The sequence below is a fragment of the Bombyx mori genome, chromosome 15 (genome assembly GCF_030269925.1).
Source record: "Bombyx mori chromosome 15, ASM3026992v2".
Lineage (NCBI taxonomy): Eukaryota > Metazoa > Arthropoda > Insecta > Lepidoptera > Bombycidae > Bombyx > Bombyx mori.
The window spans coordinates 207836-1352931 of NC_085121.1; the positions used below are offsets into that span (position 1 = coordinate 207836).

A 1145096-nucleotide genomic window follows, 5' to 3' on the forward strand; every position below is an offset into this window, starting at 1 on the left:
GCGCGCAATGCTCGACTGCTGCTAACGCACCATCCGAAGCACTAGGTATAGATTTGAGGTTAAGATAGGTAGGTGACCTAGGTTGAGATAGGTATCTGCCTGGAATCCTGCGCCCTAAGTGTCCCGAATCGCCTCCTTATGCTAGATAGGAGATTGGCCGAGGAAACCCGAGAAAACATCGTGTAAGTTAGACTACACGCGCCTTGCGAGAGAGTAACCGGGTGACGGATGGCTACACTCCCCGACCCACGCTGGTCTCTTTCAGCCTAGGTGGGCCTCGGATAGCCCGGCGACTGAGAGGACTGGCGGTGCTGTGCCAATGACCGCTGGTTTGCCGTCCAGTGGGAGCACCAAGAGCACGCTCCGCACGAAATGCGTCCTCATGCACCCGGTGTGCCCGCGCTCGTGAATGCTTCGATACTCTGCTTGAAATGCCGCAGATAATTCGTGACCACCACGGGGCAGTGAAGTTCGTTTGAACGCTAGACACAACGAGTAGCTCTAGTTTGTACACGCATATTCATTATACATTTGTTTCTTGTGAAGCTATCAAAATCTAGGCGGTTCTTCATTTAAACTGAAACACTATTGAAGTACCTCAATGGTACTTATTAAACTGTACTGTATTATAACTAGATTGTCAATACTATGTGCGTAATAATGGGTATTGTAATAAGCTATGAATACGCACCGTTAGTCCTTGAAGCACATGCATCTGCAAGTATTGTGTTGCCTCAAGATATTATGTTGAATGCGTGTCCGACGATGATCAATAGGGTACGATATTTGCATGATTCCAAAAACGCTTACCTTCCACAAAACAGTACCAGCGTCTCCGAGTAGAAAAGTGACGATATGCAGGACGAGCGATTTTTAAGAATTTTGCTTATTGCTATTCTACGGGACCCTAAAAAGCGCGTAATTCATAAAACAAGCCGCAAGGGATGGGAAATTGTTCTCTTGAAAAAGTTTTCTTCTCATAAGTTACGTAAACAAGATTCGTAATAGGCTTAACGAGTTTGTACTCGCAGCTCCCTACATAATGCGATCAAGATTATGTGTTTGAGCTCGTAAGAAGGTCCGAGCGTTGACAGATCCACTTTACATTTATTTCTATTAAATTTGCTGGTAACGTATTCTTTGTTAACTTTGATAAATAAACGAATTCACAGTCCACTTGACTGTGAGCGGTCGACAGAGTCCATAAATAAATGGATGTCACCGCCCGCATATTCATAAACCGTAAAACATTTGAATCGGAGCCAATAATAAGCTAACTTTCGCTTTCAATAATGTCTGTACTTAAACCAAAACGAGTAACAACTCGCGTCGTTTAATACAAGTTATTACTATGCTCCACTTATCGCTAAATGTGTGAAAAGCACGTTTTATACTTGCGTGAAACCTGTAGTTTCTCAACAGTATTATAAAAAGACCAAATTTGCCTCAAAAGAGCTAACAACAACCTCTGTACAGAGTTACTACTCAATCACATAGGTGACACGGATAAAAGACAGCTTACAGACAACAATACACACCCGTGTCACACCGACCCGCATGACAGATTACATTTTACAGCACAAGTCAAATGTCAAACAGTTAAAACAAATGCACTCACTGCGCGCTCTGAAACTTAATCCGTTTTCGGTGGGAATTACTTTCAAAATCATAATTTGAATATACATTGCACCTAGTGTTTTTTAACTTTTTAACTTTAATTTAAACTATAAATTATTTTCACCACATCATATAACTCAATCGTAACGTATAGTTAAAAGTTAAACACATCATTACTTTAAAAATATACATTTACAAAATATACGATAAACCTCAAGCTAGGTTAGCTTTAATTAGTTGGCTCCCTTACAGGCATCCTTCAGCACATCCGGTGCAAGTACGGCGGAGTATATATGTAAGTTACACGCCGCCCTCGGCTACTCAGGACCCGCTGCACTTCGCGTGGAATGGAAGCATGTCCGTCGCTTATTGCTCCCAGAGATTACTACAATTAAAAAGCTGCATGTCCCGCTGTCGTCACAATGCACAATGAGAGCGAGGTTGTCGGACAGTGGGGATTATATTTTGCTCAGTGATGTTATCCTAGATGATACAATAGCTAATACCAAAAGTATTAAGTCTAAAATCAGTAAATTAAAGCAAATATGGACATTTATTTCATTAATAATGATGAGTACATACTTTCAATACAATACAATTCAAGAGAAACAAGGATAGGTAAATATGTATACAATAAAGTTATTTAAGTTATGAGTCAAGCTAAAACCACTCACCCGCCCCGACCTCGCCCGGGTGAATCAGTCAGTATATTGCACTGTTAGGACATTACAAAAGTAGAAATGTAATAATATCTATAATGTAATAATAATATCTTATTTTGATATGAGAAGCTTTATAACGAAATTCGCCTTTATATAATTACAACTCACAATATACCCCCTCCTAGGGCAAAAATTTTGAAAAATCGTCAATGCACATACATGTTTTTTTTTTATTGCTTAGATGGGTGGACGAGCTCATAGCCCATCTGGTGTTAAGTGATTACTGCAGCCTATAGACATCTATAACATAAATGCGCCACCCGCCTTGAGATATAAGTTCTAAAGTCTCAAGTATAGTTACAACAGCTGCCCCACCCTTCAAACCGAAACGCATTACTGCTTCATGGCAGAAATAGGTAGGGTGGTGGTACCTACCCACGCGGACTCACAAGAGGTCCTACCACCAGTAAATTTATATTTCTAGTCAGGAGCATGAATGTGTAATTTCGTACTTCTTGCTTTGAGAACGTCGGACGAGAAATTATCACAAACCGTTCCTTTGTGGAGGCTTGTAACCTCCTCGTAGAAGCCGTTCGGTGTCGACAAGCTCACGTCAAAAGCTACGCGTTCCCGCCGTTCTCCCGTTTTCAAGTTGACATTAACTATATGAAGGTGCTTAAAACTGTGGAAACCGAAATAAACAAATATTAGGTCTTTACAAACAAAATTGCCGTTTTCATTCAAAAAAGACATTTTTATAAATATTTGTTATTACTATCAATCAATACCTATAGACACCCATAGTACCGATGCATCTCTGCAAGTGGTATTTGGTCAATGTCCTTCTTGAAGAAGTCAGGTATGTGGGAGCCAACAAACTTTTGTACTGCCTCTTTGGTATTTAATTTTCTCCCTGCCAAGTAGGTGTTCAATCTTTGGAGAAAATAGAAACCTGTCGGTGCAACGCTTAATGAGTATGGTGAATGCCAATGGTGACGCCAAACATGCAACGCTAGCTAGCTCTTGTCCCGTAGAGATCGTCTCCCGTGCCATATGAGGTCGAGCGAAGTCGTGTAGGAGCAGCCTCAGTTCATCATTACGTCCAAAATACTGTTACGCCGGTTCTATTGTCGAATAGCAGAAACGAATATCAAAATTACTATTAAATTCGAGAACGCTCAAGAAAAACAACGCCATCTATTATCAAATAGCGAAAACACATATCGAAACTACTCGACACGATGGCACGAAATAACTTAGTAAGCAATACTACTCGAGGCGAAACAGCGAACGGATCACCTGAAGCGAAGCGGAAGAAATGAATTAAGAATTTTAAAGTGTTCGTTAAGTGCTCTAAGTGCCAATACAGTATTAATTTGTACTTCGGTAGAATTTTTATTTATCCAGTAATAATACAATTCCGCATTTTTATAATAAAATTATTTATTATTTAAAATGTATTCCCAACCACATATACATTACGTTTAAAATTGCCAATATTGTAAAACACTAATTTCATAACGATTATATCGAAATTTCTCAGTTTATAGCGAAATAAAACATTTAATAAAGATATCTAATCTAAAATAATAAAAAACTCATTAATGAAACCACATGAAACTGACACACCGTCCATAAACTGAAAACTCGGTTATTTGGAGTCCGGAGCGTCCCTAAAGCCTTGTTCGGACTAGGCGAGTATTTTAGTCGAGTGCCGAGTAATTTAGTGGCTAAACTACTCGCTACTCGCCCGATAAAAATAGAACGAAATGGATTGACTTGACTAAATTATTTACTAACCTACTCGACTAAATTTTTGGTGCTTAGACACATTTAGCAACTAAATTACTCGGTACTTGACTAAAATACTCGCCTAGTCCGAACAAGGTTTAACTAACAACAGTAACAGTTCGAGGTATGTTTGAGCCACGGAGAGCTGAGTTGTGGTGCCGAGCTGTAAGAGATTCGTTCGCAGGCAAATCGTGATTCCGCTATTCATTCTCCTGCCTAATGAAACGGTGTAAATTATAAAAAGCAATTAAATACCTTTCTTCTTCTACCATTCTTACTTTTATTCAGAAAATTGTTACGGAAAAACGAAAATCAGTAAAAGAGGCATCTAAAACTAGAACTATAATATAATCTAGATTTAAACTCGCTACAGTGAAATTACGAGCCTTTTAAAAGTTAGGCGGGACAGCCGCCCGCGCGCCCGTCCCCCAGACCCAGCTTGCTTGATTTAATTTTTTGAAGTGTATTTTTGTGTTGGCTCATAATTGCATTTGTTCTTTTTCCCCAGAGAGGGCCCCGGGACTACATAACGCTATATTCTAACCTAAATACGTCGTTACGTTAACTTTTTATTAAGTCATTTCAAGGCATTTATATAAATCCTGGTTTCGTGTTGTGTCATGCGAATTTAATTTTTTGTTTCATAATAATGTTATTATAGGTACACATATTCCTATATGATGTTTATATTATATTTATATCTTTATTGGGGTCAGATTATTCCACCAATGAACCTAACTTAAAAAGAGATCGATAGACGTATGTACATATAGGTATTGAATGCATCGAGGCACATTAGAAACTAAAAGAGATCGTGAAAATAGGGAAACGAGCATGACCAATAAACGGAAGCTGTTCGATACCACCAGTATACTGCCTGCGCTCACACACACGGGTGCCGAGCCGGGTAATCAACCGCTAAAGCACACATTAAGGATTTAAAAAAATACCAAAATGCTATGGAAGGGAGTATGACGGGACAGAGTAAGAAAAACAACTATTAAGAAAAAATAAAAAATATCACAATAACTATCAAAAAGCCCAAGTGGAAATGGACAGACCATACAGACAGCGTGATCAGTGCGAGTTCGTAACACGAATCGAATGATTTAATCACTACGTAAATCGAAAGTACATTGTTCGCGGTGAAAAGTGAATAACTCAGAGTGCGAGTGAGCACTAGTTACAGTTCACATGACGTTTACTCACCGTGAGCAGCGTTCATTTTTCCTAGTAGTGTTTTTGCTTTAAGCCGTCCAAAGGAAATGAAGAGATTTCTAACGGTATTTGAATGGGGATGCATTACTATCAAGTTTAGTCGGGTAATGCAGTTTGAATGGAGCAACCTCTGTTCAATATAGTTGAGACTTCAACTTCGTGTTTCGCGTGATCATACAGGTATGAACTACGATAACCACTTAACAACAGGTGCGTCGTGAGCCCACTTACTCGTGGAGTTCAGCCAAAAGGAGTATCTACCCAAAAATGTGGCAATCTGATACTCAAAAGTACTAGACCGATTTAGATAATTTTTTTATTGCATAGTTGGACGAGCTCGCAGCCCACTTGGTGTTAAGTGGTTACTGGAGCCCATAGACAACGTAAATGCGCCACCCAACTTGAGATATGAGTTCTAAGGTCTCAGTATAGTTACAACGGCTGCCCCACCCTTCAAACCGAAATCCATTACTGTTTCACGGCTGAAATAGGCAGAGTGGTGGTACCTAGCCGTCCGGACTCACAAGAGGTCTTACCACCAGTAATTACACAAATTATAATTGTTTATTACACGACGTTATTCCTTCACCGTGGAAGTCAATCCAGGACATTTGTTAAGTACCTACTGTAGATGAAATATTATTTTAAATTCAAAGCAATTAAACAAAACCTTCAGCTGAACCACCGAAAACGCTTTCCACTTCCAATATTCGTATTGATCATAGTTAAATATGATTGCTCACAAAATGGCGGAAGCCATCAATTTTGCGCCACGTGGTCGCATTTCTGAATCATTATTCTATATCAGTTCAACTGCGAATGGCGGCTCATATGACATATTTAATGACCTTTTCCGCCATACGCCGGGATATTTGACGAGAGGTAATTTTTCAAGGCAGTAACTAAATCGTAGGAGCAACTTTATCATATATTTTTGTGAATTTGGACCATTTTAGCAGGCCAATCTAACATTTGTTTGAATAACGATACCTATCGCAAACGTACACATACGAGTATACGAGTGTGTATGTATAATGTATATACACACATGTGTACTTGATATGAAATTAAATAATTGAAAACAAAACAATGTGTGCCACATGGCAACAGTGTTCAGGCGAGACTAAACTCATTAAGTAAAATAAAATTAAGGCATCCGTTAGGCCTACTAGTGGGGAAGGCTCACAAGGAAGACATCGTACGGTGATGATGTACCTTCATGTTCATTAAAAAAAACGCTTCTCTTCAGCCACGTTAAAATTAAGATAAATAATAAACTTTCCTTCTATCTAAATGTTCAATAGTCTCTTCAAATACAATAGAATTGCGACGTAAATGTTACTTATTTTTTTAGAACAAATAACGCTCTAAGCACTTCTTATCACACTTGTATACACTGTATAATAAATGTTTCCAGTAAATTTCAAAGAACCTCCTTCTCGGTCGGCACCGACATAATCTCTGCTGGAAGATGTGGAATATTTGAAGCGACGAAAATGAAATTAAACACGAAAACTTCGGTGAGTCCTTCTATTATTTTATGTTAATTAAGCGAAATATTTAACATGAATTTTATAATTCCTCTTTTGTTAAAAATGAAAGTATAACGACGGCCGTCTGAACACAAGCAGCTCGGAATGAAACTGCTCCTTTATTTAATCCTGTCTTATGTGAACTCAGGAGGAATCTAACTACGCCGCTCTTACTGTGGAAGCAAATGAGCATACGGCCTAATCGATGACGATATAATGAGATTCGCTTATGATCGTCAGTCAATGCTGGACGATCATGACAATAATGAATGATGATCTGTTAACGCGCTGTGAGTGAGCGCGGTAGTGCCATGTGACAGAGATACACTTTACTCGGCTCCAGTGATGGTCGGTGTGTTGGTACAAAGCAGATGGTGAAATCATTTCAAACTATTACTCGGAGCACTCCTCAATGGACGGTACTCTATAGAACTCAGAGAAATCCAAAAAATAAGAGGAAAAAATATGTTCATGATGTATGTTCTCTGTTGCTTCAGCATCGCTTGAGCTGTGTTACATAACCATCATCCAACGAGGCCTTGGAAGATAACTCCTGGGTGGACAGTCCGTGGGTTGTTAAAGCTCTAACACCGGTTCCAAAAAAATGTTGATTTTCTTAAGATTTTTATTATTACTTAGATGAGTGAACGAGTTCACGGTGCACCTGGTGCTTAATTGCCGTCACACACCTTGACTCATAAAGTCAAAGTCTCAATTACATTACGCTATAGGTATAACGGCTGTCTCACCCTTCAAGCCGAAACGTGTGACTACTTCGGGGCAGAGACATAGTACAAGCTCATGCGGGCATAAATTACGTCTTACCACCAGTAAATACCATTGGCGATGACAGTATGCTAGTTTGGAGGTCAGAGGACGTTGCTGCCCATACCTCCGGTAAATTCGTTAGTCGCGTTTTAGGCAGATAGAAAAGTGGTGATGATTGGCCTAGCGAAACAGTGCCTAAATAGGGTGTCGATTTTCTACATTTTCATTTTCACCTACTATCTTACATAGCCGAGTGAAATGGATTTTTGTTTTTATTTTTCCGTGAGCTAATACTCCCTAGGCCCGCACCCGCTTGACATTGAAGTTCAGGACACCCTGTATGTGATTAAGATAAATTTTGTAATAACAAAGAGTTAAAAAAAGGAATATTGAAGTAAGAACGTAAAAATAAGACACACTCGCCGTATTCCATAGAGGTTATTACCTAAATAAGGCAAATTAAGTTTCTTATCCCGATAACGGGCTACTCGACAAGCCACTCCTATCAACTCGTCCGTCAGATCATCTCGATCACTCATGAGATACGCCGACAGCCTGTCTACATTCAACAGTAAAAAAATAACATTAAGCAAAAGTAAACCACAAAAAACCTTTATCAAGAGATCATAAGTCATATTACAATGAAAACATTATTTATGAAAGTTTACGTTAAAGCAAAGAAAACATTACGTTCCAATAAGTAGGCAAGAGCAAGTCAGACAATAGCCAAGGCCGCCGCCCACCGTCCGAGGACCATCAATCATAATTATTGGAGGCACCGGGACGCCCTCCGAGATCCAAGCCTTCATTTATAGAACTATCGGTTTGACATCAAGCTAAATTCTAATTCAGAGTAAAGTTAATGCAATACTACGATGGCCTGCTTTAAGCTTAAAACAAGTTGGATTCGTCCCATCTTACACCCGATGCTCTGCAACCTTTACAACTATGAATGAAATTATAACATAACCACAGTCCACAACGTATTGTGCAATTGTAGTCGTAATAACAACCACCCAATTCTTCAAACCGAAACATCTGATTGACTTGTCTCAAGAGTGAGTATGAGAGTGCCGCAGTCAAAATTGAACTATGTATATCCGATCACATTAGTCACATTAGTTATTTGAATTTGAATTTGAATTTGAATTTTGATCGTAGACAGATAACGTCACGCGCTTCCAAAGACAAACAGAAAGGGTAATGTATGGGCAAAGTTTCAGGAAGTGCAATAATTTATGGAGTCATGCTCCCGGGCGTGTCGGCGGGCACGAGCGCAATGCTGGAAGCCTTCCATTACACATTCAAACAGGAAAAATAAAAGAAATTTCAATCGGGATTTAAATATTACTTGTCATAATAAAGAACTTTTCGAGTGAAATTATCGGCTTGTTTGACACGCGACGTGACATGCCGAACGCTAACTGAAAAGCACAAACATTTATTCAACTCTAGAGTACATATAACTAGTCAGGTCATAAGTATTGTCACACAGTAAAAACTTTTCTTTTAGAATGCTGGCCACAAAAAAGTTTATTGAATTCGAATTTCGAATTGTTCATGAAAATAAAAATGTATACTTTTAGAATTTTACTCATTTTTAAATATGGAGTGGACGCTTAAAGAAGACCGTGTTGTAGTTATTGCGTTGCATCGTTGCGGTTACGCGCCAATTCAAATTTTTAACATACTGAAAATTTTGAATATAACCAAAAGATTCGTTTATCGTACCATCAAACGATACAATGAAGACTCTAGTGTAGATGACAGGTTAAGAAGTGGTCGCCCTCGGTCTGTTAGGACTCCAGCAGTGATAAAAGCTGTGAAGGCGCGAATTCAAAGAAATCCCAAACGTAAGCAGAAACTGTTGGCCCTTCAGATGGGGTTAAGCAGAACCACGGTGAAAAGGGTGTTAAATGAAGACTTAGGGCTTCGGGCATATCGAAGAAAAACAGGACATCGTTTGAATGCTCGTCTAATGGACCTGAGACTGAAGAGATGCCGCGCTTTGTTGAAGCGGTACGCGGGAAAAAAATATCGGGATATTCTTTTTTCGGATGAAAAATTTTTTACCGTAGAAGAGAGCTACAACAAACAAAATGATAAGGTGTACGCACACAGTAGTGAAGAAGCGAGCAACCGTATTCTGCGTGTCCAACGAGGTCATTTTTCATCCTCGCTCATGGTATGGTTGGGAGTTTCTTATTGGGCTTAGCAGAGGTACATTTTTGTGAAAAAGGTGTTAAAACGAATGCAGTTGTGTATCAAAATACAGTCCTGACGAACCTTGTGGTACCTGTTTCTCATACCATGTTCAATAACAGGCACTGGGTATTCCAACAAGATTCGGCGCCAGCTCATAGAGCGAAGAGCACACAAGACTGGCTGGCGGCGCGTGAAATCGACTTCATCCGGCATGAAGACTGGCCCTCCTCCAGTCCAGATTTGAATCCGTTAGATTACAAGATATGGTAACACTTGGAGGAAAAGGCGTGCTCAAAGCCTCATCCCAATTTGGAGTCACTCAAGACATCCTTGATTAAGGCAGCCGCCGATATTGACATGGACCTCGTTCGTGCTGCGATAGACGACTGTCCGCGCAGATTGAAGGCCTGTATTCAAAATCACGGAGGTCATTTTGAATAAACTTTAGTGTCATAAGAATCTATGTTTTGTTAAGTTCATTTTGGTATATGAATGGTTACATAATGAATAAACTTGTTTCAATTATTTTACATTAAACATGTGACAGAATTTATGACCTGACTAGGTATAGTATATAAATAACATAGTATGGTTAATATATTTTCGAGCTTTTTGTAGTTTTGAAAATATTCACTGTTGATTTGTACATCCCGATACTGACCTTACGTCGCACCGAAATTGTAATCACATCTAAAGATATTTAGAGCTACAAACACAAAAGGCTGCTCTTTGTGTCGAAATTGGAATAAACTACGACCCTAACGAAAACAATATGCAATTCAATATGAGAGCACGTATGCATACATTGTATTTCGCATGTAGTGGCAAACCAGAGTTTATGTAAAAAAACTACATTTTTACATAAATTCACAAATAAATTACGAAAACCTAATTACTGTAGGTGCCGACTACGAGACGATATTACAAAAATATAGAGATTTCTGGAGCAGGGTGTGCGAAGTTTCCGCGATAAATACCAAGTTTCCAAGAACGTGTTGCCCCCGCAATAGCAGGTGGCTACTTAACGAAAATAGACCTGAAATACAGTTGGAGAGAGTCTGGCTAGCGTCGAGTAGGCTTAGTATAAGATGGAGGGTATTTAGGTCTGCTTTTTTCAGATATTTATGTAGCTTGAACTTCACATGTCGAAATTAGCAAGTATGGGAGTATGGAAAATACTTTAAATATTTATTTTTAATGTTTCTATTAAATGAAATTATGTTTATTGTGAACAAAACCTTTTGAGTGACGGCCCAGGCAGCCGGTCCGCACTGGGACCGACGTCCATCGATCGACACTTCCAACCGGAGCCCATAAATAATACATAGAGATTTATCGGGCCCATTCATGCCTTCGGCAAATTGAACCAATCACTTTAAACTCTGAAATTATTGTGGCGTTTATCTGGATAGAAGGTGCGGACATTATGTATTGACAAAACGCTCTGTTGCTTGCGCTATTGGACATTTAGAAGTAATGACACCGACGGAGCTATCAACATTGACGAAAAGATGAATGATTCGGGCTCAGCTTGTTTGGATCATTGACTCACCACGCTAAGGTAGCTTCATCGTGTATTCAACAAAAATAAACATAATTACAAGATAATTTAAAAAGCAGCTTCTACATCACCACCATCATCATCATTATCATCATTAGCCCATAGTCGTCCCCTGCCGGATACAGGCTTCTCCTAATTTACAGTACTGAGCCCGGTCCTTGGCTCTCCTCGTCCATCCATACTCCTTTATCTGTTCTTGCGGGCCACCCTTCGAAATAAAACCCTTATTCTCAAGCACCGACAACTTCAAGGCCAACTTCAACTATAATTAAGGAAAGCCTTATGTCATTGTGGATGTTGAATTCATTGAAATCGTACGCTCTCCTGTCTTCAACAGCAAGAAATGAATTGTTTAATCGGAGAGTGTGCGCAGTCTCGCAATACTCAGAGCCAATCTGTTTATGTTTCACATTAATATGCAGAACATTTTCGATTGTTACCCAAAGAGTTAATATTCGATGAATTTACATTCCACGTACCCAGGGACGGCGAATGTGTGACCAACTACCCATACTGTTTGAATTTATTTTACAAAAAATATAACTGGTACAACGGATAAGCAACTAACAACACCTCGGGTTGGGGGCGGAATCTCATATATGAGGTTTCATGGGGCTTATAACACGGTTCGCAGATGTTGGGAACAGGCCACAGGCCCAACTATGTTTTTAGGGCCTTACCCACTAAATAATTCCTCGTGCACTCTCTCACCTGATACCCGATCTCCGCCCAAGGTGAGAACCCGATCGACTACGAAGCCGGTCTCCGCGGCACAACAACCCGTCAGGCCGCCCTAGCAATGCCACTGGCGTTGCGAGATACCCCGCTAGGTCAGAACCGGCTTTTTTTTTTCGGGCCCCAGGCCGAAACTCCTACGAGGTCCCCGCGCATAAGGGGCGCGCGGGGTATGTGAGACTCAACGATCTGCATGGTGTTGTGAGCAGACCGCAGGCCCAAGGATTTTAGGGCCCACCCACTAAGCGACTCCCCTGCACTCTTACACCCGACGTCCGATCCCCTCCGAGGCCAAAACCCGTATGGGGTAGGGGGGCTACCGCGGTCAACACTACAACCAGACAGCGCGGCTCACCCCAAGGACGCCCAGCCGACGGAGCCTTCGAGGCGAAACGTCGGCCGTCTCGGTACGGCAGCCCGTCAGGCCGCCCAGACGGTGCCGCTGGTATCCCGGAATACCCCGCTGGACCAGAACCGGCCTGCCGGTTCGAAACGCTATACAATACCAACCGGGCTGCTCATTCACAGTACGTTCAACGACGCGCGCTAGAGTGACGTTAGCGTGCTCTGCAGCTTCGACCTCGGCTTGTCGGTAGCGGCACAGCAAAGAGTTCTCCCGTTCTCATTCCGCCAACTCCGTCTAGCACCGCCTACCAGGATTCGTCACTGTCAGGTCCAGTTCTATCATCGCGACGAAGATGCAGTGCTGCTCCGCGAAAGCAGGCGATATTCGACCGTCTGCTTCGCCATATCCACCTTACAGCCGCTGAAGTGATGAAACTCCGGCGTCGGCTCCCTGCGGGCGACGAGGTAAAGCCACCATACACCTAGGCCAGCCATGATGCATCAATTCCAATAAAAATAATAATCAAAGAGCTTACAATCCAATGTATTGAAAATGTCCTGATTCACATATTTTATGATTGTGTGTTCCTATTACAGTCTGCGGTCATCGTAAGGGCCCTTTATTTTAAATGTCAAAATATATATTTATTATATACTACTATATTACTATAGTCATACTAAATATTTTCTGTTTTTTATTTCGAAACTTCCTTAAAAATAAAAATAGGAGCTTATAAGACTTGTTACATGGATCGTTACGGGGACTTTTTTTTTTCGGGCCGGGGGCCGAACCTCCTACGAGGTCCCCGCGCCTAGGGGGCGTAGGTATGTGGTGCATAAGGGGCGCGCGGGGTATGTGAGACTCAACGATCTGCAGGTGTTGAGAGCAGATCGCGGGCCCTAGGATTTTAGGGCCCATCCACTAAACGACTCCCCTGCACTCTTACACCCGACGACCGATCTCCGTCCGGGGTCAGAACCCGGTCAGAGTAGGGAGGTTCACGCGGTCAACACTACAACCAGACACGCGGCGCCACCCCGAGGACGCCCGACCGACGGGTGGTCGAGGCGATAGTCGACGACCAACGACGTCGGTCTCCGCGGTACGGCGGCCCATCAGGCCGCCCGGGCGGTGCCGCTGGTGTTCCGGGATACCCCGCTGGGCCAGAACCAACCTGCCGGGTTGGAACGCGATACACCGCCGACCGGAATCGTTACGGGGACAGATTAACCCTATACGATGGAGATTCCTAAATTGAGATTGAGGTCGAAGTGGCATCGGGCACACTTTTGAATAGACGATCGCTCGGGCCAAATATTCTCAAATAGCGGTCGCACACAGGTCAACGGAGCGTAGTTAGCTTTTGCAAGGTTATCCGACGACCTTAAGAAGCTTGGAAGAACTCTCAGTCCAGTCCAAGGGTCAGCCCACTATCCCAAAAAATACCATATACACCGTGCGAATTCTTAAAGCAGAAATCTCGTAAGGGATTCAGCTATAAGCCCAAAAAAGGCCTTCATTTAAACCTCACATCATATTTAATCTAATCTGATTGGAATTCATTCTGCAAACATACTGGAACGATTCCAATTACCGACGAATCAATTAAACAACAGACTCGCACGAATCATCCATTTGCTGGAAACGAATTTGTAAACCTAAAGCTATCCTGTTCAATTTTCAACGCTTCAGCTTGCTGCTGATAGGTACGTAGACTAATTAACGACTTAACCTGTAATTAAATTGCCGGATCATGGATCCACTTGTTGGGGATATGGGGTGGAAATGTGGGAATCGAACCCGCTAAGCATTCCGGAATCGCTTAAACAACAAAGGATAGCACTGACGTAGCTTCTCTTGCACGATCAGTCAGCATTGTATGCACCGCGGCCGGCGGCCACTGGTGAGATACTACGTGTGTGACGAGGTCATGACGCTGAACAGCTGTGTTTCTGATTAGCACCCAAGTCGCGCTGGATACGTACATGACATCGTCCCTTTAAATCAATAGTGAGCATCTACATCTACAGAGTCATGTGTAGCGCTACGATCTATAAGCCGTTTTGGGATTAAGCGGTTGTCGGAGCCCATAAGTACTCTGAAGCACACTGAACAAACAAAGTTGATAAACAATTTGAATATATTTAGTGGTCATGACTAGGATTGCCACCTTGTTTTTTGCAGATTAATTACATTGGTTATTATAAGTAGGAAAAAAAGTATATAGTATTAAAATAAAGTTCAATTTACTTTTTATTATTATTATGTTTAGAAATATTTTTTTATTATTATTGAATAAAGTAAGCAAGAAATTGTGACAATTAATGACAGTAACATTGTTGACATTTGAAGTTAAGTTGCGTTCAGAAATATTTGTTAAAAAAGGAGTGCTTAGGTGATGTGGCTTTCCCGAGGGACCTGGGCGGGCCCCCCGGCGCGCACTCTGCGTGGCCGGGGGCTCCGTCTGTGGGGGAGTTTTGCTGGACTTCCACCGGGCGCGTCCGTAGGTGGCGGATAACGGGATCCTCTGGGAACAGTCCCACTCCCAGGGGTATCGTCCGATCTTTTTCGTTGCAAGGATTCTTAGGTGTTAGGGAGGTAGGTTAGGTGTAGGTGTAGGGTAGCCTAGTTAGGCTTTGCAACGAAAGAGATCGGATGACGCGGACCAAAACCAGCAGGGGGAGTTGCGGGCTCTCCACGCCCTTCACTCGCTGAAGGGTGTTCCTCCTGGAGACGCTCGGGCTCCCTCTCTTGTCCCCTTTCTTCCCCCTTTTTGTTTTTCGGGTCACGTCCGACCCGTTTCGGACGTAGCCCATGGGTGACGGTGGGCCACTTTTGGTCTGCCTTTTGATGGAGTAGTGAGCCGGCGTTGCTTATGCATCTTCCGGCCGCTGGTCGCCATGTCCCCGGCTTCGGCTACAGGGGCACGCCCTCCAGAGGGGGGCACCGGTATACCGGCGTGGCTTCGTCGTTGTTGCTCTTTTGAGCGTCGGGCGGTGGTCTGTCGTGTTGCTCGTTGCACTCGGCGGGCCGCCGGCCAACCCGTAATCCTCACCGCGTGGGGGACGGGGGCCGCTGCCGCGAGGCACGGGGCCGCGAGGACGTAAACCTCTTTAAAAAATGCCCCAATCCTAAGCTCTGGTGCCCGGCGATGGGATGAATGGCTGGAGGGAGTCCAGTCCCGAGGGTACCAACCAGACCCCAGGGGACCGACCCCTGGTTAATAAAAAAGGAAAACAATGAAATATGGCACTTGTTAAAAAATTATTACCCCAGGAGGGTACCTCCCGCTCCGCGGGAGGAGAATCCCTCCGTGCGGTCGAGGAATCGGCCGCACGCTGCCCCACCGTTTCTGGGGGGGGCAAACAATGCCACGATGAAGGGGGCGACAGCACGGGTCGCGTAAGGGATCGAGTTCCCACCGTGCTCCTCGAACGATGCGACAGCCTGTTCTCGCTTCACTCGGCGCGAAGCTCCGCGAGGGGCGACGCGTCCAGTGGGAGGGAGACGCCAGTGCTGTTCGCAGACAGCGCGCAAAAGCGGACTCGGCGGAAGCGGAAGTCGGCTCGACGGCCGGCGTCCTCCGCTCCGTCTGACTCGTCCGAGGGTGAGCCTGCCAGCGCCAAATATATGGCGTTGGCGGAAGGGCCGGCGACTGCTGCGGCGTCGCCCGCCACTGATTTAGAGACTCGTTCGTCTCGCGGACTGGCTGCTGCCTCCTCGGCGCAAACCAGGGCCGCCCGCCGTGAGGCCAACGAACCTATAAAAAACGGAGAGGTTGAGCATCTGGAGCGCTCCCTTACCGAGGTGGGTCCCTCCGACCCCCTCAGAACATGTGATATCGCCCAGAAATTAGTGGCTGCGGTAGTGAAGAAGTCGGCCAAGGGCCTAAAGGGCGACTGCGTGCGGGCCCTAAAATCGGCTACCTCCTCCCTGGAGGAGCAAATGGCAATTGCAGTAAGCCGCACCACGAATGATGAAACGGTGGGTCTACGAAAAACAGTGGACCTGCTGCACGCCCGACTGGCCCAAATCAGTGCCGAAAACGATCGCCTTCGGCAGGAGAACGGGCAGATGAAGGTCGACATGGCTGAGATGCGCACGCTCGTGAACGACTTAGTCGAGAAGCAGTGCAACTCGGCCCCTGCATCTACTCCGCTCGAGACAGAAGAGGCCAACGAGGCCGAGGAGTTGAGGCGGCGGCTCCTAATACAGGAGGCACGCAGCTCGAACGTGGAGCGTGCGAGACCGCCCCTCGCTCACGAGAGAAAGGGAGAAGCACCAACACCGGCACCCCGCAGGATCATGAAGACGACCGCCAGCTCTAACGCGGTATCAAGGGCCACCAAAACATATGGCGGCCCCAAAACCAAAATGGGCGTAACTCCTGCGGCACGTCCCGCCGCGATTGCTGCTGCGAGGGCAACAACGTCCGCCCCTCCGAAGACACCGGCGTCTGCTCCTGCCCCTACCCAGCCTGTGAAGGCGGGGCCTGGCAGGAGCCGGACTAAGAAAAATAGGAGCGTCAACGCCGCAAAACCGGCCCCGACCCCCCAGCCCCGCCCACTGCCCCCTGCCCCGGCCAATATGGAAGAGGCCTGGACGACGGTAGTGCGGCGTGGGCCTAGGAAAGTGGCGGCGCCTGCTGCGCCGCGTCCCAAGCCCGCCCCTACGGCCACCGCTCCCCGCCAAGAGGGTCGAGCGGAGCCGAGGGGCCAAAAAGGAAGAAGAGGAGCACGCAGAAAGCCGCGCGCCCCGCGGTCGGCTGCAGTGGTATTGGAGCTGCTGCCGGCCGCCAAAGAAAAGGGCATCACGTACCACGACGTGATGACCCAGGCGCGCGGCGGCGTAAATGTGGACGCCCTCGGCGTGGAGGGTGGCGTCAAGGTCCGGCAGACGGCCAACGGGGCTCGTCTTTTGGAGTGCCCCGGCGAAAACACGAACGCCGCGGCCGAAAAACTGGCGGCCCGGCTTCGAGAAATTCTGCCGGACCCCGAGATGGTGCGCATCGCGCGGCCCGTGAAGATGGGAGAAGTTAAAATCACGGGCCTCGACGAGTGCGCCACAAAGGAGGAGGTCGCCGCAGCCATTGCGTCGCAGGGCAACTGCGCCCTCGCCGACGTCAAAGTCGGAGAGCTCCGGGTGACATATTCCGGAACCCGGACGGCGTGGGCGCGTTGCCCGATTGCAACGGCGACCCTCCTGGCCACCCCTCCACAGGGGCGGCCTTCCGACAGCCCAGGAAGGCTGCGCGTGGGCTGGGTAGTGGCCCACGTGCAGCTGCAGGATGCCAGGCCGTGGCGTTGTCTTCGGTGCTTCGGCACCGGCCACGGCCTCGCCAAGTGCCCCTCGACCGTGGACCGCAGCGGCTTGTGTTTCCGCTGCGGCCAACCGGGGCACAAGGCAGCCTCCTGTACCACAGCCGCGCCGCACTGCGTCTTGTGCGACGCGGCCAAAAGGAAGGCCGACCACCGGGCCGGGGGCCCGGCGTGTAAATCCGCCCCCTCCTCTACAAAAACGAGGAGGGGCGGAAAGAAAAAGAAGCCGGCTGCAAAAAGGGCAGCCGGTGAGTCAGCTCCCGCCGCGGCACCAGAGCAGCCGCAGGGCGGGACAGACGAGGGAGCGATGGACGTAGCCCCGTAATGGGTTGCGTCCATCGCTTCCTCCAATGTAATTTGAACCACTCCGCCAGGGCACAGGATCTCCTCGTCCACACCATGGCGGAGTGGTCAATCGATGTTGCTGTCGCTGCGGAGCCGTATTTCGTCCCCACCGACCAGGACTGCTGGATGGGGGACGTCGACGGCTCCGTGGCCATTGTGTTGAGACAGTCCGCGGCGTTACCCCCCTTGGATATGGTGGCCAGGGGACCCGGGTACGTCGCGGCTAGGATCGACGGGACCGTCGTGATCGGGGCGTACTTTTCTCCGAACAGGAGCCTCGCCGAATTCGAACGGTTTCTGGGCGGGCTCGAGGCGCTTTTACACCGCCTCGGGTCCCGCCCTGTCATCGTCGCGGGGGACTTCAATGCCAAGTGCACGGCTTGGGGTTCCCCCCGCACGGATGCGCGAGGCGAGGCCCTTTCGGAGTGGGCGATCGCGATCGGCCTCTGTCTCCTAAACAGAGGCACGGTCGCGACTTGCGTGCGGTGGAACGGGCAATCTCACGTGGACGTTACGTTCGCGTCCCCGTCCGCCGTGCGCCGCACCCGCGGCTGGCGCGTACTCGAGGGGGCGGAGACGCTCTCGGACCACAGGTACGTCCGATTCGAGCTCTCCGCCTCCTCCTTGTCGTCGTCGTCAGCCGCGGGCGCCCGCGGTGAGGAAGAGCTCCCGCAAGGTGCGCCCCGTTCGTTCCCCAGGTGGGCCTTGAAACGAATGAACAAGGAGTTGCTGATGGAGGCGGCCGCTGTTGCTGCGTGGGCGCCAAAACCCGCGCGGCTCGCGGACGTGGATGCGGAGGTCGACTGGTTCCGGGGCACCATGGCAAACATTTGTGATGCCGCCATGCCCCGGGTCGGCCCCCGAGCACCACGTGGGGGTGCATTCTGGTGGTCGCCCGAGATCGCAAGACTCCGAGAGGAGTGCGTGAGGGCGCGCCGCCGGAGCGCACGCCACCGCCGCCGCCGTAGTCGCGACGCAACGTTCGCGGAGACGGCGGCCCGGCTGCACGCTGACTGTCGTCAAAAGCAGACGGCGTTGCAGCTGGCCATCGGCGAGGCCAAGAAGCAGAGCATGAAGACTCTCCTGGAGTCGCTCGACGAAGATCCCTGGGGGCGCCCATACAAGATGGTTCGCAGGAAACTGCAGCCGTGGGCGCTCCCGGTGACCGAGCGGCTCCAGCCTCGGCAGCTGCGGGAAATAGTTTCCGCGCTTTTCCCGCCAGCAGCGGGGGGAGACTTTGAGCCCCCCCAGATGGACGCCACGTGGGGCACGCCTCCGCGTCGCCCCAGCGTTCCCGCTGCCGAGGAGCCCCCTCCCCCTATCACGGGGGCGGAGATCCATGCGGCCGTGTCCAAAATGAGAGCGAAGGACACGGCCCCCGGCCCTGACGGCGTTCACGGCCGGGTCTGGAGCTTGGCCTTCGAGGCCCTAGGGGACCGGCTCGGGGGGCTTTTCGAAGCGTGCCTCGAGTCGGGACGGTTCCCGTCGAAATGGAAGACGGGCAGACTGGTCCTTCTGCGGAAGGACGGGCGCCCCGCGGACTCACCCGCGGGCTATCGCCCCATCGTGTTGCTGGACGAAGCGGGCAAGATGCTCGAGAGGATCGTCGCGGCCCGCATCGTCCGGCACCTGACCGAGACGGGTCCCGATCTTTCGGCGGAGCAATACGGCTTCAGAGAGGGCCGCTCGACTATCGACGCAATTCTGCGCGTGCGGGCCCTCTCCGACGAAGCCGTATCCCGGGGCGGGGTGGCGATGGCGCTATCCTTAGATGTAAGGAACGCCTTCAACACCCTGCCCTGGTCGGTGATTGCGGGGGCGCTGGAGTATCACGGCGTCCCCGCATACCTCCGCCGACTGATTGGCTCCTACCTCGAGGGCAGGTCGATCCAGTGCATCGGACACGGTGGGACGATGTACCGCTTCCCCGTCGAGCGCGGTGTTCCGCAGGGGTCTGTCCTGGGCCCCCTGCTGTGGAACATCGGCTACGACTGGGTCCTGCGGGGCGTCATTCGGGGTCCCCTCCCCGGGCTGAGCGTAATATGTTACGCCGACGACACGTTGGTCGTGGCTCCGGGGAGGGACTACCGGGAGTCTGCCCGTCTGGCGTGCGCAGGCGTGGCACACGTCGTCACTAGGATCCGACGGTTGGGGCTCGAGGTGGCGCTCGATAAAACCCAGGCCCTGCTTTTTCACGGGCCGGGACGAGCGCCGCCTGTGGGTGCCCACCTCGTGATCGGAGGCGTCCGCGTCGGGGTTGGGGTGACCGGTCTTCGGTACCTCGGCCTCGAACTGGATAGTCGGTGGAACTTCCGCGCTCACTTTGAGAAGTTGGGCCCTCGACTGATGGCGACGGCCGGCTCTCTGAGCCGGCTGCTTCCAAACGTCGGGGGTCCCGATCAGGTGGCGCGCCGCCTCTACATGGGGGTGGTGCGGTCGATGGCACTATACGGGGCTCCCGTATGGTGCCGCGCCCTGACCCGCAAGAACGTCGCGGCTCTGCGACGTCCGCAGCGTGCGATCGCGGTCAGGGCGATCCGAGGATACCGCACCGTCTCCTTCGAGGCGGCGTGCTTGCTCGCCGGGGCGCCACCCTGGGACCTGGAGGCGGAGGCGCTCGCTGCCGATTACAGGTGGCGTAGCGACCTCCGCTCTAGGGGGGAAGGGCGCCCCGGCGAAGGTGTAGTTCGAGCGCGGAGGCTCCACTCTCGGCGGTCCGTGCTGGAGGCGTGGTCTCGCCGCTTGGCGGACCCGTCGGCCGGCCTCCGAACCGTCGAGGCGGTCCGCCCGGTTCTCGCGGACTGGGTGGGCCGCGACCGCGGATGCCTCACCTTCCGGCTAACGCAGATGCTTACCGGCCATGGTTGTTTCGGCCGGTACTTGCACAAGATAGCCGGAAGGGAACCGACGGCGCAGTGCCACCACTGCGCGGACCGCGACGAGGAAGACACAGCGGAACACACGCTGGCGCGTTGCTCTGGATTCGACGAGCAACGCGCCGCCCTCGTCGCGGTCATTGGAGAGGACCTCTCGCTGCCGCGCGTCGTGGCTACGATGCTCGGCAGCGACGCGTCCTGGAAGGCGATGCTCGACTTCTGCGAGTCCACCATATCGCAGAAGGAGGCGGCGGAGCGAGAGAGGGAGAGCTCTTCCCTTTCCGCACCGATCCGTCGCCGTCGAGCCGGGGGCCGGAGGCGGGAATACGCCCGTACGTCCCGGCCCCTGTAGGTGGCGGCCTCCCCCCGGTGAAGGTCAAGGGGCGACCTGAGGGGGTGAGGCCGCGCGGCGCGCTACCAGCACTCTAGCGCGCTGCCGTGGAGTGAATAGAGCGACCGGTCGACGGTGTATCGCGTCCCGACCCGGCAGGCTGGTTCTGGTCCAGCGGGGTATTCCGGGACACCAGCGGCACCGTCTGGGCGGCCCGACGGGCTGCCGTACCGAGACGGCCGACGTTTCAGAGCCTTCGATTCGCCTCGAAGGCTCCGTCGGCTGGGCGTCCTTGGGGTGAGCCGCGCCGTCTGGTTGTAGTGTTGACCGCGGTAGCCCCCCTACCTCATCCGGGTTCTGACCTCGGAGGGGATCGGACGTCGGGTGTAAGAGTGCAGAGGAGTCGTTTAGTGGGTGGGCTCTAAAATCCTTGGGCCCGCGGTCTGCTCACAACACCATGCAGATCGTTGAGTCTCACATACCCCGCGCGCCCCTTTTGCGCGGGGACCTCGTAGGAGGTTCGGCCCTCTACCCGAAAAAAAAAAAAAAAAAAAAAAAGGTGATGTGGCTTTGACGAGTAGCGACGTCAATTGAGCAATCAATGTATTTCGCCTAACGAAAAAATACATATGACTAAACTTTTATAAATCCCAAAGAAACCAAATCATGCCAAATAAAGTATTTTCTTATACTTTATTGTCCACGTAAACTATAGAGTACAATTACCTGAAATAACGTACAATACTTTATTATAAAGTACAGGTGGCAACTCAACTCACAGACGCGGCTGAATAACGCCATCCAGAACAACGTGGCATAGAAGAATCGGTACCGATCTCTGAACCTAATAACACAGTCGGATTCCAGGTGTATTCTTGAGCTCTCTTACAATTTCACAAACACGTTAAATCTGGAACAAGTCCCGTAAAAATGCACTAATGCGTTGAAGCCTAGGTGCCGGCTCCGAGTGTCAAGAGATTATGTTGAAGAATATCCATTTCACTAATTAACTTTAATCTTAAACAAAATATTTGAAATATTCTAACTTAAATTAGGGAAGTGATCATTTAAATATGATAATATCGTGACGTGACTTTTTTTGTAAGAACATGCGCTGCAGATGATAGAATTTCCTGCTTCGGCTTTGATATTTGAAGTTTATGGAGAAACAAAACTCTCTGATCGTTAAAAAACAAAAAGGCATCTATAAAACATTACTGTCGACGGCCCAGGCGTCCGAGACCACGAGAGCCGTGAAGTAAAACTTCGGAAATTCTAAAAAGGAAATAACAAGCATGAGATGAAGTGGCGGAGGGACACTTGTTTGTCATAAATTGAAACCTCATACCTTTGACACTACATTTAAAAGCTAGAGCGTTGAATTCACGACGTTCTTTGTTACCAATAGCATAGAACTTATAATATACACAAATATACGTACTTTGCTTTACTGGTGGTACCCTAGTGTTCGCATAGTTTCAGCGGTGAGCCCGAGCTGAAAAGTAGCTCTACAATCAATTCATATTTTGGTTATTGAGTGATATCATCACAATACCTTGAGGCGTAGTTCTCGCAAGTCGCAACTGGAACTGTAACACTTCATTAGAGTACTATTATTGACAACCAAATTGACTAGACGGAGGTACTAAACTGAGAGTGAATTGAACAGAATTAGCGGCCGTAATTCCAGTCTGAATTTCGTCAAAGAGCATCAGAGCCCACGCATAAAACAAAACTAGAAATGTTTCCTTTATAAAATAACTCGTACGATGTACTCGTAGTAATCGAGTCACGTTCAGATTTAACAGACTAATCAAGACTTTGTACGGTGCGATCCTGTTTCGTTTTTTTTTTGTAACCTTCGTGGAATTAATTAGGAAAAATAACCCTAAGGTCCCCGACCGGGAAACTTTGATACCCTTTAGCTGAACGGCCCTATTTCAAATCCGGCAACGCGATTTTCTTTAAAAATTTACGGTTTTTGTTTCCCTGATAAAGGAATATTATCGTGTAATATTATACTATAAAAGTATTTTGTAGCTTCCCTCCAGCCTAGATCGTACGTTGGTATGTTCGTACGATGGATTGAGCGTGTGTGCATGTATGCCGAAACATGATATATTTAAAATATTCCAGTGTAACCCTCTGTATTGTGGCAGGCAGCCATCATAGAACACAGGATATTTGACAGATGCTTGAATCTCGCTTACGATATTTTCAACATAAGCTTGCATTTAAACAAGTTTCGAACCACAAAAATATTCGGACCATCCATCGGTCTACCGAGCAATATCACCGGCTCGGTGGAAGATCTTCCCTTTGTCGTTATCCCCCAAAATATTAATATTTTGTAGTGAGATTTTATACTTATAAGCTCCTTATATGAAAGCCTTTTTTGCCCACGCCTGATTCTTTGAGGCGTCGACATAAAAGTGTATAAGCTACAGAATGCTTTTGATGTGGAACAGCTAAAAATAAGTAATTTCTTACCGTCAAAAACACTTTTTATCTATTGAATGAAACACCTTATATTTAAAATGATTATTTGTGGCTTTGTCTGTTTGATTATTCATATTGTCTGCTTCCGAGCGTACTGTACGCGACCGAGGTGAGTTTGTGATGTTTTGGTGAGTATTACTGACGCATCATGATGGCGAATTCTTCAAACTATAAACGAAAAATATAATTTCTTCGATGACTTTTCGGCGTTTCGATTAATCGATAAAGCCTCCTCCAGAATTTACGATGGACGACGGCCTTCACGCGCCTTTGGCCACCCTCAGGTCGGTTATCCTCACACTACTTCATTTGTTTACCTTTTCATCTCTTGCCATCCGAATTAATGATTGTAATATTACCCGACAGTCAAAGCGGACCATGCCGGGTCTCACTGGTGTAAATTAAAACCACGTACATTAAAATATTATTATCTTGTTTACGAGAAATTTAATCTTCCATTTTCGTGTAGACTCAACGTGCCTGCCGACCCTAGTCTCGTTAGAGATGATATGGATACGCGGCGTTTTACATTCTTCATTTTAGACTTCCGAATAACTTTTTAACTTCTGATTTAAAGAGGGAGGCAGCCGCAACACAATACAATTGATGCTTTAGCCTTGTATCTGTGGGTCAAAGTATGTCGGTTGGCAGGGCAATTTCTAAATTAAATAAAAAATTGCTCTTGTCTTATAACTAGGTTTCCAGAAAATACAAAAAATGGCCTACTCTCCAACAACAAATCTCAAGGAAATTAGTGCTACGTTCGCAATTCTCGAGGGTCGATTATATCGTCACATAGGTAGGTGTCTTGGCACGAAAGCTGTGTGCGAACTCTTTTGATCTCAACCCTTATCAGATTACAAGTCGGATTCAAACGGCTGCTGCGATATCATGTTTGGCGAGCGCCCCGGGGACAAACCACACAATATCCTTTTATTGCGCTAAAGATTAGATCTGTTTGATATATCATCGCGATAATAACCACAATAACTGTTTTTGACTTGTTTCTGCTATTATTCCTGCTGGTCATATTGTGAACAGGTTGCTTCTACTGCTCTGTCTATTTCTATTTTCGAAACAATCACAGGTTTTTGTTCCTTTTAAAATGACTTGTGTTTTCACTGGTGGTAGGACCTCTTGTGAGTCCGCACGGGTAAGTACCACAGGTACCACCACCCTGCCTATTTCTGCCGTGAAGCAGTAATGCGTTTCGGTTTGAAGGGTGGGGCAGCCGTTGTAACTATAATTGAGACCTTAGAACTTATATCTCAAGATGGGTGGCGCATTTACGTTGTAGATGTCTATGGGCTCCAGTAACCACTTAACACCAGGTAGGCTGTGAGCTCGTCCACTCATCTAAGCAATAAAAAAAAAAAAAAAACTTTAAAGTGTCTGTGATCTCGTCCGCTAAACGTGACTATAGCGTGTATACTTCACATGCTTTTAGGGCGGGTGCTTCTTCTGAAATATTGCTGACAAATGTCGACCGGATGTTATGAAGTTAAAAAATATATTTAACATTCGATTAAACAGGCCTTCGTTGTAATGTCTATGGTCTCCGTAACCACTTCACGCCTTGCGGGCCGTAAGCTCGTTCACTCGTAATAGCATAAAATATATACGAGAAAACACAGGAATGATCAACCACCCCGATACAAATTAATTTTAATGCTAAAAGAACCCTGCTACATTTGTTTAGTATTCATAAAACTGGAAAAAAAATTACTTTCCAAAGCTTTGTGAAGACAACGCGTGAGATCTTGCGTCAAATTGTCAATTTCGGTGCCTACGCGCCATTCTCGCCGGTATTACATGGTAATGAGATAATCCAGGCCACGAGCCAAGCCAATTTAACGGTTAAGTCCAAAAAAAGTACATTCCATTAACACTTCTTGCGCTATCTGTATGACTATTATGAAGTGAGTTTATTTATTCAAAACTAGTTTGCGCCCCATGATAGAAATTCAACAATAATCACTAATAAATACCTTAAGATTTTGTTTTCACATAACTGCTTTATTTGCACACCTAAACCAAATTAAAATACCTGTTGTATGTATAATGTAATTTATTTGTAAATTAGATAGGAAATAGGTAGATTGTACTACAAAGTCTTAGGCAACAATCTGTTGCCACAACGACCTCGAGCAAAAGGAGTTTTCAATTGGCGGAGCCCTGACTGATCTCAGTCTAAATAAAATGAAAAAAAATTCTTATTAAAATTAATAGTTATTGGAAAATAAATGAATAATGAATGAATGACTTTATTGAAACATTATTAACAATTTTTTTTAACTTCTGTGCGTGTTCTACCCTTATGTTGTAGGTCACAATGCACTTTTTCTGCGATTTACGACTGGTCAGTAACGCCAATGTACGTACATATATAGGTATGTTCATTATTACTCACGTGAACGACATTATAGCTGTGACATTGGTCTGCGGGTCTTCTTCCTCCAGAAGAGGGTTGTTCGTGCTATTAATAGCACCCAAGAAGACAGGCTTGAGGACATTAAATTTTCACTTTAGCGTGCCTATATATTTTGGAGTAAAACACTACAGAAATTGTAACGATACCAACAGATAGCTTTCGATGTTGGCATAGTTTCTGAGTTTCTCAGGACTGTAAAACTAAAAGATCCTGGACTGATTAGATATGCAGTAGCTACATAGGTTAATACGGAAATATATTGTTATTTTCATATAGCGCGCCTACGGTCTAATGTCGCTGGGAGGGACACGACTCCTCGTAAACAAAATATTGATCAAAGGGACGCAGCTGCTTCCAGTCTGATTATAAATAATGTAAATCCTTCGGTAAGCTTCTAACAACAACTTACATTACCTGCGGACTTTCACTTCCGGATACATAAACTGATTATACAATACTTATTGTCTGATCGGATCTCAGGGTTTTTTTTACAGCTTAGCCCTTTTGAAACATTATTGAAGTGAAACTTCTTTATCGGCGTTGGAAAAAAATTTACCGTCACATTTTTCGGTTACGCGTCACATTTTTCCGTTACGCGCCATCTTTTTTGTATTCATGTCTATGATAATAAAATCCTTTTGTTTAAACTTTATCTAATTTAACTTTTTTGTATTCATGTCTATGATAATAAAATCCTTTTGTTTAAACTTTATCTAATTTAACTTTATTTAACCAATTTCTAGAAAGTTGCATGTAGATTATTTTTCGAAAAATAAGGCCATAAAGAAGTTTCACTTCTTACGTGTGTACACTAGTACACGCACACATTTTTTTTCATTAGTACACTTTACCCTACCCGCGTTTACACCTTAAAATACACTTTCTTATATCTGTTATTTTTTTAATTTTATCTTACCTAATAAATATGTAAAATAAAATTTATAAAAAAACAGATTACACGTGCCGCACCAACGGCCGTCGCAGCCCTATCTGCAGGAACGCTTGACGGCTCCGCAATCTATCTTAAAGCGTTTTATAATAAGACCGCGAAGATCGTTTTGTGTATATCAGTATGCTTAGTGCGAGTTTTTTAACGATCTCGATAGCGTAAAAGTTAAGCCAATTTTGTATGCAGTTGGAACAGCGCCCCTAGCGGCAAACGTACGCAAACGATCCCATTCCATACAAATATGAGCTAACTTTTACGCTATCGAGAACGATAAAAAACTCGCACTAAGCACACAGATCATTACTACACTCGCACTTATCTGTGCGAAGTGAGTACCGGAGCTGTTAGCTTCACTCGAGACAATAAAGTGAATGTCACGTTACGTATTTAAAAAATCCATCGCTCGTATCGGTTACGTTTTGTGACCGACTACTATTTTTGAGTTTTTTTTATTGCTTAGTTTTGTGGACAAGCTCACGACCCACCTGGTGTTAAGTGGTTACCGGTGCCTATAGACATCAACAACGTGAATGCCGCCACCCACCTTGAGATATGAGTTCCAAGGTCTCAGTATAATTACAACGACTGCCCCACCCTTCAAACGGTAACGCATTACAGCTTCACGGCAGAAATGAGCACGGTGGTGGTACCTACCCGGACAGACTCACAAGAGGTGCTACCACCAGTAATTACGCAAATTATGATTTTGCGGGTTTGATTTTTATTACACCGTGGAAGTCAGTCGAGAACAATTGTTAAGTACGTATTTCATTAGAAAAATTGGTACCCGCCTGCGGGATTCGAACACCTTTGCATCGCTAGATACGAATGCACCGGACGTCTTATCCTTTAGGCCACGACGACTGCAAAGATAGATTTATTATAGATTACAGGATTAGATTTATGTCTTCGTAGTGCGCTGCTCTGAGAGGGGGGGAGGGCGAGTGCCGGTCGCCGGTCGCCGGTCGCCGAGAGCTCTTATTGTATGTAGGCGCTCGACTCGTAAATTATGTAGCGCACTTCACTGCTTCCGACCGCAACTAGTTACACATAGGTACGTATACCACGAGTGTCTATGCGTTCGTGCAACTTACCAAAACCCAAATTTATATTTAATATTACAACTCACCCACCCATCGAACCGGAACGAAACACTGCTTCACTTACAAAAAGTCCACGACCAGTAAATACAGACTAACATTGCGTGTACTGACACCCTCGGAAAGAGATGAGGTGTGCTGCTCTGTGCCGACACCGCAGGGCCATTAAATGATGTGTCTATTGAAGTCTTAAAAAATACACAAATTCACTCTTAAAAATATCTCTTTTTTTTGTTTTTCTTTATATTTCAAAATGTTTAATGTAAACGCCATGTAAATGTTTTATATTCTAATAGCTGTACCCGTCCGCTTCGCTGGGCATTTAAAATTAACATTATTATTTCTCTCCCCCACAAAGATTCTCATCATTAACGCCCCCGCAACTGGTGTAGCGAGTCCAACACTCATATAAATATTAGCCTATCCAATAAGTACATGTATTTTCTACATGGATACCAAGTTTCAAGTCAATCGGATGCATGGTTCAGTAGTTATAACAGAACATCCGTAAAAAGCACTGTAGATTTATATATTAGTATAGATACGTACCTAATTATTAGAAAGCCTTCGGAAAGAGATGTCAATTGAGGTCTTCCTCTTCTTCCCTTATCACCCATCGCTGCAAGGGGTCGACACAGCAAGTCCTCTTATCATGCTGTATAGGGATTCGGCAAGAGTTTCAGAACTTGCCGCCGGCTGCCTGACGTCAGGGTTATATTCATTGCATCGTATCATACAGAGGAACTTTTCTTTTTTCTTCTTTTGGTTCTATGATTTGCCTTTTTATATTTTCAAATATCAATAAAAGAGGTCATATTTTACTCGATTTGTGTGTATTTTTAAAATAATTTAAAAAAAGTTGTTGTTAATCGAGGCAATAACTACATATTCTTTAAAACGCGTGACTGCTATTTTTAACATATTGCTCCATAAATTTTGTGTAGGTACCCTTTTGGCCTCAAGAAATTCGTCTCAAATATGAGAAAGTTTCAACAGATATTAACCAAAAAGCGCGTCCACGTTAGAAACGGGACATTAGAAATGAATCAAACCAACTAAAGCAATAATGAACTTAATCGGCTCGTTTACTAGTGAGGAAAAAAGATAAACCCACAAATAGAACAACATGTGGTCCGAATTGAGAGCCTCCCCCTTATTTATCGACTAGTAAGGTTAGCAATGTTGCCATTACACACAATTCGCTTTCGAATACATATATCTTACTTTTTACGCATTAATCGGTGTTTTCGGCCTTTTGATATTATATATTGTTTTGTTTTGGTAAATGAATGATTTACATACATTTAATTAATTAATTAAAATACATACATATTTACAAGGACTTACAGAAACTTTATTTTCATATAAGCTGAAACTGGCATCCCCATTCTGTGTTGAGACAGTGTGTGCACAGAGGACGTCTTGACGCAGGACGGCGACTGAACGGAAAGACTCGAACGTAATGTACCTACGTCGCGGCGTCGGTACAAATATCATGTGAAATGTGCGTCTAAGCTATATATACGAGTACACATACACAGACTCCGTGGACCATTTTATTATCCCTGTTCCACAGTTTAATTAAACGGTAAAATAAGATCAGTTTTAAGTCGAGACCAGATGCTCGCGACGAACCGACCGGAAATTTATTTTGTAAACGTGAAACAAATTGATTGTAGCGGACACAGCGGAGCTCGGAGCTTTTTTTAATTAATTGCTTAATTAATTTGTTTCTTGCGATGGATGTGTAGTGTGGAGCGCGCTGAGCTTAAGCCAGTCTAATTAGCGGGCTTAACGCAACCGTTACACGTACTACTTGACGCGCTGACAGGCAGCCAACCGTGAGCACCTGTGAACACAACCGCCAACCGTCAAGCCAATGTAGTATCGCATTTTTTTTAAAGAACACTTAAGGCGTGTGTACGATTTCAGGAAAGAAATACTTCCGTCCGTACTTTATTGAAGCGCAATTCCTGTCAGTGATTGCGCTTCCTCAAATGGTATTATAGTGAGGCAGTTATTCAACAACCCTGTCCGTATATTTAAGTTCTAATGTATCATGTATAATTTACAAACTAGATTGCAACAAGAACAACGCCACCTTACTCCGACTTAAACTTAAAGACCTTAATTACAGTTTAAGAACCGCTGTAACTTCGGGTCGACTCAGGAACGAAGTTTGTCTTCAAGCTTTACTGCATAGAACTCAATAGGTTTTGAGGTTTAAATTTAAAATGTTTAAAACGCTTACTTATGAAACAAGATTTTGCTAACAGTTTTGAACGACGTGAACCCGACTGGGGAGTGTCATTCTGTGCATTCCTGGGTTACAATTCCATTTGGGAGAGTATGGTAGCCTCAACTTCGTCCACAGATTCAAGAGGGGTTGTGGTCCAAAGGCACTTCTATACTACAACTCACATACATACGGCTATTTCTCATAGACACCGAGCAATAATCATAGAGAAGTGAGGCTGGGACTCACAAGTACCAACCGCAGGAGCGACCCTCATGATGACACAACACTGCGTCATTCGCATGGACCTTCTTCTTCTTCTTTTCTCCACCTTATCCCACTAGATGGGGTCGGCACAGCTAATTGCTCTCTTCCATTCTCTTCTATCAGCCGTCATTTCAACATTCACTGCTCTCTCTCATAACGTCATTCACACACTCCATCCATGTCTTCTTCGGTCGACCTCTTCCCCCTCTACCTTGCACTACCATTTCCATACATCTCCTAGTCACATGCACCTTTTATCTATGCATCAGATGTCGGTTAACGTGGAATGGACATGCGATGGCGCTAATAAATACGTCACTCGCGTAGACCACATTTCTATATTGACATGCAATGAACAGGAAATTATAGACCTTCGAATTTGTTTTTTTTTGTGTTATTTCACCTCCGGCACGCGGCGGCGGCGCGGCGTCACCTCGCTACGGGTCCATGAATATTTCATGGCGGTGGAAAGTTTGAGATCACATTGAACACACGATTGAACCACATTCTTTCATTAATTTTATAGGCATATATAGAGGAAACGAAAAAACAGCCTTTAATGTTTCACCCTCCTCTTCCAGGAGAAGGGACGCCTATAAATTCGAAGTCTTACCCTTCAGGCCACGACGACCAAGTTATGAAAAATGACCGACTTCAGCCATGCTTAGTATTTTTCTTCTACTTCCACGGACTTGTGCAAGTTTTAAATTATAATAATGGCTTGTTTAATAACTTGGTGTAGTTTCTGTGGCGTGAGTTTGAACTCGTCTATACAATATACAATAGTCTTACTTAGAGCACATGCCTTTTTTTTCCCTACCTAAGCTGAGAACCTTGAGAATCTATTTCAGTGTAACCTTAACTAGTAGGTGAAGCTCACGGGGCTCAAACCTGACGACGTTACTAACACGAACCCTAGCAAGAGCCGTGCTTCGCAGAATCTACCAGCGGATTAGAAACGCGACCGACTGAGAAGATCCGGCGAGAAAATCAGTGGGCTGTGTCTGAGGGCTACACATGCCTACTGTTCCTATACCTACAGCTACACAATCATAAAAGTCTCCCTAAGAATAAGCACATTTAAGAAGAATATTCAAAGATATCTACTGTAATGTTTGAAGTGACCGGCAACTGTCTCCGTAATGCATAGCACGAGTGAAATGATTAGAATAAGTTAAATGATTAGAATAAGATAAGTGTGAAATGTCTGAACGCTCTAAGCTTGGGAAGTATAACACTACTCCAATTTCTAAATGAAATTTGGCATTCGATGACGTGTTCGTTGAAGATGACTCAAACTTAAATTAAATAACTTCAACCAACGGCCCAGCTTCGAAATTGAAGGCTGGTGAAACCACAGGGCACATCTAGTTAATCTATGAAGTAACTTTGGAAGAACGACTTATTCCATTAATGACTCATCACTATTTCAGTTTTGTTATTTATTTCTTTCCTGACTTCCTAATTTATGTAATTACGTGTGCAAGACTGAAAGTTTTGGTAAAGCAGAGAACAGAACACCGTACTTCAGTCCAAGACATCAGTTATCTAGAACACCATAAAACAAATGTTGATACTTTTCCTGCTGGTGGCTCAAGTAGTAACGTGTCATGCGTGCAAGAAGATTGAGACAGAGCTAGCACCGCTTCTTAATATTTATTTTTTCCATTCTTCTTAAGACGTAATCTCGCAAGTGAACGTACCGATGCCGCGATGGTACGTGTACCGACTGTGAGCGACTCATTCGTTTGTGTGTGCGTCCGTGCTGTAATAATACATGCGAATTCGTAGATCATATTCTATCAGTCTAGGTTAGTCCGCGAGCTGAGTGCCCACCGCGGGATAATTCGCGAATCGTTTAATTTATTTATTCGTTACAATATAAGTGAGACTTCGTGTCCTCGTCTCGCAATGGGTGGCCCTAGCGACAACGAAATTGGGATGACTAAGTGCTAACCACGCCCATTTCTATCTACAAATTGTGTGCTACTAATAATCTTCCTGTAAAATTTCTGTGACACACGGACTGACAGACAAATAAATGAATTGAATGAAAACAAACTGTAAGGGCTTCGTATTTTGCCATTTGGCAACAAAACCATATCATAAGCTTAATATTTTACCAAAATTATCTTCTTTCCAATAAAGCCCCAATTTATATAAACTAGTATGTTTTTGTATTATCTCACTATTAGGTATAATAATATATGAAACTGACTAAGAGTTGGTTAATTCTGATATTTTTTGGCACAAACAATTGATTAGAGCGTCGATTTACGATCAACGGCGAGACTTTTTTGTGTTGTTCTGTTTTGTTTGGTTTTAGATAAAACATGTGTATCCTACATTATTTATGGTAATAGAAACAGGAGCGGGCACATACAGATTTCTGAATATATGTAAACTATAAAATATAATAGATAAAATACATACATTCCTAAAAACTAAGAATTGTTTTATTTTTTAGCGATCTATCACTCCTAATGCTATAATTTGGACTAATACATTAGCTTTCGTACTAGGTATATAAAACTGATTCTCTTTTGTCAATCTAACACTCGTCTAGTAATTTTATTAAAAGCATGGATATAAGAAATTAACTAGAAAACCTGTTAAAGTGAAGTGGTCCTTTGGTCATCACTCAAGATTCAAATTCAATATTCGGGATCGCGAATCATTTAAAACTGATTACAAAACGTAAAATCGGGTGTATTAAATATTGATAACTCCGTTTATTTTCAAACAGAAAGAACCCACGGGTCCTTGAGACCTGGCAAGTTGTTTGACTTAGCTTGTGACGATCATTTCAGTAGGGACACGTAAGCGCTTGCGCATGCAATTATTGCATTACGCTACACCAGTTGCCCGGCGCCTGTCTTTATTGTAAGCACATGTACCATCTTACGGAATAAACGGTGTTTTTCATTATATGTATTAGTTCTTTATTATTGACGTCACAATCGATAAAATATCTACAGAAGTGACCCAAAAGTTTAATTTCTTTGTCAGGAGTTAGATAACCGCCTACCCACACACTTTCATTTACTGAGCGTTAGAATTTATATTTCAATGTTCTAATGTAGGTACCACAGTCGTGTTAGATTTCGCCCATAGATAAGTCATAGCAACATAAGTCCTCAGGTTAGAGCCCCGTGAACTCACTTACTCGCTCGGAGAATCTCGTATAATCCCTCGAGGCTACTAGAATAGGTAGAAAAAAAAAGAGCAACATAGGAACTGATCGGCACTGCCACCATGAGCATGTTAACATACTGTTTATTTATTACCAGCTAACATAGGTAGGCGCTTTAGTCTTGAGCGTCTAGCGTCTCTGGTCCAGCGATATGTCTTCTGAGTCTAATCTGATAGGTCTTATCACTTTATTCTTTTTATTATTTCAATTCAGTAAATTCGCGCTTCATATCATCCCACACAACAGACCAGGGCGAGTACTTGTTTCTACCTCCGAAGCTTTTCTCCTGTTGCACTGAAATACAATGAATAACCATAAGTTACAAAATTGTCTGTTGGAATCCATTTATCGACGTCGATCAAATTATTTATCTAGAACATAGAACATAGATTATCTCGAACATTCTATAATTTCCCACCCCTATTACTCAGCTATTCAAAACACTTCGGGTATTCATTAAGGGAGCGCCGTATGCAGGCGCGCGGAAGAGCCGCCCCTTAGCGTAACGACCACCTAAAATATTTACAAGTCAAGTTTGTAAAAATTCTTAACGCTAAAAAATTCAGAAATTACATTTTATTTTAGCTTTAGAATGCTCACAAGAAGCAATTCTGATAAATAGTTGTATCTACCAAAGGAAGCTACCGCTACCACGAGCTGCGGATGCACGTAGGACTTATCAGCAAGCGGAAACATCTCTATATTTGACATTTGAACTTTAGCCTGCACTGGTTAGCTAATAATTGTGAAAATCGCAAGCAGACCGTTTCATTGTAGGACACTTGTCAGCAAGGAACAACAAGGGAAAAACGAACTTTGCGTCATGAGGAGATTGAGTTTAAGGAGATACGTATATTAATTGAGGGCCTGTTACCTTCATTTTGCGCAGTCCGACTCGCATCGAGCTGTCAACTGTGAGTCCTCCTAAACTGTTCATGCCACGCGCACTTAAAGCTTATCATACATAGCCTTTACGAAACATATAAATGTGATACGTAGTAGGTACGGTAATTGAATATCTTTTATCGACATCGTTAGTTGTTAAAACTTCTGTTTAATCCCAAAGGCAGCGGCAAGGCAATGTGACCCATGATTTATGGATTGTGCTATCCTGAGGGAATTCTTATGGAACTGGCGTGATTAATGTTCATTTGGAACCGAAATCTAGCCTCCCTATCTCATATATAACACAACAATATAATATTAATTATATAATATTTATAATATAATATTTATATTGAGCGACTAGAAAGAGTCCAAAAAAAGTTATTTAAGCATCTTTTATACCATTGTCGTCGCTTTAACTCTCCAGAACCGACAGAATTTGTCTCTCTAGTCGATCGTAGGCTACTGAGGGATCAAATGTTTTATATAAAATAATAAATAATGAGATTGATTCTAGCTATCTTCTTTCCAAAATTTCATTTAAATGTAGTCGTATTTCCATCGTCCACGGCTCGAACGAAATATGCTTCTAACTCTTTTGTCCGTAGATCTTGTAGTTTGTAGGTTGTATGATGCTAAGTTCTCTAATGCTGACATCTTTTGCTTGTCACTTGTAGCATATAGAAAAGCTATTTTAAATAATTTATAAGGTGATTTAGTCCGATGACTACTCATTACTACTTAGTGTTATAGTGTAAGTTAAGAGGCTTGTTGAGTTATTTTCGACTAAGAAAGTAATTTAGTCCAAGCCGCCAATATTAGGGGCGAGCCCTAAGTAATATTACCCGATCCTGTAGACCGAATGGTAAACAGTCGACGTCGCCCAAAGCACGTCATTACGGATCCTCCCGATCCATTAACGGTGCTTTTAGGCACCACAAGCACCGGTCACCGTCCTCGTCGAACACGTCGCTTGCGACCAAGGGCTTGATGAGCGAATTAACCCATAGACACAGCCATAGACACAGCCCACTGAGTTTCTCGCCGGATCTTCTCAGTGGGTCGCGTTTCCGATCCGGTGGTAGATTCTGCGAAGCACTGCTCTTGCTAGGGTCAGTGTTAGCAACACTCCGGTTTGAGCCCCGTGAGCTCACCTACACACGTTAGGGTAAAGCTTAAATAGCCTCTCAAGGCTATCAGCATAGGTAGGAAAAAAGAAAAAAAAAGTAACATTAGTGTTCAACCAAGAATTCTGTTGAAAAGCGTATATTTTTTTTAAGTAGATATAAAGTTAATTCACCCCTGTTCAGCACAGTAACGGGTATTCAACTATTGGAATAACAGAGAGCTTGGAGTGTTTTCCGTCAGGTAAGACGCGTCATGTCACACCGTGGAATGTAAAAATGTACGTACCTACTTTATGTCTAATTTTATTTTTGAAGTTAAAGAACATTCCGCACGAAATTTATTCATTCAATTTGTATCTTTTTAATTGGACAGTGTAACTTGAGATCATTAATTTCTTGCGACTTAAGCATTGTAGTCCTGGAATTTTCATTAAAATGGTACAAAAAACAAAACGCTATTATAAAATTCTGGTCAACCGCCAAATTATACAAAACAATTTGATCATGAATTTTTTGCTGGATGTATTCGCGAATTTGCGAATCAAATGCAATACATATTAACTTGAACCTAAGGCTTGTTTGGGCCACTCAAAGAAGAACTAGGAAGTCATACTTTGACGAGGACGAAGGTGTATAACGGTGCTTCCCAACGTAGGACACACGCCCCCACAAGGGGGCAATTTGGTAATTAAGAAGGGCAATTGCACTAAATGAATATGGATAATCTGTATTAAACTTATTTTCAATTGGAATTTCAGTTTTTTATTGTATGTTTTGAAATATTACTTACTGTATAACTTGATAACAATCTCATATTGATGTCTTCCTAAAGCCTATCATTTATGTTTCATAAGTGAACAAATCAACTTTTTAATGTAAAAAATTATGTATGGGGACATAAACAATTTTAGAAATGTTACACGGCACAAAAAAGGTTTGGAAACACTGGTGTAAAATGTGTAAGTTTGATTACAGACATAATCAGAACAACTTAACATACTTACTTCAAAAAACAACGTTAGAAACTTAATTCGATAATTAATCTGATTGAATACAAATAAGACCGAAATATAGTATAATATCTCTCATGATTAAACGACCGAGTGGCAGCGGCTTGGCTCTACCCCTGGCATTGCTAAAGTCCCATTCCCTATCCTGCGGACAGAATGGAAAGCAGTCGACGTCGCCCAAAACACGTCATCTCGGATCCTCCCGATCCAATAACGGTGCTTTTAGGTACTTCAAGCACCGGTCACCGTTCTCGTCGAACCCGTCGCTTGCGACGAAGGGCTCGACGAGTAAATTAACTCTCAGACACAGCCCACTAAGTTTCTCGCCGGATCTTCTCAGTGGGTCGCGTTTCCGATCCGGTGGTAGATTCTGCGAAGCACGGCTCTTGCTAAAACTATTTGCTTTTCAACAACTCACGGAACAACTCACCAAACCTCGAGTAATATAAAAACAACAAAATTGACTAACAAATATATTGTATAATATTTTGTTAGGTTTCTTAAGTCATATAAAATGTTAGTTATATGAAATTTATAAATGTATACAAGTATGTAATGTGAGTGACACTGTGTTTATTGCAAAAAAACAACATTTTCGATCCAATTTTAGAAAGTTTGATGATAAATAATCATAACCAATGATAAATAATTGAATTTTATTTAATTAAAATTATTCATAAGGACGCTTTAATTTTGAATACTATTTAATTGAACATGCTGTATAGTGACATCTAGCGGAGAACGAGAGGCAATTTTATTCCGACTGCGTTCTTCAAGTTGGTTCTTCAAGTTAGGCTAAAATACTTAAACTATTTTTTGATCAACAGATGGCATAAAATTAATTATTTTCTTTCCAATATTGAAGTAGGGGATAAAATTCGAAAATTATTGTAACAGTATTTATATTTAGTTTATTTTATCATTGTTTAAAATAAAATGGGTACTTTGAATCAGTCAACGACACAGGTAATTTGCACAGATTACAGATTAAATGTTAAAGGTTCATTCTCAATTCCATTCAAATTTCATTCGCCGTAGTTCACTCGTTTCAAATCGGTTAATCAATCAGTCAAGCGAATCAATTGTTGTCATTGGTCGTGTACGTGGTTCACCAAACAAATATTTTTATTTATTGTTTACTAAAATCTTACCGTTATTTAAAAAATAAAACGGATAGTTTTAACATCTCTGAAACTTTGCAAATTCCAATTATGTACAGTATGCTTTTTAATTGACCAACGCGAGTGTCCGAGTGCCCGCCGTGGGTGATCCAGGGTGTAATATTGTGAATGCATGTATAGGATTCCGTAACCAGTTCTTTTGGTTTTAATTTAAATGGACACAGTTTTTAGTAAAACATTGACAGTAACTTAGTGTCATATCAGCAGACGTCGATGGATTTTTAGAAGGTAAAATATTTAAAATCTAAAGCATGATTACGACTATTCATGGCTTTTAATTAAGTAGTTTTTGAAGCTCTGCATTCCGGCGCGTGCAAAGTCTGAACGGCGACGATGAAATTCATATGATTTGTTAAGTTTTTACGTGGGGCGTGATTACGGTTACTGTCGCTGTACAGAGTTCGTCGACATAGCTCAGCCCAATCGTTTGCCAATGCGTTTCTTATCAGTAGATTAACGCGAGGTTTTTCGTGAAAATCGCCACTGCTTACGTCCGTATCATATTTAAATCTATTGTTGAAATTACATTGCTTGTTCGGTATCAACTATCACCGTAGTTTTGTTATTTTTCTACTGCACTGCTCTAGTATTTCTAGTTTGTGACTTATATAAATTTTCACTTTTTAAACAACTCAAACCATGAAACAAAGACATGTCAAAATTCTTTCATAATTCACTAACTATGATAAACTACAAAACTAGTAATGAACTAAATACAAATCTAGTACTTTTACATCTGTTCTATCAATAAAAATAAATTCAATTTGAAACATATTTGTATATTACTATAGGGTGAGGTAAGTCTGCAAGTGTAGTGATCCAACCCATTTCCGCCATGAAGCAATATTTTTTTCTGCTATAAACATGATTTACATTCATTTCAGTTAGATATCAATAATACAATTCAGTTAAGTTTTCAATCTGAAATTTATTGTGCAATGTATAATTATTGTGATGTAAGCTCTAGTTCTCACTTATAACTAGCGGGGCTGAGTTCCATCAGAATCAATGCAGTAATTGATTTTATCATAATTTCGAATGCCATTTTAAAAACACAAATGCAGCCATGACAAAATGCTTAGTGCTTCTGGTTACTTAGTACTTGGTAAATTTAAATAATAAATAGAAAACAAACTATTTTACATACTTATTTTATGATTTATGTAGGTGTGTTGCTTACAGTATTTTCATTTTTCGCTTTATTGATGGCAGTTGCTTGAGCTTGGAGCGGCTGACAAGATGATGGTGGAAACCATCCTCGAGTCCTCGCAGGACTTTGGTAAGTCGTCAGCTTTTGTTAATGTTGTTTGCTGTTTTTGTAATTTACAATGTTATTTTTTTATGCAAATACTACCAAATGTGCATAAGCAATTTACATCAATACTTCACATTTACTTGTCTTAATGTCTAAGCACTCAATCTCTGATTAAAACTAGAGATTAATAAAATGGTAAATGAAAAAGCTGCATAAAACCTTTGTAATAAATGGATCCAATAATTTAAAATTATAATTTGCGTAATTACTGGTAGTAGTAGGACCTCTTGTGAGTCCGCACGGGTAGGTACCACCACCCTGCCTATTTCTGCAGTAATGCGTTTTGGTTTGAAGGATGGGGCAGCCGTTGTAACTATACTGTGACCTTAGAACTTATATCTCAAGATGGGTGGCGCATTTACGTTGTAGATGTCTATGGGCTCCAGTAACCACTTAACACCAGGTGGGCTGTGAGCTCGTCCAATCAACTAAGCAATAAAAAAAAATAAAAAAATTGTCTTTCTCTCTTAATACTGCTACAAAAGCCTAAATAATTCTCACAATCTATAAAAAATAATGGCACATTGATTTCATCAATAATGTCAATTGATTGGTAATGAATCATTTTTAATGCTGTTTTTAAGGAGTCTGTGCAATGAAAACACCTCAGATCACTTACAAGTGAACATTAGTATACTAAATACTATATATGTATAAAAGAGGACTTACCTTAAGTGCGCAACATCATTTCATCCTTAAAATACACTAATTTTTTATCCAAATGTGCCAAAAATGTCTTAAAAAGGTTCACAATAAAATATATAGTATACAGTAAAAAGTGCTTCTAGACCAAATTGTCAAAATATCAATAATACTGATTAATTCAGGTAATGCTTACCTCTAACAATAAATTCAAAATGAAAGCCTAGCTGTGGCCTGGTGTTACCAATGTCAAGGGGTAGCAGACTAATTACCATTAATTAGGCAACGTGCTTACCTGCCCACAGTTACCAAAAAACACTGTTCTGAATCTCATGTCAATGTCAAACAATACAAAATACAAAGGTAGCGGCATAATGTTTATCTACCAATAAGGAAAGTTGTCAATTTGACAGAACTATGCTAATTACTTTCTATTTACAGTAATTATTAGTGAAAAGATATATTGACAAAAGCCATAGATTCATAACTAAACAGATAAACACAATACAATTGTATTGCTTACATTAGACAAAGCGCTTAAAGAAACTGAGAGATATAGTACAAACATGACAGTATTTTATTCTATCATGATACTACATCTACATTGAACTATGGTGCACCATAAAATTCAGGTTTTTATTCTTTCGCATTGTGGTTATTAAACTAGTTAGAAGATTTTATTGAAATTTAAATAGAACAGTTGTGGTTCGATTTTCAAGTTTAATATCAATATGTTCTATTGTATAACTACTTACCATCAATGGGAGCCAATTACGAGTATACCACAATGTTATGTCATATTCTTATTAGTAAATTTATATATGAGCTTACGTAGCTCATCAAAAACAGATAATTAAATTGTAACTAATTTAAGTGCTTCAGTTTAACTCTTTTTTTTTTAAATATGACCACGGACTTCACATTTTCCATATTAAAATGCCTTCAGTTAATACTATCTTCTCTCTAATACGTCTCCATATTCTACCAGGCATGTCCAACGGATCGCTACCACAATGGAAGCGCGAGCTGCTGCAGCGTCGAGCCGCACGCTCTCGCGTAGTCGCTCCGCCTGCCGCGCCGCCTCCCCCGCCCCCTCCGCCTCCACCTCCCGCTGACGACGAAGACGAGGAACTGCGGTACGGGCCGGGCATCGTTAAGCGCCTCAAGTCCCGGTATCTCAGTCTCGCCCTACGAGATGCTCCCCGTCGTCGACCCTCGGTGTTGCGGCGCGCCACTTCCCTCGAGCATTTGCTGGACGAGCGGCCCCCGCCCACGCCCGCGCCTCGCCCCGTACCTTTGCACTGTAGACCTCCACGCCCCGTCTCCGTGGCGGCTCCTCCTGTGCATCGCCTACCGACCTCTCGCCGAGACTCTGTGAAACGCGCCCGCTCTGTAGATGCACTCAGCAGACTCGATCGTGACGAGCCTCCGCCGCCATCTCCGTCACCGCCGCCGCCGCCACTTTGCCCTCGTCCGACTACAAACCGCACCGCTCGCCCCCCGCGCCGCCCCACACCCTTGCTCCGAGAAACCGAACGCCCTCCGCCTGATCTCGTTCGCTCGACCCTGCGAAAGTTCGAAAGCACCCCGACGCGGCGTATACAACCTGCAGTTAGGGTCTCGGCAGTGCTGAGGGGTCTCGAGACGCCGCCGCGAACTTCTACACCAGAACCGGCTCCTACAAAAGATCAACAGCACCCTAAGGAGATTCCGCCGCGCTCGCCGAGTCCGCCGCTACCAGTTCAAGAAGAACTTCTCGTTCCGGAAGAAACCGAATCCCACAATGAAGAAAAACCTCCAGGTGCACGACTGGTATCCCGCACTGCTCTCGAGGAGATCGCTCGGGCAGGCTCGAGCACCCGCTACTCGTTTGAAGCTCCGCGTGTTGGCTCGCACCTACCACCTCTAGCTGCCACCAACCCTGTTCTGGTCGGAAAAGCCCGACGCATCGGAGTCATCCGACCGATGCCCGCACTTTCTTTGAACGACGATAGAGTGACATCTCCGGCGCCGTCATCGGTCTCAGATGAGCCAGCTTCAAAAATAGAAGAGAGCCAAGTCGCGGCGACCCCACCGCCTCCAGAGAGCGAGCAGACTGTGCAACTTCGTCCCGACAAAAAAGAACCGCCCCCTTCAGCCATTGTAGAACCCATTCCTCGCGCGCTCCTCGAGCCGGCTCGCGTTCCTTCCCCGCGACCTCAATCCCCTATAACCTTGGAGCGATCCGAGATGGTGACATCGTCGCCGCTGATGAACGGACACTCTACCGGTGGACAGAAGCCACATAGTCCAGCATCGAAGATCGGTTCTGCGGGCATCGAGCGAGCGTGGAGCGGGTCCGCGGAGAGCGCCAGTCCGGCCGCCGGCGCGGGCCCGTGGGGAGCGCAGCGCAAGACGCGCGCGCCGCCGCCGTCCACTACGTCCGTCGTCTTCAACTTCTCCGACCGGAAAGAAGTACCTGATTACATTGAAAATGACGGTATCATCCTCCGCGGGAGCCGCAGAAACAGGATCAAGGTGAGTCCCTACAACACCGCTATAGCTAATTTGTTGAATTCGGTGAAATCTCAAATTTATTTTCCATGTCCATTTTGATGTAATTTATACAAATTAATTTAGCATCAGAAACGAGTTATGTCGGCCATTTTGATGTTATTTGTGAACACGCGCTTCCGTGCTTCAATGTTTCCGTCTGTTGATCTGCAAGATACGCTAGAAGCTTCTATGAGGACTGGTGTTGTTCTACCACCAAGTCAATCATTAGAATAAAACCTATCCGTTTTGTTATCAAAGACCATTCGTGCCAACGTAACAATGGAGTCGGCGGTGCATCCTAAACAAGCGTTGCGCAACTGTCGCAGGATCGACAGATTCTCGCGGAATCAGTAATTTCACATCTGACCGGTTTCCACCGACAGTGTCTCCGATATCTCACGGTTGATTTGTCGTGCTTGTTATGGACCATTGCTCCTCGCGCGCGCATCCATCAGATTGCTTTACAATTCACTAATTTCTTAAATAGATGAATATTTGTTTGAAGACAGCACTCTCGCAGTTTCTATTCCTGATCGGCTTGTCAATATATCATACCAATGTATGTAGCTTGGTCATTACTACGCATACCTCAGATATGCGATCCGCTGACACCTACAAATTTTATTATGAATCTATGACAGCAGACACCTAAACTATATCAACTAGAACAAGTACGTAATGGCTTGTTGACTTTGAGCATTCGAGAATGTATTTTACACTTTGACTATTGTTGTAAACGATTTCTGCCTGCCTGGAACATTTGGTCTATTATCCTAAAGACAACATGACGTAATTGGTGGGGAGTCTCTAGAGTATTGTATAACAGCTGCCATGCTTCATGGCGGAAGCGGCTACTCAACCCCTACCACCAGTACAAACTGAATACGTCTACAACGTATAGAGATCCTCTCAAACTGACAATCTATTGATGGAGAAGCACGCACAATGACCTGCTTGAGACCTGCGTGTTGAATCTAAATTGATTGTTTTCAAATTATTAGTTATAAAACGTGGTCGGCGCGTCCAACGGCGAGCAGCCGCGGGCCGCTAAACCACTTTCACCTTTTGTACAAAATAAAATTATATTTACATATTAAAGTTACACAACGCTTGAGTCGGGTTTTCTATTACGTCACCTAAAAATCTGCAATATTACACCATGCAATCAAATTTAGAAAGAAGAAAAATCCCTACACTCTGACGCAGCAAAAGGTCAAAAGCATTTCTACTACTAGGAATCATGGGCGACCTTACAACATTCAATAAGTAAACGTATTGACTTGAAATATATGCGTATTCATTCGTCTATTAGAACAAATTAACAAAATTTACAAAGATTAAGATTAATTTTAGATTAAAAAAGGTCTATACCAGTGCACTGAAAGAACGTCCAGTCGTCTATAGGGGGATTTTTCAAATAATTCGGTACAGCGTTATAATCTTCTTGTTACAAATTGAATGCTGGTGAAACTGCCGGACATACCTATTATCTAATTTAATAGATAACCCACGAAAGCAATTCAGCCTTGTACTTCCTTTTCCCATTTTACCTGAAGAAACAATCTCTACGAGTACATAGAAATAGTGCGGAATAAAAAATATAAGTGGAAGTAGCTTTTACTGCCTGAACTCGTGAATATTTTTTTACAATACGACGAATTTAAGCTCTATTCAATGTTTAGGGGTCAGCAATACCTGATATAACGTGTAGCCGCTCGTCCTGCGTCGATACGTCGTAACCAACGTACGTCCTCGTCGAACCCGTCGCTTGCGACGAAGGGCTCGACGAGCGAATTAACCCATAGACGCAGTCCACGCGTTTTGATTCGAGGTAACGCAACCGTTTAATTTTTTTTCTTTATTTTTTCCTACCTATGCTGACAGCCTTGAGAGGCTATTTCAGCTTCACCCTAACGTGTAGGTGAGCTCACGGCGCTCAAACCTGACAATGTTGCTAACACGAATCCTAGCATGAGCCGTGCTTCGCAGAGTCTACCACCGGATCGGAAACGCGACCCACTGACAAGATCCGGCAAGAAACTCAGTGGGCTGTGTCTGTGGGCAATGTCACCTGAACCAAGGAACCGAACAAAAAGCACACTTTGTATTTTTTTTTTTTTTTTTTTTTTTTATTACCCTTGTAGGCAGACGAGCATACGGCCCACCTGATGGTGAGTGGTTACCGTCGCCCATGGACTTCAGCAATGCCAGGGGCAGAGCCAAGCCGCTGCCTACCGTTTAATACTCTCCACAAGCCTCGTTTGAAGAAGGACATGTCATAGCGCTCGGGAAACACCGTGGAGGGGAGCTCATTCCATAGCCGGATGGTACGTGGCAAAAAAGACCTCTGGAAACGCACTGTGGATGACCGCAGTGGCTCCAGGTAGTATGGATGAACTCTACTCCGGTGGCGGGCGGTGCGATGGTAAAAACGAGATGTCGGTATCATCTCGAACAATTCCTCAGAGCACTCCCCATGGAACATACGGTACAAAATACAGAGGGAACCGAAGTCCCTCCGCAGACCCAGAGACTTGTATTGTACGATTCATATCACTCCTGATTTGGGATCGCAGAGCGAGCCAACGCTACTCTGTATGATCATTAGTCAACCCTTCTGGAGTTTTTAAACACAGATCCAGTTTCATAGTAAAGATTGGATACGCTTTAATTTATCCCATTATATATAAAATGGAATGCGAACATGAATTCAATCCGTTATTACGTAATCGTTGAATAATTTGATGAGCTCTCTCCGTTCCTATCGACTTCCGACGCCGCGCCTGCTGACATTGACTGATGGAACAAGACATTAGCGCCATTAGTGAAATGCTCCGAGCGTTATGTAAATATTTGGTAATTAATGTAAACCTTTGCAGTTTGTCGTCCAACTTAATTCGATCTGTCAAATCTTCATAACAAATATACTCATGAAGGCTGAATTAGATAGAAGGGCTGGACTAATAGCTGAAATAATCGAATCATTATAAAATTTGCTTACTTTAACCTTAATTGGCTTCTTATCGACAAGACCCACATAAAAAATAACGACTGACAAAAAACTTGCAGCCATTCTGACGACAACTTCTTTTTTTCAACGACTTTAGTGTATCGTTCTAGGATATTTCCTACTAACTATAACAGTTAAGGAACGAACGTTGTGGAAAAGTACGCGATATTATTATTTCCCATTTTGGAAGTTAATTTGACGTTTGGTGCATTAATTGAAATAGGGAAAAACAGTACACAAAATGAATACAGCTTTAGACCAGAACATTCAACGAAAAGGAATTTAAATACTTTCATTGTACGACAAGTCATCCCATTCCTTGTCAGTTGTTGTGGCCACTCATGTGTGGAACAATGTAACGAACACTGGATCCCAGCGCACATCCCTTGCTTGATAACAGATGGTCCCATACGGCACAGAACACCAACTGAACATAACCGAAGCTGTTGCTGACAAAAATAACGTTAATGAACGTGTTATTGAGGTAGCTGATACATTTGAAGAGAATAATGGAAAGCCGACCACGACGGTATGACCAATTGTCCAAGAAAATAATCGTTGAGTGACGCCCAGACTGGGAAAAAGGCGTCAAATGTACAATAGAGATACAGCAGAACGAACTATCAAGCAGACAACCCGAAGCGGACCTAGCCGCAAGCACGTATAGACGTGATATAACATAATTTCGGCAATAAATGGTATTGTAAAATTATCTGGCCAGGTGCGGTTCAATGTTAAAGCTAAACATCGGTGGGGCCGTCCAGTGGACGACAGGTGTTCGCCTGCCCGGTCGACGCCTCCTCGGTATACCGGTTACACGAAATTTGTTTCCCTTTAAGTTTGTTACTGTACCGATTAATTCGAAAATATCACTGAAATAGAACAACTTAAAGGCTTATGTGCAATATTTTAAATATGAACCACAGTGTTGTATAGCCTTAGTTCTACTATTCAGGGGTAAGTCAGAACTGCATTGGGTTGACAGTGTCGAGTCTCTTCATACCAAACAATAAAATATGTAATCATAATTTGGACGCGCCTAGAGCGGCGTCGCGAGAAACCCGTCGCGCTGGCGGGTCTCTTGACCAGTCGCCTTCTACGCCAACCTTGATAATTGAAATGTTATCTAAAATTAATATTACATGCAGTCGCACGCTCAGTTTCCTAATAGCCTACATGCACCGCGTTTGTGACTTGGTTTTTTGTCTTCGTCTATTGTATCCCGCTGTACAGAAAAAGGATATCGAGGTATTGTTTTCATTCTTAATATTGTCAATTGAAATGTGCCCGGGTGGAACCGCCGGTCAATGATTGCATAAATATTTAAAGAATACTAGCGAATGTAATTGATAACTGCAGCCTTTCTATAAACGGATTGAAGAATTGCTTAAAATGACCCGGACAATTCCTTTTTACCATCGCATCATCCGTCGTCGTAACAGAGTTCGTTATTATTACCTAGAACCGCTGTAGGATGTTCGCCTGCATTCCCAGGCAGTAACAAGAAGTATTGTAAATAAGTAATTCGCGTTTCAACGCAATCATTCCCGCCAGGTCCCTATAGCCGGGCCTTCAGTTCAGCACAGGCTGAGCTTAAATGTTGAGTATTTGTATTGTTACGTTTGTAACTCCCGTCCAGACCTGTACCGTATTGGTCGTGTTTCCTTGTTGGCCCGCAAGTGACATATGTTGTGACTCACGTCAGCTGCCCGCGGTCAACGATCCGTCTAACGGCTCGCCCTTGATATCTGTTCGCTAATTGCCACACCACGGTTGCACTGACCACTGTAATGGCTTAAACGCGCGGATCTAGTTTTTTTTTTTGCATTGATTTTACTGTATAATAAATTGATCAAACGAAATTCTATACGTTCTAGTACTATTCCTGTCACGGATGCTGGATTTACATTCTGTTGAGCAAATATCTTAATGTAAACACTACCGTACCACAATAAATTAAAAACCCTAGGGTATAAAGTTTACTGACTAGCCTTTATCTCTTCTTCAATAATTCTACCGATTGAATTGAGACTTCAATCTGTAGTCCAAAGGTGGGGGCCAGCATTCCTATAGTGGTCTCTGGGCTGCAATGACCAAAAGCCACCAGTCCCGGGCACCGCTCTGTACTACCTACGGTAGACTCGTCACCACAGTCCAAAAAATATATTACTGACTAGCTGATCCGGCAGACTTCGTAGTGCCTCAATCGATAAATAAAAAACCTAAACTTTTGTATAAAATAAACTTAAAACAAACAAAAGGAATCCGTCCGACGGGGGACGCATCAAAGGAAAAACAAAATTGTTATTTTTATTTAATTCCGAGCATTTTCATATTTATCTACCTTTTAAACCTTCTCTGGACTTCCACAAATAATTCAAGAGCAAAATTAGCCAAATCGGTCCAGCCGTTCTCGAGTTTTAGCGAGACTAACGAACAGCAATTCATTTTTATATATATTATTACTTATTACTGATTACTGATAATGATAATTTGATGCAGATCTGAATTAAAATGTATACACTCAATACAATCAGATACATATATCACTCCCGGAGTTAATTAGGCTGCGACGTCTCCTTAATTAGCACAAATTGACTTGATTAATTTATCGCGGCCTCTGTACAACAGCGTCTCGGGCAATCGTGGCAGAGCGCACTTATCTCTGTCTCCTCACCGACGTTAGAGTCCGGCTCTACATCTGTGTCAGTCTACTCTATTAACTTGTACTGTTATTGAAGTCATGTGAGACAATAATCATTTATGTTGATCAATTTGTATATCTACACACTATCGTGTTCAACGAATTCTGATAATAATTGTATGTTCGATACGTTTTGCGTAATTCACCGTTCCAAATTGTATAGAAGCATTATTATACCCCTTCTAATGTTTAAATGGAGCAATAATTTCTCTAAATTATTATTTCTCTAACTTCATTTGTTACCTATACCTTCATTAGGACTATGTATGAAATGGGTCATCCATCCGAAAAAAAAAAAAAATATTAGAGTAGATGTACATACGTATGCATAATAGCATATTATAATTTCGATAACAGCGGGCAATTTTTTGAAACTTGCCCGCTCGGCGTAATGTATTATTTTGTTAGTACGAGTAATCAAAGTTAAGTGTGAGAGTTTAGAGTACACTTATCGATGATATTTAATAATTTCTTTCTAATAATACATTTTTTTATTCGATTTGTTTGATTTGACAACTAGTTTGGTTTGTTGCAAAACCAAAACAGTATAAAAATGTACAAATGATTCAAAACTTGTCACAGTGTCGAATAATTCCGCTCCGTGTAGCGTTACTAGTTTTTCAATAAAATGGTTGATACTCGAATACTGCGTAGAATGTTGATGTCTCTACGGGCTGATCAGGCTCATCATCACACTTATCAATTCGTCACTGTCATTTTTTTAGAAAACCACACTTCGTTAAGGTCTCACCGTTTGTATGTTCCGAGCCTGCAAGCTAAACCAAAGCTACAAACAAATTGCTTGTACCGACTTCAGAAAAAACAAGATCTGTCGATTTGTTTTTTGTTTTCTTTTTGTTATTACAACATTCCAATGTTGTTACGAACGAAATCTGCTGAATGAATGATTGAGTAGATTTATATCGATAGTGTCCCACATTGGTATCGAGGGTGAAAGTTGCCGATGCCACGGTGTGATGTGGTTCGATCACTTGAAATTTTAAATATTTTCTGTAATCAAATTGTTACTGCAGCTATATTGTTGAAGCCACTTGAACTACTCGTTGAACTACGAAAAGGTTCATACTTCATAGTTCTTTGTTTATAGTAACAATTTTTGCTGCCCATTTTAAACAACTATAGCGCGATCCCAAAACTAGTTTTTAAACGAAGCTTTAAATGTGTTTTAACAGAAAGAAGTGCGACTTACAAGTTCGGACAGACGATAATATCAAAACAATTTGGTTCATGCCTTTCGTATTTTAGGACTATCTATCAAAAATCACTCAAATAATCTCTTCATGCTCGTCCGTCGGTATTTCACAGCCATTCTGTTCTGCAATTATTGGCATTCTAATAGACTATAAGCGGTTAAATAAGAGGTTCAGCAAGTAGACTGCAACTTGACGACGGAACCTTCACTGATCTTAGCCGACACCTCAGCAGACGATTATATTCAAAGATCGTAACAATGTTATGAACCGCGCTGCCTCACAGATATACAGATCACACGATAAAACTAACTACATATATAAAATAATTGTTTTTTTTTAAGAAATGTAATCCCGGGATGATTATATCTCACCAACAAAAATAATGTCGTGTACTAATTATAAAAAAATTTGAAACATAAAAAAATCCTTATCAAATCTTGATATTAAATTAACACGAGCATTATCACATTATCATTTAGCGAATGTTTAACTCAAAAAAAACTCATTACACCATTCATTATTATTGCCAACAAAGTCTTCATTATATTGCTTTCATATGTGAAGCAGAGACACCGCGTGTGTCTGGTGCCACAGCTGGTGAATTCTAAGCTGGGCACCAGGTGGATTAATAGCTATATTGTTCGAGGTTCACATTCTGGTAAAGTTCCGCCATAACTTCATGAAGCCATATACAGCAGCACAATATGACAATATATATAAATATATAGTCAAGAAGGTCTTTGTTTGTTTGTTTGAGATGATTTCGTGATCTTCACTACCATTGCACTCGCAACCGGAGCAGATCTCATCGCAATTATCAGAAACCGCAGCGCGCATTTATATAGTACATTTCTTGAGATTATTTTTGCGGCGTACCATCAAGTTCTCGGGACAGAACCGGGTACTCCAGGGTGCTTCCTGAGTACGATGGCTGAGAAGGGTGCTTATCAGTAGTCAGCGGTTGGCACGGCAGCCCATGGGCGATGAGAACCCCTCGCCATCAATAGAACTACATTGCCTCTGATTTAATTAATTAGCTACAGTATTTAGTTTAACCTTTTCGGGAATAGTAAAGCTTAGTTGACACGAGTAGGAAGATGATGTCGATGGCACAAATTGATGAGGTGTCAGTATTCGATGTAGCCATGATTAATACTCTAAAAGAATGTTGGTTGTTTGTATATCAGAAAAACAGCTCGTATATAAAAAAACATAACCTTTCACCCATCGGAGCCAGTTTCACATACCACCAAAGATTACAAATCTAATATCTAAATCGTAAATCTAACTAATAACCCTAAAACAATGAAACAAATTACCGAAAAAAACGTACATTCCCATTCCCGCGCGATGAAAGCGTCACGCCACGTAATGTGCATTCATTACGCTAATGTCATTAACTAATGCACGGACGTCCTTGTTCCTCATGTGTTTATATCGTTATATCGACTCCACGCGGTCCGGAGTCATTGGTTTGTACTCCTCTCATACTTTCTTGTTTGGCTCCGGAGGTTCATGAACCCACGCATTGGAGCTGTCAGGTACATGAAAGGAAGTAGAATAAAATGCCACAGAAAAGTATAAATACCATTTATAACACGAACATTACATACATTAAATATTTAGCTTGATAATGTTGATGACGCTGACAGAATAAATGGATTGTGTAAAACCGGTTTCGATAATGAGGTCGTCTTTTAAATTTTATTGTCAATTATTTAACTTGATTTTTTTTACATAAATCACCGATCCTTGAACTTATAATACAATCTAAATCTTTCTGTATACGGCCTCTTAACACACAGAAAATGTTTGTACATAAATTGAATTATTGTCATCTCATAAAATCAAAAGTGAATATTATTATGTTCAATAAAGAATCGGTGACATTTCATTGAACATTAATATTAATCACATTTGCAATCTTAACAAATTTTCGATGTCCCAAGGTGTCGGGTCGCATTTCGTAACAACTGATCTCATTTACGAAACAGTAATGTGGCTTCAGTATTAAACATTTGAAAAGTGAGTTGCTAATTATTAATACACGATTTCGATGACGAATAGTGCTCAAACTGTGTTTTTATAATGTAAAAACGGAGATACATATCGCCAGGTTATTAATATATTCACAGTTGCGTCACAATGTAATTCTACTAAATCATGTATGTCAAATCATCAAAATTCAAAGTCACGCAGCAAGCGAAATAAAGCAGATCTGGAACTACTATAAATAAAAGTAAGCTTTAATAATTCTGTATACATATACATGTCGGCTATAGAAAGTCAATAAGTCTTTCCATGGCTAGGGAATCCTCCCATTTATTTAACCTCAGTTATGTTTGAATCTAAACCACCAAATAGAAATGAAAGGACCTTTATAGCGAAGGCTCAATCGGACCGCGGCTGTGTGGATGACAAGGCCGCGTGGGTTCGTGGGGTGATGGTCGCAGCAACAGCACTGAACAGATCTTTGATCGATACTCAGTAACGTAACGTAGGCCTGTTCTAATTTTAATTCCCGAGAGTAGTTAGCAGTAGGCAGCGGCTTGTGTGTTCCCCTGGCAATACTAACTGTGGGCCGGGCCGCATGCTGCTCTACTCACTAAAGCAATAAATAAATGTAAAAATTTCTATATATTTCTCCTCCGTACGAAAGTGCGTCAAGTTTATTCGTTGCTGACGATTTCGAAGATCTTAACAGCATTGGTCGCTCGCTGCCTATCAGTTATATCTCTCAGATAAAGTTATCGCCTAATGTATCGACTAGTAAGCTGGCATTTTTTTGTGAAGGACGTTACAGAATATTTCGTATTGTTGCATTATTAGACTGCACCGAACTTCTAACGACAAAGTAATTTTTATTCGAATTTGTATGATACAAATGAAGAGGAGAGGAGGGGGAAGGTAATAATCTTGGCTGAAAAATCTCTTTGTTTAGAGCTAATGTGTCTAATCTCCAAGTAGCTTTCACGATCACGTACCTTCGTCAGAAGACACCATGTGAATAGAAAAATTATTAAGCGAATTATCGTATTAATTAAAAAACTAATCAAGTGTTGAGGATCAGTTCCCTTATACCCGATGGGCTAAAAGATGCTAAGATATTGACAGTAAGTTCAGTAAATGCTACTTAGTGTTTGAAAACAAACGATAAAAAGTCCTAAACTTGGGCTAAAAAAGAAGGCTATGTTACACGTGATATGGTATCACTTTCTCTCTCCGCTATCTTGACCTAAATCTGTAGCGTAATTGTGTTATCAGCTGTCTCAAGTTCAAAACCGCGTTTTGCGCGATGTGCGCATAGTTGTTTAGACATAGTACTGTATGTATGCACTATTATCATGATACAAATATCAGTAATCCACATTCAATAAGATACATCATCTTCTTCCAAAATACGTTCACTGTTAGATATAACTGTCCTTCCCAAAAGTTCATTTATAAGATCAGCCACGTTGTGTTGGACCCCGGACTCTTCTACGCTACTGCAGTAATTTCTAAATTACTATTTAGTTCCAAATTGACTAGCGAAACTATTTAAGTAAGCTATCGTATTATTCTTCGTCTGTATTGATTCTGTATCTTTACAGCGATCATTTCTAAGTATTGGAGCTGGTCCCAGTTGTGCTTGTTTCTCCGCTACTACAGTTAGATTTATCCTGAAATTTAATCTAGACACTAAAACGATTGGCTAACATTAAATAACAAGTTTTCAATTACACAATGGCTTGCTTTGTTCTGAGTTGAACGCACCGTGCGTTTGTTGTTTATGAAATTGTTTGTACATTGATTGCCAATTTTCGTTTAGATCAGCCTCTTTTAATGATACGATTAAGATAAGAAACGAGAGATGTTTAAAAACTAGAAAATGAACACGAAATACTTTGATAAAATTCAATACATTTAGAGTACTTGTTAAAAAGAAAGGGGCATTGACTACGAGACTATCAACACCTCGTTACATAAAGTTAGTTTTGAGACTACGAGGGATCACAGCTTCTAATTTAGAAATGATTTGAAGGTGCCCTGAGCTCAAAGCACTAACTTGGCTGATTTGATTGACCATTGTCAGAAATCCACACATTGTCTGAACCCGGACATCCCCCAATATTTTCCAAAGTATTCTTAAAAACAAATCAGTTTGTAACGGAGGTCGATCGCGGCAGTGCGCTCGGCTCGGCGCGAGCACGACGCGGGCTCGGTTATCAGTCGTTCCGGTCTGATTGTGCATGTCAGAGATGACGAGTGGCAACTACCGGAGCCAAACTCACATAACTATCTCTTTGGTATACGTTACATTAACCTTTAAAAAGTTTCTTTAGTACCAACAGAGATCTGGTAACATCTTTGATCTTCAAGTTTAAATCACATCATCTATACTAATGTTTGTTGTAATGTAATGTTATTGTGATGGAAATGAAATTAATGTGATGTGAAGACAGCTCGTCGACTCCAAATGCATTCTCTCAAGGATTAACTCCGCGCTTCAGCAGATTTAGATTTGTTCCATATTGCGTGCAATACAAAAAGGTTGGTTTGGGGGTATATTTTTCTTAAAATTCCCCTGTTCTATGTTAGGCGTTTATCTGTCTGTAAACATCCAATCATACAAAATATGAAAATTTGTCACTTTAAAAGTTTATTTATACAAAAATAACTGACCGAATGAAGGTAACATTCCACATATATACAAGTTATAACCCGGATTTGTCGAACATATATGGTATAAACAACGAAAGTGTCTTCGAGATTTCACGTTCTATTGGATATACAAATCAACTGATATTAAGTTTTCAATGCTAAACATTACGCGACAAAACAAACTTCCTGAAATCGAAAGTAATATTTTAGACAATCATTCGGCTATCAGATAACCAAAGCGATTATGTCATTTTACACATTATATTATTGTACATCGCTTATGGCTTCATTACATTACTCAGTGTCCATGTGTGGACAAACCAGTTCTTGGGATTTTAAATCGGTCTTTATAGCTGTTGTTATTTTACATGTTGAACTTTAAAGATTTCAATTTTAAAAACTGGTTCTGGTGCCACTGTGTGAATACGTTTACGGAGTTGTTAGTCTGTCTCATTTTAATTATAATCTAAAGATACGAAACAATAAATGGCATCGGTAATCTTGAAACACAAGTGCACAAATCCTTAGTAATGTGCAATAATAAAAAATTAAGTAGCTATTGAATATTGTTATTGAAAATTATAAATCTTTCAAAGTGACGACATCGACAGTGTCTTTGTCAGTGGAAAGTAGACGGTAATGTGATGATTGGACTATCTATAAAGACTTGGAGGGACTTTGTGAAAGAGGATAAGCATGAAAAGGATGTGAGTACAGAAATGAGGCATGATAGATCTAAATGGGGAAATAGAACATGTTGGGCTGAATAGGAGCAAGAAGAAGATTATGAGTGGCATAAAAACAGTGCCGTTGTTTAAAAAAATTGTTAAAACAGCCATTTGTTGCAAAACCGTTTGTCACATTTTAAAAGTACTACGAAAGTATTTACTAAAGTACTAATACGAAGTCGTGGCCCAAAAACCGAGACGCCCCGTGAACTCGTATCAAGCGCATTTTATTCGATCAGCCCACAGACGTCCACTGCTGGACATAAGCCTCCCCCAAGCCTCGCCACAAAGATTGGATCAAGCGCGTAGTCGCACACTATGCCGATGCTCAAAATATCTCCCATGTAGACACAAGTTTTTCTACGTAACTCATACTTCATACATGTTCTCGGATGTCTTCCGCGATGAAGGAATAACTTTGAGTAATTAAATCAGAGAAGCTTATAAAAAAATGCGTAACTACTGATGGTACTTCATGGTTAAGTGGCTTACTGATGGTAGGACCTCTTGTGAGTCCGCGCGGGTAGGTACCACCACCCTGCCTATTTCTGCCATAAAGCAGACCTTAGAACTTGTATCTCAGGGTGGGTGGCGCATTTACGTCGTAGATGTCTATGGGCTTCAGTAACCACTTAACACCAAGTGGGATGTGAGCACCACGACCAATCTAAGCAATAAAAAAAATTGCGGTCTCTCAAAGCCCCAATAAATTGAATATATCAATCCATGTGCTGAGTGGTTCGTCAGCTATCAAGGCAGTAAAAAAACTTTAACAGATTGGCAATTTTATAATGATGACATTTACATATAAAGAGCAATCCTAATATTGCATATTCGCAGACAATTCGCAATATGCCGCCACGACGCAACCCACGCCAATATCCGTGGACACACAATTATCGTTAAAGAGTTAAAGCGACTGTTGCATTGCATTTTGTAACATGTTACTCAAATAATATCGACTCAAGGCTGAGGCGTAGTGACGGAAGAAGAATATGCGTAAGACATTCCGTGTCGACATGCAGCGGCCAGGCTCCGGATAACCCAAAGATCAAGTGATCAAAACTCTACGCGAAAACCAGACAGGGATATATTCAATATTGACTCTATTTTCCTTTAACCGGTTAGGTCCGTTTTTGTATATTTCCCGATGCAATATTAAATCGTAATGAATATAATAAAATAAATTAGAAGTACAACAATCGTTTACTTTTATAAGGGTATTTTTGTTATAACTTTCAGTTCTGTAACTAAACCGACCCCTTGTTTCAATTAATCAAAAAGTGACGCGTCATGATAACCCTCTTATTGTGGCCGCTTCTAACTACATATCCGACTCAGGCAACGGGACTACAAAAAGTCGCCGTCCTTTAAGCCCCGGTCATTCTCGTCAAATTGGTCGATTAAGACCAAGTCTTCGCCGAGCGAAATAACCCACTGAGTTTCTCGTCGGATCCTCTCAGTGGTCGCGATTTCGATCCGGTTGTAGATTCAGCGAAACACTGTTCTTGCTAGTGCTAGTGTCAGCAATTATCTTAACTTGAGCCCGTTAGCTCACCGACACGTTCGAGGGTAGCTGGAATAGCTCCTTAGGCTAGTTATAGTAGTTAGGGAAAAAAACTTGTTTCATACCCATCAATAATTTGTTTATCATTGGCATATAAAGCTGAATTTAGTAAGAACTCTATAATAATCCATCCGGCTACTATTCAGAAACCAGACCACATCAAGTCCTCACTTCACTTTTTTTGTATCTTCCCCTTAATTTCCTGTACCATTTTTCCTAATTCATGCCTGAGCCTGATACTGCCGTTTTTTCCTAATTCATGCCTGAGCCTGATACTGCCGACCTGCTTACTCCTGACACGATCCTATCACAACACGAGGGATAACTGTAATGGTGAGCTTATCTGCCATTCTAAGCTAACAAAAACTATTTTGATACTGAACCACGAGCGTGGTGCATACTTCACTGTAAACACTGAACTAAACGCTGTGCGGGTTGATCTACATATGGAGTGCATATTAGTTTCGTGACATCGTTTCCTCAGATGGAGCGCGAACGTACAATAATTACTACACCTCATGCTTCAACAACTTCTTATCTCATTTCTTTCATAATATTATTGTTACGTCAAAACACTTGACCTTGATGAGCAGATAAGATGAGTTCAAGCATATGCTTGATTGTTTAATACAATGTTTTTTTGATGCTTTTGCTTCATTTTTCAGTCTATCCGTAAAACGTTAACGTTTCAATTTCTATAAGATTTTGTATGAAACTGACAACTTTATATTTTAATGGATGCCATCACTTAGTAGGATGGAAGTTGGAATCGAGAGAAATAAAGAGGTCGGTGGTACCCATATGACACCCGATATGACTCAGTTTTGTGCCCATAAAAAACTAACAACTGAACACTAAGATGCAATGAAATTAACAACAGGAACAAACGAATATAAAATGGAAAGAAATTAATATTTTCGTTCACTTCAAAAGTAGTTTTCCATTTGATGACCCCCGGACTCAGTTTCATGAACATGAACTATTTTTATGCTTTAATACTTTTTGGGATCTTATTGGATCTCACGTTCCACGTCAGGTTAATCCGGTATTTATATTGTGACAGGCAGACAGTGCCCATCTGCTCATCTCATGGTAGTTAAATACTTGGTTTCGAATCGTGTGAGTGTGTAGCTTGGTGTAGCCGACTAGACTGCAATAGGGTAATATTTTTCCAACGTGGATCAGTTATACATACCTACTTCAATACAATTTTAAATATACCTTGACCAGCTCGTAAGAACAACACTAAAAAACCTATAATATAAGCATATAATAATTGATTGCAGTTAAAAATATTGGTCCACGTCCGCTGTTTGACCAATGACTCATAAAATTTGATAATTCGAGTGCATAATAACACACTATCTCACCGAACTGTGTCGCCCGTACATATAATAGTGCAGTTTGTTTGCTTTATTAACGACGTAGCCGGGTAGGCGAAATCGAGGTCCATTTGGCGATAAACTCCCTTTCGAGAATCAGAAATTATTTAAATCATTATTACGTTTGTTCAGTTTTTACAGTACAGCGGCTGCCCCTCCCTTCATACCGAAACATGTTACTGTTTCCAGGCAGAAATAGGCAGGGTGGTAGTACCTACCCGCGCGGACTTACAAGACGCTTTACCACCAGTAAAAATTCAAAATATTTGTATGTATTTATCTATGCTAATGTAATATAATTTGTATTAAGTAAGTATTTATATAATGACGACCTTGGATTACATCAAAATACCTCACCAATTTCCGAAATCATCTCCATCGCAAGGTTGACTGGAAGAGATCGCTTTCAGCAATAAGTCCGTGCAATGTACTTTAGTTTTAAGTTTATTTTCTCATTCTCTTTTTTCTGTATATTGTCGTTAGTTTAGTACACCAAGAGCATAAAGTGCTTTGTAATATATTGTGTCTCCCAAAATTTCGAATAAAAGTAATTACGAGTTAGAGACAGGTAAACTCAGAGATAGAGAATTCTAAGAGTACTGAATCTCAACGGGAATCGAACCCGGGCAGAGGTCCAAGCAGGCACAATACTCCGGGTCACCGACCACTCGACCAACGACCTCATCAAAATATGTCTGAAGTTAGGCGGCGGCACTGACTGCGTAGCTACTTCGATGTCAAGGGGACGATTAGAAATACCTGAGAAAACTGTGGGTACCTGCTAGCGTTGAGCCAGTCGCGCTAGAAACGCAGCCAGTTCGTTACCCAGTTTACATTTAGTTGGGCTTCTATCGATTTGTGCTCTAGAAAACTGTGCGCTTATACTCGAAGTTATCGTCTTCATTGTTTAGTTTTACTTTCTCTGTGTTTTATCAAAAACATTGTAACCATCAATAGCAATGTTATAAATTGTGAAAAAAGTTCAGGCTTGGTCGGCAGGGTAAATTTAACTCTATTATTTTAAAGTTGAAGTTTCTTAAAAAAAAAAAAAGTGTGTGTGTCCGCTCCGACGCACGACTGGAGTTTACTGGATATAAAAAATTAAACGAAACAATACGAGAAATAGTTCTATATTACGACAACACGATACACTACAGATTATTAACAAATTAACGAGACACAAAACAAACGACTAACAAATATATGAAAATACAATAATGAGAGAAACGCGCGATCAGTACGAGGCTTTGTGGCGGACTGCCGGCGCAGCAGCCCGGCGTCACCTGCGATAACGCGGCCGCGCGTTGGCTCCTGATTGGCGCGCGCACGCATCACGCAATCAGGAGCCAATCAGGCGCATAACGCATTTCGTGTGACATGCTAGTACGATTTTGATTGGCGCGCGCACGCATCACGCAATCAGGAGCCAATCAGGCGCATAACGCATTTCGTGTGACATGCTAGTACGATTTTGGTCCCCATAATTTTCATACCCCGGGCCTATATATGTAAATCGATTCTAAAGGAGTAAACTCCAAAAATGTAATCTAATATCTGGTTTATTAATCACAAGCCGGCTGATTACGACAATAATGAAGACAAGGAAAATTATAAAATCAATAATAATATTAAAAGAAATCGAAAAAATGTCGTGGAGGTCTGCTTTATGCTAATGTGTCATGATAAATTTATTTGATCACGTTGTGGTCTGTATTCCAATCAAAATAATCAAACCAAACCTTAAAATTTCCTTGAAATATTTTGAATTTGCCAGTCAGCGTATGAGTCAGTAATGGACACTAATCGTTAATGGTATTATCGATGCTTCATACGGCGCTCTATCAAATTATCGTGTTTTTAATTATTATAAACTGATGCTGATAAACAAAGGCGTACCCGAGATTGCGTAAACTAGCTATGAAGGAACGTGACGCTCGAACGATCAAACACATATAAACCTAACTACTGTTGTTGACTGTAAACTGTCCCGGGACAGGCTCAGTAACGGACCCCTTTATTTATATAAGTCTCCAACGTACCCTTCAGATTTATTTCCATTGCATGTAAAAGTCAGTTTCTAAACAAAAGCCCTACACCGGTATGCGAAACGTACCGTTCATGACAATGCAAAAAGAGCAGTCGTTCCTCGCACGTACCGGATCGATAAAGGGGAGGCGGCCAGACGATCTCCTGGAAAGGGGAGCATTCCCTACACGTGAATCACCGTACCAAATATTAAACCTAGCATCACGGTTCTACTCCACGCATTCGCAATGTTCTCATGCGGCACTGCCTCTCCGAAGCTGGGTGCAGTAATTACGCAAAATTATAATTTGCGTAATTACTGGTGGTAGGACCTCTTATGAGTCCGCATGGGTAAGTACCACCACACCGTCTATTTCTGCCGTGAAGCAGTAATGCGTTTCGGTTTAAAGGGTGGGGCGGCCGTTGTAACTATACTTGAGGCCTTAGAACATATATCTCAAAAAAAAATTGACTACTTCAAGATAAATGATACTTATGTTGTCCTGCTGGAGGCATATGGTAGCTTAAAGTATACACGACGTGATTGTGGTCAGTGCGTATGTACGCGACATTTAATAACAGATAAGTTGAGTCGAGCCTGGCCGTACGCACGTTTTCTCAAGGCCATTTGTGCGCTGCGTGATGTTCGTTCGTGAGTTCTCGAATTCAACAACCAGCATCAGATGTAGCGGCGGTAATACTCGCTTCATAAAGTCTAATCTAAACAACTCCAAACTTTACGCTAATACGATAAATTCATCTCTGTATGTAATGTACCAGTAATTTTAGTTAGATACTCGATTAAACAAACACGCAGCGAAACAATCATATCAACGCTTGAAAGGCAAACGTGACTAAGCGACAATGCGTGAACTTTACAGTAGACTAATTAATTTAAAGTTTAAATACCTGAAAAAAAATCTATTTTAACGAATCTAGATGTAGGATTGAAATGATTTTAATAGACCTAGAAATATATATATTTTTTTTTGCGCATCGAATATGGTTATTGCCAATCATTTGTGTACAAAACAGTTATTGTCGCTTAGTCACGTTTGCCTTTCAAGCGTTGATATGCATACTTCGTAGAAATACTTCGACCATTCCTACAAAAGAATATAGATATAAACTGGATGTACCTGAAGGGCACTTTATTATCGAAACGTAGCTGCGTAGGTACTACTAGCTGTTTTTCGGCGCGCACTGCGGTACCGTAGGTCTGGTGTAGCCGGTGTGGTGGAGCTCGATGAGGTTTAGTCGGTAGTTGGTTTTGCGGGGCGAGCGCCTTTTCAAGACGTAGTCTCCTGCGAGGAATTCGGGGAGGTGGAGGACCTTGGCCCTCCTCGTCCCCCTCTTCCTCTCAGAAGGCACCGGAGCCCAACATAACCCGGTTCTTTGCCCCTCCGGATCGGGTATCCGTAAATGGATTCCCCGGTGTTAAAAAAAAGGTACTACTAGCTGTTGGGCTAATTGAACAGACAAAGTACATAGCATTATACAGCTGAAATAGAACTGTCTCATGACTATGTCGTGTTTGGGCTTTCTCAAAGTGGGCGATAACGCCCCCTTGTGTGCGCTGCAAGCTTAATGGGGGGCGGTAGGAGACCCAGAAAAAAATGGGGGCGTTTTGTAGAGGTTTGGGAGGCGATTTATAATTTCATCTAGGTCTCTTAGACACCGTCTTAACTCTCGCTATAGTGGTTTTTAAGTAGGTAGCGGTAGGCAGCGGCTTGGCTCTGCCCCTGGCATTGCTGAAGTCCATGGGCGACGGTAACCACTCACCATCAGGTGGGCCGTATGCTCGCCTGCCTACAAGGGCATTAAAAAAAAAAAGGTGAAAAAATGGGGGCGCTAAAAATTATTTATTCTCAAAGCGGGCAGTAGACAAAATAAGTTTGGGAACCACTGGTGTAAACTTTAGTATTAAATTGTTCACGTTTACTTCAGTGAGCAAAGTTATACAACACATCCCCGCGGCAAGAGACGCACGAAGCATTCGATATCGCGCTAAATCAAGCGTTTTATTTCCGATCACGCGCGGCGTCGACACGTGCCCTAACATACGACATGCATAATGTACTGCATACTGCATACGTACAAGAAATGTTGATTCCATCTAACTTGTTTGTAATCTGCAGCTGCGGGCTGATTCGTAATTGAAAACGTTTTAATGCAATTTTGTGTTAATGCTGATCTACATCAGGTGATGCTTAATTCTGATCTCGATGATGCTCATGAACATTCGTTTACACTAATGTACTAAGAGCATCACTGAGCTATCACGGCGTGGTACCTCTTATCCTGTGATAGATTTAGGTTAAGGCCCTTGAGAACTTTATTAAAATCAACGCGGCAGAATCTAAAGGACGTCGCAAATTCTAAATGTATTGAAACAAACTCAAAATTAATTGCATTAAAATGATGGACATCACATTAATGCCGTTAAACCACAAAGCTTTAAGAAACTCATCACTTTACATTTTTTCACAGTTTTTTTTTAAATAGAATTAATTAACTTGTAGAATGTCCCTTTAAAGACAAATACTAAGTATAAACATAGTTCGATTACCGTCGACACAACAAAGTTTAGCTATTATCTAAAATGGGTCATCCAAGCCGTACGTACACTCAAGTAATATTTCCTCGTATTTGTGGACGGCAGGAAACGTACACGGCTTATCTCTCGGCAGTAGCGTGACGAATGGGATGTTGATTCAACTGGCGCACTAAATAACTATAAACGACGTGTTTGGTCATTTGCTAACGCCACTATTAGAACGTTAGTACCTACCTACTTGCTGCTAATATTTGTACTCACTACATTACATTGTTTGAATATAATCGAAACGCTCATTTTCCTCAGTATAGAACAAAACCGTACTTCATCTGCGAGATTGTTTAACGAATCAAGAATCCTTTGCATCTATTGATATTGCTGTGTCGAGTATGCAATTGGGCGAATTGGATGAATTCATATTGTGCTCGAAATACTTTGAACCCCAGTCCACGGTTTCATTACTTTATGTTGTCATGCTTTAGAAATGGGTCGACAAGTAAGGCAAAATTTTAACAAAATAATATGTCATTAATGTCAATTGTTATCATCATTATCGAAGTCGATTAAATATACATTAATAAAGACAACTCAAGAACTACTCGTCAGATCTTAATGAAGACGAGAAGTACCAGCTTTCATATAAGAAAGAAGCTTCGAAATCCGTTCAACTAGATTACAGTCCTGAGGTACCACAAAAATACACAGACTAATTGCAAAACTTCTCTTTTTCAACATTTCACGTTGACGACGTCTGCAAGGATAGTCATCCACTTGGACACATCGTGGCAGTATCAGCGTAGTCACGGACACCTGTATTATCAAAAGTCCAAACTCTTATCGATCGCTTAAGAAGGAAGTGACGAAACAACCAGAAGTCTCATTTCACACAACAAGAACAACGCACAAGCATTAAGCAACAATATACCCGATAATATTAATTATGCCCTCGTATCTTTACAACGCGTCCGAAATATTATAAATATAAGCCCCGATTAAGATAATATCGGCGCCCGCTGGTTGGCAGCAATGCACCCGTAGTACGCCGCGACGCTTGCACGTTCAACCATCGACCATGATCCGGTTCGAGGGTGGACCAGTCTTTCTGATCGAGGCAAGTTCTATATCGCGTCTCCTCAACTATTAGTGCTGAGGTATACATACGTAGGAAGTTCAGGGAATGGAAGTTGTGAGTGATAGATAGTATCGATATCGTCGATAATGTACTTTAATAGCCAGCATGGCGCATGGCGGTCACATTAAAGACGTCTCATTTGTAGTTCACAAACTCGTATAATAATAACAGATAGAAGTAAATACCTAACGATAGTTTCCTGATAATAACGTGGTGTTCAGCCTTCTCAGAACCACTCGACTCCGCGGCGAGTTCTTAGCTACTTACTTCTCGTTCCGCCGACACAACAATGGTTCGCTGTTCTCATCTACAATCTTCCCCTAGTTCGTCGTCTAGCCTGATGACCTCGAGCTGTGTCCTGGCAAGCAGTTCAACGCTCTGCAGCAACCGTGCGATTGGACCTTATTGACTGCATACAAAAAACCATTGAGGTCACGATCGATACCTAATCAATTTCCTAATATTGATATGACTTCGCAATCACCACCAAAATAATAATAATATAATTTTTTGATTGTATTTCGTAATATAGCATTTGTATTATGAAAACTATGTTTTTCTTGTTTGTTTTAATTGCAACAATGTCTCAATATGCGTTGATGCCGAGGTATGTAACTGTTAGTTGCTTCCTGGGAACTCTAACATATGCCACTTCAAACGAGATTTAAAAATAACCACAACGGTACGCATCGCATTGACTGTCAAAACAATACACTACGAGTACCTACAACAGTAATGACAAATGTTCAATTAATTAATTGTTTCCTTGTTCCTTCGGGTGGTTGGGTGGCTGGCTATCTGTTGTAGAGTACTCGACTAATGAGGTCGCTTGTGATTTCCACCGCTTCACGTTTGTGTTATGTTTATCGACTTGTAATACTCGTACATATATATTATGGAAGCAAGATTTTCAATTAGTGGCCTATATTTTTTGGGCCAGTGAGGAAGTGGTTTCCGGTACATGTATTTGTTGAATGTTTGTACAACATTATGTATTTAACTCTCGAACGTTTAATGGTGAATATTTTGAAACATGTGAACACGTAATGGAAGATTTAACGTTAATTATATTTTGAAAAAGTAAACATAATTTTAAAACAAAAAAGATCTCTTTAATAGCAGGCCGAACTCAAAATAATTCATTTCTCTATAATTTTTTTATCCTATTACTATTACTGTTTACCCGCTAATGCTAATGAAACCGAATTTCTTATCACATAAAATGCACATCAAAGGCCGACATGAACTACCATGCCTCGCGTCGCCGTGTGTAAATAACTTTGGGTGCTTCTCTGCAAACAATACTCTTTATTTATGGCGGAGTGCGAACACCGCGTGTGAGGATGGCCCTGTCGCGAACAGAGTGACCATACTGTGCATTTTGAACATAGAAACTGAATTTTATTGAATTTAGTGATGCACTTGTACTCACTCCACTGTCATTAGATTATGGCTCGATAATTGAGGCTCTAATTCTTCTAAATTTTTATGTATCGATTGACCAATGACTTCAGCACTAAAAGAATAAATTGTTTTAAATCTAATCCATGAAAATAAAACATAATTACTGATGGTAAGTAATTACGAATTGAAGGGTAGAAAAGCCATTATTACCTCAATTGAGCGAGCGGCAGCAGTCAGATTGTAAGCTCCATTCAACTAGCTAACCAGAAGAACTTTAAGCTGTCTCCCATTTGCGGCAAAATTAATACGAACATTTTCAATCTCTTAATTGTGACTTTTTTTTGAAAAATTCCGATGTTTCGAATACCTTATGTCTTACTCAATGAAGACTCGTCATATAAACAAAATAAACCATAAAACCATAAAATAGCCTGTCGGGGGGAGGGGAGGGGATTTAAGCAGTCGCATAATGGTATGTGGCCTTTCACCTCGTGTTATAATGTGGGTTCATGTTAAGTCGTTAGTTTGATCCGTCCGTATAAAAACAGTGAAAGTCATGGTTGACTTGCTATTCGGCCCTGGCCATAGTACTGCGATTAGCGTAAACCTTTTTTTCATTGCTTAGATGGGTCGTCGAAAACGGCCCACCTGGTGTTAAGTGGTTACCGGAGCCCAAAGACGTCAACAACGGAAGTGCCGCCACCTTGTGATATGAGTTCTAAGGTCTCAGTACAGTACAACGGCTGCCCCACCCTTCAAACTAAAACGCATTGCTACTTCACGACAGAAATAGACAGGGTGGTGGTACCCGTACGGGCTCTCAAAATGGTAGGAACCATCAGTAATAACGCAAATTTTAATTTTGCGGGTTCTATTTCCATTACACGTATTAATTCCTTCACCGTGGAAGTCAATCCTGAACATTTGTTGAGTACATATTTCGTTAGAAAAATTAGTGCCCGCCTGAGATTCGAACACCGGTGCATCGCTCAACACGAATGCACCGGACGTCTTATCCTTTAGGCCACAACGACTTTAAAACCTCCTATTCTATTCTATTCTTCAACATCGTGTACTAACTAACCACTGATAACCTATTATATAAACTCTGCGCTACACATGTGATGATAATAATGCGGTTGATCTTGTTTCTGTTGCGGTTTGAAGACATCAGTCGTAGATAGAGGCGATGACTGAGAACATAGCGCTATGTTTTTAAACTTGTTAAGTATTTATGTAATGCGATTGTGTTCACGAATACTTACAGTCTATGACATATATTAGTTATAATACTAATCGCATGAGCGACACATTCATTTTGGCTCCTCTGTTAGCGTAAACTACGAAAAATAGAAGAGTAGCTTAAACAGGTTATAGAATACAAATTAAGATCTGTTCATAAGTTCCAGGTCCTTAATCATCTTTTTCTTCCCCTTATCCAACTAGTTTGGATCGGCACAACTAGTAGTTATTTTCTATAGTTTAAGTTCACTCGCGGCCTTGTGTGTGCCAAGTATTGGCTAAGACAATAAAGAAATGTTTTCCGTAGACGGAAAGGGAAAATATGTAACAGTAAATCGAAGCGGCCATAGCTGCACATCCGCATCTTCTGATCGCTTATTAACAAACACGACTGTTATCAAGTAAAAAGTACCTTTGACGTAAATTTAATAACAAAATATGCCGAGATATCCCGTGCACGCTAGTCGCTCTGCTTGTGGCTTCGTCCGCGGCTTTTCTTGGAGTCGACGGCCACGGTCACCGGACGCCGGACTGGATTCCACTGGCGCGGCGCGCTAGGGCTGCTTGCCTAAATACAATCTCGGGGCGGACAGAGTTGTCTCGTTTGGTTTCAATTTGTAATTTTCTAGAATGACGGCTCTGGGTTCAAAAGGCGTTGTTAACCCAGGTGCGTGAGTTTCGTGTATTGAATTCACGTCATTTCGGATCCTCCCGATCCACTAACGGTGCTTTTAGGTACCTCAAGCACCGGGCATCGTTCTCGTCGAACCCGTCGCTTGCGACGAAGGGCTCGACGAGTAAATTAATCCTCAGACACAGCCCACTGAGTTTCTCGCCGGATCTTCTCAGTGGGTCGCGTTTCCGATCCGGTGGTAGATTCTGCGAAGCACGGCACAGCTAGGGTTCGTGTTAGCAACGTCATCAGGTTTGAGCCCCGTGAGCTCACCTACTAGTTAAGGCGACGCTGATATAGCCTCTCAAGGCTATCAGCATAGGTAGGGAAAAAAAAAGTGCGCATGGATGATGAATTTATAACTGAACTCTGGTTTACTAGCGTTAGCGTCTACGACAAGTCAAATAACCACATAATACATTAATATAATTAATAAAATATTCCAGCCCTAATATGAACTCTGTTAAGGGCCCGCATTCAACGCGACGTAAACCAAAGAAACAACATTTCCACGCGACATTCCTCACCGGGAAACCATCCGCCGACCGGTCGTATTCTAAACTAAAACATTGAATATATTCATATTGCGTGAAAGTGTATCTTTCTTTTTACGAGTTGTGGATATAATTAAAAACAGATTTAAATAATGATAAATTAATTGATTGATAAAGGGGAAAATTGTTTCCAGGCGGGCGAGCCCGGCATAGTGGTGCTTAGACCTGAAGCCCTCACCCGCACCGAGTCGGAGGAGGAGGACGAGGCAGACTGCGGCCCGCCCTCGCCCTGCGGAGTACGCTTCGTCAACGACAACGTGCTCATCAACGGGAAGTCTTCGATGCCGAACAAACCTAACAGAGACAGGATCGCTAAGGTACACCACACATCCTTTATGTAAGCTCCATTAACAAGAGACCTACCCTATGTAATTCCTTTTTTTAGATGGTTGGACGAGCTCACAGCCCACCTGGTGCTACTGGTTACTGGAGCCCATAGACATCTACAACGTAAATGCGCCACCCACCTTGAGATATAAGTTGTAAGGTCTCAGTATAGTTACAACGGCTGCCCCACCCTTCAAACCGAAACGCATTACACGGCAGAAATAGGCGGGGTGGTGGTACCTACCCGTTTGGACTCACAGAGGTCCTACCACCAATAAAAGTAATGACCACTCGCTATGAAGTATCCTCAAAAGTCCTACGTCTAACCTCAAAAGTAATCAAAAATATGCTTCAACCTAATTCTGACCTCTGGATGCGTGCACCGACACTCTGCCAGTCTCTGCGACTCTCTGGTGTCCCCAGCCGCTAAACATATTCACCCATTGTTTTTCGTTTAATGTTTTTTTCCTACTAGCTATGAATTATTCTATATACACTGTCAATTGTGAATCATTTTCCTGTTATTCTAAATAACAGTAATAAATATAAATAAAATTCACTCCATAAATAGTTTAAATAATAATATGTTATTAAACTTCAGTTTCCATAGTTCGAGGACCATAGGACGTGTTCACAATCGAGCGCCGTGCCAGATAGTAGGGGAGCCCACGATGCCAAATGGGGATTTACTCGAGCGCCATAGAGCCCTATTGGGATGCAAAGCTTAGATGATAATAAGAAAAAAAAATCATATAATGTATACCTTTTCATCTTTGGGGGAAGCGGCTATAGATTTTCAAATTTGTTAAGAAAAACTGTTGCACGGATATACTCGAGCGCGTCAGATATTGATAGCATAAATGTCCTACGTATTTTTAATAATGTATGTATGTTAATCTGACCGTTTGCATGATGGTGGTGGTCGTAGGTAAGGGTTGAAAATTAAAAAAAAAAATATATCGTACGCGTCATATTTTCTTAAGTGAACCTTAAATAAAGCTCTCATGCAATAACTGACGATTTCGATGTGACGCAAACTCGCGGCCATTATTATATAATAATATGAAAAAAACATCGCCATTTTGAAATACTCTAGCGCGTCAGATTAAGATATATGTATATATGGCCCATCTTTATGTCCTAGACGTGCTGTCTCATGATATGACGATTATCTAGAGGGATCCACATAATAAGACAAACAAAATCATTGAACTTAATTAATTGAAAAATAAAAAATAAAAAGAATTTCGATTTGTGGAAATCGTCAGATTATATATTTATCATTGTCCTTGAATTAATTCCGTCCAAATAAATAAAAATTGAGTCACGCTCGAGAATGTCCAGATAACGTTTTTTTTACAACTTTGTAGCCCTCTCCTTTATTTACGTCATTCTAAAATTGTCAGATTAGTGGAATATACACTTTTTAGCATGTAATTAACTCACCTACCTTAATCTGACGCGCTCGAGACGCGCAGCCTTATTTATGAGGTTCATATTCGGTGGAGGTACTTAACCGGATACAAGGTATCCCCCTGTATATTAATCTGCCGCGCTTTAGTAAATCCCGAAATCCCCGCTTGGGCTCCCCTACTAGGAACAAACTCCGTCAAGCCAGATCGGCAACTTGTCGCTTTATGTGAACAGTTGGCACGAGGCTAATAAATAATAATATTGATTTCAGCTGAAGCTACAATTTGACGACTCGCTAACCCGCACGTTCGAGTATCCTTCAGAGACGTCGATGTGCGAGGAGTCCCCGGCCCCCGCCCCCCTCGCGGCCTCCGCCCCCCTCGCGTCCCTCGCCGACAACACGCACATAGGTGAGTGCGGTCCAGTAGCCCACTCGTGTCAACGAGTCCTGATGCCTCTACAATACAAAAGACTAGTTGAAGTGAAACCCCTGCCGCTGGCTGGGAGGCGTGTCGCATGTCCTTAATGTGTCGTGCTTTGTGCGAACAGAGGCCAGGAGCATTGTCACTTAAACATGTTGTAATTTGGGAATGCTTATATCTCATTTTTATAATTAATGTAGAGTGCCCTCAAAAATGTCTATTAAATATGACATGTCCTTCTTCAAACGAGGCTTATGGAGAGTATTAAGCGGTAGGCAGCGCCTTGGCTCTGCCCATGGCATTGCTGAAGTCCATGAGCGACGGTAACCACTCACCATCAGGTGGGCCGTATGCTCGTCTGCCTACAAGGGCAATAAAAATATATATATATATATATCCAATAACAATATTATCAGTTCCGGGTAGTCGTGCGCAGAACTACGCACATATGTAGCGGTTACTGCTAATTGTTACGCTGTTCAATCTAACCTGGTCGCCCTTGAGGCTCCGACCTCAAACCTCGTGATTTTTTACAGAAATAATAATTGTTGGCTAAAGCTAAATATAAATGGTCGTCATAGTGAGTCAATAATTAGTGTTCATCAATCAGCAGCGCCCAGTATGGTCTCTCGGTGTGTCTCATATCAATTTAATTTTGATCAGTTTCTAAAACTTTCGATTTCAACTCTTCGGCCTAAGGTTTTCTAGTTAAATATTATACGAGTATATTTAGTACCAGCCGTACTCGCACGCTCCGCTGGGCATTTAAAATTAACATTATTATTTATAGTCATTATTATTAGGGAGTCCAACACTCATATAAATATTAGGCCTATCCATTAAGTACATGTATTTTCTACATGGATACCAAGTTTCAAGTCAATAGGATGCATGGTTCAGCAGTTATATATTAGTATAGATATACAAGTAGTGAGGTGAAGTAGTTCTGTATGACGAAGCTCGAAGCAGTGTAAGCTGCATGTAGTTCAGTGGTACAGCGTCCGCGTGTGTACAGCATCCGGCGCGCTGTGCAGCTACACGCCCAGCAAGACGCCGCCCGCCACCTTCCAGCTCGGGCTCACGAGGCCTCACGACGAGGACGCGCGTGAGTACACACACTCCTACTGCCCCACACTATGAAATACATGAACGGCTCTAACCACTCGCACGATGTGCGCAGTGAGCGCCGTACTTCTCTGAGTAAGTGGTCACCGGTACTTGGACGTCACCCAGCGATTTCCAATTCTCTTTTTATTTTTATTGCTTATTTAGTTGGCCGAGCTCCCGGCCCTCCTGGTGTTAAGCGGTTGCCGGAGCCCATATACATCTACAACGTAGACGCGCCACCCACCTTGAGATACAAGTTCTAAAGTCTCAGTATAGATACAACGGCTACGTCCTACCCTTCAAACCGAAACGCATTACTGCTTCACGGCAGAAATAGGCGGGGCGGTGATACCGACTCGCGCGGACTCACAAGAGGTCCTACCACCAGTAATCACTTGTTCGACTGTGTCGGTGGTGGGTCAGGAGTGGAGCTATTAAGTATAATGCTATAAGCTAAATACGTCGCACATTTATGTAATGTAATTCCTTTATTAAATTATTTTGACTTTGGAACAATATCTTCTTAACGTGGTACCGTCGTCCCCACGTTGTACTTGATATTTTAGTCAAAATGTACGCATTAATGAATACGCCCTCGTGTCCGCAGCGTCGCCCCCCTCCCCGCCCCCCTCCCCGGCCCCCTCCCCCGCCCCCTCCCCGCCGCATTGCTGGACGCGCGCGCGCAGCCTGTCCGCCGACCTGCTGTTCTAGTCCCGCGCCCGCTGCTGTCCCCGGGCGCAGTGCCACGACTGATCAATTGTGAACTATAAAGACGTTACGTTAAATAATATTATATGAACACTCTCGATGGGTCACTTGTTCGACTACAAAATATGAAATGATAATCTATTTGATCTATGTTAAGTATTTACTACAACATGTATCGCATTATGAGTCATGACAGGAACATGCTAACATTAGTTTTTAAATTTATTTCAAAAGTATCGTTATATGTACGCGAATATCAATTATTTATATTTTGTTGATGACCACGGGCTACTGTATCTTTTAGCCTAAGTTTGTTTATTTATTTTCAATAATTCACTCCGCGAAGTATAGCGGTGGGAAAGTACGGAGGACAGGTCCATTGAAGTCCCCTCCGCGCGCCCCTCGGTGCATTCCTGATGGGCGGGCCCGGCCACTCCAACCTCTCTTTATATTAATGTTTAATGTTCAATCGAACCGCTGACTCTCCCACTGTCCCCCGCCCAGCGCTGCAGCTGCTCAATTAATTAATTTCCAACATAACCATGTAGTCGCTTGGGCTCAGTGGACTAGTGCGGGGGCCTCGTCCACTCGCACGGGCTCATCTTGTGATAGAGGAGCTGTCCTTGATGATGCAATACTAACTATACAATATGGTTCTTAATACAATACAGTCATACTCATACATGTACAGTCAGGAAAAACAATAAAAAATTTAAAAAAAAATGAGATTTTGATGTTTAAATTTACTATTTCTATTATTGAGATGAATCGCGACTGATAAAGTATTTTTGTAATTAACATTTTTGATAATTGTAATCTGTAGGTATTTTTAATCCTATGCTATAGGTTCTTATGTGTCGTATATTAAGATGATATCTGGTCTAAAATTACGGCGAAATGTAGATTTGTAGAGGAGACAGTTATTGCAGGAGCTGCGTCAGTGCAGCCGATGTCACACTGGTACTGTCTCCTCGCTCCGTGGATCATTCCTGATAAATTTATACTGAAACTTACACGCATTTTCTGAGCTTACGAATTTTAAGATAACTTTTTGAATATTTTGTAAAATTTGTATGTGTCTACTTATATATATATATGTCTACTTTCTATGAAGTAAATGAAATTATATAAACATGTTGCGAAAACTGGTGCCGCTGCCATTATCATTGTCAGCGTCACGCGGCACCGTTGTGAGGACCTCGCCTCCGACGTGGGTCCCGGCTGCCGTCTGGTCACTCGCAACATATTACACACATTCCCGATTGTAACTTCAAATATATATTAATTATTATAAATATAATGATACTCGAGAAAGTTAATGTGAAGTAATTAAACGTATCATTATCAAAAGGACAAGAGGACTGCTCCTTGTAGTCCCGCGAGTGCTGGCCGGGACGCCGCGCCGCGTGTTGTTACAGGAATCTTATGATTTATCTAATTATTTGTAAGTTCCGTGAGCTCGAACTCACAGCCGATCGTTGTGTCGCGCCGCCCTCACCTTACTGTGCAGTGTGTGTACTTATGAGATGTTTTGTAATATCTATGATCTATTGTACTATTGAATATATTGATGATTGTGTAATAGATGAATATATCTGTATGGTGGGTAGAGTCGCGGCGCACCGCTAGCCGATGTGCGGCTCACAGGAGCGAGGGGGGGCGGGGGGCACGCGGGGGCGGGGGGCGGACGGACTTCAAGACTGTTGACTTAACAATAAAGTCCCGAGGAGTTCCAGAGACAAGTTCATTGTATATTTTTTTCACTCAAATACGCCAATCTATAAGTAATGACGTATGTTTTACATTAAAATCGATTCAGTAGAAGTACACGAGTCAACAGCGGACGTTGCTCAGCGCACGTGGCACAGTGCGCACAGCGATGACAAGTCCGTCCCTACACCCTCCGCCTGTTTCATTAATGTATTTAGTTTAGTTAACTTTAGTAATAGCATACTTTAGATTTAACATGGTTTACCGAGTAAACGGACTCATGGATTATACTATTTCTATTTATACATTTGGATAATAATTAATATGAACTAGCCCAAAAAAAATAATACTCGTGCCTCGGTTGAGACACAACGCCATTGAAAGGAGCGGCTACTTGCGCCATCTTTACATCTTAAGGTATTTATGGAATTATAACGTGCTCAAGTGAATGTTAGCTTCGGTACAAACAAGGAGCGGTCGGGCGCGCCCTGGTGGCCGCCGGCGGCGCCCGGCCCTCGAGCGGCGCCTGCTGTCATTGTCTACATTCAATGTATTCGTGCTTTAACGGCAATAAAATAATATGATTTGATACTTTGCCTCTCATTTTACGAAATTCCCAGACACCATTTATTAAAATAATACCATTTTTTATTGCTTAGATGGGTGGGCGAGCTCACAGCCCACCTGGTGCTAAGTGGTTACTGGAGCCCATAGACATCTACAACGTAAATGCGCCAACCACCTCGAGATATAATTTCTAAGGTCTCAAGTATAATTACAACGGCTGCCCCACCCTCCATACCGAAACGCATAACTGCTTCACGGCAGAAATAAGCAGGCTGGTGATACCTACCCGTGCGAACTCACAAGATGTCCAATCACCAGTAATTAAGCAAATTATAATTTTGCGGGTTCCTTTTTTATTACACAATGTTATTCCTTTACCGTGGAAGTCAATCGTAAACAATTTTCAAGTACGTTATTCATTAGACAAATTGGTACCCGCCAGCGGGATTCGAACGCCGTTGCATGTTGCATCGTTTGATACGATTGCACCGGACGTCTTATCCTTTACCCCGCCGCGGGGCCTCGCGCCGACACACCCGCATCGCTCGATACGAACGCAGCGGACGGATTAACTTGCTCGTTCGCTTTCCTGCCGTTCCACGCTCCAAGATCGTGTAGTATATGTGGTCCATATTTTCCTTCACATAAAACCGCTGATCAACACAAACAATCACATAAAAAACCAGAGATGTTGTACCTATCGCAACAATTCGTTCCTAAAGATTTGCATCTAGACGTGCCAGAGCTATTATTTGTTTAATGATTCATGACGATACTTTATGGGTAGAAGAAAACGATGTTCACACAAAGGATGTTCCGGACGTTCAAATTCATAAGGAAAATAAAGTGCCTGATATGAAGGATCGATTCCAAAGTCCATGGACACTAGGTGATTAAGTTTTGTATCTATATCTAACATCATTAGTCTTTTATTATATCTGACTTTATGTTGATTTTATTAAAGATTAACTAATAAATAAATAAAAAAAGTGTGTGTGTCCGCTCCGACGCACGACTGGAGTTTACTGGATATAAAAAATTAAACGAAACAATACGAGAAATAGTTCTATATTACGACAACACGATACACTACAGATTATTAACAAATTAACGAGACACAAAACAAACGACTAACAAATATATGAAAATACAATAATGAGAGAAACGCGCGATCAGTACGAGGCTTTGTGGCGGACTGCCGGCGCAGCAGCCCGGCGTCACCTGCGATAACGCATTTCGTGTGACATGCGCAATCAGGCGCATAACGCATTTCGTGTGACATGCTAGTACGATTTTGGTCCCCATAATTTTCATACCCCGGGCCTATATATGTAAATCGATTCTAAAGGAGTAAACTCCAAAAAAGTGTGTGTGTCCGCTCCGACGCACGACTGGAGTTTACTGGATATAAAAAATTAAACGAAACAATACGAGAAATAGTTCTATATTACGACAACACGATACACTACAGATTATTAACAAATTAACGAGACACAAAACAAACGACTAACAAATATATGAAAATACAATAATGAGAGAAACGCGCGATCAGTACGAGGCTTTGTGGCGGACTGCCGGCGCAGGCGCATAACGCATTTCGTGTGACATGCTAGTACGATTTTGGTCCCCATAATTTTCATACCCCGGGCCTATATATGTAAATCGATTCTAAAGGAGTAAACTCCAAAAAGAAAATAACTTCTTTTCATTATTTTTAAATACATGCTTAATATTTAAAAATGTGACAAGGATAGGAGGAGAGTTTAAAAAGTCCTAAAAATCGTGTCACGCAATTTATAGATGGCCCCCAAAGACCACTCCCACCGCAGAGGGGTACTGCTCAAGCAGGGCCGGGACAGTAGCCTACAAACATATTTTATAAAACACAGTCGCGCCATCTAATACACCGCTCTTAAAACTAAGCCACATAATAGTTCATCAAAAAGTGTAAGATGGCATTGCCACTCCATCGCATAGTTACCGACAGTCAGTGACAACGCTACGACAGTTTTCAAGTTGTCAGATTTGAGTGACACAAAATGGCGACTGCAATTTGCGTATGCGCGTGTTTGTAGTTTTCGTTGCGTTTTGTGATAAATTCTGTTTTCTTCGTGTTTGTGATACTCCAGATAGTGTGTGTAGTCGAGCTCCGTGTTCCTCCGCGCTTCTGTGAAGTTTATATCATAAATTCATAGATTTTGTGTGCCGGCCTGCCGGCTACTGACCGGGAGACGTTCGTGATAAGACGCTATCGCTATTTGTGTTGGTTTTGCGGAATAGACGCTCAAGTGTATACTTTCTCTGTGCTCTTGATATTACTTCGACACGATGCCGAGACGCTGTATATTAAAATGTGCACCAGAACCTGGTAAGCTTCTATACATTATACAACTTCTAGAATAATTCAGTTTCAAATGTCCAAATCAATAATACCAAATGGATTCAGCCCAACTGCTACCAAATTTATAAATTAAATAAAATTGCCCAAAGAATTTATGTTAACATCGAATGTTTGTACAGGTTACGAATCTTGGATAAAGTTGTTTTGATGTGTTTTTTGTACTTTGCTGTTAATAATAATTTAGAGCTGAATTATAGCAATAGAAGTAGCGTAATGAAATCCCTTATACACTAGATAATCAATTGTCTCTGACAGTGCTTACCGGTTGTTATCAACAGTATATAGATATCGTACTTAATTTTTTCAGGTGTAAGGTTTCACGTATTTCCCAGCCTAGAGAGTAAACCTGAACGTTTTAAGGCATGGGTTCAAGCAATTGGAGGTAAACTGGATACCCCAGAGGACTATGAATACTACAGAAACCAACGCATATGTGATCGGCATTTTGCAAAAGAAAATAAAAACCGATACAATCGTGTGGACGCTTTGGGAGTTCCATCGCTTCATTTAATCGGTAAGAAAAGTTACTTACTGTGTTACTGTAGTAACTAGTTTTAACAGATATATAGATTCTTTTTACTTTTACAGAAACTGATCTGGGAGAAAGAGAAAAAAATTCTTTAGGAGAAAGCTTTGCCTCCTCAGTACAAGAGACATTGAATTTGGATGTTATTGAACCTACAACTTCCAATGTCCTAGTTGAAGGTTTGTAAATCTTTGAACAAGAAAAATTGGAATTAATCATAATCATGATTGAACTATAATAATAAAAACAATGCAGAGAATCTAATTTGAAATTTAGATATTAATATAATTTTATACCTATGTATCTTGCACTTGAGTTTTGAAGCTTAGTGTATGAAAGGGTGCATAAGGGTTTATTTATTTAAATATACTTAATTGTACATCAAGATACTTAAATGTCACAATGGGCGAGCCTTATAGCTTAATTTATATTTATACAGGGTTACAGGCTAAGTCAACCTATTCCCGTTAAGGGCCTGTATTTTACATAGTTTCTGACTGATTTGACTATGAAGCCCCCTATCATAAAACTAACCAATTTAGAGATATTTGAATTTAAATACAAAAAAAAACCCAATTTTTTGCTATCAGCTTAGATATTTTGAAATGCATAAGTTTAATTATTATTAGTACTTGATTTTTACTTGTAAAATAAGATGCCGTATGACCCCTATAACCAATATTGTATGTAAAATGAATAAATAAGTCACAGGCGATTAAAACTTATAAACGCGAATAAAAAATAGATTTTTTTTTCTTTCAAGGATATCTAGAAACAATATTATCGCGCCTGTTTGGCAGATGTGCTTAACAATATCTACGTTTCATCAGCTATCCAACGAGGTATAACAATCTAGGGTTTAAATAAAACATCATAGAAAAAAAATTAGTTGCGAGCCCCCAGGTAGCAGTTCTAACAGTCCCTCGCCAATAATAATTCTCCTTCAAGGTTAATGCGGTGCGCTTTGTAAAACAATGCGAAGATGTGTGCAAAACGGGCAGACATGTTGAATATGAAATTTAGACTTAAGATGTTTTTTTGGAACTTGAAAGTTTAATAAACTTAGTATCTTGTACATATTCACTTATTGTTTTGTTTAGCCTCTCCTGTAGCCTATAAAACTAAGTGTTTTCTACAAATTTTTGATAAAACCCTAGATCGTTATACCTTGTTAGATAGCTGATGAAACATAGATATTGTTAAGTACATCTGCCAAACAGGCGCCATAATATTTTTTTTAGATATCCTTGAAAGAAAAATTAACTTTTATTATTGGTTTCTATTGTCAAATTGGTCTGGTCTTGGTATATGGTCAAATTGGTTTCTATAAGTTTTAATTATCTACATAGACTTATTTATTCATTTTACATACAATATTGGTTACAGGGGTCATACAGCATCTTATTTTACAAGTAAAAATCAAGTAATAATAATAATTAGGCTAATGCATTTCAAAATATCTAAGCTGATAGCCAAAATTTGGGTAATTTTATAAAAAACAATTATATTCAAATATCTCTAAATTGGTTAGATTGATGATAGGGTGTTTCATAGTCAAATCAGTCAGAAACTATGTAAACTACATGCCCTTAACAGGAATAGGTCGACGTAACCCTGTATATATATTATAGCCCATACTACTTGCTGATAATGTAGCTTTCATGAAGAAACAAATTCTAATCACAAATTTCAGAGCTATTACATTCTTAGGTTTTCAGTTCTAATATCTATTTAATTTTTTTACTTCCAGATATGATGACACGGAACAATAGTTTATCCTTGCGAAAATATAATATGTACCAAAGTCAAATCAAACAATTAAGGAAAAGAGTGAACACTTTTCAAAAAAGAGAAGATAACTTCAGGACAAGATTAGCAAATGCTGAAAAGATTACTGATGAATCTGCATTTAAAAGGATTGCCAAAAATATGACTCTGCCTGCAAAGATTTTTACGAATATGCAGTTTCGCACTACGTCAAAAAAACCGTCGGGCAGGAGATTTCTATTAGAAGAAAAAGTGCTATCATTAACACTCTACAAAAGAAGTCCCAAATGTTATTCAATGTTGTCCAGGTATTTTTCTTTACCAGCGCCTAAAACTTTGAAAAGACTTCTCAGTGAAATTAAATTGGGCCCTGGTATCAATACGATTGTTATGGAAAAATTAAAGAAAACTGTTAGTGAGCTCACCATGGAAGACCGCTTGTGCACTTTAATTTTTGATGAGATGTCTATAACCCCTCAGCTGCATTATGATGCAGCAAAAGACCAATTAAAAGGGTTCACAAGCCATGGACACAAATTAGCAGATCATGCCTTAGTTTTTATGGTGAAAGGCATAAAAAAAAACTACAAGCAACCTACTATTTTACCAACAGCCTCCAATCAGTTGAGTTAAAAACATTTATTACAGAAGTTATTGAAAATGTACACAAGACTGGACTCATGATACTCTGTACCATCTGTGACCAAAGCACAGTGAATGTGAGTGCTGTTAATAGTTTAGTTGGAGATACTAAGGCAGACTATTTAAGACAGAATAAAGAATGGAGACAAGATTTCTTTGAAATTAATAAGAAAATAATTATACCTCTTTACGATGTTCCACATCTCATCAAGGGATTACGCAATAATCTCCTCACCAAAGATATGTATTATAAAGACGATGAAGATAAAGGCAAAATCAAAAAAGTGAAGTGGGAATATTTCCAATTGCTGTATGAGGCTGACAAATCATATGGAGAGTTAAGATGCCTTCAGAAATTAACAGAGGAGCATGTTAATCCTGATAAAATTAAGAAGATGCGAGTGAAGGCAGCAACGCAACTGTTCAGTCACAGTGTGGCTGTAGCCACTGAGCATTTAACAGCCAGAGGGAATTTGCCACAGGAGTGCAGGGATATAATTCCAATTGTATTAATAATTGACAAATTATTTGACAGTTTAAATGGTAACACTTTTCATGTACCCAACGGAAAACTACATAAAGGGCCTGTTAAAAGGTTTTCACCCCATCATCAGCTTTGGCAAAAAGCCATAAAAGCCTTGAACTCTATCAAGTTTGTTACTAAGAAAAATGTTATAATTGAAACTGTACCATCTGTAAAAAATTTTGTAAAAACAATTGAGGGTATGCAAGTTCTCTGGAAAATTTTATCCCAAAAATATTCTTTTGACTGTATGTTAACAAGGCACTTTAATCAGGACCCAGTCGAAAACTTTTTTGGTAATATTAGGAGTTTCGGAGCAAGAAATGTGGCACCAAATTGTGTAGCTTTTGAAGGTGCTTTTAAGGCGTTGTTATTAAATAATTATAATTCTCCACACTCAATCTATGCCAATTGCGAAGCAGATAAAAATGATTGCTTACAAACCTTAGACTTTTTTGTTAAAGAAAAACATAATCTGCCCGCATCCAAAGAGCCAGAGATAATACACTTAAGAGAAAATTTATCTCAAAATATTAATGAAAGTCAGGATGCTGGGCAAAGGACATACGTGTGTGGCTGGGTTCTTACCAAATGTTTGAAATATGTCGTAAAAAATTGTAAAATTTGTAGAAGTGCCTTGATTGGAAATAAAGATAGTCAACAAAACACATACATAAGGGCAAAAGAATATGAAAAATCAAAAAAGTGGTTGTGTTATCCCACTTATCAACTAGATAAAAGTTTCCAGGAAGTACAAAACATTACTATATCACATTTAAAGAAAGATGTGCCTAAAGAAAATTTAAGTAAAACAATAAAAATGTTTTGTGATATATTTGTAACATACCCTTTCGATTGTATAGACCATAAAGAAAAATTGACACACTATTTTGAAGACAGTGTAATTAATGTAATTATTTATAGCTGGTGCAGGTCAATTAATAGAATATTAAGTGGTAAGCTGACATATGAAGGTGATGATGAGATGAAAGTCTTAGCTTTTTTTTTTTTTTTTTTTTTTTTTTATTGCTTAGATGGGTGGACGAGCTCACAGCCCACCTGATGTTAAGTGGTTACTGGAGCCCATAGACATCCACAACGTAAATGCGCCACCCACCTTGAGATATAAGTTCTAAGGTCTCAAGTTTAGTTACAACGGCTGCCCCACCCTTCAAACCGAAACGCATTATTGCTTCACGGCAGAAATAGGTAGGGTGGTGGTACCTACCCGTGCGGACTCCCAAGAGGTCCTACCACCAGTGATTACGCAAATTATAATTTTGCGGGTTTTCATTTTTATTACACGATGTTATTCCTTCACCGTGGAAGTCAATCGTGAACATTTGTTTAGTACATATTTCATTAGAAAAATTGGTACCTGCCTGAGATTCGAACACCGGTGCATCGCGCTCAACACGAATGCACCGGACGTCTTATCCGTTAGGCCACGACGACTTTACAGTAGCTCAAAAGTATTTTAATAAAAATCGACACAAAAAAATAAATAAATAAACTGTTTCGTTTGAGAATTCTTTGTTTTAATCATAAGACCTTGTACCTGTCGTCGGCTAACCATGTTAAACTGCTAAGTCCACTATCTTCGTAAAGATTTTGATGAGAAAAAATATCATCAAAATCTTTACTAGTAGGTGGACTTAACAGGTTAACATGTTTAGTCTGCAATAATAGCATTATACATACTTTATTGTATATATAGAGCTATACGTATATATATATAGCGGATTAGTACAAGAGCGGTGTAATAGATGGCACTGTCGACTGGGTCCCCGAAAACATCCTAAGAGGGCTCTCTATTAGGTTATATATAATCTTACTCTATGTGCTCAAGCACGCTGTCGTTCCCCTCTAACCCATGCTCAAACAGAGTTGAACCTAAACCAGTGCTGAAAGACCTTGGGCGTGCACTGGGTTTGCAATATATCGACCAGCAGCTCTGCCTTTTTTTTTTATTGCTTGGATATGTGGACAAGCTCACGGCCCACCTGATCTTAAGTGGTTACCGGAGTCCATAGACATCTACAATGTAAATGCGCCACCCACCTTGAGACATGAGTTGTAAGGTCTCACTTTTTTAATAGTACAACGGCTGCCTCACCCTTCAAATCGAAACGCATTACTGCTTCACGGCAGAAATAGTCAGGGCGGTGGTACCTAGCCGTGCGGACTCCCAAGAGGTCCTACCACCAGTCGTTGTCATGGAAAGCGAGTCGGCCTGAGGCGCCAATGAGGAGGGCCATAGCTACTACCGTATCCGATTTGAGAGTACGAGCTAAGCGGTAGTAAGACCGTTGGGTGGGCTCGAGTCCATCTAAGAAATCAGACCATCTGGCATCTCGGACTTCGGCGATGCGAGACTTTACGTCGCGTTGTAGGGCACGCATTCGAATACGAATTTCCTCGGTTGGATACCTATCGTAGGCGCGGATCGAAGCGTTCTTGGCTCTAAGGAGTTCCCTTACGTCGTCGGGCCATTTGAAGCGGTGAAGGGAGTCCTCCGCTACAACTTGCTTCGATGACCTATTTAAATTAACGGCCGTCTGGTGTAGTGGTAAGTGACATGGTCACTACACAAGGGGGTCGCGGGTTCGAATCCCGCCAAGGGAAGAAATTAAGATGCCCAGCGTGTGCCAATCTACCACAGTTCTCGGGACGGGAACGGAATCGGAAGTGCGACCGTGCTTCATAATGACGGGACGTTGGTCTGAGTCTATTTCTGAAACTACTTCAATCGAACGTATGCGTAACTCTTCCTTTATTTTTCTACTAGCGACCCGCCCTTGCTTCGCTTCGGAAACTGTAATTTATTATTGATTTCTCCACTATTTAATGGATGTTATTATACACATAAACCTTGTTCTACAATCACTCTATCTATTTAAAAAAAACGCATCAAAATCCGTTGCGTAGGTTTAAAGATTTAAGCCTACATAGGGATATAGGGACAGAGAAAGCCACAATGGGTGTACGAGCTCACAGCCCACCTGGTGTTAAGTGGTTACTGGAGCCCATAGACATCCACAACGTAAATGCGCCACCCACCTTGAGATACAAGTTCTAAGGTCTCAAGTATAGTTACAACGGCTGCCATACCCTTCAAACCGAAACGCATTACTGCTTCACGGCAGAAATAGGCAGAGTGGTGGTACCCACCCGCGCGGACTCACAAGAGGTCCTACCACCAGTAATTACGCAAATTATAATTTTGCGGGTTTCATTTTTATTACACGATGTTATTCCTTCACCGTGGAAGTCAATCGTGAACATTTGTTGAGTACGTATTTCATTAGAAAAATTGGTACCCGCCTGCGGGATTCGAACACCGGTGCATCGCTTCAACACGAATGCACCGAACGTCTTATCCGTTAGGCCACGATGACTTTTAAAACTTTAAAACACTATGTAGTGATGATTATGGCAATCGCCTTGTTTCGATGCCTTTGATGCCACCGTTGAATTAATTAGTCTTCAATCATTTAATTTGTTAAATGAAAAGTAAAATGTAGTGGAATGAAATAAATTTGATTTATCTGTGAATGTTACCAATTGGGATGAGATTGAATGAAATCAATTATGTAATGGATTGACAATTCACTGTAGTAACTAACTGCCACCTCATCACAATTACAATGCCTTTTCCTTTAAACAATATGACAAATATTCTAAAATTCCCCGGGAACTACAATTATTTTAATACTGTCATTTTTCACAATGAAAACTAATGAAACACGTTCCGTTATCATGACTAACACGGATTGTATGAAAAACATAATTTTTATGAAAATGCTTCCGCGCCATATAAAGTACAATGAATAATGATACTGACAAAAAACCATTCCAAAATGTACTACTGTAAAATGGAAGGTAAAAGTACTATTACCCTTCATAAAATAGTAACTGTAAATGTACTACCATTCGGATGATTTACTTAAATAAATAATAATTATGAACGTGCAAATATTTATTTTTACTTATATTTAATATATATGAGAGATAGGAAATAAAATCTACATTTTCAATGTCATAAAATCCCAGTAGTTCACACAACACCAGGATTCTCATGAATGAGGAGCCGGAGCGTCTGCGTCTGGGGCACATATCATCATCTCACTATGTGCGCCCGTATGGATATGCGAGTAATGTCAATTACGTTAGCGCAGGTGCGCAGGTGCACTCTGCGCAGGTTAGGCTTTATAATATGTTTTCATCTTTGTCTAACTAACAGTCATTCTTTGTGGACAGAAAAGTTTATACCGTATTACTACGTAGCATCTCTACGTAGTCTGTAAGTCAAATTTTCCGATAGGTGCGCGAAAACATGAAATATGAACAGGTATATCTTTAAAACAGCTGACGTGAAAATTTCTTTTGTGCAGTAAAAGTGAGGAGGACTCGGGAAATTTGCGAACATTTTGCAATAATATCGTGTTTTATAAACCTACTTGAAGCTATTCTCGATCGATACGCTAAAATTAAAAATACACCTCATTTTTAAAATTAGCAACATAGCATTTTGTGGAAAATTTTAATGCAGCGACGCCGTTCTCGCGTAATAAAAAGGAATATGAAATCGTGAAGGTCACAGCTTTGTTCGAGTCAAACAAGTTCTTTGACTGCCGTGGCCGCACGCGCGTTGTCACTCGCCCTGTTTGCGACTCGTTTACGTAATCGGAACCGCTCATCAAATCACATTCTTATCTCTATCCCGGGGGCTCGGCCCGACGTACTGTCAGTTGATTCGCTATTCAGTGTTGACCAGGGTCAGCGTTATGCTTACAATCTGGGCGAGAATCGGTCGCGTACGTTCGCTAGAGCGAACGTTGTCTAGCGTCGTAGACTTGCCGCAATTTCAGGATGGGAGCATCCATAACGAGCCTGTGTTGGGTTATCGTGCCGGAAGCCGGGAACGCCAAGACCTAATTGAGGAGCTGAAACGAACCGCTTCAGTAATTGAAGACGTACCAATTGTAATTGCCGGAAAAAATATTACAGAAGGCGAGCCACGATATCAGGTGATGCCCCATGATCACTCAAAAAAGATAGCTAAATATTACTATGCCAGTGAAAAAACAATTGAAAAGGCGATTCAAGCGTCTGTCGATGCTCAAACTCGTTGGGACCGCACTCCGCTGACTGAACGCGTAAAAATCTGGCAGACAGCAGCTGAGCTAATGGCCGGTGCGTATCGACAGAGCCTCAATGCTGCGACCATACTTGGACAGTCGAAATCAGTAATTCAAGCTGAAATTGATGCTGCAGCTGAACTTATTGATTTTTTCCGTTTTAATGTACACTTCCTGAAGGAAAATTCAAAATATCAACCTATTTCTGAGAGTCCCACAATAACCAAAAACTCTTTGAGATTTCGTGGCATAGATGGATTTATTGCAGCAATAAGTCCCTTCAATTTCACTGCCATTGGAGGCAACCTCGCATACACACCTGCACTTATGGGCAATGCAGTGTTATGGAAACCATCGGATACAGCTTTGTTGTCCAACTGGCGAATCTTCAATATTATGAGGGAAGCTGGTCTTCCAGATGGTGTTGTAAACTTTGTTCCATCCGATGGTCCTACATTTGGTCGAGTCATCACATCATCACCATACCTGGCTGGAATCAACTTCACAGGCTCTGTGCCCACTTTTAACTGGCTGTGGAATGAAGTAGGCAAGAATCTTAATACATATCGTAACTATCCCAGACTCATTGGAGAATGTGGAGGAAAGAATTACCACTTTGTACACCCCTCTGCTGATATACAAACTGTGGTTAGTGGCACCATCCGATCAGCATTTGAATTTTGTGGACAGAAGTGTTCAGCTTGCTCCAGAATATATATCCCTCAGTCTCTGTATGAACCAATTAAGACAGGATTACTTGCAGAAAGAGCTAAACTGAAGATTGGTGACCCTGCAGACTTTTCAGTGTTCACAGCGGCTGTCATTGATGACAAAGCTTTTGCTAGGATCACAGGATACATCCAAAGAGCCAAGAAGAATCCTAAGAACAAGATCTTGGGAGGTGGTGAGTTTGACAATAGCAAGGGCTACTTTGTGCAGCCTACCATCATTGAGACAACAGATCCGCATGACAAGCTCATGACAGAAGAGATCTTCGGTCCAGTGCTCACCATTTATGTATATAATGATAAAGATATTGATAAAACCATGGATTTAATTGGTACTTCCACAAAATTTGCTCTTACAGGAGCTATATTTGCTAAAGATCAAGTATTTTTGAAAAAAGCATATGAAAATCTCAAAATGACTGCTGGCAACTTCTATATCAATGACAAATCAACTGGATCTGTAGTCGGTCAGCAGCCATTTGGAGGTGGCCGTATGTCAGGTACTAATGACAAGGCAGGTGGTCCCAACTATGTCATGAGGTGGACAACTCCACAATCTATTAAGGAAACATTTGTTCCACTTACTGATATTGATTATCCATATATGAGAGAATGAAAATCATCATCTCAGAACTTAATTATCCAAAAGTAGAAAAAAAAATTAAGATAATTAGATTGATTAGATCAACTATCTAGTTAAATTAGTGAAATTATCATCTCAGCAAACAATCTCACTTGTAACATAGAAGTATTAATTTGTGTATTTTGAATATTATTTAATTATTCATGTTGTAAAATGTAGATATTTAAGTAAGTTAATGTAATTTTTTGAAAATGAATTAATGTTAATTACTAGTTTCATGTTATGGCATGATTGTTCAATTTTATTATTATGGAAATATATTAGATTAGGTCAAAAAGGTAATTATTTGAAATATTGAAACTTGTTCGTCTCGCTAGTTCTGTGCTTATACTTTCTGTATCCGAGTGATTTTCTAACATTATATGTTTCCTGTCTGACCTCACTTGCATTTACTGCTTACTCTCTGTCTAAATGTAAAATGTTTATTAGTGTAATGTTATTGTTAATGTTGATTGCTGGATCTCTTGGTTTCATCTATGACTGAAGTTGATGTTTGGAATTCCAATAAATAATAAAAATTAATAGTTCAACATGTAGTTTTATTTAGTGCATACTTAGTTGATATGAATATGAATAGTCAACACTTTTTAACAATATACTTAAGACAATATGCTTAAAAAACCCCGATAATTAGGATACAACTATACAGACATTGAAATGATAATACATATATATATACCACATTACGGTATAGGTATAAATCGAATTTGGAAATATTTGGTTCATGGTGAAGTAGGTACCGTACAGAGCCTCCTCATGGCATTACATTAGAACCCGAAAAAGTTACATGTCTACAGAACGTCATTAAAGTCAGGTAGATTCAAGGAAATCGCAGTCACAATAAAGACAGCGTGTTTAGTGGAACGTAACTCCGGTAGCAGGAAACAGGATCTCATCATATGATTCTTAGTCTTATTGCAACTGTGCCGTAGAGCGATCCATCCAACGACGCAGACCGTCTGGTTGATGCAAGTTTTATTTATTTATTGCGTTAATGTGTGGACGAGGTCACAGCCCACCTGGTGTTAAGTGGTTACTTCAGCCCATAGACATCTTCAACGTGTCGTAAATGCGCCACCCACCTTGAGATATAAGTTCTAAGATCTCAGTATAGTTACAACGGCTGCCCTACCCTTCAAACCGAAACGCATTACTTCTTCATGGCAGAAATAGGCTAGGCGGTGGTACCTAGCCGCGCGGACTCACAAGAGGTCCTACCACCAGTAATTAGGCAAATTATAATTTTGCGGGTTTGATTTTTATTACACGATGTTATTCCTTGACCGTGGAAGTCAATCGTGAATATTTTTTGAGTACCTATTTCATTAGAAAAATTGGTACCCCCGCCTGAGATTCGAACACCGGTGCATCGCTCAACACGAATGCACCGGACGTCTTATCCTTTAGGCTACGACGACTTCGCAAGTGTAAACCGGGTCCGGGTTAGATCGGTTCGGAAAAAACCTGCAATGGATCAGAGGACAGCCGTAAACGAAATACTACCATTATGGTTGTGAAATGACACGGAGCACTATCAGTCACGGTGGCAGTCAGTATGGTAGACGATAGTAGACTGGTATTCCTCCATCTTACACAAGAAGTTGGTGAACCTGACTAAAAGTCAGGAGAAAGGCTACCTTATTCTCGCCTCTGTATTGTTTTGAACCCCCTCGATCTTATTTTAGAAATCGACAAGTGGGGCCTCTAAAGACAATGGAGTGCTCTGTGTGTTTGTAATGTCAAATATTTCATATTTTTTTAATTTTATTCAAATCATTAACAACTTAGTATGTTTGCGTGGCGGATTAACACATTTTCAGATTATACCGCCCCTACCGAACTCAACAATTCAATACCCAGTTCACAAAATTTATCTAAGTGGTGTAATAAATTGTTAAGTTGTTAGTAGCATAATATCTATGGCTAGAAATTCCTTAATCCCTAAGGCCACAAGTCATCCTTCCATCAAAGTTAAAGAGTAATAGTGTTCTGTGAGCACTAGTCTAATTAGGCCGTACAGACTCACGCCGAGAAGCCCCAAGAACGCCCGAGACATCATATTATGAATGTGATATGCTTCTCGTTCTCGCGTTCTCCATGTTTCCGTTCTCCTCAGGGAACGCGACGAGTGAAGTTGTGTGATGTGTTTTATTTTGTCAGTGATTCTTCAGGTTTAAATGTGTAATAACGGCGGTTTGTTAACTGTTTAATATCTGTGAGAACTGTGAGTGCACAAATGTGGGAAAATGAAACAAAGCCGCTGGACGCAACTTCTCGGGATCCTCCAAAAATCCCACTGAAAAAATCTTAGTAAATGACCACCATTTTACTGAGATTATATTTCATCCCATATCATCTAATCTCATTTCATTTCATTTCATCCCAGTTGATTAACGTCTCAAATTAATTATCTTCATTTCATTTCACTCCATATTATCATTTTTCATAAAATTAAGAATATAAATTAAAATAAGACATGACTTAAAGGTCTTAGTTACCAGTCATAAAATCCCATAAAAAAATTATACATTTGTGGGACTTTTTGGCGGGAACGCGACGAGTGAAGTTGTGTGATGTGTTTTATTTTGAAAGTGTTTCTTAAGATTTAAATGTGTAATAACGGTGGTTTAGTAACTGTTTAATATCTATGAAAGTGCACAAATGTGGGAAAACGAAACAAAGCCGCTGGACGCAACTTCTCGGGATCCTCCAAAATGTCCACTGAAAAAATCTCAGTAAATGACCGCCATTATACTGAGATTATATTTCATCCCGTATCATCTCATCTCATTTTATTTCATTTCATCCCACTTGATTAACGTCTCAAATTAATCATCTTCATTTCATGACTTTTTTTTTTTTATTGCCCTTGTTGGCAGACGAACATACGGCCCACCTGACGGTGAGTGGTTACCGTCGCCGATGGACTTCAGCAATGCCAGGGGCGGAGCCAAGTCGCTGCCTACCGCTTAATACTCTCCACAAGCCTCGTTTGAAGAAGGACATGTCATAGCGCTCGGGAAACACCGTTGAAGGGAGCTCATTCCAAAATTGGATGGTACGTGGCAAAAAAGATCTCTGGAAACGCACTGTGGATGACCGCAGTGGCTCCAGGTAGTATGGATGAACTCTACTCCGGTGGCGGGCGGTGCGATGGTAAAAACGAGATGCCGGTATCATCTCGAACAATTCCTCAGAGCACTCCCCATGGAACATACGGTACAAAATACTGAGGGAACCGAAGTCCCTCCGCAGACCCAGAGGTTTCAAACGATCCGTGAGAATGGGATTATCGACAATCCGAACACGGCCCTCCTCTGTATGGAGTAAAATGGAAGAATCTGGTATTTGGGAGCCCCAGCCCAGAGATGGGAGCAGTATTCCACGCGAGGCCGGACTTGTGCTTTATAAAGCAAAAGCCTTTGTCCAGGCGTGAAGTACCGCTTCGCTCTGTTGAGGACTCCCAGCATTTTGGACGCCAACTTGGCTTTGCCTTCCAGATGACTCCGAAACTGGACATCGCTCGAAATGTCGACCTCAAGTATCCCAATACTCTCGGAAGGTTGCAGGGATACTCCTTGGAATTGCGGCGCCATAACAAAGGGGTCCTTCTTCGCAGTGAACGCGCAAACTTGTGTCTTTGTCGGGTTGAATTGAACCAAGTTCAATTCACCCCATTCGGAGACTCGCCCCAGAGAGTTCTCCACTTCAGACACAAGTTTTGATCGTCTCTCTTGCACCACGCTCCGAGAGAGACTCTGATGGCCGATATATCGCGCATCCCCCGTGCTGTCATCCGCATAGCAAGGCATGCTATCAATAGACAGCATGTCATTGATATACAAGATGAAAAGCGTGGGGGAGAGCACCGAACCTTGTGGAACGCCAGTGTTAATGGTCATGGTATCGGAACAGTCACCGTACACTCCATATTATCATTTTTCATAAAAATAAGACTTGAACATAAATTAAAGTAAGACATGACCTAAAGGTCTTAGTAACCAGGTCATAAAACTCCTTAAAAAAATGATACATTTGTTGTGAGTAGGTACATATATGTACGGTTTGTATGGATTTAGATGCAAATTGTTCCAGAAACATTAAATAGAAGGTAGTCATTTAAGTAACACTAGATAAAATGACTAACGTTTTTGGATTAATCGTGTCTGGGCGACTGGTGAGTTCGGTGTTTTTTTTGTAGAAGGCTATGCCCAGTTAATTAAGTAAACCAAAGCTTAACTTTAGATTCCAATTTGTTTGAAATATAATACAAAATACCTGAAGAGATGAGATGGTTACCCGTACAAATTATGGGAGTTTATAAATTTTTACCTGATTATGAAAAAATATTAGTAATAATACCTTACTGTTAGAAATGTGCACAAGTACCACTAAGTTTACGCTTGTCGTGCACCACCTATGTAGCTACCACGACCGCACAACTGGTGTAAGTGGTCACAGTGGTGCCTGTAAAATAATTTAAGAACACTGACAATTCTGAGATGAGTAAATAGTTATTTTCTAAAATCTCAGTGGTGCGCTAGGTTTATATAGGTGTTTATAATGAAACCTGGATATATCCTACTGTAGATATTGCTAATTATAAATATATTATTGCTATTGCTGCTATTGCTTGCTATTGATATTATAATAATATCATTCATTGATAGTACAATATGCTATTTCATTATAGTTTAATTAAAATCTGCCCAGTAATTTTTGTGTGGAAGAGTAACAAACAGTCAACATTCCTCACAATCTTTGCATTTATAATGTTACCTAATAAAAAGCCCAATAATACTGCTAATGCTAGAACTAAAAGATATTGCTCAACCTTGACTTGAGAAATTATGGAATACATGAACATTTTGATACAATACTCTATCTAGAGATACACCTAATCAATTGAAAGGTGTTGTATTCCCCAGGTCCACACAGATTTCTCACCTATTGCTGAGACTAGATTCCTGACCACAATCACAGAAGCAGACAGCATCAACCATGTAGCAGTATTTCTGACAGGAGCTGTACCTCTACCACCTGGAACAGCAGCAATGGTCTACTGGAGCTGGCCTGACCCAGCCGCACCTCCTAACTGGCAGCTACTTGGTCACATTTCGAACATCAAGCCATCGGCCATATTTAAGATATCAAATTTAAAAAAACTACATGAGCTAACAAGTAAGTTTTTGAGGCCAAAAAAGTTAAGATGGCTAATGCTGGTATTCAATTCCTCATCAGCTACCAATTTTATTGTTAAAAATGCATTTAGCAGAATGTGTTTGCTCACAATCGACTTTCACAAAAAACAAATAACATTGTGTAATAAAAATTAAACCCTCAAAAATTATAATTTGAGGAAATACTATACATCTAAAACAATAGACCTCAAGTCTCAAGGTCGGTAGTGGTGTTCATGTTGTGATATCTATGGGTTCCAATAACTATTCCACACCAAGTGGATAGTAGGCTCTATTACATGTCTAAGCAATAAATAAAAATAGATATGCCTAAATTACAATTGTTTTGGAATCCGCACTTCACATCTTACACATGATATGATGCTGATGAAATACAATATAAATAGTTTTTTTGTCTACCTATGTGCCAGCAGCCTCTAGGATCTATTCTGGCCACCATCCTTGGTAGCCGAGCTCATGGGACTCTGACTAAAAAAAAATCCTAACATTTACCTTATAAACAAGATAATCTATTTTGTAATGATTTTGTATTGTATTGATTTTGAATGATTGCAGATGAAAACAAATTCATGGGCACATTTGGACAGCAGCAGATATGTCACAATGCACAAATAGGAATATCTATTGAGCCTGAAGCCAATGTGCAACTATTGGCTTCATCTGTTGTAAGTAGTTACACTGTCAGTGTTCATTAGACAATAAATAAAAGTAACTCATTTCCATTTAACTTGTGAATGTATTCGTGAGTGCTCATGACAATTATCAATGTGTAGTCGTTTTAATAGTGTAGTTGGTAATGGATTTTACAGAATAAAATATTTCTACTTAATAGCTTAATGGAATACTTTTTTAGATTTAATCAAAAGTTATAAGCATTGGTATCTTTCTATATTGCATCAAAAGCCAAGTTAAAATTTTCTCAAGGTACAATTAATTATTCCTGCTAAGTAACAAGATAAAAAACACGTACACCAAATAATTGTTTATTCCAGGCACTCCAAGAAACAAACAACTATGTGACATTTGCTCAGAAAATGTTAGAAAACTTAGTCAATTTTGTAGCATCATTCTCTGTTACGCAAGATCAGATGACACCCACACCTGGTGTTTCATACATCCCGCTGAACACCCTTCACACGTGGTACCAGAACTTTGAGAGAAGGCTCCAGCAGAATCCTAATTTCTGGAAGAATTAATCAAATCAGTGATTGTTATGTAGTGTGAGTGTCAAGCTGCAGTATGTATTAAGGTTCTGATTAATAAAAACTAAATATGCTTGCTCGCTCGGCAGTGAGTTACCGAATGAAATGTAATTGGTAGGGCTCCACTAATGTAAAAATTTTACTCAGTATTTTCGCTTTTCGCGGTAAAAACTAATTTAAAATTCAAATACTGTCCACCAAAACTGAAAAAAACGCCACATTAAACTGTAAAAATACTTGTAATTATAAATTATACTAATTGACCAGCTAAAATTCCCTACATAGATATCTCAATGTTTATTTCATGAGCAATGTAAGAGACAAATTGGAAACTGGTTTTGTGAAGACATTTTATGTTTACGGTTAGTAGTCGTACGCTGTCGCCAACGGCACTACCCGGGAGTCGGCCCCCGGGCTCCACAGCTGGACATCTTACAATATTATGATGACATTAGTTCAGATGTGTTTTCACAATGTTACGGGACAGCGATGCCAAATTATGGCTGGTCTTTATTTTTTATATGACAATGAAATGTGAACTTAAGTCCTTCAGGCAATTATCCTTACAGATTGTGTTGGCATCAATTACTTTAAAATTTTAAGTGTGAAATTTAAATGCTCTTTTGACAAACTTTCGCCTCAAAAAAGTTAACAGCAGCTAACACTACTTTTACGGTTCAATCGCATTGGTTATTTGGATTTGTGAATGAACTCACGGCCCACCTGATGTTAACTGGTCACCGGAGCCCATGAATTCACTTCTATTGTACAATGGCTGCCCCACCCTTCCAACTGGAACATATTACTGCTTTACAGCGGAAATGTGCAGCACCGGGGCACCCACCCGGGGGGACCCGCAACACGCCCTGCCACTAGGCACCAGCCTCCAACCAGTACGCTAATTGTATATTTTGGCGATTTTGAATTTTTGAACGAAGACGTTTGTGAATTCCTAATGTATATAATACAATAAGCAGAGGGGGTTGATAAACGTATCTCTTAGAGTACTGAAATATACTTTTATTCAAATTTATATTAGTTGATGAAATATGTAATAATATATATAATAATATATATAATAATAATATAAATAATAAAAATATAAAATACGTTACTGTTAACTAATGTCAGATTACTTCAATTGGAAATATTCAAATTAACCTAACTTTACATACTTAAAATATTATACATAATTAGATTAATATTTCGAGCACTCGTGTATGGTAGAATAAGCTCCAAAAATAAAACGCTTTATTGTTCATTGTCGATCAACCTTAGCAATGTTGGAGAAATGATGGCGTAATGTCGGAAGTCTACGGAATAAATTAAAAAATTTAATTGACAAGAAAATTATATTTAATATTATATTAAAAATTATATTATCTTCTTTCCCCATACAATATTGTCTTTCGTGTTGCTCACATGCACTTGGCTCGTTTGGCCGAACTGGCACCAGTTTCTCTTTAAGAGAATCAGGAACTATCCAAATCCAAAGTTGAGCATGTCCCACATTCTACGCAGGTACAGTCGCGGTTGCCGCAGCACCAACGTCCTCGGAGTCGAGGTATTTTTGTCAATTTCATAGGTCACCGAGGGTTAAACTATTATTTTTGATTTATTGAATAGCGTCGGAACTATTATTAAAAGCTATATTCGAAAGATCTCGCTGCCCGTTGCAATGTAATTGTTCAATAATAATAACGAATATTTGAAGTAAGTTTTCGTCAGTCTTGTCATGGAGCATTATATTTGCCGAGATAACTTGCGAGCTACTAAATAACGGGCCTTTTTCTCGCCAAACTGCAAACAGCTTCAGTAGATACTATAGTTAAGTTTAACCCGGTGTTGTTGTCCTTGAATATTCCAACAATGAGCCTTTAACGTGCCTGTATAAGTAAGTTCACTGCGCATGTCATCGTCAGTCATCGAGCGACTGTACAGTAGTGCATTGCAATAATTCCCGAACACGCGGACAGGTGGCGCTGCACTCACTACTATATTGTCGTTACGTACATTGCACGCAATGGAACGCGATTTTGAATGACCTCTAAAGAACGTGGGGGACTGCCTTCATGTTGTAGTAGGTTAATGAAGTATTTAAGTAATTACGAAACAAGCAATATTACGTTTAGTTTTGTAAATAAATGTTCGGTTCTTGTAGATTGTTCTGGTCCTGTTACCAGGAGCTGTCACGGGTGTCCGTAGACAATCGTGTTCAATGTACGTGCCTCAGTGATGACAGCTGCCTTCAATTGTAATTAGCCGTGTATTTACAAGTAACTAACTGCGCCCGCGGCTTCGCCCGCAACGAAATGCAACTTTATATTAACACATAACGGCTATAAGACGATTCAGAAAGCCAACTATATAAGACATTTCAGAACAATTTATAGGCCAAATTTTCAAAAGATAATATCCCTGGCCGCAGCGCCACCATCCGGCACTCACGCACCCGTGCCCGTCGGAGTGGTCATGTCGCAGCCCTTTGTATATGGTTGCAAAGTTTCTTATCTATTGGGCTATTTTAGGTGTACATATATTTTATTATTTTTATATATATAGATATCGTGTGCGGGAGGCGCCAAGACTGCTTAAGAATGTTTTTTTAATAAAGAATGATTTTTATAACACTTGTGTTTCTGTTCGTCGACCGCCCCGGCCGCCCCGGGACGGTCGCCATCTTGACGCGGGGAAGAAGTTTGAGATTCGCACAACTTCAAGTGGGTTTGTGTTATTAAATAAAAAGTTTAACATTGTTAGCAGCGCGAGGGGGCCCTGTCGCCACCCCCACCGCTTGGTGCGCTCACGAGTGCTAAATTAGTGGAAACGGCAAACTCTGTTAGTTAAGTCCAAGTCAATAAAAATACGTATTCAAGAGCATGTTTTATTGAGTACAAAAACAAGTCCCCAGCTGTCCCCGGCTGTACCCAGCACAGACACCAACAAGTGACAGTGAGTAACAGACTAACACGAAGCACGCGGCTCTACAAAAAGTTGCAGATGGACAATTTAATGACATAGTGTCACTTGTGTTTTAATAAACATTCATGCAAAATAAGCGAATTTTAATTCCATAATATTTAAAAACACTTTATAGGACAAGAGTCCCCTGCGACCGGCAGCCGCCGCGGTCACTCCGCACCAGGTGGGTGGTGAGCTCGTTCACATATCAATGCGATAAATAAACAAGAGGCAAAACATTTTAGTACCACTAATTAGTCTGTTTGCCGACCCATGTACATTTTGATTTGTTTTCGAGATACTGACGAGCCGCCGCCTCCGGCTGTGGCAGTTTATTGGAACCGGTTTTACTTCATTAAAAATGTCGGGAACGACAACATTTTCAATAAAGAAAATGGTTCGAAAATGAAATCTCGCGGTGTCGGCGATGCCGCGCCGCGCTCGGCTCGCTCGGTACTTCTGTGTTATAAATAAATTAACAGTAAAATATTAAATAACAATCTAGCTAATGCGGCGCTTGTGTGCGCAATATATGTAACTCCAGCAGCAGCGGTGGAGTGGTCAGGAGTTGAAGAACTCGTGTTGGAGGGCCTGCTCCGCGGAGAGCCTGTGCGCCGGCAGCGGCTGCAGCAGCCGCCAGCACAGCGAGAACGCGCTGTCCGGGAACCCCGCCACGCTGCGGCCCGGGGACACCGCGGCGGCCTGCCCGGGCGAGGCGTACTTGTTATTGTTGTTTTATACGTTATAAAACCGATCATTGAAAATTTTGAATAGAATAAATTTCATACTTACGTCTTTATCCTCGTCTCGACAAATACACTCGTGCGTGAGGCACCGACAGTGCAAGCACGACGCCGCCGGGAGGAGGGGGCGGGGGGCGCGGGCCCGGGGGCCGGGGGTCGGCGCCGCGGGGGCCGGGGGGGGACAGCCGCGGAGGCGGGCGCACAGCTTGCGGAGACACAGCCCGCGTCGGGGGGACGATGTGATCAAACGGCGACCTAATTAATATTATAACAATATAATTGCTTTTGAGCATCGCTAATACATGGCTGGCAGCGTGTAGTTACCGAGGGCGGCGGCGGCGCGCTGCAGGGGGCGGGTGCCGAGCAGCGCGGCGAGCTCGGCGAGGGCGGCGAGGTCGTCGGCGGCGCGCAGCAGCGGGTAGCGCGCGGTGAGCACGGAGCACAGCACGACGCCGCACGCCCACGTGTCCACGGCGGTGGTCTGCGCGCCGTACCGCAGCAGCACCTCGGGGGGGCGGAAGCCCTGCGTGCCGGCGCGCGGGGCGCGGGCGGGGGGGCGCACGCTGCACGCGCCGCACACCGCGCCGCGACCCGCGCACGCGCACGGCGCCGCTCTCTGCACGCACGCACAATTTTATTCAGTACAGCTTCCAACAAAAATTAATGTTTATTTCAGGCCAAAACATTTTTTTTTTATTGCTTAGATGGGCGAACGAGCTCACAGCCCACTTGGTGTTAAGTGGTTACTGGAGCCCATAGACGTCTACAACGTAAATGCGTCACCCACCTTGAGATATAAGTTCTAAGATCTCAGTATAGTTACACATATATCCTGAACACAATATTTCTGTGGCTTGGGACATTACATTTTTATTGATTTTATTCCATCACAATGAATAAACACACAAAACTCATACCATACACTTGACGTTTCATCCAGTGGCTGCATGCACACAAAATAACATTCACATTTACAAAATGTACAATACAAGAGTAAAATCATGTTCAATGACATTAAATATGAAACAAAGAACCAAACGGAACAATAGTCACTACATATAAAGACCCCGATAGCGTTTTCACCAACGCAGATCGACGGAATATATCGTTTGTTAAGTTTTCATATACTTAGTTTGGCCATAAATACTGAGACAAAGGAAAACAAAAAAAAAATATGGCAAATAACATTTATTACTTTTACAGTGTGTTAGTTTAACACATAAATATAAAACAATTTAAAGTATAAAAAGTTTATTCGAAGTGGTCTCCATTGGCTGCAATACAGTCCTTTAAACGTTGAGGCCAGTTATCAATAGAAGCACGCACTCTTTCCATGGGAAAATTTTGTTTGTTAAAATGTTGCTCAATTGTAAAAAAATTCTCATCCGTAAGCAAAATTTTTCTATGACCTCCCTTTGCGTACCGCTTCAGTACTTGTTTCGATTTTATCACCCTATTCTCTTTTAAATTATCAGTTAAGAAATGACCAGTACGTCTCTTATAGGCTGCAAGGCCTAAGTCATCTTTTAAAATACGCGACATGGTTCTAGGTGCTATCTTCATCTCCCGAGATAAAATCTTTTGCTTTCGGACAGGATTTCTTCGAATTCTTTCCCTTACTGCTTTGACCACCTTTTTCGTACGAACACTACGTGGACGGCCAGATCTTTTTCTGTCACAAACAGAGGTCTCATCGCACCTATTAATAGCCTGGTACACAAACATTTTACTAATACCAAGCGTATGGAGTTTTAAAAATTGCATTTGGCTCCATATCTACTTTGTGTAATGCAATCACAGCGATTCGGTTCTCTTTATCACCCCACTCCATTTTAATATCGCAAAATATTGTACAATGTATTGGCGCCAAAATGAGAAAACTCAATGAGCAATCATATTATAAAATTGACAGATTCCAAATTCAAATGTAATATTTTGTTTATTTTTAATTGTAACAGTATTTATGGCCAGACTAAGTATATTGACTAAAACATTAAGCCGCCTGGAAGCTTTCAATGAAAAGTTGCCTAAACCTTATAAGATATAACAAAACAATGTATTGGTGGTATATTCTTCTTGTATAGATCTACAAATAGGTCAGCGGTGGCATATGTCTACTTTTGAAGGATAACTTACTGTACCCGTGATAGCTTTTAAAAAAGTGGTCATGTATAATGCGACAATTTTAAAGATAATTAGACAGATACAGTATTAATCCTTACCTTTTTAATACGTTAGCATTTCGTGCACATTATTAACAACATCATTTCGATTACCGTAAAATGGGGCGATTAGGGACAAATTCCAACTTTATGAGCAATTTTAAGGTAGTTGTTGATGTATATAATGCTATATCAGGATCAAAATGATTGAGTCTTGGGGGCATCTTTGTTGTCTAATTTAAAATTATGCAACTAGCATTCCAGTTTAAGCAAAAAATGCAAAAATAGGTGTAATCCCTATTTACCCGAAAATTGCGGTTAATTGGGACGAAATGAGAAATTTGCTAGGGTTGGCACTACTTTTATTTTTATATATAGTTTTAATTTATTTATTTATTTAGTTGCACCAACAAAGTGATCATAAATAAAAAAATAATTGAAAAACTGACAAAAGTACATGGCAGACATCACCTCAATTATAGGTGCAATCGACAGTGCTGATATTTCTATCTGGGTTAAGAGATTAGGTGTGTCGGTTATTCCATGGATTAATCAGATGAATACCCCCACTCTGAACAAATATTAAATATTTTATTATGTATTACTTAGACATTTTTGTCCACCTTGAGATTTCATTGATCTTGTTACATGTCTCTGCAAAATCGACTTACTTATATTAAATTGCTTATCTATTTCAACTAAAGACTTATTCCCAATTTCGCTTCGAATAAACCAGATTTTTACCAACAAATTTAAAAAATATTGTTATAACTACATAGACAACCCTACAAACCTGTACCTATTTATACTTAGGTCGTTTCCATTTCACGTATTCTCATCCCAATTGACCCCTTTTTCGTTGTTATTTGTACCTAAGACGTCCCCAATATCCCCAAAAACAACAGATTTTTACATGTATTTTTATTTAATCAAATACATTAAAACCAATAACAACTGAGACTTACTTTTAATATATATGCTGGTTTAAACACTAAATAACGTTTATAAATCATAGTCGTCTTCTGTTATTATCAAATAAATAAAAGAGAGCAAAGTTTCTAGCACTAAAATAATTACCACCACAGGAAGTTAATTTGAAACGCGATTTTTTATAAGTTAGCAGCTATTATCATGCATATTCAGAGTTGTTTTGTGAACTTTCAACATTCTACTATTGAACTACAAAAAATGGAAGATTTTGTAACGAATATAAAACTTATATTGAGCGTCGAAAGATTTTCCCGGTTTTTTCCCGATTCGCCTCTCAATCCCTAATCGCCCCATTTTACCGGTATATAATTTAATGGCACGATTACGGGCGCGAGAATAAAATTCAAACGCGTTCTCGCAGTGACCCGGTCCCCTCTTCTAGTAAACCCAACCACAACCTTAATTCAATCAAATCATTAATAAATTATAGTCCCCGTAGTGAAGACAAGCTGCTAGTTATTCAAATGTAGTTAATTAAACATTAAATAGATGAGAAAGGAAAACCCGACATACCTTGACATTGCTTCTAGGAGACAGCGGCATGGGATTAGTTTCAACAATAGATATTTTGCTAGCGTTAGTCTTCAGTGAGAGGTCAAGTGCGAGTCGCTTCGCTTCCGGTGTGGCGCCCTCGGCCTCCCGGGGACGCTTGCGGGGGGCCGAGGACCGGGGGGGCGCCGGGGGCTCCTCGTCGGTGCCGGGGACCAGTCGCTGAGCCAGGCCGAAGTCTACTAATTGATATCTAGTTAAAAAGGTAATAAACTTAGTAGAACACAAACAGTTATTCAATAAATTATCTTTACAGGTAGTTAGGTAAATAATTTTGATTTAAATATATGGACTCTATCTCCAGGCAAGGCTACGATTCCAGAAATACTTTAAGTACATTTTTTCACACAAAACTTTTCTAGAAATTCAAGTATTTTAATTTTATTTGTTTGTGTACAGTATAGCCCGGTATGCTCACCTCCTATTTTCTCGATCGTACAAAAAGTTACTGGGTTTGACGTCTCGATGTATGACACCGAACGAGTGCACGTGCCGGAGCGCCTCGAGCAGCGCGCGCATGTACTCGCGCAGCTCGGCCGCGTCCATGTCGCCCACGTACTCCTGGGAACGGATCCCAGCTCTTCCATATAATATTTTATTTAGTCCTACTGTACCCAGAGAAGGTAGATCGCTAACACTAGATCTAGATCTACCAGCCTGGTCAGTTACGTCGCTTAGTTTTTTTTCCTTCATAAACTGATGGTCTTGAGAGACCATAGCACGAGTAGTGCTTCGCAGAATCAGGACCCACTGAGAAGATCCGGCGAGAAACTCAGTGGGCTGAGTCTGTGGGTTAATTTACTCACCGAGCCCTTCGTCGCAAGCGACGGGTTCGACGAGAACGGTGACCGGTGCTTGAGGTACCTAAAAGCACCGTTAGTGGATCGGGAGGATCCTAAATGACGTGTTTTGGGTGACGACGACTGTTTACCATTCGGTCCGCAGGATCGAGAATGTGTCGCTTGTGTCGAATGTGTTGTGTTATATTAGATACTAGCGACCCGCCCTCGCTTCGCTACGGAAACATTAAAACACACATGAAACTAAAAAAAAAAAAAAAATTAAAAAAAGTAGCCTATGTTCATCAGGGACAATGTCGGCTTCTAATGGAAAAAGAATTTTTCAAATCGGTCCAGTAGTTTCGGAGCCTATTCGAAACAAACAAACAAACAAATCTTTCCTCTTTATAATATTAGTATAGATTTTCAGTACATGGTCGCACAACAGTTTTGGACTGTAAGGTGTGAAAGAGTTTTAATGTTTTGTAAAACTGTTTTCAACACAAAATCAAAGTTAATGAATTTATTTAATTTATTGTATTGTATATTGATCTGCCATTATCCTGGTCATTAAAAATCAAATCACCAACATCATCATTAATCAATTATCAAAAAAAAATATTCTACTCTTAAGCTTGTTTGCTTTTAGTACTTTGCATTGTGTAAAATATTAACTTTATATGATATTTTCTGAAATGAAAATAATTTCATTAAAAAACTAACTATTGTCATGGCAGTTTTGACACAATTAATGATTTTCTGTCTAATACTTTATGAAACTGAATGTTCATTAACACATATTATCTTTCCATAAGACTAATTTAGATTCAACTGAAACTTTGAGTATTATTTTTCCAACAGATAAGTAAATGTTCCATGATGCTATTAATGTTTGAAATATTGTTTATATAGATTGACTGACATACTCACAGAAAACTTTTTATGAGGTAGATAGGGCATTACAAATACAATAGTGTCGAGATTACGAAGACAGAGCTCCACTCCAATCACATGATGTTTGCCTCTGTAATATAACACACGTAAAATGTTCAATTAAATTAATGGATAAATACCTCTACACAAGCTAGACATTCAAACACACATTAACTCATGTGCCAATGTGGTACTATTCAGTTAATGATGGTCTTGTTACTCATAGCATATAGATATAAATTCAACAAGATTTAGGATTACGACTTAATAACCTCATCTGTAACAACAAATGATGATGTTCACACATAATGACGTGCCCTTGTGTAGATTTGACCTTGATCCATGAATGGCAGATTCCTGTGTCATTTTTAGATGAGCAGATGGCAACAACATCCCATGGGGTGATAAGTAATTACGTAGATTGTACTTTAAAATAAATTCTAGTCAAATAAATATATGGGACATAATGCCTGTGTATATTAGTAATGATGCAGATTCATTTTTAAAACATACCCTATGTCCTGTAGACACCTTAACTCGTGTTCAATCCGAGCTGGATGTGCAGTAGGTACCAAGTGTTTTATGGCAAACCAACGCTTGTCTTTGTCTAGCAAAGATGAATGCTGTCTCAGTGAGCCTAAATACACTGAACTAAATGTTCCTTCTCCTATCTTTCGGTGCACTTCAAAAATCTTGTCCAGTTTTGGTAGCTTATATAAAAGTTCACATATTTGTTCACCTAGAGATAAATACAATAATTATTTTAAATTATTAATGTACTTATTTATTGGATGTCTATGTGTTTAATGACACAGTTTTGTCTTCACTGTGTAATCGGGTGAACAATCTCATGTAGTATCTGATGTTAGGTGGTTACCAGAGCATATAAAAATCACAATGTGAATGCTGCCAATCACCATAAGACTTGAAAACAACTGTCTCAGTTGTACTAACTATTGTATAAGTTACATTTTTGTGTGTTTGATTCTTATTCACTAAGTTATGGCGGAAGTCATTCAGGAACATGTATTAAGTTGTGTGTATTTTATAAGAAAAAATTATACCTGTCTACTTCATTTCACCACAGGTATTATGGTGGTTATATAACAGATATAATAAAATAATTAGGTTCAATCTATTGAGAGATGGTTCTTCTCATAATAAGTGTAATATTAAGGCTAATACATAAGGTAATACTTTGATTGACATTCACGATGCTTATGAAAGTAATATGATCTATCTTCTATTTACAAATCGTTATATTTCTGTCTTTTTAAAAACGACTTCAAAAGGGGAGGAGATATACATTTTTTTTACTTTTCTTAGAACTTTTTTTAGGATATTTTAATGATTCTTTTTTATTTGAAGAGCGATGGTTCTCATGTGCTCCTATTTAAAGTTTATTGAGATCTGACCAGTAGTTTTTGAACTATGTATCCATAAGTGATGCAAATTTAATTGACTTCAACTAATTGAATTGTTTTGTACATATGTAATTAATAATAAATAACAGTAAACAAGTCATGCACGATCATCCGGCCCCAAATCAGGATTCCGTGATATGGGTACACGTTTGCCCGGGAGTCAAACCCACGAGCCCTGGTACAATAGTCTAGGGCGCTAACTACTGCACCACCAGGTCAGTCAAAGTACGTTAATACGATTTTTAATTTACTTTTTTTAAAATAATTATTCTTATTATTTTTTATCTAAACTTACGTTCAGAAGAATCAGAAGTCTCATTTTCATTTTTATTTTCTTTGAGCTTTTTATGAGAACGTAACCCTTCTCTTATTTCAAATCCCCTAGATCTGGACATATTGGTTTAATTTATGAGTAGTTATATTTCCTCATATGGGTTGTTTTGCTGAATATTGTAAATTATAAAATAAATAACACGGGAACGGAGAAACAAGAAACACAAAACAATTGAAATTTCTTAGTTTTCGAATACAAGAAAGCGAAGAAATCACATTGTACAGCCGTGACTCTTAATTTTATTTTCATGACATAAATTATCGAATATAAAAAAAGGCCTTATCTGTTACACGAATATTAAAACACAAGTGAATGAAGAGAACGAATATCCTAAAATGGATTATGGAATATCATGATGACGGAGTGGTTGTGGCCTATTTTTTTTTTTTTTTCTCCTACCTAAGCTGAGAGCCTTGAGAGGCTATGTCAGCGTAACCCTAACTTTAGTAGGTGAGCTCACGGGGCTCAAACCTGACGATGTTGCTAACACGAACCCTAGCAAGAGTCGTGCTTCGCAGAATCTACCACCGGATCGGAAACGCGACCCACTGAGAAGATCCGGCGAGAAACTCAGTGGGCTGTGTCTGAGAGTTAATTTGCTCGTCGAGCCCTTCGACGCAAGCGTCGGGTTCGACGAGAACGGTGACCGGTGCTTGAAGTACCTAAAAGCACCGTTAGTGGATCGGGAGGATCCGAGATGACGTGTTTTGGGCGACGTCGACTGCTTTCCATTCTGTCCGCAGGATCGGGAATGGGTTGTGGCCTAAATGATGCCCGATGCATTTATGTCGAACGATACGATAATACCAATATTCGAGTCCAGCAGACAGCAATTATTTTTTCTAGTGAAATACGTATCTACTTAAAACATATTCATGAATAACTTTCACGATGTTGCGAATAAACCAGATTCGGATGCGTCGTCTACGCCGCTACACCTAGATGAAACCCGAAATACAAAGTGGGAAAGTTATTTAGAAGGACTCGCACCTTTTCATCAAGCATATTGGCGACTAGCTAGGCGACCCTCCAATTGGAAACTATCGCCACTACGCATCTTTTCGTATGGGCCTCAGGCCAACTAGCAGATATACTGCAAGAGCAATGCTCCACCAGTGCTCAAACTGCTAATCCCGAACAGACGGAGTTGGTCGACAGGAAGCGACAAACGTCAGCCGGAGTCCTACAAGGCTCCGTTCTCTCACTACTACTTTTTAGCTTACAGTTGACTCTTTTCGCTAATGATACGCCTATCAAGTACTTGAAGTGTTGTAAAATTAAACCACCCGCACAGTTTAAAACACTATCAGTTTATTGTCAAAGAACAGTGTGCTTAGTGAGAGTTTTTTAACGTTTTCGATAGCGTAAAAGTTAACCCAATTTTGTCTACTTGGAACAGTGCCCCTAGCGGCAAACGTACTCAAACGATCCTATTCCATACAAATATAAGCTAACTTTTACACCATCCAGAACGTTAAAAAACTCTCACTAAGCACACAGAAAGAACACACACAAAGAAGGAGAAGAGAGTGAAGTTATGAGAAACATTTGTCCATTCAACACACAATTAATTATTAAAATTTAAATCTAGTTTTACATCTTACAATGTATGTAATAATTACAATATAATGTTACAAGTAATTTTTAACATGCTACATACTCGAGCAGGAAAATGTCGTTCATGCATTATAAACTAAAGATCGCGGCCACCACTTTAGGACAGTGGTTCCGGAAGTGGCATGCGCGTCGACATTAACCCCACGAAAATCACAGCCGTACTGTTACGGTGTGGATCCTTTAAAAAAAAGGAAGCTGTGGCTGGCACTGAGTTTATTTTCTAAAAAAAATAGTAAATAGTACAAACGATGTGTGTTTCCGCTACTCATGCCAAATCTGTTCTGCCGCGCTTTAGCCACAAATCGTCTTTATATGAAACGATGCACCTTAGTCTGCATTATTATTTATATTGCGTTATTATTGAGGAACATATGTAACAGTACTCTTCAAAAGAGTTCGCCCTCACGATACCACAGCTAGCATTTCGCCCAGAATTAAGTGGGGTAACGCCATGCCCGCCATCAAAATTTTGATGGCCGTTTGAGGGTAAGCCCTGGGCAACGTAGACCAAGTGCAGAAAGGAGAACAGAAGGATGAAATTCGGTCCCCACATTAAGTCAGTAAGCGAACGATCCGCGTTCCTACTCGATCGACTCTATGCCATGATAGCAAGCGAAGTAAATTGTCCCTTAGTAACAAGGTGACACTAGAAAACTTAGGTCATCCAATCCTGTTTCTGCAGAATAACCGCCGCGGCGCCGTAGCACTGTGGTACGTGGGGAATATCGATCTTCACGACAATTTAAATTCAGAACCGATGTATATCTAGAGGCTAGAAATGTTGTAAAATTAAGTAAAATTGAATATCAAAATTAAATTCTATGTTGTAAAGTTAAAATTAAGTAAGTAGCGTTCTCGCTACTTCGACAAAGAAGCGCGACTCGATAACCCTCCCATAGTGATTACTTATCTGATCTCCCGAGATTCACTTTTAGTTTTTTCAACCTCTTCAAGCACCGGTCACTGTCTTTGTCGAACTCGTCGATTAGGTACGACATTGACGAAGAGTTAGACGAGCGAACTAATCCATAGACATAGCCCACTGAGTTTCTCGACGGATTCTCAGTGGGTCGCGAATCCGATCCAGTGGTGATTCTGCGACGCACTGCTCTTCCTAGGGCTAGCAATTTTTTTCAGGTTGAGCCTGTGAACTCAACGATCCGTCCGCGAGAAGGTGAAATACTAGTCAGAAGAAAAAAAACATCGGCTTAAAGGTCTCGTTACCAGTTCATAAAATCTTAATTATAGATTATCTTAGGACTCAGAACTCTCAAATATATTAAGTGTATAATCTATGCTCAGAACTCAGAAATTTTCACCACATAAAGTTATAGTTTTTTAAAGATGTTTCTGCGAAATATTTCACGTGCTATATACAATTGTAGTGGAAGGGTATGTGCGTTTCTAAGATAAACATGCAACATGTACGTGCGATACCAAGCATTCTTAATAACAGGACGATTATTATTGAATATCAAAATGTTTTGAAACCTTTCATTTCTGCTGGAAAATAGTAAAAAGGTTTTCGCCAGTCCAGTAGTGGCTATACTGTTATTATATTACTTGTTTTTAATGTGCAATATATTTCACTCGTATTTTCAGGCATCCTATGTAACAAAAGTACCAAAACCGGAGGTTCCAAAGAATCCTTTAGAGAAAGTCTATTCGGCATCTCAACAGAAAGATAATGGTATCATTTATGACAAAAAACCATTTAAAATAACTTTGGAAGCTGGTAAAACATATCACTGGTGTCTTTGCGGACGTTCCAAGAGACAGCCCTTATGCGACGGAACACACAAAGACATATTCCTTAAGGTCACGCAGAGGTATGTTACAACAATAATATATATTGGACTTTATTTACCACAGTTTGAGTGGTTACAAAATTGCTTATCCCTTGGTCTGTATGTAGATAATTGGTGCCCTACATAGTGCACTGTAATTATGTTGACTTCTGTTACTAAGGCGCCGAAATATCTAATAAAGTTTGAGGCAGATGAATCCAAAGACACTGCAAATGAACCTATTTCTAAGAGACCCAAGAGACAAAATATACCTTAAAAACAAAATAATTCAAAGTTAAGCAATGCTTCGTATCAGGAATCGACATAATTACATCTGTACGCCACATACACACCGTTGACCTACTTGGCAGTCAAAGGGCTAACATAATAAAATACTAATAGTAAAAGCACTTGTCCAATGACTTAAATTTTGGTTGAAAGCCTGACTTTTTTAGCTAAGTACTCACAAAAAAAGATAACAGCATCTGAAATCTTAACACTTTAATGCATCTCATATTAAGTGTAAACAAACGCTTCCAACTTCCTTGTTTTGTTTAGATCAACTGTATTTAAAAGACTACAATGTTTATGAGATAATTGTAATAAAAGCATAAGCCAGCACCAGATTTAAACTAATTACATGAAACAAGATAGTATTGTTTCCCCTCTTTATGATATCCTTCGAAAAGACATCCCTCGGCCTATTAATATTAATTCGGTATTAACTTTAGTATATTCTAAAAATGTAAATATTCAATAAAACTTTTTATCTACTAATAATATTTATCTATAAAGTAGTTAGTCTAATATATTTGTTTGAGCTGTTCTTAAAATCACAGATTCGCATATGAAAAAAGTGATCATATTTATTTGTATTAAATTTTTTTTTCTCTAAGCATCTGTCATTTTTGTCGATACTGTGATGTTGGCAAAATGAATGCCTTAGGAGTTGGAGTCAATTTGTTTTTATAAAAAAAACTAGGTAGTATCTCATATTATAAGGTATCATTAAAAATAATACTTCACAAATTTGTTTTTATAAAAAAAAACTAGATAGTAGTATCTTATCTTATAAGGTATGATTAAAAATATTACTTCATCGCTTAATAATTGAAAATGAAAAAAACAATAATTCATAGATAGGTTTTTGCATTTCAGTTCAAAATGTTCTCTTCATAATCACAAACAAGAATTCATTTACTCCCTATGCATATTTGATGCTTCCTTATTAATATTAGGTTTAAAAATTGAAATTCGATTGAAATATTCGTAGCTCAGACACTATAGCATTAAATAGGATAAAGTTGAAAATCAAATGTAGTGTTACTTAATCTTGGAAACTTTCTTTTTTTCAGGCCCATTAGATTCACAGTAGAAAAAACAAAGGATTATTGGCTGTGTAATTGTAAACAGACCAAGCTTAGACCTTTCTGTGATGGCACACACAAAAACAAAGATATACAAGAAGCTAATGTTAAAATTTAATTTTAAGCAGAAACAAAATATCGATTATACTCCCTTAGATAGTTTATAGGACCCACTATGTGATTAAAATTGTACAAAGATAAAAATTTGTTTCTGTAGATTTTACCCTGAAAATAAAACATGTTTTTAGTTAACATGTTTATTGCCACATCACCCATATCTGGGTGACAAGTATGCTTCATGGAGCCCAGTCACCCACGTACAGGTGATACTCTTGTTTGAAGTAATAGGATTTGAGTTGGATTTTAAAAGGAATTTTATGGTATGACCACTATTATGTAATTATAAGATGGGGAACATAAAAATACTAAAAAGATACATACAATACCTTTTATTAATTAAGCCCAAAAACTTGTCTATTTCTCATTTTAAAACAAAGTTCTTTGCAATAAATAGAATATATATTATATAATCATATTATATGAGATCTAAGAATATAACATTCAAGTTATATTGTTTATATTACTACATGTCAATTGGTAACATTACAGCACATTGAGAGTCAGTACCAATGAGAAACAAATGAATTGAGCCAGGTGAAATGTGTTATAAGATCTAAAAAAAGCATAAAGTCAGACTAATTATTGATAGGTACTACATAAATACTTTATTAATGCATACATGTATGTATGTATATACTATATTACGGTCCCCAACTTATGCCAGGATATACCAGTTCGAGGAGGCAGTCTTCTCCCGGTGATGGTCAAGGGGCGAGCTAAGGGGGTTGAGGCTGCGCCGCACGCTATCGTCACTCTAGCGCGCTGGCACCAGGAGGACGGAGCGGCCCGTCGGCGACTGCGGACTGCGATGCGGTTCGCATTTTCGTCGTCCGGTCGGCGGTGTATCGCGTTCCGACCCGGCAGGCTGATTCTGGCCCAGCGGGGTATCCCGGAACACCAGTGGCATCGCCCAGGCGGCCTGGTAGGGCCGCCGTACCGCGAAGACCGACGTCGTTGGTCGTCGACTATCGCCTCGACGACCCGTCGGTCGGGCGTCCTCAGGGTGGCGCCGCGTGTCTGGTTGTAGTGCTGACCGCGGGAACCCCCCTACTCTGACCGGGTTCTGACCCCGGACGGAGATCAGACGTCGGGTGTAAGAGTGCAGGGGAGTCGTTTAGTGGGTGGGCCCTAAAATCCTTGGGCCCGCGATCTGCTCTCAACACCTGCAGATCGTTGAGTCTCACATACCCCGCGCGCCCCTTATGCGCGGTAACCTCGTAGGTGGTTCGGCCCCGGCCCGGAAAAAAAAACAAAAGTATATACCAGTTCAAAATTCGCCACACATTCAGTTGCAGGATAATTCTTAAGATTGTAGTCTCAACAAATGTTTATTTCTACACAGTGAATACTTGCAAACCATAATTAATTGTAATGGATTTGTTACTGTTAGGCATTGCCGAACCAGTTAACTTTTCTAATCCTTTCTTTTGTGCTGTTTTACATTTTTGTACTTTTTGCTTAGAACATATTTTAAGGTCGTCGTGGCCTAAAGCATAAAACGTCCGGGGCATTCGAATCTAGCGATGCAACGGTATTCGAATCCCGCAGGCGGGTACCAATTTTTCTAATCAAATACGTATTTAACAACTGTTCACGATTGACTTCCACTGTGAAGGAATAACATCATGTAATAAACATCAAACCCGCAAAAAATATGATTTACGTACTTACTAGTGGTAGGACCTCTTGTGAGTCCGCACGGGTAGCTACCACTACCCTAGATACTTCTGCCGCAAAACAGTAATGCGTTTCGGGTTAAAGGGTGGGGCAGCTCTCGTAACTATACTGAGACCTTAGAACTTATATTTCAAGGTGCGTGGCGCATTTACGTTGTAGATGTCTATGGGCTCCAGTAACCACTTAACACCAGGTGGACCGTGAGCTCGTCCAACCATCCATATAAAAAACAAATATTATTATTATTTCATACAGAAACTTGCTCTGCAGTCATTCACAACAAACTAAATTTTTAATCATTTCACCTGAACCATACTACGAGACATTCTGGTGAGCATATTTCACATCTCCCATACCATTGTCAACAGGGCAAAGCGTGTCCTCAACAGATGACCCGAAAATATGGATAAAAAATGTGAGGAGTGCACTTTATGAAAAACCAGCACTAATGATCATGGTATCGAAGCAGCATCCGTCATTGACGACTGAGTCCTTACATTTTAAATAAAAAACAAGCGAACCAAAGTCCGTTGGAATTTCCAGGAGTATCTGAGACAAAGTGTTCTACGCCGAATCCTATCGAAGACCTTCGTAGCATTATCAAGGTTCAAAATTAGATCTATTTCTTTCAATAGGATTAGGCTACTAAATTCACAACATGAATTTGTTGATGATGTTGTCAACAACACCGATTAACATATTCGTATTTTTTTCGTCTCGAGAGCCGAACCTCTTACGAAATCTTCGCGTCTGGGCGCGCGTATGTGGGACCAGTCTGCAGATGTTAGAAGCGGACCGCGGGAATTTAGGACCCTACCCGCTAAACGACTCTCCTCGACTCGACACTCTTTCCCCCGACATCCGATTTAAGTCCGGGTTCAGAACCCGCCTGCCGGGTCGGAACGCGATATGCCGCCGACCGGGCTACTCTTCCACAGTATGATGTTTAAGTATGTATTTAAGGACCGGGAAAAATAGTAGAGATAATGGATTTCATAACAGCTGCCCGAGCTCCTCCAAAAGAGACCTAACAACTCAAGAGCAGCTGCTTCGCAAATGAATCTACTACCGGATCAGAATAGCGAATTGCTGAGAAAATCCGTCGAGAAACACAGTGGGCTGATGCATGGGTTAAGTTGCACATCGAACTCTTTGCCGAGCTTGAAGAGTACGGTTAGCAGTCCCTATGCCTATAGTCGGATTTTTAATTAGACGAAGCCAGCTGACAGTAGCTTATGTCACTTTGTGAAATAATGTTGCTATATTTAAAGTAATAGTGATGCGTTCAGTTCTCGTTCAATCACATGAATGAACAATGAGTGTGAAGAGTTAATCATTAATTTCAAACTATAAAAGAATATTATTTATATTTTACAATAAAATTGTATTAAAGTGCTCCAATATATGTTACTAGTAGTACGTAACTACAATCAGTTTTTTTATTTTCATTACCTACCTATAATTGTTATATTTTATACGTCTACAATTTCAACTATATGATGTATTAGAAATAGGACAGTCTTACAAGCTTCATCGCAATGTTTTTCTTAATGTTTAAAACACTCGATATTCAGTACAGGTAGATACTATAGGAACATAATATTTCGTCGAAAACTCGTTGGTATGTACAAAGCACGCCTAAAATTCTAACCCCGTACCCGATATCGGCAATTCGGCACACCAACTATTCACTAGACAATCGAGGCAATTTCATTAATGAGGAGTTTTTTCAATCGTTCACTTTGTCACAACACTATTTTTATTTCATAAAAAACTGACAACACAGTAAACGTCAGTTGACTTCATCTAATAAAAAATCCGACTATAGTGTTAGAGTTTAAGGCGTCTAATGCAACTGTTATTGGATCTGATGTATCTGTAAGGTCGTGTCATCTCATCTCATTTCATTTAATTTCATGCCAATTGATTAATGTTTCAAATATAACTAATCAACTTAATTTCACTCCATATTATTTTCATAAAAAATAATACAAAAGGTTAGGCTGTATGATATGATACCTCTGGCTTTCCAGTTGGAAAATAGAACTATTGTCAATTCATGTCACGTTGTCACTCTTGTCATATGTAAATTGCCCGTCGTACTTCATTGGTCGGACTCGGTAGAGTAGAAGTTTTGTACATAAAGTGCCGACGTGCGACTCTTTAGAAAAATCTCATTTCCAATTTGATCGCTTTTTTACATATTTGACTATTCAGAAATATATCTGAAGCTATAAACAAATTGGTGGTAGCGTAGTGATTTAATTTAAATTAATAAACATAATAATGGAAGGTGAAATGAAATTGTTCACGCGCGAAGAACTGAAGTCCCGGTCTACGCGTGCTGACGCCGTACTAATTATCCACAACGAAGTCTACGACGTCACAAAATTCCTCCTCGAGGTAAATTTGATTACTACCTTGCACCAAGTTATTCTGGTCTATTTATTAAATATAGTTCCAAATTTGAAATAGTATAATGGTCGAAGTATATTTTCTCGTACAGTAAATTAGGGAATGCAGGCTAGTGCTTCCGAATCTATGTAATAATATGTATAAATGTATATAAAATTCATTATAAGATGAGGAAACTGTCCACAAGTAATGCTCTTTGCAGTCTGATCGTGTAAAGTATTTCAGAATGCACTTAAATCTTTGCTTGACTCAAAAACACCATATTAATACTAGATAGGCCGTGAGCTGGTCCACCCACCTAGCAAGAAAAAAAATAACATACTTAAATTCTACAACTTTTTCCTTATGAATGTTGCAATTGCAGAATATCAGCGACTCAATATTTATCTTATCTTTAGGAATGTAATTGAATAGTTTTATAATAATTGTATTTAATAATTTGTAATACTAGTAAAGTAAAAGTATAGTATGATATCAACTGGCTAGAGTAGTTAGAGCCCCTTAAAGGCTAGAATAGTTAGTTAGTGACACAGTAACTAGAGCCTCTTAGCTTCTGGGTCATGATTTGTGGGTTCAATTCCCACATCAGGCAAACATTAATGTGACAAATAGGTTGCTTCCTTTCATGTGAATATTAAATATCTGTGTATATACAGGGTATCCCAAAAGGTAAAATATCTTGACATGAGGGGAAAGAGTTTTGTGACCAGCCAGTGGGAAAAAATTATCATTCTAAATAGAGTAGTACTAACCACTTTATAGAAAGTGGTACTTAAAAATTAATTAGTCCGAGCCGAACCTTTTGTCACTGTGACTAGAATATTGAATTTTTTTGTAAGTTTGAATACTGTTTTGGTCTTGCAAGAAGCTAAACTAGTTGTTGCAAAATGAAGTAAATATTTTTAATTTTTTTATTGCCCTTTTATGAATGGTTACTGTCACCCATGGACTTCAGCAATGCCAGGGGCAGAGCCAAGCTGCTGCCTACCACTTAATACTCTCCACAAGCCTCGTTTGAAGAATGACATAGCCCTCGGAAAACACTGTGGAGGGGAGCTCATTCCATAGCCAGATGGTATGTGGCAAAAAAGACCTCTGGAAACGCGCTGTGGATGACCGCAGTGGCTCCAAGTAGTATGGATGAACTCTACTCCGGTGACGGGCGGTGAGATGGTAAAAACGAGACGTTGGTATCATCTCGAACAATTCCTCAGAGCACTCCCCATGGAACATGCGGTACAAAATACAGAGGGAACCGAAGTCCCTTCGCAGACCCATAGGCTCCAAGCGATCCGTGAGAATGGGATTATCGACAATCCGAACGGCTCTCTTCTGTATGGAGTCGAATGGAAGAAGCTGGTATTTGGGAGCCCCGGCCCAGAGATGGGAGCAGTACTCCACGCGAGGCCGGACTTGTGCTTTATAGAGCAAAAGTCTTTGTCCAGACGTGAGGTACCGCTTCGCTCTGTTGAGGACTCCCAGCATTTTGGACGCCAACTTGGCTTTGCCTTCCAAATGACTCCGAAATTGGATATCGCTCGAAATGTCGACCCCAAGTATCCCGATACTCCCGTAAGTTTGCAGGGACACTCCTTGGAATTGCGGCGCCATGACAAAGGGGTCCTTCTTCGCAGTGAACGCGCAAACTGTGTCTTTATCGGGTTAAATTGAACCAAGTTCAATTCACCCCATTCGGAGACTCGCCCCAGAGAGTTCTCCACTTCAGACATAAGTTTTGATCGTCTCTCTTGCACCACGCTCCGAAAGAGACTCTGATGGCCGATATATCGCGCATCCTCCGTTCTGTCATCTGCATAGCAATGCATGCCATCAATAGACAGCATGTCATTGATATACAGGATGAAAAGCGTGGAGGAGAGCACTAAACCTTGTGGAACGCCAGCGTTAATGGTCATGGTATCAGAGCAGTCACCGTCTACAACGACCGTGACGCTCCGCCCATCAAAAAAACTAGCGATCCACTTGCAGAGACCCTCAGGGATTCCGTAAGATGGTAGCTTCGATAGAAGTGCCCTATGCCAGACCCTGTCGAAGGCCTTCGCGATATCAAGGCTCACAGCAAGAGCCTCGCCCTTGCTCTCCAAGGCTTCAGCCCACCTGTGAGTAAGGTATACAAAAAGATCGCCAGATGAGAGACCGTGACGGAAACCGTACTGTCGGTCACTGGCGATCCTCCAGATACTTCAGGAGTTGTATATTTATTATTCGCTCCATCAACTTGGAAAGCAAGGAAGCTATCGCGATAGGCCTATAACTCGATGGGTCCGACCGGTCACCCTTCTTGGGGATAGGGTGGACGTAGGCGGTCTTCCATGAAGACGGAACCCTGTTAGTGCAATAAGAGGGGCGATACAAACGCGTTAGCGCAGGCGTCAGCTCAGAGGCGCACGTTTTCAGAACTACTGCAGGGAGACTGATCGGTGCGGAAAGGGAAGAGCTCTCCCTCTCTCGCTCCGCCGCCTCCTTCTGCGAGATAATAATAATAATAATAATATTTATTGAAGCCTCTTAAAATACAAACACGTACAAGAATTCTTAACACTAGTATAATAATATACATGGCTTTTTTTATGAGGTATACAATAACAATATTCCCTGATGGTGGACTCGCAGAAGTCGAGCATCGCCTTCCAGGACGCGTCGCTGCCGAGCATCGTAGCCACGACGCGCGGCAGCGAGAGGTCCTCTCCTATGACCGCGACGAGGGCGGCGCGTTGTTCGTCGAATCCAGAGCAACGCGCCACTGTATGTTCCGCTGTGTCTTCCTCGTCGCGGTCCGCGCAGTGGTGGCACTGTGCCGTCGGTTCCCTTCCGGCTATCTTGAAGAGGTACCGGCCAAAACACCCATAGCCGGTCAACATCTGCGTCAGCCGGAGGGTGAGGCATCCGCGGTCGCGGCCAACCCAGTCCGCGAGAACCGGGCGGACCGCCTCGACGGTACGGAGGCCGGCCGACAGGTCCGCAAAGTGGCGAGACCACGCCTCCAGCACGGACCGCCGAGATTGGAGCCTCCGCGCTCGAACTACTCCTTCGCCAAGGCGCCCTTCCCCCCTAGAGTGGAGATCGCTACGCCACCTGTAATCGGCAGCGAGCGCCTCCGCCTCCAGGTCCCATGGTGGCGCCCCGGCGAGCAAGCACGCCGCCTCGAAGGAGACGCCGTCTGGCCCACTCGACTTATGGACGTCCAGGAGTTGGAGCTCCCGTCTGACTGCACACTGCGTAAAGCAGATCTCAGGCAGGGAGCTATCACACCGGGGGATGTTCGGTGGTGTGGCACCCCCGTCGTCCATGGTCGAGTTCGAGGCGAAGAGTTTGACCAGAAGGTCAGCCTTCTCTTTCGCGCTATGGGCCAAACTATCATCGGACTTGCGCAGTGGTGGGAGACTAGACCTGCAAGTTTCCTTCTGCAGCTTTGGCGAGCGACCAAAAAGCACGGCTCCTAGAGGGATAGCTATTTAGTCGCTCGCCAACTCTAGCAACGTGCTCCGACTTGGCCTTGGCAATAACCTTGTAGGACCTGGATGCGGCGTTATATTTCCGCCTTTCCTCTGAGATGTTAGGATCCTGACGTCTCCTGGCATTATCCCATGCCACGTATGCGGACCGCTTGAGGTGTGCAGCATCCCTGCTGGCATTGTTATACCACTACTCTACTGCGACCCCCAACGGGCACCTCAGAGGAGGGATTAAACAATTCCATCCCCTGGAGCACCACGTCTTTAAGACGGTCCGCACAGACGTCAGGATCAGCAGAGGAAAAGCAGAACCGCCCTCATGGGTAGGATGCGTAAAATTCACGCAATCCACCCCAATCTGCTGACATATACTTCCAAACTCTTCGATACCCGGTCGTCGTTCGACGACCAGGACGAGAGAGCGGTACAACAGCACGGATAAGGCAGTGATCAGACGATCCAAATGGAGCGTCGACCACCACACTGTATCCGGCCCGATCCGTGGTCAGCAGAAGGTCCAACAGAGAAGGTTCGTTTTTTTTTTTTATTGCTTAGATGGGTGGACGAGCTCACAGCCCACCTGGTGTTAAGTGGTTACTGGAGCCCATAGACATCCACAACGTAAATGCGCCACCCACCTTGAGATACAAGTTCTAAGGTCTCAAGTATAGTTACAACGGCTGCCCCACCCTTCAAACCGAAACGCATTACTGCTTCACGGCAGAAATAGGCAGGGTGGTGGTACCCACCCGCGCGGACTCACAAGAGGTCCTACCACCAGTAATTACGCAAATTATAATTTTGCGGGTTTCATTTTTATTACACGATGTTATTCCTTCACCGTGGAAGTCAATCGTCAACATTTGTTGAGTACGTATTTCATTAGAAAAATTGGTACCCGCCGGCGGGATTCGAACACCGGTGCATCGCTTCAACAGGAATGCACCGGACGTCTTATCCGTTAGGCCACGACGACTACAAACGTGCCCCTGGGACATATCTGGGACAAGGGTGGGCTGTGTCACCAGCTGGGAGAAGCCGTAGGCCAAGGCGAAATCGTAGGCAGTCCGACCCGGGAGGTCAGTGGTTCTGGACCCCAACCACTCTTGGTGGTGAGCGTTAAAGTCTCCAAGGACCACCACCTCCACAGATGGGTATTGCTCAAGCACGCGGTTAGTCCCCTCTTGCACATGCTCAATCAGAGCTGAACCTGCATCACTGCTGTGAGACCTTACAGGCAGGCGTAGATTTGGGTACAACCCCCGTGATCCACGCGCAGGCCCCAAAAGGGACAGGTCCCGTTGTTCGAGGCCTCGTAGACGGCGACAACAGACATCAGCCCGGACGATAAGCTAATATAAAGCGTATTAAAAGAATTGTTTGTGGCGAGTCCGTCGTATAATTTTACATTTGGCGTCCCCCTATTTCTCATGAGATGTCTGCTTTTATTTATATCACGTTTCGTGGTGATAATATGTATATGTTACATATATGTAATTAAATGAGTTAAAAAAATGAAGAACAATGGTTATGAATATGTAGTACGTAGATACTATCATATCATACGTCATACGATCGTACAATAAGCACCTGAAACAGCAATGTAGTAATGAAATTACGCTTATTGTATGTCGTAATAACCTACCTAACAGAAGATCTGTCATCTACAAGCGTTTTCGAGGTCACGTCAAGGTTCATGTGTAAACTTCGACCCGCAATGATTACGTTCGGCTTTGGCACACATTTTTAACTATTACTTACAATGAGGCGTGTTCTTGTGTAAGTTTTTTTTTATCTAACAGGCCAAATTAACAATAGACAGATCTATATAATGCACCAAATTTGTTGTAATTTTTTCGCATTACAAAGCTAAAATAATGCACAAGAGATAAACCGTTATATAGTTTTAATTGTTATCTTTCCCTATCTTACCTACAGCTCTCAGTATGACGAACTGTTTATTTGAGTAAATTAGCACTTGTCTACACAAAACTGTTAAAACCCATAAGTACTATAAAATGTGTAAGAGCGCCTTTTAAAGTATGTTTTGAAGATATCAAAAAATGAATTAGTTATATGTGTCGTATATCTCATATGCTTCTATTTAGCACGGATTGATATCAGCGTCTGGTTCTACAAAGAAATGGCAAAATATAGCTTGTAATATTGCTTTCCCTTGCGTAGGCATCTTCATTATTTTCTCATGGGTATCCCGGGAAATAAAATTTGTATTTATTAGAATTATATAAGCAATATAGTGAAATGCGTTCGATAATAAGTAGAAAATTTTATAAAAAAACTTCATTTAAATTTACCGTTCATAGATTATCACATCAATATTCTCTCAACAGGGATTATTCCATGTGCCATTAACTCAAGCATTAATGGAATTCCAACATAACACAGATGATCTCATTTCATCCGGCAGGGTGGCGGCCCGACGCCGAGGAATTTTTCATTTCGCTTCGTGTTTGAATGCGATAGCTTCATAGCGATGGCTGTGACCTATATTGAATAACATACATACATATACAATCAACGGGACTCACCCTCCGACTAATGACCGAAGGAATTTCATAATGGATTGGAATGGAACAATGGAAAACAATGGATGGCAGAAACAGGACAAGCAGTACCAACTCGTGCCGACAAATCACACACCTACCCTGCCACCTGCACTAAGAAGAGGAGGAACCAGAGGTTCGGTGACGAAATGGTACTGTTGCAATTTTACTGCCAGGAATGGATCACGAGGAAGTTCAAGAAGGCCGAAGTCAAATACCTAACCGACTCCAATGATTAATGAAAGCGATGTTCATTTAAGCGCTAATGCGCTTCTGTTTACATGCTCGTTGAACATCTGAATTCTTGATTGGACCATCCAGTTACAAACAAAGCCACAGCTTGAGAAACGAATGTACAGAATTCTATTTCTGTTATGAAGTATCGTTTTGACGCCTTCTTTACTTGAGGATGGATTAGAAATTTAGATTCCTACATTCTCCATCATTCATCTGCATTCCTCGTGTACAAAGTTGCTTGAATGGCTAACCTAAGGAATCAAAGTCAATAGGTTTTAAATTAAAAGTAAAAGGAAGGCAACATGTGTTCCACACAGTCTAATGATTGCTGTGACATGTTCTTCTTCAGACGAGATTTTAAAACAGTTCGCAATGTAGGTAGCATCTGGGATGACTATGCATCTGGCAGCATTGACGCCCATGAGAGACGGATAAGGCTGTATGCTTCTCCGTAATCATAATAAAACAAACTACGCAAAGAACCGTTGAAGCAGTGCTTACTGTTATCGAGATATGATTCTGGGTGTTTTAGTACCATGTGTTTACGTTTTCAAGAACGATTCCAATACACTCGATAGGTGTTAGCGAGTCCTCTCAGGTTGAGCTCCATGAGCTCACCTGCCCGTCCGCGCATAGGTAGTTAGAATAGCCCTTTAGGCGATCAACGGTTAGGTAGGGCAAAATATATATATTGAAGTTACGATCATAAATAATACACATAAATTAGTTGTTACGATTACGGATAATTAAATAATCTTTAAAAAATAAGCAATTAGCGGTTCGGGACTACTGTTTCTGATTTATCTAACTAAACCGATTATGAAATGTGTAATCATTACGCAGTAAAAAAACAAGGTTGTTAGTATGAACGGTCTGTGTGGCAACTTCATTTCGATGTGATGAATGTGCATTATTGTTGTTGTTTTGTATTTTGTCAACGATCGCCACGTTATACATCTAAATTACAAAAAATCACGTTGAAATTGAGTCACCCGTTATGGATTAAACGAAAAGTAGAATCTCAAGTAAGCCATTTCAAGTTGCAATGACGCGCATTATATTTTACGCTTGCTGTGTCAATAAAAAAGAAGCACGTTCGTTGTACAAAAGAGATTACTTCAATTTAATATAGAGTTTGATTTACATAAGAGATCATTTTTCAGCACCCTGGCGGTGAAGAGGTACTTCTGGAGAAAGCAGGTCAAGATGCTTCCGAGCCGTTTGAGGACGTGAGCCACAGTTCTGATGCCAGGTACCTTTTGAATTTTGACACTGATACACTGATTTAGAGTATTACAAGTTTTAATTGTGTTTTTATTTATTTATTGCTAAATGGGTGTACGAGCTTACGGCCCACCTGGTTGTTAAGTGGTTACTGGTGCCCATAGACATCTACAACGTAAATGCGCCACCCACCTTGAGATATAAGTTCTAAGGTCTTAGTATAGATAAACGGCTGCCCCACCCTTCAAACCGAAACGCATTACTATTTCACGGCAGAAGTAGGCAGGGTGGTGGTACCTACCCGTACGGACTTACAAGGGGTCCTACCACCAGTAAAAACTGAAACTGGAATGAGCTTCAGAGAAATGAAAATCCTACCTGACAATCATGTGGCATATCAGAAACACAAAGTGTTTTGTGGTGTTTTTAGCATGCGATTGCGATCTCATGGTCTCTCATTGTGAATAGACGAGGGTAGAGGAGTACGTAGCAAAGAGTCGACAGCGGTAGACCGAAGAAGTTGCGGTTTCATATTCATATTTCCTGATTAATAACCAAACTTAGAGATTTTCATGACTTTCGTACCTCTAAAGCATTAAACAAAAAACAGTGAGTTGATTTTTCTACTGAAATTTTCCCGGCTCGTATTCCTGTATCCTAAAGAACACTGCTCAACGTCGGTTACTGTAAGAGTTTTTTAACGAATATTCACTACGAAATAGTTTACTCAACGCCTTCACTGTGTGCAAGGTCGACAACCTTAGTGTCCGCGCTTAATGCCGCGACACATTTAAGTAAAATAGTTTCTTCAGTCAGCCATTGTTCGACTAGAACCGATGCCGATTTTTAAATATAAAAAGCGGTAATTGTGTCATGATCTCTGCTCTTATCAATTGATTATAATTACAGCTTTCGAGTGTAAAAAATAAAACATACTATAAAAAATAAACGTGAACAAATCGACGTCGTGTTTATTAAAATCGTGAGGCTCCGTGCAGAATATGATCAAAGATGGAGGATATAGCGCTTACCTAATTCTAACAATGCAACTTCAGTTTGTATGTCTCAAGGTGGACAGTGTCTATTGTCTCCTTCAGTAACCAGCTGGTGTCGGGTTATGGGCTCCTCTGCACATCAGCGGCGATACGAAAATAAGTCATTAATATAGTTTGTAAAAACATGAGTACAGTGGACCGATCATTATGACGAACCTATGCCCAGTAGTGGATATCTTTCGATGGAGATTACCTCTAAAGAAGAGGGTTTTACGGCAGGTAATAAACGATAAGTCAAAACCGAGCAAGAGAAATATGCACTGTGATATCAGCTTAATATTATAATGATCGATCGCCATTGATAAGTTAACGAACCTTATCGTTCGTTATCCGAATGAGGATGTTTGAGTAAATTAAATTAATAAACGTGCTTGGTGCGAGTTTTTTAACGTTATCGGTCGCGTAAAAGTTCACTCAAATTTGTATGTCTTTGGTACACCGCCTCTAGCGGCAAACGTAGGCAAACGTTCCAACTCCATACAAATTTCAGTTAACTTTTACGCGATCGAGAACGATAAAATACTCGCACTAAACACACTTGATCACGAAAACAAAATACATATCTACTGACTCTCACAGGTAATCGAAACCGGATCCCATGGCTCAGTAGTCGCCGTCTTTTACCACTCAACTAAAATTGTCAACCATCATTAGCATCCCAGTCGTCCACTGCTGGACATAAGCCGACAACATTTGATTTGAATAAATTGACAATAAACGATATTATATGTTACTAGGTGACCCGGCGAACTTTGTTCCGCCTTAGAGCCAATAAATGAGCAGACTTTTGATTTTATCAAGGTCAATTTTTTATTTGTCCCGGCATGGCTTTCTTAATGATTACCTATCTCGGCACAATGAGCTGATAGAAACTCGAAACAAATACATCAACCGGTCAACTTCAAAATTCTCTTATAATTAATCATAGACTACATTACGTTTAGCTGTCAGTTTCGTTCTGTTATTCCATATTAGTTTAATTTTGTTATACCACGTTTCATGTCACGTCCCACGGGATCGTGATAAAAAGTGTCCTATGTCCTTCTCCTGGTTCTAAGCTACCTCCCCACCAATTTCCAGCCAAATCAGTTTAGCCGTTCTTGAGTTATTAATAGTGTAACTAACACGACTTTCTTTTATATATATAGATTAGGAAACATCATTAAACATTTTCGTGAAGGCAACATCCACGAAATGATTTATAAAATGACGTAGCGATGAATTCCGCTGCGTTTTGCTGTTGAATGCGAGAGTGTATCGCCGGGTCTCGCGCGCCCGCATGCTGATATGATAGGGCAATGTGGAGCATTATGTATTTCATTTTATTCTCATTGTCAACTATCGCCACCGCCCAGTTAAATTGTCTTACAATGTTTTTGTGGCTATAACATTTATAACTTGAATAAACGCACAACACGATGACCATGAATTGCTTAAAACAATACCAACATTTTTTTGTAAAAAAAATAATGGCTCATTATTAACGTGTGATCTTGCTAATCCAAACCATCTGTAATATTCGGTAAAATATGAAGACGAGGCTAGATTGTTTACTATTAGAGACTATTTTAAATCTATTCAGAATCCAATTTTACATGACAACTTTAAGACAGATTTTGCCCTTTGTCCTGAACTTGGACTAATGACTGAATTTTTTATATTTTACAGAATGCCTCTCAGTTCTGTCTGCTTATTGGCATATTCCTCTTCTAACTTCCATTGTTGTTTTTCTATCTTTAGCAACTCTCCCCTAGTTAAGAAAAACAGACTAATAATATAATGATTACATAAAGTTTGTGTGTTTGTGCTGCAATTTTAAGTTTTTTTATCGATCGAGTTACTCTTGGACATTGGCCCGCATTAACACAAAACAAATCGGTGAAGTTGCTTTTAATTTCAGATCGTTGATGAAGAAGTACAAGATCGGGGAGTTGGTGGAGAGCGACCGCGTGCAGACCCGAGCCGGCTTCAGCCCGCAGTGGACCAACGAGCAGGCGCAGGAGCAGGGCAAGTGCGTAATCAACTAGCGGACCCACACGCGCGCCTTGTACATAACCGTTCTATAGCTAAATAACGGGAACCCATAACGTACGAACTAAAGGCTTCGCCAAACAACGCGTACTTAGCGCTGCGTTTTAACGTCGCGCTCTATACATGTCACACACATGACTAGATGAGCGCAACGCTCCTTGACGCAACGTAACGCCAAATCATAGTGCCTTTCGATAGAAGTGTGAAAAATTAAAAGTATTAATTAGGATGTCGAGTGATTCAGATGTGGCATTGTATACACATGGGTATTTCCTGACTAATTGTATCAATTTTTTGGGCATTATCCAGTATTTTAATACACATTCACTCGGACGCTAAAATAAAATTTGTAAAAAATTACAACGCCTGACGTCAAAGCGTCGTAACGGCGCGACAGAGCGTTGCGTACTGCTAGCGCTGGCGCTCTGTTTGACGGTATGTTACCATAGTAGTACAACACATCTCGGCGTCATAGCGCGCGTTCTGTTTGACGAAGCCTCTAAGGTTCACTTTGCTTAGTGTTGACCGACGCGTGCCGAGCTGCGTCTAGAGCTCCTAGTGGGGCGTCGTGTATACAACAAAATCGCCTAGAAGTATGTTAACTGTTTTGCATTGAATAAAATATAGCCCGCCAGTACTTTTGACATCGAAAAAGGCTCCTTTAAACATATGCAAAATCTATAAATTTGTATAGTTTTGGTGGTAACTTGGGGGCGGACAACCGTCACCCGACACAATAGAGACTTCGCCCTGTGTCCCACGGCGGGGGCGGCGCGCTCGACCTCTACTCCTTCACCCGACGCAGCGATAAGAGATGCTATAGCATTACATAAAATATGGGCTGTTTATCTTAATGGCGCCAAATGAACAAAATGATGGATACTATAGGGTGACAATCAGTTTTGTATGTTCGTTCCTGTTATTTGGTTAGATTCGTGTCAACTCACTGCACAACTACATCGCAACATAAACATTCAATAAAGAAGGGAATTTGAATGTTGACTTTAAGCGTTGTGAAGTTGTGATTATCACAACTAACTATTAAGAAAATCATTTTTATCCTTCAGCATTGCTTCAGAACAATCCGTTCCTCTTACATTCAAGTACCCTACTCCAGTTGTCATTTCGAGAATGTCCCAGTATATTAGTGAAGTTGTCAGTTTATTTAGAGGCAATGCTGCTAGAATAGTATATTCCTATTACATTATTTTTTTATATTTCCAAATAATAATCTCATTATAAGTATTATACCTGCTCATATTAAACATTTATTAATTAATTATTAAAATAGTTATGTTTATGTTATAATCAACTATGGCTGTGTCCATTTACGTAATAATACGTTTCAAGTCGAATAACTAAAAACAAAAGACTAAATTCTTCTCTCTTAGAACATTCCATTCTTCATTAATAATTTGATTATCCAATTTTTATTAAAATATTTTTGTTGCTTGAAATCATTGTACGGGATAATATATCTATTGGTTTTTGAAAGATTTCCGCTGATGGCGTCTGAAGTACTATAAACTTCCCGTTTCATAAGGAATAAATCTAGAAGAAACTTTAAATCCTACAGAGATAATCTCGTTTAAATGGAAAATTGGATAACCAAAACACTTTATCAGTACACCGTCATTAGAAGCACATGGCTCTGAACATTCGAACACTTACAATTATTACATAATGTAGTAAAAAAAACCATTTACAGTAAAACTCGAGGCCACAATTAAATGTTAACATTAAAATTTTCATGGATAAAATGTAGTTATAAAATCCATGGTTGGATCCATGGTATGAAGTGTATTTAGAATATCGCTTATGAGATAAGTTGCTTATATGCCACGCCTAGTCTTTTCGGTGCTCATTACGTGTATATTTGATCTTTATGTATTCGTAAGTAAATGAATGTACCTAATAAAGTGTATCGCACAAATCTCATTTAGTTTCATTTCGTATGTTCCTTCTCCTTGTTTTGAACGAAGATACATGTGCTTTTTCTGACTTTTCATTTTACACTCCTCATCCTTCTACAACTTATTCATTATTTTATTTTCGATTCATTACTTAGCGTCAACAAACTAGCGGGCTGCACTGAGCACTGATTCAGAAGATAAATTTGTAATTCCCATTGTTTTGCTTATAAATTGGTTAAAAATTGTATGAAATAAAAAATTTAAAGTCAATGGAGCAATAAAAATTATATTCGCTTCGTTAAATGTTTTTGCCGTTAATTGTTGTTTCGCATCATTGATATATAAAAACTCAAGATGCACAGTCTCAAACAAAAGTAGCAATCGAATCTTCAAAGTCACCAAACACTCTGTTTTTAATACGTTAATGTTCCGCATACACAGGTCATATGTTTTTATTACAAGATGCGTCGCTACAAATTTATCTTCAACATAACCTTCAATTGAACTTTTCCGCTCAAAATAGTAACATATTCTCAGATAAATGTACATGTGAGCTGTGTGACTGTGAGCTTAGGACCAGTTTTTTAACGTTCTCGATAGCGTAAAAGTTAACTCAATTTGTATGCAGTTGGAAGAACGTCCCTAGTGGCAAAAGTTCCAACTCTATACAAGTTTTAGTTAACTTTTACACTATCGAGAACATTAAAAAACTCGCGCTAAGCACACAGAGCCTCACTCGACGCTACCGACTCGAGGATCCCAACACTTTTGACAGTTTTCGTGGTCATGGACGACTGATGTTGTTTCTCAAAACTTGTTTCACAGTTTCAAAGTCTCATGTCAAATATTGTACCAGTATAGTATTTTCTAATCCTCACTGCGCGTGACGATATGGTCAGTCAAAAAGGGAAGACTTTGACAAAATGAACAAAAACTTTCCAACTCAATACAAGACAAAATCCCAAGACATTTAAAGTGCAGTTTTGATGTTTATTTTATTAAATGTCTGTCAAATATGTACGCTTTGTCGGCCAGTAGTTTTATCTCAAATTTATACTAACTGGGCAAATTCCCGACACTTCGACCCTTGGAATCTTCGATCAACAATAGTAACTAGATTTCGGGTCGGTGCATAAAATCCGTCTCGTCAAATAACAGCGCACTTGAAATGTGAGCTCTTATTTTGTTTAGTTCACTTCAAACACTGCCAATGTCAACCCGTCTCACAATACCGCAGTGTGTATTCAAAAGTTGCAAAAATAAGGCCCGAAAAAGCAATTTAACGGCCGGAATATCTTACATTCGGTAAGTACATGAAGTATAAACTATATTTTAAGCTTTAAACTTATAAATAATATTAAATTTTGAACAAAATTACCGATTTTTAACCACCGCCACAAATGTTGGCCAAGGCTCAGCCAACACATGGACAAACTTTTGCTTAACAGAACAGTAAATGCATGGAGTAGATTTGTGATGTAATAATTTTTTAAAATTTGTTAGCAGCACTTCAAAATTAGTTGGTTAAAATTGGTTAATGCTGCTTTTGTGTCTGTTTGTTGGACTCTCATTAGATACTTAGCTTTCCATTTTTATTTTAGCTTTCCTAGCAATCACGTGTGCAGAATGGATCTCGATTGTCGCCATAGAAACAAGAGATGACTTTTATAAGCCAGCTAAGATCTCCGCTTATTGACACTGGACATCTTTGCCTTCCGTGCTCACGGCTACTGAAACGTGGCCGAAACATTGTAATAAAAATACCACGCTTGAAACCGTTTAAACGTTGTTTTATTATGTGCACTGGTCGCGAAAACTTAAAAATATATATTACACAAAAACGTAACGCTAATAAAATAATAAGTAATGTATAGATACTAACACACATACATTTCCAAAACATAAAAAGTAAACAACTAAACTTTTACTTTAATTCATTAATAAATTATTTTCGTGTTAAGCGCGACTCCCTTACCTCCTGTAGTAAATAGAAATCGGCATTTCAAGAAGCAAAAATAAATAAAGCAAAACGATGTTAGTTCTCAGAGCAATTAAGGGAAAAGTTACTTTATTTGTTGCTTTTAAGATTGATTTAACATTAAAAGTTGTTTAAAATATGTCTTTTTATTGGTAAGTGACAGGAGTAATTTATTGCTTTGCTCGTTTTATGTGACGAATGATCGTAAGTATTAGATCATGTTTTGGAGATTTGTGACTTTATTACTAGGTGCCATAGTTGTTATTAGTTTGAACGTAAAAGTGTTTCAAAACTTTTTTCTCCGTTTGTTAGTAAACGAATGTAGCTATATAAGTATATATTCACGCGGACAGTTTTTGCTTTAATTTTGTACGTATTCCTTTATCTAGTTACTATTGTTGATCGAAGCTTGGAATCATTACATCATCCCCCAGTCATCTCTACTAATTATATTCAAACAAAGATAGTTTATTTTTTATTTCTGTATTCTAGTAATTTTACTGACGATACCTACTATGTAACAACCACGTTTGTTGTAAAATGTGTTAATTATTACCTAGTCTTGCCATAAATACTGAGACAAAGGAAAAAAAAATTCCATTGCAAATAACATTTATTATTTTTACAGTGTGTTAGTTTAATACATAAATATAAAACAATTTAAAGTATAAAAAGCTTATTTGAAGTGGCCTCCATTGGCTGCAATACGGTCCTTTAAACGTTGAGGCCAGTTATCAATAGAAGCACGCACTCTTTCCATGGGAAAAAATTTCACTGCCAATCGTACGGATTGTTTTAGGGACTCCAAATTATCATGGCGTTTAGAGCAAGCTGTACTCTCTAAAACTAATCATAATCCAGCGGATTAAGATCGGGACTAGACGACGGCCAGTCTTCAGCTCTGATGAAGTCCGAAACTTTCGTTTCCAACCAAGACTGCGTAGACCGAGTTTTATGACCTGGCGCCGAGTTTTGCTGGAAGGACCATTCTTGATTATTGAACATGGTGTTGTTAAGGGGCTTCACTACCTTCCCAAGAATTGTATCTTGCTACACTTGTGCCGATGTTTTGATACCTTTTTCACAAAAGTATGTCTCAGTCACTCCTTCATAGCTAATACCCCACCAAACCATCACTGAAGTCGGATAGTGCCCACGTTGCACTCTGTCGACTAATTGGGAAGCTTCCTTAGAGCTTTGAGCATAAATACGGTCATTGTTTGTTAAAAAGTTACTCAATTGTAAAAAAATTCTCATCCGTAAACAAAATTTTTCTATGACCTCCCTTTGCGTACCGCTTCAGTAGTTGTTTCGATTTTACCACACTATTCTCTTTTAAATTATCAGTTAAGAAATGACCAGTACGTCTCTTGTAGGCTGCAAGTACTAAGTCACCTTTTAAAAAACGCGACATGGTTATAGGTGCTATGTTCATCTCCCGAGATAAAATCTTTTGCTTTCGGACAGGATTTCTTCGAATTCTTTCCCTTACTGCTTTGACCACCTTTTTCGTACGAATACTACGTGGACGGCCAGATCTTTCTCTGTCACAAACAGAGGAGGTCTCATTGCACCTATTAATAGCCCGGTACGCAAACATTACTAATACCAAGCGTATGGAGAGTTTTAAAAATTGCATTTGGCTCCACACCTACTTTGTGTAATGCAATCACAGCGATTCTGTTCTCTTTATCACCCCACTCCATTTTAATATCGCAAAATATTGTACAATGTATTGACGCCAAACTGAGAAAATTCAATGAGCAATCATACAAAAATGACAGATTCAAAATTCAAATGTAATATTTTGTTTATTTTTAATTGTAACAGTATTTATGGCCAGACTAAGTATATATGGTTTGGTCTTAACTCAACTCGCAATTCTAAATAGGAAACTTATTAAATTCATTATATCAATTTAATCATTTCAATATATTTACTGGTGGACCTATTGTGAGTCCGCGCGGGTAGGTACCACCGCCCTGCCTATTTCTGAAGTCTGCCGTGAAGCAGTAATGCGTTTCGGTCTGAAGGGTGGGGCAGCCGTTGTAACTATACTGAAATCTTAGAACTTATATCTCAAGATGGATGGCACATTTACGTTGTAGATGTCTATGGACTCCAGTAACCACTTAACACCAGGTGAGCTGTGAGCTCGTCCAACCATCTAAGCAATAAAAAAACAAAATAAATAAAAAACGTGTAAACCTTAGATGAGCACAGAAGCACTACATCTTTAATTTGAGTATTTTTGTTTTTCTGGATAATTGTTCGATTGATATAATCTAATCTAATGTGCAATGTTGGCGGCAGTTGGAGCTCCTGGCTGACGCCGCTGCTGCTGGGCGTGGCGGCCACGCTGCTCTACAGGTACCTGTTTGTCTAGGCAACACGCTCGCCCGACACTCGCTACTTCACTACTTTGTATTTTTGATATGTACGATGACACGAATTTTATAAAAAAAATAGAACAGCTGTTTCTCGTTACAAAAGCGAAACTCCTATGACTACACGGAGATAACTAATTTCCATTCCGCTTAAAACTCGTATAGAATAAAATTCGATACTACTCTTTTACTTTGACTAGGCTCAAAGGAGTTTCACTTTTCTAAATGATAAATTAAAAAAGCGCGGGTTTGTTGACATTGCGCTGATAAGTCAAACTTTTGTTGTCTTATTGTCAAATATTAAAGTATTTATTTAATCTCTTGATAATAATATTGTAATTTAAGGTAGTTTGAACAAAGCTATCGCGATCATCAAAACCAGTTCTTAAACGATAATTTATTGTAAAATTTCATAATAGTTTAAACCTCCGTGTTGGTCGTACACGTCGAATGGCATTTCGAAGCAGTGCGAGTACAACACAAACCTTCGTTAGCATAGTTATTGTAACGCAAACGATCCCTGTGACGAGCATTTTCAATTCCATTTAAAAGTCTGGATAAAATATGTAAAGAGACCGAACGGATGTAAACCGTAGATTAAATAACAGATGTAACAAAAAGATTTTGGATAAGATCGTATTTACATTTTGTAAACAGAATGCTTGGGCTCAAAAAAGAAGGTCAATTTAATTCCGTCCTAACACCGATGTCCCAGTTAGACCTCCGCCCCATCCTGCTCGTAGGTACTGGATGTATGCACGCCGCGAGCGCAGTGCCGACACCGGTCTGGTCCCGCGGGGCTACTCCACTCTAACAGAGCGTGTATCTTGTCTCCTCACGGTCCATTTGTTTATTGACAAACTAATAACCGCTACAATTTGACCAAAAGAGTTCGACGAGAATTGTGAGATTTTGGAAACAAATCTTTTTGTTACATTTCACATGAATATTGAACTATGTTGCAGCAAACCTAATATTCATTTTATGCATCAGTAGCTAAGCAGAGATTTGCTAACAAATTATGAACTGACTATTGGGTGCATGAATGTACTGCGGTCACGCTCTCAACTATTTTTTGTATTTTTATAACGCCCTACTGATGTCACTTGAAAGCCATTTATTTATCAAATAAATAGATAGATATCTGTAAACATAACCCTATACCTCGCTCTCAGTTGTTTTAATCATCGACACCATCAGTGTGCTTAGTGCGAGTTCCTTAACGTTCTCGATAGCGTAAAAGTTAAGCCAATTTTGTATGCAGTTGGAACAGCGCTCCTAGCGGCAAACGTAAGCAAACGATCCCATTCCATACAAATATGAGCTAACTTTTACACCATCCAGAACGTTAAAAAACTCGCACTAAGCACACAGAACCGATGGAAACAGGCCTGCCACCAATTTGGTTCATGAATACAATTTTTATATTTTAATTTAGTAATTGTGTAAAATTATATATATATGTATGTATATCTTTACGTATGTTAAGTATGCATGTAAAAAAAATAGGAAAAATCCATGCAATGTGTATGGTTAATAAACATTCAAAGGGCATCTACAAGTGTACAGTGTGCTTAGTGCGAATTTTTGATCTTCTCAATCTTCTAGACCTAGCGGCAAACGAAGAGAAACGGTTCCAACTCCATACAAATTCGAGTTAACTTTTACGCTATCGAGAACGTTAAAAAACTCGCACTAAGCACACTGCACGCGGTTGTGGCTATAGCCACCAATAGCAGATCAACAAACATTTACGATTTGATTATATTTTTAATATTTTTACAAGTTTTCAAGCCGATATTGCCTTATTGCTATGTAGCTTAAGCTAAGATCCGGTTTAACTTTTAACCCATACCTTTAGACAATAGTAGGGGAGCCCACGATGCTAAATGGAGACTTACTTGAGCGTCAAGATACCTATTGGGTTGTAAAGCTTAGATAATAAAAAGAAAAAAACTGTTATTTAATGTATACCTTTTGATCGGTCAGATTTTCTAAGAGGATGTTAAGTGAACCTAAAAGCTCTCAAAAACCTGACGATTTGGATGTTACGCAAACTCGAGGCTATTATTAAAATGTGCAAAAAATTCGCCATTTTGAAATACTCAAGCGCATCAGATTAATATACATATTATTATATGGTTCATCTTTATGTCCTAGACGTGCTGTCTCTTAATCTCACGATAATTTGGACTAATTTGCTTAATATGACGATGAAATAAAACATCTTTATACCTAAATGAAAAGCTCCGGAATTGCATAAAAATAAAAAGGGTGTGTTTTTAAGAATACTTGTATTTATAACATAAAAAAGGAATACGGACGCCGGAACGCAGTACGCGACTGCACGCATTAAACTTTAACGACGAATTTTTGTTACTTTGGCTGCTGGAAATCGTCAGATTAAATAATATTTTTCGATAACCTTGAATTATTATATGACGTAACCCTCCCCTTTCTTTACGTCACTCAAATTGTCGGATTAATGAAATAGGTATACACTTATTAGCATATAATGTTCTCGGCCTATCTTAATCTGACGATCTGACTGATCGAGAATTTCTTATGATCAATTTTCTTTTACTAAGCTGATCCTTTATCCTTGACGGGCGGCTATATATATGGGGCTCATATTTGGTGGAGGTCCTTAACTGGGTACAAGGTACCGCCCTGTATCTGCCGCGCTTTAGTAAGTCCCGAAATTACGCACGGAATCCCCTATTACAAGCGATTCGCGTGACTTACAGACGGCTCGCCTTGTTACCAGCTTCTAACATTCAATAGGTGAATTTGGGGAGGGGGGTTGTAATATTTATGATTAAGCAAAACATTACATACATTTTATAACCGAAGAACCGTGACGCTTAAAATAGTAAGAAATTTTATTGTTTATGTGGATAAGGGTATTAGAAATAGAATATAGGTGCTGATTTTGATGTTTAGTTACTAAGCAAAGTTTTGTGTTCATGTTTATGGGTGAACCTCAGATTTCAGGTTAGATTTGACGTGAGCACTACCAAAATGTTATTATTAAAAATGTGAAAATGTTTCCTTAAGTTTCAATTGGTTGTTGGTAACACATTTAATAAAAAACAGCAGTTTTTTATATAATCTATTTATTTTTACTACTTTTATTTTAACCTTGCACAAAAAATAAGTAAATTTTAATATTCCCTCTATTCAAAACCACATAAAAATAAGAACCGATGTCCATTGAAAAAACTAAGAATTATTTCCGAAATGTGTTATAAACAGACATTAAATGTTTATTTCATTCATTATCATCGAAGCGACGATTCACAAAATAAAAACAATGTTAAAGAAGTAAAAAATAATATTTTTTATTATATACATATTATTATATGCATTTCAATTAACAGATGTGCGTCGGCTAAATATTATACACATGAGTAATATTACTCCGACTACGTCGGTAAATTTAATAAACATTATTTTTGTTACTGAAACATAAACAAGTTGAATACGTATGATGCCATACGACTGTGCACAAAACAATCTTTATTCTTCGAAATAATAAACGTTTCATATTTTTTTTAAACATCTAAATGCGATATTAGTTGTTTAATATGTGTGTATACTAGCTGCTGTACACAACAAGATAAAAATAAATAAAATTAATTAAGTTCGAGATCAAAAACAAGACGAGCGCAGCTTTCAGCGTTGGACATCTAAAATTTAGCTTACAAAATAGGCTGCCAGCGTTCGGCCCGTCAGTCTGCTCGTACACATTCAGCACAACCAGACATAACAGTCAACCCTCCAACACGAGCAACTGATATTACTTTGCGGATTAAACCAATTATTTATCTAAAAATACTATTCATTTCAGTCCAACCCTAATCCGTACTAAGGTCCAGGGTCATTAATAAATAATGTTTCTGGTTTGTTTTTTTCTTGCAATTTTATTTTGACACATAAACATGGTTCTATTAAGTAACTTTAATTTTTTTATTATTAAATTATTTAATTACAATAACAACATGTCTGTTCATTAATATATTATAAAGGTAAGTCTCTCCTATAGTTCTATAAAGATATTTTAACTATAACAGGATACACAGATTTCAGAACCTTCTGACCTGAAATAAAATAAAACAATGATAATATTACTGAAACATGAGGTGAGATGTATACTTGTAATATGCAAGTCGGTCCTGTGCCTGTTTTGCTGACTGGGCCCGCCCTGGAAGCCAACAGCTGCATGCCTGGACAACAGATACTTGGGTACCGCCATTAATGTTATTCCGGCTTAAACATAATACCATATTGACATCTGAAGTCGGCGTGGCCTAAAGGATAAGAAGTCGGGTGCATTCGTGTTGAGAGATGCACCGGTGTTGAATCTCAGGCGGGTACCAATTTTTCTAATGAAATACGTACTCAACAACTGTTCACGATTACTTCCACAGTGAAGGAATAACATCGAATAATAAAAATTAAACCCGCAAAATTATAATTTGCGTAATTACTGGTAGGACTTCTAGTAAGTCCACACAGGTAGGTACCACCGCCCCGCCTATTTCTGCCGTGAAGCAGTAATGCGTTTCGTTTTAAAGGGTGGTGCAGCAGTCACTATACTGAGACCTTAGAACTTAATATCTCAAGGTGGGTGGCGCATTTACGTTGTAGATGTCTATGAGCTGAATTATTTTCTTGTACGATATTTTTCCAAACTATAAAATTAAAATGGCTCTCCTGTAAACTAGCAAAAATGTCACTTAAACCTTATAGCCTTTCACCCTCAATATATTTGGACAATTTAATATTGCAACATGTTTACTGTACTTAGACATGTTTACTTCAATATTAGTTTCATCAAGCTGACTAATTAATTACTGACAGTCAAATAAAGCACACAACCATTTCATTAACATGCAGTACAATTAAATCATTTCAAGATGGCAGTAATCCACAGACTCGAGAAACTGCTTAATAACAGATGGAAGAACCCCCCCCCTATAATATATATTCTAATAATATATCTTACCCTACAAACAAGCATTTGTTACAGTAAACCTGCTCACAACCAGCGCAGGTGTGGAGACATGAATCACATAGTACAAATTCACAATATGCACACTTGGTCTCTGATGTAACACCGCAATGACAGTTTTTTCTTATTGATTGGGTCTCTATCTGCAATGAGATATATATATTCTTAAATTATTTAATGAGTTGAAACTATTTTGGGACTTTATTTTTATTGATGTTGCGGTCAAGTATTTTATTTGTGATTATCTTTGATGTCACAATTCCCAAGTATAACCAGGATTTTATTGATTGGGACTAGGAGGCTATATCAGTAAAGGTTAAATATGTTGCTTTAAAGTGGGGGTTGAACTTTACGATTTCACTGCATTTTATCATTTGCTTAAAGCATTAGTTTCAAGAGAGGGATGTAGGCGATTCATGTTGAGGTTGCCAGTAGCTTACACAATGTACATAATGGATTACAAGATCAGTCTGGAAATATGGGTAATTAATATGATACTTATCTGTAATAAAAGAATATGGGCAAGTATGCACTGAGTCAACACTCAAATCTTTACTTTTTAGACCCTGTTCTTTCATATAGGTAGGTTCATACAAAGGCATGAATTGTTTACAAAAAAACAAAAAGCAATTTGAAATAACATTAATAAATGATGTTGAGTGAGATTCCCAGTCCATAATAATGTTAATTACTGGTTAAACCCTTTCGCTACAGCAGTGTGAACTGTCGGAGTGACACTGCTGAACAGGCTACCATACCCCCGGTAGCAGTACTGTATGGAGCACTCCTCCAGAAAGTGTGCATCTTGTGCTTAGCTAAATTCTGTGTGTAATTAGGTAATTACACACAGAATTTACATTACCTAATTATACTAAGATTTTTTGTTACATTGTAATTTTGTACAATATAAACACTTTCATTTTCAAATAGAATACAGAAGAAACTTGTTTTATATACAAACAACAACAAAAAAATATATATATTTTCAAATATTTGTGTTTGTATAACTTTGTGTTAAAAATATACAGTTAAATAACAGTTAAATATTAGCCACTATCAGCTTGAAGGAGACTATTTTTTTTTTTTTCCACAGGAGAAAATCGCCGGATCCCCACCCGCGCGGCAGGTGGGGTATGTGGGAGTTGAACCTCACTAAAAACTCCTGCCGCTCACAACCGGCGCCCTACCTCGGACCGGGCCGGAGCCCAGTCGGGGCTATTGAAACGGCGGGACAGGGTTGACGCAGAGCACATTACATCCATCCCACCGTAAAGCTTGAAGGAGACTAGAGTGATTCTTGCCCAGATTGCTTAAAAAATAATTGCAAACAAACTAGAACATGAGATAAGTGTGATTGATGTGCAATGTGAGTGAAAATAGAAACATCGTAAGGCTCATGGTCAAATGGTATCACGCTGACAACGATATAGCCTACTCCCATACACACAGGTCATCACGCAAATGTCCATAGGTGCAAATGGGTTAATATTGTATAAAACACATAAGATAATATAAAGTTTTACAGAAAGACTTTAAGTTATGTAGCATAGTTACCAGACAACCAGAATGTAGTAGATTGCCATCTTTGCCGATAAATAATTGTTTTTTTTTGTCTTTTCTCACTTTACTATCCTGCAAGTTGTTGTTGGTTTCAGTAGTTGTACCCTTTTTGGCGCCATTAAATAACATTTGTAGGGTTTTTTCTGAAAATGAGAATATTAACTTAGATCGCGTGTACCAGTTAGAAATTAAATAGTTAAGGGTTTTTTTACCATAAACTTTCTTCAGTCGTTTTTCATTGTCTGTGCTGTGTTTATCGTACTTTTTTAAACTAACATGAATTTTACTTTGCGGAAGAAAATCATCGATAAAAGGGTTCGTTCGTTTTGTCATGTTGACGAAATTATTTATAGTTGATAGCTTGACATGTTAAGATCACTAGATACACTCATAACTTTTTATTCAAATAACTCTGCATAATAGACTTGATGTGTATGATACCGTATTGTAGCGATGAATGTACGTTTTTATTAATCTTATTGCAATAACTGTGCAATAACTGCATAACAGGTAACAATCAATCATCAAATAAAAACAGGACCAAATATATTAAGTGTATAATCTATGAACAGGACATAGATTTTGATGTTTGCTTGAATTAATTGAATATTTTAACATTTTGTAATAACAGAGTTTTTGGCCCGGTTATAAGACCTTTAAGCCAAGTCTGCGTTTGCTTTAATTCTGTTTTGTAAAAATGATATGAGGCGAAATGAGGAGAAGTTGATTAATTTGAGACTTTAAGTACCTAATTAAGATGAAATTAAATGAAACAATGGTGGTGGTTATTTATTGAGAATTTTACAGTGGACTTTTTTTTATTGCTTAGATGGGTGGACGAGCTCACAGCCCACCTGGTGTTAAGTGGTTACTGTAGCCCATAGACATGTAAAACGTAAATGCGCCACCCACCTTCAGATATAAGTTCTAAGGTCTCAAGTATAGTTACTTTTTGGCCGCATTTAGGTATGAGCTTTCACAGATGTTCAACAGTTAATAAAGGTGTTGCTAACACTGGCCCTAGCAAGAGCAGCTCTTCAGCTCTTCGTAGAATCTCCCACCGGATCAGAAACTCGACCTACTGAGAAGATCCGGCGAGAAACTCAGTGGACAAAGTATTTTGAATTTTTTCTTTTTTGTACCATTATTATATAATACATTCAAGCTTCAAGAACACTAAATTAATGAATTAAGCAATTCACACTACTTCACTTGCCGCGTTTCCGCCAAAGAGTCCTTCGACTTTTTAATCCACAATGTCTAAGGTCTGATTAATTAAAAGTTGTTAAAAAAAACTACTCACGTCAACCAAACATTTAGGAGGCTATTTAATCCCTGGCTCGATGACGCAGTTCCAATGGGTACTGTTTGAAGCGTGCTTGGTCAGCGCTTGTACCAACTGGAAAGTGGACCACTTTACCAAAAAGAAAAATATCTGTCCTAACGCATTCGTCTCACCAAACAACCGAAGGATCACTTACATAAAATGAAGGCGATAAGTCCAAAAACTATAGCTTAGAATGAGGCCGAGGTACTAAAATTTTTCCTATATTTGTCGTATCCCTTTAGTCATGGTCGCCATTATTGCTGTGGGCAGAGGCTATGCGCCTCACAAGCAATCGCCACTTTTCCTCTATTTTACCTATTTATTTATTTTATTTTTTATTTTCCCTCTATTTTAATTGGTTCAATTGCAGGATGTATCGAACTACGACGCGCGCAGCAATCATCTCTTGGTCATCATCCTATGACACACACTCGATTCCTAGTCTTCTAATCCTGCCAAAGGCCTCTCCAGGTAGAATAACCATTTACTTCAGGATTTGAACCTTACCACGCTCATTACATTAGATACAGATCAAATGTCTTCGTTGGAAAACATATGCATCTTTCTTCAATCTACTTTATGTTTAACTATCTTCTCAAATCACTCTGAGCGAGCTGCATCCCAGATCCAGATAACGGAGCAACGAATACCTAGCCACTATTGCTCCAAACATATCATTCTGGATCTTCGACCAATAATAGTACTATTATTGATCGAAGTTCTGGATTCCTTCTTGGTGCTTTTAGGAATTTCAAGCAACGGTTACCATTTTCAGAAATCAACGTGCAACTTGACCCAGAAATACAACAAACAATGTTTTCTGCCAGGTCTTCTGAGTAGGTCGTGATTCTATCCAGTGGTAAATTTGCGAAGCGCTGCTTTTGTATGGGCAGATTTTAGCCAATTCATGCAGGCTGAGCCCCGTGAGCTCGCTCACCAAACAAGGCGAAGCCAGAATAGTCTCTCGAAACTACTGCTATCTGCAGCTGGGCAAAATATATCCGTCTGACTTGCCCTAAGCCCTGTTGACATTTATTGATGTGGCATAGGTATCCTTTCAAGAATGCATGACAGTAATAATGACAATCCATGACATTCATGATTATAATTTCGTAAGAATGGCTACACTGCCAACAGGGCACCTTCGATCGATGGGCTGCTGTCAACAAATTATGTGAAAAATATTCCCAAAATAAATCGTTTAGAGAAACGACGGTAACTTTCCTTGTATTTCCTTAACAACATCCTGATTAATGCGATTGAAAGTGCCAGTTAAATCCGATCATATATCGAAAACTGATAGTGAAAGTTCTGTTGTGTTGGTTTCGGTTTGTTGATAGTGACGGGGCTGGTTTCTAAAACATATGTCCGTGGCTTCCTAGCGAATGTTACGTAAGGCGTGATAGTGCGCGGTATGTCGTGGATGAAGCAGCGACAGGGCGCGCCTGTCCCGCCGCCCGCCTCTGACCAGCACCAGTATGTGCCTCACGGGCAAGCGAGCAGCGCACAGGTTAGTTCCGTTGTAAACAATGACGTGGAAACGCATAACATCTCACTCACTCGCTCGTAGAACTGTGAAAGATCTTAATACCATATCTAGGTTTATGAAACGAAATTAGAATTATTGATAAATATGTTGATTTTTGGCTTTACTTAAAAAATTAATTTTCTATGTTTAACGACCACCACTTTCTATTAAATACTATATGAATACAGCGTATACTTGAACATATGGCTTCACTGCCTATGAACTTGTAACATATTATTATTATGTATCATGATATAATTATAGTACTGTTAGTTGGTAAAAAATCTAGCAGATTGTAATCTGGTCTTAAATTGTGAACACCCAGAATAATTTGCAATTTTATAACAATTATACTTCCCTATGTTTTAAACTTATAATGTTTATCTGTGATTGGTTAAATAAGCTGTATAATTTTCCATCATTCCTTGCTGTGATCTTGTGAGTAAAAGAAAAAATTAAATACTTAATGGTGCTGAATAAGGGTTGGATTGGTGATTAGTTAAAATTGACCTCAGAGCTACAAAAGCTATAAAAAATGTAAGTTAGAATGTGTAATTGGGTAGAAGTAAGGAGTACCGTCTGTATTTTAAAAAGCGTTCAGTAAAAGGAAGGCCATCACACTATGGCTATGTTCCAATATGCACTGATAGCACTGTAAGGTGTCAATTTAGTAATGTATACTTATTAGTAATATTGTTTTTCAAGCAATTTAATGTATACGAACATTACTGAAATGAGGTTATGCAGGCAAAAGCGATCACTTGATCACTGAGAGCACCTTACTTCTAAAACACCTGCAGTGCTTACAGTAGAAAAATGGCAATGATTTATGATGTCAATTATTTCCCTAAGATACTGCGACTGTATATTGTCAGTTCTTAAGGACTTATTCAATTAATTGAATGAATTTCTACCCAGTAAGAACACTGAATAGTGCTCGCAGTGTATATCGGAACATAGTATTTACTGAAATCCAGCACACTTCACTCTGTTCAAAACTGATATATTCATACCATTTCCACTTCCTACATTCTATTGCTGTTTTGGTGAGTCTTCGAACAATAACTTGCTGTTTACAGATAGATACTTTATCATTTTGTCCTCTATACAAGATGGTACTCCTTAGTTCTATCCTAGTTACTACTACTCCTTAGTTCTATCTATTATTTTTAGTAAAAAAACTTATTATCATTAGCAAAAAATAAACAAAAAGGTAATGCTACCTAATACCTGTAATTCAAAAGGTCACCCTTTCCTACAACTTTAGATGTAATAGATGTAGTAAGCATAGAAATGTAACAATAAGTAACACATACCTACTAAAAATATTGTGTGAATTATTTATGGTAAGAACATTGAAATTCATTATTTTCAACTTAGATGTCATGTAACATGCTTATAGAATATCAAAGTAATCTCTACCACTAGTTAAAAAATAAGCTTAAAACTCACATATTTATTGCGTTGTAGTTTATACTGGATATTTTATAATATAATTAATGTGAGTTTTAAATGTATAAAAATGATATAAAAACCAAATATAAAACAATTTACTGCACCATTGCCAGAGCAAAACTTGAATGTCCCATCACACAAAATATGTCCTTAATTTTGAAGTTAAGCAAGATGACAAGGTGACATTAATGCTTAATGTATTTGCTGGTTAAGCGATTTTAGCTTGACAGCAGTAGCCTTAGCTCATGTAAGCTTTGCTTTATATTCAAGAGTTTAATTTGTTTACAGACCCATGGAAATCAGCAGAATATGTATCAAGGATATCAAAATCCACCTGGAAATCCACAGCAACAGTACTGGCCTGGGCAGCAACAGCCACTGCCACAACAGCAGCAGCAATACAACCAGTATGCTCAGGTGTACCAGCAGGACTATCAGACCAACGCCAACCAGTTTTACCCTCCGCAAAACCAATACAATCAGAACTACAATCAATTCAACTCACAGCAGGGCTACCAGCAAAATTACTATCCTGACCACCAAGTACAACCACAGAGCTACCCTCAGAAAAATACTGATGGATGGGAGGATAATTGGGATTGGGGGTGGGATGAGGCTTCAAAGCAAGCTCAAAAGCAAAATGTGACAGCTCAACAGAATCTAGCACAACAACAACAACAACAACAACAACAGCCACCACCACCTACCTTCCATAATGCTAATGTGATTGAGGAAAGTTTTGCAACAAACGATACTTGGAACTGGACAGTTGAAGAAAAAAAAGAAGCACAAGAAAAAAAAGATGCCCAACAGCGTGCGGCTAGAGTAGATAACCAAAATTTTCATCCATCCACAGCACATGTACCAGAGCACAATGTAGCTCTCAAACTTTTAGGGGACAGTAGTGCGCCTGATGTAGAATTTGGTGATGAAGTAATAAGACTTAGTGATAAAGATACAGTAAAAGAAAGATTACCAAATCTAGAATTAGGCAAAAGATTCAAATTAGATAATTTAACTCCTCAATGGTCAATAGAGTCACAAATGTCCCAAGATTCTAGTGACGGACCTCATACTCATTCTGAGGGAACATTTAGGAGTGAAAATCAATCTAGAAGTTCAAATAAAAGTAGCCCGGGCCTAACCACAGAAAACTCTAACTTTAATTACTCATTCTCCGGGATTGAGGGACATCCTCCGTGGTCTATATCTGGTGAACCGACTCCACCAGATAGTACCCAAAGTAATAGTAGAAAAGGAAGTGAAGATCGAATTGTAAAGTCTATGCAAGAAATGAGTCTAGGTAATCATGAAAATCCTGGTGTTGACCAAAAGACCCATGCTACATATGATAATTTTCCAGTTCTGCAACCTCCTGCTACAGTTTTGCCTGCAGAGTCGAATTCGGCACATCAGCATACACAGTCTGAAGCGATGCCACCCCCTCCTCCTGTTTCAACTAATTTACCTCCTCAGCCTACACTTATGAATTTCCCCCCTCCTTTAGCATCTACCAATTTGCCCCCCCCTTCATCAACAATTACTCTTCCTCGACCACCTTCATCCTCCAGCATGCAGCCTCGGCCGCTTTCAGCAAGCTCATTACCACGCCCTTCATCCTCGGCCTCATCAACTGCTTCAGTTCCTTCAGCAAATATTTCTGGAATTCTATTACCTCCTCCGCCTCAGTTAAGTTTAGTTTCAAATTCTAATAATTCTATGACACCTCCTATATCTTCACAACCTCCACCTAATTTGCCTCTACCGACTTCTTCGGCTAACCCGTTTAAAAACGCTGGTCCGTTTTCCCATAAATCAATGACCAAACCACCAAATGGACCACCTGTACAATTTACATCTCAACCATCAAACACTATTCTGACATCACCATCGGTAGTAAACAAATTATCGCAGCAAAGAACTCCGATAGGCTTTGAGGCCAACTTAGAGACTACTCCAGACAATTCCGAGAGACCTGATCAACCACAAATGTCTGCATTTAGGGCTACGCCAGCGTCACAACACGTTCCTGAAAATATGGAGGTTGCCCCTCGCAGTGATAGAAATAAATATTTACAAACAGCGCATCTTTCTAGTAGTGATTATGGAGAGAACACAGATTTTAGTGGAAATGCACCACCACCCGGACTGAGGAGGATGGTCGTGGGGCAACAGGAATCTGAATACAGCCAAAACTTGAACATTTCTGGTGAAGAGCCTCCACCATCTTTTGCCCGAATGGTCCCAGGGCAACAGAATGAAGCCGAAAACGCTTACAATCCACCAGGAGAAAATTACATGGATCGTCACGGCGATGGCCAGCCGACTGACAATAGCAGTCGCCCTTACAGACAGGCAGACGGTCAGCAAACTCCTGATAATTACACACAGCCTCCTACTAGCAGAGCAAACGAAAGAAGACCAATTGGCTTGGATAGAATGGTTCCAGGCGAGCCAAGCAACGACCAGTATCAAGCTGGCAATTATCCTCAATATCAGGGAACAAACTACGCAGTTAGCGAACAAAGGATCGTCACTGGCTTCGATCACGATTTTCAGTTACGGTTAGACGCTGGGCCTTCAGATATTAGAGAACAAAATGTTGACGGATCCGATTATTCTGAACAGGCGCTCAGAACACAGCCGAGGAACGTAATAGGCGCCCGAGAAAGCAACGACATGCCACCGGACTACGGAGCTCCACCTGAAGAACAACAGAGGGAAGTCACTATGGAAGGAGAAAATTTACAGGATCTGAGCGTGATATCCTCAACGGAAATGACATTCTCGCGGGAACAGATTCTCGACGGAGCCGACACTACACTGACCGAGGCTGCGTTGGACAGAAACACTGACGCTTCAGATTCTATCAACCATCCGACGACCAGTTCTAGACGGCAATCCTTAACCAGAGTCACGTCAGGAGAAGATTCTGAAAGAGATAGGACGTACAAAACCTCTCCAAGGAAAGACAAACACAAGCCTTCCAGGGAAAGGGACAAGGAAAAGGACAGGTATAGTCGCGATAGGAAGTACGAAAAAGAAGACCGGAGAGATAAGAGCCGCAGAGACAAGGACCGCAGAGAGCGCGACGACAGCCCCGAGACCAGGAGGCACCGGCGCAGCGCCCGCAGCCGCCGCTACGAGACCGAGGACACCGACCACTACAGCGACCGGGAGCGCGAGCGGAGGTAACTCCCTCTCTCACGCACTCTAACCAAATACAACAACGAGAATCATCAGCATCTCACTCTCTTGATTAGGTTCCAATTATTTAACAAAAATAAAATATATCGAAATTTACAGTATGTAGAGCAGAAAGCTAGGGACGCACCTATAACAGAGATTTCAACTCGGAGATATTTGAAGCGGCTTTGGGAAAGTCGTTATTTCAGTGCAATTTGAAACTTTTACCTCATGTTTTAAGGTGAGCAGTATAGCTCGCCCTGTGTGACACTGCATACACTGCAGTCGCGAGTTGGCACTGAAAAGTTACTAACCTAATAGACACAGCCCACTGAGTTTCTCGCAGGATCTTCTCAGTGAGTTGCGATTCCGATCCGATGGTAGATTCTGCGAAGCACTGCTCTTGCTAGGGCTAGTGTTAGTAAATTCTCTTAGACTGAACCCGTGTGCTCACCTACCCGTCCGGGCGTAACTGGAACCGCCCCCTAGGCTAACAGTGCAGACGTAAGGGAAAAGAAATGAAAAGTCCAACTAACAAAATAATTTGGGACGTTTCGTCACGTGCCTTCAACAGACGCAGGGAGGGCTCGTACACGTCGCGCCCTCCCCGCTCCGAGGACAAGGAGCGCGAGAGGTCGCGCCGCCACAACGCGTCGGAGCGAGACAGGAGACACGAGGACGAGTGGGATAGCAGACACCGCTCCGACCGCCACCGCCGCTACCGCGACATCGACCCCACCAAGAAGTACGGCAGCCTCAGGAGGCGCGACGACGACAGGAGGAGAGGTTCGTTCGACGTGACACACACTCACACGGCTAGCCTCCAATGAGCGTATTGTATTTATTGTGTAGTGTATCTATAAATCCCCTCAGACAGACCACCAAATCGCTCCACGAATCTTTCCTTTTTACTGGTCTCAAAGTCTGAGTATTTTCAGCACTCTACTTACATGCATACATAAATACACCCAAATTTACCTTTCTACTAAAGTCCCGGCTAGTATGTAACTTTATTTATATCTAACGTACGTATCTATATAGATCTACATATTATGTATACATTTGTTTTCCAGTTGTGACGTTCTCGAGCGATGCAAACGATAACGATAGTGGTAGGAGAGAAGGTACAGAGCACACGCTTACTGTCATCACAATAACTGAATAGAGTTGTAACGAAGCTTTGTTTTGTAAGATCGATAACATTTATTTTAAACTCGTTATTTTAGTATGATTTCGAAAATAAAATCATGTATATAATTTTGAAATATACATAATATATTTGTAATGCCAACGTAAACCGCAGGACTAGACCACGGCCTGCCTGTCAGTAAACAGTCACAGTGTCTTATCTATCGTGTCATCTGATTAACGCGAACAAACTATTATCAAGTAACATTAATTTTGACGAGATCATCGGAGTAGTCATTTTCTATAATAATTTTATTTCCCTTACTGTTTCGTGGGTCGTCTGACCCTATCTATCTTTGATTGGTAAATAAGGTAAGAAGTACAATTAGAGATATATTTGCAAAATAAGATGAAAATCCTATTATCGGTAGCGGTCATCATATAGCCCGACCATACTGACACTAGAATGGAGCACGACTTTAATCGAGCGAACACTATTACGGAAAAATCGATTATTCACTAACTTAAGCTTCGATACATCTCTATACACAACTATCGACACATCCACTGTAATATATGTATGGCATGTCACATGAGCATGGAAATGTGTGAGGCGTTTTTCTTTACTTCGATAACAGTATCATATGATAATGTTAATAAGAAGCCTAAAATAAACCAGAGGGAAACATAAATGGGATGAAATTGAAATTGAATTAATATCGGTTTTTTCTCATCAGCGAAATGAAAATACATGAACCTATACTGTTTAAACAATTACTAGTTTAACATTTGATATGTTTTATAGTCTCTTTTTGGCTCGCTTCTAATAGTTGAAAACATACGAGGACGACTTCCTATGCTATTTTAATGGTATATCTCATCTGGCACGGCCTTCAATCAAATACTTACCGAGAAACTTTTTAAGAATATTTACTACGGATGCTCACACCACATCGTGCTAAAAGCACTCGTTTTTTTTTTCATTACTCAGTTTATTCTATGGAGGAGCTGTAATTATCATTTTTTCAGTCAAATGCACATACTTTCCAAATTTCCTGTTTTTAGTTACAGACAGTAGAACCCGAGTAAAATGGTTGTGACACACAGGCCGACGGAATTACACGACGAAATTAAAAAGCTTCCATTGGGATTTCCGTTGACTAGGGAATTCTGAAAACATTTAACCCCATCACCCCCATATTATTTATGCATGTAATTACGGAATTCACGGATCTTTGTTTTGAGAGTGGTTTCAAATCTTTAGAAACATTGTAATTGCCATTACTGCGGTACTATCAATCATAGTAGAGCCCAAATGACCAAGCTATAGCTATTGAGATGACCTCATGCCTCAATATTGTGAAGTGAGCTTTTCTATGTGCAAATAAAGATACTATGATGCTGCGAATCTTTCTGCTAAGTACAAATAGAAATCAGTAAAGATTTTTCTTTCTTAATAATGCATTTATTACTTTTGCGAGTTATAAATATCCGTTATTGCAACGTTTATGACCTTAAAAGATAATATTATAAGTCGACGCTTTCTGTGTCATATTAAAATACGCAAAACATTGAATGGGGTATGGTGAAATAAACCTCCACATGACAACGTAAGCTCACGCAGCACAAATTCCGCTAAGCGATTACGAGCAGTTAACTAAGTCTTGTGCTAAGCGGATCGGGAATTACAGAGACACTAAACCTGAATGTGACTGGCTTGAGACAAGGTCGCGGTGTCATTGAAGTGAATGGTTGCTATTAGTACTGGCACTTATTGGTTTATCGAAAGTAAGCAAACAACTTAACCTTACCGAGCTCACAGCGGGCACTCTGTTTCAATATCTTATTATATAGAAAAACCGTTTTTTAACCTTAACCCCCCCCCCCATCCCCTTCCCGACCTCAGATCGCCCGTAAATTATTTTTCGTTTCATTTTTATAATATTCACCTCCTTTTCTAATGGGTTTCATCCTACTATTTTTTTTTTGTTTTAAAAATTATCGACCCTGGTCTATTAGTGAAGCCGTAAAATAAAAAATTCAAAAATATTCGTACGTGTTTATCAATATTACATTTCCGATTCTATACTTCGATAAAGCGTTACCAAACCATATCACTTTATCTACATTTTGTATTGTACAATCTACATGCAACGTCTCCGTATCTGTACTAGATTTTTATGAAACTTGTTAATTTAATATGTAATGGTAAATTGTTTTTTACCGTTCATATTAGTGATTTATATAATAGGTGTGATAATTGTTTGTCTCGAAGTTAATTTTTTCCTCGTTCACAATTTTTTGTGGGTTAATTTACTATCCGAGCCTTTCATCGCAAGCGACGGGTTCGACGAGAACGATGACCGATGCTTGGGGTACCTAAAAGCACCGTTAGTGGATCGGAAGGTTCCGAGATGACGTGTTTTGGGCGATGTCGATTGTTTTTACCATTTAGTCCGCAGGATCGGCTATGTAGTTACCGGCGGCCACGATGAGAGTCGATCTCGTGTCGTTCCGCTTTGTCGAAATGGCGTTATAGCCTGATACATGTGGTGGAAAAAACGGTTAATATCAACAGAGTGCAGTCAGTACACACTAATATCTGACTGTTTTCGTTCTCACTAATTTAGTACTCTTCAAATTGTAATCATAACAAAATAATGTGAACTTCCCGCATTCAAGTTAGTACGTTGTGCAGGGAGCGTTAAAGTACCTATATTGTTTGCTAAGCCTATGACTTTTAATGAATACATCATAAATCACTCAGTTCTCTCAAAGTGTTCTTGTGTAGAATCTTGAACAGTTCTATCAAAATATAGTTTTCATTCAGACAGCGCAAATATCCGAGAAAAATATCTATTTAAATACATGGTTTGATCATCGCTAACCAAAAGCCATCCATTGCTGGACATTGGATTCCTCAATAAAAAGCTCTATTCGGGGTTATCATAATCGCTACGCTTGGCATGCGAGTTTTCGATCGCAGTCTGCTAATATAATACTCTAAGAACGCTGCCGCCCAATCTACTTATATAGTCGTCGTGTAAAATGGTTACAGGAAGATGCGGATTGGTGCCATTCGACGCTACAGTTAAGTGGCAAGACAAAATGTGCCTTGATAATTGATTATGGCGATTACATTCAGTTTACCCTCATAAACAAGATTATATTTTCTATAAATCTACTTATTGTTTTCAAAGTGTGTTTTATTTAATAATGTCAATACACTCTCATTTATTTATGCACATCTGTACATACATGCATACGTATGTTTTGCTCCTAGGTGAAACGTTCTCGTCACCGTCCCGACCGGACTCCCGCGAAGCGACAGTCACCGACGACGACGCCAACGTGACCCGTCGTCGAAGAAGACAACCGAGAGATCCTTACTATGATGGTGGGTAGTCTCAAAAAATAACTATCGATCTCGGTTAGAATTGAGTCAGAAATTATAGTACAGAAGACCTTAATAGCGGGGGAGTTTATGAGCCCGCACGGCTAGGCACCACTTATCTTCCATCTGTCACGAAGCAATCACGTTTGATGATTTAGATTACGGTTTTACCATATATCTAATTTGAAAGTTCTGTAGCGGAAAGGCATCACAGAAGTTGTTTTTTACTGGTGGTAGGACCTCTTGTGAGTCCGCGCGGATAGGTACCACCACTCTGCCTATTTCTACCGTGAAGCAGTAATGCATTTCGGTTTGAAGGGTAGGGCAGCCATTGTAACTATACTTGAGACCTTAGAACTTATATTTCAAGGTGGGTGGCGCATTAACGTTGTAGATGTCTATGGGCTCCAGTAACCACTTAACACCAGGTGGGCTGTGAGCTCGTCCAACCATCTAATCAAATGTCTGAATGTTGACCCGCCAGCGTACGGTGCGGACGGGTACACGGACGCGTACTCGCTGCAGCGGCGCCAGTACTCGTACTACGAGCAGCTGCGGCGCACCGACCCCGCCGCCTACCTGCGCGTCTACAAGCAGCTCGTGGCCGGACACGCGCCGCACTACCACGAGGGTGAGCACCGCCCTCCACTCTCATACAGCCGCTCCCAGACTCCCAGTGCACGCCTGTACATGCTCTCTCTCTCTCTCTGTGTGTGTGTGCAGCGTACTCCGGGCTGCCGTACGAGGGCCGCGGAGAGGGCGTGCACTCCGGCCGCTCCAGCGCCGCCGGACTCAAAGGACACGACACGTGAGTGCATTAGCACTTTGCTGACAATCTACTTCACTTTCACTAACAATAACGAGCAATTAACAAACACCTAATTAATTTTGCCATTTACAATCTAGAATAAAATTAATTTGCTTAAAATTCAAATTGTGAATCACTCAAAAACTCGACAATTTTCTTAGGAATATTGTATCTGACATAAGTGTTGTTTCAAATGTTAATAAATGTTCGCGTAACTAATCTCGTATGAAACAAACGGGAGTTTCACGTTGTGTTTACTTGTGTCAACATGTTTGGGATGTTCATGAAAGCTATATGTATACAAGTTATAGAGAGTTTAACTTCACAAGGAATTAAATCGAATTGTACATATGTATACGTTGTATCTGGCGTGCACAGGTACACACTACCATGTATATCGAGGAGTGAAAGGCTATTTGGTTTAAGCGACATTTTGCTTATACGCCACATCTGTCTTTGTAATCACAGATCCGTTTTATTTGGTAATAGCATCAACAATTAGATGTTTTTAATTGAACTTCAATTAAGTTTAACCCATTCAAATAGGTGAAAAAGTTTTTATGTTATGATGTTTTTCAAAAATTTTAAACAATAATAAATGGCTCTCCTGCGATGTTGCAAGAATGTCCTTTCTGTAGCCTTTCACCCCTCGATATCATTTCTAAAGTAAGCATTGGTGCTTATTTGGTTACTAAGGTTTGAACCTTAACAAATATTCACCGATAGGGGTACATTAAGGTACGGAGCGTCTTCTGCCTTCATCATGACGTTTCAAGATTTGTGCTTTCATTAAGTTCGGAGCTTTCACTTGCTTCCAAATAACTGACATTGCACTGATAACATCTCATACAAATGAACCATTGCATTTAACAATATATTTCGCTGTTCTAAAATTTCAATCGAATCACAATATCAATAAATGTTGCCGGTTTTTGGATAACAGTGTTTAAGTGTGGCCCATTGTTAAGAAAATCTTGATTTACACAAATGCTAAAAGTATAGGTAAAGTTTTGAAAGTTTTTTAATTTTGTTCATGGAAAGAGATGGAGGAGTGACTTGTTTTTCAAGTAAGCAAACAGTTGACAGGATGGCTTGGCCGATAATCATTCATCATTCTCCTGCCCTTGTCCCAGTCACCTGGGGTCGGCGCAACATGTTTTCTCCATCCATAGTCCTCTATCATATACCATTTTTTCGCTCATTTCTTTTTAGGTCTACCTCTTCCTCTATAGCCTTCCACATTCATAGTTAACACTCTTTTACTAACCTCATTGTCATTTCGTCTAATCTCATGTCCGTACTATCCCAAATGCGCACTTCTCATCTTCTCCGATGGCTTGGCCGATATCATGGTCTAAAATTTCTAAATGAGTTTGGCGACATAACGACCCTAGTTTTTGCATCTGCCACCGAGCTTCTGGACTCTTCCGCTGTCGTCCACTTCCGTAATTTCAAGTACATGTTTTTAAGGGTGTTACCTATTTAAGTCAGTTGGTCATTGGTCTATCGTGAACACAGTTTAGCTGTCACCGCTGAGACGAAAGCGGGTGCGCTCTAGTCAGCTATTCATGCAGTTTGCAGCAATGAATTGCTCGCAGCGGCGTAGGTATTAAAAACGTCTTCTCAGTCAATCACTCACTGTACTTCTCGTATAAAACCTGTACATTGCTCCCCGCTAAATTTATTGTAAATATAATCTTATAGTACGAGATTGAAATGAACCTGCACGGAAATAGTGTGTTGTTGTATGACGATGTTGTGAGTGCACAGTCGGTTAGCTGGCATTGGTTACGTAGGTACTTCGGCGGGTACCGGCTCGACGGGCCGCACTCGCTGCGAGACGCGCCCTCGCTTCGCACAGACGCTTCAGACAGGTGGGACCCGCGCTCGCGTCGCGGCGCCTGCGACGAGATGTGACCTTTCAACTAATTAGTACCGAACATTTTTTTTACAAATTAAATTAGCGTTAATTTTTTCGCTTTGAACTGCCAGTTATATGATGCATTAAAAATGACTGCAATAAATTTTAGTAAATGTTACATCTCGTTGTTTTATATTTGAACTTGTTCAATTAATGGAACGTTCATAAAAATTTTGATACTTTTGTTAAATTTATGCTTTGCCGTCGCACGTTGTCTCACGCTACTTACATGCACCTAGAAATTCACCCATTTTCATGTTCAGATTTATCAACTAATATAAGACTAAAACCGCATAACACATAAAGAAGCATTTCGGATACACGCAGTTGTGTTAAGGTCTCGTGGGGGTACTAAGCTAGAGATTAGATGCAGCATTAAAAAATATGTATCAGGTCTGACTGGTAGATATCTATCGTTGCGATAAAACTGCTATGGTGCGATCACTCGAACAAAAACATGTGGTAACTGGTAATGCTAAAAGGAGTACATTAAGAAAAAAACGGTGCGCGTGCAACTTGTTGCACGTGAATGAAGTGAGACTTAATATGTATGTATGCAATAAAAATATAGTAAATTTAAAGTAAATTTATTTAATTTTTTCTTTTGTTGATCTCCTGTCAGAGTTAGTATGTGCGCGCTATCGTTGGCTCGTGTTGGCGTGTTGTCCGTTTATCTTAAGCGTGTTTTGATGTAGGGACATAACGACGGATGTGTCGTTGAACCTGCATCTGGAAGAGTCGACCGTGCGCTCCGAGAGGATGACCCCGGTGCTGTACTCCACGGCGCATGTCAGGGTTCGTCGGTCTTTCCTATTATCACTCTTGTTGACCTCGCATAACGTACTTCTTTTTCTTTTTTTAAGTATGGCAATTTACTTCTTGCGACTAAAAATCTTAACTTAGGAAATACACACATACCTATTAATCTTAATATATATAAATCACGTGTTACGTTGTTTGTCCGCGATGGACTCCTAATCTACTTAACCGATTTTAAATTGTATTTGTACACCGTGTGCAGTCTGATCCAACTTGAAAGATAGGATGCTTTTTATTTCGATTAATGTTCGCAATATTTATTAATTAACAATAAAATGATTTCTTATGTTGATTTTAGTTATTGATTGTAAATTTCATAAGTCTAAAACAGATGGCGTCTTAAATCAGTTTTACAGACAATTGTAATACTGTCTGACATTAAAATCTCATAGATGGCGCTGTGTTAAAAATACCAACGTTTCACATAAGCTACAATTTAATGGCATAAACACCACAACTTTCAGAGGCTAAAGTGTAAGTGAAATTTATTTCGTAGTAAACGCAATACAGTGAAATCCAATTGGTCTTACTTTGTCAATTTTTTGTATTAGCATAGGCGGCCGCGTGTTATTTAGAAACAAATACCTTAGTCACAGCAACGTGTGGCCGGGTCTGCTAGTGAATATATATGAAGCGAAATGGGATGTAATTGATTCATTTGTGACTTTACTAAATTAGAACGAAAGTAAATGAAATGAGATGAGATGGATGGCTCGAGGGGACGCGCGGGGTACAGATACTGAGAGCAGACCGGGGGCTCAAAGATGTGTTAGGGCCTCACCCACCAAACAAGTCCCGTATGTGCAGGCGAGCCTGGCGTCGCGGCACCTGGTGGTGGTGCGGCCGTGCTACCCGGTGGACGGGGCGGCGGCGCGCGTGCACGTGCTGGCGCTGGACGGGGCGCTGCACGGGGACCCCGACGCGGCCGAGCTGCTGCACTACCCCGGACCGCTTGTTAAAGGTGACGCTCGCTCAGACATTCCTTCCTTCGTTCACTCCTCATTCAGTGCTTCATTCTTTTTTTAAAGATGCAATAAGCGGCACAGACTCGTTCTCGATTTGTGCAGAATTCAATTGTGTCTCTGTGTATCAAGAGATCACCGCGATTGACGGTGAACAATGTGTCCGCAGGTGTGAGCCACAAGAAAAGCGTGATCGAGTACTGCGAGAGCCAGGCGCGAGCGGGCGCCCCCCGCGACCCTCGTGGCCACGCGCTGCTGTGGGACTACCTGGCGCTGCTGCTCACGCAGAACGGGGTCAGCATTACCAGCTTGGGCTCAGCATGAGATCGTGGACTAGGCGTGCCGGGGCTGGGGGGGCGACGTATCCAAACTGTAGTTTCCAAATCTAAACAAAACGTTTAGTAATAGTAATAGTAAAATAAAAAAAATGTCTTAAGAAACAAAAAAATAAAAATCCTCGGTTGACAAACAAAAGGACGGATCAGTTTTGTTTTTGCAATACGTAAAGGCGATTTGTAAATAAACATCTCTTGTCGACGGATTCCACGTTCTCGAAAGGAACGACAGAAAGTCAGTATATATTTATTTGCATGAGATCTAAAATAATTGAATATTCCAGGTGGTGGTGGGGTCGGACTTGGCAGAGTTGCTGATGAAGAACACCCGGGAGCACGAGGCGCCGGCCGCCAGCCCCGCGCCCCCCGGTCGGTACCCCGCCCCGGGCCCGCGTCCCGTTATTTGTATCGACCATTAGATATCGGGCAAGCAAGACCGCGGTGTTTGTTCCGCACGGCATTTCTGACGTCCATGGACGACGCAACACCTCGGCGGCTTATAGGAGCAGTAGTGGATCGTCCCTACTCGTTCTCTGTGCGGCCGATAGAGAAGCACTGTGATATGCGTCACGTATTTCTTGCTGTCTCCTGAAGCCGACCTGAACAACGACAGTACAATCTGTCCAAACGAATATTCTAACCTAATTCAGCACCGCACTACTGTCGCACAGCACGTGGCGCTCCCCCCGCGGCGCCCCCCCGCGGCCCTGCCACGTGACGTCACTGGGTGCACGCACGGCACGACCAGGACAACGAAATTAGGAAACAATTTTATCTTTGTCTCAACTACCAACTAATGATGTCGTGTGTTGGCAGGAAGTCGTCGCGAGTCCTCAGTGTCGGACCAGCACCCCGCCCCGGCGCCGCGGCCCGCGGGTGAGGGTGCACTCAACCCACTAAACGGAATAAATATCCGTTAAATATACCGAGAGAAGCAGCAACTAAAGTAGATATTATATTTACAGCAGAGGACCCGCCGGCCCCGCCCGCCATCGACGAGGCAGCCGCCCTCGACAAGTACAGGGAATATCTGTTGTGCGGCAACAGGAGGGACGCGCTAGGTGAGTCCTCGCACGAGCAGCCGCCACTGTGCCACCGTGCGCATCTCGAACAAACTGCGCGATATACTGGGACTAATATGAACTCAGAAACACAAATACCAGATCTAGATATACTGTAGGCGTGACAAGTGCCCGCCCGACCCCTGCCTCGTCCCGAGCGGGGATCGGGCGCCACCGAGACCGTGAGGAAGTTATTTAACATATTCAGCTATAAACCTCGCACACCATGCCCCGTTAGGCGCGATACCACGAAGGAGATCGAGCCTCAGCTCAAAAAACAAAAGCAGGGGTAGTATTGTGAGCCCGCACCGTTCTGTGCATTTCTGACACAATCACATGTTGTGGTTTGAGGGAAAGGACAAGCTTTTACGGTGTCATCGAGATATCGACCTCATGTTGACCATCAGGCTGAAGACATACCAGCTCTGATGGTATTCACATTCTAAATTCCTAAGGTTCTTTGATCTTATTTATAGTCTTCACACGTGATGCACAACAAGTTGTTGTTTTGTCAATTATCAGAATGGGCGGTGTCGAACAACCTGTGGGGGCACGCGCTGCACCTGGCGTCGCTGAGCGACCGGCGCACGCGCGCCGCCCTGTCCGCGCGCTTCCTGGGCGCCGTCCCCCGCGCCGACCCCCTGCACACGCTGTACGCCGCGCTCGCCGCCGCCCTGCCCCCCGCCGTGGCGCCCCCCCCGGGGGACCCGCCCGCCGACTGGCGCCCGCACTGCGCCGTGCTGCTCGCCAACGCGGGCGCGCGCCCCGACCACGAGCGCAGGCTCGTCACGCAGCTAGGTACGCGCCCACCGGAGCAGCTGTAGCACGCATGCGACCTCTGTACAGAACCAGAACAACACAACAGAAACATTAGGAGATGACACAGCACGTTCTAGGCACCAGACCGCGAGCTCCGAGAGACGCACCGGAGTGGGAGCGTCGCACGCAGCGATGAGTCGTGAGTCTTTGGACTGCGGGCACTGTGAATGTCAGAGTTATCTTTCTCCACGACCCTTAACAATCACAATTGGGATTGTCCCGGGAACGCGACCGGACGGCGACCCAGGCGGGTGCGGCCGGTCAGAAGCGACTTTGATAAAGGACAATGCCCAAAAGTGGGCCTTATTTTTTTACGTTGTTTAGTTTATGTATCAACATTTCTTCAAACCTGGCATTGTTTTACAAAAAAATAAATTACTTATTTCATAACATCCCAAAACTGAGTGCCATAGTTTTTAAATTCGTCAATAGGCAAAGGGCTTAGCCCATAAAGCCTTATAGTAAACCTTTAAGCTGCCAAACGAAAGAGTTGTCTGTCAACTTGAACAACAAATTTAAAAAAAATAGCTATTGGTTATAATTCACCGACTTTTTAGTTTATTTTTGTTCAATTTAATATTTATATATGGTAATAATAATTATTACTTAAAATCATGAGTTATTTAATATTTTTAGATATTATTGATTCCATTAGTAAACATCTCAATGGCCTACCATTACTCTATTCTTATTATATATGATAAGAGAGTTTTGGCAGCAACCCGAGTGAAGCGTCACTTGAAGTTTTATTTTATTGTTTTTTTAATAGTTTATTGTGATGTATAATATATAAATTGGGTGTTGTTTTGTGTATTAAACGTCAATAATCGTTGTTCACGATTATTGAGGCATTGGAATAAAACTGTGGCTAGCATAGTAGTGACTGTTTTTTTTTTTCAAGATAAAAGGTCTGCGGAAATTCACGCTCACTCAATGTGCTATTCATCGAGTTGACGTCAAAGCTCCCAAAAAGCAATAAAAAGAGATATACCAGCTTTTTATTGAAAAAAAAAAATAACTACGACAGACTAGGCTGTATAGGCTACGCTCTTTGTCTGCTTATTGGCGAATTTAAAAACAACAACAACAATATCGCTGCCGGCTTCCGGATTTTCATTTCATTTTATTATTATTATTATTATGAGGATATAATAATAATAAAATGTACGTAAGTATTTCTAGCAACATTAACCACAATTAACTTATTGAATACTGTAAATGAGAGTGATTATTGATTTCGAAGAAAACAATGAACAACTTAATTTTAGCTGCAGAAAAAAACAGATTTCTCTTAAACCTGGGTGAGAATATAAAAATCGTTTTCTGAATATGAAACGATATTTGTTTGTCTATAAAATTAAGTTAAAACCATCATGACCCGACAACTTTTTTTAGGAGCCCAAACTCCCTAAGAAAATGGTCATTGTCCTTTAAGCTTAGTTCCTAGCTGTATCATTTCTAAAGTTCATAGCGAAAATACAACACTTAATGAGCCGGGAACGTTACAAATAAACCGTGAATTAATCACAGAGAAAAGTTGTTTTATATTTCACCTGCACGAACCAAATTCTAAAATATCACACGTTCCCTTGCAGGAGACAGCCTCGCGGCCCGCGGACTGCTGTACTCAGCGCAGTTCTGTTACTTGGCGGCGGAGGTCCCGTTCTCGCAGCACCCGCTGGCGCCGCTGTCCGCCGGCCCGCGCCCCCCGCCCCCCCGCCTGTCCCTGCTGCTGGCCGACCCCCGCGCGCCCTCCCTGCAACAGTTCGCCACCAACAAGGCGATCTTCGCTACAGAGATCTACGAATACGCTAAATCATTGAACCAGGACTACGTCATACCGGAGCTGCAGGTGAGACGCGCACCCTGCCCGGGGGGGGACCCAACGTTTCAGTCCAAAGAGCTTACAACAAGTATAATAAATGAATCATTATTTTCGTTATCAGGTTTACAAATTGTTGATAGCGGTTCGACTGACGGACTGCGGGCTGTACGAACGGGCACTGGGGTACACCGAGCGAGCCGCCCGCGCCGCTGCCCCCGCACCCCGCCTGGCTCGGGCGCTCGCCCTCCTCGCAGACAGGTACGTGTCGCCCTGCCCCCCCGCGCCGCTGCCCCCGCACCCCGCCTGGCTCGGGCGCTCGCCCTCCTCGCAGACAGGTACGTGTCGCCCTGCCCCCCCGCGCCGCCGCCCCCGCCCCCCGCCTGACTCGGGCGCTCGCCCTCCTCGCAGACAGGTACGTGTCGCCCTGCCCCCCCGCGCCGCCGCCCCCGCCCCCCGCCTGACTCGGGCGCTCGCCCTCCTCGCAGACAGGTACGTGTCGCACTGTCGCAATACCCCTTGACCCCCTAGAATTCAAAGTCAACAAAATGAATAAATCTCAATAAATGATCTAGGTTGAAGTACCACGACCCCGCTCTGCAAGACGACGCCCCCCTGGACGAGGGGGACAGCGGGGAGCCGTCCCCCCGCCACCAGCAGTGGATCGAGGACGTCAAGAACATCGCCAATATGACTGAGGTAATCATGTTATGTACAGGCTATGCCAACAGTATACGCGAGGACTCGTTCAGTTTAACGCAACAAAATGTTTAGTCAATGAAATGTCACTGCTGTTTGTGACAAGTTCGGTATCGCTTAATGTTCTGTAAATTAAAACTACAAAGTCGAGAACAGAAACAATTCAATGATAAATGATAATAAGAAAATATAAAAAACTCAACAATTCGCATCTAAATTCCTCACACGAAAATGTAACATTGCTACACACTGCAGGCGAGACCGTCGGGCGCGGCTAGTAATTAAAAAAATGGTGCGCGTGCAAACTTGGTGCACGTGAAAGAAGCGAAACTTCTTTTGCGATGTGTAGTATTGTGATTTTCTTTAATTTTCATCCTTAAATCGAGACGCTCTGTCTATTTTCTCACTAGCTAGCTAACGAACCTGTCGCAAGTTAAATTTTACTCTCAAAGCTCCTAAAGAAGTTTCACTTCAAAAAAAATATCGAAAAATATACCTTTTATCGTGATGATGTCTATGGTCAGTCAGAACCGATGATTAAAACATGATAAATAATCTTTTTGCGTTCCTGTAAGTTTGTCCTCAAGTGTATGCAATGAGACCTCCGCTGTTTGTGACAGAAAAAGATCTGGCCGTTCACATAGTGTTCGTACGAAAAAGGTGGTCAAAGCAGTAAGGGAAACAATTCGAAGAAATCCTGTCCAAGAGCAAAAGATTTTATCTCGGGAGATGAAGATACCACCTAGAACCATGTCGCGTATTTTAAAAAATGACTTAGGACTTACAACCTATAAGAGACGTACTGGTCATTTCTTAACTGATAATTTAAAAGAGAATAGGGTGGTAAAATCGAAACAACTAGGTCATAGAAAATTTTTGTTTCGGATGAGAAATTTTTTACAATTGAGCAACATTTTAACAAACAAAATGACCGTATTTATGCTCAAAGCTCTAAGGAAGCTTCCCAATTAGTCGACAGAGTGCAACGTGGGCACTATCCGACTTCAGTGATGGTTTGGTGGGGTATTAGCTATGAAGGAGTGACTGAGACATACTTTTGTGAAAAAGGTATCAAAGCATCGGCACAAGTGTATCAAGATACCATTCTTGAGAAGGTAGTGAAGCCCCTTAACAACACCATGTTCAATAATCAAGAATGGTCCTTCCAGCAAGACTCGGCGCCAGGTCATAAAGCTCGATCTACGCAGTCTTGGTTGGAAACGAACGTTTCGGACTTTATCAGAGCTGAAGACTGGCCGTCGTCTAGTTCCGATCTTAATCCGCTGGATTATGATTTATGGTCAGTTTTAGAGAGTACGGCTTGCTCTAAACGCCATGATAATTTGGAGTCCCTAAAACAATCCGTATGATTGGCAGTGAAATTTTTTCCCATGGAAAGAGTGCGTGCTTCTATTGATAGCTGGCCTCAACGTTTAAAGGACTGTATTGCAGCCAATGGAGACCACTTCGAATAAGCTTTTTATACTTCAAATTGTTTTATATTTATGTATTAAACTAACACACTGTAAAAGTAATAAATGTTATTTGCAATAGAATATTTTTTTTCCTTTGTCTCAGTTTTTGTGGCAAGACTAGGTATACATTAGAAACATTACTGTTTCTCAAAATTTTCAATAAGAGTACTGAAAAGAGAAAACTGATCTATTAAACCCTTCTCTAATTCATCTGGCTTGAAGTTTGGGTTTTTAATAGTTGTGTATTATATTGATTGATCGTGTTCATAAGTGTGCGCGTCCGTGTGTGCAGCCCGAGCCGCTGACGCAGCCCGGCACGCCGCAGCACGCCGCGCCGCCCGGCCCGCCGCCGCCCTGGCCGGACCAGGTACGGTGGGGTTCAGGGGGCTTAGTTGTCGCTCGCTGGCAACATTAACATTATTGTGAAATATTCAGATTTCCAAGTGAGTACCGTTACAGGCTCATCAGTACCAGCAGCCGCACATGCCCGGCTACCCCGAGCCCGTCGAGGAGACTCCCGACTACTCCGCGCAGTACTACACGCAGCCCCCGCCCCCGCCCCTACAGCCCCCTCACCTGCTGCCCCACGCCGAGCCCCACGACTCGGACCCTCCCGCCTACGCGGCGTACGGCGAGGACTGGCACCGCACCGAGGAGCACCACGCCCAGACATACGCCGACCCCTACTGGCAGGGAGACGCCGCCGGATATGGATACGGCGATGTAAGTACGCGTGTCATTTCAACTACGTCATAGCAGTTCATCACTTGTTAGATCTTGTATGACTTCATAGTCAAAACGATATAGTCGTTGGCCACCCGCGTACCCGACGTAGAGGATAGGGTGAGGTCCGGGTGACGGGCGGGAGCGGGGCGGGGGACGGGAGAAGGCTCCGCTGCCGCCCGTCCCCCAGTCGCTCCAGTACTAACGCGCATTGTGTGGGTGCACCAGTCGGGGCTGCGGCGCCGCCACCACCCCGCGCCCCGCTCCGCTCCCCGCCCGGCGCCGCGCCCCCCGCCCGGCCCCCTCGCGGCCGCGCGGGCCCCCCGCCGGTCGAGTGGCCGACTGAAGCCGCTCGTGTTCGGCGGCACATATCCCATCGACGAGCCGACCGGGCCGGCGGACCGCCGCGCCCTGCGAGCCACCATCGAGCGCAGCCTGGACCGCTTCGAGGAGATCCTGTCGCGGCGCGGGCCGCCCGGCGCCGACCTGGTGGCGCGCTACGTCGTGGCGGAACCGAGGACCTTCGACATCGACGAGCCCGTGTCGTTCGACTGACCGCCCCCGCCCCCGCCCCCGCCCCCGCCTCCGCCTATAAACGCACCCTCGCTTTACTTATCGATGCTCTGTGATAAATGTTGGATCTGATTTATTTTATATCATTACGAAATTTATTTTCAAATATATTATCAATGTCTTTAATTTGCAGCTTACTCTGTTTAGTGTTTATTTACACCGCGCGTTATCGCCCACATGTTTTATTATCATTAAATATTTAGATACAGATTCGTGTTCTCAATCACAAAATATGGAATCCCACTGTATGATCCTAATGATGAAATTACAGTAAAAAATCCCAAATGTAAATTTCGTCAGTCGCTTTTGTGATTTAGGTCCCGCGCCCGCCCCCCGCGCCCGTCCCCCCCGTCCCCCCCGTGCCCCCCGTGCAACCGTATCAATGTGTCACTAGCACCGCGCGGGGTGTCCGCTGCGCTAGGTACAGTGTCCGCGGGCGCTTGTGCTCGTGTGCTCGTGTTGTGCCTGATGTTTATTCACTGAATAACTGTTATAAGCCCGTCACATAAATAAATATAACTGAAATAGCTTAAGCTCTGTGTGGACATCTCGAAATGTAAAACCGACTACAGTATATTCGATGGCGAGTGGTTACCGTCGGTCGTACTAACACCGAAGGTATTGTCCAAAGGTCACCAAAGATCCGCTGCTTGTTTCGGCGACCGGCCTTACAATAGTTAACTTGAACATAAATCGTGATCATTAAACGACCATTATCTCACCTTTTTATTTTCAGTAAAAAATATTTAATTTTATATTTGAATATGATCGAGGTTTAAAGTAGACAATATCTCCGTCGCCTGTGACACCACCACCTGTGACAGTTGTCAAAAAGATGAAGTTTTCGTATTTACGTGTATGATCTATGGGTTTTGTTATGTACCCGCCGACGCACCGGCGCCGCGACACGCACACACACACACATTATTACTTCTATAATTTACCCTCGCACCTCCGACTTTCTCTTATTTTCGGTTTTGACCCCGTAGGAGTATCCAATTTATATTCAGAGTCCATAAAGCTTAAAATTTAATATAACTACATGTTACTAAGTACTTTCTGTATTCACTAATAATTAACTTTTAAATATTTTTTTAGTATGCGATTAACAGTTATCAAATTGTATCTATTGTACGATTTAACATTATAACAAATTAACATCAGATTGAGTAACGCTTGCTAGGCCCTGTCGGACTACAGTAGAAATCTTACCGGATAGATACATACGGGGACCCCTGTATTCGTGTCGTAAAGCATATTTGAAACTATAAATTTAAATAGAGTCAGTTTGTTAGGCTAATAGAGTAGGGTAGGAGGGTAGGGAGACACACCGCACACTCACGTGTGTGTGCGTGCCTACGTGACGCGGCGTCGGTGTGTGAGCGGTGTGCGTGTGTGCGGCAGGCGGGAGACGAGCGGCCCCGCATCAGGATGCCGGGAGCCGCCTACTCCTACGAGGAGGACAACCAGCCCGCCGCCGAGGTCAGTGCGCTCAACTGTACTACTCAATCGCACCGAAACATTAGTAGCACAAACTATTTTGTGTGTTTTTATTTTTAATTTTATATTAATGAATTATATCTGTAAAGTTCAATGAGCCCCGAACAACTAAATATTATACATACTCACCTAATTCTTATTCAAAGCTTATTAAATAATGTGAAGTTTGACGGACGAATGCTCTGAAGCAGTAATACGTTTCGGTTCGAAAGGCGGGGCAGCCGTTGTAACTATACTGAGACCTTAGAATTTATATCTCAAGGTGGGTGGCGCATTTACGTCGTAGATGTCTATGGGCTCCAGTAACCACTTAATACCAGGTGGGCTGTGAGCTCGTCCACCCATCTATGCAATAAAAAATAAATCAGTGGCTTTAACATTAACAGGCGACCGAGCGGGACACGGACACGCCAGTGACGAAAACGAAAAAACAAGAAGAAAAACAAAAAGACGACCCAACCAAGAGCGACGGGAAGAAGGGCGGCGGCTGGCTCGGCGGGATACTCACCAAGCTCTCGCTGCGGCCCCCCAACCAGATGATCCTGCCCGACGACAAGAACCCCACCGTGAGTCCGCGCCACCACGCGCCCACACTCATATAAACCTCTCTCTCTTCCGTAACGCTCTTACCTAGTTTATAAAGAAAATCAATATTCTTGTGTTTATCATTCAGTCATCTTTCAGTTTCAAAAGTAGCTATGGTCAATGAAAACATGGTTAATCTATTATAATAATGATATAAATAGGTAGTACACACAGTTAATGAGGAAAAATATATTAAAGTGTGAACATCCTCAGTTGACGAAAAAATAATTTTTGGCAAAGATATACGCACAAGACCTCAACAATGTGTCTTTCTTTCAAATTTAATGATATTCTACATATACTGTAAAACTTAAAATAGTAAGGTTTTATTTAGATATAGTGTTATTTGTCTAAAATAGAATATATATTCACATAATTAAATTTTGAAAATGACAACACTGCAAAGTAAACATATGTCTATCCATTCACGCTATGTATCATCATAGTTCACAGTCAGTAGTAGATTTGATTTTTAAAAAGATAACGAAAAAAAAATACATGGTGCAATTCACTAGTGGTAGAAGTGAAATCTTCCAAAATTAAAATACAATTATCCTAAACGTCTTAAAATTTTGTCATTAGTAAATAATTGTAAGGTAGCGCTCTCTGTGAATTGATATTTTAATTTCAAGTATAATCCTAAATTAAAATTCACTACAAGAGCTTTCATACACACGTTAGTATTAAAAAAATCTCACAGATGGCGCTGTATTAAATAGTATGTATATTTCTGTCTCATTCTTTTGTATTTGTGTCTCTTACCTGTCGTTTTTTCCGTTGATCCGGTTTGAAATCACGATTCTAAAGAAGTTTTCACTTCAAAAATATCACCCCAAATTAAATTAAAAAAATGTTGATAATAAATAAAGAAGTCAAAACGACCCCATCCCTAGCCCCGCATAAAATAAATAATATATTTATCTTTTATTTTTTAATCCACATTATATCTAAAGTCTACCACTCATTAGCTTAATGGCTTTAATAAAATAATTGCAACACTGGACATGTAAATACTTTATTCTCAACTTAACTTGTGAATGAATCAAATGGATCTTTAAATCAAGTACAAAATCCACTAAATAAAGATTTCAAATTATATTATTAGGTTCAAATATAACTTTGTATTTTTTTTTGTAAGTTTATTATTTTCTTTTATATCTATAATATGTATGTACATTTATATGTTTCCAAATATGTATGTTTATCACATTTATATAATTATTATAAATAAATTATATTTTTATTGCATTTGCCTTTTAATGTTTACTGGTATATTGTTGCGATAATGTTCACTATTGGTATACTTGGTGTACTAAAAGAACAGAATGAAATAGGTCTCTAAATTAATATCCTAGTAATGTACTTTGCATTACGCATCGAGAGTCGCAACGTGTGAGCCTACTTCGCTGACAAATATTTAAGCTCATTTTAAGTAAACACATAATCTTTTCCGTTTCGATGCTGGCGACACAATGCACCGTATAGTATTGTGTTTGTGTGATAGATCGTGTGGGACGAAGACAAGAAGCGGTGGCGCAATCTCGACGGCGACGTGGACGAGAACGACCAGCCCCCTCCCCCGCCCCCCAAGATGGCCGACATCGTCTCGCAAATTAGGTGAGTGTCCCGAGTGGCGCGCACGGCCAACTGGATACACTTCTGTAATTGTACTTATAAAAACTACGAATATGAATATATTTTTACAGGAGTATCTCCCCCCCGCTGCAACCCAACGGCGCCCCTCCCTCCGTCCCCCTCGCCGGCCCCCTCACGGCGCCGCCTTCCAATATATTCAAGATGCAGAAGGGACGACGTGAGTACTATGTACTGTAACTCTCTAATCTGAACGCACACCAATAACGTGTTCACGTCCTCGTGTCCTCGGGGAGAGGGCACGGGAGGTCGGCTGGTCGCGACAAAAGCGCACAACAGAACGGAATAATCTGAATCTATTAAAGAAAATTATCTTTTAAAAAAGACATCCCTAACAAGATATCCGTCTGTTTTGTGGAGTGGCCGTCACAGAAAACAAGATATTTGACAGATGCCTGAATATCGCTAACGACATTTTCAAGATAAGCTTACTTAAACACAAGTTCCGAACAACAACATTCGGGCCGTCGGTCTACCTAGCAAAGACATTCGCTCGGTTGAAGATCTTCCCTCTTTAACCTCCAGAGAGTTGAGCGCTGAATGTATTGTTTCCAGATATAAAGAACTCATACGTGGACGTGTTTAACCCGGGGGGGACGGCGGCGCGCCCCCCGGCCCCCGCGCCCGCACCCCCGCCCCCGCCCGCGCCCGCCCCCTACAACAACTACTTCGTGCCGGCCCCCGCGCTGCAGGTAACACGACTTCAGGGAACAAACGTAGTGTCACCTAATCCCAAATTACAGTTAACATTTTAAGATTTGTCTTTAGTTTAATTGACAGCGTTGTTAAACAGTACAGTAATACATCGGCCACACAGCTATGCGGGATCTTACAGTCTTCAAATAAAGTTCAGTAGTGTAGTGTTGTGAGCCAGCCCGGGCAGGTACCGCCGACTTGGATATCTCTGTCGCTACGCAGTGATGCGTTCCAGTTGTAATGAAATTGCATTAAGCTATTCTTTCTAACTTCGACTTCATGTGTCATGGAGAGTGGCGGCGTGCACGTCGCGATGTCTATGCTCCGATAATCACTTAACGCCAGGAGAGTCATGAATATATTTGAGCTATTCCACTCAAAAATTAAATATTACTAGCTCAGCATTACACCACAAGAAATTAATAGAAAATAATGTAGAATTAACCAAAACTCATTAAATATATTTTCCTCCAGAACGCCCATTTGTCAATATCCCTACCCCCGTCCCCGACCCCCCGCCGGCGCTCCCCCCAGGTACGACCCCAAGCGAATAGTTTTGAGTTCGCCCAATGCAAACCTTTTACAACGTGAAATAATTATTTTCCAATTTTGCTACCGTCATGCGGCACAGCAGGAGGAGGAGCTCCCGAACGGCCTCTAGCGGGCGCCGCCGCGCGCCGGTAACTATGCACCGCATACACTTGCTTACTAGGGATGCTCCGATACCGTCAAAGTATGGATACCTACTCATTTCGATAGTACTCAAATCTTTTTTCGATACTACTGACATTGAGACATTGTTGCACCGAGTATGTATGATACCGAGTATGTATCGCAAGATTGATTCGATGCTATAAATACTTGTTATCAAATCAAAAGTATCGAGTACCTACTCATATTTACTAGTATCGGAATATCCCTATTGCTTACTAACCGACTTGACTGGGCCGCTCCCTGCAGCGTGCAATGTCTGCCCGCCGCGCTCACCGCGCTCTGCGAACAGACACCTTATTTACAGTGCGATCGATGATGGATGCGAGACCCGACGCCGCGACGCCGGAGTGCGTGGAGCACGGGCTTACTATAATTATCAATTTCAGAGCGGAGTCTACGATCCCGCGCAAGCCGGCAGCGACGAGCAGTACCGCAGCGGCATCTAGGCCTGCGCCCCCCGAGACAGTCGGCGCACGAGCGTTGGAGCCTCCATAAACTTATCTTAGTTGAACTTTGTAACGTCGGCGAGCCGGCCGCGCTCCGTGCCGGGTCGGGGTCGTGTCGTGTCGGGATCGTGTCGTGTCGCTTCCAATTCGCCTTCTTGGCTGAACGTCGGAGATTTAACAAATATGTTTCGACGATCGATTTACAAATGACCGCCACATTCGATTGTTTTAACTAAAATGAGTTTGTGAGATGCGAATCGAACAGAACTGTGAAACTTAACGAGTTGTCGAACGATCGAGTCAGATCGAGAGAGCTAGCCGACTAACTCGACATTAGTTGCGGCTTAGTGCCGATTGTTGACACATTTACACGGGCCATAGACTTGAGATGCACACTTTAAAACTCCGACAAGTATATGTCGTGGCGAGAGAAAAGAGGGCGTTGTTGTCCGCGGGCGCTAGTTTAAAGTCCATCGCAGGATACACATTAACTTTCATCGCACGATCTTAAATCTGTGGTCGCTGAGAATGTTCTACCCTAAAATTGTTCTAAATCTGTATGTTTATGAATAATTGAAATGGCAAAGGACCCTAGATTTTGTAAAATACAAATGAAGTATGGAGTTGTAGTTATGTTGGACTAAACTATGACGTGACAGCAGCTCATAGCGTCACAATATTCCGCGATGTATGTTTATGGTCGTTTGTACCGGACGCTTGTAGCGTATTGTAAGGTAACTCAATAGAATTTTCCATTCAATGTATAATTCAATTAATTTAATTAGGTCGATGAGAAATCGTATTATTATTACTATTATTATTATTAAATTCCTATTCAATATTTTCTTTATTTCTTTTCATTGCATAATTAAGACGGTTGTAGATTTTGGTTTAATTTTAATAAATAATATTTTTGAATATGTAGTATAGTTATGTTATCAATGGATGCAATGATCGGTTGGTGTTACTGCAGTCTTTTCTTTTCTTCTATCAGCCCTTCGAGCGTATCAACTTTTATTGTTTCTTCCACATCGGCGGCAGTAGCAGCTAGCAGTACGCTGTACCATAGACATAGACAATAAACTCTAGAATTCAACTGTCTTTATCTGTCAGGTTTTGTAAAAAGTTTGCATGTACAGAATGACAAATGAAATATGTAAATTGTCGAAATGCCTTAGTAAATGTTAGTTAAAACCGTTTAAAGGTGTATTTTTGTTTTATTTTGTCTGTATATTTGCAAAGAACTAACGAAGAGAAGAATTTGACATCATGGAAATATATCGGAACTGTATTATATATAAAAACTTACGGGAAAATATTTAATATACTTATGTTATGTATGCTTATATTTGTAGTTTTATTAGACCATTTTCTAATAATTTTAATATTTTACCTATCTTAATGATTGTTGTGACATGTACGGTTTCCTAATTTACAAATTGTTACAACACCACGTAGAACATCGCCGGAATTTGGTCATATTTAGAAATGCCTGGTACTAAAGAACGGCTGTGTTCAGATAACATTATTTCCCTGAGATTTTTTTATGTACTTATTATAGAACGAATTTAATAAGAGAGAAATTTAACTAAAATAATAGTTTAAAATATAATACATCTCTGAATTGGGAAGTCCTCCACCATATCACATACCCATTATCCACCATAATCACAAATAACATATTCCCACGATAACTGGAGAAAATGCAAAATCGATTTTTTTTCTAATTTACTTAGCTTTTAAACACTAATTACATATCGGTAATGGTAGCACTATTGACGCGTGTATAACAAATGAAATCAATATTTAATTGTAGTTTCGTTATCTTCAATTTCAATTTCGAGAGCAGCAATAATCTGCAGCGCCGCGGCCGTCAGGACACCCACCACGTACGCCGCCATCACCAGGGAGCACGCCAATAATGCTTTGTTCATTAATAATAATATGTTATGATTGAGTCCACAAGTAGACATTGATAAGATTTGACAACCAATCAAATTGTAATAGAGAGCAATAACTAGTCTCCGATTCTCTTTGCAAGTTATTGGTTTGTGTTTATACTTCGTGAAAAAGGTTACAATGATACAAATTAATGTTGCGTTTATAAATTTCAAGGGTATTTAATTTATATACATAATTATTGTTTATAATAGGTTATAAAGCCGTACTAATATCGGGCGATGCGACTACGGCAGCAACAGCTATTAGGTAGGCACGAATTTTCTAATGAAATGTGTACCTACTGTACTTTATGTTCACGAAAATACATAGGTACTTGATAAATGTTCACGAGACTTCCATATCAAAGAATTATTATATCGTGAAATAAAATAAATATTCGCAAAAATTGGCGGCAGGACGTCTTATAAATCCGGACGGGTAAGTATCACTACTTTAGATATAGAAATGTAAATTAATAAAATATTTTTTATTCTTATAAAATATAATTGAGATAAAACAATTAAGTAGCAAAAACAGCACAAATCTCTTTAAAACACGTTACCACTGTAATTTAATCGCCGCATAATCATCGAATCACGAATGACAATACTCGCACGCGACTAGCTCCTCGTGTCACGCGCCTGCTCCTACTCCGCGCCGCGCACTTTTAACGGTACCTACATTGTCGATTTTTCAACGAAAACGCGATCCCATTATGTAGTTATTTTGCTCACCATGTTTTAAATATGTATACCAATCAAACCCACTGCATATAGACATGTTTTCTCTGCTGATGAATTATGAAATCTTGCTGATCAAATAGTTATTTTGTGGACTGAATATTTATTATTCAAGCTCAAGTTATTGTAAGCTGCCTATTTATGATTTAATCTTTGACCTTTATCAAAAATATTTCGGAACAAGGATTGCTGCCTGATTTTTTTAATTGCAAACAAAATTTTTGTATGCTGGCCAAATTATTTCTATGCTGTTTTTTTGTGGCTCACCAAATTTTATAATTGCTAAACATTTAATTCTTCTCATATAATTTTACAACTTTGGCTTAGTACACGAGGCAACGCAAATCCAATAAGAAATGATTACTTTAATTTTATAAAAATAGGGTAAAACCCCCAGAAGTTAGCCCCGCACCAGTACTCAGCCTTTATAGGTTTTATTTTGGTATAAATAGTGTTGAAATGGACTTACACCATTGAAATAACGTTTAATCAAATCTATGTTCTCTTGTTGGTTACTGTGCACATCTAAGAACCGATAGCGTGACAGGTTGATCCTCTTTACTCGTTCATTTCCACTGCCGCCAACGAAAGGACAGGATGTGTCACTTTTGCTATTTTTTTCGTAAGGAAACGTGTTCGAGGTTTTGGTAAGTTTTTCTATGAATTTGTTGTAATTGCTGGTAGATTTTTATGTTATGTTGTTGTATAATGTTTTTTCTACGATAACATTGAGCATTAGATGCATTTTATATGTTTATTTCGTTTCAATTTAGGGGGCCGACTTCTGGGTTACGATTTGTTAAGGTTGATCCAGAAGTCAGCAGCAAGGGGCTGACTACTGGTTTTTTACGATTTTCTTAGAATTCGTCGAAATTAACACAGAGAATAGTCCTTGTTATTTGCTTTGGATTGAATATAACTCTTAGATGACCAAAATATTATTTTACCAGTAGTCAGCCGTGTATAAAAGTAAAATATATGCTGAGGGCTGACTAATGGACTATTAACTCCTATAGTCGGCCGTTAGTTCTATTGTGTAATATTGAACTTTAATGCATTTTAATAAGGATCAAGTTAAAATCTTATATTCTAGAGTTTCATAATGTCGAAACGACCAATCCACCAGTACAAAGAAGAGCAGTTGTCATAGGCTATGGCCGCGATCAGAAACGGGATGAAGATTAGAGAAGCTAGTCGAGTTTTTAGCGTACCACGAGGGACTCTATAAGATCGCCTGCATTTAAGAGTCCCAGAAGCACCTCGTAAAATGGGATCAGACTTAGTACTTACCAAAGACGAAGAAACTGCCTTGAAAGACTGGTGCATTGCTTTGGCAGAATGTGGCTTCCCTTTAAATGTGATGATCCTTTATACCGTCCATAATATTACTTCCCAAGAAAACAGACCTAACCCATTTGTAAATAATAGGCCAGGGAAGAAATGGAACTCATTTCTTAAACGAAATCCGGAGTTAAGAGAATCAAAATCGCTATCGATGTTTTAAACAGAGCAAAGAATATGGTCGGTACTGAAAGCCTAAATTCTACAGTAAATTCAATTAGCCAGGCCGTCCAAATCTATACCTCAAGTTCTATTGATTCTAAAAATAGCGTCAGAATCAGTTGAAATTCTTCATGTTAGTTTTCCAATTATAGGGGATTGCACATTGGACAATAATTTCATTAATTTAACCGAAAGTGAAGTACCCTTAAATGACTTCAAATTCATAACAGACTTTGAAGTCTTGCAAGAAAGTCATGAAGTCCAGGAAACAGGAGCATCTGAATTTAATACGCAAGAAGATATAAACTGCGCCGAAGCATGTTCATGAACCGAAAAAGAACGAAATATTGATTAAAAAGCAGAAAAGAATGAAAGCTAAAAAAAGACTGAAGAAGAAAGACAAAAGAAGGAAGAAGAATTACAAAAAAGGAAAGCTCAAAAGTTTTTGATGTCCAAAAAAGTATAAGTAAGAAGAAAAGTACGACATGCACAGTAAACAGAATAAGATGCGATTCGTGTGAAGAGGAATTGACTAATGACACAGATATAAACGTCTTAAAAAATATTGGTTGTGACAATTGTCTTGCGTGGTATCATTTAAAATGTACTATATTTTCAAGTGAAGACTATGAAAATGTCTATAATAAAGAATTTGTATGTCCAACGTGCAATAATAAGTAAAAGGCTGACTATTGGGTAAGACATGGCTGACTTGTGGAGAAATGAGGCTGACTACCGGTAAAAAGTGCCATATTTTGTTTAATATTGATTTTTTATATAATTCTAACAAATTAAAAAAAAATTGTATCTCTTTAGTAAAAATAATAAACAAACTTTCTGTAAAAAATTTTTTTTTCGTTTAAAGTCTTTTATTTTTAAAAATACAGGTGAATCAAGTTAAGAATCCCACTAAAAGGCTGACTACTGGGTATTTTACCCTAGTTTATCTTGCTATGTGACTGTATATTTTTGTTTTTTTTTTATCTATATCCAACTTATGTTAACCAACATTAATAACACAAAAAGCTAAACAACAACACACTAGGTACCTTACTAGACAAGAAGCGGCAGATTATTGTAATGATTTTTATTTTGGTGATTGAAATTACAAACCATTAATAGGTACTGCATGAAAATAGTGATAAACTGCTCGTTATAAATATAAACATTGCTGATAACTAGTTCAGATTGGTTGGTACCGGTGTCCCGTTGGCAGTTTGGGAAGCATGCAAAACAAGAATACGACGCATGTCATTTATTTCCAATAATAAAATCGATCCAATCCCTAAGCATGGCTATATTGACGTAAATCTGAGGGTCGCAGGAGACGCCACACTGCTGATTGTCGCTCATGACGCCAAGGAGCAAGGATTCGGACAGCAGCGGTGTCCCCGCACAGTAGTTGCAGGGTGCATTTCTACTCCATAAGACCCCTGCACACAGCGCTGACCGTCCACATCCACCCTGCAACAAGGCCGAGCCGCTCTGCAGATGGCGGAGTGACCATGTGTCATCTGTACTGCGGCACTGACGGGTTGAGAGATTGTACACATATGCTTTGTGCAGTCTGTGACCTGATAGACTTTTATCAATTGTCCTATAAAATGGATAGGCACTTTAACATTATATTATTCCAACTTTATTTTAGGTAAATAAAATAAATGTATAATTATTTATTTACCTTAATGGACCAAATCCAAGCATAGTGAAACTTTCACCTACAGTAATCAGAAAATAATCAATAATATTTGGTAATTCCACTGGAAACCTTGAACCAGATGTTAAGCTATCCTCGCTCTTTAGAACACTTAGGTCATAACTCTTGTTCCCATTCTGGTAAAACGGGTGTACTTGCACATCTGACAGAGTATGTATCTGACCTTTCTTCTCCAGCCCATAGTCTTCCAACATCACAAAAGAGTCCAGGGAATCCAGTTCTTCAATTGCATCTATACAACTGGCAGCAGTTATTGTCCAAAATTCTGAGATTATAGTGAGTATGCAGCCAAAAATTATGTCTTTCGGAGGTTTAAATTTTACTAAAGCCAAGACATGATTATTAAAAGAATCTTCTGCATATTCTCCATCAAATTTTTTGTCCTTTCCTAAAATATCTGATATTGTATCAGGTGTGGATTTAGCCTGAGAAATGTTAAGTTTACCAGATTGAATTATTCCTAATTCATAAAATGAACTCTCAGTTTGATTATATTCAAAGAAACGCATTGTAGGTCTAGTCTTTTTTGAGGGTTTCCAAGTGCACTCAATACCCGGTGGAAATGTCTTATGTGTTGTTTGCTTGTAATACTTTGTTTGGTCCGGGATTATGGCTGGTACAGTTGTCTCATGTCTAAAAGTGGTGGATGTATTCACATGTTCGTTTACATTCCTACTCGCACATGCTAAGAAGTGCTGTACTAAAAAGGTCAGGCTTGTGACTAATATAATCAAGAATACAGCTTCTAACAATGAAAGACAAATTTCAGGTTTTGTGAATGATTTACACCATCTTTTGAGTTCTTTAAAACAGAAAACACACATTATTTAAACATGACAAGTTATAGAACAGGACATGGCCCTTTAGATTGTACAATATTCAGAGGTGTCCATAAAGTTTAAGTATATTCCTTCTCATTGTTCATTATTCTCAGGATTCTTATATTTGAAGCAAGCTTCATAAAAAAAATGATTAGATTTAAGTTAATTATATTTACTAAATGTATTTAGTCATTAAATTACATATTATGTTAGCTAACGCTAAGTAGTCAAATAGAATTATTTAAACAGATAGGTTTATAATTATTAATTTTACCATCAGACTCAATTTTGTTTCCTACATTGGTTTATAATTATTCATTTTACCACTCAGCTTTTGTATCAGACTCAATTTTGTTTCCTACAGTGTATGGTTTCCGGAAAGGTCTATCTCTACAGCCGAACCTTAACTGTCCTGATTCTTTGCGGCCACCAAACCCACCGCCTAAGCGTCGAGGCTTCCATCCAGGAAGTCGTCGTTCAGCTTCCCGCTCTACAATTATCTCTGAACCATCTATGTATTCTAAGTGCATCTCTCTTAGTGCCTTTTCCATACAACTGTACTTTTCATATTCTACAAAAGCATACTGCTTCGATTTTCCTGTGACAAGATCCCTTACGAGACGACAGTGAATGATTTTACCGAATTTTGAAAATTCCGATTCGATAGTTTCCTAAAAGTGTAATAATAAGTTTATATTAATTGATATTTAACAATGTGTTGAGTAATTGTGGAATTATAGATGGATACAGACCTGTGGTGTCCTAGGGTTAAGTCTCCCTATAAAGATGGTATGATTTGGGTTTCCCTTTACCCTTTTATTGGGGATGTATTCAGAGTAAATAGCACGTAATATTGCTCGATCATGAGGCTCTACGTCTGTACCTATTCACAAAATATAATTTAAGCATACAATTTAAATACTGTTTCCAGAATTTATTTATAATTGGAGAAAAATGCAGTTTTACCATCAATAGAACCAATTTTTATTGGATCGTATTCTGTGGCATATTTTTTAAAATCTGTTTCGCCGTCCTTGGTCATTTTCTACTTTTATATCAAAGTAAAATGAAAAACATTTATTTCTGAAGTGAAACTGATTTAAAAAAATTATTGACTCTTGTTTAGTTGTAGTCAGTGGAGTCATCTAGTCATAGTTATAGTAGCTATTTAATAACATATTACAATTTAATTAATTTTAAACTTAGTTATATATTTATTTATTTAGTTTCACACATGCCATAGGTACCTAGGTAGGTATTTTTAATTAGACGAAGTCAACTGACGTTTAATGTGCTGTCAGTTTTTGATTAAATAAAAATAGTGTTGTGACAAAGTGAATGATTGAAAAAACTCCTGAATTAATGAAATTGTCTAGTGAATAGATAGTGTGCCGAACTGCCGATATTGGGTACGGGGTTCGAATTTTAGCCATGCTTTGTATATACCAACCAGTTTTCGACGATTATGTTCCTATAGTATCTACCTATACTAAATAGCGAGTGTTTTAAACATTAAGGAAAACATAACGAGGAAGCTTGTAAGACTGTCCTATTTTCAATACATCATATAGTTGAAACTATAGATGTATAAAATATAACAATTATAGGTAGGTAATGAAAATAAAAAAAAAACTGATTGTAGTTACATACTACTAGTAACATATATTGGAGCACTTTAATACAATTTTATTCGGCCCACCTGTCCTGGTGAAACTGGAAAGGCCTCCGGGCTACCAGTAATACTTCAATCATAAAAAAAAACAATTTTATTGTAAAATAGAGATAATATTTTATAGTTTGAAATGATTAACTCTTCTCGGCTCATTGTTCATTCATGTGATTGAACGAGAACTGAACGCATCACTATTACTTTAAATATAGCAACATTATTTTACAAAGTGACATTAGCTACTGTCAGCTAGCTTCGTCTAATTTTTTTTAAGGGGTTTTATGACCTGGTAACTGAGACCTTTAAGTCATGTCTTATTTTAATTCATATTCTTATTTTTATGAAAAATGATGAAAGGAAATGAGATGATACGGGATGAAATATAATCTCAGTAAAATGGTGGTCATTTACTAAGATTTTTTCAGTGGACTTTTTGGAGGATCCCGAGAAGTTACGTCCAGCGGCTTTGTTTCATTTTCCCACATTTGTGCACTTTCACATATATTAAACAACTAATAAACCACCACTATTACACATTTAAACCCAAAGAAACACTAAATAGACAAAATAAAACAAATCACACAACTTCACTCCTCGCGTTCCCGCCAAAAAGTCCTCTTCTGCTTCGTCTAATTAAAAATACGACTATAGGTACCTATGGCATTTGTTTTTGAACTTCTTTTTTTTTTGTACCTACTTATTACCTCCATGGATAGAACTTAATAAGTGTAGGTATTATCTATGATCCATAGACAATACACTTAATATTTAAGTTAATAGAGTCATAAACTAGAAATAATACGAGTGCCGTATCATCATCATCATCAGCCTTTATCTGCTCACTGCTGGGCATAGGCCTTCCCCAATGCCTTCCACATAATGCGGTCCTCCGCCTTCCGCATCCAACGACCTCCCGCCATGCGCACTAAGTCGTCAGTCCACCTGGTTGGAGGACGCCCCACGCTCCTGGTACCCATCCGTGGCCTCCATTCGAGGACTTTCCTCCCCCACCTGGCGTCGCTGGCTCGACAGATGTGACCGGCCCATTGCCACTTCAGCTTGCTAACTTTGAGAGCTATGTCGTCGACTTTGGTTCTCCGTCGAATTTCTTCGTTCCGGATTTTGTCCCTTAGAGAAATACCGAGCATAGCTCTCTCCATCGCCCGATGTGCGACTCTTAACTTATGGGCCAGCCCTGCCGTCAGTGTCCAGGTTTCCGCGCCGTATGTCATCGCGGGGAGAACGCATTGGTTAAAGACTTTTGTCTTCAGGCATTGAGGAATTTGCGAGGTGAGGATTGCACGGAATTTCCCAAATGCCGACCAACCCAGTCGTATGCGTCTCTCAATCTCTGTATTGAAGTTACCCCGGCCAAGCTGGATAGCTTGACCGAGGTAGACAAAGTATTTTACCTCTTCAATGACTGCATTCGAGATGGTAACTTGGCCCGGGACGATTTTATCATTGAACATGACTTTCGTCTTGTCAAGGTTCATCCGCAGTCCCACGCATCGGGAAGCAGCATTGAGATCGTTGAGCATACGACTGAGGTCCTCCAGCGATTCCGACATTAAGACTGTCATCGGCAAATCGAAGGTACTTATGATATGTACTCTCCGTTGACGTTGATTCCACATGTTTTCCAGTCCAGCGTCTTGAAGACATCTTCAAGTGCAGCGGTGAACAGCTTCGGAAATATATACCTAGTCAGGTCATAAGTATTGTCACACAGTAAAAACTTTTCTTTTAGAATGCTGGCCACAAAAAAGTTTATTGAATTCGAATTTCGAATTGTTCATGAAAATAAAAATAGTATACATTTAGAATTTTACTCATTTTTAAATATGGAGTGGACGCTTAAAGAAGACCGTATTGCAGTTATTGCGTTGCATCGTTGCGGTTACGCGCCAATTCAAATTTTTAACATACTGAAAAATTTGAATATAACCAAAAGATTCGTTTATCGTACCATCAAACCATACAATGAAGACTCTAGTCTAGATGACAGGTCAAGAAGTGGTCGCCCTCGGTCTGTTAGGATTCCAGCAGTGATAAAAGCTGTGAAGGCGCGAATTCAAAGAAATCCCAAACGTAAGCAGAAACTGTTGGCCCTTCAGATGGGGTTAAGCAGAACCACGGTGAAAAGGGTGTTAAATGAAGACTTAGGGCTTCGGGCATATCGAAGAAAAACAGGACATCGTTTGAATGCTCGTCTAATGGACCTGAGACTGAAGAGATGCCGCGCTTTGTTGAAGCGGTACGCGGGAAAAAAATATCGGGAAATTCTTTTTTCGGATGAAAATTTTTTTAACGTAGAAGAGAGCTACAACAAAAAATATTATAAGGTGTACGCACACAGTAATGAAGAAGCGAGCAACCGTATTCCGCGTGTCCAACGAGGTCATTTTCCATCCTCGCTCATGGTATGGTTGGGAGTTTCTTATTGGGGCTTAACAGAGGTACATTTTTGTGAGAAAGGTGTAAAAACGAATGCAGTTGTGTATCAAAATACAGTCCTGACGTACCTTGTGGTACCTGTTTCTCATACCATGTTCAATAACAGACACTGGGTATTCCAACAAGATTCGGCGCCAGTTCATAGAGCGAAGAGCACACAAGACTGGCTGGCGGCGCGTGAAATCGACTTCATCCGGCACGAAGACTGGCCCTCCTCCAGTCCAGATTTGAATCCGTTAGATTACAAGATATGGCAACACTTGGAGGAAAAGGCGTGCTCAAAGCCTCATCCCAATTTGGAGTCACTCAAGACATCCTTGATTAAGGCAGCCGCCGATATTGACATGGACCTCGTTCGTGCTGCGATAGACGACTGGCCGCGCAGATTGAAGGCCTGTATTCAAAATCACGGAGGTCATTTTGAATAAACTTTAGTGTCATAAGAATCTATGTTTTGTTAAGTTCATTTTGGTATATAAATGGTTACATAATGAATAAACTTGTTTCAATTATTTTACATTAAACACGTGACAGAATTTATGACCTGACTATGTATATATATTTTTTTTATTGCTTAGATGTTAGATATAACATCTCCCTGTCGGACAGCCCGCTGCAGCTTGATAGGTCTAGACTGGCAATCCTGGATTTGTACGGTCATCGTCGCGGCTTCGTATAAATTATATTCTGTAGACTTTTGTATAATCTGTCTGAGGGTGTGAATATGGTCTACGGTATTGTAACCCTTTTGAAACCCAGCCTGCTCCGGTGGCTGCCATTCATCAAGCCTTCGGGCGAGACGATTAGTAATGACCCTAGAAAAGAACCTGTAGACGTGGCTCGAAAGAGATATCGGTCTATAGTTCTTCAACAAAGTTTTATCACCTTTCTTGAAGAACAACACGACCCGACTCCTTGTCCACGCCAATGGTGTAGTCCCGTTGTGTATGACGGAATTGTACAGGCTCCGTAATTTCTTCAGGATAGGAACCCCTCCGGATTTCAGCAGCTCCGTAGTAATTCCATCTTATATATAAGAGTGCCGTATACTGATCCGTAATTCCGTAGACTGAGCAGTTTCTGTAGTTTAATATCACAGTCACAGTTAGTATGATAGGAAAGAAAATATATTTTTGTTCCCACAAAGTCGTTTGTTTTATTATAATTTACTTTACCTACCTACTATCTAAGATACTTATATGAAAACATATTTAAGCAGGTATAAAAAAGTCGAGTAATCTGAAATTGATTAAGATATGAAATTGAATGCATAAATGTATATAATATATATTAAATATTAAACGCATAATATTAAACGTTTTAATTAAAAAAAATATTAAATTTAAAAAATATATGAATTCAAACAGCATCATCACTCAGATTCCCGCCAAAAAGTCACTACCATGAATTACCGACACCTGTATTCTTCAAGAATGACTATCTACTATAGATTTTACACTAATGTAGCTGTATCGCAATCAAAATAGGCATGATGATCTCCGAATAGGGAGAATTAAAACTTTGTTCAATGAAACCCGTTGAAGACATAAGTAGGCAAGTTTACTGAAAACAAGAATCGGTTTGTCACATATAGCCTTATCTCTAATAAACTCTCTCGTATATAACTTCTGAAGTAAAACGGTTTTAGAAACTAAAACGGTGTACGGTTCTCTACACCTAGTCAAAGTTTGGCGAATCAGGTCACGACGAAAGGAAGACCTTCCACCGAGCGGGTGTACTTGCTCGGTAGACCAACGGTCCGAATGTTGAAGTTCGGAACATATATTTTTTTTCAAGCTTTTCATGGATGGACGTACTCACAGTCCACCTGGTGTTAAGTGGTCACTGGAGCCCATAGAGATCTACAACGTAAATGCCGCCACCCGCCTTGAGATATGAGTTCTAAGGTCTCAGTTTAGTTACAACGGCTGCCCCACCCTTCAAACCGAAACGCATTACTGCTTCACGGCAGAAATAGGCTGGTGGTACCTACCCGTACGGACTCACAAGAGGTCCTACCACCAGTAATTACCTACGCAGGTTATAATTTTGCGGGTTTTGTTTTTTCTTATTACACGATGTTGTTCCTTCACCGTGGAAGTCATCGTGAACATTTGTGAAGTACCTACTTCATTAGAAAAATTGATACCGGCCTGCGGAATTCGAACACCGCTGCATCGCTAAATACAAATGCACCGGAGGTCTTATCCTTTAGGCCACGACCTTCTGTACGACGAGGTATAATATCCAAGCTTATCGTGAGAATGTCGTGGTGGTCGTAAGATTCAGGCATCTGTCAAATATGTTGTGGTCTGTGATGGCTACCGGCACACAGATCTTCTAAGGTTCTGCTTTGCATGATGTTTATGCCTTTTTAATACAAGCGTACTGCGATCGTCAACCGGAACTTACTGGTAGGGTGTATTGTAAGCTTGCATGAGTGGCTATCACCGTTCTGTCAATTCCTGCCACGTACCACTTATGCATTTCGCTTTGAAAAGTTAGATAGCCATTATACAATTAATTACCCCGTTATTACCCGTGTGGAGGTATTCACATTGTGATTGTTTGAGAAGTCGTCGTGGCCTAAAGGATAAGTCGTCGTGGCTTAAAGGATAAGACGCCCGGTGCATTCGTGTTGAGCGATGCACCGGTGTTCGAATCTCAGGCGGGTACCAATTTTTCTAATGAAATACGTACTCAACAAATATTCACGATTGACTTCCACGGTGAAGGAATAACATCGTGTAATAAGAAAAAACAATACCCGCAATATTATAACTTGCGTAGGTAATTACTGGTGGCAGGATCTCTTGTGAGTCCGCATGGGTAGGTACTGCCAGCCAATTTCTGCCGTGAAGTAGTAATGCATTTCGGTTTAAAGGGTGGGGCAGCCTTTGTAAATAAACTGAGACCTTAGAACTCATATCTCAAGGTGGGTGGCGGCATTTACGTTGTAGATGTCTATGGGCTCCAGTAACCACTTAGCACCAGGTGGGCTGTAAGCTCGTCCACCCATCTAAGCAATACAAAAAACAAAAAAAAATGATATGAGTCCAAGTAGCCACTTGACACCAGATCGGCCGTGAGCTCATTCACGAAACGAAGCTAAAGAAACGAGATGTTATAGAACCAAAGGTAAGCAATGACGACGTTTTCACGGCTATTTTATTGTCTCCGAAAGCAGATGATAAGTCAATCTAAGTCAGCGCTTACAGATAATCTGTCAAGCCCACATTAATCAGTCAGTCCTACTGCCTACAGATAATCTGAAAACATCTTTAAACAAAAATAGCAGGTGAGTCACTGTCAACAAACAACTCAAGTTAATAACAACATTTTACATTTGGATAGAAAGAAAATATAGAAGAAATGATACTCCCTAATTTTTACACCGACAAGATTAAGGTAGCGATTAAGGAAAAATAATAAAAAGTACAACTATGTAATTACTCATTTTAATATAGGTAAATACACCTGATTTTCACAGAAAGTTGTATTTTCCTTCGAATTTAACATTTTCGTACAAACTGGAATAAAATATTACAATTTGTAAACAAAATGTTTCAAAACAACATCATCAGTGTATTAATGTTGTGCATAGTTGTAGCAATGCAGTGACAATTAGCGGACAGCCAGTCCCTGTGTCCCATCTCAATGGAATAGAACAATATTATACAAAATATATATATTTTTACAAAAAATATATTTACCAATCAGTATTAAATAAAACAGCTTGAAAATTTGGACTGCAATCTCAAGTTGACTGCGGGCCTCAGCAGTCAGAATGTCCACTCTTACTAAGAAAAAAAAAACACTATGCCTCAGATGATGCCAAACAGGATAAGAAACAACATAAAATGAACCCTATCACCAGGTGACTCTCTGATCCAGACTTGTGCCTCAGTTCTGCAACTTTGATTACAATGTTACAATGAGAAGGTCATCCAATAGGAAATCAACAGGTCTATTGGATAGATATAATTTTATATATAAGTTATTAATAATAAAATAATGGAAATTTTACAGCAAATAAGCTGCATGTGTAGCTAACCAATTAGTTACCAGTAGACCGGATGATAGCACGCACATTAATTGAGCGAGGGTGAATGTCCATCGTCCCAGACAACATCAATGCTGGGCCACTTAGTCTGCAGACAGGTCAACATGGGGTCTGTGGTGGCAGCACGCATCGGGCACTCGAGCAAAGCTGCTCGACCAGTGCGGTACACAACTCTGCCACCTGGGTTACTACGCTCAAGACCATTGTAATGGTGAAGGGTGAATGTGTCAGGAGCACCACGTTCACATCCTGGGAAAAATTCATCCATGAAAGTACTTAACAAAATTATTCCCAAGTTTTCAGTGTCTAATTTCCGCCTCATTAATTCCACATATTCTGGTTCACTGACTAAGTCTGCAGCGCACAGAACATCCTGCAAAGCTACTGAAGGAATGAAATTGTTGCCTTCAGGATCAAATGATCTGAATATTCGTTCAGCAGATTCTCCTGCACTCTCTGGTGCTGCCAATCGACGCTCTAGAGAGAAAAGCACAGTCAGGTGAGTCTCGGAAGCCAGTACCCAAACAGGATGTTTAGGGCTCTTGTAAAACGACCCTACAGTGCAGTATTGCATATGCTCCATGATAGTCAGGAAACCAATGTCATTTTGTTTTTCTATGCCTCTAAGTCTTAAACCACTGACAACTTGATCATGATCCCACACATGTGCCACTGCTCGTCCAGTCAGCATCAAATTGATGAGACCTTGTGATCCATACCCATATGTGGAATGTATCAGGGGGTCTGAGAGTTCAGAGAGCTCTGCTTCTACTGTACTTATACCCTTACTGAGAATCACACTATATAACAGAAGTAGAACACCATATTTGTCCTTCAATATCCTAATGTTCCTTGTGTAAAATGCCTCCACTTCTGACAGATTTTGAAACGAATGTACCTGGATTCTTCGATGGAAATGTTCAATGGTATCACTAGAGTGTTCATCCACACTAACGCTGTTACTTCCACTTGTTTCCGCACCAGACTCATTCTTCCGGTAAACAGCTACATTGTATTTAGGTGCTAGACACTGGCTTAAAATCGTACACACAGCTCTCACAAGTAAAGAGTTGCACTTCTCCGATGTTAAGTCTTGAAAACTATGTCCTGGAGTCTCTGATAGGAGAATCTTAAGCAAAAATCCTTGTACTGGGGCGATCGCAGCGCAAGGTCCACCCTCCTGCTGAATGAGGGCGCTGGGTTCATCAGGACTGAATTGAAAACCTTGCGCCCAACGTCGGAAAACATCTTCTTTGACGTGGTCCCCCCACAGCAAGCGTCGCGTGCCTGCCAGCTCGCGCTCCAGCGCCACGCTACTCGCACTCATCGTTTCTTTGTTACACTTACTATAACTCAACTACAGCTGTGTGTCGGTTTCAATCCTTTCAACCCCGTAGACACATCGAGATTTATACTTCCTGAAACATTAAAATATATTCAATAATTACGTGTTAAAGTGAAAAAATTTAGTATGTAATAAGAAATCATTTCATGGATATCAATTCAGTGAAATTTAGTCACAAAAAGAACTATAACCACGTAATACTCACTGGCACTATGTAAGTATGTAGTGCATGACTACTAACTTTCGATGTTTACTTTTGATTGTTTGAAACGATGTCAGTAAAAAAATATTCAAATGGCATTATAAATCATACGTTGATTAGTAATAAACTTTTCATGAAGAGAAAAGAAAAGCTTACGACATGAAGGCTGCCATTTTTGTAAATTATGGCAAGTGGCAAATGCAACTGGCAACATTCGAGAAAGACATGATTAACTTACTTCCACCAATAAAAAATATTCTATTATTTAAATGGAAAGGCAGTTTTGGAGCAATCAGCGGAACGTCAAACATTTATAAACACAGGTATTAGGAAAGTGAACGAATACTTCTATTATAAAGCACAGGTACATGAGATTCAGAACAGACCAATTAGAAAGTAAAAAATTATGACATTTATGTACCGTATTCCATTTAAATTATTACTGCAATCACAGATTACTTTATATATGTTGAATGCACAATTAACTGCAATTTGTCTTTATGCTGATGATTTGGTTTTATTTAAATGTATGTCCTTATTCTTCTTCTCAGTCAGTATTTGAAACTTGAAGAGGTGAGTCTTGAAGACTGTTATCTAAATACTCGTTCACAATTCTTTTCTACGTGTTTTTATCTTCAGCAGTATTTAGTGTTTCAAGTACCATATCTGTCACTTTCGAAACGTAGATACTAGTTGAACGAGAGACAGGGAATGTTGTTTTGAGTTACAAAAATTCTGTGAAAAACTTTGTTTGAGAAAATCAAACAAGTAGCAAAGCTACAAATGAACTTATTTGAATGAAGCCCACTCAGTTTCTCGCCGGATCTTCTCAGTGGGCCGCGATCCGGTGGTAGATTCTGTGAAGCACTGCTCTTGCTAGGGCTAGTGTTAGCAAAGTCTCTCAGGCTGAGCCTTCCGGTCGTGGCTGATATAGCCTTTTAGTCCACCAGCGAATTGGTAGGGAAAAAAGATGAATTTTCGATAAAAAGATATATTGAAATTTCATTTATTAATTTTTTTGTTGTTGATAGATAGATTTGCTTAGATGAGTGGACGAGCTCACAGCCCACCTGGTGTTAAGTAGTTACTGGAGCCCATAGACATCTACAACGTAAATGCGCCACCCACCTTGAGATACCACCAGATTATTATTTTATATTCATAGATGGGTGAGCCCCATCTTGGTGTTGAGTCGTTAGCGGAGCTCATAGACATCTACAATGTAAATGCCGCCACCCATCTTGAGATATGAGTTCTAAGGTATCATCAGTATAGTTACAACGGCTGCCCCACCCTTCAAACCGAAACACATTACTGCTTCATTGCAGTAATAGGCAGGTTGGTAGTACCTACCCGTGTGGACTCACAAGAGATTCGGCCACCAGTAATAGACATCTAGTTATATGATTAGAGTCCATGGGCTGATAGAATAGAATAGAAAAAAATATATGATTAGAGTGCTTTACTAATCTTTGTTTAAATCTGCTTACAAATTCTAAATGAAACATTACATTCGTTACTATAATTTAATTTGCAACAAGAATATTTATTATGTAAGAAATAAGCTGTAAACTGGGATAAAGGGACGTGGAACAATATTCACCTGACTAAGAGCTCGGCTTTATGATAATTTGCTACCTATTCACACGCGTCGACTACCAGGCCATAAATGTTTTAAAAAAAACATATTTTGACATTTGACGTATAGATCACGTTTGACGTATAGACGTTTCGCACCTTTGACAGCATTTCACATAGATAAACTTCTTATTTTTTGACAGTTTAGTTTTATCATTTAGTAGGAGTGCATGTGTTGTGATGTTTATTTTTAAACTTTTATTTTCGTTATATTGGTAGTCGCATTTTAGGGTTTTGATATTAATTAATTTGTGTTAAGTTTTTAATCTTAAATTAAACATGCATTAATGTTTACTATTAGTTCTTTGTGGTTACTTTGTTGTTCTTTAATTTCAACATAATGACGGTGGGAGTTTGGAGTCGACACGGCGCTGCGAGCCTGGCAGGTTTGTGCAGTACACATTTCTACCAAAAAAATACAGACCTACATAATTTTATTTTAAACGCAAACACAAACGTATACTTAATTTAAATTGATTGATTTTTTGTCAAAGTGCTTCAGTGGAAGACATGTACTAAAGATTTGTAATTCAATAAAGGAGTGAAAACAATCGCAAGGTAGCAAGGTAAAATTAACATTCTCGCGAAACTATCGTTTACGTCGGGTTTTGTTGACCGTGAAGATTCATATTAAGAAATATGTTGCAGTGACTAGGTACTTACTTGTTTTCTAAATTTTTTGCTTTCAATGTAAAAAAAACTAACGAAAATATTTTTTTAATTAAAATAAAGTTTCAAACATTAACACTACTTTTAAAAAAACTAAGAAATATTGATAAACTTTGTATTAATTGAATCTACATTAAAATTGGCATATCATGTAAGTAAACTTTAATATAGAGTAGGTAACTTATGTAATAATGTTGTTTACAATTAATTTAAATTGCTTAAATTGAACAACCATAAATTTTGGAAGTGATTGTAAAATGTAATTTTATTTATCATATTATTCATAAACATGGAAGTCCTGATGGCCTAAATAGAAGTTGTTGTGGCCTAGAAGATAAGGAGACCTGGTGAATTTGTATTAACTGATGTGACTATGCCAGAGTTCTAATCCCGCAGGCAGGTACCAGATTTTCTAATGAAATACATCATGTAATGAAAATCAAACTTGCAATAATTACAATTTTCATAATTACTAGAAGTCAGATGTTATGTGAGCTTACCACCTGCCTGTTTCAGCTGTAAAACAGTAATGTATTTAGGTTTGACGGGTGGGGCAGCCGTTGTAATTGAAACTCGAAACTTATAACATATTGAACAACATAAGTATAGACTTGCAAGAATAAAAAACTTGTTCAGTGTTTTCTTAAAGGTGCCTCCGTTTGACACAAATTGTCAAATGACCTAGTTTCAAAAGAACAAAGGTAACTAAAGTCGTTGTGGCCTCACGGATAAGTGTCCGGTGCATTCGTGTTGAGCGATGCACTAGTGTTCGATTTTCAAGCGGGTACCAATTTTTTGTAATAAAATACGTATTCAACAAATGTTCACGATTGACTTCCACGATGAAGGAATAACATCGTGTAATAAAAATCAAAACCGCAAAATTATAATTTGCGTAATTACTGGTTGTAGGACCTCTTATGAGTCTGTGCGGGTGGGTACCACCACCCTGCTTATTTCTACCGTGAAGCAGTAATGCGTTTCGGTTTGAAGGGTGGGGCAGCCGTTGTAACTGTACTTGAGACCTTAGAACTTACATCTCAGGGTGGGTGGTGCATTTACGTTATGGATGTCTATGGGCTCCAGTAACCACTTAACACCAATTGGGCTGTGAACTCGTCCACCCATCTAAGCAATAAAAAAAAAGTACTGGTTATGTTTATGTGATTATCGTCGTATTGTGCTGTACTATATCTTGATTTTTATTGAACTGTTGAACTTAATGTTGACATAATGTTGAAAATTTAACTGAAATTGAAAATTATTTTCTTCTAGTGTTTGTTTTTGCATCTTATTGTGCAATGTAATCATTTTATTCTTCTTGCAGCTCTCTGCTGCAAGGTAGGTAGTTAGGTAGAACAGATATTTGTTTTAAGCCATTTTGGGCTAGGAAAAATACCTATTGAATCAGTTCACTAAAGAATCCACCCTTTTATCTAATAAATTTTAACTATTATAAGTACTGAGTTGCAAGCTGCTCCCACTAATGGGAGATTGCGGCCACTTCCTGAAGTATGTAGAAAAAACTATTTCATCATTTACAAAACATTTTTGTTTTAATAATTTCCTTGGCAAACCTCTAAAAGATCAAGTTGGTATATCGGTCGGGCTTCAAAGTCGTACGTAAGTGAAATCTGCGTACTTTCGACCTCTCACCGAAACATCAATGAATGAAAGCAGTTCACACAGAGCTCCTCACAGATGCATATAAAACTATATATTTTAATCACTCTTTCATAATTATCTAAAAAAGTAGACAGTAAAAGGCAACCGGCACCCATTCCTCCGAAACTACCGCACGGACTGTCGCTGTTAGTACTACTGAGCGCTTATAACCATACCTCCGTTACAGTTTTAATTTTATCCATTAACGGCAAGGGAACGCATAATTTCTTGGCGGTAGCGATAGGCAGGATGGTGGTATCCTGTTCCTCACATAAGCCCTACGAAAGGTAAATTGTGCAAAACTATGACTTATCAGAATAATTAATAGGTCGATTTTGAACCTAGGATCTCTTAAATGAACAAGTTGTGCTGAGTCGGCTGATTAGAGCAAGTTTAATTTGATTTGGTTACGGCAGAAGTGTTCTCATACAAATGAATGTATTCCTATAAACCTTTGACGAATCAATTGCTCTCATAACCCAGTTATAGTACTAAAACGTTTATGTAAGCTATATCCTGTTTCCCGATGTTTGTGAGGCTTCACTGAACTAGGTGTCTGATTTCGTCGCCCACACAACACGTGTCGCGATTAGTTTAATTATATCGCATTAAATATTGACATACACACAGGATACAGCCTGATCCTGGATTCATAGGTTGACGCCAAGCATTCCTTGTTTGGCTAACGAACATGGGATGTTTTTGGAAGCGCTTCACATTATCATAACTATTCTACGTTTACTAGTGTCGAGGAGCGTTAGTTTAGTTAATGAACAAACGGTGTGTTACCAAGAATCACAAAATAAAAAAAACACGGTATAAAGTATAAACCCTGGCATTGCTGACATCCATGAGCGACGGTGACCACTTACCATCAGGTGGGCCGTATGCTCATCTGCCTACATAGACAATAAAAAAAACCCTAGTTACGTCCTTACTGATTACTTGGTTCATAATATTAAGCTTTGCTATATGTATGTATGTAGAAGAAAAGCTTAGATATAAACGAAAAGCAGAACATATCAAAGACACACTGAAATTTATTTACAAGATTTTCTGAAATTAATAAGCTTACAAAAAATGTATTCGACGAGCCCTGCATAACTTTATCTATTGTGGAATAAGTAGTTACGTTTAAAATACATACAAATACGATGTAACGATTAAAATGTACTTTGAAACTGGTTTAATTGCTACTTAAAACATCCATTAACCTATCAGCAGTAATGTCAGTAGTGGCAGTAGTGTGTAGGTTAGGTAATTCTGTACCTAATGGGGCTTCGATAAATATCGCTGAATATATTAACCTTTTTTTTCTACCCTACATAATCTTTGGTAGCCTAAGGGACTATTCCAACTTCATGCGGACCGGTAGATGAGCTCACGGGCTCAACCTGAGAGAATTGCTAACACTAGCCTTAGAGCAGTGCTTCGCTGAATCTACTACTGGATCGGAATCACGACCTACTCAGAAGATCCGGCGAGAAACTCAGTGGCTTGTATTAATCATTGACATGCTTAATAAAGGGCGTAGAAGATATTGCGAGTTCTGTTCGAAAATGACTGCTAATTCAGAGTAAACATAACTGAAAATGCAAAATGACTTCCAATTATTGGACCGCGCGTCTCCAAGAATACTAGCTGTAATTAACAAAAATGTGGTCCGCGATTCGCGAATGTATCTAGCTTTGCATTATCTAATTACATAGTAATTGTGAATTTCGGTAGCGAATACCGTTATAAAAGAGAAACGGTAATTTATAGCGAAAGCATAAAAAGGCTATGATTTCAAGATTCTTTTACCAGTGCTTGTTCCATTAGGCACATTTTTCCGTTTAATTCATGATGGACTAACACGCGTCCATCCATAGTCGATGGCACAAGCGACATTAACAATGTTAGAAGAATCGGTTCACTAGTTGAGAAAGTCCTGTCTGTGGACGCCAGAGGACGTTTCTGTTGTCAACGGGCTGCGATAACAACTTACCATAAGGTCTGCTCATTTGCCTTTGACAGTAATAAAACAATATCTGAATTCAGAGGTTTTGTTATCTTAGATAAGCAAACGTCACCATCCTGCCTATTTTTATTGGGAACCAGTCATGCGTCGGTAAGGTGACGGATACCTTTTTTTATTGCTTAGATGGGTGGATGAGTTCACAGCCCACCTGGTGTTAATTTGTTACTGGAGCCCATAGACATCTACAACGTAAATGTGCCACCCACCGTGAGAAATAAGTTCTAAGGTCTCAGTATAGTTACAACGGCTGCCCCACCCTTCAAACCGAAACGCATTACTGCTTCACGGCACCTTTGACTTATACAAATTTCACCACCTTACTCCATGGGTCAACGGAACGGCTTTCGCGCTACGAAGAGTGGATGAAGAATTCTGCCGGTCTCCAATCCCACATTGAGTGGACACAGATCAAATGCTCAGACTGGCGCTTCTGCGCAACAGCTCTAGGTAATTCGTTCTTAACACTCTGAGGGATGAGACTCGAAAGAAGTGATGGAGTCCTTATGTAGGAAAAAAATACAATACTGCAAATTGAAACATATTTAGTGTTGATTGTTCGTTACAGTTGAAATGATCGAGTTATTTGAAACAACCTTGTGACCTGCACGCGCAGGTGACATCGTGGTCACAGATGCGTAACGCCACGCCCATGCCGCAAGTGCACACCCCTACTTGCTTTGAAATGAAAGGTGCGACGTCGCAACTAAGAGAAATATTTTTATTAGTCATTCCACTTTTTGAGCTTTAATTCGACTTCGGTAAAGACGGGCTTATCTTGACAGACTTTTTACAAGTTTTTTTAGACAGTTTACCTGCGCCCTCCCAGCTTTTCAAAACACGTCCTTACGGATCCATCAGATCTAATAACCTTTGCATTAGACGCCTTCAGCTCTAACACTAGGAGCACGCTTAGGGACCCCGGTAACCGTACTCGTCGAACTCGACAAAGAGGTCGACGTGCTACCTAACCCATGCATCAGCTCGCTGGGTTTCTCGCTGGATTTTCTCAGCGGGTCGCGATTCCGCTCCGGTAGTAGATTCAGTCACGAAGCAGTTACTCTTGAGTTGTTCGGTCTCCTTCGGAGGCGATCGGGCACCTTTTAGCAAATCCCACCCCTTCTGGTTGAGCCTTTGCTCGGCCATCTGTCCTGCTGAAACTGGAAAGGCCTCCGGGCTACCAGTAAATATTCAATCATAAAAAAAACCTGCGCCCTCACAGTTTTTCAAATATCATGTATCAGTTCATAACGGGCTCCTCACTGAATCATACATTTAGCGTGTCACAAAAGTGAGTAAAACACGTGAGTAAAACATTAGAAAGTCGTCGTGGCCTAACGGATAAGACGTCCGGTGCATTCGTGTTGAGCGATGCACCGATGTTCGAATCTCAGGCGGGTACCAATTTTTCTAATGAAATACGTACTCAACAAATGTTCACGATTGACTTCCACGGTGAAGGAATAACATCGTGTAATAAAAATGAAACCCGCAAAATTATAATTTGCGTAATTACTGGTGGTAGGACCTCTTGTGAGTCCGCGCGGATAGGTACCACCGCCCTGCCTATTTCTACCGTGAAGCAGTAATGCGTTTCGGTTTGAAGGGTGGGGCAGCCGTTGTAACTATACTGAGACCTTAGGACTTATATCTCAAGGTGGGTGGCGCATTTTACGTTGTGGATGTCTATGGGCTCCAGTAACCACTTAACACCAGGTGGGCTGTGAGCTCGTCTACCCATCTAAGCAATAAAAAAAAAAAAAAAACAAAAAAAGTTTAAATGTACATGGCTGGTATAACAGGCTTTTTAGATTTTCTGCATTAAAATTACTATTCCTTTTTACCCAAAAAAAACCTAGTGAATAACTGTTTTTAATAATTTACGATATTATTTATATTGAAGTCATTAAAAATAATTACGAGTTAGCTGTAACACGATTAGTCATGAACAAATCATTTTATATGGAACTAAATAAACCCGAACACAGCTACGTTTGGTTAGCTGTCTAACAACTACAATCACTTTATCAAATACGGTAGGAATAAGGTATAATATGTTGCAATAAGTGCAATGATATACAAACTTGGTCTGTAAACGACGATACAAAACACACCCGAAGTCCCTGCGTAAACCCAGAGGAATTGTCAGATAGAATAGGCTTTGTCCGTGATACACTCAAGGATATAAGTTAAATAAAACGTGAAGCAAAAACTTTGTATCCCTTTTTACGGAAATTGTGCGGACGGAGGAGTGACAAATTTTCCACACTTATAGAGAATATAGAGATGAAGTGCACAATGCTAATTTTTTTTTTAAATAGTGCATAAAAGATACATTAAATCAATAAAGAAAACATTACACACACTGCATACCATGTATTTTACGCACACACGCATGCATACTATTTATTGTCAAACTTTTGTTCTTGACGTCTGTGGTCAAATTGATTAAATATATTAAATAGATAGATTAAATATTTAGAATAAATATTGTTTGTCTTTATTAATATATTTTTATAGTGTAGCCTTGGTGAAATTTGAGATTATAGAAGTAAAAAGTAAAATCTTAATAGTGTACAAACTTACAATTCCAATTAATTATAGTCGAATTTGACTACTGCGATTACCACTAGTATAAGTTAAATAAAAACAGAAGCTGCCAAAGAAACTGCAGCAATGAACGCTCTCAGCTGAAGGCCTTAGTGAAACGTAAAAGTCGTTATCTATTAAGTTAAATTCTAATTGTCTTAGTAATAACGAATGGCCGACAATGGCGACAAGTAATATTATTATTTATTTTATATCTATATCTATACTAATATTATAAAGAGGAAAGATTTGTTTGTTTGTTTGTTTCGAATAGGCTCCGAAACTACTGGACCGATTTGAAAAATTCTTTTTCCATTAGAAGCCGACATTGTCCCTGATGAACATAGGCTACTTTTTTAATTTTTTTTTTTTGGTTTCATGTGTGTTTTAATGTTTCCGAAGCGAAGCGAGGGCGGGTCGCTAGTTTATACATAATTATGGACTTGTTCGTGGAGTGCGCCTTCATATTGCTGTTTCTAATGTTTGACTGGAGTCGTACCGATATTTTTGTAGTTTTTATTAAAATTGTATGGGCGTACACCCCGTGCAGTTCTTTATCGAGAGCTCACAGCGAGGCAGCCAATGTATTTATCAGCGTGATCGACGGCTTTCGACGTAAGCAAATAATGCTAAATCATAAAATAAAAATATAACCTAAAACATAGCAACAATAACCGAACCGAATAGATCTCATTAGCACAATACAAATTAGTTGTTATTGTTACGTGTATTCATAACATATTCCCATCAAGGTATTCGATCCTGTTATATATTATTACACGATACGGTTCTTGAATGGAACAATGAACTCTGATGAGTGACGTCACATGTTTCTTTCTAACGGTGAAATGTAAAGTACTTTAATGTACTCTTGAACTAAATGTTGTCCTTGCTATTACAAAACTTTTGGCCAAAGTATCTTCTTACACGTCACGAGTCGTAGATTTATTTGGAGCAACTGTGGCTTGTAATATTTCTGGGGCTGACGATGCCACATTTTTAGCCATTCATTAAATAACGATCACAATCTTTATAAAACACACTAAGGACAATTAAAGAACCTTTTTCCTTAACCGATAACTCGATGATTAGTAAATGATGTCTCATAGGTCGCCTTCTCTCCTATTAGTGCAATTTTATTTAAATAATTTATCTAAATTATTATATTTATAATATAAATTATTATATAATGTATCTACTTGAAATCAATCATATATACCTTGAACATAGTCTTCTACTTAATACCTGGGTTTTTCTGTTGAACTTTTTGTTAAACTAATGACACTTGTTGTATTATCGTGGCCAAACTCTCTAAGCCCATTATACTCAACACGAGGGAATTACTAATTTGCTAAGTCGCTGTGTATTAACTTCGAATGTAGACTATTTTACGGTTCACTGGATCAGAATTGCACAAAAAATCTTTGTATATAAGATAGTCCGCCTTCTGTCGCGCATTGATTTTTGACAAACATGTTCCTTGAAATAACATAACTGATAATTATTAATCGGTTAAAAAAGCGCCCGAGCGCATTGTCACTGATAAACAAACACAAACATTCATTTAAAATATTAGATCTTCAATGGAAACCATTGACCCAAACGAATACCGAAATATTTTCTTCAGTGCTTGGTGAAAATGGGCGAATATTTACGTGAATGTTTGTCAATAGAATCGCCCATTGTGTTTGGAAACAAGAGCGCTTATTGTCGTCACTTTAAAACTTTCCATCTTTGTATTTTGACGAAACATTTGACGTTTGGAAAGGAATGTCGTGAAATTGGTTTATGTTTTAGAAGATGTTGGCAAATGTAATGCGTGAACTGTTTGGTGGCAACAACTAAACATAGTGATTCGCCATTAGTTAACGTCAACCAAAGAAAGACTGATTAACTTCACTATACGTTGTAAATCTTTTTAGAAAAACTGGTTGTTCGCCCAATCGTCCCAATCCAAATGGACATTCAATATCTTACCGACAACTCTAAATGCTGTGAAGTTTAGACATTAGTGCAAATAAATGTGTATTCATAACAAATGGAACTCGATACCTGCCCGAGGATTGATCGACAATTTCATAACAGATACATGACCTCATTCGCTTTATATATATGTATATATCTATTAACTACTATGGATAAAACCTAATATAATTATAACCTATTTACTTAAATATGGGATATGATGGCTTCCAGTGAAATTGTATGACGCCTACGAAAAGTATTGTCTGGGTAGAGAACCGGCTGTCCGCCTCTCTAACCATAGAAAATAAAAAAACACATCAGCTGTGATCGTGAAAAAAACTAAATATGTGCCCAGGGCTGCTAAAGGACAATGCCCATTTTCTTAGGGCGTTTGGGCCCCTAAAAAAAGTTTTCGGGTCATGATGGTTTTAACTTAATTTGATAGACAAAGAAATATCGTTTCATATTCAGAAAACTATTTTTATATTCTCGCCCAGGTTTAAGAGAAATCTGTTTTTTTCTGCAGCTAAAATTAAGTTGTTAATCGTTTTCTTCGAAATCAATAATCGCTTTCATCATTATTTACAGTATTCAATAAGTTAATTGTGGTTAATGTTGCTAGAAATAAGCCCTTACGTACATTTTATTATTATTATACCCTCATAATAATAATAAAATTAAATGAAAATCCGGAAGCCGGCAACGATATTGTTGTTGTTGTTTTTAAATTCGCCAATAAGCAGGCAAAGAGCGTAGCCTATACAGCCTAGTCTGTCGTAGTTATATTATTATTTTTTCAATAAAAAGCCGGTGTATCTCTTTTTATTGCTTTTTGGGAGTTTTGACGTCAACTCGATGAATAGCACATTGAGTGAGCGGGAATTTCCGCGGACCTTTTATCTTGAAAAAAAAAAAACAGTCACTGCTATGTTAGTCACAGTTTTATTCCAATGCCTCAATAATCGTGAACAACGATTATTGACGTTTAATACACAAAACAACACTCAATTTATATATAAACTATTAAAAAAACATTAAAATAAAACTTCAAGTGACGCTTCACTCGGGTTGCTGCTAAAACTCTCTGATCATATATAATAAGAATAGACTTATGGCAGGCCATTGAGATTTTTACTAATGGAATCAATAATATCTAAAAATATTATTCATGATTTTAAGTAATAATTATTATTACAATATATAAATATTGAATTGAACAAAAATAAACTAAAAAGTCTGAATTATAACCATTAGTTAATTTTTTTTAATTTGTTGTTCAAGTCACAGACAACTCTTTCGTTTGGCAGCTTAAAGGTTTACTATAAGGCTTTATGGGCTAAGCCCTTTTCCTATTGGCGAATTTAAAAACTATGGCACTCAGTTTTGGGATGTTATCAAATAAGTAATTTATTTTTATGTAAAACAATGCCAGGTTGAAAGAAATGTTGATACATAAACTAAACAACGTGAAAAAATAAGGCATAGTTTTTCAAGTACAAATAGTTTAGACATAAAGTTGGCCCACTTTTGGGCATTGTCCTTTCGATATATTTCGAAAATTTGTCTCGTGAGCAATAAAATATAAATTCTGCGTTATCGAAAGTATGATCCTATTGAAAATATTAATAAATAAGAGGCACACTAAATTTTCACATTTTAAGCGCAAGGCACTGAGGTGAGCATTAGTCTCGTAAAAAGATTTTGTTTTGCAGCATAAGTAATATTTTATTTTGTTTCAACAGACGTTTAAATGTTCCATCATTCAATCAACATTATTCTACGATCATAATTACAAATAATGTTGTAAATTAATTTAGTAGTTATACTCCGAACCTTTAGTCGAACTCTGTAGCATACAGGTAAATGGAGCGGAACTTTTTGCGGTGCATTTAAGGAAAAAGTTTAAGCTAAGTCCGACCCTACATGTGAATAGGTCTAAAATCCGGAGGTTTTGGTTGAGCTCACACATGTTTCCCCTTATGTCTTGGGTATCAAGTGAATCCACTTATGCAGTTTCCAATGTGGTTAGGTTAAAAAAATTGTGAGCCGTTTTTAAAGCGGTAGTTTTGTTTTGTTGCTGGCGCGATATTACAAGTGGACTTTACGGTTCACATATGTATATATTATCTACAGAGACGAATGATCATGTTAATAAAAAATATCCTTTCGAGGTAAATAAAAAACTGGAAGGGTCCTGTTCGGTTTGTTTGTGGCGATTAAAGGTTTGAGTTATTTAAATTCGGTTTAGTTGTGAATAAGTGTTTCATTATTGTGTAGTGTAGAAATTATACCATGAAATTCACCTTTTTTCTATACGTTCGTTTATTCGTACTGGGTAGGTATTACATTAACTCGTTAATTTACCTATCACCATTTTATACGGAGTCTGACAAAATCTAAACGTAATAGCCTTTTGTAAAAATGAACTTGTCGTGGCTTAAAGGTTAAAACGTCCGATGTACTCGCATCAAGCGAAACGACGATTCTGGTACTTCATCCATCAATGTTTCAATCACCATCCAAGGTATCAGTTTTTTTTAAATACGTACTTTACACATGTTAATGAAAGACTATGAAAGATTCATGTCTTGCAATCAAACTCGATCCCAATAAATTAATAAATTTGAGTGACTAGTTAGGTTGGGCTAATTGAATGTAAACTCGCAAGGGTAGGTGCCATCACCCCACCTATTTCCGCCATGAAACAGTCGTATATTCAGATTTTAATGATAGAATAGTTGTACGGTACAGTTAAGACGTCGGCCTGATATCTTCACTAACTTGTTTATCCATCTATGTAACGATAAATAATAAAGACAGGATTTTATTTATAAACATATGTTAATCGTTCAAAGTTCTCTAACTACATCACAATACAAGATAGGCGATTTCCCAGCTGCTAAATTAAATGCGACTGTAAGAATAACACAAGTTCTATGAGAAGCGCATTGCATTTATCTGAGCGTCGAGATCGCAGCACGTCTTTAATCCCACGGTCGACGAGTGGCGCATTTCAAATCAGAGTAACAGCCGCGACCAGACTCGCAGGCACCGCTCACTGGCTCTCAGCTCTCGCTACCGTTACTGGGGTGTCGACCTCTTCATACCTTTACAATTGTGTTACTTTCCAAACATATGAGTAAACAAACTGGGACAACCCCGACAGAATTGTTTAGTTACGAAAACATTGCGGCGATTGAAATGTTGCCAGCACTTTTATCGTCCTAGATAAGTGGACGAGATTGTCAGTTCCCAGATCAAATACGTGCATGATTATACGATTTGACGATTGCCTGGACTGCGATACAACTATAACAATGAAAGCTCACAAGATGCAATCAGCACTCAAGGCGAGAGTTAGAGTGAGAATTATGTCTTTCTTCATCATTTTTCAGGCAAACTTCGTTTGATTTACGTCACTTGCCGAAGACTTAGTCCACCTAAGAACTTACAAATAGGGTGAATATGTCATTCATAAGATCATAACGACAACCTTAGCGCTGCGGGTTAGTGTGTCAATATAATTATGAAGGATTTAATCCCAGTTTACGAAGACCACAATGTCATATTGCGTTCCATCTTGACGCTCCGCCCTTCCTTTCAAACTAGAAGGCATGGTTGCGGCGCGACAGAAACAAGCTGGTCCGGGCCTGTCAGTGCGTACTCACAGACGACCTAACACTATATAGTTTGTATTTGTATAACGGCCATCCTTTCTACAGGTTCGTTTCGCGTTATAAACAGATAAAATCACAATATCAATCCGTGCCCTGTTGGACGTTTTGGGAATCTTGTAAAATTATTTGCAAACATAAACTCATTTTCGGAGCGGTTTAGTTGTTCGGAACATTCTAAGAACTCGGAAGAAAGTAGCCGTAATATTGAGTCACCCGTTACAGTCGTCCCAAAGACCGCCGGTTACCGGAAGGTAAGGACCCATGAGTCATGGGTTACCTGGTAGGCGCTGTTGATGACGTCACCGTAGAATTATGCATGTTGGTTTACGAGTGCGACGCACGCGCCGGCCGGCTCGCTTTGTGCGCGATCGTGTCCCTTTACAATTAATTTATACTATTCAATTATAGAACTTGGCTGGAGACATGAGTATGTAATCTTTTTGTTTAGCTCAAGCTGTATTAATGTAGTTTTGGTTCAGTAACTTTGGCGGTCAAGCCGGCGGGTCTTATTCAGTTGTTAATTGATGTGATCACTACAACGTGAACTTTGCGTTCCACCCTTTCTTTGTGGCTAAAGTTGACTAGCTGGAATGACACCTCGCACGCTGGGTTGTGGAGTTACATATATTTGTAAGACAGTTGAACCCGTTAAAGCTCCATCGTCCCTCAACACCTTGGCGTCGCTGAAGCTAATGTAAATGATGTCTGATTGATCGATTTAGAAGTGTAACTGGAGCCATGGAGGCCCGAAATTAATAAAGGCGGATTATTTTTTCTCATAATCTGCGACATAAAATCTGAAGAAAGACGGCCACCGCTGCTCACCAGTTACGACCCACGAATCGAGTATCTTAGTAGTATGAATTCAAATTTCGCAAATATGTAGTTTACTTTTTTCTTGTCATCATAACTTTTGATGGGTTTATTGATTTGATTGGTATTCTAGTAAACCAAAATGTTAATCAATAATTTTTTTTATTGTTTGTATGAGTGGACGAGCTCACAGCCCACCTGGTGCTAAATGTAATTGAAGTCGTCGTGGCCTAACGGATAAGACGTCCGGTGCATTCATGTTGAGCGATGCACCGGTGTTCGAATCCCGCAGGCGGGTACCAATTTTTCTAATGAAATACGTACTCAACAAATGTTCACGATTGATTTCCACGGTGAAGGAATAACATCGTGTAATAAAAATGAAACCCGCAAAATTATAATTTGCGTAATTACTGGTGGTAGGACCTCTTGTGAGTCCGCACGGGTAGGTACCACCACCCTGCCTATTTCTGCCGTGAAGCAGTAATGCGTTTCGGTTTGAAGGGTGGGGCAGCCGTTGTAACTATAATTGAGACCTTAGAACTTATATCTCAAGGTGGGTGGCGCATTTACGTTGTAGATGTCTATGGGCTTAGGATGTCAACCATTTCATCGGAACTCTTCAAATTGTAATTCCTTGAATAAAAGCTATATACCTCATCTTAAATAATATTTATTTATGTAATTCATCTGAAAATAAAAAAAAAACAAACGATTTCGCATAAAAAGTTTTTTTTTAAAAAGTTAGATCAGATCTTTTGTTTCTGATGTTGGGACCGCCATTCGAGTTGGTTTTGTGTGTTCACACAGAGCCTTCACTTGTAGGGTATACAACATAATCGTTTGCATGATGTCACCGAAATCACGTTCCCAACAGTTAATTGTTTATAGTCATAAAATGAATTTATATCATACACTCCTTAAATTTAGAGTTCATAATTCAGTAACAAAAACGATTCTCCCACATGTCATAGACATTTTATTCAATAGCAAAATTTTGACGCTTTGCTTTGAGTCTTTTTTTTAAAGTAAATATACCAATTTCCAGTTTCTCAGGTGCTGGATAGTGTGGGTTCATTTCTTGCACTCAACCTTTGTCAGCGGCTTGGCTCTGCCCTTGGCATTGCTGACGTCCATGAGCGACGGAAACCACTTACCGTTAGGTGGGCCGTATGATCGTCTGCCTGCTCGGGCAATAAAAAATAAATAAAAAGCTTTCACACTAAAACTACAGAATCGATTTAAATGAAATTTATATACAGATAGTCAAAGGAAGAGAAAGGACATAGGCTCCTTTTAATGCGAAAAAAGGGTTGTAAAGAGTTGAAAGGTTGGGATGAAAAGTTGGCTGAAAGTATCGTCATTTTTAAAGCTAAAAGCTTGAAACTTATTTTTTAGGCTGTGCATTCGATGTAAATAAATATGACACTAAGCTTACACATCATAATAACACACAATTATAAAAATATAGTGTGAATTACCCAAAATATAACGATAAGTATTCAGTAAGAAAAAAAATCTGACATCTGCGAAGTATTTTTGCGTGCGCCGCAAAAACCGTTGGAGTTACACGTATGTAAGTAATGTATATAATGTAAAATGGAAATGTTTGTCTTAAATAGTCCTACAAAAACAGCCCGTAACAGCATGTATCTATATTTTATTTATAAACCATTATCGCCAAAATAGTGGACCACTAATATAAGAGGAAAGATTAGATTTTTGATTTGTTACGTTCTTTTTTATTGTATTTGTTACTGTGAGGACCATATTTTTATAAAAGAATATTCAATAAGATAAATCATAAACTCGGGTCGCTAGTACAATAAATATATTTAGCATAATTAGCGCGAGGTCCTGCGAAATGCGTGTCCCCTTTTTGACGAAACGTAAGGTTCGTGTTTGTAATCCTTTTACCATGACAACGTAACACAAAATATCAGATAACGTAAAAATGTTAAAGTTAATTTTATGGTCTGAATCGAACGAAATTCGAATAAGTAATAAAAATCCATGAGGACATTATTCATGTGGAGATTATATCTAAACTACATATTATTATGTATGTATACTTAAATGAATATAAGCTGTTCGTTAATATAGACATTACTTGAGAACGGATCGCAGAATGAGATATTTAGGGAAATAAGTTAGTAGTAGGAGAAGTAGTCCCGAAAACTGAAATATTCAAAAAAAGATTACAAAAATATTGATAGATATTTTCATTCATGTCGAGCCAGTTAGTCACAAATAGAGCTGAAGAAAGAAACTTTCGGTTTTGTCGGTACACACATGTGACGTCACAATAAACAAAAGTTTTTTTTTTATTGCCTTTGTAGGCAGACGGGCATACGGCCCAACTGATGGTGAGTGGTTACCGTCGCCCGTGGACTTCAGCAATGCCAGGGGCAGAGCCAAGCCGCTGCCTATCGCTTAATACTCTCCACAAGCCTCGTTTGAAGAAGGACATGTCATAGCGCTCGGGAAACACCGTGGAGGGGAGCTCATTCCATAGCCGGATGGTACGTGGCAAAAAAGATCTCTGGAAACGCACTGTGGATGACCGCAGTGGCTCCAGCTAGTATGGATGAACTCTACTCCGGTGGCGGGCGGTGCGATGGTAAAAACGATATGCTGGTATCATCTCGAACAATTCCTCAGAGCACTCCCCATGGAACATACGGTACAAAATACAGAGGGAACCGAAGTCCCTCCGCAGACCCAGAGAGAGAAGATTTAAGTTGAATTGATTTTGATTCAGTTTAAGATTTTAAGTTTTATCATCATGATGGATTTCAAAATGTGCAGAGCCAGCCTTCTTGGCATATTTCAATGTTTCAAAATAACAGCGCACCGGTATATACAATTAAAAAAACTCAAAATTTATTGGTATGCAATACAGTACATACACTCCTAATGTCGCAACTACGAGTTCATTTGAGGTCATTCTCGTGGTAAATCGATCGTAACTCGATCACTAGCTAGACTGACTATCGGCGCTAGAATCTGTCGTGTTCCAACTACAGGGACGATGTGACCAATTTCAAATACAAACCTCCACACAGTGTGACCAAATTTAAGCATGGTTGTTGAAGCAGAAAAAAAGATTGTAGTGCACAAAAGCATCGCCATAAAAATTACAATTTTCCTTTTTAAAAAAAAACGAAAGACATTTAATTTTGAGGGTAGAAATTTCTACAAGAATGATTTTAACGTGAAATACCTACGCGTTGCAATAAAGTAACTGGTTTTCTTTGTTTACAAGAAAAAAATATTATTTGTATGGACTATTTATTTATTGCGGGCTGTACGTTTTTTTTTTGAATCGTATATTTCGTTCCGTACATAAATTGGGCCTTAATAATTTCAAAATCGTTATATGAACCAGTCGAATTAGAGAATAAGCGAAATTTTGAAAAGACAACGAGCTTGTAAGTACTAAATAAAATCATTCCAATCAATTTCAAAGTTTTTGCAAAAGTCGTGACAATTACGAGAAAATTCCACAGAAATTATTTGTATGTTGTCTCACTTGTACCGAATCTGGTGGTTACGCACGACCGTTTCAGCACACGACCGAATGTAGTTTTAGAAAGCTCATTCATTACAATTATTACTCAACTACGGCATTGTGGAACGGGGCTTATGATTTTAGCATTATATATTTGACAAGTTCATTAAGTAGTCGTTAGTTAAGATGCCTATTGTATTCCCAGTCATGATATTATACCTTTGTGGGTGCAATAGGTCCAGCGATGGAACGATATTGTTTAAAAAAAATCAGGTGGAGTATGATACGCACAGCCTAGGATAGGTAAAGTTGGCACATGATAACCAGGAGAAAGTCATTAAAGGATTAGCATTGAGAACTATCGACGCAAGAGAGGAAAGGAGAAGATGATACGGAACACGTAATATTCTGATTCCGCACATATCGGTACAATGCGTTATGCATTACAGCAGCTATACCATATAACGAAGACACGAACTTGATTTTTTTTTCTTATTTTTTATTGCCTTTGTAGGCAGACGAGCATATGGCCCACCTGATGGTAAGTGGTCACCGTCGCTCATGGACGTCAGCAATGCCAGGGGCAGAGCCAAGCCGCTGGCTACCATGTCTGAAGTTTGGCAGCGGTATTCACGTAATATCTAAGTTCCAATAGATGTTGCATTTGTGTTCATCTGCTCCTCATTGGTCTTAAATTGTTTATCGTGTTCTGGCGAATAAAGTGGAATTCAATCGTTTTCTAATCCTTGAGTATCCAAACATTACTGTTATGTCAATATACGCACTACATCATTTTTAAAGTTATTTCCTGAACGTGTCAGCGAATCATCAGATCTTTGTGAGGGAATGTGGAGAATATGAGGTTAATGGTTTTACCTATCTACCTACAGTCTTATCGTTCAGTTTATAGTCGTAAACTAGGTTTATTGATGGACTATGCAATCGATAAGGATAAAGAATATCCGCCCACGCAAACCTTAGACCGTTCTAGGCACTGGCGTAATGGTTTCTAACCTTAGTGTGGCTTATGGGTGCCATGGATGTGTTATATATAGCACTCAAGCTAAGTATAAAGACATTAAACTCGTAATTGAGAGCGTTTTCACTGGCACCAAAACTTATTTACGATCAAAATGTGTCGTCGCTAATTTTTTTTATTGCTTAAATGTGTGGATGAGCTCACAGCCCACCTGGTGTTAAGTGGTTACTGAAGCCCATAGACATCTACAACGTAAATGCGCCACACACCTTGAGATATAAGTTCTAAGGTCTCAGTATAGTTACAACGGCTGCCCCACCCTTCAAACCGAAACGCATTACTGCTTCACGGCAGAAATAGGTGGGGCGGTGGTACCTACCCTCGCGGACTCACAAGAGGCCCTACCATCAGTAAAAAATCTTTATTTTTTATCTTTATTGCATTTAAAATCTCATTGAAATGTTATATTCAGTATTTAATATTGTGCTGGTCATGCTCAAAGCGAATCTACTGAAACGTAGAGACAACATTTTCACTGTGCAACGCAAACCTTCAGTAATAGAGCGCAGCGTGAATAAATACCGTATTGAGTTTTCATCCTGCCCGTACACGTCAGGCCAGACACTTGTCTATTCATATTCAGATTTTCGCAAGATCTCGCATATTATGTCTAGCACCGAATTTAACAAAAAATCGTGTTTAAACGTTAAGAAACTGACTCGTTCCACTGTTACCTCGCGTCGTTCGCTGGTGACCTGGTTATGCGCTACAGGTGTGGGTTTCTGTGCAACACATTCATCATGACTGTGTGTCCAACAGCCTGCTCTGCGGTACTGATCGATTCGATGACGTTATACACTCACGGTGGAATCTCTAGAGCGTTTGGCCTGTTTTGGGTAAGTTTGGTCTATTCAAAATCATTGAATTTTCGGGTAAATGTAAAAAAATCAGCATTTCCAGAATCATTCCGGAAAACTTAATACTGCTGTGCTTAAAATTCACAAGCTTTGAGAGAATTAAATATGCCTGATAAACACAGCATTGAAGAATCAATCAGGCTAATAAACTAGGGTAGGCTGAAATATTGATGTGAAATTTTCGGTGGGAATCGATAAATAATATTGGTTTTTACGCAAATCTTTGTGTAATAATTAGATTAGCGGATAGTGACATCGTTTTATTTACCACAGTGCCCCATGTCTATGATCAAATGAAAAACCTGACGTCTTCCTTAATAATAAACAGATTTCAAATAAGTTTTTGTTGATCGGTTATATTTATGATTACATAGTTTTTTAATGAGATAATGTAAAATATTGAACACGCAGAACTAAAATGCTTAGGTTGGATAGTTGATTAAAATCCTCACTTTGCAATGTTGTTCAGAAGGAAATGTTTTTGTAGTACCATGTGTCGCGCTGATGCGGGTTCGTGCCGTCCGCGTCGTCTTGTCTCCTTTTAATTAAATTATGCGATTCGAAAGGTAGAATAGCCCTTATATCATGAATACGCAGCGGATATAACTTTATTTGATGTATGACTACTGCTTTATAAGCTAAGCCGGACTTGTCCGACCGGTCCGAAGCTCTCGCAAGGAAAAGGGGCAGAAGGCTGTCCTCGACCTAACCGTACCCACACTTGAGATGACGAGATGGGACGTCATTAACGTATTTCGCGCTTGTTAAATAAGAATCTTTAAGAAGATTTTGGTAGATGTAGAACGCATCAAAATGAAAATATATGAAGATTCCAAAAATATTAGTGAACTAAATCAAATCGTGTAATAAAGAATAAACCCGCAAAATTATAATTTGCGTAATTACTGGTGGTAGGACGTCTTGTGAGTCCGCGCGGGTGGGTACCGCCACCGTGCCTATTTCTGCCGTGAAGCAGTAATGCATTTCGGTTTGAAGGGTGGGGCAGCCGTCGTAACTATACTTGAGACCTAAGAACTCGTATCTCAAGGTGGGTGGCGCATTTACGTTGTAGATGTCTATAGGCTCCAGTAACCACTTAACACCAGGTGGGCTGTGAACTCGTCCATCCATCTAAGCAAAAAAAAACTAAAATTCAAAGCCCGTCGCAAACCCTAAACCGGTCGCTACTTCTAGTGTGCTGGAGATCTCAAGTTGCTACCTTCACTGGAGGAAGGAACTGTTGGCTCCAGTACATGAAGGATGGACATAACATTTGTTTGGATTCGATTTTTCACTTAGATGTGCTTAATTTTAAAGTTACATCTTCCGTCACTACAGTTTTTGTGGTCATGGACGACAAGTGCTATTAATCTAAACATGAACATTGTGCTAAATAACGTGAAACTTTATGTTTTTTTGCACCCTAATAGAACAGCCAGTATCTTTATCGGCATAGTTGGATAAGCACAACCCATAAGAAATATTGTAAACAAATTGTTGTTAGTAATTAGTTGTTCAATGATATTTCAGTACTATTTTCTGCATCAGTAAACAAATAAAACCATGAAACCAATCGGACGGAAAGTGACTTAGACCTTGGAGGAGTCATGTGATTAGTTCATGACTGCGTATGTCCATTCTTTCAGTCATGGCCTTATTCGTTTTTCTTGACGTAAGTAAATCTACGAAAGAGTTAATACTAGGGCTTCTACTATGTGGATGTCCCCGTTCAACAAGCCTTCGCAGTTACTGACAATAGCGGCTATCCATAAAACTGTTGTTACACTATGTTAATGCGTTTCGGCTTGAAGGGTACGACAGGCGTTGTACTGTAAAAACGGAGACTTAGAACTTGTCTTGAGGTGGGTGCCGGCATTTACGTTTTAGGTGTCTATGGGCTCCGGTAACCACTTGACACTAGGTGGGCCTTGAGCTCGCCCACCTACCTAAGCAATAAAAAAACTTCATGAGTGTGTCGTGGTATCAATAAACTCGACAGTGATACGAAACAAATGCACGCTTTTTCGTTCTCTTCGGCACCGGGAAGCTATCTATTGTATTTGGATTTGTTCAGTGCAAAACGCGAAACTTCTTCTGGAAAATCTTTATGTATAAGCAAGCTACTGTAATTTTTAAACGCTAGTTAAATTATTTGCATCAGATAGATATTGTGATTGCCGAAGAGATTTAGGCGTTTCCACAATGTTTGGTGGTATAGTTTTCATAATTCGTCCGTCTTTGTTCCAGGCTGCTTCATATTCCTGACGTATACGCTGGCGACAACTCCTGGTAGCTTCGCAGCGGCGCCCGTCGGACCTTCCGATCGACCAGAGGCCTACTTCAACGGCAGCTCTTATATCAGACTATCCAGGCCCATTTCCTTGAAGCAACTTGTTGGACTTAGTTTTAGAACTTGTGTTGGTAAGTTGGAAAAATATTTTTTTTTATTGTTTATTTGGATTCACTCGAATGCTTGTAACTTATAGTTCGGTTGTGCACTTCAATGAAATGTATTATCGCATCTATTGGACTCGCTCGAGTACTTTCGTTGTATTAATAAATTATTCAACAACAATTTGATTATTAAACTTATTGACATTTTTATGTATAGTAAAGTAAAAGGTAAACAATGACACGAAAGGTTTTTAACCATATCACTGTTATTTTTAATTTCCTTTGTAACAAACAGATGATCACATAAGGTCCATCTGTCAGTGAGTGGTTAGCGTCGCTCAGGGACTTTACTAATATCAGGAACACAGCCATACCACCGCCTACCAAATGTGTTACATGCCATGGCATCAACAAAAATATGTGTTAGAACTGTGGAATATATCGACTATCGATCTACGTATATTGGATATATCACGTCGGGGTCACCAGTGTGGAATATATACGACAAAGGGAAGATCTTCCACTGAGCGGATGATATTGCTGGGTAGACTGACATGACGGTCCGAATGTTGTTGTTTGAAACTTGTATATATGCAAGCTTATCTTAAAAATGTTGTCGTAAGCGAGATTCAGGCATATTATGTCAGATATCTTGTGTTGTATGATGTATGATGGCTGCCCGCCACAGAACCTTTCTTGCCTTAGACGCCATTTTAGGTTCATTTGTCATTAGCTACTTCCATAGACTTGGTCAGATGCTTCAGTAGTCACCCGATACCATGCTCTAGTTGAACGTGTGTTTTGAAACATGCGAATTAGTTGCATTTCTGGTGCAGTGCTACTACCATATATGTCACAGTATCATTCAATTATGGATCCGCTACCTTAAGTGCTTTTTGTATTATTGCTTACTGTTATTAATGTAATGACTGTTTGTGTTTTGAATAATACTACAAAACTAAAATAAAATTAGTCGATCGTGACCACGAGAAGCAAAGAAATTATTGGTAACGCCGCGAATTGTAGTACAATTGACGAACCAAGCGATAGTAGGCGGTGTTAGTGGCAGTTAGTGTTACAATATTCGATCATATGCGGTACTACGTGTTTACTATCGGTTAACATGTGAACGATATGCTGTGTGCTCCGTCGCCCACATTCGTTACCCTGATTACGTCACGACGAACCGGTCCATACGACTCACGTCACGATCTTAGGAGAAAGGAGTTTCTTTTAATTCCGTTCCAATATATGCGGTCCACCATACTTTGATTTTACGAATATGTATCCTTTGTCTGTTTCATTAATGAAGTAAATGTACTGCTTATGTAAGACAAGCGGCTGTGGCGTCGTGGGTAAAACGACCGATGTACTCGTAATGCATATTGCAACGATATATTTATAGTTTTCGCGGGTTTGATTTTATTAAACGGTGCCATCCACTCGATATGTCATTTACGACGAAGAAATTAAATGGTTTTTAGCCTTGAAATACAAAAAAAGAATGCATTAAATAAATGAACACATTCTGATATTATATGATATTTTGTTTCAAATCATCAAACGCAGTCGCATGGAATTCGATGTGTGATTCATTCGGTATTGATTACCATATTATGCTCATTTGAATAATTTGCTACTTTGAATATTTTTAGCGTTATGTACCACAGACATAAAGATACACTTCGAATAACTTGTGAGGTTTTATTTTTGACTGTATGGCGGAGTATGGCTTGTGTCTTCAAGCAGACGAGGCACCAGCGATTGGCTTGATTGACGCAAGCGTACGGTGTAAAGTTCAAAGAGAAACCCACGATTGCCTTGTGGTGAAGATACGCAGACTATTTTTTTTCTTTTTCTTTTTTATTGCCCTTGCAGGCAGACGAGCATACGGCCCACCTGATGGTGAGTGGTTGTCGTCGCCCATGGACTTCAGCAATGCCAGAACTCTTGAGGACATACAACGTGACCTACCATATGTAGAAGCTTCCTAACTGACACCTTCTGTTTTAGTTCTAAGTGATTTAAAACCTAAATTACTCTTATTTTTATTTTCTGATTCTACACTTATAATATTGTCGGATTGTCGCTTAAACTTTGTGGTTAACATTTTTTTCAAGCATTGGAAAATTCGACCTGGTAATTCTGTGAACGCTTAATTTTGTGTCAAAATAATTGGATATGTTACATTAAGCTAACCTGCTATTGAGGAAATCGAAACAAGAACTTGGTCTACGCTAAGTACTCTTTACCGTCAGAAAAAAACAAAATAAATAAAAAATTAATAGATATCTTCATGAAAAGGGTACTCGATATATGTAAATAGGTATCGCAATAATCTGGCGGAACAGCACATTCGCACTGCACAGCTACATAAATACAGTGAATTAAAAATCCGTGCGCTTAGCCTCGACGCGAGGTTCGACGCGTGACGGCCATTATTCCTAATTGGTATCAAATTTCTATCATTTTTCCAACTTTATGGAATAAAAACAAATGACTACACAACCCCGTTACAAAAAACGACACGATTATATTTTTAAGTATATAAATAGTTATGCTAAATGAAGAGACTCTTAAACATATCTCACAATGTCACGTAAATGTGAGCTCAGAAAAACTGAGCACTTGCTTAGCTTCGAACCAGCAAGCTTTAGGCGCAATTCAAACTGCTAGGCCGCGATCGCGTTCATTGGACCTTGAACACCTGATTGTCTACAGAGACAGCAGACGTTCCGACGAGCTAATGTAAGAATTGTCTAGGCTATTCTTCTAAGAGGCCCATTTGTGGAGTAGCTAGCAGGCGTTTTGGTTGCAAGTTGCATCATTTTGTGCAAATCTATGATTCACGTGTGCCGAACGAGATAAGCTTGTATTTGTTTAAAAGTATTTAGACTGTTCCTGAATTATAGCTAAATGTATTATAATATACTAAGTTGTAGATTAGCATACTAAATTCAACGCATTCGGCATTCAAAATAAGTGCACTTTTGGTATCTAATAATGATTGTAAATATCTATTGACGTCTCTTGTACTCGTCGAGCTGTGAATCGGATTAAATTCGTCTAATGAAGAACACTCGCGACAATGTACTGTAAAAACTGAGACCCAAAAACTCATGTCTCGAGGTGGGTGGCGGCATTTAGGTCGTAGGTGTCTATGGGCTCCGGTAACCACTTAACACCAGGTGGGCCATGGTATCGTCCACCTAACTAAGCAATAAAAAAAAGTAAATATTGATTAAAGTTAAATCTTCTGTTATTTCAGGAGGGGAGCTATTTTCACAAAGGTTCGAAGGTTACACGTTACACGTGACCGCATTGTATGAACAAGTGGTCGTGTCCTGGGCAAGACCCGCGCAGCCTCACAGGGAGGTGGGCCTGGTGAAGGAGACGCTGGACAACAGGTGGCATTGGGTCGCCCTCCGCTACAAACCGAACCCACCGTCCTTATTGCTCGAAGTAGACCGAGACACGCAGGTGAGAACGGCCGGTTTGGATACAGTATATACCTACTGGTATCAGCGAATTTGAACCTTTCTTAGTTTCTATATGTTTGTATGTCGTCTGTAGGCTCTTGTCTACAGACCAACTTGAGCTGAGATATCAAGTGCATACACTATGGATAGCTAATCGATCATGTGGTTCTTAAAATTCAAATTTAAGACTGTGATATTTATATTTTAAATTTAGTTTAATGTAAGTAGTATTTTTATGTATATTATTATATACATATTATATTTTAAAAATTTAATGACAGAAATTGATGTAACCTATTTACAAAATACATTACTGGTAACGGGAATAACAATAGAAACTAATTTCTGCGTCTCAACGGACAGACGATTTGCATGATTTTTCGCAATTATGAAGTGCTCGTCGCTAACGCTATCTACGAGTTACGAAAAAAGTGTTTTGATTTCCTGGTTTTTAATAAAAACAACCGTAAAATTTGTGTCAAGGAAATGTTCGTTTGAGAAATTTACCAAAATGTGTGTAGATTTGATTTGTAATAAACAAAATTTTCTATGCTAGTGATCAATTGAAAGTAAAACCTAAGATTAAAATGTTCAAGGTCAACTGTTGCACAGTAGAAAAAAGTTGATCGATAAATGAAGTTGTTAGCTAGGGCAGCCGCGGCATCGTTGGTGCCGGCGCCCGCGCCCCCATAGACTACGTGTGCACTGTCCACCATTTTGATATGAATACATGTCGTTAACTGTTACACCGCTGGCCATTGGAGTCGATTTCACAAACCTTATATGCAGCTGTTTAATTCGTTATATTTTCAAACTAAAACTTGTAACTTGTAATTGAAGGACTAAACGGGTTAGAGCTTAGTTGTTATTAGCAGACTCTTCTTTTCTTTTGAGTATTAGGAGGTCCGTATTGGAAAAACATTGTAAAGGTATAACGTTACCTGAATCGTATAGATGTCCTTCTCTAATCGAAGGATAATAATTCGCTTCTACTCGCTTCAAAGTGGCTGCCATGACTGATGAGATCTTCAATTCCAGGTGATTTCGAACGTGACATGGAACCCTGAGCTGCTGTCGCCTGGTGCGCTAGAGGCGGGTGGGGCCGTCGTGTTGGTTGGCAATGTGTTCAGCGGCTGCATCCACGAAGGACCTCAGCTCGAGTTCCACGCGGCCGGAGCACAACTCAGGAATGTTGTGTTCGGAAACTGCCCATTGACCACAGACGAATGTAAGTTCAATTTTCCTATATCGATAACCCAGTTTTGACTGGAAAAAAACCTTTGAAGTATTGTATTTGAACAGATTCTCTGGTGCTCATCGGATATGACAACTAGCTAAATTGTTTTTGAAATGTAGCCTGCCATGCTAACTTGAATATTCATTGATTACAGGTATCGACAGGAAGGACGTACTGAGGATACCGCCGAAGGACCACTGCTACAACGAGCCCTGCATGAGACACGGCACTTGTATATCTAGACATGACAGGTAACCAATATTTTGTTATTGTACACTAGAAATGATAATAAAAGAAATGGTCCACAGTCGTCGTAGTCTAATGGGTGAGACGCGGCGTGTACTCGGATCGAAAGATGCGACCCTCCCGGTGTTCAGATCCGGTATGTTCGTGATGTCTTGGGCTCCGGTAATGACGACAGAAGCTTTTTGTATTTAAATTGCCTTCTAATTGTTCTACAGTGATCTTGTATTTTCATTTGATAATGTAACTGTCACTCAACGCGTCCAGCAAGTTCCTAACAGATATCAAATTTTAGTCAAAGCTGAAGTTTTTCTTACTTTTATATTCAAAACTTATGTTAGTGCAACAGCAAAGCTTTATCAGTACAGAAACGGAATAAGATTGAAACGTTTAAATCTGGTGAGAGGGTTGCTTGTCAGACGACAAAGAGCGGGCGAACGTAATGTTTTATGACGTCACCGTCATTTGCAAGCGTGTGAAGGAGATTGCAAGTGTATCACGCGCGTACTCTTAAGGTACGCGTCCATTGGTCCGCACGCAACGGATTTTCTTTTGCTTTGTATTGTTTGCTCATAAATGCCGGCGTTCGGTGCGAGCGACGCGGATAGTGGACGCAGCTCTATGTGAAATCATGGACGCGTACCTTTAAGGCTCCGTCAAACAGAACGCGTACTTAGCGCGCGTCAGAGCGTAAAGGCTTCGTCAAACAGAACGCGTACTTAGCGCGCGTCAGACCGCTAAACTGACGGCGCGCTATGACGCCGAGATGAGTTGTACTACTATGGTAACATACCGTCAAACAGAGCCTCAGCGCTATAAGTACGCAACGCTCTGGCGTTAGGACGCTTTGACTTCAGGCGTTGTAATTTTTTACAAATTTTATTTTAGCGTCCGAGTTAATGTGTATTAAAATACTGGATAATGCCCGAAAAATTTATACAATTAGTCAGGAAATACCCATGTTTATACAATGCCACATCTGAATCACTCGACATCTTAATACTTTTAAATTTTCACACTGCTATCGAAAGGCACTATGATTTGGCGTTACGTTGCGTCAAGGAGCGTTGGGCTCATCTCGTCAATTTGTGTGACATGTATAGAGCGCCACGTTAAAACGCAGCACTAAGTACGCGTTCTGTTTGACGAGTATATTTCTGCGCGAGGGTAAGTAGGGTAGGGTAGACAAGCGCGTGAGACGGTGGTGGGGCCGCAGGTACGAGTGCCACTGCACAGCGCGCTACACGGGCAACAACTGCGAGGTGGACGCCGGCGACCCCTGCGCGTCGGCCGCGTGCCGCCACGGCGCGCGCTGCGTGGAGGACGGCCGCGGCGACTACAGCTGCGACTGCCCTCCTGGCTACCACGGTACCCTTTCTGCGACACCTTTACTTACTCGGTCCCCTCTGCACCCGTAGCTAACGATAAACTGAACATCTACCATAAAGCAAACGTTATAATTCGATAGACCGAATCTGTTCTTCAGAATTTGTGTATCTGTAAGGTTTTTATTGTAAATATAGCCAGCCACATACCTGAACATACTCTATTTAACTCATTTAAAAGACGATTCTATTAATTTGTTTTATTTACTCAATATTTTTATCTCAATATTGGTCTCTCAGTAATCCCCTAACTCAATTAAAACGTTAGAAAATCGATTATCGATCACGGTCACTAATCTCAGCGACCTCGTTTCCTAATGCCCCAGGTACATACTGCGAGCTGGAAGTGTCCCTGGACCCGCTGTGCGTGGCCGGCCCGTGCCGAAACAACGGCAGCTGCAGCGTGCCCCCCGGCGGCGACACCTACCTCTGCACCTGTCCGCCAGGTAACCGTCCTCAGCTAGCGTCACTGAAACCTGCCGCGTCATACTTATTATAAAATGCTGGCTAAATTACTTTAGCTGATGCCCACTTTAGCTGACTTTAATGCAAGTATTTTGCAGACTGTTGACCGTGAGCACTCGTGAGCACACTTGTGTTATGTAGATATGACTTATTGAAATGATGCGTTAGCGATATAAATGATGCGCTGAGCCTGCGTCCTCTGGTGACGTCATCATTTCGATATGTTCTTTTTAGCTAAGAGGGGCAGACGATCTCACGACTCATGTCAGGCGATCAATGGAGTACATAGACTACTACTGCCAACTAGCGCTTACCGTTAGTCTAGGTGAACTAGAGAACTCTGAACTAGAGGGCAATGCTTACAACTGGCGGATGTCGAGGAAGTGCTATCAGCAGCTCCTCGCCTGCCCGCGACCTGTGGATACTAACCGGATAATGTATTGTGGCTGCGGCGGCAGGATACACGGGTCGTAACTGCGAGACGGACGTGGACGAGTGCTCGGGCGCCGCGGCCTGCCTTAACGGGGGCCGCTGCGTCGACGCCGTCAACAACTACACCTGCGACTGCACCGCCACAGGTCAGTGCGACCCCCCCCCCAACCTCACCTCCACCCCGCCCCGCCCTCGGGCGAGCGTCGACTGAGCGTGTGTGTGCGCAGGGTACACGGGCGCCCGCTGCGAGACCAACGTGAACGAGTGCGAGGAGGACCGCGCGCTGTGCGGGCACGGCGTGTGCTACGACACGTACGGCGGGTTCGTGTGCGCGTGCCAGCCCGGCTACACCGGGGAGCACTGCCACAGGGTCAGTACCACCTACACTCACTTTTCTTTTTAATACGCTTTTATTAATTTCAGACGTGTGTATGTTAGTATGTAACGGATTGTAACGGAATCTTTGAACATGATTTTGACGCCTTCAAAACGTCGCTTAACGCGTAACTTGAAATTTGGTATACTTATTAAGGACCGATGACAATTCAATACTAAAAATAAATATTGAAAAAATTGAAAGTCAACTAAAAATGAAAAATAAATAATAATTAAAAAAAAAACTAACAAAATACGCTTTTATAGAAAATCCAACTAAAAAATAGAAAATAAATTTGAATTAAAAATAGTATAAGAAAAAATGATTTTATTGTAAAAAAAGTGTGGGGTGCATGGTATCAGTAGTTATAAATATTTTATGAACAGATATGAGTAGAAGGGTTATTTTATAATATCCTGAAAAGCACCCCACGCTTTTTTTACAATAAAATCATTTTTTCCTACACTACTTTTAATTCAAATTTATTAAAATTTATTTTCTATTTTTTAGTTGGATTTTCTATAAAAGCGTATTTTGTTAGTTGTTTTAAACTATTATTTATTCTAGAATAACGACGTCATTGTGCATTGGTTTGTGATAGATATAAGTAGGATCGTGTGCAGCGCACAACACACGCCATCACTAAATAACTATATGTACGAACGAATACATTTTAAGAGCTTATTTTTTGTGCCGCGGTTCCTTCATATTGGGAGTCTCTCATAATACCAAGCCGTTGTATAGTACCAAATTTTTTATATGTCAAATTTGAAACTTGTCATTTTCGTAATTTTATATTTTTGGAAGCTCTCAATCACAGTGGAGACAGAACTCTCCCTTCGCCGGAGACTGGGGCGTCGTCCCCAAATGTGTGCAAAGCTTTAACGTTATTGTCTGAAGAACCTGTTGACCTCGTCCGGGATCGGTCCCTCACGACCGATGCATATATAGCTAGTCTGTGGGCGCCGGCCCTGACTCCGCTGGAGGTTTTAGGTCTTCAGAACGTCTGATATTCACTAAGTTTATTTTGTGCGTTCAACTTAATACTGTGTGTTCTTTTTGGTATCGTTATTAGTTCTACATGAATAATGCACTGGCTTGTGTGTGTAGATGTCGGCGTGTGCGTCAGGACCGTGCGGAGCGGGAGGGGCATGCGTGGAGGAGGGGGGAGGGTTCCGGTGCGTGTGCGCGCGCGGCTACCTCCCGCCCCTGTGTGCTGCCCCCGCGCCCCCCTCGCCTTGCGCCGACCTCGCCTGTCCCCCGCGGTCACACTGCTCAGCTGCAGGTCATTTTATAACTCAGTGTATATACGGTATGCGGCGGTAGCCTCCCCGGCTGTCGTTATAGCTGCTTTTCGTTATAGCCGTCTATGATCTTTACTTGAATATCCACCTCCTACTCTTTGTGGTAGAATATGGTACAAGACCCTTCGATGAGTGAATCCGGGTTGAATTAAGACAGCCGGGCTGTACCGATACAAATAACACTTCATGTGGACGTCTTCCAGGGACCGTGGGTATTTTTAAAAAGTCCACTGAAATCTTGGTAAATTTCGACATTTTACTAGATTTTTTTTTACCTCGTCTCATTTCATTTCATTTGATTAAAAAAAATTCCTAAATAATTTGATTTAATATCATAACAACAGGATCATCGACCACGGGGACTGGGGGTGCGGGCTCCCCCGGCGCGGTCCCCGGTGCCGTGGTCGCCGGGGGTGCGGTCCCCGGAGGCGCGGTCCCCCGGCCAGCCGTATGCATCTGCGACGTCGGATACTACGGTAACTATGGCATTGCGTTACGGTACTCTGAGCTCTTTCACACAACACCAAATCAAAATGTAGGATTTGTAAGCCTACGTCATTTGTTCAAGTTTCACTGGTGATATGGCCTATTGTGAGTCCGCGCGGGTAGGTACCACCGCCCTGCCTATTTCTGCCGTGAAGCAGTAATGCGTTTCGGTTTGAAGGGTGGGGTAGCCGTTGTAACTATACTGAGACCTTAGAACTTATATCTCAAGGTGGGTGGCGCATTTACACTGTAGATGTCTATGGGCTCCAGTAACCACTTAACACCAGGTGGGCTGTGAGCTCGTCCACACATCGAAGCAATAATAAAAAAAAAAAGTAAAATACTTTCATACATGTCTGCAAATTAATCAGTAATATTAATGAGTTTTTTACGTATTAATAATTAATAATCATTGCGCAGACTCGCCACTGAGAACGGTCGGCGCCACGCTCGGGACTCGCTCGATACACAACAAAATAATTAATTACTAATTGTTATTAACCAAGTTATTACGATATACCAATTATACATAACACGTGTGTTTTCCTCTATTGCCTCTATCCTGGATCCCCCTGGTCCCCAGGAGCGGCGGGCCTGTCCCCGAACTGTTCCCGGGCGGAGTCAGCGTGCGAGGCGGGCGTGTGCCTCAACGGCGCGTCGTGCGAGCAGGGCCCCGACCACTTCAACTGCTCGTGCGCGCCCGGGTACCGAGGTGCGTGCAGCTACTGCTCGACATTAGAGCCATGAGGTCGGATGTCTATTGTATTATTGAACGCTAAAAGCAGTAAGCAGGCAGTCGGTAGGCAGCGGCTTGGCTCTGCCCCTGGCATTGCTGAAGTCCATGGGCGACGGTAACCACTCACCATCAGGTGGGCCGTATGCCCGTCTGCCTACAAAGGCAATAAAAAAAAAAAAAAAAGTAAGGAGTTCTAATGTAATATAAATCTATCTGACCGCTTCTGGATTAAGATTTTTGACTTAAAGCGATCGCTTGATCTATGGACTATAGATATGTAGACCCCAATAAAAAGACTTGACCACATACGAAGAGTTAAAAAGAATCTTATGCAGTGAGTTTCCGCTGGCAGGTCCGTACTGCGAGATGGGGGGCAGGGCGGCGCCCGACCCGCAGCCCGAGCGCTGCGCGGCCGGCCCCTGTCTGCACGCCCTCAGCTGCGTGGACCTGGTCGTGAGTGTGCCCCCTACTGTTCCCTTGCTGCCCTCTGCCTACCCCCTTGTTGCTTGAAGTTGTCCTTTGGTATTCAGGTGTTTTCAGTGTGCGCGAAATGCTTCATAGCATACACGCATAGATTTAAAAAAATCTATTATTATTTAGCACAACATTAATATTGAAAAACAGCAGCTAATATACCATTCATTATTTCTGCGCATAAAAATTTGATTTAATTGAAAATGTTCATGTTAATTGCTAACACTTTCGAAGTGGTTTTCAATCTTAACGTTTGCACGAGGTGGGTCGCGCGGCGAACATCATGAACAATTTAAATAATTGACGATAAACAATTCTTTTCTTTCTTTTTAAAGTTCGATGTGTGTGAAATGTATATAAAAATCATATTGCAATTAAGAGAAAATTAAACTCATGAAATATGTTTATAGTGTTAAACTCTGTTTTCAATAAAATGTAGATTTTTTCTTTGAAGATCTATAGATAATATTTATAATTTATTGGACATCCCAGCTTAGGCTATTGTTTTGTTTTTTGTATATTTATTTATTGCTAAGACGGGTGGACGAGCTCACGGCCCACCGGGTATTAAGAAGTCACCAGAACCCATACACATCAACATCATCACGTAGACGCTGCTATTCATCTTGAGACATGAGACATAAGTCTAAGTTTTTATCGTCCAAAGTCTGCCCCATATTTCAAACCGAAACGCATTACTGCTTCACAGCAGAAATAGGCAGGGCGGTGGTACCTACCCGCGCGGACTCACATGAAGCCCTACTATTACCAGTAATGGTTGGATCAGAGTCCGGTCGACACAGTAACAAATAAACTGCATAATAAATATAATGAATGTTCGGTACAGTCGGGAGGGTTCCGCTGCGAGTGCGGGGCGGGGTGGGGGGGCGCGCGGTGCGAGATGTGCGAGGGCGGGGAGGGGGGCGCGTGCGAGGACTGCCGCTCCGTGCCCTGTCCGCCGCACCAGGTACCCCACCGCACGCTACTGCTCGTTACAACTACACTGCGCTACGCCAAATGTCAAATAGCTTACATTGAGTCCACTTTATATCATTACTAATTACTTGCCACTATCTCAAAAAGCGTTATCTATATATATAAAAAGGAATTACTGTTTTTTTTTATTGCCCTTGTAGGCAGACGAGCTTACAGCCCACATGATGGTGAGTGGTTACCGTCGCCCATGGACTTCAGCAATGCCAGGGGCAGAGCCAAGCCGCTGCCTACCGCTTAATACTCTCCACAAGCCTCGTTTGAAGAAGGACATGTCATAGCGCCCCTACAAAAAGTTGTCATGTTATGATGGTTTTAACTTAATTTGATAGACAAATTCGACATCAATAATCGCTCTCATAATTGGTTACAGTGTTAAATAAGTTAATTGTTGTTAATGTTGCTAGAAATAAGCCCTTATGTAAATTTTATTATTATTATATCCTCATAATAATAATAAAATGAAGGTGGTTTCTGAGAATGGACTTTCTTGACTCTTCTTTCGGAAATGAAAATCCGGAAGCCGGCAACGATATTGTTGTTGTTAAATTCGCCAATAGGCAGGTAAAGAGCGTAGCCTATACAGCCTAGTCCGTCGTAGTTATATTATTTTCATGTTAATAAAAAGCCGGTGTATCTCTTTTTATTACTTTTTGGGAGTTTTGACGTCAACTCGACGAATACCACATTGACTGAGCGTAAATTTCCGCAGATTTTTATCTTTAAAAAAAAAAAAAAAAACAGTCGCTGCTATGTTAGCCAGTTTTATTCCAATGCCTCAATAATCGTGAACAATGATTATTGACGTTTAATGCACAAAACAACACCCAATTTATATATTATACATCACAATAAACTATTAAGAAAACATTAAAATAAAACTTCAAGTGACGCTTCACTCAGGTTGCTGCCAAAATTCTCTGACCATAGATAATAAGAATAAGTAATGGTGGGCCATTGAGATTTTTACTAATAGAATCATTAATGTCTAAAAATATTAAATAATTCATGGTTTTAAGCTGCGATCAATAATAGTAACTAGATAAAGGGATACGTACAAAATTAAAGCAAAAACTGTCCGCGTGAATATATACTTATATAGCTACATTCGTTTACTAACAAACGGAGAAAAAAGTTTTGAAACACTTTTACGTTCAAACTAATAACAACTATGGCACCTAGTAATAAAGTCACAAATCTCCAAAACATTATCTAATACTTACGATCATTCGTCACATAAAACGAGCAAAGCAATAAATTACTCCTGTCACTTACCAATAAAAAGACATATTTTAAACAACTTTTAATGTTAAATCAATCTTAACAGGCAACAAATAAAGTAACTTTTCCCTTAATTGCTCTGAGAACTAACATCGTTTTGCTTTATTTATTTTTGCTTCTTGAAATGCCGATTTCTATTTACTACAGGAGGTAAGGGAGTCGCGCTTAACACTAAAATAATTTATTAATGAATTAAAGTAAAAGTTTAGTTGTTTACTTTTTATGTTTTGGAAATGTATGTTTGTTAGTATCTATACATTACTTATTATTTTATTAGCGTTACGTTTTTGTGTAATATATATTTTTAAGTTTTCGCGACCAGTGCACATAATAAAACAACGTTTAAACGGTTTCAAGCGTGGTATTTTTATTACAATGTTTCGGCCACGTTTCAGTAGCCGTGAGCACGGAAGGCAAAGATGTCCAGTGTCAATAAACGGAGATATTAGCTGGCTTATAAAAGTCATCTCTTGTTTCTCTGGCGACAATCGAGATCCATTCTGCACACGTGATTGCTAGGAAAGCTAAAATAAAAATGCAAAGCTAAGTATCTAATGAGAGTCCAACAAACAGACACAAAAGCAGCATTAACCAATTTTAACCAACTAATTTTGAAGTGCTGCTAACAAATTTTAAAAAATTATTACAACACAAATCTACTCCATGCATTTACTGTTCTGTTAAGCAAAAGTTTGTCCATGTGTTGGCCGAGCCTTGGCCAACATTTGTAGCGGTGGTTAAAAATCGGTAATTTTGTTCAAAGTTTAATATTATTTATAAGTTTAAAGCTTACAATATAGTTTATACTTCATGTACTTACCGAAAGTAAGATATTCCGGCCGTTAAATTGCTTTTTCGGGCCTTATTTTTGCAACTTTTGAATACACACTGCGGTATTGTGAGACGGGTTGACATTGGCTGTGTTTGAAGTGAACTAAACAAAATAAGAGCTCACATTTCAAGTGCGCTGTTATTTGACGAGACGGATTTTATGCACCGACCCGAAATCTAGTTACTATTGTTGATCGAAGGTTTTAAGTAATAATAATTATTACAATATATAAATATTGAATTGAACAAAAATAAACTAAAAAAATCTGTGAATTATAACCATTAGCAATTTTTTTTTATTTGTTGTTCAAGTCACAGACAACTCTTTCGTTTGGCAGCTTTTAGGTTTACTATAAGGCTGTATGGACTAAGCCCTTTGTCTGCCTATTGGTGAATTTAAAAACTATGGTACTCAGTTTTCAGATGTTATCAAAAAGGTAATTTATTTTTTTGTAAAACAATTCCAGGGTGAAAGAAATTTTGATACATAAACTAAACAACGTGAAAAAATAAGGAATACTTTTTCAAGTACAAGTTTTGACACAAATTTGGCCCACTTTTGGGCAGTGTCCTTTGTTTTACCTTTGATGTGTCCCCCGTCGGACGGACTCCTTTTGTTTGTTTTAAGTTTATTTTATACAAAAGTTTAGGTATTTTATTTATCGATTGAGGCACTACGAAGTCTGCCGGGTCAGCTAGTATTTAATAAAAATGAACGTATATTGTTCGTTTGTAACGGGGCCGGGGGACCGCAGGAGTGCGTGGAGGTGGGCGGCGCGTACAGCTGCGCGGCGGCGGAGGGCGGGGGGCCGTGCGGGGGGGCGCCGTGCCACAACGGCACCTGCACGCCGCTCGACGCACAGCACTTCACCTGCGCCTGCAGCCCCGGATACAACGGTAACTACATTACGTCTCCATCCATCTCGAGGGACACTTAAACGTGTTCAATTAAAAAAGAAAAGCTAATATGTAATAAACCTAATTTATTTAGTCTTTTCTTTACATATGCATGTACAGGTATGACATTGGTGATTCAAACCTAAATCAGTTTACGAACATTGTATATATAATACTAAAAATAAAACTAATTTGCATATGTACTTTTTTTACAAAAAAAAAAGGCTGGAATTGCAAACTTGCACAGTAAGTACCAGGATTAACCGGATTTGTATACTTAGTTTATTTGTTTTCAGAAAACGTTTTCCCGACCATGTAAGCAGGAGTATCTCGGACTCGCTTTCCTTTTAAATTTACAGCATATGGTAACAGGGAAGGGTATCTCTTATGTATGCCTCTACCTTCGGGTGTCCAAGCCCTGACCTTGCACCTGGCTCCCTTTCGAGCAGTGAGAGACACCCACCCTATCGAAGACAGCACTATGTCCCCACAACAAACTCTAAACCCTTCACCGGTGAATTCAAAAAGTTCGACCCGTTTAGTGAGCCCCGGCCAAGTATTCAGTCTTTCTTCACCTCCTGAGGGCACAGCAAATAATTCTGTACCCAAAAACTTGTCGTATATCTCATTGGCGTATTCAGTATTAACCACGGTGATAGGCAGAGTCTCGGAGGAAAATATCGTATACCGACACGGCTCGCAGCTGGTCACGTGGTCGATCCTCGCCAAACCTCCTATAAAAATCGTATTGCCTTTATGAATGTAGTAAGTCTGCGACCTGATTAATCTCTTCGGAATAGTCAGCAGCAGTTCCTCGGTACTCAAAAGCGAGAGCACTTGATCCGGGTGAATGACCCCTGGTGTATCGTAAAACCATCGACTTCGAGCGAACAGTTCGTGTTTCTCGTCCAGCACCATCAAATTCCGTTTTTCAGCTATCGTATCGTTCGGATCTTCGTATAGTTCCGAGAATGTACGACCGATGTGCCCTATGAGCGCCGGAGCCTCTCTCGGGACTTGCCCGTGCAACTGCCCCTTACGTATATCCTTTTCGATTTTCATAATTTTTGACTCAGATTGAAGCCTTCTTGTTCTCTGATATATTTTCCAGCCCGAGGGTCTGTTGATGGGAAATTTCAAGAGATTGAGTGTGGTTCCAGGCCATCTACTCACAGTAGCTCTTTTGATGATATCTACGGCATGGACTTTGCAGTAATCGGACTGAAGAAGAGCATTAAATAGTGAACTTTTCCCTACATTGGTAGTCCCCACTAAGAATACATCGCCCTTGTAAAGCCAGTTTTTAAATAATGCAGAAATTAGATCTTCTACTCCATAGCCAGTTTTAGCAGAGATGAGTGCCACATGTTGGATATTGGCTTCACTGAGTTTGGTTTTCTTCAGCTCTGTGATGAGAGATTCTCTGATTCGCTTCAGGTAGCCTACACTGTCGCCTGGGAGGAGATCCACCTGGAGAATATACCATAACCGAAAATTTATCAATTTTCCTAGTGGTAGGGAGAGTTGTAAGCCACCTTACTATCGATCAGTTATGCATTCCGGTTTGAAGGGTGGGACTGCTGTCACACAATACAACTGAGACTATGACTTCATATCTCAAGTTCGGTGCTGGGTGTGGGTTATGATAACTATGAACTCCTGTGACAACTTAACACTAGGTGAAACTGGAGCTTTTTCTGTTATCTAAACAATTCAGAAATTAGTTTATAGTTTGTTATTATTTATTACATACAGAACAAATACAGCATAGTACAGGAAGAGGTATGTGAAATCAGTCTACTAGATCAACAGGGCCACAACATGAATTCAGATTCGTTTCAGCATTATCTCATTCAAGACAAGAATTTGCACATTGTTTCCATAGTGCTACTAGTGTTAAACAGGAAATGTATCAGTTATTACCTTGTTTCCAACGACAATGATGGGTCTTTTTGTACCTATGATGTCCACAATACCAGGCCACAATGAACATGGGAAGTCCAGTAGGTCCACCATTAATAAAACCAAAGACTTTACATGCCTGAAATAAACAAGAATTTTAGTTCAAATTTTAACTTGGATCATATACTTGTATTTTATATGTGTACTTTTCTTTGTATTATGTGTTTGTGTGTGTGTGTATGTACTTCTATTCTGTGAGTGTATATACTTGTATGCTGAGTTCATAATATATGTATTTATCAACACCCAAATTGCTTTTTGCAGGAAAATTAACATTTCAGTAAACTATAATTAAGATTTTGATTGTTTTAAATAATTATAGATTAAATTAGTAAAATCTCTCTCTCTCTCTCTCTACTTGCTTCATGGACCGTTATCTAACAATTATAGCTATACAATAACAATTGAATACCTTGGATGAGATGATCATTGGCACATGTTCAATGAAATATGATTGTTGTTGTAGTTTATGCACTTAGTACGCAATCCACTCGACATTGCAAGTAATAATGAAATCAAGCTTTAACACTAGTGTCATGAAAAATACTTCAACAATTTATCTCTATTTTATTCATACCCCAGTCAAAAGGGATGAAAAAAATGTATTTGAAGCATTGGAATGAAATAATAGAAAATCAAGATTGAAAGACACATATGTATGTAAACTACTTATATATGATTATGTATGTTGAGTATACAGTGCATAGCAAAATATTACAAACTATCTGAATCAACAGACATTGTACTGTTAAATTTAAAATCAATTGCTGGTGATTATTTTTAGAACCCTTTTTTAAATTTCCTGAGTGTTTTTTATTGCTTAGATGGGTAGACGAGTTCACAGCCCACCTGGTGTTAAGTGGTTACTGGAGCCCATAGACATCTACAACGTAAATGCGCTACCCCCCTTGAGATATAAGTTCTAAGGTCTCAGTATAGTTACAACGGCTACCCCACCCTTCAAACCGAAACACATTACTGCTTCACGGCAAAAATAGGTCCCGTGGTGGTACCTACCCATGCGGACTCACAAGAGGTCCTACCACCTGTAATCAGTATTCAGAATTTCTTTCAATAAAAACATTACTAGAACAATTATGGTATGAATATTATAAAAGACTCGAGTCTGTTTTTGAAGTTATGTGCTTACAAACAAACAACATTCAACTTTTATTTATGTTATTCATTTGAAATAGGTCTTAAAAATGTATTTATGTATTATATTATCTTGAATTTTACTTGGGCTTTCATCATGTATTATAAAGATGAAAATACAGCACAATAATTATTATTTTATAAAAGGTATAAAAATTTATATACTTAATAGACTGTAGCAGTTTCTCATACTCTTCAGGATCGACACTGACATCCAATGCAATATTGTACTCCTTTAAAAAATGACATCGCTGACACTCTATAGTTTTTAGTTCATCATTATCACGACCTTTGAAAATCTCACTTGGCAAGTATCCAGGTATGGCAGGGTCACTACAGTGTAAGAGAGCACCACAACCTCCACATGGTACTGTTGATACAGCTGCCAGAGGGTCGGGAGTACCATAATAGGAATGCCATTCATTATTCACTTCATCATTGTCTTCAAAATCTTTATATTTAGTATCATCAAAATATTCATAATTTGTCATCCATTTTTCAATACCAGATCTATTAAATTCTGCTTCCTTATTTATTTCTGCATTAGCTTCATTTATTTTTTGTCTTTTTTCCTCATTTTTTCTTAGGCCCACATTTGTTGGTTTTCCAAAAGGTAACTGGAACACATTTTCACTATTAGGCTGATTTTCAATTAAATCATCTCTGAGTAACTTGTCTTTGTCGACATAATACTGCAGTGAGACTGGTATTGGTTGCAGGGACTTCTCCCTAAATTCCTTTATGTGTTGTCTCTGTGCACTTTTTAATGTTTTTAGGTAATACTTGAAGTAACCGAGCTCCAATTTCTCATGTTCCAAGTATGAATTGAACGTAATTTTGTCTTTATATTCTTGTAGTAATGATGCGAACTGTTTATTTTTATTTTGTTTCCGCTCACTTTCTAACCTTTCAGCTGCACTTGTGTGATTTACACATCTGTTTTGTAAAAAAATACATCTTCGACATAACCTCAATATATTATTCACTGAATGAATCATTATTATGCGAAGCAGTTTATGTTATACATTTATATTGCCTATTGGTACATTGTATATGCATAATTATACACTTGATAGCTGGAATTTAATTTTACAAAACGACAATTTACAATTACTACACATCGACCTCTGCACTACAAGAAACTGACATTTGATTCGCTAATGTCATTTAAATTTTGAATTTGACAGATGAAGCAAAGTAATATTGTCTATAGTGCCTAACGAATAAGATGAATGATGGATTCATAACAAAACCGGTTTTTAGTAATCCAAGAAAGAACAATTTATAACAATGTTTTATGAGAATTATTGATTAAAATACATTCTTTTGTAATTGCAAATCTATACAATACTGTCTCGAAGATATAGTATGTCATCAATTATCTCACCTTGACGTCCCCTCTCATTAATGATGTATTATTGCAGCCGGTTCACTATTGGAACAACACTTGAGTAAACTGATTGTGAAATATGTGCAAATGAATTTAACTTTGAATCGTTTCGACGTTATAATTGTAAATTTAATAACTTAATTAACTTAGCACATACTAACATGGCACACGTAAAATTGGTTTTCATGTTTTTGTTTGTCAAAGGTAAACTATTAAATAATTTTTGAAATATTTTTATATAATTTATCATTCACAAGTAATTGTTTTTTAGGTAGATATTGCGAGACAGACGTTGACGAATGCGCCATGAAGCCTAAGATATGCAACAACGGGGTTTGTGTGAACACACCAGGCTCCTACCAGTGTTATTGTAGGCCAGGTAGGTGTTGCAACTATTTTTTTATTTACCGTCTGTGATATCAGTTGATTTATGCATATTTGTTCGTGCAGGATATACGGGCGATAGCTGCGAGCAAGACATCGACGAATGTCTCTCGTCGCCGTGCAAAAACAGCGGCACATGTCAGAACTTGGAGAATAATTACGAATGCGTTTGTATGGAGGGCTTTGAAGGTTTGTTTATTGTGTATATTATTTATTAATTTTAGAGAAAATGGTAGCTATTTAGAGTCGGATTACTTCACTAACTAATATAGTATTATTGTTTTTGTTTTTTTTTTGTTTTGTTGTTGTTACGAATGTTTATCTGAGATATAGTATTAAGTGAATTTATTAGATACCACAGATTAAGTTCAGGTTAATTATTTGCACCGCACGGCTATATTTTACGAGCTTTGTTCGACGATACCAGAGTCTTACTTCCCTCTAGTGCCGAGCTGCCGGACCCTCGGCAGAACTTGTCGTCTCCTACGCGGTTGACGGAAGTGCCTGTCCGCCAGTCTGCGCAACCATTAACCTTCGCGTTGTGGCCGTCAGGTAAAGATTGTTCGGTCAACATCGACGAGTGCGAGGCGTCCCCGTGCGCGGCGGGCTCCACGTGCGTGGACGGCGTGGCCTCCTACTCCTGCCAGTGCCAGGAGGGGCTCACCGGCCCGCGCTGTGAGGTCGACATCGACGACTGCGAGGTGCGCCCCGCCACTTGTGTTTATACTTTGCTTAATTAGGCCAGGTGCTGCTGACCTGGGGCGTAGGACGAAGCAGGGGTCGGGCACCCCTCGCCCAGGACGGAGCCTTTCTCTCCGATATTCACTTTGTGATGTGTTTTGATAACCAGTTATTATTAAGTGAACCGTCAATTAGTCTACTTAACAAGAATAATTTAATGTCGCGAACAACACGACTGGTATCCTCAGTTGATACATTGAGTTGACAATTACTGACACAGTCGCAGCCGTGCCAGCACGGGGGCCGCTGCGTGGACGCGCTCAACGGCTACAGCTGCGAGTGCGGCGGCACCGGCTTCACCGGCGACGACTGCTCCGTCAACATCGACGAGTGCGCGCCCGCGCCCTGCCGCCACGGAGCCACCTGCGTGGACGAGCTCAACGACTACCGCTGCTCCTGCCACCCCGGCTTCACGGGTGAGTGTCCGCCCGCCGGCCGCGCCCCCCCTCGGCGCCGACTGACGTGCAGCGTTGTCGCCAGGCAAGAACTGCGAGGTGGACATCAACGAGTGCGAGGGCGAGCCCTGCAAGTTCGGCGGCGTGTGTCTGGAGCGCAGCAACGCCAGCCTGTACCTGGCGCCCGACGCGCCGCCCGTGCTGGTGGGCCCGCACGACGCCATGCTGCTGCCGCCCGCCTTCTACCAGCCCTTCGCCATCGACGACGCCAGCGGGTGAGTGCGGCCACATGGCGGCTACATGGCGGCTACATGGCGGCTGCGTGGCGGCTACATGGCTACACGGTGCGCTGCCGCAGGTTCGAGTGCGTGTGCGTGCCGGGCACGGCGGGCGCGCGCTGCGAGCTCAACATCGACGAGTGCGCGTCGTCCCCGTGCGGACACGGCAAGTGCGTGGACGGCGTGGGCTCCTACTCCTGCGACTGCCTGCCGGGCTACGAGGGGGACCACTGCGAGATCGAAATCGACGAGTGCCAGAGGTACGCTTTAATTAGGGGTCGAGGTGTAAGCTTCCTTCAAAAATGTTCGTGATCTTTAAGCAAACCAGATCTAACTTTGAACTGTCTCGCAGATTGGTCGTGTCTCTGCAGTCAGTTCTCTGAGCCGAGGCTCTAATAATTAAATACATTTAGGATAAATTTAGACCTGAAAGAAGAGGAGTTGAAGACTATACAATTTGTGCTTGCCTAGACCCGCCCAAGGTGTGGTAATAGAATCATCCATCAGATTTGAATGAAATTTTGGGAGATGGGACAATGGCCTTATGTTTGGACTCGATCGACTCTCGTCCCCTTGCACAAAACGGGTTCTACCAATAATGTGAGAACTACAGAACATTCACTCATACCTCACGCCAGCAAAATCCTCTTGCGCGGTACTAACGCCAGATTAGCAGCTCGTGTATACCATAGTTGACACCGAGGGCACACTGCGGCTTGGTTCCCGGAAAGGGCACTCGTGAACGAAGTTTGAACATTCACATTGTTATTGAGAAATTTCGTAAATTTAGTAAGCTTTTGGTTTTGTACTTTTTGTTTTCTCCATTGAACATTAACAGTGTCAGTAGACACCTGCAGCTTCAGAACTAGCAGCGGGCACAGGGACCACGATAACCGTACTCGTCGATTGTGATTCTGTTCCGGTAGTAGATGTATTTGCGAAGCAGTTTCTGGCTGAGCTCTTGCTCGCTCACATGTTCCTCCTTCATATATGAAATAGTTGTGTTGTTGATGTGAGTTGGCGGCTGCGGTGTGAGCAGGTACCAGCCGTGCGCGCACGGGCGCTGCGTGGACCAGCGCGCCACGTACCACTGCTCGTGCTCGGCGGGCTGGGGCGGCCGGAACTGCTCCGTGGTGCTGCAGGGCTGCGCCGCGCAACCCTGCCGCAACCAGGGCTCCTGCCACCCCTGGCTGCGCGACGAGACCGAGCACCGCTTCAACTGCTCCTGCGCCAACGGCTTCTACGGCACCACCTGCGAGAAGGTCGACACATCTTGTTCTATTGCATTAACTAGTGTACGAGCCCACGGCATGTCCGCCGTTAAGTGGTTGCCGATTGTTTTTTGCGGGTTGCATTTTAATAACACAATATAACTCCTTCACCGCGGGAGTCGCTCGGCAATAGATATGTGTCGTTCGTTCAATTTTAGAGATTCAGATCAGTACTGACCTGTTGACAAAATGATCCGGTTCGTACGACCCGTTCAGTCGAACGTTTGGGTTACCGTTTATTACATCAATTTATGACGTAAATAATATTATCAGGTTACTGGCTGGATAAAGTTTAGTATTGAATAACAGCTTAAAGGAACTGTTATAGTTCGATTGTTTACGTGAGATCAAAACAATCCAAATGCGTTATGCGACATTATGTGACAACGAACGACTGAGCGAGACGGGCGCGGGGCGAGACGCGGCAACCCGAAATGACCCGAATGACTGTCGTACTCATATGGTTCTTTTCTTCTGATTCGTAGGTTTTGTGTTAAACGAGTCGATTTAGTGAACGACTCATATTTTTTAAAGTGACCCTATCGTTCGCGCGGAATTTGAGACCCGGGTCGTTTGATTCGTTCGTTCGCGAACGACACATATCTACTCGGCAACACGAAAAGTTCACTCAGAACAACGAGCCTGAGTCTGATCGGCTTCAATATCAGAATTATTTGTATGTAGGGCGCATACAATACTTACCGTATACATGTATTGCTAGATCACACACTACTAAAACGAAACAATAACAGGTAGTGAAGTTGTAATGTCCAACAGATCACCACCATGTCCCTGGAGAGGAGCAGCTACGCGGAGGTGAACACTTCGCGCGAGGAGGGCTACGACATCTCGTTCCGCTTCAAGACGACGCTGGGCGACGGGCTGCTGGCCATGGGCATCGGCCTCACCTACTTCTTCCTCGAGCTGTCCAACGGCCGCCTCAACCTGCACTCCAGCCTGCTCAACAAGTGGGAGGGCGTCTTCATCGGCTCCAACCTCAACGACAGCAACTGGCAGAAGGTCTCACACTCCTCCTGCACCACCACACCACCACACACCACACCTTGCACCCCGTTACGTTAAATGAAACTGATTCAATGTACTATTTACTGATGAACACTAGACTCCGCTATAAAGAATACTATCGAAACAAAAATAAATCAGGTAACCAACCCGCCGCGTACTGGGCCCATGGACAGCGAGAGCTCGAAGCCTTCGTTGCGCCAATGATCTTTACACACAAAGTGTTGTCCCGCTGGGGCCCGCGACGACCCAGTTCATCCATTCCGCAGGTGTTCGTGACGATAAACTCCTCGCACCTGGTGTTGGCCGCCAACGAAGAGCAGACCATCTACCCCATCAGCCAGATCGAAGCGTACAACTCGTCGGTGACGTCGTTCCCCACCACGCGGCTCGGGAGGGCCGGCTCCTCCTTCGCGACCCTCACCCACGGACCTGACTTCTTCGTCGGCTGCTTCCAAGATGTCGTCGTGAACGGACAGTGGGTCAGTACGCAGACTGTTATGGTATGATGTTACATTGTTCACATGTAATTGTACACCTGTGCGGCGTGTAACGTGTGCGCCGCCCCAGGTGCTGCCGGAGAGCGGAGAGAGCGAGGGCGAGGGCCCGGTGTGGCGCCTGGCGGGCGTGACGGCGGCGTGTCCCCGCGTGCCGCAGTGCCAGCCCTCCCCCTGCCGCTCGGGGGGGCGCTGCCACGACCACTGGACCTCCTTCCTGTGCACCTGCCCGCGGCCGCACCTGGGAGACACCTGCCAGTACAGTACGTACCCGCCGACACCCCCCCGCCCCCGCCCCCCGCGGCGACCCTTGGTGACGCGCTCCCTCCCGCAGACTACACGGCGGCGACGTTCGGGCACGAGGCGGCGCGGCGCGGCTCGGCGGTGCGCGTGCTGGTGGGGGAGGCGGCTCGGCGCGCCGTGCTGGCCGCGCTCGACATCTCCATGTTCATCCGGACCAGGAAACCCACCGGACAGATCTTTTACTTGGGCTCTCTGCCAAGGTACCATATGTTTTTAAACCAAAAGTTTACTAATTATAAATCATTAAAAAATCGAATATCATTAAAGAGAAAGAAAAAGGTTGACAAATCATTTAAACTATGACGGAGCCCGTGCAGACACCTTGCTCACCCTCGGGGGCGGTCCCAGCGAGGCTCCGGGACATGGCCTGTCCGCATTTAGATTACAATAATTTCAATGTTGCGGAATAGTTGATAACCACGGAATAGGCACGTGTTTGTAATGCCCATGGGGTCGGCGCGCGCGCGTTGTACAGAGCCGTGCTGTGTGGCAGGTACGGGCAGACCGAGGAGACGCAGGTGGGCGCCTCGCTGTCCAACGGCGAGCTGCTGGTGCACCTGCGCTTCAACCAGACCCCGGAGAACTACACCGTGGGCGGCACCCGCCTGGACAACGGACACCTGCACCTCATCGAGGTAACCGCGCCGGTGGTCGTCAGCCTGTTCATGGTCGCGTGGGACAGCCACTGCGGCTCCGCTCTGCTCTGGGCGTTGCTGATGTCCGCGAGCGAGTGTTGCGTTCTTGTTTTTATTTTTTAATTTGCTGATAACATTTTAATACTCTTAAAATTTACGAATACAATCTTATTAGAATCGAAAGTACAGCTCCTCTCCAGGTTAAAATAACAGTATTGTAAATCTGAGATCCTGTTGGTTGGCAGGTGGTCCGCAACTCGACGTTAGTGCAAGTGAAGCTGAACGGCACCGAGTACTTCAGGAAGTCCATATCGGGCGCCAAGCAGCTCGACGCGCAGGTGCGGAGCTGACCACGGACTCTGCAACACAGTTCCGTTACAACACCTGCGAACGAGCGATAAACAAATGTATTTCTTGCAGGTACTTTATCTAGGCGGGCCCCCTCCCGCCCCGGAGCCCCCGGAAGCGGCCGCGCTAATCGCGTCGCCCCCCTCTCCGTCTCCACCCCCCGCCCCGGCCTCCTCGTCCAGCTCGCCGCCCGTGAACCCGCCGCCCGCGCCGCCGGCCCCCTCCACACCCCCGCCCCCGCCCCCGCCGGTCCCCACGTCCGTGCTGACGGCCCTCACCTCCACGCCGCTCCCCACCGCACCCCCCGAGGAGGAACCCGATGATTCAGCTTACTTCAAAGGCGTCATTCAGGACGTTCAGGTACGTTCAACGTTCTATTAAACTTTTTACTTTAAATTCTGAATTTACACTTTTAACTCAAACTTCTGTTAACCGTGTCGGGCGCTGATGGTGACCCGGTGTAATTGGGATTGTCGTGACTCGGCTACACCGCAAACACCCGTGTTAACAACAATTCATATAAGTGTATACAATTCTGAAGTACGACAGAGGTTCCGCAACACGGCTGTGGGGAGCGAGTCAGGGGATCGTATGTAGAATGGCGAGGAACCACATTCGCCAGCGACTGAGCGGACACTATACATTAGTAAAATTTAAAAAGTGTCCCGGTATCTGGCAAGGTCATCACTTACAACAAAGTAAAATCGAAACCATCCCACGTACGTTTTACTCATCCATAAATTAAGATGTAATGATGCGATTGGAATTGGTTTAACTCAAACAGAGAAGTGTGCCCGCACGTGCGGGGCGGTGCGGCGCTCCGGCCTTGTGTTGGGCACGTGTCGGTGTCAGCACCCGGGGCTAAATGTATATATTTGCCTGCCATCGACTGCACAACATGCGCATACATGATATATTATGTAGCTGTACTATTTATCACTTTAATGTTTAAGAAACAGACGCTGTTAATAGATGTATCGAATGAAAAAATATTAAGACAATTAGGAAATCTTTAATCATAAACTGATTTGTAGACATTCTAACAGCGCGTCTGTCGATTCAATGCCGCGTGTGGATACCCGCACGGACCGAACACATCTGTGACATAATGTCGTGCAGGTATCGAACGGAGTCAACGTGACCATAGTGGAGTTCTTCCCCCTGCGAGTCCCGGGGCTGGAGCTGCCTCCTCCCTTCGGAGAAGTGTTCCTGCCCCCCGGAGGGGTGCTGCGCGGGGTGGTCTCCGACGACGTGTGCGCCTCGCAGCCCTGCAAGCACAACGCCACCTGCACCAACACCTGGAACGACTTCACGTAAATATTGCTGTAACCCCCCCCCTCCCAACTCTCGTCTAGTCTAGTGCATATCTTGAGGCTCCGGTAACCGTTAAATATCCAATGCACCAAGAATATATTTACTCCTTTACAGCACTAACCATAAGCTTATAGTGATTGTGCTAATAATGACTTAAGCTTAAGAGCTACAGAATGCCACAGATAACACTAACCGGGCCCGTCTGTTGAGTGAAGTCAATGACGATGGGCTAGACGTTGTGTCCTGTGCGACAGGTGCACGTGTCCGCGCGGGTACAAGGGGAAGCAGTGCGGCGACGTGGAGTTCTGCCAGCTGCAGGGCTGCCCCCCCAACTCGCACTGCAGGGACATCGACCAGGGGTGAGTCCAGTCTGGGGCATTATGGCGTCGCAGATTTGTCAGATTAAACTATTTATTTAAAACTTTTTATTTACTTGAAGTTTTATTTCTAATTATATATAATGTGTATGAATCGTAAAATTGTATTATGTACGTAGTTGCATATATAAAGTATCCTGGTGGTTGTATCGCAGACTGGAGTGCGTGTCCAACGCGACGTTCGACGGCGCCAACACGACGCTGACGTACCGCCTGCGCGACGCGCGCCCCGACCCCCTCGCGCGGCACCCCCTCCCGCCCCCCACCGACCTCACCATCACCTACAGGTACTGTCGGACCTCTAACTACTCATTATGCAAGCAATAATCAACTACATAAAAAAAATAATTATCAAATATAAAAAAAATCAATAGTTTTGTTAAATAAAACTTGTTTAATTTTGAAGGTATTATAGATTTAACTAAATTTAATCGCTAAGATAATTGTAAAACCATTTTGACATGAGGTAAACTTAACAAATGGAGATAAGATTTTGGGGGTTGATTGCTTCCCGCTTCCGTAGGTTTAACCCGCGATTCCCTACAAGTGACCCCTGGGTGGTGCAAAACGGGAGCCGAACACATAATCGGTGGTAGGACTTGTCCGACTGGCTGGCGACCACCCTCCAACCAGAGTCCGCCGCCAAATAGCCTAGCTGTGTTCCGGCGTGTGGGTTGGAGAGCCAGTTTTATTCCTTCCCTTTCCTCTTCCTTGTTCGGGGTGAATCTTGATGATGCCTGGAACATGCGGAGCAGACGTGCGTGCGAGCTCGCGGGACGTGATTGTTTGACGGGGGTATAGGGAGACCCAGTGAAACGGTGTTCGCCGCCGCCCGCCGGTCAGTTGGGGACCTGAACCCGGGTGTCTCTACTAAACTCCGCCCCGGGAAGCTGTCCCGCCAACCGGTGTAAAATCCTGCCGTGCGGTCGTCGTGCCGGAGTCGGAGACCGGAGTGGATCCCGGCGATCGCACGCAGGGTGGACTGGGGGCCCTTCCATGCCCTGCGTCAGTCTCTCACGCAACCCGTGGTCGAGCACGTACTGTGTTCCGCGCTTTATTCAGGTATCGTCATGATTTCGCTTCGAACTTCCTACCCCACCCATTCCCACTCTCCAAAAAAAAAAAAAACAAACATGACTGTACAAAAAAGGAAAAGGGTTTTATCGGCGATGCCCCATTCCACATTTAATGTGGATTTCAGCAATGTAAGGGGCCTACACAGCAACCTCGACGCCGTACACCACCATCTTGAGACGGCGCAGCCTGCCCTCCTTTTTCTGACGGAGACGCAGATATCTGCTCCGGATGATACTTCGTACCTTGAATACCCCGGCTACGTATTGGAGCACAACTTCCTGCGTAAAGCCGGGGTGTGTGTATTCGTCCGGGCTGATGTCTGTTGTCGCCGTCTACGAGGCCTCGAACAACGGGACCTGTCCCTCTTGTGGCTGCGCGTAGACCATGGGGGTTGTACCCGAGTCTACGCGTGCCTGTACAGGTCCCAGAGCAGTGATGCAGGTTCAGCTCTGATAGAGCATGTGCAAGAGGGGACTAGCCGCGTGCTTGAGCAGTACCCATCTGCGGAGGTGGTGGTTCTTGGAGATTTTAACGCTCACCACCAAGAGTGGTTGGGGTCCAGAACCACTGACCTCCCGGGTCGGGCTGCCTACGATTTCGCCCTGGCCTACGGCCTCTCCCAGCTGGTGACACAGCCCACCCGTGTCCCAGATATTGAGGGGCACGAGCCTTCTCTGTTGGACCTTCTGCTGACCACCGATCCAGCCGGATACAGTGTAGTGGTCGACGCTCCGCTTGGATCGTCTGATCACTGCCTTATCCGTGCTGCCACACCACTCTCTCGTCCTAGTCGTCGAACGACGACCAGGTATCGAAGAGTTTGGCAGTATTTGTCAGCAGATTGGGATGGATTGCGTGAATTTTACGCATCCTACCCATGGGGGCGGTTCTGCTTTTCCTCTGCTGATCCTGACGTCTGTGCGGACCGTCTTAAAGACGTGGTGCTCCAGGGGATGGAATTGTTTGTTCCCTCCTCTGAAGTGCCCGTTGGGGGTCGCAGCAGACCCTGGTATAATAATGCCAGCAGGGATGCTGCACACCTCAAGCGGTCCGCATACGTGGCATGGGATAATGCCAGGAGACGTCAGGACCCTAACATCTCAGAGGAAAGGCGGAAATATAACGCCGCTTCCAGGTCCTACAAGAAGGTTATTGCCAAGGCGAAGTCGGAGCACGTTGCTAGAGTTGGCGAGCGACTAAAGAGCTATCCCTCTGGGAGCCGTGCTTTTTGGTCGCTCGCCAAAGCCGCAGAAGGAAACTTTTGCAGGTCTAGTCTCCCACCACTGCGAAAGTCCGATGACAGTCTGGCCCATAGTGCGAAAGAGAAGGCTGACCTTCTGGTCAAACTCTTCGCCTCGAACTCGACCGTGGACGACGGGGGTGCCACACCACCGAACATCCCCCGGTGTGATAGTTCCCTGCCGGAGATCTGCTTTACACAGTGTGCAGTCAGGCGGCAACTCCGACTCCTGGACGTCCATAAGTCGAGTGGGCCAGACGGCATCCCCGCAGTGGTTCTGAAAACGTGCGCCCCTGAGCTGACGCCTGCGCTAACGCGTCTGTATCGCCTCTCTTATTGCGCTTACAGGGTTCCGTCTTCATGGAAGACCGCCCACGTCCACCCTATCCCCAAGAAGGGTGACCGGTCGGACCCATCGAGCTATAGGCCTATCGCGATAACTTCCTTGCTTTCCAAGGTGATGGAGCGAATAATAAATATACAACTCCTGAAGTATCTTGAAGATCGCCAGCTGATCAGTGACCGACAGTACGGTTTCCGTCACGGTCGCTCAGCTGGCGATCTTCTCGTATACCTTACTCACAGGTGGGCTGAAGCCTTGGAGAGCAAGGGCGAGGCTCTTGCTGTGAGCCTTGATATCGCGAAGGCCTTCGACAGGGTCTGGCATAGGGCACTTCTGTCGAAGCTACCATCTTACGGAATCCCCGAGGGTCTCTGCAAGTGGATCGCTAGCTTTTTGGATGGGCGGAGCATCACGGTCGTTGTAGACGGCGATTGCTCTGATACCATGACCATTAACGCTGGCGTTCCACAAGGTTCGGTGCTCTCCCCCACGCTTTTCATCCTGTATATCAATGACATGCTGTCTATTGATGGCATGCATTGCTATGCGGATGACAGCACGGGGGATGCGCGATATATCGGCCATCAGAGTCTCTCTCGGAGCGTGGTGCAGGAGAGACGATCAAAACTTGTGTCTGAAGTGGAGAACTCTCTGTGGCGAGTCTCCGAATGGGGTGAATTGAACTTGGTTCAATTCAACCCGATAAAGACACAAGTTTGCGCGTTCACTGCGAAGAAGGACCCCTTTGTCATGGCACCGCAATTCCAAGGAGTATCCCTGCAACCTTCCGGGAGTATTGGGATACTTGGGGTCGAGATTTCGAGCGATGTCCAGTTTCGGAGTCATCTGGAAGGCAAAGCCAAGTTGGCGTCCAAAATGCTGGGAGTCCTCAACAGAGCGAAGCGGTACTTCACGCCTGGACAAAGGCTTTTGCTTTATAAAGCACAAGTCCGGCCTCGCGTGGAGTACTGCTCCCATCTCTGGGCCGGGGCTCCCAAATACCAGCTTCTTCCATTTGACTCCATACAGAGGAGGGCCGTTCGGATTGTCGATAATCCCATTCTCACGGATCGTTTGGAGCCTCTGGGTCTGCGGAGGGACTTCGGTTCCCTCTGCATTTTGTACCGTATGTTCCATGGGGAGTGCTCTGAGGAATTGTTCGAGATGATACCGGCATCTCGTTTTTACCATCGCACCGCCCGCCACCGGAGTAGAGTTCATCCATACTACCTGGAGCCGCTGCGGTCATCCACAGTGCGTTTCCAGAGGTCTTTTTTGCCACGTACCATCCGGCTATGGAATGAGCTCCCCTCCACGGTGTTTCCCGAGCGCTATGACATGTCCTTCTTCAAACGAGGCTTGTGGAGAGTATTAAACGGTAGGCAGCGGCTTGGCTCTGCCCCTGGCATTGCTGAAGTCCATGGGCGACGGTAACCACTCACCATCAGGTGGGCCGTATGCTCGTCTGCCTACAAGGGCAATAAAAAAAAAAAAAAAAAAAAAAAGAAAAAATTGCGGCCCATATTTTTCAAATTATATTACGAAAATTTATTCTACATTAATTGAAATATTTTATATTTACTTATGTTATTATAATAATAATTTCTTGATTGAGTTTTTGTTTTTTGTGTCAGGACAAAGGTAGGGGGCACATTACTGCGAGCGGAGAGCGACCCTTCGGAGGGCCAGGAGGGCTCGTGGTTCGCAGTGGGTGCGTACAAGGAGCGGGTGTCGGTGCAGTGGCGCCTGGACCCCCTGGGCGGTCCCCCCGCCGACCTGCCGCGGGCGTTGCGCATGACGGCGCCGCACTCGCACCTGCACTGGACCACCGTCAAGTTCACCTTCGACAGAGATCAGATCATAGGTCAGCGAGGAACTCAACTTTCTAATTATTGTAAAGCATTTTCGCCTGTCAGGAACCACCGCGCCCACACGTCGCCGGTGTTGCCAGGGACTTAGCCGCTTAAAGCTCACCCGTACAGTAACGTGAGCTATGTTCACTGAAGTCAGACGACGCTGTAAAGAAGCAGTAAGAGTGGGCTGACGTGCCCTATTGTACATAACTCTCAGATGGAGACAGGGACCAGTACCAAACAGGCATCGTCGTACTGACGTGTAATACAAAATAAATTAACGCCTGCTCTATATAATAAGACCGCTAACAAATTGTAGTTATATTGGCGGTCCCGCTGCAGGGTCCTTCGTGGAGGCGGACGGCGAGGAGCGCGTGGGGCTGCGCGGACACATCGACGTGGCGGCGTGGCAGCGCCTGGTGTCCGCGGGCCGCATCCTGCTGGGCGGGGGGGGCCGCGCGCCCGCCGCGCCCCCGCCCCCCACCCTCAACGTGCGTACCGCTCCCCTGCCCGCCGCACTCACGCTCTATTCATGTTACATTACGTTTCGTCGTCACGTAGATGGAGACGTCGACCGATCAGGCCTACGAGTTCACGGAGGGCGAGGAGTTTGCTGCCGATAATATAGAAGGGAAATACTTCAAGGTGAGAAATGTTAAAGACGTATAATCTTTATTTAGTTTCACTGCTTTGAGCCCCCGTTAATACAAAGGTTCCTACGCTTGACAAAACAATAATTATCTCAAACGCGACCTTTGTCAATGGCCCATTAAATGTGTACTTGTATAAACGGGACATTTTGTGTTCTAACATTTCGAATTTCACCCCGATTTTTTTTTATGAATTGTATATTTAGTTAAGTATTATTTGTTATTTTATTCCGAATGCCAGTTCGTAAAAATAATGACGTGTTTGAGCTTAGCGAGAGTGTGATTATTGATCTTCTGCCCCTAGGGCTGCGTGGGCGCCGTGCACGTGGGCGGGCTGCTGCTGCCGTTCTTCACGGAGGAGAAGCTGTTCGTGGGCCCGGCCGCCGCGCTGCTGGCCGCGCAGCCGCACTACGCGCTCATGTAACCACCGCCCTGGCCGCCACAGCATAGCCACAACTTGCATTGCATTTAATAGTTCTGTTGTAGTCGGCTCAAAAAAATAGTACAATTTTCAAATCACTAGGCTCGGTGCTGTAAGAACTTGCTTCCGGACCCGAACAAATGTGTGTAGTCCAAATCCTCGTTCCATTGTAATACAAGTAGAGTGGTGCGGTCACAGTTCCGGCGTGCCGTGGGGCGCGGCGGAGGGCGTGGGCTGCGTGCTGTGCCTGGAGGCGGACTGCAACAACGGCGGGCGCTGCGCCGACGTGCGCTCCTCCTACTCCTGCTCCTGTCCGCCCGGGTACTCCGGAGACTACTGCCAGGTAGCTGCCCCGCCCCCCGCGCCCGCAGCGTGCGGCGGGGCCGGTGCTCACGCGGGTGCTGTTGCAGGTGGACATCGACGAGTGCGCCGTGCACGAGTGCCAGCACGGCGCCACGTGCCGCGACCTGGTGGCCGCCTACCGCTGCGAGTGCCCGCCCGGCTTCGAGGGGCAGCTGTGAGTGTCGCGCCAGTGCACCCCCCGCACGTCGCATGTGTGTCCAGTAGCATGACCAGTGTGTCGCGGCCCGCAGGTGCGAGAGCGACATCGACGAGTGCACGTCGTCCCCGTGCGCCAACGGCGGCACGTGCGTGGACGCGCCCGGCGGCTACACGTGCACGTGCTCGCCGCAGTGGCGCGGGGACACGTGTCGCGAGCCACGCGCCCGCACATGCGCACACTCCCCCTGCGCCCCCGGCGCCGCGCGCTGCACGGACGACCCCCCCGGTGAGGCCCTCCACGCTACACTGCACTACACGCATATTATGTATTATGTGACTAGACTAAATTAAAACTACATCAACTTGTATATGCGTACGTATATTTATTACGATGCAAAAAATCATAATTTAAACTTCACTGTGGATTGAGGACCTCTTCTTCTTAATTTGATACTGAAGAAAGAGGTCGAGAAGAAGGGGAGAAGTTGAAAAAAATTTCAATTCGATCTTGCTAAGGTAATTAACGTTATATATCAGACGCACCCCAGTTCGATAAAGCGGCACGACACGAGAACCCTCTCATCGTGGCCGCCGGTAACTACATTCCCGATCCTGCGGACAGAATGGAAAGCAGTCGACGTCGCCCAAAACACGTCATCTCGGATCCTCCCGATCCACTAACGGTGCTTCTAGGTACTTCAAGCACCGGTCACCGTTCTCGTCGAACTCGTCACTTGCGACGAAGGGCTCAACGAGTAAATTAACCCTCGGACACAGCCCACTGAGTTTCTCGCCGGATCTTCTCAGTGGGTCGCGATTCCGATCCGGTGGTAGCTTCTGCGAAGCACGGCTCTTGCTAGAGTTCATGTTAGCAACGTCGTCAGGTTTGAGCCCCGCGAGTACCTACTATAGTAGAATTATTTTGTCCGTGCAGTTTGGGTCATAAAACATAACCCGGCTAGGGCGGTGACCATGTTGCGCGGGCGCAAAGCCATTATCGATAAAAACAAATGAGTTATCGAAGGCTGGTACACAGCGGCGGGGTGGTATACGAAGGGTGGTGAGATATTGTTAGGTTATGAGTCACCTGCAAATTATAGTACATTATGTCGAAAAGAAATGTGTTTTTATGCATTCGTTATCTGAATTTCTTTAGTGACCCAATAGCTACTCCTTTGTTTTGTATCAAAACGGCAGAATTTATTCAAAATAATATTTGCACGTGTTGTTATCAACAATGTGTTAAAAAATTTCACTGAAATAAGAATAGTTCTCGAAAAGTTACAAAGTGTTAATTTTTGCCGTTCTCGTTAACTTGCTGCGGCGATATGTGGTGTAAGTGTTCGATTAGTGTTTTTTTTTTCATTTTTATCACTAACCCACCAAATGACAAAATTAAATACACTATCGATAACGCTTATCGACAACAATAATGCGCATCACTATGCCCGTCCATAAGGCTTGTGAGTGGAAGAGAGAGCGAAATACTCGCTGCACTGCTCCGATTTTTTATGACCCAAACTGCACGGACAAAATAACTCTACTATAGTTAAGGTTACGCTGAAATAGCCTCTCAAGGCTATCAGCTTAGGAAAAAAAAAGTCAGACGCATACATCTGCAGGTCGCGCGGTGCCCGATAGCGGCTCCTCTTCCTTCTTCATCTTCTATCTCTACTCAAATCCATACGTCGATTAAAGTTTTATCTTTAAAAAGGGACGTTTTTGTTGCATTATGAAAAGTCACAGAAGTGAAGTTAACTGAAATAATATTTTATGATTTGGTTGTTTCCAGATCCTCCGACCGGGAACAAGTTCACGTGCGAGTGCCGGGAGGGCTACGAGGGCGTGTACTGCGAGAAGCCGTTCTGCGAGGTGACGCCGTGCGTGCACGGGGAGTGCCGCGCCGACGCGCAGGTGGGGGGGGGGGCGCCGTGACGTATGAGCTCTGTCGAGCGCCTGTCGACATGCCATGGTTACCAGTGGGTGTGGTTGCAGGGCGTGCAGTGCGCGTGCGCGCCGGGCTGGACGGGCGCGCGCTGCTCGGAGGAGCGCGACGAGTGCGTGGGCCACTGCCAGCACGGCGGCCGCTGCTACCGGGACTCCGAGCACTTCCTCTGCGACTGCACCGCCACCGGTAACTGCACGCGCCCGCACGCACGCACATATACACACACACACGCACATATACACACACACGCACATATACACACACACACGCACATATACACACACACACGCACATGTACACACACACACGCACATATACACACACACACGCACATATACACACACACCCACATATACACACACGCACATATAAACACACACACACACATATATACACACACACCCACATATACACCCACACACACACACGCACGCACATATACACACCCACACCCACATATACATACACACACCCACATATGCACCCACACACACACGAACACACACACGCACGCACATACACATACATACACATACACACACACCCACATATACACCCACCCACACACACACGCACGCACGCACACACACTCACACGCACACACGCACGCACATATACACACACACACACCCACACGCACGCACACACACACACACACACACACACGCACGCACATATACACACCCACACCCACATATACATACACACACCCACATATGCACCCACACACACACGAACACACACACGCACGCACATACAGATACATACACATACACACACACCCACATATACACCCACCCACACACACACGCACGCACGCACACACACTCACACGCACACACGCACGCACATATACACCCACCCACACACACACGCACGCACGCACACACACTCACACGCACATACACATACATACACATACACACACACCCACATATACACCCACCCACACACACACGCACGCACGCACACACACTCACACGCACACACGCACGCACATATACACACACACACACCCACACGCACGCACACACACACACACACACACACACGCACGCACATATACACACCCACACCCACATATACATACACACACCCACATATGCACCCACACACACACGAACACACACACGCACGCACATACACATACATACACATACACACACACCCACATATACACCCACCCACACACACACGCACGCACGCACACACACTCACACGCACACACGCACGCACATATACACACACACACACCCACACGCACGCACACACACACACACACACACACGCACGCACGCACGCACGCACACACGCACGACCCGTCTCCCCCTACCGACGAACGGAACGTGTCCTAGTGTCGCGGCAGAAGTAGGCAGGGCCGTGGTCATGTAGACATTTCTTTTAAAAATGAGGAAGAGATCAGGCAACTCCGGGATCGAACCTGGACACGTCTCCGGGCGTACGGTCGCCTTATCTAATGTTGTTTACTTCCATGAATATTTAAACATACAGAATATTTTCTTTCATAAATATATTGGTTAATAAATATATTTACAGTTTGGTAATCAATATTTGAGGAATAAATACATTTTGATTTCATCAAATAAAGAAACCTGCTCATAGTTGTAGGTTTATCATTATACTGATCGATAAGGCGGCAGTTATCGCTGGCGGCCGCGCGCGGCTGATAGCAGCTGATAAACTGATAACGTTAACCACAAGCTCTCAAAGTTTTGCTCAAATAGAAATTCGCTCCAATAAAGGACCCACAAATTATTATCGGTTCCAATTTAGTTGTAATATATTTATTTCCTGGTCGGGTCGAGGAGGAAAACTAAGACGTTGCGAGGACGCGCGTAGTCACAATACATATTATATTACATATGTTGGTGATTCCGATACATGATATCGACGCTTGGAAGGCAAACGTGGCAAGCGACAATAACTACTTTGTACATAAATTATAGGCAATAACTATATTTGATGCGCAAAAAAAACATGCTTCTAGGTCTATTAAAATCATTTCAAGCCTATAGCTAGGTCCGTTAAAATATTTTTTTTTCAGGTATTTCAACTTTAAATTAGTCTACTGTAAAGTTCACGCATTGTCGCTTAGTCACGTTTGCCTTTCAAGCGTCGATATAAATAACATATATTAATGAAATAATTCCAAAGTTAAAATATGTAATATTATTCAAACCAAAGTAACACTTCCCATAGTACAAGAATATTTCAAAATGACATATTTCTTAATCATTAATAAATTTAGTATTCTATTTTATTAGGATGTTTATAGCGGGCTTTATATTCCAATAAAACACCTTAGATATATGTTAATATCTTTCCTAAACTAGTTCAAACTGTAGTTACGGCCGTCACGCGACAGAGAAGTCTAGATCTTACTCAATCCCATTGCAAAGGGAGAGGCCTTGCGCACTCGGATTAAATCAGTCTATTACCAGCTCTGATCACGAAGTAACGGAGCTCGCCATAGGAACTAGAGGGGCTCTGCTGCTGCCGTGACCACGTCACAAGTACGACAACTGGATATTAGACGATTGCGCCCCCCCGCGCTACCCACCCGTGTCCTCCGTAGCAGCCCCCCCCCCCGACGCCCCCCGCGCCCCCCGCCCGCGTGCGCACTTTGGGAGCCGCCAGCTCCGCGTCACCGTTGCCCGCGTCAGTTTGGTAAAGTGTGACACAACACTCTGACCTCTTAACACATATTTCCTGCTGCAAAAAGCGCTTGTACTCAATAAGTTTCGGAATTTTAGATTGTGACATCTAAAGAATTAATTATTGGATGAATTGGGATTAGGAGTGAAAAATGGTTTTGATAAATAAATTTGTTTCGTGATGTCAAATCAAAAATAATAATGACTACTGAAAATTTAAAAAGTACTTACAAATAAGTGTTAGATTTAGTAATGTTTTTAATAAAATCGAAATAAGGTTTGTGAGTGATGCGAATAATTGTGCAATGAACGTGCTATACGTGATGGAGAGGATAGTTGTCTTCGTGTTTGTGGCAGGTACGGACCCGCTCGGATTTGTACTGCGCTCCGCTATCTCATTACCTTAGCGTTAAAACATGAGCAAGCATCCGCGTCCACCCCGTGGACACGGTAACGAGCCGGCGCCGCCCGACTTGAGGCATGAGGTCGAACTAGAAATGCGCGTCTTGACTCATATTTTGAGTCTCACGAAAAACATAACGTTTTAGTCGATGAAAAAAATTAAAATTAAAACCTTGTCAAACATACAAGTTAATCTGGTTGCGCTTCAACAGAGTCCGACTTAACTGACTGGAGTGAACTGTAATTATACAGGGTGTGATAATTTAATGTATTAATGTTACGTTGGTCTGCGATCACATGTCTATTTGTAATTATCACGATTTTGTTGTTTTATCGGTGATAATTACAACTCATTATCGTTGCACTCGAACTTGTAAAATTAAGTAAAACAATACACAAAAGTCTCTAGAGTAACAAAAAATAATGCAGTTTGAGTGGGGTAAATAATTAGAATTAATAAAAAAGGGTCGCCGAGCCATGACGAACCGGACGCCTACCACCGCTGACATATCTACTGACAATAGTAAACGCCAAATTAAATCTTAAAAGTAGTTTACATGTTATTAGCCGATTTTTTATCTGTTCATGGAGAAATTCGTTTTGTTTATAGAGTTATGTTCAGGTGAGCATTCAAACAATGTCCTCCCAGACCCCCGGTCGTGGACCCTTCAGCTCGTTCATATATATCGACATTTTTATCATTACAAAAATCAGACTTTCCAACAGAGTTATTTTATTTACTCCGACTACTCCCCCGTGGAATATTATTTTTGGATATTTAATCCTTCGATAGTAGATTAGGGCCTCCCCCTGCTATGGGGAAACCCGCTTTACTCGTGGAGGAATTGTCTGTGAGGGTCCCATTATTGGCTGTTTTTTTGTTTACGGACGTATCACCGGCCGCCGGACCCACTGCGCCTACCCATCGTGCGTTTCCAGGGGTAATTTTTGGCACGCACCATCCGGCTTTAGAGTTAGTGATGTAATTTTATTCTGACGGAGGATATTGTGATCAGGCTGGACGGGCGCGCGCTGCGAGGTGGACGTGGACGAGTGTGCCGAGGGACTGGTCAGCTGCGGGCCCGGGGACTGCCGCAACCTCAACGGGTCCTACACGTGAGTAACCACATAATATACCCTAGTTGTTTGTTGTCTTCTGAAATCAGTTCAACCTTAGATCTGCGCGATCTCCCACCCGCTGTACTACCATCAACTGTTTATTTTCATAGATAATCTTTTTACTGAGCCGTAGATGGGAAGGTGTATAAAAAAATGGAAAATATGACATCAAAAATGACTTCGTCACAACGTAATTTTGAAGGTCCAGTGGGGGTGCGGGGGTAGAGGACGGGGCGGGGTACTTTTTTGTTTTTAATGGAATGATATTGAAATTTGATCGGTTGGTCGAGCGGCCGCCTCCTCGCGCGGCACTCGCAGTAGAGTGCATGTTGTTAACGCGGCATTGTGTGCGCGCAGCTGCGTGTGCGGGCGCGGCTACTGCGGCGCGGAGTGCGCGCTCGTGGACCCGTGCGGCGCCGAGCCGTGCCAGCACGGGGCCGTGTGCGAGCAGCGCTGCGCCCGCGAGCCCGACTACGTGTGCCGCTGCACCGACGGCTGGGCCGGCAAGAACTGCACGCAGCAGGTCCGTCGTAATACTATACATGCCCTGCGGGGAACGTCCGCACAAATTTTGGTGAAAAATTCTTATAATGACGTGCACTGTTGTGCTCTTTATTTAACATGAAATTAAAGTCTGCCTCACTCACAGGCCGTGGCGGAGGGGTCGGAGGGGACCAGCGACAACTCGTCGGCCGTGCTGCTGGGGGTGGGGGGCGCGCTGGTGGCGCTGGCGCTGGCGGGCGGCGCGCTGGGAGCCCTGGGGGCGCAGGCCCGCCGCAAGCGAGCCACTCGCGGCACCTACTCTCCCTCCGGACAGGAGTACTGCAACCCTCGCGCGGAGATGCACCACCACGCGCTCAAGCCGCCTCCCGAAGAGAGACTCATATAGCGTCGGGAGGTACTCGACTGATGTAATGAGAAGCAGTTCTTTGGTAATTTATTGAGATTTCAGTGGAGTTTTTAGAACAACACGACAAGCCGCGCCCGGCCACTGTGTCATTTCCCCACCCTCGGGCACTTCCACATGTGCTATGAAATCAATACGCTCCCGATTGCACGTTTAAATCTGAAGAAATAACCAAATGAAACAATCCGCATGAGCATACAGAGGAGGGCCGTTCGGATTGTCGATAATCCCATTCTCACGGATCGCTTGGAACCTCTGGGTCTGCGGAGGAACTTCGGTTCCCTCTGTATTCTGTACCGTATGTTCCATGGGGAGTGCTCTGAGAAATTGTTCGAGATGATACCGGCATCTCGTTTTTACCATCGCACCGCCCGCCACCGGAGTAGAGTTCATCCATACTATCTGGAGCCACTGCGGTCATCTACAGTGCGTTTCCAGAGATCTTTTTTGCCACGTACCATCCGGCTATGGAATGAGCTCCCCTCCACGGTGTTTCCCGAGCGCTATGACCTGTCCTTCTTCAAACGAGGCTTGTGGAGAGTATTAAGCTGTAGGCAGCGACTTGGCTCTAGCCCCTGGCATTGCTGAAGTCCATGAGCGACGGTAACCACTCACCGTCAGGTGGGCCGTATGCTCGTCTGCCTACAAGGGCAATAAAAAAAAAGCTCGCTCCTCGCGCCCCCCCTGTCCCCTAGGGGAGGGGGCAGCGGCGGGTCTCTCTCAGTGTCGGGGCTCGGACCCCCAATATTAAATGTACCGTATTTTTGTTCCTAACAGCCCAGCTCGCTGACGAAAGGAATCAAGGAACTAGACCGTGACGTCACCGCCGCGCCCAACACACGCGTGCGTCTCAATCTTTAGCTTTAAGAAGAAACGGTAGCTTTTAATTTAATTGTGTACTTAATGTTGTAACCGATCGAGCAGTGTTGCCAGTGTGAATTAGGTTACCATGAATGAAATAGTTAATTTATTAGATCGTTCGGCTGGCAACACTGCTGGCTGGCGTGCACGACGTGACGACGTACAGTCCGACCCGAATTAGAATATTTGGAGACTGTTAAGTTATACATTCCGACTGAACCAGCGGCTGTTGGCTGGCGGTCAGTCTCGCAAGTGATACCTCGGGGGAGTGTCGTATATTAATGAAATAATGCGGGTGTTTACATTCCAGAGATAAATAAAACTTTTCGTATATTTTAAGAATGAAATTGAATATTTACAAAAAGCAATATTTACACAATAAAAACGTTTTAATTGGTATGTGATTGTAAATGCAATAATTTTAAGTACTTAGTTTTTAAGTAAATTTTAACTCAATTGATTTGAATACGTCTGAGTGCGGGACGTCGGCGGTACGTGGCGTCCGACTTGTTTGCATTCGTTTTAGTCATAAGGGACCAACGTTGTGGGCGGACCCCCCCCCCCGCGATTTGCAACACCGACAAATATTAAACGCATGTTACTTCGAGCTTTCCGACCGCTGCCCTGCCCTGCTCCACCTCCAGCGGTCGGGGGGGACCGGGGGACCAGGTCGAGGTGTCAACAAATCCACGCCACCTAGCGGATGCAGGCTGTAACTGGTGCCTGAACGCCCCTTCATATAGAAACAATATTTATGACTTTATAAAGAACTTATTGCAAATCGTTTTTACATGTGTTGTTACTTTGAATTTCCTTCGAGGGTCGTGGCTTCCCTTAAACTCTTGACATTGAACTTTTTTCTGCTTATTATTACTATATACTGCTCAAAGAATTTCCAAACTTTAGATACAAAGCAGTAATAGAGGGATTAACTCCAGAAGAAGAATATCTAAACTGAAATAAACAATAAAATAATGAATTTGACTCAACAAAATGAACCACCGGCTTGACATATCGTGACAGAATTGGCCTTTCATAACTCTTTAAATAAAATATAGTGTCCCCCGGGGGGCGCAGCGGGTCCCCGGCCCCCCATCCATCGGCGTCCCCTTCAGTAGGTGAACTGTAATCATGTTTAACGACGGTTGCTACTGGCAGAACTTAAAAATGTAATTTTATTCAAGTATTGTATCATTAATAGATCATTAAGGCATTAGTATAATCAATTTTAGATATAGAAAAGTGATTTCAACAGACAAACAGTATTAACATATTATTACTGATAAGAATTGTTACGAATTAAATTAACGAAGTGCCTTATTTTTGGGAAATGTTTTACACGCGTTGAGGTCCGCTGTGCGTCTGTTGAAACCCCCCGGGCGACCGAGTGAGCAGCAGCAACACCCCGGGACCGCTCCTGGACACGCTCGGCCGCCCGTGACCTAGCCTTTAAGTAAACGTGTATATGTGAAGCGTGCAAGATTCTAAATTACGTGTTAGTGAAGACGCACTCGCCCGCAGAAGGCGCGGCGCTCGTCCGTGCTCACGCGCGCTCACGAGCGCTCACTGACGCCGCGGGGCAAACGTAGTGCGCAACTATATATTAGACTTATTTACTTAACATATATATACTTGAATTGAATGAAAAAAAACAACACAAACAAGAAGTCAGTAATTATAAAACTCGATCCGACCTCCATTCTGTATCGCGATTATGTATAAATCAATACAAATAAATTCTCATAAAATTATACAAAATTCAAATACGGTCTTTGTTAGATCCTTTTCAGATAAACTATTTAGAAGATTTTTCCGTCGGCTGGCAGTAGGGCACGGTCATGTAGGAAGCTTATATGTATGTAGCTGCGAGCTAAGACTTTTATAATAATTATTATGTTTGTATTCCTCTATTAGATTTTTTCTCTTTATCTTTACCTATATTATGTACTAATAGTACGGAGCGTGTAGTACGAGCCCCCGGGGGCGCAGTCTCCGCGCGGAACTTACTTGGATCTGTGCCTTTTAGAATACATTGCGGCATTTTCTTTTCAAAACGAGATTATTTACTTCTTAACTTTGAATACTTTCTATTTTCACTCGCGCACACACTGTCGGAGAGCGAGCAGCTGTCAGTGAAGATATCGTGAGGAGGTTCCTTCAGAGTTGTAGCTTGAGCCCACGGGCAGCACTGCGCCGCTACAACCGGTCACTTCGCCGGCTCCTACTATACGATCGCTTTGTTCCACAACTACCCTCTCGATCCAAATCTAATATACACTGACAGAGATGTAATCTGCGAATTGTAATGTAAATATTATGTATGTATAGGGGGGAGGGGGCGCGTGGTGTATCGGTCAGCCGAAGCGATATATGGATCATTGGTGCAGTGGGATAAGAGTTAATAATATCGAAATTAATATTTCTATTGATAGTTTTAAGTTTAGTAATAGTATAGGTTTGCGGTGCGACGCGATATTAGGTCCGCGGCAAGATTTTGTAAGTTATTAGTTCTGTTGGCGCGCTGGTTGTCCAGCCAAGTGGCTCTTCTCGTGGCTCCGTTCGAACCTGCCGTAAAGTGCGAGTGCTCACCGCTCGTGAACTATTAGCGATTCTAGGATATATTATTGGAATATCATTGAACAGGGAAGTGTAAAAGCCAATAAGATATTTATTATTAAAATCGTAATCCCTCGCCGCGTCGGACAGTGTCCTCCCCCCGCGCCTCTCTCATAGTTTGTAGTTTCACTTATATTAATAAACCAGTACGGTAGAACCATTCCAATTACTTAACTAAACCACATTCCTATAGTACCTTGTATAGACGAGAGTAGCATACTGAGGTAATTCATTTTAATTTTATTGATTTTCTGATACAACGATAACGATACACAACTTATTGTTATTAAAATTTTAGTGACTGGACCGTCTATAAAGAGACTCATGCGAAGAACTGACGTTTTGAATCATACGAAGATATTGTATTTTAGTATTTAACTGTACGTGTTGCGACTAACCGTAACATAGTATATATTGTTGTTTAATATCCAAGTAATTTATAAATCGTAACAGTATTAAGAATTTAACTTCCATTCAACATTAAACTGTTGAACAAAATAAGAGTGGCGACGCGTGCGGCGGAGTGCCGGTGCCTCTAGCAGTTGAGAGGCGATGCGAGACCTCCCGCCCTCCCGCGCCGCGACTGGTCAGAGCATTGAACTTTGACACGCGCGCGGTATTTTAAATTTATCGACTAACGTAATCTAATCTTAGTTAATATACTGTGTAAATACGTGTGTGCAGCGCGGCTGTGTGGTGAGACTTGCGAAAAACAGTTACCGTCCACCATCATCTCTTTTTACTTAAACTTTTAAATAATCGACTAAACGTTGTAGTCTTTAAGTATTGCGAAGTGTGTAAATATCACGAGTTTTACGATTTTATTATATTATTAAGACACTAAGTGTAGTGATGTGTAATGTTAAGTAAAATGTACTTAAATTGTTAACTATGAGATTGAAATTAATGTACGAAGTGTGATGATTCATTTTGTGTTCAGCACGCCGCCTGTTGGCCTCTACTCAATAAACAAATATACTTATGAATTTGTTTCATTCTTTTACTTTTACCAAAAATTTACCAAAGAAAACCGACTTGTAACAAAATAAGAACCGAACAACTCTATTCGAAGACTCTTAAATATTAAACATTATTAAGCGTAATTAAAAAATCAGTCAGATAAAAAAAGTCCTAGAAATCGATTTATCTAGACAATAGTTCGGAGCTTACGAACACACATAAAACACATTCGAATAGGGAACTTCATTTTTTAAGTCGTTTAACAAAAGTAACAAAATAAAACAACAAATCGAATTCTAAACGCGTCCTTTATTCAATACTGTACAGACTTCCGGACAACATGTCCCCCCGCCCCCCGCTACATTACCGCGGCGCTGTTCCGGGTCAACGACCCTGTAATGTTTAACAAAATACAAAAACGTAACCTACAATATAAAGTCACAATACAGCACTAATCATAACGTTTGAATCACAGCTGACACCGATGTGTCGACCCGGAACAGCGCCGGCGCCCGCGGGCCGCACCACGATGTCACAACTAAATATTTGATAGCTCAATCCGCACCAGGGACGCTCCGCCCCCCGGCCCCCTCGTGGGGAGAGGGGGGAGCGCCCAGGACCGACTGCTCCGTCACGTCGAACGTAGTACAGACGAAATTGTTTAGATGGACATTACTCGATAATGTCTTCTAACTCGATTCCTCTGAACAATATCTGAGGTAAGTATTGGTGAACAGCACGAACTTAGATAAGTGGAGGAAGCGCCGTGGCTAGTCATTACATAGGAACATTAAATCGTCGTGCGGCTCCCCTTACAATCGCAACCCCCGGTCGGCACAGTGGCACACACGGGACAGCGGTGGCTCGTCCGCGCGGGACACAACGTGCGCCCGCCCTTAGATACAAAATGAAAACAAACAACATGTATGGCACGCGCGTGACGTCACGCCGCGCCGCCGCGCAACTATACACAATAAATTAATATAAGCATAATATTTAACTGGTTTAATTTAAATTAACAATTAGCACGCATCGCGCTGTACGCGGCACTACGCGGCACAACGCGGCCGAAGTGGGCCGGGCCCGCGCGCCCGCCACAGAGCACGAACAACAATATCTAAACATTGAAACATAGTCCGCAGTAGATTAATACATTTGAAACATATTTTATGATTGTTGTTATTTTACAAATTGTATTGCAATAAAATGATGTCTCTTGTTGCTTTCGTCGCATAATTAAATATGGAAGTGTTCACTCGGTGCTGGCAGCGCACGCGAGCAGGTGGCACACGCAGAGGGGGCGCGTCACGTCGCGTCACGTCACGCCACGTCACGTCGCGTCACGCCGCGTCACGAGACCTTCCTCGGTGACGCCCTCCTCAAATACCGTTGGCTACCTGGAATCGTTTTACGGTATTGAAATATTTCATTCTCAAGACAGAAGAAAAAGAACTGACAGACCCTGTAAAACCTAAACCAGGAAACTTAAATGACTTGAAAAGTAAAAGTCTCCCTGGGGACCGGAGCGGAAGGGGAAGGTCGCGATTGTTTTAATTCTTTGAGCGCGAACCGTCGATAGATCGACTCCCTATTAAGGCGTATAAAGTTCGGAGCGTCAGAATACCGACTATTTACGCAGTTTGATTATGGGCATTTGGTATCGACCTCTACAGACGCGCATAACGTTTTAAATAAGTTAATAACATTCATAGATAACTATTTAAAATTATGTTGCTGTGAATTTTGCATTTCTTTTTATATATTTTTTAACTTATAGTTTCATTTATTTTTCTCAATAATCCTTTAAAATTTTCTGCAAAATAAAAGCATCAAATTACGATGATTAAGTGATGGAACAAATGTAGCATCTTTTAAGAGAATGCCGCTTATAAATTGGAATCGTATTAATTTCCTAATAATGTAATTATCGTTTCGGGGGCGTGTCAAGGCGCGCGCGGGGTCCGGGGGCCGCTACAGGCGCGGAAGGGGCTTGGGCGGATGCTGTTCTTGAGTTCAGAGTTTTGTAAAATACACATAATGAACAAACAATATATTTTGGGTTCGATCAGTGCTGGTGGTAGCGTATATTTGGGGTCGTGGTATGAGCGGTAGTGTGTGCAGACCTGTGGTCCGCGGGCTGCAGCACGACGCGCTGGTAGTGCGCGCGCTGCTGCTGGCGTTGGCGGGTGCCCAGCTCGGCGGTGCCGTCGCGCGCGATGAACAGCTGCAGGCCCGACGCTGCAAGCCGACACACGATTTATGACTTTCAAGAATTTTTTTAAAAAATTTACCTCTACACTTTTCAATTTTTTTATGAACAATTTTTTTCAAAACTACGTATAGTACTCGCCAATCTTTATGGCCGCTCTGAATGTAGCCGTCGAACGTACGAACTTGCACATGGTAGAGTCGTGTGGACAATTCATAACCAACATATTTTTGTAATTAAACGAAAAATAAATAACAAAGAAGTAACAATATAAAAGTATTTTAAACGCGACGATACTGTCAGAGCTCAGCGAGTATGTGATTAGTGTACGAACGTAGCACTCGCACTACTGCGCGGGTGCCCTGCCTCCGCGCTCCGCGCACGTCCCGCTGATACCTGATTTTATGTTCTGCGCAGCGTAATGAGGCTAGGTTCGGAGGGCCATAAATATTACTATCCACAGTGCATTTAGAAAAAAGTTTAATTAGCGTGTTCAATTTTCCCGCTAAACCAGTGGAGGTTGTCGACTGACGTCAGCACTGCAGAGTCAGTACGCGATGACGTCCTATTAAAACCATTGGATACAATATGTTACAGGGAAAACAATACCGTATATTGGGTAGAATAGGGACAAATCTGGGATGACACAATGCTTTTGTGAGATTTAAATTTGTTGAACTGAAGAGGACTTTTATTTAATGTTTAAGAATATTAAATAGTTTAATTTGGTCAACAGAGTTTTGTAACAAAGTTAGGGTACCTAAGTAGGTAACCTAAAGGTAAGTACCTAGGTACCTAACAACTAAACAGTACCAGTCCTATCGAAAAACTATGATCCCCATACGTGACCCGATTCACCCCCAAAAGCCAGGGTAGCTAGCTAGCTTCAAGCTAGTTTTTTAAGTTTTTGTTTATATTTTTCAATGAACTATGTAGAATAATAATACATCGTATATGAAAATTTAAACCTCCGGGACCATTTTAATCTCAATTTTATTGATATTACCCTAAGAAAAACCGCTGAAAATTTGCGTTGGAATTGGAAAGCGTCCCGATTCCCCCCAATCTAGTGTACAAGACGTTAAGTGTCCTCACTCTCTGCGGCGTCGTCGTGGTCCCCTCGGAAGTCGGTGGCGGCGAGCAGCTCGTCGATCAGGGAGTCCGGGTTCACGCGAGTGTTCTCGACGCGACACGAGGCCACGTGCTGCCGGACCACAGACAACGGACACTTTATAGTTACATCTCTCACCTGATGCTGAGGTGTCGTCCGTGTGTACATTTATTAAGCGAACTCAGGTCTCAGTTCCAGAGCTTATTCTTATATCGCTTTTTCGCATTAAAATACAATTTCCAAAAATATTCGGAATTGAGTTAATATGCGTAAACATTTGGTATCACTAGTATTTTTCTCATAAATACTCTCAAGAGCGTAGTTTTTTTGTTTACCTATGTTTTGACTACTATTAACAAAATTAATACATAATTTTATCTTACTTTAAAAGACAGATAATGTAACTGGTAATAATAAAAAATAAATGTTGCAAATATGATTAATATTAAAAATATAACACGTTAAACCTTTAAAACACTCTCCTGTAAAATTATAATAGTAAGTTTTGAGATTATACAGTTTTAATGCGAGACGACGATATGTTTTGTTTTTGTATGCATCCAAACTGAACTTTCACGCATTAGGATTCTTGTATCTAGTGTTGCAAATGACGAACACATATTCATTTAAAATTAACAATGATACCAATCTCTCAATTCCGTATAACGACATTCACGTAGCAATGTCTATTGACTCCTATAACCACTTAAGATCAAATGAGCTGGTCCGGTCCACCCCTCTATGCAATAACACCGACAATTTTCTAAACATTTAATTAATGACACCAACAAAACGGGTGTCGTACAGAATGTTTATGGCTGGACACACAAATACGATATACATAATCATCTCGGAAAATTAGATCTTTAAGTACCTATTTAAAATATTAAAAAGACAAATTACTTATAAATATTTGTATATATTTGAATTTTTAGTATTTGGAAGTGAAGTATCGATATGTATGTATAAAGTAATTGACAGACAGACAGACCTGCGAGTCGTCGGTGGCGGGCGGCGCCATGGCGAGCAGCGCGGCGGCCCGCTTGCGTCGCTCTAGGGCGGCGCCTCCGCGCTCCAGAGACCCGCCCTCGGACGCCGACGACGGGTTCCTGAACACAACGCTACTCATCACAACACACATAATCTTTGTTGCACTCAACGCAGACCAAAATTACTACTTAATTTTGGAGCAAAATTACTACTTAATTTTGGAGCATCATCGAGTTCTAGTCTAACCGTCAAACTCAGTTTCAATGGGATTGAATAACTAACTCACCATCTTTAATATCCTAATTTAAATCGAGACTAAACTAAACCAGGATCATTCGGAATAAATTTTACAAATTAATAATAATTAAGAAATCAATTTCACCAACAGACTACATCCAAATAGACAAACATGCAAAAACCCATGCTCCACGTCACCATATACATATATGGTTATTTGTAACACAGTAACTGGTACCAGAACATCGATTTAAAAAGAAAATAAGTAAACGGAGAGATCGAAACTGATATTATTATTTTTTTATTGCCCTTGTAGGCAGACGAGCATACCGCCCACTTGATGGTGAGTGGTTACCGTCGCCCATGGACTTCAGCAATGCCAGGGGCAGAGCCAAGCCGCTGCCTACCGCAAAAGCCAACTTCGTGGCGGTAAAAGCCAGGATCGTGGTACCGGGCCGCCTGACATCACTGTACCATCACCATAACCAGATGCTGCAAGAAGCGCTCGCGGTGTGGCCCCGGGACCACGATCGTTCATAACACCGATCGTTACTGTGTTTTGTAATTATAGAAATCAAAATCGAAATTCATTGCGTCGTTTTTACGGAGACAATTGTTAACGTTATTCTCAAGTGCATTTAAGTTACTTTTTCTTCAATATTTATTTTGTGCTTAGCTGAACGACTCTGATTTCTACAATTAATTAATGCAAATACAGACATGCTGTTAAATCTAAATTAATAAACGTATATACATATATTTATGTAATAAATAAGATTTGTCCCATTTTATATTTAACTATTTCTTAGTTATTGAGATTCCAATTATTATTGTACCGTTACACGTTTCCCCACAAAAAATCCACTGATAAACGAATTGACGTAATGTGCCTACAATTGTATTACAATAATATAATATGTATGTATGTTTAAATAAATGTACGCACATCCCTAGGCACAGTGTCGTTACTTCATTCATGAACGCGGCGGTAAACTCGGGTGACAATCATTCTTTAAAGAATTCTTGATTACTTGTCATAAATATTTTTTTTATTGCCCTTGATAGTCTAACAGCTCAGGACCAACCGTCATCGCGCGTGCGATCACTGTGAAGGACATTGTGACTTGAAACGGCAGTGGGTGGGAAGATGCTCAAAGATGCATGACGGGATCATTCCAAATATTCGCTCAGAACCGAAGCCTCTCTGTAGACCCAGAGGTTCTATGAGCGTGATCCGTCAGATCAACATTATTGATAATCCCAATCTCCACTGTTTGAGGTCAAATGCAAACAGTATGATATGAGTCGTCTATTATCAAAGGTGGCAATCTGTGCATTTGGACAAAAAAATGTTATTGATATGTCAATACAGATTGATTTGAATTTAATCGTCTCCTTCAAAGAATACGGTTCAAAACCTGCATTAAATAAAGGTTAATAGTTAACCTGTTATTTATCTGAGATGTCGTTCCGAAGAGTTTTGTGACTGCCAATGGAATACAAAGTCAATAATTCGTTTTTCTGATTTACCAATAATTTTCCAAAAGTCAGATTGCCGGCTTTGATAATAGTCGACTCATATTAAATATATAATTTAAAAATAATACCTACGAGTGACAGGACCACTCCGTCATTTAGTTACGGGCTTAGTGACTTAGTGATCTTCACTAAATAATAAATATAAATTATAATATATACACAAAAGTACAATAAATTTCTACACAAGCATATGTCCTTAAACATTTTGACATGCTAATCAATAATGATAAATTAGTAATTAACATTAGAAAAGAGCATATTGTGTACAGCAGCAATAATAATATACTCTTAGAAGAGAAAGATAATAATATGTTTACTTAGAGACTCAACAGTACACAGTCAAAAAATTTTTTGTAAGAAAAAACACATCAATGACATCTGAACCATCGAGAGGTATTGAGCTTTGTTTCTCTATAAATATATTTTAAAAGTGTAAGCTTCGATAAAAATAACAAGAGTAGATCGTCAAAAAGTTAAACTTAGCAGGTGCGACGATTGACTAAGTCTAGGTTATGTTCTGAGCCCGTGCAGAATAAGATGTGTAGAGGCATTTGAAATCTGCTGCTCGGGGTAGTTGTCTAAAATATATAAGTGACGTCACCATCAGTATTGAACCGACGTACGAGTAGGATAGCGAGAACATGTTTCTCGTTCGGTCTTAGATTATATAATTAAACTAAAACTATTTAATTACTTATGCATTGAAATACCTTTCAATGATTCACTAAATTATATAATTACACATTACTGATTATATTTAGGATAGCTATATTTTATACAATATCAAAATCTAATATCGATAATGAAACACACGGCACATTACAACATCCAAATATGAAACCACAAAAATCAGTTTCGTTACAAAAGGTTTTCGTATCGTTGGCGGCAGGATACCGGAGTGGTAATGGCAGATCCAATACGAGCGGTGATTCACTGAGTGTTGTGGTTCCAAAATCTACTACAGCTGACACTAAACACGAGCGGGGCAACAGCGACAGTATCTAAAACGTTTCCGTTTCAAATCTGAAAGTCTAATAAATAAAGTGTGTGTGCCAAAACCTATAAATAAACACCTACAATTTTTTATTTATATAAATACGAGTGTGTCAATAATGCATCTCAAATTATCAATATTTTTTACAATTTTTTACTCAGAATACTCAGATAAATTTTAATTCCAAAGCCAATAAGAACCTTATTACAAAAAAAAAACAAGTCAAATATGTAACAAATTGACGATTACATAATTTTATTTTAGCAAGTTTTTTATTAAAAGATCCGTGCCAAATGATGGACACACGAGTAGTCGGGTGATTTATGAATCAATAATGATGGCGATAAGGTGCGGAGCGACGAATGTACGGTCACTCAGTAATGAATCATTGCTTGTTTACCTATATGTGCGGTGCAAAAGTATAAAACACAAACGTAGTGTCAATAGATCACTAACGGATCAAATAAAATTTATTTTTATCTAAGTTTTTTAGGATACAAGTTCGCGAAGACAGGGGCGCCACTTGACTAGATTTTAAAGTAAAATTGGTAGAAATATATTTCATTTTTAATGAATCAAAGATTGAAAAAAACATTTATGGATACCCCGACTGGCACGGCACCTGAGACCATAAGGTTTTGAAGTTACTGGCTTTTGAAGGAACTAGCATAAAAATATTATTTGATAACAAGCAACGGAATGTAAAATCGATTCTTGGTTTGGATATTGTCACTGTTACCGAGCTGTGTAAACACAACGATAATTCATCCGCACGCACACAGTGGTCACACACGTGGCTCAGATACTTTCAAATATAATTCACGGATACGTATTCCTAATTTTAAAGCAGAAATGCTCAAGAACCTTTCCACCCATTACACTAAATTCGTTAATGGATGGATGCACTATCAGCCTACGAACAGCGCATACGGTCTGTCCGCGTGTGTGACCGCTTGGGTCGGGGCGGGGGCCGGGGGGTCGGGGGCGGGGTGACGTACAGCGGCGAGGCGTGCGGCCGCAGCGCAGTGGCGCCGCACCCGTCGCAGCGGCCGCCGCCGGAACTGCACCGGGCCGCCGCACTTGTATGTACGCTTACATCATTACAAAATATTTGTAAATAAAACACATATCTAGTAGTAAATTATTTGAAGTAAAATAATAGACCACAAAACCTTAATAATTATTTATATTATAAAGAAACAGGCATTATTTGCTTCATCATAAATTACTAAACCATTTTTTTTAATTAGCAGAACAGAAAAATACACCATTAGAGAAGAGACAAGTACAGAACATATCCTTGAATAGCCTTAAGCCCCGATTAGTACGCAGACGTTACAGGAGGAATGGAGGGAGACAGAGGGACAAGCAAGCACACGGGACACTCACCTCAGGGCGCCGGTGTAGCTGTGTCGCAGGGACGGCATCCTCTGGCAGTGCATCACTCCGTCCACCACGTCTGCTTTGGGCGTGGAAGTCAACACCTCTTCGTTGAGGGCGTGGTTTGAGAGACTTCTGAACTTGTTTCTGATGTCCACTTTGTCGGAGCCGGGGTCCGCCTCCGGATCGGAGGGTATGCAGTAGAACTCGTCCTCTATGCAGCCGGACAGTCGGTTCGCGTTGGACACGAGCGAGTTCTTCCTGTGCGCCAGGGGGGTAAGGAACGGGAAATTGTTGAATAGCTCCTCGTTTTTCTTATTCTTCTCGAGCAGCGCCGGGATCGTGTTCAGAGATTTCTGTTTGAAGATCTGGAAGTTGGTGAGAGGTTCGACAGCGGCACTGATGATGGTCGCGGCCACCTTCCTCTTCTTGTCGAAGTAGGTCGGCATCGCGAACGAGTTTTCATGTCCGTTCTCTATGAGAGTCGAGTCCGGAGTCTTGTACTCCTCGCTGGAGGGGGACTGCAAGGCGAGGCGGGGGATCACATCGGGAGGGCCGGTGAGGGTCGTGTTGGGGGTCAGGAACACGTCCGACGTCTCGCTGATGACGGTCTTCTCGAGCAAGAGCTTGGAGAGCGCCCTGCCCGTGTGCTTGCAAGTCTGGGAGGGGACGTACAGGGTGGTTGTGGTAGTGGTTGTGCGCTCTAACCGAATACTGAGGGGGGGCAAGGGGGTCGAGGTGGGGACAAACAAAATAATTGAATTAATAAAGCGTATACATAAAAAATATAGACGTTAGTGATGTGCTCAACATAAACATAGTTTGTAAACAAGCGGGCACTGTACACGACCAGTCTCATTACAAAATTCATGCATATATTATGTATGTATGTGTTTGCATGACATCCATTATTGTTTGTATATCTACGAGGACACTGAGTCGTATTTACAACGAAATTACACAGAACGAGAAAAGAAAAACAAAAAAGATTTAACAAAAACCAGGGAAGGAAACTGCAACGTCGGTGTTTATATGCTCAATACGGATCACCACCAAGTTAAGATAGTAGTGTGTAGTCCTGTTGGATCCGTGTGCGCGCGTCTGTGTGCGTGCGTGCGTGTGCGTGTGCGCGCGTCTGTGTGCGTGCGTGCGTGTGCGTGTGCGCGCGTCTGTGTGCGTGTGTGTGCGTGTACCTGTTGTGGTGCGGCCTGGCGTCCCCCGCGGAGTCCCCCTCGGAGCTCTGCCGCGAGTGCGCGGAGGCGGCCGACGAGCTGCCGTACCCTGACGCCTGTATATAACACACCACTCATTTTTATTATATTGCTGCAGATGTAGACGAGCCCACGGTTCACCTGCAAATCCCTGATATCAACTGGATATCAATCAGTTCTTATCGGAGCCAATAGCCATGCCAAATGTAAATACCACCTTCAGACATGAAGTTTCAAGTGTACTGCAACACGGCGGTCCTGTCGTACAAGTTGGACGCATGACCTACATAGTAGCAGAAACGGATAGGATGGTGGTATCTTACGGCGGGCTCAAAACGCGCTCCACCATCATTAATTACGGAAAATTTAAGAATACAACAAAGTATCCTAAGAACTTTTTCTCTGTCTCGCTGTTTAGATGTTAAAATCGACCCCCCTCCACAGACCACCGCGTGGCCTGAGGGTCAACAGGTCGCAGACGGTGGGGACGTACCTTGCTGCTCATGTCCCCCGAGGTGTTGGACGAGTTCCTGGAGTGCGTGTGCTGGTGCTGGAGGCAGGAGGCGCAGGAGGACGGCGCCGGTACCGTCGTGCACGCGCTTATCGTTAAGGCTGAAAAAGTCACTCACATTATTTCCCGCACTCCTTAAAGACGTGTTAGAACATCTATACCAACTGTCAAGTATAAAAGTCATTATTGCCTATTTAAAAAGGGGAACTATGAGCAATTTGTATATATGTAAAGATTTAACAATTGCATTATTTATGTCGAGGGATGAAAGGCTATTTATTTGGTTTAAGCGACATTTCGTTTAACACGCGACATTTATCTTTGTAATTAAAGGTGCGTTTTATTTGGTATTAGCATCAATTCAATGTTATTAGGTAATCGAACTTCAATTAAGTTTACTCCATTCAAATAGATGCAGAAGTGTTTTTGTTATGATATTTTTTTCTAAATTTTAACCTTAAAATGGTTCTCCTGTAAATTTACAAAAATGTCTTAAACCGAATAGCCTTTCAACTCTCGATATTATGATTAATGCAACCCGATTCCGCTGTGACTGATAGAGATTGCATGGATTTTAAGAAATTACTACGCATATTCCTGATGGATTGCGTTATCGAGATTGTCCTTACCAGGATGGTCAGGTATGGAGGTGGCAAGAGGTGACTCGTCGGAGTCCGGCGTGGGGAGTTCACACGAGGGTACCAGGGTCAGGGACTGTGAGACTCCACCGTCTGCAAATATACAAATAAACGTATAAAAAAGGCTGGTTTATACCACATTTATGAATTAGTTAACTTATGCCTTCCATTTGGGTAGGCAGCGGCTTGGCTCTGCCCTTGGCATTGCTGAAGTCCATGGGCGGCGGTAACCACTCACCATCAGGTGGGCCGTATGCACGTCTGCTTTAAGGGCAATAAAAAAAATTGTATGCTTTAGATCAGCGGTCGGGGAACCGGGGTAAATTACCCCAAATGGGGTAAAATGAAATTTTGGGGGGTAAAAATGAAACTTTTGTGAGTAAAAAGTATATATTGCAGTGAAACTTGTTTAAAATCGTTGTGATTTCATACTCGATGAAACGAAACGAACAGAAAAAAAAAAAAAAATTTTTTTTTTTAAATTAAAAATGATCAAGGGGGCTATATAATATGAAAGATGCTAAAAAGAAGCGATTTCGTTTTTTTTTGTTCTTCCCCATGGGGTAATATCAATTTTCACAAAAATATTCTGGGGTAATAATTAAAAAAGTTCCCCGACCGCTGCTTTAGATATTCGAAAGACCTTGGCCAAAAAAAACATACATTAAAATTAAAATTTAAATATTTATAATGTTGAAATCACGAGAGGTATGTCGTGATGAGCATCACAGCTCGGCAGCTGAAGGGACATACCAAAATTCTTCTTCTTGGTGAGCGAGCCGAAGCCCGAGCTGGCGGTGGAGGAGGCGCAGTCGTCGTCCGGGGCGCCGCCCGCCGCGCTCTCCGACCCGCTATCGCCGCCGCCCTTACTGTCCGCCACCTCCTGCTTCCTTTCCGGCCTGGAAATCAGCACTGACCAGTTAATCAACGTCATCCGAAACCAGACAATTCACAAATCAATAAACACGAGATTTATTCTAAATAGCTCTTAGACCTTCAAAGTCAAATAGGACGCGCAATACTTAAAAGCACTTTAGTATCAACTGTATACAATTAAATATATATTTTGCTTACACGGGTCAATAAGCTCACGACCCATCTGGTGTAAAGTGGTTACTGGAGTCTATAGACATTAACAAACGCCCACCTTAAGAGCTTGGCAAAAACGACTATCCTATCGGAACGCATCATTGCTTCCCGGCAGATGTAAGAAGGGTGGCGGTACCAACCCGTGCAGTATCCGTCCGCAGGCAACTTTGTATTCAAGAGGCAAACATAATAGATACAGTTTAAGGTGCAAATAAACCCAAACTGTAAGGTTCTCAATATTAAGTAAGCAACTTACACTTTAAACAAGGGATCGCCCGAGATCATGTTCATTTTGATCCTCAGCCTGAGCACCGAGTTGTCCTGCCTCGTCCTGTTGTCGTAGCCCTCGAGCAGGCACCGTCTCGTCGTCTCCCCGGCGCCCGCCAGCTCCGCCAAGTTCAAATCGCAGAAGCCCAGCTTCTGATACGATCTGCCTCCTGCAAAATGCCAACGTTCATACGCAATTTAAATAGAGCAACAGTTATGCACTGTACAACTTAAATGGATACCTCTGCCCTCCTATAAGATTGGACAAATAATTTTGAATTGACACCAATAATAGCTTTTCTATAGTTCAAACCGAGACTCAGGTGTAATAAGCCAAAAGCAATTAGGGACAAAAAATATTCGTACTACCGGGAATGGTCCGAATTAAGAAATCTTTCGAGTAGATTTTATTAAACATTCAATACGAGGTATATAATTATTTGTATAATTTAGTCCTTGCTCCAAGTTCTGACCACGGCAGTCGTAGGGCTGCGGGTACACCAGATGTACCACCTAACATTACAGACGACAAGTAAGACTTATGAACGATAGTCTTTTTATAGCGAAGAATCCAAATCCTAAAGTTATAACATTCACAATGAATTGGCGGTTCATTGTGGATGTTATAACAACTTCAAAACTTTGCTGGCATATTTTAAAGCGAAGCTCAACAGTACTTTACAACAGGGGAAAATTTAATGAAACTTTATAGATTTTTAGATCCCATTGTTACCAGATAAATTACTCCTTGATCAAATTAAGTTAGGAAATTCTACGTTTGAATATTAAGAAGAGGCATAATTCGCATAAAATACAGTACTTTTTTTAATTGGAACCACAACGACCATAGCGAAAATAAAAAATTACTTTATTATACCAACTACATATTACATCTGTAACTATACTGAGATCTTAGAACTCATGTCTCGAGGCGGGTGGCGGCATTTACGTTGTAGATGTTTATGAGCTCCAGCGACCACTTAGCACCAGGTGTGCTGTGAACTCGTCCACCCATCTAAGCAATAAAATGGCCTACACCTCATGGCCTACACTTGGCGAGATCAAAGCGCAAGGCGTTGAACGGTTTAGAAAATGATGAATGTAAGACAGTAAAGTTTACCTTTGCACTCTTTTCTGACGGAGACCCTGAGCAGCGCCGGCTCCAAGACTCCGGTGCTGGCGTTGGCGCACATCTTGCACATGAACGTGAACTGAGCGTTCCACCGGACGGCGTGGTTGCGCACCTCCTCTCTGGAATATACAACATACATACATTCTCATCTATACTTTAATATATAAAAATGAATTGCTGTTCGTTAGTCTCGCTAAAAATCGAGAACGGCTGGACAGATTTGGCTAATTTTGCTCTTGAATTACTTGTGGAAGTCCAGAGAAGGTTTTAAAGGTAGATAAATATGAAAATGCTCGGAATTAAATAAAAATAAGAATTTTGTTTTCCCTTTGATGTGTCCCCTGTCGGACGGATTTCTTTTGTTTGTTTTAAGTTTATTTTATACAAAAGTTTAGGTCTTTTATTTATCGATTTAGGCACTACAAAGTCTGCCGGGTCAGCTAGTACTAATATATAAATCTACAGTGGTTTTTACGGATGTCCCGTTATAACTACCGAACTATGCATCCAATTAACTTGAAACTTGGTATCCATGTAGAAAATACATGTACTTAATGTATAGGCTAATATTTATCGGTGTTGGACTCCCTACACCAGTTGCAGGGGCGTTAATGATGAGAATCTTTGTGGGGGTGAGAAATAATAATGTTGATTTTAAATGCCTAGCGAAGCGGCCGGGTACAGCTAGTTTCTCATACGAACGACGCTTACGAGGCCAATTAATGAGTCGGTAATGAAAGCGGATGTCGTCCACCTCATGCCTGGTGCGTCGGTGCTGGCGGACATCTCAATAGATCCTAGCCGAAGTTTAATAAATCAATAACATATTGATCAAGACTGACCGGCAAAAAGTAGTTGAGGACAGTCAAAGACCAGGTTCAGTGATGTGGATTGGGAGAGGCCTATGTCCAGCAGTGGACGACTGTGGGCTGATGATGATGATATCAAACAAACAGTAATCGCCTACGGTCATGTCATTTGCAACGTCAACAGGTTATTCAACAACTTCACTGGTGGTAGGACCTCTTGTGAGTCCGCGCGGGTAGGTACCACCACCCTGCCTATTTCTGCCGTGAAGCAGTAATGCGTTTCGGTTTGAAGGGCGGGGCAGCCGTTGTAACTATACTTGAGACCTTAGAGCTTATATCTCAAGTTGGGTGGCACGTTGTAGATGTCTATGGGCTCCAGTAACCACTTAACATCAGGTTGGCTGTGAGCTCGTTCACCCATCTAAGCAATAAAAAAACAAAAAACAAAAAAAGTTACGAAAGGGCATTCACGAGAACTCCAGAACACATTTCATATATTCACACATAACCACCAGTGGAGTTCGGGTTCCCTCCTACACATGCTTACTGCATGGATGGCGGCGATGATATCTGGTAACTTTATAGTTATTGCTGGCAAGTTAAGGAAGGAGAAGTTCAAAAAGAAACCACTCAGATGTAAAAGGATAACATTCGTTCTGTAAAACGTATGACACGTTTAGCGTAAAAAACGAACAGCTTCCGTCGGCGGCGCGGCGTTGTCGTGTGTATTTATTTATATCACGCGTGTGTTCAGTCAACGAAACACAAATTATATTTTTTGTAAACTATCTATATATTAATACGTGAAGCAAAAACTTTGTATTCCTTTCGACGGAGGAGTATGAAATTTTCCACACTTATAGAGAATATAGAGAAGAAGTGCACAATGCTAATTTTTTTTTTAAAAATGCATAAAAGATACATTAAATCAATAAAAAAAACATTACACACACTACATACCGTTTATTAGACGCACACACGCATGCATAGTATTTATTGTCAAACTTTTGTTCTTGACGTCTGTGGTCAAATTGCGATTAAATTTTGTTTGTCTTTGTTAATGTTTTTTAAACTGTAGTCTTGGCGAAATTTGTGATTATAGAAGTATAAAATACAATCATAATAGTGTACAAACTTACAATTCCAATTAATTATTGTCGAATTTCGACTACTGCGGGACCTCTAGTTTAATTTAATTATTTGGACATGGCGATGTGAAAGGCGCTTTCATTCACTTATTACAGTGTGTACAAGTTTTAACTAAATTTTTCTAGCGACTACACTCGTTAATTTAAAAAAAAAACTATCCCTCGGTTATGATACTCTTTTCCGGGTAAAAGACGCCCTATGTTTTATTTTGTACTTCTGATAATGTGTACGCAAAATATCATGACGATCGGTTGAGTGGTTAAGACGTGAACAAATAAACAAACACTATCGCTTTTATATTTACATATTTTTTTCATCCACCCATCTAAACAATAAAAAAAGCAACCATTATGGACTAATAATATATTATCGGAGATAAAAGCCATTAGATCTTTTTACACGCTTTTGTTAGCATGTTACGCATGTTTGCTTTTATGTAACGGAATGGACTTCAAGACCTCCGATCAACCTGGAAATTTGCATACGCCTCAACGACCGATGGCGACAAAATAATTTTATAACTTCGCTCTAATCCAGAATCAATAAGATAAAAAAATTACTTCGGTTTGCTACATAACTAAGCGTGTTCTTTTTAATTTTTAAACTACACATTTTACGAAAGTAAGTTCTAGATTTCTATAACAAGTAATTTATGTCGATGATTGAATCCATTGACATTGTTATCAGCCCATCTGCGTAACCCAATTAATATATTATGTACGAGGAAGACATGTCGTGAGATGTTCTCGAAAGTTTATCGATCTAATATGTTTGTTTGTATTTTGTATTTACAGGTGGATATGAAATCCAATCTACTGCAATACAAAGTCACTGCAGCCTACATGGATCACTTGGGTGGACTTCAAGAGTTGTGTCAACAGAACAATCAACCCCAACAAAGTGTTCGTGCTCTGACACGGGCAAAACCGTCCGGCACGAGATCTCTAATTCGATCCTGGGATACCTATGTAAAATTTTCCAAGTTGTCTTATACCAAATCCACCAGTATACAATCTGGTAACGGCAAAGGAATAATAGAATCTTTGTGTAGTTAAATCACAGGTACCTACCGACGAATTAGTTTAGGTCCTTTAATTTTTTTGCCTTCACTATATGGTGAGGTGACCACTATATATACAACCACGACCCGCCTGGTTTTAAATAGCTTCCGTATGTCCACGACAACGTAATCGTGCTACCCAACTTGAAACGAGAAATCTCCGTCGTACTTACTGTTTATCGGCTATTTCACCATTCAAACCGAAGCATGATACAGGCAGGATGGTCGTGACAGTAACTAAGGTTTGGATTGAGTACTGTGTAAATAGCGCAAGACTTGCTGCCTATACCACGGTTAAGCTTATTTCAGCTACGATACACTCAGACTTGAAGCATAGGATGGCGAGTCGCAACTGAGACTGTTCTCAGGTCTCCTATTGGATAGCGTCATTCACATTACGGTATTATATACCGGCCGCCATACAAGACGCAAAACTCGTTTTTTATAGCGAAGAAAACAATATTTTTTTGTTAAGAATGTTCAAGAGAGTCCGACGCGGGCTAGTGAATTAATACCATATACACGAGCAGCCGAGTGAATCCGGTTTGCAAGTGCGACTGTACTATACTGTAGGTTGTGCTCCTGAATATCGGACCCTTAAACGCACTGACCGGACTACGTTTTGTGTCACTAAAACTATCGAAATAATCAGATAGCGGCTTAGTCATTGATGCGTTTGCGTGTCGACCCGGCGGTAGGCTGGTTGGTTCTGACCCAACAGGGTATCCCGGAACGCCAGCGTCACCGCCCGGGCGGCCTGATGGGTCGCGGTAACGCGGAGACCAGCGTTGTTGGTCGTCACCAATCGCTTCGGCGACCAGTCGGTGGGGCGTCCTCGGGGTGGCGCCGCGAGTCTGGTTGTAGTATTGACTGCGGGAAACCCCTTACTCTGCACGGGTTGTAAGCCTGGGCGGAGATCAGACGTCGGGTGAAAGAGTGTAAGGGGAGTAGTCTAGTGGATAGTGCCTTAAGCATCCTTGGGCCTGCGGTTTGTTCCCAACATCGGCAGACTATCAAGACCCACATACCCCGCGCGCCCCCTAAGCGCGAAATCCTCGCACGAGTTTCAGGCACCTGCCCGACCGAATAAATATCGGATGTCTTGAGGTTAGTTAAAGAAAAAGAAGAACGAAGAGAAGAGAATAGAAGAAAGAAGACAAGAAGGAAGAATGAAGAGAAGAAGAAGAATCCCACCCACCATCAGCTCAGACCTACATCAGCGCAATCCCGCAACTCATCACCCCTGCCTCAATAGGCAGGGAATCACCGTCCCGCGCCCTCGCAAAGAGACGCGACGACCCGATAGTAATTAGTTAAGATTTAACGGTAGGCAGCGACTTGGCTCTGCCCCTGGGATTGCTGAGGTCCATGAGCGACGGTATACACTCACCATTAGGTGGACCGAATGCTAGTCTGCCCACAAGGGCAATAAAAAGAACGCAAATGAATAAAAGCGCGTTCGTTCGTCGTTCATTGGCCGACAGAAATATATTGATTTTGTCGTTCCCTTAATAAAACGTTGTTAATATTATAGTACCTACTATCTCAACAGGCGGACAACGGTCGCGATGGACATTAAATGACGGAAGTGCGTGCCCGCGGACGGTTCCGGCACGTGACCTTACGATAAATTACTTCTGACCGACTTTTCTGAATTCATTTTTGTTGTTTCAATTTATTTTTATAATAGTCAATGATAACAAAATATTTATATATGTATATATTTATCGATATTTCACAATACGTCTGTCGTAAAATAATTAAATGGACACCGTTATCTACCTCTAATTTTGAATACATGCATGACAAATTTAGAAAATGATTATTCATGCGTAATTTTTATGTTTTCATAGAAACTATGATAGACATAGGTTCTACGTTGCATAATAATCCCACTGAGTTTCTCGCTGGATTGTTTAAGTAGGTCGCGATTGCGATCCGGTGGTAGATTTTGCGAAGTACTGCTTTTACTGGGGCTAGTGTTAGCAACGTCGTCAGGTTTGAGCCCCGTGAGCTCACCTACTTACTCGGTTATGCTGGCATACATGGCAAGGTTACCAACTTTAGTAGGAAAAAAAAGCACAATAAATCTGAACACTTTAACATGTGATAACTCTGTCACGGTAAGGTGATTTCTGATCATTAATTCTGATTACGCACTTACAACCTGTTCCCTTCTCCGCATCGCCTGTTCATTGGATTTTTGTTAGTTATTAAGTAGCGATAAATAGAGCGGAATGTCGTTACACCACAAATAGCTTACAGTTAAAATTCGTTTCGTAATTAATTAAAAACATACCTTTGCAAGATAAAAACTGTTGTTTTAGTCGTATTTAAATGCTCCACATTATATACTCTGTATACACAGAACACATCACGAATAATATTGCACGTGTTTAAAATTCTGACGACTCACATTTTATTGAGATCCGTGAAAACTTCGGAAAATGAAAATAGCCCAAACGACTATTTATTGGTAGTAGGACGTGTTGTGAGTCCGCACGGGTAGATACCACCACCCTGCCTATTTCTACCGTGAAGCAGTAATGCGTAAATTCTCCTTCTAGTTTGTGACACTGAGTCATCCTTACTCAAGGAAGTCAATCAACTACAGGGTGTCTGTTCGCATGGAATTTTGTAATTTCCCGTTGAGAAATTCTAATGAAAATTCAAGGAAATACGGAGACAGAATCTGTGGAAGCGCAAGTTTGACACGTTTTAGAAACGTCCTTGTTTCACTGTTTGCTTGTTATGTATTATCTCAATCAGGGCTTTATCTGCACTACCTTTTGTCTTCGATTTTAGGAACGATCACAATGCAACTTAAACTTTAACCTCTCTGTTTTATACCTACTGTTCAACTGGTAATGGAAATTCTACTATATTCAATGACGCTTGAGGATTTATTTTATCCAACCATTACATTTTCTCAATGTTTTATGAAATACATTTAAGAAAACGAAAAAAAAAAATAATAATTAGGGTTCTTCAATTTAAACTCTTCTTTTTCTCCACCTTATCCCACTAGGTGGGGTCGGGCACAGCTAATTTTTCTCTTCCATTCTCTTCTATCAGCCGTCTTCTCAACCCTCACTCCTCTCTCTCATATCGTCATTCACACACTTCATCCATGTCTTCTTCGATCGACCTCTTCCCCTCTTCCCCCTTTACCTTGCACTACCATTTCCATACATCTCCTAGTCACATGAGTCTTCTCTCTAGGCATGAACTATCCATACCACGCTAACCGCTTCGTTAATTTAAATTACAATAATAATAAAATAAAATAAAAAAACAGAAAAAAAACATGACAAAATTCATGTATTTATAAACAGCGGAGAAAATGCTACTTTACAATTTTTGTTTTTGCCTATTTATATATTAGTACTAGCTGACCCGGTACGGCAGACTTCGTAGTGCCTCAATCGTTAAATAAAAGACCTAAACTATTGTATAAAATAGACTTAAAACAAACAAAAGGAATCCGACCGACGGGGGACACATAATTCCGAGCATTTTCACATTTATCTACCTTTTAAACCTTCTCTGGACTTCCACAAATAATTCAAGACCAAAATTAGCCAAATCGGTCCAGCCGTTCTCGAGTTTTAGCCAGACTAACGAACAGCAATTCATTTATATATATATAGATAGATTACCATAAGCTTCCACACTAACGACGAAACAAAATACATTCAAGTTCAAAAGACTTGTTATCAGATCCTTGTTCGTGCTGGTCATGACACGGCGCGGTGCACCGGCCCCAGACAACCATCGGTGTTCCGATCGAGTGCCTCCCAGCCCTTGCGTGTACTTTCTACCTTCAGACGACCAAGTGCGATACGGTCTGTAAGTTTATTTAACGAACTTACCAATTACTGCTCTTCGGTTCAAGACATTGTGGTTTGTTAATGGAATGGACAGTTTACGAAGTAATGCCGAAAGATGGTGGCATCACATAAGACTCCCGCGTTCAGCGACCTTAGAACTTATATCTCAAGGTGTGTGGCGCATTTACGTTGTAGATGTCTATGGGTTCCAGTAACCACTTAACACCAGGTGGGCTGCGAGCTCGTCCACACATCAAGGCAATAAAAAAAAGAAAAAGTGTGCTTAGTGCGAGTTTCTTAACGTTGTCGATAGCGTAAAAGTTAAGCCAATTTTGTATGCAGTTGGAACAGCGCCCCTAGCGGCAAACGCACGCAAACGATCCCATTTCATAACTAACTTTTACGCTATCGAGAGCGTTAAAGACCTCACACTCAGCACACAGGGCTTGACTAACCAAGAACCCGCATTTTTTTTTATTGCTTTGTTGGGTGGACGTGCTCACGGCCCACCTGATGTTAAGTGGTTACCGGAGCCAATAGACACCTACGACGTAAATACCGCCACCTACCTTGAGATATGAGTTCTAAAGTCTCAGTTTTAGCAGTACATAACTTGCCAATTTACTAGCGATAGGGTATATTATGAGCACGCACCGGTAGGTAGCACAGCCCTGCCTATTTCTGCCGCAAACCAGTAATGTGTTCCGTTTTCAAAGGTTACAATATACAATTTTAACTGACACATATCCAATGGTGGCGGCATTCTGTATTCTGTAGTGATGTCTATGGACTCCGGAAACCAATTAACACTAGATGATCCGTGAGCTGAACCGTAAAAGCAATAAAAAAATACAAAATACACAATCGTTGATATTAATAAATTAGGTACTTATAACAGACTTACATAAGACATTCTATAAAAATAATGTTTTATCGGTGATTTTTGCATGTACAATACATGGTACAATTCTCCTGAAAATAAACCACATCATGATGGTCTTGTAGTCCTGACATACATACTGGAAACCATAGTTACATTAGCCCAGTACAAAATCAGGGACGACGAATGACTTAAATAAATTAAAGATTAGTAACAAATCACATTTTAAATTATGTTAATGTTTAGTGCATGCAACATGTGTTTAATATTCATGTGTGAAATTCTTAAGGAAAAACACATTTGAATATATTATTATAATAATATATACGCATATGTTACGTTTCGTCTATTTTGTAATAATTTGATACTGACAGAGTATAATTTATCCATAATCTTTGTACATATATATTGTATTATTTTATTTGTATCAAAATACAGTTTAGCTTCGTAAAACTATAGCACAAATTGAGTTGCTCTTATAAAGAGAAACAACATTTAAAGCTATTGCTTCACCACTGTTTTTATATCTTTTTATATTTAAAAAATGCTTTTATGTTTCTAATGTTCCATCTAATGTTTTAATGTTTCAATAATCGAAATTCTATTTATGTCATCTAAAGAAGAATGTTTTAAATAACATATTAACCTCTTTTAGGATTAATCGTATAGAAGTTACACATATTTACACCAACTAGAGGTCCCGCAGTAGTCAAAATTCGGCTATAATTAATTGGAATTGTAAGTTTGTACACTATTATGATTATATTTTATACTTCTATAATCACAAATTTCGCCAAGACTACACTATAAAAATATTAACAAAGACAAACAATATTTCATCTATTCTCAATTTGACAACAGACGTCAAGAACAAAAGTTTGACAATAAATAGTATGCATGCGTGTGTGCGTCAAATACATGGTATGTAGTGTGTGTAATGTTTTCTTTATTGATTTAATGTATCTTTTATGAATTACTTTAAAAAAAAATTAGCATTGTGCACTTCTTATCTATATTCTGTATAAGTGTGGAAAATTTCATAGTCCGTCCGCGCAAATTTCGTAAAAAGGGATACAAAGTTTTTGCTTCACGTATTAATATATAGATAATGCACATTCGCAGCGCGGCGGTATTTATTTATTACACTCCAAGTAAAATTTACAATGGCGGACTTAATGCCTAAAGCATTCTCTACCAGTCAACCAAAGGTAGTGCAGAGTAAATAGTGGCAGGTGCAATGAAATATAGAGTATATAAAGAGAGAGAGAAATAAGATAAAACCGGGAAAAAAACATATTTTCAGTTATTTTCAGTTCAGTTTTTTTTTATTTATTGCTTAGATGGGTGGACGAGCTCACAGCCCACCTGGTGTTAAGTGGTTACTGGAGCCCATAGACATCTACAACGTAAATGCGCCACCCACCTTGAGATATAAGTTCTAAGGTCTCAAGTATAGTTACAACGGCTGCCCCACCCTTCAAACCGAAACGCATTACTGTTTCACGGCTGAAATGGGCAGGGTGGTGGTACCTACCCGTGCGGACTCACAAGAGGTCCTGCCACCAGTAATTACGCAAATTATAATTTTGCGGGTTTGATTTTTATTACACGATGTTATTCCTTCACCGTGGAAGTCAATCGTGAACATTTGTTGAGTACGTATTTCATTAGAAAAATTGGTACCCGCCTGAGATTCGAACATCGGTGCATCGCTCAACACGAATGCACCGGACGTCTTATCCGTTAGGCCGAGACGACTTCAGTTAGCCTATTAGCCGTGCACATATTAATATTGACGACACGGTTGCTCGTTTTCACTGTAAGTTAATTATACATAACATTCTTACGACGTAGCCGAACGTGGAAAATATATGGAGTTATTGCAATTTTTTAACTAAATATCCGGTAGTCATTAACCGTTGGAACTATGTATTTATTCATGGCTAATAAATTTCGACTGCAAGTATGTATAATGTCGCTGTTATATTACATATTTCCTTCCTATCTTCGTGTGTATTAGAATGTCAATATTGTTACTACGTAACGTTCCAACGTAACTTTATGATGAGTTCATTGTATATCATTTTAAGTTTTACGTTCTCTTGTCGTTTTTAGGGTATAATTCAACGGTCCATGAACATTTGATAATAGCATGTTGTTATGAGTATATCGATTCGCTAGATCCCTAGTACAGGAAACTAATTAAACGTATCTCTGCTTCATCAACTCACTGTGTCACATTGTATCTATATATTAATACGCGAAGGAAACACTTTGTATCCCTTTTTACGAAAATTGCGTGGACGGAGGAGTATGAAATTTCTCACACTTATAGAGAATACAGAGAAGGAGTGCACAAAGCTAATATTTTTTTTTAAATAATGCATAAAAGATACTTTAAATCAATAAAGAAAACATTAAACACACTACCATGTACTTGACACAACCCATACATAAAAATATACTCTTTCTTTACTGTCAATTGGGAAACTTTTGTTATTGTTTAAAGTCTATGGTCGAATTGAAAATAATAGACTAATATTGTTTGTTTTTAATTTTATTGATCTATAGTGCAGTTTTGGCGAATACTGTGATTATATTATCGAATTATAATGGTGTTTGACAATAGAACCATAATCATGTTTAAACTTATAATTTCAATTAATTATAGTCGAATTTCGACTACTGCGGGGCGACTAGTTCAATTAAATTCACTAGGCTCGCAAAATTTAAAACAAGTAAAATGAATCTATTTGTACCTAACAGAAGCTCGATGTGCTGAAGTTATTGCGACACAGCCCAGAGCTTCGACCCGGTTCTCTGGTTTTACGAGCTATGTACCAACACACACGGTACATGACTGGCTATTTGTTACTATCGACTTTTTGAGAACATTTTAATGTTTAGTCATATAGTGATGTCATCAAACGAAATGGTATTGTTACTCTAGCTAACGTGCTATCAGTTAGGTAATCTCGCGATAATTATGAAAATGCATTAACCGACGTTTCAGTTACTTGGGCAGTCTCCGTAATTGTCAGTGTACTAATTAGGAATAACATCTAATACTCGTCAAACACTAATTATTTATTAAGTTTAGTTAAAGTTGTTGGCGAATATCCCACACCGGGAATTCTTTTTTTTCTATTCCTTTTTTATTGCCCTTGTAGGCAGACGAGCACACGGCCCACCTGATGGTGAGTGGTTACCGTCGCCCATGGACGTCAGCAATGGCAGGGGCAGAGCCAAGCCGCTGCCTACCGCTTAATACTCTCCAATTCGCGATGTATTGCGTACTTATTTTAATTTTTTTTTTTTTTTTTTGTCGCCTTTGTAGGCAGACGGGCATACGGCCCACCTGATGGTGAGTGGTTACCGTCGCCCATGGACTTCAGCAATGCCAGGGGCAGAGCCAAGCCGCTGCCTACCGCTTAATACTCTCCATAAGCCTCGTTTGAAGAAGGACATGTCATAGCGTTCGGGAAACACCGTGGAGGGGAGCTCATTCCATAGCCGGATGGTACGTGGCAAAAAAGATCTCTGGAAACGCACTGTAGATGACCGCAGTGGCTCCAGGTAGTATGGATGAACTCTGCTCCGGTGGCGGGTGGTGCGATGGTAAAAACGAGATGCTGGTATCATCTCGAACAATTCCTCAGAGCACTCCCCATGGAACATACGGTACAAAATACAGAGGGAACCGAAGTCCCTCCGCAGACCCAGAGGCTCCAAACGATCCGAGAGAATGGGATTATCGACAATCCGAACGGCGGTGTATTTGGTGTAAATAATAAATAAAGACAGACACGCGCGACATTCACACGTCGATGTGAGAATCTGCGAAATTAAATCGAACCGAATTTTTAAGCGAAAACAAATTTTCATGTCTGCTCTTATTTATAATTTTGTATTCATTGTGCACGCGTTTCGAATGAAGTCATTGCCGAATTATTATAGTGTTGACTCATCGACACATGTATTTCAAACGTTGTTTCCAATCAAATAGTTAAAAATTAATATTTACTTAAAGTTGAAATTTCCTTGGTATCTAAATGCTGGGCAAGCGTTAAATCTGTTTCGTATACTGATCCAAGTGAAGCTATAGGAGCTGTCAAGCAATTTCCGAAGTCCGTCGAAACAAGCACTGCGAGTGTCGCCTCTCGCCTTCAAACATTAGCTCCAAGTCTTAAGTGCTACAGGGAGTTAGGTATGACTTAGGTTTTATAATAAAAAATCTAGAAAAGCATAGGGAGCAAACGACGGTAACTTTTCAATACAAACAGTAATTTTCTCGACAGCAACTGCATCGGGCACTATTTATAAGTTTTCACAAAGCTATAAATTAAGAACAGAGGTCATTATACCCGACAATATAAATAGCAAAGTATTTAGCGTCGAGGCTAGGAAACGCGAACAAAGTCAGTTTGGGAATGAGGTCGAAGCACCTTACGTCGGTCAGAAACGAACGAGCAGGAAGTCGCTCGTGAGTAAACCGCTTTATGGGCCATTTGACCACATTCGTCCATTCTACAACGTTTTAGGCGAGACCAGTTTATATGACTATAATTTGTCCAGCTATTCAATAACGGTGCGAGCCTACCCTCCAGATACCCACTGGTGGCTGTGGTAACCTTTTTTTTTCTACCTAAGCTGATAGCATTGAGAGGCTATTTCAGCGTAACCTTAACTATTAGGTGAGCTCACGGGGCTCAAGTCGGAATGACGTGTTTTGGGCGACGTCGACTGTTTACCATTCGATCTACAGGATCTGGTATGTGTGGTAATCGCTCAACATCTGATGGACCATAAACTCATTAGACAATATAACAGCTTGAAAATCACAAAGATCATTGCGATTCCTTTATACTGAAATTACTGTATATAAAAGTGTTAGCAGCGGTTTGGTTTTTTCCCTGGTAATGTTGCGCTTATGACCATTCATCAACTGGTGGTCATTATGGTCATCATATGCTCGTCTGCTTATAAGAACTTCGCTTTTAAATGAATTACATTATCGCGCTATAAAACTATGAAATACTCCCCTTGGTGTTTTCACGACACATATTAAATGTTTTCTTCAATCAAAAAATTAAAACGCCTCGTGTTTCCTACGTATCATTCCATCTTTGGGGTCTAGGACTTCTCATAACTACAGGTGCAAAGATCGCCTCTCCAACAGACCCTCCTACTCACACATCAAACAGCTCTACAATTAAAATAGTGTCAATGGGTTTCCGTATTAGATCGATTGAGTCTTGTCTACGGTATTTTAACAATTTAAAAGAATTCCAAGTACACAACGTTATTCCGCATTTTTGTCGTTTACCCAACAAGGCTAAGTTATCGCATGCTTGTAATCATTTGCTACATGCGTTTGACAGGAGCTAGTTAAAACATATTCTAGAAGATTTAGTGCCTCCAAAGCGGACCAGGTATTAGCTGTAAAACTTAAGAATAATATTGTACATAATAAAGTACTGGGCCGTACCAGCGCTGATCACTATGAAACCGTTGAACAAGGACTTAAAATAAATTAAAACTGGTGATATTTCTCAAAAGTTCTTAACGGAAATTTGACGGTTACCGCATTCCAACTCACTTATGTGAGGTCTAGTTGTGGCGGTTTAATTATTTTTTAATGGTTTACGTTGTCGACGACCATTAAATGCAACTCTCACCGATGCGGTTAAAACAGGCCATCGACATTGAACGTTACGTACCTACACAGTCGCCAGTGATTACTGTAGACGTTTTAACTGTCGCTTTTAAGTTTGTTATATATATATATTAATACGTGAAGCAAAAACTTTGTATCCCTTTTTACGAAAATTGCGCGGACGGAGGAGTTAGAAATTTTCCACACTTATAGAGAATATAGAGAAGAAGTGCACAATGCTAATATTTTTTTTAAATAATGCATAAAAGATACATTAAATCAATAAAGAAAACATTACACACACTACATACCATGTATTTGACGCACACACGCATGCATACTATTTATTGTCATACTTTTGTTCTTGACGTCTGTGGTAAAATTGAGAATAGATTAAACATTGTTTGTCTGTAGTAGTATTTTTTTTATAGTGTAGCCTTGGCGAAATTTGTGATTATAGAAGTATAAAATACAATCATAATAGTGTACAAACTTACAATTCCAATTAATTATAGTCGAATTTCGACTACTGCGAGACATCTAGTAACAGTAAAAGGTTATGCGATCAGGAAAACTGAAAAGTAATGTGCCCAATATTGGTACAGCGATTACCAAGGATCGCGTGATGCACCGCGCCCTTGCCAGTCTGGTCTTGGCACTAGTGAAACCTGGTCACGCTAAGCAGTAAATGCCGCTGAACTTATACGACTAATTTGTTGAAGCCATTTACGAAATACCTGTCATAAGTTGATGCTGTTATGAAAAAAGCTTTTGCAAACGTTAGTTCTCAATCTATACCCATAAATTTGGAAAAAAAAAACTACTAGCATAAAGTTTAGTGACAAAATAGATTAAAAAATTTGAAAAATCGTATTACAAAAAGTTAATCTAAGAGCGTAGCGTCGATAAAATCGTCGCGTTTGTGGCCACAAGAAATCCGGACCCCTTCCCTTCTGGTGAAATTCATCTTTTATATTATTAAATATGTAATTCAATGTACAAAATATGTCTACACACAACAAAAATCATCCATATACATACATAAATATATACCAAGTTTCCAGTCAATTGGTTGAACGATGTTCAAACGGACGGATCACAAACAAACAGTCCTGTGTATGTAACGTAAATCATTTCACTATTCTAGGACTGCAAGTTTTGATGGATTCATGCATGAGTGAACATCCTACTAGGATCCTTCTTTTCATACCTATATCAGTTAGATGATATTCTATAGCAAAAAGGCAGGCCTGATAGTTCCTGAAAGGGATCGGTTTGAAGCGACTTATATGCAACGCGTTGTTGTGCCCCGTCTAAAGATCGCAGATTCGAGATATTGAATTCGAGAAATACTTTTCCATTGCCTAAAAGACGCCAAATTTAACAAGTGACGTGTATCCAGATTGCACCATTAAATCTAGTTGACATCACAATAAATGTCGCCCCGACTGTTATCAAAATGGCGCGGCGCCAATACCATACGGTCATAACCCTTCCCAGCATTAACACTTTACAATTTGCATTCATTTAGTAATATAATTTTGTGGGGCATCCTGAATGCCTATAGTAATTGTAGTTCGAGTGTTTGCCAGCCAGTTCACCTATGGGTTCTAAGTTTTTTTTTTTTTCATAAGAGAAAATTGTCGGATCCCCAAGTGGTATGTGGGAATTGAACCTCACTACAAACTTCTGCCGCTCACAGCCGACACCCGACCCCGGACCGGACCGGGGCCCACTTAAGGCCATTGAGACGGCGGAACAGGGTCGACGCAGAGCATATTACATCCATCCCGCCGTCCCCCAGACGCCGGACCGGCGGCCGCCAGCGACACGACCACGTGTTCCCAGTCCAGGTCGTGTCCACAATGGTGGCACCTCGTCGTCTGCTCAGCTCCTATCCGGTGCAGGTACTTCCCGAAGCATCAGTGCCCGGTTAACACCTGCACCAGACGAAAAGTGAGGCGTCCTGCGCCACGTTTCACCCAGTCATCAAAGATCGGGTAAACCGCCTCGACGGTCCGCAGACCCCATTTCTAGGTAGTCTATATTTCTTTTCCATTTCATTTTCAGTCTAACCTATCAAAAAAAGTTGCAGGAGATACAAAATCAATGTATTTCATATATATTATACTGGAATGGCATCATCTTTGTTTGAGGCAGTAGGCAAGTAGGCTGTACTCGAGGACTTACATGAAGTAAGGTTTCGTAAAATAAACATGAATATCCCGCTTTAATTGTTAACGTTACTGCTGCATTACATAAAGCAAGAAGAGTACGAGTAAACAGGAAATTTACTTAAACAATGAGCCGTAACAACGTTTTGATGAATGTTTCAAAAGAATCCGACACAATGGTAACACAAACACGAGTAACAAAAGTGCGAAATGCAAACGAGAAATGGGCAATTACTTTACGTACGCGTAACACGAGATATTAAACAAATATTCGTTTCAATCTGCAGTTCTTATACGAGATTAATAAGAAATTAAACATAAGGTCATTGAGTTATGTTGGCATAGAAAAAAAAAACAATAAATTATTGACAATCTAGTATAAATTACTACAACTTTGTCGAATGGTGCCCGCATTGCTGATGGAATGCCTGGAGTCAGTCACAATTAGATTGTGGCATCTATGGGAGGTGGTCCTCCTTATGAGGTCGTGAACTTGATGGAATTAAGGTGGCAAACCGGCTTGTCTGCTGACGTGAAATAACGATAATTTAAACTTCCTTCTTTTTCCTACTGGTAGCCTTGAGAGGCTATGTCAGCGTAACCGAGCGAGTAGGTGAACTCTCGGGGCTCTAACCTGGCAGCGTTGCTAACACTAGCCCTAACAAGAGCAATGCTATTTAGTTATGAACACATAAATAGTACTTCTGCTCAAATAGTATCGCGATTGTTGACGTTTGGCACAACCCTGGCGACAAACGGCCGTCGGCACTTTGCCAACGTGACTTGGTGTTTCCCGACGTTTCTGGTACACGTGACACGTCGCTAATTAACTTTTTGTAGATCAAGTTCGAATTCGAGTGAAAAACGACCGCGATTCACCGTGACTGTTTAAACACATGAGAATTTTCTGAATTTATTCATTCGTCCCTATCAATTGGTACAACGCCAGAAACCTTTCCTGAAGTGCTAACAACTGTACAAAGGATTCAATCAGGGGAACCATTGGACGGGGGAGGTATATCGTTCCAGATCTTGATGGTACACAAAATATCCATAGACACAGCCCACTGAGTTTTTCGCCGAATCTTCTCAGTGGGTCGCGATTCCGATCCGGTGGTAGATTCTGCGAAGCACTTAGGGCTAGTGTTAGCAAATTCTCTCAGGTTAAGCCCGTGAGCTCACTTACTAGTCCGGGCGTAGCTGAAATAGCCTCGTAAGCTACCAACGAATAGGTACAGGAAAAAAAACACAAAATATTTTTATTTGTAATATTATTATATATGTTATGATGGTAATATAATGTAGGCACTATCTACAGAAGCATTCCTAATAGAATGAAATTATCTTTTGTAATAGAACTGGACGTTTCCAAGTCTAATATTAACATTATTAAGGTAGAAGATTTAATACATTACATACGCGCGTATATTTACATTTTCAATTAAGTATCATAGTTTATTTTTTGTAATGCAATTTTTAACGAAAAGTCAATGTTAGGTCAAGTTTACCTCTATCCTTGGCCCTTTGCCTCTCAGAATTCAATCCTTGTGGGCGGAAAAATGTATAATCTCTATTAATAAATTTTGGCTTTTAATATTACTAAAATACTCTACCTTATTTAGGGCACCCGAACGCTTATGTGTGAATATGATTATAGAATATTTTCCTTACCTGTAACAAAATGAGACGTTTAATTAGTTAACAAGTAAAGAGATCTTAAGTACACACACAATTATCATTAGTTATAAACTCCCCTGAAAACATTCCACTAAAATATTTTTAATTAGAGTACAAACTTGAAAGGTTCAAACTCAAAGAGTATTTAATTATTAGCACGTTCACAGAGAGGATCATCCAAATTAAAATTATTCGACTTAATGTTTTGATTGCCTAAGTACATGGACGAACGAGCTCACGGTCCCACTCGGTGTTTACAGGAGTCAATAGACATCATTAAACGAATGCCGCTACTCACTTGGACGCAAGAAGTCTCGAATAGATTGAATAACGAGTCATCCTTCAAATCGGAAAGGATGACGGCTTCGCGGCAAACATAGGGACAATTGAGGAGCGCTGCCCTTCCAATAGACAATACCTACCAGTTGCAGTGCAATAATGTCGTACAAATTATCATCACAAAAATATATTTCTTTACATTAGATGCGCAGACGATATCATGGATCATCGTATGGTGTGATATGGTAGTTAGTTATGTGTACTCTCTCTAGTCTCGTATGTGTTTTATAAACGTAATTACGAAATATAATACCTTAGCTTGCGCCGTTCAACAATTGAACATTTAACTATTTTTTAAATATTTAGAGATTAAATACATAAATCTCTGCTTTTCTAGCGTAAAGCTTATAGTTGAAAGAACTATTCAGTTGCTGAGGACCATGAGCACTCAAGTCTGTAGTCAACATCCACCTTCAAACACCAGATCCAAGTCTCCGCTGCATTGGATTACCGGTTTTCGTACTTCACTAACTTATTTTTTTTATTACTTATTACAATAGATAAATGGACGAGCTCACAGCCCACCTGGTGTTAAATAGTTACTGGAGCTCATAGACATCTACAATGTAAATGCCGCCATCCACCTTGAGATATGAGTTCTACGGTCTCACTTTTTTAACAGTACAACGGCTGCTCCGCCCTTCAAACCGAAACCGAAATTACTTCTTCACGGCAGAAATAGGCAGGATGGTGGTGCCTACTCATGCGGACTCAGAAGACGTCCTACCAGTAATTACGCAAATTATAACTTTGCAGGTTTGATTTTTATTACACGATGTTATTCCTTCACCGTGGAAGTCAATCGTGAACATTTGTTAAGTACGTATTTCATTGAAAAATTGGTACCCGCCTGCGGAATTCGAACACCGGTGCATCGCTACATACGAATGCACCGGACGTCTTATGCTTTAGGACGACTTCAAAAATAACCAAATTACATGCATCGCTGCTTTACAGAAGAAATATCTAGGCATGCTTTATTTGAACAAATTAATTCAACATCTTATACTCTTTACTAACTTACAAAATCAATAACGATAAACTTTAAGATAATTTTAAAATGCACATACAAGAGCAAGCACACGGGTTTAACAAATATATAATTGGGCTTCAACAAGGAACTGATCCCTGACCCCGGGGCGCAGTATTGAAGATCGCAGACCAGTGATGCGATCGTAATCGCAAATATCGGTACAACTCCGTTTATTAAATCCGATAACGATTCGACAGGCCATTGTACATTAGCGGCTTCCTGTAATTACCACAACACGCTGCGCATGTTCACAATCAAAGTTTCGTATTCACTATAATTTTATATTCGCGGGCGAAAGAATTTAGGCGGAGGTCAAAACAAAACAGCGCTTCGTGACTACTGCTGCGATCTTGCTTCATTTAATAAATAATAGATTAAAAAAATAAAAAAACACGCTTTATATAACATAAAATTCAACTAAAAAATAGAAAATAAATTTTAATAATATTTAAATTGAAAATAGTGTAAATATATATATTTTATTGTAAAAAAAGCGTGGGGTGCTTTTTAAGATATTATTGAAATAATAATTCTTCTACTCATATCTGTTTTTACTATTATTTATTTTTCAGCTTTTAGTAGAATTTCAATTTTTTCAATTTTTTTTTATTTTTTTTCCAATTATTTTTAATATTGAATTGTCATCGGTCCTCAATAAATCTACAGAGTTTGAATCAAATATGGCCGTTTAAAGTGGGTCAAAATCGCGTCTAAAGGAGTCAGTTACAAACATACATACAAGTGAAGCTAATAGAAAAGCGTGTAAAAATGAGTACTTCGACGTCCTAGGATGGCACGTTCATAGTAATATTTAAAAAAAAACACTGAACTAAATCCGGAAGAGAAGTGCATCTGAGGGCGATAGTTACTGATATTCATAAATTAGACTTGACATAAATTTAAATTTGGAAACATGTTTATATGACACGATGCATCAGTGGTGGATTTTATATTGTTTCTAAATTACTAAAAGTAAATTTAAAAAAATTACCAATTTGAAATTAATGTGTTGGTAAAATAAATAAAAATTATCGTTTATGAAGATTCTGAAATTTATGGTCTCCGGGAAAGATTTAGCACCATAAAGACCGCGAGCTTCTTTCGTCCGGGTGAAACTGACCTCCGGGCCAACAATAATCCTTCCTTCATAAAAAAATAAACTATAAAATATTTAAAAGAAGCAATGTTAAGGGACTTTTCATAGTGGACGGCATTTTTCTTATGTCCCTGTTAGTGTTGATGTCCATACAGTCCAGACAACGGTGATCATAATCTAGAGGATTTTTATGTATATCGTTCTTGCGCTGCCTTAAACGAATTACCCTTTCATATACAAAACACGCGTATGTATGCGGAGAAGGCACAGAGGCAGAAATTCAATGCGCTGGTCGGACTAAATACGCTCCACTCTCAATACTTCAGTCCACGTTGCTATTCACACAGCCGAGGACAGGCAGGAATGGCGCAGGATAATACAGGAGAAAGTTGTTAGAGGAGGCCACGACCCTCAGCACTGAGAATTATCGAGGCAACGAGGAGGATACAAACACGCATAACGCTCAGTTGATAGCGATGACACGAGCGTGTTTCTAAACAGATACAAATTTTCTTTCGTAAATCAAAATCATTAACGTCATTTAACAAGGCCTTGAAGAAAACGAACGGACAGACATAATGATAAAAATTAAGTAGAACTTGTGTAATCATTCACAATAAGATAATAAATCACAGATCCCAATCGGCTGCAATTGTTGACCTGAATAATACATGTTTTATATCACCTTGAGAATATTAGTGATAGATAAAAATATATTTCGGTATTTTTTGCAATCACACGAGTTGCTTAAAACAGATTTTTATATATTTTGTGAACACCTAATTTATGTTCTCGTTTCTTCCTTTAAAGATTATAGAAAAAATAATAATAAACTTATTATTATTTTTATTTTTAAAAATATAAATATAATTAATTATTAAATAATATTATTAAAAATAATAATGATTATTATTATTTTTTATTGCCGTGTAGGTAGACAAGCATAAGGCCCGCCTGATGGTGAGTGGTTACCATCACCCATGGACGTCAGCAATGCCAGGGGCAGAGCCAAGCCGCTGCCTACCGTTATTTAGTTTATAAAAGGCTATATTATCATTCCAGGTATTTTGATGACGCTGTGTACTTTAGCCGATTTTTGTAAATAACTGCACGGGACCATATCGTCCTGCCTTTTCTGCTTCTAATCAATCCTGAGATTTGGTTTGTAGGGTAGGATTGCTATGGATACTTTGGTCACATAATTTCCTTAGAAATCTAAACTATACTCGCCACAACTTTCTCGGAATGAACTTATATAAGTATTTTCAAATTCTAGAGTATGATCTTTATGAATTTTCCCCGAATGCGTCAGACTACCCACATCTTGGCAAATAATTGCAATTGCTGATGTCATTGATTGCTCTAACACTACGTTACTGGCATGGCGATACTCAATCCATCCTTAATATAGAGTGATGCATCTCTGTATTGAAATATATTATTATGTATATTTTTGGATGCACCATTTTTACCAACTTAATGATTTGGTGGAGGGAATTAAAAAAATAAGGGAGTGTATAATCTATTACATTAAATGATATTGACTTTTATTAAATGAGAAGTTAAACATGTTTTTTGAAAGTGTTGATGTCTCGAAGGTCTGCTGCACGGCGCCGCGGCCGTCATCACACAGTATTGCAGTAATTCGAAAAACATTAATATTCAGAATTGATAGGACAGACTTGTCTACAAAAAATTCTGGCGGATCATTTTGACTTTTTTTTATAATATGTTTGCATATTTTTGCGTTTTTGTCGGAATACCTCAAACCTAAAATCAAACCAGTAATGTAGTCCGACATTATAATTAATGCAGTTAATAAGACGTACTTTGGTGCTCGACGTCCGGAGTGCGAATGTCCAAACATTTGTCAGAGTCAGTAACATTATAACGACCATTAAGCCACAGCGGAACCGCTCGACAAAACGCTAAATCAAATTATCTGAAAATTGATTTTAATAATTCAGCCATGATGATAATTTGAGAGCTGCTTTTATTGGGATTAAAATTTTTACTGGTGGTAGGATCTCTTGTGAGTTCGCGCGAGTGTCGCATTTACGTTGTGGATGTCTATGGGCTCCAGTAACCACTTAACACTAGGTGGGCTGTGAGCTCGTCCACCCATTTAAGCAATAAAAAAATGTACGTCTGTAGCAACACATACGAGACCAGGATAAGTAGAACCAGGAATATCAAATCTAAGACCCTGACTCCAACCGACAATCAATTATCAGCGAGCCACTAGTCTAATGGAACGCGTTGATGAGGTGAGGAGTTGACGCATCTGGTATTAGGCGGTTAGCTGAGTTCATGCGTCGCATCGCCAATGCCACCGCCCACCTCACAATTGAGCTTCAAGTCTGAATTGTATAGGCACAATACCTATCCCAACTTCGCAGCAAAGTTAGTCAGGACTACAGCACTGAGTGGTACGAGTTGATTGATTTGGTTCATCGTTTCAACCGACTCTCCTGTGAGAACTTCTAAATTCAACTAAGTCCTGAACGATAAAAGATAATACGATATGAATAATTCATATTTGAACTGGTAATCGACGCCATCACAGCTCGAGGCGCGGGTTAATCGTTGGAATAATTTCAAATCTCAACCAATTCCTTACGATAATTACTTTTTATAGCTACATTAAATCTCCCTAATGAATTCCGGCATAATCTTGTAGGTAACGAGGAAAATGAAAATTAATTATATTTTAAATAAGGTATAATTCGTTTATTTTCCTTACTCTGGCTTAAAGTAGCTTTTGTGGGCTAAGGATAAGACATCCGGCGTATTTGTATCAAACAATGCGACCGTGCCAAAAGCACATTTCTAAAACAAATAATTAAAACAAATAAATATTAATTATTCGGTACAAGTCCACAAGAGCCTTGAAATGAAAAACAAAATCATTGGACACATAGTTCTTCCAAAAGGATTCGTTAAGTCTCAGTACATTAAATTCATCTCACTGAGAGGATTGTCGAAGATTAATTATATATATTAATAATTAATTAAATATAGAATTAAGACTAGATTTTTTAAAGTTTATCGCAATTATTGTGCTGAAAGAAAAACTTATGTTGACGTTTATATATAGACGACTAGTGACTGGTGCCTTGAGGTCTGTCGACTTTTTTTTTATTGCTTATGTTGGTGGACGAGCTCTCAGCCCATCTGATATTAAGTGGTTACTGGAGCCCATAGACATCTACAACGTAAATACGCCACCCACCTTGAGATATAAGTTCCAAGGTCTCCGTATAGTTACTACGGCTGCCCCACCTTTCGAACCGAAACGCATCACTGCTTCACGGCAGAAATAGGCAGGATGGTGGTATCTACCCGTGCGGACGGCGCCGCGGCCGTCATCACACAGTATTGCAGTAATTCGAAAAACATTAATATTCAGAATTGATAGGACAGACTTTTCTACAAAAAATTCTGGCGGATCATTTTGACTTTTTTTTATAATATGTTTGCATATTTTTGCGTTTTTGTCGGAATACCTCAAACCTAAAATCAAACCAGTAATGTAGTCCGACATTATAATTAATGCAGTTAATAAGACGTACTTTGGTGCTCGACGTCCGGAGTGCGAATGTCCAAACATTTGTCAGAGTCAGTAACATTATAACGACCATTAAGCCACAGCGGAACCGCTCGACAAAACGCTAAATCAAATTATCTGAAAATTGATTTTAATAATTCAGCCATGATGATAATTTGAGAGCTGCTTTTATTGGGATTAAAATTTTTACTGGTGGTAGGATCTCTTGTGAGTTCGCGCGAGTGTCGCATTTACGTTGTGGATGTCTATGGGCTCCAGTAACCACTTAACACTAGGTGGGCTGTGAGCTCGTCCACCCATTTAAGCAATAAAAAAATGTACGTCTGTAGCAACACATACGAGACCAGGATAAGTAGAACCAGGAATATCAAATCTAAGACCCTGACTCCAACCGACAATCAATTATCAGCGAGCCACTAGTCTAATGGAACGCGTTGATGAGGTGAGGAGTTGACGCATCTGGTATTAGGCGGTTAGCTGAGTTCATGCGTCGCATCGCCAATGCCACCGCCCACCTCACAATTGAGCTTCAAGTCTGAATTGTATAGGCACAATACCTATCCCAACTTCGCAGCAAAGTTAGTCAGGACTACAGCACTGAGTGGTACGAGTTGATTGATTTGGTTCATCGTTTCAACCGACTCTCCTGTGAGAACTTCTAAATTCAACTAAGTCCTGAACGATAAAAGATAATACGATATGAATAATTCATATTTGAACTGGTAATCGACGCCATCACAGCTCGAGGCGCGGGTTAATCGTTGGAATAATTTCAAATCTCAACCAATTCCTTACGATAATTACTTTTTATAGCTACATTAAATCTCCCTAATGAATTCCGGCATAATCTTGTAGGTAACGAGGAAAATGAAAATTAATTATATTTTAAATAAGGTATAATTCGTTTATTTTCCTTACTCTGGCTTAAAGTAGCTTTTGTGGGCTAAGGATAAGACATCCGGCGTATTTGTATCAAACAATGCGACCGTGCCAAAAGCACATTTCTAAAACAAATAACTACCTAACATACGTTCACAATCGAATGAAGAAAAAGCATCGTATAATATGGAGACTAGTGGTGGTACGACAAATTGCGAGCTAGCTCGGGTAGATACCACCACCATCCTGTCTATTTCTGTCGCCAATCAGTCATAAGTTCAGATTTGAATTCAGATTGAATTCGTATCAGCTCCGGCTGTGGGATCTAGTAACAATATAAATCCAGAGGACGCGAGTTGGAATACCTATTTTTCACAAAAAGAAATAAAGAAAAGACGAGAAAGCAAGGTCAATCCAGCTATCATCACGTACTACAATACCGTGAGCACTCGTAAGCATCTTCAACAGTACACATCATGTGAGTGTACAAACTGAATGATTCACAGACGAGCTCGTGGTCCATAAAGACGGCAATCTAACCCATGCATCAGCCCGCTGAGTTTCTCACTGGATCTTCTCAGCGGGTCGCGATTCCGATCCGGTAGTAGATTCATTCGCCGCTCTTAAGTTGTTAGGTCTCCTTTGGAGGCACTCGGGCAGCCGTTAGCAAATCCCACCCCTCCTGGCTGAACCTTGCTCGCCCACCTGTCCTGGTGAAACTGGAAAGGCCTCCGGGCCACCAGTAATCCTTCAATCATGAAAAAAAAACGGCAACGAGGACAGTGCCACTCCGCCAGGATGTCTAACCTCCCAATTGAAGCGAAAGAGCAGCTAAACGACCTTCGCAGAATCAACAAGTAGGAACCATTTGTCAATAAAATACAATTTTGATTCAATAAGTACATTGACCAGTTGTCTCTGTATCCAAATTCAGAATGGTTTGAGGATGATGCTAGTTCAACGGAATCCCGCTAATGAAACCGTCTTGGCGCAGAGGCTGATGTAGGAGTCATTACGTGTAATTAACAAAACCCATTGATGTACCGTGTAGGACGCGCCTATTTATAGACAATGACAAATGTAACCGCCAAACTTTGTTTTGCGAGCGTGGGATTTGATTCATACTATATGTTTATTTACATTACTTTAATGAAATCCGTAGTAATTATTATATTTAAATTGTGACAAAGATATTTAAGAATAAATAGTCTAAATTAATCGATGCGGTTAAATTCGAGGAGCCAATTCGCTGTGCCCATTGCTAGCCACCATCACGAGATTCGGACCATTTCTAATGAGATACCGCTTGCCACGAGTGATTGGCTGTGTTTTTCAAATTTCTGGAGATACTAAGAACGCCCGAGTATATAGGCAAAAAATATATAATATTTAAAACAAAAAATATATCTTGCTATGTACCTCTTCTACTTTATAAACTTATACCCAGACCTCCAATTTCTCGGAAATAATTATCTTACGGACAACAGGAAAATTGTCTCGTCGTATAGTGACGTACTGATCGAGAGTCGATACGATCAGTCGGTTTCGCAGAATCCGAAGCGAGTCTGAAAGCGGCTGTGTTGTGTTGTATTGTATTTGTTGAAATCGCAAGGTCGCACAAGGCCACTGTACTAATTATGTAAAGTGCACACGTCAGCGCTTTGGACAAAAGTACTTTTGGAATTATAATACATTTTTATATGTAAATATGCATTACTCTTGGTCTCTCGAAATAAAATGCAAAATTAAAGTGTTTTTGAAGTGAAACTTCTTTAGGCGCGTTGAGAGTAAAATTTAACTCGCGACAGATTCGTTATGGCTAAAGAGAAAAGATACAATTTAGGACGATCGAGAGTGAGAAAATAGACAGAGCGTCTCGCGAATCACTTGACCTTGGAGAGAGGGAGTAAGTAAGCTAGTTCGTATCTCTTATACACAGCATTCCCTATTACAAGAGAAAATTTATTTAAGAATGAAAAATGAAGTAAATACACACCGGACAAGAAGTTTCACTTCTTTCACGTGCACCAAGTTGTATGCGCACCATTGTTTATTCAAGTATGTCTTTATAGAGACATTCATACTGTCCATAACTCTACCACCAATTGGGAATGTAGTTTTACCACTGAGAAGAATCGGCAAGAAACTCAGTGGGCTGTGTCTGTGAGTTAATTTGCTCGTCGAGCCCTTCGTCGTTAGCGCTGTTGCTACCTGCTTATCCAACGTAATCTATACAGAACGTATGTCAATAACACTGTTTGGTGTCATCATTAACATTTTTAACGCTGCTTTTAATGTTTGTCTGCGAAGGAACACCACAATCGAAGAATACGACTATTTTTAGTAACGATTGGCTAACACTACTTCGTAAAGTAGCACCTTCCCAGTTGAGGATATCTCGACAGCGTTTCGGAAACTTCCGTTGCGGAATCTGCGATATGATCTCGAACGGTAATCCAGATATTTACGACTTCCGTGCCGTACACATTTTTATTGATGGTCGGTAAATTGTTGAAACGTTTTCGTTCGTCGGAAAATTGTAACTCATTCGCCGCTGCTAAATTGGAAAACAACCAGATTTTGTAAAACTACTGAACGCAGACAGCCCACTTATGATAATGACACAGTCTTTCGGATTTCGAATAAAAATTTGAGTTACATTATGTAAAATATGCTATAAAGAGATTGATACCAGCAAAACACCGACAATGTCCTAGACAAAGTAACGCATTTGTCTTGTTTTATAAATATACTAGCTTTTGTCCGCGACTTCGTCCGCGTGGAATAGTTCACAAATAATGCTTTATTTTAGAACAAATTTGGTTAGCATAAAAAACAATATAAGTGAGCAAACCATAACATATAGACCTATGCTGTCGCGGACTTTTTTTTAGATCTTTTAAAGGGGAACAATTCTGTCATACATTATTTTAGCGAAACTTTAACCGCTTCTGCAGCGCACGCAGCGGAAGCTCTCAAAAGGTAAAAATAACCCCCATTTTTAAACATAATTTATTGGTGCTTCGCTTGTATTGGTCTTAGCCTATAATAGTATTCCTCGATAAATGGGCTATCTAACACTGAAATATTTTTTCAAACCGGACCAGTACTTCCTGAGATTAGCGCGTTCAAACAAACAAGCTCTTCAGCTTTATAATATTAGTATAGATGAGAAGGGACACATCGTTATGAGAAAAACACTGAACGAGCAAAATTTGATTGCTAGAGGTCAACGATCCGGTTATTGCGCTGACGAGACAGTCGTTATCGGCAGGGAGTACCGTGAGGTAGGTGAATGCGATCACCCAGCTTCGGACTTAACATCAAAGTAGCTATCGCATTGTTCTGTGAGGCCGCACGTATACGCGCATAATCCTGTTTATCTCTGAATAAAATAGTCGTTATGCCAACGCAATTGGATGTCGTATCTCAAGACAGGCGGCAGCGTAGCATAGATACCGTCAATCTATCGGGTACCGGAATAATTCTGAATCGAGCTTAAACGATATAATCGGTCAACGTTCTATTCTCGATCGTATTCTAAAACCAAAAACAACAAACACACATGAAGAACACAGATTCCAGATGAAATTCTACGAACCGTCAAATGGAATATCTGCGCTTCCTAGTGAATGAACGGTAATGACGTAAACCATACATCGCACGTGTGTGTTTACATGTTCCGAAAACTAGACCCGGAATGTCTGTGAACGTTTAGAAATAAAACTGTTTAGATTCATATTGGATTGTTTACTAACGGCACGAATAATTGGGTTAACGTGTTTTACGAATACGGCGCATATGTGGCAAGTCATGTGTGATTGAACATTATTTATCATATGGGAACGTACCAACAGGCATCTCAGCTTTTTTAAGAGTTTTTATTTTTATTTTTATTGCTTAGATGGGTGGACTAGCTCACAGCCCACCTGGTGTTAAGTGGTTACTGGAGCCTATATACATCTACAATGTAAATGCGCCACCCACCTTGAGATATAAGTTCTAAGGTCTCAGTATAGTTACAACGGCTACCCCATCCTTCAAACCGAAACGCATTACTGCTTCACGGCAGAAATAGATGGGGTGGTGGTACCTACCCGTGCGGACTCACAAGAGGTCCTACCACCAGTGAATGTTACGATAAAACAAACTGACTGCGAACCTGATGTTCAATTTAAAAATCAGGCGTTCTGAATTGAGCGTGACCATAATCCATACGATAATAAGTGAACTAGGAGCTCATCTAACTAAACACGTATTATGTGGGTACAATTTTAATACACACTATTATTCCAGTGGGAGTAATTCATAAATACAAGATATGACGTCCAAGAATAATTAAATTAATTATTTTCCAAGCGCAAAGTTAACACATTCATTCATTAACAATCAAACATCATGTATTAGTCACAATAAAGGTTGTTTATTTATATACAGAAGCGCTATGTCTAGAGGCCCTTGAAAGTCAGATATGGCGACAGCACGTGTCTGCACACGCAATATTATCGCTCATTGTCTGATAAGGATGCCGATAGAAAACAGAAAAAAAAACAAATATGAAATTTAGAAAGAACTTTAGACATCTAAGAATGATTTGCAGAATTTTCGCGGAGAAACAAGAAGAGTCTGGTCTAGTGTTTCTTCAGATGTAAACGTGTAGCTATAGCGGCTTATTAATTATTCGGTACAAGTCCACAAGAGCCTTGAAATGAAAAACAAAATCATTGGACACATAGTTCTTCCAAAAGGATTCGTTAAGTCTCAGTACATTAAATTCATCTCACTGAGAGGATTGTCGAAGATTAATTATATATATTAATAATTAATTAAATATAGAATTAAGACTAGATTTTTTAAAGTTTATCGCAATTATTGTGCTGAAAGAAAAACTTATGTTGACGTTTATATATAGACGACTAGTGACTGGTGCCTTGAGGTCTGTCGACTTTTTTTTTATTGCTTATGTTGGTGGACGAGCTCTCAGCCCATCTGATATTAAGTGGTTACTGGAGCCCATAGACATCTACAACGTAAATACGCCACCCACCTTGAGATATAAGTTCCAAGGTCTCCGTATAGTTACTACGGCTGCCCCACCTTTCGAACCGAAACGCATCACTGCTTCACGGCAGAAATAGGCAGGATGGTGGTATCTACCCGTGCGGACTCACAAGAGGTCCCACCACTAGTAAATATGTTAATATTACTGTCCAACGATATACATAATAATATGTTCAATTCTGGTTACAGTAATATCATAGTATGACAACGTAGCGGATGTCTGTTCTATATTAAGACGAGTAAGTAATGCATTCGAGGGAGCCCTATCGTCGAGGCGCTCCGAGGTGCCGCCACGTCTAGGGTAGGGGCCGACCTCCTTTGTACGGAAGCACATGATAAAGCTCTTTCATTAGAATTCATTCATTGCATCATCAGTGAATATTAATGATTCTAACTTAACACTAAAGGTGAGAGTGTAAATTTTAAGGTAGCTTTATTTATTTGATTTTTTTATCGTTTCGTATTGTAAGCCAGTACGAGTAAATGCTTATGTTAGCTCTATGGGCTTCGGCAACCACTTAACAACTGGCGGGTCGTAAGCTCGTTCACTCATATGAGCAATAAAAAAATACTATCGTTACTTTACGACGTAGAAACAGATACGAAACAGCGCAGGGACCGGTTTATGCATCAATGACAACCGCTTTTAAATACTGTGCCAAACTAAGTCAGCTGCTCAATATTAGAAAAAAAACGTTAACATTGATACGAGCTACCACAGCAGGCTGATAGACGAAACCGAAGACTTTATAATGTCAGTCAACTCATTCTATCACAATAAAAAGAATCGATTAAATTTTATTAATGACTAGCTGACCCGGTAGACTTCTTAGTGCCTCAATCGATAAATAAGAGACCTAAACTTTTGTATAAAATAAACTTAAAACAAACAAAACGAATCCGTTCGACGGGGGACACATCACAGGAAAAACACGATCGTTATTTTTATTTAATTCCGAGCATTTTCATATTTATCTACCTTTTAAACCTTCTCTGCACTTCCACAAATAATTCAAGACCAAAATTAGCCAAATCGGTCTAGCCGTTCTCGAGTTTTAGCGAGACTAACAAACAACAATTCATTTTTATATATAGAGATTTATGGGAATTAACGGCAAAGAGAAGATTTTCCCACAGACACAGCCCACTGAGTTTCTCGCCGGATCTTCTTAGTGGGTCGCGTTTCGGATCCGGTGGTAGATTCCGCGAAGCACGGCTCTGGCTAGGGTTCGTGTTAGCAACGCCCCCAGGTTTGAGCCCCGTGAGCTCACCTACTAGTTAAGGTTACGCTGATGTAGTCACTCTAGTAGACCATCAGCTTAGATAGGAAAAAAAAAGAAGAAAAAAGATCTTCAACCGAGCGGATATTGTGCTCTGTAGACCGACGATCCGAATGTTGTTGTTCGGAACTTGTATATATGCAAGCTTATCTTGAAAATGTCGTCAGCGAGATTCAGATGTATGATAGCTACCCGCCACACTATTTATTCGGAACACACACAGCGCTCCGTATATTATAAACATTAACGAGTAATTAAATAGTGCTGCTTAATGAAAGTAGCTCTGCATTGGTTGTGGAACCATCAGACCGTGACTTCGTCTAGGCAGTCTTGCTTCTAGGAAAGTCAGTGGACTTCGCGACAACGTTATTACAACTTAAATAAATCAAAATTATCATTTCGTGTGTCCCATGAGTCCGCGCTTCGCCGATCAAATTGAGTTTACGAATCTTTGTCCAGTTATTTAAATACATAATCGTTGATTTAAATTTCGATGTCATTGAACATTCCTATTGAAAGTCAACATAAACTCGACGACCGGTCTCAAGAAGAACCATAGTCATGAGAAGAAAAGGCGTCAAAACTAGGTATTTTATTAATTTATGTACTAATTTGTTTTGCGTGCAGAACTGTTTGGATACAAGAAAAATATATACAGTGAAGAGTATACTGAACGGGCCTGAAGTTAGCGCCTCACTCCCACGCATCCCCCGCATACCATCTAGTAAAAAGTATATGCTCTTTATATGTATAGCATTACATCGTATTTACCCACTGAGTTTCTCGCCCGTCTCGATCTTCTCAGTGGGGCAATTTTTTTTTTTTTATTACCTTTTTAGGCAGACGAGCATACGGCCCACCTGATGGTAAGTGGTCACCGTCACTCATGGACGTCAGCAATGCAAGGGGCAGAGCCAAGCCGCTGCCTACCGTTAGGTACTCTCCGCAAGCCTCGTTTGAAGAAGGACATGTCATAGCGCTCGGAAAACACCGTGGAGGGGTGTTTATTCCAAAGCCGGATGGTACGTGGCAGAAAAGATCTTTGGAAACGCACTGTCGATGAACGTAGTGGTTCCAGATAATATGGATGAACTCTGCTCCGATGGCGGGAGGTGCGATGATAAAATGAGGGGATCATCTCGAATAATTCCTTAGAGCATTCCCCGACTTTCGACTTTGCGATGCTCTTGCTAGGATTAGTGTTAGCAAATTCTCACAGGTTGGGCCCGTGAGCTCACCTCTCCGTCTGCGAGAGGCTGGAATAGCCCCTTACGCTACCTGCTAATTGTTAGGGAAAAAAGAATACATTGTATTAACTATTACACAAACGTACATTTAACTTAAATTTATGAACAAGTAGTAATTGAAAGTTTTGTAGGCAATTTATCGACAATGTGATGACCTACGTAGTTCCCTAAAAGATCATTCTATGCTGGTTACGCAAATCGCGGACTCAGTCAATACTTTTTTACGTATATAAATTATTACAGTTTCAGGGATGCTAAACTAAGAAATTAGTACAGTTTCGAAAAACGTCTCAGAATGACTAAATGCTAAAGAATGCTAAAGTTAGACATTTGATTTCCTTAGGTTTGTCTCTGAATTAAATTGTGTTGTTGTTAATACCTCAGAGATGGTTGAAGTTTTATCTGGGATAGCATCCACGTGCGATGGACGGATAATAAGACACTACTCATATCGAAAAATAGGCGTGGTTTTTTTTTTATTGCCCTTTTAGGCAGACGAGCATACGGCGTGAGTGGTTACCGTCGCCCATGGACTTCAGCAATGCCAGGGGCAGAGCCAAGCAGCTGCCTGCCGTTAAGCCGTCCGTACCGTTTTGTAGCGTATTTAGAATTCAATCATAAACCAGATTAATAACATCGCTATAGCGGTCTTGAAATTTATTCATTTAGTAGAATTAACAAATGGGTTGTTGACACAAAAACACCGTACATACACGCTATTCAAATTTTATCAACATGGGCCGGATGTTAGGTAATCAAAAAATTTAATAACAAGCCGTCACAAATGTACTATCGCTCCAAAATACTTAAGAAAGGCCCCGACATTGTAACAATGGTGATAAGGCATCGATAACAATGACGGTACGAGCCGGCAAAGGTACTTCCCTTGTATACGAGTTAAGGTCATTGACCTCTTATACAGATTGAAATATTAATTAAATACCAATCTACACAGTTATCATCACACAAGCGCTTGCATTGTTGACCACAGACGCAAAAAGCTCCTGAAGCAGTTAATGAATAAAGTTCTATCTATGTTATCATTCAATCGTTTGTCAAGCTAAGCTTCACTACATAGTATAAAACAAAGTCGCTTTCTCTGTCCCTATATCTGTCTGTCCCTATGTATGCTGAAATCTTTAAAACTACGCAACGGATTTTTATGCGGTTTTTTTTAATAGATAGAGTGATGGAAGAGGAAGGTTTATATGTATAATAACATCCATTAAATAGTGGAGAAATCAATAATAAACTACAGTTTCCGAAGCGAAGCGAGGGCGGATCGCTAGTTACGTATATTGTTCTTTTAGGTTCATATTTCATGAACCAGTAATGTATCCCGAAAATGTCCGCAAGCAGACTTTACGGAGCAATCCAGTTAAGAGAAATTAACTAGAAGTATACTCATAGAATCCACACACTTCTAGTAGGCATGGCAGTATTGGGAGTAGTGGCTTGAAGAGAAACAAAAGACAGCAGATTTTTATCATCTACTATCTTAGAACCCCAATATGTCTGGATCTTACTGGACTAAATATTATTGTGAAATATGATTTAGTCACAAGTAATCTATTCATATTATTCACGTGCACAATATCCACTCATTACTCTGAAGGTCAGGTCGATATAATATGTACCATTACCGTTTTAAGACAGGATGTAATTTCAATGATCGCAACTTGGATATGTACTTCCGAGAATAGCTTCGTTATGTTTAGTGCTTTTAGTTCACTGCTTGTTTCCAAATAACTTCGAACGAATTTTACAACATCGTGAAGGGGAATTTAATTTTTACTGGTATATAGGACCTCTTGTGAGTCCGCGCGGATGAGTACCACCACTCTGCCTATTTCTGCCGTGAAGCAGTCATGCGTTTCGGTTTGAAGGGTGGGGCAGCCGTTGTAACTATAATTGAGACCTTAAAGCTTATATCTCAAGGTGGGTGGCGCATTTACGTTGTGGATGTCTATGGACTCCAGTGACCACTTAACACCAGGTGGGCTGTGAGCTCGTGCACCAATCTAAGCAATAAAAAAAAAATACGCTGGTTACACTATGATCGGATTAAGGATTTTTTTCGTCCCAGTAATTGGATCTGCTCGTTTGTAGGAAAAGCTTGAAAAATTGGAAAATACTTATTATTTTCCTTATAGGTTATAACGCAACAAAATGAGTTGTTGAAAATAAATGAGGAATCAATTTGGATGGCAAATTTTATCGGTTTAAGCTCATAGACAAGCAAACGGTTTAAACGCGAACAATGACTTTGACATTAACAGCATAGATAAATCATATCATAAGCATTGGTGTTCTGCCCATTTCTCCCGAGAAGCGATGCGATGCGTTCCTATTTGGCAGACGTAAAAACGTAATCCGGTGGTAGATTCTACGAAGCACTGCTCTTGCTACGTGAGACCACTTCGGGTTTGTTGATGTGAAATGATACCAAACGTTAGTATCCTGAATGCAATTCACTTTACGTGACAGCAGAGAAGTATCTTTAAAACAATTGGTAGCCTGACCTCCTAAATAGTAAGGCACGCACGATAACGCCGCGCCACGAGCGCTCATTAGTCTTTAATCGTTTTTTAATTTCGTAATCACGGAGTTTACCTTTTAAAATAAAATATACAAATAAAAAACTTCAGAGGTGTCAAGGGACACCCGGATGGAACGAAGTTCCTTTCGATTAATTAGTGAAGGAATTGTAATTTTTTTTTTAAGTTATAATAATAAATTACGGCATTATGAAGAAAAAAAAAACAATTCTATGAACTAAATTACTATTGTTGAAACGCTATCTCGAGAAACTGTACTCATTACGCGGACCAATCGGATACGAGCAATGTCACGCGATAAGCGCCTACACGTTGATTGGTCAGAATGACGGATGTAAAAAGTGTCGTGACAACTTTTCGTAAGAATTTTTTCCGTCTAGCCCCCTTTCACAACGCGCGATAAGGAACTTCGTTCCAAAAACAAATCGCTCTTGTTATTATTTATAGTATCGGACAAATAATAACGATAATAAAACAATATTTACATTTGTAGGTACTCGATTATAGGCACTTTACGATTATATAAATATATTATACCACACAGTTGCGAAGAGCGTAATGTAATCTCATTGAAGATGTTAATGCGTTGATAAATTAGAGAGATTCTTGCGATTTAGTAATAATCTTGACCGTTTAGCTCACGATTCACTTCTGAAATACTAGTTGCGAAAGTGGGCTAAATCGACACAAAACTGATGCTATTTTTAATGCCAAGGATGAGTAGGTGCGCAGACGACCGAAATAAGGACCTGGAAAACGGCAGAAATTACTTCTTCGTGGTTGGAATAGATTTTTTTATTACTTAGATGGGTTGACGAGCTCACGGCCCACCTGATGTTAAGTGGTTACCGGAGCCCATAGACATCTACAACGTAAATGCCGCCACCCATCTCGAGACATCAGTCGTAAGATCTCAGTTTTAACAGTACAACGGCTGCCCCACCCTTTCAAATTTGGCAGTGTGTTGTTTTAATGTACCTATTAAGTAAGGTTGTTTGGTAGCGCAACGGACTAAACTGATAATCAGTGCCAATAATTTAAAAATAAACCAACGTGATTCATCCACAACGCATGTTGTTTATTTAATTTAGTGTAAAAAATACAATTTTCCTCGCGTCTGTTGCCGTCAAATATTGCTTGCGTCCGTTATCAGCAACGGCGATGAGTGCCGAATTCCTTAGAACGTGTGCTACATATTTTTAACGCCCGATTGTTGTTAAGAGCTGGAATAGCAACCGGGAGTGAGGCTGGGTGTGTAAACAAGCGCGGAGGTTTTACAGGAAATTTGTTGATGAGAAGATCGCACCCACGCCACGACGAGAACGCGCTACGTTTATATTCGCTGTTGCAGATTTCGAAGCGGTGTTGACAGGTCGAAAGCAGCCCGCTAACAGATGTCAGGTGGATACCGCGCGGCAGACGGGTTTGACTAATAGCGGTATAAACAAACACCGCACGATGCTGCCAGTGAAATGGAAATATTAATGGGCAATTTATTTTATAACTTCACTATTTATGTAGGTACTTTTGCAAATAGTTTGCGATTTAAGAAGTAAAATATTAAAAACAAAACGCCAATCGACGTCTACATTTAAATTCAACCTGAATCAGGCTTACGAAATTTTGGACATCTTATTTTGACAAAAAAATGGTGTGAGTGCAACTTGGTGCACGTGAAAGAAGTGAATCTTCTTTTGTGGTGTGTAGTATTGTAATTTTCTGCATTTTTAATCCTTAAATCAAATTTCTTTTGAAATAAGGAATGCTGTGGTCGGAAGGTCGAGTGGTTCGCGAGTTGCTCTGTATATTTTCTCACTCTCGCTCTTCCTAAATTGTATCTTTTCTCTCTAGCCGTAACGAATCTGTCGCAAGTTATTAAATTTTACTCTGAACGTATCTAAAGAAGTTTCACTTCAATAAAGGACTTCTCTCATTTTCCCAAACAATTCAGTCCGCGTTCTCTCCTGTGCATGATCGCTTTTATTCACGGACATCGACGAAAGCAATCGGCTGTTTATAGTACCTACACCGCTGACTACTCTACATTAAAACGACCTCATTTTGGAGTTCAACTTTTTATTTAAAGTACTAAACGTTACGCAGGTAAATACGGAAAAGTCAACGGGTGTAGCAAACTCCAGATAACTTATAAAACAAGTGGAAACGAAGTTAAGCACTCTATTCTTGGACAGTTTTCTCGGTAATGGTCAGAGTGAAATGTGGTATTTAGCTACGTTTTCACGCGTGGTCGACCACGGTTTAGAGTTGTGCTGTAAGGTGTATAACTGGTAATTACCGGTATGTTTCGTGACATGAATATCATATTAATGAAATTTGAGAAAATATTTTCTTCAGTTCCAGTAGGAACAATAAATTTCTTATTTCAGTTAATTTCTTTGTTGGTTAAATGAAAAAGAGCAGATTGACAATGCTATAGATGGTTATATTATTACAGTCCAACTTACAAACGTGGTTCCTATTCAGAAGTCGCACGTTCTAGGCAAGACATGTACAGTATCGGGCAATAATGAATATTACCTTTAGTCACCCAATTTTCGTTTCAAGTAATGTCTTATAATTGCTCAAACAGAAACTGGAATGAAGGTGGCGACAAACGAATCGACAGATCGATTTAGTAGACACATTTACAAGATCAATGATCTATAAAAAGAAAAGTACTTTCCTTGTTGTAAAATAACGTCAGGCCATTGTCGTCCTCGCGTTCTGAACTCCATGATCTCATTAAACAAAAAGTCAGTGACGTTTGCCGAAATTACTGCGTTAGGTAAGGTAAATATTTTCCGTGTTATCCGTATTCCCAAAACCTAGGAATTAGTTTCGCATGTACAAGATTGCGAACTGATGAATACATGGCATCAAGAGGGTTACGTGTCTAGTCCTGGATACATCCGAAACCGGAAACTGTCGACAACGAGGAGTCAAACGTGGACGTCCTGGTACAGACGTTTGTTTATACAGAAAAAAGGACAAGTAAGAAATGGAAATCGTATGCCGTAACCATATCACCACGGGCCGCTGACCACGCTCCGATTACGCCAAGGAAAGTGAAGAGAAAATTAATTACCAAGTTATTATTTATTTACTCGTGGTGCTCGGAGGAGTCTATGGAGTACGAGGTAAATGAAGACTACCTGGCAATTATCCCGTAAAATTAAACCGGCAAAATTTATAAATCGCCTAATTGGTGACGAGCTTGGTATCCGTCGTCTTGTTTTGAGCAATACAACATGTACTACTCCAACGCAATTGAAAACGAAGGCTGAAGACATTCAGGTTGTAGTTGTATGCGATACAAAAATTTACATTTTTTTATTGCTTAGATGGGTTGACAAGCTCACAGCCCACCTGGTGTTAAGTGGTTACTGGAGCCCATAGACATCTACAACGTAAATGCGCCACCCACCTTGAGATATAAGTTCTAAGGTCTCAGTATAGTTACAACGGCTGCCCCACCCTTCAGACCGAAACGCATTACTGCTTTACGGCAGAAATAGGCGGACACCTAACCTACCCGTACGGACTCACAAGAGGTCCTACCAACAGTAATTATATACGCAAATTATTATTTTTGCGGGTTTGATTTTTATTACACGATGTTATTCCTTCACCGTGGAAATCAATCGTGAACATTCGTTAAGTACGTATTTCATTAGAAAAATTGGTACCCGCCTGCGGGATTCGAAAACCGTTGCATCGCTAGATACGAATGCACCGGACGTCTTATCCTTTAGGCCACGACGACTTCACATTTACTTTATACAGTTCACGCGAGCATCGCGCGAGTGCAAAACCGGGATTTAAAAGTATGATCGCGCACATAGCGCCAGTGAAAGTAAATCGTTGAGTGCGTTGCAACGGTGCACCGAGATGGATCTTGATGCAATTACCGCTGGTAATGAAACGACGTCGCGCGAAAGCACGCCCCTTTCACACGGGAAACGATTACTTACTGCGACTATCGTACAGAGTACCAAAATGGAATCTTACTATCAAAATTTAAGGTAATAACTATTTTTAGCACAAACTCAAGATCCGGGGCAGTCCATCATTGGAATCACCGAAACCACATTCAAATTGGCTTCCAAAATGTTGGTAGGTCTGGTCAGAGACTCGTATTTTAAAGCAGTGGGGTCTCCCGCGAAGCATCATCATCTTTCTTTCCTGTTACCCTCTGCTGGGGTGTAGGGCTCGAATCAAATCCTTCCATTTACATCGGTCTTAAGCAGTCTGTTCCAGCTCCTCCCACGTCATGCCCAAGAGACCTAGCTCCTGCTCCACCGAGCGACGCCAAGTTGTTCTGGGGCGCCCTCTCTTCCTTCTGCCAGACACTTTCCAGATCAGTGCTCTCTTTGATAGGTGGGTGGATATGTGACCAATCCAATGCCACTTCCGCGTAAGGATCTCCTTCTCCATTGGTGTCTGCTTGGTGACGCATGGTGAAGCATGGAGCACGTATATTACTTTTTATAATACGTTACACTACTTAACTCTGTGTAAAAAATATTAACGCGATTATAACTTTTAGTTTTCAGCTAGCCTCCATTTTAGGGCACGATCAACAATACATCAGTAAAATCAAAATATAAAATAGCGTTGAAAATTTTAATGTTACAATGTAACAATGTTATACCAATTTTAGACGTTATCAGAATAGCACGACATACAGAAACTGCAACATACGATGATACGCCTACATTTTGTAAATTAAATTTAAACGAAGCTTATCATATCTACCTACCTACGGATTCAATATGGATGTTGATTCATTTTCATTTTTATCAATACATTTTTATTTTTTTTAATTGAAAAACCTATATCGTTCCATTCATAAATGACTGAATTAGAAAAACATTTTAAATTCGATGGTGGAATAATTGAAAAATAACAAAAACAATGCATATGACATCATCGCCGTCATTATGCGGGTGTGTCCGTGGCATCCACTCTTCATTATTTCCTCCGTTATTGAAAATTTACTACGTTATTTTCTTTTTTCTTTTTGTTGATAGCAGATCTTACGAAATACTTTAACTTATTTCGCTATTGACAAAGTAAATATTACATAAAAAGATTCCAATTAATCGTGCATTTGTTTATTGTGAATGAAATATTGAAACGTCTTCATCATTATGAAATGTCATCTACTCGTACCACAACGGCAAGCATTAACGAAAACAGCATCAGTCTGGGCGGCCTCGTGTGCCCTTGGACAACTATATTTAAAGTAAAACTAAAACCATTTATTAATCGTCTGATCCATTTTACATAAAGAACAAAAGAGGTGTGTGAAATAACATAAATAGTGGCGCTAGACAGCCGCGGCTCCGCCGGCGCCGTAAACAAATATGAACATGAATAGATTGCATGAACCGTCCATACAACATCCAGACATTTAAAATCACTTCCAGAATTTTTAAATTGACGTGGGTGGACAGATGATTCTAACATTACTTTCGCTGTGACGTTGTGGCTTGAGATCGAAATCTCGATCAGGTTTTTTAAAATAACGACCATCCTATTCCTCAAGATAGAACACAAACGATTGCGGTCCCTAGTGATTTCTTATGTTCTTTTAGGTTTTCAGGCACAACAGAGAAACCAGCTTTTTTTTCTATTTAAGAGACTGGTCAAATGTTTTACTTTCCCTTCTCCTCTAATGTCCGTTCTATAAACACCGCTCACATGGGTCTAGTTATTTTGTGGCTGTACGAGAAGTGGATATTAAAATAAATCTTTAGTGAGTCGTCATGCCCTCTCTCCTCTTATTTTTAAACCAATAAGGTAAAAACTATTGATATCAAAGCACAAAAAAAATATTCAAAAAATCAATCACCGATATTCAACAGTTTTGTTCTCTAAATATGTTTTGATATAGTTTTTGAAATATTTTCATATTTATTGATCATTCCCGTGATGGTTCTTTTAAAGTTTTCAGTGATTTCGCTCAATTGTTTAACATTCAACGGAGACGATAGCGTATGCACGTGACAAATTCCACATAAGAATTACAAAAGCACACAAACTATTTGCAGAAGAAAATTTATACATCATTAGCACGACTCAAGTTTGTTTGAAAGGTGAAAATTATTTAATATTTCGCACGGTAAATGTTGCCTCTTAGTGCAATTTTTTAACGTTCTCGATAACGTAAAAGTTAACTCAAATATGTATGCAGTTGGAACAGCGCCCCTAGCGGCAAATGTTGCAAATCCATACAAATTATGTTATATACTTTACATACGTTAAAAAAATTCTCATTAAGCACACTGATGTCGCGATTGGAAACTCGCCCGTGGCGCCCGAGCGCAATGCCAAGATCACAGTCAAGGAGCTGCCATCGTTGCCAACTCTTTCCAATAAGGGGCTGCAACAGCTGCCAAATCTTTTCAGGGCACATTTGAAGAAGGACAAGTAACGGTGCTCTTGGGAAACAGAGTTCTTCCCAGATTTATTAGCATTATAGACGCCCTACCAATTTCTGCCACAAAGCATTCGTAAATTTCAATTTTAAGGATGGTCTTTATTTCAATGTTAATACGAATTCAATTCTTTCAACTTAAATCTGTTAATCTAAAGCACATTCAAATATTTCACGAAATTACTCATTTAACCAATTGATATTCAACTGGGAGTACTCGTATGCGTCACTATATCCGGATCACGTCTAATTATCACATCACATTGTATTTATTAGGTAGCATCCTGTCATTTTCCACCTCATCGCAATTTAATCAAAGTTTCGTCAAGTTTAGCCGTAATCTGCCTCATCCGTTCCGTGCCCTGGTCTCCAAGGCTGGTATATCCATTAATCCAGTCAATTGTATAGCGGAGACAGTATGGAGCCGGCTGATGGCCGGACGACTGCGCATTCCACTCGTCCCCTCGGTAACTAGTCATTTCCACTGCGTCCGCTCCATTGCAACTTGTGCCAGTTCGTTTTAACCTAGTTTGGTTATTAATTGACTTATCGCATTTTCGTGTGAACTATTAAGAAGAAATGTTTAGGCAGTTTTACACTGGATAGCCTACAAACAGACACAGCAACCGTGTTACCTAAAATTTATCAAAAAGGTGGGTATATTGTAATCATGTTTCCAATCGATAATCCTATAACAACTTTGACTATATAAACAAGGCAGAGTGGTAGTACGTACACGGGTGGGTATACCCTTTGATATTGGAAAGTATTTATTCTATAAAAATTTCATCCTTCCCCCCCTTTCACGACCTAAATTTCATCCATAGTTTATCTCTATGATATACAAAAATAGAGTCTCTAAATATCAGATCACAAGGCTCGCTGGTTTAGACTGTGGATTCTTTGTTCGTTTTTCAGTTAATGTACTGATTGCTTTATAGATTACACTTTACAAATACGTTACAATCGCCGCATTAAAGACGAGCCAGGTTAGTACTTGTATTAACATCCAGGAGCCGCTCACACATTTGTAAGTGTCAATTGTTCATTTTGAGTTACCGGAGCTACTTATTTTGCTATTATTATTACCTATTCAATGACGTTCTACTCGATATCGATTTATACCGTCAATGAGCGGTTTCTAATAAGACCCAAATCGTTTATTTGATAAATTTCAAATAACTGAAATGTATTGTTTAATAATTAATCCTAACTTCAGTACACTGTATAAGTAAGTAAATTTACGACGAAGTTTATCAGGACCGTGGCAACTTCCGTTCAATTAACCTGAATGTGATAAGCCTTTAATCCACGAAAGCGTTTAACGAGTGCTCATCATTTAAATCAAACAGTATACTACCGGTGAGGCTAAAAGAATGGCGCCTCGTGTGTAGTATCGTCGCTCGATACTAGCACACTATTATTTTAAAAATATTCCTATCATGTATTAACGCATCGTAATCATAACTCTGAGGGGTACAGTGTAGACATAACAAAACATTACCAATTTTGCTCAGTTCTAAACTTTTTTTTTTATTGCTTAGATGGATGGACGAGCTCACAGCCCACCTGGTGTTAAGTGGTTACTGGAGCCCATAGACATCTACTATGTAAATGCGCCACAGACCTCGAGATATAAGTTCTAAGATCTCAGTATAGTTACAACGGCTACCCCACCCTTCTCTAATTGTTACGGATTTATTTGATTCTATTTTATTTCGTTTATCTAGTTTCAGATTCGTCTGCGACACGACTTGCTCGTTCGCCTATGTTGAAATAAAAATTAAGTCAAAATAAATCCCTTAAATATTAATAGCTGCACTTTTAACAGATCTATCTTTATACTAAACACACAGTATATATAACAGTACACGATAAAAACGTTAGTTAAGAATATTTTACTTTACTTGAAACAGGTCACGGCGCGCGGCCACTAAAGGGTTTTTAATTAAAGCCTTCAAAATTTGCGAAAATTATATTTGTTTATAAAACCTTCATCAGTTTGGTCATTAGTCTTCTTTCACAAATTGGTATGATGGAGAACGACTTTAATTATTTTATACTAGTAGTATGTAGTAGAACCAAGTAGGTTAGTTTATAAGGCATGATCCTTTAAAATAAAATAACGACAATATATTTCCGACTTCACATTATGTATATTAATGTGCCCAGAGTGTTAACATTAGCTTATAATCTTTTTTCTTGCCCTCTAATTTTTTTTATATCTATGTACTTATTCAAAACATCTTGATTTACATAATAAAATCCTTTGGATACTTCGATTGAAAGCGATGAAAGAAAAAAAACATGTCTAATTAAAAGCGTATGGTACTGCCGATGTTCCAACCAAGTGAAGGACTTTTCTAATAGTAGGTGACGGCGTTCGCGATCTGACGTAGTGCCTTCCAGTGACAGCTTAATAACAAAAGGCCCGTGGGATCGTTGCCTCAAAAATTGAAAGCTATGACGTACTACTCCTTTCATCTTTTTTTTCCCTACGTTGGCAATCTATGGCCATTCCAGCTACGCGCGGATCGGTAGGCGAGCTCACGGGTTCAACCTGAAAGAATTGCTAACAATGACGTTAGCAAAAGCAGTGCTGCGCCGAATCTACTATCGGATCGGAATCGCGACCCACAGAGAAGAACCGGCGAGAAACCAACTGAGTAAGTTCATCAAAAAACTATTTTTTCTGCGAACTAAGTGCAATATTTCCGAAAACACAATAAACAATAGATTCTTAACAACATAATTATAACTACCTTCATGCTTTGAGTTGAAATTAAAAAAGCGTTTTGAGGTTATCAACAAACTTCCAGGAGAACAGAACGCATCGTCTTAGACATTCGGCTGGGCATCGATAGGCAGTGCGCGATGCCACTGAGCCGCGCGTGTGTTGTTTCGTGCCCTCCTCGAAAAACGTCGGTCGTATTGCGTCACCGATCTGCCACTAGAGCAATCGTAACGTAATAATTATGAAAGACAATCACTGATTACATAGCTATTTAGAGCCGTTTAGCAATTTATAACAGGTACGTTTTTTTTTCTTCTTCTAAGAAATGTTTAAAGATTGTGTCAGATCGATTGGGTACCTTGCACGCGTCGAAAGTACAATTTTTGGATGTCTAGTACGAAAAGAAAAATTGCATGACTTAAGTTAGTGTTCTAAAGTTTGGTTAACAAAGAAGGAAATTTTTTTGAGGATTTTTTATGCAAACTTTGTTTTATGTGATGTTATAAAATGCCATAAGCTCAACTTTAAAAAAAAAAATTGGTACATTTATAAACAGCTTAGTGGTAAAGGATCAAGATCCGAAGTTGCTTAACGAGTTTTGGAGAGGACTTAATCACAAGGGAAAAGCAGAACAAACCCAAATGGTTCTCTACATATATTCGGAACAGCGCCTAAGTAGATAGAGATAGTAAATAGTCAAAATATTATTTTAATTTAAAGAAATTAGCATAAGTATAACTTAATTTCCAAATAAATGAAAACATGTTTTATTTTCAGAACATCCCGACTGTAGCAGCCGTAATGTCTTAGAATATTTGTACAATCTTCTAAAATTGAAGATGAGTTCAGAATCCTTGGGTCAGGTCCTTTTCAAGCATTCAATCACTTTCGAAACAAGCGGATGAAGTCTTCTGGTTGAAGACAGATTCAAATTAGCCTTCTAGTCTGACATGCAACTCCGCAATATAACGTTAAAAATGACTTTGTACATTTATTTGGAGCTCCATAGCATTAAGAATATTAGTTTTTTTTATTGCTTTCTTGGGTGGACGAGCTCAGAGCCCACCTGGTGTTAAGTGGTTAATGGAACCTATAGACATCTACAACTTAATGCGCTACCCACCTTGAGATATAAGTTCTAAGGTCTCAAGCATAGTTACAACGGTTGCCCCACCCTTCAAACCGAAACGCATTACTGCTTCACGGCAGAAATAGGCAGGCCGGTGGTACCTAACCGTACGAACTCATAAGAGGTCCTACCACCAGTAAAAAGTAGTGTCAGGAACATCCACGTAATTGTTATTCTGATATTATGCAACTGTTAAATTGGAAGCCGTGTCGTGGCCTAAATGAAAAGTGCCGGTGCTCCCATCGCACAGGCAGATACCACGTTTCCTAAATGAAATACATTTGTGAGGCATAAACAAGTATTTCGACGGTTAAGAATCAATAGTGTCTATCTCAAAAAAGTCAACTTTACAGTAGATAAAAAAAACATTTGTTCGCTTCAACTAATGAACTACCAGAAAATTTTAAATCACTAAAAAGGGTAAGTAAATACTAGAAACTTTTAAGTAAACTTAAATTGTCTTAATATACCAAGGTAGACAGACAGTATTGGCAAAAAATTACGCGCAGCCAAAATTGAGATATACATTATTGATTCTTAGCCGTCGATTTATTTTCAAAAAAAAGACGGTAGGTCTAAAATTGACCTAGTATAAGTTTAGAGTAACAAACAACAATTACTTTAGGAGATATAACCGAAATTTCTATGTGGTGTTTCACGTGCCTCTTATCTCGCTCACAAAGACGTCTTAAGCCGGCTTCAAAGATTAACGCAAGAGGATTATGTCTGGTATTTTGTGTTATACACGAACGTGCTCTAGTTATTTCGCGTATACATGAAATGTTCAGGATTTAACATTAATTATTAAAAAATATTTACCTTGTGATAATTATTATTATTCGCGGTACATTTAAAGGAAATTAGAGTGCTAGAGAAAACATATTGAATGTGGTACATGATGTGTTAAGGGTGAAGAATCAAATGAGAACACGTACTTCAACTGGTACCCCCATATATCTTTAACAAATAGTTTGTTTTACTGGTTTCGATGTATTACAATCGTCGATCAAATATGAATAATAATATCAAATTAAAATTACTTTTACTGTTACACAATCTGCTGTCATTTTCAGATTATTTGATAACTAGCGTTCCGCCCTCGCTTTGCTTCGGAAACATTAAATTTTATTATTCATAGCTGAGTCCCGCGATGTTATCCGCGGTTATTGTCGTACCGCGGGTGAAGCTAGTCAAGAAAAAGTAGCCTAAGTTACTCCTTATATTATAAGGTGACCTATCAGTGAAAGTCTCGTCAAAATCGGTCCAGCCGTTCCAGAGATTAGCCGGAACAAACAGACAGACAAAAATTGTTAAAGATATTACTTTGGTGAATGTACCGTATGTATATTCATATTCATGTAGTAAAAAGCGGTTATTTCAATATTACAAACAGACACAATTTTATTTATATGTATAGATTACCGTGCTGCGTTATTATAATTAAGCGTGGACTGTATTTTGTGTATTAAATCTTTATTTTACCCTTATATGACAAATTTAAAGACTTAATTTAAGAGAAATATAAAATTGATGCGTTGCCCTTGGCGGCTGGATTTGAAAGAGAGTTGGTGTCATGGCGGACATCGCTCGCTGACACTTTATTGACGTTCAGAAATTGAATATAGCGTCTATTTAGATTAGATTTTAGAAGAAATGAATTTAATTTTATTGATACTTGCGTTTCTTTGCACACAGAAAGAACTAACACTGTCTTGAGGTTTGGCAGTTTGTTTGACTTGGAGTTTCATGTTCACGATAAGAGGATTCTAAGTGGATAGATAAGCGTCAGCAAACAAGCTCTACATTTCATAAAATGAAAATAATCAACACTAATTCAATCGTAAAAGTACTCAGGAATACTGAAGAAAATACTATATTATATCTTTAAACGAGCAATTCTCGTGTCTGAATCTGAATCTCGGAAACGGCTCCAAAGATTTTCATAAAATTTAGAATACAGGGGATTTCGGGGGCGATAAATCGATCTAGCTACGATTTATTTTCAGAAAAATTTGTTTTATTCGTGTTTTCAATAATCAATTTTATCGATAATCAACTTAAACATAAACTTATTTTTTTTATTGAAAGAAATATATCACAAATAATATAATATAATATCAAGATGTAATTCGTATTTAAATATAATTTTTAAAACACAATTTATCAAAAAAAAATTAAAAAATACCGAGCATTGCTCGGTCATCCTCTAGAAATTAATATATCAGCTCACCTGCTGGAATGCTCCTGGAAATTCCCGCCGTCGAGCAGCCTCACTTTGGCAAATAAAACGGCAGAAACGAAAGGCACCTCAGTCAACTCCTCCAAACAGCACTGTACCTCAAACTTATACCGTTTCTTCTTCATCATGAAAGCCATGACGACACCAACATCGGGCCCAAATATAAACCGGCCCAAACCGCTTCGAACCGTTCGAAACCGGATCTCACAAATCAACTGGTTTAATTTATTGCACTGCACGAAGCACTGTCACATCACAATGTGTGTTAATAAATAGCACTTGTAAACGAATATTACAAAATATATATTTTTTTTCCTTGTAAAAGCACTAAAAAACTGATTATCTAAGTAGATAAATAAAGTAGTGGAACTTCTGTATCGGAATCAGCGAGTCTTCTGCGGCTCGATATCGATGCACGATCGGCGATCGGTCGCATAGTTGCCGACGTCATTAGTCTGGAATTGAAAATTGATGGTTTAGTGCATTAAGATAAAGGAAAAGAAACGGCCGGGGGATAACGAGCGCTGATAACGAAAGGAAAAATAGACGGACATTTATTTTTGTTGTGCAACCACAGAACGCTCGGCATGACTGTCGGTATGTTAGGTAATTTACCTAAAAACCCAGGTAAATTACCTAAAGGTATCGATTCCGATTCCTCATTTTATTAGTGTTCATTAAGAGACGAGAGAACAGTTATTAACGCGGCCGTCAATGCGACGCCGCGCCGGTACTATCAACAATCTTAGGTTGCCTTGGCAACTAACTTAATAAACAATCGATGTAAAAGTTCATAATTTCGGATTTTTAACACTCATGGATTCCGTAATCCAGTTATTGTGACTGCAACAACTGAACATTAATTTTCGTTTTCCTCCTAATACGTTTTGTTGCTATACAAAATCACAATGGAACTTCATATATATCTTAAAAAGGAAAATATAATAACAAATGTGGTGGTGGACTTACTGGTGGTAGGACCACTTGTGAGTCCGCACGGGTAGGTACCACCGCCCCGCCTATTTCTACCGTGAAGCAGTAATGCGTTTCGGTTTGAAGGGTGGGGCAGCCGTTGTAACTATACTGAGATCTTAGAACTTATATCTCAAGGTGGGTGCCGCATTTACGTTGTAAATGTCTATGGGCTCCAGTAACCACTTAACACCAGGTGGGCTGTGAGCTCGTCCACCCATCTAAGCAATAAAATAAAAAAAGTATAAGGATTAAAGGTAACAATGAAGCCTACACAATGTAGTGATGTTTTTTTTCATGCAAGGCTAATAATCTCTTTTATGAACACGTAGCGATAAAAACGGTTATATGTAAGTAATACATGTCCGCATCGATTTATCGTGTATATTTAAGCATTTCATCATATTCCACTTTATAAGCTATAGCATTTTGCAAGTAGACCAGTTGCTTTTCCTAATGTATATTCACCATTTATGGTGCGTTCGAAGATGCATCTATTAAAAAGTTTGTTTTATGTACGTTTGTAGGATTTTAATCTCAGAGAGAACCGAGAAAGCGAAATATCATGGGTCTTCTGTTTTGTAATTTGACTACGGACTTGACTTAGGTAACTAGTTTATTATGGCAGTGACCGATTAGTTTGCATCAAAAATAGACAGGATAATGGTTTTGTGATAAAATGTACAGTTCTGTTGTTACGTTAATAGTGTTCAATGTCAGTTTTATGAGTATTGCATTAAGGTTCAATGTTTTTTGAAGGCACTATATCCACAATGCACAACTACATAAGCTAAACGTGCAATTTTCTAAAGCAAACCCGAAAGTAAGAGTCTCAAATGGCGAATTAATTAGTTGTTAGTTGAGTTTATGTTAGAATTTGTCGGTGTTCGCATTAAATACAATAGTTATTATAACAATATCTCATGTTACAAGAATACGAAAGACAATCTAAATAGGTTTTAGTCGCATCGTATGCCATTTCAGCGTTACGTAATTGATGACATCCTTATTGCGCAAGGGATAAGGTTTCCAGCGGCGTGGTGAAGGTCGCTTTAGACCACGTGGGCAGATAATCTTGACGCTGCCGTATTTATCTAAATGAATTTCAACTTAAAACGATTTACTGGTCGGCTGTTTGAAAGTGCATCGTGAACATCTCTATCTCGTCAAATGCATTCTTTAGATACATTATTTTTATATTACGAATGTAAGTTTATTATGTTTACACAACACCCAAGAATGAGAAAGGGTATGCATGCAGCACTGAAAAATATTCAACGTATAGAAATCTAAATACAATCAGTCCACATATGGATTCTCTTCTAGATGCCATACGCGATAGCAATTATCTAGAGTTTAGTGATTGATACAAGTTATCATCGTGTTGTTATTATAATTTCCTAACATATTGTCTTTCAATAGTATAGTAAGTGGTTCTAGTATAGCTTTACGATTATAAACCTTTTTTGTTATAATCCTATTTGTAATTTGGTAAGTACAAGGCCATATAATTTTTTCTTTGTTATTTAATTCAAATATTATTTTTCAATCTCTAACAAATACACAAGAATGTTTGAAAGATCAAGTCCATAATTTTACTTAATTTAAAGACCACGCTCTATGTAGACATCAGAAAATAGTAATTTTATTGACACATCTCTCAAAATAAATGGGAATTTATTGAATTATCTAAATCCTACTATCAGTGGATTATGATTAAGATGTGACGTAAACAATTCTCGTGTGGTTATAAATAGTATACAATTATTTATCACTAAGGAAATGAAGTTTATCAATATTAAAATTTACAACTAAACAAATATTAAAGCATCTTTTTCAATTTAACTGTTTCCTTTTCGTGCAAAACTTTATTAAATCGCTTCTAAAGAAGTGTTTTGATCAGTTTTATCTAACTAGTTGTTAATAATTGAGTTAATAGTAATAGCCGCGTTAATTTACAGATATTCAGTGATCGTGTGTGACCTTAGCGTGCGCACATTGAGCACGCGGGGGAGTCGAATTGACCCTACAATTGGGGGCACAGGTTGAGGTAATTTTCGCGCTTGGGCAATTAAAAGATGATACAATGGCTATTTTAGATTTATTGCCTTAACTGGAGCTGATGATTTACTTCTGAGGAGATAAAAAGTACACTATCAAATTGCAATTGCCCGTCGTTGCGGCTCGGTTCTCAAATTTTCTGTTTCTATAAAACTCTTTAGTAAGAGTAAATTTGAATAGCTTTAAACTGTCCAGTCTCCAGTTCGGGTTCTCATACAAGTTTAGAGTTGCGCCATGGGGCCCTATGGGCGTTCCGAAACCGAATCAGAACGAGGTTTCAAGGTGATATCCCATACAAGCTGGCGCACAGCCAACATTCCCAGCGAAGTACATAGCTAAAACAGATATTCGCTGTTATCAAATTACTTTTCTCTCTATTCAGTTAATCTCATACCTTCACAACGGTATGTGTAAACAATATTCTTAGAAAAATATATGCATTTCAAACATTATTTGAATAAGTTTAGTATGTTCATAAATCAAAAGAGCTACCACAGATTCAGGTGTGGGCTAATAAGATGTTTCAATTTTGTTTAGACTTAATTGTTACTTGAAGCGATTTTCTTTATATTACTCATATATCTGCTTACGTCGCTAACGTCAGCTAATTAATGGTAATTTTTTCGGTCTTTATATACAAAACTTTTCACAAAAAAATTATAAACATGTACACTTGTCACAATGAGTCAGGCGTGTTATCAATACGAGTAGAACGGGGCTGTGTCATTTGGCGCCATAGCGAGTAGACACAGATTAAAACGCAAATATAAAACGATGCCAAATAAAATGAACTACATGAAAAACAATTAAAAGCAGATCAGATAATGCTTAGAGTCATGTTCGATGTAAGCCGCTGCTTCCATACTCGACCACTCGTTTTGAACATAACCATGCATCCATAAATCACAGGTTAGTTTCCAAGATCTCTACAGGACAGAAAAGTATTAAGATTGCAAATAAACTTGCTCGTGACGCTGATACCACTCGAATAAACTCGTAGTGGTCTTGGCTACAGTTTGTAGTTTACGACGGAAGCTGTTTTTAATTGTTTTGTGTTTAGCATTCAATTAATTGAGTCACTTAATTTAATTAATTAAAGTTTGCAGTCGTTCACGCGTAAACATATCACAAAAACGACTAATCCACTATTTAAATATTGATAAAAGAATCGTTGTAAACAGATGAAGACGCACATTCGTTATCAAAGTCTCATCCACCTGACGGTTGGATGACGCAATGGCCAACGAAGCGTGCAAGAACCGAGGCCAATCGATTACAACGTACCGAGCAAAAGTAATGCAAAAAGTACGCGCTTCAGATTAGGGCATCACTTTGACGAATGCGAACTGTTACGAATCCAATTTTTATGTAGAACGCTCGTGGAATGGGAACTGTGTAAACGTAAGCGCAGGAAATTGGACAGCAGTCTACAGAATGATAGCAGGAATTCTCTGGTTATCAGAAAGTTTACTGTCGTCGTTATACAATAGGGAGGGGATTGTGTTCAACAAGAGTGCTCCATTTTTTTGAAATAAAAAGGCAGTAGAATGAATATCACTATGAGGCAGGCACGTTGATTGGACAGAAAATGAGAAAAAATACTGTGGAGAAAGTCACGTGGGTAATGGTAGACGATGAACCTTTTAATTTTATCCTCATTTAAAATACACTTTAATAAATACTATACAAAAATATATTGTGATCAGGGTTCCAGAGAGAAACCTCCTTACGATACACGACGTATCAAGAATAAGTGCTTTCTGGACAAGGGCCCCAACCCAGCTGGAAAACGAGAGTTCCTTAAGATGTTGGTCGAAACATTTGCTATCAAGCCGTGCACCGACACAACTATCGGAACATTGATGGTTGAATCATCATCAATAGGTTAAGACCGTTGATCCCCGTTAAGTCTTTCCTTCCGTTAAGATTTGATATAAGAGAACAATTATGAATTGATTTCAAACCTTTTTACTCAACTGCGCCAAAAACAAAACACAGTTTAGTTTTAAGATTGCATGAATGTAAACAATTTTAAAATCAGATCATAGTTTTTAAAATACTTATTGTAATATGGGAAATAAAACGTTTGCGTCTGACGATGCAAAACTGATGACACAGTGGCAAAAATCTCTCGAAACTATAAGTATACATTAATATCACTGGCCCGTAACACAGAATAATCCATTGGTTTATTATGTACAGATTCGGTTGCCCTTAGAGACAGCTGGTAAAAGGATTCCACACAGGGGTGGTATCTCCCCTTCGTAACCGATGTAACACTGTCTTTGACGCCATGTGTTGTAACGGGTGAATGGACACAACATTAAGCGTGTGTTCTTTTACGACACAAGTCAGTTTTTGTCGCAGATATTTTTGGATCCAATTTAATGAAAACAAATTACATTATAATTAATATGGAGCACTGCAATAACGATCCTACAGATTGGAGATTGGCAATCAAGTCGAGAATGTCGACTTATTTTTCCACGTGGGAAACATCTATCTGTTGTTCGATCTTTTCTTGGGAATACGAAGAAATCCCAATTGTATTGAAACGAGCGTTATTTTTATTTACTCTTCAAACTAGAGGCATAATTGACTCAAGGCAAAAATAAGCAAAACCCAGTAAAATTTATATTTAATTATAGTATTTAAAAATCTATATAATAATACTTGAAGCAAAAACTTTGTATCCCTTTTTACGAAAATTGCGCAGACGGAGGAGTATGAAATTTTTTACACTTATAGAGAATATAGAGTAGAAGTGCACAATGCTAATATTTTTTTTAAATAATGCATAAAAGATACATTAAATCAATAAAGAAAACATTACACACACTACCATGTATTTGACACATCACATATATATAAATGTACTCTTTGTTTATTGTCAATTGTCAAACTTTTGTTAGTGTTTAAAGTCTCTAGTCAAATTGAGAATAGATGAATATTGTTTGTCTTTATTATTATTTATGTTTAGTGTAGTTTTGGCGAAATCTGTGTTTATATTATACAAGTACATTAATATTTGACAATAGAACCATAATAATGTTTAAACATAAAATTTCAATTGATTAAAGTCGAATTTCGACTTCTGCCGGACCACTAGTACTATTTATAAATTGGATTATTTTACAGAAAAGTAGGTTTTTACTGGCGTTGATAGCATGAGTAGTCTCAAAAAACCCATTCGGTCCGTTAATGTTCGACAAGTACTCACCGCGACCCATGAAATCTAGAAAATTCTCCATAAACGTGTTGCAAATCATCAAGGCATGCCGTCTACCGGTCACGTTCGCGCTAAGACTTCACGGCTCGAACTGATCGCTTGATTGTTTGGTAAAAAATAATCTGCCCGCATTAGAAGTCAGTCAAGCGAACGGCTAATAAAGGAACAGAATGAAGTTTTCCGATTTGAAGTTAGGTCCATTAGGTGTAATGGTGCAATAACAGTAGGTTTATTTAGCAATAAAATGTTATTTAAGTCCAAGAAAAATAAATTTGTTCGCATCCTACACAGTATTAATTGTTCCTGGAACACATAGGCCCCACAGATTGAATGAAATGTCGCCGCCCACATAGCTTACTTTATTAGCACATTTCTACGGGTTCTGGTCAGTTTCCAATTTAATATCTCGAAGCCCATGTTTCCAGACTTTAGGTTGATATTTGGTGTCGTAAATGCCACAGGTGTAGCGTGAACAAACCGTTAATAAAGCCACTAGGATGTGGCACAGACGGATCATGGCAACAATTCAAATAAGCCAGTTTCAGCTATTCTAAGTATTTTCTGATTCCTACCTTGGCCAATTACATATTGGACAAGAAATGTATTTCAGTTATTGCGATTAAAGACTTTATGAATGTATCAGTATCTATCAGCGAATAGAAGAAATCTGAGAAACACTTGAATGAAGTTAACGAGGATTTTATGTAATGTTGCGTATTTACAAGTTCCAAACAATATAGCACTTGAAGTGTGTATACTTATATAATTATTATAGCATAGCATAGCATTTAGTATATAACATAATTAATAAATGTAATCTCGTATGTCCCCATAATAAGGCGGACCACACAGAAACAGGCTTCTTCATAATTGTAAACTAGGATTAAAATGATTATTAAACATGGAATACACGCAAGAAGACGTTTTCCTTTAACACCTCCCAAAGTACAACATTACACACTGACGAACAAAGATATCCATTCTTTAACGTTGCAATCCATGTAGAATTCATTACTTAAAAATACGTCCGTAAACTCTTCTATCTCTTTGTATGTGAACATAAATTTAAATAAAAATACCATGTATGTACGCGAAATCAAATAACAGTCGTGAATACGATAAGAAACACGCGAGGCCTGTGTGAGTGCCTAATATATTGATTTTTTGAGACTGATTCGCATTTCGATACATTCACATGACGCGACGTTGTAGAGGATATTGGAATGCCAAAGAAATATTTTATAATCTTATTTTAGTTTTATTGACTCGACGTGACATTTTTACTTTGATTGATTCGCGGTCATAGAATACTGCTTGATTGCTGTAAAATACTTATATTTTTCATTTAGTTTAGTGGATCAGTACGCAGTATCAAAATAGCCAATTACACAACTTTTATATGTAAATTCTATAATAACACGCGAATTTATTTGACTTTTGACGATGACAATTTGTTCAAATAGCACCGAATTTTTTACAATCTAATTATTTTGTTGATAATCTTATTCTTATTCTAAATATACTAGATCTGCTTAACTTGTTATAAACAAGTTAAATTAGCTCCATATGGTTATACATTTTATTATTATTATTTAAACTTTATTACGTATTTAAAATTTATTTCCTACCATTTAGCTGGGCGTTTTATAGGTAAAAGTGGTTTTTATAATATTTGTTTCAAAATTTGTTTATTTCTATCAGCTTCCAAAGACTATTGTAGACATTACTGCGCACCTGGAATTAGGCAGCTATAGGATCGGTACATTAATGTAAATCAATGTTTTTTCACCTATTAGTAATCATTTGGCTGAAGGCTGCATCTGATTTTATTGGTGTTTACTAGTAAGCCGATCAAGCTTTTGCTTTTGAAAAGTAGACGAAGAATTATTTTTTTTATAAAAATACAATACTTCAAGTCGTTATTATTACCGTTACTAATGCCTTATCCACGAGAATCATTATTCATTAAGGACGCAAAATTAATACAAGTTTATGATAACTTTGTTCGTCGACTATTTTTTTATTATTGCTTAGATAGGTGGACGAGCTCACAGCCCACCTGGTGTTAAGCGGTTACTGGAGCCCATAGACATCTACAACGTAAATTCGCCACCCACCTTGAGATATAAGTTCTAAGGTCTCAAGTATAGTTACAACGGCTGCCCCACTCTTCGCACCGAAACACATTACTGCTTCACGGCAGAAGTAGGCAGGGTAGTGGTACCTACCCGCGCGGACTCACAAGAGGTCCTACCAAGCATATTAGTGCGAATATGTACCTGAGGTGCCGAACCATTAGTCGACATCCTCCGATTTAACGAACAACAACAACAACTGTGCATGTTTTACAAACAAACAAGAATTCAAAGCACCGGAGATTTTGATATGGAATCTTATTAACGCATATTAAAATAGTAGTACTTTTAAATTCACGTGTCTCCTATTGAGGTTCGCGGGGATACGCTGGATGCAAGCGTTTGTGATGAGGCTTGGGGGAAGCAGCTATATCCAACAGTGGACATCTGCGGGCTGATAGAATACTATGTCTTATTGTCATCTTATACAAGGAAACGGCTCTAGGCGGTTAATAAAGTCTCCTGAGACAGTAATTATTTTTGAATCCACATTTCCCTCAGTACTTGAATTTAACAACAGAATTGTTCACAAACTCGCACATTTTAGTCTTAGCATCGGTTTTCACGTATCGGACACACATTACAACTATTTTTACAATCCGTTCTCGCAGTTAATTTTCCATTGCATAACTTCGAACGTTTCGATCACTGAAATTTCCATGGTCACGGACGACTAAAGTGTTCATCGACAGCATCTAAATTGTACTGACGGCCGTGTAACGTTTTCAATTCGAATTAGTATAGCTATTCTTTAATTACACTCACACATCGTTCGATAAAGATTGCAGCAAGCAATTTCTGCAGTTACAACATAAAAATATCAAACCGTACTTTTGTACGTGTCGATTTAAGGAGTACATAATGGGTATTGAATTAAAAAAGCTGTTGTCATACAACAGGCCAAATTGGTTTTATTCAGAAATAGGACCGAAATATGGTAATAAGCCTTGTTGATTTAAAAAATGCCTTAACCCCGAAAATTGTGATATTTCAATAGCTGATAAGAGAGTCATGCGTATCTCCTAATAATCTGAACGTTAAACTACAATTATTAACGAACCAAAAAAATTTGTTTTTTATCTGCGCTGTGCATGACTAACATGAAGCCAATTTATATCCATTTTATTGTAGTTATTCCAGTGTATTAAAAAAAAACTATAATACGCATACGTAGGTGGGTCAATGACCGATCTTGACAAGGAACCGAGCACAGCACCTACAGAGATATACCTAACACTGACATTTATTTGTTTTTATTGTCAAAGAGTACACATTTAAATTTGCAGGCATTTGTAGCTTAATAGATAAGACGCTCTGTGTAACGAATAATTCGATTCGAAATCAACTTCTGACGGTACCTATTCATTTTCACAAATACGCATCCGGTCACCGTCCTCGTCGAACTCGAGGGCTCGACGAGCGAATTAACCCAGAGACACAGCCCACAGAGTTTCTCGCCGGATCTTTTCAGTGGGTCGCGTTCCCGATCCGGTGGTACATTCTGCGGAGCACGGCTCTAGCTAGGGTCGGTGTTAGCCTCACTCCGGTTTGAGCCCCGTGAGCTCACCTACTAGCTACGGTTACGCTGAAATAGCCTCTCAAGGCTATCAGCTTAGGTAGGAATAAAAAAAAAAACGCATTCAGTCAACGCGTTGATTTCAAACGAGACAATGTTCTCGCAGTCGACAAGTACAGTATAAATCAATAGCAGTATTGACTCGGTCACGATTCAAATATCGGTTATCGGAGCCGTAACCACATGTACACACACCGCGGTTTCGGCGGCACTATCCGACGCGGCTTCGTGGTCAACAGCGACAGGAGAAAGTCTGTTGGAAACGTTTCTGTGACTGACATCCAACAACGAGAACCCTGTTATTGCTCATAAATAAGCGAGGCCTCGCCACAGCTACGTGGCCATTAGCTCGAAATTCCCTAAAACTGTTCAACGATATTAAGTATCAACTAATTACAATGTAATGGCTACTGCGAGCACGTTTTTTTTATTGCTTTGATGGTTGGACGAGTTTACAGCCCACCTGATGTTAAGTGGTTACTGGAGCCCATAGACATCTACAACGAAAATGCGCCACCCACCTTGAGATATAAGTTCTAGGTCTCAATATAGTTACAACGGCTACCCCACCCTTCAAACCGAAACGCATTACTGCTTCACGGCAGAAATATGAAGGGTGGTGGTACCTACCCGTGCGGACTCAGAAGGGGTCTTACCACCAGTGCACGCACGTGCAGCAAAGCACGTGTCTCAACATGGGTCATATACATCGTGTGTGTGTGAACTTCGGCAATACCTTAACACCAGACAGACGTAAACGCATCTAGTCTAAATTTTACTGACGGTAGGACATCTTGTGAGTCCGCACGGGTAGGTACCACCGTCCTGCCTATTTCATTTCTGCCGTGAAGCAGCAATGCCTTTCGGTTTGAAGGGTAGGGCAGCCGTTGTAACTATACTGTGACCTTTTTATTTACCACCCCTTAACCTTACCACTTAACACCAGGTGGGCTGTGAGCTCGTCCACGCATCTAAGCAATAAATAAAAAAAAGATTGTAGTAAATTCAGCGAAGCACTGCTCTTAGGGGAAAATGGCGATGTTTATCTTACTGTTTTATCTATATATATACATAAATGAATTGCTGTTCGTTAGTCTCGCTAAAAGTCGAGAATGGCTGGACCGATTTGGCTAATTTTGGTCTTACATTATGTGTGGAAGTCCAGAGAAGGTTTAAAAGGTAAATAAATATGAAAATGCTCGGAATCAAATAAAAATAGCAATTTTGTTTTTCCTTTGATGTGTCCCCCGTCGGACGGATTTCTTTTGTTTATTTTATACAAAAGTTTAGGTCTCTTATTTATCGATCGAGGCACTACGAAGTCTGCCGGGTCAGCTAGTGATTAATAACATATTCGTATTAATAATTTGAAATGATTTGCGAGGGCTTCTATTCGTATACAGCTCACATGACCGAGTCTCAATTGATTACTACAACCGATCCCACCATGTGGACGCTACCGACCCACTTCAGATATGAACACACAATGTTTCATTTGAAACGACACACAAATATAGAAACAAAACAAATATTGATCGTGTATCAACAGATAAACTGGATAACGGTGTGACGTCACAATTTTATCAACTTCAACAAACACAGAGGTAAATGCAAAAATAAGGATCGTTGAAATGTTAAGACTGCTGATATGTTATCAAATAAACTATTTTTATTTGCTTTCGTAATTCTAATACCTGACCCACCAGATGGTAGGTGGTCTCCGTCGATCGCAGCTGAGTATTCGTTTGTCGGAGGACATGTGACCGCAAGTCAAGACGATTGAGGGTAAGTGGCTAGCGAGCGCGAATGCTTCGTCGGTCACGATTGAATTCTAACTACGCATTGCAAGTTGCAATTTGAACATTTTCTATAATTTAAACATGGTTTTTGTACACGATAATTGTTATTTATGCTTATTACCTTATTAACACGAATATGTATAGATAATAATAGAAATAATGGTACTAAATTTGATTATAGATAATGTGTAAACCTCAATTTCCTTGTGCGTTATTGTATTAACATTTCATAGTATTATATAGCAGATACATATTTGTTTTGATTTTTCGTTTTAGTATCCTCAATACTGTGCAAATTAATGAGAATTTTGAAATTGTTTTTATCTAGTTAAACGTATCGCATATACTGCTTTGAAACATGATGGCGTAGTTGCAACTGCATCGTGGTGATGTCTATCGTTCTCTCTACACGAGAAAGAATGATTACTTGGGGGTGGGCTAAGCAGTGTGGCGATTGTAACTATACTGAGGCCTTAGAACTTAAATCTCAAGGTGGGTGGCGCATTTACGTTGTAGATGTCTATGGGCTCCAATAACCACTTAACACCAGGTGGGCTGGAGCTCGTTCACACATCTTAGCAATAAAAAATAAAAAACATCGACCCATCGAGAAAGCTGGGTTGTTTTTTCTCTTCCTATTCGCCGGTACCCTAGGGGGCTATACCAGCTACATCCGGACGGGTGGGTCATCTCAAGGTCTCAACCTGAGAGAATTTGCTAACACTAACCCTAGCAACAGCAGTGCTTCACATGATCTACTATCGGATCAGAATCGCAACCCACTGAGAAGATCCGGCGAGAAACTCAGTGAGCAGCGCTGGTTCTTACTTAAAGAATATGGTTCTGCTTATACTAATAAACTATTCTCAATGCAGCCCCGGATAGACTTCTCAATAATGGCAAAAAAAACATTAAACCGCAATTTCACTAATCGAGAAATATAAGAAAATTGTTAAACCTTTTAACCGCGGTATCTAAATATTAGAAATCGTTTAAAACCTTACCTTAATGTAACGCGTAATTTGTATCAAAAAAATATTATTTACAATTAGATTTATGTCACAAGATAGACAAACGGTCTGGCCGGTGCAAGTTGTCCACGCTACGTCGTCAGGTTCATTGACATTGGCCGACACGTTTCGTTTTTAAACAAATACTCTTGACATATACATCTATTATAGAAGCTCAACCTGAGCGTGTTTATTTTTGCTTACGTTTTATTATTAGCTGACGCTGACTGAGGTGCAAAAAGTAAAAAATGCTGACAGGCATACCGCAGCGAAGAAACCGAATACACGGACTAATGTAATTTTTTTACAGTTTCTATTCGTACGAGGAAAACATTGCCGCTATTTTGGATTTGGTTGTTCCAGATTCTTATCTCTCCAGACTTTTCTAGGATTGGGCAGATGTGACAATTCGTCGCGACACGAGATTGAAGTTTCAATCGCATCGGTAAAACGACTATCATTACATACACCAGTCTAATATAATCAATAAGGATAACGCTATTCAACGCTTCGCAACACTCCGCGTACTCTGCAAGTGTTAGTTGAATTAATTCTAATGCGAAGGATTTTCCAAGTCCGTCGCTTGGTTTTCCTATTCAAATTAAATTTCTGCAAATATTTTTTTATGTGATTTTAGTTTCAAGTTGCAGTGGACGTTGAAACAGTGATGATGGCATGCAATGGACCGTTATTCGCCTGCCGCCGGTACGAGCCCGGCCGAGACTGACCCTGACTGGTCGAACTCAATACCGACAATCGTTTAGATGCTATCACGTGTCCCATTATTCTAGAATACGACATGATAAATCTGCGTGCGTATGTAACGTTTCTTTGGCTTCACCACGCTCATTATTGGATTCATTTATTCCAACTCATCCAGTCATTTCAATCATTCCTTTGGGTGCTCTTATGATGTAATGAATTGCAACAACGTAATGCAATTTATATGTACTAATTTACCAACAAGTTAATAACCAAAAATAATAAATAAAATGTTAATATCAGCCGTTAAATTTATTTATGCATCACAGACAAGTGGAATGTTGAGATGAGACCATACCTATTTGCCAAATTTAGATAAGGTGTCTAGATAAAAAACAGTAATACTCATACACATCAAACCTCCTTTGTGTGTTTTAAGTAATGAGTCTTTTTAAAGAGTAACAAAGCATCTATATATATAAAAATGAATTGCTGTTCGTTAGTCTCGCTAAAACTCGAGAACGGCTGGACCGATTTGGCTAATTTTGGTCTTGAATCATTTGTGGAAGTCCAGAGAAGGTTTAAAAGGTAGATAAATATGAAAATTCTCGGAATTAAATAAAAATATCAATTTGTTTTTCATTTGATGTGTCCCGTCGGAGGGATTCCTTTTGTTTGTTCTATGTTTATTTTATACAAAAGTTTAGGTCTTATATTTATCGATTGAGGCACTACAAAGTCTGCCAGGTCAGCTAGTATATTATGTATTGTAACAAAATTCAAAACATTGGGGTTTTTTTTCTAAATATTATTGACGAAGTGAACACAAAATGGAATCGGGAACCTCGGATGGTACCCGTTCACGCTGGACCATTAGCGTTAAAGAGCAGGAAGAGGTGTGGCAATAACGAATTTTCTGTTCTATTCAATTGGCTGGACTCTCCGTGGCGCGGTCAAATTATTCGTTCATAGAATTGGCAGTGACTTTGAGCGGCCCTTGTTAGTCCGAGTGGCTACGGTTAACTACGGCAGCGCACAATAGCGAGGACACGCTACTGCTGCTGCTACATTTTACACGTTTCCAATGTATTTTTTTCACGATTTCCTTAGTTTTTTTTAATACGCTTTTATTAGCTTCAGACGTATGTATGTTTGTAACGGACTCTTTGAACATGATTTTGACACCCTTCAAAACGTCGGATGAATTCGATTCGAATTTGGTATACTTATTAAGGACTTATGACAATTCAATATTAAAGAAAAAAATAAAAAAAATAATTGGAAAAATTGAAATTAAACTAAAAAATAAATAATAGTTTAAAAAAAACTAACAGAATACTCTTTTAGTCTTTTTTTTAATTGAATTTTCTATAAAAGCGTATTTTGTTAGTTTTTTTAAACCAATATTTATTTCTCTAAGATCGAATAGCGGAACAAACAAGGAAACGCTCGAAAATGTATGAACGTTAAGTACTTAAAAGAACAGTTTAAAGAAAAAAAAACCGACTTTTACGTGATTCCCGATACGAGCCGAGTGAAATCGAAATATTTAGTACGTTCGTTGTGTACACGCAACAAGATCACTGAGATGGTGCACTGTTGTTTTCTGAATCAATACAGAAATACATTTTTTCATATAGTTATTGCTACACTTCAGTACTGATTCAAAATGTAAGAATAAAGTTTTTAAATCAAAATTCAAAATTGGTTACTATGTATTATATATATACCGACAACCGTGAGTACTTGTGAACACATATCACGCATACTTCAGAAATTCCGATGATGACTCTATTTATGTTATGATGCACTGTATAGAGTTCGTCAACTACATAACAAACAACCCTGTACCTGCTGTCACCTATAGTGACACATCTAGACCACGAGCGGAACGAATGCATTTTACAATCATTTCACTTGAAACAAAAAAGAGCAACTAATAAATGAAAAAGTGCATAATAACGAAACAATAGCGAACAGCAGTCGTTGTCTCGGCTGCGGGCTGTTTGTTTGTCGTCACAATGTGTCGTTTCGCACTGTTTACCCAAGTGTCTCGCGCAAACCCGACAGCTAGCAACAATCGGAAACTACAATGGTACAATAAAAACGATAAAATTGGGCACATCGAGCTCGCGTTTTGCTACTAAACGATCACCGGCCATTAGGATTTGAACTCCGCCCGCTTCACCAATTTCAAATACGTGAAGATCACCTCTCAATGGCTCTCCTACCCTTCAAACTGGACGGTCGTATATGCCACATCACATCAATCATCTTCAATCAGTGACCCTGACTATAATACAACGGGGCAGGATTGTTATCATTAATTAAGGGTTCGGTTATAAACAAATACATTCTTCTCATTCATTCATGTGTGTGATTACCAATTCTTTATACATTGAATATGAGACGTTTAACTATTTGACTTCATCATATTAAACTATAGCCTACTCTGTATGTCTACAGCGCCAGCTGGATCACTAGTTACAGACGTTTTGATAAGTCATATATTAACATTCTCGTGTGCTAATATGCGGGTACATGTTACTACTTGTAAAAATCTATAACACCAATACAGAATCTACATAACGTATATATTTACGTGTATATATTTATGTATATGTATTTATTTAAGCACGAGTATTTGTATCTATAAATATTATGTATGTTATATATACACATATGTTTAAGTAATATCACCTTCACACTACACCTACTAAGCTTCATCTCTGCACTCCCCTAAGGTAGACTGTTAGAGAATGCCTATGGCATTAAGTCCGCCTTTATACTTTCTAGTATAAGAAGTTATAAATAAATAAATAAATAACGGCACTAAATTTCAACTCGCCAACGATTAAATTGAGTTATAGACGCTAATAAAAGGACGATGAAACGAATATCTGTCGGTACGTTATCGATCGCCTATCAAAACGTTTCCAGTACATTTCCCCTAATCGAGACCCCGACATCTTTACGATGTAGCAGCGGCATTCGCCAATATCCAATCCGCCTACATCGACACTTTCATTATCTTGCCTTAATTGATACGTTCGTATATTGGCTGTTACTGATAAAAAGAGTTCGTGCGTTCTGGTTTCAAGGATAGGACGGTCGTTATCCGTGTCGATGTGAATTGGAAGGAAGTTTTTGAAGCTGTGCGGAAAATCGGAAAATTCGAGATACAAACTTATTGAAATTTGAACAGGACGAGGCCAGCTACTACAGCTAAAACAACTTACTACATAATCGCATCGTTAGAATCGAAGTGATTTAATCTAAAATACTAGTTTTTTGGTAATCGGCAAAAATGTAATTGAAGAATTGCAATATTTCAGGTTCGATTTTAATAATTTTTTAACCTTTAAAACGCATACCTTAAAATTTAAAGTATGCGCTTGTTTTAAAAGAGATGGAAAGTGTACTTTGTCCTTTTCTGGACTAGACGAAAATTTAATTTTAATTTAGTATTGTATAAATTTAATTTTATAGACTGATAGTAAAATACATGTTTATAAAGTATAAAGTCGTTTAAAGTATAAAATTAATTTAATTCAAATTTTTAGTTGAGCCACTTTAATTCTAAAGGTACAAAATGTTCGTTATTTAGAATAAAAGGAATCGATATAATTATTATTATAAGCATTTGTAGGTCTGTTCAAATTTTACGTTCGGGCGTCAACAGCGATTGTTAAGATTTCAGGACAATTTTCGATACAGACAAGTCCTTTGTACTAAACTTTCTCTTAGACACAGCCCGCTGAGTTTCTCGCTGGATCTTTTCAGTTGGTCGCGTTTCCGATCCGGTGGTAGATGCTGCGAAGCACGGCTCTTGCTAGAGTTCGTGTTAGCAACGTCGTCAGGTTTGAGCCCCGTGAGCTCACCTACTAGTTAAGGTTACGGTGAAATAGCCTCTCAAGACTATCAGTTTAGGTAGGAAAAAAAATTTACTTAGCGAACTGTGACTAACTATGCGTGAATCGTCTTTATAGTTTTGTCTGACCTTTCAAAATAATTTATTGAAATTATAAAATGAATAATGCGAAGACGATATGAAACCATAATTAGTTAGTTATGTTTGCAACTGTGTAATTGGAGAGGATCCCGTTATCGTTATATTTCAATTACGCTTGATTCAATCATTAACCTACATTTTATATTGTAGGTACATACATCGTACTCGTCGATAAAAAAATAAGGTCAAAACGGTAAAGATAAGTTTTGCAAGAGAAAATTGCTTTAATAAAAAATTGCTTTAATAAAGCAATGCAACATAATTATTACACACATCGAAATGCGTCTAAATTTTTTATCGAGGACAGGGGAAGGCTTTTTGTGACTGCATCGTAATAATAGCAGTCTTACTCTGGAGTGGCACGCAGGATTGGTATCCGACAGAAGTAGCCAAGGTGACGAAATAAACCAGGCTGGTGATTCCATTCTCCACCTTCTTATTCAGCCGTTCCGACATTACTATATTCCTACGGTTTTATTTTTATTTATTGCATATATGTATAGAAGGACGAGCTCACAGTGCACCTAGTGTTAAGAGGAGAGCCCATAGACATCTACAATATAAATGCCGCCACACACCTTGAAATATGAGTTCTAAGGTCTCAGTACAGTTACAACGGCTGCCCCACGCTTCAAACCGAAACGCATTACTGCTTCACGGCAGAAATAGGCAGGGTGGTGATACCTACCACAAGAGGTCCTACCACCAGTAGTTTACTGTAAGTATTCTCCGTAAATTTTTGTCACTATTCGCTTACACGATGCTCTTTCGTCTTTAACCGCGTTACTAAATGTATCATAATTTACACAAATTTTACACGAACTCGCGTTTATTTATTATCTTTACAGCTTTTTAATACTTATGTATTGAAAATGTCGGACATAAACAAATTAAAATAAAGCGTACGTATCGCATTTGCACACGTTTATCTGTTCAGATAATATTGGTCTTATCTACAAAGGCTCGAGATCTTCGTGTGGACAGACTGTAAGTCCAACTGCACTGGGATTCAAACTTATCCTTTTGCAAATTACAACGACCGACTAGTGCACAACTAGGATATTATCAATACTATCAATCATCCTTTCACTGGTGGTAGGACCTCTTGTGAGTCCGCGCGGGTAGGTACCACCACCCTGCCGTGAAGCAGTCATTTGTTTCTGTTCGAAGGGCGGGGCAGCCGTTGTAACTATACTTGAGACCTTAGAACTTATATCTCAAGGTGGGTGGCGCATTTACGTTGTAAATGTCTATGGGCTTCAGTAATCACTTAACATCAGGTGGGCTGTGAACTCGTTCATCCATCTAAGCAATACAAATGATCTCTCGTGTTCTATGATAACGAGTCAATTGTTTCGTGCCGGTCGCGTTCACGTCACGACAGCGAACTATATATCCGCGACCCTGTCCCGCTTCGTTTGAAACTGCACGAAAAAAAATGAGGTATAGAGCGAGAACGATCCGCTTTGTGTGCCGGGTCAAGTTCACGGTTATGAGTCAAACAATTTTGTAATCGTTTTTAGAATAGCCTACGTTAGCAGAAAATGAGCAACGCCGTCGACGAGGGCGTTAAGTTAATTCTCCGCTGACGGACAATCGTGAACACTAGTGCTCAATTTTAATGACGTTGCAATGCTGTCAGTGAAGAACTTGAGTTTCTCGCCGGATCTACTTACTCAGTGTGTCGCGTTTCCGATCTGGTGGTAGATTCTGCGAAGCGCAGCTCTTGATAGGGCCAGTGCTAGCAACACCTCCGGTTTGAGCCCCGAGCTCTCACCTACACACTAGGGTATAGTGCTATTTAGTAAGAAGATGTAATGAATTTTACCGCTATTAGACAACCAAACAACAAATGGACCAACATTGTTTTGATGCTAATGTTGAAAGCTGCTGCTAGTTCCTCGTTAGATTGAATATCGTCAGTTTCCACTATCGCCTATAATTCTTCGTTGTTGACTTCAGTTTTCGGGTGACCACGAGGCTCATTTTTAGATCATAATTTCAAGTTCAAACCAATAACAAGTCGTGCGTTTTAGTGTTCACTCTATACATTATGAGTATGAGTTATGAGTCCGCCATTGCTACCGCGATGGAATCGTATTCCATAATTATTCCTACATCTGTCGTGTCCGTATTGATAAAAATATGCAAATATAGTGAAAACAAAAATAAATAAACAAATGACCGAACTTTAAAATAGAATCCCATATTTTTTAAATAAAATTTATTTTGAATTTAAAATTAATTGCCAGCGATACATAAATTATATTTCAAACGGCCATTATTGTTAAACAGCAACTTCATAGGTAAATACCTCTTATTCAAATGTATTATTTATTTACAAGTCGACCAGTTACCTGCCATGAGATCATCGAACATCTCATCAGTTCAACTCCGTGGGCACGACTCGATGCACTGACGTCAGCACCGTGACATCACAAGCCTGCAACCACCCTGACGTCGACATACAGGTTATTCCAAGAATTACCAGTCATCATATTTATTGTACCTACCTATTTAGGAATCTTTGTAAACGCGTTAAGGGTAGTTACGTAGAGCGGGCCGCTTAAATTTTTATTTTTATTGTTTAGATGTATGGACGAGCTCACAGCCCACCTCGTGTTAAGTGGTTACCGGAGCCCATAGACATCTAGGACAAGAGGTCTTACCACTATTAATACATCAACATAGTTTTTTTTTTTTCAAAAAGGTCACCCTCGCTGCTTAAATATTGAACTTATAGGGCATCCAAATAAAATACAAAACATCGCTGTTTTCAACATTAATTCTGGTACTAATCATTTTAACAGGCCCATAAAGATATACGCTCCAATGCTTAATAATTTCATATAGTAGTTAGTACATATGTACACGTTTTGCAAACATCACAATCAATTCGCTCAGTACAAATACTTATAGCGCAATACTGTAAAACATATTTTTTTATTTGCGTCCTTCGAACATCGTGAGGCGCAATAAAAGATGATACAAGCCACGAACCTTGTTACTTCTCAGCAAAAAACGCACGATACGTGCTGAATTAAGGCAGTGCCATATTGGAAGCGACCGATATAAACTGAACGAAGTCCCTTCGGTATGGCAATAGGCGACCCAACGGCAATTACGAAACAATCTATTTTGCCACCAAAAAACGTAATTAAATTACAATGATCAGCGAATTACTAGTTTTTGTAAAATCTTATCTCTTCAATATAATTTTTCCATTGCGACCTTTGGTGTTGTTTTGATTTGATAAATTCTTTAGTACACAGATAAAAATAAATAAAGTTAAAAAATAATAATAATAATATCGGTCCAATGTGGTTCTACCTTAAATCGAGCAAAAAGTCATTAACGTGGCCACGTGACCAGACTAGGTTTAAACGCAAACCATGTAATGAAGCACATTGTCTGTCTGTATTGTCTGAACATATCGCTTCGAGGCTCGGACAGCTTGCGATAACAATGAAGATTAATAAAAGCAGATTTTAATTGCAAACCTTGTATTTAAGTAAAGATATCACAGTGTCGTTTAAATATAAAATCGAAATCGTAGACCAAACAGACATACCGCGGTCCAAACTAATTCATGTGTTGACAATGACCTATCGAAGTAATTTAAAAAATTGTGTACCTATCTGACACTGACAGTGCTGGCATTTTTTATGTAGTGTCAGCACGGTTCTCCCAATGTTGGTATTTTATGCTAGTGATCTACGCCCGATTTTCCAGCTCCAGTATTCAAAACACGTTCTTTCAGGCGTCCCGCCAATCACCTACGTAAACGGATTTTCCTAAAGCAGCCCACCCGTGTCATCCTCAATTCATTTGTATATTTAGCTGAAATCTAAAACTAGTCCGCTTATTATGCAATGTACGATTTTTTTATGTTTTTAATTGCCTCAGAGGTCAAATGAGAGGCCACCGGATGGCGAAAGATCATCGGTACCAAAACAATCAGATGCTATTTTTTTTAAAATCTCTTTTGAAGAAGGAAGTAGCATAGGGTTTAAGAATCACCGTTCAGGGAAGTTCCTTCCAGAGCCGTCGATATGTAAACATTGTTATTTATCCCTAGACCAAGAATATATTATTTTGTTAACTAAACCATAAATTATTGTGTCGATATCCGAAATTGTCCTTCGAAAAGCGAATTTTATTATTTGCAAAGTGCCAATGTAAATATTGGAATTAAATTAACAGTTGGAATTGGTGTACCGCGTCGGAATTAGGTGACAGGCCTGACATTGAACATTGCGAATTCTATGAAGCGCGCTTCCGCGGTCCCAAGGCCAAGTATGTACTGGCAGCGCGACGGACCATGTCATCATGATCGTATTATGAATATGAACGTAACCTCTTTTACCATGTTCCAGCTTTATATACTAACAGAACACATACAATTCATGTAAATTAAGAAAACCCCTTCCTACTTGGGAGTTTTAAAAACCCTAATACATTCCGAGGTTTTCGCTGTTCGCAGACATAATTAAAAGCACTTAACACGTTCAATTTCGCGTTTATTTTTTTCATTTTCAAACTTCCGACGATTTAACGTGGTTCGTGACCGGCCGCCGCTCTATTGTGATTGGACAACGCCGCGCCGGTTCGCGATCGAGCAATTTATACGCAATCATCTCCCAGCCTAATTACACAATGTCGATATGTTAGGCTACTATTAGGCTACTAATTGTGCCTTTAGTAAAGAACTAATAGTGCGCGGCAATTTATTGTACATTTGATCGAACGGCACGTGACATATTACAAAAGTCCGAGTGAAATTAATAATCACGTCAATGGTTCCCAACAAGTCAATAGTTCCCAAATATGTAGGTAGCTATAGAGATTGTTACTTATATAGTCATACATGTCACAGATGAAAAACATCAACAAAACAGAGTTGCCATACTATATTTAACTCATTAAGACTAAAATATGGCAGGTGAAACAAATCCATTTTGTTTTTCCAATACCCAAAGATATTGACGCTCACAACAAACTGACAATAAAATTATTACAAATGGAATGTTAAGTTGTAGATGTAAAGAATAAAGATATAATCAGATAAGACATTGATTCCGTAAGCGATTATAATAAAAACCAGATGTGTTCGACAGAACTCGGTTGGTTCGGAGGCACAAGACAAGGAGAATTCACACAGATGTTCAGATGTAAAATGGCTCAAACTGTATACTCGGACAAACGAGGAAGCTTTGTCGCATGGAGACATCATTACGGATTAAAGCCTAGCTTTTAATTATATCGTTGATTGAATTTAGTGGCACGAATAAAAAGAAAACGTTCCATGGAATATTTCATTCGTTCTATTTTTTTATTAGCACAGGCGACGAGCACACAATATGCATCTTGTGTTATGCTGTTTCCAGAACCAAACCATGTGAATGACATCGGCCACTTTGGACACACGGAATCAGTCTCATTTGAATTAAATAGAGACACAAACCAGAACGCGTGATAGCTTCACTCCTGAAATGTATAAAGCGATGCCAATAACCAGCGCGGGCCTTCGCACACTTAATAGCCTCTATTTAAGATAGGAGAAGATAAGATTAGTGAGATGATAAATAACTCATTTACTCTGCACTACCTTTGGTTGACTGGAAGAGAATGTCTTAGACATCAAGTCCGCCAATGTAAATTTTACATGAAGTGTAATAACTAAATAAAAAATAAATAAGTCAATAAATAAGAAAATAGCGGATACACGGACGCATGATGGGATATAACAATAGCCTCTAGTCTCATCCTGTATCTTATGCCTCTAGTCGCAGTAAATTCAAATTTGGCTAATATTTGTGTAGTGCTCTTATCATTTCAAGAATTAATACAAATTAAACTTTATAAGGATTACCCAGTTCCGTGAAGAGTCAGTACGTTAACCCCATGAAAACGGCAGGTAAAATAATTTATGTTAATTTTTAAAGAAAATGATATTGTATTTTATTATTTCTCGGACGTCCGACGAGGAAAATGTGATGTGATGAGGCATTAAAAATCCAAATCACATCCGTTTCATCAATATGAGAGATGCGTGAGGCGCGATCCGATGATCGGCCTTCGGTGTTGAAACGGGGTAACCTTGGCGCGTTTTGCGTACACGTCGACAGCCTTGGAGACGACCGTTGGTCTGGGAGAGGGCCTCACATACCGACAACGAACAAACGAATTGAAGAGTTTTGAACAGATCGTTTCGTATTGCGGTGTAGTACGCGAGCCGCATGTAAATAGAATTCAAAACGTGGAATTACGCTACGAATAACGCTATAAACAGCATTACGCTGGAAAGCAGTAATGCGTTTCGGTTTAAAGGGTGGGGTAGCTGTTGTAACTATACTGAAACCATAGAACTCATATCTCAGGTGTGTGGCGGAATTTACATTGTAGATGTCTATGGGCTCCGGTAACCACTTAGCATCGGACAGGCCGCGAGCTCGTTCACCCACCTAACAAATATAAAAAAAAACAACAAGAATTTATAATAGTATTTCCATTTTACTATTACTACTACCACTAACTACTATCTTACTTCCTGGCAAAGGTGCACTGACATTGCATGCAATACACAAATTTCCAAATATATAAAAATTATTAAAACATTTGAGATGAATGAATACATTATAGGAACAATCAAAGAAAGGATCCACTTGGCTATAATGTAGAAAACATACTGAAAAGTCTCAAGACTTATCAAATAAAAAAATTAAAAACGAAAGGCTTCTACTGCATATTTGCATGTTTGGGTGTTTTCTTTTCACAAGAAAAAATTGATAGCATAAGTTAATGCAAAAGCAAAATGTACCAAAGTACTTTTTTTTTTAAACATCAGAATCATCAACCCTGAATCATCTATTTGGCTGTTTGGTGGTGTATGACAGAACCATTAATACCCTAAAAATCTTATAATAACTTGCTTTAATTTTGACGAAACAAAACCATATTTTAGTTTGACGTTATTGCCAAATTCACTTCTAATCGACCGAAGAAGACATGGATGAAGTGTGTGAATGACGATATGAGGGAGAGAGAGAGAGGAATTAGTGTTGAGATGAAGGCTGATAGAATAGAATGCAAGAGAAAAATTAGTTGCACCAGCCCTAGTAGTAGTAGTGGAATAAGGTGAAGAAAAAGAAGAAGACTTCTAATTGCATCACCTATATAACTCTTTTTTCTACACTATAATACAATTTCCTTAGCTCGACCAATCTGTATAATAGAATCTTGCACCTTACGTTTCTTTTACACATATCAAGGATCCAATAATTTTATTCATTATTGTCTTATTAACAAATACCATCAGAAAGAAGAAATATTTTTGTGACTACTTCATCAGAATTTATTTCAAATTGATACATTAATATTTCAGAGATATATCTTATGTGTGATGATTATACGTGGCAATATCTTACAATCCCTTGTCAATTCTCTTCATGTTCTCTTTCATACCAAAAAAGTCATAAACTGCAAATAAATGTCCACCAATAACAAAAAGGATAAATGCTTCTTGATGCTTGGCAACTACCCATTCATCACACTAAAATTTTTGTGAACAAGTTGACAATATTATTTGATTTTAGACTATATACAAAACATGTTTATGATCATTTAAATGAAACATCACTCACTTTGTAACTTTGTTAGGGTTTTGAGAAATGTTTTCACTGCAATTAATCCAATACATTATAATATATTGTGTGCATATTTAATGCGAAAATCCAAAAATATATTTTCACATTAAATGTGCCCTTAATGAGAAAATTGTTAAGAGAAATTTTTTAGATAGTTAATAGTAATTTATGTACTGTTTTATTCCTCAATTAAAAGATATTAGGTGTTTAGGAATCAGAGATTTAATGAAGTTCAATGATTTAAGCTAATATTTGTTTTATTTACAATTATAAGAATACATAAAGTATGCCAAATTCAAAAATAATTACTATGAGATTTCTATTGATATACCAGTTTACTTCTTGTGCCGTGAAATTAATGTGTGTTTATATATTAATAACCCCAATAAGTGCTTAGTAATATATATATTGCTGATATTGCACAATTGGTGTGGAGTGATAAAGCATGAATATTTACAACATACATTATTTAACAGGTGATAATTATAATTGTTGCTAGATTTTAAAAAAAATGTAGTACATGGTCCCTTAATTATTTGTTTTGTTCAATTTCTTTTTTAAATTTAGAAAATTGAATAAATTATAAATTTACTTTTTTTTTCGTAATAGATGTAGTAAGTAAATCAAAAGTTAATGAGGCGCGTGTCTTGCTATAAGTCGTATGTATGTAAGCTGTGTTTGGAAGTAAACATTAGGGTCAGGCGAAATAAAACTGAAAAAATGGAAACCATGTTCAATACTCATAAAACGTCTAAAGAAAATTTCTGACGAAACTGAATTACAAAATCAACAAGTAATAAAAATAATCCAATCATTCAACTTACAGTTCAATGGTTTCATACGAAACTAGAGTCCGACGAATTCACGAACACCTACACATTAAACTGTTACACTATTCATAAAACCACAACGTATTAAATTTTTTAACTCTTACTGTATATAATAAAACACGGGAAGAATTAATTCCTGTTGGAACACAATAATGGAACACGTATGCCGTCGAGTGATATCAACGGTGGCGAGACTTTCAATCGGCCATTGCTCGCCGCTCCCGTCTAGGTAGTTAAAAGACAACTGACATGTTGAGTAAATCGTGACGACGTGACAATGACAATTGACATTTATGATCACAGATTATTTGAAGAAACAATACATAGAACAAGGTATGTCAGCTGTTCTTTAGTGCTAGTACTTATACCATCTGCCTTAGTATTTAATAAAATAAGAGTAAAATTAATACAAAAAAAATTGTCTCCCGAAGTTTAAGATACACATTTACAAATACTCCAAAATTATGTATTCAAAATTTTTATTGTAGTCATGTACAAAAGTTAGCAATGCCTACCTCCGAGTCATCATCATCGTCATAATGAATACCTCCGAGTATTCTTGTGAAACCACGTTTGAACAAAAAAATGAAAAAGTTTAGTTTTGAACGCCTTAGGATTTTTGAAGTGAAACTTCCTTATCGGCGTTGGAAAAAAATTTACCGTCACATTTTTCGGTTACGCGTCACTTTTTTCCGTTACGCGCCATCTGTTTTGTATTCATGTCTATGATAATAAAATCCTTTTGTTTAAACTTTATCTAATTTAACTTTTTTGTATTCATGTCTATGATAATAAAATCCTTTTGTTTAAACTTTATCTAATTTAACTTTATTTAACCAATTTCTAGAAAGTTGCATGTAGATCATTTTTCGAAAAATAAGGCCATAAACAAGTTTCACTTCTTACGTGTGTACACTAGTACACGCACACATTTTTTTGTTTAGTGCTGGCATTGTCAGTATTCCACCAAAATCACTTGGTTTCCGGCTATCAACAGCTCCCTCTGGCATGAACGTTACAATAACAGCTTAAATAGAAAAAAAATCGTCAAACATACAACTAATTAGGCAATCTCTATTTTCAGACGAATCATAAAAAAACTCCATAATAGAATAAAATTAAAACAAAAAAGTATTTGCGTGAATGGTGATCGCGCACCGAGTGACAGCTTTTTTATGACTCCCAGAAGGTGATCCGACAATATACTAACACCGGTCACTCACATGCTCACGAATACGCAAACCCGCAAGTGTGGGACGACATTTGCGAATGATTATGCAAAGTTTTCGCTGCATTCGTGGTTTTCCAAGCTGTGTCGGTTTTTTAACAGACATCAAAGCGCGCGAACCTCGAACCTTCGCGTAGTCTCCCACACATTCGCTTGCCCAGTTGCGCCGACGATTGCGAAGGTAACGGACGTATACTATACGCCATTTTCATAGTTCGGGACGTCTACTGTGTAGCGTATCTTCATCAAAAGAAATCCCATAAAAACAGCATGGCTGTTAATGATGTCTGGGAAAGAATTAAAAACTCTTTTTCTCTTCAATGTTCTATTGACGAATTAAAAAGGAGGAGAAATTCGTGAGACATTCGTAAACAAGTGTAGAAGGAAGCGCAAACGGGTTCGCAAATTGAGTATGCGAACCCATTTGCACAGCCGCGCCGCTAGGTTTGCGAATAAATGTTTGACGGCCCTTCACATGCGCGCAAATATTCGTACATTGTACGAATGTCAGTGGCCGGCATAAAGGTCGCGGGAATCCAGTGGATGTTATCTGTAATGGACCCCTGTGTCCAGAAACCGACGTTTGTTGGTCTCATGATAAAGAAGATATTGCTAATAAATAGTAATGCAGTGTAATTTAAAAAATGATGTATATTTAACAGAACGTGTATTCAACAGTCTTCTGACAATATTTAAATTATTAAGTCATAATGGAACGTTTTAACAACATGAAGTTCTCGAAATGCTCCCATAATTATTTAATTTTCAAATCGAGAAAGCTGTGTGTGCTACTCTCCCTTTACCAGTTCAATTGAAAAAATCAAACCGAAAACGAAGATGTTTTGAAAAATTTGAAGTTTGATTATTTTGTTCAACTGAGAACTTTGTTGGGAACTGGCATGATAAATGGCGAAATTATGTACTGGAGCATTGGCGTATAAAGCTTTAAATGGCTTGGTTTGTGTTTACAAACCACCATGTGTCACCATTAAACAAGTGCAGCATACAATTATAACTCATTTATGTAGAGGTTAGTTTTCTAACTAATGTTAAATCTCACGTATATAACTAAACAATATTATACACCTCACCTAGATTTACTTTAATCGTAAACGAATATAAAATTTAAAGATTTTGAATTCTCGATGTCAAAGATATTAGTTGACGAGAGACGATCTGACCATAAAAATGACCAAAGCCCATCCAAGTTGAAGCAAAACTATTTTTTTTCCAGACTTGAATGCATTACCAAATGGTCCTCAAGAGAAAAGAGTGGAGATTATAGGGGCCACAAACGAACCGATGAGTGTGTGTTTGGTGCCTAACTATGCAGACAACCCTCTAGCCTGTGGTCCTAGGTTCATAAACGAAGACTTTCGCTGCAGCTGGGCTACTCATTTAGGGTTCTTCAGCAGTGGAGTTCTGTGTAAGTTAACATTTATGTGAAGAAACCTACCTCGAATACAATGTTACTTTTTTAAACTTATAACACACTAAAAATTTGAGGTTCTTTTCAAATGGTGTCCAACCAGGAAATTTGTTCACTTGTCTGAGATCAATGACAACATAATAACTTAATTAGCTTGGTTTATTGAGATCAGGCTACCAACAAAACATATATAAATATAAATTAGATATATATATGTATTAATTTAACTTCTTTTGGTTTGTTAGTGAAAATTTTTTTAGAGAAGAAAATATTTCACTATCACTATATAATTTCACTAAGTGTGACAATTGTTATTTTTTTGCTTTTAGTGTTAGGCATTAATGAAGGTACAAAACTGACCTATCTGTTGAACACAGCAAGACTCCCAAGAGCATACAAACTTCATGGGCAACTTGGTAAAGCTACTGACACATATTTTTGGAATGGCAAGACTGTTGAACGTTCTATGCACAAACACGTTAGTCGAGAGAAGATAGACAGAGTAGTTGCCCATATGCAGGCAGCACACCAAAAAGCTATGTATGAGTAAGTATACATAAATTAGATGTGTAAAATCTTCAGGATAGATTCTTCAGCATAAATTACAAGTACAAATTTAACCGTCACTATTTACAACTTGACTAATGATCTAGTCCAGCCATTCCATTCTGTTTTTATTATAAGCATGAGTAAGCAGATTAGCAGTAGCCACTGATACACTAGATGCTTGATCATTATATATGAAAGTGAAAGCCTGAATATACCTACACCACATTATCAAAGTACATAAAAATGAAATTAAAAAATAAAACAAGCAGATAAAAAGTGTAATTTTCATTTGCATATACTGACAACACTAAGTTTGTCCATAATTTCTTTTACCTTTCAGGTTATCGGGTGTACACATGGATTCTCAGACAATGTATGATCTAGCAGTAGAAGGACCAATCAGACCGGCTAACTCCAAAATTCCAGTTCTCTATGGCATCAAATGTGTCCATTTTGATTCACCTAATTTTACTTTAGGTTGTATTACAATTAACTTTTAAATCATACCACATTGTTTATATTTTACTGCTTCACAAGGAGAAAAAAGCTCACATGATGTTAAATGGTTACCTGGGCCCATAGATAGCTCAATATAAATACCACTACCCACCTCAACATTTCTCAAATGATTTGCAAAATGACCTTCCCACTCTTTAAGATGGAATTGCATTACTCCTTCACATCTAAAATAAAGAGAGTGCAATAATACCTAGCCATATGAACTCACTATACACTGCACTACTGTCTGGAAGGATCATATTTTTGTTCTGGTTGTCTAAGAGCACAAAGGAGATCTTTAACTCTTTATGTTTCAAATATTGAAATACAATAAGCCTTATTTGTTAGACAGAAAGGGCAGATACTAATCCAAAAATATAACAATTTTTAGAGATACATGCTGTCAATGAATATGAAAAATACCTGTGGACTCTAGTTCATGACCTTGGAGTACAACTAAAGACATCTGCTCACTGTACCGGAGTACAATGCATAAGGCAAGGAAAATTCGATCTTGAATATGCATTATTGAGGAAGCATTGGAAATTAGAATATATTGTTGATAATATGAACAGATGTCGAAAGGTCCTAGAGGAGAATGAAAACCTAATGAGACCTATTTCAGCAGTGTTGAGCATTTAGATGGTCCTTAATGAAGGAAAGGTATTTGGTAATTATAGTTTGGCTGTGTCCATTGTGTCAATAATTTTTTTAAGGACAGTCCACTCTAACTTGAGCATTAACCAAAGCATGGACATTACAACTGATATGCCACAAACTATCTTAAGACATGAAGTTAAAGTGTTAATTTAAATGAACAATGTATATAATTGATTACATTTACATAAAACAAAATCAAAAAGCATTTTACCACATTGAGAGCTGTAGTTCTTGAATCATGCAAGATTATTACTTCTTTGTAGAATTAATTCACAAACTAATCAGAGACCTAAGTAGGTAAACCACTGTACATTTGTAAATAAATTTCTAAGTTAATGAAAAGGTTTTTATTAAATAAATATACCTTAAAAATAACAAATGAACACAGAATCGTAAATGCTGGTGGTTTCCAATTTTTTTAACCAAATTTAAACAACTTTTTATTATTAAACAACTACTAAATAATAAGATAGTCCTGCAACTAAGTAGTAATTTTTTGTGTATCTTAGTTACTTGAAGTAGTTGAGGGTGATGTTTTCGCTTGTTTTTCCATCTGCTCTATTCTTTTATGCCTTATCATATTCGAAAGAATACCATCAAAAGAAGTTGTCTTTTTCTTAGCAGAACCTCTCAACGTGTCTTCCCCTTCCCGTCTTACCCGCAGCCGCAATGAACTAACCTCATCCATGAAATCAAAGTCTGACTTTTCTTCCCGGATTGGCGATTGAGGTAACTCAGGCTGGTTTTCCTTGCTGACAGGCACGGGAGATGGTTGCCTGCGTCCTGGACATTTCCATTCTAGGTTTAATATACCCTTTTTGTCGATGTTTTTGTAAAGTTCCTCTAATTCGGCCGGTTCCGGCATCCAGCTTTTTCCAATAAAAACGCCGTTTTTCGCCAGTTCGTCATCTGAACAAGGGATATCCCAATCGTCTCCTTGAATCTCGGTTTCCATGTTATTTGTTTTTCATATATGTAAGCATTTAAATAAGTAGTCCTATTACCTATTTACTATTACATACATTTGTCAATTGATGTCAATTGTCATTAAAAGTAGTAGTTTTATTTTTCTACCTGGAAAGGCAGAGGTGTCGTACCATACAACCTAATCTTGTATAATATATATTATATCGACGCTTGAAAGGCAAACGTGACTAAGCGACAATAACTGCTTTATACATAAATGATAGGCAATAACCATATTCGATGCGCAAAAAAAATATATTTCTAGATCTATTAAAATCATTTCAATCCTACAGCTAGATTCGTTACTCTCGTCTACTGTAAAGTTCACGCATTGTTACTTAGTCACGTTTGCCTTTCAAGCGTCGATAGATATATTTTTTATATGAAAAATGATATTATGAAATGAAATGAAGCTAATATAATTAATGTGTTAATTAATATGAAACATGGCATAAAAAGAAATGAGATGAGATGATATGGGTTTTAATTTTTTTGCTTAGATGGGTGGACGAGCTCACAGCCCACCTGGTGTTAAGTGGTTACTGGAACCCATAGACATCCACAACGTAAATGCGCCACCCACCTTGAGATATAAGTTCTAAGGTCTCAGTGTAGTTACAACGGCTGCCCCATCCTTCAAACCGAAACGCATTACTGCTTCACGGCAGAAATAGGCAGGGCGGTGGTACCTGCCTGTGCGGACTCACAAGAGGTCCTCTACCACCAGTAATTACGCAAATTATAATTTTGCGGGTTTGATTTTTATTACACGATGTTATTTCACCGCGGAAGTCAATCGTGAACATTGTTGAGTACGTATTTCATTAGAAAAATTGGTACGCGCCTGCGGGATTCGAACACCGGTGCATCGCTCAGCACGAATGCATCGGACGTCTTATCCTTTAGGCCACGACGACTTCATAAAATGGGATGAAATATAATCTCAGTAAAATGGTGATCATTTACTGATATTTTTTATTGGACTTTTGGAGGATCCCGAGAAGTTACGTCCAGCGCCTTTGTTTCATTTTCCCACATTTGTACATTTTTACAGATATTAAATAGTTAATAAACCACCGTTATTACACATTTAAACCTGAAGAAACACTAAATAGACAAAATAAAACAAATCACACAACTTCACTCCTCGCGTTCCCGCCAAAAAGTCTATTACTTAATATTTTTTAAACTAAATTTACCATAGATTAAACATAGATTAAACACGATTTTAAACTAAATTTACCATAGATTAGATTAATATTTGAGAAAAATAATTAAGGTTAGAAAATACTGGCTATTGGATAATGCTATTATACGCTTACTAATGGCTATTGTTTTTCTTAGATCGTTAGATTATTTATGTTACACTTGTAGAATTTAAGATTGTGGACTAAATCAGAGATCTACTGAAATTTTAATAAACAATAATTAACAATATGTCTGCAGACTCAGACTGTGATGAACTGAGCCAAGATGGGCTTTCAAGGTAAATAATCATAATAATCTTGTTCTATGAATATGAAATTCAACCTCCCTAGTAATAATAACCTAAAATATTACCTCAGACTTGGTGACTGCGAAGTTTGTGCGGCTAATAAAGCACTATACACATGTCCTAAATGCGAAGTTAAGACATGTTGCTTAAACTGCGTGAGAATCCACAAAAAAGAGTTGGAATGTGATGGTATAAGAGATCGGACAAAGTTTATAAGAATGAAAGATTTTACCGATACTGATCTCCTGAGTGACTACCGGCTGTTAGAAGAATGCGCGAGGTTTGTTTGGGGAGTCAAGAGAGACGATAAGAAGAGGTTCACAAGAATCGATAAGGATTTACCAATTGTAAGTTTATGAATAGAAAAATCTCAATTCTTATACATTTTTTATTGCTTACATGGGTGCACGAGCTTACGGCCCACCTGGTGTTAAGTGATTACCAGAGCCCATAGACATTTACAACGTAAATGTATCATATGTATCATATTTTATGTATTTGTCCACAGCACCTATTCAAATTAAAAATGGCTGCACGCCAACGGGGTATTGTGCTTCAGTTTTTAGCACAAAATTTTACAAGACATAAAAATAACACTACAAGATACAATTATAAAAGTAACCTAATAAATTGGAGAGTCGAATGGATATTTCCTAATGTCGACAAAGAACCTATAAAATATGTTGATGAAAAGTGCCCTGAACAGAAAAAGCTATCTCATCTGTTGGATAAATATATTAACTGTGATGTGCCTTTTGAAGGATCAAAATCACTATCATTTTACAAGGCAGCTGGAATTAGTGGTCTTAAAATTTTACTTAAAGGTAATTAAAAAAACTCTCCATTGATAATTATCAGTAAAAGGTTGAATAATTTTTTACAAATCTTTTAATTGATTAGTAAATCATTTGTTGTTTTTGTTATTTACAGCCGAAAAAGTTAAAGGATCAGCCAAGAAATTCTTTGAACTAGATCCAAGTGAATCTTTAGCTGAGAATCTGTCTGGGAAATGTATTGTTGAATTTCCCATAATTTTCATTGTTTTAAAAGATCATGCATATAATTTTGAGATCATTACACCAGGTAATATATACTTATTTTTAAGGGATGTGGTGTTAATAATGGCTCAGTATTGTGGGATTTGACATTAATCTTAATTTGACAATTTGAATAACTTTCAAACACCTTTTCAGCCGGTTTTTTTGCTTATATTCCTTATAATTTGACTATATCTTTGACAAATATGTGCACTTATAGATGCAAATTTTCTGCTAGAGCCACAATGTATTGAATGAAAAAAAAACCTTCAAAATGTCTAAAATTATTACTGAGTGTGAATGGTATTTAAAAATTAATTTATCTAAATAAATAAACATTTGGTGTATAAAACATTTAGTTCCATTCCTGTTGGTTGGTGGTTTTTTTTAGACATTAATCAAAATAGTGAGATTTCATAATTAATAAACATTTGCAGAAGACGAATTTGAAGAGATAGAAGCTAATAAACTTGTTAAAGAAATAAAACAAGATAATCATTCAGTTAATGGAATTACTAATGAAGAAAAATATATCAAAGAAAATCACAGAAAAAGACCAAGAGAATTATTAACAGAGAAAATTGCAAAAGAAAAAAGGATGGCATTAGAGAAGGAGATAAAAGAAGAACGAAAGAAGAAACCAAAAAATCTCTTGTTTACTACTGGATACTCATCTGAAGAAAGTCTTGAGGATAGTGATAATGAAAGTGAAACAGAAAAAAGTTGAAAATTTTCCTATTATTGTTATAAAAATGTTCACTGGGACAGTTTAGTTGACATTTACCTCGTGCCTCAAGGTGGATAGGTAAATTAATGTTGTGAAAACCAGATCACCTCTGCCCGTCTGGACAAAAAAAAAAACTTAAGGAACTTAAGGAACTTTAAAGTTAGATGTCATCCACTTTCAATGCAATATCCCCTAGTAAAATGCAAGACTAACTGGCTAGGAACCATTCCCAAGACTAATGAATGCCCATTCTTTTATATCATTCACTCCTGTCAGAGTACCTGTGGATACATTGGTGGATCACTCTGGAAAATCATAGTACTATGACTATTTGTTATGGAGGATCACAGTTACTGGTGGTAGGACCTCTTGTGATTCCGCACGGGTAGGTACCACCACCCCACCTATTTCTGCCGTGAAGCAGTAATGCGTTTCGGTTTGAAGGGTGGGGTAGCCGTTATAACTATACTGAGACCTTAGAACGCCTTTACGCCCTTAGCGCGACCTTAGGTGGCGCATTTACATTGTAGATGTCTATGGGCTCCAGTAACCACTTAACACCAGGTGGGCTGTGAGCTCGTCTAGCCATCTAAGCAATAAAAAAAAAAAATTGTTCAGATAACTGTGTCATTCATTAACTTGATTTTCCTTAAAATTATGGAAACAGATGGCAATAATAATACATACTATATCAATGAAACATATTTTTATTGCACTTCAATAGCCACTAATGTTTTCTCTGTCAATATAAATAAATACTCATTTGTAGCATTAATTCCTAAAACTTCTCCATATTTGTCAATGTTGAATAAATTTTGTTGTCCCACTTTTATGGCTTTCATCATTCCTCCTGTACGTTTTCTCAGTTGTGAATCTTGGTTACCAGTACTTCGATAAATGAATATATGTCTCTCAGATTCACATACAACACTGTATGAGAAGTTAGGAGGACATGTAACAAATTTTCTATTTTGTTTTGAAGACTGAACATAACCAAATGCAGATAATGTCCCTTGATGGGTCACAGGCCAGGTTTCTGTGTTTACTAGTAAAGAGTATGGTTGCCATATGCAAGCATCTACATCTTGTCTTAAGGCTAATGCTGGGACTTCTTGAGTTTCCAATCTTACACTGAAGAGGTATTGGTGAACACTTAATGGTATCCGATGTGTGATTTCATGATTAGTAGCATCAAGCCTTACTGTAATAAAATAATAATACAATTTTTTAAATTAGTTGTTTTGTAGAAATTGTAAGTTTACTGGTGGTAGGAAGTATTGTGAGTCCGCACGGGTAGGTAGCCACCTGCCTATTTCTGGTGTGAAGCAGTAATACATTTTGGTTTGATGATTGGGGCAGCCATTATATTGTAAAAACGGAGACTTTAGAACTCATAGCTCAAGGTAGGTCATTTACGTTGTAGATGTCTATGGGCTCTAGTAACCACTTAACACCAGGTGGGCTGAGTACGGGTGAGTAAATTGACATATTGTTAAAGTAGAAAAATTGACATATTGTGGTCAACCTATTGTACGGGTTTGGGACTACCACCCTACAATCATTGAGTTTTGATTTCAAGCATTTTAATACAAGTGAGACTTTAACCTCAGTTTCCATATAGAAGCCCATATGGGCTACTGTCAAATATCAAAAACATGTAGGAGATGAGCCCGTTTGTCAATAAGAAATAATGTGATTTATTTTCATACCTAACACAGTGTCTTCTTCAGAAGCAGCATCACACTCTTCTAGTTCTTGTGTTGAGAACCCTGGCACTGACTGTTCACTGGTAGCTTCTGTTTCAGAACATAAATGTGCTAGTCTTTGGTGTGCTTCTTCTACTAAATTTGCGTCTACTATCTGTTCACCATTGGGATCCCCTCCTTCAATTAATTCATCCCATAACATACTATCAGATTTTGTAATTAGAATATCAACTTTACCATCTTCCTGAACATTCCATGTAGTCAAATTACTGTCCACGTTGTGCTTTAGTTTTCCCTCCACAAATGTCTTTCCAGCATAACTCACTTTGATGGTAATTGGTGAAACTAACACATGGAAATGTTTCTTATTGTATTTTTCTTCTAATTTTAACGTGACTGTTACATCCTCTGATGTCTGAAGCCATGTGTAAATAATTTTTCTCGATTCCATCCTTTGATTTTTCTGAGTAATCTCTGTTTCAGAATCCATGGTAAATTTAAAGATATTGTCCGATGCAACATACAAAGCACTGCAGCTGGTTTCTATGGCGGCATAGTGCACTATACCCTTTCCTTGTACTTGTCTGAAACTCATCTGCTTCCAAGACTCTCCATCATTATCAAAGGACACCCAAGTAAGAACAGACTCAAAATGTTTTTCATTTTGTTGAACTGATTGAAGTAAGCAATGCAAAGTTTCAGTATTTTTCTTCTCTTGTATTCGTGCATCAACAATAACAAAGTACTTGTTCTCTCCGAGTATTAAGCTGGATTGTAGGGTATGCCAGAGTTGATTCCTACCAGCAGACCTATTTCTTGGTCCTGTGTCGACTATGTGTAACATTCCTGTACCATCACTGACTACTGCTAAATTACTTGCAGGAAATGTCAGTGAAGGGTTGAAATGACCTGGTTTCCTTTCAATGTGGGCTGGGATATCATAAACAATATTATTTTGGAATGTGTGATTTATATTTTCAAAGGTAACATGTCTTACTTGCTGGTTTTTGTCAATGTAATAATAGTTGAACGAATAATCCCAATAATCAAGGACTAGATGGTTATGTAGTGCAAAAAGTTTTGCGTGAACGAAAGAGTACTGGACATCGTCGGGATAAACTTTATCCACGGGAGAAGCTAGCTCTAAGCTATAGTGGGGTAGGGCTTGTAAGTTTAATTTGTATCCTTCGAAGTCTAATTCCAGTAGACGTCTGTTTGGTCGTAATTCTACGAGGGAAGATGACATTTTGAAGTTTTCGATTATTTTCTATTTAAACTAACCTAACAATGCTTAAAAGTATTCTCAATTTTCACAAATAGGTATGTACCTATGTAATGTACATAATTTATAATAAAGTTCCACTTTTCAGTATCTACCTCTACTTCCTACTTTTCATAAAAATGAGCATAGAATAAACACTTTTTAATGAGTAGTCAGTAGTAGTATATTTTATTTTTCCAAACGGAAAGGCAACGGTATCGTACTATACAACTGATACAACGTAATATTTTATATATATTTTTTTTATGTTTATTTTATGAAATGAAATGAAATGAACTTGATTAATATGAAACATGGCATGAAATGAAATAAAATGAAATGAGCTTTATTCTTACAAAAAAAGGTAGCCATTAATTTTCGAAGTTAATATTACGAGTAATGCGATACTACATAAATAAAAAATAAATAAAATTCTTAATGTGTTTAATTCTATGGTAAGCTGCATGTTGTAAATATTCTATGTTTAATCATACAACAGTGTAAAATGTAAATAAATTATATTGTTATTATATTGATATTGTGTATTAATATATATATATAGGCCCTGGCAGTAACAAACTGACCTGACCATTGTAAATATTCCAATACAAAGGACGGTGACGCCGCGGCGGAGGAAGAAAGGCGGAAACGCGAGGAGTGAAGTTGTGAGATTTATTTTATTTTGTCTATTTAGTGTTTCTTCAGGTTTAAATGTGTAATAACGATGGTTTATTAACTGTTTAATATCTGTGTAAGTGCACAAATGTGGGAAAATGAAACAAAGCCGCTGATATCATCTCGGGATCCTCCAAAAAGTCCACTGAAAAAATCTCAGTAAATGACCACCATTTTACTGAGATTATATTTCATCTTCAAACGTAGTGTAGGACGCCCTCCTTCTAGATGAAGTGACGACCTGCGCAAGGCAGCTGGCAATGACTGGAAGCGTAGAACCGAAGATCGGGTTCAGTGGCGCCATGGCGTGCTTTGGGAGAGGCCTATGTCCAGTAGTGGACTGCCGCAGGCTGATGATGATATTTCATTTTATTCCTTATTATCATTTTTCATAAAATAATGAATATAAATTATAAATTAACTAGCGACCCGCCCTCGCTTCGCTTCGGAAACTGTAATTTATTATTGATTTCTCCATTATTTAATGGATATATAAACATATAAACCTTATATATAAACCTATATATAAACCTTCCTCTTCAATCAAACCTTCAATCACTCTATCTATTAAAAAAAACCGCATCAGAATCCGTTGCGTAGTTTTAAGGATTTAAGTATACAAATACATAGGGATATAGGGACAGAGAAAGCGACTTTGTTTTAAACTATGTAGTGATGATATAAGACTTGACCTAAAGGTGTTCGTTACCAGGTCATAAAATCCCTTAAAAAATTGCCATAAAATCTTCAAAATCCAAAAAACTGTCAACATAACATAACCCACATTATTTATTATTTTGGAATATTTGGATGACCACAGAATTTTACAATAAATTGCGAAATAAAAATGCCATTTGTTAAAAATACCAATTATCGCGACATGCATTTTGAAGACGTATCTTCGGTAATTCTGCATGGAACGTGAAGCCAGGTTCAACTAAGTTCAAATAATTTAAAAAATATACAATATGTTTTAGACTGATTTTTATACATACTACAATTTAGACAACCTGAGAAAAGTTTGTAAATTGAATGCTGGACAAATAACGAAATGTAGAACCATTGGAATACTACAGAGCTTAAACGGGCGCTATTATTTAACCGAAGTAAGTTTTCGTTAAATAATTTTCAATGTTTATTTTTATCAACATACCATAATTGTATGATACTATAACTTACCAAGTCATAGTTTAAAAAAAATATTGTTACGTTTTCAACTGTATTCATGGTAAACCCTCTTATACATCTTTAGCCTGTATATTTAAATATGAGAACCTAATCTGAAGTTATGAATTGTATTTCAGCTGGACAAACCTAATCTTATACCTGAATTTAGAATTCAAGTGTCTATGGTTTACCTCAAAGAACCTGTACATTCAACCCTAATACCATATCCAGTACAAGTTTTTGGTACACTGCAGTGGAAAAATCGACCTGTTATTTTCGCCAAAATACTGCAGGTATTTTTATATGTAGTTATCTTTTTTTTTTAAGTATAGCCTCTCAGCTGACGTGGCCAGATATTAAATTCTCAATGATAAATAATGACATTGTAAAGTTTATTAGTAATCATATTTTTAGAATTTTTGTGATTATTTTTTTCTGGTTTGTTTTTCTTGTTTAGGTACTTTAACAGATATCCTTCAGTGAGGTAGACTTTTCAGAAAATGATAATTTGATTAAAGTTGACTATTACATTTTTCAGATGTTAACCATACCAATGGCTCTTAAAGCTAGAGACACATTGAACTCAGTAACTACAATACACCTAGCAAAACGAAGAAAACACAGTGATTGTGACGACTTCACTTGATTATGTGCAAAAGAAAACAGTTAAAAAATTTAAAATATGCATAATTTGTTTTCACAATAGGTGGTGGTGGTAGTGTTTGAGGTCATTAAAAATAAACTCCGACGAAATTACAACTGAGACATAGACCTCAAGACTACAGTGAGTGGTGGCATTCATGGTGTATCTCTGGGCTCTGGTAATTACTTAACACCAGGTTCACCATGAGCTCATTCACCAGTCTGTCCAATACATAAAAATAGCACAGCTGAACAGAAATGGTAGAATACTGGTATCTGACAGGATTACAATCTCAATAGTCTGTAAATCTAAAGATAAATACTGCAGTAGTATAAAATAGAATAATAAATATGATATATGAAATATAATAAATATGTTGGATTGTAATTTTACACAGCATTAGTAGCAATTATGTATTTAAAAACAAAACAAAATTTAAAAGGGATGCATGTTTATTAAACCTTAAATCAAATACAACAGTAAAAATTGTGATCAAACTCAACATTCCATCACCAACATACACAATTAATATGTGAGAAACAATAATAAGATGTGCCTGATTACCTACTTTATGAATGACCTGACCAATAATACATAATAAAATTATTATAATAACTCTAATATTACTTTATTTACATACTGAAATACAACACTAATAATGCCAAATCTATCTGTTATTAGTTTTAAGATTCTTGATGTCAGTTGTTCTTCATTGAGTTTTCTTAATTTAAGGCAAGTTCGCATGTGTTTTATTCTGAATAGCTTGAAAGTATAAAGCAATGTTCATCGTGGTGGTACCTGGGCCTGAGTATTTTTGTTTGGAATAAAATTATCTTGTGTCCCTGATAATTATTTATAGACCATTTAAAATGTTAAACAATTTTGAATTAGTGAACAAAAAAATGACCTGGAATGTATAAATACAAATAAATATACAATGTTTCTCTGTACCAATTTTCTGAACACAGTTGAATAGTTAGAAAACCTCAAATGAGCTTAGAGGAATTGTATAAGGACATTTATCGTTTATGAAAGTTAATAAAATAATTATATATCCTAACTAAATAAACATTCAGTTATTTGAATGGGGTAAACTTAATTGAAATTCAATTTAAAATATTGAAGTCATGATACTAATACCAAATAAAACGGACCTTTAATTAAAAAGATAGATGTCGCGTGTCAAGCGAAATGTCGCTTAAACCAAATAGCCCTTTACCCATCAATATGATCTTTCTATGATCAACTCTTTTTAATGTAACAACTAATGAATTTTAATGAATTGGTGCCATCAAAACCCTTATCAAATGGTACTGCTCGCATTGAATTTATTTCTGTTTTGAAACACCAAAAGCGTGTTCTCTTTTGAAAAATATGTCAACTTGTTTAATATAATATGTGTATTTTATACATATATTTTTTTTAACAGATTTACTTTTTAAATAATTTTGCATTGATTTTATTTCACATGTTACATACGATTTTAGCAACTGGTCTCTTGAAATTGGCGTGAACTATAGATAGCAAAGGATTAAAAAAACAACATTATACATACATTTCTTATTTATTGCTTTTGACATATATTTTTAATTTATATATTATTCACAAATTCAAATACGTTGAGGAAGAATTGAGTTACTGGAATGAGTAATTTAAACACTGAGTCCCATATGACGCTTTCACACGAATGTGAAATAAACATGGCTCTGGGTTTTTGAATTCTATAATTATGGGCCGGAGAGACATATTTTGGTTTAAACCGTAGAATAGATTTAAGATCATAATAGTTCTCAAATAATTATAAAAATCGGTCAAAAAAATAATTGAATAGTCAAAAGGACTCAAAAAAAAATTTTTTGTTGTCTATGGATTCTAAGCGCTGACAGTTAAGTCTGTTAGCAGTGTAGGTATTATCAATGTGACAGGTAGTGCGGGCATCGATCATTTAAGGGCGTTTCCAAAGTAGAAATTCTAATTACCGGGGCAATAAAAATTCAAATTATCATTATACTGACTCATATTAAGCGAGGCGAAAAATAATAAACATGTTGGAATAATAGATTTTGGAAACACGCAATGAACGCGCGTACAAAATATGGGGGTCAACAACCTCATTCAGACCGTACATGGCGGTAGGCGGTGGACGCCTACCACTCCTGCAACATCAATCTGCTCATACGTGATTAATAATAAATAAGAACAATTAAATAGTAATGTTTTGCTATAATTATAATTCACCATCATTGTTTTCGTTTTGAATAATATGTCGTCGCTGTCAAACCAAAATCTACTATGGGCACTTTTTGAGATTTTTACGTTTTGACCTTTTTGTATAGTTCACAGCCTTATCCAAAGTATAAAAAAACTGTTATTTGTCTATAGCTTTAATATTTATCTGTAGCTTTCATTTAATATAGTTCTTAAAAATCCACTTTCATATAAAATTTTATACGAAAATGTTTTTACTCGTTAATTCAAAATAGAGTTTTTGCACATAGCTGATTTTGGTTTGACAGCGACGATATGTATTTGTTGTTGTGTTAATTATAAGTCGCGCTCATTTCCCCGAGACAAACCGTAACTATCATGGAATCATCTAGAGAACCCAGAAGTAAAGCACAATCACGAGCACGATAACGGCTCCGGCGGTCACCTTCACCAGCATCGACTTCGTGTTGAGATACGTGGCGTCCTTCCGGTACTTCTGCGACATCATCGATAGGTTTTGCGTCTTCGTGTCCAGTTCTGAAAGTTAAATCACGTAAAATTGAATAACCATATTCTGGAAATTCACGAAAAAAAATTTTTTTCTCCCACCTATGCTGATAGAGTCTATGTCGGAGCCGGATGGTACATAACTAAAGTTTGACCTCTGAAAACACACTGTGGGTGAATGCAGTGGTTCCAGACAGATATACTACTCGCAGTGGTTAAAGATATGGTAGAACATTGACAACTATTATAACTTAAACGTAAGGGAGGTTGACTAAATAACATATTAAGACCGCAAAATTGTAATTTGCTTAATTACTGGTTGTGGGACTTTTGTGAGTCTGCACGGGTAGGTACCACCATCCTGCCTATTTCTGCCGTGAAGCAGTAATGCGTTTCGGTTTGAAGGGTGGGGCAGCCGTTGTAACTATACTGAGACCTTAGAACTCATATCTCAAGGTCAACATCAGGTGGGCCGTGAGCTCATCCACCCAACTAAGCAATAAAAAAATAAAAAGACAGGTTTTCAAGTGATGTGGTGCCAATTGCAAGACCGGTACATTATAACAATATTATACCCGTGTAAAAATTAGATAAAATTAGGGATGGAGGTGATTTATCAATACAAAAATGGAGAAGATGAAGGCATTTACCGGACAGTATAGCTCCCCTCTGCAGCACGTCGTCGATGTTCTGCATCATGATGCGCTGCACGTCGCCCAGCTGCGGCGCCAGGTGCGAGGCGGCGCCGGCCCGGCGGGCGCGCGCGCCGCCCTCCGCGTACTGCTTCCGCGTGCGCTGCATGCACGTGTCGAACTCTATGAACGTGTACGGACGAGTCACGGTGTTCAACTGTGGACAAACTCATTTCTATAAATAACGCTGTAGTTTAAATATCATTGAACACACAATGCAGAAGTCGAGTCTTCCTTTCGGTTCGGTCTTTAAGAATTCGGTTGATTAACTTGAAATGTACTTAAAGTCACTTTAAGTCGTCGTGGCCCAAAGGATAAGACGCCCGTGCATTTGTATGTAGCGATGCACCGGTGATCGAATCCCGCAGGCGGGTACCAATTTTTCTAATTTCAATAATGATATACGTACTTAGCAAATGTTCACGATTAACTTATGTATTTTTTTTTATCTCAGATGTTTAGTTCTTAATACTGGGATGGTAGACCTATTCTGATTGTTTGTATAATGAAACTAAAACTGTAACTCAAATAATGATGCATTCCAATTTGAATATTGAGATATTTTTATTCCAGAGTAGGTGGAGTCAGCAGGTGCTGTTATTCTTGTTCTGGTATCTACATGCTGCCAGTGATTGATTAACACTAAGCAGCTTCTCAGTGGGTCGGTTTTCCGATCTGGTTTTAGATTCTGCGAAGCACGGCTCTTGCTAGGGTTCGTGTTAGTAACGTCATCAGGCTTGAGCCCCACGAGCTCACCTACTAGTTAAGGCGACGCTGATATAGCCTCTCAAGACTATCAGATAAGGTAGGAAAAAAAAAACTAGATAGACTACAAATAACACCCAATTAAAAAATCTGTTCCTCAGATTGAAACTGAAAGAAAATTTTGTAATTTTAATAAATTAAAAACAGACCCTGTGTCCGTACTGTTGGAAGAATTCCTGTGCTATTTCCTCGAGATAATTGAATGCTAGTCGTTTACTGTAGTTTCTTTCACACAGGACCAAATAACATATGTGATTTTCAATCAAATAACTGAAAAGAGAAATTTTATTTCTTAAAACCATTATTTCACAAAAACAGGCATTATTATCAATAGATTAGAATTATGTAAAATGTTCCTTAAGGCGCCACTGTTTATTTTCATAAGCTGCTCGGTATACTGGTGGCTCACAACAATATTAATTGTGCATGTCCTCATGTGAATCTATTACTAATATTATAAGGAAAAATCAGGCAAACACCCAGCAGTCAATGTGATGTTGACCCCACCACGAATAACATGCCTAAAAGTGTATGCGAACAAGCACATATGGCAGTTTGTGATATTGTAAGGTTACTTAGTCACTTAACACTAGGTGGCTTGTGAGCCTGATCACCCAACCAGTACATGATAAAACTAAATGCATAATAACATGTTTACATTCAGAGTTAATTCCATTGCATTTTGAATTTTAGTAGAACATGTGTTGTACATAACAATATTTAATTGAACATATGGCTCAGTACTATCGCACCAGTCTCACAATAAAGACATAGCAGCTTCCAAGTATATAACATAGTTAGTTTTGCAGCTCACATAATAAAACCTAGCAAAAACTCAAATAAAAAAACAAAACCATACTTAAAAATCATTCTACAAAGCCAATACTTAAAAAGCATTATAAATTTTAGGGGTTTTGTGCTAAAAAACGAGTAAAAGAATAGACAAATAATATAAAATTGTACTTTACAGTCCGATTTTAAAACTTGTACCATATTGATATAATTGTTGATATTAAAATGCCCATAAGCTGTAACATCTCTGGGTTGTTATACAATATAAATTGATTTTCACAATAGTCATATTGTATCATATTGTATGTTGCAAATAAGTATAGTAGTAGCATATGTAATAATATATTACAGGTGCACAATGTCCTATGTCAGAAAGTTATGTCTGGCTAAACATTTAAATGGTGAATTAGGTAAGAAGCTACTGTGTACATATTACTTTCAAAAACGTTTTGCATATAGATTTTTTGTTGGACTATTTTTGTTTAAAATGATATAGGTTTAATTGACATAAATGAACTGTGACTCACTGGAAGAGATACGGGCCGGTTTCAATGGAACATCTCATCGGGGACTGAGGGCTTAATTTCCTAAACAGCATTTTAGCCTGATTCTGGTACTCGAGTATATTGCACCCGCTCTGCAAATCATTACAGCAAATTAAATTATAATTACAACAAACAAAAATAATAAACAAAATTGCAATTTAAAAATAAAAATACTAATACATGAAACAAAAAGATACGAAAGAAATGTATATATGACGAAATATGTTATCATAGAAAATGATTATAGAGCATTCTAAATACCTGCTCATCCTCTTGCATAGTGGCAGCCAAAGGCAGCCCGTCGGCGACTCTTGCAATCATAGTCATTAACACCATATTTAAAGTTAAAATGTCTCTCACTTAAACATAAAATTTATGTAATTGAGTTCAACTTTAATTTAAGGTTTTTTCCTTCTCATAGTTTTGAAAACATGAAGAAAACTCAATAGGTTCTCAATACCACGACAGCTGTGCTTACACGTCAAGTGGACTGACATGACAACAACACGTCAACTAGCAGTGTTACCAATCAGAAAGTCACACTTTGGACTTGCTATTTTACGTGAAATTATTGTCTTTTCGATCCATCAAACTATCTACTTGTGGTAAAAAGAGTACACATATTACTTTTATTTTTTATTGCTTAGATGGGTGGACGAGCTCACAGCCCACCTGGTGTTAAGTGGTTACTGGAGCCCATAGATATCTACGACGTAAATGCGCCACTCACCTTGAGATATAAGTTCTAAGGTCTCAAGTATAGTTACAACGGCTGCCCCGCCCTTCAAACCGAAACGCATTACTGCTTCACGGCAGAAGTAGGCGGGGTGGTGGTACTTACCCGCGCGGACTCACAAGAGGTCCTACCACCAGTAAGAATTGAATTGAACTTAAATTTTTTCAGTACACTTTATTACTAGAAGAAAAGCTTTTTTACTAAAACAGGTTTTGTTTATAAGACAAAGGGAAGATCTTGCAATGAGCGGGTGAATTGCTTGGTAGACCAACAGTCCGAATATTGTTGTCCGGAATTTGTATAAAAGTATTGAAACTTATCTTGAAAATGTCGTTAGCGAGACTCAGGATTCTGTAAAATATCTTCGCATTCTCTGATAGCGGCCTTTTGGGCGGGAAGCGAGGAGTGAAGTTGTGTGATTTGTTTTATTTTGTCTATTTAGTGTTTCTTCAGGTTTAAATATGTAATAACGGTGGTTTATTGACTGTTTAATATCTGTGAATGTGCACAAATGTGGGAAAATCAAACAAAGCCGCTGAACGTAACTTCTCGGGATCCTCCAAAAAGTCCACTGAAAAAGTCTCAGTAAATGACCAACCACCATTTTACTGAGATTATATTTCATACCATATAATCTCATCTCATTTAATTTAATTTCATCCCAGTTTAATGTCTCAAATTAATCATCTTCATTTCATTTCATTTCACTCCATATTATCATTTTTCATAAAAATAAGAATATAAATTAAAATAAGACATGATTTAAAGGTCTTAGTTACCAGGTCATAAAATCCCATAAAAAAATCTCTGATAGCTACCCGTTACATAGGTGTTAATATCATGTAAATTCGGATACGAGAAGGTAACGGGTCTAATCAAATAAATAACGCAGTAAACTCCGTATTTATTATAAAAGGCTAGTCTAGCTGAGCAAGGTACCAGTGACAGCATGCTGGTTGCTTCTCTGGTGAACGACTCCCGGGCAGCAGCGGCCGCGGCATTTGAGACTGTTGGTAAAACAAATGCATGCATATGTCGTCATTGGGTGCTTTGCTGAAGTCCGAGGCCCACGCGATGAAGTGGATTAGTCTATTAGCCAGTAGCCAGTCAAGTACAGTACAAGTACTATGCCATGTACAGGACTGGAAACTGAACGGAACAAGGCTATGTGGATTGGGTATTTTGATGAAGTATTTGAATGGATTAGGACTAGATCGTACTAGTCGTGATTGATTACACACACTCATAGAGAGGCTAACACTACTTATAATCATAGGTAATCTACAATATTAACATTGGCAACTGTATTAGGAGTGTTATGACCAGCGTTAAGTTTACAGTTAAGTGGGAGATTCTTAGAAAGTTGGTGTCTTAAATAATTTTCAGATAGGAGAATATAATACATAAGGTTCAATTAATTTATACCCAAATTTTGGCAAAGAAATTTAATTATTAATCTCAATCAAGTAATACCATGATGTTTGGTTATAGATTGCACACTAAATGACAAACTATTAGCGTAGAAGATAACTCAAATTCGTATGGATTTGGAACGTTTGCCTACGTTCGCGGCTAGGGGTGTTGTTCCAACTGCAAATGTTGAGTTAACTTTTACGCTATGGAGAACGTTAAAAAACTCGCACTAAGCGCACTGTAGTAGGTTGCGGCTCGCATGTAGGTATCGCCACCCTCGGTCAACACTCCAATAGATGAGCCATAGGATAATAATAAATAAATAAATAAGTATCATCGACAACTCAATAAAGCGTATTTTTAAATTTATCTCGCGGTATTTGTTTTTAAATTTTAGACTTCATAGGATAATTTCTATAGTAAGCTCAAATTTTTCATTTCTTCATTAAATGATTATTGTGTTTTTAAATCATAAAGGGAAACGGAGAATAAATAATAAAGATATATTTTTTGTGGATATTTTATTAACATTATCATCATGCATCAAATTACGTACTAAATCATTTACACTTACAACTAACTATACATTAGAAAAATAACTTAACTAGGGGGCAGAAAATACATTATCTTGTAAAATTAACAAAATCTATGTTAAAGTTAATTAAAAATTATCGGACTGTAATTGCATTAAAAACTAAAAGCAAATATAACACAAAATTTCACATTTACACATTCTAACTCTCAGAATTAAAAAATAATAATTTTGAAGCAAAAACGAAGGAAGCGCCGTCTATTGTTCAAGGTAATGAAATTAAACTAACGACACGCAACAAACACGTTCATCCGGAATGAATTACGTATTGAAATACACACTTGGACATTAATTACATTTAGATAAACGTACATCGAAATAGCATGCAACTTCGAAACATTTAATCGCGTGCTGCCGTGCGACCGCAGCGCCCTCCCCGCCCTAATACCAAATTCACTAACCTTCTCGTTGCTTCCACGCACAAATTTCATACTTGAACTATCTAGCGACGCCATCACGTGGCTAGTGAGGGTGTGCGTTTTCGTCGAATGTACATTTGTACATTGCACAAGGGCCGCATGTGCCCGCGTTGCGACGCCACTGCGCCAATATGGCGTCCGCGTTTTTCTTTTTAACAAATTATGATACTAAGACTAGGCTCAATTTTAAAATCATTCATTTTGAGGTGCCATAAAAATTTACATTGAAAATTTTTAAGTACATTAATTATTTATTAGAAACTTTGATTTTTATCAATAACATCAATTCGACTAAAATTATTTTAATTTTTTTTTAAAAACTTTTTCCGAGCATCATTTTAAATGCTTGCTCAAACATCCATACAAATCGGTAACTAACATCTCGCGCGTTGCATCACAAACTGCCGATTACTTCTGAGAGCGTTTCTTCTCCTCCCGTGGTCCATTCATTACACTATCTTATATTTAACAATAGATATTTTACAATAAAATTTGTAACCTACAGAACGAAATTTCCTAAAAAGGAAAAACAAACGTTTTGAGATCCCTCCGGGCTCGCTGACACGCGGCTGTGCCTGGCGTGGGATGCTCAAAGCGTTTATAAAAATAAATAAGTTAAATTCTAAAAGACGTATTTACAAAAGAAGAAGAATTAAAACAGCCGAAACGATAGAATTTCAACTAGATATTATATAAAAATATGATAAAAATCCACATTAATAAAAATATAGATCACACGCACAACGGGCACTGGTTTTGTTCGTAGTTATAACACTGAGATCGTTTCACTAAATCGTCATTTTAAAACAATTAACGCACTGGCATGTCTCGTTATACTCGTGGATCGGATCGTCAGCGTGGTGTGCGAGTCTGTCCGTCGGTCCCACATCATAGCACCCATTTAACACGACATTCGTTTCTCTTAAGGCTCACTAACCCTTTTCAGTAATCAGACGAAACGTGCACCTAATATAAATATAACTTACACACTAATCATTTGATATACTTTCTTGTTTTTTTTTTATCTTATTTTAAATATGTAAATATATAAAATATGTATAAATCTGTATTATTGATTTTTTACCATTTATAATAGAAGCAATGCACGTTTCGTCTATTTTAACTAAATTTGACACAACACGTCATCATACTCCATTACACAGACTATGTCGTGAACACGCTCAAAATAGTGCATTCATTTCAGTTCCACCTTTGAATGTACTCTACAGTATTATCACCTAGGTTAGCCAACGTAAGAGAGAAATAAAATCGTGCACTATTTTGAATTCGATTCATTTCTTCAGAACGTATTAATTTAACAGTGAATTAATTTTTAAAATAAAAGCACTAAATATTTTAACTAGTTTCAACATGTGACTTCATCTGCGACCAGCTTTGCTGACAAATGACAATCAGAATTTTTAACTGGTAATCTGTATTTTCAATTCACTGTTAATTTAATAGACAATTTTTTCCCTATCATTTTAACTATAAAAATTAATTTATTGTATACATAGATGGATCTTTTTGTATGGTATTTATTGGAACTATATTAACTGTGTACCTAATAGGCTATATCTTAAACAAACATTCGTTATTCTATCTAGTTACAGTATGATTCAATAACATTGGACCACGAATAGTAATTATTATATTTATTCAGGTAACAAAAAAACTTGGAGGCCCGCGACGGTTATTTTTTCACTAATTAAAAAAAACGGCTCCGTATCGGAGATAACATGTACGTAAATATAATATAAGAGAATATGTTATAATATATTATTAAATAGTAAATAGTGTTTCTCTGTGTGTGATATGCAGCGCAGCGCCGCGCGGGCCCCGACCAACATTCTTAAATTTAGTTATTATTATTTTTTAATAAACGAAATAAACTAGAACGCTTTCACATAAAACAGCTCACTTACAGTAAACATCTAATTATAATTAACACAATTCACAAATACTCTTACTTACGATAGGTTATTTTCTTTTTTATTTCCCCATTTAAACAGAACGTTGGCAGTATTTATTCAGTACTTGAAGAAATTTCCGAGCATTCGCGGAACATATTTCATAATAATATCAATCGAAAACAAATTCGGTTTAGGAAAGACGTTCGTCAATCAAATATAGTATTTAAATAGACTATGAGACAACTAAGGAACGTGTCAATTAATAGACAAACAATATTCAGTAAACATATATGTAAATATAGCATCAACAGCGGAGAGGGAATTCTTAACAAGTTGTAAATATGAAAATGGCTACCGCGAGCACCAAACGGTCAAAATGTACCACTACAATAATTTTGTTTTCATTAATATAAATCTTCTCATTTTACGTAAATATTTCAGTGTTGTTAACTCTTATAAGACTATTCAATATAACAAACATACTTAATGTGTAATGTAAAACTGTATCGAACATATTGTATATATGTATATCTGAATATGAATCATTTGTATGTTTTTGCGTAGTTTTGAGGTAGGAAGTTCCGATCCGTGCAGTCCGAGGAAGCGCCCACGCAAACGGACAACTTCACAAGTCCACAGTACCGCAGTACCACAGTACCGCAGTCGACACAGCTCACTCGCAACTCGGCCGTGTCGCCATACAACAACATTTAGCGAGTCAAGTGCTCCGCATCCTGAATACCCCTAAACATAGGTACCTATATAAACATTTGAGCAATCGATTTCGTCTCTCCTATTTTTTTGTATAAATATTAAATTCAATGATTAGTCGTCACGATCCGAGAGTTACACTTTCACATCTTAAGTCGATAACAATATTCATAAGCGAATCTGAAAAAACGTCATGCATGATGATTTGAAAACTAGACGAATCTTTACTATTAGTGAAAAATGTAAGAGCGAAATAAATACGCGCCTCCGGGAGCGGTCACGTGTGCAGGGAGATTCTACGCCAACGAACAGTCGATCTCGACGATGTCCTTGGGCACGTCCACGAACTGGTAGACGAGGCGCTGGCCGTCCACCTTAGCGAGGATCCCGCGCTGGTAGTAATAGCGCAGGGCGCGGCCCATGGTCTCGTAGTTCATGTCTGGCTTGTTCTTGTGCAGGCCCCAGAGTCGCGACACCGCCTTCGAGTCGACCAGCTTGAACACGCCCTTCTCGCGGTTCGTCCACTTGATGAAGCGCGGGCAGTACTCGCGGTCCTGCAGCAGCTTCAGCAGGAACTCCCACAGGTACGTGGTGGAGCCCTCCCGGCTCTTGCGCTTGACGCCCGGCGTGGGAGGTGCATCGGAGCGAGGCCTTTTCTTCGGCTTCAGTTTGTTGTGATGATGGTGGCGCTGGTAGTCGCCGAAGTCGAATACGGAGTATGGCAGCTCGTCGTGCGGCAGCGGCGGGGGCGCAGGCGCTGCGAAGTGGTGAGTCCCGCCTCCCCCGCCGCCGTAACCATATCCATATGCGTCACGATCGCTCAACGCTCCCACTGGAAACAAACAGAACAATCCATCAATTAAACCATATATGTACAAACACACATATCTAATAGTCTGTGTAAGATAATATCTTAAATTAACAGGTGGTTTCGCGTCCGCTGAGTACAATTTAAAAAAGCACAAATTGCACAGGAGTGTAGAGACCTCGTTCTGGATGAACTGGCTCCGAGACGGACCGTCGTAATAAAGGGACTCTGTTACATTACGGCATCACACGACTAAATCCGCTCTTAAGTTCTAATTATATCTTCGACAATAACATTTTTATAGCAAGACATTAAAATGCGGTCACCATTTTTAATTTTCAAAAATTAATACCAACTAATTGGTTACAATGTTGTTAGCCAAACTATGGTTTGGTTGGTGATGGTTACACGGTGTTATAGATAGTGTTGGATTGCGTCAACCGTGGAGTCGGCGCGGCCGCCTTGACCCCAATGAGCGGACGCCAGCGCCATCGGCCTGTCACTTCGCATTTTTCCATTTTCAGATGTGATTGAATTAATTTCTCGTTAAAATCCAATAATTAAAACTGATCAAAGTTTTTCTTTTCGTTAATTATTTTAAATTCATTAAAATTAAGCTAATGAGATGATGAGCAAATGAGAAAGAATGCTAAGCAAGTTTAATCTTGAATTGCAAACGGGGAACATTACAGGCCCTAGCATTTACATACCGTGTTATATTTCTTAGTTACTTCAACTAAATGTATGTCAGAAAATTAAACATAAATACGTCGGTAATGCAGAATTTCAGAGTTCTTCAGGTATTTGATTTCAAAAAGGTCGCGATCAAATAATTAGATTAAAAACTCATTGTTTTATAATTTCTCATATATTCTTAGACAATAATTAGCGAACGTGGAAGCCATTGTTGCTAAACTCGAGATAGGTGAGACGTTATTACGGTATAATCCTAAATACCGGCCATATTTAGGTACGTCTCGGATCACGCGTTACGCTAAATTACACAATTTTGGTTTTTTTTTAAGTTAACAATTTTGGAGCGCTTCCTGTGTTTGATTATAACGTGTTTAAGTATACATATTATATTGCGATACAATGTCCAACTGGAGGAAAGTACATTAAAATCTGTTTTCTAAAATACCTAAAGGTTAGGTCGAATAAATAGATCAAATTTTAGGTTATTTAGAGAAAAGGACGTCTTAATACGTCTCGATCTCTAATTTAGTATAAACTCAAAAGTGCTATCTAGTATCACCGACAGACTGACAGGTAGTCGGTCACACTCTAACTTGTATAGGGTGTAACACTATTGAGGAAACTAAGCTTCTAGAAAGATTCGAACTCAGACCGCAGAGCATATCGAACACGATTAATCGTTAAAAGATTTAAAGAGCTAAACTAAAACTATCACTTCACTACCCACTCGATACTAGAAGTGGTATACGGTGTCTTATGAAGGTATTAGAGATGACTTCTGAGTGGTGAGTGGACAAAAATAGTTTTTCAAAACTTCGCCTGTCCTTATTCGAGTCACTTACCCTGTGTAAAAAAGCCTATATGATCAGGCACCGGAGCGCGCCACTGATCAACGTTACTCGAAATTTTTATTAACAATCGCGTCACATTATTAGTCAATCGTTTTAACCGGTATTATACATTAATAATACGTCGTGAATACGTCGAATACGTCGTTAAGGCGTCGTGACTCTTGGCTTTTTTATTGCTATACGTTTATGAGCATACGAACTTACGTCATTTACGGTCTACCTGGTGTTGAGTGACTATTGTAGGTCGGAGACATTTATTTTTCATTCTTAATGTTCTCGTTTGAAGGACGGGAGAGATTCGGCGAGGGCATTCATTTTGTCGTGCTTGTGAGGTTTACTAACCATTTAACACTAGGTGGGCTGTCAGTTCGTCTTACCATGATCAAAATGTGTGAGCGTTTAAAAAAAAACCAAGCATAGTCTCTCTATTATTTCTGTAATCTGTCGATACGCGTTTAGTTTTCGGTACATATCAGATATTCGGATAATAGGTTATACAAGTTTGTGTTACGAATCTGGCTTCATGCCTGTGTTTTATTGAGCCATTCAGTTTTACAACTTCCCGAGAGTGTGACCCGTTTGTTTTATACTTTTCTCTAGGAAACGAAGGTCTGTGTAGTCTCATACGAATGTTTTGACGAAATGTAGAAGTAAATTGTTGGATAAAAGACCACTAAAAATGTGAAGCATTTTCAAACTTAATATGTTCACTTATTGGAATAGTAATCGGACGAATGATCTTAAAGTTTGAATGTCACGTGGATCTTCGACCATCACACAGTGTTCTAAGAAAATTAATTCAAAACCATGTCAATAACAAACTCAAATAATAATCAAAATTTCAAACGAGTTTTACTGCAAAGAATTATCTTGTATTGTGTCTAAAGCAGTGATTATCAAACTTATTTCTTTTACCGCCCCCTTTGAAAATCAATTATTTTTCAGTGCCCACCATTTTTTATACACCTCTAAAAGTTAAAAACCACAATTTCACAAATAATACATCGCCCCCTAACCCACACCAACACCCCTCATTTTTTCTGGGCCCCTTAACGCCCCCTTCTAGGTTTCAAACGCCCCCAAGGGGGCGCTATCGCCCACTTTGAGAAAGACTGGTCTAAAGTAAGACAATAACGACAGGAGTTGTCAATTGGAGGGAAAAATATTGAAAAGATAAATGCCTAAGAAGGCAGGGATCACGAAATTAGTTATCGAGGACACGTTCGAGTCAATGCCTACCGTTTCTCTTATTATACTTCTATTAAACACTAAGTAATGAAAAATAATTGCTAGTTCAATGAATTAAATACCCGATGATAAGAATGATTACACGTGTATTATGTACTACGAGCTAAAGCGACTGTCATCCGGAATTTAATTTTTAAATCCAAATATTTTCAAACCGGCAGTATTTTCGCGTGGCTTATCGCGAGGTCAACGACACGCCTAGCACGTGCGTCCGCGGCTAACATTTTTAATCATTACGTAATTGTTTTAAATGTATTTAACAAAAATTACTTAAGTTTTTTATCGGTATGTTTGCAGCTAATATTCACATCGGCTCTGCTAGTTTGAATGTGGTTACATACGGTGATAAATTGATAAACTCGGTTCTAAGCTATTATTAATGAAGGCGGCGTAATAGAACTTAGCTTAAAAAGTTTTTTGTTTCATTGTTTTTGAAGTGGACAGTAACTGAAATAGACACAACGGGATCTTAATATTTTCAGTACGTTTTTTAATAAAATTAAATTTGTATGTATATTTTTCGTTATTATAATCTGTCCACAGTCTCAGCACTTTCTGCCACTGGTACCTTTAACGCTTGAGAATATTAAAAAAGACATCTGTCAAAAAATATAAGCAGTAGGCAGACGAATCGGTGACCCACGCGTTCTTTCACAGTAAACGCGGCATTTAAAATATCAGACCCGGGTTCTTGATTATGTTTAAAGTTATTTATGATTAAGGAAGATATTGTATTTCTTTGATCAAATTTTGGTTCAAACAAATATCGTTTGATATTTTAATGTATTAGTTGTATTATATTTGATAACAATATGGAAATTGAATTTGGAATTTCCAATTTCCGAACGTTTATTATTCAAGTTGTACATTAAGAGCTTGCGGGACTATTATTATGAAATCGATAACCGCCTTCACAAAAAAGTAAATAATGTTCTAAAATCTACTGTTATATAATGTTATATCCAATGTTATAGGTAATGTCAAATTGAAATGGTTAACTCTTATGAGTATTACTTTAATTGGTTTTTGTTGGAGCTCAAGCCCAGTCGATGATAAACTGTTATCAAAGCAAATAGACACGCAGCGAGACTGGTGCTGCTCTTTTTTTAATATAACGTCGCCTCCATTACATTCTCGTTCGGCGTGCTTAGTGCGAGTTTTTTAACGTCCTCGATAGCGTAAAAGTTAACTCAAATTTGTATTCAGTTGCAACAGCGCCCCTAGCGGTAAACGCTCCAACTCCATACCAATTTGAGTTAACTTTTACACTATCGAGAACGTTAAAAAACTCGCACTAAGCCACACAGGCCTCAAAGCGCTTCCTTTATTTAGAAGAAAAATCCAACTTCCAAATAGTAATAACAATTAATAATTACGTAACATTATTATAGCTCGTGGGACAGTGTACGTAATAAAAGAGGATTCGGTTATTTTAAATTTCTCGTATAAATAAATTTAGGAAGTGTTTTAAAAAAGAATACGATTAAAATGTTTTCTGACTTAAAAACGACCGCTTAGTTAATATAGGGTCGTTTTGTATGTCCAGTATGAATACATTCTTGATTTAATTATCTACTAAAATATGTGTATGTATGTATGCATGCATGTATATACTGGAAATAATTGTATGAGTGTTGTTTATCACAATCAATACTCGACAACGCCGGAGAGAGGGATTACATCGATATTATATCATTATATGTGTTATTTGTATGTGTGGGTGTGCATATTTTAAACTTTCAAGATATACTTGGTGGCGGGCGCGCTAACGATCCACCTGTTGTTAAGTGGTCGCCGGACATAGCACAGACCGCCTCCCACTTCGATTGAATGAACTCACATTTGATTTTTGATGTCGTTAAATAGTGTTTTTTATGATCGCAACTTCTGGTTTTATTAAATGAACTTGTTGAATTGTGTTAAATTTTGCAACGTGTTGCTTAATTTTTCCGAAACACAAATAAAACTACTTATTTCAACTTTTCTATTGAAAACATCATTGAAGTTTTTTTTTTTTTTATTACCTTTGTGGGCAGACGATCATACGGCCCACCTGATGGTGAGTGGTTACCGTCGCCTATGGACTTCAGCAATGCCAAGGGCAGAGCCAAGCCGCTGCCTACAATTAGTTACGATTTAATAGTTAGAAATTATTAAATCGAGAGTTTAAAAAAAACGTAGTCCATATCATTGTTATATTGCCTATATTATACGAGGGTTACATTACTTTGAAAGCTGGACATTAAGATTTTGCAAAACTGCCAAACACTCAATTTTATGTAAGTATTTAGTAATCTACATTAACTTGTGGTTAGCTTGAGAAACGAATAGAACAGGGTAAAAACGCGGCTCTGAATGCGTCGACGAGTCTATTTTTAGCGGGAGCGCTGGACTCATCCTGATCCTACTGGCTGCAACACAAGATCAAGGTTACGAACAGCCTCGCCCTCTGCTGTCCCGGGGAGGTAAACAGCCCGCAAGGAAAATATGCAATCAACAAAATGGAGGGCATTTAAGTGTGTAATAACTTGTAATGTGTAGTTAAAATGAGGATAAAGTTTTAAAGATAATTAATATAATCTTGTAGAGCTAAATCATTTCCATAGTTGTTTTTCATAGACTATGATTTGTGTTTCAACTGCTTGTTTTATGATCATTAATTGTTGTGCTTCATAATGTGTTATTTATATTTGTTGTGTTTCTATGTTCTGCTTTTTATTATAACGAGTCTTCGAACGATCGAAATTCGACCGTAATCACTGATACATCAAGATTTAGATTAATTTTATTTCTAACATTGATTTTGTAATTGACGTTTAAGAAAAAGGTCACTTTATAAAATTATTTGTTGAGAATAGATAATAAACAAATAAAAAAAAAGAAAAGCGGTTGACAATCAAAGCAGAATAGAGTACATAATTATTTTTTCTTTGCGTATATATGTATGTATAGTTGAGAACAAGTAAAGCTTGTCTGTTAGAAATGTTTTCAATTAAACTATTTTTGTTGAAACAGCACGCCAGTACATGCACGCTCCCATATAATACAATATATTCGGAATTAAACTTACATAAATAGTATTTGTTTATATATTGTAACTGATCTTAGAAAAAAAGGTATTACCTTTCGGTGTTCATATAAATTACACATTCACGTATTAATTAGGGTTTATAATGAGGACTCGGTGTCGCAAGTTGATCTCCTAATTTGCTTTGACGTTTACAGAAAGTAAATGTGTCAGCTTAGAGTGAACGGTCATGATAGAATCGTATTGTTTTCCATTATTTCGCGATAGGTTTATATATACGTTTTATTTGTTTTCTCTTGCGAATTCCCGTAGTTCTGTTGGTGGGACCGGACCGGTTCGAGAGCGTCCCGAGCCGGCGTTATATATGGGTTACCCACAAACCCCATGCAATACTGACGCGCATCGCGAACACGACTTTCATCTGTATTAAGAGATTATTTAAAAACACCCGAGGACTTTTTACCTCTCAATGTCGGTTGTTTAAATTTAACTATAGCTATATAAACAAAACAAAGGCGGGAAGAAAAATAGAGGGAAAACCTGACGTCAGGCACACCAATGACGAATTATCAGTTTGCGAAAAAGGAACATACAAAACGAACGGTTATCGTTTATTTTTGCGAACGATAAAACTAATTCGAGACGATAAGATAACTCGATGAGAACGTTTCCTCAAAGCAACTCGAAAACGTGCAGCCATTACGTGCAGAGCAACTGATATCGGACCGTCATTCTAGGCGGAAGCGATAATACAATCACGTTGCAACCATTTATAACTTTATCTTCTTTTTTTTTTTGGTGTGGACTATGAAAGAATTAAAAAATCTAAGGTTTTACAAAATATATCTGCATCAAGGAAACATTGATTGTAAATCAGGTCAATATCAAAATTATAATTAATCGTGTCTGCTACTAGTGTATACTGCAGACACGAAAAAAAAAAGATACGAGAGCAGAGCCTGCCTAGTGTGGGGAGTAGTTATGAGATAATATTCCATCAAGATATTCTCATCTACTCGTGTTCGAAAACTCTTCTTGTGCAGATCAGATTTACGTGTAATCGATGATCTTAATAACGATTGGAAAATTCTATGCATCCATGTTCCAAGACGCTCTGTACACTTCCGATTATGTCGTTACTCAAACCTAGGGCAGTTGCCAATTTCTCTTAATTATTACATCATGAAGGCACAACATCACCTAAAAAACTACAATCTGTCATTCTAGGAGGTATTTCTAATTTTTTATTTATTTTATTGCTTAGATGGGTGGACGAGCTCACAGCCCACCTGGAGTTAAATGGTTACTGGAGCCCATAGACATCTATAACGTAAATGCGCCACCCACCTTGAGATATAAGTTCTAAGATCTCAGTATAGTTACAACGGCTGCCCTACCCTTCAGACCGAAACGCATTACTGCTTCACGGCAGAAATAGGCAGGGCGGTGGTACCTACCCGCGCGGACTCACAAAAGATCCTACCATCAGGAAAAAAAATTTCAATCTTCAATTTAGTCCAATTGATGCGTTCAAGTTAAACCTTAATTACTATACTACTTACTTACTTATACTATTACTTTTTTACGTAATACGTAAAACTAATATTTTAGTCACACGAAAGAAGTAAATATAACAGGTAAGGTAATCTAATAGACTTTTTATTTAAATGAACATCCTTTCGTATTATTATAGTTTACAATAGTGCAACGTTTTCCTGTACGAGCGGAAGGTGGCCTGCGCGTTTCTAAGATCGCGAAGAGCCGACGGCTGCCAATGACCAGGAAATGACGCCGCCGGCTGACCTTCAGACGAGCGCACACATCCAAACGTGTTCCCTGCGCTCCCGACTCGCAGGGTTGTCAGATTAAAAAAGGAAAACAAATTGCCACACTATAAACTTGTTTTATGGTAAAGATCTAAGAAGAAACTCTTTGGTAGTTCTTTGAGTTTGCGTGGGTAATTTTGTTAAATAAAAATGAGGTAATTAGTATGTATCCAGTATCTGGTACTACTACATTGACATTAAAAAAGAGAAGAGTATTTTTATTTCTAATATTCCCTGGCGCTTCAATTCGCTTTTTTTTGTATTGTATTCCTTAATTATACACATTACTCTCCATAATTAAATAAATTGTAAGTTTAATGTTAAATAATGGAAAATTTCTGTTAGGAAACCAATTATAGAGATGAATTCACTTGTTATCCAAGACGGGGCCAGAGTTGAAGTGGTTACGTTAATAAACAGAGTTTTTATATGCACATCGTTCAATGTGACATTGATAATGCAACATTTTAGATAACGTGTTTACAAAAAAAGAAGAGATTTAATTTTGAGTAGGTATCTTCTACATAATATTATTTTGTATTAACTAGTTTATTTTGCAGATACAATTCAATGATCTGTTGTTTTACTTACAAATTTCTCAATCAAATAGATATTTCAAAACATGTCCATAGCCTAAAGATATTGTTAAATGCCATTATTGAATTTTATAAAGTTGTTTGGAACTCGGCGGATTTAGAATCATAAAAACTTGGTAGACTAATGGCGATTGGCATCATTTTGCGTTTTCCTTTTCTTTTATGTGTCGGTACGCTTTTATTCGATGGATGCTTATATTTATTAGGTATTATGCATCGTATTATTTTCATGTTCTACTTTGAATTCTGTCGGGAATGCAAAATAAAGCAACATCCAAAGTGATGATTGAACATGACCAACAGTCTTGTTTTTTTCCTTATGATGAATTTAATTTAGGGCATCGTGCCCTATCGCCCTGTATTGGTTGAACTAGTTTTGTATTAAGTGAGGTCAGCGCTGCGCCTCGCTGCACACACGGAGGCTTGCGTAACACGCGATAACCAGACCTAGAGGGCGTCACTGGTCACGATGACAGATTAAAACGTGCCAAACAAAATTATGTACCACCTACCTACTTTATTAAATTAAAGTTTACTTTATATTTATGATATATTAAATTATATCGACTCGTTTAATTTATATTTGCATATAAATAAAAATTGTGTGCTTAATTTCAGTAAAATAAATAGTTACATGTAAAATGTTTTCGATCTTGAGAATGATATTTAAAATTGTATTAGTGCTGACTTCGTTCCAATGGTTTTTCATTACTTTTTACAATTTCATCGATAAATTCATGTAATGTCTTTTGGGAATTGCATATACCTTATGGAGGTTGAATTGGAACTTCTCATATCCGGAAGAGAAAGTTCAGAGTTATTTATTAACTACAATCAGAACACTGCAGGTACATAATAATACCATTCGCCTATTACTTTAAAATTTAAATGGACTTTTCTTCAATTATCAAATCAGAGTTACTTATACTCTTGTCAAAAACAAAGCTACGAACAAACCATTTTGGATCTAATTAAAACCTACTTTCTTTAGTTACAATAATTTAATTTAATAGGTTTAAGCTATTCAAGATATTATTGTAACATTCTCTTACAAGGCGGTACAAGGTCAGTGAAAAAACTTTCGGTTTCCGTTTTATGCAATGAGATATGCTTTCAATCTGTTGTGTGGGTTGCCATATTTAAATATAAACACTACCTATTACATACACGCTAAAACACTATGTGCACTGTAAAGATATTGTTTACAAGATATCATTGCTTTAATTTCATTCGCAATTCACAATCTCGGCAGGTCAAAGTTATTGTCAAAAGTGACGTAAACAAAGTGTCATTTTGTTGCCAGTTCATTATCATTGCTTAAGGTCAGGCACACGCGCTTAGTTTCGTAATACTACTTAGCTACTTGCGTGGTTTTACTACTTTTTGCTAGTAAAGCTTTTATTGCTTAAATTGAGTTGCCAGTATTAATGGTGGATCACCGTACGGCTAGGTACCAACAGCCTGCCTATTTCCATCTTAATATAGTTGTGTCCCGGTTCGAAGAGAGGACAAACGTTGTATGATATATGTATACTTCTGGTTGAACACAAAAAAAAAAACATTGAAAATGGTGAATGTCCGAACCAAAATAATGAATATTCGAAAGATGTCGTGTACCTTATCAAGCAACGCATGTTATGTTAAATTATGACACATTATATTAAGTTACGTGTGTAAGGAATATATTCGTTGAATAATACTTAAGTATGTGTACAAGATATGAATAATACATATTTATATGAGCGTAGTTTACGTATTCATTCAATAAGTAAGGTATTAAAATTTTAGCGCACCGAGACGGCTTATTCTATTAGATGAAGCGTCACTCTCCTCAAATACCTACTCAACGTCCGAAGACTACCACAGATTACGAACTATAGAGTACAGATTACAGCCTACTAAGCTTTCGTAGCCTGCCCGAAATACGAAAAAGGCAAAAGGTTAAACAATGAAACGAATTAAAAAAATAATCAGCAAACGATTTGCAAATACGGAAACGATTACCGTTCGGCAAACGGTGTGGTAAGTTCATTGTGGGACGGCAACTGTGCAAACGTGCGAACACCGTAACCATGACGTGCGTGGTTCGACAAAGTTCAGATGTACCATCTCTCCTTATATTATATTTCCACATGTGAAATAAATGTATTTGATAACGAATGTTTGTGGAGTCAGAATGTATATATATATACTTACTGTTCGATTATAGTGTTTTTTAAAGAATTTACATATAAACGCCTCAGCTTCTTTAATTACTCATCAATTAACGATAAAGAGGCACTGGTAAAGCTATGCACGCAGCCACATATCCAGACAAAACCGAGCACATGTTTTAATATTTTATTAAAGTTTCGTGTTACGTAATAATGTTTTTTTTTAATTTTACGTACGTGACATAGACTACACAGTATGGTTACGTCGCCCGTCGGTCGTCAACTCATTATCTAAATGGGAAGTTCCTGCTTATCTAACTCACATTTTTGTCTCCTACGCGTTTCGTTCCAGTCTACCGCGTTAGTTTTCGGATAATAATGTTATATTCGTTTTCTTCTCTACGTTCAGTCTCTCCTTTGTTAGTTTAGAATTAATTACGGAAGCAGAAAACCATTATTGAAAATCTTTTGTAGCTTTCTTATCGGACTACATTGGAAGTCGAGAGAGAGAGAGAGAGCGATCAAACGCAATTGTCGATTAGAGATTTCTTCGTAAAAATTTACAAGTGATATTCTACTGTATACTATACTAATGCCTCTAGACTCTTTTCCCATTTGAAGTTGTTAGCATCTACGTACCGATACAATTAAGTACTGCATTGAACATATTCCGTAGAAATTATATTCAAGATTTGAATGGGGTAGATATCTATGTTAATGGAAGAAATATTGTGACAATGGTCATCATTCTAATTAATTTCATGAAAGTAGAATTTGTTAAATCAGAACTCATGTTATCACCACACTTTACATCGCCTGGGCGAGGATAAGTGGACAGCAGTGGAATAAAAAGTAGCTTACATTTATATGATACAAACCATTTCTATACATGATTTCGCCAAAGCCGGTTTAGTTATTAGGGTGTGTAAACGAAACAACCATATACTTTTTTATTAATATTACCTGCATTAGTATTAAAAACTTTTATATAATAAGATAGCTTTTTGGCAAGTTTGCCTCTTTCTGTGACAACTATAGGTACTTTAGAATCCGTTGCGCTGTTCCGGAGATATGTAAGAGCAAAAAAATGGACCGACTATAATCCTAAATATCACTGATTCATGTTCTTCAGTTAAATCTTTTCTACTTTTATCTTATTTTATTGCTCTTGTAGGCAGACGAGCAAACGGCCCACCTGATGGTGAGTGTTTACCGTCGCCCACGGACTTCAGCAATGCCAGGGACAGAGCCAAGCCGCTGCCTACTTTTCTTCAACGTTTGGTATGTTGAAGAAAAGTAGGCAGCGGCTTGGCTCACCGCATTCTACTGTTTTATTACTAGGTAGGTATATTGATATACGTACGTAATATGTATTTTGTTTTGACATTTGAAAACCTTGAATGAGAAGAATGAAGCGAGGAAAATCAATTTCAACTACTTATTTTAAAAAACATCAACAGTTCAAGTGATTGATAATGTATTAGATCGAAATTCAATTGGAAGTCTTATTTGCTTAAATTTTATTGTACCTACATACATTCAATAATATATTGCAGCAAAAGCAATTTTATTATTCTTACCATTATTGCTCAGTTTGAATTAATTAGAATATTAGAATCAAGCTAGGCGAGCAAGTAATCGGGGTACCTATTATAACAAAAATTTTGTATATTGCAACTTACTCCATTTTTTCCTAATTCTTGCGTAAAGTACGGAAGTAATGGTATTTAGAATTCAATGCCATTGCAATCGTTAGATAGTTTTGTGGTAACGCAATTATAGTTTTGTGGTATCGATACTATTTTCCTATAAATTTACTATTTCCAGTCGTTTTTTTTTTTGTATGTCAAAATTAAACTGAACTATTTGAGATATACATGCCAATTGTTTGGTTAGTAAACAGTAGGTACTAAACCTTTTTAGTGGCTGTTTAGAACCTAAATCAATGGACTCTATAATTCGATGTTGGTTCAATAAATTTGTACATGTTTTAAAACGTTTAAAAGAGTTGCACTCGGCCGCGTCGTCAGATAGCGTTATCGGTTATACTGCCGGATGCAGTTATCAGCTTGCTGTATGCGTTACGTTCGGAATGAGAGCGCCGTTTGTCTCGGCCGGGCTATACGCAATGGCTGCCGTTGTGTAAGGTCAGGTTCGGTTACATGTTTACGCGTTGCACAGATTAACATACACTTTTTTTTGTATGAGAGTTCATTTTTGATACGATTATTTTGTTGATTTGGATTACAGCCAAAGTTTTATTAACATTGTAAAATTATTATTGTTCTTGTTTAGATTTTTGTTCTTTCCCTTCCCTTTTCTGTTACTTATTTTATAAGAAGTTTGATTAGCATTATGAATAAAATAATTTAATCCAAAATAGTATTCTGGTTACGTTACTACGGGAATTTTCTTAAGAAAGTTTTATTACCTACAGTTTTTTTTTTTTATTCAAATAAGTTTCAAATTCAAAGCCAATCAAAGGGCGTATTATTGAATGATGATCAGATTACATTAAACATAACAACATTCAAAATAGTAAATTTTACATCAGTTAGGTAATAAATACTTGACAAGAATCAATGTTAAGATGGCCGGTTTGCGTCGCGCCTTATAAGCGTTCTTTTGACACTTCGACTTTAGCGTTGCGTCGTTCGAAAGTCACCGCTACGCGTTGTTTGTCGCGGTATCAATATCTGTTATTGGCGATACGACCTCAACCCGTGGATTGGGAACTGAAGGTGAACCCGCGCGGTTCTTGCACCCCGCTTACGTAAACTAATGCAACTGTAAAAACATTTGTATTATTAATTGTATTGTGTTTTGCGTTGTTTAATGTGTAATATAATTTATTTTGTAAGTTATTGTGAGTGAGTCTCGAGTTTATATTATCTGTTTCGGTAACAGTAGGTAATGGCGGCGGCTTGATGTCTGTTTGCAAATAATTACTCATTTTGATATTTAAATACGAGTTTGAATTAATGTAGATATAAATGTATATTATAAATCATCATTTAAGTACGTATAAACAGAAAATATTAGTTATGAGAAAATAAAAATTTTTGAAAAGAAATCAAATATTCCGATACGAAAAATCCGGGACGAAAACCGATTTTCTTGATAAAAGTATGGCGCCAAGCAAAGGGAACGCGCCTAATTTACAAAAGAAAAAAAAGACTTGAGCATGTGCAAACAAACGCTGCTTTATTTTTTAAATGCGATGCGTTTTTTTATACAACTATGTTTCAAGTTATCCATAACAGTTACATACACACAGATACTAGATTTGCCTCTTTCACTCAGTAAACTTACAGGATGAGCATTATGAAATATGAAAATGTTTAAAGTATAAATGAAAATTATACGTATGTAGAAGAATGAACAGAAATGTTATTATGTAGCTAACTTTGGATGTCGAGCTTTTCTTTGAATTATATTGGGATTGTGCGGACACAATATAATCACATTCTTTTTGGTAAGCTGCGGTGAACGACCTTAACTTCAACAAGCGACTAATGAAAAAGACCATACAAACTAATTAATATTACATGAAATGTGTTTTATGTATTTTCAGCGAAGTCAACGCACTGAAAACTGTTGTTAATCGAGGAAGTGGATTCAGAATTTTAATACTTACTTAATTACAATTGCCCTTATCGTTTTTAACCTAAATTACGTTCTAGTTTAAAAATTCCGTAACTTATTTATTATCAAACTCATTTACATCTACGAGAAAGTATTTTTATTACTCTTTACAATTTCAGTTCCAAGTAATTATCAATAATTTACATACATACTTTAAAATTAGGGTATCTTAAATAGATCTACTTGAAAAAAATAGTTTTCTAACTTCAAAATTTGTTGTGGAGAAGGCAAAAAGTTAGCGAGTTGTTCGGGAGAGGGCGGGAGGGACTAGAGGGAGAGGTGGCGAGGGGGGACGTGGCTGCAACTGTTTGCGCGCGGCGCAGCGTGGTCAATGACACGGCGACATTGCATCAACGCGCGAAGGTCACCTCGCCCCCTTCCCGCGCACTCCTCCCGCCCCAACCACTCCCCCCGCGCTCCCTCTAACGCGTCCCGCGAATTCCTACACTTCCTTGCAACCGGACGCCATTTTAGATCAATCATTTTGCATCAGTGTTCCGAAGGGGTATTTAGCATATTTAGATAATTAATTATACTTAAAGAAAATAATTATATGATGTTAGAATTTGGTCAATATAAAGTATTTCTAATTTTACATAAATTTATCAGCATATAGGTACCTACCTACAGTACCGATCATAAAATTTTAACTACAATAAATAAATTTATAATGATTAGTGATAGTTTAAGTGTATATTAAAGGTACCTAGGCGATTTAAATCTTTAGCATTCAAATCAGTGATTAACTTACTAATACGTGATGGAATAAAAATGTTTGAATTATTTTTGTGTGGTTTGCAAACGCTAAAGTCGTTTTCTGTTGGTACCACGTGTATATCGTATGTCGACAGTTTCCCGTGTCATTTACGATGACCTCTCATCAGCAGCTCTATTTGGTCAAGACTTCACAGACTGCACTGCAACTCGTAGCAAACAATTGTGGCAGTGTAGGTACTGCGTAGTACCTACACTGCCACAATTGTTTGCCACAACACAACTACTGATTTAGTGTTTTGTTATTTGCAAATCTAAATGTCTCTGGTATAATATTGCTCGTGTGATAAAGAGAAGCACGTGTTGGATAACTGAACAGTTGTTTATTTTCTATTATTGTTTTTCACTGCAGAAAAAGAAAAAATCAGGTTACTAGAACGGTTTGCTTGATACGATGTTTCAAGCTAGTTTGTGGATATTTTTTTTGTGTCGTATTAAAAAGAAAACGTAATATCCTCTCACTATTTGTGCGTTTTACCTTTGCTAACGTACTGTGAACTCACACGGGTAGGTGTTAGCATCCTGCAGATTTCTGCCGCAATGTCTTTCGGTTTGTGGAGTGCGATCTCGTTATATAATAGAATTGAGGCTTTAACTTTTGTTTTAAGATTGTTGGCGGCTTTGATGTCCGCGGGCTTCAATAACCACTTAACACTAGGACCACCTAGAAAGTTCGTTTGCACATTTAGTGCAATAAATTAATAAATCCTATTCGTGATCGCCAATTTTCAATGGTTCGTAAAATTGAAACCAATGAAAATTTTCGACTATTGCCGACTTTAAATTTCCTTCGTTATATTAAATAAAAAAATTCTTTAAAATTAATTGAAAAACTAACTAAAAGATTACATACAAAAGTCCATTAAAAATGCAATCGAAAACTTGTGCAAACTGCAAATAACACAAATACGTGATCAGTATCGTAATGGTTATAAAATGTTTACATTAAAGTGTTTAATTACTGGCTGTATGTTCTTATCCGTTGCACAAGTGACATTGCGGCCATTGACCCGAAAACGTTCAATGTTTACAAAAATATGAAATATTAAGTCGAAAAAGTCATACATTATTCTTGTGTTAAAGTTACACGCATCATCATGGAACATATGTGTGTACATAATGTCTTTAATTGTGTACCTAAATGCATCATATGTTGGCTGCATTTTAACGATAACATTCTTAGATTTTGTAGGTTATGGATTTGTTGCCATGTTACTTTTTTTTTTCATCTAATTTGACAGCTATCTGGAAATAGGTAGAAAAAAATGAGCCCGGGTATAGTTGCCATTTTTTTTCATCGTCCTGCCTGTTTCTGCCGCGAAGTAGTAATTCATTCCGATTCGATATGTCCGCCCTAGACAGCTGATGTATAATACAATTGGGATATCGATCTCAAGGTGGGCGGATGCGTTAATACTGTTATATTTGATCTTGCAATAACCAGTAACCCCAGTACAGCTCCAGTAAAAACTTAATATCAGGTGGGCCATAATCTAGTTTACCCAACTGTGCACTGACTAAACATAAGTAGGTAACGTATTTAATTATCCATTTATCATCGAAAGCTAGTTAAATTCAAAGGAAGATAATTTTAATTGACACTAATTTGGGCGGCATTTTCGTTATCACAAAAACCGAATTTTAATTGAAACAAGTGTTGCCTAGCGATCCACCATCTCCATTTAGTTATAGTTAGCAGGCGGGTACACGGCCCGCAACCTTAGTCCGTGACATTAATTGTGTTAATAGTGTTACCAGCTGACATTCAGAATAAAATACTAAACAGGTTTTATCCATAGACACTTTATTGACACATCTCAGAATCAATATACATCACTACAGAGTTGACAAACATCGTTCCGTATTCACTGGTATCTAATACGCACTAGACTTCAAATTATACTAGTAGTAATACTAAATATCGAAGTTTCAATCGTAGTGTAAAAAGGCGAACGTTATACATGATTCTCTTTAGGCAGAAGTACGCTGCGGTGCCTATCTTTTGTTACTTAACAACGATAATCGTAAATTATAGTAAAATAATAGGGGTTAAAGTATGAAATTGCCGTTTTATTTTAATAGGTTCTTCGAATTGACATAGAACCTTCATGGTTTGAGATTTTTGAGTGAAACTTTTTTCAAATGGGTACCCTATGAGGTTCCTCTTTTCAAAAATGTGCAACATTCGACTATCGACTTTCAGTTGTTTTTTTTATTCAGTTTAGACTAGAAAGATAGAACTGCAATTAGAAACCATTCGTCAGCCTCCGTATTCGCCAGACCTTGCTCCAACGGACTATAATTTTTTTTAGTGGTTTGGAAAATTTTCTACGTGATAAAAAGTTTTCTTCCCAGGAAGCAGTACAAAATGCTTTCACACAGTTTGTAGAATCTAGATCTATCGCAAAGGCATAAATGACCTTCCTATTAGATGGCAACAATGTATAGATAATAATGGTAGATATTTTATTAAATAAATATGTTAAATAAAAAACTAATTTCAATCTTTCAGTACAAATCGGCAATTTCATATTTTAGCCCCTAATATAATAATACATAAAGCACTTAATTATTTTGACGCTGCAAATAGCCGGGCGCGTATTTTATTCACGCACGAAAATGGTGAGTTTTAATCAAAGTATAAACATTGGTAAACATCAGATGTTCTATAAAAAAGTCATATTAAAAACAGGTTTCGTTTCACAATATGAAACAAACAAGCCGTTACTGAGTAAATATCACATGTTATCACGGCCTTTAGGAGTTATACACTAATACAATGAGAGGAGTGTCGTTCGAGATGGAACACTCTGTGCGGTTTGTTATGAAATGAGAAAATAGCGCGACTGTACCTAATATTTGGCGCTAAAATGTGGTTAGTAGACGCGGGTTGAGGGCTGCCCGCGGTCAAGGCCCATTGTTTTCCACCAGTATTGCCCAACGCGACCCTGACTGGCAACAATCAGGCCGGAACGACTTTTTTCACTCAATTATCGATTGGTATTATCTGTTGTCTGCCGAAATCAGGTAGGGTTAGGTGACGTTAGGTAATATGAGGTTATGTTACGGTAGAATAGGCGTAGATTGTTCTGGAATCTTTTGGTTGTTAAGTGTGGACGGGTATTGGTGGTTTTGGTTGAATTGAGATGAATCTTCACGGTTTTTGTCATTACGGTGAAGAAATATATGTTTTGTACGTGTAATTAACTTTATAATAGTAATGGCGGTTTGCGCACTTATCGAATTAACCTTTATCGTTGAAAACAATTTAGTGATATTGCATTTAAGACAAGCAGGAGCTAAGGTATTTAGTATGTATGTAAATAGTTTCTTCACAACCTCGCATCACAATATCAAGCAGGAAACAGAGTTTTGGTTTTAAATAAACAAAGGTTATTCGGTTGTTTATAAAAAGTAACGTTTCTTTGAATCTGATTTGAGATTCAAAACAACCCTCGCAATGCCCAGACGGAATAAATAACCGCTTATGTTTTTCTGGAAGATCCGTATGAAATACATTATCAATGTTGTTTTTTTAGTCCATCGATAAGTGATTGTGTCGTGGCGTTTCGTTGCGCAACCGAAGCGGCATCCGATAACCAGGAACCCAGTGTGGACGCGAGGGCCGCTCGGACGCGCACTAAATTTAACTGCCCTATTTTCCCACGGCCCGACCGACTGCGCCCGCCAACATTGACACAAGATGTTAAATTAAAACCAGAAATTTTGCAAGAACACGGATCCGTCCGTGGAAGCGTTTGGCACGAAGATATTCGGGCCGCGGCTGAATTGACTATAAACTTTGTGCGTACGTAGTGCCGCGTGTCCTTATTGTATCGGTTTTCTCAGGCGAGGATGCGAGAGTGCAGCGCAGAGGTGCCGCGGCTATTTGTGTGGCGCTGTGCGACCTAACACTGACCCGGTTAGGGCGCACGCATAAACACAAGGATAGCGAGTCGCAGTTGCGCTCTCGTGCATCGAGCGCCCGTCGTCCTACTATAGCTATTTACAGTGATAGGGGTGGTCGTAGGCCGTGAAGGGCGAGTTGTCGCTTCGTCGGGGACGGGCGGATAAATATAAACAGCCAGGAAACCATTGGACCGCACATGTAGTCCGCCTGGACGCGTCGATCCCTTCGATTTCACGCTTATCGTTAAAGCGATGTTTCCGGACAAGTGGAGCGCCGAGATTTCGTTCGGGAACGGGGTCGCGGATATTTTTCCGAGTTCGCATCGCTTATAGCATTCCACGTATTCTGGTATTTCGGAAGCGGTTGCGCCATTCGGCACTCGGCGCTCGGAGATGCGTTGCGAAACGCGCGCAGGAAGCGGCGCGGAGGTGGCGCGGACCGCACTCGCCGCTCTGAAATGAGCGTGATTCATGCGGACGTAACGTTTGACCAATAAATAATTGTGGTCATATAGGAAATTTATGATAAACTTGCGGTCGGTAGGTCACGTACGCCAGTCGCGGTGTCGCATCGGTGGCGTGACGGGCGCTGAATGCGATTCCGGGATTATCGGATGGGTCCTTTCGCTTTCGGCAGCGCGTGCGCCGCGCAACACCCAAGGTCGCGGGCCGTTCAACTCGGATGCGACCGCGCTATTGCGACACCGAAATATGTAATTGTAGAGGAGCCGAGGCGCGTTTGGCAGCGGTCGCCGCGCGCAACTAGGTCGCCCGCGGTTGCGCAATCGCTCTTCGTACGACAGATGGCGCGCACCGTATACTCTCTTCCTTATACGGGAACATGATGTGCGAAACAAAGGAAAAATATGTTTACAGCCAAGATTACGATATACATCTTTGGAACATATAGAGCCCCTGGACTCTTTCCTGGGAAATATTTACGTATACTCGACACTAATGCAGGCTCTCAACGACCAATTACTCATTGGAATCATTAGTAATTTAAATTTACATTGCTTGAATACAACACAACTAACTAGTCGATAGAAACCACAGTTGTAGTTTCTATCGACTAGCTGTGTTCGATTGAGAGACAAGACAAAAATCTAATCTCTTCACTTCATCAAGTACCCAACTGATATAAAACCTATAAAATTTTCCTGACTCCATCCACGGCTGACATTTACACAACAAAGCTAATCGGCTTGAAGTTTCAGCACAATGCAGCAAGCAAACAGTTCTTATCCCGTTTATTTTAATGGATTGGTTCTGGATCGAGCGCGTGAATTTAGTTCTGTTTGTCGATAGATCACGTTTTGTGATTCAATATGAATAATTTTCACAAGCACATAGCACGTGTCTCACTTCGAATATTAAATTCTACGTTTTGTGCGGATCGTTTGAATAGAGAAGCCGTTGGTAATGGCCGGTTCGAAGGCGTTTTGTGTCGTGCGCGCCACGTTTAGAGTCCGTAATGGAAGTTCGCGAATGTCAATAATAACGTTCCGGTCCCCCGGCGGTCGACGAGGCGAAAATAGTCGCCAACTATTAATACGAGGCGAGTCGAGCGCTAGCGCTGCAGTGCCCTTGAAACGGGCCGATCACCTCGCGCCCTCGCTCCCCTCTCCCTCCCAACCCGTCGCCCCCCCCGCATTAGACGCGCACACATGCGCATGCGGCTATCGCGATGCAGCTCCGCGGAATACGCGCTGCGATCCTTTTCATTTCCATTTCGTTTGCGAATGTCACATTGACGGCTCTATGTTTACTCCGTGAGCTGAATGTTTGAATACATAGAGCTTATGTGGTTGTGTACTTCAGACAACTTGTTTGACAGTTTTTTTAATTTCTTTTCATTTTCTTATAAGATTCTTCGTTATAAAAATGTAGACTTATCTTTTTGCGTAACAATCGAAGGTGGAAACGCGGTGACTCCTCATATCCGGGCCGGGTCGTGACCCGAGATCCTGCAAACGGATATCGGCCCATTTGTTTAGAGTCACGACACAGAACCTCGCTATGAATTCCGTATCATAGACCCACTATTGTTTATTCGTACTGTATGTAATCTTGTTATTGTTGAGAATATCGAAAAGTGGTATTTTTGAGTTCGGAGGCACGCTAACTTGACGCAACTGTTTACTGCACACAATGAAGTTCTCGCACGTTGCCTGAATCCACACAATTTGGCAATCGGCAACATCCATTCAAGGTTTTCTTTGTTGTAACGAAGCCGGCAAAAGAGTTCAGACTAGACCTAGATACGAGGCGGTTTCTCCGAAGCTATTTATCGCGTTCTCAGGTCAATACGAATCGTGCTAATCACGGCGTATTCAAAACGTCGTGTTCTAATTGCAATACGAAACGGGATCGTTCGTTTGGCAACATTTCACGGAAACACATATGTATATTCAGCCGTGTTTATCGACACAACAGATTAGTCTCGCGCGGCACATTAGCAGAGTGAGCGGCAACGTCAGAACGTGGAGCATACGCGCATACAATCAAGTGCTGTAGTGACCAATGCGAGTAGGAAGGTCGAGTAGTTTCGCCAGAGGCTGACAATGGCGCGCCGGTACCGCCGCTCTTGCCCAATCTCGACGTTTGCAACACCGAAATTTCGTGTGTGCCGCGTTACAGCAATGGCCGGTTTACACCTCGCAGCACCGCATATTCAAATGGCTTCCACGTTACATTGTGCTAACAAATCAAAAAGGTTGCTTCGCTTAAATATATTTTATTATTTTTGACGGTACGCGCAGAAAAGCTCAAACCTTGGAAAACCAGGTTTGGTGCAGCAGATCTGCATAGCTTGGTAATACCTACCCATAAGAGGACAATATGTCCTACAGCCGTTGAGAATAGACAACAAGATGCGTCACTCATTCATGAACTATTTCAATGTTCACCACATTGACCGCGTTATCTTTTTTAAATAATTTTCCTCGTCATGTTTTGTTTATCTGACGTAATGAGTAACACCGACGAGGACGCAATGATGCATTATTTACTGTTGATTAGACATAGTCTTATTTCCTATGTAGAAGCAGAAGCAGAGTTCAGTTTATTCGTCATATGTATTCGTTGAAGTTTTAAACAACACGTAAAGTTGAAGTTCTTACATATGTATGAAACGATTTCCTCCTGATAGAACGAGCATTTATTTACGTGAATCAGTTACCTGACCAGAAACCTAATTTGGAGCGTTCCCGTGGCGTGTTCGTATCCGTCAGCTTAGACAAAGGGAGCCTAGCTCCGTCCTACAAGGCATTTAAATGCATTACAATCGAAAGTGCTCGTTTGGTATGCGTCGCTGTACGTACGTACGTACGCGTCTCGCATACAGCTAGCTGGCGGTTCATCACTAGTTTTTTGCATCTTTATATTAGGAGCACTGACCTTGCACAATGTCAAATAGTTGCGGACGAGCTGGCGTCGTGCACGGTGCAACGCTGTGCCAACTCGGCTCGTTTTATACGGATCGCCGTTTATAACGTTTTCGTTTCGCGGAAGCTATCTTTTTGTGCATCAAGATATTTTGGTTTTATTGGACACCAAATTAAGGCTTACATCGATATCATGTAAACGTCGAGACTCTTTACAATATCCAACAGAACAAAATATAAAAATACGTAAATGTAGTTTTGAATTGAAAAAAAGACACCTCATCAGATATAATTCAGAGTTAAAAAAAAAAAAACCTCGTTATGGGTAATACATTCGGCCAAAGTAATACAATTATTGTATTTTTATCAGTCCTTGTTATTTGGACGTTTTGAAGTTGGTAAAAATTACGTATAAACATTTCGTTACAGGTATATAAAAGCATGTTAAAAAGAGATCAATGATTGGCTTTGATATAAAAATCATCGGTTACTGAATAGTCGCTTCAAGTCGTTATATTGAGGAGAGAAACAGCGCGATACGTAGCGTTTCGGTAAATGTTTTTTATCCATAAATCATTTTACTGCAATTGTTTGTGTACTGTCGTAATCAACATGAGTAATTGTATTTCCCGTGTTTGCTCGATATACGTTGTTTGTCATCATTTCGGATGCGTTCACGGCACGTTACTGTGGCCGATATAACTATGTATAAAAAAAAACATTTTGAAATGTATCCGCGACAAAATTTTCCGCAACAAAGGTACATAATATGTGATAACACCTGTCATCATCGTATCATCAAGAGAACCCTTGAGCTAAAGCGACTGGAAGTGAGCGGTTCGGATCCAGGGTTTTCCTGCTCCCTTTAACACACACAACCATCAAGACAAACATGTATTTATTTATCTTGTACGCATGTGTGAAATATAAATTTTGTTTGAAGCGGTTGTAATACGTGCATTTAACGATATAGTCTCGGCTCGGCAAGAAGGCCGGTTGTTTGGCCGTCGTCCAGAGTGCATCACACACGCCCCCGGAAGCTCTGATAATGTTTTATACTGCATATATTTAGATAACGTTGGGACGTTGCGTAGCGATGCGACCAGCCGCTCAAACATTGCACAGATTACATTTGTGTTTCCACTATCCAGATTATCCATGTGGTGGTAGTAACCGGAGATCACAACAACGCGGACTCCGCAGCCCGTTTGAGGCCTCATTGTAAAAACACCGAATTTTTGTACCTAATAAACGTACAATTATGAATTTACGTGCCTAACGACCGACGGACGTGAATGACAAAACCCATTTCAGTGTCAAATCACGTTTGAAGAAAGACGTAAATACGAATCATTTAAAACCAATTTAATCGATACGTCGTGACATTTTAGCAATGCACATACACTGATTTGAATATGTATTTCGTCGAATTCGACTCGTTATCCCGGTTGGCCCGCGGTCACCTTCCGGGTGGATCGTTAGCCGGCGGGTCACCTCCAAATCGGCTCCGACAATACTCGCGCTATTGTAACTATTCTTTATCTTATAATTCGTATTTATTGTTTAGTATTTTTTTTTGTTTTAAATGTTAATGTTTCGTTTTCGTTTCGCTTCTGTGTTTGATTGTGAATGTCTCTGCTGTAAAATGATTCGAAATGGACGAAGCTACTGGGATTGCACGCGACGTAGTTACCCAGTACTTATTCAAATGACCATCATCACCAAGTAAAAAGCCTTCAATACATTTGGACGAGATTAAATTCGAAATATTGGTTCACGGAGAGTATGGCTTGTCTCGTACCATTAAATTGATAGAGAACTTGAAAATTAAACAGTGCGGTCTACTAACCTGGTGGTCGAGGATGTGCAGCGGCGTGCTGCAATGTGGAAGCGATCTGATGATGCTGGTAGAAGGGCAGGAAGGGGGCGTGGAAGGGCGCCGGCGGGGGAGGTTGAAGCCTCGTCTTCAGGTCCTCAGCGGATCCTGCTCCGGACGAGGACGACTCCACGTCCGATACCCCACTGTCCGCTGGCGAAGGTGGGAGGGAGCCTGAATAGAGAAAATAATAGTTAAAATCTTTTATATTGTAAAATACCTATAAATGTTTATTTAATTAATGTTAAATTTTTTTTATTATTATTAATAATAAAAATTGTAGACATAATTAAGCACAGTTCTTCGATTTAATCTGGTTTAAAAAAAAAAAGAATAATAAAATACGAATACAAATAAATAATCTTTCGTCAAAGCTGTAGGCACGAGTGCTTTATACGATGGATGTATTAAACATGTGTTAAAAAGTAGCTCTTATTATTCAGTTTATTTTTTAAAAAAAACACGAAGTCGTCAAGCTATCACTGTAGTTTCAATGATAGTTATAAATCACACACGCACCTAATCACACACTCACACAGACGCATACACAGGCTCAAACGACCTCAACAAAATAATCCAGTCCAAGTACCTAATGTTATTTATAAATCGTAAAATTTAATTTCCTCATGTTCGAAGTTTACACGAAAATATTAATTATGGTATGATATAAACAATAAAATTTAATGTAACAGGTTTTGGCGAAATCAGAGTTTTTTTTTTTCGTCAGATCCTCCCAGGTCCGCCGCCGGACACTCAGGTAGGCGGGTCTCACCTTGAATCGTGTCAAATGCTGCGCGTCACATCTTTAACATTTGAATGTCCGTAGGCGATACCTCGTCTTACTTAAGCCGCAACAAGAGTCCTAATAAGCATTTTCTCGGAACGTAAATTAATTAAACGGACTTTACGATGGAATCTCATCGACCTTGTTCGTCCTATGAAAAATGTTCGAACCTTCGCTTGGTTACGCTGGCATAGCCCTATAGGGCTACCCAGCTTAGGTACGAAAAAGGAAAAACAAAAAAAAAGAGAATTCGTAAATTGAATGAACCATAGGTAAAAATATTGTGAAGTAAACCAGAATACCAAGAAATACTGAGTTCTGATACTACTGCATCTTTATCCGCATTTGCATCCTTCGTCAACCTTTAAAATAGCTTTCCGTTTGAAAACCAACAAAGCTAGACTAAGAGATTAAGAAACGGAAAATTGTATATCTTATATGTTCACAACGCTTAGATATGAGAAGCAAGACTTTAGACAATAAAATTTAGAGTATGTATTTTTTTTTTATGAACCTGGTGTCAAGTGGTTACCGGAGCCCATAGACATCTACAACGTAAATGCCGCTACACACCTTGAGATATGAGTGCTAAGTCTCTGTTTTTAAAGTACAACGGCTGCTCCACTCTTCGAACCGAAACGCATTACTGCTTCACGGCAGAAATAGGCACGGTGGTGGTACCTACCCGTGCGGATTCACAAGACGTCCTAACACCAGTAAATAGCATATGTTGTATTATGAAATTTTAATCTTAACTACACACAAAAGTTGCTAGGTTCGATGGCCTTGATAATAAATAAGATAGAACCGGTAAAAGTGTTTCTTTAATTTTTCAAACTTGGTTATTCAAATGCGAAAAAATAACCGTTAAACGCAACGTCTCAGCAACCAACGGTCATCCCAAATTTGCATCTTTGACCCTCATTATTAAATTAATCTTAACCCGGGATATAATACAAGTGCATTCAACCTGACGCACGTGGGAATATTTAGGAGCGGACATCCAATTCTAATGCAAAATCATTCTCGTCTACTTTTCTAAAAATGTTCGTGGGTCATATTGACCCTTGCGCTTTTTGTGCACCGCCGGACCGGTTACTGAATCTTTCTAAAATGCAATTATAGTTGTACTGCGGTTTGGGAACGGGTTGTGAAAAAAACACCTAAAAATATTATTAGGGGCAGCAACATCATGCAATGACTCGCACGAAAGTATCAGAATATTTACCGTTTTTATAACGTTTAAAATTTGTACTTAAAATGAAAAATATTCGCATTATTCTGATCACGGTCGTCAAGGTTAGTCAATATAACTATTAAGACGTTTGATCGTGTTAAAAAGTGAGGAGAAACAGTTCAGCCGAAACATTATTGCCAATTGCCATTTATGATCTGGCTATATGCTTTTTTTATGCAAGGGTGGACGAGCTCACAGGCCACCTGGTGTTAAGTGTTTACTGGCCTTTGAGACAGTCCGTAGCCTCAATAACGGCACCTTTCGTTCAGCTAAAGGAAGATTACGAAGGAAACAGTACATATTACTACAAAAAAAACCCAACTAGGTATCTAAACAGGATAAAATAGATATTCATGTGATAAATTTCCTTGTATGATTTACAACAACAAAAAAAGTTTAAGTTTGTATGACTTTACTCAAAAGTTAGATAAATAAAGTTTCATTGGCTATTAAATCCAATAAAGAGTATTTATATACAGGGAAAAGAGGTCGACCGAAGAAAACATGGATGGAGTATGTGAATGACGATATGAGAGAGAGAGGTGTGAGTGTTGAGATGACAGTTGATAGAAGAGAATGGAAGAGAAAATATAGCTGTACCGACCCCACCTAGTGGGATAAGGTGGTGAAAAAGAAGAAGAAAGAGTATTTATATACACCGCAGTATTTCTCGGTGATAGCTTATTCCTTCATGCTTTGTTGTGCTTGTCAAAATCTTGTATAAAAAATAAGAATAGTTCTGTGTTAGTGTATTCTCTCTGAAAAGTATTTGGCAGTTTACTGATATTTCCGACAAACTGATTAAAGTTTTGCCACAAATTATATACAAGAAAAAAATCTAATAGCATGTAACAATTCAGAATAATGCAAACTTTTTGTTAAAGATAGGTATTCAAATACGTGTGTTTACCCCTGAATTAAATAAGAAATGTTTTCTCCTCAATTATTCAAAACAACTTCCGAAGTGACCTTACCCATTGTGCACATAATCATTAGATTGGAACTTTCTCATGACCGAATTAAATCCCTAAAAAATTTGACACATAACGGTTTTCGGTCATTTGAATATGCTTTTTTTTTCCTAGTAGAAAGGCGATCACGTTTCCTAGTCCGTTTGACCGGTGCTGTCCACACCCTTTTGTGTCCTTTGTGAACCCTTCAATGGACTCTATGGGAACCGGGAAGAGCAATGGTCAGTCCGACTATTTAAATCGAGTATGAACGTGGCGCCTTTTGTCCGACAAATATTGGGGCATTATAATATTATGGCCAGTTCGATGGGCGACTGGGGAATTGAAGCCGCTGTCTTTAAAATATCAATTTAAATTTAATATTAAACCTTTATTGATTATTAATCTGTGATGAATTATTTTGACAGAACGCCATTTTGCTTCACCTGTTATATAAAGTATATTCTCGCCTGTGCTCTGTTCGGAAACGGTCGAGATCTAACATCCCAGTTTAAAAAAGATAAAAATTACAAAAAGACCGCGGAATATTGTAATAGCACTTAAGTTGGCGAAGAGTTCCCAAGGTGATAAACAAAAGGTTAGTTCGCACCCCATACCGGTCAGTCCAAGTCTCTGAAGCACACGTTTGACCAACCGTCGGACACAAGGAACCCCAACGTCCCAACCCTTTCATCTCGCGTATCAAAATAATAATAAATTAACTATAAATAATGACTGGTCTTTCTTGGAGGGTTCAGGATCAGGTCTACCGGTCGACGAGGAATGCGGTCCCATTAGTAAGATGACACAATGAAGGATCCCTGCCTCGATCGGCTATCTTTATGGAGTGACCACTGTACGTTGCCTTTGTCAATTTTCGGCGTTAGACCATAATCCCGCGACTTAGAATTCGCGATGTTCTTTGCATATGAATACAGAATGCGGTAAGTATATAACAGTCGGGTATATAATACGGATCTTGCACGTGTTTGGGGATTAAGAGATGACGCTCATGACCGACAATAACGTTATTATTTAGCTTTACGAATGTAACATATGAAGCAATAGCGTTTTGTTTCAAATTGATTGGTTACAAACCATTGTTCTCTTAACGTAATTAATTAATTTCTATTGAAAATTGTTTGCAAGTCAATCTTAGAGCTTTGAACTGGTCTTGTTGTGGAATATGTAGTTGTAAAAGCAGTCATAGAAATCTACAGTTTGGAAATTAAAGGTTAATTTGAAATTCAATATAATTCGACCATAATTAAATCAGCACATTCCCGATTAAATTCCCGTTGTTATATCAGGTAATGATTTAAAAATCAATTTTAAAACAAAATTTGTGAACCACCCCGTATTACAAAATACGTACAATTTCACGTTTCTGGTAACCCTTCTGTTGAACTGTTTCGTGGCTGGTGTCCTTTAAGATGTTAACTTAAATTAGAATAATGTTAACATTATTTATCATAAACTTTAGACGTAGCTAACTTTTCTGATTAGTATATTTTAATATTCATATTATAAGTCTATATTCAAGATGAATGTAAATGATCTGGTGAGTGCCTTCAGTTTATTTACATAGTTTCTATAAAGGTTGTATCGGAACAATTTTCGCAAATAATGACAGTTTACAACTAGGCTCCGCTTCCCAATACGACAGAGCGAAGCTAGTTTGAGACAAGTTAAAGCCCTGAAAGTTCTGTAGTATAATCTGTCGTAGTCATCTTCAAATCTGCCAATATTACGTATCAAGCTCACCGACTCACCAAGCAGTTTCAGAAGCAACCCTACCGGGTCATAAATACTGGCGCTTCGATCAATTTGTTCTTCGTATAAATAAGAATACAAACTCCTTTGTTATTATCGAGACAGTTACGTATATATTTATTTTACATTGCGGTTTCGTATGCAAGCAACTTTGGTGCTTTGTGGCTTTGATAAAAGCGTTTCAGTAATATTCTTAAAATAGCCTTACCATTCACTGGAAGCGAGGATTTAGCTGGAAACAACTTCAGTTTAGTCTTATTGCGTTATTTTAATTTCACATGAATGAATTAATTGAGTTTTACAGCTAGACACGTAATGTTTTCGTTCAATGGTAAAATCATAACAAATTACATTAACACCGATACTATCATCGGTATTGATGGATGTAGCTGGACTAGAATAACTAAATAACACGTAAATTTTGCGTAATATTTTTCAACTAAAACTCTTTCAACATTCGGCTACCCTAGTACATTATTCCCACAATGCACCCACGCTTGACAGCCTAATCCCAAAACTGTCAATACCATCGGTAGGGATCAGAAAAGGACACTAATATATAAATTGAATGCGTCGGAGGGAAACAAAAAAAGATTAGCGTCTATTATGATGGATGACGTGACAATTCACTGCGCAAGGTGGAATATAACCCATTTTTGCGCGATTTTCGGAATGCAATGTGTGTTAGCGCAATGTGCGCAGCCATCTGCGCTATTTTATTGTTTGGTTAGGATGTTGCGTGTTTAGATAGATGCGGGCCTCGCTGACCCAGTGTCCGTATTGTAAGGGTTAGCTTTGAAATGCCGACGGGTTGAGCATTGGCAGTGCATCTTCGCAATATACAATCCGTTTATTCAATAAACTTTCACTTTGGACAAAAAAAATGTAGTTTGGTTTTTGTTACGTGAACCAATTTTAACTGATCATGCAATGGAATATGATATGAAGGTGGATACGTTCATCTGTTCTCTTAATTCTTCCGAGCTGCTTGTCATATTTTGTTAAGTAAACTGTCATACGATACGTCTTAATGTTCAATATGTCACAGGGAATCATGATGTTGCTGCGTTGCAATAAATCTGATATCTTTTAGTCAGGATTTGGTCTAAAAAGAAATAACTTTATTTAAGGTTTTAAAACTTATTAGAGACTATTTTTTATGGCTCCAAGTAATGACCATAGCATCGGCAGCGTGGTGATGGTCCCAAGGTCTCAGCTGCAAGGCGTCATCTGTGACCAAAGCTTTCCGTGATAGGATAATGTTGGTTTATCGTGTTCCCGCATCGTATATGACTTTCGCTGTCTGTCTTGTTTGTGGGAGTCTGACCATGGTCATCAACATAATTTTGCAAGTTTACGACTCGAATATACTCCACAGTACTCCGATCCCCACACTCTTAGCGAGTTTAATGTTTAAATTTCTTGTTATTCATTGCGTTTGTCGTAAACGTCGAGTGTTCAATCCATAAATAAATGTTATATCACGACTGCATATGTAGTTGGGGTGACACAATCCATCATATTCTTAGAATAATGCGAAATAACCCTTTGTGTTGATATTGTGCAAGCGGGGCGGTTTGCACCCGCGCGTGTTTAGGGGTTGAATCGACCAGCGGGTTTGGGGACATCTGCGATAGAGTTCTCGTAATGGTGAAATTGTGACGTATTTATATCAATAATATTTATTTGGTTTTATGGACGAGTACGACTCAGCATTAATGTGGAATATTTTAAACGGGAATTAAAGGAACAGTTGTTCAATTTTATGTTCGACGTTCTGACCGTCATCAGAAAGTAAAAATCCATTAAGAAAAATTTCTGATTCCTATTTTTCTTTTGGTTAACAGGGATTCTATTTATAACATCGCAGGCTTTAGACTGGGCTCTTTTTTGTTTGTTGTTTTGTTTTTGCTTCATATAAACCCTTTTACTTCAAGGTGGGAGGCGGAATTTTGAGGTCAATTGGCGGGAGAAGCTATTTAACACCAGATGGGTCATGAGTCCGTTCAATTGATTATTTACATTCCACACAAGACAAAAATAGTCAGACACATCAAATTTTTCCACGAAAGCAAACAACTCAAGCATTGAAACACAATTTTATCTTCGACTGAAAATCGTTACTGAAGCGATAACAAGCAACAAAACGGTACATCAAAATCCTTTTCCACCGTCCTCCTTAAACGTGAAAATTTTCCATGAACGATTCTTGAAATTATCGTACTTTTCGGAATATTATTATGTATTGAAATGGCCCGTCTAAACGCGCGTGTGAGCGTCTCTTGTTAGACATTGTACAATTAAAGCTGTGTGCGGGTGTAGTATTACCCTCGGTTGGATGTGGGGGTGAGCGAGAACGCGTGTGTGAGGGCGGGTGGGCAGGATGGTAGGGCAGGGCGGGCGGCTGACGCGGTCGTGACATTGGGCGGATCAGCTGACTATCGATTACCGGCACTTCCTCGTCGTTCTTTATGAATTTTTCATAGCACGGCTTTTTGCTGATCGTCCAGTTAACTATGTTGTTGTGACGCCGAGCACACAGCGTGCAGACTTCTATGATAATGATTGAGACACACAGAGACATTCAAATGTAAAATTTGTTGCTTAGATCTCATCATAAAATACTCTTATCATTTGAGGAGTCCTTATTTTGGTTTTTATATGTAGTCTAAAATTAGCTGCTGCAGTAAAATTTTGTAATTCAGCTAACTCCAATTATCGAGTGGTCGAATAATGTGAGCCTTTATCTCTTTAATCAGTGCTCCAATTTATTTCCTAATTTTGTTGACTAAAACCCAGAAGTATTATTACAGCTTATTCACCGAATGCTTTGTATCTAACAAAGTGCTGCTTAATTTTATTAGCTGCAAATAATATCGCGAGGTGTTAGGTGAGAAATCTATTCATCCATCTCAGTGGACGCTAAAAATCTACGGTGTCATTGTTGATAGTTTTACATAAATTTTTTACATAAATGTCCAGTCTGTGGATTGCCATTTACATTTATGGCTTGCGCAACAAGTTTTAAAATAAAATTTTGGTTTTAAAATAAAGAAGTTTTAAAATAACATTTTTCCCCCAATTATTTTCTCGTTTGTACTAAACTAAAATTTTAGTTTCATTTGCATTCTGGTATCACCACCGATACCTTTACACGTGATCTTGTTTTTTGCAAAACGTAGGTACCTATACATTTGTAATGGTAGTTTTGAGTTTATTATTATTCGAAGCGATTGTAGCAACTCCAACACGGCAACAACAGCCATGAGCTCTCGTGAGTATAGTTCACGTTGCGAACTTAAGATTCTAAGGTGTTACTGTGAGCTCGTCTACATAGGAGCAAAATAATGAATTACAGTGTTCCATACCTATAATTGTGCTGGTATCTTTGCCTACCTGCCTAGATCAAAACTTATAGTTATATGTATATAAATATCATTCCAAATACTTCTGATAGGATCCGGGCTGTTCGCGGAAATTGTTCCCGAGACCTCGACATCTCAGTTCTAAGATAATATTTCGTATAGTGATTCTTTAATATTAGGTACTCCAGTATTAAGTAACGAAATATATTTAAGTTTTTATTTTTTATTGCCCTTGTAGGCAGAGGAGCATACGGCCCACCTGATGGTGAGTGGTTACCGTCGCCCATGGACTTGAGCAATGCCAGGGGCAGAGCCAAGCCGCTGCCTACCGCTTAATACTCTCCACAAGCCTCGTATGAAGAAGGATATGTCATAGCGCTCGGGAAACACCGTGGAGGGGAGCTCATTCCATAGCCGGATGGTATGTGGCAAAAAAGATCTCTGGAAACGCACTGTGGATGAACGTAGTGGCTCCAGGTAGAATGGATGAACTCTACTCCGGTGGCGGGCGGTGCGATGGTAAAAACGAGATGCCGGTATCATCTCGAACAATTCCTCAGAGCACTCCCTATGAAACATACGGTACAAAATACAGAGGGAACCGAAGTCCCTCCGCAGACCCAGAAGTTAAGTTAACTAATGCTCGCTTTGTCATCTCAATGGCAAAGTTTTGACAGTGCTACTAATACTGACGACTGTCTTAATGATTTTAACATTTTCTGAAGTTTTTATGTATCCCAGATACAATTAAGAACAAACAAAGTTACTGTTACACCGATTTATTGTAGATATTTAGTTCAATACTTTCTCTGTTCACGCGTTATTCTTTTCTTCATTTACAAATTCCTCTATCGAACCTAGCTTTAGCAGTCGAACATGAATTTAACATTAGCTTTTCTATAAAAAAAGCTCTATCTACTAAATTGAAATTTATTTTCGTCAAATCCCCAAATTCTTCAGCAAAAATATTCCGACTGATCTAAGTACATGTTGATTTATTTAACAAAAATATTGAATAACTACATTTATAATTTCCTTTCCGTTGAGTTATTCGGGAACCCGTACGAATAAATCGAAGATTGCAATTCTCGGGAACACCGCCGTTCGATTTAGAAAAGATACGTTATGTGTAATATGTGTAATATATTCAATATTTATCCTGTAGTATGATGTGAATATCGCGATTCGCATCAATGTTTCAGTTAAGTTAAGCTATTAGTTACCTTATTATAATTTTTTGTCTTTGCGTATTTATGTGAACAAGCTCACGGTCTATCTGGTGTTAAGGAGTTATATAAGCCTATAGACATTACAATGTGAATGCAGCCACCTCCATTGGGATACGAGAATTTGTTTGGGATTACGAGAATTGTACAACGGCTATACTGAGACCTTAGAACTTATATCTCAAAGTGGGTGGCGCATTTACGTCGTAGATGTCTATGGGCTCCAGTAACCACTTAACACCAGGTGGGCTGTGAGCTCGTCCACCCACCTCTAAGCAATAAATAAAGAAACGGCTGCCTTCAAACCGAAGACTACGTATTAAATTAAACAAACTGTCATCCGCGTATGGTATATGAGCACCGGTATAGTCCCATCGCTAGAGTACGCTGGGCGTCTTATCCATTAGGCCACGACGGAATCGGATATTGAAATTTTATAGTTTTGAGAAACCACATCATATCGTAAAATATTTCGTATGAACTCACACAGAGATACGCGAGTACGTTAGATTAAGTAACGGAAATTGGATAATGTAAAGAGGAAATACAAGAAAGATTACATAACATTAGTTGTCATAAGAAGTAATGGCCGAGGGCTCAAACAATAAGGTGAAGGTAGCATTCAGATTAATTTCACTGAAGCCTATCTCAAGGATGTCTTCATACCTCACTCATTGTATTAAATATTTTGTGTGGAAGTGAGCGGTCCCTTTCACGTTTTATACTTGCCTCTGAATCGTAAAGAGGTAAAGTGGAGCATACGATGTCATATTTTTGTTTAGCATAAGCTAATACAAAACATCGGACTCAGATTGGACCATGGACTGACTTTCGCACCAATGTGTCAATACTAAAGGAGCCTAATAAAAAAACAAATCTCTCCACAATATGCATTCGTAGAGTATTGGAGTTCTTTGGATACATTGCCTATTTTCTGCCGTGAAGCAGTAATGCGTTTCGGTTTGAAGGATGGGGCAGCCGTTGTAACTATATTGTTACAACCTTAGAACTCATATCTCAAGGTGCGTGGCGACACTTACGTTGTAGATGTCTATGGGCTGCGGTAACCACTTAAAACCAGGTGGGCTGAGAGCTCGTCCACTCATTTAAACAATAAGAAAGAAAATATGGTCGAATCAAATTCGGTCTTGTCTGGACATCAAGCTCGACGAGGCCAAGGATCGCAGAAGATGGAAAACAATCGTACAAGAGAGATTGATGCAGCGGGGGAGTCATGACCCACGGTAATAAGGAGAACTATCAAGGAGGAGGAGGAATACAAAACATCGGAAAGCACGCCGTTGACGTAGCATTAGTGGCTAAGAGTTGATATGCTCACCTGTGTTGGGCGCCGTGTACAGGGGATGGTGCCTGACCGAGGGTGAGGGCGCCAGGAGACCGTGCAGCAGCGCTCTGGCTCCGAGGGCCAGTCCTGTTGGTTCTCCATTCACTGGAACAACGGGAAATAAAATTAAATCTTTCGCGCACGACCGTTTGAAAGTTACAAGTGAGACCTTAGAACTCATGTCTCAAGGTGGGTGGCGGCATTTACGTTGTAGATGTCTATAGGCTCCGGTAACCACTTATAAACAGGTGGGCCGTGATCTCGTCCAACCATATAAGCAATAAAAAAGTTTGTTTAATTTATTTTGGAACATTTGAATCGATCCTTGTCTATATATAATAATCGATTAAGAAGAGCTTAGTAAATTTTATAACGAGAATACCTAATTTTTAACGAATAAAATCACAGCGAACCTAAACTTAAAGCTTAAATTTCTCCAATCAGTTAACAAATCCGCAAGAATTTCATCGTCATTCTGTGAGCTTTTTAACTCTGCGCGTCTCTCTTGAGATCTACAAAGGTATTATAAGATCAGACACTTAATTACCATTATTAATTTACACAAAGTTTCTCTAGTCTAGACTAGGACAGGCAAATCTTATATTTTCAGGATTTTAAAAGGGCTTCATTTATATAGACTTTAGAACAACAAGATGAGTTTCGTAATATCAACAGAACATCGAAATAACTGGTATTATTTAAACAAAAGCAGTCTCTATATTTCTAGGACTATATTATTAGGCTGTAATATAATAATATACTGTATATAAGAGGCGTGGACATTATGTAAATGCGTATGAATCACTATAGTCTATATCAGGGGTTCCCAAACTTATTTTGTGTACTGTCCACTTTGAGAATTAATTATTTTTTAGCGCCCCCATTTTTTCACCTACTTAAAAACTACTATAGTGAGAGCTCAGTCGGTGTCTAAGAGTCCTCCTAGATGAAATTACAAATCGCCTCCCAAGCCTCGACACAACGCCCCAATTTTTTTCTGGGTCTCTTAATGTCCCCCTTTAGGCCCGCAGCGCTCACAGAGGGACGTCATCTCCCACTTTGGGCAAGACTGGACTTTATATTCTAAGAACGCACCACGAGTCCGCGCTGGTAAGAACTACTATTCTGTTCATGTCGAGCAGTCGTGCGTTTCGGCTTCAATGTTAAGACAGTCGCTTTGAAATACCAGTGCGGCAAATACAAAAGCCGGTCGTATTGGAGTATTTTGTGGCGTTCACGAGCCCCGGTGGTTACTTGCCACCAAATGTCCACTTTATCCAAACTTCCATTGCGCCAGCTCGCATCAATAGCATCAAAAAACATTACTGGCATTGATCGCCCCTTTGTATTACGGCCGAAGTTCAAGACCACAAAAACTATAAATCAATATGAATAACTATCGAACTGTTGTTCGCGAACAAACAGAAAAGTATTGAATTCATTAAACTTAGTTTTATATGCCCCTAATTCACGAAGGACCGGCCGCGCGAGTTAGAGCTGTCATTAGTCAAAATTCCCTTTAGCTTCAGGAGGGCTTCAGAACTTTGAAGATTACCGAATAAACGGACGTAGATAAGGCAGACTAAGTGAATATAATATTTTGAATTGGAGATGTCGTTTTTTTTTTGATATTTTAGCAATCGATATTATGAATAATATAAAAGGGACATCTTTAGGAATGTTTTGCCGGTAACCGTACTCGTCGAACTCAACAAAGAGTTCGACGTGCAACCTAACCCGTGCATCAATCAGCCCGCTGAGTTTCTCGCCGGATCTTCTCAGCGGATCGCGATTTAGATCCGGTAGTATATTTGCGAAACAGCTACTCTTGAGTTGTTAGGTCTCCTTTGGAGGCGCTCGGGCAGCTGTTAGCAAATCCCACCCTACCTTTCCTGGTGAAACTGGAAAGGCCTATGGGTCACCAGATATCACTCATTAAAAAAAAGTATGTTTTATTTGTCAAATAGTAGTTGTTTGTTCTCTAATAAAAATAGACTAGTAATTTAGTTAAATAATTAATACATTCTATATGATTATAAGTACGAAATTTTCGTCTACAACACGACCAATCTCAGTCCCGATACATCGCACATCTCCGGGTGCTCCAGACAAGGCGTGGGCGACTGTACTGATGGTAATTTATTTTAGACCTTGACTTGTGCCTGACTGAATCCTTTGTTGCCGCCTGGAGCTATTATATATTGTATAATTTAATAAAAACATTCGTTATTTACTTTTTAATAGCTGGTAATCTACAGGGTATTATACAAAGTTTATTTAGAGTCGTTGATTGTCCGTCTTTTCGATACTGTAATGTATTGAATTCACTCTTCAAGTCATAATGAGGGTAGGTACCACAACATTCCTATTTCTGTCGCGTCGTAATAATGGAATTCATAGAAAGTTTGGCGGGTGGGATACCTTAATACTAAGCAATTAAGACTATGAACTCATGTCTCAAGGTGGCACAAAGTGGCTTCGGTAACCATCAAACATCAGGTCGGGTTCATTCGTAAAAACATAACAAAAACTTCATTTATTAATGGGAAGCTAAAACCTGAACTTCATATTCCGTGCCATTATCATCAACTCAATCTACGGATCGTTATTGAAACTACATTCCTTTTTACTAAAATTGCACTTAAAACTGTCGTAGTGGCATGTCCCACGCGAATTACCGTATAATCGATAAGGTAATAAATAATATGGAGGGCAGACGCTTCCGGACGGTGACCTTGAGCTCCCACCCCACTACCCCACCTGTTGTCGGCTCGTCTCCCACTACTGCGCATGTACTGAACGCGGAGGAGACTACTATCACTTTCTCTTTCGCTGGTCGAATTGTCTAGACGAAGTGTGAACTTTTTACGACCGGGACCCGTGTGCAGGTATGCAAATTAGTTTCGTGGTCCTGACGTGATGTCGGTGCACGCTTCATAGATCCAAACACTGGACGAATTCAGATAACGGCACTGTTTTCATAACAATAACATTTCGGCGCTTAATATACACTGAGTTGGGTGTTGATTTGAAAAATGCTTTTAATTTCCTACCTAAGCTGATATGAAACTATATGAAGCTGATATGAAGCTAACCTTGAGAGGCTATTTCAGCGTAACCTTAACTAGTAGGTGAGCTCACGGAGCTAAAACCTGACGACGTTGCTAACACGAACCCTAGCAAGAGCCGTGCTTCGCAGAATCTACCACCGGATCGGAAACGTGACCCACTGAGAAGATCCGGCGAGAAACTCAGTGGGCTGTGTCTGAGGGTTAATTTACTCGTCGAGCCCTTCGTCGGCGACGGGCTCGACGAGAACGGTGACCGGTGCTTGAAGTACCTAAAAGCACCGTTAGTGGATCGGGAGGATCCGAAATGACGTGTTTGGGGCGACGTCGACTGCTTTCCATTCTGTCCGCAGGATCGGGAATGTAGTTACCGGCGGCCACGATGAGAGGGTTCTCGTGTCGTGCCGCTTTATCGAAGTGGAGAAAAACGCAGAGATCGGTTATAATAAAGAAACATATTTCGTATTTTTTTGCTCATAAAATTGTGGTTGTAATCTATAATATTTACACACACACACATCGTCGTGTCGTAGTAAACGCTTTCGATATGTGCAATCGAAGTGCTGTTTTTATAACAAACAAATATTAAAACTGAAACTCCGAGCAATCTCATAAGCTAAATGTATAATTTAGTATCGCTGTTTCCAAGCTACGTACATAAGAGTATCAAGCTGAACTCAGCCTGATGAAGTATCAATGGAAGTGTTCGATCTCAGAGTGGATTAGTCGTGAGATGGGAAGCTGTCCGCAATAAGAACAAGTGTATACATTACTACAACTGTATACAACCAATCAATTAAAGTACCAAGAACATGCTGATCACACTGTTATACCGAAGTGTTCATGTTCGCCAGCGGACCTTCTTAGTGTTATGCCGCAAAGGAAAAAAAAACCTGATTCACTAGAATTCAGTGCCATGATTGAAGCAGTCTTATAAAGTTTTTTATTGCTTAGATAGGTGGACGAGCTCACAGCCCACCTGGTGTTAAGTGGTTACTGGAGTCTATAGACTTTTACAACGTAAATTCGCCACCCACCTTGAGATATAAGTTCTAAGGTCTCAAATATAGTTACAACGGCTGCCCACCCTTCAAACCGAAACGCATTACTGCTTCACGGCAGAAATAGGCAGGGCGGTGGTACCTACCCGCTCGGACTCACAAGAGGTCCTACCACCAGTAATAAGTTAATCAAATGCTCCTCTAGCGGGCTGATAGCGCTAACCCGTAGGCCTGAAGAGGATGAAAACAAATCAGAAAGTATGCTTTATGCAAACTGTGTGTAAATGTTAAAGCGATAAATATCTATAGCAAGAACGCAGCAGTGGACCGCCGAAGCAGACTGACGCGTCCGTGCATTATTCAGCGGAACTTGGAAACGGTGCATGCTGACGGTCTGCTGTTGGCATTTGTAAGTTCATCGCACTTCTAGAAGCGCTATGAAATACAGAATACATTTTAAGCTAAAATACGCTTTAAAATTTTGAATTTCGTTGTTGTTTTTTGCGTTTCCATTCATCTACATCTGTCTATATATATAAAAAAGAATTGCTGTTCGTTAGTCTCCCTAAAACTCAAGAACGGCTGAACGGATTTGGCTAATTTTGGTCTTGAATTATTTCTGGAAGTCCAGAGAAGGTTTAAAAGGTAGATAAATATGAAAATGCTCGGAATTAAATAAAAGTAACAATTTGGTTTTTCCTTTGATGTGTCCCCCGTCGGACGGATTCCTTTTGTTTGTTTTAAGTTTATTTTATACAAAAGTTTAGATCTTTTATTTATCGATTGAGGCACTACGAAGTCTGCCGGGTCAGCTAGTCGTTAATATAATTATAACGTCGATAATTTAATCCTAATGGTGTAAGCGATGAATATGAAAAAAAATGATGAGCACTCGTAAGTCCTCATGAGCGTTCGGGAACCGTCGTGGCCATACTAACTTTATTGATTACGTGTCTTAAAAAATTAAAAACATATCGAAATACGTGTGAAATGTACTAGGACTGAAATATAAATGCGTATACAAAAAATAAAAACATTTCTCATCGTGTGTTTGTATAACAGTTGTAATACATAGTGCTTGCTCTCTCTTTGTATTACATGACCTGGATAATGTATCGATTTTCGTAAGTGAAGCCACGTACAAAGGTGTTATTGTTTAGGCATTGTAGTTTAGTTCCAAGTAAAGGATTGTTTGTAGCTTTTAGTTAGATATGTTTTTTGGCTTATTGCGTATAAAGGCGCTAAGATCGGCACAAGCAAACCACTGGTCTGTCGCTAAGGACCTTCGAAAGGCTTTATGTAGGATCTGTCATAGCCTAAGCGGGCCACTCCGCATTTTTTTTAATTTTTATTATTGCCCTTGTAGGCAGACGAGAATACGGCCCACCACCGACAAAATTGAATGTCAATGGAACGTTCATAATTCATTTCGGTGGTAACACTGTGGATGTTATGGATTCGTGGTTCGATTAGAAAGGGGAGATAATGGAATTATCTGAAAATAATCCCTAGAGCACCACGAGTGGAATATATAGTACAAGCACAGATCTTCAATTTTTTCGTGCAACACAATCTGATGTATTTATGTTGGCATGGACAATTTTTTTTTATTGCTTAGATGGGTGTATGAGCTCACAGCCCATTTGGTGTTAAGTGGTTACTGGAGCCCATAGACATCTACAACGTAATTACGCCACCCACTTTGAGATCAGGTCTAAAGTCTCAGTATAGTTACAACGGCTGCCCCACCCTTCAAACCGAAACGCATTACTGCTTCACGGCAGAAATAGGCGGGGCGGTGGTACCTACCCGTGCGGACTCACGAGAGGCCCTCCCACCAGTGAGTAGCGCAAGTCATTAAAAACTCTACCTTTTCATTCGCAAATATGAACATCTAATCATAATTAATTAACAGCCAACCGAGCTAGTTAACTAACTAATTACATCTACCCCTAAACTTTGCACCCGCTCAATGTGCTTTCATTTTCCTTTGAAGCTCCGACTTGCATAAGCTTCGCCCGAGGTGAATGCACGGGGCGGGCCACCCCCGCATAACAAGTGAAATATGTTCGGTGGAGGGTGCATTGCACGTTTAACGGACTGGAGGAAGGTCGATGTATCCGAACGAGGGTGGGTTTTGCTATTTAATATTTCAGCTGTGTTTTTCAGACGTAAAGGGAAATTCAAATGTCAAAGTATACTGTTGGAATTGAGTTAATTTTTTTTTATTGCTTATATGGGTGGACGAGCTCACAGTCCACCTGGTGGTTAAGTGGTTACTGGAGCCCATAGACATCTACGACGTAAATGAGATATAAATTATCTTTAAATTTATATCTCATTTACGTTTTATATTATATATAAAAATAATATATAATTATATATTATTTTTATATATAATATCTCAAGGTGGATTTTATTTTTATATAATTATATATAAAAATAAAATCCACCTTGAGATATAAATTCTAAGGACTCAAGTATAGTTACAACGGCTGCCCCACCCTCCAAACCAAATCGCATTACTGCTTCACGGCAGAAATAGGCAGGGCGGTGGTACCTACCCATGCGGATTCACAATACGTCCTACCGTCAGTAATAGAACTTGTTTAATTCATATTGTTCTGTACTTGGATAATACTACTCTGGAGCGAGAAGCTGAAAGTCTAAGTTTAGTTTAAAAGTTATCGCGGTCACGGGAGACTTAGCGGAGACATTCAACCGGTGCTTTACAATGAGATTGATAAATTTATCAGCGTCGATAGAGATAGTCCTCGCAACGAACTAGTCTGGCCATAAATACTGTTAACATAAAAACTTTTTTCTACTTTTTAATTGTTTTGAATTTGGAACACGTATATTATTTTAAAAACTGCTTTCGGTTTTGCGTCATTTTACATATTTTTTCGTGTTCATTATCACATTACAATATGGAATAGCGTGTTTAAGAAAATAAGATTACATACATTACTTCATTAAAAAATATGCATTTTAATTTGTAACATAACTTATGGCTAGACTAGGTACATTTTAACTTGCGAACTTACTTAATAGATTCATGCAATCGTTTTGCATGTAATTATTATTTTAGCAGAATCACAATATTAAATACATAGTACAAAAAACCAGACGGTATAAATGATAACAAATATCGCACCAGGAAATTGAAATGTAATTAATTTTATGACCCGTCCGCTTATGGCAGCCGAGGAAGCGACAGATGCACGGAGGAAAATAATTTATACCTTCACTGACGTCATTCGGAATTATGGCATCGATTTTTTATAACAGATCGAGCATTATGCTGATAGTAAAATTAGTCACGTAAACAGCTTTAGCACTTTGTGGTCCGATTCTACATAACATGTACTTATTTTAAACAATTATAAATAGAATATGTCCGATAAAATAATGCGTTATTTTAAATTGTAATTGTATTGTAACTATACTTGAGACCTCAGAACTTACATCTCAAGGTGGGTGGCGCATTTGCGTAGTAGATGTCTATGGGCTCCAGTAACCACTTAACACCAGGTGGGCTGTGAGCACGTCCACCCATCTAAGCAAAAAAAAAAAAATTACTCGTCCTTTTTCAAACGAGGTTAGTTTTTCTAATCACACAAAATGGGTCGTGTTATGGACTTTTCTTCTTCTTGCTTCGGTTTCCTCAATACTGAGGGTCGTGACCACCTCCTCGCAACAAGAGTTTATTGCGGACCATTCCACCCCATTTGCCTCTATCTGCCGCCGAGTATAGAGCATCGTGAACTGTGGTATCGAGGGTAGTGCGGATCTGGTCAGTCATAGTCATAGTCATCATAGTCCTGTTATGGACTACCTCGACTCAAAAGCGTCAAAAAGTCAGGTTATTGCTTAATTGTGGGTTGATTGTTTGGTTGGTTTTCGTCAGATGCCCGTTATACCTCGTCTTTAGGTGTCCCGGTTGCGGGGTCTAGTGCTATTTATTTACTTATCGGCTTTGATATTCACTTAACCACAAATGTACCGTGAGCTTGTTTACTCATTAGAAAATTAAAAAAGTGCTAATACAGGCATTGAGTTGCTCTTATCGCGATTTCACTGCTTTTGAGTTCTACTAGAAAACTGACAAAAGTATAGGTTCTTCTATAAGGTTTTAGGAAAAAGGCGATCATTGAATAATAATAAAAAATACATATTTTTTAAAATGATTAAAGCTTACTACAATAATAGAAAATAAATTTAGAAAAACACAAAAACTCAAATAATACAATAATAATAATCTCTATGTATTACTAAAATTCAAATACCGACAGTGCCGGAGTAATTATAATATGCACTCAAGCGATTTTCATCTTACCGTCACTGGTTAAAAGCTTAAATTTCCATGAGACGTCGTTTCGGTGATTCTGCGGAGATATGAGACGTCAGAGCTACATCCGGGAAGCCATGCTATTTCCAACGCGGGCACAACTGACCAGCCCCTGACCCGTGTTCACAATAATGTTTCATAAAAATGACGGTTCAATTTACTTTGGATATTGGTTCCGTCGTGTTATTAAATGGTCCTTTTGCATGTTTCAATTCTTTTATATGTTTTGGTTTTATATCGCTCCATGGCGTTATGTCATCAATATTTATGTGTTGCCTCGTATTATTATGTTTGTGATTTTTAATCGAAATATTGAGTTGAAATCTAAGTCATCGACACACTCTTAAACTTGTTCAAGCACTTAAATGTCAAACGTGATCAATAAATAACTCATTAATAGTCAATAAAAATGGCGTTGCTTTTACCATAGACATTCAGGAAAATGTTAATGTCGCTAGATTAGCAAACAATACGTGTAATGAGTCAGCACAGTTGGCGTTGTGGACACAAGTGGAGGGAGTCACATTGCCGCGGCAACATACTCGTATATACGTCAGATTTCGACGCCATCTTTGAATGCTCAATCAGGAATCTTGAAAGCTGACATTAGGAAATGCAAAATGGCAACGAAAAATTCAAAGGCATATAAAAAAAAAATTGAAGCGTATTATGCTGCGTGGAAGGGAACGTGCTACTAAGATGGCGTCGGAAAAGCGCGAGCACTTTCCCCTCGCGCGGGAAACGTAAGAAAGTGGCTGAGACGCGTTCAGAAATGGAAACTGTGATTGTGCACGATAAAGCATCTATTATATCTTTAATAGACGTGTTGAAATGAAAGATAATGAGTAGGAAATATTAATTTATAGTTTAGATTGTGGATATCCTATAAAACTAGAAAAACATGACTAGGAGAACATTTTGCGTATTTTTTGAGACTGTTGGACAGTTTAGATGAAGTCGTTCAGTTTCGACTAATGAACTGGTATTTCTAGCCAAACTTTAACACGGAAATATAATTATAAAGTTAAAATTTACTCTTCTGTCTTACAATCTTTTATAAATAATTCTCGAATAATAATAACAAGGAACTACAGAGTCAACGTAAATACAGACATCGCTTCCGGGAGCCATTACATATTTTATACATTAGCTGTTGTGTATTTAAGATCCGAACACGGCTTAAACAAATTCAAATGACAGTTAATTTTTACGATCGTGGTTCACGGACAAATACAAAAACGTATCCCAACTAGAACAGCGTCGAATGATAACGAACTAACGATTGCGTTCGTGAACGGGAATGAGCACAGGATCCATAGACAATACTTTATGCAAATGAGTGTTACGCGATTCATACGAGAGCTCCATGAGTCAGACCTCATCGAGGAAAGAGGCCTGACTCGACTGACAGCGCGTTCGTTGAAAAGTTGCCTCACTGCCGACCAAAACCTGTATTCGAAGTTGCCGAATATAAATATCTGAATTTTCGTAATCGTTAAACAACTGAGTTCCGTATCGAAAGAAATTATAATGATTTATGTTTAATCACACAAGAGCTTGTCTTATTTTCGCATTTTGTTCCAAAGCGGTGCCGTGGTAGGTATAGAGTCAACCTATCCCAATAACAACCGCCTGAATTACGAGAGCGTTTATTATAAGCTAATATTGGTCATTATTAAAATCGTGTCACGAAATATTGTAGCGTATTCTGACTGGTACATAAAACTGTTTTATATTGCGCGGTTAGTAACTAGGTCAACGCGGTGCTAAGGGTGAGATGCATTCGTTGCCTACACCCACAACACCGACATTACTATTCTGCTAATAAATGTATGTAAATGTTTTCAAAACGAAACCGGAAATAAACAGCCATTCAATTCATTCGCTAATCAAAATTTGACCGGAAACAATCGTAGTCAGTTAAAAATTTTTTTTTTTACGAAGGTACGCTTTCGCAACTTGAGTTAACTTGAGCGTGTCAAATACAATATTAAAACAATAGAACAGGAATGTATTTGATGACGTGTTCACTCGCGAGGGAACGCGCGCGGTTATGACCTAATTTTCTTTAGACAAATAACGTTTATATACATAGCACATAGATATTAAAATACGAGGAGAAACTTTATGTGTAAGCACTGACGGGTCGAGTGCAAGATGTAAGAATTAGCGGAGTTTATAAGCATTTGTAAAGTAACATGCCAGTCGCCCAGCCATATTTACAATCGCTCATTGTGCACAATCTGAAATATCAAACCTTACCTTGACAATTAACTTTATATCATTGAATTTTCACAAAGCAATTAATAACTTTGTTTGAACTAATCACAAATTATGTAGATTTCTTTGATATTAAAAAGGATAAAGAGTAAGGATCCGTGGTCATCAGACGTCGGGTCACTGCTGGAGGTTCGCGACAACGGAAGATCTCCTGTTCTCCTATCAGTTTTCTCCGCGGACCGAGCGCTTTCGACGAACGTCGTAGCATTCCTTGTCGGGCGCGTCCAAAGCGCTAATTGAATGATAGATTACAGAACGTTCAGATACAGCTACATTGTTTCGTAAGGTGTTGTCCATTAGTCATGTCCTAAAAGCCAGTGTACAATTGCGATATATTTTTTCGGGCCAACCTTGTCGGCGGAAACAACAGGTTGATGCCTACGTGCAGCCTCGGCTAGACGTTAATTCGATTCACGGTCGCGTTTCAGATGTAAACAGGCCTTTACAATTTGTTTTGTTTTTTTGTTTTTAGGGTCTGTCTATTATAGCATGTCGTTTTATCTATACTAATATTATAAAGCTGAAGAGTTTGTTTGTTTGAACGCGCTAATCTCAGGAACTACTGGTCCGATTTGAAAAATTCTTTTAGTGTTAGATAGCCCATTTATTGCGGAAGACTATATGAGACATGAGACCGCTACAAGTGGAGCACCAATAAATAATGTTTCAATATCGGGTTTTTTTCCCTTTTCAGAGCTTCCGCTGCGTGCGCTGCAGAAGCGGTTATAGTTTCGCTATAATAATGTATGACAGAATTGTTCCCCTTTAAAAGATATAAAAAAAAGTCCGCGACAGCATATGTCTATATGTTAAGTTTGACTCACTATAGCGTTTTTTATGCTAACCAAATTAGTTCTAAAATAAAGCATTATTTCTGAACAATTCCACGCGGACGAAGTCGCGGGCAATAGCTAGTGTTAAATAATTGAACGAAGCAAGTTGGGATCAATTAATATCTACCCGATAACAATAATTACAAAGATGAGTTGGGTGTCGTTATCACAAACAATAAAAATATTCGATTGTATCAGGGGAGGCAACAAATCAAATAATGCATACAATTTTTTTAGTAGTTGCATCTACGGTCAACTATCCGTGTAGTTTCTGCGCGAATTTCGAATACACATTTTGCATTACTAGATGACAGATATACAAAATATATATTTTTTCTAAAAAAAAATTTGTGTCACGATTTTCAAGCCTTTGTATAAAACCATGCCCGTCATTAACACGTTACAAATAGAAATCGTGTCAAATTGTAAATAAATAGAATCTGTAACATTATCGTACGGTCGAGTGCGCTGTATTAATTCAAGTTGATAAGATGCCGTAGTGGAACGATAGCGGTTATCTCGATTACGTTACGATACTCGACGTAGGAAATAAGAAATAGGGACAAGGATACTTAGTATATACCGCATATCAAAAACATTTTGTTTGTTTCATAAATTTAGTACACGTGTAATAATGTTGCAATGCTCATCGGCCATTTTGGATGTTAGCTGAATGTTGGTAGCGTCACAGCCGCCATGTTTTGTTTGCTGCGCGCGAAAGTGAGATTTAACGCGAACGGTGCATCGGGGCTCCCTTGACCCGGTTTCGAGTCTGCCCCCACCCACTGCCATAGTAAACTGCTCGTCTAGTCGTACGCACGCTCATCTCCGTCGAACGCCGCCCAACAACTACTATTTGAGTCGTTAGTCGATTAGTGACGCAGGGAATGTTTTTCAAACAGCCTTTGTGTTTACAAAATATTGCTCGACTTCAGATGTTACCGACTTTAATTAATATTTGATCGATTATCTATTCTTTCTTATTAATGAATTAACATGGGCACAAAAACAAATATTGCCTTAACAATAAATCCCTTCATTTATAGGGCAATATTTTTCATATATGCGCTGCATTGGTCACTAGATGGAGGTGTTGCAAGGTGCAAATAATGGGTCACGTTCGAAGAGTTTCCTTTACATTATGAAATTAATTTAATAGATAAATTAACTTGTACATATTGTTGGTAAATTACCTCGTGCTATTGACACGAAAACTTATTTGAGCTATCGAAAGAAAATACGAATGAGGCACGCTTCCATAGAAAATCGTTATCGTATTTAAAATTTGTATTACGACAGTTAATTACAGTGAAACTTACAAAATCGGTGACGACCGGATAATTAGTTACGTAATTAATATTAATGGGAGTATTTTTTTTTTTAATTAAATTTTTAATTCAATTATGATTTTAAAGATTTTAGGGCATCGAAACATATACATATAATACGTTATTGGCTTAGAAATGTTTTTATTTTATTTTTGTCTGAGTGAGTTTGTTCATTTATTAGAAATTAATCCAGTACGATATGTTGTACGTAAATGTACACATATTGACATGTACGGTTGTTCACTCGTCGATCGAAAGCTGCTTTTCGTATTTTTCGTGGAGAATGGGATAGAATATAATTGATTATTACACAGATAGAGTAAATATAAAAATACCATTCACCCATCTAAGCAATAAAAAAAAAAAACTTAAGAATTTACCAAATTTTTTTTATTTAGTCACTATTAGTATACCTAGTGGTCACAGTTATCGAAACTTCATAGGGCAAATATGAAAGGTAAAAACAAATTTTATTTAATTTTTTTATTGCTTATATGGGTTGGACGAGCTCAGAGTCCACCTGGTGTTAAGTTGCTTAAGTGGTTACTGGAGTCCATTGACATCTACAACGTAAATGCGCCACACACCTTGAGATATAAGTTCTAAGGTCTCAGTATAGTTACAACGGTTGCTCCACCCTTCAAACCGAAACGCATTAGTGCTTCACGGCAGAAATACGTAGGGCGGTGGCAACCTACCCTTGCATATATATATATATATCGGTATATTAAAAATGCTTTTATGCCGACACTGCGCGCTGTAAAAACGCTGGATTAAAAGCGACTTAGGGGGATGCTTAAACGACAAAGGGAAGATATTTTTTTTTTTTTTTTTTTATTGCCTAGATGGATGGACGAGCTCACAGCCCACCTGTTGTTAAGTGGTTACTGGAGCCCATAGACATCTACAACGTAAATGCGCCACCCACCTTGACATATAAGTTGTAAGGTCTCAGTATAGTTACAACGGCTGCCCCACCCTTCAAACCGAAACGCATTACTGCTTCACGGCAGAAATAGGCAGGGCGGTGGTACCTACCCGTGCGGACTCACAAGAGGTCCTACCACCAGTAATTACGCAAATTATAATTTTGCGGGTTTCATTTTTATTACACGATGTTATTCCTTCACCGTGGAAGTCAATCGTGAACATTTGCCGAGTACATATTTCATTAGAAAAATTGGTACCCGCCTGAGATTCGAACACCGGCGCATCGCTCAACACGAATGCACCGGACATCTTATCCCTTAGGCCACGACGACTTCATCTTAGGCCACGAGATCTTCCACCGAGCGGGTGATATTGCTCGGTAGACCGACCGTCCAAATGTTGTTGTTCGGAACTTGTATATATGTAAGCTTATCTTGATAATGTCGTAAGCAAGATTCAGGCATCTGTCCAATATCTTGCGTTGTATGATGGCTACCGCCACAGCGACTACTTCCCAACAGGTACGTACGGATTCAATGAAATAAAAAGTAACATCTACCTACGCCGAATTAAGCACGCCTAAAATAGTTCGAATTTGTTTCAAACTGTTTCGAAATGATTATTACCGATTGCAAGATAATCGGTAACAAAGAGAACCGGTAAGGAGAACCGGAAACGGTTGCCAATCTCTAGTCTCGGTTTCGTGTAGAACATGTGATTGCGACATTACCACACACTTAGTGTATACGTTCGCAATCGCCTTTATCATTATTTAATTAACTTTTAATGAAATTAGACATATCAATCTGATATTTGGTTTGGTTTTGAAGTTTTAAAGCATGTCGCCAAATTGCCTTTATAGGTGAATTGTATTAAACTTTGATGAAATGTGAAAAGCGTCGTAAGAACCCGTTAAGTGTGTGTTATATTTATAGCTGGAATGGTTCGAATGTAATCACAAATAATGATTTCTTGTCATTTAAATTTATGCTTTTATTCATTGAAATTTAGAAAACAATATTAATTCAACAGCACATTGAGAATCTACAATAGGAGTTTCAAGGTTATAAGAGAAATTGATACAATACAGACTAAAAAACATTTCATTGATTAGATCTTCATATATTAATTATAACGTAATTATTTTGTAATCATCTGATCAATTTTAGGTGCAATTAGCAATGTGCCATATGAATTTGTTAAGCAGTGAAGCTACATTTGATCTAGTAAGCTATTAGAAATAAATGTAACTAATTTTTGAAGTGTCCGCCACTAGCTTTCTTTGAAAAGCTTACAGGACTTGTAAAACGTTAAAACTGCGTCGGATGAACAGTGTTTAAGGAGAAACAAATAATAATATATTAAAATTATACTAATGTAATGTTAAATTACGAATGTGGGAGTGTATTTTCAAAAAAAATCATATGAAAAATGTATGTAAATGTAGGTATATGTTTACTTTATGAAATCCAGATATATAACATCGCTATTGGCTATTTGTATCAAGGTCATCTAATTTTGAATATATTTAAATATTTCTACAACTCTCGCGACATTCAGAGAAGCCTTTCCGACACGAAGGGAAAACAAAATATGTACACTGTAGCTTTCGTTAATGTACGTTGTAAAAGTTTTACCGGGAAAACGAAAAGTTCCCAATCAAGAGTCCCGGGGGTATTATTCTTTGGGCGTCACGGAGCTGAGTGCTCCTTTTTATTAAGTTCCAAGTGATTACAACATTTTCGCGGCCTATTATAAGCTTAGGCTCGCGTCGTCCTGGAACCGAACTGAAACTTTCTTTTGAGGGTTTTAGCTTGTTTCATAAGTGACATAACGGCGTCGGCTTGTTACGCAAGAGCCCGCTGGCGACGCGGCAGTTGACGAGGAGTTGCGCAACGGTCCATCGTCAACAGGAAAGCACAGATCACACGTCCTTGTACGTTTCTCACGCGTCATTACAGTTTAGGAATTTCTGTGTGTTACGTGTAATAGGATTCGACAGCGCAATACAATTTTATTTTGTCGTAAATGGGCGGACTACTTACGACTCACTGTGAGGTTAAGCGCGCAATGCGATTGCTTGATTGGTTTGCGGCAGAAATGGGAAGGACGGTGGTAAGTGCCCGTGTAGAATCACCAAAATATGCGAAGGGCATCATCAGCTATATTTTTTTAATGTCATCATTGATTCTAAATTTACAATTTTAATCGAGTAGGGTTGTTGAAGTTTTTTTTTTGGCGAATACTACCATGTACAATGGCTTAAATATTATAATGTTGTTGTTGTTGTTGTTGTAGTCCTAGGGTACCCCGCTGGTACATAGGGCCCTCACAAGTTGTCTCAACTTTACCCTGTCTTGCGCTTGTTCCTTGACATCACTCCAGGTCACGTTGGTAGTTCTTATCTCATTCTCTACGGTGCGTCGCCAAGTGTGTACAGGGCGACCAGGTCTTCTCCTGCCAAGCGGTTGCCACTCAAACGCGATTGATGCTGCGTTGCATCCGCTGCTCCGTAGAGTGTGTCCTATCCAACGCCATTTCCGATGGGCAATGTCTTGCACGATGGGGTTTTGGTCACATTTAGTCCAACTAAACTAACTGTGGACTGAGACTAAATGTGAATATTATAATGGCGTACAGAAATTGCCTTTGTTGTTTTTGCTTTCTGTAAACAGAACGAGATGTCTCCGGAAGGACGCGAATACCGGACATTGCGCACGAGCGTGGCGCAAACAAACAAACAGACGGCGTTTCCTTTGTTTTATACTTACTACCCATCGCACGGTTTACGCAAAACATTTGAACAATGAAGTTAAATAATGTTTTTCCTGATTTATGCGTGGCACAGTTATGTTTCAAAAATATGTATATGTAGAATTCGAAGTTAGGTGAAAGAGCTCACAGTCTATCTGGTGTTAAGTGGCTATTTATAGAAGTGATAGGCTTCAGAGTTTTCCTAAGGAAATGCATATGTACTTTAAGAAGTAAAATTGTATAATAAAAATAAAATCCGCAAATTTATAAATGAGCGTAACCATTGGCGAGAGTGTGTATTGTAAGCCCGTAAAGAAAGGTGGGACAAGAGTGGGACAGGCGTCATACAGTACTATTGAGGCTTTGACCTCATGTCTCAAGGTGGGTGATGGTATCCCCGTCGAGCCGGGGGTCGGAGGAGGACGTTTGTCCAGCTCCGGCCCCTATGAGGAGGCAGTCTCCTCCCGGTGATGGTCACGGGGCGACCTAAGGGGGCTGAGACTGCGCCGCACGCTACCGTCACTCTAGCGCGCTGGCACCAGGAGGACGGGACGACGCGTCGGCGGCTGCGGAGTGCGATGCGGTCCGCATTTTCGTCGTCGCTGTCGTCGCCGAACATACTGTGGAAGAGCAACCCGGTCGGCGGTGTATCGCGTTCCGACCCGGCAGGCTGGTTCTGGCCCAGCGGGGTATCCTGGAACACCAGCGGCATCGCCCGGGCGGCCTGAAGGGCCGCCGTACCGCGGAGACTGACGTCGTTGGTCGTCGACTATCGCCTCGACGACCCGTCGGTCGGGCGTCCTCGGGGTGGCGCCGCGTGTCTGGTTGTAGCGTTGACCGCGGGAACCCCCCTACTCTGACCGGGTTTTGACCCCGGACGGAGATCGGACGCCGGGTGTAAGAGTGCAGGGGAGTCGTTTAGTGGGTGGGCCCTAAATTCCTTGGGCCCGCGGTCTGCTCTCAACACCTGCAGATCGTTGAGTCTCACATACCCCGCGCGCCCCCTAGGCGCGGGGACCTCGTAGGAGGTTCGGCCCTCGGCCCGGAAAAAAAAAAAAAAAAAAAGGGTGATGGTATCCGCTTTTTCATGTCGATCAGTCCCGGCACAGCAGATGAACCGTGAGCTCATTCACTCATATATTCAATTAAAAAAAAACCCATCTAATCTAAAAGAAGCTAACGCTCAATCACTGTAAAACGTTTAGTAAAAGTACCATCAGTACGTCAACTCCGAGTGTTTGCGTTCTCGGGCGGCGACATTGACACAGTTGCGGTTTCGTAAGAGCGTTCGCGGCGCGCACCGACTGACTTATGTACGTACGTACGATGGTTTTCGTGGAAACATTCAGTTTTATTTAAACGTATCTTTAATCGACGTTGTGTGCGACTGCGATTATAAGGCTATTTAGCAGCTTTCGACTTTTTCGTCAGCGAACAAAATCGCTATCTGGTCTTCGCTATTTCGTTTGGGCATTGTTCACAAATATTTAATGTTGAAAATGTTCGGTTCGGGAATAAATGAGTAAGTTAGAGCAGGTCACGCCCGTTTCGCTACGACCATCCGAGCCAGCCCGTCACAAAATATTATCCAGCCTATCGTAAAAAGCATACTCATATCGACACTAGTATTATAAAAAAAATGTGTGCGTGTACTAGTGTACACACGTAAGAAGTGAAACTTGTTTATGGCCTTATTTTTCGAAAAATGATCTACATGCAACTTTCTAGAAATTGGTTAAATAAAGTTAAATTAGATAAAGTTTAAACAAAAGGATTTTATTATCATAGACATGAATACAAATAATACAATTATTTCACTTTACCTTTTTGCTACTAAGATTATTACAGCATTTTAATAATACATCTCTTTGATATCATAATACCCTGGTACTTTTCTTCCTATAAATTAATAATAATAGCACGGTCCACGTGGTGTTAAATGGGGTTCCTGAGGTTCGTGAAGTTTGACCCACCTTGAGACATGAGGTCGATTTCTCAAATCCGAAACCATGCTTCAGAACATACCGCCGTTAATTATTAATAAATCTCTTTGCTATCATAATACCCTGGTACTTTTCTTCCTATTATTTTACGTAATAACAGTAATAAATAGCACGGTCCACGTGATATTATTAAGTGGGCTCCCTGAGATTATTGGAATTACAAAATGATTTCCGTAATCCACCTGGAGACATGAGGTCAATTTCTCAAATCGGAATCCATACTTCAGAACATACAGCCGTTAATTAATAAAGAAGGCTGTACGTCAGAGTAAAGTTATAATAATACATCTCTTTGATATCATAATACCCTGGTACTTTTCTTCCTATTATTTTACGTAATAACAATAATAGCACGGTCCACGTGATATTAAGTGGGTTACCTGGGATTATTGCAATTACAAAATGTATTCCGTGACCCACCTTGAGACATGAGGTCGGTTTCTCAAATGCGCATCCATACTTCAGAACATACAGCCGTTAATTAAAAGATGGCGCGTAACGGAAAAATGTGACGCGTAACCGAAAAATGTGACGGTAAATTTTTTTCCAACGCCGATAAGGAAGTTTCACTTCAAATGTGAAAGTTTACAACGCTGTTACTTAATATTGCAAAAATGCCCCAACCGATTTAAATAAAATTTCATACAAATATAGTTTAAAGCCTAGATTAAGACATATTTGTTTATGTCATGCTGATAAGTTGTTGATTAGGTTGTTGTAAGCAGTTGACCTGGGCAACTCCGGGTATATCTGCGATAATAAATATAACTATGAGTATGAATAATGTGATAGCCGGTTCGTGATTTTATTGATCTATAAACGGAGTTGCAGTTTATGGAGAAGAGAGTGACAGAAGCAACACTTTATCCCGGGAAAATATGAAGTGTTTAATTACTTACTGAATTATAAATGTAAGGAAGCTGAAATCGCGGGGCAAATCTGCTTTGCCAATAATCTCGACACCTTTCAAATAGTAGTTTTTAAGCATTCACTTTGGCATACATTGTCAGCGAGTACCGCTTGTATGCTCTGATCATAAAATGCGGCACTTACACCTTGAGGTTTAGGGAAATATTTATGAATACGTGCGCTACGTGTGTTTCGAGTTCACGGCTCCACGAGTCGGCCCCGGCGATGCTATTCTTATTCTTAAGTGTTTCACAACTAATGTTCTCAATATTGATGACGGACTGGTAGATTTTCAGACTATTTTTTTATTTTTATTGCATAGATGGGTGGACGAGCTCACAGCCCACCTGGTGTTAAGTGGCTACCGGAGCCCATAGACATCTACAACGTAAATACCGCCACCCATCTTGAGATATGAGTTCTAAGGTCTCAGTATAGTTACAACGGCTGCCCCATTCTTCAAACCGAAACGAATTACTGCTTCGCGGCAGAAATAGGCAGGGTGGTGGTACCTACCCGTGTGGACTCACAAGAGGTCCTTACCCCCCAGTAAAATTATTTATGTCAAAATCTTCGTTAACATAGACTTAGCACGTTGACTGCCATTACTAAGCGTCTGAATTGCTTAACTTTGCTTTCTTTGTGTTTGTTAATGTATCTTTTAGTCTTTTAGGTCTCTTAGAAACAGATTCATTCTCAGTATCCTGAGATTCGTCTTTCCGAAAGTCTGCTGGATATTCCGGTGTCTTAGTAACAGAAATCGACGTGATTACTTCAGAGCGCCATGTAGGGCACCGGTGACCTACGCAGCATTCAAAGGGTTAGACAGTTAATTTAAAGCTGCAAGTGCAGACATCGGTGATTATATACACAGTGCCGTGGGCGTGCGTCAAGGCGCGTGGTGTTGCGTCACCTTGCATCGCTGATCTGTTGTGCAACTGTGACGCGATGCCCTAATATTGTGATCGAAAAAAAGATAAAAGAAGATAACAGCAGATAATTTTATTTATTAATATTTCATTGAACAATTAGAAGTGCGATACGAAATCTATTCCTTCCCGACGATATCAAAACTATAGGCGAATTATAATATAATTGTTTTAGTTGTCACGTTTGCGAGTATATTAGTTTTTTTTTTTGGAAATGAAGCGTCATTCGAAGGTTCTCAATATTTCATTCAGTTCTGTTATAATACATGATGTCGTTCGTCTATAAATGAAACAACAATGAATTTATTGGGATTTTTCATTGGTGTGATCTTTTTGGCAACAAATAAAAATTAACTTGTACCAATATCAGGTAGTTTGACAATGTTTTTCATTGTTATGATTTAAAAAAACAATGGTACTAGATTCGTCTCTGTTTTACTCAAACACTCTTAAAGCGTCCTTAATCTTTTACTGAGCCATTGTAGACCCGCGTGTGTTCATACAGACTGTAGGTTCGTCTATATATGTCAATAAAAAACAGTCTGTCAGTAAATAAAAAAAGAATTATGATTTGTCCACCTAAAATTAATTTATGTTACAACGACCGATCCAACGATTTTGATACTTGTTTTATTGACTAATTACGATTAATCAGAACGTTCTTATTAATAAATCAGTGGTCGAATATTTGATTTCCTGTTTTTAAGTGTTCGATGATGTTGCAACATCCTCTCTTTAATCTCGTTGCGAATGCTAAATTATCAAGTTGGTTTTTAGATGGAATTGTGTGGGTTCTGTGTACATTTAATAGTTTTTTTTATGTAATCTCATAAGAGAAATTGTGTGAATTTGTTTAAGTGTTATATCTAACACAAGAGGCAGTGCTGTAACCTACATATTTCAATTAAAAAATACATTCGTCCGTTGAGGACCGGGCGCGAATTTAGTGTTTTCTGAGGCTCACAGTAATGTAACATAGAGAGTGCTCGTGAGTGTTGTATTCTGTAAACATCGTTAATAGCATAGTACAGTTTTACATATTTACCACACTTGCAAGACACTAAATATGATTTCTTTATTGCCACACTTCATTGAATTTATTGACAGTCAAAATAGATTTAAACAAAATTGAGACACAGACATTAATCAATGAAACATATGTAACGTAGGGAATCATTATTAATGTCCATTGAACCCTATAGCTAAGACGTATGAACGCGGATGCGCGCAAGGCCGTGCGTGCTGCAATCATATGTGCGTGGATTGTTCAAATTAACGATCAAGACTGTTTTCGTTGACTATGAAATAAGGAAGGTGTTCGATTTATTTATTTTCGTTCTTCCTTTTATTCCCAAATGTACATTACTATTGACAATAGGTAATAGCTTTTAATCATAAACATATTTATTGAGCGTTTAACCTACAGACAGAATCCAGAGTTTCTCGCCGGATATTCATAGTTGGTCGCGTTTACGATCCGGTGGTACTTTTTACTGGTGGTAGGACCTATTGTGAGTTCGCGCGGGTAGGTAGCACCACCCTGCCTATTTCTGCCGTGAAGCAGTAATGCGTTTCGGTTTGAAGGGCGGGGCAGCCGTTGTAACTATACTGAGAACTTAGAACTTATATCTCGAGGTGGGTGCCGTATTTACGTTTTAGATGTCTATGGGCTCCAGTAACCACTTAACACCAGGTGGGCTGTGAGCTCGTCCACTCATATAAGCAATAAAAAAAAAGGTAGGTAGATTCTGCGAAGCACTGCTCTTGCTAGGGCTAGTGTTAGCAATATCACCGGCCTTGAGCCCCTTGAGATCACCTACTGCTCGGTGAATCTAGTATGACTCCTTGAGATCACTAGAATAGGTAGGGAAAAAAATTGAACGTGAATACACTTCAGATTGCGCATGTAGAGTGCGCTTTAGAAAAACACAAGTTGTGCTCTGACTAGTGTTGGGTCATGCTGATGCATCACTTGCAGTCCGTTAGCAAGTCAGTCGTTTAATTCAAAGAGTGGAATAGCCGTAACACATTCACGAATGGAGGTTATAAACATTAGGATCAAAATTAATTTGGGTTATCTAGGTCCGACGCGAACTAAAGTCTGCAAACAATGTCATGAGATCCCTGATTCCAGCACGCTCTTGTCAGTTCTGTGTTCTTTGTAAAGTCGCTTCGGGGAATCTTTAGGGTTGTGGTGTAATACTTCGAGCGAAGATATGGTTACCTTTCTTGTGTTGTAATTAAAGTGCTTATTATGAAGAGATCACACTATTGCCTACAAATTCGTATTAAATACGCATATTAATATAGCTTGCTAGCCATAAGTTGAATATGAACTACAACCAAACCTATATTTGATATATTCTGACGTCACATCCTGCAATATAATATGACGCATACATAAAAAAAGGACAAAAACAAAAATCATTACAAAGCCATGCTCTCAATTTTGGGGAAGTCTCCTTATAGAAGTGAAAATTTCTTCGCCATCTTGTGGAGAGACTTCCGAACAAGATATAACACTTGTCGGTTCATTTCTCGTGTGTGTTAACTGCAATCTACTGGTGGTAGGACCTCTTGTGAGTCCGCGCGGGTAGGTACCACCACCCTGCCTATTTCTGCCGTGAAGCAGTAATGCGTTTCGGTTTGCATGGTGGGGCAGCCGTTGTAACTATTCTTTGAGACCTTAGAACTTATATCTCAAGGTGGGTGGCGCATTTACTTTGTAGATGTCTATGGCAGTAACCACTTAACACCAGATGGGCTGTGAGCTCGTCCACACATCCAACCATTAAAAAAAAACATATTTGTTTTAATATTTTTATTCTGTTAAAGCTCTCCTATATTATAAATATCAATACACGAAAGCATCATTGGATATATAGGTAGGATAATCGTATCCATGCAGGGCAATATATTTAGTTCGATCATCATAAAAATACAATAAATTTGGAACACAGCAACAATGTTTAAATCACAAGTCTAGATTTTCTGTAACCGACTTTAAATATACAAGTACAAAGTCAACTTCTCTTGAAGGCACAGTTCAAACACTATTAGTTCGTCTTGGTTCTTGGAAGGAACTTATTATATTAGGCCGAAGGTCCCAGATGTGCGTCTAGACTTCGATTTCGCTTACATTTCTTTAAGGTTAGTTTCCATTTGAGTTTTATTTTCCGAGGGACACCGATGCCAATTCAATGATTTTTTAGGTCGAACTCTGATTGAATTAAATAGTGTGTTTCATGAGAGTAGAAATAACTTTGACATTTTAATCGTTATTTTGTTTCTTCAAATCTAATATTTGGGTCTATAGTTTGCTTTTGGAAACACTCTTCAAAGGTACTGCATATTGTACTGACTCAGGAGATAATAATGTGTGAAAAGTTAAATAAAAACCATTTGACAATTAGGATCACTTAATGATACGTAAAATAAAATTATTGATAAATGTATTTGTTTTTAATCTAAAATTTAATTAATTTATTGTATCTTGTTGAATAAAATTTTGTTGACCACAACTTTAATGTCCCGTTAATTGAGGTAGGTATTAAAATGGTATGTAAAGAGGGATAAATACAATCTCAAAGCTTTAATATTTTAAAATACGTTCTTTTATTGCTTAGATGGGTGAACGAGCTCACAGCCCACCTGGTGTTAAGTGGTTACTGGATAACGTAAATGCGCCACCCACCTTGAGATATAAGTTCTAAGGTCTCAAGTATAGTTACAACGGCTGCCCCACCCTTTAAACCGAAACGTATTACCGCTTCACGGCAGAAATATACTGGGTGGTGGTAGTGGTAGTGGTGGTGGTACGTTACGTTTCTCCGGATCGATGCTATAAACGCCAGTCTATATCTTCGCTTGTTCGATGTGACCTAACCTCTCTGAGTTTATAGTCATAGAAAAACCTTCGGGTCCCGGGGCGTTTCAGGACACTACACAGACTATGTAGACTGCTAATTGAGATAAATGCTTGTAATACACATATATACTGGCTGTATATACCTACTTACGTACTGTTTGTCTAGATGAAATTGTACGACAAGGATTTTACGAGATGGCTATCACAGTAACATCTTTACAACGATGCGTTGGTCCGTTTATTTTACGGAATCCGATTTATTAAATTCCTTACTGTAGGTACGGTAGGAATGCTTTGTTTAATCTAAACAATATTAATACTAGATTCTTTAAATCAAGTGTTCGACATAATTATAACATCTTTTCAGTTCCATTAAAGGGCAGATCTTTAAAATAATAGGATTATATTAAATACTAAGTTTTTATTTCGGTAAATTAGTGTGAAGTTATTAATTGATGCGGGTATGGCAGGCGGTGACGTCATAGCAGTATAGGCAGCCATATTGTGTCATAAAATTCATAAATTATAACAAATTGATATGTAATTGAAATAATCTTATGTAATTGAAATAATGTTGTGATCAAGTTGTTGTGTTTGGCGGGTAAATAAAATAATGCTTTGTACATTTATGGGTAATACATAAATATGTACGTACTTTGAAGATCTTTGACGGCATATTTATTACAAACAAAAAACACGCAAATTTATAATTATACTCCTTATTTTGTGCAACATTTGTCGTTCAATGACATTTAATTTTATCATTAATTTAAAAAGTTGCTTTCAAATTCTGAGTTTAACAGACACGGCAGTTTGTTTATGGGTTATAAATAGAATAAAAATATATTACTCTTGTCACACAATCAGCGTTGAAAGATGTCGGGTTATTTTTTTTAGCAAACATTTGGCACTGGAAAGCGGCATATTTTTTTTTAAAATACAGGATAATGTTTTAAACACAGAAAACAAACAACATTCTCTAGGAATATAAAAAAAGGGCAGCTTTCTTTGATTTCGCAAATAAAAACATCTGCAACGAAATATAGACAATAGAATAGGTACCGTTGCGAAATTCCGTTCCCGAACGCAGCCATAAAATTCGCAAAAAAACCTTTTGCACTTTGAAACGGAAAAAAAGGAACTGTCAAAAATGCCGCCAACTACAACGCGGGTTTTTGAACGGTAGTTTTTTTTTTTTTTTTAAGTTTTTTGTCAGTAGCTAGGGTGTACTCCCGCTATTGACGGCAGGTATATTTGTTGAATAAAAAATTGGGTTAAGTTTTTTTTTTTAAGCAGATGAAGCACCCGAGGTGTACTGTTACGGAAATCGGCGGTTTTTTACAAAAAACTCCCTTATTAACTCGAATACTTTTTCGAAGTCTGTAATCTGTTAACATGTTTTGTAGTAAAAAGCTCGTAAGTGGTTCAGTAGGCAACATTATTTTTTTTCGAGACAAAGCTGCTTTTTCTTTTAAATATTATATTTCCTGTCAATAACGCCAATTAACATTAAAAGTTAAATTGAAAATTACGAAATTCGGAAAATGGAGAAGTTATTATATTGCTGCTAAGCCCGTACTACCGAGAGGCCACAGGTAAGAGTCTCGCACGCGGTCGAGTTTATTGTGTAACGGCTCGCGGTTGAAGGCCAGACGGTCCCACGCCCAGATGTGAACAACAGATCATTGATCGCGCATCAGCATCGCAGTTTATCTCCGATCAGTTTCATAATTTAATTAACTGTTTATTGAAGGAAACTTTAAATGAAAAAAATTGTGTACATGACCATGTTTCTAGTGCACAGAGAAACGTCAAAAGGAAAGTTTGATCTGGTCCATCCAGTTTTAGAAGCCCTAGTGAGTATTGTATAGTAAAAAAAAAAAAGAAATTAATTGTCTATTGTTTTTAAGTGACAGCTCATTTACGGCAAAAGCCTAACCCTGCTCACAGCCTATGCCAGTGTTATTGTTAAACAAAACTTCGGAAGTTGTAAAACAGTTTACTGTTTACAAATAGACGATTATTTAAGATTTTCAAACTTTATTTGTTTTTGTGTCAAAACGGATGCGTCGCCGTCATTTGAATACTAAAACTGCATTTAAAAAATCAGTCACAAGTTCGCGTTTAATTCAAAAATTTATCTCTTTCGCAACTACGTTATTGAGCGTACGTTAGACAGAGACAAGGTGACTGCAGGAAGCTGTTCAAAAAAAGAACAACCCTTCCTTACCCTTTCGGGGCATTTTGTTGTTTATATTATAGCAAAAAAGTCGTATGTGTCGTTAACGATAATCAGTAATCGACTCAATCTTTATGGCTCTAAAAGCTATTATAGCTTGTTTAGTTGACCGTTTACGTTGCATACAAATGAATAGAGTATTAATATAATTCAAAACTGTTTTTTTTAAGCTTGAACATTTTCGAACAGGTAGTAGGTCAGTGTGAAGAACACTATTCGATTATACGTAATCCAATTGGTCTTTTTTTGAATTTTTTGAAATATTCTAGAATACTTTTCTGAATACCTACCTATACAATTTTATACCCTCATTTCATACTATAATAATAATAAATAATAACTTCATACTATAATAATAATAAATAATAACTTAAACTAAATAATAATAAATTAAACTTCCCTGAACTTGAAATGTACTTTGAAGTTCGTAAACATGTACTTATTCCATATTAATATCGACCATCGGTTATAGAATTTATAGAATATTTCTTCACACTTCGAATTAGTAAAATTTTAATATATAATACATTATATATTATAATTAAATGAACAAAGAAGTCTCGGCGTTCAAGACGATAGCGTTGAATTGACATTCAAGTTCGTTGTACTTACATAATTAACATATATTATGAATACATTTAAAATTCATTTAACTAGTTTTGATATATTATTTAGATATACGATACTTCTGCCTTCATATTAATTAATTTAAAAAAACATTTTTTCTGAAGTTATTGATGTGCATGAGCAATTTTGACGGCTTACCATTAGGAAAGCTGTGTGCCCGTTTATCTTCGTAGATAATAAAAATAAATGCATTTCAGATAATGATTGCATTGTAGTCTTGTTTTATGTTTCAAGTTACAATACGGAGTGTCAAAATAAAAAAACTAAATTATTAAATAATATATATTTTTTTAAATGGCTATATGTATCTACATTAGCTTTACTTCGCGACTAAGCTAGGCTAGTACATCGGTACCGATCCAGAAAATATATATAACCGTATAAATAGATGCATTTAAAAATAAATAAGTAACATACATAGAGGTCAACGACCCGTCGCGAAACACGATATTGTTATGTGTCTTCATACATGCAGTTTTATATGTCACATTTGCAATTGCTGACTCAGATAATGACGTACACGGAACGTAAGTACTTATTGCATCGATCGTATAGCCGACAATCACGTGGAAGCGATGTGGACAAACGACTTTTTAATTTTGAGATGTAATTCTTCTTGATATTTGTAAAATATATACATCTAATTTTGATTTGTTAGGAAACAAAATGTGTGTCCTTTTTGAATTTGTTTTTATTGTCATTGTAGGCAGATGGTATACAGCCCGCCTGATGGTGAGCTGTTACCATCGCCCATGGACGCCAGTAATACCGGGGGCAGAGCTAAGCCGCTGCCTACAGTTTAAAATACCGTACTTACCATATAAAAAATGTTCATTAAATATTTCAATAGTTGACTGTGGAAGACGGTGAAGGGAGACTAATGACATTGGCACTGTATCACGTGGTCTTACTGGTGGTAGGACGTCTTGTGAGTCCGCACGGGTAGGTACCACCACCCTGCCTATTTCTGCCGTGAAGCAGTAATGCACAAACCCTCAAACGCAATCAACAAAATGTTTTTTAAATATCAAACCGATTCACGTACCTCACCTACTCTAAATACGGATAACAATAATTGCCGACATAGCTGAGTTGACAGCGGCGGCGTCATCAGTTCGCCGTAGTCAGGTTCGATGCCCGGGTCACTTCCGTCAATGGTCAGCGTGTTTCAAACACATACAATTGTAATTAAGGCGATCATCTAGAACTTTCTTTAATTATTTTAAAACTTAACTAATTTTTCGTAATCCCTTGAAGCAATCCGTCTATAACAATACGTATATTACAAGTAATATTTGCAAACGTTTTTTATTGATTTGTGTCTGCTGCAGTTTGAATCGCCGGTACGACGACCCACGCGTTGACGCTGTGGGGTGGTATGTGGGAGATGACGTCATTGAAACCCCAACTCCACTTTGTCCTACAGTCGTCTGGTCGTCGCGACAATACCTATGTATTACTTGACCAATATGTGACGGAATAATTATAGTACAGTTTTTAGTGTCTTTCAGGAATATTAGCAAATTGAATTCCGAATTCAACGAACTTGCATTAGGATTTCCTGCTCCGTTTGAATGCCATGTTTTATTAGAACATAGATTCTAAATTAGACCAAAGATACCAGAATCAAATCAAGAGTTTGGCAACACTAGGTAGGCTCGCGAACCACTGAAGGGACGAGGCGATTGATCGATCGAAACCGGTTTCCGATTATTATATAATTTAAAGTCCTTTCCAGAGTTTATTTCTTGACATCGAAGCCATAAGGTAAATTAATACTTACAAAGTTTTAGTGTATGAAAGATACGCAACAATTTTTAGCTCAAGTATTTAATAAGCACTAAATAGATATACTACATATTAAAAAAAAACGTTACGTAACTTTTTTTTATTTTTTTTATTGCTTAGATGGGTGGACGAGCTCACAGCCCACCTGATATTAAGTGGTTACTGGAGCCCATAGACATCTACAACGTAGACGCGCCACCCACCTTGAGATACAAGTTCTAAAGTCTCAGTATAGTTACAACGGCTACCCCACCCTTCAAACCGAAACGCATTACTGCTTCACGGCAGAAATAAGCAGGGCGGTGGTACCTATCCGCGCGGACTCACAAGTGGTCCTACCACCAGTAACTAAAAACATGATACGACTTTATGGTCGTGATGTCAATTTGTGCTCTTTGAAAAGTATCATATACATAGTGACGTCACGTTGTCGCCTTTACCATACAGCCATTCATAGATAGAATTATCAGCCCGCTGAGTTTCTCGCCGGATCTTCTCAGCGGGTCGCGATTCTACTCCGGTAGTAGATTCATTCGTGGAGCAGCTGCTCTTGAGTTGTTAGGTCTCCTTCGGAGGCGCTCGGGCAGCTGTTAGCAAATCCCACCCCTTCTGGCTGAGCTTTTGCTTGCCCACATGTCCTGGTGAAACTGGAAAGGCCTCCTGGCCACCAGTAATCCTTCAATCATAAGAAGATAGAATTCGAAAAAGTCCATAAACAGAGCATAAGTAAGGACTTTCCAATTGACGCCGGTGCTGTTTTATAAACGTCTCACTATGGATGTGGGGCATAGGACGCGCAGGTGCCCTTTCGCTGAGAGAAATGTACCTGCGGTCGCAGGTCGGAAGTGAAAGCCGAATAAAAACGTATAAAATTACATGCAGGATGTCTTCTCGACGCCTCCCTGGAGACACCCGCTCTTCATCTGCAGCGATTGTAGAACTACCACTCGCCAAAGTTGAATATTATTGCATTGTGGTTAAAATCTGTTACTCAGTCCAACATAAACGATTGCTCTCACAATGCGAAACACCGGGCCACATGGCGTCGCATCGCGAGAGCATCGGTATCGCAGGATCCGACTGATACATGTCCACGACCACTCTGTCAAGAGTGTACGAATAGGAAAAAAATGTTAAAATCAGTCGTAACAATACACCTTGCGAATGTTCAATCAAAAGTTGGGGCTTGAACAGGTAATACGAAATGTCTATGACACAGGAATGCCAGAGTCGCGTGACTTCTTCAAAGTTATCAAACGTCCTATTCAGCGACTCCAAGGGTACCGGAAGCGGAGACAGCATCACGTCCAGCAAGTGTCGCGGCAGCTATGAGATACGAGCTAACCGTCTCAGTTACGTTGGAACGAAGGCTGGGCTTGTGAGCGCGACGGTATCGTGAGAGGAGTACATTTATTTGTGTCAGTTTTTTTTGTTTACCGCAACACGAATGGCCCAATCAACCGTGAGGTGTGAGGTCGAGAACTTAATCAAGCAGATAAATATTCGGACAATCGACGGCCACCGAGGATATTTTGCGGCGCTGCCAGTGGATGCCGGATACGTGAACAAGCACACCTGGTCTCGGAATTCTAAATCCGACGGAGAATGGAGCTTCTACTCCAACCTAGAGGTGCTCTGGATACACAAGACGAATTAAATTGGAGTGGGTGGAGTCTGCAGCAGACTTCAGTTCATTGTGTGTCTGTCACGGGCTCACGATCACTTCCAGCGCTTGAGAAATAGCACCAATAGCATCGTGTAGACGACACATAAAATTCAAAATATTGCGCCCTCACCGGCGGTAGTGTATCTTTTGCGACAAATAAGGCTTTATAATATCCGTCAACGACATTCAAAGTCTATATCCGTGAATTTAGGTGATTACTGAACACCGGGTGGGATATAAGCTCGCTTCCTATGGATACCAATAAAGTAATACTCTATAATTAGTAAATAAAAAGTCTTATAGTAGAGTCTATGGTCGCGTTAATTTAACAAAGCCTTTTCCCGTTTAATACGTCATCGAAAGATAAATGTATTGTGTGATATGCTCAACAATATTTATCGAATGATTTATTGTAAATGACAATATACATAGGTCATAAAAATAATATGTGATTTCTGTCATATATTCATGCAATTCTTATAACAATCACATTCACTAAAACTTTTCAGTTAACTTTACAAAAAAAAATGTAAAACATTCTTTTGATGCCAAATAAAACAAAACTAAGTAAAATATAAGTAGCTACCATAATAATTACACAATTATCACGAATCCACAATAAAACATACTACATTTTATATCACTTCCTCTTATTTCGATTACCACACTAATTAGGCAGTTTTTATTTTTCCTAATAATTATGAAAAGTTCATTAATTTGAGGGCGATAATGGTGCTTAGCGAGGGCTCCGTAGCGCGCTCGTAGCCGCCCGCTACGGTCGTAGCTCGTAGCGCTCTCACACCTCAAACACAAATTGCACAAACAATCTGATTATAAGATTCGTAACTACAATCAGCTCAGCCGGTGTGTTGTTCCGAGCGATGGGCGAAACAAATATTTATCAGTACGACAACATTTAACAATTTTTTTGATAAAAATCTGCATTTATATAAAATGTAGTTGTTTCCGGAGATTACGCGGAATAATAAGCCGCCGGTGGACACATGCAGAGAGTACTTACTGTATCTCTTCATGAGGGATTTCTTATAGGCTTTTCCGGTGAGGGCTTCGTCAGCGGGACTAAGTCGGCCGGCGGAGTCGTCGGAGTCTGTGCCGGAGTCTCTGGCGGTCGCCAGGAACTCCTGGGACTGCCTCAGGATGAGCTGAGTCCTCACGTAGTCACTCGGGTCGGCGAACGAGCGTCTCGCGAAATCACAAACCGATATCTCTTTTCGAACGGTCAAGTCCAGGGGCGCCTCATCGCTCACGTCTGGTTTCGGGGATCTGGGATCTTCAGGGTAGGCCTTCCTGGCGGCGAGAGTGCGGGGCTCTTCGGCACTGAGCGGCCGGCGGTCCGGTGCCGGCGAGCGGCGCGGCTCCGGTCCAGCACTGGCCGGGCGCGTCTCCACTGCCATCATGTTTACTCAAACACCGAACACCATAATCACAAGAGCACAGTTAGTTATGTCAGACAGCGAGCGAGCGAGCGTGCGTGTAATGTGTGCGCACCGCGTCCGCCAGCTATCGCGCCGTGTTGCGGACTGATGTCCCAGTTTCGGCGATGAGTTCCACTGACTCGGTGAGCTCGCTTCGGCGGCGCTCGGCCTCCCTCGGACACTTTCGTTTTCATAGCGCGCTGCGGTTGTGTGCGTGCTCGCCGCGCGACGCACTCACACACCAGCGGGTCGCTGTGTGTGTGCAATCCGATGCTTGTGTGAGTGCGGACGTTAGGTTAGCGACGAGCTTTTTCCACTTTCGTGGGAGCTTTCCTTCATTTCCCGAGTTACCTAACAGGTTTTCAGAGTTTGATTAATTAGCGAGGCGGGTCTGTTGGCGGCGTCCGCTGCCTTTTGATTATTGTTTGCGATAAATGAATTCATAAGGAAAACGATAACGTTTAATTGTTACCGAGAGTTCCACGAGGGTACTGTTTTTAAACGTTATAAATAATTTATAAAACAATATTACTCGTTAATTGTTTGCATTTCGTTCGTTCACGATTTTTTATACGATAAAATAATTAAATAACAGTAAACAAATTGAACAGGTCAACCCTGCACACTAAACAAATATTTACCAACGATACCGATCGCTAAACAATCCACGTTAACTAAAAACAAATCTAAATTAAATAATTGGACAGCGGCGGCCGTACGTTCGACAAAACGTTTGCGTAACACGGCGCGTAAACAAATTGTGTATTTTTTTATCTAACGCCGGGGCATTGACCGACTTAACAAATAAAACTGCGCGCGCGCCGACCACGTGACACACTAAACTCTCCGGTCTAGCGTGAACGCTCGAGCGGAACCCGTCGGATACTATCGCTAGTTCAAATAACGCTGGACGATACAGATAGAGTACGGAATGAGCGTCAATGTCACAGCGCAGTACAGAAATTGTTAGAGGAACGTGGAAATGACGCGCCTTCCCACATTACAGTGAAAGTGCGCAATTATGACACGTCTCACTGATAAAGCGTTTATTACTCGATTTATATTAAATTTAATTGTTATTCTTGTTGATAGCACTATATTAATACTGATTCGCATTATTTTTGCCTATTCTATGATTAACAAATCATTTATGTTGAATATTGAATAATTTTTAAATAAAACATTTTATAGAATCGCTCCATTATTGCACTCATTGATGTTGTTCAAAATAATATAAGTACCGCGTACAGTTTTAACAGTTGAGTGGTTCGAAATATTCCTAACTCTGCTACTGTCTGTCTACTCGCGTATCACATCGTCTGACTTAAAAAAATAATAAATAAAAAATTTACTAATCTGGCAGATTGATTGTCCCTTGATGATCTTAATGACATTGACACAAGTGACATATAAGGCACTTGCTTGTTACGAACACGAATTTTAAAAAATGTTTCATCCAAATCTATATATGACTAGCGACCCGCCCTCGCTTCGCTTCGGAAACATTAAAACACACATGAAACCAAAAAAAAGAATAAAAAAAAGTAGCCTATGTTCATCAGGGACAATGTCGGCTTCTAATGGAAAAAGAATTTTTCAAATCGGTCCAGTAGTTTCGGAGCCTATTCGAAACAAACAAACAAACAAATCTTTCCTCTTTATAATATTAGTATAGAATACGTGAAGCAAAAACTTTGTATCCCTTTTTACGAAAATTGCGCGGACGGAGGAGTGTGAAATTTTCCACACTTACAGAGAATATAGAGAAGAAGTGCACAATGCTAATATTTTTTCAAAATAATGCATAAAAGATATAGTAAATCTATAAAGAAAACATTACACACACTACATACCGTGTATTTGACGCACACACGCATGCATACTATTTATTGTCAAACTTTTGTTCTTGACGTCTGTTGTCAAATTGAGAATAGATTAAATATTGTTTGTCTTTGTTAATATTTTTTATAGTGTAGTCTTGGCGAAATTTGTGATTATAGAAGTATAAAATACAATCATAATAGTGTACAAACTTACAATTTCAATTAATTATAGTTGAATTTCGACTACTGCGGGACCTCTAGTTGGAATAAAACCCGTAATTACATAACAATTTTGGTTAATAGCTTGTGTACGTCTGGATAGGTACCAACTCGTATTAATTTCAGTCGCGAAGCCAACACGCATTTTTTCGGCAGGCAGCGGTTTGGCTCTGCCCCTGGCGTTGCTGAAGTCCATGGGCAACGGTAACCACTTACCATCAGGTGGACCGTATGCTCGTCTGTCCAGAAGGGCAACAAAAAACTGTTACTGAATAAATATAATATTGAAATTTTGACTTCGTGTATGGGCTTGTGACCCTGACGTGTTTCGGGCATCCATAACACAGGAGAAAATCCGAGCTTGTGGAACGTTTACTTTTTGAATTCATGCGTATTTTCTTCCTTACCTATTCGCTGGTAGCCTGAAGGGTTCTCCCAGCCGGGTAGTTGAGCTCACGGGCTCAATCTGAGAGAAACCGCTAACACTAGCCCTAACAAGAGCAGTACTTCGCAGAATATACCACCGGATGGGATCGCGACCCACTGAGAAGATCCGCCGAGAAACTCAGTGGGCAGTAGTTCATGCTGTTTTTATTTTTTATTGCTTAGGTAGGTGGACGAGCTTACAGCCCACCTGGTGTTAAGTGTTTACTGGAGCCCATTGACATCAATAACGTAAATACGCCACCCACCTTGAGATATAAGTTCTAAGGTCTCCAGTATAGTTACAACGGCTACCCCACCCTTCAAACCGAAACGTATTACTGCTTCACGGCAGAAATAGGCAGGGTGGTGGTACCTACCCGCGCGGACTCACAAGTGGTCCTACCAACAGTAGAATGTGATATCTATCAGTGTGATATCTATAGACCACACGAAGTATTGGGAGCTGCGTCCGTTTGTATAGCAACGGGTCTTTGAGTGGCAGCGGTCTGTTGATTACGAATGCGGAAAACAAGTTACTAATGTCTTTATTACTAAGTCGCTAATTGTTCGGTGCATTCCTGACTGGTAGCGGTGGCACTGGTCCATCGCGCGGACCGTGAGCGAACGTCCAAACACCGGGTTCAACGACCGCCCGATCTCCCGATATGATACCAACCCTCGCGACCTTTGATAACACGGCCGCCGATAACGCGCATCTTAGATCGCAAGGAGGATGTCAATAATATTGTGTAATACGAAGAATTCCGTCTCTCTCGCACGTATAACGATCGAATGCGACAGAACGGGACGATGCGATTAATAGTTTCATAATCTAGTTCAATGACAAATGTGTTAGCTTCGAAATATTTGTTTGTGATAGATAAATGTACTATTTGTGTATTGTGGCGGGTAGCGTTGCGGTGTTCAGGTCTGATGCCGCAGGGTCATCCCTTTGAGGTTATTTTCGTTATTAGGGTTGAGGAAGTAGATAATCATATCTGCTGTTAAGTTATTTTATGTACTTAACGACTTAAAGTACAGGGAATAAATAGGATTTCTTTTTGTTTCTCTTGTGCGTTATCTGTGGGCGCCGATAACCACTTAACACAACGTGCGCTGTGAGATCGTTCACTCTGTGTCTATAAGTGTAAATAATACTTATTTGGGACTAGAACTTGTAGACGAATATTTTCTATTAACTAATGTATGTAATTAATATTACACTACTAAATTAAAATTACCGCTAAACCTTCATTATTATCCGCACAACAATAATGCACGAAGGATGATAATTATTGAATGAATAACTCATACAAGTATACTTATATGAGTCTTCACTGTAGGGATACATAGGACCCTATGACAAAAGTTATGAAAATAAAGTCCAAGAGTTTCAGTAGAACAAGCCCTGAGCGAGTTCGTCAACGGATGATATACAATGATACCTATACATTTATGAGTGCGCCCGAAAATTGCATAATGCGCACAGCCCTATATTATTTTAAGCGGGAACATGACAACCCTAAGCATAGAACAGCTAACTTGCTATTAGGTATAGCTGAAATCATAAGATACTTTAACAAGGATTTGTAGTTTACAAATGTTCTAGAACACCACGGACTTAATTATTATTTAAGATTGCTCTTGGTAATGATCGAGTCACATACGCGATTATTTTTGAAATGGCTCATTTATTTATTTCAATCATGCGCCACATTTAGTGAGGTAATGTCATCACAATATCTACGCAAAGTTTTAAATAAAAAAAACCTAAATAAGTTAAATCGGATGCATAGTCAAACGATCATACTAGTATTTATTATATATAATATGTGAAATGTATAAAAAGATGCATATTTCGACATCATGTTGCTGTAAATACCGCTGAACACTGAATACATGAAATAAACCCGTCCGTTGGAAGACCCTTATGATACAGTAGGGAGACATACTCCGGAGCCCGGACTCTCAGAAATGGACGTGAGTACGTAAATCTCACTCACTCATTCACAAAGAATGATAATGAACCAAATGAACTAGAATAAGGGACGCACATAGATAGATAGTTTTTAAACAACTCGCTTAAATGGTCTTATATCAAAAACCATCTGAGAATAGCATACTTAATGACATGGTTAACAGCTGTGTCCAAGACAAGGTTGCAACCAATTTTAAAATATTATTTTCTAAGATTACACAAGTACAACTTACGTTAAATATATTAGCAGTGTCCTAACAGTGATAATGGCATGGCAGATACAGCCTCGGGCAACCTAATCACATAGTATGAAGGAACACAAAATAAAAATAGAAAAAAATGGCGGCAAGAGAAGTAACCTAAAAAAAGGAAATTGAATGTTTATGTGTGTTTCCTGTGGCGCGAATTACAGGCGTTGAATAAGGACAGGCATATATATTGTCTGTTGTAAGAGCAAGACGGACGCTAAGATGCGAAACAGGTCTGCACTAGGTTAGATTAGCAAGAGAAGCTAATGTTGTCAGAAATTAAAAGCATTTGAATGGCAATAAAAATACGTCAATTTCTAAATATCACTTTAGTTCATTAGTTTCTTTATCCTGAATTTTTGTAAGTGGTTGTGATTATAGCGTTTCTTGTTTGATTTAATTTATAATAATTAATAAAAACGTAAAATGATAATTCGTCAAGTTTTTTTTTTATTTGAATTAATTTCACATTGCTCGAACAATAAACATATTATGAAAAAAAGAAAAAAAAATCACGCATACAAAAAAGTCTTTAATGTATTTAGTGCATTGAATCTACTGTAGCAAATTGAAAAGTGCTTTGTGCTAACTACACTATTATTACACAGGCAGTCAGCTCCGGCTCCGCTCGGGTCTATAACAAAAATTTCAACGATATTTGACGTTGTTTTATTTTTTTAAATAAAAGAACACTTATTGCGGCATAACTATAATAGTTAGACATATATTATGCTGTCGCGACACTTTTTGTTAATAATAATGTGTTCTATAAAGTCGTAGTACATTATTTTATTCTATCATCAATAGTTTGCGCAGGGCACGCGATGTAAAGGTTATTTTAGGTAATTTTTTACATCTTGGGTAACATTATTGGAGTTTTGGTAAGGATCCCTAATTTTTTTCAAAAAAGATTACAGCCTATGTCACTCGGGCATAGTGTAGCTTCCAAACAGTGAAATAATTTTTCAAATCGGTTCCGTAGTTTCGGAGCCTATTCAATACAAACAAACAAATATTTCCTCTTTATAATATTAGTATAGATGAAGTTTCTGAATTTTATCACAAAATTAGTTATTTTGTTCACAACAAATAACAATACGTACATTTATTGACGTAACTAATGACGTTTTTTCCTGTTGCCTCATTATTGGATAAAAAAATTTGTCCAACATATACATGTACGTCGCATTAAAACACATAGTTGACATGTTTTAATTTCACACGGTTTTGATGGTACTCGGAACATTCAATTCAATTCAGTAAAAATAAAAAATACTGGGATCCAAAAGCTATTATTACCCTCGTCAATAGCAAAAGACGTATTTACTAGTGGTAGGACCTCTTGTGAGTCCGCGCGGGTAGGTACCACCGCCCCGCCTATGGGTAGGTATTACGGCACTGCCTATTTTTATCGTGAAGCAGTAATGCGTTTCGGTTTGAAGGGTGGGGCAGCCGTTGTAACTATACTGAGACCTTAGAACTTATATCTCAAGGTGGGTGGCGCGTTTACGTTATAGACGTCTATGGGCTCCAGTAACCACTTAACACCAGGTAGCTTGTGCAATAATAAATAATGTGCAAGAAAAAATAAAATCCAAAATGTATTAATACCGTCGTCAATAGCAAAGGACCTATTCACATATGTACATACATTTTCTTCGTTTGATCTCAATATAAAACTGTATTGATATTATAAAACGCAAATTTCCCTTCAATACATGCACATGCAGTCGATGCTCGCGTCCAAGGCTACACACACACACACAGACGGACACACACACATCATTTACGTAATAACCAGTACTTGTTATCATGTACGTAGGTTAAGGACTGTTTGACTTCATTTATAGATTGCAAATTTTTATTTTACTGGTTCTGTATATTCATATATCAGATGCATTCATGCATCAGATTTGTCTTAGGAATTATTATAAAAATCAACAAATACTGATCATAGTTTGAATTGCACTATTCTTTATGATAATTTATTATTATGATTTTTTCCATATTATTATGATGATAGTTCTAAGGTCTCAGTATAGTTACAACGGCTGCCCCGCCCTTCAAGCCGAAACGCATTACTGCTTCACGACAAAAATAGGCAGTGCCGTAATACCTACCCATGCGGACTCACAAGCTTTATCGAGTTACGATAAAATTGCTTTTAGTCCTGAGTCTACATATTATTATATGTATTTACAAATTATACTTTTGAATAAATAATTCTGAACACGACATTTCAAGTATAGTAGATCGGATCTGCCTCCCTTTTGCAGAGTAATATGCAACTGGAGAGTTATACACAGTCTCAAGTTAAGTAACACGAATGAACTATAGATATCGACGAGTAGTTAATAGCGCAAGTAATTACTGTATCTACACGCTTCTTATTTCAATGCGCTTATTGAAAAGTTGTTTTGTGAGCGTAAATAAAACATTATAAATATATTAATCATTTTTTTATTGCTTAGATGGGTGGACGAGCTCACAGCCTAACTGGTTGTTAAGGGGTTACTGGTGCCCATAGACATCTACAACATAAATGCCGCCACCCACCTTGAGATATAAGTTCTAAGGTCTCAGTATAGTTACAACGGCTGTCTCACCCTTCAAACCGAAGCCCATTACTGTTTCACGGCAGAAATAGGCAGGGCGGTGGTACCCACCCGCGCGGACTCACAAGATGTCCTGCCACCAGTAATTACGCAAATTATAATTTTGCGGATTTGATTTTTATTACACGATGTTATTCCTTCACCGTGGAAGTCAATCGCGAACATTTGTTAGGTACGCATTCAATTAGAAAAATTAGTACCCGTCTGCGGGATTCGAACACAGTTGCATCGTTTGATACGAATGCACCGGACGTCTTATCCTTTAGGCCAAGACGACTTCAAATATAAAAGGAGATTCTCAATTACATTCATTTCAGTTTTATTAACACAGTTCCTAATCAAGAGAATTATGTATAGATAGATAAATATGTATAGATTAATATGAACTTAGTTCTTATCCGATGGTAAATAGACGATGGTAAGTTTTAACCGAACGATAGATAAGAGATAAACAATCAATAGTATTGCATACAATGTTGAGTGGTATCTACAAACAGAAACGAGTGCCTGATATTAGATGTCGACACCCTGTTAAGGTCTTTGTGAGGAAAATTTACTTATTACAAAATACCTCATTCGATCGTGTATCGATCCAATCATTGGCATGAGACTTACATTTTGTAGTCGTCGTGGCCTAACGGATAAGACGTCCGGTGCATTCGTGTTGAGCGATGCACCAGTGTTCGAATCTCAGGCGGCTACCAATTTTTCTAATGAAATACGTACTCAACAAACGTTCACGATTGACTTCCACGGTGAAGGAATAATATCGTGTAATAAAAATAAAACCCGTAAAATTATATTTTGCGTAATTACGGGTGGTTCCTACTTGTGAGTCCGCGCGGGTGGGTACCACCACCCCACCTATTTCTGTCGTGAAGCAGTAATGCGTTTCGGTTTGAAGGGTGGGGCAGCCGTTGTAACTATACTTGAGACCTTAGATATTTCAAGGTGGGTGGCGCATTTACGTTGTGGATGTCTATGGGCTCCAGTAATCACTTAACACCAGGTGGGCTGTGAGCTCGTCCACTCACATAAGCAATAAAAAAAAGGTAAAAAAAATAAAAAGTAAACCTTAATATTAAATTATCCGGACCCCCATACTATAGCTACCACCAGTAAAGCTTTGGAATTTCCCCTAAAAATAGATAGATCCACCTGTGAATGATCGTACAAAACAAACATTACTTGGTCATAGCTACAAAAACATGCCGTGCCGACGTCTAAGCGAACGGGAATTTTCACTCGCTAGAAAAATACACGGAGAGTGAAAACAAAATATTAATATGAGTGTAGGTACCGAACACAAAGAAATAATATTTATTTTTAGTAATAGAGATTTCGCGAGTCGTGGTGAGTAAAGAAGGTTTTTAACGGTATTAAATATAGCCATTGTGTTAATCATATAATAATATCAGTGGAGCAGCTCTAGAGCACATTGAAATAAATAAAAATTGCTTTAAAGCAACCGAGAATTGACATTGTAAAAGCTTTTTTAATCGTACTGGATAAAGATGCTTTTGGTTGCATATTTTACTTTAATTTCGTTATTAGATGATGCCTATTGCACTTGTTACTGAAGTGATAAACTTGTATATCTTCATAGAGTGTCGAAAACGATTAAAAATCCTTTTACGGCTTTTTAGGTTATCAGTTGAGCTACATGATTTTTTTAAAGATTAAACAAAAAAAAAACTCTTTGAGCATTTGTTTCGCTTTTTTCGAATTAAGTATGGTTTACTTGTGGCTTGCAATTATTATAGTTAATAAATAAATTAAGCGCTTTCGCTGCGGACGGTACCTGTGGTTTTTTCTCGGTCGCATCAACCGACGATCGACAGAAAACGAAAGTGGAAATCCGTTGCAATTATTACATTGTTCTCTCGAGAAACACGTTACCGTACAAACAACAGGGAAACTATGTGTATGTTCAGGTATTTATCGACGTTCGGAATGAGACCAGAATATTGTGTAAAATATAATTGGGCTTATGACGTTTTTTGTTGGCATTTCAGGGAAGGTTTCTATAGTATGGTGCGAACGATGGCGGACGAATAAAAACGAATGGGTGTATTTTTTTTTTTATTGCTTAGATGGGTGGACGAGCTCACAGCCCACCTGGTGTTATGTGGTTACCGGAACCCAAAGACATCTAGAACGTAAATGCCCCCACCCTTATTGAGATATCAGTTCTAAGGTCTCAGTACAACGGCTGCTTCAAACCGAAGCGCATTACTGCTTCACGGCAGAAATAGGCAGGGTGGTGATACCTACCCGCGCGAACTCACAAGAGGTCCTACCATCAGTTTTTCGTTTAATTTTACGAGTTATGTAGTTAGATAGACAGAAGTTTTTAAAATATTTTTCCTCCAAGTTAGTTAGTTAATATTTAACTAATTGGCAGCGCGTAGAGTCAGTCACCACTAAACAAATTCATCAATAAAATTAGTGACAGATTCTAGAACATTCTGTGAGGATTTTGAAAGTTGGTTATAAATCAAAATTTATATATCTTTCAAAGTCTTTTACAGCAACACAACCGTGCTATCAAAGTATATCCTGATGCTTTATAAGATAATTATTTCAACTAAAATTTCGGTATAAGCTAACGGAATTCGTCTTAATTTAATAATATTAGATTTGTTTTTTTGAAGTAACAAGGTTTGTGCCAAGGTCGGGCGTAGTCTAGACTATCCTTAATTACTATAAAATACATGCCCTTTGTGGATCTAAATGTTTTGTAGCCTAAAATCGAGACCCGGGGATAATAAATATTTTATAGACATTAATTGTTTATGAAAAGTTTTTCCCTGACATTATAATATGTGTATTAATTGGGTTCTATTTTGTTTTACTCATTTACGTCATAATTAAGTACAAATGATTAAAGAATATGGATACTATGTAATTCGTACATGAAATATTTTTTCTGGAATTGGCTGCTAACACTTATTGCGAATAACCTCTGTGAAGCATTCTTTCGTACCTCGAACTTGTTCAAGATATCCGCGTATTCTACCACTGAACAACAAGAGCAGTTCAGATGCGCGTTAAAATAAGTCTCAAAATCTAAAAATACAATTTTACAAGCTATATAGTTCGTAACGAGTTATCGCTAACGTGTGAGTGAGAGAGAAAGGGAAACTAGTTGTTAACTGTTTCAAGTTTACTGGTGCAAGTGCAGTGTGCTACGCGGCCCGACATACACGAGATAAGGTAACGAGAGACCGATCCCGGGATATCTTGTTTAGTTTTAATAAACAGAAAATATATTATAATTTTTTATCGTTTTTACGTTGGCCTTTTCACGAGTTATCGCAGGTCAAAGATGTTTAAACTAACTGAGGGAAAATTTTTAATGAAATATGTTCAACTACTAATGTTAGATTTATTGATTTTATTTTATGAGTTTATGAGTTGTTCGTGAGCTAAGAAAGAAGATAGACAGGGCAGACAGACGAAACAGACCAGCTAGTGCTTGATAGAGAAGTTACTATAGATTATGGACATTAGTTATTATAGACATTTGAGTCTTCTATATTAGGTATGTACATACTTCTTGTCTTAAGGTAACTGAGCGGAACTTACGTTGTGTTGTGTAATTGCTTATTGTATACACAATAAACTATCTCAGTGGTCATCACCATCTCATCATCCGTATAGGGCAATAAATTATTAATGATGAACTTACAACACAGAACATAATTTTATGATATATGTATTATATAAACAAATGGCGTAAAAACAATATTTTTAGTTGGTTTGTAATTTGATAGCATCGATTTTGTTTTATATACCTCATAGAATCGATTTCGTTTCTAGCGCTTAATATAAATTAGTCCGAGAAACACATAATGTTCTCTCGAATATTTGCCCGCTCTACATTCCTGTTGTTAGGTCCTAAAAAAATATTATCGTGACCTAAAAATATTTTCGTAACAAATTAAAATGTCTGTTAACGATTTATTGTGTCGAGACGGAGTGTTCTGCAAGTGACTACGTCTGCGTCATTATCTATAAATGTCAAGTTTCCCTGGCCAGTCGTCCGTGCAGGCAGAATGCACTTTCTTCCTGCACACACACACACACACACACACACATACCGTACGCGCATTTACGAAGACGAAAGTCTGTTAATACTATGGGAAAATACTTTATGAGAAGAAAACTGTTTGAGAGGAAACCACGGATGTGTTTCTTAGTAATAAATAATATTACTGATATATTTAAAAAAAATGTAATATGTTAATGGGAATTTATAGGTCACACTTGAACTTTTGTTTCGTACCTAGTTACCTCGAGGGGTTATACTAGATTGTCCGAGCGAGTAAGTGAGCTCACGGGGCTCAAACCTGACGACGTTGCTAACTAGCCCTAGCAAGAGCAGTGCTTCGCAGAATTTACCACCAGATCGGAATCGCGATCCACTGAGAAAATCCGACGAGAAACTCCGTGGGCTGTGTCTGAGAGATAATTTGCTCGCCGAGCCCTTCGTCGCGTCGCAAGCGACGGGTTTGACGAGAACGATGACCGGTGCTTGAGGTACCTAAAAGCACCGTTAGTGGATCGGGAGGATCCGAAATAGCGTGTGTTTTTATCGAATACGGTGTCCGATATGAAGCCATGACGCATGTTATCATGTCGATAGAACTATATCTCGTCCTTTGGTTCGGAACAATGGCTCGTTTCTATTTTACCAGTAAACATCTAAGCGAATTATGTATTTACTAAAATGATTTTAATTTATTTATCATTCATCTTGTGATGCTCATTGAAATAATACGTTTTGTGTGAGCATGATGTGCTTTCAGTTATCTGTTTCGGATAGAGAACGCTTTTAAATGATAAGACTTGTTATCGACTTGGAGTATTTACATATAAATAGCGTAGTCGTTATTTAAATGTTCTTTATGATGGTTTTTAATTAGCTGGCTCTAGCCGACGGGCTTAAAGTGACCGCTGTCCGTATAATAACAGTTATTAATCTATTTTTATATATATCAGATTATTTTACAGCACATATTCGCAGCAATTACGACTAGGAATAGAAATGCGAGTCGACCGCGGCGAAGAACCTTCCTAATCGCTGACTGATTATTTAAATTTAATTTTTATGTTCATAATAATTGAATATGCAAAAAACTGATTATTTTTTAAAGCAGTGTAAAATTAAAAAAAATATTAACTTTTGAGATATATTTTAGAGTTAATTAGCAATTGAAAATTACTGGAATTATTATAAAATGGGTGTAGGTAAGCCTCAAAACTACATGTATATGAAAAAAACGTATTTGACAAAATATGCGACATGTGCCCTTTTCGAAATTGCATATTCAATTAATTCCATCGTTAATTCATTAGACTAACTAGGACTCACTAAGACTAACATCGTATTTTCGCTACAAACTGGATGTATTTGGATCTATGAGTGCACACGCGACACAGGCAGATGCACTTGTTGGAAAGTGCGTGCCCTATTTAGAGTGTCCTTGCAGCGCGTTCCCACGCTGCGAGACGAGCTTTGTTTAGGGATGGGACAGTTATCTTATCGATGGTTACCATTTTCAGTTTTCTCTTTCGATTCTTAAGCACCATTCACGTAAACTAGTGTTGGCTTAGTGATCGGATTTTGATCATAAATTTTGATAATAATCACCGACAATACCGATAATAATCACCGATCACTTCGATCAATAATACTACTAGATTCGCGATTAGCGCTTCAAAAACGGCCCGAAAAATAAGACCACAAATAAATTTGTGGTCTTATTTCAAATTAGTATGGTCCAATCATAGCCAACACTAAGACGTCAAAACGCTGCAATGCGCGTTCAAAAACTGAGTAAAAAACCACCGTAACACCAAGGTTTTGGAAGGAATATCTTTTTTTGGTAAATTTATATTATTAAGTGTTTTTCATAAAATAATAAACACAATTATATTGTAAATAAAACACAATTTACGAATATTGTAATTGTTTGGCCAATGTTTGCAACAAGGCACCAACTATTGTAACAAACATCACCTATTCTTGGACAGGGAATGCATAGAGTAGTTTTGTTATTTTATAATGTTATTTTTGTTTGTAGATTTCCTAGTAGCCCCTTGTCGCTGTGCACAATGGATATATATTGTCGCGAAAGAAAGAGGAGAAGAAATATAGAACCCTTATAAAAATTCTAGAATTGTTCAATGGTGGTGGCAAATCAATGCAAAAAAGTATTAAAAAAACTTTATATGTATGTGTAAATATTTTAAGCGTATATGCTGAAAAGGATTTGTTTTCTGGGGGAAACGAACACAGCCATAAAATAAGCCTAAATTAAACTGATTATAGAAAAAATCATTGATATAAGATTACATTATATTTGTAAAAAAGAAACCGCTCATATAAAAATGACTTCTAAAAGACAGCTTTATAACAAACTGAATCTGTTTAAAGGTAATTAAACCTACATTATTGTTTTAATTACTTCTGTATAAAGAATACGTGGAAAACATGTTTCGTGTTTCCTTTCATATTTTTTTTACTTTATTCAATTTTATTTTTTATCACCTATTTGTTGTAATAGCGGCAATGTAAAATATTATCTACTACTTTTTTGAATCGGTCAAAAATAGTTGCGACCATACAAAAAAAACCTAAAACAAATATGTATATTCTGCAACTCTATGTCTTTCAATACTTACTGTGTTCTGAGCATTGAAATGTAATACCAAGAACTACATCTAGTTCCACAATACAATAAGCACGAAATTTTAAACAAATATTTTTAACCTTATAAATTAGGCTTTAAGTATCATTTTAGAATAAATATTTTTGTACTGATGACTTTTTATGTTCAAGTGACATTTTAAATTTATTCCATAATATTCTTTTTCTGACGAAAGGACCTAAATAGATATATTTTGCAATGGTAATTAAACTTTATGTTTAAGTATTAAGGTTTATAATAAACTGAAGTCGTTAACATTATTAAACTTTTTTCTAAGAAATGAAGATGTTTTCGTGTCTGCAAACGTGGCCACTGGAGCGTCTTATTTTTGTTCCTGATCCTTAATCTAGTACTATTATTGATCGAAGACCGATCAGCTTAGATTCATTTTATGTGTTAGATTTCTAAATCTAAGTGAAATTGGGTTGTCCTTTGATGCGATTCAGAACATGCATCGATCAGTAAAAACTCGTCCAAAAACATAATTATGTGAATCACATTGTCATTAGTTATTGCGTAAATGTGTGTTCGAGCTGAAAGCTCATCTGGTGTGAAGTGATTACCAGAACTCATGTAACACCAGCTTAAGCAATCACCAGTGAAAACAGTGTAATCGCTGCCAATAGATATTATAAAGAAATTGTCCAATCGTAATTTCTTATGACAGTCCCGCACCCATTCCTGAAACAGCGACCTTGTGGTCCAAACGTATATAGTACAATATCACACGTCTCACATGTTCAAAGTTACATTATTTACATCGATACCCTTTGCTCTGTTGTACCGGTTTAGACTTATCATCGGTTGGCGTAACTATTTTTTTCTTCTTATTATGACGTAAATAGATAATAACTATCTTCCGCGTGTTGCGACAAATCGACGAATATACTTGAATTACGAATTATTTAATGTCGATAACCGTTTTCGGGATTTTGATTATGTGTACGGGATATTTTGTGCAGGATATATTATTTCTAGCACATCATTCACCTAGTAACCCGCATGATAATTCGAACACACACGTATACAATTTCGATTCGAATTCAAATATTCGCCTTCCCGACTACTGTTACAGTCTAGAATTACTTGCTAACTAATGATAATTCGATAAACTGACAATATTGCTAGGTCGACTCTGTTACGACTCAAATACTATAACGTTTGGATAACGCGTTTATTTTGTATCTTTTAAAATATCCAACTGTATTCATGTCCACTGAAGTTTTAGCTCTACATTATGATCATGATTTACTAAAAGAAAATATTATTACTGCTATTGCCTCAGTCACCGCTCTTTAAACTACCAAATGGCTGTCTTTCATACTTAACAATACTATCAGAAGCCACGTCCTAAGAAGGAGACTGCGTGCCTTCTGAGTTTCTCGCCGGAACTCCTTAGTGGGTCGCGATTCTGATGGTAGATTCTGCAAAGTACTCCTCTTACTAGGGCTAGTGAGTGCAAATTCTCTCAGGTTGAGCCCGTGAACTCACCTACCAGGCCGGGCGTAGCTGGAATAGCCCTCTAGGTTATTAGCGAAGAGGTAAGGAAAAAAGACTACAGATACGTGGGAGAACAATGTGGGGCTGGTTTGTTATCGTTGTTTGATGAAGCAAAAAGGAAAATTTCTTGCATAGCTTATTTGTTCCGGACATATCCGTGAAAGTATTTTGACAACTTCTTGGAGAGATTAGGAACAATATCGATAGCAATATATCGATCACAACCCATCCCTACAGTTTCAATGTGTTAGTTGAGTGCATCTGTGTTGGATTCTATTAGTTGCATGTCGTCTCGTACTTACATCCATAGACAGGTGATAAAAACTCGATCTTACCTAGAAATGAAATAAATTACATTTAATATAAAACTATATTATGTAAATTAAGTTTAATTTAATAATTAAGCATTACATTATGCACTTGTATAAAATTCGTAATGTAAATAAGTCAGAATATTTGGTAAAACTGAATTTTAACAGTTTTTTTTTTGCAAATATTTTGAGTTTTTATGCGTAAAAATAAAATTCTTGTCAATATCTTAGTGCGACAGCCAATGAGTTGAATTTAAAAAAAAACGTTATATCCGTACTTGCTGCTAATGTTTTTAGAGCGTTTAACTCATAAAAAATATATTTCTAACAAAACTTCTCAAATAGAGTCAAATTACTATAAATAAGTGCAAACAAAAACATAGCTTTTTAAGCTTCAAAGCACATAACGGTAATTTTTAATAAAGCTATAAACGTGCTCATTTTATATAAAAAAAAATCTACCATTTCACACAATCTATCGAGTTATGTTCCGTGACCGACAGAGAAAACTGCATTTCTCGATAGACAAAGATACATATATACAAATCAATAATGTAAGAGCGAGAAATGAAAATGCAATTTGTTGTTTTAAGGCAAATATTTTCTCAGCGTTAACGGTAGATATCTCCCATCATTACTTGAGCTATGACTGAAAGCGAAGGAGTTTAAGACGGGGATCAAAGTTACATGGTTCCCAGAGTAATGTATTTTTAGTTAGTGACTCACACAGTAATCGTGCAATATAATTTATTGGTATTGTATTGCAGTTTTCAAGTTTACAATTCCAAATTATTATTATCAAGCAATAGATAATTATTTATCAATGAATCGTTATAAATGATAAATGCTAAAATAAGTTTTTTGCTTATAAATGACACCATGGTTCAGACCAATATTGAAAATTAAAAAAATGGTTCGTCAAATTACCAATCAATAATCAACCAATACTAGTGTTACTCAGACCCGTTATATTCATCGAACGAATCATATGGTCTGAATACTAAATCCCCAGAATTTTTGTTCAATTGTAAGAATGAGTTTTGTTAGTAAATGTAAAATACAAAGTTTTTAATAAATATCAAAAGACATTTATTATCTGTATCTCATTTATGTTTCATAACTACACAATACCAAAGCAATCATCAAACTCCTAGTTGAGGTCTTGCGAGGCGCTAGCATCTTTGACTATTAATAAAATATTTGGACGTTTCCCGCCGCGTTGAGTGTTTGACAGCTCGTTGACAGTTCCCCTGGGCTGTCAATCTGTCAGTGAAATGAGAATGCGTAGTGTCGACGCCGTGTTAACGGTTCTGTAGTTTGTGTAAAGTTTTTATTAACCTTTTTATGTCCTTAAAATTCTTTTGGTGGTGAAATTTTTTTTTGCCATGGCAAGCAGACAAGCATGCGGTCCACATGATTTGAACTAATTAACGTGGCCATGGATATCGGTAGTGGCAGAAAGCCCAGTCAAATGGCACCTAACTGAGGAGCCAATTTAAAAATATGAATCCCTCAAGTGAACTCTCGGATGGACACTCCTGTTCTTCTCTTAACTCATATTTAAGGCTTTAATTTAATTTACCAGGCGTCGAAGTAGCTTAAATGCAACCGTCGCTAACGATGTAAAGACATTCCTAACAGGTCATCAATCGTGACCATCGCGGAGCCCACTTCACGTGATTTGATGACGAAGCTCTCTCACGGCCTATTTAGTGTTACGTGATCATTAGACTCAGAGACCACAACGTGAACCTCGTCATACACATTGAAGTGCGAGGGCGAAGTCTCCAGAGTGAAAACCACGACGTCTTTGCAGTAGAAGTTGGTGCACACCAACAATATACGATTTAAACATAATGAAATTACGATAATTAATCAAAATCAACGGGTTTTTTGATACAAGATGTTATTCCTTCATCGAAGGAGTCGTCCGTGAATTATGTAAGCCTACACGTATAAATTATAACATAGCAAATAAGGTACGTAACTTAAAAGGAAATAACAGAAAATTTCGTGGAAGCTGAAAAAGCTTCCCTCCGAACGGAAGCAACTAGTAAACAGAAAAGCCTTTACAGTTCGAGGGCTTCGTGGCTCGTCACCAGGACGTTAATTAAAAAGCTCTTTTATTGCCTTAGACGAAACTCGACTTCCGGTGGAAGTTTCCGAACTTTTTTGTTCGTCGTTTTGTATCGTAAATAGATTTTTGCTCTTTATCGTTAGTCTGGTTATTTTATAAATAGTTGAGCAGGCGAGTTCACAGCCAGCCTATTGTTCTCCACCTGAGGAATTGCCGGTGCCTATCACGAGACAAGAGATCAAAATGTAGTTGACACTGTTCTAAGACAACGTCGAGGTAATAACGCTGGTACGTAGTCGATAACGTGGTCAGACCGAAGTTTCTTTTTTTATTGCCCTTGTAGTTAGACGAGCATACGGCCTACCTGATGGTGAATGGTTACCGTCGCCCATGGACTTCAGTAATTCTAGGGGCAGAGCCAAGCCGCTGCCACCGTTAAATACTCTCCACAAGCCTCGTTTGAAGAAGGACATGTCATAGCGCTCGTAAAACACCGTGGAGGGGAGCTCATTCCAAAGCCGGGTGGTACGTGGCAAAAAAGACCTCTGGAAACGCACTGTGGATGAACGCAGTGGCTCCAGGTAGTGTGGATGAACTCTGCTCCGGTGGCGGGCGGTGCGATGGTAAAAACGAGATGATAGAATCATCTCAAACAATTCCTCAGAGCACTAGGAAGTAAGAAAAAGTGGTCCCTCCATAATTAGGTTTCCTCAGAACATAATCAGCATATAGATTGTTAAACACACGCGGTACACGAGCGCGGTCGTGACGAATGTGAAAATCTGTATATGAACTTCCACTAAATAATTCATAGCATTGCTAGACGGTCTGCTAAGACACATACTAGGCCCCTTGAATAAGGAGCGATTTTGTTTTGCGCATTTCAATTGTATATTTACTATAAGTAGTACAAATAACTTTTTTATTGGTGGTAGGACCTCTTGTGAGTCCGCACGGGTAGGTACCACCAGCCCGCCTATTTCTGTGAAGCAGTATTGAGTTTCGGCTTGAAGGGTGGGGCAGCCGTTGTAACTATACTGAGACCTTAGAACATATATCTCAAGGTAGGTGGTGGCATTTACGTTGTAGATGTCTATGGGCTCCGGTAACTGCTAAACACCAGGTGGGCCTTGAGCGCTCTCTTTGTTTAAAGTCTGTGGTCAAATTGAGAATAGATTGATATTGGTTGTCTATAATATTATTTGTCTATAGTGCAGTCTTGATGAATTCTGTGATCATAGAAGTATAATAGTCTTTGACAATAGAATCATAATAATGTTCAAACTTATATTTTGTATTAATTATAGTCGAATTTCGACTACTAGGTGACCATTGGTATAATTTAAATACGCAAAAAACAAACGTCGGCACGTCACGTTCTGACATCACGTATTCGGCACCCGCGGGATGTTTTTTTACGTAATCCACCTTCTGTTCAAGTCTAAGTGTACTAAGAACGCGTTGCGAATAAATAGAAAAGTATTAAATGGATAGATTAAATATACATTCATTCTATTTATGTAATTGATCGAGTCGATTGGCAGTCGATATTCCAAAATTCAGATTTACACAAAAAGGCGAGACTGCCCACTTAATTTCGTCAGATTTTATATAAGAAAACTTTTATCCGTATTTAATAACAGGTAATCCCTACTAATATATAAATATGAATGTAAGTTTGTTTGTTACGCTTTCACGCGAAAACTAATCAACCGATCATCATCAAACTTTGTACACATATTTTACCTCCAGGTATTAGAAGTAACATAGGATACTTTTTATTAAGAAAAAAATTGTTTGTCAAAAAATCTCAAAATCTAGCTTAGCCATCTACCGGTTCAGTAATGAAGTTCCAATCCTGAGTACTGTAAATGAAGTCGCGGGTAAAATTTAGCGTTATGCCAAAGTAACTATTCCACGCGAAGTCGCGGGCAAAAGCTAGTTTAATATAAATAATTTAATATAATTAAATTAATTAAAAATAAATGATATAAATTTCATAGCACCTACCACTATTTAGGTACTCTGCACTACCCTTGGTTGACTGGTAGAGAATGCCTTAGGTATTAAGTCCGCCGATCCAAAACTTTACTTGAAGTGTAATAATTTACAATTTTAACTTGAAATTATTTTCGAATTTGACCTGTATTATAATTCGGTTTGAAGTCGAATGCAGCCGTTGTACACAGACGATTGAGACATTGATTTTATGTTACAAGGTGGGCAGCAGCACCCACCAGGCCAGGGGTTCCACTAATCACTGAATATCAAGTAGGTAACAAGCTAGTCTGTCCATCCTAAGAAAGAAGTAGTCTAAGACCAGTATTAAAATTCAAATAGTGGTAGGGGCAACCGTTACCACTACTAATGGAATTACAACTTAAACTATTTCTAAACGACTGTCGAACATGCATTTCGGCACACACTTCAAGGTACGTGACTTCAATGAAACCAATCCCAAATGCTCTAAACACAACCACCCGAGCCTTAAAGTGGTATATGTATGAACATACAATCTGATCAAATCCATCCACACCTTACGAATCTGGACCGAATTACGTAATATAGACGCTAACTATACTTGAGACCTTAGAACTAATATCTCAAGGTGGGTGGCGCATTTGCGTTGTGGATGTCTATGGGCTCCAGTAACCACTTAACACCAGGTGGGCTGTGAGCTCGTCCACCCATCTAAGCAATAAAAAATAAATAAATAAAAAACATCAAATCCGGACCTCGTGGTGCCGGAGTCGGATTTAAAATCACTGCGTTAACATCGCTGTTAACACCTGTGCCTGATTTAGATGTGTAATACGAATCTAATGATACCATTTGTATCTGCGGCACGATCTCAGTCGAATAGGAAAAAAAAAAACTAAGGCCTAATAAAAAATTATGTATGACTTCCATTAAAACGTCTATCAGCAAATATTGACTTAGAATATTCTAGAATTACTCAGTACACTAGTTACATATCCAAGCATATATGTAGTGAGGTTTAAGTTATACATACACATCAAAGGAACACAAAGGTTATGTGAACTTAATACATAGGGCCTCTGTGCATTACTACAGATGGTTGCAAGATATTTACGACGTTATACACCAATAGGTAAAGCTCATTTTTGTATAACATATATTAGGAGAACTGTTTTTGTAAGGTTGTAACAGTATTTTTAAGGTAGCAGAAAATTAATCTACGGACAGCGTCTGATTTTTGTTCGGAATTTCAGTTTACAAGACGTACGTTTGTCAAATGATAAAACTTTTTAAAAATAAGTTTTAAATTTTTCAGTTCTAAAATTGAGTTACGCTTAAAGATGAAATCCAGCATCTCTAAGTACGTGTTTCGCTCAAAGCTCAAAATTTACGTAAATTACACACCTACAAGAGAAAAGGTACGTATTTCCAAAAAGTATTACACAGTCTGTTGAACAACAAAGAACATCTTATTAGCCATTATAACATCTGTTTATAAAGTCTGAAAATATACGCACACAAACGCAAGAGTTATACAGGAATACGAACCGGCGTATTGATACGCGCACACTCATACAAAACTGTAACTAGCGAACACATTGACAAGCGGCGTATTGTCGTCAATGCACACGATGACAGACGGCGTACTGACACGCACACATACAGGAGCCGCGTATTGGTATAGACAACATTGTGTCGTAATTGATAGGGTTGCTTGTGTGCGTGCGCCGACAGGGCGGTGGGTTGTTACTGAGTCTCGGGGGTGGGTAGGGTAAACGCCCTCCCTGTCCGACCTTCAGACTAGCGGGGGACGTCGGGAGAGCGTCTAGGAAGCTCTCTCGAAAGGCTCCATGTAATTAATATGTAATGTGGGAGCGTTTGAGATTTGGCATGTGCAGAGAGCTCGGTGGCAATTATGTTCAGCAATCAGCATTAATTCTCATTTGGGATTTTTTTTACAACTTCAAATAACGTGGTCAGCGTCGATTGAGAGACTTGTTTTGCATATTCAGCTACGTTTTTAATTTTATATAGAAATTAAAAGTGCCTAGTAAGTTAATTATGAAGTCTAATATTATGTTAATAGGCGCGTTAATACCGTAACCCACATTCAGGTGCAAGGTTGTTGGGGGAAGAACTCGTTTTTTCTTTTTTCTTTTATCAAACCGTCAGTATGCATCGATTTTAATTGATCTGTGTTTTTGAATACGTCGGTACATGGATAATATTACAGTTATTTACTATTATTGTCTTTTTAAAGTTCAAACATAATTAAAATCAATTATTCGTTAATTATTATTTTAAATCCCATTTATAGTTGTCTTCCTCTAATCTATAGAATGTATATCGTATAGGAGTTACAGTATCTGCGATAGTTTATTTTGTTTTTATCTCAAAGGGTGTTATTTCAACATTTTGTCTTGGTAGACTAGGTAGGTAGACTTGGTAGACTTGGACTTGGAGACTTGGTTATTAAATTTAAACCTAATTCTATCTAAGTTTGCCGCAAAGCAGTAAGACTTTCGGCTTTGTAAGCTGCCCACGTGCTCCAGGACCCAGGCTGTGTGGGTTACGGAGTGTGATCATTCGCCATCCAGTTGCGCATGTAAAACAGCTTACCCGTCCTATCGGATCCTCCTGATCCACTCTCAGTGTTTCTAAGTATTCCAAGCACCGGTCACTATTCTCGTCGGACCCGTCAAATGCGTCGAAGAGTTCGACGTGCAAGTTAGCCCATAGACACAACCCACTGACGTTATATTAGATCTTCTCAGTGGCTCGCGATTCCGATATAGTGGTAGAATCAGTGAAGCACCGCTTGATTAGGGATAGTGTATGTGAGTACTCTGAGGTTGAGCCTAGTAAGCTCAGCTACCAGTCCGCGTGTATTTGAAAGAGCCCCTTTGGCTACTAACGATTGGGTACGAAACAATATTTTTTTGGTTATCCATTGACCGTCCCAGAATTGACATACGAACTTATATAACGGCCGTCTGGTGTAGTGGTAAGTGATATGGTCACTATACAAGGGGGTCGCGGGAAGATATTTGTATGATAAATATTAAAAAAGAAATGTCACACAAGTTCTTTACGAACTCAGCACGGGACCAGTTAACGTGGCGTGATTGTTAGTATTTTTTTTTTTTTATTACAATTAGGGACCAGGTTTGGGGCAAGATCTTGAGCTGGTGCGGAGATAGGTTCGCGCTTTCTGTTACGCCCCAATGCTTGCCTCTACAAGATGGTGCGTTTGCCGAAGTTCAGCATTGCCAGTGCGATTTGCAGCGACAAGTCAGTCCGTTTTGTGGAACAAGTGCAACCTGCACTGATGGCACTTTGCGATCGACATATTTCCCATACAGTGCAGTTCCTTCTCGACTTAATCAAGCTCGGTCTCCACCTGTGCACCACATGGCGGGTAAGGCTCATTAACGCTTCATTTAGTCCCAGAGGAACAAGCGAATAGCTTCGATGGACGGAACTTCAATGACACTGACGAAGACACAAAGGAATAAAATACATATGATCCAGTAAACTTGAAGGCTCACACCCCACCCTTTGGATACATTTGTACGATTGCCCAATCGCCCTTGAACTTTTAACTCTCGTCCGATTGAAACACCCACGCGTGACTTAAATAGCCACTTAATGTATCAAACATGTATGGAATATGCTACAATTTTTTTATTGCTTAGAAGGGTAAATGTGACGGGCGGCCCGTCTGGTGTTAAGTTTTTTTTTATAGCTTAGGTGGGTGTATGAGCTCACGGCCCACCTGATGTTAAGTGGTTACCAGAGCCCATAGATATCTACAACGTAAATGCCGCCACCCACCTTGAGTAGGACCTCTCAGAGTACGCGCGGGTGGGTATCACCACCCTGCCTATTTCTGCCGTGAAGCAGTAATGTGTTTCGGTTTGAAGGGTGGGGCAGCCGTTGTATCTATACTCGAGACCTTAGAACTTATATCCCAAGGTGGGTGGCGCATTTACATTGTGGATGTCTATGGGCTCCAGTAACCACTTAACATCAGGTGGGCTGTGAGCTCGTCCACCCATCTAAGCAATAAAAAAAATCATAGATGTCTTTCAAAAAATTCCTCGCAAAGGAGTAGTTAAATGTGCAACCATAGTTACTTCTATGTACTTGATACATGGACATGATATGCGACGCGTGAACGCAAACACAAACAAACAAACAAATATTTACTTTAGATATTAAAAGTTATAAAAAGGCATACATTATTCAAGCTTATCAACGGCATAGACAGTGACAGCTTTAATGCCATGGCAAAGTGAAGTCTTTAACAAACATATTCATCAAGAGAATTTAATTGAAACTAATAAAATAAATATACACCACCGTGTTTTCATATGTCGGTACAGAACTATGTACTATGTACACACGCTCTCATTACATACGCTATGTACATATTTGTACATTTACATAAATTATTATTCCCAAGTCTAATTCATCCTAACCGACCAAGGACATGTTAGGAGATCTAGAAGGACCTAAACCTTATTCAAGCTAATTGAGAACTTACGTCCGCGACATAGAGAACACTGTCGCTTAAAACGAAGACAACAGTTACGTCATTTTCATATCGAAATTCACGGTTGAAAGCGAAATTTATACCTGAGCCGCTTTTAATAGATTTTGGACTTTAGGTCTCAGGATCAAAGGTGATATTTGGTTGTAATTCACAAGAAAGGGATGCAGATATGAGTTAGAACGAGAAGCCTATATCCGTGGTGGTCCGTGACCTATCCTACTGACGAATGTCGAGCCCCGGAACGTATCCGAACAAAACGTCTAGACGAATGTCAGCGTGTGCGTCGCGACATCTGTGTGCGTAGAGTCTCTCACCGACGGAGCGGTGTCAATGTGTGCATCAACTAATTTCTTATAGGAAAAGTTTTTTTACTATTCCCGGAGATGTTTGTTTTGTATATAACTTTGTTTCTTTTTTTTTACTATTTGTATACGGCTGATCCAATATACGTAAACTTTGTTTGTTCTTATAGTGTAATCTTAATTAAGGGTCACCTAATGTGCTCGCGAGTATTACGACATTGCAACGTAAATAGTTTTGATACTTGGGCCGCGTTTCACGGGCATGGAACTGTATTAAACGTTTGTGGCTGAACGAGCTCACGGTCGGCGGTGTACAGTGGAGTCCGTGGACATCACTTCGTGAATGACGTCACCTGCCTCAAGAAATGAGATCAAAGTATTTTTATTTATTTATTTTTAAGTTATACTTCTTTAGGCGCGTTATGAAAAATTGATGAGAGTGAAATTTTACGATGCGCGCGTACCGTGACACAAAATTAACAGAATGAAGTTGCCCAATAAATCGCTCATTACAATACGACCGACGTAACTGGGCGAGTCTGAATATAGCCGCAGGTGAACTTTCCGAACCGTACCGAGAATTACCGAATTTATACGATGTCAAGAAAAGGGATGTCCAATATGCGTGTTTGAGGATGTTGTTTAATCGATTTTTTTTCAAATTGATTAATATATATTTAAATAAATAAATAAAAGAAACAAATTTAATAAAAATAAAGTATAACTTCTTACGCGCGTATATAAGTACGCGCACCCTTTTTTTTATTGCTTAGATGGGTGGACGAGCTCACAGCCCACCCGGTGTTAAGTGGTTACTGGAGCCCATAGACATCTACAAAGTGAATGCGCCACCCACCTTGAGATATAAGTTCTAAGGTCTCAGTATAGTTACAACGGCTGCCCTACCCTTCAAACCGAAACGCATTACTGCTTCACAGCAGAAAGCAGAAGGCAGTCTCAACGGTATTGCTTCGCGGCTGGAACAGACAGGTCTGTGGGACCTACCCCGCGGGTTAAGGCTTATTGTGGCCCTACCGTCGGTCGATTATCGTTCGGAATACGTTGGTATAGTACTCAAAAGCGTTGTTGCCCATTCACCGATAAATCCTTACCTCGAGGGGTTATTTCTAGATTCGCCAAACTAGTAGGTAAGCTCACGGGGCTCTAACCTGACGTCGTTGCTAACACTAAGCCTAGCAAGAGCAGTGTTTCGCAGAATCTACCAGCGGATCGAAAACGCGACCCACTGAGAAGATCCGGCGAGAAACTCAGTGAGCCGTGTCTGTAGGGTCCGCAGATTTAAGGCCACACTGCCATGGTGCCACCGTCACACATCACACATGTGGTCTATCGTTGAAAAAAATTCTTTATTTATTTATTTTGTAGATTGACGATCTATTTAGACATAAATGCTGATAGCGGGTCTCATTGTATTCGGTGGGTGTTCCCACAGTTTTAGAAGTAAACGCAAAACTCATTTATTATTATTAGATTTTAATCTAATTACGTACGTATCTTCCCTATGAGTTCATTGCGACTGCAAAACACACATCTATACTTATTGAGAAAATTCATAATAAATAAATAACTGGGAACAAATCACACACGGTTATTCGGCCTGAAAATAGGATTCCCTGTGTTATGAGTACAAGAGACTCTGGTATATATATATATATATATATAATACACACCCAAAAAAAAAAGAATAGTATGTACCTAAATATGAATTAAGGTTGTTAATAAAGGCTTCTTTATCTTTATCTTTAATACATACCTATTCATCACCCGAATGTTTGCCCAATGTGGGGATCAAATCCACAACCCTAGACACAACGGTCAGGGGCTCTAACTATTGCACAATCGAATCAGAATGTATTGTTTTCATTTAATATTGTGCAGCGTATATTCAACATCGTATGACCTCTCGAGGACACTCTTCGCCTTCGGGAAGGCCATAGCGTGAGTTGACTTTGTTTAACATCACTTTACACGAGCGTTTTGTACATTATTGCGATCCTGTATCAGGATTTGGAGGACTTAGATAAGTTCATCGGTGCGTTAAAGGAAGGTAACAACAATTCGAAAAACTTATTCTTAAAATCGAGAGATATTTTTTTTATTGGCCGCTACGAAAACCCACGCTGCTACCAAAGAAAGACGCCTGATCGAAACTTCAATTTTATTGGAATCTCGACTATGAAACTCTGGTACTGACCAGAGAGAAATACACGCAAAATGATGGCGCCAACCATGTAGTTCATATGATTTAGTTTTATCAATTATAAACATATTTATACATGTCTATAATAGAGTCTGATAAATCATATTCCAGTTCTCCTGGATTGCCGTCAGGTTTGGTCACGTCAGAGCACCCAGGTTAATCGGTGCCGCCAAGATGCCTCGTACCGAAATTGTATCAAAAACCAAACTTTGCATCCACAACGAGCCGGTTAACGTAAAAACAGCACACTCTGAACACTGGAGAACACCAAAAGTGTCGCTTGTAATCCACAAGCGGTATCTATTCGTCTTACTAACACACACAACAATAAATAGCATCATCGAATAAAGAGCCGTAATATTACGCACACACACGCAACGATGGAGTACGGTTTATGCAAGCCCTTTGCCCTTGTAGTTCGTTGGCCCGGGACGTCCGTGGACTAAGTAAGGTCACAGGGGGGCGCGGGTCATGGGTATTTTCGGGAGCTGTAGACAGCTAGAGGTGAACAAGGTCGCGCTGCTGTCGTTTGAGACAATTACATTTATCAGCTGTATTGAATTGAAAAAAATTGTGTCAGAATAACAAAACTAAGTTCTATCTAAAGATATTGTTTTGTGTTAATTTTCTAAATTACTTCATTGCTATACCGTACGTTCTGTGGGAAGTGTTCCGAGGAAGGGTTTGAGACCGCCCCGCACTGAACCAGAATTCATCCTTAACAGTAATCAGAGCGAACATCCACAGTTCCAAGATCGTTTTTATGACGCGCCGACCGTCTTGCAGTCAATTTCCATCAGCAGTACTACCCGATCACATATCTACCCTTGAGAAAGCCAATGTTACTGAGCAACAGAGATCCCTCACCATCAAAGTGCCTTCGAAAGCAATACAAAATACAAAAATATACCTAGCTGTTATATCTTTCGCGATGGTTGTTTTCGTAGCGGCCAATTCAGGACGATACGATTTTCCTCGAATTGTATTAAACGTGGTTAGTATCCGAATATGTCGATCGAATAGCACTCGACTATAGATAATGCACAGCCTAAAGCTAACGAGATGTCGAATATAGAATCTACTAGAAGTTAAAACTAGCTTTAATAACTCTTCAGTCGTGCGTCGCCATGAAAACATTGTACATCAATGTACAAAATGAACATCATTAACTAACAAGTTCTTAGCACAAACTTTAGCTTCGATATTTGTTACTAATTAAAAACTAAAAATCGTGGTGAGAACCCGTTAAATAATCATATTTATAGTTTACTGGGGGTACGACGTCTTGTGAGTCCGCGCAGGTAGGTACCACCGCCCCGCCTATTTCTGCCGTGAAGCAGTAATGCGTTTCGGTTTGAAGGGTATGGCCGTTGTACTGTATAAAACTGAAACCTTGGAACTCATATCTCAAGTTAGGTGGCGGCATTTACGTTGTAGATGTATATGGGCTCCGGTAACCATTTAACATCAAGTCATTCGTGAGGTCATCCAACTGTCCAAGCAATAAAAATATATTTAAAAAGCCGCAAAAAGTCATAACAGTACATAAATACGTGACCCCCAGCGGAAAACTGCATTGAGATCATTAACTGAGCGATTTGATCAAGTAAAACATCTAAGAAATCTCCGATATCACAAACACGAGCTGTAGAGGTATCGAAGAGGTCAAAGGTCACAGAATGTCACTCTCGATCCAGAATAATTATTCCAATTAGTTCAACAGCAAATTACCGAGCGAAAATAATATGTGGAAATCTCAGCGGGCGGTGCAGCCCGGGCGAGGTCGACGTCCGGAGCATAGGACGTCCCTGCCCTACCTGGAGGAACACTCAAAGGTCCCCTTTCGGGATAGCAGCTACGTTATTACGAAAACTGAAGTTTACCTTAAGTTTACCTTAAGTATACCTTAAGGTCAACTCGACTTAACTCAATATGTATGTATTTATTTCTGAAAATTCGAATATCACATTTGGACAAAGTTATTTTAAAAGAAGACGACTAGCTCATGGTGCATCTACTTATATACTAATATTATAAAGAAAAGATTTGTTTGTTTGTTTGTATTGAATAGGCTCCGAAACTACTGCACCGATTTGAAAAATTCTTTCACTGTTTGGAAGCTACACTATTCCCGAGTGACATAGGTTATAATCTTTTTGAAAAAAATTTGAGATCCTTACTAAAACTCCAATAATGTAACTCAAAGTGTAAAAAAATTACCTAAAATATTCTTTACATCGCGCGCCCTGCGAAAACAATTTATGATAAAATAAAATAATGTACTACGACCACATTATTATTTATGAAAAGTGTTGCGACAGCATATGTCTAACTATTATAGTTATGCCATAACAAGTGCTATTTTATTTAAAAAAATAAAACAACGTCAAATATCGTTGAAACTTTTGTTAAAGACCCGAGCGGAACCGGAGCGGGCCGCTAGTCTGATATAAAGTGGTACCGAAACTCATAGACATCAGAAAATGAATACTGTAATAATTCTATTATATTGAGGTCAGTTTATAGAAATAAAGATAGATTCCTCCACAATCACAACATGCTTTTCCCACCAGCCTGTCTTATCTAAACTATTACGATAAAATACATATACACTCTTCCACAACTATAAGTACTAAATAATAAAAATATCAAAATAAATAAACATAACGTGTCTTCATAAGTTGGTCGGGTGATGTTCGCCGGCATTACGGCATCGCGTCCGGTCGGCGGTTCGTAGCTCCGTAGCGTCCTCTACGCCGTAGCAGAAGGTGAATAGGGTTGGGAGTTCGTAGATCTTGCACACAGGCTGTTCACCTTTAATTCCACATTCGAAGGTTGTTTTTGTAGCTGAAGTATTTTTATATGACCGGATTGGAAAATCTTAATTTTTATTGTTCAATTAACTAAGTTTAGCATCAAATAATGTTTATCGTAAAAAATAATAATAATAATTTAAGGTCGCATTTCTTTAGTCGAACGTTAGTAACCGACTCGATGCTAAGCTTCACGATACTACGTAATATAATATAAAAAAAAAACAATAATTATTTCATTCATTTTTTTTACATTGTTGTTTGTTCATTTTAACTGACAGCGCGGCAACAACAAAGCATATGGTTTTGTTGCTAATATGTGTGGACTAGCTTACGGTCCACCTGATGTTAAGTGGTTACCAGAGCCCATAGACATTAACAACGTCAATGTCGCCACCCACCTTGAGACACGTTCTCATTTTACAGTATGACGGCTGATTCACCCTTCAAATCGAAACGCATTACTGCTTCACGGCAGAAATAGACCTACCCATGCGGACTCACAATACGTCCTAATAAAAGTAACAAAATGCTTTGTGACTTAGTATCATTGTCGACGATACGACATTAAACAAATTCCGTGCTATATTAAAAGTCTTGAATATGCAAATACATAATAACACAGATCTAACAAAATAACAAGCTAGATTATTTTCCTGAAGTTATAATAGTAAATAAACACGACAAAATATTTCATTCGTAATATCAAACTCAATTTCGTTTGCGAGACAACGTTTTGTGTATGTATTTCGTATGTCAATAAAAAAAAAAAAAACCTAAGCACTCAAATTGTATTTTGTGTGTACAATGAAGAATCATTTACCAAAAGTAGAGTGAAGCGTTTAACCCGTTTCGAAGTCACGTCCTTTGAAATTATACCTGGAACACGGTGAACATTTCCTCCCTTTGTCTGCCCTACACGTGTCAAATTATACAGATGTAGGTCGTCTGGGTACATTCGTCTTGTTTTATATCGAAGCACGCGTGGTAATGTCATATATATTACTTGAATTATATATATATGTACGTATTATTTCAGGACGAGGGTAGGTGATCGCGATTCGTTAAGCTATTAATAATAGCGTCGCAGGAAAATCGCAATTACAATATGCTTGTTTTGTAAGTACTAGATATAGTTGTGATTGGAACGGATTATTCAAAGAAATTCAGGGAACATAATAAATTACTTTATACAAGGCAGTGGGATGATTCTACTGTAACCTTTTGGCTGGCTGCCCCAACCTTTAAACCAAAACGCATCAATGTTTCACGGCAGAAATAGGCAGGGTGGTGGTACCTATCCGTGCGGACTCACAAGAGGGCCGACCATCAGTAATTACGCCAATTATATTTTTACGGGTTTGATTTTTATTGCACGATGTTATTCCTTCACCGTGGAAGTCAATCGTGAGCATTTGTTAAGTACGCATTTCAGTAGAAAAGCTGTTATCCGCTGGCGGGATTCGAACACTATTGCATCGCTCGATACGAATGCACCGGACGTCTTAATCTTAACGCCACGACGACACAAATCCAAATCTTCCAAATCTATACAAATTAGAGTTAACTTTTACGCGATCGAGAAGTTAAAAAAACTCTTACTAAGCACACTGAAACGAGAATATTTTGATTACACTCAACGACTCGCCAGAATCCCTGAAGGCACTATGTTATCGAACGTTAATGTGTAAGTGGGAGGGTTCAATGTCATACCGCATAACTGCAGGCCGACACGTCGTAGGGCGGGCGGCGCGTCCTTCCTAGGGCGGCCGACAACCCCTGGCTTTAACGTACTATTCTAGCAAACAAACTCACCCTAACCCTTCACGGAATCTGCACTGGAAGTACGATAAGCCTTTTTTGAGAGTCACTCACTCAGTTCTGTAAGTTTAATCATTATTAACAGACTTATTTGTTGTTTCAGGTTTAGTAAATGCGTGCGAGTGGGGACAGTCTTATGTTATAATTTAAACCATAGATAATACACATAAATGATTTAAACCAGTTTTACGATTTAATCACTCGCTTGCTTATATCTTTACAGATCAGTTGTGGTCAGGTATAAATAAGGTTTAAGCGTCTGTCCCTTTAGGTTACAGAATCGTAAAACTACTTTTAATTATGATTATGACTAGTTAGAACTGAAGGCAGTGTATTAGTGTTAATTTTGAGCACAATTACTTGAGTCTGGCCTAACACTGCCACTTGAGACATATATCTTGTGATGGACTCATTTTTCGTGTGCTTTGTTGAGTATAGTATTTATTTATTATTAGCCGACTTTAACTCCAAAGAAGGTGTATTTATTTTGATAAACTAATCCGGCGTGATTTGTGTGAAAGTGATACAGTATGTAGCGCGAGCGGCAGATAGATGAGCGTATGCTTGGGCGGATTTAGCAGTAATAAGAGTGCACTGGACTGAAGCGACTATTGTAAACTTGAAAGTTCTCCGAGACATTTCATTACTTGACGCTACAGTAAGTGCTTCTCTGACTGAATACTTAAGTTACGGTTTATGTTTTCGTATTAATAAGTAGATGAGATTAAATATTACTATTGTCCACTTTTATGTTTTTATAATCCGATATTTATTGAATTTTGCTATTTATTTACGGGGCTCTCAGGTGATTTGATTTGATTTGATTTATAAGCTTAAAACCAAAGACGTTCTCTAGGAATCGTGGAAGCAATGTTATCGGTTATCTAATAAAAATGAACAAAACATATGATAGTTTATAAAAAAGTAAGCTAAGTGTATGATTTTCTTTACTCAAAAACAATTACAGTAATTTGCCGTCTGAACTTTCAAATAACATGAAGCTTCGTGGCCTAAATACACTAATTGGTGGTATAATACGACCACCCACTATTTCTATACTTATAATAATATTATAAAGAGGAAAGATTTGTTTGTTTGTTGTATTGAATATGCTCCGAAACTACTGAACCGATTTGAATAATTCTTTCATTGTTTGGAAGCTACACTATTCCTGAGTGACATAGGCTATAATCTTTTTTGAAAAAAAAGTTAGGGATCCTTACTAAAACTCCAATAATGTAACCCAAGGTGTAGAAAATTACCTAAAATATTCTTTAAATCGCATGCCCTGCGAAAACTATTTGATGGTAGAATAAAATAATGTACTACGACTTTATAGAACTATTATAGTTATGACGCAATAAGTGTTCTTTTATTTAAAAAAATAAAACAACGTTTAGCGGTAGGCAACGGCTTGGCTCTGCCCCTGGCATTGCTGAAGTCCACGGGCGACGGTAACCACTCACCATCAGGTGGGCCGTATGCTCCTCTGCTTACAAGGGCAATAAAAAAAAATTGTTGAAATTTTTGTTAGACACGAGCGAAGCCGGAACGGGCCGCTGGTATTAAATAAAGAACAATAAAGTATTAACACTTAAACAAAAGTTCGGTCAAAATAGGTGATTATAAGTGAAAGACCTTCCTAGAGGAGTGACATTGGTTGGAGGAGGCTTCGCCCGGCGCAGGCCGCAGGGTCGATGCCCGCCCTAGGAAGGACGTACCGCCCTGGACGAGGTAATCCTGCTCCGATGGAACCGGGACTCTGGACTATTTATTTCGTCACAGTTTTTTATATTTATTGCTTTATTGCGTAGATTGGTAGAGGAGCTCACAGCCCACTTTGTGTTAAGTGGTTATCGGAGCCCATAGACATCTATCACGGAAATGCCGCCACACTTTGAGATATGTGTTCTAAGGTCTCAGTATAGTTACAACGGCTGACCCACTCTTCAAACTAAAACGCATTACTGCTTCACGACCAAAATAGGCAGGGTGTTGGTACTTACTCGTACGGACTCACAAGAGGTCCTACCACCAGTAATCACGCAAATTATAATTTTGCAGGTTTGATTTTTATTACACGACGTTATTCCTTCACCGTGGAAGTCAATCGTGAGCATTTGTCAAGTACGTATTTCATTAGAAAAATTGGTGCTTGCCTGCGATTCGAACACCGCTGCATCGCTAGATACGAATGCAACGGACGTCTTACTTATCCTTTAGGTCACAACAACACAAAATTTTATAAATCATTTTAGATACATTTATGTGAAGATTTACTTGGATAGCGCTTCGCGGGAACGAGATGATTTCTGCCGGCTTATTCATTAATAAACTCTTTGTTACAACGTAATCTTACTTATGTATTGTGTCCGCAATTTATTATTATTAACTAGCGGACCCGGCGAACTTTGTTCCGCCACACGGTTTGTTTCAAACACATCAACCGGTCAACTTCAAAATTTTACTTTATTTAACCATAGAACGTTTAGCTGTCAGTTGCGTTTTGTTATTCCATATCAGTGGCGTTTTGTTATACCACGTTTTATGTCACGTCCTACGGGAACGTGATAAAAAGTATCCTATATCCTTCTCCTGGTTCTAAACTACTTCCTCGCCAATCTTCAGCCAAATCCGTTCAGCCGTTCTTGAGTTATAAATGGTGTAACTAACATGACTTTCTTTTATATATATAGATTTGGTCTAATTGACAATACAAGATACTTACGAGTACCTGTATAAACAAAATATACATGGACTTGTTGAATTTGTTTTGGCATTCAGTAACTCTTTAACGTGACATTTTAATTTACAAATTCTAATCGTTTGTTTTTTTAAAATTGAATGATTTATCTACTCAAATCCTCTACTGTAATTTTCCCTAAATTAGAGAAAAAAAGTTTACTTTAGAAGTTTTAAATGATTCAGTTTTTCTGCGTATGTTGTTACTCTATTTGTCATCATTATCTCCTAGTGTCGATAGGCGCGCTTGGACTGTCGTTTTGGTGAATGCGATGTGTCTGATATCGGCACGGGAGAGGGCGGCCCGGTTGAGAGGTGATCGTCCGCCCGAGGAAGGACGCGTCGTCCGCCCTGCGACCAAAACACCGCCTCGTTAGGCTAAAGGCCTTTTAGTTAACGGATAACCTAATGTCTTCTGAAGCGAAGCTATAGTCTAGTGTTTATACAGAGGCGCGGTCCCATCCTTGCGCGTGTCAGACTTATGATAATTGTCTACGGAGACCGAGTTACTACCCTCCTGTAGCGGAACTACTTTAAGTGCCCAATTCTTATCTCAGATACCGGTAGTAGGGCATACAATTGTTATTATATTACACTAGCTTTTGCCCTCATTTAGGTAGAAAGTGAAAATATTTTGAAACATTCTTTATTGGTGTTCCACTTTTATCGGTCTCATGATGTTATATAGCCTATAGTCTTCCTCAATAAATGGGCTATCTAACACTGAAAGAAATTTTCAAATCCAGTGTGCAACTGTGGGAAATACGTATCGGTTTGAAGGTTTGGATACTTTCATGGGAATGGTGACTCCCTGAGAAGATTCGGCGAGAAACTCAGTGAGCAACTACGGGAAATACGTATAGGTTTGAAGATTTGGATACTTTCATGTGCATATCATGACCTCAGCGTATTATTTTAACCACGTTGATTTTACTAATGATGCCACCATAAAATAAATATAACAATAATTTCCATAAAAAATATCAGTCAACGATCATAATAAAGTAAGCTCAACGTTTCAAAAGCTTCCAAGTTGTTAAGTCTACGTATGTAACGAAAGCTTAAGTCACATTGAGTGTGAACCTAGAAAGCGTATTACGAGAGCGGGCTGTGGGGAGGGCGCCGCGACCTTCCCAGGGCGGCCCCCCCGCCCGGGTGTCATTCATACCTGGATGTTTTAAAGAGAATGATGAGCCATGCATTCGTTGGCTCGATGGCCCGGGACATACACATAATAGATTACATATTTTATTTTCGGAATCATATTTATATTAATTTAGATCGGCGGAAGAGCTCACAGCCGACCATTGATTAAGTTTTTTTTTTAATTGCCCTTGTAGGCAGACGGCTATACGACCCACCTGATGGTGAGTGGTTACCGTCGCCCATGGACTCCAGCAATGCCAGGGGCAGAGCCGAGCCGCTGCCTACCGTAAAGTGGATACTGGCCTATGGACATCACAACGTGAATGCCACCGCGCGGCTACGTTTGTGTCAAGCCGAGCGTCTATGAGGTGAGGTGTTCGTCAGTGGTTATAGTAACGAGACGATTGTTTGACATTACATACTAACACCAATAAGTTTTTTTTTTATATTGCTTAGATTGGTAGATGAGCTCACGGCCCATGTTAAGTGGTTATTAGAGCCCATAGACATTTACAACGTAAATGCTGCCACCCACCTTGAGACATGAGTTCTAAGGTCTCAGTATAGTTACAACGGCTGCCCCGCCCTTCAAACCGAAACGCATTACGGCTTCACGGCAGAAATAGACAAGGTGATGGTACCTACCCGCACGGACTTACAAGAGGTCCTACCACTAGTAAAATGTTCACGGCCTGTCTATATATACAGTCTACATTGAATCCGTGTTATCTGCGAGAGCCAATAAAACAGCTGTATGTATTAAACGTGTAAGTAAAGCTATGTACTTATAACATTAATCTAATAAATAATGGTAATACATTTCGTAAAGTACCTTATTACCCATAAAGCTGTTCGGCTTATATACCGATTCCCCGTGCCACGAAGGACGTCGGTTCGACCTCTAGACGACGCAGAGGATAGAGGATGCAGGGCGAGGTAAATTGGCACAGAGGGAAATTATATTTGCGTATATATATCCTTACATATAACTAGCCGTACTCGCTGGGATTTTAATATTAACATTATTATTTATTGTCATTATTATTAGGGAGTCCAACCCTAATATAAATTTTAGCCTATCCATTAAGTCCATGTATTTTCTACATGCCAAGTTTCAAGTCAATCGGATGCATGGTTCAGTAGTTATAACGGAACATCCGTAAATACCACTGTAGATTTATATATTAAGTATAGATTTTGTTGTTTAATTCTTGTTGTCCGTGTAATAATAGATGTAATAGAAATAATGGTACTTGTCGAAAAAAGGATTGAAAAGACGAGACCTGTAAAAGTATTCTAGCTCATTCTTTCGCATGCTAAATTAATTATTATTTTTTAAAGCTTAGGTGGGTGGATGAGCTCACAGCCCACCTGGTGTTAAGTTATTACTGGAGCCCATGGACATCTACAACGTTAATGTGCCACCCACCTTGAGATATAAGTTCTAAGATCTCAGTATAGTTACAACGGCTGCCCCACCCTTCAAACTGAAACGCATTACTGCTTCACGGCAGAAATAGGCAGGGCGGTGGTACCTACCCGCGCGGACTCACAAGAGGTCCTACCACCAGTAAAAACCTGTTGATTTATATATTTGTTTCTTTTTAGTGTCAGTTTTCCATTTTGTCGATTCGAATCTTCAAACTACAAAGGTGCCAAAGATAGTTTTCACTTGAAACAAACTAGTTATGCATACCTACGTTGTGAATAACAAAACAAATAACATTAATTTTTTTTAACCGTATCTAATATTAAACAAATATTAAAGCAGCCGCGACCTTGTGTCCCGCGTTTGCTGTGTGCCATCGAAACGGCTAGACTCGTTCCCTAGATACTTTAATAATTTATTCCAACTAGCTCTGTACATATTTTGTCTATGGTTATGTAATAAATAGATAACTGGAAACAGGTAATATAACAAACGGGCCTATATGACTGGGCTATATAATTTTGTAATAGTATTTTGTCGAAATTTGTTTACTGTTTTGTGGACTTATGTTATTGGCCATCTCCGTAACACTATCAACAGGCTGTCAATACTAACTGTGAAATGATGTTTCTATTTTACGAGAATAGTTTAAACTTTTAGAGCGTTTAATAATAAGAAGGTTTATGATTATAATAAATACGTGTTTTCTTGAAATGTTATTCGATTTTGTGCTATATTCAAAATTTCAGACTGTTTCCCATCAGTAATTTTCTTTTAAATTAATGGTGGTAGGACCTCTTGCGAGTCCACACGGGTAGGTACCACCACTCCGCCTATTTCTGCCGCGAAGCAATAATGCGTTTCGGCTTGAAGGGTGGGGCAACCGTTGTAACTATACTGAGACCTTAGAACTTATATTTTAAGGTGGGTGGCGCATTTGCGTTGTAAATGTCTATGGGCTCCAGTAACCACTTAACACCAGGTGGGCTTAGAGCTCGTCCACCCATCTAAGCAATAAATAAAAAAATACTAATGAACGCGTTAAATTAAGACATGGATGGAGTATGTTAATGAGGATATGAGAGAGAGAGAGGAGTGAGGGTTGAGATGACGGCTGATAGAAGAGAATGGAAGAGAAAAATTAGCTGTGCCGACCTCACCTAGTGGGATAAGGTGGAGAAAAAGAAGACGAATAACCGCATTAAATTAGTCCTATAATTACATCTTAGTTTAGAATCTATATATTAATACGTGGAGGAAAAACTTTGTACCCCTTTTTACGAAAATTGCGCGGACGGAGGAGTATGAAATTTCCCACACTTATAGAGAATATAGAGAAGGACCGCAGAATGTTAATATATTTTTTTAATGATGCCTAATAATACATTAAATCAATAAAAAAAAAACATTACACACACTACCATGTATTTGACGCACACACGCATGCATATACTATTTGTTTATTGTCAAACTTTTCTTTGCAGTCTGGTGGCAGTCTGTCAGTTATAGTCCGTCAAATTGAGAATAGATTAAATATTGTTTTCTCTTTATTAAAGTGTAGTTTTGACGAAATCTGTGATTAAAGAAATATTTAATAGTCTTTGACAATAGAATCATAATAGTGTACAAACTTACTACCAGGGGATCACTAGACCTCCAATAAAAACCGCAATTACCCGGACTTGCACGTGTTTTCGACGCTGCGTTGACGTATTCGCAGTTTTGACTATCTATGTGCATGTATAAGGCATGCCGAAATATAGAGGGCAGTGCTCCCCGTGTCTCGTACCCTTCAGACTAAGATCATCGGCCTACCGCCCGCCCTTCGATTCGGCTTGGGCGTAACACTGATGCAATTCACTGTTACCGTTGTGTGCACGAAGATACGCTTGCGTGTGTGAGTTAGTTTAGTAAGGAGTCTGTGTGTGTGTTTGTGTGTATATTAACTTTATGGGTTCGCTAGCTGCGTTGGAATTTACTTCGTTCTAAAGTTGATCATAATCAATATTTACGTATTTAACCTTAGATATTCCCGTGATAAAAATAGCCTATATTAGTATCGGCAGTATCTTTAAACTATCGGCGAAGGTCACCACAATCGGTCCGAGATCGGCCAGGAGATGGACAGCGAAAAAAACATTACATCTTTCATCCAAAAATAAATATTATGGTCATGAACGTATTTTTAAATGCAATGTGATATACACATAGTCATATCGAGCAGAATATGATACATTTTATATAAAAATTACGTCTCTTACCTATCAATCTCTATCGGGCAACTGCAAACTAATTTTATGATATCATCTTGTTTTTCTTATTTTTATTATTTTATTTCCAAAGTTTTGAATATAGCTATCGTGGTCACGAATGACTAAGGAATTATTCGACAAAATTTCAAATGTCTGATGTATTACACTCGAGATTAACTCGTTAAAAGTATTAATTATCTCTACTAATATAATATTATAAAGAGGAAAGATTTGTTTGTTTGTTTGTTTCTATTGAATAGGCTCTGAAATTACTGAACCGATTTGAAAAATTCTTTCACTGTTAGGAAGCTACACTATTCCCGTGTGACAAACTCCAATAATGTAACCCAAGGTGTAAAAAAATTACCTAAAATATTCTTTACATCGCGTGCCCTGCGAAAACTATTGATGATAGAATAAAATAATGTACTACGACTTTGTAGAACACATTATTATTTACAAAAATAATGTCCCGACAGCATATGTCTAATTTTTATGGTTATGCCACAATAAGTGTTCTTTTATTTAAAAAAATAAAACAACGTCAAATATCGTTGAAATTTTTGTTAAAGACCCGAGCGGAGCCGGAGCTGGCCGCTAGTACGATAATAAACCAGAGGATAAGAATATGAAGAGCGCTCCATAATTATTGTAAGCAGAATTTCTAAAAAATAGTTCTTAATAATAATTATACTTTTTAAAAAAATCACATATCTCGGAATCAAACGGACGGCACTTGAATTTAATTTGTTTATATGAAGATATTATGAATAGATTGATTTTCATTAGTCAAGTTTTTTAGCAATATTTAGAGATATTTGTAAATTAACAATCTAAGGGAAGGTACACACAACGTTTTTATATAATTGATACATAAACATAAATAGTAGTCGCGAGATAAAACGGTATTTTTTTTTTAAATCAGCTCTTACTCTGGTAACACTGTGACAATTTCAGTATTGCCACTAGCGCCATCGCGTCCCACGGACATCATCAGATAAAACTGAATCTGTTGGAGACCAGTAGCAGCACGGCTTCCAGGGAGGGACTCGTTTGTAGAGCAGTTATGACCCCCTGATACCATTAGGTTACTTCCTATAGATGGAACTGAAAACTGACTGGTGATGTCTTTTAAAAACCAGTTTAATCTGACGTCGGTTATGGTCGACCACGGTAACTGTAACGCATTGCAGACGTCAGAAACAAAACTTCAAACTAAACCGTAATGTAGATTTGATTATTTCGTATCATTCGTGAAAATATTTTATGATCGAGGCTGGTGTTTATCAATCAAGGTATGCTTCACAGACACAGCCCACTGAGTTTCTCGCCGGATCTTCTCAATGGGTGGCGTTTCCGATCCGGTAGTAGATTCTGCGAAGCACTGCTCTTGCTAGAACCAGTCTTAGCAGCACTTCCGGCTTGAGCCCCGAGGGATCACCTACATGTTAGGGTGACGCTGATATAGCCTCTCAAGGTTATCAGCATAGGCAGGAAAAAAGTGGGTACGTTCAGATTCACCCCCAAATATTTATATTTTCTAAGCAACATCAAATAGTTATTAAGCAGGCACCGTTGTAATTATTATTTTTCTTTTTAGAAGTAAAAAAATGTAACCAAGAAAAAAAACAAAGAATATTTATGGTTTGTATGTTATTCTTCGATCTTCAGTAACCCCCCATACCTAATCCTAATTACGGCCGCGACAACCGTTCTTATTATCTATGCGGACGACCTTACTCGGGTGTCGAACCCACAGCAACTAGGTCAATGCAGCACGCGACGTCCCTACGAACCGCCGGTGACTTGTGCTCACCGACTTGACAAATATTATGGATGCGCTATTTTTGTACCGTGATTTATTCTATTAATATTTTTCTAGTAATATTTTAGTTTTAATAATTTGATTTATAATTGATATGTCTCGGCCTAACCTTACATTAGGGGCCAAACGATCGGGTGTTAACCATTTCTAAATTAATACGCTTTTATTAGTTTCAGACATATGTATGTAACGGAATCTTTGAACATGATTTTGACCCCCTTCAAAACGTCGGATTAACTCGCAATTTGGTATACTTATTAACGACCGATCACAATTCAATATTAAAAATTAATATTGAAAAAAATACATTGAAAAAATTGAAATTCAACTAAAAAATGAAAAATAAATAATAGTTTAAAAAAACTAACAAAATACGCTTTTATAGAAAACCCAACTAATAAATAGAAAATAAATTTGCATGGTATCAGTAGTTATAAATATTTTATGAACAGATATGAGTAGAAGGGTTATTTTAATAATATCCTGAAAAGCACCCGACGCTTTTTTACAATAAAATCATTTTTTCTTACACTATTTTTATTCAAATTTATTAAAATTTATTTTCTATTTTTTAGTTGGATTTTCTATAAAAGCGTATTTTGTTAGTTTTTTTAAACTATTTTTTATTATTATTAATTGTAATTGATTGTTATGTGATCTGGATATATGTATGTAAAATTCATATGAATGTAATCTATAGTTTAAATACAGGTCAAGACAAAAGAGTCAAACACCTTCTGCCGGTTTACCGATTTTATGCTTCTTATTTTCTTTAGAAACTCTAACTTATAGACTGTCTTTAAAGTAATCCATAACAAAACAAAAAGGGAAAACGTAATACGTAAACGAATCTACACCTTGATGTGTCTGTAATTATGGTCGAATTTCCATTATTGAGCGAGTACTACTTGATCTAAAGGTCTAGGTATAGTCTAGGTACGAAAACAGAAAAAGAGATATTTATGTTTTAGATCCTATATTAAAAATAACAGGAGAGTAATCAAGATTATGTAATATTCGAATCCCATTATTCTTACTTAACCCAATGGATCGTAACAATGAGTGCAAAAAAAGGTATACAAAGTATGGCAAGGGAGTCGCCCATGGACGTCAGCAATCTTAGGGACACAGTGAAACTCATGCCTACCGTTAAAATAAAATATAATAACATGAGAATTATAATACTGTCTATCAATCTCTATCGGGCAACTGCAAACTAATTTTATGATATCATCTTGTTTTTCTTATTTTTATTATTTTATTTCCAAAGTTTTGAATATAGCTATCGTGGTCACGAATGACTAAGGAATTATTCGACAAAATTTCAAATGTCTGATGTATTACACTCGAGATTAACTCGTTAAAAGTATTAATTATCTCTACTAATATAATATTATAAAGAGGAAAGATTTGTTTGTTTGTTTGTTTCTATTGAATAGGCTCTGAAATTACTGAACCGATTTGAAAAATTCTTTCACTGTTAGGAAGCTACACTATTCCCGTGTGACAAACTCCAATAATGTAACCCAAGGTGTAAAAAAATTACCTAAAATATTCTTTACATCGCGTGCCCTGCGAAAACTATTGATGATAGAATAAAATAATGTACTACGACTTTGTAGAACACATTATTATTTACAAAAATAATGTCCCGACAGCATATGTCTAATTTTTATGGTTATGCCACAATAAGTGTTCTTTTATTTAAAAAAATAAAACAACGTCAAATATCGTTGAAATTTTTGTTAAAGACCCGAGCGGAGCCGGAGCTGGCCGCTAGTACGATAATAAACCAGAGGATAAGAATATGAAGAGCGCTCCATAATTATTGTAAGCAGAATTTCTAAAAAATAGTTCTTAATAATAATTATACTTTTTAAAAAAATCACATATCTCGGAATCAAACGGACGGCACTTGAATTTAATTTGTTTATATGAAGATATTATGAATAGATTGATTTTCATTAGTCAAGTTTTTTAGCAATATTTAGAGATATTTGTAAATTAACAATCTAAGGGAAGGTACACACAACGTTTTTATATAATTGATACATAAACATAAATAGTAGTCGCGAGATAAAACGGTATTTTTTTTTTAAATCAGCTCTTACTCTGGTAACACTGTGACAATTTCAGTATTGCCACTAGCGCCATCGCGTCCCACGGACATCATCAGATAAAACTGAATCTGTTGGAGACCAGTAGCAGCACGGCTTCCAGGGAGGGACTCGTTTGTAGAGCAGTTATGACCCCCTGATACCATTAGGTTACTTCCTATAGATGGAACTGAAAACTGACTGGTGATGTCTTTTAAAAACCAGTTTAATCTGACGTCGGTTATGGTCGACCACGGTAACTGTAACGCATTGCAGACGTCAGAAACAAAACTTCAAACTAAACCGTAATGTAGATTTGATTATTTCGTATCATTCGTGAAAATATTTTATGATCGAGGCTGGTGTTTATCAATCAAGGTATGCTTCACAGACACAGCCCACTGAGTTTCTCGCCGGATCTTCTCAATGGGTGGCGTTTCCGATCCGGTAGTAGATTCTGCGAAGCACTGCTCTTGCTAGAACCAGTCTTAGCAGCACTTCCGGCTTGAGCCCCGAGGGATCACCTACATGTTAGGGTGACGCTGATATAGCCTCTCAAGGTTATCAGCATAGGCAGGAAAAAAGTGGGTACGTTCAGATTCACCCCCAAATATTTATATTTTCTAAGCAACATCAAATAGTTATTAAGCAGGCACCGTTGTAATTATTATTTTTCTTTTTAGAAGTAAAAAAATGTAACCAAGAAAAAAAACAAAGAATATTTATGGTTTGTATGTTATTCTTCGATCTTCAGTAACCCCCCATACCTAATCCTAATTACGGCCGCGACAACCGTTCTTATTATCTATGCGGACGACCTTACTCGGGTGTCGAACCCACAGCAACTAGGTCAATGCAGCACGCGACGTCCCTACGAACCGCCGGTGACTTGTGCTCACCGACTTGACAAATATTATGGATGCGCTATTTTTGTACCGTGATTTATTCTATTAATATTTTTCTAGTAATATTTTAGTTTTAATAATTTGATTTATAATTGATATGTCTCGGCCTAACCTTACATTAGGGGCCAAACGATCGGGTGTTAACCATTTCTAAATTAATACGCTTTTATTAGTTTCAGACATATGTATGTAACGGAATCTTTGAACATGATTTTGACCCCCTTCAAAACGTCGGATTAACTCGCAATTTGGTATACTTATTAACGACCGATCACAATTCAATATTAAAAATTAATATTGAAAAAAATACATTGAAAAAATTGAAATTCAACTAAAAAATGAAAAATAAATAATAGTTTAAAAAAACTAACAAAATACGCTTTTATAGAAAACCCAACTAATAAATAGAAAATAAATTTGCATGGTATCAGTAGTTATAAATATTTTATGAACAGATATGAGTAGAAGGGTTATTTTAATAATATCCTGAAAAGCACCCGACGCTTTTTTACAATAAAATCATTTTTTCTTACACTATTTTTATTCAAATTTATTAAAATTTATTTTCTATTTTTTAGTTGGATTTTCTATAAAAGCGTATTTTGTTAGTTTTTTTAAACTATTTTTTATTATTATTAATTGTAATTGATTGTTATGTGATCTGGATATATGTATGTAAAATTCATATGAATGTAATCTATAGTTTAAATACAGGTCAAGACAAAAGAGTCAAACACCTTCTGCCGGTTTACCGATTTTATGCTTCTTATTTTCTTTAGAAACTCTAACTTATAGACTGTCTTTAAAGTAATCCATAACAAAACAAAAAGGGAAAACGTAATACGTAAACGAATCTACACCTTGATGTGTCTGTAATTATGGTCGAATTTCCATTATTGAGCGAGTACTACTTGATCTAAAGGTCTAGGTATAGTCTAGGTACGAAAACAGAAAAAGAGATATTTATGTTTTAGATCCTATATTAAAAATAACAGGAGAGTAATCAAGATTATGTAATATTCGAATCCCATTATTCTTACTTAACCCAATGGATCGTAACAATGAGTGCAAAAAAAGGTATACAAAGTATGGCAAGGGAGTCGCCCATGGACGTCAGCAATCTTAGGGACACAGTGAAACTCATGCCTACCGTTAAAATAAAATATAATAACATGAGAATTATAATACTGTCTATTTATTCCACCAAAATAACCAAAATCCTGAATCACATTTCCTATCTTCCCTCCTTGATTGGAATTTACTTTGATTCAGTAGCTTTTTTTATTTTTTTTGTTGCTTAGATGGTGGATGTGCTCACAGCCCACCTGGTGTTAAGTGGTTACTGGAGCCCATAGACATCTACAATGTAAATACGCGACCCACTTTGAAATATAAGTTCTAAGGTCTGAAGATACAACGGCTGACCCACCCTTTAAACCGAAACGCATTACTGCGTCACGGCAAAAAATAGGCGGGGTGGTGGTACCTACCCGTGCGGACTCACAAGAGGTACTAACACCAATAGTTACGCAAACTAATTATGCTTATTTCATAAGTGACATTCGTAAAACTCCGCCGTCTATCAACGTCCAAAATGACTAAATAAATCATTGACCTGGATGTAAACTCAAAACAATTTCGCGAAGCAGATAGTCATCGGCGCGATCTAGATAAGATTATGACCAGGAAGCGCGCTGTTTGTTCTGGTACCACGTGGCGCTGAAACTGAGGCAAGGTCGCGTAATTGTTACACTGGATTTGAGCACGTTAAGTGAAAGTGACACATACAAGTTTCTTGTCATTCAGTATTACAAATACCCCTCAAGGACTGTGGATTGATATTAAAAACATTAATTGATTGAATAAATGAAATTAATTGAAAACATGGATTGATATTTTCTGGTTGTAGGATCTCTTGTGAGTCCGCACGAGTAGGTACCACCGCCCTGCCTATTTCTGCCGTGAAGCAGTAACGCGTTTCGGTTTGAAGGGTGGGGAAGCCGTTGTAACTATACTGAGATTTTATAACTTATATCTCAAGGTGGGTGGTGGCATTTACGTTGTAGATGTCTACGGGCTCCGATGACGACTTAACATCAGGTGGGCTGTGAGCTCGTCCACCCATCTAAGCAATAAAAAAAAGCAATTTGTCTATTCTCCGAAAAATTCACAATCTATAAAATTGTTTCTAAAATATCTTCCGACTCCTGTTTTCAATTAGACACTGCGCCTATGAGCTTATGGTTCATGAGCGAAATGTAACAATAAACACTGCTTACTGACCACACACCATCACTAACTAGTAACCACATCCAAACTTTAGTTAATCTTAGTCGCTCGCTTTTATCTTGTTGAGGAAAATATCGATGGAGTTAATAATCTCAATGGCTTACATAACATCTGAAGAACTGTTGACACAACTGGCCGCTGAATTTAGTTTTGTAATGGTGACCCAATTGTAGAGCGGGCACGCGTGTAACATTACATTAGGGCACAAATACTATCTATTTCATGGCGCATTTGGTTTTCGGTGAAACAAAAATTATGTTTTGACGGCTGAAAAAGTTATTCAATTCGTAGATGCGTTTGTGAAAACTGTAGTCGCAGTGAATTGTAAACTATGTAAAATAAAAATAGCACTTATAGAAACTAAACCGACATAATCCAGGAAATATAAAAAAAAACCTTAAGAATTAATGCCAATAAAACTTCTAGTTTGAAGACATTTGCTCAAATACAAGTCTGGTATATTTTGAATTTATCAAAAGCTTAGCTTTTTAGGACCCATATAAATTATGTAAACCTTACAGGGGTTTCACTAAAATAATAAGCTAAAGACACGCGAAATAGTTGTAAAAATCCAAAAATAGCATCCGCCGCGCGCGACCTGCAGTATGCATTCGTGAATAAATATAACTTACATTGTAAAAGCATTTGGCACGAGTCTGTTTTGTTCCGTTTGGGTTACGTTATGTTTTGCTGTTTATTTATAGCGAATTATTTTAAAGACGCCCGTTTAATATTATATTCTTGTTAGAGAACATGACTGGGACGCATTGGAAACAGTCAAAATATGGTAATATTCATATTACCAGACAGTTCATATTACAATGTGGCTTTAGTATGTGTGACGTCATTTGAAGCCTCTATAAACTCAGATTAATCAATCAATAAAAAAATATAATTTGCGTAACCACTGGTGGTAGGACGTCTTGTAAGTCCGCACGGGTAGGCCACCACCCCGCCTAATTCTGCTGTGAAGCAGTAATGCGTTTTGGCTTTAAGGGTGGGGCAGCCGTTGTACTGTAAAAACGGAGACCTTAGAACTTATATCTCAAGGTACGTGGCGGCATTTACGTTGTAGATGTCTATGGGCTCCGGTAAACACTTAGTATAAGGTGGGCTGTGAGTTCGTCCACCTATCTAAGCAATAAAAAAAAGTAAAAAAAATTGGATATAAGCTTATATATTAGAAGAACAAGCGGCCTACATATGTTCGCTACTATTGTCATTAACAAAAAAATAATAAGACTGCAAATCGGCTGCCCAACTTGAACACTTATGATATTTCACGTAACGGACAACTTTCAGAAAAAGACAAATATAACTGAATTTATAATGAAACAAGCCGTACTCGTCAGCTTCGCTGGGCAATTAAAATTAACATTATCATTTATTGTCATTATTATTAGGGAGTCAAACACTCATATAAATATTAACCTATCCATTACGTAGGTACATGTATTTTCTACATGGATACCAAGTTTCAAGTCAATCGGATGCACGGTTCAGTAGTTATAACGGAACATCCGTAAGAACCACTGTACATTTATATATTAGTATAGATTCCCGTCTTTGATTTGTGACGTACATATGTATGAGGCTGCTGAATCGAGAACTGCGAGCTATCAGGGCTTCAATTACCTCTGCTGGTGCGAAGTTCAAGCCATTATCAAGAATGTAATTTGTAATTTTGGGTACACACCTTATAGCGACAGTGTGGAGGCTTAAGCTCGACTACACGCATTAATTTCCCGATGCTTCCGATAAATCCATTCTCCAACGAGTGTATACATAATTAAGATTGATTGACTTAAGTTGCTATTCTGAAGACTGAGGTTTTAAAGGAACATTTTCATCGCGAAATTTACGTTAATTCAGATTATAATTTCGCTTAATTAATCCTTCGCTTTCAAGGCCGTCTGGTGTAGTGGTAAGTGACATGGTCACTACACAAGGGGGTCGCGGGTTCGAATCCCGCCAAGGGAAGATATTTGTATGGTAAATATAAATGTCTTTTCCAGGGTTATGTATGTATATTAAATATATGTATGTGTATAATAAAAAAATCTTACATTTATTTCCGTTATCTGGTACCTGTAACACAAGTTCTTTACGAATTTAGCACGGGACCAGTTAACGTGGCGTGATTGTTAGTAAATATTAAAAAAAAAAGTAATAATTGGTATAATTTTCCCCATTATTGAGACGTGTTTAAAATTGAGTCGGAAAAAAAAGGCTATGTTTTAAAAAACAAAACTGAATCGCTACAACGCAAAATTTATGTATTTATCCACCTAAAACTAGATCAATAACACGTAGATTGAATGGTGATAAATCACATAAAAAGGTTTTTAAAACCGGAGTATTGACACATGCATACATGTACCGCACTTTTTATATAAATATTACACGTTTATACGTACATATACACGTGTTGTTGTTGGTGTTTATACACGTGTATTATTCACTTATAATGTTGTTATCTTAGTGAAGCCTCTCATAAATATTACTTGTATTCAAAAAACCACGTGTTGGACTACACGAATCGCGTTAAAATAGAACTGTGGTTGTGAGCTCCTCAATTGTATTTAGACACAGATACCTTCAGTCGTCGTATTCGAAAGTCTGCCGCGACTGCCATGGCAACGCCGGAGGCCCGTTGCCATGACAACAGACAAACCGACCCTAGGATCCCAGGAAAATGGTTCACACGCCATTAAATCATTTTTAGATGAAGTTGATTCGAATTATGATATTCATTGTTTCGGGATAAAAAGAGGTTTTATTGTATTATTATTTTTTATTGCTTAGATGGGTTGACGAGCTCACAGCCCACCTGGCGTTAAGTGGTTACTGGAGCCCATAGACATCCACAACGTAAATGCGTCACCCACCTTGAGATATAAGTTCTAAGGTCTCAAGTATAGCTACAACGGCTGTCCCAACCTTCAAACCGAAACGCATTACTGCTTCACGGCAGAAATAGGCAGGGTGGTGGTACCCACCCGCGCGGACTCTGAGAGGTCCTACCACCATTAAAAAATGTTCTAGCTGGCGTTTTCTATGGCTTACCTAAGTAAGTATGTAAAGTATTTTTATTCAAGGGCACAGGAATAAAAAATCTCACCTAAATTCTTAGGTATATGAAAAGTATATACATAGATGTAATAGATAAAAATTGTACATATTTGTATATATTTGAGTCATGATCAAGAAGTCTCAACCGTAGCCTTTAACATCAAAATACGATTACTGCCGCCCATTTTGAGACCAGAGGCCGCTTGTACTGTAACAACGGTTGTTCCACCCTTCAAACACGCAAGAATTCGCAGCGGAAACAGGTAAGATCATGGCACCCAGCCGCGCGTCACTCGATCAGCACACATTAATATCGACGGCCTTATTTATACGCGTTTATAGTTATTATTCATAGACGGAAAGTGGGAGGGATCCTTCCTAGAACGGAGATGGATAGTCGGTCGTCTGGGTGCCAGACAGCTATACGATCGATACTGGGATATCAGGACTAGTTATGAAATTCGCCAATATTTTCTCTATTATATTTGAATAGTTTAGGGGAAAGATAATATCGATTTATATTCTAAGTATGTACACATGTACCGAGTCTTCATTCCCGCAAAGAACCAAAGGGAAACGGGGGTGACTGAAAATCAGCGCTGTTCGATTTATCAACCTTGAACAGCAATAGCTGAGCCACCTCCTTTTGCCTTTTTCTCTTTTTTTTTCTTTTTTTTTTTTGTATTTCATTTTATGATGTGAAAGGCAATAAATGATTTTTATTTATTATTTATAAACAAATTTACATATATAAATTTAAAACACCAATCAACGACATATTATGTGCGGCTTCGCTACTAGTGTGAATGATAATTTCGTCACACAAAAAAGGCCCCAAATGTACTTATTACAAGAGCCTTTTTTGAAGTAAATTTTACACGAATAAGAGAGTTCTGCAGAGACAAAGCAATTGGAATTTGGACGGAGCATACTGCGAGGCTAAACGGTGAGTGGATGAAAACATCACATAGTTCTCTCGATTTTTAACGAATCACTTAATTATATATTGTATGCTCCAGTGTCGACGTGATGAAAGGCAAAAGTTTGCCTGTTGATCAATTCTGACTGTTTTCTTTTCAATCGCTTGCTATCACTGAGCGTTTGAGAACTATCCATCACAATTACACGATGATCTGCGGTGTATTTTTCCGTTTTTGAATGAAAAAATTACGAAAATAACCTTCTAGAATCTTTTACTGGTGGTAGGACCTCTTGTGAGTCCGCGCGGGTAGGTACCACCGCCCTGCCTATTTCTGCCGTGAAGCAGTAATGCGTTTCGGTTTGAAGGGTGGGGCAGCCGTTGTAACTATTCTGAGATCTTAGAACTTATATCTCAAGGTGGGTGGCGCATTTACGTTGTAAATGTCCATGGGCTCCAGTAACCACTCAACACCAGGTGGGCTGTGAGCTCGTCCACAAACCTAAGCAATAAAAAAAAAAGAAATTAATAATAATATGAGAATACCTTTCGAACTCGCTATGGTGTGGGTTTATTGAATAATTATCACTAGATTAGACTGTAAAACCAGCTATTGGGAAAAACCGAAATTGCTTTGTACCCAATGCAATATAATGTATATTTTTTCCAAAAATATTATTATTAATCCTTATCGAATAATATTATAACATTTCTAGATTTTTCCGATGATCTAACAACACTGGCCTTCGGATCCAGTTCGTAACATTTGTAATGAGAAAATACCTCGAATTACAAAGCAACTGAGCTTATGTATTTTGATTAAGGTCGGATCGCGCGGTGCTAACAGTTTGCTAGGACATTTCCAGGGCTCTTTGAGATTTGCTTCGGATATTGATGTGATTGAACCTGACACCTTCTGTGTATTTTCGGAACCAGCTTTTCTGGTTACCGACGTCAGAAAACTAACCCAAAGTAAGTACTGTTTAAATTCTGACTCTCTGTCTTTATCTTATTTGTGACAAGCTGTACTCGCCCGCTTCGCTGGGCTTTTAAAATTAACATTATTGTCATTATTATTAGGGAGTCCAACACTCATATAAATATTAGCTTATCCATTAAGTACATGTATTATCTACATGGATACCAAGTTTTAAGTCAATCGGATGCATGGTTCAGTAGTTATAACGGAACATCCGTAAAAACCACTGTAGATTTATATATTAGTATAGATATATGATTGATATTTATGATCTAAAAGCTATTAGATTAGCTAACACGTTAGAACTGGTTTTCGTCTAATATAAGCAATGCGATGTGACAATATCCGACCAGGCATACCTCTGTATTAAAATAAACGTAAAAACACAAATTTCTGGTTATTTTAATTAGAACTTTCTGTTCTTTGATTAAGATTAAATTTCGAGTAAACATTGTACAAGCAGAGGACCGTATTAAAAACTCCGGTCAACTTTAACGCGTCAATCATGAAATTGTGAGTTTTTTTTTTTTTTTCCTACTTAACCTGTTAGCATTATGACGTAGCTGTTTTTAAGCTATTTCAGCGTAACCCTAACGTTTGTAGGTGAGCTCACGGGGCTCAAACCTGATGACGTTGCTAACACGAACTTGCTAGGCAAGAGCCGTGCTTCGCAGAATCTACCACCGGATCGGAAACGCGACCCACTGAGAAGATCCGGCGAGAAACTCAGTGCGCTGTGTCTGAGAGTTAATTTACGAGTTCGTATTTTTACGTTCGTAATTTACGTTCTCGTCGAGCCCTTCGTCGCAAGCGACGGATTCGACGAGAACGGTGACCGTAAAAATTGTGAGTACTAATATACATATGTACATCAATTTATGGTGTTCTCACGAGCCTTCGTCATCTCTGTAGTGTGTCACCTCATCCTGTTCTAAAGGACTCTCCATATGCAACTCTATCAGTCAAATTAGGCTTGTAACTGACTAAGAATACATCATTGCATTGCTTCTTCTTTTTCTTCACCTTATCCCACTAGGTGGGGTCGGCACAACAACTTTTTCTCTTGCATTCTCTTCTATCAGCCGTCAGCTCAACACTCACACCTCTCTCTCTCTCATATCGTCATTCACACACTCAATCCATGTCTTCTTCGGTTGACCTCTTCCCCCTCTACCTTGCACTACCATTTCCATATATTGCATGTGTATATAGTGATATATATCATTCAGTGATAACTATCCACTAAATTCGAAAGAATACTACTCGACAAGAACATTCAGACCGGACGTTGTGTCCTCTACATTTTATCAACGTACCATTACTAAGCATTACATAATGCGATAAAAATAAAAATATGCGTGTCAAACTGTATAGTTGTGTTTGAAATATATAACAAAAAACCGATTGTGATTTTGATTTACCAGTAATATTATAAAGCTAAAGAGTTTGTTTGGTTGTTTGTTTGAACGCGCTAATCTCAGGAATTACTGGTCCGATTTGACAAATTATTTCAGTGTTAAATATCCCATTTATTGAGCTATAGGCTATATGACATCACGCGGATACCTATACGAGCAGAGCACTAATAAAGAATGTTTCAAAATTGGATTTTTTTCCTTTTGATAGCTTCCGCTGCGTGCGCTGCGGATACAATTAAAGCTTCGCTAAAATAATGAACGACTTAATTGTTCCCCTTTAAAGGCTCTAAAAAAACCTTTTTTATGCTAACCAAATTTGTTCTAAAATAAAGCATTATTTGTGATGGTGTTTTTATAAAGATGATATTAATCCTTATCCAAATCTGTACTAACATTATAAAGCTGAAGAGTTTGTTTGTTTGCTTGCTTGTTAGTTATAAAAAATAACTGTGTCCAACATTCAGCCTGTGTCGAGCCTAATCTAATTAACATTATCATGAATGATCTACGTCCCGTCGGTTAAGGTACGCGCCTTATATCGACGGGTTTTGGCTGAAAATACATAGCTTTGTATCGTCAATGGAACGGAATTACTGTCTGCAGTGAATGATGTTTGCTAGGCACGCGTCGGTGAGCAGTTACGATGATCAACCTTTTTTTCCCCCTACCTATTCTCTGATAGCCTAAGAGGCTATTCCACTTACGCCCTGACGGGCAGGTGAGCTCACGGGTTCAACCTGAGAGGATTTGCTAACACTAGCCCTATGATCAACCGTTGATGATGCGAGAGTAATTATATAGAGATGTAGCGGTCACCGTACTCGTCGAGTGAATTAACCCATAGATAGACACACAGCCCACTGAGTTTCTCGCCGGATCTTCTCAGTGGGTCGCGTTACCGATCCGGTAGTAGATTCTGCGAAGCACTGCTCTTGTTAGGTCCAGTGTTAGCAACACTCCTGATTAGAGTCCCGTATTCATACACGTCAAGGAGAAGCTGAAATAGCCTCTCAAGGTTATCAGCATAGGTAGGGGAAAAAAGATGTAGTTGGATGACCAGATATATACCGCAGTAGATCGGATGTCCAGCTCCCGACCTAACTGGTAATACTTAGATACCGGAGCTCATTCGCCTATATCTAGTTATATACGTATGAAGTTTCATAATACTTTGTCTATTTAACTGGTGGTAGGACGTCTTTTGACCTCGCACGGATAGTTCCACCACCTTGTCTATTTCTGAGTAAGGCGTGTCAGTTTGAACAGAGGGGCAGTCGTGGTACTAAAAAAATGATACTTAAAACTCATGTTTCAAGTTGGGCGGTGGCATTAACGTTGTTGATGCCATTGGGCACCGGTAACCACTTAACACCGTGTGGGCCGTGAGCTCGTTCATCCATCTAAGCGATAAATAATACAAAAATTATCTCATTATTTACGAATGTTTCGCGACAAAAATAGCCAGAGAATTGTTGCCGATAGTTCTACCAGTATTTTACGCATTCTTATTTTGCGCGGACGACTCGATGATCATGTGATGCTGTTGCTACATTGTGAAGGCCTATTGGGTACATCATTAGAACAAAAATGTAGTAAAACGCTGCGAAATCGTCCTAATAACATTATTGCAGGACTGGGACATTTTAGATCTGTACTTATCCTACGCTTCTGCCCAGCGATTATCCAATCCTATGTACTTCATTTAACCATCACTTTTTTTCTGCAAATTATTTAACTAAAACCGTTCGTGTTACCATCAACCTATCGCTACACCGATAAACGATTCGCGGTTCGGAGAAACACGCAGAAATGGACCTTAAAGAAACAACGAATAACGATTAGATGGCCCGCATTTGTGCCTTCGTAGAACTAAGCTATTAATACAGTTGGCGTGAACGAATTTGGTTTTTATCTCGTCGGCACAAGGTGGCGTCGCGTATGCAGTGTTTTGTTGTTTTTATCGTAACTAGGGCGCGTACCTTGAGAGTCGCATTAACTAGAGTCGGCCTCGCTCGGCCAATGATCCTCTGGCCTTAGAACACAGCTCAAGACCTGCAGTTTCCTTCCTTGCCATTATCTGTGTTTCCTATCCATTTATGTTTTTTTTTTTTAAATTTATATTTAGACTTTGCTAACGAGTTTTCTTGGATTCTAGAAATTCTTGGCGCGGTGCTTCTGCGGCAATGTACCACATCCTACCCTGAGATTCACCTGTAGTTTTTGATAGTTTGTTGTTTTATTGTTCTAATGGGAAGACGAGTCGTAGGGTCTAATAATTAGCGCCTATTTAAGGTCACAAGTGGTCACGGACGCGGTAGTCTTTAGTTGGTGAGTCGGATCTTCTCTATTCGACCTCATAAAGAAGTCTATGTTTTGTTATTTATCTCAAACTTTGAATGTTTTAAATGCAAAATCTAATACTGATATACATGACATTTGGCATTCTTGTTTTTTTGGAATTAAATTTAACTAACTAATTAATATGTTCTTTGTCTTCCGTGACCATGAAGACCGATATCATAGAAAATTAATGTGTGTCAGTAAAAGGCAATTAACCGTGAGCACCGGTGAGCATATTACACGATACATATTTTATTTACGAGGTGGGTGGCGCATTTACGTCGTAGATGTCTATGAGCTCCAGTAACCACTTAACACCAGGTGGGCTGTGAGCTCGTCCGTCCATCTAAGCAATAAAAAAAAAAACATACCTACGTAGTTTTCACATAAACTGAATTTGCTTTCATATTAACGAATACGTTAAGGCAAATATAAGTATATATACCGGCCGTCAGCATAATAAAAGTTCGTGACCTAGACCTCATGTCTCAAAGTGAGACACATTTAAAAAAGTCGAACGTCGAAAAGTCCTAAATCCCAAAGTCGTCGATTCGCAAATCTCCCGTACATATTCTTGGAAGTAATTAAGGTAACGCGTGTGTTTCGTATGTGGTCGTGTTTATGCAATATTCGATAGTTGTCGAGTGTTGCAAAATCACCGGCAGAGACCTTGGGCAGCGGCGTGTGCTGCCTGATCCGATTGTGGAGTCCAGACCACAGAAACTTTAGATACGACTACGCGAATTATCGTTCTTTTAAACACATTTTTTTTAAAGTTATTTTAGAAAGCGTCGATGCGTTGTTTAATATAAAAAATAGGCTCAGTGGATTTCTATCCGTGCACTGTGCATTACTCTTTCCAAGATATCCCGGTTAAATAGTCGTTAAGTCACAGTGGCTTCTTAAAACCATCAAATAGAACGGTGTTTCCCGAGCGCTATGACATGAGTTCAGTTTTATTAAATTCAAGAATATTCTGTAAAATATTTTTTGGCATATAAAGGCTATGTTGTTTTCTTAATATTGTACAGAAAACGAGTTATTATTTATTCGTAGCAGAAAACGCAATTAAGTCTTTTATTATTGTTCACCCATTTTTAGAATATTCCATATCATTATAAAACTTACATAAAAAAGGTTTTTCTTTACACATATGTTTGGAAACGAACGTAACTTGAGTTTCTTCCGATAACTTTTAGTGGTGAAAATGAATTCTAAACCGGTGGTAAGGTAATGAAAATTGAAAAGCGCCTGTAAACTGTCACTGGACACGAAGCTTGAATATTAGATGAGAAAAAATAAATTTTAAATCGTAAAAGCCTGTCTAATGATTTCTATGCTCTGCCACACATATTGTAGCGAGTTAACTAAATGGCCTTCTGAGCCCATATGCGGATTTAGACTGCACGTTGAATTCCTAAACGATACACTAAACCGTTTTATAACAGAACAGACAGAAGACTTCTCCAGCGCACTGAGCTCTGATCGCTCACCGGTACCTACATCAATAGGTGCTTGTTTTGCCATCTGTGACTAAAACCACTATAACTCTGTGTTTTATACAGACGAGCATACGGCCCACCTGATGGTGAGTGGTTACCGTCGCCCATGGACTTCAGCAATGCCAGGGGCAGAGCCAAGCCGCTGCCTACCGTTAAAGTTTTTATTTTTTATTGCTTAGATGGGTACACGAGCTCACAGCCCACCTGGTGTTAAGTGGTTACTGGAGCCCATAGACATCTACAACGTAAATGCGCCACCCATCTTGAGGTATAAGTTCTAAGGTCTCAGTATAGTTATAACGGCTACCCCACCCTTCGAACCAAAACGCATTACTGCTTCACGGCGGAAATAGGCAGGGTGGTGGCCTACCCGTGCGGACTCCCAAGAGGTCCTACCACCAGTGATTACGCAAATTATAATTTTGCGGGTTTGATTTTTATTAAATTTTTATTACACTTCATTTATTATTTAAATAGTGAACAAAATTTTACTTAATGCGTTGATGCTAAATGTATCTTTAAATTATTTTAAATAATTTTAATTAAAAGTGCCTAGGAACATTGAGTTTGTATCGTCAGTTCTTCTTCGGACCGAGGTTCTTTTATCGGCCATGGAATTTACTGTGATATAACAACAATAACAACAACAAAATCAATTTTATATTGACTTTCAGTGTTCTTGTGCGCTTTGATGTCGTCCTAACAGCGATGATTTAAGACTTAGGTTCGTCCTTTTTTTTATTGCCCTTGTAGGCAGGCGAGCACACGGCCCACCGGATGGACCACGGAGTGCTCACCGTCGCCCATGGACTTCAGCAATGCCAGGGGCAAAGACAAGCCGCTGCCTACCGCTTAAGTCCTAAGAATTCGATTTAGAAAATCTGCGATTGGCATAAAGTCTGCTATTGAAGATTAAAAAAAAAAAAACTAAACAGCATTATAAAGCTGACCGGTTCACCTCAGTGGAAGTAGGACAGGACGCAAGCCGCGTATGAGAATGCAAACGCATGTGTACCCACACACACACGTATGCGGTTCGTAACGCGCTTAATGTATATGTATGCGTGCGTTATATAACATACTGATTGTGCATTATTTAGGTCTGCGTAAAGGCTAGGGTTTATTAGGTATTTGAGGTCTTTAGGCTTTGGGATAGGGGCGGCGTTTCGGCTTACGTCAGTAACGTCACGACTGCCCTCCCTAAGTCTGCCGCAACGTAATACTTGTTCAAGTTCGAATGGCAAACCGTGGTCCTAATTTTCTACTGCCTTACAGCCTAGGGCATATCCTTCGAACTGTCAACTAAAAACTAAGGCTTCACCGAATTCAGCTCACTACAAGTCCAGCTCAGAGCCAATAGTTGACAGACGGTTGTCGAATAGACACTAACCTTTCCGCCCTTTGATAAGAATACTTTCAGGCATACAAATTACAAGATGTCTATTTACAATTTCAATAAAATTTCCACGACTATTCGCTCAGAATAGGGCTAGAATAGATTTAGTTTGATTAAGGCGTTTACTCACTTCTTGTTATTCCCGAACTGAACTTACCTGTAACAAAAAACACATATGCATTAAAATAGATGAAAGAGAAGATAATCCTAAGACTTCTAAACGATTCAGAGGAAATTTGCGTAATAAAAAATACTCCTATCGATAAACTATTCCATACATTTTTTTGCGATCTTTCAGAATGCTATTTCCTTTTATGAGTTTTACGATAAATAAATTGGCTCTATTTAAATGATCTTTCCCGGTGACCTACCGAGATAATTAAGAGTAGATTCTGAGCATTGTCCAAGTTAAGCGCTATAAACTACAGACAGCACTTCTCAAACATCATGAGACTCCATAAATTTCGATTGTGACAATGAAAGGCACGATTCAAGAACACATTGAAAACGTCTTGGCTCCAGAACTTCAGAGGGTATCCAAGAGTGAAACTACTAATTATTAAATTAAATAATTGCATTCACTAAGAGTTTTTAGCATTTAAGCTCGTCTAGAGCTTAGATGATGAGAGCTTAATGAAAAAAATAAACATAACTAAGAAGCCGTACCGTAAAATGAAACGGCAATAATAACATTCCACAAAAAACTCGAAATATTTGACAGAATTTTTAAAACAGCAAACGTCCTGTGGAACAAGATATTTAATTGTCATTTAAAATTAATAGTTTCCAATTAAGGGCTACGACACGGTTGCCAAAAACAGTTCTAGGTAACGTACTCAGCACATTAGGTTTAGGGGGTCTTCTATATTTGTCTAAACTTTATCTATTTACATAATACATTTAATCATTGCGTAAATATCTGATTTACGGCCACTATTGGGGTAATAGCCTCTGATAATTAGTGGTATAAAAAGAAATGTTGTCTTTGAAAAAACACAGCGAATTAAAAACGACAATTACAACAGATATTCGGTCGTTTTTATTTCTTTAACTAACGTATCCCATTGAATATGAGACCGCCTGTAATTGGTCACTTTTGCGTTTTTGATATTTATACTTTATTCATAAAGTACGCGTCATGGACGTTATCTCGTATTCAAATCACGTATTTTTTTATACTTTTCAAATTGTTTCGAAGTTCTATGAATAGAAAGTTTTTTTTAAGCTATTGCGTATCTTTTATCGCGGGCGCGGCGACCGAATCAAGAGATTCCGTAACGAAAATAAAACCTTACACCCCTCACTCCGCCTACCACGTAGCTCGCGTTCAACATATTCACACGTTGCGCTTGTGTAGTGTTTGTGAATAAGCGCGCGGCGTCACATCGCACTGCATGCGCATCATGAAAAGTCTACCCATCTCTCTCTCGCGCGGTCTAGCTTATGAGTGTGAAGGGGACAGTTAATGTTTTGCTTTTGTTAATGTTTATAAATATAGCGTGGTCTTATTTTATTATTGTTTTAATATTAAATTATTATTGTCTAATTATAATTGCATAAGTTGATAAAAAATGCTATGCAATAGCTTTACTGCGGCAGTCCCCGAGTGCCACACTTTTTTTTTAATTATCATTGTAGGCAAATATACGCCTTATCTGATGGTAAGTAGTCACTGAGGCTCATTGACATCAGCCAACCAGGGCAATTAAACAATAACAGTGAAGGGGGTCAATTTTTTACCATCAGTATCTCGTTCTAAGTACGGACCCATGAACTACGAACGGAATTCCGTATAATTCGTTAGCGTAAAATTTCCTAGTTGTTTTGACACCCAGCTTGGCGAGGTGTGGTAACGGAGCGTGCAGGGTTCCATCCCAGTGTGACAAACGCAAGCACTTGTGTGCGCGTCACGCCATATTTTTGATTAATTTCAATGTCGGCCATGTTGTTTTTTTGTTTTGACATTTGAAACGAAAAATTTTACACGACGCTTTTTGCGTTTAATGCATTGTCCTATAAGAATAAAGAAAAATCTATACTAGGATTTTAAACTATAAAGTTTGTTAAGAATATCCTGTATTTTTACATGGCGTAGGAATTAGTGCAAAAATTACTGACGACATTTAATTTTTGAATTAGTAGTAGTAGTAGTCGCTATAAATCAATCGATGTTTGCAGAATTAGTAAATACAATAGCAATAAATAAAATCGATCATATTTTATAAAACAAATTTAATTCCTGACACATGGTCGTAATCATTAGCTAGCAATGTGACATCTTGACATTTGTCAGAAATGTTTGACGCCATTATGCGAAACAAAAAATATGTATTCTCAATGTTTATGAGTTATCGATTTTTGCCAATACAAGTGAACAAAAAGTTCTAAAAAAAAACTACTGCAGATTATTAAAACAGGATTCTAAATGGCTCTAAAATTAAAAACACAAATATGTACGTTTAGATGTTATATTTTATATCAAAGCTCATCCAGACAGATTGATCCTGTTGTGCAACTAGCAAGCAACAATTTAAAAGGTAGAATAGTCGTCGAATATCCAATGCGAATGTCAACGTCAACCTTGACACGCGTGGTCAACAGAGAAATGGAAGTTTCTAGAAGTAAAACCCGACCACACTCAATTACGACCGCCGTTTTATAAATTTGACTAATCTGCCAGCGACCAGTGAACTAAATTTCATGCAAACCTTCACTTATTTAATTTTATATGTGTTACATAGAAAAATACCTATCATTCTAATTTGATTGGGACTTATTTCGTAAAGTAAATACGATACACAAACAATTGCGATAATCATGCGTGATAAGCACACGGCCGCGTGATAACATTTCTAGATCTGTACACAGAACAATGGAGCCTAGATATTGTGACAGTGGAATTCTTGTTTCAATGAATACGGGCTGTGAAATCATCGCGGCGTTTCGCACTGTACAGCGTTGCGTTTGAAAAGCTAGCGCAAGCTGGGATGCTGGTTCAATATTACAATTTCTTTATTAAAATGTTGTTTTTTATAGTAAACTAGCTGACCCGGCAAACATTGTTTTGCCTTAAATAAGATTTCTAGGGAATTTCTAGTGTAGAAAAAAAAACTTACTTATTGTAAGTGTGTAAGGATGTGTGTGGTAAATGAGTGAAAGAGGTATGTAGTGCTGTGAACGATGAGGGAATATATAATAAAAATAACAAAACCTCATTCAACCACATAATACCTCATTATAACAAAAAAAAATGTCCAAATAAAAAAAAAGATGTTAGGGGTGGACAACCCTAATCACTTAGGGGTATGAAAAATAGATAGTAGCCGATTCTCAGTCTTACTGAATATGCATAAAAAATTTCATGAGAATCGGTCAAGCGGTTTCGGAGGAGTATGGGAACGAACATTGTGACACGAGAATTTTATATATTAGATTACAGTACAAGACCGCGTGGCAGATCACCGTTACGATGGACCGTCCAAATAAAGGCAGTTTTATACGGTCCCGTCAACCAGTGCAGAAGAAGCGTCGCGGTACGCGAGGAATGGCGACGTCTGGTGAAACGCACCACCACCCGATGTAATGACCACGACCACTCTGTCAAGAGTACAAGCGACTGAGGATGGTAAACTAGTGGCTACCCTAATCGCCCTGCACATGATGTAATGCGCTGTTCTCGAACACAAATACAAGCAGTTTTCTCTTTGAGACCACAGACGACCACTGCTGGACATAGCCACAAGATGGACCGACGATCTGTTGAAGGTGGCGGGTATCCGCTAGATAGCAGCAGTTCAGCTGACGATTAATAACATGATAGCACTATAGCGTACATTTCAAAATTATTGTTCTACACAAATTTTTTGGCACAACGCAATGTATCACGCTTAATAATCAGCTAACGCGCCGTTTTCCACGATGTCGGGGGTATCTGACAGATACTTTGACAATACATTGCCGGTTGACGAAAAAATAGCTACCATAACAAGTATTTAAGTTCAGTAAAAGTCCGATTTTCCTTTACCTCTTCACAATTGTTTTAACTAGAACTTCTTTACAATCGTCTTCGGTATGTGGCTCGTAAAGCAAAGACCATTTCAAATTCTTTAGGTATTCTTTATTGAACAATACCAAAGTCCAGTGCAAGTTGGTCTGAATAGGTATGAGCGGGACCGACCAGGTCAGGGTGACCGCAGACTGTGCGGTTTACGGTGACTGACATATCCACGTCACGGTTCCACCTAATTCAGCGAGCTGAAAACATATCCTCATTCCCTATTGGTGTCACCAAGCATTCCACTTTAAATTCTAAAGTCAATTTGAGAGATACAATATTTAAATATGTTTTTACATTTATTTAAATGCATCTGTCACACGGTAAATGCATCTTCAGGGTAGATATGTGCATAAGTTCGTCACCCGTCTGCTGTTATGTGATCATAAGCGACTAGCTATAACTGAGGGAGATTGATTATGTGACAAAGACACTTCTGGCTATCGAAGCAGACCTCATCCATATTATCTGGAACCGCTGCGTTCATCGACAGTGCGTTTCCAAAGATCTTTTCTGCCACATACCATCCGGCTTATGAACGAGCTCCCCTCTACGGTGTTTCCCGAGCGCTATGACATGTCCTTCTTCAAACGAAGCTTGCGGAGAGTACTTAAATGGTAGGTAGCGGCTTAGCTCTGCCCCTGGCATTGCTGACGTCCATGAGCTACGGTAACCACTTACCATCAGGTGGACCATATGCTCGTCTGTCTAGAAAGGCAATAAATAAAAAAAGGCAGTGGTGGCATTTACGTTGCGATCTCATTGTCGAATTGTCAATGTAAGTGTTAAAGTAAGTAAACATTTAAACTTAATTTTTATTTAATTTTTATTTATTTTTTATTTTTAATAATTATTATTATATTATAATACTTTGTATTAATTGTATGTATATTTACGGAGATATGTATGTGTATATGTATGTGTACATATATGTATATGTATTTCACTGGAATGGTACACAGCGCGTAGTTCGTTTCCAAATGATTGTCCACCTGATGGTTGTGTGGAAGAGATCGCTTTTAGCGATAAGACCGCCAATTGTACTTTTTGTTTTTAATGTATCGCACTGTTTATTTGTTTTTTTTGGTGTACAATAAAGAATACTCTCTCTCTCTCTCTAAGTGCTGTTTCGCTCTTTTGAAACGCGGTAAAAATAAATAGCTATAGGTAGCAACTACCCGTTTAGGTGACTGTCTATTTAATCATAATTACAGTTAAGTTAATTGAACGCTTGAAAATAAACAATTTTTCCGCCAAGAACTTGTAGAAGTAAGAGTAATATCGTTTCGTATGTACATATGTTGTTAGGTCCGCGTTATGCAGTATCGGGACACGTGCGAGTGAGCGTGATCGCCGTCTTGTCATTGACATCCATAAGGTTCTCGCGAGGGATCGAGAAAGGGCTCCCCTAGACTTAACATCTGAAGTTCTGTCTGCGAGTTCGCGTCATGAAACAGAGACGCGTTCGGGTTTGAAACATCGGCTCTGTGGTATCTATAGGCACTGGTGACCGTTTTGACCATGTTTTTCATAATCAAGGAGACTTCGTCATATCTTTAGACAGCAGAGTGAGTGTGGCTCTGAGCGACAGTGACCACACATGAGGTAAACTAGATGCTAGTAGTATCCGTTTTATTAGAACAAAGCTTATCTGCTCTTTCGAACCTTTGGATCAATTATCTCGTGGCTGACATATGCAGTGTGGTACTTTCCCAAATAGACGCATAGCAAGCCACCTACGTATGGATGTGATGGTTAACATTTTCATTAGCTGAGCGGTGTACTCGTATGCTAACTGAAGAAATAAGGAGCTTATTCACGCGACACTAGTCACTGATTAAAAATTACATTAAAATATCGATAACTATTGCGAGTCTGTTACTAAATTAATATTATTAATATACCTATACTATACATATAGTTATGAATATATGCTTGGCGTCTCTTCCCGTAACTCGGTCGTGTTTATAATAACATAATAATATGAGACGAATAATTAATTATTTAAAAAATATGGCACAAAAGCCCGAATGGGGAAAATCTTTATGAGACCAATTAAATTACTCATAGTGTAATATTGCTTTATCTGGTTCTTCTTGCAATTTCCGACATTGTTTCGGCTCTTTTTGCACGCGCGCTTATGCCTCAAAGAGTTATCGCAATATAGACTTTAGACAGGATTATCATAAAGGCAGTAATGCGTTTCGGTTTGAAGGGTGGGGCAGTCGTTATAACTATACTGAGACCTTAGAACTTATATCTCAAGGCGGGTGGCGCATTTACGTTGTAGATGTCTATGGGCTCCAGTAACCATTTAACAACCAGGTGGGCTGTGAGATCGTCCAACCATTTAAGCAATAAAAAAAACGCATGCGGAATAGGCAGGCACACGTCCGCCACGGTCTCTAATAGATTAGATTAGACCGAAATAGGCGGTATTGTGTTCTTTGCTCATGTGTACTCACAACTAACGAGTCCATTTTAATAGAGCTAAACATTCAAAAAAAGCTCTCTGCCATCTGCCAAGAGCGTGTTGTGAGCTTCTTCGGACACATGCGGTCTCACGCATAGAAGGCAAGCGCACTGTGGGCAGAATACCACCCAGAGGGTCAGATCTGGTTAAGAAAGCGGTTGGTGGTGAATTATACCATGGCGTCCATGATCGAGCACTACGGAGGAAAGTCACGTGTGGTCGCGATCCTCAGCAATAAGGGAACGATGCAGAAGAGAGGTAGGTACTCACAAAAGCATGTTTTGGACAGTAACTTGAATTTATACTGTGACGTAGACAATGACATGTCGTACGCCGAAGATCTGTTTATAGTCGCATTGCGGGTCAGGGCTAACGTATTCTCAGAATATAAACGGCGTGTTTCTATTTAAATGTTATGGTTTCGTTAAATTACAAAAGGATGTTTTTGAAAATGCTCTGTTAAGTGAGAATTCTGAGGTCGGCGAAGCTGTCATTATTTCGATTACTTTTACGAAATCATCCTGCTAATTCTCACATCCAGTGATTGGAACTGTGACTTAAAATCGAGCTATCATGATGTTAGTTTTATTACTATCGCAATGTAGATTATTTGGTATGATTTTGGTGTATTATGTTTTTTTTTTTTTAGATGGGTGGACGATCTCCCAGCCCACCTGGTGTTAAATTGGTTACTGGAGCATCTACAGCGTAAATGCGCCACCCATCTTGAGATACAAGTCCTAAGGTCTCAGTATAGTTACAGTTGTAAAGTCGAAACTTTCACTTTCGATTCGTTTGATTAACAAAGAGCTTTTGTTCGTCTGGTTAGTATACTGGTTAGTGACGGTACTGTAGAACGCGCTCCAGGTTCGATTCCCAGTCGAAACCAATTTATTTATGTTTTATATTTGGTGATTTAATGCACTTAATCTTATCTTGCCTGCGTATTTCCGATACCAACAAAGTTATTTATTTATTTTTACTTTCTCATACTGTCTTTTTTTTACTTTATTGCTTAGATGGTTTAAATAATGTCAAACAATATATTAATTATGTATTAAATTTATTATTTATTATTAATTTATTATTATTCGATTCCTTAATTGTTACTAAGATGCGCTTGATGATTTACGTTATTAATTGTAACCGATGATAATGGTTCGAATCCTAGTTAATTCCAGTCTCGAGTTAGAGTAATATTTTGCGCGCACGTATCCGCGGTCGTCACGCTGCCCTGACCTGGATTCGAACGCGCTCTGACGTCCGACATGTCGCCGCGGTGCGTCGCTACCCGCCACTACACTAATGGACAGTTTCGCGGGAAACCTTCGGGGCACAATCCACCATGATGTCATTTTAAGACGCCAACTGGTCACGGAATAACAAAGAATTTTGTTTTAGATTGACTAGATTGTCGTGACGAGCTTTCTTTATTAGACCAAAATACCAAGTGCAAAACGCAGGATGTGCTTAAAAGAACGAATGGACTCCAAAGCCAACAATTGAAGAATTAGGGGCAGATCGAAATTGAAATATATTTATTTTTCGATATATTTTTCGACACTCATACATTTCAATTAGACGGCTGTAAGCATTTGTGAATTATTCACTTACTCATTTAGAACGTACGTATTTGACTAATTAGATAAGCCGAAAACACTAAACCAAATTAATTATGTTAAAAACAAGAATTCAAACATCCTGAAACTACAATGTTTTCGGAAGAAGGCAATTATCGGTCTGACCTGAAAACCTTGACATAATACCCTACTCCGTGTCCCAGGAAACTAAACGAGGAAAAACTTATATGTATTATCCATTCATTTTATAACTTTTAATGTAACGAACAATGATGAGGAGCGTGTTTAGGACCGGGTCACCTTGACTATAATATTCACCACTGTTTCCTCCCTATCTCCGTAAGCCCTAGATCTTATTTCCATTACCATACTATTACCGGTGGTGGGATCTCTTGCGAGTCCGCACGGGTAGGTACCACCGCCCTACCTATTTCTGCCGTGAAGCAGTAATGCGTTTCGGTTTGAAGGGTAGGGTAGCCGTTGTACTATTAAAAAAGTAAAACCTTAAAGCTCATGTCTCAAGGTAGGTGGCGGCATTTACGTTGTAAATATCTATGAGCTCCGGTAACCACTTAACATCAAGTGGCCCGTGAGCTCGTCTATACATGTTGGTACTGCGTGCGACTGGCTAGATCTTATCTATTTCTGCTGGGACGCAGTGTCAAGTGTGTCTTTATTAATTGCTCAAGATTAATTGACTCCCCAGAAACAAAGCTAAATATTAAGCAATACCGGAGTATTAAAGTTTGGTTTCTTTTGTCTTATTTTTGTTCTTATCCGCGTCCCGCGAGATAAAGTCGGCACACAATTTACAATCCAATCCATGTTGTAATTCGATTTGGATAAAAGTAGCAAAAAAATTACGGCGGTCCGGCTTGCTGCCGTCACCCGTCATGGGAATATTAGACCTTCGGGTTATAAGGTAAAATTTGGTGTGAGATTCAATTACCAAAAGCCCTATCCCAAAAAGCCCGCTGAGTTTGTTTCGCCGGTTCTTCTCAGGACTGTGACTTTTTTTTTTTTTTTTTTTGAGTTCACATTGTTATTTATATTTTGACATTCAACAAGTGTGTTATGCTGATATCTAAGTTGAAATAAATGATTTTGAATATGAATTTTGAATTTGAATTTGAATTCCAAAATGCGGTAAGTAATGCTATGGATGTAACATGAGACCGGAGGAGTATTTTTAATTACACATTTCACAGTTAATTGTACACAGTTTCAAATAAAATAAACCTAATTAAATTGAAACTATGTGGAATCTTAAGAGACATTACGATTATTTGAGCATCAATCAATATCTATTCTCGTATTCTGGAAGAAAACGTATTTTCGGTATCAAAATCAGGTCACGCTAAATATGTGCGCGCCATTTTCCTGTTTTCTTATTAAACTGAGTTTTTCGTGTCTGATTACCGGCGGAGCTGCACCTTCCTACTTATAGCGGATTCATGTTGTGGTGATTGTTATATTGTTTGATAGTGGCCATTTTGTAGTTACATTTTTGTGTTTTTATCTTTAAAAAATGATGAAAATTAGTTTGGTTCGTGATGTATTTATTAATAAATTGTGGAATTCGACGCCGAAGTCACATTTCTTTAATTTCCCAATGAAATTTTAAAGTAAATAAAAAAAACTGCTGAACGCAATCTTATTCATTTCTGGAACTATGTGTTCGCACTTGCACAAGGCTTCCTAATAATTCTATTCTAATTTATATTTATTTATAATAAATCTTTGTTTTTATTCTACTTATTAAAAAAAACAAATACATTTTGTTGTTGAAAAGACGAGGAAATTTCAATTTATTTCCAATTAATTACCCGTACTTTACCGGAATAAAAATATCAGAGGGAAAATGTAGGTAGTAAGTAACCTTTACGTAATACTTGTAAACGATATCGGTGGGAGGAAAAGTTCTCAAAAACAAGTCGATGTTGCTGGCTCCGATTTTAAATTGATTTTTAATTGTCTATCGTGCGCGTAACGCAATTACGCTCTACAGTATTGTCAGGCATCGACAGCTCTACGACATATCACCCATTCCGGCAATGGCTCCCATGAAAGCAGTGGACATGAACTCCAGACATATCAAACTAGTGAATTTATCGTCGCCTAAAGGATAAGCACCGGTCACCGTTCTCATTGAAATCGTTGCATACGATGAAGAGTTTGACGAGTGAACTAGCCCATGGACACAACCCACTGAGTTTCTCGTCGGATCTTCTCAGTGGATCGCTATTCCGATTTGGTAGTAGATTCTGTGAAGCACTGCTCTTGCTAGGACTAGCTCACCCGTCCGCGCGTAGCTGAAATAACCCCATAGGCTAATAGGTAGAGAAAAAAGATGCCCGGTGTTTGTCTATGAAGTGATTACACCAGTGTTCAAATCTGAATTGGAAGGACAACGTGCCATAATGTCCAGCCTATTTCAATCGAGTGGCAATTAAGGGTCCCGGCTTGAAGACAGCCGTTACACAATCCTATTGAGGCTTCGACCTCACGTCTCAAGGTACGCGGCACTAGCGTTCTAAAGTCTTCTGAAAGCCACCCAACTCATGAATCGCGAAGTCCTTCACCGATACAAGCATTCAAAAAGTTTTTAACCTTATATAGGTTTTATTCTTTAATATATTATCTATATATTAATACGTGAAGCCAAAATTGTGTACCCCATTTTACAAAAATTGTGCGGACGGAGGAGTATGAAATTTCCCACACTTATAGAGAATGTAGAGAAGAAGTGCAGAATGTTAATATATCTTTATACTATGCATAAAAAATACATTAAATCTAACTAACAATGCCTTTCCGTCTGTAACAGCATCCAGTTATTATTATTCATTTCTTTACACCCGTGTGCGGATAGGAGGTAGTGGGACGTATAGAGCGACTGTCCCGCCAACCTTCACGTGAATTGAAGACGAGTGGATGAAGGGCTTAAGTAACATTTTTAAGATTTTTGAGTTTATACAATGAAGGTGTTATGTGCCTATTTATATTAGACCTTAAAACTCCGGATCTAAAAGCTATTTTTAGAAATTGCATGTTTTTTTACCTATGCTGATAGCCCTGAGAGGCTATTTCAGCTTCTCCTTGACGTGTAGGTAAGCTCACGGGCCTCAAACCGGGTGTATTGCTAACACTAGCAAGACAGTACTTTGCAGAATCTACCACCGGATCGGAAATGCGACTCACTGAGAAGATCCGGCGAGAAACTCAGTGGGCTGTGCCTATGGGTTAATTTACTCGTCGAGCCCTTTGTCGTTAGCGACGGGTTCGGAGAGGACGGTGACCGGAATTGCATGTGATGAAAGAGTTATATACGAAGAAAAATAAAGTAACAAAAGTTTGTTGCCCTTTCTTCAAAATTAACAAATTGTATCATATCCCTCTTCATCCACTCATGTCATCAATTATCCCGCCGCCAGATTCTTATAACGCGTATTACATTCCTGTAAATCAACAGGGTTTTCTATTTATCAGTTCTAGTGTAGCGGTGAAAGCGGTTTGAACTTGCAATCGTTAGCTTTCGCTTCCGGCCGCTCGAGGGCGCTGTGTCATTACGAGATTATTGCTAATGGTAGGACAGATTTCACGCAATAGCTTTAATTGTCTTTGTTTTTATTATTTAATGCAAGTGCATAAAATAATAATTAAATTACAAATGCGAATTCCAGATTTGTTTAACAAACACACCGTAACCCTGACCGAGAGTCGAACGTGAATTCTATGGTGCATTAGTCATTAACCATCATAAAGTTATCAAGTAGTGTTCAATTGAATGCTAAAATAAGCTCTAGAAATATTAGAGAGTCTAATGCTTAGACGCTTTGATACCATCCCTATGATGACAATAATAATTACTTAATTAAGAATAAGTGGTAATAACAAAAATGAAAATATTCGAATCTCTCCGTAATGACAGATGTTTACCTACTTTAACATAAATAATATTACTTTCGCGCTTCATCCGCCTAGAACGAGGTAAAAGCCAGTGCAATGCAAAAGGAGCATTGCAATGCACTTCCTAGAGCGGAAACCGAAAGTACTCCCGGAGAGAAAACCGCGAATCTTGAATGAAACGCATTAGAAATAAATGGATGTAACGGTTGTTAGCGCCATCTATTATAAATCTAGTGAAGTTAATCAAGCAGACAGTTTTCTAGTGAACCTTTCTGTAGCGTCATCTGTTGTAACAAAATAAAATTTCCTACCATAACACCGTTACAGTAAACTGACAGTTGAAAATAGCGCCATCTATTGTGGATTTTGAACACCAAGACGTTTATTAAAATTGCTTGTGAGATTACTAAACAGTTAGACTATTTGCCGATAGATGTCTCTTAAACTAAAATTAATAAAACGAACCTTTACCTCCACCAGCGTCGTGAGCTTGCGGTTTCCCGCTCGGCACTCGCTGCAACGGCGACGCACTTCCATAGTTCATACTCGTCCCCGTGTACTCTGAACTGACTGGTTCTTGCTTGATGCCGCTGGGCGTTGAAGATAATTTCTCGGCGAGCAACGGATTTTGCGACGCAATATTATATCTTCCATTGTTAATGTTATTATTAACGGCATTGTTAATGGCGTTGGTGCCCGATCTAAGGAGTTGCTGCAATCTTTGCTGCCCGTTGTTTTGTAAATGTAATTGACTTTGAGGGTAGTACCCTTGCAGTTGACTGCTGGACGCTGGCGACGATATGTTGTTGTTCTCTTCTTGCTGAAAAAAAATTAAGCATTTAGTTCCCAAATACAGAATCATAATCGAATTATCGATTGTTGCTTTTCATTCTTCTAAGAGTTGTCTCAATATTGATAACGTTGGCCAGAAAATATCTTTACAACCCGAAGTCACGCTAAAAGCAGTTGATAAACGGTTAAGTGCAATCATTTCTTTACTTATATAAGACAATAACAAAACATTTCCTTATAATATTCTGCTTATATGTAACAGTTCACTGGCAAAGTTTGAATGCTAGTTGGAACGAAGTTCCTTATGGGACGATGCGGAGGCGTACCCTAACTGGGAAAAAACGTCCGTAACGTAAAATTTTTATTCTTTATGTATAGTCTTAGTATGATTGCTATACAGTGTCTAATGTATAGTCTACGTGATGACGGTTATTATTATTATTCATATAAATAGCTATTATTCATATATTATTATTATTATATATATTTTTATAAATCATTGTGAATAAAATAAAGTTGATAACTTTGTGAAGTAGTTTTTTTTTTATCAATATCAATATCAATCATAATAAATAATGTATACTCGAATAATTATTTTCTTTATACCTCAAATAGCTTAAAATCAATATTTTTATAATAAGATATTTCGTTCCTATCCGGTGTCCCACGACACCACACATCTTATTTATTTTTATTTTAATTTTTGAGGGAGTTTTACGAAACTCCCTCAAAAATTTTTTGAGGGTTTTTCTTCTTGTATACCTTACTCACAGGTGGGCTGAAGCCTTGGAGAGCAAGGGCGAGGCTCTTGCTGTGAGCCTTGATATCGCGAAGGCCTTCGACAGGGTCTGGCATAGGGCACTTCTATCGAAGCTACCATCTTACGGAATCCCCGAGGGACTCTGCAAGTGGATCGCTAGCTTTTTGGATGGGCGGAGCATCACGGTCGTTGTAGACGGTGACTGCTCTGATACCATGACCATTAACGCTGGCGTTCCACAAGGTTCGGTGCTCTCCCCCACGCTTTTCATCCTGTATATCAATGACATGCTGTCTATTGATGGCATGCATTGCTATGCGGATGACAGCACGGGGGATGCGCGATATATCGGCCATCAGAGTCTCTCTCGGAGCGCGGTGCAAGAGAGACGATCAAAACTTGTGTCTGAAGTGGAGAACTCTCTGGGGCGAGTCTCCGAATGGGGTGAATTGAACTTGGTTCAATTCAACCCGATAAAGACACAAGTTTGCGCGTTCACTGCGAAGAAGGACCCCTTTGTCATGGCGCCGCAATTCCAAGGAGTATCCCTGCAACCTTCCGAGAGTATTGGGATACTTGGGGTCGACATTTCGAGCGATGTCCAGTTTCGGAGTCATTTGGAAGGCAAAGCCAAGTTGGCGTCCAAAATGCTGGGAGTCCTCAACAGAGCGAAGCGGTACTTCACGCCTGGACAAAGGCTTTTGCTTTATAAAGCACAAGTCCGGCCTCGCGTGGAGTACTGCTCCCATCTCTGGGCCGGGGCTCCCAAATACCAGCTTCTTCCATTTGACTCCATACAGAGGAGGGCCGTTCGGATTGTCGATAATCCCATTCTCACGGATCGTTTGGAGCCTCTGGGTCTGCGGAGGGACTTCGGTTCCCTCTGTATTTTGTACCGTATGTTCCATGGGGAGTGCTCTGAGGAATTGTTCGAGATGATACCGGCATCTCGTTTTTACCATCGCACCGCCCGCCACCGGAGTAGAGTTCATCCATACTACCTGGAGCCACTGCGGTCATCCACAGTGCGTTTCCAGAGATCTTTTTTGCCACGTACCATCCGGCTATGGAATGAGCTCCCCTCCACGGTGTTTCCTGAGCGCTATGACATGTCCTTCTTCAAACGAGGCTTGTGGAGAGTATTAAGCGGTAGGCAGCGGCTTGGCTCTGCCCCTGGCATTGCTGAAGTCCATGGGCGACGGTAACCACTCACCATCAGGTGGGCCGTATGCTCGTCTGCCTACAAGGGCAATAAAAAAAAAAAAAAAAAAAAAAAAAAAAAACTGACCTTTATCTCGATAGGTGGTGCGCCCGAAGCGGTGGCGTTAGTGAGATCCGTGAAAAACGTATCGAAGTTGTCGAACGCGGTCTCCCCGAGCTGCTTCAGGATGTCGTCGGGGTCTGCCGCTTCAGAGCTCTCCGGCTCCAGGGTGAGGCCGCCCACGATGTTGGACAGCTCGGCCTGCGACAGCTCGCCTAGTGACGAGGCCATCTGCTGAAGCTGGGCGGCCGCCTGACCGCCGGCAGCCACTACCGCGTCCTGAAACTGTCCCTGTTCTTCAATAAACGATTTTGTTTACGATATTTTAGTGCACTCTGTCATGTTTTTTATTGCTTAGATGGGTGGACGAGCTCACAGTCCACCTGGTGTTAAGTGGTTACTGGAGCCCATAGGTATCAACGACGTAAATGCGCCACCCACCTTGAGATATAAGTTATAAGGTTTCACTATAGTTACAACGGCTGCTCTGAGCTTCAAACCGAAACGCATTACTGCTTCACGGCAGAAATAGACAGGGCGGTGGTACCTACCCGCGCGGACTCACAAGAGGTCCTACCCCCAGTAAGATTAAATTAAGTAATGAATTTGATTACGCGACGGCGTTCCTATAAGCGCAACGTTAGTCACATCGAGCTTATGTTATTATGGAGGGTTATGGCCCAGCTCGCCAGCTCATCTTCACTAGTATAAAGTAAGAGAACTATTATTACCTGAAGGCAATTTGAGAGATCGACCATTCTGCCCTCATTCTCGGCGGACCACCACTCGTCTTCAATAAATGGCATCGCCAGCGCCGATCCCGACGGCGCATGTGTCCCCGCCACGTTGTCACAACTACTTGACGCCAGATGGCGCTGTTCAATATGACACTCACTGCACTAACACCCGAGTTCTACACAAAGACTAAGGTCTTACTATTCTATTTAACGTAAATTCGTTTAAAATGTTTGGCAGCGTCTTGGACGGAACGTGCATTATTCGTTGTATTAATTACGCGAAGTGAAGGTACTTAGTTACGAGGAACACATAATGGTTTTTGTAGTTTGGCCGCTTGTTGTTGAACACGTTGATTGGTCTAGACGACACTCCTCCGGCCAGGTTACCTCACCCCTCGTACTCCGATCCTCTTCAGCAGCGACCTGCGAAAATCGAAAGCGTAGGCTCTCACGTCCAATAACACAAGGTACATACATAAAGCTCACATTTCATTTCAAGGACTCAAGCGTATGGTATACAGCTAAAACTAATCGGTTACGGCAGTAGTTTAAATTCGATAAATGTATTATGGAAGCACTCATTAAACCGATCAAGTGCATTAGTAAATAAGTATTTATAAAATATTATTTTAATAAATTTTATATCTCTGAAGCAGTTAGTGAAGCGTGTTTCAAGGATTATGGTTCCAACCACCAGCGTATTTTTGGATTGTAAAGGTTACTTTATGAGAATGGCGACAATGCGCCGAGTTCACCTGGCGACGTCCCGGTGTATGTCGAACCTTCGTCGACACAGCATAGAGGCGCTACGCACCGCACGCCGCGCACACAATGCTCTGAAAACAAAGGGAAGCTTGTTAAAACAGTGTACAGTGACATCTAACGGAAATTTGCATCATTACACGCTATTATAAAAACAATAAACTTGATATTTTACCCAAATAAACGTTCTTATGGGTATATTTAAATAAACATATCGGTAACTATGTCATTTTTCGCTAAGAGCTCACCCAAGTCAATGAGACGCTAATACACCGCCATCTATGATCGAATAGAAAACAACACGGTACTTCATTAGTGATGAGCCGATTTTTAATTTAACATAATTGACTATTACGCGTAGAAGCGGGCTCAACGACCTCGTACAAAAACTTTGCCTGCGTAATAATGTAAAACAATACAAAGCGGCGTTCACAATGCACGGAAGATCGCAACGCAAAGAAAGGTGGGCTGTATTCGTTCGCAAAAACACGAACAATGCTCGTCTTTCACTGTAATTACGAGTGTGATACGTTAAAAAATCATAACTTTTGTTTTCTAAAACGTTTCCTAGTGCACTTTCTTCTGTCTGTTGCGTGTGTCGCCGTCGCGGCGTCGGTTCGAAGCGAGCGAACGCGCTGCGTGCTTGATGGCCGAGTTATGCACGCGACCAACTTTATGTATATTATATGTCATCATTATAGCAAAAAAATATACATTTAATTAAACCCAATTTAATTTACCAATGTATTTGACACGTATCTTTAATTTTCACACAGTCATTTTCCCGAGAATAAACGAATTACGCATTTATACGATGCTCATGACAATACAATGATTAGGTAATTGAAATTCTTAGCAATAATTAAAAATTAGTCAGCAAGATCACATTAGAAATATTTTGTTGATCGTTCGTGTAGATATTGGGTATGTGAATTCTAAGGTTTATGCAAATTCTCACCACAATTATTTTAAAGGCTAATATTGAATTTATTATAGTTTAGCTTTCGTTTATTATAGTATTTAATTTATTAAGTTTAGCTCCAAAAATAAATAGTTTCCGGTAGTTGTTAGTTTCTATTGAAATTTAAATTATGTGATAGAATTTTTGCTTTAACTAAGTTATTATTAGAATTTTATCTCAGTAAAAATATAATTTAATTAGCATTAAAAATATAACAATGTCGTGGAGTTCTAATGGTATAATTAACAAATATTTTGAGATTCACTCAAAATAAACGAGTTACACTTCTCTTCTCTCTCTCTTCTTCAACCCTTCTACCCAATACTGAGTGTAGGTCTTTTCAAATGGACCCCATTCTCTTCGGTCTCTTGCCTTTCGCATCCAGCCCCACCAGCCAAACTGACCAGGTCATCGGTCCAGCTCGTTGGGTTACGACGTCCAGTACAAGGTCTCCACTCCAGTACTTTTGTGCCCCATCGATTGTCATTATCATATATAGCTTATAAATAGGTCTTGAGGTCTTGCACGAGATACGATATGGCGGCAGATTGCAAAAAAACAATTTTTAATCTTAATACGCTAAAACAGTTTCATTCTTTGCTTGTGTAACATTTTTAACCTTCCACGAAATTTAAAAAACCATCATTTAGATCAGGGGTTCCCAAACTTATTTTGTCTACTGCCCACTTTGAGAATGAATTATTTTTTAGCGGCATCATTTTTTCATCTATTTAAAAACCACTATAGCGAGAGCTGAGTCGGTGTCTAAGAGTCCTCCTAGATGAAGTTACAAATCACCACCCAAGCCTCTACACAACGCCCCCATTTTTTCTGGGTCTCTTACTCTCTTTAGGCCTGCAGCGCCCACAAGGGGGCGTTATCGCCCACTTTGGGAAAGGCTGATTTGGATGAACGATACTGCTCACTATAGGAAATCGCATCATTCTGTTTCTCAGTTTGTGACATTTGATCGCAGTCTCAATTACGTGATTCTGACTGTACATTTAACATTACCGCGGAATTTAATGTACTTAGTTATAATCTATGAGTTTCAACTAGAGCTCAATATGAGGGGGACTCTAAAATCGTTCTTTTCACCTGTACTAAGAAAACATTGAACGAGTTGAAAATTTATTACAGCGCCATCTATTAGTGCACTGTGATTCTCTTTTGTATTTTGTTTTTCTTTTTCTTCTGTCTTTCAAAATTGCATTTAATTTATATTCAATGCCATTCAGTTAAAAACGCAATCACGTCAACTTTTCATATTACTTTTGGCCATTGAGATATTAATTACACAGCCTTGGATTATTTACTTCCTATTACAAATGGCTAGAGAAACTTCAAGTTTTGTTGACGAGCGAACATACACGAACTCGTTTCAATATTTAACTGATCCCCAATCAGGCATTTTGCTCTACTAAAAAAATAAATATAATAATGCTCGCAGAAAAGGTTTTTTAATTGATTTAATTTAAAATATGTAAAATATTTTCTAGAAATCATGGTGCATAAGGAAGGACCTTCAATAATACGGTCTATTACTAAGTATTGCGTCGGAAAATTATACACGCAACTCAGTATTACATTTAATCGTTGTTTCTTTCGATGACTTCCGTAAAGTAATTGTTCCGGAAAAATCCATCACATCTTTTGTACATTTTTTAAATTATTTATGGTCACTGTTCTAAATTTTATTTAATCTAGCAAAAGAGTGCAGAACTACAACACGAGTTTTAGTGAAGGTCATTTTGACAGTTATCTAAATTTCTGACTAGTATAATCTGTAAAAGCATGTGTAATTTTTCACAAATTATATAGAACAGACAAGGCTGTATGGGCTTAGATCCCCTTGCCTTTCCTAATAAGGAAAAATTGTACCAAAAAAAAGAAATTTAACCTGTATTCTTTGTTATTGTTTTGGTTCTGAAAATAAGGTTAATTCAACACTTCATAACATTTCGTTTTATAGAAGAAACATGTCCGAAAGACATAATTCGGAGTCTTCAACATCTGAAACTGAGATGACTACTGGCAGCTCTACAAATTTAAAGTCAAAAAAAGTGTTACATTCTAACAAAAAAACAGTTTTAACTGAAAATGAGCACCGTACAAAGAAACAGTATTCTGAAGGTAAAGAAATTAAAAGTTTTGACAGTAAAATTAACGTGGAACCGCATAGAGCAAGAGATTCAGAAGGTAAATTTTTAGGTTATATTTTTAATATTTTGTTTTTCGTCAATAATATGTTTCTAAAAGTAAAGTATACGGAATTAACATATACCTGTTATTTTTATTGACATTGTTTCTATATCTAACTATGAATGTAATTTTAATGAAATGAAAATGAAAGTAAAAATGCCTCTTTTTGAGATGGGTCTTGTCTATTCTATCTATCTAATTTACCTAATCCATTATTCAGTTATGCGGTTTGATTAAATTGTTTGTTAAACCTTACTGCTATTATTTTTAAATACTAGTATATTATACTAGTAGAATACGAGTATATTAACTAAAAAAAATTGTAGTTTCTATTATAAGCTGCATTTCAGTCCACGAACCGTAACTTATGCTGCATAGTACTAATACATTACTATAGTGAGCCAACCATTTGCTTTTAGAAGAAATTTCTGAGACTGATGATAAAAACTCAGATATGTCAACGACTGAATCAGAAGTTAGTGCCTGCAGTTCCAACTTCAACCCAATAAAGGCATTGTATTCCAAAAAGAGTAAAATACCAGTGGAAGATGCACCAGTATTTGAGAATCTAGAACAGTTAATGTCTTCGTTCAAGAACGATTCAGTATTACCCGTTGGGTATGGAAGTATTGTTAAAGAGAGGGAAGAAAAAAAACTCAAGCTAAAACTGGAAGAAGAAAAACTGTTGGAAGAGAAAAATCGAGCACGTTTTGCACAGTACAGAGGTATTTCGATAATTAATTTAAATCGACTAATTTTTTTTGACTCAACAGCAGAGGCATTGACCATTTCACTAAACTTCTCTATGTACTTGTCTTGTACTCTTCTTGTCTATGGTAGTCATGGTTTTCTGAATATTGAATTATTGATCACATGTCAACCGTGACCTTCACACAAGAAGTTCAGTTTAATGAGATGAAAAACATAAAATTTTACATAAATCAAGAGAAAAACTCTTGATTTATGTAAAATTTTATGTTTTTTCTATTTTGGGTTTCTAACTTGGCCATATCTAAGACCTATTTCATGTTACATCTCTCTCTGATATTTCTGCCCTTGTTGTATGGAGCCTCAGAGGATATTTTCCTTCTCAGGAAAATCCTTACTATAGCGAAGAGTGTGAATCCTTAATGATGTTATTATGCCTGTCATGTTAATGTGTGTTGCTTCTCTGGCTGTCATTGTATTTGAGTTAGAGCATTTTATAATTGAGTTTTGTATTTTCTTCAACTGCCCCAATATAGTATCCCCTCTTTATGATATCCTTCCAAAGGCATCACCCGGCCTATTAATTCTCTCTTAACTTTAGTCTATTCTAAACATGTAAATATTCATGTAAATTTTTATCTGCTCATAGTATATGTCTTTAAAGTAGTTAGTCTAACATTGTGCTGTTCTTAAAATCACAGAATTGCATATGGAAAAACTGATAAAACACATTTGTATTTAGTATTTTTTCTCTAAGCACCTGTCATTTTTGTGCATGGCAAAATCAATGCCAAAGGTGTTGGAGCCAAATTTCTTTATAAAAAAAAATTGAATTTACAAGTTGTTGGTTTTAACATAATTAAAAGTACTAACAATAATTTGCTTATTGGTCCTTTTATTTATGTAAAAACTGTAAAGTATATAATATGTTTCAATGGAGCATTTATTTCAAATTGATCATGTGTATGATCCGAATGACCAGAAATAGCTTTTAATTGATTTAGAGATCATGTGTAAAAAAAAGTAAATGGACAAATGCTCTCACTCCCACCCGGCATCAAGCAGCTCCGGGCTCATCGCAATTTTCAATGCCACCGGGCAGCATACGCATGCTGATATACGATAGAAGTGTTCCTTATATTTTGGGAAGGCTAGCCCGCCCTTCAAACTGGCAGAAATAGACAAGATTGTGGTGTCGCACCCTATGCCCCCACCCTCAGACAAATGATTTCGGTTTTAATCCAATACAAGTTTATTTCATAATCACCCAAAACTTAAATTTAAGTGCCGTTCCGCCCTTTGCGCATTTATTAAACACATAAAACTATAGGTATATTTATTGCGAACTAGTGGTCCCGCAGTCATTGAAATTAGACTATAATTAACTTATTAAAATTATAAGTTAAAACATTATTATGGTTCTATTGTCAAACACTAATAAACTTGTAAAATCACAGATTTTGCCAAAACTACCTACACTATAGATAAATAATATTAAAGACAAATAATATTAGTCTATTCTCAATTTGACCCCAGACTATAAAACAATAACACAAGTTTACTGATTGACAATAAACCACCAATAAACAAAGAGTATATTTATGTGTGTGTTGTGTCAAATACACGGTAGTGTGTGTAATGTTTTTTTTATTGATTTAATGTATTTTTGATGAATAATTAAAAAAAAAATTAGCATTCTGCACTGCTTCTCTATATTCTCTACTAGCGACCCGCCCTCGCTTCGCTTCGGAAACATTAAAACACACATGAAACAAAAAAAAAAATAAAAAAAAAATTATAAAAAAGTAGCCTATGTTCATCAGGGACAATGTCGGCTTCTAAAGGAAAAAGAATTTTTCAAATCGGTCCAGTAGTTTCGGAGCCTATTCGAAACAAACAAACAAACAAATCTTTCCTCTTTATAATATTATTAGTAAGTATAGATATAGATTAGTATAGATATAGATTAGTATAGATAAGTGTGGGAAATTTCATATTCCCCCGTTCGCGCAATTTTCGTAAAAAGGGATACAAAGTTTTTGTTTCATGTATTAATAATATTGCGAATAGTGTCTTGTTGTTTAGAAGTTTTGTGAGGTGTCGCCGAGTGTTGAAGTCAGGTTAGGTCACGCACACCGAGGTCAGTCTAGGCCGAGCGTTGAACGCTCGGCTCTGTGTCAACTAAGATTGTTGAACTCTCCCGGCTCTCCGTCAGCCCCACGCCTCAATCCACCTCACATATTCACTGAGTCACCTTGTAAATACGCTTTAAAGCATTGATTTCTTGACAACTTACTTAGATTGTTTTTTACACGCTTTATATTAGCTTACCTTGTATGTATGTTTGTATGTTTGTAACTGACTCCTTTAGACGCGATTTTGACCCACTTGAAACGGCCAGATTTCATTCAAACTTTGTAGATTTATCGAGGACCGATGACAATACACTAATTTTTAAAGTTTCGTACACTTGTTGTGCACGATATCTCGTGAAATGGACAGGGGCAACCGCAGTCTGGTTGCTATGGATTCCACGGGGGATCAATCTTAGATAAGTTAATAAACTCATTTTATTATAATCATCGGTCGTTTTTGATCGCCAAATTTATGGAATACTTATTCGAAATAACGAAAATATTGCGTGCAAAGGTAATATCGCGTTGATTTTCATTAATTAGTCATCATCATTCTCTTATCCTTCTCCCAGACATTTGGGGTCAGCGTAACACGTTTTCTCCTTCCATATATCATATACCATTTCTTCGCTCACTCTCCTCTTACACATATCGTCTTTCACGCAATCCATCCATATCTTCTCAGGTCCTTGTCTTCTTCTATTCTCATTAATCAATACATTATTTAAACTCTTCGATAAGTCATACAAACAATAAATTACATAATGAAAATTTATACCGTGCCTGATTTAAAATTATTTCATCAACAATAGCATCAGTTGATTTGCATGCCGCCCGTGACCTGGTAGCCAGGAGGTCTCGCTTGTGTAATCAACTCGTAATGCCTTGTTATTTTATAAAACTATTATAATTGTGTGCCGATATTTCATTAAACTGAAGAATTTAGCTTACGCGAAATGGCGCGTTAGCAACGCAACACGTTCGCTGACAGGTCAACGGTGAGCACTCGTGAACACACTCCAAGCATAAGTTTAAAGTAACCTTTGCTTTGTAGTGAGATGAGTGTTGAGTCTCTATATCGGGCAAGGATTATGAAGACACGTGTTTAGTTAAGTGACTAACGTATATTGGGATTACAACCTCACGTGCTATCGACAGCCCGACAATCCCGAGGCTGACGTATCATCACTGCAATATAGCAATATATGCAATATAGGCTCAAAGCGGAAAAATTAATTAAAATATGAGTATTCTCTAAAATGATCGTGAATATAACTTTAAATTTAAATTTAGACCTTTTGAAAATGTTACAACGCGACGCTGCGAACATTAATATGCCAATAAGAAACCTAATCGCAAAATAATTAAACTTAATTTACGATAAAAATTAAATTTATAATTACGGCACAAATTATATTTGTTTAATGAAAACGTTAAATAGCTACACGCAATCGCGTGACATTTAATATAAAGACGACACTATACTATTTAACGTCTAATTCACGACATTGGCCATTCAAACTGGTATCGATTTTTAAAAAAACATGAAAGTGTTCAATTTGAAAAAAAAAGACACCAACATGCTTAATCTATTTATTGTCGATGTTTGCCTTTGAAATGCATTTTCTCTCATTCCCGATCCTGCGGAAAGAATGGAAAGCAGTCGACGTCGCCCAAAACACGTCATTTCGGATCCTCCCGATCCACTAACGGTGCTTCTAGGTACTTCAAGCACCGGTCACCGTTCTCGTCGAACCCGTCGCTTGCGACTAAGGGCTCGACGAGCAAATTAACCCTCAGATACAGCCCACTGAGTTTCTCGCCCGATCTTCTCAGTGGGTTGCGTTTACGACCCGGTGGTAGATTCTGCGAAGCACTGCTCTTGCTAGGGCTAGTGCTAGCAATGCCCCCAGGTTAGAGCCCAGAGAGCTCACCTACACGTTAGGTTACGCTGGCATAGCCTCTTTGAAGGGCGGGGCAGCCGTTGTAACTATACTGAGATCTTAAAACTTATATCTCAAGGTGGGTGGCGTATTTACGTTTTGCATGTCTATAGGCTCCAGTAACAACTTAACAACAGATGGGCTGTGAGCTCGTCCACCCAATAAGCAGGAAAAAAAATATTAAAAAATCCGTAGGCTGTGTCTATGGGTTAATCTAGTGTAGTACTTAAGATTCAGCACTACTGAAGGGTCATAGAGAAACTGGTACACCTCTACCGAACTATGATCACTAGCTACATAAGAATGCTCGTTAAGTTTGTACAAGCATTACAATGTAAAGTTCCGATTGTAAATAGTATAATTACGTCCATATTGTTTTGCAATTGAAAACAATTGCTCGCTTGCATCTAATGGGTTTATCTTAGAAAGTGACTGTAATATCGCGTCGGTTTTATTGAAAGTAGATGTTTAGAAGCATTGGGTTGCATTGGAAAGTTACAGCGAAACGTTTCATATTCAATTCGATAATATTCATATTAGTCAATTCGAAGCCAATTTATAAAGTTTTATATTCAAATGCAAATATGGTTAAGAAATCATTTTTGTTGACACGGTTTTTTATAATTATGAAATAATACAAAATTAAAAGTTACGTGTTAAAGGCGATAAAATTACTGATCTAATGAATAAAATTGAAATATACATAAGAATTTAATATATGGACAAAAATAAGTATCTTAGGTTGGAAGGTACTAAGCGGTAATGGCAAGTTGAGAACTGACTTTTGATGAATTTTGGACTCAGATAAAACTGGTAAACTTGTGTATGAAAATATTTTAATCTCATCACTAAGTCGCATGACGTGTTAGAACCAATTTATCAGTGTATTGTGCATTTTAGTCCCCGGACTGACCATGGTCACTTCAAGTGAGTGAGTGCATAAATCAGCAAGTCATCTAGATAATTCAAACCCGTCGTTTGCAAACGTTGCTTTCGCGTGTGTACGTTGCATAACAGCTTTCCACGCTAGTGGTATCTTGTGGTTGTCTCGCTTGCACCGTACTATAGGTCGTTGACATACCGTGATTCTTGATGAGCAACCGTGAGAATTTCGCTTCAAGGGCCAAAATGCCTTTATATGCTATATGTACGATTACTTTGGGCATAAATAAGCAGTACCTTAGGACTAATTCATCTGGGCTTGACGCAAAAGTTTGAATATTTTGGGTTGTTTCTATCAATCTAAAGAAGAAAAACCCTTTCAAAATCGGTTTTTAGTTCTTGTGACGTTCTTATCGATAGCTTAATTGGTAAATTTTGCACTAATTTTTAAAAGATCCATGACCGATAACGCTTTTGCTGTATCTTGGCGTACGTAGTTTGAATATATTCGGTGATACCAACATTTGAGAAAAAAATATATACATACTAAATACAAACAAACTAGAATGCATATTTTATTAACTGAGTACTTCCGACTGACAGTGGTCTTATGAGAACGATAAAGGGTGTCATTAATACATCTCGACATCATGCCTTAAGGCAGGTGGCAGTACTCTGCCTATATGTCTATGGCATTTGGTTACTTCTTAAAACCAGGTGTGGCGTGAACTTGTTTACCCATGAACATGTCAAAAAGGTGATGAATAACTCTTTCAAAAACATTCAAATAAGCTGACAGTACAAAGTCGTTTCTGACTGTTAAACATCTGAATTGTCTCTGTATTTACCAATATCTATTTACGTCGTAATGATAAATAATAGTAACGATGTAATTGTTCAGGTCATTCTACTACCTCGCACATTATAAATTAAGACACAATTACATATCAAAGTATTTTTAGACTTGTCGTCATATACAATGCGATAACACGTAACGGACATTGCCTTACGTAATCGTATGATTGTGTTAAACGCATAAAACTAAAAACGGAACGTCATAGTCGTGAGCGCGTGGAACGGAACGCAAACGGAAGTGATGCAACGCGTTTCGGCGGGTCGACGGGCATCTGTGTAAACATGGCGGCGCGCGCGTTTTGCTGAATGGCGCGATGGCGGCGAGTCGTTTCCCGCGCTCGCCGGCCGACGACCCCGCCGGCGTCGGTCAGCGCCCGGGGATAGCGAGTGAAAGTAATTCGCGAACGCAACCGCTCGTGAGCCATGCCGCTCTGGTACTTCGCGATGCATTTGAAAGCGTTATACATAGTTAAGAATTGAGGTTTTTCTTAGGTACTTTGAGGTATATTTTGGATGCATTAAAGTATATAAAGCTATCTACCATTCAGACGAGCAGTTCACTTCTTGCAAAACGCTGATGGGAATTATGCGGCCTAAATTGATATATGAAACCGAAATCTCCTCTTGTGAGTCCGCGCGGCTAGGTACCACCACCCTGCCTATTTCTGCCGTGTAGCAGTAATGCGTTTTGGTTTGAAGGGTAGATGGAGCAACCGTTGTAACTATACCTGAGGGCTATGGGCTCCAGTAACCACTTAACACCAGGTGGGCTGTGAGCTCGTCCACCCATCTAAGCAATAAAAAAAATCTTAATTCCATAACGGAATAGTTAATGGAATGTAGATGCGTTGCTATAGGAATAGATAGGTATCGCAAAAACCAGGTCAATTCAACAGTTGATACCAAGTAATGACGCAAGTTTTAAAAACGCGACAGTATTGGTGCTCTTAGTATGCCAACTGTCGTTGTAGTTAGCGTGAAGCTGCCACACGATAGTGTGCTCTAGAACCGACAATTGCTGGAGGAATTCTCGAGTAAGGATTGTGGAGCGCGCGCCCCATCCAGATGGAGCAATGTATGTTGCAAAACGGTCGGCTGGAATCGGATAATCAGAATTTATGTCCAGCAATGAATTAATATTAATGAAGATCGACCGTGGTCCAACGTGCGTTTCTCTCAATGAATAGGATGCAGTTTCATTGGTCAATGCTATTTCGATGCCTCCAATGAACAACTACTCTAACTCAACATTTTGAAAATTTCATTTTTCACGCAAATCGCTTCACTATTTTAAAAGTATTAAAAATTCTTTATTGATGGGGTTCGAAGCAAGAGTAAATCAGCTAGTTACACAAGAAAAAAACCATAAATATATCTGCAGTAATAAAATTTTTATCAACTTTTTTCGTTTAAAAGCTCCTCCTGTAAACCTACGAATTTGGAGTTAGACTAGTGTTCATTGGAGGCATCGATTATCAGTTCTTCTGAAATTCACAAGTACGCAGTGCTTATAGATTCGTAGTTTTATAATTACGATTGCTTGCTCAAAACTTTCTTGGTGTTTCGGATAACAACATGCAAAATTAAATAGGTCGATAAGTGTACCTATATACTTGAATTCGAAGGTATATAAGTATATATACTTGAATTCGAAGATATCGGAACGAGTATGTGATTAACCTCAATTGAACTAAAAATATCATAGCACTTGAGTTTTTTGCACATTTCATCTGAAATCACTGTTCCAACTTAACGTTTTAGAAACATGTGCATTAATTACTAAATAATCTTAAAGATAACTTTTTTGTTTCTCTATGCATGCTAATAATACTCACACCGCATTTGCCTGGACCAATTTGGATGCGGCTTTCAGTAACGTACAGATAAGATCTAATATAAAATTAGTGTCTGATTGAACTGAATAGATGTCTAGATAATGACCTGACCTGTCACCTAGCTAATCTGAATAAGATATAATATGTGAATGGATCAAAATTCACGACTTACGCAAAATTCTTACACATCGGGAAAATTTAGCATACAGCGGAGCGTTTCAAAACTCCAAGAAAATATCATAAAAGAAGTTGTATACTCAAATTTAGAATTACCAAAAAACGAACTAGTGTTGAGATGAATTAAATAAATAAATAATATTTACTAACAATCACGCCACGTTTACTGGTCCCGTGATAAGTTCGTAAAGAACTTGTGTTACAGGTACCAGATAACGGATATAAATGTAAGATTTTTATTATACACATACATATATTTAATATACATCCATAACCCTGGAAAAGACATTTATGTTTATCATACAAATATCTTCCCTTGGCGGGATTCGAACCCGCGACCCCCTTGTGTAGTGACCATGTCACTTACCACTACACCAGACGGCCATTAGAAATGTTCAAAAAAAGCGAATAGTACGAATCGATATGTTTGTCTATGGTTCATGGGAGTCAACGCCCGCCGCCCCGTACAACGCTCTTGCACCTGTTAAAATACGCTTACGTCAGAATTTTTGTAATTTCTAATAACACATTTATTGTAATTTTTAAAATGTGTAAAACACATTTATTGTAATTTCTAATAAACAAACAGATGATGTTTTCTTTTATTTATAATTATAGCTTTTAATTTTATTTGACTGATATCGGACGGACGTAAATTTAGTGATGAAAATACTATTAATGAACTATCGATAGCGAACACGATTACGAATAATTAAAAAAAATTATCATAGTTCTATTCATAATAGAACATAATATTTCTTACCGTAAGTAAGTTTAATAATGATTTGTGAAAAATTTAATAATTAAAATTAAGATATTTTCAATCGTTATTCAAAATTCGGGCATCAATTGGCTGATTCTTTAAACACACTCTCATTCGCTAGATAATCAACGATTACGATTTTGTGGTCAAATATCGATAATCATTATAAATATCACTAACAAAAATGAGGTTATTAAAGGTCAAAACTTTACATGTTAATACATGTAAAAATATCTCAACATACTGAAAATTTAAGAAAATCCTACGGCCCACTCTTGTTAGTCTTTAATCGCAAGTAGGTATTGGATGACCGGAAATAACAATGTTAATAAGTTTGGTTATTTTCGGCAAACGGTTAGAACCCAAGAGATTGCACCGTGAACGCCAGCCCCCATTATAGCGGTATCTATGAATAGGAGATAACCCGAATCCTCATATTATCTAATGTAGGTAGGCAGCGGTTTGGCTCTGCCCCTGGCATTGCTGAAGTCCATGGGCGACGGTAACCACTCACCATCAGGTGGGCCGTATGCTCGTCTGCCTACAAGGGCAATAAAAAAAAATCGACATGCCTTGAACGTCAGTATATAGACCGTCGGCTTATTCAGCATAGAGTGACGCTGGCTGGAAAAGGATACATCAGCCATGATCGAAAATATTAAAGAATACGAAAATTACACGGTCGGAGAAGTATGAATTTCCCACACATATAGAGAATATAGAGAAGAAGTGCATAATGCTAATTATTTTTTAATTATGCATAAGAAATGCATTAAAATTAATAAAAAAACATTACACACACTACCGTATATTTGACACACACACACACACACACACACACGTGCGCGCATATATACTCTATTGTTTATTGTTAAACTTTGTGATCAAATTGAGAACTGATAAATATTGTTTGTCTTTAATATTATTTGTCTACACTATAAATCTGTGTTGGCAAAATCTGTGATTATATTACAGAAATATAATAGTTACATATTATAATAATTACAGAAAGTCTTTGGCAATAGAACTATAATAATATTCAAAGTTATTATTTCAATTAATTATAGTCGAATTTCGACTACTGGACCCTGAATAGTATGAATAAGTAGTAGGGGCAAATCACACACATACATCTGATCTTGACCATTATTCCCTGTATGATGAGTACCAGAGACTCCAATACATACTTATATACGTTTAAATATATACGTATATATATATTAAATAGTCAGGCAAAGAGTAAATAACTTTGATTGTTACACGCATGTGTTTGCCCGAGGTGAGAATCGAACCGGGACCCTCAGTCCCGGCAGTCAGAGTCTGTCAGAGTCGCTATCTACGACAACCATAATCGAACTTATTATCTTTATATATTATATCTATACATATAAATAAAATTGGAGTGTCTATTTGTAATATTGAAATAACCGCTTTTTACTACATGCATATGAATATATATACGGCACATTCACCAAAATATCATTTTTACAATTTTTGTCTGTCTGTCTGTCTGTTTGTTCCGGCTAATCTCTGGAACGGCTGGACCGATTTTGACGGGACTTTCACTGATAGGTAGCTGATATATAAGGAGTAAATTAGGCTACTTTGTTTAGACTAGCTTCGCTCCGCGGCCTCACCCGCATTTATTGTCGTACCTCGCGCAACATGGCGGGATTCCCCTATCAATAATAAAATTTAATGTTTCCGAAGTGAAGCGAGGGCAGGTCGCTAGTATTAGATATAAGTCTTTACTTACGTGGAAATATCTTGATGTTGACAATTTTTTCTAAAAAGTTAACCTTTTCAGATTTGATGCCGACCAAAAAAATAAGACGAAAGAAAAACGTGTTGACTAAAATGGAAAATGTCAAAGGTCCGTTGGGCGCCTTGAAAGAATGCGTCGATGGAAGACTCAGGATAAAGGTTTGTGCATACTTTTAATTTGCTGATTTATCCTAACTACCTAAAAGTTGTTTAATACGAAATTATTTTAACAGAGCTTGATCGCCCCCCATTTAATTTGGGTATCTCGGCATTATTAATAATAATAATAAGTAGAGTATTTCGGATCGCATAGCCGTATGGAGGACCAATTAGCTTCCGTGGCCTGGTTACGATTCAGTAACCTCTTTGGGGAAACTGAAGGTTTTATTAACAATCTTAAGAAACTTTCAACATCTTAAGAAACTTTCGTTATCCAGCTGGCCTAATACAGAAAGCAGTTATCCTCGATACTGCACGCATTGTGAGGAGATTTCTCACTCTGGAGTCCTAAACACTGGTGGCTTGTGTCGTATACACCGCCATCAGCGGCAATCTATTTTTATATAGTGTTCTTTAAAAATTGTATTTTTAATATCTTTTTTAAAAAATATTATGTTATTAATAAGATTTTAAATAAATATAAATAATAATAATAAAGTAGAAATATATTACTTTCTGTAAAAGCTATTGTCGGGCGACGAGAATAGTTGCGTTTCAGAAGCTCCGTGTTTAGATTCGGGTTTCATAACTTTTGGTCGTATAATGCGTTTGCTTTTGTGCAGCGTTTGGCAACGGTCCAACGCGGAAACTCTAAGTTTCGTGTTGGTGGTGCAACGGGAGCAGATAAACAATTAATCAAATTAAATTTTACGATTTTTTTTAAATTCTTTACTATGTTTTTTATTGCTTAGATGGTTGGACGAGCTCACAACCCACCTGGTGTTAAGTGGTTACTGGAGCCCATAGACATCTACAACGTAAATGTGCCACCCATATAGTTACAACGGCTGCCCCGCCCTTCAAACCGAAACGCATTACTGCTTCATGGCAGAAATAGGCAGGGGACGGTGGTACCTACCCGCGCGGACTCACAAGAGGTCCTACCACCAGTACTATGTGCTGAATGTTGTAAAAATCATAAGATAAGGTAAAGCTATTAGTGGATTCGATACTAAACTCGGCATATCCTTCATAATTGAGTTCACATTAAAGCACGAAATTTAGCATTTAGATATAAAATAGAAGGATTTTATAAGTACAAAGTCAATAAGGTCGGCAGCCGAGGAGTAAATCTTGGAAAAACATACTTCCGAAATAAGTGCAAGCTAATGCATGTCGTATTATATTGCACGGTCTATTTAAATAATTGTTTTTTTCTTACATTCCATGAAAAATGCTACGAAGCGTAATGAGATGAATGATTGATTAATTTAAGACTAATCAATTGGGATAAAATTAAATGAAATGAGACTAGTTTATTTACTGAGACTTTTTCAGTGAACTTTTTGGAAGATCCCGAGAAGCGGCTTTGTTTCATTTTCCCACATTGTACACTTTCACAAATGCTTAACTGTTAATAAACCACTTTTATTAAACATGTAAAACATGATTCCAGTCTTCTCGTGCAGCTAATGATACTCTCCAGTCGTCTACCATTAGATTAGTAACCTCATCTTACTTTCCTACTAATTTTCTGTAATTGTTTTAAAACCGCCGAGGTTGTAAGCCAACCTGCTAATGGTACGTTCTTGTTGGAAGGTTGGGTAATCCCGGTTGAATCGGGCTGTCAAAAACGATCCTTTGACCTTTTGGTGTACTTATTAATGTATTGTCGTTTTATTTTTGATACCACTGTAGAAAATCCGCAGTGCCATTAAGATTAATGATATATTAATAATTTATATATATAAAAATTAATTGCCGTTCGTTAGTCTCGCTAAAACTCGAAAACGGCTGGACCGATTTGGATAACTTTGGTCTTGAATTATTTGTGGAAGTCCAGAGAAGGTTTATAAGGTAGATAAATATGAAAATGCTCGGAATTAAGTAAAAATAACAATTTTGTTTTCCTTTAATGTGTCCCCCGTTAGACGGATTCCTTTTGTTTGTTTTAAGTTTATTTTATACAGAAGCTTAGGTCTTTTATTTATCGATTTAGGCACTACAAAGTCTGCCGGGTCAGCTAGTATATTAATAATTTTCCATAGTTATTAGACGCTCTAGTTGTGCACGAAACTTAATATAGTCGACGCGTGACGCCACCTCGAGCCGAAATAGTACAGAAGGGCTCCCGTCTCTCGGACTGAGTAATGTAACTTCATAAACGTAGCTAAATCGTTCCTGTTTACTGGCTAGGAAGATTCCGTAGTTGTGAATGTTGAAGGTGACCTAATGATGAATTACAGGTCAGCCCTACCACTGTCTGTTTAAAGTCTTCAGTTGTTTCATCATAGGGTTGTGTTCAAAAAGTTTATCCAAACCACGTTTACTGCACGGAGCGTTGAAAAATGGCGTATGTGGTGGGTTCAAAAACATATGGAAAGTAAAGGAGTAAGATTTTTTTTAACTACCGTCATATCGGGAGTAAGAGCAAAGAGTTGAAGAAATTCACTACAATCGCTTAGGTTGTAACCTGGCTACCCTCAAATAAGTATCCCATTCCCCATATCAGAAGATGGATTATCAACCTATTACTTACAGTGCACTGTATCAAGCATTCGAATAGAAACTCTAATTAAGTGTTTGGTTAAATTAAAGTCAATTCATCTCTATTGTCTTCAACGTCGTACAAATTTAACTTGTAAAAAACAAGGGAAAGTTCTATTGTTAATTACATAGACAACGTTTCAATTAGAATCGTATTAAAATAAATACTTCAAGATCTATTATCACGGAAAACAGAGATAGTTCGCGCACCAAACACATCAGAAATAGTGGAGAAGTGGCAAGGAACTCTTTTCAAGTCACATTCGAAAGAGTATTTATGGTGCAGCCAAGAAACTCGAAACAAGAGGCTAAAAGAGTATTTATGGTGCAGCCAAGAAACTCGAAACAAGAGGCTAAAAGAGTATTTATGGTGCAGCCAAGAAACTCGAAACAAGAGGCTAAAAGAGTATTTATGGTGCAGCCAAGAAACTCGAAACAAGAGGCTAAAAGAGTATTTATGGTGCAGCCAAGAAACTCGAAACAAGAGGCTAAAAGAGTATTTATGGTGCAGCCAAGAAACTCGAAACAAGAGGCTAAAGTCTCTGTAGACTGGAAAGCAGGATTGTTTTGTTGATGAAAAAGGTATTCCTGTTATACCAGCGAAACACATGACAGAACGTGGCAGTATTTTTGGCATTGACAGACAAAAACCTTGTTGAGTCTTGTCTCGAATTTACTAAACTGTGGACATAATAAAAATTCCATTTACGTTTTATTGCTATCACTTATTTTTTTCCGCCGGCGACCTCGCGAGCAATGACACAGTGCAAATGAGTCAGTCGTACAGGAAGAGCCTTGCGGTCCTGTCTCGACGTAACGTAACATGCAAGTTTCTATTATTGGCATTGATCGCATGCAACTGTGTACGGACGGCAGTGCAATTTTTATTTTTGGCTATCAACAGAATGTTTTGTTCTGACGTGTGTGAAGAAACGTAAGAATAACGTCATAACATCAAACATTTTGTTTATTTATTTAACATTCCACAATCGAGGCCCTTAGCTTGAGAAATGTCTCTTGCATCGGAACTACACGAGACAAGAGCACTTACAGTCAGGCCACGAAAACCGAAAATCTCATACAAATTCGTGATTCGGGCTGGGAATCGAACCCGGAGCCCGTGGTATAGTAGTCAGGGTTACTAACCTCTCGACCAACATGGCGAATAAGTCATGTAATTTTGACATTTCCTTTTAAACATATAGATAAAGATAATGCTTAGATTATAGACAGAATTGTATTAAAAATATCTGTTAAATATTTCAATCTGAGCTGCCTGTAGATGCATACTTATTGGTGAGATGGCTGGCTACTGGCTTCAAAGGGAATCATTGAAGAGTCTTTAAGAATTATAACGGCGCACTTCGATCGCTTAGCCGAATTTTCTGGTTCTAGGGCGAATTTTCAGCCCGCTCCAGTCATGCATCTCCGTTTGAAGGTGAGACGGCCGTCATACAACAAAATTAAGACTTCGACTTCATTTATCTAGTGGCTCGCTTGTTTCACACCGGGATGTCTATGGGTTCCCATAACCACTTAGCATCAGATGTGAAGCGAGATCTAACTACTGTAATAATGTTTCGATAGTGACTGCGTCGGCTATTTTATAGCAATGAACAATATCTTCTTCTCGTTTGTACAACAAGAGGACATGCTTTTAATACACATGCATCGAGTGCGGGCACATGTTATGGGAATATTGGTGGCCCGGAGGCCTTTCCAGTTTCATCAGGACAGGTGGGCGAGCAAAGGCTCAGCCCGGAGCGGTGGGATTACTAACAGCTGCCCGAGCGCCTCCAAACGAGACCTAACAGCTCAAGAGCAGCTGCTTCGCGAATGAATCTACTACCGGATCGGAATCGCGATCCACTAAGAAGATCCGGCGATAAAGTCAGCGGGTTAAGTTGCACGTCGAACTCTCTCTTTTTGTCGAGTTCGACGAGTACAATTACCAGAGTCCCTAAGTCTGCTCCTAGTGTTAGAGCTGAAGGCGTCTAATGCGAGTGTTATTGAATGTACTGGATCCGTAAGGACGTGCGATATGTCCTTTTTTCACCCGCAAAAGTAATCATATGTTTCAATTGTAGGCCCGTGATGCATTTAAAATTTTGACTTCTTGTCTCAAGGGAGCTGCTTCCACACACACGTCTGTTCTACCACTGTAAAGAACATTCGATTCCTGTGCCAAAAATACCAATATGCTTTAACAAAAAAATAATAATTTAAAACTACCTACAATGTTTTAATAGAATGAATTTATTTTTATTAGAAAAAAATACACTTGAATACTATGAAGACTTTAATCAAATTTAAAAGTCGTAAAACCGAGAAAATATTTGTTTACGTTGTTCTCAAGGCGAGGTCTTTATAAATACTGTGTATAGTTGATAGAATAAAGTATAGAATCATTATAAATTTATTTGTTTCTTTGTTTTATTCTAACCAAATAAATTCAAGGTGGAGAGATGACCTGACCGGAGGTCGCAGTGACACACTAAATAAGTAAGCAAGGTAATCGCTATGGAATCCGAAAGAGATGTTCGCTTATTGAGCTAAGCCCTACTTGACGTTCTATCAAGTTCAAATTTCTAGCCCGTAATGGAAAACGTTAGTTGTTCCCCGCGTCGTTCGAAGCTGTTGACCTTGTGTGTAATCAAATTTTTGTTGTGTTACATTGCGCGCAAGGCATTATTGCTGTTTCGTGTTTGCATTTTGAAATGATAATGTAAAGGCCCAATATTTTCATATAAGTTGATTAAAATTTGACGCTTTTACAAAACCGCTTTCCTATTTTATTTACAGTGTACTTTTAATACTTAAATGCTATATTGAATGTAAGTTTTTTTTTGTTGGTAATCAACTAAATCTTTCTATAAAATTGTAGTTAATTTTACAAACATATCCCAAATAATCATGAAGTCAAAACAAATTCTAATACACCTAAAAACATGTTTTATTTTATTTTTTTATTGCTTAGATGGGTGGACGAGCTCACAGCCCACCTGGTGTTAAGTGGTTACTGAAGCCCATAGACATCTACAACGTAAATGCGCCACCCACCTTGAGATATAAGTTCTAAGGTCTCAAGTATAGTTACAACGGCTGCCTCGTCCTTCAAACCGAAACGCATCACTGCTTCACGGCAGGAATAGGCAGGGTGGTGGTACCTACCCGCGCGGACTCACAAGAGGTCCTACCACCAGTAATTACGCAAATTATAATTTTGCGGGTTTCATTATTATTACACGATGTTATTCCTTCATTGTGGAAGTCAATCGTGAACATTTGTTGAGTACGTAATTTATTAGAAAAATTGGTACCCGCCCGGGATTCGAACACCGGTGCATCGCTCAACACGAATGCACCGGACGTCTTATCACTTAGGCCACGACGACTTCAAATCTTGTTCCCTTTAAAAATTTACGCGATGATACCATAATATGATCAATCAGATGCTTTCATTGTTGTAAAGGTGTAGTTATTGTAGTCCCAGGGTACCCGCTGGTACATAGGACCTTCACAAGTTGCCTCCACTCCACCCTCTTTTGCGCTTGCTCCATAACACTAACTGGAAATTATTGTTTATACTAGTGGTCCCGCAGTAGTCGAAATACGACTATGATTGGAATTGTAAGTTTGTACACTATTATGATTGTATTTTATACTTCTATAATCACAAATTTCTCCAAAACTACTACTACAAAAAATATTAACAAAGACAAACAATATTTAATCTCAATTTGACAACAGACGTCAAGAACAAAAGTTTGACAATAAATAGTATGCATGCGTGTGTGCGTCAAATACATGGTATGTAGTGTGTGTAATGTTTTCTTTATTGATTTAATGTATCTTTTATGCATTATTTAAAAAAATATTAGCATTGTGCACTTCTGTCTATATTCTCTATAAGTGTGGAAAATTTCATACTCCTCCGTCCGCGCAATTTTCGTAAAAAGGGATACAAAGTTTTTGCTTCACGTATTAATATTATTGTTTATATAATTATATATCTCCACGTTTCCCTCAATGACGTAATATTGCCGAAACTAACACAGGTTGTTCCGCCCTTTCGCCTTGAATTTAAATAGGCTGATTATAATCAAACGTACCATTTTGGATTAAATACCTTTTTGTTACGTTAGCTCGTCATTCGACATGATAACGAATCCCTTTTGATTTTTTTTTTGTTAATTTGTTACGGTATTTTAGAGTAGTGTTTCGAATTTATGAGCGAATGCATTAAAGTCTAATTTTACTTTTAATGGGACGCACTCAAAATTTTTTGCTAGAGATTTATTATTTTAGTGTTATAGATAATCGGATCTGTAAGTGTTAGTTAGTTTAATGATGATATTACGTTTTTAACAGTCTAGATCTGCCTTAGAATTGTCGTTCACTCAATGCTGGGGGTCATGGCCTCCTCTAATAACTTTCTCCTGGATTATCCTGCGCCACTCCTGCCTATCTTGGGTCATGTGTATCTTTCATTCACTAAGTACTCTTAATACCGCAAAATGGGGAAAATCGGGACACTTTCCAAATCCAATACAAATTTTTAATGGTTTTTCTCAGGGTAATAATAATACGAATAAAATTGAGATTAAAATCGTTCCAGAGGCTTAAATTTTTATATACGATGCGTTATTATACATATTTCATTACAAAATATACACAAACAACTAGTTTCACCCGATTCACCTTGGCTTTGGGGTGAATCAGGTTACGTATGGGGACACTAGAGTTTTTCGATAGGGCTGGCACTATTTAGTTGTTAGGTAGGTACCTACCTAACTTTAGGTAATTAACTTTTTAACATCTTTAATGAGTCACAAAACTTTGGTGACTAAATTAAACTATTTAATATTCTTAGACACTAAATAAAACTAATTTTCAGCTCAACAAAGTTAAATCTTACAACTCAACAAAAGTATTGTGACATCCCAGATTTTATATTCTAACTCTAGTCTCTATTTCCCCCAATCTACTGTATACGTTATCGAGATGACAATGTATAGGCCTCTTTTTTTTCCGTTATATGCATATTTCATTTATCAAAAATAGAATATCCAAAAATCGTACTAACAAAGGAAATTTAAATTTGAATTACAAAGCAATAAGCATATTATATTAAAATTATTTATAATAACATATACATATAGTATGCTATCTGTATAGTATATTGTAAACACAATAAATAATATTTGCTAAAACGTAAACAAAATTAAATGTACCGACAGCAGAACAATAACTCGAAAGGATCATTAATATTATATTGTATAAAATGTATGACCTTAATTTAAATTCGAATGCCCTATAACAAGGGTCAGGCCCTTGGGCGCATTGAAACATAACATAGGCGATAATGACCGTAACGTTTTTGAGATTAAATAAATCATTCAATTATGTTTCGTGACATTAAACTAATTATCAAAGTGGTTCAATTATATGCGTGAAATGTGGTCGTTGCGCGTGGGCCATGCGTTGCTCAAATAAATCAGTAGTAAAGTTTTTTAATGTCGCACACATACATATTATGTTGAATTACAACTTTGGTTGTTTGTCCGCCCTTAATGATTTATTCACGATTCTCGTAATTCGGAGTGAAGACATTTTTTTAACGAATTTATCTGGTCCAATTGTATAGTCCTGGTTTAAGTAAGCCTGAGAGTAAATATTTGTCACTTAGCCACTAATGGATAAGAGTCATCGTGACATTTAAACTCTTACAATTAACATTATATTTGTACTATTTTCGTAGACAGTTGGGGATATTTCGCAATAAATTGGCTTCTCAGAGGTGGGAAACGGAGGCAAATGAGACAACTTGAAAGCTGGAAGATAATGGTCGGTTTTTACTAAAAAAAGAACCAGTTTAGAGACTTAGAATACAGAATATTTGACTAACGAAACTGAACTCAAATATATTAATATAGAAGTGATGGAGAATGAATGCGTATTTATGTTAAAGAAAACATTGTGACTTATACTTACTTTACGAATGAAGGCATATTCTTATTAAAATAAAAATAAAAATGACGATTTTTTTAAAGTTTTCCGAGGTCACGATTCGAATATGTTTTTCGTGGTTGCAAGTGGAATCGCACGTGTGCATTAGTGTTGTCCCCAACGAAGGTACGGACCACGAAGGCCGTCGACTGAGACAAACACTGTCATTACTGTTACGTGGCATGCGTGGTGCACGTGCTTGTACAGCTTGCAGAACAAACAAAATATTCTAATAGCGAAACGTCTCAATATACTTCTTTATCTCGTTGATCTGATTGAGTTGTCGTTCTTCCAACTATGAACAGTTGTTGCTGGCAGTTCAGGGTAGGCTTCATTAACGCAGGGCAGATGGCGCGCGAGTAGTTTTACTAAATGTGTGTATTTCGTATCACATTTTGATACAGAGATATAGGATAGCGGGAAGTGTAGACGGATTTAACTAGTTTGCAAAAAATGTTTGTGTATGAAAATATTCAACAAAAAAAGTTCATATAACCGTAATTAACATTATTTTAATATTATATACTATAGCGATTGAGTTTGTTTTTAATGGACCTTGAATTTTCCAGTTTCGTTGCCCAGGAGAACAATTAGTAGGTATTGACTGTCACACCAATATTATACTTTCGAAAGCTGATTTTTTACATTATCCCGATGTATATATTGTGTTTTTGAGGCAAAAGCTGTGGGCAGCGGTTTGGCTGTACCATTGTTGACACGGTAACCATTCAGCATCAGGTGGGTGGTAAGCTCGTCTACCTAAGAAAGGCGATAAAAAATATAACTATGTAACTATAATGTTACAATACTGAGACCTTAGAACTTATATCTCAAGGTAGGTGGCGCATTTACGTTGTAGATGTCTATGGGCTCCAGTAACTACTTAACACCAGGTGGGCTGTGAGCTCGTCCACACATCTAAGCAATTAAAATTTTTTTTTTGTATAGAAATTTATCCTGAACGATGCACGTGACCAATACACATTATTACATAATTCTTAACAACAATATGTTTAAGCTTGTCAAATAATGTACTATAACATATTTTTAAACAAAGCCGGTCGTGTTCTAGGCCGGATATACGCACAGAAAATAAAAGTCCACAACCGTTTTTAGAGTTCTACGATATAATGTTTTATGTAATTAGTATTACGGTTCTATTTGTTTTAATAATAAATAAAATTGTTGAAAATGTTCAAGGCCGTGAACACTACAGTTGTAATATGTATATATTTATAAATGAAACCAGATTTCGGTAGTGAAATCACATAATACTAACTCGTCATTAAGCGAGTATGTAAATGAGGTTCTCTGATTTAAACACTAACGGTGTAATTTCGTATTAGTTTAAAATTTTTAATGAATAAACCGCGACTAATCGCCGTTAATTCGGTCAAAAAGGCAAACAGAATCATTTAAAAGTAAAATCGCGCTGGACTCCCGTTACTATATTAAACACAATTACGCAACACTACTTAGTGACTGAGCTTATATGTTTTAAGTAGCATCACTAAGCTAATTTCTAATTGGTTATTTCTTGAATATATGTATAACAATAGATGATACACCTCACGGTCTACCGGATGTAAGGGGTTGCGAGACTGCAAGTACAAGTGCAAACTTCATTTACATTTAAATAACTATTCGATTTAGCGTTAACAATTTATAGTACTGTGGTACCAGCCCGAACGGTCTCGACATGTACTTTAATACGGCCATCATCAGTCTCCTGCCTTTCCTCAGTCAGTTGGGGTCGGCGTAACATGTTTTCTCCTTCCATACTCCTCTATCATATATGCACCATTTCTTCGCTCACTCCCCTCTTACACATATCGTTTTTCACGCAATCCATAAAAATTTTCTTAGGTCCACCTCTTCCTCTAAAGCCTTCCTATATTCATAGTTAAAACTCTATTACCAACCTCGTTGTCATTTCATCTCATCACATGTCCATACAATCCCAAACGCGCACTTCTCAACCTCTTTGTCATAGGTGCCCCTGTCAGACTACCTCTAACATGTTCATTCCGTATTCTATCCGTTCTCGTTACTCCACACATCCATCGCAACATTCACCCATTAATACGCACATCCTTGGTCGCATATCCTGAAGCTGTGGGGATTTTCATTCCAGCGGAAGGAATTCGTTAAGACCACCGGTACTTTTTGTTTGGTGCTTAAAACAAATGATTCTCCATGTGACCTGTATCAGTTACCACAGTTTTAGTGTGACCTTAAAGTACCTCATTTTTTTTGTCATCGGAATACTAGTTACGGAAAGCTCTCTCCTGAAACACGACTTCTTTGGGTTTGGTCGTGCGAACCTTCTCGGTCACTCCTCACCGCAGTTGCTGGAGAAGTCTCAGAGTAAAGTTGCCATTTCCACAAGGCCAGTGATCACGTCCCCGACCTTGTTTGTTTTATGCTAATCAAGAACGACTCAATTTGAAACCGAAAGTTCAAGGTTCACATTTTTTGGCGTCATTGTCGTTGTTAAGAAGTCGAGAGTGATATTATTATTGCATTGAACAAATAATCTTAAGATAAATGTTCACCCACGCCCCCTTCTGATTCTCAGGATAAATTGTAGTATTGTCATGGATTACGAAGCACTATTTCGCACGAACCAAAATAAGCTAAGTCTTGGTTTAGTATTTTGATACATTTAATTTTGCCTGGTGGTGGAAAATGCAGTGTACGCTAATAATTCGACTTCATACCTGGGTTATTCTTAACAAACGCGGCACAAATTCGTGTGACGCAAAGAAATTCTATTGTAACGCGATTAAAATCGCGAATTAAAAGCTAAAACGTTTTTTTTGTTGTCGGTACAACGCAGACCTTGCCATGATGTCAGTTATCTCATGGTCGTTGCGATAGTGTGCGTGCGTTTTCGCGTCGGTGTGCGTAAGGGCCTGTTATAGGACGCGTGATGCACGACTCGATACTTCCTCGTGTGTACGGTTTTTGGGCCCGCTGCTCGCCTTGGCTTGATTGATCGGTAAACGTTGCTTGTTACGAATGTCGCTGTACGTGTGTGTGTGTGTTTCATGCGAGCTCTATATTTAATTATGAAAATATTCATATTTTTTTTAACTAGTTGGATGAAAGAGCTTATTGCCTATATGGTGGGTAAATGGTTACCGGAGCCCTTGGAGGTCACGGCGTGAATGTCGCTGTCCACAATGAGATGCGAGGCTCAAGTGTTGTGATTACAGTCCCATCCTTAAAACAGGGATGTATCAGAATATGTAACTTTCTTGGGTAGTATTTTTGATTTAAAAAAATTCCATTTTCTTTCTTAGTTTTTCTTCTACTTCTCCAACTTTTCACATAGTGTAAAATAGTTGATTGTATTAGTAACATATTGGCTTACGATTTTTTTAATTATACCTAACGATCCGACCGACGATTAATCGGTTCATACATAATATATCAACAAGCGTCGCTCGTTTCATTAGCAGATAACTAATGCATCGCTAGTGACGCGACTTGTTTATTCCTCTACTATAAAATTTATGAACGTAAACATTAAGGATATCGCAGACTATTTGAAGATTGATAGAAAATCTGTGAATCGAAAACACAATACACGCTATTCTATTTCGATTTGACATTATATAATGTATCGGGTGATTACCGCGTTATTTCCTCCCGATCTACTTACGATGCTTTTAGGTACCGCAAGCACTGGTCACCGTTCTCGTCCAAGCCGTCGCTTGCGATGAAGGGTTCGGCGAGTAAATTAACCCACAGTCACAGCCCACTGGGTTCCTCGCCGGATCATCTCGGTGGGTCGCGTTTCCGATCCGGTGGTAGATTCTGCGAAGCACTGCTCTTGCTAGGGCTAGTGTTGGTAACGTCACCAGGTTAGAGCTCCGTGAGTTTACATACTTGTTCGGTAACGCTGTTATAGCCCTCGTAAGACTACCAGCATAGGTAGGAAAGAAAAAAAGCGTAATAAAAATGAACTAAAGTTACCTATTACGTAATATTTAATATTCTTAATGTAATTTCGTGTAACAAATGAATAAGAATTATATATTTACAAAGTTAACAACATGCGGGTACATTACTCACTGGATTTCTCTGTAAATCGTTTAAATTACTGATTTTCAAAGGAACAACATCGTATAGAGCAGCCTTTCCCAAAGTGGGCGATAACGCCCCCTTGTGGGCGCTGCAGGTCAAAAGGGGGGCGGTAAGAGACCCAGAAAAAAAGGGGGCGATTTGTAATTTCATCTAGAATGACTCTTCGATACCGACTAAGTTCTCGCTATAGTTGTTTTTAAGTAGGTGAAAAAATGGGGGCACTAAAAAATAATTTATTCTCAAAGTAGGCAGTAGACAAAATAAGTTTGGGCACCCCTGGTATAGGGGAAGGATTTTATAATAATATTATAAATTTCTACTTCTACGGTTCATTAGTGGAATGGATCCTCGCTCGATCTACTCTTATATATATATTTATTTCTAAGCCAAATAACCAGCTCACGGTCCACCTGGTCAGTGGTCACCGAAGACCATAGACATCAACAACATAAATGCCGCCACCCCTTGAGACATGAGTTTTGAGTCTCAGTTTCTACAGTACAACGGGTGCCACGCCCTTCAAACCGAACCGCATTACTGCTTCACGGCAGAAATAAGCAGGGTCGTGGTACCTACCCGTGCGGGATCACAAGAGGCCCTACCACCAGTATTACTTTAGTCTATGTTGCTGAACTACTCTTTGAACCAGGACGCATGGTTACTCTGCGGTGGGATATTCATGACTGTAATAAGAACTCATGGGGACTTTAATTCTCCCTCCTATTACCCTATTCCTACTACTACTCCTATTATCAGTACTCGTATAGAAAGTAGGAGTATACTCTTATGTCTTTTGGACCGATTCTACCTTACCTAGCCTGGTTCCTTCAACTAACTAGTGTTCGCCGAATGATTTGAATGGGACTACATTCGCTAGTACCTCAAGATTTAGATTTACACTGAATTAAATTCAGTTTGTTTTGTAATTATGAAATTAATATGAAATGAAATTATAACAGACTAATAAAAAAAAAAATCACAACAAAAAAGCTCGTGAATGAACTCTTTTGTTTTTGTCGATTATTTTTTTTTTCATCAGGCCCACCTGATGGTGTGTGGTTACCGTCGCCCATGGACTTCAGCAATGCCAGGGGCAGAGCCAAACCGCTGCCTACCTGATTTATTATTACATCATAAAATATCCTCTGGCAATGTATGCCCATGAAATTGCTATAAGAACCACAGTGGTCCTTTAGGGCCGCTTTTCTGTTTAGCTCACGCGGGAGACCGGTCGTTCTGCTGACGATACAAAGTCATCAAACTGAACTCCTTGTTCTTCATTAGAAAATCTCGGAACCTTGTCCACGGGGTCGTCGAAAATAATAGAGCGTCTGCCAGCCCTGCGCGCTAGTTCGTTTTTTTTTTCATCCAAAGGCACTCTCGAATGTAGGCGACCTTGCGTTTGCTCGAGTTTCGGGGTGAACCGCTGCGACGGGCATGTGTGCGTCACGTACCTACACATGCCGCGTCGCACCGAGTGACTTTGGAAAAAGGTTTTCTTCACCCGACTAAGGCTGCGTCGCACAATCGAAAGGTTATGTTTTACGCGGGAATTATTAGTCAAGCTATTAATTGATCTGTGTAAGAAATCGTTACATTCAGTTTGAGAGTGACTTGCCCTTCCATTTGTTCCGACGGCACAGATTTTGGTGACGTCAAACATATTCTTTACATTTGTCCTAAGTTTGATTCTTCTCTATTCAATCATTCACTTTAAAACTCATCTTCCTTGTAGCCTTAGTAATGTTCTCGCTTGTAATAATACGCCATACCTCTTCTCTTCAGTTAAGTATTTGTTGCATCATTGCTTTATAGATATCTTATATACTGATAGGTTTCGACGAGAACGGTAACCAGTGCTTGGGGTACCTAAAAGCACCGTTAGTGGATCGGAAGGATCCGAAATGACGTGTTTGGGGCAACGTCGACTGTTTACCATTCGGTCCGCAGGATCGGGAATGTAAAAACAGTAAACTCGACGCTGGTAATGGCGACATTGCAAGAAGCCGATTTCTATATTGAAATACATAAAAACTATTTTAGCAGAAGTACTCTCTATTGTCCTCTTTCTATTATCTACATATCAAGAGCAGTGCTTCGCGGAATCTACCGCCGGTAAATATATTCAACTTATCGAAACACGAGACATTTCTTCGCGATGATGATGCCCGAGACTATAAAGTGTAACTTAAATTCAATAAATATAAATTAGGTCATTTAATTATTCCCAAAACAGCACGTAAGCTATTTAAACAGCGCACAAAACCGTGTCTGCTAATGTTTATTTTATGTACTCACATCTCGCTAATAGCCCTCACGGTTTCATGAAGATGGTTCGCTCATTTGTAACGCGCCATACCTGAAAACAATTAAATAAACGTTACAAAAAAAACACCACGATCAGTAATCGACGAAAAAATACATACTTTAATCACGCTCGACCTCGAGTCGAAAAAAAAATATATAAAGCTCAGAATGGAATCGTCCAGCCCGATCTAGCGTGCATACAATTAACACACCGTTTATCTACAAGGTTCGTAATGAAAAAAGAATCGTACACCCTAAAGATAAATTTATGGTATCAATAATCGTTTAGTTTTCAAGTACGCAGCAGGCAACCGGTATGATGCATTCGGCCTCGCGGGCAAACAGACGCTAGATAGCGCTAGACAAAGACGGTGCGAGGTCATGAGCGTAGCCTTGCGCGGGTGCGCGCGCGGCTCGCTTCCGCCTGTCGACGACGCGCACGCCTGCCGACCGCACTCCACGTTCGACCGCCGTAACGAACGCACGCGCCCTCAACCAAAACAACTACCACAACAATAATAAAACACAGATTTCTTTCAAACAAATTATCATCGTGATTATTATATTCTTTTACAGACTCGACGACCAAGGTCGGGCCCTTGCTAATCGCGTTAAGCAACTAATAAACATAATAACAAAAGTGTATCGACGATAACACGCGTTCATAACAAACACACTTCCTTGTAAATAATGACGATTATGTCGCTGTCGTCGACTGAACAATCTTACGAATTGCTCATACATAATCATTTCTCATCCCATCTGCCCACGCGCATGCGTAAGCAATTTATTTGCCACTGTGCGTCTGTGCAAGATGGTGTACTATTTACCCAAGACAGGTTGCTATGTATCAACCTCGGAGACTATTTAGACAGAATTATCAACATATTTCACAGGTATGACCAGCTATGGTTCAGTGGAATATGAAAGATGACTAACAAGTTGAAATGTTGATACGGATTATTGTCTTAATATGTAATTTAATTCTTTTATAAATCCAAAGAAAACGGTTAATCATTCTAAAACCGTAATTCTTGTATTACACTGACATGATGAGGACGCGTGCCAAGTATTCTCGCCAGCAAAACCTCTTATACTGTCAAAATGATGGCTTCATAGCGTACCATAGTTATATGCAAATTTGTCACCACACAGAAAGAATTCTCGTGCCAAATGAATCCGAAAGATATTGTGGAATGTTTCTATGCTGAAGAAATATTTTAATGCTAGGATGAGTACATAAATTACTTGAATTAGTCGTTGCGAGTGCGCGGCATTACGAGATAATAAAGCCTAGGAAAGATGATGGTACGCGGTAAATTGTCCGTTCGAGTACAAATAAAAGACTTAATAAATGAAACAATAATTAAATAGATTTTAAACCAGCCTCCATCCAGTCATGAAAGAAACACAAGTCACCAGTTGCCAGAAAACATGAATACGTGACCAGTCGCGAACCGAAGATCGTTTATGAAACTGCGCCATAAGCATCTATTAAATTTCTAATTAAGGTGTTACAAAGTTATTGTGAGTGCTGACTATTTTGTAGAGTGGACGGTCGTATGCAACCGACCTCGGTGACAGTCGTGTCGTGACCATCTTGCCAGCGCGGCACCCGTGTGTACTTATGTACATAATAATATATCAGATATAGAGTCGGCTGTGGACAGTGTTATGCAACATCTGAATTATGGGCATTTTCTCACTTCAATTTTATACTACATGAAAATAAATAAAAACATCACACGCCTTTCACAAAAGCTTTACATAATTCAAACATACATACATACATAGATCCAAATCCAATTATTAGAATGAAAGTTATTCAGCGTATTGCATCGACTTGAAATTGCTGTATCATTTAATATGGCGATTTGCATGCATCTCTATGTGTTAACGGGCCGTAACGTGAAAGTTTACGTTGGACGATGACGTGATATTATGTGATAAGTCTGAGATGAGATTTTTCAATGATTATCTCAGTTTGTAAGTGTTAAATTGACTTGTTAACTTGACCGCTAAGGAGTAAGGATGTGAAGAGTGTTTTGGTTAGTTTGTACCGTGACAGATACATTACGTATTCACCACGCAATCTTAATCTTAATCGTAAATTTTTATCTAGGCGTTTTTGTTCTTATTTTGTTACTTAGACGCAAATCATTGATGATGCTTTCATTTGTGTTTACCACTAGCAAATTATTACGATATTATAAGTAGGTCGAAGGAATCATGCAACAGCACCGACTAATAACAATGAGATTCTTGTCGCATTACTGCGCACTACCGTCCGAGCGTTGTCCTCGTCTCTATCTGTCACGGTCGCGCTACACTTCCTGGTCCCTGCATTTTGAGATGCAAGAATGTTAATGACTTCTATCAAAAATACAATGTAGCATACATTTATAATTTTAAGTCCATAACGTCACACAGCGCTGCAAGGATTTATGACGTCATAAACATGTATACCTATGCCGAAAAACTTAGCTTTAATGGAGGCGGCGGTGGTTAGAGTAATAATTAAAATGAAACAGAATGAAAATGCACAGACCAACTGTTTTTCAATAACGATCCACTTTTGTTTTAAGCTGCGTTTTTTTTATTTTTTTTATTGCTTAGATGGGTGGGCGAGCTCACAGCCCACCTGGTTGTTAAGTGGTTACTGGAGCCCATAGACATCTACAACGTAAATGCGCCCGCCACCCACCTTGAGACTCTTACTTGTTTTATTAAGTTACTCTTATTTGTTATATTCATACATATGTACATATAATTGAAGGGTAAGAGACCCTTTAGTCCATGGTCTCTGGTTATCACATAACAGCGAGCAAAAAAAAACTTTCTTCTACAGTGAAAGCATAATTTATAAAAATTCTGAATAACATATAAAAGTGAAAGAGCAAGAAATAACTATCATGTTCTGGATATTTATCAGAGTTCTCGTAACTACTTTTTGGGAAGCTTACATTGATAGTACACGCTTCACTTTATTGAGTTAATTTCAATGCTGTGCAATTATATGAATTGCGCAATAACAATTACGTTATTTGCGCGGTGTTGCGCAGCGCCGTCCGCGCTACGTCCTTGCTTCTAGCTGCCACGGTCGCGGAGTGCTTCCTGCTCTATGCACTTTTATTGAGAAAGAGAGAGCGGAGAGCGAGAGACAGAGAGAGAGGGCGGTCGCCATGTTTTCATAAAAACAAATTTATAGCTCACCAGTAGTCAACTGTGACGTGGAGCCGAACTTCCAATATCTATTTGATATACATAGGCATTCTTTTATTATTTCTTAGATGTATGGACGACCTCGCGGCTCACTTGGTGGTAAGTGGTTACCGAAGCCCATAGACATCTACAACGTAAATGCCGCCACCCACCTTCAGACATGAGTTCATGAGGTCTCAGTTTTTTAACAGTACAGTACAACGGCTGCCCCGCCCTTCAAACGAAACGCATTACTGCTTCACGGCAGACATAGGCAGAGTGGTGGTACCTAACCATGCGGACTCACAAGACGTCCTACCACAGTAAAAAATATTATTTATAAAAAAATAATCCCATATCTCGTGAGCTTTTGAATTAGTAAGAACATCATCAAATTCCCATTAAGTAGTTTTTGTTTTTGGGTGATGGTCCAGCGAACCAATAAACAAATAGACGAAGCATACACAAAAATTTTCAACTAAATATATGTACACACCTTTATAAGGCTTTAGGTTAGTAAGTTGGGTATACTATATATTATTATATATGTATATACGAGACACGAGTATATTTTAGATAAATGGACGGAGCATGTTGTTTTGTAGTATTGGAAGCGTGTAGCGGTATCGATTCTGAATATGTAAATTGTCAACAACATCCGGAATGTCTGCTCGTGCGATATCCGTTAGACATACGAAAAAAAAAATAAAAAAATTCCCCCCTAATGTATTTAAATCGCTTGCTGATTGATGGCTTCAGTAGCGTTGTTGTATTTTGAGCACTAGTATAGATGATACACACAACAGAGCGAATGTGATTAATGTAAGTTAATTAGTCCTTTAGATCGAAATGCGTTGGAACAGCGGATTTTTCTATGTTTTAATAATAAATATTTGCTCAGCGGTAAATGTGGGCAGTGAGTACACACGTTCGAGGTTACAATTCGGCTTATTATCAACTTTTTTTTCCTACCTCAGCTGATAGCCTTGAGAGGCTATTTCAGCGTAACCTTAATTAGTAGGTGAGCTCACGGGACCCAAACCGGAGTGTTACTAACACTGACCCTAGCAAGAGCTTCGCAGAATCTACCACCGGATCGGTAACGCGACCCACTGAGAAGATCCGGTGAGAAACTCACTGGGCAAAATAATCAACACTTAAGATAGGACAGTACTAGTCGCTTGGCGGGATCAGTGTCCTACTAAAAACATTTAAAACCTGCTCGGCGAAAAATTCAAGGATACTTACAGCCTAGAGTCTTAATGTCAATACATCGTCAGTCGGGTTCAGCTAAAGATCAAAATTTCGGCCTTACTATAAAAATAACTTTAAATAAATCCTTTCTTTTTTCCTTACCTATTCACTGGTAGCCTAAGGAGGTATTTCACGGACAGGTAGGTGAACTCACGGGCTCATCCTAAGACAATTTGCTGACACTAGCCCTACCAAAAGAAGTGCTTGCAGAATCTACAACCAGATCGGAATCGCGACCCACTGAGAATCTCCGGCGAGAAACGCAGTAGCCAAATCCTTTCCTTTAAAAGTTGACTCGACGAGGCCTGAAAATCATTGAACTCACGGCCAACATAGTTTCGATTTGATAATCAATGTCACGATAACAGATAACATATAGATGTGTTATAACAAAAAACGTATTATGGTAGTCCGCGAGCATGTGTTCGGGGCGTGTAACTTATTCTTGACAGCTCGCCTGGTTATATAGTACAAGGCTCCTGATGCATTGTAGTGAGTAGGCTTGCACTGATGTAGATAGCGTATTGTGAACCGGCATAGGTCCATTATTTCTACCTATGCTGATAGCCTTGAGAGGCTATTTCAGCTTCATTCACCCTAGCGTGTAGGTGAGCTCTCGGGGCTCAAACTGGAATTGTTGAAAATACTGGCCGCTATCAAGGATCTGCCACCGGATCATATCCGGAAAGAGATCCTACCACCAGTAAAAAATTACTGTGACGAACACAATTTTAAATTCACGCACAAAGCTTTGTTGTTAAGTTTCTTTTAAAGTTTAAATCCCTTTATCATGAAATATCCGATATCTCTGATGAAGATATTACGCCTTAAGTTTAAAGGTGAAGGCTAATTCGCCATCGTGTTTCAAGTGAATTGTTTTATTGGTGTGATCTACTTATGTTCCATTAACTTCTATAGATGGAACGTATATCACAAACCGTTAGATCGACGTGACTCAAAAGAGGGAGCATTCATTAGAAAAATTCTCTTCGGCCATAAAAAAAACAAACAGATATAATTTACTAGCGACCCGCCCTCGCTTCGCTTCGGAAACTGTAATTTATTGTTGATTTCTCCACTATTTAATGGATGTTATTATACATATAAACCTTCCTCTTCAATCACTCTATCTATTAAAAAAACCGCATCAAAATCCGTTGCGTAGTTTTAAAGATTTAAGCATACATAGGGACAGATAGATACAGGGACAGAGAAAGCGACTTTGTTTTATACTATGTAGTAATTAACGAAGTTGACAGAAGCCCGTAAGTAATTTTCACGAATTGAAAAACTAGATAGAAAAAAACAATGTTGCCACATTATGGATTCGTTTTTCATAATTCTCACTGAAAAACAGTCTGTCGTGCCGTTCGTGATTCGCCATCATAAATCGTAACGACATTATAACAATTGAATTGTCTGTCAATTGTACTAATTTAAATGAAACCGCGTGATCCATCTTTATATGTGTATCCGAACTTAACTATTTTGTAGAAGAAAAAAATCGAGAAACAATTTTTCGTCAGAAAACAAAATCGTGTGTCTGGGCGAGTTAATGCGGACGTTGCTTTACAGCCACGGTACATCAAGTTTCAAGATAATTATCGATTATATACGTGGTTATTATTATAATACGGGAATTAAATATTGATGACGTCACTCGAACACAGTCGAATCTAGGAAGCGCATCATACTTCTCGACTGAGTAATAAGATTCAATTTCATTTTTTGCGCCTGATTTTTACCATTTGATTGAGAAATGAAATACTTTCCGCGGTGCTTCCTGAGCGTTATGGACATTTCATTATTCAGGTTCTTCAAACGAGGCTTGCGGAGAGTACTTAATGGTAGGCAGCGACTTGGCTCTGCCACTGGCATTGCTGACGTCCATGAGCGACGGTAACCACTTACCATCAGGTGGGCCGTATGCCTACAAAGGCATTAAAAAAAAGAAGGTGAAATTTGAAGAGTAGTCAGTGGTAAGTAGCTGCCAGTTCCTCTGGAATTGCGTCTTTGAACGACGGTAATCACTGACCATCTGAAGAGCCGCAACTTGTGCCTTCGAAAGCAATAAAAGTTTTGTTTATTAAGAATTTTGTCGGGTGGGAAACCCAGAGATTCCAATCAAATCGACAATTTCATTCGAATATTTAATGCGCAATAACAACACACAATAAGGGCTTTCCTCGATGTGAAATATTTTTTGTTGTCCACTGATGCCTATGATTCTTATAGTTTTTTAGCTGATGATTAACTAATAAAATCATCGGTTCATCCATTTATGATTTAACCTCGCATTCTATACGTAACTATACTGAGACCTTACAACTTATATCTCAAGGTGGGTGGCGCATTTACGTTGTAGATGTCTATGGGCTCCAGTAACCACTTAACACCAGGTGGGCTGTGAGCTCGTCCACACATCTAAGCAATAAAAAAATAAAAAAAGATCTATTAATTCAGTTCAAACTAAAAGAGCCCCACGGCTTCAATCGTATTAAATTTATTACAACGAAAACATTAATCACGGAATTTTACTAATTTAAAAAGACATGAATTGAACAATTATTACTGTTATGAATCTAGGTATCATTGCAGACGTCTTTTCAGAGGGGTTTCAGTCATAGCAATAAAAAGTACAACAGGTGGCGCGAACAATTAAATAATGGATGCACCTATCTCACATATTTAGCGATAGTCGAAACGTGTCGGTTGAGATCACGTAGACTGAAGTATCGAAGGCGTCGGAAATCATAAATGACATTAAAAAAGGCGATACTGATCCCCGTAAAACTAATTTTAATTACATCTACCACTAGCGGAAACTGGAGGAAATACTAAAAACATTACTTTTTTCTGCAAAAGCAATTATAACTTTCGCAATCTCATATCTTAAGTTTGTGGTATCTAAGGACGGACACCAGTCATGGTACTCGTACGGGTATCGCTTACTGGTTTATGTGACAATACGTAATTCGTAAAAAAAATATCAATTTTTTTACTTCTGGTAGGACCTCTTGTGAGTCCGCACCGGTATGTACCACCACCCTGCCTATTTCTGCCGTGAAACAGTAATGCATTTCGGTTTGAAGGGTGGAGCAGCCGTTGTAACTATACTGAGATCTTAGAACTCTCTCAAGGTGTGTGGCTGCATTTACGTTGTAGATGTCTATGGGCACCAGTACTCATTTAACACCAGGTGGGCTGTGAGCTCTTCCAGCCATCTAAGCAATAAAAACAAAAAACAAAAAAATCGCCACAATATTACCTTATATTCCGACGATAGGCGACATTTGCATCGTCGATGACCGCCAAGCCATTGTCAATGCCAGAGAAGTTGGTGAGGCTACTCGCGCGCAACGCCCTAGACCACTTTGCACACGACCTTTACTCTAGTCAGGCCTGGGACCTTGGTACGGTCACATTATCGCGTTATCGCGCTGTTTGCTAGCTTTAGTTTTTTTTATTTTTATTATCACGCGATAAAGGGTCTGCCCTTGTCGGCGAGCGATGGAAGGTCGATGCGACGATTCCGGGTTTGATTTTTCGGACTGTCGCTCTCAACGCTTGGCTAGACGTTCCGGCTGGGAGGTGGATTTTCCTTCCTCGTCTTCAACAATTGCACTGTAATCTTTTTTATTGCGGAGAAGGTTGCATAGGGTTGCTTTTGCGTGTAAATCTGTATTTCGTATTTTAATTTCAAATCGAATTTATTTATTTATTTATAAAATAGATATTTGTATAAATATCTATATTATAAATATAAATATATTATATATGATATAGATAGAGATATCAAATATTAGAGAGATATTAGATATATTATAAATATAGATATTTGTATAAATATCTAATTTATAACATCTAAAGTGGCGGATGAAAGGCGATTGCATGCAGCAGAGATGCGAATGTTGCGATGGATGTATGGAGTAACGAGAATGGATAGAATACGGAATGAATATGTTAGAGGAATTCTGAAAGTGGCACCTGTGACAGAGAAACTGAGAAGTGCGCGTTTGGGATGCTAGGAACATGTGATGAGACAAAATGAAAATGAGATTGGTAAGAGAATGATAACTATGAATGTGAAAGGATATAGAAGAAGAGGTAGACATAAGAAGAAATGGATGGATTGCGTGAAAGACGATATGTGTAAGAGGGGAGTGAGCGAAGAAATGGTATATGATAGAAGAGTATGGAAGGAGAAAAATGTTGCGCCGACCCCAGGTGACTGGGAGAAGGGCAGGATAATGATGATATTTGTATCAATATATAACTAAAAATAAAATTTTATGAGCTAGATATTTATCAAATAATAAAAATAACTGACTCATAATCCTAGCTTTTATAAACAGCATCCCAATTAGTTATTATATTGTAGAGATATTACGGGGTAAACACGAACAGACAAACAGATAAAATATTTACGATTTTAATAAACGTTTATATATGTATATATTAGAACAAGGAGATATATAAATCTGTTATTCTATTGGAAGAGATAAGTAAATGTGTGGGCGAAGGTCATAAACCTAACGCTATCACTCTCTGAAGTTAAAATCTCCAAACACTAGAATATATTTTTACCTAACTAACTATATTGTAATAATATTGTAACTAACTATACTGAGTGAGACCTTAGAACTTATATCTCAAGTTGGATGGCGCATTTACGTTATAAATGTCTATGGGCTCCAGTAACCACTTAACAACACCAGGTGGGCTGTGAGCTCGTCCACACATCTAAGAAAAAAAAATTAAGAAACTACCCTTCACAGAAGAACACACTGTTTTGCACACATGCGGCACAAAACTAACTTCTCCATACAAATATTCGCCGGACCAAATAATATGAGATATTTCAAGCTATTTTTTTTGGAACAAAGGACTAAGATGTAACACGTGTTGTTCCGTGTAGGACTAGGAACTGTAGGTTCCTGTTGTCGATTAAAAAAATGAATGTCGTGAGGATGTTTGTATTTTTATTAACCAGCAGTCTGAGTGATGATAAGCATCGGATAACAATTATTATTAATTAAATTATGTGACTGTTGTAAGCATAGCTTTAGATGGACGGAGTAGATTCGCTTACGACCATTCAATGAATCTTGCTCTATCCAAGCCAGATATTTAATGAGCAAACCGACATTCATAGTAATGGAGCGACTTTTAAAGTACCAGAAACCTTGAAAGGACGGTGTAATTTTATGACATCCTTAACGACATTCAACTGATTTCTCTGTTTTTTTTTATCTGACACCCTTAAAGACATTCAACTTATCGCTCCGAAACCTTTTTGTATCAAGAAGCTTATTACTTTTAGTAAAAAAAAGAAAATCCGCCGTGTGCGTGACATCATTCGGCATACCGACTACCCGCATGAGTGTACGTTAGCTCAGTTTTATTGAATTTTAAAGTTTTCAAGAAAAACGGGACTACCGCCAATCGCTGCTTATTTCAAGGCAAGATGTAGTCGTCGTAGCCTAAAGGATAAGACACCCGCTGCATTCGTAGGTAGTGATGCAACAATGTTCGAATCTCGCTGGCAGATACCAATTTTACTAATGAAATGCCTATTTAAATGCGTGTTCACAATTGACTTCCATTGGTGTAGGAATAACATCGCGTAACACGTCTTGTGAATCCGCACGGATAGGTACCACCACCCTGCGATTTCTGCCGTGAAGCAGTAGGGCGGGGCAGCCGTTGTACTGTAAAACTGAGTCGTTAGAACTCATATCTCAAGGTGGGTGGCGGAATTTAAGCTTTAGATGTCTATGGGCTCCGGTAACATATTTAATACCAGGTGGGCCGTGAGCTCTTTTGCCCATCTAAATAATAAAAAAATTGGGATGTCGTTCTGTGATCAAACTTTTACATGTACAAGGTATGTAAATGGTAGTGTGATTTTTTCAAAATTCTATATTACATTAGTGAAGATCCTGTGTGTGTGTTGTCTGCATTCAGCCGATTCTATGGTTTCTTATTTGTCAGAGACCTACCCTAGGTGTATTTCCTTAACAAAGCTCCGTTCAAAATACATGATTTCGTTTAAAGACCATTCGTGTAAATTAGTAAACTTGCCTTGTGAGCTTAATAAAACCAACGACCAACCAACGCGGTAAGGCCGTGACTTCCGCACTTTTTTGAACGATGACCTCGATATTTAAAAAAAAAAAACAAAGATAATATGCATTTAGAGATAACAACTCAGTTTTTAATTACAGCAGTCACGCATTACGGGCTTTAGTGGGATATGTATTTTTCTTAAAAAAATAAATTAAGCTTCACTATTTGTTAAAGTTTTATGAGAATTTTAAATGCCTAAATTAGTTTGGCCGTATGTTGACAATGACACGGTATTGACATTGATTGTGGCATTTAACATTTACGATTAAGGAACACGAAAAGAAAAAGAAAAAAATTAATGCAAAAAACTTTATATAACTGCCGAAAATCCATAAATGAAAGTTTTGTCGCTTTTAGAGAGTTCTGGAATGTTTCAACAAAAATAAAAAAACCGTTAGCGACAATGTACATAATCGTGCCAGTTAAACGTAACAAAACAACCGGTGTCCGTGACCGTGGTTGTTGGGCCGAAAACGAGAGTGTCCGATCTAGAGCGTTTGCGCAACGCAGCATCCGCCTGAACTAGAGACGACGCATGTGACGTTATTAAAAAAAACAAAACGCTTTTACGTGAATCGTAGAGTAAAATTACCTGTTTTTATTGGATTAGCGCTGGACTCGCGGTCCCTCAAGAGTCCAGAGCCGTCGTAGCGTGAATAACGTCACACACCTTGAGAAAAAGATTTTTATTGAACGGAAGATCTAATTTGATTGGACTGCCGTTTCACTAGACTGCTTCGCGGCAGAAATATTTCAGATTCAACTAACCGTCAGTTTTGCAATATCACTCATGTCTCAAGTTTGGCTAATACATTCGCATTATTATATCTATGGACTTCGGTAGGAATTTTATACAAAGGATGCCTCGGTGCGATCTGTTCTACTATAGTAATGAGGGGTAGATTTTAAAATGCCTTACTTTAACAAGATTTTTCTTCATTTAACTTCGTCATTTCGTATTATTCTGAATACATTTTACGACCAATGATGGTCATTTATGGGTACAATAATAGAGGATCGAAAAAGTGCCTTCAATCAAAAGGGGATCTTTAAAAGTAATCGTTCACATCCGCAATCGAGTTGCAGCCAAATGTAAAATACTCTCCAAATTCGAACGATTGAACACCAGCCTTAACTACAAATAGACGAATAGAATAATTAATGACACGATCGGTAAACGTTAATCACATTATAACTGCACCTCCACCGTCGCTTCCGCGTGCGACACCATTCACTTTCACTGCTAGACGTACAATATGACACCGATCGTTGCGCAATACCCAACCTTAATACGTCCACTTAAAACATAATCTCCGTTGGTATTACGTCGGTTATTTTTTCGTATGTCCAACAAGGTGATTTGGACTCTGTTTCGTATTAGTTAAAATCTGGTTCAGGTTGTTTGTGAACGACAAACGGCCTCCACAAGGCCGTGCGTTCGTCGCGAATGTTTACTTTCTCTAGCGGTCAATGGTCACACTGGAGTTTTGTGTTGAGCGTTTTTGGATTGTTTTCAAGGTCGGGGCTGGTATCGTTGAACTCATCACTAACTAATGAACTTTGTCCTTTAGCTTCTGGTGTTCTAGTTTTTGTTGTAAGTTTTCGTCTGTCAGTCGTAAAGTTCAAATTTTATCGCTACTCAATCCCAACGTTACGACGTTTTAATATTGACTAATATTGATGAGAATACCTGACAGCACAGACTGACTGATATCGGAGAAATGTCTGTAAAGTTTCCTAATGAGTAAGTCGAAGTTCAATGATGAAACAGGTATCATTTTTTCTCAATGATTAAAATAGGTAACCATAATCAAATCTTTGTTAGCTTATATGTATATTTGTTTATTGTTGTTGTTATTCGTATGTTGTGAGTCCCCACGGGTAAATACTGACTTTCTACCCAATTTTTCCGCATAGCACTAACGCGTTCCGCTATGATGGACATGACAGCTTTTATTACAATTCAAGTTTTTATTTTATTAGTTTTATACCGTATTTCAACAATTTTATTAGTAAACGGACAATATTATTAATGAATTTCTCTCGAACATTTTACGTACACCATAGTTGCAAGTGATGATCACATAACGCCAGTCGCCTGTCCTAGGATTGGCACCGATCGGCAACTTAACCTTGTGTCATAATTTATTTATCCGATTAATTGATTCCATTTGCATTCAGATATATAGAGAGATAGGTCAATATAAGCGCCGAATACACAAGTCCTCCGAACGTACTGACGGCAGCCTTTTATAGTGACCTATATTAAATGCAGTGAATTTATTAATATCTGTCATTGAACTTTGCGAAGTCAACCGAAAATAATGTGGCCTTTGAATTATGAACATCAAGGATTACGCGAGATTACCGTATATTTACGGTTCGTGCGATGAACAGGACTCATAAATGATATTATTATGTTTAACTGCTCGTTAAATGGAATACTTTGTATTAGGGAGTGATTGGTCCGGTCGTACTGAATACCGTAAACCGGAGATTAATGTAGTACTACTGATAGAACATAACTGTTTTAATATTGGTGTAACCCGCCAACCTTAGCACAGTGTCCGTATGTAGCGATTATCTTTGGTGAACATAAATCGTCTTTTGTGAAATCTTGAACATGTTCCAAACAATAAGGTTTGGATTCCCTTCGGAATTTTAGAAGTATACCCTCGCTCGGTGGAAAATCTCTTCAAAAGTACCAACTACCTCACAAACAAGAACGGCCACTTGGACGACAACATTACTCTCACTTCTGGGAACTAATTTGAATTGTGAAACATTTAAGCTATTTCGAAACACTTTAATTCTGTTAGGCCCGGCTTTTAATAAATTATTTGATGAAGATACATGTTATTTATTTACATAGCGATTATTTTAATTGACGACCGTGAAGCGGCATCCGCGTTTGTAGGGAACCTTGAGAATTATTTGGGTTTCGTGTTTACATATTCAAAGTGGAAAACAGCTAAAACGATAATTAGAAGCGCAACCATTGATTATGACGTATGCAATGATGCTATTATGAAAATCACAATGATAATTGCAGATTATACATGATCGAAAATACACGCTCAGAAAAATGAATCATGTGTCAGAGTGTGAATTATTGGCGATAAATAATGTTCATATAAAAATAGATTGCGTTTCATACACAGTATCTACAGCGGCATCAATGCGTCCCATCGACAAAGCGGCACGACACGAGAACCCTCTGATCGTGGCCGCCGGTAACTACATTCCCGATCCTGCGGACAGAATGGAAAGCAGTCGACGTCGCCCAAAACACGCATTTCGGATCCTCCTGATCCACTAACGGTGCTTTTAAGTACCTCAAGCACCGGTCATCGTTCTCGTCGAACCCGTCACTTACGACGAAGGGCTCGACGAGTAAATGAACCCACGGACACAGCCCACTGAGTTTCTCGCCGGATCTTCTCAGTTGGTGGCGTTTCCGATCCGGTAGTAGATTCTGCGAAGCACGGCTCTTGCTAGGGTTCGTGTTAGCAATGTCGTCAGGTTTGAGCCCCGTGAGCTCACCGCTTAGGTAGGATAAAAAAAATATTGACATACAAACTTCAAAAGTAACAAAGTTGATATAAATATTCTATTGAAAACTAATCAAACCTTTTTTCAACAATTTACTCCAACTAAAGAAAGTATTTTAAAGACAATTTTTGTAACCAATATTCCTATACTATAAAAATAGGACATAAATTCCTTTCCTTTGAAAAATTCCGATAAAAATTATCCAAACTATTGGCTGTAGAGAGGGATAATGTAGAAGATTTAAAAATCTCCAAGCTAAATCAATTGAATAAGTACCAGCGGAGCCCTAATCTGGCATTAAGATCACGGCAGTGTTACCTCGCAATCGGCTCGGGCTAGCCTTGGCAGAGCGCGTATCGGGCGCTTTACAAACCGATTTTTCCTTCCGTTCGTGTTGTTGCTCTGTAATTGTTATGCTGCGTCTATTGTAATACAACGTAACGTGATGGACAGGAAAACGTTTACTGAAGAGTTTCTTGAAATATTATATATATTAATAGTCATTATTTGTGTACGTGATGCTACTTGAATATGGACTATTGTTAGGTTGGTGTTTTCGTTAAAAATTCTGTTATAATATTATTACTTTTTCGAAAGACGTTTCTGTGCTTAGTGTACCTGTACTGCTGATACCATCATCTGGTTATACCTAGCTATTAAAAAAAAAACTTTCCAACGAGATAAGTTGCTAAGTCCGCAATTTCAAGTTTTCAAATAGAAAATTGTTTAAATAAATTATATATAATTTATACGACAATTTTACTAAATTGGATTCTTTAATATTTATGAATTTCGAAATTTAGTGTCAATTTCGGGACTCATAACAATTTTTTATTAATGATTATTTAAAAAACGTCCTTAAGCAGTAATCTACCATAAGTGCGATTGGTGTCCGCATGATAGAGAATCGGAGCTCTTGGGAGGCCATGACCACTTTTTCGACCTGATCTCCGAGAGTCTGAGGAGTAGGATGGGTAGGTTGATCCCGCTTTCTCTTGATCTCTACCTCGGCGCAGAAGGCGGGATGGGCGGTGCGTACATGGCATCCCTGCTCAGCTCTCGCAGGGGCCTTCAGGTGCTTGGTGATGCCCGGTATCTGCTGAATAGCTCCTGTGATGAGGCAGCCAACGCTGGCACCATGGTGCGCCGCCCAGATAAGTTGTGGCCAATTCCGTCCAAGCATCACGACGGGTGCCGGCGAAGGAAGACTCGCGCTGCCCATTCTTGTGGTAGGGGAGCTCGTTGGGGTTTTATTGCTAGTCAGTTTAGCGGGGCAGCGGCTATCTCGCGCGTCTTCCTCCAGCCGTAATTTCCTCGAAGGCGCCGGAGTTTGCCATAACCCAGTCTTTACCCCCATCGACTGGGTATCCGTAAACTGATTCCTCAATCAAAAAAGTATCTACTCTAGTGCAGCGATTTGAATAACGTTTGCATTGAATGTACATGTACCAGATACTCGCGTGCGGTTGTTAACAAAAAGAAAAACCTTTCTCACTAGCCTGCATGAGTTAATAAAAAGCAACATGATGATTTAAGTCTCAGATTAGTCAGGTGTCGTGATTAAAATACATGCGGTGTCGTCGCTCCCGATAGACACGTGCGGCATAGAGACTGCACGCTGCCGAAGTGAAAGTGAACCGCACGCGACAGCTCGCGCTGTGACGTCAGACGCGTTTCTCCAGCATCGTGGAAGGTTTTATGTGTGGTTGTGTGTGTGTTTGTGTGTTTTTTAAACGGAATAATCGGCTAAAAAAAAGATATACGGATAAAAGATGGACATTAGAAACTACAACATGGGAAGGAACAGTGGGTAAAAGAAGAAGAGGACGACCAAGTTGCAGATAGATCGACGAAATAATAGCAGCAACTGGAAAAGAATGGAGCAACAAAGCCAAGGATAGGGAAGAGTGGAGTAAGCTGGAGGAAGCCTATACTCGAATGGGGTTCCAATAACAAAAGCTTATATTTAATTTTGTAATTTTTTATATGATAAGGTATTTTTTTTTTCTTTCTTTGTTTTTGGAAATAAAATTGGCTTATTATTATTATTATTATTATTGGCTAATGAACTGAGGACAATACGATTCCCGTTCGGGAGTACAGGTTTATTGAGGCTGAGATGTTGGCTGAGTGTGGCGGAACCGTCACGCACTGAGAATATGCACGAGTGACGTAACAGACTTTTTTTTTACGAATGAGGGATTACTGTTGGCCCAGAGGCCTTTCCAGTTTCACCATGACAGGTGGGCGAGCAAAGTCACAGGTAGGAGGGGTGGGAAAAGTAACAGACTCTATAGTCTGTACGGTAATCGCATCTTCATAGCTACTTTTAAATATGTATGACTCTTCCAATTTTTCATGTTTGCGACTATCGTATTATCTCTGCTTACTGTTACAACAACTGTCATCAGAGCCAGAAACCACGGATTACCTCGGGTTCTATCTGTCCTTCTTCAAATGAGGTTTGTAGGGTGTGGTGTGGTCTGGTCACGATGGATTAGAAGACTTGAAATAATACGTCCATTCAGTTTGAAGGTTCGGTTTATTGTGTAGAAAGGTGTATTTAGTTACAAGACAGTAAGACAGTAGTGCTGAAGAAGCACTTTAAATAAAGCTGTTTACATACTTGAATGGTTACACACTACTAATCCATCGTGACCAAACCACACCACAAGGGAATCCCTAGCAGCGATTTGACTGTGCCTCTCAATAGGCTAGTTCGACCTAGAGTGAAGACTGCATTATCGCGACAGTTCTTTAATATTTTCAAAGGTTTTAACGAATTGTTGTCATTATTAAAAAGTAATTGTTATTGACCGCGAAACGGTAGTGAATTTCAGGATTCCTCCACATGTCTCAAAGTAAGCCATTCAAATTACCATGTCCGAAAAGCAGGTAAACCGTTTTAAAGCGGAATAACACTGAAAACCCTGTTATTTTTAAAAACAATATTATGATGATCACTAAACACACATTCGGCTGGGCGCGGTGAAGGCGAAGGGCACTGGGCATAGTTACGTAACGTCACGCGATGTACTATTCTTGATCCGAGCTTCTGACATTGTCGGCCGTTGGCATGCTCTCCCGTGTCACTGTTGCAGCTTCCGAATTCTGATGCCAGTTCTTACGTTTTAGCAAAGGATTTACTATTTCCATTTCTTAACACAAAATCAATACAAAAACACTCGATATTAATTAGTCAAGTAGGTTTAAAAAATTAAATCACGCCATTCCTCTCATTCTATTTTATGTTTATTGCGGAGATGTGTGACTGGGCTCACGGCCCAACTGGTGTTCAATGGCTGTAAGGACCCAAAGAAGAAGAATGAAACCACTCACCCTAATAATACGTAATAATGGTATATCGTCTTTCAAGCCGGAACTCATCTTCGTGACAGAAATAGGCCGGATGGCGGTAACACAACCGTGTGAGCCTACATCTCTCTAGATTACGAATTAACAAAACATAAACTTCTTAATTTTTTTTATGGCTTAGATGAATAGAAGAGCTCACAGCCCACCTGGTGTTAAATGGTCACTGGAGCCCAAAGACATTAACCACGTCAATGTCGCCACCCATCTTGAGACATGCGTTCTCAGTTTTACAGTATAACGGCTGCCCCACCCTTCAAACTGAAACGCATTACTGCGTCACGGCAGAAATAGGCAGGGCGGTGGTACCTACCCGTGCGTACTCACAAGTGATCCTACCACAAGTAATTACGCAAATTATAATTTTGCGAGTTTGATTTTTATTACACGATGTTATTCCTTCACCGTGGAAGTCAATCGCGAACATTTGTTAAGTACGTATTTAATTAGAAAAATTGGTACTCGCCTGCGGGATTCGAAGCACCGGAAAACGACAACAGCTTATGCTCAGATTAGTAAGTGAATGTCATTGTTTGTTTACGTTGACCTAAAGTATCTGGTACCCATTAAGTTCAAGAACCAGTTCAGGTCTGGCAAAAAGACAACAAAACATAGAGGCCCGTTCTAGAATCTTCGAGTCTTCGAATTGCCTGCCGTTCCGAGAAAAATGAAATAATGATGTTAATATATAGTAAAATGTTTATACACTATTTCCGAACGTTGAAGCTAATGAATAACTATTCATAAATAGCTTGTCAGTGTCAGGGATCTACTCTCGAGATTCGTTCGAGAAATGAACGAAAAAATATTTGCGCATTTGTAAATCAACATACATAGTGAAATGAGACATGCTTTATAGAAGGTTTACTGATTATTAATTACCTCGCAACTCTGAAACTAATTATCTCATAATTGCAAATGAGGTATCGTTATGTACATCTTAATGCACGAAATATTAAGTGTTGACGTTTGAAAAAGGTAGGTAGCGAATTTAATAAATTTTTGTACACGTATTATATGTGGTCTGGTCGCTAAAAGAGTCCATTGCTGACAGTTCTTTAATGAACGGATGCTATGTATATCTATATATATATTGGGGTGGCGTACAGTTAGCGATGAAAAATATTGTGTTGTGTGTATCGATTGAGAAAAATCAAAGCGTCGTCAACTTGGGTTAAATGTTTTAATTTTGCCCTAAAATTTGGTATAGAATCGATCGCTTACTCACGGTCGGACGATATCATTATTATTACTATTATTATTAATACTTTATTTCAGTATAGACCATAACGTTTTGTTAGTAAAGAAGTGCCGTGTTTTAAGAGGGTTTTGGAAAAGTTTTCTTTTCGACTTAGAGTGGAACCGTCCTATAAAACACCGTGTTTTAGGAGGGTCACCTGTACTCCAAAGACATTATGTCGGCTATCGTGTTTATTTAGTTAATTTTTATATTTCTGAAATGACGACAACGTTCCAACTTGACTGCAGCGAAATGTTAATAGTGACGTAAGCGCCTCACACAACAAGCGACGCCCCGAGCCGACCTTGGACCACACGGCGACTTTCAACCAGGAAGAGATCGCGATACGTTCCGTCATTCGAACTTTAAAGATTATATTTACATTGCCCTTATTTGGTGCAATAAAACCTGCGTCTTCCTCGCAGAATATATCGTTAATTCGCTTTTTTAAATCCGTACTGACCTCGAAGATGACGCGGGAGCCTTAATGGAACTCAGATGTCAAGAACAAAGATTGTGTGTTCGGCAATAAAGTTCTTGTGAGCAATGATCGGTGGAGAGTTAAGATTTTTCCCGTTTAGCTAACGAGTCGTTTGCAAGGTTTTTTAGATTGTTTTTAGTTTAATAAAATTAAAAATAGGCTGCACCTGTGGGTACCAACCAGTATCCTGCCTATATTTGCCGCGAAGGCTCTTGATTTCGATAGCAACTTATCACCGGGTAATCAATGTGCTCGTTCACTGGATTGTGTACTAAAAAGAGTTAGGGGCGCTCGGGCAATATTGAGCAATTTTGAAATTGCAAATGGTCGATAGTCATATACGAGTATGCACGTGTTGAGGCCAGACAAAGACTTTGCGCCTAGAAGGATTCTGGATATTCCGAATATGCAAATGTATAAACGACGGATGCCAGTTAACTGTTACTAATGACATTAGGCACAGCAGAACCCGGAGTCTGACTCTGTACTTATCAAAATATTGCCAATTAGGAGCGCTGAACTTCACAGACCAGCAAATGTTCAAGCGCGCTTATTAAATTTCTGCAAACGAGCAATCGGTCTTAAACATTTCTATCTGTGCCATTAATAATATTAAATACGCTGTTGACAATCTGCCAAAGGAAGACTAGCGTGCACGCCTCACATTTGAAATGACTCTTTAAAAAACTGAAAGCACATCAATGAGTTTGATATCGAACCAGCTTTATGGATCATTAAAAATCCACCTTCATTTTTTTAAAAGGCGTTTTCGCCTTGACATAATTTATTCCAAGGAAATAAGGCCAGTTTTCCGTCTAAAGCATCGCTCTCGGATCTCCAAAACTCAAACAGGTGATACGTAGAAGGGAAACTCGAAAAGTTTCCATACAACACGATAGCGAAGCGTTTAAATGTGGCCCGGGGACCTTGGCGAGACACTTACGAATTGAATCGGCCCCTGACGAGGCCGCGGCGTCTTCCGTCATGATAAATACGATGTAACGGCCCGTATACACTTCATCGAATTTTCACTTTATTTATCTGGTGACTTTTAGACAATGTATCATATAAACAAAAATCATTGTACTTTTAATTAGCGCAATAATTCGCGACAAGACTCAATGCCCGTCCTCAGGTGCTGGTACTAGAATTTGGTCTCCTACTAACAAAGTTAGCATGTCCTATTTTGTATCAACAGTGAGTTCTTCAACTTCACCAAATTTTGTACTTTATACAAAAATAGCAGCTAGCATAGCAGCTAGCATAGCAGCTAGCATAGCAGCTAGGTACTAAATTCAAATGGTGGTTAAGGCACGTTAAGCTTTTGCCCCGTTTAATGTGTGTCGTTACTCCAACAAAAGCTGCAACTGCTTGATATGATACCAAACCGGCCGCCACACCATACACCCTACCAAAATCACGCAAACACTTAAATTGGTCATCATCCATAAGGCTTCATCAGACTTGGCAGATTCAATCAAAAATTCCAGACTTTTAAGTCCTTTAAGGACGAATATACCGATCCATGTCAGTTTTACATAAAAGGAACGAAAAGGACCTAGGTTTATTCTTTAAACACATTCACCGTCGCATCGTCCTTGACCGTCACAGCCCTAGTGAACAACGATACTTTTACTTTTGTTCAAAACAAAATAACCTCTTTTTTATTGCTACCATTGACACTGAACCGGTTCTATTTTAGGATTGGATATTTTTGCGCGAATGTCACTGGTGATTCATAAAAATAGGCCACAATATCCTATGCCTATACATATCTTAATTGCTATTCATGGGTCTTTGATATGATTGTGAGCCCGCATGGCTAGGTCTGTACCTACCATCGTGTCATTTCTACCACGACACTGTAAGGCATTGCAATTTGAAGACGGCCATTATTCAATACAACTGGGTCTTTTACCTCACGTTTTGAGCTATTTGGTGAAACTCCCATTGTGATGTCTGTGGACTACAGTAACCACATAACTCCATGTGTGGTAACAACGTCCACCAATCCAGTGCCATAAAACAATTTAGGCTGACGGTTATTTTTGATGTTCACTAAAGAAATGACGTCACGTGCGTCAGACACACGTATATTTTTAACCTGCTAGATGTTTTTAATGGTAATTTCACGACCGCTAATAAAAATACACAAATCACGGTGTATGTAGGTCATGTTTAGTTGAACACTCTGATTTTAGATGTGATACATATCAGTTTGAGTTATTGAGGCAATTATTTTGGTTTATTGACTCGTGCGACCGACGCAATCGTATCTGTAAACTGTGGATCCTTTCACGAGCGCAGACGAAATGTCGAGTGACAGTCAACGTGGGAACGAGGTGTTCGCTTCGTTTATTAGCTTTCTCAGTATTTCTTTAAAATAATAAAAGCTTGTTGATTTTCGGTAAAAAATAAGAGCAATAATGACAGGACAAATCACGTAGCGTCGGCCATCTGACCGCACGTTAGAATTTCCTGTAGGGTGGGAGCTAGAGACTGTTATATACACTCCGCAATAGTAGGTACCACCACCCTGCCTATGTCTACCATGAAGCAGTAATGCGTTTCGGTTTGCAGGGTGGGGCAGCCGTTGTAACTATACTGAGACCATAGAACTTATATCTCAATGTGGGCTGTGAGCTCGTCCAACCATTTAAGTAATAAAAAAAAACTCATAAATTTATACACTTAAGAGATCAGAAATGCTCCGGTCACCGCCCTCGTTGAACTTTTTCGTCGCTTGCGATGAAGGGCTCGACGAGCGAATTAGCCCACTACACAGCCCACTGAGTTTCTCGCCGGATCTTCTGAGTGGGTCGCGTTTTCGATCCGGTGGTAGATTCTGCGAAGTACTGCTCTTACTAGGGCCAGTGTTAGCACCACTCCGGTTTGAGCCCCGTGAGCTCACCTACACGTTAGGGCGAAGCTGATATAGCCTCTCAATGCTATCAGCATAGGTAGGAAAAAAAGAAGAAAGAAATGCAGACAAAAACCGAACAAACCAGTTCGTCAGATGAATATTATCCCGATGTGAGAATCTAACCCAAGGGCCAACACTACCTTCGCTCCGGCAGTCAGACGTACTATATATTACGCCACTGAGCCAGTCGTACTAATAATAATAGTTACTTGTATTGAAACCGGTCATAGAATTAACCTTTAATACAAGACATAAAATAAAGTTTTTTAATTACTGCTAAACTAAAGTGAATAAAATTGGTTCATTTCTATTCTGTCTTTTAAAACGTGCGTTAAAATTTTCGTTAAACGTGGTAGCCATTATATTCCGTATAATAAATACTAATTGGCTAATCCGAGTCTATCTGAATACATTGAAACGTTCCAAATTATTTATAATCTAAACTTTATTTAGGCAGGATCTGTGTTTGTTTACCTTTGTCTCTAATAGCCAATTTTGTATGCGTCACTTATTCAAACTGATCAACAAATAGCTCATTTCGTAAAGCAAAAGGACATAATGACTTGGAACCGGTAAAAATCTTACCTAAAATCTTACCCTAGATTTTGAGGTTCGGATTTGTAATGCCCGTGAACACAACTCGTGCAAATAATCTTAAACAACACTTACCAAAACCATGAAAGGTTTATCCTCAGCAAGACGCTAACAAGCAATGTAGCTGAACACAATCGGTGTTCCTCCTGCGTCGCCAGCCCATCCTGAAACAACACAGACATTCGGTTAATCTCGATTACGATAACTGACTTTTGGACATTAGCAATCAGATATTGATTTGGGATTCTTATAACAAAAAAAAAACTAGTTAGCGTTAGTTGGTTCAGCAGAATTGTACTGCTTCATGATTCCTTCACAGTTCGAAATGGCTAGTTGCCAGTCTAATTTGGCATCGAAGTGCGAATTAAAATTTTCTACCTATGGATAATAACTGATAACACAAAAGTGTTAAAGAATTTTTCTATGACTTAAATATACATAGTTCAATTATGTTTCACGATAACAAAGCTAATCATTGTTATTTCTTTTAGGTAACAACTAGGAATGAGAAAGGGATCAGAGGGCTCCTCCACGCTACCCTGGTGGCTTTCGATAAGCAATGGAATCTAGCACTTAGCGACGTTGTGGAGGAATGGACACGGAAATCGCCAAATAAAAGGAAAATACCCCCGGCCGTCGGTAATTGCTATGATCACTCTTTCTGTTGTTTTTTTATTATGGCCATACATTAATTAGCTTACTTAGTTCAGTGTCAAATGGTTTTCGTAGCCACGAATTTTATGACACTGCCAACTTTGAAACAAGTAAAGGGCGAATGAAAAAACTGCCATCCCATTCTTGTAACCGAAAAACATGACTGCTTCGTGGCATAAAGTAAGCATGATGGTGAAAATAATATATGTATTTTTTTTGTCCAGGTGGGTTGACGAGCTCACGGCCTATCTGATGTTAAGTGGTTATCGGAGCCCATAGTCATCTACAACGTAAATGTTACCACGTACCTTGAGATAGTAGTTCTAAGGTGTCCGTTTTTACAGTACAATATTTGAACAATGTGTGCACAGTATTTGTTCCCTACTGGACTTTTGGCCCTATTAAATTAACACCAGAAATATGCAGACAAGTGAAACCAGCCCATGCAGACTCACAACATATCCTACCACCAATATGACCTCCTGCTGAGAACTGCCCAATAAATGACGTCATTTTTAAATAACTCCTGTGTCTACGATTTTTTTTTTTATTGCTTAGATGTGTGGACGAGCTCCAGCCCACCTGGTGTTAAGTGGTTACTGGAGCCCATGGAGATCTACAACGTAAATGCGCCACCCACCTTGAGATATAAGTTCTAAGATCTCAGTATAGTTACAACGGCTGCCCCACCCTTCAAACCGAAACGCATTACTGCTTCACGGCAGAAATAGGCAGGGCGGTGGTGCCTACCCGCGCGGACTCACAAGAGGTCCTACCACCAGTAAAATTGTGAAATTGATAAACAGGTAGACCAGTTCCTAAGGGTACAGCATCGACTATATCGACCGTTCCTAAAGTCATTGAAAATCCGCTCGGCAAAGGAATGTGGCAATGCACTCGGTATTTACCCCAGTTACTGGTCAGAGGTGAGCACGTCGTAATCATTAACATAGTGGAACGATAATATACGCAGGAGCACAACTCTATCGTTGCGTTCTGGTAATTTTATAAACTATACCATAATATTGGTGGCATCAATTGAACTATGGCAGCATCAGACTAACTCGGCTAGAAATTTTTATTTAAACGGTTTCTCTGATTAAAATATGTTTGTTTACATTTAATTAGCTTTTAAGTATTCCAGCGTAAAATGTAATATAATTAATGTAAATTGGTGTATATTATATCAGAAAAAATATATTCGAATCTCTGCAAAAAAAAAGGTGATGTACTTGTGATTTAAGTTTAGACTATTCTGTATTATTCGAATCCTGGTTCTTTTGATTATTAATTGATTAATTGCTCAGTGCGCTAATTTTAATAAGGACGCTAAGGCGATTAAACCGGCTTGTAACCATTATTGTCTATTTTGAAAAGACTAAAATATTTTTGGTCCAATAATCTTTAAGAAGGCTCATAGGCAGAAGTGCGCTGGTCGGACCAGATACGTTCCACTCTCAACACTTCAGTCCACGTTGCTATCCACACAGCCGAGGATAGGCAGGAGCGGCGCAGGATAATCCAGAAGAAAGTTATTAGACGAGGCCTGGTAGGCAGCGGCGTGGCCCTTGGCATTGCTGACGTCCATGAACGATGGTGACCACTTACCATCAGGTGGGCCGTATGCTCGTCTGCCTACAAAGGCAATAACAAATAAAAAAAGGCCACGACGAGCATTGAGGATTATTGACGCAACGAGGAGGATTCTTTATTTTAGAAGAAACAAATTTTCTGATCTTAATTTTCTCCGACATGTAACTATATTAATGATACGTGGGAGAATAGATTAGTTTGTGATTCGACAAATTCTGGTTACTTGAGTAACGTTTAAAAATGGATGATATTATTTTTGGATATTGTTTTTTTTTGTCGGCCCCCTTAAACACTGTTAGGGGATTCCCGGTGATTGGTAAAAGTGGCTCAGGACTCCAAGGCCATAAAGCCTCATCCTAAATTTACATATAGCATGGATTATTTTGATTTAAACTTAAATGAGATTTGGTTACATTTAGTTTCTATCATCACAGTTACTATTAGATAGTAAGATAGAATAGAAATAATATTTTATCACGCACTGATTGTGATAGTGTGTTTACAAAAACGATAAAATATTGAAGGCTTTGTAAAAAACACTTTGAAACGATTTATCACAGAAGGAAGGCTTATTGTAAATAATCTGACAGTTCACGTCTCGTAGATTTTTTTTTGTATATTTGACGACACTCGAGAGCACTGCGACGTGTGATGTGTGTTCACGGGTGCTCACAGTTGAAAATGCGTTAAAAACGTATTTATATTTTTAATGGTGAAGGATGCGTGTTGGTAAGTCAAGTCCGTCAGTTATCAATGACGCCGGAATGTTAGGCGCATTCATCTCAAACTCAGTGCAAAGCACGTGTCACGCAATCACCGGTTCAATCCGGGTGGTACGTGGCCTTAAGTAATAGAGATTGACATTGTGGAGGGTAATCCTAAAATGGATGTGAGAGAGACATTTGAAACACGTTGGAGATGTATACGCCAATTGTATCTGCGTCTCATTAGAATAAGATGTGATATGCTTTTGCAAGGCTACAGTAATCATGGATTAGTAAATAGATTTGTTTAATTATTTTTAAGTAAATATATATATATATATTTTTTTTAATTAATGTTTCTGGTTTTTATTTTACATTCGACGATAATCACTGACTCATTAGATTACTTTTGCGTCTTACATTTTCCCTTTTGTTTTGGTATTGACATTTTCAAAATACTATTGATTATTTTGTATTCAATGTTTGTAAACTCGTCAGCTTTTTTTAAACTAAATGAAATTCGCTTGACGAGCTGTGATGAAAATTGTGCTGAAATGTCTTTGCGTAGCAATGTATAGATATTATTTATATATTACACGAAGGTACTTTAGATAATATGACTATTACTTTCACTATAAAATTTTTTGTGTCCTGATCTATTTGCTCTATAACAGCTCTATAGTAAGTGGTAGGACCTCTTGTGAGTCCGCACGGGTAAGTATCCCCACCCTGCCTATTTCTGCCGTGAAGCAGTAATGTGTTTCGGTTTGAAGAGTGGGGCAGCCGTTGTAACTATACTGAGACTTTAGAACTTATATCTCAAGGTGGGTGGCGTATTTACGTCGTAGATGTCTATGGGTTCTAGTAACCACTTAACGCCAGGTGAGCTGTGAGCTCGTTCACCCATCTAAACAATAAAAAAAAATATTTTGGTGTAAATACAATTTAGTTTGGTCTAGTTGAATCTTGATTTGAATTTTGCACTGAGGTTTTTGACGAACCTGTGCGCTCAATGAAAAAGCTGGAGAATTTTCGAAAACAAAACAAAACTTTGGCTAACAAGTTTATTGACGAAGATTCTGGGCACTTTAAACGTCACGTAACGACTTGTGTTCGCGAAGCAATAAAAGAAATTGAAAAATAAAAATAGAAGATTCTTAATCGCTCTCATTAACAAACAGGGTTCGATTGAATCGTCAATCACGTGGAAATAATTATATGCACCCGAGATTAAGTTGTGTGAGCGTCGTCAATCCAAATTTAAATTGTTGCATAGAGTTGGTGAACAATAATAAGCCGCGAACACCCTAGATCGGTTGCTAGCCGCGGGATCTCGTGGAAAGCCACAGAGCCGAGGTCAGCGGCCGGGCCGACGCCCGCTAGTGTGGAAATGAGAAAATTCTCGGACAATACGCGCTTCCCGGTTCAACCACTGCACTGCACCAGAGAACTCGCACATACCCCGTATACTTACAAAACACTAAAGTCAACACACAGAAATAATAGGGGTTAAAGTATGAAATTGCCGTTTTATTCATACGCTTTTATTAGCTTCAGACATCTTTGAACATGATTTTGATCCCCTTCAAAACGTCGGATTAAGTCGAAATTTGGTATACTTATTAAGGACCGATGACAATTCAACATTAAAAATTGATAATAGTTTAAAAAAACAAACAAAACACGCTTTTATAGAAAATCCAACTAAAAAATAGAAAATAAATTTTAATAAATTTGAATTAAAACAGTGTAAAAAAATGATTTTATTGTAAAAAAAGCGTGCGGTGCATGGTATCAGTGGTTATAAATATTTTATGAAGATATGAGTAGAAAGGTTATTTTGATAATATCCTGAAAAGCACCCCACGCTTTTGTTTAAACTATTATTTATTGTAATAAGTACTTCGAATTGACATAGAACCTTCATAGTTTGAGATTTCTTTTCAAATGGAGACTCTTTTCAAATGGTACATATGAGATTCTTCTTTTAAAAAATGTGCAACATTTGACTATCGACTTTCAGTTGTTTTTTTATTCACCTTAGACAAGAAAGGTGGAACTGCAATTAGAAACCATTCGTCACCCTCCGTATTCGTCAGACCTTGCTCCAACGGACTACCATTTTTTTCGTGATTTGGACAATTTTCTACGTGATAAAAAGTTTTCTTCCCAGGAGGCAGTACAAAATGCTTTCACACAGTTTGTAGAATCTAGATCACCAGAGTTCTATCGCAAAGGTATAAATGACCTTCCTAGTAGATGGCAGCAATGTATAGATAATAACGGTAGATATTTTGATTAAATAAATATGTTAAATGAAAAAAAAACGAATTTCAATTTTTCAGTACAAATCGGCAATTTCATACGTTAACCCCTAATACACACTAAACCTACAAGCTCGAAATTTGGTTGAACATTTTCTTGAGACACGTTGAGGAGTTTGGAACATTTAGTTATTTCATCCCTAAAAGCGAGTCAAAGTTTATTTGGATAAACATTAATGTTATACTTTTAGTGTTGCCATTGTGCAAATATAGTATAGAAGTAATTAAATAACACTGGATTTTTTTATTTAAAGTTCAACACTGGTGAGACCTAGTACTCCACGTGTGTGTCCTTGTAATCATTCCAACAATGCGTTAGGAGGTTCAAATGTATTAATACCAATATAGGCTCTGCTGCCGTCGGAAAATACTAATTTGCTTGTCAAAAATTATTTAAAGCTCATCGGAAATCCCACGCTTTTTTGAAAGACTTATATTAGGCCGACTAGTTTTCAAATTGACTTCTATAATGTTTTTCGACACGATACTGATGCAACACTTACTTAAACAGATGGGTCTATCTCAAAATCCTACCTTCGATCGGCACCACGTGGCCCGTTACGGCTTCAAAGCTCAGGGTCATGCTTTTATTGATTATAATTGTTTTCTACCCCCGAGCGTGGGTGCGTTGGGTGGCCGCCAGGGGGCGTCGCCCGGCCATTGTCTCCGACACGATTGTAAACAGAAATAGACGCGATGCATCATATGTGAACTCTTTATGCGTGTCAGAGAGAAATCACGTGATTAGAAAAACGTTTTCTGAAGTTCACGCCTTCGGATACGATGATTTGAGCCGATATAGATTAGACAAATGTTCACAATTGACTTCCAAAAGGTAAAGGAATCACACATCGTGTAATAAAAATCAAACCCTCAAAATTATAATTTGCGTAATTACTGGTGGTAGGACCTCTTGTGAATCCGTGCGGGTGGGTACCACCACCCTGCCTATTTCGGCCGTGAAGCAGTAATGTGTTTCGGTTTGAAGGGTGGGGCAGCCGTTGTAACTATACTTGATACCTTAGAACTTATATCTCAAGATGGGTGGCGCGTTTACGTTGTAGATGTCTATGGGCGCTAGCAGTAACCACTTAACACCAGGTGGGCTGTGAGTTCGTCCATCCCATCTAAGCAATAAAAAAAAACTTGATATGATGGCTTTGCGGCTGAAAAACCGGGTCCGTAATTGTTACCGCCAAAATCAGATCTTACACACCAACGATTCTGATAGGATCTATTTGAAACCTAACTAATAGGGCCTTGTTTATGTGTCTGAATAAAAAAATTCCACTTCTACGCAGTTTACGCGTTACGACGATCCGATAAACAAAGCTGGCCGCCCGCGCTGTGCTCTGAGCACTGACCAAACCCAACGCGCGAGACCTTCGCTTGTGCTAACGCGGAAACAAACGTAAAAATGTTTTTGTTTATTAATAAACAAGGCCGCTCAACATTTATATAACGAGTGATAATGATAACAAATATAACCTTGCTTCTAACATATATATGATTGGTATATTGTGCTTCAAATTTGTTTGAAGGTTTTGATTGATGTTACATTTTTTCGAAAGAATCTCGATTCGCTCCGTGAATAATTACCTTTCTCAAAAAATGTATATAACTAGGAAAAAATCGAGAATGATGTATGTTTCAATGATGCATTCTTAACATTCTCGCCGACTGGATGGTGTGGTATACACCCGTGAATCTGCTGGAAGCGGTCAGCACACGTGCGATTGAGGGGAGTCTGTCTCCAGCAATGAGCATCTTTCGAATCCATAGATTTTATTCCCTCTTGGTCGCTATAGAGACTGTACTCATGTACATTATCCTTTAAAACGAACGACACGTGGAATACTACGACGTATGGAACATAACGCGGTGTGCCAAAATAATTTCGTAGTTATCATGGAATATATGAACAAATATATGTATGTATATGATGTGCGCTATACATAAATCAGTGTACTCAAATTGGAAAGACGCCCGCTGTACTCGTATCGAGTCGAGCGACTAAACCGGATTTTTTTTTCCTAGCTAAGCTGATGGTTTAGAGAGACCATGTCAGCGTCGCCGGGCTAGTAGGTGAGCTCACGGAGCTCAAACCTGACGATGTTGTTAACACCATCCCTAGCCAGAGCAGTGCTTCGCAGAATCTACCACCGGGTCGGAAACGAGACCCACTGAGAAGATCCGGCAAGAAACTCAGTGGGCTAAACCGGATTCAAATCGTATGGCAGCTACACACACATTCTTCTAAAAACAACGTTTATATACACTAACATCGTCCATTATGAAAAAATAACTATTTACACGATCATCATCATTCTCCTGCCCTTCTCCGAGTCACTTGGTGTCGGCGCAACATGTTTTCTTCTTCCATACTCCTCTATCATATACCATTTCTTCGCTCACTCCCCTCTTACACATATCTTTCACGCAATCCATCCATTTCTTCTTAGGTCCACCTCTTCCTCTATATCCTTCCACATTAATAGTTAACACTCTGTTATTAACCTCATTTTCATTTCGTCTCATCACATTATGTCCATACCATCCCATTTACACGATGTTGAAGAAAAAATCTGGAAAAGATCATCACAAAAATTGGTAGCAGCACTCAAGTCGTGATGTCCACGTAAGATATATAATAATATACATACACTTCTGAAACCATGAGACTTTAAGCTTTCGCCATATTGAAAATGAAGTGTCCTGTGTTGTTTCCTGGCGAGGGTCGAACCACTGGATGACCAACGACGAAGAATTCGGTTCTATATCGACACTACGTGGTCTGAGTTCGTTTTCCTCCCGCCCGTTGGAAAAACTTTAGTAAATAAACCAATATTTTTACCTACCAAAGGATTATGGCGAAGTCCTACTAGTTATCTTCTACAAAGTGTATGTCGTCCTAGTACTTGAAATTGTAGTCCCAATTGTGGTATATAACGACCGTTCCTTCAAAATAGAACGAATAATTTTTTTAATTGCTTATATGGGTGGACGAGCTCACAGCCCACCTGGTGTTAAGTAGTTACTGGAGCCCATAGACATTTACAACGTACATGCGCCACCCACCTTGAGATATAAGTTCTAAGATCTCAGTATAGTTACAACGGCTGCTCCACCTTTCAAACCGAAACGCATTACTGCTTCACGGCAGAAATAGGCAGGGCGGTGGTACCTACCCGCGCGGACTCACAAGAGGTCCTACCACCAGTAAGTTTGCTCGGCGGCAGAATTAGGTAGCATGATGGTACTGTTCCGTTAGACCATATAATACGCCCAATCACAGTACGCTAGTATGACGCTGTGTGCTTAGTGCGAGTTTTTTAACGTTCTCGATCGCGTAAAAGTTAACTCAAATGTGTATGGACATGGAAGAACTTTCCTTTTTTACCGCTGGGGGCAGTGTTCCAACTCCGTGTAAATTTGAGTTGACTTTAACGCGATCGAGAAGTTAAAAACTCGCACTAAGCACACAGAGAATGCTGCTTGCTCCCCATGATGCGGTGAATATATCAGTCGCTAACGGGATGGTACTATTCTAGGCTGACACTATTCTGGTTAAGCATCAAATCGGAAATGTCCTAGTGTTTTAGTGTCAGAAACAGAGAGCCGTAAGTGCGGATCCGTGACGAGGCCTGCGATGTTGAAGTCGTTGAAATATCAAAATCAAAATATTGAAGTATTCTATAATCGAACGCACAAGCTAATCGTAATCTCGGGAGCGATGCGTCCGGAGTGGTGTATATTAATAGTGCGAGTTACGCAAGTCGCCGGCGATGCACCAGCGGGCCGGGTTACCCTATAACCCATGACTAACAGTGGTTACGGGTTACGGGGCTAGTTTGGCGAACAAATATCTTATTCTAACTGCTTTTGTTAGGATATGAAAATTGTTATTAACTATATAAATACAAGTGTATAATAGAAGTGTATAAATCAGGCGCAAAACAAAACTAATAAACATACTGTCACGTATTGATCAACTCAAATGGAGATGGGCGGGGTAAATGCTCTGCTGTAAAAAGGAAAAATTAAGCAAACAGGTGACAGTGTGGTACCCAGGGGATGGTGCGAGGAGCCTAGGTCGCAAACCAAGAAGATGAGAGGTCGAACCTCCTTACCTTTGGACCCCTTTGGTTTAGAGTAGCAGCAGACAGAAAGCAGTGGAAAGAGTTGGAGGAGACTTTTGCCGAAGGGCACACCGAGACGAGAGACATTTTGTAGTAAAAGTGTAGATTTTCCCTTTATATTTTGTTTTCATATAATATATTGTTTTTTTATTTATTTCAGTCTGCGTGAAATTGTTAGCTTAAAATGTAAAATGTTCGGGAACTAACGACAATATTATTATTATTATTATTATATAAATACAAAAAGTAATTAATCATTTTAGGAATGTTTCGAAAAGAATTGAAAACGTAACTATGATTAACGTATTATTCGCAAAACATAATTAATACTCATTTAGGCTTGTATGACATATAAAGTGTCGGCATTACACATAAGGCTAACTGGTCGATACAAGGCGACACTTCCGCAATGAATGAAGTTTTTAAAATATGTTTATGTATGTGCAGATCAATGTCGACCACTATTCTTTTTATTGACCTTGGTCTTCTGAACCCGTGCGGCGTTCGCGACACACTTCAAAACATCATTATATTTTCGATATAGTTATTGTTAGACTACTAAAAATAATTAAACTAATAAATTGAAAATTCACTTCACTGGTAACTTATTTCCTCAGAAAACAATAGTAATCAAATCGTTGTCCGATTTATATGAAAATCAGGCCGATTGATGACCTCCTTAAGTATTAAAGGAGAACCTAGGAACCTCAAGGACTGGTTAATATTATTTGAAAGTAAATCGGCGAGGTCTATGTTCTATGTCGTTTGAGGTTTTGCAACTAATGTTCTAGTGGTGTGATGTGCAAGCTACTTTTTTCTGTTGTTACTTAAATTGTATTGCTTTGAAATAAATTATAAATGATAGCCTTAATCGGTCGTCAATCAACCGACTTAACCACGAGTTAATCCGAAGTTCCGTGTTCGGTTCAACCGTACAGATTCATTTTACTCTTTTTGTATTTGTTCTTGCATCTAAGTTGGGAACGGCTTGACCCATTTACTACAAATAGACCGAGCGAGACCCGAACCGGGGGCCCGACGTACGCGTGTACGATAATGCGGAGATATCAAACGCGAAGATTCGAATTGAAGACACGGATTTTTGTATTATAATTTTGAGTTTAACAAGAAACGTAAAACATTATCGAGTCATTTAAAGTAAACTAGATGATGACCGAGCTTCGCTCGTTTTTTTTTTTGATAACGCCATCTTGTTGTGTCTTTAAAGCGGTTAGTTGTCCTCAATTAAGAAAAATAGTATTATTATTGGCCAATAGATGTCGGGAAGAGTTGATTATTGAAAACACGAATAAAACAACATTTTCTGAAAATAATTCGTAGCTAGATCGATTTATCGCCCCCGAAATCCCCTGTATACTAAATTTTATGAAAATCGTTGGAGCCGTTTCCGAGATTCAGATTACATATATATTAATATACAAGAATTGCTCGTTTAAAGATATAAGATTATTGAGAATATAAAAATGTGAATAGAATACATCTTTCGTATTGAATGATGGTATTGAAGATGGAATGTACCTACCGGACAAATTTCAAACAAGTTTTTTTTCTTTTATTGGATCAAGTATACATGTGTCTATATGCTTTGTCAAAAAAAATATGTTAATATAGTCTGGAGGGTAGAAGTAAGGTCACCATCTTAGTATGTCAAAAAGTGTCCGCTGAAAGGAAGCCAATAAAGGTGGCGCCACAGTAGCAAGTGGATAGATTTTAAAAACAGCGCCATAAACTATTAGAGTAGATTAAATTAAGAAGTAAAGAAAAATTTCCTACGTAAATAATAATAAAAATAAATGCTGGAGATTTTAAATACTGCACATATTTTAAACTACACAAGTCACGAGAAATATTAAAGTTTTAAGCCCAGCACACTCCACTATGTTTAAAACTGGTATATTCGTATTATTTCCATTTCTTACACTAGCGCTATTACGGTTAGTCTTCTAACAATAACTTGCAATACAAGATGGTGCGCCGTACTTGTACCCTCAATACTATATAGTTTAAAAAAAAATTTTTTTATTGCCCTTGTAGGTTGCCGATCGTACAGCTCACCTGATAGTGAGTGGTTACCGTCGCCCATGGGCTTCAGCAATGCCAGGGGCAGAGTCAAGCCGCTGCCTACCGTAAAGCACTCTCCACAAGCCTCGTTTAAAGAAGGATATGTCCAATGGTGGATTTACACTAAGTCGGGGCAAGTACCCAGAGCAGCAAAATTTTAGGGCGGCAAAATTTTGAAAGTAAAATTTTTTTTAGTCTTGTCAAGATTGCTCAATATAATTCATTAATTCTAATAAATAATAAAAAAATAATAATTGATAATTCAAGAAATTCAATCCATCCATTATTGTGAATTATAATTTTGGCACTTTTGGTAAAAGTTAATAATCAAGATGATTTAATCAATTTATTGCCTTGGAGATTTAGTATAATAATCGATTTTTCTATTTTCTGTAATTAAAGAAATTTAATTAGTATTTTTTTATGTAATGTAATTATGAATCACACTTAGTCAAACGTTATAATTGTTAGAAAAAAAAAAAACAAATATTTATTTATGTTTTTGGAATATAATATGACATATTATAAAGATTTTTTCCGGTGCCCAAGAGCGGCACTACGTTTAAATCCGGCCCTGCATATGTCATAGATATAATGACAATTCCGTTTTGATTGTCATTTACCACGTCATGGCCATCAGCTGAGACTGCGCATCGGGTCCGTACGTTTTTACTGGCATCAGGAAGCGAACAAGTGAAAGCGGCGCAGTGGACATGCTCGGCACGCGCGCCACCTCGAGACACTGTTACATTCGACTTATCTCACACGTAATTCTAACTAACTGTTAACGCGACTTGTAATAGATATTGTAACTTGTGGTGTAATAGTACTGGTGGTAGGACCTTTTGTGAGTCCGCAGGTACCACTACCTTGCCTATTTCTGCCGTGAAGCAGTAATGCGTTTCGGTTTGAAAGGCGGGGTAGCCGTTGTAACTATACTGAGAACTTAGAACTTATATCTCAAGGTGGGTGCTGCATTTACGTTGTAGATGTCTACGGGCTCCAGTAACCACTCAACACTAGGTGGGCTGTGAGCTCGTCTACCCATCTAAGCAACAAAAAAAATCGGTTTCCGTTTCTATGTTAAAATTCCGACCAAACATTTTTTTTTTTTAAATGAAATAAAAATATTTACTATTGCTCATTAAAATGTTTCCGCATATAACTTATGGCATATCAAGAAATTTTATTATTATGTTACATACGGGCTGGTAATCATACAAACGATTTTTAAATAAAAAGTTAAAATACCTATCTAATAACTATCTACAAAAAACTTTATGTATTAACGATAAATATAAAATTTGAAATAGACAAACGGCTGGATCGCGTGCTGTTACAATTCATTATCATTACTACATCATAGATATGTACTTGAAGCCATAAGATCCGAATTACAATAACAAGGGGAAGCAACAATCGCCTTACGCTAACTTTAAATAAGGCTGTTTATCTGCTGTATTTCGAACGCAAATTCAAACAATTCATCACGCAACACTAAGGTCGTAAGTGTCGTTATATAACAAACGATAATGATTTGAAGCGTAAAAGGTTAAGGAGGTTTTCTTTCTGTACTTAGATCAGATGTTAGTGTTTTACAGATAAGAGTAGTTCCTCGTATCTCATTGGGCAAAAGTTCATTTTAACTCGACGTCGGCTGCAACTATGTATTTACGAGCCAAACTATGTTGCTAGATTAGTAACTACAATAATAAAATACTTAGATCGCTTTTTGTGTCACGAATATTTTATCGATATTACAAGAGGAGAAACCTTTTAAGTTTGAAAATGACAGAATGAGATTTATTTTCTATTGCAAGAATTCTTGAAACTCTTCATAGCTTTGGTTATTGCTAGATTTCTTCTATTGTTCATAAAGACCAACCACTACGCGTTCATTGTGGAAGTTATCCGTGAACATCGGTCTTTTTACTCGTTAGGCTACGGCCGCTTCAAACTTGACGGTATGTATGGGCCTGTGTTAAAATAACATTTTTTTATTGTAAACTCCGTGGTTTTCCCGAATTATGAATATAAGTAATTAGGGAATTAAGTTACGTCAATAGATCTGGCAACACAGGCTGCATTCATAGATGAATAACTAGCATAGATGAAAGACTTGGCTTCGGCCTTTTATATACCCATTATCGATCAAGAAGTAAGAATAAGATGAACGAAGATACAGAATAGACAAGGCTGTATGGGCTAAGTTCCCTTTGCCTTCCCAAGTTCATTTTGATTGGGAAAATTAAGCAAAAAAAACTAGCATATTACAAAGTGTTAGTGTTTCGACGGCCGCAGACCGAATCCACGTTTCACAAACACAGACGCCTCCGGTCTGCTCACACAAGCAAATCGCCCAACGAGACTCACACTAACACGCGCACTAGAGCGACCGGCGTTAGAGGCTCGCATGCGCCGACGCAGTGAAAGTACTTTCGCAAGCTCGTTGCCCCGGTCGTCGAACTTAAGAGCAAGACCGACCAGTAAGACGAAAAGAGACGGCTATAGGTTTCGGAGGAAAGTCGTGAAAATTTTGATACAGGGTGTGCGAAAGTATGGAAACGGCTCTTGTTCGCATTTACGAGACAATAAAATCGGTTTATTTTAGCATTAATTGTTTCGGTAAAGGTATATTTTTAGTTTAGTGTTTCGCGCTTACAACAATGATTTGCGATTTGTAATTGATAATTCGAAACTTTGTTGCGATGTAAATTTCTTTTTTAATAGTTTTCTTTTTGCAGTTCGTCACGGCAGTCAGCAGTTTTGAGATATTTGTTACAGACTAAATAATATGTTCATAATGAACACTCTTTCTGATAAAAGCCATATTTTCTAACGAATAGAAGGACAAAAATCATGTAAGAAATAATAACCTGTAGGTATATTGAAATAGTAATATATTGTGAATACCTACAATCTTATTTTATTTTAGTATTTTTTTGAGAATTCGTTCGTAAGCTTCGAGTAAAATTTAGCATCCAGTTTTGCTACAACAATGTATAAGCATAATTCTAATCCAATGGAAGGTGACAAAATCCACTAAACAAAAAAAATGTGTGCGTGTACTAGTGTACACACGTAAGAAGTGAAACTTGTTTATGGCCTTATTTTTCGAAAAATGATCTACATGCAACTTTCTAGAAATTGGTTAAATAAAGTTAAATTAGATAAAGTTTAAACAAAAGGATTTTATTATCATAGACATGAATACAAAAAAGTTAAATTAGATAAAGTTTAAACAAAAGGATTTTATTATCATAGACATGAATACAAAAAAGATGGCGCGTAACGGAAAAATGTGACGCGTAACCGAAAAATGTGACGGTAAATTTTTTTCCAACGCCGATAAAGAAGTTTCACTTCAAAAACTTAACAGTGTTTGACCTATACGCGTTCATTCATATGAAATAATGCACTGTTCGAGATTGAAATTCTGTGCTTTTTTTTCTTACATGAGATTTCGTCCTTATGTCCCAAAGTAAGGGGCATTAATGATGTCATGTACCCACGTCTAATCTGCTAATAACACGAATATAAGTAAATTAAAAGACATAATAATATAACAACTAAATAACCGTAGACCATTAAAGCGCCGATCCAAAACTGAGTTGTCACATTTTGATAATTCAATGAAGAACACGGAAAGAAATGGAGTCTCACGCCTCGGACTGTAGATCAAATCTTGGACTGTTGGTTTTATTTATAAGCTTTTGAATACGCATCGAACAAATTTAAGAAGAAAACTTCACAAAACCAACTCAGATGTCTCGTCACTGACGTCAAATATTTATTTATTTATTACACTTGATGTAAAATTTACATTGGCAGACTTAATGCCTAAGGGATTCTCTACCAGTCAACCAAAGGTAGTGCAGAGTAAATAGTGGTAGGTGCAATGAAATGTATATTAAATTACAAATACATACACCAAAAATATATATACAAAAATACATATACAGTATTCAAAGGAATATATTAATAAATTAATGACGTAACAAATTCATTCAAATGACCTATGACTGACTCTACCTCTTTTCTCTTAGTGGCCCAAATTTTAAACAAAGTTATAAAATAATCCTAAATTAATTCCATAGCTCAGGCATTAAAGCATAATTATTGTATTTATTAGACACGAGACCATATATTGTGCTTCTAATGTAAATTACTTACAAAATTTGGTACCTACCCCTCGTGTGCATCTCATACCCCTCCGTGAGTGATAAAAAAAGATCCAGAACCATACTCCATGACCTTCTCCCTCTCACGCAATAACCAACCACCATCAACGCCCTAGACACATCTCGATGGATCCACCTGGTTCAGCTTTGATGCTGTTGGAACCCTCGAGCTCTCCCTCTAACCCTAGCGAAGACGGGAACATCTACCCGCGACATCCGAAAATATATTCGTGCCCGTAATATCGCTAGTCACTCATCGCTCATACCACTTCACGCGTTAAGCGTTTAATTGTAACTCCAACAGTGAAAGCATTTTATCTTAGTCTATTAATTTTGTTTTCGGTTCGGTTCCTACACGCTGATTACTGGGTGATAAGTGCGAGGTTTTTAACGTTCTCGATAGAGTTATTTTTTTTAATGCTTAGGTGGATGGACGAACTCACAGCCCACCTGGTGTTAAGTGGTTACTGGAGCCCATAAACATCTACAACGTAAATGCGCCACCCACCTTGAGATAAAAGTTCTAAGGTCTCAGTATAGTTAAAAGGCTATCCCACCCTTCGAACCGAAGCGCATTACTGCTTCACGGCGGAAATAGGCGGGGTGGTGGTACCTACCCGTGCGGACTCCCAAAAGGGTCCTACCACCAGTTAACGTTAACTCTAATTTGTATGGAGTTCGAAGGTGTGCCTACGTTTGCCGCTAGGGGCGCTGTTCCAAGTGCATACAAATTTGAGTTAACGTTTACGCTATCGAGAACGTTAAAAAACTCGCATTAAGCACGCTGTTGTGTATTCTTTTTATTTCGGTATTCGACTCATTTATTGGCTTTATATAATACGTACGGTCTAGCAGTGAGGGCTGAGACAGTAGTCCGATTCCATATCATGTGTGGGACGCATTGATATTATTCTAATATCGATTAAGGACGAAAGCCCATAGATATAAATAGGTGTGACGTTAATCTTGAAAAACAACTAGATAAAAACAGCGAATAAAGCGGTGTAAATAATTGTTACTAATTTGGGACAACGACGAAGGGAAGATCTTCTATCGAGTGGGTGTAATTGCTCGGTGGGCTGACAGTCCGATTTATGTTATTCGGAACTTGTATATGTGCAACCTTATCTTGAATGTCGTAAACGAGATTCAGGCATCTGTCAAATATTTTGTGTTGTACTACGACAGCTACCCGCCACACTAAGAACGAAAATGTATAGTCATTTAAATGTAAACATTTAAAAACGGTACAGATATATTACTGGTTTCGTCCGGGTACAGTCCGTAGCGTATGTCTTAAATATCCTCGGCACCATCGTACTCCAAAAGCGTTCATGCCTTCGAGCCTGCCTTCATTTGAAGGAAGATTTCCGTAATTACAAGGCAATTGATACATCGCGACCTCAAGGTTGGCGACGGCATTAAAATCTATCCCACAAGAACACATTTAGATTTTTAAAACAACGTAATAAAGTGAGAGTAACTAAAAAAAACTATTATTTACCAAGAAAATCTAAGAAAACTACTGTACTAAAACTTTTGTTATTTAAAAACTATATATTGATACGTAAAACAAAAACTTTGTACCCCTTTCTACGAAAATTGCGGGGACGGAGGAGCATGAAATTTCCCACACCTATAGAGAATATAGAGATGGAGTGCAAAATGTTAATTTTTTTTTATTTTGCATAAAAAATACATTAAATCAATAATTTAAAAAAAACATCTAGATATCATCTTTGTTTATTGTCAAACTTTTGTTATTGATTTATAGTCTATGGTCAACTTGAGCTAATCGAAAATCTTGGCGAAATCTGTGATTATAGAAGTATACTAGCCGTACTCGCCCGCTTCGCTGGGCATTTAAAATTCACATTATTATTTATTATCATTATTATTAGGGAGTCCAACACTCATATGAATATTAGCTTATCCATTAAGTACATGTATTTTCTACATGGATACCAAGTTTCAAGTCAATCGGATGCACGGTTCAGTAGTTATAACGGAACATCCGTAAAAACTACTGTAGATTTATATATTAGTATAGATTAGTCTTTGACAATAGAACCATAATAATATTCAAACTTATAGTTTCAATTAATTATAGTCGAATTTCGAGTACTGCGGGACCACTAGTTTATAAAGAAATTGTCAATTAAGGTATCTCTCCCCCTCCCCGCTGAACGGGCCCCTCCCCCGCGGGGCTGGTGCGCGTACTACTGGCCTTGAGCCCCGGGGCGGTATCGATCCAACGGCCTTTGCCGATTGCTTGCCAACTACGTGAAACTACGTAGCTGCAATAGTAATTTCTAAATCCTTTGGCAATAATTCAAAATCTCTTTCAACAAAATCAGACCCGCAATTTCTCAGATTTTTTTTTATTGCCCTTGTAGGCAGACGAGCATACGGCCCACCTGATGGTGAGTGGTTACCGTCGCCCATGGACTTCAGCAATGCCAGGGGCAGCGCCAAGCCGCTGCCTACCGCTTGATACTCTCCACAAACATCTTTTGTAGAAGGACATGTCATAGCGCTCGGGAAACACCGTGGAGGGGAGCTCATTCCATAGCCGGATGGTACGTGGCAAAAAAGACCTCTGGAAACGCACTGTCGATGAACGCAGCGGTTCCGGATAATATGGATGAACTCTGCTCCGATGGTGGGAGGTGCGCTGATAAAAAGGAGATGAAGGGATAATCTCAAACAATTCCTCAGAGCACTCCACATGGAACATACGGTACAAAATACAGAGAGAACCGAAGTCCCTCCGAACACTTTCAATAAATGTAACTTAATACTTTATGTAAGTATCTTCGCAAGGAGTCGGCCCACACACTGATAGCTCATGGCCACGTGGGCTACAATATATGTATTACATTCAGGATTACGTACATCAGAAGGGAAGGGGTTGGTTGAAGAGCACAAAATAATCGACATTTCAGTTCATTGACACGCTCTTGTTACATTGTGTGTCCGGAGTCAGCTCTCTGTTATATTGTGCTTTTACAGTGTTTTTTTAGATTTTCAAAATTCACTCCATACGCGATAAGGGCAGAAACCTCGGCGTTGAGAGGATAACGGAGCCTATAGACATCAACAACGTTAAACGAACCTTGATACATGAGTTTTAAGTCTCATTTTTGCAGTACAACGGCTGCCCCGCCCTTCAAACCGAAACGCATTTTTGCTTCACGGCCGAAATAGGCAGGGCCGTGGTACCTACCCGTGTCGTCTCACAATACAACGTACCAGTAAAACTCTTAATTAGAAATGATAATATTGAATGCTCAGGAAGGCAACTGCCGTATTCATTGACAATGTATGACGTCATATAATTTGTATTTTTGTTGTAGGCCGCGCTCTCGCCAATTGTATTATAATGCAATTGCAATCACAGTAGTAGTAGGTTTACTGGTGGTAGGACCTCTTGTGAGTCCGCACGGGTAGGTACCACCGCCCTGCCTATTTCTAATGCAGTTCGGTTTGAAGGGTGGGGCAGCTGTTGTAACTATACTGTAACCTTAGAACTTATATCTCAAGGTGGGTGGCGCATTTACGTTGTAGATGTCTATAGGCTCCAGTAACCACTTAACACCAGGTGGGCTGTGAGCTCGTCCACCCATCTAAGCAATAAAATAAAAAAAGTAGCGATCAGGACGATAGTACGTAGCTAAGCGGACTTAGAACTAGTTTTATCTAAACTTTGTTTCTGAAATCGCACAAAGCTCTTAGCGAAAGTAAAATGTTTTCAAGGTGCGTAAATACTCGAGTGGGGTGTGAACGCGGTTCCGCCCCCACTGCCCCCCTCCCGCTACCCCCCTCCCGCTCGGGGGTTTCATTGATACACGTGTCGCCCTCCGCCGCGTGGATGGGCGCGGATTCTCTTTCTTTTTTCTCCGTAAATACGCAAGTTGGGTTCAGAGTCTATTTGGCATTATGTGGTTATAGATATGATAAAGAGATGTACCGTCTACAGAACTTAATACGTGATTAGTTTGGGACGAAAGTAGGCACTATGTTTGTAGGTTACGCAATTTACGCCCCTATAAATAAATGAAGCAAGAGGTACTGATTTCTAATCACACTAAAATTATTTTCATATCTACGACAAAACCCAAAAGGATCTTCATTAAAAACCCTTCAATTTCGAATTGTGACAGAGCACCAAAAGAAGAAAACGCCAAGATAATCAGGTTTTTACTTTAAGTTGTAAGCTGCTATTTCCTTAAATTCGGCGTGATATTTCGCGTTGCCATGACAACGCAGCGAGCTCTCCAGCCGGGTCGGCACGTGTAGCGTTGCGTAGTGATGGCATACTACGAGCGCCCCCCGCCCCTCGGGGGAGACGAACAACCCATTCAGAATTAGGAACACAAAAATTCAGTTGTCTGTTTCATAGCAACGCGGGTCACAACGAGGCTGCGTACAAACTATAAGCTTGCTTGTTGACTTATTGTTCGTTCGATGACTTTAAGCTGTCCTAGACACGTCCTTACGGATCCATCAGATCCAATAACCGGATTGGTTCGAAGGGTGGGCTAGCCGTTGTAACTATACTTGAGACCTTAGAACTTATATCTCGAGGTGGGTGGCGCATTTACGTTGTAGATGTCTGTGAGCTCCAGTAACCACTTAACACCAGGTGGGCTGTGAGCTCGTCCACCCATGTAAGCAATAAAAAAAAACAAAAAAAATATGGTGGATCTTCTCAGCGGGTCGCGATTCCGAACCGGTAGTAGATTCATTCGCAGCAGCTACTCTTGAGTTTTTAGGTCTCCTTTGGAGGCGCTCGGGTAGCTGTTAGCAAATCCCGCCCCTTCTGTCTGAGCCCTTGCTCGCTCACCTGTCCTTGTGAAACTGGAAAGGTCTCAGGACCGCCAGTAAGCTCTCAATCATAAAAAAAAGACTTTAAGCTTCACAGAGCCTAGGGGTGGTTAGTGTCACAACTAACGTGTGCTGCGAAGACTGTGACGTCTGTGACGATTAAAGCTTCAATTTATGCACCTAAGCTTAATTGTTAGAATAAAGAATGGCAAATATCCTTAGAATTTTTACTTTAACGCGCTGGTTTTTCCGGGAGACTTGGCTTAAAAGCTTATCATTTTGGTACAATTTTATTCTATTTCGTTAGGTTATATTTTTTTTTGCATAGATGGATAAACGAATTGTTACCGGAGCCCATAGACATCTACAAAGTAAAGGCCGCCACCCACCTTGAGATATGAATTCTAAGGTCTCAGTATAGTTACAAGTTAGATGTTTTGATAAACACACAGCTGGTAGACCGCGGTTTGGCTCTGTCCCAAGCATTACTGAAGTCCATGGGCGATGGTAACTACTCACCATTAGGTGGGCCGTATGCTAATCTGCCTATAAGGGCAATAGAAAAGGTAAAAAAAATACACCTACCGCACCCCATTGATACAATGAGATCGAAACCTTGATTATAATTATGTAATGCCACCCTACAAACAGAAAATTTCAATTTAATTTCAATTCCATTAAAAAAATATGTTGTAATAGTTATATTACAATTACTTAATAAGTAAAAAGGAAAAAACGGAATACAAAAATAATAATAGAACATGCACTAGAAAACAAAACACAACCTAATTTCGTTTGAATGCGTAGCAAGGTGCTACGGGACCTCTACGGGGTTGCTACGACGCCATGCCGCCCGTAGCCATGGCTTTTCCATTGATTTCCGAGCGCCTTGCAAATTATGTAAATAAACTTGTCTTATACTTTTGTTTTGTTACAGCGCAGAAATTATTTTAGGATATCCGGCTCTTAATCAATACATCTACATATGTGTGGATGTGTGTATAACCAGTCCAAACAACTCCTATGGCTTCCTTGTCATATTAACGTTTAAATAAAAAAGTAATCACTATCTCGATTGATCACTCCGAGGCCTATCGCACTCAATACTGACGTCAAAAAGGCGGTCGGTCGTAAAATGTTAAGCTGAATCGGATCAAGACGCGCCTTTGATGCTCCCAACTTAGAGTCTATTTTTGTTTTTAAGACGAGAAATAAGGTTTCGGGATATTGGCACAATGCCTTATTCATCATGTAGAACAAGTCAATAAGAAAGAAAAATCAGACAAAGTTCTACTAAAGCCTATTTGAAGTGGTAAAGCAAAGCTTGTTTGGTTTGGGCTCACAGCCCACCTGATGTTAAATGGTTACTGGACCCCATAGACATCTACAGCGTAAATGCGCCACCCACCTTGAGATATAAGTTCTAAGGTCTCAAATATAGTTACAACGGCTGCCCCACCCTTCAAACCGAAACGCATTACTGCTTCACGGCAGAAATAGGCAGGGCGGTGGTACCCACCCGTGCGAACTCACAAGAGGTCCTACCACCAGTCATTACGCAAATTATAATTTTGCGGGTTTGATTTTTATTACACTTTGTTATTCCTTCACCGTGGAAGTCAATCGTGAACATTTCAGTGGACTTTTTGGAGGATCTCGAGAAGTTACGTCCAGCGGTTTTGTTTCATTTTCCCACATTTGTGCACTTTTACGGATATTAAAAAGTTAATAAACCACCGTTATTACATATTTAAACCGTAAGCAACACTAAATAGACAAAATAAAACAAATCACACAACTTCACTCCTCGCGTTCCCGCCAAAAAGTCCACATTTCAGTTGAGCGCGCAAATTATAGTCTATTTAAAAATGAGGTTATTATTTTATTTTAATCGCGCTAAGCATTAGTGAGCGCATATTCACTTTTCAGAATTTTAAAATACACTTTTCTTAGAGAATAATTTTGTTCTCATCGAAATACGCTGCCATTTCGCGTACCCTATTATTAGTAGCGTAATAACATACCCAAAAAAACGGAATATCGTCGTGTTATCTTGAGACCCCGACCTCGTGTCTCAAGGTGTGTGACGTCATTCACGCTGTGAGTCACATATCAGCTACTTGTCACTCGACGACTCATGATCTAAGACGCCTGTCTAGTGCAATAAAAACAATAATGGCGTCCTACATTTTAATTTCCATCAACCCGTCAGTCCGAGGTCTGTGAATCAAAATTATCAAAACTCGAGAGAAATAACATATTACCGCCGTTAGGACGTAACCGTTACGCAAGACGGCTGACCTTCGCGGGAGAAAGTTAACGTTTGAATATCATCAACACTTTCCATTTCTTTAAAAAACTATGTGATAGAGTTGTTATGTTTTGGCCTGGTAACGAGACCTTTAAGCCGAGTCTTGTATTTTCTTTTTATATTCTGTTAAAATATAAAACATTATATGTATCGAAATGATGAAGTTTATTATTATGAGACTTTATTCAACTGGAATTAAATTGAAATTGGAGAACGAGATGGGACGCAATAATGCTTCAGTAAAATGGTGGTTTATTTACTGCAACCTTTTCAGTTGACTTTTTGGAAGAACACGAGAAGCTACGTCCAGCAGCTTTGTTAAATTTTCCACATTTGTGTACATCCACACAGATGCTAAACACTTATTAAACCAGCGTTATTGCACATTTAAACCTGTAGACAGACTAACACTAAACCTGAAGACTAAAATAACAAAATACAACAATTCACACTATTTCGCTCCTTGCGTTCCCAACAAAACACAAAGTTTGGAGACATTTCAATAAAAATAAATACCTTCTGTCTCGTTTTAATTCACTAGAAAAAAATACTGTTTTAATTCATGCTTTCACATTATGCTTCCGCAAAAAGTATTCAATTTGTAAAAACTAAGAGTTATTCATTTTTTTATAAATAGTTTATTTAACATAAATAGATAAATGTGCTACACTCGACCTGATGTTAAGAGGTTGCTAAGGCTTATAAATAGATATTACACACCACCCAAACCCAATATGAAATACGAAAATGCGACCACAAAAAATATAAATCTTCAAATAATTATTAACTTAACGGAAATAAATGCAAAACAAGAAGTTCATCCAAATGCCTTTGTTTTAACAGATTCTCCGGCCTTGTGTTGAGTCCCGGATCCCTTGGCATTGCTGAGGTCCACTAGCGAAGGTAACCATTCACCATCAGGTGGTACGTTAACCTATATAGTTACCTATATAGGCAATAAAAAAATCTTAACTCTAGCAACCGGAATACATAATAAGCGAGAGCTTCCGGATTATTTTTATAAACAAATTCCATTCCGGCTGAGTAGAACAAGAAACCGGTGCCGGCTCAACGCGAGAAAAAGTTTCAATGTAAAATTTAGACAATACGGTCGCCATGTTGCCGCGCGTTACGAAAGTCGTGTGACTTGTATCCGCCTTGACATCTGTCAAAATTGTGTCACAAGGGAATTAAAGCGTACAGGTGATTACATGAGCAATAAATAAAACCAGAGTGTTTTCGTTCAATGATTTTCATTTCGATTGAGTGCGGCGAGACATGACATTGCTGTAATATGTTTAAGGTTATAGCTACATAATGAACATTATAACCATAAATGTTATGTTAACACTTCATTAACACGAGATGAGGTAAATTAGTTATTATCTGTGGAATGTCCCCCTTAAATTTTTTGTATATTTCATGTATGGTCCGATCTATATAAAAAACTCCCCAATAAATAGTTAATTACATTTTTAATAACATTTTCGCAATCTATAACGATTTATTATTATCAGTCTCTTAAAATCTTATTAATCACATAAAAAAGGATTGAAAATTGTTTTTAAAAAAATACTATACCTAAAAGATTGTTTGTTTGGTTATATTGGTATATTATGATTGGTGGTTAGGGCTCCAGAGTGAGAAGACTTTTCGCGATACTTCCAGGGTCAAGAATGACCGCTTTCTGAACCTTATCCTTAGCCGGGCTGGATAGCGAAACCTCTTTGCTCGCCACTCGAGAACTTTTCGACCAACAAATTTATAACTCATTAATAAGTAATATAGCAGTAATATAATTCAATTATTATCAAAGCCAATCTACGATAAACATACTTCAAGAATATTGTTATTATGTTTTTAAAAATATTATGATGAATTAACTTCAACTTTCGAATTGGAGCACAGCCTTGATAATAATGTGCGAAATTACAATAATTTCAATATGGAACACCCGAATTGCCGCCAAAACCTTGACCGAATTACCTTCGATTTACGCAAAATAAAAAAAATTATAATAAACGTAATCCCGAACGTATTTTGGGGGGTTGAAACTTTAATAATTATTCGTGTATCTGTTTAATCAAAGAGTGTTTAAGAGACGTGAACATAGTTAATGACACATATAGCTTCGAATGTTTATAGTAGTCGCCAAAGAAAACGTTTCACTGTTGCGAATACATCGTTTGTAAATCATTTTATCAAAACTGCAAATTCTAATTTAAAAATATGTATAAGTTTGTTGACGCTTCTCTTTGCCTGTCAACAAAATAAATAATAGACTGAGCTAGTTTTTTTTTTAAATGATAAACTCCCAAAACTCCCGATTCGGATTGCTTCGTTCGTTATTTTTAAACCGAACACGAGTGACCTCAGGAATGTAGTGCCAATGTCGCGGTATCTGGGTCTATGTCAGCCGCGTGGCCTCAGCGCTCGCGCTAGTGCGGGGCTGAGCGCCACGTTTTGTGGCCTTATATGGCTCTTTGGGCTAGGTCACACGGCTTTTGGCGATTGCCATTTACGTATCAGCGGTATTAAAAAAAAAAACTCTCACTCATCAGTCATCCGTTAACGAAATTTTAAAAGGGCGAAAACCTCCTTTTAGAAATGTTTTAAGAAATGAATATTAATTACGTTCAAGGAACCGAAGCGTTTTTACTTATTTAGTTACAATGGCGTCAATTTAATACTTCCATTACTGTGTTTGTAAATAGAATGCGACCTCGTGCTATTAAAACAATAATAAATATCAAAAACGTGTGTTTTTTCGTTACGAGTATTGCCACATCTCTACGTAGTTCAGTTCGGTCGGAGTTGTGATTCGTATTTAGGGCGGCGCGCCACATCACGTGACTCTGACGCTGAATTTTATCAGTGCTCCTGCAAACCACTTTTGTCATAAACAGCCTATATTCAGATATCTTAATTCGAAAATTATGTAAACCACACCTGACACAGTAAAAATGATTTTTAATCTATCGACAAAGGCTTTCAACTTATATACCCACATTTATTAATAACCTACATCGAAATGTTTAATTAACAAAAAAAAAACATTGTATAAACAATAAAACCAACAAAATTTAAATAGTGTAGATAAAATCTTTGTTGCACACACGTATAGTCGTGACGAGCGACCATGAGTATAACCTTGCCTCTATCTCTTTCTGACAAACGTGAATCTGTATAGACAGCTCTTTCTAATCTGTGACGCTACACTACCGGATTCCGCCCGCGCGTGTCGCACTCTGAGGAATCGATTGTTTCTGAAACAATCGGATTAACGAACAATCAGAAAGGTTACAATCAATCTCGTTACACGGATTTTATATTTGCTCTTTATGATATTCGTCTTAGTCACACAGTTTGATAGCGATCATGGTCTAACTTGAAGTGTCTTTCATCTGCAAGAAGACATGACTTCTGGATAAGGCACGTATAAATAACGGTAGTATTTAAGTGTTTCTGAAACGTATATAGGTAGAATGAAGACGAAGTGCTTTCATGAATGCTCACTGTTGACAATATGTTATAGTAATTGTTTTTTTTTATAATTGAAGTATTACTGGTGGCCCGGAGGCCTTTCCAGTTTCACCAGGGCAGGTGGGCGAGCAAAGGCTCAGCCAGGAGGGGTGGGATTTGCTAACAGCTACCCGAACGCCTCCGAAAGAGACCTAACAACTCAAGAATAGCTACTCTTGAGTTGTTAGGTAGTAGTAGACAGTAGAGTAGAGAGTAGAGGTAGTAGTAGTAGTAGAGAGAGTAGAGGTAGTAGTAGTAGTAGAGAGAGTAGTCCGGTAGTAGATTCATTCGTGAAGCAGCTGCTTCGGAATCGGAATCGCGACCCGCTGAGAAGATCCGGCGACCAACTCAGCGAGCTGATGCATAGGTTAAATTGCACGTCGACCTCTTGGTCGAGTTCGACGAGTACGTTTACCAGGGTCCCTCAGCCTGCTCCTAGTGTTAGAGCTGAAGGTATCTAATGCAAGAGTTATTGGATCTGATGGATCCGTAAGGACGTGTCTAGGGCGACGACGGTGACTTGCTCCTGCGTGATCAGGATTCGGGGAGTAGTAATATGTTAAAGTAATGCATTAACACGATTATCGACTCGATTTGTTCATGAGTGGGAGTGAACGAACAAACAAATGCTAATAAACGATCTCGAAGTCTTTGCCAGTAGCATTTAAAAACTAACAAATAATTTTAAATATTTGTAACCAACATATTTTTTTTTATGTTTACTGAACGAACACGTTAGATAAGATAAAATATAAGTTTATTTCTCTATTGTACCTCTGAATGTGGCGGCAATACGATCAGTGCTTTTTACGGGTGGAATTTTCCATCTTTATTTTTTCTTTTTAGTAGTTTTAATGTTTTACGCAGTGCAACATGCTGGTTATACTTTATGCTTGAAATTTAAAAATGTTTCATCCTTATTATTACTTCCAATGCGATCAAACCTCTCACGGGGTTACAGAAAAAAATATTTCTTGCACGCATCCCTAATTTCGCCATCCCTAGTGACCCTGGCTTGACCCGTAAATGACAGTGAAAGCTTAAGCTAGCTTGGCTCAAACGTCACGGATGTTTGCGCAAGGTTTTGGTTTGAAGAGTCCCATATGAACCATATTTGAATACAATTTTATTTCTACCTCGTTTCTTAAAATACTAATTTTGACTTTTAACTCGGATTTTTCAAGTAACACGATTGCAACCACTCTCAACTGAAAAATAATGAAAAAAAAACCTGAATAGACATTTACACGGATTTGAAAGAGATAAATGAAGAATACATAAGAATTGGCTTTTTTGCCTTGAAATATAAAACTATATATGAAAATATAAAACTTAAAAATTGGCTGTATGGCTTAGTTCCATTGCCTTTCTCTTCGAGAAAAACCCTACTACTACTACCTCGTTTGTCAAAATGAGCTGCGGAATTCACTCTATGAGTTCAGTTAATCATTTGCGAAAATAACAAGAGAATACGAATAATAATAAGTCTTTACAAAACAGCTCAATTAATAAACTTGCAGTTTCTATATTAAAATGATTAATGAACCGAAATATAATCTGCTTCTGTTTGGCAACGTGTGATCGACGTTGGAGCGAACGAGACGGACACAGAGGCATGTAATTGCCGAAATTTTACTCTTATACATTAAACACTTGTACAAATTAAAAACAAAAAAAAACAGAGTTAATTTATAAATGTGTTTAATAAAGAAATTGGAAAGTTGAAATATATGTATTTTGTTTAAAGATCTTGCATCTTGATATGTTAGAGGAAGTCTGAAAGTCTAACTATAACTATACTGAGACCTTAGAACTATAACTACACTGAAACCTTAGAACTTATATCTCAAGGTGGGTGGTGAATTTACGTTGTAGATGTCTATAGTCTCCAGTGACCACTTAACACCAGGCGGGCTGTGAGCTCGACAACGCATCTGAGCAAAAAAAAAACCTCTTCGGTGAATATCTTCAACGCACAAACGTCATTTCGGTCAGTTACAAATATATGTATATACATGTTTAAGAAGCATACACCGCGTTGCAACACAGCAATTGTTATAATATCATATTTGCAACGCAGCGTTACAGTTTCGCAACACAGTGACCCGAATAAAAGCCAAAGTAAGTAATTATCGATAATTATTAATCAATTATTGAGTTCAAACAAGAGCTCTGCGTGCGACAACCTCCGATAAATATGTATGATATTAGTAGTAAAGGAATCATTAAATGTCTAAATCTTATATCTTTAAACGAGCAATTTTTGTATATAAATATATATATATATAATCTGAATCTCGGAAACGGCTACAACGATTTTAATAAAATTTAGTATACAGGGTATTTCGGGGGCGATAAATCGATATAGCTACGTTTTATTTTCAGAAAATGTCGTTTTATTCGTGTTTTCAATAATCAACTTTATCGATAATCAACTTAAACATAAACTAATTTTTAAACTATTTTTTTTTTATTGAAAGGAAATAACAAATAATATAATATCAATATGTAATTCGTATTTAAATATAATTTCTAAAAAACACAATTTATCAAAACAAAAAAATACCGAGCAAAGGTCGGTCATCCTTTAGTGAGTCATTATCAATCAAAGGTATTTATTATTGAACAAGTCCACAGCTGATAAATGCTTCCTTCGGTATTCGCGAGTCGCACACGTAACGGTAGTCAGCGGCTTTGATCTGCCCCTGGCATTGCTGAGGTCCATGGGCACAGGTAACCACTCACCATCAGGTGAGCCGTAAGCTCGTCTGCCTACAATAGCAAAAATAAAATTAAAATAAAGTAATTAGGACTATTTTTTCTAAGGTTTAATCTCGTATTTATTATTTTCATTTTATTGCCAACTAGCGACCCGCCCTCGCTTCGCTTCGGAAACATGAAAACACACATGAAAACAAACAAAAAAAAATTTAAAAAAAATTAAAAAAAGTAGCCTATGTTCATCAGGGACAATGTCGGCTTCTAATGGAAAAATAATTTTTCAAATCGGTCCAGTAGTTTCGGAGCCTATTCGAAACAAACAAACAAACAAATCTTTCCTCTTTATAATATTAGTATAGAAGTATAGATGTTTCAAATAGATCACAATTTTCGTGGACACTATTTCAATCTTGTGCTTACTAACGTAAAATTCTCTATAGTTACAATACGATTCTTCATTAAGTTGTGGCGGGTAATCAACATACAACACAAGATATTTGACAGATGCGTGAATCTCGCTCACAACATTTTTAAGATAAGCCTGCATACAATTTGCGAACATCAACCATTTCAACTGCTCGTTTCGACATTAGTTATATGCGTAGTTACATGTACCAAAATAAATCTATTAAAAATGTTTCTTAACTTACGGCTCAAAACTCTATTATACGACTGACTGACTTAACTGGCTGTAGTGAACGCAACTATTTGCATAAATTTAAAAAAGATTTTATTTTTTAATTTAACTCCAAAATTAAATGCAGGCAGTCGGTAATGTACACACACTTACCTTGAAACTTTTGTTTGTTTAAGCGCTCGCGATTCTTTGCATTAAAAACACTCTATGTATCATATTAAAAAAAATGAAGACGGCCTTTTTTTCCTACCTAAGCTGATGGTCTAGAGAGACCATATCAGCGTCACCGAACTAGTAGATGAGCTCACGAGGCTCAAACCTGACGATGTTGCCAACACGAATCCTAGCAAGAGCCGTGCTTCGCAGAATCTACCACCAGATCGGAAACGCGGCCCACTGAGAAGATCCGGCGAGAAACTCAGTGGGCTAGACGGACTAGCCCATAGATGTCCCAATGTGAAATTCGCCGTCCACTGCTGTCCCTTTTAATGCTGAGCTTATTTTCACATATTTTCAAAAAAAAAACGTACCCCATGAAAAACTTTAACTAAATTCACAACAAAATAATTTGGTTATTTATAAATGTTATTAATAAGTTAAAAAAGGCTATACATGCGGGCAGGGACACTCCGTAAAGGTTGATACCTAATACCTATAATCAAACTGCGCAAATAGTCGGTATTCCGACGCTCGGAACTGTATTTATGATAGAGAGTCGATCTATCGACGGTTCGTGCTAAAAAGGTTAAAATATAAGCTCCCACATATCGTGTCCCAACAATCAAGAAGTTACGATAATTCATCAGTGGCGCTCTCAATCTCGTATTTACCTTATTATTTTCGTCTCTACCCAAAGTTAGCACGTGTATGTACAATGACACCTGTCAAACAGTATAGGTTAAGACGCGACACAGTCTACCCTATACCAGTACAACAAACATGAGTAATTATCTATATATTAATACGTGAAGCAAAAACTTTGTACTCCTTTTTACGAAAATTGTGCGGACGGAGGAGTATGAAATTTCGCACACTTATAGAGTATATAGAGAAGGAGTGCAGAATACTAAATTCTTTTTTTTAATTATACATAAAAATTACATTAAATCAATAAAAAAACAAACACTACCATGCCTTTGACACACACACGCATATATACTCTTTTGTTTATTGTTAAAGTCTTTGGTCAAATTCAGAATAGATTAATATTGTTTGTCTTCAATATTATTTATCTGTAGTGTAGCCTTGGCGAAATTCTTTGACAGTAGACCCTTAATAAAACTTATAATTTAAATTAATTATAGTTGTATTTCGACTACCGGGTGACCACTAGTTCAATTAATTACACATGAACCGATCCGGTACATTTTCCTATCAGCGCGCTTAACCTTGCAATGAACATTCTTGTTTTCATGTAGGTTTAAATACGGGCGGAGTGATGTTTGTACGAGCATGTAACATGTCGTATATCGTTTGATTCTTCTTCTTCTCCATCGCTTCCTCATTGCTGAGGATCGTGACTCCGTTTCAGCTTGTCGACTGCCAGCCTCTATCGGTTCCGGTCAGTTGCCTGGTGTAGTGCAGCGCTAAGTGGCGCTGGTTTGCTCGGAGATCTGGTCGGACCAACGTTTGGGGCTCCGGCCTTTAGGACCATCAGACGTTCCAAGGAGTCTACACCTCTGCGGACAACGTGGCCAAAGACAGGTGGTAGACAGGCGTTGAGCGTTCTCCATTTTAAGCTGTTGTAGGACCGAGATGTTCGTGCGGTGGGCTGTCCATGGAATCCTTAATAGGCGGCGCCAACACCACATTTCAAAAGCATCAACTCTGTTTCGGTCAACTGCTTTGATGGTCCATGTTTCTGCTCCATAGAGAGCGATTGGAAAGACCAGTGAGTGCACAAGATGTATTTTCGTTGTAAGATCGTTCGATATTGAGATGGCAAATACTGCTTGCCCGTAGCGGGGTGCAGGTGACCTTGTGGGCATGCGACCTTATTTCGGATACGAACAGCCTCGCGTTCTTAACAATGGTTTTGGTATTAATACAATACCATATATCATTTTGGTGTAAATACAATTTAGTTTGGTCTAGTTGAATCTTGATTTGAGTCGCCGTGGTCTAAAGGATAAGAGGTCCGGTGCATTCGTATCTAGCAACGGTGTTCGACTCCCGCAGGCGGGTACCAATTTTTATAATGAAAAAAGTACTCAACAAATGTTCACGATTGACTTCCACGGTGAAGGAATAACATCGTGAAATAAAAATCAAACCCGCAAAATTTTTATTTGTGTAATTACTGTAGATCCTCTTGTGAGTCCGCACGGGTAGGTACCACCACCCTGCCTATTTCTGCCGTGAAGCAGTAAGCGTTTCGGTTTGAAGGGTAGGGCAGCCGTTGTAACTATACTTGAGACCTTAGAACTTATATCTCATGGTGGGTGGCGCATTTACGTTGTAGATGTCTATGGGCTCCAGTAACCACTTAACGCCAGGTGCGCTGTGAGCTCGTTCACCCATCTAAGCAATAAAAAAACAAAAAAAAAAGTTATGAGGTTTTTCACGACCTTGTGCGCTTAATGAAAAAGTTGGAGAATTTTCGAAATCCAAACAAAACTTTGGTTAGCTTGTTCATTGACGAAGATTCTGGGCACTTTAAACGTCACATAACGACTTGTATTCGCGAAGCAAATTAAAAAATTACAGTTCATTTGTTTATTTTTTTCACCTACTACTTATTTTAATGTGCTATAAAATTCAAATACAAATCTTTCCACGATACACACAATTAAGGTACTTACTAATATTCGTGTTCACTAAAGCGGCCCTCATATCAATTTGTTTAAACTTAACCTACTGATCATGACACACATACTGCGATTACGCGTGTTTGTGTGCGCGCCCGTGCTCTAGACACACACACGCACGCAACACGCACACGCATACTAGATATTATTTTAATTCAAATCCTTAGGTTAGGTTAAGCCGTGACGTATTTATTTTTGGAGAATTTCCATTAAGAACATTATATTAATATATATATTTTTTTATATTTAATAACAATCACGCCACGTTAACTGGTCCCGTGCTAAGTTCGTAAAGAACTTGTGTTACAGGTACCAGATAACGGAAATAAATGTAAGATTTTTATTATACACGTACATATATTTAATATACATCCATAACCCTGGAAAAGACATTTATATTTATCATACAAATATCTTCCCTTGGCGGGATTCGAACCCGCGACCCCCTTGTGTAGTGACCATGTCATTTACCACTACACCAGACAGCCGGTTAACCAGTTCCAGTACGATTGAAACACATTACTACCACGGCTCTTTTCTACAACCTCCTAGGTTGTTAGATAGCAGCCGATACAAGTCTCCGTTTCTTAAAATGCTTGGAAATCATTTATCTGCCAAAGTATGTCAGAATGCAAACGTTAATGATGTTTATAATATCAAAGTGCAAGCAAGTTTGACTGTTAGTATTTTATTGGCAATATTGGAATATAATTATTATTATTAAATTCTTTATTTCAGATAACAACAATCCATATAAATGTTAGTAACAGTTATTTTAATAAACGGCTTCATGAGCACTGATTTTGATTTCGACTAAAGGCACCGGTCGTGTTGGTATAAACGAACCTTCAACTTAATACATTATGGGTCATAAATATAGGCCATTTTAAACAGACACCCGACCTTGTATATCTGTATTCAAAGAATGAATGACAAACAAATCTAATAATGAACATGACAATAAATTTTATATTAGTTCATTGTAAGTGTCATAATATAAATTACTATAAAAAATCAATAAAGGATTGTTAAAAAATTGTTGAATTTTTCATAACGCAAAGGGAACCAAGCTGGACAGACAAAAAAATCATTAAAATTTGACAGATGTCAAAATAAAAACTAACAACTACTACTAAAATTAGTTAAATACTACAACCATTATGTAATTCAGTTTAAGACAAAGGCGATTATTATAATATTATAGGAGCAGATTTTAGAGGTGTTAGTTTATACTATGTATAACTTTCCCTATAATAATATCCCATAAACAGTTCAGTTATTTTAAAACGTATTATTGTATTATATATTCTGAGTATGTCTGAGTTCTTAATAATAATGAAAACTATATTTAATTTTTTTTATGCGGCTAAATAAAAATAATAGTTTCGAATCGATTCGGCGAAGGCGGAAAGAACGCCTGCTAGAACAAGCAAGGCCAACCTTCAAGGTCTATTCAGGCAAACAACGAAAACCGACCTTATCTTCAAACAAATAAAGCTTATGATATTTACAAAACATGCAAGAAAAGAACGAGATTTGAATTCTTACTAAAACATGCTTTAATGGATTGACATAAAGATGGTTTACGTTTGCCAATAAAATGATTGCAAGACAATAAGTTAGGCGATTTTAATGCACAGTTTTCAGTAATAGCAGAGATCAAGGCTACAGACACGTGGAGTACGTTGGGCTGGCGCATATTTGTAACAGGTAGAGTACATTAAAAGTGCTATGCGGGCAATTGTGATCTTTATGAGCACACAAGTTAAGGACCAAGTTTTATTGCATGCGATTTGAACTTCAACTTAGATTAAATGTGCTTATTTTATTCGTCCAGTGTTGCTTATCTCGAAATATCACAATAATAACCAATGAACTGGTTTAACGCATTACGTACCTACATTAATATTATGATTAATTATACAATCAAATCGTTAAAAACCTTGATATATCGATAAAGACGTATGTGTAACACGTAAGTGACTTAAACTTTAAAAACATGACATTTCTACTAAAATGGTAGTTTTTAATTTATAATGCAGGCTTACCGCGTCGTTTGCGTTTGAGCGCACTCAAAAATACTCGAAATATTATTAAGCGATGTAACCACTCCTGTAAGTGGGTCACGGATGACCCCCGTCTTGTTACGTTTGCAATTAACGAATGAGTAATATTACATAGCAAACATTTGTTTTAAACGACCTCCGCTTGAGGAATTAGGTAATGACTAAATTTTAGTACAAGCGCCTACACAAGAGAGTCTACCTGGAAAATTATCGAACGATTGCATTAATTATCCTTGATCACAACCATTACTTAATCTATGGTAATGCGCACCGAAAAAAAAATCCATTTAGGAAGTACATTATCAGAAATATCTCTAACAGCTGCGAAGCGGGTGAGTACTATCAATGTAGGCCAAGGCTATTAAAACACCATCCGATCCTGACCTCCGATACAGACAGAATGTGTTCGATTCGCGACCGGAGAGTACATGACGAGGGGGTCCCGCTAAACTGGTTAGACGCTACGACACCCGAATTTTGACGAAAGTAGTCGAACGACACCCGAAGTCTGAATTCGGCTGCACTGTTTTTGTTTGTAGACGATGTTTTGCGTTGCGCGTGACGTCACCGGCTAGTACGCTCGCAATCGCATTGCTTTTGGCGGGTTTTAACAATACTCCCAACTCTATTACATACGACAACCTTGAGTTTTTTTTTTATAAAAACAGTACTAATATAGTATTAATGGTATAATTAAGCCCCTTAAACAAATAAAATTCGCGTAATTTAATGGTAAACAGCAAATACGCAGCATTGTAATTTACGCGGGTAAAAGAAGGAAGTAAAAATCTAATAGATTCTATAAATTTTTTTCTACGAAACAAATACCTAATCTAACAATTTAAATTTACAATCTAGATAACGTTTTAGCTAAAATCATCACACGAAGTAAATAATACTTCGTAATTACACGTAATTCTGTTTATCACCAAAATAATCTATTATCTCTAAGAAATATATCCAAACTGGATTGCCTTATCGAATTTGCAAATTATAGACAAGTAAAAAAAAAACGATATGAGATAACAATGTAACGAATAAAAAAGTTTTTGTGACTCAGTTAAAATTACAATAAAGCAATTGCCGTTCTACTAAACTATTGCAATAATATAGTTTCGAAAATCGGCTTGATACATCGACCTCATGCCTCAAGAAAAGCAGCTCAGGTGAGACCTGAATATGGGCTCTCTTCAAAAATCTCCATCCTATTGAAATGTCTCATAAACCAGGCAGGTACAAACATAATGCCGAAAATTAACAAAAAGTTTTTACTTAAATAAGCGAGTAAATCAATTCGTGGGTTAAAAAAACAATGAGATCTTTGCTACAAACGAAACACAGTCGGAGGAGCAGTAGCCAGCGTTCCCGACTGCAAGGTTCAGAGTCGGGGTTCGGTTCACGTACATCAGGCAAATATTCGTGTGACAAAAACACTTTTGTTTGCTCTTTGTCTGGCTGTTCAATATCTTTATACGTATTTAATTAAACGTATGTAAGTTTATATTATATTTATATCAGTTTGTTTCCCAGAGTACAAGGAATCGTAGTTTGGGGCCAGATGTCAGACCATGTGATAAATAAAAATAAGTACAGCTTAAAATTTAAGGCGTTCTATGCATTATTTTAGAATAATAACTCCTTTTTCAACAGTACACATATCTTACATAATTTATAGTCGTCATAAAACCGTGGCAGTTAATAGTTACGCAACAACTAACCCTTTGCTTGTAAACAATTGAAAACAAAAACAAACAAACAATGGCCGCCTTCGTTTACACTTTCTTTTGTTAAAAGAACAAGTTCATATTCTTTCGTCATTAAATTACTTTCTTTTGACCAAAGTCAACATTAAATTGAAGGCTGTTGCAAAAAAAACGGCTCTGTGTACCAAATATTTCTTTTTTTTTTTTCTAATTATGTAAAAGTGTAGGAAGTAGCGAAATCCCTTGATTTCCAACATGGCGTCCCCTTGGCGGATAGACGCGGCCTCGATTGAAATTGTCCCAATTATCCGTCACATGTACCTACATATATCGAGCACGCCGACACCAATTTATGTCTATATTTTAAAACTAACAAGGTGCACAGACGTCATGCGTTATCACAAAGGTAACGACGGCTTTTAACTTAATAATCAAGAAGCGTGATTAAGGATTTTAACAATTGGATTTCGTATTTTATTAAGGGGCAGTTGTCGTCGGACTTTAAAAGGGGGGTACAGAGAGTTGAACTGTAAAGTTAATTCGTTGTGACTAATAAATACGTCTTAAAAATAATTTGTTTTTTGTTAGCATTGCGTATTGTATCGTTCTAAAAATACCGCCGCGTACAACAATCATTCTCAGTGTTCGATGTTTCAAAAAGGAAAATATATTTCACCGTTCCTTCTCCAACCATGACGCTCTTTGTATAAACTCGAACAGCGCGACTTAGAACCTCTAATTGCGATTAAACAACTTTCTTTTCGTTTTTTTTTTTTTAAATCATTATCGGGCTAAGGAGTTTAGAGATGTTCAAGGTAGATAAATATGTCGACCTTCTTTCTTAGTGAGTGCAAATACAGACAATAATGAGTTATCGAGTTCCCCTGATGGTAACATCCAAGAAAAATAACCCGTTACATAATATTGTTTATAAAACAACACGTCTACTTCTTGCAGTTTTTTTGTTGTTGTTTAGAGCATCTGCATCTTTGTACTAGGATCATAGATAATATAGTCAACGATTTTTTTTATTGTTTTTAGGTAGCCGACCTTATACCCACCTGATGGTGAGTAGTTACCGTCACTAATCAACTTCAGCAAGGCCAGGGGCAGATCCGGGCCGGTGCCGGTACTGATTAAATTATATATACTTTCCTGAACTGGGGAAACTGAACTGCATCAGTTAGGGACTTCTCGTGTGGTCATCCTTGACACACAATGGAACCGTGTGCAGATGGTCGAAAAATATATTAAATATAACATGACGTCCAAATGTGTTTTAATACAATTACATTGAACATTTATCTAAGTCTAATTTGTTCATTAGATTATTTAAAAAATAAATTAATAGAATATTACAAGCGTTACACAGTATGCACGGCTGAACAGATCGCGTGCGCCAAAAAATCATTTATTTATCATACAACTCTGGTTTTAGGGATCCTTCGTTATAATAAATCGCGACAGCAATAATAAATTCATTCGATCTTCATTTGTTTTCAATGTTACTCCAAGTCGCCCAATGCATACACAACCTGATGGCATCATAAGTTCTTCTTGAACTAAAATCACATTTCCGGACGAGACACAAAAGTCAGCGTGAACTTTTAAAATTACTTAATCCTCTTCAATTGGAACTTCCGACTGGCCGCAATTATGTAAATAAAATATATAAAATTTTAATTATTTCGATCGTTATCATTCGTGAATTCAATGAACCCGTGTCTCAATATGGGCAACAGAATTCTCTATTATCATGGACCATAGATGTTTCATGGATACTTTCGTTTTACTAGTGGTAGGACCTCTTGTTTGTCCGCACGGGTAGGTACTACCACCCTGCCTATTTCTTCCGTGAAGCAGTAATGCGTTTCGGTTTGAAGGGTGGGGCAGCCGTTGTAACTATACTGAATCCTTAGAACTTATATCTCAAAATGGGTGGCGCATTTACTTCGTAGATTACTGCAGTAACTACTTAACACCAGGTGGGCTGTGAGCTCGTCCATCTACCTAAGCAATAAATAAAAAAGGTACCACAAGAGATCCACCAGTAACAAGGAGAACCTCGTTTCCGAACTCAACATAATTTTCGCCATTGTTGTACCGATTTGCTACTTACAATTATGTACATCTACTACTAAATAAACAAGCAGTCAATTATATAAACGAATCCAATATGGCGCGTGCATTGTGGAGTTCCAATGAGCAGTTATCAATCTATCTGTGGATATAATAACAAAATATAAACATAAGAATCACGCAATTACACACGTACCTAACTATCGTAGGCAACAGATAACATATGCTCTTTCTATTCACATACAAACGTTATCAATTCACATAACAAGATACTATAATTTGCGTATCAATAAATAATTACTGTATTACTACTATGAAAGTATTCGATTAGTTTGTACGTTTTATTACGTTCAGTGTTATGATGCTCTAGAATCTTCAAGAGATTAGAGTGTAGAGATAGACGAATCAACCGAATTATACTGCCCTATTTATCACGAGCAGAATGTTGTACATTATAAATTTGATTCTTCAATATTTTCTTATAATAACGCTTTTCCGTCAACAATATTTAGTCTTTTCTCTGAGCGTTAATTGTGCCCGGAACTGTCACATACATTGTGAACATACAAAATGCAACTTTAAAACGATGTACACTGAATTATTCAGGCGTATATTAATTAGACTAACAAGATTGAAATTGTGCAAGATAAAAAGAGACAGACGTAGAAATATTGTTTCGTCTCCACGTTAAGTTATATTCTTACTCTGTAGATCTTTGTGAACACTAGCACTTAGTCAGTACTTTTCAGCCTAGAGTATATAACCCAAACGGTTATAACGAGGATTCTCATCTAATTTGTGGTCCGAATAAAACGTATTGTAAGTCGATTCCAATTGTTTCTTGAAACCTTTTCTTTTTTTCTAAATTTTAAAGTAACGTTGTCGTGTTTAAAAAATATTTCTTTTTTTTAATTAAATTTCGAAACCCCACTTAACAGTTCGAAGTCATCAATTTTTTTTAAATCTGACGTGCTAAATTTAATATCTCGATTTTAAAGAAAATTTTCGTTTATTGATTTATTCTATCTGCGCATATGTATAGTATAGTATTAAATACAGTGTCGACTAATTTGTTGGTATTCCTTCCAAAAACGCAAGGGGTCTGATGTCTTTAAGCCACTGTTCTGCATTTTCTCGTTATAACTAACAACTTACTTACAAGATATCGATAAGTAGGTATTACCATTGGCGGAAAAATTAAAAGTTCTACATTCACAAACTAGTTATTAATTATGTAAGGAACATCCAACCCAATTCCATGTTCGCGCCCGCCAATTTTATTTTTATCATCTGCCAGCGTTTTTTTTTCGCGCGAGTGCGTCCGCGCATCGCGTTATCTGTGTCAAGGAGAAACCCGCGAAAAATTCGCCAACCTCCAGTCTCGCGATTAGAATTAGGAACGTCCGAAAAAAAAAATATGTACATTTATTACGTGGTAACGCGCGCCAGCGAAAGTTTACGATTGAAGAATTTTTCGTGTTAAGGTCGGGGTTTCGTTTGAAATAGAAATGTCAACCAAATTTAAACAAACACATCTCTTCGATGACGCTAATGATGAAAAGATAACAGGGAGAGTTACATTGAACTTTTGATTACATTGTGAAGTTGTCATTCGGACAAACAGCGCGCCTTTTCTTTTCAGCAGCAAAAATTATCATTCTTTGACTGTTATAATAATACCCTTTACGAAACATTAACGAATGTATACAATAACTCTGAACAGAATTATAAAACACAGCTTTGTTTCGTTTTCACGAGTAGGTATACGTAATTGAAAAGAACTATTAGGGTTTCCGTGAAGAACCTAAAGTTTGATATTTCGGAAATGTAATTAGATTTAAAACCGTCAAAATTGTTTTGAATTACAATATTCTTCTGTTTTATAGCGCAACATAAGGTGACCAATGTTCTAACTCCATTTATATTTTTTGGCCACGAGAACCTAATTTTGACTATTACGGAGGTTTAACCCTACTGAGTTACGTCGATTTCTGTTACTAAGGCGCCTGAATTGCCTAAAATACCATATATTTTTTTAGCGTTTTATTCTTTTAGGTTTCTTAGCAATAGATTCATTCTGAGTATCTTCGGATTCGTATTTCCCTGGTCGTACTAGATATTCCGGGGCATTACGATCAGAAATCGAGATAATTACTTCAGTGCGCCGCGTAGGGCACCGGTGACTTCCATGACAGTCAAAGGGTTAACTATTCCGCAGTTCAATAGAGTCACAATCCAGATAATATTCCGCATGTGATTAGAAAGTGAAATTACATCTAGACGTGACTTTATTAGCTACTAATTAAATTAATATGAAATTGTAACAAAAATATATTCATGCTGTTAAAAATGGCACATACTTCCCTTATCTTATAATTGTTCTATTATTTTAATCATAAACATAACCTTATTTACTAATATATTTATTCATTTTATTTTTGCCATGGCAACATCCTTACGTCAATAATTTACTTATCAAAAAGATTTGCAAAAATTAAACAGAAAACACAAAATTTGTATACAACATGTCCACTGTTATTCTTATGCAAAAGTACATACCACACTTCCAGGCATAAAACTTACCTTACACTTTAATAGTTATACTTTTTATTTTATTTGAACGATATAATGATTAAGTATCAATGTGAGATCTTTTTTTTTGTTGTCTATTATATTCTAATGGTCCTTAGATTTCTAAGTGGTAGGCAGCGGATCAACTTTCCATGAGTATTGGTGGCCTTCACATCATAGGTGCCGTATGTTCATGTGCATTTTTAAAGTAATAAAAACTTTTAAGCGACGTCTAAAATTGATTGTAAGCTCTTCAAATACGAACGCTGGTTATATTGGATTACATTTCACAGAAAGTTATCAAAACTAATATATTATTAGTGCATATAACTTTTACCGAATCATATGAAATTATAATTGGTAAAGCAGAAAAGAAAATCTCGTGCGATCTCATTTTCATCTATGAAAAATGAAAGAGACGAATCTAACTTTCTTAATAGATGCCAACACATTTAAATATGTTTAGGTGCATTAAATTCATTCCGACACCGGTTATAAAACATAAAATCCATTAATTAAACACTAATGCAAATATATGCAAAACGAACGTATTCATAAATCGATTCCGAAATCGAAGGAGCAATGACATTATGTGACGTAACGAAAATATTCAAAATGGCGTAGTTTACGCTAACATAAGTCGCTGGCCATCAATATAATTTCTGGAGAATATTCACTGCTGCTTATATAACTACATGGAACGGGCATCCAGCATTTACACTTCATTCCCCGTTTACAAATTATTTAATAAGGCTGGAGTCGCAGCAAACAAAAATTTCGATGCAATATCAGCCTAAGTTTTAAGCATTCTAAACCAAATTTATCGCGGCGTAAATAACAGTATTTAATATCAGACTTGTTAGCCGGATGATAGATCTACATCACTATTATCTCAGCTTAATTCAAAATTACCGACGACTTCTAACAGCGAAGAATAGTTACGATTGTAAAGAAAAAAAAATCAAAGACGAGTCGAGACGTGTGCTTTAACTTTCACTTTCGAACGACAACCGCCGCGTCGGTCGCGTGCTGCAACGCGGAAGCAACTGCTATTCCAATAATTATAGTTGATTTATAGATATTAACAGATTAATCTCGTTACGTTGAATGCTGCTCCAATTATACAGCTAGTGAACGTGTTTATGGTGATTTCGAAGGACGCTGCAGAGATGGCGAAGCGTTTTCGAAGCGGCCTAAGCGGTGAGACGCCCGCCGTGCTCGCATTAAATGCCCGACAGCGCGCTGTGTGCATAGTGAGAGTTTTTTAACGTTCTCGATAGCGTAAACGTAAACTGCAAATTGGCATGGAGTTGGAACGTTTGCCGCTAGGTGTGCTGTCCATACAAATTTGAGTTAACTTTTACGCTATCGAGAGCTTTAAAAATTCGGCACAAGCACAGTGAAGTCTAAATTATTCACTCACGCGTTCGCGAACTATGTCCGCGATGAACATCCAGATGAAGTCAGACACGTAATATCCATTATAAACATTCTTAGTGGCCTAACAGTTTAATGGACATTTGACTTTAAGTTTATGTCTCGAAGTGGGCTTACAGCACTCACAGAATAACGCCTATGTCTTCCAGTGATCGGTGTGCTGGGAGCTTAATATTTTCTTCAATTCTATTTTTTTAATTTGTTATCAATATTATCAAACTATATACACATAATATGTTAATGATTATAGTAGAATATAAAACAAATGTATCACGTATCTTTACAATATATTACGTCGCAATGAACTAAAAAAACATCCAATCAAAAAACAAAATTAATCTTGTAAAATAGTAACGTGACAAAAAAAAAACAAAGAAAATCTCGCGTATTTAAGTCTGTACGGATAGTACAATCAGGTGTCCCTTAGTAACAGGACCAGTAGTGGAGTTTCTTTGAAGGCGAATAAGACGATTTTCCAATCCTTATGCGGGAGAAATGTTTCAGCGTCACCCCAAAGAATGGTCGTGATGTCAACCGAAGTATTGAAGCCTCAACAATGCAATGTTTTTCGAATTTGATAATACTGTTAGGCTATATGCCTGCCTCCACGTTATTTGCCTACCCAACTCCAGAGATGAGACTTGCAAAGCTAAATTCAGTTTAGCTTTGCTTTCAGTTCACTGGTGGTAGGACCTCTTGTGAGTCCGCACGGGTAGGTACCACCACCCCGCCTCTATCTGCCAGGAATCAGTAATGCGTTTCGATTGGAAGGGTGGGGTAGCCGTTGTAACTATACTGAGACCTTAGAACTTATACTTCAAGATGGGTGGCGCATTTACGTTGTAGAAGTTATGGGCTCCAGTAACAAGTGGGCTGTGAGCTCGTCCACCCATCTTAGCAATAAAAAAAAGCTCTGAATGCACACAGTACCCACATATTCATTATCGAACAAAAATTACAGGTGATTTATTAATTTTATTAATATATATTCAGTTTATCATTTTAATTTTTTAATATTAATAAAAATATATTGCTTAAAAATATATTACTTATTATAATTATATTATAGTACTTAAATCTGCTTGAGCCCAATGATTTATTCCGAACGTCCGCAAAGCATTTTCAACTACATTTCATTTCTAAGTCATATTTCTTAGGCTTACTTCCATCCGTGCCCTGAGATGACGTGCAATTTATGATATCTGATTTATATACATTAGGAAAAATAACAGAATTTAATAATACGTTATCGTTATTTGATACGAGACCATTTAAGTTTACAAACTATATAGCTACAGTGTTAAATTATAAATTGGTAATAAGAAGACATACGTTGTATGTAGTAACTAAAAAATCATCTTATCATGGAGATGGATCCTCTGATAAACAAACAGGCAAACAAACTCTTTCTATGTACACAGAACAGTAAATGCAAATATATTTTTTTATTTTTTAATGGTAGTTGGCACAAAAGTGAAGTTTGAATAAATAAACACCTCAGTTGTCCGGGTCTCAGAGGAAGTGTGAAAGTGATTGATAAATTAAAGAGCGGACGGTTAGCGTGGTGTGGACATGTGATGCGTAGAGAGAAGATGCATGTGACTAGTATGGAAATGGTAGTACAAGGTAGAGGGGGAAGAGGTCGACCGAAGAAGACACGATGATGATGATGATTCATCCGGCCGATTTCGGCCATGGCGGCTCGGATGGAGTGTGTGAATGACCATATGAGAGAGAGAAGAGTGAGTGTTGAGATGACGGCTTATAGAAGAGAATGGAATAGAAAAAATCGCTGTACCGACCCCACCTAGTGGGATAAGGTGGAGACAAAGAAGAAGAGTTGTCCGGGTTCATGAGCATGTAAAGTATTCAAAACTTTGGTATACTTAATAAAAAAAAAACTTCCTACCTATGCTTGAGAGGCTATTTCAGCTTCACCCTAACATGTAGATGAGCTCACGGGGCTTAAACCGAAAGTGTTGCTAACCCTGGCCCTAGCAAGAGCAGTGCTTCGCAGAATCTCTACCACCGGATCGGAAACGAGACCCACTGAGAAGATCCGGCGAGAAACTCAGTGGGCTGAAATCATAATAATACGAGTAAACAGGAGATTTTTAATTGAATGTTCCAGCTGTGTGTGGTTCGCGGAAGCCGACCAAAATACGACTCATACAGCGGTCATGAATACGTAAAAATGTATTAACATGTACACCAATATCGGAAATAATTAGCATAGAAAATATGTAAATGATGTTAAATTTTATTACATTTTATTAATCGACTGATACATTGAATACTTTTTAATTTTGACTAAATTTTTTTTACAATTAAATGATTTAATTGTGGCGCAGGACACAAATGAACCAGCATCTATGCTCATAAAAAAGGATTTTGTTTTAACGTGACATAAAAAAATTTTTTTTTTCATTGCTTAACTAGTGGACGACTCACTTGGCGTTAAGTGGTTACGGAGCCCATAGACATCAACAGTGTAAATTCCGCCATGAGACACGATTTCTGAATCTCAGTTTTACAGTACAACGGCTAGCTCATCCTTTAGACCGAGACGCATTACTGCTTCGCGGCAGAAATAGGCAGGGTGGTGGTACCTACTTGAGTTGGCTTCCAAGACAATTGGTTTTTATTAGACGAAGTCATTCCTTCGCCATGGAAGTCATTCGTGAATATTGGTTAAGTACACAGGTCATTGATTCAAAAAAGCTGCCTGCGGGATTCGAATATCGACACAATTATATCGCTCGATACACAATCGGTTTTCTTATCCTTCAGGCCACGACGACTTCATTACATTGGTATTTGAACAGTTGACAGCTGACCCGCAAGAACAATAAATGTTAAAACCAAGATAGCCAGTATCGGCCGGCGTCTGTAGCGCCAAAAACGGCCATGAACCAATTTTTCCGTCTATCAAGTCTTATATTAATCTATCTTTTCAATAAAATATCAGCCTCTAGTGAATAAAATAAAATGAATGTAAAATAAAACGGCCTTATGGTGGTGCACGAAATTCGTTTGTACAAGTGACCGATGTATACAAACAGAACATATTTTTTTCATTCAAATTTTAATTATTTTGTTAAACATATTGCATTACATTTTGACGTGCAGTCAAGTTTTATCTCAAAATTTTTGTTCGAATAGTACTCATCACATTAAAAACATTGAAACTATACATTTCCGAGCGAAAACGCACGTGATATCTAGAGCTAAGGCTACTTATTTGCGAAGCGAACTATTTTTGTTTCATGAAACAAATATTTTAAGTATTTTTCCAAGCTCTCTCAAGTAGACATTATTAAAAACAGTCTTACCGTAATATATTTTTATGAAATAAAACTAATTATTATTATTAAATTAATCACTAAGAATGAAATTAAATTTAAATCGGATCACCATTTTATACTTCCGTTATCACGAATGCTAGTCTTAATCAAGTTGAACGTTCAAAAACACTTTTATTTACAAATATATGTCTATGACAAGGTAAAGATCCTCTTATCATTAATTTTTTTGTTATTGTCCTCATGGGCAGACAATGATATGGTCTAGCTTCATCACCTATTGATGTCAGTGATTACCATCGCCTATGGATGTCAGAAATGCCAGCAGCAGAGCCAAGCCGCTGCCCAGTGTTAAGTACTCTGCACAAGCCTTATAAAATGACATTCTGACTTGTCCCCTTGAACGTGGGTAACGTTGAGGTCACTTATTATTAAAAAGGTGAATTACTTAATATATTTCGAGTTCGCGACTGCGAAACCTTCGGCTGCAATGTCGTTCTGCGGTTACACTGTTATCCTTAATGGTACGATTTATTTTTAGTTGTGCTCTAACTAAAAGGCGTTCGTATAGTAAACATGGAATCTGTCCACGGGTCTTAGCTAGACGCCAGCATGCTTGGTGAGATGGCGCGAGTCCTTTTAAGTAACTTTCCCACCTTTTATTTCGGGCTTCGTCTAGGCGATATTTGACATCCTGATGTAGACGACGCGTCCGGATCCGATTTGATTCGGTGAGATAGCAAGCGTAAGCTCGGATTGACGTGTTCCTAACTCTTCGAAGATCCCTGTGCTGGTTGGGAAGACTCAACGCCGTGGAAGAAGTCCTCCACATTGACTTGGTGAGGCGCATTGCCTATCGCGGTGGACAAGTGATTTGTCAGGTTACATTTAATAGCAGTAGAATTCCTGTTTATTAAGCCAAAGGGAACGAAGAATTAAGTCACAGAAAGACTCGGAAAGATCAGTTTTATACACCAAATGACTTTGTGGATGTAACGCTTATATTCCCTTTAAGCAGAGTCGCGTTGATGCTTCGTAGTGGACATAGACATAATGGCATTTCTGCTTTCTCATTACCATCTGTCATATTCGAAGATGAGACCTTCAGTCCAGGAAGTCGGCGTCCTGGGTCGTTTAGAAGTTGAAAGTCTAGCTATCGGGGTGCCTTTGTGGTCTCCGGTTTGATTATTCTAACCGCATAAATAAACGGTAGTATTTATGGCTTCATTCAGTGTCTTCACTAGTTCAACAAGTTCATTAAATATAACTAAAGCAACAGAAGTCGAAGTTTGAAGTCTTCGTGGCCTAAAGGATAAAACGTCCAGTGCATTCGTATCTAGCGATGCACCGGTGTTCGAATCCCGCAGGCGGGTACCAATTTTTCTAATGAAATATGTACTTAACAAATGTTCACGATTGACTACCACGGTGAAGGAATAACATCATGTAAATCAAACCCGCAAAATTATAATTTGTGAAATTACTATATCGTCTCCTCGACGAAGCAGATCCGGGTTCGATTCCTTAGCGAAGGCCGCCGCATTTGGGACGTTTGTTTAACAATGACGTGGAGCTGTGTGGAGTACAATTTCAAAACTACGCACTTTCGTTATGTACATAATAACTGAAAGCACAACAAGTCTTCGCGAGGTGCTTTTAATCCTTAACTGTTTAGACAGATAAATTACGAAAATCAAAACACTGTCGTCTAACATTGCCTTCCTAGGAGTTTTCATTTTATGACTACCTTGTAAAGCTCTATCGTATCCCGCTGGGCGTTTAAGTTAGTGTGAACACCATAACTTTATAACTGGCTTTTGCATTTTTCTCCAGTCGCTTTAGAATACCATTGAGACATCGGGCTCATGTCGATATCGGAATTTACATTGTGATGTCTGTGGACTATGTTAAGCATTTATAATATCAACAGAACAGCGATCGCGACTGGCAAGTTAAAGAGAAACAAAATTAGTCTCGTGAGCATTCGTGAGTGCTCGTGAACACACGTGAGTTTTACTGGTATCGTGAGCACATATGCGTTGCCGTGACAAATCATCGTGCCTTTTATTTATTTGAAGGCTTAATCTGTAGTTTCTTTTATACGCCGCGCGTTTGTCCGTGAAAGTCTCACCAGACGATGATCAGGTCCAAAACACCTCAGACTTTGACCTCGTTAAGTAAAACAAGTCGCAGAAGGCAGGTCGATGATCAATATTTAAAATTAAACATTTACTACATTCAATTAAGCCACAATTGTAGTCTGTGTAACGTGTGCCCGATTCATACACAGGCGGGAGACGAGAGTAAACTCAGACGAAATGTTTCCGCAATGGCTGCGACCGAGAATCGAATCTGAACCTCGAGATAAGATTAGTAACCATTACAACTGACAAGGCTAAAACACCCAACCAACTAACCTCTGTAACCACTAGGGCTCACGGCGTCGCGGCCACCCACACCGAGATGCGACATCGATCCCAGATTGCAAATGAAGAATTTCCCGCTCTTCAAATCTCAATCGATTACAGGGACGTAAAGTGTTTTTTACTGGTGGTAGGACCTCTTGTGAGTCCGCACGGGTAGGTACCACCGCCCCGCCTATTTCTGCCGTGAAGCAGTAATGCGTTTCGGTTTGAAGGGTGGGGCAGCCGTTGAAACTATACTGAGACCTTAGAACTTATATCTCAAGGTGGGTGGCGCATTTACGCTGTAGATGTCTATGGGCTCCAGTAACCACTTAACACCAGGTGGGCTGTGAGCTCGTCCAAACATCTAAGCAATAAAAAAAAAAAGTGAGAGATTGACGATACCAAACCGTATGGCTTCACAAAAACCGGCAGTATTAAAATTCTAGAGAAAAATTAAGGAAATACACCGACTATGCCATTAACCCTGACATTAATCTCATACGTTTGACAATCGACAGTCTGTCCTCCAAACGGCAAAGCCTCTGAACGGTAAAGATTTTAACAAAGGTCTCACGTGAGGTTCAGCAATGATTGACCATTGACACTAAAGCTGCTTTCAAATTACGCTATAATATAATAGCATTTAGTAAATAGCACAACAATATCGCGTACCATATTGTTATGGACACGTTCACACTGTACTGTACTATATATTATTGGCTTACTTACGGCACTATAGTATAGTGTAGTCTGAAAGCAGCTTTAGACGTAAATGCTACCGGCTAGCTTTGTCGAAGTCCTACTTGCGTATTACGCCTTTTCTACCTTTAAAGACCGAAATGACTAGAAGAGATTTTGAAAGATTATCCATCGTACTTTTTTTTTATTACAACAATGCTCATATGAGTGAATGAAAAACCCTTAAGAATTGTGCCCAATTGTTCGGCAATAGTTCGTGCAGTCTGCGTAATTCAGAGAGATAACTGAGCAAGGTCACTGCCTAAACACCAGCTCGATGATTGTATGCCTTAATTGCTATTTTAGTTCGACCTTAAGAATAAAGTGTGTTGCACATTAGAGGATTTTGTCGCTGCGACACTGAAGCCATTCTGTCGGTCTTTTCACGTTTCGCCGGAAAATTCGTTTTCTAGAGAATTACGTTTATAGTAGTATAATTAATAGTGATGGCAATTTCGAGGTCAAAACTTAAGAAAAAACGTTGCTATTAATTAATTAGTCTATTCAATTTAAATTTGATAGAAATGTAGATATTTTTAATGTTTTTTATATATTATTTTATACATTACATGTAGCATACAAGTGGAATACATAATTTTGTTATTAAAATTAAATTACTTATTACATGAAGAAAAAATATTAATAATAAATAAAAACGTAAGTATACCGGACTACCGGAGCTTATACAATAAACAGCGAAACAATATAATTTAGATTCTGTTTATTCTATAAATCAATATGTGCAATAATTCATAGTTTGTATCACAACTAGTTAATTTATTTGAGAAAATAACAAACTAACGCAAGATCAAACCGTACATATATTTATTCAAATGTGTATTACCAAAATATGTACGCTAATAATATGTACTCCTTACTGAAATATTTTGACATGAACGATGCAATGCTTACTTATGAATTTTTAAAACAGAGTTATTTAGTTGACGCATGTTATCACAATGTCAACATTTTTTTTTTCTCAGTAACAAAAAAGATTACTTTGTCAATAAAGTAATACATAGAACATAACGATGATTGTTTTGTTACTTACCAAGTCCAAAAAGCAATCCAAAAGGTTCACTGATCCTTCCAACACATCCACACAAAAAAATATTCATGAAACTCAAAAAAAAAAACCTGGCATATAACGAAAAATCTTTTGTCAAAAAATTCCAAAAAAGCACTCTCAAAACTGCTGTCACTGTCAAAGGTTTGTTTTTTTACTTCGTTCTCGTAAACAAATTCACGTCTCACGGAGTTCCAAAACGTTGTAGGCTGCGCTCGTACGTCGAGCTGTTTGTGAGAGCGGGGCGTCGCTCACTGACGTCCGCATCCGACGGCGGCTCACGAGTCACTGAACTGGTCACACCGCGCCCCTGTCGGCGTGCGGAGGCCGATCGCGTGTATTATTACAACGGCACTAATGTTATCATTGTGGAACCCTGAAATTGACGAAAATGAATTAGGTCAAAATGCCTCCCATCCAATAAACAGTTCAATTTTTTACATAACAGTACCTTCAGACTGATTTAATCCGTTAAAAGTTTTCTGAGTACGCTTAGCACGTGTTTTCATTGTAGAATTCTAAATACTGTATTATACTTTTAGACAAATCTGGCCTAAAGTCCCCAAATCAATGCGCGGCACGCTCCTCACATTATGAAAGGTTTTTCCACGAATATCCGATTATGTTTGTCGGCAAAAACAAAATTACTGGCGATTTAGGATTTTTAAATAAATGAAAGAGCTTTATGTCAAAATCTAAAAGGTTACTTACATATTGATTTTCTTGACTAGAGAAAATCTGATTATAACGTAAAACCGTTACAATTTTGAGGCTAAACATGTACCTAATTTTGTCTTTTCCCAATAATTGGGCTGGAAATACCAGAGTATAGATTATACTGATAAATTTCATTGCGATATCCATCCAGTTTCAGATTGATGACTAACGCTAATCTTATCAAGTGTACTTGGAACTGAAAAATTAATTAAAGAAAATATAATCGGAAATTTTAAATTAGATCAAACGGGCGAACCTGAAGACACACCTGATATTAGCCGGCCAACAGCGAATATTGACACGACAATTAAAATACAAAAATAATACGAAAATATTGAACCTCTTACATGAGACTTTAGCCAAAAGCATAAATTATTTATGATACTGTGACTAATTGCTTTAGTCCGCCTATAAATAGTTGACCACGTTTGACCCAGCGCTTGGCCCATCATCTAGAATCTTCAAATTTTTGGCAACGAAGTTACTGGACTTATAGTAACTAGTGGTAGTTCCTCGGGCGTGGCGTGAGCTTTCGAACGCGAAGCTTTTGCGCGTTCCGTTCTAAAGAATACGACTTCAGTTTTTCCAATGGAACTGAGACTCAATTTCAATTCTTGAGATGAGCAGCTGAATTCAAATGGTATCGTGGATGCAGTTTTACGAGAAGCTATATAGTATTGTATCGAAATTAATACCAAACGCAAATGCTCGACCCATTAAGCAGCAATTATATCTTCTACTAGCTGACCCGGCAGACTTCGTAGTGCCTCAATCGATAAATAAAAGACCTAAACTTTTGTATAAAATAAATTTAAAACAAACAAAATGAATCCGTCCGACGTTTAATTCCGAACATTTTCATGCTTAAGTCTACCTTTTAAACCTTCTCTGGACCTCCACAAATAATTCAAGACCAAAATTAGCCAAATCGGTCCAGCTGTTCTCTTAGCGAGACTAACGAACAGCAATTCATTTATATATATTAACTCATTATATTCAATATATTAATTCATTATATTCAATTTATTTAAATACTAACATAGTTCGTAAGTTCTTTGTAATACTAACACAATATGAGACTGATGTCTTGAAATAAAAGGTTTTTATTTTTATTTATTATATTAAGGCTTCTTCACTTGTATCTCAATCGTGCAGAAAATCAATATTAAATAATCGTCACCAATTTTCAATGATGCGTTTTATCAATGAAATGATTTTCCAAGGGCCGTAATTCTGACAAAAATTATCTTATAAAAGAAACTGAACATGATAAACATTGTCATTCTTCTCCTTTGTCGGTATTGCTCTTGACTGAGTGATCCTGGTCACCACTTCAGGTGTTGGTGGCAAGCTGGACACTGTCATTACCAGATCTGAATATTAGAAAATTGAAAATTTAGCTTGGTTTTTTTTTTCTACCGAACAACTAACTTCCTACGAGTCGCAATATGTTCAAAATTACTCAAAAATTTGGATCTATTTTTATGTCCCTTAATTTTAACTATTAATGTGCTAGTGTTCGTCAAATTATCGAAATTCGACCGTTATCATTGTTACCACAAGATTCATTCTATGTATTATTGTTAAAATATTGTATTGATATTTATTAAAAGTTTTGAAAAAAAACAAGTTTATTTTCGTTTATTTATTAAAACTTTTTCATATTTTTTTTCCTACCTATTATAGTAACCTCGAGGGGTTATTCTAGATTCACCGAAATAGTAGGTGAGCTCGCGGGGCTCAAACCTGACGACGTTACTAACATGAACCCTAGGAAGAGCCGTGCTTCGCAGAATCTACCACCGGATCGGAAACGCGACTCACTGAAAGATCCGGCGAGAAAGTCAGTGGGCTGTGTCTGTGGGTTAATTTACTCGCCGAGACCTTCGTTGCAAGTGACGGGTTCGACAAGAACGATGCTCGGCTCTTCAATAGATAATCGTTGCCCAATATAGATGAAAATGGCACGTAACTTTCTTTAAATTTTTTTACAGTAAAAGCTTTTTACTCGCGTAGGTATATGTTCCGCCAAGATGCCGCAAATGCAGAAACCGTACATAGGGAATGATGATTTACATATCTAGTCATCGTGTCCTAAAGGATAAGAAGACCCGCAAAATTATAATTTGCGTAATACTGGTGGTAGGGCCTCTTGTGAGTCCGCGTGGGTAGGTACCACCGCCCTGCCTATTTCTGCCGTGAAGCAGTAGTGCGTTTCAGTTTGAAGGGTGGGACAGCCGTTGTAACTATACTGAGACCTTAGAACTTATATATCAAGGTGGGTGGCGCATTTACGTTGTAGATGTCTAAGGGCTTCAGTAACCACTTAACACCAGGCGGGCTGTGACCTCCTCGACCCATCTAAGCAATAAAAAAAAATCTTATTATAGGAAGTATGTTCCTAGGTAAAAAAAAAAAATGTGTGCGTGTACTAGTGTACACACGTAAGAAGTGAAACTTGTTTATGGCCTTATTTTTCGAAAAATGATCTACATGCAACTTTCTAGAAATTGGTTAAATAAAGTTAAATTAGATAAAGTTTAAACAAAAGGATTTTATTATCATAGACATGAATACAAAAAAGTTAAATTAGATAAAGTTTAAACAAAAGGATTTTATTATCATAGACATGAATACAAAAAAGATGGCGCGTAACGGAAAAATGTGACGCGTAACCGAAAAATGTGACGGTAAATTTTTTTCCAACGCCGATAAGGAAGTTTCACTTCAACAAGTACATATCTACTCTAGCTTGTGCCCCGTCCGCTTCGCTTCACTAAAAACCATATTAGTGGTGGTCCAATGCTACGGCAAGTATATATACAGAATTTGATATCAATTCGAACACTGGTTCAAAGGAAAAATCACTGCCACCAGCGCCACCTATCCGGCACTACTATAATTATGTTCGTCAGAGTGGTCATGTCGCCCTTTATATACTCGTGTGTACCTACAAAGTTTCATATCTATTGAACTAACAGTTCTCGAGTTTTAGGTGAACACACATACAAACATACATTGTATTTTATATACATAGATAGATAAGATACACTCATAATTAAGTGAAGTAAATTGTCCCCTCATAACAAGATGTCACTCTACAAAACTTGCATACGTTCTGTCATGACTTATGCAAGTGTAGTTAGTGTTCGCTCACGCGGTCCATACACACATTAACTCTCTCCAGGTCATCCAATCTTGTGTCTGCAGGATAGTCGTCGGAGCACTGTGGTACGTGAAGAATATAGGCCTTCAGGATGATCTAAATTTAGAACGAATACCTATGTATCTTAAGGTAGCGTTAGAACGCTACTTCGACAAAGCGGCGCGACAAGTTAACCCTCTTATCGTGACCGCCGCTAATTACGTATCCGATCCAAGCGATGGGGCAAAAGCCGCCGTCGCCTGTAAAATGTCTTGTCGAATCCCCTGGATCCACTTTCGGTGCTTTTAGGACCCTCAAGCGCCGCTTACCATCCTCGTCGAACTCTTCGTCGTAACCGACGAATCTAACTAACCTATAGACACAGCCAATTGAGTTTCTCGCCAGATCTTCTCAGTGGGTCGCGATTTCGATACGGTGATAGATTCTGCGAAGAACTGCTCTGGCTAGACTTAGTGTTAGCAAATTCTCTAAGGTTAAGCCCGTGAGCTCATCTATCCGTTCGGGTGTACCTGGAATAGTCCCTTAGTCTACCAGAAAAGATGTAAAGAAAAAACTCAGAGATTCAAGAAGTTCAATTATAAAATTGAAATATTCATTTTAACTGAAATAGCTTCGCGGAAAATACAGTCCAGTTTCCTCTACGAAGAACTTGACGAATTACGTCTACAAGTGCCCAGCGCACAGTGTGTACACAGTTTCAATTTGAAGCGAACGCCAAAAACACGAAAATTCATTAAATATTCAGTCTTGAATTTCCAGTATAAAATATGTGATCAGCTTAGGGAAATGGAGACGTTCGAAACTTTTATAAATTTAAATGTAACGCACCCAACATCACCGATTCAAATTTGTTTATTATCACCGACTATGGGCCTGTTTTGCTGTGCCTTTTACCTTTTTGGAAACGTAAAAGGCAAAACATTATAACTTTACGTAAAAAAAACTATAATTTGAATCTATGCATTCTCTAAAAAATGTTAAATAACAAAGTACCCATCCTATTTTAATTATTACAAAATTAAACATATGAAAGTGCATTTGGTAATTTATTCGTAGTTTTGCGTAGAAACGAAACGACATGACTTTTAGAATTAATAAACTTTATGGGCCGAAATATTCAAATAATTTATTACTCCAGAAACGACAACTACAAGATTACAAAAACAACACCAAGCATGTTCGCCATAATTGAACCCTTGTTTCGCTAATACCAAGTACTTACATTATTTCCATGATAATAAACATAATCATAAATCATATAGAACAGATATGGTACGAGTTTTTATACAGTCACATGGCAACCTTCACATGCGTGGTTACTTTCAAAACACACGATAGTTAATCAGCGTATATTGTTAATTTAACTTTTAGTTTTAACTATAGTTGATGTAAACTTCGATCAAGATTCTAAGAAATACATTTATATGGTATATAGATCAAATAACAGCGGTATTTTGCCATTTGGGGGCGGAATACCGAATATTTTTCACTACTTAGTTTTTTTCATGCAAACATTTTATTAATAGAAACTTTAAACTTGTAGTTAAGCCCTAAGTATTTTCTTAGTAGCTCCTAATTTTCAAAACGTAAATACATTTTATGGAATGTTAAAAAACCATTCAACAATTAAGCTGTCCTTCTTGTACTTCACATTTAAATCAAATTTTCATATAATCTTTCAGTTAAACTTGTCTCGGACTATTTAGTTACATAGATTAGAGGCGAGGACGCCCGAAAATTACCGAACGTCGGCCGATCGCGAGTCAGTAAATTTCCGAATGCAGTCGATCTCGACCGAGCGGCGCCGAACGTTGGCGGCCGCGGGCGAGGCCACAGCGCGGGAAGCGCGTCACTCCAAGGCGAATTCTTTTCCCGCCGAACTGCGTCATGTATTGTAGCGCTAGTTTTTAATAATTATTAAAAAGACGAAATGCCAACAACAATAACAGTTGGTGACATTTTGTTACGACGTAGGATTTTTCCATAATATTATTATTATGTATATGATACATTAAGAAAACGTGCGTAAATTAACTTAAATTAGAAATTTGAATTTCTTTTGTATCTGGAACACATTCGCGGCAAATTTGTTTCTGATGTCGCAATTACAGCAGAACTGATAAACTGTGACACAGAAAATATGATCAAAAAGCGTTGATATGCACGTGAGCACATCAGGCATGATTCAAATATTTATTTGCATTTTTTTAAGTTTCTACATTCACTGACCCTAAGCTAGAAATATTGATTATAAATTTACGCTTATTTGAAACGCTGCGTATCCTTTCTATTTACTATTTGTTTGACAAGATTCAGGTCATTGCGTTGAAATAAAATTGAAAGAAAACTCGTACATAAAAATAGAAAAACGTCTAGACTGAAAAATCGTAGCCGCGTTTTATTTAAGGCGGCGTCTACAATGGCGGCCTTGACGGAACGTCAAGTGCGTATAGTTGCAAATTTAATTACGAAAGTTTATCGCACCACGAGCCTTGGATAAGGTCACGCGTGAGGCTGCTAACTGGAGGCGAGGTGAGAACGCGGGTGTGAACCAACCTTTGCACGTACCCGGAGGTCGAATGGAGTTTCCAATTAATTTTGTTATGTTAAGGAATTACTGCTCGTATCGACGTAGAGCGCACGGGTCGGCTTCGATTGGACGAGGAATATAGTATAATTGTTGTTCGATACAACTAGCATCTAAGATGGGTTCGCATAGTTAGTGAAACCTGAAAATCGAAGCGCCTGTTCATTAAGTGTGAGAATATTGTTAGTGACAACATTGTGTTCTGATGGAGCGCAGTGTACGGCTAGCGAAGATTTAATGTAAATAAGAGTTCCATTTACAAGACTACTGCGAAGACAGGTTTTAGTATCCGTGCGCCATCAAGAATTCGTCGAAAATTTCGTGAGCGACATTCAGGCATCTGTCAAGTAACTTGTGTTACATGATGGCTGCCCGCCATATCACTCCCCTCCGAGACCGGCGGTCGTGTCATTAGGTTAGCGTTGTTTTTTTTTCCTACCTAGCTAAGAGCCTTGAGAGGCTATTTCAGCGAAACCTTAACTAGTAGGTGAGCTCACGGGGCTCAAAGCTCACGACGTTGCTTTTTTTTTTATTGCCCTTGTAGGCAGACGAGCATACGGCCCACCTGATGGTGAGTGGTTACCGTCGCCCATGGACTTCAGCAATGCCAGGGGCAGAGCCAAGCCGCTGCCTACCGTGAACCCTAGCAAAAGCCGTGCTACGCAGAATCTACCACCGGATCGGAAGATGAGAAGATCCGGCGAGAAACTCAGTGGGCTGTGTCTGAGGGTTGATTTACTCGTCGAGCCCTTCGTCGCAAGCGACGGGTTCGACGAGAACGATGGCCGGTGCTTGAAGTACCTAAAAGCACCGTTAGTACATCGGGAGGATCCGAAATGACGTGTTTGGGGCATCGTCGACTGCTTTCCATTCTGTCCTCAGGATCGGGAATGTAGTTACCGGCGGCCACCATGAAAGGGGTCTCGTGCTGTGCCGCTTTATCGAAGTGGTTAGCGTTGTCCGTGCTGAGAATTGTTAGCGTTGTCCGTGCTGAGATTGGCTTGCAAGTGCGAGTGCTGCTCGAAGTCTGCGGTGAATCGAGACCGAGCTTGAACGCTGCATCAGCACCGTCAGTAGTCCATGTATGCAGAGCTGCTACGCCGGAGATGTGTGACCCCAAGCGTTGATGATCCGGTCGTGGGCTACGATGGACTGTAGCGACGTGATGGGGTAGTGAAGGTGCGTACAATAAGACCAGGAAGCGCGGTGAGTCGGCTGCGATGGTCGCGGTGTTGCTGTGAGACAACTCTTGATGATTGTATGAATGTCTGTATGATGACTGTATGATTGATGAAGTATGAAGGCTGCAATTGTTCCGTCGCAGGTCACCAGTGTCGGGATTACGACGAAGGCAAGATCTTCCACCGAGCGGGTGATATTTCTCGGTAGACCAACGGTTCGAATGTTGTCGAATGTTGTGTAGGTATATGTAACCTTATCTTGAAAATGTCAAATAAATCTTATGTTGCAAGATGACTACCCGCCACACTAGGGCAGATTGCTAAGGTAGACGAACTCCGTGAGATCGCTACCAGTTAGGTAAAATCGAAATAGCCTCTTGTAGCCCACCGAGTTTTTCGCCGTATCTTCTCAGTGGGTCGCGTTTCCGACCCGGTGGCAGATTCTGCGAAGCACGGCTCTTGCTAGGGTTCGTGTTAGCAACATCGTCAGGTTTGAGCCCCGTGAGCTCACCTACTAGTTAAGGTACGCTGAAATGGTCTCTCAAGACCATTAGCTTAGGTAGGAAAAAAAATCTCTTGAGGCTACCGACCATTATACAGAAAAAAAGTCACACTGTGAGCGGTGTCGATGCTGAGTCCTGGTCTTATCACGGACTACTCCAATATGTTGCATTGTACCCCACAATAATAGGTTAAAATATTTAAATTCTTGGTTTGGTTTGGTTTAATTGTGATTCAAACTTACGCTTGAAGATGACAGCGACGTTCTTAGGTGCATGGTTTCCGATAACCACTTTAAACTAACCCGACCATCAGCTTATAAACGCAACATAATAAAAATATCTGGTACTTTGATAAAGAATGTATTATCTACAGTACATACTAGGCAAATTCTATATTAAGATGGTACTTTCTCTCGCCCTCTAAGCAAGAGATCAGACCCGAGATTATGTAAGATTATCGCATTCTGTTATGACTACATAATTTTATTGCCATTTATCTTCAAACTTAATGTATTTTCCAAAGTGTTTTGATATTTTGACAGTTAATAGTTTACTTGATAAATTTTACTTATTAGTTCTTTCGGAATTAAATGATGGGAAAGTGCTGTGGAATGAATAATAATAAATAATAGTTTAAAAAAGTAACAAAATACTCTTTTATAGAAAATCGCTTTTTTTTACAATAAAATCATCTTTTCTTACACTATTTTTAATTCAAATGTATTAAAATTTATTTTCTATTTTTTAGTTGGATATTCTATAAAAGCGTATTTTTTTTTGTTTTTGTAGTCCAGTTCTGATAAGGGTGTCCATGAGAAAACCATATAAGTATTAAATTTCCATTAAGTACATGCGCGACAAATAGATGAATAACTCAATAACTCAATATCACGCCAACCGATTTCGATGATTATTGTTTCTAATGTATATTAATTTGTTTTGGAATATCTATTTTTTTCTATTTGAAGTCGGTTTTTGCTAAAGCATGTCTATTTACAATTATTTTCGATCAAATTATTGGAAATATTCTCAAAAAATTTGCTTTCGAATGAAAACGCTGTCAAAAAGACCATGTATGTTTGAGATGGTTATCCCACCCCCTTTTTTTGTCATGACAACAAACATTACATTTTTTTGTCATGACAACAATACATTGAATGGTTTGATAGAGTAGAGGACTTCGATTATAACACTGACAACAGTGACACTGACAGTCAATTGACTACAATGTTGGCAATCAAATTCAACTGGTGGTGGAATATAATTTGAGCCACATTTAACCATAATTAGCATTTCTGCCGCGAAGGAGTTTTGCGGCTTTAAAGGTGGAAAGCCAACTGGGAACCTCATATCTTAAAGTAGATACCACATCCATGTTGTGATATCTACGGGCCTTCGTAACTCCTTGACCGGGAACGCTGTAAGTACAAAAATTACCACCGTCTGTCTGATAACCCATACCAACGCCGAAAACCCAAATCAGACGACAAAGCATTTTTTTTAAGTTTCTAACTTTTGATTAGAGCTACCTACCTACCTTTTTTTATTGCTTAGATGGGTGGACGAACTCAGAGCCCACCTGGTGTTAAGTGGTTACTAGAGCCCATAGACATCTACAACGTGAATGCGCCACCCACCTTGAGATATAAGTTCTTAGATCTCAGTATAGTTACAACGGCTGCCCCACCCTTCAAACCGAAACGCACTACTGCTTCACGGCAGAAATAGGCAGGGTGGTGGTACCTACCCGTGCGGACTCACAAGAGGTCCTACCACCACATACCTACCTACTATGCTCACGAGTACTCAAAGTTGTCGAGCGTGAATAGTTTCGCTTAATCCTGTTTGAGAGCTAACACAAATACCATGCTAATCAAATCCGAGATATAAGATTTCAATCGATATGATTTCACAGGGTTTGTGGTTGTGTGCGTTCGCGCAACTTCTTACATAACAACGGCGAGAGTGCATTCACTCCGAGGGAGGGACGGGGGGGCGGAGGCGGGGGCGGGGAGCTTGGGAGAAATGCATCACTGCACACGCACACACACACACAAAATTAAGACTAACAATAATTGTTATAAGAGATCATCTTGGTTGGATATTAGGTACATCGGATAATATACGGCCATTGGATCTAGTAGAAATGAATTGAGACTACAATGTCACATCTCATTTAAGTTGTGGCTTGTCTTGTACGCGCGAATCACCACAGCATCACCAATTTCAAGTGATAATTTTACCTGTAGTGTCTTTCGTCACGTCCAGCCTGTCACGAGATCATTTCGCCAGTACTACCGAGTGATGTTCCCTCAACATTCAGGTATACCCTTCTTTAAACGAGGGTTAAGAATGGTATTTCTCGCAAGACCTGGCTGCACGCCTGGCATTGTCGGTTGCCATGTAACGTGATAAAAAGTTATTAGTAACTCGTTTACTTTAGGTAAATAATAAATAAATCGACTGATAGACGGATAAGAATCTTATGGTTTTCTTCCTCGTCGAACACGTCGCTTGCGACAAAGTGCTCGACGAGGGAATTAACCTGTAGACAAATCCCACTGAGTTTCTCGCCTGATCTTCTCAGTGGGTCGCGTTTCCGATCCGGTGGTAGATTCTACGAAGCACTGCTCTTGCTAGGGCCAGTGTTAACAACACTCCCGGTTTAAGCCCCGTGAGCTCACCTACACGTCAAGGAGAAGCTGAAATAGCCTCTCAAGCCTCTCAAGCATAGGCAGGAAGAAAAAAAAAGAAACAAAAAGACAAAAAATGGTCCTCCTACCCTTATTAAATAACATCAGAGTTATAAAATCACATAGTCTAGGTATTATTCGCTTACAGCTCCAATAAAAATAACTTATTATAAGAACTAGCAAGAATAGATCTAGATCTTTTTTATGATAGATTTTATGATAGCTATGTTGTTTTTCATTCGTAAGGGTTTATTAGTCAGCAGTTTCCAATGGATTATACATAAAATAATCCCAATTTAAATGCCAAATTTCATTTTTTTGTACATCAGAGCGAGAATGAATTTGGTTAATATGAACTGCTTTGCAAAAGTGTAATTTAAAATGCAATGAACTACTATAGATTCTTCACTAAAAACAAGATATAGTAAATTGTAATTATTCGTTTCATGATTTATCTTGAGATTCGACCTACGTAGACTCAGCAGGGAGAACGCTTACGTGCACAAAAGCTGCAGTTCTCCATAGGAAAGCAGCGCGGCCACCGGCGCACGAGCAAGCTTCCGCGATATACAGAGTGTTGTTTTACACGTATCTTCAAATATAAAACATTTTAACAGGAACTTTAATGGCTAACAAGATAGGTTATCAATGAAGAGGAAGCAACCATTACGGTAGTTTAATTAGTTACAGAATTGAACAAGAGAGAGTTATTGCAAAGATGTTGTTGGAATCGAGCTTAGTCCATAGTATGTTTTGTCCGTTAGAGTTTGGGTTAAAAATCCATAAAACAATTCAGTATAAGATAAATTTTATTTTAAAAGTACACATATTGTAATCCGCGTGGGTAAGGACTGCGGCCCGATGCTTCGTCAATCATTTGGTAATAGCCACGGATATTTCTGGAAAACATTTTATAATAAAGAATTACGAATAAAATTGCAAATGTAGAAACAACAGCCTGTATATGAAAATGCAGCGGTTTACATGTGTGCGCGAACACACTAACACACAACCACACTTACACTTTCACTTGGCGAACTATTCGTAGGCCGCGTGCACAAACTTCACACTAACATTGAGATTTTTCTAACTTTTTAACACCAGCAAACATGGTATCTGTTGCTTCATGGAAGAAGTAGTTACACAAATGACCTCTGTCGAAAACACGACTGCGTCAGAGCAACTGTATGAGTTGATGAGAATCTTCTGGAAAATGAAACAATCAACAACCATACAAGTGAAACATCGACCCCAAGTACCAAAAGCTCCAAACGGATCTTAGTAAATGCTAGCCATTATCAAACGGACATCAAGTTTCACTTTCAATCGAAATTTGAATACTAATCATCCATTGGACCTGTAACTGTCAGTTTCCTAGACAACTTACCAATGTAAGCGCGTCTTTACGTCGTCTATTAGTGTACGCGTGTGTGTGTGTAGTATGCACCGGTTGTATGTGTGCGTCTAATGCTAATGCATTGCACGAATGATATCATATGGAGCTGTTTTAAAGTTGTCTATATTTTTTAGTTTATAGCATCGATACATTTATTACTATCGTCACAAAACTACGTATTCATATTGTAGTTCGATTTGGCTTTGGGTTTTGGGAAATGACCGTCTCGCGCTGGTGGACCAAAGATTGGCATCAAGGCCTACAATTAGTAGAGAGATTCTTATAAAAAATCAAGAAATCTATTTCCATGCTCTTATTGCGTACGGCAAATTATAGAGTTGTAGCAGTTGAGACCTTTGGTCATTGAAAACAATTGAAAAAAAAAATCACACGTAAAAGGGAAGCCCAAAAGCAATGAGGATCTCTGAGGACTGATGTGATGATAAACGATACGGTTTTATTGGAGTGATTAAATAATATAATCACTACGCACTGGTGGTAGAAAGTACTATTGTAAGCCCTCGCGGGTACCACCATTCTGCCTATTTGTACCGTGAAGCAATCACATATTTAAAATTATAATTAACACTTTTTATTTAATTTTACTAATTAATTCTTCTTCAGATCTCGACGTGATGACTTTGAGCTTCGATGACTACTGGTGGCTCCGTGAGTTTGCTTATGTATCTAATCAATAAACAGATGAAAACTACTACAGATAACGCTAACTATTTGCGCGATCTTCGGTCTTGGAGAGAAGTGTCAGAGGATATGGCGCTAGGTATCACAAAATAGAAGAAATTTTAATCTGAAGAAACCTGAATCGCATTAAAAACTATATTATCAAGATACGTTGAACGCATTGCAACTGTCGTCCGGGCAATGTTTGGGGCAATGCCCGGGCCTTGTTTGAAGACGATCCTAACTAACTGAGTCTAGTGAGACAGTTCAGCTTTATACTCGCTCGAATGCCTTATCTTAGAACTCGGACGAGAAACAAATTGGTGCGGACTCTGCTGAGGTTCGGCTCAAACTTGACCGAGCTTTTTATTGACATTGATCGATTGTCGAGGCGAAAACGTTTATCTCTCTCTAACGCAAGTGTTAATGGAGGATGAACAGCCGGTCGTTTCTGACAGTATGCGAGGTCAAATTACCGGAGTGCGTACGTACAATGTGCAACTGGGCTTATCCAACAGTCAACGAAGCAGATTATTAAACTAACTTAACTGGGTACCGAATTCAAAATTGAAATAAACATGCAACATCGGCTAGTTCTGATTACGAATATTCGTATGACATACATTTACATTGAAGTTTTACTATTATTTTAGTGAAAGTGTCAATGACTCAATGTGATAACAAGTGTTCTCTTTTACTCTAATCACCTTCAAGTTATACATACAGTAGGGGTTAAATGTCATTTTTAATAAATACACACGAGATATTTTCTAGTAGATCAATGCTGTTTTAATTCACGTTTTTGGTGACGTCACATAAACCTGCAGAATTATAATAGGAATGCTGCTTCCCAGCTTGAGGTCGATACTTCAATTAGGTACATTTAATTAATAACTAAGTCACTTTCGATAGCGGAACGTTACTACGCGACAGAAAAAGATACGATGGTGGAATTTCACGTATATTAATTTTATTGCGCCAGTATGGTGGTACATATTTTTCGGAGGGCACTCCAGACCAACTGATCGATCCTGGAAGAACTAGGCGGCTCCACAAGTCTTTCCACCACTTGTCTACTTAGGATTTTCGAGTTTTTCGGTCACGTTGTGAGGAAGAAGGGTGATAATCTCGAAAGACAACACATTACAGGTAAAGTGGGAGGAAAGAAGCCGGGGGGGCGTAGTCTCATGCGCTGGTACGATCAAATTAAGACGACATTGGTCTTCAACATCAGTTTCGCTATCCACTGCCTAGAGGACAGGAATTAATGGAGGCACATAGTCCAAACAAAAGTGCTCCGTAAAGGCCACGACCCTCAGCACTGATAATCACGATGCAAAGACTAGGAAGGTGGAACTAATTGAACCCCGGTGTATTTCTCAATAGGCCATGCCGGTACCACCATCTTACGAATTTCTAAAAAAAATGACTTCTTTCTTGATAGCATTCGACAAAACGGTAATTCTTTTAATGTACCTGCAACTCTGACTTCGTTCAGTAAAGGTGTAATCACGCATTTAGCGGTAGGCAGCGGCTTGGCTCTGCCCCTGGCATTGCTGAAGTCCATAGGCGACGATAACTACTCACCATCAGGTGGGCCATGTGCTCGTCTGCCTACAAGGGCAATAAAAAACCCAAATGGTTCATCATTTTGTAAAAAGCTATAGTAAGAGTAACTCGCCCAAAGTCTTATTGGTTTTAAGGTCCTTGTTAAAGTTCATTTGATGAGGTCAGATTTGTACTATTTGTAATAAATTCTTCCGCAATCAAATCAATTATGTCAATATAAAAATTATCTCCGCGTAACCCCTCTTTACCAGATACGTGCGTAAGGAGGGAGAGGGGAGAGGGCCGCAAAGACGTTCGTTGGCCCCGCGGGGGTCGTTGACTCTTTCACCGGCGCCCGCGCACGCGACCCGCCACTTTCGCGCGATAATACTGCACTATGTGTTGCCAGATTACAAGTTAAGAAAAAATGACAGTTGACACGTAATCCAATCCGTTGAATAATGAACTCGGCAAAAATGAACATTTGAGAAGCGTTGGAAATTCTAGAATGCGACGCATGTAGTAAGTAGTTCTTAACTAAAGGTTGTGAACAGTGTCCATAACGGAGACATTGCAAATGTCCATGAGCGACGTTGGTCCACGTTTGGCTATCTGCAATGAATAAACAAAACTATCTGCATGAAAATATACAGGTGTTTTTAATTTTGCTCTTGAAAATAGCAGAAAACACTAGATTTTATATTTTTAAATCTGCCTGAACTTTATTACACCGCTTGGGCCAAGAGTTAATTTGCCCTTTACGTAAACAAAAACATAATATTATACGATTCAAAGGTGAAACGGAAAGGCTGCCTCTAACTTGACACAAGAAGCCGAAGGTCCGGTTACATTGGCGCAATAGATATCCGTCTAGGAATAATCTTTAAAATAATAAAGGTCATTATCGTGTCGATACACATTAATCACTTTAAAAAGGCGACTGTACAAATTGTCCTCCTCGTTACAGGGATCCTGCGATTTTAAAACCGCCTACACTTTAGGGACTTAAAAGATACTTAGTAAATATAAAAAAATATGGTATTATTATATTGGAGGGTTAGCTTTGGAGAGGTCCAGATCTAGCAATATTTAGACTAACAATTACTGTAATGATTTGAAAATAAAAACATTGATGGTTCTTACATAAATAAATAAATAAAAATTATATGCTCACCGATTTAATGGTTGAACTATGTAGTAACGTTTTTGAACGAAGCAATAAATTGTCACAAAATAAAATCTTACAATTAAACACTTATTATAAGGCAACACTCAAACTTGTCTATTACAATTAGGAAAGAGGTGGGAATATAATTTCTCCACGTGTTAAAAAGAGATGGGTATATGCCAAAATGGCTCCCATAATCGCAGAGAAAAACGCACGGAACAAACGAGAAATACGCTGTGTTATATAATTATTACGATAAGATTAAGTCTCGCGCAGTATTTCCAAAGATTATTGGCGAGTCGCATAAATGATTTAATATATTTTTACCGCTTAATCTCGCGCTTAGAAAATTTTACGGTTTTTTTTTGGTGATGATTTGTTGCCAGTGCATAAAAGTGTTTTTTATCATCTTCTTGTACACTTTTTAGCTTACTAAAAGCAAGGTAAGCCTATGAGAATTGTTAGCGAAATTGTGAATATTTGCACAACAAAAATAAGCAAAAGTTCCATCACTAAACCCAAATTCAATCACCCAATAGGTATTGATTAAAAAACTATCTTAAGCTGTGATTTTCTTAATATTCCTTAAATTTTCATTGTACATATTTTTAATTGACAATTTAATCACTTTTCAAGATGCTGACATCATCTGTGACAAAGAAAGTGGAGCCGTACACTTAAAAAAAACCGGTGACATGGCACTCCTTTCATCAATATCACCCGTTCATTTAATTAAAGAAAAATCTATGTTTTTCTACGAACTAAGTACAAGATCTCTGAAAACACGTTCGGATTGTCACACACCGCAACAATAAGCAAGATTATGTTCAAGTCATGACTACTTTCATGCTTCGAGTCCAAATTAGAAAAGTCTTTTTAGGTTAACAAAGATCATAAATCATAACAAAACTGATTTTTTTAAGGGATTTTATGACCTGGTAACTAAGACCTTTAGGTCAAGTCATATTTTAATTTTAATGAAAACTGTTTTTTATATGAAAAAAGATCTTGTGAAATTAAATAAAGTTGACTAATATGAAACATGACATGAAATAAAAACGAAATGAAACGAAATGAAATGAGATGAGATGATATGGGATGAAATATAATCTCAATAAAATGGTAGTTATTTACAGAGGCTTTTTCAGTGGACTTTTTGGGGGATCCCGAGAAGTTACGTTCGGCGGCTTTGTTTTATTTCCCCACATTTGTGCACTTTCACGGATACTAAACAGTTAATAAACCACCGTTATTACACATTTAAATCTGAAGAAACACTAAACAGACAAAATAAAACAAATTACACAACTTCACTCCTCGCGTTCCCGCCAAAAAGTTTAATAAAACTGACATATGAGTCGTACACAGACAAAATAAAATTATAGACTAAAGTTCTAAGGTCTCAAGTATAGTTACAACGGCTGCCCCACCCTTCAAACCGAAACGCATTACTGCTTCACGGTAGAAATAGGCAGGATGGTGGTACCTACCCGCGCGGACTCACAAGAAGTCCTACCAAGAAGGTGTGTGGCGCATTTACATTGTAGATGTCTATGGGCTCCAGTAACCACTTAACACCAGGTGGGCTGTGAGCTCGTCCACCCATCTAATTTTAATATAAAAATGAATTGCTGTTCGTTAGTCTCGCTCAAACTCGAGAACGGCTGGACCGATTTGGCTAATTTTGGTCTTGAATTATTTGTGGAAGTCCAGGGAAGGTTTAAAAGGTAGATAAATATGAAAATGCTCGGAATTATATAAAAACAAACAATTTTGTTTTTCCTTTGATATGTCCGTCGGACGGATTCCTTTTGTTTGTTTTAAGTTTATTTTATACAAAAGTTTAGGTCTTTTATTTATCGATTGAGGCACTACGAAGTCTGCCGAGTCAGCTAGTTAATAATAAAATAATACCTCTTTTAAAAATCTTAAAATTTACCCTCTCTACACCGGGCGACTTATCGCTTAAACGAAAAATAAAACATTAAAGATATCTAAATGTTATTAACAGGAGCACTTGTTCACGCGACCCGTGTTGTTACTTCGAAGGCAACACATTTAAAACACACAAACAATCACAGTACACACCCAGACAGTTATATCTAACGTTTTAAATCACAAAGGACACAAAACTGCATTGTTATTAAGAAAGCACTTTCGTTTTCTAATATCTCAGAAAAGTGTTTTGAGAATGTCTGAATTAAACGCTGAGACCTTTCACCGCGCGGGGACTGACTCATTGTTGTAACTCGATGTTGCAACGATCCGCTAAACTTATAAATAAATAACACAATACTTTACTTAGTTTGAGACAGTCTGGGCCTAAGGGATAAGACGCTAGGTGCATTGCTATCGTCTGATGGACTGTGCCCACATTCGAATTTACACACGTACAACCGATACAATAATTTCATTGCTTTTTGGCCTTATATCCTGTGTGCTTAGTGCGAGTTTTTTAACGTTCTCGATAGCGTAAAAGTTAACTCAAATTTGTATGCAGTTGTAACAGCGCCCCTAGCGGCAAACGTACGCAAGCATTCCAACTCCATACAAATTTGAGTTAACTTTTACGCTATTATGAACGATAAAAAACTTGCACTAAGCAGACCGATCAGAATCACAAGAATAAAAAATCATTTAGTTTTTTTAATTTCGGTCTCTTAAACAAACGTGTTGTTTTGCTAAGTTTTAAACCTACAATTCTTTTCACCTGATGCACAATAAATAAAAGGTTTCCCTAAATTTAAAACTAAATTATTAAGTTATACTTAGAATTTCAAATAAATATAGAAATAACGAATCAACAACCCAAGGCGCTGGTACAATAATCAAAACATAAGGTTTTTGTTAAATTAATTAGGTTTTTTCCGTTGTCTTCGACCATCACCTTGGATTCTTAACATCATATTTAATTTGACGGCATCTCAAGATTCTTACACATTATAAATTATATGTAACTAATACATAATATATTGGATAAATTATTTTAATAAGATATATATGTTTAATTAACGATTCAAATGTCATTCTCCTCGGCAGGAGATTAAGATTTTGTTCCTGTACATTCGATCGTGACCTATTAGTTAACTAAACGTGCTATATAAAGTTTTGTTACTAAGATTAACGACTTAAGTGTCTAGCTATACATCTGGTAGGTATTTATGCTTTGATATTTACAATTATTGTTAATACTAACGTAACGTAAACAAATTTATTTCAAATTAATTTAGCTAAAAATCTCATTACACACAATTCTAGCCGCCTTTAATCCATACAATATTATTATAGTATTTATTATAAATGTGAAAGTGTATTTTTTTGATTGTCCTTCTTTCACGACCAAACGAAGTAACGAATTGATTTGTTTAGTAGAGTAGAGTTCATTTCATATTGTAGAATTCATCCATACTACCTGGAGCCACTGCGTTCATCCACAGTGCGTTTCCAGAGATCTTATTTGCCACTTACCGTCCGGCTTTGGAATGAGCTCCCCTCCACGCTGTTTCCCGACCGCTATGCTTTGTCTTTCTTCAAACGAGACTTGTGGAGAGTACTTAACGGTAGGCAGCGGCTTAGCCCTGCCCCTGGCATTGTTGAAGTCCATGGGCGACAATAACCACTCACCATCAGGCGGTATGCTCGTCTGCCTACAAGGGCAATAGAAAAACAAAAAATAATAAAAAAAATTTTTTTTTAAAGTGATAATTTTAAGTCAAGAGAGTGACATAGGTTCCTTTTATCCCGAAAAACATCTGGTTGCCATGGGAAACTACACTGTCACCTTTCCTTAATACCGAAGGCGAAGCTGCAGTAGCAACTAGTGTATATAAAATACACTGCACCGTCCCTACTACCCTTAATTAGATTTTATTCCTTTATCTTAAAAGTCAAATGTTTACTTTTGTTAGATGCGTATTTAGGGCGCAGCCACCATAGAACGCAATTTTTTGCCAGATCCCTGAATCTCTCACTATAAAGCTGTCACTGTCAATTAGGCCTCACGTCGTGCGATCCCTTCGTCCAACTTGTCCAACTTTCATTAATTGTCTACGAAAATGTCTTAGGTTCGCATTATAACAGTTACATGACAATTTCACCTTGATCAACTTACAGATTACAGTAAAGACTGACCTGGATCGAGCTTCAAAAAAAAAAAAACGTCAAATCTAACTTCACCTTTTTTTTTGGGAGATCCTTTTTTTCACGAATCATTCTCAATGTGAAATCTTTTGTGTTTTGTGTTCGGCGTCAAGGAAAACCGTGGCTGTGAGAAAAAGATTTGCAATTGTTAATTTTTTTTTTGTCAGAGCCGAAGAGACGACACGCACTTATTCGCGGCTGGACTGGACGTAGACTAAGATGCTTGGCGTAAATCGGCTACTGTCAAAGACGTCACAGCGGTGTCACGTGTAGTACCGGACAACACTTACGCGTCCCGTTGGTGGTAAGATGCCCGGAATATGCCCGTAACGATTCCTCATAAGCCGGGGTGTAGTGGAGGCGCTTGGGCGGCTGTTAACAAACCTCATCCCTTCTGTTGTAACTGGAAATGCCTCCGAGCGACCAGTTATCCCTCCCTCCAAAAAAATAATAATACTCTTCCACCCTTCGAAGTAAACACATTGGTGCTTTATGGCAGGAAAGCTGAATATTAATCGGAATCCTCAGATCCGGTTGTAACACTAAATACCTACTAACTCTATAAAACTCAATGCCAAGACACAGTCGGTTACCCATCTCAGTGATGACCTCACCTGAACGTTGCTTAACTTCACTAATGATATCCGATGCCACGTATTAACTCAAATTAATTAGCTGTAAAGTCTGAGTGTTTGTTTGAAAATTTGAAATAATCTACTATTTTATCCTTGCATTGTGTTGTGACCTTAAATTCGTGTTGGAGTATTTTAAAATGTTACATTACATTAGCACGTTGCAAGTACACGCCGTCGACAGCGTGTAAGCAGCAATGTATTTACCCAATTTCAGATGGTGATCTTCTACCGGGTAGCAGGGAACCGCTCCCGTAAGAGATACAATAGTAGTGCTGATGATACCAAACACTAGAACACACTAGTTTAGTGTAGTGTATAACATAAAACTCGTCACGATTATACCTATATTTTAGACTTCTGCACTGCGATGTAACACAGTCCAAAATCTATTGACGAGCGGGGTCAATAACCTCACGCGGCGGCGTCCGTCACCTACCTTCACTTTTGATTTGATTGTACTTTGACAAAATGTTAACTTGTACTAAATAAAAAGTATTGGTTCAAAAATTATAGGGCCTTATATGTAACAAAACTCACTGATCAATTCTGAACATGTACTGCTAAAATCATGAATTTTTTTTTAAGTCAGAGGCGGCGGCGTAGTGTGTGAAGGAGTCCGCAATTGTGACGTAGAGCCGTTTTCGCCGACGACTCTGTTGGTCAGACGTCGTTGGGGTAGTCACGCGTCTGATTACAGTGTTGACCACGATTCTATCCCGAGCGGGGCTTGGAACGATAGTGAGTAACTTCGGCATCGAATCTACTAGAAGATTGGGCTACATCCAAAAAGACGACATTACCCTGAACGAACTTTACCGTAATGCACAAAATCTTCTACTTTTAATCGTTCATTTTCAATTTTCAAAGTTGTTAAAGATAAATAGATGTATATAAAGTTAGGTCATAGTAATAGTACCTGTTACAAAGCTACGTACTATTCGTATGACAGAATGAATATTTATTATAGCTACTATAAAGGTGTGTACATGTTGATACGAGATATCGTATTCAACAATGTTTTTTTTTCCTTACCTATTTTCTGCGGCTAAGGGGTTATTCCAGCTACGCGCGAACGGGTCGGTGTGCTTACATGTTCCAAAGACTTGCTAACACAAGCCCTAGTGCCTAGCCTTAGTGACTTCTTACATCAGGTAGATCACAGCATATCTATGTCACTAAAACATAATCATAGCTAATTCAGCAAATTTGCTGGGAAACGATTGGTAGGGAATTGTAGAAAAACCTTTTTTTTACCTATTTTAGTAACCTTGAGGGGTTATACTAGATTCATCGAGCAAGTAGCTCAGGGGGCTCAGCTTAGCCTGGCGAATTTGCTATTCTCGCAGGATCTACCAACGGATCGGAAACGCGACCCACATAGAAGAAGGTCTGGCGAGAAACCAGTGTGTCTGAGGGTTAATTTGCTCGCCAAGCCCTTCGTCGCATTCGACGGGTTCGACGAGAACGATGACCGGTGCTTCGGTTACCTAAAAGCACCGTTAGTGGATCGGGAAGATCCGATATGACGTGTTTAGGGCGCGTCGATTGTTTATCAATTGGTCCGCAAGATCGTGAACCCAATACCCATCTTTAGTGATTAATAATTTCTTATGTATTTTCAGTTTTTTGACCTGATGGGATCACAATATTGTGTTGAAAGATTTGTATTATGTTCGGAAAACGTCAATCAAATGTGTATACGTGTCGACCTCATTTGAAGGCCACTACGTAACGCGCATCCATACATTATCTATTTATTTAATATATTCACACAAGAACACGTGCGTTATATCATCTATTTCATTTTGTGAATAAAAACGGGATGAAATATAATCTCAGTAAAATGGTGGTCATTTACTAAGATTTTTTCAGTGGACTTTTTGGAGGATCCCGAGAAGTTACGTCCAGCGGCTTTATTTCATTTTCCCACATTTGTGCACTTTCACAGATATTAAACAGTTAATATTAAAACAACCATTATTACACATTTAAACCCGAAGAAACACGAAATAGACAAAATAAAACAAATCACACAACTTCACTCCTCGCGTTCCCGCCAAAAAGTCCTCTATTTAAAAGGTTCGGAAATTAACCTATAAAAATAACAAAATACGTAATAGTGACAGGAGTGGACATTTTGGGGGAATGCGAGTACGATGTCGTATGATTTGTTTTATCTTGTTGGTTTAGTGTTTTTTCACATTTGAGCATGTAATTAACAATCGTGGCTTATTAACGATTTAGTGTCCGCGAAAGTGCAATTGTTAGAAAATGCAACAACGTCGCTGGAAGGGGTTTCAAAAAATCCACTTAAGTTCACTATTTTACTGAGACATTTTCATTTTTATGTCATTAAAAATATAACAGAGTATTTGCGTATATTATAATTGAAGATTTCAAAATTTTACTGTAACAACAATAGCATCGCAAGAAGCAGATTGGAAAATTAAAAAAAAGATGGAGTGTTACGGTATCATTAAATTATCCTAAACCAAGAAATCACATATTCAAATTTCAATTAATTAAAGGAAGTACCGATGAGCAATAAAAAAACAGCTGCGTTGAATTGTTTTAATCGAAGAAGCCATTACATAAAGATTGTGTATGAATAAATGTGCTTTATACATACATAATATATTCGTGTGCATTTGATAACCGTGTTTAAACAATTGTATTTTTAAATATTTTCATAAATCCGCAAACGATAGAACACGAATAAAATTGATTAATATTACCTTGCGATTTTATATTTGTACATTTGGTATAAACAACAAAAGCTAAATTCACATTAATTTTAAGTTGGTATTTTTATAAATTTTTTCTTCGTTATTATCTACGTTTCTGGACATGAAATACATCAAAAATAAAGATTAATCACCTAGTACATATACCCTTGTGCGAGTAATTGTTTACGTAAATATATATTTAATTATACCATAAGAAGGTCACGGTTCTGTTTCATTGTTTTAATACCAAGTACACATAGAAAAATACCTAATAGATAACATTGAAGCGTCGGTTTGTTCTGGCTGTGAAAAAGAGCCTCTACAAGGTCGGGTTTATCGTCCATCATCGCGCGCTGTCACCGTCTGTGATCTTTGATGACCATTAAATCTACTTCACTAAAACTTAAAAAAAAAAAAAGTTTGTGCCTACTTTAAAACTTCAGCTGTCAAAGTTGACAATTGTTATAGATTAATATATTTCTTAAAAACAATGTTACGTCGCTTACACATCGTAAATTTAGCAAAGTAAGATAATGATGAATTAGTAATAAAATGTTCTGAATAATACGTTAATAGGCGAAGGTCAAGCCGCCACGAAATTTACTTATTCGGCATAAATGCGTTACGAAATCATGCAGCTAATATTTAGCGTTGCGAATGTGCGTCTATTAGAATTATTCTGAACGTAACCTAAAAACGTACTTATTAAAGCCATCAATCAAGTCCAATTTAAGGCATAGACATTAGCCGGTCTAAATACAATACTAAAATTGAATTCACTAATAAACGCCCCCTAATTAATATTGCGAAATTGTATGATTCGTACATATAACGCTCGACCTAAATAAAAATATCATATGTAAAATTTGACAACGCGCGAAAACTTAACTAATGCAGAATATGGCGTTCCGATGAGCAAGTGTTGCGCAAATGCGCGCGTAAAGAGTTTTGCTCGGTGTATTATTTATTGATTGTTGAAAAACAATGGCGGGCGCTCGCTGGCAGTGAGTCAGTGGGTCAAGGGTGCCCCGGCCTAGTTACGCAGCTCTGCGCGCCGAAATTCGCGGGTTAACCAGTTGCTAACCTCACTCGACGGGAATTGGGAGGGGCTAGCCGCACACAAGTGGCGATCTTTTTTATCTTCAGCATAATTATTAAGAATTGACGTGTAAAAAAAACCGTTTCCACTAACGATATCGGATACGACTAAGAGTTTTAACCTTCGTCGGCATTTGGGAGGTGTAATTTAAATGTACTTTAGTACATTATCTGAATTCATTTTTAAGTCGAAATAATATGACGTTTATAGGTCAGACTTTATCAACAAAGGCAGCAAGTCACAAGGACTTTTTTGTAGATTGCTTACAAAAAGTTTGATAGTTTTTTAAACAAACACACACACACACACACACACACACACAAACACACACACACACACACACACACACACACACACACACGCACGCACACACGCACACACACACACGCACACACACACACACGCACACACACACACGCACACACACACACGCACACACACACACGCACACAGACACACGCACACACACACACACATCGGGTGTGAGGAGACTGTTCTTGAAAATGGTGATGGTAATTCCTAATAACATTAGAAATGGTGACTTCAAAAATACATTTTAATGTAGGTTTTTTACGATTGACGATCAGTACAGGGTGACTGGCAAGAGCTGGATGAGAGAAGCCGAGGATCTGTGGCATGCAATTGGAGAGGCCTCTGTCCAGCACTAAACTGGTATAAGCTGATGATATGATATGAAGGCTTTTTGAGATTATACACCGTGTACATCAGTTTAAAATCACCTAGTACCACGCTCTCAGGTGACGGTTCGCTTCAAAGGTGCCGGTAAGTCACATTGCTGGTGTGAGCAATCGTGAGTTCAATCTCAGTTCGGTTACTTTACAGTTACCGCGCTCACGAAAGACTAAGACTGCATATATTTAGAACAAGAAGCGATTTTGGAGTCGTATTTGTTTCTAATGATTTAGGATTGTTTTCTTTTTTTAAAATCTTCGAAATTTTTGAATGAAAGATTCGTGGTTCTGAAATCTGATACTTACTTTTTGATACGGCATAGTGAAAATGAAATAATAGAAGTTGTTGAATCGAATCTATTAAGTATTAAGAATCCACTTTTATCGTTCGCTCCGCTATACTCTCACACCAAAATTGAACTTATTAGAGTCATTATGTTAATGGAACCCTAAGGCTAATTACAGTCATCATAATGACAGGTGACTTTTTTTTATTAACGACAAGCGAAAGGAGTAGAGAGTAAACTGACTATACCAGATTGTTTTCCTCAATATCCTATCATTTGACTATCGAATATAATCTGTTATCAGTTCTTATCTGACAAGAACTGAGACGAGCAATGGAACTTCGAGAGCTGGGCACTTGTCCGGGTTGACCAACTGAAATAAAGGAGCCCTTACCGTATTACTGGTGGTAGGACCTCTTGTGAGTCCGCGCGAATGGGTACCACCACCCTGCCTATTTCTGCCGTGAAGTAGTAATGCATTTCGGTTTGAAGGGTAAGGCAGCCGTTGTAACTATACCTGAGATCTTAGAACTTATATCTCAAGGTGGGTGGCGCATTTACATTGTGGATGTCCATGGGCTCCAGTAACCACTTATCAACAGGTGGGCTGTGAGCTCGTCCACTCATCTAAGCAATAAAAAAAAAGAAAATATTGTATTAAAACCAAATTAAATTTTACTAAAATTCGGCTTAAAATGAATTATGTCAAATAATTTATGAACGAATTTGACGGCGGCTTGGATCGTGAATTTGATTTTTAGAATAAATAACTCAGATTAATTTAGCATTGTTAAGTACGACAAAGAAGTAGGTATTCTTACTGTTGCTTCGCTTTTTATAACCGAACGCGTAGGTTCGGCATCATTTGTACCAATGTTTACACAAATATTTCAAATAAAAACGAAGACCTTAATGAACAAAACAGAGAAAACAAATGCACTCACTCCATAAACTCAGGTTAATATTCAATTATTAGGAGTGTGTTATGATAATCAACACAAATAAACCTTAAAGGATCTTAATCTAAGGATCTTATCTACCATACTCCTCTGAAACGGTTTGACCGATTTTTATGAAATTTTATACGCACGTTCAGTATAGGTCTGAGAATCGGCTACTATCTATTTTTCATACTCCTAAGTGATAAGGGCTGTCTTAATTATTTTTTGTCCTTTTTTTTTACATTACTTATATGGTTGAATGAGGTTTTGTTATTTTTATATTCCCTCATTGTTCACAGCGCTACATGCTTCTTTCACTCATTTAGCACATCCTTACACACTTAGAATAAGTTTGTTTGTTTTTTTTCTTCACTAGAACTTCTTCAGAAATCTTATATATGGCAAAACAACGTTTGCCGGGTCAGCTAGTGATACTATAAAAATTATAGATTGTTGTATATTATATAAATAATAATAGTATTGGAATATTTTAGCGCAGTTTCTCAGCGTTTCCCTTTCACCGTCACGATTCTAGCGAGCTGGTCGCGGGCTGCACGCGAATCCCAACTCAATTGTGCCTACACTGTTGCGGAAAAAACGAATTATTTTATTTTATTAAGTCGTGCGTACGAATTATTTTATTTTTTTTTTTCCGCTTCCGGTGACAGAATAATAAAGACGTGTACTCGTTTGCTCTTAAAATAATATTAAGTTTTACCTTAATACTCAAATATATCAAGTGTAAAAAGTCACAATTCAAGATAATAGAAGATACTTTATATAAAAATAAACAAGAAAGTTTGTGAACAGTGTTAATGTGCAACCTATTTATGAGAAATGAAAAAATAACCTCTTGAGATTATTATTTTTATATTTTATTTTGAGGGTATTTATTTTGATAAATACAGAGTGAAGTAAGTCACAGTTTAAGCCACAGACAATTCGACAATTTACATTCAAGCTAGGCAACTTTCAGAAACTATATCGATATAATCGGGGTTGCCAGATCTACTTTAAAATTATACCAGAATCATCTTAAAACGATCTACGAAAAATCGTAAAACAAAAATTTTCACTGAAAAATGGATAATCAAATGCAAATATTATTAGAAAAAATTCAAGAGCAAATGAAACAACAGACTATCGCTATAACAGAAGCTGTAACTAAAAATGTAGTGCAACAAATTGATGAACGATTTAAAATGATAGACGACGAAAACAAACAACTTAAAAATTCAGTCAAAGAACTTAAGGAGAAAATTAAAGGTCTGGAAATGGCTAAAAAGAAAACTAACATACTACTCTTTGGAATAAAGGAAGACAAACAAGAAGGGTTAAGTTTGGTAAAATACATATCTGAAAAACTTAATTGTCATCTAGGATTAAGCATACAAGAGCACGAAATTATGAATATCTATAGAATTGGAAAGATAAAAACTACGCCTCGACCTATTTTAATATCCCTTGTATCGTACTGGAGAAAAATGGAAATAATGAGGTCCAAAAATAAACTACCCCAGGGTATTTATGTGAAGGAAGATTATACTAAAGAAATATTAGAAGCACGCAAAACATTACAACCAAAACTTGAAGAGGAACGAAGGAAGGGTAACATAGCATACTTAAAATTAGATAAACTAATAATCAAGAGCCAAACGGATGCTAATCGAGAAAAAAGGAAAAGAGACCCATCTTCTTCGCCCAATGTCAGCACACCACGAAAAGAAAATGAATTGTACGTAGCTCCGAAGAAAGTCAACACAACTAATGCGTACGAATACATGGCACGCGTAAAATCAAACTCATTAAGAGAGAAAACCAATGTATAGCGATCACCATACACTCGAAACCGGAATAATAACAATCATTATAATACAAACCTGCAAAAAACAACCAAGAAAAACATTCCCCCAAGCCGGCTGGTCCCCGTGGGGGAAAATGACCATAACCCTCCAGTAAGCAAAACAGTACCTCAAAAATCAATACAAATTGGAACATTTAATGTAAAATCGTTAGCATCCATAACAAGATACATAGAACTAGTATACCCACTAGAAAAATATTAGGCTTAGTTGAAGTTAGACGGATGGGCAGTGGCATCGAAGAGCATCAAGACTTTATATTCTGCTTTAAAGGAGAAGCACCTGGCATGCGTAAAGTAGGATTTTTAAATTTAGTAAGCTTCTTAGGCTTATCTTAAAGAGTTGCAATACCTCAACTGGAGTTCAACAGAATGGTAATATCAATCAATAAATCAAGTGTATGCACCAACTGAAAAGGATTCTAAAGAAAAATCGATAAAATTTTACGAATCACTACAAGAAGCGCAAGCGCAAGCTAGTGAAAATGTCCTGTTAGTGGGAAACTTCAATGCCAAGATAGGGATAGCTAAAACAAAAGAAGAAAATAATGGATGAAAAGAGCTAAGAACAAAAAAAATTGGATTAAGCTGGAGGAGGCCTATACCCAAATAGGGGTTCCTATCGAAGAAAAAGTTTGATGTACGCAAATCAAATAAACAAAACTGAAAATAGATCAAAATGTAAAAATCATATTACGATATATATTAAGAATATTTACATGTAATACTTAGGTGATGGGAAATAAAAGGCTTTATTATTATTATTATTATTATTAAGTCGTGCGTACAGTTTTTTTTTAAATTTCGTAAATTCACAAACGATTTATAAAAACACTCTGATGGGTTAATTTGTTCGTGACCACTTTGCTTAGTGCGAGTTAACGTTCTCGTTAGCGTAAAAGTTAACTCATATATATATGTATATAATAATTGACGTAACGTGGGACGCTCCCTGGCTAGGTGGTGCGATGACCTCCGCACGGTGGCCGGCAAGAAGTGGATGAGGAGAGCCGCAGACCGGGCTCAGTGGTGAGGATTGGGAGAGGCCTATGTCCAGCAGTGGACGACTGTGGGCTGTTGATGATGATGATGATGATGATGATGTATGTCAGAGACGGTCATTAGTTTGGTAGCTAAACGAAACACAGTACGATTCCCGAGCGATAGCAGCATGATTGCGGTATCGTCGGAACTCGGCTAACTTCGTGCTACGACAGAGCCTAGCCGATGGAGGCGCGTAGACGCCATCACACTTACCAACCAGCCTTCTTGAAGAGCGGTGCCTCCGCCCTAAGAACTGTCATTTGTTTTCGTTTGCTAACGTCAAGAGAAGATTTCTAATTGTTCTAAGACTAGCGACCCGCCCTCGCTTCGCTTCGGAAACATTAAAACACACATGAAACCAAAAAAATAAAATAATTTTTTATTAAAAAAAAGTAGCCTATGTTCATCGGGGACAATGTCGGCTTCTAATGGAAAAAGAATTTTTCAAATCGGTCCAGTAGTTTCGGAGCCTATTCGAAACAAACAAACAAACAAATCTTTCCTCTTTATAATATTAAGTATAGATTAAGTATAGATATATACAACAAACGTGATTAGTGTACTCAATATTTCTCTTAGCTCGATCACCCTATTCGCCCCTATGATGTCTGACGTTGGTGTTAATAATTGTGGCTTCTCCGACATATATAATAAATATAAAACAAAATAAAATTAATATCGGATAATACAATGGGCGGCTGTGCCCACAGATGATGATGAGATCGTGTGGTTAAAAGGCAGCAACCCTGGAATCCCGTAGTGATTTCTGGTTACAAAAAGAACAAGAAAGCTGACTTTCGCTAAAACAACATGAACCTCGTTTTCATTTTAAGATTACTATAAACAAAAGTTCAAAAAATGTTTTCATACAGAATTAAAAATACTTTATGTATATTATTATAAGCATATTAATTTTCAGCACAATGTGCACAAATGTCGACAAATAACATCTTGGTCGTCTGTGATCTCGAAAACTATAATGAAAACGTCGGAAATAATATATTGACATTAATAAACGGGAGAGAATCGACGCACGAAAACTGAAGGAAACACTATGTTTTTAATCCAAACTTCAAGTCACACCGTAACTTTTTTACTGGTGGTAGGACATCTGAGTTCGTGCGGGTAGGTACCACCGCCCTGCCTGTTTCAGCCGTGGAGCAATAATGAGTTTCGGTTTGAACGGCGAGGTGGCCTTTGGACTGTAAAAGTCTTTTTTTTTATTGCTTAGATGGCTGGTTACTGAAACCCATAGACATCTATAATGTAAATGCGCCACCCACCTTGAGATATAAGTCCTAAGGTCTCAAGTATAGCTACAACGGCTACCCCACCCTTCAAACTGAAACGCATTACTACTTCACGGCAGAGATAGGCAGGGTGGTGGTACCTACCAGCGCGGACTCACAAGAGGTCCTAACACCAGTACATTAAACTCATATCTTAAAGTGAGAGGCAGCATTAACGTTATTGATGTTTATGGTCTTCAGTAACCACGGTCTATATCTAAGCAATAAATACCTAGTCAGGTCATAAATTCTGTCACATGTTTAATGTAAAATAATTGAAACAAGTTTATTCAATATGTAACCATTCATATACCAAAATGAACTTAACAAAACATAGATTCTTATGACATTAAAGTTTATTCAAAATGACCTCCGTGATTTTGAATACAGGCCTTCAATCTGCGCGGCCAGTCGTCTATCGCAGCACGAACGAGATCCATGTCAATATCGGCGGCTGCCTTAATCAAGGATGTCTTGAGTGACTCCAAATTGGGATGAGGCTTTGAGCACGCCTTTTCCTCCAAGTGTTGCCATGTCTTGTAATCTAACGGATTCAAATCTGGACTGGAGGAGGGCCAGTCTTCGTGCCGGATGAAGTCGACTTCACGCGCCGCCAGCCAGTCTTGTGTGCTCTTCGCTCTATGAGCTGGCGCCGAATCTTGTTGCAATACCCAGTGCCTGTTATTAAACATGGTATGAGAAACAGGTTCCACAAGGTTCGTCAGGACTGTATTTTGATACACAACTGCATTCGTTTTTACATCTTTCTCACAAAAATGTACCTCTGTTAAGCCCCAATAAGAAACTCCCAACCATACCATGAGCGAGGATGGAAAATGACCTCGTTGGACACGCGGAATACGGTTGCTCGCTTCTTCACTACTGTGTGCGTACACCTTATCATTTTGTTTGTTGTAGCTCTCTTCTACGGTAAAAATTTTTTCATTCGAAAAAAGAAGTTCCCGATATTTTTTTCCCGCGTACCGCTTCAACAAAGCGCGGCATCTCTTCAGTCTCAGGTCCATTAAACGAGCATTCAAACGATGTCCTGTTTTTCTTCGATATGCCCGAAGCCCTAAGTTTTCATTTAACACCCTTTTCACCGTGGTTCTGCTTAACCCCATCTGAAGGGCCAACAGTTTCTGCTTACGTTTGGGATTTCTTTGAATTCGCACCTTCACAGCTTTTATCACTGCTGGAGTCCTAACAGACCGAGGGCGACCACTTCTTGACCTGTCATCTACACTAGAGTCTTCATTGTATCGTTTGATGGTACGATAAAAGAATCTTTTGGTTATATTCAAATTTTTCAGTATGTTAAAAATTTGAATTGGCGCGTAACCGCAACGATGCAACGCAATAACTGCAACACGGTCTTCTTTAAGCATCCACTCCATATTTAAAAATGAGTAAAACTCTAAAAGTATACATTTTTATTTTCATGAACAATTCGAAATTCGAATTCAATAAACTTTTTTGTGGCCAGCATTCTAAAAGAAAAGTTTTTACTGTGTGACAATACTTATGACCTGACTAGTTATATATATATTGATATCCTTTACTTTACAAGTCATATAATTTATCATCATGAATTATTGAAAAAATCTAATTATATTATAGTTCATTGTGGCTGTACGCAGTCTTATGTCTTGGCTCAGTGGCATTGAGCTGTAAAAATTACGTAATCCAAGTTTAAGGTCGACAAGATTTCGTATGCATCGCCTTCGTACGACCTCAAATCCGAAAATATTCATTGACAAACCACCTGTGTGACAATTCAAATTGATTTCATTAAATTCACGGTCGCCATTTTGAGCTTACCAGACAAGTGCTTCACTTCCGTCATCGACACATTTAATTATCGATATAATATTATAATTCGAGATTTATTAACGATTATAATAATCATAATTGACACTTTTGTATTATGTCTTGTATTTTTTTCAATCACTTTCTGACCACAGTTGTGAAACGAAAGTTCTTGTTTTTCGGAAATTTGATGTATATGAATTAATTGTTTTCATTACTCATTTCATGGTACATTAAAGTAATTTTTTTTTATTGCTTAGGTGGGTGGACGAACTCACAGCCCACCTGGTGTTAAGTGGTTACTGGAGCCCGTAGACATCTACAACGTAAATGCGTCACCCACCTTGAGATATAAGTTCTAAGATCTCAGTATAGTTACAACGGCTGCCCTACCCTTCAGACCGAAACGCATTACTGCTTCACGGCAGAAATAGGCAGGGCGGACCTACCCGCGCGGACTCACAAGAGGTCCTACCACCAGTAAGAAATTGGTATTATCGGTATTATTTATTATGGAAATAAGAAAATTAATATTTTTATTAAACGAACTCAAAATATTAATTAATTTGACGGATTCCATGTTAATACGCTTTTATTGGCTTGGTCTGTTTGTTTTTTTGTATTTCACGGAATCATTCAAAGTAATTTTCACCAACTTCAAATCTTGGAAGTTGGCGGAGACTAAAAACCGATGACATTATTTTATTAAAATTATATTACTGTAACGCCATTGCAATAAATTTATAAAAAATGATAATTCGAAGTTAATAGTTCGACTTGATATTGAAGCGTGTATTTTTAGTCTTTAATTATTAACTATTTTTTAATTAATCGTTGTCCAGAAATCGTTTGTCTCAGGTACTTTGCCTCCTCACAAAAGTTGTTACCATTCGTAGGTTAACACAATATTGTTTTAAAGCAGCATTACCGTTATAAAACAAAGTTGGTAGGTATTAGTCATACCATTAGGGCAGGAACTTTCTAATCTTACGCTAACAATAGTTATTGTTTCTCTTTTATGTCTCAGTTTTATCACAAATACATATCTTTTAGAGTAATAACAGATAATAGCAGATTTGTAAGCTAAAAACCAAAGGTTTCAGACTAATGTAAGAGCGACATCTGTTGTCCAATAGCAAAAAACATTATAATAGTGGTTTCTAAGACACAAGGTATTGATAAAACAACACTGGCCATTACTACTAAAATGTTCTATATTTTAGTCCAAGCACTTTAGCTAATTAAGTGTGCACCTATTAACAAACCTATTTACTTTGATATTAACGTACAATGAACGAGCCAGATAAGAAAATTAGTGTACTGTGCTTAGGCCCAAAAGGCTCAGGAAAGACTACGCTAATGAAAAAACTAGAACACGCTGAAGGTATAGACTACACATACAGTCCTGTTCCGACGATAGGAACGAATATTTACGACATTCATTATCTAAATAAAAATGGAAAAAAACAAATGTTGTCAGTTCGCGAAGTGGGCGGAGAGATGGCGCCATTATGGAATAACTATTTAGATGGAGTTGAAAAAGTAAGTTGTGTTTAAAAATAAATGAGCTCAAAATGGCTCGGTGAATTTAGCCCCCCCTTTTTTTGATTTTCAAATTCTTAATTTTTAATTATTTGTTCGTCGTTTGTTCGTTAATGTTCGAATTTATAATTGTATGACTTATCTTTACACAGTATAAACGCACTTGTTAACAAAACTCTAGTAAATACGGCCATTGCCAGCTGACCGACAAAACCGGTGCATGCGTAATGTAGGCAACGTTTTCTAATACAGCACCGGTGTCAGCTGCCATTCTGCCTACTTCTGCTGCAAAACAGTCTTGCATTCCTCTTTGATGGTTGATACTTTACTTCGACTATCAAAATTCAAGGCGGTATTCACGTTGTGAAGTACATTCAAGATCTCCGATAACCACTTCCACTCATATGATTTTCATACTTTAATGTTACAGATTATTTACGTGGTGGACACGTCTAATCTGTGTCAAATTTCTGAAGCTACTGTGCTGTTGTACAAGCTTTTAGCTGAACCACGTCTCAAAAATACGAAGGTACCATTTTAACAAATAAGTTTTGGTTATTCCTTAAACCCTAATAGCAAAGAAGTGCGTCAAAAGCGTTTTTAAGCATTCCTGTATCGTATTTAAAGTGATTTTTCCAAACTTTCTTGTGATATATTCCTATTGTTCACTGCTCCAAATTATGATGATTCGGGGGTCGAAAGAACTTCTCACAATTATGACATGACAATGACATGAACTGCGATCAGAATGGAAAATAGCTATAGTTAGTCAAAAAATAGATCGATGCCATGATGGTAATACCATACTATTACTATTATTAAGAAGTGTGCTTACTGCGAGTTTTTTAACGTTTTCGATAGCGTAAAAGTTGGCTCACTGAATTTGGCCCCCCAAATTGAGGGTCAAATTCAGTGAGCCGTTAGCTCTTTGTATGCAATTAGAACAGCACCCCTAGCGGCAAACGTTCCAACTCCATACAAATGTGACTTAACTTTTACGCTATCGATAATGTTAATAAACTTGCACTAAACACACAGATAACATAACCGGAAATCTTATACTCCCTGCAGAGTGACCAAGCTCGTCTACCCATCCTGGTGAAACTGGGAAGGCTTCGGGCCACCATTAAAATTCTTCCTCTGTAAAAAATATATAAAAATTGGCATACCCATATTCTCACATTAACCTGTGAATTATTCTTGACAATAAAGCCAATAATTACTAATAATATTTCCTAAACGGCAATAGTTAAGATCATTGAAAAAACTAGATATAGACAAAATTAAATACTTACGTTTTTTTTTATAGCTTAGATGAGTGGACGAGCTCACAGCCCACCTGGTGTTAAATGGTTACTGGAGCACATAGACATTTACAACGTAAATGCGCCACGCACCTTGAGATATAAGTTCTAAGGTCTCAGTATAGTTACAACAGCTGCCCCACCCTTCAAACCGAAACGCATTACTGCTTCACAGTTGAAATAGGCAGGGAGGTGGTACCTATCCGTGCGGACTCATAAGAGGTCCTACCACCAGTAATTACGCAAATTATAATTTTATGGTTTGATTTTTATTACACGATGTTATTCCTTCACCGTGGAAGTCAATCGTGAACATTTGTTAAGTACGTATTTCATTAGAAAAATTGGTACCCGCCTGCGTGATTCGAACACCGGTACATCGCTACATACGAATGCACCGGACGTCTTATCCTTTAAGCCACGACGACTTCATAAACGTATTAAGGGTGTTTTTTGTGTATTTCCTGTGTCAGTACATAATAAAAGTTTTATTTCGTTACAGTTCATTCTAGTTCTAAGTAAAATGGATGCTGCTTATCGCCAAATGCGCAACGAGGCTCTACTGATGTTGCAATACACAAGACTCTGCAAGGAACTGCCCAATTCAATCACGCTACTGGAAGCCTCTCCACTAACCGGCGAAGGCATTGACAAACTAATAGAACTATTGGGTGCTCAGAAACCGAACTTAAAGTTTAAGGGACAAGTAAAAAATAACATATAAACTGTTTACTTTTATTTTTTTAGTGTCGTAGATGGGCAGGCAATCTCGCGGTGCATCTGTGGCCAGAATCCTTAAACATTTCAACTTTATTGTTATTAAATCAACGTATTTGAGACATGACGACATTTAGGTACCCAGGTACTCTGTCTATAAAGTCTGTATCATAGATAATACACTAAATATTTAAGTAGGAAATTTACGCTGGTACACACACTTATATACACGTCTGTATTGTTTGATAATATTTAACACACCCTTCAAATCGCAACATATTAACTTCATTAATAACTATATTAACTATGGTATGAATGACTGTTAGTAAATAAGCAAGACAAACGCATGCGGGAACACAGAAAATTTTAAAATAAAACTACACAGTTGAATTTTGTGTTTTATTTAAACAAAATAATGAATATAGGAACTAGAGCATCGGTTACATAAATTGGAGAACCTAACTTTTATTCCTTTAATAACAAAAAAAATCTTTTAAAGTGTAATGAGATACTATAGTCATTCAATTTTAGTCGGTTGTCAATCAATGAATGATTGGTGGGTATGGTATACCGGCGTCTATAACATTTACTGAATGTTTGATTACACGTTTAAACCCGAAGAAATATTTATTAATTCACGAAATAAAATATTTGACAATTAGTCTAATACATTTTAGGTGAAGTGCACAACGGTAGGTTATAGTGGCTTCTTAGTTCTTTCCTAATAATCCCCTGAAGTCACAGTGAATTTGCTTTTTGTTTTACCACAAAGTACTATCTACTAGATTTCACTCTCCACTTTCAATTACTACTGAGAAGATCTGTCATGATTTATACAAGTGTAGTGTTCGTTCACGCGGCCCATGCATGTTTAAGCTCTCTTCAGGATACCCTTTCTGCAGGATAGCCGTCAGAGTAGCGTTGTATGTGTAGAATCTATCTTCACGATCGCCTACTTCCATTTAGAACTGATACGTAAGCATCTGTAGACAGCATCAGAAAGCCGGTTAAAGCAATCCCCAAGCAACGGTCACCGTTCACGGTAAATTCGTCATATTCATCCTAGCCCATAGCCCATAGATCATTTTCTCGCGGATCTCAGTAGATCGCGATTCCGATAGTATATTCAGTGAAGCAGTGCTATTGCTAGGGTTAGTGTTCGCAAAATTCTCTCAGGTTGAGCTCGTAACCCGTCCGTGCATGGTTGAAATAGACCCGTAGGCTATCAAAAATTTAGTAGAGGATAAAATTGAGAAGAGAGTTCATTCCCACTCAAGAGACAATAGTCCTTCATTAGGTGTATGATCAATAAATATCTCTTTTGCCTCTGCTGGACAAAAATATTCGCTAATCTTAAAAATTAAGTGTATTATCTATAGTTATTTAAAAAAACATCGAGTTTCAAACAAAGCCGCTGGACGTAGCTTCTCGGGATTCTCCGGGAAGTCTCAGAAAATGACCACCATTTTACTGAGATTATATTTCATCCCATCTCATCTCATTTCATGCTAATTTATTAATATTCCAAATTAATCAACTTCATTTTATTTCACTTCATATTATTATCATGTTTCACAAAAAAATTAATAAAATATTAGGCAGTATGGTCTGATATTTTTGCCTTTCCAATTGGAAAAATAGAACTGCTACTACATCGTGTGTCAAATTAATATTTCAAAATTTTCAAAATAGAAATATCGCGCAGTTCGCACACTATTTATGTTTAATTAAGCGCACTACAAAACGGGTTCTAAACTAGCTCAATAACTTATTTGTATTTATTTAATAATTTGAGAGTTTTTTATTAAAATGGATTTATCACTGTTATGTAGGAGTTGCATGAAAGAAGTAGCGTCCTGGGAGAGAGAGAACTTCGATCCAAAAGCTGTGGAAATGTTTTGTTTTTGTACTAATATAAAAGTAAGCTTCTTAGTAACTAGAAAGTGATAAAAAATGCCCTGTTGCTTAATGGAATTTATGATACATTATCTACAAAAAAACAATTCAAATTTGCAGGTATTTGATGGAGACACCCTACCAAAGCAGTTCTGTTACGATTGCACTATTAAAATAGAATCAGCATACACATTCATCACGGAAGCCTTAAAAGTAAATGTAACTCTCAAAAACATAATATCAAATACCAACATAGTCATTACCGTGCAACCAGATCTGAAGAATACCGAAGGCTTAGAGAGTCGTCTAACTTTACCTGAATGCAAGATAAGTAGTACGATCGAAAATTACAGTGACATAATTTTGAATGCTCTTGACTACGTACATCTTAATGAAAGTGAGCCCGAAAAAGTCCCAGAACAAAATGTATTGAATAATCATCAAGAACGAGTTTGTGAAGAAAAAAAAGACATAAAAGTAGAAGAAAAGAAAAACGTATGCCCCGTTTGCCATAAAGGATTCACATCTAAAGCTTGGTTCAACAAACACATGGTTAATGAACATAATGGCCAGAAGTACATGTGTAATGAGTGCTCCAAAAGTAAGATACAAATAGTTCAAAAAACTTGTTATTATGAATTCAACTCATGTTTTTAACTTAAATGTCTTCAAACATATTGCTTAAGTACCAACACATGTTGATTAGCCTTAAAGCTCTTAACTTATTGAATTCCATGATTGGTGCCATGTGTTTGACTAGGCATACCAATATATCAAGAATCATCCAAAAATTTACGTCATGTTTTTACAAATATTATCAAGGAAATTTAGGAATGACCTCTGGGAACAGTGATGTTTGCATTATTTTCTGAGATCTCAAACAGCAGACACAATATCCGTTGCAGTCGTAAGAATTTTCAATTATCATTCTGTATGTGGCAGTCACAAAAAGTCCAGTCTACCAGGTTGAACATACTTTCTAGTCTGACGTTTAATGTGTTATATTATTGATATGTTTTAAACTTACGTTTTTTTTTTTTTTTTTTTTTTATTGCTTAGATGAGTGGACGAGCTCACAGCCCACCTGATGTTAAGTGGTTACTGGAGCCCATAGACATTTACAACGTAAATGCGCCACCCACCTTGAGATATAAGTTCTAAGGTCTCAATTATAGTTACAACGGCTGCCCCACCCTTCAAACCGAAACGCATTACTGCTTCACGGCAGAAATAGGCAGGGTGGTGGTACCTACCCGTGCGGACTCACAAGAGGTCCTACCACCAGTAATTATGCAAATTATAATTTTGCGGATTTCATTTTTATTACACGATGTTATTCCTTCACCGTGGAAATCAATCGTGAACATTTGTTGAGTACGTATTTCATTAGAAAAATTGGTACCCGCCTGCGGGATTCGAACACCGATGCATCGCTCAACACGAATGCACCGGACGTCTTATCCGTTAGGCCACGACGACTTCAAAAGTTGTAGCGTTTTCATGCTTATTATGTGGTTTAAAAAAGTACCACCTGTCTATTAACAATGTTTTGAACCATTTTCAGCTTTCAACAAGATCACACAGCTCAAGTCCCATATGACAACACATGCGGAGGATCGCAAATTCATTTGCTCAACATGTGGAAAGAGATATAAGCATCGTAAACAGCTGACCACACACCTCAGAGCACACTCAGATGTACGTCCTTACGCTTGTGAAACTTGTAACAAGAGGTAAATAAGAACTGTTAACTTACCACCAGTACCAGTACTGAGGCAGACAATCTCTTAGTATTAAATTATTCGAAGAGGCCACATAAACCACATCTACAATTCTCAATAATTTAATTTAATGGTAATTAATCTAGAATTTGAATAATGAGAAATAAGACGTTGATAAGAATGAACAATACAGTATTGGGTTGCATTCTCTGAAGTGTGTCTTGGAATATTCCGTATATTATGTAGGGAGTCCATGAGCCCACTGAAATTTCCACAAGTGTTATGCTCAAACGATGAGAAGCTTCATGCGCTCACATTGTGTTAAGACATTACCACATTAATAACACTACCAATTTTGAGATATTAGGTTAGAACTAGCTTCAGTTATATAGCATAACATCTGCCTCACCAGACTGGAACACATTACTGTTTTGCAGCAGAAATGACCAGTACGGTAGTATCTACCTGTTGGGATCCACAAGACTTATGATCAGTAATTATATTACAGGATGTTGAACCTCAAACTTACTGTAGCTCATGTAATGCTATGTAATTTTGTTTGTTTTATTATTTCCAGGTTTAAACTGAAAAGTGTGTTAAAGTGTCACATGAAAGTTCACAGTGACAAACAGTACCTATGTTCATACTGTGGCTGGAGTTTTGCTCAAGGTATAGTTATTGATTCATATTCGAAACATTGGAAGTAATGTAAAATCATAAATGCGAGTTTAAACTGTAAAAATAATTAAAATACTACTACGAATCTTGCGCTCGAAGAAAATACTATAGTTTTAGATGTTATTATTAAAATTAATGCATGTTATTTATTATATATATATATTATTATATAATTATGTTAGGTAACAGACCCATATTGTACAATATTTTCTTAATACTGGTGGTAGGACCTCTTTGTGGGTCCGTACCACCACTCTGCCTATTTCTGCCGTGAAGCAGTAATGCGTTTCGGTTTGAAGGGTGGGGCAGCTGTTGTAACTATACTGAGACCTTAAAACTCATATCTCAAGGTGGTGACGCTTTACGCTGTAGATGTCTATGGGCCCCAGTAACCACCGAACAACCAGGTGGGCCGTGAGCTCGTCCACCCATCAAAGCAATAAAAAAATAAAAATACAATTGCATTAATTATAGTCCTTCTAGAAGGGAATTTGTACACACTAACAATAGATTATAAGAATTTACTGTAACAGCTAGCAACCTCGCGGTCCACATCCGCTCGCACACGGGCGAGAAGCCTCACGCGTGCGGCGTGTGCGGGTTCCGCGCGGCCGCCAGCTCCTCGCTGCGGCGCCACGCGCGCGCGCACGCACGAGCCCGCACGCACCTCTGCGCACACTGCGGGAAGGGATTCTACGACGCCAGCGCCCTGGTGCGTACTGTTACATGAGGCCGTCAGCGCAAAAATGGCCTATGCTTACCATAGTTATTATGGAGCAATGAGGTTTAATTAAATTTGAATTTGAGTAGGCAACTGGTGGTAGGACTTCTTGTGAGTCCGTGCGGGTAGGTACCACCACCCTGCCTATTTCTGCCGTGAAGCAGTATGCGTTTCGGTCTGAAGGGTAGGGCAGCCGATGTAACTATACTGAGATCTTAGAACTTATATCTCGAGGTGGGTGGCGCATTTACGTAGTAGATGTCTATGGGCTCCAGTAACCACTTAACACCAGGTGGGGTATGAGCTCGTCACACCATCTAAGCAATAAAAAAATTAAAAAAGGCAAAAAAACAATACGCATAAAATAATGTTCACAAAGCCATCTGTTAACTATGGGTGAAACTATGGATAGTTTTGCATCAAAATTTATTGTATTTTAAATAAATTATAAGCATGAATATGAAAAATTGCGGGTTAGGCCATTTTTGCGCTGACGGCCTCATATATGTCCTTTTGTTACGCTGAACAAGCAGTTCATGTTATATACTTTCAACACTCCACTAATTTGCGTAGACTAGCATTGTAGAGTAGTATAAAAACCGAGGCGGCCTCGTGGGCGCTAGTCACAGTCAATCCAGTTAGTTAGTCACAGCAATCAGACAGTGCAGTAAAGCCAGTTCAGTATTTTCGCGTAGAGTCAAAATAAAATAAAGGGAATCGAGAAACAGAAATGGTTAAACCAAATTTTTGTGAGCGTTGTCTGAATAAAACAGTGTTGTAAGAAAGGACTTATTAAAAAAAAACGGTGTTGTAGGAAAGAACTTGTTTTTTTTAAAGACCGACTTTAGCTGTCGCCTAATAGTATTTTTTTTTAAATTTTGTCCATTAGAAACATAGAGAACGTACCACATGTAACCTGAAAACTGAAATAAACCAGAAAACAATGAACTGCAAGCAATGTCCATTGATTTCGTTCTAATTCTCAACCCTTAATAATATGTTCCTCCTATATTCCTTGCGTTCATTGACAGTGGTCTTATCGCTCGGTTGTTGTTCCAGGGTCGACACCGTCGCACGCACACCGGGGAGCTCCCCTACCAGTGCCCGGGGTGCGCACGAGCCTTCCCCGACAGCTGGAAACGGAAGACTCATCTCATGCGCGCGCACAGACTCGCTCTGCACGACATACCGCGCATGCGCAGAGATGGCAGGACCCTCAACTAATATCTGGACCTTACAATAATACTTTACGTTTTAAACTACTGTCCTAGGTTAATATCGGAGTTTATTTGTACACATTTTATAATTTCCCAAATATTTATCTAATATCCATGGTAACGAAACACTCAATGAAAATAAAATATAAAAACAGCAACTAAGTATGTTGCCACTCGCGCAATTTTTAATAACAATAAACTATGTACATTCCATTGTATAAATCTAGTCAAACAGTATTAATAAAAACACATTAATATGTTATGTATTTAAATAATAAGAAAAATAAAATTTTACCTTTTTTGTTTAAAAACACGGTCTTTTAATGTCTTCAAATACATATAAATATTAAATTTATATAGCCGGATCCACACCGGACGATCCAAAATGGATCGGCGATCCCGCGATCCAAGATCGTGATGCGTGGAGCGTGGATCGTTCTAGGTTGATCCAACAGCAATCTTTTGCGATCCTGACTGGCTGTTCCAACGCGCTCCTCCCGATCCATACTGAATCAGTTGAATTTTGTCTGGCTATGGAGTCACACGTGCAAAGACGGCGACAAATAGCCGTAGCAGCAGCAACCTACATTTTACTTGTATATTTACGGCAAAAATTACGAAAACGAAAATGACAGTATTGGGTTAAAACAATTTTTAAAAAGCGGTTGGAATATGGGACTCGACTTTATAGAGTTAGGTAACTGATGATGGAGCTGAAGCTAATTTTGCACGAATGACTGCAAATCAAACATTTATTCTCCCTATATAGGGAAATTAACATTAAGAAATATCCATAACGGCGGAGATCACGCGATTCTAAATCGTCCAGACCGCGCGCGCCAAGCTACTGAGGCCCCTTTGTGCGTGACCAAAAAACCGACAACAAATAGATCGCACGCGGCGAGGAGCGCACGCTCTCCGCCGCGCACATGGATCGCGCGCGGCGCGTCTACACTCCACGCTCCATGCCGCGCGCGATCGGAGCGCCTTGGATCGTCCGGTGTGGATCCGGCTTATTATATTTTTTTAATTAGAATATCATATTAATATGATTATTTTAGCACCTAACAAATATTTTGAAATGAAACATGTTTTAGAATAATAAATAGATTTATTAACTTTGACTACAGACAAAAATAATTCTAATAATATATTAATAAGAAATTTGAATACATTAATGTATTGCTATGTATTGGCTTTGTAAGTTTTTAAAACTTGTCACTACACTATGTAACACAATAAAATCCCAAAAATACTTTTGTTCAATCTTACTGTAAGCTTCAGATTTCTTTACTAAATCTTAACCATATTTTTAGCATATCTATTTCCATTTTGCTCATGATCTTTTTTCAACAACTACTAAAACGTTACAGTATTTCAAACTATACCTATAACTAAATAGACTAAACTTTAGTACTCATTATATTGTCTTAGATGTTCTTAAAAAATGAAACTTTCTAATCCTAATCGAAATAACAAGCAGAAAGCTATTGAGCTCTTAAATCTTATCTTTTAAACATAATATATTTTTAAAATATATTTAACTAGCAGACCCGGCCACCGTTGTTGTGGCTAAGGTTTTTGTTTCTAAATAACACGTGGCCGGCTATGTTAAAATTAACAAAGAACAATTGGATGTCACTGTTGAGTTAACTATGAAATAAATTTCACTTATACTTTAGCCTCCGCAACACGTATGTATATGCCATAAATTGTAGCTTATGTGAAACGTTGGAATTTTAACACAGCGCCATCTATGAGATATCAATGTCAGACAGTATTATAATTGTCTGTAAAAACTGATTAAAGGCGCCATCTGTTTTAGACTTATGAAACTTACAATTAATAACGATAATCAACATAAGAAATCATTTTATTAATTAATAAATATTGCGACCATTCATCGAAATAAAAGTCGGTCGTGGCCTAAAGGATAAGACGTCCGGTGCATTCGTATGTAGCGATGCACCGGTGTTCGAATCTCAGGCGGGTACCAATTTTTCTAATGAAATACGTACTCAACAAATGTTCACGATTGACTTCCACGGTGAAAGAATAACATCGTAGTAATAAAAATCAAACCCACAAAATTATAATTTGCGTAATCACTGGTGGTAGGACCTCTTGTGAGTCCGCACGGGTACCACCACCCCACCTATTTCTGCCGTGAAGCAGTAATGCGTTTCGGTTCGAAGGGTGGGGTAGCCGTCGTAACTATACTGAGACCTTAGAACTTATATCTCAAGGTGGGTGGCGCATTTACTTTGTAGATGTCTATGGACTCCAGTAACCACTTAACATCAGGTGGGCTGTGAGCTCGTCCATCCATCTAAGCAATAAATAAAAAAAACCATCCTATGGCCTAAGTTAGAACAAAACAGATATTTAAAACAAAAAAAACGTTAAAATCGCTTCAGTAGTTTAGGTGTCCATCGCGGACAAACAACGTGACACGTAATTTATAAAAGGTAATAATGACGGAGCGATTAAAGACAGAGCTTTTTTTTCTTCTTTATTATAAGCTGATACATTTTGGATATGATTTAGATACGATTGCAAATGGTCTTTTGTTCATTTTTTTTCGTTTCTGTGCTGAGAGAGTGGAAAATAATGCTTTAAGCGTCTGTGGCTCTGACTAGCAAATCAAAACTATACTATGCATTCTATACAGTGGTTTGTACGTTTTGAACTATATTAGATCTCTCCACTTTGGATGGTACTAAATAGAAAGCTGGAGCCACTTTCTGACCGCACGGACATTTGCAACCTGAAATAAATAATCATAATTTACTACGTTCAACTTTAAAGAGAAGCTACTACTTCTAGTTTTCTAATAGTTTACAAATGCTAATGCAGTTATTTTCTGTCGTGTTGAAATTGCACATAGTAATATGTAATTAATTAACCCCATAAATATCATTTAGTGAAAGCTGCCACTCAGTACATCTATAATATGGCTATACCATCCTTCTGACCGCGAAATGCACGCAGGTTAGTAGTACCTCACTCCTACAAATTGATTAAAATACGTGAATTAAAATTAAAATTCTGAAGTTAACACCGAAGTAACCTCACTAAGGGTCAAGTAGATCTCGAGTTCGTCGTCGAGGCGATAATAATGAAAGAAAACCTCACCCATAACCCAACTAAAGCTCCCGATCTTGTTCTTGCAATTGGGACAGTGCAGCTTCCCGCTGGGCTGGTGCGTGACGTCACTCATCCACGCCATCGGCTCCACGAACCACATCTGTCGGCATATCGTCTCGCATTCCCGCGGCACTACACTGCCGTCCACCAGGTTCTGCTCGTTGTAACCGTCCAGTAACTCCTAGGACATACTAATTGTTCGATTTATTTGTATAACATCATATTAATAATCTTTGCGTGTTAAGTGTTACGACCAGTCACTATCATTTTTGTATTATTTTCCCTGGCATTGCTGAAGTCCATGGGCGACGGTAACCACTCACCATCAGGTGGGCCGTATGCTCGTCTGCCTACACAGGTAATAAAAAATATAAAAAAATATTTGACAGTCTCATAGAAATTGCTACACAAACCAAACATATTTCATTTCAACTTTCAAGCCACTCAAAACACAACATTATCAGCCCACTGAGTTTCTCAGGTTTCTGGTGGTAGATTCTGCAAAACACTGCTCTTGCTAGGGCTAGTGTAACACAAATTCTCTCAGGCTGAGCCCGTGAGCTCACCTACCCGCCCGGGCATAGCTGGAATAGCCTCTTAGGCTACCAGCAAATAGGGAAGGAAAAAAAAAACAAAAACAACACTATCATCTCACCACTAATTTTAACTAAAAACGTAATTAGTAGAGAATAGGTATACAAAAAAACGTGTGCAATTCACACGTGGTAGAAGTGAAACCTTCAAAAATGAAAATACAATTATCCTAAATGTCTTAAGTATATGTAGAATTTTGTCATTAGTAAATAATTGTAAACCATCTTTTATAGTATGAGGTAGCGCCCTCTGTGAATTGATATTTTAACTTCACGTATAATCCTAAATTAAAATTCACTACAAGGTTTTATACGCACGTTAGTATTAAAAAATCTCATAGATGGTGCTGTATTAAAAAAAACTACACTGAGAACGTCCAATGTGTTCTATCTCGTTCTCTCTCTGGCTGAATCCTATACATTTATGTGTTTGTGTCTCTATGGACTTACTTTTTCGTTTCATCGACTTTGAAATCACAACGATTCTAAAGAAGTTTCACTTCAAAAATGAATGAGGAGAACCATGGATCAATAGTGTGAATGGGGAGGTGACGATTAGAACGGTTTGAGGTTATGTAGATGGACGAGCAGCATTGTTCATTATGATAATATCAGTATTTCAACAAGTTACTTCAGCATTAAACTATGTGGTCCCTGGTCCGCACAAAGACAAGTGTAATACCTGATTGCTTCCTTCCATTTCGTCGCCGCCGTGTCCCCCGTCAGCCTGCTCGTCGCTCTCGAGGATCTGACAGGCGAGGCTCTTCAACTTCTGTATCAGGATCTCGCCGTTTTCAACGCAGGTCAAACCCGTCAGTTTACTCGGAGGGGGCCTTATACCTTTTAAAGAGTACGTAACGATTTAATTTTATTTGGGATTATGGGGTTTAAAAAAAAAACAGATTTGTACAAAATACAGATAAGCATGCCGCAGTTCTAATATTTTGTGGCTATCACCACACATAAACAGAGGTTAATAACTGTCATATGTACCTGTTGGAGTTTGAATGTGTAAGTAATGGCAGGCAACACTTGTCACATGTATAAATACGAGACGGGTAAGAGTCGCTAGAGCCCCCGATACAGGGTTACTATGACATGTCCTTCTTCAAACGAGGCTTGTGGAGAGTAATAAGCGGTAGGCAGCGGCTTGGCTCTGCCCCTAGTATTGTTGAAGTCCATGGGCGACGGTAAACACTCACCATCCGTGAGCCGTGTGCTCGTCTGCCTACAGGGCAATAAAAAAAAAGTTACCTATTACCCTATTCTCAATTTGACCACAGACTTTAAGCAATAACAAAAGCTTGATAATAAACAAAGTGTATATATATGTGTGTGTATCTCAAGTATATGGTAGTGTATGTAATGTTTTCTTTATTGATTTAATGTATTTTTATGCATAATTTTAAAAAAATATTAACAGTCTGCACTTCTTCTCTATATCCTCCGTCCGCGCAATTTTCGTAAAAAGGTGTACAAAGTTTTTGCTTCACGTATTAATATATAAATAATACAGACAATACTGACGTGCTGTAGGCACAAAGTTACTTAAGCACGAGACGGGTAAGGGTCAAGCTAGTGCCTCAGATACAGGGTGTACCTTTCTTGGCGAGTTGCAGCTTGAGCGGGCGCGGCAGGTGGGGGATGAGGTTGTTGTGCGCGGCGAGCACGCGGCGGCAGCGCACGCAGCGGTACACGTGCGGCGAGGGGCGCTCGCGGACCACGCCCGGGTCCGGCTTCACCAGCTCCCAGAACACTTGCGGCAGGATCTTCACTAGAATCACACAATTTTTAAGTTGTGAATCGTTGTGATTTCAAACTCGATGAAACGAAAAAATAAGTCCATGGAGACACAAACACATAAATGTATAGGATTCAGCCGGCGAGAGAACGAGATAGAACACATTAGACGTTCTCGGTCTCCTCTTTGTGCGACTCTTCGTAGCATCCCCACTATCGTCTACTAAACATTGTCCACATGTATGCTCCTGTGTAGTGGGATAGTCAGTATATCTTTTTTTTTTATGGCTTATATGGGTGGACGAGCTCACAGCCCACCTAGTGTTAAGTGGTTACTGGAGCCCATGGACATCTACAACGTAAATGCGCCACCCACCTTGAGATATAAGTTCTAAGATCTCAATATAGTTACAATATAGTAACATTTTCATTCGGTGAATCAAATATAATATATGTCGGCGCGCGCAAAGGATGCCTAAGTGGTAGTTTCCGTCATCACTCGTATTTGGTTGAACTCAGTTTATAAAAAGTCAATAAAACCTTTTGAATAATAATTATTGAAACTCAACACACACAACTTTCACAATGACAGGATAAACCGACAGTTTCGTTCCACATACCGACAGACCGACTGACTGACTGCCAGAGACTCACTGACTGAGACGGACGGCCCGTCTGACACGGAATGCTGAATATCTATATCTTATTTAAAAGTTTCACTTCTACCGTGTGTGACTTGCACACACACACACTTTTTTTTATTTTTTTTTATTGCTTGGATGGGTGAACGTGCTCAGGCCCACCTGATGTTAAATGGTTACCGGAGTGCCCATAGACAACTACAACGTAAATGCAGCCACCCATCTTCAGATATGAGTTCTAAGGTCTCAGTATAGTTACAACGGCTACCCCGCCCTTGAAACCGAAACGCATTATTGCTTCACGGCATGTATCACATGAGACATAAAAATTTCGGAATAAATGTATGCATGCGCAATGTGTAACTTTAAGTATCTCATGTAAATAGACATCAAAACGTAAACAACCTCACCCACCTTGCGACATGAGGTCGAAGACAGTAGACACAATTGCAAATGCATGACTGCTTCGCCCGGTGACACTGATATTGTCTCTCAAGACCATCAACGTAGGTAGAATAAAAACTGCTTCATGACAGAAATAGGCTGAACGGTTGTTTGGTAATTAGTGCAAGCTCAAAGTACACCTGCCTGCGTTTGGCTTTTTATTGAACAATGTTTTTTTGTCCTCTTGCAAGATATAGGTATGTAAATAAGAATCGGATATTACAGCCTCACGCTACTTTCGCTGCATGAATTCAGAGCTCTGATGGAACAGTAATTCATAAATTTGGTTTTGAATAACTTTTACTAAGTACAATTTAAAAAATTTCAGTTATTTTAAAAGTGATCTACATTTTTCATACTGCAGACGCATTTCGACTTAATACACACATTATGGGACACCCTGTGTATATTATAGATAGAATTGAACCTAAAAATCAATTGAGTGATGAAATGAACTAATCTAGATAGTCAAAAGTTATAAACAAAATATAACAATTGAAATAGAATACATATTATTATTATGGTACCTTAAATATTAGTGTAATACCTTGTTTTAACTTTTGGCCCGCCATTTTCAACCTAAACTGTTTGTATCTAGGGTCATCTTTGTTAATCGCACATCCCATGTGCCCGTACAATTTGAGCTGTGCCACAAATCCTACATTTGGACCTATGAACCGTCTCTTGTTTTTGACCAGCGAGAAGGCTTCCTCGTAACACAGCCCGTACTTCTTCATTATGTATGCTATAACAACAGCTGCTGAACGGGATACACCAAAATAACTAAAAAAATAGAAATAGTGGTTAAAACTTGAAAGAAGATTGCAGAAATGGGATAAGACATTCCAGTCTGTATTCTTTTTTTAAGAAGCAATGTGTACGTGTACTTCTGTCTTACTGGTGGTAGGATGTCTTAAGAGTTCACACAGGTAGGTACCACCACCCTGCCTATTTATGCTGTGATGCAGTAATGCGTTTCGGTCTGAGGGGTGGGGCAATGTGTTATACTGTAAAAACAAAGTTTTTTGACTGATGTACTTGTTTTACTAGCTTTACATGCTCACAAGTCACCCTATCTTTAGTGATTATCCAATATTTTTTTTATTTTATTGATATGTATTAAATGATATTATTCCTACATGGTGGAAGTAATTTGTGATTTTGTATTGACTGTGTAATTCATTAGGCCACGACAATTTCAAAAGTTGGAATTGATTGTAGGCCTATTTACGAAATATTATGAGATTATGACTAGCTACCTACATTGGATGAGGAAGAATCTGTAGCTTCAAGCATTACACAACAAGATATACACACCAATGCACTAATATAGTTCCTCCACTGTCGATGGCTTCACTTATATAATTGTTCGTAGTGGGAAGATGACTTATTAGGTCTTCTTTGGGCACATCAGCCACTGTGAACATATCAATATATTCTTATTTAGTACCTAATAAGAGGTAGAATTTTGCCACTACATTCTATTTATTTGTCCACAGTAGTAGAAAATAATCAATCAAATTTACAAATAGTTGCTGACTATTATTTTTCTACTCATATTCAGGGTGTAAAATAATATACATAATAAAAAATATGTCCAAAGCTAAGAGAAGAATATACAATGTCAACACAATGAGATAACAATATTAATTTATTAATCGAAGCAAATTTGAAACTTTTATCATAGTGCGTGCACTTCGAAAAACATTAGTAAAATAGGTTTTTTTATATAAAAAATTATCGTTTTTTTTTGTAAGAAATGGTTTCCTTATACCCAGTGGATATTTTAAAATGTTATTAGATTTGATTAACATTTTAGAATTAGAATAGCAATTTTAGAATATTTTACAATTGCATTACAATTTTACGATGCACTTACATTTCACATATCTAAATATGAGATGAGGACGTTCCAGTATAATCCTCGGTAAAGGAACCAAGTCCACTGTCAAGATGTGAGTTATTCCAAGCGTTTGTATTGTCGCTTGACTGTGTGCACATGCCAGGTTTCCTGGAATGTAATCAGAGAATTGAATAAATAAATGTAAAATAGATTTATATTTTATTTCAGAAAGAATCACATCAATAGGATATTTTGTGTGATTTTATTCACATATTGTAGAAAAAATAAGTAGAAGCAAATATATTATTATGCCTAAGTCAGCTAAGCAGCCACAATAAAAGTACAAGGCATGATAAACATGAGAGTAGACTTTATAGACCATCAATTTCAAATATTTTTTAATCTTGTATATAAATCCTAGTTAAAGTTAATTTAATTATTTGTTATTAAATATTATTCATTTAATTGGTATATTGAAATAACGTAGAAATATATAAGAATAAGAAAAATACTAGTATTTACAAGAAACAGCATTCATTTGTTCACTAATGACTAACCAACTTCTAGACGAGACTAAGGACTCATAAGTATGATAACTATATGGAACAACTATTTAATGATTGAATCATTTTACTTTGCTTGATAAATCAATAACATTTTTATGTCTGGTCCATTAGATAAACAAAAGAATTTTTTACAAAATGTTTCCTTTTGTTATTTTGTTATTGTATGTTTTTCAAAATAAATAAGTTTGGTATATTAGCATGTTTATTAAGGGTTTGTGGATATGCCATCTGATCATAAATGATTATGGAACATGAATGTGGTCAATGTCATGCGGGAATGGCCTGAAAAAATGAAGTCGAAGTGTATGAAAGCTGTCCACTTTTTTAAGGGATTTTTACCATAGAAAAACTAGATTAAAAGATTATTTATAATTTAGATTTTCACCTAAATAAAGATTTTTGTCAATCAGATCCACGCTGACCTCCAGATTGTCGTCCACAAGGGTCTCCTGGGAGTCTGAAGCATGTATTTCTACTTCAGCAACTTGTTTCGCCATTTCAATTTTTCAAGTTGACTTGTAAAATATTAACTAGTAAGTACCAAACAAAAATTTGTGCTGAATAATGAAATACGTTTTGTCTTCATTAAAATTAATCTTTTTGGATTCCTTTGTAATGTTTACGAAATATGCTCCTAATACTCTTTATAGTTATTCAAGTTTTTATAAACTTAAAAAAATAATCAATATTTTTGACATTTTGTGAATGTATATGGTGTGTGAATATAATTAAAATTGGTACACTTTGTATTAGGTAATGTTTTCCACTAACATGTTTGTTTATATTCAAATAATATGTGATACGTATGTAAACAAATCACAAACAGTTAACGCTATAGTGCTTTTCAAATTAACAAATAACATGCCTTTTTACCGCGAAATTATTCTCAATTTTATTTTTCTGACATTGACAGTATTGACACAATCTATTTTCACGGCCATTGGCAATTAAGGTTTTTAACCAAACTTTGTGTTTAACTTTGGGATCCTCTAGAATCCATATTTTACGCTTTCGTTCCATTTCTCAACACTTTTAAACTTTCACACATCTGCAACTGCTCAGAAGATTCCAGGTTCGAATCCTGGCAGGGCCGCCATATAAGGACGGGACTAAGGTATTCAAGCGACTGATCACTTCTAAGTATGATTTATTATTGCTCTCCTAATTAAACGATACATGTTTATATAAGTGCTTACTTACTACGTCACAAGATAGCCACCATTATATATTTATACAACACAAATTTAACCAAATAAAATTGTACAAGTATTACCTTAAATTTTCATAATTGTGATAAATACGAGACAACAACAGCAGGTACGTATTGTAACACGAAGTCTAGGACTAGGACTACTAGGACTTAGTGGTACGAACTGGTTTATGAATTGCTCGGCAATTATTTATTCTATTGGAAATTCAGCATATATTTTCAACTACAATTTTGCAAACTTTTATCCCAAAGCTTTGAGTCTCTTAGAAAGTATCAAGGGGTTTTAAGCAATACCAAATGTTGCGGAGTTTTTAAGATTTGCATAATACACAAGATAAGCGTGGAATCTTAGAATATACATAAAGAAGCTTGCTTATGTATACTCTAAGCGTGGAATGTTTTCCGGCTTGGTTCGCAGTGACCCGATGGATCGTATGCTGGGTCTGCCGCCTAAAGATCTAAAAAAATACCAACTACAGCAAAAACCGAGTTTATTATCACTCAAGCCGTAGCTTTGAGATCGTAAATTTCACACGCCAGCACATTTTCAATTCCGCAAACTGTAAATAATAAAAGAACTTTTTCTAAAGTAATCTTCTAAAGTAAAATGTTTTTTTTTGTTCCTGTAGTTATTGGGACGAGCTCTCAGTAGGTACTCTTGGCATCAAGTTGTTATCGTCCAGTCCATACACAACTGCACCCTACGAAAGAGGGTGAAGTCTGAAGAATAGCACTAATTACACAATGACTATAGGTACCATCCTTCAAACGACAAAACACGATTGCTATGCGGCAGGAGTAGGTAGGAAAGGGTTCTACCGGCTGGGTGCAAGGTCAGAACATGATCGACCATCAGTAAATGCTGGATGGCTGTAGCTTTTTTTTTCCTACCTATGCTGATAGCCTTGAGAGGCTATTTCAGCTTCGCTCTAACGTGTAGATGAGCTCACGGGGTTCAAACCGGAGTGGTGCTAACACTGGCCCTAGCAAGAGCAGTGCTTCGCAGAATCTACCACCGGGTCGGAAACGCGACCCACTGAGAAGATCCGGCGAGAAACTCAGTGGGCTGTGTCTATGGGTTAATTCGCTCATTGAGCCCTTCGTCACAAGCCGGCTGTAGCAGTATACTGATAGAATACTTAAAGAATGCGCTGTACCTTCTTTGGTGATTGCTTTAGTCGCCTTTTACAACACCCACAAAAACAAAACAGAGGTGCGGTCCTAATTTACACTAAGAGTATACAACCATGATTTACTATAGCAAAATAATTATGTTGTTTTTTTTTCCGACAAAGCACTCAAGTCCCTGCTCAGTTTGCTCACTAATATTTTGTACATATATGTCTGCAAGCTGTTTCAAGATTGAGATGTTGTTGGTATTACTGTATACCTAATACCAGCTGTTTATATTATTACATATTGACACGCTCATTTATTAAAATAACTAGTTTTTGCCCGCGACTTCGTCCGCGTAGAATAGTTACTATGGCATAGCACTAAATTTTGACTTCATTTAAGTAGAAATTGAAAATATTTTTGAATAATAGAATGTAATGGAACTATTTAAGGTACCAAAATCACGCTTTTTAACCGACTTAAAAAGTGGAGGTTATAAGAGGAGGTAGGTAAAATACCTTCACAAATAATGCTTTATTTTAGAACAAATTTGGCTAGCATAAAACGTTATAGTGAGCCAACCTTAAAATATAGAGATATGCTGACGCGGACTTTTTTTTTAGAACTTTTAAAGGGAAACGATTTTGTCACACGTTATTTCAGCGAAACTTTAACCGTTTCCGCAGCACACGCAGCAGAAGCTCTCAAAAGGCAAAAAAAAAACGATTTTGAAACATTATTTATTAGTGCTCCGCTTTTATTGGTCTTAGCGTGATGTTATATAGCCTATAGCCTTCCTCAAAAAATTAGCTATCTAATACGGAAGTAATTTTTCAAATCGGACCAGTAGTTTTTCTTTATTAATTTTTCTAATGAAATACGTATTTAACAAATGTTCACGATTGACTTCCACGGTGAAGGAATAACATCGTGTAATAAAAATCAAACCCGCAAAATTATAATTTGCGTAATCACTGGTGGTAGGATCTCTTGTGAGTCCGCACGGGTAGGTACCACCACCCCGCCTATTTTTTGCCGTGAAGCAGTAATGCCTTTCGGTTTTAAGGGTGGGGTAGCCGTTGTAACTATACTGAGACCTTAGAACTTATATCTCAAGGTGGGTGGCGCATTTACATTGTAGATGTCTATGGGCTCCAGTAACCACTTAACACCAGGTGGGCTGTGAGCTAGTCCGCCCATCTAAGCAATAAAAAAAAATAGTTCCTGAGATTAGTGGACAAACAAACAAACAAACTCTTCAGCTTTATAATATCAGTATGACTACCGCATTTCTAAATAATCTGTTTATATCGAATTGGTGTCGATCGTTGACGTTGGTCACCAAGATTGGAACCAAAGGTTGAAAATAAATAAATGCCGTTGAAATGTGGTAATAATTTACCGGATTTTCGCAAGAATAGTTCGACCAAGTCAAATGTGCTGATTCACCTCGATTATACAACATGTATTCGTAATATATGCAAAAAAAAAATAGAAAGCTACACAAGTTTTACCGCACCCGGTTCTCAGGTCCAATGTCAAAATTGTATGTGTTGGAAAGTGTTTTTTTTTATTAGGCCTATTCGCGTGACGTTAGTTGTACGAGAAATATTTGAAAACGAAAGTATCTTGCAATGTTTGTTTCACTTTTTGCAAATATTTTATTCTAACAACTCAACGCAACGCAATGAGCAACACAAATTTCCGATTACATCTAGGTATATATCTATAATATATTTAAAAATGAATTGCTGTTCGTTAGTCTCGCTAAAACTCGAGAACGGCTGGACCGATTTGGCTAATTTTGGTCTTGAATTATTTGTGGAAGTCCAAAGAAGGTTTAAAAGGTAGATAAATATGAAAATGGTCGAAATTAAATAAAAATAACAATTTTCTTTTCCCTTTGATGTGTCCCCCGTCGGACGGATTCCTTTTGTTTGTTTTAAGTTAATTTTATACAGAAGCTTAGGTCTTTTATTTATCGATTGAGGCACTACGAAGTCTGCCGGGTCAGCTAGTTTAATATAATTACATATCATTGAATAAATATTATTAAAACAATCATAAATGCATGTTTGCCAAAAATCATATTTGCATGATTTTTCAAATATTCAAAGACATGTAGCCGCTTTCAAACAAAACATAATAATCATCAATAAGGCGGTATCCCTTTAGTTAGTTGATACAACTGACGGTTCTCTTAGGACGATACATGCCCTTGGCTCTGTGGTGTCTTAGCACAGCTCCTGTAGCTGTTTCTATGAGTGTCGTAAAAAGCTACTAAAGAAGTCACTTAAGAATTTGCAACAGCAAACTCTGAATATTATATCAGTATACTGCCACGTAAACCCGCATGACAAATACCACCATGCTGTCTATTCCTGCCGCGAAACATTCAAGCTTTCTAGTTTGTCTGATTGAGGCTTAGATCTTCAGGTTAGAGCCCCGTAAGTTCTCCTACTCGCTCGGTAACGCTGACAATAGGCCTCTGAGGCTACCGGCTTAGGTAAAAAAAAGGCTTCAACCTTATTTATCTCTTAAAGTCGTTCGTTATTGATGATGTCTTGGACCACATTAGATCAAGTAAACCCATAAATTATTCTTCCCATCTACGCTACCAATATGAACGATACCTATCAAATTATTCTAAACATACTTATAGTGTGGTAATCGATACAATGTCAGTAGGACACAGACCAAGTGCGATCCAACGTTGGCTCCAAAGTTGAACAAACATGAGGTCCAATATTATGTGTAAATGAAATGCAATTCGTTTTGTAACCAACCTTGGACTTCATAATACACGATGTTTCAAAAGTGGGTTTTTTTGTTTTTATATCTTGATATATCTCTATACCTATTTAGGAACGACATAGAATATACTTGTATATTATGTCAGCCGCATAGAATCAAAAGTGGCCATCTTACTTTTTATATTTTTTGAGTAAACGAAAAAAAGACGATGGTACCGATTTTAAAGCTGAAAATGCGGATGCAAGGCGATTGCATGCAGCAGAAATGCGAATGTTGCGATGGATGTGTGGAGAAACGAGAATTGATAGAATACGAAATGAATACGTTAGTTAGAGGAAGTGTGACAGAGAAGCTGAGAAGTGCGCGTTTGGGATGGTATGGACATGTGATGAGACGAAATGAAAATGAGGTTGGTAAGAGAGTGTTAACTATGAATGTGGAAGGATATACAGGAAGAGGTAGACCTAAGAAGAAATGGATGGATTGCGTGAAAGATGATATGTGTAAGAGGGGAATGAGCGAAGAAATGGTATATGATAGAAGAGTATGGAAGGAGAAAATGTTGCGCCGACCCCAGGTGACTGGGAGAAGGGCAGGATAATGATGATGATGGTACCGAATTTATACTGTTTCTCTCGGCAAAGTCGCTTACTAATTGTTCAATATTGAACTATTATAGCATTCGATTAATCAATAATTACTTGTTATTGTGAATTTAATGAGTTAATTTAGTAATACATTTAAGTAACAAATCTGAATATGGCCCAATTTGATTCTCACAAATGAAAATTGCCAGTTTTCTTTCCTTCTTTTGTGGAGTTTAATAATAATATTAGATTGCTTATAAATTAATCTATTTCCTCTTCATCCCAGTCGTCTAATTTAGTTTATATCACTTCAAATACGAAGAAAAACCTTTCAGTTTAAAATCCGCTAAATAGACCACACCTGTTTAATTCAGACACGCCAATGAACAATTATAATTCAATTTGTTTCATTTTTCTACATCATAAATTCTAACATCTAAAAAGTTAGATTGCCGCTTTTCAATCTATACCACTTATATTATTATATAACAAGTGTCAAAGCGGAATTTTTGGGCGGGAACGCGAGGAACGAAGTTAGGTATGTGAATGAACAAATTTTAATTAAGGAAATTATTTTATAAATTTTATATTCAATAATGTTAATTCGTGTAATATTTCAGCGTAATTGTGACAAAACGTATAAAAGTCGCTAGACGTGGCTTCGCGGGCTGTTCCAAAAAGTCCGCTGAGATCTCAGTAAATCCTCCTCATTTCACAAGGACATTATTTCATATAATTTAATTTCGTTATCATCAAACTTCTCCCAGTTGATTACAATTACAGATAAATGAACTTCATTTGATTCCGCTCCACCATTTTTGTTAAAGTATGTGAAGGTATGTCTAATAATAATAGAAAAATTTAGAAATTCGACGCCAGAAACAAATGGCATTGCGAAAATGTATGATAGTCAAATTATAAAAAGAATAGTGTGAATGTGTGTAATATTTTGGTAAACAGTGCCTAGCTTCACGGCAGAAATAGGCAGGGCGGTGGTACCTACCCGTGGGGACTCGCAAGCCTTCCTACTACCAGTAAAATTTCATGTTCAAATATCGATTCGCAAGCAAATCTTTATTTTAGCCACATTCACACACATCAATTTTAGCCACCGCGTTCATGCACAGCGCGTTTCCAGAGATCTTTTTTGCCACGTACCATCCGGCTTTGGAATGAGCTCCCCTCCACGGTGTTCCCCGAGCGCTATGACTTGTCCTTCTTCAAACGAGGCTTGTGGAGAGTACTCGTCGATAGGCAGCGGCTTGGCTGAGCCCCAGGCATTGCTGAAGTCCATGGGCTCGTCTGCCTACAACACTGTCGCCGTCGTCTTGCGTATCTCTATTTTCTCTGAACGACTACCGCTTTTCATATTGCTCATGCGATATGTGAACACGGCGGCACGCGATCACCGTATCTGGGCCAGAGCACTCGGCTCAGATGCCGCAATCTTCGTTAATCTAGACGAATTGAGAACGAGTGTTACGTGAGTACATACATACTTGTTATAGTACCTACAGTCGCAAAACTGCCTTTCGATTAATGAAACTCACCTGTTTATTTGTTGTCGCGACAATTTTCGAGTGTGCTTAGTGCGAGTTTTTTAACGTTCTCGATAGCGTATAAGTTAACTCAAATTTGTATGGAGTTGGATCAGCACCCCTAGCGGCAAACGTAGGCAAACATTCTAACTCCATACAAATTTGAGTTAACTTTTACGTTAGCGAGAACGTTAAAAACTCGCACTGAGCACACTGGTCAGGCGTGTTCCATCACCATACGATTGAAAGACCACAAAAGTCAGTCTCGTAATTCTAACTGTTTCAATCGCGATTTGAAGGATATGTTAGTATATTCTCGAGGCAATTGAGGCTTCAACCTCATATCTCAAGGTGAGGTGCATTCACGTGGTTTCGCCGAGGGAGGGGGCCGTGAAGCAACTTCCTCAACATTCACTCTCACTGTTTTTTTTTGGTTTTCCCTAAATAGAAGTGTTCGAATTAAGAAATCACTTATTTGTTTAATTCGCCCGTAACGTGTTCGAAGTAAGAATAAAAGCAATAAATTAATAAAGAAATGATAATTTACATTGTTTTTTGTTTTAAGTAAAATTTATTTTTTAATTAATAGTTGCATGATTAAAATACACGGAATCCGCATGAATGAAATACAGGATACCAAATTAATTCACTGATATTTAGTAACAGTTAGTAGTACTTATTTTAAAGTTTAACAGAAAGTTACTAACTATAAAAATATACGACTTGATTATTATCATTAGGCTATAAAGGAACAGTTATAAAGTGAATTAGATTTATAATAACAGTACAACAATTTTTGTATCAAATTATATACCAATAAAACATGATTGATGCTATGACGCAACGTTGCATAAACAAAACGTTTCCGCGCGTGCTCCGTCGTATTGCCCTATTAAGTGTATAATCTATGCCCGCGCCTGCCCGCGCCGGACCGCGACTGACAAATCATAGATCCTACACACTTCCTATACTATTTGTCAAATCAATCACTCTTATCGATATTACAGCGAGTAATCGAGTGGAAAACTGTTATAGCCTTACCGATTATTAATAAATACTTTCACCTACCTATGTCAGGATTTTGTGTGAAAAACGTGAAAACCGTGGATCTCTATGGCTTCCAAAACAAAAACAATATCTATATGAAACTTTGTGTTTTTAATCATTATCTAAATTAATGTTGTCTAACTAACATCACTGTCCGTAGTAAATGTCACTAGAATTTTTAGTACCTACTAAGCTTTCATTGATCATTTTTGCTGCACTACCTCAACCGTATGACTCTCCCGCCTTTTCTCCAATGACATTTGCTTGAAGGATTATAGTTTCAAATGTGTAGTTTATGGGATCACGCAATCAGTGGCCAGCCCACTGAGTTTCTTGCCCGATCTTCTCAGTGGGTCGCAAGCTGGTCGCAACTGGTCAAAGCTAAAATACCCTCTCAAGGCAATCAGCATAAGTAGGAAAAAAACAGTGGCGTGATGAAACTTCAGGTAAATTGTATAATTAACATTGATAGATAACATTGTGTCTTGTAGATAACATCCCTCTCTTCTCTTCTCCTTGTATAGGAAGTTCGAATGTTTTACCATTAATTCGAATTCTCATCAAGAAATTTCTCACCAAGCAGTCACAACTACATCCAGAATCTCAGAGATTAGCTGATGATTGGATCGGACCACCGATCGGAATACGCACTACAATCTCTATTTCAGCCAGCCCTTATTTTTCACCCTGCTATCCAGTTATGTATTCTGTTTTGTTTAATAACAAAATTCATATTGTGCTAACGGTATCAACAGTACAAGTAACACACAAATTCAAGTTGTTCATTTCCCATACAAAACACGTAGCCAAACAAATCGAACAATGGGGCAACGTTGCGATATTCACAGGCAACTCTAATTAAACTCACTCTCACATATTAATGTGTATTAATGTATTACGTAATGCAATCAGCCCGCGAGCAATTTACGCTTTTTGTTCAACGAAAATTGGGAAATGCAGACCTTTAGAGAAATCTCATTTTTATTATCTTCTTAGACATACGAGCATGGAGTGTGAATGTGTGAAAGAGCCTATGGTGAGTGGACATGAGCTATGCCACAGCTAAGCTGCTGCCTACCGCTTAGGACTCCTTTCAAACTTCATTTTCAAACGGTCAAGTTATAGCAATTGTCAAATACTGTATATGACCGTTAATTCTAGAGCCGGATTGTATATGGTAAGAATGATATCTGAGAACATACTACGTAGTAATGCAGATAATTTACTATGTAATATTGAACTCTATTCCGTCGATGGGTGGTGCAATGGTTAAAAATACATGACGGAATTAATCTAGAACAATCGTTTAAGGTTTTCGTGGATAGAAAACGTGTTAAACGACATATAATATTAAGTATGGAGTCGCCGTGGCCTAAAAGATAAGACGTCCGGTGCATTCGTGTTGAAGCGATGTTTGAATCTCGCAGGCGGGTACCAATTTTTCTAATGAAATACGTACTCAACAAATGTTCACGATTGACTTCCACGGTGAAGGAATAACATCGTGTAATAAAAATCAAACCCATAAATTATAATTTGCGTAATTACTCGTGGTAGGACCTCTTGTGAGTACGCACGGGTAGGCACCACCACCCTAACTATTTCTGCCGTGAAGCAGTAATGCGTTTCGGTTTGACGGGTGGGGCAGCCGTTGTAACTATACTGAAACCTTAGAACTTATGTCTCAAGGTGGGTGGCGCATTTACGTTGTAGATTTCTATGGGCTCCAGTAACCACTTAACACCAGGTGGGCTGTGAGTTCGTCCACACACCTAAGCACCAATAAAAAAAAAACTCTAGTACCTATTCGCTGGTATCCTAAGGGGCTATTCCAGCTACCCCCAGACGCGTAGATGAGCTCACGGCCTCAACCTGAGAGAGTTTGTATTACACTAACCCTAGCAAGAGCAGTGCTTAGCAGAATCTACTACCGGCTCGGAATCGCGACCAACTGAGAAGATCCGGCGAGAAACTTAGTGAGTATCATCCAGAGTCAGCTTATTTATTGTACCCCAAAGCAGTCATTGAATGCGTCTGGTGTGAACAGACATTATGTTATACAATTGACACCATGACCTCAAGACTCAGGGTGGATGGCGACATCCACACTGTGATGTCTATGAGCCACCACTACTAGTAACTACTCCAGTGACTACTGGAGTTTTGTACTGCGTTCGGTAGCCACATACGCAATACAATAATAATAATAATAATAATAATAACTGAGAAAAAATCAGGCACGGTCATCCGGCCCTAATTTAAGATTCCCTGTGCTCTTGGTACCAGACACTGACAAAAATATTTATATATACGTTTAAATATATTCTTAAATAGATAATAAACACCCAGACATAAAGAAAACAAACCCGTTCATCCCACAATCTTTGTCCGATGTGGGAATCGAACCCACGACCCTCGACGCAACAGTCAGGAGCGCTAACTATTGCACCACCGAGTCATATTGATAAATCAATAAAACGGTACTTTCAATTTTGAATAACCTCCTGGAATTTTTACGATAAGCTGTGGTCACAGATTGAGATATTAATTGTCTATAGACGATAAATAGGATCAACAAGTTGATTATTATCTATTATACTAATATATAAATCTACAGTGGTTTTTACGGATGTTACGCTATAACTATTGAACCGTGCATCCGATTGACTTGAAACTTGGTATCCATTTAGAAAATACATGTACTTAATGGATAGGCTAATATTTATATGAGTGTTGGACTCCCTACACCAGTTGCGGGGGCGTTAATGATGAGAATCTTTGTGGGGGTGAGAAAAAATAATGTTAATTTTAAATGCCCAGCGAAGCGGACGGGTACAGCTAGTATTTAATACATTTGATCGAAAGTGTATGGTTTCACTTATTAAAAATATATATATACATATTTGAGCTCTCAACACATCGACGCACATGTAGTGTTTGTACGAGACTCGCTCGTGTGAAATCAAGCGTTCACACCAGAAAAATACATCATATTGTTTCTGACATCACAACTAGCTAGCTTCACGAGCATCACTTTCATTCTACCATGTAAACTCATTACGTAAGGTGAAAAAGACAATGAACAAAACTAAATTTATATCACAAACAAATTTTTACTGTTACTGTCACTATACAGTCAAAGCTCCGTATTCGCGCTTCTTCGATTCACAATTCGCGGATTAAAATAAAATACAACCCAATTCCTGCATTACAGACTAAAGATTTCTTTATTCACGGATCTAATCGGATTGATAAAAAGGTTTTCAATATGTAGGTACTCAACCGAATATCCTTTATAATGGCATTTTTCCATCTTACCGGTTACTGTATTCGCGGGATATTTACGAAGCATATTATTATACTATATACCCCGCGAAAAAAAGAACTTTTAATGTATTATTTACGACATTTGGAATCCTTTACAGCTTTCGTACTCAAATACGATTTTATTTGTCGACAATTTAATGTTAATTAAAGTTTAGTTATCCATAAAACATATTTACCGCCAATTACGTTTCTTTACGCACGAAATTAAATGAATTAACAAACGAACGAGAATAAGCCGTTAAAATAATTCTATTCATTTCTACGGCCACGAGAAAGCCGAACTAAATACTAAAAATAATAAATTTATATTTCTAAGAATAAATATTAAAAACGTACACCGAATATCATCAATATTAATGTATATTTATTTAGACCTTCGCGAAAACCAAATGAAATGCTAAATTTATTTCCTATTTCTTCTCTCTATTTATTAAACAGATAGTTTCGTAAAAAAAAATCTGTGTATAGAGTTGCATAATAATTAACGTACAACCTAGAAATAGCTCAGGATACACGAATGGTCTTATTTGTGGTCACAAATATTGACAACATCAATACACACTGACATTAAATATCTATTTCTTATATGCTAGTGTCTTCGATATATGATATATTAATTACTAATCTCAAAATTAAATGTCATTTTGTACGTCGTTCATTATTAGCTAATTCATTAAAAACATCATATTGAAACTGTTTTAAACGCACGACCGACGTTGCTTTGCTAAAACATTATTAATAATCTAGTTATATTTCCAACTAGCGACCCGCCCTCGCTTCGCTTCGGAAACATTACATTTTATTATGGTCATTTACGTATTGCGGGTGACGCCGCGGGGCGAAGCTAGTCTAAAAAAAGTAGCCTAAATTACTCCTTATATCATCAGCTACCTATCAGTGAAAGTCCCGTCAAAATCGGTCCAGCCGTCCCAGAGATTAGCCGGAACAAACAGACAGATATACAGACAAAAATTGTAAAGAATGTTATTTTGGTGTATGTACCGTATATATATTCCTATGCATGTAATAAAAAGCGGTTATTTCAATATTACAAACAGACACTCCAATTTTATTTATATGTATAGAAAGTTTCGCATCAGCGTCATATACATTTAAAAAAATGTAAAACACAGTAGAAGTCTTTAAATGTCGAGACCTTTTATGTGATTACAAGCGTACGTATTGCGTGCAACGTAACGTACAAAAAAAATAATATTTAAACCAGGCCACCTGTAGTGTTACGGGAAAGTTAGCAAAACAATATTCAATTTCGTAGAGCTTGTAGTGTTTGTATAACTGCTCATACTATTGACCTAATCCTACTATAATATTATAAACGCGAAAGTTTGTAAGAACGAATGGGCAGTAGGCATGCTTGTTACTCTACCATGCAAAAACTACTATATGCATTTTAATGAAACTTTACAATAATATAGCTTACACATCAGAATAACACATAGGCTATAATTTAGAAATATATAATGTGAATTGCCCAAAATATAACGATAAGTGTCAAGTAAGTCGGTAAAAAATCTTCCATCTCATTCTCATAATCTTTTTTTACTACCTATGCTGATAGCCTTGTGAGTCTATTTCAGCTTCTCCTTGACGTGTAGGTGAGCTGACGGGGCTTAAGCCGGGAGTGTTGCTAACACTGACCCTAGCCAGAGTCGTGCTTCCCAAAATCTACCACCGGGTCGGAATCGCAACCCGCTGAGAAGATCCGGCGAGAAACTCAGCAGACTGATGTATGGGTTAGGTTGCACGTCGGACTCTTTATCGAGTTCGACGAGTACGGTTACCGTAGTCCCTAAGCCTGCTCCTAGTGTTAGAGCTGAAGGCGTCTAATGCAAAGGTTATTGGATCTGATGGATCCGTAAGGACGCGTAACGCGTAAGTACGTGGGCAGTAGTGCGTTTCGGTTTGAACTTTCGGGCAAATGTTGTCTTATAAAACTGAGACTTAGAACACATATTGTCTTGAGGTGGCGGCATTTAAGACTCCGGTAACCGCTAAACACCAGGTTTCGCCTCGGGAATAGGTAGAATGATAAAACCCGCTGAGGCAAACGGCTCCCGCGTGGAACAATACAATAGAATTTCTCCAAACCGCAGCCATCGAGCACCGGAAACGGACACTATAATGAAGAGAACGCGGTGAGGGAAAGCAACGCCGTGGCTTATTGATCTGTGTAATCAATGCGCCTAGTTTACATAACTCCTTCATAACACTTAAGAAAGTAGTACAAAGGATTGTACGGGTTGATGGACTGTGATTACGTTGCGACTAATAACGCTTGAATGAATGTACACATACCGCCACCAATAGAGAGGGATGGAGAGGCCTCTCTAAAGCCGCAACTAAGCAATAAGACATATGTACATAACCACGACCACTCTTTTTAGCTTTTATTTTTTTTAATACCAATCACGCCACATTAACTGGTCCCGTGCATATATTTAAAGAACAGACATTTTATGTTTATCATACAAATATCTTCCCTTGGCGGGATTCGAACCCGCGACCCCCTTGTGTAGTGACCATGTCACTTACCACTACACCAGACGGCCGTTTAAATGTTATGTGTTTGATATTTGTGTTGAATGATGAAATTAGCTTAAGTGTTTGTCCGTATTATCAAGTGGCTAGGGGAGAGCATAGCTATCACAGCGTACTGGCAGCTATCGTAACTGACTACTTCGCGGCATAAATAGGCCACACCTGATCATACCGCTTGCGCTGTGCGCTGTTAATATCACTGCCAGTGAAGGATAAAAACTGAAAAATTTTCACGGCAGAAATAAACAGAACGGTAGTAGCAACCCGTGTTCTCTACTCGCTCACACTCTACCAGTTGCTCAGTTTGATCTTGGAGCACGTATTTCAGGCACAGTGCTTCTTCAGCGTACTTTTCTTCATTGAACTCCTTCCTGCAGATGGGCCTCAGTGTTCTTCCACTAGGAAGACTTCAGTCCGTCGACCCATTCAGCGAATAGTAAAATAAATTTGATAATAAGTCATTGTGGCCTAAAGGATAAGACGTCCGGTGCATTCGTATGTAGCGATGCACCGATGTTCGGATCCCGCAGGCGGGTACCAATTTTTCTAATGAAATACGTACTTAACAAATGTTCACGATTGACTTCCACGGTGAAGGAATAACATCGTGTAATAAAAATCAAACCCGCTAAATTATAATTTGCGTAATTACTGGTGGTAGGACCTCGCGTGAGTCCGCGCTGGTAGGTATCACCGCCCTGCCTATTTTCTGCCGTGAAGCAGTAATCCGTTTCGGTTTGCCGGTATTATAATAATAACAATAATAAAGTTCCTTAAATTATTATTTTTGTTTTTGTCTTTAAAACCTGTGTTATATTATACATAATAGTCTAATTAACGCGCATACAAGGCTAGCACGCTGCAATCACCGACCAAACATAAAGTAGGACATTGGAGTATTGCCTAAGCCTAAGATATACAATTATTTGTGTACAAATGTTCAAATTTATGTTCAAAACAAACGAGAGTGATACTGCGGACATTTTTCTTATGTAATATCTCGACGTAAGGCAAAAAAAAAACTAGATATTATAAACAGAACATTTAAGCAACTCGATTTAGATGTATTGAAGAACAAATAGATTTGAGAATCTGTGGTGGATTTCTCCAGTTTATTATCACATAAACAGTTCTCTATTAATATAATTTATTGTTTAGTCAGTAACAAAAATAGTTTGGTAAATAAAATAAATATTTGTACCTAAACAATTTAAAAATAAAAATTAATACTTTTTTTGTTGCATCATCGGTCTTTAATACGTATGCAAATTTTCAAGATAATCAGACGTATTGCAATTGTGAAAATTACATTGAAATATTCCGTCCAGTAAAAATACAGATCAAGCTTATGATTTTATTAAAAACTAGCGACCCGCCCTCGCTTCACTTCGGAAACATTAAAACACAAATGAAACCAAAAAAAAAAAAAAATTTTTTTTTTAAAAAGTAGCCTATGTTCATCAGGGACAATGTCGGCTTCTAATGGAAAAAGAATTTTTCAAATCGGTCCAGTAGTTTCGGAGCCTATTCGAAACAAACAAACAAACAAATCTTTCCTCTTTATAATATTAGTATAGAAAAAACTAATTGTCGCACAAATTCTGCTATTTAAGACAAAATTAAATATGATCAGTTATTTTACTGGTGGTACGAGGTATTGTAATCGACTTGATGTTTTCTTGGAACTAGTAAAAAATATATTTAACTGAAAAAATATTTAGTTGTCTGTAAAGTCCGTTTAAATAAATAATAAACGATAATTTTAGGCGATAAAGTTCTTATCAGAACTTTTCGAGCTGCTAACTTAGACGTCACGCGAGAAGAGAAACAAATGTGTCACAGGCCAATGCTTGAGCTTACACTTCATTTCGGATCCTCCGAATCCACTAACGGTGCTTTTAGGTACCCCAACCACCGGTCATCGTTCTCGTCGAACCCGTCGATTGCGACGAAGTCTCGCCGAGTAAATTAACCCACAGACACAGCCCACTGAGTTTCTCGCCGGATCTTCTCAGTGGGTTGCGTTTCCGATCCGGTGGTAGATTCTGCGAAGCATGGCTCTTGCTAGAGTTCGTGTTAGCAACGTCATCAGGTTTAAGCCCCGTGAGCTCACCTACTAGCTAGGTGACGCTGATTTGGTTTCTCTAGACCATCAGCTTAGGTAGGAAAAAAAAAGCTTGGGCCGATCGTGCCTCTCTATCGGTTGTGTGCGAGATCGCACGCTTGCACGCTCAGGCTCAGGTTCAGGCGTAACATGACAATTTTTCGCGGGTGCAGCCGGAACATATACAACTTATTCTGTATAAAAATTCTTTTTGGATTTATATACTCCTATATTATTATACTCCTTCATAGGAAATACAAACCATCCGAGGCAATTAAAAATAAAGTTAACCATCCTATAACACGGTACTTCTACAACACGATAACAAGACGTTTAAAAATATTTAGATAATTATATTATGCACTATGAACACAAAATATAAGAGAATAACCTAAATTTTAGTGCTCATTTTTATATATAATAAATAGGTAACAAAATACATAGAGGCATAGTTGAGATGTTTCATTCAGAAAAAATACTCTCCTTTTTGTACTGGCTTCTAGTCACATAACGGGGTTTCGCACAACACGCGAATTTCTAGGAACTATCTACCGTGCTATAGGAGGTTTACCTTTACTCAAATGCGACATTGCCTCAAACGAACAAATGATTTTATCCTATAGGTTACGAGTATATTATTTACATTTAAAACAATTAAATTCCATTATGGGCAATTTAGTCACGAGTCATAATATGATTGCAAGACTTAATCAAACAAAAGATTGCATATCAATAGAGCTCATCATCATCGTAACGGTTACGAAAGGGATAATAAAGAATGCATATTACATCAGTTGAACTACACGTAGGCTCGGATTATGTTCTAGATATCTGTTGTTCTACATAAAAACCGGTTTAGCTTGGCGCGGGTCAACGAGATGAAAACCTTTTCGTGTTTGAAAGGTCTAACACGAAGCGATGGTGTTCCATTACAAAATGGATGAAGAAATATGAAGTGGATCATCGAGTCCGGCGCCCTAGAAGGATGGGGGCCCGGCTGCGCGCGGAGCTGTCGCGGACAGTGAAAGTGTTGCGGCTGAGTCTACGTTATGTCACCGCGAGGCAGTCGGTCCTGTCAGTCTGCTCGAGTATGCTGCAGTGTGCGCGCCTCTGACACAACCCGGCTGCGCTCTCACAATGTGCGCGCGATTTACGACATTCAAACGAATTAACTATTATCGAAAAATGACTCCTTTAGTGTTTTTATTTGTATGTGTAGTTTTAGTTAATAGTGCCGAACTATCGAACGGGAGAGATAACGTCAGAGAAGAGAAGTTGAGAAGCGGCTTAATAGATGCCTTTCAGAATATCAAGAAAGCCTCCGCGAAAGGCGGGATTGATGATGAGAGTCCCCTGACCTCAGACCTCGTGGGGTCTATGATACAAGCCCCGAACACGAGCAGAGACGAGAAATCGACAACCGAAGACTCCTTCGACTTGTTCGCTGATGATGACGGTCTCTCCTTTGCTGTAAACAGCAAAATGGAAGATGAACAGAAGCAGCCCACCACGGAGAAAGCTCACAACGTTCAACATATTGTAAAAACGACAAAACTAGAGAAGACAACTTCGAAACCGAACAAAGACGTCTTCGGTAAATTAAACGACTCGATCAGGAGTGCGGTCAACGAGTCCAGGATGGCTCTGAAGAGGGACGGTTTGAACATGACTCAGTTTACGGGTATTGAGAGTATGCTGAGGGTGTTCGACGCGGAAATCCTCATGAGGCAGTGGAGAGATCTACAAGGTGCGCTCACGGGGGAGTGTAAGAAGGAGATGCAGATGTACGTCGATGGACTTCATGAAAAAAGACTATGGGCTTTGAAGAGTAAGTGCTCTTTTTAAACTAACTATAGAATAGAGTATAAGTTCTCGATTGTTTTTTGAAAATCGTACGTTTTTCGATATTTAAATCCATAGAGAAAGGCTAATTGCTAGAAATTAAATTAAATATGACATTTCGAAAACAAAAAAAATATTGAAAGAAACCAAATCAGAAATGTCAAACATGCAAATCCGTTAATTCATCAAGTCATAAATAAATTTGAAAGTTTTAGATGAGCACTTACGTAACGTGTGACTATGAGCAACATCGGTACGTAACAAAATACATTTTATTGAACATTAAGTGTATTAATAACATTATTGATCATAGCTTGTGACACAGATTATGTAAAATGGAGAATGTTAAGTTAGTATTATAGGCCTCTCAGATAGATAGATGCATAAATTTCAACAGATTTATTTTATATTTTAACATTTTGTGTAAATAAAAGATTCGTTGTAATCTTTATTGTCACGTCTATTCTAGGAAATTTGAACCATATTTACGAAATTCAATTAATTAAGATAAAGGCTATTTAAGATAAAGTAATATATAGGTACAAGTGTCACTAAATAACAAAAATGTCAAACCTAATCATCAAATCCGGCCCGCTTAGCTGACGATCCTTGAACTTGACTTTGATCCGATTGCTGTCAAACTTCATCGGATCTGCTGCAGGACCAATGTGATGATTCCGTGAAAAGCCTATCCATTTGCAAATAGGTACCCGCCATTCAACAGAAATATTCATAACCTAACCTACAAAGCTACAAAGTGGTGTTATTTAAGCGAATGAAAAAAAAAGCTACGCGAACATTGTGCAAGTAAATAAAACGGTTTTTCTTCTTATTAACATCTCAGTTCTGACCCAGATCGGTTACGCAATCCGAGCCGGCTGCCGGACACTCGACGGTATAATTTCTGCTCTGAATATTTGGAAACAAAAAAAAAAACGAACGCATCCGGGGCTAAGCGGTAGTATATAATCGACTTTTTGTATAGTTTGAGATTTTAGGGCAAATTGCAGTATTTGACTTTTGAGTTACGCAACTAACTGTGATCAATTAAAGACACAGTCGCTTGTGCCTACATGTGATGCTAAATGTGTAGGTAATATAAGCAGGCTACATATCGTGAGCCCTTGTGAACATAATATGCGTTAGGTAAGTAATATAAGCAGGCTACATATCGTGAGCCCTTGTGAACATAATATGCGTTAGGTAAGTAATATAAGCAGGCTACATATCGTGAACATAATATTCGTTAGGCACAAATTAATTTTAGAAAACACGAACTGGGAGAGAGCCACAGTAGCAAGACTGATAGAACTTTGTTCATACGCGCTATTTTGTTTGTTTGAAAAAAATATCTCTGGCCTCAGTAGGTAACTGTATTTTATGTAGAAATTGTCTGTTTGTAATAGACATGTAAGGCTTAAGAAGATAAGAAACCTTCACGACAGAACGACATGTTAATGTTGACGATTATTATACAAAAGAGCACTGAAAAATCATGATTCAAGTACATATTTTTTTTTTTTTTTTATTTATTACACTTCATGTAAAATTTACATTGGCGGACTTAATGCCTAAGGCATTCTCTACCAGTCAACCAAAGGTAGTGCAGAGTAAATAGTGGGAGGTGCAATGAAATTTATATTAGGTTACGAATACATACAAAAAAAGTATATCTACATATATACAAAATCACATATACATATACATATATATTCATATTTTGTTTCGCACGCAATGTAACTAAGCTCGGGGACTGGGTGCTTGAATTTCGCGTCGCTTTTGGGGTAGTACGACAAATGAATTTCGAAAACTACAATGGTATTAATAGTACATACTTAGTTTCCTGAAATAATATTACTTTCTGTTTATTGTAGTTTTTATTTTATTTGATCGAGAGTAGTAAAGAACCAAAATGTATGATGCTCTATGCGAATAACAGCGAAGCGTGAACGAGTTTCACTAGTCTTCTTAATGTACATAATAATAGAATTCTTTTGTACATTAGTTGGTCATACAAGTGACGGCTGGACTAAATTTGATGACGTTAGAATTACAACTTGTCCCAATAGATGACGTTGCAATCAGGTTGTAGACATTTTTTTTTAAGAATCTTCGCGTACTCCTTCTCCTTCATACTCCTTACCCCTCGATATTTGAACCCTAACTACTACACATATGCTCAAAAAGTGTGAGATAAAAAGAAAATTAACTCTACTAATTTGGTGACGCAGATTTTAGGTCTTTTTATTTATTTTTAGGGCAAGACAATGGCTCCCTCTAGATTCTTATAAAAATTGTTTCCTACCCGCATTTAGCCTACGAAGGGCTACCAATTAGACCACAAACGCTTCATGTGAACATATCAGTATTGTTCGTGATCGTACTTAATTATCCTTATTTAACGACTAAATTCCTGCGCGTTTGTAAACTCGTTAAGAAGAATCACAAAAGAAATCGATTTTCTTAATATTTACTCTGCAATCGAGGTCAACTGCTATTTGCTTTTGATAAGTGAATACTTTTGTAATACTTTAACATTTATTTGTGTGATACGAATGGATTCCTGAACCTATTTCCCTATGTTGGTCATTCTTTGAAAGAAACCTCGCTTTTGATATGTGACTGATTCGTCTGCAGATGCCATCCTAAAAACTTCAAGACGCGATAAGTCTAGTTGTTCAAATCCTCACTCCTTAATAAATATTGTCGTTTAAGTGTTGAAGTTTAATTCAGAGAAGACCGATTCTAAGCCTTAACTGTCGGATGCCATGAAGGCTGCAAAGATTTAAACACACTAACAATTATTTTGAAGGTCCCATTTACAATTGCCATTTTCATTAAACCCCTTTCGAATAGATATGAATCTACTTGAGATGGGAGTTAAAATTTTATTGGTTGCACATTGCTGGGAAAACTAAGTAGTTTCGCTTTTGGATTCCCCTTTGCCGCTGTTGTAGTAAATGCTGTTGCTATGCTATTTAAGACTATAATTGGTTTTATAATTGGTTAGTACATTTATTTATTGAGCAAATGGTTGATTTAGTTCATGGCCCACATAGTGTGAATTGTTTACCGGAACACATTATAAAGTGAATAAGATTACCAATCTTGAGAAATGTTGTTGTATTACAACAGTTGTTCTACTATCAGAACCTGAACCCAAGATTTCTTTGTGGCAGGAATAGGGGTGATAGTGGTACACACCAGTGTGGGCATAACATCAGTTAATGTCATATTGTATAGCCCACTGAGTTTCTCGCTTGCTTTTCTCAGTGGGTCGCGATTCCAATCCGGTGGTAGATTCTGCGAAGCACTGCTCTTGCTAGGGCTAGTGTTAGCAAATTCTCTCAGGTTGAGCCCTTGAGCTTACCTCCGGGCGTAGCTGGGATAGCCCGCTGGGCTACCAACGAATAGTTAGTGAAAAGTAAGTCACATTGTATATTTTGCAACAACGGTCAATAATCGACTTTACGAACAAAACCTAAACCTGGAAATACCGATCTGCCAACCTCCCCGCATATCAAACTTTATTGAACATAAAATAAATAAATAAAATAAAAATAAAAAAGCCCTTTATTCCATGCAATTAATTTTTTTTTATATAAGGACCCCTTTGTCATGGCGCCGCAATTCCAAGGAGTATCCCTGCAACCTTCCCAGAGTATTGGGATACTTGGGGTCGAGATTTCGAGCGATGTCCAGTTTCGGAGTCATCTGGAAGGCAAAGCCAAGTTGGCGTCCAAAATGCTGGGAGTCCTCAACAGAGCGAAGCGGTACTTCACGCCTGGACAAAGGCTTTTGCTTTATAAAGCACAAGTCCGGCCTCGCGTGGAGTACTGCTCCCATCTCTGGGCCGGGGCTCCCAAATACCAGCTTCTTCCATTTGACTCCATACAGAGGAGGGCCGTTCGGATTGTCGATAATCCCATTCTCACGGATCGTTTGGAGCCTCTGGGTCTGCGGAGGGACTTCGGTTCCCTCTGCATTTTGTACCGTATGTTCCATGGGGAGTGCTCTGAGGAATTGTTCGAGATGATACCGGCATCTCGTTTTTACCATCGCACCGCCCGCCACCGGAGTAGAGTTCATCCATACTACCTGGAGCCACTGCGGTCATCCACAGTGCGTTTCCAGAGGTCTTTTTTGCCACGTACCATCCGGCTATGGAATGAGCTCCCCTCCACGGTGTTTCCCGAGCGCTATGACATGTCCTTCTTCAAACGAGGCTTGTGGAGAGTATTAAACGGTAGGCAGCGGCTTGGCTCTGCCCCTGGCATTGCTGAAGTCCATGGGCGACGGTAACCACTCACCATCAGGTGGGCCGTATGCTCGTCTGCCTACAAGGGCAATAAAAAAAAAAAAAAAAAAAAAAAAAAGCATGGACCCCTCTCAGGTAAACTCCTCCTCCAAAGATTTCCATTTTGTTTTTGTCGTCCTCCCAACGCGTGTACGGTCTACCGACGCGCCGCTTGCCCTGTGGACCGTCCCACGCAGCTACTTTAGAATACTTTAGATGTCCATCTGCCATCCCCGAGTCGTGCTACGTGGCCAGCCCACTTAAATTTCAATCTTTGAGCATATTTGAGAGCGTCCACTGTTTTGGTTATGCTTCTTATCTTTGTATGACGGATTCTGTGTGTCTAACTAGTGTAAACAAACTAAACTCATTTAAATATTGAACTCTCAATCAGAATTCTGTACGCAGATACGAATAAAATAAAAACATTCTTTTTTCTACGTCCTCGTTTCAGTTCAACTACAGACTAGTAAACACACTTATACAGAGAAAGTATATAGGTATTTGTCGTAACAATTAAATAGAATATGTAAATAACAAGAGCTCTCTCATAGTGAATGGTTTTTTTTCTTCTAAAACTTTCAAAAGCACGTGACACGCTTTGCTTCTTAAAGAAATAAACTTAACGTGTAAGGTAGACTAATTGTGGTGCATTATGAAGCAAGACGACGTATGAGGCGGTCAGCGCAAAAGTGGCCTAGCCCACAATTTTTCATATTCGCATTTATATACTGCAATTTATTCAAAACATAAGAAGTTTTGATACATTTCACCCATAGATAACAGATGCCTTTGTAAACATTATTTTTGCGGGTATTGTTTTTGCCTACGAAGCAGTGTAAAATTAAAATGAAATCCCATGATCTCCATATTAATTATGGTAAGCTTAGGCCACCTTTGCGCTGACGGCCTCATACGTACCCTATTGGCAAACTCCCAAAAGTAATTACGCAAAATAATTGTAAATTGAATTTTCATTACGCAGTGTTCATTGTGGAAGTTACAATATGCTTGTGACCTCTAGCGCTCTGCTTGTACATCGATGTAATTGAATATGCAATTTAGAAAAGGGCACATCTCTGAAAATGTAAAATGTTCAGGAAATGAAAAAAAACTGATAATTTTTTAAAACAGTGTAAAATTTAAAATATTAACTTTTGAGATATATTTTAGTATTAATTAGCAATTGAAAATTACTGGAATTATTATAAAACGGGCGTAGGTAAGCCTCAAAACTACATGTATGTATGCCTCAAAACTACATGTATGTATATGAAAAAACGCATTTGACAAAATATGCGACATGTGCCCTTTTCGAAATTGCATATTCAATTAAATCTACCTCCTCGGTTGTTAAAAATAACATATACTCTGGTTGGTGCTAAATTAAATACAAAAGACATAGGTTTTCCTTGTGCTAACAAGTTTCATACATTACCCCATCGAACGACCTTCAGGTGAATTTCTACGTAAATTTCTTAAGAGCTGGTTTCCAAACTGGGGGCTTATGTAACCGGCCAGTGACAGTCGCTAGCTAATTAAGGCCGTTTTTGGAACGAACGTTGGACAAACATACGATTACTTGAATGTTTTTAGTTGGACGTTGGCTCTCCAATGTTAGTATTTTTCCTAAGACCGCATTCAGAACAAAATGTTTGACAAATATTCTTGATAAAAGTTGAAATATTAACAAGATTCGTGGTGTTTTATGAAAAAGAATGTGCTTAGGAAAGTTAATTCAAATTTCAAATTCATCGATAGATAGTGATTTTAGCCTACACTATTTTATGCTGGAGATGTTTCTGATGTTGACCGTATGGCACACAGAACTCTCTTGGAACCGTGACCATACATACTAAATTACGAAGTAAAAATAAATCTATACTAATATTATAAAGCTGAAGAGTTTGTTTGTTTGAACGCGCTAATCTCAGGAACTACTGGTCCGATTTGAAAAATTATTTCAGTGTTAGAAAGCTCCTTTATCGAGGAAGGCTATAGGTTATATAACATCACGCTAAGACCAATACAAGCGAATCACCAATATAGAATGCTTCAAAATCGGAGTTTTTTTCCCTTTTGAGAGCTTCCGCCACGTGCGCTGCAGTAACGATTAAAGTTTCGCTAAAATAATGTATGAGAGAATTGTTCCCCTTTAAATTATCTCAAAAAAAGTCCGCGACAACATATGTCTATATGTTAAGGTTGGCTCACTATTACGTTTTTTATGCCCACCAAATTAGTTCTAAAGTGAAGCATTATTTGTGTACTATTCCACGCGGACGAAGTCGCCGACAAAAGGTAGTCTTATGTAATGTTTAACACACTTAAAAAGTGCAAGTCGTGAAACCCGTTTCCGGATGAGTTCGCAGCGCCATACCAACTGTCGTCTGCAGAAAGACAACAACTGAACAATGCATAACGCTTAGCCGACGAAACGGTTCGGAAGGCCGCCATAACTCTTCCCTGTCGAGCATTGTCTTACCAAATTCATTACCACAATAATCACTTGTCACGATGCGTAAGTTTCTCGAGTATAGCTGCACGACGGTACCTAACGGTTAACCAAAAAGATCCTGATATGGCACCAAATGATTGGTTCCCCTAGCCTGGCCACACGTTCATATCGAAGTTTGGACGCTAAACCAACCAACCATTTATTTATTTATTGATGCACAAAACAAATTACAATCATTACAGAACATATTAGTTAAATCGTTCAAGTAGTACCTAGACCTAATCTGGATTGCAATCTAAATGGTATGTGCACTCAGCAAATCCATATTAATGTACATATCTTTGGCTATTGAAAACAAAATTACAAACATTGATAACTAGCTATTGTTAAATAGGATATCCTTCACACACCTGACAAATCCCCTGAGTCTGGGTTCAAAGATATCAAGGTCACCGTGACATTTAATCAAATCATTATACTACCTGAACATTCATCATTATATTCATATTTCGAAGAGTATTTAGCTGTAGGCAGTGACTTAGATGTATCTCTGGATTTGCTTAAGTTTGTAAGCGCAGCTATTGTCGTACGGAGGGTGACGCCGCGAAGCGAAGCTAGTCTAAAAAAAATGTAGCCTAAGTTACTCCTTATATCATCAGCTACCTATCAGTGAAAGTCCCGTCAAAATCGGTCCAGCCATCCCAGAGATTAGCCGGAACAAACAGACATACAGACAAAATCAAAACAGTCAATAATCAAGAATGGTCCTTTCAGCAAGACTCGGCGCCAGGTCATAAAGCTCGGTCTACGCAGTCTTGGTTGGAAACGAACGTTTCGGACTTCATCAGAGCTGAAGACTGGCCGTCGTCTAGTCCCGATCTTAATCTGCTGGATTATGATTTATGGTCAGTTTTAGAGAGTACGGCTTGCTCTAAACGCCATCATAATTTGGAGTCCCTAAAACAATCCGTACGATTGGCAGTGAACATTTTTCCCATGGAAAGAGTGCGTGCTTCTATTGATAACTGGCCGCAACGTTTAAAGGACTGTATTGCAGCCAATGGAGACCACTTCGAATAAGCTTTTTATACTTTAAATTGTTTTATATTTATGTATTAAACTAACACACTATAAAAGTAATAAATGTTATTTGCCATAGTTTTTTTTTTTGTTTTCCTTTGTAACAGTATTTATGGCCAGACTAAGTATATTCATATGCATGTAGTAAAAAGCGGCTATTTCAATATTACAAACAGACACACCAATTTTATTTATATGTATAGATGGTAACAACTCACCTTCAGATGCGCCGTACGCTCGTCTATCTATGTTGATAAAAAAATGTATCGACCAACTGAAGCGATATTCAACTATCTAAATGAAAGTAGATTTAATTACATATAAGTGATTTATTGATTAAAAAGAAAGTGAAATCCGGCAGTGGACACGTCCTGTAAACAGCCGGTTCTGATATAAGTAGGATGCGTTTAAGATCTAGATTAAAATATTTGAAGTCGAAGGAAAATGGTCATTAATTTATACTATCCCGTTTGATTTTAACAGTATAATCACGTCGTCACACAGCCCGAGACTGATATTTATGAAATTTAACCATTTTTAATTTGATCTTTTGGCAATTCAATACCATTCATTTCAATTTGGAAATCATATAATTGTATGTATTGTATTTGTTTATCGAAGATAATCTGCCGTCAGTTCTGAGAAAGACACAGTAATGAAAAATATTGGAGGAACAGACTGTCACATATCTCCTCGTCACTGTAATTCCACAGGATTGGCTATCGTCAATGTCATGACCTTTGGGCCTTTTGATCGATGCGCTGTGGGTGAAGGTACCGGAACGATCTGAGGGGCTGCGGTCACCCCGACTTTCATTAAACGACCCCGTAACTTTCACCGAGGGGAGGATGCCTCCTCTCAGCTTTTACGACTTTTTTTTTGGAGCCTCAGCCAAACCTCCTACTAGGTCCCCGTGCCTAGTGTGCGCGCGGGGTATGTTGGACTGGTCCGCTGATGTAAGGGGCGGACCGCGGGCCCAACGAATGGAATCTAGGGCTCTACCCACTAAATAACTAGCCGGCACTCTCGCCCAAGCATCTAATGCTCCCTAAGGTCAGAACCCGGGTGGGGTAAGAGGGTCACCCCAAGGACACCTGGCCGACGGAGCCTTCGAGGCGAAGAATGAACTTGTCAGCTGCCTCGATACGGCAGCCCGTCATGCCGACCAGACGGTGCCGCTGGTGTCCCGGTGTACTCCCGCTGGACCAGAACCAGCCCACCGGGTCGGGGCGCGATACACCGTCAACCAGTTGCTGCTTTGATAACAGTAAGATCACTCCATGGTAGCGCACTAAAGTGCGCCGCAACACCCTCAGGTCACCCCATCACCGGAGGGAAGGGCTCTTAAGCCTACGCAATACTTTTTTATATTTAAACTAACACAACACTTCGGCTCAAAATAGTTTGAATTTAATTAAAATTGTACATTATTTTAATGTTTCTATCATAAAGAAACTCACATAAATTACATAAGTATACAATCTACTTAATTATGCAATCTCCACATTGCTTCATGTTTATTGACGCCTCTGTTTCAAACACGTCAACCAATTCGACTAGATCTTGATGACCGTTCATAAAAAATAGGACCTTAACCTTTATAAAATATTTTTTTTAATTATAAATTAAGTTCTATTCGAAACGGATACAATAATTATTAAGATAACATGCGTCCTAGCATAATGCCGGCCACTCACATTCGGCGCAAACATTCGTACATTGTACGAATGTTCGCGCGCATGTCAAGGGCTGTCAGACATTCATTCGCAAACTTAGCGGCTGCGCAAATGGGTTCGGTATTCAATTTGCGAACCCGTTTGCGCTTCCTTCTACACTTGTTTACGAATGTTTCACGAAAATCTCTTCTTTTTTAATTCGTCAATCTAACATTGAAGAGAAAAAGAGTTTTTAATTATTTCCCAGGCGTGATTAACGGCCATTCATTATCCATATGGTCGATTCATTTTGCAGGAGTTCAATAAACTCCATCACCTTGCTGTTGTTCCAATCCATGATGAAGGTACGCTACACAGTAGACGTCACGAACTATGAAAATGGCGAAATGTCCGTTACCTTCGCAATCGTGGGCACAACTGGTCACACGAATGTGTGGGAGACTACGCGAAGGATCGCGGTTCGCGCACTTTGATGTCCATTAAAACACCGACACAGGTTGGAAAACCACGAATGCAGCGAAAACTTTGCACAATCATTAGCAAATGTCGTCCTACTTGTGGGTTTGCGTATTCGTGCCAATGTGAGTGACCGGTATAAAACCTTAACCCCAGCTTACAGTGGGACGCAATCGCCGCTATACTCAGATCCGCCACGCGTGGGAAGACGCATTGTGCGAAAAGCTTCCAACTATAATTTCTTTGTTTTATTGTTGAAAAATAAACGCACATCTAACGTACTATTAAGTGATGTACCTGTCTTTTGTAATGTTTTTTATAATTGTGTAGGTAAATCCTTTAAAGCAATGCATCTATACTAATATTATAAAGCTGAAGAGTTTGTTTGTTTGAACGCGCTAATCTCCCTCAGACACAGCCCACTGAATTTCTCGCGGGATCTTCTCAGTGGGTCGCGTTTCCAATCCGGTGGTAGATTCTGCGAAGCACTGCTCTTGCTGGGGTTCGTGTTAGCAACGTCGTCAGGTTTGAGCCCCGTGAGCTCACCTACTAGTTAAGGTTACGCTAGAATAGCCTCTCAAGGCTACTAGTTTAGGTAGGAAAAAAAAAGGGCTAATCTCCGGAATTACTGGTCCGATTTGAATTCTTTCAGTGTAAGCTAGCCCATTTATTGAGGGAGGCTATAGGATATATAACATCACGCTAAGAGCAATACAAGCGGAGCAACAATAAATAATGTTTCTGAATGAAACTTTTTCCCCAACCTAATACGTAGTTTTCAAACTAAAAAGATATTATAAAGCGCTCATCCCTATTTGTTATTCCTTGTGGTTGTTTGGGGGGCATGCGTGCGGGCGGAGTGGCAGAGACGCCGCTGGCCCACCACCAAGCTTCTAGAAAAGTTAGTCCTTCAGTCGTTATAGACAAGTGTTTAATTGGGTTTACCTCAATTACTTATCTTTAAGTTCATTGTTCACACATCATTAAAACTATACCTTAAACTGCGATAGCTATCATTGGTTATAATATGCTTTAATGATAAACCGAACATTTTGTTTTAATCCTGGCACATTCCAGCGCATTTGGTGCAACACAGCACGTCATCCGTGACCGACTGCCGTGCGTTACATAACCATTGCCACAGACCAAACCTCTTACTCGCCAAGTGTGTAGAACGATCGGATCGAATATAATTCTAAACAGTTGACCAATAGCACGGTTACTGTAGGCTGCAGGTTGGCGCTGCCCCTGGTATTGCTGCAGTCCATGGGCGACGGTAACCATTCACCATCAGGTGGGCCGTACGCTCGTCTGCCTACAAGGGCATTAGAAGAAAAAAAACGGTATTTATTACCGAAATAATGAAAAATAGCTCCAAAATTTACATCGGTAGGCGGCATGATGTCTTTTGGAATTATCATCAGTGTTCAGTGGACACGTCACAGCGTAATCTTGGGCCTTCTTTGATTTTTATATTGTACCTTTTTCGGTTTTAATTTGAAGCAGCTTTTAATTCATCGGTTATGTAAAATATTTTTAATTATTTGTTAAGCACACCCCACTCTAACCTAACCTCCAAATAATAAGTTTTGAATTTAGTTTTGGTAAGAAAAGAAAAAAATATTAAAAGTTCTTTGCCTTAATCACGGCCACAGAGTACTTAAATCATCTATACTATTTAATATTATAAAGAGGAAAGATTTGTTTGTTTGTTTGTATTGAATAGGCTCCAAAACTACTGAACCGATTTAAAAAATTCTTTCGCTGTTTGAAAGCTACACTATTCCCGAGTGACATAGGCTGTAATCTTTGTAAAAAAATATATAGGGATTCTTACTAAAACTCCAATAATGTAACCCAAGGTGTAAAAAAATTACCTAAAAAATTCTTTACATGGCGTACCCTGCGAAAACTATTGATGATAGAATAAAATATCACTATGACTTTGTAAAGCACATTATTATTTACATAAAGTGTCGTGACAGCATATGTCTAACTATTATAGTTACGCCGCAATAAGTGTTCTCTTATTTAAAAAATTAAAACAACATCAAATATCGTTGAAATTTTTGATAAAGACCCGAGCGGAGCCAAAGCGGGCCGCGAGTTCATAATATAAAGAAAGGACAGATTTTAAATTGAGGGTAACTTGATCGTATTATTTTAAGCAATTACCGACGAGGACAATAAAATTAAGTTGAAGGTATTCAACTTTATTAAATAGCATTTAGTCAACGGAAAGGACCATGAGAGAACAATTTGTATGTACCTAAATAATATAGGGCACAAGAGAAACACTCTTTTATTTGTGCATTTGGGTATGTATATATTTGATCTTCACTATGAGTAAATCCGATGCCACAAGGCGTCCATACTGTGAGGGTAGAAGAACTCTCCCATAAGGGATACAAGTACCTAAAATGTCCGCCCGAAATCAGAAGACAAAGTACTGTAATGCTTATAAAATTAAAACAAGATAATGGGAAATCGTACTAAAAAAAATTTAACCAGGTCCAACCAATTGTTTTTTTATTTTTTTTATTGTCTGTGTAGGCGGACAGTCAGACGAACATACGGCCAACTGATGGTGATTGGTTCTCGTCGCCCATGGACGTCAACAATGCCGGGGACAGAGCCAAACCGCTGCGTACCGTTAATTAGGCCTTATTAGGTCAAAGAAAGAAAAATATAATATTTTATAGTTCGGTCCATAACACGTGTGAACAATTTAAAACTAATCGAACTTATCGATATTGGTGAAAATTAAGTTAAAAAAAATCCTTTACATATATAATAAATAGATATGAATAGACAAGTTTATAAAAATCATAATCAACAGTACAATATGGCATAAATACAGTTCTTTGGCGTTTCCTTTCAAATTCGGGTAATTTGCTACAATAACTCTACAATAAGCGCACTAAGTTTTACGGACACTAATAAACAGAGTGGGTTTCCTAATCTATTATTATACCATCCACAAACTATCTCATATATTATTTATAAAGTGCAAACATCTAGGCAAAAGTTTAATTCCACCGGATAAAAACGCATAGATAACGAAAAAAAATGGCGAACCGTCATTCAATTCATTTTAACATTTCACAAAACCATTCTGGAACATACACATACTACTCTATCATCATAATTAAAATAAGTACGTGAGTACATCGCTTTGACATATAACTTTAAATATATTTTAAATACCAATAAAACAAACACACCAAATAAATTGAATCAATGCTGTCAACTGTTTCATAACTGTTTTCAAACTAGTTCGGCATTTTGACGTAATTTGTGTCATTAGTGTGTTACCAGACGAGAAATAACAAGTATTGCGAAATGGAATATTGCACATAATAAGTTGAACTTTATCGTTGACACCGAATCTTAATAAAACGAAGCAAGAATTTTATAAAAATATTAATCATAAACAACACTATCGAATACCTGCCACGTTTTGCTACGTCTATGGATAAATGTTTAAAATGCTTTAATTGAACCCTGGAGTCGTGTTTACGTCAAACGAATGAACGTCACACAACATACAAAAGAGATAAAGCTACAAATGCGTTCATCATATTGGTTCTTTATTATCTAACCTTTTTTTTTTTTGACTTAACCTACCCTTTCTTCCTATCTTAAACGTAGAGCGGAAGGTAGGAAGCGAATACTTTTCTTTAACGACAACGACAGCGACCGGATTGAACAACAGTCAATGAATATAAAGCTAAAGTCCGTCCATAAGAATTTTGACACGATCAAACCATTGACGAGCATGTCAGCATCGTGTGTGGTGTTCAGCAACGTTAGTGATTGCTAATCTGTCAGCAATAAGTTATTCCGAACAGCAATAAGATGAAAATGACGCGCTTTATGAACCAAGAAGAAATACGGTTCTAATTGTTTCCATACCAGTGTTTTGATATGTTCTCCTTCCGCGAGGATTGAAAAGAGTCTTCGGTGGTAAACGGCGCCCTTACTAGTGTAACCGTATTATTTTTCTGAGTCGTTGACATGATTCAATTTATTTTATTACAATTCATAATACTTCGAATACTTTCACAGGACGACTGATTTATCTTTTGTCTATTTTTAACACACACCTCACAAAATCTATTGAAAAAATAAAGCCTTACGCTTATAAAATACGTTTGGTTATATTCGTTATGGAATGTTAAAAAATCAAACAATAACTTTTTGGGTGATAATAAAGAACCGAGATCCATTTTACCGTTTTGTTTTTTGTATCCATTTCAATTTTGATGCATAACGTAGGGTTCACAATTAGTGAGTTTGGTCTGTGCTTCTGGTCTGTGTGCTTGGTGTGAGTTTTTTTAACGTTCTCGATAGCGTAAAAGTTTTTTTTTTTTTTTTTTTGTCAGGAGGAAATCGCCGGACTTCCGCCCTCCACTGGGGATGGAAAGCGGGGCATGTCAGAGTCGAACTGACTAAAACCTCCTGTCGCTCAACAACCAACGTCCAAACCTCGCATGAGACAGAACTCATGAAGAGGCAGAGGGGGGAAAGTGAAGCGTTTAGTGCGGAGCACATCTCTCCCATCACCCTCCCCCTCGGGACGCCGGACCGGCGGTCGTCGGCGCCACGACCACCAGCCCTCTCGGTCGGCAGGCTATTCGAAGCCCGCCTAGATGGCGCCGGTTAGAGTGAGCTATCCTACGGAATACCCCGCTGGACCAGAACCAGCGTGAGTCGAGGATAGCCGGCCTTCCATCACCCGGATGCTCTTGCGTAAAACGCGTGCAGAGCAGCTTGCACGACGTCTTCTTAGGCCCCCCTCGCCAGTCCCCAGACCGACATGTGAGGGGGACCCGAAACACTTAGAGGGCCAGGGCTTGGGCGAGATCCGCCTCTCTGGCCCCCGCTCGACGGCGGCGGGATTGTGCGTCTCTCACGCGCCCCGCCGCCTCCTTCTGCGAGATGGTGCACTCGCAGAAGTCGAGCATCGCCTTCCACGACTCGTCGTCGCCGAGCATCGATGCCACAACACTCGGCAACGACAAGTCGTTTCCTGTTTTTGCGACGAGGACACGGCGCCACCCCTCCCATGCGGGGCAGGTAACGAGCGTGTGCTCCGCCGTGTCCAAGTCGCAACCACAATGGTGGCACTCTGCCGTCGGCTCGGCTCCGATCCGGTGCAGGAACTCACCGAAGCAACCATGCCCAGTGAGCACCTGCGTGAGCCGGAAAGTGAGGCGTCCTACGACCGGCCGAAGGATCAGCCAGCCGTCTGGACCATGACTCCAACACGGACCGCCGAGATTGGGCCCTCCGCGCTCTGACCACACAGGGGCTGGGACGCGCCACGCCCCGGGCACGAAGGTCAGCCCGCCACTGATAGTCAGCAGCGAGCGCCTCCGCTTCCAGAATCCAAGGCGGCGTCCCAACCAGTACACACGCCGCCTCAAAGGAGATGGTGCGATAACCACGGATGACCCTGACCGCGATGGTGCGTTGCGGCCGTTGCAGCAGCTTCGCCACCCCCGCGGGCGTAAAAGTTAACTCAAATTTGTACGGAGTTGGAACGTTTGCTTACGTTTGCCGCTAGGGGTGCTGTTCCAACTGCATACAAATCCGAGTTAACTTTTACGCTATCGAGAAAGTTAAAAAAAAACTCGCACTAAGCACTCACTGTTCCATAAACACGCACTGCGCTGCAAGATAATAACGAAGTAGACTGACCCCGAAAAACCTGCGAAGATTCAGACAAATTATAATGTTAAAATGGGTAGATGCACCTTATGTATGTGCTAATATTGTTATAGTTACATAATTATATAGTTATATAGTTAGTAGGCAGCGACTTGGCTCTGCTCCTGGCATTGCTGAAGTCCATGGGCAACGGTAACCACTCACCATCTGGTGGGCCGTATGCTCGTCTGCCTACAAAGGCAATAAAAAATAAAAATAACAGACGTAAAATACAATAAATATACACAATGCCTATTACAGGTCACGAGGCGTCAATGCTTTTATATGAAGTTTTTAAAAAAATAGACTATTTCCATATCGTAAATTAATGTTAGACAGCCCTACACGAATTCCTGAGGCCGACCGGTAACCATATTTGTTCTTTTTATACCATTCAGACGAGTTACCTTTTAGCCTTTTATTAAGCCATTCGTAACTATTACCGAAGTCACTGTTTAGCTTTAAAAGTATTTAGGAAACACTTAAACCTTTTTTAACGGGTAAATAAGGTCGTGGCCCGCTTAGTGCTAAGTAATTCCCGCAGCCCATAGTCATCAAAACGGGAATGCTGCCACCCACCTTGGGATATGAGACCGAGGTGTGACTTATATTTTGATTGGATATGAACACGGTCGTCTCCCTGTTGAAACTGCATTAGTGCTTCACGACGAAAATAGGCAGGATGGTGGTACCTACCCGTGCGGACTCACAAGACGTCCTACCGCCAGTAAAACTTCCTGCATCAATCTTTATCATACTGTGAGACAACAATTGAACAATGATACACCTGGCAGTTTGCCACCAACTAACAGGATGCAATGTGGGTTCAGATATTGCGAAAAGTAGGTCACTTGAAGAGTCACTGTTATATGTACTGTTAGGTCCCGTATAATTGTTAATGACAAATATATTTTTTCTAAATATTAACAAGGACTGCTTAACCCGTTATATACCTTGAAGTAAATCACCTGCCGGAAGAACAGGATAGTATTTTTACTGCCTTCTCAAATGGAACGTATTACTGTTTTGTTCCGAAATATGTAGGGCAGTGTTTCCTTGTTTGCTTATTCATGCGCGGCATACACGTGATTTGAATTTTTTATAGCAACTATATAAACTAATCGAAGCGTCCGTGGCATAAAGATGAGGAATGATGTGATTAGTTTATTCTGCAGCTCAATTTTTGGTGGACGGTATGAGTTTTTTTGATTAAGCCGGTCGTTGTGACGAGGCTTGTTGGAGATGTATGTTCAGCAGTGGAAGTCCGTGGACTGAAAGATAGAACGATAATAAGATACCGATCAGCATACCGAACAAAGCATTAAAGATTTTGGTCCTGATCAGGGATATAGACGTCTCTGTCTCGTTTCGCGTAACAGAACTTCCATCTCGCTCTTGCATTTTGACGTCAATGTACAAATTAGTGCTGACATAGGACCGATATTTTTTTTATTGCATAGATGGGTGGACGAGCTCACAGCCCATCTGGTGTTAAGTGGTTACTGGAGCCCATAGACATCTATAACGTAAATGCGCCACCCACCTTGAGATATAAGTTCTAAGGTCTTAAGTATAGTTTTTAATTTACGTTTTATAAGAGACATTAAAGACGTGTCTCGCAATAAGCGAATTTTAAAATTATGGCACATTGATAACTTCATGCCGCCGCGCTGCGACTCCGTGGTCCCTCACAGGTGTAGCGCAGAGAAAGTCCGACCCATCGGGTGTTACGTAACGAAGCGACGCTGTCTAAGTCACACACTGAGCGCGGGGCGGACTGACAAATTAACTTAACAATAAACAAATTAAAACTAACAATAAACACACTGCCCAGTGACTGAACTCACGCTCTAACGTACCCTTGTTACGGAGCTCATAGACGACACGACGTGAATGCTGCCACTCAGTTAAAGAAACAATTAAGTCTCGATTCTAACAGCAATCTTACAATTAGAAACGAAAAGCGAAAGACTGCTTCGGAGCAGCCACACGACATTGCTGGGCTCTTCTTCCTTTTCTCGCGTATCCTCTTGCACACAATCCATCCAAGTCTTTTTGGATACGTCCTCTAGAAATATTAAATGATAAGCTTATTAAAATACGAGATTACGGCGCAGTTTCATATTCTACAACTTACGAAAATCCAAGAAAGTCCTTTGATTTCATAGTACTAAACAAAAGACACAACAGTAGGCGACGTTTTGATACACAACTCTCTGAAATAAATCAAAATTAAATCGAATTGGACATTTAAAGCTAGTTTTATTATCCGATTACTACTTAGTAAATCGATTTTATTTTCTAAAAATTAATTATCAATCGCTCATATCTCACACCGCACGTAAACAATCAACAAATCCTCATGTGGCATAGTCAGTATACACACGTGAGTGCCTCTATCATAGCCACTGTTATAGAATAGTGAAATTTATTATACGCACATACACACAAAGATAAATTCATTAATAAACATTTCAATTCTCTTATTATGCAAAAATATAATCAATAATATTCTGTTTTATATGTAAACTAGCTGTACCCGTCCGCTTCGCTGGGCATTTAAAATTAACATTATTATTTTTCACCCCCACAAAAGATTCTCATCATTAACGCCCCCGCAACTAGTGCAGGGAGTCCAACACTCATATAAATATTAGCCTATCCATTAAGTACATGTATTTTCTACATGGATACCAAGTTTCAAGTCAATCGGATGCATGGTTCAGTAATTATAACGGAACATCCGTAAAAACCACTGTAGATTTATATATTAGTATAGATTATATTTCTCAATTTACTTTTCCTCATTGATACGAATATATTTTTTTAATTCCTTTACAGTCTTTACTATAAAACGAGCAAGCGATTTGATTAGGGCTTTCTTCGTGGAGTGACAAATATAGCTTGTATCTACAAAACTAGGTGTATAGGTTTATTTGTTTTGATTTCCAACAAAAGATATACACGAATCCAAATACTGTTGAAAGAGAAATCAATGGTTCTTCTTGCATAGTGCTGTGAGTGTCAATGTCATTGACGTATGTCTTTCCGTAACACGCGGGGATGTTAATTATTTTTCTTTCAATTTACACCGCACTTCCCCTATATACTTGTAGATACATTTATAAGAATATAATATGCGCTATACAATCGAAAAGAAAAAAACTTTATTTTTTGAATACTTAATTTAATTTTGTTTAGACAGGTCGCTATGAATATGGACTCTATTGTAGTCTGCTCGTAATGCTCACGGTCCACACCACACATAATTTAAAATATTAATTATGTTGCATTTGAAAATAATTGCTGATCCATTTTCACTCTACAGTATATAAAATATAATATAGTCGACACTAGCAAACAAATTCATAAAGTTTAAATTTTTTTAAGACGTTTTTATTATATTATGTTTATTATCGTACATAATTACAACCAACTACAAAATGTCTAATTAACTTGTAAATTTACACACGTATTAAAAACTGATAACAATACAATAATTCTATAACTTTGATTGACACTTTGACTGATATTCTGACCAGAATCGACAGGATTAAAACAATTACTTGTTATTTTTGTTAGCTTTTACTATTAAAGCGGTTCTTATACTACACATACTTATTAACGAGCTGCTTGTTTTATAAGTGTGCCGTGTCGAACGCAGGATACACAGTTGGATGGAATTACACTAAGCAGTCACGCAACCGTGTCGCAACACTCGCAACCCGCCAGGCAGCCGCGGGTCAAGACGGTAGCGTGCTCGCTCGCACAATAATGTTGCCACGGTATCGCGACAGCTGACGCATACGTCACGCGGGTCGCTTCAACACTTCAGGACACGTATTTGAGCAACTTCGAAAACTTAGTTCTTAAACCTGTAAAACTATTCCAACGTGCGGGAATTTCCAAATCAATCAAGATATGAGCTGCAACTCACGAAAACCTAATCTGAACCTGAGAGAACAGAGCGAGAAAGGGAGAGAGAGAACGCTCCGTGCACGTCCTTACGGATCCATCAGATCCAATAACCTTTGCATTAGACGCCTTGAGCTCTAACGCTAGGAGCAGGCTTAGGGACCCCGGTAACCGTACTCGTCGAGCTCGACAAAGAGTTCCACGTGCAGCCTAACCAATGAATCAGCCGCTGAGTTTCTCACCGGATCTTCTCAGCGGGTCGCGATTCCGATCCGGTAGTAGATTAATTTGCGAAGCAATTGCTCTTGAGTTGTTAGGTCTCCTTCGGAGGCGCTCGTGCAGTTGTTAGCAAATCCCACCCCTCCTGGCTGAGCCTTTGCTCGCCCACCTGTCCTGGTGAAGCTGGAAAGGCCTCCGGGCCACCAGTAATCTTTCAATCATAAAAAAAAAAGTCACGCGGGTCGCTTCAAAGCTTCAGGATACGTATTTGAGCAACTTCGAAAACTTCCTTCTTGAATCTCTAAAACTATTCCGAAGTACTGCAATTTCGAAATCAATCAAGATGTCAGCTGCAACTCACGAAAACGTAATCTGAACCTGAGAGAACAGAGCTAGAAAGGGAGAGAGAGAACGCTCCGTAAAAACGTTAATCAAAGCATGCGGTTCCGTATAGTATTTCTGCCTTAAAGCAATCGGTTTACGTTTCCACTTATTTGATCTGTAGTAATTATTTTGATAGAATCAGAGAAGCTAGTTCATTCTCCAATAAACTTACGTGTGATAGTCTAAATATATCTAAACATGCCTAAAGAAACTCTTCCATTACTCACTCATCCAAGAGTTCGATATGGCCTCTTCCAGGAGTTCGTTCGTTCTCCAATCGACTTGCGGAAACGGACTAACTCAAACTCGACCTTGGAATCGTGCTCTTCGCCCAAAGAACTTCAAAAAATTACTTCAACTTACGCACGCAGGCATACAAAGCCCTATTACAACACTATTCATGTCTAGATTCGCAATTACATGCCATTGCATACAGTGCCTACCATTATATTTATTCTGTGGCGGCTGTTAGGCAAACTTTACAGATTCGCATTACGTACTACTGATAATAAACGGATATTTAAGCAATGCATACTAGTTATGAAATAATGTATATCTATTTATTTTATTTATTTATAACTTCAAAGACTAGAAAGTATAAAGGCGGACTTAATGCCATAGGCATTCTCTAACAGTCTACCTTAGGGGGGTGCAGAGACGAACCTTGGTAGGTGCAGTGTGAAGGTGATATTACTTAAATATATGTGTATATATAACATACATAATATTTATAGATACAAATACAAGTACTTAAATAAAAACATATACATATCATAAATATATACATATAAAACCATATATAAATAAATATTATCAATTATTATTATCAAAATATTATCAAATTATCAATTATTCTATTTATATAGTATTTATATAGTTATATATTAGTTACAACTTTGCGTTTTGCCTACCTATTGCTAGTAACCTCGGGGGGTTATACTTCACCTAACGTGTAAGCGAGCTCACGAGGCTCAGTCTGGAGACTTTGCTAATATCTGCCTAACTAGAGCAGTCCTCTGCTGAATCTCTGAGGGAGTGCTCTGAGAAATTGTTTGAGATGATACCATCATCTCGTTTTTATCATCGCACAGCCCACCACCGGAGTTTAAAGTTCATCCATACTACCTGGAGCCACTGCGTTCATCCCCAGTGCCACAGCCTACCTGGCGTTAAGTGTATACTGAAGCCCATAGACATCTAAAACGTAAATGCGCCACTCACCTTGAGATATGAGTTCTAAGGTCTCAGCATAGTTGCAACGACTGCCTCGCCCTTCACACCGAAACGCATTACTGCTTCACGGCAGAAATAGGCAGAATGATGGTACTTACCCGTGCGGACTCACAAAAGGTCCTACCACCAGTAATTACGCTAATTATATTTTTCCGGCTTTGATTTTTATTACACGATGTTATTTCTTCACCGTGGAAGTCAATCGTGAACATTAGATATGTACATGTTTCATTAGAAAAATGGGCACCCGCCTGCGGGATTCAAACACCTTTTACTTATTTTATTATTATTATTTTATTATTTTATACTCCAACATTTAATTATTTATTTTTTAAAACTACTACTAAAGCCGCTACTACGGTGCAACATTAATGGACGTACCGATCGAATGTTCAAGTTCCGACCTTCATATCCAACACAGATTTTGTAAGATCTTGTATCATATCATTATTAAGTAAACCGTTCTAAAATACAATTTTACAGATTTTTTGTACATATATTAAATTCACGAACCTCTAATCACAACGGTTTCAAGACCAGAAATATTATAAGAATTCGAATCGAAGCGTAGTAGAATAATATTAAATAAAGTGTTATAGTGAAATAATAAATAAGAAAGTAAAATAGGTTAATACCATGCATCTCTATTAAAAGAATTGTTTACAATGCTATAATATAAACACACGAATCCTAGTTCTCCATTTTTTCATTTACAATTTAACAGGAATTTATATATTGGAAATTGTTAAACTATCACAATAAACATAGAAATATGTAATTGATTAAAAGTGTTTTGGACAAGCATAGTTTTGCATAATTACTGTAGAGCCTTACGAGTGTGAGCAAATATACATATAAATAACAAGCGGCCTGCAAATATAAGAACACTTATTGCGGCAAAACTATAATAGTTAGACATATACTGTCGGGACACTTTTTGTAAATAATAACGTGTTCTACAAAGTCGTATTTTTTTTCCTACCTATGCTGATAGCCTTGAGAGCCTATTTCAGCTTCGCCCTAATGTTTGTAGGTGAGCTCGCGGGGCTCAACCGGAGAGTTGCTAACACTGACCCTAGCAAGAGCAGTGCTTCGCCGAATCTACCACCGGATCGGAAACGCGACCTACTGAGAAGATCCGGCGAGAAACTCAGTGGGCTGTGTCTATGGGTTAGTTCGCTCGTCGAGCCCTTCGCCGCAAGCGACGGGTTCGACGAGGACGGTGACCGGTCCAAAGTCGTAGTACATTCTTTTATACTATCATCAATAGTTTTCGCAGGGCACGCGATGTAAAGAATATTTTAAATAATTTTTTTACACCTTGGGTTACATTATTTGAGTTTTAGTAAGGATCCCTAATTTTTTTCAAAAAGTGCCTATATCACTCGTGAATAGTGCCGGGAATAAAGCCTACGTCACTCGGGAATAGTGTAGCTTCCAAACAGTGAAATAATTTTTCTAATCGGTTCAGTAGTTTCGGAGCCTATTCAATACAAACAAACAAACAAACAAATCTTTCCTCTTTATATATTAGTATAAATAATAATAAAGTAATAATAATAAATAAGGTATAATAATAAAGGTCTTCTCGAATACGAGTTTCACAAGTGTGACACGTCCGGTATCCGGTGCAACAATACTTAAAATTAAATAAAATGAAGGCTGAACACAGTCGGGTTCACTGACTCCACCTTGACACACATCTCAATTCGATAGTGCATTCAAGAATATTTATGACTACCAACTCACTAAAGTGGACGATTTGATTGGCTAAACTACATATTATTATGTTTAAAACAATTCAAAGTGTAATTAAATTATTTTGTATTTCGCTCATCAATTCAAAAACTTGCTTGTACTTTCATATTTTTCAATTTCTTATATGAATAAATTTGATGGATACTATTTATAATTACGCAATCTTGTAGGACTCTTAAAATGCAGTCAGTATAAATAAGAATGTGCAAAGAGAAATGTTTTTTTTATTCTTATTGTACGAGATGAAAAGACGATGCATCACTGAAACCCATCTCTGACTCTTTATTGTGTGCCATATACTATTGTAATCTTATAAAATAATACTATAAAATTAATAATGCTACTTATATTGTTGGCGTTCCCTGTGAATGCAATCCAACCAAATCAAAAGGAATACTTTTTACAATGATGCCGAACTAAAAGGTACTATCACAATCTTAAAACTTTATACTAATTAATTCGTTTTCCAACTCTACAAAAGTATGGCAGGGTCTTTAAGGTGATCAACACACAAAAGTAAACGCAGAAATGTAAGGTTAACTGGTTTTATGTAACACAAAACGGATTGCATTCACGCGTAATTTACTGATCTACATGATAATATGATCTGTTTGACGGCCAACCTAAATTCTTTATTATAACGTGGTTTTAAAAGAACTGTGTCAAATATAGGCAGTGGCAATTAAAAATAAACTCTTAATTCCCATACATTACTAAAGTCGAAATACAAATATGTTACTTTTTTAAATGTAATGTTTTTAATGGCGTATGTTTTTGACTTTGAGACTCTTATAGAAAAAAATACTTGACCACAAAACATAATTAAAATTTCACGTTCCACGCTTAACGGCTTAACTTCGCGCCCCACAGACACAGCCTACGGAGTTTCGCGCCGGTTCTTCTCAGTGGGTCGCGATTCTGCGAAGCACTGCTCTTGCTAGGGCCAGTGTTAGCAACACCTCCGGTTTGAGCCCCGAAAGTTCACCTATACACTAGGGTAACGCTGATATAGCCTCTCAAGTCTATATCAGCATAGGTAGGTAAAAAAAAGACTACGCGGCGAAATTAGTTCATGCAAGCTGGTGGAGAAGTAGCAGTAATAAACAGTGTCAGGTTCTTATATCCGTTTTGATTGATTGATTGATTGAAAAATACCATGATTTTCCCATTGTAACTATAGTTTTACGGCTTTATTTCGGAAACTATAAATTTAATGTTGTAAGCATAAGCATTTAATTGTATATTTAATCGTGTACACGTTTTGTCAAAATAAAATATCAATAAAATAACAATGAAAAATTTATCTGATATTATCACAACATTGGATAAAACCAAAACTTAAATGAATCTTACCATGACAAGTTACCTTCAATAAAGTAACTCACCTTTGTGTGCTGCATTATCAGCCCCACCCCTTTCTCATAAATCCAAAAGAGCTTCCGCAATAAACTACAGGGTTACTTGATTTACAAACAAGCAATTATGTTTAAATGATAAATCTTAAAGACCCCACCCAAATGGGGAATGGTTTTTATTTTGAAAGTTCTTCAAAGGTGTACAATAATCTCTGGAGTGTGGTTGAGTTTCTCGCTGGATCTTATCAGTGGGTCTCGTTTCCATACGGTGGTAGATTCAGTGAAGCATGGCTCTTGTTAGGGCTAGTGTTCGGGAAAGATTGAAATACGATATTGGTCCACGTTATTACACTGTTTAAACATTTTTAAAATATACAACATTCATATATAACATTTTAGTATTTAATTTTGCACATATCTACAAGTAACGGTAGGCAGCGGCTTGGCTCTGCCCCTGGCATTGCTGAAGTCCATGGGCGACAGCAACCACTCACCGTCAGGTGGGCCGTATGCTCGTCTGCCTACAAGGACAATAGAAAAAAAACTTCTATACTAATATATAAATCTACAGTGGTTTTTACGGATGTTCCGTTATAACTACTGAACCATGCATCTGATTGACTTGAAACTTGGTATCCATGTAAAAAATACATGAATTTAATGGATAGGCTAATATGTATTTATACGAGTGTTGGACTCCCTAATAATAATGACAATAAATAATAATGTTAATTTTAAATGCCCAGCGAATGCAACCTCTACAACTTACCTATGACCAGTGGACTTAACCAAGATTTTATTGGCTACAGTGGAAGATGCCGGTGGTCGCTACACCTCGATGTTCTACTGGGGGAACAACTACTGGACGGGATCCGCTGAGCTCTGCCAGGTCCTCAACCAACAGCAGGCGACTCCAGCACCTTCTAATAGTAAGTAGTACACTATACTCTTGTCGTATAAGTCATTAGCTTGGTTCAGGAATCTTTTTTTTTTTCTTTTTTATTGCGCTTAGATGAGTGGACGATCTCGCAGCCCACCTGGTGTTAAGTGGTTACTGGAGCCTATAGACATCTACAATGCAAATGCGCCACCCACCTCGAGATATAAGTTCTAAGATCTCAGTATAGTTACAACGGCTGCCCCACTCTTCAATGCTTCACGGCATAAATAGGCAGGGTGGTGGTACCTACCCGCGCGGATTCACAAGAGGTCCTACCAGCAGTAAAAATCTCTTGAAAGACTAGTTGCAGAACCCACTGTTTTAAAATTACTTGGAACGTTTAAAGTGTGAAGTGCTTTCACGAGCGCACAGGACATGTACTTCTTATCTTCGTTTATTTATTAGATACAGTCTTCTTACAAACTAACAATTAAATCACAAAATTTTTAAGGAACTTAAGGTAGCTTAAATAACTTTTAACAATAGGTACGTATCTCTGCACACCATCGTCGAATATATCCGTATCCTGAAAACGAGTTAGTAAACACATTGAGTAACGAGATAGCGTGATGCTTCGTAGATCATACATACACTGTCACTCGGCAGGAACATAAATCCTATCTCAAATCTACATTTCATATTTCTCAATTTCTATCTTTTAAGGCCTGCTTTTTTATTTATATAGAGACGGCTTAGTCTATGTTACCTTTTGATTAAAAATAAATAATAGTTTAAAAACTAACAAAATACGCTTTTATAGAAAATCCAACTAAAAAATAGAAAATAAATTTTAATAAATTTTAATTAAAAATAGTGTAAGAAAAAATGATTTTATTGTAAAAAAGCGTGAGGTGCTTTTCAGGATATTATTAAAATAACCCTTCTACTAATATCTGTTCATAAAATATTTATAAATACTGACACCATGCAATTCAAACTTATTAAAATTTATTTTCTATTTTTTGCTTGGATTTTCTTTAAGAGCGTGTTTTTTTAGTTTTTAAACTATTACTTATCTTTAATTTTTTGGTTAAATTTCAATTTTTTCAAATTATTTTTATCATTTTTTTTTTAAATGTTGAATTGTCATCGGTCCTTAATAAGTATACCAAATTTCGAGTTAATCCGACGTTTTGAAGGGGGTCAAAATCATGTTCAAAGGTTCCGTTACAAACATACATACGTCTGAAGCTAATAAAAGTGTATTGAAAACGTGTTTACTAGGTTTACCGGTCAATGGCAGATAAAAGAGGAAACCAAACTTACATTTATTTAATAAAAAATATTTGCAGCTACGTCATTAAGCAAAAGTGGAATAAGTGTTTGTTCATGACATGCCAGTAGAAATAGCTAGTTTCAACTTTATTGCTCGTCACCCAGCGATGGTGATCTAACAGAGACATCACCGCAGCCTCATCACGGATTCGAATTCCTTCCACCGCACTACTGGCGTGACCACTAGGTCAAGGGGCGCGCGATGATTACTTAATATCTTAAACGCTGTTTAACTTATAACTTTCTATAACGACCTCGGGCCAGCCTTGCGCTGCTCGCCTCCGACATATCCATATACAAACAAGTCAGGTCAATTTGACTTTCGTATGGACTAAAATTAAGAATAAATACATTGTACATTGCAAACCAAATAGATCCAACAGTTCTGAAGTGATGCAATTTTTTTTATTTATTGCTTAGATGAGTGGACGAGCTCACAGCCCACCTGGTGTTAGGTGGTTACTGAAGCCCCTAGATAACTACAACGTAAATGCGCCATCCACCTTGAGATATAACTTCTAAGGTCTTAGTATAGTTACAACGGCTGCCCCGCCCTTCAAATCGAAACGCATTACTGCTTCACGACAGAATAGGCAAGGCGGTGGTACGTACCCGTGCGGACTAACAAGAGGTCCTATCACCAGTAAAATTACAAACGAACAGCATTTCATTGTTATTTATTTACGGTGCTCGATAATTGTATGAATCGCTATTTTATAGCGATGGACAGTTCACAATCTGATTAGTTTTAATGAATTATCCGGTCACGTATACATATAGTTAGTTCGTAGTTCATGACACCGCTCGTGTTGAAGTTGCATTTCAAAAGGGTTTTGGGCGGCCATTGAAAAATTAAGTTTTTTCTAGTTCCTCATATATTTCTCAAACTCGACTCTACACAACAGCTAAAAGTATAATTGTAGTCATTGAATCCACGCGACTTTATGATATTGATTTACGATTACCGCCTATTTATTAAAATGTCCTCAATTTAAGTTGGATAGATGAACCATAAAACAGTGCTGAATCACTGGGATCTAATCTAGGAAACCGGAAAGCATCAAACGACAGTACCGCTAAGATTAGTTTATTTATTTATTTTCATGTCTTAATTTCTTCAGAAAGTTCCAGTTCCCAGATCTTCAGCGAGTGGCGTCAGGATGTGTCCATGACCGGGTCGGGACCGCCTTTCCGGGCAGCTTTCTACACAGTCCGAGTTTCGGTCACCTCAGAACTACCGGAAATTGTCAAAACTGTACGTATTAACGAATATTTCATTCTAAATTCTATTAAATCAAAATAAATGAAAACAATAATACTTGTATTTATAATGATATTTATTCTTTGTTCACAAACATAACGAGTAGCTTAGTAGTCCAGGGATATATCAATGAGACTGCTCTCGTGTCTCAAGTTAGACCTCGACATTCACAAAGGGTCTGGTGCTACTCAAAAAACCAGGGGCACCGTGGACTCATTTATCCATGTAAACCATAAAATAGGAGTAGAGAATGACACAAATGAGAAAATCTAACACGCCATTTGGTGTTAAATAGGCACCTTCAAACCAAACAATCTAACTCTCAATAATATCATGGACCGTCAAATTGTCGAAACCGGTACGACAAAGAACCTCCCTACCACCAGCACATATACTTGTTTTTTTATGTATCTACTTTCAACATTGTCCTTTTACAAGAACTAGAGGTCCCACAGTAGTCGAAATTCGACTATAATAATTAATCGGAATTGTAAGTTTGTACACTAATATGATTGTATTTTATACTTCTCTAGTCACAAATTTCGCTAAGGCTACACTATAAAAAAAGATTAATAAAGACAAACAATATTTAATCTGTTCTCAATTTGACCACAGACGTCAAGAACAAAAGTTTAACAATAAATAAATAGTATGCATGCGTGTGACCTTATTTATCTATTCCGTGCGTGTGTGCGTCAAATACATGGTATGTAGTGTGTGTAATGTTTTCTTTATTGATTTAATGTATCTTTTATGCATTATTTTAAAAAAATATTTGCATTATGCACGTCTTCTCTATATTCTGTATAAGAGTGGAAAATCTCATACTCCTCCGTCCCCGCAATTTTCGTAAAAAGGGAGGGAAAGTTTTTGCTTCACGTATTAATATATAGATGATTAGGGTCAATCTTGTAAAAGGACAATGTTGTAGTAACGTTGACATATTTAAAATTGGGATCACATAATTGCGAACATAATCGGCGGCAGCTCAAGCCCGGTGCAGTGATGATCTGTGCAGGGTGGCTGAGAGAGGCAGGAGCTGGATGAGAGAAGCCGAGGATCGTGCTCTGTAGCTTGCAATTGGAGAGGCCTGTATCGAGCAGCAGACTGCTATAGGCTGATGATGATGATGATAACATATTACGATTTTGTATTTTAAACACTATTATATCAAACGATCCAGGATCCTATCTTTTTATGTTCAATCAGAGAGCATTACAAAATATGCGTCTGTGTGTCAACGAATTGTTTTAAACTTTCGCGAATATCTATCTACATTGCACACGCTAGTGAAAATATTAGCGAGAACCGGTTAAATAACAGCGTGTGTGAATTTTAAGTAACATATATTTTTTAAATAACAAACTTTGCATAGCGCATTCAGCATACTCTAAACTAAACGCGCCATTTTTTTTGGTGCAGAAGGTTCTCTGTCTCGCCTTCAAAAGGGGGCCAATAGTTCAGAGGTAACTATAATCATTATTATTTACTTAAAATCGTAATTTCCAGCGCCGTACTCTCCACCTTGGTCTCTGTCTCCCGTACTCCTGCTCTGGCGAGGCTGTCTCCGCGTTAGTCGGTAAAGCGAAGGCCCCTCTACTCCAACACTCCGTTCTCGCCGTCCGCACTCCATTCCACGGAGGATACTCTTACATCGAAGATCCTACTTTCCAAACACTTCTGTAAGTGATATGATAACACTAATTTTACTTGCGACCGTCTAGTGCTGTCTCTGCATCACATAGACCACCTGGTCATCAGCGGCTACTGGATCTTATATCCACCAGTCATCTTAAGGTATGAAGAACAAGAACGGTACAAGATCGGTCTCACAACACACGCTTTACCACAGACCGTTGGACACAATAGGTATCAAAAAGCTTCCTAATTCTGCGGTGAATCAGTCATGCGTTACAGTTTGAAGGGTGTGTAGGGAACTATAATAAAATTCCGATCATTTATAGGAATCTACAACGTCTATGACTTTCTTGAGAGTATTTAAGAGTAAGAGAAAAACTGATGGGCCCCTTGTGACGCTGGGGAACCCGCATCGGTAGGTACCATCACTCTGCCTATTTCAGCCACGAAGCAGTAATGTTTTTCGGTTTGAAGGCTTTAGCGTTATACTGTAAAACTGAGACTTAGAACTTATGGCTCAAGCAGGGTCGATATTTACGTTGTGGATGTCCGATAACCGCTTAACCACAGGTTGGCTGTGAACCCATCCATGTGACTAATACTAATAAAAATAACGTATGTGTACTGACGTCATACAGCCAAACGACAACGTAATACTAGACACTATGTGGGTTACTCCATTATCCGGCACGGTCGAGTAGCCGCGGCATCGTTATGTGAAAATTATACAATCCTAAAATATCTGAGAATGTGTTTAGAAATGACGGTGATCTTGTAGATACTTTTGCAATCAACCTGTTTGCGGTTTACAAATGAAATCGGTGACTTAATCACTAGTACACTGAACAGAAAGGGGTCTTTTTTTATTACAACAATGCTATTTTGCCAGGTCATTATCGTATCGCCTTAATAGCATTTTCAAGCTTCGAATGGATGCATAGCCCTAATATGGTGCCGTAGGGGTGAAACACCAAAGCGAAATAGAGGAATATGTATTTGTGATTTCTTTTCATTAAATATTCTTTCTTAATGTTCCGTATTTAATCGAGAAAAGTATATTCGAATTGTTAAAATTTATTTTGTGGTAGATGCATTTTAAATACATTGCCTATTAGTGACTATCCGACCAATAAAATAATAGACGGTTCAACGCGGCCAAATTAAAGTAATTCTTTTACTTTATTGGTGGTAGGAGGACCTCTTGTGATTCCACACAGGTAGGTACCACCACCCCGCCTATTTCTGCCATGAAGACCACCTATGCAAAAATTAAAATAATAATCATAATTCTAATTATTCTGTACAGCGGCGTCTGCTGTATTCTAGCAGTTGTACTGATAACAGCCACCGTCTACGACGTGAGGATATCTCAAGAGATTGGACGTCGGAAGCAGCGAGCAGCCAATATCGCGACCAACACACCATCCGACCTCAAGCTGGACCTCAACGCGCTTGAAGATATCGCCGTTGCCAACGGTAATTGTGTTCTTCACCAAAAGCTACCCATTAAGTAGAACTAATTAACTAGAATAATAATTGGACGAAATTTAAAAGTAATGTAATTTGAAAATAATGAGACTAGACAGAAAAAACACGCTTAAATAACAATGCGAATTATTATATATTTTTTTATCCTGTTGAAACTGATCTGCATATTAGAGTGAAGTTAGTAAATTTCTGTATTGTCATCTTCCTTGATGCGTCTGCAAAGTTTCAAGTTAATCGGACGTCTTCAAATCTGTGAAAATAACATACAAAGATTCCTTCACATACCAATAAACATTCATAACAACATAAAAAAAGTATCTTAAAATTATCCTTGTTACTATTCAAATTGCATTTTAAATTGTAGAGCTCCTATTGTAAGGTTGGTAAGAGAGTTTTAACTATGAATGTGGAAGATTTTAGAGGAAGAGTTAGACCTAAGAAAAAATAGATGGATTGCGTGAAAGACGATATGTGTAAGAGGGGTGTGAGCGAAGAAATGGTATATGATAGAGGAGTATGGAAGAAGAAAACATGTTGCGCCGACCCCAAGTGACTGGGAGAAGGGCGGGAGATTTTTTTTTATTGCTTAGGTGGATGGACGAGCTCACAGCCAACCTGGTGTTAAGTGGTTACTGGAGCCCATAGACATCTTTTTTTTTTATTGCTTAGATGGGTGGACTAGCTCACAGCCCACCTGGTGTTAAGTGGTTACTGGAGTCCATAGACATCTACAACGTAAATGCGCCACCCACCTTGAGATATAAGTTCTAAGGTCTCAGTATAGTTACAACGGCTGCCCCACCCTTCATACCGAAACGCATTACTGCTTCACGACAGATATAGGTGGGGTGGTGGTGCCTACCCGTGCGGACTCCCAAGAGGTCCTACCACCAATGATTTTGCGGGTTTGATTTTTATTACACGATGTTATTGCTTCTAGTAATGTGAAAAATTGATCTATGACTATTAATAACTTACACGGGTTTATATAGTGAAACGTTCTCTCCCGCAGGTAAATCTATTTACAACGTCAATAACAACATCCCTATCGGCAACTCGTCCAAGGAACAGCTCACGGATACAGCCTCCACCTCCACAGAGGACGAGCTCAAGCTCAGTGAGTACTTAATTCACTATGAACTTAACTTCACTTCACTATCTATCAACTTAACTTTTCTATCAACTGATTCAAATAATATCAGATTAAGTAAATTAAAATTGTTGAAGCGACACCCCTCCTTGATTGAAATATTTTGGACAACTGAATGGAAAAGAAAACTGATTACTAAGACCAAATTTCGATTCCATTAGGGAAATATAGTTACATTCAAAGCCACACCAAAGCCTGAGAGGGTTTTTATTTATTTATTTTTTATTGCTTAGATGGGTCGACGAGCTCACGGCCCACCTGGTGTTAAGCGGTTACCGGACCCCACAGACATCTACAACGTAAATGCCGCCACCACATTGAGATATAAGTTCCAAGTTCATTAATGCTTCATGGCAGACATAGGCATAGTGGTGGTACCTACACGTGCGGACTCACGGGTACATAGGATATATTTCTGGGGTAGTGAGTGGATATCCTTCAACTACCCACCAAAAACATACATTACTATTAGATCTTGGAACTGTATAGGCAATCTCGTTTATTCCCTCAACGCGTTTTTATTTGTTTTTTTTTTATATGTTTCAATAAATAAGACATGAACCATTAACCTAATTTACAATGTAAATTAAGGGATGGTTTTTAGAAAAACGTATCCTTTCGCATCCGATTCCAGCATGAAAATGTCCATTTTTTAAGGGCTTTTAAGACCTGGTAATTAAGACCAGGTCATGTCTTATTTTAATTCATATTCTTATTTTTATGAAAAATTATAATACAGAGTGAAATGAAATGAAATGAAGATGATTAATGTGAGTCATTTATCAACTGGGATGAAATTAAATGACATGAAATGAGATGATATGGGATGAAATATAATCTCAGTAAAATGGTGGTCATTTACTGAGATTATCCTTCCTTAGATATAGAGATCCTATCCTTAGATATAGAGATCCTTCTTCGGTGGACTTTTTGTAGGATCCCGAGAAGCTGCGCCCAGCGGCTTTGTTCCATTTTCCCACATTTGTGCACTTTCATAGGTATTAAACAGTTAATAAACCACCGTTATTACACATTTAAACCTGAAGAAACAATAAATAGACAAAATAAAACAAATCACACAACTGCACTTCTTGCGCTCCCGCCAAAAAGTCATAGACTATACGACTCCTCGACATTACACAGATTAAGTATTAATATATTGTATATTGTATGTTGTATTGTAATATATTATATATTGTAGGCATATGGTCGAAGCTCTTGCTGTCGTTCTCCATGAGGACGAACATAATTCAGATCTTCGACCAGAGCGTGGGCGCCGACACCGTGCCGGTTGTGCACGGACTCAGAACCCTCTCCATGGTCTGGGTGATATTTGGACACACTTGCATCGTTGTATTCAAGGTATACCTTTGAAGTTTAATGTAACGTAAATGTTATGCAAATTCATTTGCATGGTAACTTCCAATGCAGATGTGACATGACTTTTAACGACTCACTCTAAAATTATTTTGTTCAATATGGTTTCACGATTGCAATTGGCCTTATTAAAGAAACTTTTTAGAACAACTGTATTCAAATGTGTTCGTTTAAATGTATACCACTGTGTTGTTTTATGTATATTAATGTATGTTAAATATAATTGTATATTGTTAATGTTCCTCAGTACGCAGACAACACAGCTTTAAGAGCTATTCTAGAGAAAAGCTTCTGGTTCCAATTGATCATAAGCGCGGTCTATAGCGTTGACACATTCTTCTGTTTGGGGTAAGTTCATATTTTGGTTTATTGCACGGATGTTTACAGACTTATTGTACTGTATTAGCTGTTACCACCCTGAGATCTGCGGACAGAGTATCAACTTTCGGCGCTATCTTTGAAATAACCCCACTCTCTATACTGGCGCCGTCCAAATGGCTCACTTTTCGACGGACATTATTTCGAGAGAGTGTGCTCTTTAGTTTTACCAACCATAATTTAAATGAAAACAATTACATACCTACATATCTCATAGAGATTTTTATAATCTGTAGACTGTAGTGACAGAGCTGAATGGCGGGAAAATATCGGGGGAAGTACAGACAAAGGAGATAAATACAAACAGCCACAGCTTTATAACAATAAAAGTGTTTGTAAATTAGATTCAAACTAGTTCATTAACAATAATTAAGCTACAGAATATTCATCAATGCTACTACACTTCATAGAATGTTCACTTTAATATTATTTGTTATTCTTCCTTCATAGTGGAATGCTGGTTACATTTCTGTATTTCCGATCGAACGCTAAAGGCAAGTTGGATCGGCTGACGAAGGGCAGACGGAACTTCGCCTCGGGAGCGCTGCAGTTCTTAGGACTTCTTGGCTACAGATTTGCCAGGTAACAGTCCTTTATTAACACGGCCATAGCCCACTGAGTTCCTCGCCGGATCTTCTCAGTGGGTCGCGTTTCCGATCCGGTGGTAGATTCTGTGAAGCACTGCTCTTGCCAGGGCCAGTGTTAGCAACACCTCTGGTTTGAGCCCCGAGAGCTCACCTACATGCTAGAGTAACGTTGACATAGCCTCACAAGGCATTTAGCATAGGTAGGAAAATAAAATCACGGCCTTCCTACGGTTAGCGTCAGGCAACCCTAACACGATCAAACAAATCGTAATCTTAAATTTATATATACAATGAATACACGTAAAGTAACGTAAAATGTAAAGTAAGTAAGTAAACATAGTTATAAAAAAACACAAGTCTAACTAAGAATCAATATAGTCAATCAATTACTTTTTTTATCCCTGATCGTATTATTAAAACAAAGTAATAAAATTATTACTGCAGTATCGACCCTGGATATGTGCGCAATTTTTTTAGTTAATTGGACGTCTTCGTTTTGTTGAAAATTACGTTACGCTCTAATAAAAGCGTACTCAAATCAAATGACGTACGGTTTGCAGGTGTGCCTCAGACGCGAAACAAAATATTATTTAAACTTAATATTTAGAGATTCGATTTGAATCGGTATTTGTTGCTTCAGAGTTTTTTTTTCCTTTTTTCCACATCAACGTGACCCACACCCACTTTAAGACATCGTCCGAGTCGAAGTCTCAATTGTATACTTCGCGGTAGAAATTGGCTGATGGATGAAAGATGGTGGTACCTGCCAATGCCGGCATACAATTTTAACTGATCAGTACTGGCGTCGACAGCCGGACAATATTTTTATTATTTGTATTATACCTACCTTTACATAAACATAGGACTAATTAATAAATTTTTTAAAACATAAATTTCCTGTCGAGAAATGTGAGGGGAAAAGGAAAAGGTAGATATAAGGAAAAATGGATGGATTGCGTGAAAGATAATATGTGTAAGAGGGGAGTGAGCTAAGAAATGGTATATGATAGAGGAGTATGAAGGAGAAAAATGATGCGCTGACCCCAGGTGACTGGGAGTAGGGCGGAAGAATTTTTTTTTTTTTTTTTTTATTGCTTAGATGGATGGACGAGCTCACAGCCCACCTGGTGTTAAGTGGTTACTGGAGCCCATAGACATCTACAACGTAAATGCGCCACCCACCTTGAGGTATAAGTTCTAAGATCTCAGTATAGTTACAACGGCTGCCCTACCCTTCAGACCGAAACGCATTACTGCTTCACGGCAGAAATAGGCAGGGCGGTGGTACCTACCCGTGCGGACTCCCAAGAGGTCCTACCACCAGTGTTTACGCAAATTATAATTTTGCGGGTTTCATTTTTATTACACGATGTTATTCCTTCACCGTGGAAGTCAATCGTGAACATTTGTTGAGTACGTATTTCAATAGAAAAATTGGTACCCGCCTGCGGGATTCGAACACCGGTGCATCGCTGCATACGAATGCACCGGACGTCTTATCCTTTAGGCCACGACGACTTCAGAATGATGATAAATTCCCTGTCGACGAAAAAATTTCGGCTTCGTTACTAAGAAACTCGCAGGGAAATCGATGACTAATGTATCATACATACGTTGTCCAGGCTCACGGCCCCCTACCTGTTTGTCCTGGGCGTGGTGGAGGTCACCATGAAATGGTTCGCACACAACGCTGTCTTCGAACCCCCTGCGATGGATTACGAGACCTGCCCCAAGTACTGGTGGAGGAATCTGCTCTACATCAACACTTTGTTCCCGGTCGAGCAGATGGTAAGTATACTAGAATACTTTGGAAATAACGACGAAGAGAAACTCTTCCACTGAGCGGGTGATACTGATACTATACATACTCCTTATCACAAATCACGTTCACCACGAAGCAAATTGCGAAAATACCACAATAAAAAACTGTCTTTAGTTATTAGGCCAAGTGGTTGCCAAGTAGTGGCCCACTAAACACTTAATTTGGTTTCAGTGCATGTTGTGGAGTTGGTATCTATCGGACGACACCCAGTTCTACGCTGTCAGCGCCATCCTTCTCATCTTATCGACGAGGTCAGTCAAAAATTATAGTCACGTTTAATGTCTCCAAGCTGTTGGTATGCAAACCTAATTCCATCCGAAGACACTGTCGAGGATTTGAAAAATAATTAAGTGTAGAAAAACAGACCGGACAGCCGTTGTCATATCATTGTGGAAAATTTTGTTGGAAAGGCTGAGATAAATAACGTTAGGAGTAAAAATTATTAGTAGTTGTGTAAGGTTTAGTCTTGTCTTAGTCCGAAAGCAGTTGTTGCCGTTCTCCCAAATAGCCACAAAGACACCCGAGACTCTATGTAGACAGTAGGGGAATTATCAGATACCAGACGGAATAATTTTTAATAATTATCTGATTCTGACCTAAATCTTTCCTTTACCTAATTCAGGAGATCTGTAGGATATCGTATTTTTTACTGTAAAATAAATAACTCACGAAAGAATGTAAGTTAAAGTGAATTTAAATACACACCAAACTTAAAAACACAAACAGTTCTAGTAAACACAATAAAATAATCATTTTAAATTTTAATGGGGCGTAAGCAATGAGATGATTAATGATTGGCACGCATCATCGTAATCACTAACACAAGAGCTCCAATCATTTATAGTTGCATAGATAATTTTAAAGCTAGCAACGTATAATAATTAGTGCTTAAATATCAAAGTCACACAAATGTGTTGATAATTTCACCCCCTCCTTGCAGTCATTTCAAACTGTCAGCGTCGTTAACTGGCGTATTTTTCGTGTCGTCCCTGGTGACCACGGGCTACGTGTCCTGGAGCAACGACCACATCCCGAACAGCGAGGATCCCTTCACACAGTTCGACAAGATCTACGACAAGCCCTGGACTAGACTTGGCCCCTATTTGGTCGGCATGCTCACCGGTTGGATCCTCTTCAAGACTAACTTGAAGATTCGAATGAGCAGGGTGAGTAATGACTCGCAACCTAGAAGTGAGCTGTGCCCATTGCGTTGTACTAAAAAATTACTGCTGCGACAACCATTAAATTAAATCAAAGGAAGGCAAATCATAGATGAAAACAACGCCAAATGTAGTATGGTTTTCTATTAGGGAAAGAACCTTTGGTATAAGTCCGCCAGAGCCAAAGAAACTAACCCTGATCAAGCCCTGAGGTTTCAAATAGCAAATGAAGAATCCGAGATATCCTAGTTATTTCGATTCGTTAAATTATTTCGATATTTCTCGATAATCTTCTGTCTTAATCGGCTTAGAGCTATATGCGTAGTTAGTTATTAATCATGATTGCAGCATCTCCATTTTTCAAGTCTCTCAAAATCGTCCATCGCTAATTCCAACTGTATGTTTGTGACTTGGGCGTGAATAAGCTATGCCTTATAATGCTTTTTTTATCGCTTGCATGGGTAGATAAGCTCACAGCCCAAGTGGTTACTGGAGTCTATAAACATCTACAACGTAAATGCCGCCACCCACCTTGAGATATGAGTTCTGTTATAAGTATAGTTACAACGGCTACCTTACCCTTCAAACCGAAACGCATTATTCACTTTGAAGTTGTTTCCCGTTCATTTGCGGCAGTTTCCTCTGACTGGATCTTAGTGTGTATACGTTGATGCTTTCCACAGATATGGGCGTGGGTTGGGTGGTTGATATGCGCCGCTACGTTTTTGTTCCTGATCTTTGGGCTCTACAACACAGAGCTGAGCGTGGCGTCAGCTGCGGTGTACAGCGCGCTCTCCCACTCTCTGTGGGCTGCCTGCGTGGGCTGGGTCATCATTGCATGCTCCACTGGACATGGAGGTCAGTTACCACAAATTTTAACAAGAACTTTGACGATGACCAAACTCCGTCATAAAACTTACCGATAAATACATGGTGGCCATTACTTTTTTTAAACCGGTTACGGAACATCTGTTATTGGTTATCGCGACCCAAAAAAGTTCACATTCTGAATGCCACCCCCTTACAACATGAAGTTGTGGTTTCGATTATTTTGTATTCCCACCCTTCGATCCGCTTCTTGACAGATGGCGAAGATTAACCCTTAAGAGCTGACTCTCTTACCAATAAGATACCTGGCAATAAAATTCATTAATTACACAGCATGATTTTAGAATAAAAACCTGTCGTTTCCTTTTGTTTCTTGTTTCCACTGCCGATATCCAACAAATATATTTAAGTTACATTTTATTTGAAATGATAATGAAGATGCTGATGTTACTCCTGTTTTAGAGAAGAAAATAGGGTGTTTTTTATTTGTTTCTTTATAACTGAGTGCATAAGATAATATAGAAATATATTATACTCGCACCGATCGCTACCGACCAGCGCAGATTTGTCTGTACCGGAAACCTGTTTCTTTGTGTAAGCACCCTTAGACACTACGAATATCCGCGTTGACTTCCAATGCGAGCTGCTGTTGTCTCTTTCCCGCTCCGTCTAGGGTGGTTTGAGGAAAGAGACAAATAGTTGTAATCCCTGATCTCGGAGTCAGCTGTTGTTTGCGGTGTATTGATGCTTGCGGCGTCCACAGGCTGGGTGCGGCCGCTGCTGGCGTCGCCCGTGCTGTACCCGTTCTCGCGCGTGACGTACTGCGCCTACCTCGTGCACCCCGTCGTGCTGCGCTACGTCGCGATGCACCTCACGCACCCCATCCACCTGGGAGAGCTGCTCGTGGTGAGTTACTGCACCGACGCACCGAGCGACCCCGTCATGACACTTTGATAAGCTGTATGTAGCACTGTGGAAGCGGTCCCGAAGGAGAACGACGAGCTTGCGGCCCATGGACATCACAATGTAAACTCTGCCACTCGCCTTAAGATGTGACGTCGTAGTCTCAATGCGAATTTTTTAACGTTCTCGATAGCGTAAAAGTTAACTAACATTAGGATGGATTTGGAACAGCGCCCCTAGCGGCAAACGTAGGCAAACGTTCCAAATGCATACATATTTGAGTTAACTTTTACGCTATCGAAAACGTTAAAAAACTGATACAAAGCACACACTGGTTTTTGAACCGTCCAGCAACGGTTTTTTTAAATACATAAATAAAAAATGTGTTCTCGCTACATTGTAGGTTCCATTACTCAAACGATGAGTACTTACGCTTAGCTTATTAAATAAAAAAAACATTTCATGTCTGCGTTTGATTGACAGTTTACTTCTGTGAAACGCTATTCGACTTTAATGAATTGACATTGCATACATTTTCGAGAGTCGTAGATTTTATTAACATCGGTCGTCTGCGACCAAGAAAACTTAAAAGTATTTGATACGATAAAAATATTAAACTGAGAGTAATAAAAGCGAGATTAAAGCCGTAAAAGTAGTTTTGCATTAGTATTAATATTATATTCTTTGTGTTTCAGTTCGTCCTTTTCCTGGGACTAACGGTCATCTCATACTTCCTGGCGTTCCTGGTCTCTGTAGCCTTCGAAGCTCCCATCGTCATGATGCTTAAACTCTTATCGCCACAGAAGAAGTCTCACTGAGTCTATCCAGTGAAACAACTGATATAACTCTGCCAGTCTCATGAGACAAGTCTACGGAACCAATAACAACGGCTCCAAAATTATGACTCGACGTTCGAATATCTTTTTAAATTTGTATATTATTTTTGACACTAACGTTTCTGTCATCTCATAACTTTTACAATTGCGATGGCGCAAGGGCGCGTGCGTCCATGGACTTAATATTAAATTTAAAACCTGACTTGTAAAAAAGTTCTGTTCGCACTAAAATTACGATCGTACGTACACGTATGGACACCTCCGCCGAGTGTAAGGGGAGCTAGTTCAGAAAATAAAGAGGATAACGCTATTGATATCCACACATTACACTAAATGCAGTAGAAAAATGTTTTTTTTTCTTTTGCAACACGCAATGAAACAATACAAAATCAGCTGACACGTGGTATAATGTCCCGCAATGAATGCTGACGGCATCGCAAAACTGTTGAACGTTATACACTGCGCATTCACGAAATATTCAATAATTTTTTTGTTTATTTAACGATCTATATTAAAGAGTTTCTGCTGGAGCCTGCCGTCATCAAAACCTTCATATTTATATTTCTTCCTATTATACTCCTGATTTATATATCTCCAACCACCATGTAAAAGTTGACGTCAAGACTTCACGGGCGATTCCCTTAACGAAATCCTCTGGCATTATTTGTCTAATAACCAGGATGGTCGCACAAATTTGATAGTAACCATATTTAAATTATGGATGTAGATAACTGTGACTTAAAATTAGTAGTTTTATTACATATGTACAAAGGCTTAAAACGCGCGTATTAACATAGAAAAAACACTTCAGTCAAAGGAACAATCGGAATAAGATAGGTTTCTGCTAGTTCTGATTCTTTTAATCAAAAGATTTCTGGTAACAATCGTGCACGTCGGTTTAAATCATATCTACAATTCTTATTTGTTTAAACAAAACCATAAGATATTTGGTTTCGAATACTGCAAGTACCTAAAATTAAAAAAACGAGATAGTAAAAGATAAGTACTGTCCCAACTCTCTCGGAGATCTAAGAATTTGACTTACAAATGAGGCCCTTATTGCACTCAAATCGGACCTTTCCCGCTCGCGTCGTTTGCGTGAACCTTGAAGGACCTAACCTCTGTGGGTCAACTTCTCCGACAACGGATGTTATTGTCTTGGAACTTCACTAATGATGGAGTTCCTTCCACTGTGAGATTGTATAGGAGATTCTATCCCAAGGTTACTCAAGGCTGGCTCGATGGAGTCTCTAGCTTTGACCTGTCACACAGGTTAATGTAAATGGATAGAGTGACTACGCAAGGACAGCAGTCTCGGTCCAGTTGGCAATTGGTCCATAGCACGAAGACTGCGGCTGAAGCTTCTTTTCCCATCCGAGTCGAGACGGAGATGTAACGACAAAGAAGTTCCAATATCAGTAACAAAAACCAAAATAAGTGTTTACGTACCTGTTCGAAGGAGGCAAAGGCTGATTCCAGTGTGCTTAGTGCGAGTTTTTTAACGTTCTCGATAGCGTAAAAGTTAGACCAATTTTGTATGCAATTGGAACAGCGCCCCTAGCGGCAAACGTACGCAAACGATCCCATTCCATGCAAATATGAGCTAACTTTTACGCTGTCGAGAACGTTGAAAAACTCGCACTAAGCACACAGATACATTCATCACACTGGCACACTTTAAAAACATAACGGAGAAGTTTCTAATCGAATTGAGGAAACTATCCCTTTTATGATGTGCGGTGTGTTTCTCGTATATTACGTCATGACACATTAGGTTAGCTTATACACATTCCAAATATTGTATTGGTGCAACTAAAATTCGAAATTAATCACTCGATTTAAAGAAAATCCTGATAATAAATTAATCTAGAAACCTTTATGTATTTGCTCATCGAAGCTTAGTCTTAACGAAAAAAAGAATCGTAGCATTTTAATTTAGACAAAAGCAAAATTATACGGATGAAGAAAAAACTCATATTATTTTTTGTCCATTTTAATCCTTAACAATTTTCATCTGACGTGATACAATTTTGTGTAATAAAAATTTAAAAGCATTATACATATTAAAGAAACAGCATGACAATAGAAATTAGACATAACTAGAAATATTATAGGATAATTGTAAATAATTAAACATGTATATTTGTTATTGTAAATAAGTTGTAAATATAACGTACATACATTAGTTTGTAATCCTTTTTTTACGAAAATACAGTTTTTTTATAAAAGAATGTGATTTTATTTCATAATATCATTAAGCTAATGTTAAGAAAAAAACAACACAATAAATCTAGCAGTTTCATTCTTAATCAATATTTCATTTAATTAATACACAAAAAACGTTACTCTTTAAAATTCGACATAATTTTTTTGTTAATGTCATCAATTTTAATACTTGTGACTTCGAAATTATGAAATAATTCGTTTTCCAATTGAGAATCTGAAATCATGTCTGCAAGTCATTATTCGTTATGCCTCTACGCGCCAATAAGTTTTCCGTGACATGATGGCGTCCTCATAGTATTGCGTCCTGAACATTAGGTGTTAGGAAATATGCTGTCATCTGTTGTCGTTGCGGATTGAACTCAAACTGCAGTAGGTATAGGAAGCACTTATTTATTCCACACGCACCTTAAAATCGCATACATTGATAATCAACTGGTTTTTATATCTTTGAGCCTTTTAAAACGTAAAACGTATTTTTTATCGTGACGTTTATCTCTCCATCTGACAGCCTGGACTTTTTTCTTAGGTACGTCTCCCGTTGCTAGTGCTGTGTGTGAAAAACTATTCACCACAAATGTATAAGTAAGCCGCGCCAATAACGAAACGAATCGAAAATGGCGTCTATGTACCTACACTGACAGATGGTAGGGTCAACAATAAAAAAAGAAAGATAGAAAGAAAAAGTTGTTTATTGTAAAAAAATATATAAAAATAACAAATGAGAATGTATTTTACAATTGTATTAATGTATGTAATTGTATTTTATAATTGTCCAAATTTAACAAAAACAACAAAATAACGAGCAAATGCAACAAATAACAACAGAATTTGAGAGAAAACAGAGCGCGCCGAAACAGTGTGAGAACAAAGTCAAACTGATTTTTTTTTTGCATGCAGTACGCGTGCGACTAAAGATAGCAATAGTTTAGAGTGAGAGCGCATGATCGCCGCCGCCATTTTAGATTCGTTTCTTTAATGGCGCGGCTTATATTTATTATCTATGGTGCTACGCACTAGTGGTGGCGTCCATGACGGAAGGCTTCGGTTAGCGATGTGAACCGATTACAATTTCTGGCTCCGGTTTATTACCGGTTTTTTTTCTCAAAAAACCGGTTTTTTTAGGTATTTTTAGGTTTTTTCCATAAAGGCTAAATAATCACTAAATAAAACAAATTTACGTACAAACGAAGAGTTTTCTTCATACAATTAACTGGGTGAGCATATTTTATATAGGCTTCTAATGATCATATTATATATTATCCAATAATAAAAAGCTTTTTATTTTTGATTTAATACTATTGTATTTAAAATAAAAATATTCTAAAATTTTGATATAAGAGGCATAGTTGGTCCACTGCGTCAGCAGCCTGCTCCTTCTGGATGTTAGCACGTGCCAGCAATTTCGGTGTGGTTTACTGTGGCGGCTTCAGTCTTAATATACATTCGCACTATATTCACTGCGGCCGCCGTGGCGTTCGGAATATCCCGTTTTCGCGAATGCAAAAAATCCAGAATACCAGGCTTTTTAAAATTGTTTGTGGTTTTTTCTGGCTGTTCCGATGATAAAGCGAGAGTTGAAAATTCTTCAAGAAGATTCCCCAGTTCACGATGCACCATCTCTTTTGCAGACAACATGTGCAGATATGTGGATATTTGCGTCACGGTCCTCATTTCGTACGCTAAAAGTCTACCAACCATATTGTGGTTATTGCACTGTAGTTTTTAAATGTAATGCACGGTAATTTGATTCTGAAACACGGTTTTTTTTATATTTGTAGCTTGTATATTTGATCTGGTAGCACTGGTGTGAACTGTGAATGTAAAGCGTAAAAAACCGGTATTTATCGGTATGTATAAAAACCGGTTTTTCTCCGGTTTTCTTCGAACCGGTTTACATCCCTAGCTTCGGTCGGCGTCTGTCACCTCGCGGCACGGTCGCACACGCGACGCAGAAGACTGCAGAACGGCATCTCCACCAGCAACGACACCACCAGCGAAGCACACATGCTCAACACGCTCACGGCTGTGAAATACGTCCACTGGAAAAAACAACAAGCTAGTTAGCTTGTTGGCTAGTGTTAGCAAATTCCCTTAGGTTGAGCCCGTTAGCTCACCTACCCGTGTACACGTAGCTGGAATAGCCCTTTAGGCCAACAGCGAATAGTGCAATAAAAATCAAACCCGCAAAATTATAATTTGCGTAATTACTGGTGGTAAGAGCTCTTGTGAGTCCGCATGGGTAGGTACCACCACCCCGCCTATTTCAGCAGTGAAACAGTAATGCGTTTCGGTTTGAAGGGGGCATCCGTTGTAACTATACTTGAGACCTTAGAACTTATATCTCGAGGTGGGTGGCGCATTTACGTCGTAGATGTCTATGGGCTTCGGTAACCAGTTAGCAAGCACCAGGTGGGCTGTTGGCTCGTTCACCCATCTAAATAATAAAAAAAACTCACAACGCAAGTAGCGTTCGAGCAGACGCTCGAGTCAGCGGCGAGCAGCACGAGCCTGGCCGCTGCGGCGTGCACGACCAGCGCGCTCGGGCACAGCCGGCCGACTGCCGCCGCGCACGCACCGCCCAGCACGCCGCGACACGGCACTGCGGGACACAACACGATAACCACGTGGTCGCAGGGACGCCGTAAATTTATTTTTTCCTACCTAAGCTGAGAGCCTTGAGATGCTATTTCAGCGTAACCTTAACTAGTAGGTGGGCTCGCGGGGCTTAAACCTGACGCGCCGTAAGATCTTAATGATCAACTACTTATAATAAAACCCATCTCAGTGGGTCCCTCACGTCCTTACGGACCCATCAGATCCAATAACCTTTGCATTAGACACCTTTGGCTCTAACACCAGGAGTGGGGACCCCGGTAACCCTACTCGTGCAACCTAACCTAAACATCAGCCCGCTGTGTTTCGCGCCGAATCTTCTCAGTGGGTCGCGATTCCGATCCGGTAGCAGATTCCTTAGCGAAGCAGCTACTCTTGAGTTGTTAGATCTCCTTTGAAGGCGCTCGGGTAGCTGTTAGCAAATCCCATCCCTCCTGGCTGAGCCCTTGCCCACCCACCTATCCTGGTAAAACTTGAAAGGCCTCCGGACAAACATAAAAAAGGGTAGGTCGCAATTCCGTTATGATGGTAATTTAAGCACTGTTCTTGCTAGGGCTAGTATTGGCAGTGTCGCAGTTGGATGATGCTAGCCGATATCCGATAGCAAACCGAAAAGAAAGTATGAAATACAAAGAGACATGAACTCAAAGTAGGTATGTGTAAAATGCAATAAATACATTTTATATATTTATTAAATACGACAATCCTGGGAGAATAATAGAAAAGTATCGTTTACTACACGATGGAACATGGACATACATGCCACCGATGATAGAGTATGAGATCGGTCGCTCAAATATGTAACTACCTAATATAGATAAATAAGTTTGTACTCGAACGTGTATTTGCGGCAGCTAGGACACGTAGAAGACTTCTAACATGGACCTTTGAGTGTGCAGCGTTTCTTCGTGCAAATTATTATTTGCGTTATTACTGGTGGTAGGACCTCTTGTGAGTCCGCGCGGGTGGGTACCACCACCCCGCCTATTTCTGCCGTGAAGCAGTAATGCGTTTCGGTTTGAAGGGTGGGGCAGCCGTTGTAACTATACTTGAGACCTTAGAACTTATATCTCAAGGTGGGTGGCACATTTACGTTGTGGATGTCTATGGGCTCCAGTAACCACTTAACACCAGGTGGACTGTGAGCTCGTCCACCCATCTAAGCAATAAAAAAAAAGGATAACTCCATCTTCTTTCTTCAGCATTTTTTTAAAATGTAAGTACCTGCATATATAGTGGCGCATGCAAGTACAGGCCACAGTAAGGCCATGGGCCAGGCCACGTGCACTGCCGCGGTCGCCCACCACTGCGAGAGCCAGGGCAGCGCTGATGACGTCACCAGCAACGATAGAGACATGATCCATAACAACGATGAAGTTACCTACAAAAAACTCCACATTTTGAGTCACTTGTAAGTCACGTGGGTTGTAATACTGTCGATAATGCTGCCCGTCTGAAGGGTTCGAGGCATGAGGACGTACTAGCCATTGACATTATTATTAACAATGGCGTATCTAATAGGGCCTGTGGGGTACCACTCGCTCGCCATTACCCGAAAAAATACAGCAATATGGAGGGCAGGAGAACACAAAAAAAACAATTACAATTAAATAAATCTATAGTTTACTTAAAAATTTATAGGTATATGCTAGCATATTTTCGTATTTTAACCTTTTTTTTTCCTACCTAAGCGGATGGTCTTGAGAGACCATATCAGCGTCACCGGGCGAGTAGGTGAGCTCACGGGGCTCAAAACCTGAAGTTGTTGCTAACACAAACCCTAGCAAGAGTCGTGCTTCGCAGAACGACGGCCACGATGAGAGGGTTCTCGGGTCATGCCGCTTTGTCGAAATGAGTTTTTTTAACCCTTAATATCTCATCAAGTAGCAAAATAAGGGCGCACGTCGTTACAACAAACTTGTGAATTTCACGCATTTCAAGAACCGCGAGCGAAGAAGAGCATTAGTTTAAAGTAGACATTGTGCTCAAGGAGATAAGGGTCTATGAACAGTCTCACCGTAGAAACCTTGAGTCTTCCGCTCAGAACGTGCGTCAGCCAGCCAGCAAAGACCCCCATAAAGTACGGAGCAACTCGGGCCCACGGACGAACTATGATGGCTGTGTACGCCGACGCAGAGCTCGTCAATCTATTAAAATTCATTTGAACACAAAACATCTAATGCCTTCGAAGGCGGACATTGGCAATGCCAGGTCAGTGTGCTTAGTGCGAGTTTTTTAACTTCTAGATCGCGTAAAAGTTAACGCAAATTTGTATGGAGTTCGAACAGCGCTCCTAGCGACAAACGAAGGGACGCTGTCCAACTTTTACGCGATCGAGAAGTTAAAAAACTGGCACTAAGCACATAGAATTACTAATCGCGACCGATTTCGAGTAATTTTATTAGGTGTATTGTAGTGAATTCGAGAATGCTTTGGATTCACAATTCGTAATTATAAACAATATATATTGTGTGTACAGGAGAACGTCTGTCTACTCCGCTAGTATCCATATATTACTGTACAGTTGACATAAACGACCGCATCGACTCTGGACAACTGAAATAAAACTTACAGTCCTCTATCGAAGTATGCGGCAGTGAAGTCGGCAGCGCTGGCGGCCAACATCGTCATGAACACGGCGGCCGCCACGACGGCCCGCGCCGCTCCCCCCGGGCCACCCGCGTGCCCCCCCGCGAGCCCCCCCGCGGCACACGCCAGCGCGCCCACGGCATGCAGCTGCGTTTCCGTTGACAAGTACCATGAAATCTGGAGGCACTGGAAATGTTTTCAAAATTAACGGATAGACTTAGATTGAGGACTCTAGAGACAAGTATTAATAATAATTAGTGATCCCCTGGTGGTCGAAATTCGACTATAATAAATTGAAATTATAAGTTTGTACACTATTATGATACTATTGTCAAAGACGATATTATACTTCTATAATCACAGATTTCGCCAAGACTATAGACAAATATTAATAAAGACAAACAATATTTAATCTATTCTCAATTTGACCATAGCAATATGAAAAGTTTGATAAAAAGCAAATAGTATGCATGCGTGTGTGTCAAATACATGGTACCTAGTGTGTGTAATGTTTTTTTAATGATTTAATGTATTTTTTGTGCATAATATAAATAAATATTAATATTCTGCAGTCCTCTTCCCTATAAGTGTGGGAAATTTTATACTCCTCCATCCGCGCAATTTTCGTAAAGGAGGTACAAAGTTTTTGCATCACGTATTATTACGAGTATATACATAACTATAAGCAAATCACGCAGCGTCATTTGGTCCCAATATAGGATTCCCTATTATGTTACTACTAGGCTACGAGAGACTGATAAACATACTTTTATACGTTTAAATCTACACATACGTATGTATATAGATATGGGTTCAAGGATTCAAACAATGTTTGCCTGATGTGGGAATCGAAGTCACGACACCGGCGCAACAGTCAGAGTCACTAACTACTGCTCCACAAAGTCAGTCATGCCGCTAATAAAAATGTATTAATCTATCAAAACCAAGTTCAGCTCACTTGTTCGTCCTCGTCGTACATATTGGAAGCGTAAAGTATGTTTCTCCACCAGCAATGGTCGCAGTTAGTGTGATCGTTGTCTGACAGTGTGAGAACGGACGTGCTGCGGTACACGCGAGCCACCACCGCCGACAGCAGTAGCGCGTACGCATAAGACGGCAATAGCCTACGATAAATACAAAATTGATGTGCTTTAGTCAATAAAAGCAATATCTTCTTCTTCTTCTTTTTCACAGGCACAGTGAATTTTTGTATTCCATTCTATCTATGTAAAGAAAAATATTTTTTATGTAATTTTTATATAAAACCTTTGAAACTCTTTAGTTTTAAAAAAACAAAGATTTCCCTTAAATAGAACAACCGAACTTTGATGTAGTCGCGGCCTAAAGAATAAGACGTCCGGTGCATTTGTATGTAGCGATGCACCGGTGTTCGAATCCCGCAGGCGGGTACTAACTTTTCTAATGAAATCATACTTAACAAATGTTAACGATTGAGTTCCACGGTGAAGGAATAACATCGTGTAATAAAAATCAAACCCGCAAAATTATAATCTGGTGGAGCCCATAGACATCTACAACGTAAATGCGCCATTCACCTTGAGGTATAAGTTCTAAGGTCTCAGAATAATTACAACGGCTGTCCCACCTTTCAAACCGAAACGTATTACTGCTTCACGGCAAAAATAGGCGAGATAGCGGTACCTACTCGTGCGGACTCACAAGAGGTCCTACCAACAGTAATTACGCAAATTATAATTTTGCCGGTTTGATTTTTATTACAAGTCAATCGTAAACATTTGTTAAGTACATATTTCATTAGAAAAATTGGTAGCCATCTGCGGGATTCGAACACCGTTTCATCGCTGGATACGAATGCACCAGACGTCTTATCCTATAGGCCACGACGACCTTGAAAAATATCTTCTATACTAATATATAAATTAACAGTGGTTTTTACGGATGTTCCGTTATAACTACTGAACCATGCATCCGATTGTCTTGAAACTTGGTATCCATGTAGAAGATAGATGTACTTACTGTACTTAATGGATAGGCTAATATTTATATGAGTGTTGGACTCCCTACACCAGTTGCGGGGGGGGCGTCAATGATGAGAATCTTTGTGGGGGTAAGAAATAATAATGTCAATTTAAATGCCCAGCGAAGCAGACGGGTAGAGCTAGTCACTTTTTAAAAATATGCTACCGCCAGATATACTCCAATTATATTTGGTATTATGTAATTAGGAAATAGGGGCTATAGGGAAACAAATAACACAGTGACACGCTCTCATATCGGGGGTTTTGTTAAAATTCAAAAGAAAATTAAGTATCATACTCTATATGTGCGTGTAATAAGAGAGAAGTTCTTTGGTAACACAAAGGGATTGATGACCAATAAAAGTAAATGAGTAATCTTACCTAATAATCCTGTTGGTTACAAAACAAACGAATTGCAGGATCTGACCGCAGGCACCGCCAAAGTTGACGAGCTCCTCGATGCTGTACCGACTCTTCAAGTAAAAGAAATGATGGGAACTAAACAGGCCACTGGAATTTTACAATATCAGTTTAATTATTCCGACGATGATTGAATAAATCGTGACGCACGGCAAGTTCGTGCTTAACTGTAATAATGTAAAATCTAACGAAAGAAAGTGATTCGCGTTTTGAAACCGTTCATGCGATGTCAATTTAAATTAGCGCCAATATCTGACCCGCGTCTTTTTTTCCTACCAATGATGGTAGCCGGGAGGGTAATGCCAGCGTAACCGGAGGAGTAGGTGACCTCACGGGACTCTAACCTGATGACGTTGCTAACTCTAGCCCTAGAAAAAACAGTGCTTCGCAGAATCTACCACCGCATCGAAAACGCGACCCACTGAGAAGACCCGGCGAGAAACTCAGTGGGCTGTGTCTGAGGGTTAATAATTAGGTAGGAAAAAACAAAAAAAAATCCGAAGCGTCAGAAATAACGAAGACGCAATAATAAACGGCCTGTTCACTAATTTTAATTCAAATTTAATTTATATACGGTGGAACTATTTTTTTACAAATTAGTAGTAGATCAAGTTGCGTTTGCAATTACAGATCTCTCAATTAGCCTCATGCTGAAAAGAGTACAAATGAAAACCGCTCAACACGGTTCACGTACAACTTATTTCTAAATTGTCGCTCACAGCTGAACGATATTATTAATTAAACACACAAACCTTGTAAAGAATAATGTGTCGAAAGCTAAAGTTCCAGTCATTAATACATTATAAGCATTGTTGTTTGGGTATGTGTCACTTGAAGTTCCTAAAAATCAATTGTTTTTATAAATAAACACGATTTGTTATATAAATACATGGAATGCAAGACTACGCAAAAAGGAATACAGAGTTCCAACATTTCTGGAAGCCGAAGAAATTTCGAGTACAATCAATCTTTTACATAGATCCCTCGAAATTCAATATCACGAATTGTCACCAAGAAAAATATATTACTATTGTCTTAAATCTCCACCAATATCAAAATTTAAAAACAAATCAAATCAACAAACTAAATGTTCCCCTGGATTGTGGTTACTTCAAACCCTGGATTATACTGCAATGGAATTATGTGAGAAATTCTAATTTAAATAACTCAATTGTCACCTGAAATCTGGTCCACGGAAACAACTACATGCACATAAATAACCCAAAATGTTGCTCCAATTTTCAAAGCATGTGTCAAAGACAGATCCTTGTTAGATGTGTTCTTATTAAATATTCTCTTCCACGAATATATTAATGAGAAACACAATAACAGCTGGCACATGAAACCCTTCTTTTTGTTTGTAACCGACGGATTTGCTGCTCTGAAGCTAACTGGTAGGCTGTTGCGTGAGTTACACTGCTTTTTGTACTTGCCACATCTGTTGCAACTATGTATTGTCCTATCTGCGGCCAAATCCATAGTGAATCTAGGATCAGTAACATATTTCCCTGGATATGAATCATCAGTGTAAGCCATATCCATATCATCCTCTAATTTATCGTCAATCCTTTTTGTCCTTTTGATGTCTCTCTCCTTGTTTATAGTGTCTGATTCATTTATTTTTTCTAGATCAAAACTCATCGATTTTTTTCTATATGGTATTAATTTTATGCAATCTATTTCAATGACCGTGGCTATTATACATACAGCAATTAGTATTGTAGTTATTGTTACGAGTAGAATGAATCCAGCATCTGTTTTCAAATCGTAATAAGGTTCAACGTGTCTAGAACTTTTAACTTTGACCCTCCTAGGGAGCATTCTGTTAGTTTTAAGATTGTTGGTAACCATTATTGAGAAATTTATTATAGATTCGACGTCGTTCAAGTCACACGATCTGGGCAGACACACTCCGAGTATTATTTCGTATGACTGAAAAGTAAATGTACATAGAGTAGCAGTAGAGGATTGAAAACGAACGTTATTAAATAAAAAATTGTTTATCGTTAAAGGTTAAAACTCATTTTCTTAAAAATTTTAGTCAAGCCACACTTCAATTCTAGTGATTTTATTGTTGTGTTTGGCTATGTCCGATTTTGTTTCAACTAAGCGTGATCTGTGAAACTTATTTATTTTGGTAAACCCATATTTCATAATTAGTATTAAACTTTTTAACAAAATTATAAATAAACCAGTTTTATGCCTTTAATTTTATTTGTCAATATTAGTTAACAATTAGTGATTCATACTTACTCTTTGAAATCTCGTAATATTTAAATCTATATTCAGAGTACTGTAAGCGAGTTTAATGGGTACTTTCTTCACATCTGCAGACGAATGCGTCTGATCTAGACTTATTGCCCATTGTTGAGAATCTACAATCGTTAATCAGTTACTAATTAGAATTTGTGCACTTAAAATGGCGTCCATTGTAATCGTTCAAATTTATCTATAAGAAGAAATAGGCATCCAACGGCTCCGATTAACTGTAATGAAACTACAATATTCGAATTGTTGGGTACAAGAAAGTTTTGAAGGAATTTTGCTTGTCAGGGTCACTACTCTTCCAATACAAATAGAAAATATAATGATACATTTGAACACAAGAAGCCAAATCTAAAATTCTACAAGAGGCCGCTATCAAAATTATGTAAACTAGAATGTAATGACTAATGTAAGACTAGAATGTAAACTAGAAAAAAACTTCGCTTATTGACATAGAACTGAAGTAGGTCTTGACCTTCCTTTATTACTTTTTAACAATGAAAAGAACTTCTTCATGATATTTTTTCTTTATCAAAGAGCCATAGCGTGAAACATGACCACTTATGTTAATATTTACACAGCTTAAAATCCTCATTCCGTAGCAAATATCCGTACACATCCATCTACATGTTTCTACATACCATCGTCAAAATTCCGTGCTCTAAGTCGTTGGGCTGTTGCATAGTCGATATCGTGGAAACTCCTGGTAGAATTGTGAAGACAGCTCACATACTCATTCTGCGATAAAGCAAATATTTTATAAAATTTACTGTCGCAATATTCCGCAATTTTTACATCAAAATGAAGTTCCAAAACCCCACTCACAAACAGTGAGCCACACACACACACAGTGAAACAACCATCCTTAGCTGGTGGGACAGTTGTTAGGTTCAATAGACCTAACTTACATAAACTTCAAGATCTATCTCTCGCGAGCCAGTCTCTTGATTTGATAGAAATTGAACTTTTGCTTTTTTCTTTACCTATCTGCCTGTAAATTCGGGGCTTATTGGGTTCAGCCTGAAGAACCTTTTCAACATCTGCCCTAACAAGAGGAGGGATTCTCTGAATCTACCACCGGAGTAGAATCGCGACCCACTGAGAAAATCCGGTAAGAAACTCAGTGGTTGCGTTAAGATGTAAATCATCTGAGTGTCTAGGCAGTACGATTATCTACGTAGGAGTGATTTTTGGTAGAAAGAGTGCCGACAGTAAGAATTAAGTATCACGCAATTGTTTTGAAGCTAATGACGACCGGCCCAGCCTCTCGGATGACCTAAAACCTAGCGTTAACACAACACATAAAACAACGTGTAACAACAAAATGGAAAAATAAAACAAACTCACCAAACTGAGACACTGATGTTTTGAGCCGAGCCAGAATCTATTTCCATCATTTAAACCGGACTGGTAGCGCCCTGATGAATCTACGGCTATTGACAGAAGAGACATTTTAAGTTGTTAGAACCTTAAAAATCCTACTAATATTATAAACGCGAAAGTTTTTAAGAATGTATGAATGTATGTTTGTTACTTTTTCACGCAAAAACTACTGGATGGATGTTGATGAGACTTTACAATAATATAGTGTGAATAAATAAATTAAATGTTCCCGAAGCGAAGCGAAGGCGGGTCGCTAGTTATCTATATTTTATAAACGCAGCCTAACCGCCGGTTTTATGACAACCGTCGAAAATAGTAGGCGCCAATTTATTCTTTATAATCATAACCAAAGAACACATTTGCAGATGTTTTCATACAAAATCATCAGCAGATTCGAACACACGAAGATATGTTTACGACATGCGCATGAGGCCCAGCCCAAAGTACACGTTGGAGCACGTTGCATTTTTAATCGAAGTTGGACAGAACACCTAGTCTAGCGTAGAACTTATTGAAAAGTGATCATCAACCGCCGCGAATCTACATAGTACATGAACTTTCCACCGATTCGCTTATTGACTCTGTAAGCTATACCATGGATCCGAGTTCGATGTCTTTTAAAAAAAAAAGACGAGGTCACTCAGTTTGCTTCACCGCTTCTTCTGTGGACTGTGGTTCTTTTTAGAGGCAAATTTAGAGTTAACTGTGACTTACATGTGAAATAAATATGTATTTGAATTTTGGTAATTCTTTCATTGTCGCAAATCGTATACACAGCACGTAGGCATTTTAATTTTGCGTTTCGAATCCCTTACAGTTTTAGTAATTACATAATTACGGACGACCGTGATGTTAATCGTCGACATTCGTATATTATGCTAACTACCCTATAATTTTCCAAAATAAAAACATTTGTTGATGTAACTGTTAAATTTTGTATTCTGAGTCTGCACGTGATAGGTGTGATTCTATTAGCTCTGCTTCGAAATAATACCTTACTGGTTTTCGGTTGTTATTTTATTATGTGAATTTATTGGATGTTTTTTTTTCTGAAAACAATTAATAAAAAAATAGAGGTACAAACACTTATTACTCATTACGATCTACTGTAGATTATTATCGTGAGCACGCGAGCGTGATCACTGAACTTGTACGAGCATTCACATCAACAGCGAAAGTTACGAAACACGCAGAATTAATATTAAATAAATAAATCAACGCATTTCATGTGTACTTGTTAACGAGACTTTTTCACGCCTGATCATAAGTGGCGTGGAAAGAAACATAATGTCTCAAATCTCTAATGCAATGAATGGTATTCGGGCAGGGAATTAAAAAGAAAATATAGGGTCGGGCCCGTACTAGCCTTTTTAATAGAAAGATCTCTCTGCGTGAGCCACTCTGCGTGAAACTGGATTTTGGTATGGTCAAGCAGACGCAGAGTGGCAGACGCAATGAAAATGATGTAAAATAAAATATAAAACCTTTATTTACCGTGAAAGGACGATGTATTTTAGTAATAAGTTTTTTTTTTCCCCTGCCTAATCGTTGGTGACCTAACGGGCTAATCCAACTACACGCGATCTGGTAGATGGCCGGGATAGACCGGCTCATGGGCTCAACCTGAAGGAATTGCTAACACTAGTCCTAGCAAGAGCAGTACTTTGCAGAGCCTACCGGATCGGAAACGCGACCCACTGTGAAAATCCGGCGGGAAACTCAGTTTGGTATGATTTGATCTAAAATCGTTTAATTCATCCGATTAGGTTATATTTGCTGTTTTCCAAACAAGAGAAAAAGTATGAGTCCAAATACAAATGTTTATGACACTTACGAGTATCGACAATAAGCGTTAAAGTCCTTAGATCGTCACAACCGATAGTAGATTATGAGTTGGTGTTCTTGAGACAACAATACTAAAATATATTACGATAGAAATTCCTTGCTGTACTTTAGACGGAATGTAACGCAATGAAGGTAGAACACAATAAGAAAAAAGACGCGCCTGACCCACTCCACCAAAGGACCACAGAGGCGTTTGCCATAAGTTTATGGACAACCTTTTGGGTTGTCAAAAAAGGACTTAATAATTTATTTTACAATTAACAATACTTCCCTTTGTTTTGAGATAGTAATGTCTCATCGTTTCGACTTTCAGAACTGTACCCTCAACCTTTGTATATGCGCATTTGTCGTTTAATTTGGCTGCTTTAAGTGATAGACAGAAAAACGCGAGTTAGATACTTAGGTACCTACCTATTCGGGGTGCACCATTACCAAACTTTAAAAGGAGAGTATTCATTAAATACCTAGTTATACAATCGATTCGCTAGGTACTGTACTTCCTCAGCAATGCCTTATGTTCTATGTAGTCGTTTAATAAGATGTTATTTGGTTATTCTTACCTTTGAATGCCCAAAGTTGACCATCCGAAAGGTCTTTGAACATGTCTCTCATATCTTCCCAGCATGAGACATCGATAGATAAATGCACACCGTTTGATATTTTAGGCCAAAGTACGGCTAAGAATGAAGGATCGTACACTTGTAATAAGTTTTCGAACACATCAACACGATTTCCCGCGAGTTTAGAATTTTTCAAACGGGATTCCTTTTTACTATCAAAATTATTACGAGTAGATGTAACTACGGTTAATTCAAACAGAAACGTTATAAACCCGAAAAAAATAATCTTTAACTCCATCCTATTTCAATTAGTCGTAAAATAATAATTTAGAATACGTGCTACTTACACGCAAACTAACTCCGGAGTGAATATTGATCAGGCAATTGTAATCATTGGAAAAATTAAATCCGTGATTGTTTTATTGGTGGGCCGAGTATTTCGATGTTGTTGAAAATCCGGAAATCAAACAAGAATGTAATAAATAACGTAACTTTCTCCTGTTAGAGACGATCATGGAGAATAGCAATTATTGCAGCGGCAGCGTAGCGGTTATTTGCGGTAAAATCCAAAATAAAAAATTACCAGAGAAAACTTGTTTACACATTCAACAATAACAATAATCGGAGAGCCAATTTCCATAGACCTCGCACAGACTTCATTAACGAAAAGCCAATAGTGTATCATTTTGATTACACGTTTCATACTTTCCATTTACTTCCACTTTCTTTATATTATATTAAGAGGATTTTAGAGGCAAGTACCTACAAGGCACATAGCATTCGTCTTGGGAATAAACTCCCAACCGATATGACGTCTTTCTAGAAATGAAGTTTGGATCGTCAGTGGTAGGCAGCGACTTTGCTGTATCCCTGACATTACTGTCCATGGGCGATGGTGACTACTTTTTTTTTTTATTGCTTAGATGGGTCCACGAGCTCACAGCCCACCTGGTGTTAAGTGGTTACTGGAGCCCATAGACATCTACAACGTAAATGCGCCACCCACCTTGAGATATAAGTTCTAAGATCTCAGTAGTTACAACAGCTGCCTCATCCTTCAAACCGAAACGCATTACTGCTTCACGGCAGAAATAGGCAGGGTGGTGGCACCTATCCGCGCGGACTCACAAGAGGTCCTACCACCAGTAACTTCTACTTCACATCAGGTCTGCCTATAATGGCAATAAAAAGAATAATAAACCAGCACAGAATTGAAGACATGAGTGGGTGAAGGGGATATGATACAATTTGTTAACTTGGAGAAAACTGGCAACAAACTTTTGTTAGGTAGGTACTTGTACTTTTTCTTCGAACATAACTCCTTCATCATATGCAATTTCTAAAAATAGCCTTTAAACCCAGTTTTAAGGTCTAATATGGTTTATAGGCACATAACAGCTTCAATGTAAAAACTCAAAAATATTAAAACCTGGTACTTAACCCCTTCATCCACTCGTGTCTTCAATTAAAAATTTACATAATGACCATACTAGATACTTGTGTTATTGTTTGAACGAGGGCCATCACTAAAGAAACCACTTTTACTGGAAAGGATCTTTATTAACTGGAATAAAACTATGCTATTGAATTTTTACAATAATCACTCGCTACAATGATTTCCATTTGGCTTTTACTCCAAATCTCGAAATAAAAGAACACGATTCAATGTTAGTAATTACATTTATTACTTGTCAAAAGACATTATAGCTTAAAATTATCTAATTTCATGTACTTAGTAAATACAATTAGCTAGATTTATTTCAGACAGACGGCCTCGCTCCCGTACTTCATATTACAACGTAGGTATGTACATAAAATATATTTTACTGTGACAACTTAAATCACAAATAAAGACACTAAACAGACGTAAATCCCTTCACACAAGCGAATCTCTCGAATAGAAAAGTTAATATTTGAACCATAGCGCTATATTTTATTAAAAAAAATTACGTAAAATCATACTGATGCGCCAATGCAGGCGAAAGAAACCAACAGATTTATACATTAATTATCATTATATATATAATTGGGATCTCCTCTTTATTATTAATATATTCATTAAACAAGTTATAGGTTATTGCAAATGGCGAGATATTCCCACTACATAGTGCTTTTACACATGTATACAGAAAATACTAATATTGTGTATAAAATAACATACTAAAACATTGGCACTACAAATAATCTGTTTCTTTAAAATACAAGACTGGAAGTAAGTCCAATAATCTATGAATTACCCACAGGGACAGGATGTAAATTCAATCATACTAAGGCAACGCTCTGTTCAGTGTTTACTATGGATTTAATAGTCGGGACTATCTAACAAGCCGCGTCTGCGATGCTCAACAATAAAATATGTAGTAATGAATTTTATACATCTTTTTATATTACAATATTGTTGAACAACTCCAAAGGGGCTTATTTTTTACGTCTAAATCCATTGGTGGTTCATTTATATTACACATAAAAGGACAAATAATTTAAGCTTAATCTTAATATATCTCGGTTATTCTATTGTCCATGTAAGCGAGATACTGATTTTATTTATCTATATAATTATGAGTTCAAACTTAAATATAAGAATAAAATTGTTTTAAAATGTACATTTTGTATCAAAGCATAGTAAGGTATATGTATGAACGGTGTTGGCGAAAACGAAGGTATGTAGTAATGCTGGTGGTTACTGACATGATAATAACTAAAATCGCGGTCAAATAAATTATTTTCTTGGTTATATACACGCAATCAAACAAAAATCATGTGACGTAGCCATATACCTACTTTTTACATATTGGGGTCTCTAAAACTGGACTCTGAAGTTCTTTATGGTTAAACTCGCCAAATAAACTTCATAATAAAAATCATATAATAATAATATTACCAATAGAGTTTACCGTTTTGACCACGTGAGAGATTTCCTTTAAGGCTAGGGCTCTAAATTTCACTTCTACAAGTGAAACATATAATGATTTCTACTTTTGTTCTAATAAACCTGATTTCTCGTGTTTAGAAATTTTGTTAGTGAAATACCTTGACCAAATATTGCTTGCTATAAATTACTTGAACAAAAATAGTTTTGTATTTAATGTTAATTAATGTTATGTATTTAAGTGCAATATAAAACAATTTTACCTCATTCGATAGCGCCGACGCTCCATCGTTCAACATTCTCGCTTACATTAGCGTACGTCTAAGCACACAATTTATACTCGATACATAAAATAATTCACCCGTGGTTTAAATTCAAATCAAACAAACATTACAAACAATTCATTAGATTTCATTAAATTTCATAATTGTATTTTGCCATTTGTATTTTTTCGACCTGTGAATCAATTAGATGTAGGTGCATTCAGAGCAGAGTTAAAAAAACTCTTAACAATGTAAATGAAATACATTGTTTTCCGCCACAGATATAATTTTATGTTTACCACGAAAAATAAATACAATTAAAATTTTCTTGATACTCTGTGACTAATGCAACCTGCTTCAAAAGGTAAAGATATTTAATACGATGAATTCACGTTGCTTAAGCCTTGTAGTTTAAGTACTAAAATTCTCAAACCCCCCGTAACTTTAAAAGGTTTAATTCGCAACTCCGATCTCAGAACTCCATAAAATTAATACAAGATAAAAGTGTTTAAAATATTTATTCAAACTACAGAAAACGATCTCAAATACTGCCTCCCTCAAATACTGTTTATTTCAAGTTTTAAAATCTTTTAATTTATTAAATCGTTGCATTTGGATTATATTAATTCATTATTTGTTTCAGGTTTAATGAAATAGTGATTTTGTTTCTCAATGACTGGACTTTAAAATCATGTAAAACTAGTTTACAACTTCCCAAAAGGATCTTGAATTTCACAAAACCATCGAAACTTATTTTCTTACTTATACAAAATTGCAATATTTTTATAAATAGCCGATTCGGCGATTTCTCCTATAATATTACATTAGTATGAATTCTTATATTAGTGAACTTTGCATAGCTGGTTGTGTTGTCTACACAAACATCGGCGTGCTCTGGTGTCAGAGCGACATACAATCATTTCACCAAAACGTGAAAAGAAATAAAAGTAATTATAAAAAAATTCAATATTTTATCTCGAAGCGAAGGCCGTTTGTCGCTGTTGTCTCATATATAATCTTTCTCGATACAATTTACGTAAAACGAAATCATTTTTTACAGAATAGAAAAACCTTGATCATTTAATAAAATGTGCATAACGTATCATAATTTGATGCTATTTAATACGAGTTCACTCTCACAGCACACTGGTAAACACAGAAGTCAACCCAGTAAAGGCAAAATAGGCAAAATCAAACTGTTTCTAGAATAATCGAAATCTTGTCATATTTGAATACTCACAGAAACTACTCAATATTTTAAAATTCATATCAACTACCGAAAAAATTAGTAATATTTAATTTTATAGGTTAATTTAGTTTATTGTAAAACTATGTTCATCAATATTCTAAATAAATATTTGTATGGCCTACGTTGAAGAGTGAACTAACATTAAGAGCTGAATTATATTAGGTCAGACCCAGTTGGTTGGTGATCAACTTTTGCCGTTCACAGCACTGCGCCGCGGGAGCACGTGCAAACATCCACTACAAACGCAAGCCCGAGGAGGTTGCCAATAGTTTATTAGATTCCATTAATATAAATATTTCTGTATGCTAATAATTATTTACTCCACATTATATTGTCGGTCGGACCTAATATAAAACAAGTCTGTGGACTCGAGATGAGTCATGATTATCCGGATCCTATAAGCATTACGTTGAACTTAAACTGTACAGAGTGAGATTACACGCGCACACTCACACACACGGACACGGAACGATCACGACAACTTCCTTAATAACTACGTTGCAATCTCCGGTTAGTACTTCCTCAGCCGCTTGTTCGGCCGTTGTCCGTCGTTGATGAAGCCGCCCTGTTGATGGAATACAATACAAAATTAATACGTAATCACGTGAAACCAGAATTTACATAGTTTAAATAATCTAATAACAGAGATTTTAATAAGTAAATAAAGCATTCGCATTTATTCGTCCCGAAATTAATTGACTATCACAGAAACTATTGACAGACTAACTGATCTATCAAGTTATTGTGGTAACTGCTGAGACATTTTTATTGTGAATAGTCTAAAACAGATACCTTCAACCAAAATCTGAAAAAAAAAATTGTTACAAAACATATCAATAATTCAAAATTGTTAAAATATGTTTGAGATGAACTTATTAAAACCTCTGCAGGTGTCCATGCAGTACCTTGTCAGTGAACAATGCTGTACTACAGGTAACTCTGAAAAGAATGCACAGAAATTATTTAGTTTGCAAAGAAAAAGATGTGCTTTTCTTTCGGTTTGGGAACTGCATTTCTTTGCAAATAATTCTATGCACTCAATTCTTGGTCTTTTTCAATTTAAATTTTGAACAGAAATGAAAACCATGCAAAATATTGAAACAAAAGCCAATGATAGGTTCATTGCAAAAAAATACAGTAAATATTTCTTTTTTTTTTTGTTTACATTATTTATTAATAAATTTAGAAAGCAACACTAATCACTTTAGAACAATCACTATACAAACCATAAATCAGAAAATATTTTGATTTAATATTATTATTTTTATTTATCTTCAAATAAATATCAGTAATTTATTTGAACACAAACAAAACATTTTCATTAGTAGATATTGCACTGTTTAAAAAATATTCATATCATTAACAGATTACAGTTATTACTTACAAAGTTTAGACAGTCATGGGTGTGAGCGACTAAGTACTATTCAGATTTACACTTGCAATCAGGGCAGTTGGGCTAAGCCCAAGTATATTTGGTAAATTCCCATTAAGCATATTAAGCAGCAGTTAATGCAGGTAACAAATCCTTCATTTTGTTTTGATCTAATGATCTAATGTAAGAAGTCCCAACTCCCACTAAAAAGTGACTGTAATAATAAGTATCTAACATATATTTGAGCATGTTAGTATACAATTGAAATAAATTACACCCGAAACCAGCACGTTGAGTTTGGTGAGAGTTGCGAGTAGGGTACGAGTGGGGCGACTCACGGGTCTGGCGAGGAAGCCCTGCGGCGGCATGTATGACGTCACGGGGGCGAACCCGCCGCGAGGGAAGCCGCCGCCGCGCCCGAAGCCGCCGCCGCCGCCGCGCCCGCGCGTGCCTGCAACATGCCAACACTTGTCAGAACTTCCCTCACAGGACTCTCCTTAGAGAGAATGAGTTAGAATACTTCTGATAGATTCACTTCTACCGCGTGTGAATGTGCAGTTCACATACATGTTTGTTTTTAAAATAACCTGTGTAAGGGGATTCAACTGTTTCGGTGATTTGATTTAATATATTTAATGATTTTAATATTAATAACTAATCTTCTAAATTAGCGTCTCTCATTTACTTCACTACTTTATTAAATATATCTAAGTATTAAAATTAAAGTGAAGAACTTTTTCCACAGTCAATTAGTAATTCAGTATATTTAAAGTCCCCCAGCTAATTATAATGTAATTACTAGTGGTATAGTGCATTACGAACCCGCCCAGGCAGGTACCACTGTTCTGTGTATTTGGCACAATACTCTCACTCCTACAAAATTACATTTTCTGCAATGACCTCACTAAGAGCCAAAAATCAATGCAATTCCAAGCATGATAAAATGAGCCAAATAAGGCTTTATTTAACAACTAGCTGACCCGGCAGACTTCGTAGTGCCTTAATCGATAAATAAAAGACCTAGTTTTATATAAAATAAACTTAAAACAAACAAAAGGAATCCGTCCGACTATGATGTCATGTGTCCCCATCGAAGGAAAAACAAAATTTGTTATTTTTATGTAATTCCGAGCATTTTCATATTTATTTACCCTTTAAACCTTTTCTGGACTTCCATAAATAATTTAAGACCAAAATTAGCCAAATAGGTCCAGCCGTTCTCGAGTTTTAACGAGACTAACGAACAGCAATTCATTTTTATATATATAGAAGATAGAAGAAGAAGAAGATAGAAGATGATACTGAGCATACCTCTAAAGTTCCCCTGCGCGTTGAAGGAGCTCCCGCGGGACCGGAAGTTGTTGGCGCGGCCGGCGGGGCTGCTGGTGTTGTTGGCGGCGCTCGCAGCGTTGCGGTTCTGCTGCTGCGGGTGCTGCCGCTTGTTCTGTTCGCACAAACGTTGGAGATTCGATTTCAAAAGTTAGATAACATAGCACTCGAAGTGAACATTGAAGTAGACGAAGAAGGTTGAACTATAGATGCAAGAATCAACTAAAATCCATCAACATTTAAATTTTTTTTTTTCATTGATACAACTTGTTTCGGCTGCAAAAATATTCTATGCTCTGTATTTCCTAGGAAACCTTGTACAGCATAGACATGTGGCTTGGCGAAAAAAATCCGTAGTAATTAATATTCTATAAATATTAAAAAGTTATGGTGTTACAAAATTTAACTTCAAGTTCACCTAACAAACCTTTCTGTCAATTTACAGATCTTTACAACTGAAGAAAAAAAGTTAAAAAACAAAGGTATTTCTTCTAATTTTAATCAGTCATCTTTAACCATATAGGGAAGAAATCTTCTTGGCTATACTTGGTAATGTTTTCCACATCCTAAGACTACTGTGGTGGCACACAGCGAGTGTTCACCACCTCATACCTTGTTAATACTTGCATTATGAGCTTTCTGTTCGTCTTCGTCGCGATATTTGGAGACGGTGACGAGGAACCCGTTGATGCGGAGCTCGCGGTCCAGCTTCAGCGCCTTCTCGACGGACTCCTTGTCGTGGAATGTCACCCGCACTGTACAAGTCAATTATTAGTACTGGTAGCTTCCGGATCGACCGATGTCACTACGCCAGGATTCCCACCTCCAAGATCGGGCGGATACTACATTTTTAGTAAACACGTACCTAACACCTAACGAACGACATCCACCGAGGACATTTCATTGTTGATAACCAGAGCGTGGCATGTTTGTATCGTTTTTATGTCATTGTTTTTAAAATTGTAAATTTTTTATATGAATTAATTTTATTTTATTTCCAACTGTAAAGGTTTTTTACCAACATTTTTACCATCATACTACAAAAGTACACTGATTTTGTGTTTAGACACAACAAAGTTTTTAGAAACTGAATTCATTTTTCTAACATTACCATCATGAAAATGAAACATATATAAGATGCAATCACACTGGTGATTTCATTTACCACTCAGCCCCCTAGAGCCGTATTGTGATTATTTCATGGTTTTAAAGTGTGTTAAGTCAAACATCAAGTTGCATTAATCGAATTTACTTAAGACATTAATTGCAGTGGCAGGTTGCGAACTCACAGATTTTGTACTTGGTCTTGCTGAACTCGTGGATGTGCGCCACGTCGCCGCAGTGCGCGAACAGCAGGCGCACGTAGTCCGTGCTGGCCTCGTAGGGCACCCCCACCAGCACGGCGGTCTCGGCGCGCGACTCCACCGCCACGGAGAGCGCGTGCCCCTCCACCACGGCGCCGTGCTCCGACAGCGCCTGCCACAAGACTCTTGTCATTTCTTTTTTATTTATTTATTGCTTAAGTGGGTGTTAAGTGGTTACCAGAGCCCATAGACATTTACAATTTAAATGCCGCCACCCACCTTGAGATATGAGTTATAAGGATCTCACTTTTAACAGTTCACCGACCACTCATTTTGTTTTGTTTTTTTTAAATTACACAATGAAAAGACATCTTACGGACATGTAGGTAACCTATTTGTGTGAACCACAAATAGGTTGTTATTTATACATAGAGAAAAAAGCAGCTACACCTATATTTTATATATAGTTATATAAGTTTCAAAAAGTTATTGCAGACTTAAAAGGAAATATCAAACCACATAAGTCACTTCAACATGATTATCGGGGTTCGACCGACTGCCAAATAAAGGTACGAAATTTATTATTCTGGTCGACTCCGATGGAAACGATAAATGGAAGGTTTCAGTGAGGACAATAATTTCATAGTCCGAGGTTCGTTTATGGATGGTTTTGCCGTCCCATAATTTTGCTTAGGATCATTTTTTTTGTTTTTTATTCATAATTTTTTATAACAATTGGATAACTTGAACGAATTATGTGCCTACGATTTCAAAGGCACACTGGCGTCAGCTTAGCTCGATGAAATATATCCGTTTTTGTTTCGAATGTTAGCATATTATTAGTAATAACATTTTATGCACAGAGTGCTGTCATTTTTCACTATGGTAACTTCTAGAATATGCGTCTATTGCATCGAAAATAAATAAGAAAAAGCAGCGAATCACCTGTTTTCGGTTTCATTCGATGAATAGGTTAGATACGTGGTTACCGGAGCCCAAAAACATCCCGTTTCAAATACCGATACCACCCTTGCACCGTCAGGTGCAAACTTTTGGTATGGTAACAACTGCTTTAACTGTGCTACGCAGTACCTACCCATGCGGGCTTACAATCTTGTCTGCCAAAATTGACTACCTCTTACTAAAAAATTTAAATTATAAATGCAAGTGCTATTTGCCATCTGGGTATCTGATAAATAATTTAGATAATATTAAAAAACTATAACGTAATTTGACTTAATGTCACTCATTTTTTTGTAGATAGGCAATGTTGAATCATCAAAGCTATTTTTATTTCGTACCAATAGGATGTTAGAATTAGAATCACAAATTATGGTAACTCGAGTAGTGGTGGTAGAGCAAGCTTGACAGATGGAATATGTCCATTCTAGTAATTCCTGACACAGTACAATTATGTGTACCGATTTCAATGATTGTGCGATGACGCCCAAATTCATCTCATCATCGAAGACAGCTATTCTTCATGTACTATTTATGATTTTCATTAACCACTTAAGATAATAAGGGTCCTTAGCTCATTCTACACGAGGAAGGCTTTCCACTTTGAAGTGGCAGGATTTTGTATGAGTAATGGTTTCAAATTGTTAGTCCATAGACATACACTGTATCAGAGTTCAGGCCATATGAGATCAGTCCCCATAATATTGTAATGTGCTTCCTCAATCTAAAATGCAATACCAATTGGCAGAGGCTTAACCCTTAGCACAGCCCACTGAGTTTCTCGACGGATCTTCTCAGTGGGTCGCGTTTCCGATCCGGTGGTAGATTCTGCTCTTGCTAGGGTTCGTGTTAGCAACGTCGTCAGGTTTGAGCCCCGTGAGCTCACCTATTAGTTAAGGTTACGCTGAAATAGCCCCTCAAGGCTATCAGCTTAGGTAGGAAAAAAAAAAGAAAAAAAACAGTAGCTCACAATACACTGTACCACCAGCAAGTGGTACTAGGTGAAACTGGTGAACTTGATGAAAAGATTTTAAAACAAGGACAAATTATCTAAACTATATTATCTTTTTTTTTGCCTTTGTAGGCAGACGAGACGAGCATACGGCCCACCTGATGGTGTGGTTACCGTCCCAGGGGCAGAGCCAGGCCACCGCCTACCGCTTAATACTCTCCACAAGCCTCGCTTGAAGGACATGTCATCGCGTTCGGGAAATACCGTGGAGGGGAGCTTAGGAGCTCCTTCCAAAGCCGCATGGTACATGGCAAAAAATATCTCTGGAAACGCACTGGGGATGACCGCAGTGGCTCTAGGTTGTATGGATGAACTCTAAACCGGCGTCGGGCCGTGCCATGGTAACGAGATGATAGTATTGTCTCAAACAAAGTGGTATCATCTTAGGATACTTTCTGTTGAATAACTGAACAAATACAGAGAGACTCAATCTCTCTTCAAATCTGTAATTTGAATTCAATGTTCATTAAATGCTTCCTTTAAAGCATCGTGTTGTAAAACTGCTTGTTTAATCAAAAGAAACCTTACTGTTAAACTAAAAACTAAGAAGTCAGTACTCATTTTTTAGAATCAGTACAGAATAAATCACAGTAGATTGTGGTGGTCATGAAATTTTTCAGCTATCAATGATTTTGTTCTGTAGAACTCTTTTGTACTTAATATTATTCACTATTTTAAAAAAAAACCTGTGTGTAAATAATGTTGTTGTGAGATTAGGCAGGAAGATTTTTTGACACTTCATTTAAAATTCAGTAACCAAACAAAAGAAAATTAGGAGGATAGTGAATGGGAATTGGCAAAATAGGGAAGGGATTACTCACCGTAACTCCACCAATACAAAATGAAAAGTTCACATGAGGGCTGATTTCCTACCACAAACAAAACTTACAAGAGCAATTTTGAAACTTTTAGCAACTCAAATAAAAAACAAACCAATAATTAAATATATGGTAGAAGACCAGCCTGTTTTAACATTCAAATAGTCATTCTTTAGTGATGACTCGAGGGTAGCAGTTGTTTATTGAAAAAATTTGGAATAAATAACTTCATCATTAGCCTTATGTTAAAAGCCTTTTTGGCCAACTAAATTCTACTATGCATTTTTTTTTCAAATAGAAAAAATAATAAAATGTTAATATAAACTTTTGTTTACCTTTTCCAGACTGTCTTTGTTTTTGAATTCGACTATAGCCGATAATGTCGGAGTTGTGGTCAGTTCAGTTACAATGATTGGACCACGTCTAAAAACAAAGAAAAATTTGCCTCATTAATACTGACTCTAGTTGGGAATGCCTGCATTCCGAGTGCTACTTGCATCTCCAGAATACTTAGCAAACACAATCTAATCATAGTTTACTTTACTGGTTTATTTTCTATGAAATATGGCATATTTGCGAACTGATATTTGAATGTTTGCTAACATTTCAATAGATGACATGTGAGATCATTCATTAGACATGTTAATTTACTCACTTGACTGTATTGATTTCCCCGTGTTTTGAGAACAACTCCTTGAGCTTTTCCTGGTAGTCGAAGAGGTAGCTCGAAGGGAGGTTCTCGACCAGCAATTTACCAGTTTCTACTTTTTCCTCCTGCTTCTCTTCAGTTTTTGTTTCGCCATCAGGATTTTCTTGATTCTGATCACCCTCCGTAGACTCATCAGCGTTCTCAGCGCCTTCAGCAGCGATTCCGTCGTCTCCATGCTCAACTTGATCCGATACGCCATTGTTCTCTTCGGCTTGTTCTGGAACTTCTGCTTCTTCAACGACATCTTCAGCGGGCTTGGGTTTAGCTGCCTGAGTTTTAGCTCCGCGACCTTTCTTTTGGGCTACCATGATGACGAAGTGTGCTGTTATAAAACAATAAGTATAAGCTCAAACGTACACCGCCTCATTCATAATTTTACGATTACGTTTCCCGCCATGTCTGATTCGTGTGATACACTTGGCTTGGCGCTTGTTCAGAGATCTCAAGGACGACGTTAAGAACGCGCGAAATGGGTGGGATGCCAAAGCAAAACAAAGAACGAAATAATCTTAATAGTATTGATTTTCAACAACATAATGTACCTGCGAGTCTAGTAAAACAAATTAAACACGCACGCCATGAGCATGCTTCACAGTTTACGCTTATGGAAAATCACAAGCACTACGCTAAACTACGCTTCGGATGACGAAGCCGCTACTCCGTACGAAATATAATAGAAACGATACTTTATAAAACATTGTATGAAAGAACTTACGTATTCAGATAAAAAATGCCAATAATAACTGTTTCACAAATTCACACAAAATGACGCCAAACTAAATGCAATAAAAACACGATACCGGCATCACGCAAGCGCATCCGCCATTAACAAATTTAGTTAAGCTATAGGGATGGGATGGGATTTAAAATCTCTAGTAATCGTCCAATCTAATTTAGATCAAAAATATCGATTTTAAATTTTTATAATAAATTGATCAAATAAATCAATCTCATAAACAGGAAAAAATTGAGATTCAGTTTTTGCTATCTCGAATATTCTTTCTGGTCGTTCCCTCAATGCTGAGGATCGTGACTTTATGTCAATCTTCTCCACTCGGTCCGGTTCTGCGCCATATGTACCGCTCCCTGTATCTGGCCTCCAGTCACCTCCTTGAGTTGGTCCACCCATCTAGCTGGCGCTCTTCCTCTAGCGCGCTTCCCCTCCATTTGTCCGAGAATGATGAGTTTCTCCAGGCTGTGCAATGAGGATCGCATTATGTGCCCAAAGAAACTCCGGATCCTTTCCTGGCACATAGTCAGCAGGCGCTTGGTGACCCTCAGCTCTTCGAGGATGGAGACATTGGTTCTCATAGCTGTCCAAGAAATGCGTAGCAGCTTTCTCCAGCAATACATTTCAAAGGCCTCGATCTTTTTGCGTTTCTTTTTCCTGAGACACCAAGTCTCCACCCCGTACAGGAAGATAGAGAAGACCAACGTACGAACCAAACGCATCTTAGTTACTCAGCGAATTTTACGGTCTTTCCAGATTTTATCGAGGCTAGTCATGGCACTTTTAGCCATCCCGATATACCGCAATGGAAAACAGTTCATAACAACATACCCATACATACAACTGAGCAATTAACAAATATGATTAGCTGAGCGCACCCAAGCACTAGTTTAAAACTTTCATTGTTAACCTAATTAATCACAATTTCGATAAATGACTTCAATTCCCTTTACCTCTTTAAAATAAATTATACAAATTGTTGAATACGAAAATTATTTGGTCTATATAAATTATTTTCTGTAATTAGACTATATTGATTTTTTTTTTATTGCTTAGATGGATGGACGAGCTCACAGTCCACCTGGTGCTAAGTGGTTACTGGAGCCTATAGACATCTACAACGTAAATGCGCCACCCACCTCGAGATATAAGTTCTAAGATCTCAGTATAGTTACAACGGCTACCTCACCCTTCGAACCGAAACGCATTACTGCTTCACGGCGGAAATAGGCGGGGTGGTGGTACCTACCCGTGCGGACTCCCAAGAGGTCCTACCACCAGTGATTACGCAAATTATAATTTTTGCGGGTTTGATTTTTATTACACGATGTTATTCCTTCACCGTGGAAGTCAATCGTGAACATTTGTTGAGTACGTATTTCATTAGAAAAATTGATACCCGCCTGCGGGATTCGAACACCGGTGCATCGCTACATTCGAATGCACCGGACGTCTTATCCTTTAGGCCACGACTTCGAAATTGCATCATTTACGTCTCGGTTATCTAATTCGTGTACAACTTTTACATAAATGAAGAGGAATTTAATAAAACAAATTATCTAGACGACATAAGTCGATGTATAGGTCGAAAAAGTACTGTCATTCGATTCTGGTGAATTAGTTGGTTACTTGATAGTTATTAAGATCAATGATTTCGGAAAAAACTGTTATTGCTCAAAGCACGTTTTATTACGCCTTATTTTTATGATGATACTTTTTGGCGGGAACGCGAGGAGTGAAGTTGTGTGATTTGTTTTAATTTGTCTACCTGTAGTAGTGGAATGAAGGGAGACAAATACATATCCGTCCGTGTCCGCGCAGAATAATTGTTCCGCTGCCAGTGCTGCCATTATTGTATCAAGAGTTGTGACTTTAATTATACACATAGTATAGATTATAAACTTATTATATGATTATACATAGTCTACTCAAAGATTGGGAATGTTTTAGATCAAATAAAATGATTCACCAACGTGCGGAAATGGACAGAATGATCGAATTGAATCATTTTGAGTCGCTCGCTTCAATAGAATACATAATTTAAAGGGTCAACAACAACAACAAGTCAACAACAATCCACAGTAATCCACACAAGTTTCAGACAGGCCAAGGCGTACGCTTTACTAATAAAACCTATTACATACTAACTTTCGAACCAGGTCGGTACTAGGTATCCAAAGACTATGTAAAAGTATTTTATGTATCCAATAAAGAAACGTGAGGAGAAATATCAAATTATTTGCCTTGATAAAAAAACGTGCTAATTCCATCAAATAATTGAAAATGAAGATCATCCAATTGTTCAATACATAAAAGTTGATGTGCTATATGAGTTAAGAGCCTAATGTTTATCTAGCAAGCATTATAAATTTTACCTACATCTTTGAAAATTGGTGAGTTGCTAAATTTTTTGGAATTTTTACAAATATAACGACAACATATTAACAATAATTGGTACCTATCTCGGCTTTCGCCAATTCTGCATCTCCATTATCGTCACTAGTTGTAGTATTCTTCTCCTAAAAGTCACAACCTGACACCAAATTAAGGCGTAACATTTCCAGGAAGATTTGACTTCGGACAATGGGTCAGTCCTTAAGTCAAGTCAAACAACATGGAAACAAATTTCCATTATCAAATGCATTCGAGAATCTAGCTCATATTAATTGATATGGATTATACTTTGATTCATATATTGTGGCAGACAACAAGGCTTCTATATGAAAATGGCCCAGTATATTTCCCTAAATAACCTGTAAGAGTAGCCTGAGTTAGGAGTAACAGTCTGAAATATAATTAACGTTGTGATCTTGTCACACAACATATTTTAAGGAACTCAACATTACTGCCCTATTGGTTTTCCTTAATTAGCGGGGATAGTATTTCACCTTAGTGCGTGAAATATATTACTGGTCCCTATGATAATTCTCTGTTCAGGAAAACGTAAATTAAAATAACTATCATCAACTGATGATTTATCACAAAACAAGATTTATACAACGGGTGATAGTATTGACTACAATCCTAAAGAGATTAAGATCAAGATTGAACAAATTTTGTAGAACTAACTAATATCCAGTGTAGACAAAGGTTATACTGTAACTGAGAGTTAGTTGTCTTTAAATTATCGTTAACAGTTTTTTTTTAAAACAAAATATTTTTGTCTAGTATGTTTTAATAATTATTCAATAGCATCATCTCAAATGATACTTATTCTATATAATATTCAGCTTATAACATGTTTATTTCAGATGTGATGTCGTCCAAATCTTTGAGAGTAATTCCTAGCACAGTGGGCTATGGAAAATATACTAGGACCTTTGACTTCACGGAGTTTTACAAAAGCACATCAGAACTTCCCAAAAGATGGGAAAATAATACTGCAGGTAGTTCTGCAGATACACAGTTAAATAATGTGGATATTAGTGAAGAAACTAAACTTAAAAAAAAGAAGAAGAAATCGAAAAGAGATTCTTCAAATGTCTCTGAAGCAATAGTAAAAAGCTCTAGCATAAATTCTAATGTGAAATTGAAAGGGATCTTAAAAGTATCTCCAGCTCCTGAAGATTGTACAAAAGACACAGCCAGCACAAATCAAAGTAATCGAAATTCTGACAATGATATAAAAGATGGTACAAAAGCAGCAGTAACAAAGCCAAATAAAAGAAGTAAGTCTTGTAGCTTCATGCTTGAAGATACTCAAGAAATAGCTGTTAAAAAACCTAAATCAGAAGGATCATTTGTTGAAAATAGAAAAATTAAAGACAGCCGAAAAGAACATCAGAAATCAATTGATGGTCAGAATGGTAATCAATATAAAACTAAAATATATAGGAGCCAGAAACATTCCTCTAATAATCGATCACAAGATTCTGAAGATACAAAAGCTCTTGAAAAATTAACAAAACGTAAGAAACTAAAAAGACTAAGTCAAGATACTGAACAAACAGCAGAAGAAAATACAGAACAAGCAACACGGAAGAAACCAAAAAACTCAAAAAAGAAGCGGCATCAAGAGATGGAACTTGATGAAAATGAAACTAAAGCAGAAGTAAAAACTGATATCTTAACAGAAAATTTAGAAAATCTTAACATTGGTGATAATGCTCACACACTAACAAACCTACTTGACGAAATGGCAGTAGTGGATAAATCAAAAACAGAAAAGAAACAAAAAAGAAAAGATAAAAAGAAAATTGGCACAGAAAGAGATAAAGACTTAGAAAAAGAAGAGAATGAGAAAGTTAAATGGAGTAAAAGGAAATGGAATAAAGATAAAAAAGGAGGTATTGAGAATGAGAATTTAGACACAACTGTTGTCATAGAAAATTTACCTATTTCTATAATGTTAACATACAAGAAGTTGTTGACAGATCATTTTGTGAAATATGGACTCATAAAGAATATTGGGTAGGTAAATAAATCTTACAAATACTGCAGTAAGGGGCAATGTGCTCTTGACTAAATATAATGAAATCAATCTAATTATCTGTTTTATATTTTGTTAGAAAATCTACAAAAATTAAATACAATTTACTGATTATACTTCTGTTATGTCCTTACTGTAAAATCACCTGAATTTAAAATAGTTTACCCAGTAAGAGAGACATGTCACAAAAATCAAACCATAACAGTTTAACTTAACCTAAGAATTACTATTGTATTTAAAAATTAATGAAATGTTTCTCTTAACAGAATAGCCGAAGTATATCCTACTGAGGAATCAAAACCAGTGTTTACAACTACTATTAAGTTTTATAGTGATGGAGCTGCCACAGAGGTAAATTGAATTTTTATATTACATATAAATTTTCTATAGAAAAATGATAATGAGTATTTGTTTTCTAGACCATTTATCTTGTGGTAATGAAACTTGGTGCAGTTCTTATTAGAATTCCAGGGAAGGTTGCTGTCACAGTTCCATCAATGTACATTAAGTGGCATGCGAGCATTTTAAATAAATCAAAATGTTTTTCATACCGTTACTGATAGTTACAGAAAAGCATGACTGGGCTGTGTGCTGGTGTGTTCAGTTTGAATATTCAAAATTAAATATTGAGGTTAAATTTCAGTCCAATGGTCACTGGGCCACTCATACTCTCTTCTTCAATCCGTGTTCACCCAAAGCTGAGTGTAGGTATCTTCAAATGCACTCCTTGGCCTCAAAACGCCACGCTAGCCTGGCCTGCTAGTGGGTTGACGAGTACACTTATTTCAAGGGTATTAAGTCCTTGGGGCTTGTGGTAGACCTATCTGCATTCTTGCAGGGGTATATTTCACCTCCGCCCTCTGTTCTATCTTTCACCACTCATACTAATTAATTTTATTTGTAAACACAGGCATTAAATGAGGACAATGCTACGTTCGAAGGCAGCAGTATACGGGTGAAGCGACCCTTGCCTGCCACCGAAACCACCATAGTACTCCGGTCATATTCAGAATTAAATGAACAAACTGTGTGTTCTCTCTTCACTGGAATCGGCAAGATAAGGAGTATAAGATTAATTATTAAAGGAAGGAAATCTTTATGTGAGTATCTTCTATCTTCTATATATATAAAAATTAATTGCTGTTCGTTAGTCTCGCTAAAACTCGAGAACGGCTCGAACGATTTAGCTAATTTTGGTCTTGAATTATTTGTGGAAGTCCAGAGAAGGTTTAAAAGGTAGATAAATGTGAAAATGCTCGAAATTAAATAAAAATAACAATTTTGTTTTTCCTTTAATGTGTCCCTCGTCGGACGGATTCCTTTTCTTTGTTTTAAGTTTATTTTATTCAAAAGTTTAGGTCTTATAATTATCGATTGAGGCACTACGAAGTCTGCCGGATCAGCTAGTAAACAATAATAATTAAAGGATATAACATCCTAGCACTCATGTAGTTATGTAGTTAGTCCATAGAGAAAACAACCTTTTGTTCAATCTTCGTGCTGCAGTGAACATTGTCTGTCTGTCTGTGAAATTAGATGTATGTATCAAATAATATACAAACGCTTTTAACTGTTATTGATGGCCGACACATGCATATCCCATATTGGCTATCAACTACTACAGTAAATTTTGATGAAGGTGAAGATATCATAATGCTCCAGAAACAGTCTGCAGTTCATTCCAGAGCTAGGGAAATGGGAGGTTGAATGTAATTGGTCCGGGCAGCTTTGTTTTTTATTGCATTGATGGTTGAACGAGCTTACAACCCATTGGTAACTCATTAGTGGACCTCATAGACTTGACATGTAAATGAATGCCTCAACAGTATTGTTTAACGAAACCCACGAGGTATTCACGGAAAAAATGGACAGGATTGAGGTAGCTACCCGGGCAGACTTAGTATACGCCCTATCACCAGTTCTAGTAATGAATTATGCTCCACAAATTGAAATCACATATGTTACTCTGAATGTTTAATTCCAGCGACTGCATTCATCGAGTTCGCCGGTCCCGAGTCGGTGGAGAAGGCGCTACAGAAGGCTGCTCATATTAAAATAGGAAAGAAGAAAGTCCACGTCGCGAGATATCAACCCCGTGAGAAGAAACCTAAATCAGATGAAGGGCAAAAGGAAAGCGACTCCGAGTGAAGTGACATCCTCGGGGAAACATTATTATGAACTGCCCACAACATACTTTTGTAACTAAATATTTCTAATAATAAACTTAAGTAAACATTGATCCCCTCTCACCATCAAATAATTAGGGGGCAGAATCAAATTTTCGAACGCAAGCATTGCACTATTATTATAACTTAAACAGGGCACGGAGCCTACAATCTGTTTAAGTGGTTACCTGCGCTTATGTACATCAATATGTGAACCATGTTGAATAACATGGTCGATATTTCACGTGTAATGTGTAGTTAAAAGGTATTGTATAATTGTAACACATCCAGAAAACGTAATATAATTTTGTTATTGACGTTTGACTCTCAATGTATAGCGTACTCAATGCATTGTTGCTCTCTTGACTGAGTTCTTGGTGACCAGTGTGCTTAGTGCAAGTTTTTTAACGTTCTCTATAGCGTAAAAGAGTCTACTATTATCAAAGCCGGCAATGTGACTTTTTGACAATTATTGGTTAATCAAAAAAAAACGAATCATTGACTTTGTATTCCATTGGCAGTCACAAAACTCTTTTGTATGACATCTTAGATAAATAACAGGTTAAGTTAATACTTTATTTCACCAATAACCATTCTATAACAGTATTTATTACCATTTTAATTTTGCATATTTCCGACTTTGTTAGTATTTTTTTATGAATGCCGTCTTTGATTATGAATAAGGCGCAGATAGCCGTATTTGATATTAAAGACGCCATTTCCGAATCAGGGTTGTCAAACAAGCACGGAAAAAAAAACTTTTACCGATTGGAATAATAAATAGTAATACCAGATAGTTTTAAAAATCTTTAATTATTCATTTATAAAATATAAAATCATATGCGTATGTCATTGACCTCTTCCAAGGGCCCCTCGCAATAGTGCTCCTGAAATTCAAGAGCAATAAGATCGGCCTGTGTTTCTAATATATCTTTATAAATAGATAAAGCTTCTATTCCTCTCCAATCTGGGCCGAAATGTTTTTGGAGTAATTTGGTAACATCAGCCAATTTATTTTTATTTACGGGCGTTATATTAGGCAACGACCTAGGTATCATATTACTAATAGTTTTATTACGTTGACAAATATTTTGTGATTTTCCAAGATCATTTTCATAGTAAAGTTCTCCCCTTACGAGTACATTGCCGGTTACTTTAGACCGCCTCAGAATAAATCGTTTGAATTCTTTGAATGAGATATTCCATGACGTAATTGGTTTTAAAACCGACTTTACGGTTTCTCGCCAGTTGAAAACTGGACAATCACTTCCAAGCCTTATCAATGTTGATGTTTCACTTAAAATGTCTTTTATTACGTCAGGATGCAATATTACATCCATTTTCCGCTTTTTTTTTCTCAGCAATGCCAAATTGCCGGTCAGCAGGCATAAACGAGTGTCCTGTTACTGGAAACACCAATTCGATTATTTTAATATTCTGATGCTCCAAAAGCCATTTAGAGCATGCACCCACCAGAATGCTGTTTTTATTCTGGCCGCCACAGCCATTTGCGACCAAGCGGATGTTAGTAATGCCAGTTAAATTTGTATGATTTAGTCTATGCGTAATAGCTGAAGCTAGTAAGTTTGAATCTTTATTGAATTCATTTTCCATGCAATAATAGGTAAACACACGCTCTTTGCTTAAGGGTCTATTAGATACACCCTCCACCACAGTAAAATTAAAAAAAAAAATTATAATTGGCGCGAATAGTATGCCATTTGGTCAGGTAGCTTTGGCAAAGGCAGATTTTTTTGGCAATCAAAAGATAAAATCTTAAGTGCATCTGAATTATCTTTAAGTTTTTCATAAAATGCTCTAGCCCTTAAAGAGTGCACATTCTTCTCTGTCACAAGAAAAGCTTTCTTGTCAGGATCTTGTTCAGAAGCAATTTTTTCAGTAAGCTCTAAACGCTTTGAACATACATCAGTTGTTGGCGTTCCAAAGCCTAAACAATTATAGCAAGTATTAAAAATGTGCCGGAAATACGATTTTTTTTTTTTTTTTTTGTCAGGAGGAAGTCGCCGGACTTCCGCCCTTCACTGGGGATGGAGGGCGGGGCATGTCGGAGTCGAACCGACTAAAACCTCCTGTCTCTCAACAACCAACGTCCAAACCTCGCATGAGACAAAACTCATGAAAAGGCAAGGGGGGGAAAGTGAAGCGTTTAGTGCGGAGCACATCTCTCCCATCACCCTCCCCCTCGGGACGCCGGACTGGCGGTCGTCGGCGCCACGACCACCAGCCCTCTCGGTCGGCAGGCTATCCGAAGCCCGCCTAGATGGCGCCGGTTAGAATGGTCTATCCTACGGAATACCCCGCTGGGTCAGAACCAGCGTGGGTTGAGGATAGCCGGCCTTCCATCACCCGGATGCTCATGCATAAAACGCGTGCAGAGCAGCTTGCACGTCGTCTTCTTAGGCCCCCTTCGTCGGTCCCCAGGCCGACATGTGAGGGAGACCCGAAACACTTAGAGGGCCAGGGCTTGGGCGAGATCCGCCTCCCTGGCCCCCGCTCGACGGCGGCGGGCCTGTGCGTCTCTCACGCGCCCCGCCGCCTCCTTCTGCGAGATGGTGCACTCGCAGAAGTCGAGCATCGCCTTCCACGACTCGTCGTCACCGAGCATCGATGCCACAACACTCGGCAACGACAAGTCGTTTCCTATTTTTGCGACGAGGACACGGCGCCACCCCTCCCATGCGGGGCAGGCGACGAGCGTGTTCTCCGCCGTGTCCAAGTCGCAACCACAATGGTCGGAAATACGATTGCTTAACAGCGCTATTATAATGCTCACTGTCTTTGTAAATTTTGAACAGCTTTTTGATGTTCAAATTTGAGGGTAAATATTTTCTTTCAGCCGTCTTTGTTTTCCTGCAGTAATGAGATTCAACACATTGTAATTTTTGTATAAAATTATGAACAGATAGTTTTTGTGCCTCATACAAGTGTTCTCTGCGACTTCCACCTGAAATTAAACAAAATAACTTAAAGTAGATAATATGTAGGTTACCTGAAATTAAAGCAAATATTTTAAATTAAAAAATTAATTTTTACCTCGCCTCTCATCAATGATTATATCTCCAGCATGAAAAAATCTATTCATTACATACGCCACTCTGTTTTTCGTTACATTAAACAGGCTTAAAAATAGTTTCTGGCAAATTGGCACCTTAACATTACGTACAAATACGCCATATTTAATTGTTGTTTGTTTTACTCCATTAAAACCTACTCTCCGCTTCACGGGTTCAATAGAAGAATATTTTAATATTAGAGAGTCTTGATCTTTTTTATTTTGATGTTTATAAAATATTTCTTGTAATTGTTTTAACTGAGCTATTGTTAATGTGGCACATTTTAATGCTTTCGAATTATGGGTGCAGACTTTATCTGGCAATGATTTCACTGAGTATCTAAAACAAAAAACAATACAAATTGGTCAATATAACTTAAGTAACAAGAAATGACAACCTTATGGGTAAAATTACCTCAATTCCTTGGCCCGGTTTCTTGTCCAATTTTCTGGATTCCTCTTGCGTTTTTTTGTAAAATTGTTAGTTACTAAAGTAGGGTGGTCTTCCATGATTATATTTTTACTACTTTTTATTAGCTTCAATCACAAAAACACTAAGAAATTATTAAAATTCACGGAGCATAATGTTTCTGCGGCCATTACAAAACGTAAATGAACTCTCGTCTGTGATTGGTCGAAGGCGTAAGATGGCCGGGTTTGCATTAAAAGTTTTATAGATTACCGGATTTGATGCTGATGTCAGGTTTTAACATGTTTTTAGTATGGTTTAATGCAGGTTTTGAATCGTATTCTTTGAAGAAGACGTTTTTATTCAAATCAGTCTGTATTGCCATATCAATAACATTTTTTTGGCTAAATGCACAGATTGCCACCTTTGATAATAGACGACTCAAAAGTCAACTCAAATTTGTATGCAGTTGGAACGTTTGCGTACGTTTGCCGCTAGGGGCGCTGTTCCAACTGCATACAAATTTGAGTTGACTTTTACGCTATCGAGAATGTTAAAAAACTTGCACTAAGCACACTGGACAGTGTTGTTAGATATGTCGCGTCTACATTCCGTCGCGGTGTCTCGCACAGACATTCCTCCGATGTGTGATGACTGATGATAAATACAACTTTGACTCCGAAACATATCATTATGTTGAAATAAATTATTTATCAATTTTAATTAATTCCTCGACAATGCAATGTTTGTTAATAAGCCACAAAGTAAGTGAATGTATAACAATAAACAATATATTTAATACAGGGTGTAAGAGGCCGTTTTGGTGTGCCGCAACTATTGTGAAGTTACTGGCTTAAAGTTACCTGAAAATAATATGTATTCGTTTCCTAAACTAAAGATAAATGTTTTTTTTGTAGGAATGCTTTGCTTTGTAATTGCAGTGTTTACTTTTTGGAGGAGTAAACTTAGTAGAGGTAGGTAGAGTAAACTTATGTGAAGCATTTAATTGTGTTAATTTTGTATTCTTGGGGTGTTGTAAACTGCACAAATGTGAGAAAATTAACAAAATATCTTGGGTTCTTTAAAAAAGCAAATTTCCACTTTTACTGGAACATCAATTTCGCCCCATAATTAATTCGTCTTAATAATAAAACCCATTTTTCATTTCGCTCTAATTTTTTTAATGTTGCAAATTGTAAATTGAAATTCGGTTCTACTGAATACTAACAATGTATTGAAAGAAAGAGTTTCCACACTGGGAAAGATAAGAAATGATTTATTACTATCCTGTTAGTAATTACTAATTTTATAACTCCTGTCTTTATTTTCGGAAACACTGGTTTCTGTACACACTGTATGAATAATCTATTTGCTGTTGGTTCAGGAGGCGAGGTCAGACTCACATATCACATAACAATTGACAATGACAGTTATAATAATCTAATAAAATATTTCAAAGCTAATATTTTTTTAAGTCCCTTAAGGTGACATATTTGTAGTGCAACTACACTCGCGAGCAAAAGTTTGGAATCACTTACTTGAAATTAGTTCCGCGCGATCTCGTGTACTATTTTTTTTTTAATAATCATAAAAATGACATCGTTTTAAAGGTTTAATTCTTAACTTCAAACTGATAATAAATTCATTAAAATCAAGCCAGTATTTAAGAAGCTATTCCGGATTAAGTGAAGGAATAACGAAAAATACGTGTTTCAATTGCTTGATACGTCGCGAGTTGCGACTTATTGACCCGTATAAAAGCACCTGTTATCGGATTTTCTTTATCAGTTGACTTTCACACGTTGACCGGTACACGTCTCCGCTAATTTTGATCCTTTACCTTGTACGACAATGGAGACAACACCTACAGAAGCAGCACAAATCGTAGACCTATTGCAAGAAGGGCTCAGCCAGCGGGTTGTCGCTCGACGGCTCCACATAAGCCAGTCCTGTGTTTCGAAAGCTTACAAGCACTTTCAGGAGACTGGTGGCTATATCCCGAGACCAAGATCTGGACGGCGCCGGTGCACATCGGAGAGGGATGACTATTTTATCGTGTCAACCTCTCTCCGAAATCGGCATTTACATGGTGTCGACGTCCAACAGGAGCTCCGAGATATTCGTGGGGTAGCAGCCAGCGAATGGACACTTTGTCGACGACTCAAGCTAACGAATCTGATTTCAAAAAGGCCTCCCACAGGCTCGAAACTCACGGTAGCTTACCGACAAGCACTCCTTCAATTTGCTCGCACCATCTTGATTAGGAGGTTGAGCAATAGAGGCAAGTCCTGTTCTCCGACGAGAGCAGGATGTGTTTGCACGGTAGCGACCGAAGAGGTCGGGTCTACAGGCGGCCTGGGGAGCGATTTGCGCAGTGCTGTTTCACTGAAACAGTGGCTTATGGGGGCGCCATTGTATGATGTGGGCCGGCATTTCCTTCGATGGTAAAACCGAGCTTGTTTTCGTGCCTGGCGGGGGACGAGGAGGAGGTCTAACTTCGGACTGGTACATTTCCAATATTCTGCTGGAACATGTCTTTACCTATGCTGGATATATCGGTGATCACTTCCTCCTTATGCACGATAACGCTCGTTGTCACTCTGCCCGTGTAACAACTGTATACCTCGAAGAAGTCGGTATCGCCACATTGGACTGGCCAGCGCTCAGCCCTGACTTGAATCCCATTGAGCACGTGTGGAATGAACCGAAGAGGAAGTTTCGTTCCAGAACTCCTGCTCCTTCATGTCTGAATGAGCTGAAATCAGCGTTGATTTACGAGTGGGAAGGTATCCCACAAGAATCAATTCAGAAGCTGATCATGTCTATGAAGAATCGTCTTCGAGCAGTTATTAGGGCAAGGGAAAGGAACACAAAGTACTGATACTTAATTTTAAGGCTAAATAATTTCTTTTACTTATTAATTTTTGTTGTTTTGTTCATTCATTATTTTTCCATATTTCCTTGTTTTCCTACCTCCTTCACTTAATCCGGGATAGCTCCTTAACTACTGGCTCGATTTAAATGAATTTAAAGTTGACAGCTGAACCTTTAAAATTATGTAATTTTTATAATAATTAAAAAAATATTTAGTAACCAAGATCGCGCGAAACCAATTTCAAGTAAGTGATTCCAAACTTTTGCTCGCGTGTATATATCTTTGCGCCATTGAATTTATTATTTCACATATTTTAGTTTTATTTTACATTTAATGATTTTTAATTACAACTATAATGTATAGAAGTATACATTGTTTATAGAAGTTGTGTATTCTACATATTATTTTGACATTGAACAACGATTGTTGTTACATGTATTGATTGGAAAACTTTGTTTTGTATTAAATTTTGTAAATTTGTGGAATTCGAATAAATTGTGAATTTTTCGTTTGACAGTATAGTTTTTTATTTATTAACACTTAAGGCGTGTTGCGATTAGTTGTCAATGCGCACGGGAAGAAAGTATCGTCCTGCCTATTGCTGCCTATGTGAAGGGTAGGTTTTCGGTAGACAGTGGCTTGGCTATACCCCTGGCATTGCCGAAGTTTATTGGCGACGGTAACCACTCACCATTAGGTGGGCCGTATGCTCGTCTGCCTACAAGAGCTGTACAAAAAAGATGGGTGGACCTCGACATGTTATGGCTTTCTGAAACCACTTGTAATGATAGCTGTTCTAGAAAATATCTAACTAGGATCGCGCTAACGGCACGTATTTTTTTATTTTATTGCATATGAAGACGGGTGGACGAGCTCACAGCCCACCTGGTGTTAAGTGGTTACCAGGGCCCATATCATCTACAATGTAAATGTCGTCACCCACCTTGAGATATGAGTTCTAAGGTCCCAGTACAGTTACAACGGCTGTACCGTCCTTCAAACCGAAACGCATTACTGCTTCACGGCAAAAATAGGCAGGGTGGTGTTACCTACCGGTGCGGACTCATAAGAGGTCCTACCACCTCCACACCTGTGAGATAAACTTCAATATTGACAAGTTGTTTAAACGAGATTTGGAGAAAGAGTGACAAGAATGCTTTGGAAACTTCGTGTGTGCCTACGCTGGAAAACTGAGCGACCTCGCACTGCTTTTTCATTCTATTTTTATTTCTTTTTTTAATAATTTATATGTAACAGAATAATGGACATTAAAAGCATTTTACTTTTGTACTAATTTATTGATTTAATCTTAAGTTCTTATCATCAACATTCGGATAGGTAGGTCTACCAAGAATATTCATCCGCTTAATAGAGTATCTCCCCTATATTTATCGACAATCCCAGTACCAGGGGGTCAAAAGCTCATTTCATAAAGCAAAAATGAAGAATGATATTTCAAACTACTTGTCAAAAACATTGTTTCCGCCCGGGATCGAACCGGGGGCCTTCTGCGTGTTAGGCAGATGTGATAACCGCTACACCACGGAAACCTATCATTGTTAGCTGAAATATGTAAACAAGTTCTAACGAAATACTTAATGCTTGCAAAAGTTTTTTACTGCAGATCAAAATACCTTTTTCCGACACAATATATAGGTACATTTTAGGCTGATTCGGAAGTCAAGGTCAGCGTGGTCGATTGAAATAGTCCATCCGAATGAAACGATTTTAATATAATGTGGTTTGAATCACTTTTTTTTTATTGCCCTTGTAGGCAGACGAGCATACGGCCCACTTGATTGTGAGTGGTTACCGTCACCCATGGACTTCAGCAATGCCAAGGGCAGAGCCAAGCTGCTGCATACCGCTTAATACTCTCCACAAGCCTCGTTTGAAAAAGGAAATGACGTAGCCTTATGTTTCACGTGTCGTCCCGACAATGGCGTTTGATAAATCTTCCCAAATAAAAAGATGCCTAATTTGAAACAATAATTTATTGGGTTCTTAAAAGTATGTAGTTATACATTAAAATTAGACTGTATACACAAGATCCTTATACATTAAGTAAGCTACACTAATTACATTTAATTATTTACATTATTAAGGAATAAATTAAATTTCACAAAACAGTAGCTAGCGTAAGATCATAATAATATGATAGCAACCAATGTCCAATACTACCTCTCGTAGCGACCGTCTCACAATCGTCAAATAATACTTCAATAATACATACAGTAAGGAAGCAAGTGGTACCATACTTTACTATTATAAATACGAGGCAATATAAAAATATCCTACTTTTGATTTATTCAGAAAAAATATATTTTGTTTCAGTGCAAGATTACTGTTTTTATAGGAAATTAGTCTAGAGAAAGTGATGAAAAAAAAATTTTTATTATTTGTTTACATCCTAAACTGTTTTACAAAAATCCTATGCGTTCTGGCTATTGTATTGTTGAACGTTAAATAATGAAAAAAACCATAAAGTGACAAGCTGTGTACATTTAAAATATTTATCTTAAATTTAATAATAAAGTAGCAGCGTTATATCATTTGAATGTTTTACAGACTATCCGCGGCCTAGAGCGCGCTTGGTCACCCTAGTCGCTGTCGCGCGCGGTAACAACACTCTGGCGATGTCGCAATAATCGATTTGTCAACAACATTAAGAGCATTGTAGTGGAAAATATACGTTCACAAATATATAGTTTTTTATTTATTTCCTTTGTAAATACATATTCGGACCAGTGTGCTTTTAGTGCGAGTTTTTTAACCTTCTCGATCGCATAAAAGTTAACTCAAATTTGAGTTGGAACAGCTTCTCTTCGTTTTCCGCTGTTCCAATCCCATACATATTTGAGTTAACTTCTACGCTATCGAGAACGTTAAAAAACTCGCACAAAGCATACTGTAATCTACTACAATACAGTACGTCGAGCCCAAAAATCTATCGAATTCGTAATATAAATGTATCGAGTCGTCGATGCACGGATCATTAAATTAGATGGTGGCACTCGATAGCCAGCCTTCGAGATTGACGTTCCGTGTGTCAAAACAATTTTCGTGCTCTCGATTAACTCTGACTGCTATGGAGGTCACCGGTGCCCTGCGCGGTGCACTGAAGTAATTATCTCGTTTTCTTTTACTAAGACGCCTGTGTGCTTAGTGCGAGTTTTTAAAGTTCTCGATAGCTTGAAAGTTAACGCAATTTTATATGCAATTGGAACAGCGCCCCTAGCGGGAAACGTAGGCATACGATCCCATTTCATACATATATGAGAGAACTTTAAAAAACTCGCACTAAGCACAGTGGACTTCTTAACTTTGCCTCCTTTTGTTTGTTAATGTATATTTCATGTTTATAGGTCTCATAGAAATAGATTCAGTCTCAGTGTTTTCGGATTCGTCTTTCCCAGAGTCTACTAGGTATTCAAGCACCTTAGTAATAAGATTGTCGAAGTGAGAAATCGACATAATTACACTTCAGTGCGCCGCGTAGGGCACCGGTGATCTCCAGTCAACGTGTTAAGAGTATAAGTTTCGAGTTTCTAGAACGCGACGATACGATTACGAAACGGAAGGATGTAAGTAAATTCATTCGTGGTACCTACTGAAATTAATTCATTTTACGGACAGTAGGGGCGCTGTTTAAATCCTATAACATTTTTTATCGATAGTCATTCGTGCTCGCCCCTCTGAACTTCTTCAATTACATTAGGGCGATAATATTTTGATTCAACAACAAAGTATTTATCGTGGCGAATATTTGTAAATTCCGTTAATTCGCAAACATCCCTATTATGCTAACGATTGGACATTTTTCTGTTTATTACGATTCTCTTTAAAACCCATTGTGAAGTCTGGGGAAGCAATCAAATGCAGTATTTCTTTACTACCATACAAACCAATAGATTGTAAAGACAGTTAAAAACAAGTTTTGGCTGAAAATTAATTTACACGATACATAATTACTTAAAACATTCGGTTCGTTTAGGAGTGTTTTTGAGTAACAGTTGAGCGTTATACAATTGATAACTATAAAATGCTCAATAAACAGAAATCAATTAGGAATATTATGCCTTTTATTTATTTTTTCAGTAAGTGTGAAGTGTAAGAAGTGTCTCTGTAAATAGCTTCAATAAACAAAGCGAGAAAGCGCTTTCTTTAACACGTTGAACGCGATATGAAAGATCGAGTATTTTCATTCCGGTGCTCACCGGTGAGCTTTGTCTTACTGAACCGTTTGGACCCGTGAGCCGCGTGAGGGTTCCAACGTAAACGCTTCCTACAAGCCACAAATTGCAGCTAGCAAACAAAACGCGTATGGAAGTGAGCCGAATAGTCCTTTAGTCAAACCGAACGGCGTGGTTTTCAAATCCAATAGAAACTTGCAGTTTTTATCAAAGTTAATAGCCTTATAATTTATTTTTTATTTTTTGAATGTTGATAAAAAATACTGATTCCCTGATTTTGGTTTGGCCCGAATGATACTGTACGCTACGCCCACCGGTGGGTCGTAAAGCGTTCAACGTGTTAACATATCATCATTTGCTTTTGGCTTAGGATTCTTTATAACATGATGTCTTAGATGGAGACTCGTTTCAACAGCCCGCTGAGTTTCTCGCCGGATCTTCTCAGTGGGTCGCGATTCAGTTCCGCTGGTAGATTCTGCTGCTCTAGCTAGGGCTAGTGTTAGCAATTCTTTACTGGTGGTAGGACTTTTGTGAGTCCGCACGGGTAGGTACCACCGCCCTACCTATTTCTGCCATGAAGCAGTAATGCGTTTCGGTTTGAAGGGTGGGGCAGCCGTTGTGACTATACTGAGACCTTAGAACTTATATCTCAAGGTCTGTGGCGGCATTTACGTTGTAGATGGACTCCAGTAACCATTTAACACCTGGTTGGCTGTGATATCGTCCACCCATCTAAGCAATAAAAAAAAACTGTGAGTAGATCTGTTGTAGCGTAACCATTTATTCACGTTCGATATCCTCTGCGTCCCGAATCTCTTCGAATATGGATGGCCATCGAGCCTGTCCTTGTATTTTTTTGTAGGTCTTGGTGATTTCTTCATTAATGGCGTTTTCATAGAGAAATTGATGGATTTGTGAGTTCACGAAGCAAGGTTACGTCGATATTTAGTTCTGTGACCTTTGAATTTTGATTATGTTTGAGTGATTTGCGAACCGTCATAGCAAGAGTCCGCCAGCCCAGGGAGGTTGAGAACTGTGTGTGCCATATAAAGTCGTTTCTTTGGATAATTTCTAACAGTTAACCAGTGTTTTCCACGGGATTCACAAAAATCTCTTTCGTTTGGACGCGATTACACCAAATGAGGCGTCAGTCTAAGTATATTTCTAGCTATTTTTTAGTTTTCGTTGGAGCAACCCAGACCAAGCTTGATGACTGGACAATTAGCTTCGCCAGGAGTAAAGCTTCCATGTACATTGTAACATTTGTTCCTGCCTATTTATTTATTTAAGGTCATATTTGTGTCTCTTCGTCTGTATTCGGTTAGCACACGGATGAGACTAGCCGCGCGTCATGACACCTTACATGGATCTTCAGCACTCCTCGGAATATAATCATATTATAATCTTGAAACAAGTCCTCACCATGTTTCAGTCTACAAACTGTAAGAATTCATTCAAGTTAACCCATATGCTTATGTAGACACGTACTCTGCATTTTCCGCACTATCATTTCACTTTATCACAACACAACACATTCCAAAGTCCTACACTTTCTGACAACATTTGAATGTGAATGTCCCAAGTGATGTGGATGGATTCTGTCCCGGACGTTTCTATTGAACTATCTTCATTAAGTTCACTTAGATCACTGGGCTTATGAAACTATTATAGTTGCAAAATATATTTTTTTAATTCAAAGTATGTTCGGTGACCATGTCATTGACGTATGTAATCCTGAGATTGTACTGCGGTAGATACATTTAAGTTGCTCCACCCTATTGCTTCGTTAGCTCGTTGGAATTCCAAATTATATCTCAAGTAAATAAATACTGGTATAATAGATTCATCACATATTTCATTGCACAGAATATGAAGTTCATCTTGGCACGGAGCCTTGTCGCACAGACCAAAGGTAAATTTTTATTTTTCTAGACTAAAGTAACCACTTGTCTCGCTTAAAATTATTTACCAATCTCACTAAAGGTTGACCCTCTGAGTTCTCTGAGAATTTTAAAATATTTTGCTTTCTCAACTTGTAATTGCCAGATATTTTTCACTTTATTTTAGTTTAGTAATATGCAGGCTTAATCATTAATACGCATTACGGCGTAATCATGTTGTACACGTTGTACTAACAAATTATGTCATATTTTAATTAAATCAAGTAATTTATCATCTGTGCGTGTATTTATCACTGGATCATCCACATGGGGCGCGGGCGCTCCGCGAGGGGCCTGCAGGCCGCAGGGGGGCGGAGCCCCGGGCTCGAGGGGGCCGGCGGGCGCGCCGTGCTCCTAGGGGTGCCTCTGATTGGGTACTGGGATTCTGGAATGTAACAAAGCGTTAGCATTAAATAAGTTTTGCTATTTAAAATCATTTTGACTAACTTGGGCAGTCAAAAAAAGTTTAGCTTGTAAATTTTTTTATTGCCGTATAGACTGACGAGCATATGGCCCACCAGATGGTAAGTGGTTACTGTCGGTCATGAATGTCATCAATGCCAGGGACAGAGCCAAGCCGCTGCGTACCGCTAAGTACTCTCCACAAGCCTCGTTTGAAGGACATGTCATTGCGCTCGGGAAATACCGTGGAGTTCATTCCAAACCCGGATGGTACGTGGCAAACAAAAAAAAATCTAACAAGTCTTTATTTGTTATAAACAAATCGATTAAATTTTATCAATTTGTGATTCCAGAAAATTTAGAAAATGCTTTATTAAAAATAAAATATAGGATAGTTAGTATGTTATTGCCATCTACAGGAGCAATGAGAAACTAATCGAAGCGAGGCCATCTAGTGGCCGGCGTCCGTAAACATTTTTGTTGAGTGCTTGAGTTGCATCTATCTACTAACTAATTTATGTGTATTATCTGTGATGTTTTGTGCGGCACGTTTCAGTCTCTAGCCGGTGCTTGGAGACATTGGTCGTGTTCACGTTGCTTTCCAGGATATTTAGTCACTGATCACCCAGCTTCTGAATGTGTGAGAAGCGTACTGTTATAAGACGGCCCTGCATCCTTTACTGCTAACACGCCCCTATTTTTCTGCTCAGTCAGTATTTTCAGTGGCAAGCAGTAAACCATAGTTCCTAATAGCTTCAGTCCATTTTCGATCTCCGTCGCGACAACACGTTTGTTGGTATAACTCGAAAATTGTATCCTTCAATATCCTATATTAAATTGATAATTAATTAAAAGCCAATAAACCGTGTTTTGTGAAAACTTCTTTTTTTTAAAAAAAGGGAAAATCCCGAATCCCCATAACAGTACGGTGTGTACTCTGTCGCGGTAGTTGAGTGAGATGGGGCGAGGTAGGGGTGAGGCGGGGTGAGGTGGGCGAGACTGACCCGTAGAAGGCGGGGAAGCTGGTGTCGGCGTTGAAGTGGAAGTTGACCGGCGTCTTGGGCGAGGCGCAGGAGTAGGCGAGGTAGTCGAGCGCGGCGCGCGGGTGCGGGTGCGACAGCGCGGGCTCCGACGCCGAGCGCGTGATCTTGGGCACCAGCCGCAGCACCGCCTCCAGCGCCGCCAGCACCTGCCGCACCACGCGCCTTACACACCGCTCCCTTCTCGCACTCACTGTTACTATTAGTGGTAGTAGTACTAGTACTACTACTAGTAGGAACACTTGTCCGCACGGGTAGGTACCACCGCCCTGCCTGTTCCTGCCGTGAAACAGTAGTGCGTTTCGGTTTGAAGGGTGGGGCAGCCGTTGTAATTATACTATCGACGCTTGAAAGGCAAAGGTGACTAAAGGACAATAACTGCTTTGTACATAAATGATAGGCAATAACCATATTCAATGCGCAAAAAAATTTATTTCTAAGTCTGTTAAAATCATTTCAATCCTACAGCTAGATTCGTTAAAATAGAATTTTTTTCAGGTATTTCAAGTTTAAATTACTTTACTGTAAGTTCACACATTGTCGCTTAGTCACGTTTGCCTTTCAAGCGTTGAGACCTTAGAACTCATATCTCAAGGTGGGGGGGCGGCATTTACGTTGTAGTTGTCTATGGGCTCCAGTAATCACTTAACACCAGGTGGTCTGTGAGCTCGTCCACCCATCTAAGCAATAAAAAAAAACATTATTTTAAATATTTTTCAGTTTTCGCGGTCAGGCACAGTTTTTTATTTATTGCTCAGATGGGTGGAGGAGGTGACGGCCCACCTGGTGTTGAGTGGCATGAGTTGTAAGAGTGCGGTAGAGTGCGGTAGAGCGCGGTACCTGGCGGAAGAGCGGTCGCGCGGCGCGGTCGAAGGCGACGCACTCGGAGAAGGTGCGCTTGAGCTGCGCGGGCGCGTCGGGGCGCAGGCGCCGCACGTCGGGGCGCAGGCGGCCGCGCCCCACCAGCCACAGGATCTGGTCCTTGTTGTTGAGGTGCGAGTAGGGCAGCTCGCCCGCCATGAGCTCGTACAGCACCACGCCGTACGAGTACACGTCCGAGTGGAACGTGTAGGGCGCCGGCTCCTCCATGCGGATCACCTCGGGCGCCATCCACAGGATGCTGCCCGTGGGCTGCTGCCACTGCACGCCGCCTGACGACGACGACTCTGACGCATCAGTTCAACAGCTTGCTCACTTATTTATTTTGATTTCAAATTTCAAATATATATAAAAATGAATTGCTGTTCATTAGTCTCACTAAAGCTCGAGAACAGCTGGACCGATTTGGCTAATTTTGGTCTTTAATTATTTGTGGAAGTCCAGAGAAGGCTTAAATGGTAGATAAATATGAAAATACTCGGAATTAAATAAAAATAACAATTTTGTTTTTCCTTTGATGTGTCCCCCGTCGGACGGATTCCTTAGAATAGACAGGACAACACGAAGGCTATCCTTCCAACATGCATTCAAGTCCAAATAATTTTAAAAATATTACACAATAAATATGAAAATAAATATCTATATCATACCTGACCACCGAACTTTAGCAGTAGCAAGTCCAAAGTCTCCAATCTTTACCGACCAGTCATCTCTCAAAAATATGTTATTTGATTTCAAATCTCTGTAATGGATAAATACAAGTTAATTGGCAACGCTTGATATTAATTTTTTTCCCACTGTCTATTAATGCTAGACTTTATCAAACATCGAATGGAATCGAAATTAATACAATTTACTTCAATATTATGAATAAACAAGCCGTACTCGCCCGCTTCGCTGGGAATTTAAAATTAACATTATTATTTATTGTCATTATTATTAGGGAGTCCAACACTCATATAAATATTAGCCTATCCATTAAGTACATGTATTTTCTACATGGATACCAAATTTCAAGTGAAGCAGATGCATGGTTCAGTAGTTATAACGGAACATTCGTAAAAACCACTGTAGATTTAAAAGCTACACTATTCCCGAGTGACATAGGCGATAATCATTTTTGAAAAAAATTAGGGACTCTTACTAAAACTCCAATAGTGTAACCCAAGGTGTAAAAAAATTACCTAAAGTATTCTTTAGATCGCGTGCCCTGCGAAAACTATTGATGATAGAATAAAATAATGTACTACGACTTTGTAGAACACATAATTATTCACAAAAAGTGTCGCGACAGCATATTTCTAACTATTATAGTTATGCCGCAATAAGTGTTCTTTTTTAAAAAAAAAAAAAACAACGTCAAATATCGTTGAAATTTTTGTTAAAGACCCGAGCGGAGCCGGAGCGGGGCGCTAGTACTAGTATAGAGTAGTGCGAGTTGGGGGAGACCTGTGTATGATGTTCTTGGCGTGCAGATAGTCCATGCCCTGGGCCGTCTGCCTGGCCACGTCGATGAGGTATATGATGGGGAAGGGCGTCTCGAGCACGTGCAGGTGCTGGTAGAGCGACGAGCCCTCGCACCACTGCGTCACGATGGCCAGCGACGGCTTCGACACGCAGCCCATGAACAGCAGGATGTTGCAGTGCCGCGTCTTACGAAGCACTGCCACCTGCAAATTTTTTTTGTAAGGGATTTTATGACCCTGTAACTAAGACCTTTAAATCATGTCTTATTTTAATTTATATTATTATTTTGATGAAAAATGATAATATAGAGTGAAATGCAATGAAGATGATTAATTTGAGACATTAATCAACCGGGATGAAATTAAATGAAATTATATGGGCTGAAATATAATCTCAGTAAAATGGTGGTTTAGTTGATTACTGAGATTTTTTCAGATTACTTTTTGGAGAAACCCGAGAAGTTACGACCAGCGGCTTCGTTAAAATTTTTCCACATTTGTGCACTTTCACAGATATTAAACAGTTAATAAACCACTGTTATTACACATTTAAACCTGAAAAAACACTAAATAGACAACATAAAACAAATGACACAACTTCACTCCTCGCGTTCCCGCCAAACAGTCCGTCACCTACCCTGCACCACGCAATGCAATACGACTACAGGTAACTCTACTTGACAAATAATTTGCAACAGGACTACTATTCGCTCGGTTACGCTGATATGCTCTCTCAAGACCGTCAGCTTAAGTAGGACCACTACTTAAGGTAAGCATGGAAAGGGAATATGGTTTTCTACTAAAATTCAATTTGCACATTAATTCTTACTGTGTCGTGAAGAGTGCTTGCTACAATATCTATAATAATGCATTCTTCAGCACTTTTAACTCATACTGGGGCGCGTTATAAGTCACGACCAGGCCGTGGAATCGTCCACAAGTCACAGTAAAAAAGCACAAAAGAACCGCAAATAAGATCTGAAATACGTACCTCATTTTTGAAAGCTTGCAGTTGTGCCGGAGTGGGTGTTTTGACATTCAACGTCTTCACAGCGACCGGGCCGTGCCAGTGCGCCTTGTACACCGTCCCGAAGCTCCCGGAGCCTGCGACGAGCGACACGCGAGTACATACACTGCGTGGGGTGCACCCACTAGACCAGCGGTCGGGCAACTTTTTAAATTATTACCCCAAAATATTTTTGTGAAGTTGATATTAATTACCCCATGGCAAAGAACAAAAAAAAAGAGATCGCTTCTTTCTAGCATCTTTCATATTATAGCCCCATGATAATTTTGAAAAGAAAACAATAACTAAAAATTTAATTTAAACATCATTTATTCAATTTATCAATGTAATACCTAGTAATACATAACGGTAATAATAGTAATATATTATATAATATACAGTTGAGGAAAAAAAATCGCCCCTACAGAAAATATAAGTAAATGATAATTTCTTGTTATTTTATGATTCATATGATATTTTTCTTGTCTTATTAGACGAAAAAACTAGTTTGAATTTAATATATAGCCCCCATAAAAAAACTTTTTTAATTTAAATGATTTTTTGTTCTATCTCATTCTTTCGCCGCCGAATCCTATACATTTATGTGTTTGTGTCTCTATGGACTTATTTTTTCGTTTCGTTTCATTTCGTTTCATCGAGTTTGAAATCACAACGATTCTAAAGAAGTTTCACCTTTTTACTTACAAAAGTTTCATTTTTACCCCCCCAAAACTTCATCTTACCCCATTTGGGGTAATTTACCCCGGTTCCCCGACCGCTGCACTAGACTGAGACTGAGATGCGGAGGGACTGACCTATCCTGGCGCCGATGAGTATCTCGTCGGCCGGGATGACCCAGTCATCGTAGCTCTCCCGCGGCGACAGCGCGTTCTTCCACGACTCGTCCGCAGAGCGCGCGCGCGCCCGCCGCGGCCGCAGCGTGCCCGTCGGAGACGTCTGCGGCACAGTTGTATTCTCGTGTTCAACCTTTTTACTGATTGTAGGGCCTCTTGTGAGTCCGCACCACCAGGAGGGTGGGGTAGATGCCACCACCCTGCCTATTTCTGCCGTGAAGCAGTAATACATTCCGGTTTGAAGGGCGGCGCAGCCGTTGTATCTATACTGATACCTTAGAACTCATATCTCAAGTGAATTTTTATTATTTTTATATTATTGCTCTTGTAGGCAGACGAGCATACGGCCCACCTGATGGTGAGTGGTTACCGTCGCCCATGGACTTCAGCAATGCCAGGAGGCAGAGCCAAGCCGCTGCCTACCTACATTTACGTTGTAGATGTCTACGGACTCCGCTAACTACTTAACACCAAGTGAGCTGTGAGCTCGTCCACCCAGCTAAGCAATAAATAAATATATACACTTCACATTACATGACCATATGTGTACGCGGTTTTATCCATTGGGTTTGAGTATATTAGATTTCTTCGAGAACTATTCGCATAGCTTTTTCTAATGTTATAGATTCAAAGCTCAGGCTCTTACTCCATGACCAGACCTCTTTCGTGTTTATATGATTACCTACATCTTAATTGTTTGTCAATTTAAATAGCAGTAATGTAAATGTTATAAGTGTGCAATAAGAGGATGATGTGTGTGGTGTAGTGTCGAGTGTCGTGATGCGTCACCTGCGTGCTGTGGCTGTGCGGATGGTCGCTGTCGTCCGCCTCGTCCTTGCTGGGCCCGCTCGAGCTCAGATAGTTCGACGACTGCGTGGAGTTGTCGCTGCCGTGCTGTACGCCCAGCAACAATATAACGACTTCACTAATATTAAGACAGTGTTGTTTTTTTTAAGCTATTGCATAGATTTTATCGCGGGCCTGAGCGCGGCGACCGAATCATGAAATTCCGTAACGAAAAAAATCTTACACCCCTCACTCCGCCTACCATGTAGCTCGCGTTCAACACATTCACACGTTGCGCTTGTGTAGTGTTCGTGAATAAGCGCGTGGCGTGACGTCACACTGCATGCGCATCATGAAAAGTCTGCCCATCTCTCTCTCACGCGGTCTAGCTTATGAGTGTGAAGGGGACAGTTAAGGTTTTGCTTTTATTAATATTTAATATAGCGTCTTCTTGTTTTATTATTGTTTTAATATTAAATTGTCATTGTCTAATTATAATTGCATAAGTTGATAAAAAATGCTATGCAATAGCTTTATCGCGGCAGTTCCCGATTGCCACACGTTTTTTTTTTATTGCTTAGATGGGTGGACGAGCTCACAATCCACCTGGTATTAAGTGGTTACTGGACCCCACAGACATCCACAACGTAAATGCGCCACCCACCTTGAGATATAAGTTCTAAGATCTCAAGTATAGTTACAACGGCTGCCCCACCCTTCAAACCGAAACGCATTACTGCTTCACGGCAGAAATAGGCAGGGTGGTGGTACCCACTCGCGCGGCCTCACAAGAGGTCCTCTACCACTAGTAAAAATTATTATTTTAAATGATCAAATGCTGTTTTGATAAATATCAGAAAAATGTAGGGTAGACGCTGTAATGCCAAAGTATGAAATGGTGGTACGTCAGAGTCGGGCCGTCACTTAGTCAGTCGGAACGAAACTGTCAGTTTAACCTGTCATTGTGAAAATTATTTGTTTAGAGTTTCAATAATTCTGCTAATTCCAGTTTAAGAGCGGTAATGTACTAAGTACAACGGTATGCGGTCCCTCGTGCAGCGTCACGCCTCCGCTGATTAATAATCGAGTTACATTTCGTTTATGAAACAGAAGAATAGATTATTTTGATGTTTTCATATATATTTTCGAATAAAATTATGTTAAATAAATAATAATACTAAGCGAGGGTTCGTATTCTATGATTGTCGCTGAACTTTAGAGTTAGTCTAACTAATTGTTACGAACGTTAGTCTCACTAGAACCTCTGTACCTGTATCCACACCAGTGTGCCTAGTGCGAGTTTTTTGAACGTTCTCGATAGCGTAAAAGTCAACTCTATGCAGTTAGAACAGCGCCCCTAGCGGCAAACGTAGGCAAACATTCCAACTCCATATAACTGTGAGTTAACTTTTACGCTAACGAAAACGTTAAAAAACTCGCACTAAGCACACAGGACCATAATTGTGTTGATGGTTAGAAAAACTATATTACCTGACTGTAGCATTTTTGATGTTCAGCTAGCGTCAAAGGCTTCTGCACCATGTTGATGCAAACATTTGGAGCAGAATTTGATCGGTCTTGCTGGTTCAATGAACGTGGGTGTGGTTGTCTGGTGGACAAAATAAACAGATTACAGACATTAACAATAGAGAATTGTATAACGTATGACACAGAGAGTTGACACAAAAATGAAGAAAAACTAGTTTTTTAAATTAGTGTATATATTAATGGAACCAAAACTTGTCAAATGTACATACTGAGATCTTAGAACTTATATCTCAAGGTGGATGGCGCATTTACGTTGTGGATGTCTATGGGGTCCAGTAACCACTTAACACCAGGTGGGCTGTGAGCTCATCCATCCATCTAAGCAATAAAAAAAAAAACGCCAACTCTTTTTTCCTACCTATTCGTTGGTAGTATACAGGGCAATTCCAGCTACGATCGGACGGGTAGGTGAGCTCACGGGTTCAACCTGACAGAATTTGCTAACACCAGCCCTAGCAAGAGCAGTGCTTCGCTGAATCTACCACCGGATCGGAATAGCGACCCACCGACAAGATCTGGCGAGAAACTCAGTAGGCTGTATCTATGGGTTAGTTCACTCGTGGAATCGACGAGTTCCACGAGAACCGGTGCTGGAGGCCTAAAAGCACCGAGAGTAAATCCGGTGGATCCGACAAGACATGTTTTGGGCGACGGCGGTTTTGCATTGACCCGTCGCTTGGGCAGGATAAGTAATTAGCGGCGGTACACACTAAGCGGATTATCGTGTCGCGCCGCTTTGTCGAAGTAGTGTTCTGACACTACCTTAAGATGCTTACGTATAGGTTCTAAATTTAGGTCGTCGTGAAGGTCAACATTCCTCACGTACCACGATGCTCCGGCGGCTATCCTGCAGAAACGGGATTGGATGACCTCAAGAGAGTTTATGTGCATGCGCGCCCCGTGAGCGAACACTAAGCTTGCATAGGTGTCGACGGAAATTTTATGCTACTCACTTGCTTTGGTCTCCTCTCATCCCAGGATGGTACCCGAAGTGGGGAGGATAGTGTAGAATGCCAGCTTGAGTTTCTGGGTTCTGTGCCAACAGTGCTGCATAATATGTATCTGTCATACGTACCTGTCGAAACGAAATACAAATCATTATAATTATCATGATTACAAGTCTTAATAACGAAAACGGTTAGTATATAATATTGTTTTTTTTTGCTTATACTAAATATGCTACTAGCGTCAAGATATACTAGATACACCGAACGTTTAGGCGATCTCAAGGGATTAAACCTGACGATTTTGCTAACACTAACTCTAGCAAGGGCAGACTTCGCTGAGAAGATCCAGCGAGGAACTCAGTGGGCTGTTTCTGTAGTTATATTTTCGCGACGAACCCTTCGTCGCAATGGAGGGGTCTGACGAGAACGGTGACTGGTGGTTGGAGTATCTAAAAGCACCGATAGTGGATCGGGAGGATTCGAGGTGACGTGTTTTGGGCGACGGTGCTTGTTTACCATTTGGTCTGCAGGCTCGGTTATGTTTACTCATGTTAAGTAACAATATAAAAACATATATAGCTTTCCAATGTCAAACCCTGGAATGGAAACTTAACAGCGATTACCACCTAATTGGTTAAAGCCTTTTAGGGTAAGTAAACTAAATTACTGTGCCACTGGGTTGATTTGAAATTATTGTTTAAGATGTTTTGCATTATGAGATGAAAGTATACTTCTTTTTGTCTCAATCAGTCTGATGTTTGGGACACTTAAAACACAGTAAGCAATCCAGTAAATGTTTTTTATAAATTCTATAGGGAGCCCCACTTCCTTCAAAGTTAGTAAGTAAGTAGTTATTAATTACTATTTCATATCAATAGGCAAAGAAAAAGTTCAGTACCTTATTCTGTTTCATAGGTCAAACTGTTCTTTGGTTTAGTAATGATTATAAAACATAGAAAGACATTATAAGAAAAGAAATACAAAATACTTAACAACAAATAGATAAAATTACAACATAAACCTAGAGTTTGTAATAATATAAACTAACCTGATGGCACATACTAGGAACTTTATCAGCGCATCTCTGGTGAAACTTGAAGTTACACTGCGAGCAGTAAAATCCATTGAAGAGTAGTCGCCTGCAGCACTCACAGAAAGCTAATGTGAAGAATGTCTTACGGGCGAATTGATGTGAGATGTGAGTCATTATAGGTAGCCCGTCAAGAGTCCGAACTGTTACCTGAGCAATCAACGGGATAAACATTAGCATTGATTATCAATAAAAAAGTAATCACTCATGAGTAATCACTCTTAATTCAAAAAACAAAAACAACGAGCAATATTAAAGTTGTGTGTTGATTTGATGTTTGATATGGCCCATTACTGAGTTAATGAGAAAATTACTATGAGTTTATTCATCTTGCTCCTGAAGGTTTGGAACTAGTTAATATCAGAATTGGGATACTGTATATGAATGTAGTGGAATATCTATCAAGTGCCACCAGATGCCATCTTCAGATTGTTTATAGAAGTGGACATTTTGACCACACTTAAAAGGTCATGTTCATCCACAGAATATGTCCTTGGTAAAAAGATGTAATGGGCAAAAGTATATAAGATCATATATGAGGTCTATAAAATCAAAGGCAGCTAAACACCATAATGTCGTAAAATGTATTAACAATGGCTCTATCTTATTTAGTTAGTTGAACATGCTTTAGTGTTTTCATGTTATAACAAATGCAGCTTAATCTCTAACAAATTCAGTTCAAAAAAGTTAAGTTTACTCTGCATTAAGTACTATTAAACGAAGTTTTATCATTTGAAATTCAGATTATTAGTAATATTCTCATTCTTTATAAATATGTTTTAAAATAAAGAATATTGTAGCTATACAAACAAAGTTATTTCAGATTCTCAAACCGGGAGTGTTGCTAACACTGGCCCTAGCAAGAGCAGTACTTCGATGGATCGGGAGGATCCGTAATGACGTGTTTAGGGCCGATTTTTGTAGTTTACCTGAATATTTGACAGACTTGGATATAGCTGCCTTTGATTTTATAGGCCTCATATATATTTTTTATTAAATATATATTTATCACCATTCTGAGTAGGTATTTATTTTAATTCAACTATTCACAAAAATAAAGATTGCAATAAGATTTTTTATCATCGACCCCAGTTTACAGTTTATGGAATCATACCAGTTTTTTTTCACAATCCTAGAAGTGAATTATTTTTATACACATTTTCCTGACTGTTTATGAAAAAGTAAATGTTAAAATGAGTAAAAAATCAGGGAAAAACATGTTGTAAGCTTTATAAGTAATTAGTAGTTATTGTTTTATTAGTAATTAAGGGATGATTAGTGTACACTGACCTCTTCTGCATCAATAGTGGTTATATCAATGTCCCACGGTATAACTTGGTTGTAGCCCGTCCTCACAACCTCACACATCTCGCAGGTCAGGTTCCGCAATTTGAGCGCTTTGGAGAGAGCCACACGCAGTGTCACTCCCTCTTTGACCTGTACACTGGTTCGCTGCTGGTTCGGAAGATGGGCTCGCAGAAAAACTTTCCGCTGACGAGTTAGAGTGTCAAACTTTTTTGAGTCATCAAAAAACGAGTACTCTTCGCTATGATCTGGAGAATCGGTTTGTAATAATTCTCGTAAATGCCTCTCCCGCTGCTCCAGCGTATGTAGCTTTGACGTTAGCTCCTGATACTCAATTAGATATAACGAAGGTGGGTGCTGGAAACCAGCGAATTTAGCATTCAGCGCATCGATGTTGTGGCGAGTCACGTTTATAATGTTCTGTATATTCCTGATCTCGTACTCCGGATCCGCAGTCTCATCACTGTCCGTCGACGTCGACATGTTGTCACTGTTAAGCGATAGCGCGGGTATATTTCCATTAATTCGTGCACAATTTTCTTTTTCGCTAGTTACTGCCATTTCTTTTTCAATATTTTTTTATTTCATGCGCAGACTCGCCGCGCAAGACATGATTGTAATTGCCATTATTCAAAAAGAAAATTCTACTATTCCACTTCATTCTTCTACCCTACAATTTAATAAAATTCATAATTTCGTAGTCTCAAGTTGGTCACAAAAAAATGAATTTTGGGTTCGGATTCGTTACGCAGTGTACTTCGTTCATCTTGGAAGTTGTTCGCGAACACGTATACGGTTAGTAATTTACGCTTTTCCTACCTTGCGCTATCTGTTTACAAGATTTTAGCTCATACTACGTACCTAATTACTACCCTAACACAGATACACATTTAAGTGTATTCCTCCTCCTTGCATCGTATTCGTCAATGCTGAGAGAGTACCCTTCTGTATAATCACTTTCTCATGCACGATCTTTCTCCATCTGTTTTTAAATTCCCTTCATTTCAAAACAAGAAAAAAAACTATTTGTTGTTGTATATTCCCACCTTTTATCGAAAAATCCAAAATTACTTACATGACAATGAATTTTATTTCATACGTGTCATTTCACTTTCTGTACTCAAACTTGGCTTTTTTTAGAAAAGGATTAAACTTATCGGTTAGTTCCCTTTGCCTGCTTTTACCCTAACAAAAAAAACTTTATTGGTTTTATTTATTACCTTTGAACATGCTAAAGGAACTTAGTTCATAACTCCAGTTTTTTGTACATTCGAGCTTAAAACTAATTCACTTCAACTAATTTCAGCTTAAAAGTACTACTAAATGCTGAACAATTCTGAGAAGCCACATCCAGCAAATAAAATAATTCCCCCAATATATATCGCTCCCTGCGTTCCCGCCAAAAATCACTAATCCCTACGCTTTTCTATGCAATGCGCTCACATGATGGCGATGATTTTCCAAGCCCAACGATGCCAGGCATAGATAGATTACCCATATCTTAGTATTCGAGATGCCAGGTGTAGGTATTATAATTGCAGTAAATTTACTGTTATTTTTTTGCTATCACCGTCTACTGTATTGCAAAAATAGTGTATTAAAATATTTATGAATTTCAGGCTTAAAAACTTTTAGACAAAAAGCAGTGTAGGCATGTGAATATATGCAGAGGGAAATCCCCGCGAAACAGTTTCTTTCAATTGAATTAATGGTATCTTCTGTACTTTCATGGGCACTAAAGATTTATAGACAATTATTATTCTACAAAACATAATTTAACAAAAAGTAAATCAATTGGTACTTATTTTCCTTTAGATTTGTTTTAAAAAATTGCGGTAGCACTGTGAGATTCTTATCTTTACGTAACTTCCTTACACATTTCGGTCGTATTAATTCAAGGTTATTCAGCTAAACAAATAATCGGTTGGAGAAAGTGATAATGAAGGATTCCCTACACCTAAAAGAAAAATAAATTATAAACAATCCCGCGATAAGTTACGGCATAAAAATTTCAAAGTGTGTGTGACATGATTAATATCCATAAGGGGATTAATGTGTCTCTAGCGACACATCGATGATTGCTAACATGTGGGCATTGAAACGCCACAGTGAATTGCACAAACGTATCAAGGCATTTCGGATCCTCCCGATCCACTATCGGCGCTTTTAGGTACCTCAAGCACCGGTCAATGTGCTCGTCGAACTCGTCGCTTGCGACTAAGGGCTCGGCAAATTAACCCTCAGACACACACATTCCACTGAGTTTCTCTCCGGATCTTCTCAGAGAGTCGCGTTTCCGATCCGGTGGTAGATTCTGCGAAACCATGTTCTTGCCAGAGCTAGTGTTAGCAACTTCGTCAGGTTAGAGCCCCGTAAGCTCACCTACTCGCCCGGTGTTGAACTGGCATAACCCCTCAAGCATAGGCAGGAAAACAACACAAACGTATTTTTAAAAGTCAAACTTCGGAACTGCGGAAATAAAGTTAGCAACTTTTGTGACAGCTTGGAAGTTAGAGTATCTAGTGGGGTCATAGATTATCTAATTGAGATTTGCTGCAAACATTTTATGGTTCTGAGATTGCAAATAATGAAACTCAAAGCAGATCATTATAAATCAAACCCAGAAAATTATAATTTGCATAATTACTGGTGGTAGGTAGGATGTCTTAGATTTTGTTGTATTTCAACAAATATTGTAAATTTTTATAGCTTATGATCAAAATGGTTACAATACAGATCATATTTAAAGTAAACCATCAACACTGGTAGATCCTGTATTAAATGAAGTTTACCTTAAGATCATTGAAGTTACACTTTAAACAAGTTATATTGGTGGAATACTATACATAGAGCACAAAGGAATGTATGTATTTTATGATTCTTTGAAAGGAAAGAATCATTTATCTATATTTTAAATAAAAATGACTTCAAGGCGAAATAAAAATTTAAACTAAAATAGTGTGCATTAAAAAGTGTATTGGTACTTTCACTTGTTGTTGTGGTAACAGTACAGAATCTTAAAATAAGTATTCTTATATAACTAAAGCCTTATATAAAATTATAACATATCGAAGTCATCTCTCTGTAAAAGAAAAAAAAAGAAATATTAGTTTAAGTTTCTTCCGTTTTATCTATGCAAACACATCCATGTCTTTGTTAATGACAATGTTATAAATAATTGATCCCTATATAATGTTTTCATTTTTTTTTAATTTCATATCAAAACCAGTGTGACATTATGCTGTGGACAAGTTCTAAAATTTATTTAATGCATTACTGCTTTCCATTTAACAAAAGTTGTTTTTCACAACTATTCTAAACCTCTACGCAGAGCTTTTTCACAATTATATTATCAATATGTAAGTAAACTTAGAAATATGAATAAACATTAAAAAGTTTAATGAATGTGTATTGTGTATACTAACCATTTCATTATATTCCAGAACATGTTTTCTTATTGCTGAACCATCAACCCATGTAACAAAGTCCTCCAGTGATCTGTTGACAAGGAATGCAGGATCCTTCACTACTTCAGGTCCCACTCTTACATGTCCTTGTTCAATAAACTTTGTGGCTTCTTTAATAGTTTCTGACATTTTATCTGTGCATTTATAAACATCAATAATTATAAATGACATTTATTAATAAAAATGCAAATTCCAAGAAATATGTTATTGTAATGTTTATTGAAACAAGTGATACTCACTTCGAACCATCAACACAGGCAGCCTTCGCCTACAGAAAGAACTGGCAGAGACATTAGTGGCCAAGGCAAGATCCCATCTTGTCGGTATCAATCCAATTTGGTAAAGTTTTTCCAAAAGTTGAGCACTTGACTCTGTCCTGAATTCATTATTTGGATCGAGGTCTTTTATCTTGTTTGCGAGCTCTCTGATATCACGAGACAATTTGTTATACCTAACAATTCACACAATAATAGTTTTAGATTTATTATTAATTGTATTTTACATCAATTAATGGACAGTTTATATCTAAAGCGGCCAAATTCCCGCTTTCTGTGGAACCCTCCTGTAGAACCAGTTGTAAATTTAGGATACTAAAGTAAAATATTTGACTCAAATACGACTTCAGTGTGCTGAATTTAGAATTTAGGCATAACGACCGATATTCCCTATTAACAAAGTCTCAGACATTTCATTTAAATAAAACTGGCTGTCTCATAATATAATACATAGCTCATAATTGCAAAATTGCCTTACTTTGTGTAATCCTCACGCTTTTGTATACAAAACTTTTTCATAACCTTCACTTCACTAATATTGTTATCCAACTTCCATGATATAAAGTCTACTTTCTTTAGCAGTTTCCCTTCATGAAATTTAAGTTTTCTGACCATTTTGGGAACACCGAGCACAAGGATATAGGTTATGTAGTGTTTCTGCTTATATAAAAAATAATAATAAAATAAAAAATGTAACAGAACATTGATTATAAAGTCGTTTGTCAAAACCAATGAAGTAGGAAACCTATGGAAATGAAACGTCAACCAAAATTTCGTGCCCCTGTGACGTCATCTGGCCACAAAACATGGCGGCTTTAGTGCTGTACAAAAGATTTCAATGTTATCAGGTTTTATCGATAAACGTTCTTGGCTCATTTTATTTTAAATATTGTTGAGTATTATTTATTTGTAGAATTTATACTTTAATGGGAAGTAAGTAGGTATATTGTTATGTGCAAATATGATATGATTTAGATGGGTGAAATCTAAGACAAGTTCGTCCTTCGAATTTGCCAAGTAAACGATATGATGATTTTTAAAAGTTGCTACATTGATTTTATAAAGTTGTCGTTTGTCGCAAAACATAAAGATATGGCGTAGTTCAAAGCCATCAGCCCATTTCTAGCATGCTAAATGTTATCGTATTTTGAGTTGTGTTTTTCTTAGGCTATAACAATCTATTTTAATTGTTTTGCTGACTCTAAAGTCCGTAACATACTACCGCAGCGCACCCCAAGGAAGGTGCGCCGCACCATTTGAATCACTTTCGCTTGAGAGTGATTCAAATTTTAAACTTATCAAGGGACCGCGTGAAAAAAAAAACACCTACAGAACATTTATTCATTAATTACAAACGTCATTCCTTGTGACTTCCTCTCTAGAATCACTTAATTATGAAATATTTAACAAATTTACAATAGTGTTTTCCTCACTGCGGAATAAAACTATTTTATTTAAATAGTTCCGAAGAGATTTTGTCGGTAGCCTTTTTCCCGAAATATCTAAACAGAATGTCTAAATATGTTTTGATGACATATTTTAAAGTGGTATTTATGATTAGTGTCATGATCAATAGATTCCGACCGAAAAATGGATTTTTCGGATGAGGGCTCCATAATGAATTTAAATACATATAGATAATAGTTTTAGGGCATCGACTTTCTTGAGATCCTATAAAATACGTTTTAATTATTATTTTTGTATGTTTTAAGCATGATAAATTATGAAATTTTATATAATCAATCATATTAAATCGATATCAAAGTCAATAAATAATGTACAACCCAAAACAGACGGCCGAACTGACGTGACAATGACATTTGGCGCGCTAAACATGGCGGATTTTCGGCCTCATTAGACGGAGACGGAGATATTTACGTATATTCATGTTTCATTTTATGTACGCACTGAAATACTGTTATATTGTTTTCCTGCGAGTTAAAGTGCTGAGTAAGAACGAGATAGATATATGTTTATGTATGTGCCTTCAAAATGGGTGCTATTTATATAAGCAATTGTACGTATAGAACAATATGTCGTGTCCCTACTATATAGGTCTATGGTCAAAACTGAGTGGTTCTACGCGCTGGAAAGGCGAAGGTATCAGACCATACTCGCCATCTTTTAAATTTTTTGTTAAATAAAATATACAAGAGTGGAGAATTATATTATTATGTATGAAATGAAGCGAGTTTATTTATTTGGGACTATAATGAATTGTGATGAAATGAAATGAAACGAGATAAGATGGGATCAAATATGCTCTCAGTAAAATTGTTTTTAAGTGAAGAAACACTAAATTAAAATAAATATTTTTGTTTTTCTCTAAGCTATTTAAGCTCTCTTTTTCTCTAAGCTGTTTAAATAAACAGCTTAGAGATTTCGCGAAACAAGCCCAGGATATGAAGATATTATGTGTTTTATAAAACTATAGGTACGAATTACCTGGCCTAGTTTTGTCGCAAAGTACTCATGTGATCGAAACACCGGAGAGGGCTGTTACGATAATCGCTTAAAACCAGGTAGACAGATAAATTTTATTCACAACAAGTCTGATCGTGTCTTCATTCTATTTTTCTTTCTGAGATTTCCTACCTTTCACTGGGAAGATCCGGTGAGAAACTCAGTGAGCTGTGTTTGTGGGTTAATTTACTCGCCAAACCCTTCGACGTGAGCGACGGGTTCGACGAGAACGGCTACCGGTGCTTAAGGTACCTAAAAGCACCGTTAGTGGATCGGGAGGATCAGAAATTACGGGTTTTGAGACGACGTCGACTGTTTAATATTCAGTCTGGAAGATCGGGTATTAGTTACCGGCGGCTATTGTGAAAGGGCTTCCGCTGGCTAACCAGCAAAAACGTAGTTGGAGGGCTTGGGGGATGTCTATGTGGACGCGGGCCACGTGAGCAAACACCACACCCGGAGATGTAATAACGGATCGGTTTTTTAAAGTGTCACCTTGCTCCAAAGGTAGATTACACTCCACTTACAAATCATGGGGTGAAGCCTGCCGAGAAAAAAAACGTCGCTCGGTCGCGGGCTTTATGTGTCATCACCACTGAAGTAGGAAACCTATGGAAATGAAACGTCAACAAAAAATTCGTGCCACTGTGACGTCATCTGGCCACAAAACATGGGGGTTTTAGTGCTGACCAGAAGATTTTAATGTTAGTAGGTTCTATCGATAAACGTTCTCGGCTTATTTTATTTTAAATATTGTTGAGTATGAATGTATTTGTAGAATTTATACTTTAATAGGAAGTAAGTATATTGTTATGTGCAAAGATGATGTGATTTAGATATTATGTGAAATCTAAGACGAGTTCGTGCTTAAAATTTTCCAAGTGACAATTTTTTAAATTTGCTACACTGATTTTATAAAGTTGTCGTTTGCCGCAAAACATAAAGATATGGCATAGTACAGTGCCATCAGCCCATTTCTAGCATGCTGAATGTTAACGTATTTTGAGTACGTGTTTTTCTTAGACTATTACAATCTATTTTAATTGTTTTGCTGACCTAAAGTCCGTACCACACTACCGCAGTGCACCTCAAGGAAGGTGCACCGCACTACCGTACCGCACGCAAATTTTAAACTTAACAAGGGACCGCCTGATAAAAAAAAAAACACCTACAGAACATTTATTCGTTAATGAAATTACAAACGTCATTCCTTGTGTTCCTCTCTAAAATCACTTAATTAATAAATATTTAACGAATTTACAATAGTGTTTTACTCACTGCGGAATAAAACTATTTTATTTAAATAGTTCCGAAGAGATTTTGTCGATAGCCTTTTTCCCGAAATATCTAAACAGAATGTCTAAATATGTTTTGATGACATAATATTTTAAAGAGGTATATATGATTAGTGTCATGATGAATAGATTCCGACCGAAAAATGGTATCCGATATTTCGGATTCAAATATATTATTAAGTGTATAATCCATGTTTCGGATGAGGGCTCCATAATGAATTTAAATATATATAGATAATAGTTTTGGGGCATCGACCTTCTTGAGATCCTATAAAATATGTTTTAATTATTATTTATGTACGTTTTAAGCATGTGTTACCGAGCAACACTTCCGGCCTCACATAATAAATTATTTACGAACTTAGGAAATATATAGAACTTATTATTGTCTTATAATATAATTAGTAATTTCATAATCAAGTAAATAGTTCATTCATATTTCTTTATACTTATAATATTTTATTGGCGCCTTCAGCTTGACAGCTTCCGGCGCAATAAACCTTACGGCGCAATAGGCATTAATGTTATTTATGTTACATAATTCGATATTATTAAATAATAATTGTACGTAAATAATCGGCAGAATAATTAAGATGAACAATGTTTAATATTACCTACTAAGTTTGTATTAAAATAGGTCAAGATGATTGTATAAATACCGGCGGTTAGCATATCTCTGTTACATTCGTATTCTACCCACCGTAACGTGTACAAAAGAGAATATATTATTTCGTGTGGATGTAAATTGTCTCAATTGTCGCCACCACCCTGAGGATCCGTTTATACTTCAGAAGCGGGATTATGCCAGGCCCATACATTGACGGATTTGAGACCGCTGAGAAACACAGGCGATACAAAATGCGACGTGTCACCCAAACCGATGCGGAGGTTATTACAACGTTCCGGCCGGATGGAAAATCTAGCAACGTCAAGGGATGGCTGCACAAGATCGACCAGTTGGAACACGTAAATGGATGGGACAACAAAGACCGCCAGTTCATCATGCAGATATGTCTTCGTGGGTCGGCTAGAGATTGTGCGATACACCACCGCAGCTATACTACACATCCGCGACTGGCTACCACATGGAGAAGAGAAGGTGCTGTTGCTCCAGTTGCGAGAGGGACCGACTTTCAACCAAAAAAATGTTACGCCTGCCGAAGAGAAGATGAAACAAACAACTGCAAAGAGCCGCGCTGTGAAGTGTGCCATCGCCCGGGACACACGTCGGCCAGCTGATGGTATGCGGCCAGCTCTTCACACCCAAAAGTGAGTAATGACTTATTTACAACATACAACATATAAGTATATTTGTACAAAATGCAGTGGTTATTAATGGCTGTAGTCTCATTGCATACATAGATACGGGCAGCAAATTAAAGTGTGGCATATGCTGATAAGTTAAAAATTAAAGATTGAGCATTCCGTGGTTACAATGAGAGGTTTTGGAGGCGCATACTCGTCGACCTCTTTAGGAACTTCCCCCATGAATGTTCATATAGACAACATTATTGTGGCTTTGTGGAAATAACGAATTACGACATCGCTGATATAGATTTAATCATCTGAGAATCAATGATAAATCAACCTAATATCAATATCACAAAATTCTGTTACATTCGTGGGTAGTAGTGATACTTTTATTAGTACTCTTAGTGAAATGAGATTACATGACAGACTTGTTAGGACACAGCTGTATAATACCACAGTAAAGTGCTGCTTTGGTACAAGTTTATCTCAATATTAACACTAATGAAACATTTCTTGTTAATTCTGTATATTTTGAGCTGGGCTGTATGTCCTATGTAATTTTGGGTGGAATTGTAAGGTCGAAAGATTGCTTTTTAAAAATAATTAATATCTGAAACAAAATCATTGAATGGAAACATAATTGATTCATAAGCGCGCGTGGAAATTATTACTAATAAAAATGAGTCTACAAAGTAGTATGAATATCTACTGACTCAGAATTGTAAGTATCTGAAAAAACCAAATCAAACTAAATCAGGATAGAGGCTGCATAAGTTATAAATAAAATCTGTGTGATGTACAACAACTAAAATCTGTGTGATGTACAACAACTAAAATCTGTGTGATGTACAACAACTAAAATCTGTGTGATGTACAACAACTAAAATCTGTGTGATGTACAACAACTAAAATCTGTTTGATGTACAACAACTAAAATCTGTGTGATGTACAACAACTAAAATCTGTGTGATGTACAGCAACTAAAATCTGTGTGACGTACAGCAACTAAAATCTGTGTGACGTACAGCAACTAAAATCTGTGTGACGTACAACAACTAAAATCTGTGTGACGTACAACAACTAAAATCTGTGTGACGTACAACAACTAAAATCTGTGTGACGTACAACAACTAAAATCTGTGTGACGTACAACAACTAAAATCTGTGTGACGTACAACAACTAAAATCTGTGTGACGTACAACAACTAAAATCTGTGTGACGTACAACAACTAAAATCTGTGTGACGTACAACAACTAAAATCTGTGTGACGTACAACAACTAAAATCTGTGTGACGTACAACAACTAAAATCTGTGTGACGTACAACAACTAAAATCTGTGTGACGTACAACAACTAAAATCTGTGTGACGTACAACAACTAAAATCTGTGTGACGTACAACAACTAAAATCTGTGTGACGTACAACAACTAAAATCTGTGTGACGTACAACAACTAAAATCTGTGTGACGTACAACAACTAAAATCTGTGTGACGTACAACAACTAAAATCTGTGTGACGTACAACAACTAAAATCTGTGTGACGTACAACAACTAAAATCTGTGTGACGTACAACAACTAAAATCTGTGTGACGTACAACAACTAAAATCTGTGTGACGTACAACAACTAAAATCTGTGTGACGTACAACAACTAAAATCTGTGTGACGTACAACAACTAAAATCTGTGTGACGTACAACAACTAAAATCTGTGTGACGTACAACAACTAAAATCTGTGTGACGTACAACAACTAAAATCTGTGTGACGTACAACAACTAAAATCTGTGTGACGTACAACAACTAAAATCTGTTTGATGTACAACAACTAAAATCTGTGTGATGTACAACAACTAAAATCTGTGTGATGTACAGCAACTAAAATCTGTGTGACGTACAGCAACTAAAATCTGTGTGACGTACAGCAACTAAAATCTGTGTGACGTACAACAACTAAAATCTGTGTGACGTACAACAACTAAAATCTGTGTGACGTACAACAACTAAAATCTGTGTGACGTACAACAACTAAAATCTGTGTGACGTACAACAACTAAAATCTGTGTGACGTACAACAACTAAAATCTGTGTGACGTACAACAACTAAAATCTGTGTGACGTACAACAACTAAAATCTGTGTGACGTACAACAACTAAAATCTGTGTGACGTACAACAACTAAAATCTGTGTGACGTACAACAACTAAAATCTGTGTGACGTACAACAACTAAAATCTGTGTGACGTACAACAACTAAAATCTGTGTGACGTACAACAACTAAAATCTGTGTGACGTACAACAACTAAAATCTGTGTGACGTACAACAACTAAAATCTGTGTGACGTACAACAACTAAAATCTGTGTGACGTACAACAACTAAAATCTGCGTGACGTACAACAACTAAAAGCTGCGTGACGTACAACAACTAAAAGCTGCGTGATGTACAACAACTAAAAGCTGCGTGATGTACAACAACTAAAAGCTGCGTGATGTACAACAACTAAAAGCTGCGTGATGTACAACAACTAAAAGCTGCGTGATGTACAACTAAAAGCTGCGTGATGTACAACAACTAAAAGCTGCGTGATGTACAACAACTAAAAGCTGCGTGATGTACAACAACTAAAAGCTGCGTGATGTACAACAACTAAAAGCTGCGTGATGTACAACAACTAAAAGCTGCGTGATGTACAACAACTAAAAGCTGCGTGATGTACAACAAATAAAAGCTGCGTGATGTACAACAAATAAAAGCTGCGTGATGTACAACAAATAAAAGCTGCGTGATGTACAACAAATAAAAGCTGCGTGATGTACAACAACTAAAAGCTGCGTGATGTACAACAAATGTGTGTGTGTGATGTACAACAAATGTGTGTGTGATGTACAACAAATGTGTGTGTGTGATGTACAACAAATGTGTGTGTGTGATGTACAACAAATGTGTGTGTGTGATGTACAACAAATGTGTGTGTGTGATGTACAACAAATGTGTGTGATGTACAACAAATGTGTGTGTGTGATGTACAACAAATGTGTGTGTGTGATGTACAACAAATGTGTGTGTGTGATGTACAACAAATGTGTGTGTGTGATGCACAACTAAGTCGTATGAATTAGATAATACAAGATGTAATTACTGCTTAAACATGTCAATTTCAGTTGCCAAACACCAGCAACAGACGAGGCGCCAATTGCAGCGCTGGTCGCCGTGGGACACGGCATACACAGGATGGCCGAATGTTACCGAGCAACACTTCCGGCCTCACATAATAAATTATTTACGAACTTAGGAAATATATAGAACTTATTATTGTCTTATAATATAATTAGTAATTTCATAATCAAGTAAATAGTTCATTCATATTTCTTTATACTTATAATATTTTATTGGCGCCTTCAGCTTGACAGCTTCCGGCGCAATAAACCTTACGGCGCAATAGGCATTAATGTTATTTATGTTACATAATTCGATATTATTAAATAATAATTGTACGTAAATAATCGGCAGAATAATTAAGATGAACAATGTTTAATATTACCTACTAAGTTTGTATTAAAATAGGTCAAGATGATTGTATAAATACCGGCGGTTAGCATATCTCTGTTACATTCGTATTCTACCCACCGTAACGTGTACAAAAGAGAATATATTATTTCGTGTGGATGTAAATTGTCTCAATTGTCGCCACCACCCTGAGGATCCGTTTATACATGATAAAATTAGAAATTTTATATAAGCAATCATATTAAATCGATATCAAAGTCAATAAATAATGTACAACCCAAAACAGACGGCCGAACTGACGTGACAATGACATTTGGCGCGCAAAACATGGCGGATTTTCGGCCTCATTAGACGGAGACGGAGACATTTACGTATATTCATGTTTCATTTTATGTACGCACTGAAATACTGTTATATTGTTTTCTTGCGAGTTAAAGTGCTGAGTAAGAACGAGATAGATATATGTTTATGTGTGTGCCTTCAAAATGGGTGCTATTTATATAAGCAATTGTGCGTATAGAACAATATGTCGTGTCCCTACTATATAGGTCTATGGTCATCACCTAAATGCATCCAGAATCCAGAATGACTTCCAGGTTCTGGACTGTCCTCGTTCTATGCTTAATGACCATTATCTATATATATTATCTATAAAAAAATAAGTATATGATTAACCATTCTGTCATTACATTACATTTAATTTGGCAGGACTTCTTAGAGAAACGCGAGAAGTGAAGTTGTGTGATTTGTTTTATTTTGTGTATTTAGTGTTTCTTCGGGTTTAAATACGTAACAACGGTGTTTTATTAACTATTTAATATCTATGAAAGTGCACAAATATGGGAAAATAAAACAAAACCGCTGGACGTAACTTCTCGGGATCCTCCAAAAAGTCCACTGAAAAAAGTCTCAGTAAATGAAATTTTACTGAGATTATATTTCATCTCATCTCATTTCACCTTTAATTTCATTTCATGCCATGTTTCATTTTAAATAATATTATATATCTACAAAATTAGGCTGTATGGTTAAATACTTTTGCTTATCGAGTAATTTGACAATCGACATTAATGACAAAATACATGACTTTAGACCATAGACCTATAGGTTTCCTACTTCAGTGCTTTAGACACCGGAAAATGTCATATGAGGTGATAGTCTATGCTGTACACCATCAACATTAGGTTTTTCAGCTTAAAATCTTGATGATCAATATTTTCTAGTTTATCTTGTCTGTATTTTGCAATACCTACCTACCTACATACCTACCTATGTAACCCTTCATTGATTTTCAAACAGGAAACTAGTTTTCGATATTAAATTTTGTTTCATGTAGAGAATATCTCTCATTGCTTGCAGTTTTCACCAAAACACCTGTTTTGAACGACGTTCATAACCGAAAAAGTGCATCATGGTGGATAACAAAGCGAATCCTGACGATTTTGCTCAATACATACAATCCGTTCTTCAGCTTAATACGCTGGAGAAGATTGCTCATAATTTAGATAAAGAGCTGGAAGATTCACAGCGCATAATGCGTGAAGTAAAGTCCATGTTCGATACTATACCAAATTTACAGAATTCTAACTCAGAATCTGGTAACAATCTTAGACATGAGGACATTGCGAAGTTTTTGGACGCGGGCATGCCAAAGCTATTAATGCCGGACATGGAAGAAAACGCAATGGAAATAGATTTGGACGACGTTATAAACACAATGAAGATGTACGCTGAAGATTTGCGAAGAAATTTCATTCTCACACAACTGCAGCTAAGAGTTAATAAGGAAATAGAATGTCTAGAGTGGGAACAATATGCTTCTAGCCTGGAACAACTGGGCAAACGCCTTGCAAACATCAAGTTGAATAAGAATGATGTTAGTCCTAAGAACACAGAGTTAGAGAATAAACTGGTTCAACTGTGCCAGGATGTCAACTTGTTCACCCAGGTTTAAACTTGTTTAAATTTTTTTATTGAATTAAATAGGAAGTTCACAGCTTTCCTTTGAATGAACCCATAGGTTCTATTAGGTCATCCATAGCTTGAAAGTTAACAACCGTTTTAAGACCAGAGGATGAAGACTATTGTATTTCATGACTCTTCAAACATGGGCCTAGTTTGGAACAGAAATAAGCAGCTAAAATTGGTATCTATCTCTGGCACCAGATTCAAATTTATTAATTTTGAGTTTGTGTTCCATTCCATTCTGTCATGGAAGTTTTTATGGAACATATAAATCTGTTTCCATAGATAAAAAAAAAACTTGCCCACTAGAATCAAAACTTGAATAGAGGAGTCTTAAATAAATAATTATAAATGATGTATTAATATATAGATGTTACTGTGTTCTTCAACCATTCATACATTTATGTCTCATATATTGTTATTTATTCATTGTCTTATGAAAACAATTAATTCATATATTCATAAAAAAGTGAATAATATACAAATGAATTAAATTAACTAATCACATAATTAGTACTAATTTAGTCAAATAATATTTCAGATGGTGCAGGCAAAGACAGCTCTGAGCGAAAACAGTGCAACAGTACAACCAGAGGTGAATAATCAAAATGCTTTGCAATACGAACAAATAATTGCTAAATTGCTCACAGGTATCAATGAAGTCACATATTTACTGCAGAACAAAAATTACCAGTAAACATGCAGTATTAATTGAAAAGTAAATCAAGTATTGTCACATCTGAATTTCAACTTTAGAAGTTGAAAGTAATAATTTATAAAATGTATTCGAGTGTAGTCGTTGGAGTACCGCAATGTTTTTCTAAATTCTTAAAGATATATAATCTGTAATAGATTTAATGTGAATTTCAAACAATGCCATGGTAATCAGTAAAGGTCAAAGTCATATATTAGTTTATACTGATACTACTGATGCAATGCATTATTAAATATGAACCTTAATGATTAATTTCAAAATATCTAAATTGGTATAAAAATGACGATTTTGATACAGAACCAACATCTGAAATTTTTGGTTTGGCCAATCCCAAGGTGAGGGTTCTCATATGTGTAAAAAGTAGAGTTTTTCTAGAATTTGTATTCACAGTATATTGTATGTGTGGCTCTTTCGCTATGTAAAGATAAGTGTTTATATTTATCTGAAAATACGCTTTTCAGTCAATGCCTAATAATTTTCTCAATGTGTCTGAAGAACATGTGCAAAAGGGTGCATTCGGACAGTTATGAAAAGAATTTGAAAGAGTTGTTTAGGATGTTTGTATTTTCATGGACCATTCAAAATTGGTAGAATAATTGCTACAAACTTGGGCTGCTTTATTCAGTTGAAAAGATTGTCTTTATTAAATAACATCTATACTACAAGAGACCTGAGTCATTATTCTTTATAAAAGTGCAATGTAGAGTTAACAGTTAAAAGTAAACTTTATTTAAGTAAGAAATATATTCATTTTCGTTTTGGATTACCTTCAAAAAGTAACATTTGTTGATGTTGGCATTTAATGGTAAATAAAACTTTCCACTGTTATAGAATAATCCATAGAATAACTCGATTTTCGGACTTAGCCGAATGCACGTTACCTGCATCTCATTAAATTTTTGTGTCAGTTATAATCCAGTTGTCTTAAACTATTGACCTTTCTTCCGCAATTAACAGGCACTGTAAAAAGAAGACAATAGTTCAATACGAACTAACAAAAGCTCTCAATTTTACCAAGAAACTAGATATGATTTTGATCCATCCAATTACTAAAAATTTTCAAAAAAATTCACTGCTTTTTTTCATAATATTTATCTTAATGTGTTGAAGTGTTCATTGCTCATTGTAAAAAAGTGTGGTTTATGAAGCATCTGAAAATGTATACATTCTGTGGTAGTCTCCTACATTACCCTGATGTTTGCATTCAAGTGTTAAAATGATGACATCTCAGTGAGCATTTTCACAAAAGCATGGCAAATACCATTTAAATTGGATTACATAATATTAATTAAGTTACTGGTGAATACTATAATTTTAAGAGTTAAGTAAAACCTAAATCTTAAAATAGAAAGCGTATTTCTCATTTTAGATATTTTCATATTATATTCAGGTAGCAAACAATGAATTAATAGTTTTAAAAAAGCATTATTAATGGGAATAAAATGTAATTTTTCATTCATTATCAATGTCTGAATTTTTTGTATTTAAGATTTAAAGTGTAAAAAGACATTTAATGTACCAAAGTTTTGTATTGTAAAACTTACTGCCAATGTGTGTGATCATTAACAAAAGTGAAAATATGTATAATTTGGTTGTGAAAAATATTGGGAGTGGTTGAAGTAATGCTCGTTGTGACCACACTATGTGACTAGCAAGTTATGCATAAAGTGTAGCTTAACAAAAATAGCTGACACACATTCCTAAATATAGTTTGCCTTACTAAAAATATGCTTTATTTTTTAATAATTCTGAAAGACTTAGCAGTTAGTTTCTGTAGATATGTTTTATAATAAGGTTTTATTTTCATTTATATCTCGTTTAACACATGTAAATGTAAAAGCATTACTTCCTGTTTTTAAGAATCTCCTGTTTGTACTGAAATCTTAATTCAATATGTTTGATTTAAGTATGTAGTTGAATTAAGTGCACTAAAATATTTACTATAAATTTTGGTTATGCAGGGTCTGTTGGGTAAGTTTCCGAAAACGAAGAAGGTTGTTCATTTTGAAACGACAAACCACTGCAAATTATAACAGATCAGTGGAATTTGCACTTACTGCAGTTGTACCAAAGTTCATTTTACTAAAGAAATATTGTTTGCTGTCTACTCTACCTAATTGACAGTTCGGTTTCGGGAGCGGCACCTTTATACCTTGTTTATTTCGATTTTTTCTTGTTTCTATTATTTTGCCAAATTTTATTTAAACACCTGGAACCAAATATTCACTAGGGAATTGTGAAACGAGGTTTCATGAATGGGGTGAATCCGTTCTATCGCACTACATATATTAATTATTGGTCATTGAATGGTAGGATAAGTGTATTACAAGGAATCCCTTCATTCATCCATATGGAGTTTCCAAGAATCAATTTAATTACATTGTATCTTGTGTGTACATTGTGACTTTCGTGTTCCGACGCACTGGTGACGCCTAGGTAGTTGGCCTTCGAAGCCCACGGTACGGTCAAAGATTTTGATGACCAGATCATCAATGAATGCGGTCGAGTCGCCTACCGTTCAAGTTTGTTGTTGGACATTTTCACCATTTCTTCCTAGTTGGTATCGCTCTTAACGACTTATCGACGCTCGTGTCTCTGACGGCCTCCCTCCTCGTGCATTTGTGTAATGGTGATGAGCCGTTCATTGCCGCTTTTATCTGATCAATCCACTTCATAGGCGATTCAGTCCACGATACTCTGAGCATCTTCCTCCAGCACCATATCTCTAGGGCGTCTTATCTTCGTCTTCGTCACTTCCCGCAGGATCCACGTTCCTGCAGCGTACGGGAATATGGGGAACACAACTGCCCGAACTAGTCGTATTTTTGTGACCCTATTTAAGTTGCAATTCCTTCATATTTTCCTCAACCTTATTCATGCGGTCGAAAATCATTATTTTAGGGTGGGGTGCTGGGTACTGGTGGCGAACAAAGTGTATAGTGTGCGGATAAGTCACCTTGTTAATTAAAGTCTCCTGCTAGAATGACCGCATTCGCCCCATGCTGAGCAGTGCCTCGATGTTGCAACGCTGAAGAACGTTAACTTATTTTAAATGAACAGGGTTTTAAACGTGCGTTGTATGCCATTGAGAATTATTTATTTGTCCCGATAAAGTGCGAGATTCGGACTTAAGTGCCGATACTTGCCCGATCCAGAACTTTGCTTATCGTTGCATCAGTTCGAGTATGTACATCTGTTATTATAGTTAAATTTCTCTAGTGAGTATTTGGATTCATTAAGTGGTAGGTACCGCGAAGCAATATAACTGAGATTTCAACCTCTATTTTTAGTGTTGGACATATACCTTGTGATGTCTATGGATTTCGTCAAATGATATTAAATCTCCTGGAGAAAAAAGTAATAGTACTCTTATACGAGAATTAAAAAAAAATGCTGTTCGACACTGAAATCTTTGTTCTAGTAATGAATTCATAAAAAAAATCAGTATTTAATTTATTTATTTAAGTTATGAATTACATTCTTGTTTGTGTCACTTTCATAAAATATATTATTGGTGTCCATTGAGATATTTATTTCCCCCCTTTTGGTGACTAACAGTACTAATTTACTGGTGGTAGGACCTCTTGTGAGTCCGCGCGGGTAGGTACCACCACCACCCTGCCTATTTCTGCCGTGAAACAGTAATGCATTTCGATTTGAAGGGTAGGGCAGATGTTGTAACTATACTTGAGACCTTAGAACTTATATCTCAAGGTGGGTGGAGCATTTACGTTATAGATGTCTATGGGCCAGTAACTACTTAACACCAGGTGGGCTGTGAGCTCGTCCAACCGCCTAAGCAACAAAAAAAAATTGTTAATTTTATTTTGCAAATTGACATACTTGCTACTTTGTAATAAACATTTAACAGCAGTTATGAGGGGTGACACATGATGTGCTAAAATGAGGACATGTGGTCGCGATCGTCAGCAGCGAGGGAATGATGAAGTAGAAGAAGAGGTCAATCAGTCAGTTTCAAATATCATAAAAAATAATTTTAATTTACTACAATTACAAAACTGTCAGTCTTTGTTGTTTAACTTCATCCGTTTTCTCTCTATGTCATCATCATCGTCAACACACATCTTCTCTTTCGTATTTTTTTCCTCAGCCTCCAACACTTTCAGATTCACCCCACATAAAGTTGCACCATTTAGAGTTTTAATTGCTTCCTGTGCTGACTTCACTGAATCATATTTAGCAAAAGCAAAATTCTTGTTAGGGTATGTCGTTATTTCTATGAGGCCACCAAATCTACAAAAAGCATTCATCAAAGCTGCCATGGGAGGTGGATGGGGTCTAAAGACTAAGAAACATCTCTGAGCGACTCTGCAGTTACTGCTAGCCAAGGGTTTTATAGGGGGAAGACATACATTACAGAAACCATCATCTTTATCATCTATTGGGCTTTTCCTTCCAATTGTAGCTGTTTTTATTAACGAGGAAGCCTGTGCTATGGCATCTGCAAGCTGCAATAGATTTGGGTTTCCATCTACAGAGTTTTTAATATTATTAACTATGTTATTCAAGGTAGAAGTTGCTTTGGTGAGTGGGCTAATGTCAGGTTTAACACTGATAACCTCTCCAGATGGATATTCAAAATTATTTATAGTTTCGACAGAATAAGCTGCTGCCTTTTGACTGTCATATGTAACTGATGCTCGACAAACACGGTTACCTTGGTCCATAGTGTATTTAAATTCAATCATTCCTGGTACAATATTAAACAGTCTTTCAAGGTGTTTTTGTAGCACTGGTGGTGTGCATTTAACTGACACAGTGTCAAAGTCTTGTTCTTTAGTCTTTGAAATTAATGTCAAATAATCTTTATTAAACTCATCGTTAACATGATGGCCGTGATCAGCATAAACATGAGATTTAGTTAGATTAGAATTACTGGAATAGCAGTCAAGTCCTTCTAAACTGTTCCTGGGCCTTTTAAGCTCATCTTTCGGTGTGGCAAAAATAGCTTTATACGTTTTATCACACTGCTCAAACGCTTTCGCAGTTTCCGAAAAAGTTGTAAAATTCACATAAGCAAATCCTTTACTTTCGTCAGTCAATTTGTCTCTCTGTAAACGCACTGACTCAACTTTTCCATAACTGGAAAAATATTGCCGAATTTCTTTCTCAGTCATCGTTTTGGGAACTTTGATAAATAGTCTTCTGTATTTGTCGTAACTGTTACTTTGATAGTCATTTTTGTCAGAGGCGACCATAACTTTGATGGGTTTGTGATTGTCAAGTAAGGTAGTCATGTGTAATTCCTCTATGGCAGTGGCTGCTGATGATGTTTTAGCATATTTAATGTAAGCGATACCTCTAGTCTCGCCTGTGTTGCGGTCCCTTGGTAGGTACATGTCTTCAATTTCGCCATACTTTTCAAAAAACGGTCGTAAGTCGTGTTCGCGGTATTGTTTGCTGCAAACTATGAAAATTCTGGAATATGGTGGTTTGTCGTCGTTGCGTGCCACATGGTTCATTTTGTATAACGTAGGTTTGGGTAAGCAATTGTAGCACAGTCTGGTTTAACAATAGGTTCAGTCAAAATCACGTCAAAATATTAAACGAAATGTAATCTGTCTAGTCTGTCGTCAACTGTTTCTTTAACTGATTAATTATTTACTGATTTACTACATAATACATATTTCAAGATATTCAACTTTTGAAGTTTTAGAATAAAATAAAGAAGATACGGTACTCAAGCAGGTACCAACGATACATACATACATTAATATTGTAATTTTATATGGTACATAAGAAGCTACTTTTTTTTAAAAGGATTTTATAACCTGGTAACTAAGACCTTTAAGTCGTCTTATTATTATTATTTTTATTGCCTTTGTAGGCAGGCATACGGCCCACCTGATGGTAAGTGGTCACCGTCGCTCATGGACGCCAGCAATGCCAGGGGCAGAGCCAAGCCGCTGCCTACCATAAAGTACTCTCCGCAAGCCTCGTTTGAAGAAGGACATGTCATAGCGCTCGGAAAACACCGTGGAGGGGAGTTCATTCCAAAGCCGGATGGTACGTGGCAAAAAAGATCTTTGGAAACGCACTGTCGATGAACGCAGCGGTTCCAGATAATATGGATGAACTCTGTTCGGATGGCGGGAGGTGCGATGATAAAGAGGAGATGAGGGGATCATCTCGAATAATTCCTCAGAGCATTCCCCATGGACCATACGGTATAAAACACAGAGAGAACCGAAGTCCCTCCGTAGACCCAGAGGTTCCAAGCGATCCGCGAGAGCAAGACTATCGACCATCCGAACAGCCCGTTTCTGTATGGAGTCAAATAGAAGTAGCTGGTATTTGGGAGCCCCGGCCCAGAGGTGAGAGCAGTACTCCACGCGAGGTCGGCCCAGGCGTAAAATACCGCTTCGCTCTGTTGAGGACTCTCAACATTTTAGAGGCCAATTTGGCTTTACCTTCCAAATGACTCCGAAACTGGACATCGCTCGAAATATCGACCCCCAGAATCCCGATACTCGCGGAAAGCTGCGGGGCACTCCTTGAAATTCCAGCGCCATGACAAAAGGGTCCTTCTTCGCAGTGAACGCGCAAACCTGTGTCTGTGTCTGTGTGTGTGTGTGTGCAATGGGTTGAACTGAACTGAATTTAGTTCACCCCACTTGGAGACCCGCCGCAGAGAGTTCTCCACTTCAGACACAAGTTTTAATCGCCTCTCGTGTACAACGCAGCTGTCGACGACAACTGTGATGCTCCGTCCAATCCAAAAAGCTAGCGATCCACTTGCAGAGTCCCTCAGGGATTCCGTAAGCTGGAAGCTTCGATAGAAGTGCCCTATGCCAGACCTTGCCGAAGGCCTTCGCGATGTCAAAGCTCACAGCGAGAGCCTCGCCCTTGCTTTCCAAGGCTTCAGCCCATTTATGTGTGAGGTATACACGAAGGGTAGGCAACGCACTGGCTTAAACGCTGGTGACCGTGGGCGGCGGTGAATCACTTACCATCAGGTGACCCGTCTTGCTCGTTTGCCTCTCGTTGTTATAAAAAAAAAAAAAGATTGCCAGCTGAGCGATATTATAATTTTAATGAAAACTTTTTTTTATATAAAAAATGGTATTATGAAATTAAATAAATGAGATGATATGGGATGAAATATTATCAGTAAAATGGTGGTCATTTACTGAGATTTTTGCAGTGGACTTTTTGAAGGATCCCGAGAAGTTCGTCCAGCGGCTTTGTTTAATTTTCCCACATTTGTGCACTTTCACAGATATTAAATAGTTAATAAACCACCGTTAAATGTGTACATTTAAACCTGAAGAAACACTATTGACTTGACTATTTGTCAAAATAAAACAAATCGCTCCTCGCGTTCCCGCCAAAAAGTTCGTCAATATCATAATGGTGTGCCACAGATTCAGTATCTAACGGACAAGTCTTCGACGATTGTTGGAAATGTTGGAATACTTAGCTGTATGGCCTATAATGCATTTGCGTGTCTAATGGACGGATCAATAAAAAAAGATGGTACATTTTCACACTGTTTGTTGTTCATAAATAAACAATTAATTTCAATTCCCTACAGAGAGATCTGATCACATATATTAGATTTATCGTGTAATAAAACACTGTTGTTTGTAAAACATGAAACATTTACATGTGGGAAACACTTATTACAGCAATCAGCGACGTGAAGTTTGAAGGCTGCTATTGTAAAGAATTCTTTTTATTGTTTTAATTTATATATTGAGTTTAAATCGAAATGTATCATAAATCCGACGATTTTGTTCATTTCCGTCAAAGATTTTGCAATAATGACAATTTCAACGATGAATTATGTGATTTATTCAATAAAAAATTTAAATTTCGTTTCAATGATGATTGGAAACTACCCGAAGAAGGAACCTGGTTTTCAGTACCACCGTGGCAGGTGAAGGAACTCGAGGTTTTAAAAAGTCGACTTAACTTTCATAAGAGTCAGTTGAATGATTTCGATATAGAAGAGTGGAGCAGCCATACTCGTCGGAGGAATCCAGCTGGAGAAGTCACTTGGAAAATAAGATGCACAATCAACCCTGAATTTCTTACACAAGCGTGGACAAAGTTTTATGAATGTGCCCGAACTTACAATATTATACCTGCAGATGTAAAATCTGAGCGTAAGATGGTATCATTGCACTTGTGTGAGGCACCGGGAGCATTCATCACATCTTTGAACCACTATTTGAAGTTAAATCATCCTGGGATACAGGTGAGTAAAAAATTATTAAAAAGAAACTGAAAAAAAATAGATAAAATTTTAGAGTCTGTTGTTGTTATATAAAATATATAACTGAATGGAAATATTACAGTGGACCTGGGTTGCTAACACACTAAATCCATACTATGAGGGTAATTCCCCATCGAGCATGATCAGTGATGACAGGTTCATGTTTCACACCCTAGATAACTGGCATTTTGGGGTAGACAATACTGGTAACTTAATGGATTGGGAAAATTCACAAGCCATCATTAGAAAAGCGAAATCCCTTGGAAAGGTGAGTTAAATGTGATCATCAAGAATAGTAATGAAGTTTGTCTTGTCTTATCTATTTTTAAAATTAAAGTACATTGTAAATTCTAAGTAACGTCACTAAATTTAATGACAAACCCCTGAGGCGTCGAAATCACTTGGCTTTGGTTGGTTTAGTTTGTCTTCCATTACATTAGAATAAATCTCAATAACAAGAAGAATTATGTAGTAAGTACCTTTTAAGTCACATTAGTAAAAACTGTGTTAGCTGTGTACATTCTTTTCAGGATACATGCCATATTTTAGACTTGGTTGCTAAATCTGTTCTAAATGTATAAATAACAAATAATTTATGGAATTTTAGCTTTTCAGATTAATTAGAGCATTTTTAAATTGGATTGAAACATGATGAAAATTGAAAATGAAAATTTTGGTGTGTAGGTTATGTTAGTGACGGCAGATGGCTCCATTGATTGTCTACAGGCACCTGATGCACAGGAAGAGGCAACATCTCTATTACATTACTGTGAAATCACTACTGCCCTGCAAGCATTAAGCCAGGGTATGTTGAATTATTACATTAACAGGATGCTATTATACTGTATTCAAAATAATGTTAGTAATGTAATGTAGTGCAAAGTAATGTTAATGTGTGATGCCAGTTACAGGGTAGTGCTAGCACCAAAATATAGTCAAGCACAACTATTTTAAACATCCATCACAGTCCTAATGTACTGTACCATACACAGAGAAATGCTTACATTTATTACAATTAATTACTCAACAGCACAATTGTAGGTGGTCGGCAGCAGATTAGCTGTGCCTCTATGGTTTGTGATGCAAAATGTAATTGTAACAACTTGAAATCTATTACTGGTGGTAAATCTCCTGTGAGTGCATGGGTAGGTACCATCACCCTACCTATTTCAGCTGTGAAGAAGTAGTTACTGGTTGTAGGACCTCCTGTGAGTCCGCACGGGTAGGTACCACCACCCTGCCTATTTCTGCTGTTAAGCAGTAATGCGTTTCGGTTTGAAGGGCGGGGATGTTCAGTGCGGTAGGGCCCTAAAATTCCTTAGGTCTGCGGTCTGCTCCCAACACCTTGCAGATCGTCAAGTCCCACATACACCGCGCGCCTCGCAGGCGCGGCGACCTCGTAGGAGGATCGGCCACGGGCCCGAAACAAAAAAAAAGGCACAAATCAGCTGTATCTTCAAAAAACATCCTATTGCTACTTTAGTTAGGGAAAATGGTTGATAAAAGTATGCATTCTTATTGGGAAGCTACTAGTTATAAGAGGACAATTTTGCCAACCCGTACAGACAAAATGTTCTGACTTAAAAGCTACAAATTTTATTATTTTTATTTTAGGTGGAACTTTAATATTCAAGCTTTTTACTATCTTCGAACATAGCACTGTGAGTCTGCTTTACCTAATTAATCATTTGTTCTCTGAAGTTAACATCTACAAACCGGTCACCTCGAGACAGGGCAACTCTGAAGTGTATGCAGTGTGCTTAAATTATAAAGGAATGTCTATACTGGAGAAGTTTACGCCGGTACTCATGTCAGCATATGGAACGGAACTATATGGAAATTTATCATTATTCCGACTTGATGACATCCCAGATACATTTTTGAAGCAAATCCAAGAGTGCGCATGTTACTTTTGTTCAATACAATGTCAAGTTATCAATAATAACCTGCAGGCATACTTAATGCAGAATAATATCGCTCTACACCGAAATATAAAGAAAATAAGGGCTGTTGTTGCTGACGAATTTATTTGGCATTATGACTTGAAACCCTTAAATTCTCATGAGGAGATACTCAAAGGTATTCTACATGAGGAGAACAAAATCAATATGAATCCCAGATACCACCGAGGATCTTACACTGAACGACAGCTCTATTCAAAGATGTCTTTACGAGAGAAATTGCACAATTTGAACTCATATCTGCATGCTGAAGTCCTAACGAATCCTACAGTGTTGATAAATGAACCGGTCAAATGGAAGAGATTTTATGATGCTCCTAAAGAAATAGAATTAACATTTACTTTTGGACGACCTTTACAAAAAATTAATAGCTCAAAATTTATATTCGTGCCAATATTTAAGCTATATCAAAAGATTTTAGAAGAGAAAGAATTTAAACACATTGCAGTATGTACAGATAGTAATCGTGATGTCAATTTAACGGCACTAGATTATGAAGTGGACAAAGTGCTCTGCGTACAGGAGTACCGTTGCAGTGAAAGTTTTTATAAATATGAGAAAAACTGTTTTAGATCTATAATGAAATATTTGAGAAATTTATCTTCAAACGAGACTCTTGTAATACAGAATATGAATGCTTTAACCCATTTTATCGTGAGCATTCTATATATTCTCTCTGTTAAATGTTTCGAGAAAATTGGGTTTACATCAACCAATGGTATAGTTTTAAGAAATCTTAAGGATCCATCTGGACTGAAATACTTAGAAAGTATTGAAACTGAATGTGATAATGTATTAGATGATGACAAAAAGGATTTGTTGAATTCGTTGAATGTACAAACAACGAATGCCGGAGATTTTTACTATAGCATCGTGTTCTACAATAACACCTTTTACAGGAATAAGTGTATTGAGTATTTGTCAAAAATAGAGAAATTAATATAAAATGTATGTTCGTCTTTTGCATTTACTCTAATATTCTGAATTCAAGACTTGAAATTTAATGTATTTTTCTAGTGTACTTTACCTGTGTAATTGTTGTGTCTGTTTGAAATATGTTTAATAAAGTTATCTCAATGTGGTTCTATATATTTTTTATTACGATGATGAGCTCTACGTAAATAAATATATTAAAACTTTCATGTAACATACAATAAAAGTTCCTTGTTCGCGCTTCATTTGCGTTTTCACTATTAGGGGATTTAAAAAAAATGCTAAAAATTTCTTTATTCGCGGACGCAAGGGCGGATCCAGGTTTGGCGCCGGGAGGGGGTCACATAGTCGTGGGCAAGTTAAGATAATAAATAAATCATGATGTTCTTCAATTAGTCCAAGTTAGTTCAAGTCCTGGAACTAGCTCAGGGGGGGGTCATGACCCCCCTCCTGGATACGCCGTTGCGCGGACGTAATCGATACATTGTTAAAAAGGAATTCCGATAAGTAGGTATCCAATCGAATATCATTTGTAAACGCGTCGTCAAATAGACTAATAAAAAGTTAAATAGATCTTATTACCACCAGGCCTAAAACAAAACGCTAAATTGATATGACATCGCCGCTGTATTGGTTCTGTCTTTGACAGGAGCCGTCTTCGCTGCCTGATAAATGAAATTTCACGATTTCTATGTTCGCGGCATATTTACGGAACATATACTCCGCGAATAAAGAGCTTTTACTGTACTCTGAGGTCGTCGTGGCCTAAAGGATAAGATTTCTGGTGTATTCGTATCTAGCGGTGCACTGGTGTTCGAATCCCGCAGACGGGTACCAATTTTTCTAATACAAATGTTCACGAATGACTTCCACAGTGAAGGAATAACATCGTGTAATAAAAATAAAACCCGCAAATTATTATAAAATTAGGACCTCTTGTGAGTCCGCACGGGTAGGTACCGCCACCCGCCACCCCGCCTATTTCTGCCATGAAGTTGTAATGCGTTTCGGTTTGAAGGGTGGGGCAGCCGTTGTAACTATACTTATACCTACTTGAGACCTTAGAAGTTAGAACTTATATCTCAAGGTGGGTGGCACATTTACGTTGCAAATGTCTATGGGCTCCAGTAACCACTTAACACCAGGGGTAGGTTTTTTTATTCCTACCTAAGCTGATAGCCTTGAGAGGCTATTTCAGCGGAACCTTAACTGGTAGGTGAGCTCACGGGGCTCAAACCTGACGACGTTGCTAACACGAACCCTAGCAAGAGCCGTGCTTCGCAGAATGTATTATCGGATCGGAAACGCGACTCACTGAGAAGATCCGGCGAGAAACTCAGTGGGCTGTGTCTGACGGTTAATTTACGTTTCGACGGGAACGGTGACGGGGGGGGGGGGGCGTGAGCTCGTCCACCCATTTAAGCAACATAAACATAACTGAGAAATAACCAACATTTTACTGAGTTTATTCCATATCTCTAATTCCATGGTCAGTCGGTTGGTGCCTGGTATGGGATGTTACTTGTGTGGATTTATGTTAAATTATTTTGATTTGTTATTTATTAATAAGGGATTCATAAATCGTAAAAAATAATATGTAAAAAAGATTAGGATATATGGTTTGATATCTTTACTTTTCTAGTTGGAAAAATAGAACTGCTACCACTACTCAACTTGACTTTGACAACAACTGTCAAAAAAAAAAGCAACCGCGCGCGTTTGTTTGTCGCTTCATTTATAGACATTCAAAAAATTTCAAGTTTCAAACGCCAAACTAATAGTATTTTAATAATAAATATAATTAATAAGATAGTCATATACCTTAAGTTTGCGTGAAATACTAATATTTATGTTTCAAGTCTGATGCCAACAGCTAAGTAATCATGGAAATCAACGAAGGTAAACAAAACTGATACCGACATATAACCTAAATTTGTTTTATTCTCTTTACTAAAAGTATAAATGTACAAATCTCCCTTTTTTCTTTCAAATGATCTTCTTAAACAATACTGCAGTCGTCGTTCTCTGCAGTAGAATTCCTATTTATATAGCGGAATTAAACAAAGTATGTTTAAAAAAATTCTCTATTTAAATCTATTAAAAAATTGTAAAAAACAATTAAAATGAATTTCATTGATTATCTTCAAACATATATCGGTTCACCGAGAAATAAGACCAGACAATTATTATTTCCTAACTGCGTTCATACGTTTAATTGAATTGTCTAAATGAACTACCACTTTTCAGGCAATACCACAGACGATCTGTGGACGCCCTACAAAGAGTTGGTGTCTGTAGTGGAGAGTTATCTTACACATGAGAGTGGTGGGGCCCTTTATGCTGTACACACCTTTGAGTCAGTTCTTAGAAGACACAAGCAAACATTTCTAGCTTTATTTAAGAATCCAGTGAGTGACATATTTTTTACTAATTTCTTTCATGATACTTCTGTTTCATTAAACCTAACAAAACTCGAGATGATCTTGAAGTGTATGTAGTATCAAGAAAAGCAATTAATTTGATTGTAAGAAGTCAAGTGTGCTTTTTATTATATTTTTATAATAATCTTACTTTTGTAAATATTCATAATAGGTTACATTGTTTATAAATTATTTTATGTCTATTGCAAATACAGTGGAGGCATTAATGTTATGATGTGAAGGGGTTCTGGTAACTACTTTACATTGGGTGGTCTGAGAACTCATTTGCCCTTATAAGTAATAAAATAAAGGTTCCCAATTGACCATTTGTAAAATTAAATGTGCAGTACCACTCTTTCATGCAATTGATTTAATTCCTTATCACCTTGATTTCACTATTCATTAAGTCATCATTAATCCACTCAAATGCTAAATGCCACAATGTAAACCGATAGGTATAAAATGATTATAAAATTTAGTTAATTAAACTAAATTAAATTTGTGTTTTCATCTCTGGTGGTTTCTTTTTGAAACCTTGAACTTGAAAATCAAAACCTAATGTTGTGTTATACTTTACTGTAAATTTGTATTTTTTTTATGTTGTTTAGCCAAAAAACCTGGCAAGCAGGGAGGAACTAAAGAGGGGTATGACTGAAGGTATCACACTGCCTAGCATAGGGAGGACCATCATATCTAAAGAACTTGTGGATGAAGCTATCATTATATCAGGTAATATTATGAATTTGAATTCATTAAAAGTTTAAGAAATACGAAGGAATCCTATATCTTTTGTGACTTCAAGACTCCAGCTTAAAAATTTTCACTCCAATATTTTGTTTGGTTTCTTATAGTAAAATTTGTGTATTTGAAGTTTTTTTGCTCAACTTTTTGATACATCGGTAATCTTGAATTGATCCAGAAAAACCTGAAGTCAGTTTCAGAAGAGTACTTCGCAAGGCTATTTGTCAAGATAATCGCGTTATCAATACTGCCGCTGACTACTCCCCAACTCCTGCTCACCAGGAGCCAGTCACTGTAGACGCCCTAGACACGTCCATACACATTAGATCCAATAACTCTTGCATTAGATGCCTTAGCTTGCTAGGAGCATTCTTAGAGACACTGGTGACCATACTCACACGGGCACCTAACCCATACGTCAGCTTAGTGAGTTTCTTGCCGGATCTTGTTAGCGATTCCAATCTGGTAGTAGATTCATTTGCAAAGCAGCTGCCTTTGAGTTGTTAGGTCTCCGCCAGAGGCGCTCAGGCAGCTGTTAGCAAATAAATCCCTTCCTTCCTGGCTGAGCCTTTGCTCGCGCACCTGTCTTGGTGAAACAGGAAAAGCCTACAGGCCAGTTCATTCATAAAAACAACATTGTAAGTATGTGTAAATCCTGCATGGTTCACATCTCTGTAACTTAAATCTTTTCATTGTATTTTAATGTTTCACTTAATGTTTTAAAGAACCAAAATTAGTTCTGTGAATTCATTATAATATAGTCCATAAAATATATTTTTGTCTACAGATATGTTCAATGTGAATGAATACCTTGCATTAGAGCTGCTTCATACAGCACAGCGACAGTTACCACGTCACCCTGGTCTGCCACGAGGCCTTGTGGCCGTTTTGCTGTACTATGATGGACGTAGAGCACTTGTGCAGGCATTAAAAGAACTATGCATGGCCAGAGAAGGTGTTTGTTGGTGAGTGCAAATTTTTGTTTTAAATTAGTTCATTTTACAAATACATTATGTGCAGAAAAAGGTTGTAAATTGAAAAATAAGAATGATTGTGTGATGTTAACATTGTCTAGTGAGGGTTTACTAACAGCAGTACTAGTCAGCATTTACATCTCTCAGTCTCATTGGTGGTATGGTGTTTTTTTTTATTGCTTAGATGGGTGGATGAGCTCACAGCCCACCTGGTGTTAAAGGTCTCAAGTATAGTTACGACGGCTGCCCCACCCTTCAAACCGAAACGCATTACTGCTCTACGGCAGAAATAGGCAGAGTGCTGGTATTTGCCCACGCAGACTCGCAAGAGGTGCTACCACCAGTAATTACGCAAATTATAATTTTGCGGGTTTGATTTTTATTACACAATGTTATTCCTTCACTGTGGAAGTCAATTGTGAACATTTTTTGAGTGCGTATTTCATTATAAAAATTGGTACCCGCCTGTGGGATTCGAACACCAGTGCATCGCTTAATATGAATGCACCGGACGTCTTATCCTTTAGGCCACGACGACTTTTATCGGTAAGTCTCATGAACTTGTATGGATAAGTATGGCTGACCTGCCATGCAGAAGTAATACTTTTTAGTTTCAAGGGTGAGGCAGCTATTGTACTATAAAACAGACTTTTGTGTCTTAAAGTTCAAAGTTGCAATACACTTGAAACTTCGACTTCATGTCTCTGGAGGTGGGTGGGGGCATTTACGTTGTTGATGTCTATGGGTTCCGGTAATCACTTAACACCAGGTGGGCCGACAGTTCGTCCACTTATCTGAGCAATAAAAATAAAAAATACATTGCATTATGTCAGGTCAATATCGGCACGTGCGGAGGTAGTGTGGTACGTGAGCCGCTACGTGGAGCAGGCGTGCAGTGGGGGGCTGGGTGCGGGCGTGCTGGACGCGTTGCCGCGCTGCGACGTGCGGGCCACGCTCGACCTGCTGCACGCGCACCGCGCCGCGCCCCCGCATCCCCACCTCGCCAGGCTGTGCGCCACCCTCAATGATACTAGGTACTTAGCATTCATTATGCAATTGCTCTTTACTTGTTAGGTCTCCTTCGGAGGCGCTCGGGCAATTGTTAGCAAATCCCACCCCTCCTGGCTGAGCCTTTGTTCGCCCACCTGTCCTGGTGAAACTGGAAAGGAGGCCACCAGTAATCTTCCAATCATAAAAAAAGCATTCATTAAAGAAAATTGAAAAACTCAGAATGATAACTATGAAGGTAAAAGTATTGAAGTAGTAATGAGCCATTGATATTTCTTCTTAGTGGACTTATGTTTTCAATATTGTAGTCTGGAATTTGTATAGATATTTTTTTTGTCCAATATCAATTATATAATAACGAATGTTTCATGTGCAGTATTATGAATTTAATTCACAGGAAACTATTGGCAAGTGTGCTGTTTACTTTATCAGCACAACGTGGACTGGAAAGAGACTTACTACTTCGAATACTGTCAGAAGTAAGTGTTATAACAACTTGTTATTTTTGATAACATCCGAGCAATGCTCAATTGATATTTTTTACTAATTAAGTTTATGAACACAAATCGTTAATCGTTTCAAATGTATCTTAAGGTATATTTCACGCATTAATGCTCTTATACACAAAATTAATTATTTACTGGTGGTAGGACCTCTTGTGAGTCCGCACTGGTAGGTACCACCACTCCGCCTATTTCTGCCGTGAAGCAGTAATGCGTTTCGGTTTGAAGGGTGGGGTAGCCGTTGTAGTTTTACTGAAACCTTAGAACTTATATCTCAAGGTGGGTGGTGCATTTACATTGTAGATGTCTATGGGCTCCAGTAACCACTTAACACCAGGTGGGCTGAGAGCTCGTTCACCAATCTAAGCAATAAAAAAAAATCAAAGAGTTATCAGAACTTTAAAACCCCTTTGAAAGAAGACTGTCAGAATGTGTTTGTTATTAATATGTTCATATTATTTTTATTATGATAATTCATTCGGCATAAGGCTGTAGGAGTCTGTGGTTCAGACTCGAGCAATTGACAGGGGGGAGCAGTCTTACAATTCGTTATGAACACGACATCTATAAACTATTATATTTTTGCCTTCTTATTGTAAAGATCATTTTGAAAGTTTTGCAAAAGCAAAAAGATTGAGATTAAAGTTTGGCACCAATGCCAATATGAAGCAGTAAACTGCATTTTATTTATAGCGAAAAAGCGGCAGTAGTAGCAGTAGTAATAGTTTTCAAAATTAATAAAAAAAATGTGTCTTAAATATGAGAAATTTTTTCAGCAAAGCACATCCCCATCCCTCGGTCCCACCGGTGCTTTAGATGAAGTCTCTCTCGCGCTACACATGGCGCTGTTGTACGCTTTGGACTTGTCGGTATTGCACAGGTTAGCTTAAATAAATCATTACCTTGTTATAGTTAATAAAAATAAAATACTCATTTAAAAGATCTTTGAAATACATTAAAATTAGAAATTTAAGACTTAATAGTGTTTTGATTGAAGAATACTTAAACCAGACTATGTCTTGCATAGACGTTCAACTTAAAATAGACCAAAAGATAATAAAAAAAACATGTGTACAATTCAAACGTGGTAAAAGTGAAACCTTCAAAAATTAAAATACAATTATCCTAAATGTCTAAGTATATATAAAATTTTGTTATTAGTAAATATTCTTTTATAGAATGAGGCAGCGCCCTCTATGAATTGATATTTTAACATCACTTATAATCTTAAATTCAAGTCCACTACAAGAGGCTTCATATACACGTTAGTATTAAAAAATATCATCGATGGCTCTGTATTCAAAAAACACTACACTGAAAACGTCTAATGTGTTCTATCTCGTTCTCTCGCCGGCTGAATCCTATGCACTTATGAGTTTGTGTCTCTATGGACTTATTTTTTCGTTTCATCGAGTTTGAAATCACAGCGATCCTAAATAAGTTTCACTTCAAAAACCTGGTGTCATAGAATTAAGACTTATTTAATCTTTGTTTAATCAATAATGTCATCAGGGCTTCATTTTTTTAGCTTTATTTTGTAATGTATAACTACTTTGTATAACAGACGAGAAGACGGCGAGGAACTAGCAAAGAAGCTGCCATTGATCCAAGATCCGGAACTGATATCGGTGCTGGTGGAGGAGCTGAGCCCGCAGCAGCCGGCGGCGGGCGGCGCGCGTGCGCTGTGCCAGCTCGCGCTCGGCCTCGCGCTGGCCGCCCTCAAGCGGGCCCCCGCGCCGCACTGCCCCGCGCCCGACCTGCTCGACCACGACGAGACGCTGGTCGACGCTGCCATCGACGCCAAGGTCCGCTCCCACTCCTTAAGCAGTAGCCGGTAGCGAAGTCTCATTGTACTCTACCATCATTGCACTGAGACCTTAGAACTTCTATCTCAAGGTGGACGGCGTATTTACGGTGTAGATGTCTATGAGCTCTGGTAACACCAGTCGTCGTTCTCGTCGAGTAAATTAACCCTCAGACACAGCCCACTGAGTTTCTGGCCGGATTTTCTCAGTGGGTCGCGTTTCCGATCCGATGGTAGATTCTGCGAACCACGGCTCTTGCTAGGGTTCGTGTTAGCAACGTCGTCAGGTTTGAGCCCCGTGAGCTCACCTACTAGGAAAAAAAAAAAAAAACTGGTAACCACTTAACACCAGGTGGGCTGTGAGCTCGTCCACCCATCTAAGCAACAAAAAGAAATGATGCTATGATTGCTTCTCTATAGAAAAGAGAATACTTTTAGCGTATGGTTACAATTAACTAATTATGCTACAAAGACACCTAGCAGTAAATGATAAAAATTAAGGATTTGTTAAGTATTAAGTAAACGTAGCCATGAACGATGTTCTGTACCTAATATGCTATTGTTCAGGTGTTCGAGTACCTGGACGAGGCGATACTCTCGACAGACTACGTGGCCAAAGAGGAGTATTACCAGCGCCGCATACACTCGCTCATCACCGACTTCATAGTGCTGATGCACTCCAAGCTGATGGAGATGAGAGTCAAGTGAGTCCCGCCACGGAGCCGGTGTACATACCGTCACCAACATGGAAAAAATAAAGATATACATAATTTTAGCACATTTTATAACACGTAACGCAATAAGCAGTGTAAAGGAATTCTAATCAAAATAAATCGAGTATTCAATTACTGTGTTTAGTCGTCTTACGTGACGTCATTATGCTGATTGTTGTTGCAACGCGTTGCGGCGGCAGGGCGGACGAGGCGGCGCGCTCGGTGCAGGCGTACGCGCTGGAGGGGCTGGCGGCGCCGGGCGGCTCGCGCACGCGCCTGGACGCGCTGCTGCGCTGCGTGCGCCGCCTGTACGCGCGCGACCCGCACCGCCTGCGCGACGACTACTGGCAGCCGTGCCGCCCCGCGCACCAGCCGCGGTACGACACCCACCCTCCCACACTTGCAGTGATGCAAGAGATAACAATTTTTTATCTTCAAATTGTAGTAAAATATATAATTGATTTTTCTAAGTATATTATATACTATGTACTTATTTTTTCTAAATTCATGTTAATCAAATGTATGATAAGAAAGTGTTAAACCATTAAACCTCCTTAGTAAACTACAGCTTTATCTTTCAGCCTGTCGGAGCAGTACCTAATAAAAATGTTAATTTTACTTTTTAAAAAGTTCATATTATGATCAAGTATGATGTGTACAGTTGGGGCGGACGCGCGGCCTCGCTGTACAAGTTCGTGCGGGGCGCCGCCTCCAGCGCGGCGCTGCAGGCCATGGCTTCGCTCGCCGTCTGCACGCACACCTGGGCGCTGCTCTCCCGCCGCGACGCGCTCTCCGCGCACCACATGCTGCTCGCACTCGCCAGATACCACTCGTACGTACACACGCACGCACACCTGGGCGCTGTACTGTATACGATATATAGTTAATTATATTGTAACGCGCTGGGGCTCGGGATAAATAAATGTTCCACCAAAGTACAACTAAAAACAGTATTCAACACTTAGAATACTTAAAACACTTCACAAACACTTTAAAATTCTCAATTCACTTTTTCCGCTTCGCTTCAGGTGATCCGTTCGCTATTTCGCTTCGAGTAGTTCCGGTTACTAACTAACTGCGTGCCATCCCTGCAACGCTTTTATAGCCGACACCACATCCCTATAATTATCGAGAATATTCCACACATTTCGAGTATTGTGTTTCCGCTATCTGACAATAGATGGCGTTGTACTTCTCGAGCGTTCTAGGTGCTACTAGATCCTTCGACATTCGTTTGACTATTCGGCGATAGATAGCGCTACTCTTACCGGCTTAACAATATTATTAAAAGTAACTGTACGCAGTCGCGATTGTCACGCACACAGGAACCTGCGCACGGACCACGCGCCGTTCTCGGACGCGCTGCACTCCTCGTCGCTGGGAGCCACGGCCATCGTCACTCCAGCAGCCAGACCGGGGAAACTGCTCATCCGACAGGAAGAGGTAAGGAGAATTGGTACATTGTACAAAATTAATCATTAAAAAAACGCTCATTTGCGAAACCACTCTCGCGACATCTGCCATGTTGTGATGACACAGTAAAAAAGTCTCCCCCGGAGTCCCAATAACAAAATTCCAACTCAATCATACGGAAGACACGCTCGTGCTCCAAGGGCACAAGGGAACAGTAATCCGTGACCGCGGAGGTCTGAACCTAACTATGGATCGGATTTCTTAAGTGGTGGGGATAACGGAATGGACTTGTGAAGACGCGGCTGTAGCTATTGTATGAAATTGTAACGTTTAATACAGTGTAACATAGATCCAGTGGTTTCATTGGAATCCACAGGATGCGTAAAGTCTGCAAGTGAACTAAATCTTTATGTCGTAACGATTGAGTATATTGTTACGCGCTGGGGTTCGGGATAAATAAATTCTACTGAATTACAAGTTAACACTGTATTAGCACTTAGGACACTTCAATACACTTCACTACACTTTAAAATTCTCAATTCGCTTCATTCGCTTCGAGTAGTTCCGATTACTGACTGACTGCGTGCTATCCCTGCAACGTTTTTATAGTCGATACCACATCCCTAGAATTATCGAGAATATTCCACACATCTCTAGTATTGTTTCCGCTATCTGACAATAGATGGCGTTGTACTTCTCGAGAGTGCTAGGTGCTACTAGATCCTTTGATATTGGTTCGACTATTCGGCGATAGATGACGTTACTCTTACCGGCGTAACAATATTTTATTGAGGCTTCTTTGTGGCGGTATTGTAAATGTAATTGATGTCTGTTGTTCGCGGGCAGGTGGAGGCGATGATAGCGGCGCTGCAGCTGCTGGCGGGGGTGGCGCGCGAGGACCAGGCCGCGGCCGCCGCCATCTGCGAGAACCTGCAGTGGGACGCCGTCAACAACATGTTCGGTGCGTGCCCCGCCGCGCTCACATTGGTACAACGCAACCACGACAGCTGAACCTTCCATACTATCTGGAGCCACTCATCCACAGTGCCTTTTCAGAATTATTTTCTGCCACGTACCATCCGGCTTTGGAATGAGCTCCTCACTACGGTGTTTCTCGAGTGCTATGACATGTCCTGCTTCAAACGAGGCTGGTGGAGAGTACTTAGCGGTAGGAAGCAGCTTGACTCTGCCTCTGGCATCCTTGAAGTCCATGGGCGACGATAACCACGCACTATTAAGTCGTATGTTCGTCTGTCTACATGGGCAATAAAAAAAAAAAAAATCGGTTGTGAATGTTTCACCTCTCGCTGTACTGGCGGACTTACGCCTGAGCTTTTGCAAGATAATTTGTGGCCACATCGGTCACAGTAAAATGAGTGAGACCAGCGGGCGCAGCCGCAACCTGCAACGCACGGACGTGACTATCTGTTTACCTATCTATGATCATGTGTAATGTAATCATTGCGTTCTACAAGCAAACAAAAGTAATTTACAGAAGATCGATCCAATTGAAGCGGCTCATAGACCGTGAACCATTTTGGAAGCCGATTCTTTAATCCACAACGTATAAATAGTTACATAGTGTCAGCATGTTCGAGTTGGTACAAACGACGCGACGGTTTCGGCGCGACTCGGACACGCCACTAACACAATACGAGTGACGAGAAACTTAGACAATATATCGACGCTTGAAAGGCAAACGTGACTAAGCGACAATAACTGCTTTGTACATAAATTATAGGCATTAACCATATTCGATGCGCAAAAAATATATATTTCTAGGTCTATTAAAATCATTCCAATCCTACAGCTAGATTCGTTAAAATAGAATTTTTTTCAGGTATTTCAACTTTAAATTAGTCTACTGTAAAGTTCACGCATTGTCGCTTAGTCACGTTTGCTTTTCAAGCGTCGATATTCTTCTTCCGCAGGGCTGATGTGCTGCCACATACCGTTGCAGCTGAAGGCGGAGCTGTGCCTGACGCTGGCGGCGCTGGGCGGCTGGCCCTGCACCGCGCCGCGCCTGTGGGCCGGGCTGGAGGCCGCCCGCCTCGTCTCCCTCACCAACGACAAGCGGGCGCTCAACGCTGAACTGCAGGAGGCAAGGTTTTCCTTTATCTCATACTGGCGGCCCGCTCCAGCTTCGCTCGGGTCTTTAATAAAAAAATCCAAATTAACCATCATAATACACACACATCAACCCTTTTATTTGCGTCTACTTACTAAAAAAAGAAAATTATAAAGATAGTTTTGAATAACCTTGGGTTACATTATTGGAGTTTTAGCAACGATCCCTATTTAAAAAAAAAAAAGAATATAGCCTATGTCACTCGGGGATAGTGTAGCTTCCAAACAGTGAAAGATTTTTTCAAATCGGTTCAGTAGTTTCGGAGCCTATTCAATACAAACAAGCAAACAAATTTTTCCTCTATATATTATTAGTATAGATTGGACAGCTTTACTTATATTTTGGAAATCGTTTACCAAAAGATAAAATTTGAAAAACTTGAGTCAATGATCGTCGGAGGAACATTCGTTAGATATAACCGCACGAGCAGGTTGAGACATGTCGGTGTCGTCAGGTGGAGTGCCGCATCGAGGAGTACCCGCTGTCGCGCGCCTTCCTGTCGCTGCTGCAGTCGCTGAGCGCGGCGCCTCCGCCCCGCACGCTGGCGGCCGGCGTGGAGCCCTACGTGCAGCACGCGCTGCTGCGCCTCGCGCTGCCGGCGCCGCACCGCCCCTACGCCCGCCCGCACGAGAAGTGGCAGGTACGAGCCTCGCACTACTGCCGACTGACAACAACAATTTACTGTCGACAAGTCTCGCTGATCGCTGGGCGCCAGTCCGGAACTTAAAATACGGCTGGCGATACGTATGTTTATTCAAAAAAAAGTGTGTGTGTGTGCAAGTCACACACGGTAGAAGTGAAACTTATAAATAAGATATAGATATAGATATACTGACTATCCCACTACACAGGAACATACATATGGATAATGTTTAGTAGACGATAGTGGGGATGCTACGAAGAGTCGCACAAAGAGGAGACCGAGAACGTCTAATGTGTTCTATCTCGTTCTCTCGCCGGCTGAATCCTATACATTTATGTGTTTGTGTCTCTATGGACTTATTTTTTCGTTTCATCGAGTTTTAAATCACAACGATTCTAAAGAAATTTCACTTCAAAAAATTGACTTCAAGTTCCTAAGTGCGTCACTACTGTTGAAATACGTTCCAGATCCTATCGCAGTGCTTCCGGCTGTTCGGCACGTGGCTGGAGCAGTACACCCCCTCCCCCGCGGACTTCCCCTCCGCGGGCGGAGACGCGGAGTGTCCGGCGCCGCCCGGCTTCAGGATCCTGCTGCAGCTGCACACCAAGTCCGAGCTGCTGCGGCTCCTGCTCTCCTCGCTCGACCAAACCTACGAACTGCTCGAGAAGCAGCCTGGATCTGCGAATGTGAGAGCTTTCGTATTGCGTAGCTACCGTGCGGGCATCCTGTTGCGGCTAACAGAGGAACAAGAGTCGTCTATAAAAATTATACTTTATTAGAATAAAAATAATCTGAAGTAATCATTGATGTAGCCAACTTTTTAGGTAAAGCACATTATTTAGTGCCTTTTGTCTTATTTCAATAGGTGTTTTATAAAATAATTTTCTTAGCTTGCGTCATGAAGCGGCCAATGTTTTTTTTTTATTGCTTAGATGGGTGGACGAGCTCACAGCCCACCTGGTGTTATGTGGTTGCTCGAGCCCATAGATCTACAACGTAAATGGTATAGTTACAACGGCTGCCCCACCCTTGAAACCGAAACGCATAACTGCTTCACGGCAGAAATAAGCAGGGTGGTGGTACCTACCCGCGCGGACTCTCAAGAGGTACTACCACCAGTTCTGGGGAATTGCAGGTTCTTGGCGGTGCGGTGCGCGCTCCCTAACGGCGCCACGACTAGATAATATTTGAGAAACATCTATGTAAATATTATTGGAGGTATTGTCGGTATGACTACAGTGAGATCAAATAACTTCCAGGAGTACGTGGAGCAGTGCCTCATTAGCGTCCTAGAGATGCTGGAGCGCGCACTCGCCCTCGAGCGGGAGCTGGGCGCGGCGGCGCTGGAGGCGGGGAAATCTGTCATTATCATCGGGCTTTCTAAACTTATACTCGGTGTGTGTTTTTTTTTGGTATCTTCAAATATATAAAAAATTGTATCATGTTGTTTGTCCGGGATAAATTTTTGTACTTTGGACACTGTGGCTTGTTAGGTCCAACTTGATGGATAGGGTAGTTTTCATATCAATTTATAATCACAATATCTCTTTGTTGCAAATGATTTCTTTAAAATCTACAAAGTGATATTTGTGAGTTCTATAAGTTTCAAAACAAATGTCGGTATGAGTTATTTATTTTCCGGGTTGGCTAAGTATCTAATAGATGACGGTGTATTGAATTTCTAACAGTTTTATTTATAAATGCATCACAGTTGAGCACTGTGGCAATTACAATGTCGAAATAATAAAGGAGTTTGTAAAGTGACACAACATGTGGTCGGTGCGTACAGAGTCTGAGAGCGCGGAGAGCGGCTGCCGACTGCTGGCGTGCTGCCGCGTGGCGGGGCTGGCCGGCGCCGCGCCGCTGCCCGCCAGCCGCGCCGTGCAGCTGCTGTGCCGCGCCGCGCTGCAGCCGCCCGCCGCGCGACACGTGCTCGCCGCCGCCACGCGCACGCCCGCACTCGCCGCGCAGATCCGGTGCGCCCCCCCCCCTCACTGTCAGAAATAACGCATGTTCCATTTTTGAACCGAGTAAAGATATCTGGTAGCTATATAACGCTTCCCATAAGTATGGATCGACTGTCAATGAACACGTTCTTTAATTTTTATTATTTTATTTGCTTAGATGGGTGAACGAGCTCACAGCCCATCTAGAGTTAAGTGGTCACTGGAGTCCATAGACAATTACTACGTAAATGCGCCAGCCACCTTGAGATACAAGTTCTAAGGTCTCAGTATAGTTACAACAGTTGCCCCGCCCTTCAAACCGAAACGCATTACTGCTTCACGGCAGAAGTAGGCAGAATGGTGTGACCTACCCGCGCGGACTCATAAGAGGTCCTATCTCCAATAAGTAACGTTTTGAGATAGATACACGGTCTCATTCACCACTCTTCGAACTGGGACAACTCATAGTTTCGCGATATAGGCAGGCGGAATTTAGGTACCTATTCATATGGGCAACAACACATCCAGCGGAAAAGAAGTAAGAGATATGTCTTGGATATTGTAATTACTGGTATGATCAAAATTCGACCAGAATCACCGACACCTCATGTTAGATTCTTTATTTTGTATTTTTTTTTAACAAAATTAATATTTTTTAAATATTTTCAAATTTATAATTGAATTTCTGTTTTCCACTGGTGTATGTGCGCGCCAGTCGACTGCGTCAGGTCCGCCTCGCTAACGTCACAGTATCTGTTGCACCAGACACGGGTTCGTGGAGTGCTTGGAAGCGGAGGAGTGGAGGAGCGGGGGCGGCGGGGAGGACGCCGCGCTGCGCCGCGCCAAGGAGGGCGTCCTCTCGCTGCTGCACCACGTGCTGCCCGCGGCCCCTCCCAACTTTGCGCACTTCCTACTGGGATACCAGCTCACTGAAGACGTGAGTTGATAATTGTGTTTGAACCCATCAACTAACCCGTTCATTACATTAGAATAGTGAATACATATATCGCACATACGGTGCGATAACGGCACTTATGCAAATTATGTAATTTTTCAGGAGAAAAATATAATTTATTTATTTATTAAGTTGCACCAACAAAGTGATCATCAAACAAATTGATAACAAAAGTTCATGGCAGATGTCACCTTAATTATTATAGGTGCAATCGACAGTGCAACAACAACAAAAATATATATATAACTAAGATTATATTATATAATTCTTATATAGTTCTGCTAGGCTATAGAAATAAAATGATAATATTTAAACTACAACTTTAAACTTCATCAGTAAAACCAAACATCTCTTTCGTCTCAATAATAACTATTAAAAAATTTATTTTCTCATACTCAGTTCAGTGTAACAAAAATTGCATAAGAGACTTTATAGCACCATAATTGTGTGCGATATGTTTTCGTGACACAGATATCCCGGAGTGCCATCCACGAGCCGGGAGTGGCGGGCTTCCCCCGGACCTGCCTGCACTCCATACTGGACCTGCTGGACCAGCACATCGCCGGACACTCTCCCAACAGGTGCCTCTACACCAGCTTTTCCCAAAGTGGGCGATAACGCCCCCTTGTGGGCGCTGCAGGCCTAAAGGGGGGCGGTAAGAGACCCAGAAATAAAATGAGGGCGTTGAGTAGGGTAGTTCATCTAGGAGGGCTCTTAGACACCAACTGAGCTCTCGCTTTAATGGTATAGTAGGTGAAAAAATGGAAGCGCTAAAAAATAATTTATTCTCAAAGTGGGCATTAAACAAAAAAAAATACATGTGTGCAATTCACACGTGGTAGAAGTGAAACCTTCCAAAATTAAAATACAATTATCCTAAACGTCTTAAGTATATGTAAAATTTTGTCATTAGTAAATAATTGTAAGGTAGCGCCCTCTGTGAATTGATATTTTAATTTCACGTATAATCCTAAATTAAAATTCACTACAAGAGCTTTCATACACACGTTAGTATTAAAAAAATCTCACAGATGGCGCTGTATTAAATAGTATGTATATTTCTGTCTCATTCTTTTGTATTTGTGTCTCTTACCTGTCGTTTTTCCGTTGCATCCTGTTTGAAATCACAACGATTCTAAAGAAGTTTTCACTTCAATAAGTTTGAGAGCCCCTGCTCTACACGATATTCATCAAAGGACCGTTGGCCCGACCGCGCCGTGTATACCTTCTGCATTTAGTACGACAGTGTGTTTGCTGATTTTATGTAACAACGAATCAACAAAATAATCATAATTTCTTATATGTACATGCAAAACTGTGCAGCTGTGTGGTTGTTTGTTGATAATTTATGCCTATGATCTAAGACTTGTTAGAGCCGTTTCATATTTTTGTCATGGTACTATCGGCGCGTAGATGCTCCGCGTGGGGTTCCAATGAGTGGGCTATTCATACATTTAAGATGCCACTGAGTTTCTCGTAGGATCTTCTCAGTGGGTCGCGAGTCCGATCCGGTAGTAAATACATTCGCGAAGCAACTACTTTTGAGTTGATAGGTCTCCTTTGGAGACGTTCGGGCAGCTGTTAGCAAATCCCACCCCTCCTGGCCTGGTAAAACTGGAAAGGCCTCGGGGACACCAAACATTAAAAAAAAATTAAGACTTTCTTTTTCATTTTGTGTACAAGCTTATTAACGAACTTCAGTATTATTAATAAAAAAGAAAAGGGAAACACTTATGCTTCCTTTACAAGAAAAAAATCACATTAAGAAAACAAAAGAAAAATTATAATATATAAAATTTGCCAAAATTTTCATGTCTCAGTCATGTGTTCTCATAAAGGCCTAATTTTTCAAAGCGGCGTAATGACGTCCACTTGATAATAATCCGAGTGTGCTCATATATATTAAAAAATCTCTGGTCAAAACTATACAAGTTATATGGATATAAAATTATACAACACATGTATTCTGATAACAGAGAAGCGACCGACTTAGTCGAGAGCTGCTACCGCCTGGTGTACCGGCTGTGCGCGAGGCCGAACACCTCAGCACCGACGCTGCGCTTCCTGAGGTCCAGGGACTACTTCCTGTGTAGACACGTCAAGCACAACGTCGACCTTAAGGTAAACTGTTTCAGTCACGTGACAGAGACAAGACGGTCCACGAGTCCGGCTGGGTGAGTGCTGTACCACAGGAACGACGCCAGGAGCCAAGACTCTTTATGTGAGACTAGCTTTTGCCCGCGGCTTCGTCCGCGTGGAATAGTTCACAAATAATGCTTTATTATAGAACAAATTTGGTTAGCATAAAAAACGTTATAGTGAGCCAACCTTAACATATAGACATATACCGTCGCGGACTTTTTTTTAGATCTTTCATACATTATTACAGCGAAACTTTAATCGTTTCTGCAGCGCACGCAGCGGAAGCTCAAAAGGGAAAAAAACCCGATATTGAAACATTCGTTATTGGTGCTTCGCTTCTATTGGTCTTAGCGTGATGTTATATAGCCTATAGCCTCTCTTAATAAATGGGCTATCTAACACTGAAATAATTTTTCAAATCGGCCTAGTAGTTCCTGAGATTAGTGTGCTCAAACAAACAAACTCTTCAGCTTTATAATATTAGTATGGATTGGAAAAAGTAATGAAAAATAAGTTTTTAAGTGTTCACACTGGAATTAGCTTGAACTGTTGCGACGGTAGAATCGACAAGTTACGAAGCAATATTTGTGTTTGTATTGTTTAGAGTGCGTCGCCCGTGACCGTGTCGGCGCGCTCGTGGGTGCTGCGTGCGTGCGCGTGCGCGGCGGGCGCGGCGGCGGGCGCGGGTCAGCACGCCGCGCTGGCCGCGCTGCTGGCCGCGCTCACGGGCCGCAGCGCCGTCGCCGCGCCGCCCGCGCAGGACTGGGAGTGGTGCCTGCTGCGCCGCACGCTGGAGGAGCTGCCGGTCGCCGTGCAGGAGGTGCGCGAGCCGCGCTGGGAGCTGTTCCACGCGCAGCAGCTGCGACAGGCCATCGCATCCTGTGACCTGCCCACAGGTCCTATACATTATAGATTTGAATTTATATATTAAAATGATAAGTGACATTTATATCATTAGAACTTGTCAGCTATAATATTTCGGTGGTTCTTCCGTGATAACAATACTTAATATTATATTATAAACGTTAATGATAAGGTTAACGGCAACAACGTCTCGAACCGTGCAGGTGGGGGCGGGCGGCGCGTGAGCGTGTCGCGGGTGCACGCGCTGCTGGCGCGCGAGCTGGCCGCGCTCAACGCCACGGCGCCGCAGAGGAACCTCGTCAAACTAGAAATACAAAAGGTGCATCGCTCATACATCTTATTTATTGATATTTTGTTTTTAAATAAAAGAAATACATTACAGTTCATTAATATGTAGATTAAAGGATATTATATAATAATAGATTGTTTAGCAGAGATTCCGAGCACAACACTGTAGGAGTGGGTAATATCGGTTTTGCCGCGTATCGAATCGTATCTATATATCGAGGATCAATATCGGATATTGAATCTATATATTTTCTGAATCTATATATTGATGGATGCTAGTAGATTTTCTCGATTCGCGATATTTGAGATTTGAAACGATACGCTGATATAATATCGTAGTAGATATAGATTTAAGTCAACGTTATACGGTTGGTTTTCTGATATCAATTTATAATATGATCTTAAAGTAATAAAAAGAACATGAAAATAAAAATATCAAAAAAACTTTCCTTCATGCTTTTACCAGGCTTAGGACTGGCTACATTATTTTCAGTTTTTAGTATTTTGTGTCTTAATTTAAAATTACAAAATATACCAAAAGAGTGTAGATTTCAAAAGTTTAATACAAACACAAGAAATAAACTCAATTATTTGGATTCAACTAAAAATAGAAAAATGTGTACTTTAAAAATCAAACACAAAAAACTTTTAAGTATTTATAAACACTTGTCCAAAAATTCTAGTTCAAGGTCAAAGCGCGTAAAATTAAATTTAAAGAATGAAAGTAGGCTATACTGCATTCAAGTTAGGGTCGAAAGTTGAAACTTCTTTCCTAAATTGTATCCTGCTGATACGCTAAGAATAATCTACAGACATATGGACTTAAATATAAGGTTTACAATTGTATGGATAATGCCTGTTTCTGTTTCATTCATCACATGATATCCCTATCGTGCGCTCACTCACTCTGGCTGATTCGATACGAACCAAACGAATATTGCTGATATTCACGAATCGGTACGATATGCCGATGCGCATCACATCGAGCAATATCGTGTATCGGCTGATATCGAAATATAGATTTCGATTCACGAATCGGTACGATATGGCGATGCGCATCACATCGAGCAATATCGTGTATCGGCTGATATCGAAATATAGATTTCGATTCACGAATCGGTACGATATGGCGATGCGCATCACATCGAGCAATATCGTGTATCGGCTGATATCGAAATATAGATTTCGATTCACGAATCGGTACGATATGGCGATGCGCATCACATCGAGCAATATCGTGTATCGGCTGATATCGAAATATAGATTTCGATTCACGAATCGGTACGATATGGCGATGCGCATCACATCGAGCAATATCGTGTATCGGCTGATATCGAAATATAGATTTCGATTCACGAATCGATACGATATGGCGATGCGCATCACATCGAGCAATATCGTGTATCGGCTGATATCGATATATAGATTTCGTGCGGGGCGATATCGGATTCAACGATATTGCTGCGATATATAGATATTGAATCTATACACGATTTATATCACCCACTCCTACAACACTGCATAGGTTACTTACTGCTGCTTTTTTATTGTTAGTAGCAGATTCTGTTTTCAGATAAAAAATTATATTGACCAAAATAAGGTAATTTTTTTCTTTTAAGTTCACTATCTCATATGAGCCGTGACCACTTATATGGGATAAAAAATACATCAAAATTATGTAGAATTAATGCAACAATATTTTTGGACAGGTCTTAGACTACGTAACGGAGGTGAACCGCCAGCGCAACCTCGCCGCCACGCTCACCCACTACTACGACTCGTGGCGTCAGCTCACAGAGATGCTGTTCTGTGTAGCTCCTCACGACATCCTCAACCTCGAAGCCAGGAAGAACTTGCTGCTCAATATCCTACAGGACCTACTCAACAAGATACCGCCCGACGAGGTCCTGCCGCAGCTCGGCAACCTGGCCTCGGGCACCGTACTGCTGCTGATGGTCAATCTGCGCCACTGCTACATCTTACAGAAGCGGGAATCGAACCTCGCGTCTTCGGAATTCGAGACTTCATTCTTCGGGCCGTCAAATCAGATCATGCAAACCAATTCGTTGACGTTAAAATTCATACTAAACAAAATATTGAGCTGGATACTGGTGTCAGGCGGGGCTAGTCAGAACATGCGGGTCAACCTGTACGGAGCCCTGCTCAACTACTTGAACATAGTGAACCTCAAGCCCAGTCCAGCGGAGCCCGAGCAAGAATTGAACGACACGTACGTCAGCAGGCTCGACAGTTCCAAAGCGAAGGAGAAGAGCGAAGATTCGTCTCTGAAGGCCATGGTGGTGGATGTGATCAGTGAATTCGGCGAGAACTTGTGTGCGATAGTGTGCGGCGACTGTATAAGTGCGGGGCAGGACGTGTGCAGGATGGTGGCGCTGGCCTGCCTGGAGACGCTCATTGAAATCAATCCTCGGACTGACTGGATGAATGTACTCATCAATCAAGGCTATTTGAGGAGTTTGATCGACAGTCTGCTGCAAGACGATGAAGGCCTAAAGGAGGTGAGTCTGATATTATATTTTTTGCATAACTTTATGTATGACTAGCTGTACCTGTCTGCTTCACTGGGCATTTAAAATTAACATTATTATTTCTCACCCCCACAAAGATTCTCATCATTAACACCTCCGCAACTGTTGTAGGGAGTCCAACACTCATATAAATATTAGCCTATCCATTAAGTACATGTATTTTCTACATGGATACCAAGTTTCAAGTCAATCGAATGCACGGTTCAGTAGTTATAACGGAACATCCGTAAAATCACTGTAGATTTATATATTAGTATAGATTCAGGTATCATAAACTTGTCTATGTTCAAAATTTTTTTTTATGGTTCTTGGTATGTTTAGGGAAACAAGCAATACGTCTTTAAATTTGTAAATGACTCTATTTATTTAAATGATTTTCTCTATTGAAATCTATATTCATCTATCTGTATTCTCTGACTTAAAGGCATTTTTTCATCATTCAGTGTCACACTTGGAAAGTTTAATTCAATTCTTTATTTCTCATGATGATATTGTATATATTAAAGGAGAAACCCCATTTTGGGCCTAAGCGTTACACGAATGGGATATATACCAAAAAATTCGTCTATTTTGCTTGATTAACCTATTGAAATCTTAGCTTCATTGACAATGGCCAAGTGTAGAAAATAAGTTGAATTCTATTTTTTGTTTTAAACAATCTTTGTAAACATCTGCAACACTTATTTCAATATACGTAACTAGCTCCACAAACGTACGGATTAGAATTAGAGCATCCATAAAATAGGATCGATTTAGTGGAAATCGAGTGTAAAAAATTATTAATACTCTTTTGCTTTAGGATAAAGGTATTTTAATCAATGTAAATAGAGTATGGCCATCGAATCGTGACACAACTACTTACAATGGCGGCAATTCAAAATATATACAACTGACAACATTAAATATAGCATGAAAGGGTAGTTTTGCATTTTTATATTAATGTGACTATGCCATAGAAAAATACAAATGTATCAAATCGTGTTATGTTATCTTTAATGTTGCCAACTGAAGATATTTTGGATTGCCGCTATTTAGTTGTGCCATGATTCGCTGGCCAGACTGTAAACTTAATCTCATTGAATAACGTAACTAAAGCACCAAAATCTACTAACAAAAATCATTAAAAGAAATAAATAACTGTGCCATTTAGCTATGACACGAAAATCATGTCGGCAACTGCGGCAATTCAAAATATTTTCAACTGGCAATCTTAAATATAACATGAAAAAGTCGATTTGGTACTTTGAGTTTTTCTATGGTGTAGTTACATTAATAATTTTACTGGTGGTAGGATCTCTTGTGAGTCCACGCCTCCCGCCCGCCTATTTTTGCCGTAAAGCAGTAATGCGTTTCGGTTTGAAGGGCGGGGCAGCCGTTGTAACTATACTGAGACCTTAGAACTTATATCTCAAGGCGCATTTACGTCGTAGTCTACGGGCTCCAGTAACCACTTAACATCAGGTGGGCTGTGAGCTCATCGATGGGTATCTAAGCAATAAAAAATAAAAAAAGGCATAAAATAAAATGAAATGAAATGTGATGAGATAATATGGGAGCACGTAATGATTTATATTTTATATAAAAAAGTTATCATATCAATATATAGTTTTTCATATAAAAAAGTTTTCATTAAAATTAAAATAAGACTGACCTAAAGGTCTTAGTTACCAGGTCATAAAATCCCTTAAAAAATCATTTCGTGCGCAGCGCGTTTCGCATTACGTTGTTTTTAACTTTTGGCTTTCGTTCGTTTTCGTAAATAACCTAACACGCGATTTCTCGTAACAGGTTCCATTCTTATTTTAAAGAAACCTGTTGCTGCAACAGGTTTCGTAAAAAATTACTCGTATTTAGTAGGAAACAGTCTCAAAAATATCGTTTTATTAAAATATCTCGAACAATAAACATAACCTAAAATGTAAACATTGTCTGATTTTACCAATTTGGCCATTGCTGGGAGACCTGAAAATTGGGCTCATGAAACCTTCTTAGGTATTGTAACTTATGCCCAAATTCTAGCACTGTAACGCCAGGCCCAAGTTTGTATGGATTTCGGGTTTGTCCTTTCATCTTTATCATGTCAGGATTATGTAGATAATCCGGGAAGAGTCACATCGGGATTACAACTGTTTTGTTTGAATATTATGGTCGAAATTTAGTACTTTTGCAAAGATTGCTTTTATATGGACTAGTGTGTAATTTTTTATTGTTGGTTCTCCATATGTTACTAACTCAGCGCTGAAACAACAACTCTGTGATTATGCAAAATATTTATTTGTTTTTTAGGATAACATATTTATGTACCATGCTTTGATCTATTTCTCAACCAATTATCTTATTTGTTTGTTTAGTCAATGTTTCAAAAATATTACCAAGGGAAAAATTTTATTTTTTATATTTACTTACTTCACATAATAATTACAAAAACAAAACTAAAGAGATAAAGTAATGCATAAAATGACAGTAGTTTGATGGCTTAATTTTGCTGTTACTATTTTTTATTATGTATTGAGGTGTTATGATTATGGTTGAATTTCGATCATTTGGGCCAATATGAAGGTTATATAAATATTCTAAGAAACTTGGTCGCATAGATACATAGAATATATGAGAATTAATGATAATTTAATATATTAAATTCGTAGAGTCCAATTTGGTGGATGTTAATAATCACAATGAATAATAATTTCCAGGCACTTGAACCGAACCCGAAGTCACTCCGAGTGTTGTACGTGTACGAATCGAAGATGGCGCTGCTGATCAAGATGGCGGGCACTAGAGTGGGCGCCGAGACGCTGCTGTCCCAGGGCGCGCTGTCCACCGTCGCCAACCTGCAGGCGCTGGACTGCCACCCCGACGTGCACACCGGCTACGAGCAGCACCCCGACACTGACTTCATACCGTCGGTCGCCAAAAGGTAACGATACCGCCGCGCTGTCCTGTAAGGATTTAACTATCTTATACAAACCGTCATGGAAGGAAAAAGCTTATGTCCCTTTCATGAGACTTTCTCTGTCTCTTTCTGTTGTATACGTGTGTCTGTGCATGCGAGTGTCAGGATTCGAGGCTTTTTAATTAAAGTAAATTAAAATAAAACATTACTACAACTGCACAGAGAAGTAAAGAGAGTCATCTCGAGGCATCTAGTAGCCATAACCACTAGAGCAAACAAATACCGCCATCTAGTAGCGTATAGACGAACGCCACATTACGTCAGAGTTCACACGAGGGCACTGCCCCGTTTACTTCTGCCGGGAGACTAACGTGCCTATTGGTTTGTGCCGAGTACTGAGAGCGGTGTTGTTCTTCAGGTTCCGCCAGATGTTGGTGCCGGCGCTGTCGCTGAGCTCCGCGCTGCTGAGCGCGCTCGGCGCCCGCAACCACAGCTGCGTCGTGCTCGTCATGCACGCGCTGCTGGCGCACCGCAACACCGTCGAGCTCGTGCTGAGGTACCGCAATCCGTTTGTCCTGCCCCAGCGGCAATGCCTCACATGTTAAATACAATACTGTAGATGGTGGCAGGACTTCTTGTGAGTCTGCGCGAGTAGTTACTAGCCCTGTGTATTTCTGCTGTGAAGCAGTAATGCGTTTCGGTTTGAAGGGTGGGTCAGCCGTTGCAACCATACTGAGACTTTAGAACTCATATCTCAAGGTGGGTGGCGCATTTACGTCGTAGATGTCTATGGGCTCCAGAAACCACTTAACACCAGGTGGGCTGTGAGCTCGTCCACACATCTAAGCAATAAAAAAAACAATACAGGTTCGAGTAGAATTATACATAGAAAGGAGCAATAATACTTTGATGAGGTGATCGTATTGCAGGGCTTCTCACCCGAGCTCGTCCCCCGGGCTGCTGGTGGAGGTGGAGGCGGTGACGTCAGTGGTGTCCCGGGCGTCGTCTCGTGACCTGCTGGAGCAGCTCCCGGCGGCGGCCGCGCTGCGCCCCCTCATGCTGCAGCTCCTCACGCGCTTCCACACCCACCAGCTTCGACCGGACGACGACGACGACTCGCAGGCGAACCTGCTGTACTATAAGGTGTTATGATAAGTTAATAATAACATTAGAGGACGTGATATGAAATGTAGTTAGTAACGTTCCCTAACATTCAAGAGATGTTCCAGTTGTTTCGATATCCGTTTTTGCTATGTGACGACAGATGGCGTTATTCGTACAGTCAAAATAGCATCTGGACTTACCTTTATTATTGAATTATCTGAATTATTTTGCACGTGATGGATTTAGAAGGTTACTTTCAAAATCTCGATAGCGAAATTCAGATTCTTATTAAATATGTTTGTTAGTTGTCGCCATATATGTTTAATGAGTCGCACAAAAGCATATAAATTTAATATTTATTCCTTTATTTTTGAAGTTTCACCTACACGTACTCGCTTACGTTTGTTGTGTGACGTCACATGTGTCTGCGTCAGATCGTGTGCAACCTGCTGACGTACGGGCGCAACATGATGTCGCTGGACGCGGGGCGCGAGGCGGCGGCGTGGGGGGCGGCGGCGCCGTGGGGGGGCGCGGAGCCGTGGGGCGGCGTGGCGGCGTGCGGCTGCCTGTTGCGGCTGCTGCAGCTGGGCGTGACGCGCGTGCAGCACCACGACAAGCTGCTGGCCACCGCGCACCACCAGCTGCACGCGCTGCCGACGATGACTCTGGACGGTCAGTGTAACTTAATGCATTATTGTACTGGTTGTCCGCCGAGTTAATTATTTATTTACTACAAGGAAAACCAACAGCCAACAAACATTGCTGCAACAAGCAGTGTTACGCGCTGGGGCTCGGGATAAATAAAATTTCACCAAAGTACAACTTAAAACTGTATTCAACACTTAGAACACTTAAACGCTTCACAAACACTTTAAACCTCTTAATTCGCTTGTTCCGCTTCGCTTCAGGTGATCCGTTCGCTATTTCGCTTCGAGTAGTTCGGATTACTGACTATAGATGGCGTTGTACTTCTCGAGCATTCTAGGTGCTACTAGGTCCTTCGACTATTTGGAGATAGATGGCGTTACTGGTATCGGCGTAAAAATAGTATAATAATAATAGAAACAAAAAGCCAATCAAAGGTTCCCACAATGTAATGACCTTCATTATATTGTAATGAAGGTCAAGTAATCGAATTATTTTATTCGAGCGACCCCCCTAGTATTAAATTTATTTAAGTTGTATTTTATTCTGTGTATAATCGGTACGAGTCTTGAGCTCTGACCTTGACATGCGCAAAAGTTAATTTTTGGGTCTGTTTTGGGGAACGAGGTGACGACTTTCATGTTGATTACGTGATTGGATCTTCCTGTGTGGCGTTATATGCGGTCAGCTGTGATTGGTTCCCTGTGTTGTGCACGCGCATCACTGCAACAAACTACACTTTTGTCCAATTTTATTAGTCACACTTTTTTATTAACCTCATTCAATTTATATTGTTTGTTTTTGTTGAATGAATAAATTTATAAAGTATGTATGTCATAGATGTATTTGTGAACATTTTGTTACAGATTATTTCTATTGATGTGTGTTATCTGCGCGAATGTAGACTGATGTGACTTGCGAGCTAATATAGTTCATTGCGTTCTTTAAGGAAATCTGGTTAGAGTTTTATTGCAATACTGCCAAATTCCAATAGTTTTGGATAGCTATTTATCAACTTAGTATTATTACAAGGTTATAATAACGTAATATTTTCAACTTTATTCTCAAAATGAAAATATATACAGTGTTAGGTAGTAAAGTAGCCAAATAATAATGATAAAATAAAAAATAACATAAAGTAAATGAATTAATTGATTTAAATTGATTAAGAATGAACGAATTGAACGAAGATCGCATACCGGATACCGAATATAAAGATTATATCGATTATGACTCATATGATGATGATTAAGATGAAATTCCTACCGCTAGTACATTTTGGAGAAAGTGATGTGATGAATCGGGCGCTATTTTTGATAGAATGAAGTGCTTAACAAAATATTTTTATTTTATGTATGTTCTAGTATGATTAAAACAACTTAAGCACATATGTACTTACTTAAAATCTCTATTTATTTATTGCATTCTAATTTAATTTATCTATTTATATATATAAAATGAATGAATTGATAACCTTTTGGAAATCTGTTAAAATAGGGCTATTTCTGACTATAATACAAGCGAAATCCCGGGCAAAACTATTATTAAATTACTAATACTTAATTAATTGTTAAATCCGAAATCGAATGAAGTTAATTTAATTATAAATAACTATGTTAAATTTATGAATGAACCGTTTATTTTAACCCTAAGTACACGATGCTCAGACCGACCCCCGCTCTTTTGCCTCTTTAATTGGAATATTTCAATTTTGAAGTCGGTCTTCAATTATTTTTTAAATAATAATTATGAAATTATACATTTCAAATGGTGACGAATTCTGTTGTGCCAACATATGTACGTGTCTAAGTGATTATTCGAGTTCATCAGAGAGCTGTGCCCATGTTGTGTCGTGTGCGCAGAGATGCAGAAGCTGGTCCCCGGCGAGAGCTCGGCGCGCGCGGCGCGGGCGGGCGCGGGGCGGGCGGCGCGGGCGCGGGCGGTGCGGCGCGCGGCGGAGGGCGCGGCGGCGCGCGTGCTGGTGGAGGCGGCCCTGCACCTGCTGTGGGCCCACGCGCTCGTCTACCTGCGGCTGGCTGTGCCCGAACACTCGCTCGGTACGTCAATATCACGCGAGGCGGCCGGAGCATGGGGTTGCGATCGTAACTGAATATCGAGTGAAACGTGAGCGAATAGAATAAGAGTTGGTTTACTATTTAGTGACGTCACAGCTCATTAAAGATGTTGGTGATTACCGGTGCCGTTGTTTAGCTCTACAGCATCGTGGACTGCGCAGCGTTACAGGCCTCGCGTGACACAGGGGAATCGTTATTGAAAGCGTTTTACCCCCATAGACACAGCCCACTGAATTTCTCGCCGGATCTTCTCAGTGGGTCGCGTTTCCGATCCGGTGGTAGATTCTGCGAATCACGGCTCTTGCTAGGGTTCGTGTTAGCAACGTCGTCAGGTTTGAGCCCCGTGAGCTCACCTACTAGGGTAAAAAAAAGCGTTTTATGAATACTTTGTATTTAAAGTATTGAGCGTTGCGTTGTCCACAGAGCGGCTGGAGGCGGCGGCGGCGCGGCGCGGGGCGGGCGGCGCCGAGCTGCCCGAGCTCAAGAAGGAGCTGGTCGCCGTCTTCAACGACAGGTTCACGGACCAGCTGCTCGACGTCGCTAAGGTGAGCCGCAACACTCCTCATATATATACTTTCATCGAGTCGTCGTGGCCTAACGGATAAGATGTCCGGTGCATTCGTATCGAGCGATGCAACGATGTTCGAATCTCATACGGGTATCCATTTTTCTAATGAAATACTTACTCAACAAATTTTCACGATTGACTTCCACGGTGGAGGAATAACATCGTGTAATATAAACCAAACCCACAAAATTATAATTTGCGTAATCACTGGTGGTAGGACCTCTTGTGTGTCCGCGCGGGTGGGTACCACCACCCTGCCTATTTTCGGCCGTGAAGCAGTAATGCGTTTCGATTTGAAGCGTAGGGCAGCCGTTCTAACTACCTATACTTGAGACCTTAGAACCTATATCTCAAGGTGGGTGGCACATTTACTTTGTAGATGTCTATGGGCTCCAGTAACCACTTAACACCAGGTGGGCTGTGAGCTCGTCCAACCACCTAAGCAATAAAAAAATTTACCACCAATCGAGAACTGAACCGAATAATTTTTATTGTTCAAATGGTGGACTAGCTCACGGTCTACCCGGTGTTAAATTATCGGAGCCCATAGACATCAACAATTACCGCCACCCACAACAACAAACGAGGTCGAAGTCTCAGTTCTATGGTACAACGGCTGCTACGGGTGCGGCTCCCCGCTGGGACCACACGTAGCACGTTACCCCCCGTGTCGCAGAACCAGCCGGCGATGAACAGGAACTTCTTGGAGGTGCTGGTGAAGGACATCAAGAGCATGGTGCAGTTCTCGCCGCTGTGAGGCCGCCGTGAGGCCGCGCCAGAGGAACCTTTGTATCTACGATCAATAAATTAATTTTTGTACGTACTTGTTTTGTTTTTATTTACGAGCGCTGATTTTCCTTGTCCCATCGTATCTAGGATCTCTTCTACGTATGCAGTAGGTATATTTTCTTCACAATAATTTATTTTAATCGTCCTATACTGTCACAATGCGGATACGGGAACTTTTAAAAAAATATTGTTATCGATACTGAGTTTAATGAAATAAAAAGGTATTTGTTTGACCTGGCAACTTAGACCTTTAGGCCAAGTCTTATTTTAATTTATATTTTTAGTTTTATGAAAAATGATAATAATTCACTCCATTGAAATTAAATGAAATGAAGAAGATTAATTTGAGCCATTAATCAGCTGGGATGAAATTAAATGAAATGAGATTATATGGGATGAAATATAATCTCAGTAAAATGGTGGTCATTTACTGAGACTTTTTCAGTGGACTTTTTGTAGGATCCCAAGAAGTTACGTCCAGCGGCTCTGTTCCATTTTCCCATATTTGTACACTTTCACAGATATTAAACAATTAACAAACCATTATTACACATTTAAACCTGAAGAAACACTAAATAAACAAAATAAAACAAATCACACAACTTCACTCCTCACGTTTCCGCCAAAAAGTCAAAATAAAAAGGTTTAAAAGAACTGATACAGATTGTACATACTTCCATTACAAAAACCAAGTCTACTCTGTACTAGTTTTATATAATAGATTGCTTTATAATAAGACAATGCGCCACGGACTGTTTTAATCTGCATTTTTATTTATATTGTGTTGGTATTGTGTAACGGTACACACTGACAACTGAAGGTACATTGCTGATATACAATTTCATAAAAGTCAGGGTTGGCACGTTTTTTAATTTAGGTACCTTCCAAGAGTATTGGGATACTTGGGGTCTACATTTCGAGCGATGTCCAGTTTCGGAGTCATTTGGAAGGCAAAGCCAAGTTGGCGTCCAAAATGCTGGGAGTCCTCAACAGAGCGAAGCGGTACTTCACGCCTGGACAAAGGCTTTTGCTTTATAAAGCACAAGTTCCGGCCTCGCTTGGAGTACTGCTCCCATCTCTGGGCCGGGGCTCCCAAATACCAGCTTCTTCCATTTGACTCCATACAGAGGAGGGCCGTTCAGATTGTCGATAATCCCATTCTCACGAATCGTTTGGAACCTCTGGGTTTGCGGAGGGACTTCGGTTCCCTATGTATTCTGTACCGTATGTTCCATGGGGAGTGCTCTGAGGAATTGTTCGAGATGATACCGACATCTCTTTTTTACCATCGCACCGCCCGCCACCGGAGTAGAGTTCATCCATACTACCTGGAGCCACTGCGGTCATCCACAGTGCGTTTCCAGAGATCTTTTTGCCACGTACCATCCGGCTATGGAATGAGCTCCCCTCCACGGTGTTTCCCGAGCGCTATGACATGTCCTTCTTCAAACGAGGCTTGTGGAGAGTATTAAGCGGTAGGCAGCGGCTTGGCTCTGCCCCTGGCATTGCCGACGTCCATGAGCGACGGTAACCACTCACCACCAGGGGGGCCGTATGCTCATCTGCCTATACAGCAATAAAAAAAAAATTAAACATGTCAATTGATTGTTAACTTTTTGGATGGTCAGAGCTACAAGGTGGTGTCGATAGTTGCTGCTGATTGAATGAAATGATTTCCTTTTTGATCTAATACTATCCTTAAAAATAATTCAACTAATTAAATTAAAAATAATTCAGTATAATCCCATTACCGAAGTTAAAAAAAAAAACTAAAAAAAAGTATGAAATAAATTATACAATCGCAACCTTGAGTGTATAGATTTTTTTTTTACATTTACGAATTAAACTCTGTAATAGTTTTTTCATCACACAGATAAGAATGTGAATATCTTATGTTAGAAGCTTAACACGTCAATTCCAATGCGGGCAATGTTGCGCCATGATAATATACGCTATCAAGCTAAGTAAAAATCCTAATTTTTATCATTTTTCACACATTGATTTTATTCACAACTAGCAATCCACCCTCGCTTCGCTTCGGAAACATTAAATTTTATTATTGATATCTGAGTCCCGCGATGCTAAAAAAGTAGCCTAAGTTACTCCTATATCATCAGCTACCTGTCAGTGAAAGTCCCGTCAAAATCAGTCCAGCCGTTCCAGAGATTAGCCGGAACAAACAGACAGACAGACAAATTGTAAAAAATGTTATTTTGGTGTATGTACCGTATATATATTCATATCCATGTAGTAAAAAGAGGCTATTTCAATATTACAAACAGACACTCCAATTTTATTTACATGTATCGATATAGCCATCATATTTACTTAAATAACGTGTTTTAACACTATAGTTATAAAAAAAACAAAATAGAACAGAATTAAAATTACTTTTTTACCTATTTTAATAAAGTCTCATCTTTCCACCTTTCCAACGACTCCCTTAACGGCTTTAGTGTGATACTTGTGCTTGTTTCACGGAGCTGAGTGTTTTGATGAGATATAATTACAAATCAGGAACTTACGAAACTTACTCGTTTCTCTCTGTTTCCCTCATTACCAATATAGTTTTCGTTTCGACCCCAATGTGACCACGACCCCGCGACCCTTTGGGTTGCGCTGCTGTACACGCGACTGTTCGTGGGTAACCCAGATCTCGCGGATTGTTTAGGACGTTTCGTAGTACGCGGAGATTGATTCTGGCGGTATTTCGTTTTGCGTTCCGTTGGAAGTGCTCAAAGTAAATAAGACAATCCCGCTATCATTCCCTAATTACAATTGTACCATCTGTCATCGGAGCAGAGTTCATTTAGATTACCAGAAACAGTCGAGCTCATCCACAGTGCGTTTGCAGATAAAAATTTTACTGCGGCCTGCTATCAGGAAGGAAATTCATTCCGTGGCCTTACCTAAGCGCTATCGCATGTCCATATTTACAGTAAGTTTAGTTTTCCTGGGTAGCTGGAGATGGCTGTGAGAAGGTCGCTCCTCACCCAGGGGTGATAGGTATCATACAAAATAGTGTCGTTTGTTAAATGTGCCTGAAAATATGTGAAAAGTTAGGTACTCTAGGACTTAGTGGCCGCGGCATAGTCACGTGATTGGCATGTTATTACTGTAGACTGCTTAATGAAATCCAAACATCGACTTTATCGTCATTAAGCAGCCCATTGTACAGGCTTTAGTGGCGTTTAAATACGCGTTATATGAACTGCTTGAAACAGGTCGCCGTCAGCTCATGAAGCTTTGTATAATCTACCTACAGCTAAAACGCCTTAAACAAGACAGGTAGATACCGCAAAGCCTACCCTTTGGACTAATCGTCGATCAACATTAGTCAAGGAAATCACCTGATTTCTGCCCTCCACTGTGGATGACGGGCAGGGAATGTCGGAGTCGAACCGATTAAAAACCTTCTGCCGCTCAACAACCTACGTTCGAACCTCGCATAAGATAGAATTCATGAAAAAGCAAAGGTGAAAAGTGAAGAGCTTAGTGCGGAACACACCTCTCCCAATCACCCTCCTCCTTAGGACGCCAGACCGGCGGTCATCGGGGCCACGACCACCGGCCCTCTCGGTCGGCAGGCTATCCGAAACTCGCCTAGATGGTGCCGTTAGAGTGGGTTATCCTACGGAATACCCCGCTGGGTCAGTACCAACGTGGGTCGAGGATAGCTGGCCTTCCATCACCCGGATGTTCTTGCGTAAAACGCATGCAGAGGAGCTTGCACGTCGTCTTCTTAGGCCCCCCTTGCCGGTTCCCAAACCAACATGTGAGGGGGACCCGAAACACTTAGAGGACCAGGGCTTGTGAGTCTCTCACGCGCCCCGCTGCTTCTTTCGCCGAGCATCGATGTCACAATACTCGGCAACGACAAGTCGTTTCCTATTTTTGCGACGACGACACGGCGCCACCCCTCCCATGCGGGGCAGGCGACGAGTGTATGCTCCGCCGTGTTCAAGTCGCAACCACAATGGTGGCACTCTGCCGTCGGCTCGGCTTCGATCCGGTGCAGGAACTCACCGAATCATTCTAGAGCGTCTAGCAACTGTATAATGTTTGAGTTAAGGAGCATAAGAAGTGAGTAAAAATACAGAAATATAAAGAGAAAAAATTGAGTAATAATATTTAGTACCTAATTAAAATTCCTTTTTTCGGTGTATGCTGTTTTGGATCAAATATTAAAATGAAAAGAAGTGAAAAATACGAAATAACCACATACTTTCCTGTTGATAGAAATTATTCAAAACACAAGTTTTAGATTCTCAAAGTTCAAGTCCCGTTACAAAGCTCCGGGCATTCTATCAATTTAATTGGAGGTCCGCGCCAGGCCTCTTTACCCCGCTTAACTTTTCGATTTACATTCAAAACGGCCTTTAAAAATCCAACTCAATAAACCGCAGTTTCAATGCGTACTTTACGAATCATCCGAGTGTGAAACTTTGAGCGGCTGCGATCATTGGCAGAGGCCCGGTAGGAGGAGCCTAGGAGCCACGCCTGCTGTTCCCTGCGCATGCTAAACGCGTTTAAACCCCGTTTAAGCGGTATTTTGGCGCAAAACCGCAAGAAAATGTAGGTAACCACCGCCGGGGGTAGGGCGTAGCTAAATGAAAAGATTTTTCTCGATTGAACGACGATTTTCGAACATGGCGGGCAGTCGGCGGGAACGCGCGGGAAAGTGCACGGCCACTTGTTCTGAATCCAAAATATTGACAAATTTTAATAATAATACATTACAAATATATCCACAGATAAGTTTAAAGTATCAAAATGAAAAATTGATTTAAAGTTTTAATTGTAAAACTTTCGAAAGATGTGAGATGTGACTTGATAACTTTTCGTAAAGTTTGGCAATTGACTCGAGGATGGACAGCCACAAGTCTTTCCTTATAAAGGATCTGCTTGGGGACGTGCTGAGGCCGGGAGGCGCTGGTGCAATAATAGGTAGGTCGGGATTTTATAAACAATTATCAATTAAATTTAAATATAGGTAAATAAATTGTCTTGTAAGTTCAGAATGTGTACCGTTGACAGGAAATAAACAAACCTCTTTGCTAAATACTGCCATATCTTTCACGACAAATATATCAAAAACTTAGATCATCCAGATAATTTTATTGTGGATAGAATTTTTTACGGTAGGCAGCGGCCTTAGCTGTGCTCCAGCGTTGCTGGTGTTGGCGCTGGACGTACGGTAACCACTTACCATCCGGGGGGTGTAAGTTCTTCTATTTTCAACAGTAAAAAACGGAACAGGATATGAAGTTGTTTATAAGAATAACCCCTTTTAAAATATAGTTTTTTTATTTCTTAGGTGGGTGGGTGAGCTCACGGCCCACCTGGTGTTAAGTGGCTACCGAAGCCCATCTACAACGTCAATGTCGCCACTCACCTTGAGAAATGAGTTGTAAGGTCTCACTTTTAACAGTACGTATTTTAGGTATTGCTGACGTCCATGAGCGACGTTAACCACTCACCATCAGGTGAGCCGTATGCTCGTCTGCCTATACGGCAATAAAAAAAGCACCACGGCTGCCTCGCATTTCAAACCGAAACGCATTACCTACTGCTTAACGGCAGAAATTAGCAGAGTGATTGAACGACCTACCCGTACTGACTTACAACACGTCATATTACCACTAATTATGTAAATTATAATTTTGCGGGTTTCATTTTTATTAAACGATGTTGTTCCTTCACCGTGGAAGTCAATCGCGAACATTTGAAGTAGGACGTATAGGTAGGTACGTTTTGTAACTTTCTCGATATCGTGAACGTTACAAAACTCGCACTAAGCACACAGGTCACTAGTCTACAGTCTACACGTCTCAAAGTGACTGGCTGCATTCCCATTATAGTTTGCGATGGTCAACTGAAAAAAAGTTAAAAGTATTTGACACTATCGGTGACACGCAGATTGACCCATTTTTTGAATTTCACCCACTGCGGAAAGTTATTTAAATTTCAAATCATCCCTAGTAAACAGACTATTTAATTCAGAAACAGCTTATGTTAACGGAGCGGTATGTACTTTGGTCGCGATCCTCAGCAGTGAGGGAACGATGAAGAAGAAGAATGTGCTTTCTTAGATTGGCCCATTTAATAGCATGGTGGGTATAGTAAGTGTTCCATAATACTTCATTAGTTGTATGGGTTGCAAAGAGAACTGTAACAGACGCGATCAAGCAAAATTTAAAACAGGCGCATATTTCACGAGGCTTCATTTTCCCGTAAAAAATAATATGATGGTGTTGATATACGGAATGTGTTTAAATGATTTATGATTTTTGGTAATACTATTGTGGCGGGTAGCCATCATACAATCCAAGATATTTGACAGATGCCTGAATCTCGCTAACGACATTTTCAAGATAAGCTCGCATATATAAAAGTTCCGAACAACAACATTTGGACAGCCTGATCCATTAACGGTGCTTTTAGGCACCATAAGCACCGGTCACCGCCTTCGTCGAACCCGTCGCTTGCGACGAAGGGCTCGACGAGCGAATTAGCCCACAGACACAGCACACTGAGTTTCTCGACGGATCTTCTCAGTGGGTCGCGTTTCCGATCCGGTGGTAGATTCTGCGAAGCACTGCTCTTGCTAGGGTCAGTGTTAGCAACTCTCCGGTTGAGCCCCGCGAGCTCACCTACAAACGTTAGGGTGAAGTTGAAATAGCCTCTCAAGGCTATCAGCATAGGTAGGAAAAAAAAAAACAAACAACATTCGGACTGTCGTTCTACCGAGCAATATCACCCGCTCGGTGGAAGATCTCACCTTTGTCGTATACCTACACTAGTGCTATAGATCGGTTATTGATTTTTTAGGTCTTTTATTTAGGTCGAGACTTTCAGAATAAACAAGAAACCACACAGAAATACGCGCGTAAACGATTTTCGCAATTGCAACAAAACTTTTAGGCATACACAAACAATAGAAGACTGAAGGAATTAAAGTTCGCCGGATAATGTTAAATAATTTTTTTTTTAGTTATAACCATTATTTTCACTCGCTTACATGAGCATGTTAGATCTCTAGATACAGATACAGCCGCCGTGGTCACATGGACGTGATTGGAGAACACACAATCATGTCATAAGTCTTAACCCATTGGTTTTCTCGCTCGATATTTTCAGTGGGGGAGGCTGAGCCTTGTGAGTTTGTTCACTGGTCACGGTGAAGCCGGATTAGCCTCTCGAGGCAAAAAAAGTCATAGTTTGTTAATATTTTTGTCTGTCAAGCGAGTAGGTACTGTTATGAATTACTAATCATATGCGATATTGTGTGTTGAGATTGCTAGACTTGTTGTCACCAATATATTTTTTTCTCAGCTCATTATAATCTTTAAAAGGATTTAGCTCTGTGAAATGAACGACATTTCTATCATCTCCACAAGATTACTGTCTTTCTTTTCCCCTACCTTGTAGGATAACGGGCTATACCTACGGGCCAATTACGCCCAATCGGACTTCCTCTATCTAGGAACACGCCGGTCCGGCGTCTGGGAATATAATATGCTCTGCGTCAACCCGTACCGTTAGATACGTAACAAAGCGCTACGCACCGTTGAAAATCATAGTTTTTCAGCATTGCAAATGATTGGCTATTTTTTTATACAACCAATTCTTTTCGAGATGTTTTATTATTACATCCCTTGAGAATTTCCTACAACTGGTGAAGCAATCACCGTTAAAAATTTTACAGCGCTAAATGGCGCCAAAATTATACGACCACAGAGTCACAGGGCCTTCTATTTAAATTTGAATTAAAAACTAAACTATTCAGCTTTTTCAACTATGAGACCAGCCAGTAAGTAGTAACACTAGATTTAGATCTAATGTATATGTATATGTATAAAGTTTAACTATGTTTATATTTATTTGTAGTCTGTTATGTATATTGCCAGTACCTACGAAAAAGTTTTTCGAACCCTTAAAAATAGAAAAACTAAACACATGCAATGCAGTTACTTTGCAGTTAGTATGCAGTTACTTTACATGCAATGCACTTGTTATTTTGAAAAAAATTATCTCCTTTAAATAAGCGTTCTTAATTATATGACCACAACTATATACAGCACGTGATTTAGATAAATATTTGAAAACATTGTCTTTTATAGGTAAATCTATTAACACTTCTTAATTGTCATCACCTGTCAGTTGTGGTCTCCATTTCGAGGTTATACCCAACTGGTCATGGCTGTACCAGATATACCCAGTCAATATGGTGTCTTCATAAGTAATTACCGGCTATCTAATTTTATAGAAAAACCTATTGTAATTTAATTATTCAACTTGGGATCACTTATTTATTAAACATACGAATATAATTTTATATTAAGCAAAAACTAGGTTTTGCCCGCACATTCCTCCGCGTGGAATAACGCTAAATTTTACCCGCGACTTCATTTACGTAGAAGGTGAAAATATTTTCGAATAATAGAATGTTAAGGAGCTATTAAAAGTTAAGGTACCAAAGTTACGCTTTTTAACCGATTTTAAAAGAGGAGGTTAATTCGACCACCATTTTTTTAATCTATGTATGTTTACCGATTTCTCGAGAATGCTTGAACCGATTCTGATATTTTTTTCCTTTTTTTTTTCGAATTGATAAACTGCTCGAATGATCTTGTAATCATCAGAATCAGGATCTGATGATGGAATCCTGGAGAAATCGAGAAAAATCTACAATTTTCAAAGCCTATCTTGAAGTGATCTGGGTGTTTCTTGTTATTCTTCTTACTCGGTGCCGCCGCGCACCGTCCGAACGGCACCTTGTACATCATTCTTTCGCGCTTGATCATTATTTTGCTGCGTTGTTATTTTAAAACTGCGATACCTTCTAAGATACTCATTGGAATCAAATGATGTAAAGGGCAAATTTCTTTTAAATTAAATACTTGTAATGAATAACATATTTATTTGAATAAGGATTAATGTCATCTTTATAAAAATATTTTCACAAATAATGCTTATTTTAGAACATCTCATCATAGCAACATCCCGGGTTTGGACGACGGGAAAACGCAAAGGCTTGCTTTTCAAGCACCGGTCACCGTTCTTATCGAACTCGTCGGATATGACGAAAGAGTTCGACGTGCAGCCTAGCCCAAATTCACTGAGTTTCTCACCGGATCTTCTCAGTGTGTTCAGTGTTGTTCCGATACCATGGTAGAGTCAGGAAGGTAAGCTTGCCCGGGCCACAAGTCCTCCCAGGTTGAGCCCCGTGAGATCACCTATAAAACCGCGTGTAGCTAATATAGCCCCTTAGGCTATCGGCGATTAGGTAGGAACAAAAAGCTACTAAAGGCAATTAAAAATAGTGCGACGGTTGAATGTTGTTAAATAAGTACATTACTACAATCGGTGACGATGAGGTATTGTAATGATATTTATTACCAAATTTTAAAATTTAAATGGCTCTCTTGTAAATTTGCATATAATATGTATATATGTCGTTTAAACCAAATAGCCTTTCACCTGTCGATATAGTATATTAGAGCTCAAAGACACACATGAAACATTATTTATACAGAAGATTCAAAAGCACAAAAAGAATTTTATTACTGGTGGTAGGACCTCTTGTGCGTCCGCACGGGTAAGTACCACTACCCCGCCTATTTCTGCCGGGAAGCAGTAATGCGTTTCGGTTTAAAGGGTGGGGCAGCTGTTGTAACTGTACTGAGACCATAGAACTTATATCTCAAGGTGGGTGGCGGCATTTACGTTGTAGATATCTATGGGCTCCAGTAACCACTTAACACCAGGTGGGCTGTGAGCTCGTCCACCCATCTAGACAATAAAAAAAAAATCATATAGAATATTCTTCAAGTATATCTATTTAATTATGTGAGTATATTCAAGCATAGGGCGTTTAAATGTATGCACATAATTAGGGGCAATGCGAAAATACCCAACGAAATTGACTCTCTTGTTACAAACGTGAAAATAGCACGGAAACTATGTATAATTCATAAAATCTAGCCAATTAGACGGTCGTGATTAAATTAACGTCCTAATATATGCACCTACGCGACAAGGGAACGCGCACACTCGCAAATTAGCGGCTTATTACAGAGGCGCGGCGGGGACTCCCGGCCCTTGAACACGTCGCGTCGCTTTGTTTATGATATTGATAGTCTTGGGTATATATCTACGTTGTACTTTAAAAATACTTCGTAAAAAGTTTCGAATTAACGTCAATACTTCTTGCACTTAGTTCGTAGAAAAAATCGAAATAATTTTACACGTCCTTACGGATCCATCAGATCCAATAACCCTTGCATTAGACGCCTTTCGCTCTAACACTAAGAGTAGAGATCCTGGTACCGTATTCGTTGAACTCGGCAAAGAGTTCGACGTGCAACCTAACCCGTGCATCAGCTCACTGAGTTTCTCGCCGGATCTTTTCAAAGGGTCGCGATTCCGATCCGGTAGTAGATTCATTCGTCGAAGCTGCTCTTGAGTTGTTAGGTCTCCTTCGGAGGCGCTCGGGCAGCTGTTAGCAAATCCCATCCCTCCTGGCTGAGCCTTTGCTCGCCCATCTGCCCTTGTGAAACTGAAAAGGCCTCCAGGCCACCAGTAAACCATAGAGAACAAAATATAATGCGGGCCTTTTGTTTTTTATTGAAAACGACTACAAAGGCAAGATTTTCGAGGCGTTGGCGCAATTTAGCGTAAATCCGGATTGATATATTGTTTCATATATAACATCTCGATTGCTGATAGATCCTCTCTACTTTACTCTTATTTTAAAATATCTGCTCACAGTTGCGCCGAAAAAATGACTTCTTGGGGTTTTTTTCAAATCCGTCGGACAGTAAGTACCTCTCTAGGTGTGATGTTTGATGGTTATATGCTTACGGCTTCGTGAACTGATTTTGTGTATATATTCAGGTTTTTTTTTTAATTGCCTTTGTAGGCAGACGAGCATACGGCCCACCTGATGGTGAGTGGTTACCGTCGCCCATGGACTTCAGCAATGCCAAGGGCAGAGTCAAGCCGCTGCCTACCGCAAAGTTTCAGTTTGGCATCTGTAATTTGTACACTCATGATTCATAATCGTATTTGTATTTTGGGATGATAACTCGAGAAAGAGCTTCCAATAGGACTGTTTTCCGGACGCACGGAATTTGTTTTTGTTTTACAGTCTTAATGGTCTGAATAAACCGTTCCCTATGCTGAAACTTGAATAATTACTAGCTTAATACGCAATGGAAAGAAACGTACACTTATTTGGCGTCGCATATGGGACTTTAGTGACTAATTATTTATTTAAGCCGTATTGTAACGCGAAGTCTGCTTGAAAATCGCACCTAGTCTCCTGAAACCGTAGATTCTAACCGAGAGTAGTTTTTTTGCACTACATTGCATCATCATCAGCCTTGATAGGCTGATGATAATGACTGATGACTGATGTCCACTGCTGGAGATATATCTTTCCAATTGCACGCCACAGAGCACGATCCTCGGCTTCTTTCATCCTGTTCTTGCCAGCTACTTCTCCATAGATCGTCACTCCACCGAGCCTGAAAGCATTCTGCACTACGTTTGCTAATTCGCGGTCTCCACTCAAGAACAGGTTTACCCTCACGGCTATCCGGTAATATGAGCGGCCCGTTGTCACTTCAGCTTACTAATCTGCTGTGATAAATCGATATCTATGGTTCTTTGTCGAATCACCTTGTTCCGGATTCGATCATCCAGATAAACTCCAAGCATTACATTGGATGCGAAACATTAATAAACTACGCATTTTAGAACAATTAAAAAACATGTATTCGGTTTTTTTATTTTATTCACGAAAAGAGTTGACCACCTTCACGCTTCTCTTCCCGGTGGTAAGTAGTAATTGGACTAAATAGACCTTGAGATGCGAAGTGTATACCAATAGGTTACTATATAACGTAAATTTGGGTAGTCAGTCATTCAAGTTGTAACACGGGCGACTCTACAAATGCTCTACCACCAGTAATTACGTAAATCCGTAAATTTGACAATTGTATTTAATATAAATATACGATAATAGGACTCCTTCCTTCATCGTGAAAGTACCAGATAGGCATTTCCTTGTGTATTGATTGTGTCATCATTCGATACGAGTACCGCAGATGTCATTTAGTACACGTACGCAGCAAACTGATTTGTTAATCTGATAATGGAGTCATAAAAACAGATGTTACTTTTTTAAGGGGTTCTATGACTAAAAACTTTAGGTCAAGTCTTATTTTAATTATAATGAAAACTGCACTCTATGAAAATTGGTAATATGAAGTGAAATGAAGTTGATTAATATGAAACATGGTATGAAATAAAATGAGATAAGATGAGATGATATTAGATGAAATACTTAGTCTGACCATAAATACTGTTACAATAAAATAAAAAAATCTATTGCAAATAACATTTATTACTTTTACAGTGTGTTAGTTTAATACATAAATATAAAACAATTTAAAGTATAAAAAGCTTATTCGAAGTGGTCTCCATTGGCTGCAATACAGTCCTTTAAACGTTGAGGCCAGTTATCAATAGAAGCACGCACTCTTTCCATGGGAAAATTTTTCACTGCCAATCGTACGGATTGTTTTAGGGACTCCAAATTATCATGGCGTTTAGAGCAAGCCGTATTCTCTAAAACTGACCATAAATCATAATCCAGCGGATTAAGATCGGGACTAGACGACGGCCAGTCTTCAGCTCTGATGAAGTCCGAAACGTTCGTTTCCAACCAAGACTGCGTAGACCGAGCTTTATGACCTGGCGCCGAGTCTTGCTGGAAGGACCATTCTTGATTATTGAACATGGTGTTGTTAAGGGGCTTCACTACCTTCTCAAGAATGGTATTTTGATACCTTGGTGCCGATGTTTTGATACCTTTTTCACAAAAGTATCGCTAAGTCACTCCTTCATAGCTAATACCCCACCAAACCATCACTGAAGTCGGATAGTGACTACGTTGCACTCTGTCGACTAATTGGGAAGCTTCCTTAGAGCTTTGAGCATAAATACGGTCATATTGTTTGTTAAAATGTTGCTCAATTGTAAAAAAATTCTCATCCGTAAACAAAATTTTTCTATGACCTCCCTTTGCGTACTGCTTCAGTAGTTGTTTCGATTTTACCACCCTATTCTCTTTTAAATTATCAGTTAAGAAATGACCAGTACGTCTCTTATAGGCTGCAAGTCCTAAGTCATCTTTTAAAATACGCGACATGGTTCTAGGTGCTATCTTCATCTCCCGAGATAAAATCTTTTGCTTTCGGACAGGATTTCTTCGAATTCTTTCCCTTACTGCTTTGACCACCTTTTTCGTACGAACACTACGTGGACGGCCAGATCTTTTTCTGTCACAAACAGAGGAGGTCTCATTGCACCTATTAATAGCCCGGTACAAAAACATTTTACTAATACCAAGCGTATGGAGAGTTTTGAAAATTGCATTTGGCTCCATACCTACTTTGTGTAATGCAATCACTGCGATTCGGTTCTCTTTATCACCCCACTCCATTTTAATATCGCAAAATATTGTACAATGTATTGGCGCCAAAACGAGAAAACTCAATGAGCAATCATATAAAAATGACAGATTCCAAATTCAAATGTAATATTTTGTTTATTTTTAATTGTAGCAGTATTTATGGCCAGACTAAGTATTAATCTCAGTAAAATGCTGGGCATTTACTGAGACTTTTTCATTGGACTTTTTGGAGGATCCCGAGAAGTTCCGTCCAGTGACTGTTTTATTTTCCCAATTTGTGCAATTTCACAGATACTAAACAGTTAATAAACCACCTTTATTGCACATTTAAACTTGAACAAACACTAAATAGACAAAATAAAACAAATCACACAACTTCACTCCTCGCGTTCCCGCCAAAAGTCACAGATTTTACTTCAATCGCCTTATAGTGATGTGAGATATAACAAGTATGGTCTTGTATGAATTTAATGTGTTTCCCGAGCTTCCCCTCGCCACTTCCAAGCCCCGACGATACTTTATGACTAACGACCTCTTGTGCTTGACCACTTCTCTCGGTATTCTTTTAAGGACTATTATATTTTTGTTTCCCTTTAAAACGTGGACTGTACACATAAGTTACAATTTACTGACCGATATTATTGCTATTGCTAAATCCAATTTTGTACGTAACATAATTTACTCAATTATGAGAATTATATAAATAAATAATAAATAAATATTTACTAATTGACTTCCGTACGAATGATAATATTTATAAGGGCAGTAAGTTTACAGATCGACCAAAGAAAAAACAAGAAAATTGTAACAAAAATATCATATAGAAGAAAATCTTATCTTATACACGACCAATTCTTGTATATAAGTATATATATAATCTGAATCTCGTAATTACGATTTTCATAAAATTTAGTATACAGGGGATTTTAGGGGCCATAAATCGATCTAGCTACGATTTATTTTCAGAAAATGTTGTTTTATTCGTGTTTTCAATAATCAGCTTTATCGATAATTTTGATTTTTTCTTTAAATAAGCAGTTCATATTTTTTATTTATTTTGTCGGTAATATCGAAAAATATTATTCATATTTCATCATTTTATCAATATGTAATTCGTATTTAAAAATAATTTCTAAAAATCACAATTAACCAAAAAAAAATGCGAGCAAATCGGCCATTAACTAATAATAATTAAAAGCGTTCTTGTCACATTTTTTTGTAATTCACATTCGGCGTTTCACGAAACACATTCGAGATGTTTTCAACAAATCAATCGTTCATTAACATCAATAAAATGTGTACGGTAGCATCGCATATGCTCTCAAACTCAGCACGGCGCCACTCGTGAGAGCACGCGACCAGCACGCGCGTACACGACCGCTCACCTCCGCTGTTGTACATCAATTTTATTAACGTGTTAAATCCAGCGCGTTGAGGGTAGGAGATTGTTTTTATAATTGATACGACTTATTATTTGTTTTAAAGTGTCCAATTATTAGATATAGTGTTGAAATGCGATGTAACAGTTTGATGATGAGTATTGGTTTTTTTTAATTATTGTTTCAAAAGTGCGGGTGTCGGTGAGATTGGAATGTAATGAATATATTAAAGTTAGAAGAATAGTGTTAAGAATATTATTTTATTATTAATAATTTTAATTTATTATTATTATTAATAAGTTAAGAATATTGTTCAAGCTGTTAGTTTAAAAAGGATAAGACGTGCGGTGTATTCGTATGTAGCGATGCACCGGTGTTCGAATCCCAGGTACCAATTTTTCTAATGAAATACGTACTCAACAAATGTTCGCGATTGACTTCCACGGTGAAGGAATAACATCGTGTAATAAAAATCAAACCCGCAAAATTATCATTTGCGTAATTACTGGTGGTAGGACCTCTTGTGAGTCCGCACGGGTAAGTACCACCACCCTGCCTATTTCTGCCGTGAAGCAGTAATTCGTTTCTGTTTGAAGGGTGGGGCAGCCGTTGTAACTATACTGAAACCTTAGAACTTATCTCAAGGTGGGTGGCGCATTTACGTCGTAGATGTCTATGGGCTCCGGTAACCACTTAACATCAGGTGGGCTGTGAGCTCGTCCATACATCTAAGCAATAAAAAAAATTACAATCTACTAAGGGAAAACGAGTTTTTTATCAAGAGAATCTTTTAATACGAAATATTCATGTAGGTACATTTTCGGAATCATTGTTGTTTCTGTTCGCAATACGTTATAATTGCTAGTTTCGTTGCATCCATGAAAAACGCGCAAATAATTATCGACAAAGGTAGTTTTTATTATCAAAAATCGAAATTGAGTGCTTATTATGCAGTATTTACTGGAATTTAAAGGTAAAGCGTAAAGTGTCAGCGTAAAGTGTTAAGATGTATACGATTCAGCAAAAGGCTTGCGTCTACAGCATCGCTGATCTCCGTCGCTTGGTTTTTTTTTACAGGTGGGCGAGTAAATGCTCAGCCAGAAGGGTTGGGATTTGCTAACCGGAACCCGAGCCTTTCCAGATGAGACGTTGACCATAGTCTTATCCTGATAAAACACGACGAATTTGTTACCTACTACTACTACTACTACTACTACTACCTACCTACTACGTCGGTGGAAGGGAATTTAGAATACGATTTAATTTGCGACTTTGATCTCACGTTTCAAAGTTACTTTCACGTTGTGTCAAAGCTTTCCGGTAACCACTTAAGACTAGACGGAGACGTCAAACAATATGTGTCAACATACAAATGATAAAGGTATAGTGAACAAAATTAAATAGATACTAGAGGTCCCGCAGTAGTCGAAATTCGACTATAATTAATTGGAATTGTAAGTTTGTACACTATTATGATCGTATTTTATACTTCTATAATCACAAATTTCGCCAAGACTACACTATAAAAAATATTAACAAAGACAAACAATATTCTCAATTTGACAACAGACGTCAAGAACAAAAGTTTGACAATAAATAGTATGCATGCGTGTGTGCGTCAAATACATGGTATGTAGTGTGTGTAATGTTTTCTTTATTGATTTAATGTATCTTTTATGCATTATTTAAAAAAAAAATTAGCATTGTGCACTTCTTCTCTATATTCTCTATAAGTGTGGAAAATTTCATACTCCTCCGTCCGCGCAATTTTCGTAAAAAGGGATACAAAGTTTTTGCTTCACGTATTAATATATAGATAACACGAGGTTCATTCAAAAAGTTTATTCGCTTTAACATCTTGAATTATAAGTTCGTTGGACGTTCCTTGCCGGCCGGTTGAGGTCTGACGGTGAATAAATTCAGATAAGATGATTTAAATTTTTAATGCTACCGTTCATTTCGCGACCGACTCCAACTTCGAGGAGTTTTCATGTTTTATGTTTCATTTTTATTTTATGCTGTGACCTTGGTAGAGAATTACGTATTTTGTTATTTCAGGAACTACTAATTTTCTTAATTAAACCTCTCCCAAGATCGGGTAACCGTTTGTCCCAGCCCTTAAAAAAGATAAGAATAGTTGATAATAAATTTTACACGTTGATAAGTTCACTGCATTTATTCAGTCGGTCGTCAAGATACGGGTATGGTACTCACGGTGCAACTCCCGCGTCATCTGTCCTGAACAAGGATCCCTTGGCTTTCGGCTCTGGCCGTGTGATCTAGAATAGCACCACCTTATCTCCTCGCGTGGGTTTGAAAGGCGATTAAAGATTTCCCCGGGGAATGGGAAGCATTCTTTGAGTAACCTAATTAGCGTATCCTGATCGCGAATCGGGATTACTGGTAGGGTATTGCTAGTTGGGTGGTGGGTTCGTTCTTCTCTTTATGCAATTAAAAAAAAATAACCCCCTCACTAATTCTTTCCTAATAAATCAATTCCAGGCTTCTGCAGATCAAATTTACACTTAATTTACATAAGGCCGAATTAAAAAAAATCTATGTACTTATTTATGTCTATCTATCTATTTATTATCTATATTAAATTTATTGGCCTTTTTAAACGGTTAACGTAAATTAAATTAATGTTAAAAAAAAGGAAATACGGAACATGTAGGTTCAGTGCTGGTATTACTAAGGTCTAAAGCTATTGTTAATGGAATATTGAAAGAACACTCGTCTGATCATTTATCATATCATTATGCTTGATTATAAATAGTACACTAAATTAAGACGTTAATTTTATCTTAAAATGAGAACAGATCTCGTCAGCCATATTTGCACGATGCAATTTATAGACTTGGCTCACCATTAAAAGCACGGCATTAATTTTATTAAGGAAAAGCCGTGAAAAGCGACCTCAAATGAATACCGGCCTCCATTTTCACGCAAATTAAAAGAGACAAACGTAACCATAGACAAGGTTTTCCCGCGCGCGCTAAAACACGCCATTCACCGACGTCGGTATTCAATTGCTCGAGGGCGTAAAGGAACGCCCCGAGGCATTAATTAGAGCAGAAACTCGTGTCTATGGCCGTTCCTTTTTTAAAACTGATGTCTTTATTCGGCCCTGGAGCTTTGTGTACGTTCCGTTTCTGCTTGAGTGTTGAAGTTAAGTGTTAAGTGAGGTTTTGCTATTAATGTCTTGTTGGTTATCGAAATAACTGGGAAATTCATTGTATGGATTAAAAAAAGTCACAATTATTAATTTAATATTTTTTTTATAATTGAAGAAACAAGTGTTCGTTTTGATCGTAGTGTTCGATCTTTTTGTGGTGGCCCGGAGGCCTTTCCAGTTTCACCAGGACAGGTGGGCGAGCAAAGGCTCAACCAGGAGGGTTGTTCGAGGGGTGGTCAATTAATAAATAATTTAGATGGTATTGCACTGACATCATCATGATATTCATATATCAGTAAAGACAATGCACATTTAGTTAGAATATATTACAATATTTAGAGCTAATTATGGAGTCGAAGCAGCTTAAACATTAATATTTGAAAAAGGAAAGGGGTTTAGAGTTCTTTGAACAAATTGTCAGAAAGAGAGGACAAAATTTGTAGAACCTGCTGGTAATGGGCAAGGAAGAAAGCCCAGAGGCAGAAGTCCAATGTGCTGATTGGACTAGATACGTTCCACTCTCAACACTTCAGTCTTACAGTCTTAACTTACTTACTTACTTCAGTTTACAAATATCTAACACTATTGATGTATTTAGATAACTATAAATTAACATCAACAAAAACTGTACACTTGGAAAACTGGAAAAAATAAAATAATAACAATAAAAAACGAGAGCCGTCAAATTGGTGTTCATTACAGTCGTACTCATGTATGTTTTGTGTGAGATGTCCATTAACCGTCCTAGGTTTTTTATTTTTTTATTGCTTAGATGTGTGGGCGAGCTCACTGCCCATTTGGTGTTGTGTGGCTACCACCAGTACCTTGTTTTTTTTTGTCAGACAGGATGCCCAGGTTTCCGTGCATAAGGAGCGGGTACGTGCGATCAGACTGCGGGTCCAAGGATGTTTTAGGGCCCTGTCTACCACACGACTCTCCTTGCACTGTCTCACCCGACGTCTATTTACCACCCGGGGTTAGAACCCAGACAGAGGGGGAGGGAGGACCCCTCCCTCCCCTTCTGCGCAACAGCGACACTCGCGGCGCAACCCCGACTGACGGGTCGTTGAGGCGAACCCCAAACCATCCTGGTTTTTAGTTAACCTTTTAAAAACCAGATAAACCCTTGTGATAATATAAAAGAAACAATTTCCTAACAAACTTCTCATTTCCCACAGGCTCTATGAATTACGTCGAAGAACAACAAGAAAACGTGAGATGCGCATCGCAACACAGCCAAATCCTAGAAAGTTCTGACATCGATGACGACATATCCGTGGGAGACAATCGCAGCGAGACATCGACGCCGAAAAAACGTTACGACCTTGAGAAGAATTCGGATGATTCAAAAAAAAACGAACCGAGAGACGCACCTTCCCTCACAGAGTACGAAGAAAACAGAATATCAAATTACGAATCATTCAAAGATGACGAACGAGACTTCGAGAACAGAAGCGATGAACGAATGAAGATTTACGAGGGCGGTCTGTTCCATTTGTACAGACCCGACCGAGACTCCAAGGAGGAGGAAAATGAGAGGTCTTTCGTTATGTCCGGGTCCCTTACGGACAGTATCTACGTTCGATCTATGGACCTGTCAAAGACAACGTTCCAGTCGCAGCTGTTGGCCGGTTTTGCTGCTTCGGTCATGGCGGGGACTTCGCAGAGAGATTCACAGGATGCCACAGGTATTATTCACGGATACCCTCTCTAGTATATATTGTACTACTGCAAGGCTTAATATCAGGTAGATAAAGGTGGAGCAAGACGAGGACGCTAGACGTATGAGGAACATAGTGTCTAACTCTTTGTGGCCTAAGGGATAAGACGCTCGACGCATTCGTATCGAGCGATGCGCCTGTGCTACGGTTCGGATCCCGCAGGCAAATATTAATTTATCTAATAAAATACGTACTGAACACCACTCACAAATACGTTCTACGGTGTAGGAATAAAATCGTCTAATATGTATAATAAAATGAATGAATGAATGAATGAATGAAAATTCTTTATTGCACAAAAACATTGTACAAAAGCGAACTTAACGCCATGCAGGGACTCTCTTCCAGTCAACTCTCGTTGATGAAGTGAAAGATTTAAGAAGTGTGACAAAGTTAATACATGGCGATAATTTAAAGAATTATAGTAGACATGAGTGAAAGTAAAACACTAGGTTATAATTATGTTTCTTCGGCGCGCACTGTGCGGTACCGTGGGTTTCGTGGAGTCGGAGTGGTGGGGCTCGATGGGGTTTAGTCGGTAGTCGTTCTGCGGGGCAAGTGCTTCGCGCGCCTTTTTCAAGGCGTAGTCTCCTGTGAGAAATTGGGGGAGGTGAAGGACCTCGGCTCTTCTCTTCTCCCCTTCTTCCTCTCAGGAGGCGCCGGAGTCCGACATAACCCGGTCCGTTACCCCCCTCGACCGGGTATCCGTAAATGGATTCCCCAGCGTTAAATAATTATGTTTATTTTATTTTATTTTTTATTGCTTAGATGGGTGGACGTGCTCACAGCCCACCTAATGTTAAGTGGTTACTGGAGCCCATAGACATCTATAACGTAAATACGCTACCCACCTTGAGATATAAGTTGTAAGGTCCTCAATATAGTTACAATGGCTGCCCCACCCTTCTGACCGAAACGCATTACTGCTTCACGGCAGAAATAGGCAGGGTGATGGTACCGACCCGTCCGGACTCACAAGAGGTCCTACCACCACTAATTACGCAAATTACAGATTTGCGGGTTTGATTTTTATTACACGATGTTATTCCTTCACCGTGGAAGTCAACCGTGAACATTAATTTGTTGAGTACGTATTTCATTAGAAAAATTGGTATTCGCCTGCGGGATTCGAGCACCGGTGCATCGCTACATACGAATGCACCGGACGACTTATCCTTTAGGCCGCGAAGACTTCAAAATAAATAGATAAGAGATTGAAAAAATACATACAAAATAGATAGATAAGAAATACATATCAAATAAAATAAATTATGTGGCGGGTAGCCATCATACAACGCAAGATAATTGACAGATGCCTGAATCTCGCTTACGACATTTTCAAGATAAAGCGCATATATACAAGTTCCGAACAACAACATTAGGACCGTCCGTCTACCGAGCAATATCACCCGCTCGGTGGAAGATCTTCCCTTTGTCGTATATCTCCCCAAAATTATATAAACCACAACATACTACAAAACAATCAAGCTATCTATTCCTAAAATGCAATCCAGAAAAATTATAATTTTCGTAATTACTGGTGGTAGGACGCACGGGTATCACGAACCTGCCTTATTTCCTGTGAAGCAGTAATGCGTTTCACTTTGAAGGATGCGGCAGCCGTTGTATTATAAAACTGAGATTCAGAGCACGTGTCTCAAGTTGGGTGAGGCCAATTAAGTTCATATCTTTGGGGGCAGGTAGATCGCGAGCTCATCCACCCATATAAGCAAATTAAAACTACAGTTTATAATACAGTTATTTAACATAATTGATATTATGATCTCGATTCGCAAAGGGGCGGTACTGAAGTTTTGTTTCCGTGTTGGCCAACAGCCATCTCCATTATCATCGAGAATTAAAAAAGCAACTCTAAACATTTTCTACGTCACCGTTTTTGTTGATTTGACAGTGAATGGTATGGCGACATGTGAGCCGCACACTGAAGTACTATATAGGTCTATGGAGCTGCACGATCGCCATCGGCCTGTCTATTTCAAATGTAAAGCCAGCCTGGAAGAACGGTTGCTACCCTATCAGGCACATTTCTTTACCTATTGACCCCCTAAGTCCTGGTATAGTTGTATTTAATGCACTAATTCCATTACGAATAATAATTCTAGACGCATATAGCATTTATCAACTGATTTGAATCAATCAATGAAGCTTCTTTAGATGAACATGTATGTTTAAATAAATCATTAAAATAACAATTCAATTAGGTTTTCAGGATTGTTGGACTGTCAGGATTAGCGTGCACAAACGTAAATACAGATTTGTTTCGATCTTCTTAGAGTTTAGTGTAGAGGAAAAATAAAAACTCTTTGTTTGAAACAACAAACTCAACTCTTGAAACATCGGTCTTTTTGCCTGCGGTTTTTTTTAGACACCAATCCAGTTTGACTTCTAGTCGATGGCAGAATCTTTTTACAGATATCATTTAGGTTTTCGAGGTAGTTGTTTTTGTCTTGTAGGCCTTTTCTAGAGTGTTCAATTCAAAAAGTACTTGTCTGCATTTGACATTCGGTAGGTTCAGAAGTATTTTCTTCCATTTACATAGGTTTGACTCTACAGATGTCCATCCGTCTTTCGAGTGTTTTCGTTTAATCAAGTTTCAAATAATAAAGCTGATTGATAAGTTTCCAATTGAAAATGTCCGTGGACGGCGCGCGGTGTCTTCGCCTGCCATCCTGGTACTAATGACGAAAGTTATCGGCTAAATCTTTTTTTTTTATTGCCCTTGTAGGCAGACGAGCATACGACCTACCTGATGGTGAGTGGTTACCGTCGCCCATGGACTTCAGCAATGCCAGGGGCAGAGCCAAGCCGCTGCCTACCGCAATCTCCAGTTTTACCGATTTCTGATTGTTTCGATTAGATCAGCAACTCCCCAATCGTGCTTCGGCAACTGTCAGTACCAGTCGCAAGCCGCGCCGACGCCGCACTGCCTTCACCCACGCGCAGCTCGCGTACTTGGAGCGGAAGTTTCGCTGTCAGAAGTACCTGAGCGTTGCTGACAGGGGCGACGTGGCCGAAGCTCTGAGTCTCAGCGAAACTCAAGTCAAGACCTGGTACCAGAATCGGAGGTAGGTCTAGGACAAATTTGACGATCATCACTGCGACTAGAGTCGGTTGGAACTACTGAGTTATTAAAACCGCACCAGCCCTCCCAAATGCACTTATTCGGGTTCTGTTTCGATTGAGATTATAGAATTACTTTAAGCTTTATTTATCTCTAGCGTTCCTAGTTTACTACATCATAGGAGAACTGATTCAAAAAGAATAATCTTACATAGCTATTCTAGACGTCCAACCCACAGCCGACAATTTTAGTGGCGGTAGGACGTCTTGTGAGTTCGCATGGGTAGGTACCACCACCCTGCCTATTTCTGTGAAGCAGTAATGCGTTTCGGTTTGAAGGGTGAGGCAGCCGTTGTAACTATACTGAGGCCTTAGAACTCATATCTCAAGGTAGATGGCGGTATTTACCTTGTAGATGTCCATGGGCTTCGGTAACCACTTGGTGAGCTTGTCCACCCATGTAAGCAATAATAATAAAAAAATGTTTTATGTTTTAATTTGCAATAATAAAACCTGTGTTACTAAGTAAGGACTTCACGATCCAGGACGAAATGGAAACGTCAGAACCAGCTACGCCTGGAGCAGCTCCGAGCCCAGGCCGCGACCGGGGAGCGAGAGCTGTCCCACGCCCTGCCCCTCGCCTGCGCGCTGCTGCCCCCCTATCCTGCCTACATGCACTGCCATCTTTGAGGACCTTCGGCGTCTAGTCTAGTTCACATCTCTATCCATAATTATGATATCGCTTAGTGAACATGTTGACGATCTGGAAAATGAAAATTTGTTATTCATATTCTTCGACTTTTAGCGTTTATAATGTTTTGAAATCGTCGCGGCTTAAAGGACAAGACGTCCGGTGCATTCGTATGTAGCGATGCAACGGTGTTCGAATCCCGCAGGCGGGTATCAATTTTTCTAATGAAATACGTACTTAACAAATGTTCACAATTGACTTTCAAGGTAAAGGAATAACATCGTGTAATAAAAATCGAACACGCAAAATTATAAATTGCGTAATTACTGGTGGTAGGACGCACTATCTATGGTGGTATGGTATGGTAGTGCCTATTTCTGCCGTGAAGCAGTAATGCGTTTCGGCTTGAAGGGTGGGGCAGCCGTTGTGAGTGTACGTGAGACCTAAGAACTTATATCTCAAGGTGGGTGGCGCATTTACGTTGTAGATGTCTATGGGCTTCAGTAACCACTTAACACCAGATGGGCTGTGAGCTCGTCCACCCATTTAAGCAATAAAAAAAAGCCATTTTCGAAAGCACAGAAACAAATCCATCAAAATCAGTCCAGCTGCCATACACAAGCGACAGAAAAATTACATAAATACATGTATAAAGCTATTCTGTTATATTAAAAAATTAATTGGAACGAAAGGAAATGAAGTTGATTAATTTGAGACTGTAATCGATTCGGTCGAAATTAAATAAAACGAGAGAGATGAAATGAAATTAGGTCGTAGTGAGATGCTGTTTATTTACTCGTTTTCAGTAAACTTTTTGGATATACCCAAAAAGCCACATCCAGCAGCTTTCTATTATTTTGACATATTTGTGCACTATCACAGATTCGATTTCACGATAAATAAGTCATTACTACCCGCTCAAACCTGAAAAAAGAAAAACAAAATAAGGCAATGCACGCAACATTGCTCGTCGTGTTCCCGCTTAAAAAGTCTAAAAATGAGATTAAACTCTGTTTAGTTAACCTCAGTTAGTAAACCTCATTGGATACAGATTAGCGTTATCATTAATTAGATTTAGACAAAAATCCATATTTCGGCAAGAAACTCAACTTCATAAATGATTAAATCTATAAATAAATTTAGATCAATATAGTCTGCATATTTAATTAATAAAACTATTGTGTAAATCTCTAGATAATGTCGTCTACTTAGCAAATTAGCGTACCTATTTTTATGTATTAGTTTTATAGATAAAAGAGATAGATACGCCATGTGCAATATTATTTTAATTTATTTTTCTCGTAATACCTAGTAGTATTGTAAATCATTTTTATTTGTCTAAACGTTCAAGGTAGGTAGCATTTAGATAATAGGTATCGTGGTGTGAGAATAAGTTTCTTTATTATGTATAATGTAAATAAATAGTATTAAAAATAGAATTTAAGTTATTATTCATGTTTATAGATCGATAAATTATCATTTTATAGTAAGTTTTGATGTTTTGTAAATTTCAAAATTTAGAGCAAGTAAAATTGCCTTCTAGTAAAAAAACAAGTTTATTCTAAAATATACCACCCTGTTGTTTCAATCAAAGTTCATTTCAGTACAAACCATTCCATTCTACGCGAATTATGCTAATATTTTGGCGCCATTTCGAATCAACGTTGGCAACCGCTGACAATTTGCATGTAATTAACATCGCAGATGATCAGGCATCCGCTGCAGCGCGTTAACGCGTTGGAGTTCTTTTGCTTCGTTAGGCCGTGCGATGTTTGTAAAGCGATGTTCCGCTGCTTTGTCCTGATTTAAATGGCCGTACAACTTTGACTGGGTCTCTGAGTCGCATTATCTGTTGAAATTGTACAAACGAGATGGTAATTTGTGGGTTGTTGTTAACTGTTGTCGAGGGGGTGGTCGTGAATGATCTGTAAATGAACAATTATGGTGTAATGAAAAGTGATTGTGCAGTTTTATTTTGATCATTACTTCACAATCATTATTTTCTGATATAATATTAAAATTTATTTAATTGGTGTTTGAAAAACAGTCGATGATACCAATAGGTTAATAGGTACGAAGATTATATGATTAGTTATAACGAGATTTTAATTGTGTGTTAGGTAGTAACAGTTCTGGCCTCTTTTTTTTGTACATATATTTTGGAAATGAGACCTTTAAGCCAAGTCTTATATTTTCTTCCTGTATCCTCTTATAGTATAAAATACGGTATGAAGCGAAATCTCATGTATTTAACACCTTGGCTGCGGCAAGGAAAACATAAACTTTCATCGGGGTGCGGCGGCGGGTCGAAATGCACCCCTAACGATATTTCCACCAGTGGGTGGCAAGTCTTTCTCGACCTACCTAGTGCTGGTGGTAGATTAAAATGCTATAACTTTCCGAAAACATACTGTAAACAATTTATAGTATATAGTTGTCGGTTATCAAAAGGCTCAAGGTTACGCAAAGAGCTTTGGAGACAGCTATACTGGGCGATCAATTTCTATCTATTCTTGCTTCTGGCGGTGTGAAGGGCGTGTGAAATGTGGAATCAAAGAGCGGTGCGGATCTGGTCGGACCAACGTATTACAGCCTTCAGTGTGCTTAGTGCGAGTTTTTTAACGTTCTCGATAGCGTTAAAATTAGCTCATATTTGTATGGAATGGGATCGTTTGCGTACGTTTGCCGCTAGGGGGGCTGTTCCAACTGCATACAAAATTGGGTTAACTTTTACGCTATCGAGAACGTTAAAAAACTCGCACTAAGCACACAGGTCACAATGACTTAAAAACGTTATTCAAATGGCCATATTAATTTTTATTATGTACTAGCTGACCCGGTAGACTTTGTAGTGCCTCAATCGATAAATAAAAGACAAAAGGAATCCGTCCGACGGGGGACACATCAAAGGACAAATAAAATTGTTATTTTTATTTAATTCCGAGCATTTTCATATATAAATACCTTTTGAAACTTCTCTGGACTTCCACAAATAACTTAAGACCAAAATTATCCAAATCGGTCCAGCCGTTCTCGAGTTTTAGCGAGACTAACGAACAGCAATTCATTTTTATATACATAGATTCTCATTCTAATAATCGGTTTATAATTTGCATGAAAAAATACTTATTCATTTATTTATTAAGAATATTAAATAGAATTCATAGCTCCTTAAACAAAACAATTCATGACGAAGTTTAATTCGTAAAGAGTCAATTACAAGCAAACATTATACAACGGTAAACAGTAATTTTGTTCATAGACTGTCATTACTGGATGGCTTTATAGCTCCAATCAGTCGACTCTTCACATCTCTGATTGTTTATTCACGTCTTTATTTCAGTTTTGAGCGAACGGGAGTTTATTAAAGGGATCACGCTGTGAGGTAATTGGGCTGTTTTCTACCCTCCGTGGAAGCAGACGCGCCGCGGGTGTGTCAGGGTTACTACACTACGGAAGTATTACTATATTTTGGGATTAAAATTTTGGTACAATTATGTGTAATGAAAATTTGAAATGTTTTTTTTTAAATTATCTTCAATTACTATTTGTCGGAGAAATTGAAGTTGGAAGAGACGATTACGTTTCATATTTGCTGAAAATTTAAATTCAATTTAAAAAAAAACAAAATTACTTCAAATTCGGTAGGCAGCGGCTTGGCTCTGCCCCTGGCATTGCTGAAATCCATGGGCGACGGTAACCACTCACCATCAGGTGGGCCGTATGCTGCTCGTCTGCCTACAAGGGCAATAAAAAATAAATAAAAATCCAAAACATTTTTAAAATTTGTGCAGTACTAAATGTGATCTTGAATTTTAATAAAAATAAAATTTTAACGAATAAAACGGAAGCTTGCAACACCATGCGTGCTCGGCAAATTAAAATATTTTCCCGATGTTTGGAGGGTATTCGCCTATTGAATGCATTAGTTAACGATACACAGACACCGATCACGACACATTGTACACTGTAATTTGTTGATTAACGTTATCTAAGTCGGGGTTTATTTGTTGATGGCCGCAATTTTCGCATTAGCATTTATCTCAAGAATTTTATGACTTCGTTAATAATGTTTTACAAATATTTTGATGATTTTCGACATTCGGGAAAACTTATAAATACTGGGTGTTAGGAGGCCGCTTCCGAAAACGAAGACAGACGATAGTACAAATGACACTTTTGATGATAAGACGGAAAAAAATCGATCCTGATAAAAAAAATATCATATTTTTAAAACGGTTTATTAGCATTATTTACACTCCATCATGTTAGTACAGCTAAATGAAACGATAGCTTCATAAAAAAATTCATAAAACGTTTTTGATTAACCATTTATTATATATTCATATATTTATACTATTTATTAATCTCCAAAATTATCATCCCAAGGAGCTATAAGTGTTAACGCAAGAAAGTTATTTAAAACCTAGAATATTCGTCTTAAATTTGATATAGATTAATTTTAGAGTTTACGAACTGAATCAAAACAAATCCAGTTGATTGGATTTTGTTTTCAAACATCTTTCATCGAGCAATATGAATGCACATATTAAAAGGATCTTAGTAATTTTATTTTTTTTAAATCTTGAAATAAAATCTGATAACGTTGTAAGCGATGAAGCTATTAATGGAACAGCGAACACGACGCCGGTTCGAAGATTTTTAGACGATTTAGATGACGAAGAGTGGCATATTTCACATCTGAAGAGTACAGATTTTTGGAGTCGAAGGAACGAATGTCCAGGAGAAACTTTTGAAGACAGAGCAAGAAGATACAAAGAGGTTTTGAAGAATGACGGTGCATTCGTCGAATTTGTGTCTGGCGATCAACTTCCGTTCAATGAAAGCGAAGTCACAAACAGACAAAATACATGCGAACGATCGGGAAATTATGAACAAAACCGCAGGATACACTATAAGCGGAATTTTTCTGAAACAGACACAGTTACTAAAGACAACGAAACAGTACTACCGGAACAAAAAGTATCTAGTGCTTACATAAACGCGAGTGAAGGTCATGTGGCCACCACAAGCGCTGCAAAAGATACCTTATCTAGTAAAGCTAAAGTTAAAAATAATATAAAAGAGAAAGGACGTCGGACAAGCGAATACCAGTTCAGTTCTGATGAGTACTACGATGAGATAACAGACTTCGACGAATCGAGTTGTCCGTACGATGTGGAGGTATTCACGTTAGAAATCGACCAATTAAGGGATTACGATCTTGAATGCGAAAAGATACTCGAATGGCGTAGTTTGGATTAAAATTCGTTAAATAAACAGTTTAATTTGAGGAAGCTAAGAAATTGTATATTTTTAAAACTTTAGGTTAAGTTACTGGTGGTAGGACCTCTTGTGGGTCCGCACGGGTTGGTACCGCCACCCTGCCTATTTCTGCCGTGAAGCAGTAACGCGTTTCGGTTTGAAGGGTGGGGTAGCCGTTGTAACTTTAGAACTTATACCTCAAGGTGGGTGGCGCATTTACGTCGTAGATGTCTATGGGCTCCAGTAACCACTTAACACCAAGTGACCTGTGAGGTCGTACACCCAACTAAGCAATAAAAAATAAATAAAAAAAGGTGCAAGCATCGTGCCTAGTTCTGCGACTTTGCAATTATCCGTTTTAGTTTGAAGGTTCGGGTCGGCCGTTTTGGAATACGAAATTGATAATTCAGTCTCATGTCCCAAGATGGGGGCGGCATTCACGTTATATTAGGCAGGCTGTTTTATCTGCACATCAATCATGCGATTAATCATGTTCTCAGTTGAATCTTTGTAGTGAACTTTAAGCAGTTGTCGATTATACGATTGAGTATCACTTTCGTATTTAACTTTATTCTTCTTGATATATAATAATGATATATACTAGTGGTACCCTGGTAGTCGAAATTCAACTATAATTAATTGAAATTTTAAGTTTGGACACTATTATGATTCTATTGTCAAATATATTTTTATACTTCTATAATCACAGGTTTCGCCAAGACTACACTTTAGATAAAAATGTTAATAAAGACAAACAGTATTCAATCTTTTTTTTTTTTAAGAGATTTTATGACCTGGCAACTGAGACCTTTAAGTCATGTCTTATTTTAATTTATATTCATAATTTTATGAAAAATGATAATATGGAGTGAAATGAAATGAAGATGATTAGTTTGAGACATTAATCAACTGGGATGAAATTTAATGAAATGAGATGATATGGGATGAAATATAATCGCAGTAAAATGGTGGTCATTTACTGAGATTTTTTCAGCGGACTTTTTGGAGGAACCCGAGAAGTTACGTCCAGCAGCTTTGTTTCATTTTCCCACATTTGTGCACTTTCACAGATATTAAACAGTTAATAAACCACCATTATTACACATTTAAACCCGAAGAAACACTAAAGAAAACTAAATAGACAAAATAAAACAAATCACACAACTTCACTTCTCACGTTCCCGCCAAAAAGTAATTTTCAATCTATTCTCAATTTGACCACAGACTATAACAATAAGAAAAGTTTGACAATAAACAAATAGTATGCCTACGTATGTGTGTCAAATACATGGTAGTGTGTGTAATGTATTTTTTTAATGATTTAATGTAATTTTTATGCATAATTTAAAAATAATATTAACATTCTGCACTCCTTCTCAATATTCTTTATTAGTGTGGGAAATTTCATACTCCTCCGTCCGCGTAATTACAAAGTAAAACAATATATATACATACACTAGCTGACCCGGCAGACTTCGTAGTGCCTCAATCGATAAATAAAAAACCTAAACTTTTGTATAAAATAAACTTAAAACAAACAAAAGGAATCCGTCCGACGGGGGACAAAGGAAAAACAAAATTGTTATTTTTATTTCATTCCGAGCATTTTCATATTTATCTACCTTTTAAACCTTCTCTAGACTTCCACAAATAATTCAAGACCAAAATTATCCAAATCGGTCCAGCCGTTCTCGAGTTTTAGCGAGACTAACGAACAGCAATTCATTTTTATATAGGTATATATAGATAAGCTTCAGCTATTTGTCAGGTCTTCAGCTATTTGATTGGTGTAAACTTAATTGAAGTTCAATTAAAGACATCGAACTGTTGATGCTATTACCAAATAAAACGCACCATTAATTACAAAGATAAATTTTGCGTATTAAATGAAATGTCGCTTAAGCTAAACAGCCTTTCACCCCTCGATATAGTTCGGGGTAGACAAGGTTTTTTTTAAGATTGAGGGATACTGGTGGCCTAGAGGCTTTTCCAGTTTCACCAGGACAGGTGCGCGAACAAAGGCTCAGTCAGGAGGGGTGGGATTTGCTAACAGCTGCCCGAGCGCTCCCAAAGGAGATCTAGAGCAACTGCTTCGCGAATGAATCTACTACCGGATCGGAATCGCGATCCGCTGAGAAGATCCGGCGAGAAACTCCGCGGGAGGACATGGTTGTAGTGTATTACACAAAACGCGACATCTGTTGTCGTATCATAGAAACTGGCAATCAGACTTATTTGAAAAGTGTTAAAATGTATAAAGAACTTTCATTCTGACACCTTAAAGTTGATAATAGATTTTACACAAAAGCAGTTTTGACATTTTGTTTCTACTTCTAATTTTAGACTTGTCGATGTAGTTCTATAATAACATAACAGATGGCATTGTTTTCGTAGCTCTTTCATGCCAGAGTGTAAGATTTTCGTAGGCTGCTACGGTGCTACGTCTGACTACGTGATATAGTTGACGAAAAATGTCCACAGATGGCGTGTAAAGCTGTTTCGTTAAATCCCAATTTGAGCTAACAGCTCACTAGGATGTAAGTGATGATGATGACATCAAAAACTGTTGAAATCACGTTTTCTTGTTTTATTACAAAACTTAGAGCATGTAATATTTTATATTGTTTAAAAAGAATATAGGACAATTTTATCCGAAAGCGTTACTAAATTACTTAAGTAAAGCTTGTCTTAATAATGTTAAGTGCAATAATTGAACTGCTGGTTTACAAGTGAAAAAATGCTGCAATTCCAATACAGTGCAGGTAGCCGCCCTATAGCACGGTATTTTACAACACGATTTCTCTCTTACATGAAAAGAAAAAATTCTCAAATCCTTCTTATAACACGATGCTTCTACAACATGATAATGAGATTTTTGTTTAAAATTATCTAGAGTATTTATTATGTTATACACTATGAACACATTATATACGGGAATAACTGATATTTTACTCCTTATTTTTTTGTACAATAGGTTTTTTTCTTTTCTTATTATTATTATACATAGTTTCCGTGCTATTTTCACGTTTGTAACAAGAGAGTCAATTTCGTTGGGTATTTTCGCATTGCCCCTAATTATGTGCATACATTTAAACGCCCTATGCTTGAATATACTTACATAATTAAATAGATATACTTGAAGAATATTCTATATGATATTTTTATTTATTGTCTAGATGGGTAGACGAGCTCACGGCCCAACTGATGTTAAATGGTTACCGGAGACCATAGACATCTACAACGTAAATGCCGTCACCCACCTTAAGATATGAGTTTTAAGGTTTCAGTATAGTTATAGTTAGTAAATATATAGAGGCACAGTTGAGATGTTTCATTCAGATAAATTACTCTTTTTTTTTATACTGTCTTTTCATACCCATACAATACGATGTCCCACAACACGTAACTTTATAGGAACGTATCTACCGTCTTATAGGAGAGCTACTTGTAATCATTTTTCAATCCTCTATGAGATCATTCGAATGTTAAAATGATATCTCGTATTCGACGCTAGAGTTCATCATATTCACACTAGTAAATCACGTACTTGAAGATACGCGCAGTGAAATTCACACACATGGTTGCAATCATACACGTACGCTCTCACTGAGACAGCGTCCCGGTAGCTCCTTCGCGACTATGTTTCCCTGGTACTTGATCGCCAGAAGCACGTGGGATACTGTGTGTGTCTACACGTCGCAAGTATGTGTGTAAGAATTATATCTCGTATAGAGTTTGCATTTTTTTATTATCCAATCAAACAAATTAAGTTAGTTTCTAATATAAATAAATTAAACAATTAAAACTGAAAATGACTTCGAAAACAAAACAAGTGGAATATTCAAAGTTGTAAAAATATTTTAAAATTCTATTAGGTATATATAATTAATAATTAAAATCAGCGCTTAAAGAATTACCACAATTAGTTATTACACGGCTTATATTTCTTGATATTTATTATTATTATTTGGATATGTTTATTTTATAATGGCCATGGAAAAGTAGTGTTTATCAAAAAAGGTTTTATAAATTTCATAACAATAAAATTAAGCAACAAGATTATAGTTTAACGAAATTTATGCGCTCCAAGATTAAACTTTTAAATTAAATCAGAACAACAATTTTTTCACGTCATAAAATTTCTATGATATATGCGAGTATACTTAAAAGGCTTGTCACAAAATTTACATCATATTACTTAGGTACTTTACATAATATACATACATTACCATATATATATACGTCTATGAAACAACCAGGATTGGTTGTTTCATAGACGGGGTGTGCGTAAACAACATCAGCTACGCAGACGATATGGTGCTGCTGAGCGCGTCTATCTGTGGCCTAAGGCAACTTGTTTCTTTGTGTGAGGGATACGCCAAATCACACGGTTTGGTGTACAACTGTAAAAAGTCGGAGATCATGGTCTTTGAGACCAGGGGTGGGACGCATGATAAAATACCTCCCGTAGTACTCAACGGAACGCCATTGACAAGAGTTTATAAATTTAAATATCTCGGCCATGTGTTGACCCCTGATCTCAAAGATGATGAAGATATTGAACGAGAGCGGAGAGCGTTGTCGGTTAGAGCAAACATGATAGCTCGCAGGTTTGCACGGTGTTCACTTAAAGTCAAGGTCACCCTCTTTAGGGCCTACTGTACTAACTTTTACACGTGCAGCTTGTGGGCTGGATATACTCAAAGATCGTACAATGCTCTCCGTGTTCAATACAATAACGCGTTTAGGGTGCTGGTGGTGCTGCCCCGCTTTTGTAGCGCATCAGGGATGTTTGCAGACGCGCACATAGATTGTTTCTACGCTACCATGCGTAAGAGGTGTGCATCTCTGGTAAACAGAGTGAGGGCCAGCTCCAACAGTATCCTGAGCATGATCGCAAGCAGGCTGGACTGTATATACATGGGTCGCTGTGGTGCCATCTCCCATGGGATGTTACCACAGTAATTCATTGTGATGTAAATATAACTACTAACATAGGTCTAAGTCTTATTAACAATTTATATGAGTCATGGATACTTGAAATAAAAACATTATTATTATTATTATTATTATTACATATTATCCTTCGAATTACTTATCAAGAGTAAGTTGCATTGTTTATTGTAATTAAGAAATATCTGCTGATCCTTATGCGTAACTTTTTTACGTTACGTAACTTTTTTAATTAATGGGCCAATTTTAATTTTAGTTTTTATTTTAGCGGGCCTCATATAGATTATCTTTTATTATTATTTTACAAAACTTACAAGAAAATAACAGAAAAACGAATTGATGGAAGAAAGTCAATAAAATAAATTTAATTTTAGAAATGCTTGGCGGGCCACGTGTTGTTAATCCTTGTTTTAGAGACGGGTTCGGCGAGGACGGTGACCGGTGCTTGAGGTACCTAAAAGCACCGTTAGTGGATCGGGAGGATCCGTAATGACGTGTTTAGGGCGACGTCGACTGTTTATCATTCGGTCCACAGGATCAGGTATTTATGTGGACAAATAGTAGATGGCGCCTTTATACTGACCAGTGCAGAGTAGTACAGACCAGAATTAGTTTTAAATAAATCGATTTTTAAATAAGTTGCAAGTACTATTTCCGGGGACCAGAATCGATTTTATACCGTTTATTTAGTGGTCTAGTGTTCTATGAAAAATTCAAACTGATAAGTGACTCCTGTGTGATTCTGACAGCCTGGTACTTCACGGAACCTGGATTGGGCATAGTGCCAGCAAGTAAGGTGCCACAGGAACACTATCAGGGCATTCAGGCACTGATGTCCTTGTTATGGGCTTATAAACGAAGGCATACAAATATGTTCACTTGTCATCATACATCATAAAACCTGCCAGAGGTTTTTCTATTATATATTTTGAATAGTAGAAATATATTTTATAAACTCCATTATGAGTTGATATACTGTCATTCAACAAAACGTTTTAAAGCTTCCTATATGAATCTGTTATCCTAGTATAAGCAACGTGTAACACTAGTCCCAAGTCCTCTATCGTTTGGATCAAAATATTTTATTATACATTAAATTATTATTTATTAATTACATTTATATAATAATATTTATTATTAAATTTATTAGATGCAGCATTGGTATTTCAAAACAGGTGTTCTATCGTGATAATTTGTTATACCTATTGTATATTTATATAGTGAAAAGAAAGATCTTTCCGAACCGCACCTGCCCTGTAACCTGTTTGGTTTTAGTTTGAAACTTGTATAATAAATTGTTAACAAAAAATATTGAAATGCTTGTTTACCGATTCAGGTTATTATTGCATTTAACATAAATATATGTAATATAATTCATTTATTTGAATGTCTAGTCCGTGTAGTAAAAGGAGAGCTTGGAAGAGAGGACTTTAATCATGTTTCATTGTTTTTTTTATCAGTTCTTAAATGCTTTACAAAAAAACACAGTATCTGAAGTTTTCAGACATAGTACGTAAATTAAAATTGATATGTATTTTATTTTTAACATTTTTTGTACATATGTACATATTGAATTATTGTTATATTTTTCAGTATTTCCCAAATCCCGCACAACAAACAACACAGCGTTCGATTTTCTACTTGATGTTGAGAAAGTGCGTCACGTTTCTCCACAACGTCGTACACCAAGGTCCCAGAAGGCTATAGAAGGTTTAATTACTAAGCTGACGTTCTAATTTTCTCTAGCTTTTTCTCCCCGGCAGAAAATTTTACACATTTTATTGTTGAAGATTCCATTTTCAAATAGGTACTTATCATTAATTTTAGTTATTAATACATCGAATTGCTGCAAAGAGCTTCTTAGACATTCATGCTGTCTTAGTACATCGTTAGGGTAAAACACGTGACGTATTTAATACCTTACGCTTTCTCCCCTCACACACGTACCCTGTCATCCTGAAAGAGGTAGACAATGTAATTTATTCATATATGAGCATAGCTGCTCAGAAATCGGAAACCTTGATTTAATAAAAATGTCTCTTAGTCTTCTTTCGATCACTTAATACTAAAAATTACGGAGTGTACAAAATATCAAGAAAAATATTCCGCGAATCCGCGAAATATATCATGATCCTCAACAGGAACGATTGCGAAGACGAAAAGATAATATATAAGACTAGTATCACGCAGATATTCTTTGACTCCATGTAGTATTTTTCTTTGTTTCCGATGTTTTGTTAAAAGGAAATTTAAACATTCTCTATTGATTTTTTTTCTGAATAGAATTGATTATCCATCAAAACGCTGTTCATTTTTGATCACTACTAAACACACAATAAAATGATTTCATACTTTTTGATGGTTCTGAACTCCTAGTACTTAACCCGAGTGAAAACGTGACTCCCACACAAGACATCAATCATAGTTTAACAGACTGTCTATACGATTGTGCGCTCCTGGTACTAAAGGGGAACAAATAACGTGACTTCGCACCAAAGTCAGAAAAATAACGATCGACTCCATTATGATTCTGTTTTCCTGGTACCAAAGTGGGACAGAGAACAAAAAAGACTTTCTCTCTTGCTTTCCGTGTTCATGATTACTTCTGATAATTGTTAATGTGCTGCTCCTTGCAAGTTAAAAATACTCTAATTTGTAAATCTGTTTTTTTGAAGTGAAAACTTCTTTAGAATCGTTGTGATTTCAAACCGGATGCAACGGAAAAAACGACAGGTAAGAGACACAAATACAAAAATGTGTAGGATGAAGCCAGCAAAGAATGAGACAGAAATATACATACTATTTAATACAGCGCCATCTGTGAGATTTTTTAATACTAATGTGTGTATGAAAGCTCTTGTAGTGAATTTTAATTTAGGATTATACGTGAAATTAAAATATCAATTCACAGAGGGCACTACCTTACAATTATTTACTAATGACAAAATTTTACATATACTTAAGACGTTTAGGATAATTGTATTTTAATTTTGGAAGGTTTCACTTCTACCACGTGTGAATTGCACACATTTTGTTTTTATTTACATTAATTAATTAATTATTATAGAACTGTTTTTTTATCTCAGAAGAGAATAGTCGTATTTACTGATTACGTGTAGGGGGGCATATCGGAGTTGGACCGACTAAAAATCCCTGTCGCTCAAATAGGAACGCATGAATGCTGGAGGTAGGCAGAGAAGCAGTCATACGCAGGACTGGATTTAAACTTAATGCCGCTCCTGGGCACCGGAAAAAGATCCGCCCCATCACTAAAATGCAAATAATTTTACTTAAGCTTATAGTTTAAATATTTTATTTCTCAAAATTAAAATAACTAATTTATTGCAGAAACTTTATTATATGTTATATATTCCAAAAACATAAATAAATATTTCTAACAATTATAAATTTGGCACTAAGGCTGGCTCATAATGATATTACATAAAAAAAAAAAAACTAATTAATTTTCTTTAATTTCAGAAAATAGGAAAATCGATTATTATTTTGAAATCTTCAAGGAAATAAATTGATTGAATCATTTTGATGTAATTAAGAATTTTTACCAAAAATCCCAAAACAATTCAAAAATAATGGATGAATTGAATTTCTTGAATTTTCAATTAAACAGAAAATTATTAATTAATAGAATTAATTATTAATATATATATAATATAATAATTATTATAATTATATTGAGCAATAAAATAAGATAAATATAAATAAGACTAAATTTTTTTTTATCATTTTCAGAATTATGCCGCCTTAAAAAAATTTTAGCCCTGGGCACTTGCCCCGACTGCCCTTAATATAAAATCAACCACTGGTCATACGGTTGCGGCAGGGCGGTGACAGCAGGCTGGTTCTGGCCCAGCGGGGTATCCCGGAACACCAGCGGCACCGCCCGGGCGGCCTGGTAGGGCCGCCGTACCGCGGAGACCGACGTCGTTGGTCGTCGACTATCGCCTCGACGACCCGTCGGTCGGGCGTCCTCGGGGTGGCGCCGCGTGTCTGGTTGTAGTGTTGACCGCGGGAACCCCCCTACTCTGAACGGGTTCTGACCCCGGACGGAGATCGGACGTCGGGTGTAAGAGTGCAGGGGAGTCGTTTAGTGGGTGGGCCCTAAAATCCTTGGGCCCGCGATCTGCTCTCAACACCTGCAGATCGTTGAGTCTCACATACCCCGCGCGCCCCCTAGGCGCGGGGACCTCGTAGGAGGTTCGGCCCCGGCCCGAAAAAAAAAAAAAAAAAAAAAAAAAAAAAAAGGGCGGTGACAGCAACTTGTGTTACAATACGTCCTACCACCAAGAAGTTCATGAGTTCTTTGTATTTTATATAGTTTGTCTTATGATAGCCTTTTTGGTAAAACTCTGTGGTACTTAAATTAACGATGCAATTGTAGGTTTATGATGTGTAAATACAGATAAATTTAATATTAAATTTTATGTTATTGGAACGAAGATCCTTATGGGACGATGCGGAGAGGTACCCTAACCGGGAAAAAACGTCCGTAACGTAAGATTTTTATTAGTAATGCACACAGTGTACGACTTAACTTTGTAATAACGTACAAAAAATAAACAATTTTTTATCATTCATTGATCACGATCTCAGAGCGTTCGTTTGCGCAATACACTAACTCTTATGCAAACAACCGTGAATGAAGTGTACCACAATAAGTTCGCACGTTACCGAATGACCGGGGGTTGTTGCGAAACCTCCAGTTTTATTTTCTTCAAACCTCGAATAGAACTTAAAATTAATATTTTTATAATAAGGAACTTCGTTCCTATCCGGTGTCCCACGACACCAGACATCTTTTTTTAATTATTGAAATAGCTATTACATAGTTTTTAAAAGAGATCCTTGTCTGCAAATAACATTTCAATAGATTGTCAAATTCCGTTTGCAGATGAAATTAAAGTTCAGATAAATAAAGAAGTTTATTTTCCATAAAAACACACGGTCTGAATTCTCTTAGAATAGAAGAAACTTCTTTCTCACTCTCTTAAGAATTTTAGTAAAAATTAGTAACACAAATGTCTCATGTGTTTGTTCTTCGTTTGTACCAGGACACCATGACCATATAGGAATTGTGAAAACGTTTTGTCGAAGCGAAGGTACGGGAATGTTCCAAGGAGAAGCGCAAAATCATTAATAATTGTATGTATGAATATAATGCCTTTAAATCCAGTAGTTGAACGTGCTTTGTGTAGGTTAGTTTTATGTAGTTTAATTATTACTGTACACTAGAGTCCCGCCCCGGCTTAATATTGAATTTCTTGTTTTTTATTCCTTTAGAAGTGACGAAATTTCCATATAAATTTCGAATCACTAATCCACCCAATTCGGGGTTAAATATTGTAAAACGCTGATATAGCTGTATATTTATTTCTCACTAGAAGCAGATATGTGATATTTCGTAATTTTTACTTCGACAATGTTGGACTTTCTCCATTTATCCGTTATTTAGCCTCCATAGAGATAATTTTTCCAATAATCATTCCTTAGCGGATAATTTTCCACGATTACTTTTTGATATATCAATACTAGTATTTACTGAAAAAAAATCATCAAGAAATCATAGGAAACAGTAATAATTTTTTTGGCTATGTAATATCAGCTGGAAATGGAAATGGAATTTCATATAAGTCTATGAATGTTGTACACTAATGTAGTCTACAGTATTCAGTACAGTAGTCTACAGTTCACTTCCTACATCGTTCTGATGTCCTGGCTACTGAGATTGGCGTACACGTGACGTCATATTTCGCCGTAAGATCCGGGTTATTGTTACAAGAGAATTGAGGAGGAGAGAAAATAGGTACCAAAAACCTAATTTTAAAACTTTAAAATCTGCTAAATTTAACTTCATGAGAATTCAAAATGGTTTCGGTAGTTTTGTAAGATCTTCTTTGGATTTCTTGTTTTAATTTTCCGAACGATTTTTTTATTCTCTGGAGAGGGTAAACGAGCTCACAGCCTACTTGATATTAAGCTGTAACTAACTGGACATCAAAAACGTAAACTGCGCCTACCCATCCTGAGACATCAGTTGTCTTACTTCGAAGTTAAGCGAGGTTAAATTACCAGGACTTCAGAATCAAATAGAAGGTCTTTATAGTAAATGACCTGTGTTAGGTCACGTTTTTCGACCCAGCTGCTGTATTAGGATAGCATAATCGTTCGCTAGTGTTGGATGAAAGAGTCTGATATTTTTGGAATGAAGAATGTAAAGTATCAGGCAGGTTAGTGTATGAGACAGCCAGTGTTTGATGGCTACTTAGATTCCATTGGTCGACAAATATTAGTGGACATAATGATAGTTTTGATAACAAGTTAGGGGTGTTCACATTTCTTAAGGAAAACACAAAAAAAAATGAAAGAAAACACATTTGAAGAAAAAAAGAAAGAAAAAAAAAAAATTTTTTTTTTCTTTTGCTCTATATTTTGTGAACGACTTCATAGTCGACAATTTTTTTAATGCAACCAGCCCTTTGAAACATTAGGGTGAATTGTTTTATATAAGGGCGATCCGGGTCAGAGTTAATGCGGGCTTACACGCACTACAAGTAATTGCAAATTTAATTATAATCTTTGCGGGTATGATTTTTATTCCACGACATTATATCTTCTTTGTGGAAGAAATTCGTGAACTGTTGCCTTGAAAAAATATTACCTGCCTGCGGGATTTGATTCCGGACAAGAAAATCTGAGGTATTATCAGATTGACTACAATAAGTCGTCGTGGCTTAAAGGATAAGACGTCCGGTGCATTCGCCGTTGCGATGCACCGGTGTTCGAATCCCGCAGGCGGGTACCAATTTTTCTAATGAAATACGTACTTAACAAATGTTCACGATTGACTTCCACGGTGAAGGAATAACATCGTGTAATAAAAGTCAAACCCGCAAAAATTATAATTTGCGTAATCACTGGTGGTAGGACCTCTTGTGAGTCCGCACGGGTAGGTACCACCGCCTTGCCTATTTCTGCCGTGAAGCAGTAATGCGTTTCGGTTTGAAGGGTGGGGTAGCCGTTGTAACTATACTGAGACCTTAGAACTTATATCTCAAGATGGGTGGCGCATTTACGTTGTAGATGTCTATGGGCTCCAGTAACCACTTAACACCAGGTGGGCTGTGAGCTCGTCCATCCATCTAAGCAATAAAAAAAAAAAAAAAAGATGGTTTGTCCCTTTCATTGACATGTCTATGAACAGCAGTGACTTTGTATACACTTTCCATCAGAGGGACTGCAAGTTGACCTGCTACAGAAGTGAATAAAAAGATACGACTATAAGAGCTGAAGATAAGATAATCAAATAACGTTTTTCACAACAAAATCAAACCGATATGAGATGAACTACAATTTCAAGTTCTACTTATAACATTATTTATAGATTTCTCAAAAACCAAGCAAGTATTGCATAATTTGTTATTCTTTTTTTCAGTATGTCAATAAGCTTCCTGTGATGCCATTATTGCCAATGTCAAGTTTTCAAATAAATACAAATAAATGATGAAATAAAGACCTTTTTGGGAGTTAACGACATAAGGAAACCGAAATTGCAACTTATAAATTATATGCATAATTAAGTTGAAAATGTTGTTGGCGAGTTTCGTAAAACTAAAATATCAAATATCTTTTGTTCTATGATAGCTTTTTTTTTCTTTTTTTTTTTTTTTATTGCCTTGATGTGTGGACGAGCTCACAGCCCACCTGGTGTTAAGTGGTTACTGGAACCCATAGACATCTACAACGTAAATGCGCCACACACCTTGAGATAGAAGTTCTAAGGTCTCAGTATAGTTACAAGGGCTGCCCCATCCTTCAAACCGAAACGCATTACTGCTTCACGGCAGAAATAGGCGGGGCGGTGGTACCTACCCGTGCGGACTCACAAGAGGTCCTACCACCAGTAAAAGCTACATTTTAATTAACACCTCATTAAATAAAGTTGATTTATTTGAAATTGTAATTCATTAAGATGGTGAAATAATGTCGTAGTAAAAGAGTGGCAATTTACTGAGACTTCAGTGAGCTTTACAGCGACTGTGAAATGAAAAAATCATTTTTCTACACTTGAGAACTTTCACGGATGCCAAAAGGTTAATAGGTTACTATTGCTGTACTATAAAAACTCGAAGAAAGGCTAAAATTAACAAGATTCAATTATTTTCAGAACTTCGCTCTTCGGGTTCCCGACAAAAACCGTTCACATACTTCCTTCATGGTGCTGCAATCCTGGTACAAACTATGAAGTGAAAACGTGACTCCCACACAAGTCAAGGCGCCTCTAGTGTATTTCGCATGTTACGGAATTTTACAAAAAATAATAATATGGTTCTTCTAAGCATATTTTTCGCGCTACAATTTTTTTTATTTTTGGAGTTTACTCCTTTAGAATCGATTTACATATATAGGCCCGGGGTATGAAAATTATGGGGACCAAAATCGTACTAGCATGTCACACGAAATGCGTTATGCGCCTGATTGCGCATGTCACACGAAATGCGTTATCGCAGGTGACGCCGGGCTGCTGCGCCGGCAGTCCGCCACAAAGCCTCGTACTGATCGCGCGTTTCTCTCATTATTGTATTTTCATATATTTGTTAGTCGTTTGTTTTGTGTCTCGTTAATTTGTTAATAATCTGTAGTGTATCGTGTTGTCGTAATATAGAACTATTTCTCGTATTGTTTCGTTTAATTTTTTATATCCAGTAAACTCCAGTCGTGCGTCGGAGCGGACACACACACTTTTTATTTAATATAAATCTATCACACAAACTATAAATCGATAAAGTTCGATCTACGTTTGAACTAACTAACGTTTAACTAACTAACTAACTAACGTTTTGAAGTCGTCGTGGCCTAAAGCATAAGACGTCCGGTGCATTCGTGTTGAGCGATGCACCTGTGTTCGAATCTCAGGCGGGTATCAATTTTTCTACTGAAATACGTACTCAACAAATGTTCACGATTGACTTCCACGGTAAAGGAATAATATCGTGTAATAAAAATGAAAACCCGCAAAATTATAATTAGCGTAAGCGTAATTACTGGTGGTAGGAACTTTTGTGAGTCCGCACGGGTAGGTACCACCAGCCGGGCTGCTTCTGCCGTGAAGCAATAATGGGTTTCAGTTTGAAGGGCGAGGCAGCCGTTGTAACTATACTGAGACCTTAAAACTTATATCTCAAGGTGGGCGGCGGCATTTACGTTGTAGATATCTATGGGCTCCAATAACCACTTAACACCAGGTGGGCTGTGAGCTCGTCCACACATTTAAGCAATAAAAAAACGTTTGACACTTAATGGAATCGTTTTATATATTCGATATAGAAGTAGTGTAACAATTATATGGTGTTTGTAACCTATAATGATAAAAAAGCATGATATATTACTAGTAGTTTGCTGGATCAGCAGACCCCTAGATAGCCCGTAGACCCGCCCCTAACTAGTGCTACGAACGATTCGCTAAGTAACTGACTGTTCTTTCAACTTCTTGCATCGTTCTGTAGTCCTGGTACAATGGAGGGCTGGAACACGTGACGTAACGCTTCTTCCGCAACCCCCTCGCGTGTTAGCTGTCTAACATGGGGTGCCGATTGAGATTTTAACATAGAATTAAGATTAATCTATTTATTTCTCAATTTATATTGTATACTTTTTTTGAGATATCATTAAAATACGCTATTCACTTCAAATCCATTTAAGGTAATGTCAACAATAAAGGGCAATAGTATAGCAGTACCAAACCAACTGCATGGGAATCCATTATTAAATCAGTCTTTCAAGATAGTTAATTCAGTGTGGGTAAAAGGTTCATTAACATTTTATTACAAAGCAAACTTATTTTAGTATCTAAATTGGTGGTGTTCCGTTTGTGAGAGAGTTTGTTGCAATAGTTATAAAGCGAATAAATATGCAACAACTATATTATTGCAAAGTGCTGTCCGCACCAAAAACGTATAACTTGATTATAAATATAAAACCTAGGTACCGCATAACCATTTGACTATTTATTACAATTTTTTTTCTGAAGTGCCTGCTGCAAAGGCTATTATTAATTAGCAGTCCTTCGATTATATATAAAAGATTTATGTTATAAAATGAAAAATGATATGAAGCGAAATGAAATGAGGTAGACTAATTTGACACTTGATTCAATTGGGATGAAATTAAATGAAACGAGATGATATAGTTATGTTAGAGTGGTCTTTTTGGAAGAACCTGAGAAGTTACGTCTAGCGGTTTTTTTTTGTTTTCCCATATTTGAGCACTTATAAATACTATAAACAGTTAGGTAATCAAATACCGTTATTACGCAATTAAACCTGTAGAAACAAGAAATCAACGAATTAAACAATTCACACAACTTCGCTCCTCATGTTTCCGCCAAAAGTCTTCTTTGATAGATTTTTAGCGAGGTTAAAATACTAGGACCTCAGAAATGTACAGGAAGGTGTTTTGACCATGACATCGGTAGACCAGGCTAATAGAAAATAAGGTGGCCTTTAGTCATATTTACCCGTTACTTTGAAGTACTAGGATATTAGAATAGATTAGAAAGTATTTGTAACTTTTTTGTAGCGTCACTTTGCGATAGATTTTGGTTTTATCACAGGAGAGATTATATATATATTTTTTTCACATTGACAAATCAGTTTTGGATATGTTTCAAAAACAAATTTAGCATGTATTCTTTCAAAGTTGTACACTTGAAGTGAAAACTTTGCTTCACTGCTATGATTTGAAAATTTTATGAAAAAGGAGTGGCACTCGAAAAGCGGCAGTGAAAGAGACAAACATTTAAATATAGGCTTTAGCCTTGGAGAGAAGGAGATAAGATACTGCTGAAAGTTTCACTCTCATTGCGAGAAAACTGCACACATGTTAAAGCACCACTCCTTACCATATTCGGATGACAGCTTTATTGAAACAAGTTTGAAAGTAATTACTACTTTTCAATCCTATTTTATGCATTATTCTATAGTAATATTTTTACTTGATATTTAATTTAAAAGTAAAAAAGGTTTAATACCAAAAAAGAACTATAGGTGATATTTGTGCTGGCAACACCCGTTGTTAAGCACGAACATCTTCGGCGTAAAACATCGTACACTTGTTTGTAGTTATAGTGCCCTGGTAGAATTCGCCATGAAGAAAATGTGATTGCTATTCAGTATTCCTTGCAATCTGCCTCTCTCTTTATTTCAACCAATCGGGTGTTTTCGTGAGGCATCGTCTTAAAATTTTCAATTGTAATAAAACAATAACTATCCTAATTATACATTTAGAAAAACAAGGCTTGTTGTTGGCTGCGGAAATGAACCGGACGATGGTGCCAATCCATTCGTCTCATCATAATTCGCCTTACCAACACCGAAACCAAACCGTCAGTTCACGTTCCATTTTATATGTCATTGGGGCTTACGAATGACGCTACAAAACTCTGCCCGCTTCTGGTATCCTAGTACCGCGATGGGATAAGCCACGTGACGTAGTGCTCACAATTTATCAAGTCCTGTTTGTTGCCAACTATTTTTATGAATACAGCTAGCTAGCTACCGAAATAAAAATAAATAAATTTGATTTGTGGAAAATAATAATAATATATTTTAATGATAAAAAATTTATAAAAAAGAAAGAGGTGTCCTTAACAACAGCCTAGCCGGTCGGAACGGATTTCCTTTTGCTATTTTCTTGTCTTTGTATGAAGCAACTATTAAATAGTAAATAAATAATCAGTAGAAAGTAATTAAACGAATCACAAAATGTGAATGAATACGAATAAAGTTGATATTAGAAAAACATTACTGGAAAAAAAATACATCACTCTTTTATTGCATATTTATTTTAAATATTTTTGAAAGTTCTTAAAAATTACGACAAGCTGAATTGATAGGAAAAAAACCTTTCAGTTTCCTAGGTAATTGGGTAGTTGGGAAAAATCACTGTAAAAATTAGTTGATTTTTCATGTTTTTTTTTATTATTTTTTTATTGCTTAGACGTGTGGACGAGCTCACAGCCCACCTGGTATTAAGTGGTTACTGGAGCCCATAGACATCTACTACGTAAATGCGCCACACACCTTGAGATATAAGTGCTAAGGTCTCAGTATAGTCACAACGGCTGCCCCACCCTTCAAACCGAAACGCATTACTGCTTCACGGCAGAAATAAGCGGAGCGGTGATACCTACCCGTGCGGACTCACAAGAGGTCCTACCACCAGTAATATGTCGTTCTTCATTTACGGTTTTCACGGTCTAGTTCTTCAGCCCGTGAATAAAAGTTGCCTAACTTAACCTAGCTATCTGACACGTCTTCACGAATTGCTTCTACAAATAAAAGTATAACATCGTGTAACGAAATCAAACCCACAAAAATAAAAAATTGCGTAACTGCTACTGATAGGACTTATTATCTAGTTTTTATTTAAAATAACATTTATGTGCTGTGCCACATGCCAATAACGTATGGTTTTAGTAATTACGAATTCTACAAATCTACAATGAACGAATACAAAATTTGGGAATCAATAATCGTTTTGATTTAAAAAAATGTATTTCTAGGTCTATTAAAATCATTTCAATCCTACAGCTAGATTCGTTAAAATAGAATTTTTTTCAGGTATTTCAACTTTAAATTAGTCTACTGTAAAGTTCACGCATTCTCGTTTAGTCAGGTTTCTCTTTCAAGCGTCGATATGTTTATTAATTGCTACGTAATAAGCTATTATTTAATATAAGGTAGGGGTCACTGATATTTTGGCCCAATTATTTATTTCCCAACGCCATTTGTTTCCGTATTAGAAATCAATTTTTTACACAAAGAGCCTCCTTACTACAGGCACAAAGTTCAACAAACCTCTTTGTCATTTCCGAGTTCCTGGTACAGCGATGGGGAAAAACACGTGACGTAGCGCGCGTGTTACATTCATCCCCCTCATGTACTCTTCTTGTCTGCATACGCCATGTTGTCGGTATCAGCGTTCATTATCTTGTGGTTTAGTATCTATACCTCTATCTATCTCTGTCTATCAGTGTTGTGTGTAACGGAGTTTTTCAACGTCATTTTCACAAACTTCAAGACGTCCGTGTGTTTAGTGCGAATTTTTTAACTTCTCGTTCGCGTAAAAGTTAACTCAAATTTGTATAGAGTTGGATAGCGTCCCTACGCTTTATTAAACACACCGATGACCTGAAAATTTGATCAAGCAACAGTCAATAAAATGTAAACAATTCCACACTATTCTTTCAGACAACAAAGTGCGGGAAATAACGGAATAATGGTGTTTTCAAAAATACGATAAACCAAAACATTGGGATTTCACAAAAAAATTAATCAAATAAATACGAATCATGCGTTTCGGTTTGAAGGGTGGGGCAGCCGTTGTAACTATACTGAGACCTTAGAACTTATATCTCAAGGCGTGTGGCGCATTTACGTTGTAGATGTCTATGGGCTCCACAGTAACCACTTAACACCAGGTTGGCTGTGAGCTCGTCCACACATCTAAGCAATAAAAAAAAGAATCAAGTTTACGTATTAAACAGATACATAGATATTTAAAACAAATATTTACATTAACGAAGCATACAATATAAAGTAGTTAGAAAAACACAAACATACATTATACGAACAAAGTACAACGGATGAAGCTTTTACACAATAAAATTTAAACTTTTGACCTCATGAAAGGAGCTTTCTGTCGCCTGTGGTACTAAAAAAGTGAAACCACAATTATATGTTTCTAGATACGCAGCGGCTGTCATGTTGTGCTCACCATAGACACAACCCACTGAGTTTTTCGCCGGATCTTCTCAGTGGGTCGCGATTCCGATCCGGTGGTAAATTCTGCGAAGCACTGCTCTTGCTAGGGCTAGTGTTAGCAAATTCTGTCAGGAGGAGTCCGTGAGCTCACCTACCCGTCCGGGCGAAGTTGGAATAGCCTCTTGGTTAAAGATAGATAACACTTGTCTTATTCGTGATTGTGACACGCAGAGTTGGATACGCTCATACTAATAATCGGGGGTAACAATCTATCCGTAATCTCAGACAGGTTATTGAAAACGGCCGTTAAATTACCAGCGAATAGGTAGGAAAAATATTGAGTTGTTAATGTCTATTAGATTTTGGTGGGACTCTGTAGAGACTTGTTACATCAATTGTTTTCTTTTGTCAACTTAGGGATGTGCTATTATTCAGATATAAACACATCATAATTGTGGCTGTACCTTTATTTAATGGCCCTATGTTTTTAATCCTTTTAGCCAAGAAATCGTAGTCGTTACTTTAAATTCAAAAATTAAAATGTAACGACTTTAATATGGCCGATTTATATGAAATTGATTAAGGAATGAAATTAAATCAGGTGAGATGGAATATTTATTAAATTGTAGAAATTTACCGAGAGACCAATGCATTTCTTGGAAATATTTTTAAAGCCTTTTGTATTTTTAAAGTAGCTTTACTTATTTTTAAAGGATAAATACGTCACTATTTTTACACGTTAAGCTCCTATGAGCGGTGTTTGGAGATTAAAGGCGGAAGGTAGGGAAATGTCAAAAAAGATCTCAGAAGTTGAATTACAAGCAACCTTTTTCCGAACGACTTATAGTTTATGATAAAATTAATATTGTACATTACACACACATTCATAATCTAAAATAATTCAATCATCGCTGTACCGCCAAACACTTCTTAACTATTTAGTTTTTATGAAAGGGCAACAAGTGGAAACGGCGTCAAAATATAACAGAAGATTTCTTCAAAGTTATTAATAAAAAAATCTCAGTAAATTCCTATTTCATTTACCGGGAAACTATTCCATTAATTTTAATAATCTATTTTGTGTAAAGATATAGCTTCGGCTATATAATTTGAAACTTTTGGCTATCGTCTTGCCTAACTATTGTCTACATTGTCTGTCCAAAAGATCCAGATACTTCTTCCATAATTCTGAAGTCCTAGTACATCGGTAGGGTGAAAACACGTGGTTCCCGATTCCTACACGTTCACATTTCCGTTTGCTTGTTGTAGTGAAGAAGATACATTTGGGTTGCCAGGTTTGTATAGCACATGAATTAAGTTTTTTTTTATTGCTAGATGAGTGGACGAGCTCACAGCCCACCTGGTGTTAAGTGGTTACTGGAGCCCATCGACATCTACGACGTAAATGCGCCACCCACCTTGAGATAAAAGTTCTAAGGTCTCAAGTATAGTTACAAGTTACCCTTCAAACCGAAGCGCATTACTGCTTCACGGCAGAAATAGGCAGGGCGGTGGTACCTACCCGCGCGGACTCACAATAGATCCTACCAGCAGTAAAAGTGAAATGAAATTTCTATTTCATAAGCAAAATAACAAATATTCAAGCGTTATTTTGTTTAGAAGTTGTGGTAGAATTATTGAAAAAAAGTAAAAACCCACAACAATATACAAATATAGTTTAAACACTAAAAGAACACTTTTAAACACCAAATCGAACTAACAATGAATTTTAATTCGTATCTTTTTAGTCTTTTAATATCCGTCAGAATAGTAGAAGGAAGCTATAAAATTATTGTAATGTCGTCGTCGTTGATGCGATGCAAATTTTCAAGTTAATCTGACATCGTGGTGAAGTCGGTGAAAATTACGTTCAAAGATTCCGCTAGATTAAAAACAAACATATTATGTACATAAATAGCATAAAAGCGTATAAAAACTATTCAATGCCGCGCATACAACTATACTGAGATTACTATTGTAACTATACTGAGACCTTAGAACTCATATCTCAAGGTGGGTGGTGGCATTTACGTTGTAGATGTCTATGGGCTCCAGTAACCACTCAACACCAGGTGGGCGTTGAGCTCGTCAACCTAAGCAATAAAAAAGATGTGTGGTGTCGTGGGACACCGGATAGGTACGAAGATTCTTATTATAAAAAATATTAATTTTAAGTTCCATTCGAGGTATAAAGAAAATAAAACTGGAGGTTTCGCAACAACCCACGGTCATTCGGTAACGTGCGAACTTATTGTGGTACACTTCATTCACGGTTGTTTGCATAAGAGTTAGTGTATTGCGCAAACGAACGCTCTGAGATCGTGGTCAATGAATGATAAGAAAATTGGTTATTTTTTGTACGTTATTACAAAGTTAAGTGGTACACTGTGTGCATTACTAATAAAAATCTTACGTTACGGACGTTTTTTCCCGGTTAGGGTACCCCTCCGCATCGTCCCATAAGGAACTTCGTCCCAAAAAAAATAAGATAAAAAATATTTTACCGTTTAAATTTCAACCTATACGTATGTTTTAATAGATCGTATTTACAATATTAACACAGACTAATTTGTATCGTATATCGCCAGTATATTAATGTAATGATAAAACTTTTGTTATACATTACTGGTTACATTACTGTTACTGGTGGTAGGACCTCTTGTGAGTCCGCACGGTAGGTACCACCGCCCCGCCTATTTCTGCCGTGAAGCAGTAATGCGTTTCGGTTTGAAGGGTGGGGCAGCCGTTGTGACTATACTGAGACCTTAGAACTATATCTCAAGGTGTGTGGCGCATTTACGTTGTAGATGTCTATGGGCTCCAATAACCACTTAACACCAGGTGGGCTGTGAGCTCGTCCACACATCCAGGCAATAAAAAACGTATTTCCAATATTACACAGACTAATTTGTATCGTATATCGCCCGTATATTAATGTAATGATAAAACTTTTGTTATACATACAATATTTAAGACATATTTAGAACGTAAAGCTTAAATAGTGTCAGTAAAGAAAATTGCGATACTATGCTTCATCGGATCCCCTGTGCTCACACATACCTTGTTATCTTGTTTTTATTAGTGTAAGTAATAAGTCTATCGGAAAAAAATATACCTGGCTTTATTTACAAAATATGTGAACTTTACAAAAAAATGTAATCTGTATCATTGTCAATCAGCTCAAACATAATTAAAACAGGAAACCTCAGATTTGATTCTTAGTTCTGTTTGTTATATATAACCAAAAATAATATCGACGCTTGAAAGGCAAACGTGACTAAACGACAATAACTGCTTTGTCTATAAATGATAGGCAATAAGCATATTCGATGCGCAAAAAATATATATTTCTAGGTCTATTAAAATCATTTCAATCCTACAGCTACTAGCTAGATTCGTTAAAATAAATTTTGTTTTCAGGTAATTCAATTTGATTAGTCTACGGTAATTAGTCTAATGTAAAGTTCACGCATTGTCGCTTAGTCACGTTTGCCTTTCAAGCGTCGATATCTATTATACAATAAAACGTATATTCCCAAAAATAAGAATTCCATATGACAATTTATATATTTTAATATGGCTTTAGTTGTATTCAGTGGAATGATTTGAACCAATCAAAATAACACAATAAATATTGTAGAAGCAATCCAAGAATACTCGCATGCGATAATTAGGCTAAGAAAAAAACTTTAGTGATTTTCTATAATTACTTGCCACAATCAGGGTCGTCGTCTGGGGGTCGTTAATCAAATGAGGGGCACATGTTCTTTTCCTTTCGCTCTAAAAGGAAGAGAATTCAAGCTATCTCTTATCCTCTCTAGTGTTTATTGGGGGGCCTGCAATTGGAGTAGCACAAGAATAAAGTCAAAAGTAAAACATAGATTAAAGAAAATTCGATTTTAAATTTTTTGAATAAAGACGAAATTTGCCTGACATTGTAGTTGGATTGAGGTACGGCGAAAAATTGTCTTTGTGTGGTGTTTGCACAAACAGATGAAAACCAAGCCTGTGTCTTCTATTTCTAGGCCTCTTTTTGCATGCCTTCAATAGAGACATATCTTGTTTCACTTTTGTTCGATAGAACTTCCTATGACTTATGTTGTCCTGGTATCGAATGCCCTTTTACACGTGACGTCACTTCCTCGACATAGTAGAGAGCTAACATTTTCAATAATATTATTTATAAACAACATCGTTTGGTATAATGAATGTATCTTTCAATTTAAAATATTAAGAATAACTGATAACATTGCTTTGATGGAGTTATGGCTAACCGTACAAAAAAAACCATTAAAATATTTATACAGCATCTCAATTAGCGAGATTGATTTATTGCTGCGGATAATCTTGATCTGTATGTTTTTAAAAGTATAAAAATACTATATTATATATTAACTGTTATAAATATTCGTGTAAGTGCACACATCAATGTAATCTATTATCCTCGAATAAGTTTAATTCCATGAAAAGCCACAAATAAACTATTTGGATTAATTTAAACAATAAAAAATTTTGAAGTACTGTTTCAAATGTATGAAGTTTTTATAGAATAGATTATTTCATTTTTTCTAAACCTTATACCGAACGCAGTATAAGAATGAAATTATTTTATATCTTTGCAAAACAATGACAGCGTGAATTGCAATTTCAATTAGGATTTCCGTCACAAATTATTGGCGGGAAAAATACGATGTTGCAAACAGTGAAGCTAACGTATTCTTTCTAAGAATATTCGCTTTTTTTTGCAACCAGTAATAAATATTAAGGCATGCATTCACTCACCGACCGGATAATAGATTTTTTTCTTTTCGAAATGTAAAACTAAAGACAGATCGGATCACATCGGAATAATCACTTGCGCAAAGCTTTTAATTTTTTTGTAATCTTATTATTTCGAAAAGGGCACGAAATTACGAAAGTAAATTTTCAAAATAGACAGGCAAGTCACCTGATTGTAAACAGTTGACGTCATTGTGAATAATACTAATACCGGGTACGTTATACATTTTCAACCTAGCAAAATAAAATAAAAAGGGTATTACGAAATTAATTCATCATTATTAAATTATTGCTTCAAACGCGACTTTATACGTTTTTAACGACAGGAATTCCACTGAGTCTGCCTCCACGCGAAGAAGGAAATAAAGTAGACATAAAATAAATTACACAAGAATAGTTTAACGCTAGTGAGTTAATATGTTTTATGTGTATTTATACAGAATTTTTTTAGCTGTATTAAATTTTCAAAATTACGAAATGATTTAAATAAGCAACAGATTATGCTGTAGCATTAATTTTAATTTTATGTGAGTCCGCACGGGTTGGTACTCCGTCTATTTCTGCCGTGAAGCAGTAATGCGTTTCGGTTTGAAGGATGGAGCAGTCGTTGTAACTATACTGAGATCTTAGAACTTATATCTCAAAGTGGGTGGCGAATTTAGGTTGTAGATGTCTATGGGCTCCAGTAACCATTTAAGACCAGGTGGGTTGTGAGCTCGTCCACCCATCTAAGCAATAAATAAAAAAAATTATACGAACGAATTCTACATCAAAGCTTTTATAAAATTTATTTCATTCTGAATTTTAACGGCAAATTGTGACAAATCGACTTTTAAAGATTTTCCAATTATTTTTGGTGATACGTTCTTATTATTTCAACGTTCAACGAAACCTTTTTCAACGTTTGCAACCTTTTAAATTACGCCACTAATTTCATGTCAAGCTAGTACGGTCGGTACCTTTGCTTTTTTTTTTCTAATAATATCAGAATATTTAAAATAAAAAGAAAATGAACTTCAACAAATATTTGTATATTATCCAATGTGGTCGAAGTTAAATAAATATGCATTGTTCAAAAACCACACAAGTTATCATGTGAAATAAATTAAAGTTAAAATGAAATCGATTCATGTAGAAAAAAGTTGTGAGGGTTACATCACACCTTAAAAAAAGTAATATTGAAAAACCTCCTTTTTTAAACTCTTGGAATAACAGGAAGAAAAACCTACAAGTATGTAAAATAGTATTGTTTACAAATTAGAAAATTTAAAAGTGTACATACATTTCTTCCAAAATATTCATATCTATTTTTGCATTATGATTAGGTTACATTACGTTAATTGTACCTACACAGAGCTGCGTGTCCCCTGCGATACGGGTCGCATGGTCAGCGCTTCTTGAATATTAATAGCTTTTAAAAAGGTTTAATGCGACATGCAATTTCTTTTTAGTATCTCTGCTTTGAGAACCTAAATGTATACGTTTAATACTCATATTCGTCCGCTTCGCTAGGCATTTAAAATTAACTAGAGGTCCCGCAGTAGTCGAAATTCGACTATAATTATTTGGAATTGTAAATTTGTACACTATTATGATTGTATTTTATACTTCTATAATCACTAATTTTGCCAAGACTACACTATAAAAAATATTAACAAAGACAAACAATATTTAATCTATTCTCAATTTGACAACAGACGTCAAGAACAAAAGTTTGACAATAAATAGTATGCATGCGTGTGTGCGTCAAATACATGGTATGTAGTGTGTGTAATGTTTTCTTTATTGATTTAATGTATCTTTTATGCATTATTTAAAAAAAATATTAGCATTGTGCACTTCTTCTCTATGTTCTCTATAAGTGTGGAAAATTTCATACTCCTCTGTATGCGCAATTTTCTTAAAAAGGGATACAAAGTTTTTGCTTCACGTATTAATATATAGATATTATTATTTATTGTCATTACTATTAGGGAGTCCAACACTCATATAAATATTAGCCTATCCATTAAGTACATGTGTTTTCTAAATGGACACCAAGTTTCAAGTCAATCGGATGCACGGTTCAGTAGTTATAACGGAACATCCGTAAAAACTACTGTAGATTTATATATTAGTATAGATTGTGTACTAGAGTCGGTTAGATAACTTTTACGTATGTAATTGCTGATGCGAGAGCTTGCAGGTTCGAGATTCAATTTATGAAAATCAAATCGTATGTACCATGAAGTTTGTTTAAGAGTGCTCACGACTGACAGACTGTGAGACGGCGATAGAATTTAAGGCCTTAAGGCATCCTCTGAGGGCATACATAGGCTTAGCAAAATGATCGAAGTTTTATATAACAGAAGAAAACTTAAGACTATATTTAATTGTGTTTAAAATGATTATTATATTCTAGATCTATCTTAAACATATTATATGTATGCTTAAAATTTATTCAAAGTTGTACATTTTTTTTGTTAATATATCAATGTTTCAACTCAATATACTCGTACGCTCTCCGAAATAAAATAATTAATATAAAAAAACTCATTTGAGAATACATATGTATTAAAAAAATCAGAAAACCTACCATTGGTATATATTTTCTGAGAAATATTCGAAGACCAAATTATAGATATCTTATATTTTCCTTATTACATACTATTGATATTGATATTAACTTCATAAATTTCACAATAATCTGAAAATAAACATGTATCCCACGTTGCGCAGCTGCTAACAAAAATGAATTTCTCATTCAATAAAAATGCGAACAAAAAAATCACAAATCTGAAAAGCGCTAATACATTAAAGTGATTGTTCGAAGAAATCTCATGTTTTATTGCGAAGGGACAATTAAAAATAGAATGTCCCACACGTTATGATGATCCGGTGAAAAATCTAACATAATAATGTGACAGTAGCAACGGCTCGGCAGCAGTCTGGCCCGCAACATTTCCCGCGGTAGACGGCTCACGCCTACACGCTGCCTTCAAACAAACCACACAACAACCGCGCGAAAACAATCGGAATAAAACTAAAAACTGACAGTGTGAAACGGACTTAATCGTTTTTTTTTTCTGAGTGGCCAGTGACAATGACGCGTGCACTCTGTGATAAATTATTTTGGCGCGAAACATGCTTGACTGATGAATTTCCCGCTTTTTAACTCAGGTGCGTTATGACGTCATGTATTTTTTGAATTCTGAAAATTTTACTTTAACATATTTAATTATGTTAAACATTTATTTATATAAACTAGGGTACACGCTAATGGTTCGACGTTAAAAGCCGGTGTAATGTCTTTTACGTTATAAACTGCTTTGCCCTACTTTTAAAGTTATTGGTAAATAGAATGGACATCAAAGGGAATGGAGTTTTTTTTATTGATTTTTGACAAACGAGTTTAGGAAGTTTTATGCAACTTTACGCATTTCTGAAAAATCTTTCTCATGTTACCTACTAATTAAATGTTGTGTTTTGAAATGTAACTCGTGAGACTATCCGTTTTGGCACGTTCGTTCTAAATTATAGTTTGTTATTCTAATGTAATGTATTGTGAAATTTGTTCTCGTTTTTTTTTAATATTTATGTTACAGTTCATTTTATCGGTGAAATTAATAGATTTAAATTAAAAATAAGAGATTTGGGCCGTAAAAATGACTTATCAAACATTTTCGTTAATATTATTTAACATTGGTTAAAAGAGACAAGACATTATTATCTGAAGGCTGTTTAATTATCTATCTATGTAGATATTAGTGTCGATACATTTTTAATTGAGGTATACTGTTGTTTTTATCAATAAATTATTGTTGTTCTAGAAATCTAGACTATGATGATACTTATAATATAATAGTAAATATTTCTTGTGAATGTTACGTATTAATTAAATGTTGGTACATCGTTTAAGAGATTCTCACTATACCGTGACGGAAACAGCTTTTAGTTAAACCCTATTTTGACTATGTATTTAATGGCAATTGCTGATCCTAATATCACTTCATCTTTGACAATATTTATCGGTTAGGATGGGTAGCTTATTTTTCAAAGAGCAACTACAATCAAGCGGTACGTAACACGTTTTATTTTGTATTGCTTAAATGGAAGGAAGTGTTCACAGCCCACCTGATTTAAAGTGGTTACTGGAGCCCATAGACATCTACAACGTAAATGCCGCCGCAGACCTTGAGTTATGAGTTCTAAGGTCTCAGTATAATTACCTACAGTTGGTATAGTTACAGTTTGTTATCAGGGGCTGTTAAAAGGCAAATCTTTAATCCCATTATTCAAACCCGTAATTACACAAGATAATAATTCAGAATTGAATTCTAAAAGTGCACCTTAATCTTATATCTTTAAACGAGCAATTCTTGTATATAAATATTTAAATAATCTTAATCTCGGAAACGGCTCCAACGATTTTCATAAAATTTAGTATACAGGGGATTTCGGGGGCGATAAATCGATCTAGCTACGATTTAATTTTCAGCAAATGTTGTTTTATTCGTGTTTTCAATAATCAACTCTATCGATAATCAACTTAAACATAAACTAATATTTTTTCATTGAAATAAAATAGCACATAATATAATATAATATCAATATGTAATTCGTATTTAAATATAATTTCTAAAAAAACACAATTTATCAACAACAAAAAAACCGAGCAAAGCTTGATCATCCTCTAGTTACGCTTAAAAGAGGAAGGAAAGTAGGGCGTGGGTACTTGCTCTAAGCTTAAAGGAATAATCGGATTGAGTTCAACAATTATACCACTCTGCGTCTCATCATAATTTTGTGTGTAGAGAATGCATTCGTTATTGGTTCTGTATAGCTAACACGAAAACCTAATTTAAAAAAAAAAAGAATCAGATGAAACTATGTAAAATAATGTTATTAAGTAACAAGGGCTATGTGATTTTGTTCACTACAAGAAAAAAAAAATCACTAACAAATTAATATTCGTATGCTGTTTATACGTCGCGTAGCCTTCAAGTTTGCTTAAGTTGGAACTTATGTACGTAGAAGCGTTTGCCTGAAAATATTTTATGACATTTTACTATAAGCAAAAGGTGGCGAGCGAGTCTGGAACAAGAATGGCGTTTATAAAAAAAAGGCAGGCTAGGTCGCTAAAAAAAAGTATATTTATTATATTTAGCTCATGGTATTGACAACGGTACATTGGCGTAGCAGGGTTTTCGACTAGTAATGTAATAGAAATGGCATTGTAATAAAATATTTATATGTTTGTGCGCATTGAACTATGTTGAGCACGTGGTCTCAGGCGCACAAGTGTGTCTATTTTGGTTTGTGTTTCGGCAACGGATGTCCCTCCGGGCCGCCGTTTTTGATAAATCGATACGATGATAAATAGCATGGGGCGTTTATGGGGAATGGTTTTGTTTATTTTTGTCATGGTCATAGCGTCTTATCTTTTCCTTTATACGGTTTTACGGGCGGTAAAACTCAAGGCCCACCTGACGTCAAGTGGAGTCAAAATAAACGACCAGCTAACGATGAGCCACATACTGCCACTCGTTGTGATTAGGAAATGAAAAATGAAAGTTAGAATAATTAGGTTTCATTCTGTGACTAGCTTTTTACCCCGACTTCGATCGCGTGATCTTTATATCACGTGGGCGGAAACTTGTGTTCAATAGTGGGATGAACAGTCGTTTGCTTTATTTTCCACGGTTAAATCATATCGAATTTAGCTCAGCGGTTTGGGCTTGAAAACCAAACTGACAGACAGAGTTAGCTTCGTATTAAATTCCAAAAATACTTGAACAACCATAATGTATTTTTGCAAAAAAATGTTTTAATGCAGCGAACTAATTCCAAACGACTCTATCCGTGAATACTTCATGAAAATTCTATCAAATCAGTTCTTAAGATGTGCGCGAACCACCAAAAAGCAGCGGGAAAATAGTTTTACAAATTGCATGTTTATGTTCTATTGATCTTTTTCTTTCTTTCTATTTCGTTACTCTTCGTCGATATACAGACCACCTCATTTTTCTGTTTTATTATATGCATTTATTAATTAAGATATCTTATACATTATTTTTATATTGCTGTATTATTGATGTCTGATTTCCTATTAATTTTCATTATAATATATAAGACCTAATAGTAAGAAAACCAAAGTGTTCTTGTATCTTAAAATTTCCGATTCATCTGATTTTGTTATTGCACAATAACTTTAAATGTCATTAATAAAACTTAATAAAATAAATTATATTAGTACCGAATGAAAATTTAATTTGTTTAGTACTTCAAAGATGATGTTGGCGGAACATTTCTAATATATTGAAATAAAATAAAACAGATTCAGTAATAAAAGTTCTATGCTTCCTTGAAATGTTGTTCATGGTGACTCAATGGGCTTATTGTGGTACGTACCGACTCGTATTGCCAACCATGCGTTCATGTTTGAAGGTTAGAATAGCTGCAACAGGAAATCTCGCCTGTGGCTATGTGCTTCAGCAAATGTAGGCTCAATGGTACCTATTTTGACTAATAAAAACAATATCCTTGCCAAGATTTTGCAAATTTTTTTTTTTTTTGCTTTGAGCTAGGGAAATGATGTTTTTCATTGGGCATATCTTTTAAATCATTTGCATTTAATTACAATCATAAAGACTAAAAATGGTTGACTTTTTTGCCCCAAGCGTATTGACAAAATGTATAATAGACTTCGATACCCGGATACATTTGACATCTACAATATGCTTCTTGAATGTAGTGTGTCTTGAGTGTCAGGTTAATAAACAATAAAAAAACCACGAGAATAAACTGTAAAAGTACTGGAAAATAGAAAATTCTACCAAAACATTATTTATATAAATGCAGCTGACAAACTACAAATGTAGTTTTTACAACACTTGCCAGTTTCAGACAGACACTCGAACGCACGTTAATGGTTGCCGCTCATTAATGCGGAGTTAGAATGAATCAGCCGGCACGTGCACGATTCGTCGTCGTCGTATACGAGTCGTCGAGAAAAATCGTGTCGTCGGAACGTGACTTCTGTTATTGTCTAACAAAAGTGCTATTAAGATGACTTCTGCTAGTGCCAGTTTTAATGCCAAGCAGCGGAGCGAATCCGCATGACATCAACCGTTATTGGCTTATCACAAATTTACAATAATAAAGTTTTTTAAATAATCACATAGACACAAAAATAAATTAACAACACCATAGAAGAAATTATGAATGTTTTAAGTTTGTCAGGGTTTGCGTTCCGTTCTACAATACACAATTTGATTCTGCAGTTTGTATTGCAGCATGAATTTCGACGCACCAAACTATTGTTAATTGATGTTCGAGATCTACATAAGCGTGAAACGAAACGCATAACGACATTTTTACATTATCTGTGCATTTGCATCGCTCACCACTTTGGCGCGGATTTTTTATAATTTTCAAGACTAGTTCTTATTTCAAATTATTATTGTCGGATTGAAATAAAATAGAATATCACAAATCGATTTATTATTTGTCCCGAGCGTGGCTACTCGATATGTTCCATTCGCTACAGATCGTAGCACTGACGAATGATTTAGCATTACTTCGTGTTATTCCACCATTATCAGCGCTTCTGCGGCGTGTCCGTTTTTATAGATGTTTGCATTTGTTTTAATTAACTGTTCGGATGCTGATGGTCGACCCTCCGAACCGAACCTGAGGTCTCATTACCTACGAATATCTGGGACTTCGTTTACACACTACACACACTATTGTGCTAGGGAAATTAACTATCGACCTGACGTATTAAGGAAAAAATATAATGGAACTAGGGTAATCTCTTGGTCTAGGGTAGTAGTAACTTGGTGGACGAGCTCACAGCCCACCTGGTGTTAAGAGGTTACCGGAGCCCATAGACGTTTACAACGAAAATGCCGCCACTCATCTTGAGATATGAGTTCTAAGGTCTCAGTATAGCTACAACGGCTGCCCCACCCTTCAAACCGAAACGCATTACTGCTTCACGACAGGAATAGGAAGGGTACCTACCCGTGTTTTATTTAGGCACGCCGTGGGATAACGAAAGGGTTTCCTAACCATAACCTTGATTATCAACTTTAATGCTTGTTCAGTTTTAATAAATAATGTCTCTAATGACCGCCCCATGCCGATAAGCAGTAACCTAGCAATGTTTAACTAAATTGTTTTTAACATATTTAATTTGGTCACATTTCTAAGAAGCTATTTGAGAATCCATTACTGGTGGTAGGACCACTTGTGAACTGGTGGTAGGACCACTTGTGGACTGGTGGTAGGACCACTTGTGAGTCCGTACGGGTAGGTACCACCACCCTGCCTATTTCTGCCGTGAAGCAGTAATGCGTTTCGGTTTGAAGGGTGGGGCAGCCGTTGCAACTATACGGAGACTTTAGAACTTGTATCTCAAGGTGGGTGGCGCGTCTACGTTGTAGATGTCTATGGGCTCCAGTAACCACTTAACACCAGGTGGGCTGTGAGCTCGTCCACTCATCTAAGCAATAAAAAAAAAACCATGTTATTTTTCGCGTAAGTAACTATATTTATTTATTTATTTATTACACTTCATGTAAAATTTACATTGGCGGACTTAATGCCTGAGGCATTCTCTACCAGTCAACCAAAGGTAGTGCAGAGTAAATAGTGGTAGGTGCAATGAAATTTATATTAGGTAACGAATACATACAAAAAAAGTATATCTACATATATACAAAATCACATATAAATATAAATATATATACATACATACATATATACATACATACATAAATATAATGGTTTATACAGTATTAAAAGGAATATATTAATAAATTTCCTTAACAAATAATATCATCTTAATAACTATAATGTACGTAATAAATCTAGTTAAGTACGCAATGAAAGAGTATCATTGATTTATGAACAATGACGTCATTGTTCACAAACGCCTTGCTAATACATCAATGCTTTGCGCGAACGGCATGGAGAATTTTCCCATAAGAAAAACGCAACCAAACATTTAAATTATTAATCATGGAGTCATTTAAGTGTATGTGAATTTAAATAGTCACTTAAAATAGGATAACTCACAACGTATGTCTGTTAGGTTTTCCCCCCGGAAAGATTATATGAAAAATTATCGAGAAAAAAACACAAAATGAGCTTTTCTTTTTACAAATATAACTTTTTTCTTTGATAATAATATTATTGTATATGTGAATTGCGATCGTGGTCCATAAAATAAAACTATTCCACTGTTGCACATTTATTGTTTGCTTCTCTATTATTTTATAATTAAAAATTAAGTGACGCCTTCGCTATCTTGCTTTTTTCTGTAATTATCTATTCCCCTTTCTTACTGTTTTCTGTCACTCACATTTTAAAGCCCCGTCCCACACACTTTCCATATGTTGTGTTCTTACCAATCCTACACATAGCTATAAATTTTGACTAACAGTTTCTAAATAATAAAAAATAATATGAACGTCATATATATGTCGTGGATAACAACTTTTAGTTGTCGTGGATAACGACTTTTAGTAATATTAAGACGGTGGTTTTGATTATTATTTTAAATGATGAAATGTTGTTTTGATAAATATCACAAAATGAAGGGTAGACTCCGTAACGCCACAGTATAAAATGGCGGTACGTGGACAGAATCGTGGCATTCGTGTCAGACAGTGATTCCGTCCGTCTCAGCAGTGAGTCTCTGACAGTCAGTCAGTCAGTCAGTCGGTCTGTCGGTATGTGCAACGAAACTGTCGGTTTACCCTGTCATTGTGAAAGTTGTGTGTGTTGAGTTTCAATAATTATTATTGAAAAGTTTTATTGACTAAACTGAGTTCAATCGAATACGAGTGATGACGGAACCTACCGCTCAGCCATCCCTGACGTGTGCCAACATATAATTAAAAGTCGTATATATAGACGTAATTTATGTTTTCGATAACATTACCTGTTAAGTGTCTGCTTAATGTTTCAAAATCACGACTATAGGATTCCTCATTAGCTTACAATATTATTATCATGACATATATTAGAACCAAATTCGTTTCACTTAAAAGAGAAATATGAGCAAAGACACTTAGAAGCCATTGTGAATACAGTCTATAGAGGAACGAGTAATATTTTTATTCTATGTGATTTATTGTCGGCATATATCGGTTTTTAGTTCCATGGCGTAATGGATCCATAGCTCGGGGTAATCTTGATAGGGAGCCCGCCAACATCGCATCGGAGAGAGTTGACAAATCGCTCGATTCCATGTTCAGTGTGCTTAGAACGAGTACGTTTGCCGCCAGGGGCGCTGTTCCAACTGCATACAAATTTGAGTTAACTTTTACGCTATCGAGAACGTTAAAAAACTCCCTTCTTTTCCTACCTATGCTGATAGCCTTGAGAGGCTATTTCAGCTTCACCCCAACGAGTTTAGGTGAGCTCACGGTGCTCAACCGGAGTATTGCTAACACTGACCCTAGCAAGAGCAGTGCTTCGCAGAATCTACCACCGGATCGGAAACGCGACCCACTGAGAAGATCCGGCTAGAAACTCAGTGGGCTGTGTCTGTGGGTTAATTCGCTCGTCGAGCCCCTTCGTCTCAAGCGACGGGTTCGACGAGGACGGTGACAGACTCGCACTAAGCACACTCATCGTGCACTGAGCCGCTACCTGAATTATATGTTCTCTTACTCTGAGATGTATAACTACTATTGTTTTTTAAAACGCTCTTAATTATTTGATCTGGGTCTAACTAAGTAACGTAATCTTGTATCGAAATTTTAAGACGCCCAATTAACTTGAAATTTTTCGCACATATCATTTCGACTGATTAAGTTGTGCAGCGCTCCTGAATATTGCGCCGAGGGTCGTGGCTTCGATTCTAGCAGAGTGCGAGTTTTTTAACGTTCTGGATAGCGTAAAAGTTAACTCAAATTTGTATGGACTTGAAACGTTTGCCTACGTTTGCCGCTAGAGGCGCTGTTCCAACTTCATACAAATATGAGTTAACTTTTACGCTATCGAGAACGTTAAAAAACTCGCACTACGCACACTGATCGTGCACGGAGCCGCCACCTGAATTATATGTTCCCTTACCAGAGTACATCTCAGAAGATGTATAACTACTATTGCTTTTTTAAAACGCTCCTAATAGTTTGATCTGTGTCTAACTAAGTAACGTAATCTTGTATCGAAATTTTAAAACGCCCCATTAACTTGAAAATTTTCGCACATATCATTTCGACTAACTAGGTGGTGCAGCGCTTTTGACTATTGCGCCGAGGGCCGTGGCTTCGATTCTAACATCGGGAACTACATTCGTTTGATGAACTGGTTTGTTTGCGCTTTATTTGGGTATTCATTATCGAGACATATATTTAAACGTATTTATATAAGTATTCATGCCAGCGTCTGGTAGGTACCCATAATAAAGACAATCCTAATTTGGGGCGGGATGACCGTGCGAGATTTGTTCCCAGTTATTTATTAATATTATATCAAGGATTGATGGCATAATTAACTTTATTAGGTACTTTAGCTTAATATAATAGTAGAATAACCGGAAAGAAAATGAATATTTTATTTATAATCCCCTCTACAAGTTTTTCCTACAAGTTTTTTTTTGGCTCAAATGGGAAGACGATTTCAGATATCGGGTGTCTAATAGTTAAGAGTCCACCCAGGATGTGAATGCTGGTGTGCACCGCTATACGATTTAATATTCCATCAGTTTCTGCTGCTCTTGCTCATCTTTAATCCGTAATGAGTTCACCTTACTCTCTAACTTCCTCGTTTCTCTGATTCTTGAGATATGTGTGTGTTTTTTTTTTAATTTCCGGAAAAATTATTAACACGATGTAATGAGCAATGATGCTTACGTAGTGGGTTTTTAAATTCCTTTTTTTCACGCAATCCTTAAATAATAATAATAATATAATAATAATAAATAATAATAAAAAGTCGGTGGTGGCCCAAATGCAAAAAGCAGTTTTGTTGGACAATGCCCGTATAGTTCACCGGTTTCTCTCCCAATAGTCCCTAACGCTCCGGCTGATTGTTGCCCACCTCGCCGGAGTGTGTCCTGCCGTCTTCTCAGGCGAGGCAGTGTTTAATACAAATAATAATAATAATTTATTCCAAAAATAAGAAAAATAACGAGGCTTGGAAAGGGTTACCGGCTCAGCAATGCCTAACAGTAAAAAAACAACCGGTACTGCCTCCCTGATCTTTCGCCGGCACCTGCGGAGTGACGCGCACACCAGCATCAGCCCGACCAATCGTTATACATTTGAGTTTAGCGAATTTTTTTTTTTTCTTTTTTTTAATAGGAACATGTTATGATTTTGTTAAGAAAACTAAATTTAAACAGACCCACGTGCACAAGAACATGAAATATAAAATAAAACAAGAATTACAAAAAAAATCTAAGAGGTACAACAAAATCAAATATATTAAATTAATAAAATAAAAATTATAGTTGCAATGCACTTATTTACTTATAGTACGTAATAATTAATTACAACTGATATTTTCGAATTTTGCTTGTGTATTCAAAAGATACACTTTTAAATTTGCTTTAAAAGAACTTTGTGCTCTCTAGTGCCGGGTAGGTGGAGGAATATTGTTCCAAAATTTAGAGGAATTGTTAAATAGGTAAAGTATTTTGTTGGAGTAGCGCTTGTGCCATTCGTATTAGGCGTTATAAGGCTTCTAGCCGAAAACGAATTAAGGAAACCATACATAAGAAGTTAATAGAGCTTGAATATTGTTAGCGTTGCTTGAAGTTGACCCAGTCTGATTAGTTTGGAATTTATTCCGAAATTTCTGTCTGTGTGCAGATTCGCTAAAGGAACGAGGTATTTTCACTTTGGATGTTTTTATTGCTCTCGATGAGCGAATAGTTCAGTGCTTTTTAGGGCTTATTGACGTCACAACCTCAATGCCGCCACCAACCTTGATACACGGTAAGTATTTATACTTAACTCCAGGCATGAAAATAGCGAAAAAGGTTAAATCCTTGATGTTGTTGGTTTTTATGTAATTTTTCTAGGTATTGGGTTATTGCTGTCACACGAACATTTAAATACTTAGGTAGATTTTATGAATCGCCGAAGCCGTCGCTTACGACGAAGGGCTCGTCGAGTAAATTAACCCATAGACACAGCCTACTGAGTTTCTCGCCGCATCTTCTCAGTGGGTCGCGTTTCCGATCCGGTGGTAGATTCTGCGAAGCACTGCTCTTGCTGGGGCCAGTGTTATGGTAGCCATACAAGTAACGATATACTTGTGCAAGTTTAGACTTGTACAAGTATGCAGTAACGTGTGTTGGAAAATTATTGCGCAAATTTCTAGACTTGTACAAGTTTAAAAAAGTTTCAATTTTCGATTTCGAACTTGTGCAAATTTCCGTTTGCGCAAGTTTACTTGAACGTGTGTGGCATGCCGGCGTTCGAAGTTACAGTAGTATAGCAACCGCCTGCTTGTGCGCACGTCTTGTGGTCGTTTTAAACGCGCTAAAATGACGAGTGAGAGACATGGAGTTCGAGACAATTTGGAGGAATTTATTAATATTTACAGAAATGAAGTCTGTCTTTGAAAATTTTTATTTATTTAATAAATTGATGTGCGAATAATGCTCTCTTTTTTTTAACCAGTCTTTACACCATATATTTCGGTTTCTTTTAAGTCTTTTCAGTTTTTTGGTAGCAAATATTAAGCAAACTATTGCCAAAGCTTCATCCATCGACACACCCGGATGCTCTGCTCACTTTCATAGAAATGATATCGTTCAATTATACTTGAGCCGTCTGTGGTCACTTAGGAGTGACATTATACCTGTGCAAGTCTAAACTTGCACAAGTATATCGTTACGTGTATGGCTACCATTAGCAACACTTCCAGTTTGAGCCCCGAGTGCTCACCTACACGCTAGGGTGAAGCTATTTTACGAAATCAACTAGTTAATAGGAAGTTGAGATTACATCAATCAGCTACAGTCATTTGATGATTCTACTACATTTTATAATGAAATTAATGATTGTCTCGCGCCAAAAATTAGCAAGGTAGTAAACGCTCATTCGGAATCACTTTGAGTTCATCTACCCTCAAACGGAAATTACATTACGAATTATAATAAAATAGTTGAAATATAATAAGGTTTAATTTGAAGTTATATGATTTACCGTCTTCATATACATTTAATAGCTTATTAATGATGTAATCAATGGCGGGTCGAAGTTTTCAATAAGTGATAAAAATGTTCGTTTTCAAATAAAAAGTCATTACGGGTATCGAAAATTGGGTTGAAAAATCAAAGAACATTTCAGAATCAAAATTAAATACGTACACAACAGTACTCCAGAATGATATTCACGATGGATGGTTAATCTCGTGGAATAATTATTGCTTTATAAATTGAGTAATTACTGGTATATGAGTAGAAATGTTCGATGAAGGTAGTGATATAAATTAACATGATTTCTTATTAATAATAACTGAGAGAATTTTTTATTTTGTGTATAGTTGAGTTATTGTTTAGGATTGCATTTATTTTGTATTTATTTTAATTTTCGACTTTTAATTAAGTTTTAGTCGTAAAAATTACTAGTAATGTTTTTTTTTATTTTTTTTTTATTGTTTGGATGGGTGGATGAGCTCACAGCCCACCTGGTGTTTAGTGGTTATTGGAGCCCGTAGACATCTACAACGTAAATACGCCACCCACCTTGCGATGTAAGTTCTAAGGTCTCAGTATAGTCACAACGGCTGCTTCACGGCAGAAATAGGCAGGGTGGTGGTACCTACCCGCGCGGACTCACAAGAGGTCCTACCACCAGTAATAAATTATGAATTGACATGAATTGACTTACCAGTATTCATTGACACTACCACGGGTTTTAGGTTTCGGGAACTAATCCAATTCTTGTATACACATGTACATAGGGCTTGTTCCGAAGCCAGCCGCTGGTTATCCAGTAATGCGTAATTTGGCATTTCGCTCTGTCCGGATGGGTACGCGCGCCAATCCTGCGGCTGTGCGACACACTCTTGGAATCCGTCCAACGTTGCATGATGGCGATAGACGCTGATGACAATCATCAACGAGATTTACCGAAAAATGATGACATTCGTGTGTACTATCTATCTATCTATCTATATACCTATATACATATATAAATGAATTGCTGTTCGTTAGTCTCGATAAAACTCGAAAACGGCCGGAACGATTTGGTTAATTTTGGTCTTGAATTATTTGTGGAAGTTCAGAGAAGGTTTAAAAGGTAGATAAATATGAAAATGCTCGGAATGAAATATAAATAATAATTTTGATGTGTACCCCGTCGGACGGATTCCTTTTGTTTGTTTTAAGTTTATTTTATACAAAAGTTTAGGTCTTTTATTTATCGATTGAGGCACTACGAAGTCTGCCGGGTCAGCTAGTATAATAATAAATAAATAACTGGCTAGGTAGGTACATACTGTTATTCTATTAATTTCCGCAGTGAAACAGTCGCGTGTTCCAGTTTGAAGGGTGGACCAGCCAGGAGGCCGATCTGACCTGACCTGACTCAACACCTTGACTCATCATCACGCAGAGTCTGTAAGATCTGGTGACCCTAATTCGCGTTAATGTTTTCTTTTTATTATTTCCAAAGCGTCGAATATATTACAAACGGACGACTAAACTGTTATTCAACAATTAATTATTGCGCTGACTATCGTCAAATTATCTATGAAAGACAATGACGTTTCCTTGGACACAGAAAGAAATAGCATTGTCTCGAGGTATTTTGATAAGTTCGAGATTAATCCGTGAAATTAGTTTTAATTGCCTCTAAAACTCCCAAAAATTGATGTAATTATTGTCTGGAGATCACCCAAGTTCGCAACTAGAGTACCTATAGTCGGACTTTTTATTAGACGAAGTCAACTGACGTTTACTGTGTTGTCAGTTTTTGATGAAATAAAAATAGTGTTGTGACAAAGTGAACGATTGAAAAAACTGCTGAATTAATGAAATTGCCTCGATTGTCTAGTGAATAGTTGGTGTGCCGAATTGCCGATATCGGGTACGGGGTTCGAATTTTAGGCGTGCTTTGTACATACCAACGAGTTTTCGACGAAATATTATGTTCCTATAGTATCTACCTGTACTGAATACCGAGTGTTTTAAACATTAAGAAAAACATTGCGGGGAAGCTTGTAAGACTGTCCTGTTTCCAATACTTCATATAGTTGAAACTATAGATGTATAAAATATAACAATTATAGGTATGTTATGAAAATAAAAAAAAACTGATTGTATTTACATATTACTAGTAACGTATATTGGAGCACTTTAATACAATTTTATTGTAAAATATAAAGATGTAATATTCTTTTAAAATTTGAAATTAATGATTAACTCTTCACACTCATTGTTCATTCATGTGATTGAACGAGAACTGAACGCATCACTATTACTTTAAATATAGCAACATTATTTCACAAAGTGACATTAGCTACTGTCAGCTGGCTTTGTCTAATTAAAAATCCGACTATATAAACAAATATTCACTTATAAATAAGGAGAGGGCAGTCTCGTATCGAAATGACGTGTACCGTCAAGCCACGAACGGTTGATGAAAGCTGTTCCACAACACGAAACTGTGAAGCGATTTAAAGCCTCATATAATTCAACAAATTAGCATAACAAAAACGGAACGCTAATTGTTTCCTAGCACCGCCGCATTTACTTAAGCTCCGTACTTTCCAACTTAGATTTAAGCGCCATTACTCAAGTTAAGAATCAGTGGAAATACTTTTTATGTTATGTCTTCGTTTTGAGTTCACTGGGTCAAATAGACACCCGTCTGTCAAATTACTTCCATTCTGGAATCGCGTAACTGTAACACGACTTGATTAGCAAACTTCTATTAATAGCTCGTTACCGTTATTTAGAGGAGGATTTAAAATAGTCATTTTAATTTGTTGGTCCACGTAACTGAGATAATACAATAATTTAGCAGTTGCCTAATAGTTCAATGTAGATTCCATTTATATATAAAAACGAAGAGATATCTTGTTACGTGCTTTCATTACGTAATTTTAATTTGGAAGTTTTATTACGTCTGAGCACATCTTAATAGGGCTAAATAGGCGTAAACAAATTCCGACCGGAGCCCTCTTCCTCGATATCCTTCCTCGCGAAGGCGTTCGCCAAAGTCTGGCACAACGGTTTGGTTTCAAACTGTACAACATGGGAGTGCCAGACAGACTTGTGCTCATATACGAGACTTCTTGTCGAACCGTTCGTTTCGATATCGAGTAGAGGGAACTCGCTCTCGTCCCCGTCATCTGACTGCCGGAGTCCGCAAGGCTCCGCGCTCTCTCGACGAGCGAACTAAACCATAGACACAGCCCACTGAGTTTCTCGCCGGATCTTCTCAGTGGGTCGCGTTTCTGATTCGGTGGTAGATTCTGCGAAGCACTGCTTTTGCAAGAGCCAGTGTTAACATCACTCCGGTTTGAGCCCCGCGAGCTCACCTACTAGTTAAAAGGTTACGCTGAAATAGCCTACCAAGGCTATCAGCTTAGGTAGGAAAAAAAAAGTCTGAGTGGAGCTCTACGATAGCTGTTACGCAACTGAAACTACAACCAGTATCGATATAAGCAGTGTTTTTCACTATCGTAAATGATTTCTTACATAACGAAGAAATTCACAAAAATATAAAAACATTATTTAAAAAAAGAACCTCGGTGATATAACTAGAATTTCTTAATTAAATAAAAAAAAATATTATCGCGTTGTTCTTACGGACACAAGCCCCGGACTCAGGTGCAAGTAATACTGTCATTCGTAAATTCAAGTCTCGCTTAGGGCACGCGCACACCTGTCTCGATTTATGCAGCGTCTTTTGTTTATATTATGGAAGTAGCACCTGCTCACTAAGCTACATAATGTTGTCAAAAAACTGCTTCATAGCTGGCTTTTGTTGACTTGCTAGACCTCTAAACAATTATTAACCGACTTCAAAAAAGGAGGAGGTTCTCAATTCGACTGTATGTTTTTTTTATGTTTGTTACCTCATAACTTTTAACTGGGTGAATCGATTTTGTAGATACATTTTTTTGTTATTAGAAAGCTGACGTTTCCCGTGTGGTCCCATTACAATTTAGTCCAGTTCTGATAATGGTATCCACGAGAAAACCATATAAGTCTTAAATTTGCATTAAGTACGTGCGCGACAAATAGATGAATAACTCAATAATTATAGTTATCTACGTCATGGAAAAGAGAAAAGACATTTTTAATAGGCTATCAACAGTGAGCAAGTTAGTTTTTAATCATCATCTATCATGGTGCGATACTGTCACTGAACTTTTGTAAATTACTCTACTCTTGAACTGACTTGCGACATCTCAAGATGAGCATTAAACTGTGACATATTAAACGGTTTTATTTAGCTCGACGCGTACGGAATTTGTTTTTTATTTATTTGGGTCAAAATTAGAAATTGAAATTTAAGCACCTTCCCGTTGTCAGATTGATCTGAAATTTGGTACACACATGTAATTTAGATGACAATATAATATAATAAAATCAATAACATTATAAATCTAAGATGGCCGCCGATACAAAATGGCGGATTACATATTTTACTTTAACCCCCTTAATATAGGTATCAAATGAAAGGGCTACACTAGTAAAACACGATGATTATGTCAAAATTTAAAATTCAAGATGGACGCCGTTCCAATATGGCGGACTAGGTACATATTTTTCCACAACCACCACAATATGGGTATCAAATAATAGAACTACACTAGCAGAATACTGTCATTATGTCAAAATTTCAAACTCAAGATGGACGCTGTTACAAAATGGCGTATTAGGTGGGGGCATGATTAGTCGTGTCGAGAACAGATTGCGTCCAAGATTGTGTGACGTTAGAGGGGCAGATAATAAAATTAGGTAATTAGATACCTCGTTAGTAAGCGGTAGCTATACCACCCAAGTTAAATGGATGAAGGAGCGATGCGCGCAGATAACCGGACGGGACTTCGTGCAGTTCGTGCACACGCACATCAACGCCCTCCCATCCCGCATTCGCGGATCGAGAGGGCGGAGTGTAGGGTGGGAGTGAGTCGGCGTTGACCTGCCGTGCTGGTTGCAGGGTCAGGGAGACGACGGCTCACATCCTACAGCAGTGTCACAGAACACACGGCGGCCGGATTCTACGACATAACAAGATCGTCTCTTTCGTGGCGAAAGCTATGGAAGAGAACAAGTGGACGGTTGAGCTGGAGCTAAATAATTTAATAATTTTAAATAAATAGTTACTTACCTATCAACCTACGTAAGTGATCTCGGTCATTAATATCTCTGATGGTAGTGGTTGTCATAACATGAACCATGTCAGCGGCCGAAAGGCAGTTCATCAAAGAACACTAACACCAGGGTTTGCTTGGTAGGTAAACTAAGCAGCCCACACTATAACAAGTAGGTATTTTGACCTTCTAGTTCAGAAATATTTTAGTACTAGGCAGAATAGCTTTTAGGCATATTAGACTAAAATAAAAACGTGGGGCCCCTCTGAAATCATACCTATGGCAGAGCATATCTTATACTTTGGTAGATCATGAGCTCGGCGCTCGCTGGTGAAGCCGCCACGGCTGGTTATTGATGGTCAAAACCTCCAGTTACGATTATAGTAAGTCGATTCAGCGGACCCTGGACTCCGGAGCTATGAGGTTTCGGATGCGACCGGGATAAACCGCTAGGATGATGATGATAACGATTATAATAAGTCGATACAATCCACACTTAGTATAGTAGAAAGTAATACAGAAATAATAATGGGCCCCACGTTTTTATTTTAGTCTAATATGCCTAAAAGCTATTCTGCCTAGTACTAAAATATTTCTGAACTAGAAGGTCAAAATACCTACTTGTTATAGTGTGGGCTGCTTAGTTTACCTACCAAGCAAACCCTGGTGTTAGTGTTATTTGATGAACTGCCTTTCGGCCGCTGACATGGTTCATGTTATGACAACCACTACCATCAGAGATATTAATGACCGAGATCACTTACGTAGGTTGATAGGTAAGTAACTATTTATTTATTTTGTAGTTTTCAGTGCACATAAAACCGTTTAACTTAAAAGTTTTTTTACCGATTTTTATTTTATTATTATATTTTGTTCTTGACCCTGCTGTCATATTTTATTTAAAGCATGTCAATAGTTACTAAACAAATAAAAGACAAGGAGAGAAAAGAAAAGAATCTAGACTAAATAAATAAATATAAAAAAACTAATCTATATTTTTATGTACAGATTATAGTTCTCGGTCGACCAGATTAGAGTCCTTAGTCACCGAAATTCAGCTGACACGTCGGATAAACCATTTTATATGACAAAGGAAGTGAACGTTATCTATGTAGGTACTTCGCGCATTCACCAAAGACTAAACTTGTTATTTTCCTTTCATATTAACGTTTAAGCGTTGGGTAAGTTTCCGTTTACAGAAAAAAAATATCGAAGCGTTCTAATAACGCGGCTATGTACGAGTCTTTAGTCAGGCCAGGGTTCTATTACGTGTTAGATCATCGGATGTAATGTCGAACGGTCAATGGACTGTTTTGGAGCTTCCTTAGTGATCCTAACACGGTGTAGGATGTTTTTCGTAGCGGGAAAAATGAGTTTGTGTGTGTAAAGCTTGAAGGGGTGTTATTCGTATTGTGGAATGTTCATAGATAACACGTTGATACACAATGAAAATATCGTGTGAGTTTGAAATTGCGTTCTACACAGCAACGAATCTTTGATCAGCATTTAGTAATATAGACAGGGGTCTAGATGAGTTTGTTCATGGTTATTTTATATCGTCCCCCTATGTAGCCATATTGGGAAAGAGCAAGCCTTTCAGCTTTCTGCCGACTCCTCTCAGTCGAATCGGTGATTATAAAAATACCAACTAAGGCTTTTTTCAATTAATCTATATATATAAAAAAACGAATTGCTGTTCGTTAGTCTCGCTAAAACTGGAGAACGGCTGGACCGATTTGGCTAATTTTGGTCTTGAATTATTCGCGGAAGTTCAGAGAATGTTGAAAATGTGAAAAAATATGAAAATGCTCGGAATTATATAAAAACAAAGAAACTTTGTTTTTCCTTCGATGTGTCCCCCGTCGGACGGATTCCTTTTGTTTGTTTTAAGTTTATTTTATACAAAAGTTTAGGTCTTTTATTTATCGATTGAAGCACAACGAAGTCTGCCGAGTTAGCTAGTCTAATAATAATTTGTCTATTTTAGTAGTTGTATTTTATTGTTGAAACTTTATTTGAAACACAAACCACCTGAATTTAAGTGACTCTCAATCTTAAGTTGTATCATCCTAACATTTCCAAACAGAAGTATTTCCTAAAAAAACATATTTTAATGAGCTAAACTATCTTTGCCCATTTAACCTCATTCCAGCTCCGAATTGAAATACCAAAGTTAATAAGAGACTGTTTATTGTAGACGAAACAATATCGAAAACCTTAAATTAAATTGTGTTAAAGTATACGCGGCTCGGAACAAGACACGTCCCGATTTTACGACTAAGACGGTATGCACTAAGGAAATAAGTTGGAAACGTTTTATTGCGTTGAAAATATATGGCTTCTGTACTCTTAAGCGAAGTTGTACTGCAGGATTATAGTTTTGAAATGCGGCTACAGGTATCAGTGGGACATCGCACGTCGGTTGTTGACCGTGTTATTGCTTAAGTCTATGTTTAAGTTGAAGATAGTTTACGTTTGAGATGATCCACTCATCTCCTTTTTATCACCGCATCTCCCGCCATCGGAGCAGAGTTCATCCATGTTATCTGGAACCGCTGCGTTCATCGACAGTGCGTTTCCAGAGGCCTTTTTTGCCACGCACCATCCGGCTATGGAATGAGCTCCCCTCCACGGTGTTTCCCGAGCGCTATGGCATGTCCTTCTTCAAACGAGGCTTGTGGAGAGTATTAAGCGGTAGGCAGCGGCTTGGCTTTGCCTCTGGCATTGCTAAAGTCCACGGACGCCGGTAATCACCACTCACCATCAGGTGGGCCGTATGCTCGTCTGCCTACAAGGGCAATAAAAAAAAAACACGATGTACATAAAAACGGCCAATCTAAATATGTAAAGTTTTTAATACAAAATTGATAGCTTTTATTGATTTTATTGAAACTGAATTAGTTTCGGAGCTGTGGGCGTACAAACAGAGAGATAGAGAGAGAGGTAGAGACAGATTATACACTTTATAGAAGTAGTATTTTATTTATTAAATCAAAATGAAAGGTAGTTTAATAACCTAAAAGTACATATTATTATCCGCAACACGCTTCGTCATATTATAGAAACAGAGTTATCAGTAACATGCTTCGTCAAAAAGTACAATACTTATTTTCAGCTACAAGCGTCGTCAAAAGTAACATAATTTAATAAAATAATAACACTTTATTGCCAACCAACACCATTAACGTCAGCAAACAGTCAACAAGCAGATGCTTTTGTACAATAGACGGTCTTATCGCTAAAAGCGATCTCTTGCAGGCAACCGTTTAATTTACAGAAATTCTCGAAAAGATAAATATAGCAGGTATGCTGCGGTGTACTATTGGCGATACGTTATTAATATATAAATAGATAAATACCGCTTACATAAAATATGATATGATATGATATACATAGATATATTTAGAAGAAAACATTTTTTTACATTTATTTGATTAAGTACTCTTCTTCAGTGTACAGATTCACACCAGATTCAAACTGTTTTATTATATGTATTGATATCAATGCCATTATATATTAGCGATGCTTAGAATGATATTTAGTTAATTAGAATCTGTAAATCGTTGCCTTCATTAGCCACTTAACATATTTTTTTACCAGTGGTAGGACGTCTTGCGAGTCCGCACGGGTAGGTACCACCACCCCGCCTATTTCAGCCGTGAAACAGTAATTTCGGTGTGAAGGGTGCGGCAGCCGTTGTAACTATACTGAGACCTTAGAACTCATATCTCAAGGTGGGTGGCAGCATTTACATTGTAGATGTCCATGGGCTCCAGTAACCACTTTAAGCCAGTGGGCTGTGTGCTCGTCTACCCATCTAAGCAATAAAAAAAGGGTGGGAAGACTTACATGATTAACAGAAAAACGGGCACTCAGCAAACAAAGAGAGCTTTCTTTTTCCATATTCATTTACTCCGATAAAATCCGATCTTTCCATCACATCCAAGACTTATGAAAACTTGATAGATCCCGGCATCCTGAACTTTTAACAACACTCAAGCTTTAACGGAAGATACGAAGTTTTGGGCTTTTCTTTATTTACTGCACGACTGTTCTGAACTTAGACAAACTAAATAATTCAACGTTTTATTTTACTTTATTATTTATATTTTTATTGCTCTTGTAAGCAGACGAGCATACGGTCAACCTGATGGTAAGTGATTGAGCGAGGGTCATGGACGTCAACAATGTCAACAACCAAATCGTTAGCCACCGCTGACTTTTTATTTATTTATTTTTTATTGCTGTATAGGCAGACGAGCATACGGCCCACCTGATGGTGAGTGGTTACCGTCGCTCATGGACGTCAGCAATGCCAGGGGCAAAGCCAAGCCGCTGCCTACCGTTTAATACTACGGTTCGTAAGCCTCGTTTGAAGAAGGACATGTATTATATAGGTATTAAGCATCTGGTATTAGGCAGCGGCTGGGGTCTACCCCTGGCATTGATGAAGTCTATGGGCAACGGTAACTACTCACCATCAGTTGGGCCATATGCTCGTCTGCCTACAAGGGTAATAAAAAAAAAGTTATAAGCGGGGATAATCATTTCAATATTGTGTTAGGACGGTGGTAATATCCTCAAAAGCAAAGTCCATGACTGCTATGCGATAGAAATAGTCATGCCGGATGTCCCAATTTTAGTCAGGTTACAGAATATCATACAAAGAGTAGGTACACGGTAAAATATAAAATCCCAATCGAAGAATCTTGTCTTTCACTAATAGTCCGCATTACAGAAAACAATCCGCCGGTGAATCATGATTGGTTTATATCTCTAAATAGACAAACGAATTCACAGATCGCCTGGTACTAAGCGATCACAGTCAATTAAATTTTGCCGCTTACTTTGAAACATAGTCAACGAAATCTTACATTAGCATGTATTTATAGAGATACTGTGAATTGATTACCTGGAAATAGAGACATCTAATTACTTTTTGTACACATGAGTGGCGTAAGTAAGAGAGCTCGGAAGAGGTTGACCTAAGAAAAAATGGATGGTTTACGTGAAAGACGACATGTGTAAGAGAGGAGAGAACAAAGAAATGGTATATGATAGAGGAGTATGAAAGAACATGTTGCGCTGACCCCAGGTGACTGGGAGCAGATTAAGAGAGTGATGACAATTCGACACTTCTAATCCGTGATTGTTTCCTGCCGGAACTACAGTTATCTCGTTCGTGCTCTGTTCGGGGAGGTTCCTAGAAGCAGACGCCAATATTATAATGAAAAAAAAAAGAATAAAAAAATGGACCATGTTAAAGTTATGGCAATTATCGGATATCCAAATAGCAACACTGATGGTGGGAGCGATGGCAGTAGTGGGGACGTGACATTTTAAAAAAGGCGGTAGTCTGAAAAAACGGAACAGAAAGCAGTGTATTCAGTATTGAGATATCAGATATCTAAAGATTTTTTAAATTTAATTATTTATTATAAAAAAAAAGAACACAATATTCCTAACCTAAAAGTACATGTTATTATCCGCAACATGCTTCGTCAGATTACAGAAATAAAGTTATCAGCAACATGCTTCGTCAAAAAGTACAATACTTACTTTCAGCTGCGAGCGTCGTCATATGTAACATAAAGGTCCACGCTAACAGCAATGCGCGCGTAGGCATCGGCTAGTCAAACAAGCCACTCTGGATCGCACCCGGCCCGAAAGTACCCATTACGCTAGCAGCATTGCCACGCTGTATGGCAATGGATAATCTCTGAACCAGGTACGACCCAGACCGAGGATCGTGGCCTTGCCCTCTGAGGCGGTGGCCAATTGCGGCAATAAACTTTTTGGCCTCCGAACTCCACACACCCGTCGTTTCCACTGCCACTGGAACAAACAGGTATGTAGATTTCAGAGCATCGTACTTGGCATGCTTCGTTTTAGCCGACGCCTCAGCAGCAAAGCCCGCACATTGTCGGGTCCCAGATAAATGACACGCCGCGTACGTACAGCTACAGGTTGCGTCCCATAACAAGCAGCGTCCCTTTTCCCAAGGAATCAGAGTCAAACCATCCGGCCTCTTACCATCCGACCTGCTGAGGCCTGGTGGTTCCAACACACACGGGATATTTGCGGAGACCAAAGCACGTCGAATAATATCATTAAGTGCATGGTGTCTCGGGAAGCGGCCAGCCGATCTAACACAACTCAGTCCATGCAGCCCGGCGGCATCCACCATACTACCACAGACACATCGATGAGGCTCGCAAATGCTGCAACCGAGTCTCAAAGCTGTGGCCACTCTCAATGAATTATTATCAAGAAGTGTCCCCAGCTGTGGTGAAGGCAATGCTTGCAACCAAGCACCAGATTCCGGACTGGAGACCGCTTTCAGGCGCGCTAATTCAACTCCAGCGGCGTCTCCTAGCAAAGTTGACAAAGTCAGCTTGCACAGCACATCATCCCAACACCTCTGCGAGCTCCTGTTCACCGGGAGCGCCTCATTCGGACATAAAAGGCCCCAAGCCGCCAAAGCCTCGCTCGCAAACGGAATCGTAGATCCATCACCATTCGTACCCAGTAACTTAGCAACAAAGTCTACAACTCCATAACACGAAGCCAGGAAAGCAGCGAGCCCAGTACGCTCCATCTGTCGCACCCCCAGGCCGCCATGACGTATAGGTAAAACAGCCTGGCACCATTGTCTGTCATCCAAGCTTACGTTTAAAATAGCCTCCAGTGTATCCCTCAACAAAGCATCAAGCTGGGCCACATCTTGAGTGAAAAGCCACGTTGGACAAGTTCTCACCAAATACGTCAAACGAGGCATCGAAAAGCAACAACGAAGCAAGACGAGAGCCACGTGAGATGATAAGCTCAATAGGTTGCCGCGCAATGACGACAATAACTGCCTTTTTATTTCCAGAGAACTTGGAACTCCATCCTGAAATATTGGAGTACCAAGCAAAATGAAATTACTTTTATTCAAAACTTTGATACCTGGAACCAACTCCTGAAAATCATTAACTACGCTTGCTGATACTTCAGTAGAAAAGTATACCTCACATTTCCCAGTATTAACCTCCAAGCCGACATCTCGCAACTTCGGAAATAAAAGTCTGATGTCGTCTAGCACGGAATCTGGGGGACCACCTATTGTGCCGTCATCTAAATACCATAGGTTTAAAGGTGACTTGACGGTCTTTATAATGCTGTGGATAGCAAGACTAAAAATTAATGGGCCAAGAGGATCGCCCTGCTGGGCACCTACCTCTGAGTCAATGGAAGATTCCATAAAGAATAACTTGCTGGAAGAGCTGTAACACTGATACAAGAATGGGTATAAAGCCGGAATCTTTTCCTTGATTTCATTTAAAATTATATCTGTCTCTAAGCTATTAAAAGCATTCCTTATATCAAGCTTTACAATTGCACTGTTACAGCTCTCCCTGCTCATAGCAAATGCACGGGTAGCATGAATGGCGGCCTCACACCCAAGAGCAGTCCCGAAGCCCAGCTGGTGGGGCTGCAAGTACGAGGCCATTTCATTCCTTACAGACCGACACCCAAGCTTGGCAGCGAGACGACGCAGCACAGACCCCACCGCAATTGGTCTCACACCGCCGTCCTTCTTAGTTAGAGCGCATAAGCTACCTCCGTACAAATAAGGACACACCTGTACATTAACCGTACCTCTTAGTATGAAATTGCATAAGTCTGTAATTGAGTGCAATAGACGAACACCATTTTCACCGGCGGAAGGGGAAATGAGCTCCTTTAAATGGTTTGGACGTAAACCATCAAGGCCAGGTGCAGAGCCGCTATAAAAGGAACTAATTGCGTCTGCAACATCCTCCGAGTTGACAGTCAAAAAAGGGCAACTAGAATCAGGCGCTGGCGGCAATGATAAGGGACGAAAAGGAGTAGGATGTTTATCACGTAATGCGCTTAAGGTCTCATCGTTAAAAGGTGCTAAAGAATCCTCCGACACTAAAAGACGGACAGCTCCACGCAAATCACCCTCATGATCCTTGGCTTCGATTCTTTTGACAATGGATCGTGGCTTGTGTTTGAAGTCCTCTAAAAAATACGGGCTATTATTGTTTGCATTCTCCTTAACCTTTGCAGTAAGCGAACGGGGGTCACCTCGATCTGGAATTCTCAGAGTCGTGTAAGAAAATGACAACAAGGAAACCCAGTCCGCCACACCGTTATTGTTTATGCAGCCGTCCATAATCACTCTGAGCTTTCCTGCGACTAAATTCCTGGCCCCCTTAGGGATGTGCTTAAGCACAGGAATTTTATTTTTGTAAGATGCCAAATCGTCCAGAGTATGGATAACACTCTGGGTTTGTGAATGAGCATCAGCAGTTACAGCACACGGCACCCGAGGCAGTATCGACGGCTGTATCTGGCTGTCTTTATGCATATGAGAAATATGCACATTTAGACCCCGGGGCACCACAAAAAGGCGTGTGGAACCCGGACAATGAGGGCATGTTGCCCTTGTGGGACTATTCATTATTTAAAATCGTTATAAATAATTATAAAATATGTTATATAACATTAATAACAACAAAATTCAATTTATCATTTAATATTATCCACCAGCAGTTTCGTCAATTGCACAAAAAATAAGACAAAAGTAGGTAAATAATTTTGGCATTTGCAAAAGTAAAAAGTAAATAAATAAAAAAATAATAATAATTAAAAAGTATTTAAAAAAAAAAAAAAAAAAAACGATAAGTACATTCATTCATAATAAAACAAAATTAAATTATAAAAACAACATACAAAAAAATTATTTGAATACCTATCTAACAAATCCACAAAGGTGGGATAGCACAAAGAATATTAATTAACATCAAGATTACATAAAATGTCATACAGGCTAATAAAATAAAACTAATTCCACAAATAATAATTAAATAGTATCAATTATCCAATTTTTTTTTTATATCTATAACGTTACAATAAAATGACGTCCACACTAAAATCTTAAAAAAAATAAAATAAAAAAAAAGAAGTATAAGTACATTCATTCATAATAAAACAAAATTAAATTATAAAAACAACATACAAAAAAAATTATTTGAATACCTATCTAACAAATCCACAAAGGTGGGATAGCACAAAGAATATTAATTAACATCAAGATTACATAAAATGTCATACAGGCTAATAAAATAAAACTAATTCCACAAATAATAATTAAATAGTATCAATTATCCAATATATATATTTTTTATATCTATAACGTTACAATAAAATTACGTCCACAATAAAACCTAAAAAAAAAAAAAAAAAAAAAGTATAATGTAGCGCCCTTTAAACTTCCGCCTTAGGTAGGATCGAACTCTCAACCTTCTGTCATCTACGCCGCGACGTCAACCGCTAAGCCATGAAGTGCACACGATTAGTTGACGAAATATTGCTTCTATATACTCGAGCCATTCCGTAAATTAACAGTAATGTGGGTATGAGAGTTAGCAAATTTGTACCCACTCAAATTATTATTATTTTTTTAAATAAAATAAAAACCTTTTGTTTCATAGTCCCAAATTGCAAAATCTTCCAAAATATGTCCGGTTTGTCGTCTTCTTGATGGATCCCACTCACTATTGTACCATTCACAGAACAAAAGCAGCCGGGTCAAGTCAAATTCAGTTTGATAAAAGTTTCTCACATAATAGGAGTCGAAAAACCAGCCAAAATCAACAATAAAAAATGTGTGCGTGTACTAGTGTACACACGTAAGAAGTGAAACTTGTTTATGGCCTTATTTTTCGAAAAATGATCTACATGCAACTTTCTAGAAATTGGTTAAATAAAGTTAAATTAGATAAAGTTTAAACAAAAGGATTTTATTATCATAGACATGAATACAAAAAAGTTAAATTAGATAAAGTTTAAACAAAAGGATTTTATTATCATAGACATGAATACAAAACAGATGGCGCGTAACGGAAAAATGTGACGCGTAACCGAAAAATGTGACGGTAAATTTTTTTCCAACGCCGATAAGGAAGTTTCACTTCAATAATTGTCACAAACAATGTCACTAGACACTTGTCCCACAAACAATAAGGCTTCACTGTTTTTATATTCAAACTGCTGATATTTAATTTTAAAATAATTTGTGTTATCACTTAAGCCGCGTCCGCTACACGCCCCGCGCGCGTTAATCTAAAGATTGTACAAGTAGAGTTACAAATAAAGCAATACAGAATTAAGTGAACTATTGCAATCTGTGGTATTTATTTTCTGGCTTTGGAATCCGAGTCTTACAATATGAGTTTCAAAATTTTTGACATCCGTTTTTCTTCTAAAACGTACATAAGACCTCCGTATGATATAAGCCTTCGACAGACCGTATGGAGCGAGCACTCATGTGTGTGTATGCGTGTGTATACTCATCCATATTAATTTTGCTCTGACGTTCGGTTGTTGTACACTTGACCTGGATATTAGTAGCCTTTTTTTGTATACTGTATATCAGTTCAGCAGTGCCTGGTTATAGCTATAGTGTGTTGTACCTTTCCGTACATTTAGGATTTAATTTGTATACTATTATACTATAATTGTATACTATTATATTATACTATAATTAAGTATACACTAAAAATCCTTCCATGCAGTAGACAGTGTAGAAAATATCACAATGCAATTCGCTTAATTTTCAAAACACCTTTATCTATGAGTGGGGCAGGCACGAGTTTGTCACAATACTAAAATTCTATCACATTGTGGAGTTTCGTATACAAACTAATAGTTAATTTTAGTTTATAATATAATAGGCACTACACACGTCAGCGCGTATACAGAAGTATCTGTGAATGAACGGAGAAAAACGGTGTTATACTAATTTTACCGTTCACACTTAGATATCACAAACAAAAAAGAATAGTTTTACTAACTAAAAAAAGACGCTTTTATAGAAAATCCAACTAAAAATTTATTGTAAAAAAAGCGTGCGGTGCGTGGTGTCAATAGTTTTAAATATTTTATTGACAGACATGGGTAGAAGGATTATCATTTTGATCATATCTTTTAAAAAAAATCGCTAATCCTCATTATCCTAGTAAGGAACAGGTCTAACTGTCTATTACTGAATTGTTATCGATATTTGATAAGTATGCCAAATTTCGAGTTAATCCAACGTTTTGAAGGGGTCCAAAATCATGTGTAAAAAACGTAAAAACGTAATTTTGTTAAGGTCAGATTTTTAATACAGGTTTATCAGTACTTTTACGGTTCAAATATTTAGTATTTTCTTCGGTTTAACACGAGTTCTTATAGCTAGAGCTTTTTTTAAGCTTAATTTCGGAGACCGGAAATATGACGTTTTGAAAACTTTATAATTTTCGTGATCACGGCTGCCTGAGGTGCAATTGACTTTAATGAGACGGAAAAAATATGATAACTATAGACACACGTGAGATTAACCCGCAAGATTATAATAGTTTAGAAAGAACAAAGTCTCTACCTATTATGATCATGAAATTAAAATTGTTTTTTGAAACGAAGTTCCTTATCGCGCGTTGTGAAAGGGGGCTAGACGGAAAAAATTCTTACGAAAAGTTGTCACGACACTTTTTAGATCCGTCATTCTGACCAATCAACGTGTAGGCGCTTATCGCGTGACATTGCTCGTATCCGATTGGTCCGCGTAATGAGTACATTTTCTCGAGATAGCGTTACAACAATAGTAATTTAGTTCAAAGTATTGTTTTTTTCTTCTTCATAATGCCGTAATTTATTATTATAACTTTTAATCGAAAGGAACTTCGTTCCATCCGGGTGTCCCTTGACACCTCTGAAGTTTTTTTTCTCAACTAGGAGCTTACAGATCGTTTTAGCTTTGTTTTGATTCGACAGACATTCTTTCCCATACCCTAATATTGTGCAGAGTGTATAATCTATTTCACAAATTAGTTATGCATTTGAATATGGATTATGGTATTATCGATACCTCTGTCTCACTCTAGGATCACGTTTTCTACGTACTATGATTATCTATATTATAAAATACATGTATGCGTAGACTAAACCCTCATAAAGTAACTTCAAGTAATCGATGGATCTGCAGTATCGTAAAACACATTCTGTATAAAAAGCACACATAGCTTATGAAGTTAAAATATCGAGAGTAAACTTCCGGGATTTATTAAGGTCCGCGCATTCGTTGTGGTCGGCGTTGATCCTACATTTTAAGGTGGGTAATCCTTGACGACTTTTAAAACCGCCGAAGGCCAGTAAGCCCATAAAACCGTGATATAAGAGCTTGGACTTTTTATATCCTTTGTTCCCACGGTGCTGCGATGCCAACTTACGTTGAACGAACCGTTAGGATTTATCCAAGTTTTTCGGAAAATTAAACGCCATTTCTCTTAGGTTGGCAACAATTTGGGGAGAAATGCTTAGCACATTTTTGGTCAAGTCCAAACGTATGTTGGGGAATGCGCATGTGTTGGTCCTTGCAAATATAAAGCTACTTTGTATTGTTTTGAGAGGATTTATCTTCACTTTTATCCCAAAAAAGTTTTGTTTATTATTTTAATATTACAGGCTAAAAATCTTAAAAAAAACTAATATCACTAAAAGAATAAGAAGCATAAGTCACGAAGTTTACGAAGTTATCAATAAATAATTGCGAATTAAAAATACAAATGAATGAAATCAGAAAACGGATTCGATTTTGACAAAAATTCCGACGATTCAGAACATCACGGCTATAGTCATCGCACAAGATGGGCTCTGGTTGTAATCGGCGTGTGGCTCGAGGGACCAGCCCCACTCAGCAAGCATAAATCTTTGAAGTCTTATTTGTTGGGAAAAATACGAGGATTACCTTCGAATGGTGTATGCGGAGGTCATAATTGATTTATGAATGTTGTAAAGCGCAGGAACCTTAGAGATATCCGACGTAAGGTATTTTTCTGGAGCGCTAAGATTTCGATCTACTGATCTTCAAAGATAACTGCGCCGTTTGTTTTGGTAGGTTTAGATAATTTTTTAGTACACATTTTTAGAATAACCTAACGAATTACTAGCAAAAACTTTATTAATATTCTAATTTCGTATTAAAAAAAACCATGCTTCCATTCAAGTGACTTTATTGAATACGTAATTTTTATACTAATTTTAAAACACCCATATAATAATAAATAAATTTCGGTTTGGAAATTCATTATTTTTTGCATTATAATTAATATCAAATAAATTATTCAGCAACGAATTTCAAAGTAGGTAGTCATTTTGCCCTGATGATACGAAACTAAATTTTATCGAAATACACGGAATTTTCCGTTACTAAATATGCCACGTCATCTAATACCTATAATCCCAATTTTTTCTAAGATACGCAAAGATAACCTCGAAAACTGCCTTAACCCGATACCTTGACATTATACGGCCGCTTACCATCGACCGGGCTTCATTATCAGCCTGTTTAACGCTGCGGAATATTATTTAATGGCAATTTGTGAGGCTCTTAACCCTAAATGTTTTCGTGATAAGGTTCGACCCTACCCTTAAAGATGTGCGATCGATGGAAGCGTCATGTCTGAAGACTGATTGACTCGTTGTGTAACAACGTTTCGTGTTTTAGCTCCTTAAATATTTTCGTAGATTTTTTTTTTATGGGTTAGGTCAGAGGTTCTCAAACTTATTTTGTCTACTGCCCACTTCGAGAATAAATTATTTTCTAGCGCCCCCATTTTTTCACCTACTTAAAAACCGCTATATCGAGAGCTCAGTCGGTGTCTAAGAATCCATCTAGATGAAATTACAAATCGCCTCCTTAGCCTCTACACAGCGCCCCCATTTTTTTTCTGGGTCTCTTACCGCCCCCCTTTAGCCCTGCAGCACCCACAAGGGGGCGTTATCACCTACTGTGGGAAAGGCTGGCTGGCCTAGATTGATGGACGAGCTCATGGCCCACTTGGTGTTAAGTGGTTACTGGAGCCCATAGATGTAGACATCTACAACGTAAATGCGCTACCCACCTTAAGATATAAGTTTTAAGGTCTCAGTATAGTTACAACGGCTGCCCCACCCCTTCAAACCGAAACGCATTACTACTTCACGGCAGAAATAGGCGGGGTGATGGTACCTACCCGCGTGGACTCACAAGAGGTCCTACCACAGTAATTACGCAAATTATAATTTTTCGGGTTTAATTTTTATTCAACGATGTTATTCCTTTATTATTTAACAATTTAAATCTTGCTAAGGGTGCCCCAAATAAATTTTAGTGCTTAAATTAAAATTTGCAATATCTATAATTATTTTGCTTGTTTTAATAAATAGTTTTGTTTATTATTTATTTATGACCTACTGAGGTTGGAAAAACACATTATTATATGCGACAAGCGGTCTGTGAGCTCAGTAAAGACGGTAGTCACTTCAAGCTACTTTTAAATCTTTGTAATCCCATCCATAAGTCGTGAACGGCCAGACCTTCAGCTGATGGAGTGCGTCCCGTGCTATTGACCTATCCATAAAACAGTTTGTAGTACACCGGTACGTGCGCTTCGAATTTTACCGGAGCTCGTAGCGATATTTCTCTAAACTAACAATGTCGATTGTAATTCAGGTTCGATTTAGCCGTATTCATATTTTTGTTTTATTTGGAGGTCGTTTTGGTTTGTTTGGGACTTTTACGAATGTATTATTGTTTGTATTGTAGGTTACAATGGCTGTTGTAATATAATGGCCTCTTGCCGGAGTGAAAACGCGTCTGACACGAATGTTTTTTTTATTGACTGCTTCATGCAAAATAATACTTGTGTTACTACTACAAACTCTGCTATAGCACATTGTATTTCGGGCGCTTTTAATGTCGCTTCGAAGAGTAGTTAAAGCTTATTGTGTATCTGTGCGGACTGTGTGCTTAGTGCGAGTTTTTTAACGTTGTCGATAGCGTAAAAGTTAACTCAAATTTGTAAGGAGTTGGAACGTTTGTCTACGTTTGCCGCTAGGGGCGCTGTTCCAACTGCATAGAAATTTGAGTTAACTTTTACGCTATCGAGAACGTTAAGATACTCGCACTAAGTACTATGTAAGCTGTGAGGTGGATATGTGGAAACTCGACTACACAATGCAAGCTCGTCGCTTTTCCCCAAACATCTCTGGGTCAGGGCGTAAGCCGGTAACGTCGATTCGCACAAATTGACGTCACCACCTCTCGTTGGTCAAGATCATCCTCTCACTTAGACGGCATAACCTCGGGCCGCTAGACTAGATAGAACCTGTGTGTACTTTCTGCAACTCTTACTCACCCATACCTGCTGTAAGGTTGCGAAAAAGATTTTTTCCTATAATGTAGGTCTGGCGTTTTCGAGATCTCTTTTGTTAGCTAGCACGATAATTCAATGTGTTTTTTTTGGTATTGAGGATCGAAGGTGTGAAAGCGCTCAGGAAGCACTGAGCAGATAGGTACATCCCCCAGTTGGATAGAATATCCTGGAAAAGCACTGTGAACGAACGCAGTGGCTCCAAATACCAGGGATATGAACTTTAATCCTGTATAACGGGGTTATTTCACACAGTCCTTTAGGTTATCACTAGTCGTGCAGTCTTTTTTGAGGCCGCATATGGTGCTACCGTTTCATTTCCCTCTACACATTTAAAAAGCACTTATTTTAGCTTGTAAATACTTCGAAACAGTCCTGTACCCTATGTATATGTAGCACGTACGCGTCTGACTTATATTAAAGGAACATATTTTATGAAGCACGTGTCTCCCACCGCAATACGACTGGAATTTAGGTTTTTGTCGCTGCAAATAAAATTGCCCACGATTGTTTACAGATTCGTATGTTTTTTTTTTAAATTTAATTGTTGATCAATTTCCAACTCTAGTTTCCACTGTTGATTTAGTTTACTATGAATATTTGTGTAGTATTTTTCTGTAAATTGAATGCTGGTAAATAAATTACACTATTAAATACTTTACTATGCAATACGTGGTTAAAAAGCATTCATGTTGTAAATTCTACAGTCTTTGGTAACTAATAAGTCCCAAATGGATAGGATACCAATTAGGCATATTAATATTTCTTACGGGTTTCGTTTTTATTAATGGCATTGTCATGACAATTTTTCGTGAATACATGCTAAGTACTTATTTCCTGAAGTTGACCTTTCTTGAAGGTTAAATTATAATTGATTAAAATTAAAATACTAATAGTTCAACAAAATATTTTAGTGAAATCCCCGTAGTAAACAAATGTAAAAAATCGTTCAGTAATCAAATTATTTATTATTAACAATGCCCAACCAAGAATCGGGGCTGGTGTCTCTGAACACGGAGCTGGAGTGGGCTATATGCACGTCCAGAAGTTCTGCGATGGGCAAGAGCCGCGCAGCCACGGCTTTGAGCATCTCCACGACTTGAGCACCAACCTGCTGGGGCTTCGTCAACAGCACTGTTAAAGCATCAGAACGGATGGCGAAGTTCACGGCGTTCCGCAGGTGGTACTGGCGAAACAATAAAAAGTTTTTATAATGATATTGAGTTATAAAATATTGCTACTTGTTTTGTAAGCGGTACCTGTACGAGTAATGCTATTCCAAGATGTATAGGCTTAACCTCCATCTCATTGAGCTTCCTCACTAATAGCCGCGGTGTCAGATCATCCAGGTTTCCTAACTGTGACAATATTTTCGGAGCCTGTTTGAGAAAACGAGGTATTATTGTTTGGGTCTGTTTTGAGAAAAAACGAGACATTATTGATTGGGCCTGTTTGGAGAAAATGAGATATTGTTGTCTGGGCCTGTTTGGAGGAAATGAGACAGTGTCTGGGCCTGTTTGGAGGAAATAAAACATTATGGTTTGGGCCTGTTTGGAGGAAATGAGACATTATTGTTTGGGCCTGCTTGGAGGAATTGAGACATTATTGATTGGGCCTGTTTGGAGGAAATGAAACATTATTGTCTGGGCCTGTTGGGAGGAAATAAGACATGATATTTGGAAAAAATGAAACCTTTTTTATTTGGGTTTGTTTGGAGAAAATATGACATTACCTGTCGGGTCTTTTCGGAGAAAATTCGGCAAAGCTTGAATATGGATTTTTTTGTTTCTAAAACCAGTCCAAAGCAGTAATAAAAATTTGTTAACTATAGGTTCGACGTGTTGGCTCATGACTCATTCGAAGTCTTAATTAGGTACATTATAATAACAACAGAGCTGTTTAAGTTCTCTAAAACGGTCAATAATAAGCCTTATTGCCGGTACCGTGAACATAATGTCGTACAGCCGTGTGCACGCGTGGAAAACCTGCATGTCCGCCATAACGTCGTGCATGTCGCGGCTCTCGACGGCCATGTAGTACTTGTGCGCTGTGTCGATGCGACCGAGGGCACTCGTGTTGCGGGGCAGGTCCTGTAATCATTTACTTTTTTTAAAGCACAGATGATCGTAGGAGGTCAAGGGAAACTGCTAAGCGATTACCGAATCGGCCACTTTGAGATGTAAGGACTTAGTCACAATTGTGTTATTTTGTCATGTACCATCCGACTTTGGAACTAGCTCCCCACGGTGCTTCCCGAGCGCTATGACAAATGTCCTCCTTCATACCAGTATTAAGCGGTAAGCAGCGTCTTGGCTTTGCCCCTGGCATTGCTGATGTCTATGAGCGACGGTAACCATTCATCATCAGGTGGGCCCTGTGCTCTTCTGCCTATATAGGCAATAGTGCCACTCTTCAAGCCGGAGAACATGCTTACTTTGCGGCCAGAAATAGACAGGGTTTTGATATTTAGGTGGGATTCAGGTTGTGTTGTACAGCAGCTTAGTGCTAACTACAGGGTAGCAGAGCTGGCAATATGCCGCGGCTCTCCAGTATGAGGAGCCGCGTGTTACACTAATGTAACATTTGTAACGAAAATTTAGTAAAATAACTTAATTTTTTAGGAAGTACTTAAAATCTGCTAAACTTAGATAAAACTAAAGATGATTTTAGAAATTTGAATAAATTATTAAGATTAAAAGGCATTCATAAGGGGGTAGCTGAATTTTAAAATCCATCCATTTTTAACTTAAACACATACAGTATTAGTAATATTGTTGGGTTATTAATTCAGTTAATTAAAACTAATTTACAACATAACGATTTTTACTGAGGTTCTATCCAATGAATCTGCCACGGGTCTCAGATGTTATGCTTGCACGGCTACCCTCAGATTAAGCCTTGATTTATTTTATGGAAGCATTTTTACCAAATGTGTCGCTATTTCATTTTAATAATATGCTTTGTTCCGTCTACATATATTTTTTAATGGAGTACGAAAAAACTTTCGATATTAAACCTTGACTTCTTTAATAGAGGCCATAAGCGTGATTCAATTCGATTTTAACTGGTGGTAGGAACTTTTATATGTATGCTGTTGTCGCTATGAGAATTAGCATGTTTTTGAAAGAAGATAATAAAAAAAACCTCTTAGATAAATAAGTATGAGGTAGAATTCGTAAGTAATACTTATAAATAATGTTTTAACAATAAATAAATAAAAATAACAATAATATGGCCCACTACTGCCATGTGGCAGGGTGATTCAACCATCATTGTTCCAATAGTTGTGTCGGTACACGGTTTGATAGCGAAAAGTTTCGATCAATATCTTAAGAAACTTTCGTTATCCAGCTGGGTTAGGGGCCTAATACAGGAAGCAGCTATCGTCGATACTACGCGCATTGTGAGGAGGTTTCTCACTCTGTACTCCTAACCACCGGTGGCTTGTGTCGTAGACACCGCCATCAGCGGCAATCTATTTTTATATAGTATTTAATAAAATGTAATTTTAATATCTTTTTTTTTTAACTAATGTGTAATTAGTAAGATTTTAAATAAATATAAATAAACAGTAATAATATTATAATCTTAGATGAGAAGGCCTATTTGTTTATTATTATTCTTTGTTTCTCTTTTTTTCTTTTCTATATTACGTATTTGTAATTTAATATTGACATATTATAATGTGAATTATTATTATAAACAAAGCGAGGGTTGACATTTAAAAGGCCTGCGTACTAAAAGAATATCGAAGCATACCTTGGCGATATCAATGAGTTTCATTATGAGCGATGAATATATGCGACGGCTGATGGCGTCAGTCCTTCTTGACCGGTAGCTGTCCACTTCACTGGAAGCGTAAGAAGATAATAAGTTAAAAGGAAGATACTGACATATTCGATCGCGAAGCAGACATGGGCTTTAATTCCAAATGGCAGAAGGTCATTACAGGTCATCTTTTTTTATTGTTACGCGCTGGGGTTCGGGATAAATAAAATTCTACTGAATTACAAGTTAAAACTCTATTCAACACTTAAACACTTCACAAACACTTTAAAACACTCAAAAAACACTTTAAAATTCTCAATTCGCTTGTTCCGCTTCGCTTCAGGTGACCCGTTCGTTGTTTCTCTTCGAGTAGTTCCGATAACTGACTAACTGCGTGCCATCCCTGCAACGGTTTTATAGTCGACACCACATCCCTAGAATAATTGAGAATATTCCAAACATACTACATTCCAAACATTCCTACTAAAGAGTAGTATTTTCCGCTCTCTGACAATAGGTGGCGTTGTACTTCTCGAGCGTTCTAGGTGCTACTAGATCCTTCGATATTCGTTCGATTATTCGGCGATAGATGGTGTTCTCTTACCGGCGTAACATTATTATAAATTGCCATTGTAGACGGATGTGCATACGATCCATTTGATGGTAAATAGTCTCGTCGCTTGCAGTGCACGAGGCTCAACAAAGCCGCTGTCAATGAAATATATGATTTTCCGAAAAGCACTTTTTTGTTCTACAATGAGTTTTCAATTGAGTTTTCAACTGGATTTCGAGCTCAGTAGCGGTATTCGCGTTATGATGCCTATGTGCTCCAGTGGCCAGTTCATGCCTGGCGGGAGGCCAGCTCGTCTGTGCATAAGCTACTTATAGCAAAAAAACTACTAACATATGGCCTCACACTAAGAGAGAGAGAGAGAGAGAGAGAGAGAGAGAGAGAGAGAGAGAGAGAATATATAATTTTATTGCACACCAAAACACAACATTATAAAAACAGTCAACAAGTAGATACATTTGTACAATACGCGGTCTTATCGCTAAAAGCGATTTCTACCAGGCAACCGTTTAATTTAGAGAAATTCTACAGCAGTTATGTGGCGGTGTATTATTAATAATACATTATTAAAGAAAATACAAACACAATAAATCTTTTTTTTATTGGTTAGGTGGGTGGACGGGCTCACGGCCCACCTGGTGTTAACTGGTTACCTACCCATAGACAGCGTAAATGTCACCACCCACCTTGAAATACGAGTTCTAAGGTAAGTATAGTTACAACGGCTGCCCCACCCTTCAAACCGAAACGCATTACTGCTTCGCGGCAGAAATAGGCTGGGTGGTGGTGGTGCGGACCCACAAGACGTCCTACCACCAGTAAATAGATTATATACCGTTAAATACTATATTATTTATTACTATATTATGATTAAACACTGCGCACTGCGGACACAAGCTAACCGTTTCACAATGTATTTGATGACAAGCGACATGGTGCGGTTTAAGTAGATCTGGTTCTCCTTTTTTAGATCGAACAATATCTCCTCGTTGAACTTCGAGTCTTGCAGGGCTTCTACTATCGCTTTAGACAGACGACGATTGTCTTGAAAGTTTTTCTGAAATGACAAGTGTGTTCCGTATACCGTATGTATATTCGTGGTTAATAATTAATTATTTATTTGTCATGCATATTATGAATCGGTATTATCAAAATATCACTACATAGTATAAAACAAAGTCGCTTTCTCTGTCCCTATATCTGTCTGTCCCTATGTATGCTTAAATCTTTAAAACTACGCAACGGATTTTGATGCGGTTTTTTTTAATAGATAAAGTGATTGAAGAGGAAGGTTTGTATGTATAATAACATCCATTAAATAGTGGAGAAATCAATAATAAATTACAGTTTCCGAAGCGAAGCGAGGGCGGGTCGCTAGTAAACAATAATATGGTTTAATCTCACGTTTTTTTATATTTTTTTTATGTTTGAGAGATTACTGGTGGCCCGGAGGCCTTTCCAGTTTTATCAGGGCAGGTGGGAGAGCACGGGCTCAGCCACGAGGGGTGGGATTTGTTAACAACTACCCGAGTGCCTCCAAAGGAGATCTAACAACTCAAGAGTAGCTGCTTCGCGAATGAATCTACTACCGTATCGGAATCGCGACTCGCTGAGAAGATCCGGCGAGAAACTCAGCGGACTGATGTTTAGGTTAGGTTGCACTTCGAACTCTTTGCCGAGTTAGACGAGTACAGTTACCGGGGTCCCTACTCCTAGTGCTAGAACCAAAGGTGTCTAATGCAACGGTTATTGTCATTATATTATATATTTTCGACTTTTCAAATACTTTACATTTCTTGTGGTCAAGGACGAATGATGTTGTGCTAGATCTAAGTAAAAGAAGTTTTAATTATGTCCAATGCTTGCTAATACTGAAGAAAATACTACATCAACGAAGCATTTCAAGTTATGATCTGTGATGAGTTGTATATGTTGGCAAGGCTGATGTAAGAACGAGGCTGCTACCACCCGTTACCAATGGGTTTAGTTATTGCTCTTTTAGGCAGATGAGTTTACGGCCCACGTGGTGATGAGTGTTTGCCATCACTCATGGACTTTGGCAATTCCAGTGACAGAGCTAAGAGGCTGCCCACCGCTAAGTGCTCTAAGTAAGACTCGTTTGAAGAAGGATATGTCATAGTGCTCGGGAAACACCGTGGAGGGGAGCTCATTCCAAAGCCGGAGGGTACGTGGCAAAAAAAATCTCTGGAAACGCATTGTGGATGAACGCAGCGGTTTCTAGGTAGTATGGACGAACTTTACTCCGATGGTGGGGGGTGCGGCGGCAAATACGAGATGATGGGATCATCTCAAGCAATTCCTCAAAGTATTCCCCATGGAACATACTGTACAAATCACAGAGAGAATCAAAATTTCTCTTGAGAATGGAATTGTCAACAATCCGAACAGTTTTCTTCTGTATGAAGTCAAAGTAAGCAGTAAGTACTTCACGCGAGGAGACTTGTGTTTTTTAAAGCAAAAGATATCCGGAGATGTTTCATCTAATCCTACACTTGCTTTGTTTGTCTATTGAAGTTATATATAAATAGTTACTATAACCGTTTTCTAGTGAACAGTACCTCATCAGTGTTCAGGGAGCTCGTTTCCCTCACCAAAACAATGAGCAGGAAAGTAAGCACGCACATAGCTACAGAAACATCAGCTTCAGATGGGAAACATTCTTATAACTGTGTATTTCACTCGCTGTTACGCAACGTGCATTGTCCGCGTGTACCGACCGCGTGAAAACAAAACAAATATACGTTTAAATTATAAAATATATCACAGAATTCAATTTACGTACGCGAATTTAAAATGTTGAAATTCACATTTCGAAGTCATAAAACAAATGTTTTATTTAGACTCTTTTTTAAATCGTAAATACGTTTATTGTTTGTGTTTTGTTTCTTGCTTTGTTTCATTTTAAAACTGCTCGCATCCTGACTGTAGCCAATGATATATTTCGTTTATGAGTTAAACACATAATGGCTTCGGGAAGATTTTATAAGTGGAAAACACATAAGTTGTGAGTGTGACGGTCTAGCAATTATTATTATGACTCATAAAGAATGTGAACCCACCTTGAGACATGTGGACTCACTCTCAATTGGACAGAACAACGGTCGCCCCGCCCTTTCAACTGGAATGCACGACGGTTTCACGGTGGAAACCAGCAGGATTATGTTCCCATACCGGCTCAAAAGCTTCTTTCCAAACCAACCATCACCAATAAAAATAAGAATAGACATTTTATGAAATATATATCCATACAAATATGTGTGCCGATTCAATTTAGCTTAACATGCATTAGTTAGGTTACAATGTATCGAACCAATACGAAGTAAGATTTTTTTTATTTATTGCTTAGATGGGTGGACGAGCTCATAGCTCACCTGGTGTTAAGTGGTTCCTGGAGCCCATACAACGTAAATACGCCACCCACCTTGAAATATAAGTTCTAAGGTTTCAGTATAGTTACAATGGCTGCCCCACCCTTCAAACCGAAACGCATTACTGCTTCACGGCAGAAATAGGCAGGGTGGTGGTACCTACCCGTGCGGACTCACAAGAGGTTCTACCACCAGTAAGATAGTCTCATATAGGTATGTATGTAACTCATGAAATAATATAGTCCCATCAAATATTGTACCACTCATAAGTGATAACCAAGTAAACCAGTATTTAGAAAAAAAAATATATTTATTTCTCAACTTAAAAGTAACAAAGTATCTGATGATAAATAAATAAATAGCGCATATCTATGAACTTACAATCTGACATATTAACTCATACGCTAAACATGTTAATACGTAGAATAAAAAAATACAATCTTCTCAAATACTGTTAACGTATATTTGATAGCACGAATTAGGGGTTTTGAATGTTGTGTAAAATACTCAAATGCAAATGCAAACAATGCACGTGTTGAGTCTGCGTTTGGAAAATGCAAAGAGAAGCTTTGTTAAAGATCCGTATTTTTTTTCCTACCTATGCTGATAGCCTTGGGAGGCTATTTCAGCTTCGCCCTAACGTGTAGGTGAGCTCACGGGGCTCAAACCGGAGTGGTGCTAACACTGGCCCTACCAAGAGCAGTGCTTCGTAGAATATACCACCGGATCGGAATCGCGAACCATTGAGAAAATGCGGCGAGAAACTCAGTGGGCTGTGTCTGTGGGTTAATTTACTCGTCGAACCATTCGTCGCAAGCGGCGGATTCGGCGAGGACAGTGATCGGTGCTTGAGGTATCTAAAAGCACCGTTAATGGATCGGGAGAATCCGTAATGACATGTTTAGGGAAAATGCTAGCGCTTAGGAGACAACGTACAGGAAGTTCATACAGAAGTTAATTCCTCAGAAACCGCTGTTTTATATCGGATTGTACGTGATATAATTATGGAAATGTGTGTAGTGGTACTAGGGAGCTCGGGTGTCGAGCGTTGCCATGGTCCATGACGACCCGTCGTTTGGCCATTCTAGGGGTGGTGCCGAGAGTCTGGTTGTTATGTTATGGTTAATTCGCTCGTCGAGCCCTTCGTCGCATGCGTAGGGTTCGACGAGGACGGTGACCGGAAGATCTGTCGCTGTCAGAGTATTTGCAACGCCATATCTACGAAATTCATATTGCACAAAATTTCTTTTCTATTCTTTAGTTGGATTTTCTATAAAAGCGTATTTTTTTAGTTTTTTCAAACTATTATTTATTTGTACTAGCTTCTAGTCTCATATAACGCGGTTTCGCACAACACGGGACTTTGTCGGAACGTACCAACCGTGTTATAGGATGGTTACACGTCTTCAAATATACGTATAATACCACCAATCAGTTATCAGTTGTTTCGAAAATTTGGGAAATAATACAATGACAAACAAATATGAGATTAAATAGTAAAAGTAGCTTGAATTATGTTTACAATTCGTGAAAATCGAAGGAAATACATGGTTGAAAGCCATTTAAGGTGACTAAAGAGCCCAGGCTCTTGGCCGACGCAAAATTTTATTTCGACGTACACCTATTTACATATTCGAAGGTTCTGGATTAATAATAGGAAGGAAAGTAATAAATCGTCGGGTTTTATGTGGGTTGTAACGTTGACTTCCTTTTTAAGGTTATATATATCTGGGAGTGTCTCTAGTGTTTGTACGCTATGTAGCTTGGGAATTTATAGTATGTATGGCGAATGAATTTATAGTGTGTGTGTGAATGATATAGTTTTCTTCTGATTAATTTCGATTAGTTTGGTTTTTATGGTGGTAGGACCTCTTGTGAGTCCGCGCGGATAGGTACCACCACCCTGCCTATTTCTGCCGTGAAGCAGTAATGCGTTTCGGTTTGAAGGGCGGGGCAGCCGCTGTAACTATACTGAGACCTTAGAACTTATATCTCAAGGTGGGTGGCGCATTTTATGTTGTAGATGTCTATGGGCTCCAGTAACCACTTCACACCAGGTGGTCTGTGAGCTGGTCCACCCATCTAAGCAATTAAAAAAAAAGAGCTTTTCTTACTTCGATCGGCAATCTTACGGCCCGCCATATTCCTACCAGTTAGATTGAAGTTTTAGTTAATGTAGTGTGCTGGTTTGATTTTACTATATGAAGTTATTGGAACGGAGTTCCTTAATGCGCGTTTTATTCGCGAGCTGAGGGTCTAGACCTTAAAAAGTTTAGCAATGAAAAACTACACAAAAAATCGACATATTTTTGCAGTGATTTTGTAAGGCAATTCCCGATCGCCTAGGGAACTGAAATTCTTATCGATTTAGCTTGCCGAGGATTTAGCTTGGAGAATATGCAATTTTATAATTTTTTTATATCTATATATATAAAAATGAATTGCTGTTCGTTAGTCTCGCTAAAACTCGAGAACGGCAGGACCGATTTGGCTAATTTTGGTCTTGAATTATTTGTGGAAGTCCAGAGAAGGTTTAAAAGGTAGATAAAAATGAAAATCCTCGGAATTAAATAAAAATAATAATTTTGTTTTTCCTTTGACGTGTTCCCCATCGGACGGATTCCTTTTGTTTGTTTTAAGTTTATTGTATACAAAAGTTTAGGTCATTTATTTTTCGATTGAGGCACTACGAAGTCTGCCGGGTCAGCTAGTTTTTAATAAATAATAAATCAGTAATCTTTTTTTTTCCAATAATTTAGTTGGAATACAAAATTTATTCGCATTAATTCACATTTTATGATTGGTTTAATTACTTTGTACTGATTATTTATTTTTTATGTAATCGTTCCTTTATACGAACACAAGAAAGGTATGGCAAAGGGAACCTCGTTCCAACCGGCTGTTGTTAAGTAAGCCTCCTCTTTGTTTTTTAATTAATTGTGAAAAGAAGTACTTTATTATTAAGTGTTAGTTAGAAGATTAAGAAAATTAAGAGGTTTGAAATTAGGCGTTGCTAAATTACAAGCACACCAAGTCTTTTTGCCTATCCGATATGCAGCGGTTGATTTGAGAAAATTACATAGCTCAAATCCAATTCTAATCATATAAATCTTTTGATCAACAAAGCGCACATTAACTTGGATACCGGATTTTAATTGATTGTATTGTTTGCAGACTTTTGCCGCATATTGCCGGGACGCAGTCACGAATTCTATTCGAATTATCATTAAGATATTATTTAAATGCAATTGAGATTTCGGGCTCGCCATTCACATAAAGCTTAACCAACCTTACTTGCAGTGTGAAACTTGGACGCGTGCCTAAAGTACCAGGCTACCAGAGCAACCGAGGAGTTAGCGTTGAGCCATCTCAGCGAATCACCTCATATTATATAAGTTGAGATGACATTTTTCGTCGCACCTACATATCGACGGAAGAAAGCGAAGTTGTTGTACCTGAAAAGGCTAACTTTACACCAGAGCCATAACACTATTTCATAAATTCATGTCATATGTATTATATTTATAGATATAGAAAGTTCAAAATAGGTATGGTGTGGTATCTAAGGTCTTCTTCTTCTCCATCGCTTCCTCATTGCTGAGGATCGTGACTCCGTTTTAGCTTATCTAAGGTCTATCTGATTATATTTACATAAATACATAGATTTATGGCTTTGGTATAAAGTTGGCTTTTTCAAGTTACGACATTTTCGCTTCCTTCCGTAGATATGTACATGCTTGTACAGAAATATGGCGTAGTCCATTATGAGTATGGGACGAAACAAAATACTGTAAGAATGACAGTTTATTTTAGATTTTCTGTGCTTATTTAGTTAATTCGTCTCTGAAATATAAGTTACGTCCTAATTGCTTCTGCTTTTTCTTTGTCATACTATCGAAGCGATCTTCAACTGTATCATAAAGGGGATTGCCCACTCTCCATAGTGTGCTAGGCCCAAGATGGACATCAAATATTACTATAAAAATGTACTGATTCAAATTCTTAAATGTATTGGATATCTAAAAAATATATTGAAATTGACGCCACTATTATAAAAAATATAATAAAAATAAAAACTCGTTTTGAGGTTAATTTTCTATATAAATAAGTGTCGGATTGTGAGATACTTCAAGAACTTTTCTTTTCTTAATGTTTAAGATGTTCCTAATGTATTTTTATCCAATAGGGTATAAAAACACACTTAATTCTTTAAATAACTATATTTTCTTCATCTTCATACACAATTAGTATCATCTAAAGATAGCAAAGGAGAGCATATACACGGTTTTAAATCTCGGTCAGGGTAAAACCACAATTCACACAATGTTTTTTAGTCGTAGTATGAAACGTTATTGATAAAAGTAAAATAAATCGAAGAAAAATCAAAACACATCCATTTTGTACGCAAGCACAACACCACAAGCAGCAAGCGAAGTATCAGTCAGTCAGATTAAATTCAGTGTTGTCAGTATAAAGAAAAATAATTACATGAAATTCATATATCGATTATTTTCTTAAATAACCGATAATTGATTTATATCTTAATCTTTTTTTTACGAGTACACATTATTTTTTATGTTTTTGTTTTAGTTGTACATATTTAAATAACAATACTAGTAAAGTTTTTTTTATTGCTTAGATGGGTGGGCGAGCTCACAGCCACCCTGGTGTTGCTAAGTGGTTACTCGAGCCCACATACATCTACAACGTAAATGCGCCACCCACCTTGAGGTATAAGCTCTAAGGTCTCAAGTATAGTTACAAGTTGAAGTCCAATGGGTATGTCTTCGATGTTATTTTATGTGCATAAAATCCATTAAAATCGTTTGATGAATGAGAATACTTAAAATGATTTATTTATATGTTTTATTTATATACTCAAAATATTTACTTCATACGTAAAAGGATTTGAAGCTGGCAATATTTTTCCCGCAAAAATAAAAATCCTTGTTTTTTCAATAGAGTTACTTTTTTTAAACTACTTATTGTAAACTATAGTGGCGCTTATTTGCAAGAAAGTAAATGCATATTTATTTATGACAAAATTAATGCACTAAGTATTTTTTCTATAATCTATTGTCCGCTTTGGGCCTAAAATGGGCCATCCCCTTTCTGTAAAAAACCCGATTAAGTAAGTACTGTGTATCAATCAACCACAAATATTATCACAATATTGTCATTACTAATTGGAAATAAGGGGAAGTAATAATAATATTCAATATATCGACACGTGTGTTCATGTTAAAGTGCGTAAAGGCGCACAGCCTAAATAAATCGTCGTAATAAATCATTGTTCTCGCGTACTGAGAGTTTTCTTATCTAATATTAACTTTTGCCCGCGGTTTCGCTCATGTTAACACTAAACATACCATAACGGGCCAAATGACTCATTTTGAACTTTTGCACGTATCATCGTATTGCTTTTGCACATTTGACTTCATGACTTCTTGTTACTAATTAATCTAGTATTTATACATTTTCTTAAAAAAATTTTTGTTCATTTTGAGTACCTAGTACTTGTCGCATACCGTTATCGACCCGCTATGGTAGAAACTGGTACCAGTAAGTTTGATTAGTGCTATGTACATTTTGTAACTCAATTTAGGAATATTTTTAGTCATTGTTGTATCTTTCTATATCATAATCACAGTCTTGGCTACTCTTTGGTTACTTTTGGCACAGCAGTCGTGGTCATGTGGAAACCTTGTTTGTTATAGCTGTTACGCGCTGGGGTTCGGGATAAATAAAATTCTACTGAATTACAAGTTAACACTGTATTCAACACTTAGAACACTTTAAACACTTCACAAACACTTTAAAACTCTCAATTCGCTTGTTCCGCTTCGCTTCAGGTGATCCGTTCGCTGTTTCTCTTCGAGTAGCTTCGATTACTAACTGCCTGCGTGCCATCTCTGCAACGCTTTTATAGCCGATACCACATCCCTAGAGTTATCAAGAATATTCCACATATTTCGAATATTGTGTTTCCGCTATTTGAAAATAGATGGCGTTGTACTTCTCGAGCGTTCTAGGTGCTACTAGATCCTTCAATATTCGTTCGACTATTCGGCGATAGATGGCGTTACTCTTACCGACATAACATAGCTTTGACAGCTGTTCTCCAGAATATGCGAAATGAGGCTCGGCGCACCCACTCGTTAAGTGGGGTCTTGGTAAGGTTTTTTATTTGATCAGTCCAGCGCCAAATGGTAGGGAGAGCATTTGAAATTGTCAAATGTCACGGGAGAATTGTGATATTTTCAAATGCGCTTCTGCTACTTACTCTCAGGATATAAGATTTGCTTCCGGGATATTACTGGTACGCCTGTCTGAAAGTAACTTTTCTAATGTTCGTCAACAATATTTTCCTAGGATGAAAACTACTCTATGTCTTTTTCTGTATTTTTCACATTATGTATGCTAAATTTCGTTATGTTCGATGTGGAGGTGAGAGCGTGACAAACAAACCAGATCCGTTTCGTGTAGTATTAATTCGTATAGTTTTTTTTCTCTACCTAAGTTGGTAGCTTTAGGGCTATGCCAGCGTAACCGAGCGAGTATGAGTCTAGAATGTGGACGTCGGTAACACTGGCCCTAGCAAGAGAAGTGCTTCTCAGAATCCACCACTGGATCGGAAACGCGACCCACTGAGATGATCCAGCGAGAAACTCAGTCGGCTGTGTCTGTGGGTTAATTTACTCGCCTTGCCCTTCGTCGCTAGCGACGGGTTTGACGAGAACTGGTGCTTGAGGTACCTAAAAGCACCGATAGTGGATTGGAAGGATGTGAAATGACGTGTTTAGGGCGACGTCGACTGCTTACTAATTGGTCTGCAGGATCGGGTATGGGTATAGCTATTATACCATAGGTTGCCGTAACGCTGAATTTTCAGCGCATCATCTCTATATATATAAGACTTTTTCTCTTTAATTTAGGAATTATAAATTAGGAATTGTTAGTTGGAATAAACATGGCGTTGCTCTGAAAACAAAGGTTTTATTATTTTAATAACTTACAATTACAACTTAGTAACATACACAACAGTCTCAAACAGTACATTCATATTATAGGTATCTCACCTGAAAACAACGAAACGACATTTAAGTCCATCACTCTCAATTCCTTAAAATAATTATGTAATTTAATTTATAACATTAACAATATGCCCGAACATGGCAGATGTCAACCCTTCAATAATTATCGACAGCGCCATCTATATAATTACACAGGAGCTATTTAGAGCGTTGTACAAATGTACTTTAAAGAAATATATGTATTTTTTTTACATATATACATATTTGTAAAATGAATATCATATGAAATACGTAGGGTTGTAAACACTTTCGTTTCCTGTTCGTTATCGAATGCGAATCTCGGCGGTGCGAGCTCTTTTCAATTTCCGCGACTTCCCGCCGAACTACTCAAACTTCGGGCCCGATAGTGAAGCGAAAACGTTTATTTAACCGAAATCAGATTAAGTTTTACCGAATTTCACATAATAATTTCAAACTAAACGTTTAATTTTTCTGTGTTGTAGACGTATTAATACGCTTTTATAAGCTTCAGACGTATGTATGTTAGTATGTAACGGAATCTTTGAACATGATTTTGACCCCCTTCAAAACGTCGGATTAACTCGGTATTTGATATACTTATTACGGACCGATGAAAATTCAATAACAAAAAAGATATTGAAAAAATTGAATTCAACTAAAAAATGAAAAATAAATAATAGTTAAGATAATATCCTGAGATGCACCCCACGCTTTTTTTAACAGTAATAAACTATTATTTTAAACTATTATTTATTTTAAAGGTCTCTTACGATACACATTACTGGTTATACAAAGAACATAAATACAAAAAAAATACGTTTTTTTGCACGCAAAAAGAGCTAACCGTGTCTTCGTGGTTTGCACTTTTATTAAGGGTCCTCCAGCATTAGGTTAAGATGACATTATCACATTTACACATGGCGATATGTGGACGAGAGGATTTTTAGGACTGTTTGAAATACACGTAGGTATTGAATCTATTCAGGTGTCATTTACCATACTATCAGCCACTGTACCAAATGGTAGGACGTCTGGTGAGTCCGCACGAGTAGGAATCATTGCCGTACCTATTTCTACCGTGAAGCAGTAATGCGTTTCGGTTTGAAGGGTGGGGCAGCCGTTGTAATGTTAAGCTGTGACCTTTACTACTAATATCTCGAGGTAGATGGCGGCATTTACGATGTCTATGGGTACCGGTAACCGTTTAACACCAAGTAGGCCGTGAGCTTGTCCACACCTATGAGGCCAACAGCGCAAAAGTGGTCTAACCCACAATTTTTTATTTAAAATATAATAAATTTTGATGCAAAGCCTGCTTATTCATAGTTTCACCCATAGATAACAGATACCTTTGTAAACATTATTTATCCGCGTATTGTTTTTTTGCCTTCTTAAATTCAAATTCATGAAAATTCAAACCTAATTGCCTCCATACTAACTATGGTAAGCTTAGGCCACTTTTACGTTGACGGCCTCATATATGCTATATATATAAAAATGAATTGCTGTTCGTTGGTCTCGCTAAAGCTCGAGAACAGCTGGACCGATTTGGCTAATTTTTGTCTTGAATTATTTGTGGAAGTCCAGAGAAGGTTTAAAAGGAGAAAAAAAGTTTAGAGAAATATGAAAGTAATCGGAATTAAATAAAAATATGAATTTTGTTTTTCCTTTGACGTGTCTCCCGTCGGACGGATTTCTTTTGTTTGTTTTAAGTTTATTTTATACAAAAGTTTAGGTCCTTTATTTATAGATTGAGGCACTACGAAGTCTGCCGGGTCAGCTAGTATGCTATAAAAAAGCACATTGGGGTTAGCGGCACACAAACGGGCAGAACATGAAGGAAGATTTAGATTACAAAGGCAATGCTTGTTGCAGTGTTGTAAGTATCGGCATGTCGGATGCGGAAGCAGCTCGCGGCTAAAGGCCGTGCGGGCGGCGCCGGTCGCCTGATGGGCAAGACGTCCGGAGGCCGGCCTGACGCAGGGCGCGCTCACAGGATCGCCACCAGGAGGTAACTTCACAAAGGACTTAGTTAAACATAAAGACATATTCCGCAATTATAACAAAAAATAAATCTGTTATAACCCCTATAGAGAGATTTCACATTACACTATTTCATGTCTCACATACCCACATATAAATTATTGTTGTTTGTTTGCTTGTTATTTTCCAAATAACGCAGGATTTTTCACGTATATCCCTGTATGATAACTAAAACACTGACCAGCTGTTAAATATTACTTCAGAAACTTATTTCCACGTTATGTTACATTTTACTGGTGGTAGGACCTCGCGTGAGTCCGCACGGGTAGGTACCACCACCCCGCCTATTTCTGCCGTGAAGCAGTAATGCGTTTCGGTTTGAAGGGTGGGGCAGCCGTTGTAACTATACTGAGAGCTTAGAACTCATGTCTCAGGGTGGGTGGCGGCATTTGCGTTGTAGAAGTCTATGGGCTCCAGTAACCACTTAACACCGGTTGAGCTGAGTGAGCTCGTATACCTAACATAGCCATAAAAAATGTAGGTACTAAATCGAATTGTTGAAATAATTTTAAATTTGGCGCCTTATAACTCAATATGAATATGAGATGATATATAATCTATGGCTATACTTGTCTCTGTACTCCGTGACATCCACCGCATTGTATTTTCATTTATATTAAATACTAGCGGCCCGCTCCGGCTCCGCTCGGGTCTATAATAAAAATTTCAACGACATTTGACGTTGTTTTATTTTTTAAAATAAAAGAACACTTATTGCGCCATAACTACAATAGTTAGACATATGCTGTCCCGACACTTTTTATAAATAATAACTTGTTCTACAAAGTCGTAGTACATTTTTTTATTCTATCATCAATAGTTTTCGCAGGGCACGCGATGTAAAGAATATTTTAGGTAATTTTTTTACACCTTGGGTTACATTATTGGAGTTTTAGTAAGGATACCTATTTTTTTTCAAAAAATATTACAGCCTATGTCACTCGGAAATAGTGTAGCTTCTAAACAGTGAAAGAATTTTTCAAATCGGTTCAGTAGTTTCGGAGCTTATTCAATACAAACAAACAAACAAATCTTTCCTCTTTATAATATTAGTATAGATTAAATATTAATAAATACAAAGTATAACTGTGTAAAACTTAGTGTTATTTATTTAATCTAACACGAATTTTATCAAATCGTTTAAAATTAGTTAACATAAGTAGGTAGCAGCTTTTGGGTCGCGCCGCCGAAGTCCAGAATAGAAAGTTTAAATCGATAAAAATAACGCATAGACAACGCGACCAATGCCCAATAATTTATTGCTTTTCGGTGCGCAAGGGCTGAACTCCGAAATATACCACTGATTCATCATGACACAGAGTTAGTTTAAACTTCAATCTTAAAACTCGAGGGAGTTTGTTCGACATTCGATATTTTTAATACGCTTTTATTAGCTTCAGACGTATGTAGGTTTGTAAATCTTTGAACATGATTTTGACCCCCTTCAAAACGACGAATTAACTCCTGCCTGCCTATTTCTGCCGTGAAGCAGTAATGCGTTTCGGTTTGAAGGGTGGCGCAGCCGTTGTAACTATTCTTGAGACCTTAGAACTTATATCTCAAGGTGGGTGGCGCATTTACGTTGTAGATGTCTATGGGCTCCAGTAACCACTTAACACCAGGTGGGCTGTGAGCTCGTTCACCCATCTAAGCAATAAAAAAAAAACTCGAAAATTGGTATAAAAAAAAATTTAAGAAACAGAAAAAATAGAAAAAGTTGAAATTCAACTAAAAAATGAAAAATAAATAATAGTTTAAAAAAACTAACAAAATACGCTTTTATATAAAATTCAACTAAAAATAGAAAATAAATTTTAATTAATTTGAATTAAAAATAGTGTATAAAATGATTTTATTGTAAAAAAAGCGTAGGGTGCTTTTCAGGATATTATTAATATAACTCTTCTACTCATATCTGTTCATAAAATATTTATAACTACTTAATAACTTTGTCATACACTTTTGTTAATTCAAATTTATTAAAATTTATTTTCTATTTTTTTGTTGGATTTCCTATAAAAGCGTATTTTGTTAGTTTTTTAAACTATCATTTATTAACTGATATAATTGATGCGGCTGAGAATCGCTGTGGCTGTCGCCAAATTATTGAGGTGTGTCGGAATTGGTCTCAATGATGAAGACGTTAAAATTGGTGATGGCTAATGGATAGCATAATGCAACATCACACAAGTAACATAATCAGAATTAAACTGATGCACGTTATGAATGGTCTGATGATAACACACGTGCTGTGGATACCATTATGAAAAGAAATAAAGAACATTTTTTGCATTGAAGATAGAGCATACTGTATGTTTTATTGTAAATAGGTATCGATGTTCATGAGTGACGCTAGCACATTCAAACTGCTTAAGACTCGAATATAGAGCTATGTGCTAGCTTTTTTTTTCTAACCTATGCTGATAGCCTATTTCAGCTTCGCCTTGATGTGTAGGCGAGCTCACAGCGCTCAAACCGGAGTGTTGCTAACACTGGTCCTAGCAAGAGCAGTGCTTCGCAGAATCTACCACCGAATCGGAAACGCGACCCACTGAGAAGATCCGGTGAGAAACTCAGTGGGCTGTGTCTATAGGTTAATTTACTCGTCGAACCCTTCGTCGCAAGCGACGAGGACGATGACCGGTGCTTGAGGTACCTAAAAGCACCGTTAGTGGATCGGGAGGACCCGCAATGACGTGTTTAGGGCAAATTACTGGTGGTAGGACCTCTTGTGAGTCCGCTCTGGTTGGTACCACCACCCTGCCTATTTGTGCCGTGAAGCAGTAATACGTTTCGGTATGAAGGGTGGGGCAGCCGTTGTAACAATACTGAGACTTTAGAACTCATGTCTCAAGGTGGGTGGCGGCATTTACGTTGTAGATGTCTATGGGCACCGGTAACCACTTAACACCAGGTGGGCTGTGAGCTCGTTATGAGTTTTGGAATCCAGCCTTATAAAAATGGTTGTGTGATGGTAAAAAAACGACAATGGAACCACTCAAACAATTTCTATTTACGTTCTCAAAACGTTCAAATAAACATTACTGGGAGGGACGGCAGAGCATAAAACCTCTTCCGAAACCAAAGCTTACAGACAGACAGACACTTAAATTTTATTATCCGAATGTATTATTTAAAAGGAGTGCATGCTTAGTTTTGTTTGCTTCAGAATTTTCTCTTTAATCTTTACGTTCGCGTGAAACAATAAATATAAATTAATGAAACGTGTGCTCGGAGAAGATTCAAAAGGTTTAGTTTTGAAGTCAAGTTTCGTTTGAGTGTACTAAACGGGCCGTGCGTTGAGTTTTTTTTGTCTTACAAACTATTAACAAATGACTAATGACACAAACGGATTGCAAGAGGATATTAACCGTGACAATCCGTGTACAAATTTGACGTTTAATTTTTTAATGCTAATGGGTTGGACAAGCTTACAACCCACCTGGTCTTAATTGGTTACTGGAGCCCATAGACATCTACAACGTAAATGCGCCACCCACCTTGAGATAAAGTTTCTAAGGTCTCAAGTATAGTTACAACGGCTGCCCCGCCCTTCAAACCGAAACGCATTACTGCTTCACAGCAGAATTAGGCAGGGTGGTGGTACCTATCCGCGCGGACTCACAAGAAGTCCTACCACCAGTAAGATATACAACTTTTTTATTAAATTTACAAACTACATATTATAACCGAAGCGCAATCAATCTGCCGAGAAAGATACATGAACTTGACTTAATAAAACGAAAAGTGTTCAAACGAGGACTTGAAATTAGAAATATTATAATAATATATTAATAAGCTATAGTAGTAATAATAATGATGTAAAGTTTAGTATACAATGTAGACTCATCAGAAAATATTTCGTTAGATCAACTGACTACACCAATCGGATGTCCTACATCGTATCGGAAACGCGACCCACTGCGAAGTACAGGCGAGTAACTCAGTGGGCTAGTGAGTTGTCAATAGCTTAAATAACATGTTTTGTTAATTGTCGAATTAAAAAAATTGAAAACAATTTTCATTATCATAACTTTTTAATTTATAATGTTTTTATTGGTATTTATTTCGAGATTGGTTGCTTTTAATTACAATATTCACACTCTGTGCCCGCCACGGTTATGTGCTAACGATCTGGTTTAAGAGAACCTTAATTACGAGCTGGAAATGAAATCGGATTACGTAGCAGCTAGTCCAAGCCGCGTTTATCACAGAAACCTTTTGGAAGATCTCCAGACTGATAACGTTCGTTTAATCACATAATTAAATAAACTCGCTGGACTGAAAGTGATAATTTAAAAATTTCGGAAGCAGATAATGCTTTTAATAAATGGATCGGTTTCAACGAATGGGAACTATTGAGATTCTTTTAACGCACGAGTTAGAATTGATAGGAAAATAGCGGATCTAGTTTCTAATTTGACTGACTCGGTGTTAGAGTAGGTAGCGCTCCTAATTGCAGAACCGAAGATCGTGAATTCGATTTCTAAGGGTTTATGTGATGAACAGTTTTAGTTGCTCTTTGACTGGACTGGACGTGTAATATGTCTTGTATGTAGTTGTTTAAGCGTATATATTTTATGTCGATTAGTCCCTGATTTCCGCAGAACAGGGAACCCTAGATTAGTGTCAGATGACCATGATTTGACGCTCTACTTTTTTGCTATTAAATGACTAAGACGGCCAATCTGCATTCTAAAATTGATATTTTCATTTTCTTGCTAAAATATTTTTTGTTACAGCCGCTTAATAAAAACAAAATTAGAATCTGTTAGGTAAGACAGAACTAAACACTTCTGTTCAGATCTCGATAAAATATAAATGGATAGCTAGCAAGATAAGTTCGAGATAACAAATAATAAAATAATCATCAAAATCTGGTTCACCTAGAAAAAAGTTCTGAGGCTGACCCAGAAAAAAACAGGTAAAAATTACAGTTGAATTAAAAGCCCTCTTTCTTTAATTCTGTTGAAAGGTATCGTATTTAATGGGTTTTCACCCTAGGTATAATAATATGGGTCGCTTTATTCATTGTCTTTGTAAATGGGTGAATGAGCTTAACACGTTCGCTGCGGCAAGTAAAATCTTAAACCTTTGTCTGGTGCGGCGGCGGGCCAAATTGTGCCCCCAATGATTTTTCCGCCAGTGCGTGGTAGGTCTTTTTCGACACGTCAGCACAAGGTTAGATTAAATTGCTATAACTTTGCGAAAACATAATGTAGGTAAACAGTTTTTGGACTGTTGGAAAAACCTTGAACCCAACTTCTTTAGATTTGATTCGCCCCGGGATCTGCCGAACAGAAAATGAGAAATAAACCAGGGAAAGTGGCGGGTCGGTATCGACCAGAACCGCACTAGAAAGTATTTTTAGTAGTGATGGGAAAGACAAAAATAAGGGGATATCGAAAATAAAACAGAATTAAAGTAAAGAAATAAAAATTGTTTATTTAATTATTTATTAATGGCTGTCTTTAAAACATTTCGCACAAAGATTTTGCTTGCACATTCTGCAGTATGTTTTAATTTTTTTTACTTTCCTTTTCACCTCGGAACTCTTCATGGTTTCCCGCAGTTTTTCATAGCACTCTACACAATTTCGCCGTTTACCGCTCATCTCAAGGATATGATCGGCCGTAGGTGTTACTTGATTTCCTGAAATGATTTTTTAAATTCTGTGATTCATTTACCTTATGAATTTGACTACAGGGCTCTCTGTGTATTAAATAGATTCTCAAATAAAATGAAAAAGTTAACATAGGTCTTGAAATAATCAAATCTCATCACCATGCGTTGTCAAAGTGCACACTTTGATGGGTAAAATTAAACACAACATGCTACAAGATAAGGTGATACAACTTTGTTTTCTGCAATTTTGAGACCACTCTATTTGTTAAGCTTGTGAAAACAAAATATGTACATATAATACAGGGCCTTATATAGTAGACTTGAAGCGTTATTTTCATGTTAAATGCAGCTTTCTGACCCGAAACAACAACTCATGTGTTATTGAGTAAGTAAACAGAGTGTCATAACATACCTTAATACAAGGAGTAGTGCAATAAACGCCATATATTGCTCGCAGAAAAATAAACGGAGTCAAACCAAAGCTCATGCTCGAAGACCATGCACAGCCACCTAAGCACTCGTAATGTGTAAAAAATAATGACAATAGTTACCTGTTGCAGAGGTAGAACGTCGTCAACACGAAACAGAAGGAATCACCTTCAACATAGGTCTAAAGATGGTTACAGTTATGTTGCACGTCGTTATACTTACTATCAGGGCATATATTTTTTCCAGTAATTGATTGTATTAATGCTTCTGTAAATTCTTTCTTTGAAACCTTCTTCTCATTTTCAAGGAAAATATCTCCTGACTGCTGTCACTATCACTATCTGCACCGCAAATTAATTTATTTTCCAAAATATTTATCTTTCTTTTGTTGCCTGACATCGTGCTTTTAATTTTAAGAAATAAAAAAAAGGTGACGTACGTCAGTTCCGATAGCTTGCCCAACACTAACTGGCGAGGCGGGTGCTCTGTGCGGTATCGGGCCGCCAACAGCCTGTTGGGACGGCGGGCCACAATAGGCCTCCTCCCGCACCGAGTTGATATTTTTTACCGTCAGTGCGTGATAGGCCGATAAAGGCCTGCCGTGATGTTTTTATAGGGAACACCTATACTTTTGACCACAATCTCAAATATATATTTGTCTTTGTCGTACCTTTACAAACACCTGAGATAATCGTTCCGCACCAGCGAGAGGGACATAGTTTTCTTCGTCCGCACCAGGTGAAATTCCGCGGCAGGCTGATTTGGGCCTGTTCCGCAGCGAACGTGTTAATGCCCACCCGGTGTTAAGTGGTTACCGGAGACATTAACCACGAATGCCACCACCCCCTTTGAGACATGAGGTCTAAGTGATTGTATAGCAGCCGTCTCACCTTTCATACTAGAACGTATTGCGCTATTAAAGTTGCTTCGTGGCAGAAATAGGCAGGGCGGTGATACCGTACCGTGCGGGCCTACAAGACGCCGTACCGCTTGCAAACTTGTTCGATTCTCGATTAGAATTAATATATTTTTGAAAAGATATTTTGTGTCTTTTTGGATCTTTCGTATAAGTACGAGTCCTTGTCTTTTAAATGTTTCTTATAATGCAAGAGAAAACGCTAACTCTGAGCCAATGTAGATGGACAGTGTTTTATTTACTTAGATGGGTGAGTGTGTTCACGGCACGCCTTTTTTTATTTTTTTATTGTTTAGATGTATGGACGAGCTCACAGCCCACCTGGTGTTAAGTGGTTACTGAAGCCCATAGACATCTACAACATAAATGCGCCACACACCTTGAGATATAGTTCTAAGGTCTCAGTATAGTCACAACGGCTGCCCCACCCTTTAAACCGAAACGCATTACTGCTTCACGGCAGAAATAGGCGGGGCGGTGGTACCTACCCGTGCGGACTCACAAGAGGTCCTACCACCAGTAACACCGCCTAGTAAGTAGTTATCGGAGCCCGTAGACATCTACAACGTAAACACCTACACCTTGATTTATGAGTTCTTAGGTCTCAGTTTTTACAGTACAAGTATAACAAGTGAGTATAAACCTTATGTCAATATAGTCCCACTTGTGTTTTATGTTTCTTTTCTTTTATTTATCTTATTTATTATCTGGATCTGTGTGGAAGGCAATTAATGATTTTATTATTATTGTTATTATTATGTTAGAGGAAGTCTAAAAGTGTCACCTGTGACAGAGAAGTTGAGAAGTGCGCGTTTGGGATGGTATGGACATGTGATGAGATGAAATGAAAATGAGGTTGCTAAGAGAGTGTAAACTATGAATGCAGAAGGATGTAGAGGAAGAGGCAGACTTAAGAAGAAATGGATGGATTGCGTGAAAGATGTTATGTGTAAGATAGAAGTGAGCGAAGAAATGGTATATGATAGAGGGGTATGGAAAGAGAAAACATGTTGCACCGACCCCAGGTGACTGGGAGAAGGGCAGGAGAATGGTGAATGATTATACGGGTCAACACTGAATTTGACTTTGATTGCAAAGCATAAAATTTCGATAGTTTAGATCGTAATTAGATGAAAAAAAAATACATGGCATGAAACAGTTTGCTTTTGAATTTTAATAAATTGACCACATATGAAACAAAATGCATCAGCATCGTATTTACACTTTCGTGACATTTTAAGTTTTTCTGGGCTTGTACAAAACACCTGATCGTTGTTTATGACTCGAGTGCCATCTAGTGGCACTGCGTAAACGTAAGCACCCCACTCTCACAGCGCGGTTTTTTTGAAAAAAAAAACCGAAAAATGTGACGGTAAATTTTTTTCCAACGCCGATAAAGAAGTTTCACTTCAAAAAGGTATTTTATTTTCGTTTTTGTGAATAATTATCCGGAAAAACCTAGTAGAAGCGTTAGGACAAAGAACTTTTTTTTTTTGTAGAGCAGTGATATTATCATTATTATTATATATGTAAAGTGGCTTATTGCATGTGCCAGGGAGTCGGGAGTGTCGTGGGGGAGGAGGGCGCGGGCGTGCGGCCCTCGATCAGGCGGGGTGGCCGCCCACGTGGGCGCGTGGCGGCGGCGCGAGCGCGCTGCCCAGCCGCGCAGACCCATGGAGATCCTCACCAGCATCTACGCGCTGCTGTCTGGAGGGGTAAGCATCCCCAACATTCCCCATTCCTTTAGATACGCAGCTTCTGGTATGTGACGAGTAAAAGGAAGCTGATATTACATATATATATACATATATATATATATTTTATACTTTATTATTATATACCTTAGTACTGACCTACTTCGGGCAAGTTCTGGCTTATCCAAGGATGGGGGTTATTGAGTGATAGGAGGTTTTACGGTGCAATTTAAACCTTATGAGTCAAGTTGCGGAATTTTTTTTTATTGCTTAGATGGGTGGACGAGCTCACCACAGCCCACCTGGTGTTAAGTGGTTACTGGAACCCATAGACATCTACAACGTACATACGCCACCCTTCAAACCGAAACAGATTACTGCTGCAGGGCAGATATAGGCAGGGTGGTGGTACCTACCCGTGCGGATTCATAAGAGGTCCTACCACCAGTAAATTACATACGCAGCCGCTGGTATGTGACGAGTAAAAAGAAACTGCTCTTCAAATATTTTTCTTTTTTCTTTTGTTGTTATTATTATTTTTATTTTATTCCGAAATTGTACATAGTAATTGTTTTTATTTAATTTTGGTATTCTATATGAAATGTTACTGTTAATGAATGTAATATGGAAGTAAATGAAATAAAGAAATATATAAATACTCGTGACTCCTACTGGTGATAGCGATTCCTCAGAGATCATGCTCTCTGCTGTGACAAGGTTCAGATTATCTAAGAAATATAGTAGTGTTGGATTCGGTGCTGCATTAAATATTTCATTCTTAGATGAGTTTTTATTTCACTGTCTCCTTAAGCCATTGTAATAAATACTGTATTCTGTTTCTAAAGGGAAAAGTCTTCTAGAGGAAGAGGTAGACCTAAGAAAAAATGGATGGATTGCGTGAAAGACGATATGTGTAAGAGGGGAGTGAGCGAAGAAATGGTATATGATAGAGGAATATGGAAGGAAAAAACATGTTGTGTTGACCCCGGGTGACTGGGGGAAAGGGCAGGAGAATGATGACTGTTTTCTCTTTCGAGAGGCTCCCTTGTAGCAGCATCGGTTAGATCTACCTACATAAACCAATCTGGAGACCAAACATTCTCCAACACGACGTTAATAGTATAAAACCCCGCAATACGAAGCATAAAATGGAAATGAAGACTCTTATTGAATTATTGGATCGTAAAAATTTAATATCCCGCAAATTATGGCGCTCGATTCGCTGTGATATTAGCGGATACTGGAAACGTCTCGGTGGCGACTGTAAATTATTAGTTAACTAGCTGACACGGCAGACTTCGTAGTGCCTCAATCGATAAATAAAGTGCCTAAATTTTTGTATAAAATAAACTTAAAACAAACAAAAGGAATCCGTCCGACGGGGGACATAATAATATCAAAGGGAAAACAAAATTGTTATTTTTATTAATTCCGAGTATTTTCATATTTATCTACCTTTTAAACCTTCTCTGGACGTCCACAAATAATTCAAGACCAAAATTAGCCAAATCGGTCCAGTCGTTTTCGAGTTTTAGCGAGACTAACGAACAGTAATTCATTTTTATATATAATAATATATAGAAGATAGAAGATTTAATACCAAATGCCTTTTTCGTTTGAACGTAAGTTGTTCGTCAGTTTGTGTGAAAACGAAACAGAAGTTAATGTTTTCTTTATTAATTTAATAGCAAGGTGTTAATCCGAAGATCGACTCGGTAGCATTTCGTCTGCACTGCGGGGCAACAACTGCCGCGTTGTTGGCGGCGAGCGCGGCTCTCACCACGCGCCACCTAGTGGGCAACCCGATAGACTGCATCCACACAAGGCAAGCTACACTGCACGCTAAGTCACCTGTACTTTGTTCATAATGTTTTTGATAGATGGCGCTGTTAGCAATTATTTTTAATAAAAAAAAGATTCTTAAAATTCTTGATGTCTGAAATCCACAACTAGTAAATATGAAAATACTACTAGCTTGTGGACGATATGGCTTTTTGGTGACGGTACGTATCGTGAAAGTGTGTACCACTATGCATTTTATTTCTGTGATGAGATGCGCTTCGATCGATCATTAAAAACAAGAGTGCTGTCTTCCCTTCTTGTGATGAGATAACTATTGAAAACCATTGATAATCAGTTTGCTTCCCGTCTCGAGCTATAAATCAGATGGGTAATGAAAGTGACAGCTACGGTCAGCGATCGAGATGGACCGCCAATAACATAGTTTGTTATCTTCTTAGGGACATTCCTGAAGACGTATTGAACACCTACTGCTGGATCCACTCAACGTTCACAGTGGCAGGGGAGGCGTCCGGTGCCTACCCAGGGGTGAGGGGCGCGGGGACATCGCCACGACGCTACGGGAAGTACTACCAGTGGGTCGCGTTCACATTGTTTTTTCAGGTAAGTTATACGTTCTAAAGGCACTGATGTTAACTGAAGATTGGGTTTTCTTCGTGATTTTCATCACTTACTAGCAAATTCGGTTATACTTAGAGAACACTGCTGCTCATTCGAACACCGTTGCATCGCTCGACACGAATGCACCGGACGTCTTATCTTTTAGGCCACGACGACTTAAAGATATCCTTAAGGCTTAAGTCTACCTTTAGGATACCTACCTGACACCACAGCTATATTTTCGTGGGCCTTAAGATATTTTAGCTGAATTCTTACATTTAATCTAAAATAATATCCTACCTCGATGTAGTGTTTATCTATGAACTGCCTTTTTGAATACGAAATTAAATATTAATAAAAAGAACCTTCTTCACATACGAAATATACTACTATGTAGCCGTTCATTATTTAAATGTGAAGTTTCATTGAAGAAGGACATTATAGCAGTTGAATATGTTCTCTTCTAATACGATTTCAGATAAATAAAGTTCTTCCAAAAGGACTACTTCACTATTGTTCCTATAAAATCTTTATTTTTCAAGGATCGATTGCTGTATTTCTTATACAGGCATCCGACGTATAATCTACCTTTGATATTCATTATCTAGTTGGCCGCGAAATCGTCTGCTTATCTACATTCATTAAAAATATCTAACCTAAGATAATCACGAGTTTTATTTCTTTTAAAACGCGCAAAATTACTGCTTTAGTTTGCACCGAAATAGACCGAATTCCTTGCGCCAAATGTGTTCGCGCAGAATACCTATGCGAATCTAATTATTCTTTAATTTGTAGAATTGGGCGTATGGTTTCACTGGCATAGGTGTTTAGAAAAAGAGAAGGTCTTTGTCTGAATCTAACGTAATCATCATTCTATCAGACTGGTGGTAGGACCTTATGTGAGTCCGCACGGGTAGGTACCACCACCACGCCTATTTCTGCCGTGAAGCAGTAATGCGTTTCGGCTTGAAGGGCGGGGCAGCCGTTGTAACTATACTGATACCTTAGGACTTATATCTCAAGGTGGGTGGCGGCATTTACGTTGTAGATGTCTATGGGCTTCTGTAATCATTTAACACCAGGTGGGCTGTGAGCTCGTCCATCCACTTAAGCAATAAAAAAATTTATCAACCAATTACAGCTACATTTATCTACTTCTTCTTAGTCGCATGCTTCATTGGTGAAGGTCGTGTCCTTAAAAGACCTTGGTGGCTCTTTGTACAACCACCTTCCACTTCGTTCAGTTTTCGACTTCCCTCAGGGCGGCTTTAATAGACCACTAAGCGCGGTAACCAGATCCGACCAACGTTTTGATGAGCGGCAGTGGTTGTTTCGTTGCTACCTTGCTCATCACAACCAATTTTTCAATGCTGTCTGGTTGCCGTCGTGTGACAAAAGTAACTAAGAATATCTTGGTAGCAGGTCGATGACGGCTGTGTGTTTCCCTGACGCTGTCTTCGGGTCTCAGTTTAGGTGGTCTGCGAGATCCATGTTCCTTATAGACTATTTGATGACGATGACTATTTTGCAAAAGCAGGATTCGATAACTTGGAGTTCGTTTATGTGCTTGCGGGCCGCGTGAGCGAACAGTATACTTGGTTGCAATCTTCCTACCTAATTGTCTTCAATGCGGTTTTATTCAAATTTCAGGTTGGGCCATTGAAACGATTGATCACTTCACACAAACTTGGTTTTTTATTTTGTCTTAATCGTCTTAATCTATGTAACTAAAATATAAACGTCTCGCTTCTTCAGAGTTACACTGCGTCTGTCTGCCGTCGCGTCCGACAACTACCCTCCTCTCGCTTATAAAATAAATACAGGTGTTCTGCATTCATTCGCCGCCTTTCTTACTTCCTAACACGACATCTCCTGTCTGTCTCACTCAGTCATGCTCCAAATGTGTCATCCATCCATACCGTTCCGTTCCTACATATATTTGTTCGTCGTAATTTTTGAACGTCATTTTCAGCGACCTTAAAACGCTGCATTTTTTTTTTTTTAAAGTTGAAGTTATTTTTTCTTTTTTCCTACCTAAGGTGATGGTGTTGAGATACAATTTTAGCGTAACTTTAACTAGTAGGTGAGCTCACGGGGCACAAACCTGACGAATTATTTGTTACTTCACTTTAAGCGTATTTAAGCGTATTACTATTTTTAAAACTACATATATATTTATTGTTACTTTTTAACGATAAAAGCATCGACTATTGTGATAGTTTATTGACCGCGTATAAACTACATTCAAGCCGAATCATTTTAAACAAATCATAAAAGTTTTATTTACTGTCAGTTTCGCGGGTCCAACCGGGTGATATCTTTATTTCCCGGATTCTCCACGTCAGATCGTCAAGGCACTGAAATTGAGGCTACAAATGTATGTTACAAGGCATAATAGCAACTGCTTTTACTGTTTACTTTGTGTGTTTGCACTGGAGTAGTTCTTTTAAGCCGGAATATCGCTTGTGTCAGGAAACTCCGCCCTTCCTGAGTAAGTATTCGAATAAAACTAATAATAATAAACAGAAAATAAACTACAAAAAAGAGATTAAAAATTTACAAGAAAATTAAATGTTAATTTACACAAATACAATGTTATTTTCGTCATATTATTTCCAACGCGGTGACGCTGACGTTTAGAATACTTTACAACTTTTCGTGGACATAGACAACTAAAGTGTTTGTTACTCGTCGATATTTGAATATTATGGTAAATACCGTCTGTATTTTCTATTCAAGGACATGCTAAATTAAACCGTAAAAGTATTTTTAATTATGTACATATAGCTCAAACTAGATAGCGGTATTTAAGTTGCGTCGCCTAAGGACAACGACCGCTGAAGATCAGCTAACTGGATTTTTTTTTATTGGCCGTGCAGGCAGACGTGCGTACGGCCCACCTGATGGTGAGTGGTTACCGTCGCCCATGGGCAGAGTCAAGCCGCAGCCTACCGTCAAATACCTTCCACAAGCCTCGTTTGAACAAGGATATGTCATAGCGCTCGGGAAACACCGTGGAGGGGAGCTCATTCTAAAGCCGGATGGTACGTGGCAAAAAAGATTTGTGGAAGCGCACTGTGGATGGCCGCAGTGGCTCCAGGTAGTATGGATAAACTCTACTCCGGTGGCGGGCGGTGCGATGGTAAAAACGAGATGATGGTATCATGATCACACAAATATTTCTAGATTGTTTTCAAATAACACTTAAAGACGTTAATGGTATTAAAATAGTTTCTTCGCGCTTTGGATGACTCGGCGAGAGTCACGGCGAGTGATCTAGTGACGCGGCATGTATCGTGATCAGCTAATAGTGTTTATTGGCTTTCAGATTAAATATCACGCTAGCCGGAGTACGGCGGGTTTGTGGAGAATTGGCGTGTCAATAAATATGTTATTTGAAGTTTAAATACGCGAATACGAGTATCTAAACAAGTTAACAAAATTAGAACCATCATTTTTTTAAATAATTAATTTTCATAATTATAAAATGTCATAAGTTTTTCAAATCAAGTCGCTTGGGGCCTGAAGGATAAGACGCCCGTTGCATTCATATCAAGTGATGTGATTGTCGCAGATACCAATTATTCTAATGGAATACGTGCGTAACAAGTGTCCACGATTGACTTCCACGGCGAAGGAACAACATCGTGTAACAAAAATAAAACCCGCAAAATTAGAATTTGCGTAATCACTGGTGGTAGGACGTCTTGTGAGTCCGCACGGGTAAGTACCACTCTGCCTATTTCTACCGTGAAGCAGTAATGCGTTTTGGTTTGAAGGGTGGGGCAGCCGCTGTACTGTTTACAGTAACAGTTTTAAAACCGAGACTTTTTTAGATATGCCTACGGTTTTTAGTCTCCTATGAATGTCTTTTTTTTTATTTTTTTATTGCCCTTGTAGTCATACGAGCATACGGCCCACCTGATGGTGAGTGGTTACCGTCGCTCATGGACTTCAGCAATGCCAGGGGCAGAGCCAAGCCGCTGCCTACCGTTAAGCTGTCTTCTAGCGCTGATGCTGAAGTAAGCGATAGCTTTGGACTATTCAGTGTGTTACGTTTATGTCGATGTAACTCATCATATTTCTTCGTTTTTATATAGATTTTAAGTATCCTCGAACAAATAGGGCTGTGCCGTTCAGCTCTACGAGCTAAGAGCTACATACACATAAAAGCTTAAGCCCTCTACGCCGTAGCGCTTTCGTAGCATAAGACCTTGACTTCATTGTGGTGATGAAAATGCATCGTAATATTGTAGGGTTGATAAGAACGGAACGTATGAAAAGAGTGTGAAACGGAGCGTTAAGATGTGAGTGAGAGAAAACGGAAAGAAAAGGAAAAGAGAATGACAGAATGACAGAAAAAAGGAAGATGGCGAAGACGGTTAAAAATGAGCAATAAAAGTGTTAATAAATTTTTAATTATTATTATAATAGAAGATTTTGGAACAGTGGAAGTTTTGTTTTATGCGCTACGATCCCTATTCTACAATATTAATGTTTTAATTTACAGTTATAGGATCTTAATAGTTAATAGTCGCTCTGGCTACTATCATCGGGTACGCGATCTCGGATACTTCGATATGAATCTCTAACGTATGGTCGTAGTGCTGACAACATTAATCGAAAGATCGCACGGTTAGCCTCTTTTTTTTTTTAATGCCCTTGTAGGCTTACGAGCATACGGACCACCTGATGGTGAGTGGTTACCGTCGCCCATGGACTTCGGCAATGCCAGGGGCATAGCCAAGCCGCTGCCTACCGCTTAATTAAACCTTAGGGCAAAGTAGCGGGAAGACATATACTACGCTTAAAATGCGTCACCTTAGTACTGACCTACCTCGGGCAAGTTCTGGCTTATCCAAGGATGATGAAAGGGATATTGAGTGATAGGAGATTTTACGGTGCATTTGAAATTGCGACCTTATGGGTCAAGGCGCGGCATTATTTATTTATTGCTTTAATGGATGGATGAACTCACAGTTCACCTGGGGTTAAGTGATTACCGGAGCCCCTAGACATCTACAACGTAAATGCCGCCACCCACCTTGAGGTATGAGTTCTAACGTCTCAGTGTAGTTACAACGGCTGCCCAACTCTTCAAACCGAAACGCATTACTGCTTCACGTCTGAAATAGGCAGAGTGGTGGTACCTACACGTGTGGACTCACAAGAGGTCTTACCACAAGTAATTGATGTCCATAGGTTCCAACCTACTTAATACCTGTTAGATTGTAAGCTCGTATATTCGTCTAGTACAGTTAAAAAAATCACTTCCACAATTTCTAAATTAATTTGCTCCGTTTTGGTCAATATGCGATCTTGCGACTGTATCGAGTTCCATAAATAAGTGATTAAGTAAAGGATTGAGCGAATGGCTTCCGTTTTGATTGATTATAGGTATTTTGTTCTAATCATTCGTTTAATCGCCCCGTTGGGTAAGCTATTGCGGTACCATAGGTTCGATTCTCGATTAGGTAACTCTTAAAGTCATTTGGTATTGTATTAGGCGCTACTTACAGAAATGGGTTCTAAGTCTAAGATTTACAGTACAACGTCTGGTCTACTCTTCAAACTGAAACGCATTACTGCTTCATGGCAGAAATAGGCAGGGCAGTGGTACCTACCCGCGTGCACTCACAAAACGCCCCACAACCGATAAGTCAATTGGGATGAAATGAAATAAGTAATATATCCGTAAAATGATGGGAATTTACAATAAGATTTCAGTGGGATTATCGAAAGAAACCACGTTCAGTGGCTTTGTTTCATTTTCCTGCTACTGTGTTCTGTTACAGACGTTAAAAAAATTATGTTTTTATTTAATTTTTTTTTATTGCTTACTGAGTGGACGAGCTCACAGCCCACCTGGAGTTGAGTGGTTACTGGAGCCAATGGACATTTACGACGTAAATGCGCAACCCACCTTGAGATATAAGTTCTAAGGTCTCAGTATAGTTACAACGGCTGCACCACCCTTCAAATCGAAACGCATTATTGCTTCACGGCAGAAATAGGCAGGGTGGTGGCACTTACCCGTGCGGACTTACAAGAGGTCCTATCACCAGTAAGAGTGAAAATGAGCCACTATTATTGCGTCAAAAGCCCTAGTCAGGCATAGTGTGAATCACCAAATATAAATGTCATAGTTTCGCTCGTGTGATGTGTGAATTTCGTATGTATGTTAATGTCTGCGAAGAGTCCGCGTGTCACAATGTAGGTGGGCATCGTAAATTATTATCAGTGCGCACAGAGCGACCTGGGATGTGGCACATAGCAGTTTGAATGCAGGATTCGTGACAGAGATATTCTCTCCACTTAAAACTTTAAGAGCAATTTAAAATAACAACTGAATTAGGCAGTCAGGTAAATCATTCTAAAGTGCGATGATAAAATTAAAATATTGATAAAATGAATATAAAGTTTAAATGTGAACTGCGTGTTTTTGATTCGACAGGATAATGGTATTTACTCGGAAACGCACAGAATGTGTAGTCTACATAATATTTTTTGTATGGGATTAAGAAGTGTGATTCATTTGTAAATTATATATTGTACTAAGTATCACAGAAATTTTAATTCATTTCCCTATCTTCCGTTCTTAGGCCCGTTCTTTCTAGCCTCATAGCTAGATAGCAAGATTAAATAGCTGTGACATTCACTATGATGATCTGAGATTTAAAACAAACGAATCATTTCGAAAAGTTCAAGAACCCACAATCTAGAACTATTAGATTTCGTATTCATAATCAGCTATCGGCACATTAAGAGCCATTTATAGGAAGACTGTCAAAAAGCCTTATTCAGAATATTGTCTTATTAATTTTTCGTATGAATACCACTTTTTGTCTTCTTATAACGGATGTATAAAGCACCGACAACTCAATCAGACCGTAAAGCGCAGAGAGCTGGCGAGGGTCCCACTCCATGTTGCGACGACAAAAGCATTAACTAAACTAAAAATGCCATGATTTTTAAGCTATTGCACAGCTTTTATCGCGGGCTTTGAGCGTGGCGACCGAATCACGAAATACCGTAACGAAAATAAAACCTAACATCCCCACTTCGCCTACCATGTAGCTCGCGTTTAACATATTCACACGTTGCACTTTTTGTGAATAAACGGGTGGCGTGACGTCACACTGCATGCGCATCATCAAAGTCTGCTCATCTCTCTCTCGCGCGGTCTAGCTTATGAATGTGAAGGGGACAGTTAATGTTTTGCTTTTGTTAATATTTATAAATATAGCGTTGTCTTATTTTATTATTGTTTTAATATTAAATTATTATTGTCTAATTATAATTGCATAAGTTGATAAAAATGCTATGCAATAGCTTTATCGCGGCAGTCCCCGTGTGCCACACTTCCTTCATCCTTAAACGAACTTACCACGTTTGTGCCCAGTTGAAAGTTTGGGATGGGCTATGATTACCGAAAACATTACAAGACAAAGTTGACATCAACAACATCGATCTCTGACCAAATGACTGTCTCGTGAACCAAGTGTGCAACCACTGGATCAAAAAGACAAAGCTATCTTCTTTGTTTTCTTCTTTTTCTTACCCTTATCCTTATGCTAGCGTAGCATGTCCTCTTTTTCTATTCAGGCTCGTCATACGTTATCTATCTTCTCATCCTTCTCTCGCTTATCATCTTTCACATGGTCCAGCCATTTTTTTGGGACGCTCATTCCTCCTCTCTTAAAAGGCGAAGTTAACTTGTTAGTTTTTTTTTATTGCTTAGATGGGTGGACGAGCTCACAGCCCACCTGGTCATAAGTGGTTACTGGAGCCCATAGACAACTACAACGTAAATGCGCCACCCACTTTGGGATATAAGTTCTAAGGTCTCAGTATAGTTACAACGGCTGTTCCACCCTTCAAACCGAAACGCATTACAAACACATTACCTTCGCGGACTCACAAGAGATCCCACCACTAGTACATTTAAAAGGCACATTAAAACGCTACATCACCCTCTCATAGCTCATCAATCGAGCCCCTACATACAGCGTGTTATTATTATGTATGACAGTATGCGTGGCACTTTACTGCCACCACCTGTGTTTTTGGGTCGTCACGGTACCGAGGTACCGTACTGTGGACATATTACGGATTCCTTTCGATACTTACGCATGTATATTATAGTTATGAACAAAAGTCAGGGCTTTTTATAGGCCAGGTTAGTTTGGTTGTGCGGTAATTGGATGCTTCAATGCGCCGAGCTGATTTGATGTTAACAGATTATTAGAAGACATAAACGCTACTACGTAAATAATACCAGCCTTGAGGTTTGAGGTCGTGGTCTCAATAGTGAGTCAGACGGTTTTTATTACTTTAATGGAACACAAATGCGTGACAAACTATCACAAGTACCTATTATCATGAACGCAATCCATTTTGTGAAGTAAGCTCAAAGTTTCAGTTTCATTTTCAGCTTAAAAAAGGCTGACCTGCTCTTGAAGGAGGAATGTTTGGTGGAAAATACGCAGAGCACGGTACAAACACGGTACACGCTTAGCGGTCTCAGAATACATCACAAGTAAAAAAAAAGCCCTTATAGGCAGACGAGAATGCGACCCATCAGTCGGTGAGTGGTTACTGTCGCCCATGGACGTCAGCAATGCAGAAGCATAGCCAAGCCTATTGTTAAGTGCTTTCCACAAGCCACCATTGAAGAAGGACATGTCATAGCGCTCAAGAAATATCATAGAGGAGCTCACTCCAAAGTCGGATGGTACGTGGCGAAAATAGTCGCGAAGAAGTGAATGACCATAGTGGTCTTAGGTAGTATAGATAAAGTCCACTTCGGCGGCGGACAGTGCGATGGCAATGACAACCTATGACTGAGCGTCTGTCGTCAATAAATATTCAACTTTGTCACGTTTAAGCGGGAAAATTTGGCCGCCATTTTAGATATTCGATATTGTGATAATAAATAAAACAACGAATAAATTATAGTGAGTCTAGAGTTTGTCAACACGTTTCGTGATTGTAAAATAAATGTTTATATAAAAATTATGTTTAAAATGAATCATTTCATATTTCAGGAATAGAAACAAACGACTTTATCTCAATGAAATTATTACGTGAAAAATCTTGTTTGTGTGAAAAACTGAAGTTATAAATTGTTCCTTAAATTTTCATATTTACACAACTGATTTTTTAATTTTTTCTTCTGCTGTAATAAATTTAACAATTAGTTTTAGGTCGTTGTGTTACATACTGGTTGAATTACTCGAAAGCCTTTACTTTACTGGTGGTAGGACCTCTTGTGAGTCCGCACGGGTAGGTAGGTACTATACTATTTCTGCCGTGAAGCAGTAATGCATTTCGTTTTGAAGGGTGGGGCCGCCGTTGTAACTATACTGAGACCTTAGAACTTATATCTCAAGGCGTGTGGCACATTTACGTTGTAGATGTCTATGGGCTCCAGTAACCACTTAACACCAGGTGGGCTGTGAGCTCGTCCACCTATCTAAGCAATACAAAATAAATAATAAAAAAGCCTTCACATCGGTGACGTTCTGCATGAAGATCTTAAATAGAGTCCACTAAACTAGAACAGGTGAGGTAGAATTGTCAATTATATTGTAGAGTGGGTGTCTCATACATCAAAGCGAAAAAACATGGCTCCTGCGCCATAAGTACGTTGGATGGAGATGTTTACTTATTTAAGCTCACAATACGCCTTCCTCCTCCTTCTTGAGCCGATAATCCTCAATGTTAAGGGCCGTATCCTCTATGACTTTCTCGTGGATCTTCTTGCGCGAACTTAGTCTATTCTCGGCTCTGTGGATGGCATCGTGGTCTGGAGGTAGGGCATATCTGGTCCGACCACCGTATTAGACTTCTAGCTCTGGGCTTGCTTATAGAGACCTCGCCTGTTACTAGCAGCTTTTTTTAATTGTCACCTTCTGGCAATGTGTCCAAAGAACTCGAATCTCCTCTATGGGCATATGGTGCTGAGCCCTGTAGTTAGTAAAAATTTGCCGTAAGCTACGTTTGTCGATATTCAGGAACTCTTCTACTGTAAATATAAGATGCAAGTCCATGACTAATCACTAGAGAGGCATCTACTTATAGAGTCGAAGGGCAAACATGTTTTTTTTTTTAAATTTCCCTTCTTATTGCTTAGACTGGTGAACGAACTCACGATCTGTCGAGTTAACACCAGTGGATACCGCGGACCGTAGACATCAACACCATAATTGCCACCATCCACCTCGAGATATGAGTTCTGAGTCACAGGTAAACGTCTGCCCCAACCTTCGAATTTTCTTCTTCTGCTTCGTGGTACTCAATGGATTACTGACGAACTTGAACACTCATTATCACGAGAATGTCCTAGGTCAAAAAGTTGTTTTAAAAAAATAATATAATTATTACACTATTTTTTAGATAGTTTCTTTATTCTTTATTGTACACACAGTTAATATTACAATAATTGCGTAAGATATAAAAAATGGCGAGCTTAACTCAACAATTGAGTTTTCTACCAGCTAACCGTTCTTAACGAAGGAAAGCTTTAAATGAGTGGGTAGAAGAATACAATCTAAACAATTTACAATCTAGACAAGAACTTAATAAAAAAAACAACAACAAAAAAACACTAATACATAATATATTAGACTACATATATATACATACACACATAAATAACGTAAACATATACATACACGTACATATATAATGAAATACATAAAATAAATATATATAAGTAATACTAAATTGATAGATAGTGCTTCTTTAATGCCTTCCTGAATACCTCAAGTGAGGGACTTGCACGGATTGAGTGTGGAACTGAGTTCCACAGACGCACAGACTGCACAGTGAACGAACCGCCGTAGCGGCTGGAGGAGTGAGGGGGAAAATTAAGGAGAAGGGATCTACTTGTACGACAGGGTACACCTCGGGGCATCTGGTACTCGAAGCGCTCACGGAGGTACCGGGGAACAGCTGGGTTATTAAGGATGTTGAACAGCATACATAAAACATGTACATCACGGCGAAGTCGGATAGGTAACCAATTAAGTTGTGATCTGTACTGCGAGACATGATCATATTTGCGTAAACCAAAAATAAAGCGTATGCATAAATTTTGTAACCTTTCCAGTTTGTCCCACAGCCCCTCCGCGGCGTCCAGGAAACAGACATCTGCATAGTCAAGGAGAGGAAGCATAAGGGATTGGGCCAGGGTGACTTTAGCTTCAAAGGGCAAGAAACGCTGAAGACGCTTGAGAGACTGAAACGTGCAATGCACTTTCCTGCTAACTAAGTTTATCTGACTGGACCAAGAGAGATGACAATCAAGAACGATACCTAGGTTTTTTGCTGTTTTAGAATAAGCGATTGGAATTCCATCTAGCGTCACAGGGGGCAAATTAATGTGGTCAATCGTGTTGTACCTATAGGAACTACCAATTACTATGACCTGTGATTTTGATGGATTCACAAGAAGTCCAAAAGATTTAGCCCAAGCACTAATTCTACCAAGATCTCCATTGATTTCAGCAATAGCTAGAGCAACGTCATCAGCTTTAAAATGTCTATAAATCTGCAAATCGTCAGCGTAGAGATGGTAGTGAGAAGTCAGCACCTGAGTAATTTCATTAATGAAAATAGAGAAAAGGAGAGGAGATAGTACGCCACCTTGAGGTACACCCGCAGTTAAATCACACCATTTTGAAGTAGCATCATCAGAACGGACACACTGCGAGCGTCCCCGGAGATAAGATTCAAACCAGGTTAGAGCAAGTGGAGATACATTAAGAGATCCAAGGATACTTAGAAGGATGTCAAGATCTACTGAGTTAAAAGCACTGCTGAAGTCCAATAAGGTCAACACGGTTAGCTGCCCCACATCAATCGCGTGGCGAATGTCGTCAGTGACCTTGAGCAATGCAGTAACCGTGCTGTGGCCTTGGCGGAAACCAGACTGAAAAGAGTTGAGGAGATTGTTTTTATTAAGGTAGATAGTGAGCTGTCTTTGGACTAAACCCTCCAAGACTTTAGAGAGAATGGGAAGTATTGAGATTGGACGAAACTGAGAAAAAGAGGAAGGATTAGGGACCTTAGGAAGTGGGAGAACATGAGCCTTTCTCCAGCTACTTGGGAATGAGCCTTTTGAGAGAGAGAAGTTAAGAATATATGTAATGATAGGGACAAGCTCATCCACAAGCAGAAGGATCATCTGAAGGTGAATCCCATCCTCACCCACAGCCCTAGTGGAAATAGAAAGGATGGATCTCTTAACGTCACACTCTGTAACCGGAGTGAAAGTAAAAGGAGTGCACATGGGTAAAGGCCTTTTGGAAAGTTGTAATAGTGTAGATGACTTTGTACTGTCATTAAGAATAATGGGAGCTTGAGAGAAATGCTTATTTAAAGCGTCGAGGTTAATAGTAAAGGAAGTTTCGTTTAACTGTTTGCCAATGCCTAGTGAATTAAGGAATTTCCAGATTTGGCATGTGTTCAGACCCTCTAAGGAGCTATGAATATGGCGTCTTTTGGCATCTCTACACATCCGATTGCAACGATTACGAAGTTTCTTGTAAGTTGTAAGATTGTCTTCCGTTGGGAGCTTTCTGTATCTGCGTTTAGCCTTATCTCTCCTGGCCATCATCTGCCTAATTGAGTCGGATAACCAAGGTGAGGGTAACTGTTTAACTCTGACACGTCTGATGGGAGCATGATTATCATAAAGAAGCGAGATATTTTTATTGAAAGAACAAACCATGTCATCGATCGTGTCAGAGCCGAAGACAGTCGACCAGTCAACATTCCTCGCGTCAGCCCGCAATCGCTCCACGCCTATACCCTTGAAGCTACGAAGGAAAAGGTATTTGGGTTTGGGTTTAGGAGGACGAATCTTGTAGGAGAGATAAATTAAATCATGATAGGAAAAAGGAGCCGATAGTTGTCCGTGTGTAGCAACCATGTTGGATTCAGAAACAATAATTAAATCCAGAAGGGAGTGGTCTTGATATTGAGGTGCACAGTGTGTAGCTGCAAGAGGGAGGATATTTAAGTTGAGAGAAGTAACTACCGCACGAAGTTTATCAGCACGGCTGTCAGATTTCAGAAGGCAGGTGTTAAAATCACCAAGAATTATTGTATGATCATAAAGGGGGGAAAGAGATTCAAGTTTAGATTCGAAAGAGGAGAAATAGTCAACATGAGAAGAGGGGCTATAAAGAACGCCTAGAAGAAGCTTAGTATGGTGAAAGGAGATTTCAATAAATAGGTTTTCTGCGGACTGCGTATATTCACCTGGGGACGCATCAATAACTTTAGAAGGAATATCAGAACGAAGATAAATCGCTACGCCACCTCCTCCTTTCCCTGTTCTGTCGTTGCGTAGTAAGCGATACCCAGGTAGAGAGTAATGAGTAGAGGGAAGAGCAGGTTTAAGAAAGGATTCAGAGATGAGTACTGCATGGACGACACTGGAATCGAAAGAGGACAAGAGATCGGGATAGTGGGCTGGGACACTCTGTGCGTTTATGTGAACGATGTTGAGGAACTTAGGAAACGGCGAAAATTTTGCTTGAATCAAGTCTCGCAAATGAGTTGAGTCACCATCCTCACTAAATGCACTACCATAGCTTATGTCAGACGAGCTTGAGGAAGAGCATGAGAAGAAGGCATCATTAATATCTAAATTTGACATACTAAGATAATATAATATAAATATATACTAAACAAAAATACAGTAAAATAATAGAAAACACTAAAAAATAAATAAAGCTAACGTAAAACTAAAATCTAAAGATTTACAACTGTAACTTACTTCACAAACGCTCCTTTCGAGATTGGCAAATCACTTTAATCTAAGTCAGAAAATGTACATACTAAAAACAAAACGCAAATTCTATTATCATTGTCACAAATATATTAAGTAAATGTATAATCTATATTGACAATATAAAACTTAAGAGTTGGCTGTATGGCATAGTTCCATTGCCTTTCTCTTCGAGAAAAACCCTACTGCTGCTACTACTAAGTGCATAATCTATGATTATCACTTATCTATCTGTCAGTTCTATTACAATTATTTACAATCAAAATTTTTATATGTTGGTAATTTTGAAAGTTGATCGAAATAATGTTCAAAAACGCATTACAACTACCTCGAATAGATAACTAAGTTTTTAGTGTTACATCTATGAATAAGTTCAAGATACCGCCATACTACTTTCGACGAGTCGTCCTCTTGCCGATTTCTCGCTCTGCCGCTGATTTTGGTGCCGTCTTGGGTTCGTCATGAGATTTCCCAGATGACTGAGGAGCTCCTTGCGCTTTTTGAGCCGAGGGAAACTTGGTTTTCAAATGCTGAAGTTCAAACATCTGTTCAATCTTACTGCGTTTATTATCCGGGAGAAGGACGATTATTTTCCCATCTGTTGTCCAGCAGCGCTTAACGCCGAAATGAGAGCGGGCCTCCAAAAAGACATCATGACGTGATTTGGTCAGAAATTCTGAAATGATGACCCTAGAACCCTTCAGGAGTGTCTTGTTCTTCCACACTTCATTGCATCGCCTCAAACTCAGGAACCTGACTAATATAGGCCTAGGCTTATTGGTGTTGGAGCCTAACCGATAGCAAGCAGTTAAGTCCTCTTCTGTGCAACCAGCCACCTTCATTTGGTTGGTTAATATACCCACAATTGCTGTTGCTGGGTCTGTGGCATCTGACTCCGGGATTCCATGAAACAGAAGGACCTTACGACGCGACGCCATCTCATGCCTGTCCAACCCCAAGAGAACAAGCTCCATCTGTGACCTCAGCATGTTGAGTGTTTGTAGTGTGAGATTCCGGAATGCGATGAAATCTTGTGACAACTTGCCTAGGTCCGTGTGTGGTGACTGGTGACTGCTCAGCATTGCTTCAAACTCAGTCATCCTCTGCACAACGCTTGATTCCACCTCTTGTAACTTAGTATACAGATCCATGATGCGGCGCTATTGATGATGTGGCAGTAGTGATTTATATTCTCGCAAATTTTTTTCGTTATAAAGCTGAAGTCGCGGCCAAAACATATGAAATATAATTATCGTATGACTAATGTCCGTGTGGAGATCTTTACAGAATTTTTAAAGAGAACGGAGTTTATTTTCTACTTCAGACATATTATATTATGTGATTTAGAAACGAAAAGAAGTTCTGTGCCGAATTGTTTTATACCATAATTAGAAGGCGAAGGTTTCTTTTGTTTGTTCTGTAACGATAATTTCAACATATCGGTTTTTCTGATCGTCCTGAACCTCTGGGTCTATGGGCAGATAAATTCTGTTCACAGTATTTTGCTTTATGTGTTAATTCTCTAATAAATTATTGTAATTAATCTCGCAATCTCTGTAACATCTCTTATAACTGTAATACAATTAGAAAAAAATATCATTTCGTAGACTTTCTAGAGATAAGTTAGCTTTAAAGCCACGGCAAGCATCATAAACATACATACATAATCATAAACAAATGATATAATACAGGTATGAATCAAAATCACATTTAAATTTTCTCATTGAAAACAGTTTGAAAACAAACAAAAAAATATTAAAAATTTGACAAGCGTTGACGTGCAAAATGGCCGTAGTCGGAGAAGTCCGCAATAATTTTACGATACAATTTAATTTTACGATAATACAAATGCCGAATGTTTTATTTATTGATGTTTTATAGTTTTCGTATGCAACTAAATATGTTGTTTCAGTAAATAATGTCGGGAGCCGGAGCTGGTGGTCGGGCAAGATTGTATTATCTGTATAAGGGCTTTCACGCAATTACGATTTCTTGAACGACTTTTATTGCAGTCACTATTTTTTTACTGGCTTTGATTGAGCCGCAAATTGATGGCTGGCAAGATTGTAGGCAAAAGATCTCGTGGCAACAATCCAATGCGCTGGTTCGACGAAATCATCACCAATCTAGATACCACAGTTTACGATACACCGAGAACAGAGGACGATGGCGAAACATCATCCAGCGGAGGATAATGGGAGGACATGGTCACGACCCTCAGATATGAGGAATGCGACTCAGGGGGCAGGATTGAGCAGACATGATCACAGATCGTTTTTCCTGTGGTAGATTCTGCGGTGCACTGCTTTGGCTAGGGCTAGAGTTAACAAATTCTCTCAGGTTGACCCCGTAAGCTCACCTACCCTTCCGGGCATGGGTAGAATATCCCCTTACACTACCAGCAAATTGGTAGGAAAAAACGATCGTTTTAAAGAGGATCGTATAGACGATATCATAACGCAAATGTCTATTGCATAGGACAAGTGGCCATTTAGATAAACCTAATGATTTGAAGATATGGGTATTGAAGGAACAGAGAAATGATATGTGTACATATGACACTTGACTGCCCCTAAGAAATATTGATTAGTGTGACTTAAATTGTTTCAAGCCCATTGACTAAATCAGAAGCCATTGAATCCACCAGGAAGACCTCTCGATGTGTCCCGAATGTTCAATTGAGATTTGAAGAGTCTTCAGTAGCCAAATCCGACTACGCCTCTAACATTATCAGAGACGGCAAACATTTACCACCCGATGCTCGACAGAAACAATATTGCCTCAAACTACTAGAAAACTATTTGAATATTTTCGTTCGTTTTAATAATTTCTTGATACTTTTATGGAAGATACATAAATAAGGGTTTTTCACAAACGCCAAAACATTAACATACAGCCAAGACGCGACTAAATCGTCACAAATAAAATAATATTATCCTCGATCGTATTCTGTGAAGGAGCCTTTATAATATACGTCTATATTATTGTTGGAGCCCTTCCAATATTGTTACTATTTTGCCCACTTATGAATAGATTCGTTACGGCTACGAAGGTGTGTTTGTCCGTCATTTATCTTCACGGTTCATTCGTTTGGGCTCTCCAGAAACTTGTTAAATTTGAAATGTTAATTGCTATCGTGTATTTTACGATCTTATCCTAATGTGTGATTCAAACTGATGTGTGTGTGTGACCAGATGTTAAGCCCTTTGCTAACATGTTTATCTGAGTTTATACTGCAGTAATAATCTCTACAAGAGAAGAGATGCTTCGTTAGTTCATATATACTGTTCGTGATATCACATAGGAGCGTGATTGTCTCACAATATTAAGCTATTGCTGGAATCCTTATGTTATTTAGTTTAAAAGTTCAAAGCGTGGTACACTGAGCTACCGGCTACTCTTTAAGCCGGCAGGACCGACCACATCGCGGCAGAAGTGAGCAAGACCGATCCGTACGGACCTACCAAAGACCTATCATTAAACTCTAAATTAAGCATTCGATTAGTGAGCACGTCTTCATGCTGGAGCGACCTAGTAACTTCGGATCCGACGAGGAACGGACCAGGCAGTACAACTTAACATTATAAATAGAACCGATGCCCCACGTTCGCAAGGAGCTTTTACAGAATTCAGTTGGGTGTAGGCCGTCGGGGGTGCCGCACGTGCCAATCGTTCCGCCGCTAGATCGGACCGCGCGTAATCTTGTTTCAAAAATAAATCGTTGCCGATTTAAAACCAGAGCACCATGAAGGTTAATGACAAAGAAAGACGCATGCATTAGATTCTGTGCCTGTAACGTTGAAGACAGAATGGATTTTGTGTTACGAATACGCGCTTCCGATAACGTTTGAAGGTATATTTGTATTTGTGGTGTATACATGTTATTATGTTTGTTTTGTTTGCGCTTAGGTACACTATTTAGGTATAATATAATTGTTAAATAAACTGTATGTGTCAAATTGAAATTATTCGTGTCACACGTGAGCTTTTGGAAAACTTACGAGAGTTTCTTTCAACGCGGAAGTTAAGACTTTTTATTCAGTTTCAAAATGATGTGAGGGCATAAAAGTTTTGTGTTTTTAATGAAATTAGGCATTGTATTTAAAAAGAAAGTTTTCTTATGCTAATTTCGTGAATAAGTGTAAGAGTTTTGCAGCTAATATTATCTTAGTTAATTCTTTTGGGAAAAGTTTCATTGAGTTTTCCGTCGCTAGCCATCGTTCACAAGTCGGACATAAACTTTTTAGCTTCTCAATATTTTTTGTTTGAATACAATAATGATGAATTTATGCTATATCAATAATTTATCTTATTTTGTTTCACGCTTTAACTTTGAATTATTTATTTACTGAACTAATTTGAAATAATTTTAATTATGTATTTTTTTTTGTATCTCTGCAATTCTCTTGTGAGAATCTAAACTTATAAATAAATTTAAAATTGTTCCATGATAATTGCGAAAAGCTATAAAGAAAAGTCAAAAAGAAAACAACATCTTATTATCGAAATTACAAACATTTATTAAAAGTTTGTAAATAGGTAACCGAGTAATCATTTATAGTCGATTAATCATCGGCGGTAATTTGAATTTGGAACTCAATAAAACCGGCAGTAAAATTGACATCACCTACTTACAAAGAAAAAAGTCTTTTCAAGTGTCCCGATCTGTAAAGAGGTTAATTTGCTGGCTGGAAACACTGTTTTAAAAAGTATTCTAAAAGGCGCCATTTTTGTTGGACTTCCTGTGTGCAGGCTTCATGCAATAAAACAAGTACGATTTTGCCATAATAATATTCAAATATCATTTTGTTAACTGTAGTTATAAATATAGGAAAAAATAATAGACTTTAAAAGCATAGGATATGCATAAATTAATTACGGTGAGGCAAAGAAATTTGTATTTACATTTATATTGTTCATTGTTATTAAACAAATTTAATACAGAGGGCTTATGGAAGCAGTGGCATTCGAATAAATAATTATTGAAAATTCCTTTAAAAATGCAAATCGTGATTTGACAAGTCAAAACAGTAGGGTTGCCAGAGATAGGGCTTAACTGACAACACACCGGGATAAAGGCGCGTGTTGCGATCGTATTTTCCCTAAAATTGATTTACGAATTGTTTCAAAACGTCATAACGATCGGAACGGTAACGGCCATAGTTCATCGCACGAGGCGTTTGGACAGTGTTGACCCAGTATCGCCGACGAAGCCGGCCAGACAATGTACATTCTACATTACACTGAGCAGTCGGCAATCGAGCTGTACGTTTTCCCTTGTTATTAATATTATACCTACCTTCTTGAGCAGATTTGCGCGGGATTCTCGATCGATTCTCGAAGTTTAAATAAAAAAATAACTAAATTTGCTAATGTCATATTTGAATTTGAAGTTTTTGACAATATCGCTTCGACGCTGTTTTTTTTTTGACTAAAGCAACTGGTCTATTAATGGCTTTACACCAGATCTCCGTAATATTTCTATTTAAAAGCAAATAAATAGTTCCTCTAGTTCTTCTAGTTCAAGAAGTCAAACATTCTATATACTATGAATATAACGCTATTTTTAAAAGAATAGCAAAGGTATTAATTCTTTGAATCAGTTTTCGCTGGTAGATTAGCGTGTAGTTGAAAATCTAAGTGGCGTCCAATAAAACTTATAATTTTCTTATGAACAGCCGCAGCTCAAATATATCGATAATCGACTCAGGCGTCTACAAACATTACATGTAGGGATGACATATGGTTTTTAATTCGAGTTTTCGATCCTTTCAGTTACCAATCAAAACAACATTATAATTTGTTATTTTCTAAAATGTTCTTCCCTCAAACGTATTGCTGGATTTCGGATTCAACTTTACTGGAAATAAGATTTAAAAAAAAACATTCGTTTAATTATTGCTTGCTCCTAGCCTAGAACATTTCCAATGACGAAACTTAATACCTATTTTCACTCAATTACCAAACATTAAAAAAACATTTATCACACACAAGACCGTTTATTTCTAAATTAAGAAAAAAAAAGGTCGTTCAAACTCCGGTGAATCACCGAGTGTTGTCAGTAATAAAAACTCAAAATTGCCATATAAATGGTCGTCCCTTCCCGTTTGTAGTCATTAGGCGATTGATGATCATAGGTCGTCGATTGATAAAGCACTGTAGCTTACTCTATTTACGTATTTAATAGAAGAAAATTAAACTTGTTTTGCTACAGTTTTATGTGAGTTAAGAAAACAGGAAGAGGCGCATTAATTTTAAAATTATTATCAATTAAGAACTCTAAATTCGAGGTTGTAACAGTTGGTTTTTAAAATCAATCAATCAATCTGGTGAGCCACGTTCGGTTGTCAAAATAGTATCGTCTCACGTCCCTGTAGTAAAGAGATATATGCGTTCATTAGGCCCGTATCATACATACGCTTATAGTCTAAAGAAAGAACGTTGATTCACAATGTCGGACGCAATAGGAATTGTATCAGTATCTGTTTCAGCGAGAAAGTAAATGTATTTCATGATGTTTTAAATCTTTGAATTGTCCAGTGAACGCACAGCCCACCTGGTATTACGTACCTGGTATAAGTATCTGGTGTCTATGGGCACGACAATATGAAATATAAGATAAAAGACTCAAGTGTAAATCGCCTCTCCTGTCCCTAACGCCAGAGAGCATTACTATTTCCTGGCTGCAATAGGCATTTGTATGGTGGTATCCGATCTATATGTAGAGGTCATCGTCACTATTAAATACCTTTGAATATTATGAAGAATTTGTATGTAGTGGGATCGACAGCATATTTCGAACTCTTTGATTTGTCTGCGTAAGTTTTAATATAGGTACCTAAGATAATCTCCCCCAAAAATGGCATGTGCAATCTTGAGTCTGTTTTTCTTTTAAATAAATGAGTTATTTTGTATAGCAATATTCGCCTCTTTTATTTCGTGAAAATACCTGAGGCATACTGTGGAAGATTCAATAGTTAAAATTACGACTATTCTACTGTTATTAAGGCCAGAAATCACTTTACTTAATATTACAAATTTGCTTTGAAAGTGATGTATAAAATAAACACCCTTCATAGTTTCAGAAGGTCCTTTTGAGGTCTTGAAAACGGTTTTCGCCCTTGAATGATGTAACGCCGAGTTATTACAAACAATAAATAAGCTTAACATTAAAACAAAATGGAATTACAACAACAGTAACGACCACTGATGAGTCTATAAAATACAATCACAATAATCCTCTGGGATCATTCGAGCGCTTCTGTCAAACACAATGCTACCAACGTTCAAAAATTACCGGGTATTTGTGATTTTTTAAGTTTCAAATTAAAAATAGTCTTACTTGTCTTTTCATGAGTTTTTATTTGGGAATAAACGAAACTAAGTTATACATTTATAATAGGTTCAGTTAGAAAAATAAATCTAAGCCGCTTTAAGTTCAAATCAGAATACAATGACAATCCAAATATTGGTTCTGGATAGTTTCGATGGAAAATATTGTTGACCGTATCTAGAGAGCATAAATTGCACACAATACATATTAAGTAAATTTAAGAAAACTTCGCTTAAAACCTATGATGAAGTGTACCAATGAATTGTTTCTCATGCTATTAACATGCCGCTATCAATTACTAAGTAACATAATTAGCATTGATGTACAAGATTCGTTTACGGGAATTCATGTAATACATTCTCGAATATGGCGAAATTTGGTAGGGCAATCTAATTCGCGGTCAGGCGTGAGATGAAAGTAGAACAACGTATGTATTATGAAGCGTCATTAGTTTGTACTGAGATCAAGGACATAGCTTTTTCGTTTAATATGACAGGCATATCGTTCATTCTTTCTTTGGTGCTGGCAATGTAATAATCTATATATTTAAAAAGGAATTGCTGTTCGTTAGTCTCGCTAAAACTCGAGAACGGCTGGACCGATTTGGCTAATTTTGGTCTTGAATTATTTGTGGAAGTCCAGAGAAGGTTTAAAACGTAGATAATTAAGAAAATGCCCGGAATTAAATAAAAATAACAATTTCGTTTTTCCTTTGATGTGTCCCCGTCGGACGGGTCAGCTAGTTAACTAATAATTTAACTAAGTTTTAATAAAAAAATAAAAAAATTGGAATTTTAGTCCACTACACGCACCATTTTTTTAAATCTGGAACAACTTAATATTAATCGCCATCATGAGATTTTTTTTAAACGTCATACCATTTAGCAATTTTTATATGAGACGCTTATTTAAAATATCAAAAAAGAAAAACTTTTTATTTCCAGGCAACCCTTAAAAGACAACGAACACAGAGGTCGAATAAATGCGGTTCTGTCTCATTACTCATCTCTATAATAACATCTTCTTTCCTATAAGTGCGTTGCGCTGGTTTTATTAATTTTAAAAATAAAACGAACTGAGAGAGCGAGAGAGAGAGAGAGAGAGAGAGATTTGCATATAAAATTCATCGTTATTCGGTCGTTAATCAGAAGGCACTTCGGCCGTTGTCTCACCTACCCACTCCGTTATTTCTCTCCCGAGTAGCCATTCCGAAGCTTAGCCTTTTAAATGAGGATGTGTTGATGTGAAACTATTGAGGGTAGAACTCTATTTTAATGTTTACTGTTTTAAAGACTTTTTGGCGGGAACGCGAGGAGTGAAGTTGTGTGATTTGTTTTATTTTGTCTATTTAGTGTTTCTTCGGGTTTAAATGTGTAATAATGGTGGTTTATTAACTGTTTAATATCTGTGAAAGTGTACAAATGTGGGAAAATGAAACAAAGCCGCTGGACGTAGCTTCTCGAAATCCTCCAAAAAGTCCACTGAAAAAATCTTAGTAAATGACCACCATTTTACTAAGATTATATCTCATCCCATATCATCTCAATTCATTTCATTTAATTTCATCCCAGTTGATTAGTGTCTCAAATTAATCATCTTCATTACATTTCACTCCATAATATCATTTTTCATAAAAATATGAATAAGATAAATTAAAATAAGACATGACTTAAAGGTCTCAGTTACCAGGTCATAAAATCTCTTAAAAAAAAACTGTTTTAAATGAGTGATAAATTGACAAAGCTTCCAAATGTGAGCAGCAAATTGCAACTCGAAACCCCACTAAAACAGCAATAAAGTAGCAAAACAACAACTGCATATATTATATGCAGTTATGTACAACTGCATATAATTTATGCTGTTGTTGTAAACGTTAAGTGTCCTGCATTGATAACTATAATACAAACACTGTTTTCTTTGAAATTACACCACTTGCGATGGTGGCGCCACCCTAATCGGTCACTTTTTAACGAACACTTTTTCATTACAAAGAGTATGTTCTCTACCTTATTATAGCAAACAAGCACATTCTTATGATAGAGCTGCTTAAATCAAATTAGACCATAGAAATTGTATTGGTTAGGACTATTTTTCCTCTTATGTATATAGTTCCACTTTGGAAGGAAGAGTTCTGATATAATTATGACTTAGATCTCACACGTCTGAAGGTGCTGACGATATTCTCTTCTCGACTTCACCAGGTAGACCATGTGTTCCTTCGCTCATCCAGATCAAAACAAACGCATTTTGGGATAAAAAGTAGTCTTGTACCGCGATCTTATATAGCGGGGATTTCCCGTATATCTTAATAAAATGAGCATATTTCATTATAATTAAAAAAAATTCGATTTGAAGCCGTCTTTAATGAGAATACTACATAACGCGTAATATGAGGTCATATCGACGCGTTATACGAGCATAATAAATGAATGAATGGATGATTTATTTTATTTAATTTCAGACAACAAACAAGTCCATATGTGTATATAGTATCATTGAAACATATTTAAAATTAACAAAACCAATCAAATAAAAAAGATACATTTATTAATAGTCCTTAACGCGTTTTTCTAAAATGCGAAACCAATCAACCGTGTTACAAAGAGGAATATTGATTGTATCGTATTTGTCGCTAACAGCAAAATCTTTAATGAATGAGCAGACGAGGGTACAACGCGACAGGAAACACGTAGTGATAACTAATTTGATAAAGCATATTTGTGAACTCGACTTAACATTTCCGTCTAACAATGTCTACGTTAGGTTAAGTTAATAACCTTTTATTGTTTGTAAACAAGCAAATTGCATCGTTTTATAGATCGTAAACTTGGATTTTAGTCGTTTAAATTTTGTCTCCCTGTCTGATCGAAGCTCATATTCGTGCCGTCGCGTTGATGCGTCGGCATTCAATGCATTTTGCGTTATCATATTCACTAAACATAATCTGTGAACTATAATTTCAAAAAGCATCGATTTTAGAGTATGCCTTGACGGGTGACCATTATGTTCAAGTTTGTTGAGTTGCTGACGCTTAAAGAATGTCGTGGGTAGACTAAGGACTGTTTGCAGCACGTTAGGATGAGACTAGCCTGTATGCCTTCTTTATAGTCCGTTTTGAATGTAACTACAGAAACATGTAGACTCGCCCCAACAATCTTCTCTTCTTCTTTTTCTCCACCTTATTCCACTAGGTAGTGTCGGCACAGTTAATTTTTCTCTTCCATTCTCTTCTATCAGCCGTCATCTCAACACTCACTCCTCTCTCTCTTATGTCGTCATTCACACACTCCATCCATGTCTTCTTCATTCGACCTCTTCCCCCTCTACCTTGCACTACCATTTCCATACATCTAGTCACATGCATCTTCTCTCTACGTATCACAATGACATGTCCATACCACGCTAACCGTCCGCTCTTTAACTCACCCCAACAATATAATATAGGATCTCCTTCTTTTTTATGGATCACCGAAAACGCAATATTTAAGCTAAATCTAATACTAGGGCTTCTCTTGAAGGATCTGAAACTAGCTCATTGTGATGTTTGCCGACTGCTAGTCACCTTCAGGACTTTAGAGGTTAGACTAGCTTCACCAAATTTCATTGTGAACGCGGTTTGATGTCAACTAATTGGATATAAACAATATATGTTCTTTGGACGAATATAACGGAAGTAAACTTTTTAATGTTTGTAATCTATGTATTTCTGTCGCAGTCAAATAACAAGGTAGGTCATTAGCTCATTTAACTGCCTTTAGAAGTTGCCTTATGGGGATAACCTCCATGTAACATTGTTCTAAACGATACACCAGTCGATGTAGTATATTGATATTTAATGTAGCTATCATTAGATAATATAAGGCTTCTGTAAAACATTACTGGTCAGTAGTTAATTGCCTCGGTGACTAGACCCGATATCAGTGGGTTTGTGTCAGCGAAAATCAAATAAATATATCCAAACCCGAATGAAATATCCAAATAAAAGTGCTCGGTAAAGGTCACGACTCTCAGCACTCGGGAACACGATGTAAGGAGGTATCGGTCACGATATAATCGTTATCGTGTCGTTCAGTAAAAATACACTTAAGCTCTGCTTAGTTTTTTAAACGTTTTGCCTTCGAGTGCCACAAAGGTTTTTTTTAGGAAGCAAGAATTACTGGTAGTCCCTGAGGCCTTTCCAGTTTCACCAGGATAGGACGGCCTCCACAAACATATTTTTTTTTTTACCTACCTATACTGAAAGCCTTGAAGCTATTTCAGTTTCACCCTAATGTGTAGGTGAGCTTACGGGGCTCAAATCGGAGTGGTGCTAGCACTGGCCCTAGCAAGAGCAGTAATTTCTTCTTTTTTTTTATCACGCCGCGTTAACTGGTCCCGTAATAAGTTCGTAAAGAACTTGTGTTACAGGTACCAGATAACGGATAGATATGTAAGATTTTTATTATACACATACATATATTTAATAGAAGTCCATAACCCTGGAAAAGTCATTTATATTTATCATACAAATATCATCCCTTGGCGGGATTCGAACCCGCGACCCCCTTGTGTAGTGACCATGTCACTTACCACTACACCAGACGGCCGTTAAATTGCTCTTGTGTTATTTATACCGGGAACAAATACATTCGAAGTAAGATCTATTTAGTATACTCAGATTTGTAATACTATAAAAAATACTTTTCACAAAGATGTGAAGTTCCAGTGAGTGTCTAGTGTGTGTAGTGTGAGTTTCTAGTATGAAATCGAAAACGGAATTGTTACAATATTCATTGTCAATTGACGGTTGCGAAGCGCTAATTAATTCTGTTTTTTAAGGTGAGATATTCATTGTATGACATTATTGAGACCTCAATCTCATGTGTCAAGTTATGTGGTGGGATCCGACTCCGCGTCTATGGACTCTGGTAGCCATTTTAAAGTAGATGAATAAATTCGTCATCACATCTAGAGCAAACAAAGTAGACATGGAAATGGCAAACAAATAATCACTTTCATAATTATTTTTTTAAATTTGAAACCAAACACATCTATGTAAAATAAAAAAGCATAGTAGCTTTTTTATTTCTAAAATATTATAGGCAAAGCCGGTCACGCAAGCAATATAATGTAAATTTGTAGTCAAAATTATAGATCGAAGTTTTACAGATATCCAACTTAAAAATATGGACACCCGATTTCGCAGGGCAATTTCTAAATGCGATTGTGAGTCTGTGTTGAAATCCTATTATTATAATTATATTATAATTCGAACGATTATTCGAATGAACGAACTAATGTGAAACGATTCGAATTGTATCTGTATTTTGACTATGAAATACTGAACAGATTGGGCGGGAACAGAACTAGCAGTGCATATTGTATGCGTTAGCTAAACAAATGAGATAATTTAGCTCGATAAACAAAAAACATGTTTAAAACAATAAGAATGCAATTTGCATTGTTATGTAATTGAAGATGCGTTGCTAACTTATCGGCCCGTTTCAAAGAGAAGAATATATATATATATATATATAGAGAGAGAGAGAGAGAGAGAGAGAGAGAGAGAGAGAGAATACACTTTATTCCACACCAAAACACAATTTACATTCAAAAACAGTCAAAAAGCAGATAGATTTGTATAATTGGCGGTCTTAATGAAGGTGAGTTTTAAGAACTATATCAAATGAAAGCTATACATAAATATTAAAGCTATAGACACATGACAGTGTTTTTATACGGCAGATATAAGGCTGTGAACTATACGAAAAAGGCAAAAAGTAAAATTTTTAAAAAGTCCACATAGCAGATTTTGGTTTGACAATAACGATAAACCATCTATATATTAATACGTGAAGCAAAAACGTTGTACTCCTTTTTACGAAAATTGCGCGGACGGAGGAGGATGAAATTTCCCACACTTATAGAGAATATAGAGAAGGAGTGCACAATGCTAATTTTTTTTTTTAAATATGCATAAAACACATTAAATCAATAAAAAAAACATTACACACACTACCATGTATTTGACACACACATACATATAATAAAATTATACTCTTTGTTTATTGTCAATTGTCAAACTTTTGCTAAAAGTCTGTGGTCAAATCCCGAATAGATTAATATTGTTTGCCTATAATGTTATTTGTCTATAGTGTAAGTTTTGGCGAACTATAATAGTATTTAACAATAGAACCATAATAATGTTTAAATATATATGTAATACAATTTCAATTAACACTAGACGATGACCGTTTTTTTTATAACGCCATCTTGTTATGTCTTTAAAGCGGTTAGTTGCCCTCAATTAAGAAAAATAGTATTATTATTCGCCAATAGATGTCGGGAAGAGTTGATTATTGAAAACACGAACAAAATAACATTTTATGAAAATAAATCGCAGCTAGATCGATTTATCGCCCCCGAAATCCCCTGTATACTAAATTTTATGAAAATCGTTGGAGCCGTTTCCGAGATTCAAATTAAATATAATATATTAATATACAAGAATTGCTCGTTTAAAGGTATAAGATCGTAGTCGAATTTCGACTACTGCGGGACCACTAGTTTACATATAATATGAAATAGGTTTAGTCTGCATCAAAGGGTATGAAACGACGCACGCCGTCAAAAAGACCCAAAAAATCTATCGATACACTTTCTTCCTTATAATTAGCACGAAAGGAGCACCTCAAGGTCACGAGGCTCGAGGACTCCAGCCGCACTTCATCACGGTATCGGCTCGGCGTAATCTCGCCACTGGAGAGCCGCCCCGGATTGTCAAGCATCGCCGAAATTAGGTTACGTTCAAGCATATCGTGAATGGAATTTAAAACCTAACCTAATAGCTTTGGCACAAGACAATATTGTTTATTGCCGTGCCGAGTTTTAAGTACTGCTTCATGTCAAAGAAGAGTTAAAATTTTTAAAGGATGCTTTTTTTTTGTATTATTATTATTGAGAACAAAGCATTTTTGCTTGGTCTGTGAGTGAAACTATGTTTTTGGCATCAGCTTAATATGTATGGATCTGTGACCAAAAAAGCCTGCGTGTTAAAAAAGTTTTCCATTAAAATCTTCCAAATCGTGTGTTGTATCTTACTGATGAGTGTACATTTTAGAAGCATAGTTACATTGTTTAATGTTAATAAAATGATTATTTTCATTATGGTGCCCTTCAGAAGCAGAAGTAAAATAGTAATGAACATGTTTAGTGTAACACGCAGGTACACGCGAGGCTCGTGTGCGCGATTTTAAACGCTATTACAATGATATATGGGCTTCAAATCGCACAGCCGTTCGGATATACGGCACCGAAATAATGTAACGAAAACTATTCGTACGTAGAGCTACGGACGGGCAATGTTTCCCCTTGTAAATGACTTGTGAATCTAAGAATTTATTAACTGGTGCCGATGTGGGTATCGCGTCTATATTTACCCCTACAATCTACATAGTGTTGTACTGGACTCGTCGAAGCTACGCGGCAAAGAGCCACACTCGTTTGCCCAGTATTCGCGTTGCTAGATTTGTTTGCACGATTTTTTATTCCGCAGTTGTCAATTTTAATGCTTTCCCGGTAACGATTGGCGTATCTACCTGCCCGAGAAAAACACACGTAACCTGTAAAAACAAACTCTTCAAAATAAACGATCGCCGAAGCACATAAGAAATAAAGAACACAGACGCGGCGGACCTTGAGTCCCGTGAAACTCTCGAACGAGTTACCTAGATTACAATTATTTACAATCGTAAATTGCTTCAACAAATGAACTGGTTTATTTTGTTAAATTCCGGTAACATCGATCGAGTCCGCGGCGCGTAGTGAGCCCGCCGACTCCCCGCAACACGTTCATCGGCATACCAACTATTTTAACGTCTAGGAAGTTTATAAGTATTTATAAATTGAAGTCGGAATTATATGCCGTTATATGTTCGATCGATCGACGGATGAAATTATTTTTGATTATGCAAACAGAACCGTGCGGTAGCGCGTCCGACGCGAGGATTTTAACTGATTCTCGGATCGTTCGCTTCAAACTAATGGCGCTCGTTGATTTGTGACATGAAAATACGTAAGCGAACGCGTGTAGCCTATGTTTCTAGGAACATCAGACGTTTTCGGATACTTTGCGTCATGTAAATTTTAATAAAATTAGACGAAAGTATTCTCCGGTGGGTAATTTTTCGTTAAATACCGTTCCTCAGTGAGTCGGGTGATGTAGAACATCCGCGGGTCTTCTCCGTCGACCACGTCTTGTGAATTGCCCCCCGCACTCGTAAAGTGTCCCCATTTCAAAATAGTCCTCTCATTTTCAAAGTTGCCGTTGCTGCCAAGAAACAGATCTAGTATAATATGGCCGCTACGAGAATTATTAACTGGTTGAGTAATTCGTTGTAACCGCACGAAAATATTGTGTGCGATATAAAAGTTTTAATTTAACGATCGCCCTAGATATGGCGATACTGGTGTGGCTTGCGCTTAATTTGATATTTATATAATGGTATAATTTAGATAGCGGTTATCGGATGCTGTAACGCAACGCCTTCGGGCCTTCAGAGAGAGACCATTCAACAACAGAGTTGCATACATACCTTTGCACTCAAACGCTAAACAAATGCTCTAATTTTGTATTCCTGTAATTGGTGTTCGCTCTGTTCTATTCGAAATATGCACCCGATTTAGTAATTAGCATTCGTAGTATGCGATTTCAGAATCTATGATAATAATTAATCGTATATGGTGTGTGGGAGTGCGGAAACTGTTAATGACAGACTAGTTGTGAAAAATGCAGCTATTCCATCACTGGGCAATATTTGGATTATTTATTTTTATTGCCCTTGTAGGCAGACGAGCATACGGCCCACCTGATGGTGAGTGGTTACCGTTGCCCATGGACTTCAGCAATGCCAGGGGCAGAGCCAAGCCGCTGCCTACCGCGAAAGCGGTGCAGGGGTGCTTGTAAACACCTAACGCAGTGGTACCACCATTCTCCAGCTATCATTGTTGTATGCAGTGAATCGACATAGCGTATACGAGTATATGTATAATATAATACCGAAATTGACAAGTTAAATTCCAAATATATTTATTTAACAATTATTATACAAATAAATTTAATATTAAGCCACTTTTATGATATGCAAACGATTAAGATTCATTTTCATTTTGTTTCTTTCTGAATAATTCTATTGTTTTATTGTCAAACGTAGAAATAGTTTACGCTATTATAATTGATTATTGATGCGTCATAAAAGCACGAACCCTAAGCTTAGAACATTAAAATACGTTTGGTTAGTACGTGCGCTTGCTTAAGTCTGTTTAATCTGAGAGCTGATTCACCAAGTTTCGGATAAAAGTTTACTAATGCATCAAATATAAAAAGAACAAGTCAAGATCTTAGCTGCTTTAAACATGCAGGGACGATTAGCTCGAAATTGAGACTGTTAAAATCTTTCATCTCATATTAGAAGCTATTTAAATATACCTTTTCAATTATATAGTAGACTGATGGCGTAGTGATCAGCGCCCCTGATGGCTGGGGTGAAGGTGGTGACTTCGATTCCCGTAATTGGCAAATATTCATGCGATAAATAGGTTTGTTTGCTCTGTTTCTGGGAGTTTAATATTATTGTATTGTATATACAATTTTATCTCTCACTAGCGACCCGCCCTCGCTTCGCTTCGGAAACATTAAAACACACATGAAACCAAAAAAATATTTTTTATTTTATTTTTAAAAGTAGCCTATGTTCATCAGGGACAATGTCGGCTTCTAATGGAAAAAGAATTTTTCAAATCGGTCCAGTAGTTTCGGAGCCTATTCGAAACAAACAAACAAACAAATCTTTCCTCTTTATAATATTAATATAGATCAACCTAATGATCATGGTTCTATACTCTTCGTATATACGAGTGTTACTGTGTTACTTATAATATTTTGTACTGAAGTTTAACAATATTTGGTATGTGTATGTGCATTACTATAATTCTCATGTTGTATTTGTTATTTTAGTTATGTGTTATTTGTTCTACACACACTTATCACTTTTTATTATTATTCTCATTATCCTCTCGCAGGTCTGCTGGAAGAGATTTCTTAAAGAAATAAGCAGTGCCTTTGTACATAATTTTTCTATTACTCTGTACTATGTCTTTTTTTCTGTGTGTACATAAATAAATAAATAAATAAATAAATATACAATCAGTCCTTGGTTCCCATGATACAGGGATTCATAGATTCTTTCTTTATATAATTAGTCAAACTTATTCTATCTCAGAGAATCGCTAAAATTATACCTAGACTAGTCATGTAAAAATACATTAAGAACATTAATGACAATATGCATTATATTATATGCATAATATGCATATATTATAACAATATGCTAGTGATAATTACTAGCCCGCTTCACAAAAACATGAATGAAATGATGATGAAACATATTTTATTAAGCGTGCAGATTTTCGAGTTTGTACTATTAGTATAGTTTGAGGCTTGCACTTAATGTCTCAAAGTGGACATCGCGTCTGTGATCTCCACTAACTACTCCCTGTTATCATTACTTATATTACCACTAATCCATCAAAGTATCCTGTAAGATCGGTTAAAACCTTAAATGCAAGGATGAGCCACGTGGCCCACCAATCATTTCTAAAATTGAATTTATTTTATCGACTTTCTCCCATCAATTCGTTTTTCTATTCCTTTCTTGTTTGTTTTTATCTTGCAGTAAAAGTATAAGAAATCTTTACTTTTTTTAGTTTTATATTTTTTTACTTCTAATATTTATTATAAATAAAGTTCGTAAATTATTAATAAGAGTTAATCAATGTGCGGCCCGACACAAAAAAAATAAAATTAAAATTGGCCCATTGATTAAAAAGGTTGCTCACCCCTGCTTTAATGCAAGAAAAAAACTATCTGGAACATTCTTTAACACTTTCTACGTTTTATTATAAAAAAGATACAATCAGTTTGCACAACGAGACATGCGTAAATCGATTACAATCGTTTACAATTGTACAATCATCAGTGTGAGTCACCGTCTCGTTAGCAGTTGTCATTGTGAGCTGTCAACAGTGTGGAGTTGTTGAAGTGTCGATGTATTTATAAATCCGCACGGGGATATCTCTCGGATAAAATCGAACATTTTTACACGAAAATATTGATTCTCTGTCACTCTTCGAAGCGAAATCGTAATGTTTTATGAGATACATGCATTTTAGAAGCGAGTCGCGCGCTATTTTTGTTGGTAAAACAACAACGACCTGCCTTGATGTGTTTGTAGTTTCTCCATAACTCTCACTAATGGATCGTTTGAAGAGAATGAGAGATTTTTTGGTTTTCGCTAGGTCTAGTTCCAGAATGAAATGAACGCCGAGTACTGTACTTATGAACGCAACGGAAATGATCCAAGTCTGCGCTATATATTCCTAAATATATCAATCTATATATATGAGATATAAATATAAATGAATTGCTGTTCGTTAGTCTCGCTAAAACTCGAGAATGGCTGGACCGATTTGGCTAATTTTGGTCTTGAATTATTTGTGGAAGTCCAGAGAAGGTTTAAAAGGTAGAAAAATATGAAAATGCTCGGAATTAAATAAAAATAACAATTTTGTTTTTCCTTTCATGTGTCCCCCATAGGACGGATTCTTTTGTTTGATAAATGTTTATTTTATACAAAAGTTTAGGTCTTTTATTTATCGATTGAGGCACTACGAAGTCTGCCGGGTCAGCTAGTACTCATATAAATTTTAGGGTTACATACTACGTATCTTAATGATATTATGAAATTATAAAATATTAACGAATTGTCCAGTGGTTATCGAGTGGTGTAGTGGAAAAGAGACACAGAGGTAGACCTCACACAAGATGGCAGGATGACAGACATCACAAGGCTAGCGTGCTCAAACTGGATACAGGTGGCTCAGAATAGGGAGCATTTATTTTCGTTAACGCAAGCCTTCACTCGAGGAGACATTCTTACAAATAAGTAAAAGATAAAAAGTACATACCTGTAAATACACACATGCATTATAAAGATCCTCCCTTCATTGTCTCTAAATACTAGTGACCCTGACGTATCTTTCAACGTATAGATTATTATTGTCCAAATTTTCAAGTTCACCTTTGTTGTCATTATGTTTGTTTGTGTCAACCTCTACGTGGACGTTATTAATAACTCATTTCAAACAGACACTCGGCTAGTAGATGAACAACGTAAATAAAAATGGAAATATTGAGAGTAAAGTAGCCAAGTAAGACTTGGAGACCTCATATTTCAAAGTGCATTGCTATACGATATTGTTTCCCTTTCTATACGCCAAAGGGACCCAAAGGGAATATTCCAGCTCAACCTCAAAGAATTTGCCATCTGTAGCCCTAGCAAGAGTAGTGGTTCTCCCATTGGATCAAAATCGCGACTCACTGCGAAGATCCGGTGAGAAATTCAGTGAGCTTTATCTTGAGGATATTGTGATCTCTGCATTTATTACAAATATATATCTATAGTAACAGGGAAGTTGAGAGGTGCACGTTTGGAATGGTATGTATATGTGATGAGACGAAATGAAAACGAGGTTGGTAAGAGAGTGTTAATGTGGAACGATATAGAGGAAGAATTAGACCTAAGAAGAAATGGATGAATTGCGTGACTTGAAAGATGATATGTGTAAGAGAATAGTGAGCGAAGAAATGATATATGATAGAGGGGTATAGAAGAAGAAAACATGTTGCGCCGACCCCAGGTGACTGGGAGAAGGGCAGGGTAATGATGATCACAAATATATATCTATAGATTTATCTTCTTCTTGCCCTTATCCTACCTTATACGGGTCGGTGCAGCATAACCTCTTTTTTTTTTTGTTGCCCCTGTAGGCAGACGAGCGTACGGCCCACCTGATGGTGAGTGGTTACCGTCGCCCATAGACCTCAGCAATGCCAGGGGCAAATCCAGGCCGCTGCCTACCGCTTAATACTCTCCACAAGCCTCGTTTGAAGAAGGACATGTCATAGTGCTCGGGAAACACCGTGAAGGGGAGCTCATTCCATAGCCGGATGGTACGTGGCAAAAAAGACCTCTGGAAACGCACTGTGGATGACCGCAGTGGCTTTAGGTAGTATGGATGAACTCTACTCCGGTGGCGGGCGGCGCGATGGTAAAAACGAGATGCCGGTATCATCTCGAACAATTCCTCAGAGCACTCCCCGTAGTACACTCCCCGTATGTACGGTACAAAATACAGAGGGTACCGAAGTCCCTCCCTCTTATCATGCTGCAAAGGGATTTGGAATAAGTTTTACAACGAACCACTTACCTGATGTCAACCCTAGTTGGGAATTCTATCGTTGCCTTAACATGGTAGCAAGAAAAAGTCCCTTAGTAGTCACCGACAGGGGAAGGTATGGATAATAGCCCCAAATCGGGAACCGTACGAATGTACGTATGTACGAATGAATAAATAAAGCTGTATAGTGGTATATGATGCAGATGTTGGTGCTTACGGCATTTGCGGTTTTTTTTATTATTGGCCGTATACGCAGACGAGCATACGGCCCACCTCATAGTGAATGGTTACCACCGGTCATGGACTTCAGAAATGCCAGGGTAGAGCCAAACCGCTACCTACCGTTATAGGTTAAGTCGATTACTCCAAGAAAGTATAGCCCAAATATTAGACAAGAAACGCTAAATCAAATCTTAAACGACGATGAAATATAACAAAAAAAAAAACTACAAGACGAACGCCCGGAGTGTATTCACTAACAATACATCTAAATATAAACCCCGATCTTAAAGAAATAAAGTAAAAAATTAGACACACCTATGCGGTTTAATTTTAGTATTAGTAGTAAGCGAATGCGTCACACGCCGTAAGAATAAGCGTGAATACCATGTACATACGGTAAATATAAATAAACTTTGGATCGTTATAAATTATCTAGGTACAAGTATGATTTAATACTTCATGTCTATTTAAAACCGTTTTACTATTTCCAAAGCTTTACACTTTTTTGTAGTCACGGATGTAGTCGGATCGAATTGTAAAATTGTTTTTAAATTGAATACGACAATTGTAAATGTAAAAAACTATTTAATTTTTAATGAATAACTAACACAATTGGGGTCAAGTCAAAATTAATCCAGATTAAGACATACAATAATAAAGTAAGCCACAAATTATTTCAAGCAGATTTGATTTACTTTTTTTTTAGAACGAAGGTGCCTTATTCCTGTAACCTATAGGAGTAAAAATAAAGTAACACAAGAATACACAACACACACGCACACACATAACAGTATAACAGTAATACATTCCCAAATGTGTAAAACGAACAAATTTAACGCGAAATAAAACTGTAAAAGTGCTTTTAATATTGTTAGTTTATTTCAAACGAAACGTTGAGTGTAAAACACTGTACACTCTATTTTCGTACAAGTATTTTTTAGCCACCGAACGCGCTAACGATGCAGTTAATAGCTCTTCTCAAATAAATAATGATAAATATAGGAAATAGGGTAAATAAATAAATGTTCTGTATCAAGCTTTAGGTACGGTTGTGTTGTGTGGAAAGAATTATCTTTGTAACGAACTTGGCTCAGTTTTTTATTAACCTACTGAAATAGCGGTTGGTCTCCATCTCTGGTTGCCCAGCAACCGTTTTACGTGTCGTTAGTAGAGTTAGTAGATCTCTAACAGAAGTCCCGATGATCAAATAGTTGACTAATAAGACCACCTGCAAGCCTCGTTTTTTTTTGTATATTGCGTAGATGAATGGACGAGCTCACCTGGTTTTGTGGTTACCGGAGCCCATAGACATCAACAACGTAAATGCCGCCACCCACATTGAGATATGAGTTCTAAGGTCTCAGTATAGCTGTTACAATGCATCCTGCACCGTGTTTTGTCTTCCGATCGTGCTTAAAATAAATCTTTTTTTTTAAATAAATTTTAATTTTTTTTTCTCTATCCTGTCACTGTTGACAGTGGTCGCGATCGCCATGTAGTATTGGAGGGGGCAGATTTGATGCGTCTCACGATGTCCCCCAATTTCTCCCTACTCAAGGCCATCCTACTGCATTAATTAGGCGACCTCCCACTGTAGTTTTAATTTGGTCGGTCCACCACGCAAAATTTATCTTTTAGTACTCGACTGTCTTCCGTGACCACGAAAAATGTGTAAAATGTTCGAAACTTTAATATTTGTAAAATTAATTTTAAAAACCGAGAGTACGTACATCGTGAAGCAAGTTTACGGTTCGTCGGCTATCAAGCTGTTACCGGAGCTTATAGTCATCACAACGATAATGACGTCACCCAACTCGAAACAGAAAGTCGAAGTTAGGAACTGGAACGCATTACTGCTCTGAGGTAAGAAGATACTTTCGTCTAGCTGAGGCGCACCCTCTAATGTGGCACGCAAGGTCGGTGAACACTAGTAAACGCGATTTGAGAAGGTATTTATATCCTGAATAGAAATTGGCCAATCCCAGGCCTACTATTGCAACGTGAAGGGACAAGGGAAGCGGTGACGTGAAGCAAGTAGAAGCAGAGTTATTCATACCTCCAAACGAAAGTCCTTTGTTCTAATCACATTACCCCGGGTCAAGATATTTTTAGTGCTGTTGGTAATATTTGAATTAATGAAAATTATGCAAAAATCTGGCAACCCTAAACAATGTTAGCCACACAAAAAAGCACGCACTGAATTTCTGTTAAATGAAAACCTGCATTGGTACTGTGACTATTTGTTATTCAATTGACGTACATATTTCGGTCATTGCAAATTTATCATGTAAACATTGAACGCGAGAAGTTTGCTTACGCCGCCTTTAGCGGTTGATATTATTTACGTGTAGCCAGATTATATTATAATATTTACGTTTATCGTGTTTAGCCGTAAACTTTACATTATCTGTGGTTTACAACATAAGGGGACTTTTGGCGGGGAATATAAAATGTCATGATGATTTGGCCTTATTTTGTCAGTGTTATGTGTGTGTTTTTTTTGTTTCCGACAAGTGTGAGGGAATAACAAACTTGGACATAGTTTTTTAGTTTCCATATTATCGCGTCATTTTAATGAGGAACCAACTTAGGCTAAAAAGTCGAATAGCCTACGGCAAAACATACATTAAAAAATGTTAGAGGGACTTTCATATTTTAACTCAGCTTTTTTCTATCTAACAACCTTCTTAAAGTATTTTATTAAATTAAGTTAATGTAACGTTAAATCTCTGAATAGTTTGTAGTTAATAATTTTATTTTAATTCTGGTTTGTACCAGTTTGAGTTTTTCACAATTACTAATGTTCCGATTATGTCGTGAGTATCCCTGACCGCGGATGCACTGAATACAGTTAGTTTAGTTCACCTCCAGCTAAAAGTTGACAAGAGGCTATCCACCATATGCCTATATAGAGTGCTCCAATATTTGGCCATGTAGCAAGAAATCCCTCAGACAGACAACCTGGAGAGACTCATAGTGATGGGTAAAGTGGATGGAAGACGATCCAGAGGTCGGGGTAAAAAAAGATGGAGTGACCAAGTCTCCGAGTCCCACTGACCAACATAAGTGCCTACAAATTACAAAAAAGGTCACAGGCGGACGCATCACGATACTCTGCAATGAGCGATCGACTGAAGGAGGAGAAGGAGTTCACTTCGAACGTGTCCTTGTACCTGAATTAATGTTAACAGGAAAACTCCATAGCCGTTTCTTGTGTGTACAGATGAGATGAGACCTGCATTATTTAAATGCTCTTCGCGGGCCTTTCGGATCAGGATTAGGGCTGCCACGTTTAGGTTTGTAAGCGAATTTTCCACCTAAAACGAATTAGAAAGAACGAAAAAGTAAAATTCGTTTTAATAATTTAGTATAGATTATAAACTACTTATGTGCAGTGTTGTCACTTGCGACATTTTGTGCACTGTTGTCACTTGCGACATTTAGTAATTATAGTGATTTCTTAAAGGCAAAAGCGTATTTGTTGGGTTTTTTTTTGCTTAGATGGGTGGACGAGCTCACAGCCCTGATGTTAAGTGGTTATTGGAGCCCATAAACATCCACATCCGTAAATGCGCCACCCACTTTGAGATATAAGTTCTAAGGTCTGAGTATACAGTTACAATTCTTGAATTTCAATTCAAATCAATTTATCCTTCTTTTGTAAGTTAGGAACGTTTTTGTGCTTAGTGCGAGTTTTTTAACTTCTCGATCGCGTAAAAGTTAACTCAAATTTCTTCTTCGAAGGGAAGCTGTTCCAACTCCATACAAATTTGAGTTAACTTTTACGCAATCGACAAGTTAAAAAACTCGTACTAAGCACACTGACCACGATATTGACAGCGTCGGGTCGCTGAAGGCGTTCCTTTGCCCCAGCGCGTGAGCCCCAACTAATATCACCAGCTTTATCAGTTAGTTAGTTTAAAAAAATAATTACCATAGATATGTTTTTGAAAACCCTTTTTTTTTTTTTTTTTTTTTCGGACCGGGGGCCGAACCTCCTACGAGGTCCCCGCGCCTAGGGGGCGCGCGGGGTATGTGAGACTCAACGATCTGCAGGTGTTGAGAGCAGATCGCGGGCCCAAGGATTTTAGGGCCCACCCACTAAACGACTCCCCTGCACTCTTACACCCGACGTCCGATCTCCGTCCGGGGTCAGAATCCGTTCAGAGTAGGGGGGTTCCCGCGGTCAACACTACAACCAGACACGCGGCGCCACCCCGAGGACGCCCGACTGACGGGTCGTCGAGGCGATAGTCGACACCAACGACGTCAGTCTCCGCGGTACGGCGGCCCTACCAGGCCGCCCGGGCGGTGCCGCTGGTGTTCCGGGATACCCCGCTGGGCCAGAACCAGCCTGCCGGGTCGGAACGCGATACACCGCCGACCGGGTTGCTCTTCAACAGTATGTTCGGCGACGACAGCGACGACGAAAATGCGGACCGCATCGCAGTCCGCAGCCGCCGACGCGCCGTCCCGTTCTCCTGGTGCCAGCGCGCTAGAGTGACGGTAGCGTGTGGCGCAGCCTCAACCCCCTTAGGTCGCCCCGTGACCATCACCGGGAGGAGACTGCCTCCTCATAGGGGCTGGAGCTGGACAAACGCCCTCCTCCGGCCCTCGGCCCGACGGCGGCGGCACGGCGCCGAGAGGGAAGAAGAGCTCTCCCTTCCGCCGCTTCCTTCTGCGAGATGGTGGACTCGCAGAAGTCGAGCATCGCCTGCCAGGACTCGTCGCTGCCGAGCATCGTAGCCACGACGGTCGGAAGCGACAAGTCCGGTCCTATTTTTGCAACGAGGACAGTGGGGCAGTACGCGAGCGTGTGCTCCGCCGTGTCCTCGTTGCAGCCACTGCAGTGGTGGCACTTCGGAGTCGGCTCCCTCCGGGCGACGAGGTGCAGGTAGCGACCGAAACAGCCGTGTCCCGTGAGCACCTGCGTCGCTCGGAAGGTGAGACGTCCTCGGTCGCGATTCACCCAGTCCGAGAGGACCGGGCGGATCGCCTCGACGGTCCGTCGCCCGTAGGCGGGGTCCGCCAGGCGGCGAGATCACGCCTCGAGCACGGAACGCCGAGATTGAAGCTTCCGCGCTCGAACTTCCGCCGCGCCAGGACGCGGCTCCCCCCTGGAGCGGAGATCGCATCGCCACGCGTAATCCGCAGCGAGCGCCTCCGCTTCCAGGTCCCAGGGAGGCGTCCCAGCTAGCACGCACGCCGCCTCGAACGAGACGGTGCGGTATCCACGAACCACCCTGACCGCAATCGCGCGCTGCGGACGTCGCAACGCCGCAATGTTGTCGCGGGTCAGGGCGTGGCACCACACGGGAGCCCCGTACAGTGCCATCGACCGCACCACCCCCGTGTAGAGGCGGCGCACCACCAAGTCAGGCCCCCCGACGTTCGGCAACAGCCGACTCAGCGAGCCGGCGGCCGCCATCAGTCGGGGACCTAATCTCTCAAAGTGAGCGCGGAAGCTCCAACGACCGTCCAGTACGAGACCGAGGTACCGCAACCCGGTCGCCTCGATCTCGACGCGAACGCCTCCGATCACGAGGTGGGCCCCCTGAGGCGGCGCTCTCCGAGCCCCGTGAAACAACAGGGCCTGGGATTTATCGAGCGCCACCTCCAGACCCAGCCTTCGGATCCTGCCGATGATGAAGGCCACCCCCGCGCAGGAAAGACGGGCAGACTCTCGCAAGTCCCTCCCCCGGGCCACGACCAAAGTGTCGTCCGCGTAGCAAACTACGCTCAGACCCGGGAGAGGAGTGCTTAGGGCGCCACGCAAGACCCAGTCGTAGCCGATGTTCCACAAGAGAGGGCCAAGGACCGACCCCTGTGGAACACCGCGCTGGACGGGGAAGCGGAGCACCGCCCCACCGTGCCCGGTGCACACGACCGACCTGTCCTCGAGGTAGGACCCGATCAGCCGACGGAGATACGCAGGGACGCCGTGATACTCCAGCGCCCCTGCGATCACCGACCAGGGCAAGGTGTTGAACGCGTTGGCGATGTTTTTGAAAACCCTAATAGAAGTAGAACAATATAAACCTTCTCGGTACAACACGATATAAAAAAAATAACAAAATTCAGTCCAAAATATGCGCTCTATTTGAGTTAGTCCTATGAAATGAGGAATTTTCAGTTTTTTTTGCTACTGCAGGTTAGATAACTAGCATACCGTCTACTCGATGGTTAGTGATCGCTCCTGTACGTCAGCAATGCCAAGGGTTAAACTACGCATAAATATTTATCGTTTAAAAAAAACATTATAATAAGCCCGCAGCATACTTTGCAGGCTTCATGGTCACGGACGATCAAAGTATTATTGACATTTAGAGATATGAGTCTATCTTAATACTAGGTTCTACTAGTATCTATTAATACTAGGATACTGCCTTGGATGGGCAGATCATTTCATAGACGCATTCGCGAAACAGCTGCCCTTGATCTATTAGGTTTCCTTTGGAGGCGCTCGGGCAGCTCTTAGCAACCCTCCTGCCTGAGCCCATGCTCACCTATATGTTCTAGTGAAACTAGTAAGGCTTCCGGGCTACCAGTAATCATTTTTTGATAAAAAAAGATGGACTACCGGAATTCAAGAGGCTACTAGCGTTGTAACATGTTGATAGTTGTTACCGCTGTCCTACCCGCATAGTGCCCTGTCGATTCACGCGTTAAGATCAGGGGGTTGGTAGGCACACAAGCAGCAGCGAGGCACCGAGTCACAGTTTTACTGGTGGTAGGACCTCTTGTGAGTCCGCACGGGTACCACCGCTCTGCCTATTTCTGCCGTGAAGCAGTAATGCGTTTCGGTTTGAAGGGTGGGGCAGCCGTTGTAACTATACTGAGACCTCAGAACTTATATCTCAAGGTGGGTGGCGCATTTACGTTGTGGATGTCTATGGGCTCCAGTAACCACTTAACACCAGGTGGGCTGTGGGCTCGTTCACCCATCTAAGCAATAAAAAGAAGATGATTCGGTGTCTTGCTGTCTTTTGATCATTAAGTCCTCAGACGGTAGCGTTTTGGCTGTCAGTCATGTTGCTAGCCTGATCAGTTTACAACGGTCTCTACTTCGGACCCGAGCCTCTTTGAGATAATTCGTTCCACGTTCTCTTGTGTTGTAAGTGCTTCCAGTATATATATAACTAGCGACCCGCCCTCGCTTCGCTTCGGAAACATTAAAACACACATGAAACCAAATAAATAAAATTAAAAAAAAATTAAAAAAAGTAGCCTATGTTCATTAGGGACAATGTCGGCTTCTAATGGAAAAAGAATTTTTCAAATCGGTCCAGTAGTTTCGGAGCCTATTCGAAACAAACAAACAAACAAATCTTTCCTCTTTATAATATTAGTATAGATAGAATTCGGAGACGTTGAGCGTAACGTACATATCGTCTTCTCGCATTAAAACTGTATTATCTCAAAACTTACTAATTTTACAGGAGAATGCTTTAAAGGCTTAACATGTGATATCTATCTATATATAAAAATGAATTTCTGTTCGTTAGTCTCGCTAAAACTCGAGAACGGCTGGACCGATTTGGTTAATTTTGGTCTTGAATTATTTGTGGAAGTCTAGAGAAAGTTTAAAAGGTAGATAAATAAATATGAAAATGCTCGGAATTCGATAAAACAAACAATTTTGTTTTTCCTTTGACGTGTCCTCCGTCGGACGGATTCCTTTTGTTTGTTTTAAGTTTATTTTATACAAAAGTTTAGGTCTTTTATTTATCGATTGAGGCAATACGAAGTCTGCCGGGTCAGCTGGTTTTTAATATTAATCATCTTTGCAACATTTATTTTGAATTTTTTACCAGTTACATTCTCTGTCTTTTAAAGTAAGATAAAACTATGTATTCATTCTGCTAATAGTAGTCAATATATAGGTAAACTAAACTACGCTCTTTTGACAGTATTTATGAGAAAAATACTGGTGATATGATTCCGCATATTAACTCAATTTCGAATATTTTTGGATAAATTGTACACTTTTAATGTGAAAAGTCGAATTATGTACATCAATAAATGTTTATTATCCCGCTCTATCATTTCCTGTACGGGTAAGCGTTTATAAAAACCTTGTAATACAAGTATATGGTCTCCCGACGATCCGTCATCGCGCACTGGTACTTTTTTTACTGCACTAACACGGATAATGCGGTGTACACGAATTGCTCAATAAAACGTTATGTTAAAAATATGCCAATAATAATGCTATGAGGCCCCGTCAGTATCGTGGTCGTTATTATTGCGTAGTGCTCAAAGGATCAGGATCGAATAGTGTAATAGACTTGTGTCTATAAGATCTCGTTGATATGACGAAACTCGGAGTTTAAGCCATAAAAAAATATCACGATCGGATATAAAAGGGGTGGTCAATCGGTAGATCGCGATCGACCGGTCGATCGTGGCTATTAGTTCATTCGATCGTGGCAAGACAAAAAATATAAATACATAGAACGGACTGCGCAATGTAATCATCAATCATCATCATGCACGCATCATCTTCATCTTGTATCATTTATTAATGACCATTACGTCACATTATTTATCCTCTCTTCTACACAACAGTTCCCTTTTATTATATAATTCCAGGTTTTTTTAGTATTTTTAATAAAAGAAAATATACTACTTATTTATATACTGAATTACATTGTCTACATTGTTTCTTTAAATTTCAAGAAATTTTATTAGTAGATCACAGAGTGCTTCGTCAGTAGACAGTAAATCTTGGCTCTAATCAAGTTGGCCACCCCTGGTATACATTGATGTAAAATTAGTCGCTTTTTCGAATGGAATTACGCTAATGGTAACTAAAAATCTTATTAATTACAAGTACAATACATATTTTTAATGGATTATAGTAAAGGAGTGGAGTATTGGATAAGAGTAATAAATAAAAAATAAAAAAAAATCGAAGTAAAAAATATTTTAATTTATAATTATGAGTATCTTAAGGGCGTAACCTCGCGGTGGACAAACTCTCTCGTTCATGAAGTAATTAATTATGTCTAAGTCTCGCGGAACGCTGACGGAAACCGAAGAAAATTCTAGAAAATTAAAAAATTGTTCTATTCAAAAAGTAGGTTACGGCTAGTGGTAGTGTATACGACCCAAGCCACTAATTTGGGCACTAGAGTAAGAAAAAAATTATCGATTTTTATCTCAGGTCCGAAAGCTTCTTAAAGTGTTTGTTAATCATAGCTTTTCGCCATCAAACCTTCTTTTTTTCCCTATCTATTAGTTGGTAGCCGCCTTGCAAAATGTACCACCTAGGCGAGGTCACGGGCTCAACCTGAGGAAATTACTGACACTAGCCCTAGTCAGTGCTTCGCTGAATCTGCTACCGGATTGGAATCGTGATCCACTGACAAGATCCGGCGAGAAACTCAGTGGACTGTGTCTACGAGTTAGTTTGTCCGTCGAACTCTTCGTCGTAATTGACGAGTTCAACGAAGTCTGAGACCGGTGCTTGAGGGGCCTAAAATCAACGAGAATGGATCCGGGGGGTCCAACAAGACAAGTTCCAGGCGACGGCGGCTTTGCGTCTATCGAAACAATTATTAGACTTAATTATTAAGTCAACCACAATCCAGAAGAGAGTTGAGAAGTTCGATTTTCCATAGTCAGTTCCTATGTTCGTCTAACTAGGAAATTCAGTGATTAACAATACGGATATTAATATATACTAGAGGTCCCGCAGTAGTCGAAATTCGACTATAATTAATTGGAATTGTAAGTTTGTACACTAATTATGATTGTATTTTATACTTCTATAATCACAAATTTCGCCAAGACTACACTATAAAAAATATTAATAAAGACAAACAATAATTAATCTATTCTCAATTTGACAGCAGACGTCAAGAACAAAAGTTTGACAATAAATAGTATGCATGCGTGTGTGCGTCAAATACATGGTATTTAGTGTGTGTAATGTTTTCTTTATTGATTTAATGTATCTTTTATGCATTATTTAAAAAAAATATTAGCATTGTGCACTTCTTCTCTATATTCTCTATAAGTGTGGAAAGTTTCATACTCCTCCGTCCGCGCAATTTTCGTAAAAAGGGATACAAAGTTTTTGCTTCACGTATTAATATTATATATTGTTTCCGTAATTGTTAAAGAAATCTTTCGTTCCACCAAAGATCAATACTAAATTCGAATTTCCTTGGCTGTTTATTATTTGTATTGAAAAATTATCGTCGGGCGGATCAAAACGTAAAATATAACTGTCAAAACAGAACGTTTTAAAGTCAATCTTATGGCTCGGTTATAAAGTCTAAAATTAGTTCGCGATGTCCGACAGATGGTGTACTTAACACGTGGCCCGTACGATGCATCCGTTACCGCTACACAGTGCAGAGAATCCTAAGTTAGTTCAGTACGATGCGAACTTGGAAAATCGAACGGTAATGAATTTTTCAGTTCGTTTTTTCGTCGGTGAATTTTTTTAACGGTTTTTTCTTGTTTGACCAGTTCCAAGGTTTTTTTCGCATTTAAAGAAGTCTTTTTGACCATTCAAGTGCAACCACGCTTTGATCTGGCTTTGTCTGATATTAATAATATTTTAGTATTTGAATCGGATTTTGTTCATAATTTCACGAGTTTTAAATTTTGCGTGGAGCCAGTCCTATTTATTTTTCTAAAATAAAGGTAACCTAAGCTATTTTTCATGGGTTCTGTCTCATGCGCATAACAATTTCCCCGTCCTTCAATCTGGCCTTACGTGGTGGACATCATATCACAATGCTGCCTGGTCGAAGTGATAAATTATTAATGAGCCAGCTTACGTTAAAACAACGATTGACGTACGACCTTTCTTTTACACTGTTGCAAAAAAACGCTTTGTCTGTTAACCCATTTCTGAGTTATTTCTGTCTGAACGCTGCGGAGATCCCCGTCGGAGGAACCGCGCCGATGATGATCGATCATTTGACACCTAAGCCACGCCGGATGAGACCGGACTCCATGTGTGGACTGCCAAGTTTATGGGCTAATGATAGCTACTGTCGTTTGTGGCCGCGGGGGGCGTACGCGCCAGTTGTACAACAGGTGGACAGCTCGTAACTGGGCCTTTACAAGATGCCTACAGTATTTTTTAAAACTAAGTAGTCTGGCAAGCTGAGTTGATACATACCTATTTCTGCCGTGAAGCAGTAATGCGTTGTACTGGCTGGCTGTGTTGGCTCCTGTAATCGTTTAACACCAGGGTCGGGGCGTGAGCAGGTCAATCTAAACAATAAAAAAGGAAACAAAATAACATGGCTTATTTATTTTTATATAAATGAACAAGAATCATACAGGTCAAGCTAATTCTTTTTTCCTGCCTAAGCTTAGAGGACTTAGAGAGCTATACCAACATTTCAAGCTAATGAAGGCTTGCTAATGAGAGCAGTTTCACTTTTTTTTAAATTGCGTTAAATTTTATTCATACTATTCTTTTTCTCCCTAAAAAGCTAGTACTAAGCCTAGCCCTAAAAGCTATAGGCATTGAGAAAGGTACTAAGCACTTCTTACGAGTATATCACTACTCAGTTCTGATAAATGTACCAAGATCAGAAGTTCATTGAACCACATCGAGAACAGTAAAGGCTGTCTGTCAAAATTCCGAGATAATCTCACGCTTGTGATCGGCTGCCAAAGATACATAATCGATAAAGCTTTAAATCGATTTATCGATTCGAATATTGAGAAATTCGTTCTCTGTACGGGGAGTATGTTGATTCCAGAAACTGTAGCACTAAAGAAAAGAAAATTCATACTTTACTAATGCAAATAAAATTGATATATTTTTTACACGCAATGTAACACAATTAACTGACGAGTTAAGGGCCTCGAGCGAACGTGAAAAATGATTTCTCTTTGATTCCATTGCGGGCCCGCGAAAATGAAACTTCGAACTTTAATTATGGTATACAGTATTATTTATATTCATCACTAGTATTTATAGTTTACAAAGCCGAATACGAAAGAGAAATAACTAATATTGGACTCTGAATTTGAGAATGGCATTGAATAATTACCTAAGGCAGCTACAGGCAGCCGACGCTAAAATAGTTAGGCAGTCGACTCTCAAGAATAAAATTAGTTCTTAGCTCTTTAAGCCAATTTCAAATTGAATAAATAAATAAAATGAATAACTCAACTAACTGAAGTCAACAGTCTTCAAATCTTACACAGAATCCAACGATTCAAATGTTTTAAGCATACAACTAACTGATTCCAAAGCATTTGTTTATTTAGGCATTTGCAATACATAAGGAGACTTAAATTTATTTCCTCTAACCAAGGGAGGTAATAATTATGTTTCCTTTTTTTCCACCTATGCTGATAGCCTTGAAAGGCTATTTCAGCTCCTCCTTGACGTGTAGGTGAGCTCACGGGGCTCAAATCGGGAGTGTTGCTAACACTGGCCCTAGCAAGAGCAGTGCTTCGCAGAATCTATTACCGGATCGAAAACACGACCCATTGAGAAGATCCGGCGAGGAACTCAGTTGGCTGTGTCTGTGGGTTAATTCACTCGTCGAGCCCTTCCCGCAAGCGACTGGTTCGACGAGGACGGTGACCCAGTACGTTTCCAACATTCGGTCTATCGATGTCGCGAAGTAGTCGTCGCGCTTGAACGGTGAGGGAGACGTACCACAATATACTTGAGATTCGACCTCATGCATCAAGGTCAGTGAGGACATTTACGTGAGCCTTGAGTTCGTATAATTCTCAGTAATTAAATGATAATGAAAAAAAACTGCTCGATTCGGCTCGGCTCGGCTCTGCTCGCGTTACTGTGCGAATCCTCAAATTCTAACGTGTTACAGTGAAACGTTCAATTGATACATTCCAGTCTTGAGCAGTCTTGTGTAATGTATTAATCGTTTGTATGTACTGATCTTTATAAAATGTGTTTGCCGTCATCGATTCGCCGGTCACTGTTGATTCACGAAGACTTTATAACATCAGTCGTCGGTCTAGAGCCCTATATTGTAAACATAGATTCGATTTCGCATAGGGTTACGCCATTTTGATTTTTTTATTTTAATTTTTTTAAATATAAAGCCACTTTTTAATACGCTTTTGATGCATGTGACTAGGAGATGTATGGAAATGGTAGTGCAAGGTAGAGGGGGAAGAGTTCGACCGAAGAAGACATGGATGGAGTGTGTGAATGACGATACGAGAGAGAGAAGAGTGAGTGTTGAGCTGACGGCTGATAGAAGAGAATGGAAGAGAGAAATTAGCCGACCCTACCTAGTGGGATGAGATGGAGAAAAAGAAGAAGATTTTTGATACGCTTTTATTGAACGAACATTTTCACCGACTTCTAGATGTTCGATTAACTTGAAAATTTGTACACACATTTAGGACCCATGCGGTGCAATAATTTTATTACTGTGGTCTAATAATATGGGCGTATATTGTTTTATTAAGTTTATACATTATACCAAACTCATCAGGCTATGTTCTGTAATTTTTAATTGCAGTAAACAAATAGACGAGCTCACAGTCCAGTAAATGTTTAGTGATACCCATAGACGTCGGATCATGAATGCCGTTATCCACTAATGAGGTCTCATAATTTTTGGTTTTTCGGATATTGTACTGTTTTTATCTATATTTTTATAACACCAGCCAGATGGTCAGATCTAGTAAGAGAAGCACTTGGTGGTAGTCTGTACCATGCGGTCCATGCCCATGATCGAACACAGTGGAAGAACGTGACACGTGGTCGCGATTCTCAGTAGTGAGGGAACGATATAGAAGAAGAACTGTTTTTATGAGCCTAAAATGCGGTATAGTCCTTACATGCGCGCTTATTTTTGAGGGACTTTCGGCTAGCGCGTATGAGATATTTCCGAGGAAAGATTGAACTTTTCTACAGTGCGCTGACTTCACAATAGTCCTTTTTTTAATATACCCAAGAAAATGTGGTAGTAGTCGCCTCGCCTACAACGAGCGAAAGAATGCGGTTTTGACTACGATACGGGTAGGATTTTGGTATGATTTATAATTAAAGTACGTCTTCGACATCCCTAGGACGTATCGTTTCCAGCTTTTACAATATTTGTTTTTCTAAGATTTTTTGATTGTCTGTCCAACAATTACAATGTTTATACGATTTTTTCTCAGCTCGGTTCTATTATGATCTCTCTGATTGCTTTCTGAACGGATGCTGTCGATTCTTGTGGTATGCGAGCGAGGCCACAGCAGTAACATGTTTTATAGTTTCCTTTGTTTTCTTGGGAATGCGATGTAAATATACTGTTCGTTATATAATACGCTTGCGATGTAAAAGTTGAAAAAAAAAGAAGAAAATACGCGGTGGTGTTCGGAATAAACAAAAATTCTACCAGAATACAACTTAAAAACTGTATTTATCACTTAGAACGTACACAGAACCCTTTAAAATTCTCAATTCGCTAGTTCCGCTTCGCTTCAGGTGATCCTCTCGCTGTTTTGCTTCGAGTCGTTCCGATTACTGACTGTCTGCGTGCCATCTCTGCAACGCTTTTATAGTCGAGACGAAATCCCTAGAATCGTCGAGAATATTCCACAAAAGTCGAGTATTACGTGTTTTCGTTATCTGACAATAGATGGCGTTTTACTCCTCAAGCGTTCTAGGTGTTACTAAATCCCTCGATATTCGTTCGGCTATTCGGCGATATATGGCGTTACTCTTACCGGCGTAACAATATGATAGTTTATTTTTTAATCAAAACGAGACGCTAAGCGCTTTTAACTTAAATACCAATGACGAATACAAAGTTAAAAGTAAACTTATCGAATCTTTTGCTTAAAATATAATTCTTTCATGGCTGCTTTGGGTTTATTTTAATTTTTGCAAACGATTTATAAAAAAAATCACAGAAAAACCGTCCATTTTTTCTAATCCACCTTTTACCTTTCGACCCCTAAAACTTTCTACATCTAATTATAAATGCTTTGTTAAAAAGATCAATCGTCATTCACTTATGGTTGGCACCGATCGAAAATAGTTTCAGCACTGCCAATTATGTAGCTGTTCCAACGTAAATAGATTGTAATCTACTATTCCTTCTAGCGAAAGACTCACTGAAATAGATGACCAAGGTATTGTCGCTTTCATCAGTCTACACATAGCTCTGGAACTATTTGTCATTTAAAAATGTAAAATGTGTATTCCTTCTCGACTTCCACTATAAAGAACGAACATTGTATAATAAGACTTCATCTTTTTAATACGCTTTTATTAGCTTCAGACACTTTTTTACAATAAAATCATTTTTTCTTACACTATTTTTAATTCAAATTTATTAAAATTTATTTTCTATTTTTTAGTTGGATTTTCTATTAAAGCGTATTTTGTTAGTTTTTTTAAATATTATTTATTTAAAAGAGGCTTGTGGAGAGTACTTAACGTTAGGCAGCGGCTTAGCCCCGCTCTTGGCATGCTGACGTCCATGGGCGACGGTGACCACGCACCATCATTTGGGCCGTATCTGGAACGAAATCTTCTGAGTATTTCTTTAGCGCTGTCACATGCAATCCCTCAAATGGGGCTTAAAAGCCGTGGAAATTCCGTCAGATGGGTATATTAGTATAGTTCACAGCCATATTATCTACCGTATAAAAAAACTATTATGTGTATAGCTTTAATAGTTATCTATAGCTTTAATTTGATATAGTTCCTAAAAATTCACCTTTTTAAATAATTTTATAATAAAATGTTTTTATTCGTTAATTCAAAATAGAGTTTTTGCACATAGCTGATTTTGGTGTGACAGCGACGATGTATTATAACAAAACCAAAAAAAAACCAGCATTAATGAGTACATAATAGTCGTTAAAACAAACAAAGCATTTCAAGAATACTCTTGAAAACGATGACCTGTCTTTCTTCTTCAAACATTAATATAAACAACGACCATTGATTCAAGACAAGTGATGGAACTCTTTGATGAGTCAAAACTTCCGGAAGCTAGCCAAGCGAATAAAGAACACGACTTAGTCACATACAAACAAACGGAAACTGAAGAATTCAGTGAAAATAAATCGAGTGATTCGAACACTAATATGAATTAGATTTTAGCTTCGTCTTGTCTATTAAAAAGGTTGTGATTTCTTTTTCTATATATGTAATGTCATCTAATTGATAATGTTTGTTTATGTATGTTTTTATATGTATATATAAATATTATGTATGTTATATATACACATATGTTTAAGTAATATTACCTTCACACTACACCTACCAAGCTTCATCTCTGCACTCCCCTAAGGTAGACTGTTAGAGAATGCCTATGGCATTAAGTCCGCCTTTATACTTTCTAGTATAAGAAGTTATAAATAAAAAAAAATAAAAAAAAATGTCTTATTATATTTTTGTTTCGTTCGATACTTTTTTAAATAAGACTTCCCATTCAAGGGTTGTGTCAGTGTGCTTAGAATGAGTTTTTTAACGTTCCCGATAGAGTAAAAGTTAGTTCATATTTGTATGGAATGGGATCGTTTGCGTACGTTTGCCGCTAGGGGCGCTGTTCCAAATGCATACAAAATTCGGCTAACTTTTACGCTATCGAGAACGTTAAAAAACTCGCACTAAGCACACAGATAAATCACGTTAAAGCCACCTATTTCGACACTTATTGGAACGATGTTCCTTACGGCAGACTTGGAGGGGATAGGGATTTTGCTGCGCGACCGAACTGAAAAAAATGTGATAGTAAAACCGTAAGAAAAAATCCGTGGAAAAAAGTGCGTGGAATAAAACCGTTAAATGAGACGTGCGCAGGCGCGACAGTCGCATACACAAGCGAGTAGTGTATAATACCTTTCTCTTTCTCCTTCTTTCTTTTCGTTCTCTAATCCCTTCTCTCTCTATTTAGTAATTATTTCTATTTCTATGTAATTTTATGTTGTCAACCAAAAATAAAGAGATATATTTTGTTTTAGTATCGATAACTAGCATTGCCTATTCACAGCTGACTGTGTCTAAGAGTTATTGTGTTGTTAGCGACAACACAAACATCTATATAATTAAGTATATGCATGTAAAATGCCGAAACATTCGAATTTTATACATTCATTCGCCATTACAACGACTATACTATTACTAATGCGAAATACACGTATTTACCTGGACTATTCACGCGCCACCTTCCTTCCACACACTGAAGGAATTATGCCAGAAACCTTTCTTTTAGTGCCAACAATGAACTTTCAAATTAACCAAATATTATCGAACTGAAAAAGAAAATAAACAAATTAATTAATAACAATTTATATACTGACACATTGTTGATGCTGTTAGTGAGGCAATTGCCATACCGATCATGCTTCAAAATAATAGATCACACAAACTTTTTATCTGCCATATACTGGTGGTAGGATCTCTTGTGAGTCCGCGAGGGTAGGTACCACCACCCCGCCTATTTCTGCCGTGAAGCAGTACTGCGTTTCGGTTTGAAGGGTGGGACAGCCGTCGTAACTATACTTGAGACCTTAGAACTCATCTCTCAAGGTGGATGGCGCATTTACGTTGTAGATGTCTATGGGCTCCAGTAACCACTTAACACCAGGTGGGCTGTGAGCTCTTCCACCCATCTAAGCAATAAAAAATAAAAAATACAGGGAGATTTTGTTTCTGATATAATATCTTTATCCGCTCTTTTAAATCAACGTAACTAGTAACGAATATAGAGCTGGGGAGGTTTTGTTTCTGATAGGTCGTTATATACTCTTTCAAATCAGTAGTAGTAGTAACGAAACTCAGAGCTTAAAAGAAACTTGTGGATTCATTACACGTTACATCGATGCGTGGCCAAACTGAATTTATTTATTTATTTATTACATTCAATACAAAGTCAGGCTTACAGTTTGCACCGAAACGCCTAACTCGTTAACACAAAAAACATTATTAATAATAATAAATACTATTATTATGCTAAAAATAACATTATTTTAGACAAAAGTATTCCCCAACTATCGGCAAACATTCTGGCATTTTGGATTTCGGACAGAAACTGAAGACCGCGACCGCTCCCAAGCAGAGACGCATGCTAACGCTAAAGTTTCCAGTTAAGTCGTTCAAGAAACACGGCAATCTAGTTGCACTCAAACGAGATGGAATTCTATTTTTGATAACCAGACATCCTAAATGTAGAATGCATGTTCGCTGTAACTTCCGCGCAATGCGTTTATACAGGATGTCCCAGAAAGTATGGATAATCCTGAAACACCTTATAGTATAGTTATTGGAGCCACAAAAAAATATAGGTAGTACCCAAAGTATAAATTAAAAAAAAGTTGATATATTCTATACTGCTGAAAATAAAAAGTTTTTTTTTTTAAATACAATAACAGTCCTATACGTATCTAACAACATTTCGTTTAAAAAATAAATAAATAACCTTTACGTATTTAAACATAATGCCTAGATCTAATAAAAACACATACCCTTTCTCTTAACTATACATATTCACATATATATTTATGTATAGTTAGCTGAAAGGATACGTGTACTTATAAGCACCGTATTACAAGGGTGTACAGTATAATTCCCGTTGTGAAACCATAAAAATGTTCCTTAGAACATCGACTCGACTGAAAACTTTGTATTAGCGATATTTTGAAGTCCCTACATATTATTTCTAGTGAAAATACATGAACTGGACGGAGAAATGAAACTTTCTATTCAGTCTTAACATCTGATGTTAATACAAGCGTGTTATAACTCGATGTTGGTAACTTGTTTTTTGTTTTTGGAAAGTGTTTGTCGAATTTTGTAGATGTTGTTACACGCTGGGGTTCGGGATAAATAAAATTTCTACCAAAGTACAAATTAACACTGTATTAACACTTAGAATACTTAAAATACTCAACAAACACTTTAAACTCTCAATTCGCTTCTTCCGCTTCGCTTCAGGTGAACCGCTCGCTGTTTCGCTTCAAGTAGTTTCGATTACTAACTGAGTGCGTGCCATCTCTGCAACGCTTTTATAATCGATACCCTAGAATTATCTAGAATATTCCACACATTTCGAGTATTGTGTTTCCGTTATCTGTCAATAAATTGCGTTGTACTTCTCGAGCGTTCTAGGTGCTACTAGATCCTTCGATATTCGTTCGACCATTCGGCGATAGATGGCGTTACTCTTACCGGCGTAACAATATGGTAGTAGGACGCGTAGAGCGTGAATATGTCCGTCCCGACTACCTTTCGCAGTGGTTGCAAATACGCTTTTTGGGTGAGATTAAAATTAAATAAAAAACGTTAACTAAACTTAAAAAGAAACATTGTTGCCTGCTTGTTATAATTACATTTCACTTTGTAATTAACTATCTGATTATTAGTCTTAGTAATAGTCGCAGTGATATGCTACATATATTTAAAGAAAAAGATACCTGTTCCGTACCGTATCGACTGCGCTGTGATGCAGCTGAAATCGTTTGGCAAGTGTGGCGGGTAGCCATCATATAACAACACAAGATATTTGACAGATGCCTGAATCTCAATTACGACATTTTCGAGATAAGCTTGCATATATATAATGTATTATTTTATTCACCATAAACCTGGTAATCGTTCTCGTCGAACCCGTCGCTTGCGGTTCGACGAGTAAATTAACCCACAGACACAGCCCACTGAGTTTCTCGCCGGATCTTCTCAGTGGGTCGCGTTTCCGATCCGGTGGTAGATTCTGCGAAGCACGGCTCTTGCTAGGGTTCGTGTTAGCAACGTCGTCAGCTTTGAGCACCACGAGCTCACCTACTAGTTAAGGTTACGCTGAAATAGCCTGTCAAGGCTATCAGCATAAGTAGGAAAAAAAATCACCATAAAAGAAAGTTTAGCCTAGTAAAATTATAGCACAAACTGAGTTGCTCTATAAAGGGAAACAACATTTAAAGCTATTGCTTCACCAGTTCTTATGTTTCATATGTTTCAATATTCAAAATGTTTCAATGTCTCTAATGTTTCAATATTCAAAATACCATTTATGTCACCTGTATAACTTATTATAGCCTCTTTTAAGATTTATGTCATAAATCATTTAGAGGTTATATTTATAAAAGTTCCGAACAACAACATCACCACTGAGCACCATCGGTCTACTGAGTAATATCACCCGCTCGGCGTAACATCTTCCCTCCGTCGTTAAACCTCCAAACAAGTATCGTCACTTTTAAACAAGCACCTCACGAATGTTCTCGAACGGCTTTAAGGATTATGACATTTTTTAAGCGTAGCACAAGTGATGGAGCTTATTGTCAGAACATATTAATAAATGCCACCATTCTACTTATATATCAGTAGCAAAGCAATCAATCGCTCTGCTTTGAAGAGGTATACAAGCTGTATTGTATATGGGGTCTAACAATTGCTTATAATCATTTGGGCAGCTCACCTGCATTAGTAGGACTATTTATTTATTCTAGTATTTTCTTACTCACCCCTATTGACTCCTCCATATCTCGGTTCTTCCAAAGCAGCTGTCATACAAACATTCCGATCGGACTGGCTGCGTGTACATTAGGATGTGCCAAAAAAACTTTTTTTTTAGCTATTACGAAAATATCATACAAGATGATGAAAAAAAAAATCTGGTAAAATTTGAGCTCTTAATATTAATGTTTAGAGGTGCCGCATCGTGATTTTTGAATTTAAAATCAGTTTTCAAAGCTTTCATTCTCAATAAATATTGTTAAAAGTAAAAACGAAAAAAAATTGTTGTTTTATGTTTTTATTTTAAGAGATTTTATGACCTGGTAACTGAGACTTTTAAGTCATGTCTTATTTTAATTTATATTATTCATATTTTTATGAGAAATAATATATAGAAAAATTATATATAGAAGTCGTCGTGGCCTAAAGGATAAGACGTCCGGTGCATTTGTATCGAGCGAAGCACCGGTGTTCGAATCCCGCAGGCGGGTACCAATTTTTCTAATGAAGTACGTACTTGACAAATGTTTACGATTGACTTCCACGGTGAAGGAATAACATCGTGTAATAAAAAAATCAAACCCGAAAAATTATAATTTGCGTAATTACTGGTGGTAGGACCTCTTGTGAGTCCGCACGGGTAGGTACCACCGCCCCGCTTATTTCTGCCGTGAAGCAGTAATGCGTTTCGGTTTGAAGGGCGGGGCAGCCGTTGTGACTATACTGAGACCTTAGAACTTATATCTCAAGGTGTGTGGCGCATTTACGTTGTAGATGTCTATGGGCTCCAGTAACCATTTAACACCAGGTAGGCTGTGAGATCGTCCACACATCAAAGCAATAAAAAAAAAAAAATGGAGTGAAATGAAATGAAAAGGATTAATTTGAGACACTAATCAACTGGGATGAAATGAAATGAAATGAATTGAGATGATATGAGATTTAATATAATCTCAGTAAAATGGTGGTCATTTACTAAGATTTTTTTAGTGGACTTTTTGGAGGATCCCGAGAAGTTACGTCCGTTGTTTCATTTTCCCACATTTGTGCACTTTCACAGATATTAAACAATTAATAAACCACCATTATTACACATTTAAACCCGAAGAAACACTAAATAGACAAAATAAAACAAATCACACAACTTCACTCCTCGCGTTCCCGCCAAAAAGTCCTTGTTTTATGTTTTGAAGCCATTTTTTTGTGAAAAAGTATAAAAAATTGTGAAAGTCATCATATATTATTTTAGGTTGAACTTTAACTGCGAATAACTTTTAACCGAGTTGACTTAGCAAAAAAATATTGTTGACCTTTTTTGTAGGTCGTTTAATTCCCTACAAAAATATGTATTTCTTTCTATTACACGATAATTCGTTGAAATACAATAAAATCCAAAAGAAAAGAGAAAAAAATCCTGTGTTATTTAAATGGACATCAAAAATTACGATGCGGCGCCTCTAAACATTAAAAGCTCAAACTTTACCAGAATGTTCTTTCTTCATCTTGAACGATATTTTCGTAGTACCTAAAGAAAAAAAAAATATAAGTTTTTTTTTGGCCCACCCTATTGTACGTATCTCGAGTTCGAACTGTTAAATTACCCAAATAGCCAATATAAATAAGTAATGTTTTATAGTGCTGCATTATGTTTACAGTGCGGCCTATTTATCGTGATTGCGCGGTTCCATTGAAACAAATTGATGTACATAAAATACGATAAGATTACGTATTTCGTATTTATAAATCGAATACTTGAATTCGCTTATGTTGTCGAGAACGTGGAGGCGAACTTCGAAGACGATCTTCTTGGTTACACGCTCAGCCCTGATTTCGTATGATCGGACCAGTTAAATTAGCCGTGTCCTTTATTAAACTGAAAAACTGAAGTTCTCGAGAACGATACATTAAATACGTAGTGTGTTCAGAAGATATATAAATTAACAGATATATTTTTAATGTACTTGATAGGCAGACTTATTAATATAGTTATTCGACAGAGAACTAAAGTCATTGACATAGCTCAAAGAGTCAGCAAGCTGAAGTGGCAGTGGGCTGGCCATATATGCCGTAGAACTGACGATCGCTGGAGTAGACGGGTTCTCGAGTGGAGACCGCGTAGCGGAAAACGTAACGTGGGACGCCCCCTGGCTAGGTGGTGCGAAGACCTCCGAGCGTGGCCGGCAAGAAATGGATGAGGAGAGCCGAAGACCGGGCTCAGTGGTGTGGATTGGGAGAGGCCTATGTCCAGCAGTGGACGAGTGTGGGCTGATGATAATGATGATGATGAAGGCAGACTGACTGGAATAAATACGATGTAAGACCTTTCAAAGCTTACAGTGAAGGTAAGGAACAAGTCGAATAGAACGTGTATGGTCCTCCTGCCTTTTCCTCCGAAAGCCTGGTCTGGTGCACTGATCGCTGGAGGTGAGATTCCAAATCGGTCTATATTTATCAGTCTGGGCCGTTTATTCAATGTCTTCCGTAGGTGTATACCGTAATGGGCTGTACACTCGAGAATCGGCGCAGCGCATTTGATAACTAACATATTTATCTACATTTGATGTGAATACAGCGCTTAAGCGGCTCTTAAAGCACAGGCATATTTGGGAAACAATATTGGACTGAACCTATGTTCGATATCGATAAACGGAATAGCCGATAAACTGGTCAAAGAGTTGCTAAGACGCCTCTGGTCGATCGGTCGATTCCGGAAATTGTGCATTACCTAAGAGATCATTGGCAGTCTAATTAAACTGTTGGATGTCTAACAAAAGCGGACCACTTTGCTGTCAGGACGTGAAAAAGTTCCATTTTGCAATACCATCCATCCATCTATTAGCCATCGCTGCACCTTAAGTAACAAAAGAAAGTACTGTTCGTGGAACAAATTTTGTGGCTATAGATGTCTGTTTGGCGTAACTAGTATATTTTATGCTGAATTTTAGCCTGAACAAAGACATTAGAAACTTCAGAGTGGACATATCAGATTTGTAAGGGTAAAATGTAGCTTGACTGACACCTTACAGGTTGAAAAACTGCTCGATAGTGAAATCCATAGACACAATAACTTCAAATATTAAGTTAAATTTTTAATTACTAATAATCTTGGATTAAGCTTGAAAAAAGAAACGTTCGTGAAATGAAAGATAATAATATTAATGATATTTTGAATAAATTAATACGTTCTCGAACATGGAAAGTTATTAAATAAAAATAAAAAGTCATATAATATGTCGTAAATTGAACGAAAACCATCCAAATAATAACTGCTTGAGTTGGGATGCCGTACTTGCTTCCGGGTGGATTATAACATTCGATAGTTTAGGTCATAAAATGGTGGTGCTTTAACTATTTTAGTAAGTAACTATTTTAGTAAGTTTTCTTTACAATTTTTTTATAAAACCATTTTTATATTCTTTACTTCTTTGTTATCATGATTAAATATGCCTGTCTATCTACTAATTTTTAGAGGAGGAAGAGGAGGAGCACTTTTCGTATATAAAATATATGTCTATATATTAATACGTGAAGCAAAAACTTTGTATCCCTTTTTACGAAAATTGCGCGGACGGAGGAGTATGAAATTTTCTACACTTATAGATAATATAGAGAAGAAGTGCACAATGCTAATATTTTTTTAAATAATGCATAAAAGATACATTAAATCAATAAAGAAAACATTACACACATTACATACCATGTATTTGACGCACACACGCATGCATACTATTTATTGTCAAACTTTTGTTCTTGGCGTCTGTTGTCAAATTGAGAATAGATTAAATATTGATTGCCTTTGTTAATATTTGTTACAGTGTAGTCTTGGCGAAATTTGTGATTATAGAAGTATAAAATACAATCATAATAGTGTACAAACTTACAATTCCAATTAATTATAGTCGAATTTCGACTACTGCGGGACCTCTAGTTTATTGAATTTCGACACGAAGCGAAAACGGCTAAAAGGATTTGGATTAAGATTTGTAGTTAGAAGAAGTCCGATTTGAAGGTTGTCTAAATAATAATGTTTATCCCATATTTTTGATTCTATTCTACGAGTATTTGACATAACAGCAATTTTTCACAATGCCATTTGTTCTGTAAGGTATTTTCACGTTAATAAACAACGCTACCAACCTACTATATTATTTATAAAATAGAATTTTGTTTTAGATTTCACTTTTATTATAAAATTTGAAATTAGGTATCGTTGTAAAGTATATTACTCAAATGCTAATACATGTCACTTATCCGGGTGGTTATTATGCGCCCTACTAATTTGCAAAAAAATTACAGAATGACTAATCACTTCGCATTTGTAACGTTTTTACCATAATAACCCGGTTTTACCATCATCATCATCATCATAACCCTCCCGCAAAGTTCGCTACCAGCCTGCACCCAGCGGGCTCCCCAGACCTTTAGCAGGTCGTCGGTCCGACTTGTTGTGGAGAACCTTCAGAAAAGCCTATATCCAGCGGTGGACATTTAGGGTTGATAGTGTTGGTAGTAGCCGTAGAATATAATTTTAAACCAAAAACCTGAAATAAATAAAAACAGTACATAAATAGTACATTGTGCACCAAAGACAGGAGGAAAAGTAGCGCGGGAGGAAACATAGGACATTTCCTCCCGCGTGTAAAATTGCAAAAAAAAAAAAAAGTTAGACTTTCTTCCCTGTACAGCGGGAGGAAAACCGAACTTTCGGCGTAGGTATTTTTTTTTTAAGAAAACATGAACATAAATAATTGTTGAATGTTGAAAACGATAATACACTACTAGCACTAGTAATAAACGTCCCGCCCACCGATGGGCCGAATTAAATATTACACTCAGAATGTGAATGAATAAGCCGTGCTAATTAAAGTAATTTTCGTACAAGGATGTGCACGCAGAGATAATCGTGGTTTTTTGTTTTTGATAGATTTTTCTGCTCCCTCCCTCCTCCCTGCGTCGTATTCCTCATAGCTGCGGGTCGTGACCACCTTTCTGTATCACTTTCTCATCTCTTCTTTCTCCGTATAGATGAAGGATTGGAAATTATGCTAACTAGGGAAAAGATAAGCCACGTAACATTTATTTGATGCAATTACATATCATACTTTGCCACCCGTACTTAGAATTTGGCAGATAGCGGTTTAACTGTTAGGTAGGAGGGTAGTTGAAAAACATTTTGCTTTAGCCGCAACTTGAAGAGAGCGTGCGGAACTAATCATATCTTTCAATTAAACTCGGTCAAATTTATTCTACTACGATAAAGGCTCTATGAGACAACTATCGATTTAGCAAGATTTTTTGAATATCCATATGTTCGTCTACTGAATGGAAACTCACTATTACCGATAGCCTAAAATTTATAAACATTTAAACGTAAATAATCTGTATATCAGACTTTGGTTTCCACAGCACAATTGATCCTGCTTGGGGACCAAGTGACTGTGAATTAAATTTCCCCGTTTATTAATTAATTACATTGAAATATATATGTATAGAAAACCTTTTTCTTTGTAATTTTTATATAAAACCTTTTTAGTTTAAAAAAAAAAAGGATTTTTCATATATAGACTGACTTAACTCTCTGTTATTGAGAAAAAAGACGAGTTCATTTTTATTTCATTCAAGAATACTATGTGAAATAATTTGTGGAAAATAAAGGCTTTAAATGTTGTTTTCTTAATATTGTACAGAAAACGCTAAAGCTTAAGTCTTTAATTATTGTTGAACTATTTTTAGAATATACGATATCATTATTATTAAATAAGATCTAGTTTTCCAATATGTAATTCGCAAAATTTCATAATTATTTTCGGCCTTAACATATGCCCGACTGTCAACCCTGTGATCTACCCAGAGTCCCAGTTTGCATTGGCGACAATAGCTTTCTAAGAAATACAAACATTTATAACACTAATATTTCAGGGCGACTTAACGTAAAACGCGTCTCGAATAATAATAACTCAAAAAACAAATTACGTTGTGAGAATACCGGTCATTACGCAAACGTCATAACAGTTCTCGTCAAAGGCATCAGTCAAATCCAGTTCAGCCGAATCTAGAATCACCCTGTCGTTTTCTTAAAGCCTAATCTTTAGACCACAATGTTGGAGCAATTATTGAAAGAACTTATAAAGTTTTTTTGGAGGTGTCGCGTTTTGCGAATCTGTATAGATAGGTTTCTTATTGCCCAGATGGGTGGACGAGCTCATAGCCCACCTGGTTGTTAAGTGATTACTGGAGCCCATAGACATCTACAATGTAAATGCGTCATTCTAAGGTCTCAGTATAGTTAAAGCGGCTGCCCCGCCCTTCAAACCGAAACGCATTACTGCTTCACGGCAGAAATAGGCGGTGGTACCTACCCGTGCGGGCTCACAAAAGGTCCTACTATCAGTAAAAAATATCCACCAGTAACATCATTGCGCTTATTTCCACGAAAAAAAATTACCGACGAACCTATGCAGTCTATCATGAAACTTCAAAAGAAAGTTATTAATCCCATCAGATAAATCATCAGATTTTCATAATATTCATAAAATAGTTAGATCGGTTTTTTTTGGTTCCATAAGATATGCGAACGTGTTCAAAGTTCCTTCCGTTGAATGTAATTTATTTTTTTAATATCCCCTCCGTCATGTTTTATGGGTTGTCGTTAATTCGGCCTAATGATCGGAAGCTTGTCAAGGGCGCATACATTACACGGATGGACAGACAATATCAAAATAGTAAAATAGTGAATGAATTACATGAATTTTAAGGAAGTTTTTCTTCTCACCGATTAGTGTATAATTTATATAACTTTTTTTTTAAATTGATTAGGTGGGTGGACGAGCTCACGGTCCACCTGATGTTAAGTGGCCACCGGAGCCCCTAGGCATCTACAACATAAATATTTCCACTCACCTTGAGATATAAGTTCTAAGGCCTCAAGTATAGTTACAACAGCTGCCTCACCCTTTAAACCGAAACGCATTACTGCTTCACGGCAGAAATAGGCATGCTGGTGGTACTCATCCGTGGGGACTCACAAGAGGTTCTACCACCTGTAAAAATAACTGAATTTAAATAAGTAAGTAACTGAAACAGGCAGGCTGGTGGTCCACCACTAGAGCTCACGAGACGCCAGAGCACAAATAATTATGCAAATTACATTTTTTGCGGGTTTGATTTTTTATTTACCTCACCGACTCATCAGTTCTTCACCGGTATAACTGCTGTTTTCCTCTGTATCTTTCTGCCGGTTTTTTATCGCTTGCGAAGGCATGTCCGCATCTTTCTATCCGACGATGGTCACCATCGGACAATGACTTTTTTCCTTACCTAATTGTTCGTAGCCTAAGTTGCTATTCGAACTTCGCGAGGGCTGATAGGTGAGCTCACGGGCTCAACCTGAGAGAATTACTGACACTAGCCCTAGCAAAAGCAGTGCTTCGCTGAATCTATTATCGGATCGGAATCGCGACCCACTGAAAAGATCCGGCAAGAAAGTGGGTTGTGTCTATGGGCTAGTTGACACGTCGAACTCTTCGCCGGAGTTGACGAGTTCGACAAGGACGATGAACGGTTCTTGAAGACTCTAATAGCACCGAGAATGGATCCGGGGGATCCGACAAGACAAGTTAAACATTGACGTGAGCAAAGCCAAGCACGAGTTTGTCACACACCGTATTTTTTTAGATACTTTTCAAATTATGAAGACATATTATTATAGTATAATATAATAATTAATCAATTCGTTTTTAATATATCAATTAAAATAGTGAATAAATAATCATAACGAGCCGTTACTTTATTACCGTAATATCGTTTTATGGGAATCGATTTTGACGTCAATAAATTTTATTAATAGGAAACGTGTGCCGATGTGAGAGGTTTTAATGAATTCATAAATTATTCAGTAATTAGTTTTTATTTTTATTTAACGGGGCTGATGTTGTATTTTTGAATTAGGAACTTTGCTTTGCGTAGTGCCATCTGTGGACCAGGTGGTGAAATAAGGTAAAATGGACTTTTTGGCGGGAACGCGAGGAGTGAAGTTGTGTGATTTGTTTTATTTTGTCTATTTAGTGTTTCTTCGGGTTTAAATGTGTAATAATGGTGGTTTATTAACTGTTTAATATCTGTGAAAGTGCACAAATGTGGGAAAACGAAACAAAGCCGCTGGACGTAAATTCTCGGGATCCTCCAAAAAGTCCCCTGAAAAAATCTTAGTAAATGACCACCATTTTACTGAGATTATATTTCATCCCATATCATCTCATCTCATTTCATTTGATTTCATCCCAGTTGGTTAATGTCTCAAATTTATCATCTTCGTTTCATTTCATCATTTATCATAAAAATAAGAAAGTAATTAAAATAAGACATGACTTAAAGGTCTTAGTTACCAGGTCATAAAATCCCTTCCTGTCCAGAAGGTAAAATGTGTTTGAATCGCGTCAACAAGTTTCGCGGGCTAATTTGATTGTCACTAAAACAATTGCTTGCCGAGGCTGCGTGTAAGAGAAACAATTAAGTTAAAATAAACAAGCACATTAATTGACCAACGTAAAGTCGAAATATAAATGCACAATATCTTTATTATTGTAGAAAATAATCAATGCGTGAAACGGAAATTTTCATTCATAACCTTAAAAGTACAACATAAACAATGTCACCTATGTATCCCACAGAAAACTAGAAACGAAATTTTTATCTGTTTCTGCCAAATAAAATATCTTTTAACGCTAAATGAACATAAAGCAAAAATATTTGCAAAGAAAAAAAAATTCTTCGCCGGCTCCGACATCAAAAGAACTACATGTTATTATTATCAAAATAATAGTCGTAAAATGTATACAAAACACCTCGTAACCCAGTTAAAAGATGAAACAACGCATTATCTCATATAATACAATATTTGACAAAGTAGAAATGCCACTTCATAACGAAAACAGGATGAAGAAATAGTTTTATTGATAATTGAGAAACTTTTGATGTGAATGCGAACCGCGTGAAGTTTGACGAAGTGAAAACAATAAATAACCTTAATACGTTAGATGTCAAACAAATTAGCCACCAGTTTATCATAAATATTCGTGTCTCCAAATTTAAAAATAAACGGAGAAAAATGATATTTCAAATCGCGAAAATCATCATTAAGGGTGACCATCTCTTACAACTGTTCTTAATTTATAAAAACAAATAGATTAGTTTATGAATAAGTCTTGTAACTAACATGACAATACTGTGAGTAGGGCTACCAAAGATAGTGCTAAGAACAGTGTTATACTGTTTTTCAATCATAGGTGCGTCTTATTGTTTACTAGCGACCCGCCCCCGCTTCGCATTGGAAACTGTAATTTATTATTGATTTTTCCACTATTTAATGATTGTTATTATACATATAAATCTTCCTCTTCAATCACTCTATCTATTAAAAAAAACCGCATCAAAATCCGTTTCGTAGTTTTAAAGATTTAAGCATACATAGGGATATAGGCATATAGGGATATATTTCTGCCGTGAAGCAGTAATGTGTTTCGGTTTGAAGGGTGGGGCAGCCGTTGTAGCTATACTGAGATCTTAGAACTTATATCTCAAGAGGGGTGGCGCATTTACTTTGTAGATGTCTATGGGCTCCGGTAACCACTTAACACCAGGTGGGCTGTGAGGTCGTCCACCCATCTAAGCAATAAAAAAAAACTAGTTTTATTTATTGTTATTCCTTCCGATGTTATTCCTTCACCGTTAAAGCCAATCGTGAGCATTTGTTGAGTACGTATTTAATTAGAAAAATTGGTACCCGCCTGAGATTCGAACACCGGTGCATCGCTCAACACGAATGCAACGGACGTCTTATCCTTTAGGCCACGACGACTTCAAAAAGTAAATAAAAGTTTATAATATTATTTACCTTGAAATCAGTCGAAAATTGTCTGTATCTATAAAATATTTCATACTTTCATGCTTAACAAATTTATTATACAAATCGTATCCTTCACAAAAACCCCACATAGCATTTTCTTTGAACGTCCACACAGAAGATGATGATGAACGCTGCTCTGACAGAATTGTGTTTTAAACAAACAACACAAATACTATTTACAAAACATTAAAGAGTTTCTTTGAAAAAAAATATATGTATAAATATATTTTTAGTTCTTATTGTTTCGGTTGTGATTTAGCGCGGCAACCAGGGTCGCGCTTTGTCCCAATTTTATTTTACGGCCCAAACCAGTGACGTCACGCGATGAAATCCGGGAGACTTCTTCGATTTTATATCGAGATGATCAGATACTTGTGACGTCAGAGCCAGTTATTACACTTATTTAGTAGACTATGGCAATCTGCCTTTTTATTGTCCCTTGATTTTTATCTGAAAGAGATGGCTTCAAGCGATTAAGAGCATTCCTTTTTTGTAAATCAATAATCTCCCTTTCCCAGTATTCGATATTAGTAAATTATAGTGATTGACATTCTCTTCGCGAAAATATCGATTTACTCTATGAAAAAATACTAATAATTAAAAAGAGAGACGATTTTAACAAACAGCTTTTTTTAACATTAAGGCAGAGATAGTGTGAAACAAAATAAATAATTGATAAAAAATATAATCATTAGATTTGCATTAACGAAAATTACTATTTCTTGGGTACGTTAGGCAAGTTATGAGACAGTACGCAACACAACGACAAAATAAGTAGCGGTAGTAGAAATAAACTCTAGTCTGACAGTATGGAAAAATAGCGACGAGGTCATCATACTGGTGGTAGGACCTCTTGTGAGTCCGCACGGGTAGGTACCACCACCCTGCCTATTTCTGCCGTGAAGCAGTAATGCGTTTCGGTTTGAAGGGTGGGGCAGCCGTTGTAACTATAATTGAGACCTTAGAACTTATATCTCAAGGTGGGTGGCGCATTTACGTTGTAGATGTCTATGGGCTCCAGTAACCACTTAACATCAGGTGGGCTGTGAGCTCGTCCACGCATCTAAGCAATAAAAAAAAAAAAAATCATAACAATCCCTTAACACTGTTAATAAATAAATAAAACTTTCATCGAACTACAAATTAAGCTCTATTTAACACTTCGAACACTTAAGGAACACTTTGCACAGTTCACACAGTTCGCAATTAATTTCTTTTACTTCGCTTCAGGTGATCCGTTCGCTGTTTTGCTTCGAGTAGATCCGATTAATAACTGCCTCATGTCATCTCTAAAACGCTTTTATAGTCGACACGACAAGTCCTCAGCTACCGAGAAAATTCCCGATAGGGCGAGTCATTTCGATATGTGTTTCCGCTATTTGATAATAGATGGCGTTACACTTTTCGGGCGTTCTTGATATTACTAGTTCTTTTGATATTCGTTTCTGCTTTTTGACGACAGATGGCGTTACTCTTACCGGCGTAGCAATACGTTATAAGAGAAATATATTTATGACTCAAACGCATCTTCAATCGATAGCCCCAAGCAATGAGACAAAAACAGCATTGTGACATTGATACTGATCTGGTGCTCCGGTTTCAAATCGACGCAACATTGAACTGAAATGCAAAAAAAAAAACAAACAATTAGCCTGAAACGTTAAATTTATTTATAAAACCGGTCAAGTTTACAACAATCTGGTCGAACGAGACTCAGATCGTCGACTGAATGGTGAATGAAATAAACAAAGAAATGAAACGCAGAAAATATGAGCCAAGCGTGTGCGCTGTTAAAATTCATAAAAATACCAAAAAAACTAAACTAATCTGAGGAGTGAACGCGGGAAGTGCCGTGCTGTGCCTTAACTATAATCATTTACATTGTATGGTGCTCGAGAAACAATAAAAATAATGTTAGTAATACAAATGGGACGAACGGACTATAGTGTCAAGTTAAAATGTTAGACGTATTCCGCGGTTTGAAGAATCTAATTAAGGTGAACTATGTGCATATCGACTCGCCTGTATTCCGGTTGCATTACTCGATCACGGTCATCCTGCTGATATCGTTCAGTCTCATTGTGACCACGCGCCAGTACGTCGGGAACCCCATAGACTGTATCCACACCAAGGACATCCCAGAGGACGTTCTGAACACGTACTGCTGGATACATTCGACATACACCCTCAAGAGCTACTTCGAGAAGACGGTGGGCGTCGAGGTGCCGTACCCTGGGATAGGGAACAGCAGGGAGAAGGGCAAGGAAGATATGAGCGACAGGAAAGTCTACAAGTACTACCAATGGGTCTGCTTCTGTCTTTTTTTTCAGGTGAGTCCCATTCGTTGTTTTAATTAAGAAATTGCTCAGAAACTTAATAGACAGCTTCACCATCACTGAAATTCACTTTACTATCTCGATTTTATTGTTATTATCTCTTATTCTGGTAGTGAAACATATTACATTAATTCTTAATCGAACGAAGCAGGTGAAGAAATCATGTAACACTGTTGTTGCAACCTCGGAACATTAGGGTAAACAACCGACAATAATGCTATGCCAAACTATGCACGATATCCAATTTAAGCTGAACCGTCACATAAAAGCAAACTTCCATCAAGGCAGTTCATTCTCGTTTGACATGGTAATAATATTGTTAGATCCATGTTTATAGTCCGCGACCCGTTTTTTCGTTATTTTTTCTTTATTATATTCTCGTTTCATCTACGCTCAAACAAACGTTAGAGATTGTTCACGAATCTGGATATTGAATCGAATATACATAACCTCTATGTTCACTACAGTAAGACCGTTGGATGTCGGCTTGAGAGGACCCATCGGATTTTAAACTAGGGCTTACATTTTTTACGATCAGTTAAATCGAATGATGTTTTCTTTAAGGATGAAATCGATTTTAACGTTCACTTCGAATGATTTAAATATTATACGAATAAATCATATCGGCTTTGCAATGGTATCGATTCATTCAAAATTAATGGTAGAGTAAACAAGTATGTTTGATTTATGTGTACCTGCAAGGGCGGGAGGAGGGAAAGGCGCAATACTGAAGGCTTAGTTGCGTTAGGACTCGAAATACCCTAATCCATTTTTTCATTGCAATTGGCTTTAGTGGTTACCAGAGCATGTGATCGGGACAAAGTGAACATCGCATCAAATTGCATATCGGTTATCCCATCCTATTAAAGAATTATTTATTGAGAAATCCAAATTATTACATTAAATTTCAATTTGAGACTTTAATACAAACGCGCAGCATGCGCTTTAGTTGCTCCGAATGAAAACTAATTTTTTCTTAATTCTCACTGCTACACGCGAGACAAAGGGCACTGAAGCCATACCGCCTTAATATTGTTTTGCATAAACACATCCTTTAAATTGGAACACCCGATGGGCTCGAAGAGGTGGCCCTAACACGCTAATGGTCATATTAAGGCCTATTAGTAATTCTTCTACCATGCCTTGTCCCGTTAAATTTAGTCGACCCTCTTCGGTCTTGGCATTATACATTAAGTTGTCTGTGCCTTTAGCTCTACCCGCTCCTTTCCACACAGCCACTACACAGCGGTTTCGTCGCCTTGCCTCATCATAGCTTCATACTGTCTCATATTGCTTTCGAGATTCAATCGGCAGCTGGACCAATACTGCGAACCTCAAATGTACAACCTCTCGTAATAAATCGAGGCCTGCACCCGCTGCTGTTGTCCACATCTCCATTTTGTTTTCCCTGCCGCGAGTGATTAAACATATTACTTGTTTATTCACAGCATTTTATTGAACTATTACGGAAACCGCGAAACATTTTGTTTTTTTATCGAAATTTAAAGCAAACAAGAAACGTACCGTTTTTGTAAATATTTACTTCATTTCTTGACTGAAATCAAATATTTATGACACGGTTTTAACTAATTAACCTATATCAATTAATATTTATGTCTGTCTTTAGACATTCGTTTCCAGGCTAATCCATTGTCTTTGTTTGTTTATTTAAAGCAGAGTAAAAATATAACAGAAAGCTTTATTTGGCGGGCATCTTATGGTAACAACAGTATATAACTAAGAATCTTATTTTTGCTGAGAAGCATTCAAGCATTTCAGTCCGAAAAGTGCGATAGACGTAAAACTATTCAGGCCACCTCACTTGTCTATGGATTTTTGTTTTCTAGTAAATTCGAGGGGATGTTCTAGATTCACCGAGCTAGTAGATGAGCTCACGGGGCTCAAACCTGATATCGTCGCTAACACTAGCTCTAGCAAGAGTAGTGCTTCGCAGAATCTACCATCGGATCGGAAACACGACTCACTGAGAAGATTCGGCGAGAAACTCAGTGGGCTGTGTTTGCAGAGTCCATCCAAGTCTTTAGAGCGCCCTCCTCACATTACCGTCTACTATTTACTAAACATTCACTCTTACATAAATTATTAAAAATAACTTGGTTAGAAATGCCACTACAAAATTAATAAAACCTAACTCACGAACGAAATATCTTAAAACAATTTATTAAGTGACATAAAAACAATGTTAATTCTGTCAAGTGGGAAACTACAAGTTGTATTTTTATTGTTGTGCGTCCCAGGACGCCATGTTTAAGCAATGAATATGGCGGCGACATGCTAATGTTGGGGCACGCCGATAAAGCCTTGTTGCTCTGTTGCGTTTTTAGTTTTTTTTTTCTCACGCCGGCCTTAAATTAGAGCCGATAAGTGAGTAAGTATCGGAAGACAGCGTCGGAATGCTATTTTGAAAAAGCGGCGCGACACGATAACACCTATCGTAACCGCCGATAACTACATACCCGATCCAGGCGACCAAACGAAAAACCGTCATCGTCCAAAACACATCACTTCGGATCCTTTCGACTATCGGTGCTTTTAGGCATTTCAAGCAGCGGTCAATGTTCTCGTTGAGCCCGTCGAATGTGACGAAGAGTTTGTCGTGAAAATTTATTCTCAGATACAGTCCACTAAGTTTCTCACCGGATCTTCTGTCACTGGGTCGCGATTCTGATCCGGTAGTAGATTCAGCGAAGCACTGTTTTTGTTAGGGCAGATGTTAGCGGACTCCAGGCTAAGCCGTCTACACGATCAGTGAAGCTAACTTGAGGTTACTAGCAATAGGTAGTTTTCTTTTCTTTTTTTTAATATCTAAAATAAACTCTCTAATGCTTTCTTTAATTTTCGCGAATTATGGAGACTATAAAGCTATGCACGTTTACAGTTTAATATCTCGTTTATAATTCATTGTCATTACACTATTTCTGACATTTGGAATATGGAATACGACGTCTGTAGCACAACATTCAAATGTCGAAGAATAACAGCTTAGTTGTCCGCGACCACGAAAGCTATTATATAAAGTATTGGCATAATATTAGTAGAAGTAGCAAATATATTAAATAATTATAAATTAGTAAATCTATACTAATATTATAAAGAGAAAAGATTTGTTTGTTTTTTTGTATTGAATAGGCTCCGAAACTACTGAACCAATTTGAAAAATTATTTCACTGTTTAGAAGTTACATTATTCCCGAGTGACATAAGCTGTAAACTTTTTGGAAAAAAAATTAGGGATCCTTACTAAAACTCCAATAATGTAACCCAAGGTGTAAAAAAATTACCTAAAATATCCTTTACATCTCGCCCTGCGAAAACTATTGATGATAGAATAAAATAATGTACTACGACTTTGTAGAACACATTATTATTTACAAAAACTGTCGCGACAGCATATTTATAAGTATTATAGTTATGCCGCAATAAGTGTTATTTTATTTTAAAAAATAAAACAGCTTCAGATATCGTTGAAATTTTTGTTAAAGACCCGAGCGGAGCCGGAGCGTTCGCTTGTGTTCCATAAGGTCGTTGTACATTCTTACTGTCTGATCCATAAATTTGTACTGTTCTGACCATTCAGGTGAGACTTTTTCGAACGCCTATTGCGGTGGACAGATGGTTTGTCAAAATGTTTGTGGAGTCGACGATGTCCTGGGGAACGGGATAGAATTCGGACTATGTATGGGAGGATAGGTGGGACGGCTTCTGCCAAACTGGTGCACAGTTTCTGCCAATCCACCGTGATCCTTATGATTAGGTCTCGGGTGTTAGGACAATCGAGCTCCGTGACGACAAGTGATCGAAGTTGAGCTATTGCTTCAATGGAACGTAGACGCAGAGTTACCTTCCTAAGCAGGGCCAGATTAATGGCATTCAGCGGTAGGCAGCGGCTTGGCTCTGCCCCTGGCATTGCTGAAATCCATGGGTGACGGTAACCACTCACCATCATGTGGGCCGTATACTGGTCTACCTAGGCAATAAAATAAAAAAAAACTCAGGCAACGGGCGATATTATACCGTCGCACATGGACAGACATCAACAATGTCAATGTCAACAAAGCCACTGGCTGTAGTCATCATATTTGTATGTTGTTTCAAAATTGAATTCACAAGACTTTATACAATAACAGTAAGCATCAGAATAATATTTCAGTTCTCAGACATTTGGGTAAGCTATTGCATCGCCAAATGCATTGTACTTTGCGTTGTAAATATCCAGAAAGATATATAGATACGGCCCTAAATTCAGAATTAGATACTTCCTTTGAAGTTGTTTAAAAAAGAACGTTTCAGTGAAACAGTACCTTAAGTCAAGTAATCCGTAAAAAAAAGAAGCGCCGAGGTCGGTTAGTGTCTTAATGTCTGATTAGCATTGTGGCGGCCATTACCGGAGCGAGCTTCGTTCACTTCATTTAACGCAGTCAAGGCGAGCGGACGTACAGGGAGATAGAAATTGGTGTTCGTTTATTTATAAAGTTTTATGTTTCGGTTCAAACACGATACGGTTAGCGTTATTTTTTATTATTATTTATATACTTTTCTTTGAAGAAAATTTACATTTCTGTTATTTGCGTTTCGTTTGCAATCTCAAGCGTGTTTGCATAATAGGTAACTTTTCTAACAAACGGCTTATTTTACCTGGTCCCGCGTAAGTTCTGTTCCAAATGAAAATGCATTTTTTTAAATGAAGTAATGTAATATTATTAAAATTTATATCTATGTAAGCTTGAGGGTAGACATTATCTTGTTGAACACCAAGTAAAACGATGTCACTTTTTGGTTCCTGATTTAATCAATAATATGTTATCTTAACAATTCACTTTAACACTTGTCCAACTTTAACCAGTACGTACAACAGTCACTGAATCACACAACGTAACAAGGATATAGTAAGTGCACCAGGCAAGCGCAGTCCAACGAATGTTCATTTCAAGGCACGTTCCGCCTTTTTATACTAGCCGGCGCAGCTGGCTTATGAGTCACTTCTGTTGCAGCTGTTGTTTACGAGTGGAACGACACGGCCGGCGCGCCTGGCTTGTGTGAGTCACTCCTATTGCACGTGCTATATAACATAAATATCGTTAACGCCGTCACGGCCATACTGACGTGCGCTCGTCCTCGTGCGCGCATTCTTATGGTATGTCTGTGAACAACAAATGTGTTCGTTCATCCTGACATTAACGGATGCAACTTAAAACGTGGTCTATGATATTAACAATCTAGTACGGTTCGGTTCGCATAATTCTTCAGAAAATCCTATACTGGCTATAAATAACCTTCAGACTGCTTACATACCTGGGCCAGTTCATTTAAAACTCTTCAGGTATGTAAGTATGTCCCTTTTAACTTAGACCGGAGTTGTTATCCCTTCAGTTTTTCGAACTGGACCGGATAATGCTAGACCGAATCGCAATCCCTGTAGCTAATTGCTGTGGCTAATCTGGATGAAAATCCCTATAGCCAAGCCATTGGACCGGACAGACCCTTCAATGACTTCACACTTTCTTTTTTTTTTCTCTTTTTTTTTTGCTAGTCCGGATTAACATCTCTCTAGCCACATACAATTCTCTTTTTTTTTTTTAATCTGCGTGTACGGTAGCGTTTGTTAAAACATTTCTTAAACCAGAACATTTATACGGAATTTCTTCAGAAATAGTGCGAGACCGACCATCGTTTTCTACATTTCCAACACCTGCACCTGAGGTGCCTAAGCTTACAGACATTGTATCACTACCCACAGACTATGTTTGCTGTATCGCTATTTGCGGACAAAAATGTCGCTTCTATTGTCAGTGATAGAGTCGTCATCATTAAGATCAGTTTCATGAACAAGATTAATTAACCCATCTGTGTACGCCGTCACGTCATCGTCACTATAATTTTCAGAAATTTCTAGTAGGCCTGACGGGCCTCGAGGTACTTCGCGTAAGTTTTCATGGGGAACTTTGTACACTAGAACCATTTATATGTCTCAACTTATACCTATCGTTTTCCAAAACTGCAGATGATTGAAAGATTACTGGTGGCCCGGAGGCCTTTCCCGCTTCACCAGGACGGGTGGGCGAGCAAAGGCTCAGCCAAGAGGGGTGGGATTTGCTAACAACTGCCCGAGCGCCTCCGCAGGAGACCTAACAACTCAAGAGCAATTGCTTCGCGAATGAATCTACTACCGGATCGGAATCGCGACCCACTGAGAAGATCCGGCGAGAAACTCAGTGGGCTGATGCATGGGTTAGGTTGCACGTCGACCTCTTTGTCGAGTTCGACGAGTACGATTACTGGGGTTCCTCAGCCTGCTCCTAGTGTTAGAGCTGAAGGTATCTAATGCAAGAGTTATTGGATCTGATGGATCCGTAAGGACGTGTCTAGGGTGACTACGGTGACTTGTTCATGAAACCGCTTACCATTAAATAAATTACTATGGCTTTGTTTTATAAGACTACATTCTAACCCTGAATGGAACATAAAGGGGAAGCCAAAACCACTTATCTGTAACACACTGAAGCTCTGGAACACACGTTGACGTCTCTGGTTGGACCTGCCACAGCACCTGGAGCAGTGTCGTTTTTCTTCTTGTAGCGCATGGAACACCCAGAAGCTACATGGCTCGCATCACCGCACACGTAACAGCCGACTTGCAGGCGAGAGCCGGGCGCCCACGGATGAGGAGGTTGTTCAGGTTTTGCAGGCTATATTTTTGTGAGGCAAGTAGTAGCTCGAGCCTTAAGCGAATGTGTGAGAGTCAAAATTAAATCGACACCATCCAATACTTCAACTACTTTAAACGGCCCTTTAAACTTCGTATCTAATTTCGTTTGATTATGCTCTTCGTATTAATGTGTGGACGAGCTCACAGCCCACCTTGTGTTAAGTGGTTACTGGAACCCATAGACATCCACAGCGTAAACGCACCACACACCTTGAGATAGAAGTTCTAAGGTCTCAGTATAGTTACAACCGCTGCCCCACCCTTCAAACCGAAATACACCACTGCTTCACGGCAGAAATAGGCAGGGTGATGGTACCCGTGCGGTCGATGGCACTATACGGAGCACCCGTCTGGTGCCACGTCCTTACCCACGAGAACGTCGCCGCGCTGCGACGCCGGCAGCGCGCGATCGCAGTTATTCAATGATACCTCACAGTCTCCTACGAGGCGGCGCGCCCTAGCGCAAGTGCAGCCGGAGCGCGGGGGCTCCAATATCGGCAGTCCGTGCTGGAAGCGTGGTCTCGTCGTTTGGCGGACCCGTCAGCTGGCCTCCGTACCGTCGAGGCGATCTGCCCGGTTCTCGCGGACTGGGTGGGCCGCGACCGCGGAAGTCTCACCTCCGGCTACCTGTGCAGACTCACAAGACATTTTACCACCATGCAAACTTCTTACCGCAACAAATCTTACCAGCCACCACGCAAACTACAATTTTACGGGTTCCACCTCTCTTACACGATGTTACTCCCACACTGAGGAAGCCAACCGCGAACACTTGTCAAGCACGCACAAGCACGCACTTCACCGGAAAAACCTGCATCCGCCAGCGGAACCCGAACACCGCCGCATCGCCAGACACGAACGCACCGGACGTCTTATCTTACAGGTCACGACGACTTCAGATGTGTCAATTTTTCTTCCCCACGGAAACTTGCTTGCTTTCTTGTTTGCTTGCTTGCTGGAGCCCGAAGTCATCGAACGTGTAGTGTTATTGGTATTGAATCGAGTAGATTCTAAAATTTCAGCGACAATTCACAGTCTCATGTCCTGGTTTACTGTACTAGTGCCATGTAACTCTAGCAGTAGTCATTGGCTTAAAAACGATTCGTGTCGGAACTACCCACTCGTCATGACAGATCCATTATTGCGATCGAAGTTTCACTTGAGATTTGCACTTGCCTTAATTTCTTGCAATAGCTTGTTACGTGTTGTATTTCCGTTAGTAAACGCCATGTGATGACGTCGACAGACAAAGTATGCTGCATTCACGCTCTTGTGGCGTACCACTACTAGTATTCTGATCTGCATCATGTTTTTTTTGCTGTACTTCGAACATGGTCAAACACGTCACGCCAGTGAGAGTAGAGTCCTGATCCCACTTCTGATGTAAGCTTGAGGGTAGACATTATCTTGTTGAACACCAAGTAAAACGATGTCACTTTTTGGTTCCTGATTTAATCAATAATATGTTATCTTAACAATTCACTTTAACACTTGTCCAACTTTAACCAGTACGTACAACAGTCACTGAATCACACAACGTAACAAGGATATAGTAAGTGCACCAGGCAAGCGCAGTCCAACGAATGTTCATTTCAAGGCACGTTCCGCCTTTTTATACTAGCCGGCGCAGCTGGCTTATGAGTCACTTCTGTTGCAGCTGTTGTTTACGAGTGGAACGACACGGCCGGCGCGCCTGGCTTGTGTGAGTCACTCCTATTGCACGTGCTATATAACATAAATATCGTTAACGCCGTCATCTACATATTTATTAAAGTCTCAGCAAAAATTAAAAAATATTCTATTCGAAATGCCACCTTTCGCTTTTTTATACAGGTCTTTAATCTGTTTGGCCACGAATCTATGGATTTACGCACTGTTTCCAAGGGAAATTTTGCCACTGCTTGCTGTAAAGATTTTTTAAGAGACTCAATGTCATCATGTCGTTTAAAGCAAGCCATGTCCTCTAAAACTGACCATAATTTGAAGTCTAAAAGGTTGAAGTCTAGGCTAGATGAGGGCCAGTCTTCAGCTCTTATCAAGTCCGGAATGTTGGTTTCAAGCCAGGCTTGGGTAGTTGCCTTGTGACCAGGTGCAGAGTCTTACTGGAAAGTCCACGGTATATTTTTAAAAGTGTATTGCTGAGAGGTTTCACAACACGTTCCAAGACTGTATCTTGACACAATTTGGCTGAAGTTTTCACTCCTTTTTCACAAAAATGTAGTCCCGTGGCCCCTTGACCCGCCTCACCAAACCACTGATGACCACGTTGTACCTTTCCGACCACTTGAGCAGCTTCTTTAGACCCGTGAGCGTACACTTTATCATTTATATCATTTCATTAAACTTTAAAATACCACCTTTTTCCAAACTTAAGTCTCAGCCACTCGTTAGCGGAAGTACAATGAAGACAGAACAGCCAATATATTATGTGTGCTTCCACATTTTCATACGACTACTGAACCTGGAATATTTCCAAAATTTCAACGAGACAGCCCATTATAAAGTACATACACACTTGAAATAAACACTGCGCTTCACATTTGTTCTATAATTTTTGTATTCATGTCATATGAACTAAGTTGGTTATAATTGTTATGTTGTCTGTTTCAACCTAAGTAATTTAAACCTTTTTCGATCGACAAACGGGAAGATCTTTGACTGAGTTGGTAAACTTGCATTCCTTTGCAAACCATTACGTAAACAATTAAGCAAACCATCCCCGAATCACATATTTCAGTAATAATGAAATTAAATGTTTTTTTATTGCTGAGATGGGTAGACGAGCTCACAGCCCACCTGGTGTTAAGTGGTTACTGGAGCCCATAGACATCTACGACGTAAATGCGCTACCCACATTGATATATATATTACGTTCTAAGGTCTCAGTATAGTTTCAACGGCTGCCCCACCCTTCAAACCGAAACGCATCACTGCTTCACGGCAGAAATAGGCAGGGTGGTGGTACCTACCCGAGCGGACTCACAAGAGGTCCTACCGCCACTCATTACGCAAATTATAATTTTGCGGGTTTGATTTTTATTCCACGATGTTATTCCTTCACCGTGAAAGTCAATCGTGAACTTTTGTTGAGTACGTATTTCATTAGAAAACTGGTACCCGCCGGCGGAATTCGAACACCGGTGCATCGCTCAACACGAATGCACCGGACGTCTTATCCTTTAGGCCACGACGATTTATAATTTGGTGGCATTATATGAAAAAAAAATCTGCATATTTCAAAAGCTCTCTTTCGTCCACTTACAGCTTATTAAAGCAGCGAGAGAATTATGTATGCACACGCACCGGCGGCCGGCAGCCCGCTCTAAAATAATAATTAAACTACCAAGTAAATTGTTTATTTAATTAAAGGCGCTCATCATGCCCCCGTTATACCAAGACCATTTCGTTTTCCATCCTAGCTCATTTAGTAATGTACACACACGCAAAACTGAAAATTATGTTATCCTACCACTCATTATAGTTCGCTAACGTAAATTACTCTGAAATGACTAAAGAGGGTAGATACATTTTTTGTCTACGATTTCATACACGTCCTTCGTCTACATTAATGCATCCTGTTTTCACTAGTCTCGTATAACGCGGTACTCTTTTAACGCGTTATGATATAACGTGATCCTGTATCTCGTATGCAAATTGTTTCCTCCATCTAACGCGGGGATTTTTCGCATATTCATCTATGTATTTAGAATGTTCTTAGTTTGAATTTAATAAAACTCACATAAGTTGTTCTTTACCTTCTTAATATTAGATTTGAACCTCCTTTAATATGAATATTCAAAAGTGAACAATTTGTACAGTGATGCACAAATTGTTTCATAATTCACATGACGCGTTATATACTTAGTCTGGCCATAAATACTGTTACAATTAAAAATAAACAAAATATTACATTTGAATTTGGAATCTGTCATTTGTTTATGATTGCTCTTTGAGTTTTCTCATTTTGATGCCAATACATTGTACAATATTTTGCGATATTAAAGTGGAGTGGGGTGATAAAGAGAACCGAATCGCTGTGATTCCATTACACAAAGTAGATATGGAGCCAAATGCAATTTTTAAAACTCTCCATACGCTTGGTATTAGTAAAATGTTGGTGTACCGGGCTATTAATAGGTGCAATGAGACCTCCTCTGCTTGTGACAGAAAAAGATTTGGCCATCCACGTAGTGTTCGTACGGAAATGGTGGTCAAAGCAGTAAGGGAAAGCATTCGAAGAAATCCTGTCCGAAAGCAAAAGATTTTATCTCGGGAGATGAAGATAGCACCTAGAACCATGTCGCGTATTTTAAAAGATGACTTAGGACTTGCAGTCTATAAGAGACGTACTGGTCATTTCTTAACTGATAATTTAAAAGAGAATAGGGTGGTAAAATCGAAACAACTACTGAAGCGGTACGCAAAGGGAGGTCATAGAAAAATTTTGTTTACGGATGAGAAATTTTTTACAATTGAGCAACATTTTAACAAACAAAATGACCGTATTTATGCTCAAAGCTCTAAGGAAGCTTCCCAATTAGTCAACAGAGTGCAACGTGGGCACTAACCGACTTCAGTGATGGTTTGGTGGGGTATTAGCTATGAAGGAGTGACTGAGCCATACTTTTGTGAAAAAGGTATCAAAACATCGGCACAAGCGTATCAAGATACCATTCTTAAGAAGGTAGTGAAGCCCCTTAACAACACCATGTTCAATAGTCAAGAATGGTCCTTCCAGCAAGACTCGGCGCCAGGTCATAAAGCTCGGTTTACGCAGTCTTGGTTGGAAACGAACGTTTCGGACTTCATCAGAGCTGAAGACTGGCCGTCGTCTAGTCCCGATCTTAATCCGCTGGATTATGATTTATGGTCAGTTTTAGAGAGTACGGCTTGCTCTAAACGCCATGATAATTTGGAGTCCCTAAAACAATCCGTACGATCGGCAGTGAAAATTTTTCCCATGGAAAGAGTGCGTGCTTCTATTGATAACTGGCCTCAACGTTTAAAGGACTGTATTGCAGCCAATGGAGACCACTTCTAATAAGCTTTTTATACTTTAAATTGTTTTATATTCATGTATTAACAACACACTGTAAAAGTAATAAATGTTATTTGCAATAGATTTTTTTTGTCTCAGTATTTATGGCAAGACTAGGTATATGTTTTGCGTTCGTTTCTCAATGTCCGGTCTATAAACGTTCCATGGTAACTGTAAACGAAGGGGTAATCTGAAATATACTTTATTACACATTGTTACCCCAGTAAGAGCAACGCCATCTATCGTCAAATAGCAGAAACGATAATCAAAGGAACTAGTAAAATCGAGAACGCTCGAGAAGTACAACGCCACACACATACTCGACTTGTGAGGAACGTTTTCGATAACTCTGGGGATGTCACGAAGGCAGTTAGTAATCGGATCTACTCGAAGCGAAACAGCGAACGGATCACCTGAACCGGAGCGGAAGATCGAAATTGAGAATTTTAAAGTGTTCATTAAGCGTTTTAAGTATTCCAAGTGTTAATACAGTGTTAATTTGTAGTTTGGTTGAAATTTTATTTATCCCGAACCCCAGCGTGTAACAATATCTACAAAATTCAAAACACACTGTCCAAAAAAAGCAAGCTACCAGCATCGAGTTATAGCATGCTTGTATTATCCATATCCGATGCGAGGAGTAGAGCGGCATCCCCTGGGAGGTGCAGCCCAGGGACAGACCGACCCCCGGTCAATAGACTACGATATTGAATACACTATCTAATCGACTGGAGCAAGTCTTGTATTTCTCCTTGATTACATTCCTGACTTAGTTAATGTTGGTTGTATCTAAGCAATGTTCTTTGTTTTTTCATTACCCACCATTTAGAACATTACAAATATGCATAAATACTGATAAATACTATAAAATTAGTTTCAATTTGTTGATTTTTAACGTGATCGTTTTGCGACTTTTCTGTGAACGGATCTACGATTTTCCTGAAAAATATGAGCAAAATTGTGGCAATAGGCATTCGTATTTAATGTCGTAGATATTCAAAAAAATATTTATTTATTGTTCGGGTGACATTATAGTCGTACTGAGTTTTAAAATGAACTTCTACTAAAGGTAGGATTACTGCAGTCCCGAAAAAAACTGCCCCAACAGTTTGCAGCAGACTTGCCTATTCTAATATTGTTAGAACAGCTTTCTGTCGTCAGTCTCGTCTGCGTGGACCACACTTTATATCGCATGAGCGGAAACTCGAGTTCAGAAGTCGTATAGGATTATACCCGCAGTATATTCTTTTCCGGGGTCTAAATGAATACTGAATTTCGTCAAAATCGGTAATCTGTGTGCTTAGTGCGAGTTTTCTAACGTTCTCGATAGCGTAAAAGTTAACTGAAGTGCAGAATTATGCATAAAAATACATGGAATCAATTAAAAAAACATTACACAAACTACCATGTATTTGACACACGCACGCTTGGATACTATTTGTTTAGTGTCAAACTTTTCTTATTACTTATAGTCTGTGGTCAAATTGAGTATAGATTAAATATTGTTTGTCTTTATTATTATTTGTCTAAAGTGTATTCTTGGCGAAGTCTGTGAATATAAAAGTATAATAGTCTTTGACAATAGAATGGGTCTGGGTCTGCGGAGGGATTTCGGTTCCCTCTGTATTCTGTACCGTATGTTCCATGGGGAGTACTCTGAGGAATTGTTCGAGATGATACCGGCATCTCGTTTTTACCATCGCACCGCCCGCCACCGGAGTAGAGTTCATCCATACTACCTGGAGCCACTGCGGTCGTCCACAGTGCGTTTCCAGAGATCTTTTTTGCCACGTACCATCCGGCTATGGAATGAGCTCCCCTCCACGGTGTTTCCCGAGCGCTATGACATGTCCTTCTTCAAACGAGGCTTGTGGAGAGTATTAAGCGGTAGGCAGCGGCTTGGCTCTGCCCCTGGCATTGCTGAATCCATGGGCGACGGTAACCACTCACCATCAGGTGGGCCGTATGCTCGTCTGCCTACAAGGGCAATAAAAAAAATATCATAATACTGTACAAATTTATAATTTCAATTAACTATAGTCGAATTTCGACTACCAGGAGACCATTAGTTAATTTCGTATGTAACATTACTTTCTACATTAAAAAATTCCTTCAACATACAGACACAGCGGATTCTATTGTATTATTATATGTATATTGATGCCGGCTGAGTTTCTTGTTCGGTCTATATATAGATTTTATAGACGCACGCCCTAAATATAGTGCTAATCTTGTCCGTGACGTGAGGTTTTAATTGCGGAAGGCAGACTGCTTGGTCAAGCTACCATCAATTAAGGAAATCGGTAACTGCAGGACGCAGCCATGCGAGTGAATATAGCTGGAGACTCGGTGGTATTTGCTCCAGAGGCGATTTTAGCAAGAAGACATGATAATAATGATGACGGGTGAAATAAATAAACCAAAATAATCTCTGCAAATCTTCGATCAACAATAGTAACTAGATAAAGGGACATGTACAAAATCAAAGAAAAAACCGGCCGCGTGAATTAAAAATCGGTAATTTTGTTTAAAATTTAATATTATTTATTTGCTTAAAGCTTAAAATATAACTTCATGTACTTACCGAAAGTAAAATACTCCGGCCGTTAAATTGCTATTTCGGGCATTTTTTGCAACTTTTGAATATACACTGCGGCCTTGTGAGACGGGTTGACATTGGCTGTGTCTGATATGAACTAAACAAAATAAGAGCCCACATTTCAAGTGAGCTGTTATTTGACGAGACGGATTTTTGCGCCGACCCTAAATCTAGTTACTATTGTTGATCGAAGCTGCAAATGATAAAACGATGATACAAGTTGAAGATTAATTATTTTTTAATAAAAAAAAACAGAAAGTCAAGCAAACAGAAAAGAAATAGATAAAAATGAATAGACAACGTCAAAAGCCAAGAATAAAAAACTACATCAGCTATCAAAATAGAAAAGAGGTCCGCAACAACGGGAGTGATCCGCACCATCTTAATAATAATTTCATAATAATTCCTCAATGTGTCCGTGTAACAGGGACATTTTTTTCCTATTCTAGTGACCTGGAGGAGTCATATTAGATTTGACGAGCGAGTATATGAGCTCAAGGGGCTCTAAGCTGACGTTTGCTAACATTAGCTCTAGCAACAGCAGTGCTTCGCAGAATCTACCGCCGGATCGGAAACTCGACCCACTGAGAAGATCCGGCGAGAAACTCAGTGGGCTGTGTCTGTGGGAACAGGGACAGAGAATCAAGGATTCAAATTAGGGCTCCAAGCAATACATTATACAAAGAAAATCAACAAAGAAAGGAGAGCTCATTGACATAATTATGTGCATCACGGAAAGTAGGTACATTTCGATAGGTATATTTTTTTAATTAGGTACTTGTCAGCATTTAGTTCTTTTATAAAAAAAAAAACACGTGTGGCACTCGGGGACTGCCGCGGTAAAGCTATTGCATAGTGTTTTTTATCAACTTATGCAATTATAATTGGAGAATAATAATTTAATATTAAAACAATAATAAAATAAGACATGATGCGCATTCAGTGCGACGTCACGCCGCGCGTTTATTCACAAACACTACACAAGCGCAACGTGTGAATGTGTTGATCGCGAGCTACATGGTAGGCAGAGTGGGAGGTGTTAGGTTTTATTTTCGTTACGGAATTTCTTGATTCGGTCGCCACGCTCAAAGGCTGCGATAAAAGCTATGCAATAGCTTAAATATCTTTCCACGTTTCTACTGTCACTACTATATGGAAACGGGTTTTGTGGAGAGTAGGTACTAAGTGTACTAAGTAGATAATAGGAGTACTAAGTAGGTACTAGGTAGGTAGGATGCGACTTTACTGTGCCCCTCGCATTACTGACGATCATGAACGACGGTAATCACCGCCCAGTACGTGGGCCGTACGTTAGTCTGCCTACAAGCTCAATTTAAAAAAAAACTCGATAGAAAAATAAACCGGAAAAGCCCTTTCTCAATTTTCTAAACTACGCTATGCTTACGTCACATACCTTAATACAATATAGAAATGCATTACCAAACTAAAATAATGTTATTTCATCGCATTACACAATCATCTCAAGAGTAAAGCCACGATACGCCGCGCGTCTAATAAATGAAATATTAAAATTGATAACTATAATACTATCATATTGTAATTATTGCATTATTAAATCTACTAGAGGTCCCGCAGTAGTCGAAATTCGACTATAATTAATTGGAATTGTAAGTTTGTACACTATTATGATTGTATTTTATACTTCTATAATCACAAATTTCGCCAAGACTACACTGTAACAAATATTAACAAAGGCAATCAATATTTAATCTATTCTCAATTTGACCACAGACGTCAAAAACAAAAGTTTGACAATAAATAGTTTGCATGCGTGTGTGCGTCAAATACATGGTATGTAGTGTGCGTAACGTTTTCTTTATAGATTTAATGTATCTTTTATGCATTATTTAAAAAAAATATTAGCATTGTGCTTCTTCTCTATATTCTCTATAAGTGTGGAAAATTTCATACTCCTCCGTCCGCGCAATTTTCGTAAAAAGGGATACAAAGTTTTTGCTTCACGTATTAATATATAGATACTTAAAATTGTGCAAAACAAAACAATATTTTTAAAACGCGTTTGAATATTTCACGAAACGCACCACGGAGGCAGACACATGTAAATTACACAGCAAATTGCATGGTAAATCAGCTCAACTAGAATGTTGCCATGTTATAAAACAACGTTAAATAGTTGCAAGCGGAAACGTATTTTACTTTGCGACAACGAATTTAGCTCGTTATAACGCAGCAGCTCGTTCGTTATAACGATGTTAATGGGAGTACGGACATTCGACTAAGGCGGACGCTTAATGATTACAACTCTTCACAAATCACCCCAAAGTCCCAAGACATGGGGTTCGATGATACAACGATTCCTTGGAACGACTTTGGACATCTGTAAAACTACGCATTCAGCACTATCGACAGTATGAATGTAAACAAGAAATTAATACTTACAAATAGCAAAGATGTTTGACTTAATGTTAGATAAACAAAATTCTTTAATGCCTGTCAATTATATTATAGTGAAGTCATATATTTTATAATTACCGTTATAACTTTGTGAACTATTTTTAACTTTCTGTATACGTTGTCGATGGTTTAGATGCTTTCAAACATTTAATTGTATACACTAAGAAAATGTGCTGTTTGAATAAAGATCTTATATCTAAGGCAGCTTTTGGAGGTGCTCGTATTGTGAAAAGCTCCGATGCTCATTTAGTGTCAGATGGGTTGCGAACTCGTTAGTCAAATCGAAATGTTAGTCTAAAAGTTAACGTTACTAAGTCGCAAGATGATCTTAAAAATAATGATCGCATACATATTTTATCTCTGGTTCCACGTCACGTCTGCTGAAACCTCCGCTGTTTATTTCAAACGATTTGTTTACGTTATTTTCATTGTTTTATTATCGGCTTATGTTTATAATTACCGTTAAATCGTATCGGGGTCGAAATTCATATTGTATTTTCTTGTTTATGAAAAACAAAAAAGCGTTTTGTGAATTGATGTCTTAATATTTTGGTTTAGGCTTCGGTTTGTTGGCAGTTCAGTTTTATTTTCAGGTTGGTATTACTTTTGAGTAGAATGAAGTTCTGTTGCATGTGAGTTTGTGTTCAGTCATTGTTTGAATTGTTTCGGGTTGATATTAATGAAAACAATTGAACGTGAGAAGATTTTACTGACTCGGTGGTGATGTAGTTAGCGGCCCTGACTGTTGCACCGTGGGTCGTGGGTTCGATTCCCACTTCGGGCAAACGTTCGCAGCATGAACGGGTTTCTTTGCTTTTGGCTGGGTGTTTATTATCTATTTTATATGTATATCAGTCTCTCATAACACAGAGAATCCGTGCGTGATTTGTTCCCATTTAGACAATAAGATACTTGCAATTCATACCACGAATATTTTTCATAATATTTTAAAGTATGTACCTATTTCTAAAGTTTTGTTCTTTTTGTATTCTATATTATCGAATGAGGTAAGAAGGTAGGTGCACTGGTGGTAGGACCTCTTGGGGGTCTGCGCGGGTAGGTTCCACCACTCTGCCTATTTTTGCCGTGAAACAGTAATGCGTTTCGGTTTAAAGGGTGGGGCAGCCGTTGTAGCTATACTTGAGACCTTAGAACTTATATCTCAAGGTGGATGGCGCATTTACGTTGTAGATGTCTATGGGCTCCGGTGGGCTGTGAGCTCGTCCACCCATCTAAGCAATAAAAATAAATAGAATTTTAAATTTCATTTTGAAGTCGTCATGGTCCACGGGATATAACGCCCGGTGTAGGTACTAGTATCAAGTGATGCAACCGTGCTTAAGTTCGAATCCCGCAAACAGATATTGATTTTTCGAATGAAATACGTATTTAGCTTAGGTGCGACAATGATTTCCACGATGAAGAAATAAACATTGCGTAAGAAAAACGAAACCGCAAAAAACTGTAATAAAAGTGTAAGCAATTGAGATGTGATGTCTATAGACAGATGGGCTATAAGCACTAGCTTAGCTTAGCACCCGGATTTGCAATAAAAATAACTAATTTTTTTTTTTCTAACTGCACACATTTTTATTGCTGGCTATCAACAATGTGTTTCGTGATGTATGTAACACAAATAAAAAGTATGATTGTCAAAAACGTAAAAAAAAAAAAACTAAGGGTAAATGAGTTAGCACACTCGCATTGTGTTGCAGAGGATAAATCAGCGTCGCTGTCGATGGGCGCGCAGCGTAAAACGGAACGCGGATGATCGATGCGTTCGATATTCGAATTTCGAACAAGACAGTTGGATTTGAATTTGATTAGTTTTCGAGCTTTGATTGTCAGTTACTATAGATATTTTTAATCAAACATGGAAGTTAATTGGGAAATACAAATCATGATTCTAGTTTTGCTCTGAGTGACTTCATTATTCATGATTCTTGTTAGCGATCATCAGCACTAAGCCTTGATGTTTTTTTTCAAGCGGGAAAAATCTATGTTTAAATTTCAAGTTCTTATTATGGTAGAGCTACATAGAAATTCAGTGATACCAGCATGAGTCATGCAAACAAATATCCACCACGCTCCATTCCTTGTCCTGTTCTGGTGAAACTGGAAAGGCCTCCGGGCTACCAGTAATCCTACAATAAAAAAAATAAAAACCATTCCTTGAAGAGTCAAACAAGAATATATATTTTCCTTTTATTGTTCTCGTAGGCAGGCGATTATACGGCTCGCCAGATAGTGAGTGGTTACCATCGGCCATCTCTCATTAACCTCTCAACGATTTTACAAAAACCAAATCTAAAAAGAATTCTCAGTTTTGCCATCACCAAAACGAAAAAAATGTTTTTGTTTTTCAAAGCAAAAAAAACAAAAAATCGATTTTAACGAAAAACTAATCGATAATTAGAAATTATTATTTGCGTAGCTGCGAATTACGAATCGGGTACGTAAATTAACACGTAAATCGAGCCCTTGACTTGTATGTTTATTGCAACACTAAAATAACACGCAATTTTGCAATAGTACTCGCGAACCGACGCTTGTAAGTGGTCCACATATAGACGCGGTAATGCATTAGAGATGCGGCAAAGTTACACTTGCAATTTCCCGAATTCGAATGAGAATATCGAATGTCGTTACGAGACCACCTCACTTGGTAATGACTTCGTTTTATTCTCTGACTTCACCTGTCCAGTAACCAGTCCATACCTGCCTATTTCTGCCGTGAAGCAGTAATGCGTTTCGATTTGAAGGGTGGGGCAGCCGTTGTAACTATACTTGAGACCTTAGAACTTATATCTCAAGGTGGGTGGCGCATTTGCGTTGTGGATGACTATGGGCTCCAGTAACTACTTAACACCAGGTGGGCTGTGAGCTCGTCCACCCATCTAAACAATAAAAAAAAACTGATCCTACGCTTAGATATTAAGTGTGCTGTGAAAGAATTCAGCCCACTTAGTTTCTCGCCGGATCTTCTTAGTGGGCCGCGTTTCCGATCCCGTGGTAGATTCTGCGAAGCACTGCTCTTGCTAGTGTTAGCAAATTCTCTCAGGTTGAGCCCGTAAGCTCACCTACACGTCCGGGCGTAGCTGCAATATCCCTTTAGACTACCAGCAGATACGTAGAAAAAAGATTTCTGAGCCGGATTACACCTAGTCTTGTCTAAAGATATATAAGTCAAATATAACAACGAATTTCATCTAATTTCTGAAGCTTTAAAAATAGTTTTAAGTCAAGATCTTAAGACAACTTATGGTAGGAAAGCTAGAATTTCGTACACAGGCGGTGATTGAAAAGAATGCCCCACCAAAGCGCAAGGTACATAAATGTCGAACGTGAAAACAAAAACATCTTTGCAGCAAAACCCCGTCGGGTATGTCTGACAAACAAAATATCACTTTTTTTTTTCGAACACATTTGCAAGCGACGTATTCTTGGTTGAACGATATCTTATCGTGCGTCACACGCGAGCGAGTAGACCTGCTCGTCTGTGAAACATTGGGACTTCTTGTCATCGCTTGCCTCATGTTTGGATGTAAAAATAGTAGGAAGCTATAAAATTACTTGATATATACAGCATTGTAGTATACGAATATTGAAAATATGATTGCTTTTTTATTTATTTTTTATTGCCCGTGTAGGCAGACGAGCATACGGCCCACTTGATGGTGAGTGGTTACCGTCGCCCATGGACTGGCAATGCCAAGGGCAGAGCCATGCCGCTGCCTAGTGTTATGCCAGAGGCACAAGGGCTTACTGGTGGTAGGACCTCTTATAAGTCCGCGCGAGTAGCTACCAACATCCTGCCTATTTCTGTCGTAAAGCAGTAATGGGTTTCGGTTTGAAGGGTGGGACAGCCGTTGTAACTATACTGAGATCTTAGAACTTATATCTCAAGGAGGGTGGCGCATTTACGTTGTGTATGTCTATGGGCTCCAGTAACCACTTAACACCAGGTGGGCTATGTGCTCGTCCACTCATCTAAGCAATAAAAAAAAGAAAATTTTTCTTACACTATTTTTAATTCAAATTTATTAAAATTTATTTTCTATTTTTTTATTGGATTTTCTATAAAAGCGTATTTTGTTAGTTTTTTTAAACTACTATTTATTAACTTGTGACCTCTACTATATAGCTACAGTCGTTTTATATGTTATTAAACAAATAAAATGTGAACTACAAAAGAAGTCGTCCATGCAAAAACGTTGCGGGCTCCGCTTATACCGGGTACCGCGTGCATAAAACGCTAACAACATTGATGGTAGTGAAATGCAATCGAAAATAGAATGTAAATCTAGATCGGTGCGGCCACAAAAAACGTCTATAAAGCCGTCAATCGCACGTTATTATTTCTGTCAGCGCACCAGCGCTTAGAGCCGCCGACGAAAGCAACTAGAACAGATTGTGAACCGTCTCGCTTCGAAAATTTATCGTCAGGCGTTGTACTCACTACGCTGACGAGGCGTTTAGTTGCGTCAACTTATGGTTTAGTTTCAACTAACACAAATGATTGAGTGTCAGCTGCCAGTCCTGCTAATATTTCCAAAATAAGTCAGTGTTTCTCTTCCAAAGTATGTCACAAATGCTGATGGCAGGGTGTTGGGAGCCCGCTTAGGTAAGTACCAACACCCTGCCGTGAAGCTGCAATGAGTTTCTGTTTAAAGCGCTCATAATTACCACGTGGCCTAAAGGATAAGACGTCCGGTGCATTCATATGTCGCGCGATGCATCAGTGTTCGAATCCCAAGGGCAGGCACCAATTTTTCCAATGAAATACGTACTTAACAAATGTTCACGATTGACTTCCACGGTAAAGGAACAACATCTTAATATATATAAATCTCGTGTCACAATGTTTGTCCTCAATAGACTCCTAAACCACTTAACCCATTATAATAAAATTCGCACACCATGTGCAGTTCGATCCAACTTGAGAGATAGGATAGTTTAAATCTCAAATTATGTCGCAATTTTAATTTATTGCTAATTATTTGTCTGTTATTATTTGACAGTCACAATTATCTGTTAACTCCAAATGATTCTAACAGATGTCGATACCTTTCGACTGGGTTGAGTAAGTAATCAATAGATGGCGCATATATGGCAAAACAACGTTTGCCGGGTCAGCTAGTCGTGTAGTAAAAATCAAAGCCGCATAATTTCTGGTGGGAAGACGTCTTATGAGTCCGCACGGGTAGGTACCACCACCATGCCTATTTCTGCCGTGAAGCAGTAATGCGTTTCGGTTTGAAGGATGGGGCAGCCGTCCTTACTATAGTCTATACTGAGACCTTAGAATTCATATCTCAAGGTGGATGGCGCATTTACATTGTAGATGTCTATGGGCTCCAGTAACCATTTAAGACTAGGTTGGCCGTGAGCTCGTCTAGGCAATAAATACATAAAAACTCGTAGTTTCATCATGGCAATCCGGTTAAAAATAATATAATAATAAAAAACAATTTCAGGCAATGCTGTTCTACGCCCCGCGGTGGCTGTGGAAATCTTGGGAGGGCGGCAAGATCCGCGCCCTCATGATGGACCTAGACGTCGCAGTCTGCACGGAGATAGAGAAGAAGACAAAAAAGAAACTAATCCTGGACTATCTGTGGGAAAACCTGAGGTACCACAACTGGTGGGCCTACAGGTACTACCTGTGCGAAGCGCTTGCCCTTGTCAATGTTATAGGTAATTATTATCTTTTTTTATCCAACATGAAGTTCTGGCACTATGTTGCAAGAGATACTCGGCATCATTCAAAACGCTACACTCTTCTGAATCAAGATTTTTTTTAAATACGTTGCATAACCATAGAGGTTACTTTGTCAGTATTTTCTAAATGTAAAAACATACTATGATATAGTTAATAGGAACCGCTACAGAGGTCACTAGCATGATAAACAAGCCATTCTCTTTGCCAATTAATAGCCAAGCTTACGACCAACCTGGTATTTGGTGGTTACCGTAATAAAAACTCAGGACTTCGCCGGTTCGGCACACTCACCTTGTTTTACGGAGGCGAATTCTCGTCTGTATTACTGTAGCTGTTCTAATCGCATGCTTCGCGCCAAAAGCAGGCGGTCCGTTCTTTTAACTGCTCCTACTCTGGCTAATAAAAGACAAAACTAAAAACACAGCAAAACATTAAGCCATCGTAAAGTTTTAATAAAATACTAATCCCCTCCTCTGTTTTGGCTCCTGAAACAAAAAAATAACTTCCGTCAGCAACGTTTTTATTGTGCATTTCGTGCACGCGTTGACGACAGCTCGGACGGACCCTTCATATAAAAACTGGTGTTTTGCTGAAATAGCTTATTTTTATATTGGTTTTAATTCAATATGTTATGATTTACAACGGTCGACGCTTCGATGCACGCTTGGACTAGACTAAGAGCTCGCGATCGTCGGGTTTTCTCAGCTTGTTTATAATAATAATATATCGACGCTTGAAAGGCAAACGTGACTAAGCGACAATAACTGCTTTGTACATAAATGATTGGCAATAACCATATTCGATGCGCAAAAAATATATATTTTTAGGTCTATTAAAATCACTTCAACCCTACAGCTAGATTCGTTAATATAATTTTTTTATCAGGTATTTCAACTTTAAATTAGTCTACTGTAAAGTTCACGCATTGTCGCTTAGTCACGTTTGCCTTTCAAGCGTCGATATGGAGACAGTATTACATAGTTAGAAGTAGGCGATGGCTGTTCTGTAGCAATTTTTTAAATCTATCTTACAATGAATCGATTGATAAACTTATATTTTCGCGTTAATTTTACAATTCGCACAAACAAACGCCTACGCAAACCGGGAAATATTCCGAAACGTTAAAATTTATAGAAAACGAAAGAATAAAACCCGGAATCAAAGAAAGAAGGAAAAAATTCATCTAGTCATCCTCAATGAATAATTTTGAAAATTTTATTTAATTTATTTTCCTTGAACATTGCGAGCTCTTTGAGTGCAACTAATTTATAATTCAGAGCGCCACGCGTCGCGACAGATGGCCACAGCTAATATTTTAGTTCTAGAACATGTTTAACTTGCGATGCTATCCACGAGCTAAGGGAATTGACAAAAAAAAAACAAATTTTACCACTGTACACAAAAAAAACGCTTACGTTCCGGAATTAGGTTTCAAATAATAAAGTCATTACCGATTCGCAATAATAGTTGAAAAATCGACATCAGTCCTTGTATATTACAATGGGATATTAATATTTCATTAACCACTTTATTTAAAGAAGTAATAGATATCTTATAAAGGTTATTTTCTCATTTTGAATTATCCTTCCGAACAACGAATACATATGGCGGGAAATAGTTTATTATTATTATATGTAATTTTTTTTTTTTAAGAGATTTTATGACCTGGTAACTAAGACCTTTAAGTCATGTCTTATTTTACTTCATATTCTTAATTTTATGAAAAATGATAATATGGAGTGAAATAAAATGAAGATGATTAATTTGAGACATTAATCAACTGGAATGAATTTAATGAAATGAGATGATATGGGATGAAATATAATCGCAGTAAAATGGTGGTCATTTACTGAGATTTTTTCAGTGGACTTTTTGGAGGAACCCGAGAAGTTACGTCCAGCAGCTTTGTTTCATTTTCCCACATTTGTACACTTTCACAGATATTAAACAGTTAATAAACCACCATTATTACACATTTAAACCTGAAGAAACACTAAATAGACAAAATAAAACAAATCACACAACTTCACTCCTCGCGTTCCCGCCAAAAAGTCTATTATATGTAATCTATGATCTAAATATAGATTAAAAAAGGCACGAGGATAATAAGTATAATGCCTTAATGAAGGCAGTTGTTTAAGAAACATAGTAACAGAAAAGTAGTAAGATCTTCGAGCTCGAAGTTAGCATACTCGTATCTTGTGGTCAATAGCCAGTAATAATTTAAATGAATTACAAAACTTTATGATAGTTTATAATTATCGTATTTATTGATTATATGCGATCCATTCGCAAATACATAAATATTTAAAAAAAAATGTAAAAGTATAAATCTTTAAAACATAGATCCGTAAAATATATTATATCTTTGAGATCTTCCACATTTCGCAATAATAAAAGTTTTGTTTTTCATTCCAGGGCAAATGTTCTTGATGAACAGGTTCTTCGACGGAGAGTTTATGACCTTCGGGCTGAAGGTGATCAAGTACATGGAGTCCGACCAGGAGATACGAATCGACCCCATGATATACATATTTCCAAGGTCAGTTTCCACTGTCTGTGCCTATTACCTTTCAAAAAGAAATAAATACACTTAACAAATTTATTAAGTGAGCAAAATATTAAAATTGTACTATCGATGTTAAAAACAACATTGTTTTTATTAAAACTAGAATTCATAATTTTAAAAACGCTTTTACGTGTTTCTTCAGGTTTAAATGTGTAATAACAGTGATTTATTAACTGTTTGTATCTGTGAAAGGGCACAAATGTGGGAAAATGAAACAAAGCCGCTGAACGTAACTTCTCGGGATCCTCCAAAAAGTCAACTGAAAAAGTCTCAGTAAATGACCAGCATTGTACTGATATTAAATTTCCGCCCCAAATTTATAAAAGATTAGGCAGTGTGGTATGATACCTTTGCCTTTCCAGTTGGAAAAATAAAACTGCTACTCATTGCATTCTCGAATGAGGCGCTTTCATAATTTTACGCGGGGCTTCCGAAAAATAAAACTACTCGCATAACAATAGGTTACCACTTATCCTGTAGTACTTACTTTTGATAAATAAAGATTTGGTGTTTAATAATTATTAAAAAAGAACATACAGAGACAAATACTTAATCAAGCGACTTAATCGCCAACACTCAATGAACCACTGCGACATGGCTCTTGTACTAACTACAGACCGAATCAACCTTATCAATACATACAACAATACGGTACAATCAGGTGTGTCTGCTAAAAAGACGGTAATTTATGAGTAATACAAACCTGTGCCTGCTCAAAAAATATTTTCTGCTCGTTCGTTTGGTCGAGGTCGTTGACCTCGAAGTTTATTATTTTACATTGCGTGCACTGAAAAATGAGTACTAAACATATACCTACCCTGTGAGATTTCCTAATATATGAAATAGATTATAGATATATTAAGTAGCCGACTGTTTGTCTATTACATATTTGTCTTAGTTTCCGGGCTTAGTTTTTACTGGTGGTAGGAAACCTTGTAGATCCGCGCGAGTAGGTAACACTACCCTGCCTATTTCTTTCGTGAAGCTGTAATGTGTTTCGGTTTGAAGGGTTGGGCAGCCGTTCTAACTATACTGAGACTTTAGAACTGATATCTCATGGTGGGTGGCAGCTTATACGTTGTAGATGTCTATGGGCTCCAGTAACCAGTCCACCAGGTGGGCTGTGAACTCGTCCACTCATCTAAGCAAAAAAAAAACCCATCCCATTCGTCAACGGCTTCCGCAGTTATTGGACTAGGTTTAAACAACTTGTCGTTTTTTGGTTCCAGGATGGTGAAGTGTACGCTTTTCAACAAATTCGGTTCATCCGGCGAGGTGGAGCGGCACGACGCGCTCTGCATCTTGCCCCTGAACGTAGTCAACGAGAAGATCTACATCTTCCTCTGGTTCTGGTTCGTCATCCTCGGCTTCCTTACTTTCATCACGCTCATCTACAGGATCATCATCATCTTCTCGCCGCGCATGCGCGTCTACATGATGCGAATGAGGTTCCGACTCGTGAGGCGGGACAATATCGACACCATAGTGAGGAGAAGCAAGATGGGAGACTGGTATCTGCTCTACATACTAGGAGAGAACCTCGACTCGATCATCTTCAGGGATATAATGCAGGAGTTCGCGAACAAGCTGAACCACAACTACCAGCACCACATTCACGGCGTCCCGGACGCGTGACCTCCGATCCCCGGGTGGGTGTTCCATACGTGACTAACGTCTTTACAGCGCGACATGGACCCGCCCGTCTGACGCGCCCCGCGCCCTCGCCTGCGAACCATCAAGCGATTCTTTACTCGCGTCAAACAGACCCTTGTCGCTCGTTTGCAAGCCCCTGAACAGGCCTAGTCGCCCAGCGATTATCCTCGCACGTTCCCTGTGTATGGACAATAATGTGCGCCGGAGAGACTTCATGTGTCGATAAATTGTAATCAAAAACGCAACAGTGCAATTCTAAACATGCAATAATAGTTTGTACTTAATCTTTAAGAACGTGATCTCAGGACGAATCCTATCGAATGCCTTTATATACGACGACGGATGACCCGTTAGTTGAACTAGTGTTCCTGTTTTTTAGAACTGTACTCATAGTCTTGTTGCTGATAGAGCGATTTAAGTGAGGGCTTTGGTTCCTCTTAAACTAAAGGAGTGAAGGAGAACGCAAGAGTCGCTCGCGACTTGGGAACTTCTACTCGAGAATACGACAGACCAAATGTGAAGCAATAATTAATTTAATATAAGAATATTAGAATGTTAGTGTTGTAATTAATATTGTCTGGTCTGAGTGGAAATGAGAAGTGTCGATCGGTCCGACTCTAAAGATTAATAGTGGTCCGTCATTAGGGCAAAAGACATTTTAAAATAATAACCGCGATGTGGAAGACCACTTTGACCAAAGTTTGTACTTTAATGGGAAGTACCAATGAATCGTATTGCACTGCCATTTGTAAATCAACTCCATAATTGTACTATCAACGTTCGTTTCTGATTAAGCTGTTAGAGAGATTGCTGTATTTAAACACGTATTGAGATTAACCCTTTGACTGATATATAGGTCATCGGTGCCCTACGTGGTGGACTGAAGTAATTATGTCTGTTACTAAGGCCCCAAAATATCTAGTAGACCTTGGGAAAAACGAACCTTTTTTTTTGTTGCTTAGATGGGTGAACGAGCTCACAGCCCACCTGCTGTTAAGTGGTTACTGGAGCCCATAGACATCTGCATGCAGATGCGCCACCCACCTTGAGATATAAGTTCTAAGTTCTCAATATAATTACAACGGCTGTCCTACCCTTCAAACCGAAACGCATTACTGCTTCACGGCAGAACTAGCTAGGGTGGTGGTACCTACACGTGCGGACTCATAAGAGATCCTACCACCAGTAATTACGCAAATTATAATTTTGCGGGTTTTGATTTTTATTACACGATGTCATCATCGTCAAAGTCAATCGTGAACATTTGTTGAGTACGTATTTCATTAGAAAAATTGGTACCCGCCTGCGGGATTCGAACACCGGTGCATCGCTAGATACGAATGCACCGGACGTCTTATCCCTTAGGCCACGACGTTCTTCAGACTTGAAGATACTGAGAATGAATCTGTTTCTAAGAGACCTTAAATACTATAATGGATCCATTAAAAACAAAAGAAGACAAAGTTAGGCAGTCCAGGCGCTTAGTAACGCGGATGCATCAGTGACCTACATGGGAGTCAAAGGGTTAAATCTACTCTACGATCTATGATTTCTTTTAAATGATATCTTTCTGATTGTTCTTGTATATATATGTATATCGATGTCAATGGAGCAGCTGAGATGTTTGTTCCTTTTGAAAATTAATTACAAATTGTTCGTGAAATATATATGTGTCAGACGTTTTCAAAGATCACGTTTATTTTTGTTTATACGTGTCGGCACCCCTTGCGATCGATTCTTCGATGCGAATTATGTATTCGGCAAACGAAAAAAGTTATATTCCAAGATATTTAAAAATTACTTCTAAATATATTTATGTTTGTAAATAATTTAGTCAATTTATTTAATGTAAGGAAACGTAAAATGAAATTCGACAATTATTTATTTATTTTAATTGAAATTCCAAGACCGTAATCTGTATATTATTTTGATTCCTTTCTCCGTGAAATTCGGTCAGGCGAAACCTTCCGTGGCTTTCGAGAAACAATTTTCATCCCGCGTTCCAATAAATAGTTATCTAAAAGAGCCTTACTGGAGAAGATTCGACACGGGAAACATTTTCCATGCGCAAAAATTATCTCTTTTTTTTCTTACGAGTTTATCAATTAACCTCAACCTTATATCTCGGGTTCGTGTTACGTCGGTTTTCCCGTTAATCAGATCGAGCATCTCTTTCTAAATCATCGTGTTAGAAAGAAACGGGTAGTTTCGCCAGACGTACAAATTTACAATCGAACCCGAAATTCAGTAAACCAAACAAGAAATACGTAAAACACAACTTGGTGGTATAATCTTGTTTATTTTTCATAAGTACCATTTAAGCATTACAACTTTTACACAATATGTTGGATCATGACAAAGTTTCATAATTACGTTTTTCTTTTCAAGCGCTCTGTATGTATAAGCGTATTAATTAATTAAGCCAAAATTTGTGCCAAAAATGATCAATCGGTGGAAACGGCAAAATAAAATAAAAGTTACCAACAACGAGATAGAATAAAGCAATGAAAATGAATGAGTTTTATGTTTTATTTTTTTGTTACCTACTTTATTGCAAAATTTCGGTTTGCGATTTTACTCTCGAAGATATTAATTTTTATGTTCAACTTTAAATCGGCGAGCGAATCTTGTCGACAGACATCAGTGTGTTCAGTGTGAGTTTTTTAACTTTTCGATCACGTAAAAGTTAACTAATATTCGTATGGACATGCTTCCCTTCGTTTGCCGTTAGGGGCGCTGTTCCAACTCCATACAAATGTGAGTTAGCTTTTTTTTTTTTTGTTGCTCTTGTAGGCAGACGAGCATACGGCCCACCTGATGGTGAGTGGTTACCGTCGCCCATGGACTTCAGCAATGCTAGGGGCAGAGCCAAGCCGCTGCCTACCGCTTAATACTCTCCACAAGCCTCGTTTGAAGAAGGACATGTCATAGCGCTCGGGAAACACCGTGGAGGGGAGCTCATTCCATAGCCGGATGGTACGTGGCAAAAAAGACCTCTGGAAACGCACTGTGGATGACCGCAGTGGCTCCAGGTAGTATGGATGAACTCTACTCCGGTGGCGGGCGGTGCGATGGTAAAAACGAGATGCCGGTATCATCTCGAACAATTCCTCAGAGCACTCCCCGTGGAACATACGGTACAGAATACAGAGGGAACCGAAGTCCCTCCGCAGACCCAGAGGCTCCAAACGATCCGTGAGAATGGGATTATCGACAATCCGAACGGCCCTCTTCTGTATGGAGTCAAATGGAAGAAGCTGGTATTTGGGAGCCCCGGCCCAAAGATGGGAGCAGTACTCCACGCGAGGCCGGACTTGTGCTTTATAAAGCAAAAGTCTTTGTCCAGGCGTGAAGTACCGCTTTGCTCTGTTGAGGACTCCCAGCATTTTGGACGCCAACTTGGCTTTGCCTTCCAAATGACTCCGAAACTGGACATCGCTCGAAATGTCGACCCCAAGTATCCCGATACTCTCGGAAGGTTGCAGGGATACTCCTTGGAATTGCGGCGCCATGACAAAAGGGTCCTTCTTCGCAGTGAACGCTCAAACTTGTGTCTTTATCGGGTTGAATTGAACCAAGTTCAATTCACCCCATTCGGAGACTCGCCCCAGAGAGTTCTCCACTTCAGACACAAGTTTTGATCGTCTCTCTTGCACCGCGCTCCGAGAGAGACTCTGATGGCCGATATATCGCGCATCCCCCGTGCTGTCATCCGCATAGCAATGCATGCCATCAATAGACAGCATGTCATTGATATACAGGATGAAAAGCGTGGGGGAGAGCACCGAACCTTGTGGAACGCCAGCGTTAATGGTCATGGTATCAGAGCAGTCACCGTCTACAACGACCGTGATGCTCCGCCCATCCAAAAAGCTAGCGATCCACTTGCAGAGTCCCTCGGGGATTCCGTAAGATGGTAGCTTCGATAGAAGTGCCCTATGCCAGACCCTGTCGAAGGCCTTCGCGATATCAAGGCTCACAGCAAGAGCCTCGCCCTTGCTCTCCAAGGTTTCAGCCCACCTGTGAGTAAGGTATACAAGAAGATCGCCAGCTGAGCGACCGTGACGGAAACCGTACTGTCGGTCACTGATCAGCTGGCGATCCTCAAGATACTTCAGGAGTTGTGTATTTATTATTCGCTCCATCACCTTGGAAAGCAAGGAAGTTATCGCGATAGGCCTATAGCTCGACGGGTCCGACCGGTCACCCTTCTTGGGGATAGGGTGGACGTGGGCGGTCTTCCATGAAGACGGAACCCTGTTAGCGCAATAAGAGAGGCGATACAAACGCGTTAGCGCAGGTGTCAGCTCAGGGGCGCACGTTTTCAGAACCACTGCGGGGATGCCGTCTGGCCCACTCGACTTATGGACGTCCAGGAGTCGGAGCTCCCGCCTAACTGCACACTGTGTGAAGCAGATATCCGGCAGGGAGCTATCACACCGGGGGATGTTCGGTGGTGTGGCACCCCCGTCGTCCACAGTCGAGTTCGAGGCGAAGAGTTTGACCAGAAGGTCAGCCTTCTCTTTCGCGCTGTGGGCCAGAGTGTCATCGGACTTGCGCAGTGGTGGGAGACTAGACCTACAAAAGTTTCCTTCTGCAGCTTTGGCGAGCGACCAAAAAGCACGGCTCCCGGAGGGATAGCTCTTTAATCGCTCGCCAACTCTAGCAACGTGCTCCGCCTTCGCCTTGGCAATTACCTTCTTGTAGGACCTGGAAGCGGCGTTATATTTCCGCCTTTCCCCTGAGATGTTAGGATCCCGACGTCTCCTGGCATTATCCCATGCCACGTATGCGGACCGCTTGAGGTGTGCAGCATCCCTACTGGCATTGTTATACCAGGGTCTGCTGCGACCCCCAACGGGCACTTCAGAGGAGGGAATAAACAATTCCATCCCCCGGAGCACCACGTCTTTAAGACGGTCCGCACAGACGTCAGGATCAGCAGAGGAAAAGCAGAACCGCCCCCATGGGTAGGATGCGTAAAATTCACGCAATCCATCCCAATCTGCTGACATATACCGCCAAACTCTACGATACCCGGTTGTCGTTCGACGACCAGGACGAGAGAGTGGTACGGCAGCACGAATAAGGCAGTGATCAGACGATCCAAGCGGAGCGTCGACCACCACACTGTATCCGGCCGGATCCGTGGTCAGCAGAAGGTCCAACAAAGAAGGTTCGTGCCCCTCGATATCTGGGACACGGGTGGGCTGTGTCACCAGCTGGGAGAAGCCGTAGGCCAAGGCGAAATCGTAGGCAGTCCGACCCGGGAGGTCAGTGGTTCTGGACCCCAACCATTCTTGGTGGTGAGCGTTAAAGTCTCCAAGAACCACTACCTCCGCAGATGGGTACTGCTCAAGCACGCGGTTAGTCCCCTCTTGCACATGCTCAAACAGAGCTGAACCTGCATCACTGCTGTGGGACCTGTACAGGCACGCGTAGATTCGGATACAGCCCCCGTGATCCACGCGCAGCCACAAGAGGGACAGGTCCCGTTGTTCGAGGCCCCGAAGACGGCGACAACAGACATCCGCCCGGACGAATACGCACACCCCGGCTTTACGTAGGAAGTTGTGCTCCAATACGTAGCCGGGGTATTCAAGGTATGAGGTATCGTCCGGAGCAGATATCTGCGTCTCCGTTAAAAAAAGCAGGGCAGGCTGCGCCGTCTCAAGGTGGTGGTGTACGGCGTCAAGGTTGCTATGAAGGCCCCTGACATTGCTGAAATCCACATTAAATGTGGAATGTGGAATGGGGAGCTTTTACGCCATCGAGAAGCTAAAACACTCGCATAGGTGATAATAATGTGTATACGCACACTATTGTATTACTAACTGCTGACATGATCTGTGTGCTTAGTGCGAGTTTTTTAACGCTCTCGATAGCGTAAAAGTTAACTCAAATTTGTATGCAGTTGGAACGGTTGTCGCTCTCAGTCTCGCTGTCAGGGGCTCTGTTCTAACTGCATACAAGTTTGAGTTAACTTTTACGCTATCGAAAACGTTAAAAAACTCGCATTGAACACATTGTAAGCTGTGAGGTGGATATTTGGAAGCTCGACTACATAATGCAAGCTCGTCGCTTTTCTCCAAACATCTCTGGGTCTGACAGGCTGAAGTGGAGACAACTTGTGAGGTCTCTACATACCAGGCGGCTGCCATAAGACTACAGCAAAAACAACATATCAAGACTAATATATTAAGGAACAACAATATTATAATTCAAAACAATTATTTTCTTCTTTCAACGTCTCACACCCTGTATATGTACGTATCTATGAAAACTACAATGAGAATAAGCAATACAAAATATTTTAGGCATTCCCGTAGTATATACATTTTTCAGTTCAACAATACTAGTAGTAAGTACACTGTGATACTTTTTTTTTTTTTCCCTACCTATGCTGATAGCCTTGAGAGGCTATTTCAGCTTCGCCCTAACGTTTGTAGGTGAGCTCGCGGGGCTCAACCGGAGAATTGCTAACACTGACCCTAGCAAGAGCAGTGCTTCGCAGAATCTACCACCGGATCGGAAACGCGACCCACTGAGAAGATCCGGCGAGAAACTCAGTGGGCTGTGTCTATGGGTTAGTTCGCTCGTAGAGCCCTTCGTCGCAAGCGACGGGTTCGACGAGGACGGTGACCGGTGTGATACATAGTAAGCGGGGTACGATGCCAAAATCACCGTCGCCCATGGACTTCAGCAATGCCAGCGGCAGAGCCAAGCCGCTGCCTACCGTTGCGTTCTTTAGTGGTACTACAGGAGTCAGAGAGTCCAACTTATCTCCTTATATTAGTAGTAATCAAATGAGCATACCGGTCGAAGCGGCGGCTATGTATACCGTCGCGCTGACAGTCGGTGGGGCACAGAAGTACTGGAGTGGAGACCTCGTACTGGACGTCGTAACGTGAGCAGACAGCCAACGTTGTGGGCCGAAGACCTGGTCAAAATGGCTGGGTGGGAATGGATACGAAAGGCAAGAGACTGAAAAGTAAGGTGAATTCGAAGATACCTACACTCAACATAAGCTCTGTCGTAGCACGAAGTAAGCCGAGTTCCGAAGACATCGCGATCGTGTTGTCACCTCTCGGGAATCGTGCCGCGTTTCGTTTTGCTACCAAACTAATGACCGTCTCCAACAAATCTATACTAATATAAAAATTTGTTTTTACGGATGTTCCGTTATAACTACTGAACCATGCATCTGATTGACTTGAAACTTGGTATCCATGTAGAAAATACATGTACTTAATGGATAGGCTAATATTTATATGAGTGTTGGACTTCCTACTAATAAAAATGACAATAAATAATAATGTTAGTTTTAAATGTAGAGCGAAGCGGGCGAGTACGGCTAGTACATTATAATGATATGGAGTATTTCAGAATGAATAAACAATAAAAGACTTGATTGTGTTTTCTGTGATATAATAAGAAAACAACATTTAAAGCCCTTAATCTCTTTTAAAATTAATATTAAAAATTAAACAGTACTCTCTTTTTACTGAATGAGACAGACTTCAGTCCATGACACTGAAGAAAATCTTTTTTTTAAACTAAAGAGTTTTAAATAATAAAGGTTTTTCTTTACATATATTAATTCAAAAAAAAATACGTTGACGGATGTTTTTGTCTTCAAAATACCGATACGGCGCCAACAAAACGTCTAGATTTGTTTATAAATCAACTATCATTGAATCAAGAATTAGGTATAAGGCTATTTATATACAAATTTATGGAAATAAATGTGTCTTGTATCTGTTTCCGATTGTGATTTGTTACGTTATCAGAACTTAAACTATTCGAATATGCTTTTGTTGTTGCGATTGAAGATAGGCCAGCGCACGGGCCTTTTTGATACTAAATAGCCACCATCGCTTATGGACATAGGCAATGCCAAGGTAACAGTTGCCTATCGTTCAGAAAATGTTGTGAAAATCTTTAAAAACAGAAATTTTATTAATTTTGCAAAAGAAAATATTATTGAATTGAAGATAAATGCAGTGATTCTGGGCAATAGACATGGCATCTTGCTCGTATGGCCCAATTGGTCCAAATCCCCTAGAGCGCTCCCCGTGGTACAAGCCGAATAATATATTTGTTTGTTGTTTTATTTTCATTACAATTCGTGTCAAGCGGAGTCCGAAGGCCATAATCACAAAGCGAATGCATCAAAACAACAGCCACTACTACCATATGGCCAACCCTTGTTTGTTGAACTGGTCTCGTTGAAGTACCAGACCAAATGCGAAATTGTTCTGAATCTGAGGAATTGTTCGAGATGATACCAACGTCTCGTTTTTACCATCGCACCGCCCGCCACCGGAGTAGAGTTCATCCATACTACCTGGAGCCACTGCGGTCATCCACAGTGCGTTTCCAGAGGTCTTTTTTGCCACGTACCATCCGTCTATGGAATGAGCTCCCCTCCACGGTGTTTCCCGAGCGCTATGACATGTCCCTCTTCAAACGAGGCTTGTGGAGAGTATTAAACGGTAGGCAGCGGCTTGGCTCTGCCCCTGGCATTGCTGAAGTCCATGGGCGACGGTAACCACTCACCACCAGGTGGGCCGTATGCTCGTCTGCCTACAAGGGCAATAAAAAAAAAAAAGAGCAGTGCTTCGCTGTATCGACCATCAGATCGGAATCGCGACGCACTACGAAAATCCGGCGAGAAACTCAGTGGGCTAACTTAATACATGATGGGTGATCTCGTTCACAAATCAATGCAATAAATATACATTTTTTTTATTACTTAGATGTGTGGACGAGCTCACAGCCCACCTGATATTAAGTGGTTACTGGAGCCCATAGACATCTACAACGTAAATGCGCCACTACCTTGAGATATAAGTTCTAAGGTCTCAGTATAGTTACAACGGCTGCCCCACCCTTCAAACCGAAACGCATTACTGCTTCACGGCAAAAATAAGCGGGGCGGTGGTACCTACCCGTGCGGACTCATAAGAGGTCCTACCACCAGTAATTACGCAAATTATAATTTTGCGGGTTTGATTTTTATTTCACGATGCTATTCCTTCACCGTGGAAGTCAATCGTGAACAAAATATATATGCATATATGTATAAGTAGGTATCCATTGCCATAAATCACTCTTTAACGACCTATTTAAAAGCCACCCGACCTCTTGACATTTGCTTGAATGCGTTAGGCGCCATTTCAGTGCAAGATGTGGCAAGGCGCCGCTGTGTGTTGGGCTCTGGTGTCAGTGGTACTGGCTTCGATAACTATAGGTCCTTTAGAACCGATACCGGATAAATTAAGTGAGTACAACAATTAGTTTTGTTAATATTAAAACTACTACAGACTTGTATTGGTAAATTGTTTGCTGTCCTCACAAACCGCAGTCATGACAGAACTTCGTTCGATTCAAACTCGTATTTATTGGTAAGTAAATTAGGTTAAGTTTTGATTAGTAAATTATTTGACGATTTTTCGCGTGCGCCCGGCTAACGCACCCATTTATTTTTGAACAGATTTCAAAACGAAAAAGCTGCGAAAAAGCGATCGTATTTTTTATGTTTATTACCTTATACGGCCGTCTGGTGTAGTGGTAAGTGACATGGTCACTACACAAGGGGTCGCGGGATATTTGTATGATAAATATAAATGTCTTTCCAGGGTTATGGGTGTATATTAAATATATGTATGTGTATAATAAAAATATTATATTTATTTCCGTTATCTGGTACTTGTAACACAAGCTCTTTACGAACTTAGCACGGGACCAGTTAACGTGGCGTGATTGTTAGTAAATATTTATATTTATTTATAACTTTTTTCTAAATTTACCAATTTTTATGATTGTTTTTTTTTTTTAAATTGAAAACTGGTGCTTTTCTCAAGATATGACGCATAATTTTTGAGTTATCGTTAATAATAAATATTCAGTTCAATTCATTCATTGATGATATTCACAATTTACTTGGTTGGAGTCGGTTTTGTATATTATTTTTTTATTTTTTTTATTGCATAGATATGTGGACGAGCTCCCAGCCCATCTGGTATTAAGTGGCTACCGCAGCCCATAAACATCTATAACGTAAATACCGCCACCCACCTTGAGATATGAGTTCTAATGTCTCGGTATAGTTACAACGGCTGCCCCGCCCTTCGAAACCGAAACGCATTACTGCTTCGCGGCAGAAATAGGCAGGGTGGCGTACCTACCCGTGCGAGCTCACACGAGGTCCTACCACCAGTATTTTGAGTGAGATGAGTAACGGCATCAGCCGTAAGTGTTCGCCAAATTATCTAGAAATTTTCGAAAACAAATGGATTATGAGAAGACTACTCATCTAACTACCCTCTAGTCCTGTCTTGCATTGCGAAAAAAAACACGCAGTGCGCAGTGAGAGTCAGCTGTCCACGGGCCTCCGAGTGACTTATGCTGTATGCGCTTGATATCATTTGCTAGATGGAGAGTGAGAATTTGTTTGAGATGAAACAAGACATGCTTTTCATTCCTGATTATTTTTCCCGTTATTTGGAATGCGGGCGGTCCAGATCTCATTTTATTAATTGCGTAATGTAATATCGGATGAAACAAAGGCAGCGCCCACCCAATAGTGCGCGCTTAACGGGTCTAATATTGTATTATTCTTATTAATCCAAATTTATTACGGAAGATCTGATCTAATTGCTTTAGGCAGCAGCTTGTAATTGCCGTAGGTCACCCGCGTTTTGTAGAATCCACTTAAAAAAATCCAATAGGACAACATTTTGAAAGTCTTCAACCGACTGCCTCTGTCTTAACAATTTGTAGATAAACTGCTTCATATTAGCAATTGGCATCAACTTTTAGTTCAACTACAATGTTTATTTTTATTGCTTAGGTGGGTGGACGAGCTCACAATACACCTGGTGTTAAGTGGTTACTGGAGCCCATAGACATTTACAACGTAAATGCGCCACCCACCTTGAGATATAAGTTCTAAGATCTCAGTATAGTTACAACGGTTGCCCTGCCCTTCAAACCGAAACGCATTACTGCTTCACGGCAGAAATAGGCAGGGCGGTGGTACCTACCCGCGCGAACTCACAAGAGATTCTACCACCAGTAATTACGCAAATTATAATTTTTTATTACACGATGTTATTCCTTCACTGTGGAAGTCAATCGTGAACATTTATTGAGTATGTATTTCATTAAAAAAAATTGTACCCGCCTGGGATTCGAACACTGGTGCATCGCTCAAGGCGAATGCACCGGACGTCTTATCCTTTAGGCCACGACGACTTCAAATGCTGTTCACTAGAGCGATTCCCTCTTTGTCTTCTGCCGATCTCACTATGATTAACTCTCTATTGGAGCGAACCTAGTCAGACCATCGCAATTAATGTCTTCTTTACAGCTTCTTTTCGGCAAATTTTTCGTCCACGATCATCCTCTATAAACTATCATCTAACCCGCAATAAACAATATCATAATGCTAATCAAAGAATTTTACATACCTTAAGCGAAAAAAAAAACCATAATTGAAGCACGTCTAGTCAGCAAAACCAGTTCTTATTTTAATATAATGCTAATAATCTCGATCATTACAAAGACATTTGAATGCCTCAGAATAGATTAAATCTTAAGATGACATTTCGACGTGTGAAATAAAAATTCCACATTTTTTTTTTATATAGTCTACATTTAAGTGAACCTATTCTATATATATAAAAAAAAGATGTGGTGTCGTGGGACACCAGGTAGGAACGAAGTTCCTTCGGCTAATGTAGAATCGACACAATTTGCAAAAAAAAAAACGTGCTCAATTTTATGTTGGTTTTCTTGATTTTTCTCTTAAATTTTGCTGATTAGTTTTTGGAACGAAGTTCCTTATCGCGCGTTGTGAAAGGGGGCTAGACGGAAAAAATTCATACGAAAAGTTGTCACGACACTTTTTAGATCCGTCATTCTGACCAATCAACGTGTAGGCGCTTATCGCGTGACATTGCTCGTATCCGATTGGTCCGCGTAATGAGTACAGTTTCTCGAGATAGCGTTTCAACAATAGTAATTTAGTTCATAGTATTGTTTTTTTCTTCTTCATAATGCCGTAAGTAATTTATTATTATAACTTTAAAAAAAAATTATAATTCCTTCATAATTAATCGAAAGGAACTTCGTTCCATCCGGGTGTCCCTTGACACCTCTGAAGTTTTTTATTTAAGTACACGAAAGTATTTAGGAAATCATAAATAACGTAAAATAAAAAAAAACGTAATTCAAATTGTCAATTAAAATAACAAAATATGTCTCTTTATTTTTCTTCGACAACATAAAATTACATAGAAATAGATATACTTACAAAATAGAGACAGAAAGGATGAGAGAACGAAAAGAAAGAAGGAGAAAGAGAAAAGTATTATACACTACTCGCTTGTGTATACGACTGTCGCGCCTGCACACGTCTCATTTAACGGTTTTATTCCACGGACTTTTTCTTACGGTTTTACTATCACATTTTTTTCAGTTCGGTCGCGCAGCAAAATCCCTATCTCCTCCAAGCCTCCCTGCCGTAGGGAACTTCGTTCCAATAAAAATTAACATTTCCATGTGTCCTAAATTCGTCAGTCTTCCATCTAATTGTCATTTACTTGGTACAGTTTTTGATAGATTTCTGTCACAGCACCATCTATCGCTATAGATAGATAGCGCACGGGTAGTATCTAGAAGTCGATTTATAACATACAATTAGCTGTTCGGAACGTTACAATGAAACACAAAAAAAATTATTTAATATAATAAGTATATCATCGAAATCAAGAAACAAGGTCAACACTAAAAATATAGACAGACACTAAAAATTATGTAAGGTGGAGAGAGAATCCCATAAGAAGAAATAGAGGCAGGATCATGAATGGATGGGTGGTTGATGTCCTAAAAGTAAGCGACAGGAGATGGATGGAAATGACGCAAATTATTATATATATTTTTAATTATTGCTAATAGGGCTTCATAAGTGAAACATTTATAAGTCGTCATAACTCTAAAAAGATAAGTAGCTACAGACTCATATACCTTTTTGAAGTAAGAGTTTTATCGAGGTTGTGATTTGTAATTAGATGAAAAGGAAATGATTCGAAAAAACGACACTAAAAAAAGACTAACTTATAAAACTGCAGAAGCGAGAGAGTAAGATAAAATTCTACAAGATTTCATGTACTTCTAGAGCGCAATTTTTACTCTCAAAATCAGACAAGCTATCCACTGAACCCATAACTCACCTGATGATGCGTAGTGGAGGAGTAGTTTTAGTCTATCAGTATACATGTAGGTACAGACGGCAAGTATCGGGTGAATGACAATGAAAACTAATGTATTTCTTTTCAATCTTAGTTTTCTTTGATATAAATGTAGGATTAGTAAGAACGAAACGTAAGAAAAGAGTGTAGAACGGAACGTTAAGAGAGAGAAAACGGTAAGAAATGGAAAAGAGAATGATACACAGAATGACAGAGAAAAGGAAGATGGCCAGGACGGTTAAAATGAGCAAGGCAAGCAAATTATTTTTATAACAGAAGATTTTGGAACAGTGGCAGTTTCATTTTATGCGCTTGTTTATTATTAAGTATTATTAAGATAATTAAATTAATTTCCGCGCACTTACAGAGGATGCTGAGGGCTGCTATATTTCAGATTTAGACGTCCTGTTAGCCTTCAATGAAACACTCAACACGGAATGCCAGGAGATATCGTGTGACATCAAAGCGGTCACTTACACCTCGTGAGTATTACGACTCGGGGTCTTTTTAGCCTGTACGAGCCAATGAATTTATGGCACATTTATCCATATACATATAGAGTATCGAAACCTACCAAAACTAAGCCAGCATTCATCAGGAGACAAAATTAAAGTCTTTTTTTTGGTCAGGAGGTAATCGCCGGACTCCCACTCTACACTGGGGATGGCGGGCGGGGTATGTCGGAGGATTAAAGTCTGGCTTGTTCTTAAATGAACCAAGCTATTCTTCAAATGTATTCGTGTTCACAGTGTTCTCTGTCAAATGTATTTATATTTAAAAAAATAGTATTTCTGGTAGTCGTCGTGGCCTAACGGATAAGACGTCCGGTGATTTGTGTTGAAGCGATGCACCGGTGTTCGAATCCCGCAGGCGGGTACCAATTTTTCTAATGAAATACGTACTCAACAAATGTTCACGATTGACTTCCACGGTGAAGGAATAACATCGTGTAATAAAAATGAAACCCGCAAAATTATAATTTGCGTAATTACTGGTGGTAGGATCTCTTGTGAGTCCGCGCGGGTGGGTACCACCACCCTGCCTATTTCTGCCGTGAAGCAGTAATGCGTTTCGGTTTGAAGGGTGGGGCAGCCGTTGTAACTATACTTGAGACCTTAGAACTTGTATCTCAAGGTGGGTGGCGCATTTACGTTGTGGATGTCTATGGGCTCCAGTAACCACTTAACACCAGGTGGGCTGTGAGCTCGTCCACACACCTAAGCAATAAAAAAAAAAAAAAAAAATTTCGTCCACTTAAAATGCGTTATTGCCTAAAAAAATTTATATCGGTCACATGATTGATAGTATATTTTGTGACGCGCCAGTTGCACTGATGTGGAATGATAAGCAGACGAAGCCAAGTAAATAAGTAGCTAATAGACATGCTTTTTACTCGTTGTAGGACCTCTCGTGAGTCCGCACGGGTAGGTAACCCGCCTTGCTTATTTCTGCCGTGAAGCAGTAATGCGTTTCGGTTTGAAAGGTTGGGCAGCCGTTGTAACTATACTGAGACCTTAGAACTTATATCTCAAGGTGGGTGGCGCATTTACGTTTTAGATGTCATTGGGCTCCGGTAACCACTTAACAACCAGGTGGGCTCTGAGCTAGTACTGCCCATATAAGCGATAAAAAAATGGTTCTTATGCTTAAAACTTCTGCGAAGCAGTCTTGCATTTCAGCTTCGTGGATAAGAGAGTCGATGTCACAATACAATTAAGATATCAAATGTAAAATTTTCGAACCACTGCCTAATAACATAAATATTTCAGAAGCCCTTTTAGACGATTTCGAAGCTACAATGTGTCAAATCTTCTCAATCTTCCAGATGCGGATTAATGAGAGCAATAGAACCGTGTGAGGTATTAGAAGATAAGGACAAGCCCTATCCTGAGTGTTGCCCACGCATCAAGTGCCCTGACTTAGTTAATCCAACGGAATTAGTGTCGACTGAATGATTATAAAATAGTTTTAATAGTTTAAAAATGAAATGGTATAATGTAGTTAATATACCTAATTGAAATGTACGAATGGAAAAATGTCTCGACCATTGTAATGTTGTAACTGATGTTTGTTTTTTAAAATATGTACTTTATAATTAATGTCTATTTATATAATGAATTGTATGATTTATAAAATTTTATTAATTTTATTACACATTCGAAACACTTAACAGTAATTTAATACCAATTTATTTATTATAAAAAAAGAACACAATATTCCTAACCTAACCTATTTGTCGAGGCGATTGGCCAACCCCACGTGGGGGCTACGGACCGTCGGGGCGGTTTACCCAGTCTTTGATGACTGGGTGAATCGTGGCGAAGGACGTCTCACCTTTCGTCTGGTGCAGGTGCTGACCGGGCACGGATGCTTCGGGAAGTACCTGCGCCGGATAGGGGCTGAGCCGACGACGAGGTGTCACCATTGTGGACACGACCTGGACACGGCGGAGCATACGCTCGCTGTCTGCCCCGCTTGGGAGGTGCAGCGCCGTGTCCTGGTCGCAAAGATAGGACCTGACTTGTCGCTGCCTGGCGTCGTGGCGTCGATGCTTGGCGGCGATGAGTCATGGAAGGCTATGCTCGACTTCTGCGAGTGCACCATCTCGCAGAAGGAGGCGGCGGGGCGAGTGAGGCAAAGCTCTCCTCTCCTACGCAGAAACCCGCCGCCGCCGAGCAGGGGGTCGGGACCGGGGTCGTATCCGTGACCTGGCCCCCTAAGAGCTAGGGGTCCCACCCGTCTTGTGCGGGGAGAGACCCAGACGTGGGGTGGCGTGCTTTGCACGCTCACCCGCAGTAGAAAGCCGGGTGATGGTAGACCGCGTTCCCCCGACCGCTCTGGGGGAAGGTGTAACGCGGCGCCATCAAAGCGGGCTCTCGGCCCGCTGAACGAGGGAACCGGTGGTCGTGTCGCTGGCGGCCGCCGGTCCGGCGTCCGTGGGACGGTGAGATGGGTGTAATGTGCTCTGCGTCAACCCTGTCCCGCCGTTTCAATAGCCCCGACTGGGCTCCGGCCCGGTCCGAGGTAGGGTGCCGGTTGTGAGCGGCAGGAGTTTTTAGTGAGGTTCAACTCCCACATACCCCACCTGCTGCGCGGGTGGGGATCCGGCGATTTTCTCTTGTGGAAAAAAAAAAAAAGAAAAACCTAACCTATTTAGTACCATACTTATAACTTTTGTATTCTAATTAAAAAAGAACAAAATGCGTTATGAGAAATTAATAATTTCTTATTATTTAATAATACATTTTTTATTATTTCTGACGTTCCGAATATACTTTGCAGTTGTCGTGCACGATAGCCGTAAAGGTAATCTTAATTACTTCTACGACTCGCTAAAACCGAAGAAAACACTAAAACCGATATTTCAACGAAATTTATTGAATGTTATATTAATCTTCTTCTTCTGAGTCGGTCTCTTCATTACTGAAGGTCGTGTCTAATCGATGCACAATGCTTCCCCACGTCTTCCTGTCCTCGGCGGTCTTTATAGCCTCGGTTATTGGCAGGCCGATGAGCGTCTTAACCAGATCAGACCAGCGGATAGGTGAGCGTCCGCGTGATCTTCTCCCGGCCCGTTATATTAATAGTAAAATTTATTAAAAAAATGTAGACTATGGGAGGCGCTACAGAGCCAAAACGAGCCGCAGAGAATAATGTCATTCAAGATGTGGTACATCTGGTTTCGCGTCTTATCCGCTTATGACATGATGTGATTGATTGATCTGTATGCGCAGAACTAAACATAATAAATAATAATAAAATAAAAATAAAAAGCCTTTTATTTCTTGCATTTTAAAAAAAGTGACATTACGAAACTTATACAAATTGTTAATAATACGTTAATAATAATAGATTTAATAGAAATCTTAATATAATGTGTATAATATTAGTCGGATTGCTCAAGTTCATAAAATTATAGTAAAAGATATAAAAAAGGTTATATTAATTTAGCGTGCAGGCATGCAAGAACCCCTCTTATGTGAGGGTGAAGGCCTCCTCCAGACTTTTCCATTTGTCTTTATTTTTGGCAATTGTCTTCCAGTTTTTACCAGCGATTTTTGTTATATCGTTGTCCCAACGCGTTACCGGTCTTCCTTTCCTTCTAATACCTGCAGGCCCCCGCCATGGCATGAGTCTACAGGTCCAGCGGTCATCGCTCATCCTGGCTACATGGCCTGCCCAGCGTCACTTTAACTTTTGTGAGAAATTTAGTGAATCTATAACTTTTGTCTTTTTCCGTATGACATTATGTGGGATTTTATGTATTTTTCTCACATTCGTAATGCTTCTCTCCATACTTCGTTGACAGGACCTAATTTTGTTCTGTAAGCGTAGCGTGTATTTCCACGTTTGGGAGCCGTAGGTAATAGAGGGGAGCAGGCATGTGTCCATTAGTTTCTTTTTTAAGTTAATAGGCATCGTTCCCTTTAGTATGTCTTTTAGACTCCAGAAGTTTTTCCATGCGCCTGAAATCCTTCGTTCAACTTCTAATTCATTGTTTTGTTTTCCAAAGGAAATTTGTTTGCCTAAGTATATGTAGCTATCTACGTATTCTAATGGTTTTTCGTCGAGATATATGGGATGTTTTAAACTGTTCGACATAATTTTTGTTTTATCTAAATGCATTTCCAAACCCACTTCATAGCTCATAGTTTTTAGCGAGTGTATCATTGATCCATCTCTTTAGCACTTTCAGATAATAGAATAATATCGTCCGCAAATCTTAGATGGTTGATGAAATTGCCGTTAATATTCAGCCTTTTTCTTTCCAAATTTAGTTTGCTGAAGGCCATCTCCAGTACCGCTATAAAAAATTTCGGAGATAGTGTGGGTCGCCTTGCCTCACACCTCGCCTTATGGGTATCGGTGGTCCTGTTGTCTCAAGATTGACTCTACTTGTGCAGTTGTTGTACAAATACTTTATTATTTCTATATATTTGTGTTCAACGCGTTTTGGGATTAGGGCGGTCCATATAGAAGAGTGTCGGATTGTGTCGAAGGCTTTCCGATAATCGATAAACACAACATAGAGTGGTTTCTGATATTCATTATATTTTTCGACAATTTGTTCGATTGCGTGGATATGGTCTATTGTAGAATATCCACGTCTGAAACCAGCTTGCTCTATTGGTTGGTGTTCCTCTATTCTCTTACTAATCCTCTTTTCGATTATTGATGAAAAAAGTTTGTAGAGTGTGGGTAGCAGACTGATAGGACGATAATTGCCTATATCAGTGGGATCGCCCTTTTTGTAGAGTAGAATCATGTTCGACTCTGACAATTGAAAAGGTGTGGATCCTGAATCTAATATAGAGTTAAAGAGCTGTGTCAGAGGCCCTGGACATTTTTCAGCTTTCAGTTTTTTATTCCTTCTATAACTTCTAAATCATCTATCTTTTTTATCTGTGAGACGTCTTCCGCTGGTGATTGTATGCTGGTGCTGACAGATATATTTGTAAAGTTTTGGACTTGACAATCATACAGTTTTTTGTAGAAATTGGTTGCGGTTTTCATAATATCAGTCCTATTATGTGATAGTTTATCTGACTCTTTTAGTTGCTTAATCCAAGGCTTGTTGGTAATTAGCTCCTTATACGCTTTTTTAATGCTCCCAGTAGTACTTATATGTTTTTCAAATGTTTTTGATCGATGGAGCATGTAGTCTCTCCTTATGTTCTTACTTATGAGTTTATATAAAGCTTTTAGTTCATTTTTCAATGCTCTTGTTTTTGGTTTGGTTACATGTAGTTGCTGTCTCCGATCCATGAGTTTCCTAGTATAGGCTGATATTACACTAGGTTTAGTAGTGTGTTGTTGGGTGTTTTGTGCGCTACGTAGACTTTTTTCTATGCCTCGATTTATATTATCGTAGTTTTCTTGTATAGTGGCATCCTCTTTATTTTGCAGTGGGTCTTCTTGCTTTTCTAAACACAGTTTGTATGATGATATTTCCATCTCGGTTTTCAATGTTTTTCCTAAACAGTTTGTGTATTTATTTATTTATTTATTTATTTATTTAATAAGTTGCACCAACAAAGTGATCATCAATACAAAACATTGACAAATTGACAAAAGTTCATGGCAGATGTCACCTCAATTATAGGTGCAATCGACATTGCATTAACATCAAAAATAAAAATAAAATTTTTAATTTTTTTTCGTAATTTTTTGTAGTATAAAAGTTGCCCTTATAAGTCTATGGTCGGTGGGAAAGTTCACATTTAAAACTTGCACATTTAGAACATTTTTATCCAGATTTGTTAATATGTAATCGATTTCATTCTTTGTATTTCCATCTGGAGATCTCCAGGTCCATCTTTAATTTTTTGGTTTTTTGAAGAAGGTGTTTGTAATGCTCAGTTTATTTTCGTGTGCAAAATCAATCAGGCGCTCACCTCTATTATTCTCTATACCTCTATTATTTCTCACCCCATATCCATGATTTTTCATTATCAGGCTCTCTTCTGGTCTAGGATTCCCAATTTTAGAGTTAAAGTCGCCCATAACTATTATGTTCTTAACTGTCTTTCTTAAAGTTTCATTAATAGTATCATAGAACCGTTCCACCTCGTCTTCATTCGAAGCCTCTGTGGGTGCATAGACTTGTAGTATATTTAGTTGATATCCATTTATGTTTAGTTTTAGAAGAGCTACTCGCTCTGATACTCCATTAAAACTGACGATGTTTCTTTTGAGATATTTCTTTACAATAAATCCGACACCATATAATCCTCGTGTTTCCCCCTTATAACAAAATCGTCGTACTCCCTGACCGAGGTTCCGACACGTCGGATCTCAGAGAGGCCTACTATGTCATATGTTGTGTTTTTCAAAGAGTCAATCAGTTCTATTAATCGGTGATTTGTTGATAAGGTTCTCACATTATATGTTGCCACTTGGAATAAGTCGTTTTTAGTGTGTTTTCTCCTAGTAGGGTTTTCTGGAGGGTTTTGGTCGATCTCTCCCGCGGTGACCGGCCGTGGTTGGGAGATGAGGTGTCGGAGGGGCCTTTCTTAATTGTTATTCTTTGTTGTTGTTAATTTGTGTTCCATTTTTTTGTTTGTTTTCAGGCTGATCGTGAGAGGTTTCAGTGGGAATATAGTTGAACTTTTGTTTTTGTATAATAAAATCCTTCATGTTTGATGTCTTGTTCTTTTTGTACGTTTGTTTTTGATATTTTTTTACTATTTGGTTGTTTACATAGAGCTCTGGTGATTCAGATAAGTTTCTTTTATTATTGTGACTACGAGAATGTTGCTGTTCTTTATCTTTTAATATGATGTTTGTCATAACTGAGGTAGGCCTTATTTCCTAATTGTTTCTCTTTTCTCAGTTGATCAAAGAGCTCTTTACGCTTACTTAGGATAGAACTAAACATACGCAGCCAAAAAAATATAATTACAAACTTATTTCCGCCGCGAATGCATTTCGGTTTGAAGGGTGGAGCAGCCGTTATAACTATACTGAGAGCTTAGAACTCATATCTCAAGGTGGGTGGCGGCATATACGTCGTAGAAGTCTATGGGCTCCGGTAACCACTTAACACTAAGGCGGTGATCTCGTCCACCTATCTATGTAATAAAATAATAAAAAAGCACCAACTAGCTTGTGAGTAACCAAATTATGATGAGATAATTGCATTTGAAGTCGTCGTGGAAAAGATAAGACGTCCGGTGCATTCGCGTTGAAGCGATGCACCGCTGTTCGAACCCCGCAGGCGGGTACCAATTTTTCTAATGAAATACGTACTCAACAAATGTTCACGATTGACTTCCACGGTGAAGGAATAACATCGCGTCATAAAAATGAAACCTGCAAAATTATAATTTGCGTAATTACTGGTGGTAGGACCTCATGTGAGTCCGCGCAGGTGGGTACCGCCACCCCGCCTATTTCTCCGTGAAGCAGTAATGCGTTTCGGTTTGAAGGGTGGGGCAGCCGTTGTAACTGTACTGAGACCTTACAACTTGTATCTCAGGGTGGGTGGCGCATTTACGTTGTAGATGTCTATGGGCTTCAGTAACCACTTAACACCAGGTGGGCTGTGAGATCGTCCATCCATCTAAGCAAAAAAAAAAAAAAAAATTATAACCTTTGTACTCGCGTAATTAATCAGATAATAAAGTACCTAATAAATACAGTCATTTGATTCGCCACCGCTGACGGCGGGCGATACACGCTATCAATCTAGGCTACAGCAACATACATAGGTCAAACCACAGTCGTCCAGTAATTAGTGAAATTATTACAGTGTGCTCAGTGCGAGTTTTTTAACGTTCTCGATAGCGTAAAAGTTAACACAATTTTGTATGGAGTTGGAACGTCTGCCTACGTTTGCCGCTAGGGGCGCTGTTCCGACTGCATACTTTGAGTTAACCTTTGATCGCGATGATCGCTGCGAGTGACAAAACAATTTTTTTTTTCGAGTCGTTCGCTTAAACATCCCTATCTTCCTTTCAAGCGGTTGGTGATTGCGCGAACAATCCAAGCGACTCGCAGGATGTGAGGAAAATGGAGAGGGAAATTTTTAAACGTGCTGATAATTATTGTCATTTTAATGTAGTGGTCGTCACACTTTTCTGGTCAAGGGCCACATAGGACAATGTGAGGTATCACTGCGGGCCACACATTTTTGGACTGCTTAGTTGACCACCAATCAATTGACATATTTAATATCAAATGTCAAAAGGCGACTGTCCCAGAAATAAATCAATTATAATTATTATTTATGCAACGCGGGTAGCTTATTAGTTAGGAATAGGCGTGAAAACATATCTGTAATGAAAAAGATCGTAAATATATTAAATTAGGTTTTTTTTTATTTCTACTAAAATTGTTTGCTCTGCCGCGGGCCGCAGAAATATCGTCCAGGGGCCGCAAGCGGCACGCGGGCCTTAGTTTGACGACCACGGTTTTAATAGAGTCATATTACTCTGAAGCTGTGAATTGTCAGTATACAGGAACAGTACTAATCTCGGTCAAGATTAAATAAATAGGTCAATAATAAAAAAACTATGCGACATCCCACCCGCCTCTCCCTTCCAGAGCCAACCTGACAGTAGTAACAACTTCTACTATAATTAAAAAAAACATCCTCTTAAAACCACAACTCGAAATCCATACGGCAAATGTTGCTTGGCAACAAAAACTTTTCGATTTTAATATCCACATTCTATTTCAGGTGATGATTCAATCAAAGCACAGTTGACTACTAAAAAGCCTCGAAACTAGTATTTAGTTATTGATGAAGTCAATTAGCATAAATGTAATCCAAACAAAACGTATTTACCTCGGGCCGATTGTTTTTTTGCTTGTTTTCCTTATTATTATTTTCTACCTAAATCGAACGTACTAAGGTACTCATTTTGAAGTTTTTACAAAAACACTGTTTTTGCCTGTATTTAAGTGCATACCTTTCTTTCGATAGGCAGCGGCTTGGCTCTGCCCCTGGCATTGCTGAAGTCCATGGGCGACGCACGCTGCGTTTTCCGGTGCAGTGGCGATGTGTTCTTCAACATGCCCTACCAATCTTCACTTAAAACAATGCTTCGGACTATGTCAGTTACCTAGGTTCTTCTACGAATCTCGTCATTCCTGATTCGGTCTCGCAGGGAAACTCCGAGTATAGCCCTCTTCATTGCCGTTCTGATAAGGCCTGTTGCTATCGACCATGTCTCACTGCCTATATCATCACTGGCAATACACTGGTCAAAGACTTTCGTCTCGAGACACCTTAACATCATCAACATTGAAGTCTGATGAATTAATGTTCCTCATATTTCAGCACGAAGCAGAAACGTGGACTATATTACGTCGGGGAAGCTTAGAGGATTGATGACTCTGAGATGTGACGCTGGAGGCGTATGTCGCGGACACACTCGGACTCCCGAATGCAAAAATGCGTCGAGGCCTTGAAGATACTGTTACGCCAGTAAGAGTAACGCCATCTATCGCCAAATAGCAGAAATTTATACTTCGGCAGAATTTTTATTTATCCCGCACCCCAGCGCGTAACAATACTTTTAAGTTTTAAGTCTTCATAAATAAATAAAGAAAATATTATAAAATAAAATTCTACATCCACGAGTACGCACCTGCATACTTCAATAACCACGTCTAAGATATAAAATAGAATTATTAAATCCACGCTTTATTCGTGACCAACATGTCGTTGAAAACGCTAGTCTTCTGTGTTTGCGTCACTTTAGCTTCGGCGGCGATCCAGCGCTCTGCTTTGGAGCCAATCCCTGATAAATTTAGTGAGTCCTCATTATAATATGTATATTGTAAACACAACACAAACACTAACCGTATTATCGTTTGCCTAAATTCGTTATAATTTTTCAATTTTCTCTTTTGTAGTAACAAAAATACATAACCTAATAATATAGCGTATATTTTGTAGCCAAATTAAGGCTAAATTCTTAGTCGTATCTTCTTTAAATTCGAAACTCTTGTGTCCTGTTGTATCAAACTTTTTTTTTATTAATTACTAGCGACCCGCCCCCGCTTCGCTTCGGAAACTGTAATTTATTATTGATTTCTCCACTATTTAATGGATATTATTAAACATATAACCCTTCCTCTTCAATCACTCTATTTATTAAAAAAACCGCATCAAAATCTGTTGCGTAGTTTTAAAGATTTAAGCATACATATGGATATAGGGACAGAGAAAGCGACTTTGTTTTATACTATGTAGTGAAGGAATACTGGTGGCCCGGAAGCCTTTTCAGACTTACCAGGAGAGGTTGACGAACAAAGGCTCAACCAAGAGATAGGGGATTTGGTAACAGGGGCCCTGGCGCCTCGGGAGGAGATTACTGTCATCAATTAATGTACGTGTATAATAAACAATGTTAAATGTATGTAGATGGCCTTCAAGGCTGTTACATCAGGGAGTTCGATGGTGTCCTTCCCTTTGATTCTGTAACATACTCGAAGGAAGCAGAATGCACCCGATACTTCTGCGCGCACGATGCTGTCATACACCAATCGTAAGTTATGCTACAATTATCATTAACATTATTTTACTACAACTTTTATTATTTCTGCCGTGAAGCTGTAATGCGTTTCGGTTTGAAGGGCGGGGCAGCCGTTGTAACTACATTAACTACTACATTATGTCTCAAGATGGGTGGCGCGTTTACGTTGTAGATGTATATGGGCTTCAGTAGCCACCTAACACCAGGTGGGCTGTGAGCTCGTCCACCTATCTCAGCAATAAAAAAAACTGATAAATACATGAAAAAGCGTCGTGTGTTCCGTGTTTATACAATGGCACATCTGTGATACAGTACAATAAGATTGATTAATTTAAAATTCTTTATTGCACAAAAACATTATACAAAGGTGAACTTAACGTCATGCAGGCATTCTCTTCCAGTCAATCCTCCCCAAAGTCCCTCGTTGATGACGTGAAAGATTCAAGAAGTGCGTAGCTGTGATAAAGTTAATACATGGCGATAATCTTATACCTTTAAACGAGCAATTCTTGTATATATAATATATATAATTTGATTCTCGGAAACGGCTCCAACGATTTTTATAAAATTTAGTATACAGGGGATTTCGGGGGCGATAAATCGATCTAGCTACGATTTATTTTCAGAAAATGTTGTTTTATTCGTGTTTTCAATAATCAACTTAATTGATAATCAACTTTATGACTCTTCCCGACATCTATTGGCGAATAATAATACTATTTTTCATAATTTCAACTAGCTGCTTTAAAGACACAATAACACTAAAGCTAGGTATTTCAGCAGATGGCGTTGTTAAGCCACCCGAAGCCAATGCGTGTTTGGTTTAAGGTTAGACCAAAAAAATGAATTGTTTATTTATAGTATGTGTGTCTTTTTAACTTACGTGTTCACGTAAAAATACCTAAACGATCTTGGAATATTTCATCATTTTTTATCAATACGTAATTCGTATTTAAATATAATTTCTAAAAAACACAATTTATCAAAAAAAAAAAACCGCGCATAGCTCGGTCATCGTCTAGTAGTAGACATGAGTGAAAGTAAACACTAGATTATAATTACATTACCAAAATAAATAAATACAAATACTTACAAAACACATAGATAAGAAATACAATATTTTTTTATTGCCCTTGTAGGCAGACGAGCATACGGACCACCTGGTGGTGAGTGGTTACCGTCGCCCATGGACTTCAACAATGCCAAGGGCAGAGCCAAGCCGCTTCCTATCGATTAAAGTAAATTATTATAAACCACAACATATTACAAAACAATCAAGCAAACTGTCTTTTGAAAAAGAGATCATGTACTTTCTTGTAGCATATACTAAGACTTATAAATAATTACTAACTTACTTATTAAACTCATGTATCAAAATGTTGCTTAAAAACAAATAAAGAAACAAGAGCGCAACTCGAAATAAAAAATTACAATGATGGATTTTAATGTTAGTGATTCTGATCTGGATATTAAGTTTAACGGAGCTATTATATGAATTTTTATCGAAACTTGAATCGTACGCAAATCTTGAAGTTACTTGGACATCTTGACTTGGGAGAAAATTATTTTAAAAGATTCCTTTGCATAGATTTTTTTTAATTAGTATGTTTAAACATATAAAGTTCTTTTGACGTTCAACAAGTATGTACTTTCATTTATCTTCTTCTTTTTCTCCACCTTATCCCACTATGTGGGGTCGGCACAGCTAATTTTTCTCTTCCATTCTCTTCTATCAGCCGTCATCTCAACACTCACTCCTCTCTCTCTCATATCGTCATTCACACACTCCATCCATGTCTTCTTCGGTCGACCTCTTCCCCCTCTACCTTGCATTACCATTTCCATACATCTCCTAGTCACATGCATCTTCTCTCTACGCATCACATGTCCATACCACGCTAACCGTCCGCTCCTTAATTTGTTGTTTACCGGGGCCACTTTCACACTTCCTCTGATGTACTCATTCTTTATCTTATCCATTCTTGTTACTCCACACATCCATCTCAACATTCGCATCTCTGCTGTACTTTCATTTACGTTGAATAAAAAAATTTTGATATGAAATTTTTTTTTATTTTGATGTGATTTGATTAAAAAGTGTTAGTTTTTGTTTTTATTCATACATTCATTCTGTTGTTTTTTTTTTTTTTAATAAAAAACCATAACATTCTGTTAGTAAGAATATCTTAAAATCTATGTTAGTAGTACTTAGTAGTTTAAAAATCTAACAAATAACTCTACTAATCAGACATACATTATATATCATTACATGCCTGCTGCAAAGGCTGTTAATCAGCAGTCCCTCGATCTTGCTCGATATGATGTTCAGAAGACTGTTGCCACTGTCACGCACTCGATGCAATAAGGCTGCACTTCTCTTCCGCATTATTGCAAAGAAGTCATCGGTGTGAGATGTCGCAAACATTGTGGATGACCTACAAAAGCGCGGCGCATTATGCGGCATAATGCTCAACGTTGAATGTTCCAACTACAGCAACGCTTCGCACAATCGAGCACTCTCAAAAGTACTGCTCTCGCGTGATACTCGCAATCGATACTGACTCAGTGACAGAAAATTGACAAGTGTTTTTTCTTTAAAATATTTTTTGTGTATCTCAGGAATGTGGACAAGATAGGACTATTATTACAAATTACATTATTATTTTAGCAACGTTTCGGTCTTTTATTAGACCTTCATCAGGCATCTGAAAATTACACATAATTGATAACCTACAATACAAAAAACAACAATTGTCGAAACTACCATATTTACCATAATATGAATTTAAATAATCCCTATCTTACACTGCACAATTGTCTCAGACATCAGAGACTAATACAAATCTACAAAGCCGCTAAATTATTTAATTACTATTTTTGATTCCGGAAACAAAGCCAACACGACACATAAAATTGCTAATTGCGTGACACTATTGAAACTTCAGTACATAGTATGTACTGAAGTATATTATTAAATTCATATTATGGTAAATATGGTAGTTTAGACAATTGTTGTTTTTTGTATTGTAGGTTATCAATTATGTGTAATTTTCAGATGCCTGATGAAGGTCTAATAAAAGACCGAAACGTTGCTAAAATAATAATGTAATTTGTTATAATAGTCCTATCTTGTCCACATTCCTGAGATACACAAAAAATATTTTATAATAATTATGGACGACAATATTGATAATAGTTTTTTCTTTAAGTTGGCACTGATCGAAATTTTCTTTATATTATCGTTAGTAATATTATTTAATGTTGAAAAAAATTGTAAGGCTTTCGTTTCATCGTAGTTTCTTAGAAATAATCAATGTTAATTAAAACTGTGCTAACTTAGCGCACTCTGCTGATGCATTTGAAAACTAATTCACGTTCCAATTCAGCTTCAGCATAATTCGGCATTGTGCGTCACTGAGTCGCATTATGCTCTGTAATTGGAAAACTACCATATTGTACACGTAGGGCACTGTAAGCCCTTCGCGTATATGTGCTCCACAGACTACTGGCGTAAAAGTTCTGGCAATAAGCAATAAGCTATATATGTGTATTTGCGCATGAGTAGTCTTTGGAAAGGTTGAACCAATTCGAAATTAGTCTTCAATGGTGTACTTAGATTGAAAAATTGAACCAAAAAATCAATTTAGAAAGCCCTCGAAGTCAAGGATATACCTACACGTGTCCGACATGATAGCAAATCAATAAGATAAAAAATTTTGGTTTCAGGTGTAAAGATGAGCTGAGCAGCGACACCCCTGTGTGTACCTTTACAAAGCCAGAAGAAAATACTCACATAATCTGCGTTCTTTAAATAAAGCCTTCTTGAAAAAATGTTTGTTATTTTTATTTTATTTACTTGTAGTATAAAGTCGTTTAAGGTACTGATGAAGTTTTTTTTTTTGGTGGTAGAACGTATTGTGGGGCCACAGGGTAGGTGCCACCAGTCTGTTCATAGCTGACGCTGACAAGAGAACTTTTTTGCTGGTGGTAGGACCTCTTGTGAGACCGCGCAGGTGGGTAACACTACCCTGCCTATTTCTGCCGTGAAGCAGTAATGCGTTTCGGTTTGAAGGGTGGGGCAGCCGTTGTAACTATACTTAAGACCTCAAAACTTATATCTCAAGGTGGGTGGCGCATTTACGTTGTGGATATCTATGGGCTCCAGTAACCACTTAACACTAGGTGGGCTGTGAGCTCGTCCACACATCCAAGCAATAAAAAATAAATAAATAAAACATACAAGGACTGCATTCGGTGATTTCTTTCTACGCCAAGAAATTAAGACTGCTGACTTAGCCACGGCTCTCATGAGGCTGCCCCACTGGCTTGCCATGATCGACTGCTGTTAGCATCTGTGTTACACTGCGGGACTTCATGTTGACTATGCAGACAGTTCAATACCTAATGATGGGAACACATTCACGTTGTGGTATCACAGCGTGAGCTGCCGGTGCTGTGTGACGTTAGTTTGGGCGTAAGCTCCGGTTTTTTTTTGCTACCTTAGCTGAAAGCCTTGAGAGGCCATGTCAGCGTAACCCTAACGTGTAGATGAGCTCTCAGGGCTCAAACCGTTGCTAGCACTGATCCTACCAAGAGCAGTGCTTCGCAGAATCTACCATCGGATCGGAAAAGCGGCCCATTGAGAAGATCCGGCGAGAAACTCAGTGGGATGTGTCTATGAGTTAATTTACTCGTCGAGCCCTTCGTCGCCAGCGACGGGTTCGAAGAGAACGGTGACTGGTGCTTAAGGTACCTCAAAGCACTGTGGAGTTGTGTTCCCGGTGTTCCTAAAGTTTGAATAATGTACGGTAGGCATAATCAAGAGTCGTTTGTGATCACGAAAACTGTGCAGTATTCCAATAATAATAATATGATCATTAATATCGTGATGATATGCCGTGCAAATACCGAGGAAAATCCTTTATTTTGTTCGGCAGCTTCATGAAAGAAACAACTTCCTGAAACAGTCGTATATATGGGCGCAAACGCCACTATTGGCAATAATTAACATAATAATATATAGTTTAGTTTATTCTATGTTAATATTTATTTATTATTAGCAAGACGAAACCTATTCTACCATATTTAATAATTAGCAGACACTGTTTTGATGTGAAAATGTTCAAAATATGTTTAATGTTTATATTATTGTTTAAAAACACAAATTACTATATAAATAATTAAATATGAATAAAGCATAAATATTACTAATAATTTATATTATTATAATTAACAGCAATAGTTTAATTAAGTATTGTAATTGTTATGCAATGATGTTGTTGGCGCCATCTATTATTAGGCTGGATAATAACAATGTTAGTTAATATTACTTAAAAGTAATTCATGTAAAATAAATTAAATGTCAGTCATGTAAAAATCACTAAAATATGTATTGTGAATATTAAGCTATATTTTGTGAATTGTTTCACAGTAATTACATTTGTTTGTATAAAAGAAGTTGTAGTTGCTATAACCATCAATCACAAAATGGCTAATTGTGTAAGAACCACTGAATAACTAAGGCGTGGCTTTTTGTTGTAAACAAGTAATATTAAAGTTTTATAGAATTGTATTGTATTTTCATTGTAAAAGAACTTATGTGTGAAAACCCTGGCTTAACGCCGACATATACGATGATTAATATTCGTCTGACCACAATAACAATAATTAGTAAAATTGAATTCTTTAATACGACATTCACGCTACATGCTGTTCAAATCTGAATAATAATTAAAAATGAACACTTTAACAAAACACTTGTGTAATGTTTGACGTAGCTACGGACTCTTGTGTGATCGTTCGCCTCTGGACAAACACATTTACGGTAATAAAGAGTGCATCTGTAGAGATAAAAGACAAAAAAAGTACATACTTAAATGATAGTGAATGAAGCGGAGTATTTTTGCAATTATTGACTTTTGTCTCATAAACCAGACGGCCTCTACGCTATGGTAATTTGTAGCTTAAGGACGTTGGTAATATCTTTGACACAGCCAAGACGGGTCGTTCCAGCGAGAGTCACCTCTTTGAATAAGGACATGTTATTACAACAAACATCATGGAGAAGAGTTTATTCAAGAGCCGGATGGTACGATACAGATATGATCTCTGAAAATGCATTGAAGATGGCGCTGTGATTTCAAGAAATCGCACAATCACAATGAATCGTCACAGGACGTCACACCCCATGGAACATAATATAAAGAACCAGAGATTACAAACGTGTTCGGAATATTGTAAAATCAAAGAGCTCTCTTCTGCGTGCAGTCAAATGGATTCTCAAGAATGAAATTAGGTATATTCAATTATAAATAATGTGGGCTTATCCCACATTCCATGCACACAGATTTACTCTACAACATAATACTTATATAATATATTTATTTAATATAATTATTAATACACACAGAGTATACATTCACACATATAACATATCTATTAATATATTATTACTACATTATATATTAAACAGACATACACACACGACAATTTATCGTACCGCGTCAATCAGCGGGTCGCCCGTTCGTGTGCGCTGTGGACACGCGCGCTTGAACGAAATGTCGCGGGTAGCTGGAAAATGTACTCTAGCGCAGCTGATCGCGGCTAGCCACGCCCCCAGTCGAAACCTACCTCGAGACTGAACGCACGTCGCTTTTGCTAATTATATACTTGTATTGTTTTCGAAACTTTTGCCTCATTTGTGATAACGCGCTTTCTTGTGTTTATCGTTACTGTACTGTCGTGTAAAGTGTCTTCTGTGTACTGTTTATAAACTGAATATCTATCTGTGCTCGTAACCTTCAATTCTTCATAATTTTAATAATATAGACTGTGTTGTATTTTCGTGTGGACTAAGTATAATTGAATAAACATTTAATTGGTGTGCAAGGTGTCGTATTTAATTTATTATTCGAACACCGACGGCGCCTACTCAGGTACTTACTTACCTTTCCCTCAATTACGCTACAAGTCCGGACGACCCGTACATACTCATCCACATCCATACGGGAGACAACAATTCTAGTCTATACTGGTGACCCCGACGTGATTTGAACACGCAACCTTCTGATTCATCATCAGCGCATCAAGAACTTCGGCTACCAAAATCCCCGCATTCTCGCAGATAAAAGCAAGTCATCGACAGTCGTCCCACAGCAAGCCAGCATCGCAGCCTCAACAGGACCATCGCAGCCGACTCACCGCGCTTCCTGGCCCTACGGCACGCACCTACACTGCCTCATCGCGCAGCATTCAAGCTCAGTCTCGACTCACCGCAGACTTCGAGCAGCACTGGCGACAATCACGTAGCATTCAAGCTCAGTTTCGACTCACCGCAAACTTCGAGCAGCACTGGCACTTGCAAGCTAATCTCAGCACGGACAACGATAACTAAATATGACACGACTTCCAGTCTCGGAGGGGAGTGATGTGGCGGGTAGCCATCATACAACGCAAGATAATTGACAGATGCCTGAATCTCGCTTACGACATTTTCAAGATAAAGCGCATATATACAAGTTCCGAACAACAACATTAGGACCGTCGGTCTACCGAGCAAATATCATCCGCTCGGTGGAAGATCTTCCTTTCGTCGTAAACTCCCCAAACTGGTGACCCCGACGTGATATGATCACGCAACCTTCTGATTCATCATCAGCGCATCAAGAACTTCGGCTACCAAAATCCCCGCATTCTCGCAGATAAAAGCAAGTCATCGACAGTCGTCCCACAGCAAGCCAGCATCGCAGCCTACTCATTCGCTTGAACAGCTGTCGGACCTTGCTGACCGAATACAGGAAATAACTACTCCATGCAACGTCGCAGCCACTTCAACATGCGGGACGAGTAGTATCAATCAGTCCAGTGAGATCGCAGAGCTGAGGAAAATGGTGAAACGCCTCGCATTAAAGCTCGAAGACCAGACTCGCGCCACAAACCGCTCCCAGAACCGTTCGAACCGTTCTCGACCTCGATGGCGTTCGACATCCCGCAGCAGAACACGATCTGCTTCCAGCTATCGACGGTACCCCGTTTGTTGGTACCACGCGAAGTTCGGGGCTAAGGCAAGCAAATGCCAGAAGCCGTGCGATTACAACGAGTCGGGAAATGCCACAGGCAGACGATAATGGCGACAGACGACTGCCTCAACTCTCCAGGTCGCCTCTTCGTAACTGACCGCACCACGAAAACCCAGTTTTTGGTCGACACCGGTAGCGACCTCTGCGTTTTCCCACGGACCCAGCTACGAGAGCGTCGTGCACCAACCAGCTACAAACTGACAGCAGCCAACGGATCAACCATTGACACGTATGGGTACTCGCAGCTCAACCTGGACCTTGGACTCCGACGCAATTACCCATGGAGATTTATAGTGGCTGACGTGACGAAGCCCATTATAGGTGTAGATTTTTTGTGTCACTATAACTTGATTGTAGATTGTAAGAATCGAAAATTAATTGACGACACCACTACCCTGTCTGCTCCAGCTTCACTGGCCTCTAATACTAATTACATTCTTTCTGTGAAGGTTCCGACTGGCGATTCTCACTACCATGCTTTGCTTTCACGCGATTTTCCTGAAATTACGCGACCAGCTGGTACACAACGTACGGTAAGCCACAATACACAACACCACATTAGGACTACACCAGGGCCTCCAGTCGCTTGTGCACCTAGGCGTTTAGCACCCGAGAAACTGAAGGTGGCAAAAGCGGAATTCGAGTCCATGCTAGCTGATGGTACAGCTAGACCGTCCGATAGCCCATGGTCATCACCATTACACCTGGCACCGAAAAAAGACAACGGTTGGCGCCCTTGTGGTGACTATAGGCAACTCAACGCCCGGACTATCCCAGATAGGTATCCAGTACGTCATATACACGACTTTGCGCACAATATCGCTGGGTGTAGTACGTTTAGCACCATCGACCTTGTGAAAGCCTACAACCAAATACCAGTCTGTGTCGACGATATACCAAAAACCGCGATCACCACCCCCTTTGGAATGTATGAATTCCCGTTTATGACATTTGGGCTACGAAATGCTAGCCAAACATTTCAAAGATTTGTAGATGAGATGATGCGCGGGCTAGATTTCGTTTACTGTTATTTGGACGATTTTCTCATATTTAGTAGGGACAGCATTCAGCATGAGCAGCATCTGCGCCAAGTATTTACCAGACTTAGGGACTACGGCATGGGAATTAACTTGTCTAAGTGTGTTTTTGGAGCTCCAGAGGTAACTTTTTTAGGTTACCGTATCTCGGAGAGCGGAACCAAACCACTGGACGAGAAGGTACAAGCCATCAACAACTTTCCCCCACCCAAAGACGTTAGGACGCTTAGACGGTTTCTAGGTATGGCCAATTTTTATAGACGGTTTCTGCCTAATGCCGCCCAAACACAAGCTCCTCTTAACGCCCTACTTATGGGTTCAGTCAAAGGCTCCACTCCTATTAGCCTTAATGACGTTGCTCTGAAAGCTTTCGCAGAGACCAAGGAAAGCCTCTCCAACGCAGCACTCCTGGCACACCCAGATTGTCAGGCTAAGCTGTCTTTGGTTACAGACGCATCTGATTTGGCTATAGGGGCTGTTTTGCAACAGCTGAAAAATGACACGTGGGAGCCTCTAGGCTTTTTCTCCCGTAAGCTGAGTCCGTCACAGAATAAGTACTCCCCGTATGATCGCGAACTTCTTGCAATCTACGAGGCGATCAAGTACTTCCGTCATATGCTTGAAGCGAGACACTTCACGATTTACACCGATCATAAGCCAATCAGTTTTGCCTTCCACGAAAGGAAGCAAAATTGTTCGCCCAGGCAATTTCGTCACTTGGACTTCATATCCCAGTTCACGACCGATATAAGGCACATCTCCGGCAAAAATAACGTTGTGGCCGACACCTTATCTCGCGTCGATGAACTGGAGGCTCCAATTTGTCTCGCCGACCTCGCAAACGCTCAAAACTGCGATCCCGAACTGGCTCAATATTTAACGGACAGCTTATCTCTCCGTCTCAAAAAGATGGACTATCCTGGATGCCGTTATCCTTTGTACTGTGATATCAGTACACCGACACCCAGGCCGTTCATCACAAAGGATTACCGCAAACAGGTATTCCAAAGTCTCCACTCGCTAAGTCACCCCGGCGCTTCCGCGACTGCCAAGTTGGTAGCCGATCGATTTGTTTGGCCTGGGGTCCGAAAAGACTGTCGAAACTGGGCTAGGTCATGCTTATCATGCCAACGCGCAAAGGTTAGTCGACACGTGTCTGCACCATTGGGCACTTTCGACGCACCAACTGCACGCTTCAGGTATGTCCACATAGATCTAATAGGCCCACTCCCGGTATCACAGGGATACAGGTATTGTCTCACGGCTATAGACCGGTTCACTCGATGGCCGGAAGTTATGCCCATACCTGATATTACCGCAGAAACGGTGGCTAAGGCACTGATTTCAGGCTGGATATCCCGATTCGGTTGCCCGACAGATATTGTTACAGACCGCGGCCGTCAATTCGAGTCCGCGCTGTTTCAGTATCTGGCAAAAACCACTGGATTCCAGCATAAACGCACAACTGCCTATCATCCCGCGTGTAACGGTCTTGTGGAACGCTTCCACAGGCAGCTAAAAGCTTCCATCGTATGTCACGCTAACGGCAATTGGTCAGAGGTCCTACCTTTTGTACTACTTGGTATCCGTAGCGCATTCAAGGAGGACTTACAGACTTCGTCCGCTGAGTTGCTTTACGGCGAGCCGTTAAGACTTCCCGGCGAATTCTTCGAGCCGAGCACAGCCTGTACTACTGATCTATCAGATTTTACGGCTCGTCTACGCTCATTTGCCGAGAAATTAAAACCGGTTCCCGCCTCTCGCCATAACAAAAAAAATATTTTTATTTTCAAAGAGCTCAAGAACGCGGAGTACGTCTTCCTACGTGAAGATGCTTTGCGTCCTCCTCTTACGCCAGCCTATACAGGTCCTCATAAAGTACTAGAACGACGTGACAAGACGTTCAAACTTTTAATTAAAGGTAGCTCTGTCACCGTCTCCATAGACCGTTTAAAACCTGCGTATTACCTTACCGTTCATGAAGGACTGTTAGATAATACACTTCCACCTGTCATATCTGAACCCGATGTTTCGGTAGCTCCACCACCTGACAGAATTGCACCTACAACTACACGTTCCGGTCGACATGTCAGATTCCCGGATTTTTATCGCCCCTAACCAGGTCTCTGGGGGGGAGTGATGTGGGCTTATCCCACATTCCATGCACACAGATTTACTCTACAACATAATACTTATATAATATATTTATTTAATATAATTATTAATACACACAGAGTATACATTCACACATATAACATATCTATTAATATATTATTACTACATTATATATTAAACAGACATACACACACGACAATTTATCGTACCGCGTCAATCAGCGGGTCGCCCGTTCGTGTGCGCTGTGGACACGCGCGCTTGAACGAAATGTCGCGGGTAGCTGGAAAATGTACTCTAGCGCAGCTGATCGCGGCTAGCCACGCCCCCAGTCGAAACCTACCTCGAGACTGAACGCACGTCGCTTTTGCTAATTATATACTTGTATTGTTTTCGAAGCTTTTGCCTCATTTGTGATAACGCGCTTTCTTGTGTTTATCGTTACTGTACTGTCGTGTAAAGTGTCTTCTGTGTACTGTTTATAAACTGAATATCTATCTGTGCTCGTAACCTTCAATTCTTCATAATTTTAATAATATAGACTGTGTTGTATTTGCGTGTGGACTAAGTATAATTGAATAAACATTTAATTGGTGTGCAAGGTGTCGTATTTAATTTATTATTCGAACACCGACGGCGCCTACTCAGGTACTTACTTACCTTTCCCTCAATTACGCTACAAGTCCGGACGACCCGTACATACTCATCCACATCCATACGGGAGACAACAATTCTAGTCTATAATAATAATAATAATAATAAGCCTTTTATTTCATGCAAATAATAGGTTACATACACGTTTCAAGTATGAAGAAGAAATTATAAAGAAGAAAAGAAAAAAGAAAAAAAGGAAAGAAGAAAAAATAATAGTGATGCTGTTTACACTTGTTTGCCCCTTTCTCCTTCCTCCTCTCATCCCTCTTCCGTCAATGCCCTCGTTTAAAAAATATAAATATAGATAGTGCTTTTTAAAAAAAAGTTTATAGTGTCTAAATATAAAAGTTTGTTTACATGAACCCTCCTCACATGAAGGTGAAGGCCTCCTCTAGAGAATACCATGTATCTTTATCTTGGGCTATTTGTGGCCAGCGGGTACCAGCTATTTTTATCAGCTCGTCTGACCATCTCATGTGGGGTCTGCCTTTCCGGCGTTTGCCTATTGGACCCTTCCACGTTGTTACCCTGTTGGTCCATCTCTCATCCTTTAGCCTCGCCACGTGCCCAGCCCACTTCCATTTTAGTTTCTTAGCGTAGATTAGAGCATCCGTCGCTTTGGTGGCTTCTCTAATTTTTGTGTGACGAATTTTTTTGCATCTTTTTTTTTTTCATATATTCAATGAATATATATATTATATATAGGTATATTCAATTACCCAAGATAATTTACAAATAAAATAATTTCAAAGTTTTTTAAGGGATTTATGACCTGGTAACTAAGACTTTTAGGTCATGTCTTTTTTTAATTTATATTATTATTTTTAAGAAATTGATAGTATGGAATAAAATGAAATGAAATCAACAATTTGAGACATTAATCAATGGGATGAAATTAAATGAAATGTGATGAGATGATATGTATGGGATGAAATGAAATTTCAGTAAAATGGTGGTCATTTACTGAGATTTTTTCAGTGGACTTTTTGGAGGATCCCGAGAAGTTAAGTCCAGCGGCTTTGTTTCATTTTCCCACATCTGTGCACTTTCACAGATATTAAACAGTTAATAAACCACCGTTATTGCACTTTTAAACTTGAAGAAATACTAAATAGACAAAACACAACAAATAAGGACATAAGCCTCCACGCGTAGGTAGGTACCTTAGGTACCGTAGTAAGTAGGTACTTATGCTCAAAACTTCTGCGAAGCAGTCTTGCATTTCAGTTTCGTGGATAAGAGAGTCGATGTCATAATACAATTAAGATTCCAAACCTAAAAGTTTCGAACCACTGCGTAATCACATAACTATATCAGAAGCCCTTTTAGACGATTTCGAAGCTACAATCTGTAAAATCTTCTCAATCTTCCAGATGCGGATTAATGAGAGCAATAGAACCGTGTGAGGTATTAGAAGATAAGGACAAGCCCTATCCTGAGTGTTGAGATTAGTGTCGACTGAATGATAATAAAATAGTTTTAATAGTTTAAAAATGAAATGGTATAATGTAATGTAGTTGAAATATATAAATATAGTAAGATGTATCGACCATTATAAGGTTGAAACTGTTGTTTGCTTTTTAAAATATGTACTATAAAGTCGATGTCTATTTATATAATAAATTATATGATTTGTGAAATTATATTGATTTAATTACATATCCGAAACACTTAACTGTAATTTAGTATCATACTTATAATTTTAGTATTCTTGTTATGAGTTATGAGAAATGAAAAATTTATTATTATATAATAATAATATATTTATTATTCCTGACGTTCCGAAATTTTTAAGTGTGCACGATAGCCGTAAAGTTAATCTTAATTACTTGTACGACTCGCTAAAACTGAAGAAAACACTAAAAGCGATATTTCAACTAAATATATTCATTATTATATTAACAGTAAAATTAAATTAAAAATTATAAGGAACAATCTCTAGACTTTTCCCCCCAAAACGAATCGCAGATAATGACGTCATTCAAGACGTGGTACGTCTGTTTTCCCGTCTTATCCGCTAAACGCACGCATTCAAAAAAATACAATTACAAATACTCAAATAGAAATTTGAGGATTTATCCTCATCCTTATCCTAAAATAGAAATTTGAGGATTATTCGGATTGTCAAAAATTCTCATCTGACAGAACGTTCGAAGCCTTAACTTTTACTAAGACGAAGGATTTACTAAGGGATTTTGCTTCGCCATATTATACTGAGTGGCCCGCGAGAAATGCTTTGAGGAATAGTGTGTATTCAACTCTTTTTAATTTAATAATTTCACCTGTGTCGTCTCTTTTACATGTATAAAAAAACATTTAAGCACATCAACTGCTGGTGGTAGAACTTCTTGTGAGTCCGCACGGGTAGGCACCACCACCCTACCGTAAAGCAGTAATGCGTTTCGGTTTAAAGGGTTTCGGTTCGGTTAAAGCAGCCGTTGTAACTATACTGAGACCTCAGAACTCATATCTCATGGTGGGTGGCGGCATATACGTTGTAGAAGTCTATGAGCTTCGGTAACCACTTAACACAAGGGCTGTGATCTCGTCCACCTATCTATGCAATAAATAAATAAAAAAGCATCAACCAGCTTGTGAGTAACCAAATTATGATGAGATAATATAGATATAGATTTTAATACTGTATAAACTATTATATGTATGTATGTATGCATGTATTTGTGTATGTATGTATGTATATGTGATTGTGTATATATCTATGTATATACTTTTTTTTTGTGTATGTATTTGTAAATGAATATAAATTTCATTGCACCTACCACTATTCACTCTGTACTACCTTTGGTTGACTGGTAGAGAATGCCTTAGGCATTAAGTCCACCAATGTAAATTTTACATGAAGTGAGATAAATAAATAAATAATTGCATGTTGATAACCTTTGTGCTCGCATAATTAATCAGATAATAAAGTACTAAATACAGTGTTTCGATTCGCCACCGCTGACGGCGGACGATACACGCTATCAATCTAGGTTACATCAAAATACATACATTGATCAAACTACAGTCATCCACTAATTAGTGAAATCATTACAGATTGCGATTATCGCTGCGAGTGAAAAAACAAAAAGATTTTCGCGTCGTTCGCTTGAATATCCGTAACTTCCTTCCACATGGCGACTCGCAGGATGTGAGGAAAAATGGAGGGGGGAATTTTTAAGCATGCTAATAATTGCCGTTTTAATGTATTCATATTACTCTGAAGCTGTACCGTTGTCAGTATCTAGGAGAGGTGCTAATCTCGGTCAAGATTAAATAAATAGGTGAATAATAAAAAAACAATGCGACATCCCACCCGCCTCTCCCTTCCAGAGCCAGTCTGAAAGTAGTAACATTTTCTACTATAAATAAAAAACATCCTCTTAAAACCACAACTCGAAATCCATATGGCGAATGTTGCTTGGCAACAAAAACTTTTCGATTTTAATATCCACATTCTATTTCAGGTGATGACTCAATCAAAGCACAGTTGACTACTAAAAAGCCTCGAACCTAGTACCTATTTAGTTATTGATGAAGTAAATTAGCATAAATGTAATCCAAACAAAACGTATTTACATGGGGCCGATTGTTTTTTGCTTGTTTTCCTTATTATTATTATTTCCTACCTAAATCGAACGTACTAAGGTACTTATTTTGAAGTTTTTATAAAAACACTAATTCTGCCTGTATTTAAGTGCATACATTTGTATTAATGGCGGCTGTGTAGGGAGATACCGGGATATTGGAATGGCCAGGGGCGTTATGACCCGACTTAATAACAATTGAAAAGGGAGGGGATATTATCATATAATTACCCCTTAACATAATCATCATCAATGACAGAGGAAATATTGAGAAACATAGGTCTCCCTCAATAAAATTAACATCATCAGCCCATAGACGTATAAGTTGAACATAGGTCCCCCTCAATGTTCACGACAGTGACCGGTCCTCCACAACGCAGTAGATTACCGCGACCTTGAGCAGGTCGTCGGTCTACCCCGTGGGAGGTCTGACCTACCCACGGGGTAGACCGACTGCGTTTTCCGGTGCAGCGGCGATGTGTTCTTCAACATGCCCTGCCCACCTTCACTTGAAACAATTCTTTGGACTATGTCAGGTACCTAGCTTCTTCTACGAATCTCATAATTCCTGATTCGGTCTCACAGGGAAACTCCGAGGATAGCCCTCCTCATTGCCCTTCTGATAAGGCCTGTTGCTATCGACCATGTCTCACTGCCTATATCATCACTGCCAACACACTGGTCAAAGACTTTCATCTCGAGACACCCATCATCAACATCGAAGTCTGATGAATTAATGTTCCTCATATTTCAGCACGAAGCAGAAACGTGGACTATATTACGTCGGGGAAGCTTAGAGGATTGATGAATCCGGGATGTGGCGCTGGAGGCGTATGTTGCGGACACCCTCGGACTCCTGAAGACAAAAATGCGTCGAGACCTTGGAGATACTGTTACGCCTGTAAGATTAACGCCATCTATCGCCGAATAGCAGAAACAAATATCAAAGAAACTAGTAACATCGAGAACGCTCGAGAAGTACAACGCCATCTATTGTCAGATAGCGGAAACACACGTCGAAGTTACTCGACTAGCGCAGAATGTTCTCGATAAGTTTAGGGATGTTGTATCAACTATTGCATTACGTTGCAGAGATGACATGAAGTCAGCTATTAATCGGAACTTCTCGAAGCGAAATAGCGAACGGATCACCTGAAGCGAAGCGGAAGAAGAAGGAATTACGAGTTGTAAAGTGTTGGTTAAATGTTCTAAGTGTTAATACAGCTCCAATTTATACCTCGGTAGAACTTTTATTTATCCCGAACCCCAGCATGTAACATTACTTTTAAGTCTTCATAAATAAATAAAGAAAATATTATAAAATAAAATTCTGCATCCACGAGTACGCACCTGCATACTTCAATAACCACGTCTAAGATATAAAATAGAATTATTAAATCCACGCTTTATTCGTAACCAACATGTCGTTGAAAACGCTAGTCTTCTGTGTTTGCGTTACTTTAGCTTCGGCGGCGATACAGCGCTCTGCTTTGGAGCCAATCCCTGATAAATTTAGTGAGTCCTCATATTATAATATGTAACTACAGTCAAAACCGTTTACTGCGACATCGTTTAATACAACATGCCGGTTATAATAACCAAGAACAAAGGTCCCGGCTGAATGCCATATGACCGCCTTATTAAAAATATTGCTTTCTACGACATTGGTAATAACGACATACCTCATAAAACGACCACATTTAACTAATATTTCGGAGAATTAGATCTGTTAGAACGACCGGCTAAGCTGTATTGTAAACAATTTGAATAGGTATCCACATTTGTCTTCAATGGCTTTTAAAATCGGGAAAGAAAACAATAGGATTTAGTTTAGTGTAGGGTCTTTTCTAATTCTTAGAAACAAAACACGTGTTATGCGGTAGTCAAAGCCCGCTTCTTCATATCTCTTCAGTTAGTTTGTTACTTATCTATACATAAGACGCACCAAAACTTTGTGGAGTTATTCGTGAAACTTTCAAAATGTCGCAAAGAAAAAGAAAACAAATTAATATTGCAGAAAAATTGCGTATTATGTAAATATATTTTTCCAATAATTCCCTATCGATTTGTTTGTACTTGCACGATACACATTAAACATCACCGGTTGTTACGACTATCGGTTTTTACGACTGAATATGAGCAGTCCCTTCGATGTCGTTATAACAGATTTTGACTGTATATTGTAAACAAAACACAAACACTAACCGTATTATCGTTTGCCTAAATTCGTTTTAATTTTTCAATTTTCTCTTTTGTAATAAATAACAAAGATACATAACCTACGTATTTTATGAATTTATAGTTAAAACTTAGAATAGAAACCTGCATAATATTGACTTTTATTGCTTTCAAAAATACACAATCTTATTATAATTTCATATATTTGACTGGCGGTAGGACCTCTTGTGAGTCCGCACGGGTAGGTACCACCGCCCCGCCTATTTCTGCCGTGAAACAGTAATGCGTTTCGGTTTGAAGGGTGGAGAAGCCGTTATAAATAAAGAAAAAAAAGAAAAATAATAATATAGCGTATATTTTGTAGTCAAATTCAGACTAAATTCTTTGTCGTATCTTCTTTAAATTCGAAACTCTTGTGTCCTGTTGTATCATTACCTTTTTTTTATTAATAAAGGAATACTGGTGGCCCGGAAGCCTTTTCAGACTTACCAGGAGAGGTTGATGTACAAAGGCTCAACCAAGAGATAGGGGATTTGGTAACAGGTGCCCTGGCGCCTCGGGAGGAGATTACTGTCATCAATTAATATATGTGTATAATAAACAATGTTAAATGTATGTAGGTGGCCTTCAAGGCTGTTACATCAGGGAGTTCGATGGTGTCCTTCCCTTTGATTCTGTAACATACTCGAAGGAAGCTGAATGCACCCGATACTTCTGCGCGCACGATGCTGTCATACACCAATCGTAAGTTATGCTACAATTATCATTATCATTATTTACTACAACTTTTACTATTTCTGCAGTGAAGCTGTAATGCGTTTCGGTTAGAAGGGCGGGGCAGCCGTTGTAACTACATTGAGACATTAGAACTTGTGTCTCAAGGTGGGTGGCGCATTTACCTTGTGGATGTCTATGGGCTCCAGTAACCATTTAACACCAGGTGGGCTGTGAGCTCGTCCTCCCCTCTAAGCAATAAAAAATAAAAAAATATAGATACCAACATACAAATACATATAAAAAACATAGATAAAAAATACATATCAAATAAAATAAATTATATAATGTACTGAGTAATGTACGTGTACTAAGACTTATAAATAATTACTAACTTACTTATTAAACTCACGTATCAAAATGTTGCTTAAAAACAAATAAAGAAACAAGAGCGCAACTCGAAATAAAAATTACAATGATGGATTTTAATCTTCGTGATTCTGATCTGGATATTAAGTTTAACGGAGGTATTATATGAATTTTTATCGAAACTTGAATCGTACGCAAATCTTGAAGTTAATTGGACATCTTGACTTTGGTGAAAATTATCTTAAAAGATTCTTTGTGTAGGTATATAAATATTTGCATATAGTATATTTAAATATATAAATAGTGTTAGTAAACATTATGTCCACGTGTATATTTGCGCATGAGTAGTTTTGGGTAGGGTTGAACCATTTCGAAATTGGCCTTCAATTGTGTACTTAGATTGAAAAATTGAACCAAAAAATCAATTTAGAAAGCGCTCCAAGTCAAGGATATACACGTGTCCGACATGATAGCAAATCAATAAGATAAAAAAATTTGGTTTCAGGTGTAAAGATGAGCTGAGCACAGACACCCCTGTATGTACCTTTACCAAAACAGAAGAAAAACGTGACACAATCTGCATTCTTTGAACAAAGCCGTGTTAAAACAATGTTAGTTATTTTTTATCTATATATTAATACGTGAAGCAAAAACTTTGTACCCTTTTTTACGAAAATTGCGCGGACGGAGGAGTATGAAATTTCCCACACTTATAGAGAATATAGAGAAGGAGTGCACAATGCTAATATTTTTTTAAAATAACGCATAAAAATACATTAAATCAATAAAGAAAACATTACACACACTGGCATGTATTTGACACACACACACACATATGTATATAATATACTCTTTGTTTATTGTCAAACTTTAGTTTGTCAAAAACTGTGGTCAAATTGAAAATAGGTTAATATTGTTTATCTTTAATATTATTTGTTTATAATGTAGTCTTGGCGAAATCTGTGATTATAGAAGTATAATAGTCTTTGACCATATAACCATAATAATGTTCAAACTTATAATTTCAATTAATTATAGTCGAATTTCGACTACTGCGGGACCACTAGTTATTATAAATACTTGTACATTAACGTCGCTTAAGCTACTGACGAAGCTTTCTTCTGGTGGTAGAACGCATTGTGGGGCCACAGGGTAGGTGCCACCAGTCTGTTCATAGCTGACGCGAAGCTGACTAAAGAACTTACTAAATGGAATATACAATACAATAGTATGCCTACGTCTCGATGTGAGTTTAGAGACTATCAACCACTTATTATTATTGCTTGGATTGGTGAACGAACTCATGGAGTACCCGGTGCTAAGTGAGAACCGGAGTCTATCGCCATCACAACGTGTGGCCTTTACTGATCTTGAGATGGGCTCGACGTCTTAAGCTGGAATACATGATTGATTTCCGGCATATAAATAAACAGTATGTTGAGTACTCGTAGGTATCTACCCATGCGAGTAAATATAGTAATAAGTACCAGAGAGCTCCTCAGGTATGAAATGAAATAAAAACTCAGCGTCATTCCGGGGTGAGAGGACAAAGGAGAAGGGCTTCTGTCTCTGTGAGGTAACGTGTGACTGGAATGTTAGTGGCGCCTTAACGCATACAACTAACTAATTTCACGGTAGGCTGCAACTTGGCTCTGCCCCAGGCATTGCTGAAGTCCATGGGTGACGGTAACCACTGACCATCAGGTGGGCCATATGTTCGTCTGTCTACACGAGCAATAAAAAAAAAAAAAAAAAAAAGAACTGCATTCGGTAATCTCTTTTTACGCCAAAAAATTAAGACTGCTGACTTAGCCACGGCTCTCATGAGACTGTCCCATTGACCTTTGACTATGCAGACAGTTCAATACCTAGTGATGGGAACACATTCACGTTGTGATATCATAGCGTGAGTTGCCGGCGCTGTGTGACGTTAGTTTGGGCGTAAGCTCCGGTTTTTTTTTGCTACCTTAGCTGAAAGCCTTAAGAGGCTATGTCAGCGTAACCCTAACGTGTAGATGAGCTCTCGGGACTCAGACCGTTGCTAGCACTGACCCTACCAAGAGCAGTGCTTCGCAGAATCTACCACCGGATCGGAAAAGCGACCCATCGAGAAGATCCAGCGAGAAACTCAGTGGGAGTTAATTTACTCGTCGAGCCCTTCGTCGCCAGCGACGGGTTCGAAGAGAACGGTGACTGGTGCTTAAGGTACCTCAAAGCACTGTTAGTCGAGTTGTGTTCCCGGTGTTCCTAAAGTTTGAATAATGTACGGTAGGCATAATCAAGAGTCGTTTGTGACCGCGAAAACTGTGCAGTATTCCAATAATAATAATAATATGATCATTAATATCGTGATGATATGCCGTGCAAATACCGAGGAAAATCCTTTATTTTGTTCGGCAGCTTCATGAAAGAAACAACTTCCTGAAACCGTCGCATACGATGATTAATATTCGTCTGACCACATTAACAATAATTAGTAAAATTGGATTCTTCAATACGACAGTCACGCTACATGCTGTTCAAATTTGAATAATACCTAATTAAAAATGAACACTTTAATAAAACACTTGTGTAATGTTCGACGTGGCTACAGTCTCTTGTGTGATCGTGCGCATCTGAACAAACACATTTACGGAAATAAAGAGTGCATCTGTAGAGAAAAAAGACAAAAAAAGTACTTAAATAATACTGAATCAAGCGGAGTATTTTGGCAATTATTGACTTTTTGCCTCATAAACCAGATGGCCTCTACACTATGGTAATTTGTAGCTTATGGACGTTGGTAATATCTTTGACACAACCAAGACGGGTATTAACCGCGGCAGACTCTTATTTGAATAACGACATGTTATAACAACAAACATCATGGAGAGGAGTTTATTCAAGAGCCGGATGGTACGATACAGATATGATCTCTGAAAATGCATTGAAGATGGCGCTGTGATTTCAAATAGGTGAACTCTGCCCCGATGACGATAACGACGGTGAAATCACACAATCACAATGAATCATCACAACCCATGGAACATATTATATAGAACCAGAGATTCCAAACTCTCCCTGTGATCGGGATATTGTAAAATCAGAGTGCTCTCTTCTGCATGCATTATGAAGTCGTCGTGGCCTCAAGGATAAGACGTCCGGTGCACTCGTATCGAGCGATGCAACGGTGTTCGAATCCGGCAGGCGGGTACCAATTTTTCTAATGAAGTATGTACTTAACAAATGTTCACGATTGACTTCCACAGTGAAGGAATAACATCGTGTAATAAAAATCAAACCCGCAAAGTTACAATTTGCGTAATTACTGGTGGTAGGATCTCATGTGAACCCTTAGAACTTATATCTCAAGGTGGGTGGCGCATTGACATTGTAAATGTCTATGGACTCCATTAACCACTTAAAACCAGGTGGGCTGTGAGCTCGTCCAACCATCTAATGAATAAAAAAAAAATAAAAAAAATACAGTCAAATGGATTCTCAAGAATGCAATTAAAGTATATTCATATAATCTATGGAATTTACAAATAAAAATATTTCAAAGTTTGACAGCGGATTGACCATAGATAATACACGGATTGATATGATAATGATTTATTTTTTCCTAACTAAGGAATCCTTCCTGTACTTATAGAAAAATTAAATAGCTACGGTAGTTACTGTAAGCCGTTCGTTTCCTTCCTTCCCTTTGTCACTCTATTCCTTCATGCTTTTTTTTTGTTGCAGGACCAAGTACACAGGAAGAAATTTCAAACATTTATCATATATATATATATCATGGATAGTATTTAATAGATAGTAATTCTGAAAACTAAATTTGATAATTGAAATAATATTAATATATAAATATTATAAGAAGCACGTAGTTTTTATTCTTTCTTTTTATTTTTTAATTAATTTTATTTAATATTTATATGATAATTAGACGGGGAACAATTTGTCCGACGTCACCTTAGACTGAATAAGGTAAACAAATGCATGAGTGTGATCACTTCTCTTTGACTCGGGTTAAGTCGCATAGCGATTGAATCCGCCACCCCCCGGTACGATTAAGAAATATATACTCAGTCTCTGATTGTTCCGACTAATCTCCAAAATCTCAAGTCCAATTTTGACGCCACAATCATTGACAGATAATTGAGACTATGAGTAACTTAGGCTCCTTTAATTTTCAGAAAAGATTCTGGGTTCCGTGCAAAACTAAAAGCAATTATTACATTCATAATTAGTTATTTTTTATGTATTATACATACAGAGGCCTGTCAACCAGTGGACGAACGTGGCCTGAAGATTTTTTTTTTTAATATACATTGTGAACAAAATTCGCTTTTTAATATCAGCCGAAAATACGGAAAAGCGTGGCCGGATTTCGCTCATAATTTTAGGTTTGTTTTAAAAAAAAAATAACATCAAATTCATAAAAATCAAGTCATTTATTTACTCTCAACTTAAAAGTATAGAACTAAGAAAAATAATATTTTTATTAATTTAGATTACATAATACATACATCATTAAAATTATAACGACACAATAATGGCTTCAAAATAAATAATGTAAATTTAACTAATACAATTGACGAGATTACTTAATCGATTCTCCGCATTACAAAAATGTAAAACGTCAAAACTGACAGCTGCCAAGTCGGAGACGTCGTGAAAACAAGACGTTTGCTAGATTTATTGGCGGGAACGCGAAGCGAATAGCAAAATTTGTCTGAATTGTTTTAGTTTGATCATTCAGGGTTTCTTCGGGTTATAAAGTGGAATAACGATAGCTAATTAAGCCTTTAGCGTCTGCGAAAGTACAAAAGTGAGAGAATGGAACAAAATCGTTCAACGCGGTTTGGTCCAAAAAGAACAACTAAAGTCTCAGTAAATTCGACTATTTTACTGGGACATTATTTAAAGTCGTCTCGTTTCATGCCCAATTAATTAAAATTTCAAATAAATTAACTTGATTTCAATCCGTTTCAAATCATTTTTCATAAACAGGGTACAATATAATATAATATAGATACTTATGCATGTATATAATAATTGATGATTTATATAAACTCCTCAATGGCAACAATGGTTTCCCAAGAACCATTACAATTTTGAGAAAAAAATTAAGACACGTTATTCCTGCCAAAGGCCTTGAAAATATATGTAGTGATGTAAAAGATAAAAATAAACGAACCAATTTGTAAATGAAGCAAATCACTTAATAACCTTTTCTATAAAGGAATATACTAAATTTATATATGAAATAATTCGGTTAACCATTCGTTCTACGTAAGGACTAAACTAAAAAATTGAGAAACCTCAAAGTAAATGAACAAAAAAGCAATTAGAATCAGCTGAAGGACATTTTAAATGTTTCTTGATTATTCTCAGGGATTTTTTCAAACACAACCATGGTTTTTTTATTATTCCACCTAAAAATTAAAGGAGATTTGGCTCATGCAGCCCAAGTCTTTATTGATACCATACCATTGCATCCATTATTTAGTATATAAAATTTGAATTCAAGAAAAACTTTCTAAGACGCTAACCTAATAAGACCCTTGACTGAATATTGTTTTTAATTTGAATGTTTGTTTCCCAATCACAAATCTCTGGGCTATTCCCAAAGACTTCTGTTATTATTATACAAAGGGTGTTTAGAAAAAATGTTTTGATTGTTAACTATAATAAATAATATTGCGAAATCAAAATGCAAGATAAAATAATAGAAGTGACAAGTTTTTCAAGAATCATTGTTTATCGACAGCACAAAAAAAAATTGTCAGTTTTTGTGAGCTACCTTAACCGACTTTAAATAGGCCTGAATTTTCTATGACATTTAAGACAGATAAGTTGCAGTATTTGTAAGGTCATCATTATGCAAAACCAGTCTATTTTTGGTGCGGACAAAAACAAATTAGTCATTCATCCATGATGAATTGATATTGTTTTTCCGCGTATATTGTGATATGTTTTGACTCTAGACAACACAAAATCAAAATCTGCTTACTAATAAAGTGAAATGTATTTTTATTTGTTGTTATGCACGCTACACAGAACGCGCGACAGAACGCTATTGAATTATGACGTCACTGTTCTAAGGTTTGCAATTAAATTCTACGCCTAAACTCGTAATACAACAACGAGACAGAGCCCATTTCATCGCAACCGGAGAGGTTCAAGCATGTCATAGAACTTTACTGACTTGATTTCAATTATTACTTCTTAATATACTTAATTTTTATATACCTCGACGGAGGTTTTACAAAAGTTGTTGCCAGCAAAATATATGTTGTTATTCAAAACTAATAACGTAAATTGAATTTCTCATTTACATTTGACCTTGACCTTGAGTCTTAAAAAGAATCGATAAAAATCGATTCTTAAAAAAAAATCGAGCCGCACTTTATCGATACAAAACATTAACGATCCTACGCAAAATCATAATCTACATTCCCATAATAGTTACATAAATTGTAAATATAAAGCTACCAAATATTGGAAGTCTAATTAAAATGAACACGATCTTCAGATCACAACACGTTTGCGTAAGAGCTACTTTCGCTCGACACGATTTTCTTGACACTACAAATTTTAATCACATTAAATTTAAAACCGAACTGCTCTTCATAATTCGTTCGCTTTATATATAAATAAAATTGAAATGCTGGAAGATAGATAGTGTGCTCGCGAGGATGATCACCGACGTCTCGGCTATAAATGCCGTGCGCCACATTCGCTTCGGTATAAGCGGCAGAATTAATGCAAACTAATTGCTCGTGTTTTATATTGCCGTATATAGGAAAACGAGCCGGTCGCGTGGTGTGGAATGAGGCCCATAGACCCTATCAAAAACGACAGGATACTGATGCTTTCACAACAATTAGAAAGTCTAGGAGATTCTCCTCCCCATTTAAACCCAAGCGGATCAAAATTAACATTATAAGCTTTAACAGCAAAGAAATAGAATACACAATATCCCTTACTAATAATTAAATGCAGTCGAATTAACGTTTTACAAGTATACCCTTAAGGTTCAATATTGGAGAGCATTCGTAAAAACGAACAGATATGTCAACGATACATTCGTAAAACATACGTACAAATCTAAGCCTTGCGCGACCTAATTTTAAAGTCCATTATTGCAAAATCGCATATTACAATTAATGAGCTAGCTGCCTTTTGCTTCGGTTCTGTACTGCCAAAGTTAGAAAGAGACGGCTAGCTTGAGTTTTGACAATTATAACTGTCAATCATTGAAAAAGATTCATATTAAAAGAATGTGTAAAATTAATTAAACAAATATTCAAATAAAAATATAGTTTGCCGCCATCTTTAACGCACTAATTGTCGCCGTTCGCGCGTCGGTCGTGCGAAAAGGACAACATTAGCCGATTATGATTATGTCTCTTTCTAATATCCGAAGCGGACGGCAGAATGTTGAAGTTCACAAACTCAGTCCAAAAGGACCACAATAGTCAACTTATTTTCTACACATGCATATACATACTAAGGCCATATAAAACAGTCATTTTGTTCGTGAGCTTAACATACATATGTATAATAGGACGATTGTGAAGAGATTCAATGTCAAATTATTGTATAGTGGAGTGTTGTACGATTTCACTGGTAGACACTACCATCAGAGTAAAATAGGCAGGAATAGGCAGAAAAACTCTACCATTGGAGTAAAATAGTCAGGAATAGGTAGATCGATACGTGTTCATTCACAATATTACTGCTGCCATGTAAAATTGTACAAGAACATTATAAAATCTATTCACAAAATTTCCGAAACAAAAAACATTCAAAATTCACTTCACTAAACTCTTCACAATCAAAATTCACAAATCGTTACCAAAACATACTTTCATTAATATAATGAACGACGTTATATAATTACGGTTCATTATTACTTACGCATACAAAAATAAAAACATAGTCAATTCAGAATTTAAAAATAATTGTGATGAAAAAAAAACATTACAGAGTATCACATTATCTGTGAAAACTCTTATAATTATGCTTCACTTAATTTTGAGATTTACATTTCAATTAATAATACATACATACTTAATATTTAAATACGAACAATTCTTGAGATTACGTTAAAATAAAAAAATAAATAAAAACATTGCTATGATATGTAAATACAATATGTCTTTAGCGTTGAAAATATAACTTGAAAAGTTTTCATGGCAGTGATTACGTTTAGAGAACGAAGAAAATAAATACAGATTATAGCCGGTCAGATCGTGATATGCAATAAAGATCCAAACAATGAAAATAATTAAAAGCTCTCTCTCTCTATCAGAGGTACAGGCAGCCATGTTGTTTTTTTTTTATTTAACATTCACTAACGACAACATAAAAATTGGATTATAAACTGTATATGCAATAAAGAACCAATCCACGAGAAAAAGAAAAAAAACTCGAAAATTATCTTGGATTTTTTGAGTTAATTATTTTATTTCCGATGTTTCTACAATTTAAGAGTTTACGTGTCCGCGGACGAATGAAATTTGAACTTTGTTAGAACTAACGTCTAATCTATACAAATATATAAATTTAGTGGTTTCTACGGATGTTCCGTTATAACTACTGAACCATACATCCGATTGACTTGAAACTTGGTATCCATGTAGAAAATACATGTACTTAATGGATAGGCTAATATTTATATGAGTGTTGGACTCCCTACACCAGTTGCGGGGGCGTTAATGATGAGAATATTTGTGGGAGTGAGAAATAATAATGTTAATTTCAGATGCCCAGCGAAGCGGACGGGTACAGCTAGTATATTATAAATGCGTAGGTTAGTATGCTCGTTACTCGTTCACGCAAAATAGACCGAATAGTTTTGAATGAAATATCGCACATAGATAATTTACTACTTAGATTAATATATAGGATATTTTTTATGGTATATGATTAGGAAAACGCGATAATGTGATCTCTAGTTCGTCGTCAGATTTTTTGTCTTTTTTTTTGTAATAAAAATATAAAATAGATTGTATATTCCTCTGCACACAGAACAGCATCTTGAGCTCTAGATAAATTATTATAGCCTCATTAAGAAAGTCGCGGTCAAACAAGTCAAGTACAACTGCGTTAGTTTTAACTTAGAAGTAAAGCCGCCATCTTTTATCTGTTAGGCTCGATTTTTCTTATTCCCTAGACTCAACATTCTAAGCACAACCCAGAATCGAATGAGAATCAGTGAAAATGTGTGAAATATTAAAAAAAAAATCCTATCGCATTTCATTTTTGCAAGTTTTAAAAAAGTTATTAAAAAACCTTTGTCTACAAATATATCAATATATTATAATATGGCGCTGCCTCATTAGGATTTACAAAAATTAAAAAATATTTATCAATTTTGGATCATTGTTATATAAAACATCCGTAAAACGTCCGTATTCTTTTTAAGAGTCATATATGCATTAAAAATGATTTCATACGAATTGATAACATTGTAAATGTGATGCAAAAACACGATGATCGAAACGAAATCTTCGTTATATTTATCTAGAAATAAATAAATAAAAATATTTTTATTACGAATGTCTTTCTTGAGGTAGGAGGAGAGAGACTCTCAGATTCATTGTATTTATCTAAGAACACAACGTTTCATAAAATCATTTTTTATTATATTTCCAACGAGATTCTATTTATTTGTTTTTCAAATTAACAAAGTCTCAAATATATTCGACAGCAGCTTAACTAATATTTTATTTCAGATAGAACTATCCGCGAATATCGATCGCCGAACTCAAACATTAAAATCTACTCCGAAATAATTTGAATTTCGTTTACGACAGAGCACGCGATAGTGAATAGTGACGTCAATATACAAATACGATGCCAAAATTCGCGGGAATATCTTAGGAACATCTTCTCAATGTTTGATAATTAATAAGATCCTTTACTAATTCGACTTCACGACGAAGAATGAATTATTTCGTCCTTTGAGAAACTCCTTTTTGTTTTTAAGCTTGTTTTTTATTCCTTCTGTAAAACTCAATACGCAATCGTATCATCATAACCCTTAAAGTATCAATTTTTTTTTTGTAAATTCACTAACTTAAAAAAACAGTTTTGATAATTGTGAGTCACACAAACATATATTTTTTTTACTTTTAAAACAACACATGATATTGTTTAACTGAAAGCTATAAAAGTTGTCATTATTAACCTAAGTCTTTAACCGCATAAAAAACTCTTTGATCACACTTATAACTTTATAAATATCGTTCTTGAATCTTATAGCTATTGTTGTGACAATATCCTTTCAAAAAAAAAAAAAAGAAGTTAATGACGTATAAAAAAGTGTGTTTCTTAACAAAAACTATTGGTTACGTTAAAATAATTATAAAATTCATATATTTGAGCGGGATCGTGACGTCGGTTTTGCATGGGCAGCAAATAATATATAGCACAATAGGCAAACGGACAACAATAACAAAACAATCCAAGAGATATATATTAGATAATCAAATCACTTGATTCTAGTTACCAGACGTCGATTCGAATGAGAAATACATTCAAACCACTAAACAAAATTGCAATACACGTCGATATTGACACCAATAATATTGCGTGACGTCATATGTGTGTACGACTTGTGTGATTAGCCAATCGTGCATTTTGATCCCGATTATTTTCAGTCAAGTGTTGTGTAGTTTATGCTTCATTGTCTCAAATACTTATTGCTGTCCGGATCCCTAGTCCGGGCCTCACAATTGAGACGCTTCTTTGGGCAGTTGCAAAGTGATTTCAGACCAGATAGTATTTATAAATGGTTCTCGTCAGAAAATTCTTAATTAAAGGCATGCTTATTGAGTACCAGTACCAACTTATCAACGGACGGTCAATGACTTCGTTCCCCCAACGAGAGGTATAAAAGACAAGTGTGCTTTGTGCGAGTTTTTTAACGTTCTCGATAGCGTAAAAGTTAACTTCTATTTGTATAGAATGGGATTGTTTGCGTACGTTTGCCGCTAGGGGCGCTGTTCCAACTGCATACAAATTTGAGTTAACTTTTACGCTATCCAGAACGTTAAGATACTCACACTGAGCACACTGATCGGGCACAACGCTACCACCTCGGAAGGCGTCTCAATACAACGATGAGTCTACATACAGATTCGCCTTATAAATGCTGCCTCTCAGAATCGAAGTTCCGAATAGATTATTTCTTCGATAATCAACACAAAATTTAACATACAATTTTAATAGATCGACTTCTAAAAACTTTTCATACGAATCCATTTAAAAAAAAAACAATTTTAGTATACCGCGGTAGCTACAATAAACAACTGTCTTACTTAAATAACGGTTTGATAATTGCATAATACAATAACGGAAAGATGGAATATTTTTTTTGCCAAGTCAATAACAATGTGAGCGACTTGCGGACAATCTGCGAGCACTTTCACGTCTCCCGTTATTGTATTTCACAATTAGAATGTAGTTGTCGTACAGCAGTTCTAGATGGCGCTAGTGTTGAGCGCCGATGACGGCGACGGTCGGGGGGGCGGTGGGGGGAGCGGTCGGGGGGGCGCCGCGCCGCGTCCTCGCTCGCCGTCACGCCCTGGGCGGGATCTTCTCTCCCATACGCTTAACTAAGTCTATCATCAGCTCCCTGCAATAACATACCATTATATAAGTTCAACTGTTTTCGACTAAATATCGCTTCGGACAAACATGTAACTGAACCTGATAAGGAGATCAATGAAAACAGAAATAAAAGGGGGGAACGGGAGTGGGAATATTGTGTGAATTGTTTTATTTTGTTAGTTTTTTTTCTCTACCTTATCGCCGGTAGCCTAAGAGCTTATTCCAGCTACGCTGGTACGGACGGGTAGGTGAGCTCACGGGGCTCAAACCGGAGTGTAGCTAACACTGGCCCCAGCAAGAGCAGTGCTTCGCAGAATCTACCACCGGATCTGAATCGCGACTCACTGAGAAGATCCAGCGAGAAACTCAGTGGGCTGTGTCTATGGCTAAGTTGCACGTCGAACTCTTATACTGATACTCTATTTCATCTCATTTCGTCTCATTTCATTTAATTGTAAAAATCTATACTAATATTAAAAAGAGGAAAGATTTGTTTGTTTGTTTGTTTCGAATAGGCTCCGAAACTACTGGACCGATTTGAAAAATTCTTTTTCCATTAGAAGCCGACATTGTCCCTGATGAACACAGGCTACTTTTTTTTTTGTTTTTTTTTATTATTATTTTTTGGTTTCATGTGTGTTTTAATGTTTCCGAAGCGAAGCGAGGGCGGGTCGCTAGTAAGAATATAAATTAAAATAAGAATTTACTTAAAGGTCTTAGTAACCAGGTCATAAAATCCCTTAAAAAAATTTAATTGTAACCCAATTGATTTTACTCTCAAATTAATAAATTTCAGTTCATTTCGCTTCATATAATTTTTCATATAAAAGAATAAGAGTTGTCTTCAATATAACCGAATATAAGAGTTAAGACTATAAAATTTTCAAAAAATAAAAGCTACATATAAAGTGTATTAAGAAATTTGGTGCGAAAGAGAGCACACTATTGAACAATGACGTCGACGTTCACGTGCATTTGCAAAAAGGGGACCGACCCCTCGATCCCCGCTAAAAACCCTAACTTCTTATATTATTTCCACTTATTGTTTTAATTATTTCTTATGTAAACAATAGTTAATCATTATTATGACCCTGGTCAACTATTTGGAGTAAAGACTAATTGAAATTGGGTACTCCGCGGCAGAAATTTTATTTTATTTATAACATGCTGGTATGTTATACAGCAGCACAGAACATTACAGGTAACATAATAATTGATCTCACACTAAATGCTAACACAATTACAGGTACCGACTGCATCCATTGGTAAAAAAAAGCTGTTTATTGTATAATACTAGAGAAAAAAGAAAAAATATATATATAACACTGCATGAAAATTTAACATTCATCATTAACCTGCCCTTCCCCAAGTCACCTGGGGTCAGCGCAACATGTTTTCTCCTTCCATACTCCTCTATTATATACAATTTCTTCGCTCACTCCCTTCTTACACATATCGTCTTTCACGCAATCCATCCATTTCTTCTTAGGTTTTTTACCATAATTTTTTTTACAAAATTTTACATTATTACACATTGACCCGGTCATTGTTCTCGTCGAACCCGGCGTTTGCGACGAAGGACGACGAGTAAATAAACCCTAAGACACAGCCCACTGAGTTTCTCGCTGGATCTTCTCAGTGGGTCGCGTTTCCGATCCGGTGGTAGATTCTGCGAAGCACGGCTCTTGCTAGGGCTCGTGTTAGCAACGTCGTCAGGTTTGAGCCCCGTGAGTTCACCTACTAGTTAAGGTACGCCGAAATAACCTCTCAAAGCTCTCAGCTTAGGTAGGAGAAAAAAAATATCACAGTTACTACCAAATACACTTTTACATAATTTAAAAAGCTCATGCCAGCAGAAACGTCCAGAGAATACTTGCTATGAAATTTGTTTAATTCCCGAATTACTCTGCTGTTTTGCAATAGATAAGAGTTTACTGTAGTCCCGGGAGACCGCGGTCCCCTGCCTCTCCCAGAGACGCTCACCTGTATATGAGAGGGTCCATGTTCCTGGCGAGCATGTACAGCAGCCACCAGTCTCCCAGGTCGGTCCGGCGCGAGACCGCCACCGCCGTCTCCAGAGACAAGGTCCGGGACCTCGCGTGCAGCAACCGTGGCCTCACCGCCGGCATGAAGATTATGACCAGTCTGTGAGCAACGGGCCAAATTTTTGAGGTCATTTTATTTGTATATAGTATTTTTATCTTATCGGAGTTCACAATTAATCCGTTACCTATAAGACATTCAGACGATTTCCTTCGAAGCGCATGTTTCATGGCCGAACTAGACGGACAGTGTGCATTACCACCAGGAAAATCTCAAGGTTTTACTTTTGTACGTGACTGTACACCTTCGTCGTTAAATTATCTTGTGAGCACACACAATTTATCTTTTTCTTTTTTTTATTGCTTAGATACCCATCTAGGACGAGCTCACAGCCCACCTGGTGTTAAGTGATTACTGGAGCCCATAGACATCTACAATGTAAATGCGCCACCCACTTTGAAAATATATAAGTTCTAAGGTCTCGGTATAGTTACAACGGCTGCCCCATCTTTCAAACCGAAACGCATTACTGCTTCACGGCAGAAATAGATAAGGCGGTGGTACCTACCCATGCGGACTCACAAAAGGTCCTACCATTAGTAATTACGGAAATTATAATTTTGCGGATTTGGTTTTAACACAATGTTATTCCTTCACCGTGGAAGTCAATCGTGAACATTTGTTAAGTATGATTTCATTAGAAAAATTGGTACCCGCCTGCGGGATTCGAACACCGGTGCATCGCTACATACGAATGCACCGGACGTCTTATCCTTTAGGCTACGACGACTAAATCTACAACAGAAAACTTAGCTTAATATAGTTAGTCTAATATTTTCCCACCACTCATTTCGATACGAAACTTCTGCGTCATCAGGACAGCAGAGATCATATGGAAAGATTCTAAGGTATGATGTTAAAAAAAAAACCCTTTTTACTTTGGGTGCTTCAATTTCTCCGACCGAGGCGTTGGTTGGACACTTTTTCACGACACACGCGACTCAACCGTTCGCATGTAGTCGTAGTTCATGGACATCAGCAATTCCAGGGGCCCAGCCAAGCCTGTATATATGAATTTCGATGCTTTAACCGTCGCTAATCAGCTTGGCTCTCTAACAGCATAAATAAAGTCAGCATTACTGATCCGTGCGCGACGACCTAAACACCAAACCAAAATCAATCATGATCTAACCTGTACATGACGAGCAGAGTGAGAACGACCGCCAATATGATGTACCAGAACCAGAGGAAGATGTACGTCTTCTCGTTGACGATGTTCAGCGGGAGGACGCAGAGACTGTCGTGGGTCTGTATGCTGCCGGACGCGCCGAACTTGTGAAACGTGCATTTAGTCATGCGAGGGAACACGTATATCATCGGATCGTATCTGCAACACGAATGCGGTATTTAAGTACATTGACAAGCTAGTTCTGGTGTAGATAGCACACTGAGAATATTTTTTTCTTGCTGAAATGATGAGATGAGATGATGATGAGAACCACTCACCATCAGGTGGGCATTATGCTCGTCTGCCTACAATGGACAATAAAAAAAAAGATTCCGTGAGAAACCCAGCGGGCTGATGTATAAATAAACGTCGAACTCTTCATTGCATTCGACGAGTACGGTTTCCAGGGTCCCTATGCCTGCTCCAAGTGTTAGAGTTGCAGGCGACTGAGTTAGTGGATCAGATGGCTCCGTAAGGACGTGGGCATGAATAACAGAATTCATTAAATTGTTACGATCTGATAAGGTTGTGAAATCAGCAGACCTTTCTTCCTGCGGGACTTCGCTGTACCCCAAAACCCTGGTGCCGTACGACATAAACTCCCCGTTGAAGAAGTTATCCATCATCCACATTTGCAGAATGATATTCACGAGACATAGTAACTCGCAGCCCCAATAACGGAAGGCGTACAGCTTGTGCGTCTGGAATGAAAAGAAAACAAATATAATAAGAGAAGAGAAATAATCCTTAGAGCTAAAACCTATTTTAAAAGATTAGAAACCCACTCAAATAACCTTGCTAAGCATCTAATGGTAAACCAAATGACTTTGAAGAGTGCCTCAAGATCTACTAGATCCACTGTAGATTGATCGATTGGATATGTCACTAGACATTGTGCATGCACCGCCTATGAAATTGTTTTTCTCAAAACTACGGTTGAATGTCTAAAGACAGCTTACGCCCTAAACACGTCATTACGTATCCTCTCGATCCATTAACGGTGCTTTTAGGTACCTCAAGCACCGCCCTCGCCAAACCCGTCGCTTGCGACGAAGGGCTCGACGACTAAATTAACCCATAGACACTACCCATTGAGTTTCTCGCCGGATCTTCTCAGTGGATCGCGTTTCCGATCCGGTGGTATATTCTGCGAAGCACTATTCTTGCTAGGGCCAGTGTTAGTAAGACTTCCGGTTTGAGCCCCGTTAGGGTAACACGCTAGCGTAAAGCTGAAATAGCCTCTCAAGGCTATCAGCATAGGTAGGGAAAAAAATCAGCTTACTGTGAAGATTAAATAAAAAAAATATATATCGAACTTGCAACCACCCAACTTAAGATAGCAAACGCCTGGTATAAAACCACTGGATGACGTCTACACACTTCAAATTGAAATATATATCGAAACTATTTCAGAAATCCAACATCTAAATATCGGAATTCAAGGCTCAAAAGAGTTCTGTTTTCCCAACTTTTCCCAACTCGCCAACAGACCAGCTGTTATCACAGAACGTGGGTGGGCCGTACCATTATCAATGTAGGTACATACGTGATCTGGTATGCAGTTTATACAAAGGCCTCATTGAATTGGAGACATTCAACGAGGTACAAACATGACCGTTCATAATGGCCCTCTGTTTATGAGACTTCTTTAAACTAAGGTTATCTGATGTCAACGATATCAAAGGTAACTCGATACATATTGCACAGAGCGTCGATGTTGCTAAGTGAACAATTAATGCTTATTAAATTCTCTGAACATGGTAAATATGTTTTATGTTGGGTAAGGCTTTAAAACGTGGATTATCTAGAACAGTGCTCTCTAAGATTCCAAATATACCATCATCTGATTATGGAAGGAAATCAAAGACGCCAAGTCTATATACATCTAATTGCAATCTAATACTTCAGACTCGAACTACCCTATTAGTAAGGAAATCATAAACTAAAATAAATAAGGAAAAAGTGTACTTTACTATAGATAATTGTAATATTATTTGATTTATTAGAAATCAGCTTTTAATAGAAGTTTCACTCGCGTTACTGTACAAAAAAAGTTCCTAAAGTCTTTTTTAACGAAATTACTCGTGTCCTTTTCTATATACCCTTTACAACGTGACAACTCCTTCGAAACTATACAACATCATAAAAAAAGGGCGATATGGAAGGCCAGGTGCGATAATGCACCACAATAGCACGGAACATCTGTCGATACCAGCCCTAGCTTGCAGATACAAAGGGAACAACTCCAAGCGATATTCTGATACACGATATTCGATACGACGATTTCACGAAAAATCGATATTATTTGTAAGCTTTTTCAGCTTTTCCTTGACACGTAGGTGAGCTCACGGGGCTCAAACCGGGAGTGTTGCTAACACTGGCCCTAGCAAGAGCAGTGTTTCGCAGAATCTACCACCGGATCGGAAACGCGACCCACTGAGAAGATCCGGCGAGAAACTCAGGGCGCTGTGTCTATGGGTTAATTCACTCGTCGAGCCCATCGTCGCTAGCGACGGGTTCGGCGAGGGCGGTGACCGGTGCTTGAGGTACTTAAAATCACCGTTAATGGATCGGGAGGACCTGTAATGACGTGTTTAGGGCTTGTAGGCAATGGGAGTGGATAAATATAAAAATAATAATCAATAAAGAATAAATTAACGCATTGTACGCCCGTGGCTTCTGAGACATTTACAGACTGAGCGCCGATATCACATCGACAGCGTAAAACCTAGGCGCCCGGCATGATTCGTTTGTTAGCAATCATACGTGAAGCAAATATTAAAAAAATTGTACAATTTCGTAAAACTATAAAAAAATTAAGATCAGCATAATCAGGGCAACGGAATGCAGATTACCCAGGTAAACAATCCCGCGTTATTGCAGGGCCACCGTTAAAGCGACAGACTTCGAAGCCCGCGTTTTCGCAGGGCCCTTGTACAATGTGTTGAGCACACGCATGCATTGGTAGGTCGGTCTGAACTCCGACGAAGTTTATATAGATTGACCAATTATTAAGTCCCTTACATGACGATCAGTAGCGACGCGTCTCAATAATTAGTTTAGCATACACACACAAACACAGACGCACAAATCATACACGAGCATTCATTACCATGACAACACAACCGTGACTATTCAGCTTTGTAGTCTTACGTAAACTGTCATCATACATTACTGATAGGGCTCTAATTGGACCCTAAGTATTACTGCTATCCACATTCTTAAGCGGAATTTTTAGTCTGTTATTATTTTTAAAATATAGGTGCTGTAGTCACTTGGAAGTTTGCATGAGTGCATTTTTTTCTTAAATCAAGTTCAGGAGGTTGTCGGTGGCCAGAACGATGCCTCCAATGAACACTAAATCTAACTCAAAATTTTGAAATTTTCGTTTTTCACGCAAATCGCTTCACTATTTTAAAAGTATTACAAATTCATTATTAGTGGGTTTCGAAGCAACAGTAAATCGGGTAGTTACACAAGAAAAAACCATAAAATCTTTAGTATTGCAGATATATTTATCAACTTTTTTCGTTTAAGCGCTCCTCCTGTAAACCTACGAATTTGGAGTTAGAGTAGTGTTCATTGGAGGCATCGAGAAGATCTCTATTTCTCTATATCGTCCAAAAGGGTCCGTATTATCCTTGCACCCGTTATCGTAACACCTTTTTTCCCCATCGTTGTTAGTCTAAGGGGCTATTCCAACTTCATGCGGACCAGTACGTGGGATAGATCACGCTTAACCTGACAGAATTGCTAATACCAGCCCTAGCGAGACCAGTGCTTCGCTGAATGTACTACCGCATCGGAATCGCGACCCACTGAGAAATCCGGCGAGAAACTCAACGGGATTTCCTAACACCCAAATTCTGAACCAACAACACTAGACCAGATGAGAACGACTATTTACTCTTGAATTATGAAAGGCTTACGGTAATAGCACGACTGTGGTCCTAACCCGAACCATAACACAACTGTAACGATATTAGTCAAAACTACTACACGTGTACGAAACGTTCAAGAACTTATTAAGCATGGCTAGTCTTAGAAAGGGAGCAATGAACTTGAGACAGCATTCAAGTGATCGTTACACAACATTTAGATAGCTATTGGTACTTCTACAGTAGGCGGGTCTGTACTTGTCTAAGAAACTTCGCAACAAATAGAAACCCGAGCATTTGAAGCACTTTAGAATCGCTGGACGATCAAGTATCTTTCTTATCTTTGGGATTGGACGATTGTATAGCAAATTATTGTTATTGGAGTTCACTGACAGATGACCTCGCAGTCCGGGGGGGCGATTACTGGAACCAGCAGATATGTATTCATGAAATACCGCACACTATCAGAGTTGATACGAATGGATAGGTGAGCTCGCGGGCTCAACCTAAGAGAATTTGCTAACACTAGACCTAGCAAGATCCGTGCTTTTCAGAATATTTTTGTTTATATCGCCCTTGTAAGCAGACGAGCATACGGCCCACCGGATGGTGAGTGGTTACCGTCGCCCATGGGAGTCAGTAATGCCAGGGGCAGAGCCAAGCCGCTGCCCATTAACAGATCGGAATCGCGACCCACTGAGAAGAGAGAAACTCAGAGGGCAAATCGAAAACTGTATGTTGATGCCACTCACTACCTAGCCGAGCAGACAGATAAAACGCTCCAAAACCAGTAAGACCCTCTTGTATGTATTAGATATGTGACAGCCCATATAGTATTAAGCGGATATCGAAACTCCTACAAAAGCTGCCACATCTCGAGAAACGAGAAAGAATTTCAATGACATACAGTGTACATCTGTCGCTCACTTTAAATCGACCTTACCATTATCAATGTGTGCTAACAATAAATCGTTCAATGCCTAACAATACATTCCTCTGACACGAATTGGGCAATGGATATTAACCTCAGTTGTGCATCGGTTATAAGTTTTTTCTAGACGTTTCGTCATTGATCACGCCAAGATGCGCGCCATATGTTTTCGTCCCCAGTCAACTCTATACAAAGATGTGCGAATGTTTTTTGTTAAAACACGGAATTGGCAGGATGACCTTATTTGAAATTAACACAATTTGCGTAAATGTGGCTGCGTGCTTGTTCGTTGATAATCCAGATAGCTGTGCCGAATACTGTTATTAAAACCATCCAACCTATATCTACCGCAAAGCAGCCGTCCGTTCTGGTTGGAAGAATGAAACATAAACCTTATACAATACGGCCTCATGTCGCAAGCTAGATTATAAACGATTCATGATCATCTTAGGCCTTGCAGCCCAGGGTGGGCCTTAGCCTGGTCCAGTATGACTCTCCAGACTGCTTTGTTCAGGGCTTTCTCGGTCCAGTTCATGACACCGATAACTTTGAGTTCACGTTCTACACCATCTAACCATCAGAGTTTGGGCCTGCCACGATAAACAATTGCCCTAACTTAATTCATCGTTACTGCATATAGCTGTCCAGTGCTGAACATAAGCCTTTCCAATCGATCTCCAGCGCGGTCGGGCTGTTGCCACTTGCATCCAACGTAGCCAAGCGATTTTCACTAGGTTGTCGGTTCATCTAGCAGGTGGCCGTCTACATTGCGTCTACCAGTACGGGGTCTCCACTCAAGAATCTTTCTGCCCCAACCATCGTCCGACCTTCGCGCTATGTGGCCTGCCCACGGCTATTTCACTAATATAATTAATCAACAATTATCATTTTTATAAATTGTACCCTAAACATCACACATCATTACCAATGAACTATCCGAATTTATATAATCAAATCTGATCTTCAATCTTCCCATCCACAACACAAGTACAAAAGATTAAAATACGTACAATAGGACATTACACACACAGATCGCCATTATGTATTTTTATTGCAACGTGCCTCAATAACATGGATCACGTATACCATCATTAAGGTCTCGCGACACGACACCGCGATTCCACGTCAAAACAAACCAGTGTAAACATTCATTGAATCTCGTGTGGACAATCTGTTCTTGCACCGTGAATATAATTCTCACGGTACGTTGAGTACGTACGAACATCGCTACAGTCAATTGTATTATTACCTCATTGATTGAGACAGGTTAACGGGTTGCCGATAGCAGGGCATTCTTTGAACCCGTCGCGTCGAATAGCGATTCGATTCTTATAAAACAACCCATGACCCTGATCTCATTTGATTCAACCCAGAACTTGATAATCAAGTTGCATCGTGAATTTTCTGGTCATCTTCGCGGTCCTGGTCGGATCTGTGTCTAGCAGTGGAATTCATTTGACTGACAACGGAACTATCAACTGAGCAGTATTGTAAAGTAATACGTGCTGTTTAAGCCAATCAAAATTGAAACCTAAAAAATACTAGTTAAGAACTAAATAGGGCCATGCAGTGTTTCCAAAAAAAATACTGTAAGAAGTCGTTAACGATGAATGAATCCACACGCTCGAGTGCGCTCGTGTGTGGGGGATCCTGATTTTCGTAAGCATGTATAATGGACTTATTTTGTTCACTGCAATAAGTTGTTTTCCTTTTATGTAGGTGTTGCTCGACTTTTTTATTTATTTATTTTTTAATACTTAGATGGGTGGACGACTTCACAGCACACTTGGTGTTAAGTGGTTACTAGGGCCCATAGACATGCACAACGTAAATGCGCCTTCCACCTTGAGATATAAGTTCTAAGGTCTCAGTATAGTTACATACATATAATATATTAGTGGGTAATTACCCACTAAATATATTTATTATATATTTTTGTTAATTAACAAAAACATTCTTTAAAGTTCCAATAACTATACAAAGTTTAAACTCAATCAGAGACGTCACCACGCGAACAGTTTTTTTTTTTTTATATTTTAAGAAGAATATACTAGAACCACAGTAACTAGATGACCCATTATACTTTTTTAACTAAATGAACAAGGAAACCACTATTGCCCTTGAGTGCGCCTATATTAATGGCAATTACACTTTTTAAGCTTCCGTGATCTGAAATCTTGCGATCTCAAACCTATTGTTTCTTAAACAGTCAGTTTTATTAATTTTAATTATGACATCAAAGCGTGTGCGTCACCGCGAAGGCAATAAACCGAAGATTTTATGCATTATTTATATGTAATACCGACAGTATAAAGTATACTAGAGGTCCTGCAGTAGTCGAAATTCGACTATAATTGGAATTTGAAGTTTGTACACTTTTATGATTGTATTTTATACTTCTATAATCACAAATTTCGCCAAGGCTACACTATAAAAAATATTAATAAAGACAAACAATATTTAATCTATTCTCAATTTTGACCAGAAGTCAAGAACAAAAGTTTGACAATAAATAGTATGCATGCGTGTGCGCGTCAAATACATGGTATGTAGTGTGTGTAATGTTTTCTTTATTGATTTAATGTATATTTTATGCATTATTTTAAAAAAATATTAGCATTGTGCACTTCTTCTCTATATTCTCTATAAGTGTGGAAAATTTCATACTCCTCCGTCCGCGCAATTTTCGTTAAAAGGGATACAAAGTTTTTGCGTCACGTAATAATATACAGTATATAATTAAACTTGCGTTAAATTTGAATTAAGTTAATGTATGAGGCGACTCAAATTGAAGGTACATTTTATGTTGGTTTATTTTACTCATGCCTTCGATTTCTGTCATCGTACAGAGCTATGTCGTTTAAAATTAACTAGAGGTCCCGCAGTAGTCGAAATTCGACTATAATTAATTGGAATTGTGTAATAAGTTTTGAGACCTTGAGATGGCGGTACACGAACAGACTCGAAAATTATTGACTTCAATATAAAATGCATCCGTATGCAACATAATGTGCGCGCTTATCCGTACAATTAGAATCTTTAAGTTACATTATACATCATTTCGACAGGTGAAAAGTAATTTGGTTTCATCGACATTATCGCTACTTTACAGGAGAGTCATTTCAAGATTGTTACTGGTGGTAGGACCTCTTGTGAGTCCGCACTGGTAGGTACCACCGCCCTGCCTATTTCTGCCGTGAAGCAGTAATGCGTTTCGGTTTGAAGGGTGAGGCAGCCGTTGTAACTACAGTCAAAATCTGTTATAACGACATCGAAGGGACTGCTCATATTCAGTCGTAAAAACCGATAGTCGTAACAACCGGTGATGTTTAATGTGTATCGCGCAAGTACAAACAAATCGATAGGAAATTATTGGAAAAATATATTTATTCAACCGTGTACATTTTGTTTATTACACATAAGTACAATACATATTATTTTTCTGTGAGCATAAAATCTGTAATTTTGGTCTGTTTGGAACACTTCTGTTGTGCATAGATATTTTATAATTCACGTTGGATTTTAATTAACGTATCGTCATCGCTCTTTCCAAATGGTTGAAATTGTCGAGTGTGATAACCATATTATTCCTTTGCTAAGTCTTTGTTTGAAATTCCGCTCTCTAGCTTGGATATAATACGCGATTTTTCTTCAATATTAATTTGTTTTCTTTTTCTTTGCGACATTTTTAAAGTTTCACGAATAACTCCACAAAGTTTTGGTGCGTCTTGTGTATAGATATGTAACAAACTAACTGAAGAGATATGAAGAAGCGGGCTTTGACTCTGCTGCATGCACGTGTTTTGTTTCTAAGAATTAGAAAAGACCCTACACTAAACTAAATCCTATTGTTTTCTTTCCTGATTTTAATAGCCATTGAAGACAAATGTGGATACCTATTCAAATTGTTTACAATACAGCTTAGCCGGTCGTTCTAACAGATCTAATTCTCCGAAATATTAGTTAAATGTGGTCGTTTTATGAGGTATGTCGTTATAAGCAATGTCGTATAAAGCAATGTTTTTAATAAGGCGGTTATATGGCATTCAGCCGGGACCTTTGTTCTAGGTTATTATAACCGGCATGTTGTTCTAACCGATGTCGCAGTAAACGGTTTTGACTGTATATTTGAAACCTTAGAACTTATATCTCAAGGTGGGTAGCTCGTTTACGTTGTAGATGTCTATGGGCTCCAGTAACCACTTAACGCCAGGTGGGCTGTGAGCTTATCCACACATCTAAGCAATAAAAAAAAGTTTAAAATTTCGAAAAAATATCATGATAAAAAAACTTCTTCAGCTATGCGAACAGAGTAAACTTAATTGGGATTCAATTTAAAAAAATCAAACTGTTGATGCTAATACCAAATAAAACGCACATTTAATTATAAAGATAAATCTTGCGTTTTAAGTGAAATGTCGCTAAAACCATATAGCCTCACCCCTCGATTTAATCCAACATGTACTCAAGCAGGGTTACTACGACGCAAGAACGATATTAAGTCATTAAATCAATTTCGGGCTTCGCGGTAGACGTGGTAGTACATGTTGTGAGATCGAGAGCCTTAAGCACACACAGGACAATTGATCCAATGCGATCATAGCATCAACCTAACGCCTTTGCTTTTTTAATGCCCTTGTAGGCAAACGAGCATATGGCCCACCGGATGGTGAGTGGTTACTGTCGCCCATGGACTTCAGCAATGCCAGGGGCAGAGCCAAGCCGCTGCTTACCGTTAAGTACTCTCCACAAGCCTCGTTTGAAGAAGGATATGTCATAACGTTCGGGAAACACCGTGGAGGGGAGCTCATTCCAAAGCCGGATGGTGCGTGGTAAAAAAGATCTCTGGAAACGCACTGTGGATGAACGCAGTGGCTCCAGGTAGTATGGATGAACTGTACTCCGGTGGCGAGCGGTGCTATGGTAAAAACGAGATGATGGTTACATCTCAAACAATTAAGACAAACGCCTCAAGACAAATTCGCGTAACTACTCCGTACGTATTACCTCCGTAACTTATTACCAGCTGTACGAATTACAGAGAAGACTGTCTTGCGCAAGAACGTGCAATGAACGCTCACTGGTCAATGACTTTGGACAAAAAAATCGGTCTACGCGATTGGCTGTCACGTTCCGATCGTATCGGATATCTCGAGTGAAATAGCGACTTTTTTGTGGCCACAGACGGACTAAGACTATACTAATGCGATTCTGTAATATGATGACGAACAGCGTGGGTTCGAATTATAAATGACTAAGTTATAACCTAACAAGACAGAACGTACAGCCGCATAAGACCCAAAAGATTGAAAGCCACGAAACGGGAAAGCCGAGTGGGAAGATAAATTCTGTTTTAGATTATGATCCAATCTAACTTCTCGTTAAAAGAGGTTTTATATCTCTTCACGATAGGCAGCGGTTTCTCTTGTTGGAGATTTCTATAGACGATACTTGATACAGATACATAATATGTAAAATTGTTTTCCTTTGAAACAAAATCGATATAAATGACGAAAGATCTCTGACTGCATACTTTTATCTTTCATGTACATAAATGGATTAATATCCTCGAAATGTTTTGAGAAGCTATGATATAACAGCACTTTATTTTTCAAATACAAATACAACTCTATAAAATACTTTGCGCGGCAATGATTAGAGATGGCGCGACATGGTGAGACGCATCAAGTCTGCCCCTTCCAACATTACATGACGATCACGACCACTCTGTCAAGAGTGACACGACTGAGAAGAAGAAGAAAATACTTTATTTTCAAAAGCGAGTTAAAATAAAACAATGATTGGGGTCTCCTTTTATCCAAATATCTTCTATCTATAGGCTGCCTATAGACTCCAAACAAAGTGACAAACAAAGTAATTGGCTAAAATGTAGAAGGCCAATATATGCCACCTGGCACCTCAATTTAGTATGATTACCGTAGTAGATACGACTTAAGTTACGAAGGATTAATCTGTGCTGTTCATTAGCCAAGGTTTGATTCCAAGGAAGAGGGCGAGAATATAATTGAGAATTGAGCATTACGCGCCAAATTGAGCAGCGGATTTCGCGGGCTCGAGTAACCACTTAAAACAAGATGAGCCAGGGCTGTGGATTCGTTAGATACATAGGAACAAAAAAAAAAACAATGCAGGATATATCAATCCCACTCGGTTTCAACTCACGCACAGAAACGTCCAGGTAGTCGGTATGCGTCGGAGCAACGCACCTTGCTCATTACCGAGGCGAGACACGTGCAACAGTTTTCAAAGACGAAACGACTTTGTCAGAAATGTGAAGTTCAAAATTGTTCACTGTGCAGTTTAATCAGGACTTTTATTCCAATATTGGTCCTCCTGGTTTTTTTTTTAATGCATCAAATCTTGCGTCCTTACCGGAGCCTCAGATTGACGCAATATGGTACCTGCACGTGTTGCCTCACAATAGGCAGTGGCGTCAACAATAACGCATTTTTTTTTATTTCATACTTTACACTTTTCTTAACTTAATATGTACGATATTTCCTCACATAGCTTCAGACCTGTTTGAAGAATTTGATACCTAGCATGATCACATTCGCTCCGATGAAACCTCGCTTTTATGTATATGAATAATACTCACTCTCTCGTGCCGAAGGAGATAATCAATGATGACGTCTTTCTTCTTTTCCTTCTCATCTTGGTGGCAAACCCCGATGTTGAGTCCCATCACGATGGTCCTGAGCAGCCCACCTTCGAATGCGTCCCATAGAAACTTGGGCGTGTAGCACATTATTGCCTGTGGGAAACATTTTTAATATTTTACTAAGGCTTTCTACAAATGAGAAAGAGGAGATTCCAGGGTAGTCTGTCCTATGCTTATAAACGATGATTCTTCCGTAAGTACTTCATAGTATTAGCCTTAGGTGCCTTCTTAATACGCTCTTCTTTCCCTATCTTGGGTCGAGGGGATAAGGCCTGCTGTGAGACCACACAGGCTAGTACTACAGGTATATCGCTCAGCCTATTTCTGATCCCAAGCAATAAAGTGCTCCAGTTTGTATCGCGATATAGCCTTTTTATGTAAATTTTTAGATTCACGTTAACATGTTTAAATAGTCCATTAAGCATTTAACATTAAGTGGGTCGTGAGCTCGATTCTCGATCCACAGAAACCAATTCGAAGAACAAAGAACAAATATATTCATTTTCTGACGTCAGATCAAATCCGATAATTCAAATACCGTTATAGTATTAACGCTATCATCATAGTTTTTAGTAACAATATCGATTAGTGGGTCACGCCATAAACGCGTCGATGGAAGGCAATAAACTTACAGTAAAACATTCGTCATCCGACTACGCGCTGTCTACCGTTATATACGACCCAAATTGTGATGACAACGACATCAAACTGTCCAGATTTCTAGAACCTCCACTACAATTGCTGCCCTAAAGCCTACAGGCCTCTCGAAACTGGGCGTTGCTTCGGGTAGTCGTGACTGCACGTTTAGAAGGTTTATTTTTAGTATAAATTGAGCGGTTTACGCATGGGTGTGATTTTGATGTCAAGAACCTAAATTATACCAAATCTTGATGTCACATTTTTAAGTAAATTACAAGGGATTTTTGGTGTTTTTCATAAGAACTTCCTGTAATTCTAATTCACCAATGAAGCTCCGAAGGAGAATTATGACCTAATATTGAATCATGCTAAACTGCATACCCAAGACGGCACCAGAATAATACATGATAATAAAATGAATAATGTTATACCTGATTTGGGGAATACACGGAAATAATGATGTAATAGGCTGGCACCCAACAAAGTTCATGCCATAATCACATAGTGAATTGCGTTAATTTTTTGAGCAAGCACTGCCTTATTTGTGTAACTAAAGGTCAGTTTGTTTAAACTACTGACTTCTTTGTGAATTTTAAAGGTTAACTGCCTGGCTTCAGATATCTGCAAATCGGAATATCAATTGATCTTTGGCAGTCCCAAGTGTCAACCCGAACGGGACAAGGCTCTTGTAGGGGAACAACATTTTTACGTGGAAGCACGTTTTTTTATGAAGGGAGGAATTAATGTTGGCTCTTAGGCCTTCTCAGTTTTACCAGGACAGGTACGGGCATGGGCTCAGCCAGGATGGGTGTATTTTTCTAACAGTTGCCCGAGCGCCCCTGAAGGAGACCTGCCAGCTCCTTTTTACTGGTGGTAGGACCTCTTGTGAGTCTGCACGGGTAGGTACCACCACCCTGCCTATTTCTGGCGTGAAACAGTAATGAGTTTCGGGTTGAAGGGTGGGGCAGGCGTTGTAACTATACTTTTTTTTTATTGCCTTTGTAGGCAGACGAGCGTACGGCCCACCTGATGGTAAGTGGTTACCGTCGCCCGTGGACTTCAGCAATGCCAGGAGCAGAGCCAAGCCTCTGCCTACTGCTTAATACTCTCCACAAGCCTCGTTTGAAGAAGGACATGTCATAGCGCTCGGGAAACACCGTGGAGGGGAGCTCATTCCGTAGCCGGATGGTACGTAGCAAAAAAGACCTCTGGAAACGCACTGTGGATGACCGCAGTGGCTCCAGGTAGTATGGATGAACTCTACTCTGGTGGCGGACGGTGCGATGGTAAAAACGAGAAGTTGGTATCATCTCGAACAATTCCTCAGAGCACTCCCCATGGAACATGCGGTACAAAATACAGAGGGAACCGAAGTCCCTCCGCAGACCCAGAGGCTCCAAGCGATCCGTTAGAATGGGATTATCGACAATCCGAACGGCTCTCTTCTGTATGAAGTCAAATTGAAGAAGCTGGTATTTGGGAGCCCCGGGCCAGAGATGGGAGCAGTACTCCACGCGAGGCCGGACTTGTGCTTTATAGAGCAAAAGTATTTGTCCTTGAGAACTTATATCTCAAGGTGGGTGGCGCATTTACGTTATAGATGTCTATGGGCTCCAGTAACCACATAATACCAGGTGGCTATGAACTCGTCCACCCATTTAAGCAATAAAAAATTCAAAATTACCAGTTACTTCGCGAATACATTTACTACCAGATCAGAACCCGCTGAGAAAATCTGACAAGAAACTGAGCGTGCAGAGGTATGGGAGTAGGGTCACCTTTTTTCCCTACGAATAGGCTAATAGCCTAGAAGCTATTCTAGCTACTCACGGACGGGTAAGTGACCTCACGAGCTCAACCCGAGTAAATTTGCTAACAGTGCTTCGCTGAATCTATCACTGGATCGAAATCGCGACCCCCTGAGAAGATCTTGCGAGAAATTCAGTGGGTTGTAAAGTTGTGGAGTCCCTATGGCTGTTCTAGTGCTAGAGCTGCAGACATCTCATGACGATGTTATTGAATCGGATGGATAGCGGCACTTATGAATGCTACAATCCTATATTCTGGTGCGAGATATTTTATACGTAGAAGACGTTTGCTCATCAGGGAAAGGTAAAGTAATTTATCTCATAAAGTAAAAAGTTAAACTAAACGAACATTATCATGATTTAGTAAATCGCAATACCGGTTTCACTACTGACATGACTCATTATGGCTACAGTAAATCCTATTGTGTGACTCAATTCCATATCGTGTTTTTTTGTTAGATGAAAAAGGATTACTTTTTCGCAGTTAATTACCTTCTCTATGGCCCTTATTAGATTAGGTAAAGTATCTTATGAGCAAACCGATCCGATGGTGTGAGATGTATTGTAATAAAGGCCTATTGTAAGCCTGCACGGGTGGGTTTCACCCCAAACCTGTTTTTTTCTGCCCTAAACCAACCATGTTAAGGATATGACAGTCACTATAAAATACAATTGAGGCTTCAACCTCATGTCTCAAGACGGATGGCGGTGATGATTGTGAGCTCTATTAATCAATTAACACAAGTTAGACCGCGAGATCGCCTGCAAATGCATTTAACATGACCGACCTTAAAACCAGCTGAATCATACCTTATACATATTAAAACTTACTAGAGGTCCCGCAGTAGTCGAAATTCTACAATAATTAATTGGAATTGTAAGTTTGTACACTATTATGATTGTACTTTATACTTCTATAATCACAAATTTCGCCAAGGCTACACTATAAAAAATATTAACAATGACAAACAATATTTAATCTCAATTTGACAACAGACGTCAAGAACAAAAATTTGACAATAAATAGTATGCATGCGTGTTTGCGTCAAACACATGGTATGTAGTGTGTGTAATGTTTTCTTTATTGATTTAATGTATCTTTTATGCATTATTTTAAAAAAATATTAGCATTGTGCACTTCTTCTCTATATTCTTTATAAGTGTGGAAAATTTCATACTCCTCCGTCCGCGCAATTTTCGTGAAAAGGGATACAAAGTTTTTGCTTCACGTATTAATATATAGATTATAATTTGTAGCGGAAAATTTGCAACTATTCCATTATTATTGTTACTGGTACATACTAAGTATAATTACAATTTACAACATAAATGACTAATTTGAATAGAATTATGATGAAACACCCTAATAATATATGGTTAACGTTATTGCGGCGATTTCTTTGAAATGTTGCATTAATACAATAATTAAACCAGGAAAAACATTTATTGAAGCCAATTAAGCGAAATTAATTATTTAAAAGTTAATTCGTCGTGAATAAGCTTTACATGAATGGCGAAAGTAACAATGACTTAAAATTGCACAGTGGATGAAACTTGTGTTGGAATTTTGTAGGTCTCTCAATGTAACAAATACATTTATTTAGATTTAGATTTATGTGAGAATGTTTTATCAGAAAACGACTGGATTTAAGTGTCTGTCTGAAAATCGTACCTTCTCGACTTTTGTCCCATGATCCCATACACCATTCAATTTCTATATCAACGAGGATAAATCGCTTATAATAACATTCTCAGCGAATGTATAATTTTCTTCTGCCCTAACGACCGTATACGTGGACCAAACAGATTTGTGCCACCGATCCAGCTTTTATCTTTCATTGCCTATTTAGGTGACGGCGCTAAAGGCCAAGGTAAAGTGGTTATGGGAGTTCATAGACACCAGAATCACCTTGAGACATGAGGTCAAAGTTGATTTAGAAAGTTTATTATATAATAGCCATCTAAACCTTCCAATCGCTATTACATACTAGCTATTTTTACCTCAAAGTTTTTTCAAACTGTACATAGGTACGTAATTGACCTATCACGTAAGAAATCCACTTCACAATCGCAACTGCTATGTATTTGCTCCGACCGTAAGACATTCCTGATTAAATTCCCTTACACGGAATTCGGTATATGCATTTTTTGATTGTACAGTATCGATGCAGAAACTAGGAAAAAAATTACGATTCGGAATTTATAAATATAAAAACGTAATAGGGAAACCTGATGTTTATAGAGAAAGCATTCTTTGCTCTTTGCTTGTTCTTTAGAATTTAAAAAAAGTTTAATTAAAAAAAGTTTTTATAAACTTTTTTTTTACATGAAAGTAACGCAAGATCGCACTGTACTTTATTGCACACGAAAACACAATAAACTATAACACACTCTTCAAGACCAACAGTTTTTATCTAGAAACAATTCTGATAAAGATAAAGCAATTACGTTGGGGTGTACTATTTTTAAAAATACATATTCTGACTACAGAGAAGGAACTACAACTAAAGGGTCCAATGCCTCATTACCGTGCAGTTAGATACAGGACGTACCCAAACGTCTCGTAAACGACATGCGTCCATTTTATTTTCGGACAAGAGATTACGAGTATTTAACTGCGCGCGATGCACCATGAACACATTACAGAGTTCATTAACACGGGTGTCATTAAAGGTGCTCTTCATAAATATTTTAGGTACATTGCGATTCGTGGCTTTTCTCTGTTGCAGTTCTACGCCACAATTCATTGACATCGTCGTGGCGTAAAGGATAAGACGTCCGGTGCATTCGTATGTAGCAATGCACCGGTGTTCGAATCCCGCAGGCGGGTACAAGTTTTTCTAATGAAATACGCATTTAACAAATGTTCACGATTGACTTCCGCGGTGAAGGAATAACATCGTGTAGTAAAAATCATACCCGCAAAATTATAATTTGCGTAATTACTGGTGGTAGGACCTCTTGTGAGTTCGCGCGGATAGGTACGTCGGCCCTGCCTATTTCTGCCGTGAAGCAGTAATACGTTTCGATTTGAAGGGTGGGGCAGCCGTTGTAACTATACTGAGACCTTAGAACTTCTATCTGAAGGTGGGTGGCGCATTTACGTTGTAGATGTCTGTGGGCTCCAGTAACCACTTAACACCAGGTGGGCTGTGAGCTCGTCCACTGATCTAAGCAATAAAAAAAACATTGTCGTAAATTACGACAACCACTTTGGAACCTGAGCCGAAGTCTCAATTGGACGCGTTTCCCCCTCTTACAACCAGAACTCACACTGTTTCGCGTTAGAAACAAACAGCACGGTAATAGGCCCCCATGGAATTACACTAATGATGTAATGTCTTACCTGAAAAAACAATACGAAACAAACCCACTGATAGTAGGTATAGTATTTCTTCTCCGTTCCTTCAAATTCTGGTCCGACTCCTGGATGCGCTACTTCTTTACCGACCTGAAAGAGAATTATGTTTGAAATTAAAATATCTTGTGCGTTCCGACGGTTTATGTGAAGAGAGCGGATGTCGGAGGCAAAGACCAAGGAGTCTGAAGGTTTTTAAAGGAACACCACAAAGGGAAGTTTTTTTAGAGTAGGCAGAGACCTGACTTTAGTTCTGCCATTATTGATGTTCACGAGCGACGGGTAACTTCTGACTATCAGATGAGCCCTTTGATAGTCTCCATGCAATATAAAAAATATAAGAAAGTTAATTCTAGAACCGGATTATATTTGGCAATGAACTGTGCTTCGGTGACGGGAAGGCGTTGGTAAAAAGGCCAGTTACAATCTTATCCATATATATGTAGATGGGATTTCTAGAAAGTTCTACCGATACCAAACGACGTTCTATGCGAAACTTTTCTAACTTTGCCGCTGCCTAATTGTTGGTAGCCTAAGGTGCTATTCCAGCTATTTAGCGGACGGGTAAGTGAGCTCAACCTAAGAAAATTTACTAACACTAGCCCTAGCAAGAGCAGTGCTTCGCTGAATCTAGCACCGGATCGTAAGCACAACCCATTGAGGTGATCCGGCGATAAACTCGGTGGGTAGACTACTTAACAAACCAAATTCAGTAACTGAACAACAAAAGTGGAATAATGCAATATATTGACATATAAATACGAAGGTTGCTCATGATTGAAACATGAACATGGATAGGAATAGAACGTGTACACCATGTACCATGTACCATCTTATATACATACTATTTGTTCTGACTGACTGTTTGTTCGTGTCGCTCGACTTTTATTAGATTGAACAGTGAGATTGGTGCGAGTTTTTTAACTTCTCGATCGCGTAAAAGTTGGAACAGCGCACCTACGTTCGCCACTAGGACAGGAGTTAGACATAGTCCAGTCATTGTACGCCAAATTGGATGAATATCTCGGAAAATCGACATACCAGACAAGTAAAAACTTGTTTTTTGACATCCTAACTGTGACCTAACTGACTTTAAAACTTGCGACCATCCAATTATATGTGAATTTTGAGAATAGTCTTAGGATGTAAAAATACAAGTTTTTATGTATTAATATAGTGGGTATGTCGATTTTCCGAAGTCAACCCCCTATAATGACTGGACTAACAGAGGTTTTTCTCGCAGTAACATCAAAGCAGACGGAAGGCGCGCAAGTAGTTTTATAAAATTTATTGTTACATTGACTGTAAGCGTGGAGCGGAGCCGGGTTTCTCTATTAATGTATTAAATAGAAACATGTTTAAAATTCATTCAAAATAACAATGCATTTATTCAGTTTATGTATTTTGTGAAGCAATGTATCCTAGATGTATGTACCGAATACATTTAAAGAATAAACTATAAAACATGTATTCATGTATTCTATAACATGTTCTAGACTTTTTTATCAACTATTTCGGAAAATATTTTTGTAAAATGGAAGATACCTATCTAAAACAGACCATATTCCTTTTAGATTATGTTTTTAATTGTACAAAGAGCTCACAGCTCACTTGGAGCATGTCTCTACGGATCCATCAGATCCAATAACCCTTGCATCAGACGCCTTTAGCTCTAACGGTAGGAGCAGGCTTGGGGACCCCGTTAACCGTACTCGTCGAACTCTGCAAAGAGTGCAACCGAACCTAAACATCAGCCCGTTGAGTTTCTCGCCGGATCTTCTCAGCGGGTCGCGATTCCGATCCGGTAGTTATTCGCGAAGCAGCTACTCTTGAGTTGTTAGGTCTCCTTTGGAGGCGCTCGGATAGCTGTTAGCAAATCCCACCCACCCCTCCTGGCTGAGCCTTTGCTCGCCTACCTGCCCTAGTAAAACTGGAAAGCTCACCTGGTATCAACCCGTTGCCGAAGACCCATAGACAAAACAAGACATACAAACACACCCATTATATGAGTATCAATCTCTGATTTGAACCCGACAACTGTAACAGTGTTACTAATAGAATTTCTCAATACGCAACTCGCCAGTCACAGTTTAATGTCTTCCGTAACCGCTTAAAACCAAGCGAGCCGTGACTGGTCTATCGAAAGCTACAACCTTATAAATAAAGATAAAGAGAAGACCGATTGAAATAAGCTGTTATGTATGTAGTTCTTCTTAAAGGGAACGAAATGTTCACTAAATAACCGAGTAGGGTTCATCTCTGACCGATGACCCTAAGCGGCTCATGGATCAAAGAGGAAACGGCCAGTTAACCGCGCGAGTAACCCGTCAGTATAGTGGGCAATGATTGTGTTCCGTTGTATACAAGTCAGCTAGTAAGAGGACAGGGCGCTGCGATATTTTTTATATTTTTTTATTGCTTGGATGGGTGGACGAGCTCACAGTCCACCTGGTGTTAAGCGTTACTGGAGCCCATAGACATCTACAACGTAAATGCGCCACTCACCTTAAACATATCGCGTATAAAGACTTTTTTATCTTTCCAGTTTCACCAGGACAGGAGGGCGAGCAAAGGCTCAGCCAGGAGGGGTGGGATTTGCTAACAGCTGCCCGAGCGCTTCCAAAGGAGACCTAATAACTCAAGAGCAACTGCTTCGCGAATGAATCAACTACAGGATCAGAATCGCTACCCACTGAAAATATCCGACCAGAAACTCAGTGACCATCTGACATGCGATTAGATTCGCATAAAATATAATGAGCTCTCTGCTTGTATTTTACTTCGTATATTGAGTTATCGCAATATGTTTGCTGAAACACGTATTTTAAACGAAAAAAACTATATTATCCAACTCACCTCTCTTGCGAAAGCATCTGGCATTGTGAACGTTGACGTGATCCAACAGAACGTATTGACCACATTCGCCGGTATTCCATTAACGATACACATTATAGGCTTTCCTACGTACTGCGATGCGGTAATTATCATTGAGCACGTCAGTAATAACACCGTTGTGAACACATTGTGCAGTCTGAACACGGCATTGTCAGTCCTTATCGGTTGGTACTGGAAATACACCCTCAATCCACCTAATAATTGAAACATCTTGATTCTTTTATTTATCTATCTACAGGAATATTCTCATGTTTTGGAATGTATTCTAAACTATCATTAATATCAGTCTTGTTTTAATGCAAAATGGAGACGCCGCGGGAACGTTGCCTCCTCGAGATTGTAGAGATTACATTCAATTTCGTATCTGGAACAAAAAAAAACACAATGCTTTCAATATGTTCATACTTCAACACACAATCAAAAGTTTTTGTAATGAACTTAATTAAAATTCTCACTGTTCAAAACAAGTCCCAAAAAAAACAAGGTTTCAAGAAAACCATACGTAAACCTAAATTACTGTAATAATAATATGTGACCGACATGTGGATGGTGGTGGTATCTACAGAAATAATGCCCGGTAATTGTATCGGTGAATGGCTTGGTCCCTGAAAGCCTCTCAAAATATCTCGAGAGGCTTGGTGTCAACAAAAATTCCTGCCTATTTCTGCCGTGAAGATGTAATGCGTTTCGGTTTGAAGGGTGGGGCAGCCGTTGTTACTACACTTGAGACCTTAGAACTTAAAGCTCAAGGTGGGTGGCGCATTTACGTTGTAGATGTCTATGGGCCCCAGTAACCGCTTAAAACCAGGTGGGCTGTGAGCTCGTCCACCCATCTATGCAATTTAAAAAAAAGTCGATGGCGGCCCAGGTGCAATAAGCAGTCTTGCTGGACAATGCCCATATAGTTCGCCGGTTTCTTTCCTAATTGTCCCTAACGCTCCGATCAATTGTTGCCCGCTTCGCCGGAGTGTGTCTTGCCGTCTTCCCAGGCGAGGCAGTGTTTGATACAAAAATAATAATAATAAAACTGGGATCGTGTCACGCACGGTTATCCCAAAAAAAAAAAACTTGCTACTTTCCAACACAATCTATACAAAGAAATGAAGCTGAAGTGTCTGTGTGCAATATATAAAATAACATCTACTAAATATTGTATACAATCTACAGTATTGAACTTAGAACAAAAAACTTATTATATTTTTTTACAAATATTATGTTGGTCAGGGATATTTATAAGCTCGCACGGGTAATTATCACAGTTCTGCCTATTTGTGCCACGAATGAAACCTAGGTTTCAGTTTGAAGGGTAGGATAGATGTTATATTAATCATTCATTAATTTAATTAATCATTTGGTAGGCAGTGGCTTGGCTCTGCCCCTGGCATTGCTGAAGTCCATGGGCGACGGTAACCACTCACCATCAGGTGGGCCGTATGCTCGTCTGCCTACAAGGGCAATAAAAAAAAAGGCAATCTATCTATATACTTCAAGGATCAGATGAGCACTGAACGCGTCCCCATTTAATATAAGTGTCTGTGCGTATTAACATTGTTAACGGCATGCACATTGGTCTTGTTAATACCATCTAAAAGTATCCCAATGCAATTAAAAAAAAACATATCTATAACACGTACAATATTTCCGTACACAAAGATATTATTATTATTGCTACGGAGCGTGCGTGTAAATGTTTTTCCACACAGCTGTTCACACCTGCCGGTAAAGGTCAACGACCCGCTATCGATATTACCGCCACACATACCAACGATTTATTATTAAATAATCCGTGAACGTTACGCAAGATAAGGAAATAAGATTTCTATATACGTGTTGAATGAATGTGCGCCTCGTCTCGTGCGTTAACTGCGTAGCCGGCACGTAATTAATCATTAGTACGTACTATTGGTATGAATTATTGAATCTGTGGGGAGTTTTTAAGTAACCAATTTTGGCATTATGCATAGGCATGCATGGTATTATGCATAGGCATGCATGGTATTATACATTAGGCATTATGGCAATATGGTCATTGCGAAGATGAAGATGTCTTTCGAGTTACTGGTGGTAGGACCTCTTGTGAGTCCACGCGGGTAGGTACCACCGCCCTGCCTATTTCTGCCGTGAAGCAGTAATGCGTTTCGGTCTGAAGAGTAGGGCAGCCGTTGTAACTATAGTGAGATCTTAGAACTTATATCTTAAGGTGGGTGACGCATTTACGTCGTAGATGTCTACGAGCTCCAGTAATCACTTAACACCAGGTGGGCTGTGAGCTCGTCCTCCTATCTAAGCATTAAAAAAAAAAGTTAGTCTAACATAGCACAGATCCGGTATCATTTGAAAGACACAGTAATAGATTTGGGAAATCCCACCGTCTGGTTTGATCAGTCTTGATCTTTCGTACGATTGTGCTTCATATTTTTCGACCTCGAACAAAAAAGGCTCATCTATGAAATACGTAATATTCTCGTCGTTAGTTATCGTATGACGTGGTAGCCTACGGTGCTATTCCAATACGCGCGGATGGGTAGGTGAGCTTAGGGGCTCAACCTGAGAGAATTTTGTCTATGAGATAAAAAATATAACTTTAAACCCTTTTAAACTTTTTTACTGGTGGTAGGACCGCTTGTAAGTCCACGCGGGTAGGTACCACCGCCCCGCCTATTTCTGCCGTGAAGCAGTAATGCGTTTCGGTTTGAAGGGTGGTGTAGCCGTTGTGACTATACTGAGACCTTAGAACTATATCTCAAGGTGTGTGGCGCATTTTACGTTGTAGATGTCTATGGGCTCCAGTAACCATTTAACACCAAGTGGGCTGTGAGCCCGTCCACACATCTAAGCAATAAAAAAAACTCTATCTATTTATTTTATTTATTAAAAAAGTACTGCCACATCACAATCATTTAACATTAAAAATAAAACTATTTAATTTATGGCCTGATGCATGTGACAATAATGACGCCATTATTGTCACATAACATTGGCAATTCATCGGCCCGAAAATGGAATACAATAATAAAAATAAAAAGGATACCTAACGAAAACATACTTTGAAATTCAAATTTAACAAGTAAAAAGTAAAAAGAAAAGAAGAAATGTCAATATAATAATATCAAGCAACAACTCAGTTATAAAACAACAAATGATTAACCATTAAAGTTAAGGTGCGTTTTTTCTTTTTTTTCTATTTTGTACCTAATTTTTTTTTTACTGGTGGTAGGACCTCTTATGAGTCCGCACGGGTAGGTACCACCACACTGCCTATTTCTGCCGTGAAGCAGTAATGCGTTTCGGTTTGAAGGGTGGGGCAGCCGTTGTAACTATACTTGAGACCTTACAACTTATATCTCAAGGTGGGTGGCGCATTTACGTTGTAGATGTCTATGGGCTCCAGTAACCACTTAACATCAGGTGGGCTGTGAGATCGTCCACTCACATAAGCAATAAAAAAAATTAAAAAAAACCTAAATACACGCAACTTATCGTGGAACACATCAAGATCGGGTATTACTGTAATAAGCGAATGATACTCATCAATTATTCTACGGAGAGGTGCTATCGCATAAAGACAAGCAAGTGGAATCAGATGTCAGAAATAAACGAACTCTACAATGAAGATATAACTTCGTATATACGACGGAAGCTGGCGATGGCAAAACAATTGAGTCGTTTGACGAAAAATTGGAATTCGCTCTTACTTCTTCATATTTCACCAGCCAATATATCTATACATATAAATAAAATTGGAGTGTCTGTTTATAATATTGAGATAACCGCTTTTTATTACATGCATATGAATATATATGCGGTACATACACCAAAATAACATTTTTTACAATTTTTGTCTGTCTGTCTATCTGTCTGTTTGTTTGTTCCGGCTAATCTCCGGAACAGCTGGAGCGATTTTGACGAGACTTTCACTGATAGGTAGCTGGTGATATAAGGAGTAACTTAGGCTACTTTTTTTAGATTAGCTTCGCCCCGCGGCGTCACTCGCGGTACGACAATAACCGCGGGTAACATCGCGAGACTCAGATATCAATAATAAAATTTAATGTTTCCGAAGCGAAGCGAGGGCGGGTCGCTAGTCTTAAATATATCTTAATTAATTCAGTTCCCTTGTTCAGATCCATTGCAATGAAATAATATTCTGTAAACTCACGCTCTGCGACCCAGTCCAATGTTTAATAAACAAAAGTAGGTGAAACATACCAAGTAAGTGGCGCAGTGATAGCAACAGTTACAGTTGTTTTTTTTTATGATTGAAGTATTACTGGCAGCACTAGAGCAAAGGCCAGTTGTGCAAGCGACTTTTTATAGTTAAAACTCTATAGTTCACTTCACCCGCAGTGTTATTCTATGTTAAAATGTCGGTAGGATTCTGAGATATTTGAGGTTGTGTGATACTAAATTATCTAATGCTGAAATCTTTTGTTTATCACTCGTAGCATATAAAAATGCTATTTTGGAATATTTTAAGGTTAGATGTGTATTATTAAGATTTAAAGTATATATGTACACATGTATACACATAAAGTAGAGGTGGATGTACATATGTGCGTATTGTATTGCTTCTCATTTTTTGTTTTGTAAACTTTAATCTATATATTTCTCTGTTTTTCCTTTGTTCACTTTCTATTTTATATACATATGTGATTTTGATGGTGGAAACTTGTTTGGTTATTCTTTTAGCTATTTTTTATTATATTAGGTATATGATTGTTTTATACTGTTAAATTCCCAAATAAATAAACCTAAGATGAGAGAATCGTTTATATAGACAATTTTTGTTTATTCTAATGAGAAGACAAGGTCACGGTTCAGCTGGTGTTAACTGGCTACCGGAGCTTATCAGACATCACAAACTGATGCCGTCCACGTTCTGAACAAAAGTGGAAGTCTCAATGCTCTGCTAATATGGTTAACCCTCAAACAGGAACGTTCCAGAACTTCGTGACGGAACAAAGTAGGAGACCGACACGCACACGTGCGGGTTTGCGGAAGGAAATGAACACGGCGGAAGGAAAGATTTTCAGCAACGCTCCTGGAGACTTGGAATGTCTTAGAAGTCGCTGACTACTGACAAATGGAATATAAGAATATCATAACTTAGCGAGAGTTACATATCCGTATCACCTGACAAAAGCCGAAGCTACCAATCAGTACGACTGTCATCAGTGTGATGACCATTGTCGACGAGTAAATTAACCCTCAGACACAGCCCACTGAGTTTCTCGCCGGATCTTCTCAGTGGGTCGCGTTTCCGATCCAGTGGTAGATTCTGCGAAGCACGGCTCTCGCTAGGGTTCGTGTTAGCAATGTCGTCAGGTTTGAGCCCCGCGAGCTCACCTACTAGTTAAGTTTACGCTGATATAGCCTCTCAATGCTATCAGCTTAGGTAGGAAAAAAAACAAAAAAAACCATTGTCCAGTGCCCACAAAATACAACTCAAGCACCAGTGCCTATGCTAGACAAGAAACACTTACTTGTCGAAATGAAAAACACGCTCGCCATCCATTTGTAATTCGATAAAAATTTAATCAGAAGATTCCACTTGAAACTTTAAAAAATCACTCAAACATCAACTGACTAGTGTACAAGGCTTCAAAGGATCCTCCAACAAATAAAAACGATATATGTACTTTTTAGAAGTCGTCGTGGCCTAAACGATAAGACGTCCGGTGCATTCGTGTTGAAGCGATGCACCGGTGTTCGAATCCCGCGGGCGGGTACCAATTTTTCTAATGAAATACGTACTCAACAAATGTTCACGCGGTGAAGGAATAACATCGTGTCATAAAAATGAAACCCACAAAATTATTATTTGCGTAATTACTGGTGGTAGGACCTCTTGTGAGTCCGCGCGGGTAGGTACCACCGCCCTGCCTATTTCTGCCGTGAAGCAGTAATGCGTTTCGGTTTGAAGGGTGGGGCAGCCGTTGTAACTATACTGAGACCTTAGAACTTATATCTCAAGGTGGGTGGCGCATTTACTTTGTAGATGTCTATGGACTCCAGTAACCACTTAACACCAGGTGGGCTGTGAGCTCGTCCACCCATCTAAACAATAAAAATAAAAAAGTTAGTGCATCTAAAATGGAAAGGTTAACAAACGGTAATTTCGAAAGTACCAGTACAAGATTCATCTAATAAAATTAGTACCAAGACGCCAAATAAGGTTAAATTACCCGAGCCGTCTCCCATTAAGAGGAGAAAAGTTTGTCGCAGACGCTAACCATTTAACCAGAGGTAATCGTGACCGAAGTGTTAACGCATATCGCTAGTTTACATTCCAACGAATGGGGACATCTGTATCACGAAAATGTACCCAAATAACAGCTTAGTTTGCAACAAAAAATATTTAAGACCATGAAATGATCTAACAATAGAACAGACTGATTGATCTGGAAAAAAATAATCCGGAACCTGAAATCCCGATAGCCTCCCTTAGCCTATTTAAAAAAATGGCTTACTACAGGCAAAACAACTAGGAGTCAGTTCTTTCAATAACTTTTTTTTTACTGCTTAGATGGGTGAACGAGCTCACAGCCCACCTGATGTTAAGTGGTTACTAGAGCCCATAGACATCTACAACGTAAATGCGCCACCCACCTTGAGATATAAGTTCGGAGGTCTCAAGTATAGTTACACCACACTCACTCGCTGTACTCCTTACTCACTAATTTATTTGCGTAATATAAAAACCGTGGTGAAAAATATAAACTATAAATATGTAATGGAAACGATTTTTATAGATGAATAGGAAACAAGCCGACATCAAATTGTATCCAATACGAAGTTATGCAAATAAATAAAACCGTTAAAAAATCTTCCTGTATTCTTCGCTTAAAAGTGCCCTAGTTATTAATTTTATTATACATAATATATGTAACTAATCCTGAATACGAGAGTGACCTAGTATCAAGATCACCGCAGTCAACAACAGTTCTTTCATTAATGACTTCATTTATCAATGGACATATAAAGTCATTACGCTCCATTAAAATAATTACAATTACACACAGCACACTAACTGAATTGGCGCTAACTTCTGTGAGTACTAATTTTAGTATCGATCGAGTATTTACTAAGTATTGTATTAGCAAGCTCTCTCAGATTGAACCCCGTGAGCTCATCTACGCGTTCGCGCGTAGTTGAAATAGTCCTTAAGGCTCCCTTGGGCACGCGGTCTCCACCATCATCCACCAACATCTGCACACCATCAAGTCCCACATTCCCCGCGTGCCCCAGACGTGGAAACCTTGTAGGAGGATTGGTCCCCTGCCCGAGAAAAAAGTAGAGAAAAAAAAGAAGTATTTTATGTGTTATGTATTATATATGCATGCGATTCATAACATCGTCGGACCTCAGCTGGCATAATGGGCACTGGACGCTGATATCTTTTTCAGTTTATCTGAAATTCACGTGCCAAACAAGATAGCTCTAAAACACAAGCGCAATAATTAATCTCAAGTAATGGTTGATATTAAAACTGAATGATGAACTACTAATAATGAATTTATATAGAACTTAATGGTCCCTCTGTAGTCGAAATTCTTCTATAATTAATTGAATATATAAGTTTGGATATTATTATGGTTCTATTGTCAAAGACTATTTATTATAGTCGTACTTCTATAACCACAGATTTCGCCAAGACTACACTATAGACAAATAATCTTAATCTATTACATATAAACTAATATTGTTATAATTGTTGTAATATATTAAATACATATGTTCAATGTTTTCTTTATTGATTTAATGATTTTTTATGCATAATAAAAAAAACCTATTCTGCACTCCTTCTCTATATTCTCTATAAAGTGTGAGAAATTTCATATTCCTCCGCGCAATTTGCGTAAAAAGGGGTACAAAGTTTCTGCCTCACGTATTAATGTATAGATGAGTTTGACAACCAAAATACTACTTGGATGTTCAACTAATTTGAAAGTGACAAATAAAGTCAAGTTATTGGTAGTTGTTGCATTACAAATATGTATTTATGTAGAATTTGTATGCTGAACTAGAGCACTGACGTCATTGTTCAATATAGCGCGTTCTCCATCTAACATGAAAACGCTTATACCTAGTATTTTTTGAGAAAACACAATAAAATAACAGATAATAATATGAGGATGGAGTTTAGTAACATTTTTGGCAATATTTCTCCTATTTAAATTTAGAACTGTTGAAACTGTGACTTAGTTTACAATTACCGTTCCGTTAAAGCTGTCTTTCACAGTACCCAATTTGTATTCCTGTTTGGTAAATTAATGCTGGCCACTTTCAGTAGTACAAAAGTGCGTTCCTAATGGAACGCATATTCCGTGCGTCTGTTAAAACATATCAACCTGGTATATTTCTAACAATAACATAACTAAAATGGGGCGTATAGAATACGTATTTAAAATACCAGTTACAAGGAAACATGTTACTGCAACATTTTACGATCTAATCCGATAGTAAGTACGAAGCGAAGGGATGTGATCTATTTTCGTTCATCCATTACCAAATCTACGATCTATAGTACTCATGAGCAAGTCGAAATCTTCGAAGCGGTAGCATAAGTTAAAATTACAAAACTGTATTTCTTACACTAACATAGGAAGTTTGTTTCAACGATGTCTGAGGTGAATTTACGCAATGGAATTTTTGTAACAACGCAGTTTGGTTAAATATGTCTTTACGTTATACCCGCGTCTAGCTATGTTTTATGGAATCTTTAAGCATAGTTTTCACAAATTACAATTAACTTAAAATTTGCGCAACTATGAAATATCAAAGTCGTCAACTGAGTTGGATATTTTTACTTGTAGGTTAGTGACGTTTGTAAAAATGTTCCAAGGGCATCCTCCGTGTTAAGAATGGGTCAAGTAGCGTAATTGTTTAATGTATATTGTCAATAAAATTATTTCCTTACATTATAAGTTAGATTAGTTTTCTTTATCGTGTTGTTTTGTCGTATAGATGTAAGAAACATTGTGTACAAATTCAGCACTTTGTCTTGCTTAGTCGTGCGCACATGGCTTATGTATTTTGTTTCTTTTTACTTATGTATCTTTTTAGCTTGTGATGTGTATTGTGTGCTAAATAAATAAAATAAATATCGATGACGATTTAATCATATTCATTACTTTAGCTTTATTTTGCGATCAGGATAATCAGAATTTGAACAATATTCCAAACTGTTTTTTAAACTACCTACATTTTTTTTTTCGCTACTATTGGGGTATTCAATAAAAATGACAAGGTCTTAGATGAAACTTTGCCAGAAGGAATAATTAGTAGGTACCATGACTAATATAATATACTAATATATATATATATATATATATATATGTATTAGCCTATATTGTTGACTTATAATATTGATCGAAACTTCTGGCACAAAAATTAGGTTGGGCGTTGACCTGAATCCTCATGATAGTGTAAGCGATATCTCCATTATGAGAATAAGGATTACATGTAACTTTAACGTACTTACGTAAAGTTTTGAGATTTTTTTGTTTTACGAATAAATTTATTTAAAAAATAACATTATAACTTTTTTTCCGTATATGGTTATGGCATAAATCGAGCTAACAATAATTTCAAGAAATCGCAAAACCGGCAATTTTAATGAAACCGCCTGGTCGAAGATCTTCCCTTAGACTTCATAATCAATAAGCCTCGTATAAATTGTTTATGTATATACTGTTTTTTATTCAAAAATGTCATTGCTCCCTCTGAAAGTACCTACTTTAATGGAAGAAAATTAAAACAAAAATCCGGTGTTTCTGAATGATAACAGTCGGCCTAGCTCTAATAAAACGTATAGTCAAACCGCTATCTTCTTACCTTTTCAGTTTCTCAAATATTAATGTAGTTTATCACACTACCCCTTGAAATACTGCTTCCCTATCATACACCCCTAGAAGCAGTATTTTCCTACCACATTTCCTAATCGCTATCTTAGCTACCAATGATACGTCTAGTATCGCTGTCCTGTGTCTTTCTATAACCAAATGCCAACAATCAATATGGAAAGCTTAGTCGGTAGCCCATAAAATCGTAACAATGTTTTGCCTCACAGCGGGCAGTGGCATTCACATAGTATCTACAGCAATAACTAAAAACGCTCATGTGAATATGATTCATTATAATTATGATTAATTCGTTTTGTACAAATACCAATAAAGTGTATGTATCTTAGTTTGCACCTTCTTTATTAGTTTCTTCATATCTAGGTATAATGAGACATTCAAAATTACATAATAGAGATGCTTCTATGTTTAGAGATAGGTTGCGTATGAACTGTGAATATTACTAGGTAACGGTTATACCAGATTCGAAATTGGAAAAAAAAAAACAAAATAAAAAACACGTCGTACACTAGCAACGTATTTATATATCAATTCCAAGTATTTCAAGTTACATTATAATTTTGAATGTCTCCTTATCCCTAGATATGAAGAAACTAATAAAGAAGGTGCAAACTAAGATACCATACAACCAGATACATTGCTGGTTTACTGGGATTGACATATCGGGCGACTGAAATATAAATATGACTCTTAATGACTGTGTGAAACGAAAAATTAACTGTTACTGTCACTAACCAAATTGTCGTGTCAAGTCTGCAAGATTAGCCCTGTCGCCTTGTCCCCCTACCGAAAAACCCTACACATTATTACTATGTATTTAACGTATATAGCTAAATTAGTAAATGGCTTGGCAACTTCCGCTGAATTCATTTCAGCCATAACAATAACGATAATTTATATTCTAAAATCAAAATTACAGGAAGTCTACAATACGATAGGAAATAATAAGTATATAAACATACAAATGAATAGACTACAAATTAAAATTCCTTCCTTATTAAAATGTATTATTCGGAGAATTGAAAAAACTAGAGGTCCCGCAGTAGTCGAAATTCGACTGTAATTAATTGGAATTGTAAGTTTGTACACTATTATGATTGTATTTTATAATTCTATAAACAAAAATTTCGCTAAGACAACACTATAAAAAATATGAATAAAGACAAACAATATTTAATCTATTCTCAATTTGACAACAGACGCCAAGAACAAAAGTTTGATAATAAATAGTATGCATGCGTGTGTGCGTCAAATACATGGTATGTAGTGTGTGTAATGTTTTCTTTATTGATTTAATGTATATTTTATGCATTATTTAAAAAAAGTATTAGCATTGTGCACTTCTTCTCTATATTCTCTATAAGTGTGGAAAATTTCATACTCCTCCGTCCGCGCAACTTTCGTAAAAAGGGATACAAAGTTTTTGCTTCACGTATTAATATATAGATGTCAATATATGTTGAGTTCGATTGTATTGTGAAAGTAATCGATATTATATCAAGGTGAAATGTTGAGTGAGTGTTATCTGCAACAAATGCGTTCCAATGAGGATTGGATGGCTTTGATCTGGGAAAGTTGATCTGAATGTTCTCATTTGGGCATTCCCACCAACAGTTCGTATTACTATCGATCATATGCTATGCCAATAATGACAAAGAGCCAGAGATAATAAAGATATGACGCATTACAAAGCAAAGGTCAATTGAGCACGTTACTGATTTATGCACAATCCTGAAGTACTGATTCACTTATTAAGCCTCTAACTCATGACAAATATTAATTGTTTGGAATTAATATTCTTGTCTAAAGACAGACGTCTAGATACTGGGGCTTTAGAGAAGAGCTTGGACACTTGGAGAACAGCTTAAACGAATCTAGAAACCATTTTCAGTCTTCGGTGATCACCAAAACTATTAGACACTACTCAAAATGTCAGATATTGTAGAACGTATAAGGTAAATACAAATTGAAACCGTAAATGTGTTTTTAATCATGATATTCACGAAATAAAATTAAATAAATAGTAAACTTATTACTGGTGGGAGGACCTCTTGGGAGTCCGCACGGGTAGGTACCACCGCCCCGCCTATTTCTGCCGTGAAGCAGTAATGCGTTTCGGTTTGAAGGGTGGGGCAGCCGTTGTGACAGTACTGAGACCTTAGAACTATATCTCAAGGTGTGTGGCGCATTTACGTTGTAGATGTCTATGGGCTCCAGTAACCACTTAACACCAGGTGGGCTGTGAGCTCGTCCACACAATTAAGCAATAAAAAAAAAAAAAACGAACCCACAGATTTTAAAGAAAACCTCAATTCATTTGATCGTAAAGCTTTTTTTTTAATTAAAATTCTGTTCCTGGTATATTTGGCCCACATCAATTACAACACAGAAATAATAACGTGAACAAGTAACTAAAACTTTCATCCAAAATTCCGAATTCGTGTACAAATCCTTGTAAATTGTCTTCGCTTTTGTTAGCTGGGTCCTTTCATATATCCTCAAAATGAACACTAAAACTGTATTCGTAATGTTATCAATGCAATTTCATCTCGTACGACCAGAAAGAAACATTATGTCCACGAGGTCACCACAAATTGGCCAATTGCGAGTGTCATTCTCAATTGACAAGCCCGTTCGATGGATGCAGGGGCCTTACGGAACACAATGCATTAGGATGTATCCACTTCTATTGATGTACAACTTGTTCTTATTAGCTAGAGTAGAGAGAGTAGAGGGAGTAAAAATAGCTCTAGGGTCACCTTTTTTTTTTATTACTTAGATGGGTGGACGAGCTCACAGCCCACCTGATGTTAAGTGGTTACTGGAGCCAATATACATTCACAACGTAAATGCGCAACTCATCTTGATATTATATAAGTTCTAAGGTCTCAAGTATAGTTACGGCTGCCCCACCCTTCAAACCGAAACGTGTTACATCAGTAATTACGCAAATTATAATTTTGCGTGTTTCATTTTTATTACACGATGTTATTCCTTCACCGTGGAAGTCAATCGTGAACATTTGTTGAGTACGTATTTCATTAGAAAAATTGGTACCCGCCTGAGATTCGAACATCGCGCCGGTGTATCGCTCTAGACCAGTGATTATCAAACTTATTTCTTTTACCGCCCCCTTTGAAAATCAATTATTTTTCAGCGCCCCCCCCCATTTTTTATACACCCCTAAAACTTTAAAACCACAATTTCATTGATTTAATTAATAAATGTTGTATTAATTTTAGTAAATGTAGTACCACGTAGTACATATATATTTGTAGATGCTATTATTGTTTCTTCATATTATTATATGTCCGTACATTGCTACAGGGCCTGTATTTACAAATTTGCAAAGTATAAATGAATTCTTCTCATCAATATGTTTGTTTAAATTCAGAATTACCAAAATAAATTGCTAGTTCACTGTACTATTACTATGCTAATTTATTAGAACGAAACTATTTTTGTTGAATATCTTTCTCATTAATATAAGATTCTCATCATAAGATAATTAAAAATTTATATTTCGACTAGTAAATAACACTACTAACAATAATAACTTATTAAAGTACGAATAAGCTAAACCTGGAAGTCGTAGAGGATTTCATTTATCTGGGCTCCGTCATAGCTAGTAATGGATCCTCCGAAAAGGACCTCAGAAGGCGAATCAGTATGGCAAAGAGAGCTATGTCCCAAATGGACCGTGTTTGGGTGGCATTTTTCTCTACGGCGCAGAGACTTGGATCCTCAAGAAAGCCGACCGCCAACGTATCGACGTGTTTGAGATGTGGTGCTGGAGGAAAATGCTCGAGATTCGTTGGACAGAACACAGAACCAACGAATCCATTCTTACCGAGCTCAAGATTCCAATGCACCTCCGCACTACATGCGCGCGGAGGAGTTTCGAGATCTTTGGACATATCGCCAGAAAGAGAGGTGACAATATGGAAAAGCTGCTGGTAGCAGGCAAGGTATGCGGGAGAAGGCACAAAGGCAGAAATCCAATGCGCTGGTTGGACCAAATACGCTCCACTCTCAATACCTCAGTCCACGTTGCTATCCACACAGCCGAGGACAGGCAGGAATGGCGCCAGATGATGCAGGAGAAAGTTATTAAAGGAGGCCACGACCCTCAGCACTGAGGATTATCGACGGAAGAAGGAAGGAAACTACGAAAAATAAATTAATATCATTTCGTATTATAGATAAATATGGGTAATTTTTCATAGAATTTTAGTTTATAATTTAGAACTGGTTCAAATAAAAACCGCCGCCTAAGTCAGCGTTTGTAATAATTAATATCTATACTTAATATTATAAAGAGGAAAGATTTGTTTGTTTGTATTCAATAGGCTCCGAAACTACTAAACCGATTTGAAAAATTCTTTCACTATTTGGAAGCTTCACTATTCCCGAGTGACATAGGCTATATTTTGAAAAAAATTAGGTATCCTTACTAAAACTCCAATAACCCAAGGTGTAAAAAAAATTTACCTAAAATATTATTTTGGTCGCGTGCCCTACGAAAACTATTGATGATAAAATAAAATAATGTACTACGACTTTGTAAAAAACATTCTTATTTACAAAAAGTGTCCCGACAGCATAATAATATTTATGCCGCAATAAGTGTTCTTTTATTTAAAAAAATGCCCCTGGTAAGACACGGTGTGCCCCCCTACCTTCGCCGACTGGTGGCTTCCTACTTGGAGGACAGATCGGTCACGTGTACTGAGCACGGTGGGATCGTGCACAGGTTCCCGGTCGTGCGCGGTGTTCCACAGGGGTCGGTGCTCGGCCCCCTTTTGTGGAATATCGGGTATGACTGGGTACTGAGAGGTGCCCTCCTCCCGGGCCTAAGCCTAATCTGTTACGCAGACGACACGCTGGTCATGTCTAAGGGGGAGTTTTGCTGAATTTGCTCGTCTTGCCACCGCTGGGGTGGCGCATGTCATCGGCAAAATCAGGAGATTAGGCCTCGACGTGACACTCAGTAAAACCGAGGCCATGTGGTTCCACAGGCCGCGGAGAGTGCCACCTGTCGATGCCCATATCGTGGTTGGAGGCGTCCGTATCGGGTCGGGGTGCAGTTGAAGTACCTCGGCCTCATTCTGGACAGTCGTTGGACCTTCCGTGTTCACTTTCAGAACCTGGTCCCTCGTTTGTTGGGGGTGGCCGGCGTGTTAAGCCGGCTTCTTCCCAACATCGGGGGGCCTGACTAGGTGACGCGCCTTATACGAGGCGCCCACGTGGGGCCAGTCACTGGCCTTGGGGGTAGCGAAGTTGCTGTAACGGCCGCAACGCACCATCGCGGTCAGGATCATCCGTGGTTATCGCACCATCTCTTTCGAGGCGGCGTGCGTACTGGCTGGAACGCCGCCTTGGGTCCTGGAAGCGGAGGCGCCCGGCGCTGACTATCAGTGGAGGGCTAACCTTCGTACCCGGGGCGTGGCACGTCCCAGCCCCGGTGTGGTCAGAGCGCGGAGGGCCCAATCTCGACAGTCCGTGCTGGAGTCATGGTCCAGGCGGCTGGTCGATCCTTCGGCTGGGCGTAGGACCGTCGAGGCGATTCGCCCGGTTCTTGTGAATTGGGTAAATCGTGACAGAGGACGCCTCACTTTCCGGCTCACGCAGGTACTGACTGGGCATGGTTGCTTCGGTGAGTTCCTGCACCGGATCGGAGCCGAGCCGATGGCAGAGTGCCACCATTGTGGTTGCGACTTGGACACGGCAGAGCATACGCTCGTCGCCTGCCCCGCATGGGAGAGGCGGCGGCGTGTCTTCGTCGCAAAAATAGGAAACGACTGTTCTGGCATCGATGCTCGGTGACGACGAGTCGTGAAAGGCGATGCTCGACTTCTGCGAGTGCACCATCTCGCTAAAGGAGTCGGCGGGGCGCGTGAGAGATGCACAGGCCCGCCGCCATCGAGCGGGGTCCAGGGAGGCGTATCTCACCCCTGGCCCTCTAAGTGTTTCGGATCTCCCTCACATGTCGGCCTGGGGACCGGCGAAGGGGGCCTAAGAAGACGATGTGCAAGCTGATCTGCACACGTTTTACGCATGAGCATCCGGGTGATGGAAGGCCGGCTATCCTCAACCCACGCTGGTTCTGACCCAGCGGGGTATTCCGTAGGATAGACCATTCTAACCGGCGCCATCTAGGCGGGCTTCGGACAGCCTGCCGACCGAGAGGGCTGGTGGTCGTGGCGCCGACGACCATCAGTCCGGCGTCCTGAGGGGGAGGGTGATGGGAGAGATGTGCTCCGCACTAAACGCTTCACTTTCCCTCCTTTGCCTTTTCATGAGCTCTGTCTCATGCGAGGTTTGGATGCTGGTTGTGGAGCGACAAGAGGTTTTAGTCGGTTCGACTCCGACAGGCCCCACCCTCCATCCCCAGTGAAGGGCGGAAGTCCGGCGATTTCCTCTTGACAAAAAAAAAAACGTCTGGCACTCGGGAACTGCGGCGGTATAGCAATTGCATAGCATTTTTTATCAACTTATGACATTATAATTAGACAATGATAATTTAATATTAAAACAATAATAAAACAAGACCACGCTATATTAAATCTTAATAAAGGCAAAACCTTAACTGTCCCCTTCATACTCATAAGCTAAACCGCGCCAGAGAGAGATGGGCAGACTTTTCATGATGCGCATGCAATGTGACGTCACGCCACGCACTTATTCACAAACACTACACAAGCGCAACGTGTGAATGTGTTGAACGCGAGCTACATGGTAGGAGGAGTGTGGGATTTTAAGTTTTTTTTCGTTACGGAATTTCATGATTCGGTCGCCGCGCTCAAGGCCCGCGATAAAAGCTATGCTATAGCTTAAAAATGTATGAACTTGTAATAAAATCTCCTTGGCTATACTATTTGTATCTGGCTGGTTTTGGTATCATTAAAAGTTTAAGTTCGAAAGAAGATAATTCCAAATTAAAATTAGGAAGATGTGTGATTTTACTTATTTTTCGTACTGTCAAGATGAGTGAATCTAATGAAGATATTCGATACATTTTAAAATTTTACTACAAAAAAGGTAAAAAAGCAACGCCAGCCGTGAAAAAATATTGCGATGTTTATGGACCTAGTGCAGTGTCTGTGAGAGTAGCACAAATTTGGTTTAAGCGTTTTCAATCCGAAAATTTTAATGTCAAAAATGCACGTCGCTCTGGTCGCCCTATTACGGATAAAATCGATGCCATTTTTGAAAAAGTGGGGCAAGATCGGCATATCAGTAGTTACGACGTAACTGAAGAACTGAGAATTGACCACAAAATAGTTATGGCGCATTTGAAAGAAACTGGGTACACAAAAAAGCTCACTGAAAGAAATCTAATGAACCGTGTACTCATTTATGATTCTTTATTACGACGTAATGAAACCGAACCATTTTTGAAGAAGCTGATAACTAGTGATGAAAAGTGGATCACGTACGACAAGAACGTACGAGAAAGGTTGTGGTCAAAGGCCGCTTAGGCTTCACAGACTCTGGCAAAACCCGGGTTAAGTCGCAACAAGGTGATGCTGTGTGTGTGGTGGGATTGGAAGGGCATTATACATTATGAGCTGTTACCACCAGGCAGGACCATCGATTCTGAACTCTACTGCGAACAACTGATGAGATTAAAGAAAGAAGTTGAGAGAAAGCGGCCGGAATTAATCAACAGAAGGGGTGTGGTTTTTCATCACGATAACGCTAGACCTCACACATCTTTAGCCACTTAGCAAAAATTAAGAGAGCTTGGCTGGGAGGTGTTACCTTGCACCTTCAGATTTCTACCTGTTTCGGTCTCTTCATAATTCTTTAGGCAGTGTCAGGTTAACATCACGAGAGGACTGCCAAAACCAATTGTCGCGGTATTTTGATCAGAAGCCCCAAATTTTCTATAGCAATGGGATCATGTCCCTACCTACAAGATGGCAAAAAGATGGCGAACAAAATGGTACCGACATACTTTACTTAAATGCGAATAAACTATGTATATTAAAAATTGTGAATGTTCTTAAAAAATGCGAAGAAACTTTTTCCCCAACCTATTATTATATAGAAATAAAATAGTAAACAATGTTTACAATAAGTGAGCTGTTTAGGCTTACTATACTATTTGACATTGGACGGTAATGGGTAAATTAAGTAAATGAAATTACAAATTTTACAGCGCCCCCCTAACCCACATCAACGCCCCCCATTTTTTCCTGGGCCCCTTAACGCCCCCCTCTAGGTTTCAAACGCCCCCCAGGGGGCGTTATCGCCCACTTTGAGAAAGACTGCTCTAGACGAATGCACCGGACGTCTTATCCGTTAGGCCACGACGGCTTCTCGACTCGACTCGCATCTTCTGATTTATAGCTTGATACATAGAAGATTACCATGTACAATTCTCTTATAAAATCAAACATACTTAACAGTTTAAAAAAATACCGACCACATTGAATGACCGCAAACGAATAAAATTGTTTTTTCCTGTGATATTTACGCTACAGTATATGTACGACAGAGAGATGTTACCGATACCTTTTTTTTGCGGGCAGGGGGCCAAACCTCATGCGAGGGTTCCACGCTTAGGGGGCGCGCGTGGTATGTACGACTTGACGGTCTGCAGATGTTGAGAATAGACCGCGGGTTTCAAGGATGTTTTAGGGTCCTACCCACCAAACGACTCAAAAACCCTGCCCGATACCCCTAACAGCTAAACATTCCACGAAAATTTCAACCCAAACTCGAACCTCGTGATACTATAATCAAATAAGAATCAAAGCCACTGGGCTAATACGTACCTCTTCATACACAAAATAAAGACATAATTAATTTATAATTTAATATTGATTGTAAAACTACAAAGTACATACGGACTGCCGTAGTGCAAACAGAACCGAAGAACTGTAAATATATTCTGGAATATTCCAATGCGCACACAACAATATTACAAATAATTTTGATACAACGAAACACGAGCTCTGTTTTATAAACATAGAACATTAAACAATAGACAGTCATTAAATTCATAATAAATATATTATATTTAATAAACAAAATAACGAGTGAGATACTGTATACATTTTCAGACAAGAATGTGAGCCTATTTTCATAATTTAGCCTTGTTATTGAATAACAAAATAATATAGCCCCTTTAAGGGTATGCGAGCCATCATCTATAGATTCTATAGGCTGTGGTAATACTTTCATGTGACCAATTTGTGTTCTATTGAGGTTAGGATGCAAATAATCCACAAATAATGGTAAATACTGTCCAATCAATAGTTTAATTCATATCGAATCGTGCGAAACTACTTTAGATCAAATACTGGCGCAGATACTTGTGGTAGGACATCTTGTGAGTCCGCGCGGATAGGCACCACCACCCTGCCTATTTCTGCCGTGAAGCAGTAATGCGTTTGGGTTTGAAGGGTGGGGCAGCCGTTGTCACTATACTTGAGACCTTAGAACTATAGTCTAGACCTTAGAAACTAGGTCGGTGGCGCATTTACGTCGTAGATGTCTATGGGCTCCAGTAACCACTTAGCGTCAGATGGGCTGTGAGTTCGTCCACCCTTCTAAGCAATAAAAAAAAAAATTTGTAGGATCAAATTTATCTAAAAAAACTAAGTCCGTAGGGCCGTAATATGACAAAACCTAGATAGCTTAAAATAATACTACAGGCCTGTTTCTGCAGAGCTCCGAGCGAAATACCATTTTTTTTTTGTAAAGTATAATTAAATATATTTTTTTGCCAATAGTCCATTCGACCTTCAATGTCTGCGATATCTCGAATTGATAATAATATTATTTGGAAATACATATAAATAAATAATTTTGCGCAAATTACATCTCGTTTTTAATCATTATACACATACGTGGACCGTTCAGAATGTTCCAGATACTCTCATAGCGCAGCCGCATGGTCCATTCAGAGCCCTCATTACATGCCATACGTCACGTAGGCAGCGTTAAACCAGCCAAGTGTTTTTTTTTACAATATCAAGCCCTCAACTTTTATACAACTCACATCGTCAGCATGGCAAGTTTAACGTTGTACCTATCTCGATGCCGTACCGGTAAAATTTACGGACCTACAATTTTAATGTCCTCAATGGCAGATAAGCGTACAGCCCGCTTGCTGGGGAGCTTTCACGATAGCTTATGGTCATCAGTAATGCCAGGTTAACAGCTGTGCTTAACCGATGAAGGCAAGGTAGATATGGACATATGGATACTCCTTCTCCTACTCGCGTCGTTTCCTCACTACTGAGGGTCGTAACCATCATGTTTAGACAGGATTTTTTTTGTTTTTATCACATATAGTAAATATAAAAAAATAATATTAAAATATTCGGCGATATACAGACTTTATACAGCACAATGTGTTCAATTTATTTGTAATCATCGCAATTGGACGTGGCCGTGATTGAGAGAACAACTGCTGATATGGAACACAGCTGAAGCCAATATCAATTAAGATTACTTGACCTCCGGCCACTGTGTCTTCGGGTATTATGAAATTATTTAATTAAACAAAATGTAGGCACTGATTTAAGAAACGGTCGAAAACTCACTAGCTAGTAAACTACTTTTTTTTGCCCAACCTAAGTTGAGGGTCTTGAGAGACCATTTCAGCGTAACCGGGCGAGAACGTTGTTGCTAACATGAACCCCAGCAAGAGCAGTGCTTCGCAGAATCTACACCCGGATCGGAAACGCCTCCAACTGAGAAGATCCGGCGAGAAACTCAGTGGGCTATAAACTAGTCAGTCTGCTTCGAGCGGTTAATGGTGTATAATCAACCTTCTCAATTCTCGTGAACTATTTTCTTCTTCGACGCCAAAATATCACGATCTATCGTCACTTTAAATACTCGTACCTAGTATATCCTAGTATATATCTAGTACGTACCGTGGTATCTCTACCAAGATGTAGTAGTAGCTATCATTTACGGCACATTTCGTCTTGAAACTACCGCGAGCTATGAAATAAGAATGAACTCTTACAATTCTCATAGACCATTGCGGTCCATTTTTAATTCAGTATACATTGTTAATATGGCATTAGAAAACGATTTGTACAATTCTCTTTTGCAATTCATGATTATATCTAAAACATACCTCAAACAGCGTAATGAGGTTAATTGTTTTAAGATAAAATGTCATATTGGGGCCATATTTTAAAGCATTAGTGGCGGACTAGCTCTAAATATTCATATTTATTTGTTACTTTAGATTTAGGAACGACTTATTCGTTTTGGTCTCACTCATTGTCCTGGTTTAAATAGAAAAAAAGACATTTTTTATTTATTGCTTAGATGAGTGGACGAGCTCACGGCTGACCTGGTGTTAAGTGGTTACCGGAGCCCATAGACATCTACAACGTAAATGCCGCCACCCACCTTAAGACATTAATTCTAAGGTCTCAATTTTAAGAATACAACGGCTGCCCCATCCTTCAAACCGAAACGCATTAGTGCTTCACGGTAGAAATACGCAGGGTGGTGGTAGCTACCTAAACGGACTCACAAGCCGTCTTAGCAGCAGTAATTACGCAAATTATAATTTTGCGAGTTTGATTTTTATTACACGATTTTATTCCTTCACCGTGGAAGTCAATCGTGAACATTTGTTAAGTACGTAATTCATTAGAATTTTTTTGTACCTGCGTACAGGATTCAAACACCGTTGCATTTATCCGATGCAATTATAGATCTATACCATCCACTAAATAATCTTCTATAAGGGACTGTTTGTCACTAAGCTCCTACTATAAATATGGATGGATTTATATTATTATTATTTTTGTTTAAGTGGGTCTCTGGATGGTATAAACTTATTTAAGATCCGATAGGTGGCGCTACAATCAGATTCCAGAACATATTATTATTATTATTTCTTTACTTTTTTTTTTCTCTCAACAGACGCTGGTACCTACGTCTTGATTATTTACGGGCTTTAACCAAGTAAATATGTAATAAGGAATAAATATTTTAATGTCCTTTAGTTGAGTTTTCTTCTGTTTCTAAAAACGAACAGTCCTACATATATTTACTATAGTAGCTTTTTGTAGTTGCATGAAAGTGTTGGGTTTATTATTATTATTATTATTATTATTATTATATATTTTTAATATTGACATAAATACCTACACCTTTCAGTCCATTCCAGTTTACAATGATGACCGTAATAACTACCAAGACAATTGGAATTCAGGTTTAAGTTTAATAAGGAGAAAAGTGTCCTAAAAACCACTAATATATTACATATTTATATAGCATTTATTTCAACGGAACTGTGTCATTGACGCGCATTAAAATACCCATATACGACTAAAGTAGGGCAGATTGTTCTCTGTCAAGGCGAACCGTCCAAGGTAGTGCAGACAGATATATCATGTTGCAGGTCTAGTTAAAGACTTGTACACCTTGTTGCGGCGGCAACAATCCGCCTTCTGATTTATGCTCTGAATACTAGACACATTATGTTATTAAAACTACTCTTATGGTTAAAAAAAAAACAGAATTTTAACACCAATGATTTTAATGAAAAAACTACTTTTACAGTTAAATTTTGTGCCTTTTACTATACCTAAAGTTTTAGAAACGTCGGAGCGAATATAATGACAATAAAAAGCCCGAGATTCATATTTGCATGTCGGAGTCGATCTGACTAAAACCTCCTGTCGTTCAACAACCCACGTCCGAACCTCGCATGACACAGAAGTCATGAAAAGGCAAAGGGGGGAAAGTGAAGCGTTTAATGCGGAGCATATCTGTCCCATCACCCTCCCCCTCGGGACGCCGGACCGGCAGTCGTTGGCGCCACGACCACCAGCCCTCTCGGTCGGCAGGCTATCCGAAGCCCGCCTAGATAGCGCCGGTTAGAGTTATCCTACGGAATACCCCGCTGGGTTAGAATCAGCGTGGGTCAAGGATAGCCGGCCTTCCACCACCCGAATGCTCTTGCGTAAAACGCGTGCAGAGCAGCTTGCACGTCGTCTTCTTAGGCCCCCCTCGCCGATCCCTAGACCGATATGTCAGAGGAACCCGAAACACTTAGAGGGCCAGGGCTTGGGCGAGGTCCGCCCCTTGGCCCCCGCTCGACGACGGCGGGCTTGTGCGTTTCTCACGCGCCCCGCCGCCTCCTTCTGCGAAATGATGCACTCGCAGAAGTCGAGCATCGCCTTCCACCAAGCATCCAAGCATCGATGCCACAACACTCGGCAACGACAAGTCGTTTCTTACAATAGACGTGTAGGCTTATTTTTTTTTTAAATCAACAATGAATTCTAAAGACAATTGCGTCATTAGAATAATTAAATGTGTACGTAAGTTGTTTTTTCACTACTGTAACCGGGTCAAATGATCCGAATTCTACTGATATGCACTAATTTGCGCATAAAGTGCAGTATACAATAACTTATAATTAACTTGACATTCGCTTGGTCACAGCTATTAACAATGACCTAATGGAAATCATACCCCACCCACCTTTCACCGTCATATCTCACTCTCTCACTCACTCACTCACTCATTTACTCACTCGCTTACTCACCAGTGGAATTTTCGAGTATGTATGATGAAATTCGGCAGATTTTTTTCGGAATTTGCGTCACCATTTTTTTTTTTTTCAGAGGGTACAGGGAGACAAGGGAGGAACAAGGGAATTTATTATTTTAAAAACCTATTCTTTGAAGGTCTTGTTGTACCTGCGTTATTTTGTAGATTGTAAATGTTGTACAAAATAATTTTCCATCAAATATTTTCTAACAAACTAGAGAATAAATTTAGGTTATATTTTTTAACTAAAGCTTATGTTTTAAATTCAGAACGTGTTACCGGACAATTCGTACCCATATTTTACTAATTTTATATTTTGAATATCACAAATATTCAGATATGTTTGTTTGATGATTCGTTCAACAGGAAGCAATAGATTCACGTGTATATTTTTTTTAAAGGTGATAGTATCTATTGAGTAAGGAGAATGACATAAGGCTACTTTTTATGTCGAAAAAACATCTTATTCCCACGGGAAACAATGTAATCTTAAGAAATAATACGTGATTCCATCGTAATTAGGTAAACGCTATTTTTACAACAAGGCAGAGTTCTCTGTTTCATGATCAGATCGGCGTATGTGATGGGTCCGCTGATTTTTAATTTTCTGTTGTATAATAGACACATTCAGGAATACGTCTTATGATAAAAGGTCACGAATTGTGCACTGATGATGCGCACTCATTGCACTTCCCCTTAACCACGCGAGCGAAGCCGCGGATAACAACTAGTAAACTCATAAAAAATAAATGACGTTTATAATGTTTTATAAGTGCAGAAATCGATATATTTTAAGATGTATGTATTTAATTTTTAACACGAATTACATACAAGTATAATAACAAATGAAAACAGAAGGCATTTGTGAAATGTTTACGGCGCCGCGGCGATATCCGAACGAATCTTGAAGAACTTCAGAAAGGTTCGACGCGTACATCCCCGAAGATGTTTGGTAGGAACAATCGAATTAGATACGCCTTGGCAATTCAGGGGTCCGGCCCCTTGTGATCGATAAAAGAAAAGCTTCATCCCTTGCAATATATTATATAGGTATGTGGGTAGTTATAATACTGTTGCATTCGTATGTGATATGTTGACAACTTTCCAAACACCATTAATAGGACGAGAAGCTACGCAAGATAAAAAAATACTGCTACATAAAACTTAAATTTTCTTCATATTTTTAACCGACTTCCAAAAATAAGAAGGTTTATCTATTCTACTGTTATTTTGTTATTTGTGTTACCTCAGACCTTTGTTTTAGGTGAATCGATATTAATGATGCTATTTTAAGCTGATCTGACAGGTAGTTTTTGAGTTATCTTCAATAATGCATACTTATTATTTAATTTAGACTTCGACCACATTATATTCTTATTTCATTTCGTTGCAATCTGTTTTCTTTTTTGTTATTGTTATGAATTTATAAATTTTTGCCTTGTTTATTATCGGTAACAATCTCTACCTCTTAATCGTTCCTTCGGAGTTTTAGCAGTCGTGGTAATATCGTGTTAGGTGTAGAAGTAATGCATTCAATCTACTTAGGAAATATGATGTTTAATATATTTAATTCATCTATACCCTATACTAATATTATAAAGAGAAAAAGATTTGATTGTTTGTTTGTATTCAATTAGCTCCAAAACTGCTGAACTTATTTAAAAAAATCTTTCACTGTTGGCAAACTACACTATCCCCGGGCGATATAGGCTATATCTATACTAATATTATAAAGAGAAAAACATTTGATTGTATGTTTGTATTGAACTAGAGGTCCCGCAGTAGTCGAAATTCGACTATAATTAATTGGAATTGTAAGCTTGTACACTATTATTATTGTATTTTATACTTCTATAATCACAAATTTCGCCAAGACTACACTATTAAAAAATATTAACTAAGACAAACAATATTTAATCTATTCTCAATTTGACAACAGACGTCAAGAACAAAAGTTTGACAATAAATAGTAGGTATGCATGCGTGTGTGCGTCAAATACATGGTATGTAGTGTGTGTAATGTTTTCTTTATTGATTTAATGAATCTTTTATGCATTACATTTAAAAAATATTAGCATTGTGCACTTCTTCTCTATATTCTCTATAAGTGTGGCAAATTTCATACTTCTCGGTCCGCGCAATTTTCGTAGAAAGGGATACAAAGTTTTTGCTTCACGTATTAATATATTATGTAGATAGACTCCGAAACTCCTGAACCGATTTAAAAAAATCTTTCACTGTTAGCTAACTACATTATCCCCCGATGATAATAGGCTATATTTATTATATTTTCAATAACGTAACCATTGGTTGGTAAAAAATTACCTAAAATTCTTTATATCGTATGCGCTACTACCCAAGAGAAGACGGGATCAGCCGCTAGTTACTTTTATACAATTCTTGAGTAGCAAGAAATACACGTGGGTACAATTTGTCGAACTTAAACCAAACACGTAAAATTTCGAATAGATAGTTCCAGACGTTTTTTGTCGGATGCCAGAATTACGAGACGGGTTGGAGATAAATCATGGCGCACCGCCCGAGGTCTAACATTATTGGTAATTAGACACCGCGAGAGCAGGATGGACCAAATTACACGGTCTGCCCGACCCAAAATATGTATGTGGTACGGTCATTATACCCACCAAGGTGGACGCGTGATGGTAGTACAAGCACGTGCGTTGCCGCTTGAAGCGTGTTTCTTTTTTTTTATTCTGGCATTTTATACTGTTAGATTTCACAATCTTAGCATAAAATTAAAAAAAAATATGAAACCATTACAATTAATTGTCATTGGTCATCCAATAAATGGCGCGAAATAATGCGTTCTTATACTAATGGCGGGACAACTGTTAATAAAATTTAATTGGGATTACAAACTCCTGTTTTAATAATAATAATAATATAAATATTTATTTAACACCACATGTACAGAGTAAGCCTATAAAACAAATAACTGTCAGTGACATAAATGTTAATGACATAAACGGTTTGAATATGAGTAAACAGGATTAACTTTGTGTATTTCCTGTAGGCTGTCTTCATCCCTTAACACTAGATCGGCAATGATCAAATAAGAATAATTTATAATAGTACACTTCAATCAAAAAACCTATTGTGTAAAGATTTTTTTCAATTACAATAATATTTTCTTGTCGGGTATTTTTATTGCTCATTTGGGTGAATGAGCATCATGCTGTATAGGAATTTGGCATGTGTTGTAAGACCGGCTGCGTTCCTGACATCAGCCCTCTATGGAAATCCTGTCGTTGGCTTAAGGTGGTTTCCAAAAGGAACCCTTTGGCCCTTTTGAAGATATGGGTTGGTCAAGTACTAAGCCGGGAATGTCCTAGTTAACTTTGGATAGACTATGTAAATTCATAGTGGGGTAAGAGCAAGAAGATTTAGGTCAACAAGCTCGCAGCACACGTGATCTTAAGTAGATATCGACAGCCATAGACACAACAATAGGTCTAAGTTTCAATTGTATAGTAAAACAACTACCCCACCCTTCAACCTGTAAAACATGAAGCCACAAACAAATAGATGGTGATTAAAGTAGTTATGCAAGCTCAAAATATGCCATACCGCAAGTAAAAAATTGTGTCATCTAATCAACTGTTGCCATGGAAACAGGTTCAAAAGTCTCCTCAGCTAAGATACTACTTTCACTGCTATAAAATGCACATTGTAACCATTAGTCTACCGAAACTTGTCTAGAAAGTTTTTAAAACATCTGAAAACTGACTCATTTCTTGTAATCAGGCATATTACTTTTACATTTTGTCAGATTTTATAGAAACTAAATAAATTTGTAACTCGCAGCTTGTAATGTGAATTCTCTCATGAAACCTCACTAAAATATACTCATATTATATCATTAATGCATTCTATAAACGCTTTCTTATTTATTCATAACTTTTTACATATCATGTTCAGTTTTGGTAATTAGATATCATCCAAGAATGATTAAAAGAATCTACAATGAGTGACAAAACAATTGTAATTAACCAAAGATTATCAATCAATTAATCTGTGAATTCAGAAGACAGATTCAAGATAGTGATAATAAGCAGATCAATGAGAAAGAAAACTAAATGATAAAAACACAGATTTTACATTTAAATTTATAACAATATTCAAGTTTATTAATGCCTAAGACATTGTACCATATACTGCAGACGGATTTTGCTGAAAAATGTGTTTGTAATTTATTAGAAAACTGCTTTTTTATTTGGTTTGACCTATATAGTAAGAGATACATAAAAAGATAGTGATGATAATCATTTTAAAGTATTAAATAAGTTTATTTTAACTCTCACTGTACTGTAACTCAACTGTTCTTAGCTATTTAAAATATTTATGAAGTTATCGGAGGTTATCTACGTTAAAGACTGGAAGATATTAAAAATGTATTGTAGCATAGAAGCATTAGTGTAATATCATCATCATCATCATCATCATCATCATCAACAGCCCACAGTCGTCCACTGCTGGACATAGGCCTCTCCCAATCTACACCACTGAGCCCGGTCTGCGGCTCTCCTCATCCACTTCTTGCCGGCCACCGTGCGGAGGTCATCGCACCATCTCGCCAATATAGTAATATAGTTTTATATAATTTAATGATAATTTTGTTAATTCCCACTATTCCTAATATCCTGGTATGACACCAAAGTATCATTATCATCAATCTACAGCAGTCCATTGCTGGTGGTGGCACACATAGGCCTCTCCTTATGCATACACAATTTATGTTTATAAAATATAATTTCAAAGTATGTTGTCATAATTTATAAACACACACATCATTCACATAAAATGTTTATATTTATAAAAGAATATTAATGAAATGTTTGTGACATTTAAATTAAAAATTATAAAATACATGTACAATTTCTAAAAAAAAACACTCACCAGCTTTTCTTCTTTATTAAGAAAAAACAACACGAATTTTCTTGGCTTCTCTATGATAACTTCAAGCTTCGTTTATTTACAACACCTAAATATTTTCAATACAATAAAATCACAATCGTATTTCGTTGTCAATTAAGTGCAAATAGGCGCTTATAGAATCGAAATTTACTTATACTTTATTTATTTTCACAATAGAGACTCTAATAAACCAAGACAGTCTTTAACTTTTTCGAAGCACCAGTCACATGAAACTTTTATTTCCGTAAACAATGCACGTAAATAATAATAATAGACGACAAGATAACGCTACATCAAAGAAAAGTACTCCACATCACGGCCAATCCGGCTCTCACAATTTATTTTGATTTTTACATCACTGTATTGAAGAGGAAGGTTATCTGTGATGTAGACAGAGAAAGAAGCTGAGCTTGATTGCTGTTGTAATTTGTTAGAACAGGATAAATGAGTTAAGTCTGTTACGTCTCTGAACTGTCAATTTCATTGACGCTTCTACAGTAATGCCAACATTAGGTTGTTACATTCCAATTTACGGCAGATAAATGATGTATTTGATTGATTCTAAACTAAAGAGAGAATGGTAAAATAAAATAAAAAATAATGACAAAATTTATATATACATATCTATTTTTTACAACAAATTTTTTGGTGAAGCTGTGTGCAATAAATTTCTTTAAACTTGAATTGACATATACACAGAACATTAGATCACGATCTCGAAATTACGCAGGTACCCGTACACTACACCTAACCCGCTAGTTACTATGGTTTACTTTACTTTTACGTAATATCATTACGTATGTTACATACTTGTTATTTTATATTTCCTTATAACTGAGATCGGAAATATTATTATAGTCTGTATCATCATAATAAGTCCCCAATTAAATTTGAGCCGTTTATGACGAGTCCATATTTTTAAATGTATGATGATTTCAAACTTTTTTCGGCTTAACAGCGGCCTACCGCCGGTACATACCATTTAGGACATTAAAAAATGTCTTGATCGCTCAAACACTAAGAACAATATTAAGTGAAAAAACTTAAATATTATGAAGTAACAGCAATGCGTAATGAAAAAAAAATCCCAATTACTTCTGAGCAACCATGTGGCTTCTACTGGAGGATGTGATTTTATTTACCTAAGATACACTTGAACTTAATAATAATCTTAATAATAGTAGATAGGTCATTGGAGATCACAGATATCACAACATGATTGCGGCCACCCATCAGACAAGAGGTCGAAGTTTCAACTGTACTGTCCGACTGCTCCATCCAATCATCAAACCGGAAAGCATGATTGTTTCGAGGCAAGATCGTGACCCCGCATGGGCTCAAACTACGCGTAATGCAATGTGTAAGGGACATAGCTAATATTATCTGCAACAATTACGTATGTAATCCATCATCAGCCTGGAATTCATGTTTGCGTTTTATTCAGATATATCTGTATCTTAAGTAAAATTTCGTAGCTATATAGAATTAATCTAGAAACGCAAAGAGAACACACACAGCCACAAAAACACAAAACCACTTTTTATGTCGTCTATTACGTAATATTTACGGTGCCATATTCGAAATTGGGCTCCAATCGTATTCGTTTTGTCTGTGTGTGCGTTGAGACAGGACCAGTCGGGCTCGCTACCTGCGGCCCGGATTCCAGGAAACAAATGCTTCGGGAGTCGCTCGCACATCACTTAAACTAGCTTTACGCATGGATTCGCTTGTTTTATGTCAACACTATTGCAAAATACCAAAAAATTCAAATTTAATTATAGAAGAGTTTCAAGAGTTCAATTATTCATTAAATATAGAGATTGACTCGCTGTTTATGTTTAATTGAAAAGTATAGTAAAATTGAATGATACATGAATTGTAATTTTATATTATCTATTACATATTAAATATAACAAATAAATGTCAATAATTTCCGGGGGCTTCTAACATAATTATAATTACCTACATACCATAGACAACGTGAACATCATTGCCTATCGTGAAACATCAGTCTGGAACCTCTATTTTATGAGTTAAGTGATATGATCAAGTCGGAAATAATCAGTATTATTATACTTAAGCCCGTGTGAAATAGCCGTGCAATGCTAGAAATTAAGAAGAAGTTTAGCGGGCTTGGCTTGCGAGGTAGAGTTCATCCATACTAGCTGGAGCCACTGCGTTCATCCACAGTGCGTTTCCAAAGACTTTTTCTGCCACGTGCCCTCCGACTTTGGAACGAACTCCCCTCCACGGTGTTTCCCGAGCGCTGGACATGACAATGTCCTTCTTTAAACGAGGCTTATGGAGAGTATTAAGCGGTAGATAGCGGCTTAGTTCTGCCTCTGGGATTGCTGACGTCCATGAGCGACGATAACCACTCACCATCAGGTGGGCCGTATCCTCATCTGTCTACAAGGGCTATAATAATAATAAAAC

The 1145096-nt window shown here is 38.7% G+C and overlaps 44 protein-coding genes, 9 long non-coding RNA genes and 1 other non-coding gene across 101 annotated transcripts; 26 read left to right on the plus strand and 28 right to left on the minus strand.

Annotated features, from left to right (window-relative positions):
- Window positions 1–38056: 38056 nt before the first annotated feature.
- Window positions 38057–73789, plus strand: LOC101745968 (uncharacterized). Of its 2 annotated transcripts, none has more exons than XM_038015798.1 (7): window positions 38057–38411; window positions 39366–39462; window positions 41129–42657; window positions 67646–67828; window positions 69523–69661; window positions 70689–70778; window positions 71388–73789. In XM_038015798.1, exons 2-7 carry the CDS (start codon window positions 39423–39425, stop codon window positions 71489–71491), a joined length of 2085 nt encoding a protein of 694 aa, XP_037871726.1. In that variant the 5' UTR covers window positions 38057–38411; window positions 39366–39422; the 3' UTR covers window positions 71492–73789. The 2 variants fall into 2 exon arrangements, with proteins under 2 accessions (XP_037871726.1, XP_037871725.1); XM_038015797.1 differs by having other exon boundaries at window positions 39396–39462.
- An 8506-nt stretch (window positions 73790–82295) lies between these two features.
- LOC101741966 (delta-1-pyrroline-5-carboxylate dehydrogenase, mitochondrial) lies at window positions 82296–86666 on the plus strand. The gene has a single exon (XM_004928667.3). The coding sequence runs from the start codon at window positions 84412–84414 to the stop codon at window positions 86107–86109; it is 1698 nt and encodes a 565-aa protein (XP_004928724.1). The 5' UTR covers window positions 82296–84411; the 3' UTR covers window positions 86110–86666.
- A 3506-nt stretch (window positions 86667–90172) lies between these two features.
- Window positions 90173–95167, plus strand: LOC101741726 (protein OPI10 homolog). The gene is made up of 4 exons (XM_004928665.5): window positions 90173–90313; window positions 91065–91317; window positions 91893–92002; window positions 92330–95167. The coding sequence occupies exons 1-4, from the start codon at window positions 90275–90277 to the stop codon at window positions 92531–92533; spliced, it is 606 nt and encodes a 201-aa protein (XP_004928722.1). The 5' UTR covers window positions 90173–90274; the 3' UTR covers window positions 92534–95167.
- Window positions 95168–95409: 242 nt separating this feature from the next.
- On the minus strand, window positions 95410–103905 carry LOC101745829 (cell division cycle 7-related protein kinase). Its single transcript, XM_038015895.2, has 8 exons — window positions 103376–103905; window positions 102170–102395; window positions 101654–101747; window positions 100363–100505; window positions 99909–100137; window positions 96568–96859; window positions 96293–96498; window positions 95410–96202 (listed from the first exon to the last, which is right to left on the minus strand). The coding sequence occupies exons 1-8, from the start codon at window positions 103473–103475 to the stop codon at window positions 96062–96064; spliced, it is 1431 nt and encodes a 476-aa protein (XP_037871823.1). The 5' UTR covers window positions 103476–103905; the 3' UTR covers window positions 95410–96061.
- Window positions 103906–106293: 2388 nt separating this feature from the next.
- On the plus strand, window positions 106294–108389 carry LOC101741493 (CDGSH iron-sulfur domain-containing protein 3, mitochondrial). Of its 2 annotated transcripts, none has more exons than XM_004928663.5 (3): window positions 106294–106423; window positions 106634–106860; window positions 108174–108389. In XM_004928663.5, exons 1-3 carry the CDS (start codon window positions 106376–106378, stop codon window positions 108301–108303), a joined length of 405 nt encoding a protein of 134 aa, XP_004928720.1. In that variant the 5' UTR covers window positions 106294–106375; the 3' UTR covers window positions 108304–108389. The 2 variants fall into 2 exon arrangements, with proteins under 2 accessions (XP_004928720.1, XP_004928721.1); XM_004928664.5 differs by having other exon boundaries at window positions 106321–106455.
- Window positions 108390–112034: 3645 nt separating this feature from the next.
- On the plus strand, window positions 112035–133262 carry LOC101740825 (cytochrome b5). Its single transcript, XM_004928659.5, has 4 exons — window positions 112035–112385; window positions 119838–119926; window positions 122854–122964; window positions 129189–133262. The coding sequence occupies exons 1-4, from the start codon at window positions 112269–112271 to the stop codon at window positions 129259–129261; spliced, it is 390 nt and encodes a 129-aa protein (XP_004928716.1). The 5' UTR covers window positions 112035–112268; the 3' UTR covers window positions 129262–133262.
- LOC101741254 (apoptosis regulatory protein Siva) lies at window positions 132362–136436 on the minus strand. 2 transcript variants are annotated; one of them, XM_062672361.1, is made up of 4 exons: window positions 136049–136436; window positions 135831–135979; window positions 134271–134419; window positions 132362–133488 (listed from the first exon to the last, which is right to left on the minus strand). In XM_062672361.1, exons 1-4 carry the CDS (start codon window positions 136167–136169, stop codon window positions 133323–133325), a joined length of 585 nt encoding a protein of 194 aa, XP_062528345.1. In that variant the 5' UTR covers window positions 136170–136436; the 3' UTR covers window positions 132362–133322. The 2 variants fall into 2 exon arrangements, with proteins under 2 accessions (XP_062528345.1, XP_004928719.1); XM_004928662.5 differs by having other exon boundaries at window positions 132362–133362; window positions 136049–136432.
- Window positions 136437–138219: 1783 nt separating this feature from the next.
- LOC101745679 (uncharacterized) lies at window positions 138220–170496 on the plus strand. Of its 9 annotated transcripts, none has more exons than XM_038015807.2 (26): window positions 138220–138673; window positions 140435–143337; window positions 143907–144118; window positions 147744–147857; window positions 148339–148485; window positions 148578–148662; window positions 150459–150536; window positions 151279–151378; window positions 152210–152363; window positions 152534–152658; window positions 152984–153068; window positions 153516–153575; window positions 153665–153760; window positions 154283–154558; window positions 156175–156431; window positions 156526–156662; window positions 156977–157100; window positions 158847–158942; window positions 159035–159298; window positions 161276–161353; window positions 161758–161937; window positions 163461–163573; window positions 163663–163769; window positions 164165–164301; window positions 165406–168793; window positions 169240–170496. In XM_038015807.2, the coding sequence occupies exons 1-25, from the start codon at window positions 138578–138580 to the stop codon at window positions 165463–165465; spliced, it is 6084 nt and encodes a 2027-aa protein (XP_037871735.1). In that variant the 5' UTR covers window positions 138220–138577; the 3' UTR covers window positions 165466–168793; window positions 169240–170496. The 9 variants fall into 9 exon arrangements, with proteins under 9 accessions (XP_037871735.1, XP_062528347.1, XP_062528346.1 ...); XM_062672363.1 differs by having other exon boundaries at window positions 158868–158942; XM_062672362.1 differs by having other exon boundaries at window positions 153668–153760.
- Window positions 170497–170889: 393 nt separating this feature from the next.
- Window positions 170890–172210, minus strand: LOC134198685 (serine protease Hayan-like). The gene is made up of 2 exons (XM_062672371.1): window positions 171331–172210; window positions 170890–171246 (listed from the first exon to the last, which is right to left on the minus strand). The coding sequence occupies exons 1-2, from the start codon at window positions 172188–172190 to the stop codon at window positions 170901–170903; spliced, it is 1206 nt and encodes a 401-aa protein (XP_062528355.1). The 5' UTR covers window positions 172191–172210; the 3' UTR covers window positions 170890–170900.
- A 128-nt stretch (window positions 172211–172338) lies between these two features.
- Window positions 172339–173496, minus strand: LOC105842008 (U11/U12 small nuclear ribonucleoprotein 35 kDa protein). The gene is made up of 3 exons (XM_038015814.2): window positions 173154–173496; window positions 172940–173070; window positions 172339–172858 (listed from the first exon to the last, which is right to left on the minus strand). The coding sequence occupies exons 1-3, from the start codon at window positions 173227–173229 to the stop codon at window positions 172508–172510; spliced, it is 558 nt and encodes a 185-aa protein (XP_037871742.2). The 5' UTR covers window positions 173230–173496; the 3' UTR covers window positions 172339–172507.
- Window positions 173497–179755: 6259 nt separating this feature from the next.
- Window positions 179756–182514, minus strand: LOC101740373 (ubiquitin carboxyl-terminal hydrolase MINDY-3 homolog). Its single transcript, XM_004928654.4, has 2 exons — window positions 181927–182514; window positions 179756–181794 (listed from the first exon to the last, which is right to left on the minus strand). Exon 2 carries the CDS (start codon window positions 181701–181703, stop codon window positions 180405–180407), a length of 1299 nt encoding a protein of 432 aa, XP_004928711.1. The 5' UTR covers window positions 181704–181794; window positions 181927–182514; the 3' UTR covers window positions 179756–180404.
- A 1193-nt stretch (window positions 182515–183707) lies between these two features.
- LOC101745387 (protein crumbs) lies at window positions 183708–244610 on the plus strand. Its single transcript, XM_038015815.2, has 44 exons — window positions 183708–183947; window positions 204611–204784; window positions 208026–208237; window positions 209275–209464; window positions 209628–209724; window positions 210933–211084; window positions 211428–211547; window positions 212025–212144; window positions 212226–212368; window positions 213485–213659; window positions 214023–214154; window positions 214748–214876; window positions 215253–215353; window positions 216222–216341; window positions 219235–219376; window positions 224155–224262; window positions 224334–224456; window positions 224820–224968; window positions 225229–225424; window positions 225489–225678; window positions 225762–225941; window positions 226721–226943; window positions 227730–227972; window positions 228245–228457; window positions 228546–228735; window positions 228807–228975; window positions 229269–229410; window positions 229656–229748; window positions 229831–230118; window positions 230878–231071; window positions 231327–231431; window positions 231605–231736; window positions 235744–235973; window positions 236305–236453; window positions 236524–236607; window positions 236917–237032; window positions 237232–237376; window positions 237444–237550; window positions 237627–237820; window positions 239327–239448; window positions 239530–239668; window positions 243576–243675; window positions 244036–244201; window positions 244328–244610. The coding sequence occupies exons 1-44, from the start codon at window positions 183902–183904 to the stop codon at window positions 244565–244567; spliced, it is 6783 nt and encodes a 2260-aa protein (XP_037871743.1). The 5' UTR covers window positions 183708–183901; the 3' UTR covers window positions 244568–244610.
- Window positions 217765–218685, minus strand: LOC134200147 (uncharacterized). Its single transcript, XR_009974930.1, has 2 exons — window positions 218469–218685; window positions 217765–218172 (listed from the first exon to the last, which is right to left on the minus strand). It is a non-coding gene; the product is annotated as an uncharacterized LOC134200147 (long non-coding RNA).
- On the minus strand, window positions 219448–223765 carry LOC101740236 (nitric oxide-associated protein 1). Of its 2 annotated transcripts, XM_062672372.1 has the most exons (4): window positions 223400–223764; window positions 222659–223110; window positions 221300–221417; window positions 219448–220846 (listed from the first exon to the last, which is right to left on the minus strand). In XM_062672372.1, exons 2-4 carry the CDS (start codon window positions 222982–222984, stop codon window positions 219659–219661), a joined length of 1632 nt encoding a protein of 543 aa, XP_062528356.1. In that variant the 5' UTR covers window positions 222985–223110; window positions 223400–223764; the 3' UTR covers window positions 219448–219658. The 2 variants fall into 2 exon arrangements, with proteins under 2 accessions (XP_062528356.1, XP_004928710.2); XM_004928653.5 differs by having other exon boundaries at window positions 222659–223765.
- Window positions 244611–249311: 4701 nt separating the features above from the next.
- LOC101745243 (uncharacterized) lies at window positions 249312–335475 on the minus strand. 2 transcript variants are annotated; one of them, XM_038015819.2, is made up of 13 exons: window positions 335134–335475; window positions 309159–309622; window positions 262319–262449; window positions 261188–261368; window positions 260596–260741; window positions 259834–259935; window positions 259187–259305; window positions 258676–258770; window positions 257492–258196; window positions 253334–253451; window positions 252327–252435; window positions 251146–251260; window positions 249312–250419 (listed from the first exon to the last, which is right to left on the minus strand). In XM_038015819.2, exons 2-13 carry the CDS (start codon window positions 309302–309304, stop codon window positions 250416–250418), a joined length of 1971 nt encoding a protein of 656 aa, XP_037871747.1. In that variant the 5' UTR covers window positions 309305–309622; window positions 335134–335475; the 3' UTR covers window positions 249312–250415. The 2 variants fall into 2 exon arrangements, with proteins under 2 accessions (XP_037871747.1, XP_037871749.1); XM_038015821.2 differs by lacking the exon at window positions 309159–309622 and having other exon boundaries at window positions 335134–335414.
- A 1449-nt stretch (window positions 335476–336924) lies between these two features.
- On the plus strand, window positions 336925–339845 carry LOC101740103 (pseudouridylate synthase TRUB2, mitochondrial). Its single transcript, XM_004928652.5, has 5 exons — window positions 336925–337397; window positions 337602–337793; window positions 338126–338342; window positions 338686–338822; window positions 339235–339845. Exons 1-5 carry the CDS (start codon window positions 337274–337276, stop codon window positions 339483–339485), a joined length of 921 nt encoding a protein of 306 aa, XP_004928709.1. The 5' UTR covers window positions 336925–337273; the 3' UTR covers window positions 339486–339845.
- LOC101739971 (PAXIP1-associated glutamate-rich protein 1) lies at window positions 339836–340458 on the minus strand. The gene has a single exon (XM_004928651.5). It carries the CDS (start codon window positions 340456–340458, stop codon window positions 340009–340011), a length of 450 nt encoding a protein of 149 aa, XP_004928708.1. The 3' UTR covers window positions 339836–340008.
- A 1196-nt stretch (window positions 340459–341654) lies between these two features.
- On the plus strand, window positions 341655–344556 carry LOC101739603 (box C/D snoRNA protein 1). Of its 2 annotated transcripts, XR_009974931.1 has the most exons (6): window positions 341655–341955; window positions 342035–342311; window positions 342473–342788; window positions 342895–343047; window positions 343439–344084; window positions 344347–344556. XR_009974931.1 is itself a non-coding variant. In XM_004928649.5 (5 exons), exons 1-5 carry the CDS (start codon window positions 341906–341908, stop codon window positions 343726–343728), a joined length of 1086 nt encoding a protein of 361 aa, XP_004928706.1. In that variant the 5' UTR covers window positions 341655–341905; the 3' UTR covers window positions 343729–344556. The 2 variants fall into 2 exon arrangements, 1 of the variants encoding a protein (XP_004928706.1); XM_004928649.5 differs by having other exon boundaries at window positions 343439–344556.
- Window positions 344420–346930, minus strand: LOC101739833 (nudC domain-containing protein 1). The gene is made up of 2 exons (XM_004928650.5): window positions 345438–346930; window positions 344420–344929 (listed from the first exon to the last, which is right to left on the minus strand). The coding sequence occupies exons 1-2, from the start codon at window positions 346678–346680 to the stop codon at window positions 344436–344438; spliced, it is 1737 nt and encodes a 578-aa protein (XP_004928707.1). The 5' UTR covers window positions 346681–346930; the 3' UTR covers window positions 344420–344435.
- Window positions 346931–348093: 1163 nt separating this feature from the next.
- On the plus strand, window positions 348094–349801 carry LOC101739462 (uncharacterized). The gene is made up of 4 exons (XM_004928647.5): window positions 348094–348274; window positions 348348–348476; window positions 348675–348830; window positions 349076–349801. The coding sequence occupies exons 1-4, from the start codon at window positions 348218–348220 to the stop codon at window positions 349181–349183; spliced, it is 450 nt and encodes a 149-aa protein (XP_004928704.2). The 5' UTR covers window positions 348094–348217; the 3' UTR covers window positions 349184–349801.
- LOC101739317 (vesicle-trafficking protein SEC22b-B) lies at window positions 349615–355205 on the minus strand. The gene is made up of 5 exons (XM_004928646.5): window positions 354951–355205; window positions 354672–354781; window positions 353502–353622; window positions 352546–352744; window positions 349615–351925 (listed from the first exon to the last, which is right to left on the minus strand). Exons 1-5 carry the CDS (start codon window positions 355023–355025, stop codon window positions 351777–351779), a joined length of 654 nt encoding a protein of 217 aa, XP_004928703.1. The 5' UTR covers window positions 355026–355205; the 3' UTR covers window positions 349615–351776.
- Window positions 355206–357555: 2350 nt separating this feature from the next.
- Window positions 357556–624150, minus strand: E74 (transcription factor E74). 12 transcript variants are annotated; one of them, XM_038015611.2, is made up of 12 exons: window positions 623976–624150; window positions 615505–615598; window positions 604145–604535; window positions 554363–554451; window positions 531533–531593; window positions 502196–502276; window positions 501435–501863; window positions 500731–500994; window positions 498356–498710; window positions 395944–396054; window positions 385243–385443; window positions 357556–361305 (listed from the first exon to the last, which is right to left on the minus strand). In XM_038015611.2, the coding sequence occupies exons 7-12, from the start codon at window positions 501507–501509 to the stop codon at window positions 360770–360772; spliced, it is 1542 nt and encodes a 513-aa protein (XP_037871539.1). In that variant the 5' UTR covers window positions 501510–501863; window positions 502196–502276; window positions 531533–531593; window positions 554363–554451; window positions 604145–604535; window positions 615505–615598; window positions 623976–624150; the 3' UTR covers window positions 357556–360769.
- LOC134200138 (uncharacterized) lies at window positions 440959–442241 on the plus strand. Its single transcript, XR_009974921.1, has 2 exons — window positions 440959–441159; window positions 441358–442241. It is a non-coding gene; the product is annotated as an uncharacterized LOC134200138 (long non-coding RNA).
- LOC101739180 (U7 snRNA-associated Sm-like protein LSm11) lies at window positions 504984–557592 on the plus strand. Of its 2 annotated transcripts, none has more exons than XM_004928645.5 (5): window positions 504984–505362; window positions 505785–506090; window positions 516471–516586; window positions 554779–554926; window positions 555748–557592. In XM_004928645.5, exons 1-5 carry the CDS (start codon window positions 505143–505145, stop codon window positions 555903–555905), a joined length of 948 nt encoding a protein of 315 aa, XP_004928702.1. In that variant the 5' UTR covers window positions 504984–505142; the 3' UTR covers window positions 555906–557592. The 2 variants fall into 2 exon arrangements, with proteins under 2 accessions (XP_004928702.1, XP_021205186.1); XM_021349511.3 differs by having other exon boundaries at window positions 505010–505296.
- A 7251-nt stretch (window positions 624151–631401) lies between the features above and the next one.
- Window positions 631402–632148, plus strand: LOC119629541 (uncharacterized protein PF3D7_1120000). Its single transcript, XM_038015653.1, has one exon. The coding sequence runs from the start codon at window positions 631402–631404 to the stop codon at window positions 632146–632148; it is 747 nt and encodes a 248-aa protein (XP_037871581.1).
- Window positions 632149–637217: 5069 nt separating this feature from the next.
- Window positions 637218–640275, plus strand: LOC101744948 (uncharacterized). Its single transcript, XM_004928765.5, has 3 exons — window positions 637218–637864; window positions 638295–638393; window positions 639671–640275. Exons 1-3 carry the CDS (start codon window positions 637613–637615, stop codon window positions 639890–639892), a joined length of 573 nt encoding a protein of 190 aa, XP_004928822.3. The 5' UTR covers window positions 637218–637612; the 3' UTR covers window positions 639893–640275.
- A 1269-nt stretch (window positions 640276–641544) lies between these two features.
- Window positions 641545–646429, plus strand: LOC101739033 (zinc finger protein 664). The gene is made up of 6 exons (XM_004928644.4): window positions 641545–641805; window positions 641902–642382; window positions 643346–643514; window positions 644080–644171; window positions 644714–644892; window positions 645961–646429. The coding sequence occupies exons 1-6, from the start codon at window positions 641695–641697 to the stop codon at window positions 646123–646125; spliced, it is 1197 nt and encodes a 398-aa protein (XP_004928701.1). The 5' UTR covers window positions 641545–641694; the 3' UTR covers window positions 646126–646429.
- Window positions 646430–647209: 780 nt separating this feature from the next.
- LOC101738891 (dual specificity protein phosphatase MPK-4) lies at window positions 647210–656038 on the minus strand. Its single transcript, XM_062672373.1, has 8 exons — window positions 655478–656038; window positions 654563–654694; window positions 654001–654100; window positions 653231–653466; window positions 651459–651632; window positions 650541–650698; window positions 649254–649446; window positions 647210–648885 (listed from the first exon to the last, which is right to left on the minus strand). Exons 1-8 carry the CDS (start codon window positions 655587–655589, stop codon window positions 648782–648784), a joined length of 1209 nt encoding a protein of 402 aa, XP_062528357.1. The 5' UTR covers window positions 655590–656038; the 3' UTR covers window positions 647210–648781.
- A 16376-nt stretch (window positions 656039–672414) lies between these two features.
- Window positions 672415–715590, plus strand: LOC101738748 (uncharacterized). The gene is made up of 15 exons (XM_038015965.2): window positions 672415–673162; window positions 698529–698648; window positions 701056–701189; window positions 702705–702877; window positions 704140–704309; window positions 705334–705438; window positions 706673–706833; window positions 707096–707196; window positions 707677–707808; window positions 709436–709601; window positions 709807–709886; window positions 710576–710801; window positions 711479–711653; window positions 712387–712529; window positions 713222–715590. Exons 1-15 carry the CDS (start codon window positions 672472–672474, stop codon window positions 713342–713344), a joined length of 2700 nt encoding a protein of 899 aa, XP_037871893.1. The 5' UTR covers window positions 672415–672471; the 3' UTR covers window positions 713345–715590.
- Window positions 704377–705468, minus strand: LOC134200148 (uncharacterized). Its single transcript, XR_009974932.1, has 2 exons — window positions 705300–705468; window positions 704377–704571 (listed from the first exon to the last, which is right to left on the minus strand). It is a non-coding gene; the product is annotated as an uncharacterized LOC134200148 (long non-coding RNA).
- Window positions 715340–729625, minus strand: LOC101738616 (uncharacterized). Its single transcript, XM_038015967.2, has 13 exons — window positions 729264–729625; window positions 726823–726908; window positions 726117–726213; window positions 725464–725585; window positions 724389–725142; window positions 723963–724050; window positions 723172–723300; window positions 721749–721914; window positions 720774–720976; window positions 720219–720348; window positions 719426–719582; window positions 718045–718187; window positions 715340–717627 (listed from the first exon to the last, which is right to left on the minus strand). Exons 1-13 carry the CDS (start codon window positions 729559–729561, stop codon window positions 717508–717510), a joined length of 2493 nt encoding a protein of 830 aa, XP_037871895.1. The 5' UTR covers window positions 729562–729625; the 3' UTR covers window positions 715340–717507.
- Window positions 729626–730924: 1299 nt separating this feature from the next.
- On the minus strand, window positions 730925–742132 carry LOC101738399 (uncharacterized). 3 transcript variants are annotated; one of them, XM_012692503.4, is made up of 9 exons: window positions 741864–742132; window positions 741095–741470; window positions 740775–740862; window positions 737635–737821; window positions 736958–737100; window positions 736328–736460; window positions 735355–735467; window positions 734550–734583; window positions 734095–734209 (listed from the first exon to the last, which is right to left on the minus strand). In XM_012692503.4, exons 2-8 carry the CDS (start codon window positions 741454–741456, stop codon window positions 734572–734574), a joined length of 1038 nt encoding a protein of 345 aa, XP_012547957.1. In that variant the 5' UTR covers window positions 741457–741470; window positions 741864–742132; the 3' UTR covers window positions 734095–734209; window positions 734550–734571. The 3 variants fall into 3 exon arrangements, with proteins under 3 accessions (XP_004928697.1, XP_004928696.1, XP_012547957.1); XM_004928640.4 differs by lacking the exon at window positions 734550–734583 and having other exon boundaries at window positions 730925–734209; window positions 736973–737100; XM_004928639.4 differs by lacking the exon at window positions 734550–734583 and having other exon boundaries at window positions 730925–734209.
- A 1396-nt stretch (window positions 742133–743528) lies between these two features.
- Window positions 743529–757532, plus strand: LOC101738259 (N-acetylmuramoyl-L-alanine amidase domain-containing protein SAOUHSC_02979). 2 transcript variants are annotated; one of them, XR_009974933.1, is made up of 6 exons: window positions 743535–744271; window positions 745130–746288; window positions 746574–746658; window positions 747218–747407; window positions 748292–748505; window positions 757398–757532. XR_009974933.1 is itself a non-coding variant. In XM_004928638.5 (5 exons), exons 2-5 carry the CDS (start codon window positions 745135–745137, stop codon window positions 748453–748455), a joined length of 1593 nt encoding a protein of 530 aa, XP_004928695.1. In that variant the 5' UTR covers window positions 743529–744271; window positions 745130–745134; the 3' UTR covers window positions 748456–755345. The 2 variants fall into 2 exon arrangements, 1 of the variants encoding a protein (XP_004928695.1); XM_004928638.5 differs by lacking the exon at window positions 757398–757532 and having other exon boundaries at window positions 743529–744271; window positions 748292–755345.
- On the minus strand, window positions 756307–756379 carry TRNAV-AAC (transfer RNA valine (anticodon AAC)). The gene has a single exon. It is a non-coding gene; the product is annotated as a tRNA-Val (tRNA).
- raf (raf kinase, effector of Ras) lies at window positions 756809–773040 on the minus strand. 3 transcript variants are annotated; one of them, XM_012692272.4, is made up of 12 exons: window positions 772271–773040; window positions 770939–771130; window positions 769897–770018; window positions 768887–769004; window positions 767399–767503; window positions 766571–766712; window positions 765741–765853; window positions 764733–764953; window positions 763934–764025; window positions 763245–763555; window positions 762369–762553; window positions 756809–761347 (listed from the first exon to the last, which is right to left on the minus strand). In XM_012692272.4, exons 1-12 carry the CDS (start codon window positions 772844–772846, stop codon window positions 761317–761319), a joined length of 2208 nt encoding a protein of 735 aa, XP_012547726.2. In that variant the 5' UTR covers window positions 772847–773040; the 3' UTR covers window positions 756809–761316.
- Window positions 773039–775952, plus strand: LOC105842032 (uncharacterized). The gene is made up of 4 exons (XR_001139847.4): window positions 773039–773080; window positions 773592–775148; window positions 775515–775644; window positions 775729–775952. It is a non-coding gene; the product is annotated as an uncharacterized LOC105842032 (long non-coding RNA).
- LOC101738050 (U3 small nucleolar ribonucleoprotein protein IMP3) lies at window positions 775245–776642 on the minus strand. 2 transcript variants are annotated; one of them, XM_062672374.1, is made up of 4 exons: window positions 776506–776642; window positions 775992–776176; window positions 775711–775886; window positions 775245–775367 (listed from the first exon to the last, which is right to left on the minus strand). In XM_062672374.1, the coding sequence occupies exons 1-4, from the start codon at window positions 776640–776642 to the stop codon at window positions 775344–775346; spliced, it is 522 nt and encodes a 173-aa protein (XP_062528358.1). In that variant the 3' UTR covers window positions 775245–775343. The 2 variants fall into 2 exon arrangements, with proteins under 2 accessions (XP_062528358.1, XP_004928693.1); XM_004928636.5 differs by having other exon boundaries at window positions 775992–776203.
- A 9026-nt stretch (window positions 776643–785668) lies between these two features.
- LOC101737690 (uncharacterized) lies at window positions 785669–790750 on the plus strand. The gene is made up of 2 exons (XM_004928634.5): window positions 785669–786497; window positions 787056–790750. Exons 1-2 carry the CDS (start codon window positions 785961–785963, stop codon window positions 787209–787211), a joined length of 693 nt encoding a protein of 230 aa, XP_004928691.2. The 5' UTR covers window positions 785669–785960; the 3' UTR covers window positions 787212–790750.
- On the minus strand, window positions 787846–794525 carry LOC134200149 (uncharacterized). The gene is made up of 2 exons (XR_009974934.1): window positions 794381–794525; window positions 787846–788189 (listed from the first exon to the last, which is right to left on the minus strand). It is a non-coding gene; the product is annotated as an uncharacterized LOC134200149 (long non-coding RNA).
- LOC101737823 (RNA-binding protein 45) lies at window positions 791199–793005 on the minus strand. Its single transcript, XM_021349490.3, has one exon. It carries the CDS (start codon window positions 792710–792712, stop codon window positions 791252–791254), a length of 1461 nt encoding a protein of 486 aa, XP_021205165.1. The 5' UTR covers window positions 792713–793005; the 3' UTR covers window positions 791199–791251.
- An 82-nt stretch (window positions 794526–794607) lies between the features above and the next one.
- On the plus strand, window positions 794608–798514 carry LOC101737449 (cap-specific mRNA (nucleoside-2'-O-)-methyltransferase 2). The gene is made up of 4 exons (XM_038016099.1): window positions 794608–795450; window positions 795551–795736; window positions 796153–796273; window positions 797083–798514. Exons 1-4 carry the CDS (start codon window positions 794962–794964, stop codon window positions 798372–798374), a joined length of 2088 nt encoding a protein of 695 aa, XP_037872027.1. The 5' UTR covers window positions 794608–794961; the 3' UTR covers window positions 798375–798514.
- A 1523-nt stretch (window positions 798515–800037) lies between these two features.
- On the plus strand, window positions 800038–827561 carry LOC101737307 (nuclear pore complex protein Nup205). The gene is made up of 31 exons (XM_038016101.2): window positions 800038–800261; window positions 800610–800770; window positions 801391–801511; window positions 802311–802488; window positions 803331–803531; window positions 803903–803984; window positions 804785–804888; window positions 805573–805813; window positions 806380–806516; window positions 806726–806902; window positions 807187–807357; window positions 807851–807968; window positions 808785–808899; window positions 809870–810039; window positions 810521–810706; window positions 811177–811395; window positions 811969–812104; window positions 812499–812685; window positions 813421–813592; window positions 814082–814191; window positions 815587–815731; window positions 816357–816648; window positions 816820–816935; window positions 818614–819423; window positions 822147–822370; window positions 822765–822902; window positions 823276–823489; window positions 823885–824122; window positions 825958–826152; window positions 826594–826715; window positions 827415–827561. Exons 1-31 carry the CDS (start codon window positions 800246–800248, stop codon window positions 827493–827495), a joined length of 5577 nt encoding a protein of 1858 aa, XP_037872029.1. The 5' UTR covers window positions 800038–800245; the 3' UTR covers window positions 827496–827561.
- Window positions 827562–833433: 5872 nt separating this feature from the next.
- Window positions 833434–851276, plus strand: LOC101744662 (homeobox protein HMX3). Of its 3 annotated transcripts, XM_062672375.1 has the most exons (5): window positions 842508–842603; window positions 843467–843770; window positions 846743–847252; window positions 850164–850371; window positions 850912–851276. In XM_062672375.1, the coding sequence occupies exons 2-5, from the start codon at window positions 843746–843748 to the stop codon at window positions 851054–851056; spliced, it is 888 nt and encodes a 295-aa protein (XP_062528359.1). In that variant the 5' UTR covers window positions 842508–842603; window positions 843467–843745; the 3' UTR covers window positions 851057–851276. The 3 variants fall into 3 exon arrangements, with proteins under 3 accessions (XP_021205301.1, XP_012547775.1, XP_062528359.1); XM_021349626.3 differs by lacking the exons at window positions 842508–842603; window positions 843467–843770 and adding an exon at window positions 833434–833640; XM_012692321.4 differs by lacking the exons at window positions 842508–842603; window positions 843467–843770 and adding an exon at window positions 842344–842447.
- Window positions 851277–851813: 537 nt separating this feature from the next.
- Window positions 851814–852960, minus strand: LOC134200150 (uncharacterized). The gene is made up of 2 exons (XR_009974935.1): window positions 852669–852960; window positions 851814–851981 (listed from the first exon to the last, which is right to left on the minus strand). It is a non-coding gene; the product is annotated as an uncharacterized LOC134200150 (long non-coding RNA).
- A 51587-nt stretch (window positions 852961–904547) lies between these two features.
- Window positions 904548–909242, minus strand: LOC134200280 (uncharacterized). The gene is made up of 2 exons (XM_062672827.1): window positions 909112–909242; window positions 904548–908801 (listed from the first exon to the last, which is right to left on the minus strand). The coding sequence occupies exon 2, from the start codon at window positions 907581–907583 to the stop codon at window positions 904743–904745; it is 2841 nt and encodes a 946-aa protein (XP_062528811.1). The 5' UTR covers window positions 907584–908801; window positions 909112–909242; the 3' UTR covers window positions 904548–904742.
- Window positions 909243–915306: 6064 nt separating this feature from the next.
- LOC110385656 (uncharacterized) lies at window positions 915307–994100 on the minus strand. The gene is made up of 7 exons (XM_021349672.3): window positions 993993–994100; window positions 988020–988114; window positions 919600–919754; window positions 918118–918208; window positions 916302–916448; window positions 915618–915737; window positions 915307–915544 (listed from the first exon to the last, which is right to left on the minus strand). The coding sequence occupies exons 3-7, from the start codon at window positions 919629–919631 to the stop codon at window positions 915320–915322; spliced, it is 615 nt and encodes a 204-aa protein (XP_021205347.1). The 5' UTR covers window positions 919632–919754; window positions 988020–988114; window positions 993993–994100; the 3' UTR covers window positions 915307–915319.
- Window positions 936610–937708, minus strand: LOC134200272 (uncharacterized). The gene is made up of 2 exons (XR_009975096.1): window positions 937361–937708; window positions 936610–936836 (listed from the first exon to the last, which is right to left on the minus strand). It is a non-coding gene; the product is annotated as an uncharacterized LOC134200272 (long non-coding RNA).
- LOC101744516 (innexin shaking-B) lies at window positions 942095–1038796 on the plus strand. 10 transcript variants are annotated; one of them, XM_062672386.1, is made up of 5 exons: window positions 959184–959902; window positions 1008665–1009532; window positions 1031815–1032034; window positions 1034478–1034601; window positions 1035858–1038796. In XM_062672386.1, the coding sequence occupies exons 2-5, from the start codon at window positions 1009161–1009163 to the stop codon at window positions 1036261–1036263; spliced, it is 1122 nt and encodes a 373-aa protein (XP_062528370.1). In that variant the 5' UTR covers window positions 959184–959902; window positions 1008665–1009160; the 3' UTR covers window positions 1036264–1038796. The 10 variants fall into 10 exon arrangements, with proteins under 10 accessions (XP_037871841.1, XP_062528370.1, XP_037871839.1 ...); XM_038015911.2 differs by having other exon boundaries at window positions 1008743–1009532; XM_038015912.2 differs by having other exon boundaries at window positions 1008854–1009532.
- Window positions 1014328–1025493, minus strand: LOC134200152 (uncharacterized). The gene is made up of 2 exons (XR_009974942.1): window positions 1016694–1025493; window positions 1014328–1016244 (listed from the first exon to the last, which is right to left on the minus strand). It is a non-coding gene; the product is annotated as an uncharacterized LOC134200152 (long non-coding RNA).
- Window positions 1034301–1077437, minus strand: LOC110385632 (probable RNA-directed DNA polymerase from transposon BS). 5 transcript variants are annotated; one of them, XM_062672381.1, is made up of 4 exons: window positions 1077341–1077437; window positions 1062777–1062957; window positions 1043098–1043221; window positions 1039415–1042446 (listed from the first exon to the last, which is right to left on the minus strand). In XM_062672381.1, exon 4 carries the CDS (start codon window positions 1041294–1041296, stop codon window positions 1039824–1039826), a length of 1473 nt encoding a protein of 490 aa, XP_062528365.1. In that variant the 5' UTR covers window positions 1041297–1042446; window positions 1043098–1043221; window positions 1062777–1062957; window positions 1077341–1077437; the 3' UTR covers window positions 1039415–1039823. The 5 variants fall into 5 exon arrangements, 3 of the variants coding, with proteins under 3 accessions (XP_062528365.1, XP_021205239.3, XP_062528366.1); XR_009974936.1 differs by lacking the exons at window positions 1039415–1042446; window positions 1077341–1077437 and adding an exon at window positions 1034301–1034629 and having other exon boundaries at window positions 1062777–1063189; XM_021349564.3 differs by lacking the exon at window positions 1077341–1077437 and having other exon boundaries at window positions 1062777–1063165.
- On the plus strand, window positions 1045347–1051672 carry LOC105841998 (uncharacterized). Its single transcript, XM_012692350.4, has 3 exons — window positions 1045347–1045564; window positions 1049905–1050019; window positions 1051363–1051672. The coding sequence occupies exons 1-3, from the start codon at window positions 1045471–1045473 to the stop codon at window positions 1051490–1051492; spliced, it is 339 nt and encodes a 112-aa protein (XP_012547804.1). The 5' UTR covers window positions 1045347–1045470; the 3' UTR covers window positions 1051493–1051672.
- LOC119628346 (uncharacterized) lies at window positions 1057530–1060536 on the plus strand. Its single transcript, XR_009974938.1, has 2 exons — window positions 1057530–1059796; window positions 1060411–1060536. It is a non-coding gene; the product is annotated as an uncharacterized LOC119628346 (long non-coding RNA).
- On the plus strand, window positions 1076750–1083109 carry LOC101736984 (uncharacterized). The gene is made up of 4 exons (XM_038015909.2): window positions 1076750–1077505; window positions 1078789–1078912; window positions 1079757–1079862; window positions 1082978–1083109. The coding sequence occupies exons 1-3, from the start codon at window positions 1077412–1077414 to the stop codon at window positions 1079839–1079841; spliced, it is 303 nt and encodes a 100-aa protein (XP_037871837.2). The 5' UTR covers window positions 1076750–1077411; the 3' UTR covers window positions 1079842–1079862; window positions 1082978–1083109.
- Window positions 1083110–1083665: 556 nt separating this feature from the next.
- On the minus strand, window positions 1083666–1143256 carry LOC101744232 (innexin inx1). The gene is made up of 8 exons (XM_021349472.3): window positions 1142643–1143256; window positions 1114279–1114681; window positions 1111411–1111515; window positions 1105555–1105710; window positions 1094670–1094827; window positions 1094091–1094285; window positions 1092839–1093000; window positions 1083666–1090880 (listed from the first exon to the last, which is right to left on the minus strand). The coding sequence occupies exons 2-8, from the start codon at window positions 1114525–1114527 to the stop codon at window positions 1090823–1090825; spliced, it is 1083 nt and encodes a 360-aa protein (XP_021205147.1). The 5' UTR covers window positions 1114528–1114681; window positions 1142643–1143256; the 3' UTR covers window positions 1083666–1090822.
- Between the last annotated feature and the right edge of the window lie 1840 nt (window positions 1143257–1145096).

Excerpts from the sequence above, each read along its gene's own strand:
- LOC101740103 (XM_004928652.5), top strand. The coding sequence starts at position 337,274 with ATGGCGAAATTATGTACTGGAGCATTGGCGTATAAAGCTTTAAATGGC. Across the intron at positions 337,794-338,125 it reads CTTCAGCAGTGGAGTTCTGT|TGTTAGGCATTAATGAAGGT; the intron begins GTAAGTTAACAT and ends TTTTGCTTTTAG. Across the intron at positions 338,823-339,234 it reads TTCACCTAATTTTACTTTAG|AGATACATGCTGTCAATGAA; the intron begins GTTGTATTACAA and ends AACAATTTTTAG.
- LOC101738616 (XM_038015967.2), bottom strand. The coding sequence starts at position 729,561 with ATGGAGTTAAAGATTATTTTTTTCGGGTTTATAACGTTTCTGTTTGAA. Across the intron at positions 726,909-729,263 it reads TCAACTTTGGGCATTCAAAG|CCGTAGATTCATCAGGGCGC; the intron begins GTAAGAATAACC and ends TTCTGTCAATAG. Across the intron at positions 720,977-721,748 it reads TGTACGACGAGGACGAACAA|TGCCTCCAGATTTCATGGTA; the intron begins GTGAGCTGAACT and ends AAACATTTCCAG.
- E74 (XM_038015611.2), bottom strand. The coding sequence starts at position 501,509 with ATGCCATTTATTGAAGACGAGTGGTGGTCCGCCGAGAATGAGGGCAGA. Across the intron at positions 498,711-500,730 it reads CACCACCTATCGAGATAAAG|CAAGAAGAGAACAACAACAT; the intron begins GTCAGTTTTTTT and ends ATTTTTTTTCAG. Across the intron at positions 361,306-385,242 it reads TGCACATCCTCGACCACCAG|TGGGAGCGTTGAGCGATCGT; the intron begins GTTAGTAGACCG and ends GTTTGTTTCCAG.
- LOC101744232 (XM_021349472.3), bottom strand. The coding sequence starts at position 1,114,527 with ATGTTTCAATTATTAGGTGGATTGAGGGTGTATTTCCAGTACCAACCG. Across the intron at positions 1,105,711-1,111,410 it reads GTTTCGTATTGTTTTTTCAG|GCAATAATGTGCTACACGCC; the intron begins GTAAGACATTAC and ends TGTTTCCCACAG. Across the intron at positions 1,090,881-1,092,838 it reads ATGGACCCTCTCATATACAG|GGAGCTGATGATAGACTTAG; the intron begins GTGAGCGTCTCT and ends ATGTTATTGCAG.
- LOC101738399 (XM_004928639.4), bottom strand. The coding sequence starts at position 741,456 with ATGGTAGCCCAAAAGAAAGGTCGCGGAGCTAAAACTCAGGCAGCTAAA. Across the intron at positions 737,822-740,774 it reads ACAAAGACAGTCTGGAAAAG|GCGCTGTCGGAGCACGGCGC; the intron begins GTAAACAAAAGT and ends GTCTTGTGGCAG. Across the intron at positions 737,101-737,634 it reads CAAGACCAAGTACAAAATCT|TGCGGGTGACATTCCACGAC; the intron begins GTGAGTTCGCAA and ends TGACTTGTACAG.
- LOC101738259 (XM_004928638.5), top strand. The coding sequence starts at position 745,135 with ATGTCGTCCAAATCTTTGAGAGTAATTCCTAGCACAGTGGGCTATGGA. Across the intron at positions 746,659-747,217 it reads GTGATGGAGCTGCCACAGAG|GCATTAAATGAGGACAATGC; the intron begins GTAAATTGAATT and ends TTGTAAACACAG. Across the intron at positions 747,408-748,291 it reads TAAAGGAAGGAAATCTTTAT|CGACTGCATTCATCGAGTTC; the intron begins GTGAGTATCTTC and ends GTTTAATTCCAG.
- LOC101739180 (XM_004928645.5), top strand. The coding sequence starts at position 505,143 with ATGTCCGAAAGACATAATTCGGAGTCTTCAACATCTGAAACTGAGATG. Across the intron at positions 505,363-505,784 it reads TAGAGCAAGAGATTCAGAAG|AAGAAATTTCTGAGACTGAT; the intron begins GTAAATTTTTAG and ends ATTTGCTTTTAG. Across the intron at positions 506,091-516,470 it reads ACGTTTTGCACAGTACAGAG|ATTTGATGCCGACCAAAAAA; the intron begins GTATTTCGATAA and ends TAACCTTTTCAG.
- LOC101741254 (XM_062672361.1), bottom strand. The coding sequence starts at position 136,169 with ATGACAAAACGAACGAACCCTTTTATCGATGATTTTCTTCCGCAAAGT. Across the intron at positions 135,980-136,048 it reads ACGACTGAAGAAAGTTTATG|AAAAAACCCTACAAATGTTA; the intron begins GTAAAAAAACCC and ends TCTCATTTTCAG. Across the intron at positions 133,489-134,270 it reads AACAAATGCTTGTTTGTAGG|GCATGCAGCTGTTGGCTTCC; the intron begins GTAAGATATATT and ends TCTGTTGTCCAG.
- LOC101740825 (XM_004928659.5), top strand. The coding sequence starts at position 112,269 with ATGGAAGGTGAAATGAAATTGTTCACGCGCGAAGAACTGAAGTCCCGG. Across the intron at positions 119,927-122,853 it reads AGCCACAGTTCTGATGCCAG|ATCGTTGATGAAGAAGTACA; the intron begins GTACCTTTTGAA and ends TTTTAATTTCAG. Across the intron at positions 122,965-129,188 it reads CAGGCGCAGGAGCAGGGCAA|TTGGAGCTCCTGGCTGACGC; the intron begins GTGCGTAATCAA and ends TGTTGGCGGCAG.
- LOC101737690 (XM_004928634.5), top strand. The coding sequence starts at position 785,961 with ATGGTGGATAACAAAGCGAATCCTGACGATTTTGCTCAATACATACAA. Across the intron at positions 786,498-787,055 it reads ATGTCAACTTGTTCACCCAG|ATGGTGCAGGCAAAGACAGC; the intron begins GTTTAAACTTGT and ends ATAATATTTCAG.
- LOC101739971 (XM_004928651.5), bottom strand. The coding sequence starts at position 340,458 with ATGGAAACCGAGATTCAAGGAGACGATTGGGATATCCCTTGTTCAGAT.
- LOC101744948 (XM_004928765.5), top strand. The coding sequence starts at position 637,613 with ATGAACGAGCCAGATAAGAAAATTAGTGTACTGTGCTTAGGCCCAAAA. Across the intron at positions 637,865-638,294 it reads ATTTAGATGGAGTTGAAAAA|ATTATTTACGTGGTGGACAC; the intron begins GTAAGTTGTGTT and ends TTAATGTTACAG. Across the intron at positions 638,394-639,670 it reads CACGTCTCAAAAATACGAAG|TTCATTCTAGTTCTAAGTAA; the intron begins GTACCATTTTAA and ends ATTTCGTTACAG.
- LOC101745968 (XM_038015798.1), top strand. The coding sequence starts at position 39,423 with ATGATGGTGGAAACCATCCTCGAGTCCTCGCAGGACTTTG. Across the intron at positions 39,463-41,128 it reads CGAGTCCTCGCAGGACTTTG|GCATGTCCAACGGATCGCTA; the intron begins GTAAGTCGTCAG and ends ATATTCTACCAG. Across the intron at positions 70,779-71,387 it reads GCCTCACGACGAGGACGCGC|CGTCGCCCCCCTCCCCGCCC; the intron begins GTGAGTACACAC and ends TCGTGTCCGCAG.
- LOC105841998 (XM_012692350.4), top strand. The coding sequence starts at position 1,045,471 with ATGTGGCAAGGCGCCGCTGTGTGTTGGGCTCTGGTGTCAGTGGTACTG. Across the intron at positions 1,045,565-1,049,904 it reads ACCGATACCGGATAAATTAA|AGGATGCTGAGGGCTGCTAT; the intron begins GTGAGTACAACA and ends GCGCACTTACAG. Across the intron at positions 1,050,020-1,051,362 it reads AAAGCGGTCACTTACACCTC|ATGCGGATTAATGAGAGCAA; the intron begins GTGAGTATTACG and ends TCAATCTTCCAG.
- LOC101738050 (XM_004928636.5), bottom strand. The coding sequence starts at position 776,642 with ATGGTCAGAAAACTTAAATTTCATGAAGGGAAACTGCTAAAGAAAGTA. Across the intron at positions 776,204-776,505 it reads AAGCGTGAGGATTACACAAA|GTATAACAAATTGTCTCGTG; the intron begins GTAAGGCAATTT and ends GTGAATTGTTAG. Across the intron at positions 775,887-775,991 it reads GCCTGTGTTGATGGTTCGAA|ATAAAATGTCAGAAACTATT; the intron begins GTGAGTATCACT and ends ATAAATGCACAG.
- LOC101737449 (XM_038016099.1), top strand. The coding sequence starts at position 794,962 with ATGTATCATAAATCCGACGATTTTGTTCATTTCCGTCAAAGATTTTGC. Across the intron at positions 795,737-796,152 it reads AAGCGAAATCCCTTGGAAAG|GTTATGTTAGTGACGGCAGA; the intron begins GTGAGTTAAATG and ends TTTGGTGTGTAG. Across the intron at positions 796,274-797,082 it reads CCTGCAAGCATTAAGCCAGG|GTGGAACTTTAATATTCAAG; the intron begins GTATGTTGAATT and ends TTTTTATTTTAG.
- LOC105842008 (XM_038015814.2), bottom strand. The coding sequence starts at position 173,229 with ATGACCAAGGACGGCGAAACAGATTTTAAAAAATATGCCACAGAATAC. Across the intron at positions 173,071-173,153 it reads AAAAATTGGTTCTATTGATG|GTACAGACGTAGAGCCTCAT; the intron begins GTAAAACTGCAT and ends TTTTGTGAATAG. Across the intron at positions 172,859-172,939 it reads TTAACCCTAGGACACCACAG|GAAACTATCGAATCGGAATT; the intron begins GTCTGTATCCAT and ends TTACACTTTTAG.
- LOC101741493 (XM_004928663.5), top strand. The coding sequence starts at position 106,376 with ATGTTTCTGCGAAATATTTCACGTGCTATATACAATTGTAGTGGAAGG. Across the intron at positions 106,424-106,633 it reads TATACAATTGTAGTGGAAGG|GCATCCTATGTAACAAAAGT; the intron begins GTATGTGCGTTT and ends TCGTATTTTCAG. Across the intron at positions 106,861-108,173 it reads TTCCTTAAGGTCACGCAGAG|GCCCATTAGATTCACAGTAG; the intron begins GTATGTTACAAC and ends TCTTTTTTTCAG.
- LOC101739317 (XM_004928646.5), bottom strand. The coding sequence starts at position 355,025 with ATGGTGTTAATGACTATGATTGCAAGAGTCGCCGACGGGCTGCCTTTG. Across the intron at positions 353,623-354,671 it reads ACCGGCCCGTATCTCTTCCA|TTATTTGATTGAAAATCACA; the intron begins GTGAGTCACAGT and ends TTCTCTTTTCAG. Across the intron at positions 351,926-352,545 it reads GAGGGGAGCTATACTGTCCG|AACTGGACACGAAGACGCAA; the intron begins GTAAATGCCTTC and ends TTTAACTTTCAG.
- LOC101745679 (XM_038015807.2), top strand. The coding sequence starts at position 138,578 with ATGTCGTGGATGAAGCAGCGACAGGGCGCGCCTGTCCCGCCGCCCGCC. Across the intron at positions 152,364-152,533 it reads CCCCGGACCGCTTGTTAAAG|GTGTGAGCCACAAGAAAAGC; the intron begins GTGACGCTCGCT and ends ATGTGTCCGCAG. Across the intron at positions 156,432-156,525 it reads ACGTCATACCGGAGCTGCAG|GTTTACAAATTGTTGATAGC; the intron begins GTGAGACGCGCA and ends TTTCGTTATCAG.
- LOC101739033 (XM_004928644.4), top strand. The coding sequence starts at position 641,695 with ATGGATTTATCACTGTTATGTAGGAGTTGCATGAAAGAAGTAGCGTCC. Across the intron at positions 641,806-641,901 it reads GTTTTTGTACTAATATAAAA|GTATTTGATGGAGACACCCT; the intron begins GTAAGCTTCTTA and ends TCAAATTTGCAG. Across the intron at positions 644,172-644,713 it reads TGGCTGGAGTTTTGCTCAAG|CTAGCAACCTCGCGGTCCAC; the intron begins GTATAGTTATTG and ends TTACTGTAACAG.
- LOC101745243 (XM_038015819.2), bottom strand. The coding sequence starts at position 309,304 with ATGGCTTTCATGATGAAGAAGAAACGGTATAAGTTTGAGGTACAGTGC. Across the intron at positions 260,742-261,187 it reads GGCGATCCCTTGTTTAAAGT|GCCGGAAAGGAAGCAGGAGG; the intron begins GTAAGTTGCTTA and ends GCTGATTTCCAG. Across the intron at positions 258,771-259,186 it reads CGGGGGACATGAGCAGCAAG|GCGTCAGGGTACGGCAGCTC; the intron begins GTACGTCCCCAC and ends TGTTATATACAG.
- LOC101744662 (XM_062672375.1), top strand. The coding sequence starts at position 843,746 with ATGTGTCAACATACAAATGATAAAG. Across the intron at positions 843,771-846,742 it reads TCAACATACAAATGATAAAG|GCTCTATGAATTACGTCGAA; the intron begins GTATAGTGAACA and ends CATTTCCCACAG. Across the intron at positions 850,372-850,911 it reads ACCTGGTACCAGAATCGGAG|GACGAAATGGAAACGTCAGA; the intron begins GTAGGTCTAGGA and ends TTCACGATCCAG.
- LOC110385656 (XM_021349672.3), bottom strand. The coding sequence starts at position 919,631 with ATGTCGCTTGTCATCAAATACATTGTGAAACG. Across the intron at positions 916,449-918,117 it reads AACTCATTGATATCGCCAAG|GACCTGCCCCGCAACACGAG; the intron begins GTATGCTTCGAT and ends AAATGATTACAG. Across the intron at positions 915,738-916,301 it reads TGTACGACATTATGTTCACG|GCTCCGAAAATATTGTCACA; the intron begins GTACCGGCAATA and ends TTTCTCAAACAG.
- LOC101741726 (XM_004928665.5), top strand. The coding sequence starts at position 90,275 with ATGACTAACGTTTTTGGATTAATCGTGTCTGGGCGACTG. Across the intron at positions 91,318-91,892 it reads AAAACTACATGAGCTAACAA|ATGAAAACAAATTCATGGGC; the intron begins GTAAGTTTTTGA and ends GAATGATTGCAG. Across the intron at positions 92,003-92,329 it reads AACTATTGGCTTCATCTGTT|GCACTCCAAGAAACAAACAA; the intron begins GTAAGTAGTTAC and ends TGTTTATTCCAG.
- raf (XM_012692271.4), bottom strand. The coding sequence starts at position 772,846 with ATGGCAGTAACTAGCGAAAAAGAAAATTGTGCACGAATTAATGGAAAT. Across the intron at positions 766,713-767,398 it reads CGCACAGCCACAGCACGCAG|ACGTCTCCGACGGGCACGCT; the intron begins GTGACGCATCAC and ends ACTGTGCCGCAG. Across the intron at positions 761,348-762,368 it reads AGCTTCCCCGCCTTCTACGG|AATCCCAGTACCCAATCAGA; the intron begins GTCAGTCTCGCC and ends GTTACATTCCAG.
- LOC101740373 (XM_004928654.4), bottom strand. The coding sequence starts at position 181,703 with ATGAGTGCGAGTAGCGTGGCGCTGGAGCGCGAGCTGGCAGGCACGCGA.
- LOC134200280 (XM_062672827.1), bottom strand. The coding sequence starts at position 907,583 with ATGAATAGTCCCACAAGGGCAACATGCCCTCATTGTCCGGGTTCCACA.
- LOC101745387 (XM_038015815.2), top strand. The coding sequence starts at position 183,902 with ATGACGGTGGGAGTTTGGAGTCGACACGGCGCTGCGAGCCTGGCAG. Across the intron at positions 209,725-210,932 it reads TGTATATCTAGACATGACAG|GTACGAGTGCCACTGCACAG; the intron begins GTAACCAATATT and ends GTGGGGCCGCAG. Across the intron at positions 231,072-231,326 it reads AACACCTGGAACGACTTCAC|GTGCACGTGTCCGCGCGGGT; the intron begins GTAAATATTGCT and ends CCTGTGCGACAG.
- LOC110385632 (XM_062672381.1), bottom strand. The coding sequence starts at position 1,041,296 with ATGTCAGCAGATTGGGATGGATTGCGTGAATTTTACGCATCCTACCCA.
- LOC101744516 (XM_062672386.1), top strand. The coding sequence starts at position 1,009,161 with ATGTTAGACGTATTCCGCGGTTTGAAGAATCTAATTAAGGTGAACTAT. Across the intron at positions 1,009,533-1,031,814 it reads GCTTCTGTCTTTTTTTTCAG|GCAATGCTGTTCTACGCCCC; the intron begins GTGAGTCCCATT and ends AAACAATTTCAG. Across the intron at positions 1,032,035-1,034,477 it reads TGCCCTTGTCAATGTTATAG|GGCAAATGTTCTTGATGAAC; the intron begins GTAATTATTATC and ends TTTTCATTCCAG.
- LOC101739833 (XM_004928650.5), bottom strand. The coding sequence starts at position 346,680 with ATGTCATCTTCCCTCGTAGAATTACGACCAAACAGACGTCTACTGGAA. Across the intron at positions 344,930-345,437 it reads TGAAGAAGACACTGTGTTAG|TAAGGCTTGATGCTACTAAT; the intron begins GTATGAAAATAA and ends ATTTTATTACAG.
- LOC101745829 (XM_038015895.2), bottom strand. The coding sequence starts at position 103,475 with ATGTCCAGATCTAGGGGATTTGAAATAAGAGAAGGGTTACGTTCTCAT. Across the intron at positions 102,396-103,375 it reads GACTTCTGATTCTTCTGAAC|GTGAACAAATATGTGAACTT; the intron begins GTAAGTTTAGAT and ends ATTTATCTCTAG. Across the intron at positions 96,499-96,567 it reads GCGCGCCGCCGCCGCCCTCG|GTCGCCGTTTGATCACATCG; the intron begins GTAACTACACGC and ends AATATTAATTAG.
- LOC101740236 (XM_004928653.5), bottom strand. The coding sequence starts at position 223,491 with ATGATTCATTCAGTGAATAATATATTGAGGTTATGTCGAAGATGTATT. Across the intron at positions 221,418-222,658 it reads AAACTGCTACAGTCTATTAA|GCATGTAAAGTCTTTGGTTT; the intron begins GTATATAAATTT and ends TGTTTATTTCAG. Across the intron at positions 220,847-221,299 it reads TCATTGTCGTTGGAAACAAG|GTGGATCTCCTCCCAGGCGA; the intron begins GTAATAACTGAT and ends TATATTCTCCAG.
- LOC101741966 (XM_004928667.3), top strand. The coding sequence starts at position 84,412 with ATGCTTACAATCTGGGCGAGAATCGGTCGCGTACGTTCGCTAGAGCGA.
- LOC134198685 (XM_062672371.1), bottom strand. The coding sequence starts at position 172,190 with ATGTGTGTTTTCTGTTTTAAAGAACTCAAAAGATGGTGTAAATCATTC. Across the intron at positions 171,247-171,330 it reads CTTGGATTTGGTCCATTAAG|GACAATTGATAAAAGTCTAT; the intron begins GTAAATAAATAA and ends TCCATTTTATAG.
- LOC101737307 (XM_038016101.2), top strand. Across the intron at positions 806,517-806,725 it reads CTGATGGAGATGAGAGTCAA|GGCGGACGAGGCGGCGCGCT; the intron begins GTGAGTCCCGCC and ends TTGCGGCGGCAG. Across the intron at positions 813,593-814,081 it reads GATACCAGCTCACTGAAGAC|ATATCCCGGAGTGCCATCCA; the intron begins GTGAGTTGATAA and ends TTCGTGACACAG.
- LOC101737823 (XM_021349490.3), bottom strand. The coding sequence starts at position 792,712 with ATGAACCATGTGGCACGCAACGACGACAAACCACCATATTCCAGAATT.
- LOC101738748 (XM_038015965.2), top strand. The coding sequence starts at position 672,472 with ATGTGCGCGCGATTTACGACATTCAAACGAATTAACTATTATCGAAAA. Across the intron at positions 705,439-706,672 it reads AGAGGACGAGCTCAAGCTCA|GCATATGGTCGAAGCTCTTG; the intron begins GTGAGTACTTAA and ends TATATATTGTAG. Across the intron at positions 711,654-712,386 it reads ATGCTCCACTGGACATGGAG|GCTGGGTGCGGCCGCTGCTG; the intron begins GTCAGTTACCAC and ends CGGCGTCCACAG.
- LOC101736984 (XM_038015909.2), top strand. The coding sequence starts at position 1,077,412 with ATGTCGTTGAAAACGCTAGTCTTCTGTGTTTGCGTTACTTTAGCTTCG. Across the intron at positions 1,077,506-1,078,788 it reads GCCAATCCCTGATAAATTTA|GTGGCCTTCAAGGCTGTTAC; the intron begins GTGAGTCCTCAT and ends AAATGTATGTAG. Across the intron at positions 1,078,913-1,079,756 it reads GATGCTGTCATACACCAATC|GTGTAAAGATGAGCTGAGCA; the intron begins GTAAGTTATGCT and ends ATTTGGTTTCAG.
- LOC101739603 (XM_004928649.5), top strand. The coding sequence starts at position 341,906 with ATGTCTGCAGACTCAGACTGTGATGAACTGAGCCAAGATGGGCTTTCA. Across the intron at positions 342,312-342,472 it reads TCGATAAGGATTTACCAATT|CACCTATTCAAATTAAAAAT; the intron begins GTAAGTTTATGA and ends ATTTGTCCACAG. Across the intron at positions 342,789-342,894 it reads TCTTAAAATTTTACTTAAAG|CCGAAAAAGTTAAAGGATCA; the intron begins GTAATTAAAAAA and ends TGTTATTTACAG.
- LOC101739462 (XM_004928647.5), top strand. The coding sequence starts at position 348,218 with ATGCCATTTGTTAAAAATACCAATTATCGCGACATGCATTTTGAAGAC. Across the intron at positions 348,275-348,347 it reads ATTTTGAAGACGTATCTTCG|ACTGATTTTTATACATACTA; the intron begins GTAATTCTGCAT and ends AATATGTTTTAG. Across the intron at positions 348,831-349,075 it reads TTTTCGCCAAAATACTGCAG|ATGTTAACCATACCAATGGC; the intron begins GTATTTTTATAT and ends TACATTTTTCAG.
- LOC101738891 (XM_062672373.1), bottom strand. The coding sequence starts at position 655,589 with ATGGCGAAACAAGTTGCTGAAGTAGAAATACATGCTTCAGACTCCCAG. Across the intron at positions 654,695-655,477 it reads TGACAAAAATCTTTATTTAG|GAAACCTGGCATGTGCACAC; the intron begins GTGAAAATCTAA and ends ATTACATTCCAG. Across the intron at positions 654,101-654,562 it reads CATATTTAGATATGTGAAAT|TGGCTGATGTGCCCAAAGAA; the intron begins GTAAGTGCATCG and ends ATATGTTCACAG.
- LOC119629541 (XM_038015653.1), top strand. The coding sequence starts at position 631,402 with ATGGATAATCAAATGCAAATATTATTAGAAAAAATTCAAGAGCAAATG.